Source organism: Anguilla rostrata, chromosome 12 (assembly GCF_018555375.3).
Source record: "Anguilla rostrata isolate EN2019 chromosome 12, ASM1855537v3, whole genome shotgun sequence".
Classification (NCBI taxonomy): domain Eukaryota; kingdom Metazoa; phylum Chordata; class Actinopteri; order Anguilliformes; family Anguillidae; genus Anguilla; species Anguilla rostrata.
This window is the reverse complement of record NC_057944.1, coordinates 26,639,068-27,550,318: the sequence shown is the minus strand read 5'-3', so window position 1 is coordinate 27,550,318 and position 911,251 is coordinate 26,639,068. Positions and strand designations below refer to the sequence as shown.

The following is a 911,251-nucleotide window of genomic DNA, read 5'->3' as shown; positions in this document are numbered from 1 at the left end:
ATAACAGCCTTCATGCCCCATTCACAACCCATCCATAAGCAAACTGCATCCTGAGAATACAACAAGGTCCAGTGACCAGCTGTGGATTGGTAATGAGACTGCCAGTCAACTTTAGACAACTGCGAAATCCAACAGTCAATTTAGAAATAATGACAAGTCAGAAAATCCTTTCCAATGCATGTTAAGACAAAATTCCCTTGCAGAAATTCTGCTACAAAAGCAGGCATCACACCCTGCCAGGGAAATACAGCTGTTTGAAAGTTATCCACTTAACTGCAGACCATTTATCCCTGGCTTTTTTCATGGAATTGTGGAAAAAACTAATAAACAGTCAAGATAGACTTCATTATTTGGAGCAGTACATGTCTGATCAACCTATAAATCTGGATCACAGCTTTTTGCATATTGACCCTAACCAAGGCTATTCTGAAACCAAACAGCACAGTTCTCAATGTGTACAGCTACAGATTGGGTTGGAAATTAAATTCACAAATTTATATGGAAAAGAGGATGTAATATGGCAATGCAAGATTTGAAGAACATGGAGGAGCTTAATAGTCCTTCAAATCTTTGGAAGCGATATATGGAGGTCAACCGCTTGTGATATTTTGGAACACAGCAATCAAAGAGCAGGATTTTGAAATCTTCTGGCATTCTTTTAAAATCTTGCCAAAATACTGGATTCATTGTTTGGTAATATACAACATTCTCTGTCCAGTAAAAGGTTCTTAAGACTTAAGACGACAGACAAACATCAAATGAAGCAAAATGAAGCTTTTTTTAAGGTCAGTGGCTGACAGCACAGCTAAAAGCTCTACCAGGGGAAATGTTTACAAAGACAAAGGGGCTAAACAAGAAAAACAATACTCCTGATGCTTTTAACAACTCATACATTTTTTGTGTAGGTGAGTATTCTTTCATTCAGTGTGCCTTGGGAGAAAAGCACTACCAAACAAAGTCAAATTTGAGTTCTTGAAAATGAATGGTCTTTCATATGTCTGACAAGAGGCCACCTGAGCAAAGAGTGCAAAAGAAGAATGACCTGTCAAATATGTCAACAAAATCGCCCTATTATGCTGCATATCAAAAAGGACCAAGGAGGAACATGATCCTGATAAAATTTGTTCTGCAGTAAGGGAGAAAGAAGCATATGTTGCCGGTGCTCCTGTTCCATTGGTTTCAACAGCAGGGGCTGGTGAAGGATCTGCTGCTTGTAGAGACGGCTCACCTGTGATTGGACCAGCACAAGTTATGGTCTCATAGGGAACCAAGACCAAATTAGCTTATGATTTCCTCGATCCTGGCAGCTCAGCAGCATTCTGTACTTAAAGATTCATGAAGTGGCTGAATGATAAGACAGAAAGACTGAGACTGAGAATACAGTTGGTAAGGAAAAACATGTGATTACATGTGAAGAAACTTTATTGGAGGAAGGCATCATTAAAGAATCTTACACACAAAGCAATAGCCCAGTTATGACAGAGAACATTCTATGCCAAGAAGACATCACAATGTGGCCATATCCTAAAGGGATTTGATTGCTGAAAATTGCTGAAGATGTTGGACTTCAAATTGCAGTTGCCTTGGCTCATTATAATCTGGTAGGTTATAAATAACCAAAGTCCAGTGTGCTGTGGACGGATGGTAAGTATTCCACTTAGCTGTTGAACTTCTATAGATGAATGTGTCTATAGAACAATGACTGCCACATAATTTCTATTGCCAACCTGGAGGGACTCCATGTTAAGAAAAACTTTAATTATTTCTCTGAAAATTATTATGAGAAGAAAAGACAAATGCCAGAAGAGGTTCGAAAATTCATGAAGATTGCAGTGAACTCCAAAACCCTCAAATATTGTCACTGCGACCCAGAGGTGTAGTGCACCCAAAACATTTGAGTGGGCACACACTCAAACAAACAAAATGGTGATGATTTATGTCCACAATACAAATACTTTTTTCTTCAATCATTTGTTTTCCATATTTTATTGTGAGTGACAGTATTACACTTCCAATAGTAATAACACACAGCCTAAAACACACTAAATATTTTAACAACATATTGTGCTAAATGGCGGTGCTGTAAATCTATTAGGACAACAATACATATTTAGTTCACCTTAATTTACAAAGCCATTGGAAACACTGGCTGCATGAAGGGACAGGGTGATAAGATCAGAGCTTGAGGTTGAACTTGAGGACACACATTTCTGGAAATACATCTACAACAATGTGCTAATATGTTTATTGTCATCCATAACTGGTCAACAGGGGGCCAGTGAAGATATGGTTTACATCTGGTTTATAGTAAATGTCAAGACATTCCTTAATTCAAAGTGGCTAAAGGGACCTGAAGAAAGCTGAGACACATTAGCTTAAGAGTTCTGGAGAGCTGGACAATATCTGTCCAGATCATCCATAGATGAGGATAGAGGTCAGTGTGAACAGTACAAATGTGGAGGAAAAGATTCCAACCAGCAAACTGCCTGAGAAGTACTCACCATAGAAGGGACTGAATAACACCGGAGATTGGATGCTGAGGTTAAAAGGACTTCTACAGTTGAGACAGAAAACAAAATATTTCTCAGTGGCTGACCTAGGATCAGACCAGAGAAAGAAGGACTTATTGAAGGAACAAATGGACCCGTCCAAGTGCAGAGATAGAGGAAGACATTCTGTTTGTGGAGGACCTGCCCCATTCATTCTACCAGTAATGCAAATACTTAAAGAGTTCTTCAAGATCATCATTTCACCTGAGCAAAGACAGCACTTTAAGCAGGAAATAGCCCTCTGTGTTTCATTGGAAGTCCCATCTGTAAGCCCCATCCAATCCTGTAATCTCGAGTTTCTGACTATAAATACCCTCTGGCTTCTGGCTTCTTTCTGGATTCTTTAATGAGAGACATTGGTGCCACTGCTACAACGCTTTCTTTTCCCTTTGAGAACAAGTTGGAGGTGAACTTTTTTTTGGTGAATAGACAAGGGTAGAAGGCTAAAGAGGGGATGTAGAAACAGTTAACCTTTGTATTGCAGATAAAAATGAGCTGACAAATGATGTTTTGGATGTAAGGAAATTATAGGTAGGTACAATTTAACAGCCCCTACACACTGAAGTCTAAATTTAATCCTTTGTTCACCAGTATTATATAATGGGATGCAACAGACTTATGGGAAGATTCTCTCTCCACCTGACAGGGACTGGGGGAAAGACTAAAAATATAAACTACTCGAGAGCATCCAAGCAATCCCCGTCAAACTCAGTAGTAAGGAGAGCATTCCAACATGCAGCTTTGCAGACTTTGCCCTGTAGGAGCTGTGTGTAAATTGATGTCTGTTACAGCCAATCAATTAAGATAATTGAAAACAACATAATTCCAGAATATTTTCCTTAACCTCATTAACAGTGCAGGTTTGTCTTATCACCATTTGCTTTATCTTTAAACTCAATACATTAAGTATTTAGGACCCCGTGGATTTCACCTGTCAGTCTATAATTCAATCAGATAAAGAACAACTTTTTTCATTTGCCATATAGCATATTGAAGAAAATAAAAGCATATCTAACTGATTTAAATGGAACATTTATGTTTGTGGCTATTTCTGACATTATGTGGCTTTAATAGTGTAAATCATCACTGACTAGATGTTAAAAGGGCCTCATTAAGAACAATTAAATGCTCATTAAAATCCAGAAGTTGCATATACAGTTGAAACAAAAACCCTTTATACACAGGTGGTCACTTAGTCTAGTGACCACTTGAGCCATCCTTCAAACACACATCAGTGTCTACAATGCTAGCATGACTGACATAATTGTTTACAATGCTAGCATGACTGATAATTCCTGTCCATATTCATTATTTCTTTATGAAGTGATATAGTTCTATTAAATACAATTTTAAACCTTGAGATACATTTTTCCTTATTTTTCTTAAAATACAACACTTTTTATAAATGTTTCTTATATTAATAAAAGGCCAGTGTAACCCTTTATATTTCAATTACCATTCTTTAACACCTATTCTTTATTTACTCAAGGGAAAATCTCCTTTTCAAGTGAGCTCAGGTCAAGAGATTATAGTGCACAGCATAAAACACAGTGTAGTATATAATTATTACAGAATTTTTATTAATTTAAAACTTGAATTACTTTTGGTACACTTATATCTCAACGCTGTTACACAACCACCGGGTAGTTACCAGTAGGGTACTGAGTTCAGTGGCTGTTTTTCTCATTATATACTCATCTGTCTGTGCTTATGTGTTATGTATGTTCTTTTATGTTCCTTATCAACCATCAACCTGCCCAGGGACTACAGATGAAAATTAGCCTGTATGGCTAAATCTGGCACATTTACAGGGTGCATCTAAGTTCTCATGTTTATTAATGTGCACCGTCCCTTTCTTAAATAAAATAAACCTTAAACCTTATTAACATGGCTGTTACTCACTAATAACCACAGTACTGAACACTTGGATAAGGGAAAGCTAAACTGAGAGTAGGACATTACGGTCGTACCCTGTGCATTTATTTGTGCTGTTCATAGTGTAGCACTTGACCTGGTTGATGATTGCATACGGGTAAAGCAGTCAGACTGCTCAGCCAGTCCTGGTTCATTCTGAAAGGCACCAAAATAATCCTGTATTTTAAGCACCTCTATCACAGGTGGCCGTAATTAATATTGACTGATCTGCACTGCAGGGACATGCCTGCCTTAAAGCCTGTGGCTTCTCTTTTCACACTCACATTTCAATGAGGGAGAAGATGGCAGCAGTGAATCACCTTCCCCCTCAAGCCCTTCAGCTCTAGACAGCACCTCCAGTAGACCATCAACCCTGGTGACGGCGCAAACTACACACTCGCTGAACCTTATTTGTATCACGAGGGTGTGTGTGTGTCTCTGCATGTGAGTGTGTGTGTATATATTCGCACATCTACATTTGTGTGTTGTGTATGTGTGTGTGGGGGAGGGATGGGGGGGTGGGCTATGTACCTGGCTTGTTTGATTTGAGATACCTGCGCTACTGACTCCAGACCTCCCTTGGATGACAGCTGTTCCTATTGATTGCCGACATGGGCAGACAGCCTCTCCTCATCTTTCCCTTCGCCACAGGGACCCGAACACGAGTTGTCAAGGTGACAGAGCAACACCCTCGACTGGAGCGCAATCTCGCAACAAAGCGGACGCTAAATATTTTTTTCATCAGATAATAGATTGCTACACTCGGTTCAGGGAATTATCACTTTTTCTCCCACACACAAACTTCTGCTTCAACAAAGATTTTGAGCTCATTCATATTTCCCACTGTATGCACAGAAAGGGGAAGCACCTGTACACATAACTGAGTCTGTTTTAACCTATTGGCTGTTTTTTGTTTTTGTGTTCTCTTCAATATTATGAAATCAAGTCCACAAGGTCAAAAATGATCTGCTCTCACTCTAATCTCCATGAAGACACAACCTTTCACTCATCAATAAATTGGTGAATAACTATTCCTACTTCACGGTCTAGAGAGACAGCATTTCTTCAGTCTACACCACTTGTTTTTTTTTTTTGACGAAACACACATCAGAATTGATTTTTTTTTCGCTGTAAATGACATGTGGCACTTAACTTGGATTATAACTTCTACTTTCAGAGATTGTTTACATAGCTTAAACAGTTTAACCTTTATGTTGTCCTCAGGGATGAAATTGACCCTTTTTAAGTTCAAATACTTAATCTGAGCCATTGATTGCCAGAAGAGTCTGCACATCTTGCTTCCTAAATTGGCTGCTGATTGAAAGAAAATCACAAAAAGTTTGAGAGTTTCATCTCTGCCTTATATTTAGGGACAACAGGAAATATTGAGCACTTGACCACCTGATCTGTCAACTTGCATTTCAGAAGTTATTCTTCAGTTGTCACTGTAGGCACTCCAAGTTGAACAATTGTCTGGTAATTAACACATACACACAATGAAATATACAATCAGAGACTCATTATGAACTAGTTATCAAATGTCAAGCAAAATAATTATACTATTTCCTAGTGGTATGTTTTAAATATACATTACGCAGAAGCAGACCACATTAAATCAAGGCCAAATTTTTTTTACATTGCCTATTATCAGATTTAGCCTCTGTGATTTTTCTGAAACATGCTCTGTCCTATAAGGGCTGGACTGTATTACTAAACCAGTGGTCATTGCCTATTTCTGACCAATCGTGATTGTTAAAGTGCGGGCGGGTTTCCAACTACAGATGGAGATTCAAAGCCAGGACGTTCTCTGGCGGCGTTGCTTCAGTAAATGATGCACATGCTAGTCACTCTTGGCAGACTCATAACTATCCAAAGACCAAACAATGTTGCACCCCAAAGGCAATGCTTTCCTTCATTTTTCATCACACTCAAACGTCAGTGTTTTCACTGGCGTGTGCAGCCAATATACCTTTCCCCTTTGAACATTCCTGTTGTTCCTCCATAATAGAAAATAAGAGCTTATAACCAATGCAGGAGCTTTCTCTGGGCACTGCTGGATATGTCTTCAATAAAATCTTCAATTTGTATACAATAGGCCAGGCTTGATTGCTCAAACTTTTCCCTTAAAACTTATCAGCAGCTTTGCGAACCGACTTGATACAGATAAAGATATTGCAGTGGCTCCCATTCAAGCACATCAAATATTGCTAACCTGAGTATTAGTGGGCTCAAAAACACCTGATATCTCCATATTGGCAAAGCACAAAGATACTATTATCCACTGATGTTAGCTGTGCCAATTTGAGGAGATCAGTATAGCATTACACTTCAAGGAGAGGGGTGGAGGGAGGGGTGAGCTTGTGCCCCAGCCAACCAAATACATTATGAGAAATCTGCTGGAACCAATCGTCTTAAAAGAAGCTCATGTCAGAAGAGTTACCTAATACCCCTTTCACTCACAAAACCTGGGCTTGACACAATATATTGAACATGGGTTCAACCCATGGGTTTGACCCATTCACACCACACTGGACACGGGTAAGGACCAGGCCCTCACTGTTCACATAGCCCAATGATGTGCTCCAAATCTTGCAAATGCTTTGTAAAACCTGTACTGTAGTATTGTATTGTAAATAGTTCTTGCTTCATTTAATCTCTGTGATGCGCACATCTGGAGTTATAAAGCCTTAAATTGAACAGCTCCCTAAATGGGGGAGGATTTCCGCAATTTGGCATCTGCGTGAAGGGGTTAAAGATACCCTGGCTGCGGGGCATTTTTGTCCATCCACCTTTCCGGCTGAGTTTTTATTGTTTTTTTTAAAGAAAGATCGGACCCTGCATCTATGTGTTGACTCTTGGGGCCTCAATGACATTGCTGTTAAGAATCCGTACTCTCTGCCACTAATGGCTTTGAGTCCTTACGGGGGGCACCATTTTTATTAAATTAGACTTATGCAACAGCAATAATCTTGTATGTATTAGAGAGGGGGATTAGTGGAAAACTGCATTCACCACTCCTATTGGACACTGTGAATACCAGGACCTTTCCAGTTTACTTCCTCCCCCACAGTTTCCCAGGCTTTTTTTTTATAAATGATGTGCTTAGAGAACTGCTTTTTTGTTTCATATTTCTGTGCCTTGTTATTGTGAATTTTGACATTTCGGTCATTTTGAATTGAATCAGTTTCCTTCTACTCAGTAACTTGGAGCTGTGAAATACCCAACTTTCCAACTTGTATTTCTGAGTTAACAGGATGTTCCAGTGGATTTTTCCTGGTTGGAAGGTTGTAATTACGAGTTTCTGAGGTCTCTGGAATGCAGCATTAGTGCATGTAATTGTGATGTCAGCTGATCAAGCCCTCTCCTGTGCTAGCACACATTGTGATGTCAGCTGATAAAGCCTTCTCCTGTGCTAGCACATATAGTGATGTCAGCTGATCAAGCCCTCTCTTGTGCTAGCACATATTGTGATGTCAGCTGATCAAGCCCTCTCTTGTGCTAGCACATATTGTGATGTCAGCTGATCAAGCCCTCTCTTGTGCTAGCACATATCATTGTGATGTCAGCTGGCCATGCCCTCTCTTGTGCTAGCACATATCATTGTGATGTCAGCTGGCCATGCCCTCTTCTGTGCTAGCACATATCATTGTGATGTCAGCTGATCAAGCCCTCTCTTGTGCTAGCACATGTGATTTTCACGTAGCCTGCAGGAATGAGTTTCCAAGCGTTGTCTCTACTGTTTTTGTTAATCTGAAACCCCTGGAATTTCTTTCCAGTAGTTGTTGTTCATGTCCTACTCCCTTGGTCAAAAGTTCTGACAGCTCACCTTGGTTAATCTTGTCTGGTAGATAGAGTTGTGACATTACCAGATACTTAAAGTACTGCAAATATACCTCATTATGCCTTCATATATTCAACTGCTGCTATGAATCCCCAATAAGAAAGCCATCTAAGCAATAATCTTATGAGACTATAATTATGAAACCGATGATTATTTTAGTGGGCCCCAGTTATGTACAATTACAGCAATGTCCAGCAATTATATTCTCTGATTTTGTTGATGGGTTAATCAAAAGCCCATTCGAGTCCAATTTTACAGGGCGTTTGCTTGCCAGGTAGTATTTCACAAATAATGGAAATTTATTGCAAAGTGAGTAAAAGAAAATTAGCTTCTGCCGCAAACCAAATCGCTCTAATATCACCCTTACTGGGGGTGAAAATGAAATATTGATCAATTAATAGACTAAAAAAAAGTGGAAATGCTCTGCAGTCTGTGGAACGGTTCCAGAAGTGTTCTTAATAGATCACTATAGGAACGCACTCCCTCACCCTTTGTGCTATTTGTGTTATTTGACATTTTAACACCCAGAGATGTGGCAGGACATGGGCCAGCAAAGACAGCGGCCAAAGAGGCTGACCTATTAGCTGAACAATACAAAGTCGCCCAGCAAAATGTCAGCTTGTTTGCGGGATCCCATTTCATCCAGCCTAACAAAGACACAAATCAGAGTTACTGCTATTCACTGACCAGACAACGACCAGACAACGATGCTTGGATCAATCAATGTTTAACTTTGACTTATGTGTAAATGTGAGTGTAACTGTATTTTCTCACATAGAGTTTTGGAAGATAATTTTGATTTAAGACAAATGTTGAAACCAGGCTATAATTCTCAAGTGCTTTAGACTTTCATCAGACCATTAAAAAATTTTTTATGAAAAAAGTTAAGTAAATAAATAAATTCAATTTTAACAAGGAAACCAGCTGCTTACCAACACAAAGATTCATCTCACTGCAACATAGAAGTCAACATGTTAATCTCAGGACTTCTGTGGTCCAGGTGTGCTCCGCACAACAGACTCATCGGAAGAGGCGATGGTGAGCACAGAATGACTGAAGAGACCCAGCCAAAGCACTGCTAACTTACATTCACTGTAAATTAACTCTGAGAGTAAATTTTCCTCTGACAGAAAAACACTGTGCCCTGTCTGTAGTTACATAAAGCCTTCCAGCTGAATTAACATTCAACCGCCTGGACATGTCCTTACTTCTGTAGAATAAAATGTTCAAACCGAAGCCCTCAACGCCATCACACCCACAGCAGAGGGTGTTTGATGATATTAGAGGAGTGGTCTCTAATATGATCCCGCTGGTCGCCATTTCATCCTGATTCCCCAGGGGTCACCTGATACCTACCGACTGTTGAATCAAATCACGTCTAATTTTATTTATATATACTACATTTAACAAGTATATTTCATAGAATATGCTGGCCTAGATCCCCACAAATCAAGCCAGAGGCGACAGTGGCAAGGGGAACAACTCCCTGGATGGCATGTAAGAAGACCCCCGACTCAATACGGGGAGTAACTTGTATCTGAACCCTAAAGTAACCCCTCTCAGTGATATTCAGCCGCTGTGGTAAAAAGGCTCTAGCCAGAAGATAACGTAATCATAGGAAATGGTTTTGGTCATAACTATAAATCAAAGAGCAAAGCGATTTTTTTTGTCACCAGGAGCATGACATTTTAAATGCATTTTCATTTTATTAAAAACTGAACTAAACAGAAAATTTGTAAATGTCACGATTTTGAAATCATTCACCAAAGGAACTTCCATAATCTTCAGGTACATGTTCAACGGAACAGGCAAATACGGAAAATATGTTCCCTGTTTCAGAGAGAAGATAAATAGACTAAATTTCCAAAAAATCAAAGCAGCCTGACTTACACCTGGCATACATGAACTCTTAAAAAAACTTGCAAAACAGGAAACAAAACATCCTCTCCACAATGTCTGTGTATGTGAGTGTGTGTATTTGTGTGTATGTGTGTGAGTTGTGTGCATGCGTTTTGTGCCTGAGTGTATGTGCCTGTTTGTGTGTGAGTTATTTGCATGTGTGTATTTTGTGTGTTTATGTATTTGTATGTGAGTTGTATGCATGTATGTGTCTGTGTGTTGTCTACATGTGTGTGTTTATGTGTATTTATGTTTGCGTGTATGCACGTGTGTTTGTATGTATGTATATGTGTGTTTGCATGTGTAGGTGTGTGTGCTTATGTGTGTGTGTGCGTGTGTGTGCTTATGTGTGTGTGTGTGTGTGTGTGTGTGTGTGTGCGTGTGTGTGCGTGTGTGTGCTTATGTGTGCATGTGTGCGTGTGTGTGTGTGTGTGCGTGTGTGTGCACATAAAAGGCGAGTGGTGTGTCTGTAATTTAGCAGGTGACAGTGCCATGAGCAGTTCTCAAAAAAGAACATCCTGTTATTGAGTGGAGAGATTGAGCCCCTGTGTGATGCCCAAGCTGTGCTGTACAACCATGATAAAGCGTTAACAGTTATTTGAGGTTACTTTCACTGTGACAGAAGCAGGACTACAGGGCAAGGTCCTGTGAGTCACTGGGGTCTCAAGGACTCTATAGCAAACTCTTACCTTTTAATCCGTCCTCCCAAACTGCTTCACCTGTGGCTGCCTCCACACGCCATTTGGCTGGCTGAGCTTCAGCCGAGGCAACGGCCTGAAAGATGCTCACATGCTTTGCTGACTTCTGAAAAGCCTTTGACACCATCTGGTGTCCGGGCCTCCCCCCAGTCTGGACACCAGTGCTATTAAACAGCAACTGCCAAAAAAACCCAAAACAGTCTGAGAGTAAACAAGGGAGAAGCAGACGTCCTTTTCCTGGGGGCTTCTGGGACAGACGCAGTGAGGACTTTCAGTCAAAATTACAGCATGACTTCATGATCCCTGCATCATGCAGCATGACTTAATGATCTCTGCATCATGCAGCATGACTTAATGATCCCTGCATCATGCAGCATGACTTAATGATCCCTGAATCATGAGGGTCACTTAATGATTCCTGAATCATGCAGCATGACTGAATGATCCCTGAATCATGAGGGTTACTTAATGATCCCTGAATCGTGCAGGGTCACTTCATGTTGCAGCTTGACTTTTTTCCCATCATCCATGCTTGATTGCGTAATTTATGGGAACTCTTTTATTCACGGGAGAAGCTCCATTCCTGATATTAATCTCTGAATTAGAGTTGTCTCACAATCTCTGAATTCCCTTTGGACCACAGAGCAGACATTACTAATCTACACCAATCAATATGGTAAATTGAATGCTAAAGAAATTTTATGGAAGGAATTGCCACATTACTTTACAGGTTGTGTTTTCTGTACAGAACTGAAATAAAACTGGCTATTGCCCAAATGAATGAAAATGGCTGTATGGAATGCCTTTTTATCACTCATAAGGTATTACATAAAAGAGTCAATTGAGAAAGCCACAAGCTGCAAGGTTATTGGAGAGTGAAGTTAAAGCACAGGTAAATGTACTTTATGCATTTCGAATGATTACAGAACTGAATTGTATTCGTTGCACAGTTTATAGTGTTATCGGCTATTAATAGGTAAAGGATAAGAAGCAGGAATTTGATTCAGACTAAAACAGAGCCACTGCTGTTCAACTATCTTTCCTCTACCTCTGATAACATTCAGTGGTAAACTGCTGTACTGCAACAACCTGATTCTGCAAAGCACATTTCACACTGGGGACTGAACACTCACCTCTTATACAGCAAAGGCTGGACATTGAGTGCAACATGTATCACCTAATACAACAAAATAAATATGGGCTCAAAAAGTGCAGTTTTCTAATGAACATGAAACTCGCCTACGCCTACTTTAACCCCACTGTTTGTGTATTAGGAAATGTTTTTCTTGAAATGAGGTAGCACGGTGCAGAGGTGGGTAACCCGGCTTCAAAGAGTAAAAAGACTGACCATGTATTTGCTCCACCACCATGCACTAAACCAGCTGATTACAATAATTAGTTCTCCTATCATGCTGAAGAGTTATGCTAATTAGAATCAGCTGGTTTAGTGCATGGTGGTGGAGAAAATACATGGTCAGTCTTTTTACTCTTTGAAGCCGGGTTACCCACCTCTGGCACGGTGTTGCAGTTGGTGGTCCTGGGCTTTCTGTGTGGAGTTTGCATGTTTTCCCTGTGTCTGCGGGGGGTTCCTCCGGGTACTCCGGTTTCCTCCCACAGTCCAAAGACATGGAGACTTTAAGTTGCCTTTAGGTGTGAATAGCGAGTGAATGGTGTTTGTGCCCTGTAATAGATTAGCGGCCTGTACTGGGTGTATTCCTGTCTCTCACCCAATGCACGCTGGGATTCCTGTCTCTCACCCAATGCACAGTGGGATCCAGCACCCACAGGTTAAGTGGGTATAGATAATGGAAGAATGGAAAGAAAAGAGAAAATAGAACATATTAAAGCTGAGAAATCATTATACGTATAGCATAATTAAATATGCACATGGTTAAAACTATGTTTGGACTTTTCTTTATGATAAAATGGAGTCACACAACACAAGGTATTTGCCTTAATACTGGGGCCTCTCAGATAAAAAATAAGGAACACAAACATATTAGACCGTGTCCTCTGATAAATGCCAATATCTTTGTCCTAGAACAATTTCCACAACACCATGCTGTTCACCTGCAGTGCATGTACAATCACAGCTTCCTCATAACCAGCCTGAATAAATGAAGTTGTCTTCCATTTTGTGTCCTTCAGGGCCTTTAAACTTGATAGCTAATGTCTTGCAACTACAGGGTTGATTGATGAGTTTAGAGGTAAACTCCTATGGATGATTGGCAATCAAATAACTCTGCAGCACTATAGATAATTGGCTGGTAAATCTTTTTACTGTTCTATTGATGAGCCAGGGGGCAACCTGTTGGCTGGCCAAATGCATCTCAGCAGTAAGTCGCAGTGAAGCCACAGTAAGACTTACCCAACCCAAATCAATTCCAGCCTGAGAACCTCTAAGTCAGGCTATTCTAAGAGCGATCACCTTTTTCTCACATTCAATAAAAATATGCAATATTCAAAGGCTTGCTTTTTAGTCATAACTGCTATAAAAGCTATTATTATTATTATTATTATTATTATTATTAGCAGCAGCAGCAGCAGCAGCAGTATTGCATTTAACATGTATTACTGATAATACAGGTCAACATGTTTCAGATGTCCAGTCAATCATCTCAGTATCATCAACAGGTTGCAGGAGCTGAATGCATGCTTGTTCGTATATATATTAGGCATAGACTCATCGTCGTTGGTAAATGATTTATGTTTGGAGCACAGTTATTTATACTCTGTTTACTTAGGCGGTATTCCAAACAAGCATGTTTTCCCTGCTTCCTGAAAGCCAGTGAGGGCAGGCCCTTTTCAGCAGATGGAAAGCGGCACTCAGAGTCATGCACAGCGCACAGTGCCCTTTCAAGTGTTTAGTCATAATGACATCGTTACCTCGGTGCACCATAGTGACATCATTACTTGAGTGCACTGCTTAATCCCCTTAATGTCCCTTGCTCTGAATTCGTTTACACTGGAGGCAGTAGTGGATTCCTTCTCAATCAGTGCTCTTTGTCTCCAACCAGTGCAATTTTATTTATTTATTTAAAAGGGACAAGTACAAAGAACATTTAATTTAGTTTAGTTTGTTTGTTTCTATGTACATTGTTTAAACAGAAGGCATAACATGAAGATTAATAATAATAATAATAATAATAATAATAATAATAATAATAATAATAATACACATGAACATAGATGCAGGATGGCGTTATAAAGCTAGAAGGGGTTATATGGCACTTCACCCTCATCAATGATGAACAGAAGAATATTAGTATACAACAATAATAATGAAGACACAACATTGGCAATAGAAGTGTCTGATGCACAAAGCTAAAGCTAGGGCATTGATGGGCATTGCTAGAGCACTTTAAAAGAAAAAAACAATAATATAATTACACAATATTACATTATTAAAAATCAAACCACATCTAAGTATGCAAATGCATTAAAACTGACAGTGATGTAAAATTAGGGCAGATCAGGTTGCATAATAAATACAATTTTGGTTCAGCTTTAGCCGGGTTTTAACAGACGTGGAGGAAGCACCAAGGTCATGGGTTTGTCTTATATTGTCAGCTAGAGAGATCCAAAGCCTTGTGGCTTTAATGGAAAATGCAGTTTGAGCAAAGGCTGTTATACAGTGCCTGCTTCGGTACATACCATCTGCGGTGCTGTGTTTGCCCACTGACTTCTCTTTTAGATTTCTATATAGAGTGACTTGACTGTTCAGAATCAATAAGCTGTTGATTTATGTACTGGACTGCATTATGACTTAATCTAAATGTGTTATGTGGTAGTCAGTCCACGGCAATTGGTGGTCTCTGTATCTCTGATGTCAGTTAAATAAAACAGAAACTACCCAGACTAATTGGAACCTCTGTGTGGCTGTAGCAAAGCTCGATTTGAAGGATTGCATGGAACTTTAAGTGCTTATCTAACACTGAAAGTGTTAATCCATTTATATGGACTTACAGCTACCAGCTTTTGATAAAATGAAGATGTAAAATCATTTTGGATTCCAGGTCGAGTAATGGGGATGTTAAAAATAAAATTAGCAGCCTCCTATAGCATGGATCCCACAGTACTATTTTTTTAATTTACTTTTTTTAACTTTTTTTTATTAAGGTATCCACTATATAAATTGGACACTTGCTAGTTGAATTAAATTCTAGTTGAATGACTGAGTTTAAAAGTGAGTACCACTCCATCACCAGGCTATTGCTGGTAGCTGTCTAACTAATTTGCCAATAATATTGATCAAACACCTTCTGGGATATTAGTAACACACTTCTCGAAATGTCTTTGTTTTTTATTTCAAATTATGCCATTGCTGGGATCCCTGTAAGTATAAAATGTTCTAATGGGATGATCTTTAAAAGAAGCTCTCTTTACAGAGAACACTTTTCAGGTTTAATGCCTTTTTAATGCTCACAGCATAAGGAAGAATGCCAATGAAGGCTCCTCTGTGACATTTACTTCAAGTGGCATGACATTTCCCTGTAGGGGCTAAACTCGCCTTTGACGCCAAATGAGTAGGCTTAAGTACACTGGAAGGTGCATCTGTGTCTCCTATAGAAACCAAGGCTGAGCTCTGTACAAACACAAGTACAACTCGGCAATAAATGGAATGTGTGAGGTCAGTGATGATGTAATCTGAAATATATTACCACATTTTTCTGGTCTTAATGAACATGTCAAAACCAGTTTGTAATTCAGCTTTAAGTCAATAATGGCCCAGTGATCAATTATTGTCCCAGATTAACATCCAGATGTGTATGTCCATTGCAAACTAAAATAAAGTGGTAAATGCATTTTGAAAAACAAAATAGCTTTCAGAAAGCAATGCAGTTATATATATGTAATGATAACATGCCTTTTTATTTTAAATGTCAGAAGTAAAACTCAGCAAGTTAAACACAAATGAAGTTCTAACCTTTTCTGTTTCCTCTCAGCTTGTTTTGAATATGACATTTCATATTGCTGACAGATATTATATGCCCTGGAATATACTGTTCCCATTAACTTACTGTTGATGTAGCTTTTCTTTGTTCTGCAGATATTGGTTTTCACTAAAGACACTCTAAAAGTTTCCTAGTCTATGTCTTTCCTCTTTTAGCTGTGACTCCCACACCTTTTCGATTACCTCTCCCAAAACCCAAATGCAATGTGTGCCCCAGGTTCACGTCATGTGCTGTGAAATAGATGAACGGTGATGAAGATGAAGCTGCTATACCATTTCAGGTCCCAGGATCATTCCCTGAGAGTTTATCCCTGGATGAACCTCCATGAATAGACATGGGAGGGAGAGGGGGGGGGGCAAGTTGCAGGACCAATCAGGGGTTAGCATAGCCACAGTTTATGTGAAGGTATGTCTCCATTTAAAATACTTTTCTCTGCATGCAGGCAATGAAGTGCACATACATGCCCTGGCCATGATCCCCAATCCTCCTAAATTCCAACAGTTCACTGTACAGATTAATAATGAGTGATTCAAACTGATTCATGTCTGCAGTGTTGTTTTGTAGGATGATGCATTTTTATGAAAAATAAAGCAAACCAGCAAACTAAAATGTACATCCATCAGCAAGTAGCTAGCGAGTTAACTTGTTAACCAGTTGATCCAGTTGAAAATAGATTAAGACTGCTAAAAATCTAATTCTCTACTCACCTAGATCTTGTTTATTTTGACCCAGCATCTATATCGTAGGGTGAAAATTCTGTTTAACTGGCTGTTTAATTATGTGGCTTGCAGGATTGTAACTGTGAGTGTAATCTGAGCAGGATAATCATTGATAGCAGGCTATGGTGTTATGCTCTTTCATTACCCATGCCACACGATTTCATTCATACTTTCTCTTTGCTAAATTAAATTTGAATAGAAAGAATCTTCCCCTGTTAACCAAAGGAAAGCTTAAAGCTTCTCTCTTACTACATGCTGGTCTAATCCCCGTTCTAATACGTGTCTTATGGTCCCAAAGGCACAAGGAACATTGTTACTGAAAGTTACAGACTGAACTAGGATTGAATTCTGTTTGAATTATGGATGGCCGTGCATGTACATTTATTGGGAAAGTTAGTAGTGATCAACAAACCAGCCTTTTTAATGCAATTGTTTAGCATTCATTAAATTCTTAAAATTTATTTTGGCACACATCTGCCATGATGTTTTTAAAAATCACTCGGAGTGATTTTACATTATTTTGTATTTTTTTGACTTTGTTTTATTGTTGCCTTCCGTGAAGCACTTTGAGATCATCACTGTATGATGAAAAGTGCTATATAAATAAAATGTATTATTATTATTATTATTATTATTATTATTATTATTATTATTATTTGTAAATAATAATAAAGGAGGTCATACATCGCATGTGTGCAATGTATAGTTATGTAAGAAACACATTCTGCTGTGAGGAGGACCTTTAAAATCATATGGTACTCTATTTTAGTGTGTGTGTGTGTGTAGTTTTGATACAGTTTAAACAATGATGCCCAAACTTTGACAGAGACCGAACACTCAGAAAAGCTTGAATTTGCATCAGTACCAGACAGACATTGCCCATTTGACTTTTGTTGTTTAGTTGATGAATGAAGACTGAATTTTTCCTGGCCCAAAAATGGTTTCTCCCTTTGCCCTTCTGTCTCCAGTCTCCTTCAAGCAGCTCAGTGACTGAGCTGGATATCTAAGACTATTCAATGACGGTGAATCACCTCATGCTTTCTCAGGCTTATATATATTGTCCATAGAATAAGACTTTTCAGTCTGGGGACCACGTGGTCTACACTCCTCTGAGTATGATACTGTATGTCAACATTTTACAGTTTTGGCTGGAATAATAATCGATCTGTGGAATGTCAGCTGGAATAAAATTGAATTTAAACAATGTTGTTTGTTCCAACTGGGAAAATCATTTGAACTCCAGAAGACCTGACTTGTTTTGCTTTTTCTTGCAGAGAAAGCCTATAAAGCGGTGGCAATGGAGAAAAGAATACCCCAAGGTCAACACCCACAGCATCAGATGCATTCAGTAATTAAAGGGAAAAAAGAAAAAAAGGCAAAAAAGGTTGAGTAAATCACTTTAGATAAGAGTGTCTTCTAATTGGCTATAATGTAATGTAATGCAATGTTAAAGGTCCTGTACACAGACTATGTACTATATGCGGTTCCCCAAGCTGCAAACACAGAAGGACAGAATGTTGATGAGGTTCTGTCGATAAAAGGGTAAGACCTAACAAGAATAGAGCTTCCGCACACACACACACACACACACACACACACACATACATGCATGCACGCATTTACACACTTGCACACATGCACACAGGCATACAAAAACACGTGCACACACACACACACACACACACACACACATATATATATATAGAGAGACACCAGGAAGGGTAGGGTAGATGAGAAGGCAGCTCCTGTTTTATGGTGACCCTATCCATGTTGCACCTCCTGCTGCAGCACCATGGACAGCAGCAGCCTCTCTCCTAAGAGAGATCCATCACCATGGACAGCGTCAGCCACACTCACAGACAAGCTGCCGCTGCCAATCATGGTTACGCGGCTCTATTAAAGGGCTTACATTTTACCTGTAGAGTATTTATATTTGGTGAGTATTCATTTGTGCATTCATTCATTTGTCTGGCCACTGTTCATTTTTACCTGGAGTGTACATATTTTTACCTTGACAGTACTTATTCTTACCTGTAAAGTACACATTTTTACCTGGACAGTACTCATCCTTACTGGAGAGTACACATTTTTACTGGGACAGTACTCATCCTTACCTGGAGAGTGCACATTTGTACCTGGACAGTACTCATTCTTACCTGGAGAGTAAACATTTTTATCTGGACAGTACATTACATTACATTGCATTACATTACAGGCATTTGGCAGACGCTCTTATCCAGAGCGACATACAATAAAGTGTATAACCATAACCAGGAACAAGTATGATGAAACCCCTAGAGAGAAGTACTGGTCCAAGTGCAGGGAACAACCGCATAGTTCAACTTGGACCCTGAAGGTTAAACTGATTAACACTAACAACTAGAACGGAAACAACGCAGTCTATGGAAAAAATACAAGTAGTAGTTAAGACAGTTAATGCACCTAAGTCACCTACGAAACAGCTGCCTAGTTACAACCCTAAGCTTACCGTCATTTACAGGGGGGTAGGGAGGGATGGGGAGAGGTGCAGCCTGAAGAGGTGAGTCTTCAGTCATCGTTTGAAATGGGTCAGTGCCTCAGCTGTTCTGACCTCCAGGGCTTCCACGTGTGGGGCCAGAACAGACAGGAGACGTGTTCTGGAAGTGCAGGTGCGAAGAGGGGGAGGTGCTAGGCGTCCTGAGGTAGCAGAACGGAGGGATCTGGCTGGCATGTAGGGTTTGTAGGGTTTGGCAGTACTCATTCTTACCTGGAAAGTACACATTTTTAGCTGAAGAAGATTCATGTCTACCTAGCGAGTATATTCTTTACCTGGAGAGTACTGGTTTTTAGTTCAGTTTTACCTGAAGAATATAGGATTAAACTTGACTGCTGTTTCATTTATTACAGCTTGATTTAATCTCTTTCAAGCTTCTGTTTCCAGGTTCCAGATGGTGCTCTGCTGTTATGTAACGCAAAATGAATTAAAGCCAATGGAGAGAATACGACCCATCATTGCAGTAATGCAGCAGTTAGTGACACTTTACTATTTATGGGTTATGTGCACTATTGGCCTTTGAGCACAATAAGCCATATCCATAATGATATAATCTATTAAAATGTTTCCATTTCATTAGAAATGTGCTAACTAGCTCATGTATGGAAACTCCTGGCACATCAGGATATCACACCACACCAATGCCAATCAAACTAATGCTGACCACTTTGTCGTACAATTCGGACTCCTTTAACTGTGTTTTCAATGTAGATCAGTGGATTAATGTGCAATTTAACATCAAAGACAGAATTGCTATATCTGAAAATCCTCTGAATTTGATCCTCTGAATTTGAATTGTTTGCTTGGCTCCTTTGTGACTGACTACTGATTTTAAAGCATAAAAATAAAAAATGTGTATTAAGGTTAAATATTGGTGATGTGTGGGTTACATGTTACAGGTTACAGGAATGGGTTTTAATTAGGAAGATAGTGGATGAATGCAGTTTTTGTAAAATTCTGAAGGTTTATTGAAAGCCAAGACCCAGATTAATCAATTGGCGTCTTTCTTTTAAAACTATCCATTTAGTTATACAAAACACACTGAGAAGGCATTTCAATTTACAGTCTTACTAATGACTTTTTCCTATTTGAATGAGCGTTTTTTAAAGATAAAGCATACAGAGGCTTGAGACCTTTGTGAAAAAGCCCCAATTATTTTAAGAGCAATATATTCTTTCAAAAGAATAAAAATACCTGTTTTTATTGAAGTTTCATTTCATGGGTAATCTGTGGTGTAGATTTGAAATGATCAGAAGTATTTTGTTTTGAAAGGTAAAAAAATGAGTGGAGTGTGCAGCGAATGTTCTTTTTAGAGGAAAAAAAATGAAACCCTTAAATTTATTATTATTCTTTTTTGGTTTTGTGTATTAGAGCCTGTTTTGTTTCATTTTCCTGATTTCACAGTTTGTGCTGAATAATTGTTGATTTGAGCCCTCCTCCCTCCTGCTGCTTTTCTCTTGAATTTCCCTTCTACCTTTCCATAACATTTGTGAGTGCATGATCTTATTTTATTACCCATCATCTCTGCTGAAAATATACACCAATTCTTCATTGGCTCCCCATTAGGGGCTCTGGCAGATTCTTGGTATTTAAGAATCAGTTGGTACTCCAGTAATAATTAAGGAGTGTAGAGGAGTATCTGATTAATCCTTTTCAACACCAATGGGGGTGACATTTAGCATGGCTGGCAGTTCAGAAGGAATAGTCATTTCGGGAGAGTTAAAAGTTTGCATAGGGCAATTTTAATGTAATAGAGCTGTTCAAAACAATTCTGTAAAAAGATGCCATTGATGCAACCTGCAATACTATAGGTACAGTGTAATAGACCCTGTCTTTTAAATCAATTGGTCTTTTCTTTCAGATTTGGAGCCTTGAATTATACTTGGAATCTCTGCTGTGCCACCAGCACCTGCACCAGGAGACCTGTGTGCATGTGTGCGTGTGTGTGCATGTGTGTGTATGTTTGTGTGTTTGTGTGGGTGTGTGTGTGTGTGTGTGCATGTGCGTGTACGTGTGTGTGTGTGTGTCTGTTTGCATGTGTGTGTGTTTGAGTGCGTGTATGTGTGTTTGTGCATGTGTGCGTGTGTGTGCATGTGTGTGTATGTTTGCACCTGTGTGTATGTGTTTGTGTGTGTGCATGTGTATGTGTGTGTGTGTGCTGTAGCATTATTTGAACTCCTACAACATTCTAATCCTGACCTCATCCGTAATGCCAATCCTAATTAAAGATCAACACATAGTTTTGTGTATGTGCTGCTGTAGCATTATTTCTGTACAAATAATGCATTTATTCATTAGGAGTTTGTGGGTGTTATTGTTATTTAAAAATTTTAGTGTTGAAGTTGCCTCTCAGTTCAAACTCTTAACAATTGCCCCCACCCCCAATTAAAACAGCCCCTCCAGGCCTAATTAATAATGTTCTTGAAGATGTGAATTTCCTCTATACTGTCCTCTCTGGCTCCCGCTGCTTGCTAATTCTCTCTGATCTGGTCTGGGTGTAACCCTGCCTGCTTTGAGTGATTAAACCCTTTTAAACTCCACCTGCCCAGTGTCGGGCCATTAGTTAGAAAGATTTCTCTCAGATTTATAGGAAGGTTTTTGCCTCCATAGAGAAAGTGCTGAAGATTCAGCAGAGAAAATGCATAAAGGCTTACTCGCAATTAAGATACAGTCTGCATTTGGAGAGCTCTGTGTGTGTGTGTGTGTGTGTGTGTCTGTGTGTGTGTGTGTGTGAACCCATCCTTAAGCAACTAAAACCCCTACGGAGCCCCTAACGGAATTATCTTCCATCATCTCACTGGTGTTTCTCATACTTATCTGCACTTTGATATTAGTCCAGTAGATTGTGGTGGATATCTTGTTCAGCTGAAGTCTGAAGAACATCTGAAAATTTGACTTACACGCTGTTCAACTGTTGCCTATCAGACACTGTTTGGAAGGACTAAAATGGCAGGAAGGATGTGACCTGTCTGTTGGAGGGGGTGAGGGGGGAGAGCATTACACGTGTTAACAGTTTCTTCTGTGCTATGATAATCCAACACAGGAAAGCATGGACTCACAGAGACCAGTGTTTGTGAGCATCCATTTCTACCATTCAGTGAAGCCCTCTCCACTGCCAGGCAAATTAAAGAAAGAGGATTGGTCATAAATCACTTCTCTGATTGGCTAAAGTTGTTTCCACCTGAGAGCCTGGAGGAAATGAATTCAAGCCAACTTCGGAATATGTTCAGTGATTGGGAAACACTTTCTGTTCTGGCTGGAGAGCTGACAGACAGCGATGTTGTTCACAAACACGCAGCCTGCCAGGGTTTCTAGCTCATATGTGTACAAACCACTTTGATATTTGTCACGTACACAGCCAGCTAGTAACATACCGCCTCTGAAGTTTTTGCCATTTTGATTCCTTATCCCTTTCCTTATCTCTGCCATCGTAATTTTCTGTGGACTGGCTGTTTGTCCCTCAGGCTTTGCTGCTCTGCGTATGCTAACACATGTGGTACTAGAGCTGTGTTCCCCAGCATGTCTCTGAGCCCGAGCCTGGCTCCCAAAGTGCAGCAGAAATGCGTGTCTTCAACATGCAAACTGTGCGTGCATGACCAACTGCTGTGTGTGTGTGTGTAACTCAGTCAATACTGTTTCTGCATTTCAGGCCAATGTCACTCTTTATACTTTGCCACTCTGCCTCCCTTTGGATAGTGTTATAGGGTTAGATAGGTTATCTGGCTAATTTATCCTTTTGTTAGAAGACAAATTGTTGATTGTTAGGTTTAAATTGCACTTAGTGATTATAAATGGTCCTCTGTGCCTTCTTGGTGAAACTGCATTTTTGTACTCCTGAGAGGAGAGTAACACTATTGTCCACTACTGTACTGTGTTAATAATAGATACAGAGTGCACTCTGGGATTGCTATATAGCTATATGACAACAATTACTTGTATGTTAGAAGCATTTAACATTCTCTGTGCCCTGTCAAACTTATTCATAACTTTAAATTGAGGTTGTTAAATATAACCTGTGAAAAATTAAAGTAATTTTAAAAAATAGCATTATTTGAGTAAATTAAAATACTGTAGATATGTACTAAATTTCTGTAAAGATGAATTTCAGTGTCAGATGTTTCTATTTGCTGATGCTTTCACTCCTTCTGTAAGGTTAAAGGTACTTGATTCTTACAGCACTTTAAATGAAACACACACTCTCTGACTGAAACAAAAACCAAATAATGATCTCCAAAATAAAAATAAAATAAGAACGAACAAATAGGACTGATACTGAACTCAACTGGAAATAAAAAAAATTCCTTGAGTGCAACGGTCTCAGGTTGCATGCACCATTAGAATTAGTTTCAACAGAAAATAAGATCTAATGTAATGTTCTGAAGAATAATTGGTAATATATACACATGCAGCTACTAGTAGCATAGCATCCCTGTACAACCTGCTTTGGAGTTACTTGAAGTGTATTTTCTTGCTTTCATCCACAATCCCTTTAATGTCCCTAAACCAGCACATATTGGACAGAAGGTCATCAGAATTATGTGTTCATATCTAAAATATCTGAGTCAGTGATCGTGGTTCCAATAAACTTTGCTGTGTGATCGTAATTGGACATTCCAAATTGGGAAAAAAAACAGAAACTTTATATATTTTTAAAGATATTCCCAGGACTATATTCTCTTGACCAGTGTAAGTGTGTCTGGCACCTTCCTTGGGCCCTACTCTCGCTGCCAACTGTGTCCTAGCAACAGTAACCCCAACACGGAGCTGTGAGTGAGTGTTCCCTCAGAAACAAGCCTGGGTTGCTGATAAACGGGGCGCAGCAGCCTCTGCACTGTGTGTACCCCCGAACGGTGACAAGTGGGCTGCTTCCCAGCCTTTAAAAGAGGCTGAGGACGACGTGAAGTAAAGAACACGTGCACTCGAGCAGCCTCGCTTTACTCCCAGCTCTGCTATTGGCCAAAATGGCCTGATCTATGAGAACGCTCTCTATGGTGGCCTACAACTATAAATTGAAGGTTAGCACCAGGGCTCGACATGAACGTTTTGCCTCACCAACCACTGCAGCTAGTGGTTTCCCAAAGTCACTAGCCACTCAGCATTTTTAACAGCCAAAATCTCCCCTTCCCAAAAGAAGTAATAGATTTAGCAGGTGGTGGGTGTTAAGTCAGGCCCTGGTGAGCACCCAAATGGAGAAACAGGCATTTCTGCTCAAAATGTCCCTTTCATTATGGCCTCTACCACCAAGTAATAGATTGGCAATCATGATGCAGCCCTTTATTTCAGTCTGTCTATGAATGAAATATCAGAAAACACCATTGACAGTTTGGAGGAAACTTGGTCCTGCATTCAATCAATGTTTGTCCTTGAAGTTGTGAAGGGATAAACACCATTTGGCAAGTTAATTTAGGTATAAAAAAAATCACTTGCTTTTAACCGTGAGTAAAAAAAAACACAACTAATTTTGAGCAAATTGAGCTGCTTGAATGCCTGTGAGACATTGAAGTGCTCACTCTTCCTGTTTGTCTGTTTTTCTGTCCGTCTCTCTGTGAACTTAATAACCGAAAATCTCCATACAGCTTTGAAGGAAACCTGGCGAAATGATTGCCTTTGGTACTCTAGAAGAGGAAAGAAAAGCCTGTGTTTGGGAGTGGCAGGGACAGATGCTAATGGCTACGGAGGCACGCTGCGGCCTGTCACATTAGTTTAAATATTGCTTAACAAAGATAAAACTCTGCAGATGCTGACGACGTAGCCATTTAGTGTGCCTGGGTATTTTATTTAGTACGTTACTTAACCAGTCTCTACAGGGGTTTGGAGACTTTCCATTCAAAGACAGCCATTTACAATAGAACAAGCCATTAAAAACAAGTGTTTGTGCAGACTGCTTGGAAAACTTTGAAATCCGTGGGTGTTCAACTGGCTGAGACAAGCACACTCAAAAAGAAGTGTATGCCTTCAGAATTTGGACTGTTTTTTTTTCCCACATAAAACACAGAAATCTGTTTTAACACTGTTACACCCGGCTGTTTTTCAGTTTATTGACTGAGTTGATGTCCTCTGCTTGATTGGGGACCGGCTTGCCCTGGGCCTGACTGAAAATCATTCTCACCTGCTCCTTTTGGGAGAGCATAAAGTCCATCTCTCCCTCTCTCTCTCTGTCCAGTGTACCCTTGTGAGTATTTACTTCATCACACCAAATTGCCTCTGTTTTGTTTTATATCAATATATAGTAACCACTGCTGCCCTTAGTTTATTATAATGCTGAGGGATTTGGGCCGGAACAACACCAAGTCCATTAGATTCATAAAATATTTTGTGAATTGGATAAATGATAACTAAGAATAGTCTGTACTGTACATTATATGAATGTGGACATTTCATAGATTTATTTTGAATATATCAGGTAAGCTATAAACTTAAATCACGGCACATCTGATGATGAGCATAGAAAAATGTCTTGAGTGCTCATGAAACAAAATTGTAACTGCTTCAAATAGACTGGTTTGTGCATTTGTCTTTGTATTCGGTTTTCTTGTGGCTGATGTCCCAATATTTCAATCAATGGCTGAACACATCTACATATTCCCCCATTATTCTCTGAAGGCATGCAAGCTCACTGGCTGTCAAACATTCAAGTATTATGAATATTAGTCAAAGAGAGCATGGTACAGATCCCAAAACAAGCAGTGAGCAAGCTAACAACAAACAAGCAGCAAATACGCTTGTGAAGAAAAGCCTATTTGATCCTGCTTTTGAGAATATCTGGGATTTCTATATATAGAGTATGCTATTTATTTGTACTTAAAGATGTAACATGGGTTGACAGTAACCCAGCTATATTGTCTTCATATCAATATCCAGCAAATGACAAAGTTACACAAATTTGCTAACATATTAATTTTGTACATCTAATGTAAACCAGAGGTGTTGTTAGACCCCATTCACTGGGGCATAAGCAACATTTTGGTAAGCCCCAGTAATATTTTTCTGGGCCCCACTAAAGTGGATAAAAAAATGTGTGTTTTCAGGGTGAGTACTACTGCCCCTGTAGTGCTTGCAACACTAGTCCAGCAACACTACTGTAAAACCCTGCACATTACCTCAAGATCATCCCTATAGATTACCTTACAAATTATCATTCTCAAAAGACAACTCTTTCAGCTTCAGTTCATCGATTTTCATAAGTAACGGTATGACCTCTCTGTCTTGAGAACAAATGCAGATTAGTGACCTCATCCTGTAGCAAGCACTAGTTAAACTCTTGAGGTTAGAACCCCCCTGAATATCAGCTGGCCGTAAAGATAAAGTGTTAGCAATCTCGGGTCTGTTAGTCTGTGGGTTTTTATAAGGACTCAGCAGACTGATACAAACATCATTTGCGCATGGTGTGCAGCCCCAGTGTCTTGAATATCATTTAGACTGTAACACGAGGCTGCAATAAGACACTCGCTGAATCATCGTTTGCTGTTGAGGTTAGAACCGCCTTCACATAAGCTGGCAGAATGTCTGAGCAGCTGGTCCCAGCTCAGTCTCTAAGGGAATGTGGTGGGCTCTTGAGTTGGGGCCAGGCAGGGAGAGGTGGCTGAGAAGACATATCCTCATTCCGGTGTTTTTTGATAACTTCTGTTTTGAGATGCTATTTCTCAGAGTTAGCATTGTCTTTGTGCCTGTTTTACACACAATCACGACACTGTGTTTTCTAACTCTTAAGCTGGTGGAAGCCTGGTGATATAGGCTATCTGAAGAAACGGTTTGGAAACATAATCCTCAAGGTACTGAAAAGTACCCTACATTCAGGTTCTAAAAGGCCAATGAGATGTTACACTGACTGATCTTTCTAGAGATTCAGTATTCATCACTGATGAGAGAGCATTCTAGAGATTCTGTGTTCAGGGCTGATGAGAGAGTATTCTAGAACTTCATTGGATGCTTAAAAATTAGCACACACTGCACAACACACAATTCAGAGAAAGCTAATTCAAAGAAAAATGAAAAATTGTGATTCCAATTAAATACATTCTGGGGAATTTAGTATATTTATATGAGCATGAGAAAGTTATATACTACTCTGAAATCTATGTTTTTCATACCCAAACTAAAGTTATATATGGTAATATGGCATATGACATTAATCTGTTCTGAGAGCTCATCTTTAAGTTCTCAAAGCATGGAATTGGTTTTATGTATTGGATCTAGGCTACACATACTGATTTCTGATACTCAGGAACTGCATTTTTGCTGCCTGAAGTTCAATGTAGAGTCCCTTTAGTGGTGCCTCAATTGTGTGCACCCATACATGTTCTGGCGCCAGGAAGGAACTTGGGGTGCTGTCCACAAGAGGGCAGCACCGGCCCTATACACAGGTATGGCCACAGCTGTGAGACATCGTAATCACGACAGCTGCAACCCATTACCTAATTATTGGGCCTAATAAAAAGGCCTGGTTGGCAGGCCTAAGGGGAGGACAGTTTTACAACCGGTTGTGTGAACAGTGGTGTGTGGTGGTACTGCTGCTGCCTGATTCTTTTGTGGGGCTATTTTGTGACATTTTCGGTTGCCCTTTTTTGTGAAGTTCAGGTTACCAGGTTGGTTTTTCCTTTGTTTGTCATTTTATTTGGGTTGGAGGTAATGAAAGGCAGAAAGCCAATGCTACTAACTGTCTTTCTGTGTCTGTTCACCACGTGATGCCAAAGCCATCCCCAGCCTCTGCATCACAATGTCCACATTTGTTCCGGGCACAGCCATATTAGCACCATCATTAATTTTAGCCTGTAATTTAGAAATCAGACAATGTACACAATGTATAATCGTACAGTACTGCATCAGTGTCTTCAGTAATATTTGAGCCCCTCGGGGAGCACGTGGCATGATCTGTGGGATGGGCAAATTCATTTTAAACCCTGCGCTGGTTTCCCCATGTGGCCAGGGGTTTGATTCTCCAGCTCTGTAGTCCCACATTTATCTGTGGCCCTCTGTTCTTTTTTTAAATAATGTTTAAACCCCAAGGCCATGGCAAGATGGTGCACCATGTTTGTTTTAGAAAATCCAATGTTACATATTGTAATTAATATTCCAGTTATACATTTTCACTAAAATAACTTGCTGTAGACAGGATTTAAACCAGCCACAGAGCAGCTAACTAATGCACCATAATTGCTTAATTAAAAGCCTGTCCTGTATGAGTCACATGGAGATTTAGGAAAATATAATTAACAAAAAAACAAAAGAAAAACTTTAGACCATTTAAGACCAAAAATAAGCCTATTTAATTTACTTGGATGATGAAAGCTATAGTCAATGAATCAGAACAAATCCTGTGATAGTAAAATGATACCAATCTATACCATACCAACAGGACAAAGCATATATGAAATGTTTTGCATGAAGTGCCAAAACTGGCAGCCAATTAAATGACCAAAAAATAACTGACTCCACCAATCCCAAGTGCAGGCCTGCAGCCACGACTCCTCCACCCTGGAGAGAACTTGGTTTAGACCAGGGATGCACAACAAGGTCTGATCCATTTCAGGATTTCATGCCAGCTTATGCTCTTAATTATTTAATTAGCTCAATCATATCTTAATCTGACATTTGTACAAGCACCAGCTATAACCACAGACTATTCTATAGATTTTACTGCGCTCAAGCACGGGCATGAACCAGTATAGTTTATAAAGCTGTCTGAAAGTCAAACTAAGGTAACTGGCTGGAACAAAAAGCACACAGATTGCCTCTCCACTGGACCGGAGTTGTGCACCCCTGGTTAAGATGCCCAAACTGTGTGATCAATGGAACCGTGTGCAGTCTCATCTCACTGTAAAATGGTCTGCTTTCCAGGTGTTGGCCTTAATGATGGTGGATTGCGGCACTTTAGGTTCAGAAATGTCTTCAGCAATGAACCACAGGACCAGTACACCAATAATGTTCTGAGGCCTGAAGCCGTGGGCTTGGCCAGAAATGCCTGCGCGGTGGCAACCGATCGCTCGTGTCAGGATGAGGCTGTGAGAACGTGTTCATTTCCCTGAGTACCTCCCTTCTGATGTGAAAACGGTATCGATCATTGCGTCAATTCAACCATCGAGGGTGGAAGGGAAATTGAATTGGTTAAAAGAAGTGATGTGGTGTCTGTGCAATCGACATGATGCACTATGCTCAGGATGGGCATTTCCTGCCCACGGTTTGATGAGGTGAAAATGGTGCCGCACTGTAAAAGCAACCAAAGGGTTTTTCTCTTTCAGATTCATACGGCTTTCAGCTTGGCCACGTGATCACATCTAGTGCTTTCAATCCTACTATTCATAAACCCAGATTTAATGGATTAGAAATATAACAGTTTATTAGAATTGCTTTGTAAAATATTTTGAGTGAGTTGAATATGTGGTATAGAAATTGAATTTTAAATATGTGCAGTTGGAACTCACAAGGTAAAGGTGTTAAAAATACATTGAAAAAGGGAAATGCATTGTATTAGCAAATTATGTTTTTAAAGTCAAATTTTATTAAATAGCTTCATTCCAGAAGGATAGTTGAATTTCAAACTACTACCATTATTTTAATTTAGGCCTATTATACACAGCGACTGTACTGTAGTCATGCTTAAAGCATTTTAAACAGTATCAATAAAACACTGCAGCTCTCTAAAGTCAGAAAACTCATCTCTCCGGTGTGATGATTGTGGCAAACACGCCTGCCACAGGCCACCGAAGTGGCTTTCTTTGGGGCCCTCCCGCACAGAGACACAGGGAGATGATGTTAAAACAGTCCACATTTATTCCACGAGGGTTTGGCAAGATGTTACAGCCAAGTGAGCAGATCTCAAACACTGTCATGACAGAAGCTCCTGATGTGGGTGGGGATGGCAGATTTAACCTGTGCGCAGTGATTACCTCACTACGCACAGGTGCAGCCACTCCTGTTCCTGGGTCCAATTAGCCTGGCCAATTATCTAATTATTAACCAATTATCCAATTGGCCAGGTCTAATTAGCTTGACCCAGGGCAGGTGTGGCTGCTTAAACCAGCCATCCCCACACCACATACCCCCAACGCCAAACTGAGGCCAGGGAGAATCCCTGGCCGAAGCCTACTCCCCCCACCCCCACCCCCACCCCCACCCCCACCCCCACACTCCCAACAAAGCCAAAGACAAACAAAACAAAACTCCAAACACGCTAAAAAATTAAATAAAAAAAGTCAGGGTGGGTGGCCCCGGAACAGTCCAGTACATGCGGTGACCCTCCTTCGGACGACCAGGCAGCCCTTCTTCCTCCTCCCTCCTGGAGCACGGGAAGTCCTGGGCTGCTCTGCTGGCTGGTGGGGGCGTCACCGGCTTGGGCTGTTCCAGGGGCTGTGGTGGGGTGGCTGGGCTGGTGGGCTGGTGGACTGGCCTTGTGGTGCTGGGGACCAGGAACCCTCGTGGCTGTGGTGGCCGCCAGTCGGCTCTGCTGGCGGGCGGCTGCAGGCTTATCCCCTCATGGGCTCCGGGCAAACCAACCAGGCCAAAACAAAGAGCTAAAAACAACCAAACGGACGAGAAAGGAAGCAAAACGGCGCGGCCACCGCTCGTGCGCCGCCCGTGGCTGACCCGCCTTCCCGGCCAAGTCCAGCTCACGGCGCGACCACCTCTCGTGCACCGCCCGTCGCTGACCTGCCTCCTCGGCCAGGTGCAGCTCCTCAGCGTCCCAGCTGAGGATTGCCTCCTTCCCCTCCCTGGTCATCTTCCGCTCCCCATTTTTGGCCCGGAGGATCCGCCCGAAGCCCTGTCGGGAACACCTCAGCCGCCCCTCCTCCAGTGTGCTTCCTGGCCAGCCCTCCTGTGCCTCTTTCCTGTGCCGGAGGAGCCCCACGTTGGGCGCCACTGTGACAAACACGCCTGCCACAGGCCACCGAAGTGGCTTTTCTTTGGGGCCCTCCAGCACAGAGACACAGGGAGAAGATGTTCCAACAGTCCAGATTTTATTTTACAAGGGTTTGGCAAGATGTTACAGCCAAGTGAGCAGATCTCAAACACTGTCATGACAGAGAAGCTCCTGATGTGGGTGGGGATGGCAGATTTAACCTGTGCGCAGTGATTACCTCACTACGCACAGGTGCAGCCACTCCTGTTCCTGGGTCCAATTAGCCTGGCCAATTATCTAATTATTAACCAATTATCCAATTGGCCAGGTCTAATTAGCTTGACCCAGGGCAGGTGTGGCTGCTTAAACCAGCCATCCCCACACCACAATGATAATACGGAATGTTTGGAAAAATTTACAGATGTCATATAATAGCCGCATTGTGTGTTATTATAAGGTTTGGAACTGTTTACTGATGATCACTAAAAACAACATTATGTGTCATAATAATGCTTGGAACTCTTCACTGAGACCTAGTAATAATTGTGTTGTGTCATTGCATTTTGATTACAATTTACTTAAGATTAGTGATTTCCTCTGATCAAAAATGTCTTTAGTTGTACATTCATTACATATACGTCTACTACTGGAGTGGACCCAGGAATGTTACCCTTATGCCTCTTGTGAATTGGCTGTATTTACCCATCCTGGCAATGCGATGTCAGTGTGTCCTTGTCATGCTGCCAGTGTGTAATAAATTCACTATGAAGCTAGTTAGGAGTGATTTGCTTGTGCATCAGTGCTGCATTTGAACAAGTGTTTTTGTGCTGCTTTAAATGGGGCTGTTTTACGCCATTAAAATGGAAAGTGTTTTGTTAATGCACATTTTTTAATTCTGTCTTTAAATTGAATTAGTAGCTGTTTTCCAAAAATAAACTGCTTATTATATATTTTAAATATAATTATAACATAAATGGCAGGTTAAAATGGATTAATGTGAATCTCATGGAAAGTGTGGTTGGTTTTTTTTTGTTGCATGGATTGTTTTCAGTAAAAAAAAGTATTCTTGCATGGCAGCATGTAATTGACTGTACTTTAAGATAAAATTATAGAAATACATCCCTTTCTATCTCTTTCAGTCTAATTGTTATGGGGATGGCCTTAGACTGTAGTATTCAGGGAAGCATTCAAATTAGCAAGTTTAGCAGATTCTCATCTAGTTTTTCTTTAATTTCCATGACTTAGCCCTCTCTTAAATGTGTAGCTTGGTATTAAGGATGAAGTGGCGTGGCATTTAGAGCAGATCCCCCCTGTAGAGGCAAAATCAAACCAGCCACGTCCGTGGATTCAGCTTCTGTTTGCATCTGTGATATTTGAGTACATAAATCAAATACCAGGCTGAAAGTGAATTCCTTTAGAGAAGACGAAGAAGAAGAAAAAACCCCACTTGATCAAAAAGCAAAGCAGAGGTGTTGCACTGGCGGATTTCACTGGATTTGTCTGGATTAGCCTTAGGTGCTGTCAGCTGTGGACACTGAAGAGCCTGGGAGAGAACGGGTATGTTTGGCAGGTACGAAGGAGAAGGGGAGAGTGCAGAAATATATAAGAGCAGAAAAAATCCTGGTGCTCCAGCTCAGTGTCCTCTCTTACCCTCTGAATGCAGTTAAGCTTTTTTTTCCCTTTTTTTTTTTACTTCACTTTGCCCACACATCTTTTACACTGTGTACCCCCCTCCTCTTCACCACAGAGCCAGCCCCCCAACACGCCCCCAACCCCCTCGGCCTTCAGCAGAGTAAAATAGTCCCTTTTAAGATGTCAGTATTAGTATTCCAAAGATTTCTTTGCAGCCCTTGCCCGAGTGCTGCCAAGTGGCGGTTGTATGTTTAGTCTTGCAGAGACATGGTGTGTACAGTACAGTAGCTTTTGTAATTCGTTGATTAAAAAGGAAAGGAATATGCTAAAGTTTGGTGCCCCAACATTTTACTATATAGTTACTGAAATAAATAGAATGCTTATTTTAGTTACCCGGGATTTGTCCCTAGTGCCACTTATCATGCAGAATGAAGTCTTGCTACATGGTTCCTGCTGCCAGTGCCGTTTACAAAATGCCTGTATTTGTCTCTTTTTTTTTTTTTTTTGGCGCACTTTGATTACCAAAAAAGCTCCTTTTTCCTAATGGAATGGGAACCCATTATTCCCTGATCATGAAACAGCTTCGCTGAGTTTTTTTTAAATTTATTTTTGAAATACACAACAAGCGTTACCTTGCATCTGCAGTGGATGTCATTACAATGCTTTAATTAGCCTTTTAATCTGCCACGTTTTAAAGCTCTCTTTGGACGCTTTTTTCGTTCTCAAGAGCACGTGCGGGCGTCGCATGGGAAAATCAGTTAGCTATATTTTTGTCACGTTTTGATAGTTTCACCCATTTGTTCAGACTGGATATCAGACAACTGTTGCACCATCTGAAAACGTTTAACCAGCTTGCCCATGCTCCGAATAAATGCATATTCTGTTAGAGTTCAGATGCATTTTTAGTATAGCTTCTGCATCACACCACGGAAACCCTGTAATAAATTATTTCCCAGTCACTACAGGCACGCATTCGGAATAGCGTTAGCCACGCATTTTAAACTCGGTAAAGTTTTCGTACTACATCTCACCCTGGCATTGGAAGCACATTGTCCTTATGTGGCACTGCCTTGAAAAACCTTCGTAATTAATGCGCTCGCATTATTTTATGACTTGTTTTACGGCGTGTATTTATTAACAGGATGACATGCTCTTAAAACCAATACAAGGCCTCCAGCCGAATATGATTATTCCCAGAAGATACAGCTGGGGGAGGGATTCTTTCAGAATTCACCAAACGTAGTACTGTCCACAAGAACACCATATGGACAGAGAAGTTGTGCATGTAAAGTATTCTGTTTAGCAATTATTGAGCCCAGCCGACCCACGTAATGAGTCGAGACGCCTGAAAGCAGGTGGCGTCACCCGTCACACAAATGTATTCCGTTTGTTCTGCAGTACATTTACGGAATAGTTCATTCGGAATTGATCAACATTCTCTCTGCACGCAGGAGCTGTCCAGTGTAAAATACTCTTTATCTTTTACCGCTAGGTGGCAGCGATGAACAGGCGGTGAAAGTGAAAACCTGCTTTTCGAGTGGCTGTGATTGCAGAAGCACTGTTCTTCCCCCTCATCCCAACCCCCGAGTTTGTAGTGCGCCGCAGCATTGGGACAGAGCTTTGGAGCCATACGCTTGCGACGGTTCTACCAGGAGAAAGAAGACGACCGCTCCAGTTGACGAAATAAAGCCCTGTAGGAGACCTAAAGAAAACTATATTGTGCGATATCGGGAGAGAACCTGACTGAAGACAAGAGGACGACATGAATTGCTACTGGATACACAGCATTTGGATCCTAGGATTCGTTTTCATCTTTGGATTTCAAGGTAGGGGCAACAACATGTTTATCACATCGTTTCTGTTAGGAACCATATACAACACGAAAGTGCGCAGGAAGCGCGTATCTGGACTGAAAACTTGTTTCTTCTTAACGCGCTCTGCATATTCTGAAGTGATGCAGGCGCAGTTTTATTTTCAGGTGGCAAGCTGCCGCTGCAGTATCCCTTAAATGCGTACTCATAGCAGTGCGATCTTATCACCCTCTTTTAAGAACTTTATCATTTCTCATAGGTTTTCTACGCAGATGATGCCGAGGAAAATAGTATCGCTCTCTGGAGTGGTTGAAGTTAAACACTTAAACGAATGCAGACTATTACAGACAACTATTGCACCGTCTCTTAGTTTGTATCGCGCAAGGAAATGGTCTAAGCCATTAGTCATTAAATGATTACTTTAGTGACAGAGGGTTGCAGCACCGAGGAGAGGCTTCCTTTAGCTGCTGCATAGTGTGAATTTCTCGGTTGTAGTTCATATAGTCTGCGCGCCCCGTATTTCACGTAACTTCCTTGTTAATTAGCTGTGATGGTTTGGCCACTGTTGCTCCGTCCGTCGAGGGTTTATGAGTGTCCATTTTTAACGAAGCTTTAATGTAAAGTTATTGAGGGTAGAGAGTGAAAACGCGTTAATCTGTGGTCATCTTTATTTCCAGAGTACACAGCAGGTTTCCTGGCCAGTTTGCTTTTAAATTATGCTTTCAGTGAACTTTGTAATAGGTTTCTACTATTACACACCGGAGCAAGAAGACATTTGGACTGTCGCCCGTAAACCCAGATTGAGTTCAATGTTTCCAGGTTCCGGTTGCGCCCAGCCTAATATAACCGAGGTAGTTACTTGACTGAATATTTCACGAATAAGGCTGAAGTCACTGTATTGTGGAGGTCACGCTTTGAAGAAGGTTAACGTCAGTCGTATTGTAGCTACTTCCATGCAGCCCGATATTATTCCATATAGACCCTTTCGCAGTGAGGTAGCGAGCGCGCTGGCAGTGCTGACGGGGCGGCTCCGATTTTCCCTTTATCCTATTGGTATTCCCCCATCACGACGTGAGCCATATAATTGACACCCATTTTTTAAACTTTTTTTTCCCCATTCTCTGTCATGTAGCACCACCGAGAAATCAGGCAGAAGTCAGTGTGTGTGAAGTCTGTGAAACAATACAGTGATATAACTAATGGAAATTAAATGGCTGACAACTCAATGAAAACACAGATTTAAAAAAAATAAAGTTGACTTCTAACCATAAGGTTGCAGGTTCAAGCCCTGCAGGGGACACTGCCTTAGTGGGACACTATTCTCATAAAAGGGCGGTTATGCTAACTTTCTTCAGACAGTATTCCATTGAGTGGGCACATTTTCACCTACACCTGAGTGTCTATTGCATTGATTTGGTAATATAAAGAAAATGATAATAGTTACTCATATCATATCTTTGAGTTAAACTCTAAAGTAATAAGTAATATTAGAATGAGTAAAATTCTGTCAATGATTATGTCGACCAGTTATCTGCTTTAACACGTCAGCAGGTCTTACCCTGCATGGCTTAAAATCCTCAGAACTGCCAGCAGAGCTTGTGCAAGCCTTATCTGTGCAGCTTTGCGGGAGCAGTTGAGGTGTGCTGAAGGCAAGGCTCTCAGACGACAGCAATGTGCCCTGTGAGATGCTGACCCTGTGCTTTAGACCCAGAGCCCAGTGCTCTTCCCACTAGCGCTCTTCCCACTACGGCAGCATTATCGGAAGCAGCTGTTCTATCACAGGAGGACACATTTTACTCTGACTCACTCGCTGTGCTCCTGCTTGCTCTGCCTGTGACGTCTTTCAGATTATCTGAGGGGCACATGCCTAAGGCCATTTAGGTTGCACTCTATAAGAGTGCATGACAAATTCAATAATACTATGACTGCAAAAAAAAAAAATAATAATAATAGTTATAATGATGATGATTATTATTATATTGCAGTATTTGCTGTTTCTGATATTTATTGGCTGAATATGCCTGTATTACCCAGGATCATTAACAGTGCTTATATTCCATGCTGATGTAGATTCATACAGAGCACAACCTCTTCACACCAGGATATGACCCTTGACCCCTCTGTCACAGGGCCCCTTGGCACGGGCTCCACCCCGCTTGTTTACTCTGTCTCTTTTCCTCGTCACATATTCGCATACATTTCATTTCTATTACAAAGGGGGTTAGGCAGGATGAGGAGATAGTAAAAAACAAAACAAAAAAAACCCCGTCCATCCTGTTAATTACTCCGCGGATACTGTGTCCTCCGACCCTCCGACGGCACTTTCCCACCGCGTGGTGATGCGCCGTATCGCATCCAGGCCAGCGGTGGGGAAAAATGCCCTTGGGCCAGTCTGCCCTTCCAGCGCACGCGTGCCGCTTCTGTGATGGCAACACGCACACAGCTGGGTCCAGATTCATTAAAATTAGACTAACTGGATTGATGAGTGGAGCGGGTCAGGCCCGAGCCATATGAATCACGTCATATCGGGTTGGGCCTGACACCGGCTCATGCTGTGCGGTTTTCAGACCTGGGACGCGTCCATACGGCCGCATGATGTCGAGCTCGTAACTGTGCCATGCATCACAGGAGAGTGGGGGGAAAAAAGACGTTTAGTCAATTACGCTATGGAGAGCAGGGCAGGGACAGCAGATAATGGCAGACGGTGAGGATTAAATAGATTTTCTGTGGTTCTGCAAAATAATCGCTTTCATGTGTTGGTCAATGCAAAATGGGCTGCTGGGACAATGAGAGCAACTGCCATGTAGGCATATTGTAAGTGAACGGTGGGCATATCCATCACTCAAGAGCTCAGTCAGCAGTATGCCAGTTCTAGCTGAGATCCTTTCCCTGGCTTGAGGACACAGACTTGTGTGCAGTTGGAGTGTTTTTGGACCAAATGAAACACTGGGTTGAATTCTGTCAACAATTATGTTTAATTTTGTCAATTCAATGTAGGTTGTTAATTCTTGCCCTCACAAACACGGTTTAGTGAGTTCATTCATCAGCAGAATTGGCTTGCCTGTGCTTTTGAAGAGATGCTTGCTTTGCTGCAGACAGGCAGTCTCACCTGCGTATAGGGTGTCTGTTTATTGTGATAGGCCCCTCCACACACTTACAGCAGAGTGGCTGTCCGTCTCCTGACTCTTCCATCCCGGATGATCCCCCCCCCCCCCCCCCCCTGTTGCAGTTGAGCACAGCAGCAGAGGTTTGAGCACGCTGGATGATGTCATCGGTGATGGGTTTTGGGGGGCAGGGGCGGTGGGGGGGTGCGCGCTCAGAGAGTGCGGCGTGTCTACCGTTCCTGCCGTGCCTGAGGAGAAAGAGAAAGGAGTGACAGACTGGAGCGGCACAGCGCAGCGCGCGTAGCGTAGCGTAGCCTTCCCGGCGACGCCCGGCTCTGGGGTTTCGCTACGGCTCAGAGAAGACCGTTTCCCTGCGCCACCCACGGAAATTTCCATTAGTGCCAAGGGGCTGAATGAGGCCAGCTGTGAGCCATTGTACTTTTAGGCCCAGGAACGGTGTGTGCATGAGTTCGAGTGCTCCAGCACTCTGGCGGCTCAGATCCTGTTTGCTCCCTGCACTCCACAGGATTACAGACATTTAGTGAGTTTATTGTGTTAAGCACTCAAAGCCTGCAATTCTATAGCATCCTACATTAACTCCCCGTAACTTAAAGAGTATAATAATAATAATAATAATAATTTCAATGCAAACAACAAGAGCTGTGCAGTGATCACATCTCACACAGTGACATACACACGTTATGATTAAACAATACTCTCTGTACTATTTTTTTTACTATTATGGAAGTGCTGTTCTGTTTTTTTCAGCTATCCTAGGGATTCATGCTTTCTAGAACTTCTAACAGTCATGAGGCGGTCATGTCTTTGATGCACTTTTAACACTTTCATGAACAAAGAAAAAATTATGAGCAAAAAACTTTCCATTGAAATGTAGTGCAGAACTCTATGGTACATGCCTGGGAAATCAGTGGTCTGACAAAAAACCCTTGTGATTTCCCCGTGGTCTCTCAAACATAAGTAAAACCGCATACCAGAAACGTCTTTAGAATATTCAAAAAGAAATGCATTGCAATCTAAAGTTAGGGAGCGATACCTTATTTATCATGAAAATAGAAAATTTGGAGACAGGATCTGAGAAGTATTGCTGGGAAGTGCATTGGATAACATTCACGGAAGGGTTCTGAAATAAACAGAATAACATTCATGGAAGGGTTCTGAAATAAACAGAATAACATTCATGGGCGGGTTTTATTTTCACTCCAAACTGGCTTCCTTTTTCAGACCCTCGAAAGCCATTAGTTATTTTTTATTCTTTTTTCTGTAATGATGTTTTTGGGGAATTGGGGTTGCACAGTTCCGCGCTTGGAGGCGTGGGATGAAATCAGGTGTTGAAAAACCAAAATGAAATTAAAATGTGCCACAGCATGGTGACCTCAGTCGGAAGACAAAAAACCTTTGATGCTTTAAAAATGAGTCGACACCTGAAGTTCAATGTTCACCACAAGGAAGAAAAGAAATACAGCTCTTTGAAGAGTCTTCCAGTAGCGTGGTGGGGTTTGGCAACATATTAACTGCAGTCTCTTTGACAGAGACTGCATGGTCCTGGTCATGCTGCTTACCTTAGTTCTAAAAAAAAAGTTACTTTTCTCACAATTAGCCAAAGAGCCAAATTCTTCCAGAGTGGGAAGACCAGAATGTTTTTTTTTCGTCCTTTGTGCAGCGGACGCAAACACACAGGTAAAGGACATATTGATCCGCCAGGTAGCATTGAGCACCGCCTTTGTGTGGATCAGATGAAGCACGGGCGCCTGAATGTGCGCTGGATTTGAATGTGCATGAATGGACTGTGCGTCGTGGGAAGCGTGTGGAAGAGGCTTACCGCTCAGCGAAGATGCTGAGTGAAGCTTTAGAGAACAGCCTTTCAGGGTCAGTCTTTCTCTTTCGGGCTGATTTTGAAGTTTTATCTAAATTAAAAGCCTCTGACATCTACTTGTCATATTTAGCATGTCTGAGTTTATAAAAGCTGTACTGAGACCACCAGGAGTAATAGAAGCTAATAATGTATGAACACGTTATTTATTTCTGCGTTTATTCTGCTTGTACTCACCTGGTATTGCGTTGCAGCTTGCCATCATAGGAGCAATGGCCAGGATTGACATAAATCAGGTGTGTTTCTTGTGTATTATTGTCCTCTGTAGTTTCAATGAAGGTATTTCTGCATCATCTCTGAAAGATGTAAATGTTCTGGAATTTATAACTATCAAATCATCATATGCCTGTGGTTTCTGGCACCCCTGGGCCACCATACGGTTGGACAACTGCGGTTCCACTCCCTGGAAGTGGAACTGTAGTTGTTAGCGGAGCTTTCAGCTTGACACATTCACATCCCTAATCTGTCAGTATCCGCCACAGCATCGGTACAGCACCATATGAGTGAGGGCCTTGTATTTGCTTTTCTGAGGGGCGGTTCCACAATGGCAGCACATCATTTCATCACTGTTGCACTTCCATACTGTGCTAACAAAATAAAAAAACATTAAAGCAGAAGACAGATATAAAGTAGAGACCGAAGAGTGCTGAGTGAGAAAATGGTTCCTTTGAGACCTTGCCTGTTACACTGGGACTGCTGTTGTCACACAACACAAACTGTGCTCCTTTGGGAAAACTCCAGAGAAGTGGCCAAATCTGGCAATAATTGGCTCGGCCACTATCCCTGGAGAGTTGGGTGGTTGTGGTGGTCATGGGGGGGGGGGGGGGGGGGTGAGTGTGAAAGTTATTTAAAAATTTTTAATCAAGGAAGAGCATAATGAAGGGGATTCTGGCCAACCACTTATTTTCTCTGTTGCAGAAACCAAGGTGTCATTCGAACACTGAAGGGAAAAATACTGGACTGGGCATTTGTGCGTGTGCGTGTGCGTTGTTGTGTGCATGTGTGTGTGCATGAGTGTGTTTGAGAGAGAGAGAGTGAGAGAGAGAGAGAGAGTGAGAGAGAGACTGTGTTTGTGCCACAGTGGAGTCTGCAGAGAGTGGGAGAACGATGCTCTGGATAGGTGCAAATTCCTCATCACAGAACTCATAATTCACCTGCTTCACAGCAAAAAATCTGAGAGACTTTCAGACCCTCAGGCTTGAACTCAAAGCTCAGCTGCCTTCTTCTAGGGCTCCCAGGTGGATACCTTGCAAAGCTCATGAATTAAGTGTCGCGAGGTTGCCAAAACCGTTTATATTCCTCACAACAGTTAGTGGGCCTTTGCAGGTAGAGCAAGACTACAGTGAGTCTTTATTGGCAGGGAAGAGCCCCCCCCCCCCCCCCACTAAAACAGGCTGGAGCTAAGAAACAAGCAAACCTGTGGGAGGTGCTGTGTGTCTGTGCTGTCCTAACTGGATAACTGCTATTCATTTTCTTTCAAATTACTGCTTTTGTGGAAAATAAAGTGATAAAATAAATTCTGGACAGGCACATTCAGGTGAATGCATCAGTGACTTGAGAATTTTAATGTAGGCATCTAAAGCAAGCCAGGACAAAGTGCAAGCCCTTCTATTCTGTAAAAAAGCAATCTATATTCTAATCAAGTGTAAGCAATCATATTTCCACACTATTATTTAAAATCTGAGAAAGGATAAAGTACTGAAATAGTTTCCGCTCTAATGCACTACCATGATGGTAATATTTCTGTGTAAAATGAGCAGTTTGGGTGTCCTGCTTTGGCTGGTATACCTTTTCCTATGATCTACCACTGTCCCTGCTGGTGCTAAAGAGTATCCCTTACTCTATGAAAAATGTAATTTGACCACAAATAGGCTTGGCTTAATCAGTGCTAAAAATTAATTTTTGTATCAAAAGGATACAAGATCTGTATATTCTTAGTGTATGGTCATACATGAACAGTAGAACCTCGGAGATATGAACCCTTTCGGTTTGAGGTCGTTTGGAACTTTGAAATGTGGGTAACTTTGAACTTTGAAAGTAAAAATAAGAGGAGGATGGGCTCCCCCTGTTGAATCTGGTTCCTCCCAAGGTTTCTTCCTATGTATCCCAATTAGGGAGTTTTTCCTTGCCACCATCACCCTAGACGTGCACTTGGAGCGGGGGTTAATCCAGGGTCGTCTGTATAGCATATCGTGACAAATGTTTGTAAAATTCATAATACATATATATTTGCTTTGATTATATTTTTTTATGTAAAAGGTGGATCCTTTATTAATACTCAATGGGCATGGTGCAGATAAGTCTGTTTGAAGTGGTTACAGAGGATATTTCCACTTTCAGACATATTTAGGAAGTTAGGTTCATTTAGGGACACACTACCCTACCTGTTATGCCTGGAGTTGATGTTTTAGAAGGCTTAAAGTCCCTTTAAAGTTTACTAAGGTGTGTCTTGCCAATCTAATGTCATGTGAATACAAAACAAACCTGTTCTTTCCCCCCACACATAGTGCACTTAAAAGGGCTATTTTTGAAAGTACTTGTTCACTTCAAAGGAAAATGGGAAAAATACCCAAAGACGGGTAATGTGTGTGTGTGCGTATACGGGTGTGTGTGTGTGTGTGTGTGAGTGTGCTTTTGTGTGTGTGTGTGTGAGTGTGCATCTGTGTGTGTATGTGTGTCTTTATGTGTGTATGTGAGCAGATGTATAAAAAAACAAACTTTCGCAACTCACACCTGCAGTGAGGAAATATACTTCTCTCCTTGGTACCTGCAGGTCCCATTCTGTCATATGCTACAACCACATAGTTTATCTCCATTAGAGGACATTTAAAAGTGATGTACTCTAAATTAATATGGCATTGCACTAATGCAACATAAAATATTAATTGCATCTTACTGCAGGGGTCAGGATGACCGATTAATATTGGTTGGAATATGGTCACAGTCTTAAGTACTCGCTGCTGTGTAGTAATATTGTTTCCCATCTGAAATGTTTTCAAGACCTATCTTTAGGCAGAACATGAAAACACAGTCTGAATGCTTATGAAATGACGGAGTTTTCTGGTCCAGAAATGTTTTGCAAGCTTTTAAATTGTTAAACAACAGCCGGGTGAACTTTCAGACTGTAGTTTAGAATTTGAAGCAGCCAAGCAACTAAGGCTATCATTATACTAAGATGTTATACTGGACACGAACAAGTGTTAAAAAGGTCAGTTAAGAATCTTTTTGAGGCAGTGTATTATTACAAAAGAGATGATCTGATGTGTAGTTATACGATGCACTACTAGCACTGCAAACATATACGGTATCTCTCCACTGTTTCCTTTGTGTTTCTATGGAATTGGAATGAACACGGATGGAATGGGAATAAGGACTGGTAACTTGTATATTATACTGAAAAATTGCATTACAGAAAAATCATATTATACTGTACAGCAAACTCATATTATACAGCAGAATCATATTAAATTATGCAGTAAACTCATGCAGCAAACACATTATACAGCAAAATCATATTCTACAACAAACTCCTATTATACAGCATAATCATGTTATACAGAAAAATAATATTTTACATCAAACTCATACATTTAACTCATATTTTACAGCAAACGCATATCATACAGCAAAATCTTATTGTATAATAATAATAATAGTAATAATAATGAAGTCTCCAATATAGCCAACCTTCAAAACATAGCCAGCCGACTTGTAACACAGCATGCTGTCATTCTCTTTACACCACTCTAACCCTAACAAAGCACGCCTCATTCAACAGCTAGAGATCTTGTTCTGCTGGTAATTAGTAGAATCAAGTGTGCCAAATTAGGGTTGAAATGAAAATCTCCTGGAACATGGTTGGTTTACACCATGCAGCAAATGCCCTATAAGACTCCACCCTGATCTAAGCCAGGGCTGCCCAGTGCTGTTCCTGGAGACATACCGTCCTTTAGGTTTTCTAATTTGGCACACCTGGTTTTACCTATTAGCAGCTCTACACAATCTCCAGCTGTTGGTAAGGTGTGTTTTCTTAGGGTTGGAGTGAAAACCTACAGGACGGGAAAACCTTCAGGAACAGGGTTGGGCAGCTCTGGTCTAAACCAATAGATAATTCAGCCAAAGGATCTAAACACCCCATCATTTAAATAGCTTTTCCAATCATGTATACAATACGTGTAACGTAGGTGCTAAAATAATATAGTCATCATATTGCACTACGCCTTGATGACTATCACCCGCTATCTGATCTGGAACGCGCTACAGGGAAATGCCGTACAAGTGTCAGGTTGCAGCGCTCCGTTAGTAGGGCTCACCTGTCTGTCCTCGGTACATTTGACCCTCCGTTCAGTTTGGCTAATCCACGCTGCTTGCATGCTTACAATGGTACAATACGCAGACTTTCACCAGGCGTAAAACTACAGATGATTAGCTTTGATTCTGTGCCATTGTGTCAAAGTACAACATTCGGGTTGTATATTGTTAGGATTCCCGCAATCCCGCTATTCTTTCAGACCCCGAGACACACGGGAGCAAGCTACTTTGCCGACTGGGAGTTGATTTACACTTTTACTGCCGTGAATAAACTCCTGTTTGAGGCACAAATATTAGGCTGTGTCCTGCAGCCCTCTTGTAATGCCCTCTTGTAATGCGCTAGTCTTGTGCCTTTCAGGAAAGTCACAACCTCGAAGCGCACTCAGGCTGACGAAGAAGGACGACTCGACCTAATCGCAGGTTATTTCAGCAATGTATCAGTATATCGGTGTGTTTAAGTAGCTGAGATAAAATACGATCATTTGTAGGTCTCTAGCGGACCTGTAAATATGTAATGGAACTGCTTTTGACAGAGAATATAAATAGTGCGTGCTTTGGCCGAGGGAAAGAAATTCAAATTAGTTGTCGCCTTGATTTCAAAATAATGTGAATATTTTTAGTCAATGATCAAGCAAGAATGTTTACCTAACACCCTCTATTTTATCAATTTTATTTTCTCAGTTTTTTTAAAGAAGAATTTATATCTTCACAATTCATGCAGTGTAAATTCTTATGTAGATAGAACATCTCATATCTGTCGGAACCATTCTGTTATGTTATTTTGTTTGAAATCATTTCACATTAGACTGGCGTCTGTTCAGAGCTTTTTGATATCTCATTACAGTATGTGAGGTTAACACAAATTATTGGGAAGTAAATACAGTACGTGTTCTTACTTGTTCGAGTCTTGTGTCCTCATCCAATAATGAAGCAAACTAGAACAGTGGTAAGGAGACTATTTTGCGCTGTGGCTTTAGTGCTTTGCTGATAAAAAGGCGTATGAATTAAGCATTATTTCTAAGGATCAGTTTCACAAAAGTACACTATGAGAGAGGATGATGAAAAGTGAATATTTCTCATAATGACTGTTAGGAAAGGTGGAGAGCCCCCTCTTAGCTACTCAAAATATATTTTTAAAAATATACTGAGCTTTATTTTTTTGTTGCACAGTCCATGCTAATAATTGTGGGCCAGTGTGCTTCACAGATAATTACATGGCAGTTATATGAAGAATGAAAGTCAATTACACAAAGAAATTATGAACACATTTCTTATATGATGAAATAAGAAATAAATATAATAAATCGTAATGAGAGTTAATGTGATAATGCTTTTTTAGAGATTTTTTGGTCTATTACTGACAGCCTTGAGGACAAAAACATAAAATAATTGTTCAAATTCCTTTTTTTTCGAGTAGGGGGGGGGGTGTTTTGGGGTGTATTTGTCATGTGCGTATAGTAGATGACTGTCGTACTTGTTTAAAATGTAAAATGCACTTGATGCAGTTTATAATGTTGTGTTCATGTTTTGGAATGTACAGAAATTCCATATCCCAGTTTACTTTGTCTTTAGAGGAACACGTTTGTTTTTTATAGCAACACCTCTCCAGTTTGTCCTCAATCTGACCTTTATTCAGTGTGGCACAAAGCTGACAACAAAAAGATCTCTACACTGAGATCAAACTGTTCTGTTTCAAGGAAAGACCTTCCAGTCAAATGCTGTCTGTTTTAAATTTCAGTGAAAATGAAAGAGAATGCTGAGCAGAAATGGCATAATGTATTAGTAATACCCAAATTCATTCACTCAGTGGACACGTTATTAAGTACACCTGCTCATTAACTCAAATGGCTCCTCCAAACAGCAAATCGTGTGGCTGCAACTCAATATATAAAGCATGCAGATATGGTAATGAGTTTTAATTTTGGTTCAATGACCAGTACAGATGGGCAAGACGCATGAGTGACTTTGACCATGGTATGATTGTTTGTGCTAGATGTGATGGTTCCAGCATCCCAAAATGGCTGCTCTCCTGGGATTTTTATGCACTAAAAATCCCAGGAGTTTACAGAGAATGGTGTGATAAACAATAAACATTCAGCGAGTTGCAGTTATTTGGGCAACAACACCTTGTTAATGAGAGAGGTCAGAAGAAAATCGGTTGTCTCATTTCTGCTTTCTACAGAAAGGCCAGCGATGCTTAAATAACCACTGCTTACAACAGTGGTGTGCAGAAGGGCATCTCTGAACGAACCTAGAAAAGACTGGGCTAGAGCAGCAGAAGACCATGTGTATCCCTTTATGGCTACCCGTTTTCAAATGGATACTTCCAGGAGGATAATGTACCATACCACAAAGCACGTATCATCTCAAGCTGGTTCCACGAACATAACAGTGATTTCAGTTTACTCCGATGGCCTGCACAGTCCCCAGGTCTCAATGTAATAGAGCACCTTTGGGTTGAGGTGGGACAGGAGGTGCTGCATGAATGTGTTGCTGAAACATCTGCAGGAACTGCGTGGCAGTATCAGGTCAGCTTGGACATATTCCCTAATGAATGTTCCAAGAACTTTATTGAATGCATGCTGCTATGAATTCAATTGGTTCTGGCTTCAAAAGGGTCATACTTGGTACTAGATAGGTGTACCTAAAAAGAATTGCCATTGAGTGTATATCCGGGAAATACCTTAACCAACACCACATGCATAAGCTCTTCAGACAGCTGAATCAAACTTGGAAGGTAGTGAAACTCTTCCCAAAGATTCTTATTTGCTGGGGGAAGGTAAAATGAAAGCACCAAGAGTTTATCTGAAATAAGCTGAATGAATATTCTCTAAAGGGAGGCACATTGTATCGTTGCTCTGGGAAATGTTTTATCTGTAATTTTGCTTGCGTTGTACATTGAGATTATGGTTATCAGGCTTTTAATATTAAATAATTTAGATTTCACTAAATAAAAAGGAAGCTTGGCTGTGAAATGGTATAATATAGGATAAAAAGTACAATGTATTGTATAATAAAGCATATAGATTAAAAGGACAAAAAAGGACAGAGATTGAAATAAACTGAAAAGTTCCAAGAAACTCATGGGTACATACACATCTGAAAACGACTTTGTCATCTTTCTAAACTCTTGAAGCGCTCTAAATTTTCGGCAAGAGAAGATAGTTTCTCGGGTTGTTCTCCTTAATGCATTTTCCCTCCAGCATACATGCAATTCTCTAAGACAGAAGTGACTTGTTTTCTTTATGAAACGGACCGTTTGCTACGTACAGTGCTTTTTAACCTTCGCTCGGAGCTGACTGTATGAGGATGGGTAATGGGGCCGGTGGCAGAAGCGGTGTTCAGAGGCTTATAAGGTGAAGCAGATGGCAGATATACATCTCAGCATACCGAGTAAGCAGCAGCAGAGCTGGCAGGCTTCTTTTTTCGTACGAGAACTTTGCAGTCAGATCTTTCTCAAAACTGTCACGGAGTTCATTTAGTACCCGCTACTGTGCTTGTCAAAGGAGTCTGTCTCGTAAAAATGCAGGCTTCCTGCTCAGGAGAGGAAAGACCCGGCAGGAGCGGAAGAAGGAATGTTGATTTGTTAGACGCGGTCATCGTGAGGTGCTGGTTCCATAACTCCCATAAGATGCACTTTAGGATTCCCTTGAAGCTCTTGGGACACGTGTCCCTAGCATACCTGTCTGTGGATTCTCTGTGCTGGACTGTCACAGTCTCAGCTTGGAGGCTTGTGAAGAAGGAAAAGCCAAAGACTGCCTCCTGCACTGCACGTAGCATTCTGCGTCGCCTTACGGCTGAGGGCTTTTCTGGGCCAAATACCGTACAGCTGTATGGAAAATAAAAACCCTCCCTGTGTTCAGCATCTTTGCTAAAAAGCCTCTAAAATAGATCCTCCCTGCTTCCTCCCTCATCCGTCCTCATCCTTTACTTATTTCCCTTCACTGCAGAATGTATGGTCGTCGGGGACTGGAAAGGCGAGTGAGACAAATGTGGTACCGGAGTTATTCTGGTAGCTTTAATGAGGCAAGTAATTTAGAATGAGAATTACCAGTACCTATCCAAGCAAACCTTCAATGGGGAAATCAGCCTTGGAGGTGAGAGGGAGGGAGGGAGGGAGGGAGAGGAGCCCGTGTCTCTCAGGGCCTCCGAGGCTGTGATCTCCTCCTCGCTGTGAGCCGTGAGACGGTCCCAGGCGCTGGCTTCAGCTGCGCCGCGCGTTCGTTAAATTCAGAGTGTGAGAATGTAACGCGTTTGCCTAATGCCCTCCTGTCCGGGGCTAAATTAATTGGGCCATGAGCTCCTGCTTTATCTGTGGATTATTTCTGCAGTTTTTTTTTTTGTTGATATTTTGCCGCTGAATTTGTTCAGCGCGTCTCCTTTGTTTTCTGTCATCGCGTCTGCAGTATCGGATTTTTGGCCACTGCAAAAGAGACGACCATTTCTTTTGTTGTGACGTTTTGGCCTCATTGATTTTCTCTTGACACGAGGATAAGAGGAATAGTCGAGGAAGTGAAACTAAATACGTTCTGTTTTTTTTTTGTGTTCAAGCAGTATGCAGAGAGTGGTCCCTTGAGTTCTTAAATAACTTGAGGGCAAAAATAAAAGCTCCTTTATTTGAACGGTGCCCCTGTGTAAGTTTTTAACCCTAACCTTTCCTTTTATATGCTGATTTGAAATGCTTTGTAGTATTTCTAAGTCTCATCTGTGTGACCTCCTCTGTCGGTCTGTGAGAGCGTAGTCGAGCTCGTGCTTCGAAAGCAATCCACGCCTCCTGAACATCCAGCTGAGCTCTGCTGGCTCTTCCTACAGAATCCCTCCCTCCCTGGGCTGCAGTACAACCAATCGCACGCCAGTTATCCGGATGTCGTCCACAGTCAGCGCTGGCATGGTCTGTACCAGACTGTGGGCCTCCGCCAAACACAGGAACAGTGCCTTAACAGATACCAGGCTGTGAGGCCCAACCACACACTGTATTGGAAGCTGTTAGTCAATTTGTTTTTCATGGCTGATGATAATTGCAGTGAGTGAGAGCGAGGGATTGCATTATGTAGGTACAGCATATGTATATTGTAGGTTGCATTATGCAGCTGTGGAATGCAGGCATATGTTCTTTGGCCTGAATTGATCGAAAGATGTAGTCAGTCCTTAACAACTTAAAAACATATTGAAGTCTCATTTTGTTCCTCAAAAACAAAATTTGACAAGTCATAGTCTAATACAAATTCTCATTGAATTTACTTTACTTTAGTTATTTGTATATTATTTGCAATCAACACATTCATTTCTGTAATTGCTTAATTTCAAGGACATTTTTTACTTACCCAATTTGTTTTGAAAGGCAAAAAATAAATAGATCTTGTACTTTTCAGCAAGATATCTATGACTGTGCTAAGACAAATACATGCTATCTTACTGTACCAACAATAAAGTGTAATTGGAAGCAGTGGTGCGCATGCAGTGTCTGTATAGTTTAATGTAGGGTCAGTTTACAACTACCAGAGAACCCAGAGTCCAGGGCTAACTCATTAAAATACATGATCATTAGACGCAGTTATGTTTGGTAGAGTTGTGGGAAGGAGTGTAATAGTCTCCGCTTAGGAAAGCTGCGCAAGGAAGCGAAATGGCATCCTTATCTATCCAATAAAGTTCCTGCTCTGGTGATATCTACCTTCAGAAGACTAGGTTCCAAGGAGGATTCAAGGAGGCTAGCAAAGCATCCAGACACGTTTCACTGTGATGTTGGAACTTGCTAAAAGGTGCTGGTGTCTGTGACAGGAACACGTGACAACGCACACGTTTTAGCTCATGCAGTCAGCATTACAGTGAGAACAGCCTGGCAAACCAAACACTGGTACAGGTGAACAGGTTTCCTAATTACTGACCCTCATGTCTCCCTTTTATACAGTAGAATACATATATTAGAGGACAATACTAGACTGAAAAAAAAATTAAAAGAATTGACAAAACGACCAATGCCGCACCATGCCCTACACACGTCCAATCCCGCAAGTCTCAGCACTGTGATGAAAGTGGTCTTCCTGACGTAATTTTATTTTTTAAGGATTTTTTGACATTCCAAAGTGATGAAAGTTAATTTCAGAGTGCAGTCTGCTCATTGTGGAACATTAACAGCAGCACTGGAAATTCTTACAAAATATACTGCACAGGTCGATTCCAATGACTGTGGATGGCAGTAAATGTGTTAAGAATAATGGATGCCAAATTATGAAAATTCTGCATTACACTATGGACTGTTGCTTTGCTGTACATATGCCCATCTCAACTGATAATTTATACAGTCGGCTTCTGTGCTGCTAATCTATGGCTACTCACTACTGATCAATGCATGTATTTTTAAATTATTGTATCTATTAATTTTCATCTTGATGTCAATAAAAACTTCAGTGGCTTGTGTCAGGTCACTCCCATGGATGCAGGAAGTACTTGATTGTTTGGGTTTGATATAGTTGCATTAGCCACTCTGCTAAGCTGGGTGAATTATAATCACTTTTGTATGTGAAGGCACAGTGTGACTGATCTGCCTGTCAAGTTTGGTCTGTCTGTCTCTTCATTCTGTTTTATTGAAGGGTGAGGCTTAATCAGAGCTAATGGAATGTATATTTCAGACTTCAAAATCATAAACTATCTTCAAACCCCCATTTTATGAAAGTGACAGTAAATTAATGAATTAACCAGAATATTATTTTAATCATTTGTTTGTGATTCATAATATGTTAATGGGACAGTTTCTGCACATGGTATATTGTCGGATTAAACTGCTGCCAGTGTGGCATTACATTCACCCACCCAGGCAGAAGTAGTCCAGATAGGATCGAGCTTGGTGAGAAAAAGCTGCGCGTTTGAAGTTAGTTGAAAAGAGTTCAAACAGGGGAGTCAAAGAAATATGGACCTCAAAATGTGGGTGTTAAGAACTGAAGTTGATGAAGTAGAATAGCTATATTTATGGCTATTACTGTGCGTTATTCTTGTGCCATTACCCCTACACAATTGTGCTCCAAGTGCTTCTCTCGACACTTTGGGCAGATTGGCAATATCTGTGTGCCAGTATCCCTCCGGTGTATGTATCCCGGTGTTAGAGTTTTCACAAACTGGTGTGTCCAGAAGTCTAAGTGTGCTATTGCTTCTAAATCACCCGTCTGGTTCCTGGCCTGCTTACTAGGAGGCGCACTCAAAGCACATACCGTCCACAGACCTTCAGATGAATACAACTGAATTCTGTGGGCTCCATTCTGTTTCCATTTTCCATGCATTCCAAAGCGTGTTTCCCTACATTCATCCTGGCTTGGATGAACTAAGTCTTGGGGTGGAGTCTCGCTGAGAGGGTGTGTCCAGTTGAATACAGTTTCACAAATCTTTGAGACTTACGTGCTTTTTATCTAGTTTTATCTATGCAGCTGAGACTCGCTCGAGAAGGTTGAATAGGTAAAACATCATGTAAATACAATGCTGAAAAATTTAACCAGTGTCATTTTATTGCACTTTGGAGTTTTATGTTCAAATGAATAAATATGAAAGTTTAAATTTCATACATGGTTAAATTACTGTTTAAATGTCACCACATTTGTTTGTCCATTACTATCAAATTGTAATTGTAAATGGTATATACCTGGGGGGAGAATGGGGGTGCTGACAATGATTGCAGTTCCTTCTGTTTCACTTCCCCCATACGAATGGCACCCTAGGTGACTGCCTACAACACCTATGCCAGGAACCGGCCTTGCCAATCAGCAAGTTCTCATTGGACAGACTCCTTGACATAAGCCAGCCCCAAAAGAATCCACTGTCTAGATACTGTTTGTACCAACACGACTCTTCAACAGATTCCCTTTTTGTCACCATTACTTTATTCGCACCAGGATTACCCATGCATGATTTTTTTCTATGGATATGTAGCTACCTAATAAGGATGGAATTAATACTTAATTCGGCCAACATGTCATTCCCATTCTGTTAAACCCAAAGCTTTTAATATCTATGGTGCCCGTGAATGTAATAGCAGAGACTGACAGTTCTGTTGAAGGTAATGTTTGTGTTTCATTTGCTCAATTAACGAGCAGGACAACTTCTAGAATTATGGGCTGCTGTTGGCAGAACTCATTCTTCCCTCACCCAGTGTTGTTCTTTTTTCTCAAATCATACAGTTTTAAACTAAATTGACTAAAATCAATGCAGTTATTTCAGGACAGCACTTTTAAATGGAAGGTTTAAAATCACATTATCCATCTGCACACACTTGGGCTGGAAAGGGTAGTGTGGCTTGTGGCCATGTATTTAAACATGCGTCTGGGTCAGTCTGTTTCTCACAAACCACATTTTCATTTGGGCATTTGAGTAACTGAGATATGGAGGAGGACCCTCCTTTAACTGTGCATACTGCTGAGTATTTTATAATTTCAATCACCTGTCCCTTGTACAGTACAACGGAATAATGGCGTTTTAAAAGGGAAAAGGTAAACGAGTGAAAACTCTGGGAAAAATCTCACATTTTCTATCTGTAAGCATGAATTGCGATGAGCTCATTTATTTACATTCAGTGGAACTCAGTTTAGACCACACTTTTCTGAGATAAGCTGTTGTGTGTCCCAAGCAAGAAAAAGTATCTCTGATGCAGTGAAGTCTCGACCTGAGAGTGTGAATAGCACTTATTCAGAATCGAACCATGTGCTGGCTATTTTTAACAAACTAATTATGATGGGAACTTACTGTTGACCCTGTGAAATGTATTCTTAATTGTATGCCATCTGCCACAACACAAATATGCAGACATATACAAATGGCAGCTCAAATGTTGTCAATGCATGACATAAATAAAAATGAAAGTACATTTCTCTGGTTGTCCATTAGCAGTAGCCAAATTTAGTGATTTTCCTGTTTTGGTCTATTGTTGGCATGGAAACTCATTAGCTAGTTCATCTGCTTCTGCCACGTGCATCACTTGTGTGTGAAATGAGGATCCATAAGCCCTTTACCCTAGAAGGTTCCATGAAGTGGACAGTCAGTAGGCCAGTCTGGCAAGCATTAAAGCCTCTCTTTAAAAACATCCATGAATTCATATGGCTTTAACTAATGATAGCTTATGCGTTGTTTGTTCCCATTGCCTTCATTCAGGCAAACACTGTGGATTACTACTTCTGTCCATAAGGGGGTTTGATACTTTTACAAGACTCATTAGTCTGTGAACAGCTGCTAGCTGCTACAGTACATTAACAAATATATTTGTGCTAGCAGCCATACACCCATATACCCTGCTTCTGAAAAACTGCTGAATGCAAAGCAGGGCTGAGCTTGGTTGGTATTAAAGCTAAACAGGGTAGGGTCTGGTTAGTGGTTAGTGCTGAAGCTAAGCAGGGCATGGCTTACTTCATACTGACACTAAGCAGGGCTAGGCTGAAGCTAAGCAGGGCAGAACTTAGTTAGTACTGAAACTAAGCAGTGCTGGACTTAGTTAGGACAGTACTTGACTTCCTGGGATACTGAAATTGCTGCTGGGCTGTCCTCCCTCAGGTTGAAGCACCCAGAGTGCAATGGCAGTGCAGCGACGGGGACAATGTGCTGTAAGTCCTTGAAGGTGAACTGGTGTTGAGCCTGTGTGGAGGGGGAGTCCCTGGATCAGAAAAGGTTGAAACCTCCTACTGTAGGAGATGCTGTGTTTCAGATGAGTTATAAAAAGGTTCTGACTCACTGTGGTCATTAAAGATTCCACAGTGCTTATCACACAGAGCCTGGGGTTCCCCAGTGTCCTGGAAAAATTCCCAACCCTGATCACTCAATCTGCCACCTAATCATGCTCCAATATAACTGACTCAGTACCACCTTCCCTCTCTGGCTTAGCCGATGTGTGCTGAGTGTTCTGGTGTAAAATGGCTGCCATACATCACCCAAGTGGGGGCTACACATTTCCCCCCTTCAAATCTGTGAGATCATGAAATGAATAGTGCAGTGGTGATGATGATCATGGAGATGATGATAATAATAATAATAATAATAATAATAATAATAATAATAAGGTACTTTTAAAATAATGAGTGAAAATACTATTGAAAGAACATGTATTTGGCTTTGTATTCATTTGTTTCCCAGCATTTATTTGTTTTTTGTGTATCCTGGAACGGTCCTCTCTACAAAGATATTATTTATTTCCAGTATATGAGCAATAATACATCTTGGATGTCTGCTGGGTTTTGTATATTAACCTTTTCTATGCACAAAATCCCCAAACACATTAGCTGCTTATTTCTCTATTTTATTGACTCTGATTCTGTTGAATTTATTAAACCTGTTTGTGCCTGTTGCCCTGCCCAAGCATACCATTTCTCATGCAGCCAAGCACCTGACGGATGGAATAAGAGAACCCAGTGGTTTTCATAACCATACTGATGTCTTTGTGTGCATGTAATAGTGTTGCATCCTAGCCACACAATACACTGCATGCAGTTGACAGAAAAAAAAACAAATAATCAGCCATTCAGCCATTGAACCCAATAATTAATTACAACTGTCAGATGGGAGAAACGGTGGCGTACGTGCTGGAAGTAGGCAGCAGAGGAGAGTAGCAGCGTGCTAATTGCTGACCTGCTGTTGGAACATTGATGGAAATAGGGAAATGAATCATGATTTGCTCTTTGCAGTTTGGCTGGAGAAGAGGACCTGTCGAAGGCTGCATTAAAATGACAGCTCACCCCAAATTGGGACAATCGCATTCACTCTCTTACCTGGAAAGTGTTCATTTGACTCTGCAATTTCAGCTCTTCAAGGAAGGGTTCCAGTTCCCAATTCCAGGATGTACTTGGCTGTAATCCAGAATGAATGGAACTCCGTGGGGAGAGTGCATGCCATTTTGGGTTCTTCTTGCGTTTCTCTGTAACATTCCACCAATAATAAAATGCGGTCATTTGCAGCAGTGAACCTTTTGGAGGCATTATGTGCATAAAGAACGAAAACTGGCTGAGCAGCTAATCTCCCGGCTAATCTCCCGGTTCACAGGCAATATCAGTCATTCATGGAAATCTGAGTAGTAGTTAGGACTACCCATGGTAGTTAGGACTTCCCACTGTCTCAAGTGATCCATGAATCACTACATTGAGTTTTGCTATCAGGCTGTAGACATGACATACAGTTGTTCAAGTATATGTGGAGAATAACCCATTTCCTGTTTGCTTTCATTTAAAATCTAATGTTTATAAGGGTGCAAAACATTTCAAATATACAGGTAGTACCCCAGAATTATCTACCTGGTCCTGGAGACCCCCTGTGTTTGCAGGTTTTCATTCAAACCAATGTCTTGATTAGTTCATTAAATCATGTTTGCGTTAACAGTTTCTCACTGAAACAAAATGCAGATTGGCTACAGTTGAGATTTCCATTTGATTTGTCTTTGGACTTATTTTCCACAAATGGTTTCACTGTAATGACATGTGTCTTCACTATACCAACGAGAGGGTAAACTATCCTTCAATTGAGTGAAAAGAATAGTGAGGTTTGGTCAGGTTTATTCAGAACAACAGAGTTCAACAACAAATCAGAATTCTGTATGTCTGTAGAGTCCTACTTTGTAATATAACATAGACATGGCAATGGCTTGGAAATAAAGGATATATAACAGTTCTAACATTACACGGAGGGTCAGTCCTGTGGTCTGGAAGCCAGATGCTCTGTATAGTTACATTTTTACGAAAGTATCCAATTAAAAACTAACAGTTTAGGTTGGAACTAAAATCAGCACACATGGGGGGTTCTTCAGGACCAGGGTTGGAAACCCCCAATTGTTCAGTCATGCTATGTGTTAGTAGCAACAGTTTTTCAGCTCAAGTTTGATTAATTGCTGCTGAAAGGAACAGCTGTCCCATCCATTTTACACGGACTGAAGAACAAATGCAGAAAATTTTGAGGAAGTAGTTCTGTGTCTTTTATATTCACAATTAATTAGCAACAAAAACATTATTTCCTGTTCAATTGGCAATTAAATGAGATGTTTATGTGTCATTTCTCCTTGAAGTGAGCTGTAACTGTAAGCTACTCCCTGTATTCTGTACCTCTGGATGGCCACACCTGTAACCTAATCGGTTTTCAGAAGATTCAGAGGGGCCAAAAAACTTGACGCACTCATTCCCTGACCAATGGCCCCATTAACAGAACCAAACCCTTCAAAATGTCACAGTCAACAACAGAAGCTGTATTTATTATTCAGTAAGCCAGTGCAAACCTCTCATTCATTCCTGCAATACTGCAACTCCAGCAAGCAGCTATTGAAACAGATGAGTGACCTCTGCTACCATGCTGCAGGGGGTATGCTCTTGTGCCTTATGCCTAGCGTACTCTACAGGGGTTTTAGTTAAGATTGCAGTTTTCAAGAACTTAAGAAAATCCTTAGAAAATCCCCAGTCTTTGCACAATCCCTACATGCACCTACTGTACATGTGACAGTCATTAATGTGGGAGAGTCAGAGACTCAGTTGCAGCTCTCCCAGTCCAGTCTTTAACTAGCCTGCAACGCTTGCGAGAATATTGAACTGTTTTTGATTTTAGGTTTGTCTTTAGGTATGACTTGTGTAGTGTGACCCCATGTGAACATAGCCTGTGACTATGCATGTAGTGTGTTGTGTCGTATGAGTGTGAGGTGATTTATATAAGAGACAGTCATTAAATGTGAGATGCTCTCCATTGCTAGGATTTTGAAAGTTGTGTAGTGTACATAAGGCATTACTCTGTCCTTTTTATGTGGATTAATGGCAGGTGAGGAGGTCATAGTAGATAATGGAGGTTATAAGGGGGGAATAGACAGCACACAATAGATAAAAGGAAAAACTCCTTTGGAAGAGGCTGCAAAAATATATATTTTCTATTATTGTCATTCTTTGAGTGATTTATAGCTTATCTCCGTTTATCTATTGTGTGGTCTGCAAGTTCACCCCCTCTAGCCTTCAGTTTCTGTTACCATTTTACTGAAATTGATTCAGTTATAGGATGATGTGGGATGCATTTATTGCTAGTAGCCAAACTCTGCTCATGCTACAAAATACAAATCATAAAATTCCTCCTTTTTTATGAAAGGCTGTTTTGCTATTGAATGTAATAATAAGAAGTAAAGTCAGTCTAACATGTTACCTGGATGACAAATTTGTTTTTTTCTTATTTCTTAACTGTAAACCCACTGATATTTCTATTTTGTAAATCCATGGTCTGTTTACTGAAAATACAGGCTGTCGGGTAGCTCTACATCAATCAATCAGTCAATCACTCACTCTGCCGGGTCCAGCAAGCGGCATTACCAAATAATATGGGTGTGGTTATTTTTCCAATACGTGTCACACACATCAGTTATAGTTTGATTTTCATTTTCATGTTGATTCAACTCACATCCCTCAGCACTAGGGTGAAAACTTGCATACTGCACCTTTAAGTTTTGAAAGTCATGAGTCTTCTGCTCATTTAGATTGAAATTCCCTGATAAGCATCAGAAAATAAACAGCTGTAACGTTACACAGAATAAAAGAGAAGGAGAAGTCGTCAACATGTGCAGCATGTTAAAGAAAGAGTGTGAATGAAGGAATGTGTCTGGATTGATCATAGAGCGGTCCAGACCCTTTCGTATTATAACCACTCCATAAAAACTGAACCGCAGAGTCTGGATTTCAGCTTTTGCAGCTTTCCACGTTAAAGAAATTATGCTGGCAAATGGTTTTTTAAAAATGTGTTTTTCTCATCATTTTCTGGGCACTTTTCCATTGTGAATTTCACATTCAGGAACATTCGCTAGAGGCCATCCAGTTTATCACCGCCTGTTGTCAAGATCCTAAAGGGCATTTCCTTACAAGAAAGCTGCTTCTAAGGTTTTTTTTTAAGGAAATTATGGTATGACTTAAAATGCAGTTTTGAGTCTCTACCGACCTCTGGGACCATCGAAAGCTGTTATCCAGTTTGCTTACAATCAGTCAGTAACCGTTCAAAGATGAATTGATTCTACGCCAGTCTTAATGATGCACTATTCATGTGTAACTCTGAGATGTCAGTTAATAATCATTATTAATCACTGAAAATTATTAATGATTAAACAATGTCTGAAGGCATTTTCGGATGTGGTCAATCTTGTAGAAAAGGAATTTGTTTAATGCTCCTCCTGATATGGAAAGCTATCCTTCTTGTTTGATTAATATCCTTGGCTGCATTTTAGAGATGCATTGTAATTTCAGTGGGTGGAAAATTCAGGTCCTTTGACAAACAGCGATTCGCTTCAATGAGAGAAAGAGACATCATGTGCACATTAAGTGATTTTGTCCTTATGCCGAATAAAAACCTTTATTTCTAATCCAATTTCCAAGGGCATTAAAATGTTTAGACATTCAATTACAGCCAAGACTAGATAACCTGGGGCCTGAAGTGTAATTTACAGCAGATTGAGCGCATTTCTTCATACTGTTTTAGGCAACAAAGCCACAATTTTTTGCTTGATTATCAGGCTACCGAAACATTTTCCTGCAGGTTTGAAAAGAAGTGACAAGGAATTACACTTTGCAATTTTAATCAGACTTTGCTGGCATTTACATTTTCAATATAATAATGTCTTTAAGCTCAATTTTCCTGGAAAGTGTAATCTTGTTAGCATTTCCTTAATGAATCCCCTCTTCTGAATGCGAGTGGGATGAGATTAATATTCTGTTGATATTTTTTCTATTGACATTTTTGTGCAGTGCCATATTATTCATGGACAGGCGGGTCCATGAATAAAATGATGAAAGAGCAGATTACATGAACATTTTCAAATGTGTAGCATGGCGGTGTGGCGTGCAGATGTTGTCAGGGGGTGAGGGTTGCGTGGATCTGAATTCCGGGTGAGGTGAATTATTCTGCAGTGTGTGAATAAAAGGGGCCTCTGCAGAAATGGATTACAGCTGCATGCAAAAATACAAGGTGGCGCATAAGCCTTCCTGGATGAGGCCACCTTCTCAGAAAATAACAAATACATTATCTGAAGCTTTAATCAGCTGCTATGAAAAGAAGAGGTTGATAAAACCACATTTCCCGAGAGATCATTTGTTATCGGTGTCATCTCGATCACCTCCCTTGAAAATACACCTGAATATTGCTCAGCCGTCTTAAGACTGCGAGCATGTGGAGAAATGACTTCCTTTGTCAAGCACACCGACACGTTCATTTGACAGCTTTAGGAGTCTCATCAGCTCCACTTTAATTTCCTTTATTTTCTGATAATAACAGCAGCCAGTGGTAGAAGGGCGTGCGTTGCTTTATTTTTCATTCTCTGCTGACCTAGGCCTGCTTCTTTCTCACTTGCTTGTTTAGTCTGTCAACTCATAACAAAGACGAGCGCGGCAAGCTGATTTGGGAATCAGGAGGAGTTTTTAACTGGTTTTCAAGAGAGTTCTGTAGAAAGAAAAAAAGCCTGGTGACATTGAGGAGAAGAGACCTCAATAAAGAACAAATCTGCACTCCCTCAGAAAGAGAGGAGAGCAAGAGACCTGAACGAACTATTTTATTTGAAATAAGAATTCTACCCAAATACAAACAAGCAAGGGACGGAGTTCACATTTTGCCTACTGTCTGGAGAGTAGCCAGAAAAAAGATAAAATAATGAGTACATACTGGCTCAATGGCCCTGCTCTCTTCATCAGACCTTTTTACTTTTCTTTGAGGGTATCTATTAGGGATGTTGCCGAATATAAATGCCATATTTGGCAACCCACGAATATGTTTTCTCCTCTCAAATTTGGCCAGTATTATTTTGATTCAGATCTTCTTTTCCTACATCTTTGATGCAATTTGCTCTGAAGTCAGCACCAAGTTTCTCAATTAGACACACACACACACACACACACACACACACACACACACACTTGCAGAGAGACAGCAAGAGTTTCTCTTAGACAAGCCAGAGTGATGCCATCGGGCTTTGGAGACTAAAAATACTCCAACGCTGTAAATGCTATATCTTTGTCCTTCCATGACTTTCCTAAATATTTGGGCTTAAAATAACTGCATCTTTAAAATTTGAATAAAATCTACTTTGTATAGAAATACAGGCCAGACAGTAGACAACAGGTGTGAACGTGTCGGTGTCTACTCCAGCACGCTATTTGGTGCTTTGATAAAAATTTCCAAGCATAATGAAGCGTTATCGAAACAATTTTTGCACATATAGTCACATTAAATTAATTAATTGGAATTGTATAATGAAGTTGATAAAGCCTTTATGGTGGGAACAAATAATTGTGGATTCTGTAATTATAGAAATGATAGACTTAGAGCTCAGTTTTCACTGAAATTGAGATTTTGAATCAACTGAATGGAGCAACTACATGACAGCTAGGTGAAATGTAACTGATTAGTGCATGTGCAGTCCCAGTAAGCACCAAAACGGTGCGTTCTCTGCGGAATTGATAAGAGGAGAGTGACAGTGCATAGGCTATATAAAAGCGCACTCCAAGGAAAAGGGAGGGAGAAATATGCTGAATTAATTTGACCGAAGAAATAAAAATAAAAAATATCGCACTTTGTATTTCTTTAACTACTTTTTCTATTTTGTGCTCATACATATTTTAGTGATACATTTTGCCTTAGCCTATATAGCAACACTGCTATAATTTAGAAATACAAACATTGATATTGATTCAGTTGTGTCCTTTATTTCAAGAAAATAGTTTAGCAACATCGGCGTAGCAGTAGTAGGTAGTAAAAAACAGCCTTTATAGAGTTAAAAACATTACAGACACAGGTTGTTGGCTAATGACCCACTCAGCACTGGCTTATGTGCCTCTAAAATATCTGACCTGCCCCCCAACGAGTGTTTCCTCCAAGCAACTTTTTAGCATAGCAGGGGATGTTGTGTCTCCCCATCGCTCTAGGCTGCTCCCAGCTCTTGTGCAGGAGCTTGTCTTTATAAAATACAACTCTTGAGTAAGAGCATACTAACTGAAGATGCATTCCACACAGGGAAGCCTTTCGATTTTTTCTTTAATTTATCCAGGTTATGCAAATCAAACATTTTTAAATAAGGTAAAGTGTGGCTTCACCAAAGGGGGGAGTATTAAACAAAAAACAATAAAACATGTTAGCCTTACATTCGGTAGTTTTTTATTTTTTATTATTTGTTTCAGTAGTACTTAGCATATAGTTGAATTATAAAACCTTTTTTTGTTAATAATTGACTTCAGTGTCAGTTTCTACTATGCAGTTAGAGTGAGGATGAATGACTATGTTTTGATTTATAAAAACATTTGCCTATGTTTGAAACTTGATTTGACTGTTTGTTTGCCTCAGAGTCATAATAGACTGTTATAGCTATACAACACATAGGGCATTGTTTGTTAAACATAGCTTTAAAAAGCAAATTACCTGTTGTTAAATTGGATTATTATTGATGAAATAGTAAAATAATGACTTTAATTCTTTAATAAATCAACAATAGCAATGCCAGTGATTATTATGGTAAAAATCAGGAATTTTTACAGATTCGGGCCAAACTCTACATACTTCTGGTTTTTTTATCCGAATACAAAACATTTTTTGGGTTGAACAAATACAGACGCAAATACAAATAGTGACATCTCCCATCAGCCCTTGTATCTATGGACTTCGGGGTGATGCAGCAGGAACGCTCATTCTGTGAAAATCTCCTTCACAGGTCCAGCAGCTCTCACAGGGCAGAGAAATGTCTTTTGATGTTTAGCTTTGTCTTTTTTTTTTTTACCCTGGTGTTGACTGACCAAACCAGCTGGGTTTAGGGTTGGAGTTGACACTTGCTCAGTTGGTTCTCAATTCCTTTGGGTGACACATAAATAACTAATAAACTTCCCCCTATTTTGTCACCGAACAGAGTCTTACTGACCTTTAATACACTTTGGATGTAATGCCACACTTTGAACAATGAATGCAACCAAGTTCATAACTACACTTGTCAATCATTCCTGAGAGCTGACAGGTGATGTGAGAACACGTGCATTTTCCTTTTACCAGATGCTTTGAAACTGATGCAAGGCCTTGGATCAAAGATGTGACTTAATGGTGAAGTGAAGGGCATGTTACAGTGTTTTAGCTACACAGCTGCTGTGTTTTATTAAGTGCATGTTCTGTCATTAGAAGTCTTTCAGGAGTAGGTGACATACAGACTGTTGGCTAAGCTGCGTCTGTTGTGCCGAGGAATAGAATGAACATTAATCAGATTCTTTCCCAACTGTCAGAGCTATTTTTTTTACATTGGCATTTCTGCCAAGATTTCAATCTGGTGTCAACATCAGAGGCGACACAATCTCACTATCTCGCAGGTTGCAGGTTCGACTGATGGATCTGCATCGACATTTCGGTTGATGCGAACGGGTTTAATGTTGCTCCAAAGTAAATGTGCGAGAGAGACTTTCAGGTGAGCCAAGTTGCAACAGCTGAAAAGGTATTTGGGGATAATATATTGGCTACTACTCAGAGTCGCTTCAATGCCATTGAGGGGATTTTATATCCGAACCCATCCCAAAACCCTTCCTGTTAACAATCTAACATTTATGTTTCGTATTGAAAGCTATCCCGACAGCCATTGCCAGATAACAACTATTTGAATTTTATGATCTAGACATAACTATTTCTGGTGGCCTCTTTTCCCAGGAAGCATTTTAATACAGTTTTTCAACATTCCTTTTGCCTTGGAAATAACATTCAAGGGGCATGCAGAAATGTGTGAAAATTCATGAAACAAACATTTTTGGCTGTAAACGATTTTACTCAGTGTGATTCTTTCTCTACACCCAGACAAGATCATTCTGTTAAGTCTGTCTTAGAAGCATATTTTACATCACATGACTTTACACATGGCTAATGCCAGTGCAGCAATGTACACTACATGGCCAAAAGTATGTGGACACCAACATCTCATCCAAAATTATTGGCATTAATACAGATTACCATTAATATTGGTCCAACATTTGCTGCAACCCTTTGAACAACCTCCCCTCTTTTGGGAAGGCTTTATTCTATATGTTGGAGCAATGCTGTAGGGAGTTTATTTCAATCAGCCAGAAGAGCATCAGTGAGGTCGGGGACTGATTGGGTGATTATGCCTGGCTTGCAGCTTTCCAATTTATCCCAATGGTGTTGGATGTGGTTGAGGTCAGGGCTTTGATCAGGCCAGTTCTTCCACACCGTTCTCAACAAAAACATTTCTGTATGAACCTCGCTGTGTGCCCAGGGGCATTGTCATGCTAAAACAGGCAAGGGCCTTCCTCAAATTGTTGGGAAAGCACAGAATCATCTATAATGTGATTGTATGCTGCAGCATTAAGATTTGCCTTCACTGGAACTAAGGGGCCTAGCTCGAACCATGAAAAGCAGCCCCAGACCAAGGGATGTCTAGGTACTTTTGGTCATGTAGTTGATCTCTCAAGTTGATAGTTGATGCATGGTGCATCAGTTCTTTGCACAAAGCAGTTGAATTGCTCTGGGACCTGATGCGAACAGGAGGGCATGTTCCCTTGAAAGACAATATCAAAGAGCATTGCTAACAAACAGGTTTTATGCACATGGTTTTGAAAATATTGAATTTAGGGCTAAGGTATAGTCATTTTTATGGTGGCATAGTTGCAAATGGTTGCACGCTGTGAATCTTATGACATCTCATTCTGCATTGTTTGTCTGCTCTTTAGCCCGTGCTCTTTAGCCTGTGCTCAGTGCTGGGCTCTGTGGCTGGACACTGGAGAGCTGGGCTGTATCCATTTCCGCCTGGTTTGCATTTGTCTGGTTCCCTCAATGTTTGCAGCAGCATTCTTAGAGTATAACAGAGCACTGCTGCCCATCAGATAATATGAAGGACAAAGATGTAGTTCTGTTGCAATCAGTAATATGATTATCAACGTATCATTTGCATGTGAAAGACTTTGATATATGAGATGGCCAATGAGGTGGCCCATGATGTCACAGAGGAAGTTCTGCTGCAGTCACAGCTCATATAATTATCACTTAGACCAGCAGCCACCTGTTTTGACATACTCTTGCCACCAGGGGTTGTGTGTGTACCAAAATATTAAGAATTACTGAATTGCTTATTTAGTTTCTGTTTCTTGAATTTCAATACAGCATATGCGACAGACCTGTGTGTGACTTTGATTGCTCAGTGTAATTGAATCTGTGTTGACCCACGATCGTGCTTGCGGGCTTGGTTGTGGAGGGAATTTCGACTTGCAGCAGAAATGGGCCCTCCCCAAGCCTGACTCACAAGAGCAGCCATGTGAGCCCTTGGAGCAGACGGTCTCTCAAGCTGTGTGCTGGAACTGCACAAATGTCCTTGGTTAGCGCAGTGGCGCGGCGGCGTCCGCGATCCCCTGTAGCGCTGGCATTCTATTATGTGAAAGCACAACGGCAGACAGCAGAATCTCTGTCATCAGGAGACTGTGCCCTGGAATTTTACAGAATTTTGCCCTTCAACTTCAGTAAAGTTAATGTCACTGGTTCACAAGTGTCATCCCTCTCTCCAGATAAACATGTACTGGAACCTAAGGTTCAAATAAGCTCTCTGAGCTGTCCTCTGAATACACCTTTCTCTGGGCTGTCCTCTCAGAATACACCTCTCACTGAGCTGTCCTCTCAGAATACACCTCTCACTGAGCTGTCCTCTCTGAATACACCTCTCACTGAGCTGTCCTCTGTATATACCTCTCACTGAGCTGTCCTCTCTGAATACACCTCTCACTGAGCTGTCCTCTGTATACACCTCTCACTGATTTGTCTTCTGTTTATACCTCTCACTGAGCTGTCCTCTCTGCATACACCTCTCACTGAGCTGTCCTCTGTATATACCTCTCACTGAGCTGTCCTCTCTGAATACACCTCTCACTGAGCTGTCTTCTGTTTATACCTCTCACTGAGCTGTCCTCTCTGCATACACCTCTCACTGAGCTGTCCTCTCTGTATACACCTCTCACTGAGCTGTCCTCTCTGCATACACCTCTCACTGAGCTGTCCTCTCTGTATACACCTCTCACTGAGCTGTCCTCTCTGTATACACCTCTCACTGAGCTGTCCTCTGTCTACACCTCTCACTGAGCTGTCCTCTCTGTATACACCTCTCACTGAGCTGTCCTCTCAGAATACACCTCTCTCTGAGCTGTCCTCTCTGAATACACTTCTCACTGAGCTGTCCTCTCTATATATACCTCTCACTGCGCTGTCCTCGCTGAATACACCTCTCACTGAGCTGTCTTCTGTATATACCTCTCACTGAGCTGTCCTCTCTGCATACACCTCTCTCACTGAGCTGTCCTCTCTGAATACACCTATCACTGAGCTATCCTCTCAGAATACACCTCTCTCTGAGCTGTCCTCTCTGAATACAGCTCTCACTGAGTCTCAGTAACTTATGTGTGTTCTGGGTGAGACCCTTTATGTGGGAAAGGGGTCTTTTTTTTTCTCCAAATTGCTTTTAGTGGATTTTTTTCTGTGGCAGACTTGTTTGGTCTGAATGGCAGCTTTGTCATGATTTCTCTGCTAGTTCCAAAGGGCAGAATGGTGCTGCATGTACTCGTGAATACCTTGGCGTGGCTCAGTTGTGACATTTTTATTATTATGCATGGTCACACCTGGAATTTCTAGGGACAGCCATTTTTCTCTGCTTTCTTGTGTCATTCCTTTGTTCAATGAATCCATCTGCGCTTTCTCCCAATCCTGTATAAATGATTTGGACAGTCTGCACTCTGTATTGCCCTGTATAGCAATTTCTTTTTTTCATTGAAGCTGAAATGGTGTGGCAGGGTGGTGGTGGGGGGGATGGGGGTGGGGGGCTTGGTATGGTTATAAATCAGTAATGGAGGTTTAATTAAATTGATCAGTCTGGCACAGATGGAGTGAGCAAGTGTTTTAAAATGGTGAACTGGTACATCTGCGGATCTCTATTAAAATTTAATACAGCAAACCCTCGCTTATTAATAAGAGAAGTGTCTCTCTCTCTCTCTCTCTCCCTCTCTCTCTCTCTGTTTCTGTGTCATATGAAACCGAAGAATACAGAAGAACAAATGAGGAATGTGCTCTCTGTCTTTCTGCCCCATTCTCCAAACAGAATGAACATAAAAGTTTTTGATCTCCATCATGTGTTGTATTCATGGTCGCGCAAGGATCGCGCTAACATTGGCAAAATAATCCACACCCTTCTGTAGAGTGAGCTTGTGTCTCCCGGTCACCTGCAGCCGTGCCCTCGTGGCGGCATGCTGTTCACCACACCCAAAGTTGGTCATACTTCCTGCTTCCTGCCTGCTGACTGCAGCCCAGTTCTGTCAGGAGTGACTGGGCGACGGCATTGGGCACGGAGATGTGCACATCCAGGCCACGGTGACAGGCTTCTGTTGACTGTTCCAGGTTAGTCAGGGGTTGATGGCTCTGCCTGCAAAGTGGTTTATGAAACTGCCCTGGTTCTTGAATGCTGAAAACTTCTTCTACTTAGAATTTGCAGCCCTGGTCGGGGTAGCGGTATAGTTCTGTCAGTAGTACATAGGTGGAAAGTAGCAAAAGGTCAAATCTCCACTGATATCAGGAAGTGATTCTTTTACCTCAAGTTTTCAATGCCAGCCAGTCTACCTGGCCACAGTGCACAGCCAGTCTAACCTGGCCACAGTGCATAGTCACGCGTAAACTCCTGCAAACCTCTCTTTTCCAAATTTTCCTTCCATGAGTTTAATCTAATTCTCAATCACCAGAATATTTCACAAACCTTTCAGAGTAAACAGAGCATATCCAAAAAAGCAGCTGAAAGTACCCTCAAGGTATTTTAGTCTCTATAAACACTGCTGTAATTACAGCCTGTTTTCTCTTATGAATCATCAGAATTCTACAATCCCTACATAGTTTTTTTCTTTATTAAGACTGAGTTACTGCATGTGCGAGTACTGAAGGCAGGTCAGATAGGAATGAAGCTCGGTTCATTAATTGGTTCTGCCTGCATCACTTTCCACTACCTTTGTGACCTCTGTTCAGATTATTTTCGGTTGCCCAACTTCTGTTCTTTTTCATTTAAATTTTTTTGTTTTACAGCCGGTCGTATTTTCCATCGTTGTTTTCTCTGTATGGAATAGCCCCGAGGCTTCGAGAAAATCCCTCGTAAGAACCTTCCCTCCCTTCCCGGGGGCGGCGGATTTCGGAAAAGAGCGGCGGAGCGCCGGGGTACGGCTCCCCGGAGTTAGCGGTGGCCGCGCCCTTCAGAGCTCAGCCGGGGACCGGACGGCGGTGGGACCCGGGGCTTTCATCTCCCCCCGCTCCAAACGGAGCGCCTCGGCTCCCGCCCCGGCACGCCGCCGCCCCCTCGGAGCCTCGCCTTCACATTAATTGGCCGCTTGATTGTGACGGACAGCCTCCTAGACGGCGACAGCCCCCGGGGCCCCGGCAGAGGGCCGTAAGGGTGTCTGAATGACAGCGCTATCAGGGTCTCTGACATTAACCCCGTCATCCCGCCGAGCGGGGCCCCCTCCGCACTGCGCCTGACCGCTCCGCGCCACCGCGAGAACGGCGCAAGCCGTCAGATCTGGAGCGCGGCGCTGTCAGGCCATTGTGCGCCTGTCGATAAAGCGGAACTGCGAGCCCGCGCACTCCTGCCAGTGAGGAGATGATAGTCCGGAGACTAATCTCCTGTAGATCAAACCTCCACGTGTCCTTGTCACCGCAGTGCAGATGTATATTAGTCATAGCTTTGTTATACCACGTACCCTCTAACCCCCCCCCACATTCGTCCTCCCCCGCACCTTCTTAAAGCGCCATGCCTGACAGGATGTACGCCGGTAGCAAGGGTCAGCCTCAAGCTTCTGGGCTGCAAATGCTATGGGCAATTCTATTTCAGATAAACGCGCCACGCCAAGTGATGGACATTTTGCGTAATGTACATTTCACTCGGGCTCGTGTTGCAACAGCTTTGGGGGGGAACAACTTATTAAATGTCCACTGTGATGTCTGCCTAATTCTAATCCCTCAAACTCTGTTCTGCTCAGGGCTGATAGTATTAATTCTTTCCATTTCACCCATTCTGTTATACTGAGCAGCTCAGCTTTGTAAGGTGTCTGAATTATGCTTAATCTAGTGTTTGGCTTCCCTAAGCAGACGTTGCATGACTGTTTAAACAGGTGCCAGCATTCTTCCTGAAATTGGCTAGTTCTGCAGATAAAATAAGGTATTATTGCTTCGTAAACTTCTTCTTCATTGCGATTCCATTAGAGTCCGCACATTTTTTATTTATTGTCACGGCTGTGTTTTCTCACGAACGAGATAAACGTGATTGAAGATCAAGGTTGGCTGGATTGAATCTCAGCGTTTTAATAAGTGTCAAGAATTTCAACACACCACGTTGAAGACCCAGCGTCAGATGGATTAAAATAAATTAAATGGCAGTTGCGATTTTAAAGGTGCAATTTAAATATGCCAAGGTATAAAATTGCCTAGAAAGGCTCTGACTTTGTGTGGGTGGCTCTGACATGTTATGATGTTTGCATGTGCTTAGGCTGTTAATTCACCTCTCTTTGCAGTTCTCTTACATTTTTGCCATACATAAGAACCAGCTGTTTTGATGTAATGTGGAAAAGTGGAATATTTTTGCACTTACTAAACCCAATGCCTGCTGCTAGACGTGAGGAGACACTGTACTGATGCCCTCGCGCCCTCATCACAACAACAATGGCAATGCACAGGAAATCCTGTGTTTAGTTCGTTCTTCAGTTGAAAATGGAAGGTGAATGTATATGACTCATAACTGCCTTTCGAGATGACAAGGTGAATATATCGGTGTAGGAAAAAATGCAGTGAATGCCCATACTCCTGACATCACAAATTAATCTCTGTGCGTTCATACCGTAAGGAAGAAAGACAGAATCTGGGCTGAAGGCAACCTTTAAGGTAAAGCTGGTTCACCTCTGTTGAAATGTACTTGAATAAATGTGTTGTTGGCAGGGTACAAAGTGAATATTGCATTTTTAGCTTTGTCTGCACCACGTTAGTTATAGCGGAAGAATGAATATGAATGCCATTAATGTGATACTGCACTTCAGTTATAGTTCATTGGAAAACTTGTTCATACCAGCCTGGTGTATACTATCTTGTTAAGGTTTGCCATTTGTGCAAGCCTATATTCCTTAATGCATTCTGTTCAGCAATAATTTGCTAACTTAACTAACTTACTTATTGAACTATGATGAATGTGCCAGGAGAGTCACAACTTATAAATCAACGGTAGTAATTGTATTCCATTTTGTCAGTGATAGAAGATGACCATGATTAACCAGACACCTGTCTTATTTAATTTATCTTCTCCGGTTGCTACAGTTAGTGATGGGAGAGTAGGTTTCCACAGCCCTGTCACTGGCCTGCTACAATAAGCTGTCAATCACTGACTTGTTTTATCCGAACAATAGACGCTGCTGTCAGCACAATGGCTGGTTCAAATAGCCAGTCATTTTTTCATCACTGGCTTTGACGAAGAAGCTTGCACACTTCTTGTTTTAGCATAACAGGATATATACAAAATGGCAGAGGTATAAATCTGTACACTAAGTGCTAATAGTTTTAAAAACAAGTCTAATTTTTTAGACCACAGGCCCTGTAATCATAATAAATTGGACTTTGTCTTTGGCACGAACAGTAAGTGTGAATGCTTCTTTAATTGCCGATTTCACCCAGTATCTCCCTGCCACTGGTAAGCTCCATGCTTTCATTTAAATATAATTCCAAGCTTTATGCTCTTGACTGTTACCCGCTTGCCAAAAGTTACTGGTGTATGTAGTGCATGTCCTGCTTATGAAGTATTCTGGACTATATGCTTTGTCGTCTAATAGTTAAAATGTCCAGTTGTACAGCTGTTTCACAGTTTATGGCCATAATCATTATTTAACGATATGGGTTTAATACGTATTTAATATGTATTGCTATTATAACTATACGTATACTAATAATACATATTGCTTATTAAACTGTATTGCTTGTGCATGAATCAGCAATATAAACAAACATATAAACAAACTTCTGGTGAAATAAAATGGCTGGAGGTGTGCACAGCTGTATTTGGTGCAGGTTAATGGAGTAGCTCACCTTTTCCCTGTAATTCAGTTATGCAATGCACATGGAAACAAAGCCAAACACACAGAACTGTGCCAGGGAAAGAAATCATGGCATAATGGCTTCAAACCCAGAGTGGGCGAATCGCAAGCTGAGGGTGTGAGGATGGAGAGGGCTGAGCTTGAGCTGATGTTTTGGAATGGGGTGGGGGCTGGGGGGCAGTGGATTGACAACAACCTAACATCCTGAAACACTGAAAGATAACTGTTGATAAAATAATGAAATTGTAATTAGGGAACCTGCACGAGGTTGGGACAGCACAGGGGCTGTTAACAAGTTTCTGCTTCATAACCTTCGTATGATATTATATTATTGAGCAATTCCAAGTACCCAATGGCAGCACAGACCTCCCGGAGGTTCTTCTGTGTCGTTTTTCTTTGTTTATATAGATGGATTATTGCTGGTGTTTGTTTATTTGTACGGGAACAAAATCCACCGACATTAATCAGGATTAGTCGATGCACACCGTCCTGGGGTTCTCCAAAAACAAATATTTACTAAGCTTTGAGTTCGGCCTCATTTCCATTCTGTAAAGTTCAGGGAGTCGCAAACAATTGGAATTTCACTACAAAGACATTTCCATTTTTAACCTCTTCAGTGCCAACCTGTCCCTTATTCAATGTTACCACAAAAAATGGCTGACTTGGGTCATAAGTTCAGACTCATTTGTATTTTTGTGTTATTAGCAGCATTTGTTTACCATGTGTTTATCTCATCCAGATCTAGATGTGATTGAGTCTTATTGCATTGGAAGAAAACAATGTAGATTAATCATCTGTGGAGGGATTTTATATAATATATTTGGCAAATGCCTTTTGAAACATTGGCCTGGGTTAGAAATGTGTCCTTCTTAGCCTTTTAGTCAATTAAATGCAAATGTTTTTTTTTTTTTTTTAACCAACGTAGCTTAGTAAGTTCACCAAAATTAAGTCATAAAATTGTTTAATGAGGTAGCAAAAATGTAGCAACTGATTTTCTTTGTTTTGCTGTGGTGGCAGTGGAAAGGGGGGCGACATCTTTAAAAAGTGCATCATCTGTGTCTCGCACCGGAGAGAGGGAAAGGTTCATTTTTCATTACTCACCCAGTGGAGGATCACCCAGAATCCACCGGAGGTAGAGAGTGAAGATGAAACATTCAAAATCACAGAGGACATCTCTGTACCACTGAGCTTTGTACAAAAAGAGCACTTCACACGTCTCTACTTCCTCTGGACTTCACAAACAACAGGACGTGATGGTGTGCATCTTTCTCACATGTTCCATTTTGTGCTCATTAGTGTTTATGCCTAGCACACGCCTGCATATAAACAACATCATTTGGGCACAGTGACTCCGTCAAGGTTTGTTCAATTAGTGCGATGTTGAGTTCTGTGGGATTTGGCACCGCTTGCAGCTTTCCATCTTTTTAAATTGGTTTGTCGCAGCGACAGTCTTTTTAAAAAATAAATAAAAAATAAAAAAACTCTGTGGTTTGAACTCAATTTACGGCATGCCTTTTGAATGTGTTGTTAGATAAAACCTGGTTCCCAAGGCAACCCATCACATTTTCACACAAGTGCAGTCGAAGGTATTCACAGACCTGGTGGGTGGTCAACTGTCCACTTGGACAGGCCACTACAAAAGGCAGAAATAAAATATACCCATGTCATTTTACATGCGATATATGCTCTTGTCTGCCTCCCACGTGCACACTTGGCAGCTGCTGTCCGTGGTGCTGATGTGACCGGGCTCCTTCTGTTCTCAATCTGTAACCCATGATTAAACTGCATGTGACTCATTACCCAGGGCAACCAATCAACAGAGGGCCAAATTATATCAGAATACATTGAATTGCTAGCAAATTCCACCTACCCTACTTTCTAATTATGTGTGAAACAAATGTTGATTTCCTTTATTGCTGAGAATACACAGTTGTTTGCGTTTAAACACAGTATGTGATGATTATAGAATATGATGATTATAGAATACTACACTACCCACCAATTAAAACATGACTGTGGAACGCTAAACAAGTAAGATATTTTAACAAGGATTTTCATTAAACCAAGACACTCTAGACTGCTGTGTATTTACAGTATTACTAATTGACCAGTGAATATAAAATGGCCTTTGGTGCTGTAGTACCACTGCGGTTTGCTCAAAACAGTAAAAAAAAAAAAAGAATGTAAAGTTTCCAAGGATTTCAGTAAACCTGAGGCTTATTGAAATACTGTCACATGGGTGTGCATTTATGCAAGCACATCCTGTTGCCTGTGAGGGCTGCATCTCAGTGCGAGAGGATTTAGAGAGTACCCGGAGCAGCAGCAGTCCGTCATAAGTAAAGTGCAGTGCTACTGTTTTGAATGCCATTATTAGATTCCCTGTTTTTATAGCAGCGGAGGTTAAGATGAATATTTATGAAGAACCTGAACTGAGCTGCATGGATCCTCGTAATAAAACAAAGGGCCCAAATAAAACAGCTGGTTTAATCAGATGGCATGTGCCAAGATGCATTTAAGTGCTAGACCCCCCCCCCCCCCCAGCATTACGATAAAATAAGTCTGAATTTGCGATGGTGCTCGAAGGTTTGTGGAAAACCCATCTTTTATTGTAGACTCTGTTTTGTTCTGAGTTGAACAGAAGCTGAGTGGCATTTTAATTAGTGTAAATTACCTTTAACTCTGCAAGAGATGGTTTCTACCTGCCAGTTAAGCGAAATTAAAGGATGTCACATTTTAATTACCATTCTGTTACCTTACTGCAGAAACAAGGGGAAAAGTGGTGTGATACAGTGCTCACACCCACACATGTGCACACACACACACACGCATACGTATACACACATACATACAGTACACATGCACACAAATGCATGCACAAATGCACACAATTTCCTTACAATCTCATAAAGATTATGAGGAACTACATATCACTGTTAGGTAGTATAGGAGGTGTGTATGTGCTAGCAAATATTCTCCTCAGAAATGGCTAGTAGATTCTCAGAGCAACGGATTCTACACTCAACAATACTGCCGCTCTCAAAGAAAGACAGTATGAAGCTTAGGATAACTGAACTGGACCAGCATCATGACTGTTTCTCTGCATCACATTTGCCAAAGGGAATCCATATTGCTTACCATTGCTTCCAATCAGTTGGGAAAAGTTTGTTTTGCCTGTGCATTTTTTTTTTCCATCAATAATTTATTTATTCTTTTAGATTCATAAACGTTTAAAGGACTGGGGTTAAACAGAGCCAAAGATCATGTGCCAGTGTCTTATTTCATTTGCAATGTCCATACAGACCGACCGTTTATCGTGGCCATTTTGAGTACCCGTGATGTACCGACGCTTTTCTCCGTAACGTGTTTAAGTGGCCGGAGACCGCAGAGTTTGACCTGCGGCAGATTGCGATGCATAATGCATCACAGACAATGCATGCGGTCTTCTGCGCTGCAGCCTGAGCAACGCCTGGAAACCTGCCGCAGCTTGCGCTCGTAAATATAATGAATATTTAAACTGATTATTTTATAAGCCCAAGAAACCGCTTTGCTTTCTGCTTGCTGACCTATGGAATTTCTGTCAAATATGATATATTGTGAGGTATGCAATGACACCTCACTGGACAACATTGACTGCTTACACTGCTCACACTCGCTGTAAATACCCACTGGAATAGATTAACTGAGAGATCACCCAAAACAAAACATGATTTTAGTACAGGTGTGTGGAATTATTCCTGATAAATATATTACAGTGCTTTGTCCTCTTCTCACTTTAGAGACCTCCTCTCTTACTCTAAACCCAAGGAAACTTAGTAGTAATCCGCTTGTACCATGAATACAACTGATTTTGATGACATGGTCTAGGAAAACACTTGGAAACTTGTCAATTTTTGGTCGTTTGCGGTGTATATTATATCATTGATTTCTCCCAAAAAAGTTATAGATGCTGTTTGAGAGGTGAATCTCTAATGTGCAGTAATTTCAGTTGTATTTCTCCAACTTGGGTCTCTGTGAGATGTGTGAAATATGCAATGCGTCTATGTACACAATGAGTAATACTGCCAGTGTTACTCTGGCAACGGCTTGTAATTTGAACTCCGTTCCCCATAATTCCACATAACAGATGTCTGTACACTAAGTGACAAATCAAAATAAAGGACAAAAGCATATGAAGAGCTTCGTTCGTCAGGCGTGTGAAATGCGCAGGGTGGTGCACTTACTGAGGGATGTGTAAGAACAGGGGAGCTTAACAGCAGATGTGATGAATGGAGAGAAGTGGAAAGAAAGAGGTCAGCAGACCCCAGTAGACCCCAGCAGGTAGATGATTATTCCTGCATGTAAAGCAGGTAACTTGTATGCGCTGGCAGGTGTAGACCACAAATGGAACCTGGTTTCCATAGTTGGTACGTTACAATCGTTTTGTGAGGCCTCTAATTATGCATTGCCTGACATTATGATAGACCACTTCCTGGGAAAGAATAAATAAATAATCATATTATCGCCAGAGAAAACATTTCAAGCTGATGAGAAGTTTAAGTTTAATTCAGGTCAGGAAATATCTTTAAAAAAAATTTTTTAGATTCAATCAAACATTGTAGAACAATATATATATATATATATATATATATATATATATATATATATATATATATATATATAATAAGCCTTTAATTGTATGGCCATGTGAATAGCTCAGAAAAGCACTACTTAATTTTGGTTCAGTTCTATACAGTTTTATTTGCGTAGTGCTTTTCACAAAGCACTGTGTCTCAAAGCTCTTTGCTGATATTCTAGGCCCAGGTCCACAGCTACCTATGACACATTTGAGCCAGGCCCAGGCCCATAGCAGCCTATGACACATTTGAGCCAGGCCCAGGCCCATAGCAGCCTATGGCACATTTGAGCCAGGCCCAGGCCCATAGCAGCCTATGGCACATTTGAGCCAGCCCAGGCCCATAGCAACTATGCACATTTGAGCCAGGCCAGCCATAGCCTATGGCACATTTGAGCCAGGCCCAGGCCCATAGCAACCTATGGCACATTTGAGCCAGGCCCAGGCCCATAGCAACCTATGGCACATTTGAGCCAGGCCCAGGCCCATAGCAGCCTATGGCACATTTGAGCCAGGCCCAGGCCCATAGCAGCCTATGGCACATTTGAGCCAGGCCCAGGCCCATAGCAGCCTATGGCACATTTGAGCCAGGCCCAGGCCCATAGCAACCTATGGCACATTTGAGCCAGGCCCAGGCCCATAGCACCTATGACACATTTGAGCCAGGCCCAGGCCCATAGCAACCTATGGCACGTTTGAGCCAGGCCCAGGCCCATAGCAGCCTATGGCACATTTGAGCCAGGCCCAGGCCCATAGCAGCCTATGGCACATTTGAGCCAGGCCCAGGCCCATAGCAACCTATGACACATTTGAGCCAGGCCCAGGCCCATAGCAACCTATGGCACGTTTGAGCCAGGCCCAGGCCCATAGCAACCTATGGCACGTTTGAGCCAGGCCCAGGCCCATAGCAACCTATGGCACGTTTGAGCCAGGCCCAGGCCCATAGCAACCTATGACACATTTCAGCCAGGCCCAGGTCCATAGCAGCCTATGGCACATTTGAGCCAGGCCCAGGCCCATAGCAGCCTATGGCACATTTGAGCCAGGCCCAGGCCCATAGCAGCCTATGGCACATTTCAGCCTGGGCTGTGTCATTAGCACACTCTGGTCTGGAGTCTATAGCAGCAACACACAATTAGCTTTATCCCAGCAGGGGTTGAACTGATTTATATCTGTCCCAGTTCCCCAGGTTAACAGCTTTATTACATGACTCTCCTACAGTTGCTGCTAGCAAGCAGTGCAGTTGACTGTACTCCTGTCTTACAGTGTATGGCCTGTAGAGTGTAAAAAGTCAATGACTCTGCTGTAGTACTGTGTGGCCTGTGGTGTGTGAAAGAGTTACTTGCACTCCTGTAGTACTGGGTGACCTGTAGGGTGTAAAATAGTCTCTCCTGTAGTACTGGTGAAATGTTCCCTTTCCATGTCATTTATTATCTTAAATATTATCTCATAAAAGTCTAAGCAAACACTGAATACTGCTCCTTTCATTTTAGTAAAAAAAAGGAAAATACATTATATAATATGTATTATAAATTATAATGCATCCTGTACTATATACATATATATCTCAATTTGAGTATTAGTGAATAAAGCAAGAACACTGAATCCAGGTATAATCTTTGCACAATTATTTTTGCGTAACCGACAGCGGTACGCCCTTGATAGGTGTACATTACATACATGGCAGCCAAACCCATGGTGACAGCAGCCTGATTGCATTTGTGACAGGTGTTAACATTGGATGAAGGGCCATTATATTTGCGGGTAATTATTATCGTCTGAGACGCTGTCCTGACGGAAGCAGGATAACTCGCTTAAGTGATGATTAGTCATGACAAAAGTCTGATTTGCATCCGCGTTCCGACGTGCCGCGGATGGCTGCTCCCACCCGTGCCCCACCGCTGCATAATGATGCTGTCACCGCCGATGAAGGCCGGGGCCGCGGCGCCGGTGACTCCGCGGCGTCCCGGGCTGCCTGGGAGGGCCGCGAGACAGGACCGGGCTTCATCCGGTGGCAGGAGGACGCGCGATGTAAATGACGCCAAGCTGAACTTAACACCGCTGAAGGGCCTCGTTTCAGCGCCGCGTCTGATGCCAATATTATTGGAACCATCATAACCGGCGCATTAATAATTCAGGAGTGGTTAACACGCTGTGTGGGTTCTCATAATTAACCAGCTCCTGTTGTTTAAGTGTGGGTGTGCAATGCACGGTTTTAGTTGTTGCCTTTGCTAACTTTGCCTTTCACACACTTGTTTGACTTGCTTTCAGAGATCTGACTTTGATGATCCCCCCTCATTCTGCAGTAAGCAATCAGCTGCATCTTAACTGAATGCATAAAGTTTTCATTTTTAAATAAGGGCTTTTAGTGATTCATATTGGGTTATCTAATGTATCAAGCACTAAGAAGCTCAATGCAACCTGTAAACTGTACTTGTTGGATTGGTGGAACGATACATAGATGAATAATAAATTAGCTTAACACATAGGTGTATCCGTTTCACTCACACTTTTTCACAAAAAAAACTCACGTTTTGGAAAAAGGTAAAATTTGTATACGCTCTACGATATTCCAGTGCTTCATTGTCCGGCTAAACTTCTTAACATAGTACATTTATTATCCTTGCTTGGCACTCAGTTTGCATTTGTAGTTATGTGGTGAATAAATGACCCCTCACAGAGGTTGTGGAATAACTGGAGACAGAAGTGTGTTGAAGCGCTGGATGTTTGACGAGATCTTTGGTCCTTGTGGTAGATAATGGCCTAATGCAAGATACTTTGCTCATTTCTGAAGAAAGCTGTATAAATGGATGTGCGAATATGTATAATTTATCACCACTCTTCATGTCCCCCACTGACCCTAAAAAAAAGAAATACAGAAACTTTCCTTTTTGCCTGTGAGTTTTGTGCTGAAAATCAGAACGACTCGCATGGCAAACATGATTACATGCACATTATTTTAGCTCATTATTTTCCTGCGGAGGATGGTTTGATTGTCTTTAGTCTCCTTTTTTTCCTGTTTATCTGCATTTGTGTTTCATAAAACTACCCTGGAGGGGGCAATAACTGTTAGATCTCATATCTGCGGCTTCACACGGTCTTGCTCGCTCTTTCGTGCTCTCATCCTACCGAACTTGATTTGGATGTGAGCTTTCAAATCATTGTAATGGCTGTTAATGATCGCGTGAATGTCTTTGCCTTTTCATTGTCTCTCCATTTAGGCATCATCTTAAATGTTGAGAATTAGGGAAACTTGTGCCGACGCGTTTTAAAACTGTTGTTATGGTCATGACTATTAGCAAATGCTGCTGGATGAAATTTCTCATGAATTTCACTGAGGTGCAACATGGTTTGTTAGCATTTTATAAATAACACTAAATTTATGAGTAACACCTTTGAACACATTGTTTTTATCTGTGATGAAAGCCTTTTTTTTTACTAGTTTACAAAGTGTTACTATCGCAGCATTGCCTGTTTTCCCAAGAGAAATGGAACAGCCAGGAAACTGAATGCGACACATATGTTCTTTCAAACCTGCCGTTTGTGGAATAAGATGGAATAAGACATTCCAGGACACCTCGGACCTTCAGGGTTATATGAGAAAAGTAACTCAGAGCATTGGCAATTTGCAATTATAACAATTCCTTCATTATCATATAAAATGGTTCTGAAGTATCAGTTCTTTTTTGTTGACTGATGTTGAGCATTTGCACAAGAAATCTGGTGCTGCACCCCATAGTAATTTTACTTGAAGAGCACAGTCATACTCAGCTGACCAGAAGAGTTTCCATTGCATGATTAGACAATAGCATCCTGCTGATAGACGATGGTGTCCTGCTGATAGACAATGACTTCCTGCAGATACACAATAATATCTTGCTCATAGATGATAGCATCCTGCTGATAGATGATAGCATCCTGCTGATAGACAATGGTGTCCTGCTGGTAGACGATAGCATTCTGCTGATAGATGATATCATCCTGCTGATAGACGATAGCATCCTGCTGATAGATGATAGCGTTCTGCTGACTGACAATAGCATCCTGCTGATAGATGACAGTATTCTCCTTATGGAAACCATCTTTCTGAGAGATAATGTCATTCTGCTGATGGACGATAGCATCCTGCTGACAAATGATAACATCCTGCTAATGGATGATAGACGTCCTACTGGTAGACAATGGTGTCCTGCTGGTAAATGATAGCATCCTTCTGGTAGATCATAGCATTCTGCTGATAGATGATAGCTTCCTGCTGACTGACAATAGCATCCTGCTGATAGATGATAGCATTCCGCTGACTGACAATAGCATCCTACTGATAGATGATAGCATCCTGCTGTTAGACAGTAACATTCTGTAAATAGATAACAGAGTCCTACATCCTGCTGAGAGATGATAACATTCTACTGACTGGAGATGTCTTAGCATTGAAATGCACTGGTGACAGCTTAGTTTTCTGTGCTCCACTACGCACCTCTCATTGGCTACTGCGGGTGTTTGGTGCCCCGCCCTCCCTGAGAAGCGCTTGGCCATGGCGGATGTTGGAGCTGATTGGAGGAAGAGGTGGCAAGGAAGAGTGAATCCCAGCTGCAGTGATGCACACAGATGCACTCACCATGCTATGCCCTGCCTTGCCTTGCCTTGCCTTGCCCTGTCCTCCCCTGCCCTGCCCTGTACTGCCTTGTCCTGCCATGCCCTGCCCTGCCCTGCCCTGCCCTGCCCTGCCCTGCCCTGCCCTGCCCTGCCCTGCCCTGCCCTGCCCTGCCCTGCCCTGCCCTGTCCTGACCTGCTCTGCCGCATGTGTTTACAATGTCCCGGGCTCTGAGCAGGATCTGTACTCTTGGTGTGGATATTCTCTCTTGTCATCCATTATGTGAGCATATGTTATTACTGCGTCTCGATTATTGCTGTTTGCTATGTGACTGTTTTTGAAAAAAAAGAGAACAACTTAACAATCACAGAAAACAGATCCTGTTTCCCTGTTGTGGAAATTTGTGGAAAATACAAAATGATATATTTTTCATGGGTTGAAGCGGCCAGCGCGTGCACCGCCCTCTCCCGCCATGTACCCGCACTACGCCGTTGCGTGTGGCTTCACAGATAAAGACCTGGAGCGCTGCACAAGTGTGGAAAATGAGGGTTAAACAACTGCAAATGACTGCTGGGCTGGAGACTGCGGCTCCCCACATCATTTCTTACTGAGTGTTTGCCGGCTCCAGCTGTGCCGGCTTGATAGCGCGGTTTTAAGTAGCAGCTAATAGATCTCCAGAGAAGAATGGCACAATTTTCTGGAACGCCTTGTGCCAGAATTGGCTCTCTTGACTGTCTGGCTGTGTGAGCCATGGGGCAGGCCGAGACACCCCTTCTGCTATAATATTTCAGTGCTTTACGAAGCTTTGGTAGCACTCCTGTCCTTTCATGCCGTTAGGGGGAGATTAAGTAGCAAACCTATACGCTGTCCTTGAAAGTCAAGTAGATCTAGCTTACCTTTTTTCTCTTTTTTTTTATTACCATCAAGGTCAGACTAACAAACAGACGTCAGTGTAAATGAAGATGTTACTGACAGCTGAAGACCGCAGTCAAACTGCTTCTTTGGAAATTTGGCTTGTCAAGTTGACAGTTGCTCAGACTGTAATGGAAACAGTAAATTGGAAGCAACATCTCCCTGCTTTCTTTCTGTTGTACCATAGTAGATTATACAGATTAGAATTTAACTCTTATAATTTATGTAAATAATGAAATAAAATAAATTTTGTAGCCTGTAGCATTTCCATTCTGTTGGCTGGTTAAAGTTCACATAGCTAGCTAATTTAATGACAGTCAGATGCTTTTCCTGTGCCCTTCTTTCTTAAATAGTTTTACATGGGAGGATGGTTGCATGGTATCATGTGCGTTGTGATAGGTTCCCTGTTTTAGGTACATGTATTACTATATATATATTAGACTGTATGTAGTGTATTGTGTTTCCCTCTCTGCCATCACTGTGTCTGTAGTTTGTATGCCTGTATGTCTAGCACCTCTGTAGTGTGTCTCCGTATAACACCTCTAGTGTCTGCGGCAAGGAGGTCACATTCCTATGCTAAATGGCTGCGAGGGTCCACAGGAAGGGACAAGACCATTTGTCTCCGGTCCGCCACTTAACTCAACCTTTTGATGTGTATGAAGGAAAACTGTATATCTAGACACCACACAGTGTGATGGGCAGAGATTCTCTCAGCGCAGCGCCCGAGTGTGCTGGGTCTGTCTCTCCCTTGCGCATTGAATTAAACCACAAATCCTCTGAGGAAACGTTGTCAGCGTGTTCTTCATCGTCCTGCATTTGACTCCACGAATAAGGGCAAAATATCCTAACAGTACGCTACTTCGCCCATGAGCCCGACGTGGCTCGAAACGTGTCCTTCTGTCAAATACCGACACACGTTACTACCGACGCGTTTCTCAGCGTCGAGGACCCGACGTGGTCCGGAACGCTGCCGTGCTCTACTTCAGCACGCAGACGTTACTGAACAGATTGACGCTCCCGCGTACTCTGTTAATACTGCTAGCACTACCACATTAAAATGACGTCAACATTAAAAGACAAACTCATTATCAGTTGTTACATCAAAGTCCCGTCCACGTAACTATTTCTTAAAATACAGAACAGGAGTCACTTCCAAATTGCACCAAGGAAAATCAACGCCTAATGAAGGTGGTAAGTTGTGTTTAATAAAAGATACTCACCTTCTTGTTGATTCTCGTTGTTTCAAGTGGAAGATATTTCCTGTCCCTTCGTGGTCGCCAAAACTGTTAGGATATTTTGCCCTTATTCGTGGAGTCAAATGCAGGACGATGAAGAACACGCTGACAAAGTTTCCTCAGAGGATTTGTGGTTTAATTCAATGCGCAAGGGAGAGACAGACCCAGCACACTCGGGCGCTGCGCTGAGAGAATCTCTGCCCATCACACTGTGTGGTGTCTAGATATACAGTTTTCCTTCATACACATCAAAAGGTTGAGTTAAGTGGCGGACCGGAGACAAATGGTCTTGTCCCTTCCTGTGGACCCTCGCAGCCATTTAGCATAGGAATGTGACCTCCTTGCCGCAGACACTAGAGGTGTTATACGGAGACACACTACAGAGGTGCTAGACATACAGGCATACAAACTACAGACACAGTGATGGCAGAGAGGGAAACACAATACACTACATACAGTCTAATATATATATAGTAATACATGTACCTAAAACAGGGAACCTATCAGTTGATAAACACAGAAGATGTGTACACCTGCTGCGTAGATACCATTCAGAATGAATCTCTCACATTAAACCATAATTAAATTCCTGTGTTCCCTTTGTTGTTACAAACCCAGCTTGGCAAGTTCAGCGATCACTAAAATGAAAACCGTTTCTTAGGGAGGAGGGGGGGGCATTGCTCTTATTTCGTTGTGAAATAGAAGGAGGTCTCGGAGGCCCAGCATGACAGGCGAGGAGCGCCGTGTGCGTGCTGTTCCCCGACTCTGTTCCATTTCCGCTTTTCCATCCCGATAACTTCAAAGTGGGTGTGCTGGACTAAATCGAGAGGTCACTTTTCATTACGGAGAAACCCATTGTGGTGACCACTGTAATGGAAATAGGATTACGGGGGAAAACTGCCAGATTATTGAGATTGGGGCCTGCAGATGGGGGGTTTATAAGGCTGTTAGCCGCAGATTGCGGATAGCTCTGGAGAATCTACTAGCTCTGGCAAATAGGCTCTGCATCTAAAAACCTGCTCCAGCCCTGTGCTCACACAGACCGACAGGCTCTACTTAACCATCAACTGCAGGGTTGGAAGATTGTTAATATTTAATATCTGAATTACCCATGATGCCTCTCGGGAAATTCAAGTAAAAATGGACCTAGGGCTGGAAAGTGTAAAGCAATGCTGTTTCTCAAAAATGTTATTTCTAGTGAATATCATAGCAATTTAAGCAAGTGACAGTCTTATGCTTTTGCTTTATTTTTAATCACACAATGCAATTTCATAAAAGATCAATTTTAAACATATGACATAAACCTGTTACTTGTTTTTGTATTACAGTGACTCATCTTTGAACTTGGGGCACACATTTACATCAGCTCTATCTTCATAAAACATCATGTGTGCATAGCCATCACAAAAGCATTACATTACAGTTACACATAGCATCATAAATGCTTTATAATGCATTTTCGATATCATGCCTTGAAGCAGTGATGTCATGGACTGCAGAGCACATTTATACATGCATATTGATTTATTTCAACCATACAGTGTGCATGAGTGTGCATTATGTCATTACTTGAGACAGACCTGATCCGAGGATCACTGGCCTAAGAATGGTACACATATAACCCATTCCTGAGCACTACATAAGAGCTACATTAAAGGCCAGATGTATAAAGAAAATGGTAGCATTGCAAGAACATTTGCAAAATTGTGGCTCAGTTGCACTCATACATACAGAAACACTAACAGCTGATTTACTAAGACAGCTCCGAATTACACAATCAAAAAATTAAATGCCCTCATTCATAATATTTCAGTTGGAGACACACCCATAAAAAGAGTCTGCAACAATATGGCATGCTGACATGTCCAGATTACAAGGTGCAAAGAAATTGATAAGTAGGCACAAGAAAAATAACTTACATTTACAGGACAGAGAATAGAGGTAATGGTCAACGACATACAGCATCTCAATGCCATATTACAGGCATACAACTCTAACAGAGGGGAGAGGACTTCTGAGTGATGTCACAAACAAAATGAATTCATTAGGAATAACAAAATGAACAGTAGGTGAGGTGAAGAAAAGATTCCATGATGATAGGCAGCGAACAAAGGCAGACATTTCCTCCTACATAATACGGACGAAAGACACAACCGGTGGTCTGAACGAGGAAAGAATATTAACACCGATAGAACAACATGTGGCACGATCCCTACAAAATAAGCAAGCGGTGGGAGTGGAAAGAACAGACACAGCTGGACTTTTGACTGGAGAAGGTTGCAGAACGTCTGATGGGAAGAACTGTATTCATGATTACTGACCGTGTACGCACAAGTCAGCTGTTTAAATCCACAAATTCAATTGTTTGACCTAATTTACAAACCCCACCCCCCCCCCTTTTTTTTTTTTTAGCAGATTCACCCTAGATTTAACTCTGTATCAAAATTAAAATCACAGTGATATAATCCCTACAGATCACACCCTAATAGTGGTTTTGTCCTATTTGTGACCCTTTATTGAATTCATTTGCATTTAAAAAGTCCCAGTCCTTAAGGAAATCTGGCCCTAAATGTTTACGATCTTCAATTTTTTAAGTTCCTAAATGACACATAATCAAGATATATATTTAACTACACAACAGTGAATGCTTCATAATCAGTTCAGAGGGCCCATATTAATTATATACCCAGACTTAACTTCTTCAGAGGATACTGCAGAATATCACATAAATGTTTGCTATAAATAGCACAGCCCCATCTGCTTTTGGTCACACTTTGTCTTGCGACGCAGTGAAATCACAGTGCGTTCCAGTGAAGCACATACCAAACTGATAATAGTGTTTCTCTACTAAAGCAATGATGTGGTCACTATGTAGCTGGTCACTACAAAGTGCTAATACAGAGCATTGATAATTAGCAGCCGTGAGAGCGATATTGCAGGCGTTTGATTTCTCTTTGGAACGTGGAGCATTTCAACATTTTGTGGCAAAATGGCAGCTGTTATACATTTAAGCCATACTGTACACAGTCACAAAAATGAATCGTCAGGGCTTGTGCATGAGGAATATTTTCAGATATGGAGTTCACTTTGGATAAGACCGTCAGAAAAGATTAATTGAATAACAGCTGTGATTTAAATGACAAAAGTAAATGTCACTGTATATTAAAGTATGATATGATTTCACCACTCCATTTCCATGTTAAGCATCTGTATAACAATACGAAAGGACTTCCATGAGGCTTTGTAACACTTCCACAAAGGATTTCTGAATAATTTCAATACTGTCCAAATATTACTACTGGGATGTCTGAGATAATGTCTGAAGCTGTTTGGTGCACTGCCATTTTAACCCAGGCTGCAGACACTGCACACATACGCATCCTCATTGGCTGGGTCTCCGTGAAGGGCCGAGTCCATACCTCACACCCATTCACAGCCTGCACCTGGAAGCCTAATACAAATTTAATTGAAAAGTTTCAGGAAAAGGCGGACGTGTATTACAGAATCAGCTTCCATGGCTATTATTTGGCTTGGCAAAGGGATCTAGAGTGTTTTCCAGGAGCGTGGCAATGGGCTTGTGGAGTGAAGTATTGGTTCTGTCCATCCTCTGCTGTCTAGGCCTGATAAAGACCTTTGCTTGCAGTAGGCCAGGCTTTTGTCCTGCATTAACGCAGCGGCAGGCTAATGTTATATCAGAGTAAAGCAGACTATGGGGCCGGTGCTATTACTCCAGATAACTGCCTGTTGTGCTTTTCCTTCTGCCGGCCATGAACAAAAGGTGAAGCGGACGGCTGCTCTGTATTCTCCTTGCGTCCGTTAAACAGACTCCCACCCTGTGTCGCCTAATTCTCTTTTTCTTCTAAATCTGCAGGGGTGAGCTTGGGTCTCACAGACTGGGGCTGCTCCCTGTGCCATCAATAAAGAATACAGGAGCCTCTCGCAATGGTGGAAGATTACATTTTACCCCCCACATGCGCACAAACGCCCACACACACACACACACACACACACACACACACTCACACACACGCGCACACACGCTCACACGCACACACACGCACACTCACACGCGCGCACACACACAGACATATATACACAAAGCAACCATACATGTATGCATGCAAACCAACAGCACGAACACACACACACATGCAAACCAACCGCACGCACACGCACACACGCATGAAAACCACACGTGTGCATGCAAACCAACCACAAACACACACACACACACACACACACACACACATATGCACATGCATAACACACCTATACACATACACAAACCAACCACACATGTACACATAAAAACGAACTACACACACCATGCCTGCAAACCAACCACACGTGTACACAAACACGCACACACACCCACAAACACACAACACACCTCAACCCCACATGCGCACCAACCACGCACACACAAACACAAACACACACAGACACACACAAATAGAACACTCAGCTCTGTTGTTGTTATTCAGAGTATTGCCAGTTGATGCCAGTCTATGCATGCAAAGTCAAGGGAGATTCCATGGCAAAGTGTCTGGTACTCAGTATTCATGAGCATTGTGTTGGGATGGTGTTGTTCTCCTCTAGTTAATCATGGCCATAATGGAGTCCGCAGGTTTATCATGCAAAGCTTCTTCTGCAATATGGATTATTCTGGAAGTGTCACGGGAGACCAGCTACACAAACACAAGCACTGAGTCATCTCAATCCCTTAGTTTCTGTCCTTTCAACTAGAGAGCCTGGAGGCTGGCAACCAAGACAAAGGCGTACACACACACACACACACACACAAACACACATACAGGGGTGCCGTAAATGGGGGGGGGGGGGGGGTTTGTGGGATGATTCCAAGGGCCATGACTAACAGGGGCCATCAAAAATATTAGAACATTTACATGGCCCATTGTGAGATGGTTCCTGGTGCTCCTGCGCACACACATACACGCGTGCACTCACACATATATGTACATATGTATGTATGTGTACACACTTAAAGGGAACTTTACTGTAGGTGGCAGGGTCTGTTAAAGTCTTTTTGATCCTTTTTTAACTCAACATCCTTTGCAGCAGAGGCAGTGAGTAAAGCTGCATTTTGTGTACTGTTTTTTACAAACAAAAACCTCTTACCACTCAGCATAGCAATTCCCCTCTCCACCTCAATAAAGCATTCACAGCTCTTTCCCAGTCCTTTTCTTCCCTTGCTGAGGCATCGTCCGTGACCTTGTTTTTTAAATATTTTATTTTATTCTGCAGCAGTTGTCATTCACAGAAAACCCTTCCATTGTGATTAGAGCAGACTAGATCGCACTCAGAGGGAGGCAGGGGGGTTGAGGTGCTGCGTCTCTCCTGGGGAATGGATCAATCAAAGACAGACGTATAACAGGATTCCTCCGGGCTCCACGTTTGTCTTGTTCATGGCCTCATAACTGCACAGCCACAGGGCCGGTGTCTCCAGCGATACCTCTCAAACCCCACGGCAGGACGGAAAGATAACTTTTTATGTTTTAATTTTTAATCCCCCGACCATTTTAAGACACAGGCTATTTGTAACCCTTGTCCGTGGGACAATGCCTAGTCCGTCATTAAATTCCAGATACCGACAGGCACCGTACGAAGATTTGGGTAACGACATGCATTCGCCGTCCCATTAACACGTTTTAATCTCTGTCGTTAATTGGTTCAGGGCCTTAATACTTCCACATTGCTTTGGAGACCCTGCATCCCTCTTATGTCTCTTTCCAATTAGCAGTTTTACCAAGACGAAAGATGTACAACATTCTCCCAATAAAATGATAGAAAAATAGCAATTAATTTAGTGCTATGTTTTATCTGGTGACGTCCTTGAGTCCTTCAGAGACCTACTCTGCTCAGCAGGTGGCCTTCTCTTGTACACGGCTGGACCGATTTCATTTAAATGCGGAGTGTCCAAGGAAATATTCTAATTTCTGGAGGAAAAAAAAAGAAAAAAGTTGATCATTTAACTTTTGTGGTCATTGTTTTGGATGTATAATGAGATTATTCTTAGACTTCCAGGGTACAGCTTTAGAAGCTCATGATGTGTTTATTCAGCAGGGAAATTTTACCTCTGTTCAGCGGTTATAGTATTGGTGCTTGTGATCTTTCATGCCTTGTATCTCCCTGCATTCATTTCTCCGCAGACTGGAACGGAAAGGCGAAATCCTTCAACAAATTTTTTTGTGGCATATTTAAACATTTAGATATGACAAATGGTCATGGCAATTTGCACAAGATATTTAGTATAATTTTATTGCTGCACAAATAGGGTAAACACTACTACTCATATATGTGTGCTGGATATTTGTACTGTTACGTAAAGTACTTTATTGCTGTAAAGTGAATATATTGCTGGATGTCCCTCAGAAGTTTATTTAAAGATGGGTGCTCAGGGGTATGGGTAACCTGGCAACTCAAGGAATGTCTGTTCACATCTGCAGTAGTAGAATATCTACTGTATTAATGTTAGTATGACATAGCATATTAACACTTGCATTTACATTCTGGTGCTCACTTTGTCGGAAAGGGAGAGGTTTATTGTAAATGTTTGCAGTGTGTTTGTATTAGCTTGATCTTGCAGTGCCTGTTATCCATGGATGGTGTGGTCCAAAGTAAATACTCTTGAGTGAATAACTCTTGTATGTGGTTTGTAAAACAGCAGAAGGTTTTGAAAAGCCAGGTTCTTAACGTCAGGCTCTCATGTAGATTTACTGTGGTCTACTTTTAGAAGTTACACAGTCCTTATTTTCTTTACTGTTTCACATTAAACTCAATTTATATTGTCATGTCCAAAGTAAAATTTAAGTTCTAAAATACTTTTAAAAAACCTTGATAAGAATTTCACTCTGAAAATCAGATTTCACTTCAGATATAAGCTTCCATGGCCTTTGTTGAACTCCAGTACACCGGTGTTGCCCTGACGTGGACCTGACTGAGTCTCTGAAGCTCTACTAATTATTCAGTACTTTTGTTAATAAGGGTCTCTACTATGGGACCCACCTCCATCATTTCAGTTGTTCAGCAGTTCTGAGTTTCGGTGCTATGCTGTGCGCTGTGCTGGGCTCTAGGTTAAACTCATTATCCGCATCTAAATCGCATTTAATGCGACGTGCTGTTCCCTCCATTTGCATCTCTGCATTCCCATGCCCTTCACATCACCCCAGAAAAGTTCATTGACAAAAAAAGAAAACAACAAAAAAACAAGCAGCGGCGATGATGCGGGTAAAGTTTGGCGTCTGGTAAGAGGAAGTTTGCATGTGAACCGAAAGTCTTCTTGGCAGTGTCAGCTGGCGCTGGCATTGTAAGCTGACCTTGGCGGCCTTTTGGCGGTAGGCCGGGGATCTATCTTTAGCCTTGAGCAGCAGCAGCTCTGGCAGATGTTCCATACGGTCTCGGTCCCTCCCTTACGCTGGCCTCCGCTGTACCAGAGCCTACCATATGGCCCTAAAACCCAGGCCACCTCTACCCCACAGCCGGGACCCGCTAGTTTCTCATGCTGGGGTGGACGTGACAGCTCTGCTGAGGGCAGCTGCTTTCATATAAGCTTTGGCCTCAGATTAACATTGACACAAATCACATGCCGTGCTCACGTTCGCTCCACGTTATAGTTCATTTCACCGGGCGGCGTGAATTGCTGTACTGCACCTTCTCCTTTCTCATGAACGCCTCAGAAGAAGCCAGGGGTTTCTTTTCAAAGGAAGCCCCATACACCTGTCATATAGCAGAGGCGCTTTCTCACTGTGCCACAGAGCAAAGGCAGTTTAATGTTTTGTCAGGTATTTTTATTCTTTCTCTCATGGTACTGTGTGTTTTTGTTGTGAGGCAGCTCGGTTTAGTGCTTCTCTGCCAGGTGACAGCTTACAGAGGAGCCTCTGAACTTTGCGGTACTGATACAGTTACATCATCCGGCAGGTCATCCAGAGGCTTTAAATGCATCATCTCTCTCAAGGAGACTGTAACGCCTCACCATGACTGGCACAGGGAGAAACCCCCATAAGACACTAGCACTGGGAAAACCCCCCACAAGACACTAGCACTGGGAGAAACCCCAGTAAGACACTATCACTGGGTGAAACCCCCATAAGATACTAGCACTGGGAGAAACCATCGCAAGACACTAGCCCTGGGAGAAACCCCTGTAAGACACTATGCCTGTGAGGACCCCTGCTTAGATACTAGCACTAGGAGAAACCCCTGTAAGATCCTAACTCTGGGAGAAACCCCTGTAAGACACTAGCACTGGGAGAAACCCCCGTAAGATACTATCACGGGGGGATGTACTGAAATAAAGAGGTAAAGAGATGGACGGAAGACTGTCTGTGAAAGGCAGGACAATGCCTTGAGGGGGCTGTGCTTATATAGTTTTCTGTTCATCCTTTCTTCTATTAATCTATAAAATTGTTCTATTAAAGAACAAAAAATATTTGAGATCATTTCACTTGTACCTCTGACACTCTTGGGATTCAGAATAAATACATTAAAAAATTCCATAATTTAGTCCACACATATTCAATGTTAAAAGGAAAGATAAAGAGGGAGAAAAACATCACTTTTGGCAGTCGTTTAGAGCAGCAGAATAATTGTGTCTGCCTTTCTAAAGGGTCAGAGCATCACATGACATGACCCACATTAAAGATCCGCTTCAGCATCGAGCGGAAACTCTTTGGCATCTTTTTGTTAGAGCTCACTGACTGTCATCGGCCCACGCTTTGTGTCAGAGATTCGATCCATCAGAATAGTTTATTCATTTGTGTACTGCTGCCGAGGTTCCGGCGAGCAATCATGAGTCACCAGGAGGAATGGCGGCCGGGCGCCTCTGAATCCAAATGAAATCTGACGCATCGGCCTGGCGCGCTTATCAAACTGCCCTGCTCGCTTTGGAACGGGGTGCTGAAATTTAGGATCAACGCAAAGAGGATCAACGTGAGCTTGCAGGCAATTAGCGCCGGTGGCTGTGTGCCGGTTTTGTGGATTATCTGCTAAGAATGGTCAGGAAAATGAACACAGGCGCAGTTCGTTATTCTGGCCAGCGCAGTACAAGTGCTTGTTTTTTTTTTCTGATATGCAGCGTAGTTATGCAGGCCTGAAGGAGGGAACCTTCTTTGGAGGTTTGAGTTGAGGAAACAAATCGCAGTGTGTTTCCTGCACATAAAAAGGGGGCATGGGGCACCATTCTGGCCTGAGTAAATGAGGTAGGAGGAACTAAACATAGGATGGATGACATAAATTGGTAGTAAGATAGCTTAGGCTGCGATCACACCGGATGCACTTTAACAGCTGGTTTTCTACGCTGCTTTTGTGCACTAGGCACCTGGCATTTATCCACTCTGGGCACCTCGCTGTTTATAGGTGTACATGGAGCTGAAAATGCACCTATTTTGATGCGCTCTGATTAAAAAACACCCTATGTCACTATCATTCTTTTCCCTGCTGTCCAATCACATGAAAATTGAGGCAGGCCTTGGTTTTGCCATTAGGTTCTGTTGTAAACAAGAGAGAAATTGGATGTTGCTGTTTCGACCCACCCACAATTTCACAAAAGCCATTTTGTTTTTCCTACTCGTTTTACCGCTCGCTCTTCAAAATAACAAAAGCAAGTGCTCTCTGCCTATTACTCGTTTCAAAAAATGAGTATCAAACCAAACCTTCCAGTGAAATTAGCTTGCTAGTGCCTTAATGACATCATGGGGGTGAGGGGAGTGTGGTTGCCTTGCAACATCAGAAAAGACAGCTCCTGCACTCTGTACAGGGTAGTGCGCATCCCATGTGATAGCAGCCTTAAGGAGACGCACAAAATAAAAACTTGCTTTTAACAAAGTGAGTGTGATGTGTACAAGTGGGGGTCATTGACACCTTTAAAGATCTGTCATTTAACATCTCTGTAGCGGCCCCCATTTAACACAAGCCTGAAAAGGACATGCTCAAATTAAAATTACTATTCTTGAACCCTTTACACCACAGGCATAATCCTGGTTTGTTCTGAAAGGTAACCCTTGGGAGTTTATTTTCCAAGAGACTGAATTACTCTAAATATTACTGAAAGAAAGTAATGCAAGCTGAAACACAGTTGAAATGATCTTTTCTCACAATGATGGACACATCCTGGTGACGATACCACCAAAAATGAGCATTCTGTATTGTTTCTAAGCTATGACTAGGCAGGTCTCCAAAAAGGTCATTTGGTGACTACAAAAAAGACTTGGTAACCAAATGATGTTATGCATATTTAGAGGTGTAAAATACTATATAGTGTGTACTATATGCCAGTGGATGGCATGCTGGAATTACCTTGCTTTCCCCCTGCCTGTCACCCCCTCCCTCTCCTCCCCTCTTCACCTTCCTCTCCTTGCTCTCCCCTGGCCACTTCTGGCAGCAGCAGGTCTGGAAGATTGTAGAAAATAACTACACTAGTTATCTAGTGTACTAATTCATTGATTAAGGTCCATTGAAAAAAAAGTTATGATTTGTTTATGCAGGAGGAACATGTCCTTTTATGCAAGCCTAACGAACTAAGCACTGTAAGGATCATAATTTCATTGGCTACAATGCTTCTCAGTTGTCACTGTAACAGCTTGTTACTGGCTGACTGTGTACTGGGCAAAACCTACACTGTCCAGGTCCAGTTGTTGCTTGCGCACAGCGGGTCCCATTGACTATACTGAGGGACTGCTTGGCCACTACTCCTCAGAGTACCTTGTAGGTGGGTTTATGTTGTTTCAGAGAGTCTATACAAACTGGGGATAATAATATTCCTATGTACAGTAAATGGACTGCATTTATATAGCGCTTTTATCCAAAGCGCTTTACAATTGATGCCTCTCATTCGCCAGAGCAGTTAGGGGTTAGGTGTCTTGCTCAAGGACACTTCGACACGCCCAGGGCGGGGTTTGAACCGGCAACCCTCCGACTGCCGGACAATCGGTCTTACCTCCTGAGCTATGTCGCCCCTTTACCCAGTACTTTTGCCGTGTATGCAATGCAGAAACGGACAACAATGATAATTCCTCTGGAGAATTGCTAACAATGGCCATTCAATCAATATTTCTCTGTGTTAGCACATTTTTTGGACTAAAAATTACTATGGATTTTGTTTGCTGGAAAAATCCCACTCAGGCCGGTTCGACTTCAGGAGTTAATGACATTACGGGGGTCAACAGCATCGATTCACTGGACTCTTTGATCAAGGAATGGTATAAATATATCTTCGCGTGGTAATTACAGACACAGTGTGTAGCCTAAATAACAATTTACACTGAAATAAAAGTCTGTAATTGGCATCAATATAACTTAAACTTTGTATCAGTTGGGCCATTGGACTCTGTCCAAGGTCCCCCCCCTGGAGCCCCTGATTATGCTGAGGCAGTGGAGACCAATGAAATAATTCAATTTTAACTTGCAGAATTGACCTGCCATATTAACCTATTCTGCGTGATCAAAAATTTAATTTAGCTTTGTGTATTCTTATTCAAATAAATATGGGCAGCCATCAAAGTAAATAGTAAAACAACACCCTCATAGTAATCATTGCAACAGGTCTAGGATTTGGATTTTCCACATTAGATTACAAAGGTGAGCCACACGTCCCTGTGGCGTATGGTCTTATGACCTGTTTCCCATTTGATAAACTAGAGCAGAAAAACAAGCATTATCTGCATTATTTACAGTGAGTCCATTAGTTTTCCAAGGTTCAGATGCAAATTACTGCGGGGATAGACAAAAGAGAACTGACAGCCATTTTTCTAAAGCATTCATATGCTTGGTATTGTGGGATAGCTACCTGGCATGAAGTAATTACCTGTTGATGAGGGCTGTGGAAATTTTAGAGTCATTCCTTGAAGTATTATTGTTCTATTTCAGTAGGGAGAGCAGTTGTCAATTTTTGAAGTTACTTTATCATGACGGGGGAGTCATGCAAACATAATCAAGGGATTGGAACAATGAAAATGGATATGGTTTTAGAGCTAATTCAGAGATTGTGTTTTAAAAAATATTTTTATGAATTTATGTTTTATCATAATCAATCCTATTCAAAATTATAGCAATCACTTGGTTAGGGACTGTTCAAATATAACTATGTAAATATGTTCATAAATTAGTTCCTTGTTTGAGGGTGTGTTTTATGATGAGAGGTGGAAACTGAAGAAGTACAATTTTGTAACATTATCCAAAATACAGTGCATGCCAAAAGTATTTGGACAGTGACACGATTTTTGTGTTTATGGCACTGTACTCCATCACATGTATAAATGGTAGTCTTTTGTCTGTAAAATTGTAGTTGTAGATTTTTTTTGTGCAAGCTCTCAAAAAGAATGCTTGTCACCCATACACCTCTAGAGGAGCCAGAGAGCAGACAGGTCACTGACAGGAATGGCATGGCTGCTGACATGAACAGTACCCGCTGTGGCTCTTGTTTGTTTTTAAGGGGGGGGGGGCACAGGATTGACAATCGCAGAAATAAACGAGCACGCTGGTAAAACACTGGCTTGCGGCTCGGGTACCTCCGGCATCCCGGGGAGGGCTCCTGTTGTCAGGGGCTTTAATGGAGACAGCGTGAGAGGCATGAAAAGCGCTCCTCCGGGTCGGCCCTGGTGTCAGTGGGAATTGGCAGGTTCCAGCGGGTCACAGATAAGCTGATATTGGAGGGGGCCCCGCACGGCGGCCTCGCGCCTGCCTCTCAGAGCGGCTGTCAGGTGGGTGTCAACGGAGGGCAAGCGCTCATCGCTTCTCGCTGCTTCGCCATCGACAGCGTCTCCGGGGGGCAGGGGGTGGGGGGGGGGGGCGTGAAACCGCCCGGCGAGGACGCGGTTCCCAGGCGTGTCACAACCAGTGTCCAATTAATTCTGTGTACGAGGCAGTGGCCGACCCAAAAGTAAAGCAGCGCCATCATTACTGTAGTATCTCCGTGGCTCTTTCTTTACACAGGTGAGAATGCAAAGTGACATGCAATATAAATGTTTGTGACAGCTAAGAGGTTATTTGGTGGACATATTCTACAGCATTACTTAAGCTCTGAATTTCATATTTTTGCCTTTTTTCCGAATCCCAGCAGCTGAGTATGAGATGGGGACAAAATCGTAGTCTGTGAAATATATTTATCTAACTCATATAATGGAACAATAATGCCCTTTGATGTGATCAAAACTCTTTTCTTTCCAGGCCAGGAAACTAGTACTTCTGGTGTTAGAGACAATAGGGTAGATTAAATGCCATGTAATAAATTATGTTTATTGGAAAGCTATTGGCAGTCAGCAGAAGTCACCCAGAGCAGGATGCAGCCATATTGATTGCTTTGTCCTCACTAAGTAATAAAGCGCTTGTGTCTGACTCTTCATCATGGCTGGCCTTGCGTTTACCTTATTAAAGAAACATTTCCACTTTCCTGTTTCTACTTTTAAAACCTGCAGGCATATATATCATGCTTCTCGGGACAGGAGGGCAAATCTGTGATCAGGTTTCTCTGCTCCATAACCTAACTTTGTGAGCTAATAAGTGAAACTGACTCTTGACCTGCGATGCTTGATAAATAAAGGCCCTGGACAGGATTTATTTTTTCTCCTCTGCATGCATTCAGAGTTCCAGCCCTGCCATCCACGATGCCGTTTTGAGCTCCGTATTTCTTCTGCAGTTTACCATATCCAAATTCACAGGATTTAAAGATAAACTTTTTTTTTCAGAAAAGAAATACAACATTTCATATTAAAAAAATAAAGCAAATGTCATGTGAAACACAACTTCTGAATCAGTCTATCAGCCTGAGTTAACATTTTTGAACATAGCAATGAATAAGGACTCTAAAGTCTGATTTAGGTTTTCTTGTCAAAAACATGACATGCCTTTTGGTGTACAGTATAATTAACTTATATAACTTTGGAATTTCTTTTCAAAAATATATAAATAAATAATAAAACATGATAAATTGCTGCATTTTTTATATAATGCATTTTCATCCGAATGAACAGGGTTATTTTACATTTTGAAAGTAAGCCTATTTATCGTACATAAGAATAATTTTTGTCTGTATAAATAATGATGTATAAATAGTGCTGCATCATTCTGCTCTGAAAGCCAATCCTACCCCAGCCAAGGAAATTTTCCCCAGGCTGGCAGTCATTAGTGTGAGGCCCTGATGCACTCAGCCATATTGAATTAGGGACAAGTAATTTGTAAACTTTCTGAGAGGGGAGCTTCACCAATCACAGAGCATGTTGGTAACAAGCAGCAGAGCTTTCATTGGTGGATACATGAGGTCATCTCACCCTGCAGGGACTTTGGGGCCAAGGATCCACCAGTCATCATCGGTGTTCTTTATTGATTGTTGGAGGTGAATGGTTGTTGGTGGTGGGCTTCTTTCAGTTTTCCTCCTGTTAGGTGATGTCTTGACTGTCCCTGTTTTGTCCCTGGTGGGTGGGGTCCAAGCCCAGTTTCTGGGTTCTCATTGGTTACGGCCAGCTGTGTAGTAATGATTAGGGAACTGGGCTTGAAATATAAAGGTTGCAGTTTTGATTCCCAGGTAGAGTACAGTCACTGTACCCTTAAGCAAGATGCATAACGTGAATTGCTTCAGTATGTATCCAGCACTATATAGGGACACCACGTTAAGATGCTAAATGTGTATCTATCTCTGAATAAAAGCATTTGATTACATACCAGTAATGTTATGCAATGTGACTTCCCTTCTTGCAGTCTCCATGTGACATCCAGTTTAACGATCTCTCTGCAGTAGTCATGCTCCCTGTGGCCAGCATTTCTAGTGACTTGTTCTGTGGCTACTTGAATTAACTTATTTTTCTATTAAATGCTCATTTTTTATGGCCAGTCTTTTAATTCAAAAGTTAAACAAATTTACACCAACCAGCTGGGTGGTGCGGCTGGGTCCAATCATCACTGCGCTGGGTAACTCAACTGGAAAGCACTCACTGATCCAGCTGATTGGTGCAACTCAGCTAGCCAGCGCGGTTTGATCCAATTCGGTAGCATTTTATTGGTTCGAGTTGGATGGTTCCGATATGTCCAGTTGGATCAGTCAGTGCTTTCCAGATGGTTGCCCAGCCTTACTGAACTGGGTTGCACAGACAAACTGGGCAGGGCAACGCGATCCCATTGGGTCATGCTGATGATTGGACCCAGTTGCGTCACCCTGCTGGTTTGTGTAAACTCGTTTAGCTTTTGAATTAAAAGATTTGCCATGATTTTTCCCGAGGTTAATTTGGAGATACAGTAGTTCGTGAACATGAAATGGAGAGAATGAGATGTTGACAGGCTGCAATTTGAGAAGATCTGTAAATAATGTAATATAGGTTTTGTGCATGTTCCACGGTCAGGAGAAGGAGAGAAGACACATTTTATGTGATAAAAGGATTGGAATTACATAATTGTCTTTTGGCGTCACACTTGAATGCATATTAACATTGTGAGATCAAAATCCATATGTTCCTTTTATGTTTATGTTTATGTTTATGTTCAGGGCAGGGAAGTGAAATTAGTCAGTATATTACTTTATCAGGCACATAATGATCTGAAAAATACATACAGTAAGCAGTGAAATAAGTAAATACATTTTGTCATGCACTGCAAAAGGCATTTTATCTTTTTTCTGGTCGTTTGAAGGAGAGATAAAACCGGATGATTGATGGGATTGTTCTAGACACAAAGAAAACTCAAATACTCAGACGTGTCTTTAGGGATTTTGCCACCACAACAAAGATGTGAAAAGCTTCTCACTTAAGGTAACATGAATTTGCAAAGCATGACCGTACAATCACACCCAGCAAGTCATGATGATTACAACTGTGAGATCTAAGAACACAGCAATTTACCTATGCAGACACATGATTATATTTGCCTATGTAATAACAAGGCTTATTTGTCTTTGAGGACTCAGTGAGTCAGTACTATGTAAAAGGCAAGACATGTAACATGAATGATAACATGAATAATCTGTGACCTTAGATCTGTCATGTGGGATCAGGAAGAGATGATACTGTAAGAATATAGTTGGCTCCTATTGACAGCACGCAATAATACAACTGTAATATCTGATAAGGACCCTTAGCCTGAGGCAAAACCAAACTGAAACAAAATTAATCTGCAAGGCAGGAATGTATGTGGTGGAGAAAATCTGGCTATGAAAGAACAGTTATGAATTATAACTTGTATACCATAAAAACAATAAAATGCAAGCAGGAAATGTTACATTAAAGGTTAGTAGTTCAGGAATTATTTGAAGTCATAATTAAGTGAAAAGTTAACATACTTCCAACAGCAGGACTGAACAGCCTTGGACGTGACGATGTGATGGTGATATCAGGCGAGGATAAGACTCCAACACACCACCGTGACGGTGATGCTCACACAATCCAGGTCTTTACAAGGCTTAAAGCGAGGTGGGCTTTATGATGACAGAGCTTACATAAGGTTGACTTTATGATGACAGAGCTTCCATAAGGTTGACTTTATGATGTATGGTTAAAGTAAAGTCTTACCTACTTTCTCAGTACAATCCAATGTCCACCCTGTTACTTAAGTTAGGCGGTACATACTACTAAACCTACTGTGAATTTGTAGTCATAAGGAATATGAAATGTGTATTGCATTAGCTTTGTTCTTTAGAATTTTGATTATGTGACTGAGAGATCATGCACGGAGAGTGAAAATGGGTTGAGACAGGGTGATGAAACAGTGGGGCCTTAATCATGCTGAAGGGGCGTATTTTGAAAGGATCTATTCACTCGCTGTGCATTATCCTGCTTATATTGTGGCTGCTTGCCAAAGAAATGAATCATCTGCCACAAAATTAATTTTAAATTATTTTTTATTTTATTATGCACGTTTGCATATCTAGCTTCTGCCAAGAAAAATAAAAAAGCAGGCTTTCAGTATCCTTGCAACCACAAACAAGCTAGATTGTGACGTTTTAAATTTGACATATCGTTTCATACCATTTACAAAAATTTAAAATGGGACATTTCCATTTATTGTGAATGTGCCATGTTTTAGGGGGGTTTCTGGGATGTTGATGGACAGCTTTGGAGTGGCAGTTGTTTTTTATGGTTTCCTCTCCATTTTTTTGTAATTAAACAATTAACATGCTGTTGAAGCTTTTATTTAAGGGTACTATATACTTTAGCTTTGCCATGTAGAAATTACTTTTTAACATAGCCCCCCTATTCCAGGGCACCATAATGTTTGAGACATATTAATGTTATGTACATTAAAGTAGTTATGTTTAGTACTTTGGTGTTTATCTTCTGCATGCAATGATTGCTTGAATTCTGTGTCCCATGAACATTACGATGCGCTGAGTATCTTTTCTGGGGATGCTTTGCCAGGTCAGGGCTGCCACCATCTTCAGCTCCAGTTTGATTTGGGGGCTAGTTGCCTTAAGTTCTCTTCAGCGTATAAAACGCATGTTCAATTGGATTCAGATTGGGTGACTGACTTGGCCAATGAGCAATTTTCCAGTTTTAAGATTCTAAAACCTCCTTTGTTGCTTTTGCAGTATGTTTTGGATCATTGTCTTGCTGTAGAATGAAGCACTGTCCAATGGGTTTTGCAGCATTTGATTGAAATTGAGCAGATAAGATGCTTTTGTACACTTCAGAATTAATCCTGCTGCTGCTATCAGCAATTACATCATTACATCATCAATGAAGGCAAGTGAGACTGTACCTGTGGCAGCTATGCATACCCAAACCATAGCACCCCCACCACCATGTTTCACAGATGAGGAGGGGGCGGGGTGAGTTGGATGTTGTACAGTTCCTTTTTGCGTTATGGCATGTCAAAAGACCACAATACATTACTGTGACTCTACAGCATTGCAGAAAGGCTGTGCTACATGACAATATGAAGCAAATGCCTATATTTGAATCCCGTCCAATTTTTCCAGCTACATTATAAATCACTATAAAATAAGTCCAGATCAGTTTTTATTGCTGGATTACATTTTAAAGATGTGCTTGCAACCCAATAAATAACACGCACATAACATTTCACCAGATAAAATATTTTATAAGATGTTAATTGGTGAATTGTGCATACTCTTTTGTTTAAAATATGATTTTTGCAATGCGTGCCAAAGCAAGGGGAAGTGTAGATCGTTTTTATTAAGTAGTTTCTGTTACAGGAGCTTGTCCCAGGTAATTTGTAATATTTCATCTTATTAAGGTCTTTGAAATGGCACAGCAGGGTATGTTCCTCACATGAATGGGGATATTTAACATGAACGCAGCTTTAATTCCATTGTAATTTTCTGATGGCGCTCATTTGAAGAGGCTGGTTTTGCTTTTTTTTTTGCCACCGGGAGACTGATTTGGAACTTTGCGCTCTCCTCATTAGTGAAAGAGAAATGCGAATGATTAATGCTTGCAGGCTAACACAGCAGAGAGAAACAGCAGAGACAGGATCAGAGTTAACTGAATGGTACTGAAGTGCAGAAAAGAACCGAGATGGCTTTGACTCTGCTTTGCACTTATATTTTCTACAGATTGCTGAAAGCTCATAACCTGCTTTTAGCATGCTGCAGACGCATTTCATTGAGTGGAAGTTCAATCAATGTTTGAGTCTTATCCGTGAGTCTGAGTCAAAGCCTTGTTGGTGTCTTTCAGGTAAACACTTAAAGATTTACCTGATGTTTGAAGATGTATACTGAGTGGTTGATTTTAGAATGTTAAATTATTTTTGCAACGTTGATGAACTAAAAGTTGTTTTCTGTGATGCGGCATCTGATTGCATTATGTTGAGTGTGTCTCTGTTGTGACTTCCCTGATTTTTATGGCCGCTTTACATTTCCTGAACCTCACCGCTTCGGGAGAGTCAAGAACTCACATCACAGGAGGAGCCATTTCTTCAAATAACTCGAGTGTTTATCAATGTCTCACACATAGGACAGGGCTTAAAATAAGACCTGGGACCCATTTCATCCCCGCAGTCTTGTAATCACATCCAAAGCGAGTGCCCTGTTTAGACTGCACTTTCTTCATTCTTGACTCTTGATTTGTATTCCTGTGAGATCACTGTATCTTACTGGCCGTCTGATTTGCGTGCACACACTTGCTTCCTGTTGCTAATCCCAATGAATTACTGCACTGTGGTACCTCAGAGTGAAATGAGGCCCCTTTAGTATCTGTAAGTTTCACTCATACAGTTATTCACAAATGGAATAAATAAATTAAAAAAACTCAACCAGAATTACATGTATGTTCATTTTCATTTCTAAGTAAAGCATCTGTATTTTGATTTACTTCAATGCCATTTTCAAAATGTCATTACTGTCTATTATTCTCCTTTGAAATTACTGACCAAATGAGCATGTGATGAATGTCATTATTTTAATGGAGGATTTCGGCATCTTTTTCTCACTTTGACACAAACAGTGCGCTGTCTGAGAACATTATTTGTGTAATATTCAATACGCCCAACATACAGCTAGTGTCTGTTAGACTATGACATGTGGCTGTTATATCACCTGTATTACTGATCTCCACCACCAGGGTGGCGAGAGAGCCTCCACTTCAAGCCTTGTGTCAATTATTCAGTAAACAGTGGCAATCATCTCAATTTATCACTCAATTACACACAATCAGCCGCATTAGAAAAAGGACGAGCGTAATGTTTATGTTCGTTGACAAATCACTTTACGGTCTTTGTGTACAGCATTAGACAATGTGGTAATACATTAACATCCACTAATAACACACAGCATTTTTTTCTTTGAGGAGGTGGAAAATGTTGATTTAAAATGAGAAACCTGTTTTAGAGTGTTTAGGGAAAAAAGTCATATATTCACAACAGTTGTGTGTACCTAAAAGGCCATCCCTAATTGCATCTACTTAAGTAAAAAAATAAATAAATGCAATATTCTAAATTTGATATTTGAAATGTAATAATTTTCAGTTGGTTTACTGTTTCTTCTTTCCTGCTTTAATGTTGATGTGTAAGAACAGACCCATGAGCAGCTACATATTGCTTATAACAGCAGTAATGATGAACACCTCATAATTGGTCTAATTATAATTTGTCACGTGGGACTTTGAGTTCTTTAGCGACACCTGGAGGATAACCGTTGAACTTAAGCCTGACAGCCCGGATGATGCAATAATTTCATTATTTATCTTATTTATCTGGGCTCTGTTTTGCATATTTTACAGGCATAAACCAGAGATCCTTTTCATTGTCTGTGGTCCTTAATTAAGCTGTCTTACATTACTGTGTGTCACCAAATTGCTTGTCTGTGAGAGAACCAAATAAGGTTTTTCCTGGTGAGATGTGGTTAGATCCCCCACCCCAGCACTTTTTCAGCTGTGATTCCTTTTCTATTTGTTACCCTGGCTGTTTGCTTCTACCAGTTTGTCTGAATAAAACACTAAATATAAAAGCAGGATGAACTGACCTTCTGTAATTAAAAAGGGGTTCTTCCTAGTATTTCAGATAATACATTTTCTTTTTATTATCCTCATTCTATGTATATTGTATTTGGCTTGTTCTGTGTGTATGTCTGTGTATCATTCTTTCGTAACCTACCAGGGCCTTTGCAATTACTGAGCTCACCAGTGCCGTCTTTCTTCTTAATGATGTTGATTTTGGTAAGCCTATGGTTTGGCCTATGTCTCTGACGTTTTTTCATGTTTCTCAGCCTCATAATGGCTTCCTTGACTTTCATTCTCACAGCTGTAGTCCTTATGCTGACAAATGGCAATAACAGACTCCAAAGGCAATCAAATCAGGACTAGATACTGAAAGCTCTCTTATACTTGCACTAAAGAAGCAATTGCACACACCTGACTGATCAGAAACAGACATGGATTTGCCCCAGAAATTGCAGTGCCCTGAAATGGGGGGGTATTACGTATACAAAGTGTTGTTATTTCTACAGGGTGAAACCAAAATGTACTAAAGTACCCTTTGATAAAAGATGAAAATCTGCACTTTAACCACATGTGCATTGTTGGATTGCGAATATAAAATTGTGGAATTCAGAGCCAAATTAAAAAATATATATATCTTTGTCCCAAACATTGTGGAGCTCACTGTATATTCCTCTTGTACTTCTCTCACCAGTAGCTTTTTCTGCTGTGCTTGATGGCAGCACACAGCAGAAGACAGCTGTACTTTTTGTGGAAATGATTTGAAGAACACCACTAAGGCAGCTGGCTTTAACTTGCAAAGACAATGGTGGCTTTGATTTGTTTGTTGTTAAAACATGCCATTTGGATACCTCTCATATGGGAGTTAAAATTTTTCCAGATTGCCTTTGGTTGTTTGGGCATAGTTTTGTCTTTGTGTGTAAAGCTTGTAAAAATGTGTTTGCTGTCTTTTAGGATGAACAAGTTCATGGGCTTTTGAAGGGTTAATTAACCTGACTTATACTCTGTATCCCAATTGAATATTAAATGCCTGCGTGTTTTGTGAATAGGACTGGCAGGTCACTGGATGGGAGACAAACTACCCTACAAAGTGAATGTCTCCAGAGATGAGGAGAGCTGACATTATCGATTTAATAGCTCTCACATTTCTCATCATGCAAAACTGTACCTGCTGCTCAGATACAATTAGCATGAATAGAGTTTGAAAGAAAGCTAATTGGGATGATTGGCTACAGAAAAATAGAGAAGCCAGTTAAAATGAAAGAGGTGAATGAATTTTAAGAAATTGGAGAGCCATTTTAATGAAGAAAAAATTCAGTTGTTTAAATATTTAAAACCATAGAGGCAATTAAAAAATTATTTTGAGAAAGTCGCTAACAGTATGTAAGGGGAAGAGCCCCCCTGCCTGATTCTTGTGCTGAGTGTGATTCTGGGTGACGAATATACATGCTCTGTCCACTGACCCAAGGAAAGTGAACGAAAAAGCTGCCCTGACAATGTCATTTTCAGACACTGACCAAGAAAACTGTACACTGGAAGCCTTCCTGAATCTACAGGAATCATTTTTGACCACCGGCGTAGAGCAAACTAAGTTTAACAGTATACTGAAAACTTAGCCAGCTTGTTCTTTCAAAGGATTTGGGAAATGAAGCGTAAAAACTCTTGGATGTGCATAAAATGTACTCTTCAGAGAGCAACTGCTGGGGCTGACGACAGTCGTATAACACGCAATGAAAGCTATAGCAAGGAGAAAAGCTCAGACCCCCGATTGCAGGGTAAAATGGAAACCAACAGCGTATGGGGCTGCTGCTTAGCCTTGGGTGAGTAAAATCCCAGGAACAGACCTTATTATCTCTGTGTTGTCAGAGGGGCTCCATGTGCCGTGGTTCTAAGAAAAGAGGATGCAGTTAATTAGAGTCCTGCTAACTGGTGTGCAGAGGTCCACATTTGAGTTCAAAATTAAAATGGCAACAGTTTTATTGTCCATCCAATTTGCATAGAATGTAGATGGCTCAGTCGGTACTATGCGTTGATGTGCCCAGAAACGCTGTTTAGCTTTAGTGGTTTACTGTACCTGATGAGTAGTCTGCTGTGGTCCCTGCAGAGTCAGCTTTGTTTCTGTTTAATCTTATGCCCTGTGGCAATCCTGCAGTACATGGCTTCTGCCCAGATGCTGCTTTTTATACGCTCACTTCTGAGGACCTGTAGAAGATGCAGTCAGGACATCCATTTCAGTCCCATTGTACAAGCCTGCTCTGTTCTCTAACACATGGTTTGTGTCACCTTGGGGGCACTATCCTCCTTACCCATAGTGGTAGATGCTTTGATCTTGTGAAATGACCTAGCATGAACCACGGATTCTGCCAGGGCACTTGTGTGAAATATTCCTGCTGCAATAGAGGAAGGAGGTTAAGGAGATGCTTTCTGCCTTGAAGCAGGAAACAACTCTAAAGCTCGTCACCCTGCTGCTTAATTAGCAGACTCTTTCTCTGCTAATCTGCATGTTTCACAGAAAGACAATAGATGGCACAAGCTGTTCAGCCACAATATTTTAGTGAGGGAAACACAAAAAGGCCATTTTAGTAACAAATGAGGCCCCCCTTGATAGCTTGGCCCTGATGACTCATAGATTTGGTCATTTGTGGAGTTGGCTCACAATGTCCTTTGATGCTGTAGTGCTGGAGTGAGAGTGACGTAGGCTAACGGATGTACACATGCACCATAGAGGATTACTTGTGTGTGTGTAGCTGACAAATAAATAGGGAAAATAGTTCTGTATGTGACCTGTAGGGTGTAGAATAGTCACTGGCGCTCCTGCAGTACTGTGTTGGCTGTAGGGTGTAAAATAGTTGCTGGTCCTCCTGTCATACTGTGTGGATGGTAGGGTGTAAAATAGTCGCTGGTTCTCCTATCATACTGTGTGGATGGTAGGTTGTAAAATAGTCACTGTCTCTCCTGTTGTACTGTTTATGGCATGTAGAGAGTAAAACCACTAACACACACACTTCAGCTGCAGTGATACTGGTGTGTGTGTGTGTGTGTGTGTGTGTGTCACAGCAGTAACTTACAGGTCAAAATTGGTGATTAGAAAATTGCTTTAATAATGAATTGGCAGAGTTCCTGTCACATATTTTGGAGCCTGTTAGCCACGGGACAGTGAAATGCTGACTTGTGAGATGCAGCCTATTGTCCTAATGGCAGAGAGGAAATGTTGCATGCTCTGGGATATGGGGGGTTTTAGAGAATGAATATACCTGACTGTTCTGCTCTTACTGAAGCTCCGAGTCATTTGTTGATAAAACTGCCAAGTGTTACTGGAAAGTGCATTTCATGGTGGTTTTTGAAATGCCATTTTCTCCTGTGAAACTTTGTTTGCTATGACTGATTTTCCTCAGTATTTCATGTTTATGCGTATGATGTGTGATTACTGGCTGTGGTCTATTCCTTCAAGAAGTCAAATAAACACCAGAAAGCCTATTCTGCAGATGAAAAGAAGGACTGCTTTTTATTTACGCCCTTGAGCAGTTAGAGATCTGTGTTTGGAGGATCAGGACACCTTAGTGGTTTTACATGCAGAACAACCCACTCGTTTTCCTTGAGAAGTTCAAAACAACAAACCTGAGGCTCTGTAGATGGTTTACTGATGCAGACATACAATGTATCCTTATAGAATACCAGAATGCCTCAGGCAAAGACATCACAGCTGACACATCACAGTCTGGAACTACAGACCGAACGTTACATTTAAACATAACTCTTATGCAGGCTTTGGGATTTCTAATGTACATTAATAACACGCTTATGCCTGTTCATGTTCACTGAGGTCCCTCTCACACATGCACTTCACAACATCTGCAATGCCTGTGCACTGTTAATAAGAATGGAGAGTTACCCCTGTGTACCACTGTTGACGAGGCCAGTCAAGGCCAGACACACTAACCTCTAAACCAACCACTAGTGTTCACATGGGGGGGGGGAGACTATTACCTCATTAGGACTCAACCTCTCAAGTTCACATGGGGACGTGGACATCATCACATTAGGAGAACACACAGCATATGGATTTTAGTTCTTGTCTCTGAAGCACCCGTATGGAAGCCAAAGTCCTGAAACTTCTGAACTCACCTCGTGGGGAACGTCTGGCACCCTGAGATTATTGCCACTTGGGGCATTCAGTGCATGCATGAAGAGATTAATTTAATTACACGGGAACGTCCCCAGAATGCGGATACTGTAGTCATTCCGAGCTCGCTTGTGGAATGAGAGTACAGGCACCCGTCCCCAGCAGCAGTGCTGTAAGCCTGAGTACCGTCGCAGAGATGAATCTGTGCTGATGCCAAGAGCGGCGGAGCGATAGCGACTCTTACAGGCTTAGCCTCCCGCCGTGAGGCGACATTCCCTCATCCAGTGGTGACGGTGGAGAACGAAGACATGGACTAAATCAATGGTTTAAAATTATTCAGGATAAACCTTGCAAAAGTACACTGTAGCAGTACTGATGAAGGTGACCTCTGTGCATCTTTTTTTTGCACATTGCATTTTCACATTTTTATGTCAGTCAAGTTTACTTGTAAATGTATTTTCATTGATGTATTTTCAGTTGCCTTGCATTTGTTTCTTTATGGTTTGAGTATGAGTGCTTTTGTGTGATTTATTTAGTTACTCCTGCAGACCCTCACCTTGTTGATCCATTACATTTGTTCAGCCACATATCATATGCCAGACAAACACCAAAGACTGAAGTACTGAGAGAATGGAAGATACTGACATATGCCCCACAACACAAAATTGCCTTGAGAGCACTGGGAGCAAATTAATTCCCAGAGCGTGGGGGCTACCGCAAACACACATGCATACACACACATACACACACACACACACACCTTTCCACCGCTTTTACATAACTTAAAAGACAATAAGAAGTATGAACATCCATTTTTATGCTTGAGTTTTCCTTTTGGATCAGTGAGAAAACTGCTTCACCATAAAATCTGCCACGCAGTCTGATGTTGTTTCTGTCAGCTAGTTTATACCAACTCTGACAAATATTATATTAGGGGATTTTCTCTGAATGCAGACTAAAATCAGTCCCATTTTCTTTCTAAAGCCCAAGTGTGTATAGTGTGTAAGAATAGAACAACAGATGTAAATTTTATAATGTGAAGGGAGCAAAGTCACTCGTTAACACAAGCACCTGTGAAATGACAAACCGGTGTTATGTGAGTGTAATTTGGGTTGGCATTTGTCAAATAAATTAGGTTATGTACTGTACCACATGAAACAGTCAGGAAGCACACAGTATACAGCACTCCCAGCCAAATCTGTTTGGTTCATTTAAATATTGTGCATGACTGATCAAGCTACAATGCACCTTTAAGGGATGATTTGATGGTTAATCGTATGTTAACTGAAAAACCAGAGTCTCGAGCACTATTGGGGAGAGATGATACCTCAAGGGGCAATCGAGGTGTATTAAAGATGTTAATTAAGGGAAAGCTCTCCTGGGCTACTGTCGGGAGTGAGGATGAGACTGAATATTTTATTAGTCCAATATTCCAATACGAGGTCACTAATATTTCTTGGAGCAGTATACAAATGCTTGTTAATTAAACCAAAGTGATTAAAAAAATCTTAACTGAACTCTTTCTCATCTGCATTCTTGTTGAGCCCGTTGATATCAACTTTACTTGTTTGGAAGTGATAACACATACAGGTCTTTTTTGCAGTAAAATATATATTTTTTAAAACCGAGAGAACTAATTTCAAATGGTGTTGTGGGGGTATGGGGTTAGGGTAGAGGGCAGGGTTTGCTTCTTTTCATTTTCAGTTTGGGAAGCCAAAAAATAAACATTTCAGATGAATAAAATAGAACAAATTTTCTCACGCCCATTGCAGGTTGACCTGTGGGTACAGTGCACATGACTCCAACCAAGCTGCAGTCATTTGACTGACAGCAGGTGGCCTTGCAAATTTCAGCCCTTCTGGAAGGGCCCAAGGATTGGCCACAACTACGGCTGTTTTAAATGCGGGCTCACTGCCCGCAGCAGAACAGACCTGTGAGAGCGGGGGGCTCTTTTAATTTCGCAAACCTTCTAGGAGCGGCGTGAACGCGTTCAGGGGGGTCACGCTTCCAGGGCAGAAGAGGATTAGCGGAGCGCTATTGTTATTTCTGAGGTCAAACCGGTTCAGCCCAGGGAGACGGCGCGTGTTAGCTCACGCTTGGCACTGTGTGTGGCCTGTCCTTGGATATCTCAGGTGATCATTTAGAGGCACGCATGCTAACAGTAGATAATGAGAAAAGGGTTCGGTGCTTGACCTTGCCTTGATGATCTATGTCAGAACTGGCTCAAAACTGACCCTGGCTGCATCATTAGCTTAGAGTAAGCTCCATTCCTGCCGTGCTGAATTGGAGCAAATTTTCTCAACGCTGTGCAGAAAGATTATTTTTGAATTTTCGTGACAGAAAGCCAGAAGTTAATGCCTGCACTGCGCTGGGCCGCTGGCTTGTTTCAGAATGGTTTTTTAAAATGTTCCCAGCAGAGCACACACTTGATTTAAAATGTGTATTGTTCAAGCACTATTCATTAATGATGGCTTAATTCAAAGTGACAATGTAAAGTGCGTCTCCCATAATGCATTTTCAGGGCATGGGCCACACCTGGAGGATGATTATTTTAAAATTTACTGCCCTGCAATGGTGCAAAAAGGAAAAAAAAAAACAACAACAAAAAAAAAATACAATGATGTTCCACATGCCTGTGCACATGAGCTGAACTCAGTCCTGGTCTTGGAGAGCTGGGGTCTGCTGGAGTCCCCAGCCCTGTTCCTGGAGAACCACAGGATTTGCTGGTTTTCATTTTTATCCAACACTTGTTATTTTAAAGTGCAGGAACAACCCAGCAGACCCTGTGGCTCTCCAGGACCAGGGTTGGGGACCCCAGCAGACACTGAAGTTCTACAGGACCAGGGCTGGGGACTCCAACAGAATCTGTGGCACTATAAGACCAGTTTGGGGACCCCATTAGAACCTGGGGATCTCCAGGACCACTGCACTTGACCAAGGGTTAGCAACCTTGGCATGCTGTGTTGACTGATAGCACCATACTTACCAGATAGAAAATCTGCCTTTATAACTGCCAGAGAGGGTGCAGAAAGGTTGGAAGAGACCTGTGGAGCAAATGACTGGATATTATCATTACTGTTAGAAATGAATAAAGCCCTTGGGAAGTGCCATACTTTTTGCTGAAGCCCCATCTTAGCTCAGTGTGAAGAATGTCCAGGATTCTCAAATGCTCAATTCTCAAAGTGGACATAGATCATAATTTCCCCATAATTACTTTGGCCATAGGGAAACTGCATAAGATGTATCACTACCCAGAAGCTAAGACAGATGAAGACTGACAACCTCATTTGCCTGGTTTGATTTCTTCAAGTAGTAAGAGAGAAGACACAAGTCCTTCTCAGGCATAAAGGCATTCATACCAAGCTTAGTGTGCATTTTGTACACAAAGGTTGGTATGAATATTAAGTTACATCCAAAATCTCATTTCAGCAAGGATTGGAGAGAGTGTTTGCTGAGCGATAAAAAAGAATTTGCTGCACTTGCAAGTTTGATTATTCTATTTGAGCTCTTATCGGCAGTTCCCTTTTGATTTTGCCGCTTGATAAATACGCTGAATGTTCATAGCGAAACTGAATTCAGACCGTAACTTTTCCCCAATGTGACAAAAAACTCCAGAACAACAAAAAGCAGGGTGAGCTTGAAGTGTGGCGACCAGAACAAAGACTTTTAATGGCCCATTGATTTCCAGCTATGGGCAAAGAGGGCTTCATCAAACTCCCTGAGCCGTTCATTTGATGGGGGTCTATTTAAATGGACTAATTTAAGAGTCGTATGAGGAATCATTCCCCATGATTATCAGGCTGTCACTCTAACAGGTTCCTTCATTTGAAATTCAATGGTAAAAGTTTGTGAAGTTATTTGAGGCAAAGAGGAATAAGATAAAATTTTAATGTTTTTTTAACTGCGGCTTGTTCTTTTTCATTCAGTCATTACCAGCATTTGTAAAAAATAACTGCATAACTGGCAAACAGATCTACAGTTGGATGATAACACCCTTAAACAATGCAAAGTTCAATTAAAATGGATTTTTAAAATAATTGCATAAATGTAATTTTTTTGCTATTCAAGTCCATACTGTCACACACAAAAAACACAGAAGGTTGTGTAATGGGCAGTTACGAACAAAACAATATAGGGACACCATGCAAATAAAAATAATCCAGTCATTTTTATAAGCTGTTTCTAGGATCATTAATTGTTGAGAGAAGACTCTGTGATTTAATATTTAGCAAATGCCCTTGTGTTAACCTTAAAGCCCGCCCCCCAAAAAACTCAGAAGCCATTTTGCAGTTGGATTTCATGTGTCATGCCTGTTGCAGCTCATACCTGCCCCCTTGCCCCCGCCCACCCCCTGGCGTCTCCCCAGAGGGTGAGTTGCAGAATGTCCCATGATGCCGCTGTGTTTGTGTTGCCGTGCCTTGTCACGAGGAAGCTCTTGGCAGAAGGGGGACTGACCTCCTGACAGGATGTCTTGTTGAAGCACAGTTTGATTCCTTATCCCGGAGGAGCCCCTGTCATTGCTTAAAATCCTCTGCTGCGGACGTGTTGGGAGGCATTTCTACTTCCTGTCACAGTCTGTTGAGTGGCCAAGGGTGATTTATTTAAAAGGAAGAAAAAATATGTTCTTCACTCAGACTAAGGGTGCCCATTGTCTTCTTAGCAGAAAACCAAAATTTATTGAAAACAAGTTGCAAAGCCAAATTAATGATCTCCTCAGAATTTTTTCTGAATTATTCTTGCTGCAATGTAAACATAACGAAGAGTAAAGTCTAAACTCTGTTAATGGTTTTCCTGTTGAGCTGAATAATTTAAATAATCTCCACAACAAATAGATTGTGAAATATCTTTCAACATTATCTGCTTTGCATTTTCTGAAATGGAAAGGATCATTTGCTCCCCTGAAGTACTTCACTTTAAAACCATAGACTGCTTGAATGTCCTGAAATGCTTCAGCAATTTGTTCAAAACCCCTGATATGTATATTCAGTTCAAAAGAGGAACTATATAACAGAAACTTCCAGTTCAGTTCTGTATTCTGTTGTACAGTTCTGTCAGTGATTAAGCTACATCTGCAGCAGATATTTTTCACTGCATAAATATCTTTTGTGGACCCTTGCTGTTTAAACACTACTTTACTTTAGTCTGTGTGCTTCTTAAGTATACTTTCACCGCACATGAATCAAAAGAAAATGCCCATTTATCCACAGAGACTCTGTCAGGCTGACAATGATAATAATATGTATGGGATGGGCTCTTGCATTGTAAATGTAAAATATCAATTCAAGCTCACCATTCCACTGTAATTTTGGCCCAATGCCTTGCAATACAGATACAGTTTTTTCTCTTCCCCAAACTGAGAGGGTTATTGTGCAGAATGGATCACTGTACTTTATCCTTTAAAGCCAGCTACTGTAGTGACACAAATTGTGAAAACTGCACGGAACTCTACAGCCGAAAATAATGATTTGAGTTTCTCTCTTTTTCTCTCTCTCTGTCTCTCGGTATCGGTGTAAATCTTAGGGAGGTGGCGTTTTCCGTTGTTTTGATTTTAATTCTCAGTGGGTTGGAGAGCTCTTCTTTCTAAAATGACGACATCTGGTTCGTTCTCTGACCCTCACCTAGAGCTGAAAGTCTGGGGATCACTGGTAGACTCATGCCTGACCTTCATCTTATAGATTTCCTTTCTGAAATCTCCGCTGAGGCTCAAGTCCTCTCTCATTTTCACAGCTGTGCACCGTTTCCAGGCTTTTCCACCTTACTCACAATGACTTTCTCCGCCAGTGCAGAATAGCACGGCTCTGCTTTGCTCTCTCCATATACAAGCTGTGCTCTGTTGACTCTGTTGACAACACTGCTGTGTGTAAACTGCTCTCTGCATTTTCAGCCTGTCTGTTTAGACCTTATTTTGCCCTCTGGGCTCATCATCAACTCTGTTCAATCATTCCAAACTTTCATAAATAAATGTATTTTTGTTGGGTCCCAGTTCCCTTGCGGTGGAATAAAGTGCCTTCCAGTGTTGTCTGACTAAGTGGTAACCCCGGGAGATACATCACTGAACTGTTTCCTCTGAAACATTCTTTCACTGGAGGTGCAGTTTTAGGCCACTATTCTTGCTCTGCTCACAGTGTAACAGGTAAATACCCACTCACTGTGAGCAGAGAGATGTTTACAGGGACACAAGCCAGGTGATTGATGCTCGACTTTGATATCCAATTTTGTAGCGGGAGACCCAAGAGAAAGATAAGATTTTTGCCTGTCCCGAAAGAGGAGCAACATGTGCATTTTTTCTCTCTGCCAGTCGGAGGCCCACATGGTTACTCTCCCCTCTCCATGGACTGGTAGAATGCTCTCCGAACGGTTTCTGTGTGTTCAGTCTCTCTCTTCAATCTTTGTGTTGTCAAAGCTGCAGAAGCATTGTGATGAACAGATAGAACGATAGAGGAACCTGCACGATGCAGGATAGAGGATATTACATGTGTTATTTGAACCATTCCTCTCGATAAAATATATATCATATATACACATTGTATTATATTGACTTGTATAACTACCATTATCATTGCAATAGGCATTTTGAGGAGTCTAAGAATTTACTTACTTTTTGCTTTGATTTGCAGAATCGTTCCTTTGCCGAATGACCAAGCTGTTCTGAAAGGGTTGCCTCTTTGTCTGGTCTTATTGGTAGCTAACATAACAGCATCAGTCTGAAATACAGAAATCTTTGCTTGTCCTTTGTAATGCAATTTTTTTCTCATAAAACGTTTTCTTCTTCATTTCCATGTTCAAGGGTAATAATTCAACCCTGAGGAGGTGTTCGTACCAAACAAAGGCATTGTGCTAAAACAAATACTACTTTAAAAATGTTCAAAATGTTTTTTTTAATGTTCTGAGGATAATTAACAAAGAAAACCATTAAAACCATTTAAACTTTGACACTTGTATGAGTGAATGGGCTTAACCTGACTAACTGGAGCTTGCCCAGCCTTGTAAATACACTAAAGAAGGAAAATTTTAATGATGTGTTTATTCCAAAGCCTGTCCATGGCTTCAACAGATATGTCATTCAAAACACAGGCATAAAATTTGCAGTAAAAGTAAATTAGAGGACTGGTTCTTTAACTGTCATTACTAAGATTTTCAAATGGAAAAGTGCATTAAATGTAAGGAACACCAAATACAAGAGATTTGTTAAATTCAGGAATATCAATGTTAAATTATTTGCATATAAGAATTGTAACTATCAAGTCAATCAGGAGCTATAACCAAGCCTGGATGATTTCAAAAGTGTTTTTCAACAATTCTCTTATCTCAGCTCAACACACGTTGCTGGCCATGCTAATCTTCTAATCTTTAATCTTTATTTTTTGAGGAGTGCAAAACTTCATTGTGTTTATAAAATTGTATTTTGGCCAGATATAAATTGATTTTTACATCCCTCGTTTATGCGCCCCTGTAAGATTTATTGTGGAAATTAGCTCTGGGAATTTATAAAGATGAATTTCATACCTGCAACTTGGGAAGCCAAAATTATTATTAAAATATAATTTTTATGCTGTCAGGTGCAAGGCCGTAGAGAATATTGCAAATTCTCTGATCTTTTTACAAAGAGTGGTATTCCAACTGACACCAGAGGTTGGATGATAATAATGAAACTGTCAAATGTTTCTTCACTCAATATACTGGATAGATGTGCTCTTTGATTTATTTATTTAACCAGGAAAACGTAATTCAACTCAAAACCTCTTTTATCAGTGGAACCAAAACAAAGTTACAAAAACACTGAACAGTAGTTGAAATAATCCTGAGGCACAGAATGAGACGGCTGTATATGTTTGTTGTAACACAGCTTTCTTACAAACATGGAATATTAAACAGGCAAATTAATGTTTTGCTTGTATGTCTTGTATTATGGAGTTCTGTGTTTGACCAGATTGGAAGAGAGTGGTTTATCAATATTTATATTGTGAATAATGGTGGTTGTCATCGGTACGGTCCAAATAAATGAAAGATGGAGACAATTAAATTTGCAGTGTTTGACTACATTTCTATATGTTCTATATATTTCCTCATTAGAACTATCTTCTATCCCTGATAATTAGTAGTGTGAGGGTGTTATTTTGCATCAGGGCTGGCTTCCCTTTCTTTGAAAACATTTGCAATGGTGACTGAATGCTTGGGGAATCTTTAATAAGCCATTTCAGAAACTGCAAATGCTCTTCTTTAAAGACATTGATGCACTGAGGAATAATTTATTTATTTATTTATTTATTTATTTATTTATTTATTTATTTATTTATTTATTTAATCTTTGGGGAAAGAGCAACATGGCCCATTTCTATAGCTTTATGAAAGTTTCTCTATATTTCTGGATTTAATAAGCAATGCTGAATATTTCATCATCACAGGCAAATGTGATTTATACCACATTGTAGGCTTTCATTTAAAATTAATTTGTGTTGTATTGCTTATAAAAATGATTTTACAGATTTTGAAATGTGAAATGGTTGCGTTGAGCCAACACTCGTCTGACTGCTGATATTTTCCATTTCACCTCATCTGTACATCCACAGCACATGCTGTGTGCGGATTCTTCTCCCTCTCACATTCTCACCATTTAATGTTCTGCATGTTTAATTACTGCAAAGTGTGAGATGCAGGAATGTCCACAGAGAGGGAAAGCCTCTAATGAGCTATTATAAAAGTTTCATTTGAAACTGGACTTTTAAATCATAACTCCGATATTTTAAATATTTTTTGTGGTAGAAATGTGCAACTGCTGGGCAATTGTAATGAAAGTCCATAAATGAACAGCCGCTAAAGTTTTAATGGAATACATTGAAGTGCATTGTTACTTTAGATACATGAGCTTGGTGCTGCATTTATGAGCTCTTTCACTATGGTTGTGTCTGTCAGCAGTAGTAGACTTCTGCAGCCATGGGATCTGAATCCAAACCCCTGAGCTGGCCTAGCTCTCCTAATTAAGAGCAGTCATCTCCCTTGAGCCTCCTAGCCTGTTATTTTTCTGAGAAAACTGGGCTTTCTTCATAGTTACTGACAGTAGTACTGCTATGATATTGACAAAGGCATTCTTCTCCCCGCCTTGTCCGAGAAACACTTTAATTTCCTGTACTTCCTGTGATTTTACAATTTTGTGGTTCCAAGAATGTGACATGTTTCAATCAGTGATTAGTGTGGTCTTTGGTGCAGGTGACTGTAGTCCAGGTGCTTAAAGAGGTCTTCATTGCAGGTCAGTGTACTCCAGGTGCTTAGTGTGGTCTCTGTTGCAGGTGAGTCTAGGCCAGGTGCTTAGTGGGGTCTGTGGTGGGGCTAAGAGAAAGTGCTTAGTGTGGTCTGTGTTGGGGCTAACAGAACGTGCTTAGGGGGGTCTGTGGCGCAGGGGGCTTACGGGAGGAAGATTCCTCTGGTACAGCCTGGAAGTGAAAGGCTGTGTGGATCTCTGTAGAGGATGCGACCCCAGGGGTCGCCAGAGCAGCACAAGTCTATTTTTGAATCCCACAAAACCCTTCATCGCTTAGCTTAGCGCCCATTGTTATATGTAACTGACACTCTGTTGTTCATAGTGAGTTTCTCTTGTGGTTAGTGTGCAACTTTAGAGCAGGCTAAGTCAGGCTAGAGCAAACCCTTATGGGGGTTGTGATTTTCCAGCAGAAGAATCCTACTTGCAAAAATACACTGCATTTAATGACGGAGAGGCCCTACAGGAGACTAAACAGGGGAATGGATGGCGCTTTGGACTTTCTCTTTTGATCCATGAAAAATGGAGGATAGAACAGAAAAGCGAGACTGTACAGGCACAGAGGAGTGATTCAAATTGATAGTGAATAGAGGAGAAATAGACATCTGTAGTTTGTACCACTACAGTTCAACTTGATCTGTGTACTGTTTGTGTTATAATACCTTAATAATTGTATTTGTAGAGCACTATTTTCTTACATGCCACACAAAGTGTATACAGAGTCAGGTCTTAATAATATCTGGCAAAACTGACGCCTGGGTCATGAATGACCTCCGTCTCCCTTCCCTCCCTCCCTGCTCCCTTCTTGTTTTAAAATGTGTGTCTGGGACTCTGAGGTGTTTGCTTTTCAGAGACCAACAATGTATGTGGCCTTGCCTTAAAATAATGATAAGCAAGGTTTTAAAATCAATTTGAATAGGAAGGGGTATAGGGTGAAAAGCAAAACTTGGTTGAATACAAGTATTTATAAATCTTCATTGAAATGGATTGAATATGAATACTGAAATAGCTATTTTCTCAAACTGTATCTACTGTCTTTGGGATTCAGTGAAATGTTTAATTCCCTTTCTCCAAAATGAAAAATGGATTCTGGGTTCCAGTTAGATATACATGTTATTTGTAGTTAATTGTTATATTCATATAAATTACCGATATATGCGGTTTCCAAATTAATAAACGGGGACATTGTGCATCAGTTGAAGTTTTTGTTCTACCACACTGAAAGGAACTAGGTTGGGGTCAACCTTCGTGTTTGAATATTTTCAGAGGCATTAGCAACGAGCGAACAAGCTGAGACTGCTGAGGAGGGCTCAGAACGGTTCATATTACTGGTGTAAATGTGGACTGGAACACCACTTACTCTCGTCTACTCTGTGAACAGCACACTTTACCCCATCTTTCAGATTGCCTCTGCAGCTGTGCTGCATGAGTGGATATATTGGGAGATTTGCGCTGGTTAAGGCCGTCTGCTTGGGGAAATAAATGCAATGCATATTACATGTAGGAGTGCAGTAGGAATTTAGCTCATGTAAGCAGAATATAGGGCACGGGTCCTTATGTTTATCCATGCATGGATGATGGAGGAGGCCGTGCTTAATGCATGCGGATCATGGGGTGATAATTCACCAGAGAGCACACAAACTTACCATTTCACCCCTCCTGCACCGTGCACTCCAGCAGACGCCTTGTTTGTTCATGATAGACAGTGTTCTTGTTATTAATATTGAGTAAAACTGAGGTTAAAATATGGAGACTGATCAACGGGGATTTAAAAGGGAAGAAATGGGGTGAAATGAACATGTTCTGCTGTACATGATTGTAAAGTCCTGAGTTATTGAGGCCATTTAAGCATTGGATTGTATAGCACTGCCCAAGCCTGAGAGAGAGAGAGACACAGATATAATTACCATAAAACTTTACTACGAGAGCTTGGAGATAGCAGATGCATCCATCGTTAACAGATAAATGTAATGACTCGCTCTCCCCTGACTGAAAGATGAACAGGTGAAAATGCTTTGAAAAAAATGGTGCTGTTTGTTTGAGAAACCGTTTTTTGTTTCTCGGGTCTGTTGTCCATCATCCCGCACATTGGGGGTTTCGCACCGTCTATCAGGAAGATTGTGTGGAGAGAGAGAGAGAGAGAGAGAGAGAGAGAGTATAACTACATCAAAGATGGAAGAGTGAAAGGTAGCAGAATTCTCACAGCCGCGGTGAAGAAGGATGCTTGTTTTTAAGGGGGCGCGGGGGGGCTGATTGGTGAAGGAGCCCGCGGGGCCTTGGGAAGCCGGCCCTCGGCGTAAACGGCGGGAGCCCCCGCTTGGCGCGTGGCGCGAGCGCGCGGCGACTCGTCCCGACCTCGGAGGAGCGCCCGGAACGGGCGGCCGCGCAGCCGCGTGTTTCCAGCGGGGGGGGAGCGGCGGGTCGCGCGGGAGCGGCGCTGAGTCAGAGCCGTGCGCTTACGCGGTGGCTCCGGGCCCCGCGCTCGCGCGCCTCGGCTCGCCGCTTCACCCCGCGCGATGGATGAGTCACTCCGCCCCGGTGAGCCTGGCTGCTGTGACTCTCCCTGCAGGAGCGGATCGATGGGATCGCTCTGTGCAGGAGCGGCGGCGTAAGAAACAAACACTAAAGGCCTTCCGCTGTTTACACCCAGCGGGGCTCAAAACGACTTTGGACCTTTTCAAAGATCTGTTAAAAAAAACAACGAAAATAAAATAATAAAAACATCTGGTGCAGGAACAAAGCAGCGTGCAATAGGATTATGGAATAAAAAGCATTTTGATGCAGTATTTTAATATTTCCAGTCTTATGTTGGTTCATGAAATAGTAAAACGTATATCTCCATTCACTCCAATGCTTTAATAAACCAAAATTGTAATAATAATAATAATAATAATAATAATAATCTATTTATAGTGTTATTTTTTTGCAGTCAATTCAGGAAACATCATCCATAAATAAATACAGAATAAAGAATCAGGGACCTTGATAATATTTGACAAATTAAACCAAATTGAATTCCCCGTGCTTTCTAATTTTAAAATGAGTGGCTGGTTCAGTGGGGAGGTCTTTTATAGAGGCTCTATGTTAGTGAGGTGGGGTTTATGCTATTAATGGTTCTGAAATGTATTCTGGGGCTAGACCAAGCCCAGCACTAAGAGTGGTAAGGACATTTTTGATATCTGAAATCAAATATATATCAAAATATAGCTACATGGGCAGCAATGAGCCAAATGCTGAAAAAATATGGGTGGACTTTGTTAGTCCTAGTGGAAAATTAGTTGGTCCTAGTGGAAAATTAGTCACTGTAATGGTATTGAAACAATTAAAGTGTTATCTCACTGTGGTTAAAAAAGAGTGACAGGGGTGATTGTTCAACTTTTGGACCATGCTGTTTGTCTTAATTTGTTAACTTGTTGGATAAAGCTGACGAATTGAGAAGGAATGCACCAGTGAATTGACCTAGTTCAGCTGTAGCCTATAGCGAAGTGCAATCATGCAACTTCAACTTAGAATAGTGAGATAAACCTTAAGCTTTGGGTTGTACATTATTGGTACTTATATAAAGATGACTTATGGAATTCAGTTAACATTTACAGTAGTTCTTAAACATTGGAGTGATTTTGACTGGCTATGAACACAAACTCACCTGTTGCCCACTCACTTTCTGATCCTCTGTACACTCGAGTGAGTGAGAATTCCTGAACAGCGTTATAGACATTTCTACTTTAGAAAGATGAAAGGGTCTTTTGATAGGACCCATAGCGCCAGAACATTTGTGAGAAAATATTAAAGGAAAAATTTGTTCCAAAGGTCACAAAACATTGTTAAATGAAGTTGCCAATTAACTACTAATTAAATATGTGTAATATTGTATGTTAAGTAATATTGTATGTAACTTTGCATTTATATTTTTAAAATTCCGGTTAGCTACATTAACCTTTAATACGTAGAAATTTTTAAATGATCATCTCCAGTTTACCAGTCACCTCATGTCAATGCTATGGTGGAATAGTAGTAAACATGCATGGTGTCCTCTCACCCTCCAACTTTCCACTCCTATTTATTCCAACTCCATTCTTCTGATGTCTATTTCTATTACAGTATATTGCTAAAAAGCAAAGAGAAGAACTTGCCCGAAATGATTTCAGGATTAAAACTGTTATGTTAGCCCAGGCATCAACCAAAAGCAAATATAAACGCTTGCAAATTCACAATTAAATTAAAATCAAATCAAATTTATTTGTGTAGCGCATTTCACAAAAAACTTTTTCACAATACACTTTACAGTATACCTCAGCCTAACCCCCCACAAATGCACACCTAGGGCAACAGTGGCAAGAAGAAATGGGACGAAAGAGAAACCAGACTTAACAGGGGGGGCCCATCCTCCTCTGGCAGGCTTGGTGTGCGAGTTCACAATGAACAACGGGTCAGATCAGACTGTCAAAAATTAATTCTGAATAATTTGGTTGCTGGAATGGTGAGTGATGAAGGGGTGTGGGCCCGGTTGAGGGCAGGTGCAGGAGGTGGCGATCCAGGAGCAATATGTGGGCTGGAACAGAGGGGGGGGGGGACCTACTGTTCAGGTGTCTCAGTGCTGCAGCATGCTTGGGACTCAGGAAAGGTGCCCCACCAGTGAGGGAGGGAGACGAGGGCAAAAACCGGCAATTATGGAAAAGCAGTGGGAAGCAAGCAGGGGCACAGATGGGACATTCAGCAACAGGTGTCCCCGTAATATGTCCCCATCACGCATTGCCGTATGCTGTCAGTAAACTACCGGGTCATTTGCATAGTTTATTGCTGACAAATCTTGTCACCAAATCCAACGTGATATAATCTATAGACTCATACAGTATCTTTAAGATTATACAGTCATTTCTGTGAAATCGCATTCCCAGCAATTGTTCCTGGTGTTCATTTAGGTACCATTTTACAAGCATTGTTTTAGCAGTGTTGTCATCAAAAATTAAATGACACCCATCCCTAATTAATGCTAGAGAACAGAAACTCCAATTAGACATTGAATAGTTTTTTAGCTACAGTACAAGCAATTTGAAGCTGATTAAGTCACTAGCTAGCATGTAAGCAGCACGTTAGTGATGTACAAGCTTATTCGTTTGTCTGTCTTTCATAGAAATCAAATCATAGCTCTCATAGTTAGTCCCTGCTCGACCAACTATTACCCATTAAAATGTTATCTTTATTGCAAGCGCCTAATCAAAGATGTTTATGTTTGATCACCTTTATCAGCATGAATACATTTTTCATTAGAATTCCCTGATTGACTCCCCTGCTTGTCGGCCATGCTTTCAGTTTCCTCCTCCCTGCCACTTTGCTGCTTTCATTGATTGGTGATGGGCTACTCTTAACCTGGTTGGCTGTGGATACTTTAATTCTGATTGGTGCATACACGTGTGGCTTTTTCCTTTTTGTACATGGAAAAATGGTGTCAAAATGTATTTTTGTGTGTTCAGTTTGTAATTGGCGCTAAATTAGTGTGGGGAGTGGTGGGAGTGGCTATAGAGCCTGTGCATTGGGTTCAGGTATCAGTGGAGTGTTTGTAGCAAGCTGTCTACTGCAATGGTGGAGGTGAAGAAGGAAAGTACAGCAAAGTGAAATGACAAGTTGAAATGGCTCATTCAAAAACCAGAGTCAACCCTGGAATTGCTTTTCACCAAGGGAATGAAAAGCGACTTGGAGTTGGCGTGTTTTCTGTCAGACCTGTAAGCAATGTTACCTACAACTGTCCAGTTAGCAATGCTTTTTGTGCTCAAGGGTGTTTCTTGCCCTCAAAGCAAGCAAGTGGGTGGGTTGAGCATGGAGGAGACATATTTTATTGTAAACACAGGACCACAGAAAGGCAAAAAATTCATCATAGCATACTTTTAAACACTTAATTTGTTCAAGTGTAATATGTTGTGGATGATTAACTCAGCCGTTGCAGGGGAAGAAATAGCACATATTCTACATGTACACTCCCTCTTGGCTATGCACTGAGAGAAACATTATTAATCCTTCCTTTACGTGCAATATTACAGGGGATTACACAAAAATACACAATGGTGACAAAAAAATAAATAAAATAAAAAATAATAATCTGGTGGTGCTTATGGGTACTCAAAATTAAAAGTATAATTCAATTCAGTTTTATTTGTACAGTGCTTTTTATAAATGGTATTGTCACAAAGCAGCTTTACACAGATCTGGGACTGAACCTCCCAAGAGCACAACTAGGCTGACCGTGCCAAGGAAAACTCCCTGGCTGGTAATAGGAAGAAACCTTGAACAGATACTGAATCAGTGGGGGAGCCCATCTGCCGCTTCCTGGCACCGGTTAATTGGAAAAAAGGCTGATTACAAAACACATGTATAATAAACAGAAGAATGACAGTACATAAATGTTAACGGCAACAACAGTATAACTGAAGCCGAGCAAGGGTGACTCTTATCCGTGATGAGAGAAGTGCTGGAAGGCCAACTAGTGGGACTGACAGGCAAGGGACAGGCATGGACCTGGAGCTGAACCAAGTGTATCTGGAGGAGGTGCTCAGTCAGTCTTAAGGCTCCCGCTCCAGGGAGGGAAGGGAAAAGAGGAGAGAAAACATTAGGCAGCTCAGATATGTTGGTGATCTGAGCAGGAGAGATCAAGGTGCCTGTGTGCAATAAGGAAAACCCTGGAAGAATAAATATTTGGGAGCATTGCTAGAGGACAAAGGCAATGGGCCAACACAGTCATTAGGGCAGCCCTAAGACAGTCACCTTCAGAGCATGACTGGCTTATTTTAACACAGTGATACCATGCATGATCTAGTGATGGTACTGACAGCTCAGTCTACCAGAGACTGTAAGGCTTATGTCAACCACCCAACTCTATCCCTCTATTCTCTATCGCACTTGCTAAAAAAAAGTAAGTCTTACAGTGAACCTATATTTAAATTTAGAGAAGGTGTCTGCTCCCCAAACGACAGGATAGGAAAATGATCAGACAAAGCTCTACCACCTATGGTACTTTTAGCTACTCCAGGAAGAACAAAGATTGTGATTTGTGATTGATAATAGGAAGAAAGAAGATCATTCAGATACATAGGGTCTAGCCCATGTAGAGCTATAAAAGTAAGGAGAAGTATCTGAGAATGTATCAGCAATTTAACTGGTAGCTAGTGGAGAGAAACGAACACTGAGCTGATGTGGACAAATCTGATAAGAATGATCTGGTAAGAATACAGTATTTTGAATCAATTGGGAGACCTTTCAGAGAGGAAATTGCCCTGGAACCATAATAAACTGTAAGCTAGTGTAGCAAGGCCATGTTGGGTGTTTTATGGGATATCGCATTTTTGAGAAGTTGAGCAGTTGAATTTGGAACTATCTGCAGCAGGATAAGGCATTTTAACTCAAGCATGAGTACAGAGAATAGCAATAATCAAGCGGAGGAGAAATAAAAGCATGTTTGACCTTCTCAGTATCAACCAGAGACAGGAAAGGTCTCATGTTAAATCTCAAATGGTAAAGCAAGTTTTAATGCCATATTCTCTCAGGGGTTTTACAAAGAAAAGATTAGATTTTCTATAGATGAATGGATTCTTACATGTACATTTTCAATTCATGCAAGGGCAAAGGCATGGATGTAACTCAATCCTCTTGCCCTTTACAATTTTTAAAAACTTCTTCGCTAGGTTCAACCGGGTACTGGGTTGTTTGTTTGGATGGCAAACTTGACCTTTTGGGAAAGCGATTCAATATGGATGAAAGATCATGAAATCCCTTAAGGAAATGAAAACAAATCTTACAATAAATGCTGTGGTATGGAAGAGTATGTGCATATATGTGTGTATATAGCAGGCGACATTAAGACAAATGGGTCAGTCATTCTTCCAGTGCTTCTGACAGACAAGGCAGTTAATTGAAATAAAAGACGTATCCGCATTTTGGTGCATTCGTATGCATAATTTAATGTGTACTTAATGTATGGTTACACGGCATATGAAAACTTTTCAGGAAAAAACAAAGGTTATTGGGTGATTAAAAAAATAAATAAAAAAAAGATACTGTTTTTTCAAAGAAAAAATGGATAAAACAAGTCTAAAACAAGAGACAATATACCATCATACTCAATGTGCCCTTAAATTCAATGTCTGTGCTAGCACTCTACTGATGTTGCCATGTTGAAAAAGCAACATCAAAGTACCAGTATTACATTACAGGCATTTAGTAGTTAAGTACCTTTCTCAAGGGTACAACAGCAGTGTCGTACCCAGGAATCGAACCTATGATCTTTGATCTTGAAGTTACAAGACCAGTTCCTTACCCATATATTGTTGGTATATACCCAGTGATTCAATCCATTTTTAGGGAATGTGAACCATTTTTTAATGTTGTGTACACAAGTTTTGGGCAATTGCACCTCATCAAATTCCAAAAACTGAAGGTATTCAAAAGGAATTGGGTGCTTGCAATCTCATGGGCAGTGTTTTTTTTTGTTTGTTTTTTTTGAGGACATAACACTGCATGGTTAATGTACTATATTTATGATTACAAATACTGATGAAACTCTACATATAAATTAGATGCTAATAGTTGACACTGTACTTTGTGTAATGTGATGAATATGCAAATAGCTGTTGTGCGTTTTACTGGCTGTGGATTAAAATATGTTATGGTCCATGGTTTTATCACCATGCCGAGATTTAAAATAAAAAAGTACAGAGAATAAAATCTGAATGTAATGGGGCATGATACTCTTCACAAATTGAGTAATATGATTTTTGAACCCTGAAAAAGTACAAGCCGCTGCACAGTATGATTTTATTGCTTTTTTAATTTTTAATGTTTTGGTCAAAGCCCAGCATTTCATGTTCAGACTTACTATAAGACATTACTGTGCTCTTGTGAGTTCAGGCAATTACTTCTTCGCATACTCATCAGCCATTGTGGCTCATAAAACAGCGCACTGTCAGCCATTGTGGCTCATGAAACAGTGTCCTGACAGCCATTGTCATTGCCACCTTAGCACAGCGTGGCAGCCATTTTGTTGTGGTGGAACATTTGGTACACTTTAGCAGCAGTGCTTTGTTAAGCAAATAAAAAGTCTGTTGGTGGCAAACAGTGTATTTTAGGACTGGCAAAGCTTTCAGTGGAACAGCTTTCGCAATTTGTGAAATGCATCCTACTTTGTTGTTCGATTGACCCATTGTACAGAGCACTGCGTGTGACATTCATCAGTCTCTTGTCTGAAGAGCCCGTTTGTAAGTACAAGCAAATCTACCCCTTATCTATCATTTTACCGCACACAGACTGCCTCGCCTTTCATCCTAATTGGCAATAATGGTCTGGGGAAAAGAAGAGAACCTGGCACAGTTCTTGTATTTTGCTTCAATCATGGGCAATTTCAACACTATCTGATTTTGTTGCATGATTGTCTTTGAATCATAAAGAGCTGACAAACTGATCCCAGTTTGAAATTTACTGTTTTCCGAAGGCAAGTTTGAGAAGAAACAAGAAACTTTCTGAGAAGAAAGTACCACCTTCATGTTTTTAAATCTGACATCACCATGGTTAGCTTTGTTGTTGGAATTTATTGCATATCCTCAGAACTGATCACAATCTGTTATTTTTCAAAGTTGCTGTATAATTGGAAATATCATTATATTCCTTTAGATTAGATTTCACTGTTAAAATGCATTTTCACTTCAGAGAAATGTGGCCTGTTTTCCCTTAATCAAGATACTGAGTGATTACTATAATCATATGTGGCACTTTCCAGCCAATGATCTTAGTGATAGAAGTAGTCCTTTCACTAAAACAAATACTAATAAAAAACTCTGAGTGCTCATTTAAATTGCGTAACTATAACACAATGCAAAATACCATTTTTCCTATTACAAATACATAACACTGCATGGCAATTTTCTCAGTGGGGAAACCAAGGTCATTTCTCTCTGTCTAATAAAACATAAAATTCTTCTCTAAAGTTACCCAGTGGCTTTAATAAATGTCACTTTTGTAAAACATTGTAGTCTTTCCCCTGGAGGCTTTCTACAAGAAAATACCTGCTTCAGTATGTTTGCTCACCTTGTTGCACATTTTAAATGGCTTCCAGTGTGTTTGTGTTTGGTCACCTTGTAGATGTTGCACCTTGTTAAGTGGAATGTAATGTCACCTTCTGAGTGCTCTTCACTACATACTCGCACCACATATGCCTGTCATCTCGCACATGCACACACATGTACGTGTACACATGTACACACACACACGCAAACACACACACATACACATTCTTGGCCAGTTTCATAAAGAGGTATACTCTGCGTCCATTTCAGAAAACAGGGCTATGCACAGAATGCGCTTCGAAGATTCCTGGTGTACTTTCCATTCAGTCCGTCCACATAGACACACCCCTTTGTTCTCTTGGCTGGGCCTCTCATCCCACCCCTAACAATGGCAGATTGGCTGGATGTGTGTGAGAGGAGTGAGGCTGGCTGTTGAAGGGAAAACCACGCCCTTAGCACATAGCAACCATTAACAACACAGTCCCTCCTCATACCACTGTACATATGTGTATGCAAACTTACATACGTGCAAACATATGTACATACATACATATATACGCACACATGCACATACATATATACATATGTACATGCATTCATACATGCACGCACACATACATATACATATTCATACACATACAAACATGCATTCATACTGTAACAATTCACAGCTTCAGACTTGTGTTAAATGTTGACAGTGAGGATTGTTTGCCATGCAGGGGCTCCAGATTTCCTGAACGCAAGGCTTAATAAAACACCACTGTCTTTCCAGCACAGCAAACAGGCCCTGTTGTAGACAAATGCGTGTTTAGTCAGGCATGTATACATAGCCATTACTGTACCTGGCAGGGCCCTTTCAATGAATACTCACGGAGTTGCTCTGTGGAGTTGTGTTAGGAGCAAGGAGCCAATGCACCCGCATTACAGAGCAACAATATTACATATATACATGCATGTATACATACAGTATATTCATACAGTACATACATGCATACACAAATATACATACATATGTGTGAACATGCAAGCATTGTTTTTCTTTCATACTTGTAGTAAGCACAGTTTCCAGCTCAACATTGCAATAAACCTTCACTGCTGACTGTGCTCAGTAAACTCAACATATAACCACGATCATGTGGGAAGATTGTTTGCAGTACTTTATCATCACTGATTTGGTGTTAATGTAACAGTTAAAAGCTGACATTGAATATTATATGTTGCCTTTTCTCTAGTAAATGTTGAAAATATTAGCAATATCAACGGCTTTTGTGCACATTTGGCACAGAGACTTTTGCATAACAGGCAAAAGGGAGATTGCCTTTTCAGGCCAGTGATAAGTGTTGACAGTGGCAATTGCTTTAATTTTCAAGGACTTCCAGCTGAACCTTTTTTATTTATTTATTTTACCATGTGTTACTTGCTGTAGCAGTCAACTGGAAAAGTAAGGAGCTAATGAGAGTATTTTATATAATATTTTCTATATTATATCTTCTAGGATTCAGCTGACTGCTGTAATATATTATATTATATATGAAAGCACAGCACTACTGAAGAACAGTGCTGTTCATCTAGCATCAGCTTTTTTGTTTCATAAACATTTCATTGAAATGCTGAAGCTGGAAGAAGCATACCAGCATTTATTGATGTCAGGTTCATTCTTAATTTGTGTGAGACCTTTGCCTGAAACTTGTTTTTTTTGCAGCTCTGCTACATTCTGTCTTACTGGGAGGTAACAAAGCAGCTATTTTTCAGACCTATCTGAAACAGTGCCCATGTGGACACTTTGTCCAGAAGCCATTTAGTACAAAAGTAAATGAGTCATTCTACAAATGCTAATTCTGCAATATAGTTGATTTTTGCAATTATCAAGGGGAACATTTGAGTTTGTATTACCACATTCCAGGGGTAGGCAGTATTGAAATTATTATAATAGAGGCATGCGCACATCCAAAGTTTAGCGCAGGTGCCTGGTAAAAAAGAAGAATAATGCAAAATAAGAAAATAATACCAGCACACTGCTATTATGCTCCCAAATGATTTATTCAATTAAAATCCATGAGCAGTGACAACGTTTCGACCAATTCGGTCTTCGTCAGGTGAAGGTGGTCACGTGAGTACAACTTGCGTGCAACTTTTTGAAAAGTTTGCTTCTTCCATCCATCATTTTCTAAACTGCTTATTCCTGTTCAGGGTCATGGGGCAGGGTGGGTCAGGTGCCTATCTCAACATGCAGTGGGCAAGAGGCAGGAATGCAACCTGGAAAGGTCACCAATCCATCATAAGGCCCACACCCCATTTACTCACACATGGGCAATTACAGTCTCCAACTGGCCTACTGCATTGCTTTGGACTGTGAGAGGAAACTAGAGTATCAGGTGGGAACCAATGCAGACCACAAGCAGAACATGCAAACTCCACACAGAAAAGGCCTTGGTCAGGATTCAATCTCAGTATCTATATACTCGCTGTGAGGCAACAGTGCTATTCACTGCACCACTGTGCCACCCTAAATCTGTTTGAAATACATTCGAATATTTTGTCGTTTTTATTTTATGAGCTTGGAAAAATCTTGACATCATTTTTATCATGGTGCTTCAGAAAGAAGCATTTCTGTATTTTCAAAATACTGGTCTCTCTTCTGTCAAATAATTTTAAAAATATATTTCATAATGCCGCTGTGTTCCCCTCCCTTTGTTCTGTCCCTCTTCACTTCATCCACTTGTGTTTTGTCATCCGGATATCTGATTTGCTTATCCTCATGTCACATGGCTTATTATTAACCATTCAGCAATGAGGCAATCTCTCAACGGTTGTATTTGTTGGATATGACAGCACTCCCCCATCCAAAACCCTTGAGCCCTCACACACTTCCATGCACATTCTCGCTCTAGTGACAAGGGCTCAGGGTTGTCCCATATGAGTAGTTTGCAAGTGTCAGAGGGCTTGACAGTGCTCTCAACGAGCCCTTCTGTATAGACGCAGCGCATGAAATGCATTAAAAATACAGTTAAACGATATATTTAAAAAATTGTTTAATTAGGCCTACCTCTTGCTCATCCGATCACTGTCCATTTCTATTTATTCATATTTGTAATCTGCAGACCAAACGTAGGGGTGACCAACTATCATGGATGCAAGGACTCCCCCCCCCCCCCCCCTTTTTAGATGGCATCCCCAAATAGATGGCACCCCTCAGGCTGATGGAGCCCTAGGCGACCGCCCTTGTTGTCTATGTCTAGGACTGGCTCTGGCCTTGTTTCATTACAGTTTGGTGCTTGTACACCAATATATGTACAAGCTATCACATGTGGCATGACTTAAGGGGAATTAGTGATGTACTGCAGAACTGTTATTTAACAAAGCCTATTCCATTTGCCTTGTTTGGAAAAGTAATGTAGTCCATTACCTTTTACAACTTAATGCTTTGAAGAGTGCATTTTTTTTCTCAAAATACTGTATTATATTTTGATTTCTATCCTGTAGCATTATGTAGTTTATTTTGATACATTTTCCACATTTTGGATGTAATCACAACCACATTTTACCTGTAATCACTGTTTGCAGAATATAGACTCTATAGTGTGTCCCAGACCTGTGAAACTGATAGTCTTCTGTTTTTTTCTTCTTTCATGTTTCATTTTGCTGCCCTGATCCTGTCTCTGGGTCTGAATAAGGTAAGAGAAGCAGCCCTATGATTCCCACGGACATGTCTTTATGTGTTCCCCTTATCTGAACAGTAATGTTTGGGACAAAGGCATATTGTTCTTGATTTGGCTCTGTATTCCACAATTTTAGATTTTCATGTGGTTACAGTACATATTCTCAGCTTTCATTCAAGGGTATTTTTATTCATTGTGGTCTCACTATGTTGAAGATCAGACTAAGATTCACTTGCATCAAAGTGATGGCAAGCGCAAAGTGTAGAGGCCAAAAGGAACTGCCCAGTATCCAAAGCACTCCCCTCATCTGTGAAAAATGATGGTGGGGGTATTATGTTTTGGGCATGTATGACTGCCACAGGTACTGGCTCACATGTCTTCATTGATGATGTAACTGCTGCAAGCAGCAGAATGAATTATGAAGTGCACAGCAGGGTTGTATCTGCTCAAGTTCAAGCAAATGCCTCTAACTCATTGGCCAGTGCTTCATCATACAGCAAAACAACGATCCCAAACATACTGCTAATGCAACAAAGGAATTTTCAAAGCCAAAAACTGGAAAATTTTTGACTGGCCAAGCCATTCACCTGAATAGAATCCAATTGAACATGCATTTCATATGCTGAAGAGAGAACTTAAGGCAACTAGCCCTCAAATCAAGCAGAAGCTGGAAGTTGGCTGCAGTACAGGCCTGGCAGAGCTTCAACACAGAAGCACTCAGCACCTGGTGATGTCTAAGGGTCACATACTTCAAGCAGTCATTGCATGTAAAGGACGTGAGTCAAAGTACTGAACATGTGTACTTTCATTTATATAACATTAAAATATCCCAAACATGTTTGGTCCCTGAAACAGGGGGCTATGTATAAAAAGTGCTGTGATGCTCATGGCATTACAGCATCTCAGGTTGGCCTTTGGCTATGCTAATAATTATAGATATGATATGTGCTATCTTGCTGGAGTTTGAACATCCTGAGAAATATTCTTATCTTCTCCTCGCTATACCCCTTAACATAATTAGATTGGTGAATAATCTTATGATTTGATTTCACCTACAAAATCAGATCATCACTCACTCACATCAGGACAGCCACTCTGCATAATTTTATTCATGTGAACAAGTACGTAATTGCAGAAATAAGTTTGGTCAACCCAGCTACTGAGAAAAACAATGCTGCATGAATTGTAAAAAATATCCTGTGTCATTTTCAAAAGCCCAGCAACAGTTTTGTAGTTTTAAACAGCAGAAGGGTTGGGTAAGTTGGCTCTGCTCTTCAGCTGCAGTCCTTTTGAATTCACTGTAGATTTGTTGACATCAGCAGAAAATACTAGAAGATAAGTAACATGACTTTGAAGTGAGATCTCAGGATTGGTCTGCCGCAATCTTTATTTCTGTGTATGACATGAATTCGTGTTTGACCTATTTGCTATTGACTATTGGTATTGATTATTGGTACAAATATGCACTCTGTCTCCATTTTCATAGTTAAAAAAAAACATAATAAGGAAATTGTCTGTAGTGTATACAATAAGGTTCTGACTTCATGTGTTTCGCGACAGCCAAACTGATGAATTTAACTGTTTTTGTTCAAGTGTTCATCTCATTAGCAAAAGCAACAGAAAATAAGAGCTCAAATTAACAGTCATCAAAGCTCAGATTTTAAAGAAAACGTGACTTTGCTCAAATGTGTTACTAAAACACAGCTGTTACAGTATATACATAGTTCTGTATGTGTGTGTGATTATATATATATATACACGCACACACACACACACATATATATATATATATACACACAGTGATATTACAGTGTAGTTCATAAGTATTTGGACATTGACACAATTGAAATAAAGCATTAAATATGAGGCAGAGATGCAGACTGTCAGCTTTAATTTGAGGGAATATATGTCCATGTCGGTTGATCTGTGTAGGAATGAGCTAAAACAGCACAGACTGTCACGGTCCCAATACGTTTGCATTGAACTGTGTAGATAAATGATTGGTTTGTCTGAGATTCTGTGACATGGAACCTACAGATTGAATCTAACACAACTGACAGAATATTTCAACGGTGCCTTCATCTGAACATCACAACAGAGTGTTTGTTTCATTATTAATTAAAATGCTCATCCTGCGCATTTGTCTGTTTAGCGTGTGTAGCAGCTTACAAATAAGTGATGAATTAATGATCAAAGCCCTTTATCTGGTCTGGAAGTTGACGGCGCGATCGCATCGTGCCACGGGATAGCGAGGGGAGCTAGGGGGATAATTCAATTGAGCAAATAGTGGCCCGGCGGTTAGAGATCGGCGGCAGTTAAAGCGTTGAGGGAAGGTCCTGAATCAGCACCGAGCTCCTGGATCAGAGAGTGGCTTATCCATCACTGCCAGACAGGTAAGTTTATCTCACCAGTGCCTGTAACTGACACCACTTGTAATCAATATCTCCTCCGAGTGATTGATACTCCATCAGACCACTCCGCTGGGTTGATAGATTGGCGTATTACCTGTCAGTGGACGGTCCGCCGGTCAAAGTCCTGTTTTACAGACTCCGGGCCTCACTCTTCGTTCGGTCATATCTGTCTGAAAAACACAAGGGAGGCTTGTAGGACAAAACGTTTCTCAGTCCCCAGAGCCACTGAAATAGAGCGAGTCGAGTTCCTGCAGGGTTTGGTCTTTGGTGTCTTTAATTTGAAGATCGGGTAGCATGTCATTTGCTTTCCTTTCCGATGCATATATCAATTTCAATATTATGTGTTTTTCGGGGAAATGGTAACTACTGAAGAAAGTGGAAACTTAAAATGGCACTCCTAACTTACAGTCTAGTAGGTATGCAGATTGAAAAACAAGCTACCGATTGCACTGTGGAAAAATCTCTATTTCCTGTGGCAATAATTTCATACTCAGAGACCAGCCAGTTAGATTTCCTCTTTCTAATGCATGACTAAAAATGCACACTTGATTTCTAACTTCCTGCTGCAAGTTCCTGTAAGTGCACTACAAGTGGCAATTTCTGGCACATCAGCCCCATTTCCTTTTCACTTACATGTAATGCTAATATTCCACGGTATTAGCAGGATACTATCCTCGCTTCGGGTAACACAAGCAGCGGCATCACTGAAGTTGTGACAGTGGTCATAACATCTCATCACATGATACATGCTCTTTTGGGGAAAAAAAACCCCACTAACAGACAAGTTGGTGTGTAGACAAAAAAGTGTCATTATGTTTAACTAATACATTTTGTGTGTATTTGGGCTGAAAAGGGTTATTTGAACAATGAATTCTGGGACTTTCGTAGCCAGAAGTTCTGTACATTGTAAAGCCCAAAACAATTTGCAAATATAATGATATGTTTAGTAGTTATTTGCTCAGATAGTTTTTCCATTGTGAATACCTATCTCACAAAGGTAAGGGACATTTAAATGGTTAAGTTTTTATTCTTTACTAAGTACACAGTACTCATCAGTCCTGGAGTAAAGAGACCAGTATCACAGTAAAGATGACTTTCAGAGCCTTTTCATTCATTGAAGGGTTAAATTAACTCCACAGAAGACACATCTTGGGTACTAAGAAAGGTGGAGTTGTGGGATTTATTAATATGGACCTTGGGGGCAGGAAATTGAATATCCTAGCAGTTATAACAGAGGAATAGTATTTTTTATGTTCCCGGCTTCCTGTTTATTTTATTTCCCACATAGTGGAAAACAATTGAACTATTATGGTTCATTTAACTTTATGACACAGAGATCTGTGCAAGAGTTTGCTGCAAGACATTCAATATGCAGGTAGTCTCACTGCTAAATAAAACATTAATTGGCTGTTCTTATATTGCTGAATGTTTATAAATTCATACAGGGTAAATTCATTTTTAATGCGCTTCCTGCTTAACCGTGACTGTCCATAATGACCTTGATTTGAACCTGGCATGCTAATCATTGGGACCCATCTGGGAATAACGTCCAGTACGCTCACCCTGGATTAGATTTGGATCGATGAATTAAACATGTCACTCATTACTTGCCAAAGCCAAGGATTAGAGCCAACACATAGTGGCATTGTCACCACCATCGCTGAACCGTAGGCGAAGCTAAATTATCCAGGATGCCCCCCATCCCCGGGCCTGACTGCCTCAGTAGTTTCGGTAATGACTGCGGGCTCTGCCCTAAACGGCATGGTAATCATTCTGGAATATTCTGCTTCTGTCCTGCATTTATCAATCAATAGCACTCAGGGCTTTCTGGCTGTGCCGCCGGCTGTCCTAATGAATGATTGATTGATGTTTACTCTGCCTGTCCATCAGCCCGTCTGATCAAACTGGGCAAATCGTGAGCGGCTGGGCGGTGTGGCGCGGGTCGGCCCGGTACGGGGCGACGTGCCGTGGTCAGATATCGATGCGGCTGCAGGCCGCGTCGGGTCTTCCCTGAGCGTGGCATCAATTCTGAACCCAGGGCTGCATTATCAGGGAACGGGAGGGGGGTGGTGGTGGTGGTGGGTGGGGGGATTCAGAGCCCCCACTGACCGCATAGTGTGAGGATCATTACCCGGGATGAATTCAGATCCCACATGTTGCTTAGTCAGTTATTTGAAAAGTTTTTGAAGCTGCACTGCTTTCCTAACCTGTAAAAAACAAAAACAAAACAAAACAAAAAAAAGAACCTTTTGCCTTGATGTTAACGCGGCAAAGGCTAACTAAGCTTTATAAAAGATGTGACCTTCCCCAATGACCTAGCATTAAAACTGGAAGCTAGCAATGCGATAGGTAATATTAGCTCCCTAAATAACATGGGGATTGTCACAGCAGCTGTCCACCTCTGAGAGAACAAGTTATTGAACGTTATTACATTTAATTACCAGGCTTGTTTGCTCTGTATTTTTCAGTGTTGGACCACTTTGGCAGTTGGCATTATTAACAGCAATTGAATAAGTCAGTCAGACACTCACTGATGCTGGTGAAGCCTATTTCACATTAAAATGTAACAATACGTAGTTAGTTTGTTAAGTTACTATGTTGCTATGCTATGTCTGTTGTGGAGCACGCACACATGTAACTAAGCTATAGCCAGTGCTTCTTCGCTCTGACCAGTTAATGGCTGCTACCTAGTTAGCTATGTTAGCAATTTGTGCTTTATTCAAAAAGGGATTTGACTATACATTGTTAATTGTTAGTTAACTGTTTTGTATTGGGATGTGTTTTTGGTTCACAAGATATGTATATATACTGTAATAGGTCCAGAATCTCGTGCAAACCTTCAGTGACATGATTAAAGCTTTATGTGCCGATGTCACCATTCACCAAGCACCATTTCAGAATCCGTAACTTAAATGTTGTATATCCAAGTTTACCTCAGAATGTGAATGGTTTACAGGGAGGTCTAAGGTTGCTGATATTGCAGCTTATACAAGTATAGACTACATTTTACTACATTTTAAATGAGAGCATGAATATTTTAAGCCAGTGCTCCTCAGTCTTGGTACTGGACAGCCATAGGGTATGCTGGATTATGTTGTTACTCAGCACTTGAGTAGCACAGCAATTGGTCAGGTAAAGCAGCCAGTTGCACAGCTAACTCAGGTCACCTGGTTTCTAGGGTCTGAATCAGTTTTCTGATCTTAAGGTTAAAACAAAAACCAGCAGACTCTCTGGCTCTCCAGGGCTGTGGATCAGTGTCTAAACAATTTACAAGATGCACTGCTTACAATATTTTACATAAAGTAGATATATATAGGTAGATATTTACTTCACATTAAGTACCATGCTGAAAGGTACAAGGGCAGTGCCCCAGCTGGGAATGGAAACTGCAACCTCAGAGTTACAAGCCCTGGTCACTTGGTTCCTGGTGCTGTGGTGGTTGAATGAAACATATGAGTCAGTAGAATTTCTCACACAACCTTTTCATTGCAGCTCTGGATAACATAATGCCATATAGTATAGACCATGTGGTGCTGTATTTCAAATGCCAAACTGGCTAATCTTAAATGTGCTTCAGCTGTTAAGGGTGTTCACAGCTATTTAGCCAAGGAAAGGATACAAAACGAAAAGATTTTCAGTAAACCCAGAAGAAACAATTCCAGTTGATTGTTATATAACCTAAATCAAGAGCTGTAGTAGCGGGTAATTGTAGCAGAAAGAATGGGAATAAGCAGTCCTGACAGGTTAGATTAGTCCTGGCATGTTTCACAAACAGATTAATAATGCACATTTTCATAAATACATAAATTTCAAAGCGTATTAATGCATCTATGCAAAATAAGGACACAAACAAAAACTAGCATTTTGCTCCATGTGGATGTTTGTTCCAGTTATCATGTTTGGATATATACTAATGAGCTTCAGTATTTTGCAAAAGTGTTTTCTTTTTGAGAGACTGATTTGTTTCTGGCAGGAGAGATGCCTACCTACCTCTTCTGTAACCCCAGACAGAGATTCAGATATCCAGATGGTGGCTGTGTCTCAGTAGAATTGTCCTTCGCTTTAATGAGTTTTCAGCCTAATCCGGTGGCTACAGCTAAATGTTTGAAGTACCCCATCCTCCATACACAACCCCCCCTGCCTCGGCCCAGTGCGTACAGGAGCATCGGTTGTTGTTTTGACCCCCAGATGTGTAGCTCTCTCACTTCTTTTTCAAGTCTGTTTAAGCTATCAGACAAAGACAGAGAGCAGTTTTTTCTCCAACCTCTTGCAGACACGACAGCCAATTAGTTGAACCGCTCAAGACAAAAAAACAGTTGTGATTTACACTGTGATACGCACGACTTCGCTGTCTGCTTGTGTTGCTCAGAGACCGAAGTTTTACATGAAGGATCAAATGATGCCACACATCTGAAGGCATTGGAAACTTTCCTTACCCACTACACACAGACGCACACTCATACACACGTACGCGCACGCACACACACACACACACACACGCACACACAGTAAACATTTATAGTTTTATTTATAGTTATGACGCGGTGTTCCATATCTAAATCTAAACTTTTTGTCCAACCAAAACTGTGGTGAACCCACAATTTCAACGGTTGAAATAATGAAAAGGATGAGCAACTTGAGGTGATTAAACCCTGTAGGTAGCCTAGCATTAGTTATGACTGGAACAGCTCTAATATTAGTTATGACTGCAACATACTATGTTTAGGGGTTATATTACTCAAAAGCCTGGTGTGCTTAAAATGGTAACAGTTTGGTTCGGTGTGCTACTGTGAGAGGAATGTGAAGTCAGCCCAACAGAGCACACCTACACTGGAGCCACACGGCAGGGAATAGTGGAATTAATTAGTATAATGAATCAATTTAAAAATGCAGCTTCGATAAAGTAGCGCACTCCTAGTTCCAGATTTCCCTGATGTGATGAAATGAACATGGGCTCTGCTTGGCACAGGTTCCTCATCATTTGTTCGGGTACATTTATTTTTCACCTGTTACTCGTTCCCGTTTTTGGTTCCCGTATCATTTTCAGAATGGCCTAGGTTGCCATTGTCCCCCGTACACTTGTTCCTGGTTATGGTTATACACTTTGTTGTACGTCACTCTGGATAAGAGCGTCTGCCAAATGCCTGTAATGTAATGTAATGTAAATTTTCTAGCAAAACTATTCTAGCTCATATACAAGACAAGGATCATTTTTGCACCCTCAACATTACAAGCTGACATAAAGCATTAAAAATTTAAATGATATCACGTGGGACCACTAGGGCCTTGGGGACTCGTTTTAATAAACACAGGCTTCCCATGAGCACAGTCATATTATTGTCTCCTTCACTGGTATAATAATCACATTAACATTAATTTTTCATCCAGGGGCAATTGGTTAAATATCTAATTTCTGTTTTTAGTGATTGTGTAATGAGGATATGTGGTATGTAGTAAGTAAAACTCTTACATTGTTTTATGTTTATTGTTTTATGTTATCACAACACAAGTGTCTCCCATTGTGGTAAATAGAGGATTAATGATGTAATTAGTTGAAATGAATTTGGCACCCTGCTATTTGTAGAAAATATGTTGTGAAATGCATGGGTCTGAAAGCAACTGAATTTTGTTCAGTTTATTTGAGGGGGAAAAAAGCTAATTCACATCAGTGCAGCAAAGAGCTGGAATTATGGTTCCAACAGTGCTGTAACCCTCTGCTATACCACAGTATTATATCTCTTCAGACCCGGATTATGTGCACTTGGAGTGCCAGTAGGTCCGTGTCTCTGCTGTACCTAACAGGTGCTAAACGTTAGCCACCTGGCACGGTGACTGGGGCCTCTGTACTCTCCAGTGTGTCACATCTGTTAATGATGCAACCAGTTTCACAAAACAGGAATTAGCGGGAATAAGAAGATGAGTTCTATCTCGCGGCCTCAGTGTGTTACATTTTTTTTAAAATAAACATACACTGGAGAATGCAATAAGTGAAGTGGAACAAAAATTCTAATAATGGATTTTTTTTTAGCATTCTCAAAATAATCCAATTAATATTTTGTCAGTGAGGGATTATAAACAAATATTTATGAGCGCACTTTGTGGAATTAAGCTGTCTGATCCTTAAGCCGTTATTGAGTAAATTAAATTTCTCATCAACACTAAGCCATCACAAAAGGAGCAGTGAAAGAAAGAGTTAGCCTTTAAGCAGCTCTTTGTTTTCCAGACGGGACCTCAGGAATCCGTCTCTGCGGCATTGTTCCGCCTCGTTTGGATGCGTCTGGTTCGACGTGCAGATCTGGCGCTAGCGTTGAAACCCTTCCTTCCCTATCCCCTGGCTTAAGGAGGGAGAGATGAGAGAGCTGTTGATCAAAGGCCTTTTCACCGATGCAGATTCAGAGACTGATCAGGAATGCAACCAGGCCAACGCCTTCTCGCCATTGCTAACTGAACACCAGACTTTCCTTCCACCTTTACACAAGCTCTACAGAAACAAAGAGGAGAAGACTTCTGACAAATGAGGGACAACTGGATCGCGAGCCTGAAGGTGGTAATAAACTTAGGAATTCATCTATCATTAGAGATTAACTGAGCACAGATGTAAAATAACAAATTGATCCCACACCACGGCAGAGGAGTCATCTCATTTCGTAGGTACATAAATTACTGGGCAAGAGCCTGTGAATTTGGAAAAGGGAGAATGCTGTTATGCTAATACATCCCTCAGTCTGCTCTGAGTCTGGCACAGCAGCGAATTGATCATCTCTCTCCATTTATCACAGTTAAGATGAGAGAGCGTTTTAATTAAAGCGGTAGCCAGGCAACACTCTTTGTATACTTTTTGTTTTTGGAAATACGGCTCATGCATCCTTGTTTTTAGCCTGGTGCTACCTGGAGGTCCACTGTTACTGTTCAGATTGGTCAGGGCAGCAGAGTCTTGTATCCAGGATTGTGCTTTGTGAATTCTAGGCGGGTACAGTGTTGATGTGTTGCTCTGCCCGCTGCTTAACCTGAATGTTGTTTTAGTTTAGCATGATACAGCAGCTACACTGTGCGCTACATCTCTGCAGACATAGAGGTGGCTGCTGTGTCATGTTTAGTAAACTGAACCAAATAATTTTCCTGTAGTTCTTTCCGTTGGCATGATTTATTCACCTCATGTTTTGATGGCTGTACGATGGCCATTTTAGACAGAAAAAAGGACTGTTAATTGATCTGAATGTGGGCATCAGAAGGGGGCGGATCTGATAGTCACCACATCTCCAGGGGAGATGGACTCTGAGGAGAAACGGGCATGTGCTTACCCACAATGCACTAACCCATACTGTAAATGTGTCTGAGAGTGCCTGGCAACATTAGCAACACAAACACTGCATTCATAACTAAGGTGCAGATATCGGTCCATTTTGGTTGCCCGAAGCAGATAATTTGAAATTAAATTTTTTATAATAATCTACAGGAATAATGTACTTGCTGCCATTTAGCTGGGAGGATAATCGTAATTATTTTAATAAGTGTTTCCCTATCTCATTATTCCGTATTTATCCATGTGCCAGGCAGATGCTTCTCAGGTCTCTCTCCCTGCTGTGACAGGTCGGTGTGGTGCAGGGGGCCTGATGCACTTGTCCATGTCACCAGCACTTCCACGGCCAGCCTGTCAGCACTTTCATGCAACTTTTTCCACCCCCTCATTAGTTCTCCCCTCATGCACTGTGGATTACAGCTGAGCTGGCAGGGAGCGCCGGAACAGAGTGCATTGCACTGGTGCTTAATACCCTCAAACGCTATGCTAAAAAGCCTTTATGGGCTTTCTGCCAAATCACAGCATGGCTACATGAGAACTTCAGGCATTGAAAAGGATACTTGCTCTTGCAGCCAGACAGGTGAGCAAGACTTCCAATGAGATAGGAGGATGATCAGTCCACAGGGGGGCCATTTTGTGTCGCTGGTCTCTTTGAATGACTAATGAAATGCGGCAGGTTTTAATTGGCCTGTTATATAGTGGAAGAGGGTATTAAGTCAGGTCGTTGGGTCATGTGCTTCTGAGATCTTGATTAACAAGAGCAGGCTCACTGACTCGCCAGAAAATCTTTTACAGCATTTCAACCCATCTACACATGCCACATGTCACCTGGCCACCATCTCTCCTGTGTATTCTCTATTCAAATTGTATGATCAGTAGTAACCAAATGTGATGATTCAGACACACCCCTGGTCATCCACAGAATATCTGTGACAATACACTTTACAGCAAATCCTGGCCTAAAACCCCCATTACCAGCAAAAACGGAAGTACTGTAAGCCATTGGGAAACAGCACCGAGGAAAATCCACCTTGGTGGAACAAATATAAAGAGACATTGGGAGGTCCAGACTCTGCATCACTGCACTATGACAGGCAATCATTACCTGCAGACTAACTGGAAAAACACAACTTTCCCTTTGTCACTGCTTCATGTTTCAGTAAAAGAACATTTTCTGAGCTGTAAATCCTGCAGTTCCTTACTAAATGTTGCGATAGTGGAATTTAAGCTTTTAATGTAATTTAATAAAATCACCAGATGAAACCGTGTAGAAAAAAGGCAGCATTGATTAATGTACACATTAATTAATCTAATATGGAAAAAAAATATTGACAGGCAGCAATACATTTTTGTGGATGAATGTTATTAAGGTAGACAACTATGAATCCATATCCCTTTTCCAGTCAAATATCTTATTAAAAAACACTGTTTATTTTACGGGGAACGAGCATTGTGTACATTAGGCCTAGGTTGTGTTTCCATGTTTGATCTTATGATTGTACAAAGACAAATGCCAGTGTATTTATAATTGAGTTTACATAATTACCATGAGTGCCATTGGATCTTCGATACGATTTACTGTTAATAGGTCATTATTAAAAGACTAAAAAATTAAAATTTAGAAAATATGTCTCAGCAGAAACATATTTTGTCAGCGTATTCATGTGTTAGCAAAAAGTATGTTGTGATATTCTGATAGATTGCATTTTGCTCGGATTGGACTGGTATTTAGCTGAGAGCAAGTTAAATATTTTGGATCTCAAGGACTGTCTTAAGTCTCTTCGAAGTAACTCAAATGCAGTTTAAAATTACCTGAGGGATTAGCCAACGTTTTTTTGTGTGTGTTATCGTGTTTCTAACCAGCATCACTTACTCTGTTCTGCATTCTTTCGTGTGGCTCAGGTTGAGAAGCAGTATGCTGTTTAATTAATCCCTCGACACACGCATGCCACTAAAAATAAAAGCAGTTATTGAAAGCAGAAAAAAAACTCATGCTTTATATAATTTAATGAACTATATTATCATTTTTTGTCATCCGATTAACAGCCATTTACACTGCTATGTGCTAAAGCTGGTGCACATTGTTATAGGCTGCACTTCTTCTCTAATGAGGATCTCTCCCCTGTTTCTTTCTTTGTAGGCTTTATAAAATGTTCTTCAGAAATGGCAAAGTGGTGTCTGAGATTTAGGGCAGCTGCTACAAATTCACTCATGCTTTCAACAGTGCAGAATATGAAATTAGTGTTAGTAATATGTATAGGTATCATTTTGCTACTCTGTGATTGATCAGGTGCATGGTGCTGGGAAGGCCGCCTTCTCTTGTGATGGAGAGATGAAAAAGTTATGCGAGACTGAGAGATCGTGAAAGTGAAATAGGCTGAGCCTTGATATGCAGTCAGTGTCTCACAGACAAGAAAGCAATCATTGCGTTTGTGCTGGGGAGTAAATTGTAATTGACAGTGGAATTGTAGCCCTGGGGGGGGGGGGGGCGTTGGTGGGGAAGGTCTTCCCCCTTCTTATCCTGTATTACAGCAGTTGTGTCTACATGATTCATCTTTAGTCTGTATGATACAGCTCAACATCATGAGTACTTATTTACATGTTTATTTTTCTGTGCTTTAATGAAATAAAGAATGTACATATTTGTTTGTGCACATGATGTGCAGATTGATGAGACTTTGTCAAGTGACATTTTGTCAAGTTTTATGGCAGTTTATTCTTTAATGTGTTTTATATATATCAATCCACATATTCAAAAATATTTGTATAAAAGGTATTATTTCCAGTATTTTCAATCATCAAAAGCTGTTCAATCTTTAAATACCACAGGTGACTATGACTGATCATGTTTTTATAATTCTACATTAATACAATTTCTTGTTAAAAAGAAGGGTTATTTCCCAGAATATTCTGGTCTTAAGTGCTCCCTTCATTGGTTATGATTTATGAATATGGTCAAACCTGGGTTTTTATAACTGTGTTACAAGGATTTGCATTGACCTAGAAAGCCGTACCTCATATGGTTTAAGTTGACTGGACTCCATTTTCCCAGTGTCTTTGAATGGAAACGATTGCATTTTTATGTTTTACCTTCGCCATGTTATCCTGCTTGTTTTCAGTGTGTTATGTTTCCTGCCGTTTATGTGACTCTCATGACTTATTTTGTGTCACTTTCATTTTTAACTTGTTTTCATGTTAATATTTGTGTCACTTTCATTTTTAACTCGTTTTCATGTTAATATTTGGCCACTAGCCAGCTTGCAGTGCCGTTCCTCTGCTTGCACCGTCCAAGCATTCTGCAGGAAACACCACTATCGAAGCCGCTGTATTAAATGAATATTCGTATTGATTGGGTGAAATTAAGAGAGGCAGTCTCATTGACCCTCCGCATCGATGATAGAAGCCCGGGTCAGCGTTTAACGGTGGCGTGTTTTTCGATCAGCGCGGTGGGGTGGGGTGGCGGAGAGGGGGGGAGGGGGGGGGGCACAGGAGCGTAGACACGTTTGATTTGAGTCCCTTTCAGTGGGGGAGATGGCTGCTGTGCTGCGGAGTCTGACAGCGGTGAAACTTCATCAGCTTTGTCACACTGCCAAGCCAGTTACACAGGGTCAGGCTTCTTCTGCCTCCCACGCTCAGCGGCTGCTCGCCGGGCGCTCCTGTCAAGCGCCTGCATGATGAATTAGTCGCCTACTCATGAATAAAGGCGGGAAAAAAAAGGAAAAGGCTTCCAGCGTGTGTGGTGTCAAAAGCAGATAAGCAAACAGTCCATCTACTGTACACTCTCAGTTTGCAGGAAGTGCATTTATAAGCTGGAATAATGAGGATGTGAGTTTGGTTCAATGTCAGTGCTCTAAATACTCTACAGCCCGTATTTCTGAATATATAAAGCAACCGTATCCTGCTTTGCTGCAGTAATTCGTGGAATACTGGTCTTTATAGGCTGGACCATTGTCTAGTGCTCAGAAACAGTTTTTTTCATTTATATCTACATTGACATTACCCTACAGTACATCCACAGTATCTACTATCAGTAACATGATCATTTCCCTCTTGTAGCTGGTACAGTCATCCATCCTTCCACCCAACCATTATCTATACCCGCTTATTCCTGGACAGTGTCACGAGGGGTGCTGGAGCCTATCCCAGCGTGCATTGGGCGAGAGGCAGGAATACACTCTGGACAGGTTGCCAATCTATCACAGAGCACACACACCATTCACTCACACATTTATAGGTATAGTCATATTTCTTTACATGGATGTCACTGTGCTGAGTAGAATTTGATGATCACCAGAAAAATGCTCTAGCAGTCACATGCTAGCTGTCCATGCCTCCCCCACTCGATGCCATTAAAATGGTGAACCTACTGCTCAGTGCTTTGTTGCAGATACTGGTTTATGTGGCACTTTTCCATTCCTCATTAAAGTTTCCACAGCCACATTAATCTTCACTGGTCTCAGGTTGACATGCCACACCTGTGCACCTCATAATGAACATTACGGCTCTTTTTCTTTGGATGCTAATGGTTGCTTAACCCTTTAGCACGCTACTTATATCTGGCAATATGTTCGCTACGTACTGGTGTTTTTCTAAAGCTGTTGTACTCACCATATTGAAAGTTGCTCTTTACAAGAAACATGCATCTCTTGTGAATACCTTATCTGTGCCATTACAGGAGTAGCAAAAAACCCAAGCACTGTCAATCAGAGATGTTGTCATGCCAGAATGAGGCAGAACATTTGGAACATCCCAGGTCCCATGTAGTCAAGCAGCTGCACTGGTGTTTAAGAATTCTTACCGGGATTCGCATATTGGCCCTTCCCAATGGGCCAACATAAACAACAATTAGTGGATACGTTAGCACATCTGTTCCACACTCTCTGACATCTGTCAGCGTTCCAAAATAAACCTTGGCTTATCGTCGAGGGACTTGGCCAGATTCGCGCCAAACGCACCCGCGATGTTAGTGACATCAGCGCAATCTGTTTCATCATCGAGGGTCAGTGGGCTTCAGCCCTGAGAGACGCTCTGGCTCTCAGACCACTTCCGTGGTGCCGCTCCGTCGCCACTGAGTTTGGGTGACCTGGCTTTTCTCTTTAAATGAAACGGTAAGAGCGAAAATGATCATGAAGTCAGAGCGTTCTGATGCCTTGGCAAGGTCTTGCCCTTGATGGATAGTTTTTGTTTGTTGCAGGTGCTGCAGCTGTAGGTTTGGAATTGCTGGCTGTGTACACACCTTAGGGACAGCATGTGTGTGTTCATATTTACTTGGCTTAGCCTGAATCTCACACAGTGCTGATGTCACTAAAATGCAATCCTCTTCATTAGGGGAGAGTCTGAGGGTCTCAGTCAGGAGAGACTGACACCCCCATCAGCGGCAGCACTTTCACTGCTCCATTGGGCATCGCTGTGTACCTGCGCAAGCTGTTCTGCACAGTTCTGCAACTGCGCAATGTGCAGGGTGACTGCAGAGTGACTGCGCAGCTCGACAGGATGACTGCAAAGTGACTGTGCAGCTCAGCAGGGGGGAATGCAGAGTGACTGTGTAGCTCAGCTGGGGGACTGCAGAGTGACTGCACAGCTCAGCTGGGAGACTGCAGAGTGACTGCACAGTAAGCCACTGCTGCCTGCGCATTTTTGTGTAGACGGTCACATGCTCTTCCGTACTGACCTGTTCCAAAATAGCCATTCCTGTAATGGCTATTTTGGAACAGGTCAGGTCACTGCGTTGCCTTGACTTGAAAACCTTTATTAGCGATCCATCACATAGTAGGCAACAGCAAGTCTCTTGAGTGTACCGCAGTAACGAATGATCAATGAATTAACACGGCAGCAAAACCATCGCGCCAATATACTCTCTAATTAAAAAATGCATCCATAAACCGCTATATTTTCATGACTAACAGCTATATTATGAGAGAATATACATTTTGTGCTGTTTAATAAAACATGAACCATTCTGAATTGCATTATTGCTGGAAACACTGCTTGCAGATGAGGTAGTTGAGCTGATGTAATATTTGTAGACGGAAAGCTCGGAGGTGGAAACGCTAAAGCACATTTCAGCTGTGCTCATGCTTACAGGAGCTGTAAACCACACAGGCCCAAACAGCCAATCGATAAGCAGATCAATTCACTTAGCAAACAGAGGCTGTTTAATGGCCTGCATCAGTTCTTTGATGTTGATGCAAAATTGTTCACTATATATTATTCCTTTCTGTTGCGCGGGTCTCGAGGTTTTGCTGTGCTTGGTTAGATCATTAGTGTAATGATGTCACGGCACGTTGCAGAATTAAAGAAATGGCTTGTTTTTTTAGCCCAGTGTAATGACCGTAATTCATCGCACTGTTGAATCTGAGTGACATTTTGAAAGCGTGTATCTGCCATTTTGTCCTTGAATTTTAGTTTTGTTTCAGTTTTTCCAATTCTAGTAACAAAACAGTTAACATCTAAAGTATTCTCTGAGCTGAAAACAGAGAACACAGCCAATGATTTTTATATATTTCTTATAACGCATGCATAAACAGCTAAATATTGCCCCACTTGGTTAATTTATATGTACTGTACAGTACTAGCCTGTACTGTATGGAGAATCACTTCATTAATTGTAAATGTAATATATTCAAAGCCGTTTTTGTTGAGCTGAACTGGTAAATCTGCTGCAGAAAAGATTCATCAATCATGCGAATGAGTGAATGGCGGAGGGGTGGAAGTCGCGATGCCTGTTACACACCTAACTATGACAGACACTCCCGTCACGACGACGGAATAACCACATAGATTTCAGGAGCTTTCTCAAATCAGTCCGCTTGTGTGCTGAGACATACAGGGAGAAGTATGAACGCTGTAGCCGTCCCCGGACGAGGCTTCTCTCTGACGCTGCTGCCGGTGTCATCGCAGTTGATTACGATCCTAATGCGCGTGTCACCGGCGAAGCTGACACACACAAAGGATAAATCTGCCAGCGAATATGAAGGTCACAGGCCAGCGCTGACCCGTATCGTTCTTCTGATGGGTCCTGGAAGTTTGTGATGCTGGTGGGAGAGGGGAGTGGGGCGGGGGGCGGGAGGCGTGGGGGGGACGGTGATTCAGTCTAGCCTCAGTGTAGTTCTTTCTTAGCTTTTCATTTATTGCTGTAATTACTGAATGCATGTCATTCACATTACAGAGGATAGTGCTGTTTGCTTGTCTATTCTACCTTAAATGCTGTCCTTAAAAGAAAATGGCAGGGCTCTTATGCAGAAACTGGAGGAGCCGCTCGGTTTGAAAATAAGGCTCACAGCTCTATGTAATAATTTATTTGTTTATTTATTTATTGAGTCAGTGTAGAACTGCTTCAGTGGTGTTTATAGGATTTTTTTTATTTTTTATTTGTATATAGTAATAGTAAAAAAAACAATTGGCAGGTTTAATACTGAATTGTGCAGATTTTCTGGAACTGAATGTAAAAATGGATTTAAAAGTGAATCCTTGGCACAGAAGCAAGATATTTTACTCTGAGTTGTATGAGGCTTAAACGTTCTCACTGTAAACCAGCATCTTTGCATCCATTGTTACATTTCTGCAAAGGGTTGTGCCATTTCTGCACAGTAATAAAGCTCTCACAGTAATGAAACACACTAGAAATATGGTGACTCAACTACAGGAATGCATTACTACAACTACGGCAGGAATGTATTTACTGTAGGCCTACCCAACTACAACAGAAATGCATTTACCCAACTACAGCGAGAACCCATTACCACAACTACAGCAGGCGTGCATTTACCGAACTACAGCAGGAATGCATTTACCCAACTGCAGCAGGAATGCATTTACCCAAATACAGCAGGAATGCATTTACCCAACTACAGCAGGGGTGCATTTACCCAACTACAGCAGGAGTGCATTTACCCAACTACAGCGAGAATCCATTACCACAACTACAGCAGGCGTGCATTTACCCAACTACAACAGAAATCATTTACCCAACTACAGCGAGAATCCATTACCACAACTACAGCAGGCGTGCATTTACCCAACTACAGCAGGAATGCATTTACCCAACTGCAGCAGGAGTGCATTTACCCAACTGCAGCAGGATATGCATTTACCCAACTGCAGCAGAAATGCATTTACCCAACTGCAGCAGGAATGCATTTACCCAACTACAGCAGGAATGCATTTACCCAACTGCAGCAGGAATGCATATACCCAACTACAGCAGGAGTGCATTTACCCAACTGCAGCAGGAATGCATTTACCCAACTACAGCAGAAATGCATTTACCCAACTGCAGCAGGAATGCACTCTCTCACAACTACAGCCCTGCTTATCTTTAATATATCATTTATTCAACTTCACAGACTGATACAGATTCATTTTTCCTTGTCTATCCGTAATTTTATTCCACCTTTCAAGGTGGATGTCTTGCCGAGAGTGGAAATCGCTGTGAAGTTAGAGTCAGGGAACACACGATGTGTGGGATTGATTTTATGGATGTAATCCCACCTGTAGTTTCTCATGCTCAGAACTCACGTAGGCAAAAAAAATGTAAAATAAGAAAAAAATCAAAAGTGATTTGCTTAATGATCAGGCTGGAGCTGATTTGGCCTTAAATTGCGTCGCCTTGAACAGCTGTGATTGGTGCAGAATTTGACTGATGGGCATTTTAAGGGCCTGGATCAGCTTCGATGGAAATCTGAATCACACACTTGGTTTAGCCCAAATAAGTGCTTTAGCTGCATATGCAAATCAGGATTAATGCCCAACAAGCTTAAAAGACTGGAGTTTATTTTCGGTCTGCTTTCTTCATTATGGGAGCCGATTGTGCCTGAAATTTGAATTTTGATCTTTCGACCTGGTGCTTGCAAAATGGACTGAAAGCACGTTAGAGACACATGGGAAGAAAATTGATGCAACCCCAATGACTTTCCCACCACTTATTTAAGGGCAACACCATCATAAATGCAGGAGAAACAGACCCATCTGCAAGTACATATATTTAACATGCTGCATGCTGGTTTCAGTGCATATGAAATTTACTGTGACTGGACTCGAGGAACAAACATGTGGATTTGTCAATCCCCCTCAGCAAAATATATTTTCCCATGTAAATTATACTTAAATTTTATGTACATGTATACATGGTCACCCCCTACCCCTATACTTTCATTGTCATTTTTATTTACAGTGAGCTCCATAATGTTGGGATAAAAGCATGATTATTTATTCATTTTGTTTCTAGATTTGACACAAACGTTTCAATCAAACAATTCACAAGTGGTTAAAGTGTATATTTCAGATTTTATTTAAGGGTATTTTTATACATTCACCATTTTTAAAATTTATTTTACTGCACTTTTATACATAACTCCAAATGCTGAAAATATGCCCTTTAACTACTATTGTTTGATTACAAATCTAAAATTGTGGAGTACAGAGGCAAATCAAGAAAATGTTTTTGTCCCAAACATGTGGCTCACTGTGTTTTCATTCATTTTCATTTTATATCATTCCTGTGGATATTCATATTAAGAACACGTATACACATGCACACACAGATGCATGTTAAATTATAATGGCACACTTGGCTCATTACCAGCTTAGGTTTATGTGATAAATGTTTCATGGGCATAACTGTGTATTTACATCAGTCATTCTAAGGCTGTTGTGTACAAATTAATTTGTTAGGTTGACTGGGATTCAGTCAACATTTGTCCTTAACTTTTCTCAGTGTTGTGACATTCCATGTGAAATGTTTTTGGTTGTTACCGTACCCGTGCTGCGGAAGGAATCTACAGGTCTCTGTGGATTATGTGCTCCTCTGAAATACAAGCTGTTTGTTCTGCGGAATCTGGCCTGGTTGTGTGGGTGCAGAATCGATAGGGCTATTACACCGGGAGAATTGTACCATGTTATTAAGTCCTCTGCTTCTGGTGGCCTTTCTTCCGGGTGAGTGCGTATTATGTATGGTCTTGTTTCCCCCTCCCCCCCCCACCCCCCACCCACCCCCAACCCCCCAACCCCCTGGCACTGAGGGGATCACCGTGGCAGCGGCAAGCCTCCCCTGATCCGCGCGGATTACGCTCCGCGGCCGCCAAACTGAGCAGGCGGGCGTGTGAACCTGGAGTCTGTCAGGTCACACTGAGCACAGCGGAGGGGAGGGGAGTCAAGACTTCCTGTCCTTTTCGCCTGTTTTCCAGGTGGAGGATGCGCGTTGGTCTTCTACCCCACGAGCGTAGTGCAGGATGCTCTGCTAGCCTAGCTCACAGTGCTCACTAGCTCACAGCCTGGCTCACAGCCTGGCTCACAGCAATACAGATGCCAGTGTCTTTCTGGTGGAGTTTAGCTGATATTTATCTTCTTCCACAGAAAATGGTCAAATTTGCAGGTGTAACATACTGGACAGGGAGTGAGACGAGAGTGAGGGGATGTTGTTGCCATGAGCAACCATTAAAAAAAACACAATCCTTAAAAAACACGGCCGTTAACTACTGAAGTTGGGGAGTGGTTTTAAGAGAGTGATGCAGGAGCAGATCACAGAGAGATCTGAATCTGCTTCAGATATGAGATGCCGGTCACGCTCATGCACTCTGCTTCAAATTGGAGAAATCGGAGCCATTTACGCTCATGTGCTTTACTTCAGATGCACCACTGCATTGAAGCTCACGTCTTCTCATCTTGCTGGCCATGCGATAGAAAAGATTTGTAAAGGAACGTTGTGTAAACTGCTCTGGATAAGAGCATCTGTTAGTGCCTGTAATGTAATGTAATGCTTCAGATCAGTGCCATCTACACTCATGCACTCTGCTTCAGATCATATTGATCAGTGCCATTTATGCTCATTCACTTTGCTTCAGATCAGATAGATCAGTGCCATTTATGCTTATGCACTCTGCTTAAGAGCTTAAGATCAGATAGATCATTTATGCTCATGCACTTTGCTTGAGATCCACAACCACAGTGAAGGCCAGGTCTGTCCCATCTTGCAGGCTGCGGTAGAAAATAAGATTTCCATTAGGTATTTAGCAGATGCTTTTATCCAAACTTACACAGCTTAGTTTTACATACAATCCATTTAGACAGCTGGGTATTTACTGGCGCAAATCAGGTTAAGTACCTTGCTCAAGGGCATGATGGCAGTGCCCCACTGGGAAATAGAGCCTGCAACCTCTGAGCTATGGTTTAATATTATATTACACCATCACCCTTGCAAAAATATTATTATATTTCATTTAATTCAATTCACATTTATTTGCGCAGCACTTTTAAAAGAGACAATGTAACAAAGATTCTATACTGGGAAATGTATACTTACATATTACGCATGTAAGTAAATATTAATTCACGTGTGCAAGTATGAACTGCATTATGAATTTAAATATATGTATGATTTATGAATAAGGGAGGAGGGTTTTCTGTTCATTCATTTTTCACACCAGATCCACACTGACATCATCAGGGAGAGGCACTGCAGAAGGGGATTTTGAGCCTCCTGGAAGACCCCCCCGCCTTGTTCATCTTACTGTTCATCTTCCAACTCAGTTTCTCTGTGACTAACCTGCAGTCCCCCGATATGGCAGTTCAGTGCCCGCCCCCTGGAGCTCAGCCCCACCCCTAGAGACACGCAGACGGTGAGATTCAGATCAGGTGGAGAAAGAGCAGCAGCGGGTATGGAATGTTTGGATCAGGACCTGATTTTCAGGAAATAGGCAAGAAGTGAACATGCAATATCTGGGTCTAACTGCCTCTATAATCCCTGTGTATTTCCTTTTTAAAAATGTTTTTTTCAATTTAGCTTTTCTTTAATCAATGTTTTGACAGACCCTGGTATTTTCAAACGGATGCTTTAAAATAAAAGAGAAACTATCCTGATTGAGTAACAATATTGCCCTTTCAGACTGAAAGAAACACAGAGAAACAGCATGTGGCAAGGAATGCTTGCTTCAACCAGACCCCCCTGTTTTTGAAAGAGATTTTTTCAAGTTGCTTAACTGAAGTTACACTTTTCTCTGCGTGAATATGCAGAACTGGATGCTTTCAAAGCCGTTTGCTGGACGAGCATTTTTATTTTATTGTATTTACAGTTTAACTAAATTATATATGCATAAAATAGCTGGATATATGTTTAAGCGTAGCCTCCTTGAAAATAGCCCCTAGGAAATTCAGAGCCTGCCAGGAGAAATAGTTTGAAATAGTGCACTTATTGAGCATGTCTATATCTCAGACCAGTGCTTCAGGGGTAAAGACAAACATGTCCAATCAGATATTAGGCTGGCTGCTCCTAAGAGTTGGCTCTTAAAGATTGGAGCTGTAAGGTACTTTAAGTATCTAGGCAATGAATCGGTTTTCCATCTGAACTGTAATAAAATATATTTCTCTTGAATTATTTATTTAGTCAACTTAATTTCAATATGCAAAAAAGGCCCATTTTGAACAGAAAGCATTTATGAAGGCTTGCGTTTATAAAAGTACTATATGGTAAAATTTAACTTTATCCAGAATGCATTTTAATATGGTATAATTTTCCTCAAACATTTTATTTTTCACCTTTGTTTTTCTTTTTACTTTAGCCTGTCATCTCTCATATTTGTCACAATATTTACATTCAATCAAATTTTATCCTTATACAACTCCTTCAAATCCTTGAATTCTTACATCATGATGTGTAAGACCTTATCTGTGGCATGGGTTTACAGGTAATCATTTTAAACAATCTTTCAGATGCTGTGTCAGCTACTAAGCCTTTGCTATGGACCATTTGATGAACGAGGCCATCTAGAAATGCTTCTAGTTTGTTTTATTTGGCTTGTCCTGACCATGGTTTATAAAAATGGAATTTTGCAGTCAATATAACTCCTTAGCCATCTTTTATTTATGGCGTGTCCCTATCAGTGTGTCTTTCCTTTGCACTGCAAACAATAAATTGCTTCAAAAGCCTTTTTGGTTCAAAGAAAATAAAGAATGTTTCATGCATTGACCTCCCCCGAGTCATTTGGCTGTTGATTCCCAAGCACATTGCCTTGTTCATTGCCAAAACTGACCACATTAAATTACAGGGTAGCCTCCAATTCATTGTGTGTCAGTATAAAGCATTCGGAAGAGAGATGTCCCCACTTGAGTCACCCTTTCAGGTATAGCTATACTATTACTCAGAAGTGGTGGTCGGGAGTGTGTGTACTTACTTGTGTTTATATTCTTTTGTGTGTGTGTGTGTGTATGGTGTGGTTGGTGTGGTGTGGTTTGCATGTGTGTATGTGCATCTCTCTCCTCTCACTATCTCTCTTAGCTTTCCACATTAATTAATCATACTTCTCCTTTTCAGTACAAAATGAATGGATTTATAGTGTCTTATATAGTGCCTTTACTTTGGTGATGAAGGAAATGAGTAAATGAATTACTGCTGGAAACCATCACAGTTGAATGTTCCATCCACAGGACCTACAATGCCATACCAATCAGATACCACCCCCCCGCCCCCAATTTATTTCACCAATTTGTTTTCATTTCCCTTGTGTGTTGCATGCTGTTATTTGTAATGTGATGACACCTCCCCATGTAACTAATGCTAAATTACCATGGTACCATTCACAGGACTCTGCATCCATCATTAGTTTCCCTTATTCTCATTTGTTTGACCCGAGTTCATCGCTACTGACTCATGCTTCACAATTACCGCCTTTGTATTGAATGCAATTTTCATGCTGTTAAAGGTTCTTGACAACTGTCCTGTTAAATAAAGATGAGGCTTATAAACCATATTTCCTGTGCAGCAAACAAGTAGAGGGGAAAAAAAGAGCAACATTTACATAATCCAGGAGCTTCTTAAAGGGCCGAGGACTGTTCCCACAGTTTCCACCACCAACAGATTCTTCCTGTTTACTCTTTACCACATCACAGAGAGACAGAGATGAAGAGGGGGACGGGGAGAGATGCGGATAGAGAGACATGAAGAAAGGGGGGGGAGAAGGAGAGGGAATAGCTTCGCCAATACTACGTGTGGTGAAATGAAACCCATTTGAATTAGTGCGAGGGAAGGAAAGATGGTACAAATACATGTGTATGTCAAGTTCAGAAGGGCTGTTTGAAAAGACATCCTATGCTCCATTCACATACAAGGGGGGCTTCTGTGCCCCCTACCCCCAGCATGGTGAGGGACTCTGTGGGTGTGTCTGACCCGTTATGGAACCTGACATTAGTGGCCTCCATGTACTTCCATTTTTCTACAGAAGGTGTGGACCTGCAGACCTCTCCCAGTTTATTAGCAGAAGGGGTCTTTGGGACTTTGTTCCTCCATTTTGAGGTAGTCAGTGGACACCGTGCTCAGGCATGCTACTGACTATGCTGTGAAAAGCTCTTGCTGCTGAAAACACACATGCAGGCCTGTCAGGGCAGGGGCGCATCTGCCTTCCAGCCCCCCATGACAACTGTGCCAAACGTGCCAGATCCACACCTTTGACTGTAGGAACTTAACAGACCCCCCCCCCCCCCCTCCCCTACACACACACACACACACACACACGTACATGCATGCACAGACCCCCAGACCCTGAGGTGACGCAACCCCCCGGTGAAACTGTACTCTCTCTCTCTTTCCACAGTCTATGCCCCCTGACTCACCTAAGGGCTCTGTTCAACAGGAACAAATGGAGGTCCTGGTTCCAGTCACTCGATTTATGACTACAGGCATCGTTTCACACGAGATCAACAGGATAATTAAACGGCCTACTTGCGCTGGCTGTCGGTGCTTACACTGTCCCTGCTGTTATCAGTCGGTCACTCAGCAGTGCCCTTTTCCTCTGGGATGACTTCAGTCCTATTGTATTAGCGCATTCATAAATAAACATACAGGCAAACGTCATAATAGCAAGTCAGTTCATAGACTCATTGCACGGTGTAATCGCTCCATGACATAATGTTCTTATCTTAATCCTGATAAGATTAGAACTAATGCCACCACTCCTGGAGGTCTCCCACAGTCAGAGGGAAAGAGCCCGAGTCACGTCGAACGAATGTGTTGTAGTTCTGGTTGGGGTTGCCAGATGCCCAGTTTTGGACGAGGATGTCTGGTTTTGACAGTATTTGTATAGGCCAGATTCACGGTCCAGATCGGACCACTCCCAGTCAGCGGCAGGTTATGACAAATTCTAATTCTGCCAACCGTAGTTCAGGTGTATATGAAGGTTACTGTGGGACTACAAAGCGTAAGCCAAATTGGAACACCTGGTCCTGTTTCTGTCTCACTCTGGTCCCTGGGGAGTCTAGACAGATTTTTATTTTCACATGGATGCTGTGGACTTTTTTTGTATTGAAATAACATTTTAAAACAAGACGCATACAACCAAAACTGAATTAAATGTTCCATTTAAGTAAATGAATCAACTACAAGCAATGAACTGCACTCTCTGCTGCACAGTTCAGTTATTATTGGCTTTCTGTATGTGGATTCATTGGTCTGAGGGAGCGTTTGTTTCATGCAAACCTGGAGAGTGCATGCGTATTTAGAGCAATGTGAGCACAGACAGTTTGAAAGCTTGATTGTAATCACGATCTGTAACAAGCTTCAAAAATAATTCAAGATTAGGTCTAAATGGATGAACTCTGTATCAGCATTGTTTCTGTGCAAAGGTTGTTAATATTAATGAAATGCAGTCAAAAACTGAAGCCAAACTTCTCTACCATTTCTGCAGAGGTCACACTGTTATTATTTCTTTATCTTTTTTTGTATTATCAGCTCTTTCGGTCAGATAATTGCTTAAATATGACTGCTGTCTTAAAACTATCACATTTTCCATTTTCCACTTAAAATCTTTGGCTTTGCCGAAATAAAATCACCCAAATAACATACAAAAAAAGTAAAACCAATTAACTGACAGAGTTACAGATTTGAATACAGGCACCTCTCTAAAAGCTTTGTATAAATGCTTCCAGTGAATCTTGAATGTTCAGAAGTAGCCTTGTCAGAGTCCAAGCAAACAGTCGAGAGACGCAACGTTTGCTTTTCTGAATTTGCTCCAGTAACTAATCGTAACTTTTCCATTTCAGAATGTTACTGTGACTCCGCTTGTGATTGAGGAGTACTAATGCCAGATGCGTATCTGGAAATTTTCATAAGAAATGCATGCGTTTCCACTCAGGCCAGTCTTCATGAGGAAAGGCAGGTTTGTAAGGGAGCAGGGGTGTCCAATCTTATGCGAAAAGTGCCGCTGTGGGCGCAGGTTTTTGTTTTGGCCCGGCTCAACGACATTTGATTCGACTAATGAACTAATCATGGTCTTCAATCAAGACCTTGATAAGTAGAATCAGGTGTCTTCGTGCTAGGATACAACAAAAACCTCCACCCACATCAGCCTTTTTTCAGATAGGATAGGGCCCTCCTGTTCTTACAGAGGGGATTCGGGGTTCAATTTTGGGCCTCAGTCGGCATTGCCATCCTCTCAGTACAACATTGTCTCATGCCAGCTCACTTCCACTCAATTTAGAGTGAATGCACTTCAAATTCCTCTTCAGAGGAATTTCACTCAGTATCGCAGAAACATCTCAGCATGCTATTGTGTGCTGCATATTGTGCCACGCAGTGAATCACTCGGTATTATGGTTAATTGTACTGCCACTAACCAGTAACAGGGTTTAAGGCATGTATGGAAATAGTCTTGAACCAATCATGGTTCAGTCTAAATTCATGAATATAGTTTCATAATATTTAATAAATGTAATAATTCTTGCTTTTCATTTGCTTTCACCACTCATGCAGTACAGAAAGCCTCTAATAAATTGAAGGACAATTCTACAAGTGCTCTCTCTCCAGCTAAGCTTATTTCAATATGAACAGTCATCTGATTAGCCATTTAAATATAAGGTGTGTCTGGATGCTATTAAAAAAAAAAAAAGAGAGAGATTGTAGTATACCTTTTTTGTATCATTTTTGCACAGATACTGTGTAAAGAGGGAAAGAACATCCTACTACAGTTGCAAATAAGCCACTAATTGCAGCAACTGGCAGATGACACCTCTCTCTGTTTTATAAAATAACATGATTTTTAAATGAGAGCCACCTTTTAGTCTCTCATTTTTTGCTGTAAGCAACGTGTGATCACAGTCAGATTTCATCAATCCTCTGACGTTTTGTTTTTCTCTTGTGCCTAATTAGCCCACAATTATTTTCCCCTGAGTTCTCTGTGTAGAGGCAACAGATTTTAATTTAATGTAGACTCTTGTGCATGTATTTTATTATTATTTTTTTTTAGGGGGGTCGTCCAGTGTGGGATGTTGAGCTTAAGCATTAGTTGTTTCCCACAATCTGGAATGAAATTCTGAGCATTCTGGTGCTTTCTGTGGCAGTGGAGACCAAGGACAGATGTTACACTGTGGGCCACCCCCCCCCCCCACCATCCCCCATCACACAAGATCTGTCCAATCGGGTGCCTGCATTCTGACTGTGGTAGCTGCCCAAGTCACATGCTCCTGGGACACAGCTGGCAGACAGCAGAGTTTCACTTTTTCTTCCTTCGATTAGCAACTGTCAAGTTTGAATTTGGTGAGTCAGTTCAGTGACTGCTGAAGTTGCCAGGCTCTGTTTGTGAAGAAAAGAGGGACATGCTTAGGACAAATTTTGGCTGTATCCAGGACTTAATCCAGGGAGGGGGGAGGGCCTCCCTGGTCTTGGAGAGCTGCAAGGTTTGCGTTTTTCCTTCTTTATTATTGAGCACTTCATTGATCAATTGAAGCAGTTTATCACATGCAACTCACCTCACTGAGTTCTTGGGCCTGAATTGGTTGCTGGCTTTAAGGTATAAACAAGCTAGCCCTGAGGCTCTCCAGGACCAAAATTGCAGACCACAGCAGACCCTGTGGCTCTCCATGACCAGGTTTGTGGACCCCAGCAGACCCTGTGGCTCTCCAGGGAAAGGGCTGGGCATCCCAGCAGACCCTGCAGCTCTCCAGAACCAGGGTTGGGGACCCCTGCAGACCCTGTGGCTCACCAGGACCAGGGCTTGGGATCCTAGCAGACCCTGTGGCTCTTCAGAATGAGAGCTTGGGATCCTAGCAGACCCTGTGGCTCTCCAGGACCAGGGCTGGGGTTCCCAGCAGACCTATGTTTCCATTTATTTTTCACATGCGTACCTGCTTATAGAGGAGCAGACACGTGAGGTTTAACCAGAACTCTGATTCTGGGTCTAAAGGGACTTCTATCAGAATATAACGCAGTCAGAGCTGTGCCAGGAGCACAGAGCTTGTATTAATGCAGCCGTTTGCCTCTCTCACTCCCTAAGTGTTGTCAGGGCCCATTGATTTCACCGGGCAGATAACTGCAAGTGATTCTATGATTTCTCTTCATCAGACCCTCCAGATTGATCGATGAAACGCGATAAACGGCGGGATCTGTGCTAAGGTCTCAGTGCCCTTCACTGGCTGGCGAGCATCTGAGGATGTAATGATAATCTTTGGATGTGCATGGTCAATTAATCCTGTGCGCCAGTGTGTTCAAAGGAAACCCTGCTGATAATTTGCATCTGTCCATTTTTTTCCCACACCAACAATTTGAGGTTTATATACAAGGTCCGTCCAGAGCCCCAGGGATTTGTCTGGAAAAAAATCATTATGTACATTAATCATGAGATTGGTAACTTTGTATGCTAAGATGCAGTGTTGAAATAACACATCATCTGTCTCCTTTATTTATTTTTTAAGCATACTTAATTAATGCATTTAATTACACGCAGAATGCTGTCCTAATACTGATTCCTTTTGATACTACTCTGTGGCCTCTGTGTGGTGGCTTTCATTCTGCAGTGTTACGTTAAAAATAAATAAATAAACATATTTATAAAAACATATGCATTCATGTTTTTCATGTCTGTTCTTGGAGGAGAAACAGAAGGTCCCTAAAATTATGCCTGAAGAAAACCTAAATCATGGAAAGAGGCTGTCATCCTGCATATGACATCATTTGTTTCTGTACAAGTGTTCCTTAACTATTTACGGTGTGAAATCACAAATATATGAAAATTCTTAACTGAACTAACTAATGCTGGTCTAACAATCACCTCTGATAATTGAGCAATGGAGTTCCAGAACAATGACTTAGAATTCTGAAAAAAAAAAATTTTTTTAATTTATTTTTTAAAAGGTTAAAAATTCCTGCAAAATTATTATTTTTTAAATACCAAGAAGGAGCCCACCATTTCCAGAAAATTCCAAGAGGTTAAAGTCAGTATGGTCAGCCACATTATATATAATCTCATCTCAGAAAAGAGCAGACTGCATCCTGGGAAAAATGAATTTACTGTAGATATACACTTCAGAAAAACCATGACACGGCCAACACCATAAAGCATTGTTACGACCCACCCTTTCAACCTCAAATATATAGACGCAAACACCTTCACTGCGGCTAGAAGAAGATAGCCTAAATGCTAAAGGTAACACAAAAGGGATCAATTCCAGCCTATTTTTATGTGCGTTGCACACAGAAAACAAAGCTAAAACAGAGATGAAGTATGAGGTCACTCCAGAGCAGCCAATGAAACATGAGAACAACCCAATGAAACGGGGAAGAGAAGCGCCCTCCTCCCATCTGTCCACGGATGCTCCGGTCTCTCGGCTCACTAGTCCTGATGCTCCACTGGGCCAGGCAGGCGCTGCACTGGTTATCCCAATTGGTCCGAGGGGTTCGCTATTCAGCTAATGCATTTGTAGACAAGATGAACAAGCAATAAAATGACAAAAGAAGGCGCAGGAGTGCAGGGCTCTGGAGGAGGTTTGGGAACGCTGCCCTGCCTTCCCATCTGGATGCCAAAAGCAGGGCAGGAGGCCAGACAGCACAGATCCTCACAGGAAGGGAAGGAGGGGCGAGGCCCTAGAGCCGCACCTCTCCAGCGTGGGCTTTCAGACTGCGAGGCCCCAGGGGCCCCTCACAAACTGGAGCTCTTCCAACGACAAAGCAGCCGGATGAAATAAAACTACAAGACCCTTATCCTACGGCACCATATTCCCACATATCACAGAAAAATACATTTTTCAAAAACAAGCCCCTTTTAGTGCATCAAAATCACAAAACCTCCACTGTCTGACCAAGACAGGGATTCAAATACCTTTTAACCTTTAAATGAGTCATTTTTATTTATTTTTTTGCCACTTATTAACACAATAACAAAATTATCTAAATTGTATCAATTTCTAGTCATTTGCAGTCTGTCTACTTCCATAGACAGGTAGCCTGCAAAACAGGAATGCACATTTCAGTGCACACTACAGTGTTAATGTGTTAATGGGTCAGCGGGCCTGTAGGGACTAGGTGGGCAGATATGATCTGTATGTACCGAAGCGCTAATTGGATGGCTTGGTACAGGACTAGAATGAAAGATACAGTCCCTGAACACAGACAAAATAATCAATAAAACACAATTAGCCTCAGATTCCATTGAACTGCAGTGGGATTGGTTTGCATAAAAAAAAAAAAATTAAGCAAGTGCCTCTGTTGCCATAACATTTCAGTCCTCGGTCAACATTTATCATGAAGCATTTTTAATTAACAAACAAAAACATGTAACGCAGAGTTTAGGGCAAAGTGCATTGTGGGTATATGGAATCAGAGGCATGGTGTTATTAACTCTTAACACAGATACACAGTCATTGTGCTTAGCACAAATCAATATTCATCTCTTCGTTTGCGCTGCTCATGTGCCCCTGACTATTTAATGCATTTAACATCCTAATTAATTTGTTAAACTAAAGTGATTAACAAGATTAATTAATGAAGTGAATAACAAATTAAATGAAAGTGCCCTAATGCACTTTATTTTGCATAAATGAACTTTGTTTTGCATAAATTAACCTTTCCGAGATTAAACTTCACACATGGCCTGCAATTCTCCTCAGTGCACTATTGTTTTAATGCAGTCCAACTTATTTTCATCCCGCGATCAAACTAAATATTCACAGGCAGACATTTCAGGCAGTTAAAAAATGGAAGGAGGCGGGGCATTACGCATTACATATTACATATTTTTCCTTGAATAATGTTTATATCAGAACAGTGGTTTGTGAGTAGTGGGCCTGCACACACGTAGACTGATTGAAAGTTCAGATTTGCACCTTTCTTGCAGTCAGTCAACAGGGTATTATTTACGCACTCCATTTACCTACTTCCACTAATTCACCGACTGCACAATTTAAACATGTCTTCAACAAAGTGTAAACCGCAGGACAACAGGGCTGGCTAGAAGCCCATCCCTCACCACCCCCCTCCACACACTGACATACATATGACCGAGGGCTGGGCCATATATGGCAAAAAAGTATCTTTTTAATGCTTTTTGGCGATATACGATGCATGTCGATGTTGATGCATTCTCTTAAATAGCTAAGCAGAGTGATTTTCAATCAGAATCACATGCCGCCTTTATTTAGTGCAAATACTGCATAGTATTCATTTAAACTACAGCAAATAATAAGATACACTCAGTTTTGTTCATTAAATTTCCTCTCATAACTGACGTTTCTAAGATTTACCAGTTGTCCAGTTCTTTTAAGATACTATTTTTAACACAGGCTGGTTACAATACGTTTATCAAACTATCGACCAGTCCTTGCAGACTAACAGCAATTCTTTGTTATTTTGTTTTGTGAAATGTTGTGTTTTCTCTGTTGTTGTTATTTGGAGAATTATATCGTGGTTTCAGACTTGTACTATGTTTAGCGAAATTATATTGTGGTTTCAGATTTGGTACTTTGGTGAAATGTTATTTTGTTTCTAATTTTGTTGTTCTTTCTGAGTTCCAAGTGTTTTCGTTTTTCTGTTTTTCGATTTGTTAATTTGTCGCACCCTTCACGGCCACAGCCAGTTAATATAGTAACATCAGGATTAAGCATTACCAAAATTGCTAACCGTTTTATTGCAAAGTGTTAACTGAACTGACAATACGGCCTACGTGTATATTAGCTACGGAATAATTATATGTATAAAAAAAAGGAAAAAATCCACACAACAAAATTATGCTTTCTGTTGATTTGCAGTCTTGTACACCTGATGTAGCATCGCCACAGGTGTACAAGCTAATTAGAATTTTTTGTTACGTTGGCCTCAATGTTAGAACGCCCACACACCCTTTACACAACGGGCAAACAAGATGGACAGTTGCAACGCCGTGGTTTGGTATAAGCGAAGGTCGTAGGCTATTTACAAACTGGAAAGGTGGACATGGTGAATTCAGAAACAGATCTGTTTTAAAAGCCGCTGGGTATTTCACTGCATGACGACTTCAAACCCAGGAGATTTTACAAAGCAGAGAAGCTTTTAGCATTCGCCAACTTAACCGATCAGTTAATTGCAAAGTAGGCTATCTGAAACCGTACTGTTCTTGAAGCGCTTCTAGCTTCCTCTGTCAGGCTGTGACCGCTTCCCTGACCTGAAGATCCACAAAAATTAAGGAACAGGACAGCGTCCACCCAAAAATACCTCATCATCCAGACTTTCTCACAAAGTTGTGCAACAGCAGACCTGGTTTAAAGTGTCGTGAAACAGACGCTAAATATCAGTCGCGACTTGACCTATGGGCTGGCAGAGACTGAATTGACCGAAGCATTGGATGTTGAGTGAACTGCTTTTTCGTCTCTTTATAGCTTCTGACTTCTGAACTGGTAAGCTTCAATCACCTCGCTGTTAAAACAACGGTTCGTAAATCAGCCTCGTTATTTCCACACCCCATCATAGGATTATTGATTTGTTTGCTGTGATTTTACCTGTAAGTGAAAACGAATACGAATATAGAATTACTATTAAGCAGAGGTTCTGGTATTTTATTTTTTGATTTAATTTTACTCTGGCAGGTATCATGTAGTGCAAGCTTAATAACTGCTTCTCCTTTTAACCTTAGCAGCCTGTCAGATTGAGACCTTGAGTTCAAACCCGTTGATAACGACGACATGCTGGGAAGTATTATATAATAGGGAATATAAATACAGTACCACTCTCTCTCCCAGGCTATTTGTTTAAAGTTTAAAACCTCGTACAATATGTAATGGTATTTTGGAACCTAGCAGTATCCTTCTGAATATTGTATGTACAAACTTATCCTCGTGTTTTGTGTTACAGTGAATTTGTTTATAGGAACATTGTTGAAAATGGAAACTGCTTAGATTTTAAATAATTCTGCCTTTGAGATAGTTTTACAACACTTGTCTAAAAACAAGGGCTGCATGACAGGCTTTTGTTGTTATAGGCAGGGTATACAATAATGTCTGTCAGGTTTCCTACGGGAAGGTATTTTGTGTAATAACCCGATTTCTCTGAGGAGGATGGAAGTGGGTACACGAAGAGCTGTAATTCAGTGTTATAAGCATCTTATTTTTGTTTGTTGTCGTGCACAGCCAATCAAGACAATGCATTTAAAACTAGTTAGTATAGTTATTCTTGGGTGTGTTTCACTTTGAATGTATTGTTTGTATATTGGTTGTTTGGAATGCGCAAATATAATGTGCAAATGTTGTGTTTGGGTTGAAAGTGATGCTGTTTTACGATGTTAATGCAGCAAGGTGAAATGTGTATTTGAATCATGAAGAGAAATTGGATGGTTTCAGGATGGCCTCTTACACAATTTAAAATTTGAAGTTCAGATGAACCAGGAGCTCCCAGTATAGTACTAAAAAACATTAAAAGTAAAGGCATTGCAAGTAAGGTGTTAAATCTGCACACTTGAAGTAGTTTAAAAAAAGACTAAGGCTACAGATTTACTGTAAATTTGGTACTTATAACACATACTTTCTAGGTTTTAACAAAATATGATATCAGGTTTATATTAGTACATGTTCTTCTTTGGCACAGACAGTGTGTGCATGCCTCTTCAAGGTGTATTTCTTCCTCTCGCCCAATGCATGCTGGGATAGGCTCCAGCACCCCCCACGACCCTGCCCAGGATAAGCGGGTATAGATGGATGAATGAATGGATGGATGAATGTTTGCATGTGCGATGATGGGTGTATTGGGTACAGTGGTATCTGAGGGCTGGCTCAGTTTGATTGCTGGTATTGGGAATTTTGCAGTTTGTGGTCTAAATCAACAAAGTACACTTAACCGCACTACTTACAGTAAGTTACAGTTATGGATTTCCAAAGCCGCTTGTGCAGCATGTTGTGTTTCCTCAGGTTGTACATAAATGAACAGATTAGCATTATCCTGACAATTTGACCTTGACATTGGAAATTGTGATTAAGTGGTGGCAATTGGTAATTCTGTGGTGAACCCCCCCATGTTGTTGGTTGTCCTGACATAGGGAGAGCACAGAATGTGAGGAGGCTTGATGCTGATGCTTTCTGTGTCTGAACAGGGAAATGGTGGTTTTGTCCAGGGATCTCAAACTTAAATCCTGGAGTGCCACTACATATGCTGGTTTTTGATGTTTTATTTAAGTCATTGATTGGCTAAAGAGTCTGCATACCTTGTTTCCAAGGTCTAAAGTGACTACTGATTAAAATAAAATTGGCCTACCAGAACTGGAGTTTGAGACCCCTGTTGTAGTCTGAGTTGGAGCATCACTTAGTCCAGGGGTGGCCAACCCTGGTCCTGCAGGTTTTTGTTTTCCCTGTAAATACAACAACTAGTTACACCAAATAAACCAGGTTAGTTGCATTAACTGTGCAATCGTCTGCTTTAATTGATCAATTTAAGTGCAGAGTAAAAATAAAAAGCCAGCAGACCCTGTGGCTCTCCAGGATCTGGGTTCACTTCCCCTGGCTTAGTCTCTCTTCAGTGGTCTTCACTGAATTTTCACTACACTTCCCAGCATGCATTTCCTCACATCTGCCCAGTGGCACCTCAGACTGGATTTTTTTAATAGACTGGAGGGGAGGCTGATGTTGTGATTTGGATCTCTGGGAAGCTCGGCTTGGCACTGCAGGAAAACGTGCACCAGCGTTAGGATAATGCGCCGCCATTGGTTACTGTGACACCTGTGCCCGGTTTGTTAATCGCAAGCAGGCACCATTCGCAGCGTCTGACTCGCTCCCCAGCTGCACGTCCTCCGCTTCCTGCGGCCGACGCCCTGTGAGTTATGACCTTCTCCAGGGGGAGCCGCCGAGACGTTAAGTGAAGTTTATTTATAAAGCGCGGGTTCGTGCCCTCGTCTAAATAAATGACGCTTTTCTCTGCCCCTCCCCAAGACGGGGAACCGGATACCTGCTGCACATTTGCAAATTGCTTTTCCATCTGCAGACCAGGCTCGTTCCTCCCATGAGTATCAATCAAAGCAGTCATCGTTCCTTATTCTCATCCGCAGCCGCCCAGAAATTTAAAACTGAGTTGGACTAATACTGCGCAGAGGCAGATATCGGAGATCCGCCTGAATCAAGTAACAGGCCTGCATTGTTCGTTTTACTGTAATTGAATGTCATTGTTTCAAGGGTGAAGCCCTCTGATTGCTGCTTGTCATTTTTCAGGATCAAAATACCTCCATACAATTGGCAGCAATTATATTTCATTGACCAGTATCGAGTTTGAGAAGGATATCAGACTTTATGCTTGCTCATGCTGTCTCAGACCTGGTTTACCAGAACCAATAAGTGAGTTCAGCTTATTTTAGGATCTTGCAATGGGTAGATTTTGGGCGTAATTTCTGCCTCATTTTTATTTTGTTGTCATTGCACATGCTCAAGTTTTGCAGGATGTATTAGTGATATCGGTCTGTGTAATGTCATGCCTTATATGGAAAACAAGTGCAATTTAAGGAAATTACAGCATGATATATCATTGTCTTAAGGTTCTGGAAATATTCTTATATGGCCGTCAACATTGCCAAAAAATGACGTTTGAATATTCCTAAAAATAAACCACGATTTGAATGTATATTGCAGTTGAAATGTTGAATTCAATGCCAAAAAACTTTCAGGCTTTATTAATTGAATTAATTAATTCAGTGTTATGTCCACAAGATGGAAAATTAATATGAGGCCGGGTGGGGGAGGAGTGAGTAAAGTCGGAAAAAAATATGAACACTAGAAATGGGTTCAGATCTAGGCCTACATACAGTGAATATACATAATCAGGGGTTGACATAAGTGGTACACAAGTACGCATGCACAGCAAAAAAAAAGATTAAATTGCAGAGCAATTTTATGTCACAACGAAAAGCGTGCTTAAAAATAGATAGGCCTACAGTATGTACCTAAAAATAGTTACAATAAAATTATTGGGTAATTTTAATCTTCTTGCATGCCTCTTATGCCAGCCCCTCTTTATAATGACTTTGCTTAAATAAAATTAAGGCACACAATTTGAGAAATGTGACAAAAGAATTATGATACTGAAGGATAATTTACAATAAAGTGCTGTTAAAGTACTTTCTTGGAACTTTTGGAGAGGAACCTTGGATTAGCATAGTTTTAACATTATCCTGCCAAAATTCTAGAACTCCCAAAGCACTATCGTGGGTAAAAGAATAAGGTCAAACTAACTTAACTGGTTAAGCATTTTATGCCAATGTCAGGCCTGCAGGTGATTTCCAGAAACACCAGTCCACTTGCAAAAAGGCAAGTGGCAGTCTTTCTATTTGCTATATTTCCAGCAGAGAAAAGGCTGTGTTCTTTTTGCACCAAGGAATCAAGGATGAAATGGAAGTGCCATGTCTGTCAAGTAACTGCATAACAAGGGTCTGTATGATCCGGCAACTTGTTTTCAACAGAGGAGGTGCTAAAATGTAAGATTTATTTTTGGTTTAACTCAACACAAGTTGAAAGGAAAACCACTTCAAAGATTACAGTTTTTCTTTCTCCTTCAAATGTTCATTTTCTTGTTCAAATGTCTTTTTTTAAAACCATTCAAACATTGAACAATTGTTTGACAGCCATATATTCTCATGAGTTTTAGTCTGTATTACTCGCCTTTGTGGGTTAATATCAGCTCAATCATTGCCGTTTTGACATTTTGCTACTGATTTAGCCTTCGTTTTATGTTATTTCCTTTAAAATGTGAAGACATTCCAGGTGAATGCTTATGGACCAGGGGCTGCTGAACTGAAATGGGGCTGGCCCATAATTCTGCTGTAGGCCTTGGTTACCTGGTGCCAGGGACAGAGGAAACCACTCCCTGTGGCCAGAAGGCCATTAGTAACAGTGCAGGCAGAGCCGCATGCCTCTTTTCCTATTGTACACTTAGCTGGAATGCATACATGTACGCATTTGCATGTACGCACTTCCATTGTAGACGGTGAGCTTCTCCATAATTCCCTGAAATCGGAGTAGGAAATATGCACTACTTGGAAAATGTGTTATGTTGCAAATATGGCAAACCTATCCTACCTGGTCCACTTTGCTAAAGTTTCAGTTTACCATATTGCTGTCCTGCAATTAGCATATTTTTGCTAAGAGAAAGCTGACTAGTCATTGATATTGTTGTGACAGTTGGGGTGCTGAACATGGCAGACTGTGCAGTTTTTGGATTTGGACCCGATGTACTGTAGGAACATTGTCCCACTCGTTACCAAATGAGCTCGTTCTAAAACAAAAATGTGTGGGTTTTTAAATTAAAAATCATGGGAGTGTACCTGACAGCATAGAGGAAATCCGTGTTTTATAGTGAATTTTACAGATGACTGCTTCCAGAACCTCATGCAGAAGTCTATGGAAGACGTTTTGTGAAGAAATTGATTTTGAATCCAGATGCCCCAGCCTACTATATATTCCAGGACTACTGCAGCAAGCATTGCCAATTTGCATATTCATAGACTCTGGCATTCTCAATGAGAGTAAACATGTAGAGGTGCTACTAAGCCCTTTTCAGTAGTATATTGAAAATGTTTTGCTGTGGGAAAAAAAACTATATTAAACACATTATTACTCAATTTAGAATATTTAGGGTTTTAAAATACATATATTTTAAGGAATTTGGATTTGAGATCGAAATATGAATATCAGACCAAAGTACAGTCAATCAGCTTTTATTTCATGGTATTTGCATGCTTATATGTATTACCGTTTTACAGAAACGGCTCTTGGGGTGGGAGTGTTTGGCATGGCCCAGCCAGTCATCAAACGTAAACCCCATTGGACATGCTTTTCAAGTGATGTCGGAAATCCCAGCAAAGACACAGCGATTATATTTGACAAACATATTTCAGTCATATTTGTCAAAATATACTTTGTCCCAGTACGCATGCTGATTTGAAATAGGGGGCCACATTGTTTTATTTGAAATACAAATATGATTAGCACAGAGGAAAACCAACCAATTTGCCTGGACTGTGCCACTACTTTTTCAGTTTTACTGTATATGAAGTGCTTTCAGAAAGTATTCATACCCTTGAAACTTTTTCACATTTTGTCTTGTTGCAAATGCGTTGTTCCCCTTCACCAACACAATGAATTCATTACATTTGATGAATGTGATGATTTTTCATTTGAACCAAGTACAGAGTTTTGCTTTCGGGCCAAAGAGCTCAACGTATGTTTCATCAGACTGCAAAATTTTCTTCCATAAAATCTCGAGGCCGGTCATGTGACTTCCGGCAAACTCCAGGTGTGACTCTGTTGGCCTTTTTCTCAGAAGTGGCTTCCGTCTGCCCTCTCTCTCCCAAAGGGGCGAAATCTGGAAGGGCTGAAGAGGTTGTTGATCTCTGGACAGTTTCTCCCAGTTCAGCTAATGAGGTCTGCAGCTTGGTCAGTGTTGTAGCTGGCCTCTTGGTTTCTCCTCTGAAAACTGCCCTTGTTTGTGCCACATTCTTTCTATTTCGGCACAAGCGGCTTCACAGTGCTGGTAGAAAGGTCCAAAGCCTTCCCACGGGCAGTTCCTTGGGCTCCGCAACTTCATGACTCATCTGATCTGCTGTTTCCACTGTGAGACTGCCATTATTTCAGAATGTGTCTCTATGTGTGTACTTTTTTATGTTATTTTTTTTGTTCATCTTTATCAATGGTATGAATAAAAAAGGTGTCTTCTGTACATGTGCACTCATGCATACGTACACACATGCAGTGTATATACACACACTCGCTGTACACACATGCATACACTCTTGCATACAACCACATTTGCCCTGCACAAACTGAGAGCAATTTAAGCATTTGACTTGGCGTTGATAATTTGTGTGAATTTAAATTTGAATTTTCCATTTGCATGCAGTAGCACTAGTTTTTACCACGGTAGCATTTTAATGATCGTCTGGGACACATTTTTAAAATTATGATTTGTGAGGTCCTCGTGTTTCGACAAGCTGATTACCAAGATCTGTGCTCTATTGATCCTGCCCCTTCACATCAGCTGTATTGCTTTTCAGTAATCTACCCTAATTGGCCAATTGTCATAGAATGTCATTGATGTGCGCCATTACAATCTGCGCTTAGTTATTACTGGGCAGTCTGTGTCTCAATCGATATCATGATTCACCATCACATTTCAGCAGCAAGAAGGTGCGACACAAACTGAAAATCAAGCGAAGCCATTCCACATTATGAAATCAAAAACACCACACTTATTTAGCGCAGTTGTGCATTGTCACAGTCATATTGAGAAGCACTGGGGAAAAAATTATTGCACTGGACTGCATGACAGTTGATTATTGGAGTGCACATGCAGTGTTTTTAAGGGGGGAAAAAAGCATTAAATGTTACGCTATCAAGCGCCTTATTACAGGATCATCATAAATGGTTTAGACGTGAAATGGCTGTAGACAGGCCCTTTGCAGTCCCATATTTTCTTTGCAAATGCTTGTGTCCCAGTGGACAGTTTTCTGGTGAAAAAGCATTCCGGTGAAAACCCAGCTACATTCGGTTAAAAAGTGAGTTGTAGGATGTAGCCAGGCTATATCCGGGTAAAACCTGAGCTATATTGGGGTTAACCTTGTCAAAATGTCTCAACCTAGATTTCCGCCCCTCTAGATATCTAGATTCTGGCTTTTGGGATGGCACTGATTGAAGTGGAAAACATTTTTAAATGTTTACTGACCAAAGTCAGTACATTCTGTGTTTGTAATTCCCCCTTTAGTTGTCATTGTCAGTATAGTTGAAGCAAGCATATTACTGGTTAATGGTGGTTGCCAGTCATTGACTTCATCACAGTCCATACACAAAAGAAAATCAGCATCTCAGGGTACTGCATATGAAAACTTAAAAAGGTTTTGCCAGCCAGTAATTAAACACAATTCTGAACTTTTATGTCAAGACAACTGACCCCTGAGAATAAAACTTCAATTGACTTGGAAAAAAAAAGAAATAAATATATATAAAATGAAGTCGTGTGCCGTATGCCACAGAATGTTTAAAATGGCTTTAAAGTGAGTTCCTGATGATGGCACATTAAGGTCAGAGAGGGCTGAGAGGCAGAAATAATGAGAACTCGTCTTTCTGCGCAGAATTCAAATCCATTACATTGGAAGCTAAATGGCCATTTAGAATGCAGCTCGTTAGGTAAAAAGCAAAGCTTTATTTTCCCTGGCAAGGTAAGGTAAGGTATTAGACCTGTTCTGTAAAGTAGCCACAGTTCATTACAGTAATGCTCGTGTTTGTATATTAATACAGCCCGGACTTAAACATCTTTAGTGTGTTTGTGATGTTCTGTTTGGCTCACTGCAAAGCACTGGCTACCAGTGCAAGCTCGCATCCGGTTTAAGACACTGGTGCTTGCTTTCCAAGCAGTCAAGGGGTCAGCTCCTGGTTATCTGCAGAAGACGATCAGACCCTACAAGCCGGCCAGATCGCTCCGATCGGCTACTACAGGGCGGCTGATTCCTCCCCCAACACGAGCAGCAACAAGGTCTCGACTCTTTGCAGTTCTGGCCCCACGATGGTGGAACGATCTTCCAGTGGAGGTCAGAACAGCAGAGTGTCTGAGCACCTTCAAACGGAAACTCAAGACGCACCTCTTCTCTGTGTACCTCTCTCCTCTTCCCTAAACCCCCTCCCATAACTATTAAAAAAAAAAAAAAAAAAATTTTTTGGTTCAGACTATCTTGTTTCTCCTTAATGTATGCTATCGTAGTAAAGGCTTTTTATCTGCATTTTGTTCAATGGACTTAAGTGGACTTGATCCTGAGTTTGGTTACACTGTTGTAAGTCGCTCTGGATAAGAGCGTCAGCTAAATGCCTATAATGTAATGTAAAAAAAGCAGACCTATGGCTGCTATGTTAGTCAGGCCGCAGAAGCAGTTTCCTGCAATGCAATGAAGCAACTGTGTGTGTGTTATTGTGTGCATGCTTCAAGTGCGTGTGCTTCTGTGAGAGTACTTTCATTTGTGTATGTGTTTGAGTAATTGCATTTGTGTATGCAAGCGTGCATGTGTGTGTTCCTTTGTGTGTGCTATTTGTGTGTTTGTGAGAGTACTTACGTGTGTGTGTGTTCATGAGAGTTTGCGTGTGTGCGTATATGTGCTTGTATTTGTGTGCATATGAGTGTGTGCTTTTTTTGAGAGTACTTGTTCGTGTGTGTTTGAGAACGTGTGTGCGTACATGCACGTGTCTGTGCGTGTGCTTGTATTTGTATGTATGCATGTGAGTGTGTGTCTGTATGTGTACTTGCACGTGTCCGTGTGTGCGCTTGTATTTTCTGTGTGGGTGTTTGTGAGAATACTTGCAGGTGTGTGTGTGTGTGTGTGTGTGTGCGCGCGCGTGTGCGTGCGTGCGTGCGTGCGCGCGCGTGCGTACATTGGGTGACTGGGTGATACAGGCAGCATTTCTGAAGGACATTCAGATTCCACCAATGCCTTCAGCAAATTTCTGCTATTAAGAGTTGTGTGTGTGTGACGATGGCCCTGCAGAAATCAGTCACCCTTTTTGGAACAGATGGAAAAAGTAATCGCCTTGCCATTCTTTGAAATACTTCTGCAGTCGTTGCCTCATTATTGTAATTAAGCCTGCGTGTGCCAATTGGCTTGAGGGACGAAGCGATGGAACACACTGTTATTGTTGGCTCTTCCTTTCTGACAGAGAGGACGTGTTCTGCTGGGTGCCATTTGCATGTAATTAAAGCATCACTGAAATTCAGGGCATTTTGAGTGAGATTTGAAATGCAGATAGGGAGTCAAGGTGCTGAATTTCTAGCTTCGCCCTCAGTTTGCTGAGCAGAGATATTTGTGCCTGTTCGCCTGTCTGTGAGCAGAATGACTCGACCATCTGAGGCCACTGCTGGTGTGGAGGGTGTTTGAGCTAGGCTCTCCAGAGTAACACTTTACGCGTGTAGATGTCTTTTAGTGCAATCTATCATAACAACCTCACGGCCTGAGTACTTCCTGCCAGCACCAAGAAAACCTATGTTTTAAAAGGTTTTTTTTTTTTTCTTTTCTGAGTCTGACATCCATGGCTGTGGATATGAGCGCCCTTCCCCACAGAGCTGTGAGCGCCCTTCCCCACCAGAGCTGTGAGCGCCCTTCCCCACCAGAGCTGTGAGCGCCCTTCCCCACCAGAGCCGTGAGCGCCCTTCCCCACCAGAGCCGTGAGCGCCCTTCCCCACAGAGCCGTGAGCGCCCTTCCCCACAGAGCCGCGAGCGCCCTTCCCCATAGAGCCGCGAGCGCCCTTCCCCACAGAGCCGCGAGCGCCCTTCCCCACCAGAGCTGCGAGCGCCCTACCCCACCAGAGCCGCGAGCGCCCTTCCCCACCAGAGCCGCGAGCGCCCTTCCCCACAGAGCTGTGAGCAGCAGAATGCTTGACAGTCTTCTCTCCAGGGGGAAGGATCATTGTTTTTTAAACAGCACTTAAGGATTTTTAGATGGAAGGTTAAAAAGGACCCTGGGGGGATTATTTTCTGGGGGTGTGAGAGTGCAGTGAGATGACTGTTGGAAGGATGTGGTGAGCACACAGAGCTGTAGGAGGAGGGTGAAAATGGGGGTCACTGCATTTCAGGGTTCCTGGCGATTGGATCAGAAGCACAGTGATCAGTGCTTTATGAGATTGGAAAGAATGGAGAAGAGGTCAGGGCCAAAGGTGACATGCTGGCATGAGTTCTGCTCTGGTGGGAAGTATCCTATGGGAAAAATGTTATGTCTATTGCTTTTAAAATGTATAATGCATTTAGGATATTATGCATTATGTTTACATTTTTAATCTAGGTATTTAGTTGATGCTCTTGGTCAGAACAGCCTTTTAGCTAGTTAATCTAATAAGGACTCTGCTAATCCCAGAACTTTTTAAAGTCACAGACAAATTCAAGTCATTTGAGGTTTTGGTTGTTATATCCCCAGAGGCAAGCTGGAGTCTTTAGCTGTCAACGTGTTTGTTTCTTGCTGCACTGTGATTGGCCAGCTCAGTTTGAATTCTATCTCATTGTTTACCAAATTCTAGCCAAGTCAGATCTAAATCTAACTGCTGTCTCGTGGACTAGCCCCCTACCCTCATGGACCAGCCCCACACCACAAGGAACCCGCTGAAATTATTTTAATTATGGGTGATTGTTATTGATGCACTGGGTGAAACTCTCTGCCATTTTGTACCGGTTTCAAAGAGATGGTCCCTCCCTTACTTTGGGAGTTGTGACTGCGTATGGAGAGACGTTAATAGTGATAATGATCTATAAGGAAGCTGGGTGTAGCAAAGAGGGTGTGGTGGATAGTTTGTTTTGGCAATTTCAATAACCAGCCTGTCATTGAGCCTTAGATTTATTAATCCAAGTAATGGAGGGTGTAGTTGAGGAAAAGGAGGAACCAGTCAGGAAAGAGGAGCAGCTATGGGCAGAGTCAGTTAACAGCGGATATCAGGATAGATGTGGAAGGAGCAGACACCAACAGGGAGATGCAGAGAAGATCTGGTGAGATGAGATTTTGGAGCTGAGGAAGGATAGTGGTCATATTCTGCAGAGGTGGCCAAGCCTTTTCCTAGAGAGCCGTAGGTTGTGCGGGTTTTTGTTGTCCAATCCTCGTTCTGGAGAGCCACAGGTAGTGCTGGATGTTTTAGCTCAATCCTTGTCCTGGTAGTACAGGGAGTTTGGTCAGGGGCTTAGCCTGCCATAATTTTGCATAATATTTTTGTGTGACATTTGGATTACCTAACGTAGTTGCATCATGTCATTCTTCATAAAACATACATTATTTGATTACTAATGCTTTAAAAACATACTGTAGCATGTTTCCTGAAGGCGTTGTGCATGCTTCATGAAGGCTTTAGAATAATATGCAGTGTGTGACCAGAAACTTGTTTGTATGCCAGGCAGGGACTTCAGTTACTTGGCTTTTCCATGTAAAAATAAATAAATTTTTACCCTTTCACCAGAGATCAAGGAGATAATTTAATTTCCAAATATCCCTTTTGTGCATCACACTGGACCCTCGAGGGAAATCTAAGAAGTTTTTTAAGCCTACTGTAGACTTTGGGAAATCTGATCAGGGACGTCTGACAGAAGCAGCTTAAGCTCGTAAGGCAGAACTGCTTAATTGATGGTTCCTTGTAATCCATCATGAGTTGACAGCTCAACTGTTCCTTATTGTGAAAAACTGAATAAAGAAACGTATGGACAATGATGGATACGGATCAAATGGGCATGGAAGCTTCATTTTGAGATCATACACACAGTTTAGTATGACATGCCATCACTTCCCTCTCTCATCAGCATACTGCCTTCGATAAAGGAGGGGTGCAACACTTGTGATGTATTAATGATGCCGTCCTTGTATAATAGTATTATACTGTATGTACAAAATGCACAGCAGAAAAGGTTTAAAAAATCTGGCAGTTAAAATGTATAACAAGATGGGTATTAACTTCTGTGCATGTGTTCCCTTGGACCCGGTTCTTCATTATTAATTTCAGTTCTGCCTCTGTAAGGCTCAGTTCGATGCACTTGCTCATTTGTGAGCAGTGTTTCATGGAAATATGTTAGTCTTTCTGACCGTCTGATTCACACGGGTTATTATTGCTCCTATCTCACCATGTGTACCCTCTCTGTACGAAGGCAGACAATTTTAATTGGAGAGGGTGAAGGCGGAACAGTGGGGGAAAAGTACTCAACAGTCCTGTGATTTGTCCTTTGGGGAGTTTCAGAATCGGATAACATTGGCTAAGTAATCAGGTTTGCAGTCGTATTTTGTACCTGTGCAGCTCAAACTTTCTTCAGATTCTACATAATGGCAACAGGTCAAACACTTCAAGGGCAAGAAAGTACTGGGACATCTTGCTCTTGCTCCTCCTTTTACCCACCCTAACACCTGATTAGGAGGAACTTCTTTTTCTGTGGTTCTTTGATCTTGCCTGTATGGTGTGGTGTAATGCTCATTAGGGTAATTCTGTTCTTGTTTGTATAACTTCATTTAATATCAGGAGGATGGGTGTCAAGTTGTTAATCAACTCTGTACTTCTTTCATTTGCTGTGTCTCTGGAGACTATACTCTCCTCCTCTAGGGAATTAACACACTTGAATCCCTTATGCCTGCACTTGTTTGCATTGTAAATCACCCTCGATACGAGCATCTGCTATATGGAAGAAAACTAAAAGAATGACAACATGCAAGAGAGCGAAACTGAAAATCTGCCAGACACAAAGTGTGAATCTCACCATGGACCGTGCGGCAACAAACAGCTCTGTTCCTCTTGGGAGACAGTAACGTACTGCTAAAGTAACACAGTGAATCCAGTGAAGCACTGAGTCCCATGTTACAGAGACGCATTGAGTCTCATGACGGTAAGCCATGCTTAAAAGCCACACCATGTGGAAGTCTGTCTGGATTCAGTTCAACAAGATGAGTCTTTGTTTGGTAATTAGATCTTGGTGTATCTGTTTTCTTTGTACATTAGATCTATTCAAACGGGGGCCATTAAGTGAAATTATATTCACTTTGGGTTGGGCCTTAAAAAGCACTTTTTTTGATGGAAGTGGGTGGAGTACATATTGGAGTTAGCTTACCTTTTTTAGAAATTGCTTTTTAACTTCAGATTATTAATTATACAAATTCTTTGGACTAGTTTCTCAAGGTACAGTAAGGCTTGCCATTTGAAAAGAGTGATGCCATCTTGTCATATGAATTGAACTCGCTTTATTTGAAGCTGGCAGGTATATTTGGTTGATTGGTTTCCAGAGTATGGTACCTCTGTTTTATTGTGGAATTCATGAAAGCTCCCTCTTCTAACACAAATTTAGATGAAGGTGCAGAGAGGCAAGTAGCCAGGACAAAGATCCACACACTTTTCACTTCAAGAAATGTCCCCTGAGATGACCTTTAGCACAGCCTTTCACCTTAGTAACAAGGTAGTGCAGCTGCATTAGGAAGGACTGTTGGAAGTAATCACTGCTATTGAGTATGAAATCCTTCTTTGCCCTCAGTCTCATTTCCCGCCCTATTAAGAATCTTCTCAGTTTCTCCAGGAAATGCCATGTATTAGGTAGAGATGATCTAGTTTAAATGGCTAAATGTAAAGTCAGTGATTAACTGGATTATCTAGATTGGACCTCTTTTGAGCTTTCCTGGTTTTCAACCTGGATCTCATGCAGCAAATGTTTATTGGCCTTTTGGTATGTTGAAGCTTGTCTTGGTGCCCACTGATACAGTACATCCCATCTGAAAAAATTTGGCAGGCTTCCCCGTTTCTCTTTGCAGTAACAGGCATGCGCTCTCCCAGGAAAAAGTTCCTTACGACAAGGTATCTCTTGTGGAATCTGCCCAAACAGTCCAACATTTATTGAAATCACCACAAACTATTACATATATGCCCCTGGATAAAAGCAGTCTTGTATACAGTTAGTTATGCTGTTGCCTTGGCTTCAAGTGATTTGTAAAGGCAAAAAGGGTAGGGGAAAACAAATTTGAATAATCCTGAAAAAATACATTAGCCTCATTCCACCAGGGGGTCGGTTCATGATTGAGAAGCTGTTTTGAGGCTTCTGCCAACTTTCTTCACACAATTTTAGAGAAGATGTTTTGGTCACTTATGGCAAACTGCAAGGCTTTCTGGGAAGCGGCCTGTACTCCCTGCCCTGTCGGCCAGCCCCTTATGAAGATGGATTGTGGTGGTTCCGTTCCTGTGCCAGGCGGTGCATTTTCTCTTGTTATTTTCTGTCTTTAAGCGTGCTGTGAAGCCTTTCACTTCATTTTGGATCTGCGACAAAGTGCAGCAATTGTGTGTTCAAGTGTCTTCAGAATTCCATTATGTGTGGAGTGGAGGAGCGCAACACGAAACGGACCCATTCGCCTTCTGACACTTTTTCCTTTGGGGGGGGGTATGTTTATGTAGTCTCTGACGTAATGCTATCTATAACAAGGGGCTGTTTTCTGATAGGTGCAGTTGCACTGTAGCAGTCTGAGACAGGGAGGTGTTTATAGAGTATGATGATATGGCCACACTTCAGCTAAAGGTGTCTGCTAAATGACTAACATTTGTTAATTGTTTATCCTCACGAGCAAAACGCAGACTAATCATCTCTACCCAGCGATGAGCATCTGTAGGCTGAAAAGCAATCGGAAGGTAACAGGCAGACGGAACTGCTGGAAGCGTCATGGCGTCCTTTGTAAGAACTTACAACAGACGTCAGAACTTAACCGTGTGGTTTACATTTCGCACAACAATATCTGCTAACCTGGGGAATATTAATTATGCAATGAGAATGATTATGCAAGGTGCATTACTTTAAGGGTGAGATTTTCTGTTATACTGGGGCTCGATGCAGTCCGTCACATTTACATAGACAATTGCTTGGCACATGCTCTCACCCAGAGTGATGTAAGGAAGTGGTGAACATCAGCGTTACTGTCAGGAGTACAAGAATGCGGCATCACCGATAAGTGTAATAACCTCCAAGTGAAATGTAAACATAGCAGGGAATTTACACTCACATTTTTGCCTCCAGAACAGCCTGGATTCCTTACGGCATTGATTCAGCGAGGTGCTGGAAACATTCCTTAGGAATTTTGGCCCATGGTGACTCGATAGCATCATACAGTTCCTGCAAATTTTTCAGTCAGGCAGTCATGCTGTGACCACCTCATCCCAAAGGTGTCCTATTGTATTGAGATCTGGGGACTACATAGGCCTTTAATGAAAACTGCAGTCACTGCCATGTTTGTGGAGCCAACTTGAGATGACGTGTGCTTCGTGACATGGAGCATTATCCTCCTGGATGCATCCACTTTAAAAAGGGTAGACTGGCCATAAGGGGATGCACATGGTCAGAAACAATGCTCAAGTATGGTGTGGCATTCAAATGATGCTCAATTCATATTCAATGTGCCAAGAAAGCATTCCTCACACCATTACACCTCAACTACCAGCCTGCACCGTTGGCACAAGGCAGGGTCGATCCTTGTATTCATGATGTTTGTGCCAAATTCTGACCCTACCATCTGCATGTCTCAGCCTGAATTAAGATTTGTCAGACTAGGTGAAGTTTTTCCTGTCTTTAATTGTCCAGTTTTGGTGAGGGTGTGCTGACAGTAGTGGAAACTGGCTTGGTCTTCTGCTGTTGCAGCCAATCTGGTTCAAGCTTCAATGTGTTGTGCATTCAGAGATGCCCTTCTGCACACCACTGTTTTTCAAATAACGGCTTTTTTTTTACATTTGTGGCCTTTCTATTGAATGGGTCTGCCTATTTTCCTCTCACCTGTCTCATCAAGGTGTTTTCGGCCACATAACTGCTGCTCACTGGATGGGTTTTTTTAATTTTTATCACACCATTCTTTGTGAACTCTGGAGACTGTAGAGAGTAAAAATTGCAGGAGGGCAGTTTCTGAGATGCTCTAGCCACCAGGTCTGGCACCAACAATTATACCACGGTCAAAGTCACTTGCTCTTGCCCATTCTAATGTTTGATCTAACAACTAAACTTCCTCACCATGTCTGCATACTTAATATTATGAGTTGCAGCCAAATGATTCACTGTTTGGAGGAGCTTGCTGTTTGTTAACTAGATGTACCTAAAGTAGCCACTGAGTGAATATATTGAATATGTTAAGGACTAAAAAAGGCACTTTAGATCACTCATCTTGCTTATTTTTGAATAAAAAAAAAAATAAAAAAATGAACAAAAACTGAAACTCTTCACTGTGTCTGCAGGTTTTATGTATTGAGTTGTAGGAAGAGAAATCAAAGTGCTCACCCGTTTTAATTTGTTTGGTGCGTTGAATATATTGAGTTGTAGCCATATGGTTTGCTATTTAGAGGAGCGGGCTATTTGTGTTAATATGCAGGTGTACCTAATAAAGTGGCCAGTGAGCGTAGCGTTGAAACAAAATACAGTACAAATAGACAGATAATCAATCCTTACACGATTTAAACCCTTAATCGCTCTCAATACAGTGCCCGTTCATATTTGCGAACATGGGCGTGCCTCCATTTAATGGTGTTAAATGTGATTAAAGTGCAGGCTGCTGGATTTTGTGCTTTGTGCCTTAATGCGTTAATGCATGTGCGTCTTTCTGGCGTTCCGGTTTGAGACGGTGTGTGAAAGTGGAAGGATGCCGCTAGCAAATGCATAAGAATGATCGCGTCAGGTTTATCATGGCTGCCCGGCCCGCTTGATGCCAGGCAGGAAATAGGGTGTTTTAGTTGTCTGTGGGACACAGGTCTAAATTCTTGGTCTGGCATGAGGGCACTGACATGGCTGCTGGAACTGAATGAGATGTCATCAGCGGCTACAAATTCAACAGAAAAAGGTCTCTGAACCTATGGGCTTCAGAGTTGGGTGATTCTAGAGATGCTGGATGAGATTCAAACTGCTGAACCATGCGAACACACACTGGACATTTTTACAGCTGGTAACCACCTCTACACGGTCTGCCCCTGGCTTTCTTAGGCCAGGTTTTCAGTGGAACCCTTTGTCCTTCATGTAATGAGATTTAAAGCATTTAAACCTTTACTGCAACTTTTTAATTTACATTTTTAAAATAAATTCTCTGCTAAATAAACAATTTGTACATTTCTTTCCTAAACACTTTCAATACTCTGGGTCAGTGCATTTCCCTTTTAAATTGTTTGTGAGAATGGAATCCACTCCATTATTTTATAATTTCATCTGTAATGCGGGGGCTGGATAAAATCATGAGCTGATAAAAGGGATACATTGCTACAGTAATATCATAGTATCAACTCCCCCTATGATGCTTATTTGTCAATTATTCTGAGTGATTGTACATTTAATCAGATGCCATATTTTAAACCTGGATAAAACAACTTAAGTTTATTACAACAGTTAGAAGAATGAATAATTTGAATTAAGTTTATTGTAATTATGTGTATTAATGTATGTGTATTCATAATGATGCATGTTTAGTTAATTATTATAGCCTAATTAAAATAGTAAAACTTAATTCAAATGAATTATAATCCTATAGTAATAAACTTAATCAAACAAATTGCTTTTTAAAAATGCAAAATATGGTATGTGATTAAATGTAAAATCAGTCCAAATAAATGACAAGGCACTATTTTAAAGGCAGTTTATGCTACGGAATTAATAATGTTTCACTGTGCATTTTAACAAGGCCTGCTGCTTAGCTGCCTGTCATTTCATCACCTTCAGAAACAAAAGTTTTTTTCAAATGTTTTCTTCATCAAAGATAGATTATCAATGTCCACCTTTTAAAAGTGCATAAACAGTGTTGGCCTTTTCAAAAGAGGCAGCCAAATCTGCCAATAACAGCTTTTTATTCAACTCATTTCTTCATATGACAGTTAACAAAAGATCCTCACTTTCTTTTCAAACGCTAATTTCTGTATGTTTAAACTTGAAATGAAATGAAATAGTTTTGTTACATTTAGTGTTTTATTGCACCTAACTTGCATGATGTAAAGCACAAAATACAAAATTACTATGATTGCATGATATACTAATTGCTTTAAAACTAATCCAGTTTTTTTGTAATTATGACCATTATGAACAATGAAATGTAGGCCTTCAGAAGCACAAGTGGATGGAACTTGGTTCTTGCCTTTTGTCATCAAGGAGAAAGACGTATTACCTCAAAAATGAGATGAAGGTCTACGTTTCATCTTGTCCATGTCGAGCACCATCAGAAAGTCAATAGATTGGACATTTGTCATATTTTAAAAAGTTAATGCCCTCATTATGTCAGAAATTGCCTACTAAAAATACCATATACCATTTAACTGCGACGGGCTCCACTTGGATTCAAACAGACACCCTGCATTTCAAGGACTGCTTGCCATGTAATTGAAAAATTTTCTGTAAAGCGGCTGAAAAATTGAATTTTTTTTCCCAGTCTTGGGAACCTCTGAGGAGTTTCCATATGCCGAAAGGATTCATCACAAAGGCAAATGCACGTCTGCAGTGGTACCTGGGAAAAGGCTGCTTTTACTGGGTGCCGTAGTTATTCAGTGTTTTCCCAACCATTCCTTGATGTGTTGTTTTCCTAACCATTCCTTAATGTGTTTTGTTTTCCTAACCATTCCTTAATGTGTTGTCCTAACCATTCCTAAATGTGTTCCTAACCATTCCTAAATGTGTTTTCCTGGCCCAGCAAGCCTGCAAATGTGTCCGCTGATCATTTCTAGATTGTGTCACATTCACATTCACAAAACTCACTTGGGTCATGTGTTCTGAGCTTCAATGTGATTGGGTAGAGTTTATTACGCACCTCAGGAGGTAAACGGCCATCCACTGATGATTATTCTGAATGTCCCTGATTTATTCAGTGCTGTAAATGAAAATCTTGTGTGAGACTATATTGACTTTCATGGGTTGCAGATCGAAGTCATTCCCTAAGGTTTGACATGTGCAGGTGATTGTACTCACATATACATGCATGGACATGTGAGAGAAGCAATTCACTGAAAGGATTGTAGAAGCTAGTAATATTGATGTGTGATAATGTCCTCTTTGATTATCCCTTACTTTTATCAAGGATCAACTTCAGCTGTGTTATCGAGAGTACGCCTGAGTCTGACTATCATATTATCTATGCGCTCAGTCTCTTTGTAGTCAGACATTATGTCTTCCTCAGAATACTCCTCTTCCTCTGCTGCTTTTACAGCTGGTCCTTAGCTTAACACTCAGTAGCTGTTGCTATGCCTTCTGAATATCAAAGACATCCGTGAAGACTTGACTAGAAAAGGCCTGGATGTGATTGTTTATCTTGCACCATTTAAAGAGCCGTCTCAATCTCTTAATCGGTTTCACTCGCTGTCAATAATTAGCCTTGCTTTATCAGGTGCCCTTTCCTCAAACCCAATAACTGCACTCTAAGGCCATAATTCTGCACATTAGACCTCTTTGAAATCAACAGCATTTTTTTGCTAGCGAGTTCTTGCTAATCCATTGAGACATAACAAGTACAGATGTTACCACAGCGAGATTAGTTTCCCCATTGATTGCCATATAACGCTGTGCATTATTGCCTGACACGAAACAGGTAGCAGTCCTTTTAGAGGAGTCCTGGGAATGCTCAGGTCATTCCTCGTTGGGTGATGTGATGTTTTGAGCACCCACACAGCCTGTATTTCTCAATCCTCTGAAGCAGCAGTTCTCAAACTCGGTCCTGGGGGACCCCTATGCATGCTGGGATTAGTCCAACCCACAACTGCTATTCCAGCATTTAAACAAGCTGTTCATTATTCTTAATTAGATGTTTTTCATGTTCTCAGGGATTATTTACCCTCTTAAGCTACACTGAAAGCTATGCCTGCCATAAAGAATAAAAACCAATATTCACCGCGTGCTTATCATGCTGTATTGCATTAGATGAAAAGAGGTAAAAAATGTAACCGATCAAATATGACTGGAGTGAAAGAATAGGCTCTTAATTGGTGGAAGTGTGCGACACGTTGGCTCTTAAACTAACCACTTGGTAGACAATGAAAAATTCAAAGACAAGGCAAATGATGACAAGAAAAACCTGCATTATGTTAAGTTTAAGAGAAAAAATATGAAAACATCTGTGTTCAAAAGTCTTCATTGAGCAAGTGATTGTAACAAACCAGCACAAACATGGGTCCCCCAGGACCTAGTTTGAAAACCACTGCGATGCACATGGGAGTACTCCCATATGAAATATGATGGTTCTTACTATAGTAGTAGAAAAGGCAGCATGGGTTGTAAAGTGCAGTGATGGTACAGCTTTTCATGCTCTCTAAAACCTCCAGCACCACTGCAGCCCATGAGCTAATGGGCATATGGAATAGCCATCCAAAATAATCTGCTCAATCATGTCATTGAGAGTTTGAACTGGGAGAAAGGCAATCCCTGCAACTACACTTTCCCTGCTCACCCCTGATTTTTTCCCAGAATTCATTGTGCTAAAGTGGTCTGTCAGCTCCTAAGAGGCATCACTGCTGTTCAGCGAACAGATGACGCCTCAGCTACTGTGCACATCATTTAATTAACCAGGGCACAACAAGAGAGGAATTGTGTATGTGTGTGTGTGTGTGTGTTGCAATTTTATTGAATACCAGTCAAATGCAGAGTAGAAGGCTTGAAAAATGTGAGAGGTGGTAATTGGTGCCTTTTGGGGTCTCTCTCCCACAGCAGAACCTCAAAATAAGTATTATTTTTTCAAGCACCAAAGGGTAAGGTAAGCTTAATGGCATGACTCGAGCTTTACATGCCTTCACAGGACAGATGAGTCTGTCCTGTGAAGGCAAATGGGCCTTTTATTTAGGAGTTTCTGTTCTTAGCCTGTTGAATCTGAGTTGACTCGAGCTTTATACAGAGTGATACAGATATATGTAGGAGGGAAATACCTCAATTACAAATTATACAAATTATAGAATAGTGAGGATAAATAATTAAATCGTGTCTGTCTTAACAATCCTGACTTGTGGGCATCAAGGAATGCAGCAATATTTGTATAAATATTTAACCTCATCCAGTGTTAAAATTGTGAAAAATAATAATCAGTTTCATAAAATTCATTGTGAAAATATGTTTACGAATTTCAACATGGGTGGCTACTGAGGTTAGTTATGTCTAGCTGACCCCTTTGTAACTTGCCATTTTGTGATATTAGTGCAGGAGAAATCACATGCTCAGATCTCGTTTAAAGGAAAACGGCAGATTTTTAGATACTGTAATGTTGGTAACCGAGTATATATGTTAGCTATGCGTAGCTTGGTGACTAGCTAACAAGCCATGTAATACAATCTAAACACACATTAAAAACTAATAAATAATAAAACTTTAACTTATTTTGAAAACAAAGAACAAAAGTTCACAACCTAATGACTGCATGTTTGTTGGTCTTACTGCTGGAGCACAGATGGGTCTGTGTGGTGGGTCACGTTGTTGGTCTACTCTGGCTTGTACTGTCGGTAGAAGCTGGTCTTTCCTAGTCGATTCTTGCGTCCTTTCGGCAAGTCATTGCTGGTGCTGGAACATACGTAGGCTATGCGCATTCACTAGCTGCTATGTTGCTGAACGATGGCAATGTGTAATGTTAATTAACATACTGACCCCATGTGGATGCAGTTTCTTCTGCTTTCTTGCAGTACAGCATGTGTACTTTTAGAGGCCATGCCTTGGTGTACATTCGCTAGGTTATGTAGCCATCAGCAAAGAGGAGAGCGGCGAAGAGGGTGGACAATGTAACAGGCGGTACACTTATAGTGCTGGAAGTGACTTGCTGTACACAGTCACCTTGTGATTAGTCTGTCCAGTCGTGATCATGTGATTGTGATGCGTGTCTGACCTGTTGATGTCCTTTCTTACCGGCAGCAGTATTTCAGCTGTATTTCATGAAGTCTATGGTGATAAATCATGTATTTATGTCATATGTTATATGCTGACATCTACAATGTACAACATTGTCAGATTGAGAGGGGAGGTCATATGTAGACAAATATGACATACAGTTTGGATCTTGTGGCCTAAAATATGTGACATTTTTTACATATTACAATGTGAAAATGAAGCCAAAAGCTGTGATTAAAGCTACTTAACTATGAAACGGGAATTCAGTTTAACCCTAATGCTGATGACTGTCCCATAACGCCTTAGGTTTCCCTCCATCTTAATGTTATTTTAAGGTAACTGCCTTAGGACTTTTTCTGAAGGGTCAGGTGGTATTATGAAATTGGCTAGGCTTCAGAAACCATCTTTTTCATTTGTTTTCAAGGAAACATGCACTCTTGGTCATTTGCATCAAAGTAATTTCAGATTCTGGAGATGCTTCTAACATGTAGACTGACACAGTGCAAGATGAATTCCCTTTTATCTGTCATTTTCTGATGTTGACTTTCCTCGCTATTATTGCATTGCCATCACTCTTTTCTGTCTTGACTGCATCTCATATTTACATTTCTCACTCACTGCCTGCGGTGCCTGTAATTACAGGTAGAGCCCTTGTGTTTCAGGAAGGACACACTCAGTACACTGTGACAGAACCTGACAGCTTTTTGGATAAGATCCTTGTGCACTTTGTAAATTCATATAAACAGATTTCCCACTGTGAACTGTAATGAGAAGGCGCCAAAACCGCCACAGGTTGCCCGGCACGCTCGCGATCGAATCTGTCGCATCCTTAACTGGCCAAGGGAAGGCGGAGTCGGTTTCCGCTCGTAAAGGAAGGCGGGGTTGAGTTCCGCAGCCGCCCAAGGGGCGGGGCCCACTGCCGAGGTTCGTTACTCATCCGCCAGCGTAGCTGCTTTCTAAACGAAACCCCATCAATCACGCCCTCCACGTTTTGCAATATTCAACAGATTGCACATTCAACAGATTCCCTCTCTTCCCCCCTCCTCAGTGTTTGAAAGCTCGACTCCTTTATGATTAAAAACTCAATCTCTTTAGTGCTAAACATGTTGCCGGCTTCTCCCGGCAAACTGCTGGTGTCAGATTTATAAGCGCTTCACAATGTGGTAGTTTTAACCCTTGAACATGAAGTGGAGAGAATATGTGTACAGATGAAATGGGCTGAAAGCTATGGGGATTTATGTGACAGGAGCTTTGAGGAATGATTGCTTTATTCGTGTTATCCTTGCCTGTGCATAAGGACAGAACAAGTGCTTAATACTACAAAGGCATGCTATGTTATATATTGGGAATTTTTTATGGTTGTGTAAATATCAGCTGGAGAGATGCAGATAAAATGGAAACAAAAATGTCTTCATTGTTATTTGTCGTTCTGCGTTTATTATTTAAAGAATCCATAACCACTGATTAATCTATTAAAGGAGGACGGCCCAGGCATACATCAGTGTCTTGAAAAGAATATGGGTGCTGTTTTATCCTAATAAAACATTTTAAATGTCATCAGATGTTGACAAAATCAATAGTCTTAAGAATTGCTGTTATATGTTGGCTATCCCTTAGGGTCAGATACGTATTTTTATTAGAATGAAACTGATTTATGGGCTTATTTATATACAGCTCCTTTTTATGATGGGAAGGTACAGAATCAATTTTACATGACTGAAACCTTTGTTCCTCACAATGAATGCTGTAGTTTTTTGGGGCTTTTTTGTATCTGAAAAAAATAAATGTTTTCTTCTCACTTGAATTGCTTTTCCCTCTGAAATAATGCAACCTGTAGTGATTTATTTTGGAATCTATCTTTCTGCAACTGGTTGGCCTGTTTTGTATTGGCTGTACTGCTGTTTTGAGAGGTTTGCATTGGTGCTGTATAATTTTCTGTTTTGGTGTTGTATATAGCATAAACTAGATGCGACATGCTTGCAAAATGGTGTTTTGTCTTTGACTGAATGTATGGGGGTTCTGCTGGAGACTTGAAGTACTGTGCTGCATTTGCAGTAGGGCTTTAGAGTGCTGAATTTCAAGCTTGGCTGGATATGAGGACACAAATGCCTCACAGAGAGTTTCCCTTTCGCTGGTTTTGCTATCTCTGAAACTAGGTAACATTAACAAAATGGCAAGGGCTAAACCGAGTACTTTGCCTACCGTGTGAACACAATTAATAAATTTAAGGATTCAGCCGTACCCCCTACTGTTGCTCAAAGACTCTGAAGCCAGAAAGTCAATGAGGAGCAGGCTATGGACATGTAGAGAGGACATGTAGGCTAGCTAATAAGAGAGCTGACATTAGTGAGGCCTCATGTTCTGCACTTAGCCATGTATCTGCTAGCTGTACAACTAGTCCTGTAGATATGAATGTTAGCAGCCCAGCTGGATTGCCAACCCAGACATCGTATATGACCAGTCACCACCTCTACAAACCGACAGTTCCGCCAATTTCCCTGTGGTAGCTGTAGAGGATCGATTTAATAAAAACTGGCTATGAAGACTAAAGATATTTCACGGTATTGTATGAAACTTGATATTAAGAAGCCACACACACACACACACATTATGAATCCAAAGGTTCATAATAGAATATTTGGAGTAGGATGGCAATTTCTTATCCCAATACCAAGTCGTCTGCCATTGTAAACAATGTGTGAACCAAGTATGAAGCTAGTCACTCCAGTGTGACTGTATCTCAGTGCCAAGTGAGCACGGATTTGATCGCACAAAAATAAGTGTACATGAAATGTTCATCATTGTTGTTTTTATGCAATCAAATTTTATCTGCAGTAATTTTAATCAGAAATTTATTTGCACCAAAGAGCAGGACCTCAGTCATGATCTCCAAGGGACTCGTATCTTTTAGACAGCTGGATCTTTTAGACACTCGCATCTCTATTTTAACATCAGTGAGTGAAGAGTCTTATCCAGTGAACCAGTACAGAGGGAATGATTTTGACTGGAGTGAGTTTGACTGAAGAATCTTAACCAGTTCAGAGGGAAGGATTTTAACAGATGTGAGTCTGAGGGAAGAGTCTTAACCAGTTCGGAGGGAAGGGTTTTAACAGATGTCAGTCTTTTGAAAGAGTCTTAACCAGTTCAGAGGGAAGGATTTTAACAGCAGTGAGTCTGAGGGAAAAGTCTTAACCAGTGCAGAAGTTGTCAGTTTGTTTGAGCAGTGGTGCTCTGGAGACCCCCCTCCTGTAAACTGAGCTGCTAAGGCCTTCTCCTGCCCAGTCCCCGGAAAGAAACAAAATAAATAAATAAGATAAAATGAGACGCATCAAGTCTGACAAGAAATCGTTAACATTTGAATTCTTGCTCCGTGTCGCTGTGACGGCTGTCGGCGGCGTGAGGAGTGTGTAAACGACGCCGCGGCCGCGGAGGAAATGGCGCTTTGACGCGCGCCATCCTGTTTTACATGTGCCCGCCGGCGTCGGGACTGGCATAAGCAGGGAAGCGCTTAAACAAATGTCACCCTCAGTCATGCTCCGCATCACAGGAGCGGCTCTGCCGCGCGGCTGACCTCCTCCGCCCTGCAGAACACGCCTCTGTAGACATCACGCGCGGTTTGTTTAGTCTCCAACTCGTCATACGCCAACAGTGCGGCTTTAAGGGAATAATTCCCAGAAGAGGTAGTTCGGAAAAGGAACTGGTTTTCATTGCTCCCTCCTACGGAAATAATTTTTTTTTTAAGCCAAGGCTAGTCCACTGTCGCCACAGCAGCTCCTATGCCAATGTCTGGTCCACTTGTTCAGATGGATAAGTCAGCAGGTCCTAAGGTGGTGTCAGTGGTATTTGCGTCAGATTGACTTCTGTGGTCTAGGCGGTCAGAAACAAGTTACTGTACGTTTAATCAGTGGATCCCTGTTATAGAGTAGTTGTAATGACATCATTAAAAATGAATCTTTCCAATGCTCAAACAACCACAAAAACTTCAATTATTGTTCATATCACAAATGTGAAAAGCTTTTGCCAGTGTCCTTTCAGTTTTCTTTGTTATAATTAGTAAATGTAATTGAAGTATGAATTTAAAAATGGTTGTCACACATTTAAGAAAGGTTAATGAAATATTAAGCGCAATATATATTCCAGCCAAAAAGGGTGGGCTCACTTATGTGCAAGTCATAAGCCAACTGTGTTTTTTGCTTTCCCTGCTTTAGCTGATCTTGTGCATACAGTTTATCTTCAACAATATTTTTTTGTGTTTGTTTCATTTTCTACCAGCTTTTGCTTCCATTCTCAAGAGAAATAAATTAACAAGTTAATATTTCACAGAAGCTCACGTGGATGGAATTTAAGATTGCTTTTGTGCAATTCTGAGACTGCTGTATGCCTGTTTATACTCGGTCACATAGGTCTGCATTTCAATGATTGGTTAAACATTTATTTTTTTTATTTTCTGTAATTGGTTGACAGGGTAGCTGAGGGGAATGAGACCAGCATTAAAAATAAGCATTAGTAGTGACAGAGAATAGGACCCATGCCAAATGACATTGATTTATCTGCATGGACTTTTAAATTTTACTTTTTAAGTCATTATTCTTGTTCAAATTCAGTGCATCCTGATTATTTTTAATAACCGTGGTGGCTGTAGTAATGGCTAGCAGGTTCAAATTGAGACTTTCTGACTGAATATGACAAGGAGTCACAGATGCACATGGTCAGGAACAACTGGACAAAAACGGTTCTGTCCTGCTAGGGTTGGGTGGGGATGGGTTATACCTGCTGCCATTAGTTGAGGATATGCCTCCTTGAACTATTACTTTGTCTCCTGTAGTACCGTGTGGTCTGTAGGGTGTAAAATAGTCACTTTCTGTCCTGCAATACTCTCTGTGGCCTCTTGGCCTGTAAATACACACTGGCTCTCCTGTAGTACTTTGCGTGGCCTGTAGGGTGTAAAATAGTCTCTGGCTCCTGTTGTGTGTGTGTCTGTCTGTCTGTCGTAACCACCAGTGATGTTCTATTTGAACAGCTCCATGAATGCTCAGTGTATAATGTAAATATTTTTATCCAGGTTGATTATTATGCCAGTGCATTTAAAAAGGCCCTCTGATCCTCCCTGGCCCCCACCTGCCAAACCGTCTTTCCTTCGGTTTGTGCTGTTTTATGAAAACGTTGGCAGTGAATTTATATGAAGTGTGTATGAAGAGTCGTCTGGTGAAAGGGCAGCAGAGCATCATGGGAATGATAAAGTGATGGATGCTGTAAAACTGCCAGGCTGGGCAGGGTCACGCCAGTTATTTTAAGATGGAAGAGCTAATCTGTATTCCTAACAGGGTCTGACTGCTGCTCTCTTCCCAGGATCCACTGGGAACCGAAGGCATGAAAAATATAATTCATCAGGAGAAAATAACCTGCGACCTGACGCAGAAGTATCAGAGCCTGGCGCCGTTTCTGCTAATTTCTCCCGCAATTCAACATTGGAAAAGCACGGTATCAGCTCAAACATTAGCCACGCTATGGAAATGAAGTGGCAAGGGGGAAGGAGACTGATTATGTAGCGTTGATTGATTGCTCTTGTCTTGCAGCCTCTGCTGTTGCCTGTCAGCCCTAGAACAATAAAGAATGTTTCAAATTCCTCATCATTCAAACAACAAAGCAAAAACATTTCTTCACCCCGCTGTCATAATACGGCACTCTCCAGCTTAATTGGTCTGTGGTGTCGAAGCATTCTTCAGCAATGCCGGGAGGATTTACCCAAACAAGTCTTATTTTTATCCTTTTTTTTTATATTTCACTATTTAGTGGCATTGGCGAGGATTCCCTTTGTGGAAAAGCAAGTGCTTGCGAAAAGATGCTGATATATGCTTTATTCCCACTGATGTGAAATGTCAGAAATGAAAGCCTTGAATGGCTTGCAACACAATGAAGTGATTTGATATAAAGGTCCAACACAATATAATCTGCTGTCTATAGCCAGTTTAAGTTCATCAAAACTGCCTCAGTTACAAATTTTGACATGCTTCTGTGACTGGTTTTACATTTGAGGTGTTGCTCAGCTTAAACTAAAAAATGCGCAGGATGTTTTGTGTGCTGGATGAGTTGCTTTGAAAATGCTTTCTCATCCATTTTTAAAAAAGTGCTTTCCACCATTTTTTTCTCAATTTGGAATGCCCGATCGTGCTTGCACTTCAAAAGCTCATCTTGTAGTGATTAAATTGCAATAGTTTGTCACACAGATTTCATGAAAACTAATGGCATAAGTTTGAGGCTGTCTGTATTTATGTGAATCATGTCTGGCTTTGGAAAGTGCCTGCGATACTGTGTGTTTTACAATCAAAATATGTAGTGGCGCAGAATAGGAAATGCAGGAGCAGCATTAAGAGTAATAAATGGAGAGTAAGGAGAAATGAAATTAGGAACAGATGGACCTGGAAATCAGCGTAACTCTAATACGGGGAAGGGGGGTGTGGGGGGTGGGGGGTTAAGACTGTGCTGGAAGACAGACATATGGAGCAAACCTGAAATAGCACTTTTTAAACGATGTCATCAACACGCACACATTCCTTTTATTGATGTATATATTTATCGCCACGGTGCCGACGTGGCACACGATGGAGAATCTCGAGGCAGGCGACAGTTGAAGACACATTTTTGAAAATCGGTCCGGCTCATTGGCTGCCATACTTCCACATGCGAAATATTAATGTACGTGATATTAATGGTATGATGACACACTGATATTTTAAGGGTGGAGTTCTGCTGCTCCTCTCACCCGAAGAAAGCCCACATTACTGAAACTAAAGCGAACAAGCTTCCAGAGTACTGAAGTAACTTATCCCTGAAAGTGAAAGACTGTGAGGCTTCTGTACTTTTATCATTTAATGAATTAAATAATTGTCCCAGCACTAACATATCTGCCCACAAAACATTTACCCACAGTCCTTATGCCTTTAATCTCCAGAGGCCCTCCCTGCAGCAAGTACAGATGGATGGCCTCATTACTGTTGTTTGTCTTGATCATTGCGGTGTATCTGTTGGCCTATTGTAATGCTTAATTATTTATGCTGATGGCGAAGGCTGCTTGTGCAGTGTGCGTCAGCTTTTAATAAGTTAATGTGGCTCGCACTCTGCACGTTCCCATTTTATCTACTGCGGGAATTAAACGTCCTAAATGTTTTTTGGACAATGTTCATACAAAGAAGTCATTTTGACCATTCATTCACTTTGAACGTATTGCCTCTCTATGACGTAGATAATGCTGCACGCTTAACCGTGGTTAACTTTAAAACACCCCAATAGGGAACCACAAGCAAATTCAGATAGCATCCGATTACTTGTTCTCCACATACGCTACTCCTGATATTAATGCTTTTGTCCCTGATATCAACCATTTTGTGACATGTATTCATTATTTGGTTGATGGCATATCACCTGTAAACACCAAATGAAAGAGGACTTTGACTTTGAAATCAAAGATTTAATAGATCAACCTGAAGCATGGATGGTGTTCTTCGAAAGATTGATTTGACTCCACTCTCATGTTCATGCTACATCAAAACAGATGAGTTTAATAAAATAATTTATTAAATGAACATGCAAAATAGAGAACATACATGAACTAAGCTGACCGGGAAAGCTTTGTAGGAGAAAGGTAGAGGAGTTTGTATGAGTGTGTGTGTGTGTGTGTGCGCATGCATGCACATGTGTTCTTTGGCTGATTAAAGGAGAAAGACAAATTGGCAAGGCTGAATCACTTTGTTTAGCTATAGGAGTGTTGCTTCTGGTTGTGCTGAGGAGAGAAGAGTAGCTTCAACTCATAAACAATATGTGCAACTAAGCTGGTTATTCACCCACTATTGACTATTATAGTGATATTGTTAGATTAGTAGTTAAACAATTAGTAGGAGTTTGATTTGGAGAGTTAGCTGGTAGGAGACCATGTGTGTGCTAACATTGTGTAGATGGAAAACTGGTTTACGTAATTACACAACATAACTTCAAATGATCAGAAAGAGAAGACAAATGGAAACGTGTAGGATCACATTAAACTCCATTCAGACTATGCTAACTCTAAAAACCCAGGCAGTAGCTATAGTCAGACTTGCTGTCCATCCATCCACACGGTTTGTGGCCTCTGGAGGTCGCTGTTGGGTCCTTGGAAGAATACAGCTCTGGCATGACATAATGTGTGCAGGTTTCAGAGGAGATCCCTTGACGTATGCAGGGCGATGTTTCAGTTTGGTCAGTTGTCTGAAGAAACCCCTTTTGCTGGTTGGAAAAGTTTGATTGCTCCTTGGAAAAGTTTGCTTTGCTGAAATTTCTTGTGTGTTCCGCTGTAGGTTCTATGTGGGTTGAAGTACTTTGTCACTGTAAGCGAACTAAGTCTACAGCGCCTAATTACTGTAAAGAACGACTTTATCTGTTTGTTCAGATAAATCACTGTAGTGGTGGTAACAGCAGTCTAAACCTTCTGTGAGCCTTGGCATTGAAGCGTTGCGCAGAGTTTAGGGAACTCTAGATCTAGGCATAAGGAAGCTCCACAGTATGTGGACGAGCCCAAGGACATTGTCCGAGCCGTCCTTAAAGGGCAGGAGGAAGGGCAAAAGAGAGAGTCCTAGAGAGGAGTGGTTTTATTACCTCTGTTTTAAGATTTATGGTCTGTTGTACGTAACCAGATGGTACAGTGGGCGGTGTTGTTGACGTCACTTGCATTTCCTGTGGAACGTATGGAAATGTAGTTCCATTGATCCTATGTGTGTGTAGTAGAACCTCTGAGTTATGGGATAATGGCGATATGAAACCAGCTCCAGGGTTCCCTTTAAGTGATAAAATGTAAATGATAAAATTTGAACTATTACTGTGTATGACCAGTTTTTCCATATTTGGTAATGAATTACATTAACTCTGATTTCATAAAACGTTCATAAACATTACAGAAGCATGATATTGAAAATGCCATTAAGCTGTTTATGCATACTTTGTAATACATTTTAAGTATCATTTTGTTTAGTTATTTCATGACATGGACTACAGACTATATACTGTACATGAATACATGTTGAACTCTTTGTAATGCATTTATCACAGCCCTATAATGCAATAAGTGCAGTAGTATGTCCCTACCTGGGATAGACCTGATCCAAGGACCACAGACTTAAGAATGCTACATACAACATGTTCATAGGCTCTTTGCTACAACCCATGTTTGCTAGTTCCTATAAATTTGGCATCTGCTGAAAATCCAGGAACAGCTTAGAGAAAACTATTCTCCCTCTAGTAACATCAGATCCTCCCTACCCAGCTGACTTAATTGCAGATGTTCAAAGATTGGTTCTATTGGCATGACGGAATAAATCACAATTTAAAGGCTTAATATCCTATATTACTCATCTTCCAAAGCACCCAATAACTGCATTCATTCAACCTCTCTTTTTTTCAAACTCTTAGTGTATGCCTACCCTCCCACCACTCTTGAAATAGATTAGGTTTCGCGGCCAATACAAATCAGAAAAGGACCATGACCAGAGGGGACTTCTGTGGGCGGTCCTCTCTGAATTTCCCTGCAGAAACGGCTCTCTGTAAGCCTGTGGTTCCGAGCTGAGGAGACATATCTGTTTTGATGAAAAAGGATAAAGGTCCTTGCAAATGGGGGTCATATCGTCCAATTAGCCTGCTCTGTGGTGAATAGAAAAGTCTCACAAATGTCCTTTCCTGCTCTCACAATCTGATACAGCTGGTACCATAAATCCTGATAAGACTGCTTTTATTGCCAGTTGGCTATCATTACCATAATTCATGACTACAATTCTGCATTATATGTTGCTTTTTAATATTCATAACAAATGCGAAGGCCGTCTGTTTCTGTGCTATACAGGGCTACGGAAGACCACTCTTTCCCGCTTTTGCATAGCGGCGACGGAGGTGAATCCACAAGTTGTCCTTGGGATGAAATATTAAACGGAGGTCCCATCTCACTGGGGCCATTAACGAGCGCAGATTATGGATACATAATAGAGCTGGTGGAGGAGTCACAGTAGGTTTCTCAGTCCTGATTCATTTCTGAAGCTGGGGGGACACATTGCACGGTTTTCAAGCCCGGTTTGGCAACGATTCGAGATCGGGCAGCGTTTGGGTAGTCCATGGTGGTTTGTGCTAGTTTGGCTGTATAGCCGCAGCTGTAATTGTTGTGTGTGTGGGAGTGAAAGACTGCAGTCTCTCGCGTACAATCCCATTCGGCACGGCCGCGATTAAATCAGATATGTTTATCGGGGCTAATCTTTGCATGATCCACTTGTCAAAGACTGCTATGGCAACGGGGATTTTCAACGGCCAATGAAAATTGAAATTTGGGACAGAGGAAGGAAAGGGGAAAAAACATGTGAGATGGCGGAGTTCTCAGGAGTGCTAAAAATGAGAAGCGGCTCATAGGTTTGTGACACACTCATGGATGTCTGTATACCATCAGCTATGCAAAAGTATTATTTTTCTCCCGTGCAAAACAGCACAAATCACAACTGTTGCCAGCTGTATGGGTTCCATGTTTGCTTGTTTTGGTTTCAAAATATTACAGAAAAATTCTTGTGTGTGCACGTATACCATGAAAAATCACCTTCTGTCTGGATAGGCTAATGGTGTTCGTCTGGTCCCGTCTTTATATTTGAGACAGGCATCATTACACAGTGTGCATGTAAAGCAAGACCGAAAATCTTCAAAAGTCTGTTGTTAAATGTGCACTGCTCAATTGCTTATTAGAAAAATCGTGTAATGTGTCCCCCAACTTTATACCCGATAGTTTAGTGACAGTTCAGTCTTTTCTGTCACAATGAATATTAATTACCGCACATTGTCATTTCACTTAAAATGCATCCTGCCAGGAGGCTGTGCTCATTAACCCCTTGTCACAGGTTTGTGGGCAGAGCGTTGCATTAGTATGGTTTCTTTCATCCATGTGTCCTTTTCAGTTGATCAGTTTTTCCATGTTTATTTTCTGACACCAAGGGAAGGATCCAGTCAAAGGTAAAAAAAAATGTATTTCTTTCATAAGCCTTTTGTCAAATTTCTTGTTGACCGTAGCCATGCACGGCAAATAGTTTGAATATTGTATGAGATGAATGGATGACTGTCCTCATCTATTTAACAAGCCAGTTAACCCAAATGGTGGTGCTCAGCTTTTTGGAAGCAGCATCTGCCCTGCACTCTTGCTTGTAATAGGTCAAAGAAATAGCAATGTGAGCCAAGCTGGGATTTTATGGCAATTGACAAAAAAAAAAAAAAACACACCTTTTGCTTTCATTTCCTTTTATTTGGTCTCTGATTTTAATCTTGCACCCGTGCACACACACAAACAAAATGGCTAATATTTTCATTTTTCAGAGATAGTGCTGATGTAGAATCAGTTTTCAGTACTAATCAGTTTTCCTCTAGCCCATAGCCCAGTCTTATCCATTCGGTACTGAAAGGAAAAAACTGATCCGGTATCAGCCCTTTATGAATAGGTGCCAGTGATTTTTTTAGAAATTTTTTTTTAAAGTGAGTATTGTATATCCTGCTATTGTTCCGATTACACCGTTAGCGCTAATAATTTGTGAATGGCAGGTGAAGGGTGCCCCCTTCCTAGGCGTGACATTAAATATAATCCAGGCTTCCCAGATAACGGCCCTGAATTCATTAGAATGTTTCACTCCCCCGAGCAGATAGCCACATGTGACGGCGCTGACATTAATTACATCTCCCCTGTAAACAGTGCAAATGAGCTCTTTCATTTTCTCATTGGGAATCAGACAGAAGCGGAGAGCAGATAGGGATTATATTTTCAGTATGAATTTCACAGTGGCGGGAGTGCGCCGGGATTCACGTGCAGTCTGTGAATCCTCACTGAAGTCACAGAGTGCTTTTCTTTCCTAACCGGTTCCGAAGGCTTGTGTTAGGCTGGTTCCAATTTGGTGATCTGTGATTAACAGACATGATCTTGACGAGGAGCAAAAGGGAAAAGTCTGTCAGGTTGGTTGCCGTGTTGTGAGGCTTTACGTTTGATGAAATTAAGCTCAAAAGGTTTGTGATGGAATTGTTGTATTGTACTCAATCTTATTTCTTGTTTCCAATTTCTCCTGAATTACAGTAATGTAGTGCAGGCCTTCTTATGAGAATGCGAGTTGCTCTTTGCAATTTTGCGGTTTTATTTTTTATTTCTGATGATGAGGCATGCAGAGAATGAGGCTACCTTTCCTTTTTGCTAGTTTTCAAGAGCTAATATTGCTGCACCATTATTTAATGCAACATTACAGCAAGTTTTTTTGTAACTTTTCCATTATAAGAGTATACATATTCACAACAAATCCAGCAGGATTTCAAAAAGGGAAAGTACGGTGATCAAGTACATGTCAGATTTTAAAGGCCCATAATGTTTCTTGGAAATTATCATTCTGCTCTTACAAATCTTAACATTTTGCAGTGACAAGAGAGGGAGTGAACACTCTGTAATGTAAAATCTGAATGAGGAAACAGTGATTAAATCATGGAAACCAGAATGTCCAAAAAATGTACAACAATTAAAGTTTATGCTTTTATAACCGTCAAGAAGAAAGGATCCATCTCTATAAAGTAGCTGTATTGGACTTTACCTCACATATATCCCGCAGTTATAACTTCAGTTTCTATGCAATTGCCCCAATGATGTTTGGATAAATTACATTTAAGTGAAATTTAATTGCCATTCACAAATGCTTGATTTAGCCACATGGGTATGTGATTTCACAGATGCTTCCTCAAGAATTACTGCTTGATGAGCAGGGACATACAGTGTGTGTTTGTGTGTGTATGTAGGTATATATGTATAATATAATATCTGTCTGAATGTCACTATAAATGAAAATATTCCTTTGACAGACTGGAGCAAATCTCTCTCTCACACATGCACACATACACACGCACGCTAACAGACACAATTGATATTGCAGTATTTCTCTGATTTAAAGACATAACCCTCAACGAATGGGAAACCGTCATCAATCTAAGAAATTGAATTTGTTTAAACGAAAGATTAAATGGTACGCTTATTGGATATTTCCTCGACAATTAATATGCCAATATTTACTATTACTGGATATTAAAAACGCCAATCTTCTCAGATGTAATCTTTCCCTTGTAATTTAACTGAAAAGAGATGTAAGGAAGAAACTTTTCATAATGTCTTTTTAATGCCATATTATTTCCATTGTCTCCTACCTAGGAAAAGACCCACCAATTCTCCATGTAGGAAAGGTTTTAGACTGGAATGTACTGGCCTTAAGTCTTGCCCACATGCCTGCATACATACACTAGAACATCTGTTTGTTTAATATCTCGGAAGCACCCTTTGCAATGGTTTGCCTAACATTCAGGTGGATATATTTGTATTTTTCCATTGCTGTTAGATCTGAATGTTATATCAGACTGATATAGTGACCATGTAATTATTACTGGGCTCACGTTCTCCCCTGACTGCGCTTTTATATATGCTTCACCATTGATCGAGGAGAACGCATTTTAATTCATCTGCCGCCCATGTTAACAGGCTAACAGGGACCCAAGGATCAGTGGGAAGCTACTGCTGAAAAACTGAGAGCTTCGTCAGGGCAACTGTGTAGAATAACTGCCATTTCATCTCTGTAATTAAACCCGCCCAGAACGCCCGCCTCCCGTGATGGGGGCTTCTGAGCGGCGTCCGCGCTTCCTCCAGCGCGTCCTCTCCTGTTTAGCAGTCAGGATGTCGAGCCCTCGATCTGACGGCGGGGAGATGAGGAATGAAAAAAGAGCCGCATTCGCGCAAGCCGCAGTCATTTAAAGCCCAAATGAAAGTCCAGAATAACTGCGCCTCGTGGACACAATTGATTTTGACAGAAGATTGAAATTGTGTTTTGCATGGGTTCGGAATGAAGGGGGTGATTGGAAAGGGTCTGTCTGTGCACACCAATCAGGCCTCTCGCATTCCAGGAAGTGTCCTCAAGCCTTCCATTCCTCTGTCGAAGGCTCTGCCCTCAGGAGAGGGAGACCCCCTGGGTGGGGAAAAAATAGGATTGACAGGCTGTTTGATGGACAGCTTCATCTGAAGCTGACCGCATTAAAGGACTGTCCTGTTGCCGTTTTGTTACTGTTTTTGTCAAGCTTTTGTATTTTATCAAAAAGAGTCAGAAATTAAGAATCAGCAGCTAACCGTTTGCAGAACCTGTCAGCAGCTTATGCATGACCTCAAGCCTCCTTCACTCGACCTGTATTTAATACGTAATATACAATAATTCATCACCGGAACCAATTAATGATATTCAAACGTGTGTTTTTGTGTATGTTGTGATATTTCAGTGTTGCTGGCAGGGAGAGTAAGCTCCTGCACATAGTACTGAATGCTCAGATAAAGAAAGGGTTTAGTGGCTGTAATGTCTCTGTCAATTTTGGAAGAGTTACAGTTTAGAGGGAAGCAAAGGTCATAAATCAAACCACCTCATTATTGGAGCATAATATGGAGAAGACCAGCGCAAGGCATGGGTGGATTATTTTTGTGCGTGCAGTTTGCTGCTCGATCGGTTGAAATGGATTTGAGCTGGTGTGTGGGTTCCATTTATTCAGAATGCCCTGTTCATTTGCATGCTGTCTTTATCTGCTCCTAGCAGAGACTTGCTGGGTCAAAGTGGGGGGGTGGGGGGCATTAGCTGTCTCTCTGCACACCTTGAGAAGAGGCCAAAGAATTCAATAAGTTTAAAGGCTTTAAATACGGTGGCCAATCGCAGTTTGGCCAAAACAGCCAGACATTTATGTCTGGAGTGATTTTCAGCTTAGCTGTCCCATCACTGAGAAGAGGGATGATGCACTATATTCTAAATCACCCCCCCTCCTTTCCCCCCATGCTAGGGGCAAGGATTTGCAATATTTACTATACTATTTGTTCTCCAAACCTACAGATACTGGACTGTGGCCCTAACAGTGTTCTTGGAGAGAAGACTCCTATAGACCTCTGAGGTGTCATCCTTAGCAGGATAATTTAATAGACTTGCACATTTTTTTAAAAGTCCGTTTTTTAAATATATATTCTGTGGAACTAACGCTGTACATGTGTAAATCATAATGAGGATCTCTTTCATACACAGACAGCTTTTCACAGGGATGTGTATCTCATCATTATGAGATCTCATTATGATGAGATATGAAGTTCTGACTGCTGTTTCCCGGGGGAGGTCCTAACCAATCAGCATGCACCTGCCTGCCAGCAGAAGGGTTCAATCTTGAATTAAAAACCACAGAAAATGTGGTCTTTATATAGATAAAATGTTAAAGATTATATATATTATAAATGTTTTTTTCTAATCAAATGTCTCATTTTAAGGTAGAATTCATTGCAGAACAAGCTGCCATCACTTTAGTTGAAGAAAAAAAAAACTCAGTGGTTGTACTGGCTCATGAAAATAAACCTGATAGGAAAAGGGGGTTGCCAGCAAAATGTTGCATTGGAGGCCATAAGGTGGCACTCTTCCCTCAAACTGATAATTGCCAATGCCCTGGAGAAGCATGGCGTGACCTTGTGGTGTGGAGACCGTTGCTCAGATGAAACCACTAACGAGTGACTAATCGCATTCGTTAAGCGTCCGGTGGCACTTATTGCAAAGAGTAGCAGTGGTCATCCTGGTCTGCCAGCAAATTCCGGATGAATTTGGCACTCGGGCCATCTAATCGGAGTGCGGCTAATGGATATCATGAATCCTGTGCAGAGGAGGTGTGTGCCGAGTGTTCTAATGTGGAGGAAAGGGGATAGGCTTTCCCGCTGTGGGTGCAAAGAGCGACTCCATCACTGTGAAGCACTTGAGATCATGAGAAGGATGGCAGTGTTAAAGGTAATGCTGTCATTACAGTGCCACACCGGTAATACCCACGCTGAAAGCATGGCTAGTATTCAACCAGAGAAAGTGTGCTGATGAATTTTACTTGGCATCGGTCAGTAAAACAATTTTTATTTGAGCTATCTCACTTGATGGTTTGGCTTTGGCTCCTTTACTGAGCTTGATGAGTCTAGCCTTTCTTTTTTTGGATGGCACTATCAGGGGAAAAAAACAACCAAAAAAAAAATATTGCAATCAATATCCCCCTGATAATTGTGTGACATGCAGTGCCCTTCATCGATTTGTTTTTGTACATTTTCAACAATCCATTTATTATTTAATTGTGACAGAATCTTTAGCAGCTTGGTGGTGTGTGTCCTTTTGACACACACAACCAATTCTTGCCTTTTGAGCTGGCCTTGACATCTTCCGGGTTGTTCTGAAAGGATTTAGATCTGTAAGGCTCTTCTCAAACCTTTCCAAGTGCTCACCCACCCCTCGACTCACATCACTGGCTACCATCAATTTTATGACCTCAGCAGCTTGCTGTTCGCTGACATGTAGTTGCTCTTCCTGCCCAGTCTGTACTGGCACCCCCAGCTGGTGCAATGGCCTCCCATTGAATTCCCAGATTGTTTAGTGGCCATAGTAGTTATCTAACTGTACGCATTTTTAAAAATGTGCCTTGGTTCTGGCTTGGTCATGTACATTAGTCCTGTATCTATGCGACAAGTACATTATCTCCGGCATGAGAGCATCATTAGGCCACTGTGTTGCTGTTACTCATGTAACCCAGGTGGGCGGAGTTTCGAGGCTCCACATCCATGTTCTGAGAGCTCTATTGAAGATGCTTTGTGTCACCCTCCTCTGCATGCCCTCAGCTATTAAAGCAAGAGTTAGATCTTTATTATCAGGTTAATTTCAGTTAACAATGTAAACATTGAAGAAAAGTAAAGCGAGATTTTTTTTTTACCTGTTAAGACTGTGGCTAGCTTGTCTGAATGGAGCAGGTAAGCTTCCAGGGATCCTCAATCTGCCTATTTTGGCCAGTGTTGAGCTATGAGATGTCACTAAGCAAGGTAAATGTGCTGGTTATTTAAACTGATAACATTTTAGTTCGAAGATGACAAGATGTTTTTGAACTAGGTAAACATTCTGGATGTTTAAGTTGTGGCACCAAATTCAGCTGCCCCATAGCATGCCAGCTATCTGTGAGGTCACTGTACTCTCCCTCGTCATGTCACCAAAGGAGATATTTTAACTTCTGCACAGTCCCCTCCTGGGAAATAACACTTTAACACTGTAACGCTTTGTCTCTCAAGAGGAGCATATGTTTTCTCACGCGAGTTGGCCAATGATAACATCTGCTCATTATATTTAGCCTGTAACCGCTGCTTGTGTAGGAATGTGCGTCAGTTTGGCTCCATTATAAAGCTCCTGAGCTGTGGGACTCCAGGCTCCCCAGGATTAGATTTAGCCCCGCCCCTGAACTGCATGGAGGCTGCCTCTCATTGAGAAATGTATTTACACCAGGTGAGGCGACTGACTTCCCATGGAAATAATCACTTCAATTTAAGAATTAATGGAGGTTGCGGAACAAAAAACCGGCGTGCCCTGTGGTTCCGGGGGATTGCCGGAGTGCACGGCTGCTTTAAATTCCTGTCGTATAAATCCCAGCTTTCATTTTACGGCGACTCTGTCTGCCAGGTGCCCGCGGATTTTTGGAGGACTGCAGATTTCAAGAAGTAGGACAACTGAGAGCGAAATCGAATTTGAGCATTTGCCTTCAGATGAAACATGGCCGCAGACAGATAAGAGTAATCACACACTGCCTGAATAGAGGTATCATTGTAAACAGCCCTTAGTCATTGAACTGCATGTGTGTGGCAGATTCTGGCCCTGGTGCTCGTGTGACCCCACCCTTCGGCTTTTGCATTGAAAGTGATGCCCACAGCAGTAATCGGGTCAGTTATTCCACCCTGATGCATTCCTAATATTTACCAAAGCTTACTCAAAGTCATGAACCCTGGAAATTGAGAATTCTGTATGTTTATCCCCGCTGGCTCTTAACTTGCAAGCATCTAACATTTGTGCACATTAGACATGAGATCAGGTACAGCATTCGTGTAGCTTGAGTATGAATCTTCCATTTGATAGAAATGAATGTCTCTTATAATGATTTGAGAGCAAAAGATGCCTGATATTTTTATTCTCCATTTGTGGGTCTTGAAAGGAGATTGTGCCGTTAATTTCTATTTAAATTGACTGAGGACTTTCTCACAAAACAGTCTATAAAAATCAGTTAAAATATGAACAGTTTATGAAACTCAAATTGTATTAAATATCAGAACTGTAAATCAGTAAACAATGATAGCTGACACCCTGCAGATACAGTAGACTTTTGAAATAATAAATCAGTAAGGCTCCCTTGCCCTTCATGATGATGCCCCACTGTTCCCACCTGTTACTGCTGCTTTTCAGCTTCTGTGATGGGGATATTCTTTGCCATTCCTCTGGATGCTTATGCATTCACTGCATATTAATCCTGTCACGTAACAAACTTTTTGAACTGGCACTCAGTTCCACCAATAAAATACTTTTGCAAAATGAGTTTTGATGGATGTTTTGGTTGTGCAGGGATGTTTGCGCCTTGCATTTGGAAATAAGAACAGAAGTGAGTTAAACCACTGTGAGAGCTCATGAAGGGTTTTAGTGTGGGTTCTTCTGTCAGCACGGTGCCCGGCAGGGGAATTCTCAGCCACTGTCTGGTCTCTGCAGTGCTGCACTGGGCCTGTTGGCCAAGAGGAGTGTCCTGCTATTCCAGGCAGCTTTAACCGTTACAGCATAACCCTGCCTGACAGATAGGATCACTACAGCTTTCACCATTAAAGGACAACCCTGCCTGACCGATAGGATCACTACAGCTTTCACCATTAAAGGACAACCCTGCCTGACAGATATGATCACTACAGCTTTCACCATTAAAGGACAACCCTGCCTGACAGATATGATCACTACAGCTTTAACCCTAAAAACATAACCCTGCCTGACAGATATGATCACTACAGCTTTAACTGTTGAATCATAACCCTGCCTGACAGATATGATCACTACAGCTTTCACCATTAAAGGACAACCCTGCCTGACAGATATGATCACTACAGCTTTCACCATTAAAGGACAACCCTGCCTGACAGATATGATCACTACAGCTTTAACCCTAAAAACATAACCCTGCCTGACAGATATGATCACTACAGCTTTAACTGTTGAATCATAACCCTGCCTGACAGATATGATCACTACAGCTTTAACTGTTAAAACATAACCCTGCCTGACAGATATGATCACTACAGATTTAACCCTTAAAACATAACCTTGCCTGACAGATATGATCACTACAGCTTTAACCCTTAAAATATAACCCTGCCTGACAGATATGATCACTGCAGTGTTAAACCTTAAAATATAACCCTGCCTGACAGATATTTTACGATGACCACTTGAAATTTGATAGCAATGTGGTGTAAGTTGATGGTAATCATATATAAAATTCAATATAAAGTGCAAAGGTTTTCGCTGAAGCCAAATGAACAAATTAAGTACTTTCCCTGCATGGAATGTAAGCTATGTGACAAGTCTTCTTTGACTCTTTCTCTTGCAGATACTACCTGTACATACATAAGAGCTCAATGTTTTGCAAGTACACAATAGTGACCTGCCAATGTGATGTTCATCAGTTCATTTCCTTATTTTCTTGACCATGCGATTCAGGGTCAGGGACAAACAATGGTGATTTGCTGAGAAACTTGCAGGTCTTGTTGAGCCAGTCTGCTGCCTGGAAGTTTGCGTTTTTCGTCGGAGTTTTCTTAATGTCATGTACTTGTCCCAAGGGTAGCAACGCGTAATTATTTTGGATGTTTTTAGGTATGGCTTTATCGTGATTATTTTCCCATATATTTTCTTTGTACATGATTTACTTTCCTCACTTCCAAGCGTCCTGTGTTTTGTGATTTGCCAGTGGGTATATTCAGTCTGTCCCACATTTGTTTGAGAAACCACCTTTAAAAAAGCTTAGTTGAAATGCAATGGTCCGCTTCCCCCATCTTTCCACAAAGCTGAATTCTCAGTAACGGTAATACAGCCTTTTTGTTCACAAATCTCAGTGGATTTACAAGGTCGCATGGTTTTTCGTTTTGTTTATCTTCTGTGAGTACAGCAGCGTTCTCAAATCTGCAGAATGGTCTCCTCAGTTTCAGTTGTTTGTGGACACAGTGTCTGACAAAGGAAAACCGTTTAAAAAAAAAAAAAAAAAAAAAAAAAAAAGTCCTCAACATTGTAAAGAGCAGCTGATCACAGGCTACTCAGCATTCACAGGGCTTTTAATAGATTAGGCCCGGCTTTTAGCATTATTCAACTGATAAAGCTGTTCAATACAAGTGCGTTTCATCTTAATTAGAATAACACCCGTTCACGCCGCTATCAGTTTGTCAAAAGGTTTATGGCTTCCTCTGGGTTTGAGGGCATTCTAGACCCTTAGGTACTAATTCAGAATTGGGCTTCAATATTAACATGCACGAGAGCGTTCTTATGGAAAAGCACTTCTACTGTCAATTACTCACTCTTATCAGGTCTGCTGCACTGAGATATGGCGGTTAAAAAAAAAAAAAATACACAGTACATGAAATATCTTTAGATATATTTTTTGTGGTGTTATTACCTCTGGTGTTTGTGGCCAAAACACAATTTTGTCTAATTAGTAGTTTTGTAGTTCTCCAACTGTTATTATTTGGATCATTTGTCCGTAGGGGCAAATACATTTGTGGGGTGCCAACAATTGTTCTTAAGAACAGTTCACCTCAAATAAGTTCTCATATTTTTAATGTAAGATCAAGCTAACAAAAAACAACATTCTTTCATAGCCTTTTTTGCTCAACTTCACTAAGGTTTCAACAATTCTGGGAGGCACTAACATACATTGATTACAACAGAGTATATTATATACAAATAGATAAATATAAATTATAAAATGGTATAAAATGGGGGTGGTGGAGGGAGCATTAATGTAGGAACAGAGAAATCGAACAGAGAAAGTGTTCTTTTCAAATCCTTTTCACAGGGGGTGTTATGCTAAATATGATGTGATGTTGGTTTCCCTCAACAAGGTTGTCTGGTAATCAAATTAATATTGCACGAACTCACTTTGAACCGCAACCGTAAATTGCAATCAGGAGCCAACAACTGTGATCAGATCTCTTGCACACCCCTCAGATCATGTTGAATGAATAACATTAAAACTGTGAATCGCATGGGGGCCCCTGATTTGTCTTTTTACATGTTATTCAATCCCAAATTATAATTATCTACCTAATATCCTTGCTGTTATATAAAATTATATTTAACAAGGATATTTTTGTTGGATTTTAGCTATGGGGAAAAATTCAGCATGGAGACTGAATAAATAATTGAACTTTCAGGAAAAAAAAGCTTGTCTCTTATTTTAGAGCCTAAACCGGATAAACTAATGAATGTTTCTGTGTGGATTTACTTCATTGTGGCTTGATTGTTTTATTTATTGTCGATTTCATTTCCAGTGCTGTTTTCTGTGTTTTTCTCCGCCATAATGAAATCTGTCCTCAGGGGAAGGAAGCTTTTTTGCCCGTGTTCTAGATTATGTGCGCCGCTTCTGATAATGCCTTTCCTTTCCTGTGTTTACCACGTCTGCTTACAAGCTTTAGGCAATCAAAAGGAAGAATGCCATGCTTCAATGTCCAACAGAGCATTTACATGTTGTCTTGTGATATGATATAGAACATTTATGTGTCTTCTGCTGATATGATTTATTTTCTTCTTGTTCTAGGTAAGTGGGAGAGCATTTCACATCCCCGGTACAGGCCAGGAGGTAGCTCCTGGCTCCGCCCCCTGGGCGAATAGATGGTCTGAAGATAGACAGTAAGATGAAGGGTCTCCTTCAAAGCCGCCAAGTGCTTGGGTTTTGTGCTACAGCTGCCTGTTTACTGCTGACTACTTCCTACTACTGCTTCTGTTAAACTTCAGAATTTTTGCGTTTTCAGTGCTGCTGTGTTTGAGAATCCCACATACTTAGGCTGAACTATTTAGCACCCTCTCTCCTGTTGCAACATTACAGGCTCTTGCAGCTTGGTGGCAGTGTAGTATAATGGTTAGGGAACTGGGCTTCAAGGTTACAGGTTCAGTTCCCAGGTAGGACACTGCCTTTGTACCCTTGAGCTGGGTGCTTAACCTGAATTGTTCTGTGTCCAGCTATAAAAAAAGGTTCTTGGTATTTTATATGAAGGGAACATTCTAGCAAGTGTCCCACGATTATTTCTTTAAAACTTGGACGTGTTATCATGTGATTTTCTATATTTGGGTAGCCCTGGATAGCACTTAACAGAATGCAGTCACTATTGATTATTACTATAGTTGTATAAATATTGGAACATGGAACGGTTTGTTTCAGACTATTTGATTCCTATTTGATTCATTCCCAGATTCTCAGCTGTCAACTGCCCAAGGTTTGTGGGATGTGCTTTGGTAATTACCCAATGAATAGTTATTTAGAACTTCTGGAAAATCATGACCTTGTGGGAGAGGGGCTCCAATTGGAGGTGGTGATTCACCAGTTACCTACAAGACCTATCATTGAGACTGTGATATTCTTAGCCAAAATTTCAAACTAGAGATGCATTTACTACATTTACATGTTTGTTAAAATATTCCTAACCAGTATATTTTGATGAGTTAATGGTTCAGGTTCCTATTTGAGTTTACAAAGCCATGAAAGGAACATTCAGGCAACAATATAGAAATGTATCTGTTTACAAATGTGTGCTTAATAATTCAAAAGATTATGGGTTCCTCTCAAGTATCCTGCGCTATCATGTAAAAGGAATGAAGGGTGAAGGGTGGCCTTCTTTAAACAAGCATCACTGCTTCGTGCACTCCCAGCTCCGTTTGGTAAAGAGGCACAGAACGGTAGCCTCTCTTCCTTTTCACATTATTGGTTCTCTCTGGTGGTCGGGTTTTATGATGTGGAACGGAAAGTAATCGTCATTAAACGGCAAACGCGTACAGCACGTCGGAAAAGTGAATGTCATTTTATCAACGAGTCCCAGCAAGCACATTCATAAGGAAACGCGCCTCGTTTGCCATCCTGTCCTAATGGCGCCGTGAACAAATAGCACCTGCTGAGTGCTCCCATGCGTCCCATAGATCGCAGCCATTTATGAACCTTCCTTTGATAAAAACCGCAATTACGCCGTATTTAAGTTACCACTGTAACCAGGGTCACGGGTTTCCACATACTGCTCGCTAAAGTAAGGCGGCAAATTACTTGGGGAGGTCTTTGACAGGGGGTGGGGAAAGATGTCCTAGTTTCAGGTGCTTTAGTCTCGGTTAATGCTGTGGAGCCTGGGGGTCTTTCACTCAGCGCTAAATAGACCTTCTCTTTTGGGATGCGGCATGCCGCAAACTGCAGAGGGTTTGCATTAAATAAAATGGCTTTAGGCCACTGCCTTTGACACGGGCGTCCTCTTTCATTATGTAATTGTCGTCAGGATGTAGGACACAAGTTCATGGCGGGGCGGGTCGTGCCTTTCCCTCTTTAGGGCTGTTAAGCACAAGCCACGCGCGGCCGCTCGATGTCCCGTTAGCCCGTTAGCGGCTCACTGCGGATGCCAGGTTGCGTTTGTTAGCGGAAATTCCGCTTCAGAATTGGACGCGGTTTGTGGAACTCGATCATAGCTGGGACCTTATTTTACTGTTCACACAGTCATGTCCACGTATCAAAAATATACATTTAACCAGGTTATGGTAAATGTACGGCATTTACAGTATATAGCACTTTTTTCCGGCAACTACGGCTACACAAAGCTTGTTACAAGGAATGCCTCATTCACCCTTTCACATTAACTCACACACCAATGGCGAAAGGCAGTCATGCAGGGTGCCTTAATTGGAGCAATTAAGGGTTGGGTGTTTTGCTCAAGGACACTGAAGTTTTTTTTTTTTTTTCCCCTCCCCCAGAGAGCTGGGGATCAAACTAGCAACTCTGTTTGCCAGGAGCCCTCTCTGCTAATGTTTGTCCAGCTTGTATGCCTGCATTACGCTAGGTTGATAAGTCCCCACTATTCATAACATAATTTTTTGCTTATATATATATATATTCCTTTAGATATATGCCTGAGGATTTATGTATATAAAATTGTATACAGTAGGACAGGCTTAACCATCCAGAGTCATGTGCATTTAATGTCAGAAGGCAGAAGGAGCAGCCACTGAGGATTACTGCACTGTGGCAGTGCCTGTACAAAACTATTACCGCACCCAGCTTTGTTGTTACATTTATCTTTCAGCTTGTCCTTTGAAGCTGTAAATCGGTAAGTGGTTCTGTCCGCTATTGCTAGGCTTATACAATCACACAAAACATAGTGCTCATAAATACAGGGGACTTGCATTGACAGAACTTTCACCACTGATTGTAAATATATATGAGTTGATATATTATTTTTAAAGAAAATATAAGCGTAAATATACAGTATGTGTGCGAGGGTATGTACATATGTGTGTCTGCTTGCGTGCATGAGTGTGTACGTGTATAAAAATTGAATTCTTAGGAAAAAAAGATGCTTCTATGTTCCATTTAACAATGAGAATTATGGTTTAACATTTGCGGTTTTATAACAAATGGATTAGTTGTTAACTTAGGAAACTGGCAATTCATACAGCAAGATGAATAATTTAAGTGTGTGAATGTACGTGTGTGCGTGCATGTGTGTACAATAATACATTGTAAACACATGCACACACTTTAATTGCCTCACTCAGCCCATTGGCTGTTGCAGATACACATTTGTCCACTTGCAGTTGGTGTGATATTAGTTTAATGTGCAGCTGTCTGTCAGTTTCCAATTCCATGTAATATCCCTGATTTTATGAAATTCTACCAGGTTGTCAGGTTCATAACTACCCTTATGTATGTGTGTCATATGTCATGGGTCCTGGTACAGCTCTAAAAGTATTTGCTGTTTTCTACGATTAGATTGAAAATATCAGTCTTTGAAAGAATTCTCTGAAGTGTGCGTGTACAGTGTTTGTCCAATAGGATTTTATATGATAATTGCATTGGTTAGGAATGTATTATTTTATAGAGATTATGGTGGTATAACTGAGGTGTGTGGGGTGATGGAATGTACCTCATTTACTGAAGCCAGCCCCTTAGTAGCTTGGTAAGATTATCCAAACATTGATTTTGTGAGTACCCATTTTATTTAGCCATAATTATTTCTGAGAGTGGTTTTGACTTGTTGAGATTGGAAAATAATGCTTGGTACAACTGAAATGATCATTGACTAGTGATGCTGAACATTACGTTTATAATGTATGCAGCTTAATAAGTGCTTTGCGTGTTAATGTAAGCTGTGTAGGGCCCATTGCAAGACTGCAGATTCTTATTTGTTGGTTCATGATATTTTAAAAAATAAAATATTTGTGCCATTTGGGGACCCTCTTGGTCTTTATTGAACATAGTTTGCCAACTTATTGATCAATTCATGTGTGTTGTTATGTATGGCAAAAATGGAACAATTTATGTCCAGTCATGACAGTGAATTACAGCTTACTGTATGATTGATACCGTATCTCTTTATATTGTGTGCTGCAGTGAATGACAGTGTTTTGAAATGTCATAATCAGTTATTCACTGTCATAGCGCATTATGACACGTGCCATTTCATGCTTATGGTAGTGTTATGTAGGCATGAGCATATCTGGGATGTCCTTTCTGTGAAGCTGCAGAGATAAAAACTAAGGATACTGAATCCATATATTTGCCCTGATTTGTTTTTCTTATGAAGATGAGTCCAGAGGTGATCTTTATGCAGGCGTCTAAACGCTTTCTCTAAATCTGGCAGTGAAATAATTTTTAAAGTAATCTTTAATACATTAGCCATTTGGTTATGTTGTCTCTTCCATACAGATACAGTGATAGATTCAGCCAGTATGTGCCATTTGCCTGTATCATATTTGTGTGACTGTTTCCCCAGGGAATTTTAAGGTTAGGTAACATATCTACAGTCTTATTTATTTATTTATTTATTTGTTTATTTATTTATTTAATGTCTTTGCTATCTATTTCATGAATAGTTTGTCATTTTTGGCATACATTTAGACTTCTTCCTGTTTCCTTTGTGCTGTAAATCATGTACTATAATACCTTGCATGTCTTTGTTATTATTCTTACATTCTCCTTATGTTTTGAGCTCAGGGTTTAATGGCTTAATTGAGGAGACGGAAAAGTGTGCATACGTAATAATTTTAAACAGTTAGATCCAAGTCAACATCATCAATATATTGAGCATAAAATACTGCTACCGAGTTTTTTAAATTTTTTTATTATTTATTTTTGTGAGTATGTTGCTAGTGGTTTTTACATGGTGTGTTGTGTTTTCGCTAATCTAAAAAAAACAAAAAAAACAAAACGTTTTCTCAATGTGTAGTAATTCATATAGCAAATTGAATATATGTAGTACTTAAATTTCTGTATTTTGAGCCTAGTCTAATTTTATGAGACATACTGGGCTTGTCTTACATTTTATTAGTTGCAGTATATGGGGCTACCATAATTTTTATGAATGTACTCTATTATACTTTGTGTTAAAATTTGGTTCTTTAGTGAATTTTATCTCATTAGCAGAACACTGACATCATTACTTGACATTACTTGTTGATATTTCTTCAAATCATAACAACAATGAACTGAAATAGGAATAATAATCAATTTCTTTGCATGAGATCTGAATTGTGTATTCCAGTCAAATTTGAGAAAAAAAATGATTCATGAAATGAATTGAAATGTTCATCTCAGAAATAAATTGACACAAAAAATAGGTATTTCATGGTCACGTGCAGACACCAAGCCACCTTAGTACATTTCCAATATATAAAATAGGGAGGATAAGTGCTTTAAAACCTTGAATCTGCATTGAAAAATCACTAAGCAAAAATTCAGCGGGGAAACCGACGATAATGGTAGTAAGTGGTTGGACATTAAAAAAAAAAAAAAAAAAAATCCTTTTGGCACCGTGAAAGTTTAAGAATTACTTTTAGCTTGAGAATTCAATGAGGAAAAGCCGCTTCCAAAATTAAAGTGATATTTTACCCTTTTTTTCCCCCTCCAGCCTGCCCTAGAACGCTCATATCTGAATGAACCCTCTCGATCGCCGACCCCAGATTTATTGTTCATTTGTCACTGGAAAGCTACCAGCCATTAGTGGCCGCACAAACACCTCCCTTTGACTGAGTGCTTCTTTCCAAATGCATCAGTGCGGTTCTGTCTCCAGGCTGAGGACTGTTCTGAACAAGGGTAGAGTAGCCTGAAACGGCAAGATGAGATTTCTTTCCTTTTTTTAATCATAAGGTGGTTATGAGACAGCCCGGGGTGTTTGCGTGCCGCCACCTGAATTTCATCAGCAAAATACTGCTGTGCTGGTAAAAAAATAAAAAAGGGGGGGGGGGGGGGTGGGTGGTGGTATTACAATTATATAATGTTTTGACTGATAATGGATGGTATTTAATGAATTGGTGACAGTTTGAGCAATTTGAATGGGGAAACCCCATTAGATTTTTTTAGATCTCTTTTCCCCTCATGAAATAAATGATCAAATGCAGAACAAAAACTTGAAATTAAAAGCAGAAATTCCAGTTCATGCAAAAGCAGTCTCACCTTAGAAATCTCATTCTATTAGCTGTCTTATCTTCTGAAATTGCCATTTTATTTTTTATCGTACACATTTCAGTGTACAGCACACTGATCCACATGATCTACAGCCAGAGCTGCTCGCTGCACCATGATCTACAGCCAGAGCTGCTCGCTGCACCATGATCTACAGCCAGAGCTGCTCGCTGCACCATGATCTACAGCCAGAGCTGCTCGCTGCACCGTGATCTACAGCCAGAGCTGCTCGCTGCACCGTGATCTACAGCCAGAGCTCACAGTGCTCCATGCTGGTGGAAAAGGCTAAATGCCACATGGATCCTGGTGGGTTTTTCTTATAGAAATCATGCAGGTAAATGCTAAGTGGGCTCTGATGCTTTTTACTCCGAAATCTTGCAGGCAAATGCTACACAGGCTCTCTGATGCTTTGTAGAGAATTTTATTCTGAGTCAGTACGTGTTTAGACTGCCCATGAGGATACTTGTTATTTGAGTTTTTTTTTTTTTCCTGGAAGCGGTTCTTGAGCAAAATCACCAGGAGATTTTCTGAGAGACTGAGCAGTACGCGGCTCGCTGTAGACCCTGCCTGGGAAAGCGAACGGTCCTTCTGGGAGTTAGAGAAGACCGATCCACATTTAGGAGCAGCGGGAGGAAGATATCCAGACTACAGCGCAATTCACCGCTCGGAATGAAATGTGCACATACTTTTATAAATCACCATTATCAGTACAGAAAATTGTGTTTGGAAAGAAAATGAATGCCACGCTGTGGGAAACATGCTGATTGTAACTAGGTTTTGAAAAATAATTGTTTAATAATAAACTAAGTTGTATTCAGTCATCCTTAGCCCTTAACTCTAACAAGTAAGTCCAAGTTTGCATGTATTATATTATTACACAATTAAACCAATTTGGTCATTACAAGCAGCAATAGTAGGGTTGTCCCTGCACAGTGAATCCTAAGGAGATGATGTATAGCTTTTTCTACCAAAATCAATATTTTAAAAAAAGTTCTTGTAGTGCTGTTTTACAGATTTGAATTCTGTCTGCTGAGTGGCTCACTCAGTTACAGAAAGGTATCATTCTGTGGTGCATGGATAAACCCCATGGTCTTGGCCTGAATGTAGACTATGCCAATGCTGTCTATGGCTGGTAGCTCCATTTGGTGACACACAATTGCCCATTGTGTCACTCCTGAGTATGGGAGGGTAGACTTAGTTAAGGGTCTGCATCCATTGCACTTCTGCTTCCCTGCTGGTTGATCAGGCACCTGTGAACTGCTTGTCAAGGCTGCATATGAAAGGTCTTCCTCTGACTCCACTCTGTGTGAGCGTAGCTGTTGTCTGCAGTGTGAAAAGCAGACTGGTGACACCACGTGTTTCGGAGGAGAACCGTGGTTGTGTACCCTTTCCTGTATCGGCAGTGAAGTTTGCACATGAATGCAGCTCCGATTGTAGATAGCTGGCCATTCCAAAATGAGGCTGGGGATGCAACATGCTAAATTAAATATATGACTGAATTAATAATTTAATTAATATATTAATGGATGGAGATTCTGGCAACAGCTGACTCCTTATTTTACATTTGTGAAATTTAGAATTCTGAGCGTATCTACTTCAAGTCTGAAGCAACTGTGTAAAACGGTACATTGTTGCCTGTTAAACAACTTAATGCTGGTCTCAAAACTCTTGGGGGGGGAAAAAAATTCAAGAATATTATAAATGCATACTTTGTGTAGCTTCTTTATAATTAGGCTAACTATTAAAAAATGCAATATTATGAATTCTTTACACATTGTTTCAATGTCAGGACCCAACCAGCCCTATCTGTGTTATTAATTCTTTTTGCAAATATATAAATGTTTCATGCGCTATAGTAGAATAAAACTGGAATAGTAAAATGTGAAATTACTTACTTTGAATGATAATTGCTATGCCTTTTGTCTAAATTCAAAATCTTATCTTCAGAAACACAGATGCTAAATAAATTGGGGTGTGGTGAATGTTATTGTTTTAAATGTTCCTCAATCAGGTAAGTTTCACATTACTGTATTAACATTAGTTGCCTGGGTATACTGTAATTATTACATTGATAGCCAACATTTGGGTCATTTGAATATATAGCAAAACAAATCTCTGCTCTTTTTCGGTCCTGAAAAAGCAAAGGATTCTAAAAATGGGTGGCATGGATTCCTAAGAATGACTACAGTATAAATAATATGTTTCAAAGACTGTATTCACCTTAGGAACTGTAGCTGGAGTTTAACTACTGCACATCCACCTTTATTTGTATATTGGGGATCACAAATCTTCCCCTCGTGCAAAGGCAAGGTATTCTCAATAAAGGTATAATAAAATGGGTTCCTCAGATTGTTTACTGTAAGAATAAGATGAGCACCAGAGAACACATTTGCTCTATGATTTGTGGCTGAGGTTAAACCCTTGTATGATTTTGGTTGAGATATATAACCTTTGTCTGATTTTGTGCCTGAGAAAAAACCCTGAATACTTAGTACATATGAATAATTTTATTGCATTGTGCATTACCGTTTTTACCGCTATCAGGTTTCAGCAAAGACCATTTGTAATGCAAATAAAATGTTTGTTTTATTGGTATATAAAATCGGCTGACCGTTAGATCACTGTCTGTTTCAAAACAATACAACAGATTTATTTAGTGGTTTATCTTGGAGACAAGTTGTGTAAGTTGTTTGGGGCTTGTGTTTGTGTGTGTGCGCGCGCATGTGCGTGTGTCTCTTAATGTGATGCAAATTAGGGTCTACAGGACCTCTCATTTTAATAATGTTAAATGATCAAATCTGGACTGTTTCTCAGCTTCACTTACAGACCAGTATTTTATGTGTCCTTGTACTAAGGGTTCTGGGGCACTTTGTCCTCAAAAGATGACAGAGACGTGAGTAACAGCCTTAGTCCTGTTACTCCGGAAAGTTCTGAGGAATGGCCGTGTAATTTATTTCTGGATTTATGTGGATGTGTAATTTACCAGTCTCATTCATCAGCCTTTGCCCTCAGTCCAAACGGGCGCGATTCTTGTTACTTGTGTATTTGAGGATTCTGATTTGATCAGAGGATCATTTCGGTACCGTAGAAATAAAACATTCTGTGGGATAGATATCCTTCAGAAGGAAATGGGATTTCACATTGTGGCTCGGCCTGTGATGTATGTCTCGCACCGGAATATGATTGCATAAATGTGTCAAGGCGCCTAATTCCTAAGTCAGCCCACAGCCCCGAGTGTCACCCGCTTTGTGGCTGCTGGCTTATATTAAAGAATTTGTTGATGAATATTGATTAGACCCTCAGCATCTCATCAGAAGGCTCCAAATCTCTATCAGCAGGGCAGATAACTGCAATGCATATCATGTGGGCCAGGATTATGTAAACAGGTTTTTCCAAGCAAAAGTCTGGAAAGTCATTGCTGTGCTGCTCTCCAGTACGGCACTGTTAATATCTTTCAACAGAGATTTTAACCTCAATGGATCAGAGAATATCCAGCCGTTTAAATAAATTACATCCCTTATAAACTCACCAGTATAGAGGTATTAACAATACAAATGAATATATACAACAAATGAGCAATAATTGTATTTTGCAATGCGATATCCAATCAGTCTAATTAAATATTTGTTTGAATTCTCTGTGGCTCCGCTTTATCTGCGTTTTCACTGGCATTTGATTTTCCTCACTTCATCACACACGTCTAATGAAGTAACACTCTTTTACTTAATTAGATATGTTTTAGAGACAAAACACCAAAATAAAAATTAAAGGTGCCATGAGATTACATTTTGGGAACAGCAATGAAATCATCTGTTGATTTTGTACACCTACTTTTGTAATATGAAAAAAAGAAACCGCAGTATAAACATTACCTGACTAACTTCAGAGCCTGTTGGACCTGGGTTACTCTACTGCAGAATCATGTGGTAATTCAATTAAAGTAACTACTCATTTTATGTTTCAGTAAGCTCAAAATAACTCAAGAATGAAGCAAAATATGTTTGAAGGAAAAGTAATCGTTCATCATTGTGAAATTAAGTGCATACATATAAAGAGATTTAAACAAACACATAGAGGCCCTGAAAGAATTCAATAAAACTGGAGCCCTCTCCACAAATGCCTTGTCCCCTCTTGTTTTAGAATATGTGTCTGGGACAGTGAGGTCTTTTTTTAATGGAGTTTGTTGCTTTTTGGGCTGTCTGGAACAGTGAGGTCTTTGCTGAGAAGTGCTCTCACTGGTCCACAGCTAAAGAGGCTAAAGTGAAAACTATTGGCCAGCAGGTTCCTTGGCTCTGGGTGTTTGAGACTGAGGCCATAGTGTTTCTTTTCTTATTTTTTTGTAACAAAATACGCTGGTAAAATAAGATTTTGAAACATTCTTGTAAACATGCTTTTATTGACACATCCCCTATTGCGCTTCCCAAACCACATTGATGCATGCAGGTTTATTGCAGGTCAGGAAATCGCCAAACTGGCTGGAGGTGAAAAATATTGTTTGTGGAACAGTACAGCGATTACAGTAATTAAAATTGATGCTTTCTGCTCTGCGGTCGCTGTGGAAAATGTGGATCTTAGATGCACATTAAGAATCCGAGGGGCACAGGAAACCCACTGGCAGAGTGGAAAAGCAGAAGTGCAAGAAGATGAATGAAATGCTTTCCAGGTTGTGAAATGCTTGGCAGGGAGAGGAGCACCATGGTCATTAGTTCCCCACTCTCTCACCCCACCAAGACCCTGAAATAAAGCAGATCTGTTCCCACTTCATCCAGGTCTCTCCTCCTCATCGGCTTTCCCTCCCCATCACTCAGGCAGGTCCCAGAGGCTTCAAATGCGCTAAATAAAACCCTCCCCTCCTCCAGTCCGGCCAAGTAGCCATATTTGTTTAAATTAATTTGTTAATTCTGAATGTTTTGCGACATTAATAGTTTCAGTTTCCTGGGTGTTTCCCATAATCTCTCATTTGGCTAAATCCATCCACGAGAACCATCTGTTAAAAACCATCTGCTAAAAACCAATCCATAAAACCAATCCGGAATACCCCTCTGCTAAAAGCCATCCATGAAACGTATCTGCTAAATCCATCCCCATATGCTAAACCCACCTGCTTAAGAACCCATTTATTTAACCCATTCTCTAAACCAATCCCATCCGCTTAATCCATCTCCTGAACCCACCTGCATAACCCATCCTCTAAACCCATCTAAACCGGGGGTTTTCAAACTTGAGAGTGGTTGCCGTTGGGGTGATGATAGCCTATTGATCTCAAACCCCTAACGTTTTATAATGTATAATTGTAATTAACCAGAAAATGAAAAAAAAAACAGCAAAATAAAAGCAAGAAAATGTCATGTGTTTATTATTTGAAATTATAATGTTAATTTCTTTTACTTTTTTATTTTTCCTGTCTCTGCCACTCAGGTAGCTATCGTAATCAGTCTGTTTGCAAGGCAATGACGGACGGTGGCACTTTGGTTGTCAACACGCTTGCTTGCTAGCTAGCTAAAATAGTGGTGATATTAGCGATCAGAGGTAGAGATCATATCACCAGTATGGAAAGGTTTTTAAGCTAAAATGTGTAAACCCCCTCAAGAAACGATGCTGGTATCAAAAATGGCAACATTTTTTGAAAGTTATTGCAATGACGTTGCCTGAACAAAAGAAAATAGCCAGTCCCTTCATATGTGTGTACCCCGTGAATCACCACTCCTAAATTGAGTGTTCCTCTGGATTTTTTCCGTAACTGAGAGTATAGTGTTTCCCTTAAACATGTGGTATACATAAGCTTAACATGAGTATCGAAAACATTAATTTAAAAGATTGCAGGCCAAACCACATGGTCATCACATGCCAATGAAAATGCCAAGTTGCTCTGCATTATTTAACTGGCCAACGCTCCAACATCAATGCTCTGAGAGATTAGCCTGTACAGAGGTATCTGCCCTTGACAGTGGCTAATCTGCCTTGTACTTAACTACTGAGAGCTGGAATCTATGACTAAAAGAGGAACAACATCAATAGAGAGAAAAACATTTGACAACATCTCTTGAGCAAAAGGATTTTTTTTCTTTGTTAGAAATTGGTGGGATTTCATTTCTTCTCGTTTTTATGCGTCTGTTGCTTGTGCCTGTTGTTGTCTTTCAGCAGTAATGAAAAGATCACATGACTCTCCGAGAATCATGGCCTTTCTCCGCACCGCGGTGCGGTCACGTCCGGTGGGACACCCGGGCACTGGCCAGTCGTGCTCATTAATAGTGCACGGAGAGGTGGCAGTTATTATGATTTATGAATCAAAAGACCACAGCAATGGGAGTGTTAAAAAAGTACCCTTTTCTCAGTTGTGAGATTCAGCCTTCTCAAATGAAGTACATGATGTTTTTCCTGCTGTTCCTCTTGTCAGTGGAATGAAAACTAAATTCACGTGTGAAACAACTGTGAATTTGGAAGATGCTGCTTGGTGTTCTTAGCATAACCATTCTTTGCATTTATTTTTTTATATCATTTGTCTTTAAAAATTACTCTGGATGGCTTGTATAGCTCAGATTCTCAGTTTATGTAGAATATATACAGTTATCTATTCAATAATGTCTCAACAAAAACATTTTCAACATGAACTATGCTCCAGACACTCTTTACAAAAAACTTTTTTTAAGATGCTATCATTGGACAAATTGCTAGCAACGAAATGTACCTGCTAACCAGCAATTAAAACATTTTATAATGCCTGTAATTATGAAACTTGTTTTCAGTAAATTATATTTTCAAAATATCATTTAAAAATATAAAATCCCCCACTTGCATACTGAAACAGGAAAAATGACTTGTGCTACCCCTGTTCCGTGGTCTTTGAACATGCAGTTGAACAAACAGAATCTTGACTAGTCTTATTTCTGTAAATGAGCTGAAAGCCAGAACCAGCAGTTGAGTAGTCAAGTAGTGTTGAATCGTTTAATCTTTCTGTGTACTTGTACCATTACTTTCATACTGAGAATCTTTGCAGTTTTACTTTGTTTTGTGTGTGTAATGGTACAGAGTGTGTGGCTGCTGCCTCTGGAAAGGATGTCTCTTAAAGATATTTTAATCTCAATGAGAGACCCTGTAAAAATAAAAGGACAAACTGTGTGGAGGTACATCTGAAGTGTTTACTTCAGATCAGAGGATGCAATAGCCAATCTTTGCAAGAGTTTGCTTTTGTGTTCATTATAGTTGTGTGGGGAAACCCTGAAAAGGTGTAACTTGGTAGGCAGCACTCCTGTCATCTCAATAACACACAACTATAACCTTGTATACCAAAATGATGTAAAGGCGTGTTTTATAAGTGGCTGTATCTTTTTCTTGAAGCAATTATGGTGATTTTTTTAATCACACCACACATCCAAGCATTAGCTAACGGGGGGGGGGGGGCTTAAGTAGAACAGCTGTAACTCCTGAGCTGTGTTTATGCCCTGATGGCTGTACAAAGTCGGCCATTTCACAGTGTTTTTCAGTGGCGAACCCAGCGTTGCCTGTAGTTACATCAAGCACACACCCGGTCAGCTAACACTTGTGGGCCCGAGGCCACATGCTAACAGTAAATGTCCACACCCGCTACAAAAACCTCCTCGTAAAACATGCCCTTACCGCTGCCATTCTGACGGCCTCATCCTGCCTCCCTGCTCTTCCTGTCCAATCTTAAGTTTCCAAGGGCTGCCTGTCAATCACTTCCGCCCAGACGCTGCAGACGCGCCCGGCCCTCTCTCTCCGTTTGCTGCATATCATCTCCGCTTCTCTTCCTAGGCTCGGCAGCTGTCTGCCCGTCAATCTTAATTAACTGTGCTATTCATATGCGTCTCACTGCATAATGTCAAATTGAAGTCACACAGTCTGACCAACAGAACACCTCAGCAAAACTCAAAAAACAGCAAAATGCTCTTAAAATATTGAAGTGTGTGAACATGGACATGGTACTGTGTAACTGATAATAGAAATGGCCATAGAGATGGAAATATCTCATTGATAATTTTATTGATTTTTTAAATTTGTCATTCTGAATTCAGTGCTGCCAAACCTGTTTCAGATTCGGGCTACATTATTCAGAGGTGTCCTCCATTGTCCTGCTGCACTCCTATGTGTTAATGTAAGTTAAATTACAGGGATGTGATTGGCTAGTCCTGAAGCTAAGGAAGGCTAGGCTTGGTTAGGACTGCAGCTCAGGAGAGCTGGGCTTGGTTACTATCAAGGCTAAGGATGGCTGGGCTTAGCTAGTACTAATAACAGCGATTTTGTATCTCACTGTCACCTTAAAGGGGATTATAAGACCTCAGACCAAGAGGCGGCTGCTGTGACTGAACAAGCGCTGAAATTATTCATGTATGATAGTGTCCAGTGATGAATTATTAACTTGCCCAGGGATGCTTGGCCAAGGTGGGATTGTTGGAATAAGGACGGTGTCTGTGTTTCATTTGGAAAAAAAGGCGTTCTTAAGTGACGCTGTTCGCCAAGGTGACATGGGTTGTAGCTCCCAGCATGCACTGCTCTGGCCATGCAAGCCATTCGTTTTGGAGTGCTCAGTGATGTTACCATTGTGATCACACGGTTTGAATTAGCAGCTGTCAGGAAATGTACAGGCCATTTATATGCACCTGCATGTTGACAGCTTTGGCTTGTCTTGCATTGAATGTAATGCTTAGTTTCTTTCAACAGGGGAAAGTGTCCAATAAAAAGACATTCAATTTTTGCTCAGATTGCACAGCTTTTGCGGGTTCTATTTCACTATGACATTAATTTAATCTACGTCTTAATTTACTCACACGGTTAAAACGTAACGGGCAATTTATAATGTGAATTACATAATGAATCTACAACATTGTGTCGTTAACCATAAAATATTACTATATTAGCACTGCAGTGCTATAATGGTAGATTAAGCTTCAACAGGTATCCACTTCAGGTGGTCATCATTTAAATTTTATTGCACATATCCATCTACTTTCATGACAGGTTTCTTGTGTATTTGTCTGCTCTACTATAAATTATGTATTCTTCTCAATTCTGTACATTCTTTGCTATTCTGTGAAAGTTAAGCCAGGTTATTGTTTCTATGAAATGTAGGCCGACATGTTGGTTATATGCAGTGAATTTAGTAATTTGAATGAATCGGACGATGAGTGAAGGACAGACTAACGATTTTTGCCAATATAAGTTTGGCTTTATTCCCATTTTAAAATTGACAGTAAATTTGTTTGCACAACCACAACTTGATCGAACTTGCCACTCACCAAACACACAGGACCAATAAATTTCATTATGCAACCATATATTGACAACTTGCTGACATTTTAATGCACATATGCAAATGAAGCACGACAGGCCGATCACGCCGCGATAGCAACAGCTGGGTTATTTTTTTTTTATTGGTCTATTATGACAACTTGGGGATAAAGTAGCCACTACCGTCCGTCCAGGGTTGAAAGTAGTCACTTGGGGAACAGACTGATTTATACATTGCTAAACATGTGTAATGCTTCTGTCAACTATATGGCAAATACATGGCTATAGATTTGCATTTAAGATACGTCCATAACAGAATTTTGAGAGGAAATCAATTGGAAAGGGGTGTACAGAGAAAAAGTAGTAAATGATTGGCAGTGCTGTGCCGGGTTTGTGAATGTACTACACCGTGGGAATTGGGTTATTTGGAAATAAAAGGTCTGAGTTTTTAAGGTAAAACTATTCTTAGGAATGATGGGTTTTTTGCAGGTGGGTGCAAGTGTAAGGATAGTATGATAGGCCCATTTTCTGTCCATATTTATTATTATTTTTTTTTTTTATCAGAGCAGAAACATGCTGTCTTTGAGTTTTTATTCTGCCATCTTGGCTCCTGCATTGCTGGTAGTACATGTATTATAAAAAATATTTCCCAAGTGGAATTTGAGTTGGATGTTGTCTTTGTCATTTACTATTACGCTACACAACTATGTTAGCAACCGCATGCCTTTCATATATGTAAAATAAATAAATAAATAAAATTAGGCTCACTGTTTGTGTTTGGGTAAGTTCTCTCTCATCCCTTCCTGAACAGTCTCTTGTTTTAGGGGCCCACGTTGGAATACCCCAAACCTCATCTGCTAGGCCACCTTGTAAATGCTGGTTTTTGTTGCCGCTAGCCTCTTGATCAGCTAAGTTTCAGAATTCTTCCAGTGCGTCCAGACTGCTGTTCTCTTTGACACAGCACAGCTTTGGCTCATTACTCTTTGCTTTGTCTTTGTCTTCATTTTCACAGACTGTTTTGTCTCGGTGGCCAGGTGTCCACTCTTTCAGCAATTACCTCATTACTGCTTTCAGCTGTGGGTCCACCAGTTCATAAAAAGAATCATTACTGAAAATGAAAGGCTTAGTTGTCTGAGAACAGATCTGATTAAGTGTTTAAACAAATGTGGAATATTTATTCTTTGTAACATGAATATATTTCTCACATAATGTGGCATTATGAAGGTAAATCATCCCTCATTAGAAAGTAAATGTCTCATTAAAAACCGTGAACAACTGGTCATAGTTCAAAAAGTGGAATTGTCTTTGGAACAATCCCTTCAAACGCAGAGGGACCCCAGGACCAGGAGTTGGGAATCCTTGACTTGTTAGCGAGGGAGGCTAACACTGCCAAATCCCTAGCTCCCAGCACCTGCGGTTCACACCGCTAAACACCCCGTTTAACACATCCGCTCGTCTGTTTTAACTGTGGACACAGGCTAATAATATCCGCCGAATCGCCCTCTGGGAGAAGTACATGCGAAGCGGCGCGGCGGTTTTGGAGGTGTGAAGGGCGGAGACCGAGTTTCTTCAGCCGTGGTGTTATGCCAGAGCCTCCGGAGGCCGTGCGGTAACCTTCATGAAATAGGGATGCTAATGGGTAAGCTAATAGGGACGCTAATACGAGTTGAAATAAAGGCACTGGAGGTGAGAGCCGGGACTTGGGCGGGGGCAGGCTTATGACCAGGGGGGTTGGGAGCAGAGATCAGTACCAGGGGCAGATGAGTTGATGATGGGTGGGGGGCGGGGGCAAATGGGAAACGCATGAGCAAGCTAAAGACCTGCAAAAACCTGAGGGAGGGAGAGAGGGAGTGAGGCAGAAATGGAGAGCAATAGAGTGAGGAGGATATGGAGAGTGTGGGAGGGAGAAATGTAGAGGGAGGGGGGAAGGGAGAGAGAGAGAAGAGCTTTTCCCAAAGGCCATTCCACACAGAGATATAAACAAAGATGGCAGAACAGCCTGGAAGATGGAAGATGCATTATCTGTCCACTTTTCCCTGCTCCAGATTATGGGAAATCTATGTGCACAACGGATCCTGTTGATCATGAATGCGTGTGCGGTCAGACATACGAGTACATAAATTCATGGTGTTGAAAGGAAAGATAAAAGCAAACCTCGGTCTGAGAGAGCAGGAAAAGAGTTTTTCTTCAGCTTTCCAGCAGTGCAGATCCTGGCTGGCTGCTTTGTTGCATTAATAACTGTCATTGTGGGAATCAGTGGGTAGAATCTTGTTAGAGGCTTCACCACCTCAGGCTGTGATTGGACAGCATATGGAAATCAGAGCGTGAAATGCGGTAAATCCTGACATTAACAAAGCTCACAGGGCTGGTTGCATAGTAAATGTACTACGTGAAGAGTTGCACGGATTCATTCCATTCGCTTCTGCCAGTTGATTAGCCTTGAGTAAGAAGTTGCTGCCCGTTGATTGGCTTACTGTTAGGGGCTGCTGCCAGTCACTGAATTTCAATAATTCTGCTTCGAGTAATGGTACCCCTTCAGTAGAAACTGTTGTACTTAGTAGTTTGTTTTACTCCTCTATAGTGCAATCCGCCCTTTGTTGAGCAAGCACCTTCATCACCTACCTACGGTGCAATGTGTCCTTTCATTTTGTGTATTGCTTCAATTAAAATCTTTTGTAAAATAAAAAAATTATATGAATGCATTTTAATAATATTATGACAATACGAGATCATATTTTTCATAAATTGTGTACAATCATAAATTTGTACACATTCCCAACTTTCAGATTGGGTTCTGCGCCAGTTTTCGATCACCAGGAGAAACATAGCACCTGTTTGGCGTGATTAAACATGCAGCCGTTTCGTGCAATCCCCTTGTGTACTGGAATACCTGGTTTGGGGAATATCTTGCATGTGATTAATAAGAGATGCCGGCGGGGACTGTTGTGGGGTCGCAGCCGGGCCCCCAGTCCCTGAGCGGTTTACCGCCATTACGCCCGGAAGAGCGTGCGGGTCGCCCGGTGGCACGCAGAGGTGCATTAGTGACATTTATAAGTGTGGAACTGCGCCAGACGAGGTGGCTTCTCTGATAATGGTCCATTCATGTTGTGATGGAGCATCATTAAAGTAGAAATGAGAGGGACAGGGTAGAGGAACATCGAGGGGTACAATTTTAATGTGTCTTTTAAAAATATTGTTCAAATATGTAAGAAGAACTTAGAATGGTGTATAGGCTTATTTATGTAAAAAAAAAAAAAAAAAAAACTTTTGCAGTTTAGTAATGAGTGTGGCGTATGCTCTGAACCTTTCATGCTGTGTGCACTGTCAGGAGGTGGTACAATGTGGTCACTGTGTATGGATTTGCTGGGGTTTTTCGGTGTCACTGAGATTCTGTCCTGGGGGTAGAGGAGGGGCAGTACTGACACACAGTCCAGAACATTCCTAGTGACCGGTTGGGTTTTTAATAATGTATTCCTGACTGTCCAAGATCTGGGACAAGCCCACATATCCGGAAAGCCCCGGACTGCAATATACAGTCACACTACGCCATCAGCGCTAACTACAGCCTGAAGCCGTGAATCTTGCAGATACTGCCCACGAAGCTCAGCATAGGCAGGGCTCTTCATGCTTATGAATATGGGCTTTCCTAGCAAACTCTAGTGTTTTACACGAGTAATTGAACATTTGTGTCTGAGGACGATTGTTTTGTTTATTCATTTTTGTGTGTGTGTGAATCGTGATTTCATGCTGAATGTTTTATGGAATAATATGCCTGTGGTTTATCAGATCCGGAGTCATACATTTTCTTTATTGTGATTTATGAGGAGGCAGAGAAAGGCATAATAAGTTGGCAATATGAGGCCCCCCCCTGCCCCCCTGGTGAAGCGGAGTGGGGCGGGAGCTCTGTTTTGGTGCAGATTAGAAAGAGGTGGACAGGAAACATGAAAAGAGCGTTATTAAAAGCAGGCAGGCTGGATTTGGAGTGGCGCTCCTGAGTGCCCATTAGAGTGAGCGCGGTCAGCATGTCACGCTATAATGGCATGTTCTGAAGGTGGCCTAGGTCTCTCAAAGCCTTTATGTCCAAAAACACGATGTGTGTCCATTTCCATAACCATACACTTTATGCCGCTTTAACCAAAATAATATACACACATGTGTAGCTATGTGATTGTTTGTAGCCTGGCGATGTTATCTTTGATCTATCGACTTATATTGTGCATTGACTAATTTGACTGAATTTTCCACGAGGTAAAGGGTTTGTTGGATATAGTACTATTTAAACTGGCCGTTCTGGTCAAGGGTGGTACACTGACTCATATAAAAAATCAGTCAGATACAGGTCTAAAGGGTGAAAGTAGGGGAAATATCTGTCAGATGCAGGTCTAAAATATACAAATAAATGGAACCGCTGTCAGCTCTTCGGTGTAAACTGTTAAGAGTAAAAAAAACTAAAAAAAAAAACTGAAGAATTTATAATTGCCTGCTTAAAAAGGTGCATTTTTAATTAAATGACCTACTCTTGTCTGCATGTGTGTGTGAGTGCGCGCAATATTTCAATATTGTTCAGTTTAAAAGTGTAGCTAAAGGAGACCATACAAGCTGTTATAGATAGGAAGATAAGTTACTTCTCAGACAGTGTGATAAACCTTAATGGAGGCTGTTGGTAATTTGAGGGAAAGCTGCTGAATAAAACACATTGGCACACATTGCAAAGGGAGAGCTATAAGTAACTTTAGTGAGGCCTTTCACTTGAACTCATGTCTTTAGCATATTTGTGCCTGTGGCTTAATCAAGCCTATTTATGTTCCTGCACCTTGGAAATAAAATAAATGACGTGTCAGTTAAGTAACATGTATCCTTTTATATACATTACGTTTTATTTGGCAGTCGCTTTTATCCAAACAGTAAGTACAGTAAGTGCATACGGAAGGTCGTTGGAACAACTGCTGAATAAAGGTCAAATAAGGTACAATTTTATTGAAGTATCAGTTATTCACAGCCCTATTTCTTTTCAAAAGCACTGCTTGTTGCGTTTAGAGCTCGAATATGCTGTGCACAGTTTGTCTCTTTTGTGTTTTTGTTTCGGGCCTGCTGTGATCTGGAGAGGTTGTGGGTTTGCTCTGTCTATAATGGTCCCCAGAGCATTTGACTGTAAGTGCAGGTTCCTGTCTTCTCTTAACCACATTTTTTTTCACTGGCTGGTTTGAAAGCTAACAAATCAAAGGCTTATTAGAGGTAAAGTTTTACTTTATATCAATATTCTTGTTGTTGGAAAAAAATAGTGATCTTGGAGAGCTGTTTGATTAGATTTAGTAAAACACAAGAAATAAGGAAATGCACACACATACTGTGTCCCGTATCACGGGTTATAGATGGGTTGATTAAGAAGCAATGTTTAAAAACAAGGAATGCTGAGGACAGGTGTGTGTTTAACCTGGACTCATTCTCTTTGTGGCCAAAGCCTGGTTGGATGGTGTCCAGCCCAGTGTCTTCTTCATGGGCTTATATTAGTACTCAGCTGAAAAAGCCTTTTTCCGGTCCAGGCTGCTTTACTTTAAACTACTTTTTCTCTCTCTGCCATCCAAGAAGGAGCTGGCAAGCGCCCAGCGCTCCCCTCTGAGCGCTGATAAAGCAGGCCACGCGTGGGATTATCTTCCAGCGTACAAAGCCATAGCACCGAAACTCCCTCAACTCATCCCATTTCTCCTTACCGGACAATGACAAAGCAGCATTACACGTTCGTTTTTGTTAGAATTCCTGCCCACCGCCGTACCCCCCCGCAGCCCTCTCAGCACGTCGCTCTGTTTGAGAAGCAGAAATGCGCTGGAGCGCCGGTGTGGGATCTTAACCATATAATGTGGCCTGTCTCACGCATGTGGCAGGATCCTGACAGTGTAACCCAGCCATCACACGCATGCAACAGGAACTTAACCGTATGACATGGCCCGTTACACACATACGGCCGCGTCCAGGCGGTATAACACGGCCTGTTACACACATGCGACAGTGTCCTAGCAGTGTAGCATAGCCTGTTGCACGTATTCGACAGTGTCCTAGCAGTGTAACATAGCCTGTTGCACGTATTCGACAGTGTCCTAGCAGTGTAACATAGCCTGTTGCATGTATGCGACAGTGTCCTAGCAGTGTAACATAGCCTGTTGCACGTATGCGACGGTATCCTAGCAGTGTAACATAGCCTGTTGCATGTATGCGACCGTGTCCTAGCAGTGTAACATAGCCTGTTGCATGTATGCGACAGTGTCCTAGCGGTGTAACATAGCCTGTTGCACGTATGCGACAGTGTCCTAGCGGTGTAACATAGCCCATTACACATATGTAACCGTGTGCTAGCGGTATAGCGTGGCCCATCACATTTGGAGGAGCCACTGGTTCATCAGATAAAACGCTGAGTGAGGACGGACGCAAACGTGACGCCATAGAGCCGAGGAGAGCAGGACCATTTTTCTGGGACGCTGTTACTTCCTGTAGATTTCAGACGGGAAACCAACGTGCATATGTATGAAAATCAGTCCGATACAGGTCTAAAGGGTGAAAGTAGGGGAAATATCTGTCAGATGCAGGTCTAAAATATACAAATAAATGGAACCGCTGTCAGCTCTTCGGTGTGAACTGTTGAGTAAAAAAAATAAAATAAAAAAACTGAAGAATTTATAATTGCCTGATTAAAAAGGTGCATTTTTAATTAAATGACCTACTCTTGTCTGCATGTGTGTGTGAGTGCGCGCGATATTTCAATATTGTTCAGTTTAAAAGTGTAGCTAAAGGAGACCATACAAGCTGTTATAGATAGGAAGATAAGTTACTTCTCAGACAGTGTGATAAACCTTAATGGAGGCTGTTGGTAATTTGAGGGAATGGTGCTGAATAAAACACATTGGCACACATTGCAAAGGGAGAGCTATAAGTAACTTTAGTGAGGCCTTTCACTTGAACTCTTGTCTTTAGCATATTTGTGCCTGTGGCTTAATCAAGCGTATTTATGTTCCTGCACCTTGTGGAAATAAAATAAATGACGTGTCAGTTAAGTAATATATTTATACGTTTATCTGACATTTAAAACAAAAAAAATGCTTTCATGCACAGAAGAGCAGGCTCAGCAGTCATTTGTTAGGTGTCTTATGGTGTTCTATAATTTCACTCCTCTATTCTGCGTGACACTTATTGTACAGCACAGTTGTAGCCAATACTTCACTGAGCTGTCATGAACATGTGTTTATTTGAATAAGCAAGAGCAAAATGTGCATCCATTATATCACTGAAGAGGACAGTGCAGTTGTGCACGCACGCACACACATTCAGAATTTGTTTCCTAAATGAAATGTGATTTTTTTTTTGTGTCTATTCACTTCAGTACTTTTTTTTTTTTTGCATTTTGTCAAGTTTTGGTTGACATTAAAATCAACCTTATTTGAAGTTGCATCTAAATAGTGGGTTCATGAATTTTCAGTTTGTTTGAATGCCGTGATTGTTGGCTACATGGCTGGTGCAATTGGTAATAAAAGCCAACTTAAAAAAAAAAAAAAAATCTAATATATATGTTCTTCTGCTGAAAGAACTTCCCAGCTACTCGTATAATTTGTAATTACAGGCTGCTTTGTGCTATGGAATGGTCTGTACAGAGCCATCTGTGGAGGGAATGCATGACTGTTTAATCTGTTAAGCACAGACTGGCACTTGCCTTAGTAGTATGGACGGGTTCTTGAATTGCCAAGAATGCTTGCAAACATCCACAGATTCACCCCTTGTGAGTTTTCCTGCCAGCTGCTGGGGCTAAAATAAGAAAGCTAACTATCTGCGTGCCGCTCGTTTTGAAGTAAATCCGTTCGTTCTTCCTCGCACGTCCATGCTTTCTGCACGCCTCACGAAGGTGCTTCTAGGCATTGCACAGCGATTTCATGCAACTTCGCTGCGGATTTGAATTCCTTAGTTTCAGAAGTCACCTTGACAGGTGTTGTGTGATCTAGAGTGTTGAACATTTTATCCTTTAAGTGACATAAAAAAGAAGGTTGTGGTAACTGCCATACAGTAAAGTTACAGTAAAAAAAAATAAAAATAAATAAAAGGTACAGTAACTTTTATATTTCTTTTACTGAACCCACAATGGAATTGTTTTGTTTGTTTTGTTGTGTAAAGTAGGCTATATTCTCCTCTTGGAACCTTCTCTCAGTGAATGGAGCATGAGTGTTTAAGGCTTCATGGAATCTCGCAGATATTGGCATGAATGACAAATTCCATTTCAGTGTACGAAACGCACTGTTCGATCTGTTCGTTTTATTTTTCAGTGGAAAATAAAACAGACGCACCATGGTAGTTAGTTGGAATCTATCGCTCAGCTCAGTTTGATCTTGTTTTCAAGTTACCCGTTTGCTCTTGTAGCTGTTACACAGTGCAGAAATGTCCGTCCTCCATTGTGTATTTTGGCAGCCTGCGAGACGGACACACACATCTCTAGACGTGTGAACGAAAGGACATGGGTTTGTGCAGCACCCGCGGCTGAAATGTTTGAGTGTTTGACAGCCTGCCAGGCCCGTTCCAGTTTTACATGTTCCCCTAAGAATCGCAGTAATTATAGCAGAGTGGAGGGGGTCTGAGGACACCGGAAACTCTCATTATCTTGTTCACTTTTCTCTTATTGATTTTTTTCCCTTTACCTCCCCTGTCCTCGTCTCAGGCCTACTCTCGGCTGCTGTTGTATTTTCTAACAAAACCTCTATAAAAACTTCCTGTATCTGGTCATTTTAAATTGAAACACACTGAACATCAGTATTGTAGTAGGCCTACCTCAGTGACAGAGCTGCACAGAATGGGATTCCAAGAAGTCTTTTCTGTCTTTAACATTTTTTACAAAGCGAACTTCAAACCAAACTATGACTTTTTAAATGATGTAATCATCTTGACTGGTGATTGGTCCTTCGTGTCTCTGGCAAGTCCCCCATTCCCCGTGAATTTGTTTAGGTGCTTTTAGCTTTATCATGAGGGGTGTTTGATACAGAGGTGTCAGGAAAGGTGAGAATGTGTTTGTAAACCCAGATCTGAAGAAAAATACGTTTTCAAGGTACAAAAGGCCAAGTTACTGACACATAGACAGTGCTTTGTAGGCCTAAGTCATTAATTAAAACGTGAAAAATCTAGGCCTGCCATTAAAAGTATTGTTATGAAAATTAGGCCAAGTTACAAGAAACAGTATTGGCTATCTTAGCTCACAGAAATTAAACAAGCTGTATTCCAAAGCAATTCTCCCCATTGTTTCCTAAATCATTTAAAGTGGAGTCTGGCAAACACCTTAAAAATAAATAGTCCTTATGTGTGCGTGTTAAAAGAATAATCGCAGTTGGTAATATTCTGTAACACGGTGGGGGGGTGGGGGGTGGGGGGGGTGGTGTGTGTGTGAGTAAGTGGACACGCTGTCGGTTGCAGCGAGCTTTGTTTCTGCCAGCAGTCGCTGCCAAACCCGGTCGGGCAGCGACAGCTGCTGATCTGGGCACTGGAGCACGCTCAAACGCTGAGGGATGAGCGTGCGTGTTGTGTGATATCTCGGGCCGCGAAGCCACTCTTAAAGCACATGCTCGAAGCAGGAAGCGGAAGCGCAGCGTCTACACGCCAAATCGCGCTCTGCGGATACGCAGCTTGTGTGGATTCCACTGGCCGGTAGTCTGTCACTTCCACAGCCAGTTCTCTTGTTCTGCAAGCGTGTTGATGGCAGAATGAGTTTGATGAATTTATGTAAGCCATGTGAGTTAAGTAACGTGCACCCTACTGCAGAACTGCCATTCTGACTTTTCTGATAGCCTTTTGAATTGATATGCTCTGCATATAGCTTCTCAGGTGAATCGCTTGACTTTTTAGCGACGCTAGACTTTCAGGATCTAATTACAGGGTCTTGATCTGAATGTATTTCAGTCCCTAATGCTTTTCTTAAGTGAAGGTGACTGTTCCTCCCACGGCAAAGATAAGTGCCTCCCCCACAGAGCAGCGCAGAACAGACTTCATGTTGAGGGGACGTGACTCGCGTCTGTATGAAATAATCTTTTTATTGTTCGTGTGTGTGTGTGTCTGTTTGAGTGAGTGAGTGTGTGAGCAAGCGAGTGTGTGTGTGTGTGTGTCTGTGTATTGAAACTGTTTTTAATTAAGTCTGAGAGAGAGCCACAGGATGTGAGAGGGAAGCAAGGGAAGGAGGAAGGACAAGAATAAATAAAAATAGAGAAGAAACAGAGTGGCAATGCTAATGCACAACAACATTTTACAATGTGAGGATGCATTTGTTCTTCAGCATTCCAGCGCCCTATCAGATAGTTCCTTTACTGCAGATGCCTTTCCTGTCACTCTCAGAGCGTGTTGAAAGGACAGCTCTGAAGCCACACACAGGAAGTGCAGTTCCTTAAATGAAGTCGAAGCTGGGCGGCCATTTTTATTTTTCTCAGTATGAGCTAGGAAGTCATATACAGAGCAAATTTTTAACAAGGTTTGGAAACTCTGAACTTCGGCGACTCAAAATGCCTTCAAGCTCAGCATTTCCAAGAAAGGCAGCTCAAAATTTGATAAATATATGCAATTTATCCTGTGCCTTGGTGATGCAAGCTAAATGTGGTCTCCGTGATGGCGTGGTATTGCGAGTGGTGTCTTCTCCAAAGATAAAAGGAAATCTGCACAGAGAGGAACAGTTCTCAGAAATGCAAGTGTGAGGGCGTGGCCAGCTGGGGGGAGATGTTAGGCAACTGTATTTTATTTGCTATTGTGCGAAATGTGTTAAGTCCCTGGATGCCTGACATCATTAATTTATTTATGCACTGCTAGTAATGAAAAACCACTGTTGCTGATTTGTTAAATAAATTATTAATAACTGTGAATAACATCCTTTTTGTCTTTTGAGAAATGACATGTTTAGATTTGTCTTTTTCATCTGGTGGGATTTGTTTTTGCAGAGAAGTTGCATGTTTACAACTATAACCCCTCTCACTGAAATCTGCTAATAGTTGCAAGTTGCCTGCATTTTGGATTTACAATTTAAATGAAGTACCTTAAAACTAAAAGAATTGCATTAATTTAAATATTGACTTTGTTGTGTTTAGTCAGCTCAAAATGAAAATGAATAATGTCCCACAGAATTGATTTCAATCCTCTTAATTGTTTGAATGGAAAACCATCTTACTCTGTGTTTTTACCTTTTTCTCCTTGAACAATTTTGAAAAAAAAAAGTGCTTCAGTCATTATTTCACAACGTTTCTCAGCCTTGTATTAAAATCTGTGGTCTCGGAGTGTTGAGTCTAAGCTTATAGCATCACCTCTGCCCTGATAGGAAATGATTATTTATGGTTTCATCTCTGGCCACAACAACTTAAACTCTTTGCATTGAGTTACTAATGTTTTATTAATGAATTATTATTCATTATTTCTTTCTTTTTTCCCCTGTGTATCCGCCAAAGCCAGGGGTGTGCACCAGATGAGTAAAGTGTTTCACAATATGAAATGTAGTCTCTGGCATAGGCCAGATAAACTGGTTAGGGAGAGGTAAGAATTCAGAACTTGGCTTGAAAGTTCTGCCATCATCTGAAATGAAATTGCTTTTCTTTCACTCACTGCACATAATGCATTTCACTCTGTGAGACCTTTATATTCTTATAGCGAAAACAGAAATTGAGCCAAACAATCCGTCCATTTAGTCAGTGAGAACGCAACTAGGAGTGAGACAGGGAATGCATAAACCTGTTGTTGGTAAACTGATATGGTGTCCAGGTGCGACTGGGGATTTGAGAGGGGCTGAAAATGGCCACCGAGTGGCAGTTTAAAAGCTTGGGGTGTCACAGGGCGCCGCGTCCGTATGAAATATAGATAAATATGAGCCATTAGCCGCCCTGTGAAGCCAGAAAGAGACAGAATCACATCCTTTAAAAAAGGGGAAAAACACTGCCGGTGCTGGGGTATACAGGCGGTGGGAGGGGTGGGTGAATATGGTGCTAGGCAGAGATGTAAACGGAGTTTGGTGTAGGTGGGGTTAGGTGTAGATGGTGGTGTGTGTAGAAGGTGTTCCATGTAGGTGGTGTGAGGGTGTAGATGGTGCTGGTTGTAGATGGTGTTAGGTGTAGGTGGTGGTAGCTATATATGGTGTCTGGTGTAGAGCTGTGCGTGCTGTTCATGCTGTTCATGTATGTTATGAATTTCTAAAGTGGGAAATATGAGGTATTTCCAGGAATCCATTGTTTGTGTGCATGCTTACATGTTTGTGTGTATGTGTGTGTGTAGGTAATGGTTGCTGGTCAGTGTTGGATTTATATTTGTCTAGGCAATTCAGTTTAAAGTGGAGGGCAGTGATGTATGGCTTGATAGCAATATTTTCTTCTTGCATTAGTTAGTGGCTGATGTTACTTCTGTAGCTAGCTAGCAATACAATCTAGGATGGGAATTGATACATTATAGAAAGTGATTTAACAATCAAGTTTAGTATTTCTAATGTGAGCTAATAATAATACATATATTATCAGTGAGTATTGTTTTCAGTGCCTCTGGATCTTTGCTGCCACTTGTGTAATGCAGTATAATGCTCATAAGGCTAGTTCTGTTCTTGTTTGTACAGCCTGGTTTATCATCCAGTTTAATTTAGAATTTAAGCTTTTGTCAGTGTCTACGGATAAAAGCGTCTGCTAAATGCCTTGACGAGCTGTCAGTCGAGTCTGCTCTTCTTGCAATTGCTGTCTCTCTGCGGAATACACATTCCCCCTCTGGGGAATTTCTGCTAGTTGATCCCTGATCTTTGCACTTGTGTTTGCACTCTGAAGGAAAGCATCTGCTAAATACCGGTAATTTAATGTAAAACATTCTTTTAAAAGGAACCAACAACTCTGTCTGCCAGATAGCACTGCATCAGCTTTCAGCATACTATCTCTTCCAAACTCTTCTCATCTGTTGTCAGTAATATGCCATCTACCATTGTCTTGATAAAGTGTCCGGCTAGTGTATGGCAGAGAACCTGATTGTTTGGCGTGCCAGTGGAGTCCCAGAATGAAACACAGTGCAATTTTATGTGAGGATCAGGCGTGTATTAAGCAGAGGGGCTCCTGATTGGTGGAGTGGCGATGGGTTAGATATGGTATGGGAGACACTGTAATTTAACTCCCGATTGGTGTCGCTATGATGGGCTAGGGTTAGGTAATGTATGGGACACACTGTAATTTGACTCCTGATTGGTGGAGCAGTGATGGGTTAGGGTCAGGTAATGTATGGGACACACTGTAATTTGACTCCTGATTGGTGGAGCAGTGATGGGTTAGGGTCAGGTAATGTATGGGAAACACTTGCCTTAGCACACAGGAGTGCTGCAGGACCACGGACAGCAGCATTTCCTTCTGTATACTGCATTATTAAGCTGTAGAGATGAAGGTCCTCTCTGCCGCACTTTTGTGCCCTGCCGGGTTCCTCAAAGTGAACTCACCAGCCACTAAAAGCAACTGCAACACCAACAAAACTGGTTCTCCTCTATGTTGCACTGCTCCCAGTCTTATACTGAGGAGAACAGGCCATTCAACCCATCTATAACAGTAGAACATAAGAATATTTAACAAAGAGAACAGGACACTCAGCCCGTTTAGAATCTGAGAACGCATAATTAGGAGAATATGCCATTCAGCCCATTTAGGCTCATGGTTTAGCTAGTCTGGACAGTATTCAGCATGGCCTCAAGTTTGGACTTGGCCTCCCCACAGGTCTCTGTCTTTGCTGCATGACCTGGCTAACTGTTCCACACATTAACATTACTCTCTGGCTCAGACAGGTAATAATTCCGCCATGGATTTTACTGGTCTGTAGCATCGTTTACTTATGTCTAGTGTCAGTACACAGATATGTATCTCTTATAGTTTGGGAATTGCTCATTGTTTCCTGCAGACCTGGGCGATATCATTCTTTTAAAAAAATGAGGGTTCTATTAGATCTTTCAGTTTCTCTAACGAGCACCATCTTTGCAGTCCCTTTCAATTTGCCAAAGTTTTCTCCCAAGCAGATTGTTTGAAACAGTGTAAATGGGGTGCATGGAGGAACTGTGGACGCATTTGATTCTGTGCCTCAGAGCAAAGCATTTGAAGCGTATTATTTGCCGGTGGCCAAGTTTGACCGCATTGTTCTCACATATCAAAAGTTGCGGGTTGCGTTAAACCGACTTCAAATGGAATAGTCCTGCACCAACCATGTTCTCTCTTTCTCTCTCTCTCTCTCCCTCCCTCTCTCCCTCCCTCCCTCCCCTCATTTTGTTAATGATGCTGTAATGAGTGGGATCGCTGGGAGCGCCGGACGCTCAAATCGGCCAAACGATCCGTCGGATTGGATGTGTAAGGCTTTTTTCCGTGGCGTATCGATGGGTGCCATTTTAAACAGAATTCTCAGAGCCCGCGGAGTCTGGAACGTTACCAAAAACACTGACTCGATTCTGACTGCGTTCTGCACAACCGGCCCCATTATGGCTCTGACAGATATGGTGCTGGGGGCCTGTAAAGTCATTAAGACCCTGTTTTATGGTGGTAGCTTTTATAGTGCTGTGCTGTATTGTATTTTATGCTGAGTAATTGTTTATTCCACTACCTTTTGTCCAGGGCCCCCTTGTAAAAGAGATTTTTATCTATATGGCACTCACCCGGGTAAATAAAGAATGAATTAAAATAATAAATATTTTGCTTTTGGCCAAGCATTTGTTTGTAGCCTAGTATTCTGCCATGTTAAGTGTGAAAGCCAGTGAGTAAGAATGTGCATATGACCTTGTGTATAAATAATGTCTGCTTACGAGCACACATGTATGATATTGTCATTAATATAAAATAACATTAACCTTGCTTCTAAAAAGAAAAATAGTTATACAGTATTTGCGTTCAGTCTGTTAGTCTGAAAGATTAAAGGAACTTGGAATCCTTTGATTTCAGTGCCGTCCATGGCTCTGGATCAAGTGCACTCCAGCTTTCCACTGGAAATGACCCAAAATCCAGGTTACATACATGGCTTGCACAGCCCCAGAATGACCTGGCTTTAACTAGCTGACCATTCCACCCTCTGTAATGTAAAGTTACTAACACTATTCCGACAAGTGTGCTGTGCCTGCACATGCTTATCTGTCTCCTGGCAACTTGACATCCATCTGTTTGAATGTACTAATTGCTAATACAATGACAACACTGCTGTCTCCAAAGACACCAATGAGTCGTCACAGCCATTGTTATTTTGGCTCGTGTGCTACCCCCTTCCAGTTTAACTTGCCTGTGTGCGTGTGCGTCAGGAAAATTGCCTGCCTTCATCTCGTCGAAATCAAAGCCAATGCAAAAAATAAAAATAAAAAAGGCGGGAAATGCAGTATCTACCAGATCACATTTGATTTAAGAAGCTGGCACTAGGCTCTAGATCTTTCAGCTCTTTAAAGTCACCGTATCAAAAGCATGCCAAGGTATCATGCATCATTTGACTTGCTCAGATCGGCAGGATATGCGCGTGTGAAGTCAGCAACGCTTCGCCTGCATCACGCCCTCCTCTGCATCCAAATGTGGGGCTGCGCGGATATGAGGCCCTCGCACGGTGGGGCACGGTGGGGGGAAAAAAAAACCCCAATCGCCCCTTTAAGGAGTCTGTGAGACGGGACAGAACTGCAGCGCTGTAGTCGGACTGCAGAGAGCCGAGCCGGGCGCGGGCGGGCGGGCCTGCTGGGCTGAGTGGCGGGGGTGTTTCTGACCCCTCGCTTCGGCCCCTGAACCCCGGGCCGTTTTCCGTCTCACCTCCGCCGGTCCCCGTGACCCGTTTCATCCTCGCCGAGCGCTTCGGTTTTGAGGGACGGCTGGTCTTGCCTTGGCGGTGTGCAGGTGTCGCAGTACTCCCGCCCGTTTCCTTATGATCGACTGCTTTCCTTCAGAGCGCGCGCCTTCACACTGCAATACTCAGCTGTGATACAGACGCTCAGCTGTGATACAGGCATGCAAGCTCATTTTCCGCCTATGAACAAATTAAGACGGAATTAAATGGTGATCTCGTCTTAACTGAGGATGTTCGTTTATGTGTTATTTTTTCAATTTTTACATCTTATCCATTGCATATTCCCCACATTTTTAAAAATCGGAGTAGTGCTTACATCTGTCTGCTTTTCTGATAATATCTGTATAACTTTCTGAGGTCCCTTTTTTCAGTGCACAGATTCTTAATCCGCTTTTTGTACATCTGTCATTGCCCTATATAGAGCGGAACTCGCAAACCCATTATAAAGTGATGCTGTGGTACTAGGGGAACTATTCCAGCTGATCTGTAATGTGCAAATGAGCCTTGCACATGGACTGTTGTGATGCTAATAGGACCGCTAATGCAAAAATACAAATGACACGTCTTTGTGTTCCACGTTCAGGTGCGAAACATTTGCAAGCTTGAGGTTTTCACGGGCAAGCTGTTATTCTATTTAAAGACCCAGTACAAGAAGTTTTCTTGTTCTGTAAGCCACAAGATAAAGTTGAGCACTTTCAAAAAAAAAAGTCCTTTTGATGTAAAGTGTGATGTGTCCAAACGCAGGTGCTGGAGGTCTGCCACATCCATTCTGTGTGGACATTGACTTCAACTTCACTTCCGTTTGGCCAAAGTGGTAAATGGCCGCACTATTTAAAGCCCACATTTTAACAAATAAAGAGCCATGTTACTCATACAAGCAACATTGACACCAAAAGATCCAGAAAAAAATCCTCCTGTAGTGGGAGCAGAAGAGCTTTATTGCTTTCAGGATTAAAATAAGTCATTTCAAATCTCACTTGGCTTAATACCATAGCCTTTGGTTTGCGTATAATATAGCTATTACTAAGTATGATTTGATGGGACAGGATCCTTGAGATAGGGTTTGGTGCTTTGGGTTGAGGATGGGCACAGGACAGAGGCCAGGTTACGGCAGAAGGTGTACCACTGGCACCCGGCTGCGTTCTCCACCGCTGTCTTTCACGGGACGGATATTCGCGTGTTCCCAGAGCGTGAAGTTAAAGGGGGATTTCACACAGCCGCTGGAGCACCGCGCGGAGCTGACGCCATGACGTTCCAGGAGCGGAGCGCTCGGCTGTCATAGCCAGACAGAGAGTGATGGCTTCTATTCTTTCAGCTGAGAGGGCTATTCTTCAGCTAAGAGGAGAGATAAAGGTGTGAGCTCTGAAGGAAAGACGTGTTTATTGGCTGACAGGACCCGTGTGACGCGGGGGGCCTGCAGGGTGCTGACTCGTCTGCCCGAGATTTAATTTATTTGTGAAAAGCTGAGCCGATGGAGTCACACACTATTTCAGCTTGCTTGGTGTATTATTGAACAGTGTGCGTGACTCTGGAGAGCCTCGACCAAGAATCGGTACAGCTCTGCTTGACTTTGGCGGGCAAAAATGAAAAATCTCAAATAAATAATGAATATGTTTTAGGTGACTATGGTCAGACCACATTTTGCGCATTACTTTTTCACTTCCTGTAATATAAAGCCTGCGGTGTATTACATCCATTACCTCTCTTGCACACATTTATTGTGCCATCATAATAATGATTTAAGCTTGGCTTATCAGCTGATACCCACATATTTTCATGTATTTAGTTTGTTTTTTTGAAGCTGTTATTGGCCAATACTGATGCAACACTGATATTATTTTGCATCCTCAGTAAAACTGTGTGCAGTCCATGTCTGTTTTCACTCCTTTGATGTATATTCTGCGCTTGTCATGATTGTCCCAGTAGTTTGTGTTTTCAGCTGTGTCCATTTTTCATGAGGGCTAGTATTGAAAATCAGTACATACACCAATAATTAATCAAGCAGAAATTATGATCTGATCTAAAAAAAAGAAAATTGAATATATAATTACAAATAAGGCAAAATACAACAGCCGATAAACAGCCAGGCCACTGTTGGCAGCCTCCAGGTATGAGGAACAGAGTGCTGGCTCAGTAGCTAGTGATGTAGCTTACTCTGTGTCATAGTACTTCATCTGATTAAGTAACAAGCAATGTAACATTATTTAATATGTGCACAAAAGTTGCATCACACAATGTATCTCTTCAGACATACACTCTAAAATTGCCGGTGTTAATTTAACTCTAACGGTGTACATATTTGTCCAGGAGGAACCATATGCACTCTGTATGAGTTGATTTAATACTGAACATTTTACTTTGTTGCATGCTTGGATGTCTACTTAGAGGCCCTGCTGTACAAGGTCGCCGATGCCAATATCTTGTACAATAAAACATCAGTATTTAGATGAAAAAAAGAATGAAATTAACACAAAAAAGGGATTTCATGTCCAAGTAAAGATAAAGAAAAAAACATAACCTTGCCTTCATTGATTAGCCTGTATTCTTTCTAGATCTGGCATACAGCACTTTCAGCAAAGACACAGGACTCTACATTCACCCCTCTTCCTAAGTATGCTATCAGACAGCTTAATATATGTTCTGTTTTTGTCTAGAGTAGTCATGCAATTATCAGCTTTTATTCAACTGCTTAAACCCTTGTTCTCGTGCCCTAGGTTTACCACACTTACTGTACCTTTAACCTATTCATCTCGTAAAGAAATGTAATCTGGTATAATTAGAGTCCCACCAGGGTCCCTGATCAAGGGCAAAACAGTATTGTCTCAACAGATATCTGACTGAGCCACACTCACACAATCAAACAACGTTCATCCTTCTAGAATATTGATTGATTAATAAAAGTTAGTATACTTTTTCACACCCCTGAATAACCCTGGAAACGTTGTTTGTAATAAGCTGTGTATTAGTATTTGCTTATTTCAGTTATCTGAGCTTCATTTGACAATGTACAGTAGGTGAACTGTTAACTGCAGTTTCTCAGAAATGAAAACTGTGTGTAATGTACAGATGTACAGAACTTGATTAGTAAACTACATTAGTAATTAGATCAGTTTATGTTCAATAAAGAACATTTGTTTTAAATATATGGCAATCAACTTGACTTCACATAATTTATGACCATTTATAACTATCATGTAGAGTGCTTATATTATAATTTAGGATTTACATGTTATTAATGAAGTGTTTCTAGGGTTACCTTCCTTTTTTCCATTTTACTTTATCTTGGCAAGGTCATTAAATTGTGTGGGTGTGCATGCGTGTGTGTTCTGAATTCATTTGGTTCGACAAATGCTTGTGCAATTTGGATCCTTCCTAAGAGCCTATCTTAAGATCCCACCACACCCACAGCACCCTATTGATTAATTTGATCTTTATTTTTAGTACACATCCAATGAATGTAGGACATAACGATGTAGGACAAATCACTGCTGCTTTTTATCACTCTTTGCAGGAGGTGGCACTGACATCCATGGTAACCTGTTATTGATTGGACAAACAGTCTGTCTGACAACATTCCAGATTCTGTGGTCATTTTTGCGGCCATTAGTCATTAGTATTCTCTCAAGAAATTGTCAACAAATGACAAACAGTTGCTGGCAAATAGAGGTCGTTCCACAATGTGGTCTGTGGTCTTCCATTTTAGGGCACAATCTGAGGTAGGGGAAGCTTTTTCTCTCCCTCTCCCTCTCCCTGTCTCTCTCTCTCTCCCTGTCTCTCTCTCTTTCTCGCTCTCTCTCTCTCTCATTTACTCTGTCTCTCTCTCTCTCACTTTCTTTGTCTCTCTCTGTGTCTCACTCTCTGTCTCGTTCTCTATGAAATATTACTGCAATGGTTGCATTGTATTTTTTGGAAGCAGTTGATAAAAGTCTATTGAGCATCTCTTGCCAGGTGCCTGTAGGAGTTGGCCCCTGTTCACTCTTGGACCAGCTGCAGAACATACTTGCTTTGAATTTACAAATGACTAGTTTCAAAAGGCTTGCACCGAAAGGTTTGGTAAAAATCTTGTGAAGCAGCTGTCATTGTAAAAGCGGCCTTGCCACAGACTGATGTAGTCAAGTGCCATTAGAAATGGAAAGTTAATTTGTGTGATGCAACAATATCTGGAGGATGGTAGAAAAGTTCCTGTTGAGTAATGTGATTTTTTAAATTTAATTTTTATTTATTTATTAATACATGTAGTTGGAATACATGTTAACCAATGGTTTTCTGGGCCCTGACTGAATATGTGGACTTTGACAACTGCTGTTGTTTTGGCCCCGTACTCATTTGAAATGAAGCAATGGATATATGGGTAAAGTGCAGCTTTATCTGAGGGTATTTTTTTTCATATTCATGTTCCATCACTTTTGTACAGGATAATATGCATCTCCTCTGTCCATAAGACTTTGTTCCAGAACTCTACAGTTTTTTGTACTTGTTTAGCAAACTCTAACCTGGGTGTTCTTGAGACTTGCTAGTGGTTTGCATGAACCCTCTGAGGTTATACTGGTGTAGTCTCCTCTTTATGGTAGTCTTTGCTTAGATCCTGGAGAGTGTGCTTTATCTGTTTGACAGCTGAGGAGGTGTTTTCTTCAAAAGTATTCTTCTGACGTCCACTGTGGCCTTCCATTGTCTGCCAGGGTGTTTGCTATTTCTGAGCTCACCAATACATTCTTGCTTCTTTAAAAATGTATCGGATATTTGATTTTGATACACCCAATGTTTTGGCTATGGCTCCGAAATATTTATTCAGATTTTTCTGCCTCCTGACAGCCTGCTTTACTGGCATTGATACTTATTTGGTCCTCGTGTTGAGACACAATAGCAACGGACTCAAATAGTAAATTCCACACCTTGAACCAACTCTCTCTTTTGTTATCTTTCTTGTGCAAGAACTAGTGATGAAATGACATGCAGCTGGCTAAGAAACAGCTGATCGTCTAATTGTCCAGTTACATTTGCTCCTATAAGAATGGGGAACTATGAATGAAATGGGCTGTATTTTCTTCACATATCTTTTGTTTTGGATGTAACTCAAATTACGTAAAGCCGACGGTCTGTATTTTAACCCTGTTTTCAATGTTTCATTTTTAAACCAATGTGCTGGAGTACAGAACCAAAAGCAACAAAAATCATCTCACTATTCAAATACTCAGACTTCACTGTGTATGGTTTTTGAGGTTCTAAGTATGTATGTGTTTAAAGCTCAACTGCAAGATTTCTGCAAAAATATCTAAAAGTAATTAAGTTCTGAAATACAGCTGTGTGACCAGCGGTATTTAATAACATTAATAACATTTGAGCTCATTTTCTTCCTCACATGTGTAATCTTGTCATTACTAGAGAATTAACTATTAATAATATATTTATTGGCTCTTGTTCCAGAGATTTAGAGAGGGTTAGCCTTTAGTCAAGATGCATTGAGTTATCTGAAATTAAAATCATTTTACATAACCTGTTATGGCAACCTTATGCATATTGCATTTAGTTAGGAATTGTTTATGAAGGTGTTATGGTGCAGTAATGAAGACACTATACATTGTTTTAAGGGTGTGATTTTAACCACAGTGACTCACTTGCAGTTTATACCATCAAAAGCTCAGATACAGTGAGGATCACCTAGAGTAAATCTGTCTCTCTTTTTGGTTGGATCATTTCATTGCTGGTTGTATTATCTGGCAGTAAAATTTCTACTGAATGTGGTGTTATCTGGTGTTGTCAACTTTGGTCAGCTGGCTGGAGTGAGATTTATTTGGATTGTGAACTGGCTAAGACAGGTAGCTGATTGACAGAGATGTGTTTTGGTAGCGTGAGAGTGTGAGACAGAGCCTGAAAGCATGTTTTCATGCCAAAAGTGTGAGAGTCGGCAACCCTGTTTATGTATTAAGAAAAACTATATATGAACTTGTCGCTGAAAGATGGCATGATGTGGAAACACTGCATATATAAGTCCATAATTACATAGAAGCAACTTGCAGTCTGCCATTTAAGTCTTGCTCTGAATTCTTGCTTTTACCATTATTGCACATCAAACAGCAAATGTATAGCATTTAATACTAATTCTCACTTGGTCACAATATGTGAAATACCCCATGTTTTCAATATATATTTCATTCTGTGTGTGGAGATGTCAGTGCTGTCTATCAACTTGATCTTGCACTCAAAAAATGAAAAATCTAACTTTTAATTGATGTAAAATTGTTCACAGAAGGAAAAAATTATTTACCAAGAAATTAATATTTTCTCTGAAATCTGTCACAATTATTGATAACCCTAGAATTTCTTATACGCTAAATGTAATAGAAATGCATTTAAATTTTCACTGCGATATAAATTTGGGGTGACACATATGCCAAACTCCCTTAGTCATCTATCAACATGGGGAAGGTCTGAGAACCTTCATAATTCAGGCAAGGGCCTTGGAAAAACTGCTGAAAACACCAGAAAATACTGCTTTCCACTGAGGGCAATAACACAATGAGTCATACTGAACGTACTTGGAAGAGGACACAAAGGTACACAGGTATTTTGACTTCACACACAGTGAAGTGGATGGTCTGAGAGGCAAAAAAAAAAATCTTCAGGGATTTCAGTTGGATAATTGCAGAATTTGGTTTTATCATGGGGTCACCAAGTCTCCAAAACTACAGCTCAATTCCACCTCCATGCCGGTGGGCTATGTGGAAGGCTTGCCAGAATTTTGCTAAACATCAGTGCAACTGTTGTTGGAAGCAGGTTCTATGGTCAAATGATAATAAAATAAATAATGCTTTTTGGCCACAAACACCAGAGATGGGTCTCACAAAAAAGGAAGGATGCTCATGCAGACAAGAACCTAATATCCACTGTGAGGTTTGGTGGTGTATATGTGATGCTGTGGGGCTGTTTTGCTTCCAAAGACCTTGGGAACGTTGTTTGGATACATAGCATCAAGGACTCCATCAAGTACAATAGCTTTATTTGTACCAGGTGATTTTATATCAAAATCTGGCTGCCTCTGCAGGGGTCGTAGTTGGAAACATGCGGCAGGACAATGACCCAATGCATTCCTCCAAATCGCTAAAAAATGGTTCACTGACCTGAGAATGAAGTTTTTTTGCAATGGCTATCCCAGTCCCCTGACCTAAACCCCATTGGAAACCTATGGGGTGAGCTTAAGATGGGTCCACTAGTGAAAACCAATGAATCTGACTCATCTGAAAATATTCTGCACTGAGGAATGGTCTCAGATCCCTTGCTATGTGTTCTCTCTTTCTTATAGGAGTAGATTCAGCACTGTTGTCTTTATAAAGGCAACACATATTGTGACACACATTTTTCAAAATAATCATTATAAAGTTTTTTTTTTTTCCTGTGAGTAAGATTATATCATTTTCTCAAATTGGGCAAAATAAGTTTTATCCATCATTTTTTGTTCATTTTAACTGAGGGTGCCTCCGGAGGGCGCTGTGGACGGCACTGTGACTGTATGCATACATTTCAGCCGTATCATATCTAATAAGAATACCCGCTTTCGTTTACATAAATGGATCTGATCAGTGCTGTCAGTTTGAGGCAGATGCTGTGCTTAATCCCAAAGTGGGGGAGGGACGGTAAATGAGAGCAGTGAGTCAGAGCCACCGAGCTGTTCAGGGGGGTGAACGGGCATCCGTCGTGCGGGGGCCACAGAAATACAGTGGCTGAAGCTGGAGACTCGGCTCACGCCAACTGTGGGCACGGCGTGAAAATCATATTTCAAAAGAGGAAAGCGAGACGCTCGTCTCAGGAAACGCCACTTTGCCATAAATCACTTTCATGGCGGCGGAGTAAGACGTGTAGAGATAGCGGCTCTGCCGTCGGTGGTGATTCATTCGCCGTGTCAGTGGACGCTAGACCGAATTCCCGATTAATGGCGGCGACACCCGTCTCAGGTCTGCCATAATCGCGCCCCGTTGAACGGTTTGCGGAACGGGACGAGGACGTGTTTAATTAAGGGCAGGGTGACGCTGGTTAACGTGGCGATTTAGGCCACAGATGGAAGCCTTGGAGCTGTGCTGCTGAGGTTTCGGACTGCATTAGAGAAACACCCAAACACCCAAACCGGGCATACACTACTTCTGAAGCAGGGTCATTTATACAGAATAATATGTCTTTATACTAAAAGCTTTTCTGCTTTATTATTATTATTTTTTGGTAATAATATTTTTGCCAAACTACACGTATTTTCACTGAAGTTGTAAATTGGGAGACGTGCTATTGTGTGACAAAAGAAACCATGCTGAGTGAGGAACTGCAGTGCAGCCAAATGCTTAAACTGTTTCAACTTATGTAAGCTAATGGTGGTATTGTTTCACAGTGGGTACATTCATTCAGTTTTTTTAAACAACACATTTTTCTTTTCTCTCTTTTCTTAGAATGTTCTCTTTAATGAACGTAATTAATAAATTACTAAAGACATACACACATGTGGTTCGAATACCCAGCGTGTCACAGCTGTTAAATATCCATCCAATAGTTTGGCAAAGTAGTTTGCTTTAATGTATGGCTTTTATCATCTAATTAGAATGTTACATTCATAATTACAGGGTGGCTTCCAAATGATGTCTTTTAAATTTTCCAGTTTTGTTCACATTCACAAAGCCTTGATTTATCTGTCTTAATCAGCTTGTGAAACATTAGGTGGTGAATAGTTTCTTTAAAATCCATATAAGGGTAATTTTTTACTACATTTTGAACAATTTTCCATTATTCCCTGGAACCTTATTTAATGCTTTCGTATTTTCCAGAGGTTCTCTGGTTCACTCACACAAGAGGTTTTGCCCTGCTCATGTTAATATTTAATGACCCATAGCTGTGATTGGCTCCCGGGTTCTGCTCACACCACCCACAAACAGAAGGCTTGTGGAAAGCAGCATGTTGTCAGGCCTTATACTTACGAGCCGAGTAGGTATATGCGGGCGATCCAGGTCATGTAGTGGGTGTACCGAGATCCCTTCAATACATTTCTGAATGGCCATTTTGGTCTATTGTCTACTTTGTCATTCTTTTTTTTTTCAAGGTAGGCAGTAGGTCAAAGTCCACCTAAGGTTTGCTAGAATTGCCAAGCTATCACATTTGAGTAGAGATGAGCACAGTGACTGCTGTGCCTGCTGACCTGCTGGTCCAGGTCTACTGCCTGAGGTGAAACAAAAGCAATCAACTGCAGGACTTTGCATTGCATTGTGTCTGCGTCCTTCTTTTCCCTATGTTGGATGTCCTTGATACCAGCATCGATTGAAAAGTATTTCAGGGATGATGTACATCACCATTATAATTTATGAATGTCCAGCTCAATCCACCCAACATTTCGGCACAAAAGGGATATCATCTAACTATCCATGTCTGCCTTGTATTGCATATGATACATAGTGTTTGCCTGGACTAGCTATGTGTGACGTGTGCGGCAGGCTCTCTGACGTGATCCAAAGAGCAGAAAAATAAAAAAGGCTTCTTCCAAATGAATAGAGAATTCTACGGAGGTCGACGCTTCAACTTTCTAAAATGAAAAAAAAAGACTGCCTTAAAATCGCTGTCTAGACATGTAGCTAGGATTCTCTGTAGTATTTGTGTTGCAATTAGTAGTGCAGGTAGTGGTATAATTACTATTGCAATTAGTAGTGGAGTTATTGATTTAATTAGTATTGTAATTAGCAGTTTAGGTAGTGGTCTTATTGGTATTGTAATTCATTGTGTGGTTAGTTGTCTAATTATTATTATAGTGTTGCTACTGGTCTAATTAGTATTGCAATTAGTAGTGTAGTTAGTTGTGGAATTAAAATTGCAATTAGTAGTGTAGTTGGTGGTGTAATTAGTATTGTAATTAGTACTGCAGTTAGTCGTCTAATTAGTATTGCAATTAGTAGTGGAATTAAAATTGTAAGTAGTAGTGGAGTTGGTGGTCTAATTAGTATTGTAATTAGTAGTGCAGTTGGTGGTCTAATTAATATTGTAATTGGCAGTGTGGTTAGTAGTTAGTATTCTAATCATTTTTGTTTCCTAGTCCTTAGTCACATTATTCCATTCATTTACTGAATGATATCTGAAGCGTTTGAATCCATTTAATCTCCTTAAAATGATTCAGCTGAGAACTGGGCTAAATTCTACCTTCTCCTCCCCTTTTTGACATGATGCTGAATGTAACATTTTCTTTTTTCTGGCATTAATTTGCCACTAACTCCAAAGAAGTGTCGTTGATGCTTTAATATGGAAATCTAGCCTATATTCCCTCCAAGTGACCAAATGAATATAAAACAAAAAAATGATTCAAAAGGAGAAAAATGTCAGGCACTCTTTCCTTTTTAGGCAAATGTTAAACAAAATGATAATATTGATTGACATGATGATATGCAGGACAGCTGGACCGGAGACCTTATCCTAGAATGAAAATGAGCTGAAATTTACAGTGAAATTGAGAGCTTTAATTGCTTATGGTCTCCCTCAGATTTCAGATAACCCACAAATTGCAGTTTGCAAGGCAGGGGCACACCTGTCTAAGTTGCATGTCAAAGGAAGGCCACAGGCAGCGATACTGTAGGTCAGTCTTATCTGCCCTTTCAGTGGAAAAGGGCTGATGTATGTCTGGCCCAGTTAACCCAAGTGAAATAACATTCCCTGCTTCTGTCGAGGAAAGTGTGTGTTTCATTCTGTTATTTTGCTTCAGATGCTGAAAAGACTGCCTTCTGCTCTGTCTCCTTTATGTCATTTAATGCGATTTCATTTGTTTGGTATTATGTCATTCTAAATGGTGTGCAGAGACAGCTCCATTTTAACAACTCATGCTCGGCATCTCCTTCATTTTCCCAAACGGATTTAGTATTTTTTGTGTCTTCTTCCTCGAGAAATGAAATAGGGACAGTTGAAATTGTCGCTTTGTGAAGGAGTAATTCTGATTAAAACATGAGTATTGCATTGCGGCAGGCTTACAAAAGGGTGGCACACTGCACAGACAGAAAGGGCATTTCTCATCTGCCAGCGGCTGCTGTGCTTTTATTTGTGTGTGTTGTATTGGCAAAAAAGAGCCTTCTAGTAAGAATAAATGTCCCCCTCTTTTAGGACATGAGAAATGGGTACCTGTACAGTTACCAGCCTGAGATAGTTTGGCAAACAACCCAAATAAAAGGCAAATTCATCACGTTTTTAAACACCTCCTCCGTGTTGTATCTAATAATATTTTACTGAATCATTCCCTGTCTCCTGAAATTACAGAGCATAAGGGAAACGCTTGTTGAGTTTTACAGTAACCTTCAATTCATTAAAGCTGCTGTCAGCAGGAAGCTCTGCAAAGCCATCATCTGCACTTAAATCTGTCTTTAAATGTCTCTGTTGTCACATTTGTTCCTGGCTGCTTTCACAGAGTTCTCGGTGGTTTACGGGCATGCTGGGACTTTAGGGTAGCGTGTGTGTGTGTGTGTGTGACCTCCTACCCTGGTGTGCTGCTGAATCTCTGAAACATAAACATCAAAATCTTAAATTGAGATAGTACAATAGCAAAAGGAAATTGTGATGTGAAATGATGTTTATAAAATAATCCTGAGGTCGCCTTGCTGGTCTGTCATGGCATGTCACTCCTTGCAGATGGACAGATGGGCACTTCTTATTGCACCCGAGTCACGGAAACTCCAAATTAACTTCCCCTCTCGACACCCTTCTTATTTCTACTTTTCCAAGAGTGTTGCCGTGATTCTTGGGGCAAATCAAATGTTTTATCCAAGTGACTATCAGCGACCAGCTTTCATTGCGAGCAAGCTATTTCACAAATATTTCTATCTGGTTACAGTTTCTAGATAAAGCAAAAGAACGCATTGGTGGGTGTCTCTGTTCATCATTGTTTTGCAACCTGTACATGTATTCTGAGTGTGTTCAGATCTGAAAGAGGCACTGTGACCATGTAGCATGTCTCACAGTTTTTTAATGATACTTCCCCGATCGGCCAAAGCACTGGCCATTAGCTTTGAATGTGGGTTGAACCCTCTGTTGACTAGTTGGCCACACGGATACAGGAGTCCCAACACACACAGTTGCCTGCTCGCTCTCCTCTTTTTTTTCCGCTTGCCTTGGACACAGAGCTTTGCCGGCGTCTTTGTTCCTGACTGGAACAGACTCAGAAGTGCTGGACCAAGCCTGCCTTTGTGATGAGGCATCATAAGAGTTATTGTCAAACAGGCTGGGACTCAAACCCTTCGCAAAAGAAGATTCAGAGTAAACCTGCAGCCGAGACATTTGTTTTGGTTAAAAAATCCAAACCAACCGGCCTTCACCGGAAAAGCCAGAAGAGAGAACCAGCCCAAGAGTTCACTTGCAACGTAATGACACCATCCAACCACGCAGCTTTCTACATCAGACAATGGACATCACAGGTTATTATACTCTGTCTGCACCAACAACCAGACAGAGTATAATAACCTCAAATCTTGAGCGAATTCTGATTAAAATAAATAAATAAATTAATACAAAAAAATCAAATTAAATGTATTTCTAGGTCACTCCTGAATTAAGTATTTTCTGTTAATGTGGAATTCATTTGCTAGTGCCCCATGAAAGGTGTAAAACCTTGATCCACCACTGAGGTTTGATCAAAAAGAAATACCCAGCACCACAACATAAATGGAATGGTTCCCTGTGTCAGGATAGTCAAACTACATTACAATTGATCTGACAAAGGAAAGATAATGGTATAGAAAAATGGTAATACAAAGAACATGGTGGATGGTGGATAAGATAACCGCCTTTCGCATGAGAACTCTCATGAAAATGTAAAAATTTCACATTTACGGGGTAAATAAGGAACTGGGTACAGTTTTAATTAGCTTGCATCTCATTAAAAAGAAGGTTCAACTCTATTGTCCTTGGTATGTGAAAATACCTGCCTATATCCAAGGTATGTGCATAAAAGAAAAAATGTTTTACTGAATTCATAACTGCATTCAACATGAGCCAGAGGTGTACAGTTCAAACGAGTGCAGCCCTCAAACACTTCCAGGGAACTGAACATTGGCAGCTGGTATGGCAGCGTGTCGGGGGTTCACGCTCAAAGACCATTCTTCACACTGCAGGGCAGGTTGCTAGACTCGTGCGTGTTCAGACGCCGGTGCACACATGCTTCTCAGAACTCGAACCAGTCGGCCAATCTGGCGACCCCACCGCAGGGCCCCAGAGCACATCTGAGTCGGTCTTGTGATCCAGTGGACTGGAGCTTCTCACCTAGCCCCAGCAGACCTCTCTGGCTTCCTCTCAGTTCTTTGTTTTTCAGCTTGATTGCATTTTCCTGTCATTGTTGGTTGTTTGGATTATGAAACGTGTCCATAATGCGAGCATGTACCGAGCCAATACACTTGTCTCACGTTGTACGTGCAAAGGGTCATAATGTATAGCAAACACCCTGTTTCCAAATGTCTATCGTAAATGACGTGAAGGTGGAATTAGTGATATTGAGCCTGTGAACTCTCGCTGTGAACACCTGATGGGATGCGTATTTAATTGTCTGTAATTAATTTGGAAACATCAATAATGAGTGCTTGATTGGACTGAAGCTAGACAGAACACAAACTTGGCTTACATTGGGTTCTCCCTGTCCTGCGGTATCATAGTGGCCACAGCTTTAGTTTAATCGATCAGACTCAGACGGTGCGTTCTGCTCATGGCACAGAAAGTGTTCACAGAAAATCCTATTCCACTCCATTTCCATATTCCAGCCAGTAACCTGTCATTTAAATAAAAATGCAGACTGTATTAGACAGCCTCTTTCTCCTTCTCTCTGTACAGTCCCCTATAGCCTGTGTGATGTAACCTTTATAGTAAAGCATCATAACTGATGTTTCGTTTTTATGCTGTTTTAATTATTTGGAATTGAATTATTTTTTGAAAAGGATATAAATACATGTGATTCTAGAGATTCATAAAGCTGCAAAATGCACGTTTGTCATTAAAAAAAGAAAATGCATAAATAGGAATGCCCAGGCAGTTCTCCTAGCATACATAATGTGCTTGCCATGCACAATTTACATCTCATAAGCCACTATGGAGATACTGTCAGGTTTATTACAGTGTCGGAACTTATGCTGTCTCTCGCCGAATGTGCCGAGGCAAGGACCCATTGCCTTCTGAGGAAAAAATAAAAACATCTATTTTGCATGTGTAGAATAAGCACATCTGCTTTTCCTGGGGAAATCTTAAAGAAAGAAAAAAAAGCCCAATTGTAATTAGCATAACAGCTGTTACCGTACGGCAACCACATAATACCACGCAAACCAATCAATCCTTTGTGAAGGAAGGTGATTAGAAAAGTCATTATGAGAATTCCAGTGCGCTATATATCACAGAACACTGTCAACATAGTCCGTGGAGTTAATGTCCAGAGCTCATACCCACAGGACAAGTGAACAAAAGAACGCCGTCTAAACCACTGCGCCCCGCTATTAATATCTTTCCTAAACAACGGCCTCATCTCATTCACTGCCGTTCCTTTATTTCTGATTAGAATGATATCTCCCGGCTTTAAAACAAGCCAAATGCAGCTTGAGCAAACACGTCGGTTCATGCAGACAAATTGATTGAAGAGATAAATTGGTTCTTGAAGCCCCCCCATAGAGTGACTTCATTTCCAAGATGGTGGCTACATGCAATAGTAACACCTTCCATGGGGAGCGAACAACAAATGCATTTAAATTTAAATTTCCCCAGCCACTTAAATGTATGCAATCTGTGGTGGCTGGCCTCTTTGCAGGACCTGTAGTTTTAGGGTTTTGCCTATAGTCTGTTTATAATTGAATTTGGGGCAGTTTCTGATGCAGGGCTATGTGTGGGTGACTGACTGAATGCAGCACATTCTGGTTGGACCATTGTGTGGTTCACTGAACTTTTGGCTATTTTGTTTCTTCTCCCTCGCTGTGTGCGAAAGAAGACCGAGACAGAGGATGCAATTTCCTGAAAGAGAAGTAAAGTTGTAATATAGTACCTCTTTGTTATATCAATTTATTTTGTATACTGTAAGAACCTGAAGTTGGCATCAAAATTTTCAGCAGAATTTGTTCCTGGTCCATTCAGTCAAGGTCTGGTCGGCAGCCTAGTACTGACCTGATAGGACACACCCTAGTGAGATCTTGGGTTGTTCCTGAATATGAGCGTCCCACAGTCCATTTATTTTAAGAAATTCCAAATATGGATTTGCCATTTTAATAAAGACTTTCATAATATCTCCCTCCTTCCGAAGAGCAACGTATTGCACCTATAATCACTATATAATCAATACAGGCCTTTGAGCACTCCTGGATATCTGCTCTATCTTTCAGTACTCTTACGTTTAATTATGATCACTAATGTCCTGCAAAATGGCCCAATTCACCTTTGCACATTAAATGGGTCTCTGTAATCTTGTTTACATTATGATAATCTTGAGTTACAGTCTGTACTCATAAATGGACTGTTGCATCATGAGAAGTGCCACGGTCTAATTGGGAAATAGGAGTGTAAAAAGGGAAAACAGTCCTATCACCTCTCACACAGATGCTGTTGCCAGGTAGTTTTATTGATGCATGCAATGTCTCAAAGGCACTTCGTGTTTATTTAATTTTCCTAATGGATCATTTCTCAATACATATTTGAGAAGACATCCTGGGGATGGCATTCAGTGGAATATATTGAACACACATGCTATGAGAGGTTTTTTTTTTCTTATTTTATGTCAAAGAGAACTAGCAGACATGAATGTTGCACTAAATGTTTTAAGAGAATCAATGAAATGCATGCAGCCATCACACACTCATTCATTGCATGTACTTCTGCAGTTCCTCCTTAAGCATGCAGAAAACATGCACTCTTCTATTGCATGTACTTCTGAAGTTCCTTCTTAAGCATGTGGCAATCACACACTTATTTATTCACATATTTTGCACTTCTTCCCTTCAAAGATGTTCTAGGCTTTGCCAAAAAGCTGCTTTCAATCAACCGGAATTACTTTGTGCTTTTTTGTCATTTATTTCAGTCTCTTCTCTCAAATTCTTAAGAGAAGCAGCATTTGAATAGAGGTGTCTGCAATTCCAGACATATTTGATCATGGCGTTCTTTGTTATAGGATGCCACCCTTTTAGTTCAGGGACATCTTTATTTTTCCCCAGATCACCAAACTGTGGGGATACTAAGAGCAAATTCTCATATTTGTGATACATTTTCATCATGGATGACTTGTGGAGAAAAGGCTAATTAGCTTTGCTTACTATTCATTTCTGTAGGTGACCTTTAACTGGTTCTCACTTGATCAGGTGGGAGTTCCTGATTGGCCCAACAGCCATTCAGTATTTTGAGGTGGAGGAGGAGCTTGGCTTTGAGAAGTGTTTAAGCACTCCGGCTGTCCAGCAATCAAGATGCAGAATGAAGGTTCTAAAATGTGTCATTTGCACATACCTAGAGAGGCTTTTTGGACTGTCTTAATTAAATGCATGGTTTGCAAGCTGGCAAGATTTGCAGTGGCTAAATAGTCTAATTATAACCAGCAGGAGAACATTAATAAAATAAAATGATAGACTTTGCAAAGTGTTTCACTTTGGCAAGTCATCTACATGCAGTTTTAGGATAGCAGCTGGTGCTATTGTGTAAATTTATTTGAATCCACCGGGTAATATATATTTTAATGTAAATTGATGGCAATTCTTGCTTAGACATTTGCAAGCCATCTAATATTTTCAAAAACGATGCCAAATTCTCTTTTAGTCTGTGTAATAATGCCCCATTTGTGTGGTGTGAACAGTACAGGGTATCCGGTGAAATGAAAGGGCCATTCTTATAGCTATCATCAAACCTCTTTATGGGAATTTTCTTTAATTAAAAATTGGTGTTTGTTTTTATCAGTGTTCAGAGAATAGAACTTACAGCAACTTTGAAACAGAATGGATGACCTAATGTTTATTTTTGACATAATATTCTCTACAAAGGGTACATGTGTGTGTACACACCACATATGCATATACATACATGTAGCTACCAGATTTGGCTGCATAGTGGCTGTCTGTCTTGGTGGCTGAGGACTGTCGCATGAGATTTGGCCACCCCTGTGACTGCATCTTTCTTACAGCGTTGACAGTGTTCTCCAGACAGGGAAGGGGACAGTGGTAATTGGGTCAGCGGATGTACAAATTCAAAGGGAATCTTGCTCCTCCAGAGGGCCCCTGGTCTTTAGTGACCCAACATGGCTGTTTGTAAAGATGAATCGCACTTCACAGCAGCCAGTCATGCTGTGAGAGTGATTGGACTTCAAAAGAGTTGCTTCAGGTGTACATGCGTCAACCCTGAAGTGGACTCCTTGCATTGTATTATTTTTATTGATCCAGTCAGGAGAATCGGCTTTCAGAAACGGCTTACACGTATCGCAAATTAAGGGATTATTTTGTTTGATGATTTTGTTTCTGGTCCCAAATCCATATTAAAAATTTATTTTGAGTTCAAAAGGGTATCCTCAGGGAAGACTTCAGGTAGGACTTCTCGGTTAGCATTTTCCTGAATGGGAAGAGTCACCTATAAATTCTACCGCGTATAAAGGCCTTTTTCTGTATACGGGTTCCTTATAGACCCATCCTAAAGAGAGAAAAAAGACCTGAGTAAAGAAATGATGGCGCTTTGTGAAGCAGCACAATAACTGCGCTGATCAGTCTTTCCCGAGCGATACGAGTCTGTGAGCCCCCCCCCCCCACACTTTCCTTAAATTGTACTTTTCCTTTCAGCAGACTGAAGACTCAGACACTCAAAGCGGACGGCCAGTTCTCAGTGATGTGGACAGAGTGGCCACGCTTTAGCCAAATGGCTTTTAGACCCGAGACACTGGGACGGGGAGACGGAAGGGCCGCTCCATCTCCTCACGTGACCTCGCGAGGTTCGGGCTTATTCGTTTGAATGCCCCGCGGAGGTGAACGCTGAGATTTCACTGAGCCTCCTGCTTGCAGCTCCGCTCCCCGCAGTGGGCGGAGGAGCGACGAGCGCGGCTTGGCCGCGACGAATTCTGGTCGACCAGAGCGTGGAAATGGAAAGGGAGGGGCATTCACGGTGAGGAAAGAAGGTCCCCTAACGTCGGCGGTGGGGTCCATCTGAGGCACCGTCGCCCCCAGAACAGCCGCTGCACAGTCAACGCGTGGGACTCGAGCTTTTCAGCAACGCTCCGGGGAAATAAGAACTGGCACGAGCGGCTGCGGTAGACCTTTCTCATTCAGGCGCTGCTGTAGTTAACCACTGAAATAAAGACACAGAGTGAGGGTGGAGGAGAGGTAGGACCCCCCCCAGATCTAGTGCAAATCACAGGGCTGTGGGAAATGGCAGGCTCGCTCTACAGCTTTTAGAGAGAGAAGTCCCTCCCGCCTCCCAAACTCTCCCCCACCCATTGAGGTGTTGTGTGGGAGGTTGCAGAGGTGAGGAGATCACTCGTAGTGCCAGACAGCAGGACAGCCACTGACAGACGGGAGGGTGAGGGAGGGAGAGAGAGGCTTTGACTGCGTGCCTGACCTTGTTCTGCCGCAGATCACGCACGGCCCCTATCTCAGCGCTGCCCCCTGCAGCTCCCCCCCCTGACCTGCAGCTGCACCTCAGTAGTATGGCATCAGCGGCTGCACAGGTGCTCCTAGCTGTCAATCAGATACCCGTCCTGAAGAGTAGCTGTCTCTCTCAGCCTGAGACGGGCCTGGCAGCTCTGTGAAGGAGATCTCATCTCCGTGCCAACCAGCTGCCAGAGCATGCTCAGTATGAGAAGTTTTAAATTTAGCAAAATACTCTAGCCTGATCTGTACTCATTGAATGTTGATATTCTTGCTGTTAAAATATTGCGTGTTTGTGTCTGTGTGTCTGTGTGCATCTGCAATATGAAAATTTGAGTACATTACTGAAGGCCCATCTGGCTTTTATTGCATTTTTTCTTCTGCCGTGAGAATAAAATTTCTCTCCAAATGACATATGCACCAATGTACTATTTTCATTTCTCAGTCTTCATTATAATCTTGTGCATCCAGACAGCAACTGTGGTTTTGTGTCCCAGGATTTTTAACAAATGCAGGCATCAGATAGTCTAAGTGGATTTCCTGTGTGCGCTGCAAAAGGAGGGAGTGGGGTTAATTAGCCATTATTTACTATATGTTCTCTCAGTTTGCATCTGTCATTTATCTGATATCCATCCATTTTGGCTCCAGATATCTACAGTTTCTGCTATTTTCTCCAGGCATTCTCTTCAGAATTTCATAATCAAATATCCACTATGCATGTCAAATTTATAGAAGTTAGTCTTGACAGTACAGCATTATTATCAGTACAGCATTTGTTTTGGTTGCCTATCAACTCTGTAAATGTAAAATCATTTTTGCAAGTTGGCTGTTTAGTGTGCATTCCTACAATAACAACAACAAAATCTGTATTGTAAATTAGCTAGGTATAGCCTAGCATGCAATTTAGGGATTTGAGGCTTACATAGAAAGCCCACGGCAGTATTTAGAATATTAAAAAGAACATGATTAGTTATATTAGATGTTTGTCATGAACGGTGCACTCTGGAGAGGCTGAAGCTGTGTTTGTCACCTGACAGATGAGATGAACGCTTGTTTCAGGAAAATGCAAACACATTTCACATGAACTAAAGCACTAGAGGCTTTCTTACGTACAAATCCCAGCGTGTCTGAAAATTAAATTAATGCTCTCAAATGGTTACAGCAAACAACAGATTATCGGTGGAACTGTTAATTGTTTTATCTTCAGACAAGAAATGTGATTTAAGTTCCAATTATATTAGATTCATAGACCATGGTGTGATAGTGATTGTTTAAAAAAAAAAAAATGGTCTTTATAATAGCTGTAGCCATGCGCTGTAAGCTTCACAATCTTAAAGGTCACGAAAATAAGCCTTCATCTGTACCTTTGTGTGTGAAATACTGGAGAGAGAGAAGAGCCTGCAGTAAGTCTCTCTCCGAGCTTCCACATAAATAACAGCGCTGTAAGGCCACCTCAGTGTGTTTCTCTCTTGGGTGGCATGTCACTGACTTGAGTAAACATGTCATGTGATACACATTTATTTTGTTTGTTTTAGTCATCTCTCATATCATCTGTAATAGATATTTTGTTCTTTTTAATTGGCACGCTATGATCCTAATAGCTGCTCAGTCTTGCCAGATTTTGAATAAAAAGCACCTGTTTAAATGTTCACTGTTTTGTGCTGAGACCATTCCAGCAGGTGTGCCTGCTGAAGTGTAACATTAATATAAAAATAGGAATTTTATTTCAGACCTAATGCCTACTCAATTTGTTACTGAATATTTTTGTTGGAGAGAGTGTATCAGGGAGAGTGTACTGGAGAGTGTGTCCTGGAGAGTGCTTACTGGGGACAACGTACTGGAGTGGAACCTTGGCTTCAGCCTGCTTGAAGCTCTGCATAAGGGTGTGTACTAAACAAGTAAATAATCTAATCTTGAACCTGTAGGCATCCACACATTTTTACACTTTTTTTCTGTATGCAGATTAAATCAGTTTTTTTCTTTGGATGCATACAGTAAAATCTGAGCTGTGATATTCATCAACCCAGACATATCACAAATGTAACTTTTTTTTTTTTCCCTATTTGATTGATTTGTTTATTCATCAGCTGCCGTGTTCAGCTTCACCAGCTGTTTCCTTGGAAATCCACGAGTAAACAAACGCTGGTTTAAAACGCAGGGAGCGGGACGCGGCCCGGCACCCGCGCATGCCATGCGGCGAGCAGCTCCGCTGCGGCGTCGGGGCGCACAGCGATTCGGCGCAGCTGTTGGCTCTGAGGGGGGGCAAGGGAAGCAAAGCCGTGGCATTGGGGTTCCCCATCCCAAACCCGCCCACGCTTCATCCATCAACGGGGCGGGCTTAGCATCTGCCATCCCAGGGCTAACCCCTCTGTTTCACTGTAGCTACACCATTTAGCACATGCATCAAATGTGCCATTATTTTACAGCATGCGTTTCCTCTGCAAATTAGCGTGGCCAATCGTGTCTCCCTTCTCAGTGCTACATGGACACTGCAGTGGGATCTGTGTGCACTGCTCCAGAGCTAATGATTCTTTCACAGTGTTCAACACAGACCACACAGTACCACAGAGGGCCTAGCGCTAATGTGAGGAGCTTGTTAGCCTTTACTGATAGCTGAGGTTGCCGAATGTAGAATTTGTCAAAACTGGCTCAACATGCTCAACTGGAACTGTAATAGCACGTGGGGTCCCCCTCAGAGCTGATATACTACCGGGGCCCATTCTGTCAGACCGTCATTGCCGCGCAAATTTGTTACAAAATAAGGTTTAATTAATTCTGTCGAGACATAAAACTGGACCTGTCCAAATTATTTGAAAAACGAACAACAAACGAACGAAAAGTGTACGTCTGGCAATCCTACTGTTATCACGTCTGTGAGGCAGTAGAAACCCACTGCTAGCACAAGTTAACAGCACAAAGGATCTTTAATGTAACTTCAATCAAGTTTTCAAAATCAAACTATTCCGTTGTGGCCAGACACATAAGAAATTTCACATCTGTGATAAATGGTGAAATTCCTGCCATAGAATAGCTCTTTGGCAGTCCTGTATTTTATGAATGTGGCTTGACTGCTGTTGATTCTACATGATCCAGTGCCCTGTTGCCATGTAAATAAGAAATATTTGCTATTGTTATTTCCTGCCAGAACTAGCCAGAATGATGGGTTCGCCATTTGCATGGTTGGAGCCTGAAATTGCATCTAGGGACAAACATCCAAAACCCTTCAACCCATTGACCAATAATTTGGGATATTTCAGTTAAAAGGCAGGATTTGTCAAGTGTTAACTGAACATATGACATATGACATGAGAGGAGCCCATGTTAAATTGCATGCAGACCAATGTTCCAAAAACATAAATAATGGAACACTCAGCAGTGGCTGTGTCTGCTTTCAGTGCCATCTGGGACATGCTCTTGATGAAATTCTGGGAAAATGTGACTCATCACAAAAAGCCTTTTTGATCATTCATAGAAGTCAATTCACTGCAGAATGACAGCTTAATATTCAGTTCATGATTTTTTAACTTTGTTGTTGTTTTGCTTCTGTTTGATTAAGGTTGAAGAAGCATTCTGACAGTTAACTTGTCATTACAGAGAAAACTAATTAGAAAGAAAGTGATACAGTCAATTGCTGAAATCCAATTTAAAGTGTACAAGCTTTCATTCTGGTTATAAATTTATCCCCTTTCACATGCAAATTAAAATGTCATTTTTAAATGATTGCAGTTGCAATCAGATTATGTTAAAACAGGACATCTATGCGATCCAATGAGAACTGATCAAAGCATCATATCCAACATCTGCAGTACTTTGAGCCTAATCTCAAATGAGTGGAACATAAGATGATGTAATGACCTTATCATTGTGCGGGATGGATTAAAATAACACTCAGCTATGGAATTTAAAATGAGAAACCATCTCTTGTATATACTGAGAAGTGAGATTTTTGTTCCTGAAATATAAATTATAAATATGCAGCTTTTTGAAAATATAATGACAGCCTTATCCAGGTGAACGACCTGCAGCCATGAGTGACATTTTGAATTTTTATTGTAAAATGGTGTTTCCGTTTCAAGGATGGAATGACAGTGATCATGTGCCAGGCCTGAAATGGGTTGTCCTGAATGGTAACAGAGGGGGGAGAAGATGGAGAGGTCACACAGTGCAGAGAGAGCGGCCATTTTGTGCAGACAGAGAGGTCACATAAAGAATACACTGTGGTCAGGCAGAGCTGAAAGAGTGGCTGAACAGAGCTGAAAGAGTGGTCAAATATAAAGTAGATGGAGTGCTCATTCAGAGTAGATAGAGAGTCACACACTAAAGGCTACAGATTTCTGCAGGCAGAGTTGGAGCTGCAGCTTTAGTGTGTGTATGTGCCTGTGTGTGTGTGTGTGTGTGTGTGTGTGTGCAAATAAGTGTGCTAATACACACAACTGGCTTGTACGCACAACTGGCAAGTCATTCTTTATAACAGTCATTTCTAAAGTGTGGCAGCCCTCCTCTCGTGGGCTGCGTCAGCTCCTGCGAGCGTGTCAGGGCCCAATGAGGCGGATGAAGGAGGCAGAGATGACCGCGCCCGCTCGTCCCAGGCGTGCGTCCTCACGGCGCGGTCGCCCCGCCCACCAGGCGTGCCCAGGACAAGCGTGCCCAGGCGAAGGGCGACCGCACGCCTCCCGGCGCCCTTCCTACGGGACGCCGCCCCGCACAGCTGCCAAAAAGGGCACAGCCATTTCGGGATGCGCCGCGATTAGACACGGATGGCTTGACTGATGAGAACCTCCCCCTGCAGCGACCTGCGTGGCCCCTGCGGTGCATCCTGGGAACTCCAGCTCCATGCTGTCCCCTTTGTTTTCCGTCGCTTCCCCGAATTGCGGTCCATGGGGTCAGGCTGTTTATGTGGAGGGCTCCAAGTTCGCTGCGGTTGCCTTCCAGAAGGATTCTGTTATCCTCACTTGAACTCAGTCCACATGAATTCTTAAAACGATGCGTTGAAAATGTTGAAATGTGTTGAAATTCTTAAAATCATATGTTAAGGATATGTTTTTATACTCAATTGATCTTTTGTCCTTTTATGTATTTAATTACTAGACCAGACTCCCTAAAATGTAGACACAAGCACAATTAATCAGGTTGGATACCCCGGCTGATCATGGAAGCATGGATGAGCTCAGTATGGATGTGAATGCTGACCACACCAAGTATTATTAGTGAGTTACTGACAGGGTTTTGCAAAGACTCACAGAATGGACTGATTGCGCTGTCAGCACTGTGAAGACTTGCAAATCACGAAGTAGAAATTCACATCAGCTCTTCCCTTCACTCCTCATTCATGCTTCTCATAACAAGGGGCAGCTGCCTTAATTAACAGAAGGGAAAACTTCACGATCGAGGACAATGATCTTCAGAAAAAGTTTCTTCAAAGAGTCCTTCGTAGCGAATTTGAATGATCCTGCCTCTGTGGATTAAAAGGCAAGCATAATGAGATTAAATCTACAGAGGTTTCTGCAAATATGGAGCAGATTGATAAAGCAGATGATAAGTAGGAGTAGCTGTTAATTTTGAGATGATTAATTAAATATGTAACACTTTCTCCTGTTTATTTCTCTCATTTGAGACTTAACAGCATGTACCCAAAGCAAGCCCAGAAGTACTAACTAGCTATTAGCGCTTCTGCTCATTAGAAGTGGGTACAGTTTTCATTATTAACAACAACAATAATAATAATAATGTATGTATTCATTTATATATAGCACCGCTGAGATGCTATAAACACCGTGTAATGGAGGGCCCTGAAGTCACAGGACATCAACCCCAAAAATGAATCATTTTTTTAAAATACATTTTTGTTTGAGTGAAAGATTAATAAAATGTAAAGAATTTGAATATATGCTGGCAGGGGTGGGGTGGGCGGGTGGGCGTGTGGGGTATAGTAATTGTTAGACCTTGATCAGGGACATGCAGAAGTGGTTCCACAGTTCTTCTCTTCAACATGGACACTTCTCTCTGCAGCTCTGCTGCCTGCGTGACCTCCGACCCCACTCCCCACTGCCCACTCGTGTGCGCCGCAATTACAGGGCCCCCTCGGCAGTGTGTTTCAGCCTGGCTAGTGCTGGATGGCAGAGAAGAGTGTGAGACTTTGAGAGAGGTCAGGCAGAAGCAAATGCGAACGCACACGATGGGAGCTGTGCTTCCCTCATAAGTCAGGTGACATTTTAATGCCCACAGCACCCCCCCTCCCCCCCCCCTTGCCCACGCACACGGTTCGACTGTCCAGCGGAACGAGATGGTTGTAATTTATGTGGCGAAGTTCGGCTGTTGTGACTGAGAAAAGGACATGGCGCTGTGTTTTTTTTTTTGTTCAATGCACTGCTTAAAAGATGGACTGTTTCACGACAGGACATAAGTCTTCCCAAATGTAGCTGTCTGCGGAAATGATTTCCGTTTCACCAAACTGTATTTCTTGAAGACGCCATAATTCCTCCGTACGATGGTGTCAGCGATTCTGACAAGCCGGAGGTGCTTTACTGCCTCCGCCACTCTGAGGAGATCTCTCCGCCGCTCTCTCCTTGCATCCACTCAACAATTACAGCCAATTTATCACCGTGACAACGCAAAGGACCTCCCTTTGGCAACAAATGAATGTCTGCTCATAATTCCTTTTGACACAGAGCCATTTATGTGTAACCTGTGCTCACTGGTGATACAATAATTAGTAAGAACCAAAAAGCTAATTCTTTACATGTGTCTGAAAGGAAGCAAATACATTGTGACCCATCTGTTTAATTGACAGAGTAATCCCTAAGTGCTTTTGCATTTAAAGAGAGACTTTCTCCCCCCCCGTTTGAGTAATGGTTCCCCACACAGCAGTTTATTTTCTCTTTAATTTTCAATTTTCATTGGCAGTTCTTTAGATGCAGCGGTTTTCTTCACAATCCACAATTCATCAACCAATTATTGACCATTGTTAGACTAGACTCCCGTTATTTTTATTTTATTTCACCTTTATTTCACCAGGCAAGTCATTAAGAACAAATTCTTATTAGAGATATAGAACTGTGCTCCATTTTATGATGAAGTGGGTATATGCAGTTTTATCAACAGGTGAAATAATATTTTACATTTTATATTCATTTTTGATACATTAACAAATCAGGGCTATCTCTTCTCATCCTTGACAGACTCTAGTTTGTTGTGTGTTGTCACTTTCACTGTTATTGACCTGAAATTATAAGAAGAAAGTGGCCATATTTTAAACATTAATTTAATTCCCGCTTTATATAATACATTTAAAGAGCTGGCTTCGAAATATATAAATAAGTCCTCATCAAATATTATATTACCATCTTCCAAAATGTAAAAAAATTTTTTTTCCAATTCTAATATTTACGCAACAAAAGCCTGCCTAAAACTTTGAACAAAATCTTCACGCCGCTATGCGTTCAATGGTGATTCAGCCCCATCCATATTTAAAGGAGAACGGCCCTCAGGAGTTTTAAAGTCTAGTGTAACCATGCAGGATCGCGGAGCCCGGCGCATTCGTTACATGCAAGAGGGCCCCGCATCCCTGCTGTGCGGGAGTGGCGATATTACAGTGCTCCACGGCGGTTACGTCATGTTCCGCCATCGAGTGGCCGCGTGCGGACACGGCGACCGTATCCTGCAGAGTCACCGATACAGTGCAGCAGTGCCTTCTGCCTGATGGAACTTCAATCAGGCGCAGACACTAATAAGGATAGGCTGAAAAAACAAACAGTTGGAATGTGCTTGTTTAATACACTGTTAGTGCTGTAGAAGAGGAATGGAAGCAAGGGACAGCAAGAGGGGTTGGGTTGTGAGAGGGGGTGGGGGTTGGGGGAGGGATGGCTGGGGGGAGAAGCTTCCATTGTTTAAGTCCCATATCCCCCAAACCCCCCAACAGGCAGCAGTGCTCTCTCCAAATGGGCCGCTCTGAATCCCAGTCAGGGCCTCCTAGCAGCGTGGAGAAACTGACTGCAAGATGAATGCAGCCGTAAACCTGTCAGCCAGAGGTCTTCTCTGGGTGAATTAGTTCATGTTCCTGTTGCTGCTCAAACTGTAGGAAAGATGGTGAGAGAGAGGAGCTGGAAAAGGCAGGATAACAGACTTTGCTGTCGAGTGCGGCCGGTGCCGTCCCTTACGGAACCCTGCCAATGCTGGTTTTCATTCCAACCAAAATAGCAATTTCAGATTTTTAACAAGCTGTTAATTTTTCCTAATTAGACACTTTTCATATTATGTCAGGAATAGCTGTCCTTGCCCTGTAGAATAGGAGACCCATATTCATTTCTATTGTCCTGTATTGTAAACGATTACATAAAGAGGTAAAAAAAAATAATGAATGATGAAATTAAAGATTTAAAATCGTATTGACAGGCTCATAATCGGTGAATGTGTGGACACCTGGCCACTGAAACTGGCCATTTGGTAGATAATGAAGAATTCAAAGACGGTAAAGAGTTTGAGCTAAACATGCATTGTGTTAATAAGTATAAGGATAAAATATGTGAAAGAACCTAGACACGTGTTAAACAAGTAAACAAGTTAAATTTAAATAAATAAGAGATTGGCTGTAGCAAAAACCAGCACACACAGGGATGCCCAGCACCTGAGACATGAGAACCACTGCCTTATGATAACAGTTGTTATGGGGGGTGTGAACATGTAAAATTCATGTTGAATTTGAATAATGGCTTTTCATTTGAGCCGTTTGTTCAGGGCCACCTGATACGGTATAAACACCATGCCAGCCTGGACATCGGCCCCATATCCACACCGCAAAAACTCACGGTTTCTCTGCAATTCCTTAATGGACCCCTTTCCTGCTTAAAATGCCACTCTTTTTTTAACCTTTTCACATCAACAAATTTGAATTTGGAAGGAGAGGAGAACAGCGTAAAAAAGTGCTCTTTGTTCTGGGGAAATAATGTCAGGAAAAAGCAGCACCCTAATTAGTATGCAATGATGCCGTGTGCTGCAGGTGTTCAGCGAGCGTAATGCTGATTAGAGCCACTTACTGGGTATTCCAGCTTGAAGTTGTGTACCAATTTTGGGCGCATTCGCCACCATGCTGTTACCAACATTAAGGAATAATTGATGCAGCGTTAGGGCTTTGTACAGGAGGAAATTGGACGCGATGGGCTCATGTTAAATCACTTTCCTAGTAATTGGCACGTATATTTTTACCTGGCTGTTTATTGGGCAGAAGGCCTTATTATTCCAAACGCTTTATAAAATTGAAAAATGAATGTGCTGCAATTAAAATGCATTATGCCTCCGTGTTACCTTTGATGATTCCTAATGAAAGGTATGCAGGCGAGCTTGATGTGTGCATTATAGACTACTATTGTGAGTATTTTATTAGAGAATGAATCCATAGCCTTCATGGATTCAAGTTGCTGTGTTTATGAAATTCTCCTGTGCTTAATTGGTATGAGCAGTACTCGTATGAAGGTTCAGGGTTGTCCTGTGACATGGCAATATCTCACCTGTACTTGAAAGCTTTTAGAGCAGCATTTGTTTTCATTAGATATATCTCTCAATCCCAGCAAGTGATCAATATTCCTCTTTCAGAAAGTGCTGGATTGATCGCTGTTCTCTGCCTCGCTCTGGTTGGCCGGTTGACACTAACTCTTTTTTGAAATCATCTTCAAATAACAACCATTAAAATAAAAATAAACAATCTGGCTAAGCCTGAAATTCCAATAAACTCTGCATGTAGCTTTTGAAAAAAGGACAACTGATTTTCACTACCAGCGCTTCCCAGCGTGCTTTTAAATCCATCACAGTTAGTGATGGATTGATCCGAGCCAAGTGAACCTTTCTCATCTGTAGGGGGTGCAGACGTTATTGCGTACGGGATGATCCCAGTGTGGTACTTCCTCCGTGTCTTTTACAGAAAAATACAGAGCTTGCAGTACATCACCGAAGCCCTGTCGGCGCGATGCTGTGCGCTCAGGGAAGGGGCTCTGGAACGAGTCGAAGGGATCGGGGGAGAAGGAGCTTCCGCGTGGAGCTCGCCCGGAATCACAGGGGGTTAGGACCCGAGCTGGCGGTATGGCGTCGGCACCGTCTGTGCCGAGACCGGGCTTCTCCGCCCTCTTTCCGCCCTGCTCTGCCACCGTCTCACCAGGGGCACCGGCGAGACCCGCATTCATTATTCAGGAGTCGGTGGGCGGTAGTGAAAAGATTCAATGCTGAACAGGAAGGGTGCTGTGGGTTCTGCCTCCAGCCAGAGTTGTACTGTGGCGTTTATGTGTTACGGTGTGTTTTTATAGTGCCCAGCGCACATAATCTCCCTATGAAGAGAGCTGGACTGCTCTAATGTGAATTCCTGGGCAGGGGGACGTAAAAGGCTCGTGAAGGAGCACCGAGGCTGACCTTGTAAAGAGGGGGTCCTGATAATGGGCCCACCTGAAGCCCCCCCTCCCACTCCCCTTTGGCGGTCCCAGAACTCTGTGTGCATCAGTGTTTAGTAAAGATGGCGAGGGGCTTTGAGGAAAGCAGTCGTGCTGAGCAGGCATTTGCGTCTTGTGTCAGGCCTGGGAGCAAGCACACGGGGTCCAGCCAGCTCTTTTTTATATGCAGCAGCTTTCTTCTGTAATTTTCTTGTGAAAAAATGTTTATTTCTGTGTTAGGAAGTCATGTGGGGAAAAATGGTTTCCTGTCGTTTATATAGTAGGTGGAAAAGACCATATACAGAAGAATGATTGATCTTTCCCGGTGATTTTTCCAACGTGTGTCAGAGAATTACTGAATTATTTAAGGGTGTGCAGTTGAAGGGTCTTATGATTTCTCTGGCAGCCATGTTATGTTTTTTTCTGTTTAGTATAGTTATATATCAGTGCTGTTCATCTTTCTTATCTAATCACCAAGATGTCCATCACCTTCTACAGAGCGTAGTTCAGCAAAGGTGCACCTGTGTACATGAGTACATGGCTGTTGGGATGCTTCTTTGTTCTTTTTTTGTGTCTAAGCTTATACATATATTTATGTAGGGAAGCCGAGAAGCTTTTTAAGGGAGTGCCATGCTATTCGTATTTATGTTTGCCTTTCCGTTTTACCTATGCAGTCAGAACTATTTGAGGGAAATGCATGGATAAGCAGCCTCCACACACAGGGATGTGTGTTTGCCAGAAAGCTATGATTAATGATAAAATACAGGGTGGTGACAAAAAATAATTCAGTTGAAATTACAGGTTAGGGTTGTTATAAAAAAAAATGCAGTGCTTCGCCAAAATTTAAATTAGCTTATTGTTTATTCAAACTCAAGTGCTTTATGAGTGTACTTCATTCAATGAATTTGCTTCAAAATCTAACTAATTTAAATGTATCATATTTTGATTATACTGCAAGTCCTGTTCATGTTTTTTTAAATTTAATGTTAATTTATGTACCTCATTGAATTAACAGTATATAAAATATATAAAGATATATAAAATATATTTATATATCTTATATATTGTTAATTCAGTGAGGTGCATTGCTGTTGGTATGTGGTACTTAAGATAGCAAAAGTTATTTTATATATGTTTCTAAAATATATAAATATATATACAATCTAATAAACATGCTTTATTTGCAAATGTTCATATATATCTACAAGAAATTCCACTGACATCAAAAACAATGTTAATTGTTTCCATAATTTTAATGGTAAATCCAAGCCCATAGTTCTTGGTCTTTGTTCAAATCAATTGTCTATTGGGAAATGTTACGTCCTCGTCTTCATGTTAAGAATTGTACTAGCTGCTAAATTCGCAAAGCTAATAACACTTTATTTCTTTCCCAAGTAATGTTCTTCTGGTCTTCTGCATACTGCAGGCCTTTCAATCATATGAAATTATCTAAATGTGATTCACTTATCTTATTAAAGCTGTTGTACTCTGTCTTTCCATCTTTTCTATTATGGTCGTTTGTCAGAATGGAAAGGAATTGAAGGTTCATATGCCAGTAACTTTTTATTTTCTGAGTCTTTTTATTGCTCAAGCTCTTCCATTTCAGATTGTAATGTAACCGTTGTCCTTCTTTACATAAGTAGGGGAGGACTTCGGAACATTCTGGATTCTGTTCATGTGTTCATGAGTGTGCACATTAGCATGTCCATATGTTCCAGTGGGCTCCACAAAGGACCAATAGAAAAAATACCAATTTTAAACCATTTCCAATAGATGGCACAGTATTAAATGCATTCTCAACTTCAGGGTAAAGACCAGGGGCTACTGCCAAAACTCGTATATAGTACATATTGTTTTGGAGCTTATTCAAAATAATATGAGTGTAGGCTGTATTTCATGTTGAGGGATTATCTTTGCTGTAGTTCCTGTTCCAAAGTGTGTGCGTGCGGCAAGAGAGTGAGAGAAAGAGGGAGAGAGAGAGAGATTGAGATCCGATCAATAAGAATCAGATCAATCAAATTTAATTTGGTACAACACAACTGTCGGCTTCAAAGGGCTCACACTGTGGAGCCTAGAATCTAAAAACCCTGATGACACAAACAACCTCAGTAGATTGAAAAAGAGCCTTTGACTACACCCTGTATATTTCAGCTGAGGGATGCAGCTGAGTGGAGTGTGCTAAAGGAATGTTGTTTTATATCAGAGTATCCTTTGAACTATTATTCAGAACAATCTGAAACATACCTGTATTCAAGAGCACCTGCTTCCAGAGTTTCAGCAGTTTGCTTTTTAGTTAAAAGGTGTATTCATCTAGTCCGAGCCTCATATTCTGTTATGCAGTCCAGTTCAAGTAGAGTCCAGTAGTCAAATTTGTTACATGCAGTGTACTTGTGGCTGATACTCAAACACGTTACATGTATTCTACTTATGTGTACAACAGTCAAACATGTTACATGCAGCATACTTCTTTGTCTGATAGTTAAACATGGTAAATTCAGTGTACAACTGTCTGACAATCAAATAAGTAACATGCAGTATACTTCCCTGTCTGTTAGTCAAAGATGGTAGATGCAGTGTAATTCTCTGTCAGATAGTCATACATATTACATGCAGTGTTATTCTGTCAAACATACTACAGTATATGAAGTATACTTTTCAGTTTGATTTGTAGTCAAACGTGTTCTCATTCACTGCTTATTTACTGAAACCCCAATCCCAGTCTGCAGACACTTACTGTATGAGTGACTGTTTTGTACAATACTGGTAATGGGTGGAACAGGAGAGATTAAGCAGATCAGTCCCAGGGGTGAGTTTTCCAAAGTGCTTCTAAGCCAGTCTTTTTCATAAGCTTAACCTTTATGTTTGGTTGGGGTCAAACTGACCTGTTTTTAAACTTCTAGTAAAAGGGGAATGACACTTGAGACATGTATTGCATAACCAGTCACTAAACCAGTACAAATCTGGTTCTTCTTTTTTATTTCTATTCATTGTTCATCATCTGCATTTGATTTGTCTTTTTGCCTAGTTGCTTTTTTTTTTTAATATAACATAAAGATGAAAAATAAGTGAGGATGTTCATTGAAAAACAATAAATGTGAATAATCTACTGCGAAAAAATGGTTTCATTTTAATTTTTAAAAGATAAACGTGATTTATGCCCTCCATTTCTTCATTATAGTGGATTTATATAAATTACATCTTTATAAGAAACAGTGAATCACACTTTCATTGTTAAATTGTTAAACGGTTAACCATATATCCTGTTTATATTATCAGGACTTGCAATAGATATATTATTTATTGATTATTTTTACAAAAATTAATCATTCGTTTTATTTCTGTATTTTTTTAAAATCCCAATAATGTCCTGTGTATATTTGCTACCAGGTTAACAGTTTCTCCAGTGTTAAGAAGTAAACGGAATGCAAAGGTTAAGGGATAGCTAGGCTTAACTTTAGCACAGAAGTGTTTACCCAGCACACCCCTGTTGGTGAATGAGCCCCATAATGCACATGCTTTATGTCTTATATAAGAACAGCAGCACCATGTAAAGATGTAGCAATATTGCTCTGTTTTCTGGCCAATTAACTCGCATATTTATTCATGGTGACACAAGCGTTCTTCAAGCGTAAACATACAATCTGCTCAGCACATATATACACATTACAGCGCTGTTTGTACAGCAAATTAGCATGTGTTTAAAGGGACATGCTGTTAAGACTGCAAGGATCCGGGTATGGCAAGTCAGTGAAAGGGTAGTTTAGATGATCATGTTATTTTTAATGGCTGTTTATAACCGGCGAGGCAACAGGCAGGCAACAACCGTTTGCATATATGTGTACTTTGTGTGAGAGGTCCAGGCAATGGCAGTCACATATGATTATTAAAAACTTATCCTGCTATTACTGAATACAATGAAAGCATTTTGCTAACATGAAATAGTGAAGTATGGCAAGAATAGAAATGATTGTACAGGTAGTGAACAGAAAATTGAATTGGCAGTCACTTAGGGTGTTGGGCCACCACGTGGGGCCAAAACAGCCCGAATTCACCCTGAGAGTCTGCCAGCATCTGGAATTCTGTTGGAAGAATACAACACCATTCATGGTTAGCTGTTGCAGGTAGAAAACGTTGCTCCAGAATCTCTGATGCTCATTTGAGTTCAGATCTGGTGACTGAGAAAGCCATGACATGAATTGCATCAGTGTCTCAAACCATTGGGTGACTACTTGTGCTCTGTAGACGGTGGTTTTGTTATGAAAGACACTATCCCAGCTGGAAAGAAGTGCTTTAAGATGGGATAAAGGTGGTCACTCAGCACCATTAACTAGCTAATGGTGTGGATCTCTCCTTCAGCGGTACCAGCGCATTAAACCCATGCCAGGAAAATGCCTGAAAATGGTCCATTAAAGAATCACCAGAACTACACTGCAGGGACACTTTTCTGTTCCTGTAAGCAAGCAGTGGGGTAGCTTCATTCCAGAGTTCCAATAATAAATGTTGACACGGCATTGTATCAGTCAGATCCATGCCGCGCATCTACAGCAGCCAGGTGGCGTTCGGCCAAACTAGCTCCAGCCACCGGTCCATGAGACGACGACAAGCTTCCCCGAGAAAACATCCACCTGCCCTGTGGGGAAGGACCTGGGGAGCTCTGATCCTGTTCCTTCCCTCTGTGTGGTCTGTTGCTCCCCTCCATATACATATGGAGGCCAGGTCGGCCGGGCGCGCTCCGAGAGACTTCAGCAAGTCCATGGAAGCATTCATTCACTTAGCCGTCGTTAATACACTCTGCTATCGATCAGGCGTGGGCCGCCGTGCTGAGAGCAGCAAAAACATTTACACCACGAGCCTCCTACCTCACATAATTACCAAGCAAGGTTAATTTGCGCAGCCTCTGTGTCCTGGCCCATATCGATTAAACGGGCCTGATTTCCTTAAAGGGCGCACGCGCGGTGGGCGAAGCTTCGGCCAAAAGGGGCCACGGGGTGCCTCTTCCCCGCCGGCAGGGCTGGGCTAATCAGGCGCCGTTTGCGCCAGCCCGCGGTCAGACCCCGCTCGGGTAAGGCTGGCAGGTGAGTTTTGGATTGCACAGGTGCCATGCATCACAGGCTTGATTACGGGCCTATTTTCACAGTCAAGGAGTGATTGTCAGCCTGGTGATAATACACGCCAATGGCAAATGAAGGCATGCTCGGCTTGATTTTGGAAATTCTGTGACTGAGGACTGTAACAGGGTTGCAACAGAAGCTGGTTTAAAAGGAATAAATGGCCTGTGGCTGTGGTGGAGGTTCGGGCTCATTGTGGCTAATCAGATCACCTGCATTCTTCCCCTTTAACGCCACTGGATCCAGGCCTTAACTGGTAGTTTCATCATGTCTGATATGCAGCACTTATCTGGCAGATGCAGAGTGATCACACACTTATTTATGGCACCTCAGAAAAGCATCTCAGAGCTGGTGATGTTGTCACGTTGGCCTGAGAGGAGGAAGATGTGGTGCAGATTAGCTGTTTGGATTGTGTATTTTCATTTTAGCTGGATCTAAGCCTGAAGTATTGATTTATTTTGTGTATTTTATTTCTTTTTATATTATAAGTTGTATCACTGAGATTACTGTAGAGCAAATAAAGCCTTTTATATAAGGAAGGTCTCAAAGGGTGAGTTGCAGAGAAATACAAGATGCGCTCAAAAAAGCCACATATGAAAAGAAAGAAAAGAATGTGATTGCTCGGCATTGTCTTTGAAAAATGCAGCAATATTACTGTGAAACTGTGCAGAGTTTCTTAGCAGCTCCCATCTAGCCCAGTTCCACGGAAGAAATATGCTCAATTTTTGCTTCAGTGTTTGAGGCTCGTTGTCACAAGTCTATTTTATGTGTTAATTATTTGTTCTTGTTTGTGTTTTTCTGTTGTTTGTGTGCATCACTGTGCAACCCAGTTGGATACTATAAAACCAGGCACCAATAATGAAGAAACAGCAGGAAAAAAAAAAAACAACCAAACCGCACAAAAAAATGTGATCTAAATATTTTTAGTGATATCCTCATTACAGCTAGTTTGATGATTGGTTAATTAATTTTTTTTTTTTTTTTTTTGGTGACCAAGAGAGAACTACCTTCATTCTTTCATCTTTGAGTGCAGATGCCCAGCACTGTAGGGCTGCAGTATCTGCTGGTTTTTCAGTATGTGTCAGTGTCAGTGAATAATTTAAATCACTGATTGGCTAAAGAATTCACACACCTTGTTCTCAAGGCCTTATTAGCTGCAGATCGAACGGAAAACACAAATACCTGCATCCCTCAAGGACTGGGAGTTTAAAACACTTGTTTCAGAGCTTCTACTGTACATACATAGATGATTTATTTATTTATTTATTTTAAAATCACTGGACAGCCTTGTGTAATTTCTAGCCAGCCCCATACTTCCCTATCTGTGCACTGGTAACTGGTAGGGCCAGAGGTAGTCTGGGTGGGTCAATATCCAAATGCAATATAAAACAATATTGGCACAGCTTTTAATTTATTATTTATTTATTTTACGGATACACTCCCCTATTGTGGTACCCATCCCATACAGGTTTTCCGCAGACCACAAAGCCACCAAACCGGGTGCACATGAAAAGGGTTCAGTTTGCGCGGGAATTAACACCAGTGCCCAGGCGTGTTTGCAGTGCTGTCGTCCCCGAAGTGGGCCCTCGAGTCTCGCTGGGGAGTCCCTCCCATGCAGTCACACAGATGGCGCCACACGCGGGGCCTGAGAAGGAGGCTTAATGCACCTCATTATTACTGACGTGCCTGGCAGATTACACCGCCCGTTCTATAACAGTTACTCCTGTTTACACCCCGATTCCGCGAAGCAGTTTTATCCAATACACTCTGATCAATATACTGTCAGTTTGCCTGGAGTGGAAAACTGTGCCGGTGCATACAAAAAAGAAAGAAAAAAAAGACATTTCCTCTGTTGCAGAATTTTCAGTCTCTGATGCTGCAGTAATCCTGTTTGCACTGAAATGAAGACTTATCTGATAGTGATCATTTTGACACTTGATTCAAGGGATTTTTTCCATTGTTGTATTTGTATCTATCAGTGATGCATTCAGAAATAAAATTGGACATCGCTTGTTTTTTTATTTAGGAATAAAAGCTTTATTTTTTTCTTATTCATTATGGAATATTTATGTGAACATACCAAACCTACATTTCAAGTCATTCCTCATATGAGGTACTCACACACTAGCTGGCCTATCTCCCTGATATTTCTGTCTAAATACTGGGGGGAAATTTTGCTCTCTGATGTCCTAGTGGGAAAAAAAGACCATTTAAAAATTAAAATTAGTGAGCACTGAAGTAATATTAGGACCGGTGACACTGGAAGCCCAGTCACAGCCCTTTATAAAGAACAGCCTCTTTATAAAGAGTCATCGATCATGTGTGCCTCCGACATGACACTTTTTGTACATACTTTTTACAAACCAGGTTGGTCTCAATGGTCTCAATTAAGGATTTAACATATTGTAAAGCCGTAGTTGTGACTTTTGGGCATTTGGTCTCAAGATTCCATATGCAATTGCTTGGAGGTTAGGTTTAGCCCTCTTTGCTAGACTAGATCATTCTTGATGTTGCATGGTAATTGGTGTTGAAAACATGTAATATATGCCACCTTTTTGAAATGTGTGTGTGTGTGTGTGTGTACGTGTGTGTGTGTATGTATGTGTGGGAGGTACACATCTCACCCACTTGCAGGGCCCTAAGGCTCCTGTATTTAAACAGACCTGTGTGAACAGTGCTGCTTGTTCCGATGAAGCATTAACAGCTCCGTGGTTAAATAAATATCAGTTCATCTTCTAGCATAAGTATGTAACCTAATGTGACATTTTCACTCTGCACCTTCCGCCAATACATTTTTAGACGGCTTCTTCTACTCTGGATGGTGGTTTCAAAATAAGAGTCCTACCTGGGCTGGTTCTCTCTGCTACTAATTACCAAATAGTCCTGTCATTGTTCCCTGAATCTGTAACATGCTCCTTTCTGTCTCAGTCATTATCAGTGCTTGTTTCTGACCTGTGTACTTTCTAAGCATACGGACTGGGGTCTGTATATTAAGCACAGTACAAGATGAAAATCTACAAGGCATTGAATTCACAGCACTATGGCTACAAATTAGTACTGTGCATGCAATGAATCCATAACCTGACTGAAAAGTATTTCAAACATACAGATCTCCTCTTTTTATGAAGTCTGATGATAAATTTGGGTTTCCTGTGGTGTATTTTAAGAATATTAATGCCATGTGTTGTTATCAAGGAAGATTTCTGTGACTTTAATTCCACTGTGTTCTTTTACTGTATTTGTATTGAAGCAAATGTTTTGATAATTAGGTTAAGCTTTAATCTATTTTTATGACTACTGTATCATTGTGGATATTTATATCCCATTCATATTTACATTTGTAAAAATATGTTATTCTCATTTATCGCACTATATTAGTTTTTTTTGTGAACTACCATAAAGAGAACTACATTCTTTGGTTCCCAGCATCAATACAGTTTTTTCCCCATACATATGCATTATATTAAATTGAAGGGAGTGGGCAGGATTCATATGACCGGTATTCATAAATCGTCTCTCGGTAGGAGGGCTAATCTGGGAGCAGTTTTGCTTTTTAGGTCATGTTGTATAAGGGGAGCCCATGGAGAGGAGAAACCTGGTCTTAGATGAGCCTGATGCTTTTTGAATACATGTCCAGCAGCCCTGGTTGCACGACTTGTGTTTCCAGGAGCAACGTGCTAAAGGGTAACAAAGGGCCTCTGCTTTTCTGTCTTTAGAGGTAGGATTGGTACAGTGAAATTGGTGGGTGGAAATTGGGGACATAGATCTTCGATGTTATCATCCACGCAGTGCACAGCAGTTCCACTCCTGGGGTTCACTCGGTCACCAATGAGCCAAACCATTGAAAGCAAGATTACACTCATTCAGATTGCAGTCATTCAGATTACACTCATCCAGATTAGTCGTTGCTTCTTTTGCATTGTCTCTAGAAAATATGTCCCTCTTAATTTCACTCATCACCCCACCCCGGCGCATAGTCAATATTGTATGCGCATAGTAAATTATTTTCTGACTGGTGCATAAAAGAGCCAGCCAGTGTCTGGGGGATGGAAGAAAGGTGCTAGTTTTGAAGCCCCCGTGACGCTAACATCAGGTGATTTAACAGCAAGCCATCAGACTAATGTAAAGCGCTTGGGGCAGGGTAAGGGTGAGAGCCCATTGTCGACTATTAATTTCAACAATGAATGCGAGGTAGGTAGAGAGGAACAGTTCCATCAGCGCTGTGACACTGCGGCCTCAGGGACACTCTATAACCCAGCCGCTTAAAGGCCCTCAGTGTCATATTTGTGTATGGCTGTGTAGGTATTTAGCCGCAGTGACTCAACTGTTGCTCCGGTTCAGAGCTTTAACTCTGCCCTCTGCACAGGGATCAAGAATTTAATTAAACTGATGTGAGTGTTTATCACTTGCATTGAGGGCAATGGTTGTTTATAGGTTTTGGTTTGTGTGTTCGGTAGAACTCCGCGAATTACCAACGCACTGAAGCGGAGACGGACAGAGTGAAGAGAATCATTACTAATGTGATACTGCAGGCAAACCTTCTGAACAACAGCAGAAATAAATAAAGAAAGAAAATTCATTAATTTAGACCCAGGAATAATTGTTTAAATGATATTCAATTAAAGTCTTGAAGCGGGGGACTGTACTCTAACAGTAAATAAGTCTTAAAAATGGGCCTTTTAAAGATCCTCGGTCCAGCAGCTGCCTTTGTCGATAAATGGATTTAGTTCTCATATGAGTGTGTAATTGTGCTATATCAGAGAACCAGAAAAAACATCTCCTCTTAATCATTTTCTCAGACAGGTAAATGAATGCCTTACTCTAATCTTTTTACCTACCGCATCTCACAAGTAACTTCTCTGGCGCTTTTCAAATACACGCATCACTTACAGTAAAAGGATCAAGTGTAACATTTAATTACGGTATAAATGTTATTTAATAGAATTCTCTTTGGCACAGTTCATTCTAAGATTAAAATGTTTTAAATCTTATATTTAAAAAAATAAATAAATAAATAAATTTGAATACCATGAAAGCTATTACTGTGAGTAAGTACCACAATAGAAAGAAGTGTATGAAGCCAACCCTTAAGTTATGACCCAGCATCTACTGCAGGCACTGACACACCGTTGAATATTACTATGACCGAATGTGTGACAATAAGTCAGGAGTTTGATGGTCATGTTGACTTGAGGGATTGGCACATTGGAATAGCCGAATAAGTTTTTGCCAAAGTGAAAATCAAGTTGAGGGCCAACGTGTCTGATAACTTTTGAATGACTTCTAGTGGGTAGTGTTGGAGTGCTCTCGATGATCCACTGAGATTACTCCAAGCCCACCAATCAAAATGTATTGTTGATGTACCCAGCAACACAAAAACCTCACATCAGCTTTAGAACTGGCATGTTTCTATGCTGTTGCAGTCCACAATAAGAGCGGAAAAATGACATCATCATTATCATGAGAAAATGAATAAGTGTGAAGATTATTTCACTTATTGTTATGATTATTCTAGGTTAGAACATTTTAATAGCACACCAGGGCACACATGTGGCATTAGACCAAAGTACAGATTTAGCTGTGCAGACTGTATAGTGCTGCTTATATGGCCTTTACGAGGTGTGCAAGGTAGCGTATATTCACTGAGTGAGCTTGAGATGGCTTTGATATCACAAAGTATTCTGAACTTAACTTCACGCTGCATGCCGTCGTGTTTTGTGTAGATAAAGGAAAACAACATCCAATAATTGAATTCCTGCTTTTCCTAATGGGAAATGCATGCATAATTTGCCAAAGTAATAATTAGGCTGAAGTAATATCTCTGAAAAGGATCTCCACTGGTGGGGAAAGGAACGAGCTGAGAGTAGAGCATGACATCACTCTCCAGGGTGTGAACAGAAGTCTTAGTTTTCATAAGGCAACATCAGCAAATCCAACCTTTGGATAAAAAAGCCATTTGGTTGCCGCTGAACTTTTATTTTCTCTTTCTGAGAGAGGCCATAGAGTGCCAGTTTGCATCAGTGCTGAAGTAGTGAAGGAAGAGTGTTTGCTTTGTGACTGTCGCAGATATGTGCAAGGCCTTGCTCTTCTCAGACTGCTGATCAGCTGTATCTTCAGTCTTCATTTTTCTGGTACACTTGATCTCCTGGTTTCTGTAGGTCTTATTTACGCCAGTTTGAGGCTGGGTTTTATTCACTCCTAATCTGGAATTTTCTAGGTCGTTCTGTATTTAAAAAAAAAAAAAAAACATTTCTCATGGCACACGAAAAACGGCTGTGCACTTGAAATTATTTTAAAAGAATCTGCTTATGGTCAAATCCTGCACTGAATTCAGTCAACACCTGCTCTTAACTTTGACTCTTAATTGTTATGCTTTCATTATTGCTGAGATTTTCACTCTATTGTCCGAATAAGTTCAGCAAACAGGCCGTGAAGAGAAGAATGAGCATTTGCACTTCTCCATGTGGCAGAGCTAAGGGGAAATGTTCCTTGGGCCTGTAATAAGTGGGACGGGACCTACGTCAGCCTAACAGCTGTACTTCTGAGCCTCGTCAGGGCAGACCTGCTTGCTCCTGGTTGCTTCTCACAAATTTATATTTGGAAAGTGGGGTGCCTGGGAGCATGGCAGATGGTGTTTTGTCTGTTAGCTCCAGGAGGTTCGTGTCGTTGACTGGCATCTTAATGTCAGGGGTACTGGCCCGTCAGGTAAAGGTTGAAAGCAGATTGTTCCCCGTTTCATAATCAGCGTCAGATGAGCTTCGCCTGAGGTAATCACACAAGTCCCACTCTAAAAACGGCCTGTTTCAGAGTCACAGTGTATAACAACAGCAGAAGCATCATTAGTGGCATTTTCATAACATTGTAAAAACCTCACAGTGGGGCAATAAAAGTCAGTTTTAGCTCTGCTCATAAGCCACATCATGACAGGCGTGTCCATGTGACTTTTTGCTGGCAAAGTGGTGTCACCTGATCTGATGAGACTTACATGCTACTGTCCATAATAACTCCAATGATCATCCACAGGTGAGAATATCTCGGTCAAGCAGTCACCAGGCAACCTGGTGTGACGCACTTGACTTGGTTAGAACTTCTGTTGTTATAGCCTATAGGCCTTGGAGAATTGGCAGCTGATTGAAAGGAGAACACAAAAACCCGCCGGCACTGCCCATTGGGATTCAGTTTTACACCCCTGAGACACTGCTCTTTTCTGGTTTGTGCATTGCGTGGTTATACTAGCAGTCAATAATGTCTGCTATTTAAACCAGCCCAGACCAAGTTTAAATGCAAACGCTGCCGCATTGTTCTATGTTGGTGGCATGAATGTTCCATATATAATATATATATATATATACTTGAACACATAACTCAGATTCGCAGAATATTTCATATAAATTAGACTATTTTAAATTGCATAATGACTGTTAGTGGACAGTGGCTACTCCTACATCCCACCAGACATTTTGACATCAGGTAGACGTCCAATCAACGTTGGTCATAGAGGTCAATATTACATCACTCATTTGGGCAGAAATGAAAGTTTTTTTGATGTTGTTAATCCTACTAATACAAAATACTGATCTATCATAGGCAGAATTTTGGCTGCGTCCTGTTTCAACACTGATCAGCCTTGTAGCCACAGCGCAGGTAGACAAGACAAGTTGTTTGGGGGGATTGAATTTGAGCCCTGAACACAACTGACATCGTTCTTTTATTTGTGCATTTGGCAAGGCAAAGTCAATGATTGATCAGCCAGCACAATGTAGCCCTCAGAAAGTCTGTGCATTCTTTGTGGCATGCTGTATTCTACACAACATAGCAGTGACAGTGCCTTGTGTTGTTTAAGTAACTGGGAATGTAACCTTGGTTCAATTCCTAGCAAGAATGATGCTGTTGTACCCTTGAGCAAGGTACTTAACCTAATTGCTGCAGTACATATCCAGCTGTATAAATGGATGTAAAAATGCAGAAGCTGTTTATAAATGGATGCAAAAATACTCAAGAGAGCAGGGAATGGTTGGCTTTGGAGTTGTTTCTCTATTGAGTATACATTCATCTTATCAAGTGCACATCTGAAATTCATGTAACTTAGTTGAAGTGGTGATATTTTTGTGTGTTTATTTTAATAATGGTATTAAAAATTGACAGGAAAGAAACAAGGAAGCACTTGCACATTCATTAAAAATGTATTTTGTTTGGGGGGAGATGAATATTAAAATTAAAACTCACCTTTGTTTTGATACCACAAGTAATGGTTCATCGAGAGGCTCTCGATAGAGCCTCTGATAACGCAATTGCTCTTCGGGTCATGATAAAATTAGCAGTTGACTGTGGCACTAACAGACAATTTTTAGAGGGAAAGAAATGGGGCAATCTGATTAGCAATAATGAGACCAAACCCCCCATCACACACACAGTTAATTTATTCCTATCGAACCAGCCTCATTTACAACTGCGCCTTAGTTGTGCTAAAGCCTGGTATCACAAAATGACTAAAATTGAGTTGAAAGTGCCCTAATTCGCCAGTGCCTTGAGCCACTGCTAGCATTTGAAAATTGCCTTGACTGTTAAAATAGGGCCCTGAGAGTGTTTATATAATATTACAGTAATATAGTAGGTGCTCTGCGGGTGATTGATCACACAAACATATTTGGCCTGTCCTGTACGCTTTCAAAATAACACTCAACTTGGGTGGGGAGAGAGGGGAGTGGTTTGTGACCCAAGAAATTGGTGCTGAAGGAGGAAAAAATTAATTTTAAACACCAGTCCTCATGATTTAGGAAAAAAAAATGGCTGGTTAATAAAAACTAATGGAATATCTGTTCCTGGCTGCTTTTGGGTGGACACATTCACATAACATGGCAGCACAGCATGAACAAAATGGTTTCAAAATAGTTTTATTTTAGGATTTCATTTTATACTGGCAGGGATAAAGGAAAATCCCAATGCACTTTATATTCTGACAAGCAGTAATAACACGGTAACAATGTTGTATTAAAAGCTGCAATTTTAAACTGCCTTTCCCTGAAGTTACCTCAGAATGTCTAGCTTGTTTCACTGAAGAAAGGTAGTCATTGCACTAAAATGACATGCTGTTAGAACTACACAGTGAAGTGGTACAAGTCGTGCACACAGTTTAGCTCAGACCAAATGAAAAGTATTAGCCATTCCGTCCAGTTGGGATGTTTCAAAAGCCAAAGGAAACTCTCCAGATGAATGGGCACGACATATATCTGGTGAGCTTAGTTCCTGACAACTTAAATATTTGGTTCCATAGTTCTATTGAGTCTGACAAGTAGATCAATCTCCCAAGATTGGAACAGTGGATCCATACTTATAGACCTGTAGTTTGTGAAAAGAGTAATTTACTGTCGCAGCTGTGTGAGAGTGTCAAGCCAGTGCTTAGTCAGTGGAAGAATGGAAGTTGTCCCGGCAGAGCCAGAGCTATTTGTAACCTGGTGGGGGAAAAAAATAAATAAATAAACTGAAGTCCAGAGTTTGATTAAAGAGCTAGCAAAGCAGAGAATAACCAACTGCAAAAGCTTAATTAGGCAAAGGGTTTCTAGAGGTAGTTTAATGTTGATTGTGATGTTCACACACAATACGTTATCTTACTTGTTTATCAAATGTATAGCAATGTTTTTTTTATTTATTTGAGGTCAGTGTTTGACCTACTAAAGGCGCTAGAGAACATGGTCACATTGCAAAGTTAAGGTAAGCCAATGCTAGTCTTTCCTTCCATTTACAAGCTGCAAGCATGTGTTACATCTAACATTTGGGACACCATGAATAGTATGAGCACTAATTCATGCTATGTAATACTGTATATAATGAATATTATGCACATCGTTACATATAAGTACACGGACACACTGTTGTACATTTAGCAGTACATTTAGTGCAGTTAAAACTGCAAACGTCTTTGTAATTCCTACTTTATTAGTAAATGTTCATATAAATGTGATTTTCTTTCTTTTTTGTTTTTTGAAGACCAGCTTTTTTAGAAATGGCAACTGATGCACATTGGTATTTAACGTAATGGAGAAAGTAAGTGTGTTACAGCTACTTCCTGCCTGGAAATTGTTTTGATAATCGCCCTCTTTTAAAGTCCTTTAAAGTGACAAACCGATGCCTTTTATGGAGTTAAGACAGTAGTGCAGTATCTTCATTGTAAGTGCATATGACTGAGGCTTTGAATGCCCTGGCTGTCTGAAAGCACCATGTTGCCTGCTACCTGCCATGTCCACAGTAATCCTGCAGCCTTATACCCTGTCATATCCACAGTAACCCTGCAGCCTTATACCCTGTTATATCCACAGTAACCCTGCAGCCTTATACCCTGTCATATCCACAGTAACCCTGCAGCCTTATACCCTGTTATATCCACAGTAACCCTGCTACCTGCTACCATGTCATATCCACAGTAACCCTGCAGCCTGCTACCCTGTCATGTCCACAGCAATCCTGCAGTCTGCTACCCTGCCATGTCCACAGTAACCCTGCAGCCTGCTACCCTGTCATATCCACAGTAATCCTGCTGCCTTATACCCTGTCATATCCACAGTAATCCTGCTGCCTTATACCCTGTCATATCTACAGTAATCCTGCTGCTTTATACCCTGTCATATCCACAGTAACCATGCAGCCTTATACCCTGTCATGTCCACAGTAACCCTGAAGCCTGCTACCCTGTCATATCCACAGTAATCCTGCAGTCTGCTACCTTGCCTGTCCACAGTAACCATGCAGCCTTATACCCTGTCATGTCCACAGTAACCCTGCAGCCTGCTACCCTGTCAACAGTAACCTGCTGCTTACCCTGTCATATCCACAGTACGCCTTATACCCTGTCATACTACAGTAATCCTGCCTTATACCCTGTCATATCCACAGTAACCTGCAGCACCTGTCTTATACCTAGTGCACCTGTCATATCCACAGTAATGCACTCTACCTTGCCACATACATAGCCTTTACCCTGTCATGTCCACAGTAACCCTGCAGCCTGCTACCCTGTCATATCCACAGTAATCCTGCAGACTGTTATCCTGTCATGGCCCCAGTAACCATGCCACATTCTACCCTGTCATGTCCACAGTAATCCTGCAGGTATTTTACTGTTCTGTTCTCTGTGTGAAACCCAGGCAGTCTTCTTCCCTCATTTTCCATGCCCTCATCTCAGCATGTATAATGATTTATTTAAAGATGCTTAAACAATGCTGAGAAACACAAACATTTTTTCAGGGCTGCCTTCTCCCATTTAAGAGGCTTAAATGCCTTTTCTTTGCCTGTCTTCTTAGCACTTCTTAAAATTGATTCCTGGAATATGATTTTGTTAAATTGAGAAAGGGACAACGAGAGACAGAGATAGATGGTAATTAAAAAAAAAAAAAAATCATTTATGCTGTGCATTTTCTAAATTTCAGTTGTAATTTTTATTTATTTATTTATTTATTTATTATTATTATTTTTTTTTTTTTAGTCAACCCCATATTAATGTGATAAAATTATGACCAGTTTCTTTATTATTTTTATCATGAATTCTGCCCTTGTTCGGAATGTAGTGGGGCTTGAATTGGCATAAGGCTATGCAAGGTTATGCGTCATTCTGAGAAACGTCTCTGGTTTGGTCATACAAAACAGAATACAAGTGAAATAGAAATAGTGAAAACTGTAGAACAGAAGTGAATGTGGCATAATCCATGCTTGTAGTGGTGTTAGGCACACACTGAAATGTGTAAGACAGTGGTGTTCATGCTGGGTGGTAAGAGTAACACTGGGGGCATGTCGCTGGGTTTTTTTTTTTTTTTGAGCTCATATAGTGTCAGGGTTTATAATGCAGTGCAGTTGGACCATCAATGTGGAGAATTCTGAATGAGCCATGAGAGACACATCCCCATGGTGAGCATCCAAACTGGCATAAACTGCCTAACTGCCTTGTTTGGCAACACTGGCTTTCCCTCCGTGTGTGTGTAGGGGTGTGCGTATGCGCGTGCATGTGTTAGTGGGGGTAGTCCTATGTCCTGTTCTCCAGGGAAAAATACTCACCCTCTCCACTGCTGAGTGACAGACGGATAGTGAATAACTCATGAATTTGTATTTGAGGAGAGAACAGGTTTCTACTGGAAGTGCCCCCCCCCCCCACACTCCCACCAGCACATATCCCAAACTGCCGTGCACCTCAACCTGCCCTTTTCCCAGTGTGTTACAACCGTGCGTCACACAAGCATTCTGCTTAGACTGAAACAGCACCCCTCCTTTCTCTTTCACAGGTATTACAGAGCTTGGAGCTTAGATTAGTGCAGGTGTGATGCTGTTAAAAGTGTTTTTGCCATTCCAGGGTGTGTAAAATTAAACAGTCCCAGTAAAATTCTGAGCGCTAATTTGACTAAATGGATAGAGTTCATTTGATCCCCATAAAGTCTGAGTTAAATTAACGCTGAACATTTACTGTGGTGTGAGGTCAAAATCAGTACGTGGAATTTGTTCATCAATGGCAAATGAAGGCACACGTGTGAATCACATAATTTTATCCTTAATTCATCTTAGTGCCTGTATTTAAGTCCTTAATGCTATCGGTTCTCTGAGAAATTGGTCCTATGATGACAGCTTTTTATCAAGATTCTTTAAACCTAAACATACTGTTATGGACAGGTATTTAATAGTTATTAGGAGCTCTCTTGGTTATGCTCCTATGGACAGGTATTTACGAGTCTTTAGGAAATCTCTTGTACTGGTTATGCGCTTATGGACAGGTTTTTAAGAGTTGTTTGGAGCGCTATTAAACTGAGTATGAGAGCACTGTTTGGCATGCTTTCAGTCTAGCAGTTCTCAGAAGGTGAGCCAGCCCCTCGGCCGTACTGAAGATCAAGTGAAGTATTGCAATGCAAAAGGAGTATCTGTAACATGCACTTGTCAATTTAAATACACCGAGGGGAAAATTGCAGTGCGGAACTCCAGAGAGCTTTGTGACAAACCAGGAGTTGAGTGAAGTCTTTTTCACCAGCGTTTGATAGGAGTGAGTAATGAAGCTGAAGCAATTCCACACAGTGGCGTAACTGTTTCACTTTCCCATAACCTCTTACTTCTATGATGAATGATAAGGCAACAGACCTGCATGTTTTTCTGAAACATGTTATGTAATCCAAGTCGCATTCAGTTAACATACAAGCTTGTTTGCTTGTTTCCCCCTCTCTGGGTTGTAAAAGGCTTTGCGTGTCGTTACATTAAAGAACAGGCTGACACCAGTAGAATGGCGTCTCCAAGTTACATTCTTAGCATCTGATCTGCACCTGTGCACAATAAAGATCCACATCATCATTTCTTACCATCGCTCAAGCCTATGAAAGCTTTGTCCTTTTAAAATTCTTTTTCTGAGAGCAAAATTAATCTTTCATATCATTTTTTAAATTTCATTATTCTTAGCCGATGTTTAATTTTGAGCCAATTTGTCCATGTTTATTTGTACACGGTATTTAAGTATTACTGGCCCTGTCAATATTAATATAATGGTTTCCACAGCGTATTTTGTGTGATGGTGTGTAAAAAAAGTGACATTAAGAGCCAGTATTCATACACTACCTGTACTGTATGAGTCTTCTACTCTGTTATTTTCAAAAGCATAAACAGTTTGTTCCCCAATACTACACACCAAATTCTTAATTTTGTGCCATTCTTTTACCATGCTGATTGATCTGGATATTTCTGTGTTAGGAAACATTAGCTTAATTTATACAGTAAATTAATTAGTCCATCAAAGTAATGATATACATAAATGTATGCGTGGATGTTTTTGACAGTCGCATGTCTTGTTCTCTCATGCCTGGAAGTTGTGAAACATGCTAAATGTGTCTTCGAGCATCTTTCTGTTATTGTGGAAGTGCCCTCTACTGTATGTCTGCAAAGATATAAGCATGCCTGGTTTAGCATGGCACAGCTTTCATATTCCCTGGCAAGATTATTCTACTTCACCATATTTTTACTCTTAAGTACATCTCAGTACTCAAGCAGTTGGCCTAATGCTTGTTCTTGGAGGGGTTCTTTTGCAGTGGAAAGCTGCTTAGTGACTTTATTTAGTTCCTTTACCAACACCAGCCTAACATACTCTACGTTAATTGCTTCTGCATCTACGTAGTCATGGTCACATATTCATGACTGCCTATTAAAAGCTATTTGCTTTTGGTCCTCACCGTCATTTTCATAACCGTAATAATGAATATGCCTGAATAAAAGGGATTTAGCCCTGGGAGGGGTGCTGCTGTTATACCTTTGAACAAAATAATTTATGTCTTTTGGTCCAGTGAACACTGTGCTGTACGAATGCTCTGCATAGTGTGTAAAGCATGAAATGTGAAGGCTTATAAGTTTCCTCGTCATGTCTGAATGAAGGTTAAGTACAGCCTGACATTTTGTAAAAGACCCGAAGCATGACTTTCAGGTCTGATTGTTTTATGGTCAAATGAAATCAAAGTCACCGTGAAAAGCTCTAGCTTTAGGCTCTGCAGTATTTGTGTTATAGATATTTGCATGGATATAACCTTTGAAATATAGCACTATTTGTATGCTTATGGAGATGTGATATAACCTTTAAAATATAACACTATTTGTATGGTTATGTGTATGGATATAACCTTTAAATATAATACTTAGTGTGGTTATGGAGAATCTGCATTGATAAGATCTTTAAAATACTATTTAGTGTATGTGTTGTGCTCCTATTTTAACAGGATTTGTATTGCTAAGAACTAAAGACAAAGTGTATGAGAGAGACAGACAGACACAGAGTCTTCGCTGCTTTGAGACAGAAATAAGAGAGCTTTATTTCTACTTTGATGGGAAGTTGCTATATCTGTTACTATAAAAAAAATGAAACCAAATTTGTAAAAGCAAAAAAAAAGTGAATTTTGCATTGCTTGTCACTGATGCTCAGTTTGATATTATAAATGAAAAACAGAAACTGTACTATAAACAAAAGATGGTTTTATGCTGATCCCTCTAAATCCGTATCACATTTGATAGTCATTGTGAGAAATCCGTGGGGACTGGGTGTGAGAAAGCATCTTATGCTTGTAGCTCTTGTTTTAAAAAAAATAAATTTACATAATTCAGCGGTTCCTTTGAAATAGCATCAGGTGAATCATCCCATGGATGTACCCAGAGGCTGCATGGTTTGGCACAGCATTATATGCAGTTCTTTTCTGACAGGACTTGCAGGTGTACACACCTATACAACGTTTCAATAAAACACATTTTTGCAGGCTTGAATTTTTGTAGATATTATACATTTTTTTATTTATCTCCCATTCCGCAGCATTTTTTTTTTGTATGAAAATTGAAAATTGAAATTGGTTACACCTTTGTGGAGGGTGACGGTTGAAACCTGATTCCCAAAAGTCCCAGGTTTGTGCCTGGGATTGGTCAATAGCCAGCTCTTCCCAGGAATAATTGTAAAATGGTCATTGGCTCTCCTGTAGTACTGTGCATGGCTGTAGAGTGTAAAATAGTTACTGGCTCTCCTGAAGTAGTGTAGGTGTCCTTAGTGTGCAACATAGACACTGGCTCTACTATAGTACTGTGGGTGGCCTGTAGTGTATAATATACTCTCTGGCTTTTTGGTTTGTGAATTCAAGGAATGCAAATGCTTCAGTGCAATGCAGTAGATCTGTGGTTGTAGGACTTGAGGCAAAACTGCATTCATTTGATAGAGGTTTTCTGTTATCTGTTAGAATTCCAGGGCATTAAACTCATTGAATAACCCTAGACTGCAATCACATTATAGGCTAATATTATGGTAAAGTCTCTGTGTTTGGCCAACGGTGATCATTTGAAAGGAACTTTTCACATTACAGCAATTACCATTCTACACAATGTTCTGCTAGTCAGGAACTCAGAGTGACTTCATCATTAGCACCTGCACATTCTGATTGCTGACGAGACCTGATCTACATTCTAATTCAGCTGAATGCGATGATGATGTCATCAGTGTTGTAAGGAAACACAGTGAGTGCCGTAAAGCTTTAGGTCATGACATTTCTCCTTGTTCATGCTGTGAAGGGCTGCCATCTCTCTCAAATAATTCTGACACACCCCAAATAATTAATTTCACTTTAAAATAAATGCTTTTTATGTTCAAAAGTTATTGGCCATCAAAGAAGTTGACTGTTTCTTGCCAAATCAATTTATAATCAGTGAGTGAGAAATTCTCCCACTTAAATGTTTAATTTAGATTGTTTGGGCTATGAATGCAAAATCAATCCTAGCTGTACCCAAGTGCCCTCAAAACCTATCCAAAAGTGATTACTGGACTTCTCCATCTGCTAACAGATCCATTTAGAAGATTATTATTTTTATTATTTATTTCTATATTTATTTTCAGCCTGACACGTGAGTCCTGCATTGTAGTTGTACATTTTTTTTGCTATAAGTAGTAAAATGAGATGAAAAGTGCCTGTGTGCCCATGTGTGCACATGCTGTTTCTATCTAAACTGGGCTGCCAACCCCAAAGCTGAATCTGCATGGAGAGAACAGACTGCCTGCATCTCTCTCCTGTAAATAAATGCATAGTTATGTATAACCAGTAACATGTGTGTGTGTAAGTAATTGGAATAATGAACATAATCTTAAACACGTCATATTTAGTAAATCCTTTGCACTTTGCGCTGCTTTGAAGTCTGAGAAACATAGACATCACCAGATACTGGGTATCTTCCCTTTAGATGCTTTTCCAGACCAGTGCAGCAACCATCTTAAGTTGGTTTTGTTTTTTGTTGTCTTTAGTCTTGTCATCAGCAAGTGAAGGGCATGTTCAGTTGAATTCTGGTCAGGTGATTGACTTGGCCAGTCAAGGAAATACTGCTTTATTGACCTGAAGGTGCTTTAACAGTTTGTTTCAACTCTCTCCTGCAAGATGAATCTAATGAGTTTTGAGGAACAGAAGAGATGTTTCTGTACACTTCAACAGCAGTCACCTTATCAATAAAGACAAGTGAGAGAGTTCCAGTGGCAGGCATACATGGCCAAGCCTCTAACGGGTTTCACAGATGAGGTGGTATCCCTTGGATCACCAGTTACTTTCTTTCTCCTCATCTTTCCATCACTTTGGTTAAGATTAATATTTGTCTCTGTCCATGCAACTTTGTTCCATAACTCTACTTTTTATCAAACTCTAAACTGGCAGTTCTGTTCTTAAGGTTTGTATCTTGTGATGAACCCTCTGAGGTTATGCTGGTGTAGTCTTCTGTTTATGGCAGTCTTTGAAATATCTATTTCTATATCCTGAAGAGTGTTCTTGACTGTTTTACAGTTACAAAAGGGTTTTTTTGCACAGTTGAAAGGAAGTCTTTGGTCATCCCCTACAGCGGTCTTCTGTGGGCGACCAGTGTGCTCTTTCTTCCTAATGATGTATCAAACAGTGGATTTTGACACACCACATTTTTTGGCTGTGTCACTAGATTTATTCAGATTTTAAAAATTTCAACCTCATAATTTTAGCCTACTTTATTGGCTTTTTTTGTTGGCCCTCATGTTAAGACAACAACAGACTCCAATTGCAAATGTCACATCTAGAATCCACTTAAGACCTTTTGTGAGCTTCGTTGTGCTTGAACTAACAATGCAAAAGCACACAGCAAGCCAAGAAATGGCTCAACAGCGAATTACTTTTGAGTCCAATAACTTTTGGTCCCTTAAAATGGGGGAGACTATAGATGTAAATGGATGTACATGCTCATTGATTAAAGCTGACAGTCTGCACTGTAATCTCACATTCATTGTTTCATTTCAAATCCAATACACTGGAGTTCTGAGCCAAAACAGCTTAAGTTGTGTTACTGCCCAAATTCTTATGGATTGTACTGTATTTTTTCCCCCCAAACTCTCCCCCACCACTTCCTAGCACTCTCCCAGCTCTTCCCCGCACCTCTGGTTCTTCCCAACGTTCCCCTGCTTTCCCCATCTCTTTCTGGCTCTCCCCAAAATGCAGTCTCCCCAGAGTGTCTTCCAGGACAATAACTCAGTGAGGACGTTTACTTTTTATTGGTATATATGATTTACTTGTTCCAAGAATTTTCAAATAGGCCAACTAACACAGTTAAATGTTTTCTTACTTAATGTAACATAAAACTATTACCGAAAAATCTAAATTTTTTATTTAATCTTTTATTAAATTAGTGCAATGCTGAGTTTGATGGGGTACTAGCCACAAATGAAACTTTTTCTTTCTAGAGTTTATGCTAAATCAATATATTACGCATAATATAAAATACATTATGCAAATAGCAGCCATTTAGTGTGGTGCGCAGACTGCATTATCTGAGATTTAAATGGTTGACTTAATACCTTTTGCACCCAATAGGCTTTTTTTGTACACTGTCTTTAGACACAACCCTTTGGGCTTGTCCTTTCTGTGGTGCTGCTGTGCACTGTCCTTAGACACTGCTGGTCTGGCTTGTCCTTGCTGTGGTGCTGCTGCACACTGTCCTTAGACACTGCTGGTTTGGCTTGTGCTTGATGGATGTTGAGGGAGCTGCAGTCAGGTCAGAAGCCTTATCCTCTCCATCAGGCAGAGAGATAATATCCCTGGGAGTGAGGTGCAGAACAAGCATGTAGACTGCCCAGCCATAGCTCTGCTCTAAACCACAACACTGTCAACTTTAAATCCTGCCATTCACTCAGCTACAGCAACTACTGCTGTCATACTGGATTCTATTGCCCTCATTCTGGACTCTACTGCCCTCATACTGGACTCCACTGCCCTCTTACTGTACTCCACTGCCCACGTACTGGACTCTACTGCCCTCCTACTGGACTCTACTGCCTTCATACTGGGATTCTGAAATTCCCCACCTACTTGCACCTGCACACTGTCTGTGTTGCATACAGTTTGTAACCCGCGGCAGAACAACATGGGAGAAGCGGCAGCATGTTTTTGTACCAAACACTACAAATGCAGCTGCAGTTGAGAACACAAGGCCAGGAGGCTTCACTGTCACTGTGCTTCAGCTCCTGGAAGAGTGTGCCTGACATCTGCTGTATTGAACTGGAAGCTAAGGCAGTGTGGTTGTGGTTCTGATTTGGGGTTTTCCTCTGTGTCAGACAAAAGCAGCCCCAGTAACTCTTGGGCACTTTACAGACCCAGATCTGGAGGAGTAAATTCTAATGTCTTCCCTTGGCTCCTAAGCGAAGGGAAGAGGCTATTTGCCTTTTTGCTGTTAGAAACATATGACATACAACAGCTCCTGAAGAATTCTTATGAAAAAAGAAATTATAAGAAATGCATAAAGGTTCTCCAGTAAGGTTTCTGTTAATCACCAATAATCAAGCAAGGCACCATCAGGATTTCATCTGAACATTCAATTTTTCTGTTTGCTTTCAGCTAGACACAGCAAATGAATCACCTGTCTGCACTTGAAAACTGCAAGCAAAAATGTCTTGTAATTTAAATTTTTAAACTTTAGAAATTGTATAGTATATGTTTACTTATTACAGAGAAGATTAAAGCTGTTGACAAGTTTTTTTTTTAAAGTAGAATATGGACTGGACGTTAAGTTAAAAACAAGCCAGAGATGCGTATGTAAAAATTCTGTATTTGTGATATATGTACTAGTAGGATCATTCTGAAACGTGCAGGTTGGCACATTTGCTTAAGCTGCTCAGTTCTCCATTTTGTCATGAGCATTCCACCATGCTTAATGACTATTGTGCTTTCCTGAAATGCTGTCTAAACTACATATGAGAAATAAGTTAAATCCTAGAAATTAAATTATCTTTCAATGAAAGCCTGGATATTTTCTGTCTGTACACCACCCTGCTCAAGTTTTTAGGAAGCTGTGGTGTGGACAAAGACCTGGTATGTTTGCAATAGGATCAGTTTGACTCAGTTTAGTGGTGTGTGATTTGGAAGGCTTAGGATTGGACCTGCACTCCTTTGCAAGAATCTGCCATATAAAAGCCTCTAACAAATACACAAATAGCAGCTGCAGCTGCGCTTTTGTAAGTCACTTGATCGTTAAGCAGAAAATCACTGTTCCACAGGAATTAAAGGGAAAGTACCCACTACACAATACAGATAATTTTAGAATTTTGCATATCGGCAGTCTCTTTATTTAATTATTGGAAAAAAATATGGGTCACTGTATTACAACTGGAACAATTAATCCTTATTTCACAGCTTTGGATGGCTGTTCCAATTGTATTGCAGTTCTGTTGTCTAGGGGTTTAAACCTGAGGTTTAAACTGCAGCTAAACTCACGGCAAGACTCAATGTGTACAGTATGTGTCTAATTCCTGAACCAGAAAAAAAGAACATTCCCTGATAATAAAAATAAACTAATTTCCTCATATTATTCCAAGCAACCCGGTCACCCAAATGAAGAAAAAAAACAACAAAAAAAAGACAAAAAATAAATAAATAAATTAATAAAAAAGCAGAATTAAGAAAAGTAAAAAAAGTAAGTCATATCTTAGCCTCAGATGAAACATTTGTTTCATGTGCGATTCTAAAAATCTAGTGCATTATAAGGTTGTGACATAGGCATGGCATTGACATTCTGATGTCAAGTACAAGAAATATTATAATGAAAAAACAGAGCATACGAGGGTAATGTGAACTATGGTGCGTTATACCGACACCACAAACTGCTAGTAAATGTCTTGTGTGTGATGAAGTATTTTGCATGTCATTCATTAGATGTGCTTGTATTAAGTGTTTTTAGGAATGTTATCTGTGCTATATTTTTATGAACTTCTTCCTGTTGATGGAGAAGAAACCCACTTGTGGTAGGTGGTAAATCCTGTAAAATCCAGTTTCTTTCTCACGGAGGGTCAGGGCTGTCAGCATCCACATTTCCATTCCTACAGACATTTGGAGTTATGCCTGTGTCTTTATCTTTTAGCACTGTGAGTACAGTGTGGAGTTGCTGAAGCTCATGGGTTTTGTTGAGTGAAAATGTGTTATGTTTAGAAAGAAAATATATATGTACATCACTGCTGGGTTCCAAGGGCATCCGGTAGTGAATTGAGATATAGGGTGCATTAGGGTGAATTTTAAGTAAGGACATGGCACTATGCAATTGTGGATCAGGTGTGTGTGTGTTTTAATAGATATAGCACAGTTTTTTTCTGTTCATATTGATCAAGAATCTTGCCAGACTGTTTTTAACGAAGAAGCAACAGAACTTCCATTGCATTCTGTGCTGAAGTTGAAGAAAAATGTACATTGAATAGAGGCCTTCTCTCAGTATTTCAGTGGCCTTGTCAGTGGGGAAAGTGCATAAGCTGTCACCATCCCCTGGATTTCCTATGACTCAAACACATTTTGAAAAGCCAGAAGTCAGCCTTGTCTATGTGTTTGTACGTTGAACTGCAGGGCATGTGAAACTGCCTTTTGCAATTGGAACCCTCTGTCAATCAACCGTTGGTTTAAAGTTAACAGGAGACACACCTGAGCTCCAAACGTCTTTAAATGTTAATCTCAGCTTAGGAATTCTACTCATGAGTGAACAGGTGTGCGTGGAGACAGTGCGGTTCTGTTCATGAAGTATATGGGAAGAGAAATCTCCCGCTGTGTAGCATAGCACATTCCATACATACTGAATGAAGCAGCACAAAATGCAAATACTGGAAAATCGCTGCTCATATCCTGCACTAAAGTACACTAATTTACCACAGTTTCTTTGGCCTTGCATTGTCACAAACCTGTTTCGTGTTGAGAATAAATTTAGCATATATTTTATATCTGTAAAGGTAGCTTAGATTCAGTCGTTTACCTTTTTTTTTTTTTCCCCCCAGTAAAACTTTTTCAAATATAGCATCAGATTTATACATTTTTTTCTGCACAGTGTTATTTATTGTTATTATGACAGTTTGTTATTGGGCCATTATCTGAGTATAATGTTCCCCTACTTTAAAGTCTGCCTGGATATACTGAACGATCTGTAATATGTTAATGCTGTAGGTATTACTTTAACACACATAACACAGAGGGCGTGTTTTGATGAGCATTTTTGTTTGTACAAGCAGACAAGGTTATACACCATTTTTTTCCCCATTTGATCTTGCTGTACTTTCCTGGATCGGAATCCGCTGTGATATTAAGACTTGTCAGCTCTTCAATAAAATGCAGGTCAACATCAAATAGAATTCTGTTCCCGCAGACTTCACTCACTGAAGAAGAAGAGGGAATGGAGACTAGATTTTTTGTCTTATGCATTCAAATCCACATGGGTTCTGCGAGATGAGAAGTGGCTAGGAAGGACATTTCCGGTACATAAAATGGTGACCTCTCATTACCTTCATTTTACTGAGTCCACTTCACTAAATGCTTAACATTGCAGAGATAATTAAGCAGCCAACTTTTAATAAATAAATAAATTGTGCTGGTCACAATCAGCAGAGGCAACCTTTTTGCATTATGAATCGCTTGAATAATATTGCAACACAAGTAAGTAGAACTCTGATAAATGTTTCTGAAGTGTGATTAATGCTTTAAAGCTAATGGCAGGTCTCTGAATAAATGATCACTAGTTTAGAGAACTCTAGCAGATGGAGCCTTTAATGTGCTTATTAGGATGTGTTTCTGTAGGAAAAATAAGAGCAAGGTTGATTTGGCTACAGTGGGAATGATACCTTTCACTCATTCCTGCATGCTGTCTTTCTCGCGTTTGTCTGTAGGCCGTCAATGAAACATATTTCGTGGATACTTGTGATTTTTGGTGATGTTCCATTCTCCAAACTCCATATCGCTTTACTCAAATCCCACAAATTGTGGTTGATGAGCACCATATTTAGTATCTTTTTTGTTTCACCCACAGAATGGCCACCAGAAAATCCACCATTACACTTGTTTGATGAAATGGCATCATACTTTTTGTGTGTGCGTGCATGTGTTTTTATTATTATTTTTTAATGATGACACAATAGTACATCTTTATGTCTACAGCCGTTGGGAATATAACCCAGCCTTTCATCAGAGCTAAAAATCTACTCCCTGCTGTGAAAATTCACTGTGGAATTTGAGTGCAAACACTGGGTCAGACCATGTTCATTACAGAATCTGTTTAAGCATGAACTCCACTTAGGTTTCAGAAGTGTCCAAGCTGTGTGTTGGGAGAAGACCCTTTGCAAGCATGATGGAGTAAGGTGCTTTGCACAGTGACCCGTGGAAGTGAAGCCGGGTAGGTGGGGAGGGCGACGTCTTTTTCCTTTAAAGTTAACTGCTCATATTCATGCAGGCCTCCCACTCAGACAGTTTTAATTATGAAAGGGAAAAAACTGTGTTAAAGCAAAGTTGAGCTTTGGTGTTAAAGCCTAATTTTGGTATGACTGTTTGAAATTGAAAAGAAGGTTCATATCTTTCATACACTTGAGCCATAGGTCTCTGTTCACTTTCAGGCCCAATTTTTTTTTTTTTGATAATAAGCAACAGACATTTGAACTGATGGGATTTTAAAATGAATTCTATGTACACCGTATATCAGTTACCACTGCAAAAATTACGATAACAGTAATATGGTTGGATTTTAATGTCAGCAGCAGGAATATAATTTACTTTCTGACAACTGACTGGCAGCATTATCTGAAGAAATGACAGAGCTGTGTGTTTCATACTGCAAGTTTGTTTATTCTGAACTTGCTTTTCTCCTGACTTTCATGGCTTGCAGGCATTAAAAAAGCAATACTGTGTGTGTGGCATGGGTGAGAGGGTCTGATGACTATCTGCAGGTTTTGTTTTTTACTTTGAATACCCTGGGGATACTTGAAAAAGCGTTGATTTTAAGCCAACGCACAGAAATGGGCTAAAATCTCAAATCTGTGCATGCATGTAAAATGCACGTGGATGACACTGGCTTGATATCACAAAGCTATACTGTATGTTGTTAGAACTCCATAACTACAAAAGATAAAAAATAAAAAAATCAATTTAGCATGACCAATGAATTTAATACTTGGAATTTATGTATTTATTTATTCATTTAATTACTTACTAACATATTTACTTATTTATGTGGCATCTGACCCAATATTAAATACTTAAATGCCCTCCTTCTGGTTGAATTTTCAAACAGAAGGTGAAATTAATGTCAAGCCGAAACTAATTATACATAGCAACTGTGCATATCATTCATGCTGAGATATTAAGGTCCTTTATTAGTGGATTATTGCCTAGGGACCTCAGGTTCCCTTAAACCTTAAAGTTCACCCTGAAGAATTCCCTCTGATCAGATCAAGGCAGCTAATCCCTGTCATCATCAGCAGCTTTTTCAGTCCTAAGTGCGCGTGTCAAATCGCGGCACAAGCAGCTAAATCCCGTACAATTGCAAGGCGGGCGTGATATTCTGGGGCCTCTTCCACGTCTGCCTTTCTCTGGAAGGAAGTCAACGAGCCGGACAGATTACACGAGCCAATGGCGCGTGATTACCCACACTTCCCCCTGGCTCGGGTCCTTCCCGGCGCACCTGGCCGCTCGAATCAAACAGGAGCCGAGCCGCTTGCCGCTCCCGAGAAGCGGAGACGCGTCCCTGGCGGTCGGGGTCCCCCGACCCCCCGCTGTGACAAGCGGCTCGAGGAATCTGACAAATGTCCCGCGCTCCCTTACCAACGAGAGGACACGCTCCACCTCTTTGCCTTCCGCTTGATCCTGCCATTAAAGCAAACAGAGCTGCGAGCCTCATCCCAAGGTGACACGTCCACTGACTCTAAAGAATCGCTGATTGCAGTGGCTCTCGCTAAGGAGCGGTCTCCTCTGACAGTTGTGACATATCTTGTTCCTCTGGTGTCAGGTAATGGTACCTTTCCTTACGATGCCAACCAGCAGTTTGACATCCGAAAGCAAATCAATGCCGCGGAGATTCAGTTGTCCTGAATTTGATATAGAGAAGGGATTAGACATGGTAGTAAATTACATATCTAGCTGGAGCAACTCTGAAGAAAGAGAAACTCCAGCTGTCCTACTGTTTCAGTTGAAAGGAATACCTGTTATTGGTGTAAAAAAAATAGAAGGAGAAAAAACGGTGATACGGCATGACCCTTTCTTTCATGGTGGTTGGGGAGTGGGGGTGCTCCTGCTGGTGGGTAGAATGTTTTACATTTTCTCAACTAAAATCATAGAAATGACTCTCTTCTGTACATCTTAGCAGTGGAAGTGTTACTCCTCTTGATTTCTGTCTTCACTGTCTCTGTGGGTGTTGAAGCAGTACAGACTGCACAGGGAAAAGCACGCTGTCTCTCTGTGCTCTTCCTGTTAGGATCAGAATGGAAAAGGCATGCTGTCTCGCTGTTAGGATCGTAATGGAAAAACATGCTGTCACTCTGCTCTTCCTGTTAGGATCAGAATGGAAAAGGCATGCTGTCGCTCTGTTAGGATCGGAAGGCTAAAAGCATGCTGTCTCTCTGTGCTCTTCCTGTTAGGATCAGAATGGAAAAAGCATGCTGTTGCGCTGTTCTCTTCCTCTTTGGATTGGAAGGGAAAAATGGCTTATTAATTAACTTGCGATTATCCTAACAGGAACATCTTGGTTAATAGGATCAGTGTGCTGAACACAATCTTATCCTCTTTGTGTTTTGAGATTTCATTTTATTTCAAAATGCACAGGCAATGCTCCAGTGCCTAATTCCACTACAAACCTTCCATCTGAAAATCAAATTCAAATGCTTTCATTCCTGAAGGGAAAATAAGCAGAATCTTTACATATTAATTCCTGCCATGTCCCATATGTCATCTTTATATATACATATTGACAATTTAGTTTCAATTAGAGCAAATCCAGACTTTGCTGACGATGATCAAAGTGGGGTCACAGTCTAGAGAGCCATCTCTGGTTGAAGCCTTTTATGGTGCGATATGAGATTGTGTAATCATGGATTTTAAAGAACAGAGCAGATGAATAATTAGAGAATGAAGGGCATGGGGGATGGAAATCAGATTACTAATTGTATAAAACATGAAGCCCTCTTTCTGTAAACCCTGAGGCCCGCTATAATGAGCTGTTATCCAAGGCTTGCACTCCTGAATCTTTCACTGTAAGTGAAGCCCTACGGGTCTTGTGGGAACGGTAACACACAGTATATTGTTAGCATAATGGGGACATTTAAATAACATAAAATTGGCCTGATTTGGAAAGAACAGAATAAAGATGTATGAAAAACGATATCACAATGACACTTTTGATGTTGGAAGAGTTTTTGCAGAGTAGAGAGACAGAGAGAGATCGGGAGAGAGAAAAAGAGAGATGGTAGCCATTCGCAGCAGATGGAAAAAAGATGTGTCTTATCCTACAGCTTCATGGCACTCAGTGAAGACTAACATTCTGTGACTTCTGTTCCATTGCATGTCTGACACGGTCCAGCACACATGCACCTGGTTTGAAACTCACGTTTACACAATGTGTTCTGTAAAGGTAGTCGGGTATCTGGCATTGCCTATTTTGGTGGTCTTATCCTATGTGACAGAGGGCTACACAGAATTGCACAGACATGCTAGATGGATAGAAGCATGCAGTTCCAGATTGAGCTGGGAACCACCAGCTGTCCACTAGTCCTGGTGGGAAAAAGGAAATCCCATGCTTTTCTTACCCACTTATCTGGAAAACTTACCTAATTATCTGGGAACTTACCTGCTTACCAAGAGATTTTCCAGCTTATATATAGACTCACCACCTGACCTATGAACACACATTGAATATTTCCAGCATAACCAGAAGCTGTGCTGTAAACTTACTTGCTTACCTGGGACCTTACTGTATTCACATGTACTGAAACTTCAAAGCTTACTGAGTAAAATGTTCACTGTTAAATGAACTATGAGGAGGGTGCAATTGAGCCCTCTTGGACTCATCAATTAAATTGAATTGGAGAACTTTACTGTGTATAAACTAAAGACCACAGCAGAGCAGCAGATTGTGGTGTCTGTTATGACCCTCTTTATATAGCATCCTCTGGTCACACCCAAAACTGATGAGTTTTCTGATCTTGAGACCTGCTCAATAGCAACAGAATATGAAACGGTGGCCGTACTAAAAAGCAGAACCGCAACTATGTCCTTCACAGTGGATGTTTGTAATTGACCTCTAGCTCGCTACTGTTGACTGTTGACTGCTATTCTGGCTATGCCTAGTTAATGATAGCTAGCTGGCTAGCTAACAACTACAGAGACCCACGTTTTGTGAGCAAAGTAGGGAGAAGAGCTATATTCAAAAAACCACAGAGCCAGTACAATATGGGGGAGGACTTGATTTGAGCAGACAGCCGTGAGCGCTCTCCCCTTCCGAGCAGATGGTATATATTACACACGGCCGTGGAGATTGCTGAAGCCGCAGAATAAGCGGCTAACCGTTCACAGACTGAGCTAAAGCGGTGAGCGAAGAGAGCCGAGCCGGTGGCCGACCTGCTAGCCTCCTGTCGCAGCGCGGAGATTTCAGCCAAGGGCGGTGACCGAGCCCCGCTGTGCTGCTGGGTAGGAGAGGGACCCAGAACAGCGACTGCCAACAGAGGGGGTCAGTGGCCGACCTCGCTATTGTCCGAATGCACGGGACGAGCTCAGCCTGAGGAGGGGAGGAGCCCGGAGGACTAGACGCTGTCGGTCAGAACAACCTTCGCCTCGAAAGCAAATACACAAATCCTGCAGGGTGCGAAATTAAGTACCTCATACTGTGAAACATCCCTCCTTTTGCAACACACTGTACTGAACTGGCACATCGCAAACACACTCACAAGACTGAAATGTGCCAGTTGAGCACTTCTGTATGTTAACGTGTACAAAAAAAAAGCGCTTGACCCATGCCGCAGAGGACACGGCATGCACTTTGTTACACGAACCAGCCTTTAGCCACACGTCTTTAGCCAAGCGCCTGAAAGACCAGTTGAACCAGCAATACGTCTTTAGCTGAGCGTCTGCTAAAGACGTCTGTATATCCTCATAAACTAGCGTGCCGCTGCTGCTCTCTGCTCACTGGCAAAAGTGATCTAATCATTAGTTTCACTGATGCCAGTCGGCCGTCTCCCTGGATACAATGTTCTTGTTCAGGTTCGAGGCCCATTTCGCCCCCTAAAGAGAGAACATCAACGCAAAAGTGCTTATGTGAGGGATGCACGAACTCCTTCAGCTGTGCTACATGCTCTTTATCCATTGTATTTCCGCAGAAACATTTGAACAAATACCATTTTAGAAAGACCAGTTGATGCAGTGTGAGTGTAAGGGCAGTCTGTTTTAAAACGTGTTCAGATAAGACAACTTCTTTCAGTTGCAGAAATCTTCACTACTTGTACTGATGTACTGCACGAGTGAAGGGATAGCGTGCTTGAAGGACAGTCTTTTAAACGATGTGTAAGTAAGACTGTGGTGTGTGATGGGTTACTGTAGGCCGGTTTGAGTAAAAGGACAGTGTGCTTGAAGGGCAGTCTGCTTTAAACAACGTGCAGATAAAGCTCTTAGGAACGGGGTGTGGGTAACGGCCATTAAGACTGAGAGGGTAGTTTATCAGCGAGATGAGAGCTACACCAAGGAGACAGATGCCCCGAAGGCAACCCCAGGTGTTGCGCGGAGAGGAGCCATTCGTCTCCAGAGCCGGCAGAATGGAAGGAACAGCTGTCACGGATGTGGATTGCCAAGTTCTACGAGGGAGGTGTAGGCTATGTTCATATACGCTGTCTCTCGCCAGCTGTTACACCACTAACTCCCTACCACTACAACCTACTTTCTCTTTGGTTTGTTCCACACTGATGAAGCCGTACGACCTATGCCTGTGCAGTAATTGTGCTTAATTTAAGGTACTGAGTAAAGAACTGAAATAGGAAACATCTCCATTTAGATATGTCCATTAAAATATAATAAAAATACTTTTTATTGGGATATGTTTTGTTGTCTGTTAGTTTATGCTGGCTGGGAGAGTCGGCCAAGCAGAATGACGTCAGCCATCAGGAATTCTGTCTGTCATTTTCAGTCATTTCTCAGACTCCGCTATAGTGCAGGGCATAGTTTGTATTACAGTTGCTTGCAGTTAGCTTGCAAGCTAGCAAGGCTGAAGATGAAATGAAATGGAATGTGACAGAATAAAATGAGTGCCCCTTTTGTGACAGAACTGGCTGTTACTTTGTACAACAAAGAAATGTAAATAGAGCTTTGGCATAATGCAGTTTCACGCTAAAGGCTTTTATGAAATCAAAGAGGCTTCCAGCAAATAAAACAGCACCCTTCAAAGTGGACCCCCATCCCCTCGTGGAATGAATTTAAATTTAAAGACAAAGTTTCACAAAGAACTCATTTTAATGTGACGATGTGGCCTGTGTGCAGCCTCTCCCTCAGTTAGCTGGTGCAGTGGTTAGCCACTCTGATGCTTTTTTAAAAATTATTATTTGTTGACTAACTGGCTAATTATACAGTATGGCTTGGCAACACTTCCTAATTGGCTAGCTATGTAGATGGCTAGCATATATTTGCTTTACAACACAAAAAGGCGACAATGGAGAGTGATTTCCATTTTCTGTCATATCCAATCAGTAGGGATGGTATAACCTTAGCTCACAGTATGCAGAAATGTGGTACCAGGGCGAAAACACAGGTATCTTGGGTTGTGCCCTAGTTACATACTATAGCAGGAGGGACAGGAAGAACTTGTGACAATGAACAATAGCATCCAGCACTATTGGAGGTGAGGTACACATTTCATTGTATGCGAGTCTAATTTAAATTCTAAAGCGCAATTAAAATAGCACAATTAAAACTTAGGGAAAAAAAGTTTTTCCATTAAATATCAATTATATGTTCACTGTCCTTTGATGAATGTGTTGATCTTTGTTAAATATGTATTTGGACTTGGCAGTCCATCTCCTGGTTTAATACCATAAGGCTTTCTTACTCTCTCAAAGAAAGTGGATTTAATCAGTTCCATGAAAACAACTGGAGTTAGGTTATTGAAGTTGGAGTCAGATGGGTCTTAGGATAATTATCAACCATCTTACGTTAAGTTGAAAAAATTCTTCCTAATGTCTGTATGTAATTTACCTTTTGCTAAAATGGAAATTAGCAAAAGGTAAATTCTGTACAGACATTAGGAAGAATTTTTTCACACACAGTTGTCAATGTGGGGACTCCAGGTTACATAGTAGAGGCAGAGATTCTGGGGATTTTCAAGACCTAGCTTGATATAGTGTTAGATACTATCTAGTCAGTAATTAGAACACTAGGTACAATTTATTCAGGGAAATGGCAAGCATTGTTAGGCTGTATGGCCTGTTATGCTATGTTTATTTCCATCACTGTATTTACCTAAAAATGTGCATACTATTGCTATTCTTTTTTATATTTTTACTCTTTTTCTCTCTAATTTGGAATGACAATCACACTCACGCTGAAACGCTGATATCTGCATCCACTGTCGGTTTGGGAGAGTGTGGATAAGCAATGTACTCTCATGCAAAGTATGTGATCTTGCCGTCACCTCTTTTGTCACCACAGTCTACAAGTCTGGTTCACACAGACATGAGACCGAGGAAGACGCTGCACCTTAATAGTCTAACTGTGAGTGCCTGATTGATCAGCAGGGGATGCTAGTGCGCACTGAGACAGTGTGTCATCACAGCTGGCTGGAACCCTCCTATGTTGGGGTGAACCAAGAGCTAATGAAGTGGCAGGCTCTGGGGCTATCAGCCACAGCAGCCCTAGTCTGGATTCCCTTCCATCCTCCCTGCTTTTCCTCTAGTATTATAGCAGCTTTATTTAAGTGGGATGTCTATCATTTCCCTTAATACTGCTGAAATACATTGTATTGTTGGTGAAAAAGTTTGAATAGTTTCATAAATGTAATTTTGGGAGTATGCTTCTTTAAAAAAAAAATTTTTTTCCCCATATTCCACAATATTTTTTGATACCCGTATCAAACAAATCTATCTCGACAGAATACTTGCGTTGTCAGTTTTTATTTTTTATTTGCAGTGTGCATGGACATGGTTTTGATTCTCCCAATCAGCCTGAAGTGTAGATGGCACTAGGCATACAATAAAGGCTGAAAGAGGAGAGAGGGAGCAAGAGAGAGAGAATGAGAATGATAGAAAGAGTGAGAATGAGAAAGAGGCTGTGGCTTCTTTTCGATGTGCTATTCTGCAGTACATTTTTCATTTATTGCACAACTTTTTTCATTAGTTGCAACCACTGAGCCCACTAGGTTGTATAAAAGTGCTGAAATGCATGACTCACAATGCAAATATATTGCATAGGTCACTTAATAAATCTCCCCTGCTATGCAAACAAAATTGTGTGTGCGCATTTGTTTGTGTATGCGCAACACACACACACACACACACACACCTATATACTGTACATATACATACACTACATTTCCAAAAGTATGTGGTCACCTGAACATCACACCCATTTGTATTGTTGAACATATTATTCTAAAACCATGGGCATTCATATGGAGTTGGACCCCTCTTTGCTGCTGTAACAGTCTCTGCCCTTCTGGGAAGGCTTTCCACTAGATTTTGGAACATGGCTGCTGAGATTTGCTTTCACTCAGCCACAAGAGCATTAGTGAGGTTGAGCACTGATGTTTGGTGCAAGGCCTGGCTCGCGAACCATTTCTTTATGGACCTTGCTTTGTGTGCAGGAGCATTGTCATGCTGAAACAGGAAAGGGCCTTCCCCCAAACTTTTGCCACAAAGTTTGAAGCGCGCAATTCTGAATGTCATTGTATGCTGTAACATTAAGATTTCCCTTCCCTGGAACTAAGGGGCCTTGCCCAAACCATGAAAAACAGCCCCAGACCATTATTCCTCCTCCGTCAAACTTTACAGTTGGCACTATTGGCTGTATGCTTGATTTTATGCACCTGTTAACAATGGGTGTGGCAGCAATAGCCAAAACCATTCATTATAAAAAGGGTGTCCACATACTTTTGGAACTGTAGTGTGTGTGTGTGTATATATATATATACACACACACACACACACACACATACATACATGCACACATTATAAAATACAAATGTAGAATGTGGACTGGGCGCTCTAATCCCTCTGTTGCTCCCTCCCACTCATTGGGGTGTGCTTGACCTCCAGACTCTCAGGTAATGGAAAAGCGCCATGGCTCCTTTCTCTGCTTCCCTTTCCTTCCCACACTCCTTTCTGTGAAGTCTCCTCGTGTGTGCTCCCACACCCCCGTCGTCACATTTCAGGAGCGCCGCTTTGGAATTACATCTGTCTTTTATAAGTGTATGTTCCACCCAAGTAGATTTAAATCAAATTGTGCCAAAGTGAATCCCAGTCCAATTTGTGTTGGTAAAGGAAGCGGCACTGGGACTCGAGCATTGTAAATTTATGTTTAAAAAAAAGAAGTGTAGGAACCGAAAAGAACGCTTTAGTTTATTGTCTTTCACAACCAGAGCAGTGATTCTCAGTAGTCAGAACACATGAAAGACTTATTAGTCATTCCTCTTCTGCATTAGTTGTCATTTTCTATTTGCCTTTCACCTTGTCAGCTTGACATCTTTCTTCAGTCCAATGAGAGCTTTTCTAAACTGGTCTGCGAGACTACTCTTGAATATAAACTCTGGCACTTCTGGCTCCTCAATCTGTAATCTCTCTGACAGAGGCAGCTTCAGTACATTCAATAAATTCTCTCCACTAAAACCTGATCAATTCAGGATGGCCTGAAAGGCTGTTCAAGGAATACAGGTGAAATAGAGTTGCTTTTCATCATGGAATTGACCTCGTTTGTGCACTCGTGTGTGTGTGTGTGTGTGTGTGTGTTTGTATTTCTGTTACCCATTATCATGTGATTTACCTCATTTACATTCTCAAATGTGTGTGTGTGTGTGTGTACGTTTGTTTATGTGTCTGTTACATTTTGTCATGTGATTGTCTTAATTTATATTCTCAAACATGTCTGTCTGTGTGTGTGTGTGTATGTATGTGTGGCAAGTTAAAATGCCTTCTAGAACATTGTAGTCAACTCAAATATAGCTGTTTTTATTTACTTAATGAATAATACATAGGCATAGGTTTTATGGGTTTGTGAGAGCGTAGCTTTCCTGTCTGCAATGTCGATTTTGGGATTATTTTTAAAAGTTAACTAATGAATAATAAGAAATTAATGATTCATCTGTCAAAATCATTGTTCTGGTGAAATCTGCTCATTTCAAAGCATTCCTACATCAATAATACATCATCTGTGTCTGTGCAATTGCACCAACATGTGACAAGCAAATCATTACACATTTCTGATGCTTGATTTGGTCTGCTGGGATTTGTCTGCAGCGTGCTTGGCTGTCTGTCTCCCTCTGCTCTATGACATATACATTTGACATTACCCAAACCCCAGTTAGAGTCACATGGTCAGCGAGTCTATAAGCAGACATCATTACACGTGGACCCTGTCTACCTGCTTCTGACATCATTACCTGTAAACCCCCTGTTTACCTGCTACTGACATCATCACATGTAACCCCCCCCCCCCCCATTTACCAGTGTGCTCCAGATGAGAGTGATTGTGTTGCGCTGTCTGAGAGTGGTATGGTCTGAGAAAGCAAAAGTGAGCTGGATCTCTGATCTCAGAGTGACTCAGAAACACGGTACAGTGAAGCAGTAGTCGCTCAGCACAGGGCTGTATGGCAAGGCTTTTCACACTCATTCTAATGGCTGTTTGTCATGCTGGCTTTCGTTCCTGTCAATCAAGCAGTTGATTAACGTTGTAGAAAACAGGTGTTTAACAGGTGTTTCACATGTTTTTTTTAAATTAATTATTTATGAATAAAACCTGTAATTAAAAATATCTTAACGTAATGGCTCCTTGATTTTGTTTCAGTGACCAGGTGTCCACACTTTCAACAATTAGGGCCCCACCTGCCTGTCTATGATCAGTTTACAAAAAATGTAACCCATTTTAAATGGAATCCTTTGCCATATAGAACGTTCCGGAAAATGAAAGCATTGCTTGTTTTGGTTAAAAGCCATAAGATCTTAATGTGGGACTTTAATTCATGGCATGCGCAGCTGTGTCTGACATCATGTGGCGTTAGTAGTCTAGATCATCCCTCAACAGACATTCAAAATGTGTAGTTAAGAAGTGATTAACAACTTATTGCAGTTTGGGGGTTGTGTTTTGGGGTGTAAGGAAGGCCAGCATACGTAAGGGGACCCCAGGGCTGAGTCTGAGCACCCCTGCTGTGTGGTATATCTGAGGTTGAGGTTGCGGCTGTTTTGAGTAGATGCTTGTGATTCATATGCGTGATCGCTACGATCCAGAATGAGTTGGGTGGAATGAGAGGGTTAAATAAGTGTTCTGATGTTACAATCGCATGGCACATTCGCACCTCTCCTACACCTGTAGAAAACGGTCTCAAATGGATTTTAAATAAGCCGCACACATTTCAAATCGCTGCAGGGAGCTTTCTCCCCCAGCGGTGAAGCATGTCTGCTTTTAAAGATGAGATGTAAAGTGCTTAGCCATTGCCCAAGGGGTGTCGGACAAAGTGACATCACATGCGCACGCAATCTGTTCACAGGTGCACACTCCTTCAGAGTAGAACTGTGAAGATCCCAGCACTAAATTTACTTCTCTGTCTGAATCAATGGGAGAGACAGGGGAGGTGAGAGAGGGAGAAATAAGTAACTGTCTCTGCCTCGATTTTTATGGGCTGGAGAGAGACTCAGACTGCAAGATTATTTTGCTTGCAGACAGCGCTCCTCCTCTGGATGTAGGCTCAGAACCTCCAGAAAGGGCTTTCTGCCAGTTCATTTTCAAATAAAAAATGATCCCTTAGCCTCCAATTACACGCATATCTACCACAGCTTGGGTGAAAACACTTCTGATTGGCCGGTGACCGTATGTGTAAATCCTTCTCACTTTGAAAATGAGTTCCAACTTACAGGCTGTAAAAACAAGGATCAAGGTTTCTTTGCTAGAACTACGTCTGATTGGTTGGAAAAAAAAAAAAAAAACATGCTAAATTGTATTAAAAATGGACAGGGCAGCTCACCAGCTCATCTGCTATGCTGTGGAAATTACATTTCAGAATCACTGATCAGAAAGGTGTGCAGGAGTGTACAACGCAGCAGAGCTCAGTGAGTACAAGTGAGTTAAATCTGAGTGAATCTGGCTGAATCGAGTTCTGTTCGGCGGCGCATATGAACTCATTCATTTGATTGGATTTATTCACAATTCTGGGCATAAATGCCCATTTCTAAATTGTGCCAGGTAGTGCTTTCCTCGAGCACAGCAGTCTCGGGTTGTATGCGCCACAAAGAAATTGTTCCAACTGCATGTTATGTTCTGAAGAATTATTAGGTATATCAGGATGGCAGATATGGCATCTTCCAAGTTATGGCTTGTCGGGGCATGCCCCATACCTCTACAGCACTGAGAATTTGGCACGTTTCAGGGTTTCCTACAGAAATAACCACAATAACCGAAGCGCTTAAAAACATCAACTTCTGTTAATGAAAAAAACATTTACCTTCTGGTGTAAACACACAGAATTCAGGTACAACTTCAGATGTCCCCACAACAAAGCGTTTCGTCCTTTTTTCTGCCATCACAAATACTCCAGTACCGCAATCAATAAATCATTTTACGTTCAGCGACATTTTCCAATAACAACATCTTATCAAAGTAGTCTGGTCAAAGTAATCAATAGCATGATACTCGGGGATACTTTGTGGGGAAACTCATATTTCTGAATGTGCATTATCTATTATTTCACATTCAAACCCAACATAATATTGTTTCATGACTAGGGACGGGTATGCCTTAGATTTTGATGATACGAATGCTAAAACAATACCTTTGAAACAGTAAGGTTTAAATTAATTGGCAGGTTTACTGAAATTACATGATTTATCTGCTGATAACCAAACTAGAACTAATGTGAACTTTACCATGGCTAGATATCACTGAGCAGTACTGGTGGAGTTACACCCCTGGAGGTGTGGCCTGTCGTAGTCTTCAGAAGGGGCCAGTCCTGCCTTTCTCCTTCTGAGCCATGTCTCTTTCAGCTTTTCCTTTCAAAGCCCACAAATTCAAACAGTTCTCAGGAGCGCCAGGTGCTCAAAGCAGAGTCCCGACTCCTGCTAGATTTTTTATTTATTTATTTATTTTTTTCCCTGCTAGGAGTTGAAAGGATGTGCATCGGCTGTCAGATCATTTAAATCTCTCTCACAACGGGAAGCTTCGCTGCTATGGCACCAAACGGCATGAAAATATGAAGAAAACTGATGCAGTGTCATTTCAACTAGCATATACAATAAAAAGTGCAACAGTGTCAGTTCAACTGGCCTGTAATTACGACATACTCCCTGAAATGAAAGAACTGCAAAAATAGTTGTCAGGCCTCTTGAAAAAATACTCCCATCTAGCAGCTAATCAAGGCGGTCCATTACCCAGGTATCTGACTTTCTGCATAGGTCATAACAGGTATACTTTTTCTTTGCTCTGTGCATTGCTTCTCTTAACATGTTTGACTGTAAGCTATAATAATGTATACAGTTATTTTCAATATACACTGAGCTCCATAATGTTTGGGACAAATACATATCTACTTTGTCTCTGTACGCCACAATTTTAGATTTGTAATCAACCATTTCACATGTGATTAAAGTTCAGATTCTCAGCTTGTGTGTGTGTGCCTTAACCACAAATTTTCTCATTACAAATCTGAAATGAATGGAGTGCAGAGCCAAATTTAGGAAAAAATTTGTCCCTGTCCAAAAACTTCGAGCTCACTATGTTCATTAAACGATGTGCATATAGGTGGCATGCATTTTTCATTCTGTCTCTGAAACCTCACCTGCACCTGTTGCGACTTTAATCACACACCAAAAATTGGTAGAGTACTGGGCGAGACACTGTAAGAAAGGAAACTAGGTGAAAGTGCTGTAAAAGCACGCAAAGTGGCCCAAATGACTCCCTTGCAAACACACGTGATAATAATGTGCGCAAATGACTCTATTTGCAATTTCAGATGAATTAATGCATTTAAGTTTCCCCCAGAGCAACAGCATTCTTAGCCTTGTAGCAATAATTGTGACTGTAGCCCTGACCATTGCAGCTGACAGCTTGGCGCAATTATAACCATTTCCCTACAGAAGGATATTTATATATGTGTTTAATTCCTCAATTAAAACCAAACCTTTCCTCTGTCCCTCTGTGCTGGTGTTTCCAGCATTTTTTTTCTGGTTAACATGTGGGTGTGTGTTTTCACTCCTAAACATTTGAGATTAATTTTAAAACCTCAAATGACTGAATGGAATGAGACCGATCCATTTGCTGCGTTTGACTGTTAATGATGTAATTAAACTGGCAATGCCCGTTCCCCTACTCCCCTGCCTTTCACTGGTATCAGTGACTCTTCTAATTATCCATTTTTATTGTGCTGCCTTCCGCTTTTTAAACTTTATTCAACAGCCTCTACAAGCACGTATTGGCCCCTGTGGCTAATTTTCTCCGTAAAAAGAAAGAATAGAAATATTTTTCTTTTTCTTTTGAATGTGTTTTGACAGAAGTATGTGTTATGCAATGTCCCTGATACTCCAAAACAGTGTATCATAAGTGCTGCCTTTGCTGCCTACTCTGTCCAAAGAACGAAAGCAAAAAGAACAGATTTTTTTGTAATTGTTGTGCACTTTAAATACACACTGTTAAATGCAAAAATATTGGGACAGTGACACAATTTTTGTAGTTTAGGCTCAGTAGTCCACCTGAAGACTGGTCTTTAGTTTGCACTGGAAAGGAGAAATTGTGATAATAAATCGGGTTCATCTCCTTGTGTGTTCAGAGAGAAAATTCTGGAATGCCACAGGAGGAGAATTAGATTCATTAGTGATTGATCATGGATCGTCTTCACCACTGATGAAGAGAGCAGATCAAGCCTCTGCTCTGATGCACATCAGTGCCTACAATGTGCAGTGATGCAAGATGTCAGCAAAGTATGAAGCTTCAATTATGAAGAAACAAACTGAACTTGGCAATTATGAAATTACAGCATGATCATCTGATATGACTGCAAATGTCTGCTTATAATTTGACATTTGCGTTGCATCTCCTCTCATGATGTGCAGATTTTAATTTTGAAAATGATTGTATTTATGTAAATAAACCATGCTAACCCATTAGTACGATGCTGTTTCATTAGCTTATTTTTCCTCTCAAAATCACCAAAGGCTGAGTTTAAACAGCAAAAATGGAACTCACATTTTAAATAGCATCTACAGTTAATTGGAGCGACATGGCTCAGGAGGTAAGAGCGATTGTCTGGCAGTCGGAGGGTTGCTGGTTCGAAGTGTCCTTGAGCAAGACACTTAACCCCTAACTGCTCTGGCGATTGAGAAGCATCAATTGTAAAGCGCTTTGGATAAAAGCGCTATATAAATGCAGTCCATTTACCATTTAATTGCATTCACTCAAAGCAGCTGGGTGGCTCCATAGCCTGGTATCTATTAAGGCACTGTTTATATGTGTGAATGGGTCCTATGGTCTGGTATCTGTTAAAGCATTGTTCTACTGTGTGGATGAGTCCTATGGTCTGGTATATGTTAAGGCACTGTTCCAGTGTGTGGATGGGTCCTATGGTCTGGTATATGTTGAGGCACTGTTCCAGTGTGTGGATCGGGCCCACGGTCTGGTTTCTGCATTGTGTGTGTGCGTGTGCGCACGCGCGTTTGTGTGTGTTTAGGCTCTTGGCGGGCTCTGCTACACCTTTGTCTGGACACCATTTAGCATAGATTACTCCTGTAAAGTAGTTAACTTAAGTGGATCATGTGTAATATAGGTTGTGAATTTCATCTAGGATGAAGCTACCAGCTCCACAGACTATAATTAAAAGCATGATGAGCTGATATATCCCACTAAAGACTACCACCCAAACTGTGCATTTTCCAGATGGTAGCCCAAAAGCTCCTCTTCAACTTATGAATGAGAGCTTAAGATCCTCCAGAGAAGCACTCCGGATCTGTTCGCTCAGGCTAATTAATTAACCTGCTTTGTTTGTTTATTTTCTACTTTTCTTCAGAAAGAACTCTAAACCTGATACAATTTTTCACTTGCACTTTCATGCAAGCCCAGAGACTTAACAAACTCCTGGATTTGCCATCAAGTATACCTACTTCAACAATAAGAGATTTGCCCCATTGATATTCTTATCATGGGAAAAGCTCATAGAATAATTTGAATAATTTTAATTAAAAATCACTCTGTTAGACGTGTGCATTCATGCATTTTATTCATGCTCCCAAAACAGCCTTTGGAGAAAATGTACAATCCCACTAACTGTATGCTGTCTATATTACCATAGAATAGAATAACTACCTTGCCTCTATCCTGGACAAAAAAGAGTGAACAAATTGATTGTTGACAGATCGCAGGAAGGTTGGTGTTGCTGTATATTCAGCTCAGTGGAGATCACAGGAAGGTTGGTGTTGCTCTAGTTGCTGTATATTCAGCTCAGTGGAGATCACAGGAAGGTTGGTGTTGCTCTAGTTGCTGTATATTCAGCTCACTGAAATTCACAGGAAGGTTGATGTTGCTCTAGTGGCTGTATATTCAGCTCTGGAGATCACAGGAAGGTTGGTGTTGCTCTATTGCTGTATATTCAGCTCAGTGAAAATCACAGGAAGGTTTGTGTTGCTCTAGGTGCTATATTCAGCTCAGTGAAGATCACAGGAAGGTTGGTGTTGCTCTAGTTGCTGTATATTCAGCTCAGTGAAGATCACAGGAAGGTTGGTGGTGCTCTAGTTGCTATGGACATCAGGGGCTCCAACTCTTCATCAATAAGCAGAAGCCATTTTCAGAATCCTGTTTTTTTCAGAAGGACGCTAGGACCTGCATGGCTGAGATGTGTGCTTAGACAGTTTGTACCTCTGTTAAGTGGCTAAGTGTGAGGAAAAAAATAAATATATAAATACATAAATAAATATAAACATGCTTCTTTCATTTGTGTTAATTTATGTTTGGATTTTCAGAAATGAACAGTGGCATGGACTTTGTGTGGAAGTAAAATCAGCCCTGTTTGAGAGATGGTGTTTTTGCATTTTACAGTTGTGTTGAACAAATACACGCACACGCACACACACACACACACACGTGTCCGCACACACACTCACAGAACTTTATAAGTTTTCTCTAAATACTTATGTTTAATATTAACTTGTAAGATTAAACTGGTAAACTACTTGCTTGAAATGTGAATTTTTTTTAGTGCCTGATGTAGATCGTCATGTAGTTGGCAGTGTCTAAAAACAGTCAGTCACACAAAACAAAGATTCCCAACTGTAATAGTTTCTCAGAGAGGGTCAGGACTATGACCTTGTTTCACCTGCATCAAATGAGGGAGGACAAGCCCCAAGAAATGCCAATACCAATTTCACTTTTACAGAACATTTAGTTTTCTATTTAAAACACAAATGAGAACATTTTTTCTTTGTGTCGTCAGTCACAGTTGAGCAGATTTTTGGCTGTCCTGTGTGAATTTTCTGTTTTAAAGATTGATGCGAATGGCTTATGATTGCATCTTTGTGGTGAGCTGCTGCCACTGGAAGCATCTTGGGCTGGGTTAATTAAAACGGAGAGCTACTTTGCTAAAGACGGTCTGAAATAGCGTCTCCCCAAGGGACTCTCGTTTTCTACAGCGCTAAAATGATCTCTCACAAACAGCTTCTGGATGTTTCCTCTTTCCACTAGAATGCTTTTAGATATTCTTGTTTGATTAAACAGATTTGGAAATCAGCCTCTTCCAGGAACTCCTAGTTAAAGTCATTTTGTATGATATTCTCTCATCTGAAAGTTTTTTTTCCTAAGCATTTTTGTTGTTCATGACATGCAATTAACTTTTTACCCTTTGTGTAAAAAAAAAAAAAAAAAAAAAAATGTAAAAGGCCACAGCGACAATTCTGAAGCAATTTGGTTGTCGTGCTTGAAAGCCATTAAGTTCTACAATTTTATTTCTGTGTTAGTCTGACAAACCTAAAACCCCTCCTCCCTACAGTGAACAATTACAGGTGCAAATGAGTTACCTCCTTTAAACCTTTCAAACCACCCAAAATGGTGACACTGCATTCTAAATGCAAATTGGTTGAACTTTGGAAAGGAAGGGGCAGAACTGTCAAGGAGACCTTTTGTGCTGTTTCACTGACCACTCAGTTTGAAGAAAGGAGCAATTTTTATTTTTTTAACTTTTGCTGAAACAGGCTTCTCTGATGAGTGCCTTTGTGCACATATGCAATCAAACTCCACTTCTCCGTGGATTGTAATTTGGTGCAGAGCAGAATGGCTCATGGAAAATATTAGAAAAACCACTTTCAGGAAGATTAATATGTGTACACAGTTCTAGGGAACACTTTCCATTAATGGATTAACTCAATGGAATAAAACTCGAGTGTAATGCTGCCTTTGGCTTACATGATTAACCATGGAGTTGCGCACATTAGTGTGTGCGTGCGTGAGGCATGTTTGTCATTTAGAGGTTAGTTTTGCCTCCTCTTACTAATACTGTTTTTAACAGTAACAAATGTGTGCATTTTCATTTCATGCAAATTACATGAATACGTGGATACTTTTCTCAGACTTGCTGAATTATATCTTTTGGGGGGGGGGGGGAATGATGCCACTAGAAAAAGGTGAGGTCCTGACCAGTTTTGATTAATATTGATAGTGCTCTTTCAGAGACATTATGATTCAGATTCCTTTTTAAATGTCAAGTCTTGTAAAATGCAGGGCCAGCTTTAAGCTGACATTACGCTTTCCCAGACCCTGATGGTATGTGCCTTGCCAGCATTTCTGCTTTAAAAAAAGAGTACCAAAGCCTCTGTATGTCTGTCTATCTGTTCATAGGGTGACATTTTATTCCTTTTAAAGCTTTTCAAAGTTATTTAATCTAATTTGATGAGCAGAAGATACCACTCCAGGGCCAGGCAGACTTACAGAAAGGTATGCCTCAGATGTATTTTAAACCAAAGACACTTTTGAGTTTCATTTCAGTTGCCAACAAATAATTAGGGTGCTTCACGTACTTCCTTTCCCTATTCAAAGAGATGTCACTTTGTGGTTTTGAAAGCTGCCCTGGTCCGCAAGCTCACTTTGTGGCTAATTGTGCACAGAATTCTAATGTGACTTGACAGAGCACTGATGTTCCTGGAGAGCATGTCATTCCAATCGGTTTAATAGACCTCAGCAACAGTGTCTGAAATGAATTATGTTGCAAAAGGAGAGAAGGTCCTGGCGAGTTCTGTGCTTGTGTTGGGTTCCCTTTGCAGTACACGAGAACGTCCCTGTCTGAGCACTCATTTCAAGATCAATCAGGCATTTGGAAGAGACATATTTCATTAAAGACAAATAGGACCTTCTTAAGAGCATGTGATTCCTTGTTCAGTGCATGAGAGCAGCGTCTATCAGAGAGCAGAAACGTTCTTTAAACACAGTGCTGTGGCCACCGCATCACTAACTTTTTTCTGTTACGCTTTCTCTCTTTTTTTGTTCCTCTAGGTAAGTGCCATTTGCCCGAGTGTCTGCACTGGGAAAAGAGAAAAAGGCAACACCAGCTGCCACTCTAAAGACTGAGGTGGGCCACACGTCTGTCGGTGTGATCTGACAGAGCCTCTCACTCAGCTGTTCCCACCATTTTCTTGTTCTTATCAAAAGATCTGATATATCTGTAGTCCTCTGCGCTTCTTAGTCCCTACAGCTGTTTCTGCAGGCCAGGGTCTGAAGCCTGCGCGTGGCAGGGTGAAACCTAAAGCATGACCTTAGCAGACTACGGGCTTGATTTATTAAGTCCTTAGCACGTGCAAAGCCCTTTATCACCCGCAAAACCAAAAACAGCTGCCCTTACAGTGGTTTCCCTGGGTTACTGCTGCTTTAGGACCTCCTAAATGTGTGCCAGGGAAATGAAGGGCACCGGCTGACATCAGCAATGCCTGAAATGTCTCTCTGGCTCTCTGGTGGTTCAAAGCAGTTTTCTGCAGGGTGGGGGACACTCAGAGAGCCAAATAATATTTATATTATTCCTTCTCCTTTATTTGGGACACATTGATCTGTCCCCCAATTAAACGAGAAGGAATAATATAAAATAAGAGACACCATTCACAGGGAATTTAAAGTCTGCCTATTGATCAGTGGTGGCAACATTAAAACCTGTATGTGCGTGTGTGTGTGTGTGTGTGTGCGTGTGTGTTTTATTCAGTCAGAAATAAGGGCTAAATGAATCTGGGTAAATGAAGTAAATGAATCAATTGCAGCATTAACAGAATGGAAGATTTCCAGCAGATTGTGGTATTTGGTGCTGAAGGGTGGTTGTAGGAAATGAGATTGTGTTGCCTGTGGTTGTGAATATGTCCTTGCATTACCGAAACACTTCAGTCTGCTCATTAGGTCCCTGTGTGTGTTCTGCCATTGAAGTGGCACACACACATTTTTTAGAGCCTGAACATTCATCCTTAAAGCTGACATTTTTTAAATGTGAAACCATTATTTTGCTCACTTAAGTGAGCTCTTTTCCTGTGGAACTTAGAATTCTGGCATTTTATGTGTCGTGTAAAACTAAATTCTTTAAAAGTACAGAGATGATTTACCTGTAAACTACTGTTTTACTGAATCTACTTTTCTGTCGAGAAAAAATGCATTCTGGGACTTCATAGACATTTTAATACGACTCAACAGTCAAACGCATTGAATCTCCTGCTGTGAATTAGTCTGCATTGCATTATGGGTAACACATTGCTAACTTTAATCTGAGATATATCTGCAATGGGAACCTTGCATCTTGCTAACTGGGTGGTTAGGTTACCCCGATCAGTAAAGCTACAGTAAAGCACAAATTCAGAAAAGTAAGCTTTTTCTTCATGATAATACACCAAAATATAATTTAAGGATTGCAGTAGGCTGCAGTAATATCCCCTTAACTTTTAGATTACTGAATTCATTTTCAGTGATCACTGGGCAGTACTGTGACCTGTATTCAATCAACATTTGTCGGTAATGAACTTTGAGTTAAAAGTAAATGCAAGTATTATGCTTTCTCTTCACAAACTCAGTCTGGTGATCGCTCAACTTGGCTAAATGTGTTCATGAAGAACAAAAGGCCTTTCTTTTGTTTAAGGACAAATGTTGATGGACTCCCAAGGAAAATCCCCATTTGTGAAGGAATAAAAATCAGCATTTAATCGTTTGTTAAAGTTGTTGACTGAATCCTGGCAAAGATCCTGGGGAGAAATGTGAAAGGTGAGGAGCTCTGCAGGAGAGAGGTGCGTTGCTCCTGGGCCGGCGGGCGGGGGAAACGGAGAGAGAGAGAGCCGTCATCGCGGCCGTCCGAGATGCAGCTGAACGGCGGGATTGCGAGGTTCCGGCTGAGTAGCTCAGATAAGCGCCGTCAGTTAGCCACCAGCTGCCTCCGGTCTTATCTTAGGCCCCAGAGAATCCTGGCCCTCATCTGCTTTTAAAGCTTCTCCACCCTTACCTGTCTTCCTACAACACAAAAGCAATGGGGGAAAAAACATCCTCCCGTGAAGTGCTTTATTTTCTGTGAAGTGTTTTATTTTCTGTGTTGGGCTAATATGGAATATGCAGTCTCGTTTCTCAGCAGGCTGGGTGTAGGGGTCACTGAGGAAGAGGGTAGACTCTCTTCTCCTATAAATCCACCCTTTCTGAGCATCTCTGTCAGTGATGATGTGCTGCTCGCTTTTGACGAACCAACACCGTGTTCCTTTCACACAAGGTCTTATCTGGACACCATGCCCTTATTATGTCTGTCAGAGGGTTTAATCTAGCTCTTCTCGGGACGTTTCTGTCCACACCATCAATTACCCGCCCAGATTAAATGAGTTATGAGTGAAGCTTCCCCAATCCATCATGCGACACTCTGACCTGCTGGATGATTTAACGAACACTCAGAACTGGTCCACGGCCTTTTCTCTAAACCATGTACCGTCAAATTAATTTTACATGTATACGCTGGAAAATATTGAACTTGATGGGAAGCATGTGGCGATGCTTTTTAACAGCGCTTAAGAGTTACAGCTGAACAGCTCAGCGCTACATGTTATTAAACGCTGATAAATGTCAACCACATCAATTCATTTCTACGCTCAATGGAACAAAGTGATTTTGCGTTTTCAAAGCAATGTGTTTTTCAGCTACAATCTTACGCTGTGTCGATATCAAAAGAATGTTTGCGGCTCATTAAAATGAGCGCTTAAGATGGCCTGATATCCCAGCCCAAAATTCTTTATGAGAGTAGTGATCATACCGGAAGGATGCTTGTCCAATCCTCAGTACAGAACCTTGCAGGCCACCTGCAGTGAGGTTCTATGCAAGCCGTCTGCAGTGAGGTTCTATGCAGGCCGTCTGCAGTGAGGTTCTATGCAGACCGTCTGCAGTGAGGTTCTAAGTAGGCCGTCTGCAGTGAGGTTCTATGCAGGCCGTCTGCAGTGTGTTCTATGCAAGCCGTCTGCAGTGAGGTTCTATGCAGGCCGTCTGCAGTGAGGTTCTATGCAGGCCGTCTGCAATGTGGTTCTAAGTTGACCGTCTGCAGTGAGGTTCTATGCAGGCCGTCTGCAGTGAGGTTCTATGCAAGACGTCTGCAGTGTGGTTCTATGCAGGCCGTCTGCAGTGAGGTTTTATGCTGGCTGTCTGCAGTGAGGTTCTATACAGGCCGTCTGCAGTGAGGTTTTATGCTGGCTCTCTGCAGTGAGGTTCTATGCAAGCCATCTGCAGTGAGGTTTTATGCAGGCCTTGCAGTATATTCTTGGGAAAGACACGCAGTGGAAACGCGCTGCCTGAGTAGAACCCCAGAAACTCGTCTGAACGCTGACTGAATACCGGTAGACCGTGTTTGGCCGCATGCCAGGGCGCGCGTCCGTGGTTAAAGCCAAATGGAATCTATATGATATTAAACTATCAATTTGTTGTATGAATGGAATTACTCATTGTGTTGTCTTTTTTCCGTGCCTAGGCAGTTATCCCCAAGGCCAGTAATTATTCTTGACAGCTGGTGTATTATCTAATATGAAATTATAAAATACTCGATTAGCCAATGCTGTTATTGTATAACTATACAGTCATATTTAATTACTCATAGTGAGCTTATTTGTAATGCAATTATATCAGAATTATGTATAAACTGAATAGCAAGCTCTGGGTAGCTTCACTGCATTAGAGCCCGTATGTTGGGATAAAGCCTTTGCAGAATTACAGCGTTTGCAGAATTACAATAAAATAAGCAGTTGCACTGTAATGAATGCTACACTGATCCATCATTTGCATAGCATTACTTCACAAAGCATTCATAACCCAACATAGCTATGGCTTTCATGGTGTGAAATGGCTCGTCGTGAAAAATGAATGAAGAAAAATCATAATTGCTGATTTAAAATGTGTAATGCCATGCTTGTGGAGGTATCGTGCATTTTGATTGATGAAGGCATCTCATATAAAACGTCTTATACGAAGGTGCCTCGTATAAAAGGGCGTTTCTATGCAGTCATACAAAATAGACCTATTCTCCCTATCTCCATATTCCAGTCAAATATTTAGAATATTCAAAAATTAATGAACCTTATACGTCCAAGGACCATTTAAGAGGGTCATTAAAAATGCTGTAAAATGGCTGGTCTGTATGGCTGTTAGCAGCAGAAGAGGTGCTTTGCTCTGTAATGTTTTTGATAAATGAGCCTTAGCTGTGACTTTGAGTGGGTCTGCGTTTCCCGGTGCATACTTTTCAGCATCAGCATTTGCATGTGCGCCGTTACTGCGCCTGAATTCACTTTCCTCACACAAAAATGTGCACTGAATAATGTCTACTCAATATATCAGATTGTAGGAATTAAATTATTTATTTATTAAAATTTTATTTATTTATTTGTTCATTTGTTCGTTTTTGGCAGGGGGGGGGTATTTAATTACTTAATTGATGTGAGCTCTCTGTTTTTGTTTCACTTATCTGATTTTCTGATTATATAAATGGACGTATACACAACATTTTCATAATCGGGGTAAAGTCTTAATCACATTAAGCAAAACCTCATTTACACACGTAGATTTCTGCCCAGTGTTTGGAATTATTGGTGTACTGTATGTAAACATCTTAGATTTGCCCATGCGAAAGGTCACTGGACGGAGTGACCCGGATGTTGTTTGTACATTTTAAAGTCAAACCAACATGACGAACAGTGACATTCAGAGCATTGTGAGGAACAGCGGTGCTGTTATTAATAAAAGTAATCTTTTTTGGACCGATAAAGAAACCCAAGACTGGGTTATTACATCCGTTCCATTGATCTTTTTAAAGGAATCCATATAAACCCAGGAATGAGAGAAATCACATTATTCTAAACTTTGTAAATGCTTTATGGTTACTCTCTATAATCGGGGTATTGGTGTGCATGTAAACGCAGCCCTTGAATAAGTCTATGCAGAGGTTCTTAGGCTTTAGAGGTTTTCTTCCTAATTCCTTGTGATGTAATATGCAGTGACAGTGCATTACTGTTTTTTTTTTTTTTTTTACTATGTAGAAGAATACGTCCCTGCTGTATGAGACGTACAGTATCCTGGCCGATCTATATGTTTTTCTAAGTAAGCAGAGATGATTCATTCTGTCTGCGGTGCGAGGGCTTCAACGGCACTAATGAAGGATGAGTGATCGCGATGAATAATGCCATGTTCTAGCGCTGAAGGAGAAGGCACGTATGAACACGCACACGCGAAAAAATAATCATTCTGACACCTGGGAAAAAGGTTTTCTGTTGATTATGGCGGGAAAAAAAAAATATTGAGGTTGACTCTGCTGACTCAAAACCAAATGAGACCTGTCAGCTTCGAGCAGGATTGCTTTTTCCCACTTGAGCATTTCAGCGGATGGTCATTTGTAATGCTGCCGGGGGAATTCAAAGGAGGGGGAAAAAAATGTTAATTTACCTGCTCACGAACAGGTGTGCCGTCTACTCAGTCCTGTTCCCTTTCACCTTTTCGGATCTTTTTTTTTTGCTTTTATAATACCCTTTTCGTCTTTGGATTTTGAGATTACTTCAGATGGCCAGCAGTATGTCCAGATATTTTCCAGATGATTGGTTTAATTTGGCTCAGAAAGGACAGCGCCGCTATAGATAGCCTCACCTTGCTCGAATCTCGCCTGTAGGAAGCGTGCCCGACACGTCCACCTCTGCGGAGTTGGCAAGCAGAGCTTTCTGCGAGGGGCCCAAACTCAAGGACGGATTCGCTCGCAGTCAAGGAGAAAGGACAGGCCTCACGATGGCCTACATCCCTCAATGACTTCAGCAGAGCCTCTTCTTCCCTGTGCAGCAGGGAGCGGTGACTTCGGTGGCTCAGCGGATGTGGAGTCAGACACGTACGGCCCTGCCTCAGGTTCTAAGGGTTTAATTAAAGTCCTTATTTGGATAGTGAGTCACCTTGCCTTGTTTAGCCGGGTCTAAATAGTCCTCTCCTCGGAAGTTGGCTATTAAACATAATTGGACTCCAGCTTTCACAGCTGAGGGCCTTCCCCTCCCTGAAGTGACACAAAATAGCTTATATATTGCGCCTTTTCATGGATTTTTGGGCCATTCCTGATCAGCTGAAAACAAAAATAACAGTGCTCAGAGAACCTCACACTATCATAGTAATGTAAGCTCTCATACCTTCTTTTTGTTCTTCTTTTTTATTGATTTGTAGTGTGAACACTTTGACTGTTGTAGATGAACAGATATGCTGCTACAGTGCTTAGGTGCTACAGTGTGAATGTAGCTCCTGTGTGTCATAATAACTTAATTCTGTCATACTAATAAATCCAACAGCTGACCAGCATCCTGGTATCCTGACATGTCCTTACAAGACTGGGCAGAAAACAGCAGAATAATTGGATGATATTGCCTTTGATTCTCATGTGGTCTTGGTCTAGTCCTCATTGCCCAGATGTACATTCTACCAGAGGTCGTATAGCTATCATATATGCGGCATGACCACGAAGCACTGGCCCAACTACACCTTGCAGCTAAACACAGACCCAACTCCTCCTCCCAATTAAACACAACCCCAACTCCAGATCACAATTAAACACAACCGCAACTCCACCTCACAATTTAACGAAACCCCAACTCCACCTCACAAATAAAACAACCCCAACTTAAACTCACGAACTCGACCCCAACTCCACCTCACAAATAACACAACCCAAACTCCACCTCAGTCATAAATACATGGTGGCTGTCGAGTGTGTAAGCTTCACCTCCCTTTTATCGCTGTTGGTTTGAGGCCGGTTTGCCTCAGAGCCAGTGCAGGCATCCTGCTTTGGAACGTGACTTGGAACTGAGTCGAATCCTGGCCGCGCCCCAAAACTCGTGGAGTTGCGGGTGAACCCCGAGGACACGGAGAACACAGCTCCCCCACATCCCATGGCTGGTGTGCTGACCTCACCAAAACCGCGATCCATGTGTCTACGGGTTTCTCTTGCCAAATCTGTATCAGGATCACGTAAACTGTGGAAGGAAGCCCTTTGATATGCTGGGAACAGATGAGGGCTTTGAAAGATTTAAACGGGGGGAAGATGTACTGCCAAATATATGTGGAACCAAATCAATGCTTGAAGGTGACACAGGTCCATCCAACAAGTCAACTACAAAACACAGCTGGCAGATACCTTTTACTGCTGAGGGAGCGCTCTACCGTTTGACCAGTCTGACTAAGCCTGGCTGGACCACACTCAGAGAAGCGTTTCATGCTTTCGCTGATTTGTGGGACTTGAAATGCTTACAAGAGTGAAGAGGAAATAGATGAGGAACCCCATGGACCGGCAAAGCGATGTAAACTGGAGGGTATAATCCTACCAGAGGTCTCACTCAGGCTGGAATGAATCAGAAAACGCCAGCGTCTGAGAGACTGACCTGTGGACAGGTGAAGTGACGTAAAGCCAAAGGTTTAAGCCTGCTGCAGGCCACGGTCTGAGAGATTGAATCGGACGTGTGAAGACATGACCAGTTTCTAAATGTCTGAATGTTTATGGAATTACAGAATGCTAAATACAAAGGAGAGACTTACTGGTGTGCATTAATTCTGATATTTGAATTGAAAACAAACAGCAACAAAAAAACCTTACAGCACAGAAAAATAAGGACATGATTTTAATAGCCAAATACTTTCTTTATTATTATTTTTAAACTTGTGTGTCCATTAACCTCTCTTGCCCTGCATGAACAGCTTTCCCCTGTAGTAGACGTCTGCTTGTAGACCTCCTTAACCCACCCCCGCCCCTCCACCCCCCGCCATCAGCTGTAATTTAATTAGAGACTGGAGCTCTCTTGGGCTAAAAGCACCTCTTAACGTACAAAACACTTTCTCATTTCCATGCAGAGAGAACACTTCAAATCCAAACTCTTAATGTAGTAAATATTAATGCTATTTTAAAAAGCCAATGATGATAAAAAGTAAAAGGACCGGCAGTCCAATGGCACTCTCCTTAAATTCCGTCAGGAGGGGATGGAGCTGGAGTTTCCATGTTTTTTCCCCATTCATTTCAATGATGGACATGATTGAAATATTCATGGTAGGAAAGCAAATCTGGAATACAAAGTTCCACTTTATTAACAAGTTTGGGACACCTGGTAAAATTATATTGACACTTGACATGACTGGAAATCAGAAAGTTTGTGCAGAAGATAATTTGAGAAAAAAAACACCAAAGCCATGGAATGAATTAGCAGGCATGTCTTATACTTGTGATTTTCAACCTAGGTAAATTATCTGACAATAAATGTTTATATTCCATTATTATTATAATATCATATTATGTTTAAGTCAACATGGCCCTCTGTTCTTTTCATACAACTACGATTTCTCAAATAAATCACTGCTCTGCCAGACTGTCTACCCACCAATGTGAATAATGGCAGTGCTTCATATGATAGAACAATTACATTTCGCCGTGCCCCTCTGTAGAATGCAATTTTAGGCATTCTGCTTGACATGCGGCACTGTCGCGATTATCACAGAGGCCCCAAAGTGTCTGTCTCAAGGAAGAGTGGAAATAAACATATGCAAGCAGGGCTTGTGAGAATGTGACCCAGTACTGCCGGCATCCCATCATCCTCTGCTCATGCGTGGTCAGGAAGCCTGCTGAACAAAGCCAGCAGAGCAGAATTTGTGTAATTCTCCTGAGGGGTGACGCTGCATTCCTTCCATCTTAAAAAATAAATTACAAACTGAGGCCTATTACAAACTGAGGAACACTGATTTAGGATCAGTCTTTTTGACATTAGTTTATAATGGATAGAGCTGGGATATGGAGGGGAAACCTGATCCTAGATCAGCACTCAGTTTCTGAGATTCTTCATGCTTATGGGTCTGAGTGCTTCCCAGTGTTTGTATGTTTGTACAATTTGTGGCTAATCTGGCTGTAATTGCTCAATTTCAATGATTTTTTGAGAGCCAAATCTGGAGCTTCCCCCCCTCCCCACAAGCTTCCTCTCTCCTTGGATTTCTACCTTCTCACAATGATGATGTATGAGCAGAGGATGATGGGATGCCAGAGGTACCAGGTCACACTAAGATTAACCCCACGCCCCATTGCTCAAAATCCTCAGCCTTTTCTTGTGAAACCCCCATTTGTGTCAGAATTAAACGTGGGATGCTTATATAAAGTGTGCTGAGGGAAAAGCACTGGTGCCATGTGCCAAACACCCAGGGAACTTGGCCCAGACGTAAAAGCGAGCATCTCCCAGATTGTGCCCGGTGGCACACCGCCTGTTGTTCAGGAGCGGAGAAGTGAGGGGGGGGGGCGTATGCCCGAAGGTGTGCGATCGTTTGCGTCACAAAGGAAGCAAGTGTGATTCCTGTCACGGCAGCCATGGTGATATCAACACAGCCCAGAGCAAATACCGCAATACCGCAAGCGCTAACAAATGGTAGGTTTATAAGTGAAGAAAATGGCGAGGGTTTTGAGCACGCTTATAGTGCAGCGATTGCTCCGCCATTTGTTCGATGCGTGTTCATACGGTAACATTGTGGAAAGTAGTGCTCAGGCGGGTGACTCCCAAAGAGCTGTTTATCTGAGAGCCGCAGGATTAATATGATGTGTTTGTGTTTATCTTGGCTCTCGTCGGCAGAGGGCTTGGAGGGAAATTTACTGGCCCTTCAGAAATACTTAACAGGGGTAGCAGAGACAAAAGGGTTTCAAGATTCAAAACTTTATTGTCCATTAATGCAGGTAATAATACAGATTTGTCTTTCGCAAAGTCCATAGCTCACATAAAAAAGACTTGGCAATTATAAATGAAGTTTATACGTATTCACTCACTCATGTTTTAGAAACCACGTCTAGCTTTTTTGGCTGGACCGCAACAGCGGGGCCAGCCCTACAAACGCGAATGTCTGTGACTGAGTGAGTGGCTGAGTGAGTGAGTGATGAAGTTACACCATTGGTCGGCCGGATCACGTGTGTTAGGTCCAGCCATATACTAGGTTTTAACCTGGTCTTCTTTGAACTAAGTAGTTTATGCTCTTTATCCTTCTAGTGCATTCCTTGCTTTCAGTTTCTCTTTAGCTGGTAGATTTTTCTCTACACTGGTGTCATTGCCCTTTTCTATTCCTGAAGGCAACACTGATGTCCATTTTTGTGACTAAATAAGTGAATGTGATATAAAAGTAAATTCAGTATTTTCAGACAGCATGTGTAAAATATCTACAGGTTACTACTGTTCTTTGTCTTTTACTGCTTTTTTAGAAAGCCAGTGCAGAGAATGTTTTAATGAGATTCCTGTTATACCTAGTTTGAGATTAGATGTTTTCTTGTAAATAAGGCTGTAGTATTGCATATAACTTGAAATAAATGACTCAAAGTTGGGATAGTTCGACTTCGCTTTCAAAGTTTGAGACATTTCAGTTCTGAACAGACCCATTCCCAATAGGTTTTGCATCCCTCTGATTCTACTGCAATATGTTATTGAATAATATGAGAAAACATTGGCAGGGTGAATAACCTGAGCAGATAAGCAAGCCCATTCACGAAGGGATCCTTGAAAGATTACTGAGACAGAGACTGGCAGGCGGGTTATTGCTGCATGAGTGACACACACATTCTGTCTCCCGGAAAAAATAAATAAATTCTGTTTCACCGCCATGGAATAGAGGGCCCAATCAGAGCCTTTAAGATGGACCGATATCACCTCTAACTGAAGGGATTGTCGCAGTCCAACCCTAAAATATCAGAGGCAGATAAAATTCAATTTTCTGCATGTAGCTTTGCTTGTCACACGCTGGCTCATAAGCAGCTGTACAGTAGACATTCAGGGGAGGTGTGTGTGTGTGCGAGAGGGAGACAGGGAAAGTGTGTGTGTGTGTGTGCATGTGTGTGTGTGTGTGTGTGTGTGGAGAGTGAGAACCTGCTGGGAGATGGAAACACCTTCGGTACTGCCGATCTGCCTGAAGTTAGCTCAGGAATTAGTGTACTGTTGAAGTAGATTATCAGTTTAAGTGTGAAAATACATCTTATCTCATTGCCCAAAGATATGCCGGCTTAATACTTGAAGCAGACACTTGAACGAACGTTTGCAGTTTGGTTCCACGGTATACCCCTCACAAAGTGAAACCATATATAGCAAAATATAATGTTCTCCACTGGGCAAGTCAATAACCTGTCCTGAATCCCACTAAACACTTTCTGAAGACAAGACTAAAGGCATAATGCCTCAGAAACAAACAGGAGCTGAAGACAGCTGCAGAACAGGCCTGGCAGAATATCGCCAGGGAAGATACCCAGCGTCTGGTGATGTCTGCACCTCACAGATTTCAGGCATTCATTTGAACGCTAAGGATCTGCCACCAAGTACTAAATATGACGACTTTATTTCATATTATTTTTAATTTGTTCAATTAATTTTGTTCCCCTAAAATTGGGGGGACTACGTATAAAAGGGCTGAAATTCCTGCACAGATCACCTGATGTGGATGTAAATACCCTCAAACAACAAACAACAAAACTTGTATTAGTACCCAAATACTTGAATTTAACTACTTCTGAGAGACTTGCGCAATGCCATACAAGAGCAATTATGGGTTAGGATTAGGGTTGGATTGCATAATTTGGCCCAATGATTCAGACTAGACATACAAAATTAATGCTGCACCAAATAAACTGTCTTCCAGGGATACAGCAGCGTATCCATACAGATGGGATCGTTATGGGATGGCCATTTGAAGAACCAGTGAATTTATTTTTATTTGTGTACTGCTGTTTAGAAAGACATTGGGCCTCATTCACGAAGCATGCGTACGATTATATTTGATTGTAAACTGTGTAAGAACATTTCCACAAACATTTTTGCATTCATTATTCACCTTTTTTTGTGATCTATATTTGTTCTTGGCTGTTTCCTTATGCTAATCACATGAACATGATTGTGCATAAAATTTAGTCAGCATGCATCTCATACATTTGGGATATGCACAAAACAAAGGGCTGCACGTGTCATCAATCTCATATTGGTTTTTCATAGGAACATTTTTAAGAGCAAAAGTTTTGTGAATGAGGCCCATTGTCACAAAACAAGTTTATTAGATTGGGAGTCCCACTAGCATGCTTTCAGCAAAACGTATGGTATGGAAAACGAAGTCACTTAAAGCTTGGTTGCTGAAAGACGGGAAAATGAATTCTTTGGTAGTCGAAAATACGAAAATATGAAAAGGGCATATTTTCTTCAACAGAAATCACTATGACAGAACAATTAAGTTTTCTGCTACAGAGGATACCTCAACACAGAGTTTTGAATTTGTCAAGCTGAAAAAACTGCGGTGAATTCTAAAAATGCTGATGTCTCTGTAGTAACATTCAATTCAGTTTCCAGCTGAGAGGTGTTTGTATTGAAACACAAAAGCTGCACATGACACTTTTTCAGCAGTGTTATGTTGTGGTGATGTTGATTGCATCGACTTATCAAAATACAAAACACACAGAATAGACTATGGTATCTCTAGCCATCCAGAGCAACAGCAGCAATGCAAAATGACGACCGGATTTGAGGATGCACTCTTTTTAGATAACAGACCAAGGACACAACAGACCCAGGTGAAGAGAAGTCTGGAAGTGCGACAACGTAGAATGCTAATTCTGTTTGAGAAAACCTTTGACTGGTGAAGCTAGTATGTAAAGCCAATGCTAGGAAACCAAACGACTGGTGGCAAAATTAATATGGATAACCACACTGCAAGTCCAATCGCAGGCCCAAAAAACAGCTGCAACAGGAGAGGAATTTTGTGGCGCAACCACCTAGAAATCAAGGATAAGCCGACAATGCATTAGCGCACAAGACACGTCATGTTTAGTTTAAAAATATTGAATACTAATGAAGCATCTTCATTTTAAAAATTTTATTTATTTTATTGTATTATTTTATTTTGAGAAAAGTGAAGCAGAGCATCAGTTGAACTATAAATCAAATTTGTATGGCGTTACTGATTTTTTTCCTTACAAATTATTCTAAGAAAAAAATGTAATCATCAAGCATTTAAAGTTGGGGAAGGGTCACCCATAGGCTGCTTCCTACTTCTTATATAATTCAGTTTCACCAATGTAATACCACAAAAGTTCATATTACATGCAATTTATTATAATAAAGAGATTGGATTGGTTACATTCAATGTGAACTGCACCAAAGTAACGCAAGTAACAACATAGTAAAATGTCCAGTGTCAGTTCAACTCTAACAGAGTCCACTCTGGCCACAGTGGATCCATATAAACTTAGTAAGAGCTGATTTAATGCTGAACATTTTACTGTGAATGTAACAGACACAATCTAGTAAAGAAATGGAAAAGTTGGCTGCTGACGAGTATTCCACATTTTAATTAGTATTTTACTTAATTGGGCAAACAACAGACAACAGCTCAGAGATGATAATCAAATGAAGGTAGGTTTCGTGATTCTGCAATTTGTAGCTCCCTGGTTGCCTGCGACTCCAACATAATTACTCTGAGTAAACTGAATCCTGGTTATGTGACTCGTGCGTATCGTTTACAGGACACTTTTTACTTTTTACAGTCTTCATCTGTCTCTCAGTATTGTGTGACAGAAGAGACTGGAAGAAGCAGAAATTGGGAATTTTATGTTTGGTTTTATCCAGCTCTCTGACCACTGTAATGGCAAAGCATATGGAAATTGTGATGCTGTGATGCCCTTAAATAGGATACACAGAAAAGAGCACCTTAAGAGGATCATATTGTCACTGGAGCCATTTTTACATATACTAAGCTTACTAGCTGGCTTATAATGGGTCCTGAAAGGTCTCTGAATCACCTTTACATCACTGGCTGATTTACACCCGGGACAGCATGAGCCGATGGCCTTTCCGAATTAGTACGCCAATATAACCACTAAGACAGGACCTAAACTGAAACCCAATGCTCTGTAGCACTTCAGAACTGCAGCTCTTTATCTTAGTATAAGTATAGTGTAGGTATTAGTAAGCTAGTGTATATAATTATGACTGAACCCAGTATAATGAAGGCTTATAAGTAGATGGCTCATACTTAGCAGTATCCACGATTGAAATTTCTAATGCCAGCCTCTAGTAAAATGGCAGATTTCTGTGATTGCTCCCCGCTGCCGTCTCCATGGCGGCCATGTTGCTGTAAATGCTGGCAGACAGAGTTGCCCCCCCCCCCCCCCTTTGCAACCACATATCAGTCAGAGACTTAGTGCTGTCCTCCTGTTACATCTCCTTGGAGACGAGGTGATAATTGGGCCCGGGACATGCAGCCATGCTCCTGCTGTCTTTTCTATTGGTGAGAGAGGAAGAAGGTGACAGAGACACCAGAAACTTATTTCTAAGTAACAGCAGAAGACCAGTTCTTTTTTTTTTTTTTTTTTTTTGCATTTTTTTCAGCAGCGATGATGGCCTCTTTTTGAATATCCTCTTTTCAGTCTCGAGAGCTTCCATTCAGCAGAATTTCTAGTGCTCTTCCTCTGCAAATGCTCTCAAAATTGGGGAGTTGGGTTTAATTGGTTTAATAAAGATAATTAGTTAATTAAGACGGTTGAGTGCTGGGTGGAACAGTCTCCGAGCAGATGCAGCTGCCTTCTAGTTTTACAGTAAATTTGCATTAAAAATCTAATTGTGAGGTACAGCAGGCTGGTTCCTTTAATCCTTTTTGGTTTTTTAAAATATTGAAAAATTCCATTCATATAGAATGTTTAAATTATTATTATTCACATTATAGTTGTTATTATTATTATTGGCTTACATTTTCCCCCACACAACTTCAATCAGTTGCATTTGTTTACAAGGGGAGGGGGGAGGGCTCGGCTAAACAAATAACAATCTATGCCTTTATTTTACTCTAATTGAGACACGTGTCAGAACAAGACACATGGAGTGGATGAAATGATATTTGGTGATGAGGAAGAGCGGTCTTTGGCTCTCATTATTCTTCTCCTTGAAGATAATATCCTGAGAGAGATTGGATTGTCATGGTGCAACTCCAGAGGAGGAATAAATGAGTTGGTGCATCTTTCCACGGGCTGTGAGACAGGGTGCTTTTCTCCCTCTGCTTCCTCTAATGGACAAAATCACATATCCACAACTAATACCCTTCCCCGTGACGCATTAATCCCAATTGACTTTGAAATTACATTCTTTGTGCCAGCTTCAGTGGCTCTGCCTGCACGCGTGCGTGTGTGTGCGCGTGCGTTTGTGTGTGTGTGCGTGCGCATTTGTGTGTGTTTGTGTAAGTGTGTGCATATGTACGTATGTGCGTTTACGTGTGTACGTGCGTGCGCACGTATACGCGCATGCACGTGTTTAGCTTATACATTCTGCAGGAAAAAAGCAGCTGGTGTATTGTGTAAAATGATGCTAATTCACCATGTGCAGGCTCTGCATTCCATTGTGAACATATGTGCTGAAAGGCAGTGCAGCTTTGGTGTGATTCTCATTATCATATGTTCCTCAGAAAATAGCACTGAATCCTTTTTTACATTGTGCCTTTGATTGTTAATGAAAAGACATCTGAAATGTTTAGAAGATATACAATTTAACAGTATGTTAGTGGATTAAAAGGGCTAGCCTTTCCAAATCTGGTTTTGCTATCATTCTACATGTGTTTGCTTGTAGACGGTGATATTCCTGCAAACTAAGGTCTTCAGCTTCCCCTAGACCAACCTGGATGTGAAACCATGCAGGACAATAAGCCTTACAATGAACTCTCTATTCAATGCAAACACAATTTAAAAATAGATGTTTGGAACCAATCTACATGTCAAATTGCATTTGTAAAAAAGAAATATTTGCCTTTAAACATCCCCCCATCCCTGTATTAGTAACACACACACACGCGCACACACACACGCACACGTACACCCCTATAAGTAGCTCTTTGTTCCATTGTGCATTCTGCCCAGGGGATCTCTGGAAGCTTCTGTTACCTTGTCCTTTCAAAAACTCTGGTTCCTGTGCGCGCACTTGGGTCATGGTTCCTAAGCCACTGTTGCTCATGTGCATTATTAGCGTCCTCCGCTGTCTGAACATCAAACCATTCAGCCAGGCCTTTGAAGCAATGCAACAGAAATTGGGGTAAAACATACGCTGTGCGCTAATTATTCAGAGAGCAAATGAAAGGGCATTTTAACCAGTTGTGTAACTTGCATCAGCTAATGCTAATGATTGAGCCTCTTTTAACCAACATATCTTTTCTGTGATTGCCCAGTTTGTGATGCATAAAAAAAATCTGAGAACTAAAATGTGTAAAAGTAAATGAAAAATGTTGGAAACACCTTGTCAAACAAATATGTAGATATTTTGACAAATATTTTGATATTCGCTGCATTAATGTGCTGGAGCATGTTGCGAATGTAACTTTTTTTTGAGTTTTTGCAAAAAGGTTTTCATCTTTCCATCCATCCAGTAATCGAACCTGCATCAGATTGTCATTGCTAGCTGGATGACATGTAGCCCAGCACAGCTGGTAACATTGTGTACTGTTTTCTGAAAGTCTAATCTTTAAAATATGTTGAAGTACCATTTCATTTTGTATGGAATGCCTTTAAAGCACTGCAAGTTATTTTGCTATTATTTTTAATATTTTGTGCTTGCACTGGCAATTTTCAGGTTCTCAAGGGCATATCTTAATTAAGTAGAATCTGTGACCTCTGTGGTAAGTTCCTAGCTTTACTAGACAGAGAATGTAAAACAGGTTCCCCCGCGAGGGTTTGGCCTTGTCACACGGCAGAGCTGGTGCTTGGGTTTCTGTTCTACTGGACATTTTTATGGATATTTTGGGAGGATATTGCTGAAAAGGCAACATGTCACTGTGTGGACAGCTATAAAACTTTTTTTTCTGCCACTGATTCTGATGCAGCTCAGTCTTGCCCACAAACAGACTGAATAATAAAGTTTAATAACACGGACATGATAGCACATATAAAGACAGAACCGAGCTGCAGTGAAAACGTGGAAAAAAGCCTCACAGCACACAAAAAAATAAAAAATAAAATACTGGCTCCCCTGAAAATAAGCAAGCGTCATTCTCCCATTTGACTGCTTTGATGGGAGATGGAGCCCTGGACTACTCTTTCACATGTGCCAAATCACCGCGTTTGGTATGTGTTTTAAAAAATATATTTTTTATTGGCTGCCTTTCTGGCTGTACGCCGGTACACAGCTCGACTGCTTCGTTGTGCGGTTCCGTTGTGCTCCCTGGAAGCGTGGCTGTTTGCGATGTGATGTCTCCATTCTGTAGCGCCTTGTACTACAGCCTGTTACGTCCTGCAGGGTCCTGTGTTCCTCAGGGGACCTTTGTGGGTGTCCAGGTCCTGTGTCCATATTTTTCCCCTTGGGAGCGATTTGATTGGTGCAGCCAAACCACCCCCCCCCCCCCCCCCGCGCCTGTTCATTTATTCATAGCCAGTCACTGTGCTGAAATATTTATGCCCTAAGAGGACCTGTGGGATGGGGCGGGGCGCGTCCAGTTTCGTGTCCTGCTCGCAGCCACATTGATCATTCCTATTGGCCGCAGTGTATCCCCCCAACAGAGCCCCACTGTGGGAAGGAAACCTTGGGGTGAGGGCATGAGGAGTTTGTGCTTTCTCTCCCCTTTCCCCCGTTACACACTGAAGCGACCCAAAGTGCACTCCGTCTCAACGTCCTTCTCTCATTGACCTAAACTCTTCACATTATAATGATGGAGAGGAACAGATGCTGTCTCCCGGAAGCAGTGGATTTAATTAGCTAGGTCCAGTTTATGTCCTCCTTTTATGGATAAAAGAAAATCAAAGGTCAGCGGGTGATGAAAAAGAGGGGTGATTACATGCTTTTGGAAACATGGTCCTCGACAGACGCCAGTAAAACACGGGTAGCCTTTCTTTGGTTTCTGGCTCATTTAGTTTCTGTAAAACACTCCGGTGAAAGCTTAGATGAGCACGATGTTTAGCTGCATTTGACAAAATTCATTATCAGGTTTTAAACCCCGCAACCGCTCCTGTCATTATTTTAATGTGGAATTTACTAATGTCTTTTTTTAAATATGCATTTTTAAAAGCCAAAATAACATGCTTAGACTTTTCAATAAACTATTAATCCAATGAAACAAAATTGGACTAAAAAGGTGGCCTAAAGCATCTCACAGAATATCATTACTACAAATTTGCTTATAGGCCAAATCATAATACATATTCATATTGAAATATCACCCACAAAATGTCACGTACATGTACTGTGTAATTATAATATAATTACTGGAAAATATATTATGGATTACATCGCCGAGAGAATAGCCTGGCTTTCATATCATTTTGATTATTATTATTTTTAATTAATACACTGTGGATTTTGTAGTGCTGAAGTCAGAAATTGTCAGCTTTTTCCCTTTGGAAAAACCTGAAATACCATAAACACACATTCATGTAAAAATCTTTGACCTGAGCAACTGTGCCTTATGGTTTCAGATCACTTACCTGGGCTACAGTTTTGATTTGACAGTTTTTCTTTGGAAGTGAAAAGAGCCAGATCCTAATGCACCATTCCAAAAAAAAAAAAACATCTCTGGAGAAACCTGGCACCCACAGGTGCTGTGAAAACTCACTGATGAGCCCAGGCTTCTGATAAGGACATGGGATTCTTCTTCAAAGAAGTTGACCTAAGGCAACCAGAGACAGTATCCCACAATATACTTATCTGCTAGGCGAAAGGAAAAATCAGACTGGAGATGTTTTCTGAATTGATTGACGTTCCACAGCGCGATTGTAACGTTTGCCCTCGGTGGATGTAAGTGCCATCACGATGATTAAAATTCTGAAGGTGGTCTGTGAAGATTTCCTGATTGACATAATCAATTTCTGTGTACTAATACCTTCAGGGCACGGTAAGAGTCGACCCACATGAGCTGTCAGTGTTATTTATATATTTGGCAGACGCTCCTATCCTGAGGCAGAAATGGAACGGTGCCTCCATTACATATCCAGGCAGCAACAGGAAAAACAGTGATGCACTCATTTAAAAAAAAAAAAAAAAAACACAGACTAATCCTAAGCATGCTCATTACAACCGGTATCCTTATGGATCAGACAAAGGTAAACATAGTTACTGAAAAAGACCTATAAATCAAACAATGAGAGCAATGCTGATTCATATTATCGGACGTCTTCCATTCGACAACTCAAATCTCTATCATGTTGCTGAGTCTCTAAAAGCATATAAGTGCCAATAAATGCTAGTCTGCAATAATAGTAAAGAAAAAAAATACATCACCATAGTAACAGGAAAGCAGTTAGTGTCCCACGACAGTGCAGCTAACGTGCTAGCTTGGCTAGCTTGCAGATGTTGCAAGTGAAAATGCTGCACTTTTTTAAATATAAAATTTAAACAAGATGAAGTAACATCTTATTTGGAAATTTGAGTGGAGTAGCAAGGAGACACTAGACCCCAAGGGGATGCACTAATGGCAAAAAGAAAAAAAAGTTTACATCTACTCATTCCACAACCCAAATAATTAAAGCGGACGAGATCTCCCTCCCTGATGATTGTGCTATGGGTAGGCTAGTAATGCACATAATGAACACTATCAGTTCTCCTTTGCTTTTATCAATGTATGTCATGGCTGTCCAAACCTAGACTATACACTCAACTAGCAGTCTCAATACTAGTAGCCTAGTTTTTTAATCAGGTGTAGTCTACCCATGTAAGTGTCAACAGGAAGTGGATTATGTCACAATTTCCTCATTCAGATCTCTATTAGAAATATACCTTTTCATACTTTCCTCTCACTATACCCTCTCCCCAGCACTGGCTTAATTCTGCTTCTCATATTGCTCTTATTGTATTTAACTTTGTGTATTTATATGCATATATTTATAAGTTTCCCCTCTTTGTACTGTGTACATATGCATGCATCTGCATTGCCGTGCTCTATTAATCAACATTGGATTGGAGAGAGATGCTATAGAAATAAGTTATTAGTGTTAATATTATTATTGTTATTAGTAGTAGTAGTAGCAGTAGTGGCAGCAGAAGCAGAAGCAGAAGTAGTAGCCATCAGTAGGTTTGGAGTTTAACCAAATGAGCCGCCCAGCAGGCCGCCACCGGTGACTTGAACTTTTCTCATCCTGTGTTGTAACTGTTCTCCAACTGTGGTGTTATTTGTGCTCTACCTGTGGCTGTAACTGTGCTCCTCCTATGGGTCTAACTGTGATCCACCTGTGTTTCCTCAGGCATCATATCTCTCAAACTGACAAACACATATCATCTGTACACAGCTGAAGCACAGCTGCCAAACTCCATCACAGTGTGAAACTTTGTGAACTGTGACAAATTAAGACTTTCCAGTTTACCCAAGGACTGCAGTGAATGTTGCAGATTAGGTTATGAGTTCATTCCAGACTTCTGCAGAGAATGGGGGATCTGTCAGATGTTCTTGCCTAATTAAATCACACACTCTAAACACAGCAGTGTCAGGCCTCTGTAGATGGGTTTTCTGAGGTAAAGCTTCCACTGAAAAGCCTGTGGACCCATGACTACACCTATGCGTGGAGGAGCACTGACTTTTACCGATAGGTTTGAGGCTATATGCTAAGAAATTAGCAAAGAAAATGCTTTCGATGACATAGCAAAATAATTATAGAAATAAATAAATGTTTTTGATTAATACAGGCATCAAGAAAATAAAATTAATTTCAGGCAAATCATTGAAGCTCCCAACACTTCTACAGCACAGTATGCATATGTTTGTAACATAGTTATAAGACTTTTATAACATGTAAAACCCAGATATAACACTTGAAAAACACTGGAATTACATATTTATAACACCTGTATAACAACATTATTAAAACGTGGGTATTTCTTTTTTTTTAATACACCATTTGCATATAATGATATCATCTCAATAGTGGCCATGCTCAATAAATAAGTTTAACTACAGAAATGCACATATCTAGTTACAACAAAATCTGAACCACTTTTTAGCAATAGTAATCTACTTGAATGGTACTCCATAAAGTTTTATATCATTTGATGGTGTGCTAATTGTAACGACCATTTCTTTGCTTTTGCTTATTCCTTTCTCACACAGACAGATTTGCAGTTCAAACCTTTAAATGATTAATGCCTATTTAATGCATGTTTAAATGAATTATCTGAAAGTTAAGTCGCAAGAAACTGTTTCATTCGAGATGTTACATGTTTGGCCCAGTATAAAATGTATTTTCTTTTGAAGTAGCCCTTTAAATGGAAAATTGTTTTCCTGAATCAGAATGGAAGTGAAATTTCATTTTCCCACATGTCCTCTACCATGTCTATACATAGCAAATGTATTATTTTTATGATGGTGGGAATTATATGGAATAATTACATGGCTTGACATGCAAAAGCTGAAAGACATCACTCGGATAATATTGGTTGCACAACATTACAAATGCTCTAGTCTTAAAAACACGGGGAACTAGTACTTGCAGTTAAGTTTTTAAACAATGTCTAACATGTCTCTTGATAAAAGTTGTGATTATCATGCATTATTTGGAAAGAGAAAAGATGCAACTGTGCACCAGTGATAATTTGGGATTTAATGCCAAAATGAATTGCACATAAAATTTTTGTACCATAAACAAAAATGGTAATCTATACAGTACTAACATTATTGGCCCCAAAGTCCTTACGTGTTTAAATTAGTTTCTATTTGTAAGCAAAAAAGCTTCTGTATTGATTTCATGACAGTGTACTGTACTTCTGTCCCTCATTGCTAGCAGAGTGAATGTTGCAATAAGAGGAGCATAACACCGATTTTCTTTTTCCCTCCATAATATGTAAGTGATTGTTTTCTAGTTTTATGGCTAAACCCAGGATAAGCCTGTGCTAAGGTACACACACACTGCTTGGATCAGATTCATATTTCTGGGTGCCAGCAGCTCTTCGGCTGCCTGTATTTGCTGGGGGATATGCATTGTCATCCATTCATTCTGGAATATTCCATCCCTTTACAATGGGAGTAGAGGAGTGGAGTGTTCAAATGAGTACATCCTCTCTCATAAAGCACAGAGGAGTGCTAAACTCCTCAATACTGCTCTATTTGTGCACCTCTCAAGCACCTCTACGCCAGTGAGTCATATACCACTCTACAGCACCTGGCACCCACAGTGAGTCATATACCACTCTACAGCACCTTCCGTCAGCAGTGTGTCATATACCACTCTACAGCAACTGGCACCCACAGTGAGTCACATAGCACTCTACAGAAACTGGCACCTACAGTGTGTCATATACCACTCTAAAGCACCTGGCACCCACAGTGTGTCATATACCACTCTAAAGCACCTGGCACCCACAGTGTGTCGTATACCACTCTACAGCACCTTGAACCCCCAATGAGTCATATACCACTCTATACCACCTTGCACCCACAGTGAGTCATATACCATTCTACAATGCATGCAAAAGCATTTCAGCTTTAGTCATGTTGATGTGATGTTGCATCATAAAACAAATAAACAGATGTTATTCTGCAAGATTTAAGACACTGTCTATCGCTCTTTCACTAATGATTTAGACTTTTTTCATTCATTTGCACATAATGTGAAGTTGTTTTTTCACTGCAGAGTTAAAGCGCAAATCTCTGCTTGTGTTGGAAATGTAAACACGGCTCAGAGGGAGTTCAGCGCAAGTGCAGTGAATCTCATAACTCCAGGCTAGGAAGCACCCGACGCTGCAAGAACAACAAAACCTCCACCGTGCCCGAAGCTCACGCTGATACACTCTCAACTTTTCAGCTTTTCTCCATTCGTCTCTCCACATGATTCACACAGCTGTCTGTGGCAAAAGCAGCCTTTTTGCCAAGTATTCATCCGTCCCTCTGTTTGCCGTACGCGAGGAATTTAATGGAAACGCTGACCACCCCTCCGAAGATGTGGTGTTGCGTGGGGTGGGCAACCCGATTGAGAAAGTGTCACAGAGTGCGCCGGTGCCCTCTTCAGCGGATTCGGAAACCTGACTGTGGCCTGAAGCCCCCCAGGGCAATGCAGTAGGAGCACTGCTTCTGGGCCTAGTGTTAAGCGCCCACAAAATAATTTAACCTGCGAATGCCAAAACATGCCTGGAGAAAACCAATTTAAGACCAGATAATAATTACAATGAAGACATTATATAAATAACACAAATAATGAGGCAGTAATTCAGGCATTCTCGTGCAAGGCCACAGGAAACAAAGCACTGTGTCACTTGCTGTAATAACTGTTAATCAGCTGCTTATAGAAAGGCTGAGCATCCCTCTCTGTGACCTTTACAGGATTCAGCAGAGCCAGAAGTGCCCTAGCACGCATTACGATTTCTGTAGCAGGCTTTGTATCCAAGGAAATGGCTCTGCCTTTAATTGCGGTTAATAAGCCTTTTAAATCTGCATACTAATTCATTCCATTAGCTGAAATTAGAGCAAAATGAAGGTCTTAGTGGTCAAAAATCTTTCAGCATTTTTGTAAAATATTGTGCCATATGGGTGATGGTGAAGCATGAACTAAAAGAAGAAAAATAAATAAATATATATGTACTTTTTAAATTGTATTTTATGCTTCACCATCACCCATGGCTACATCACATTCAAAAGGTAAGACAGACACATTATTTTTTAAATGGTGTAATTTTGCTGTTCAAAATACATCAATCATTAGCAGTATTTATTTATTTCATATCTGAAGTGATACTTGTATGTGTATGATAATGAAAATATCCTGGGTTATTTAATGTGCTGTGATAGCCCTGAGATCGAGTCAGTGGTCAGGTAGCTCAGAGAAATTATTTAATTTAAACAAAAATAACTCATATCCAGTGTAAACCAATCCAAACAAGAAACGTGAATATGTTTAGTGGACTGTTTTGCTTGTCATTTTTCACCACCTGATTTCTTAAATTCAGGAATGGCGTCCCTCTCTCTTGCTTGTCCTTTGATCCTTTCCTTCAAAGAAAACATAATGCTATTTTTATGCAAGGATTTATATATATATTTATATTTATTTCACATGGAAATAAGTTCTGTAGGTTTAAAGGGAAAAGGGAAGCACAATTATCTTTCTTCCCCTATGGATCTCTGTGCTATTTTGAATACATTATTGGTTGTTTCTGGTTTCAGTATTTGACTTGTGTACAAAGTAAAAGAAAGGCACATGTTGGGCACCTGGTTTTTAGGATAAACATCTTAGGTTAATTTTAAAACTACACTGAAACTCTTGGACTGAAATAGTCCAACTGCTTTAATACCGTAAACTAAAATAGAGTGATTTAATCAATATTTGTCCTTAACTTTACTAACTGACCTTAATTAAAGCAAGTTTTTTTTCTTCACAAACACATTAAAACTAACAACAAAACACAAAAATCTAACTAAAGAAAAAACGAATTAAAAAAATATGTTCAGTCAAAAGTAAGGGCAAATGTTGATTGAACACAGGTCATTGTCTCCACGTTACATGTAAAGCTACCTTTGAGTAGACAAAAGGTTGTTTTAAGCCATAATAAATGCTTAGTTATGGAATTGATCAAATTATTTGTGTCTTAATAGTGTATGAGTCTTATTTTCCTATTTAAAAACATCTGTATTTTCCACTTTTACTATGCTTGCATATTTCTGTGATATGTATTTTAGTTTGCATACATTTGTGTACCTGCCTGTGCCATACTGGTGACATTATTAAGATTCAAGTTTTATGGGGACCTGATAAAATATTTTGGGCTAAAAGCAAGGTCTTTCTAATAAATGCTGACATTAAGTTTGTGTGTTGCCGAAATGGGTGTTTTGAATGCACTATACAGTACAAAATAATTCAATATTGTTTTAGCATGTTGGCACGTTTGTGTTTTGAGCACATGATGTGATCATTACGCTACACTCCCCAGTCCATGAAAGATTAATGGCAATGGAGTTCAAATAAGGTCGTCTGTGCAGATGCCTGTAAGACCAGGGGCTTAGCGCTGTGCCACCCCTGGTGTGCTCAATGAGCATTACGCTAAGACATATGCCTTATGAGATGTAGATAAACATATCCACTATCCTTGCAGCTCTTGGGAAATGGCTCTGCAGCATTTGCCTGTCTTCTCATCCAGAAAAAAAAAAAACTGCTCTTGAGTTTGCTATTCTGTACCTGAAAGTGCAGTTGGAGGATACAAATGTGTTTCTTTACTGGTGGAAGGGTCACACTGGATCTCTGGGAGCCTAACTGACCTGTTGTCTTGGTCTTCAGTTTGTCTTTAGCTAACATTTGTGTGACTGTGAGTTGGGAGGCTTGACTGGAGTCTCAGTGACAGGAGGTTCCAGCAGCCTGGCTCTCCCCACACATGACAGGCTTGCGATATTAAACTCACTCGCTTGACACAGACCTTGCTGTGACACAGCCAATAACTGCTACAGCGGTTTAAAGCCAAATTTGATTATTCAAGGTTACGATGTTTTTTGATCTAATCTGCAAGCAGTGTGCATAGTCATTTTTGCTTTTGATTTCAAGATGCCTGTTTTCAAAAGTGAGCTACAAGTTTTTTGATCACTGTCCTTTTCTTTGACCCTTGAATTATGAGCTGAGTCCTTGGGCTTTAAAGCTTGTTTTTCATCTTTTTATTATTTCAAATCCTGCAAGGACTAGAAAAAATATAAACAAGCCATCATTTTAAATACAATAATCACAAACACATATCAACATAAACTTTCAAATTAATGATGTTGTGCCGGTATAATTTAAATTAAAACAGCCATAAGTATAATTGTTTTATTTATCTCTATAAAGAAAATGGAAAAATCTGGTCAAATGCATCACAAAATCAATGAGCACCTTGAGAATGTTTTTTTTCTTTCTTTTTTTTTTCCTGCACTGGGGGAAATTAGTAGTACTTTTCATTTTGGTATTTAGCAAATGCTCCTCATTATTTTACATGCAATCCATTTACACAAATATATATTTTCTGAAGTAATTCAGGTTAAGTACCTCATCAAGGGTACAACAACAACACTTCCACTGGGACCTGAACCCACAACAGCTGCGTTACAAGCCAAGTTCCCTAATCATTATCTTCTCTCAATATAGTGACATGCTATTGTGCATTGGAATTATTTGACCTAAACAGTTGCTTCATTCGTTTAATATGACTATGGGAATGAATACAGTTTCAATACAGAGAACAACTATTAAATTGTTAAGGTTTAGTTTGCAGCCTACAGTATAATAGACATACTCAAGCCCCTTGTGGCAATGTGTCACTTTGAAGCACTTCTGAAAGGTGATTAGATGCGCACTGAAACGTATAACAATTTGTCTAGTAGAAATATTCAATTTTGTTATTGCTTTACTTAGCTGGCCAATTTAACTCTTGAATTTATTAAATAAGCAGTTTCATTTGAACATTTCCCCATTTTTTAAATTTAATTCCTGTAAAATCAGTTTTACAACTGTAACTGGGGAGCAATATTGATCGGTAGCCTGGGAAAACATGATTTTATTTTATATTCAATAATATCACACAATGACACCAATAGCTCCAATGGCTTTTCACTTCTAGTCAGTCCTCTGGTTTGAAGTTTTCTCTGCACCAGCTGCAGAATATATATATATATATATTTTTTTTTAAATCACATTTTAGAAAAACTGCCATAAGAAGCATAAATATGTCTACACTTATTGCTTACTCTACATCTAACTGTATTTTAAAATGAGCACATTTTCCACTTATTTCTTGGAAAGATCATTCCGACGGCGTCAAATTGATTATTTACAGCTCGTGCTGTTACATCAACCCATTCCTCATCGCTGAATCTTCTGGTATGTTTCCATTTTGAAGTCAAGGGCAAGTATCTTGAGTATGCTTCTTGTGGTATTTGAAATATTCATATGAAATGGGTCGGTCTATTCTTTGAATTCTCCACCATCTCTTAGTATTCAACTAAAGCAGGTGTGTTTGTATTTCATTTAGCCAGAGTGGATCAGGAGGCTCATAGAGCTTGTGACACATCAAGGCTTGCACATCCTTCTCTGACTGTGACTGTTAGCGTACCTCTAGGTGTATCCATATGTCTATATTCATAAATATTCATAAATTCTTTATTCTCTATTTTGTCATATGCTGTGTATGTCAGTTTTCATCAAATACGAGTCACAAAAAATGCATTCTCTTCAACAAAAGGGATTGCTAAAACTGAGACTGAGAGTTTTGTTCTCAGATGAGAAAATCCAAGGATCTCATAAAGCTTATTGCCTGAAGAAAGGGTTAAAGATTCTCAAGCCATGTGAAACTGGCTATGGAACACCGTGTGGGGAAATTGAGGCATGGCCTTTGAAGATCTGAAAATGGGTTCCCTAGATAGGCTGCTGTTGACATACTTGAGGATTCTTTCTTATCACTTTTTTATATGCCAGTAAATTAGTTTTCAGTTCACAGCTCAATATTCTGTTCAGTTACTGTGTGCTAGTTTTGATAAATCTATCAGCTGAAAACAAACGTACAGTACTGTCTATACTTATCCATTTAGCTGGCTATTTACCACACTTACATATCACCAAATGAAAAGACAGAAAAATTTGTCACCTTCTATTCAAATCGGAGAGGCTTTAAGCTGTGGAATCACAGTTGTGACATTGGCTGGTCCAGCTGTGGCTGAGTAGCACTGGTTAGCTAGAATGCTTGTTCCAGCCTATAGGCCTTCCTCTCTTCCTTCATCTGAATTATGAGGGCCTACTGGATGCAGACATCCAGTGAAGACGTACAGTGGTTGATTCCAGTGATGGCCCTCCCATTTGCACTTCCAACTCCAGTTGATATCCCACACTGGACATGCAGTCCAATCGAGGCTGGTCTGCCCATACTATGAACCCTGCAAGGAAGATACTGCTCAGCTACCCCCGGGGATTCTCACTCCAGAGTTCCACCAGGAACATGCTGCTCAGCTACCCCCAGGGATTCCTGCTACAGAATCCCACCAGAGACTGATGCGCCTCCCTAGCCCAAGGGAATGTTCACCTGCATTCCTTGCCATATGCGACCTAGTAGCTAAATAACTGAAGCAAGCGAAGGCCAAAAATTTCTAATGTTTCATGTTCTGAAACAGTCTGTTTATTCAGTCTTTATAAGTTAATTTTAACCAGTGAATTGCTATTTTTGCATCTTTTTCTATGAGCATGGATGTTAGTACTTTGCTGTTAATATTTCTGAAATTAGCAGACAATATAACATTAAGTACTGAAAGACTTCAAGAATTGTGATTTAGCATTCAGGGGCCAGAAGTATATAAAGAGGAAGAGGAGGTCCAAAGAAAATATTGCAGAATGCAGGAAACTTTGTTGGAAAGTTGTGCAGCCTTCTGTGCTGGTTAAAGCAAACAAAAAATAGCCTCCTGTTAAAACAATAGATATTCCACCTCTTCTGGTTTAAAAACCATGAGTCTCAATGTCACGTCCTGATGTTTATGAAGCCAGCTAACGTACCTGTTCACTAATCGTCAATAATCTTTAATGCTATACAATCTACACAAATAATCTTTGGTCAGGTATTTTCTTTGTTTTCATGCATGTGCCAATACTTTAGAAATTATGTTGAGTACATAAGTGGTCATCAAACATTACTCTATCAACATTGAAGTGAGATGAACCCTTTGAGTGATTTTGGCTACATGTCTAAATATCCAAACAAACTAATAACATTAGCATGCGGTAATGCGAAGTCCATGCTAAACGCTATTTTAGAGGACAATGTAGCAAGCTAACTGGCTCGCTATTAGCAGTTACTGTAGGTAACTAGCTAAATTAGCTATCAAATGACTTGTAAATATATTGATAATTATATTTATTACATTCTCATGCAATGACATTGGTTTGTTTTTTGTAATAGCTTTTTCAAATATAGCATTGCCATTCCTTTAATTATGGATGTTGTATCTTACTTGCATGGCTAGTAGCTATAACCACTGCTCACACTACCTGCTAATATAGCAGGTGAAACTACCATTATGACATGTTAACTGGAAGATAGCACTGAAAAAGTCACATCTTTTCATCAGTCCAATTTGGGTACAATCAAGTGTGGCTCTCAGATTAAAATTTGATTTGTGTGTGTGCTTGTGCTTGGGCTTGCGTGCATCTGTGTGCATTGGTGTGTCAGCATGAGTGGTTGCCAAATTGGTAGCTAATTTAGAAATGAATTATATAGTTTATAGTTGTATTACTCTCTGATTTAAATTTTGTGTGTGCGTGTGTGTTTGCAGATATACTTTGTGATCAGCATTGTTTTCTAGAAGCATTTAAAGCAACCAGACTAGAGCAAGGGCATTGCAAGAACTGAGACTGTTTTAAAGTCGCTGTTATTTTAACAGCACACTTGGACTGAATACTTATTTTGGTATTTCCACCGTGTAAACGCAATTCAAGGTTATATTTATTTTCTGAAATTGCAGTAGGCATATTTATATTGTTTCTAAGGTCGCTCAGATCAGTAAGGTTTTCTGTAAGCAGTTCTTCAGGTTGTTCACGTCTTGTTTGCCATTTTAAGCTGACGCTGGTCTTTTTTATGGTCAGTCATAAACATTGACGGGTACGGCTCTGCATCCCACACAATCTCTGCAAGTATTAAAAAGGTCCAGGAATATTATTCATAAATATTGACAGTAACAGCTCTGCACAATGCAAAGTCTCCACTAATATTAAATAGCGCCAGTAATATTTACTGCTTACTGCTTACTAAAGGTGTTCAATAGATCAACATGGTTGTATGAGCCTGTCCTATCCATTTCTCTCAGTAAAATAGCTCTCTGGTAATGAAAACTAATGGAAACAATTCATGTAAATTGGGAGAGTGCACATATATGACATATTTTCTGTCAACCAGGCTGATACAAATGGATTTTCCCATTTTGATTGGATTTATATAACCCAAGGGATGGAGCACATTCATAATTTAAATTTACAGTTAAATGACATTACTGTTACCCCGGTATTTTGACAGTTTACCAAAATACACTGTCAGCTACTTGTCCTTGTTAAAAAGTGAAGGTTACATGCTACATTTCTTCAGAAAGTTGCTGTTTGTTCACCAAGGGCCTGTGTCCCCAGAGAACCGCAGGGTCACATGATCAATGAACACGGTTGATTACAGAGTGAACTCATCTCAACTGGGTCCAAATTGGTTGTTGATTTTAATGTGAAAACAATTAAGAGACCGTGTAGCTCTAAAGAAGCCATTTTAATGTAGATATAGAAAACAAGTTCAGAGACAAGTTACCCAGGACAGATTCCGCTATGGAATGTAACATCATCGCTGGAAAAATCAGTGTTTGTGATTAGTTCAATTAGCTATTGGCCTCTTCTCTTTGGAAAGGTGTTCATGTGTTTGGGGATTTTTTCCATGGGGAAGAGACACTTGAGGTCATACAGTCCTACAGGAGAGAGCTAGCAAAGTTCACCGGAGTGGTGTCTCTCTTACCGATGCCACTGTTATGCATCTGCCATCTTGCTGGGGGTCATTGGGGGTCATGGTGTGGGGAAAACTCCCTGGAGTTAAAGTCTCACCCCGACCCACCCCAAGCTGAAAAAGTGCAACCCATTACTGTGAATTGCAGGTCCCAGTCAACAAATGACAGCCTTGAACCTGTCACTGTAGGACCAACACACCACACCTTGCCTACATATCTGTGATCACCATCACCTTAGCCCACCTTATTTATGTAATGAAATTATTATTATATTTAATATGTACAATCTGTACCTAGCCATTAATATATACTGCAAAACACCTTGGTGCTAACAAATGGGGAGCTAATTTCTCACAGTCAATAATTTATGTAGTGGAAGAAATCTGGAGCAACATTATTAGTGTGCGTGTGCGTGTGCGTGTGTGTTTGTGTTTTCACTGTGGTAGGAAGTGGTGAAAAAGAGCCTCTGCTGCGTAGATAGAGAACACACAATGCATAGAACGTACAGTGCATAGAATGTATAATGCAACTAAAAATGTTTCTTGTTTGGCTCCCATTTCAAAATTGCTTTCTTTTTGCCATCAGTGTTTAAAAGTGCTGAGGGGTTTGTTTTGTTTAGTTTTTTTTGTTTTGTTTTTAGTTTTTTTGAACATTTTCAAGGGGTGTTGACTGTTCCCATTATCCACAGCTGTGCTTTTATAGCTCATTTGATTTGCATGCATGTATTTGTGTTGAACTGCATGCCCTTGTTTCAAACAAATCAGCATCCGTTATAACCACTCCCCTGGAGACAGAGAAGCCAGTGTTGTGAGGCCGAGTAGCCAGCGTTGTGAGGTCGTTTTGTTTGAAAATGATTTTTCTCCTCCATGCTGTTTTATTTTCATTCCAAATGAGGGTTATTCCGACTCTCACTCATATGGCATTGAAACAAGGATGGTTTGTAATGGAGAATTCCTCCCTGGAGTGAAGGGAGGGAGTGGAGCTGTACTAAACCATTTTTATCAATTTATTTAAATCAAAATATTGAAAATATATGGCATTTATTTATTTATTTTTCTCTTTTTAAACCACAAGAGAGCTGTCCTTGTGCGCTACAGAATCCACCTTTGTGACCCCTTTCACTGAGCGACTGGGTGAAACGGCAGCAGAGAGATGAATAAAAGCATAATGCGCACAGCACGTTTCAGCACTTCGCAACGCTGTGGTTTTTGACCTGAAGTAAAAATGAGCGCTTGTGCATTGCGCTTGCCTGGCTTTGCACTGCAATGCTGTTGGTGGAAAAAGCTGCATTCCTGGACACAGGAACCAATCGGCTGCAGGCGAAACGCACCTTCGCTTCATTTCCTGCGGAAAACCTCACTCCCGCTCTCACTCTCATGATGTAGGAAAGAAATGCCATGCAGTGGTACCTTCCAGTAGTGAAGGCAGGGAGGCATTACTGTAAGGGAGCATAACCAGGAAGACAAACAGTGGCTGTGATGCCATATTGGATGGATTCCCGCCCAATTGGGATACTTATTGTGTAATGAAAATGGCTTTGATCGGGTTACCTTTTTCAAATCTGGCAACACTGAGCAGCGGTGCCCTGGCCTACCAGCACACAAGGCTGCGGCTGATTGGTCAGCTGTTTCCCATTGTAACCTGTATTATATGCATTTGTTTGCAGTGTATACATTATTCTGTAATATATGCATTAGCCTGCATTATGTGCAATGCGTTAGTGTGAATTTAATGTATTATTCTGCATTATATACATTAACCTGCATTATATACATTAGTCTTGCATTATATGCATTAACATGCATACCGTGCATTAACCTGCATTACATGCATTTGTCTGCATAATATGCATCGATCTGTATTATATGCATTTGTCTACATTATATAAATTACTCTTCATTATATGCATTAGTCTGTATTATATGCATTATATCCATTATCATGATTATATGCATTAGTCTGCATTATATGCATTTGTATTTATTAAATTCATTAGTCTGTATTGCATGCTGAGTTCCTGTAATTGCTTCTTTTTTGTTTGGCAATGTTGCCTCATTTGGTCTCACACAAAAATAATTCTAAAATCTGCACGTCTATCATTTTTTTTTCACTGGGTCAGTAATGGATTTCAGTGCTTTTGCACCTCCTTCTCTGCTGATAAGTCTCAGCGGAAAGTAGAACTGAGAAAATATCATCACGGTGGAGATGTAACTCTGTGTGACATTCTCCCACCATGTGTTCCGGCACAGAGTGTGTCCATATTGACTGCAATCTGAAAGATTACGCTCTTTTAGCATCTTTTCAGGAGGCAGGTGACGATGGACCAAATGTGAAATCGTGTCATCTTCACTGAAATTCTACAATTACATCATATTCTTTCAGACTGAACTTACTTGTCTGATATATTGCAAATAGATGTCGATCAAATTGTATTGATTTATGTGACGCGGAGCTGATGCTGTGTTGACTGGAATGGATTTTACATTTCAAATGTAACAGTACTTTTCTTGTGCATTGGAAGGTCACGTTCATAAACTATGGTTTATATTTTCTAACATTTTGCATTTAACAAGCTTACGTCACCGCCATAGGCATGGGTGAGCCAGGGTGGGCCGTGGCCACCTAAGTAGTATCCCTCCCCACCCATTTATCTTGGCTGAGCCTCCAGACCCAACTGTGAATGCCCACCTTGGTAATTCTGGCCCACCTAGTTCTACCCTCGGAATACTTCTGGCTATGCTGCTGGGTCATGTGATCCATATGGTAATTCATAAGCATAAGGAAGAAATGAGCAGCCGCCCTAAAGATTACACTTATTCATTCATAAATATGAGACCAGGCACTCGCATGACTTCATTAACAGTGAAGAGCCCTGGAATTCCCTCCTGGTTAAACGCAAGACGAATCCTAAAGGAAATATCATTGTAACATTTATTTATGAATCGCTCCAATCCTCGTACCAACTGAGATGAAAATTGGCATGTCCCGTGGAAGTAGTCAATGGCTTTGCAGCTACTACTGTAAGTATGACTCTCTGAGTGAGATGTGATGCCGTGGCCTGAGTGTTTTCACACAGCATAATCTGTCTGTCTCTACCTGTTCTCAGAATCCTCCCCGGACCTGGAGTTTTAGTTCACTGGCTATTAGAGGCAATTGCAATCTCTGGAAATAAAACAGCATGAACTGTATACCCCAAGGATCTGGAAGACGATTTAAGATCATTTTTTGCGAGCTCCATGAAAATAATTGAGAATGACTGTCTGTTGACTAAAACTCTAATAGCCTAATTCCTAATACATATGTTTTATTTAAGTTTAAACCTTAATCAATAATGTGATCAACCGTCCCAATAAATATAAAGTGAAAGTAATGTATAAACCGTTCAGGTTTCCCGAGTAGTTGTGCCACAGTATAAAGGAGGAATATAAACTCTGCTGGTTACAGTGTCCTATAGAAGCAATCAAGAACCACCCAGCTAGAATATACCATAGAATACGTCTGTCTTAAAAGGTAATAGAACACTTCTGCCTGAATAAACATTATAAAATGTTGTTTCGTTCCTGGATGCTGATTGTCTGAGACCACATTCTACAGTAATAGTACATCTGACACGGTGACAGTTATTCAAACAGCATGTTTGTAAACAATATGACACCACACAAACTGTTACTTTCAAATTTTATATATTACAAAATAAATAATATTGTGTCATCAAATAGTTGTTTATACCGGTTGTAACCATTTTTTAAAAAAAAGCTATGCGGCACTCAAGGCCGCGCTGTATCGTAAATTCAGTCACTGCTACAGGGGGTTGCCGACACTCTGCTTTGCGTCATGCCTAAAAACACCCCTGTAGCCGTGACTGCATTCATGATATAGCACTTCCTCTCCTGCCTTATTGCTTAAATAGAATGCTTAGGCCTGAATATACCATAGAATACCTCTACCTGAAACAACAATACAGTACTTTTTCCTGAATATTCCATCTCTGGACACTTTGAACCAGCACAGTAGTGCAGTTTGATCTCTGGGCTCTGAAAGATGGCATTTCCCTTGCCAGTGCCCCTCAGGGAGCTAAAGATTCTTTTATTCTGGCCCTGTGAGGGAGCCATCTCCATGCCAACCTGGCTGACCAAGAACAAGCTGTCCCAGAAATCTCTAAGAAATTCTCCCAGGAGGGGTCAAGGGGCCCCGCGCCAAACGCGACGCTCACGGCTGTCCTGCTTATAGGCTTTTCAGTCCAGGCATCTGCATGCGCTCATGCACCCAAAAGCTTTGTGTTACCCTGTATCTGTAAGCAGGCTATGCTGAAGTCATGCATTACTGTATTAATAAACAGATTGTGCTAAATCCATGCAATACGCAGTATAAATAAGCTGATGCACCTTGTGATAATGCTCTAAATTACACTGTATCAGTAAGCAGACTGCTAAAGTCATGCGATACACTGTATCAGTAAGCAGACTGTGCTAAAGTCATGCAATACACTGTATCAGTAAGCAGACTGTGCTAAAGTCATGCATTATGCTGCATCAGTAAGCAGACTGTGCTAACGTAATGCATTATGCTGCATCAGTAAGCAGACTGTGCAACGTAATTATTATGCTGATCAGTAGAGACTGTGCTACGTAATGCATTATTCATCAGTAAGAACTCAACGTAATGCATTATGCTGTATCAGTAAGCAGACTGTGCTAACGTAATGCATTATGCTGCATCAGTAAGCAGACTGTGCTAACGTAATGCATTATGCTGTATCAGTAAGCAGACTGTGCTAACGTAATGCATTATGCTGCATCAGTAAGCAGACTGTGCTAACGTAATGCATTATGCTGTATCAGTAAGCAGATTGTGCTAAATCCATGCATTACACTGTATCAATAAGTTGACTGTGAAAATACTTAGATTATTGAATAGCCACTGAGAGAGAGAGCAGTGTGCACTGTTACACAGGTATTCATATGAAAACAAACACAGAGTTGAAAATAGTCTAACAATTCATATGGAGATGGGTTCCTGGTGTTCTAAGTATTACTTAAGCATGTCTCTTAAATGCAGTTAATTAATTTAATACCATTAAAAAACATAAGTATTACAATTCTTATAATGGCCTCAGTGTTTGTGCAATGAAGGTGATAATGGAAGGAATTGATTAAAGTGCACAGATGCAGTGGAACTGGTGGTCTTATATGGTATATTTACAGAGTGTAAGCTTGCGTGCATGGATTCCCATGAGGATGAGACACCACAATAGCACAGCAGTGCTGAAAGTAGGGGGAATTGACCTCACTCTGACATTTACTCGTACAGTTCTACTCGGCCTTGTGCCGATTCACCTGGTCTCAGAGTTCGGCTGAATCCGGCAGTCACAACCTGTCATGGCGTAATATCTCCACAAGCCGCACAGCTGCCAGGAGGGCGTGAAGAGCAAAGGGATTTCGGCAGCCTCAAACGGACCAGCTGCACGCGGCGCACGCTCCTCCAATGGAGCCATGCCCGATTTCCTCCCCTTAATCGGATCCAGTCTGAAGGGTCGCGTAAACCGCGCGCGCTCAAATTCGGTGACATGCCTCCCAATGCAAACAATTAATTTGAGATATCCGAGCTTTTCCCGTTGCGTGTGCGTGGGAATAAAACTGCCAGCGTCGACATGGCAACTCTCCAAATGCTGTTTTGCACAAAATGTGTTTGCAGCAAGTACTTTCAGAGCTGGTCCGCGGACTGATTCGAGTGTACTAATGAGGTAGAATCAGTGAAGCCACAGACAGTGAACCCATCTGGGTAGTCATGTAGCAAGGAGGTCACATTTGAAATAACGCAGTTGGTGTAGGCTTGGATTATGGGCTGGGATTGTAATGGAATGCATCTTTTTTTTTTTTTTCTTTTTTTTTTTGTTGAGCTGGTAAAAATTATTCATTGGGGTGGAAGACCTGCTTCTGTTCTTGAATGTATAATCCTTTGCAAATGCCAGTGAATTCATCCACATGCAAGCCTCTGAATTCATACACATGCAATGGGCTCTTTAAATCTTGTGATGTACATAGTAAATTTCTGCAGGCAGTGCAGACAAAGAATCTGTATTCTGCAGGTCCTGTGAGACAAACAATTTGTTATATGTTGACAGGAATTGCTGAAGTCCATTACCTAAAAAGCTGAAACAAGAAACATGAGACACATAGGGAACATTTGATTAACGTTACTTTCCTGGTTTCTCCAATGTAGTTTTTATAGCCTAGAGACTTATTGGCAAAATGGTGGGTCCTGCTAGTTTCACCTCATTTCTTTCTTCACTTTTTAATGCATAAAAATACTTTTGATGAACAGCTGGCTCACAGTTCTGGATGGCAAGTCAAATTTGAACAGTATCCTGGTATTGTTTCATAAATGGGAACTTTACTGGAAATTTCCCATTTACAAATTGCTTTATGAGAGAGAATTTTCCAGAAATGTGGTACATTGTTTTCTGCTGTAGTTCAAGTCTGTAGAATTTATAAACTGGCTTGACTGGCAGTCAGTGGAGAAACAGTGAGTTAAGTGTGAAGAAATAGCAGATGTTCAGGCATTAAGGTGAGACAAGAGTCAACCTAAGAGGCCTTAAATTACTATGCACACACTGAAGAATAGGAGTCCAATTTTCAAATTGTGTTATATTGCAACAGATTACATAAAGAGAGGTTACAACACAATTTAACAAAAGTGTAAAAGTGTGGACACATGGCCTTTATAACATTAGTAAGTGGTGATGAATTAAAAGACAAAGCAAATAAAAAACAAGCTATACCTACACTGTGTTCACAAGTTCACAAGTTTATGAGGAAAAAATATGAAAGAACATGTGTTCAGCAATCTTATTTGAGCAAGAGATTGGTTGGAATGAAAACCAGCATATACAGGGGTCCCTGAGGACCAAACTTGAGAACCACGGATCCAAGTGAATGGAGGTGTCTTTTGATCAGGGGGGTGCTGTGGAATAGAGACACATCTGTTGTTTTCTCTATCTTTATGAAGTCACAATCACATTATTTAAGACATAAGAGAAGATACGGAATCGTGCTTTTGTTCCATCTGAACTGTAACCTCCAGGACGTTCTCTACAGTGGGGGCAGCGGGGAGGCTTTATACCCAGGTGACTTCTTTGATTGAATTTTTATTTTTTATTTTTTGCAGAAGCCAGTCAGACTTTGTTGAGTGAAATAGAGTTTCGGGAACGTAATAGAGCGGAATTACATTACGAGGTGGCAGGAAGGCTCGGCTACCCTTCAGCGTCGCGCGGCTAAACTGTGCCTCCGCCTGGACTCTCTCCCGGCTGCAAAACAAGCACTTCCCCTGGGGACATTATGACAATGACTGGGAGAGCAGCCTCATTTAATTCAATAACAGGCCGGACCTGTGCTTTAGGGGGCTGAGTTCAGTCTCCCCTTACATGACAGGTGACACCACGCCATCCGTCTTCGTGACAGGCACCGATTTGAGACTCTAACAAGGACGGCAGGCTTCAACACTGTCTACATACAGACCGTCTCCCACTGAGCTTTATTTTTAGATCATATTCTTTCTTATCTGTGAGAATAAGTTTTCAAGTTATGTAGGATATTGATAGATTGCTGTGTTTCCTCTATGAAGGTAAAGCTTCAGAATGTTGTGGGCTTGGTGCTTAACCACGATATTTTGTCTGGCAGACTGTAAACTGCCTGTTACATTTAGGCTATCACAAGTAACTGTGGAAGTTTGTACTCAAATTAATTTACTTCTTGTTATTGCCACGCTGCAAATGCCATTGGAATTATGGGTGCATCTATTTTGATCTGCATCATCCTGCAAATGTCATTCGCAGTTTGTGATGTTCATACCACAAATTTGTTGGAAACTCCATAGTGATTGAAAGAACAGTCATTATTTCTGGTCTACTTATCTGTGTAGTCAGAATGCCCTTTCCCTGCTGGTACCTCATGTTACCTTGTTTAACTGGCCAATGTGGGCAAAAACCAGAAATAAGGAAGAGAAAATCTAAAAAGCTGATGCTACCGGAACATTTGTCACTCCAAACCTGCTCATCGACATCCAAAAAATAACCCCTTAACATGGCGCACTTCACAATAAATGCCAAAAGTCTTTTTCATTTTGTTAATAGTGGGAACTGCGTGAAACTAAAAACTCTGTGCGCTAGTTTGTTTGTCGTTGCTAGGATACTAAAAGCCATGTTTTGTGGCAGAAGCTTGAATTGTACAAAATACGCATAATAAAATATATTTAAAACAATGATGTAGATACTTGCAAATAATTTCTTTGGCAAGCAGCCGTGGTAGAAGCAGAACAACGTACAGCGAGCGAGTAAATTGCTGTCAAGGCTTATTTTGAAAAAACTGACTCACTCACTGTACATTATCCCTTACTTAACATATTTTGTATCAGTGCATTCAAAGGCCTTTGAATTGCACGGAACAGTGTTCTGTTCGGTTTGTATTCATTAGCCTGATGAAGTATAACATCACAGCCACCGCTTCAGACACACTGATGTGCACATGGTTTAGCGGAAGTCTGTAGGCCGCAGATGTATCTGTTCACTATGCAGGAAATTGTGATGAGTTGTGAAAATGTTTTAATGTGACAAACGTTGCCACTTTTTTATTCTCTCTCCCCTGGTGCTTTAGTGGTATCCCTGCATCAGGAGGTCACTCATGTGAGTTTATGCTTGTAAAAATAAGGCTTTCCCTGCACAGGCAGAGAAGATTAAGCCAACAGGACAGGAGAATGAATGTAAAAGGGGATCTGAGAGATTTGCATTGCTTGCTGTGTGCTGTAATCAGCATATTGGTTCAATTTAAGCCTTCCACCAAAATGAAAATATACTGCCACAATATATCACATTAATGCTTTAATGTAAACGGGCTACACCTTGTGCAAATTGTTTGATTGCTTAACATTGGGCTATCGGTACCTAAGGGTATATGACAGAGTGGGATTACTAAATTATAAGCAGATTCTGAGAAGAAGTCAGGCAATACACATGGGCTTCGGGGAGATAAGGAAACATGTCTCTTCCAATATTATTACATTAATATATTGCTAGACTAGCTAGTATGCTTGTGAAACTTGTCTGACTACATGAGAAAACATGGTCTAGCAGTGTGTCTCCCCCAAAGTTAAATGAAACCTATGCTTATGGATTAGGCTAGATCTTGGTTTAGATTTAAAATCTGTTTAATGTTTAGGAATTTAGTTATTTCATGATGTTTTTGGAAGTTACTGTATCTGGCTAAGTCTGTGGTCCTGTTTTGGAGCCTAGCCTATATGTAGGCACTAGTTTGTGTGGTGCAACCTTTTTTAATTTGCTAGTAATCCTTAATTTATGAACATTTATACATATACTATAAATAGTGTTGAACGATGCACTGAAACTCTATGGTATGGAACTTTTTCGGTACTGTAATGTGAAAAAATGGCCTGAACTGAAAATGTTCAGTAAATCATTGTTATTCAGTGACTTAAGCTACTGTGTTTTCCTTCTGGCTGTGGTATTGTTTTGGTATAGAGTATTGTGATACTAAACCTGGTATTGGTATCAAAATTCTGGTATTGTGACCACACTAATTGGATCTAGACAAAGATTGAGAACAGTTTATCCTCCCTGCAGCTATCTAATGACCCTGTTTGACAGCCAAAACATTTGTCTACAACATCTAACTCAAATCAGTTATTTTATTGATGGATTTGTTACATTGCTTACCTGTTGCATACATTGCATTGTATACAGACAACATTGCATATCCAGAGCCTCAACCTGAAGCTTTTCCTTTCTCCTTTTCTAGGCACCTGATTCGTATTTTCTTTCAGATGTTATTCTTAATGTGTTTTTCTGTTAATATTCATCAAGAGCACAGTGTTTGGCTGATGGCCTGACTGTAATTTTCTGCCTATTGCCATTAATTATTGAAAATGCATCAGCAAAAATCACTTACTTTGGTGCAGACTGCGATAGTGGAGGGGTGGGGGGTGGGGTTAGACTGTTGTTCTCAGCCAAGAAGTGCGGGGCCATTCTGAGGGAGGCGGGGCCCTACGCACAGCGACTTCATTGCATGGAGGACGAACCGGCACTGCTTGTTTTGCACTCTGCCTTTGTCAGTCCCTTGTTGTCTGTTCCCAGCTTGGCATAAAATTGGCTTGAGTCAATTTCAGCAGAGACGGCTTGTACCTTTCAGGTTGTTAAAGTGTCAATGCACACTTAGTGGAATGAGGTTTGCGCTTATGCATGCCTGGTCCCTTCTACGCAATCAGTTTTCTTTTCTTGAAGGCTTGTTCATTCATGAAAAAATGAGTAAAATACCATTCAATGTAGCATACATAAATGACACCACTATCTTGATTCTGCAACCTGTTAGTCAAGTAAATGCTGTTCCATAATAATGAAATGTTATGTGGCTGCTTTTCTTCAAAGATGGGTAATGTTGTGAGGTGTAGGTAAGGTTGTAATGACCACCATCAACACTTGATATTTGTAAAAGGTCACTTTGCAAGACTTCCCTGTCCTTGCTTTTGCTGATAAAATGAATCCTGAGTTTTTAATCCCCCACGCTCTTGTGCTGTATTTTTTTTTCCTTCCTCGCATGTTTAAAAAAAAAATGAAATAAAATACTTTACTAATTATTGCTTTACGAATGTTAACTGGTGCATTAGCATTCCATAGCTGAACCTTTATTCTAGCGAACAAATCAGACTTGCTGGCCTCCTCCTTGTGCGCTCATATGTGCGTTGCATACATTGGTGCTAAAGATAGATTTTTCCAACGAACTGCCACTGTGTCTGGCATGGTGCAGTATGTTACAAGAACACTGTGGGCAGCCTCTAATACACATCAGTTTCCCGGTGATACGGCGTATGCTGGGAGGGTATTCACGGTTTCAGGCCAAGCAAGGTTTTAATTAGTTTTTCTCTTTTTTTTTGCCTGAAAACAAGTACACCTTGCCAGAAACACATCCATGGGCAGACATTTTGTTTCTACGCATATGTCAGTTTCAAAGTGTAATAGAGAGGGAAAATGTAAATGGGGAAAACCCAAGGCGAGGGACATTTTAAACATATGGGCGAGTCCACTGGGGATTTCTGCTCTATGCTAGCATGTTTGATGAGGAAGCGAGCCAGCGCAGACCAGAATGAATAAACAGTGACATGATTGTGTTTCACCATTTGTTGTGAAATCCATCCCCAGTGATGTGCAATATAATATTTCTCTAATAATGAACAGCTTGTAATAACTGCTAGGATGTTATTGCTCATGCCTTGTGTATGTTTATACACGCAGCACCTTGTAGATGACTCAGGCATTTTCACCAAGCTTTACGTGAGGTACATTACATTACATTACAGGCATTTGGCAGACGCTCTTATCCAGAGCGACGTACAACAAAGTGTATAACCATAACCAGGAACAAGTATGATGAAACCCCTAGAGAAAAGTACCGGTCCAAGTGCAGGGAACAACCGCATAGTTCAACTTGGACCCTGAAGGTTAAACTGATTAACACTAAAAACGAGAACGGCAACAACGCAAGGGTAGAAAAAGTGAGGTAGAAACTTTCAGAAGAAACTTATAGGAGATGTAATTTATTTGCATGTTTTGCACCCCACAATTTCTGTGTCTGTAGTGGGAAGTAATGCTGAATTGCGATGATGATGATTATTATTATTTTTAGTCAGGACTCTATTTTTGCCATGTTAAGTGAGTACACTCTCAGGCTTTCATGTATTATATTGAGCAAAACATGCAACCCAATTACATCAGCATAGAGCTGGACCTACTTCATACTCTGCATGTAAAGTGCACTGTCATCTGCTTATGTGGAAGTTCAGTTCTGACTAAATGACTGTTCAGAATTAAATACAAGATCTCAAAGATGAGCTATTGAGGTGGAATACTATGAGAAAAAACCTTCAGAAGTGTGTGGGGGCAGGTGTGTGTGTGTGTGTGTGTGTCTGTGTCTGTTACAGTAAGTCCCTCCCCCTTTTAAAGTGTGCGAGGCAGCTGTGTGTGAGTGTGTGCGCGCATGTGTGCGTGTGTGCATGTATGCATGCATATTTGTTATAGTAAGTCCCACCGTCTTTTGAAAGTGTGTAGCAGGTCTGAGAGTATTGTGTTTTTATGAGCAACTATATTCATATGCAGGCTTTGACTTTTTAATGCTGACCTTTAAAAATCTTTTTCCCCATGACATGCATTGTGTAAATTGTAGCTAATACAATAATTAATCAATTAATTAATTTATTTTTTGCATGAAGAGGCTTGGAGCAGCTTTTCAATAAGCACTTCTCCTTCACTGACAGGAAATGCTGTAGCCATAGATTTCTTCATAAATGTTTCAGATTGAGCTCTCTTTCTGAGGTGAATAGGTGAATTGAGTGGTCTGCAGGCAGAGTCCAGCACTGCATTTGACCCTGAGCCTAAAGAAATGACCTCTGACAGATGCAGGGAATTTTCCATTCCAGCATTCCAGGCGAATATCGACTGGATGGACCTAACGGATGGCGGCTTGAGCTCAAAGCGCTAAATTGACAGACTAGCCGCGTAAGCTTCCTCGTGGCCTGAGTTGTGACTTATCTGGTGCGAGGGAGCCCTGTAAACAAATTACCTAAATTAATTCTGGATTGTTCTGTGTTTTAACAGCTGTCTCATCTATAATTTAAGGCAGGAAACTTCACCTCAACCGCATGCGGTTTACAGGAGCCCACAGGAAGAACTGGGAGCAATGATGTGGTGTCTTAGATTGACAGTTTGGCCGTACGTTCAGAAAGGGCTTTATTTATTTGTATTAATGTGCAGCAAGTGCCTGGGCGTTGAAATCTGATGGATCACTGGGTACAATGGAGGAAGTGATTGACCCTTTGGCGTATATCACTGTGTCCCATGAACAAGAATAGAGTGATAGAACACAGTTATTTGGAGGGACCTTTGACTGAAAGCACGCGCTCAGAGTCTATGCTCAGAGCCAATCCGAAGACAGGGCGGGGTGAAATGACGCGCCTGGCGTTTATTGAGTCAGCTGCTACCTGCCGCTTAATGTGGGCTGTGTAAAGGGGAATAAAATGGCCCATTTCTCCAGCTCCATCGTGTCCTGCAGAGAAGTGCGTCCATCACACTGTCCTTGACAGTATCGCAGCTGGGAGCGCGTGCGAGAGGACTGCTACACAGTCAGAACTGCCTTCCTCTCCTCTCCCCCCTGCGAGAAAATGCCTCCCAATCACACACATTAGTGCATATATCAGCGTGTAATTACTACACACGCGTCTCCTCAGTACAGATGTGGCACTTCAAAATTATAATTATTATTTTATTTTTTTTAATTTCAAGTGTATTCTGTTTCCTTCACTAGATTCTGCTCTGTATTTTCCTGATGCGGATTACAAGAGAGGAAGACCGAGGCAGAATGCCCTTTAAAAACAGGCATTCTCCAACAATCGCAGCCCTGGCCATTAAACTGATTTAGATTTTGAGTCAATATGCTTACCTGGAACTGCATTACTTTCCACATCACTTGTTGTTCCATCTGTTTGTTTTCATTAAATAACATTGAAACAAATTTGCACTATACCATTGGTCATTCGTATGGGAGATTCAACTAGGCATCCATCCTAAAGCTCTCTCCTAATGCTCCAAGCTAAAATAAAAAGCAAGTTTAAATGTTGATTAAATGACTGCATGGGATAAGGGATAAAAATGGAGATCACTTGGTGGCAATCTCATTTGCAGGTGTCAATAGGGACAGAAAATTAAGCTGTCACACCAACAATGTTTCTACCATCACAGCAATATAATATTCCTGTTATTGTTTCTCTAGCACTGAATAGAAAAGCTGAAACATTTTGCAGACAACCTTCACAACTTATGCGGCCGACTGCTGACACTTGCAGTTTGCGACTTAGTGGCTGGCTGGCTTGCAGAGAGCTGTCAATCGAACTGTGAATGCACTGTGAAATGGTTGATTAACACTCTCAGCTCTTCCCCTCTGAGAATAACAGAGTTTTTTTTTTTCCTGTGACACCATGGTCACTGTTAATCTCCTGCATTGTTTGCTTTTCACATTCTACAAATTAAACATTGTTTCCTGCATATGAGTCCCAGTAGAGGCACCAGGCAATTACTAGCTGGAAGCTTGATAGACTTGAATTGTGTGCCATTGTTTTCAAAGTTTCCAGATAATTTTATGTTTGAATAATTTCATGAAACAGTACTAGAAATAGCCGACAGCTCAGCCTGGAACTACCCCTGATTTCTCAAAACTTTTTCTTTTCCTTTTTCTTCATTAAGCTATTTGTGGTAGCTAGCAGGCTAACTGTACAATCATGACGGCAATCTTTTCAATGTAAGTATGAATACTTTTGCTGGCTTGCTACTGAATTGTACCAACTGTGGATGCGTGGAAACTTTCCAGTTGTGTATTTAAGGCTAAACGTATGGCAGCTGTTGTATAGACACGCTAAAGATCTGCACACACTTATTATGTGAAATGTATTATTTCTTGTCTCTCTCAGCAATAGCAGTAACCTCCCAAACACACACAGATCTAGAGGTGCTTGTCCACTTGCATGCACTTGCCACAGATGAGGCTGTGATTCTATGTGTGTGTATATGTGTGTGTGCGTGTGCGTGTGCATGCGCGTGCCTGTGTGTGTGCATGATTGATTGCTACAGTGGGTGTGATCACATGAACTCCTGGCTATATGATGAAGGCAGTGCTAAATTTAAACCAGAATAATGTTTCTTTTTTTTTTTTTTACACAAACATGACAAACACAATGGATGGTAATTTATTTTGGTCACGTATGAATATGTATTTGAAGAAAGGGGCCAGTGTCAGTACTGGATTTGTTTTTCATGGGCAAAGAAATAAAAATACTGCACACTTTAATCAGCATGCTTTAAATTCAAATATTTCTTCTTCACAGGCTCTGGTAGGGGATGGGGTATTTTATAAATGAGCTGCTGAATGCTTCGGGTTTAGAACTGTATAGACTGCAGCCTTTGAAAGACTACAGTCTTTGAACACTTTGAGTCCAGTGTAAAGAAAGAACGTTGAAACTCAGTGAATTTTGGGCATTTAACATCAAGGTCATCGTTTTCAAGGTTGCGCTTTGTAATCTACTCTCCAGTCTGTTTCAGTGTTCTGCCTCATTTCTCTCCCTGTATTCTGTGATTTGTTATATGTATGTGTAACAGCGAGTTGCAGGCTTGTGTGATCCATTTGAATCGTCATTCATCGTGCCTAGCCGTACACCTCCTCGTAGTTACCTTGTCATTGACAGGTAGTTGAAACTGTCGTAGAACTTGCCTTCAAGGCCACATTTGTAGAGTACTTGCTGTTCAGTCAAATTCTGTTCATGTGTATTTTGAGTTATTAATAGCATCAGGCCTGATAAAACATTGCTATTATCATTGTAATTTATTATGTGCTTAAAGTCTCTCCTAGGCCATTTTGTTAATAGTGTGAAACTTCTCTGGCACAATGACACCAAGGTGTCGAACGTCACCTTTTAAAGAATTGGCTCGCACCTGTGCGGTCACAAATGGCAAGTTGTGCCTCCACAGTACATTATTAGAGTGAAGATGGAGAGGATTTGTGACATTTAGATGAATGTGTATGCCATTTGTAAGGGCAAAAAAGATAACACCTTCGTAAATATCAGCTGATGCAAATCAGACTTTCCTGCTTGTTCGAGGACCACAACAGATACTGGCACCATCCAGAGCTACAGAGAAAACAGATGCTGTCGTTAGGTTATCTGTACCATAGATGCTCTTTAACAATGAACAGTTATACTAACCGTATTCATGAAAAAGGTTGGGAGGCTTTTCTTTTATTTTTAATGTCATTAAACTGTCCTTGATCAACATGATTCAGTTAGTATGAAACAAAGAATCAGAATTACTGAACAAATGGCATGGGTGCATTCATGATCTCAGAGCATGATACTATGCTCTGCTTCCCCAGGGCAGTGCCCTGGGGTTAGTTTGATTTGTCCCCAGGTAGATCATTGTGTTTTAGGGATGCCGCCAAATACTGCAGTCTCGCATGTCCAGTGTAGACAGGTTTTGTTGTGTTCTAGTATTCAAAAAAATACAGTTGTTATTTAGACAGAAGGAAAGCAGAGAGGGTTACAGATACATGGGGGTGGGATTAAACGTGCCACAGCTGGGACTAGGTGTGATGGTTCAGCCAACGGCACACCCTCCCAGTGAAGAACTGGTCAAACATATTTCAATGTTCTATTACTGGACATGTCTTCAGTCACAACCAAATACTCTTTCCAAAGCTTTCCTGATGGTGGTTGTTCGGTGCCATCATAGTTTAATCTACATCTGTCTTTGGTGTCTCATTTAAGTCTAAGTATAGATATTTAACCTCATGGTACCTAAAGGGAGTTCATTTTCATAGATTTCTCTTATTCATTTATTGGATTTTTTTATTGCTTTTTACATCTTTACAGAAATAAGTAGTTGGCCTTCAATGAGACCCAGGGGTAAATCAATACACATTAGACAACGTTTTCAAACATTCAAGCAACATTCAAAAGCTTTCCCCTGTTGAGCTGCTGTTTTTCTTCTTACTCCTGACATTAAAATGACCAGTCTTGATCAGGGCCGTCTGTCCAATACGACAAAAAAGGGGGGACGGTGAGCAAAAAAACCTTGATGAAGAACAGACTGTAAACAGTGAAACAGGGGCTTGGTGGAAATGAGAGATGGCAAGTATTTGGCTAAGCCACCGCACAGCTCATCTGCTAATAAAAGAAATGATAAATAACTTCCCAGCATGCACAGGGTCATGTGTAAAAACTGCTGGGCACACACAGCTGCCTGTAATTATGGCCAGCATGACTGCTGGAGGAGAAAGGGCCCATTTGTGGGGAGCCTTTGGAAGGGCCTCAGGAAGGTGTGTGTGTGTTTATGTGCACGTGTGTGAGTCTGTGTGTGTGTGTGTGTGTGTGCGCGCATATGTGTGTGTGTGTGTGTGTGTGCGTGCGCGTGCGTGCGTGCGTGCGTGCGTGCGTGCATATGTGTGTGTGTGTGTGTGTTGTGGTGGCACAGTGCTAGACATTGTCACTGTGTCACATGGTGAACAGTGAACAGACACACTAGATACAGGGGGATAGCTGACTGACAACCTTTTATTCACTACTTAAATAGAGTAATATACCACCAATTAGATCATAGAAACAACAAAAAGGTCCAGGAGGCCAACGCAGCAAGCTCCTGTGGTTGCTATGTTGGGAAAAAGGCTCCTCTAAGCCTGAGCCCCAGTCCTTTTATAGAGCACAGTAATTAGGTTTCAACTGCTCTGATTGCCAATGAGCCACAGCTGCTACCCTGCCTGTGAGTGGGGCTGATGCTGTCCATGGTCCTGCAGCTCTCCTGTGAGTGGGACTGATGCTGTCCATGGTCCTGCAGCTCTCCTGTGAGTGGGGCTGATGCTGTCCATGGTCCTGCAGCTCTCATGTGCGAGAGCTGAAACTCCCCATGGTGCTGTAGATCTTAAACAGTATTGTACAGTATTCAAAGGGTGTAAGTAGCGAATAGCTTTCTCGATGCAATTGTTCATCCGGTTCATTCCTGTTCAAGGCCACTAAAATCCCGTCAAATCATTGTTTTCTTCAGAATTAAGAGGAGCTCTTTCTTTCTGAAAAAAAGTTTAAAAATCTGTAATAAATGCGATTTACACTATGGCCATAGGTTTATATGGATAGTAGACAATGCATTAATTGGCTTTAGCCTGCAGTGCAGAATAATGCATTTAACAACAAGACAATAAAACTACTAATTGCTTCTCGTAACAAACTTATTTTTTAGGCCTATTCATCATTTTTTAAACAGAAAGGAAACAATGCCATCCACTCACTTATTGAAGTTATGTCTTTTAATTTGCAGTGATACTTCATGCCATAGAAGCAAGGAGCCTCTGTGCTGTTTTGATCCAATTAAAATAGTAGCTTTTTGCTGTTGGGTAAAATTATCTTTAATATGATAGCTTTTCTTTTTTTTAATGTTTGTGTTTGGATCCCTCCTCCTTTAATTAATGTATTTATTTATTTCCCTTTTTGTTTGGCTGCCCCATAAAAGCTGCAGTTATTCCTCTTTTTGCGGAAATTCAGTGAATGTAGTTGGATATCATTGATGGGTTAATGGTGTCAGGGATTAGTCTGTTTTTTCAGGCAGTCGGGATGCTAGAGGGATCTCTATCTTACCTAGAATCCCACATCGAAGGGTGTCTCACTCGGGGAAAACGTCATCTCCCGGGTTAGTCTGGATAATGTGCAGGTTCCTGAAGTGTAAATCAGTTCCCATGCGAGAGTGCGCCCGGATAATGCTGCTGAATGACACTTCAGTTCGTTCTGTAAACTTATGGAGAGGAGATCTCAACAAAGAGTCAAAAATCTAAAGAAAAATGGCTGGCTCTGACAATCTGTTAGTGTCTGGCAGGCTCAGTATGCAAATGCTCAAACTCAAACACTCAATACGCAAATATTGAGTTTCATTTTTTTGGAGCCTAACACTGCAAAAAAGCTTGCAACAAGAACAACCGAGTGGTTTTCCACCTGCAGTGCCACATCATGCTAATATAAAATAGTGGAGTTATGGTGAGCGCATGGTGATAAAGATAAGTTTGTATATAACATATTTTACATGTTGTGATAAGAACCCTCTTCTGACCCTGACGTGGGCCATCTGTCCATGGGTTGTTGAACAAGGTATATCTTATCGGTTGGAGGCATTTCGGGAGTTCTACAATTTAACACGTCCAGAAATGTGATATGAGAATCCTTGCAAAGTGGTTTCAGTGGCCACACAAATACATTTTGTGTTAAATATACAGAGCAAAGATTGGATGCATTTCATCAGAGTATATTATATTCTATCAGGGTTGATTAAAGGTCGAATGTCACACAGTGCAGATGCGGATGTAATTGGGTAATTACTGTTTGAGGAAGGAGCAGGTTTGTTTTTACTTCTCTCACTGCTTTGGTATTCACTGCTAAGGACAAAAATACTGGCTGTATGTCCCCTGGCCCTGATAGTTATTAGAGTGGTGTACAGAGACTGAACCATGACTGTAAGCTTAAAATGCAGCACCTGCCTGGGTCTCTATATGTATAGGCCTGGACTCAATCACCCGCTTTCCTTCATTTTGATTGAATAAGGTGGTTACACAAAGAATAAAAAAATTACATTTCTTTCATTTTGATTACTGCACTGGCAAAGCTGAGTTCATTACATAAAAAAGTCAAATTGAAATGATTATGTTGGTCCACTGATGCATGACTTCATTGGGTTGATTATAATGAAGTTAATTTGGTCATTTATATAGTCCAGGTGTCTGCAACCAGGGCCTGGAGGGCCACATGTTTTGTTGGTTTTTGTTATCACCTTAAATGAGCCCCCAGTTCAGATCCAAGTAACCAGGAGAAGTGAGTTTACTGTGTAATCAGGTGCTTTAATTGGTTAAGTGCAGTGTAAGAATACAAACCAGCAGAGCCTGTGGCCCTCCTGGACCGAGGCTGCAGACCCCTGATATAACCCATGTCATTGGATGAAATGTAGGGTAGTGTTTTGCCTGTCCTTCCCACTTAGACCTGAAAATGATTTTAATTGTCATTTATTTTTTATGTGATGACACTGGTGAAATTGCTGATAAGATCTGCTGCTGCGTTTCACGGTGCATTGCGATTTCAGGTTTGTAGACACGCTAAAAGTCTTGTCGTAATAGAATTAATGAGGTTTTTGTGATGTTTTCCTCAGCTACATGATGTCTGATATCAAAGATTATGCACACTTTTGTTTTAAATGTTTTGAATAAGGTCTGCAGATTTTAATTGTCATACTTGTAAAGCTTGTCAGCCTTGGTTGTTTTTTTTATTGATTTGGGTTCACAATCAGGTATTCATGTTTACATAGTTACAGTTTAAAGTTACCGTTGAAAGATTGCATCCATCTGGTTTTTATTGTAGTTTTGGCTCATTTCTGGATTATTACTGTTGTGTAAGCTTTACATTTTTTTTTTTTTACATTTACATTCACATTATTTTCCATAATTGTAGAGGGTGCTGTTGAGATGCCCATTAAATAGATACCTTGTCGATGTGTTGAGGAATTTAAGCTTATGGGAGAGTGGCCAGCGAGGAATGTGTAAGTGAGTTATTTATGATGTAGTTTATTGTGTGTGTGTGTGTCTGTCTGTCTGTCTGTGGGTGTCCGTGTGTGTGTGTGTGTGCGTTTGTGTGTCTGAATTATGTGTTCATTGTGTATTCTTCATTACTGGACTTATGGAGTCTTCAAGGTTACGTTCCCTTGTATATTGATGAATGACTGCAGTGTGAACTTTGATCTCTCTTCATTGGAGCACAGTCAATTAATGAATGGTGCATAATCAGGCAGCTTGATCTCTGGACTAAGTGGTGCAGAAAGCTGACTGTCCCCTGCAGTTATGGAACTCTACTCACAGAATCTATCTGTCAGATGCTATCTGGGGTGTGCAATTGAAATTGGTCACTGGGCAATATAGTGAATTCCTTTGACACATCACCTTCCACATTAACTGCAAATCACATTTATACATTTTTGTACCCATTTAGTCTTTAGAGTCACCAGAATCCCCTTAGTCTAGAGAACCATCAGAACTCCTTTAGTCTACAAAGTCACCAGACCCACTTTAGTCTATAGAACCATCAGAAGCCCTTTAGTCTACACAATCACCAGAGCCCTTTTAGTCTGCAGAACTACAAGAACCCCTTTAGTCTACAGAACCAGCGCAACCTCTTTAGTCTACAGAACCAACAGAACCCCTTTAGTCTACAGAACCACAGTCTCTTTAGTCGGCCGCAGTCCGGATTCACGGCTGGTGCCTTAGCTAAATGAGCCTCCCAGCAGCCCCATAATGGGGGCTTTGTCTTTAAATTTAAAGCAGATTTCCCCTCTGCATACAAACACATGAGGAAATTGAATCTCTCTCCCCTCTGTGAGTGCTCCCTCGTGAAAAGCCATTAACTGCAGAAGATAATGACTTGTGAACTCAAGTGGAACCTCATTTTATGAAACAGCGCAATGCAGAATGATCAGCACCATTTTGAATATAATGTCAAAGAAATGAGAGAAATCATAATTATCAGAGGCTTTGAAAATACAAGGCTTAAAATTTCCCAGGTAACAGAAATGATTGTCTGGCATGCAGACAGCTTTCAATGACATTAAAATGTCAAAGACAGCACATATCAGTCTTATGGGAAGCTGGCCAAATAGGCACAACTGTCATGTTATATTTACATGGAGCCTAGGAACATAGCTCTCTTATTTATTTATTTATTTTAAAATAAAGTACATTATTGATGTTATTACATATATATTAAATTAAACAGCAAAAAGATGAACAAGGAAGGATTTGGACAAATGCGTTAAAATTTGGACAAACAAGACTTTTGCCTTTCCTGTTACCACAGCAAGGCTATATATACTGTCTTCCATACATACCTTCTGTATGCAATAACTGTGTGTTGTTAAAGCAAGGAAAAATAACATACACAGCTTAACAGTAACCTTTTGTGGTCCATTTTCATATTACAGAGGTTAATCTGATTTGCCAATGATATAACAGTAATAGTATATAAAATGTTGCTGATGTTGTCTATAGTCCTTACAAATTTCTATCATTAATTTCTTTTATTACATGTGTAATTAAAGAGCATCAACAGACTGTGTCATCATAACAATCATCTGCTTTTACATTGGCTTACATTTCATACAAAATGCACATTTTAATGGTTATGCCTATTCAATTAATAAGTCAATTTAAATGTATTACGGTGTTGTGCAGGTTCCGGTCTGTTTGATTTAAATTCATGAACTGCTGGAAATGAATGGACTGACCCGGACACCTGTGCTTTGAGCTTCGGAATACATCACAATACAGAATACAGCAGCCCCAGAAGACCAGTGTGTTCTTTTCTCTTGCTCATTCCTTGAAAAATCATCCCTCTGAACTCTGTTCCCTATATCAGCAAATACATATTAAAAATAATATGAGCAACTTTCGCATACACTTTCTTTGCTTACAGTATACAATATGCACATTAGCAATGCTAGCGCAGTAGCGTTCCTGTGTACAGTATTACTTTACTTCATATGGTATTTTTAAATATATGACCTCATGCGTGCACTGGATCGCTGTGTAATCGCATGGTCATGGTCATGCATCATCATAACCTTTCGCTGCAGGTGTGCCTGTACGTTACAGAAGGCAAAAGACGGTGCAAACTAATTAACAGGAAGCGCAACGCATCTCTTAGCAACACATGCGTGTCCCAGGTTAATAGCCCTTCCTACTTCACTCTAATGTGAATGCATGCCACATTCAACATTCAGAGTAATTCATGCATGCAACATTCAAAGCAAAACTGCGGAAATGGAAGATTGAGTTACTATTCCGAGAGGGATGGAAATCCAAAGAAAATTGAAAACAAAAAATTAAGGAATTGCTGTGAATCACAGTTTAATAATTATTCTAATAGATTATAGATCGTAGGTAGTAGCTTATTGATAAAAAAATGGAATGGTGGAGTGTTCAACAAGGTGTGTCCATCATAAGTCATTGAACATTTGTGCTGACATACAGGTTTACCAAATCTAAATGTCTTTATTTAACCTTGGTCTTTACAGCACATGTATGACTAGCATGGCAGCAGTTATAAGGAACCTGTGAGGCTTAAACTCCCAGAATGAGGGAGTTTAATGTTTTGATGTGCTATGGAGGAGAGGGTTGATATTGTTTTGTGGCAAGAGATACATTCGAAATCGAATGGTTCAATGCCTCTAGGTCTTTCATGAATTCTAATTTTATTCAAATGGAATTTTTTTTGAAGATTGAAGATCTAGTCATCAATAATTAGAAAGAGACCATTAACCATAAATACTATACCCAGATATAGCAGAATTTAAAGTTGTTACAATGGAGAGCAGAACTCATTATGCACAGGATAGGTCAAATCTTGAATTTTAAATGCAGCAGACCAAGTCAATTATTGGCACTACAACTGAAGTGCGCTGAACATAAATCCTTAATTTCAGTGATTTGTTGATGTATGAAAAGCTTAGTATCACACCTACAGAGATCAGTGAGGTGTGCAAAATATTTTATTCAGACCTGTACTGCTCCCCTCTCTTCATATTGTGGCCAATGATCATTTCCTATCATTTCCTATTTCCTATCTACAAAAAAAATCACCGCACTCACCTTTACTTGGTTTGGTGTGTTAAAACCAGTAAAACATGCTCAAATGGAAAAAAATGAAAGTGTCTGTCACCAGGGGGCCTCGATCTCACCCCATTTCTATAGGCCTTTGAATATGGACTCCGCTTCTGCTTTTGAGGACTGTGGACAGCTCTACAGATGTGTGGCAGTCCGTCATTATGTCATTAGCTGTATGTCATCAGCGGTGACTGCTAGTGCACTTCTGCTCTTAAATATGTTCACTACATATGTGGTTGCATTATGTGAAACACAAATATTTCTGTGTTTATGAAGGAAAATGGGCAGCCTCTCAGATGTATGAACAGCCAAGCCTGATGTCCTCTGCTGTATGAACGGCCAAGCCTGATGTGCACTGCTGTGGAGACTCATTGACACGTTTACCCTTTTACTAGTCCTTACTCTGATTGTTCTCTCTGCAGTAACCCTGAAGCTTAACTGTCTCACACAGATTAGCCAGCAGGTTCAACTGATTGCAGCTGGACCTACCTTGTTTTAAAAGATGATGGAACGTCACAAGCTTTGAGCCTGCCCACTGGAGAAGGCATAGCCAAAACGTTTGTGCAGGGCGCGTACTCTTGTTTTCAGTGTACATTTCCTGGAATTTCTTCAGCTTCCCCAGCTCTCAAAAGAATATGCGCAGAAGCTAGATGGGACAATTCCCTTATCCAAATTTAATAAGGCTTTTATTGGCGGTAAGAAAGGCTAGGCCCCCAGCTTAGATAGGATACCAGCACTGCTGCACATCATGTTTTGGGACCAACGTGGATCGCTTGTGCATGAAACTTCAGAAGCCGCTATTGGAAAAGGTTATTTTCACAGGGACTTGAACACAGCTGAACTCTTAAATTAAAAAAAAAAGAAAAGATGGAGACATTACAGAATGCTGAAATTTTAGACCAATCTCGGAATCAATTCTGGGCCCGAGGGGGAGATAGTTATTGACGTGCTTGTTAATCCAGATCAGACGGTGTTTATAAAGGGCCGTCATGCTGTGGATCAAATACATTGATTATCCAGACCTGCCCACCCCACATGCTGCATTATGACTAGATACCGAAAAAGCTTTCGACGATCTGGAGTGGGAGTATCTATGGCACTTTGGTTTTGGTGCCAAAATTGTGCACGATACAGATTGTGTACTCAAGGAGGTAGGTTCAACTGGCACACATCACATTGTTCGATATCCGCAAAGGAACAAGGCCAGACTGCCCCCCTCCCCACTGTGTTCTACTCATTCACTTGAGCTGCTTACTCAAAATATACATCAGAATGGAATTACATCACTATCGAAATCAAGTATCTTCACAATATGTGCAGACAATATACTTTTCCATGTTTCCAATCTTAAATGTCCCTTTCCTTCAGTTTTTGGCTAGACCGCAACAGTGGGGCCAGTCCTACAAATGCGAATGTCTGTGACTGAGTGACTGAGTGAGTGATGAAGTTACACCATTGGTCGGCCGAGTTATGAAGTTACACCATTGGTCAGCCGGATCACGTGTGATAGGTCCAGCCACATACTAGGTTTTGACCTGGTCTTGTTTTCAGTGTTCAGCATTTCTGCATATGGTCTGGCTTCATAATTAACTGCAGAAAATCTGCCGTGTTATCTCAGAATCCAATTACAGAGTGCATTTTTCTAAAAAAATTTTAAAAACTACTATTCCTGTTAAGACTGAAATACCTAGAAATTATCAGCATTCTGGCCACCAGGGGGCTTGCATGAAGGGGTTAATGAAAGATATAGTTAATACTAATGGCCTTCCAAGAACTTAACCAGCCATTTAACCTTCCTCTGACATCCTTCTTTACCTCAGACTTTGTTCAGCTCTGAGAGCCTGTGGTGTTCCCTGGGGCTCTGATTTGCAAATGCATCCAATGGCTAAATGGTTGGCTCGAAGCTCCGAGAGTGTTTTGGTTTCAGAAATGTATTTGTAAGCCTTCCAAGCTGCTTATCAGCCCTTGGCTCTAGGATTCTCTTTGAGAGAGGGACTCGGCTTCGACCAGCAAACACATTATCCCAAATCACTAGTTCATACATTTTAAGATCTGTCACCGGTCATACCTGACCCCTTGTTGATGATTTTCAATGGGGATCATCTGAAGTCCAGTCTGGCAGCTTTGACCCCTAGATACCCCTGGAAGTCTATTATATAGCTCACGCGTGTGTCTGTTTCCTGGTGCTGTTTACTGAAGATTATTTCCAATCTGAGTGATAAGAGGATACTTTATAATCCTTTTATTGTGTTACTCAGTGATGGCTCTGAATTAAATCTGTCTGCATCCCAGCACAAAATCTGGCTCGCTGGAGTAACAGCAGAAAAAAAAGTTTATAATGCAGAGGCTCTGACCTCACCTGTTATCTATAGAACACTGCCTACTGAGCTTCAGAGAGATTGTCTTTCTAACCAAATCAGCCTTTGTGCATCATCCATATTTAAAAAAAGTCAAATTTGCACAGAACTTCCAGTAGAAAGAACAATATGAAACAAAATGATATTCATTTATTATTTCATTGAGGCAGCACATTAAACAGATCAGATCTGATTCCTCCTCCAAGTTGATATATCACCCTGTCTCAACATGAAGTGGAAATATAACTGATCTTAATTGGGCACACAATGATCTAGTCTTCTTCGGCAGGTTATATGAAACATAAATCGCTGTAACATATTCATGTTTATTCTCACTATATATAAACTATTTTGGTTTGCTACATATTTCATTAGCCTACACTGTTGATCTTTAACATCCACCGAGCATTTCCTCTTTTAACAGATGTCAGTCTTTTTATCAGTAGAAAACAACCCATCAAGGTCCATTGATATGCTTATCACTATAAAATATTCTTCTGGTTAACCTTCTCTCATCCATATTAAGTAGTCTGTTCCATAACTGAGCAATGCAGAATTTCCAATGCTCCTCACATGATTCCCACCCCATATCTACAGCTATTTTTAAAGTGGGTGCATGCTGATGCACACCAAGGAATTATATGCTTACAAAAACCATCATACTACATATCTAATTCTCTTTATTCACTATGACAAAACCAAAGCTTATGCAACCGCTTCATTAGGACATACTGTCTCAGCCTAGAAGATAAGAAGTTATTTAGTAAGGTCCTACAAGCTATCTTTTAAACAACAGGGGAGGAGTAATCCACTTGAGGAACTGCTTCATTTGTGGCAAGCCTCAAACTCTATTTGGAATGTTAATGACAGTAAAGAGTGGTCAGGAAGCCTTCAGTGCTCTCCAATTAGCTGCCTCAGCTAGTCGATTTGGTCATATTACCTCAAATGTAAAACACATTCATAAACAATCATATGGTACAATTACATAGTGAACCACAGCTTTCGCTTTTAAATACAGATGTATATTTACCACTAAGAGGGCATATCCTTCCATTGACAATAAGTAACTTAGAATCTTTCAACAAAAAAAAATCATAGATTCCCTGTGTTTATTTACATCAGAATCATCTAATGGAACTCTCTGTGGCACTGCATCCACTTCCTTGAAATAATCAAGGGTGCCCACCTGACTGTTGAAGTCCCCTCAAACATAAATTGCATACACTCCTGAACATAAATACATCTTACTCAAAAAATGGCTAAAGAAAACTGATGCCTACCTCTCCAACACTGACATTTCAGGTGGTAATTAACAAGTAAATGTGACAAAAGTATACTCTGATTTTAAATGTGAAAATTGCAAGCCTAAAATTGGATCGGCCTGTTTTTCTATAATATCAACTTTATACAATTTTAGAAAATCACACTCACAAAAAAGCCCACAACACCTTATCCTTTCAGAACACATTTTACTCTATTATTACCAAACCAGATAGAGGCTTCTAAATCAATTCCATTGTCTTCAACTAAATGGGTCTCGTATACAGCGAACTCCATAATGTTTGAGACAAAGACATATAATTCTTGATTTATTTGTACTCCACAATTTTAGATTTGTAATCAAGCAATTTGCATGTGGTTAAAGTGCACATTCTCAGCTTTTATTTGGGGGTATTTTTATACATGTTGGTTTCACTTGCAGCACATTTCAGCACTTTTTATACATATCTCCCCCCCTACCCACCCACGGGTGGGCATCATAATGTTTTGGACATATTAATGTTATTTAAATGAAAATTTTCATATTTCGAAAATCTCCTTTATATGCAATGATTGCTTGAAGTCTGTAACCCATAGAGATCACCAGGTGCTGAGTGATCTTTTTGTGTATTTTCTTGTGTGTTCTCTGCCAAGCCTGTTACTGTAGCCATCTTTAGTTCCTGCTTGTTTTTGGGGCTAGTTGCCTTAAGTTTTCTCTTCAGCATTTAAAACACATGTTCAAGTGGATACAGTTCAAGTGAATTACTTAGCCAGTCAAGTGCTGTAATTTCTGCATGGTGAAACCATAATTTATAAAAATTCCCTTTAATAAACGCTGAGAAATCTGTCCTTTAATCACATGTGAATTACTCAATTAGCAAATCTAAAATTGTGGAGTACCGAGCCAAATCAAGAAAGAAAATGTAGTTGTTCCAAGCATTATGGAGCTCACTGTAACGTCTGGTTTCAGGAAGTGTAGTATAACAGATCTGAGCTCACAATTTCTTAATGTCCTTCCATTTACATTCCCATGCACTCGGGAGATGGACTCCTGACCGCGATGGGCCAATTCAGCAATTAATCTCTGGCCTCGTCTATGTCCGGAGCCTCAGGGAGAATGATCCTCCTCGCCCTGTTTGACAGCGAGCCTGTTGCCTGCGATGAAAAAGTCTTTCCCCGAAGGGATCTCCTTCAAGATGGTATAGACGCTTCAGCCCAGCGGTCTCCCTGCATGTGCTTTTGCAGAGCAAATGTCGGCCCTGCTGTATCGATCATCTTTTCTGGTTTCCTTTCTCTGCCACTCTGCTACTTTTTTCTCGGACTGAACTCTGAGCTCCGTGGCCCTTAAGCTTCAGCCTTTCGCAGCAGTATGATTTCACCGCACCCCCACCAGCAATAGCCCCATCACTCCTTCCTTCACCTGCCCACTCTCTTTAAACTGCAAGCACACTGTGATAATAGAGGTCTCTCAGTCAAATTTGGATAGTGTCACCGTTCTTGAGTTTGTTTCATACCATTTGTTCAATCCGTGCTCCCATTAATCCGATTCCAATATCCATACCTTCCTGCGGTCCTATTGTTTCCTTGTCAATGTCCATAGGGGCCTTGTTCTCTTTGGAAGGTTTGGCCAGCGAAGACTATCCAAATTGTTATTCAAGAGCTTCTCTAAGGATTAGTGTAATCATCTTATCTTTTCATAAAGCATTCCATCAGTACGCTTGTTCTTCTTTCTTAATTCTTTGTTGGCAGACAGTAGGCTATCACCTAATTTGGTGTAGATTCAGAGATTCTTACACCTTTTTTCACTCATTATTGCACAACTTTTAATTATTGTACTATCAACCTGCAGAAAGTATTAAGGTTGATTCAAATCTCTCTCTTTTTTTAATCAGATGTTTTTTTTTAACATTTTGAGAATCTCACAGTTTGAAAACCAAGCCAGCCAGTTAATGGAAACCAGAAGTTACTTTATATACACACATTCACATTTTCTATTTTATATAATTTACTACTATTGTCATTAGAATTATTGATATCATTATTTTTATCATCATTCATTTTAGCCTTATTATTCTTTATTGTGTCGCTGATACAGTGCCCTTCATTCCAAATGAATGTATATGTATGCATTTTGGTTTGTACATACAATTCCACACAAACAGGATAATTATGGACCTGTACTTAATATTGGTGTAGTGTAGTGGTGTTAGTAGTAGCAGCAGTATTAGCAGCAATAGCCATGTTCGGAATAGTGGTGTCAGTAGTAGTGCCAGTATTAGCAGTAGCTGCGTAAGTCGTAACAGCAGTGTTAGTCGTGATAGCCTTTGTAAGTGAATTAGACCCAGAGTAATGGCAGTTTACTGCCGTCCACTGCGATATCTACCGGTCTCATGTCAGCCGTGCTGCTGTGCTCTCCCAGCTCAAGGACACCGCTCTTCTCCTGTGGCTTCCTTTGGCTCTGTGTGTGGCTCTGGCACACCTGTTGTCCCCTGGTGATAAAGAGCTCTCCCAAGCAATTACGATCAGGACTATCATGCTGATTCATTTAGAAGCCCGCAACTCGAACCCAGCTGTGGCGCTGCTTCCAGCAGACAGAGAGTGGGAGGTTTCTATCAGCCTGTTATTCCTAGTAATCAGTTCTACAGCACATATCGGCAGGTTGCCTACTGTAATTGTGCAGCCTCCATTACTCATTTGAGAAGGTGTCCTTTGAGATAGGCCCCTGCAAATGGATACTCTAAAAACCTTCTTCTTTCCTGAAGCTATAGCACGCTATGAAGCCTGTTATATTTCAACGGAGTTGCATGTTGTTTCAAGCACTTTCAATAGTTTTATCATTGCAATTAACATATGTCTGGTCCAGTGCTAGTGTTCTCAGGTTGTTATAAGTCAGTTGTTAAAATCAATGATTTTATCTGTTCAGGTTATTAGAAAAGGTTAAAAATTAAGCTTTAATACATTTCTGTAGCTGAGCTTTGATTGACTGGATTAATAGAAGCATCTCAGAATCAACAATGAGAGGTTTAAATGAAAAACTAATGAAGTACTGAAATATGCTAATGTTAGTTCTCTATATGTCACAATAGTGATTAAAAAAAGCCCAAAATAGCTAAGATGTTCCTTGGGAGAGATGAGATTATGTCTGATTACTTACCCACTCCTTGTTGTTTTATGCATGGTGTCACCATAGAATTGAGACCATTCATGATTTGATCACAGAAACTAATGAGGACCGTATCATTTGTGAGATTACAGGAGGCAAAGTGCATCTGTCAGTGCATTAGACTGAGCAGTCTTTCTGAACGTCTGTGAGTTGCATCAAATCCCAGCCTCCTGATACTTGTTTAAATCGATGAGTTGTTTGATTGAATAAATCTTTATGTTGCCCTTGAAGAACTACCGAAATAAGCTTCAAAGAGAGGATTTACAGAAAAAATAATGAAATGATAGGGTGAAATGATTTTTTTTTTCCTCCATAGGAAGTTAAAATGAGAATATATTTAAAGAAGAAACAGAGCACTTTTTATTGTTTCTGAAAGAATAAATGGATTTTTCCCCAGTGACTTTGTAATTGCGGGGAAGAGAGAAAGCAGCAGGAGATGGCATATGACTAGATTCACACAGAGGATATACATGATTGCAAATGCACTTCACCTTTAATTTCATGATGTATGCTTAATTTTGAAATTTTATGCAGTAAATTTTTTGGTGAGGTGATGTGCATCAGTAAAACTTTTCACTCTGACTTCTAAACTAAATGCTAATTATTTATGAATTAAAAGCCTGGGTAAGTGTTTTTCTCCTTGTTTACCTCCTTGTCTCTTGAGTTTGTTTGTGTGTGTGTGAGTGTGCTTGCTTCTGTGTGTATGTGTGTTTCTATTTGTGTGTGTGTGTGTGTTTCTGTTGTGTGTGTGTGTGTGTGCGTGTGCATGTGTGTGCATGTATGATTGTGTGAGCGTGTGTGAATTTATGTTTTGTGTTCCTGTGTTTCTCCTAAAAGTTTATACAGTTGCCAACTTTCTCAAAATTGTTATGTCTTTTACCGCCTCTAGTCTGTGAACCTGAAGGAATAGCAGAGTGAGTGTTCAAAGGGATGTTTAGCAGTTTATTAACGATGTTCTGAGCGCTTGTGAAGGATGTTTTTAATCCTTACTCTGCATGCTTCCCTCTTGTCCTGCCTACGGCTTTAACTCAGCACATTCACATTAATGGGCGCAGTTGTCCTTGCCCTTAGCCTATAGCAAATCATCTAATTATACTTGTCTAATAGATCTTGCACCCAGTGGGGGAGCTCAGCTTCCCTTTTTACCATCACAAAGCCTGATTTGGGAATTAACTTGTTTTTCTGATATCAAGTGTTCCCAAATCGAATGCTGTTGTTATTCGCTTTACACTGGGGTGCGTGCTGTAACGAGCTGAAGAAGTTGTTTGCAGCTCTGAGCTGAGCTTTCGTACACAGACATGATTTGAAATAATCTGTAATCATCCACGCGTACGATCGACCAACAGTCCTTCGCCGTAAAGTCAAGAGGCTATGAGAGGCCTGTACAGAAGAAAATGTAAAACGACTTACCAGAGGACAGCACAGGCGCGCGTTCGCCGAGCATGTGGTCTCTCCCCTACCGAAACAATAGTCTCTTTCAAATAAGCATCAACCCTGTTCTTAAATCTAATTTACATTCATTTTCAGTATTTACAGTATCTCTTGAGATTCCGTAGCTTTTGTTTTATTGTATTAAGCAAGCTGAGGCAGATAATTTGACAAGTGTAACAGAGTAACCGTATAAAAAAACCAAGCCTTTTGGTATGAATATTTTGTGTACCGGCTTATACATTTTGTATAGTTATACAAGCTTATAACATTTGTGGGAACTGGAGCGAACATTGAGCTTTAACCTGTATCATTATAGCTTTCCATAAAATCGCAGCTCAGCACAGACTGTCATTAGCAGCTCTGACAGCTATATGACTACTTCACTGCTGTTCATTGGTATAATGTTTGATCACAGTCCCGCTTCAATATTTTATATTAGGTTCCACATCCAAACATACCAGCATGCTGTGAGCTTTGTAGCAAGAATAACAGCCAAAAGCACTTTGTAAAACTAGCCTGAGGATGATGCTGCTGATTTCCCATAGTCTGGTCCAGCACTGTTGTATCTCAGCACAGTTTCTGTGCCTGGATGGTATTCTAAGTCACATGAAAGTAGTAGTAGTGTTTCACATGAAACAATGCAGAATGGGGATCTGTGTGGCTGTGGCTCCTGCTAAAACCATTGGCCTACGTGTGATGTTCAGAAGTTTAAAAGCCTCAGCAGAGACAGGTGTTGCAAAAGGAACCCTATCTCTATATTGTGCATTTGATGCTTGCTTTTAACCTGTAGCAGTGTTTACTGCATTGTCACTGATAAATGAACTGATGAACAAAAATGAACTGCACTCTTAAGCATGGAATCCTGCTATTGACTGGTAGGTCAAGTGAGAACTGGGTTCTATTTTGGAGGCGTCATTCCGCAGAATAAAAGTAGGTGGATAATTCAAGGAATTGTATAGCCAATCAGATGTAAGGAGGATTTGGTTGGTAGATACAGAGATCCAGTTTTGTGGGAATTTTGTTTGTGCTTTTTAGCCATAGTGTGTACTATATCTGTTGATGAAGTGTGCTGAGAGCCTAAACTGCCTGCACACAAACTACTCAGACCATTCACTGTATACACATAAAGTATACTCAGACTCTTCACTACCTACACATAAAGTGCACTTATACCCTACACGACCTGCACATGAAGTGTACTCATTCCATACACTACCTGCACATGAAGTGTACTCAGACTCTACACTACCTGCATATGAAGCGTACTGAGACCCTACACTACCTGCATATTAAGTGTACTCATACCCTACATTATCAACACATGGAGTGTTCTCCTCAGGCTCAATGACGTTACAGCTCACCCGGTGGGCTGCTGAGTGATTGACAGCTGGCAGAGAGCCGTTGAGAGAAATCCCGTTTCAAAAACAAAAATAGTCACAGTTTTTTTGTTTGTTGTAATACTTGACAATAAAGAAATAAAAATGTCGCAGAAATGTGGGTTCAGCATTGTTGACTCTTTCCTCAAGCTGCCTGCGTCCTGGCTCGTGTAGTCCGTGCACAAGCGGGAGTTGCATCCGAGTCAGGTGACTCACAGGGTCTGGGCTTTGGCCGGTATTTTTAGCGTGAGAACGACGGACGCACAAGCGCACCCCTGAAGCCAGCCGGCAGTCTTTCACAGGGCTGCTATCCGCAATCCATCTCTTTTAATGCCGAGAGCCAAAGTGAGATGCAGCAGGCTCCATTTTTTAGCGTCTTTTGTACGACTCCGGTGGGGATTGAGCCCCGCAGAGTTCCTGCGTCGGGGTGTCTGCTGTAAGCGCAAAGCCAGCAGCCCAGCGCTGAAACTCGGGGCGCTTACTCACTTCACAGTGACACTCTCAGGTAAACCCAAAGATCTTTTATGATATGAATCGCCCGGGAGGACGGCTGTGGCACCATCGGTCAGCCTCACGTCAAACAATGAGGAAAATAAAACAGACCGCAGTCCGGTTAAAAGCATGAGCAGATCCATCAAGCTGTTCAGACTAATGCAATGAAAATGATATGCAAGTAAGAAATTGTACCTGCAGACATCCTGCTGTGGAAGTTCATCACATACTGTAGTAGCTGAATTCAGAAGCAGTGGTTCTCCTTTGCACAACCTCAGTGGTATTTGTTTTACAGTGCATTTTCTATTACTATTATAATTCTTGCATATATTTTATTATAATTGCATATGTGTGAGGTTACTGTAATCACACGTCTCACGTTTTTTACGACAGTACTGTATGTCTATTTCAGATGATTGTCAGGCTATCATCTGGGCGGCGTGCTGCAATTTGCTGTTGCCTTGGTTGTCATTAATTGTGACTAATTAATTATAATTATGCATCTGTAATCCTATTAGAGTGTTTTGTTGAGAGCAGGGGGTTGGATTGACGCTGTCAGGGCATTGTTTTCCTCCGGGACAGCGCTTTTCGTTCGCCCACCTCCGCCAGGCTCGCGAGAACGACTAGGTCGGGTGGAGAACCACGAGGTCCTCCTCCTCAAACCCGAGGAGAGCGCGGTGAAAGGCCAAACCCGCCTCGGCCTCTGACTTGCTTTGAAGGGATTCCTTACAGCCGGTTCGAAGGCTTGCTGCCAGAAAATGGCGGCCTCTGTTCTACCACACCTCCACTCTTTGGCTGCGCGTCTGTTCCCATACAAAACACAGTGTGTCTGTTTCCCTTCTCCCCTGACCTTGGGCGGTACCAAAGCCTCCCTGTTATGAGGCTAAATAAAATGCGTTTTATTTCAGGTCCCTAGCTATTTGGGCCAGGAGCAAACCACTGCTTCCGTGCAGGGCAGCCGGGAGGCTGGGGGGATGTTTTAATGCTTCGCTGAGACAGCTCGATCCATCACTCCAAAAGACTCTTCAGAGACCCTCCCAACTCAAGCACTTCTGAAAAGCCATATTTAATCAAACCAAATGAGAACAGGAAACCGTGCAGAGCACGGTGTAAATATGTCTTGATCTGAGAACAGGAAAAAATGAAAAGCACAGTGTAAATATGTCTTAATTTGAGAACAGAAAACACTGAAGAGCACGGTGTAAATCAGTTTTATTTTAAACTGTCTTCCACCATTCCATGCGAATCAACTTTTTCACAGGTTGTGCGTGATGCTTTTTCCTTCTGAAACCTTTTGAAACCGACCGTGGCTGCGCAGAGAAGCACAGCTGAAAAGGCATGAAATGCTGTTTAACCGCAGGTGTCAAAAGATCACCAATTCAGTTAGATAAACATCACCGATGAATCAAAATGGCTACTGCTTTGACTTTTAGCATTAGCACACCCTCGTTTGGTAAAACATTCTGCATCTGTTAGATACATCGATATAGGCTGGGCTAATACTTAATAATAAAACAAAGTTAAGCAATACAGTAAACAGTTAAAACTAGGGTAATATAATGTATGTACATAATATGACAGCCTTGGCAAAAGGAAGTATCTCCTAAATCAGTCCTGCAGGTCTTTTTGGACTGACTAAATTCTGTGAACATTGGCCCTGTTATATGTAAAGCACACTGACAGTTTTCTGTGTATTAGTAAAGGAAACCAGTTTATCTGGCTATGAAGCTTCTCATTCTGGCAGGTCTTATGGTCTAAAGGGATCTTCAGACATTCTGGAGGTGTTTGCACTTTGCTTATTAAATTACTGACATTGAGTTGGTTGCATGCTGGCCTACAGGGTGATAAGTGTGTATTTTCTGGAATGAAGCCATATGCGGTGCAAGATGCTGTTCCGTTTCCTTCTGGGCATGGCTAACATAACAGGGTCTATGTTTTAGTGGCTCCTATCTGAACTTCCTCACGTTTATGACATTTTAGCAGCTAAGACGTGTGTCTTTGCCCATTTTACACCCTAAAGGCCACACACTGTACTACAGGAGAGCCAGTGAATGTATTACACCCTTCAGGCCACACACTATTTTCTAGATTTTTCCAACGCCTGTTCATAGTCAGATTGGCCCACATGGCTCAGACCTACTCTGCCACATGCAGCCAGCACATATTAGTAATTTGGCTGTACTGTCAGCACGGTGAGGATTAATTAAAATTCCTGACCCCTGCAGTTTGAACCATTAACACCCTTGTTTGACGTCCGACCAAACACAAGTGCTTCAACAGTTAAAACACCTCACTTATGTAACGTAAAATATATTTATTTGATTTAATTTGATAATTATTAGGAAAGATATAAATTATCAATTAAATTGCCAAATTTGTTGATAGACGGAGCAAACTGTTGGATCAACCTTTATCAAAATGTACCACTCACAGCCAGATGAAAATTAAGAAACAAATATTCACATCTAATCTAAAACTGAGATTCAACTACCTTAAAACAATTAACAGAGGTTACAGACATAGGCAGTCACGCAAGAAATGAATAAAAGCCAAACCACAGCTTTTGTCCCAAAGTAATTCAAATGACAAAAAATCTGTGTGAAGACAAAAATTTTAAAACCAAAAGACAGCAGTATATTCCCAAATACCAGAGATGAAATGTAGAACGCTAGACCTAGATGCAGGACGCAGATGCCCTCTTCCAACTAACTGTTACAAACTTCTTTATAAGTTGTCCAAACTGACTGCTAAACACTAACCCTAATGTATCTACTGAAAAAGAGGATGGGTGAGGGGCATGGACACACACACACACATTCACACCTCAGATGGCTAACCGCCCTCCTGTTTCTGCTATGCTGGCTGGGTGCTTTAAAGCTTCCTATGGCTGAGAAAGGCCAAATTGAGAATTACATGTCTGATTGTATCTACTCTTCTTTAATTTAAAATATTGTTTTATTTTTGTGTAAAATACATGTATATATAAAATAGAGTTTACTGTAGAATCCTAAACTTCTATACCTCTTATAATCTGAGTAGAATCAAAGCTTTGGCACGTTTGTCTGAACCGTAGATACTAATGATTATTTTGACACCTTTTTCTTTTTTTTTTCTTTTTTTTTTGTGCATGATCCTTAGTACCAAATAAGTGTTTCACATTGTGAATCTTTCCAAAAAGAACTAATAAAAGCATTGCTTTGAATTTGATTGCAGCACATAAGCCTAATAAAATGTTTTTGACCCTAAAGTAGAAAAGTTTTTAAAGAGAGAGGAGAGATGACATTCTGAAGTGATTTTAGTGCATTTTTACAGGATTGATGCCAATTAAAATTTCTTTTTTGATCAAAATCTGGTTTGTGGTTTGTTACTAGCTTAATTAATAAAAGGTGACTTAAAATACTGTTTTTGCACTCTGTGTGCGCACGTGCACATGCGTGTGTGTGTGTGTGTATGTATGTGTGCACTACTTCATTTCAAATGAAAACCTTCCTGCTTCTGTCTCCCAGGGTGATGTTTAATGAGAGGCATTCAGGAGATAATTTAACCTTGGATGTGTTCCCCACAGGTCCTAGATCCATTTCCTGAGTCTCCCAAGTGCCACAAATACAAATGCACTAGAACATCTGTGTTGGGCACTTTGGTTCTTTATTTTATTATTAGGCTCCATTTGCATTGTTTAGTAACTGTCACCGGCTCTAAGAAAATCAGCATTTATTCTGTCACTAAACTGCTCAAAACAAAACACACCTCTGATCTATCTGAGTTCCAAATTAGATTTATTTATTCTTTTTTTTTAATTAGTTGCTTTATTCTGTTGGTACTGTAGAATGCCCTACCTGATTTTTATTTATTCCTGCTGAACATATTTCCCTGTAAGCAGCCATGTGTTGAATGCTACTGGCGCATACAAGATTTATAACTCTTAATAATTCTATTCTGAGGAGCCTGTCCCCTGACCCTTATTATTTCAGTAAGGTAGCTGTATCATGGAATCTTGAAATGGAGATAAGGCACCTTAGTGCATATCTGCTGCACTAACAGCTGCTGCTTATATGAAATAATGTTGAGTTGCATTTAGCAAATGTTATAATGGAAACGCAGTGGCATATACTCCTTATGAATACATGTATGAATTTGTCATATTTATGAAGAATGTCTGCTGTCCCAGTGTTGTGTTCAGTTTTTAATAATGGGCCAAAGAGGTATAGTTAGCCTGGTTCTGTAAATTAATTCAAACCTTAAAACTGTTGTAGTTTGAGTGAGGTTTTATTTTATCGAGCGATTGTTTAATATTGGAGTATGTATTGCAATGTAGTAAAACGGTGAAATTGATCCAGAAATTATATGTGTCCAAGGCACTGTGTATCACTTTATAGTGTTTATGAGTTCACTTTGAAGCCAATAATTGTAATTTGACCTTTGAAATTTTGGTCACCTCACAATTTAACAATCGGTTCCATGCTCAAAAATCTGAGGGCCAAATTTATCATTCAGCAGCAGAGCTTCAGAGCTGCAGTCCACAAGACAAAGTAAGTTATTATTTTGGTCGGCCGATTGCATGAGGACACACTCCATCTGCTGATGGTCACTAGATTTGTTTCCATGACTTTGTTGACAGATGAGTTAACTTCAGTGACTTACGGCAGCACAATGAGCATGGTTTCATCACCGTATTTTAGTCCTAACCAATTAGGGATGCGTTTTCACTGAGTGATTGACGCTGAGAGTTGGCTTTGCTTGGAATGCAGTGTTAAACATGCATGCCTCAGGGTGCGTAAGGGTGCCTTTTTGGGTCACACATTTCTAGCATGCTAAATATGGCCCAGTCTCCAACGTTTGGAAACATCACACTGTGAGAAAATGGGTTGTGACTTCAAATGACGTAATGCTTGGCTTGTGATAAAAATAATAAGTTAATAAATAAATTAATTTGGTCTTCTTGATGAATGACGATACATCGGTGCCACCTTCTAAACACCAGAACAGATGTGTTAGCTGTCCTTATCGCTGCTAAGAAGGCCATCTTACAGCTCTGGATAGACTCCACAATTCCAATTAGAGCAGTTTGGCTTTCAGATTTTGAGAACATGGCCCTTATGGAATGCTCTATTACAAATGTTAAAGAAGCAAGGCCAAATGACAATACAATTCTGGGTGACAATTGCAGAAGACCTGCTTCTGTTCTTGAGGACTTAATCTATGGGGATGTATTCTTATCCCTCCCCCATGAGAGATTGATAACAGAGGAAGGTTATCTTGGATTTGTTCGGTATAATAAAAGGTATAATACCTCTGTACTTACAGTAGTCGTTTTGGTACAAACATACTAGTACTGGTACTACATTGTGGTTTGTTTGTAAGGTACTGTAGATACAAATTCAGTCAATTTAACTACACATCCACCTGTACTGTAAGTATATAATATGTACATATTCTCTTTTTATGTTGGGTACCTATTTGGAAAAAATGAAAATTGTTTTAATTTAGTTTATTTACTGTATACAAAACACTAAAATAAAGAAGTCATCACAAAATTGAACTCATAATTAACTCATGCAATCTTTTATGTCTCTTCTTCACAGACCAGAAAATTCCCTAAATTATCTCATTAAACTCATTTCGTGAAGAGAAATGCAACAACTGAATTAATTTGCAAATAAGAGTTAAGTGCAAATGTTGAATCCAAATGTCTGGCAGGATTTACCATACATTTACATTACTGGCATTTAGCATTCTTATCCAGAGCAACTTACACAACATTTTAAACATTATTATTATTATTTGCATGTTTACCTAGCATCCATTTTTACAGCTGCATATATACTGAAGCAATTTCAGTTAAGTACCTTGTTCGACGTTACAATGGCAGTGTCTTACCTGGGAAGCAAACACGCAACCTTTGGATTACAAGCCCAGTTCCCTATTGAAATGTATTCATAAGCAGATATGGCAGACTTCTCCCTATGTTACAGGGCTCTAGAGTATCCTGGGTGTGAATAAGAGGTGGGAGTTAACAGTTCCACAGCTAATGGGTGTTGCCTCATTCAAATGGCCACTTCATTAGGTACTTGCTAGTACCGGGTGTGGTCTTCTGTGGCTGTAGCCCATCTGCTTCAAGATTCGACAAGGTGTGCGTTCAGAGATGCTCTTCTGCATACCGCGGTTGTAACGAGTGGTTGTTTTAGTTACTGTTGCCTTTCTACCTGCTCAAACCAGTCTGGCCATTCTCCTCTGGCCTCTGCCATCTACAAGATATTTTCGCCCATAGAACTGCCGCTCACTGGATATTTTATCTTTTTCGGACCATTCTCTGTAAACCCTAGAGATGGTTGTGTGTGAAAATCCCAGTAGATCAGCAGTTTCTGAAATACTCAAAGCAGCCTGTCTGGCACCAACAACCATGCCACATTCAAAGTCACTTAAATAACCTTTCTTCCCCATTCTGATGCTTGGTTTGAACTTCAGCAGATCGTTTTGACCATGTCTACATGCCAGATGCATTGAGTTGCTGCCACGTGACTGGCTGATTAGATATTTGCGTTAACGAGCAGTTGAACAGGTGTACCTAATGAAGTGGCCGGTGAGTGTATATAGGCTAACAGTTTCACAGGAATGGATTTACAGATTAGACAATTAGGGTTACGCAAGTCTTCCAGTTTCTTCTACAGAAATATAGTATGTTTTTGCAACAGTCAAACTCTTAATGTACCTGTAACCTTGGCTTATAGCATTCTGTGTGGAAGACAGCCCTGAAACTAAATTAAAATTTCTGATATATCTGCATCTGTGAAGTTCTAAGTGCTGCAAAGGCGATTGAGAGTAAAAGTTTAACGGCGTGAGATGTGGTGCAGTGAAATGGGTTCTGCTCCTCCGGCCCATTCCTTTATGTCTTCCTTCTCTTGTTTGAGAGGCAGTGCCTTGGAAAAAAAATCATTAAACTTATTCAGGCAGTGAAATACTGAGACATAATTGCAGGTATTGAAAGCATTCTGTGTTGTAATGCACTAAAATTCTCTGCAGTTAATCTCCAAGGACTGCTTAATATGTTGCTGAATAACTGCACTTATGAAAAAGACACTTTTATATTACTTTTATTCACTCTGTCTATTCTATAATACAATGGAATATTTTGTTTTGTGACTGATAATAAAATATGATTTCCAAAGGGCACCCGCCCCCCCCCCCACAATGAGGTATTTAAAATTAGCCACTTTATTTCAACAGCAACCTAAAACTTTCATAAAGCACAAATAACATCTTCAAGAGCACCACATTGTCCATTTCTGGAACAATTATTAATTATTGGCAAAATAGGTATTTTAATGTTTATAGATGGCATTGAACTTATCTTATCTGTATTATCAAAGTCCAAGCAGTCATTGATTATTATCTGAAAGTAACCTTTATATAGGTAATAAACAGAGGTATACATTACACATTTTTTTCTGTAAACCAAAATGTGTTCACTTCGATAGAGTGATGCTAAGTAACTGTTTCCAGTCACAATCAGTTTAAAGAGAGACCATTTCAAGATGCAGGTGCTCAAATCAAGTAATTCTGCAGTCTATCTACAGACACTTGGTACTTATGTAGTTAGTTAGCAGGGAGTATTCTCATCAATCAGACAGCATGTTACTGAGCTTGGAATTAATGAGTACATTATGAAAAATGTATTGAATATTAGAACATTAATAATAAAGCTTTATGGTGCAAGAACCCATGCATATATCATCAGGGCCTGACTTTTTGTGGGCCCCAAGTGCAAATTTATTTGGAGGCCCCCTCACTCTTGTTTTTCGGATGGGGGTTGGTGGTCGAGACAATAAGCCAAGAAGTGCGGGGCCCTTTTGAGGGAGGTTTAGCTGATTAGTTGAATGCTGGCTAGCTGTAAGATTGGTATAACTAAAAGAAGAAAACTACAAAAAAGAAAACAAAAACACTACAAAAACTAAAACAAATTAGCTAGCTATATGAACGCTACAAAATACCACTTTTCCAAATTGTAGCTTCATTTGGACATTGCCTGCCAAGGTGCAGTTACTAAAATAAGTGTCAACACAGGTGGACGTGTTCTTTATCTGTTTCACTGTTAAAGTGTACTGCTTGTTCAAAGTTGACATTTTCCAGGAACTGTGTTCTTACTATTTGTGTATTAAACCATTGCCATTACAATATTTTAAATTTTTGAACTCCCAATGATATAATGATATCCAAACATTCTATTTACCCATGATTTATCAGATGATATTATCACGGCTGGAATGCAAGTTTACCAATAGGAACAATGAACATTGGACTGGGTTTATCCATTTTATAATATTAATTCAATTTATATAGCGTCCGTGTCAAAAAAAGAAGAAAAAACATAATCTCCATTTTTGAGTTTGATATATAAATTGAAAGCTTGCATCATCACTTGTGTTATTAATGTTTCATAGCTCTTATAAAGCTCTAATAAAGTTAATTCAAAGCCTTTATAGTATATTGGCATGTAATAACAAAAACATTTCATAATATCCTGAAAAGTTGTCTCTGGATATTAGACACTGACCATATTTAATGTTTTAAGAATTCCAACTATAAGGGTGACAGCATGTTTTTAATGTATTCAAAAAAAAAGTAAAATAAAAATAACTGAAACACATTCATACCACCATTATCAAAATGAGATGACTTTAGCCTTGATTTTAATGACACTGAGAAGATATGATCTGGATGTATAAGCCTAAGGCCTTCACATTCAGTTCACATTCAGAAGACCTTGTATGGTACCTCAATAGTAACATTCAGGATGAAATGAATCAGATAAGAGAAGTGTACTTGGTGTCCATTAAAACAGGCTATTTGCCAACCTTTAAACCACATCAAACAGTACCTGATTAGGCACAGGAGGAGGCCAATTAATGCAACTAATTGCCTGAGGCCTGGGGAGCATTCAAAACACATAACATTACCAGCTGTAGGCTACCACTTTTCTGGGTTTCAGCTTGTAACTACATTCATCTCTCTCTCTCTCTCTCTCTCATTCAATTAGAAGCATTTGGTATTTGGTCTGTTGTGAAGCTTCCTTTGACAGCAATGAAAAAATAGTGCTGGTTCATCAAAATAATCGCAGTTTTCTTTGAATGGCATCAGCAGTATTCTGAAAAATGTAGCCCCTGTGCTACAAACTCAGCAGTGGCGAACTCTTGCTGTTATGTTTAGTGTAATGTTCTATTTTATAGCCACAATGTATAGTTGCAGTTACAGTTCAGGACTGTTTCCATTAAGTGCTGTGATGTTGTGTGCCTTTTATCTCTATCATAACATCCTCGTTACAGATGGTTTGCATTTTACAAACTCCCATGTTAGCTACTTCCTCTTATTGCTGCATTCAGGTGCACTCAGCAAAGATATTGATTTGATAAAGGCTGTCAAATCCAACCCCCAAATCCACACAGAATAACTCCTGAACTTTTCATAGAGCTTAATCTCTCACTTTTCACAGAGCATAACCTCTGACCCCTTATCCCTGATTATTTTCACAGAATATAACCTTTACTCTTGACCCTTTTGGCCGGGCATAACCCTTGACTCTTTTCACGGACCAGGTCGCGGAGAACCCTAGGGTGCTCTGTTACATTCCTCACTACATTTCTGTTACCATTCATTCCATCTTAACTAGAACACTGAGCCAGCATGTGGAGGATGGGCTCCACCTCTACAGCCTGATTTCTTCCCATTGGGGAGATTTTCCTTGCCATCGTTTGACTGTTTTTCTTCCCACTGGAGAGTTTTTGTTTTCTTTTTTTGCCTCAATTGCTTGCTTTTTGGGTGTTCAGGCTTGTTTTTTTTTTTTTTTTTTATCCGCCCGATTTCACTGTAAAGTGTCTTTGTGACAGTGGCTCTGTAAAAAGCACAATACAAATAAAGTTGAATTGAGTTTAACTGAATTGTTTTCACCTTAAAATCAAGCAATTTACACAAGAACACAGTGAGGTGCGTTAACTGTTTAATCAATTACATTAACTGACAAATTAAGTGCTGAGTAACAGTGAAAACTCAACAAACCCTGCAGCTCTCCAGACCGCTGCGCTACCTGAATGAATGTAACGTAGCCTGACGGGATGCAAGGTGAGCGCTCAGATATGTCTGCACCAGTCTTTCAGGTATGGTCCTTGGGGTCGAGGATTGAAGCCTAATGTTTCTGTGAGCACTGAGCTTTTTTGTGCACTTTTAACTGTAGATCAGTTCACTCCAGCTCCCACTCCAGTCTCCTGGTCTTTGACGCACATTCGTAACTAGGGATATGGCACAGTTTGTACAAGCAGGCATCCATCTGGGTCAGATCAGATTTTTGGGGCAGAGACGACTGCCCCGTGTGGCTGGTGCTGGTATTATCTTCCCGCTGGCAAAATATGCACGCTGAACGTGTCCCCCATAGACAATGCTTCTGCCAGTTCTTCCTGTCAGGGAAAAGGTTCCGCATCCTCACATGGGCCAATCAGCCAATTAAGACTAGCAGGAAGGCGCCCACTCAATCAATTATTCAATAACCAAACAATTAAAACAAAGGAAGCCAGTGAAGCGCGAGCGGTCCCCTGTGAGAGAGGTTGCCCGTCGACGCGCATAACAAAGACGGTTGCTGTCACATTTATGCTAATGCAACAAAACACTTTAAAAATAATGGCAGGTGACATTCGGATATCTCCTTTCAGATTATTCAGGGGGCTGGCGAGCAGGCATAGCTGTGAAGGCTTGAGGCATCCCAGTGAGTCTGCGTTTCAAAGCAGTGGAAAAATGGAAATGTTCTCATAAAATCTGTTATAAAAATGTGCATCTTTTAATTAATTATCCCAACCTGGACAGAAAGCGTTTTGTGAATCTCTGTTAAGGCTGAGAAAGGATAGGCGAGTGTCTCATTTGTCACTACTTGAAAACTCAATGCGAGAAACGAGTGCTTAAAATTGCCCCAGAACAGCTGCTCTGTGAATAGATTAGAACTGCTCTGAATCCTTTTAGTGGGGGGGGAAATCACATCACTTCTCACTGATAGGTGTTTTTTTATTGAAATGTTCTTCTCCATTCGTCAAAAGATTTGTGGAATGTGAACAATCAGTTGTCTGGGTGAATGTCAACTATTTAAAGGAGACTGTGAGATATGACCTGCTTTGCTATAGTGAGACTATGACCTGCTTTGGTAGAGTGAGACTATGACCTGCGTCGGTGGAGTGAGACTATGACCTGCTTTGGTGGAGTAAGACTATGACCTGCTTTGGTGGAGTGAGATTATGACTTGCATTGTTATAGTTGGCAGTATGAATTATTTTATTGTAGAGAGATTGACCTGCTTTGTTATAGTGAGAACATGATTTACTTTGTTATAGTAGGAGTATGGCTGTGTTCAAAAACGCATACTATCCATACTTAGCATGCTAACTGTGACATAAAATGAGTATGTAGTGTGTTTCTAATGCATAGTATGTTTGTTTTGAGTATGCAAAAAGTGTCTAGATGTATGCTATGGCTTCTTTAGAAACTGCATACTATATGTACTTACAATACTAACTGGCAAGTAAAATGAGTGTGTTTGTAGTGCAGTATGTTCACTTTGAGTACATGAAAAGTGTCCAGATGTATACTGAATTAGCAAAATTTTCTAATAGCTAAGTAAAGACAATATTCCTAATGTGTTTGTGGCTAGCTTTGGGGCTAGCGTCAATAGCTTGCAACCACAATTCTGCCTGGATAGCTGAGGCTTTTAACCTGGTTTAAAACCATGCAGGAAGTAAATACTAATGTAGGATGGAGTATGTAATATGCTGGGAGGTGGTTTTGAACACAGCCTATGACTTGCTATGTTATAGTGAGAGTATGACTTGCTGTGTTATAGAGAGACTTTGACTTATTTTGTTATGGCTGGCAGAATGACTTACTTTGACAGCGTTATAGTGAGACTAGTCTATCACTTGCTTTATTATACCGAGACTATGACTTGCTTTGTTATAGTTGGCAGTGTGACTTGCTTTGTTGTAGTGGAGTGCTTGTCTCCTGATTTGTACCAGAAATGGGAGTGAGCTTGCTACTCCTGCACATCCTTCAAGCCTCAATTGGTTCTCACCATCGTGTCAAGCTAACCCATAATAGCCTGTCTGAAGAACATGGCATTATGAGGGAAGCCAGCACTCAGCTTGATAATTCAGCCAAGTGTCACTCTACAGTGGGACACACATTTTCTCCGCATTGCTTATTTTGACAGTTGACATTTTCCTATTCTGATGAGACCGTTAGCGAGTGTATGCAAATGTATACTTCCCAGTTTCATAAATAAATACCTAACCTTCGACACGCAGTATGTTGTCGGGTTTCTGTAGGAGTCTGTGTTGAGTAATCAGCGCGGGAAACAGATATTTCTGAGTAACTGGAATCTCTGCCAAAATGAGGTTTGAGCCAAAATCTTTCTGATGTGGTGTGTCACCTTTGTAAATGGAGCTTTCATCTAAACAGAATAAGCAGAAGCAGACTGAAAATAAGCCATCAGCAGGCCTGGGCATGATTAAATGCTCATTGTGTATGGTATTTGTATAGTATGTGTGGTATTTTTTTTACAGGATTGTCCACTACACTGTTTCCTACTGCCCCCTGTCCCTACGGCTTCCTGTCAGTAACAGGAATCAGGGTGCCATGTGATCCTGCTCATGTGATTTAGGGAAAGAGAGGGAAGGGCCTGGTTGGTTCACTGGCTCCGAGTCTCACTTTGGGACCCGACAGAATGCCATGGGCGTGGCGCAGGGCGGTTGGCTGTCAGCAGCAGACACACACGGGAGCGTTGGGGTGGTGCTGGGGGATTTTCACACTGTTGGCCAGTGGCCATTAGTAATTGCCTGAGGAGTGAACCAGCGACAGCCAGGGGGATTGAAGTTCAGATAGACAAAAATTACACTTCCCTCGCGATGCTTTTCCTGTTCCTGAAGGAAGGCACAAACTGCTTCAACTGAAGCATTTTCATCTGAAATAAAACAAAATAAAATCAATCTCTTTAAAGACTGCTGGATGGCCAAGAGCAGATATACATTTCTATTCTGTAAATGAAGACATCACAAATACAGTATCTGTGCTTCATAAAAAACAGATATAGCGCAGATAGAATTTATGAATGTAACTTTACTCCCAGGATGTTAGGCATAGCATTTGACTGTGATGACGCTGGAAAGATATAGGAGAGCTCACTATACTATGTGTGTGTGTGTGTGCGTGTGTGTGTGTGCATGTGCATGTTTGCGTGTGTGCTTGTGTGTGATTGTGCATGTGTGTATGTACATGTGCATGTTTGTGTGTGTACCAGTGTGTGCATGTGTGTGTGTGTGTGTGTGTGTGCATGTTTGTGTGTGTGTGTGTGTGTGTGTGTGCCTGTGCATGTTTGTGTATGTGTGCCAGTGTGTGATTGTGTGTGTGTGCATGTGTGTGAGGTGCATGTTGATTGAGTCCATGCTCCTGAGTGATGCCTCACTCTCCTAATGAGAGCAGCTGTGGAGGCACATGGACAGGACTCCAGTAAATTCTTGTGCATTTTTCAATGAGACAGCTGTAGATTTTAGGGCCTTCTGTGTGATGTGTGCACTGAGCACCCGCATCTTTAGTCAGCCTTAGCTTTGCACAGGAGACAGAGATGCACAGTCAGCCTTAGCTTTGCACAGGGGACAGAGATGCACAGTCAGGCTCAGCTTTGCACATGGGAGAGATGCACAGTCATCCTTATCTTTGCAAGGGGCAGAGAGATCCGCTGGCTGAGTTCATGGGTGGAAGAAACACATGGCAGGACTTTCACTTTCAGACCCCTGGACTTTCCACCTCTTTATCTGACCCTGTGTGCCCGCATCTCAACATTGCCTTCAGTGGCTGTTGGGGGAAACTGCTGTCTGCCAGTGTGAGATAATAGTGTCCAGGCCTCTCTGTGCACGAATGAAGCCAGGGACTCTCTATGCCAATGTGCCCACTCCTAAACTGTGAGTCTATGCGACTAAACTGGAACCACCTTTCATTCTCAGCTGGGAATTAGGAAGGGGGAAAGTATTTTACAAAATACATAATATCAACACAATCTAATGTGCAAGAACATGTAAAACTCTTTATTCCAAACTGATTAAGGAATCAAAAAATAATGTTACACAGTTACAATCTTCAGTTAACTGCTATGATAACAGAAAGTTATAATGATGTGTAAGAAGTCTAGCATGGGGATGTGTGGGTTTGCAAGTAAACATTCCCAGTGTGATTTATTTATTTAATTCCCAATTGTTTCCAGCTTATTTTATCTCCCTATGTGCTCTGCAGCAGATTGGTATTTTTTCCTCAAACCAAACAAAAAGAAAAAGAAAAATGTCTTCTGTTATTTGTTGTTGTTTTTATGTTTATTTTTTTGCCTCTGAGTTCAAAAGACAAATGCAAATGTACAGGCTCAGGAAAAATGATGCAAAGTAGATGTTTGTGAAGCACCTCTTTAGAGAGTGTGGCATTATCTCTCCCACGCAGCCAGATAAATGAGTTTGTTTAGATGTAAATGTGTAGGTGTAAATGCTTACCTGTGAGCGTGCACATGTAAATGCGTATGTGTAAATGCTTACCTGTGAGCGTGCACATGTAAATGCGTATGTGTAAAGGACTAGGACGGACTAGGACGGAGTGTGGCACAGTGGGTAAGGAACTGCGCTTGTAACCGAAAGGTCGCAGGTTCGAATCCCGGGTAAGGACACTGCCGTTGTACCCTTGAGCAAGGTACTTAACCTGCATTGCTTCAGTATATATCCAGCTGTATAAATGGATACAATGTAAAGTGCTATGTAAAAAGTTGTGTAAGTCGCTCTGGATAAGAGCGTCTGCTAAATGCCTATAATGTAATGTAATGTAATGTAAATGCTTACCTGTGAGCGTGCACATGTAAATGTGTGTGTAAACATGTACCTGTAGATGTATGCAGGTGTACATGAAATTGTGTTCATGTAAATGTGTAAATGTAAATATTTGAGTGTGAATGTGTTTGTGCAAATATGTGTGTGTGTGTGTGTGTAAATGTGTTTGTGAATATGTGTGTAAAGGTGCATGTGTAAATGTGTGCATATATATGTGTATGTGCACACTAATGAGTACATGTAAATGTGTGTGTGTGTGCATGTGTGTAACTGCATGTATGCAAATGAGGCATGATGGATCATGGGCATGCAGGAATAATAAATATTAGCGATAAATAGTGTGGGCTCATATCACATGTTGCTGATGAATTCCACACTGGCAGTGGGAAATAACTTCTGGTTTGTAACCATGGAGACAGAGATAGCTGGATTAATGAGGAAAGAGCCTCACCCTCATTGACATTATTGGGAGAGGATTTTCCCCTAACGGACACATGTGAGACGAAGCAGTGGATAAGATTGCCGAACGGGGTTTGTAAGGCAAAATGTGTGCTCGTAAAAATGTTGACTGGCATGACTTTAAAAGCTTTTTACCCTCCACATCCTCTGCTGAAAGATTACACAGCACTTGTGATGGCTCACCCTTCACTGTCTCCCAGTCTTTTATACCACTCTGAAGAACATAAATCTTTTACTTTGGCTTGGCCTTAACCTTTCCTCCTCGTGTTTGTAGTTCTGGACATGAGTAAATATCTTTGGCAGTATGTCATGTGATCGTTTCGCCAGAGGGACTAAAGGGGACTGGCCAGAACTAAATGTTCAGGAATGAAACCGTTGACCTGTACTCAACCTCCCAGTGCGTGTCAATCATAATGGCTTTGGGTTCACGTATGAAGTGCTTTAACTTTTACACATTAGGTCAGCTTTGTCTCATTAATTGCCTACCTGTGAGAGGTAGGTAAGAAAATCACCTCTATGCATTTTGTCTGTCTCTGTCTGTCTGTCTGTCTGTCTGACTGTGAATTGAAAAATTTAGAGACAGATTTGGATGAAACTTTGTAAAATGGCTGACTTTGGGACAAGGAAAAAGTGTTGGTATTTTAGAGCAATAACTATGGGGCATTTACATGGCATTTAGAGATTGGGAAAATGGCATTTGTAATTATGACATGTTTTAAAAGAATACACTTTGAAATGAATGGAAGACATACGGTACCAATGGGGCTGCTTCAGTGCTTTGATGAGAGTTCTACTGCTCCAGAGATTCTTCAGACCGTGCAGTGTGTTGTGGTATCGCAGAATGCGTGCTATGTCTTTTTTTACTTTCACACCATTCTTCAGTTTGTGTTGTTTGAGGGGTTATTCATTGAATAGGCTGTTTTGCCACTCCATCTGTTCAAAGCCATGGTGTGGCCTTGTTAGTTTTATTTATTTTTTAATTTATTTATACTTTTATCTCTCCTAGTTTTAAATTTAGAAGATTTGTTGCTTTCATTCATGCCATCGCCAATAGTTCATTTGAATCATTGTGTTATCCAAGGGGACAGCATGAGCCGATTACAAAACAACAGTCAGAAAGGAATATGGACAGATGCATGTGAATATTGAAAATGTAAATGATATTATTTTAAAGCACAAACACTGCATATGCTACAAAGTCATTTTTTGTTTCATACTGTAAGAAGCGCTGGGGGTATTTTGGATGGTGGTATTTAATTTTCTCACGCCGGGCTCTTGGGCTTTGTGGACCCAAGTGGGGTTTTGAAAGTCAAGTGTTTTTTTAAAATGATAATATGCTGCCGATGTTCAGAGCTTAGTGCTTTTCAGTCAGTTGTCCCAGTGTATGTGAGTGATGAGTGCTATGCTCCATTCTCTCAGTCTAGTTCAGGATGGGCTAATGCTAATACAGTTGGCAGTGATATATTTAACACATCACTGAGTGATGACCATTCTTGGTGTTGAAGAATTGTAAGACTGTTCATTTAAGACCAATTTTCTGGTTGGTCATCAAACGGTGTGTCAGAAATGTTTTCTGGAAGCTTTTGAAGCACTGGCGGTATAAAAATGAATGCTGAAATGTGACAGGGAAAGCATTTTTCATAATGACAGGCAAACGGTCAATCTGGTGAAGCTTGGGCACCAGGGCAGTTGTTCAGCATTCATTAAGTCTGGACTCATCAGAAGGGCCCAGACTGCTCAATCCCAGACTGCTCAATCCCAATCCCAGCCGCATGTGTTCTGAACAGTGCCGGGCAACAGGGGTCTAAGAGGGGGAAAAAAAACCTTACTTGGATGACCAGGTCTGTGTCTGCACAGTACCAGAGTACTCCCCACTGGAGACAGAGTATTAATCTGTGTCTGCACAGTGCCAGCATACTCCCCACTGGAGACAGAGTATTAATCTGCATCTGCACAGTGCCAGCATAGTTCCCAATAGAGCAAAAAAAACAAAAACAAAAAAAAAAGAAACTGGCTCTTGAGAAGAAGAAGTTGGGAGAACCTGGGTTTAGAAGCAGGCAGGAAGTGGCAAATAAATCATGCTACATATCAGATTGGCAAATTTACTGTAAACTAAGAAAGTATGTTACTAAATTGAATAAAAGGAGACAGAAGTTGTACTATGAAAATAAGATCAAACATGACATTAAAAGGCTGTGCCATACTCATGGGAAGAAAATTTAAATCAACCCCATCACTTCTGAAATCTAATTGAAAGTGTATTACTAATCCATTAGAGATTGCTAATTACTTTAGTTAAGATTTTATTTGTAAAGTAAATAAACTAAGAAATGAAATGCATCAAATGAATAATGAGCAATCATATTCTCTGATAATGGAACAAATCATAAGAGATAAACTGTAAATATGAATTGAATAATGTTACTGAGAATGATAGTAATAATAGTCATCCAATACTGTAGTTTATGGTTGATAATTTGAACACAGACTCCAATTGTTCATACAGAGAGGGGCACTCAATGTGTACTGTTCTGACACAAATGAGTGATGACTGACTGGTTCAGAGAGATTGACAATAAGAAGTTAGGTGCCGTGCTGTTTACATGTGCTACTGTACTACATTTTAGTACTGCTTTTGGTGTGATTGATCGTAGATTTTTAATTGGAAAAACTAAAATGTTATGGTTTCCCCCCAAATGCTACACTGGCTAGAGAATCATCTGACTAAGAAACAAACTGTTTTCTTTAATGGGAGTTTTTTTCTGATGGGGCCCATTATAATATGCTGTTTTTACAAATGAATTACCATTAACAGTTAATAAAGCCAAAGTATTCAAATACGCAGATGATTCAACAATATACATGGCAGAGTCCACAACTGAGGAACTTTCATTCACTAAGCTCGGGGCTTGAATTCAAGTTGTATGTAAATGATATTGCCACAGAACAAGTTAGAGAAACTAGACTTCTTGGGATAATATTAGATAAGAAATTATCCTGGTCTGAGCATATTAATAAAATTGTGAGGAAAATGGGCTGTAATAAGGACATGTTTTAAATTCCCGCCAGCAAATACAACTAAACAGGTCCTTAAAGTATTTGTTTTATTGCATCTGGATTACCGTTAGGTAGTTTGGTTCAGTACAGTCACAATAAGGAAGCACCTTGTGCCCTTCGATGTCCTTGTATAAATAATGTAGATACAAAGATACAACTGCCTGTCTTGGCTCAAAGTTAAAGATAGCTTTACAGCCTCACAAATTAATTTTATTAGAAATATCTCTGGCACTAAAATGTCTTTGATAGGATCTGAACATCTGTCTTTTAGCTCAGATGAGCATCATTATCAAAATGCATGCTACTATAGGTGCGTTTTTCTTCCAAAATCAAATACTAATATGCTGCTGAGTACAGTTACTTGTTAGTAACAGATGTAATACCGTGAAATATGGAAATTTGAATATTTTCTGTCTCTGTGAAATGCATTTTGGTGGTTTTAAAGGATGGAGCAATGGATTGTGTGGTGTGTTTTGTTTGACATTATTGTTGCCTTGATGTTTGGTCTGATAATGTCCTTTGTACATAATGTTGTGTTCTGTGTGGGCCCGACGAAGAATAGCTTCTGCTTCTGCTGGAGCTAATGGGGGTCCTAATAAATGGAATGAAATGAAATCATATCCTTGTGTGGATATGTTGCATAGTGGGTGCTATCTGTAGGATTAGCATAATACAATCAAGTACAGAAACATTGTACCATTTGGAAAATCAGTGTCTTTTTTATAATTGCAATTTTTCAGAGTACCAAAGAAGAAGAAAATATTGAAGTATTCCAAATATCTTTCTTGACCATCACTTGTCTTTTACATGTACAAGCATTCACAAAAGCATTGAAGTACTGTCTGTTGTTCTATTTCTTTGGTAAATACGGACCACTGAAAAGAAAAATATCAATATTAAAACACTGTTGTTGTCGTAACCTGTTTTTATGAAATTTTATTTGAGTTTTGAATATGCGTAGGATTGTGACATCCTTTGTGTTTTAGTCTTTTCTGTTTTTTTAGTTTTTGAGTTTCCTTATGTTTTCATTTTCATTCTTCACATAAATCAATGGCTTAGTTTTTAACATAGCTTCACAAGTCTAAGGGCCCAGTGTCTAAAGTGGGTAGTGATTTATTTATCATGTTCTGCCTCTCTGTGATTTTCAATGGAAATTGATTTCTTTTTCAGGATCCACAATGATCTGAAAGGAAAAGATGGTAGATAAAGGGTTCTGACATCCTGTATTGAAGGGTCTTGTTAAATAGTCAATATGCGATCAGGATTTATAGGGGTGTAAATTATAGTGTGCGTGCGTGCGTGCGTGCGTGTGTGGGGCCTTATCCTGTTCTTTGCATACTGATTTTGTCTACATTACTATGAGACACCTATGCATGTTGTAGAAGTGGGTTCCAGGACATTTCAATTATTTGAATTGAAAGAGGTATATGTACTGTGTGACTATACCCGACAACACATACATATTCAAAAATAACACTTCTAACAAACTGGTAGTTATTACTCAGAAGAATGTCATATCTGTCTTGAAATTGGTCTAATGATTTTGTCAGCGTTGCTAGTTGACTTGCTAATGTGTCTTGTGAGAAACACTGAAAACAGTAGGCTGATAATGTTCGGCGGTGATGGCTATCTGGTTGCCTGCCAAAGAGAAAATCTCTTTACTTCCAGAGCCAACAGTGTATGATAAGGGAGATAAATTGTGAAGTCAACAAACAAATAAATAAAATATACACAGCTGAAATTTATATATACTTTTAAAGACCAAAGTGATAATTTATGAAAGTGATTTGCTGTAATATTCAGTCGCAACATTAAAGCCTTTGAAAATAGATTGAAAGTTTTAAAGCTCTTTAAAAAAATTAGTGTTATTTTACTATTTGAGTTTTCAATTTGGTTTTGGCAAATAATAAAAAAAATAAGTTTTTGATTTTTCTTTTTTGTTTGTTTTTTTTTTTGAAATATGAATGTACCATGAAATAATAATGATTAATAATAATGAATAATGACAATTGAAATTATTTTAGAATATTAATTTAAATGTTACAATAAAAATAAAATAAATTAATTTCCCACCACTAGTTTTCAGGGTCTTTTTCTAAGTAAGATACATTTTATCAGTTGCTGACATATCTAATGGAACAAGTGAGGAAATGTAATAGTTTGGGCTGGCTTAGTTTTTGTAGCCTAATTGTTTTCCAAACCTGGGACTCAGGGACTCCACTGTGTAATTTGGCAAACACAGAGACCATTAGGTAATTAGGTAATTAAAGGTTTGATTGAACTGCTCTTTAGATACTGACATGAACTTTACAGCTTCCCACTGAAGGACTTTGTAGGTTCTACCTAAAAAGCTTGTTTTGGAAAAAATACAATAAAGATAAATTAATATTGGATTCATTTTAATCCTTAATTAAATCAGTAGTCTTTTTTACTTATTGTGAACAGACTGGAAACAATGCTGGAGACAATAGTGTATAATGACAGCTCACTCAAATATAAGGAATAGACCTACATTTCTAATAATATTAATTTTTGAGACGCATTTAAGGAACTTTTTTTACTTTGATGCTAACAAAAAATATATCTCTAAACACATGTATATAAGGGATATAGAGTACAACACATCCCTTTTAAAATATGTCATATTAAAAATGAACCTTGAATTAACTGTCTGATCGGACAAAATAATGCAGTGGTGTTAGTAAAAAAAAAAAAACCTAACCGTGGTTTCCTCAGAACAGAGCTGGAAAACAGAGGCGTAAAGCTTCCCGAGTGCGACAGTGATCACACTGTGCTGAGCAGACTTTATGATCTAAAGCAAGAGGACGGGGAATGTGAGAGTCACATCGCTCTAGTGGGACATGCAAACTGACAGAAGATATAAAAGGCAGGAAATACGTGGCAGGAAGGAGGAGGAGATTGATGGCTTGAGCCATTTTTATTCCTGTGGGCGCAATAGGATATGAGTTTATATTTACTTGTAAAGAAATGGGGTGAACAGTGTTTAATATGGAATGGAAAGCTCTGGGGAAGACATTCAGAATATCCAGAGTGCTGGTAACCGTGATCAGTGTGACATAAAGTGAGCATAATGACTGAATGAAGGATTGTTTTTGTTGCCTCCCTGAGCAGAATAAATATTTGAGAGTAAAGGCGGACATAAAAGTTTCTATAGCGTTTTATGTGATTCTGAGAACTCCGAAGAACTCTCTCTAAAATGCACATCCCACCACACAGTCGATTTTTGAGAATACCTTTTGAGAATGAATTGTTGATTCATGTCAGTTTTTCCTTTTAAAATTTCAGTCGGGTTTAGAATGAGCAACTCATGAAGACTGTCAGATTGTCCTACACTGACAAGAATTGTTTCCTGGTCATTAAAAGTTTGCTATCACGTCTCTGAACAAGCTGCTTCTCATGTTAAAAAAAGAAAAGAATCACAAACACCAGACACCAGGAAAAGTCATTCTGTTACCACTACTATTACTGTGTGTAAGTAATAGTAGTGGTAGTTGTGTGGGAGGGGAATCCTGTCAGATGGCTGTTAGATAGTTTAGATAGCTGTCCTGCAGTTGTTGGGGGGTGTGCGCATGTGTCTGTGTGTGGGTGCGTGTGCATTGGCATGTACGTGTGTGTGTTGGCGGGCATGATTTCTCAATATATTCTTTATACAATTCCTGATTATTAATATAGAAATTAACTCCATAATCAGTGGGTGGCCTATAATCCTCAAATGATGAATATGAATTTTGTTTTGTGACATTGCGCCATTATTGTCTGTTACATCACAAACATATGGAGGAGGAGGAGGAGGCTACAGAGTGAGATGGTTTGGTTAAGGATGGCAATTATCCACTTAATTGGTAATTATCCCAAAACTCATAATTATGTCTCATACCGTACCTTTTTCTTTCATGCCATTTTAGAATGCAAATTATGAGGCAGAAGGCAATTTTGTAAAATAAGTGTAATAATGGAAAATAAAGATTTAGCTCAGAAGCAAACCACTCATTATTTCACACCACACCAGCTTTGAGTGATTCACAAAAAAAAGCATTTCAGTTTGGTGAAAACTGTTGATTTTTTTTTAGTTCTGTGCTGCTGGAGTACTGCTCTCTCCATCTTTCTCACTCTCTCTTTCTAACTCACGTACCCGATGTACATTGTAGTAGGGGATATGTTGTCTAATAAACATAATTTATCCTAAGAATACAGAATTTCTCAACAACCATTAAAACCGAATGCCTTCAAAACCTTTTAATTTCAGGCAACATTTCTCTTTGTCCTCACATTCTTCATGATAACAATCTCAAATGATGTGTAATTTCAAAGCCCATGAAATGGGGCAGTGAAACTCCATTTGTGCACACAATGCCTCTCTATTTCATCTACTCTAGATGGCCAGCAAGCAAGCTTCAGTAGGCATGGTGGCTAGCCAGCTAATTATTTGTCTGAAACTTACAAAGAGCATTTTCGTCCGCTCCTAAACTAATGCTATGAAAATATTTTGAAAATCATAGTTATCTATACAGTAAAAAATATTCAGTGTTTATCCAGCTTGAACAGAGTCTGTTTGAATCCAGTAGGGATCAGATGAACCGTGTCAGAGTTGATTTATTGTACTGTGTAACTGATATTGATTCTTCAAATTAACCGTGTAATATTGTAAGCAAAATTTCTTCCCGCTCAGCAGTTTGTTTATTTATTTATGTATTTATTTATTTATTATTTGCTTTGTACTCCTGTGATGCTGTGTTTGAAAAAAAAACAGCTTGCAAATAAAACTGAATTAAGATACATATGCAGTATAGAGTAATGCTTGACAGAACTGTCACATGTTTTGGTGTCTAACCTGTCCTTCTCCCCATTCTTTTGTTTTCTAGGTAAGTGACCATTCTTTCCTGTTCCTCTACTGTTTGGCATGTGGGAGCAGTCATACAGCTCCGTTCATATGACGCTCCATCTCCTGGTTTTTGAAATGATTGGCTTGAGGATCATTCCCTGGCCTGGACCTAGTGTCAGTGTGGCACACTTCCTGTAAGTCCCTTCTTTAGCCTCACACTTGCATACGTGTCAGCCGAGTGTGTGTTGTATGGAAGTGATGTCAGACTCATTTACTGTTGAATGTATTTGTAAGGCTGACAGGTAATATAAAACTGTGGCCATACATCTTGATAATTTTTGCAAATATGGAAAAATCAATTAGAGCGATATTGCATTTCAAATGAATTGTCATTTTCTTATTTAAAAGTGTCCCCCCCACCCCCCACAAATGCCTTGATAAGAGCACCTTTATTTGAGTTGCTATTTCAGTTTTATCAAAATTAGGTTGTCATTTTGATTGATTTGCATTATTATGTGACCGTTGATATGCTGTATCTGAAAGCCCAGAATATGGCTTTGAAATTCTATTAAAGAACCTAGACTGATTTTTTTTTTTTTTTCCATATTTTATATACATATCCATTTGGGATTAAACACTCCAATATAATTTGCTTAACTGAATGCATATGAAAATACTGTTTGGTTTCTGGGTTTAATGGCATAAAAGGAGAGCCTCTTTTGATTTTTTATACAGAAAATGTATGTTTATTGTTGTGGAAGTAACCAAATTGAGAGGGTTCTGGGACCTTGCAAAAAAAACAAAAAAAAACTCTTCAGTCCTTTCCTAAATTGGATAATGAACTTACATTAAAAGCAGTTTAATGACAACAGTCATGATTCCTCATTCACTGGCTATGATTATACTTTTAGAAGAGTAAAGAATACATTATCAACTGCTTTGAATCTGCAGATAGGATTGTAAGAGGCTCAAACTGATCAAAGGGGAAACAGAATCTTTATATCTGATTCATAAAGTGGAATTTGATATAAAGAAGGCACTTCACAAGCTCCTTTTGAGGTTTCATTTGTATCAAGTTCCGTTTTGAAACACACACAAAATCCAAAAGGCATGCATCTATTATTCTCTGTTTCATTACTGCTACACAAATGTATCGGCCATTCATACAGGAATATTATCCTTTGATATGGCTAATTTATGTTCCTCATTTTATGTTGGGGCCTGACAGTGGAGCCTTGAGAATCTATGCAGTATGTAGGTCTGTCTTCTCTAAGGAATAAGGAAAACTTTGAAACAATAGGATAGTGTGCCAATTAATTTAAGTAAGGCAGTCTCTCCGCAGATTTAATACTCTCATGGCAAATTCATCTTGTTGCTATTGTCAAATGAAGCATGCCCATTATCCAGGTCCTGAGTGAAAAAAATGTGAATTAAATTAAAATGTAGAAACTGTCACTGTCAAAGGAATGCAGCAGACTCCTGTGGAGAAGCTGTATTATTTTTTTTATTATTCATGCTTTCGTGTATACGTCCATTTGTATATGCCTGTGTGTGCTTGCACATGCGTGCATGTCCGTGTGCACACTTGTGTGTCTGTATGTGCGAGGGAGTGTGTGTATGCTTTCTTATGATAAATTCCGAAAGCAACGTGACACAAAAAACAAAAAAAAATAATAATATTGGGACGGGAACTTTTTTTTTTATTTTGAACCATGAAACCCAATTTTGAATACCCTGTATGACATATAAAACTAAAATACGGGTTTTCAAACTTTCTTAGGCTGCTCCAGTAATCATCTAGTTGACAGGATTGCTTTTGATTTCATCTGGCGACTCTACAAATACAATGATCATATGGTCATATTGTGATAAATATTGCAATGGATAGCACTGTCTCCTCACAATAATAAGGTCCTGGGTTCAAATCCTGATTGAAACCTCAACCAACTAAATAGTTTTCATTTTTATTCATTCATGAATTCATACATAAGTTTTAAATTACGAAAGACATTTACAATAGACTTAATTTAGAATACATTAACAGTGATTTACATAAATGTACGGCGAAAGAAGTTTTTCACCTCATTCTCAAAAGATTTTTATCCTTGGAAAAACTTTAAGTCTTGTAAGAAATGAATGAGCATTGTCCCTTCTTGAAAGAAACCAAGCCTCAGTGCAGAGCGCTGAGTATAGGCACAGACACCGTCCTCCTGCAGGCTGGTAAGGACCTCGCTTTGTTAGGTATATGTGGTTCAGGTCCTCATTTGGATTTTTTTTAAACATAAAATTTGTAATCTTTGTTAATATTATGAGAATTTGGCTTTACAAATAGTATATGTCTGTTTTGTTTTGAAAGTAAATGTTAAGGAATTATGGTCCTCGCTTGGTGGGTATTGACTGATACTCCACTCTTGGTTACATAGATGTTTGTGTGTGTGCGTGTGTGTGTGCGTGCATGTGCGTGTGTGCATGCATGCTTGTGTGCATGCATGGGTGCCTGTGTGTTTGAATGTGTGCATGTGTGTGTCTGTGTTTGTGTCAGTCATGATTGTATCATCATTTTCATGCTACCTATACAGACTCATGACTCATAGTAACTTAAGCACGTTGAATGACCTTTATATTGTGACAAACACATATCACAATAACTTAACATGAACTTGAGAAAGTGCATCTGCTACAATTTTTATTATTATATTTATTATTATTTTAAAGATTGCAGTGTAATTTCAACAGTTTACGTGAATATCAATATGTATTCATAGCGTATAAAACATCTTGCATGTCCTAAATGAGATAAAATGTACTTTCTAAATCATCATAAGCAACTTCTCTGATAGGACTGTTTTGTCATTCATATTTATCTGATCTGTACTAATCTTTACCAACCTGTATGGTTATTCCACTTGACTAATTTATCCATATTCAATGTATCAGGAAGATGTTTCATGAAAATACGATTTCCCCATTTCTAACAACCTTCTTTTGTTGTTGCTATTCATTGTTTGGTCCAAATTCCAATATGTCATCTATTTTAGGAAATGAGAGATGAGAGGAAATATATATGTATATGTGTATGTAAGATAGTGAGCACTTCATGACAAGGTTAAATTAGAATTCACATTATGTTGTAGTCTGGTGAATGACAGCAGGATCCAATGAAGAGCTTTTATTGGTGTTCTCGTTACCAAGGGAAACAAGTGAATCCCAGTCTGTCTTCACAGTAAAAAGACTCAAATGACTAACATGCGGCATTTAGCCATTTTCTCTCAATGCTTGAATAGAGTCCTTTTTTTAAACTAAGGAACCATACACTGAAGAGCCATTGTAACTATAGTAAAATGTTTATACAAAAATAAATAAATAAAACCATAGAAACATTTAGTACGGTTACAATGGCTCTTCAGTATATGGTTGCTTAGTTCAAAAAGTACTCTATTCAACTAGGGATAGAAAATGTCTAAATGCAGCATCCATTAATAGGTAATAAAAGAAAAAACAAAACAAAACAAAAAACAACCATGACCAGCATAGCCACAATCATTTGTTACAGTGCAGTTGAATTATCTGTCACCCACTTGTCTTGAGGATTTTGACTACACGTCTTGTAAACATGTGGATACATGCCAGTTGATGCAGCATGCCATGTCTAGTTGTGTGTGGCTATATCATTCACACCATACCATACTGCTATGCTTAAGGCAGTCTATCATTATTAACCGCACAAGGTCTCAGGCAAAATGACAGCGTTAACTGTTGTGATTTGCAGAAGATTTTGAGACAATTACTGCTGTCAGATGTCTGTTTCTCTAACCAGTACTGATCTCTGCCGGACCTGGGCAAAACACATATGCACCTGAGTATTTACAAATAAAACATGAATTTTACACAATTTTGTGTATTAAAACCTAAATGGTGTACTACAGGAGAGCCTGCATCGCCTGGAGAAAGGGCAAATTCCTTACTCAGCAGAACTGTTCACCTGCAGGTAGCAGGGAAGTAGCTAGGGGGCACTGTTGCCATGGTTTATGATAAATTGGCTCCCATTCTGGCTGGAAAAAGCCAAATATGGCTCCTGTGTCAGGTTAGCTAATGACATCACCCAGGCTCACACTAGTGTCATTATAGCTACAGGTTTTACAATCCTTTCTAAATGTATTTTTGAATACCTTCCTTCAATTTAGAAACTCTTAAGAGAACTTATAAGTACATGTTTGACGGAGGTCTTGCTTTTACATCAGCAGGAAATTTTGGCTAGATTTAAAAAGGAAAAACACACTCACAGTCTATTATAGTCTACAGTGATTCCCGCACTGTCACATAAATGTCTTCCTGCTGTGTACCAGTCTAGACTGCTTTGGTCTCCCTGTTGCTGATTTATGTTCTGCAATCCTGGCGATTATGTGGTTTGGCTGTGGCCACACAACATGATTTTTGTTGCTATGATTAGGACATTTTTCACACAAAATGGTTTTTAAGCCATATGAGAGGATCTGACAAAGCAAAATTATCTCATTAGGATGAATGTATCAGTGGAGTTTGCTGAAGTATTATTTTTTCCATCTTGGCAATTCAGTGTATGATTTATATTTATATATGCAGTTATGTCCGTCCATCCATTATATAACCCGCCTGCTTATTCCTGGTCAGGGTTGTAGGGTGGGGGTGGCAGGGGGCTGGAGCCTATCCCAGCATGCATTGAACGAGAGGCAGGAATACACCCAGGACAATTTGCCAATCTATCCCAGGGCACCATTTACTCACACACTTATACATATGTCCAATTTATACTCTCCAATTAGCCTAACCTGCATGTCTTTGGGTTCTGGGTGGAAACCGGAGTACCCAGAGGGGAGAACATGCAAACTCAATACAGAAAGGCCAGGATTCAGGACCTTCAGGGACTTCTTGCTGTCTGGTGACAATGCTGTCCACTGTGCCACCCATGTTTTGTCCTTTGTAAATTAATATTTACAAAGGACAAAACATTTATAACCAAAGGACATTCATATGCACTCATAGAATTAAGGGAATCATTTTTCATTTGAATTACATGCACATATCAGAATTCCATCTGCCTGTTATTTTGCATCTGTCATAATTTGCCAGAGGTAATGTGGGAAAGTATTACTGAGATGTGGATTCCTGGGCTAGTTGCTAAGCTCCAGCTCATGGACAGATGCAGGCAAAGTGTGCCCTGCTCCTGAAATTACGAAATGATCGCTTAATTATGATTATCGTGTGATTGGGGTGAAATAACAACCTGCAGCAGCATTTCTATGCAGTCATATTTTTCACAAACTATGGTGCAATCTGCTAAAGAGCTTTTTATTCTAACACTTACGACCTGGATGATATGTGTAGGGTGTTGTGGAGAGATGGATGTGTTTGCAGAGGACCACTACAGATGGCGTATAGAAACAGAATGTGCCAAGTGTGATGCACACATTTCATCCTTCCTCTAAATTAATGTGATTGGGCCATTTCATTTGAAGGAGAAATCACACAAGCAAGAGCGACAGGGTGCGTTATTGATGTGCTTTTGAACACTAATGCTAATTCTAATTTGGTGCCTTTAGAGGGAAAATGATTCACTTCGGATGTCTGCAAGCTTCAAAACAGATGAGTGTACAGTCAGCACACAGTGTGCACCTCCAAAGAACAGACCTTGGCCGTGGCCCGAAGACGCTTGCATTATCCTCCACCATTTGTTATTCTGACTCATATCTCCCCCAATCAAAGCCATTAATAATGCAAAGCGTTGATTATGACGGCCAATTGTGCTTTCCTTTCAATAATTCATGCAAATTGCTTCCTCTCGCCTGTACTGATCCATGCCGTACATGCGCATTAGACACTATAGGATTAATGTTGAGTATTCCTTGAGACTGTAATGAGTGAATTTGTATATTTCAGTGCTGATTTATTATTAATACGCGGAAAATCGTATGACAGGCAATTACAGATAATGTCTTTATCAGTTTTTGCAGTAATCAAGACCTCAAGTGTTGATCTCAAAAGAGAATTGTTTCCTGTTTTTATGCGTTTATCATGACTGACGGGTGTCAGATTGGCTCTCGGGAGACTGGTCTCACTGGTGTACGTTTGCATGTCGTATTCTTCACCTTAAACTTCACCCTTAATCATTTCTGCTTTTGCAGGCCTATTTTTCAACCTGTTCTGCTGAAAAGCAGATGCTCAGGGTCTCTGTCATTTATTAAATTACTAAAAAGAGATTATTAGCAACTGCTGCCATGTCCTGACACTGAACCTGGACCGCTGTTTTCAGGCATGCTTATTGAATACGCTTGGTTCAATGAACATATCAACTTCATGGTTTCTGAGCATAAACTCAGAGTTAAACTTTTGCAGATAATGAACTTCAAACACTGTGAATTAAATCATCTCTTGGACAGTCCCATTTCCATTCCCCATTTTCTCCAGCATCAGTATAGAAACAATAAAATAAATCATGCTTATATAATGAAGTGAAGTCTTTTATTTACACTGTATGACCAAAAGTAGCTGGACACCCTTTGGTCTGGGGCTGTTTTTCATGGTCTGGGCTAGGCCCCTAAATTCTAGTTAAGGCTAATCTTAATACTACAGCATACAATCACATTCTAGATTATTCTGTTGTTCCCCAACAGTTTGCTGAAGACCCATTCCTCTTTCAACATGACAGTGCCCCCCCCGGGCACACAGCGAGCCCTGACCTCAACCCCATCCCACACCTTTGGGATCAATTGTCAAGCCAACTGTGAGCCAGGCCAAATCGCCCAAACCAGTGCCTGACCTCACTAATGTTTCTCTGGCTGAATGGAAGCAAATCCATGCTTCAACATCCAGTATAAAGCCTTCCCAGAAGAGTAGAGGTTAATATAGGAGCAATGCCATATTAATGCCCATAATTGTGAATGAGATGTTGGGTGTCAGGTGCACATACTTTTGATCATGTAGTGTATTTGGGGCTGATAGTAAGTACATCTGAGGAATGGGAGTTTAGCTCTGGCTAAAGATTGGACAGCTTACAGCCTTTGGGTGAAATGTAGGCAATGTTCACATTTGACCCTGATCAATCATGACAATCATCTTGAAAATGTGTTGTCTGAAAATGGCCACCTATGCCAAGTACATTAATTCTCAAAGATTTTATAAGCAACAGCTGCCAACTGAACCTCAATAAAAACCACGAGGCCCAGCCAGGAGCAAACGAAATGTGACTCAGGCAAAAGAGTGCGAAATAACATCCTAAAATAATAACATGCTACTTAACCAGCCAAAGTGGCAACGTGGTCCCTAAAAAGCCAAAATGATAACATTCAATTATTGTTATAATTATATTGTTATGAGTATAAACTCTTTTCATTTAGCCCTTATTTTTTTTCAGTGAAGAAAATGATTTTCCCTCTATGAAGTAAATTATCATAAATTAACTGATAAAATAGCTGATGAATTAAGGAGGTAGGCCATTCTGCCTCTTACATTAGTAAGGATGGAAACAGCTCAGATGAATATCCTTCATTAAATGCCGTTTACTTTCCAGACATTACCAGCAACCCTTAGCCCAAATTAATTCATTTAGATTGTCTTATGTCTGAAAGTAGAGTGCAACTGAAAACACTAACTATTACGGAAATCAGGAGGCCTAGAATTCTCCAGTCCTTGATGGTACTACTGGGCTACCCAACTGCAAATAACTTTACAATGGATAGAAGACCAACTTGAGTACTGATGGCTCAAAATTGAACACAAATGAACATCTCCCATTGTCAGTGACCCCTTTATTGTGAAAAATTAAAACTGGAAGAATTAGTAGACTAACCCACACACTTACTTAAGATCTGGAGAAATGTACAACATCTACCTCTGGGTATGTCTGCACACATCGGTGTTCCACGCATAGAAGGCCTTCCCCAGTCACTACTACACAAGGATTTGGGATGCGGTCCCATGCTGAACTATGGTTTATCCACCAAATGCTGAAAGATAACCGACTGAAAACATTCAGTAAACCAAAATCAGATTTATTCTACTCTTTACTACTGGTAAAATATGCACAGAAACATTCATAATGGGGCAAAATAAACAGCAATCTATTACTTACGGAAAATAGATCATTAACATTTAGTGAGGGGTAACAAATGGCATACCAATCACAAATATGTACAAAGCTATTCTTGCCATGTCCAGTAATAACACCTGGCACACAAAGTGCAAATAGGAATCTGAAGCGAAAGAGAATTTAGTTTGACATGGGGGCAACTCTGTTAGGACTCTCATAAAATTACACTTCAAATTTGTGGAATGAGTTGCAGTGGAAGATAATAATAAGGTATTTATTAACCCCAGGCATAATGGCAAAGATGATTTTAATGGCAGGCAGAAGAAGTAGATGTTGGCGAGTGAATGTCAGCGAATTGTTTGCACAGGTTTTGGTTGTACATGAAACAATTTATTTTATTTTATTATTTATTTTTTTTTTTTTAATAGTGCAATTGACTTGTTTAAATTTGATTTTTTTTATTTATTTAAATGCAGGTCCTAAAATTGCCATATTAGCAATAATGCTGAATAACTTTTAAAACCCTTAAGTATAAAATATTATTGAATCACTGAAAGGAAACCTCAAATGGATTGAATTTCAATGTAAAAAAAAAATTGCAATATGATCTGGCCATTTGAACGCATGTAACTACAAAATACTAATCTCTGGCAAATTTGCATTGTTTGTGATGTAAAAGCACTAAATCTGAAGGCTACAGCTGCCATTTCCAAGCTGGTGTACAGTACTGTAAGTACAGTAGGTTTTTGATATGAAGACCAATGCACTAGGTGGTAAGTGGAAAGTGAGAAGAGAGACGATGCCACGGGATGTGCAAAGGTGTTTGTGTAGTGCCAGCCCTCAGATCAGGTCCACAGATCATGCCTCTTTGGAGCTCTGTGCTGATTTGTCACGGTGTAGGTGATGGAGTGACCTGTTGGGTGGACTGGGTTAGTGCCTCTCATTTGCAGTACCTATGTGCTGTTGCCTTTGAGATTAATCACAGGCCTTTTGTAGACTGATCTCAGGGGAAACCCATGGGACCATACATCAGCGTGGTAATTGACTGGAGCACAACCTTGAACTGCGGTCCCCCTCTTAGTGGGGATTAGTTGCACCTCAAGGTGTATACAGTACAATATGTACCAGAGAAGGCTGGGATATTTGGCAACAAATGCTTATACAGTTCGTAGAAAAATCTGTAATATGTACAAGGCCAGGGTGGAAGTGCATGTGTGCGTGTATGTGTGTGTGTGCGCGCATGCATTTGTGTGTGGGTTTGTGTGTGTGCATGTTTGTGCCTGTTTGTTCATGCTCATACCTGCACAAATGTGTTTATCATGTGAGATTTCTTTCTAAACATATATTCCCATTTGTTGGGTGATTTTGAGTCAGATGCTGCGTTCAGCTATTTGGCTGGCAGCTGTTCAAGTAATTACAAAAACACAAAAAAACCTTTCAAGAAAATTGAAAGATATTAAGTAATTATAGTTTTCACCAGCCACCAACTCTCTTTTATTCTCTGGGTACGTTGGCAGTCGCTGGCACTAATTACTCAATAGCACAGCTCTGTCTGTGGAATTAAACAGCTGATCTTTCTGTCAGTGATTTTATGGGTTCTGTCAGGGAAACTTCTTTTCCAATATGGTCATGATACAGCCCCTCCACCATGCCCCACCGCCTCCACTACTATCAAGGAGAATCATAAATGTGCCAAACATGAGGCAGGTGATTCTAAGTATCCTAAACTTTTATTGATTGTCCCAGGGCAGCTAAACTGCATGTATCTTAGGGGAAGCCTGTCAAATGTTAGCCTGCATGAGGCAGCATTTTGTGTTGTCCATTGAAACTGTAAGCCGTGCCGTGAAACAAATGCAATTCATTAAGAGCCTGTTACAGTCTGTCACACAAAACGGGTGTATGGCTGTATGTTTTTTTTTAATTTTGTGGTCCATCAAACACATCACAATAGTGCACTTACAACATATACCTAAAATATTCAAAGGGAATGGACCCTTGTGGGTGAAAAATAATATCAGTTTTACCCCTAACCAGAGGGAGGCACTGGTGCACAAAAATACAATGATATTGTGCAAATGTGTGGCTACAGCAGGCATTACACTGTGTCGTTTGTTCTTCTATTGAATGCGAATACGTTGCTGAGATACCACAGCAGCTTGCAGATTGCCCAACCTGGTGAAACTGATTTCTAGGGTGGGGGATTTGGATTCATTCAGTTTAAATTGACAGCCATTTTGATTGCAGGCCCGCATTAATCCTCATATATTTACTGAGTTTAAATCAGGAAAATACTTTGTATAATGTTGGAATACAAAAAGATACAATTTTTTCCCAGCAGTAGTGCTGTGCAGCATCCTTAATGGTGTTTGCTGTGTGAATCTCATTTTTCATTTAAAAAAATGCATTCAAAATGATTGTACTGCCACTAAAGTGTTTGGAGTGAGAGGATGTCACATTCTCTCAAAGAGTCCCACTGTGTTTATGTAAAAATATCCATTTATGTTTACCAAGCACATTATTTATCCTCCAAGCTTACACATACTGTTTGCATTTCTGCAATAAATAAGGCCAACAGTGCTCAAACATGCTGGGGTACAGATGGTAATAATGTATTTTGACTAGTCAAGTAAAAATCTCTGTCCATTCCAAACAGAATTTCACATTCTGAAAGAACGCCCTTTGAAAAAACAAGCTGTAGGTGTCTGCATGCAGTTTCCCATCAATGCATAACTGAAACTGTACAGTATTTTGCCTGGCTAACTTACTGTAGGGATCTCCATGTGTTGTTTCTTCACATGGAAGCTATGGATCCGGTCAGTGAGCCGCTTATCTGTAATCTCGCTAAAGCGTTTCATCTGCGCGGCCCGTGTTTCCAGCATGGCCCTTTTAATTATTTTTGTATTGATCCGATTCCTCCAGGCCATTGTTTAGTAGCGCTTTTGCTTTCTTTCCCGTCATTGGCTGTGGCCCTCATCAGCCCGTGCAAATGTTGAGCTAATCTGTTCATGCAGTTTAATATAGCCCTACTTCCCGGGAGAATCCGCTTTAATGGCTGCACAGACAAAGCTGTCAGCACTGTGGATAACTAGATCTTTTTTTTAAAACTAGTGTAGTGTTGGTACATAAATATTTTCCTCTCATATTTCAGAAGATTTCGGTTTTTTTTCTTCTCTCCCATCTGTTATGCATGTTGAGTAACAGCAGTTCATTCCACTGCAGTCTGCCCATTATTGTCAGTGTATCCTTAATCTAGTAAATGCTGTTGACCTTATGGATACGAGTGGGCAAAAAAAAAAAAAAATGAAGTAAAATAAAATAATTTCATTGAATTTCCCCACGCGAGCCGTGAAAAGCCGCTTTGCATCTGTAGGGACAGCCTGCAACGGCCTGGCAAACATAAGTGATGTTTGAGTTTTCCCGCGCCGTAGATCTTTAGGCTGTTGTGGAGGTAGGACGTGAAACCAGCAGCTCGCTGGAGTGGCGACCGTCTGGCCACGTACGGCTGAACAGAGCACATGCACGTCACCGCAGGCACGAAGGAGCCAAAGGTGTACATTGCAGCAGTGCCGTATGAGAGACCCCAGTTCATCATGTGTTCATTTCATTGTTGATTATGTACCTGATATTATCCAGGCACTGCAATGAGAAACTATGAGATGGGTTAAAGTATAATAATAATAATAATAATAATAACTGCAAGCAGTCAAATGTATTCAAGTTGATTATGTAGTTGTTGCTATCCAGGGAGAGGAGTCAGAAACTGAATGGGCTTAATTTTAATCATTAGCAAAACTATAATTTACAAGCTGCAAATCCCCTGGAATTTACTTTTTATTTTATTTTAATTTGGTAGAGATTTGAGCAGATATTTTAAGTATACCTTTTGTTTTCAGCTGAAAGCGCTTCATTGATTGAGAGAGCAATGTGACTTTTGCTGTTTGTGAAAAACTGGATGTGTGTACTTGGTCCCAGTTTTCGCTCTCACTCTCTCTTCCAGACCCCAGCAAACACCAATCGGACACCTGATAAGGTCATTACTCTCATATAAAGTTCTAATCTTCAAAAGACACATTAGAAATAACCTGCATGTCACATTAGGTGCAGATCTTTTTTGGCTCCTACAAAATATATTGTTTTCACAAAAACTGATTCACATGTTATTTTTCTATCACAATATCTAAATTGCAAGGGTGAAGTCCCTGAGTTACAATAGCTCCAAATGGTAGGCAAAGCAATGCACACTGTATTTGCATAATTATGTATATTTGTGCTCTACCTTCGTTGTCTGAAATGTAATGAACACGTATTGCAAAAGACATTCGCCTGAAGCTTTACACAAAACTTTCTGTGGATCCTTTATGCTGGATAACCTTCAATTTTCTGCAATTCAGATTTGTACTTTTTATATCGGCATGGCTGCTTTAACCAATATGGCTGCACTGAAATATGGTTACTGCAGAATTGTTATGTACATTTGTGTATAATTGGATATAGGCCTATGTCCTTCAGCTTAAATGTGTGTGCATGCATGTATGTATGTATGTATGTGTGTGTGTATGTGTATGTGAATGTGTGTATATATATATATATATATATATATATATATATATATATATATATATATATATAATGTATTTTTTTTTGCTTGGCTATATGTTTGCAGTTCATGCAGCTTCTGAAAATCTATCCTTATCTACAGCATCAAGGTCCTGGGTTCATCAACAGCTACAGCACAAATTTACCCCTTAACCACTTTCATTTGTACCGTGACACCAGTACATTTCTGACAGCAAAATTTCGTATTTCAAACCCACCATTGCACGAACCCTGGATATGAAATTACCATAAAATGTTGATGGTATAGTATAATATTGTAAAGATGAAAAGTAAGAAGAAAATGTAATATTTCAGTATCATAGATTTAAACATTTAAATGCATGTCATTATTCAAATCTTGTTTGGAGTGCTGAAGTATTCCGGTTTCAATACAGCACGTAGAAATACCTTATTCTGAAAAAAAAATTCTGAAAAAAAACTTGGTTATGCCGTTATTCTGAATATGCAAAATCCGATTAACATGTGTTGCACATGGTGATAAAAATCCCAAAATGAAAACCGTGCAAACACCTTATTCCATTTAGAACTCAAACACGATCTGCGCACGCACGCATTCACAAAGTGTTGAAGTAAGCCCCAAGCCCTCACTTAGCACCTTAACTCATGCAATTCACTTTAATTGTAAGTATTAATTAAAGTGCAATCGGTAAAGATGGTTGGTGGATGATAAATCTGATCATAGATCTGTGCTTTCGGAGACTGGCGCAGCTAAAAAAAATAATTCTAAGTATAATGCTTTAATCATTAAACATTATTTGCATGACTTAGCGCGTTAACGTTGAAAGCCCTAACTCTAAGACAAAACAATACCAGCGGTGCACACCCAGTGAATATTAAACACTTGCACAAGGAGGAATTCCTAGGATGCCGTCCTTTAGTACTGACTGGATATTCAGCTGACCATGTATATGGGAATAAGACTGGATTGTTCTTTTCATGATGCTTGTCCTCTGGAACATGACCATATCCAGAATATGGATCATTATTTTGAATATGGTGGTAATGTAAATATGGTCATCGAAGTGTAATTTATATTCTTATCAATTACTTTTGCCAAAAAAAGGCATCATATTTTGATGTTTTTTACTGAAATAAGATCCTAGGGTACAGTAGAAGATGATAAACATCTTGAAAAATAGCATAGACACACCATCAGTTTTGCTGGTATTTCATTTAGAAGTGATCATAAATTATTATCCATCTAATGAATGTGTGAATATTTTTTAGCGCTTGAGTTTTTTTTTTGTTTTTTTTTACTTTAGTTTTAGTGCTCGGAATTAATGGTATAAGATGTGATCTGCTGTGAGGGGCATCAAATGCCTTTGGCTGTGACATCTGAGATGTGATTAGCAGCACACTTCAAAGCAAGCACACTGACCTTTCCTTCAAGTAAGATGGAGAGATAAGCTGAGTGAAGCTTTGAGCCCAGAGTCTGGATGGATGTAATTGGTCCCAGTGCTCTCTTACCTCCCCCCCCCCCCCCCCCCACGCACACACACACACATTTCGGCAATGGAGCCAGGGATGTGTTCTGTGTGCTTACTGTGTTAAATGCATGGGAGAGTCCCTAAATTGGAAACTTTAGTTATGGTAATGAAATATTTTTTGCAGGTTTTGCTGTTATCAAGACATTCTCACTTTTTTACAGACCCTATGTTTGGACATTAAGGAAATTGCATGCTTTCACAGCTTAAAAAAAACTATCATTTATTTATTGAAAGGGGACCCAAGACTCGCTCACTCACACACACACACAAAACTAAAAATAATGAAATTGTAATGTATGTGTGTAAAACACTTGTTAATTAATTTCATTGAATAAAGTCAGACTCTTAAGGGTACCACTAGATCCCTTCAGTGGACTGGTTTCCCAGCTAAGCTTCTGTTATGATAGTAGGTCTAATGTAAATGAGGAATTCCACATGGTCATGCCTTTAAACACTTGGAAATAGGGCTGGCTTACCTTTTAGCCCTCAGAATGACTGAAGTGTACTGAACTGATACGGCTCTGCCCTGAGGGTGAAGAGTAATGGAACATATGAATAAACATTAGCTTCCAAACTGGAGCTCCAAGGGAATTCTGACCACTGTGATTTTGAAATATATGGATGTGTTTTTAATGACTTAAATGTGACTACATACTGTAAACTGTGATTTATGGGTCAGGAAAAAATAATTTTTCTGACACAGAGCAGTTTATTGCTCATTTAATCCTTGTGTTTGTTTGGGCCAAATTGACCTGTTTGAAACTTTTAGTTGTCATGAGTTTTGGTCAGGTTTATTCATAACTGAGTTCAACAACCAATCAGGATTCTGTATGTCTGTATAACCCATCTTAATGAAATAGCATAAACGTGACAATGTTTTGGAAATAAAGGATATGTGTTTATTGGCTATGATAATGAATATCTGTATAGGCTAATCAAAAACAATAATTTGCATAATATGAGGAATAATTGCATACAATTCTTAATCAGAGGAAATTGTAATTCTGCGACAGCCAGACATAGAGGTTAACAGTGCTACAATTTAACGAAGGTTAATTTGTGTTATGGGTTAGTGAAACACTACTCTATATTATATGGTTAGTTTGTTAAATCAGTCTCATAAAATGAAGTTTTAACAATGTAAAACAAGAAGGTCAGGAAATGAGCTATTCTAGACCAACACACACATAACAGACAAAACACAACAGCAAACATCAGTAAAATGACCCACACTGGCATTACCTGTTTTACGCTATGCTATGGTTTGATGTCAGTGCATGCATAAAATGCATTTTCATACTTAACGGCAATAAAAGGGGAAGCCATTAATTAATGCCATTAGGTAATACGTCAGCTTGTCCGCTGTTCCAAAGCCACTGCAGGTGCATGTTGCATGAAGCTTCTCCATTGAAGTCGGGGTTGCAACGGGTTCCAGTCAAGATGAATTGGGATGTCCAAAAATCTTCCACTTGGGTCTGGCCGCAAGGGAGATATTGGAGGAAAAGTAGATACGACTTCCTCAAAACCGCTGTTGATGGAAATTAAACCATCTTTGTGTATTTTGTGGATGGTGGCAGGCCAACTCTTGATGATCAGACCAGATGTTTGTTAGGGAGCGCAGCAAAGTTAGTCAATTTCCTTAGTGCGCCAGGTTGGGTAGACTTTACCCTCAGAGCAACATTGTTAAGTCTTTGGTGAGTTTTTATGCTCACAAAGTCACTGACGCAACATGTTTGTTTCCTGTGACATGGTTGGTGGATTATTTTGGGCGCACACAAATTTGATTGGCTTGTGGTATTGGAGCGGTCAATGAAACATGGATAGATAAAGCATTGATTACTTTTTTAATGTTTATGCCTACTAAATCGGGATCTCCTAAAAGTGGGTGTTCCTTGCCCCAAGCTGATGCCTAATTGATTTATATTATGTGAAGAAAAGCTGAACGTAGAGTCCATGTCCAGAACCATAGAAGACTGTGATGCGCAGCTGCTGATGTGTGAGTGTAATAAAATGGAGAGGTGCATTGTGGGATGAGCTTTTTTTTCTTTTCAAAAATAAATAAATGAAAAAATAAATAGAAAATCCCTCAATTTATCTCTGCTGTGGCCTGATCCTTCATTCAGGCTGGACACAGCAACTTGTTTTCTTGATATTAAAGTATAAAAACCCCATAATTACTGCACTAGATTACAGTAAACCTTTGGTAAGGCATTAATAACTAATCAATAATGCACACCGCTTTCTCCCACATATAGACCACCACAGACCGTTTTATTTTCTACTAATTGAATGGGCTTTGTGGTTTGTAAATGTTTATAAAGATATTTTGGAGTAATTGCATTGGTTCTGCATTTTCACGCTGAATGTGAAGTGTATGGGCCCAAAACTGCTTATCAAAGCTTTTATCTCATTCATTATTCATGTATTATTCATGAAATCAGTTTTTCAGAAGAACTTCTTAAACCTCATTAGTGCGATATTAATGAACTGTCTCCAGTTATTTCACACAACGGGACAGCATTAGTACTCATGAAAAACATATTGAACTTGGAGAAAAAGCCTTCCCTCTCTCGCCTGAAATGATTCTTTTTTCTTTCCATTACTGGGTGAATTAAGTAAATTCATATTCACTGCGAGTGTTATTAGATGATTCCATGTGCCTTGGAAAAGTGATAATGTCACTGCAGTGCTGGTAACTCTGAAATGTTCTGTGTATATTCTGAGTTTATGAATAAAACAGGACAGGGAAGCATATGTTCTTTGTACCTCATACATTTATCACCACCGACATGCCAATTACAAAGGACTTCCTATAAAATGTTTATAAAGAATCACAACCATTATTAATATTAAACATTGAGGGAATACGCATGGGTCGTTTGGGAGATAATTTTGGATTGGTTTTTGGTCAATGCTTGAAATGCCTAAAATTGAAGGAAATTACCTTAGTTTTCTCAACAAAAGAAATGAAAATGTTATCTTTCTGTATTTTTAAACTGTTTTTAACAGTCTTCAAATGTATTTTACATGCAAATAACTCCTGGGCATTAGCGGTCCTAATCATCAGCGGTCCTAGATATCAGCACAGTGCGTACAGCTAGTGCTCGTCAATTGTTGTGTGTGCCCTCTGCCCTTTACATTCTCCTCTGTTGGGGGGGGGGGGCTCTAACATCTGTATATAACCCAATGGCTTATTTTTCTAAATAGCTTATTTAGCTCACGTTGTTATTATTATTATTATTATTATTATTATTATTACATCCACATTAAATTTCAAACATTGCTGAACTGTTCTTAGGTGCTGACACTTTCAGTTCATAGGTTGCCATGACCACCATAACCCATGCATCAGCTTGCATTTCAAAGCTTCCCGTTCAGCATTTGTCTCTAGCTAGTTATGTTACTGAGTAATGATTGGGCAATGCAGTGCCTATATTACAGTGTTGCTGCCCATCGGTCCAAAGGGAGTGCTGCTAGCCAATAGAAACCGGTCTTTATCCTGGGCATGGAAGTCATGTAGCCAATAGAAACCGGTCTTTATCCTGGGCATGGAAGTCATGTAGATTTACAGGCAGATGATATTTTAAATAGCTACAAGAAGAGAAATTAGGCAGCTTCTAATTTCCACACTGAATATTTTTTACCATAGGCTTGCCACCATTTCAGCTTACAAAAATGTGCTCACACCTGCACTTGCTCAGACTATGCAATTAAAATGAAGACATTTGTTTAAAAAATGGGATGTCACATTTCTTAAAATGTAATGGTTTCAGCACATCTAGTGTCACCATTAGAATGGATATTTGACTTTGAACCTGTGACTTAGTGGGAAGTTTCTCTCCCTTTTTGTGTTAAGGTTTTCCAGGTGCACAGAACAGTGTTAATATCCCTGCATAGAGAGTTGTTTTACGATCTCTGCAGGTGTGCAGAATTGCATTAATATCCCTGTATAAAGAGCAGCAGTGTATTAGAGGGGTAGACTTGTTCCTGGAAGGTCTTGTTTGTCTCCAGGGAGCCACATAATCTGAATTTCTCTAACAGAAAGAGGAATGAATAGAACAAAGTCTGGGGAGGTTTGCAAGGTTGAAATATGTGGCATAGCTGGGCAACATGCTCAAAATATGGGAATGCACTGATTTATTCTGAATATTATTTTCAAAACCCCACCATACTCCTGTCATAACCGGAGTAATGTATGTGCTCTGTTTGGCATATTGTTGTTTCCAAAACATTTCATATTGGAACAGTACTGATGATATGTACTGTATATTTAAAATAATCCTTATAAATTGTAGTTGAACGATAAACTGTACTATGTCCCAATATGAATCATACTGTAGGCATGGATTCATATAGAAATACGTATTTAAAAACCTCAGAGATACAAACAGATAAAATGAGTGACAGGCTGAGCATTCACCCAAACGAGGTATGACCCCTGAAGTAGCATTCGTATTTACGTGATTACATATTCATTCTTTAATGCTTGCTATATATGACCTTGCTTGTACAATTTGTTTCAAAGGAATTAGCATGCTGTGAAATATGAGCTGTAATCATTTATTTAGCCTGATGGTTTTGTGCCATAAGATGTAGCAGTGATGCTGTACACAGCACCGCCGATGTTATGCTAGATACAGCACCACTGCTATGCGCTTGCGTTCTGGGGAAACTCTTCACAGTGGCCTCGTCAAATTCTTCAAGGGTTATAATTACATTTGTGCATTTCGGAGCCCATGATAGGCTGTTGTTTGCCTGGTCCACAGGAGCAGCTGTCAGGCGTTGGATTGAAGCCTTGCACGCCTGCATGCATTTCCCCTGTGTGGCATTGCGGAGATTTTACACAAAGATGATCATCTATTATCAAATTTCCCTCATGTTACAAAAATTACACAGAAACAGCTGAGAGCTCGTACTACCTAAACACTTGTTCCCCATTGTGCTTTTGGAGTGTAGGGGCATCAAGTAAATAAACCCTTCAGTAAACAGATCTAAGTGTTATTATTATTAGGGGTACAATCACAGCATGTACTGAAGCTCCGGTGGTTTTGTTCAGTTTATTCTGCCTAAATAAAAATGCGTAACTCATGGATAGTGTGCAGAAAACTCATGGAACTTGGTGTTTATAGTTGAAATTGTTTGCAAAATGGCACCAATGGCTGTTAAATTTGTGTAATTAATGGAGCTCGAAAGCACAGCCCTCTGAATCCCATTTGGGCGAGAGAAGGGGTGTCAAGCTCCAATCGCGGAGAACCGCTTTGTCCAAGGGTTTTCAAGGTGTCTTTTTAATCAGTGGCTGATTTAGGCCTTGGAAGTCAGGTGCATGTTGTCCAAGCCAACCAGGGCATAATCAACAGCACCAGAACAGAAGCACATCTAAACTGAACATCTAGACTCTGAACATTGGTATGATGAATGACAGGGCAAATGCGTGTGGCATTTATACTGTTGCTGACTGTATACTTTAACTTAGGAATATTTTACCCCACCACCTGCTTAGTGGAGTCAGTGTTCCCACCCCCAAACCACAGCCAACTAACACCTCCCTGAACAAATGTCCTGAGTGTATGCTATGTATGGAGTAGGTTATTCACAGTTAACCTGTAAACAGGTACTTTTCATAGTCCCTTTGCAGTCAACTAGCTACAAAAGGACTATGAAATAAAGAATAATAAATATTAGGACCTGCAACTTTATACTCAAATTTCTATTGGCCATTCTGTACTGTATTATTATTATGAAAAATGATTTGTGTTCATGTGTTTATTAGACAGGGGCCATGTAAAACACTGGATGCTGGAGAATACACACATCCTCCACAGTCAAATTAGTTTTCCCTTGTTGGCTGCTTGGGGTGAATGCATCCTCTGATGCATAACACAGTGGAAAGGAAACAGAATTTAAAATATACTTCTATTTAAAAGTTTCTGCTTATCACTTCACATGTATTTTCACATATTATATTTGTTTTATGGAAAGGAGGCAAAACTTCTTTTGAAGTCATCAGCTAGCGGTTAGTAAAAAAAAAAAAAAAAAAAAACTCAGTTATGAATTTAAACGGTTGTTCAGTAGGGTATATAATGAATCGTGAACTGTGAATACAGTTTTACCTTCAGACGCTCTGTGGCCTCCCATCGCAAGTTCATCTGTGTCTATTACTTCCACCCCTATGACTTGCGCATTTTGCAGGGATTTTTCCACGTTTTGTTCCATCTGTGTTAAAAAAGACACCACCACCTGTGTCTTTTACCCTCGTTTTCTTTTTGTACACCGCCTCATCATTCCATCTTATATCCTCTGCTGTTTGTTTATATTGTATCTAATGTACAATTTTGTATGTGACGCCAAATTTTAGTCCTCAGTTCATGTTGTATTCTTATGCTGTAATGCTGTGCTGTGAAGCTGTACCTATACTACCTGTATTTCCAGATCTGTAAATTTTTTTATTTTTTTTTTGTGGTTGGTACCTGTGCCTGGGTGCTCCTTTTCTGTTTCTTAGCACATTGCTTGCCGTATTGTTTCTGAACCTTTATGGGTGTCTATATCTCAAAATCGTGCATGAGGGCATTTAATTTATTGGATGGTGTTTCCTTATGTTACCAAAATATGGCTGGCTACGAAGCATGTTATCATTTTGGCTGGCTACGTAGCATGTTATCATTTTGGCTGGCTTACATAGCATGTTATCATTTTGGTTGGTTAGGTTGGGGATTATCGGTTTTGGCTGGTTAACTAGCATGTTATCAGTTTGACTGGTTCATTAGCATGCTATCATTTGGCTGGTTAAGTAGGATGTCATCATTTTAGGATTTTACCTTACACACTTTTGTCTGAGTCACATTTTGTTTCCTCTTTGCTGGGCCTCATCGGTTCAGTTGACAGCTGTAGCATATACCATCTATGGGAATTAATGTACTTGGCAACGGTGGCCAGATGATTCTCATGATTGATCATGGTCAAATGTGAACATTGCCTTCACCCAAAGACTATAAGCTGTCCAAGCTTTAGCCAGAGCACGCTGGTACAATGTTCCAACCTCAGGCAGCTCTAAGACAGATGTACTGCCTGCCCCAAATACATAGTACATTTATCTGCTCAGTTATTTAAGCATGATCTGTTTTTTTGTTTCTGTACTGATGCTGGAGATGAAATGGAGAATGGGACTGGAAGCATTTTGAGAACAAACACTACAGAGGTTGAATGAGAACCTGTTAAAGTGTGTAACAGCAGCAGTGTGTAACGTAACCGTTTCTATCAGAAGTTTTCAAATATAACTTTCCAATGTCATACAATGTCATACTCCGCATTCAAGTTGTGTGTGTGTGCGCGCGCTTGCGTGCATGTGTGTGTGTGTGTTTGAATTAAAGTGGAATGCAGCCAATTTCACCCTCTCTTCCTTTGCTATTCATCCGTTAAAGACCCGAGCTGGAGAGAGAATCTTCCCTAACATTCCACTGTGGATTGTCAAAATGGAGCTATCTCTACATAGTGAGACAGAAATAAATCTGTCATTGAAATAATGATGGGCCATTTTTGCAGGCATGACTGAAATGTGCCACAATCAAAGAAAAATGAATTCAACAGCCTTTTCTTGAACCAGGCAAAGCTTACCAAAACATTACCAAAATTGTATTACATTTTACTTTATAAATATACATATCTACCAAGACCTAATGTATGTACTAAAATACCAGCATTACCATTATCATAAATTGGCTTTACGAGAACACTTAAGGGTTAAATAATAGATTTTATTCATGCATTCTGTTTTATTAAAATGCCATTGTGTGAACTGTAAGAAATCAACAAGTTCAAGTAAAATTGTTCACTGACGACCTGCTCAGTAGGTCGTATCAGTTTCTGGCAATCTCACCCTCACTTTATTTGTTTTCCTTTCAAAGCCTTTGAATGCAATGCAACCATCGATGTTTATTCATGCAATTACTGGATGTCCTTTTTAAAAAATAAAAAACAATTATCTTTTAAAACAGCTTAGGTGCATGCACATCAAAACTTAGGCTTTGTGTACAAATGATTAAAGGGCCAAATTCAACCTCTTCTATTGCACCAGATGGCAAAGGTGTCTCCCCTAGGACATACCGAGCGCTTCTTGATTATCCTTTCTTTTTAAAACTGGGGTCCCCAAGTTCATGTATACTTAAAACAGCAACTGGAAATACAAAGATAATTACACCACAGTCTCTCAAGATAGCCATCTGTCCCTGTGGTTATTTGGTAGGCTTTGTATATTGTCATGTCTGGACCAACGTAGCTGTTTTTTTCCAATGTGCTTTTATCGTCCAAATGGTCCATCTGGTGCGATGGAATGGATTTTTGTTTGCCATTGTGCAACATTATTGTTACAAGTTTTCTACACATTTGTCTGAGGACTCCAATGAATACATCATCTGTGTATGTTATATGCTTGTGTGTTTATATACACATATATATATATATATATATGTATATGGAATTTGTCCTTTTCACCCACAGATAAATTAGTGTGTGCGCACGCCGAAAGATAAATGCTTTTGTTATAATGATGGTGAGCAGGAAAAGCAGCTGTCACAATGATCTGTGCTATATGCAGCTGGGTATGAGGCTGTGCTGTGCAGCTTAACCTGGAGAGACTGCTAAGGCCCTAATGGCTTCATCTCTCATTCGTTTCTATCCAAAGGTTTGTACACTGTCGCTGAGCCCCGCAAGAGAAAACCAATCTTGGCGAGACTGGCTGGCTAGCTGTGAAGTCTTTAACACAAGCTGGTCCTATGTAATTCTCAAACCAAAAGTAGACTGCTCCCGGCATGCAAACACATTTACTGTGTGCCCTTTTCCGATGGCAGAGGGTAGGATATGTGTATCTCAGACTAAATATTGAATGATGACTCAAAATAGACATTAGAGTCGTGGATGCGGCTCCAAATCCATTGTGAGCATCACAGGAAGCACATTTTCGCACTGAGAGATGAGACGATCAGAAGAAATCTCAATGTGTGTGTGTATGTGTGTGCGTGCGTGCGTGCGTGTGTGTGTGTGTGCGCGTGTGTGTGTGTGTGTGCGTGTGTGTGTGTGTGTGTGTGTGTGTGTGTGTGTGTGTGTGTGTGTGTGTGTCTCTTAGAATGCTTGAAAAGCAGATTTTCCAGCATAAATGAACTATCATTGCAGAGGCGCAGTCTGTCCGTCGCCTCGGTACGCTTGTCTGGTCTTATTATGCCTCCTCAGACACTGACAAATGCTGGGCTTCTGCAGATGGAAGCAGATTACCATTCATAATGGATAAAATGAACACTAAATCACCTTATAATAAGGAATTAAACTGCCTTTATTACATTTAAACTAAGCATTCCTTAATGTTAATTACTCTATTAGGGCCGATTCAGAACACTTGGTATCGCAAATGCGAACTTTGATTAAAGACTAAAAATACCTACTAAGGCAACTTACAATAATTGTACTACAGATGAAGGTTAATGCCTTTTAATCCAAATATATATATATTTTTTACTAATGGTACGTGTTGTAGACACCAATGTGTAGTAGTTACCATGTGTTTTCAAATTTTGTTCATACATTTTAATCTCATTGTGACTGTTATTTATTTTAAAATAAAGTATACGTTTTTCTGTTATTTACTGGCATACAGTGAGATTATGGATATTATTAACCATCGCTTTGTTCTGTGTATAGGGACATATGTAGTGCAATTTACGTAATGGACATGTTTTTTTTTTTTTTTGCAGTGTGCATATACTAATATTGATTAAATTATCTGAAGTTCAAACTTTGGAGTTCACAGGATCATCCCTTAGTTTCGAGTCAGTTTTCATTGCAGCTCCTAAAGGATGGAAATGATTCGAAATGTGTTGAATCCAAAGGAAAACCAACACCCTCAGTCAAAACGGTGTTATGTGGGATACATTTGCCAGTGACATCAATTCCTTGTAGATCATAAATAAGAATGAATGCAATTTAGGATGTGAAATTTATAAAATACGAGGAGAGGTACTTCTTATGTCAAACAATCAGACAAGATATTTTTAATATAATGTTCTGTCCTCTAACTGACATTTGATCGTAAACATGCATCTGGTTCTTGTTCAGTCTGTTTGTAAAATCATGCACTGATGGTTGCTCAGAACCCAGAGATTGCACAAAGCACAGCACCCCGAGATTACACACAGCACAACACCCAGAGATTACATACAGGATCCAGAGATTACACAAAGCACAACACCTAGAGATTACACACAGGATACAGAGGTTACACACACGTACAGCAATCAGAGATTACACACAGGATGCAGAAGTTACACACACATACAGCACCCAGAGATTACACACAGGATGCAGATATTACGCACATACAGCAGCCAGAGATAACATGCAGGACCTAGAGATTACACACAGCTCTGCACACTTATTTTCCCCATTAGCAGTTTCAGCTGACATGGCTTCTTTGGGCACAAGACGGAAGCACCAGAACATGGACTCTGATTAAAAAGAGCATGCAGTTTTACAAATGATTTGCTTTCTTTAGCCTATCGGCCCTAAAATGTGGAAATTGAGACTTGTATTACCCTTGATCATTCTAATTAATTAATCTGCATTAAAGGTGAATGTGTATTGAAATTGTGAGCAAGAAATCTAAACATTGTCATATGCATTTTAATTGTACGTATCTGTATATTTAAAAAAAATAAAAATAAACATTTCCAAGATGTAGGCCTCCAAGAGCAGGTCATCTATCGTTTCTCTGCACGTAAATCCAACAAAAAGAATTCAACAAGAGCTTTCCACAGCCATTTACCGAGCATGACATTTTCAAAATTTCAAATTACTGCAGGGACTGAAAATATCAAAGAGCAATGGAAAATCAAAATGAATAAATCAGCAAAGTTCACCTTAGAATTCTGTGCAGTCTGCATCAAGAAATACCAGTTTACAATTTCTTACTCTTCCTTACAAAATGTATGTGCCATAGTCTTAAATTGTTGGTGGGGAAAGTTGAGGGGGTTACTTTTAGGCTGCCCCTGAGCTTTCTTGCCATTTAAATTTTAGATTACATATAATCTATTCTGTGATCTCCAGTATGAACCTGATCAACAGCATAAGGACTGTGAACGACCTTACAGCAGAGAGTTATGTGCGGGGGAAGGTTCAACAGCAATGCTCCGGCAAAATGAAACCAGCGAGATCAAACAAATGGCATCTGGAGCCTTTTTTAATCAGAGCATCATCCTTTATTTCCCTGTTATGTGCAGTGACAGGTGTTACTCGGAGCGCGGGGAATGCATTATCATTGGTGTTGCTGTGGAAATGACCCCCCGGGGGGTCCTTAACGGGAAGTCATGGACATGCTCTCAGTATATGAAGCTCATCATCTATTGCATCACTGGGCATTAAGTGCCCTGTACGCTTCAGAGGAGAAGTAACCGTAAAAAAAGCATGGCAGGCGTGGACACAGACACATCAAATGCACTGCCGCAAGGGGGAAATTATAAGTTTTCACAAATGTTTGTCTCCTTGTTCAGATGCCCGCAATATACCGGGCATTGTTCTGCTGTGATTCACTGTGTCTTTTTAAAATATACAGACTGAAGTCCCATAATACAAGGATTGCTATGTGACCAAAGCTGCAGATTAAATATTAAAGGTTTAATAACAACTTTACAACACTCAAACGTAGTCATGAACAAAGCCATCTTTCTAACACATTTATTTGAAAAATGCAGAGGGATTCAGTTTAGCATCATTTCAGTAATCGTTTGCCGTGGCCAGTTGTGATTTTCCAGGGTTTATGAATTGCTTATGGACTTCCACCACCCCCAGTACCGTGTATTATCCAGGATTTTATGAGCATTTGATTGGTCCGGTTGTGTATTAATGTTCCTGGTGCTTGTGTGCATCTATCTTCTGTAACCTTCACCCAGCGTGTGGATCTCTGCAAGCACACAGCCCCCATAAAAAGGGCAATCCCACTAAATGGACTGAGCTGTCTTAACTTAAAATGTGTAATACAACATTATAGTTCACTTAAAAAGAGTTAGTGTTTCATTTAAAAAGTTGAAGACCACCAAGGCTAACAGTTCAGTTTGAACAGACCTTTAAACTGTTCTGACGAACAGACCTTTGAACTGAACTTTTGGGTTTTACAGTGAGTAGAGAAGTGATGCAGGCTAGCACGTCAGGTGAAGTTCTGGTATTGCTATGGTATCAGTTAATGTGTGGAAGCCATACTGGTAAATTTAGATTAGGGTCGCAGCCATATTACCCTGTAGCCTTCTCATCACTAGCTGCTAAAGCTATGCGTCTGTGGGCTTTAGTAGTCTTTGGATTGTAGGCCACCTGGGAGAACTAAGAGCTGTTGGTAGGCCGGTAGTGAGCAGTCTTCCATCTGGATCGGAATAGATCCAATGCTGCAGTGCAATGATGAGGTCACTGTGCTATGGAAGGTGTTCTCCTCCAGATTTTCAAAGAGTGAGGGTGTTAATCCCTGTATTCTGGTCAAATTCCCACAAAAACAGGCTCTCTTCAAACGACCATCTAATCCTGAAATCCCCTAAATCTGATTGGCTACACAATCCCTTGAATTCTCCACCCAATTTGAATCCCAAGGTGGTCACTGCAAAAGAAAATGTATTTTTCAGTTGACCTACATGGTATCATCATAATAATAATATGTAGTCTTTTGCCAGCTGTAATAGGCCTTTTTAAATTACAGACATTAAAGCAAAGCCTGTATTCAGTAGACCTCATTCTGGATTCAGCAGCCTGTGAGTAGCAGACAAGGATCTGGAGCCCAAAGCCAATTTTTTTTTTTTTTTCAATTGTTGCAGCCCATTTATTTCTTTTTCACTTGTTTGCTTCAGATTTTTTCTATTCTCATTATTTCTTTTTTTTTTTGTACTTCTTAAAATTATGGTTATGAAAAGAATGAAATAGACTATCTCATTCATTTGAGTCATGTTGAGAAAGATGGTAAGTGGCCGCAAGACTGAAGACTAATGTATTTTTAAACAAACATGTCAAAAACAATGGCATTTTTCAGTTCATATGCATTTAAGCTTTCCTCCTGAGGCAAGCGCTGATGAGAATTTGCATTTTTCTGCCATCAACTTTGTGGAAAAGCATTAGGAGAAAAAAGTCACGCTTTATTGTTTCGGATATATTCATGAGCTCCTGTAAAGTAAAAAGACTTAGGCAGGGATCTTGACACAGAGGTACCGGTACTGTGAGACAGTACAGTATTAAAGTATTTATCTCTTTTTACTGACACTACTTACCTCCATTAACTCAGAAAGCCAGGGCACATCCTAACCCATATAGTAGACAAATGGACCAAATTAAGTAAAACATTTTCACACACACACACACAGGCGTACACAGGTGCACACGCACATACAGACACACACAGACATACACACATACGCACACAGGCATGCACACACACACACACACACACACACAGAGATACATTAATCACTTATTACTTTTGATCCCATATTTCCTCATAGAGTATTAAATTAATCAGGACACACCACTGTACTGTACAGGTTACTGGGTTGTACTTCTACTGCTGAAGTACATCAATACTGGAGTTTTGGTGGTTGGTCTTTCTGTGCTGTTATACTAGCATGCAAGCACAGGTCAGCAATGAGAAGGTGAAATAATGTCAACCAGTGCAAACAATTGTGTCTGGGTAGCCTTAACATTGGCATTCCTCTGCAGAACATCCCATCGATCACTTTTCAATCAATCAGCATTAATTATGGCATGCGTTACCAAGCTTTGTGAATGCATGGACTAAGGTGCTTTCAAGAGCCAGAGCTGCTTTGATTGTGTCGACATTTGCCATGGCTGCAGACCTTTGTACTGTCAAACATGGGTTGTAGTCCATACACACTTTACTGAAAGCGTTTTCCCACCTCACCTTTCAGATGTCATGAAATGTCATGTTTGATGTCTCTATAAACATATATTCATGGGGAAGAATGTGAGCGTGCTGAATAGGTAATGAGTGAGTTGAGGCATGCTGGGGTTTAACACTGGGAAACGGTTTCCCGGAAATTCCCGCTCAAACTATTTCCAGTTTCCCGAGAAATGTAATAAAGGGAAAACCGGAAAATATCCGCAACAGCTGTTTGACATGCTTGGCACTATCCAGGCTACATTAATGGAGGCCAAGACTGTTTTCTGTCTGAGGAAAATTCACAATCCAATCTTGAATCCGGAGTCTATCGAAGCACTCTGCTTCTTGAAACTGCACTTCCAATGTGACCTCCCAATGCTAACAGAACATGGCTTCCATCTCAACATTATGATGACTATGATGCCAGATTACTTTAACAAATTTAGTTTGTTTATGCAAAGAAGAATTCTTAAACGTCAGTTCCACAAAGCTGTTCTTGCAGCAGACAGATAACAGTCAAAGAACCTGGACTAGAAAAGTTCAAGCTTTGTGCAAATTCATATTTGTGTGCATTTATTTATTTATTTCATTTATGTTAATATAACTTAACACAAATGACATTCTTTTGCCTTAATAATGACACAGAATACATTTAAGCTGTCAATTTGGCAACCCGTAGGTTTATGCATATTTTTATTTTGTTTTATTTTGATCTGATTCTTATTTTGTTCTGCTTATTAACACACAACCAACCAATTTTTTCCTGGTAGCTTGAGCTTTACATATATTCAAGTCCAGTTTACCGGGATTCCTGGCACAACCTGCATCTATTCCCAGGAGGGACAATGTTTTATTTTCTGGAAAAATAGAAATTCCTAGTGCATATACTGTAAGACATATCTGTGCCCATGCATGTGGATTTACAGCTAGTGAAATGGAAGCTAAAATTCTGCAATTGCACAGAAAATATGAATACTAGTAGTGTCTGTTGAACTGATACACTGCAATTAATGCTAACTAAATTGGCACTGATGATACTCATGGTAACATTGACTGAAAAATAATAGCTTTTTTTCTATTTTGTTGATAGTTGCAGTACCATACTTCAAAAAGCTGTGGTTAGTTAAAACTCTGGGGTTGACTGAACCATTAGCTGGTAGGATGTAAAGAGCATAAACTTCTCTGCTGAAAATTGCCTCTTCCAATATGATCATTGTATAACTGTCAAGAAAAAAGGCAAACTGCTGAGTGTTATGAACAGCTTGCATAAATTCTGAGATGTGTAAATTAACTCACTGAATTGTAGGTGCATGGCTAGCTTCAAGGAAGAGAAATCATGCATTATCTAAGCCGATCACTGCTCTCTCTTTCCACTTGCTTTGCTTAATTAGCAAATGCACTACTTACTTAGTTAAGTAATGCCCTTTCTCTTAATGTGCTAGCATTCACGTCACAATGCATTACAGAATGTAGATAACAGGACATTTTGATTGAATGCCCTCAGAGGAAACATGTTTATCTCCAGTAGTTAACTGTAACAGTCAGCACGTGTTTGCTTTCACATGATCAATGTGCAGTGCATACAAAGAAGAATGCTGGAATCTGTCTGCATTCTGAACACTCAGGAATGTGTGACGTAAACAGTACCAACACTATCAAATTGTTATTTGATGACCTAGTTTAAAAAAGTCTTTAAAAAAAACCTATACTATACATATTTGTTTATATTACAATAATGGTATTATCATTTTTGTTATGTTTTTCACACCATAATTAATTAAACAATTTTACATTATTATTATTATTATTATTATTTATTTATTTATAATTTTTTTTACATATTATTATTGTTGTAGTTGAGAGGGAGAGTGTGTCCCTCTTTGAAACACATCAAAATGCAGATCTGTGTTCTTACTGGTACGCGCACACAAATGCAGACAGGCAGGTAGCTGGTGTACACACACACACATGTACACACACACAGGCAGGGTAGCTGTGTTCTTATTGGTGCATGCGCGCACACACACACACACATGCACACACACACAGGCAGGGTAGCTGTGTTCTTATTGGTGCGTGCGCACACACACACACACACACACACACACAGGCAGGGTAGCTGTGTTCTTATTGGTGCGTGCGCGCACACACACACACACACACACCAGGCAGTAGCTATGTTCTTTGGTGCGTGCACACAACACACAGGCAGGTAGCTATGTTCTTGTTGGTGCGTGCGCGCACACACACACACACACACACACACACACAGGCAGGGTAGCTGTGTTCTTATTGGTGCGTGCGCGCACACACACACACACACACACACAGGCAGGTAGCTATGTTCTTATTGGTGCGTGCACACACACACACACACAGGCAGGTAGCTATGTTCTTGTTGGTGCGTGCGCGCACACACACACACACACACACACACACACACAGGCAGGTAGCTATGTCTTGTTGTACACACACACACACGCACACACACACAGGCAGGGTAGCTGTGTTCTTATTGGTGCGTGCACGCACACACACACACACACACACACACAGGCAGGTAGCTGGTGTACACACACACACACACACACACACACACAGGCAGGGTAGCTGTGTTCTTATTGGTGCGTGCGCGCACACACACACACACACACACACACACACAGGCAGGTAGCTATGTTCTTGGTGCACACTTCATCGGCGAACACCTAGGGTTGAGTGTTTGGCCCTGTCTGGTGTTCATTCTCTCCTTTCAAAGCCACTTTTCCTTAGCAACATGGTAGAGATCCTTCTCATGGAGTGAGGCAAAGTTGTGAATGACAGTATATGTAATGCAGCAGACAGTATATAATGCTGTTATAGTCAGTAAGTCCAAAGAATTTCATACATGATCGGCAGAATCTGAACACATTTTACAGGTCATCACAATACACAGAAGGGAAAATTAGACATACATTTAATTACATATAGATTGCAAAATGAATGTAACTATATTTATGGATATAGGAATTGATGGTAGCTAGCATTACAAAATTTGACTACGTGAAAACTTGATTGCTTGTCTCTGCAATTTCCAGGCATGTGTTTCTTTCTCACTGTGAAAAAATATTAGATTTTTCTCCATTCTCACCTGTCTCACGATGTGTGTTAATTCTCTCTTAGGCGCTTCTGTGAAGCAGCTTTTCTCACAGTGAATATCATATGATATATATATTTGCACTGAAATGTTGATTTGCGTTGCCAACGTGTCAAACAAATGACAGTTAATTCACTTCACAGATCCATAGTAAATCTAATATTTGTTCTTTATGATCATTTGCCAATGCACACACATGCACCTGGCTGCACTGTCATCACAGACTATAAAACAATCACGCTTTAATGCCCACAAATCCATTGTAATTAGAAACAATGATGTGATACTTGAATTCTGCCAACACGAAGCCCGGCTCACGGGAAGAGGCATTGTGCTGGGTTGAAATTCACCCACCACGAGAGACTAGGGGTCACAGCTGTGCATTTCAAAGACATTTCCCTCTGTGAAGAGGAATATGAGAAAGCGCTGCGCATCCTACTTTTTAAATAATAATTAATAATAATAATACAAAATGCAAGCTGTACAAATAAAAATAGGCACTCTTCATTCAGGGAGGCAGCAATTTGGCATTCCCTCTTCCAGAGAATTTTTCGAAGTTGATCCCTAAACACAGCACATTAGATGAAGCACCATTTTTTGAAGCTAATACAGTAAACGTCCTTGAATATGACAGGAGGAAATATTGTTTTTATCTGTTTGCCTCCTTACACATCCTTGTAATGGTCTCTTGTCCATCTTATCTACAGCCAAGATGAAATCTCTTCCTGGCCCCTGACTGCTTACTTGCCTTGCTGTTATGAGCGCAAGAGCTTGTCTAGCATGTAGATCAGGACAGGATTTCTTCTGCTAAATATGAACAAAGGCCCTGGGCAGACACTGTGTGCCTGTCCACTTTTCCTGTGGCTGTTCACTCCTGGTGGTAGACCTGGGTTCACTGTTCACAACCACTAACAACCATTTGGCTTCCTTGTTTGAATGTGAATCTCTAAGATGCTTGTTTGGAATTATTTCATGACTCTTTGATTGCAATAATTACAGACCTTACATTGCAGCCAAAATAAGCAAAGGGTTTTGTCATCCTGAAGCTAAATGGACCTAGAAATGTCTCAAGGGTTTTTCTGAATGATGCACCTGCTTTCCATTGACCCACTATCTTTGTGCTCTTTTGTGATCAGTCTTATTTTGGTCTAGCCCTAATAAAATTCAGCTTGATTGTGTCAAGGCAAAATTTTGTGTGCTGCAAGGTTTGGTAGACCAGTCAATCCATACCTCACAGTTTCTTATCTCTGAGGTTCTATTGTATGTAAAAATGTGCACTAAAATAGTTCATTTAACTGAAGTCTTAATTACATAAAAAAGTTAATTCTGTATCCGTATAACCCCAGGGATCAGCATTCACTGTGTTTATTTATTTATTTATTTAAAAATAAATAAAACCTCTCCCACTTGCAGATCAGCTAGGCACACAGATTAATTAGCACATCTTAAAAGTGTGCAAGATGATAAAAACTCATGGGGAAAAATCTATTATCATTATTATTATTTTGACATAGTTTGGTAGTAATGCAAATGGCTAAAATTTAACTACCACACTGTGTTTATGAATGACAGCTATGGACCAATGTTGATTGAAACCCAGGTTTATATCCGCTGCCTAACCCAGTTCAGGAAATATTCACATTACATATTCACAACAGTCCTGATACTACAAACCAAAATTAGCATGTATTAAAATTGTCTAACATGATAAAAACTCATGGGAAAAGATCCTGGGATGAAGACTGCTTAATCTAATTAAAACTATTATCTCTTGATTTAAAAAAAAACTTACTGATTATTTTTGTGTAAGTACATAATTCTACATAAAACAGTGAAATAATAACACATTTAACTAATTTTTTTATCCAATGGAAAAAATTCAACTAAACATGCTTCTGGATCTTTTATATTTCAGACAGATTACCTGTTACCTTATTTGCCTCATGCAAGCCATGTCTCACTGTACAATAGCACTTTTTGCTTGGGGGTGTGTAGTGTGGTTTTGCTGCCTTACCCAGCAGTTATCTTGAGGGTATTGTTACAAGCCTTTGAGGTGTGTTCAGGTAGTTGTTATATCTATATATCTCTCAAATGGAGTTATGTCTCCAAGGCTGCCATTTACCGACTGTGAATACATCATTGAAAATCGTGACAGGTAGGTCATTTTCCAGAGAAGCACTGACTCATTGGTTTTATTTTCCTTTCCACATCTTCAGTTTACCACCATGTTTGGGGCACACTTCATAAAAATTGATACCTTGTGCGGCGTGCTTATTTGTTGTGGAAGTACAATTTGAACAGACATGCAACTTTGCGGTAGATTCTCATCTAACTTGTCTCATTTGTACTTGATTGTGTGTCTCACGGATGGTACCGCCCAACTGAGTGTGCCTCTGAACTATAAAGATTTATCTCCGGATAATACTGCTTCTCATTTTTCTTAATGCTTTCTTTTCCTCCTTTGCTGTGTTTCATCAGTTACATGCTGTTTCAGAAGAGTTTTCAGGCCATTTAATCAGGACTCCAATCACAGTCAGTATTTTCTTACAATTGGTATTCCTAATGTTGGAGGTTGCAGTCAAACGTTTGGCCTGTGAAATTAATAATGGCATGGAAAAAGTAGAATGAATTGATTGTATCATACAAAAAGGTATATGACTCTGTAACGGTTTAATTTGTGTTAACACTGTAAAGCATTTTCATTGGGGGAAAAACACATAGGTTCCTCTAGACTTAAAATTCTGTCCCTGTACATTAAAAAAAAAATCACAGTCTTCAGTTATTTTGATTCATGATTCATGTAGGTGGAGAATTTAATTGAATGATATAGCATTTAGAATAATGCACTCTGAAATAAACCCTAAGCTTTCAATGACTATCTATCTAAGCTTTCTATGTAAATATGTGGCTTTGGCATGTCTTTGATTTATTTTGTTTATTCTCAAGGGGTATGTGCTGCTCATATTCATGGCTTTGGCGACTGATCACTTTCCCACCCACTTGTGGGAAAAGTGGCATCCAGAGGTGGGAATCTCCTGTTGACAAATTGTTATGGTCTTCAGATGCCCGTGTGCATTCTGGGTAAAATAAAACATTTAAAAAAAGGCCACAGCTGTGCAATAAAGAACCCCCAAATCATCCTGTGCTAATGTGTATACAGCTATCCAGCCATCTATATATAGTGCACATGCAGATGTTATTTTGAACTTGTCTCCATTCCAGGGTTTCAAAGTGAACTTCTCTGATTCTCTCAGAAATGATGGAAAGGATTCTATGTTATTTAATCATGAGTGACACATTTCTGAAGGAGAATGCAGTCTAATTCCAGACAGTTAACTGTTAGCTATCTGCAACCATATTAGCTAGCTGTCTGTTCAGTGATCACAATTTTGTTTCAAAATTGAAACAATAGGGCATATACAATATGTCGCAAATGTGTGTTGTTATGTACGCACATGTTATTTTAGTCAATAGCCATTTATTTGGCAGGTGAGCTGGATGTAGCACACAAAGATGGCAGGCTTCATGTTTTCTTCCAGCCCTTTCTGTTAAAAATAGCATCAGGTGTGCTTCTGTGTTTGTTGAAATCTTAAAAGTAAGCTTTGCCTGCTTGTAGTACAGCTGGCTGCAGCAAACAGGTGTTTCTTTTAGCTCAAATAGGTCAAATTTAGACTATCCTTTAAAAACCAATGTGCCAAAGTAATTAGGGGACCAGAGGGCTGTGCAGTAAGAAACAGGGATGATAAAGAGAAATGGAAAGGAGCCAGATAAAAGGACAAAGTGAAATGCTCCGGTTTTGGGTTGTGCAGATTGTGGTCAGCCAGCACAAAATGAAATGCCTGTGAGGTCTGGGGCTCCAAGGTCATCCTGGACAGTTCTGTATAAATCCCAGAAAAGGCCAACACTCCCCGCTCAGCTCTGGAGCGGGTTAGGCTCCCCTGCAGCCCCAGAAGCTGACGAATGGCACACCTATCATCTCGAACAGCAGTTGGGCTTAGTGCTGAGAATTAAATTAAAGTCAAGAGCCCATGCTGGAGTCTGACTGCACCCGCTGGCCAGTGCGGCTGTCTTCACTAGCGGATAATCTGAGGTATCGCTGGGATACAGGAAATCTGCCTGCCCTGGCCTGGATTCAGTCAACGTGTGTCCTCCACTTGAAGGAATACAAGTTACGAGTTATGTTTTAAAAAAAATAAAATTTACATAGTTTGGTGAGTTCTGCAAATGGCTAAAATTAAATTGCCACGCTATGTTTATGACTGAGAGCTACAGACGAATGCTGAGTGAACCTAGGTTTCTATCCGCTGCCACACCTAGTTCAGAAAATATGCACATCACCATGTCGTGAATACTACACTCCTCCTTCATGCAGCAGTCACTCAGCTTCAACAAAAGTGCTAAGACTGTGCCCCCAGCCTGTGCTGATACTGTACCACCAGCCTGTGTTGAGATTGGCTTAGTAAAGTTAACTGTCAGGTGAGAGTTAAAATGGCATGTCCCATCAAAGCTTGACAGTGGCTGGGGTGTCTTTGCTTTGCTGTTATTCTGCTCCTAATATATTTTAAAGTCATTAACTTGTTACACATAAAGGGTTTATATATTTTTTTTTCAGGGGCTTGAAATATGTTAGTATGAAGATGATAATAGTTAAAATATTTGAATATAAGGATGACATTTATGCCCATTTGCTCATTTTGCTGGTAGCCCCTAAAAAAAGTATTTTCTTTTTTGATTTACAGTACTTGGATCAATAATAACAAATCAAATAACAAAACACATTTTTATTTTACTGACCACATGTGCTGAGCAATAGAGATGACAATTAATTGACCATTAACTAAAAATGTTTCCAGCACTTTCCTGAGCAGACCTTTAAAGGCTTCATTCATATGATGTTTGTTATTTCCTTTGTGGTCACTCAGTGGCATAGTATGTGAACCTCACCTTCTAGAGCTGATGGATTTGAAGGCATTAGCACCCAATAACACAGCAAGGAGTGAAACTGAAGCCGGACGTTAATTACATTATGCAGCCATTTTCTCCGCTATATAATAGTAACCATTTTTCATTGGTTATTGAATCTTCTATCCATCCAACCAAACTGATGACCTGCTTCTGCTTGTTTGGTATAACAACGTTAACATTAATGATAGTAGGGATGCAAAGTGAACAAAGGCCTGATCAAAGAAAACATGTCCGTTGCAGTAAATTTATTTTAATTAGTTTTTTTTTTAAGTTTTTTTTTTTTACTGTTTTAAAATAAATGCATGCATCTGGAAAAGAGTGCCGCACACAGGGAATAAGATCGAGGATGGCCATCAGGTTAGGTGGCAGCTGACTGGCATTTTGACATCTCTACACAGTGCTGGCTAACGTCAGCTAATCAGGGGTTTTCTTTCTGTCCTATCTGTCCGATCTCTTGTCCCATGAGGATGGTGTATGTGAGTATTACTGACATGAAATACTGGTTAATGGAGGGGGCAGTGGATTTGCAGTGGAGAGTGAAGCATTGTGAGTGTAGTAGTCCTTCAGTTCATTCTTTGGCTTGCTTTGTCCCGGATTACAATCATTTTTTTCAAGTTTGATTCACAACATATTGTATATTTCTTTGGTAGAACACAGCAAAACACTGCTCTCTTGCGCCTCCAGTGGGAATTTGTGGGGACTTTCCGCAGTTGTTAGAGATGTTGCATGAAAAATAGGTGTCGCTCATTACCCCAGTCTGGGATACTGATTCTGGGAACTGCAGAATATGAAACATATTTGCAAATCAGTGCAATTATTCATATTGAACTTGTCATTCAATTTTCAGTTGCCCCATTTGCATGCCGGTTCTAATTAATGTCCATTTGCCACTCCTGCCCTGTGCGTTCCTGCTCTGTCCTGCCCTGTGCGTTTCTTTCTCTTGCCCTGTGTCTGCTGTGTGCCCTGTGCGTTTCTTTCTCTTGCCCTGTGCCTGCTGTGTGCCCTGTGCGTTTCTTTCTCTTGCCCTGTGTCTGCTGTGTGCCCTGTGCTGTTTCTTTCTCTTGCCCTGTGTCTGTTGTGTGCCCTGTGCTGTTTCTTTCTCTTGCCCTGTGTCTGCTGTGTGCCCTGTGCTGTTTCTTTCTCTTGCCCTGTGCGTTTCTCTCTCTTGCCCTGTATCCGCTCTGTGCCCTGTGTTTCCTGACCTGTGCTCCCAAACACAGGTAAGCTTACACAGTTTGAATTAGAAGCATCTCTGTGTTTGGGTCTATTAGACTGGCAGTGCCACGCATGAGCAGAATGCCAACGAGGCTGACTCCAGATGCAGTCACGTAACGCATCCGTTTTTTTTTAAGGTTATTTTTTCCCCCACCAAGGGGAAGGTTGACTTTTCTTTGAGGGAAATGATTAGCTTTTTGCTTTGTTAAAGAAGAGAGATGCACAAATACAGTGGAGGCTGAACATCAGGAGACGCTAATGACAGCCTGGAAGATTACATTTCCCAGCCGCCGCGCACGGCCGCTAAAAACAGGTCCGATTAATGAAAAGAAAAAACGCTCAGAGGTGGACAGCTCATTAAAGCCGCAGAGAACAGCATTTCGCTGGGCCATTTTAACACTCTGATGATATCTTTGCAGAGAGTGTATTGAGCAGATTTTGCATTCTCAGTCTGAGGACTGTGGGATCTGCACCTCATTGTTTTGCATCCCTCTTTTGAAAAGGCTTTGGGGAATTGTGTGCCCGCCCCTTCCCGAGCCGTGTTTACTCCGCCCGCACGCCTCAGCCAAAGTCAGACGATAATGCTGCTCGCTAGAAAGCCACGGGAACACTTTGATCTTGAAATATTGCTTTGGCAGCGCAGGACTGCTAATCATTTGATATTATTGAAATATCGACGCGGGCTGCGTCCGTATCAGTAAATGAAGTCCTGGGAGAAGATAGGATGACCAAGGACGTGTCACAGGAGCCTGGAATCCCTCCGTGGCCCTACTCAAAGTCACGTCAAAGTTAATAACACCGACCTGCCATTTAGCCTCCTGCGCCCAGATTAAGGGTGAACGGGAAGGGAATTTAATTACATACCTTTAAAGCGCTGCATTTTATGTACCGTAAATAGATGCACATTTATCATCTCTCTTTCAACTTAATAGCCCGGGTGCTTGATTGTCTCACGGTGGAATCTCTCTCGTGCAATATGTGAATCGGAAGCTGAAAACATTCTTATTAGCAGTGCGCAGAGTAAAAGTCATTTGCATACAGCTCATCACCAAGTACGTTGATTGTTGGTTTAATATCAGGAGGATTTTCAGTCCTCTATTGTTTTTTTATTATTTTAAGCCAAGCACAATTGCAGTATTACAAATGAATGCACTGCACTTCTAACAAGTCCTCCGCCAAATAGCTTGTGTTTGGACTGGACCTTTCCTTGTCTTCATCTCTGCTTTGTTGTCAGCAAAGGCTTACAACTATTGTATGAAATACGTGGACCATGTCCTCAATCCTCTTTCAAAAATTCTCCACATGAAAGCAAATCTCTTATCTGAATACATAATGAAACCAAACTAACAAAATTATCCTTGATACAATAATTGTCCAACTTCTGTTTAAACTAGCATGGCACGTGAAGAAAATTACAAGGGCAGAGGTATAAAGAAACGACCATAAAGGTGGCTCAAAGTGGTCGAACAGTGCAAATTTTCCCAAGATTTGTTTTTGTTTTTTTCTCTCTCTCTCAAATTGAGTGTTGCAAAGAGGGCCGAAAAAGAATTCACATTGTTTCAGGCGACCTGAAAGAGAAACAGAGGGACAGAAATCCCACTTCGCTTTTCAGGATAACAATGGAATGAACAAAGGAGAGAAAGGAGATCTATACGCTATCCTTGAGATGCACTTTCTAATGTTTAGTCAACAGGCTTACGCATTATTGTAAGCACTTGCGGGTCAATCCTGCTCGTACAGTTTGGCTGTGTACTATTACAGATACCATTCCCGTCTGTTTCAGTGAGCACCAGGCCTGTTACAGCTGTGGCCTGTCAGCATAGCACAATAACGCCGTGTCCTACTGGCCTGCGATGTAAGATCCGGGTGCAATAGCTGCAAGCAGCACTTACTGGGGCCGAGAACTGAAAGCCACAATGAACCTGCTTAATATTCAGTTAGCCTGTAACCACTCAATGTGCTAACTCAGTTTGAGAGTCCTTGTGTTGTTAGATGTGAACTTTGTGCATCTTACATTTGGGGAAAAATGTGTCAATTGGTTTTGAGGTTATGTTGAGATTTCTATTTTAATATTACTTCCATGAGGTCAAAATTTTATGATCTTGTGCCGGTATATTCAGTGATTTTGGGGATACATGTAAAATTTAAGGATTGTAGGTCAGTGCTAGACAGAGATTTTTAATGCAGATGCCCAGCACATTCTGATTGTTTCGTTGCAGAAAAGATGGCAACTTTTAAACCAGGCCTACTGATGGTTATTTGGCTCACCGCTGCATAATGATTGAGATCCTGACATCCTGTTTCCCACTTGAGGTGTGAATGTCTCAAAAAATAACTGCATCAAAAATGGAATTAGCTATATCCCTCAAAATTGAGTCAGGCTAAAAAAGCTGATAAACCCTACCATATTTGAAACATGGTAACATTTCCTGTACAGTAATCAATATAAGATGGCTAAGTGAAAACAGCTCTTTACATTTTAAAACACAACACTGCTAATGGCAACAGTTGTTCATTCATAACTGTCAGAAAATGGTCGTAAGAGCTGATATATAAGAGTGAGACCATAAGTGCAATAACTGAAACAGAGTAATGATATTTTGTGGCAAAGTATTCAAGGAATATCATGACAAGCAATCAATCATTAGTGTAATTTACCATCAGTTTCAACCGGACAGCAGTTAATCCAGTCTGATTGATTGAACGTCAGTGAATATTGTACACTGCACATTTTAAACATAATAAAATGTGATTGCTTATTACCTCAGTGTTTCAGATGCTTGCGCTATGTGAAGTGTCAGAATTGAGAAAGTGTTTGGTGACATTCGGGCTCTGGCCACTCTTCGGGAGTCACATTTCTTTAAAAAAAAAGTGCAATGGAAATGACCTGTGCCACCTCTTTATTTAAATGATGTTTCATGCAGTTGTGTGAACGACACTGCCTTTAATATCTTCTCAATAATGAATAATTTAGTTTAAATAATTTAAACTGCAGATATTTATATATGACCGATTACATGTTGTGTATGTGTGCAGACGAATAGCAATGATTTCATAAACGAATTAATTCATTCCTGTACCAAAAATGATATTCACTGTAAAACAACGCTGAGAAAGGGCTTTTAATCCCAAAAGAGTGGGCGTCATCCATTTTGGACTCACTCTTTTCGAAGTGATTTTGCAGTAGGGAAAAGCATGTGCCCCCTGAGCCAGCTACAGGTAGAAAACTGGCTCACCAGCTTGTGTTCAGAAATGAGACTCTGAAACCTAAGACATTTCAGAGTCTGAAATGCTGGAAATAGCTGTCGCTTCCTTTGCTGTTTCACTAGTGAAATGAATCCAACTGTAGCCATTCATTTTCCGGGGTAAGAATCTATGGTCTACTGTAGTTAGCTTTTTGTAGCAGGTTTGTTTGTCTTGAAGATGTTGCCATGAGTAGCAGTGCTGAGCCTTAGGAATTTCCCCTGATCAAGATTAGCTTGCTTTATGTATTGTTTGTAACTCAAAGGGACATTTGTCATGCATCTCTGCAGAAACAAGAGTGTCAAACACAAGCCGACAGATACGGAAATGCATAACAGCAACAGACAGACAGTGTGGGATTAGCCTTGTTTAAAGGAATTTAATATCCATGTGAACAAATGTCTTTTGGGCTCTAGATACTTCAATAAGCTGGTGTTCTAAATCTGCTTTTTTGGAGCAGGCCATAGGAATCATGTAATCAGGGTATCTATACCAGTGTATGCACGTCACCGATTGAATCAGTGGGTAAATTTGTTTTCTGAAGATGACTAATACAGTCAAAATTAGATCAACAGTTGTGAGGCAATTTGATTTAAATTAAAGGAAACCTAGAATTACTGTATTAATTGTTTTGGCAAAGTTTTCCCAACCATCTTTATGTAGCATTTTCAATAAAACCAGCTCTGTGTGTGGTCAGCTATCCTTTCCTCAAGGTATAAATTTAATAACGGCGGGTAGCTTCCAGCCATAAAGATAACTAATAAACTATGCAATTCCCAGATTGAAAATGATCATCCAGATTTTCTGTTATTATGTATATGTGGAGCAGAATTAGCATGTGTAAATTGTAGGTCCTCTCCGTTGATTTGCTGGCTATCTAAGCACATTTCCCACAACGGCAACTTCAGGCTTCAGATGCAAATAATAATTTCAGTTCAACGGTCCGTTACATTTTCCCCCATACTGCAATTTCAGAGGTTCTCATTGATCGCTTTACTTTCATAAACAATTTGATCGTCAGTTTTGAGATGGCATGCTCTGGTGCTTCAATCGGGCTGTCATCATGCCTAAGAGATTAGGTGCATGAATTATAAATTTGTTACATTTAGGTCTTAGTTGCACATTCTTTGCAAGGGGAATCGTTAAATGGAGTTTTGAACCTTTTATGGAAAATCTTGTTTGTGAAAGAAAATTGATATGCGTAATCATTGCACCCGTTAATGCCAGAGATTAGCGGGTGAAACAGCATGAACCCCGTCTGCAGGTTCTGTAAAATGCAGAACCTGCAATTACAGATTTTCTTCACTGAAAATTAATTTATTGTGCAAAATGTATTTATTGACAGACGAATGATAAAGAATTTAAACTGAAACATCAGGGACATGTTCACATGGTTTACATGTATAAGACCATTCCCTGAGCTCTCCCAGACATTCTTGGCGTACTGCAGCGGAGAATGAAGTATGTGAGATGTGTGTGTACAGTATGAGGTTAAAGCATGCGATTTCTCAAATGAAATCGACACCCTTAGGATTCTGGGGAATGAGTGTCAATCTGCACTGCATGGCCTGAGCCTTGTCAGAAATAAAGGGTCCCTATAATCTATGGCATTTCAGCCAACCAAACACAATATCCTCCTCACTGCGCATTACTAACGAATGCAATTAGACTTATTTTAAACAAGCTATATGAAAACTGAATTACTTAGATCAGGGCTGCCCAACCCTGTTCCTGGAGGATCTATCAGCCTCTAGGTTTTCACTCCAACTGAACAAAGCAAACTTCATTCAACAGCTAGAGATCTTGTTGAGCTGCTAATTAGTAGAATCAGGTGTGCCAAATTAGGGTTGAAATGAAAATGTACAGGACGGTACTTCTCCAGGAACAGGGCTGGACAGCCCTGATCTCAATAAATGTGCCAATTGAATCCAAACGTAGATAACCCCTTCATTTTGAGTTCAGGTGAAGGTAACAAAAAGTGATTCAGTGTAAGCATTTCAAAGCCATTCCAGTGAAAAGCTATAATTTTCTTCTCCTGTGGTATAAAGCCTTTGAAAAAGCTTCATGTTATGAACTGTGCCAACCCTTAAGTACAGGTCTTTTGGGTTACACAGTGATTGGGCAGTTTCTCAATTTTAATGAGATCAAACAGGAAAACCGCTGACAGCCATTCATTTTTAGTCAATTGAAATGGAAAATGAAGGTGTCCTTGGTGGTGTGCGATAGATAAGTTATTAACCCATGAAGCTCATCCAAATGGAAGCTTTTGTGCTTTCCCTTTTATAGGGCATAACCTGAGGCTTGCATACACTGTCCATTCAATTCAGTCCATATTGAATCTCTGAACCTGTAGGGAAATGTATTAGACTGCTAATGACTCACAGTTCAAACATAAAGTATATATGCACCATATACTCACTCTTGGCAAGGACACACACACATATTTCCATTTAGAATGTATTTGCAGATAATCATTATGAATCAGTATGCCCATTGCACGAGGATCAAACAAGTTCTTTGTTCTCTTGCACTGAATCCTGGGTAATCTGCACTTCCCGCATGAAGTGTTCAAATTCTCCATGCACAGGGATGAGCGAGCTTGGTTTTGGCTTGCAAAAATGTCCATAGTCTGTTTTGCAGTACCTCAATTAACTTCCTTCAACTATCATCTTCACAAAGTTTTTGTACAAGCAAGCACTGCATGCCCTCCCCTTGTATACTCATATGGAAACCAGTGACTGTTATTCACACCTAAAGCCAAAGGAGAGTTAGGAACAAATAAGAGGAGAGGCCTTTCTCCCACTGACAGCAGCTTGCATCCTGTTGGGACCTGGTACACAGATTTCTGTGCATCTCTCTGGCCTGCTTTGAACAGGAGAGTTGTAGGTTTGTCTCCCCCTGCTGTTCTGGAGGCGTGACTACTGCAATTGAAACTAGTGCAACACAGAAGGAATCTTATGGACTTGGACTTAAGACCATGCTGCTCCCACTGGCTGGAAGTCAGTTTTACCCAAACTGTCACAATCTCACAGCTAAGTATACCCCACAGCTGGAGGCTACCTGTCATAGGGACACAGCTGAGTATCCCACCACTGTGGACTTCCTGGCACATGGACATAGTACAAACTTCAGCTAGCAATGTCACTGTCATAGCATTTGATGTGTGGTGGACACATTCTCTGACTGAGCCATGTTATGCACAAAAGGTGACCCAATACGCTGTTGTTTCTTCATTTCATTTTTAATTACATTTTAGCCATTTGGAAGATTCTCTAATCCAGAGTGATTTTCTTAACAGATCACTTTCTTTCACATGAAATAATTGTATAGCTGGATATTTATCGAAGCCATTCAGATTACGTACCATGTTCAAGAGTACAACGTCAGTGTTTTTCAACTAGGAATCGAACCTACAATCTTACAGCTTCACGTCCAGTTCCATAACTATTATCCTGTTCTGCTGCCCACATTCAGTGGTGTAATTGAATGACCTGCCATGTTAGTCATTTAATAATGATCAGATACTTGTGTTTCTTTCAGGTCTTACACTGACTGGGTGTGCAATTTGTGCTTGAAACTAAAATAAGACAGAAAGATAAATCAGAATTTGTGAGTTTGGTGCCTTGAATATTGAATAGTTCATTTTTTTTAACAGCTTATTTCAGGCCGTTCAGTGAGTCTCCTTCACACCAAGTCTTTCCGTCTATGCAATGCAAATACACGCCCTTTGACACTGTGTTTGTGAAGAGCGTCACAGCGCAGCGTTTGAAGTCTGCCAGTACAAAAATCATTCTCAGTTTCCCAAAGCTCCAATTCTCCCTCAGAAACCAAGACTTTTCCAGCAGATCATCCACGGTGTTGCCATGCAAATTTGGCCATGCCTGCAGTCCGGGCTTAGCGTGGCTCTCTTCATCTGCTCTTTAAAAGATCCCTCCACAGGGCTTAAAGCTCCACTGCTCCCACACGTCTCTAAGCGCAGTGATAAATTTCCAGCCACAAGTCTGAAGAAATCAATTCACTGTATCCAATTTCCCTGCTAAATATTTGTCATCATACAAATGGACTAATGCATAGCTGCGTCACTTCATTGGCCAGGGGGAGGGAAAAGAGAACCTTGTGTGTGCATGCGCATGTGTGTGTGTATGTGTGTGGTCCAAGTTGTCCTAGTATTTATTTACAGTGGTCAGGTAGTGATGCATTAGCATTCATATTGAACTAAAAGCACCTTCCTATGGTTTGACAGTGGCCTGCATGTTTTGAATGCTGCAAGATTTTTACCACATGAACCTTCTTGGTGTCTTTCTATAATCTGAGTGGTAATCATTGTGCGCTTACGAGTTTCCTACCTTTTGCTATTGAGTGTGCTTTAACAAAATAAGACTGATGTGCACCGGCAGATGAACCATGTGTGAGCACAGAGCCTGTTTAAATGCATTCCATAGAGTAAGCAGTGTGATGCCATTAATCCTACTGTGTTACTGCTCTTAAAAACAATGTCAAAGAGCAACTGGTACCTGCTAGCCTATTCCACCTCCATTAAAATCACAAGTACTCTCTGAAAAGAACAAGTAACTGCACCTTTAAGAGATGGCTGGGTGTGGTTTCTGGAGCCTAAATGCTCATTTAAAATATAAACTAAAGCCTGACTGAATAGGAAAATATACAGAATATACAAATATAAACTGAATTTCAGTGGTCTTATACTTTAATGTTTGCAGGCGCAAACCTTGAGCACAAACACATGTTCTGTGTCCCTGACGTAATTAACATTTTCCCTGAACAATCATAATGAAAACATGGTAAGTAATTGGTCCTCTTCCAAACTCCGGAAGGGTTAATGGAAATTTTAATGAGGAATTTGTCTCTGTCTTCCAGAAAACACATTTATGGGTCAGCTGCCCCCCTGAACTGTTTTGCATTTAATTAAGAATCAGGCTAACAAACTTATGCTTTAATTTATTCCACTTCTCTCCCTCATCTTGAATTCTAGTAATAAAATCTAATTTGGGGTTTTGGAAGCATGAAAGTATTTATCAGTGAAAGTTGACAGCAGACACAGTTAGAGGTGCATTAGCATTTGGTTCATCCAAGAATGGTGTAACTGCTGATCCAGTTAGAGGACTGGTTATTGATAAATATAGCACATTCTTGTCCTAGTTATAATGTATAAAGCTCTGATCATTATTAATAGACTTTGATATAAAATTATTCATACTAATGCACCATTAAGACACATGTAGACACATTTTTCATGCGCTGTTGCTAACCATTATGTTATAATAAAGCACTAGCTGAATGCATTTGACAGGGATCGCATTGGCATGCATGCACATGTTCATGTGCATGCATGCCAAATGAATGTAATAATAAAGACAGGCTTTAAAAGAGTTTATATATATTATTGCCTTGTTCAGATTTAAGATTTCGCTGAAACCTACTTCTATAAGTTTTTTTTTTTCATGGGATCTGGGATATACTGTGTCTGTCAGTGTACTACAAGAGCTCCAAAATCAAAAATAAAAGTCCAGAATCAGAAGGGAACCCCAGGTGAGGCTGTACTGTCATCGTTGCTGTCTGTCCCGCATGCTGTGGACCCGGCCCCCACACTCTGTCCCGTTCTGTAGCTTTGCTGGCCTCACTGTGGAGGCATGTTGTAGTCCAGACCCATAACTGGGGCTTTGCTCCAGCACTTTGCAGTCGAGTGCCCTGGGCTCTGGCCTCCTCTCATTTGTATTCTGACTCGCCGGGTCCCGGAGATGAATGCGCTCTCCAAGGCCAGGGGTGTCTGTGTCAAAGCAAGAGCTTCAGCACAGCCCACCTGTCCACTGGGGCCTTCAGCCAGGCTGGGGCCAGAGCCGGCTGACGTGTGGGGATGCATCCACGCCACGGCAGTCTCCACTGTCTCCTCCCCGTGCACCAGGAGAGTCTCTCGCTCGCTCTCCTCCCTGTGCACCAGGAGAGTCTGTCTCTCTCTCTCCTCCCTCTGCACCAGGAGAGTCTCTCCCCAGCTAGCCTGCACATCCTCTCTCACTCGCTTCATAATGGCGGGCGGGGCACACTGGTACAGAAGAGCATGTCCACTGAGACGACGTCTGTCTCCACGCAGAGCCTGTGTACGCAACAGCACAGCGGTGCCTCCCGCCACATCCTGTCACCTCCTGTCACATCCTGTCACATCCCCGTCATGCTTCCTGTCAGATGACATCCGCAGGGTGGGCCTCACACAGAGAGAATTTAAAACCACACACATTTGTGCTCCAGTTTTTCTTCCCAGTTTCGCCAAACACGAATGATTATTAACTTGTTCATGATTTAAAAGATCAAGTGTTAGAAAGGCAACAGTGTCCTTTGTGAACCAACAAAACATTTTTATTCAATGCTTCTCAGATTTTTTAATGCTTCTTGTCCTTAAAACATAAAACAAATGAAAAACATTTGTACGTTACAATACTGCCCATTTTTCTGGTTTACCTCCATTAAATCTCAATGCTGTGTCTACTCTGACTGCCAACTGTCTGTAGACAGGTACTAATATATCTCTGCATTTGAATTCAGTATAGATAGGTCGTGTGTGAGAACAGGGCATTTAACTGTTTTATCTAATTAGCTAACTTTATTATCTAATTCAGTGACAATAATCTTAAAACATTTCCTTTTGTGACCGGCTGTTTCAACAGAGGAAAAAAACGGTGTATTCTACACACAAGGTTGATAAATGCACTGAACTCACACTATGTAAATCCAGTGGTTTTATGAACAGTTGGCTCAATATATTTCAGAATTGAACACCTGGAATAGTAATTTGTCGCAGACTTGATTTAGGCGTAACCTTTCTGAGAAATTCACGTTCTATGTGGCATTGCTGAAACAAAAAAAAAAAACCTTAAATATAATAACGAGACCCGTGGCTGGCTTCTGTGGAGAGTTCCTGGAATATCGATACTGTGGTGGGTGAAAAATTAATCCGGTGATGAGTTCCAGGGAGGTGTTTTCATACCAAAAATGAGCAAAACTCCCATGTGCTATTAATGACTCACTAATTTCACTGTGTTTTACATTAGAGTACAAAATCTTTTTATTGGTTCCAACATGTGAGTGATTGACAGCCGATTTTAGCTCCACCTGTTACAGGCTTTGTGAAAGCTCATTCCCCTCAAAACTACAGGGATGTCGGAACAAACTTGTCTGAACCAGTTTAGGGTGGAAAAATCATATCTTATCTGTCATGCTGCGTTGAACAGTGAAGTGAATGCAATTTCATAGATTATTAATTTGATTAACATTGTCCTCAGATAAAACAGGTTGTGCTGTTGCAGCATTTTTTAAAAAGAAAAAGCATTTTTTTTAAACACATTTTCCTGGTAATTCTCATTTGGTTTATATTAAATATTGTACTGACACAATACTGTTGTGAATTGCTATTTCTATTGCTATTTCAAACTAACTGGATTTTATCTTTACCAGTACACAACTTTCCAGTTACCGGCTGGAAAATAACAGTTCAGTCTTCCTGAATAAAATGATAGCACATCAGATTAAATTAAATACTGTCATATCAGGTTGAATGAAATGCTAATTTATCAGAATAAATAAACTGCTAAGCTATCAGACTGAATAAAATGCTAAGCTATCAAACTGAAAAAAATGCTAATGTATCGGACTGAATAAAATGCTAACGTATCAGACTGAATGAAATACACACACAACAATCAGGAGATTTCAAATTACCTTTAATCTCAATGAGCAACACTGATTTATAATACTTTAGTATTAATTATTATATTACACAACACAGTTAAAAAAGTTATTATAGTATGTCATTTTCAATCAGGAGGGCATGGTCATTTTAGTATGTAGTATAATTTAAATAGTGTGTAGTGTGCTTTTTGTTGAATTGTAAATTTGTAATTTTCTTTTGTATGTGTGTTCCTCTTGTATCATGTTCCTTCATATTGATATGTTCCATTCAGTGTTTTGTATCACATGTATTATATTAGTGTATTCAATTCACTAGCATTTCAGGTTGATACTGTACCTCAGCACAGTAGTGTCAAACTCCAGTCCTGGAGGACCACAGTGCCTGCTGGTTTTCTGTATTTTTCTGCACAAGTGATTCATTTAAGTTGTTGATTGGCTGAAGAATCCACACACCTTGTTCTCAAGGCCTTAACTGGTTGATGATGGAAATTAAACCACAAATACCTGTAGATACCGCGGCCCTCCAGGGTCTGTAGTTTGAACCCACTGCTTTACAATTTAATTTGGTCTGATATGCATGAAATTCATTCACTCTGATGCTTTGCATTTCATTCAGTCAGATACGTTAGCATTTTATTCAGTTCGATACATTAGTATTTTTTCAGTCCAGTAGCTTAGCATTTTATTCTGTCTGATAGCTTAGCATTTTATTTATCATTTAGCATTTAATTTAATCCGGTACATCAGCATTTCATCATCTGACCTTCGGGGGAAGTGAACTGCATGTCAGCCACTGCAGTTGGCGTAACAAAAAAAGGCTCTTTGTCATGTCTGGCAATGGAAGGCTACCCCCACGCCTGTAATCGGATCTGAGGATTACAGGGGATTGCAGGAGTAGAGGCAGATTCCATCTCTCCTCATATGGAACAACAAGTCTCCAATAAAATGAGAACAAGAAGCCCGTGAAGGGTATTTATCTGATGTAGCATCCACAGCCATGTCTTTTGAACGGCTCACAGGGGATCGATTGTGAAGGAGCTACCCGTTTCAAATGAGGCAGGAACCTCATCTCCACACATCTCAGCCGTGCACGCATGCACAGGTACAGCTGTAGAGCGTCATGTGATATTGCAACCAGTGGATAAATGAGAGCCTCCATCAACTAAATAAATAAATCAATAAAGAATATTTCTATTCATTTTAGCTGTAATTGTTTCCATTATTAATTTGTTTTAATTAATTGAACTTTGATTTCAGCTTTGATATGAATGGTCTAACTTAAACTGCATTCTCAAAAGAACAGTATTTTAGAAGGGCCTCGTTTTTGTCTCCCCAAAGGCTTAGAACTCTCTTCTCCATCCACAGTGGCAGTAGTTTGATGGGACAGATCGGCAAACACAAGAGATGTGGCACGCCACTTCAGGCACGCAACCCCCGTAAACCGGGCCTTAATGTTTGTGCTGCAGCTGTGGTTCTCATAGAAAATTGAAAAGGCTGTGAGCGAAGTTACTGATAGGCTCTGACAAACAGTTGTGTAGTTATGCTGGGGTTATAGTCATACTCTGCACACATGATTCATTGTAATGGTTTTTAATGCCTTTACAAAAATCGTTCTCCACACAATTGCACAGGATGTCCATCTGGCTGGTCCAGATGTCCAGCAAGTTTGAAAGTGCGACTGTATAACAGATCAAGAGCAAACGAGTTTGTGCTGTCCTCTGGCAGAGGGGAGGAAACGTTCAACTCTGCCCTGGGCTCTCCTTCTTTGCTCAGAAACCTGCAGATATCTGGCCAGGTTTTTTATTTGTCTGGATCAAATGATGCCACAAACCCATGTTTACATGCAGTAATGGAGAGCCAATTTAAAGTCTGTGGAGATATGGAGATGCAGACCTGGGTCTATGTACCAGTTTCTCAAAATCTGTGAAGTTATACTGTAAGTAACCTTTAACAGAATATACGGGTCATTTCCCACACTGCAAATGACCACACGGAGAAGGTTATTGTGGTGATATTTTGGTCCCATAAAAAGCATATTCACTAAACATATCCCCTACGTCTTCACTCAGATCTAAAGCATATTCCCTTATTCAGACTACAGTTTTAAGTATCTAATCCGAAACTGAAATTGTATTTTATCATAAGTGCATTATGCCAGGCGCTCAATAAAGTTTTGCTGTGCTTGAATGCATGTAATGTCTTCTCTCACGATGCTTTTTATGTCTCTGGTTAGTATAACTCAGGAAATGGTATTTTACAAAGCAGAGAGTGCTTCCATAACATTAGAGGACTGCTGAACATTAGCACCACAGAGACTTTTTCATTTGATGTTTTAATATATTGTTATAAAATGGAACATCATTTGCTATGTAATCTCTCAGGGGAAAATGATATGCAAAGAAAATTGTCTTTTGTAAAGATTCCACAAAGATTGTAAGAGAGTAGAGTTGTGATGGACATGTGAAATCAATGCTTTGCTATCACAATTTAGGTGGATGGTTGGAGAACTGAAGGGCCTTCTTGTGAAGCACTTTATTTCCTTTTTTGTATCTCCTGTCCACTTTAGGTCTACAATTTATGTAAGGACTCCTAGTGCTCTTCTCTGAATGCAATTCAACAGTTTCTAACTTACAGAAGTATTTCTAACTTAAATGTTTTTTCCTGACACTACTACCGTTTTGTCTAACCAAATTGAATTTACTATACGGAAGTAAGGCATTTATTTTTCAAAGACAAGACAGTTAGTAACATTGATGTTCCTATAATATGTTAAGCATTTTCCTTTGGTCTGTCAATATTAGCAAAATAGAAGGATTTAACAAAGTTGGTTTGAATGAACTGTAAGTTGCCAGCTGAGTGAAGAATGCCATTAGGTCTGTTATCTCTTTATATTTATTGGCTGTAGTCCAATCATAACTTGAAAGTGAAACAGTGCAGCATTACCAGCGTTGCCCTGGTAGGCCGCTGATATGTAGCGTTGTCTTGCAAGTATTGTAACTCCTAATGGTGGTCACAAATGAATATGTGGACAGTGCTGAAGATTAAAGGTGCTTCCTGTAATGAGATGTCCCAGTGAGAAGGACATCTCATTATATGTTCATTCATGCATTGATCTGGAAATAACAGAGCAGGCCAATGCTTTTCAAACTTCTGCTTTTTGGTTGGGACAAATCATGGTAATTCAGGGCTTTTTTCTGGAAATCTGTGTGGTCACTTTCCTCAAAGTGACAGGACAGAGAATTTGGCATGTAGCTCACGGGATGTGAAATATGTGGTCATGTGTGGTTAGAAGCAGTTTTTCTCATAAAGGCTCTATATAGCATATACAATGAATTCATAAAAACGACATAATGGCTTCATAGATCATACGTAAGCAAATTTCATACCTCATACAGGGTGCTATAACATCTTATCTAACATGTTATGCCAAATGTGACACAACCAATGTCACCTGGCTAATGGGTAAATGTAAAAGGTGGCATAAAACATGCTTATGTAGGATGCCAGGGTTGTTGGAGCTAAAAGAGCAGATGTACTATAACGGAAACTACACGGGTTCCTAGAGTGTGCTTATGTTTGCTTTCGCCCGTACCTGAGAAACCGTAAAGAAAAACTACAACAACAACACAGCAAACATAGAGTAAGTTTAATGTGTTTTTTTTTTTTGTTTGTTCTGTTTTGTCTGGTTCTGTATGTTTTACATTCAGAAATACAGCAGCCTGAACAGTATTGAGCTTGCACACCCACACATACGATAAGTTCACTCTTCACAACAAAATCAATGTTAGCTTCTATGACTAAGTTCTGTGCCCTGTTAAAAAGAGCAATTGGCAATTAAGTATGAAGTACTAAGTGTTTGGTCCTAAGCATTAAGTGACCAGACTACAACTTGCTTTTTTAAGTGGTTTGAGGATGGTTATTAAACATACCTTAGAAAAGTCTACAATGGACGTATCTTTCAAAACAATGGAGTCATTTTAATGTTCAAAATAACAATATTTTTTATAAGTAGCTTCAGATAGTTTGGTTGTATAGCATACTGCTGCTCGGGTAGCACATAGCTTAGCTGTATAGCATACCCCTGTTTTGGTAGTGTAGCTGTGTAGCTTCATAGCATGACCCTGTTCAGGTAGCTTAGCTTTGTAGCTGACCCCTTTACACTAAAGTGTAAATAAAAACACACTAATGAAATCCACTTAACAGCCAAAGTAACTGCTGCTGTTTTGTGTTATTCCTGAACAGTAAAACATGGACATCATACAGTTCACACGGCGCACGTTTGTCTGCGCTTCCCAAAATCAACAGCAGAGGTTGTGATTAGCGTTGAAGCACGATTATGATGGGCATTGCAATTAATGGGATAAAGCATTCAAAATGAAAGTAAAAAAACTAGGTGAATTTCACTGTGCTTTCCTCCAAAGTATAAATATGTTTAGTCTGAATGTTCTGGTTGAGTATTCACTTGAATATTTATAATATATTCTTAAGATGAATATTGTAAAAAATATATATATATCTTGCTTATTATTATTGCACATTATACCCAAAAGGCTTGTGCTATAGTGTTGCATATATTTGATTGTGTAGTACTCATTACACTGTGTCACTGATACTCAGTGTGTAAAGACTTATGAGCACATTAGCTTTCAAAGCAATAATGCAGCTGCCAGTTCTAATTGAGTGATATGACTCTTCATCTGTCAATCTAGTCACTGCGGTGCTGCCAAGTTTATCTACCAATGCAATTTTTAAGCATTGGCTCTCACCAGAAATTTCCATTAGTATGCCGAATAGATTTAGGGTTTATTACAGGTTTTCTATACCTTGGAATACGTGCTTGCAAATTCCATTAAAATTTGTTATTGTGGTACAGATTCGATACAACGATGGCCATCTTTTAAGTCAAGCCATGTAGGATCACCCAGAGCCATAGGCCATGCAAGTAGGAGGTGTTATATATTTCATTTTAAACTATTGAAATTAAACCATTTTGTTGAATTCCTTTACGTTTTATAACAGGCCATGTAATCTGTGCTTCAGAGGTCCTTAAAGTATTTGATATCAGCTCAGCTTCAGCCTAGCTTGACTCCTGTGTAATCATCGTTGAGCCCTTAAATCCATTTTGATGTTGAATAATAATACTGCACAGTCAACCCTGTTCATATTTGCCTTCTTTTGTACTATTAAAAAGACTGTTTTACCTGGGACAAACTCAATAGGACAATGATAACTATACTGTGACCTCCATCATTTTTTGGGACAAAGACATTTTTTTTCTTAATTTGGTTCTTTGCACCTCAATTCTAGATTTGTAATTTGTTGCAAGTTCTTTGCATGCAATGACTGTTTGAAGTCTCATAGACATCGCCAGAGTATCTATTCTGAGCATCCGTGACAGTACAAGAAATAAATTGCATTTCAAAATCAGCTTGTATCAGTCTGAACATTTCCATCAGTTCCTATGTGCAAATTGAATAAGTGGAGTTCAATGTTTTACCAGGCTCTGCACTGTTGGGCCCACATCCTTCATGATGTCATGATGGACCTGACGTAATGACTAATGAATGATTTAGTCTCATTGTATATCACCTCCCATAGGTTAAGGCAAATAAAAGTATTCTCTCCAAGTACTTAATGGGTATTATCATTTCTTGTAAAACTGTACCGAAATAGCAGAAATAAAGCTTGCTACAGCTGTTGTGCAAACAGATCATTGAAAATTATAGTTGTGCAAATAATTGAAAAACCATTTCAGGCAGTGGAGGCAAGGATATGTAGGGGAGGTCTTTATTTCTTATTTTGTCTATGTGTTGTGCATTGCATATAGTTATTGCTTGAAAAAAGTGATTGTAAACACAATTAAAACAGAAATTGCAATGACACAACACTCTACTGATGTCATTCACAGCTGACATCTAGGTTAATAAGACTCCCTGACATCTTAGCGGGTAAAGACTGGGCCCTGTTATGGCATGTTCATTCCTTGGCTAAGTCACTAGCTGACTGTGGCTGAACATCCACAGCCTTGACTGCCAGGTATAGGGTGAGCCATTTCTAACAGACTCGCTTTGGTTGCTTCTGCATTAGCACTTTGCGATCAGCTCCAGACGCCCACTGGCTGCAGTCTACAGTCAGATAATTATACTTCTCCTCTGGTGCTAATAACACCGCATGCAGTTTCCATTGGCAGTTTGAGCCTGCTGTTCTGTACCAGAGTCTATGACTCTGTAAAAGATACCTTTACTTTTGAAAGACACAGTATGAAAACAAAGAAATTTGAGTTAAGAAATGGAGCGCAAACAGATGCCAAGGAAAAATAAACCTTATCGATTATGCCCGCTATTTAAGAGTGCTCCAGAGTATAGAACTAATATCAAAGGCAATGAGAGAGGCACTGTTCGGGAAAAAAAGTGTTGCTAATAGATGTCAGTTTTAAGTAGTAAGGTTTAAATAAGTATGTCATGAAAGTGGATGGCAGGGAAGACTTGAGAGAAGAAAGTTTAAAAAGTGCAGAGTGGGTAATGGAGGTTAACAGGTGGAAGTGTTTCAAAGAAAGATGGGCCATCTAGAAGAACGTGAATGAGATCAAACTGAGAAATGGACAATGTTTGATACCGTCCTTCAGGTGAATAGAAATCAGATCTATGGTTATCAGATTTGTCACAGTAATATACTCATTAATGAGTGTGTGTAGTATAATTCCCTTTTTGTTGGTACCAGTTTGTGCGCTGGTTTTGTGACGCGAACACGCTCTCAAGGGATTTTGTGGCAACGTGCGTGTTTCACGTGGACATTAAGAGATTATCCTACGGCATGTCTGCCATGAGGCACTCGGATGAAAGGCTCTTTATTTCTGGAATGCCTTAATGCTCGGTGCTCATGTTTGCACGAAAGCCAGCCGAAGCGTGCACACACGCGTGTGCTAATGAGCGGAATGGGTAGGCTGAGCCTGAACCAATAGGGAAAGCAAAGGAAGCCGCACCGACAGGGCCAAGGAGAACTTTTCCCCACTGATCGCTTGACCACACATATCAAACCGCTCCCCAGACCTGGCTTTGGCATCGGAGGCTGTCAGTTGTACAGTGTTTGATGCATATTTCACCAGCCGGCTTCAGTGCTGCAAAAGTTGCGTGATAAATAATACATTTGAGCCGAACAGGCCATGCCCTGCCCAGGGCTGGGCGGGGCTTCGGGTGGCCAGTCTTCCTTAGCTTACAGCTGTATTAAGCCAGCATTCCTTTGTCCAAGAAGGGGAGTTTTTGTGATGGTTGACAAGCAATGCCACATTGATATGAAAAAAGAGAAACAACTCTGAAGCTGAATATAAACAGAGCATTTAGAAATGAACATGTATAACTGAAGAATTTATGGTAGTTGTCATGTTTGTAATATTAATATATATTAATATACATATAACATATCTTATTGCACAACTTGGCAACCTGGGCTCAGTGACATAATCAACACATCAGCTGCAGATATAATTCCACATGCAGAAAGCAAGATCAGCCCAAAAATTGCTTTGTACCCTACTGACTGCATGCAGATCACCATTAAGTGTTTGCTTTAGGACTGTCTGCCTGCAACATAAAATGCTCCATGTTATATTCTCTGATATAATACTTCCGATACTGTACCTGTTTGTCAGTAGAGTTTGGTCGCATTTAACAAGCAACACATGGCCACTCTGTAAGCTTACAGTACCCTCTAGCAACTCACTTTCAGCTCAGCTGTTAGTCCACCACTGCTCTGAAGATCAGCACTACATCAGTAGTTCTTTGGTACTATGCCAGCACTGCCTCAGTACTACACCAGTATTACATCAGTATTACGTCAATAGTATATCAGTATTATACCAGTGATACTTTGGTACTACTCAAGTACTACTTCAGTGTTACACCAGTACTACTTAAGTAATATTTGCACTATATCACTATAATATCAGTACTGCATCAACACTTTAGTTCTACATAAGTACTATATAATTACTATATCAGTACTACCTAAGTACTCCTTCAGTACTGCAATGCTCCAGCAGTAAACATTTGAAGTACGTAAGGCAGTTTAGTTGAGGTTCAGTGGCTGAAATAATGTAAAATATTTGCTGAATGGTCCTTCTGCTAACAAACTGCTGTAGTGCCAATTTGAAATCCAGGCAGCCCGTCAGTGGTCCAGTGGAAGCTTGCGTGCTGAGTAATCATCGCTTTGTGGATTGTGCCATTTATCCACAGAATTCTCAGCAATGAAAAGTGGCTTAGGCCTCCGCATCAGCTCCTGCCGGTATTATGCTTACAAGCAGGGCGATGACAGCTGTCTGATGAGTGACGGTTGAAGTGTGGTTAGACAGTGGTCCCAAGCTTAGGGGTGCTTTCTGAACCGTTCTTTAAATCCCTCAGGTTGGCCACTGAGCTGCTAAATAGCTTCAATTAACTTAGCCGGCTGCCGCTTTACACACAGTGAGCATGATACTGCATAATGGACCACAAGGGTGGAGTTCAGCTCAACATCACAGCAAGTCTGAAAATGTTGGACTGATGACTCGTTACATTTAATCTGGATTTAATCTGTTTACTCAATAGTTTACCTTTTACTTACATTCTGATCAGGGGTGAAATATAGGCCAAACGCAGTCCAGTAAATTCAGGTTTGTACACTTTCTGAAGAGAAAAAAAATATTTAGCTTAAGCTAACGCTAAGGACAGATGCTTTAGTATCAGAGATCCTGCAGTAAAGCTATACTTGGTGTGGCCTAACTTTAATCTCCAATAACGGTTATCTTTTGTAACATTGGATATATACCCACCTGTTTCCATGGAGATTAACTCCTGTGTTTTGCTAATATATTTATGGTTTCATCATCATTGAACTGTCTCTAATTACCCCAATATTGAGACGGTTGCCTCAGTGATATGGAACATATTGTGTGAGTTATTAATATCTCACAGATGTCTGATCAGTGTAAACCAGTCAATTGCTTTGAAAGTAATACCTCTGTAAACCCTGTGACAGTTTTCAGGTTATAGTGCATGCTTTATGGCTCAAACGGCATTTGATTTGCACGTTTCCCATCCGCGGTGCGCGCTGCCCTTTTGAATGCAATACTTAGCTTATAAATCCCACCGTCTGCCTTGGCAAGAGTGTTGTGTAGGTGATGAGGTCAGCTCGTCTGCTTTATGGTGGAACCGGCTTGGCCATATAAAGGTTTAAGCATGTCAGATGTATGCTAGGCTAACAAGGCCGTCTCTCCTGTGACGTCCAAGCGCATTTCAGCGGTCGTTTGCAGAATGTGTCTGGAGTACACTGAGTGGCTCATTTCATTTGTTGCCGAGTTCACACATCTTTGTTGGTTAGCGCCAGCAGTTCAAATTGTAATTTTGGATGGCAACCCTGCTTCAGTTAAATGCCATTAGATAATGGAATCTGATCTGTGAGAACTGGAGAACTAAATGTATTTAAAAGCAATATATCTGCAAAACTAGTGCCAGCATATTTTCATGAAAGGTTACATTAGTGCGGTCTCATTTTGATTGATCATGACATTAAATTTTGTAACAATCTATCAAGTGGTGAAATAAAAAAATGTAAAAAACGTAATTATTATGCAGTGATAACCTATTATGATATCCAACAGTGTATGTGCTTTATGTAAACAGCAGTTCCCAATGGCCAACTATCTCTAAAATAATAATTAATATAATATGTCTATTGTGTTTTCCTTTAATAAATAAGTTTATTTTCTGAAATTGGCTATAATCTCAAGAGTGGAGAAATTATGGTCATTATGAGCTGAAGTAGTTGAGGTGGAAACAGATATTTATTTTCTCCATAAGTAACTATTATCTTTCATTTATGTTAATTACTCTGGCTGGGGCCTTTCTTTGTGAAGTTTGAATATTCTCTCTGTGTCCATGTGGGTATGAGTGTTGTGCCCTGCAGTGGATGTCCAGTATGTGTTCTTGCCTCTTGCCCGATTTATGCTGCGGGAGGCTCCAGACTAGGAATAAATTACCTCAACCTGGAATAAGCAGGTGAGATAATGGATGGGTTTTTGTTAATTGTTACTAGCATAGTACCACTGTATGCTTATGTTTTAGAGGGAGAGAATGGAGAAAGAAAGGAAAAGAGCAACAGATAGAGAGACGGGAGAAAGAAAGAGAGGAGAATGTGATATTGAGAGAGGGAGAGAGATGGCAGGGATAAGACTCAACCTCTATTAAAAAAAAGAAAAATTACAGAATTGAAAGAACCTGAATCCTGGACAGAATTGAGTTTTATTCCTTGTGAAGACCACCATCTAGTGGGGAATTTGAGAACCTGCTTGCAAACCTCTTTCTGTCTTAGATATTCCAGTGCATTATAATGGAATTGGATTGTTCAGCTGTGAACTTTATGAGGTTGTAAGTCATTAGACAGATTTGAAATAATGAACTGATATGCATCTCAAGTTATGTCAAGTTGAGATGCATTTTATTTTTAAATATTCAATGCTGTACAAAAAGTGCAAACAAAATATTTGAAAAAGAATGCATTTGAATTCATTATTTAGTGCCACATACAGTACTTTCTGCAGAGAACAAAATAGCGCTCTTCAAAATGTCGTGCTATAAAGGTCATGGTGAACATGCCCTTTTGTTTCATTACCTTTTAAATAATTGGTAAGGTGAAATTGGGCATCCTTTGAATACTGTTTTTCCATGAAATATTAAAGATCTTCCAGGTATCTGAATCAGACAAGGTTTAAACAAGGTTATACAGACTTTGCTTCATCTCCTTCTGAAGAGTAAACTGAATAATTCATGAGAGGGACAGACAAACAAAGTAATGACAGTGCACAAGGATGGATTTACTGAGACTGTAATAATCTTAAGTGTTTGTAACGCACTGTAAAATCCTGGTGGAGTAAAATCTCACAATGACAGAATGTTGTTGGGTTGGTTGCAGAGAAAACTTGTGGTACTTTGTTACACATTACCTTATTTTTATAATTATTCGCTTATTATTTAGAGCTTTATTTGTTTAGTACTTTTTTCTTTTTTAGTGGTAATTCTCTCTTTTCTCTATAGTCTTTCTGAGCAGCAGGCAGGTCTGTGGGATGAGGAGAGCTGTTCTGTCTCTTCCACACGGCCAGGTTGTGAGCAAGCAAACGCGCGGCTTGTTATCCGAGACCGCTCATCAATTCACTGTGAAATTGTGCAGAGCCGTCACCGTGGCAACCGTATCCGCGCTCCGCCGCCCAGGCCCGCTGCGGCCCGGCGCCTGGTAACGCTGGTGCCCCCGTGCGCCCGGGGAAAGGGTGGGATGGCAGGGGGCCCATGGACCTGACCCCTGCGTTAAAATCTCCAATCAGAGCAAGCAACACCGGAGACTGTGTCGTGCATCCAAAATCAGATGTGAGAAGCTCTTTGTGCGTGAGTGTGTGTGTGTGTGTTTGGGGGTGGGGGGGGTGTGTGGAGGTGGACGGCAGCTGTCAATGGCAGGTGTGTCAGGCGGCCCCCGGGCGATGGTTATTTCTGCTCCAATCTGTGCTGTTAATTTACCCACCCCACCGTAATTAATCTGAAATCAGGAGTGCCTCGCCAGCCAAGTGCTCTCTCAAACGTGACCTCACCCCCAGGCTCTGAGGCGTGTTGCGAGAATGGGCCGTAGATGCTGGACAGGTCCAGGTAATTAAATGAAAGGACCTGTAGGGAAAAGGTTGGAGAAAGAAAAGGTGTAATGTTCGGTTTCACGCGCGAACGGCGCTTTCCAGAACAACGAAACAAGGCGTGCCTCCCGCAAACTCAGCCCGTTTCCGTTAGCGAGTCGAGGCTCTCGCTCTACAGTGCACGCTGCCCCTTCTCGCTCAATTACGTTTGGGATCGAGCGTTCAATGATTATTCCTCTTGCGCCTTCTATAGGTTGCTGGTGGCTATCCAGAGATTGCACTCTGCAGTCTAAGTGCACCTGGGTGTGCATGTGTCAATATGCAAATGCCTGAAGGTCTACGGTCGCGTTTCAGAATGGGGACTGGTCCAATTGCTATTCAAGTCAGGAGGCAGAGGTATGATTGAATATGTATCAAAAGCGGTGGCACTTACAGTCTCTGATACCAAAGATGGGTCAATGGGAAAAGTGGCACCTGTGTTCCTTCTCTTCAAGCACACGTGAACAGGTTTCTCTGTGCTGAAATGTTCAAGAAGATACTTGGTCTTACTGCCTCATGCAGGCACGTATGCCCGCACACACACACACACACACACACACACACATACCTTGAGTGCATGGGGTTTCCTTCCTCTTGTGTGTTTTCCATGTGTGTGTGTTTGTGTACATATGTGCTTGTGTACATGTGTGTTTGTGTGTTGTGTATGTGTGTGCATGTGTATGTGTGTCGTGTATGTTGTGTATATGAATGTGTATGTTGTGTTGTGTGCATGCTTGTGTGTGTGTGTGTGTGTGTGTGTGTGTTTGTGTGCGTGTGTGTAAGTGTGGATTGTATGTGTGCATGCATTGGGTCTATAATAATGTAAAACTGTTGGTCTGGTTGCCTGTAATTGTGGCTGCTAGAGGAGAGCTCTGTGAGTTTGTGTGTGTATGTGTGTGTGTGTGTGGGAGGGGTGGTGGTGCTGGAGAGGAGACCTCAGTGTAAGTTTGTGTGACGTGCCTGGAATGTTTTTCTGTCGCAAAAACATTTTTAGTTTCCCTTTTTTTGAGAACTAAAAAGGCTCAAGTAATGAATGTTAATGGACATAACAGCACACAGTGTCGGCTTTTAGATTCTACAGCAAGACTAGCTTGCCTACTATATTAGGAAATATCACTAATAGGACCAAGCAACAGCAGACACAACCCATACTCATAGGGCATGCGGGTTGCATGAGAGACCCCTATAAGCATGACTGCTTGAATGTACACAGTCTGAATTATTTGACATCATCTGTCCAACTCGGGTCAAAGTTCAAAGCCATGAGAAGAGAAGAATGGAGAGCTTTTCTATTGCCTTAAAATACTTCTCAGGTATTGTCCTACTTTGGCTTTAAAGAGAAGAATTACTCAGGAGTCAAGGGCAACCTGTGGTTCCCAATGAATGGATCTATCCAGACAGATTCTACCATTTTTCTGAAATGCGCAAGGTGAGACTGACTTTTCCAGAACAGCCTTTGACACCACCTCCGCAGGGCTCCTGTTGCATGCTGGGAGTCAGTCTCGTCTCTTCGCAGGTTTCCTGCTCCATGGTTGAGGGAGGGCGTGAGTCCAACAGAATGGATCATTCGGGCAAACAAAATGTGCTCTTAGGTATGGGGGGGAGGGGGTTTGTGTTCAGTGTTCCAGTTGCTCAGACAGGAAGGGTTTCATTCTGCAGAGACTGTGCAGTTCACCTGGTGGGCTGCAAACTGCAAGTGGACTCAGGCTGTTGGCACAGGCCCTTATGGAGGGCACACGAGCGCTAGCCTGTGCCCTCGTGGATTTACTGAGCACGTGCAGCAGTGAGCCCGGCCCACAAACACAGCTGAGCCTCCCAGATTGGGAATGGGCTAAATGGTGGGGGTAAGGGCTAAAGGGTGTACACAGTCACAGCTCCTCCGTCTTACATGTACGGCCATGTGTCCAAGGCAGTCACCCGGCGTTATTTCAGTGTCTTTGTCAGAGTGATTCACGGACACAAGCTCAGTCCATTTGCTGCCATTATTAGTGTGCACGAAAACGATAAAGTGCTCCAAGTGAGCCCAAGGACAGAGCAGTTGCGAAAAATAAGGATGAAAGATGTACGAGGAGGGCACATAACTCACCACGCGGCCGTCTGGCCTTTTTCTGAGATAATAAGATGGAAAAAAAGCAGCATGCAGAAGGTTTGTAGAGCTGGTCCGTGTACATTTATAGCACGTTAGCAGTCATTACAGCACATGCTTCTGAACTATACTCTGGGGACGGCGTGACGATGAAGTGCTCAGCTAGCTAGTTTCCCATTTCCAGATTGTGCTGTTATGTGCCAGAGTTACACCATGGAAAACATTACTTGTTTTAAAAAAAATCATGAAACAGGATATTGTTATTAACCGTGTAATTATTTGTCTCAGTTAGCCCAGGGGACGAAGCGCTGAAAATGCGGACCCTGCATTTTCTCGCTGGCTGAGTTGCCATGTGGCAGCGACCTCGGCTCAGGCTGGCACCCTTTCCCGTCCTCTGAGATATCTCCATGGAGATGAGGCCCGCTGTCCTGCCTGTGGGGATGCAGGGTTAGTAGGGTGGGTCTCATCTCATCTAGGGACCCCCCCCCCCACCCCCTCCTGTTTCAGTATGTCTGGCAGGTCAGCACACAGAGGGAGCATTGGAGGGGGGGGGGGGGGGGGCACGGGGGGATGGGTGTAGCGTGTCTCCATCTGGCGTGGCGATGGCGTCACCACCGCTGACACCTTGCCCTGCCGTTTGCCTAACTCCGCACGGCAGAGGGCAATTGGGATTCCGAAATCGTGCCCCTTTCATTACGTGCATTAAGGAAATGCCTTTCTCCGTCGGCCGGCCGGCCGTGAATGCTTCTGCGGTCCTAAACGTTTTTAAAATGGACTTTCAGAAGTGATGTAGGGAAATGGAGTCATTAAGAACGCGCGGCGGGCGGAGCAAACGCTAGCGCCGTTACCGGAGATTGCAGAGTGCGTCCCCAGCGCAAATGAAACACATAAACAGGCACATTAGAAGCGTGTGAAACAAATAGGAATGGTGCGCAGTGTGTTCATTTTACTAATCATTTCCTACATTTCACTTAAAAAAAATAAAAAAATTTAAAAAAAGGATACGACTCGAATGAGCGCTTCCTAGGACAAAAAGATATTTAAATGACGGCGGCTTTAATTGTCATTTAAGTGCCGGCAAAACAGATAAACACCAGAACAGCTTACTTCCCAAACAATGCTTTATTTTTTTTTATTTTTTTGCCCGGGGTTGTTTTGCTGACTGCATAGATCAGAGGGTCAGCATTATGTGTGCTTTAAATGCCAAATGCCCTTGCATATACTGTTTCTTAAGGCACTTGCTGTTTTTCTGATTAGAGAGCATACATCTTTTGGAAAATGTTGTGTTCCATTTAATTGGAACTTCCCATAAGCCACAGGCAAATATGGAATTTGAGATGCCTAATTATAACCATGGGACCTGTTTGAAGTAAGAACTCAGGTTTGATATGCCATTTCTTAGCAGAAAGATATTTCATATTCTTCTGCTTTCTGTGCTCCCAGTAGACAAGTCTGTTCAGACCTTCCACAGATCCACTGATCCTCAATTTATCTGGATGGCCTGTGAGGTGGAACAGAGCCTTTGACGTGCTAGCCAGACCGGTGAGTCTGTGAATACAGCTATATCCTCCTAAGACCCGGCAATTCATTTCTGTCCCTTGTAGGGGACATGAGTCTCTGGTCTTAATCTCAAGAACCATATATTCTACTGTGCTGAAACCTACACTACAAGTGAAATTTAATATAATGAAAATATTTTCACTGCAACATGTTTTGCCATCCAAGCCACTTATGTATTACAATAATAAAAAGATTTTTTATTGGGCAGGTCTCTGGAGGATATCTTTGGTTCTAAAATAATGAGTTTATTATAATTCATGAATAAATATGAAATTCCCTTTTATAGTAAAGCTATGCTTAAAGGTATACCGTTGCAGGAGTATGGATTAGTATGAAACCCATACTACTATCTCATATCTATATCATGTTATATCTCATACTACTCTTAAACCATATATATATATATATATATATATATATATATATATATATAAAATACATAAATATTAAATATAGTATGATTTATATATTTAATATATGTCTAATTCTAATCTTCAAACAATCAAGAAAATATGAATATATGTGATATTATTATTATTATTATTATTATTATTATTAATAATAATAATAATAATAATAATAATAATAATAATAATAATAATAATAATAATAATAATAATAATAATATTAGTTTAAGCTGTCATGCAGTATCAAAAATGTTATTGTCCAGATGCCTGTAGCCACACTGTAATCTACAGGTTTGCCCATCCTAATGTGTGTATGCTGTGGACATGCATATCTCCCTTAGTGACCCACATGAAAACGGTTTAACTGTGTAACATGTACATGTATGACGCCCTGTGACTTTTCAAACACGTCCCTCAACAGCTGAAATACAAATGCCTTGTATACATTACCTGAACCCTAGACAAGAGCCGGTTAATAGAATACATGGCATATTACAATTGGTAATTATAAGTGTAATTACCACCATTGAACTTCAAAAAGTGGTCACTAATTCACTGAAAATCATGGAGGTCATGGCATAACTAATAAATGAAACAGACAGAATGAAGGATTAACTCAGCACTACCAGCCGAATCATATTGAAATGCTTGAGTAAAACCAAATTTAATTACTTGGGTTTTGCAGGGACTTATTGCAATAAACTTCAGCTAGGTTCAGTTTAATTTTTAATGAGCCATTTATTGCATCAAATCCCTCAGAAACATTAGAAAGTATCCAGTTCCATTCTGAACCATCAGCATTTCGCTACACGGTTATCCTTTTATTTGTATAATCAATTCAGACTGTTCAAACATATTATTATTTCAAGAAGGAAAAAAGCACAAACAGATTCAACAGCGCTCACAGATCTTGTAAAGGGCACTTCCAACCACACATTTAACATTTACTGAGGGATTTTCTAGTAGATCCTGAAAATGAGCATACAATGAAGTTTTTAGGATACTTCAGGTAAACGGCCTGAAGAAAAAGTAAACCATTTTTGATTGGAGGTCTTTGCTTTGTGTAGGCCCTGATCCTGAATGACCTATTTCAGAAGCAATGCTACTGAGCAGCCAGCGCCTATTACATTATTTTAACAACAAGAAAACATTTTGGGATTTCACAGCAGAGGCATGAAATTGGGCCAGCGACTTACTTTCTGGAAAGAGTAACATGCCAGTCCATGTCTAGTCTACAGCTCCTGCTGAAGCTAAAGGTCTTAAGTCGGTTAGAGCCAGGCCAGTGGCAGTAATCAGCATGGCTTGCCTATCAGAGGAGATATATCACGGAGTACATCAAGAAACAAACGGGAGCGACACGTGGGATCAAAAGTACCAGCACAATGCATGCAGATCTCAAAAACATGGAAAATACAAGCAGTACAAATTGAGATACAGGTTATATACTCTGGAAAAAATAACATATAAAGTATACAGAAAATAATTAAAATAAGCTACTTTAAAATAAAGTCTGAGATGTCAGAACACAGCTCTATCCATGCCTGCACAGTGGAGGGTCTCGCTTTATTAAGCTTCTCTGTAGTGTATTCCCGGTGAATATGTCGTAAACATTCTGTTTGACAATAATAGAACATTTCAGCATCTGCCTATGAGAAAGATGAAACACGTTTATGTTTTAAGAATAAACTTTTAAATGCTACACCTCCAAATTGTCCTTACCGGAATTTTCAGCTATCTGTGTATCCTTCCTCAGTGGTGAGCAGAACTGAGTGCATCGGGTGATATAGGGCCAGGTCACCTGACCTGATGATGTTGGTCCACATGCCTGGTAGTTGATACCTCCCTCTGTTGCGGTTGAGCTACGGTTGTAGTGCCCTGATGTAAATGGCCTCCTTTACTGCTCTCTCAGACCAGAGGATGGCTCACGTGCCTGGACTTTCACTCCACTGCGGTCCGCCTGATGCCCTGGAATGTGCATGTGCTGTGCCACTTCAGACTCTGTCACTCTCTGCTCTCCAAACTGCACTTTTACGGTCACATTCCCCTACATAGTCCATGTCACAATCCAGTCCCAACCTCTGCAGCAGATGTAATATACCAGACCTGTCACATTTCTATTTTAGCTCGCCCTTAGGGCCCACCAAAGGGTTTATGGGTTTAATATGTGTCCGGATTCCATACGAGTTAAAAACACGTTTTAACTCCTGTTGACGTACAGGAGAGAGACATTGTCCTTGCTGTTTTGGGCTGGATGTTGGGGCTGAGGAGGGGGTTCTTTGGGGTGTTAACATCATTTTTGGACTTACTCCAGGTCCCAACCAGGATAGTCACCCTGGGACAAGCCCTTATCCCAGTAGCATAGCTCCTGGTCCAACGCTGGCCCTGTGGTAACGTGTGCTTATTACTCCCAGTTTGTGTTGCAGGGGATGGTTTGAGTCCCAGTTGAGGTACTGGTTTGTGTGAGTGGTTTTCCTGTATGGTTTGATCTTAATAGAGGCATTGGGTTGAGCCACTGTGACTGTGTCCAGGATTATGTGTGAAAGATATGATAGTCACGTAAAATAATTTGTTACAAATTATAGTGAGCCTGGAAAGATTGCTTCCAGGTGAGACACATTTCAATACTGTGCATTTCAAAATGCAGGAGCTGTCTTCGCATCAAAAAATAAAAAAAACAAATATCTGTCAACAGTATGAGTTGACAATGGCCACCAGATGTCACTGTTGTATCAGCAAAAGTAAATCCACTTTTGGTAAATGGTAAATGGACTGCATTTATATAGCGCTTTTATCCAAAGCGCTTTACAATTGATGCCTCTCATTCACCAGAGCAGTTAGGGGTTAGGTGTCTTGCTCAGGGACATTTCGACACGCCCAGGGCTGGGATCGAATCGGCAACCCTCCGACTGCCAGACAACTGCTCTTACTTCCTGAGCCATGTCGCCCCTTTTCAACAGCCCAAACTCTTCTGGTCAAGACTAATTTAAATTTTCAGGATTTTTAGAAAATAAATTACTCAAATAATTAATATATTTACTTTGGATGCAAAATGTAACTTGTGCTTCTCAGCACTTACCTAATGTGAACATTGTAAATGCTACCTACGACTGTGATTGTGCAAATTTGCGACATTAAAATGGTTCTTGCTAATCCTAAGTTACAGTTGCTGAAAATATGCTGCTTTTAATGAACCTCATTTAATAGAAACTGACAGTTGAAAAGAAGCTTAGTTTACTTATAATTGTATAATGATCATGAGAAAATTACTTTCCATCTGTGCTGCAGAGGAAACTATTTAAAGAGAACACATCTCTTTTTTGCAAAGACGTTATTTTTATTTTATTTATTTATTTTGTGCTGTGCAATTTAAAATTACATGATACCAATTTTCATTTTGTCACAGTAGAATGACTGTGGGTGTATGTGTGCGCAAAGGATATTTTCAGCAGATGATAGTAATTTAGCACATTTTCTGCCCATTGTGCTAAATAAACACACCATTGCAGGAACAAAGAAGCTTGAAAAAAAAATGCACCAATAGGATGTGCCAATAGCAATTATTAATACATAATGATAATCAGAGGACCCTTTCAACTGTGCAGTAGGGATGCTACAGCTTTTGAACTGAAGCAACTCTGTTTTCCTTTTACAAAAATCTGTCTGAAAAAGAAACATGTTTATTATTTGAGTGATGTTATTGCCAGTGAATTAGGATATTCTGCACTTGTTCAGTGTGAGGTCCCATGTTTTAAAGATAAAAAAAGAAGTAGGAAATTTCAGTGACAATGTCTGGGACAGAATAAATCAGTCAATGTTTGGATTTCACAAATACCCTTCAGCAAAGTCATGACAAAGAGTTCAGTCCAGCCGAAGTCCAATAAGTCATACTTTTTTACACGTCCTTGTCAAATGTATAAATAACGATGGGGGGATCTGTCTAACTGATTTGAAATATATCAAGTAGGCTGTAGCTGAGAAGCATTAAAAGATGGTTGACAGTTCATGCTATCTAAGTGAAACGAACACCATGCCGATAATTTAAAAACATCCTGTCCCTACGGTGCACCTCACAAGGCCAGAGAACTGTGTGCATGATGGAGGTACACTATAAAATAATATACTATTAGTAAGGGTTAATTTACAATGCTTCCGTGATATTAAACTCCGCCTAAATCTCAAATAAACATGGCACATAACTTTACATAAAACCCAAACATGGTGCGTAACTCCACCTAAAACTCGAATAAACACGGTGCATAACTCCACCTAAAACTCAAATAAGCATGGTGCGTAACTCTGCCTAAAACTCAAATAAACACGGTGCATAACTCCACCTAAAACTCAAATAAACACGGTGCATAACTCCACCTAAATCTCGAATGAACACGGTGCATAACTCCACCTAAAACTCAAATAAGCATGGTGCGTAACTCTGCCTAAAACTAAAAAAAAAATACCGTGCATCACTCCCCCTGCATTGTGAACTCCACCTACAGCTCAAATAAACATGGTGAAAGCACCACCTATGAACACGAGAAAATTAGCTTGGACTGCAACCAATATTTGCCCTTAACTGTATGTAAAACTGTATGTCCCAGTTTAAGTCATGATTGGTATACAAGCAAAAACAGCTGGACAATAATAATGCTTCATATTTGAATTATTTTGTTGATAGCAGAACTAATAATGCTTTTTTCTGTGCCAAATATAGAAATTGATGCAGATACATTCTATATTGTACAAGATTATTCTAAAATCTTAAAATATATAGAACATATTAAACTTTAAACTGCCAATAATAAAGCTGAGTTCAACAGTTTAATCAAGTGTATTCTGATCTAACGAAAGCATTAGTTTAAAGTTAAGCTATATATATGTGTGTGTGTGTATTTTTTACACTTTAAAGTACTTTAAAGTCTGAAAATGTGATTGTCTTTAAATCAAGTCAGGTGAAAACAATTACAGAGCTTAATAAATACTCTGATGCTTCTAAACTCTCAGAGTGTTGTGCTTACTCTCAATGACCATGGCCTCCTCTAAGCAGCAGACTGATTACTTAAAGAATAATGATAATTGACTCTTACAAAGCAAGGGAAGGCTGCACAAATATATCTAAATGCTTCCAGCTGGGAAATTCCACTGTCATAGTGGAAGTTAAGGGGAACTGTTAAGTCAAGGCATGGTCTGGAAGACTGAGAAATAAGTTTTCATTTCACATATTACAACAAAGTACCTGCAGAAGGTTTAGATGACTCTGGAGTAGTGGTCCACTGTGCAGCGTTGCTTACACACACACACACACAAAATAAATCTGCATAGAAGAGATGTCTATCTAAACTCTCATCACAAAAGTCTGAAGTATGTAACCTAAATAGGCCAGAGACTTTTTGTAGAGAAGTGCTGTGGCCTAATGAAACAAAAATTGAATTGAAAAAGCATTGGCCACAACCACCAGATATATTTGGAGAAAAACTGGGGAGGCATTTGAAAAGAACACCCTGCTAACCATTGAACATGGGGGTGGATCTATTATGCTTCGGGGTTGTGTGGCAGCCAGTGGCACAGGATATATTGTGTGGGTGGAAGGAAGAATGGATTCAACTAATTTTTAACAAATCCTAGAAGCTAATGCCCTAGAGTCAGCTAAGAAATTGAAGCTGAAAAGAGGTTGGATATTTCAACAAGATTGATCCAAAAAATACAGTGCCCCAAAAAGTATGGTAATGGTAAATTGGAGTGAAAATTGCTATTTTTGCTACATATGTGAAGGGATATTTCACTTTAAGGCATTTGATTTTGAAATCAGAAGATGAATATGAGACAAAAATGCAGACAATCAGCTTTTGTTTCTTGGTATTTACATGTATATATGTTTTAGCATTTCACAGTAATGTTTGTTTTTGTGTTGTGTCCCTCCATTTTCAGTTGTGCAAAGGTAAGTTAATGGATGAACTAGTAAGCCAAGATAAATTTGCAAATAAGTCAAAGAAATAAAGTCGAATACTTGGTTGAATTGCCCTAGTATCAAGTAGCCTAGCTGCATCAAGTCTACCCTGAACAAACATTTGGTGTCTTCTTTGGAAATGTTTTTCCAGGCCTTCAGTGCAGCCACTTTTAATTCATCTTTGTCTCAGGGGTTCTGTCATCAGTCTCCTCTTCAACAAGTGAAATACCAGCTTGATTGGATGTAAATCATGTGACTGTCTTGGTCAGTCCAGAACCTTACACGTTTTCCTAGTGATGAATGCCTTGATTACGTAGGCAGTGTGATTGGGGTCATTGTCTTCCAGCAGGATGAAGCACCGGCCGATAAGGTTGGAGGAAGTTCTTTGTACAAGGCCAGACAAAATTTGTCTGTAAATTCTGAATTCGTCCTACTGCTGCTATTCTCCATTACATCATCCACAAAGACGAGTGAGCCTGTTCCAGAAGTGGCCCAAACCATGAAACTACCTCCTCCATATTTCACAGATGAGAAGGGGTGGTTTGGATCATTGGCTGTTCCTTCTTTTCTCCATCCTTTTGGCTTTCCCTTACTTTTGTCAAGGTTTATTTTGGTCTCTTCTGTGCATACAACTTTATTTCCCAGAGCTTTTCTGGCTCATCTCTGTATTTGTTGGGGAATTGTCTTTTGGGTTGCTGCCCTTATAATTATGCTCTTGAAGTCTTCTCTTTACAGTGATATTTTCACCCATTCCCTCTGGAGACTGCTGGTGATGTCAGTGACCATTGTTTTAGGGTTTGTCTTCCCAGCTCTTAGGACTAATCTTTAATCAGCTTCCTTGGCTGACCTGAATGGTGTTTATTTTTGAGTCCACCGGTGCTTTATTTTTCTTTTTCAAGACCTTACACACTGCTGTAGTTGATATACCCCGTTTATGTGTTATCCTTCTAGAAGAATTCTTCTGTTCTGTCAGCTTCCAGATTAATTGTTTCTCAGGCATCGTTATTGTAGTTCTCCGGTCTTCTTCATGGTGTATGTGAAATGCAATCTCCACCGTTTCAAACAAAGGTTAAAGCCAAGATTTGACACTCACTGCTCTTTTATCTGTAAACAAACCATGCGAAAGTAAACACATCCGCAACAGTTAACACCAGTCAGACATCCATTAACTTAATTTTGTACAGCTGAAAATGGGGGACTCAACACATAAACAGCTGTTTCTATAGATTGGTAAAACATACATGCATGTTAATACCATTAAATAAAAGCTGACTATCTGTACTTTTTTATTCATATTCTGATCTCAAATCCAAATGCTTTAAGTACGTACATATCAAAAATAACAAATTTCACTCAGACATTACCATAATTTTGGAGGGCATTGTACTTCAAAATCAACTATGAAATGCTTACAGTAAAAGGAACAAAAGATTAAGGTTTTGTAATAGTCTTCCCTGTGCCCAGACTTGAATATTATAGAAAACCTGTGGGGAGATCTCAGACATGCAGTGCATGCAAGAAGATCTAAGAATATTTTTGAACTAGAGGGGTTCTGCAAGGAAGAAAAAAAATTGAAAGCAAGAATAGAATGACTGTTTGCAGGCTACAAGACATGTTTGGAAGCTGTGATTACTGTCAGAGGAGGCATTACTAAGTACTGATTGACAAGGTACCCAAACATTTTCACATGCCACATTTACTGTTCTGTTCTTACCAATCTGTTAAATTCAGCAAATAAAAAGTAATTGTGCATCACACTTTGTTCTCTGCAGAGGTTGTGTTTACTTGTTTTCACTTTTAGAATCAACAAAGCATGCAATTTGATCAAGGGTGCCAAAACATTTACATATCACTGTACACACATGTATGCACACATGAACACACACCTCCTTAGATCATACATTTTCTTGTTTTCAGGATGTTAGTCCTTATGAGCGTGCATTTGGTTTGAGTGGTTTGGCACGTCTGGTCTGAATGAATTGCACTTACTCTTAAAATCGCTAATTGCCTGTGATTGAATCCAGGCCATAAGTAGCCGCACATCACTGTCAGTCTTTTGTTGCAGCAGAGTGAATGGGCAGACTCATCCACACTGTGAATGCCCCTTTGATTTTCCGCTTGTGATCAATTCACACTGCTGTCATTGACATTCTGCAGTGGAAAGCAGCCAAATCTGCCTGCACGATGCGATAGGAGCTGGGTTTTACCTCCAGAATAGTTTGTTTCAGCAGGGTACAGATTTTATTTTATTTTTCATTTTGCTCTGATCACATCCTTGCCTTCGTTGATGTGAAAGCCGCACTTTGTCATCCACTCTTTCATCTTGCTAACATTTTACTGGCAAACAGGCTTCCCATCTTAAGTACCTGGAATTAAATCTAAATAGATTTGAGATCGGGTTATAAATACATGGTTGAAAGGCAGGATTGCAGATATTAGCTTTCTTGATGACCCAGTAGGGGGCAGTCTGCCTGTTGGACTGCAGAGACACTGCGCTACAGGAGCCACTGTTCTTGTGAATTTAACTCTATTTCAGATCTCATTACAGTTTTATTAAGGATCATATGGCAATTAACGGAAAGAGAGCCATTATTCCCTAGTGTCTTTAGTGTCTCCCACTGTCCCCCTGCCAGCTAAAACTACCAATGATTACTTTGGGAAAATTAATGGCTGCTTTTCACCTTATTTCATCTGGTGAGCATTGTGGTGAAAGTATATTATTGTGACTTGCTGTATTTTTTAAAAATTGTCACACAATGTGGATTTGATATCTGTGATGTACTAATATGTTGATTTGATATATGTGATAGAGTGATGATTTTATATCTGTTACTATGCGTTATTGATACTACCTGTGTCATTTGATATCAGTCATATACAGTACTAGAATGTCCAATTGATATTTTTGGCATCATAGTATATTCATTTGATATCTGTGACATACTAGGGTGGTTGATGAGTGGTATTTACTTCATTCTATCAGCCACATGATTCTATCTATATTATTTAAAATTAATATGCTTAATATTGAATTCCAATAAATCTATTATTAAGGGTATTCCAATATGTACATTGTGAACACTTTTCTAACAAGTATATTGATTTAATTGAAGAGTGTATACCAGGTCAAAAATTTATTTGAAGTATTAATAAAAAATGAAAAGCCAGATTTGAAAGGCAATTACATTTTCTATGATCCTTCATTACAAATTTACTTTGAAGCTTTTAACTGGCATAATGTTATCAATATCTGTATCTAAATATGCTTAATCAGATATATAAGGCTGGATATTTTACTGCAGTTTTAGAATGTTTGTACACTATCCTATCAGCACGTACTGCTGAAAACATCAGTTTGAAATCACTTCTGATTAGCCTTCTTAAAAAATTGGCAGACACATTTCTCTGGAGTTGACCACATGGCTCCAGCATACTGACCTTTATTCAGCCTAGTGAAACCTATTCACGGTAAACCATAAGTCTTATTTAACAAGTCCAGCAGGAGCCAGCAGCATTTAGCAATATCTATCAGTTAGAAACAAGCGCTCGCCCTGCTTATTTTTCATAAGACAAGTCATTTCAGTTTCCTTTCTCAGTTTCTCACAGAGTTTTGATGCAAAAGTGTAGCCTTAATCTTAGCTGTTTGATGTGTGGTGGTGGTGGTGTTGTCCTGAAGTGTGGCTATGAGTATCCAAAGCATGAATGAATGGAGTGGGAAGCCAAGGCCTGTAATGACTCACTTGGTCATACACCTGTAAGTGAAGCCCACACTGAAGCAGCAGAGTCCACCAGAGCGGCTGTCACAGTCCTTTATTTTGGGCCGAGAGGACGGGCGTGAATCAGGCGATGCTGTACTTTCCGGTCGACGGGGTTTGAGATTGCCGGCATTCGGATGCGCGTGCCGAAGGTAGCGCGGGTCATTGTACTGAAAACATGGCTCTGTATGATTGGGAGGTCTGCCCTGGATGTTTGCAGGGGGGGGGAATAGCTAATGGAGCGGAATATTACAGCCGGCAGTAGACAGAAGGAACAGAGGCTTGGGAATATGTGAGGAATGCAGGTACCGGGTCACTGGAGGCACTGAGGGTGAAGGTGAATATGAGATACATAATCTTAATGTGTGAATTTTGACCTACGCCACTTCTCTTTGATTATATTTCTGACCTGCTCCAGAAGGCTGTTTAATACAGAATGAAAGCTGATGAGAATAAGAAAAACTTGCAAAAATCCATTCACATTTAAACGAACAATCAATTCAGCTGTGATGACTCTATTCCAAATCTTTTACACCCTCTGGGATTATTACAGACTCCTCATTCACCCCCTTGAAGAAAATGTCCTGGAGTTATTGATTAGAAAGAACTGTCCATGTAGATGCTGAAGGTGCAATTGCTGTCCAACATCAAACGGCTCTAACAAACCCTGGAAAATAACAAAGAATGCTGCCAGCTTAGCACTTAGATTAGTATCATTGGAGGAATACCATTGCAGTTAATCCTTAAATTGAGTTCTGTGGTTCTACTGAATGGTGCAGTTCTGTTTTTTAATGCAAGGAGGAGGAGTCACGAGCAATCAGATTGGTTGTGGTTTTTACCTTAAAATCAGGCTCCAATTGTGAGCACAGACATACACACACTCTCTCTCTCTCTCTCACACACACACAACACACACATATGCACACACAAATAAAAGTCTATTTTCTTTTATGAATTATTTGGCCCCTTGATTTGGGTGAACAGGTTCAATAGACGGTAATTCTGTGCTTCAGTAAAGCCTGCAAATGAAGTCACATTTTCAACATTTATACCACTGGTTTATGTGAATTATCTAAAGTGCTAATTCAATGCCTTCACATTACCCACAACTGAACACTGAATCACAGAGAAAAAGCATGCTGACACATAAGTATTAGTTTTATTTTTGGTGGTGCATCAACCATTTAACATCTAGCCTGGTCGATTCAGTTAATGTGATTGTTTATTGGACTGCACCTGTTGAACTTCGAACTCATTATGATCACCTCATAATTATAGCCAGTTACCTTGACTTTCAGGTGGCACTCATGAAAACCAATAATCAAAAGTGCAGGGTACCATTTATAAACCTGGAAAATCATTAGTAATTATATTCTGGTGTGTTTTCAGCGAAAATACGAAATGTGGGCATGCACGCAAACACATACACACACACACATGCACACATATAATGCAAGAATATTGGGACAGTGACACAATTTTTGTTTTGCCTCTGTACTGAAGCACATTGGATTTGAAATAAAACAATGAAAAATGTTTTATTCCTAATCCAATAATAAGGCCAATGTGCAGACTGTCAGCTTTAATTTGCAGGTATTTACATCCATATTGGGTGATCCGATCCGTGTAGGAATTGGAGCACTTGTTATACATAGTTTTAGGGGAGCAAATGTAATGGGACAGACCAATATAATCTTAAATAAAGGCATCATGTTTAGTACTTGGTTGCAAATTCTTTGCATCAATAACTGATTGATGTCTGCAATCCACAGACATCACCTACATGGATCACTCAATATGGATGAAAATACCCTCAGATTAAAGCTGACAGTCTTTAACCTTATATTCATTGCTTTATTTCAAATCCAATGTGCTGGAGCCAAACCAACAAAGAGCTATTTCATAGCAAAAGGGCCTAAATCCTGACAGTTTTTATTTGTAACTAATTATTTTGAACAGTATAATATATATATATATATATATATATATCTGCTATTTAAAATCAGTCTCAATGCCATTTCACAAGTGGACTGCAATCACCATGGGATCAAAATACCGATTTTGGTATAGCCATGTTACGCCAGTACTGTGTTGTGGGAAAACGTGCATAACAAATGAAGACTTTTTTTTGGCAAACATAACTCAATTTAAACACAACAGATTGTGACACAAGACCCCTTTCTATCAGTCATTTTGAGACATGCATGGTTTTTATATTTTCATGGAGATAGACTTGGACTCATTTGGATGCAGAATTACCCATACACTTAATATGGGGGGAGACAATGCTAACCCACAGGCTAGCTTCTCCAAGTGTGAATAATTCCATTGTTCTAAAGTTCTGAATGAATGCTAGATGAGAACAATGGGAGGCCATTGAGCAATGTCCAGGCAGGCAGTGATAGGCACACTGACAGTAGCAGCAGCCAGTCACACTGACTCTGTTCAAAGTGACAAGTACTCAATTTGTGATAATGTGTCAGATCCAGCAAAGCAAAGGCAGCCAAAAGAGACCAGCTAGGGTTGTGTAAATCACCAAAAGCTTAGCACTCCAGGTTGGTCTATCCTGAGCTATACTTCATCCTCAGGGGTTTGTACTTTAACTAGTCGAAGAACTACTGTAACTTGGTTAGCTACCATTAGCTTGGGGCTTTGGTTTTTCAGCCTAGGTTAAACCTAACACGGTTGTTAGCCTGTTGTCAGACTATTGATTAACCAGTTGATTGGATTTGTTCAACTCGGACCTGATATTCACAAATATAGTTAACTCAACTTTAACTTTCTCTATGTGGTCACGTGACATTGACTGATACAGCTGTTTGGATCAGAAAGACATTAGACGAGAACCAGAGAATAATGTACAGTCCTGTGATAGATTTTCACGATATAGGTAGGCCACGAAAAACATATAAATGTAATAAAATAGATTAATGACTGTTTGAATCATATAACGTGGAATTGTATTGACTTCCCTTACTTTGTGTTAACTTTTAAAGCTATTAAGACTGTTATGTGTACCCCGCAATGCATTTTTACCCCACCCACGGGGTTAAATATAACATTTCACTCTCAGTACTTTCGGTCAGATTGCTAGTGAATGGTATGTCCCTGAAACTTAATTATGGTGTGTAATCATAGCAAAGGGATGTAGGTTGTTTGCATTAAAAAATTGTTAATATATCTCTAGTAATATTTTCCGAATTACAGCCAAATACGAAGACCAAACCAAATACGAAATTACCCCACTTCCTACTACTGTGGAGTGAGTGTTTTGGCTGTGTTAAAGAAATCATTTCTTGTCTTTGTGTGGGACCGAATTGTGGAGGACTATCTGATTTGTGCATGACCCTTGTTTTTGGATGAAAACCATTTTTTGCTTTTGTTTGTTCTGGCAAGCAGTTTAGCTGCTCTGTCAGGTAGGAAGGTTCCAGTGTGGAATAGGTAAGGCTCCAAGGGGAGCTTGGTTTTCTTTTATTACTGGTTTTTGTGTCCAATATATTTGTTCCTGAATCCCCCTTAAAGGCACAGGACTTTAAATTTGAGTCAGGACAACCAATAAAAGCCCAGTGAAGTCACTGTGGGGACTGAACTTGCTGTTTCTCTCCATATTTGTCACAGATTCCATGCGTTTTCTGATGACCTGGCAGTGACTGGGTGACTCTTGCAATTTATTGCAATTAATGCCTGTTTTAGGCTAAAGGTATTAGGCTACCTGTCATTTAAAAAAAACAAACAATAAAAACAATGTAGGCTAACAGCACACCTGCTCTATGGAAGACGGGAGGTAGTCACTTTAAATCTCGCATCCTTGCAGAAAGTGTCAAGTGACTGTTTCAAATTGTATGTTAAATCTTAATTTCTACGGTTTGGTCAACATGAGTTCCCGTGATGTACCTGCAAAAATAAGCATGCTCTATTGACCTCAAAGCAAAGTCCTAATTTATGTTATTGCCTATAGAAAATACTCTGTATAAGTACAGATTCCTCCTAAATCTATTTTGTACTTGCAATGCATTGCTACTCACTTCTACAAATGTTTGTCTGTTTGTGCTCAAAAAGCCAGAAGTGATGGCCAAATGCAGTTTGCTGCCATTGCACAATGTTGAGCCATCTCCAAAGCATGCTCCCATGGGCCAGAATGGAGCCATTAACTAAAGTTTGAAGAGATCCAAGAGCAACTGGAAAACACAGATTGGCTGTATTTCACATTTTCTGCCTCAAATTGTGTGCCTTCCACAGAATCTCTGGTCAGTGTTGAAGTAAAATCATGTACAATATTTTCAACAAACATAATTAAATAGGCTACCCTCATGATTAGGTAAAAGTTACTTTAACCGGGAGCACTTTCTGGCACATGATATGATAGCAGTAGAACTTCAGGTCGTAGAGTGCACTCTCAGAAAATGAACTTGGAAATTAACTCAAGTGTGATTAGATTAAACAACTTTAAAACTTTCACTTTTAAATGAACTTTGATGCACATCATAATAAGTGAACCGCATGCGGAAGTCATCTCTTCACAACAATAGATGGCTTAAACCAGATGCAGTAGTATTAACCTCATTCCATTTGTGTTGACTGAATCCAGGCCAAAGCTTTCTCAGAGAATGTAAGCAGGTTTGCAGGCTTCAGATTAATTCTCAGCACACGCACAGTTTTCAGAAGATTCAAGAAATACTGTGAGGCCCCTGAGAAGAGATGTCACAATCACACTGTGTATTTGCCGTCCATGAACTAACTGTAAATCCTTTGGGTATGATTTATGAAATATGTCAGGTTATTCATGGTAGGCACCTGGCACATTGACAGATTCACAGTCAAAAGAAATGGAGACCAATAGTGAATGGAGTTTTCACACACACACAACATCATCAGTGACACATCTACAATTAGAACGTCATTAAACTAGGATGCCACTGTGTGACAGTCTCTGAATAATTAGGCGACACGTGTAGAATCAGCTGAACAACGTACACTCATACCTTTTGGATTCAATTTAAGTGGAGTAATCAGAAATCAGTGGCACACCACAGAGACGGAATCCAAACATCATTTCATCTGTAATTACTGCCGTCAGTTTCCTTTCATTCGCAGAGTGCTTTTTAGCCTCTGTTTCCGGATGTCATAACATTTGGTTAGAAATTCTTTGATTAAACAATGTGCGCTCAGCAGAGAAATCTCATTGCAGGCTTGTTTTCTGAATAAATCTTGCTCAGTGGTATTATCAGATCTCTGAAGTGGTGCTTTTTGTGTGTTTTTTGACCTAAGCAAGGCAAACCATTAGCTGGTCCTTTATGAGCAGCTGGAAGGGATTTTCTCATTAAAATAATTGCAAGACGTTTTCAGAGCCTTTTCCTGTGCGCCTATTCCTCCTGCGTAGCATTGCCGAGATGGAGAGTGCACTTCAGATAACCACCCACTGTCATATTTCTCCAATGCCAAACCTACACATGCTCTACATAGTTATTTAGCCTTTGCTCAAGCAGTTGTTTGACGACTGTGTGTGACTCATCACCTGCTGTCTTATTATTCCAGTAGGCTCTGGGGCAGGATCAGCAGGCTCAGGGGCATGATCAGCAGGCTCTAGTTATCATTAGGCACTTGGGGCAGTCTCTGGGGCAGGATCAGAAGGCTCTGGGATCAGTAGGCACTGGGGCATGATCAGCAGGCTCTGTGGCAGGATCAGCAGGCTCTGGGATCAATAGGCACTGGGGCATGATCAGCAGGCTCAAGGGCATGATCAGCAGGCTCTAGTGATCATTAGGCACTTGGGGCAGGCTCTGGGGCAGGATCACCAGGCTCTGGGATCAGCAGGCTCTGGGGCATGATCAGCAGGCTCTGGGATCAGCAGGCTCTGGGGCATGATCAGCAGGCTCTGCGGCATGTTCAGCATTCTCTCGGATCAGCAGGCTCTGGGGCATGATCAGCAGGCTCTAGGGCATGATCAGCAGGCTCTAGGGCATGATCAGTAGGCTCGGGGGCATGATCAGCAGGCTCTGGGGCATGATCAGTAGGCTCTAGGGCATGATCAGTAGGCTCTGGGGCATGATCAGTAGGCTCTAGGGCATGATCAGTAGGCTCTAGGGCATGATCAGTAGGCTCGGGGGCATGATCAGTAGGCTCGGGGGCATGATCAGCAGGCTCTGGGGCTTGATCAGTAGGGTTAGGCATGATCATAGGCTCGGGGGCATGATCAGCAGGCTCTGGGGCTTGATCAGTAGGCTCGGGGGCATGATCAGCAGGCTCTGGGGCTTGATCAGCTGCAGTGAATGAGTGGGCCATTGGTTGTGGACAAATGATCTCCAACTCTGAGATTCAGACGTACACTCAGTTCTCCTGGACAGTTATCCAGGAGAAGATCTCTGCCAGGCATCTGAGAATCTTCGGCAGACCCGTGCCTCTACTCTGAATATAACATCAAGCATCATCTGCTTAACAGGACCAGAAAGGGTGGCACCTACCAGCACTCATCTCTCCTTCACGCTGTACAGTTGTCATTGTCACCATGGCATCAAATCCTGCCTTTCTTGTCCCATCACTGATCATATCATCAAGCTTCCTCCAAATCCCTCCTGCCTGAATCATAGGCAATAGGCAGGAATCCTCTTTCTAAACAGCCATGTTTACTCCAGCAAACCAAAGCAGATCACAACGCCCACAGTACAGCCATCTCTTTTCAACACAGATATAAGAAAAAGCGGCACCTTGATCTATAAAACCTTGCAGGGCAATATGAGAACCTAAAGAAAGCCAGCAATGAACAGAATAACATTGTCCCTGCATATTTGAGCTATCGTATGTACAGGCAGAGAAGCAATGTAATATTGTTGTGGAAATTCAAACACTTCTATGTTGAGCTAAAAGAGAAATGTTCCTGAAATCTGCCAAATAACACATCCATTTTTGGAGTTAACAGCCGGCTACTAGACAAACAAATGTGTGAACAGAGAGGTAATTAGCAAAGCGCTTTTCTATGGACTTCTTTAATTCTCCATATCAACACCTGATTCGCCACATCAACACCTATTTACATCATTATTGCAAACCAACAAAGAGAACATCGTTTGCCTTGTTTACATGGGTGGCACATTGTGGTTTACCCTCCAAAGTGTTGAAAGGACTGCTGCAACTTGTCATTTAAATACAGCGTGAACCAATCACTGCTGGCCTGTCAGCACACTGTCTGTTCTTCTCAGTTGTCGTGTTCTGGAACCGAAGTGCTACACGATGCCTGGCCTCCTCCTCCTGTCTTTTAAAAGAGAATACTCAGAGAAATGCCTGCTGGCTATTTGTATTTGAATAGCCTGTTAACATTGGTGTGCTGGTGATGTTGTATATCTTCACTGCCCTCTGTCCGTAAACACATTTTAACTTTAGTGACCTTTTATTCCATTTTCATTTTTGGCAGTGTTGCCAAAGAAAACTGTCAAACTGAATAAAGCATTTCAGTTTGAATATTGGTGTACATTTGCAGGAACAAGATGGAAATGTAATTCCATGTTAATTTATGTTAATTTATTGCACAATACATAAATGAAATACCAAAGTGTATGACTGCATTTTCATTGACCAATTAACATTATTGACCGGTTTATGCTTCCATAAAATATCTAGATGTATACATGGATTTTTCGTAAAATATAAGCTATTTAAGTCACTCTGGATGAGAGCATTTGCTCAATGCCTGAATGTAATGCAATTAAAAATATTTCAGTTCTAATTAAATTGCAATTCAATTAAATTCCCTTTGCTTAAGAATTATTGTACTTACAATTATTTGTCAGTACCCCATTTCTTAATATTTGAATTGAAAATCATGCCATGAATACAGTTTAAATTGGAAATAACCCTGGCTTGCAAACATATTTTTTTAATTTCAAAGGTAACAGTTGTGATTTCTATGCTTTGTTTTTTAAAAAAATATATAATATCACACTTGAAATGTGAGGGCTTAGAAAATGTAAAGTTGAAAAAATGCAGGATGCCTACTTTAATCTGTTCCCTAAAATATTTTTAAATAATAACAATATTGTAAAAAGCAAGGATGACTAGTTTAATTTGCACCGACATGTATAACATGCATGCACTCACACACACAAAGCATGTTATATTAATGCAGTACTGCTATGATGCAGTATATCCCTGGTTGGCTCCCCCAAGGCAATTCCATCTTTGCATGCAATATACCGTTACTTTAGATATTATTTAAACCCACTGCCAGTTAGTGTGCTCTTCAGAACATTACACACGTATATGAGAACATTTCATACATTTTATGATTTATTTATTTTTTTCTGCTGGCATTTAAAAGCAAATGTACATTTTATATGAGTGTCATTAAATGGCAAAACGTAACCACGGTGATACTTCTAAATGATTGGCGCGGCTCTCAGTTTTGACAGAAACGTGTTGATCCCGGTTGTAATTCTTCAGAAATGAAGGGAATGGGTTTGTTCGGCTCCTTGGTGAAAAGGCATCCTTCGAGCAGAAGTGTCACTGCACAATGATACATGTCTCTGACATTGAAAGGTAGCATATAACAATGTGCTAATAGACAGCTATTCCTGGTGTACTTGGCTATGACAATTCAGATCTTGAAAAAAGCGCATTACCATGGAATGTTGTTAATACATGCACATTATGTCTACATGCAGTGTTTATTTTTGAGACGTATATTGACGTTCAGTTGAGATAAAAGATTGCTTTTCATAATGGAACTTGAACAAAGGAGAAAAACCTGTAAATCAGTGGAGATATGGTAAAACTGTAGCTAAGTACACATCCATGTGATCTGCAGCTGAAGCTCTGAAATGTCATAGAATGCTTGACCCTGTCAATACAGTTGTATAGGTCAGATTTTATAAGAAATTGATCCAAACAGGCCTATAAAACCATCCTCCACAACAGCTGGTAGGAGTTTTATTTGAATTTTTGATTTAAAAAAAAAAATGTATTTGGGTTTGTAACACAGTTATTACAGTTTTAGATTTTGGACACTGCCATTTAGCATCAAATGCTATCCCTGTTTTAATGTTAGAGGTGGGTATTTCCGCAAATATAATCATGCTGTCTAGTTTTTGCAAAACTCTGAAGAAATCATTTTAGATTTCCATACAGCAATACCAAATGAAGATGAAATTAAATACATGAGAAATTATTTTCTATTGTCCTAATTAAATAAACAAAATTGAATAGAGTCATTTGTTCTCTTTTCGGAGTTGTAGTTTCAGCTACTCCAAGGCTCCCCCATGTGATCAGTGCTACCGGAGAGTTTTACATTTTTTGAAATGGTATTTGTCTGCAGGTGTCACAGTATTTTGGCTGTAATGACCGATGATGGGAAAGCGAGAGATTTGCTAATGTGGGGGAGATGGGTTTCTTTGACAGAAGGGGTATAAAGTTTGCTGGTTGTCATGGGAACCAGTTTGAGGGCACGCTCACCTCCCCTCCCCTGCTCTTCAATATCAGTTTTATCGGGGATGATTTGGGTTGGGGGGGGGATGTGGTGACCCCACTGAACCTCACTTCTGAGCTACAAGTTTCCAATTTCTGTCAGGTGCCATTCCCCTCTCAGAAAAAAAAAAAAAAAACCATGCACATTTCTCTTAGGAAGAACAATCTCAATTTTCTATCAACCCACCCCGCCTCTCTCTCTCTCTCTCTCTCTCTCTCTCTTCAATACCCTTTTGTCATTTTGAATTTAGACTCTGAGCAACAGAATCGTGAGGTGATGCTGGATGGATATGAAGAGCCAGGCTTCGTATTCTGTGCTTGTATAGCACAGGGTCATTAAATGAAAAGAAGAGCATTATTTAGGCCGTATTGTCCCTCTGTGTGTGGCTTCAGTCACTCTTGCATCACATTGCAATCACTTGGCAAATGCTCTTGCCCTGAGAAACATCGTATAACGTTACAGCAGAACTTTACCCATTACAAAACATTTAGCATTGCATGCATGGCGTTTGTGATATATCTGACATGTAGGTTGACGTACTGTATGCTGTATAATGTGGATCAAAGCAACTGTTTTTGAATACAATATGAATGCATAATTGTGTTAGTTTTAAATATGTTCTGTTGTGTTCGTTTTGTTTCCTTACCAATAGACAAGAGATAGAACTGAAAGGTACTCATTGGTATATATTGCAGCTAGATAAGTAGGAAGCATCAATATAGATTCATACTGTAGGCATGGCAAAATTCACAATGCTTGCATTTATTGTTTTTTTTTTTGTTTTTTTTATTTTTTTAAACAGACATTAAAATATATTGCAACAATGCCATTCAAATCAGCATAAGTATTGGGACAAAGTAAGTTTTTACAATGACTTGCAAGGTCAATATTTCATTGCATACCCCTTACATGACTGCATAAAGTCTGTGACTCATGGACATCACTAAGTTTGTGATGTGATCCTTTCAGATGCTTTGCCAAGCTTTTACTGCTTCCTCTTTCAGCTGTTGTGTGCTTGTAATGGTTTCAGAATTTCCTTTCGAGCAAGAGAAAAGCATGCTTGATGCAATTTAAATCTGGTGACTGCCTGGGTCATGTCAAACACTTCCACCTTCTCTTCCTAATAAGTTAAGGAAGATGAACGTCAGTCCAGTCAGTTTGGTGGCATTTCTCAGGATACTGGTGAACAATATGTACACTTTAGCTGTCATTCTGTTGCTACCACCACTGGATTCATCATCAATATTTGACGGTTGAACCAGTTCCAGATGCGGCCACACGAGCCTAAGCCATCACACTGCCTCCACTATGCTTGGCAGATGTAGCAGTATGCCGAGGGACCAGAGCAGTCCCTCTCACTTTCACCTTTCCATCACTTCGGGTAAAGGCTCATCTTTGTCTCATTTGTCCATTAGATGTATTTACAACACTCAGCAGGCCCATCTTTGTACTTTTTTATTTTTCTCCAAATTCCAATTTCACCTTTCTGTTCTTGGTGCTGATGAGAGGTTTACATCTGAAAGCATAGCCTTTATAATTACCCTCTCTCAGTCTTCTGCACACAGTGTCCTGTGATACTTTCACCCGCAATGTATGGAGATCATCAGCAATTACTTGAGCTGACAATGTAGGACTTTTTTCACAGCTCTTATAATCATATTGTCATCACTTTCTGATGTCTTCCGCTGGTGATTCCTTGGTCCTCCAGTTGTTAGTTTCTTTTTTAGGATATTTCATACTATTGATTTTGGCATATGCATACAATTCTTCAATTGCTTTAATAATTTCTTGTCTTTCATCTTTACAATACCTTTCTTGGTGGTCATACTCAGTTCTCTGGCAGTTATCTTATCTTATAAAGTATACTGAGACTCTGCAAACTCTTCCAAAGATATAACCTATGATCTTACACTCACAGCTCTCTATTTATAAATAATTAGAGCTGATGGTCATTTGCCTGAGTACTTATGCTGACTTGGAATTGGGGGACTTGAGTTGACTCATATTTGCAATGTCACTACTTCATTTCAAAAGATTATGATTTTTTAATAGACAAATTAATCAGAGAAGTACTAACAGGAAAGTGAACCATTCAGCACAGACCATTCGGGTATGGCCTTAGAATTCCGTAGCATCACACGCTTTCTTTCTTTTAAGATTTTTGGTGACATTCCAGTTCCCGCTCTTATTTGGAATGTCTGATTATCTGCAACCACAGCCTTGTTCATGTGTGAACCCCACTAAATTCTGGAGAGTGTAGACTCTGCTGAATCTGCAGTTATCCTCCGGAACACGTTGTGTCACCAGATGCTTGTTTTTACATTGCAGACTACAACCAAGCTCACATTGAGTGGAGTCAGAGGAAGAACTTTGATATGCGACTTTAACATACAGTTTGTGGGCACCCGATCGAGCAGTGAGGATCACTAAATAGTGATGGAATGTGGAACCCTAAGAGACTGAACCGTCCCATGCCCTGGGCAACACAATCACAAATTGCACATCACTCTATGGAGCTACAGGCCACACTCAGCACTAGCACAGTGAAGATTTTATGCAAGACTGTGGAGCTGATCCATGCACTGTAGTATAGTGCCTTAACTGATTGAGCCACCCAGCAGCCCAAATCACTCTTTATAATTTCACTGTGAAACCAGAGAATCGTGTACTTTCTTATTTCACTGTGAAATTTTCTTTTTAATCATGTTCACCTCTTGTTCTATTCCCATTGTGCACCTTGTTAATCTCATTAAGATTTTAAATACAAAATCTCTTTCTGGTACCCTTTGTGCTGAAACTAAAGAGATGAACCCCTTTCTTCAACAAAAAACTGCATACCATGTAAAGGGGCAGCAGTGTAGTTTAATGCTAAGGGAACTGGGCTTGTAACTTTAAGGTTGTGAGTTCTCTTCTATATTGTTTCACTAAAATGGCTGCATAAGTTAATTATATGAAAAATAAAAACAATTAAATAATCCATGTAATCGTTCTGGATTAGAGCTTCAGATAAATGTAAAACGAATAGTTATATTTTAGGAAATAAGTTTAAGCTTCAGTCATCCCAACACAATGCTCACAAAGGTCAGCTTCATAAGGACTCAATATCCAGGAAGCAGGAGAACTCAGATTAAGAGGGCACAACATTGAAGTGGGACTAGATTTTTTAAAAAGTTACTGTACATTTACATGCAATGAATTAGATTGCCTTATTCCAGTTTTACAAAGTTAACTTTTACCTCATTAGAAAAGTCACATAATCACAAAAGTGTTTAAGTTGTATAATTCTGATGAGTATAACTAATTGGTAACAGTGCATGTACAACATTACAGAATCAGTTGCCTTGACAGCAGCTGTTTCTTGATTGCTTGGGCCTCGCAGTTCACAGCATATACAAATTATTTGTGAATCCTCAAGCAAAATGTAGTCCTTTCACAAAGAACTGCAGAATAGCATATAACGAAAAGGGAATCATGCATGGTTGTGATCCTCTTATGTGGGTCAGTTTTTCAGACTTCCTTAAGGAAAGTTTTATCACTGAGTCGGGAGTATCTGCAGGCTGGAGTACGGGGCATGTCAAAAGAAAGAGGAGTGTTGAAAGTAAAAGGGGCATGCGGAAAGCATGTTTCTATTGATCAATAATTCTGTTAGTTGCACACATTATCCAATCAAAAGCATCCTCCAAAAAGTAGGTGTGTTGAAAGTGTTCAGATCACAAAACATTTTTTTTTATGTTAAGCAAATGTTCATTTTAATTTAAATGCACAAGTGAAACTTTCTTGTGATTTTTCTTCCTCAACATTGACACTGGAACAATAGCAGCGATTGGCTTATGACTACGGTATATTTGATGTGTGCCTTTTAGGCTGTATCTGATTCTTCAGGTGCAAGACTTCCTGATGTTTGATAGAGAAAAGAAAATATTACAATATTATTTTTTGACACGGCTTACTTCCATTCCCTAACTCAGCATGATCCATCTGTTTAACATGGCAACCGGAACACTGGGTGATTTTGGAATACTACGAAAGGATAGAAGGGGTGGCAGTGAGTCAGAAGGACTCGATCATAATCTTTGTATCATGATGCCAAAACAGCAAGGTCTGTAAGGAGTGCCTCTATCCATGTGACTGCCTTGGGCCGTGGAACAAAGTACCCTATTGGTTTCTCAACAGTTTCATTATTGTGTCATTATGCAGTGGCCAGTGGGCTCACACATAGCACATGTAATACTTCCTCTGACTGCACTAGACTGCTGAGATATGGAAATATGAATGAATTTGATCAGGTTTGTGAAATAGTGCGTACTACATACTGAGAGTTATTAAGATTAAATAAACAAGTTATATCCATAGATCCAGAATGAAACATCAAGGTCATTTAATCTGTTTAAATGAATGAAGTACTAATTTAAAAGGATTAAATCATGAGGACCTGGGTTTTCATTATGATGATCAAATAGATGATTTATTTGTATGTATGATACAACAATAATGCCTTTTATTATAGAATGTGTCATACAACATTTGCGTCACAAGGTATTAGTCTTACAACCTGTGTATGAAGTGGACTGGAATGTACTAGTAGGCTACACTGTACTGGGGCTTCTATGTTTTGCTCATGTGAGTACCTGCACTTATTTTTGCCACTCCAAGCACTGCTAGCAATTAATTAAAGCTATTGGTACCTGAAGGTTTGTAGGTCTCCTCCTCATTTGTTTGGTATGAATGTAGTGGCTCTCTATAATTGCACTGGTTCTGAGATTTATATGGTTTTAAATAGGCACACAAAAAATACCTTTAATACACTTACTTCTCTGGAGAATGCTTTGGATTGGGTAGTATGTGTAACTGACTGAATTATCGACCAATAGAAACATTCTTTCAACACGCCCCCCTTTCCTTTCCACACGTCCTGTACTCCAGTCTGCAGATACTGATACTTAACGGAATTGGCACTTCTGTGATAACATGACGTTCTACAAATAATTGTGGACTTGTCTGTGATTTAGTGGGATTCAGCCATTCATTATTCACATGGTGCAGCAGCTGCAATGGTTTGTCAGTTTGCGTCTACCCGCACTGTGAATTTCTTCTATTTACTACTGAGAGCCTCACATCGAATCGGAATGCCTTTATCCGAAGAATGAATAGTTACCCTAATGCATGAGTTCATGGATGTGCATTATTAACTGCCGGTCATGAAAGATGTCTTTTAAACATGAAGACAACATTAACAGAATTATGAATGTCTGGGAATGGCACATTCACTCTGTGGTATCTGAATGATGCACATTACAATGAGGCTGTGTAATGTGTATTTATTCATTCTTTTTTGACAGTGGGACTGTCATCAGCTTGGGTGTGATGTAAATCAGTCTTTTTCATTCCATGTCTATGTTTCAAGCAGCTGGACTACAGTGATGTGAAGGGCCATTTTTGACCCTTACACAAGACTGTCATTGTGTTAAGCATTTCCTGGGTTCAATCTTTTGCTCTGGCATGGTACCTGTGGTTCTAACAGGGCTGTGTTCGGGAAAACCACTATGCTGAAAGCTAGCTTCACTCTGACACAAAACATCATAACGTTATGCCTTCTGAAATGCCCTCTTGGGTTATACAGCATAAACATACTTTACTACTAAGCCAGCTAATCAGTGAGTAATGTTACTTGGCTGATGCTCATAAGTTCAGTGATGGAGTTGGTATGGTAATTCCGGAATGTATAAAATAAAACCTTTCTCCAGTGTTGACCCACTGTTTCAGACTTGGTACAACATGGAGAACCACCCCTCATTTCTTTATACCCCGATGTATCACTTTGTTCCGTGCTCAATTGCATTCGATCCAGACTGTTCAAAATGGATTCAGTTTTCGATTATTTTTATACAATAATCAGGAATAACGTCTGCAGTACAACACAGATCCTTTACCAACCTGGCACTATAGAAATTGTGATAAATCCCTTAATAGCACATGCTATTCTGAATACCTAGCATAGTGTTAGTACAATATAAAGCACATTTCATTCTGCAAAAGTATATATTTTCAGGGTGATGACATTATGCAGTGTGTTTGAGAGCGCCCCTCTGTGCATCTCACCCTCACAGCAAGTAGCACATTGAATACAAATCTGTCACAATAAGATCAGTTAAATCACCCCCCACCCCCCTTTAGGACTTCAAGACCTTGAACCCATGGCAAATTGTCACATGTAGTTTTGTCACACCCACCATGCATCTGAAACACTTTATAGCATTATGTAAAAACAAGAGCCAGATGGGTTCAGTGATTAAGTTTGTAGCTTATGCAATTACACCTTATCAAGCTCTTTAGTATCACATGCATAAAAAGTACATTAAAAAAGAACATTAGTACATATGAAAAGAACATCAAACTGAAACAACTTCATAGTTCTTTTGAAAAAACTCTTAATGTTGCCAAAATTAGACAAAGATACCAATGTTATTGGTATTTCGAAAAAACACAATTTGGGAGAATTAACATACAGAGGACCAAAGCAATATAAAACTGTTTGCAAAAGAAGCCAAAGATAGATAATGCATGTCATTGAAAAGGAGACAGATTTCCACTGGTTAGATGAAATTTTTAACTAATTTCTATTAGTTAATAGTTACAGTTAATACTCCAAATCATCTGAATCCTTTATTATGTTATGACTTTTACAAGCTACTTGTTTCCCCAATGTGCTTGTGTCTGAAAGCCACTACCACATAACTTCACATTTCAAGTAACTACCACAATAATTGACTGGAAGTACAGTCATATTACTTTCCAGCAGTGATACTTATTAGTCCCTTAATGTCGCAGTTTGGGAGTTCTCTTCCTGAACCTGCCTCACCCCATTTAGCAGCCAAACGCTCGGTTTGGCACAAAGTCCCTTCTGGCCTTGAGAAAATATGCAAATGACATGGCTTAAGATTGTGATTTCAGTACCAGAACCGATTCCCTTACCCGTCTTCTTCGGGTCAATTAGTAAAAAAAAAAAGAAATAAATGTGAGCCTGAACCCATGTTCACTTTAATAAACGATGCTGGAGATAATTTCCTCTCCAAACTTGACAGAAGAGGGGCCTGTGAGTTAGGGTGACACATTAATCCTGGTGCCAGCAAGTCCCCCTCACGGTCCCTCTGGATGGGAACAGATGCGTTCTTATTAGTATTTGGAATGGGGGACATTAAATCACTGGCATCGGTCGCCATCATTCAAATAAATTTTCTTACTGTCTCCTCAAAGATAGGTCTTTTAACACCTTGATGGTCCAGCCCCCAGTGCAGTTTGAGCACAGAATGAGTCTGACTAGGTTTCCCAAGAGGCCTCTCTTATTGGATAAAATAGCATAACTCTGTTCCAGCTCAGAATCAATACCAAGCCGTTTATCACCCTTGCTGTCTTTCTTTATTTGTTTCTGCTGAATTTTGTCTGACTTTTCATCAGAGTCGGTGCAGGAGAGCGATATTCCTCGGATTTCAATCGCCGGTGGATTCGAGCGACCCTCTAAAATGTAGTCAAATGCTATCTTGGGCTGTCAGTTTTGATCAAGATGATACGAGTCTCTCTCCTTCTTTTCCAAATGGGGTTTTAGGGAAAAATCATCTAGTTTTATTTTATTTTTGTTGACTCTCAGAAGATGATGTAAAGCAAGACTTCACAGAGATTTGAGTAAGAAGCCCAATACAAATCAACAATAAATCTTCTTGTCTGCTCACAAATGGAAATTAATTTGGCACTATCATTTTTATTTGCTACATGTCCTGTTTACCTTGATGTTTCACTGTCAAGAATCCTCAAAACTAGTCTCTTTTTCAATTCAGTTCGAAGATAAACCATTATACTTATTATTATTGACCGTTCGCTAAGTCCTGCCCCCCTTGGTTACTGTTGCTACGCCTGGCAAGCTTTCTGACCCGCATATCAAAATAAGGTGTTGTCAGTTATACCAGCGAGAGATATTCAAAAGGAAATTTTTACAGATTTCTGGAGTAATACATTTCAAATATCAGAGAAATGTAGACAGAAAGGACTGCAATATGCTTTCGAAGGCTACATTCATGATATCATTAGTCGGAAGAGTAATGACATTAAAATAGAGGCTAAAGCACACAGATCGCAATGCAAGAGTCAGGCACCTCACGTTTTAGCAGTTCATGTGCACAACCACTACATAAAGGAGCAACAATGCACTGCAGGGTAAGCCAATATATGGTTTTGTTTATTTTTAGGATAACATTTAAACCTGGCTCCTATTATTGCTTTCATTATTAAATTTCTACCAGAAAATGTGCATCACGCGCATAGTATATTCCAGGATACTTCCGATCTGATCCTTGGAGTGGATCCTTGCCCAAACGGAGCATCCACGTTAAAAAATAAAAAAATAAGATTATTAGAAAGAAAGATTTGAAGGAATGCTGTCAGCCATTCATTTGCATTAGTTTATTTTTATGTATTATTAGCTGTTATTCAGCCAGCTTTGTCTACTAGCTAACGCATCTGTTGACGAAGGTGTTTTTGGCTTCGGAAATGCAAAAAAAACAACTCCCCCAAAAAAACAACGTTTGAGATACCTACTGTCGGAGTTGCAGGTTCCGTAGGCACATGATTTCTGCATTTTCCTCTCGTCTGAAAAAAGTTTGCCAGGCCACCAGCGTCTAGTTATGGTTGCTAACCTAGGATTGGACAATGGCCATTCTAGGGAGGGGCTTAGCGAAGGGTCAATTAAAATCCAGTATGATTTGTGTCTATGGGCCTTTGGAGAGCCAGAGGGTGAAGTCCTGTCAAATTATGACTATGTGCTTCTGCGCACATTTCGTGTCCTACATCGTGAAGACTGACACTGTACACCTTCACCTTTGAAAAGGCCAGTGTTCTCCTCAGAAAAGGAACATGGTGTTTCAAAAAAAGCTAAAAACATCAAAGTTTGTCTGTCATCTGATGACACAGTCAGCACAGGCCCCATGCAGATCCGCTGACAACTGGATGGGCTGGGATCGGGGCCAGAGCATGACACGAGCCCCTCCAATCGTTCAAGGATCAGTGGTTCTGCTCTGCTCTGCCTCATCTGGGGACCTGCTTTATCTCTTTAATACCGATTTCCATTCCACAGTTGACTCAAGGTTGGAATAACAAAAGAAACTTTTATAAAAAGGTATGGCACAAATATTGAATTTTGATTTTTGATATATGTTGTAGTTTTCCTTTAAGCCCCTCAGAGAACAGTTTAACCTGAGAGAATGCTATACTGAGCCTGAGGCAAGCTCCAGTCTCTATGCTAATTCTCCCCTCAGCTGGAGCTTGTGCTAGGTTGTTATTCCAGGTTTGTTCTTGTTAATGACAGAATCTCATTTTCACGTTGCTGATACTACAGTAAGTATGTGTGCTAATAGCACAGGGCTGGTAAACCAATCCCTGTTCACACATACTGATGAATATTCTGAAGTGAATGGCCATGTATGTGTATATATATATATATATATATATATATATATATATATATATATATATATATATATATATATGCGTGCATGCATGTAGTTACGAGGTGTTGATTTTCAGTTGAGACTTGTAAGCTGCCATAAGGCTTTTTTCACCCTGCTGGCAAAGATATTAATTTCACTGTTATTTTAATGACTTGGAGACACAGGGGAATCTTTTTAATGTATTTTTAATTTTTTTTTACCCAGTTTATGAACTAATTATATGTGATTGATTCCCGATATGACACATCACAATCAAAATGTGAGCATTGTTTAAAATTATTTTATAACATTCCCTCTACTGGTCATTTTATTCTGCAATTAATTTTACAAGTGTATTACTGATGAAATCACTGTGGATTAGGTCAGTTCAATACATAGCTGGCAATAAAATGGAAATCTGAACATGCACAATGAGTGTGATGCAGTGAAGTGAGGGCCTCTTTTATTCTCTGTACTAGACCAGGGGTCCTCAATCTTATCCAGAAAGGGCCAGTGTGGATGCAGGCTTTCATTCCAACCAAGCGGTTACACACCTGATTCCACTAATCAAAATCCTTAGCAGAGATTCTTGTGGTTGATTAGTGGAATCAGGTGTGTTACTGCTCGGTTGGAACAAAAGCCTGCACGCACACCGGCCCTTTCTGGAAAAGATTGAGGACCCCTGTACTAGACTATGCATCACCTTGACCACATTCACTCCATTCTCATTGCTGCACCTCTCCTCTCTCTCTCACTCTCTCTCTCTCTCACAACCTATTGTCTGATTTTACTCTCCATTTTCAGTTTTTTCTCTCTCTGTATTTTCTCATTTTTTCTTCATTCTTTATTCTCTACTGTATAAAACTAACCACACGTCAAAACCATCATGAAAGTAAACAAATTCAGAATGTATGGCTGAATAGAAACCACATTCCTATTTTCAAACAGAATAGCCAACAAATGCTATTCCCAAGCTTTCCCCGTTGTTTATATGAATTATATAAATTCACTTGACACAACCTTATCCGTTGTTCCATTCAGAATTTGCCCTCAATATTGCTTAGAAATAATTGACAATACTAACTTTTTCAATACACTGTGACCATGAATTCATGAAGTCTGGACACTTGACTAACTGTACCAATGAGTCACACAACGCATCATTTTAACGATGCTTGTATTTGTTAAAATTACGGACAGGTGTAGACTTAATTCCAGAAACAAAAAGGGTATAAAGTGATTGTATATCGTACTGTAGTCTAATATACTATGATATGCATAGAATATCATAGTATAGTTTAGCATAGTATAGTATGGCATGGCATAGCATAGTGTAGAATAATACAATATAGCTTCATAGTATGGCATATTAAAGTATATTGTTTATTCAGCTCTGGCATAGTTATATACAGAATCCAATAGGAATTGTGTGGGCTCTATCATAGTTAAATCTATTCATGCAGTTTCATTTAACATGAAACATCTCGCTGTGCAAAGTAGTTTTAAAATACAAAATGTGTAATATATTGACTAATGTTACTGCAAAACTTTTGGGTTCATTTAACTTTCTCTACTTACTAATTTTCTACGCTCATTTTAGCAAATAACAGCAATACTTTAATATTTAAATAATTAATTTAATAATTAAATTCAGGGTTTTTTGATGTTTAACAGGATAATTTTAAGGGTCTTTGTGTGCTGTTTGGAGAGATGAAATTCAGGGTTGTTGTGTGATGTTTAACGGGATGAAACTGTCACCCATGTCATGTGCTCACAAACACCTTCCTTTTTTCATGTGGCCGTGCGTTTATATTCAGAAACAGTTTAGACTGGAGTTATGTTCCAACAGAATACATTTTTAATACAGTTGTCAGGGAGGCTGTCTCTCTTGTTCACTGACCTTATTCTCCATGATGAATTTCAGGCTGGAGGAGCAGTCAGGTCTTTAATAATGATTCATTAGTCATTCCCAACACATGCAGTATCAGTTCAGCGGTTTTGGCCCATAGATCCCTTTGAGACTCTGGCCTGTACTGTCCAAGAAGAAACAATATGAATGTGAGCTACAAGATTAAATGGATTTTGTAGGATGGTTTAGTAACATGTAATCTGCAACTGGCGTAGCAAACTGATTTTACTGAGCAGTGTGTTTCTTAGATAGCTAGCTATGCTGCTCTCTGCTGGCTAGCCATACAGCAGTAGAAGTGTATTTTGCAGACCAAAAAGAGGTCTGTCTTCACACACCTGCTGTTGCTGAAGACATTGTGCACACATTGTGCATTTTTTTGCCAGTGTTTATTGCATTTATTGTACTCACCCGCTTGTGCGAGACCGCTAGATGCTAAAACACCGGTGTTTTCGATTCATGTACTAATGCTTAAAGGATTGAGCAAGCGATTCTCCAATAGATTATGTATACTTCGGTTGCGTATGTGTTTGAGTACTAGGAAATGTTGATTAAAAAGTAAATTTTTATTTTTCCTAATACTGTTCCATCTAACACAATGTGCACTAGGTCCCTAAGGATAATATGGCGTAAATTAATCTAAATCAATAAATATATAAGTAAAGGATTGGTTTGACCAATTACTGACTGAAATTGAGAAGGCATATCTGATCCCTTTCAGGATTTCCAGGTGTTGCTGTTTACAGTGTATTGTCTGTCCATTTAAACCAAGGCAGGCAGAAGCAGCCTGGTAAATGTAATAATTGCCGGTCTCGGCCAGGGGACTGAGTCATTTATCCCGGCTCGTGTAAGCATTGATTAAAAGCTGTGTGCGCAGTCTGGCCAGGAGAGGGTGAGGAAGCTCACGTAGAAAATATTCACAGGCACTGGTGAAGTGACAGGATCGTGATGAAATGGAACTGGGCTTGTGAGAATGTGATTGCCCGCGTGTCACCGTCGTCACACACGTTTAACCTTATGCAGTGAACAGGCCTGTTGCTCTTTTCTTATTGATGTGTCACTTTGTAATCTCGTCATACATTTTATTGGAACTTAATCTGAAATTGCATTGTCTTTATGCCATGGTGCATTTTCTTTTTAAGTGTTTTAAACTAATTTTGTTTTAGCTATTACATATTATCAGCGTTTTTTTCAATCTGTATCTCAACTCATTTATTTTTTAATTTTGCCGTAATATGACCCTCATATTGTTTCATGTTTATATTTTTCTCCAAAATCAGTCAATGCCAGTGATACTGTTAAGACCATTTAAACTGAATTTTGATTGACTGGGCCTTTACTGTACAAGTAAACCGTTAAAAGAATCTCTAAAAACAAGACTGTTCTGTATTCAGTCAACATACATATATTTATTACACAGTGTATATGTTGGCTTCAATGATGAATGAATTCACCAGAGCAGTAATGAACTGCTCTCTGTATATACCATATTTTAATTAATGCAAAACAATGTAAGGTTTACCTTAAGGTTGCCAATATAATAACACAAATATATTACTAACAGCACTAAAACATTACTCCTGTATATGGGATTATATACCAGGTCGATTACCATTGCCAGGTCGTCACTGTAAAAGAGAATGTGTTCTCAATGACCTATCTGGTTCAAGGTAATATACATACCTGTATGGTCTTGGACCATTTTCTTTTGTGGGGGTAGAAACTCCAAGGCTGAAAGTATGATAGAAATCTAGACTATTAGTTCAGAATTAACACAGGGAATTCCAACACAAACAAAATCAGTTGGAGTCCAGATCACAGATCTCTGCACCCCACAGCTTTGAGGATATCTGGGTCCCCTTCCCCATGTGATTGCTCCTCCCAGTCACAGTGTCTGTCTGTACTGCCCCCTAGTGGGACTTCCAATGGTGGTCAGGACAGAGTCTTCAGCTCCCAGCTCCCCTCCCATCCTCACCCCACAACACTAATACATTAATGCAGGTTTATGGGATTTCCTGTGGTTTTATGGGTTTTATGTTTTGTTTATGAATGTTATTCCTATGCATTTATGATTTGCATTACTGCTCTTGGTTAGCATAGTTAATTTGCATCTGTGCTTTAGTGATGTTGCATTTATACTCACTGGTGGAGTACATTTATGTTCTCTTATATTGTATGCTGCTCTGGATAAGAGTGCTAAATAAATGTAATGTCATGTTGATTTATTAGCTGTGTAGAAGGATACCTGAATTTGGCTCTCACAAGCTCAAATGAAACAGGATTCAATCAACATTGGTACTTAAGGTTGATAAATTGTGGTTCAGCAAAATTGAACTCACCAAACTATGCTTGTGAAGACAAAATAAAGTCAAAGCTAGCTACAGGTGTTAATTGAATCCTGGCTTCATAATGCATAAATGAGCTGGTTATGACAAACCTGCATTTGTCCAAAGGAATCAGAGAGCATTCATAGCAATGTGCGGTCTCTTCAGATAAACAAAAATGGTAATAGTGCTGACATGCAACCTACAGTGTCATTGTCCATTAACTATATCCTGTGTTCTACTATATTACACTCCTGGCAGCAACCTACATGTATTTTGTGTGAAAATATTGAGAAAATTCATTGTAGTAGTCAGTAGTTAAAATTCATGACAAAATTCAGAGGTACAGAATTAGGCGTTGCAGTAGACTTCCTCTGAATATGTATGCCTCCATTAAGGAGTTTATCCTCCATTTCCGTGAAAAGTAAAACACGTGTGTTCATCCGTCTGTTTATGCAAATAACTCCGAAATTGTAATTTAAATGGATGGGGCACATGAAAGCACAGCCAATATTGTCACACAAAAAAAGTTTATGAATGCAATTATTTTCATTCTGTTTGGCTGTGGGTTGGGGGTTTATATTCAGTAGGGGTGGAGAGTGCACATCAGTTCTGAGCACAGAAGTCATTACACTCTTTTTTTAATCTTTGGGAAGAAATATCTCCCCGGAGGGTGCTCTTTCTGCCTCACGTCTGTCTCCTTTGGCTCCATCGCATTTTTAGCCAGCTTATTAGACCATTTTGTTTATCTCTGTCAGGGTCTTTCCTCATCACGACAGAGGAGGAAATGCAATTGGCTGAGAATGGAAGGCACAGTGCAGGACTCCCCGATTCCCGCTTCAGAATGAATCAGTCATTCACGGTCTGAACACCTGAAGTGAATTTAATGATTTTATGACACGAGAGGGAGGATTGAAACAGCTCATTTTCGCTGAATACCTGGTGAATACCTGGAATCCCATCTTCAGTGAAAGACCAGACGTTTCGTCTTTCTCAAGAGTAATGCTAGACCTTGAAGCGGCATCATTATGCTTTTAACATGTGACTAGCCAATCATTTTCGGTCGTACAAAGTCTCTGGTCTTCATGGAGTCTGTCTCTGAGGTTATAAAGGCTGCATTATTAGTTTTGAAGATTCTTTGCCCTCTTTTATGTAGAGCAATTCAGAGCTTCTTGAGTTTGGGTATTTATTGCTTTATTATTCATCATTCCGTGATATATAAGCCTTACATGGCTGTGTGGTATTGAAGTCATCTTTCAGCCCAAATGTATACCTGTATATACAGCAGCTGCTTTAAGGCACAGGGGGGTATATGATGTGAGTGAGAGTGAGTAGCCTGGTGGAGTGCATGCAAGAAGCCATGCCCTCACCAACAGCCATTTACAACCCCATAAGTATCGCTCAAGGATATGTAACCTACTGCCCAATCTAAACTTTTCCTTTTCACTCCACTTCCTGTTGAAAAGTACAGTACTCTGACAGGACTATCAAATTACAAAAATTGTATCCAAAAATATTTCTGGAATAATCTACTCTTTCCTGATGTTAAGTACAAGAGCAATGTATCATTTATTTTTGCGCATCAAAGAAATCCTTTTTTGGTTGCATGAAAGCCTTTGAAGAAAATAACTGAATAAGACTCTCCAGCATAAGGGGACCAAGTGCACCTCAGATAAACTCTGTACTCTGTGACTCACAGACTTCATGTGTTAATGTGCAGTACAGCCATATACTTGCAAGAATTCTGAGCACAAATTTGCATGATATGCTTCACTTGCAGAGTATCTCACACTTGCTTATTTCCAGCATCTTCCTTCTGATATTTATTTGAAACGATCTGGCTGAAATCGTAGCCAGGAATAATCTGTGCACATTTCAGAGCGCATGTGCTCCATAGTAGTTCTGCTAAATATCGGCACATATTTTCATAAATGAGGCATGGAGCACTATTGGCTCTCATGCATGGCTTCCTGTGCTTCATATTTCTGCCCTTTCATATTTCCCTTGGTCATAAGCAAAACCACTACCATTAAATATTCAGTAAACTACTGGCTAGTGATCTGATCTGATTGCTCCTTCGTTCAAATGGCAGCTCACAAAGGACACATTTTAAATTAAAGGATAAACCCCAAACACCAGAAATGTTTCACAAATCTAATCCCGGACCCCAATGTTGACCCAACCAATGCGCAGTCGACAGGCAGCGTGATAGAGTACGGCGGAATATTAAACACCGCGCCTATTTCATATTAATCTGCGTGTCCTTTTCCATCAGCACTGACCGACGAAACCAAACTGTAATTATTTGAGTTCAAATATATGCAAGGAGGAGCTGAGGGGCCGTGGGGCACTCCTGTGCATTCACACAGAGCCTGTAGAAGGGAAGCTGATGAATAATATGAAATGCACGGAAAGCAGCTCATGTGACTGGGGAATTCTCTGTTCTCGGGCCACTGTTTATTTATGTATTTATTTATGCGCGCTTGTGTAAATGATACAATAACAATGGCTGTGATTTCACATCAGGGATCATAATGATTATCACTACTGATGTCCAGAGGGGAGAACGGGGGGAGGGCGAGAAAGAGAGAAAGAAAGAAATCGTGAGACGATTGGGGAGAGTGAAAGAGAAAAGGAAAAATATATATTAAGACATACTAAAGTCCTCCACTCCTTCAAAAGGTAAGGTGAAGGTGAACGTGTGCTCCTATTGCAGTTCCTATTCAGCAAAGCTAAGTGGGCACTGGAAGTATCCAACTTATTTTTTATTGAGAATTCTGACAGGAAGAATGCTGGCTATTCTGTGATTCTGTGAGAAACTTCTCCCTGTTCCTTTATAAACAGCTTCTTAGGCTATTTATATATGCTTTTCATATTACTCTCTTATTGTTAAATAATATATGTATATATTTTTCAATTTCTGGCTAAAACAAATAAACCCTCATCTCATCTTAGCTAATATTTAATTCTATAATACCTGTAGTGGAAAAAAATGTGCAATTCTTTCCTCCAACCGCTGCCTTCTATAGAATGATATTAGCTCTCACTCTTGGGATATTGCATGAAGACAATTTCCAATTTTGGTTTGATTCAAAAACATCAGTCATGTGATCACATCTTCATCTGCCATCCCCGCGTCTTGGTGACAGACAGAACAGTTTCCTTTTCTTTCAGGAATGTGCCTTGGTGTTGTGTGTAAATGTAAAAATGGGCTCTGTGAATCGTTTTCATTTCAGTGATGTTTCCACCTGCAGTCATTTCATATGCATTTTCTGAATGTCTATCATCAGAAAAGCATTTGAAATAATATGAAACCCAACACTGAAATATATTCTGGTATTCTGACAAAGTGGCATATAACCTATTATTATTATTATTATTATTATTAATAATAATAATTGCTTTTCATTTCATGACCTCAAAAGTAAATGCATGGTTTTTTTTTCTGACGTGGAATAATGAGGCAGTGGCATCGCACTCCCGAGTGCCACTATGGCTGCTATGATCATTGACAGAAGGAGATATCATCAGCATTAGAAAGTATGAGTTCGAAAGGAGTGCATTTCCCCGTCAAACATACAATTTCTGTAGAGTAAAGCTGCAGTAGATCTGTTTGATGAGATCAAAGATGACCTTCGGTTCCATCTTCAAAGGAGTCATGTAACTCACGGAGCGCCACGGCTCCTCTTGACGGCTTCGCCACTCTTTTCCACTTCTACCTGAGTCCTGTCTGCCGCTGGAATCTCTGAATCTGTGCGGAGTCTGTGTTATTCTTTCCTCTGAAGTCAATATTGCACATTATGATTTTTAGGTCACCATGCGCGCAACAAGCTACTATTAGTGGTAGCAATATTTAAATTGATAAGGTGCATTATTGCACGCATTTGTAACACTTGTCAGTATAGTGTGAATTGTGTCCCTGGAGACAACTGCACTTGCCAAATTACAGGTCTGTATTTTCAAGTGGTTTTTTTTCATTCTGATATTTTGCAAGGTAGAGCTTTTATTAATTGTCAATCAAGTATGCTATGTAAATGAGACATATTTTTGAAGGACAAAAAAAAACTTATTGACTGCTGCACTTGAATGCAGATGTGATATGAAACTGTGAAATAATTTTTTTTTTCTGTTGGTTGTGAGCTAGCCACATGGCTAAACACTATAGATTTAAGTTTACTCAAATGATTTGAGAAAACTGATTGCCTTGAACCATTTGAATAGGGAAACATTGTTCAAGAATTAACCAGGTCTTTAACTTTGAAATCAAAATCATTTTGTAAAACGGCATTTCAGGATAACAATGCATGAGTTATTGATTTGTATGATGGATTGATATACTTTATTGATCCCAGTGGGGGAAAGCTAGAAGGAAAAGCTAGACTTGGTTGAGTTTGTCACCCAGACACCCTGTCAGTTGGGGTGTCCATAGCAACTTGTGGGACTGTTTATAACGGCACGCAGTGGACCCAGTTTCAGCTTTCCGAAGAATGACTGCTGCTATGTTAGGAATTTACTAAGCAAGGCTCAGTAAATGATGTACCACAAAGTTGTTGTTTCACATGAAAACCACATCATACATATTGCATGGTGGCAGGGACTTGAAGAAATGATTTGCTCTTAAGTGCCAATGCTGTGCGCTAACTGCTGACAAGTGCTGCTACCCTACCACCCTAAAAGCTAAAGCTGAAAACTAAAAAAAAAAAAAAAAATTACCAGCACCATACAGTCCAGTGTCACCATGACATCCCGGAGTGGTCATGGAGAGTGCTTTAAAATGGGGATTATAGACTTTGATGACAGCCACTTTTCAGTAATCTTGGAAATGGTGGATAGTGGAGTTTGGTTTGTATATAGATCTTACAGTAGAGGATAAAGATGCTGCATACAAGGTGGAACTACTGTACTACCTGATTGGAGAGAAAAGGAGACAAACACTGAATACTTAGTTTTTTTAGGAACAGGATGTACAGTTAATGTAGATGAAGTGCTTGCTGCATTAATTTCATTCTGTGACCCCAAGATAAATAAAGCAATAGAGATTTAAGGTATTTGGCCACAATCAGGTCAAGGTGGAAGTTTGAATACATATCTCACAGAGCTAATTACGATGGCTGCAAACCTTTGCCAATAGCACTGGCTCTATTACTGGATGGGACTGAATATGCATATGAGTGTGTAGAAGCAGAGAGGGAGAGGAGACTGCTGAAGATGACATCATTCAGTGCGCATACTGTTGCTGGTGACCTTGCAGAAAAAAAGGCTAAATTCCAAGCATATGGCCAAAAATGCAGGTGGTGCAGGTAAAGCACCAACTGTGCTCTCGTTTGCTAAAGCACAGGGTCAGGGGAGAGAAACAGGGCTCGGGTGATGCAGATTGGGCACAGTGGGTTCAGAGCATGGAGCGGACGTCCTGTGCCTTACATTAGGCCTTAGGGTTCGAGAGCGTCGGCATAGAGCAGGAGAAAGCCACAGGCGCTGCGGCTTCGCACACGGCCATGATGGCAAACAGGAAGTGAGTGAGATTTCAGCCAGGCTGTAGCGCTAGTTGCAGCATGGTCCCTGTAAGCCTCATAATGAACCTGTGCTTAGAGACGTGCTGTCAGGTGTTAGCAGCGTATAATAAAAACGCTGTGACAGTGCTCAGAAAGAGCTCCATGAAAATCACTAACCCACGCAACAGGAAGTGATGCAGACGGGTTGATCTTAGTTAACAGAAATGCGCAGACACGTTCCGGGCAGAACAGCCGTCTGAGCGATGGATCTGATCGCAGCGCGGCGCCGTGATTCCCTGTCAGCGGAGGATGCAGGAGCTCGGCTGACGAGCAGATGAAACGGGAAAAATGCTGATGCATTCCGTGGAGACGGAGTCCGGCGTGGAAAACTGGAGCTGGAAGCAGATGAGTGTGGCCTCTCCAGCTACCAAAGAGAAGGCTTCCAGTGCCTCTATACAAGCCACTCAGAGAGGAACTGACAAGTCTACAGAAGAGAGAGAGAGATCTGGCTCCAGTGGAAATAAGCACTGACTAACTTCTGTCTAGTGTGGAACATGTGCTGTCAGATCAAATCAGGAGTGTCATCTCTGGATGAGGGCAAAGATGGACATCGATTTGAGGAGCGAGAAGCAGAACCCAGCTGCCTTATAACCTTCTCCAGACCTGTGGGGCACTGTGGTCGGTTGTGCGTGGCGCCTCGGATCTTTCATAGAGATCTAAACCAGGGGTGGAGGGGCTTCCCCGAGTTAAAATCATTGCAGAATATAGTGTTATTGTGGGAGAGGGAGATGAGGATGAAGAACCAACAGAGGACCATGACAGGAAATTGTAAATTCCAAAGATTTACAGATTTACAATGTAAAGCTGAAGCCAGAGAAACCTGAACTGAAGGAAGTGGCCTACATCAGTCATCTGTTCACAACATAATGACAGCCTTCAGGCAGATGGATACCCCGACGCTCTGACAGAAACGTTCTGCTACCGCACGTCCGACCTCTGCGGACCAAGCGAGAACCGTAGCGCTCTGGGAGGGGGCAGAGTGCAGGAACGGACACCCCGAAGTATACCACAACACTGCACTCAAAAGCCTGACAGAGTCTGCTTCAACGTCTGCCTCAGAAGGCTGGCTAGGAACTGCCCTGATGCAACAAGTATGACCTATTTCATATCCCAGCTGCCCCTTAAGGGAGGAGGAGTAAAGAGGAGCCGCTAGCTGTGCTCTGTGGACGGGAGAGGTTCCCCCGGCTCTTGTAGGGGTGCCCTTTAGCGGTACAGGCTGACCATAAGCCGCTTTAGAGCGTCATAACCGAGCCACGTCTCAGCCTTCTAAAAAAACAATAACACATGCAGACGAGATTACAAGGCTGCAAAGTCTGGCTTCGATGGTGCTCAGGGAAACATTAACTGGCCCTCGGAGCAAGCTCTGCCTCTCTGGGCTGGACGTCCAGAGGCAAAGTAGAGCTGGAAATACAATCAACATGATACAGTACCTGCCTGTAGCCAGCGAGGAGCTCCTGGCCGTACAGAGAGCTGCAGAACTGGACCCTTATCTGCCTGAGGTAAAAGAACATGTACCGTTAGAAGTAAGCATGTTCTTCCACAGCAGAGCTGAGCTGTGCGCTCAGAATTGAGTTACCTTCAGGGGCGAGAGAGCCACTGCGCCTGCGGCCCTTGAGTCTGAAATAACACAGAGGAGCCTCACACACACACACACACACACACACACATGCTCGCACACACACGCTCACGCTCACACACACACACACGCTGGGTCATGTTTTTTATTATTATTATTATTATTATTATTATTATTACTTATGGTTTATAGCCATGGTTTTTTATTACCATGGTTCACTACCATCGGTTTCATGATTATTTATTACCGTGGTTGACTACTATGTTTACCGTAATACCAGGGTAAAATGCTACTATGTTTTAGTTCTGGAATACCATGTATTATGCATTACTTTAGTAAGCATGGTGTTACCTGAATCCGGTGTTACCTGGCAGCTTTTGTGGGGTTGTTAGTAGGCCCCCTTTGTTTAGTTCATCAATATCTGGAGTGGGCTCTGTAAAGTGAAACTTGGGATCGAGGAAACTATGGGTTGGGTATCGAGAGCCAGTTCCGAATTGCAACCGGTTTCAAATTTCCAAGAACCACGAATTTGTCTAAAAATGTGCATTTTGAAATCCGCTTATCAAATCTTGAAAATGTATTTTCAGTGGCGTTCACAATGAGTGGAATGCAAAGAATTTTAATCAGCCAGGACCAGCTGCGCTTACATCTGCATCACTAGTTATGTAATACATATGCATCAGTGCGCCTGTAATAAGCCCCCACATTGCATACAACACATGTTGGTTTCTGTTGCAATCAAATGATATGACAAGAATCGGAACTAGGATTCGATAAGAACCAAATTTCATAAGCAGAATCAGAATGGTAACCGGAATCAATAACATCTAAATTATACCAAATCCTAAAGGGGACTACTAATGCTAACACACATGGTATATTCCTAATAATGGTTGTTGATTAACATGCCATGTTGAAAAGGTAAACCTATTCAGTCATTTTGCATCTCCACTTCACAAATAGCTTTAAAAATGCATTGTGTCTCACACTGGCATGGCTTTTCAGTACAGCTTGCTTTCATTGTTTAGCTTGTTCTACGTTGCCTCTTTTAACACCTTGAGTGGCCATCCATCAAATTTTGACAGGGCATAATCTGTAAAAGTTAAAATAAATTTGTTTCAAATAGGGATAAATGTGGTTTTCTTTCAGTAGCACATTACAAGGACATCTTAAACAATGACTAAACTCTTACAAAAACATGGAAAGACCATGGAGACCTAAGGATGAGTGGATGAAGGAATTTTGGAGTTGCTTGCTTTGTGTATGTAAGAGAGAATGAAGGAGAACCAGAGTCCTTGGTATTCACGTGAAGAGTTTATGATGACCTGTAGCAAAGCCAAACACAAAACGTCCTCCCCAGGCTATCTGCAGAACAGTGGGGAAGTAGAACCAGCTTCTGAAAACAGGCTGAATTAAAGAGAACAGGGTCACCTATGTTGTGACTTTAGACCACAGGAATTCCCCCTCACAAGACACAGACAGAAGCCCTGCGATGGTGCTCATGGGTAAACATGCAAAGACACGATCCAATGTCACAATCTACACCTATATTTGATGGACAGGCCATCAAATATAGGTGACAATGGCAAACAAGCAAGATAGTTTTGGTTTTAATCAACATGGAGGAAAAACACATTCAACAAATCATTAATTGTCGTATCAATCCAAAATATTGATACAAAAATAATAAAAATGGCACTCAGTGGAGACCACATGGTTAGCAAATGGAAAAAAAAAAATCTTAACTTTGCAAAGGACAACAACTATTGAAAATTTAGGGCAAATTCAATTTAACATAATGACAGAAATCTGCATTCTATAACCTGCACCCTATTGGGATTGTAAGTAAATCAGCAAGCTTTGGAAATGATTTGAGATATGGTTATGAACAGTCTTAAGGAAAAATATGGTGGGGTTTTTTTTTTTTCCATCTTTGTGCTTCTAAGAACTCCTATAAAAGTAAAAAGTTATTTTTAAAAATTATATAAAAACTGTACAACTGATAAAGCTAGGAATGGCCTTCATTGGGCAGAAGGACTCTCTTGCACTGCACAGAAAGCTGTCTCTTATCCACAATGCCATCTGATAAGAATGAAGAGTGAAGCTCAGCTCTGCCCCTTTTTCTTTGCAGATTGCAGAGAGTTGGGTCTTTGTTTCTGGGGTTCCCATGTGGGCTTTCCCATTGCTTATTGGCTCTTGATAATTAGTATTTTTCTTCTGTCTTTTCTGTCATAGATAGATAGATAGATAGATAGATAGATAGATAGATAGACAGACAGATAGATGGATAGATGGATAGATAGATAGATAGATTCCTTTATTGTCATTGCACAGTGTACAACGAAATTAAGTTGTTGTCATCATTATCTTCCTTATGCAACACCAGTAACAAGTCCAAAAAACATAAAGAGTTATTCTAAAAATAGAAAGATGTGGTTAAATTATGAGATGAATGTGCTCCACTACTGCAGGGCTTGTGCCAAGCTTTCAACTCTCAGCTTTCGACTCATCGTAACCAATGATCCCCAAAGGAACTCTCCATTTCAGCAGAAAAGGCAGGGAAAAATTCTCTCTGAACCTTAGCCACTAATGACTTTAAAAAGCAGCTTACAGACACATACACTTCACTCATTCATTAGAGCTTGAGATGTACTCTCTACAAAACCATGCCTACAATTTCACCAAACTGTCACCTTGAAAGGAACGCTCCACAACCAGTGCATTTAAACACACGTCAGGAAGCCTTTCAAAGCGGAACTATAACCGGAGTTTGCATTATTAAAATGGCGTGCCGAGAGGACAAAGCCGAGGAAACGTGCACATGCCGCTCAAATGGGAATTTGTTCATTCATACTAATAGAATGCTACGAAGCAGCACGGCAAACTTCCTCCGCTCCATTCAGGACACAGGTGTTTGCACTTCCTCATTAACAGCCAATTTAGCAAAATTGCACTCCGAGAGGCTTTCACTTTCCTTATTAAACTTGCATGCACCATACAATATTAATGTTCATCTCTACTAAAAAAAAAAAAAAAAAGGAAAAAGATTTAGTATGAAAATGTGTTCATAACAGATTAGTGTTCAGCACTTAAATGTTAAATTTTATCTGGGCTTTATTTAAAGTAAATATAATTACATAATACTTGTAGAATAATTATAGAGATATTTATACAGCGCTGCTTATAAAGTGTACTCAGCCAAGTGCTTTTCGGCAAAGAGAAAGTAAAGCATAAATGGAAAGTCATCAGGTTAACTAGTTGACAATGTTTTCATTAATATTTATGGTAATCCAAGATTAATTTTGAAAGACAATTTCATTGTCCTCATGTATCATAAATATCACGGTGTTGCGTGTCATATTTTGTCTGTTTAATTTTTCTGGGTGGAGGAGACCTCATGTTCAAGGGCATCACGGTTGCACGGCATCAGGCCAGCACAGAGAGCTGAAGTAAAAATGGTTGTGAAGCTGGGTGGTGGGTAAATGGGTAAGGAACTAGTCTTGTCACCTAAAGGTCACACGTTTGATTCCTGGGTAGGACAGTGCCATTGTACCCTTGAGCAAGGTACTTAACCTGCATTGCTTCAGTATATGTCCAGCTGTATAAATGGTTGCAGTGTAAATGCTATGTAAATGTTGTGTAAGTCACTCTGGATAAGAGCATCTGCTAAATGCCTGTAATGTAAGACAGCGGAAGTTTGCAATGAGATGTATATGGTGGAATTCGCCTTAACTCCCCCTCCCCCCCATACTACACATGGATTTGTCCAGCTAACCTCCATCCATTTTCCAATCACATTGGGAACCATGTGAGTGGCAGGGGTAAATGTGTTTCACTAGGATCTTATGCCTGCAGTAACCGTGTTCTGAGTGGGCAGGTCCTGGGTGACCCTCCAGTGACCCTACACTCAGAACAATGCCCTGGGGGTCCCAGGAGTGCCAGGTGAGGCCCTCCTGCTATAAGCCATTCCATGTCAGGGTAAATTGATACAAACCAATTGAATTAAGTCTGGCTATTTAAGAAACAGAACAATCCTGCTGGTCTTTGAACTGACTGAAACATTAATAATAATAATAATAATAATAATAATAATAATAATAATAATAATATATATTTTTATATTTCTTACATAGTGCACAAAGGGTTTTACACAATAAAATATAAAAGCATAGATGAGATAAATAAATGAAACAGAATAAAGACAGCTGGGCTGCTGGTTTGCTCATCCTCTTGAGTGCACGGATGGTCTGGTGTTGAATCCAGGCTGTGCCAGTGTTGACTGCGGCTGGCAGCCCAGCGGAGTGATGCCCAGTTGGCTGTAGCATCACCCAGGGATGGGAGGGTTTCTGCCAGCTGGGACTGCACACCTGCATACCCCCGCAGGTGCAGACGCGTCTGCCTGTCGAGCTCAACTCGTGAACTGCGGCACGATAAGAAGCGCTGGCTGATGTCATGTGCTTCGGAGGAGAGCACACGCTTACCTCTGTTCTCCTCTATGTATAGCGGAGATTTTAATAACAAGCGTTCATAAATATGGGGCATTCCAAACTGTGGATATGCTGATAAATAATACTGATTTCAAGATTTCACCGTTTAGCCAGTAATGGGCTTTTGGGAACTAGACCTAGGCAACAAAGACCTTGGCAAGATCAGGTCAGGGTTAAGGCTGGCAATTGTGTGTGTGTGTGTGTGTGTGTGTGTGCGTCACTATGGGAGCACAGGTGGCACCAACTGTCCCCTGGATAATCCTGCATGAGTAATATCCACTGATTTAATATTATCTTCTTTTCTTTTTCTTTTTTTAATTGGCACAATGTGGGCCTGAACATGTCCCTACCCCAATTTGGAATATCCAATTATCAATTTGTAGTCGTGTATAGAAGGACTTTTATGTGATCATATGAAATACACTGTTAAATGCGAACAATACAAGTGTATTTTAACTAGTTTTCTTTTTTAGCATTTATTTATAAAAACACAGAATAATATTAATGAATACTAACACCTTTTTCATTCAGGCCTAATTGCAGTGTTTCTGTAAGCTACGCTATACCACATCCAAATAGATATCCCCCGTGACCTAAGTTTGGCTGACTAACCCATAGTTTGTACGCCTCCGGCCTAAACAAGAACTTGAACTTGTTAGCCGAGCAAGCAGATCAAGGACAATTATAAGCAGTTTGGCAGAGTGCAGTAGTAATTACGTGGGTCACCTCTCTCTCCATTGTAAATGAATGACTTCTGGGAGAGCTATGTATGATGTAAATCCCGGGAAACTCAATGATTTCATGACTAAAATAAATATCTCAACCTCAACCCAAACTTGGGTCACAACTCATAGTTTGTGCGCTGCTGGTGTACATAATGGTTTTAAGTTTAGAACTGATTAAAAGTTTTTAAAATAAAAAATGTGTCATGCATTTTAGTTGTGGCCATAGTATAAGAGATATAAATCACTCCATGCCAGGGCATATACATAAAAATGTAAAATATGTCATATCTAAATACTTGATTTTGATTGGTCCAATGGTGTGCTTTAATTTTGAATAAACGGACAGTTATGAAGTAAAGCAGGCACAAGATTAATCACAGTTCTATATTATGGTGGTCAGACTCTATAAAAACGAATCTCTCTGACAGACTTTCTAATTATTTTAATTCTGATTTAGCTGATGGGTTTAGAAATAGTGATATAACAAACGGGGGCAAGCAGTCAGTGTTGGGATATGTCCAGCCACTGCCAACTCAAGCATAATAATTTAGGGTTGCCAACTGTAAAATACAGAATTGTCCTGTATTTGGAAAATATTTAACTCGTAGCCTGTTCATTGTGTTTGTGAACAATTGCATTTTTATTTTAACTGCTGTTTTGAATATAATTCAATCACATTAGCTGGCTAGGTAGCTATCTGGGATAAGAAGCATTCCATGAGACCACCTAAAATTCAACTGAATTTCAATATAAGCTAAGTAATGTGTAATGTGAGTGAAGGTGGACCGAGCATAAAGTTTGCATTCTAACCTGTAGAAAGACGCTGTGTCTGCCTTACCAAAACGTTTTAAAAAGACAGAGGGAGATAAATTTGATTGAGTTATGGTTTCATGCAATTTTCTTTAATAATGTAATGACAAAAATTGGTGCTTATTGCATGGCACAAAAATGAGAATAAACTAATTTCGTCCTGATAGAATCACTGGTTTCATAGAATTAACAACGAGAGGTTTTTGCTTAGCAGTGGTTCCTATAGAACTATCAAACAGCTGTTTGCTAGACAACGGTAAATCAATATGCCCATGGAGGAATATCTCAATTGACAGATTAATAAACATAAAAGTAATTAATATGTAACCATTGTTGGTAACTGTTGTATAAGCGGAATGAACCACTTTGCACTGTCCCGTTATTGGAAAATAATGTACTTTGTGGATGGTTAAGTGACCTTGGCTTCACCTCGGCCGCATCACCACCCCCGTACATTATTTTCCAATAATGGAACAGCCCGTTGTGGTTTATTCCTTATGCACATGAACACAAACACGAACACAAAACCACAGTGCAGTCCATAAGTAATGGGGGAATTATGTATAAAAAGGACTGTAATTCACACACTGTTCACCCAGTGTGGATGCAAATACCCTCAAATTAAAGCTGACAGTACTCTGACCTCATATTTATTGTTTAATTTCATATCCAATGTGCAGGAGCTGAAACAACAGGAAATGAGTCATTGTCCAAATACATTCAGACTGCATATATATATATATATATATATATATATAGTGTGTGTGTGTCTGTGTATGTATGTAGTCCTTCCCTTATTCAGAGAGAGGGAAAGGGACAGAGAGAGAGAGATATTGAGAGAGAGAGTGTCCCTCTTTGAAACACATCAAAGTGTGGCCTGTTGCACATGCTCCAGCCCTTTCTTTGCCCTGGATTTAAGCTCTTTGTTCTTTCCTTGGTGTCGTGCCTTTTTGGTGTTACGGGCTCTGCTGTCTTGGCACAGGCTGTTTTGCTTATCAGTGGACTTGGTGATTTAATTGGTAATAGGTGTCTGATAACAGTGAGCAAATAAAGTATACTTTACACGTTGGATAAGTGAGGAGTTTTAGCACTTGATGTCGGTTGTGTTTGGTATTAAGGGAGCTAACAGACATACAGTATTTCACTTAATTCTCACTTGCCTGACAAAATACTTCCAGAAGGATAAAATTAAGCATAAAGACCCCCTCTACTCAAAAATGTGTTTTTTTTAAATGGCTAACTTCTCTTGGAAGCATGACTTTGGTGGAAAAACCATATTAAACAAATGTTAATTCGATATATAATATTTTTTTTAAGGTTTTAAAATATATCTGGAGGGGCATTTAAAAAATGTGTATGTAATGATACTTTATCTATAATATTCACTATTCCAAGTCAGAACCCCTGATAAAATAGAAACTTTACAATAAATGATTCCATAACATTTGTACACATTCTAGTTATTCAAGGAAAAACATGATGGAATGTTCAACGTTTGGTAACCATGTTCTTTTCTCCTTTTTTCCTCTCTTCCCCTTCCTGGCCGATGGCGGGTTTTTCCTCACCAAACTTTTGGGTCACGAAAGGTATGTTAAACCCACACGTGCTCTGCTGTAAATATTGTCCTTCAAAAAGATGCTGGATTGTATCCATCGATGCTGTTTATAGGATCACAGATTATATCCATTGATGCTGTTTATAGGATCGCAGAAACTGGATTATATCCATTGATACTGTTTATAGGATCACAGATTCTGGATTATATCCATTTATGCTGTTTATAGGATCACAGAAACTGGATTATATCCATTGATGTTGTCTTTAGGCTCACCAATGCTGGATTGTATGCATAGTAGTTGTTTATAGGATTACAGATGCTGGATTGTATGCATAGATGCCTTTTATAGGATCACAGAGGCTGCACTATATCCAAAGATGCTGTTTCTAGAATCACAGATGCTGGACTGTATCCATATAGCTTGCCTGTAGGATCTAATTTTTAAGATTATTATTATTATAATATTATCCTGCAAATGCTAAACTACAGAAGGCCCATGGAAATAGATTTATACACTGTTGATCTTGTTAATAAGAAATGAAACATGGCACACGTGATTAATGCACAGAAATGTCATATAGATGTTTTTAATGTGTTTTTATTGAACATAATTACTAATTTTGACATAAAATGTAATCTGAACATGGCTCAGTTGAGCTAATAGAACTGGCTGTCATTGTCAGACGCACACAAAAAGTGATGAAACGAAGATGTTTAATTTGCCCTGGGGAAGTTTTTAAGTGTGGTTCCCCACCTCTCTTTTACTGCTTTGCAGTCTTTATGGGATTGGGCTCTCCGGTAATCCTCAGTGAAATTCACATCTCTCAGGTAGTTCTGCTGGTCGAATTCAGTTGATTAAACCATTCTCCTGCGGGACCTTGTTATAATGTTCGCTCTCATGTTTTTAATGGCAAGCAATAAAGCAAATAAGTCACCTTTTAAAAACTGTACACTGTTACACAATACTCATGGGAATAAAAGCAAATTAAATATAATCAATTGGAACACAAGTATCCACACGTGCACACGTGTGCTGGTGCAAAGCAAATTAAAATGTTACATGTCAGAGTTGGATAAAATGATGAGCCACTTTTTTTTGCAGGCTGTTTTCTTTTATATTTTTCTACAACATCTACTGCATCTTGTATTTATTGTTTTGCTTGTTATAGTTTCATAAGCCCATGAAATATGCAACACGAGACTCTCTTTCTTCTGCTGCATGAAGCAGTCGATTGGCACTGGCAAACTCCTGGCAGGGTGTCTTTTAAACGCAAGCGGCCTGTGCAGGCCCGCACTCGGGCCACACCGCCGGCCCGTTCTCCTGATGTGCTGGATCGAAAGTGTCAAGGCATCCACTTCCATGCACAACTCCCTCCACAGCATCGCGCACTAGGCTGCTGGTGGAGCAGTTAGAATTAGATTAACTCTCTGGGGAATATGCTGCAAAGAGCTGTAGCGTGTTCCCGCGTTTCTGCTGCATGTGATGGTCTGTGTTCTTATGTACATGTTGGTTACAGAGAATAATGCAAAGGCTTGCCTGGCACCCTGCTGGTAACCCCATGCAATCCCTCCTCTCTTCTGCATGCTCTGCTCTTGTTGTGCTTTTGATATTCAGTGTGTTTTCTTAACAGTATCCCTCAAGAAATACTTAATACAGTTTCTGCAGATGAGAAGCAGGTTCAAATAGTATTTTTATAGATACTGATATTGCACAGAACCCTCTGGAGCTCAATCTTAAGATGAGCATCTTTTTTTTCCCTGGCTAGAGCAATAATCACAATAATTCTGTGTGCGTGTGTGTGTGTGTGTGTGTGTGTGTTTGTATGCGTGTGTGTGTGAGAGAGTGAGAGAGAGAGAGAGAGAGAGAGAGATATGTGTTTGTGTGTGAGAGAGAGAGAGAGAGAGAGAGAGAGAGAGAGAGAGAGTGTGTGTGTGTACTGAAGAAATAGTATTTTTTTTTGGTTTAGCACTAAGGACAAACTACTGGAGAAAAACAGTTCTTTAGCCTGTGGCAAATTTTTTAATGGTTTTTTGCATTCTGACACGCACAGGAGCTGAAGTTTGCATGCAGGAGTGCAATTAAGAGTTTACATCACCTCAGTAGTACAACCATGCAGTCCGCACAGTTCTTCACAGTGCATGTTACATTATTTATTGAAAGGCACCCAAGGTGACCTACGTTTTCCATAAGAGCCAATTACACAGCTGCATGTTTACCGCTGCTGTTTGGGTTAAGTATGTTGCTCAGGGGTCCGCAGGGGAACCTGACTAGAACTGATGGGTTACACACATCAGGCACTATGGCTTAGCGCCAGTGCGTATGCCAATAAAATCATTTCACAGGGTGAATGTATTGGATCTTATTGCTGCCCCCTCATGTCCTCCTTTTATAGGGTGAGTCAAAAACACACGCACGCACACACACACAGCCACTGTGTTCATAGTTCATAAAAGTTAGCTATTAATAAATAGTCATATGAATTGTTGCAGTGTGTTTCTCATTTCAAAAGAATATGCTGCAAATCGCAACCCATATCAAAGCAGGAGCTGCTCTTGTTGATGGCAGCTCAAGAAGAGATGATGGTTGCCTTCCAAACACCCTAGAGCCCTCAAAGTTTATGCATGAAGCAACCTAAATAGAGAACTGACCAGATGATTTATTGAATCAGAATTTAGGATAAGTGGGCTAAGAGACGGCATTGCCACAAAAGAGTCATTTAGAAACTCTTATTTTGCCACTTATTGGGAAAAGAATTAACACTGTTCCACTAGTGGCTCGGCTCAATACATATCTTGCAGGAAGTTTCAATGTTTGCATTTGCTTTCTAAAAACACTAATTATGCTAAATAACCATTTGTTTCCTAGATTTACCCAGAAGTGCATATTCACAGAATCTGTAAAAAAAACAATTTAATTCTCATAATTTCCCAACAGCTCTCAAACTTGAAGAGCTGGTCTTCGTTGCATGCTAATTTGCCTCGGTTAGAGCTCTTGGAAGTGAAGATATTTATTTGTGGCAGGATTTTGCACTTCAAACCATGAACGTACATGCTGGGGAAAACATGCATTAATGATGCCATCACAAAGCTGCCCATGACTCCCACAGGACAGAACTGCAGGGAGGAAGATGGTCACCAGGGGGTCAGGGATATCAGAAAGGTCTCTATGGGAGATGGATGGCCAGCAGATAAGAGCTAGCACATCCACACACTCCCTCCACCTGCCAAATATCTGTCTTTCCTTCGTGTCACTTATTGTCTGACACAAAGGCCTGAAATCAGACTGATGAGACAGCTGTCTACAAGATGGTCTTGTGTCAAATTCAACCTCTTCAGTCAAACTCTCTACAGAATGCAGGCACAGTGTTCTTTCCAGAATATACCGCTGGTACAGTTTTATTTACAGAAACGGGTACATTGTTCTATGCACAGTACCAGTGTACTTTTCACAGTACAGGTACATCATTCTCTACAGAATACAGGTATGGTGTTCTTTTCAAAATGCCTGTAATTTCCTTTACAAATGCAGGTACTGAGTTCTTTACAAATGTTGGTACAGTAGAATACAGATAGTAGTGGTGGATGTTCTTTTTTGGTGAGGGTATACTAGTTATATTTTGATATGCTCGTTTAGATATTTGATATGTAAAAATCATGAAACCGGAAAAAAAAACCTGCTCTTGTGTCATTTGTGCTCATTGGTTGACATCCAACTGTAGTGATAAGTGTAGGACAAAATGAAATATTGGAATATCTAAGCCAAGAATCTTCCAGATTGGTATATTCCCACATAACGAGCTGTCACAGGTTGACCTGCGTAGCGTGCAGCAGGCGCGGTGCGTGTTGTCTCTAGGATAGTGAGGCCATCAGAGCCTGCTGTGTTCCTGTCAGCACGGAGCTGAACATCTGCTGGAGGGTGGCGTCAAGGTCCTTCCAAGAGACTCCAGCCCAACACAGTACCATGCAGTACTGTGTTCAGGGTCAGCACAAACTAACACGGTTGTGGTAGAGAGCATAACGTGGATACAGGGCACAGTGTTTGGTGGCGGAATTGTGATGGTATTGGTGGTATTATCAGACTGGGTCATGAGCAGTGCTTAATCAATGCCTCGTTGACAGAACTTAAGGTCTGGATTCATTCAACCTTTTGACTTGACTTCGACTTGAAATAAATCCATGTGTTATTTTTCCCCAGCAGAGTTTGGTGAATTAGCTTTAGGGGATGCTGAACTCAGCTAAAACACACCAGCACAGCCACTTAAATGACACAATTAAAATAAATAATGAATGTCTTTAGCTGTTGTGGTCTATGCTGTCCAATCTTTTCTCTGTAGGAAAGAAACCGATCACAATTTTCCGCAGGACTGAGCAGCCCTCACAAAATAGAGCGTCCTGAAGTGAGCTGGCACACCTGTGCACACTTGTCAAATTGTGTTTGTGCCAAAACTGGAAACTAACACTAATTTAATTTAAGGACAATTTCTGATTGAATCAAAGCCAATGTTCTTGAAACAGACATTCTAAAATAAAGCCAGCTTTTTACCATGCATAGCCATGAACCACATGTGTAGCACTACATAGTGTAAGTATGCTCGTGTGTGTTTGTAAGTGTATGTTTGTGTGTGTGTGTTTGTATATGTTTGCGTGTGTGTTTGTGTGTGTGCATGTATTCTCATGTATGATTTTCTTTTATGTGTTTGCATGTGTGTACAAGTGCAAGTGTGTTTGCATGTGTGTTTGTATGTGAGTGTGTGTGTGTGTGTTTGTGTGTGTGTGTGTGTGTGTGTCCACTCTATTCACCACGTCTGGGCTGGCACTCACGTTGTTAGATAACTAGAGCGAGTACTCTTCCCAAGCTGAGTGCTGCATTCATTGTTGAGTGGAGTATGAGTTCTCAGAAAGAGTGATAAGCAGCCTAGTCTTTCTGATGCCAGGTCCTTTGCAGTTGTTGGCAGTTACAATTGGAAGAAACACAAGGCCAATTCCATCCAAAAAATAGACCTCTTTCATTATTTAACATCCTTTTATTTAGTAATGTTTTTGTAGATACCTGAGAAGTACGCTGAACGGTACTCTGCAGATCATTGCCAAGCAACGGGCAGAAAATGTATTTATTTTTGGTCCTAATAACTGTGCAGGTACAGTGTACCTGCATACTGCTTACATACACATTATTGCATATGTTTCATAGGTATTACAGTTGCTGCTGCCTATGGCTTGTGTTATCCTAATAATGGTTAGGGAACTGGACTAGGAAGGTTGTAGGTAAAATTTCCAGCGTGTTACCCTTGAGCAAGTTACTTAAACTGAATGGCTGTATGAGATACAGATACAAGTGCAGAAATAAATAAAATGCTGGTTCAGCTTCAGATAACACAATGTAACATAGTATAATGTGATGAGGAGGACAGGCCATTCAGCCCAACAGCACTGGCCATTTTCCTGCCAATGAAGCATACCTAGTTCTCACCGTATACCTACAGTACACCTACAGGTACATACAGATACCAGTATGGGTCCAGATACAATACTGGTAAAGCTACAGATATAGATACTGGTCAAAACAGAATGCAATAATTTTCTCTCTAGAATGATATTTACACATACTGTGTATCAACAATATGGGATGCAGATTTTAAAAAAAATTGTCCTCACTGTTCCAGGTAAATACCTGCACTAGTGGTGAATTCTGCAAGGTGAACATCATCTGAGCTCTTGTGTTTTTGTGGATATGCTAGAGACAAATGAAGATGTTGACCATCTCGGAAATTAATAACTATCTTCTTTGTTGATGATTAATGTAATAATCAACATGCTACAAGAAACTGCACAGTCCATTGCAAGAACAGCGCTTTCAAATGGAACAACCCCTCTTCTCCCCCTCAGAAACAATTATACCCTTTTTTAGAGAAGGCTTTCATTAAGTGAGAATCTCATTAAAATGAAAAAAAAGTTTTAGACATTAAAAAATGAAAACAAAGTTACCAGTTTGTGCTGCGCAATCATATTTTATTAATGACATCAATTAATATCGGAAAAACAAAAGGAGTAAAGCTGAAAAGACTCGCAGCACACATAAATCTCGGCCTTCCTTCCGCTGACTGAGCTCCACGGATTGTTTGCAGACTGTTTCACCTCCTGTCCGTTTCTCCAGCCCACGGGAGTTTCTTCTTCATCTTCTTTTCTCTGTCCTGATCCTTTGTAGCTTCCCCTTGTTACATTAATTGTGCGTAAATATTAAGGATTTTTATTAGTATTTTTTATTCGATACTTATTTTCTGCCATTTTGGGGTGCTGAAGTTGTCTGTGTTGATCCACTGCTGTCGATTGAGGGAGCCAGGCCGACGCATTGCAAACGCACGGCTCACTTGCACATACTCAACGTGCGTTTTCATGTCCGTGTGGAGGTAATAAACCCCAGTCCTCAAGGGGGCGATCCAGGACAGTTGCAAAAGACTGAGCGGATAAAACACAAGAAGAAGAAGGATTCATACTATTGTTACCTGATATAATGCCCTTTGCTGCAACGCTAGAAACTGCAGCCTGCACTTGCATTGCGTTAAGAATTTCAGGTGACACATTTTGGAACGCAACTACGTGTGAAACCAACTTTGCCTAGCTTGAAGCGTCTGTGTTTGCATACTTGCGTAGGGTATGTTTCGGGCCTTAATGTGTGGCTTGTGCAGCCTGGCTGCAGATGCTCTTTTGGCCGGAGGATGTCGCTGATGAGCGATGAGAAGTGGACAGTCCACTGACTGTTGTCCCTCCCTCCCTGGCTGATGGTGCGGCAGCCACAGCCAGCACTGGCATGGTATGGACTGCAGCCCATCCACACACTGATACAGTGCTTTTACAGTTACCAGACTGTGGAGCCATCCACACACTGGAACAGTGTCTGACCAGATACTAGACCTTGTGGGTCCGTCCACACACTGGATCTGAACATGTTTCAGAATCATATAAATACTATAGGTCTAAGGAAAATGGAAACGTTTTGGCCTTGTTTTGGGGGCAAATAAATTCAAATCCATTTCAAGTGTACAAGACCTACACACTTCTGTATTCACATGAGCAGTCGACCAGTATTTACCACAGGTTCAAGAGTATTTTCATGAGAATCCTTTCAAACCATGTCATCCATGATAATGTGAACATGAACTTTGTGCATTCTAACTGTTCAAATAAGAACAGCTCTTTAAACTTCATCACAGCTGTTCTTTGGAATCGCATCACGGATCTTGTGTTTCTCTTGTCTCAAGATGCCAAAATGAAATCCCAGGTCACACAATGTTGGGGAAGATTCCAGTTAGATAACATTTTGATGAAAATGTTCCCCAAACATCGCAGGAAGGCATTCCATGTGAGCTGCATACAGACTTACAGAACATATTTCATGATGGTTACCAGGTGTGTGTGTTTTTGAATGTGTGTGCGCGCGTGCATGGGAGAGTGTGTATTTGTGTGTGAGAGCATGTGAGTGTGTGTTTGTGTGTGCATGAGCGTGTGTGTGTGCATTTTTGTGTGTGTCCGTGCGTGCGTGCGTGCGTTCATGCAAGTCTGTGTGTGTGGCCGTGTGTGTTTGTGTGTGTGCCAGTGTGTGTGAGTGTGTGTCTATGTGCATGTGTATGTGGGCTGTATCTGTCTCATTTACTCCAGCTGTGTGGAACTTCATGAACAGCAGTCTGTACCTGTTTAACTCCACATAAGTTAAGCGAATAACAGAGATTCCGCATGCTAAATGAATCCTCCCAGCATGCAGTTCCTCTGAAGCAAGCGTTACCACTCTGAGCTGGGCCGTTATTGTTTAGTACGAGTACACTTTATGCGCAGTTGGCACAATCACACAGCAGGCGCCCCACCAACCAGCACACTTGCTTTCGCATGATAAGATGTGGCCAACTCCACTAGTTCAACGTTGCCTGGGCAACAGTGCAGCCAATGATGTGGCACTCTGCATGGCGGCTGCCAGATTTGGCACTGGCGTGATTGGGATTTCAAACAAACTATAGTAGAACATTACAGTAGAACTGGTGTCTTAGCAGGGCACCAGGGTTACTTAGCAAGCTTATAGCTGTTATTTCCCTCAGTTACCCTGATATTTCCCACCTGCTCACCTCAAGAACTTGGCAAATATACTTTATCTGGAATGAAAAAGAAGGTAGTGCAAATGCTCCTTTTAGAGAACAACTTAGACACAGTTATGCATCATGTTGATATTTCTTGAACAAATGAATCAATAAAAACTGCATAATTACTTTGTTTCAGATCATCACAAATACAAAATTGTTCCTTCATCATCACAAATACAAAATTGTTCAAACATAAACGGGGCCTATCCATTGGATAAATGCGACATTTGACAAAATAGAAGGGCATAAAATATTATGTTAAGGTATGAGCTGGGTACACTTTTTGATCCTCACTGTAAATTAATTTGTCACATTAACTTGTCACTTTTATTGTTTCTTCTCACGAGTTAAGCTGAAACTTTAGCACTACATCACTTGCTATGCTAAACAAATATCTATTTTTTTGCATTTCATTTGCATGATTGACTATGAAAACATCTTAATAATGAACTGAATGTTAGGGTGTACAGCTAACGTTCAATGTTTATGAAGACTGCACAATGGCAAGCCGAGACAGTGAAATATGATTTTTTTTATTTTTATGATTCATCCTTAAGATGACTACATTGAGATAGAAGATTGCATTGTAACAAACATATTAAAGCTAGAAAAAGCACATCATGTGTATTCTCAAGAGTAACAGCAGATTATGTGCCTCTTCATCTTTGAAAGAAGAATAATGAGGGGTTTGTTTAGCTGCAGTCCATCGCAAATATTGACACAAGTATCTGCCATAATGATCGATCGTTGTTACATAAATTCAGATATGAATTTTATAATGCAGGGACTACATGATGAGGCTGATTCTGATCTGTAGTCCAAGTAGCCTGTTTTACAGTTTTGCAACAAATTCTCAAGCTGTCTTTGCAAATGTTATTTTATTTTTTCAGATTAGTATTGCAAATGGAAATAGTTTTCCTATTCTTAATTCTTTTTTTCTGGGGGTGGGTTGGGGGGTAGGGCATGTGATTCATCAGGGCATTCAATTCTGGTTTGATTTTAGTTCTATCTCTAGATCTTTGACTTGTACAAATGAAAGCTCACCCCATCTCCAGATATTGGACTCGCAATGAGTGAAAATCTGTGTAAAGTACTGTAGCATAGTGAAGAATGGGTTTAGGCCAAAGTGACAATACGACTGCTGACAAATGTAAGTGAATGTCTTGTCATGTACAATATCCAAGCTGGATACATTGGAATCTTTGGAGAGTTGGGGACAACAAACTATATCCAGTTCCTATATTATAAAATATTACTTGCAATTCATTTAGCAGACATTTTATGTTTAATTTTAACATACAACCCATTTATACTACTGCATACTTCCTGAAGCAATTCAGCTTAAGGGTGCCAAAGCAATGCTAAACTGGAACTCCAGTAACACTGTTATTACAGAGCATAATGCTAACACTGCTTTAGCATACCAATAAGCGAAGCAAAAACCTACGGCATTACAGTGAAGATACTGAATGGTCAGGAGAGCAAACAAGCAGGTTACAGGAGCTGAGTTGATGTCTTACCATCCGCATCTAAAAGGTGGTGAGTGAGTGTGCAACTCCACCCGGGAGACGATACAACCAGCTCAGAGGTTGCTGGGAGGTGAGTGTGTGCTGGAGTTTAAGGTCTTAAGATCAGCTGCAGGTATTAAGGAGCCATGCCTCTCAGTACTCAGTAGCCTAACACCAGGGCCTTGGATTTGATGTGGCTGCGATTGGAAGTCAGTGGAGGGAAACAAGGAGAGGCAAGGTTAATTAAGACGAAAGGGCAGCCTAGCAGCAGCATTCTGAATGAGGGCAAGTGGCCTGGTGTCGCAGGTGTAAGGGGTCTTGTGGTGTGGGAAACAGGCTGCCCGCGGTCTGCAGGTCGATGGACTCAAAACATATATTAGTCAGCATTTGCCACTGGCACTGTTTCAGTCAATTTGTCAGTCAACATTTATTTTTGTGAATTTATTTATTTTTGTCATTTAGAAACAAAGATATCACACAATTTTTAAGTGGACTTGTGGTGAAGCACAATCTAGCAGTTGAATCTAGCATCATTTAGTTGGACTCTATAGCTGATTAGCATGCCATCTCCACTAACGTTCACCACCAGGCAGCTGCTTATCAACATTAGCATGTCACTGTAATAGCTGATATTTTTCAATTAAAGCAAAGAATAGCACGGAAATGTTGTTGTCATGCCGCCATGTTTATTTTCTATCAGTGTTGCTAGCTAAATTCCATTGTCAGTGTTTCTGTTCCCAAACTTGGATTGACAGATAAAAACACAGGAACATCATTCTTAGGCAAGGTGATGATATTTAAATATTTAAATCATGCAGTGCAGATAGTACTTTCACATTTTGCTCACATTACTGAAAGATATATATATATATATATATATATAGTGTGGCTCTGGTCCTCAGCTTCATTGAAGAGTATCAGTAATTGTTTATTTGTGTAGAGTTTTCACACACGCAGGAAAAAAACAACATTCCGTGCTTCATTTCCATTTATTTAAAGCCTGGTTCCAGGGATATATTATGTATGCAGGATTTCCCCCCAGCTAACCTTTCAGTGAATAGATGAGCTGTTGATTGAATCATCAGTCTGGAATTGCCAACACATTTCACCAGTTAGTCCTTTGTTCCAGAGATAGGTTATTGTGTTTACAAGACAAAAATGAATACAAATACCTTACCGAAACCCCTTATACCTCAGAGAAACATATTCCTACTTAGACCATTAGAAATGCAAACATGGTGAAATGAATTGGTTAATGATATTTAGTTGTTCTGTGGGGTCTACAAAACAATTATGCAGCAGTGCTGAATTTTAAACGGACAGATATGAACAAGCATGTGTCCATTAAACAACTTGCATTCTCTTGACTATTTAAATATTTACAGAAACATTCCACCGACTGTAAATTTTTTTGCATAATGAGTTTAACTGTAGCAGATTGCATGTGAATATGATACTTAAATATCTGTATTCATTCAACAGATCAATCAAAATTACTTAACTGAGACATTCAAAAGGTAAAGCCAGGAGTACAAAGGAGGGTATATGTTAGCCAATTAGACCAACCATAGGCTGAGCGATGCAGGTTATTTTGAAGCAAGTCAATATAGCACTCGTTCTGGAAAAGTTTATGTCACAGAGGTATGCGTACATGCATTCTGCTTTGTTACGCATCAATATTTATTCAATGTGTAAATACTGGTATCCTGTCTCTGGCTCTTCATTTACCCAGCCGTAACATCAGTGGTGTGAATTTAAGGGTGGCACTTTAAGATCCATTATGATATCGACGCAGCACAGTGTAACTGGCTGTGCCATGCACCGCCCTGAATGTGTGGGAAGAGCAATAAATGATTAAATCTTAAGATGTTTGGGCAGCCAAGTACGCCAACTGAGCATGGCCAATTTATTCAGAGCGGCGGAAGGTTCTGGACGTGACAGCGCTATGACGTTTGTGTCCCTTTTTGCGCAGATAGGGCACAGTCATTATTTTATTTAAGGGGAGTCTTTTTCACGGCCCCCTTTCCGCTTCTTTGGCCTCGCGATTAGCCAGCGGGGATTGCGTCTGCAGCGGGATGATAGTGGCCACCGCTCTGTCAGTCAAACTCATAGAACAGAGGTGGGGGGGGGGCGAGAAAGAAAATGGCCAATCTCGAGCCGACGGGATGCATTCGTGCAAGTGACTTGGCGGGCGGAGCGGGGCTCAAACTGATGCCCGTTTCCTCTTTCTGTCGCTCTGTCCCCCATGAACAAGATTTACAAGAACAGCAGGTGGAGAAATAATGAGTAAAATCCTGCAAAGGAAGACTGTAGGCAAGAGGAAAAATTTAAATCAATGCCCACAAAGCAACTGGATTGTTCCATGGAAATATTTACATGGGGTTGAGATGCAGGTATATGATCACAGCAGGATAGGTATTACTAGAGGTGGGGGAGGGCAAGACGGGGGGTTCTAGGAGTAGAATTTGTAGTGTTGCTCTTTAAAATGATCCGTACTATCATGTATGGATAATAGCACATTGAATAGTCTGAGCTGTACTAGTTGGAAACATGGCATATCAGTGATTTACTACCTTGAACTAACTGTACTGTACAAGTGTTCCTCTGTGTTACTGCAGAGCAGAATGCTGTGACAATCTATAGTGTGTGTCTGCAAGCAGGTGTGTGTGTGTGTATGTGCATGCACAAGTGTGCATGCATGTTTATGTGCGTGTGTGTGTGCAAGTATGTCATTGTATGTGTGTGTGCGCACACGTGTGTACAGTATGTCTGTCATGCATGCTGTGTGCTCTTGCAAGTGTGTGTGCGTGTGTGTGTATATGTGCATGCACGAGTGCGCATGCGTGTTTATGTGGGTGTGCGTGTGTGTGTGTGTGTGTGTGTGTATATGTGCATGCACGGGTGCGCATGCGTATTTATGTGGGTGTGTGTATGTGTGTGTGTGTGTGTGTGTGTGTACGTGCGTGCACATGCGTGTACAGTATGTCTGTCATGCATGCTGTGTGCACTTGCATGTGTGTGTGAGTGTGTGCTGAGGTATTAATCATTCAGCTGTGTACTGAGGCATGGGCGGCCGAGCTCCCTGGTGCTCTATGCGGGTGTCAGTGGGGACTGCTGCTTTTTCTGCTGTGGGCCATAACTCTGCGCTGCTAGATTTAGGCCAGGGTACATAGAGAGAAACACTCTGTAATGCACAGTGAATGAGCTGCCCAGCCACCCAGCAGAATTTTGCTCAAGCTGGAGGGATTTATGCTCCGAGATGGGGTTGTTTGCCCTTCCTACCTACAGAAAGCATGGAGACACCGCTGGAAACTTTCTTCCAGCTATACTTTTGAATTAATTTAACTGTTACTACCTGTGTCATTGTCATTCTGGCTGTACCATAACTACCTGTGCCTCTGCCATCCTGACTGTAACTACCTCATTCTGACTACAACTACCTCTGACGCTGCCATCCTGACTGTTACTACCTCTGTCTCTGTCATTCTGTCTACAACTACTTGTGCCTCCATCATCCTGATTGACCCCCAGAGGTCTGTATGTATCAGAATTGGAGATTAAAGATCATTTAGAATTGGGTCAATCTGTGGTTAGATAATGATTTTTTTTTTTCTTCAGGGAAACTAAAGTGTTTATTAGGACAGAACTACCCCAAGAAGAGGCTGGTAGGCTTAATGAGGCCTCCTGAAAAAAAATGAAAAAAAGAAGAAAACTTCCCTTTTTCCACCACAGAGAATAACCTCATGAGCCCATAAAAAACCCAAATTGCAGCAACGCCCTGCATGAAAAAAATCAGCAGCCGAACAAAACGGGAAGGCATCGCGGCCTCCCACACCATCGCCGACAGTGATGCGTTCCGAGTCTTGAGCTAATTTCAGAGCTAATTTTGTTGACTGTGAGATGGGATGTGAGATGAGATGAAGGGAACCTTTCCGTGGCCTCTGAGTTTTCTGAACGTCGCCGACGCCGGCAGGCTCCTCTTAAAGGGACAGCGCAGCTGGCGGTGAAGAGGGCCGTGCGATACGCCCGCTCGTTAAGGAGCTAGCGCTGGCTTGTAGCGGGGATCGAGAGAGCTGCGGAGATGAACAGCAGCACCTCGGCTCCCATCTCCCCATTCAGTCTGTCACGGCAGATTACTGTGTTTTGACACTTTGGATGGCTTCAAGGAAATTTCAGAGAAACACAATATTCTTGTAAAAAAAAAAACAAACAAAAAAAACTGGAATTTTAACTCAGCAGACAATAAAAAAAGTGTTTCTGAAACATTATTTCATCAAGATTGCACATTTGGGTTGCAGCATTATCTATAACACTAAGGAAATCTAAATTAACAAAAACACCATGCGAAAACAGCTTTTAAAAAAAGAAAAAAACACCTTTTTATTGTGTTTATATCTTTCCCTCTAGTGTGACAGTGCTAGGTTGATAAGTACGTTTGCCAGTGTATTCGGCATATCAGAGCACTGTGAATGTATACAGAAAGCAATATAGCCAGTTTATTTTCTACAATAAAAAGAAAGCAATGCATTGTGCAAGACAGGTAGATGCAGACTCTGTAGCCAAACCTCGCCTGAAAAAACAGACACCAAATCAAATACATCATGGCAGTGAATCCCTTAAACAAACTTATGATACATTATTATGATATTCCATGGATGCTGTTTCAAATGAGTCCTGTTCACTGATTTTGACTCAAGGTGTGGAGGCTAAACATATTCGGTGCATTTGAAATGAATTATGAATCTTCTGCTCATCGATGAAGATTCTGACTTCAGGCGGTTAAGGGCCAATGTCATCAGAGATCCATGATCTGTGCAGGGCTTCATTTAGAAGAGCTCTTTCTCATTTTCTCCACAATTATCAGGCTTCTAGTCACTCTCTTCTAATTGCCCAACTTGTAGGTGCAAATGAACGTCTTGTCTTAAACCAAGAATGACCCAAGCCCTTCACAAAGCAGGTGTTTTGTTATGTATTTTTATTTTTTTTTAAATCTCCCTTCACTCTGAAATTATGGCACCTTGATAATACTATGTGTTATACTGGTTTTGGACATATGATTACAAGCTAGTTTGCAAATGTAGGATGAATTGATTAAAACTGAGATGAGAACTTAATGGCAATTAGATCAACATGTTACATGAGACACATTCTCCTCCCTTTCACAGATTTTCACTCATTGTGCTTTGGAGACCTTGAAACCTCTGATTTAAAACTCAACGTTTCATTTTATCATTGCTATTTTAATTTTAGTATCTGCAGGGCGGACAGACAGACAGTGAGATCTTTGTCTCTTTTTTACACAGAAAATTTCTGTGCATGGCAGCTTACATCTCCATAATAGTCACAGTAAAATACAAAACCACATTTTATGACAAACAGCATTATTAAAAAAAGAGGTACATGCTTGTGATCATAACAATCCCCCTGTATCTCATTCAACCCCACCCTAATCATGTATCATCCATATCATGACAATTTTGCAGCTTAAATTGCCTAGAAGTCAATAAATAAATAAATATCATGAGAGTCTTCATAGCGGGGGGGTCTACATAGAAGCCATTTTTGTATCTATTCATCTCAGAGCTGGAGGCACTGTAATGTCTGTTTGATGGCAGACGGTTGCATTCAGGGGTATTGATGAAAAGGAGAAGGCGGTACGAATGTGGCAGCTCTGTAAAATGAATGCAGCCCTGGCCATTTACATCTGGACATGGTGCTGTGCCTCTTTATTATCATTTCTGCCTGTCAAAAAAAAATCAACCCCATTCACAATGTCCACATGACATTTTGACGCTGTCGATTTAATGTCAACATGAGGTTTGATGCGAGACATTACAGAGTCTCCAAGCACCAGGGAGTTTTCTTTTTACATTCTGAGGCATTAAGCAAACGCTGTCACCCAGTACAATAACTTTTACTGAAGTAACACAGGTTTAGTACCTTGCTCATGGGTAAAACAGAACCTACTCACCTGAGAATAAAACCAATAGCCTCAGAGTTGCAAGTCCAGTTTTCTTTCCCATTATGCTAAACTGCAACCCTTTTCTTTGATATCACGGAAAAGACTAAAGACTAAAGTACATGTGCAACAGAACAGCAGTAGCTGCTGAATGAACGTCAGTCTGTGGTCTGGGTATATAAAGTAATAAAATTAAAATACTTCATTAGCATTTCATTCTGATCCCTCAAAATAGACAGTTTTTATGGTACTTTTGGAAAAAAAGGACACTAACAACATCAAGGGAAATGCAGTCACTTTCTTTGGAAAGGCAAACATGGCCTTGGTGAGATGACTGGAGTGTGTCAGGGAAGGGAAGTGAAGGGGGGGGGGAGAGGGGAGAATATCTGCTCCTAAGATAAATTATTACAAAATAGTCCATTGATGTGATGTTTTAATTAAAATGAAATTGAAATATAGCAGCATATTTACATTTTGTCACATCTAAAATGTTAAATTTTTGTCCTGATCTCATATTGATGGTTTTTCATGTCATGCGTGTTTCAATTTTTATTTAAATTAATACCAGCACAATTTTGTCAAGTTGGCACACCATGGAATGACTGATGCTCGGGTTGATTAAATTTCAAGTTTGCGTCGGTGGCCAGGGGCGATGCAGGCAAGCCCAGAGAAGAGGGGTGACATGGTGTGTGAGATTACTTAGCAGTTATTATGGCTGGGGTAATTGCCCCATTCACAGTATCACTCTGTCCATCTGTGTGCTCAGCGACTACATCCAGCCAGCCAATCATTACAGGCCTCACTGCCTAAGCCACACCCAAGGACAGCACCAACTACAAATCGCATTATTACTTTTATGCTTTGCCTTACGATATGCCCGTTAGTTCCTTTAGGAAAGGCTTCTTTCAGTATCGCTGAGCTTTTGAGACAGTGTTTGCTCAACATCTGATATATGTACTGATGACTCATTAATTCCAACACAATCTCATCAATCTTCTGTCCCATATAGCATGACTGTGATGCACGGCCCTAATTAATATGCTTGCTTACATTTTAGAAACATGAGAAACCCATAAGGAGAAGATCCAGAAAAAAGATGCCCTAAGTGTCGGCTTTAAAGCTTTTAGCCACTGATTTTACTCCTCCTGGTCCAATGCAAAAGGGAAAATTTTTTTTTTAAGATATTATGGCCCTTCTGAAACAAGTACAGTACACATTTTTACATTTGAATTGCAAAAAACTGCATTTTTTGCACAGCATATATTTGCATATTGTACTTCACAATTTATGAAAAAGAATCAGGTGGTAATATATAGAGCTGTTTTTGGTTTACTGCTATTATATAAGGCTGTTTTAGTTTTATTGTATTACATAGGATTGTTTTCTGCAAGCAGGTTTCACCAATATATCAGTGACTATGTAATGGGCAGGCAGATTGTTTCCTGAAATGATAAAATACATGTACATAAAATACATGTACATGTATAATATATCAGTACTTATATTGCACTTGTATACTTGTTATATTGCGCTTGTATCATTATCTTGATGTTGTAGCTTGTTGTCATGCCTCCTAGTTTGACTTACCATAACTTTCTGACCTGGCCTATGCTTACTGTGTGACCTGGACCTAATGTGTTCATGGCTATGAATAGGTGGTACATAACGAGTATTGTACCTTATCAGGCCTGTGTTTTGTAGTTGTCGCAATGACCTTCGGTATGCACTTATTGTGCGTTGCTTTGGATAAAAGTGTCTGTCAAATAAATGTAATGTACTCACTGCAGTTGCAACACCATGATTGTTTTTCCTGTACCAATGATACTTGACATTTGCTTTGAAAACTGCTTTATTCACTGAGACTGTTTTTGCACTCAGTCTGAAAACATGGTCTTTAAGACAAACTAGAATGTGTGACCTCGTAGGTGGCCCTAACCACATCGGCCCTCCAGGAACATAATTTTTACTTGTTCACCCCTTTTCTCTTTGATTTGGAATCCCAAATAATGCTCATACTGCAACAGTCATCACATTCCTTTGTTACTGACTCACACGCACATGATTGGGAGTAAGGCTATTCATGTGCAGTTCAATACATAGGGACTAGGGACGAGAACAGTGCCTTAACAGATACCAGACCGTGGTGCCCATCAATGCACTGGAACCATGCCTCAACACTTATTACCTTGGGGTCACTTCCACACAACGGAACAGTGCCTTTACAGACACCAGACTGTGGGGCCTATCCACGCACTGGAACAGTGCTATAACAGATACCAGACCATGGTTCCCATCCACACATTAGAACAGTGCCGTAACAGATATCAGACCATGGTTCCCATCCACACATTAGAACAGTGCCGTAACAGATATCAGACTGTGGGGCCCATCCATGCACTGGAACAGTGCCGTAACAGATACCAGACGGTGGGGCCCATGAGCATGCCTGAGCCACCCATCAGATGGAACAGAAATGCCCTCCCTGCTGTAGTCCAATCCATGTTGCATTGTTATTAATACAGTAAGTGAGAATTCTTTGAAAAAGGGGACAGTCTTTATTAATCATCATAGACTCTGAGAGTGAATGGTCTGAAACTCCGTTCTGTGCTGCTGAATGTGCAGAGTTGCTTCCTCTGCTCAGCAGGAGTAGACGTGCGAGGATTTTTCTTTTCTTGGCATGGAGAAAGTTAAGGAGAGACCGAGGACGGTCAGCACAGGGACGCACGCAGCGTGTAGCATTCTGGACCTTTCCATCAGTCCTCTGTGCCAAACTAACCTTCAGTGCCAACTGAGGGACAAAGGAGTACAGAATCAGCAGAGAGACCCGAGAATAACCGTGGGCATTATACTGGGTAAAAGCTCAAGCATTATGCTGGGTAAAAACGCAAACATCATACTGGGTAAAGGCTTGGGTGTTGTACTGTATACAAGCTTGTGCATTACCCTGTGTAAAAGCTTGGCCTTTTTCTCATGTAAGAGCTGGCCGTTATCCTATGTAAATTGTTGGGCATTGTCCTGTGTAAAATGTCAGGCTTTATTCTGTATTAAAGCTAGCATGTTATCCTGTATAAAAACTGGGCATTATTCTGTGTTAAGCTCAGCATTTTCCGGGTGCTATCCTGTGTAAAAACCTGTCTGTGTAAACACATGGGCATTATCCTATGTTATAGCTAGGGCAGTATCCTGCGTAAAAGTTTGGGTCTTCATGCTTTGCTAAAATCTCATTGGCAGATAAAGACCATGCAAAATATAGTTTTTGCATTTAAAAACCAGCAGAATATATATTTGGTTTCCTGCAGTGGAAACAGGCTGCAGACTTGCTGCTGCAGACCCTGGGAATATGAAACTATAGCTAATTGGTTGTTCTATTACTGCCCTCTTTTATTATTAATCTCTCTGAATAAAAATGGATCCTGAAGGAATATGTGTAATGAGATGTCTTCACACTTGGAAATAATTATGCTGACTAACTTTTTACAATGTGGCCCTGCAGGAAACGTTTGGATCCAGAGAACCAACTGGGTTTTTAACCCAGTCTGGCACAGAATGTAATATTGATTATGACTTTAATACAATAATGGGATCACATGTATAATGATTTATTCACAAAATAATTGTAAGCATATTATTATTATTATTATTATTATTAGACTGAATATAATAACATGAAAAAATGTCATTAATAATATCAATCAAGCAACATATGTAGATGAATATGAAACGCAACAGAAAATAATTAGTAATGTACCAGAATATATGCCAAACATATGAGTGTCGGTCAGTGCCCAGTGTCTTACAATTTAAAAGACAGGACACAACCAGCAGTTGAATGTGCTAGCAGTTGGGCAGAACGCATTCTGTGTAGGAGACACAATATATGATTCCTTGTCTTAAAGCAGGGACAACCCAGAGCTCAAGCAGTATGATAAAGAACACAGAGGGGGACCAAAATATGGCCTTGGGGTACTGCAGATAAGAGGTTGTAATGAAGAAAGAGGGAGCCTTCTCGGGAGACATGCTAAGCTGGATAAAACATCATCCAAATACCAGTAGCCCAGGTTAACAAAGGCTCCCACAGCACAGAGTTGACTGATCTAAATTATCAAAAGCAGCACTGAGATCAGGAAGAATTAAGGATGGATGAGGAGCTTGGCTCACACAGAGAGGGCCTAGCAAAGAGAGAAAACCATATCCACAGATTGAGAGGAGAAAACCAAATAGGGGAGGACAAAAGGAAACACTTTTGATCTTAGATTTATCTCTGAAAGGCTTTTGGAGAACAGGTAATGGAGAGTCCGTCCTTGGCAATTACTTTTTCTACACAATGACTATTTCAGCAGCAGTGACACTAATTACCGGACTGGGCACATTGCGCTTGCTTTGGAATGAAGCTTTCGGGAGGGGGGGGGGGGGGGTTGGTCAGCACTCTCGCTTTGCTGCAATATAACAGATTCACGGTCTGATGGAAGGCGGGGACAGCGCTTGTGCTTCATATTGTATGTGTCTCAACAATATTCATGCCTGTCTTCAGACAGACTTCGGGTGAAGCCCTTAAACCAGCTGGCTCACACAGAAATGACGGCTGGTCTGACAGCCCGCTTGAGGTGATTCACTGCAGGGAGGCGCCAAACAGCTCGGAGGTCACAATTAAACAGAATCATTACAATTATAAAATGTAATGCAGGAAAATAAATCCCTTGCATAACCCCTGAAAGCTAAGGTAAAGCATGTTCTCTTCATTAAAATTTACATTCAGAGCCTATGAATATACACCAAGGTCCACAGCGGTACAGCCATGGCCTGCAAAATCCTACTTGTTTGGAGAGCAGAGTCTTATCAGCTTCTCTATTCAAATGTATAGAAATCGGAGTTATTATTGCATGCTTGGTTCGGTCTCCTCAGAAATGTTTTCTACATGTCATCAGGTCAGGTGCACAGAAAAAATATTCACTGATCGAGTGTTCTTACTCCGTAATAGAGTACACATGGTCACTTGTGGACTCATATGAACTCGGTAAGAGTTGTTATAACACTGGGCATTCTTCTGTGGTTCGGAAACTATTTCAGAAAGTTCACTAAGTTCTCAAAGCAGCACACTGAAAAAATATTTAAGCTCCTGCAAGCCTGCACTTGAAATTGAATTTGATCAGATTAACCTGGATAACATGGAGCTCTGAACCATGAAATATAACTAGTTATGTCCTTAATCAGGACAAAATTTATTTAAAAGCTGGCAATACCTACTTCATTATTTATCAAAATGCCTACTTTGTTATTTATCAAGGACAATACAATGTTTTATGCCCTATAACATTTAACTATTAAATGTAAATAGAATGGTAATCTGTACTACTAATGTTTAAATTATACAAGGGTAAAACTATGAAATACATTTAATAGGATAAAGAAATTATTACTGTTATCTTTGGATAAGTCCAAACACATTCTTCATCTCATTTCTCAGCTTTTGTAGATAAGAGATCTCAAATTCAGATCAGGATTCAATTAACAGCTCAATCAAACTTAATTAAGATGCAGAAATAAATGTTGCAAATTTCCAGGACTAAAAAACATAGTTAGAACAATTAGAACTGAACCACCCATATAAATTAGAGGTGTATAGTTAATTCATAGATTGTACCTGACATAAGGACCTCAGGCCTTTGTGTCCGGGCAGCTGCCATTTTGTGAGACTTGGCAGTGTCATCTCTGTGTCTGCTGGTCCAAAGGAGGGGGCAAAAGGTTGAAAATTAATTTTTTATTTCATATTTGAATAAATATTACGATCAACTATTTCATAATAATTGGAATTTTGACTATTCCACTATGCATCTATTTAAAGTATAAATATTAAAATATCCAGTTGCTTAAATCATAAATTCTACTAATTCCCTTAAAATACCTTAAAATCCAATCCAAATAGTCCTTTTTGAATAGTTGTATTAGACACAGAGAACCAGTTTACATTATTTGGATGCTGATATTGAAGTTCTGTGTGAGTGGTCATGCAGGGATGTACAGTAAGTCGTTGATTCTGTATTTTGCGCTCAGTCATGTAGGAATCAACTAGGGAGTTTGGGAATGGCATTTCTTTGCCATAATGCAAATGCAGTTGGCTTCTGTGCAAGTGGTCTGGACGTTCAGTAAATGAATTATATTTGCATGCTGGGTAAATTATGTAAATTTAAGGAAATCCCAGTTGTATCCTGAACGCACACATATATACTGCAGTGCCTGGGTCTTCAACAGGGGTCAAATAGGGCTTTAAATAGGTTGTTTGCGAGTTTTTTTTGTTTTGTTTTGTTTTTTTTTTCCCCCCAAGTATTCATTTTTTGATCTACATCTGTATGTTTAGTACATTCTGATGTGTGGGGTTCACTAGTAGTTCTGTTACTGTAGTATAATGGGTTAGGAGCTGGTCTTGTAACCTAAAGGTCACAGGTTCGATTCACTGAACAAGGTATTTAACCTGCCTTGCTAGGTTAGGTTAGTCGTATGCATGTATATTGGTTTGCTATTTACATATCTGACCAATATACATGACAATCACACCAATAGATGTGTAAATAACAAAACAAAATACAAGCATTAATGACAAACCAATATATGTGCAAATGACTAACCAATACGTTTGTATAGAAAACCAATATATATGTGACGCAAACCATTTTTCAAGAGAATCAAACCAATAGAATCACCAATTACAAACCAATGCATGCAAAAATGACAAACCAATATATTTGTCAGTGACAAACCAATATAGATGTTAATGACAAACCAACAGATGTGTCAATGACAAACCAATGCATACGCATATTACAAGCCAAGCAGCCGATACATTTGTCCACTAAATTGACTCTTCTTTTTTTTTTCCCTCAAATAAAGTCAAATAAATTCATTGTTAAAACTGAAATGCCAACACACTGGATCAAGACACACAAAGCCATGCCCTCTTTATTATTAATGTGCGTGATATAAGCTGTAAAGCAGAAAGGAAACCCTCAGAACATTTGTATCTAGACAATAAAATATGAAGTGTCTGCAATATGACCCATAATATTGATGAACAATTTAACATTTTTCTTGTGTTTAAATTTTTAATCAGAAGATGACTCTTAATGCATGCATAATTTGTGTTCGGAGGAATATCTACAAAAACTATGCAGTTTTCAGTTTGCCCCTGTAAATATGTCTCATGTATTTATACCCAAAAACAACTGTTTGTCTGCAGAGGACGTATTCACACATTTTCAAAGTAAAATTTCAAGGATTATGTAAAATAATATGCAATTGAGTGCAGCAGCTATGTTTGAAGGTTTAGTCAGAAATGCAAAAGTTGATGTCTCACTTTCTGTTGACAGAGACAGATGAGCCTTTCACTACGGTATATCGCAGCCATGATGGCAAGCCATGCAAAGCAATGAATAGAGACAGCAAGCCAAACCTGGAAAACATCTGGGAGATTTGAAAAGCAGGAGCTAGGGGAAATTCTCTCCATAAACAGCCAGCTGAGGCATATGGTCAGTGCAAAGTCACTGCGGTCCACTGAGGTACTTTAAATGGACGGGGTTACGAGCAAAGTATTCCTTTTAAACGTTACCTCTCAGGCCCTGCCAGTGGTTTCTACATGGCATTGCACTGCATCTAAATATGATTTGTAGTTTCCTGAATTGCAGCACTCAAAAAAAATGTTGTCACACTGTTTTACCATGCATGACTTTGCTGATGCACGATTACTGATGGTTTCATCTGTGACAGGCAGATAGATTTTTTTTTTCTTTCTCAGGGTGACAAATGAATGAACTTGAGATGAGGGTCAATGGCAAATTTGCACTCTGTTTACGTCCACGGGTAATTTCCCCAGGATGTTTATTTCTGTTCCTATCAGGAAATTTGTCAATATGAAGTGCCTGCTCTGTGATAGCATTTATGGTAGATAATTACATGCAAACAATACAACAGTTACTGTAACAGGATAGTGGCCGCACTTTCCTACCACATATTGAACATTTACACCAGGCAAACTGAATCCATTATGAAAAGGGGGGATAATAATCGTGAAATATAAATCAGTGATTGGTGCTCAAAGGAAAGTATCAACTGTCACTCCCTCCAACCCTCCAATTTTCTGTCTCTCTACATTTGCTGTTATTAAGTGTGAGCTTGTGGAAAGTCTAGGATTAGCTCAATGTTTTCATGGAGCAGATACCATTTACTATGTTCAATACAATAAGCAAAGATGTGCTTTGAGCAAAAAACACTAATAAGACCAAATTTACTAAATGTTTTAGCTCTAGGTGTTAGAAACCAGTGTGTATTCCAATTTTATTAGACAGTGGCTTGTGTATACAAAGGACATTTAGTAATATGTTTGAGCAGATATTTCCTAAACTCGTAAATTCATGGTGTGTGAAGTTAACACTGCACAGAAAAACACTGTGCTATCATCATTGTGCTTTGAACATTGCACAGAAAAGCACTTTGCTATCTACACTGCACAGAAAAACACTGTGCTATCAACACTGCTATTAACACTGCATAGGAAAGCACTGCGCTAGCAACACCGTGATACATGAGCAGCTGTTTCCTACACACATAAAGTAACTTGTGAAATCAACAGTTCACAGGAAAACACTGCTATCTGCAACATACAGAAAAACACAGTGTTACAGTAACAACACTGCACAGGAAAAGGTGCTGTCTGTACTGCAGAAAAACAATGTGCTATCAACACTGCACTAACAAAACACTGTGCTATCAACTCTGCTCTGAAAAACACTGCCATCAACACTGCTGTATTAACACTGTACAGAGAAACACTGTGCTTTCAACATTGCATTGGAAAACACTGCGCTATTAAGATCACAGATGTTCTATTTAACTGACGTTTGGAGATTGTTTGGGTCATTCAGGAACTATGGTGCACTTGGATGTGTTCTATGCCTATTATCCTGACATGGCTGCATTTGACCCTGTGTGAGGTTCTTAGCCAAGAAACCTGGATTTTTTTAGCCAATAAAACTTGGCTCACATTTCACTCTTCCTTGCCCAGGGTAGAAAAGACGAGAACAAAAAAAAAAAAACAACTCCAAGTAAAACTGATCTGTGTCCAGTTTTGTGGGATCAAATTGAATTCAACAGAGCTTTACTTATTTGGCACTAAATGCACTACTACTGAACAAGTCCGCAAAGATACTTTTTATTTTTATCTGATCACAAAACCGTGGTGTCAAATATCATTTACATTTAGTCTGTCAGATCTCTGCCATTTCTTGCTTCTTGTTGTTGTGGAAAATGGGTTCTCTTGTAACTCTGCTCTCTGGCCAAAACTAAATGCTGGTTTTCAAGATACTGGCTTTAATCCGTTATTCTTAAAGTCTGACTTGGTGAAATAAACTATGACAAATATTCCACACCTAACACTAAAAACTAGCATTTTCTATTATTTATTAGCCAAAGTGAAGGGAAAATGTTATTTGAGATATGAAATATGTCTGGATTTTCTTCCAGAAGACCTTTGCCTTTCTCAGGGCACTAGGTATGGCTGTCTTTATCCTCCTGGCAATGCCATGTATTTCACCTTGATGATAATAACAGATTCTATAGTGAAAATCTGAAGGTTCAGTGAATGAACCTTCAGATTCCGTGTGTATACATTCATAGCTATCACCCTGCCTTATGCAAGGCAACAATGCTGTAAATGCCATTGTGACATTGTTACATGGCTCTCTGACTAACCGTGAACATGAATGCAATGAAAAAATTGCCTTGCCTTATTTTCTATCCATGCTTCCACAAGTGTTGAAAGTTTAAATAAAGTTTGAAAAGATTCTATCAATTTTCAGCTAATGATGAATTGTATGAAGGTATACGATGCATGATTTTGTACCTTTAAAGTATTATAAAATAGCCATACTCAATTCTATGATACACTGGCAATCTTTGTCTTTGTACACATTTTCCAAATCCATGCTCATATGTCTGTATTTTTTATTCTAAGGTGTGTTTGGGACTTTTCTGTGCGTGACACTTTTTTCTGTGTGGGGAGGGGTGGGTGTGGCTACAGATCCTGTGGGGTGGGATGCGGTTTCTGCAGAGTGTCTGTAATGAGCTAGCTACTGGAATGGTGGAGGTAAAGTGAAGCAAAATAACAAGCTGACAAGGCTTGTTCAAACACCAGAATCAAACTTGGAAATTGTTTTACTCTATGGCAGCTATGGAGTAATTATAATGATATTTATATCCAGTTTTATAACTATGGTATGAAACTTGATATAAAATGGAAAACCAGAGGTGAGTGGGCCGGGTTGAGGATGGAGGAAGGGACTTTGATCGTAAACAATGGACCACAGCGAGGTTAAAAATCTTGCATAGCATACCTTTAAGTGGAGCTGTAATTGTTTTAGATAAATGAAAACTGTGACAAAAGAAAATTTTAGAATTTTGCTATATTTGAATCCTTTTCAAATATCAGTAATATAACCCGGGACACCTATGAATTTGTTTATTCAATGCATAACTATATACACACACACACAAACACAGCACACACAAAGGTGTCTTGTGCCATCATATCACACAAGTAATGAGTCATCATTCATGTGTAAAAAGTACTGTATTAATTTCTTATGTTTTGTTGCATACAATTCTCAATGTGTTTTGAAGAGACGGGCACCTGACACATTTCTAGGGAAGTACGGTGTCAGGAAAGTGTCAGGCATCAGTAAATCATTTGTGCATTTTCTGGAAATGCTGCAGGATCGAAACTGTATTCCCTTCTGAGATGTCTCACATGCTAACTATTAAGAGCTTCTGTCTGTCTGGGAGGGTCGTTACAATTCCCAAAATAATTTTGCTTATTATCGCCCAATTGCTTTAACCTCATGATGGAATTGTTTTGCCCATGGAGAACATCTCAAAATGTGAATAATTATGTAAAAATAATTATGCCATATGGGGCTGACTTACCTGTCATTGCCTACTACAGATTACCAGGAGCATATCCTTCCCCTGCCAGTGGAATAGGGGATGGTGATTTGGTGGTTTGTAGGTGGGTGGATTAAGCATGAGAAAAGTGAGAACTGGGGAGCACTGGGACTCTGTAGCCAGTCAGAAAAGATCTTTTGAGACTGAGACTACACAGATGCTCTCTATAGCCATTTAGAATAGTGCTTGAGAGATTGAGACTGCACAAAACTCTCTCTGTAGCCAGTCAGAAAAGAGCTTTAGAGACTGCACAGAAGCTCTTTCTGTAACCAGTTAGAAAAGTAATTGAGAGACTAAGACTGCATAAAGTTCTCTCTGTTGCCGGTCAGAAAAGTGCTTGAGAGATTGAGACTGCATAATGCTCTCTCTGTAACCAGTCAGAAAAGTGCTTGAGAGACTGAAACTGTACAAATGCTTTATCTGTAGTGAGACAGGAAAGTGCTTGAGAGACAGACAGCACAAAAGCTGCATTCCTATTACTTTCATTCCATTTGTCTTAGTGTAATATTACAATTGAGCTGGAACCCAGCTGGCCATCAGTGTTAATTTTGACTACAAATTTGGATTTAGTTTCAATCATAGTCTTCTGACTAAATTGCATTTTAGTTCTAGTCAGTTTTAGTATAATTCTATTGAAACATTTTTCAGAATTATATTATCACTGGAATGTTCCAAGAAATTATTACTGACTTACCTTGCTACAGTCATCATAATTTATTCCAGGAATCTCATAACTCTTGTTATTATTAGACAGTATATAAACAGCTTGACACAGGCACTAGTTTCTGGCTAATTTCTGGAGAAATATGGGAGGAACATTACCAATTCTGGAACTGTTGGTATTTCTTTAAGTCATCGACCACATTTTGCTCTATTAGGTTATTTCTTAGATACAACAACTTCATTTTATGAGAAAAAAACTTTTTTTTTTTTTTTTTTTTGGAGTGAGTACAGACCGAGTAGGAGAATCAAAATTATAGAAGGGAATTTGATATGGTAAATATTTTCAATTTAAAAATGTGCTATTAATGAGTTTAGCTAGTTACATATGTGATGTTATAGTATTATATAACTAATAGATTAATACAAGTAAAATAATAATAATAATAATATGAAGAAGAAGAAGATAAAAGAATGGACATTTATGCAGTTCAACATATTCAATTCAATTCAAAATCAGCTTGTGCCAGAAATGCAAGTCACATGACACTTAATGTAACGTTGGCCTCATTACAGTACATGTTTCAACAAGCAGGTGTCGATCCCCACCCCCCCTTTTTTTTTTGGCAACAAAGGTTGATTTTTTTGTCATCTCGTTTTCATCATAGGAAAAAAAAATTCATTGACAAACATTTTACATCATAGTTTTCATCAATGAAATTAACAGTGCTGGCCAATCTGTTATCTATTTACATTCTTGTTATTAGTCAGATGAACCACTTGACATTCTTGTTATCGGTTCAGATAAGTCACTCGACATTGCTGTTACTTGTTCAAATGAGCCTGTCAAAGTTGTTGTAATTGGTTCAGATGAGCCACTCCACATTCCTGTTATTGATTAAGATTAGTCACTCAACATTCCTGTTATTGGTTTAGATGAGCCTCTCGACATTCCTGTTATTGGTTCAGGTAAGTCACTCGACTTTGCTGTTGCTGGTTCAAATGAGCCACTCAAAATTGCTGTAATTGGTTCAGATGAGCCACTCGACATTGCTGTTATTGGTTCAGATGAGCCACTCGATATTGCCATTATTGGTCAGAGGGGTTAAAACTGGCCGTCTGCATTCTTTCCTTTAGTACAACTTCTAAAAGTGAAAATATATATTTCTTCTCCATAAAATGTGCAATATCCACAGTGCTCTACACTGCCGAAGCCTGCTTACCATGGCAGCGGTTATGAGCAGTCAGGGTTTGTTCAGTAGTCCAAGGGCAGACAGGCACTGCACGCCCAAACCTTTCAGTCATGCCAAAGTGCAATTATGACCTGTATGATGAGAAATGACCCAAAGCACTCTGCATTCCTACCAGTGATAATGGTGCTGCTCTTTTCTCCCATATAAAACTCATGATTAATGACCAAGGCTAGCTGCCAGAAGTGGAGTGGTACTGCTGCCTGGTTAAAACATGCGAATCTTTTCTCTCTCTGAACAAAATCTATACGAGGATACACACACTGAATATCATTCAGCCAGAAAGGATTGCTTACAAATGCTTCTGCCTGAGTGGACAGCTGTGTCGATGATCACACTGGCTGCAGATGACAGCTTTGTCAGCTAAGGAAGCCAGACCTGTAGGATGTGATCAGTTATGTTATGTAAAAGAGGTACAGGCCCAGACATATAAGCCCGCATAAACCGTACAATATCTCAGAAGGGGTTAAATACGAGACCAGCAGCTTAAGTTGAATGGCTGGGGAGCATGGTGTACACAGTAAAATGTCCGGTGTTAATAATATGAAAGCAACTGGGGCCATATGTACTCTGTAAGAGTTGATTTAACCCTGACCATTTTTCTATGTAGAAGTATAGAAATGTTACAGCTGTCAATGTAATAGTTTCTCATTAACGTGAATGTTTAATGTGCCCTTAAAATTCTTTAAGTCTGTTGTACAAGCACGGTAGATTTCTAATAAGTGAACTGTATTGAGTTTTAGTCAATGATATACAATTTTCATTTTGTTTAATATTTGAAAAATATATTTCCCAGAATGTATTACTCAGATGAATAAAGAAAAGCAGTTGATTAACAGACTATTTTCACAACACTAAAGTAGTATTTTAAATTGCATTGTTTGTCATAAGTGGCGGATGATTTTAGAAGCTGGCGTTGGCATTTTTGTCAAAATGAATGATGCTTAAATGTTTTACGATTTAAGTAGAATATGTCTGAATGTCATTCAATTGAATTCTACTTCCTATAATTCAAATTCAGATTCTGCATGCTGGTGGGTTTTTAATTCAAATTTTAATTCCAGTTCATGAATCGAATTAGAATCCATTCTTAAATTCTAAACGGACCTCAACACTCACACTTATGAACCAGCCAGGGTGAAATGTGCTGTTACCATCCCTCTTTCATTTTTCATCAGCCCCGGGTACTGCGGACGGTGTGATGAGGCTCGGAGAGCTGCAGCACTGTTCCGCGTGTTCCGCCGAGCTCGCTGGCCGCTGCGAACGCTCCAGCGCTCTCGCGCTTTCGGGCAAATGAGCTTTTCGCCAGCCTTCCCGGATTCTCTTTGTATCATCTGTTTCAAGCTTGACTGTGACAGCATGGCTTAGTATGGTTCTGGGGAAGCTTGTACTCTGACTTACATCACCTAAGTCCTTCAGCCCCTCTTACTGCCGTCATGGGATAGAGAGCAGATAAGGGAGGGTTTCCTAACTTTCTCCCCAACTTCACATCAAAGACACCTTCTTCACCCAGAAGAAGGTAACGTCTTTTGGCTGAAGCACTGGCACAGAAACACTTCTCCTAATGAAGTGCTTTTGCTGTCGGTCCTGTGCGATGGACAAAGTCATTGTTGAAATTCCTGCCAGGTGTTTTTTTTAACATTAAGAAAGATAAATTGTGGGTCTGTAGAGGAAACCAGGACATGAATGAAATACGAGGAAATGTACACACATTTACAATCCTAAGGGTGTCATGAAATTGGCAGAAACTAAACAAATGTATCCCTTTGAACATTATCTCTGGTACGGAACCCTTAGGAGCAGTTTTCTGCAGCCAAGACTGAAAAGGAAATGTATTTAAACATAGTTTTTTTTTACTGTTAAAAAATGCTATAATTGTTGTCTTCTGGTTTGAGAAAAATATAACAGCTGCTGTTTTTTCAGCTTTGCTACTTTTAATTTAGCACAAATTTAATTACTTTACTTTACCCCTTACAACATGACCTTAAATTGAAAGGTAGAACTTCACAGTTCATGAAACTAAACAAATTGTTGTGTAAATAGTAGCAGTGACCCAGCAAACAGATTATTTTATTCTTTTTAAAGTTCCATTGAACTACAAAGACTGTTTTTTATATTATTGCAACTTAATGAAAATCTTAGCTATCTGCTTCATGTGACTTGAAGAATGGCAAGAAACTGGAAAAACCCTTAGAATTTGTCAAAGAGACAAAATTTGTTTGACTGAAGGGTCAGAGTAGTGTATGACCACAATAACAGGAAACCTGTCTTGAGTTCAAAGATTTCATGCACTCTGAGTCTCACAACGCTGAGTTTATAAAATCAGAGGTCTTTTTCAACATTGCACCTAAACACTGTAAAATGAATGGCTTATTCTGACAATTTTGATTAATGGACGACTGCCATATTTCTGAATAATTCATAAAGAGGGGCACATAGAGAGTAAAATACTGAAAAATGCACGCCAGCATAGTTTCCCAGTACCAAGCTAATTTTACTGTATTTAACTTGTCAGATTTGCTTTATTTTGCCTGGTTGTTCATCTGAGAACTCGGTTCTCTTTTGTATTGATGACCGGGGGATTCAACATAGATAGTGAATGCGGGGGATTGTGTAGCCAGTTAGATATTGGGAGTGATTAGGTGGCCTGATGTAAAGACCCGGTTTTGTCTGAATTATTCTGGGACACCCCTGATTAACACTCCTTTTATTTGGAAAAGTGGCATAGGATCTTTAATGACCACAGTGAGTCGGGACCTTGGTTTTAGCTCATCTGAATGATAGCACCTCCTATGTCACAGTGTTCCCATCACTGTGCTGGGACATTGTATTTATATTTTTACAGAAGGAAAAGTGCCCCCTACTGGCCCTCCATCACCTCTTTCAGCAGCAAGTTTCCCCTCATAGTCTCTAATTCTAGCAGTAACCTCCAACTTTGCCTCACCAGCTTGACCATAGAAGGGTACAGAGTGATATGGCTGCTAGCTAGCACAGTTGCTGATTCAAGTGGCTCATCATATACGATTCAAGGCTGGTTCACATTTGAACAAATTAAGCTAATGCACTGCACTTATCAATGAAGCCTGTAGTTTCGGCTTCCTTGGCTTCCTTGGCTTTTAAAGGTTATTTTGCCTCACTGGTGATGGTGGTCAGATTCTGATGGAATGGTGCTTTAAAAGATTAATTTAGCCTCAATGCATACATTCCCAGTATAGTCCACAGTCACCATTGTTACTGTTATCATACCATATCATGATGTATGCATATGTATCAAAAAAGATTTTTATATGTGAACATAAAATAGAAAAATGGGAAGTGCCATAAAAGTGTGAGACCATTCTGACAGGAGTTAATTATTGTACGTTTTTCAAGATTCTGGCTTTTGTTGGAGTAATCTGCTCCACCATCATTTAAAGGTTGGGTTAGGGATATACTACAGTCTGAAAATTCCACCAATAATTTTCTGTACTTAGTGGACCTTCCTGTTTCTTTGAGCTGTGCTTTTTTGTTTTATTTTCACTTTCTTTTTTTCTCTTTCTAATACAAATTAACCTCCTCTTGCTCTTACTGAAAATGTGTCTGTGTGTATGCATGTTTGTTCTTGTGTACGTGCCTCTATGTGTGTGTGTGCGTGTGTGTTCATGCATGTGTGTTTGTGCATGTGTGTGTGTGTGCTTGTGTATGTGTGTGCTTGTATGCGTGTGTGTGTGTGCAGGTGTGTGTGTGTGTGTGTGTGTGTTCATGTGTGTGTGTGTTTTCTATTTCTATTTTCTTGCCATGTTCATTTGGTGTGTCTTGTCTCTCCTTGGTCATTATGGTTATTGTTACAATTAGTAAAATTGAACTGCAGTGTTCTGCCTCATCTTGTGAGATAATTTGAAAACTTGATGAGTAGAAAGCCATGGACTATACAGGGACTGCACTGCAGGAGAGAAAACTGATAGATTAATGCAGAAACAGATGCAACATTAGAACGGCTTTTAACATACCGCTGGCTTCTCTATTTTTCTTTTTTGATGTGCACTTTGCTTTGCTAATGTCTCCTGTTTTATTTTTAAAAGAGGTCCAAGCTCCAGCACAACAGCAGTAGGAGTAGGACTGTCCTTCTTACCTGTCCCTGCTGTATCCGATCCTTCCAGATCCCTACTGGCAGCACACAGTACTACAAGAGAGACAGTGATTATCAACACATGCAGTTTCTGGAAGATATCCGACCTGTTAAATTTCAGTGAAATTTTTGGGTGTCGGTTGTAAGCGGTAGTTTCCCCATGTCAACACGTTTTTCCAGAAACTTCTGCACACTCCCGGGCCACATATGTGAACAGGAATATCTGGACTCTGCCCCCATTTAAAATTAATGTCGGTTGTAAACGGTAGTTTCCCCATGTCAACACGTTTTTCCAGAAACTTCTGCACACTCCTGGGCCACATATGTGATCAGGAATATCTGAACTCTGCCCCCATTTAAATTTCATGGCGTGTCTTGAGACATGGAAGGCCATGTCTGGTAATTTATGCCATGTTTCTGGACAAGAACATGTCCATGCACAATTTTACTGCTACAAAATTCTCCAGTACTACAGGAGAACCAGTGACTACTTTACTCCCTACTCCCATCACTGTAAGTAGATGGCATACCAGCAAATCTCTGCACCGTATTGATGACCAATTACATGGTCAACTGACCCATTGGTTATAGCCCATGCAGTTAACAAGCTGTATCTCATATACTGACATACACAGAGATAGTATGTCACATATGGAATCCACTAGGGAAAAGAAAAAGAACAAAAATGTCTTACAGCTTGAGTGTATTGGCTTTGACTCTGGGGATGGACTTTGGCGAATTCAACTGACCACACGGTTTGAGTTATGCAGCACTGTTGATTTTGAATGAGTATTTTTTTTTATTGTTGTCTGGAACAAATTCAGATTACATTTCTGTATATTATCTATGCAGTGGGATATGCAGGTGAAGCACCATCCCCAAGGCTACAGTAGCAGTGCCTTACTTACAGATATTCAGCTTGCCTATGCAGAAATATTTATTTTGTAAATCAACAGTACAAACTAAATTAACAGAATGCACCAGCCTTTAATTACTTGCTTAATTAGAAAAACTGTTGTGGCACTGCCTCCCAGGATAGACACCATTTTATTTTTTCTACCCGCTTAAAGTTGACTGATTTTAATGGATGACTTTCCATTTAAGTAAGCGTTGGCGTTAGGCTGGAACATGTTTTGAAGTGTCAGTGCTTTTCTTCGCCACATCTGCTTTGAATGCTGTGGGATGTAAGTTGAGAATGGAGGACTGAGCAGAGATGACGGAACATTCATCTGTTTTCTCTTGCTGAATAATGGCACCATAGAAATTATAGGACAATTTCCAGACAGCCTTTTATATATCTTTTGACACAGTGAAAAATGTCTGTGTAATGACTTAAATCCAAGCCTGACTGAAACAGAGGGGTTTGCTCATTCAAGCAGTCTTCAGATGTAATGATGGAGCAACCCTATCCATTTCGACCAAGGCCTTATTTAAAATTCTCCTTTCCCTGCCACTGAAATCACTCAAACCATATCATCATTAATGCACATGTATCCAAAGGATTTAATATGTCAAACGAAAAATAGAAAAACTTGGAAGTGCCATAAAAGCATAAGACCACTCTGACAAGAGTTAATTATTGTACATTCATTTTGCACCAAACCATAAGTCAGACATGACACAGAGTTACAATCATCTGCAGTGAGCCATGGATTTCCGTCACTTTGGGCTGTCCTTTTAAATGGCACGTTAACAAAATATGGATGGGTGTTGTTAAGCGCTTAATTAATCAAGATTTAGATCTACATCTTTTGGTTATACAAACCACAGACCACAGCTTGTGAATATTAATCATCTGAATGCTTCCTTCTCTTCTTCTGAGCTCATCTATAGTTTGATATTAATGTGAAGTGTTCATTTGCCATGGCGTTATCAATTTTTTAAATGCACATATATTTTTCTGATTTCATGGTGTGGTCTGCACAGTCTGAATTGTTTTGCCCTGGTAGTACTCTTAAATAATGAAATGTACCAGCCAGGCATTTTGAACACTGCAACAGACCATGCCAGTTGCATGTTGCAGCCATGACACATGCTATGTCTCTTTGACCACTTTCAACCAATGAGAAATTATTCACACCCAGGTTTATTTTCAACCAACACAGAACCCAAAGAGTCCAAATGTGGCTGAAGTACAATGTCTGTTATACAAGTCTTACAAGAGTGACTAAAGTCCACTGGCAGTTGTAAAAAAGGTGCGACTGAAATGCATTGTCAATTGTACAAGTGTGACTAAAATCCAGTGTCAGTTGTACTAGTGTTACAAGCGTGACCAAAGTCCAGTGTTAGTTATACAAGTTTTATGAGTGTGACTAAAATCCAGTGTGGGTTATGCAAGTGTTACAAGTGTGACTGAAGTACATTGTCAATTGTAGAAGTGTGAATAAAGTTAAGTGTCATTTGAACAAGTGAGGCTAAAGTTCAGTGTCAGCTGTCCCAGTGTGACTAAGTACAATTGAAATAAAACACACACACACACACACACACAAATATATATATATATATATATATATATATATATATATGTATATATATCTGACATATGCACATATTCAATGCATATTCATGGCTGCTTTTAACGATACCTGAGAGAGAAGCACGAAGAACTGAGAGTGCTAGTGGTGCCCACTAACTCTCCAGCTTCTGTCTGGCATTCTGCACGCAGGCTTTTCTTGAGTGGCAATTATGCAGCAGAAGACTGCTCTAGGATTTATCACCAGTGTCACATTGTCCGTCATCAAATGCAACAGTACATTACAGGCGCCAGATTTGAACTGGCAAGCCCAGGGTACAATTCTGCAAATGTGTCATTTTTCGGAGAGATTTTCCAGCCCTTCATTATTTCTTTCTCCCATCATTCTCAATAAAAGACGAAGGACAGAGATGGCAGTGTGTTGCGTAAGCATTTCATTTCTGTAGCTGATACATTTTCTTCCTCATAAAAGCCTAAGCCTGACAGTGTGTTCAAAGTGTTCAGGATCAAACACAGTTCCCTGTTCTTGAAAATAAATAAAATAAATAAATAAGAAGGAAAGAGATTTGACTGGAGAACATATGAAAGGTTGTCCTGTGTCAGACTGGTTCGCATTCTATTTAGTGCATTGCTGTGGACTGTTGGATCAGTGACTATAATATCATAAATGGAACATGTCACCAAGCTTTGTTTCTCAAAAGATGAGGTGATGTTCAAAATAAAAGACTGTGTCTTTTTTTTTACTGTGTGTAAAAAAAATACAGAAGTGTTTTTAAACCAGTTTAAAACTATTGAGGACCACTGGAGAAATCACAGACTTTTTTATAGAAATGTATATCATTTTTGTGCTACATTTTATATTTTATTGTAAGAAAATTATAATGGTTGAGTGTTATGTAAAAAGATCTGATGTGCAGTTTAGCAGGCATAGATCTCAGGTATGCAGTTAAGCAGGTGTAGATCTCAGGTGTGCAGTTAAGCAGGTATAGATCTCAGGTGTGCAGTTAAGAAGATGTAGATCTCAGGTGTGCAGTTAAGAAGGTGTAGATCTCAGGTGTGCAGTTCAGCAGGTGCAGATCTCAGGTGTGCAGTTCAGCAGATGTAGATCTCAGGTGTGCAGTTCAGCAGGTGCAGATCTCAGGTGTGCAGTTCAGCAGATGTAGATATTAGGTGTGCAGTTCAGCAGGTGCAGATCTCAGGTGTGCAGTGAAGCAGGTTTAAATCAAAGGTTTGTATTGCCTAAGCTGTGCAATGCATGTGTGTATTTCCTGCGTGCACTGTAAGTCCTGATTGAAAGGAATAATAAATGAATGTGCTGAGAACTAACAGCTTGAGAGAGTTCAGAAGTTTATATCTTAATGACTGTCTGACAGGTTTCTAACATATGGTAAATGAAGAACTTTATCTGCTGAAAGCTCAAGCAAGATGTTAAACATGAGACAAAGGGAAGAGGAGCCACTGGCTTCCGTGTAATGCTTTACTCCCAAGCAAAGAGTCTGATTTACTCCATTCCCAGAGGGATGTAATGGTTCTGACAAATCTCTTTGTACAGCAGTATGCCGAATTCTGCGGCAAATTTGAAGAAAAAAAACAAAAAAAAAAAACACTACATTTGTCAACTGTCCAAATCAGAATGGCGCTGTGCTGCTGAATTTGAATTAAAAGAGACGAGCCATGGAATTGGCAAAAGGAGGAACCTGTACTTATTTTAAACAAAGGTGACTTTGTTTATTGGAATATCATGGAGCAGATGAAAACAGAACAACAACAAGCTCAAGTGCACTCCAACCGGCTTTGCAGAACAGAAGTGAACAGGCCTTCTTTCAGGCTGCTTTACAGTAAGCCCGGAACACATTTAAGCCTGCCGTCTCTGTTAGATACATGGGTGTCCACCTTCTCGCGTTTCGGAAATCCCGCATTTAGTTAAAAAGTGGCTCATAGCTGTGTCACTGCTATCCATCTCCTGGGGTCTGTTTTATAAGTGTGTGCTTATTTTAAAGTCACCTCTCCGTGATGAAATAGATAAATATAGGGCTACAGCGTACAAACGTAGTAGGAGCTTAGGCGTTCAGTAGAGTAGGCCTAGTCAAAGGTGCTCTTTGGTGCTCTTATTAAAGCTTTTTAACTTTAGAAGAGTGCCTTAGTTCTACTTTTTTTTTCTACCTCTCCATGATGTTTGGAAAACACTTCAAGAAAAATGATTCTGCTTCAAGTTTAATGTCACACAAATATTAACTGTGCTGGAGGACAGGCTTTATCCTCATCAGCACAGTCCAGACCTGAGGATTAAAAACATAATATAAAACTGATGGATGTATTCCCCCACCTCCCTCCAAAAAAACTGTGCTTGAGTGTACATTTTAGGGAAATACCAAGCTGAAATTCATGCCTGCGTAACGTGGCCAATGAGCACTAAAATTGCCTTCACTTGAGTGCGAAATGTTTCACAGACGCTTAGCAATTATGGTGAGAATTCTGGGGGATTTGACCACGAAAGGATGACTGCCTCTTAGTCCTTGTTTTTAACCCCCCCCCCTTGCAGTAGTTGTCATATGACAAGGGCTGACATTTCTTTAGGCCAGATCCAGAGCTGATTGTTAAGGGCAAGCCCTGCTGCTGGGAGGCTGAATGAGAACATGTGGTGACTGGGCTCTGCATGAGCATGTAAGGCCAGTCAGACCATACAGAGAGCTCGTCATCTGCTCAAATGCCTGAATAGGATCTGAGGCAGGGGTGTGGAAAATGCCGATAAAACATATTCGGCAACATATACACTTCAAAAGTGTTATATGGCATATAAACACACGAGCACACACACACACACACACATGCACACAGTATATTCAGGAGGGTTTAGTGTAATTACTAAGGGTTACACACAATATTAGGAAACAATTCTTGAAGCATGTGGTCAATATAATCATCTGTATTGCAATCATTTTAATATTCATAATTTAATAATTGCCCATATTGTTCTGTGTGTTATTTGTGTTGAGGGAATGCAGTTTTGAAACACAAAACTTATTTCTGTGCAAATCATAATCTAATTTAATATATAAATATGATAGTGTTTATTTGTATCATAGTAAAATGTATGAGAATACATTGCATTAGTTAAGACTTAACATTTTTGTGTGTACCTAGGCAATTAAATGACTTTCTATATACTATGCTGGTTTCTCTCCCTCTCTAATATCTGGAGTAACTTGTTGGAATTTCTAATTAGCTTGAGTTTATGTAAATACATGCAATTATGGCAGTCTCACCATTCCTTTGGTTTATTAGTGTATGTTATAGCAACTGATTATTAAGTCATTACATACCCAGTGTTTTAGGCCTTGGTGACACTAGTTAAACACTTGCATATCATATAATGAATTGCTATCTGTGGTTTCCTGGAAACGCAGTTATTAATGAAAGTGCATAACCATATCAATGGTTATGAATTTGCAGCAGAGCTTTTATGTAGGAGTGAGGATCAAGGTCATTATGTATTTTCTCTTTAGCACATATTCTTCCTTCACAAGGACACATGTTCTTTCTTCACAGGGACACATGTTCTTTCTTCACAGTGAAGGATTTTTCACACTAGTGCCTTAGTTTCATTTAATTTATTTATTTGCACAATTTAAAAAGCAAATGAGACATTGGGAAAATTGTAAGCAGTATGGATACACACACACACACATATATGTAATTGAAAAATTACAATAATAATAATAATAATAATGATAATAATAATAGGGGTTGCACGGTGGCACAGCGGGTGGCATTGTTGTTTCACCGCAAGCAGGTCCTGAGTTGGCTAATTGGGGACTCTAAATTGCCCATATGTGTGTGAGTGAATGGTGTGTGTGCCTTGCGATAGATTGGTGACCTGCCCAGAGTGTATTCCTGCCTCTTGCCCAATGCACACTGGGATAGGCTCCAGCACCCCATGTGACCCTGACCAGGAATAAGCGGGTATAGATAACGGATGGATAATAATACTAATAATGGCTATAAACATGCCAAATCATCACCTTGTGACAGGTTTGTTAAATGGTATTTCCCATTAAATATCTGATCAAAGAAAAGCTGGACAACACTGCAGAGAAGCATCAGCTCAATACAGCTCGAGGAGAGCGTCTGATTCCATAAATGACTGACTCTTCTTCTTGTGAGAAGAAATATTCAGACAGACTTAGTAAATATTCAGGCGCCAGGACGCTGGGACGCTTTAGTTTCCCTTTTAATTATTGTTGATAGTGGCCAGATGTGTTTCTTTTTTCTTTTTTCTGCAACAGATGTGTTTGCTGTTTGCTGTATAAACTTCCTCTTTCTAATAAGATGCTCATGCAAATATGATGCAAAAGCTTCATTCAGACTCAGAAGGCACCAGTGTTATGTATTCAGAGGCAGAGCTCCTGTGTGTTTCAAAACCGGTGAAATTCAGGTCGACATAAATATTTTTAGTGCATCCTTAAAGGGGCTTTGACTGGGTAACTGTCCAGCAGAGTGACACTTTTGTGCCTGCATTATCATATTCTCCAAATGGGGTAGGAACCCTATGAGGAAAAAAATGAGAGGAGTGTCCTGTCATGTTTTTCAAGATGAACAGGAGGGTGATATATTTTTCAATATAAGTTTCAATAACATGCAGTTCTGCAATGCTGTGTCATCCACTTATGTCTGGTGCCATCAACACTGGATTCTGCTTTGTCAAAATTTAGATCCTGATCAGTGGATATTCATGAAGAAATAATTATGCCGCCATGTGGTATAATGTGTTTACTAAATTTTAATTTTATCCATTAATTTTGACTTATTAGAAAACAATAATTTATCTAATGTAGTTTTATTTTGAAAGCGGAAGGAAAGGGTTGTAATGTGATGCATTTGTGCATCAGTCAGTTGGTGCAGGTGGGAGGGTAAGGAAGAGGAACAGCTGGACAGTGGGTTTGGGCCACAAAAGTTTGTGATCAGCAACTGTGCTAGCAAGCAGCAACTGCCCTAGTGAGCAGCAACTGTGCTAGTGATCAGCAACTTTACTGGTGATCAGCAACTGTGTTAGCAAGCAGAAACTGCCCTAGCGAGCAGCAACTGTGCTAGCAAGCAGCAACTGTGCTGATGAGCAGCAACTGTGCTAGTGAGCAGAAATGCCCCTCACACTGGTAACATCAGGTGGCCATTTAATCATCTTGCAACTGGGCTGAACATTTCAGTACTAATATCCATTTGCGTATAGCCTCCAAGCGAGTATGTTATTTAATTTAAGAACTGTCCCTGGTGTTTAAAGGGTAAGCTTCTGCGAGTGAGCTAAAACTACTAGGGCAACAGAGTCATGAGTACAAGAAAACTTTGTCCCTTCATAATTTACATTTGCTTATTACCTTTTCCAATTTCATGGTTTCAAAATTTAATTTATTAACTTCTCCTGGGGAGGGTATTTTTGCATTTATTTATTTTATTCTCTCAACAGGTCACCAGCCTTTCTATACCAATGAATGCAAAGGGAAAAATTAAAATTCTGTACGTTATTATTATTGCTAAGAATATACAATAATAGCCATGGGGCATTCTGACTCACATCTGTTACTGAAGACAAAGGACAAAGGACATGTCTAGTTTTTTATAGTGAAAGACACTTTAATATGGTAACACAACATAGTCACCTGCTTTAGTTCATCTGTAATCTGTAACAGAATATAAATTAGTGGAGAAAACTATAAAGCATAAAACTGTGTAGTTTCAGACATCCATGTACTCCATTTGCACAAAGTTTGGACCTCACTATATCTATAGCTAGCATGAAGACTTTATTCTCTAAAGCCCTGTTACTCAAATCCTGGCCCTTGAGGTCTAAGAACTGCGTGTTTTCCACCTTCTCTTTGCCTGGGAGTAAGATGTCAATACAGTCTGGGCAATCAGTGGCACTAATTGTTCAGTTAATTACCTGGGGGAAAATAAAACCAGGGCCGGATTTGGATTTGAGTATCTAGCTCTGAAAGTTTAAAGAATGCCTCAACATCAAATTGCTCAGTTTAAGGCAATATATGCAAAGCCGGCATATAAAACACAAAAACATTGTAACAATAATTTCTAGTACCTCTTCACTCAGTTTCATATAAATATGAAATAAGTAAAGGAATAATATAATCTATTGTAATGTAATGTAATGTAATGCAATGATAACAAGCTACCCCTCCTCCTATAGGTGAATTGGCCATAGGTGGTTTTGTTTTTGTGAGGTCATAAAAGCTGTTTTCAGATCCTGTGATTCTTTGCGAGGTCATAAAAGCTGTTTTCAGATCCTGTGATTCTTCCTGAGGTCATAAAAGGTCTTTTCAGATCTCATGATTCTTTGTGAGGTCATAAAAGCCATGTGCTGAAAACAGGGAAGCATTAATACTGCAGCTGCTCTGATTCCACTGCTCTACACATTTCAATAAGAAAAACAGTTTTGGTAATCCAGGGGAGAGAGAGGAGAGTGTGTGAGAGAGAGGGCTGAATTTAAATCCGTGTGCTGCATGCCCTCGGGCTGTCTAACACACAGTTTGCCCACTTTGAAATGCAAAAAGCACGGCATTGACTTGGCTTTTTTAGATATTAACTTTTGTGGGGGGGAGGGGGGGGGTGCAGGAGTCGGATCCGGCTCGGTGCTGTCAGTCCGCGAGCAAACAGAGTGCTGACCCGGTGAGAGCTCTCTTTCTACGGGCCAGCGTAAACACGCAGCCCCAAAACGGCCCTTCGGCTCGAGTGAGCGGGGCCGATGCAGCACAATCATCTGGAAGCGCTCCGAGGTGGCGGCACGACACATCACGCATCGCGACAGCGTGCGGCTCGAGGGAGAGCACGCGGCTTGAGGGAGAGCACACGGCGGCATGTGTGAGGACCCAGCACGCGTGCGGCTTCTACAGAAAAGCGTGCCGCTACATTCAGAGAGGCAGCTGCGTGAATTTATTTTATTTTATTATTTTTTTGTATGTATAAACAAGCAGACAGTTAAAAAAAAATATATATATATATATTTTAATGAGATCTGAATTACTGCAAGTGTGATTACTGATTCATTTGGACAAAGGTTTATGGCTACAAAACGAGAGCCACCTATTTAAAAAATAATGTGATGATAATGTAAAGAATCATTTATTAATGTAAGTAATCATTTATTAATCCAATCAATAAATAACTCTTTAAATTCTTTAAATTGGCTTCCAGATGCTTCAGAAAACCTCCAGCATATCCATGTCTTCATTATTTTATTTATTTATTTATTTATTATGCTAGTTTAAGTGATGTGCTCTTTCAGCAGTTCTGGGCTCTTATTAAATACCTGAACTAAATATTTTGTGCAGCATTTATGACTGATCTATGGAAGGATTTTCACATCCCACATCATTTTTTTTTCTGTAAGAAAAAGACTCCATGTGCTACAGCTAAAGATAGATAATGTACTGGCACACAGAACGCTAGAGAGGTTAGAAAGGTAGTTTTACCTTTCTACACAACAAAATGTATTCACTTTCCAGATACTGTAAATGTCAAACTGATATATGAGGTTATAACAGTCATACGGATATAATAGATTATAACTATCATACTGATGTATGAGATTATTATAATACTGATAATTGAGATTTTGCTAAAATACTGATATAAGAGATTACAGTTATCATACGGATGTATTAAATTATAGCTAAAATACTGATATATGCTGTGAGAAAGTATTTCCCATCCTGATTTCCTCTTATTGCATTTTTTTTCCACATTGAATAGGTTCAGATGTTTTGACAAAATAAAATATTAGACAAAATCATTTTTTTAATGAACAAAGGTCATTAAATAATTTTGTGGTGACTTCTTCCCTGTAATGGTAAGGTTAAATATGAGTGAGGTTTAGATTCAACAGGGTTAGTTGAATGGCTGTGTTCAGTCAGCTGAATCTAATTTTCAATTATATTTTGTTAATTGGTTGATTGAGTAACTAAGCGGCAATTACTTTTCACATGGGTGATATGGGTGTTTTATAACTTTATTAAATCAATTAAATTATAATTTAAAAAATGTGTTTTGCCTTAACTCAGTTTCCCTTTGTCTAATATTACATTTTGTCTAAAAATCTGAACCCATTCAATGTTACAAATAGCCAATAATGGTGGAAATCCGGAAAGGGGCAAATACTTTTTTCACAGCATTGTACCATACTGATACATGAGATTACAGTTATCATGCTGCTATATAAAATTAGAGTACTGCTTTTTGAACTATGTAAAGAATTAAACATATTTAACACTGTGACAAAAACGTGAACAGTACAGCAACAGGAAGAATTGGCACTATTTTGACTTTCTAGGGGGTGGCATGGTGGTGCAGTGGGTAGCAATGTTGCCTCAGAGCCAGCAGGTTGTGGGTTTGAATCTCGGCTTGGGGCCTTTCTGTGTGGAGTATGCATGTTCTCCCCGTGTCCACGTGGGCTTCCTCTGGGTACTCCGGTTTCCTCGAATGGATGGACTTTCTGGGTTGGATTTTTTCGACTGAGTTAGAATGCAATATGGCTGTAAGAGGTCGCAGTAAAACAGGCAATATATGCACTGTAATTTTAGTCTGTTTCAGTGCAAAAGTCATTTTTAAACATTTGTATAGCACCAGGGACATGCGTCTGTTTGCATTGTCATGCATGCTGAGAATTTAGAAAATTAAAAACCTAAGTGGTTTCTGTACTAGGAATTAATAGAGCCTTTCATCCATTAGCCTGACGGCTCCTGGGCACTTATTGTGCTCGTCTGTCCCTTTAGTTTGATGTTTTTTTACTGGAATTGTTTTTTTTTTCCATTTCCTTCCCCTTTCATTCATGCATGTATAATGACACTATTCATCTGTTTGTAACCCAGTGCACTCAAAACCACAAATAATCAGTGATGTATTATGGAGGTTTGTTAGTGCTAACTTGGTGTATTTGTGCCATGGTACTGAGATGCTTGCTAGGTGTGTCTTAACGCTAATTCGGTGTGGTTGAGTTGTGGTTCTGTCCCTCCCAGGTTAGCGGTGCTTGACCATAATATGACTGTTTACTGGTTACATTTAGCAACTGACCAGCACTGTGCGCTGGCTTTTGTTCCAGACATAAATATGACCATAACTGCAAATGACGTACAACATAATTCATTGTAACTGTTCTTAATTGGACACTTTTAATGTCTTGAGGGATGATTTACCCTCTTAAGCCACATCATGTCAGAAATAGCTCTGCATACCAAGATGAATAAATGCCACATGCTCGCATTCTAAGACTTTAAATCTGTCAGCTCAGTTCTAAAGCACAAAGAGCAGTAATTTTCAGCAATGGGCCATCTAACCCCTGTCTAAATGATTCCTTTAGAGAGAGGGTACATTTTGTATTGATTAATTGATAGCCTGACAGGGAGAATCAGGTGAAATCACAAAAGGCTTGACACTTGGGATTAGATTCAATCAACATTCACTCTTAACATTGACACAATTTAAATCAACTGTTATTCTTTATCAGCACCGACATGGTTTGTAGAGTTCAGCGATTGCCTAAAATAAACTCTGTTAACAGAATAAAAATATGCAACTATTTTAAATGAAAAGTTAAAGACAATTACTGTTTGAAACCAGGCCCCAATCACTGAAGGTACAGCATTCACGGACAATTAGCAAATGAATCCAATGTGCATTATATTAACATAAGATTAAGGATAAAATTATTGTAAAACACATACCTTCAGTTAGCATCCTGACCTGTAGACTAGCACACACAGTGGAAGCCAGGACTAAATCTGGGTGCCCTGCACCATCTCTCCATTTAGAGCAGTGAGAAGTCGACTTCTCCCTAACCCCTTATGTATACTAAAACTGCGGTCCTCAACCCTAGTCCTGGAGAGCCACAGGGTCTGCTGGGGTCCCTAACCTTGATCCTGGAGAGCCGGAAGCTCTGTTGGGGTCCCCAACCTTGTCTTGTAGAGCCACAGGGTCTGCTGGGGTCCCCAACCCTGGTCCTGGGGATCCGCATTGTCTGCTGGGGTCCTTAACCCTGGTCCTGGAGGGTTGCAGGGTCTGCTGGAGTCCTCAACCCTGGTCCTGGAGAGCCACAGGGTCAGCTGGTTTTTTGGTCAGTTAAAGTATGCTATGGCACAGTTAGCTTCTTCTCACATAGCTTCTTCGGTCCTAACTAGTACGCTGCCCCAATGCTTATGACATTTGTTATAAGTTCCTTTATTTTGAATCTTCAAAAGATGGAGCTGTCAAAAGTGTAAATTAATAGAAAAAAAGAAGAGGGGTTTGAATAATTCATGAGTCTTTAAATTCCAAATAAACATTCTGAAAATGAAGAGCGATTAATCCACTGCTGTTGTTTGTGTACACTTAGTAAACTCACTGAGACCCCAGTGTGACGGTGAATGCTCACATTAACACATGAAGGGACCAGGGCCCTGCCAGGTATTATAAGTGTCCCTTGGTTACCATGGTTCCTTGGCCTCTTTTTCATGAACCTTTGTTAACGCACCCACAGAGAGTGCCTCTCATTAAGAGCTGGGCCAAGGGCTCTGGACAAGGGCCAAGCAACTCAGGCTAACAGTGCCATTCCTCCAGTACTCACCTGTTGACAGTGTGTCCTTGTTTTTCACATTATCCTGCAAAGCAGATTTGCTCCCACATGACAATCCATCACACACGTTTATGCTGATATTGCATTTCTAAGCCTCATCACCCAAGTTTACCATTATCTTATTTTTAATCCCTGTTTGAGTCTGTGCAGAGCATTTGGGATTTATGGTAATGCACAGGAATCTGTATGGAGGCTGTGGTTTATATCATTCTGTTTCTAAGACTGTTTAATCACTTCTGGCTGCGCAGTTTAACATCTAAAACCAGGTGGTCAGTTTTCTGTGCAAAACATTGTCTCAGTCATTTGTTCCAAGCTACAGATCGTTACTAGTCCCTTCTGCTCTATATCAGTTGCATTTACCATTTAAAATGTTATGCCAGAAAAGTCATATGATGTAAATTAGCACATGTTGTGTTTAATTAATGAACAAAGAAATAAGTTTAATATGAAACCTTTTTGATGTGTCCCTGTGTTAGCCGTGAGAACTGTAGTTTGTGCAGCAGAGCTGTTCAGTCTTCATTAATATTTGCATGATGAGGTACAATGAAATCACCAATTATGATTCTGTTATAGGCTTCAGTGGGAAATCATTTGGGGTTATATTCAATCTAGAGCCAAGATTCTAGAATATTATGTGAATATTATGGAGCAGTAAAGTTTAATTAATAATTCCAATCTAATCCTGCATGCAGAATTCCAAGTTCTATTTATGTAATGTATATAAGTTCTATACATTTTTTATTTTATTTTCCTTAGCTTAATGTGATTGTTGAAGCTATTTGCATAAATGAAAAATGTGTTAGAATTAAAGATTTAGGCAAACATTTCTCTATGTTGAAGTTACCACTTCTTAGACCCAAGCCATTGGTGTAATTAGTTCTTTAATGTGTATTCTTGTCTGCTCATACCACTGCTGAAATCTAAATTGATGCATGAGGTGTGCTCATTACATTTGAAATGGAAGCCATGATATTTCAAAATCCATGCATTCTACTGCCACCCCTGCCTTTTTTTTAAGTTTTATTTATTTTTTTTTCTCCCTCAAGTTTACTCTTTCCCATCTTCTGGGAATACTGCCTCAAGATAATATACAATGAGTATGTTATGAGAGAGGTAGAAATTTTGTGATATTCACATGCTGTAGATAGAAAAGTACATGTTATAGTAATTTGAATTAGTAAAATTTAGGGGTGGATTTAAATTCCTTAACCTTGGCTTAAAAATGCATGTGATAGTTTCACTCTGCTCCAGCTGACTTTTAGAAGGGCAACATTCATGATTCTTGAACTCACCCATCTTTGTCGAGGAAAAACACAAACACTCACATTTAACTGTGAGTCAATGTTCTGAAGAAATGCTTATTGACTTCAGGACTTAATGTCCCATCTTTTTCTGTTTAAATAGAGTATGTTTCCTTCACACTGATTTTCTTGTTTATTCTTCCTTTCCAAGGTATAACAGTGTAATTGTTGCTCCCTCAGGGAAGGGAAACAGTTGAGCAGTTTGGTAATTGGAGTGAATTTCAGGTTTTTTTTCTTTTTCTTTGATGAATATTCTGCGGAAGAAAACAAATCAAATCAAGCAAAAATATTCTCCCTGCAAAGTCGAAATGTGCTTCTCAAGGAAAATGATAAATGTGCCATGTACGATACTCATCGGAAGAGATATCACTTTCCTATAACACAGGAGAGTGACAGCAATATGAATGACTCGACTATGCACAAACAGCTGTGTTTCGTCTGCAATGAAATGACAAAGCATGGGGCTGAATTTAGAGCTGATGAATGCCAGCACTCATTTGAGCTGTTCTTATTCTCCACAGCTGCTACGTTCACGCTATTTGTCTCAAAAAGCATGCCTTATTGCCATTTCAATTTGCAATTGATATAACCGACAAAACGATACATCAAGAAAATTGACTTCTAAGTAAGAATTGAAACTGAAGTCTAAAAATCAATCACAGATGATTGAGATGGGACATTGTGGGAGAGAGAAAAAATTCACTTATAAACTGAGTAATTTTCTGAATAAAACCTTATTGGGAAGGAGACTAACAACACAAAAAAGGTGTTTTATTGAATTCATCCAAAACTTGCCTTACGTTTGTAGAGAGACAGGGCTGCTGGGCGGTTCATCATGTTAAGACACTGTTCCAGTGTGTGGATGAGCCCCATGGTCTGGTATCTCTTAAGGTACTGTTCCAGTGTGTGGATGAGCCCTGTGGTCTGGTATCTCCTAAGGCACTTTTCCAGTATGTGGATGAGCCCCATGATCTGGTATCTCTTAAGGCACTTTTCCAATGTGTGGATGAGCCCCATGATATGGTATCTCTTAAGGAACTTTTCCAGTGTGTGACTGAGCCCCATGGTCTGGTATCTCTTGAGGCACTGTTGGACGTATATGGATGGGCTACAGTGCCTCATTGCTCATTGGTGACTCCCGCTGGTTGATCAGGTGCCCATTGTCCACCTGTTGAGCTGCACATGACGTGCCTTCCTCTGACTCATGTCTGTGCAGTCCCTGCAGCTTGATAGGAAGCGGCGGCTGTCATCACATTTTGTAGGAGAGCACATGCTTGTGTGCTTTCTCCCAAAACAAGAGTGGAGGTTATGAGGAACAGTGCAACATGAGCAGGATTGGCATTCCCAGTTCAGTCAGCCAAACCTCAATTTTAATTAAGCAATATTTAGTGATATTTAATATGAATGCACCTTTGGCATCAATGCTCTGCTTCTTATCACTACAATTTAATCCTTCAATTACATTTGGAAAAATGTTATGTATGCTTTATACATACTTCTTAGCAAAATAATATTTGCAATTATATGTATGTATTCAATTATATATACTTCTTAGTAGAGACTTCTATCCAGAGGGGCATACAAGGCGCATACATTTTCCAGTATATGTAATCCCCTGTTCGGACACAGGATCACTGCGCATTGCTCTAACAGCCACAGGACTACTACTACTGATGATTATAATGTAATGATGTAGTAACTATGTGGGACCTGGAGTTATGAGTTATGAGTTTTATCCTTAAGAGATCATAGCAATATGCACACTACACTCTATAATAGACACTCTAATGGCGCATCCCACTAATCACACTAGTTCAAAAACTGCATGCTACATACTAACACAGTTTGTGTGTCAGCTCTGCTGAAAGAGTGATGCAAGGTATGTTTTCCCAAATAGGAAACATGGACGTGTTGGAAATGCAGTATGCTTTATAAAAGTGCAACATCTGTAAGTATATTGCCTTTGGCTGTAATATCCAAAATTGACAATATACTGTACAGAGCACTACTATAAGAGTATGAATTAGGCTCTTTGGGAGAAGATTTGAATCATAAGCAATGTGCCCAGTTGTGAGTATATGTTGTTTGAAGTGCAGTAGACATATACAGGGCTGTAGCAGTTGTCAAATATCTGTGCTGATATATCTTGATAGAGAGCAGGCTGATGTTAGCATTAGATCAATGTAATTTCCTGGCTTTTGAGGCTTTTGACAAATGCAAACATTTTGCTCAAACCTATTTTTTCGTATGTGTGTGTGTGATTAATGTAAGTATAAAGTGGAATTGCAGGGTATGGGACAGTATTATGAAAGGCATGTATTGAAATTTAAAATGGAAGGTATACTTATACCCCATTATGTAAATTTATTGAACTCTATAACACTGGGATTTTATGAAAACTTTGCCGTTACTAACCTAGGAACAATGGGGATAACTGTTAAACTGCATTAACAGTGTCTTAAGTCTAGCAATAAGCAACAACAACACAGGTTTTAAATAAAGTGCATGGATGGAGCAATCTGTACAATAAAACTAATTCCACAATGAAACAACATAAAAGCATTTTAACAACAATATATTACCAGTTGGAAAAGAAGATAGAGGGCAGACTTAATGGAAACTATACCCGCTTTTTCCTGGTCAGGGTCGCAGCGGGTGCTGGAACCTATCCCAGCGTGCATTGAGCGAGAGGCAGGAATACACCCAGGACAGGTCGTCAATCTATTGAACACACCACACCATTCACTCACACACTCATACCTATGGGCAATTTAGAGTCTCCGATTAGCGTAACATTCTTTGGATGACTGTGGGAGGAATCCGGAGTACCCGGGGGAAACCCACGGGGATGCGAGGAGAAGGCCGGGATTCGATTCAAAACCCAGGCCGGGATTTGAACCCAGGACCTTCTTGCTGTGTGGTGCCACCCGCTGCACCACCATGCCGCCACGTGCGTATGTGTTACATTATAAAATAGTTCTGTGAATGCTGTCCACTGAACATCATTGCTGGCTGAATTTATGCAATTGAAGTTTTATTTATGCAAAGGAAAACCTGTGTGAACTTTCACTTTAAGGTCTCACTATTAAGATTGTGTGTACTTTCACTTTAATTTTTAATCCATACACTCTTAAGAGTGTGCGTACTTTCACTTTAATCTTTCACACTCAGGCTCTTAAGAGGACACAACTGCACTTTTTATCTTAGGTACACTCTTATTCTTGACAATATCCTTTGCCTGATTCAATCTTTCCAAAATTGTATCTGCAGCTGAACATTTCTCTGTCATTCAATGGAATTTTTTTGTCAGTACTATGAATATCACCAGCGTCCCTGCAGCTTGTTTATTTGCTTGCTGTCCAATATTACAGCTGAAATGTTTTTATTCTGACCACAATGTAGCCTACTTTTTTGTCATTGGCCACAACAATAGAGTACATTCTTTGTAAATTAACAGGTGAAATTCTGGAAACAAAATATGCTTCTCCAACAATACTTCATTATAGTGTTTTATAAATCAGAAAATGTATTTATATCAATAGTCAAATGCAAATAATCATTTTATTCAAAACAAAACTACTGATAATTTATATTATATGTATATTTCACGGCACAGTAGTTGAAGATTAAGATAAAAATGGAAAATTATTAGATACAGGTAACTGAGAAGGACTTCTACTCATGGAGTGGTTCTTTTCATTGTTCAGGACAAAAGCATTGGCAGATACAAGGACAGACTTAATAAAGGAGCCATCATTTTGACTGAATTTTGCAGACTGGATGTACAGCGCATTTGTGAGTGGATTCATGCAGTCAAAACAATGACGATGCAATACAGCACAAGTACTTATTGACTAAATTGCCACAACTTCATTTAGAGTGAAGGTAATGAGATGCAAGCAAGGTCTGCTGCTTTGTGAGTTAGCCTGGTAAATGAATTAGTGCAACCTGATGCAATTTATGAAGGCTGGCCTAAATTATGGAAATATCATAACATGTTTTTTTAAATCAGAGAAAAGCAGGGGATAACAGGAGATTACTGTATTTCCCAGCCAACCTTTCCCACTGCCTGACCTTTCTTTCACCCTGGATGACAGCACATGTCACGCACTTCATCTGCTAGGAATCTCAGAGTGGTACCAAACAAAAATCTGTCCCTCTCTGAGAACATTGTGGCAGTTTGCCAGGCGTGCAGATTTTCCATCTTCCAGAGAATCTCCAACTTCCTCACATCTACTCAACCCAACTGTCCAGGTGCTGTTCATCTCCCATCTGGACTACTGCAACACCACCTAGCTGGCCTCCCTGTCACCACCATCAGACCTCTGACCCCATCCGGAAAGCTGCTGCTCACCTGATCTATAACCTCCCCAGTCTCAGCTTTGTCACCCCTACTTTCATGTCCCACAACTGGCTACCTATATCAGCTTGCATCAAATTCATAACCTTGGTGCCAGCCTATTGGGGAAGCTAAAAGAATGGCTGTGCTCTTCATCAGACTCTACACACTTACCAGACCTCTCTGTTCTGCTACCATTGGGCATGTGGCCCCTCCTCCCCCACGTGTCTGCACTCCAGGTCACATCCCCTGTCTGTTCTGTCCCCCAGGTGGTGGAATGAGCCTCCATTCTGCAGTCAGGACTGAGGAAACCCTGCCCATCTTCTGCAGAAAACTGAAATGCTGACCTACTCTGACCCCCTTTACATACCCTTTCTTTTTCTCTTTCTTTCTCTTGATTTCCTCTTGGATAATGTTACGGGTATAGCCCTGTACGCATAGGTTATCTGTATAGAGGTGTTTTCCTTTGTTAAAATTACAAATTGTTGTTTGTTAGGTTAGCATTACACTTCCTGATTATTAATGGGCTTCTGTGCCTTCTAGGTGAAATTGCATTTTTGTATTCCTGAGAGTGACACTGATGTTCTCCATTTCTGTATGTCGCTCTGGATGAGAGCATCTGCTAAGTGATTGTAATGTGAGATGACTTCCCTTCAGCTCTACAGCATTATCACAGGTGCTGTAATTTTCTTTATTTTTCAGTGTCTCCGATTAAAGTTTGAATGGAGTCAGTACTTTCTACAACCAGTTGTCTAAACAAATCAGTGTGAACACCAATTGGCTACTCACACTAGACCAGTGGTTCTTAACCTGGGTTCGGTCGAACCCTAGGGGTTCGGTGAGTCGGTCTCAGGGGTTCGGTGGAGCCTCCGCCGCAGAGGTCCACCCCTCAGTCTAGTCTGCATTATTACACTATTTTTTACTAAAGAAGGGTTCGGTGAATGAGCATATGAAACTGGTGGGGTTCGGTGCCTCCAACGAGGTCCACCCCTCAGTCTAGTCTGCATTATTACACTATTTTTTTACTAAAGAAGGGTTCGGTGAATGAGCATATGAAACTGGTGGGGTTCGGTGCCTCCAACAAGGTTAAGAACCACTGCACTAGACATATTGCACTAGGCAAAAGAACACCTGGAATCAAGCAATCGCACACACTCTCTGCTCTTGAGTTTCTATTCTTGTCTTCTGACATATTCTGCTTTACAGTGGCATCTCTGTCTGCACTGTCACATACTGGAATTTATTTTAAATTTGTAATAAAAATAGTGTTTTAATTATCAATGCATACATATTTACAAAACAAGATAATTAACCTGTAGTTTTATCTTTCGGAGTGTGAGTCTTTTAAAATTCTATTTTTGAAGTTGAATTAATGAGTCGCTGAATTAAAGTGTTTTAGCGTAGCTTATTTAAAACCTGTCCTTCATCTTTTCACTGACATATAGCATCATGCATACTAAACCCAGAATGCATTGCCCTAAATATCACAACATCTGAAATTTAGAATTACCTTGCGTGAATTGTGATATTGAGCTTTTAAATGTGTACATAAAGATTCCAAATGCTTAGCTAAGTTCTGTCTTATAATACTTATAATTGAATTTCAAATTTTATATTTTAAAGGTGCACAGTCCTTATTTTAAGAGGCGGAATTGAGTGTTGCTAACTTTGTGTATTGTAGTCAGAAACAAGCAGAGGTGGAGAAATGAATGAGAACTTAAAATGACAGCTGATGCGACAACTATATATACGGTAGAGTACAAGAAAATCTAACTTGCTGCAAATATTAATAAATAATTGAAAATACACATCACTGAATCTATGCAGTAATATCTCATTATGTTGAGAAAAAATAACAGACTTCTGTACAGTGAAACTGGTTTCTTTCTTTTCACTATAAATGTCTAATAAATTGTATGTTGTGGAATAATACCAATGCTTCCATTTTCTGAGAAGTTACACTTACAGTAAATTATAGTACATGAATCCCGACTGAATTGAATCAAATCAATTTATTTCCTATGTCAAAAGTTGGACAGTGCAGTTAAATCAAAATCAAAACACGTTTATAGCCAGGGATAAAGTACCAGGAGTTTTATTTGTCTGTCACGATTGATATAAGAAAAGTGGAAAATGCAAGTTATTCAGAATTATTCCTGTGTAAAATTATTCAGTTTTAATAAATGAGGCAGTTGAAAATGTGTACATTTTAACTTTTGCTTGGACATTTTTTTCATGAACACGAAGAACACTCACTCATAACCAAGAACACATTTGTCTTTTACCTGTATTTACAGTACGAGGTTTGACCATGAGTGGTCTCCCTACGGTAGCAATGAGTGACAGACAACATAATAAGCCTTCCAACCATGAATTGTTGATGTATGGGTCATAAATCATGCACAAGGAAACAAACATAGAATACGTAATGAGCCTTACAGATAAATAAAAATGATAGAAAGGTTATTAGTGTTGGTATAATGTTGTGAATGTATCAAGGGAAAGGCCAAGTGGCTACCTCGTGTTTGTTTTAATAGGGGAAATTTATGTACATTTCTCTCTTTCGTCGGACTGACATTTTCAGCTGTGTGTACGTTGCGGGAATGATCTGACGTTGGGCTATATGTTACATCATGGCCTGTGTACGTTTTTATGGTCTGCCATTTCAACAAGTCAAGGTCTTTTATTTCCCTGTTCGCTGCTGGCAAATAGAACCATCTGCAGAGCAGAACTAAAGTTCACATGTTATAAGACTCTAAGTCAGCACAATCCTCACCTGAGCACCGGGGTGCCTGTGCACCTGCGTGGGGTCAGCTGGCAGGAGCCATAGTTGCCCTTTGACAGTCAACAGCAGGTGTGTTGCCTGCTCGGGTGGAGTAAGGGTTTGGGCTCTCCGGCGCGCTGAGTCCCAGGTGGCATATTCGGGGCGTTACGCTGCTCTAGCTCCAAAAGCACCCTCCGCAGAACACTGCACCATCATGCTCTAAAAGCGCACTCCAACCCTGTCTACAAAATTCGCATCTGCAATAAACCACGTACAGTGCATGACTGCATCCATTTCACGTGTGGATGTGACCTTGATCTCAAGTGCACACAAAATACGCTTAAAATATGTTGTATTTTTCATTTCATTTTTTTTTTCCATTTAATTTGTAATGTTTTTTTGCATATAGAAACAATTGCTTGACATTGTTTCATTATAAGACCTGTTTCCCATGCATAGGTGTTTGCATAAAATCCCAGGACTCAAATTCAACAAGGTTATAAACAGCACCGAACCACACAGTAATTAAATGGCTGCAGTAATAGAGCTGACCTACACTGTTTTCACTACACTGTAATATGCACCTGAAAACATTTCTGCATGAGTGATTTTTACATCCGTGTGTGTGTGTTGTTTAAGCATAGCATTGGTATTAGCTGTACAGCACATCATACCTGATCACATTTTTTTTGTTAAAATGAAAAGGATAATTTGTACAGAATACAATAACTATTAGTCAGTACTGTACTAAAGCATATATATATTATTAGCTATTATCATACTGTAGCATATTTCTATTATTATCTATTAGCATACTGTAACATATTTCCAATATTATCCATTAGCATACTGTAGCATATTTCCATTATTTCCCATGTATACCTGCAGAGAAAGTAGCCCTGTGTGTGTGGAACAGCAGTTACATTTGTATTACAGTTACAGTTTTAATGCAATGTAAACTTACAGTTCAGTTTACATTGTATTAATTTAGCAAACATTCTTCTCCAGAGTGACTTACACTACATTAATTTAGCAAATTCTCTAATCCACAGTTACTTCCATTACATTACATTAATTTAGCAGATGATTGTATCCATAGTGATTTTATTAGATCAATTCATTTACAGGAATACATCGCAATCAGTGGCTAGGCCTTGGGGAAACGCTTGTATGTTTGTTTTTCTCCCTCACATATACAAGTTAGAGTCTTAGAGGTCAGCATGTTTTTTTTAAATTTTTTTTATAAAACATTTGTTAAAGTATCGGCTAAAAGAGGGTAAAGCCAATATGACATCAATTCATCCAGCATGTTAAATGGCTGAGAAAAATTTAAATGATCATGATGTTTCATTTTCCTGAAACCTGACGGAAGTTTCTGGATACATGTATCGCTTTATCTTCCATAATGATTCTGGTGATGGAGGTAACAATGTTCTCAGTCTTCATCTGTCTCACAAATGCCTCAAATTAAAGAATGACATTGAACAGCATGTGCTGCTCCACCACAAGGGAGTTTAAACGTGAGACAATCAGAATCAGTTTAGACTTTGGTTTTCTCTATACATTCAGCAAGACACAAACTCTTCTTGATATGTGTGGAAATCAGAGACCTGTGCCTGACACCAGGGGGATAATATAACGCTTAAGGAAGGAAGCCCCTAGACAGGAGGTTGTACGGAAAAGTTTTTTTTGTTTAAGTACTTTGGTGATTATAAAGCTTTGCAAGTCACAATGGATCTGGAGTTGGTCTTATGACATAATGCAACTTTGTACAGTTGCGGAGTTCAATAGTTTATTATAAATGAGCGTGGCTTACTGCAGACACTACGGCCGTTCTCCATTAATCTGTTCTCCGTTGGCTCTTGCACATGGGGTTAGACCAAATAGATCTGACCACATTGCCTTCCTTTGTTTTCTTTTCTGTCAGCAGTCCGGCTGTTGACTACCTGAAAGCAATGCTTCAGTATAACAGTGGCACTACAAAAAGGTGCAACGCTTATAAACGTTGGCAGAGGAATAGTTGGAGAAACTCCTGAATGGACTCAAAGCCATGCAGTTTCTGGAAGACAACCTGTGGTGTTTTAGCCTTAGGGGGTGTAGTATAAGCACAAATCAGTCTCTAATTAAGTCAAGAGCACCTAATAATAATAATAATAATAATAATTTTACATGATTCCATTGTGGATGGGGTCTACACATCTCAAATATGACCAAGCCATAGCAAATGAGCTAGCCATTGTATGAAGGCTGCACTTACCATAGCTATTGCAGCAATCTAATCAGCTCTTTCAACAAGTGCAAGGGGCCTGCATCAAACCAATTTTTGTCATTTGTCAGACAACATTTTCTCCAAATAGAAGCCTCATTTGTGAGTCTTTTTGAAGTGTTACGGGACTCATTATTTACATGTGTACACTAATTGAAAGCTCTTTTGGGATGTGTCACTTACAAGGATTTCAACACTTGAAACAGCAATGCTCTCAATTAGCAAATTGCGGACAGCTGTGCATGTTGAAAAAGACTTTTTTCCAACTCCTGACATCTAAGTGCACCCCCCTGCTAAACATCTAATTTCCATATTACCTTAATGTCTTCTGTTTGTCCATGTTTTGGTATTTTTCTGCTGACTGAAGTAGAATTCACTTGCTACGATTGCTACAGTATATGCTTATTTGTAAAGTGCAGAATTTTATTGAAAGGTAGCTACAGAATAGGCAGCTGCATTACTAACTATCATTACACAATACTGTGCAAAGTTACAGTAATGATACAATTTACTGCAGTGGATTGTAGTTCTGCTGTGTTAAAAACAAACAGGATTTTATTGCACTTGTGCCTTTCTCCAGAAGCTGCCATTTCAGTTTTGTTTGTTGGTGGACAGCTTGTTAATTAAATGGCTATTAATTTGTTGTTTGCTTACAAGGAATACAGCATGCCAATATAGATGGCATGGTCAGCACACACAAAGCAAATGAGAGTACAAAACCTTTTTTTTTTTTTTGTGCAGATATACTTTTATAATACCCGCTTTGGAAAGAATCAACATCAAGCCACACCTGGCAAACCAAGGATTATATGAGGAAATGTGTGGAATGCAGTTTAATGTGATTATGAGATAGTGGTTTTTATTCCTGCATTTAAGGTCTCGTCAACACCATGCATCTATGGTGCTTAGGCCTACAGTACTGTGCTCTTTTTTGTGTGGTGCTTTTGAATTAATTTCTATTGAGGACAGGCTGATGGAAAACCAAAATAGTCTCTTGACTCACACCCCCAATGTACAATTGTCTGAACACAAGTGCACATTTTCAAGTATTGGTACTTCATTTGATTGTCCTTTTTTCACTAGATTTCTAAAGAAAAGATGTACTGTTTACTCTGATATATTATCACAAAACAAATAAGACCCCTACTTATGTGTTAAATTGGAAAATTTGTGCAATTGTGAAATAGCAAAATGATATGTAAACCCTATAAATTCACCTTGGGTTCTTGCCACTTCAGTCATGGCATTCAAATGAATTTTACGCCAATTAAAGAATTGATGTCCAACAAAAGAACACTTTATAGTTAACAATAGGTTTTTTGCTTTAATTATGACTGTGTTGCAGTGGCAGCTGGTAGGTGTGAAAACAGGGAGGGACAGAAATATTTTTGTCGAATAAATGCACAGGTGTGTAGTGGAAAGGGGGTGGGGTGTAGGGGTACAGTATGTATTTTTTTTAATTTTGATGGCTGATTGGTCTAAAGGTGTTAGGGAGGTTGTCATCTGTAAGTGTTACTTTTGCAATGTATAAGAGGGGGAGCCATGGTGACAAGGTCATATTTGAATGGAGGCCTGGGGATGACGAGATTACGACGTCCTCCTTGCTCTTTTTTCCATAGCACTAGAGGCCACTGTTGAGATTTTAGCGTTGGAAAATAGGGGTCACGTGTATCCTAGATGCTTAGAAATTAATATTAAAGGGATTTTTTGGCATCGTTATTTTTGTGGAATTATTTTTATAGATTTTTTCCCCTTCAAATTTGTGAGGAGAATGGTCCTCCATGTCCTCTATGGACGGACCTGCTGTGCTGTGTTGTCTCTCTACCAGCATGATGTTCAGAGGCTGAACTTCATAAGCTAGTTGGCTTGCTCGGACGTTCACCTAGCAGAATAGGATGAACATCCTTTCCTATAATAACGTTACAGTAATCTACGGGTAGCCAACAAGGGATTGGTAGCTCGCCAACCTTGAATGTATAGAAGAAAGTTAAGAGTTTGAAGCTTGCAAACCACTTGGGGGAGATTGTTGTTAATCAGGTAGCTAGCTAATGTTAGCTAATAATATTATTTGATTGTTTGATCTGGCATTTAATAGTTAGTTTAAATATGTGTAACTTGCTTGGTTCGGCAAAGATGCAGGTGCTACGCGGTCACTGGGTCTCTCCAGTGCAAGTGTGTTTACTGGGGAAATATTGTGGTTCATTTATTTTGGTAAATCGATAAAGGCAGTCGTTTACCTTAAGCACTGACACAGGGCCAACCAACGCTGCCCAAATCCAGTTAGCTTCCTCAGACTATAGATATAAAAATATCTATAATATATTACATCTATGCTTCAGACGATCGCCATAGTAACACAACCCAACTCCCCATCCCCGACCACTAGAGGTCCCTCTATACCAATAAATGCAAGTAATTTCACTGTAACACAATGGCAAGAGCTACTTGGCTCTGAGTAAAATGATTTCCTTTAGCCAATATGCAATTTTTTTTTTTGCATTTTGGCAGGCTTGTTGCTAATTTGTTAATAGGTATAAATTGATGCCTCAGTTATGCAGTTGATGGCAATGACTGTTGCTGTGTGGCGCTTGGATGCTGGGGATTGCCTAAAGTGCATCCATACTTCATATGTCACAATAAATGTATCTCAAAAACAAACTCTTTACCATTGCTAAAACTCACCATTCTGCTTCAAAACCATATGGTTGCCAGCAACCTATAGTGCATTTATGTTTTTATGAAGAAAATAACCATCGTTATAATTCAATGTTTGTTCAATATATGTTGAGGTGACTTACCCTGATGAATGTAGAATCCAGTAAAAATTGTGGCACAGTCTGATGGAAGCAGACTCTCAGCCCATACACTAATCCCCTTGTGCTGCTGGGGGTTTGATTCTTTGTCATGCCACTTTCTGTACTGTGATCCCACCTCTATCTGTAACCTCCCTGAGGCATAGTCTATGTTCCCCACACACCTGACCTCAAATTGATATTTTTTAAATTCCATAATAATTCCATTTAAAACCTCCTACTTCATAAGTCTAACTGGCAAAGTGGGTGACATCTACTTTTCTCTGAGTACACTGTTGAAATGAATAATAATTAACTACAGTCAAAAAATATTACAGTGGAAATGCTATTTGATTTATGTCTTAAATGCTTTATGCTTTAGAGTGATATTTTGGCTTTAGTTCAAAATGTGCACTTAACTTCTACACAAAAAAAAATAGTAAGTTAATTTTGCTGAACTCATCAAGCTGTTCTTGTGAAGGAAATAATGAATGTTTGCATTTATTTGAAAGTCAGAGAGAAGGACAAATGGGTTGTATCCAGGGCCCGTTTGATCGAAGATCAGTTTTTTTTCTTTTAGTTTCTGATGTTAGTATACGGACAGGGGGAACCTGATCCTAGATTAGCACTCGTACTCAGAAACAGTTTATGAGTGCAGGCCCTGGCCTTTGTCTCGTTTAGCCTCAGTGTGACATTCTAATTCTACTTAACTGTTTTTTGTCCTAAGCCCTATGTTGTGGGTTACTAAAGGTTGACTGAGCATGGCTGATCAATAAGGTCAGTATTGAATTTTGTATGCAGTAAAGCAAAAAAAAAAAAAAAAAAAAATGTTGCCTGGGTGGAGTTATACCCCTGTTAGCGCACTGCTGAACTCCTCTTAATAACATGCTTGGCAACTAATTATGCACAGACCCTCCTGCAGTACAGCGTGCACTGTGTACTGATCACTGGGTAAGACTTCATAATCAATGATGCTTAGGCTCTCCTGTAGTGCAGTGTGGACAATGATTTGATTGCTTTGCAAAGTTGAGAAAATTTCACAAAAGTGTTTTTGACACAGTAAACACCATACACACACAGAACTTTGATTCAAATATAAAACAAACAAAATCAAAACACAATCAAAACTAGTAAACCAGCAGTTTAATGTCACTGATGCTTAAAATCAAAATCAGCCACTGTGAATTTAGCTTCTTTTCTCTGTTCTTGATTGACAAGAATGAATCAGGAGTTGTCTTGAAGGTCAAAAAAGACTGGGCCACACAGTAAATAATAGGGATTATGTATGAGAACGTTTGCATGCTTTCTTAGTCTTTGTTGTATAGAAGCACTTAAGTTAATGAGATTTCTGCAAAGATTAACGAGAAGTTTGGAATAAAATAGCCTGGGGCCTCTTCAGGAAAGTTTGGGCAATGTACTCATTATTTTAGAGACTACTCATCCATACTTCACTGCACTGACCCCACTGTGCCAATTAAAAAATTATAATACAGTCAGAATCTCTTTCTTACAACAAGCTGGTTTCAGTGTGTGTGTATGCTCACAGATACTGTTGTAAATCAAAGCCAGTATTTGCAAAACTGTGGACCAATGTACAATTCTTCAGGAGTTGGCTCTCTAGTGGCATAACTGTTGATGGCAGGAAAAAAAGCTATCATGTTTAAATAGTCAAGATTATTACTGCTTTTATTAGCTGTTTTTATTACTGGTATTGGCCAAAGAAAATAGCTGCATATTTACGTTTTCTTTTTCTTTTGTGATTAAGTATCACAATGTTCATAGTATCATAATAATGTTTAAATTTTTTAATCAATCACCTTAACAAAGTGCCTGTATACATAAGACATTGCCAAAAGTATGTGGACATCCGATCAACACATCAATATGTGCTTGTTGCATATCTCATCCCAAAGACATAGGCATTAATATGAAGTTGGACCCCCCATTTGCTGCTATAACAGCCTCCACTGTTCTGGGAATTTCCCAGATGTTTCCACTAGATGTTTTAGTATTGCTGCAGGGATTCGCTTCCATTCAGCCATAAGAGCATTAGTGAGGTTGGATACTGATGTTGGGTGATAAGGCTTGGCTCGCAGTCAGTGTTCCAATTCATCCCACAGGTGTTCAGTGGGGTTGAGGTCAGGGCTCTGTGCAGGCCAGAAAAGATCTTCCACACCAAACTCGGCAAACCATTTCTTTATGGACCTCGCTTTGTACACAAGGGCATTGTCATGCTGAAACAGGAAAGAACCTTCCCCAAACTGTTGCTACAAATTTGGAACCACACAATTCTCTAGAATGTCATTGCATGCTGTAGCATTAAGATTTCCCTTCATTGGAACTATGGGACCAAGCCCAAACCAGGAAAAACATCCCCAAACCATTATTCCTCCTCCACCAAACTTTACAGTTGGCACTATGCATTCGGGCAGGTAGCATTCTCCTGGCATTTGCCAAACCCAGATTTGTCCGTCAGACTGCCAGATAGTGAAACATTATTCAAACACCCCAGAGAACATGTTTCCACTGATCCAGAGTCCAATGGCAGTGTGCTTTACACCACTTTAGCCAACACTTGGCATTGTGCATGGTGATCTTAGGCTTGTGTGTGGCTGTTCAGCCATGGAAACCCATTTTATGAAGCTCCCAATAAACCGCTCTTTTGTTGACGTTGCTTCCTGAGGCAGTCTGGAACTCAGTAGTTGCAAGCAAGGACAGATGATTTTTTATGAGCTTGCGTGGCCTACTACTTCACGACTGCGCTGTTGTTGCTCCTAGATGTTTCGACTTTGCAATAACAGAACTTCGAGTTGACTGGGGTAGCAGGGCAGTGTCACGTTGAAAGTCACTGAGCTCTTCGATATGACCCATTCTACTACCAGTGATTGTCTGTGGAGATTGCATGGCTGTATGCTTGATTTTATGCACCTGTTAGCAATCGGTGTGGCTGAAATAGCTCAATCCACTATCCACCATACTTTTGGCCATGTAGTGTATGTGTGTGTGTATATATATATATATATACATAAGGATACTTTCATACACATACATGCTGCGTGAAACTAAAAGCACTTGCTTTCTGATGATGCACAAGCTTCATGAAAAAAATTCACACCTGCATTTGGAACTGCAATGTTGCAATAGTGTGACATTATTTGGTCTGGACAACATCACACTTCTCCTTGTTATGTCAGTGGTAAGAAAAGTAATGATATCTCATTTCAAATGTGGCCACTGCTGTCACCCAGAAGACATTACTGGCATTTCTTTCTCATAAGGACATTGTACACAGTGTTCTGTATGCAGCTTTACATTTCATAAGATTCAGAAATAATATATTTATGCCCACTGTGAATAGAGCCAATACATTTTTGTTCAGCTGAAAATATATAGAACATCTACCTTCCATTGACTGCATTCCACTGTATTCTAATGGATTATCTTATTTGTTCCCAGGTTGTTTTTTACTCTAAATTAGCCTGGTATTTTAAACCCTCTCATACTTATTAAATGAAGAGCACCTGCTACACTGGTTAACACACATACAGGTACAAGGATATATGCTTGGTTTCAACTAGCCCAGAAACAACTTTGCTGAACACAAAAATATTTTAATACATAACAAGATTCACTCAGAAATTAATGAATGCATACTGGGTATTCTAAAAGAGATTTTTGGATCTAGTCTTCATAAAACAAGTACAAACAATGTTTAATGTTGGTCTTAAAGTCTGCTTTAAAAATAAACAGGACACAATATCAGTAAGTATTTTTCTCCATTTAATTTCTTCAAGTTGCCCAATGCTGAAAAACATAGGCACTGTTTGCTGATGTGACCATGAGTGTCAGGGATGGCATTTAGTCATAGGTAGACGTCCTGTTAGATTGTAAGGCCAGATATTTAGAAAAAACACAAAACTGGTGTAGAATTTAATAATGCTTTTGGCCATTACATGTAAATTAGCCTTATAGACAGGCCTTGCTATTTTTTCTTGATGTGTTTATCTCAAATCATTCTGAAGTGTAACAGAAATTTCAAGTCTGTCTTATCCATGCTAATTCTTTGGAAAAAAAAGAGGGGAAACAACTATTTTACACTGCAGGCCACACACAATACTACAGGAGTGCCAGTGACTATTTTACACCCTAGAGGCCACACACAATACTACAGGAGTGCCAGTGACTATTTTACACCCTAGAGGCCACACACAAATCTACAGGAGGGCCGGTGACTATTTTACACACAGTAAGCACTGCATCTGTGAAACACTATCCAAACAACACAAATATTTCAGGGTGAGAACCTAAGATTTAACATTCAGTCATTTCAATTCTACCAGTCTTGCATTTAATGACACTACATTATGTGAAACACAATAATAATTTAAATGTTTTCTTTTTTGCACATTTAAAAATGATTATACACATTATGAAAAACCCCCTTGTCAACATGCTGAACATGAAGCAACATTAGCATTCCGTGGTTGTTGGACAATGAGAAACGCTATTGCAGACAGGGGTAGCTGTGTGTGTAGTTTGTGTGTGTGCGTAATGACACTGCTGTCAGTGAAGTGGTAAACAGTAAAGCCATGATCCATTGCTGACTGTGTGAGAGGAATCCTCGGGATGACTGGATTATGCCCTTCTCACTGGATACGGCGTCTGCTGCCTATCGATCTGAGCCGGGTCTCACAGCTGGTCTTCCCCTCTCTATATCACTCTGGCCACCACAGCGGGGCTGCTGTTAGCAGCCTGTAGCTTTTGGTAAAAGATATCATGACAGCATTCACAGCAATAGGTGAAAAGAGAGTCCAGGGCCCTGGCTTCTGTTGTGTTAGTCTGATGCTGCCTGCCCACAAGCTTCGCCAGTAGCAGACAGAATTTTCCGGAACGGCAAACTGCCTTGTGTATTGGCGCGACCATCATGCGTCAGACAGTGACAGCAGTTCAGTTGGCCTTTATTGGACTCAAGTGCCATTGGTGTTCCACCAATCCTGAGTAGAAATTTAGAGTACACCATCTGGACTGTGTGGGACAGCACTCATGAATCCCTGCTACTGAACTCTGTGGCCAGCGTTTGCACCCAGTGCTTCTCACGCTACAAAAATAGACTTTTACACATATTGAGCCCATACTTATTACTTCTACGTCATACACCAATGACATCGACATAAAACAGACTTAATTTTAAAATAGGACAGTCTTACTTGAAAGATAAAATATATTATACTTCTAACTCATGAAATATATTTAATAATATAGAAAAATTATACTTTTGTATCTGTGGGATGGACAGTAAGTGAACATCACTAGGGCCACCAGTTTGTCTCCTCCATTGACCTGCAGGGATTTTAACTTGTATTTCAGTGGTTATCCTCCAGGGGTCCCCACAGGCACTTCAACGGCACAGTCAAGTGGCTAATCATACAACTTAGTTTGTAGTTGAGACATTTATAAAAACAAATAGTTGATCTAATATGGGGAGTCAGGAGGGAAAGTGAACATGGATGGAAGTTTAAATGCAGTGGTCCTCATTCTTGGTCTGGGTCTGCTCGGTCTGCTGGTTTCTGTTGTCACTCAGTCCTGTGTAGCACAGCAATTGCTCAATTAAAGCAGTTTCTTACACAGTTACCTCAGGTCACCTGGTTTCTTGGGTCTGAATTTATTACTGATATTAAAGAAAAAACAAAAACCAGCAAACTCTGTGGCACTCCAGGACTATTGTACTAATAAGAAAACTGTGCCCATATATGGCAGGGATATCCAGTCTTGCCTGAAAAGGATCAGTGTGGATGTAGGTTTTTGTTTTAGCCCAGCACTAAGATACGTGATTCTATTCAAGGTTTTGATTGAAAACCATGATTTATTAGTTGCCATGAATTCATTCCTTTTTTATTTCACTTTTTTGTGCAAGTTAAATGTTATATAACTGCGCTCATTGTAAATTTTGGCATTTCCCACTGCTTCTAACAAAGCGTAACATGCCCCTGTACAACATTTGAAAACACTGCAGCATGTTCACAGTAATAATCAAACTGAATTTAACATGAAAGTGTCATTTGTAAAAATTGCTGTCAGTCATCGCTTGTGCTTAATTAGTGCCTATTACTTTATAAACTTTGAATACTGAGGTGGTGCAAATGGAATAGTTCTTTCAGAAGGGACTTGACAAAGAGGTTATTGTGACCTATAGCTGGTTGAGGACTGAAGTACCATGCAATAAATCAAGGGTAAACCAACTGGTGGCCCTAAACATAACCAATAAAATTATTAAGTGAAATGACAGTATTTTGACATGTGCAGGGAAAATTTAAAAAAATGTATATATTAATTTTAAATATTGACACCTCCAATCTGTGGGGCTGAAATGTCCAACTATTTGCGACGACAACCACATTCATGTTCAAACCACTGCTAATTCAAGAGAGTGTAGATATCTGTGATTCCCCAAAATCACTGCTTCTTTTCACACCGCAGACTGCAGCTAAGCTTGCACAACGTGCAGGCAGAGGAAGACCTTTCACATGCGGGTTTAGCATGCAGTCCACATGCGCCCAATCAACCAGCGGGGGTCATGAGAGAGTGATGAAATGCGGACCCCTAACTGACAGAACCCTTCGGTGCCCTGGGCAACACAGTCACCAATTGCACATTGCCCTATGGCACAACAGTCGGCACAGGCATAGTCCGGACCGTGGGGCCCATCCATGAAAATCAATGTTTTTCTACTTAATCATGCAAAGAATTGTAGCATGCTGACCATGTGCCTAAGTCATATGAATATGGGTTTGTTTTAACTGCCAAACCACAGTGTTTTCATTAAAGATGTACTGAACCACACACCGGGCTTTGCATCTGGCTTAATGCCAGTTTTCATGTTGTTTTTGTTGTTGTTTTAAACATGTGGACAGATCCCCGGTGCTTTTTAACGACTTGAACCCAAGTATCGCATTCCTGACTCATTCCTGATGTTGCCTCACATTTTGAAGCTATTGCAAGTCACCTTGGTGTCTGCATTTTGAGTTATCAGGCATAAGCCAACTGCGTTATGGAGCACAAAGAGAGGTAGGCTAATCAGCCTGGCTGCGTTTCAGGGTCAAAGGAGATGATTCAAGTAAAAGAGATGCATGCTGTAGGTGTCGTGCAGGGCTGTCTCACAGTGGAAAAGACGGAGAGGGTACAGAGCTCTGCTAGTTATAAAACATCTTCTTATGAAATACTGCTCAGTACTGATGGTTGATGAATGGACCCAATATAGTAAGCAAAGACTGTGTCCACTGCCAATGCTATGATGGAAATGGTATCAAACTTATGGCACCTGTGATCATGAAAAAAGATAGTTATGATGAAGCACTATGACAGGCGTCAGCATCCACCACTCCCTTTTGGAACCCAAGGGAGTGGCAGTCCAAAAATATTTTTTCTATTATTCTTCATGTTCCATGGATTTTGCAGCCCTTTTTCACAAACCCATGTGACTCACTGTTGCGGTTCTGCCACCATGTTGTTTAAAGGATGGAATATGTTGCCATATTGGAGGATATTAGATCTACACTACTGAGGTACCATACTGTCCATTTCATTCTCATTCAAAGCGTGTTGTGCAATGGACCATGGTGAGGTATTAGAGGGAAATACAATATGGACACGTGACAGTTATGTTGCTCTGTAGAACGATCAGCGTGCACCAAGCCTATTTTAGTCAGCCAGCTTTCTGTGCAAGAATGCTCAATCAACAAAGGCTGGTTATAAAAATTGACGTATTGTACGTAAGCACCAATTAAGCAGTGCACACCTGCATTTCATAAATACTTAAATACTTAATATACATAAAATAGCCCTATGTTCTACATGTCTCACAGGTACCTGTGTAGTTTCTATTGTAATGTGTCATTATTATAATATCAATAATACTTGGACTGATTTGAACAACTTTCTGAATGTAGCACACTGGCTGTTCACGGTATGTGAGCAACTTGGCTTTTTCATACCTCATGTAAAAGCATGTTTGCAACACATTGTTTTGCAGTCATAACTACACTAGGGGTTGAGACTAATAATATTCATATGAGTGTCTGAGGTGTATGTGTCATCATTTGTAGTCACTGAGGTTTATTTTATTTGAGACAATCCTGGTTAAAGACAAATAAAATTTTAAAACGAAATTTTCTGAAGCCTTCATCAATAAATAAATAGCATAAATAATTAGCACGTTTTTAAATGTCAGGAGATAAATGCAGTCTTTCCTGAATTAAAGCTGGAAAATGCGGAGGGTTTTATTAACTAACATGCTTGAATGACTAACAGAGGTGTCAGGAATCATGCAGTGTCCCAATCAAATAAATTCTGCATCCTCGTCCATCGTTGATTATGTTCCAACGCCAGGACTATTTTTAGTTCCCTTTTTCCCATGTTGAAAATTTAAATACATGGTCTAATACTGTGAACATGCACTCAGCATTTACTGTAACCGATAAGAGGGGGATGTATATGTTGATAGACATACTCAGATATATTGGACAGTCCAGGGGATATATGTTTCTGTACCACAGATATATGGCTATAGATACATGAGTTAGTCCCTTGGATATATGGTTATATATATATATATATATATGGATCGGTACCAAATGATTATAGATGGATGTATTGACAACCGAAAGGGCTTCAGTGCATGGTTGTTGGTTTTTTTCAGCCAAACGTTGTTCTTATTTTACAACTTATCTTACTGCTGTAGTACAGTTCTGCAACATCAGCAAACTTATAAATGCAGACTACAGTAATGATGGAATCAAGTTATCCTGTAGAACCGGAAAAATGAATATTAATAATTCCATTAGCAGTGGTCTCTGTGTTTTTGTGTGATGAGCCTACTCTTTCAGATAGCCTAGCTGTTAAGGTATCATGACTGCAGTTTGAAACCTCTCATAGTCATAGTCTCTTTGCATTATTCAAGGTTTCTGTCAACATTGTAAAAGATCAGATTGATTATACTGTCAGCCTGCAGTATTGTTCACAACAAAATGTCATCAGTATTGCTATCAGTATTGAGCTGGTAGACTATAACCTCTGTACATCTGTCAGTGCTATACAAACCAATTTGAAGCTAGTGTTATTACACACACAGAAGTGTAATGCTATTGAGACCTTTGCCTTGTACCTCTCTGCCTGATTGAATGTGCTTGACGTGGTTTCCAGGTGAACTTTGAGAACCTGCTGTAGTTAACGGCAAACATTACGCACGAAAACACACTCATTTGTGATGGAGGAGAGGGGGGATGTGTGGAAGGTGTGGGCAAAGAGTGACATAATAAAGGAGAAGCCAAAGAAGGGAAGAGAGGAGAGGGTGTCAAGGAGGGTTTACAGCCAGAGGAAGGTGTATGAGTAAACACGTAAAATGAGCATTTGCATACATATTGCGCCGTCTGCATATTGTGTATGTTAGTGATGTGCCTTCACCCACCCACAGGAGGGACTGGCAGCTGATTCAATGTCTCCAGTATTTTAATCATGTCTGGAGGCTAAAAAGCAAAGCAGAACCCCTCTGAAATTTTCCGGAAGTCTCTGGAGTGCCAGTTTCTGCCTGGCCCCCAATATGACCCAGTCATTCCAGGAATGCAGCACCCCATTCCCCTGATATCTTCTTTAATGGTCTTCCTCCCTGCAAGGGATCTGTGCAGTTTCTGATTTTCCGGTCACTAGATCTTGTGGAGTGACTAGTGTTTGCCCCATTTCTGATTTTTGTGTTTATGTGCGATTGTTATGGATTAGCAACAGTCTTGTTCCTCAGACCCCAGTGCCACATAGCAAACTCTGAGTTGCATTATTTTTGTTTTGTTTTCCTGTTCTTAGTCTGGCTTGTGTGTTACCTCAGTCACATTTTCAGGAACAGGATCCCTGTAGCCCCATGACTTAAATTAATGTCAGAACACGGAACACTCAGCCCCAGACCAAGAAACCTAGACACTCCCACCCTCTCCATCCCTCTGCTCAATTATTTTATTTCATACCAACCTAACCCCTCCTCTTTCACTCTGCTCCATACTTTTATTTTCTACCATCCCAAACCCCCTCCGTCTCTCTGTTCTATCCGTTCATCCTCTCTCGTCCTACAACATGCACTGCCTTCACTTATGATTATGTGAAGTTACTAATAGGTACTAATACACATATTTTAACCTACCAATTCAAATTTTACAAGACTATCTCAGTATCTTGTCCTGTTCCCTTTAACTGCACATATATGCTGATCATTTAATTTAATAATTGATTTACTGTTATTGTTTGAAGGCCTTTGTAAGAAATTAACTTTGCAGTAAATATTATTATTATTATTATTATTATTATTATTATTATCTTTCAAGCCTCACATTAATTATAAATCAATCATTCAGTATTGAGCAGTGATGCCGTCTCTTTAATTAAAGCTATGACGTGACAAAAGCTGTCTGATGTGTGACCAATCACTCAACGTCCCGTTTTAAATTCAAGCACTGGCATGGTGCTCAGGTATTGGCAGGAAACCTCAATATTAGCAGAGCTTTAATGATCATTTACTGTTACATAAATAAATACAGGCTGGAAGGGAACAGCAGGAAGGACATGACCCTGGACCACTGAGTGACTCACCCCAAAAAATTTGTGGATCAATGAGAAAATGGTCGTACTGCCAGTTCACATTTGCATCATTTTCAGACTCAGACTGTGACAACACAACAGAGAAGCCACGCAGGACTGTCTGCTCGGAATGATACAAAAACATATTAGTTTCACTTGTGCAAACGTGTTTAAAGTCTAGAGAGGAAAGGGTGCTGAAGGGTGATACGGCCAGCTCTGCGCTACGTGACAGTAGGTCGGTTCAATTGTTCAAGCTTGTGAGGAAATTGTTTGTCTGTTTATTTTAAATGTATGAGGAATTTATACTGCTGGGATTCTCCTTTTTAGTAGAATTAATGATGGTTTCACTCTGAACTTTATTGTTTAAAGCATCACTTGTAATTAGAAACAGGAAGAAAATTAAAATGCCGTGGTTTGCTTCATGTTCTGTAATGAACATTCTGAATGCTCCAGACCAGACGGGGTATAATTGGGAAGGAGAAATATCTAGCGCTTCCCTGCCTGACTAATGACGGCACTTTATTTTCCTTCTCTGGTGCGTATCACTGCATGTCAGTGGTGTTGCAGAGAAAATGGCCTCTGCACTTGTAAAAATGGGAACATTCGGGCCTACGTATCGAGCCTAGTTCTGGGACACCACAACAGAGTCTAGTGTAGTCAGGTGTAGGGGAAATACTTCTACTACTTATACTTATGGAATATTGAGGATAGATAGTTGATGTCCACCTCAACAATCCCAACATGTAGGAACCAAGGAATGTAGGACATAAGAATGTAGATTTCTATAGCCTTACAAGGGGGTCATCAACTATACTGGTAATACACTAATACTCCCACACTCCCACAGTGAAAAGAAGGCTCATAAATAAAACCTCATACTGTGACCAAAGGGTACAAAAATATAATCAGTCTCATAATTACTCAGTCACATAAAGTTAACTGTCAAATCATGATTATGAATTTCAATATTAAATATTAAAATAGATGGCTTGTTCACCGTCTGGAACCCCTGGGTTGGTCAGCGTTCCAGGTTTGGGCTGTCTTAGAAGCCCGTCTACATTGTGGTTTTCCTAGCTGATCGGACGAAAGGGTTTTTCCGTCCTTCCGGGGAGTCATTCCTGGAAACTGTGTGGGTTCTCTGTCACAGGAAGGTACATAGACTATTTCAGGTTTGCTTGTTGCTATGTTGCAGAATGATAGCAATGGATGCAGTTTCATTAGCAGACATGCCAGAATGTCACGTTTACTCTCCGTTAGAAACCACTGGTCGTGGGGTCTCTCCATGTGTTCCTTTGTGTTTGTGACCTTTGTTCTCTCTTTCTTCGGAAGGCAGCCTAGTGAATAGTGAAGGGAGAGAATAATGTTGAGGAAAGCAGATTTATAGTAGCCTGGGTACAGGAAGTGGTATACTGTACCCAGTCACCATTTGATCTTCAGTTTTTCTGACCATGTTCGCGTGGATGTTGAGTGAGTCTGTCCGGTTGGTTTGAAATGGACGCACAGACCCTACACAGGTGAACTGTCAATGAATTATGAAACATTTAACACAGAATCATTTATCATTTCAGTTAATTGTTTGAAGTTGGCTGAAATCCATTAAGATCATTTATATCCAAAATTGATTTTATTGGGTTTTGTTAAAACATGTTAGAGACATATAGAAGATGTACTGTAGATAAGCACTTTTCATCATATTTTCAGTATTTAAAAAAATGTACAAATAGTAGTTCCTTTGCTGCACTCAGAAATATTATTGAGAATCTTTTGTTTGGTTTTAGTCTAACATTTGGCTTTGAAAATTTTATAATTCATATCTTCACCCTGTCATCGGGATTTCTCAGTTTTGTCCAAGCTTAATGATGTTGGAAATTTCATGTCAATAAAGATCAACAGATGACTGGAAATAGTTTCTGAAAATCACAAGACCATTCTCAGAAATTGGCAGTAATAGGTCCTTAACATAAATAAGCACACAGTGCATATCAATTGTTCAGTGCTGATTCAACTTTAACAGTGTTTACTTGTGTGTTTACGCTAACTGTTAAATGGTTCATATAAAAACAAGCAATTTCAAACATGGATCATAATTGGATAAAAAGTGAGCATGCACATAAAGTATGTCACCCTCTCTTGATTTGGCTGAGAAGCACTTTAAAATGTTCCTTATACACAATCGCATCCTAAACCTTGATATCTCAATGACGGGAATTTGGCAGCTCCACAGAGCTTTCTTCCACAGCTCCGCGGGTTAACATCTGAGAGATGATAAACAGCTCCGGAGTCTTCCAGAAGAACTGTAGATATCATGAAAATAACATCTGCCAGCTCTGCATGTCCTTGCCGCATTGAGAGGGTTGATGCTGGCGTGTGTCATCTTGGTTTGGCATTTGAAAGGGATCAAGCCAACTGACTCAGCTCAACAGTAAGACTAAAGGAAGAGCAATGAACCTCACTCATGGCATACTCTCATCCTTATTTTTAGTAAGCAATGACACAGGAGAAAGAGGGCATGATCTTGAATTCAAAGCATGTTTGTCTCTATTATTCATATCCATGAAAACAAAATTTTCTGTTTAAATTGAAATGGACAAAAATTAAATGGTGTCTACTCAAGTCTCCCTTTTTTTTGAAAGCAATTGTGAAAATTCTTTCTCAGTGTTTGTCCTTTACTGTGATTCTTTTAGGTACGCATTCGGTTTTGATGGGTATATTGAAATAATGTGAAACCTCTGTTTGTTTATTTGTGCTTTCAGCGCTGTTAAATCAAGTCCATAGCCACTGAGTTACAAGCCATGTCCGTAATCATTTTCTTATAGAAGTCATTCTGTCTTTGAACACTGAAAGACTGAGATGATACATTAGGATACTTTAGCTTCAAAGGCTAAGAAAGTACGTTTTTGCCTATCTTTGGCTTTTACCAGACCAGGAACCGTGTCACTTCCAGGCTTTGTTAATGCCATACGAGGATATGAGCTGTCTGCTTCCCACTTGCTTGACTTTGATTAGAATAACCTTAAGCTGTGCCTGTGATTAAAAACAAATCTTGCTGGAAAAAAGGCATATTGTGAACACAGATAGCTTCCTCCGCACTGGCTCTCGGTTAACACTTCCATTAGCTTTATGTTTGCTTCCAGAAGTTTCCACTAAGGCTGATCCTGCAGGAAACGGGAAAACATCCAAACAGCCACTGACATTCAACCATCTGTTCGATTCATAGTTTCGCCATAAAATGTATCGGTTATTTCCACATAAATAATGCCTCGTGTTATCTCAGAGTCTTATAATGCCATTTAGAGGTGAGTGTTGCTCAGCAAACCAAATAATATAAAAAGGGAACTTCTTAAATGAAGCTATAAGGTTACTGCTGGGGATGGATAACCATGTCAAAGCTTTTGGGAGAAACCGGCCTGTTATTCATTAAGGTTATCCTGGGTGCAAAGGCCCTGCGGTGCCTGTGTGTCTCTTTGCCTTCACCCTTGTGCCCCCTCCCTGCTTCTGGGGGCGTTACTTTCTCTGTAGCACTGGCAGAGTTCCACGTGCCCTATCATTCTGAGCCGTGGATTTCTGGGTCATGTTCGGTTTGAGACTGCAGGATGTGTTGATGGATCTCCACGCATAGGTGCTGCTGGCTTTCAAATAAATGTCCTAAGTTCAAAGCCATAAGAACCAGTTGTTGGTGATGTTCACTAACTTAGCTTTGAAGATTACTACTATTTCTCCAATTGGGGTTTTTTTTATCATTAATGGATTATGAAGTCCCTACTGGTTAAAATTAAGCATTCACCGGTCTAAGATTGTATCAGGCATGCATTCTGAGGTGATGAGTGTATCCAGATCTACAGTGACATTTATGAACTATTTCAATTCAATGAAAATTTTTATTTTATTTTATATTTTTAAGTTAAAAAAATCAAAGACAACACTTTTTAGAGTAGTCACGCTGCAGAATTTAATAAAACAAAAGTACAAGCATATGCCATTATGGACATATTATTAACGCTTTTTAAAGCAGTTGTAAGCAGGCATTTGCATTGCGATAAATGGAAGTTATATGCCATGTGTTAATGTGCAAAGCTCCTCTGCATGCAATGCACTATGTAAATGTTTGGCTGTTGTCATCCTGTCATGCTTCAGAGAAGTTTATGAATGATTTATTATGTAGAAATGTGGTGCACATGGATGATGCATGCGTAATGAAGATTTCTTCTTCGTGGTTCCTGAAACAGGGATGTTGTCCAGGTGAGGATTAAACTGTGCTATGTGAGTATTTTATGTTTTATTCAACAAAGCAGACCGTAAGTATTTCAGAATGAAGGGTTTTTAACTACTCAGCTTGTGCCGAACTTTCCAGAAGAGGAAGAGATCTGATTACTGTCATCTCCGTCTTCTCTATTTAGCTTGTTGTTCTACAGTAACCTTTCATTTTCACACATTTGCACAAGAAAACCTTTTTTTCCCCAGGAACAAACACAGTTTTATATATAGTTGAAACTGCTTACTTGAGGGAAAATAAGGAAGAATAGAAAATATGATGGGAAAGATATGAGATACTGACTCGTTAAACCCAAGAAGAAGCCGGCTTTCGTCTAAATTTTAATTAATCTCTCGAAGCTCTTTTAGCGTGCACCAAATGCAAATGTGAGATATGTTTTTAATTTAAAAGGGAACGTTCATGGTTTTTATGCTTGAATGCACTTGCAAGAAGTTGTCAAAGACAATAGATCGTTCCAGGAGAAAGGTAATATGGCAGGGCCTTATCGGACATCTGAACGGCTTTTTCCTTCAATGCATACAGAACCTTTTACTCCCTAACACAAATGATGCTATTCTTCTCCATACATGCATCTCAGCCTCCCTCATAGGTGGGAGAAGATGTTTTGAACAAGTGGTTCTGCCGTCAGAATGGCAAAGTCTTGACCTCACTAATATTTTATATTTCTTGCAGTATTCGTTTGTTTTGCAGGAAGGAACATCAAACTGTTCAGTTTCATATTACATCAATACCTCACATGAACACACAAGCAAATCATGATTGCGTAACTACTGAAAACACAGATTTATACAGTATTACCTTTGCACAAGCATGGTTGGTGATGCTCCTTCACAACAATAAACACAAATATAAGCCCATGCACATACCTCTATACACAGAATGCAGAATGATTTTTGGGTTGAGTGTAGAGAGAATAATCGCTACACTGGGTGGACGAAACAGAAACGAGATATCTTTTTTTTATCGATATCTCTTTCTTGATATCAATTGACAACACTAAACCCGCCAGTTCCCCATAAAACCAAATATTAAAGTAACAATTAAAGTCACAATTAAAGTCAACTTTGATATTTTGTTCTAAATAGTACTGGACATTCAGTTTTCTCTATGGTAAGGTCTATCCCAAGCTTGAGGCAACGACTATGTTCTCTGTAAAATAAGCTGCCGAGGCACTTCACTGTGATGACTGTGGCCTCTGAGAGGTCATCTTTCACTACAAAGAAATTTGATGGATCTGAATATCAGTCCCAGCACTATGCTGGTGCTAGTGGTGTTCTGGTTTTTCACAGCTAGTTTTTATAGCAGAGCACTGGTAGGTGTTTTTTTTCTGAGGGTAGCTAATGCTCATTAGGGCACAGGATCAGTATTTCGTATTTATGAAACCTTGTAGCTGCTTTTTCGACAGATGGAACAGCCACCCCCCACTCCCCCTTAAAGAGACTGTCAGTATGGTCAGGAACTAGCCTCCCCTCACACTTTACTGCAGGTGAAGAAGAGAGCGTGATCAGTGTTCAGCCACTGTCATTTCCTCCACCAGCCTCGCTGGTATGATCACAGTTCTCAGTCCCAGATGTCCTCCTGGAGAGCTTATGATAGGGCTTAGAGGACTCCTCCAGTGATGAACATGGCTGTGGCTCCAGATGTGTGGCAGCCTGCAGTTTCTCCTGATTCAGAGTCAAACTGCTGATCTGACCTTCCAGTGGGACAGCTAAAGGCTGTATAGCCTCTGCACCGTTTGTGACTGTTGTTACTGTTGTCGCTTTGCATGGTGATACTCTTCTTTATACTTGTATTTGAAAAAAGAGTCTGATATTCTGAACCTTTTTCCAAACCAAATATAGGAAGATAACATCTTATATGAGGCCAATGCTGAGATTAAGGCAGATGTGATGAGGTGATATATTTCATGTGCTGCTGATTCTGTAAATTAAATTAAAATTTTTTGCTCAAAATGCAGCCCAATCATAGTCATCTGAACCTATTTTTTTTATTTAATTTTCATTCATCAATTTTATCAGGTAAATTGACAAGCAAAGCCGTACAGAGACCCACTAGTTGCATGATTCATGCTGTCTGCTTAACAATGAAGAAATAGTTACTCAAATAAAATTCGTTGTATTTATAATGAGCTCTGTGCACATCTACTTGTTCCATGAATGTGGAAACTTGGATGCAGTTTGAATTTGTGCTGCATTTTTTTTTTACTAGGGATGCATTGGTATTGGCCAAAATGGCCAGACTAATACCTATTATTGACATCGGCTCCAGAATGTCCATATCGTGTAGCCCTATAATTAAATTTCTCACACTTCTTTTTATTGGAGAGTAAAACAGATCACTACAGTACATCCATGCAGCTGTTTTTTTTTTTTTTTTTTTTTGCACATGTGTCACTAACTCGTGGTTTCCTCGGTTCCTTCTAGAGAATTACCGTATTGTTGCAAATTGTGAATATTACTGAGAATTTCTCTGTGTAAAATAATGCAATTGCCATTAGCTCCTGATGAAAAATATTAGACCAGAGAATCCTAGTGCAGTGAGTTAACCATGTAGTCATACTTTTCTCATGGGCATTTGAGTGCTGAATAACAAGGGAAAGACTCAGAGCCTGAGTAACAAGGAAAAGACAGCTTTTAGGGACCAGGCTGGCCGACCCCTCTTTTATACACAAAACTGTATCACAAGAGTCTCCTGATGGGCTGTCTTCCTAAGAAGGCACTGCCTGCTCTGTGCATGCCAGAATGAATAGAGGGAAAGGAGGGGAGGAAAGATTTATTGCACTAGGTGAACGCATGAATCAAATCTGGAAAGGATATCGGGCTCTTTAATACAGAAAAATTGTCAGGCTGCTGGACTGTATTTGTTGCGTAGGATGGTGGCTGCTGACTGTGCAACAAACCACAAGTGCTGCGGAGTGGTGGTAATGCGGTAATGCCGCCAGCAAGTTCCCCTGCACTACTGAAAACATGAGCCTGAGGTAGAGCTGCAGAGTGGCGATAATGCATGCATACTGCATATATAGAGCCCCTGCACTACTGCAAATGTATGCTTACTATAGAGCTGCAGAGTGGCAGTAATGCATTCATACTGCATACATTGAGCACCTGCACTACTGCAAACATGAGCCTAAGGTAGAGTTGCAGAGTGGCAGTAATGCATTCATACTGCACACATAGAGCCTCTGCACTACTGCAGACATACTGTATGCTTACTGTAGAGCTGCAGTGTGGCAGTAATGAATTCATACTGCATACATTGAGCCTCTGCACTACTGCAAACATATTCTTACTGGAGAGCTGCAGAGTTTCACTGCCATTCTTCATTTGAGGGTTGAGATTCTCGTGCCTCATAACCATGCCATATAATAGCCTTTCTTCAGGAACAATGTGATGAGTCAGATATAGCTCAAATTTGCCATGATGCATCTCAATTCAAGGCATTTCAATACAAAATTAGTCTGAAAAAAAAACATGTTTTAGATACACATTACTGGAGAAACTTGCCGAGTTGAATGTAGTTTATTTTGAATCCCATTGGGTCACTGGTTCATCCTGTATATTTGGGGAAATCTCCACAAAGGCACAAGCCAATAATTTTCATTCAGAGTTTGCCTGAATCTTTCATTTATGGTAATGATTACCATCTTTGATTTTTTTTTATTGACCAGAGGTTTTGTTATGAGTAATGAAAGGTGTACTACTGCACAATAATCTCTGTCCCTCTTTTCTTATCTCAGGGCATTATTTGTCCAATTTAACTAAAAAATGTACAGTTATAGTCCACACTGGTTCTGTTTTGTTACATTTTCCTTGTAAATTGTTATTTAATTTCATTTTTCTGCAACCTTAATAAGTTTTAAAAATACTTCATTCCTTTATCAAATGAGAATTATATTATGTTTTTCTAATGGCTGGAACATACCGGCACATGGGTATGCTGGACCCAGTGAGGTGAAAACCGTGGATATATTGTAAAGGTACAAGCAACTGTGAGTGACCAAATAAAAGGGGTGAAATGGGGTAAAATACTCTGTGCTTATAGTGAGTAACATGCTGTGCCTGTTTTCACCAGGTGCCACGTCACACTTGAAAGCAATATGAAAGTGCTTTAATGGGCTATTTTATGATGGCATTTTGTTGCTTTATGGGCTGTTTTATGATGTTTCTGTATGTACCTGTTTTTGTACTGGACATCATTCTGCAGTATGCAGAAGTCTCAGTGTCATAGGTTTCATTGGTTTTGGTCACTTGAACACCTCCAGTCTATGTTGTTCTAGGCTGTGGCTTTGGAGTAGGACCGCCTTTTATGTCACTGTGCAGAGCAGGGATACTTTATTCACAGAAGCATTGCCTGCTGGGATATCTCTTCACCACTGCTTTCAGAAATGTGCAGAGTGTTTTCAGTCTCATAGCTCAAATGTGAAAATCTGCATCACCAAAAAGGCCCAGCTGGGTGTGTAATATGAATCGATATTGGACTCTTAGGTGCACCCACCTGCCTAACTGTAAAGTGTGTTTATGCCATCATGCCATTGGAGAATTTAACAGGGTCTGACTTCCCTATATATACTCTACATGGCCAAGAGTATGTGGACACCTGTCATCCAAAGTTATCCAAAGTTGAAGCATTGCTGCAGGGATTTGCCTTAATTCAGCTAGAAGAGCATTAGTAAGGTCAGGCACTGATTAGGCAAAGACATATTTTTTCTTGATTTGGCTCTGTACTCAATGATTTTAGATATGTAATACAACAATTCACATGTGGTTAAAGTGTACATTCTCAGCTTTTATTAACAGTATTTTCACATTATATTTTTATTTTAGTGCTGTATATGTCCAAAAAGTACAGAGACAAATGAAGACTATATACAAATGGATAGATAGCCTGTTGTGTTGCTAGTTAGGCTGCCTCAGGAAGTAAATGTTGGTGCTGTGCAGTTTGCAAGCATTTTGTCTAGGCTGGTGCTGCTCTTTCCAAAGCCAGAACGTTTCCACTCGAGTGATTATGATCTGTGAGGGTTTATCTGTGTTTGGGAGACAGTAGGACAGTGTCTCTTGCTCCCAACTTCTTCCCTCACATTGCATCTAGGAGCAGGTGGGGACCAGGAACAGTTTCAGAGCAGGTATCATGCTTAATAATGGATTTGCACCCCACTGAGAGCACATCCTGGTCCTCTCTCCCCTGAATTAATAGCAGAAGTCGAGACAAAGACTGCAATATATACTGTATACAACTAGGCATTGCAAAATTGGAGAGAGAAAGGGGGGGGTATATAGGTAGAAGACAGTCCAAGCTTTTCTTTTTAATCAAATTGCACTCATATGAATTAAAACCAATGGTTCAAATTGATTCTAACTTTCAAATCAAACATTGGTGTGAATTTATTCACACCTAGATTATTGGAGTTTTGAGAGATGGTGCAATTTTCTGCCTGTCACATTTGGAAGCCTGCATCAGCATCATTGAGAGCTGCTGCATACTTCAGAGCAGGGGAGTCACTCTCAGGTCCAGGAGCACTGCAAAATCTGCAGGTTTAAGTGGTTTACTTTCAATCAGTCACCAATTTAGGCCTTTGTGACTAGGCTTTTACACTGTTCAGCCAATCACTGACTGAAATTAAACGTTCTCGTGCCAAAAACCAGCAGATTATGTGACCCTTTAGGACTGGAGTCTGTAACCCTTGCTTTAGAGGATTTTTATGAAGCTGAACACAGGGATCACAGGCTGTGCATTTTCAAGCTCTCTTTCATATTAGGGCTGTCGCGATACACCAGTTTTGACGATAACATAGTTTTTTAGTATTTAAAATCGTAATGTCATGTTAATAATCCGGCTGCAGTATATTGCAGGGGAAAATTTATTTCCTTGAAAACACAATATCTACTAGGGTTTTTTAGTTGCTTGTTTTGCTAAATGTTCTTGGATCTCTGGTTCTTTTTCCCTTAAATATTTTGTAATCCAAGATAGCTGTGTTTATATATATATTATATTCATATACTCTGACACCATTTTGAACTCAATCCTCCACTGTCCTTACAAGTCAATTGAGTAGCAGGACAAATTTGATGGGACTTTTTGCTTTAAACCCAAGGCCATTGAACTAATTGCACTTAAAGCCATTTTCTTTTGTACCCGCTTTTGGCCAAAGCTGAACAGTAATCGGGTACCCCTCCCCCAAGTATAACAAAATTAAATCTTTTTTTTTTTTTCTCACATTATTGTTCAAGAAGTAGGCAAAGGATGATTGTGGTGGTTTATGTTGGTCGTGGGGTATATGCTGTATTTATGGTTAAATATATTGCTTACTGTAGCTCAGCACAGATTTACAGTATATACCATTTCAAAGGCTTATTTCCAAATTCTCATACATTATTCTTCCCCCAAAAATTGTTTCATTTTGTTCTAAGGTGGGGTATGGTCAAGTAAAGTAAGTATGGATTCACAAATGGGGCATGTTTCGGATTAAATCAGGTGCAAGAAAAATTATACTTTTGAAAGTAGTATCTGCCATTTTCACAACGGCTCAGAGTTTGCTTATAAAATACCATATATGTATAACCTAATGGATATTGAAATTAAAACTTAAATAAAAGTAAATACCACTTTTCACATTGAAAATTCACTTTTGTCCAGTTCTTCAATAACTTGGCCAAAGAAAAAAAAAATTAAATTAAATTAAAATGGAATTTTCAATGAAAAATGTTGTGATCTTTTAGAAACCCTTTTTGAATTTCACATCTCCAAGCTATTAGACTTATAGCAAGTCAAGCTTTATCTTTTTATTATTTTGTTTTTTTAAGTATTTTATGTACATTGTGTGTACCCCAAATGCTTCATGACATATTTCACAGGTTTTGATACTTCAGTCTTGATAGTATACATCTTCAAATACTGCTATCATCAATGTAACTCTCCCACGCACAAACACAAAAGCTCAGATAAATGCATCTGATTAATTAAGAATTTTGAGTGATAGCATTCTTTTTTTAAAGATTGCAATATACCATGCCATAGATATTTTGATAATATTATCATGATATTTTGTGCCATGATAATCGTTTTAATAAAATGTGATATTGTGGCATACCTATTTCAAATTTCCCCTGAATAAATGTGTCCTTTTCTACTATTCACTATACAAGTTGTATACAACTTATTTACACAATAGCAGGCAAGTGTGCTAATTCAGACATGGTCCCTGTTTCTCTAACAGGGTATATATGTGGGCAAGTCTTGTTTTCCTAATGGGGTACGTGGACAAGCCTATTTCTCTAATGAGGTTTGTGAGCAGGGCATTTGTGAGTGGACCATGTTTCTTTAATGGGGTGTACTGTATATGTGGGAGGAGTTTTTTTTCCCTAATTGTGTGTATTACATTACATTACATTACAGGCATTTAGCAGACGCTCTTATCCAGAGCGACGTACAACAAGTGCATTGGTTCACGGTGTAGAGGTGCAAAAGAAACACACTAGAGTGAAGTAGGGATCGTAGTGCCAGAAGTGACCACGATCAGGACTCCAACCCTGTAGAGTAACCTGTTCAGCAAACAATCCTACCAAGTACAAACTAGTACTGGAATTACATTTGCCTAATCAGACAAAAACAACAACAACAACAATCCTGCCAAATAAACTAACATAATCGTATTATCCTAACTATCCTAACTAGGTACATGTATGGGTATGTTGTGTTTCTTTAATGGGGTTTGTAGGCAACCCTTGTTTCTCTATTGAGTAATGTGGGTGGGACTTGGTTCTCAAATTTGGTATTTGGGTGGGCTTTGTTTCTATAATGGAGTTTATGGGTGGGCCTTTTTTCCCTGATGGGGTAGGTTGTGGGTGGGCCTTGTTTCTGTAATGGAATGTGTGGGCAGGCTTTGTTTCTGTAATGGAGTATGTGGGCAGATCTTGTTTTTCTAACAGGCTATGTGCGCGGGGTATGTTTCTCTAATGGGTTTCTGGGGTACTCGCTTATGATCCATTTCTTTAGAAAAGAAGGCTATTGGATTTTTGGAAATGCACATAAATATGACTCATGCACACCTCTGCACTGTGCTTCTCAAAAACAAGACTACAAGAACCAGAGAAATACAGTCTGTGTACAACACAAGTGCAGTTCTACTCGAGTAGAGCGATTTTTCCTCTTAATGCCTACCTTCATTTGAGGCTTAGAAAAATATGTCACTCCTATAATGCTTGGCCTATTCGCTGAGAGTTTGTTCCTAAAGTGTCCAAACCAGGGGAAACCTCCATAATGTTCCAGGAATCATGGCAACATTCATGGAAATGACTCAAAAATATATATAAAATGTGCCAGGAGAGGAAATTTCGAGCTGGTCTGAGAAGGTTTCTTGGGTCTAGTGTGATGGGGAGATGTTTTCTGAACTAAGGGACATGTTATGACCATCCAGCAGTGGCTTTATGTGCTTGAATGGCCGGGTCAAATGGGCTTTATGTTCATGTATTCTTCCTCTTCTACCCTTTACCTGTAATCTTACTGTTTATCTTCACATTCTTCACATCTGTGTATCTTAATCACTGGTCACCATGAAACAAATCACATGTTCTTGAGCAAGCATGGTAAGTAGTTAAGTTTTTTGCAGAATACTCCACAACCCCAGGTTGTGGAGTATTCTGCAATCTTTCATCTGACGGAATTAAGGCAGTCTTCCGGTTTTGTCAATTTATTTGGGAAACTCATCCCCTCACCAATAGTTGAGTGTACTGTTGTAACTACTGGTGTGCAAATTCTGAATGTGAAATCTTCGGCATTCAGACCCAAGGTTCTCTCATTTGACCTGGTCTACAGAGCTTCCCTCGCCACTCACCCTAATATCCAGCCTAACCAGAGCATGTCTTCCTTAAATCTGAGTAATAGATTTAAGCCATGCTTATGCATTTTAATTATTGCATAACTCCCTTACCTTCCAAATTCCAGAAACCCGGCTGCTAATATGTGTGGCAGCATTACCACGATGATTATAAATCAACTGTTTGCTCAAGATTCTAAATTAATTATAAATGCAAATAGAATTTGTTGTTATTATCAGTGGAGAGTCATTATCATTTATTTTCCTTTTTTGAAATTATTACATAACATTGTGCAGTGTTGCAACCACCAAGCTCTGAGCACCTGGTCTGAATTCCTTACTGAAATCTGAAGAAACAGTCCCTTGATTCTAAACTCAGTTTGGTGTTCTGAAATGAAAGTGAACTTTCCTTCTGCCAGAACAATAAGAAACATTGATAAGCAGTCTACAGGTCTGCAAACTTTGATGTGATTTTGAGAAGCCAGGCTTTGTAAGTCTGTGTGCTCCCACTGGAATATTTTATATTAAGTTTAATGCTGCACTCCCATTAGATCTTTTTTTCTGAGAAATTGCATTTCAAGTTTTTTTCTTTTTCTTTATTTTTGTAATGTCAGTGTCCCAGAATGTTTCTCTCCTATGGATAAAGTCTCATTATATGTTCCATTTCCGAATCCTAAATCCTGGCCTTTTTAATGCACTTCAGATTCAGAAGTAAAAAAACACAGGAAGAGTTTAACTGAACAAAGTTCCTTTTAATGAATATGAGCACATTCATGGACGTGCTCGTGTCCAGTTCCATTTTGCCAGGATCTCAAGAGTTTCAGGTACATCACAGGAAATGGTATGAGCAGCGGAATCTTTGCCTCTCTCAAGCATTACTTCCCACTATACTCAAGGAGCTTTGAAGTCTTAAAAGGAAGGAAACCTTCAAAGTAACAAGCTCTGTAACCACACGCTGATGTGGCACTGCTGCGGTTCGGCCAGGGACACCATTTCATGTTGCGATGGCGTTTTATGATTCAGTGAGAGGGAGGATTCACCCCGAGAAACACTTAGCACAACACCGCTACACCATCTTCATCTTACATTTGATCAAAGCCTTCGGCTGCCAAAGCGCACCGCTATCTCTCATATGCAGCCAAAGTAATTGGTGGGCTTTTCATTTAGCCTGAAAGAGCACAAGGTTATGTTCAAACACAGCGTGATGCATATTACTTTTCTAAATGAGCCATATGACTGCATTATCAACATCTGTGAAAAGCCTATTATCCTGTTGGGATGAATGAGGAAAACTAGTAATAATGAGCTGTTAGTCAGGAAATTATGGTTTATTTCTTGACCGATGCTGTTATGATAACGATCTGGCCATCTACTTGTAGATGTTTAGCTGCGTAGAGACTCATGAACTTTCCATTGTCCGGGGCAAGGCTGAGACAGTGACATATCTTTTATGTGCAGCGTTCTGATCACACTCAACCTCACATATAAATAAATAATGCATCTTTCACACCGCGGGACAGGGAGACTAAGGTGAAACTGATGCACGACATTAGAATGCTAATATTTGGCTAAATTCAGCCAGCTGTGTCCTTGCTATGTGTTGCCAGGACTTGCTTTTGCATTGTTTCGTTTCTGCTTTCACAGGATGCCCTATTATCACCTCTCCCAACCGTTGTAGAAAATGGTAGTTCATTGTATTTCATATTAAAGCTGTAACACGTAGCAACACTGAGTTTTCAACAGTCCTTGCATTCTAAAATCTCATCAGTTTCAATTTATAAATTTATAAATGATTTGATTTACAAATGTGAATTCACTTATTCTTGTTTATACATAAACCACACAGGGCATCTTGGTAAAGAACAATTAGATATTGGACCAACATATATGCTAATCATTACCTTAAATTATTTTTGGATTAGAAATGCATGAATTCTTTGTCTGGATTTATCACCCACCCACACACACACATACACACGCTATTAGTTGTGCATAGTTGTGGTTTGCTTGTAGAATGTAACTCAGTTAGCACTAAAATGAATATTTTTACTCTGTATAGCAGTAGATCTGCATACATTTGTATTGTATCTTTTAACATTGTCATTTAGATCTGTTCTTCCTTCCATGACCAGTACTATGGTAACAGAATTGTACAGATTATTATTTATTATAAAAAATAAATATTTTACTGATACAGTTGTTTGTGCTTTGAAAAGTCAAGCTATTACTAACATACTTGAGAACCTAAGTAATTCAATCCAGTTCTCTTCAAGGAAGTCTAATATAAATGTGTACTTTACTGTGCATCTCTCAATTTTTACTTATTTAAAGTATTGTAAGGCAATCCATAGCAGCCCAAGTGGCTACATCTAGATAAGCTAAATGTCCTGTCTAGGGACTGTACATAAGCAGCAGAGGACTACCTGGTCCTTAGGTATGTGACCTTCAGGAGCAGTCATTTGATTGGGCAGTGCGGATGAGCCCCATGGTCTGGTATCGAATCCAGATGTTGCCAGGGCCCACTGTGTCTGGCAATGCTGCAGGGTGGTGGGTAGTTGGCAAGTTGCCAAGGCCTTCACATTTCACTGCACACCAGCACCCCCTTCTGGCTAGTCAAGCACGCACAGTCTGCCTGCACAAGCTGCACATTAGGTGGCCTCCTCCTCAGATCTGTGTGACTTGGGAGTGGTTTTGGCGGAGAGCGTGTGCGTCTCAGAGGTGATTCCAGAGATGAGCTTTGCTTAGGAGCACAACCGCTCAGTGGAAGGAGGAAGGGTTGAAATGAAAACCAAACTTGGTGGAAGGTATGTTCTTGGTGAAGCAGTAGGAGGGTCTTTAATAGTCTTTTCAAATAAGAATATGAAATCAGTACGGTATTTTAATAATACAGTCTGCTCACCAAACATGCCCCCTGATACGCATTAAATGTTGCCAGTGTGAATGAAATAGTTTTAAATGCTGTCCTATCACAGTTGGTTTTCTAATGAGTACTATCGATCAGAAAACTCATTCATACACATTCAGGAAAAAAAAAACATTAAGACTGCCTATAAATGTTTTCATTGCATATTTTCATTCCCTGAGTTAAAAGCTCTGCTACAATGTTTTTATAACTGCTTAACCCTGCTGAACTGTGAGCCACCATAAAGTTTTGAAATCTTCATCTTAAGCCCACTGCCTCGCCTGGTTGACTTTAAATTTCAAAAATGACTGATTGCAGAAGAAATGGCAAGGTAGACTTAATGAAACTTATAATGGCCCGAGCCTGTACTGTCAATCACCGACTGCTTTAAACTAATCAAAGGATGTTGCTCTCCATAACAAAACAAAGATCTGATTGGTGCACATCAGTAAGTCACTGATAAGAGCCGATAGCTCAGTCCACTTTGGGGTTCACAGAGCCGTGCTCTCATCAGTAGATTGCAAGACACTCAGCTTGATAGGCACACTTAGCTAGGAATCATCTTTGATTTAGAGGACTCTTTGATCTTAATCCGTGAACATTTTTTAAGAGTTTAAGAGTCAAGAGACGGAGCCAAACAGATTGGCAAATATTTTTTAAACTTTCACGTTGATTCAGAGTTCTAACTTAAATCTGAGGACGCCTGGGGAAATATGGGGACCAGAAAGCCAAGGGCCGCGTCACAGAAAAACCAAGCTTGGATTCGCCTGGATTCAATTTATGTTTGCCTTTCACTTTGGGCAGACATTAAATGCGTTTTTTTATTTTCTTATTTTCTCACCAAAATGAACTCATCAAATGGTGTTTGTGACAGATACAATGAACAATTTAATTTTACTTGTAAATCAAAATGAAGGACACATTGATTGAATACAGGCTAAGAACGGAGCTGGATATTGTGTGAAGCACTGTACCATGACATTAGCCAAATGGCTTTCCTGGGGTGTATAATTACAGGTTAAGCAATGCGCTAGCCAGCCATCAGTGTTTTGTTTACATTAGTAACAACATGTAGTAAGTTTAGCATGGTGCTTGACTAAAAGACACTAAATGAATCTTTTAAGTAACAGAATTCATCTGAATGAGTAGTCTTCTGATTATTGCAAATAATATAATAATTCTTACATAAATTACACACAGTATACTTTTTGTTTTACTTTTGTGGGAAAAGTAAAAAAAAAAAAGATGCTTACATTGTGCTGGTAATATTGCGTCATTATTTATTGAAATTGGTATTTAGCTTTAAAATCAATTTAAGCAATTAGATCAAAGCAAGCAAAAAAGGAATTTAAGGTCGAAGGTGTTCAAAAAGTTCAATAGATCTTCTACCAGCCTGTGGGTCAAATCCTACCTTAACTATTCATAACCTAATTCAGTCTAAAACATCAACCTAAATACACAGATGAAGTGCATCACATATTTAAGTAGACTCAAGCTCATTTTAATTAGTAATTTCTAAAACTTTACACCACAATGGTAATCAATTATGTTATTATTATTTTTTATTAAGATTATTAAGATGAAGGTCATACCCTGCTGCTGTAGTATATCACAGTAAAATTTAATTTAATTAATATTGAAAATCTTGACCTTTTCCAACAGTTATCGTTACAGCAGCACAGCACACTGCACTCTGCATGCAAATGAGCTTTATAGGAACCGATTTTAAGTTAGGCGTTTGATCTTTTAATGAAACAAATTCAAGATTGATTTGAAGCGTTACCACAGCAGTGAAAGCCTGCTGAAAATGGTAAAGTCAGACTAAGTCTGCAGGAATCACATGGAACCCAGAGGAACCCTCTTAGAGGAGAACCCTTCTGCTTTCAGTGGAACCCTTGAGGATACTGTGTGGATTCCAGTACCTAATTAGGATAGTCTGAAATCCTCAGTTTGTGCATTAGATAGTTCACTGTAATGACATGCTCAATGAGGTGGATAAAAATAAACGCTGAAATGTCACCGGTAACGCAGTATTCTTCACAAACTTGGCCATTGTGGCTTGTGTTGTGGCATGTCAAACATACACAGTTATTAAAACAGGTTTAGCAGATATCAAGGGCAGGTTGCCCTACATGCTTTATACATACTGTAAAGCTGTATAAAGCTGACTATTTGATCAGAGACATGCCTGATGAATAAAAAAACACAGAGAATGGACCCCCCCCCCACCACCACCACCACCACCACCACCACACACACACACACACACACACACACACCACACGTGCATTCATGTCTTCTCTGACTTACTTTAATATTCTAAGCAAATGCCAGCTATCATTGTAAAAAGGCAAATGATTGAACAAATGATTGAACTCACCAGTCACACTGTGCAACAAGAGATGCAATTTGCACAGCAAAATAACAAAGGTCCCGGTGAAGGGAACTAATCTCAGTCTTAATGAACCTCCTGGGGGGTGACACCACCCTCTGCGGGGTACACTACACTAATACCTCATCTGAGTCCCTTTCTTCTCCCCATGCCCTCTGAACTGCATGATACGAGGCTAGCAAGCCTGCTCTGCATTAAAATGATTCAATGAAAAATCACAACTCTACGAGTGCAATGAATATCGCAGCAGTGTGTAAAAGGGGTCACTGTTTCGATTGTTTGTTTTCCCCTGAATTTTTGAGTTTGGCCAAACCTTTTGTTGAAAAGTGCTACAACTTTAAAAGCAGTTTCCCCCAATACCGTACTAGAGTGAAAGCTTAATTATAATTCTAAATATGACATGGCATTAACCATCAAGGTTCATTTTACTTTTGTATTTAAGAGCATAATCCTCAGGCAGCTCTTGATGTCTCCTCATAAGTGAAATTGGGGGTAATCTACACCATTCCTACACCTCATCTGAAGCTGTTCAACCCTGAACACGTTTACCTCAAATAATTGTAAGGTTCAGCAATGCAGAACACTCCAGAAATTAGATTCAGGGTTTATCTGATGTGATATTGCAATTGAACCGCATCATGATTAGAAAGAAACAACATCTTACTGGAGCATTAATATGTACGTATTGAAAATGCATGTTGAATTTTGCCTGTTTTTTGTTCTTGTGCAAGTTATAATTCCAACAAAATAAAACTAGCAGTATTAATGTTTGTATAGAATGCAACAGGAAGATGCAAGCAGGGTCCTTTCATGAAGATACCTTTTTTCCTCATCTGCCTGTCTTGGTTCAACCAAGAACACGTGCAATTAAATGGACTGGTGGAAATAAGTATATGATAGCATAATCCTGCCTTGTGTGTAAGCTGCCATGGTAAAACAGCATTTGCCATTTTCACATCCGTCTCAAATACTCCAAGTGCTGGACTATGTGCCACTGCATGTGTCCTCATGGGCTGATGGTTATAATAAACCACATCGCTGGTTTTCTCCTGAGAGCCAGCAAGACCAGGCATCTTCTCTGCGAGACAGAGGGAACCTGCAGGACAAGAGGTATGACTGTAAAATCAGCAGAGAGAAATCCATTCCTTCCCATTGAGCAGGAAAATGATGAAAAACAGGAAGAAGACATGCACCTTTGCAGGATGCAAATTTATCCATCAGTGTAAACTTCCACAGCGCTCTGGTGAAACTCACAAAATTGCATCATAAACAAAAAAAACAAAAAAAAAAAACGGTCTGAGATGAGAACTTGCAGGTATTCAGCTTTAGGTAATGTTTGAAAAAGCCGTTCTATCAAGAAAAATACAACATATCAGTGATTTGTGTAGCTGAGTATCAGGGATTCATATTCCCAAATATACAACACAACACAACACATCATTGATTAGTATCACCGAGTATACAACACATCAGTCATTCATATCACTAAGTATACAACCCATCAGTAATTGTATCACTGTATACAATATGTCAGTGACTCATCACCATGTGTACAACAGATGTTGAAGTGCCACTCCTTTCCATGACCATGGTGTTTTAACATGAGCAATGTGGGAGATTACATTCTGAGCAACAAAAAATTGGCAGCTACTGTGTACAAAGTCTTTCAAATGAAGGATGACATGGCATCAAAGGAGAAATGCATTTTCCAGTGGATTTTTTCCATTAACTATTTTTAGAAAATGGTGAAATAGAAAGTTTACTGAATGAAATACAAGGATCAAGTTATAGACGTGTACTTATAGACTTGGAAAGAAAACTGACATAGTGAGATTTTTTTTGCGATTCTATCGCAAAATAAACTTTTGACATGTTGATTCTCAGAACAAAAATGCAATGATTTAAGTTTGGAGGCATAATTCCCCAAGAAGCACAGCAATATAATCTTAATGCCACAAAACAAGTTTCTGTTTCCAGTCTGCTAAAATGAATGCTAGTTAGAGCTGACAAGGTAATGAAACCGAAGAAGTCAGGCAGGTCAGGCTGTTTCTCTGGGAATCTAACAATGACCACAACAAGGGAGAGATCTCATATTACCCCACTACTTGCATCGGTGCCCTGGCTGCCTGTTTGCTTTAGAATTGATTTTAAAATTGTTTCACTTGTTTTAAAGCCCAAAATGAGATTGCACCACAATACATACCTGAACGTTTGGAAAAAATAACGGTCCAAATGTGCCCTCCGGTGATGTTTGACTTGTTGGCATACCTGAAGTTTAGTACAAAAGGGAAAGTGAGGCTTCATTTTGCTTTAATGCTCTGGTCTTTGGAACAGACTGCCTCTGCAGATCGAAGAGACACCAACAGCCGTGAGTTTTAAAGATCAATTAAAAACAGGCTTTTACATTAGCTTTTAGTTCATTTCAGTTCATGTGGGTTGCTTTGTGCTGTTATTAACTTTTCTTCATTGTGTTTTCTTGGAGCTGTTTTTATTTATTTATTTATTTATTTATGTTTTACAATATCATCTTTGTTCCTGTTTTGTTTTCTGTAAAACACTTCTGGCTCTGAAAAACTTGTATGAAAGCTGCATAAATTACCTTTATTATTATTCATCCCCTATTAATAATTTTGGTAGAAATAAAGTGTCACAAATGCAATTATCTTGGTGAAAATGCGAAAAATGAGGTTTTCCTCCTTTAGTTTGAAATGAAATACTGAGATTCCATATATAAAACTGGATCATAAATTCTTTGACTATAAATTTTCAAAATCTGAGGGTGGTATGCAAAACTGAAGCAAACTGAACTCAAACATCCATGAAGCAAAAAGTAAGCAGTGTACCCTGGCGTCCCTTAGTTTCTTCAAATCCATCCAAAATGTCTAAATTGTTCATTGCTGTGAATCATAATATAATCATATTTTTCATTACAAATCAGCTGTTTTGACTCCCAAAACATAATTTTCAAATAGGAACTACTCTTTTCATCAGTACAGGGTCTAAGACATCTAAGGGTCTAAAAACCTATCCAAAACCTCTCCAAAAATGAATAAAATGTTTTTTTGTTCATTTTAAAGCAAATATGTTTTCTCCTTGTGATGGTCTAAGATGGAACAGTGATATCACATTGAAAAATAATGTATATTTATATCCTCTGCATTCCTTGGTGCCTATGTGTGATGATTGTTAAGACGGACATGTTTTAATTATCTCTCCTCACCATTCTATAATTAGTAGAGATAATTCCCCCCTACATTAGCAAAAATACATTCATGGATGAGCTATGTTTCTTTTTGCAGGTGGGAACATTATGTTAACAAGTGCAAAGGGAAATAGTATCGCTAACTAATGAACAAATGACAAAGTAAAGGAGAAATCTACACAGAAAATTTCTCAGTGTCAAATCAACGCTGCTATAGAATCTTTAGCTCTAATAAGTAAATACTGTCCTTGCTGAACTCTGTTAGACTAACACTATTATATAAACACTATTAGAGTTGATTGTAAGATAGATGTAACACAATACATTTTGTAATGTCACACTACTATAAGCGGGTTTGCCACGTTTTTATTTAAACTTGGTCTGACGTGCTGTGTCCCTGATGTTCTCTGTAACAGCTACAGTAACTAAGTTGATGTATAACAAAACGAGAATAGCCCACATGTCTCCGTACAATTAGCGGTTGCCCATTAACAACTCCCAATTAAATGCAAGTGTTTTTCTTCACAGTTTCCCAAGCTAACTTTAGTCAAAACTGAATTGCTGCAAAAACCACACAAAGTGTAGAAAGTGAATTTGTCTCAAGGTCACGCATTGGGTTATTTCCTTTTTAAAGCAATCATTTTACAGGTTTTTTAGAAAGAATATACAAACAAAGCATGCTTAGTTGAATGCACTCTAGCTGTATAGTCAGATTGTCCATTTATGGGAACATTATTGTCATTCAAGGAGTGAGTACTCCTGGGTAATGCACTGTTCACAGGTACGGGTAGATTTTAGATTTGGCATGTTGTGTAATGGTGTTTCAGTTATAAGCCTTCCAGCCCTCTGATTTTATCAGTCTCTGTGTGCATTATTTAGAGAGTTTTGTTGTTGTTTGTTGTTTTTTATTTATTTATTTATTTATTTTATCACAGGCTCCTGACCAAAACAATCTGTCCCATCTCCTTCAATTTGCTATTCACCCCTCAGGTAACTTTCTGTGAAGTGTATCTCTAGCACCTTCGTAGTGTTCTTTTCACTCTGAATTTGTTTAACCTCATTGTGCAGTGGGCTGAGATCAATCATGAGGTTGCAGTTTAAGTGTAAATTTGTGAATTCTGAAAACTTGTTCTATGCACTGTATTGGTGCTCAGATAATGTGCATATATCATCGGGGTGGACAGGAAGGAGGATGAGGTCTACAGAATGGCCTAAGACCCTGGCCCTGGGGTGCCAGTAATGATTCTTGTTTTTGTTCAATCCAAGCTTGATTGTAAGAGCTTGATGGATTATTAAAAGGCTTTAACCTGAATGTTCAGCATCCTAAAGGTGAAGTGTTGTATACCTCCAACACAAGGTTGCCTGTGTTCATTAAGCCTAATAATAATACAATTATGTAATTATAGTGTTGAATTAAGAGGCAAAAGCCAGGAATATCTCTGAACATCTCTTGATCTCTCATCAAGATCGGGACTACCTATCCCTGGTTCATTCCGACATCGCAAAAAATGTGTGCACTACACACTCTTGCTTGCAGGATGTTATCGACTGTAAATCAGTTCTGTTTAGGATCAGCCTTCATCATTCTATTAGACTACAGATAACCTTGAATTTCCAACATTTAAAAGCATGCATTTTTCCTGCATTTTTAAGGGAGCAGCTGCATATGGGTGGGTCCAGTCAGTTGGATGTCACCCCGAATGGGCAAAGAGGATTTGTGAACTGCTGTCCAAAGCAGACTTGGCTCATGCTTGTGATAGCATATTAAAAACAGAAAAGGACTGGTGTGATTCACAAACGGGTTCTGAGAAACAATTAAATGACATTACATTCATTTAGCAGATGGCCTTGCTTAGAGGAAGTTAAAATATAGGCTGGACAGAAGTGTGTTTACTTGATTAAAATGAGCAATAGTGGCAGAGCTGGCTAACAACATTCCCAGACCAGAGAGTAAAGATGCATCACCACTAAGGCACTAAGGTGGGGATTGAAGGGAACAAAGGTCCAGTCTATAGAGGTGGGTCTTCAGCCTGTGTCAGAAGATAGCCAATGCCTCTGCAGTCCTGACCATTTTGGGCAGTTCATTCCACCACTGGGGGGCCAGTTCAAGAGTGGGGTGTCACTGATAGAGGCTATTTCTTGTCCTGGGAATCTCAGTCTTTCCCAACACCATCTTCTGGGGAAGCAGAGGAAAAGCCTAGAAGATAACCGCACATTTTGAGACAATCCATCATGCTGGCCTGTGGGATGCTCCCTAGCTGGTTAAATATGTGTATTTTTTCCAAGGTAATTCAATTGGGGTTCCCATTTAGTGTCATTTTATCTTATTATTTAGATAATTTTGGGGTAGAATCTCTCTCTGTCTTTCTCTCTATCTCTTTCTCTCCGTTTCAATTTCTTCTGCAATATTACAGAGGTGCTATTAGGGGATAAGGAGATGAACAGTGAAGAGATCTCCTACACTAATCGCTTTTAATATGGACCAGTTTTCCCAAGTGAAATTTCAACCATAAAACCTTCCACTGCTTAATCATTAATTTTTCTGTCTTTACTTGGTATTATTCATTAAAATATGGGAAAACCTACATCTTTCAAATTTGTATGATATGCAAGGAATTCAGAATGAGGATGGCTTCTGTAATTGGAGCTCTAATTAAAAAAGGAAAAACTGTACAATATTTCCAATGGAAAGAGATGGGTTAGCCTGTGGGCCCATGGGAATACGAGTTTTCATCTAGGGAATCAATCTTCCATAATTGTGAGCTCTTGTGGTTGCTGTCTTCATGCCTTCTGCTGAAACAATGGGAGCAACAGCAATGCAGTGCATTTGTGCGTGCGTGCGTGCGTGCGTGCGTGTGTGTGTGCGTGCATGCTTGCGTGCATGTGTGTCTGTCTTTTGAAGAATGATTACAGTACATAGTTTTCCCCATACTGCAATGTCCTCCATATTTTTGTCAAACTACTGAAAGGACCATTCATATACAGCGTTTCATTTCAGTCATATGTGGCTTGGCCAGTTTTTTCCATACAAATTAAATACTGTGCTTTGTTCAGAGACAGACTGGTGAGTGTACTGGATGAACTGTACTGCTTATGCTCATTTGACAAAGGGCATCTACAGTATTCATGACCATCAGAGCCTCACACTCTCACCCAAATAAATAGGAAAATCTTTGCCAGCACCGATAGAGCAGGAACTCGCTAGGTTGCTTGCCCACTGGCATGCCACTGCTGGCCATTGTAGTATAGTTAGTTTGTAAACAGTAAGCTGTGATGTAGCATACATTATCGTGCTGCAAACTGAATCATGCACTTTTTGACCTCAGATTCTTCACAGCTACATTTGTAAGCTTACCATGCTAAATTTAGCCATGGATAAACAAATTATTTTGAATCTCCTTGCTTATACGCACGCACACCCGCATGTACGAATGCACACACACACACACACACACACACACACACACACACACACACACACTGTCTCTCTCTCACATACACACACACACACAAACAGCACTTACGCAGAACCCCAGACAAGATTTGATTGAATGAAAAAGAAAAAAAAAAAAAAAGCTATCCAGAAATCCAAATTGATTAAGTGGAAGCACAGAAACCTGTGTCTCACGTCAGTCCTTGATGACACCCTGAGTGAGGAAAAGATGCTACTCCCTGCAGAGGAGTGCAGCTTTGACAAGTTAAGAACACAAATGAGCAGGAAGCACATTTGGAATGACACATTAGGAGGAAAATCTGTAGGCACATCTAAAAAGGTGGCACAGGAAAAAGAAAGAGGTGTGAAATTAAGGAGAAAGATTTAACTCAGGAGTGGCAGGAAAGCACCGCACCAAGCAACCGCTGAGCACGCTGGATTGACATCTCCAGAGCAACAGGTTGCAGTTCCCCTGTAGACAGGGAGGCTGAGAAACACTTCCACACAGCTCTGGAGATAATGGCATTATTTCTCTGTGAAATTATATCGTAACGCATTGCGCCCGCTTGGCTCCGCAGGTACCCTTACATTAACGTGCTCGATGTGGCTGTAAAGCTAATGAATCGCGTCGCTTGTCTCCCTCTCTTTGCGTTCCCGGTTTTTGTGCCTTTTAAATTGTCCCAGTCTTCCTGATCCAGAGCGTTCAGCAAAAAGCCAAACTTTACATGGCACTTGTTGAACTTGCTGGTGTAATATGTAGAATTTTTTGAGGTTGCAGTATGTTGGAGTTGGAGAAACTTGGGGAATATGTTGGGCTTGCTGAACGAGCAAGACTTTCACTCAGTTTTACCGTACAGAAAAATCATCGGCATTCAGAAACCACACTGATTCATTCAAAAGCACTCAGAAGTGGTATATTCTTTGGAGAGATTCCTCATCTTTAAGATCAAAGAGCCATCTTCGGAAAAAAAAATATATATATATTCATCGCAGGTTTTTTTTTTTTTTTTGTCGTCAAGCTGCTTTTACTCAAAATAAACGGCATGACGGACAGCAAGGCCAGCTTTCATTGTCAACAGTTTGTCCGAGTTGCTAAATTATTTACCTCACGCTGATTTATTTCTGCCAAGATTTGCAGAGAACCCACATTCTGAAAAGCCAGGCTGAACCTGAGCATCGTGTGTCGCACAGTCTGCACGCAAACTGCAGAGACAGCAGGCTGGGGGGATGATCAACTTAAAGGAGACTGAGATAGAAGCACTGGCATGGTAAAGGATATATTATCATGAGTCTGTATTAAATGGACATAAAAAAGCTCACATGGGAAAAAGCAATCGAGGGTGGAATTCAATCACACACAAAATGAATGCTTTGGGAGTAATAAGATTATCAGCAGGAGACGCAGAGAGAGAGGATGGAACAGCACCAAGGGGCAGGCACGAGGGAAAACAAATAGCTCAAAGCTGGCATCCCGTGTAGACTTTACAGGCAGGGGTAAGGCATGAGAAGTGGACGTTGCCACGGCAGCAGGACCAGTCATAGTCGTTCACTGCAGGCTGGGTAGAGAAGGTGTAGAAACAGAGGAGCTTCTCACAGTTTATGGCCTGAGTTTCACTCAGCTGGACAAGCAGAGCTGATGTGCAAATGATGCTCTGTCTGCGTGATTTTTGACAGTGTTTTTTTTTTTCTTTTTTTGGCCTGGATTTTAACCCTTTTGTCACAAACTTTGTCTCACTTTATCTCACCCCTCAGTCTCTATTGAGTTCAGTTGGATTTATATTTTGGATTTATATCATTGTTTTGGATAGTTTTTAAAAAATGGTATTTCACAGAAGTGTGTATGTGTATGCGTGCGTGTGCAATCAATTTATTCAATATATATAATTTGATTAATGTGCCTACATCCTAGAAAATCAAAAACATCAAAACACAAGTATAACTAGCCCAAGACTGCATTGCTATGAGCAGAGAGGGGTTGAGTGATGCTATTTCCTGCAAGCGCGTAGTGATTCCCTGATTAATTTCTCCGGGTATTTGTGACCTCTGTGTGGGTCCAAGAGAGCTGCAGTCTTCTGCCAGGCCTGCCACTGAGAGCTTCATAACTCTGATGGAAATGTGTCGCTTGTGTGGTGAATGCGGGTCATTAGCATTCTCTCATTTCCATACAGTTGAGAAAGTGAAATATTTAAAGCGCTTCGCCCTGCGCCTGGCTCTGTCTCTTCTGGCAGCTGTCTGCAGGCAGTAATGAGCTTTATTGCTCACTGACACAGGCTCTGCTTCGGTAGAGAAAGGAAAAATCGATCGACGGCTATCCGAAAACCTTCAGTGCACTACATTTTCTGATGTTTTATCTTTGGTTGCTAAGATAGAGTCATTAGCACAAACTAAATTACAGAAGTTCACAGTGCTGTCCCTAACCACAGAAACATTCATTATTGTGTACCAATAAATAATGTCTTTATTGCGGGAATTAATTATGAAGGACTAGCTCAGCACCATGCTAGGCATGACAGACTTGTCTGATCCAGCAGTTGTAGCATGTTTAATGAAATGTGCACACTTCCATGTACATTGAAAATGTCTGGATGTCTCACGGAATACACAGTTTTCAAGATAAACAAGTACAGGGCTTTAGAAGGCCAAAGAGATTCATTTAGGTTCTAACAGCTGTTATGAGCTTTATCTACTTTTACTCCAACTCATACCTTTGTGGTAAGGGGCAGTGGACTGCAACTTGAACACTGATCAGCTATTTAAGGAGGAGTTATGGCTGTTTTCTCGTTAACTATAAAGTGTAAAAGCAAACGTGTGGAAATCCAAGTGCCTTGTGACATGTACACACTTTTGTCATACTGACACTCTTGAGACACACAGGTGTGTCACACTTGGGCGTGACACTGCATCGGAAAGGCTTTGGTCCAGTTATCCACCCTGATGATTTTTTAACACTTTCTACAGAATTTAGAAAATGTTTGTAAGGTTATTTTTAAGTAATGTGGTCCTCTGTAAGAAGTAACTTAAGAACCCTTCCCTTAAGTGACTGACTCACATGTTAATGAACATGCAGGTTACAGCCATAGTTACTGAACATTACATTACATTACATTATAGGCATTTAGCTGACGCTCTTATCCAGAGCGACTTACAACAGTGTAACCAAACTCAGGATCAAGTCCACTTAAGTCCATTGAATAAAATGCAGATAAAAAGCCTTTACTATAGTAGCATACAGTAAGGAGAAACAAGATAGTCTGAACCAAAAATTTTTTTTTTTTTTTTTTTTTTTTTTTTTAATAGTTATGGGAGAGGGTTTAGGGAAGAGGAGAGAGGTATACAGAGAAGAGGTGCGTCTTGAGTTTCCGTTTGAAGGTGCTCAGACACTCTGCTGTTCTGACCTCCACTGGAAGATCGTTCCACCATCGTGGGGCCAGAACTGCAAAGAGTCGAGACCTTGTTGCTGCTCGTGTAGGGGAGGAATCAGCCGCCCTGTAGTAGCCGATCGGAGCGATCTGGCCGGCTTGTAGGGTCTGATCATCTTCTGCAGATAACCAGGAGCTGACCCCTTGACTGCTTGGAAAGCAAGCACCAGTGTCTTAAACCGGATGCGAGCTTGCACTGGTAGCCAGTGGAGGGAGATGAGGAGGGGAGTGACGTGGGAGTCACGAGGGAGGTTGTAAACCAGACGTGCTGCTGCATTCTGGATGAGCTGAAGGGGTCTGGTGGCTGATGCTGGGAGGCCAGCCAGGAGGGAGTTGCAGTAGTCCAGACGTGACAGTATCATGGCCTGGACCAGGAGCTGTGTGGAATAGTTGGTGAGGAGTGGTCTTATTCTGCGGATATTGTACAGGATGAACCTGCACGACCGGGTGGTTGCCGCGATATTCTCAGAGAGTGCCAGCCTGTTGTCCAGCACAACTCCAAGATTTCGGGCACTCTGCGAAGGGTGTAGGGGAGTGACTCCTAAAGAAATGGGCAGATGAGAAGTGGGAGAGGTAAGAGAAGGGGCAGGCAGCCATAGTTTCTGAACACACAGGTCAGAGCCATAGTTATTGAACATGCAGATCACAGCCAGAGTTTTTTATTGAGCTAACCTCATACACTGTAATGAACTCTGCACTGAAGACCTGTCAGTGACTCTCTATAAATTCCCTTGATAAGATGGAGATGAGGTGTGCTGCAGGGATGTCATTTCTAGTTGGACGTATGAGAGTTATACACGGGGGAAGGTCAGGCCTAACAGTGAGGTGAGCTTGCACTGACAGGCCCACTGCCAAAGCAAGCCAACGGGTGCGGTTGGCATTAATGAATGCTGGCTGGAGCTCCCTGGAAATCTAAATGACATGTATTAATTATAGCCCTGAAATCCTTCAGCAGCATCCGGAGCAGAGGTAGGACCCGTAAGCAAGTGTCACATCGCGGAACATGGTGGGAATAAACTGAAGAACCTAATCTAATGCTGCAAATTTAAAATCCCACAACAGTCAAAGTGCTACTGTGGAATTTGCACGTTTTTTTCTTTTCTTTCTGGAAATGGAAATGGGATACACGGGCATGGATAGGGAATTTTTGAAAATCTTCAGTGTGGGAGTACTGAAAAGTGGGTCTCTACAGTGGGACCCCATGTGAAATATCCAAGTGCGTTTGGATCTGGTCTGGCTTGAGACCACTGCTTTGGGTCTCAGGTGTGTCTAATATCTGAAAGACCCGCAGTTCCAGAACATTCTGTGCCAGTTGCTGTCTCTCTCCTCCAATTCATATATATATATATATATATATATATATATATATATGTAGAATGCAAAATATCTATGTCTGTGGCTGTAATTCATGGTTTGGGCTAGACTCCTTAGTTCCAGTGAAGGCAAATCGTAATGCTACTGCATACAATCTCATTTTAGCTGATTCGGTGCTTCCCCAATAGTAAGATAAATGTTTGTTACATGGCTGTTACATGTCACATGGTTTATACTGTATGAAAGACACCGAGCTACCTAGTTGGGAAACACTGTCTTGTTGTACAGGTTGGTACTGCTGTAGCTACCAAGGACATTTTAATAAAGATATCCTGATGAAGAGAAGGACAGCATTTATCACGTCGCTTCCAGTTGTGTCATTACTCTGTGTAATGGTACTGTAGAACCTCTGCTGTAAGCTGCAAGCACATAGTAGCACTTTCTTAAGCACTATACAAATGCTAAAATGCATTTAACCCTTTGAAGAGTTTTTTGGAACGTTTTTTTCTAAAATTCTAAGTCTGTGTTCTACAGCTATATTGCTTTCAATGACTAGTAGTGATTGTTACATCAGCATTAGAATGTTCAGTTATGAATCATACACCTTAAAGGGTCCATGTCAATAAATACAAACCGGCATATGTTCCTTTCTAGATCATTGATGACAAAACACAGCATATGCCTATTTAAATTAAAGACATAGGCATTTGTATGTAGTGTCAATGAAGGTGCTATGACCTGTTTAAGAAGGAATTATCAGTTTCTCTTGAAAGACTATTCGCAGAAAGAATTGACAAAATAAGTGAGTTTTTGTTCATATTCCATTAATGTCTCATCTCACCTAAATTGAATTTCTGCTGGAAACAGAAAGTGTAAGCAATGAAACACTGTGAAGTGTATTTTGCACTAGCGCCCTCGGTTGAAAATATGTATGGAAGAGTTCCCTAACACAAGATAAATAGTACTTTTCAGAACTTAATATATTGTGGAACAAATTGTGTTTACATTTTTTTCTGTACCCATTTGTCAGTGGCTGAGCAGTATATATATTTTCTTTCTTTTTTTTCACAAACACGTCAGACAACATCCCATACATTTTATCATTCTATGGCTTTAAAATATCAGTTCACTTTAAAAATAATGGGTATGCAATCCACATTCCCAAGTGAGCAAAATGTTTGTGCAGTTACTTATTAAAAATGGTTACCTTGATACAGTGCCTCCCACAACACCTGTCTAAGACACTTTTGCGTTTCTCCTGTATCTCTGTATATGCACAATATGGAAATTCTGGGGCCAATATCAGCAATATGCTGTTTGATTTCTCAATATTGATGCTGATATGGCCATCCTTTACAAACTGAATTCAAGTGCAAATGCAAACTGCAACCTTGTGTAAATGCGGGCGTAATCTAAATGCAAATACAGATTTCACCCAAGTGCAAATCCCAATTTGCTACAGATTTAACATTACATAACATTAGAGATTATCTCTGTATAAATAAATAAATAAATAGGGACATATAAACCTAACGGCAACATAAAATAAATAAATATGCTCTGTTGTGTCTAACAATGCCAGAACAGCCTAACAAGATTCTATGTGTACGAGAAGTGGCTTAACTTTGATGGTGCTGATCAAAAGACACAGCACCTCCCAAAACATTCTGGTCTGGAGAAAGCCTCTTTTATGTGATTCCATACCACCATTGAGGAAGTGCTCAAGTCACCTGTGAAGTTAAAATGAAGAGGCTTGTGCATTTTGCAGTTAGTTGTCGACTTGGCATTGCTTTAGCAGGCTGTTCAGTCTATTGGTAAGACCACATTGGTACAGTTGGCAGAAGTACAATGAATTTCTGGCAACACTGTTAGTTCATTAATGTTTTATTAAGTTTTACTGCAATTTAATGGAATTCACTTTTATTTTGTAAAGCTGGGCACCACCATTATTTACACATACATTTTCCCCAACCACATTTTATACCCCCTGCTTATTTAGCCCTTGGTTTGAACAGACAGTGTAAAGCAGGAGGTCCGTTAATGTCCTGTACTAATCTCAGACCTGTGCATGATGGCATGGACCGGAAATTAATATTCACCACCTTGTGTCATCCTCAACCAACTGAATCTGCTACAAATACCCACCACCTAAGAACATTAACTTTATGCATTCATGCTACATAAAGCAAAATTAAATAAAACATACATTTTTAAACACAACTTTGTATTATTTCATAATAAGTCTAAATGTGTACTTAGCGAGGAACCTGCAACAGTATTTTAATTATTTTTCAAATACCTGACTGACATGTTGGTCACCAGTCGGCACCCTGAACCGACCAGAGGAGGATGGGTTTCCCCCTTGAGCCTGGTTCCTTCTGAGGTTTCTTCCCATCTGCCACAGGGAGTTTTTCCTTGCCACTGTTGCCTTAGGCTTGCTCCTGTGGGGGTTTAGGCCAGGGTTGTCTGTAAAGCGTATTGTGACAACTGCTGTAAAATACGCTATACAAATAAAATTTTATTGATTGATTGATAGAATGGTCAGAGTAATTTGCTCTCAGTCTTGTTACAGAGTGCAGAAAGCAATTTATAGGTCATACTGACTGTAGAGGGAAGTCACGTTGTGTTGCACCATTAACACAATGCGACACCATATTGGGAAAATTACATTAATTCTGTGGTCCCGATATGAGCACTTAAGTGTCCAGTACAGGGAACAAAGGGTAATACCACTGGAGCACTAGCAGAAAGTGCTGCTAAAGATCTGAGAACTCTTAAATGGGAGTTTCACACCTCAATGCTCAATAGTCCGCTCATTGTGCGACATGCTTGAAAAATTGCAATGAAGATAATAGTAGCGTTTGGTGATACTTCCTGACCCCTCTTTTATCATTTCCAATGAGGCTGTAGCATGAAGCATTTAAAGTGCAAACAATTGAGAGATATTTTTATCTGTCTCATTGAAACAAATGTGAAAATGTTTTATTTTCTATGACATACTGCACAAAATATCTTCCAGAAAACGCTTATAGTGTTTTAAACTGTGTAACATTAAATGTTTTGCAGTAGCTATAAAAATAAAAAAATAGCATGCAGTTGCAAAAATGAATCAAATTGTAGCTTTATTCTGTATTCTTGTGTACATACATATGTATTATGTATACTATATGGCCAAACGTATCTGGACACCCCTTGGTCTGTGGCTGTTTTTCATGGCTTGGGCTAGGCACCTTAGTTCCACTGAATACAAATCTGCTACAGCATACAATCACATTCTAGATGATTCCCCAACATTTTGAGGAAGGCCCGTTTCTGTTTCAGCATGACAATGTCCCTGGGCACACAGTGTGGTCCATATAGAAATGGTTTTGCCAAGAACGGTGTGGAAGAACTTGAAAGACCTGCACAGAGCCCTGACTTCAACCCCACACAACGCCTTTGGGATCAGTTGGAAAGCCAACTGTGCCCAATCAGTGTCTGACCTTACTAATGCACTTCTGGCTGAATGGAAGCACATCCCTGCAGCAATGCTCCAACATAGTATTATGCTTAACCAGAAGAGTGGAGGTTGTTATAGTAGTAGTTTTCCCTTTGGTTTTCATGCTACGTACCCCACTGCCTAGAACAAGAATCCATTTGGATTTGTCAACCAGTGAATTTTACGAAGTACTCCCAGTCAGATTTAGACAGGACTTCTCCCATTTTGCAATACAGCGCTAGCCATAATGCTGGCGCTTCACTTCCTTGCCAGTGTTATAAGAACAATGGGGGTCAGAGTGGAAATGTAGTAGTATTGTAGTATTGCCTTCTCCTGACATAATCATGTCAACAGTGAAAGTATTACTTTATTCTTGTCAATATGCACTCTCATACACTCTCACAGCTGGATCTCACAGTGGTTAGTACTGTTGCCTCACAGCAAGAAGGTCCTTGGTTCAAATCCTGGCCAGGACTTTTCTGTGTTTGCGTAGGTTTCCTCCAGGTACTCCGGTTTCCTCCCATAGTCCAAAAAACATGCAGGTTAGGCTGACTGGAGAGTCTAAATTGGTCAAGGAATGAATGGACTGGTGTCCTGTCCACGGTCTATTCCTGCCTCTCGCCCAATGTATGCTGGGATAGGCTCCAGCACAACCCCTCACCCGATCCAAACCCCCCCCCACCCCCACACCCCCACAACCCTGAACAGATTAAATAATTATAGTATAGTTTCTATTTAGAGTACTTGTTTTTAGTTGGTTTTATTTCTGTTTTTTTTTTTTTTTTTTTTTGGGTGAATCAAAATGATAATTAAATCACATAATCTAATTTTTGCTTTTATTTTAGTTTAAGAAATACATGGGGTTTTTGTTTTTAGTTCCAGTTAATGACAGTAATTTTGCATCCCACTAACCCTTTCTGTTGATGACATACACGTGAACTGTTTGTAGAAAAATGCTTTCACAAAATCTTCTCATATTGGCCAAGTTATTGAAGTTCACTATGCATGTTTCACATGCAAGTTCACAAAAAATGATATCGTTTAGTTGTCCAGAACCATCACACCCTGTTTCTGTTCGCTCATATGTTACTGCCTTTTGAAGACACAGACATCAATATTTTTCTAAATCAATAAGAAGAGTGGAAATAGAGAGTAGGTGTGAAGGGCATCATACTTGACTTGCAAAAGCTTTCTAGGGCTCGCTAAATGCTGGACTCATTTCAAATGGAAATGGTTGCTTTTCTCAAGAACAGCAAGGTCTTAACCACCATTGGCCCTGTGCTTCCCTGTGCTGATGAATTTAGGTCAATGAGTTAATGATGACTTTGCACTTCTCCTTCACCTAACGAGCTTACTGCTGCTGATTTAAGGCCTAATTTAAAGAGAGCTCAAAGCATCCACGAGTGCAAGGACACCACAAGGTTATTGGTGCTGTTGCTTAAACCAGCTCTAATGTTGATCAAGGTGTCATAACACACATGAGGTTTACATTTTGGCATCTGCCCATTTCCACTTTCCAGAAACTAGACTATCTGACGCTTTCTTTCAGGTGAATTTGAGGGAGGGGTGTGAGGTGTGTTTAGGTGATTTTAGGGGAGGGGTGTGGGGAGTTTAGGTGAATTTGGGGGAAGGGGTGTGAGGTGTGTTTCAGTGGATTTTGGGGAGGGGCGTGAGGTGTGTTTCGGTAAATTTGGTGGAGAGGTTAAGAGATATGATTAGGTGATTTTAGGGGAGGGGTGTGGGGTGTTTAGGTGAATTTTGGGGAAGGGGTGTGCAGGTTCTTTAGGTAAATTTGGAGGAGGGATATGTGGTGTGTTTAGGTGAATTTGCGGGAGGGGTGTGTCTAGATGAATTAGGGGAAAAGTATGCAATGTGTTTCGGTGAATTTGACAGAGGAGGTATGATGTATGTTTAGGTGATTTTTGGGAAGGGGCCTGGCGTATGGGGTGTGTTTTGGTCAATTAATATTTTTATTTATTTATTTTTTTGTGGGAGGGGTATGGGGTGTGTTTAGATTAATTTTGGAAGGGGTATGAGCTGTGGTAGGTCAATTTGAGAGAGAGGGTATGAGGCGTGTTTAAATGAATTTGGGGGAAGTGTTTTTGAGGCAGAGTATTCTGTTCTCTATTTTCTTCAGCAGACACATCTCAAATAAAAAAGAAAATCAATACTGGTCTGTTGTCCATTGATCATTGTTTAAGTCCAAGACTGTTGTCAAAGAACAAGTCCTTTGGTGATTAATCATGCCCGTGAAAGATGAAACCAGTTTGATAAATATGAAGGATCCTGATGAAGAGTCAGTTCATATGGCATCTATTTCTATTTTCTGTATATCCGCCCCGGAGCTGTCACCAGCATCTAAGTGAAGAGTGGAAACAATACCTACAGTATGGGTGTAATTTTAGACTTTTTTTATTTGCATGGTACAGTGTTGTATTATTTAATTTATTTACTGAAAATGTTATCAAACACCCATATCGTTGATGTGAAAAGTAATTGCTCCCTTAAACTGAATAACTGGTTGCACCACCTTTAGCAGCAATAATTGCAACCAAATGCTTCCCATAATTTTATATCCGTCTGTCACATTGCTGTGGAGGAATTTTATCCCACGGTTCGTTGCAGAACTGCTTTAATTCAGACAAATTGGTAGGCATCTCCAAACCACTTATTTTTTTCAGCTATTCAGATATTGACTTGATTTTTTATTTTGGAGCATTGTCTTGCTGCAAAATCCAATTACACTTCACATTCAGCTCACAGACAGATGATCAGGCATTCCTCTTAAGAATTTTGTGGTACAGAACAGAATTCATGGTTTTTTCATTAAGGGCAAGTCATCCAGGTCCTGAGGCAGCAAAACATCCCCACACCATCACACTGCCCACCACCATTTAACTGTTGGTATGGTGTTCTTACTGTGAAATGCTGTATTTGCTTTATGCCAGAAATAATGGGACCCATGCCATCCAAAAAGTTCCACTGTTGACTTATCTGTCCATTATCCCAAATGGCTTTGGGATCATCCAGTTGCTTTTTTGCAAATGTGAGATGAACATTGACGTTTCTCTTGGTTAGTGGTGGTTTCTGTCTTGATATTTTCCCATGAAACACATTTTTGCACAGTCTCTTTCTTATTGTGGAGTCATGAACATTGACCTTAGGTGAGGCTAGAGAGGCCTGCATATCTTTTATGTCTTTGTAGATAAGTTGTAGCGGAACCCTTGGTGAGATTTTGGCAGGCTAGTTAGTCCTGGGAAGATTCACCATTGTTCCAGGTGTTCTCCATTTGGAGGTAATGGCTTTCACAGAGGTTCGGTGGAATCCTAGATTCTTAGGAATGGCTTTGTAACCCTTTCCAGACTGATATTTCAACAATTTTTTCTAATCTCTTCTGGAATTTCCTTTGATCATGGCATAGAATTCTTGTAGAAACATTGTAGTTGATTCAAAAAGACTGGCTGCAATAAAGTTTGGCTGTGTTCAATCAGCTGAGTCTAATTATCAATGCAATTTGGTTAGTTGGTTGATTGAATAACTAAGGGAGCAATTACTTTTTCACATTTGTCTAATGATCCGAAACCATTCAGGTTGACAAGTATGCCGTAATCGAGGAAATCAGGAAGGGGACATATATGTTTTCATGACACTGTAGGCATGCCATCCACAAAGTTACATCTTAGTAGGACATGCCCCATACCTGTACAGCACTGACAGTTTGCAGCTTTCAAGGTTTCCCACTGTGATTACTACACTGACCACTGACATTCACTCCTTATAAAAATTTACTTCTGTACCATCCAATCTCATGCAAACAGACACAGCTTCATACAGCTACAAAATAATGCTCCAAACCTGCGTTATTCATTATCGTCATCTGCATCATCTTCATCATCATTGTCATCATCTTCTACTACTTCATCTTTGTTGTTTTCTTATAATTGAACATCTTAATTATCCAGCCTCCAGTCCCACACATATTAATTATACTCATTTGTTTTTCTTCATCTGTCCATCTCAGCAGAATGTGGTCTTTGTGTGGTTGCAATCAATATGTGCAATCTTCGCTCATGTCAGCAGAAATCCTCTGTGATGAATGTCTGATGGGCTTACTGCTTGTGCAAAGGTAAAGAAATGTTACAATTTATAGCTTCAGCTCTCATAAACGTTCAGCTGTTTTCTCCCCAATAAGAACATGCACTACCTTTGCATTATATGAAAGGAGGAAGCAAAAACATTTTACATACACCAGTATTCTGCATGTCCATTATGGGTTAATGCTATTTAAGGCTATCACAGATTTACTTACTCTACGTTCATATTTTCACATTATTTTAGTATTTTACTGCTAATATACTGAATAACATTAATTTAGAAGAATAATACAATTTGAATGAGGGGAAAAGAGAGAGTTTTATATGAGAAGCATACTTTTTGAACACATTTGCTGTCATCTAACATTTAAAATATCTGCTGTACAATTTCAAGTCTTTATGGAATGCCAGTTCATGTCAGTTAGCAGTGTATATTTATGTTTTATATTTAATGTGTACAAAAAAAGCATACAAATGGAGACAAACAAAAATGTTTTAGTAATCCAACCTATTAACTAATTTTAGGTAGTATGCTGTTATGATTTGAGGTAGTTAAGGGCACTATGCTCCTTTTTTGTTATCACTGTACATAGTGAAACCTTATATATAGCAAGAGATATTCCTGCTATTTTCTCGATTTCAGGACCCACATTTACCAATTATCTTCTCAGCCGTAGAGCATTTCAGCTATCAGCCTGGACTTTGACTCGGCAGACCCTGGAGTGAACTGTGCTGCTGTCCTGATAGCCTGTCGTGGGTGTTGTGAAAGATTTATCTTCTGAAAAGACCAAGCAGCAGCCTCTCCGGCAGCCTCATAGTACACAAAGCAGAACTGTATGTGAGACACAGGTGTCACATTTGGAGGCTGTGACCTGTGAACCACTCACACTCAGAGGAAAAAGGAGTCTGGTGAAGCTTTTTTCTGACGTATTGGAATGAATTTTTTTTTTTTTTTTGGAAAACATAAGTTTAATTATGTCTAGAATTGCTTTGAGAATGGCAAAGTATGAGCCGTGTGAATACGTTGCATTAATATCTTAACCCAGGGGTGAGGGGTCTGAGAACGAGACTAGATTTTGTTCTGCCTACAGAAACAGGAAGCGATGACATCATCTGGTACACAGTTACATCACCTTATTGATCTGACATTGGCGCATTTAGTGATGAGAAAGATCATGTGACATGGAAATGGAAAATGGACTTTTTAGTATGCAAAAGAAAAATGTGCATCACCAGCTTTGGCGAGATGAATCATGTGGTAAAAAAAGAAAGATGTAGACTTTAGATTTAAACTTTGCTACTGTGCTACGTTGAATATTGGAAGGTATGTGGCTTAGACATGTTCAGGCATGGGTTTTCACAAAATTTTCTATCAGAAACAACATATTTAGAGTTAGACTCAATCCATTCTCAACAGTCAACCTTAATTTTAAATAGCAGATTCAACTTATTTTTCAGTGATTTTCAAGATATTTTTAATAATTAATTTTTGTGATTTCTGGATTCTCCAAATTGTGTTTTTGTAAAAGTAAAACACTTGATTTAATTATATTGAAGGTAAGGGCATATGGTAACTGAATCATTCTTAAAAAAAAAAAAAGAAAACAAGCCAACAAAATCAGAAAGAAATTATTTTCAACAAATAAAAAAGGAACCCTAGTATATAAATCAATTTATATAGGAACATAGCGCAGCACCCAATTCACATTGCACATTAAACATAGTCATACAAACATAGTCATAAAAAAGCTTCTTTTTTTTATATAAAAAAAAAATTCCCTGTATTTTGTGTATCTTTGTGTATCATTTTGATTGGTAAAGAAAGTGAATGATTACACATTACATTCAAACAAAGTGCTGAGGGCCAAAAAAGATTCATCAATAGTATTCCAGAGATGCATCCACAGTCTTCATGCTTCTAGTCTTTATTGGCAAAATTACAAGTGTTCTTTATTGGGGCATTAGGCATTTGTGGCCAATTTGGTTTGTCTGTCAGCTGTTATTGTGAAACTCGAGATGACCATCTTACCAGATTAGGTAGCCTACACTTTAACTTCAAACACATTTACCTCAATATTTGGACTTTATTCTACAGTACAGTTCAGCTTGTTAGGCAAATTCTGCATCAGGTGAATGGTTATGAGGCTGAGACTGAAGCGCTCTTTATATAAATTATGCATCATGTTAAAGGATTTGAGGCTCAGATTGAAGTGCTCCTTAAATACTGCATCAGGTGAAAGGGTTATGAGGCTGATACTGAAGTGCTCTTTAATTAAATACTGCATCAGGTGAAAGGGTTATGAGGCTGATACTGAAGTGCTCTTTAAGTAAACACTGCATCAGGTGAAAGGGTTATGAGGCTGAGACTGAAGTGCTCTTTAAGTAAATACTGTATCAGATGGAAGAGGTATGAAGCTGATACTGAAAGTGCTCTTTAAGTACTGTAAATATTGATTCAGGTGAATTGCTTGGTATTCAAAATTTGGGCTATGGCTACTGTATCACTACTGCATGGTATCCAAGATGAGGGCTATGAGTGTTCCATTAGCATTGTGTGGTATTCAAAATGAATGACATGGCTACATGCCATGGAACAAATTCATAAAAAGTGCACAGCATGCTACATTATGAAGTGACTTGCCCTTGTCTACAGGTGATGATGGTTGATTATGGTTATTTGAGCATGTTTGTAACAGCTGATTGAGTTATCTGCACAGTTTGTAGGGGGCCATTGGTTGGCTGCTGGAGAATGTGGTGGTGCAGGGCTTATTACATTTGTATTGAGCCGACCTGGAGTGTGAAATGCCAGGTTAACTGATTGACACACTAGGACCTGTGGACAGCTTTGGTTGGATTTATCATTTCAATTTAAGGATATCTAGGAGCTGCAGACCATTTTCCGGTCTAAGGACCATAAGGAATTAGCTGGTCATTCCCTGCAACTCATGGCTTTCATCTCCACTCAGAACTGCCTGTATGCCTGTATAATGCTTTGGAATTCCTGGCACAATTATCAGATCATTTTAATGTTGAATCCTTGAATGGCCCACTCAACCGTATTATTTTTGTATGGGGTTTTTCTTGTTGTCCCAAATGAAGTTTAAAAAAATCTCAAACTTGATTGGCTACTGCTGTTTAGTTCTGTGGAAAGTTTTACCAAGCATTGTGTCCCAAAATTCAGACCATAAATTCCACCAGTTCATCAGTTCATGCTTAAATTCAATGAGGATGTGCTCCATATAAGCTATGATAAACATGTGCTCTTGAGTTAATCGGCATACACCTTTCTCTCCATGAAATACCACCATACAAAGCCTGGCTGAACAGAACTCAGGCATCAGTGCTCACCATATCCAAGTCTTTTTGAACTTTATCTGGCCGCTTTAAAAGCCTTCTGTTATAGACAGAGACCTTTCTGCACCTGTAGAATCAGAATTAAATGACATACAGTATATGAAGGGTGCTCTATTCCCACTTTTACACTGCATTTCAGCACATTCTGAAGCTTTGGAGGGATGGATCTGACATTTGGAGAACAGTATCTGAGTACAAACCTTCAGCAAAGATAAACGGCACATTCCAAAAAATGTCAGATTTTTAAATGATGAATGCTGGGAGCCCTCAGGCTGTTGTATGCTGTGCATGTGAAGGCAGTTTGGTGTAAATATATTGACAGTAAGTTGCATGGATCTTTGTGTCCTTATAATGCACTGCAAAAAAAAAAAAAAAAAAAACTATATTTTTACAGTAAAATGATAAAATTTACAGGATTTCACCCTTTCAAAACACTGTCAAAGCCATTTATAATAATGGCAATAACTCATTATTTAATGGCCATCCAGTTAAATGAACAGCTTTTTTATAGATTTATAGAAGTTTTTCCTTTCCTGACATGGTTCTCTGACAACTTTGCTGCCGTTTTTTTATTTTGTTATGGGATACACTGTGTGTATATATATATATATATATATATACACACCGATTAGCCACAACATTAAAACCACCTGCATTTTTAAAACCACATGCAAACCAAATACAAAACATGACTCTTTTATTTGACATTATGTTAATTTGTCTAAAGCACTGAAATGGGGGACTACATATAAAAAGTGCTGTAATTAATACATGGTGAAACCAAAATGTATAAGAATACTCTTTAATAAAAGCTCTGAGTCTGCGCCTTGACCATGTGTGAATTGTTTGATTACAAACAGAGAAAATAAAATATTAAATCAGAAAAATGCAGGTTTTAAGGTTGTGGCTGATCGGTGTATATATATATATATATATATATATATATATATATATATATATGTATATATGTATATCGTCCTGGCTGGCCCGGCTGGTACTGGTACGGTTCTGACTTGTGCAGCTGGTACTGGTACACATACTGGTATGGTCCTGACTGGCCCAGCTGGTACTGGTACGGTCCTGACTGACCCATCTGGTACTGGTACTGGTACTGGTACATATACTAGTATGCTGCCATTGAAATTATGTTATTTTGAATTATATATTGCAACCATATATTATATATAATTTGCTATCTGTAATTTTAACATTTTAAATTCCCTATGAATATGTTATAAAACATTCCAGTGCACATTAGGACAAATTAGATTTTATTTTTCAAAGCTGTGACTGCCATCTTAATATCTTCAAATAAGTCTCTAAAAGTAATAGAAAATATATTAATTCAAAATGAACATGTAAATCTGACATTATTTATTAAAAATCTACATCATCATGAATTATTACTTCTTACATAATTACTTCTTTAATGACACTTATTTTATTTTATTACATGCCCAATGCACAATAAATAACCCACATATTTAAATCACAAGACAGTCTGGCAATCAAAATCCACTGTGGTAACAACAAAAATATTTCAGACAAACATCCTTCTCATGAGCAAATAAGGCGAATCCAATGCAGCTATTTGAAGTAAGCTCAAGGATTGCGCTTATTATTGGTACTTTAGCATGCAGGGTGGGTGGGTAGCTTCCTTACTTTGTGTCCGTGGGTCAGATCATTATGGCCTTGATTGAATAAACATTTTTCTTTCAATTTGGCTCACAGTACAAATGTTCTTCGGAAACACAGTGAAGCAAGCTCCACATTTACCAAATGAACTGATGAGCCATGTTTGCCATGTTTCAGCAAATGAACTGATATGACATGATAAATGAAATGAAACACTTTGACAATGAAACAAAAGAGTAAATTATTTCAAATTAGGTAATTCTTTGGAAGAAATTCTAATAACTTTTTTTTTTTTTTTGTAAACCGACCTAGAGTAGGACTAAATTGCATTATGAATGAATGAATTATCCAATGAATTAGTCGCATGGTATAAAATTTAATTAGGCCTGATATTGCCATTTGCTCAGTGGACATCAGAGTTAATACAACAAGCAAACTGCTGCCACATGTGCTTCTGACGGTTGCTGTCCAGCTCTCCAGTATTCTCAAAATGTACTGATAACCCCAGTTGAACCCAAAGGGCTCTAGTCTTTATGAGCAGTTCTTTAATATAATTATCAATGTTTTTGAATTAATTGTAAAATAGAATTTTTTCAAATACCCTCATGCGGTATATTTAAATGCACTTCTTACAAAGCTGCCGTTTCTGATACTGGTAATCGGAATTAAATGTGCAATGGTTTGATAAATTAAGACTGAGTATTCGAGGAAACAAATTCCAACAATGATCCAAACAAATCATCAAAAAAAGAGAAGACAGATGCAACAATATGTGATGCTATCCATAGAAGATGTTTTTTAGAGTTAAAATCCGGCCTTGTCTAGACACAGTTTTGGTATTCCCCTTACGTCCTGTTTTTTTTTTTTTTTTTTTTTTTATCTAAAAAAGTATCTAAGCATTTGTATGAGTCTTCAGTATAAACTTTAAACCTCTGCAGTTGAGATCAAAACAGTGCTCTCTTTCTGTTTCCCGAGATACAAACAATTCCTTAGTTTTGGTGACATTAAGATCCCAGAACATTTATCAATTTCATCTCTTCCTGGGATACAACCCTATTGTCTGTGCATTGTGCAATCCTTTCTTATGCAGACAGTTTTCTGTAAGAATGAAATACAGTCTGGTATTCCTCATTCAAGCACATTAGTCTTCCACTACTAATGCCATTGCAGTTCACATGGCGTAACGTGAATCGAGCGTTTGTAGGGTTTCAGGCAGTGGCAAGTTATTTAGAATCAAATGAGAGTTATTTAATGGTACTTTAACATGGAACAGTACCCTCATTGTATTAGTTCCCCTCAGCTGCTCAGGTTTGTTGTCTTAGGAAGAGCAGTCTAGCTGTTGTCTGAGATAATAAACCCGTTTGCACTCTAGAACACTGATATATGGAGACAATTACGGAATCTCACAGTCATTCCCTAACTACTGAAAAGGGATAATTGACCTTGTTACCACACCCACGCTGACCCTTTGTCTGTCCATTGCCAAGATACTACAAGATGGTGTTAAACTCAATGTAGGAAATACTCTTGGTGATTACTTGCAACTGTCATTGATAAACAGAGAATACTATGAAGCTTGCCTAGGCTGGGCTGCAATGGATTTGGGTCTGTTTTATTGCATCACTAAGTCTTGCTGAGTTGGACGTGGGTTCATCCTTAGAGTCTAATCCGTCATGTTGCTGTGATTTCATTGCCTTCTTTCTCCTTTACAGTCCTGATAAGTCCATCAGGGTCTCTGTGGGCCTGAAGACTTTTTTATATTCACCTCTGAATAAAAGCTCATGCCCCCCATGATCATTTAGATTTTTTCATTCCTGTCGGATTTGTGGATTCATGAACCATGTTTTTCTTTTTTGTTTGTTTGTTTTTTTTTTCTGGGGTGGCTGTGAGCAGCAGCATCTGGCTGTTATGCTGCTGCACCCTTTTATTGGGCTCAAGAATCCTGCCGCTCAGGCGTCACATGCGTGGAGCTGATCAAGAAACGCAAAGAAAGGAAATAAACGAAATCTAAGAAGTAATTATTTTAAAAAGGAAATCAAATGTAGTACCATTCAACAAGCTGAATAACCGAATAAACTGAATTCTGCTTGGAAAAAAAAAAAAAAAACAACCCACATGACCTTTTAAAATTTAAGCTGACCTGTTCCCTGGAGGTGCTCGACTATGCTTAGTTTGACATCCTGAAAGATTGCGGTTCATTTTGCACAATATTTCTCTTTGTCATTCTCCCCTAAGTCCACCCCCCCTCTGGCTTCGGAGCTGCACACTCAAGATGCACTACTGTTTTCACAGATAAACTGTTTCTTAACCAGCGCCATTGGACATTGAATTAATGGCTTTCCTAAAGGGCAATCGGAACTCATTGAGGAATATGCATAGAATTCTCACCCAGACAGATCCCTCTGCCCTAACACCTGTGCGGTAGCCCCTGTGGACCATATAGGCTGCTACGGAGCCTTTGACCTTCTATTCTTCATTTTTACTCACTCAACACATGATGGCCATGTGGACCATGCAAACCTTTTTTTGATAACATGTTCATTGTCACAATCCTAATACTGGAAAACTACATAGTAGTGGGTGCATTTGTCTTGTTTAAAGGCAATATTTTACTACATGGACTGTAGGAGATGTTTCAATGGACCATTGGATTGTTTAATGTGTTACCTTCATTCAGTTGCCAAAATATTCTAAACAATTGGACATATACTGTATTTAAGGCTTATTATCGATCATTTGAATTGCAAATCATTTCAAATATGTGCTTGAAGGTTTTATAAAGCAATTAAACATATGTACTATATTGTTTTTAGTATTGCATCTTTGTAGATCTTCATTTAACCAGTTTAGAGCACTCCGAAAGTAATCTTCAACAGCTGCTGTTCAGAACATCCCTGTAAACTGCAGACCTGCATTTCCACTACTTCAGGCTTTAGTCTGTACTTTGGTCTTCATAATACCTCAGCATATGGCTAATTGCAAAGTTTGGCTGAAAAAAAATAAAAATACAAATTATAAGAGCTGATATTGTTTCTTTGTGTTTTCAGAGCTGAATCATACAGGTCCGATAGACTGTCTGTATAGACAGTGCTATAAATGATATGGCAGAAAGGTTTCAGCAACAAAACTGCCAGAAATTACACTAAGTGGGAGCAATGCAGCTCTGAGCAACTTCAGTGGAAAGAACACAGCCTTTTAAAACTGGGTGAAAATAATGCAGTCTTTTAAAAACTGAAAAATGAATTAATATGACTTAAAGGAAATTGAGTGAGAATAATCCATCTTTTTTAAAAGTGACAAAAAACAACATTTTGTTAAACTATGACAATCAACCGTTTGAGTGATGGGCCTTAAAAAAAAGGCAGCTTTAGATCCCTGGAAAGTACTACTTCATTAAAGATCACTTGGTGGCTAATAAATCCCATGGTCATTTTTTTAGTCCTTGGAACCTTTTATAGCACTAGTGGTGCAGTGGTTTGAAGCAGATTTATTATTTATTTATTTATTTATTTATTTAATCACAGCTTCATGTGATGGAATAATTGTGAACCTAATGTTGTTTTTTAGTTGTGCATTTGTATGGTAACATATGCATGTTAAAAGAGTCATGAACCGTGAAATACTCACACACCTTATCAGCCCAGTTAGGGGAGCAGTCAGTCGTTATTGTCTGAGTCATTTATTTAAACCTCTGTGAGCAGTGTGCTAATTCTTTTCATCGTTTATAGATGTGTAATGGGTATGTAGTAATGATATTAAGGCATAATGCTTCGGTATTGCTTTTTTATTATTGTGTAATAAGTATATACTGCAACAGTGCCTTAACTGAATTCTGATTCTCTTTGGGTTAAAATGAGCAAATCTGAATAAATAAAGTTACTGAATAATTGGTCTCCATGGTTACAGCAAATACACTACTGAGCAGAGAGCAGATTTTAAAAGATGATCACAGCACCAGCAAGCAGGGTGATGAAGTGGAACAAATAATTTCATACACAAATTCAAAATTAGTTGATAAACAAATTATCTGTATGTTACAATTAGGAATATAAAGAAGCACACTCCCATGGTGCATTTCACTGTTGGGAATTCATTTTTTGTATTTCCTTCAGTCTGAGCTGAAGCAATTTTACTAAATGATAAACAGTTCATGTGTAGTGAACATCAGAATTGGTTTTTGATAAAGAAATATATGGTAAAAATCAAATCTGGTTGTTGATCTGACGGTTCAAATTACAGTGAGTTTATACTTTCAAATTACGGTTAAAGGAAATACTCATTAAAGTGTTACAAACTGAAAACACCTCTTAAATACAAAAGTGTTTTTGATTTAAAAATAAGGTCATTTGTTTAGCTCCTTTTGACTTAATTCAAGTCACTTGTCTACCCCCTTTTGACTTAAATCAGCAAACGATGATGATGATGATAATAATAATAATAATAATAATAATAATAATACTAATAATAAAAACTCATGAGGACATCTACCAAAATAAATAGATGCCTTGGTTGGTGAAGGCATACAACCGCGAGGCAGTATTTCTAGTTTTCGGTATGATTTTTTTGCATGCAGTAAATTTTGTGAATAGTGTTCTTTGCTGGCAGAAAAGAATAAAATGATAGCGTAGGATGGTGTTGCAGATAAAGATAAAAAATGATGTTTTAATAAAATGACCTGTTGGGAAGAGGTACAATTACAGTCTTCAAAAATATAAAATCCAGTACATGAGTTTATATAGTTTTCAGAGACAAAGAACTGTTGTTCCAGCCTATGAGATTAATTCAAGTACTATTGTATATACGAGAAATTCCATTCATAGTTCAGGAGTCCATTCCAAGACTGACCATGCAAGCCTCTTCCAACCTAACTGTATTAGGGGTCCCTTGATCCCTTAACGCACTTGATTTATACTTCATTTGGGGTCTGTCTCTTGCTTACAACAGATAAGAGTTCACAATGTCAGCCCGAGCCCAAGAATTTACGATAATTGACTTTGGCCAAACAGTAAAAACGCAACAAAAAAAATGTCAGCACTGTCCATTGTGCTGATTGGTACTTTTTGAGACAATCAAACTCTCAGACTTTCTCTGGTGGTTAAAATGCATTTGCTTATTCACCCAGAAACCCGTTTGCTGTAACTAATACAGAGCGAAATAGACAACAATAAGCAAGTTGAATCCTGTTTAAAAAATAAATAAATAAATAAATCTTAAAAATGTATTACCAACATCATGACAAACTTTAAAAACATAAGTAAAATCCAATCACTTGTTTTCTGTAAAATGGGCTGAGACTGCTCAAAACAAAAGCTGTCAGCTTTAAATGAACACAAAACAGACAAATAACGATATTAACGATATCCAAGTCATCCAATTCATTTGGATGTTTTAATATAAAGCTTCTTTTTTAACATAGTTTTTGATCATGGGTGTGTGTTTTAATCAATCTTGTGCCGACCTGCTCTCCCTCCTTGTTGCGTAGTGGATAGCAGGGAAATAACGGTTTTCGTATTTGGCTCAATTCTGAAAATATTATTAGAGATAGTTCGGCAACAGACTTTTGGCAATATCTCCCAAAATATTTATTGAACCCTCCCACCATTCGTTGGAGACAAAGAGGTAAAAATTGTATAACCTGAAATATGTTGTTCAAGCTTAATGCATCTACTTAAAAAGTCTGTGTTACATTTTACCCCACATTAGGTCTTGCAATGCTCTGCCCTATTTGCGCGCAGTCTGAGCCTATGCAAGTTGCACAGCGGTTTTCTGGCAATCACCAACTCTCGTTTTTTTCGGGATGGGTCAGGCTCGTGCTTCAACTCACTCAGACCAGGTTAGGCCAGGCCTGAATTTTCAGGCCTATTGAGAACTCTTCAACAGATACGGTAATCAACGTGAACCTTGACTGACTGACTGACCATTTTTAATTTGATTTTTTTATTTTTTATTATTTGATTTGATACATTGTATGGGGTGAAGCAGCATACAATAGGCTAGACATTTACTGTAACTAATTTATTTACTATGAGGTCCGTATGACATTTTATATAATTGTAAAAAACCATAACCTTTGAAAAGTATTTTTAAAATAATAATACAATTTTTCAAAATCAAGTTTTCTGCAATCTCTGCCTTCCTTGGACTTGTGGCTTGTCAATCTGAGACTTTTGAGTTTGTGGGTAGTGTAAAGAATCTTCTTAGTGTGTAGAAATAAGAAAGTGTACTGTGATACGATCAAAAAGCTTGATGATGTATCACAATTAGCCTTTTTCAAAAAGCTTGATAATATAGATACCACAGTCTGTCTATCCTTTCAAAAAGCCTGATAATTGGGACTCTCAGTCCTGAATAAATAAACAGTGCTTGTGTCCAGAGGGGACCATATGCGCTCTATTAGTTAGAAGTAATCAGAGTTACACTGAACATTTCACAGTGCAAGTAATCACAGTGCACAATGCCATTTACCAGAAACAATTTATTAATTAATAGCTTTCAGATTCTCCTTATTGTCTTGTGCTACATGTTGTGCTGTCACTGCTCACACTCAGAGTTTGAGGGAAAGCACACTGCCAACTCCACTCTGATTTGAGGTCCAAACTGCCCATCGGACTTCTGGAGCAGACGTTTATCCAGAACTTTTACCATCTCAATGGGAACAATTACCAGAAATGAGGCCTTCAATCAAGAGGCTGTATTAATAATCAAAGTTTGCTGGAGTACAGAGCCAAATTAAGAAAGAAAAAAAAGAGACTTTGCCTCAAACATTGTGGAGCTCCCGTTGTAAATACAGTATGTTACATTATATCTTACACTAATAGCTGCACTTATTTTTTTACAAGGAATGGGCATAACTAGTCAGGTACTCAAAAGATAAAGACTGCTCAAGCGCAATATATTAATCGGGAAAAAAGAGTGAATTAACTGTTTTATTTTCATTATTTATTCTTACATTACAGTTTTAGAAGTTTGTAGTTCATATGGGTAAGAATCCTAGCTTCTAGAAACATGGCTCCACTGTCTGCATTTCAGTAGCAGTTGTGCTGCTAACATATGGAGTTTTCAATATTGCCGGTGTCAACCAGAATACAGCCAGTGACATCCAAGTTAAGTTGCACTCAGTTCTAGGGTGGCCATTTTTCAGAATTTGAATCAACATGATGGCAGAATGAATAGGATTTATCATGAAATGTAATGGGTTTTCTTCATTTTGAACTCTGTTTGAACCAAGTATATATATATATATATATATATATATATAATTATTTTTTCTTTCTGGTGAATTGTCAGCAGTCTCAGATGTGGCTAGTACATGGGGTGTAGCTAAGGCTGTAGCCTGTGTTTTTTTTTCCCTGACAATGACTGCTTATCTGTAGGCCTACTGCATAATGGTTTGCACAGTTTGCCTGGTAGAGTTAATGATTCCAGTTTCCACTTGGCTGATAGGAATTAGAATGACAGGTAGCACTATATACATAATCTCTGACTGACAAAGCTTTTTTCTATCTACTATATATTTTGGCAGGCACAGACGCAAGTAGTTTAAATGCTCAGCAACTAAGTCACTGAAATGGCCTTAAAATGCTATTGCAAGAACAATTTAGCCTGAATGGTTTCAGTATGAATTGTTCTAAAACTTATAGTTATAAAAAAAAGTTATAGTTAAGATTTATGATGATACTTTTTCCAGTTTGTTTTTTCTTCTTCTCCAAACTGTGTATCATAATCACAAAAGAATATGTTTGGAAATTAAACTGTTTGATTATACAGGAGGGAAAAGTGTCACGGTGAATCCTCATAAAATTATCTAAAAACAGTTGCATCCTAAATTGGTACTTTCCTGTGTGACACCAGCACTGTTTTGCTCATTTGTTTATTTTTTCTTTTTTTTCTGAAGATGGCCAATAACATTCAGAAAATGAAATTTGCTGAAAACGTGAACATTAAACAGGAAATAAACATTCAATGGGCAATTTTCTGTACACAATAAAACATGTTTTAATGAATTCTCCATACAATAAAAGATCCATTAATTAGAGGCTGTAATTTAGTACCTGATTAAGTACTGTAGTTTGCTACCTAATTAAAGGCTGTACTTAACTATCCAATTAAAGAATATAGTTTGCTACCCAATTAAAGGCTGTACTTTGCTACCCAATTAAAGATTGTAGTTTGCTACCAAAGTAAAGCCTGTACTTAACTATCTAATTAAAGGCTATAGTTTGCTACCCAATTAAAGGTTGTAGTTTGTTACCCAATGAAAGGTTGTAGTTTGCTACCAAATTAAAGCCTGTATTTAACTATCTAATTAAAGGCTGTAGTTTGCTACCCAATTAAAGGCTGTAGTTTGCTACCCAATGAAAGGTTGTAGTTTGCAACCCAATTAAAGGCTTTACTTTGCTACTCAATTTAAGGCTGTAGTTTGCTACCTAATTGATTTTTTTCTCTGAAGTTTTTACATTTTCTCCTCTATTTCAAACAGCCAGTTAGGCCACTGAAGTCATTTCAGTGCTATAGCCACACCCACACAAAGAGCTCTACAGATAAAATGGACTCCAGCGCAGAAAGAGACTGTTCCTGAACATGACAGAATGACAGAGTTCATACTCAAGTCCAAGAGAGATCAAAGATAGTCTATCCCAGTAAAATATAAGATATGACATTGTTGATTTGACATTTACAATTTTTCAATGTAACTTTTTAAGTAAAAAAATAATACCTGGCTACACGTTTTGTACATCTGAAATAGGAAAGCTATTTCAGCAGTCACTTTAACAAATATGTCTGTGCTTTCACCATGGCTTTTGGTATGTAATGATATATTCTTAAATACTTTTCTTTGAAATATCATGTTTTCTCAAAAATGTCAGTGCTGGCTTAAAGGGGACTGACAGGATAGGTTGACAATTCACCTGTGGGCTAGTCTACCTGTCCTTAGGCTACTCGTTAAAATGCGTATACATACATTTTTATCAGAAGGATTCTGGTAGGCTTTCAAAGGCATGCACAGTAATTGAGTGGACATGTAATTTCCTCAGTGGGTTCATGTGTACACCAATTCTGTAGCAAACATAGTCTGAGCATGAGGTAGACCACTGCTTTTATTTAACCATTAGTTTCTCCAACATCAATGTTATGATGTGGATCACATCATTCTGAGAGTTGGATTTTAATGCTGGCAACTGTAGTTCAATACAGGAACCAGGCCTTGGATTTATGACTATCTTAATACAGTTTGTCCTGCAATGCAATTGATTTAATGTCTAGTAGGTGTTCACGCCTTTGAGCATTAATGAGTGCTATGCCTTTAAACTCCATTAGAACTGAAAGGTGTGGGTCACTGTTTGCTGCAAGCTATTAAAAGTTTTAAGGCCAAAAGTGAATTCCTATGCTACATATCATATTTATCACATATATAATCACATTTGTTTGTAAATATCTTTTTATTTCTATGTGGTACAAAGTAGTACAGAGCCAAGTTTTCAATAAATAAAAATAATAAATGACAATGTAAAACAACGCCTCAGTATATTCAGTCATTAAAATCTATAACATTAAATTAATATTTATATTTAATATAAAACCAGGAAGAGCACTGAGTAACACCCTATTCAAAAGCTGTAAGTCAATATCACTTTAGCTGGGCTGAAGTGCATTGACATTATTTGTTGCATCATTAGTTACAGTATATGCACATTGTGATTAAGAAGTCAGTGATTGAACCTGCTGCAGTATAGTAGTGCATGAGTGAATCATAACGTGATTGCTTGTGTTCCCCCAAACAATTTATTAAAAATACATGTTTAGTCATGCTATACACATAAACAAGGTTCAACACTACTCTCCTACTGGACCCTCAATACTTTCAATACTAGGCTATGTCAGATAATCTAATCTGCTATGCTATGTCATTATCCAGAAAGCAATTTTAAAAAGAGTGTAATACCCTTCTAGATCAATCCAGAAATGTATCAACAACTTAATTGATTACCACCACCTTTGGTGGTATGATTTTGTGCTAAATTGAAGCTGTGATGACGAATGTTCACTTTGCACTAGCTACCCAGCATAGCTAGCAAGCTAGTCACATGTTTATTTACTGCCTGCCAGACAAAGGACAGAGGTTATCATGTTATATAAATCTCTCAACAATGCTAGCTAAGTTAGCTTGGTATCTAGCTCTACTCTCCAAAAGTATGCCTGCTCAGTGATAGTAAGTAGCTATGCACTTGGACTGGTATCTTGTGTTAGCTAATGTTAAGTAACTTATACTAGCTGAATACTAGCTGCACTAGTGTTTACTGTGCTATGATTGTTATTGAATTAATACTAGCTAGCTAGAAATAGTGTTAGCACTAAATCCTTTAAATCTTGCTCTTGATAATAGCTTTTATTTAATATTTAGTCTCAAGTTATAAAGGTTTAAGAAAAATGTTCTGTGATAAGTATAATTTAGAATTTCTGTTTCCCACAATGTTTTCTATCTATTTATTTTGATCCATTAAATTTCTGTCTTTTGCTACCATCTACTGAACAAATAAAAACACAAATTGTCCACATTGCATCTCTTCCTGTATCGAGGTAAATGAGGAACAATTTTCTAGGCAGATGCATACGTACAAAAATATGTTAATTTTTACCTGATAATATGATTTTAGTGTTCACGTATGGTAAGTAGTTGTGTTTTAAGTCACTTGCAGGTCACATGACATATATACACTAAGCTCTTTTTCATAGGAGTGAGCACAAAATGGCCACCCCTTTTGTAACAGTCAGAGTCAGCCCAGCACAGATTACGTGGCCTCTAAAGCTATCATATTTGACTCTGCAGCCCTGCAGAGTGACCTAGAGATACACATTGGGCCTCGTCAATTGCAGCCTGCCCAAAGACCTGCCCAGGTTAATGAGCATTTGGAACCGTCTGGGTTTTTTACCTTTTCTTGCAGAGCTGCAGATGCTGAAAGTAAAATAAAATAAAATAGAAAATCATAAACAATACTGTACCTACTGTAAATGACTTCAGTGCTTGGCCCCCTGATATTATTTATAAACTTGTGTGGAGTTTCGGCTGCTTCTATGCAAACTGCACGCTGAGGTCACTTTAAAGGTAATTTTACACAAAAAAAACGAAATTTCTTTCCTGTCATCACACGATATATAAATGTGAAAAATCACCACATACATCATTAAATTTGCAGCTTTTCAAGATGTTATATCAGCAAGGTCCTGTTTTAAATAAGAAATGTGTCAGCACTGCCCTTCCTCCCACCAGCGAGACATGGATTTGAATAGGTGGTTGATTTGAATGCGTGGTTTCGCGGTCTATACGGCAAATTCAGAGAGCCACGGTTCAATATGAGGTCTCATGGTATGTGCTTGCAGTTTTTCTGGACATATTAAGCCTTTTTACATGAAAAGAACAGCATCAATAATTCCTCAGATTTTACATAAGACACACAGTGCTCCTCGATTTCCCTAATGGCAGCGTGTGTGTGGTTTTTTTAGTGGGTTGCAGAGAAGGAAGTGCACTTTGGACTCAATTTGAGTTTGATTCATTTTGTTTTCAAATGAAATGAGCTTGGATTGGGCTTTTCTTTTGGATTTTGGCCAGTTGAGAACAATCCCTGCTGCCAGACTTATGGGGCTTCATTTATCAATTGTTCATATGCACAAGAAATGATTTTTTTTTTTTTTAAACAGTCAACTCGTTTTTAAGGATGAGAATTAACAAGAAAGTTGTACAAAAATATGCCGTCTCTCATTTGTTGACCAGGCCATGCATGCACATATTTCCATGTGGTTGCTAACATGCACCGCAGGGCAATTAATCAATCAATTAATCAATAAACAAATAAATAAATAAACTGACCAGTCCTGGTGCAAACAAAGAGATCTTCAGATGCACTCAAAACATGTAACACTTGTAGTAAACTTAACAGTATTATTGGCCATTCCATTATCTAATTTAAAATGACTCCAGTGCAATGATATTTATCTCCCACAGGTTGGAAATGCACTTGTGAATCTACACAAAGTATAGTAATGCACCGTTATCACTACATTTTAAACATTTTAAACACCTGAAGCATTTCTCAATTCTCACAATTATTAATCGAAATGGTAGCATTTTTTCGCAGCATTTGCTGCACAGAGTAAATTCTGAAATGGACAACTACAAGGTGTTAATATGTTGTATATCAACACATACTGACACTGGTGCAACTGTTAGAAAATTTGCATCCATGGTGATACTAAATGCTTGCTTTTATTCAAATGCATGATTGTAACCTGAAGACATGTTGAAAAGCAAAGTTCCATGTGAACTCATGCATTTTGGTTAAAGCATGCAGGGACTGCAGAATCTTGACCCTGTTCTGAGCCAGCTGCACAGTAGCAGGTATAAAGACATTAAACTAAGCAGTGAATCATTCTGATTAATACCAGGTCAATGCAGATCCAGCGGCAGCTCAAAGCTAGAAATGGTAATGCTATTGGACTAAATCTGCCAGTCAGTCACGTACCTCTATAGTAGAAAATGGCTGTAATAATACCATTGTACTTTGTACATCACCGGGTGAAAAGGCTACAATTCAAATGCAAAATGTGAAAATCATCTGCCGTGAATGCTTGGATAATTTAAAATGGTAGACTTGAAGCAAAGTGCTTTGGTTCAATTTATCTTTGCAGTTCTCTTTCATGATCACTCCGCAGGTGGTAATGATGGAAAGATGTCAGTTGGATTCTGTGGTAAACGCTACCATTTTACATGCATACAGTAGCAATGGCACTTATGAGTGTATTTACACTGTGCTTTGCAGAGAGCTTCAAATCAAATAGAATTTGTAATAATGTCATTTAGGCATATAAAGGCATTTTTTTATGGATTCATAATTGAAGGTATTCAATTATATTGTCAAGTTATTTTGTGTTTTGCTGTGAGGAGCTGCATATTAGTTATTTACTACTGGGATATGTGGGTTTGTTACTTACAGATGAATGTGAACCAAAAGTTACTTTTACTCCTTGTCAATTCAATTATGTAATCCATGCTGTTTGAGTTCATACAACTTAATTTGTTGTATTTGGATTATTATGACAATGCAAATATAATAAATTTGGTAGCTCAATTACCTAATCCAGTGGCCCTTAAACCTTCTCCTGGGAGCCGCAGCTGTGCTTGTTTTTGTTCTCATTTTAAAAAATCAAGAAACCATTCACAGACCAAGTAAACAGATGTCACTACTTTAACCGAGCAATTAATTCCTAAGTAACAACAAATCCTGCCAACTCTGTGGTTCGCCAAGTCCAGGGCTGAGGACCCCTGTCCAAACAAGGTGATCAATCAAAAAAATGTGACTTGCTTTAAATCTATTGCCTCCACTGCCTTGGTCACTTTCTTTATAACTGCACTCAAACAAGCAGCTCTGCTGTCAAACTGAAAAATGTCTCAAACTACTTGTAGTGGTGGAAATCAGTTTCTTACAGTTTAAAAAGTAATTATTCAGCTGAAAGCAAAGCTGCAGTTGGCTAACTACCTATATTATTCTGAGTATCTTCCACTTATCCTGCTGTCTCATGCTTTTACTTTTCCTAATAATTATGTAATGCATACTAGTATACAATATCAACAGTTGTTGAGTGTGCTGTACAACTTCTGTTGCCAAGATAAGTGTCCTGTTTATTTAGTTTCAAATTGCAGCTGGCAGTATATACAAGAGAAAAGATACTCAAATAATGCAGTGTGACTTTCTTTTGACATTGCTGCTTTCCACAGCTGGGCTAATTTTAAAACAACATACTAGAGAACAGCATGCATCAATTATGCCATGTGCATAAAAACAACAATTATTTGAATATCTGTTGAGAGTTGTCTGTTTTTTCACACGCATGCTTAAAGGTGTATAGGCTTTTATTGTTGCCTTTTCTGATTTATTCGTCTCACACACAAAGGTAGCAGTGATTACATTTTCCTATTGACTTCAGTCCTTTAGGTTGTTCCATATACAATGTTTTCTTCTGGTACCCATGGAAAGCCACACAATGAGATGTAGCCTATAGCTGAGAAACCTGCTGTGTTAACTGTTAAGAGAGAATAATGTCAGATATGCTTCAAAATATGTGCATCACTAAAAACATACCAGTGCACCAAAACTTCCTGGACATGATTCCTTGCATGATGCTTCTTTAAATTGTGGCTGGAGTACGATATTTTATTTTTTCAGCTGAGATTGCAGGGTTGATGTTTCAGCTTTTGTTCATTTTTTATTTTTGGTGTGAGCTACATGGTGTCAGTTGGTTTGTGAGAACAGGGTTCAGTCAGAATTCAATAACAGCTGACTCCTGCACAGACCAGAGGCAGGTTGACCAACCTTGCTGATATACCCATAAACAGCAGAATATATATATATATATATATATATATATATATATATATATATATATATATATATATATATATATATATATGCACAAAAATGATAAATAAATAAATATTCAATATTATTAATTCTGTCTGTCAGCTGTTGCATTTAAATGGTAGAAATCTTTGCCATTAATGCAAATTGTCTTTTTTTGTAGTCACGTAGGACATGTAACTGTACTTACACATCAGTTACACAGTCAGAACACCATTATAATAGTAACTCTGTGCATGTGTGTGCATATGCGATGCACACTCAATATATTTATGCCATAAATCGTAAAGAGTTTTGTATCAGCAGCATTGTTAACCTGCCTGATCAGCACTGGCATCACATGTTATGTTTACAAATGGCCCTGCTTTTCAGTGTTCCAATAAGGATAATGAAAGAAGTCTATTAATGCAATCTTCCCTAGCTGCTCTATATGTAACATTAATGTTTTGTGTGCATTAATCAAAGCATTTTTAAAAATCTACCTGGCTAGCAATCCCAACAAAGCTTGCATGCTATACCAAGACTATACAATATGTTAGTCACTAAAAGACTGCTAACGATTACATACATTTGGATTCCTACACACACACACATAATACAGTAACAGAAAAACGCTTCCGATAAAAAAAAACTTTCATATAGCCAAAACAGATTTTTGGCAATATCTCCCGAAATATTTATTGAAATCTCCCACTGTTCTTTGGAAACAGAGCGCAATTCTGCATGTTTAACTTGAAACTGCTTTTTAAGCTTGATGCATCCACCTAAAACATCTGTTACATTTCCCCTGTGAACACACTTACAACCTCAGCAATGGCAAATAATCTGGAAGACCAACTGAACACTACTGTGGTGGTATTTTTTTCTTGTGAAGAAAAAACATTTTTCAACTGTTGACCAGATCAAGACACTCCCCAGGATGTATGTATGGATGTGTCAAAGACTATCATAAAGAGAAGACTACACCAGCATAACCTCAGAGAGCTCGCTGCAACATAATGACCACTGGTAAGCCTCTAGACCACAATGGCCAGGTTAAAGTTTGCTGAAAATTACATAAAGAACTGTTGAGTTCTGGAACAAAATCTTATTGACAGATCAGCTATTAACCTGTACCAAAGTGATGGAAAGAGGAAAGTGTGGACGAAAGGAATTTCTCATGATCCAAAACCCCCTGTCCTCGCATTTGTGAAACATGGTGGAGGTAGTGTTATGGCTTGGGCATGTATGGCTGCCACTGGAACTGGCTCACTTGTCTTCATTGATGATGTGACTGCTGACAGCAGCAGCAGAGGGAATTGTGAAGCGTGCAGAAACATCTTATCTGCTCAGATTCAACCAAATGCCGCCAAGTTCATTGGACCATGACCCGAAACATACTGCTAAAGCAAACAAGGAGTTTTTCAGGGCTAAAAAAATTGAATGATCTTGACTGGCTAAGTCAATCACCCGACCCGAAATCCAACTGAACATGCATTTCACTTGCTGAAGACAAGACAGAAGGGGAAAAACCCTCCAAAACAAACAGGAACTGTAGATGGCTGCAGTACAGGCCTGGCAGAGTATCACCACGGAAAATACCAAGCATCTGGTTAGGTCTGTGACTCGCAGACTTCAGGCAGTCATCAAATGCAAAGGATTTGTAAGTACTAAATAGTATGACTTTATTTCAGATTATGTTTATTTGTCCAATTATTTTGGTCCCCTAAAATGGTGGCACTAAGTATAAAAAGGGCTGAAATTCTGTTCACACAAATATGGATGTAACTACCGACAAATTGAAGCTGACTGCTTTAAACCCATATTAATTGTTTCATTTCAAATCCAAAGTGGGTCTACAGAGCCAAAACAGATAAATTTTCATTACTGTCCAAATACTTACATACTGCATTGTATATATCCTAATCTCATATAAATAAATAAATAAATAAATAAAGAAAGAAAGAAAAACTTTCAAATGGCTGTTGACTCTAGAACAGAATATTCTAACTATACCCAGTTTTAATAAACATGCTCCAGGGTGAAAATGTTCTGGCATGGACCAACACATTCTGTTGTAATTCAAATAATGACTTGATGGAAAATGAATAATCTCCCTGACTGGAAAAAAATAAAAAATAAAAAAATAAAACGAAAACATTAAAAAACTGAAATAATACATAAGCATTTCAGAGACTTTAGTGATTTCAGTGGCTTTCAGTAGCCTCGTCCGATATAGATTAGGCTGTTATTTTCCTCAAATGACACAATACAATTTCATGCCGTACGCCTCCCTTGAGTGAAATTCGCGGAATGTGACGCTAGATCAATGTGGTCTTCCAAGCTCCCATATTCGAGCCACAGCCGGAGGTGCTCCTTAAGTTATAACAAAACGCCCAGTCACAAAGAGCCATCTGAAAATTAATTTTACATCCACAAAACATCAAGTTAAACCCACTAAACAGGTATTCACACGGCGATTGAATTAAACAGGCAGACAATCGGCAAATTTCACCCACAAGTTGAATCGCTCCCACGAGTAGGCTAGAATGCAGCTCATTTGCGTTTATCTTTGGGTGTGCGTGTGTATGCAGTAGGTTATGGATAACTTGGGTGCATGTAGCTCTGACAACAGTATTTAATGACAACTTACTGTTTTTGTTCCGTTATTCGGTTACATGTTTTTGCTAAAGAGGCTAATAGTTTGGTCTAAGGTTACGAACGTAGAATCGGCTTCAACGTCAACCGCGCAAATGACCAGAATAAACGCTCCTTGTTCTTTGAATCTTCAGCCGCTGTTCTGTTTGGTAGAAAGGGGACCTCAGATGGTGCTGTTGTCGTGACAACCAATAAGGGAGTATCAGATTTTCGAGAAGGGGGGTAGCAGGACGATGTATAGTGGGGTGGGGGAAACTGGGAGGGAAAGCGCAAGAGAGAGAGTGTGTATGAGAGAGCAGGAGGGAGGGGGAAAGAGAGCTGAATTCTCTCACACTCACAAGAACAGCGCTCTACTAATCTCTGAGAAGTCCTCATATGCGAACAAGGCTTTAGTGAGATACGCTGTTTGCTAAGGGTTACGGAATCTACCTTTTCATTCAAGCCATTTTTCTTTTGGTGTTTATCGTCTTCTATGTAACCATTCCCGAACATCTTTATTGTTGTGGAGTAGCTGGCAGTATCGGTACCGGACTTCGATATCTCTTTGTAAAGTGCAGATACTTTCTTGGATCTACTGTCCATCGTTTTCCGTCGACGCGCACGATGATGGTTGGAAGGAGATCCTGTCGGAGGCAGATTCAGGCTGCCTTATTCAGACTGCTGTGTCTTATTCCAACAGGGCTCCCTGTCCGAAGTGTGGATATGCAGCGAACCACCGACAACATAACCATTCGCCAGGGTGATACAGCAGTTATCAGGTAGGACCCTGCAAGACTCACTTTTCCCGGCTACCAGTTACTGTGATGTTTTCGTGTTTTGTTTTTTAAGGGGTCACGATGCCACCCAACAAGACCTCAGTCTCAGTTTCCTCTCACAGAAAACCCCACGCATGCACGTTTGAGTTATAATTCTTCTGGTTTAAATATTTGCGGGGGTAGCACGCAATTTAGTTGAGCACACAATTATTACTAAACAGGGATATAATAACAAATTGTGCTTGGTTTATCAAGTTTGCAAAACATCGCAAGCGATATGTGGCGGATTTGCATGCTGTAGCTCGGCTGCTCAGTATTTTCGCATCATTTTGGAGATGCGTGGCATCCCAACCGCGAGCATTTATTTCTGTGGGAGGTACACGGACCGAAGTGCGTTGATGCTCGGATGCACTGCTTCTGCTTCTATTCAGTTTGATGTGTAAAAGTATATATTTTGAATGTTTTACTAATATTATTTGTGGTACAGAAGAAAGACATTCGTAACTTGCTGAAGTAAATGAGAGACTGTCTTGTGCTGCGACATTTTGTAATTATTCATGTATTGCATTCCACAAAATGCCTTGCTCTGTTAAAAGTATTTTGAAGTACTTAAACCAGAAATTATATTGCTTTACAAATTATTATTATTATTATTATTATTTTTTTTTTTTTACTGGTACCAGTATACACGTTTTAAGATGGTTAATTGGAAGTGATTCAAACATTATCCACAAAATCTTACCGTTATGAAATATCAATTAACTCCTCACTTCTGCCAGCATTTAATTCACTGTCAAAGAAATGGCATGTAATACACCGATATACATTCAGAAAATAATCCACCCTGAGGACATTTAAGGTATTGCAGGACTTTTTAAACGTCCGCACACGCTCAGACACGGGCATGGAGTGTTTTGTGTGGTTTCACAGCGAACTGAGCGGTTTGCCCACTGCATTCTTGTCACGGTGCTTTGATGACACCAATTGACAAGATTAAAGTAGCAACTGCAAGAGTACAAGGCAGTGTTAGGCTTGGCATAATGGCTGGTTTACATTGCACGTGCTAAGGTGTGCAAGGTGTGCTCGTAAATGTTGCCCTCGCAAAATACAAAGTTCACTATAGTTTGTGGTATGTTCCTGACTTAACTGTATTTCCATCCATCCATTATCTATACCCACTTATCCTGGTTAGGGTCATGGCGGGGGTGCTGGAGCCTATCCCAGTGTGCATTGGGCGAGAGGCAGGAATACACCCTGGACAGTTCACCAGTGTATCGCAAGGCACGCACCATTCACTCACCATTCTCTCACCTATGAGCAATTTAATCTTCAATTAGCCTACCTGCTTGTCTTTGGACTGTGCGAGGAAACCAAAGTCCTTGGAGGAAACCCATATCGCTAACATAAAAACCAAGGCTAACATAAATATACTGTACTACCTTTAACAGAAGTGATATGCTCTGACATTAACATATGTGCCCCCTCCCCTTTTTTTTGAACAAGTGGATTTGAATAGACACTTCATTTATATCTTCCTGTACATTAATTCACTGGAATCTTCACATTTAAATGTATGCATAGGTGGTTGTCCTGAAATATCGGAACTATTTATTTTCTATTGAAAATATGATATTTCTTAAAATCTGAATTGGCGGAATCCAAGTTTTTGTGTCAATCTGAGGATTACCCTGCTAGTAGTTAACACTAGTTTAGCATAATAGGAATGAAGCAGAATTTTAGAGAGTGAACACTTGTAACATCACCATCAGGAGCTACAATAAGCTTGTAATCAGTCCCCTTAGCTAAGAACATTGGTCTTGGTCTCAGTGAGTTATATCTGATCTCTTGTCATGCCTTGTGGACAGTGGCGCTGTATGGAGGGGGGTTCAGATGATCCCAAGGGCTCTGACTGACAGCCGCCCTCAAAGAATTGTGTTGTAGTTGTGCAGGGATGGGGTGTTGTGGGGTTTTGGGGCTCAATCCGAGATCTTTTCATGGGGCCCAAAATCCCTGGTGGTGCTCCTGCCTGTGAACATTGTGCGCTGCAACAATACTCACAGTAGGTCTACCAGCATAAGGGTAAAGCACCTTATTAAAACTTCAAATAATAAGATGCTGGCAGGCTTTTTAAACAAGGATTGGACAATATCTAAAGGACTGGATTCACAAAACATTTTTAACAAATTTATATTGATTGAGAATCAACATATGGTTGAAAGTTCAGAGTAAAGGAGTGGGGAAGCAATGTATTTTTGGATTTGTGTTGGGTTATGCAACTTGGAGGTTAGGAAAGTGCAAAATCCTTTTACATCAGCTTCTGTTCTTTGAAACTTAATAACAATTTAAGAACCTTTCACTGCATTGCAATAGAATGGAATATAATGAAATTTTACATTGGTTGTCAAGTAAGTTTTTAATCAAGATATGTGTGTTAATTTTGGACGGTCTGATGATAATATGAACACTTTTATAAGATAGCTGCTTGCTAGTTGAGCCCCTGCTCCCACCCCATTATTTTATGAGTTTTTTGAACAATCAGTATGATTTAATTTATTAACCAGGTGTGGCTTTATTATGATGCGTATACTGACCCTCCATGCCATTGGTGCTGCCATCTTTTCTTCCAAAACTCCTGATAGTAAGCGAAAGGAAAAAGCACCAAGAAAGCAATGATTGGGATGCATGCTTATCCCAATGTGTCAGTACCTTTCAAGAAACTGCTCTAAGGCCTGTAATCCAATCCATCACAGAAACCACAAACCTGCTTAGTGCTCTTAAACTGAAAAAAGCAGGAATTGTTTCCGCTGTACATAAGCTATCCAACAACCATGAACTTCACCAACAGAAAAATGACCTCATCTATTACAAAGACATGTTATAAAGGACAAAATCATGGATTATGAAGATTGAAGCCAGCAGTGCAAGTAGGCCTCTTGGAGGGTATAGAAGGTCACAACCTAGTTTAGTTCCTCCAACGCCATAACCTGAAATTGTTCCCAGTCATACAACCTACTAAAGACCATCCCTTTTTGAAAATGAACCAAGCCCATCACATCTACACAAGCAACCGCAGTGACATTGATAAACCCCATACTTTGTTATTTTCAGTTTCTAAGATACATCAGCCATGAGATCTTACTCCACCAGGCCAGGAAATCGGAACCCGTATCTGTTCACCGTGACCGAATGTCGTTTTGCTTCTACTGCTGCTAAAAGAAACGTTTACTGGGTAATTAGGGAAAAGCTTTGGGCAAGGGGGGTGGGCAACTTTCTGATGTATCCTGCTTCCCTGATAGTCTATGGTGGAAGAGGCCAGCTAGTTTCAGGAGTCTGGAGGTGGGTTTTTCCTGCTTCAGTTACCGTTTCCAAGACATGTTGTTGACTATAGCATGAAGTGCTCCACTGCTGGGAAGAAACACTGCGACCACGGTATAGCTAGCTAGCTAGCTAGCTGCTCAACGAACATAAATTTTCTTCTTTCTCATTATGTTTCTTTGATGTATTTCCACATTTTTACTTTGGACTGGTTTACTTTGGCTAGACTAGCTCCACTGGTATTTTATTTTGGTGCATTCTAACACTGTGGGATTAACCTGGTACGATTGGCCGAAAAGGGCTATTGTTGCTTGCGCAGTTTGATTTTAGAAGGCAGGCTATAATCTTAATAGCCAACTGTGAGATGTAAGGGTAATTTTATCATTAATGCGTATTAGCTTCATAGACAGATTGTAAGGCATTATCCACCTGGCATGGTTGGAGCACTATCGTTGGCTTACTTTAAGGGAGTATAAACAGTGTTTTTTGGCTCTGCTAACATCATTTTTCTTTTTAATTGTATACATTTTTGTCTGTCACACTGTTCGCTTCCTGTGCATTAACTCCAGCCAGCACTTCTGACATGTCCCCGAGGATAAGCATATTCTCTGTGGGTTGTTAATTTTCAGTTGGGTGCATTGTTTGCGCACTGTACACTGACAAGCCCCTCTTGTTTATGTGGTACATGTGGGGAGGAGTGGGTGGGCAGTGTGGGTGACCTGGTAGGTTCAAGTACGGGAGGGGGTTGTTTGAAGGGGAGGTGGGTGTGATGTTACAGTTATTTCTCATTTTTGTATTTTCAGTGGCTGTGCAGTTCTTCAGTTTGTGTTTTTTTTTTTTTTTTTTTTTTTTGGTCTCTCAGACTTTACAATGTCATTCCCTTGGACAATTTTTCTATTTTGTATATTTGAAACAACTAGTCAAACTGATAAATTATTCCACACGATTATATGGATATGGTGATTAACTCATGGAATTTACGAGGGGTCCGTGTACCTGTGAAGGGCACAATGCCTACAATGCTTATTATGGAGGATGGTCAATATTGCCTATGTACACGAAGCTCACTTGAATGCAAAATATATCAATCACTTTCAAAAAAACATAAGTTAAGTCTATATTTCTCCGCACAGAGTATACGTGGGTGTTGCCATAATTGTAAATATTATGGTGCAGATAGAGAGAAGAGGGTCTGTTATTTCATCATGTTTTTTTTTACTCTGTTCAGGTTTGTATTGCAGTTATTTATGCATTTATCTTTTTCGATAAGTAATTCTTTGACGAAGTTAAATGTATTTTATCATCCATTGGCAGCATCTCAGTCATGCTGGAGGTGATTTCAACCGTTTGTTTGACACCAGTTTGACACCAAACTCTGAAATTCCTATTACAAAAGCTTTAAAGGAGATTCGTTATGACCTATTGATACCTGAAGGGTTGAGAACCCTGCAGCAAGGGACAACATTTTTTTTTTCAAAAAGACGCAAATTGTTTACCAGTACTGATGCGCTCTTGGTATCCAGTAGTATTTTGCATTTAGTAAATTCCATAAAAATTCAAAGTATGTCCTCTCAGATAATAGCTCTGTTTCCTAGTCCTTTAATTCTTATTCCTTTAATTCACCTGATATTAAATGGGCAAAAATTTAATGTGTTCTTATTACACATTTTGTGACACATTACAGAAGGGCTAACGGAATCTCTTGTGCAAAATTCTTCCTCAGGAGTTTTTTGAGAAAGGCTCTTCTAGCAGGGCTCGCTGCTTAAATGAATAAAATGGATATTACTAATATGAAGGCTATTCTGTAGAGCTGGGTCTCAACACCACGTGAAAATAGTTATTTTAGAGAGAACTTCTCCCACTGTTCTTACTACCTGGGATGCAATTGTGGAGAGTATGTTGCATATGTTTGAGAGACTTGCCTATGAGTTGTCCAATTATATATATTATATATATTTACTGTTATTTTTCTTTTTTGCTTCTTGGGTTTATGTAACATTTATTTGCTATTATTTTAGCTTTGCATAACCACATATTGATTTAGGGTTTACGGTTTAATTGATTTATGTATTGTATTTGTATGTTGTGTCTATTATGTTTTGTCTCCGTTCAATCCCACTCCCCCCAGGTCACGCATGGGGGAAAATATATAAAATAAAATAGAAGATTGTACACAAAATTAGTATGATTTCTGCTTTCTTTTAAAGAAAATCACTTCAACAATTTGTTAATTGCTCCCAAAGATGCTGCTTTATTTTTACAGGTTATGTGGTTGACTATGAATAAAGAAAATGACTGTAAGCCAAACATAAGTCAACAAATATTTGTATTGAGCCTGACTACTGGGCTATGTCTCTATAGAAAAGTATGTGGGAACATATGGATTGGTTTTATAACGTGTGTTTATATTAGCAGCTTTTTTGGATTCATCTTTTTTGAATCCACATTAGCATGTCATACACATTTTCATTGGTTGTTACTATTATAGGCTTGACATTGGTAAACATCCAGACATGGATGTGAGTGTGATTTAATTTGTATTCATGTGATAAATTGGTTCATGGTTGCCATGAACCAGGCATCATCTGAGCTGCATTCAGTGGTCCTGAATTACAAAAAAGAATTACTATATTGATAATTTCTATAAATAATTACTATGGCAATCTGTGCTACAGTATCTGTGATTGGCCTTTAGCAGCCATGGGGTAGAATATAATAATAATGCAAATATATATTATACAGATATAATAATAATACAAAAAATAATTTTTTTTGCGATAGATTGGTGGTTTGTCCAGGGTGTCGCCCGGTGCACTGGGAGAGGCTCCAGCACCCCTCTTTAAAATAAAGAAATAAAACAATACAGAATAAAAACAATAAACAGGGAATAAAATAGCAATACAGGTGAAATAGTTATGTAAGGTTGGATAGTTTAAAAAAGGATTTTAAATTAGATTTAGAAGACACAGCAGTCAGAGGCCCTAATAAAATCTGACTGAGTACTCCATAAAAATGTAGCCCCGGTCGCAAGAGCCTTGTCCCCTCCTGTTGTAAAATTTGTGGCTGGGACAGTGAGCAGGTCTTTTGTAGAGGGTCAAAGGGAGTGTGGTGTGGTGGGGTGTTTGCTTTTAACAGATCTGCAATGTGTTCTGGGGCTAGACCAAGCCTTGCCTTGAAAGTGATAACCAAATCTTTTTTATTAATTAGGAAATACACTGGAAGTATGTGGATATTCATTAATGTGTGAATGCAACCAAATTATTTTTTTGCTATGAATGTACCCTACATATGTACCTGAAATGCTGAGGAAGGAGGGGTTAAATGAAAACTGTTAAGAATGGGACCTGGTGTATGAAGAGATTTTTTTTTTATGGAACCATCAATTACTGCCACTGTTCTCTGCTGGTTACCGAAGTAGAAGTCTACCGTAAACCAGCTCAAGCTGTGGGTTACGATGTTAGTCAGTGAGAGAAATACAACTTAAAAACTGTGTCTCTACCAAAAATCCATAACATTATAATTCCTTCAAACAAGGTTTACCAGATTGAGATAATTTCCCTTCCACAGCGTATTTGTCTACATAATCGAATATCGCTCAATTGCTATACTGTTTTGTCTTAATGAAAGAATGCAAGTGCAAAATAGCTTTGGACCAGATCTTGACATGAACTCAAGTGCTTTTTACACACTTCCAGCTATGCAGACTTGCATATATCTGAGATACGCACATCCTCACTTGAGATATGCAGTGGCACCTGAAGAGGATAGTCTATGCACTGAGTGTAATTAAAATAGTTAATCCTGACCCCTGCCCACAGATGGAAAATGTGAAAATGTGAGTTTCCACTCCATTGCCTTTTCCTTTTAAAAATCTAATATTCAGTTCTGCAAGGCACCGAGGACTGTAATTATAAAGTAGTCTGCATTATGTACATTGAAAGGGGTTTCTTTTGAGCATTTCCATTGCTGAATTCCCCAAAAGATAATGTGGATTAGAAAAAAGAGCAGGCCCAGGCACACACTTAAATGCACATCCACAGGTCACGTTTCATTTGTGCGTTTGGGATACAGAAATTAAACTAAAATTAACTTGAGTTTTTAGTCTGTGTTGCTAATTGTGCAATTTAGGGGTAAAGTCATAACATTGATACTATGATTTTAACAAAGAGAACAGTACTGTGTGAGAAGAGTAAGTTTTGCCAGTTAGTGCCAATAATTCTGAAAGTTGTCATGTTTGTTAATCGATCAAAATAAGCACAAAGATTTTCATAACTTTCAGTCTATGTATTATATTAACAGATATCATAGATATGTAACAGACATTAGATGTTGGACAAATTTAATTATAAATTCCACTCTTACTCAGCTATATATTAGTATTAAAAAGTAGAAGCTGATGCTGCTGAAGGCCAATAAGGGTCGGTGCTAACAGTAACTAGCCACTGCACTACGTTCAGACTGGCTATGTCCGTTAAAAAATTTGGAACATGCTGATTGGATTCTGTTGTAATGACAGAGGCATACAGTATTCACAATTAATTTGTAATGGGCTACCAAATGTGGTGACTTTTAAATATTAATTTATCTGTGTATGACATTTTAACTTGCCTTCATATCATTCATTTGAATATAAAACTCCAAATTGACACAAAATGACATTGGTTGAATGAATTTGGTCCATATTGCATGTAAAACCATTTTTGTCCTTTGGGACAAGTTCTATTGAGCTGTCGTTTCATGTGATGGCCAACAAGTCTGCTGTATTTATCCCTCATTTCAATGTGAGCAATAGCTGCATAGTTAAAACTAGATAAGCAGGCATACGTCTCAAACCTGGGCTGAAGTAACTTGGAGTTTGTTGGGACATGCCTGCTTTTGTGCTTTCCCCAAGTGTGCATCTGTCATATCCCGACTTTAGCCACCCAAGTCAGAATGCAGGGTGGGGTGAAAAGGCTTAACTTGAATGGAATGTCGTGTTTACCTCAACTCTGGGTTGGGCCTATAGAGAGGGCGAGCCTGAGATCTACCAACTAGGACCTAATATAAGACAAGACAGGAGAAGGCCAAAATCGTTGAACAAAAAACTGTGAAAATACATGTTTTTTTTGTTTTTTTCTCAGATTCTTTCTCATAATCCCCTACCATGCCAATCATTCATTACTTTGGAGCAGGAGTTCAGTGCTTAATAGGTGAGAGCAAAAGTTAAACAATAATAAAACTGTATACGTTACGGCACCTTAGTATATATGAGGATGTTTCTGCTTTTTTTTTTGATATTCGGTTCCAGGTTTAGTCAAAGGACTAGAGCACTTTAAAATGGTTTTCTGACTTTGGCTTTGAGTGAGGAGAAGAAATGAACAGAAAAGGCACTGGTAGCTGAGATTGTGCGTGTGTGTGTGTGTGTGTGTGTGTGTGTCAGGTGTTGGGGAGCCGCGGGCCTTCAGTGTGTTTTTTTTTATAAATGTGCTGTAGAATAGGGCCTGGATTCAATCATTTCAGTTCAAGAGTTGTTGTTTCCTTTCACTTTCCAAGGACAGTTTGGCGAGTTCAGTAATCAGCAAGATATGTATTTTAAAACTTGCGTGGAAAAAAGGGAGCAGTTTAATTTTACTGAGTTGACTCTGAGGACAAATGTTGATTGAATCCAGGCCTATAGTCCAATTACATTTTCTGGTGCCTCTGCCTGTTCCCAGTATTAGTAAACATTTTTTAATTGGGGTGTATAAAACTGGGAACAATACCAACACTGTAAGTGAATTTGATGTGGAAGTGCGCACTCCCCAGTTGCCTGTGACACGCTTTTATTCATCCCCGCAGTCCTCTGTGCTTTCATAATCTGGCGCTGTCTCCTGTTCTACAGTGTGCGGCTGCACATAATGCATCGCAGTCAGTGGAAGGACTGCATCATTTATTTAAACACAGAGGAACTGTATTTTCCAGAATAAAAGCTCACCACATGGCTGGTTCTCCCAGTGCTGGATGGGCCGTGAAGCTCTTCCGCCTCCACGCAGGTTATGCAGGACGGGTTCAATGAGGAGAACATTTTTGGATTGTCTGTCCCCTCATCTAAAAGCGATGAAATGTTTTATCTATTTGAACCCTCCTCTTGTCGAGTGGAGGTGAGCTGCTGACGCACTCCACCCCCTCGGGTAGCGCCGGCGTGTGAATAACAATCATTACCGCACATTCAAATTCAGCAGTATTGTTTAGAAAAACTGAGCGGGTCGCTGGCAATTTCTCTACTTTGTGCTCTCAGAAAAGGGGCAGGTAACCTAGCAGCCTCCACTTCCTTGATTTTTAGAGAAGAACACCTTTAACCTTTTTTTTATGAGAGAGCTCAAACATGTTTCTTGCATAACCCATTTATATTTGGAACTCCGTGATGACAGTCCACTGTCGTCAAATCCAAGGGGGTGGGGGGGAGACCCGGACTGTGAGCTGACCACCCCACTGCTCAAGGACCTCCCATAAAACTCAGTAATGGTTCTGTGACATCCTGATTATTCATTTCTGTTGTCTTTGCATGGACTTGTAAAACATCTGTAATACAAATGGTCATTTCAATCAAGCTAGACGGTTAAGAGAATGGAGCACTTGCTTATTTTTAAGCATGCCAACCAGGTACCCAATGTTGGTACAATGTTGGCCGGTAGTCTGTTGCCCAACGACCCAAAACTCTCAGTGGCATTGCACAAGGGAATGCGATACCACTTCATGAGAAAAGTTTGTTCTCAAGAATTATTAATTTGCTCCTAAATTATTCACTTTCAACCCTCGCTGGAATGGTGCATCACTCAGTTTTTTTATGTGTAGTAAAAGTAAGCAGCAGTAAGTGCCAGTATGTGGACGGGGGCTTTTTGAAGCCATTCCAATTAATTTAGTTATTAACTGTTATCAGCTACTATGAGCTGTTGGATTGTGATTAGGGCTGTCAGTTGGCACAAAAAGTGGAGTGTATTATTTCTCACTTATTAATTGAATAAATTGCTACATTAGTCTTAGGTTGTCGTCTATTTCAGTGTTAATTATTCCGCAGTTCATTCAAACACAGAAAGACTATATATGTAATCACACAGAACAAGGCAGCATTGTTGAAATTTGAAACTTTGACAAAAGAAAAGTTGTTCTTTCTCAGTGAGCCAGGGTGGAGGAATGCTTAGCTCATTCATGATCCCTCTGGTCTCTACTAAATCAGTTTCTGCCATTTCCTGTTACATTGACTTTGGTGTCTAGCATAAAACAAAAGTCAACATGCACATTTCCCCTTTTGAGTGCTGTTCTCATATTGCCTGGAAAGGACCATGTCACAACATCACATCTTTATAGTGAGATCATTTTATAATAAAAATAAGTTTGCATTGATACTATTTGTTTTGGCCAATCCTGGTACCAAGTACTGTCTAAAATGATATCAAGAACCAAGACCGTTCAACATTGAGTGAAAATCAGTATACTGTATAGGCTACATCCTACTCTAAATTCAGAGCTGTGCATAATGGCCTGTACCCTATACTTAACATCCACCACTTAGTGTCGTTCTCAACCATCTGAAACAGCTGCAAATACACTCTAGTTAAGTACCATTAACTTACTGATAATGAAGTAGCATTTCCTGTTGCATAAGAAAATAGACCTTTGCTGTCATCATTGTCTAACAGATGCTGAAATGCATTTGCAGGTTGTAGGAGCCACAGAGGGAAGTCACAGTGTGCTGCACTGTATACATGTCGCAGAAACGTGTGATGTGGAAACTGACATTAATTCTCTGATCTCAACATGAGTACTGAAGGCCTGGATCAGCACAGTGTGACACTTCAGAGTACGTTTTACTGGTAATAACCCCATAAATAAAATCTTTTAGATCCACGCTATTATAATAATAATAATAATAATAATTATTATTATTATTATTATTATTCATTCCATTACCGCAACATCCCCTTGAATTTGAGGAGTGCTGGCTGTGACATTTCATGAATAGCTCAGAGAACTAACGGGTAGATTTTTAGGTTACCAGATGATTTATTGATATTTTTAAGCATGAGCCGTCCATCCGCTTGTCTGTCTCTGTCTGTCCATCACCACTAGGAGCTCAATCTTGGATACTGTGGAGGCAGTCTTGTGCAAATCTCCGTGAGCCAGTATCTACCCACTTCTTCCTTGGAATCCTGTGGTATTTGGTTTCCCGATTTACAGGGATTTTGGAACATTTTGTAGAATGATGAGGAATGGGCCAAAAAGAACATCTGTAAAAGTTGTTTATTCTCCTGGAACATTTTTTTTTTTTGCAAGGAAAGGCTGGACATTTCTCACAGGCTTCAGTGGGTGGACACTCTTTGGACCATTAGAGCAGTACTGGCACACTTGTTTTCCTCCTGTGCTTCTTTCTGAAAAGCAACATCTAGTCTGTATTCTGTGTACTTTTGAAAGCCAAGGAGGCTATACCTTTATCATAATAAGACGTGTAAGTGCTGGTTTAGTTTCTAGATCAAACCAGCCAACATTTTATATTTAACCCTGCATGGTTCAGTGACACTTATCCAGGGCCCCTGAAGTTCTTATTTTGTGTAGGTTCTGCAGGATTGGGATGTGCTCACAGTTCAGTGTGAATGATTTGTCTTTACAGCCCTTTTTGCTGGTTCTGTGTTTGCTAGCAAACACAAAGGTTTCCATGTCTGCAGCATGCTTTTACACACAGGAAATGAAAAGAAATTAAATCACTGCATCAGTGAATACAAGTAATTTTACACTAGACAGAACAGCATTTCAAAGTTGGAAATGGGAAATGTGGATTTTTGTATGTTGTTACGTGTTTATTACGTTATAAAAAAGTAGTGCCTAAACACAGAATAGCTAGGCCTTAGACGTTACAAAGGTTGAATGTGATTGCAGGTGTGAATGTGGCGTTATTTTTTCTTCACAAACTTATTTTCTTCACTAAACTGTATTTGTGAGAGAAATATCTAACACCATCGCTGTGTAAGGACAGTTGTTGATTGAATTAAGGCCAGTGTTTTTCTATCTACTTAAAGTTAAAGTATTTAAATGAATGATGGTTACGTGTGATTTTCAGACATGGTTTTGGGAAACATCCATGGGGAGATGTTTCTGTCTACAGAAAAACCTAACTGGCAAAATTATCATGTATTTAATTCCATATTCAAAGTTATACCTCCAAAGCAAGCTTGCTATCTTTGTCCTTTGGTAGCAGCTTGGTGAAACTACTGGTTAATAATAAGTACAGAATGTTAGAAAATTAGATTCTTAAAACATGTTTATGGGTAGAGAGTAATGACTGCAATCATAAAGGGCAGAAATTGCTGATCCCTCTGCTTGTATGGGCATCACACTGTATCCCTCTATGTTAACGAAATTATAATGCAATATACTGTAAAATAAATGGACTGTGGAATGCAACAAAGCCAAAAATTCACAAACGGAACTACAGAGGCTATACTGCAAGATACAAGCCACTAACTAGCTGGAAAAACAGGACAGCAAGGTTAAAGTTAGCAAAGAAGTACCTAAAACAGCCTGCAGAGTTCTGGAAAAAGATTGTGTGGTCAGATGAGACCAAGATTCACGGTATCAGTGATGGCTACAGCAAAGTGTGGAGGAGAAGGAAAGGAGGAAACCCTATCGTTGTGTGAAATGGTGGGGGTGTTGTGGTTTGGACATGTGTGGCTGCTACAGGTACTGGCTTACTTCATTGATGATTTAACTGCTGATAGCAGCAGCAGAATGAATTCTGGAGTGTACAGAAGCATCTTATCTGCTTATGCTAAAAAAATGCCTCCAAACTTGGATGGCACTGCATCCTACAGTAAGACAATGATTCCAAACATACTGCCAAAGCAACAAAGGAGTTTTTCAAAGCCCAAAACTGGAAAATTCTTGACTGGCTAAGTCATTCACCCAATCCAAATTCAACTGAACATGGGCTAAAGAAAAAACATGAATGGTAAATGGACTGCATTTCTATAGGGCATTTTCCAACAGCATCTGCACAAAGCACTTTACAATGAATGGCTCTCGTTCACCCATTCAAACACACACACACACACACCAACAGCAATCAAGGCAACTATGCAAGGCGCCAACCAGCTTGTAGGGAGCTCAAGGACACTTTGACACAATCAGAAGGCCAGGTATCAAACCGACAACTCTCCAATTGAGAGATGACCACCCTACCTCTTGAGCTAATGTTGCCCCCAAAACACACTTGAGCTATAGGTGGCTGCAGTACAGGCCTGGCCGAGTATCACCAGAGTAGATGCTCAGCACCTGGTGATGTCTGTGGGTCACAGACTTCATGTAACCATTGCATGCAAAGGATATGTGACAAAGAACTAAACAAGACTGCTTTCATATACATAAAGTTAATATGTCCCAGACATTATGGTGCCCTGAAATTGGGGCGCTACGTATAAAAAGTGCTATAATTTTTGCATTGTGGAACCCAAAGGTGTGTATCTTCTAATAATAATGAAAATAATTTAGTTATCAGTTAACTGTCTTTTCTTTGATTTCTGTTTGAGCTTGTTGCAGGTCTCTGGTTTGTCTTCTACAAGTGATGAATTAATCATTATTCAAAGCAGAAGATTAAAGGTCCATTGATCCATCTTGCTTGATTGGTGGCTCATATAATGCATTTGGCCACAGACATACACACAGACACACACACAGACACACAAACACATACACGCATACTTGCACACATGCACACACATAAACACACACATGCACTTACATGCTCACACACACACACGCATACATTCACACCCACTCACACACACACACACACACAGACACGCACACACACATGCACACAGAGTACACAAGCACACGTGTACGGAAAATTCCAGAAGACTTTGCCGATAAACTTTGGGATGGTGCACCTGTGAAAAATGGCTTAGCTCGCTGCTGCGCAGAGTGGTGTGGTGCCCAGGTCTGTTTATGAGCATTGCCTCTTTCCACAAATCCTTTTCATCATCATATTCTTGTTTTCCCTGTGACAGCAGAAAGGAACTTTGGGGGTTTGTTCGTGGGCATCAAAGACAGCATTTTAAGTACCCAGATCAAGTCTACTCAGCCCGTTCTTCATCTGAAGCCTCCAGAGATAAACTCTTCATTCATGATGCATGGCTCTTGAGTCTTGAGGTTGTTTTGTAGCCCTGGTAGTTCTGTCTCCCACAATGCCGTACTTTTTAATTGCTTTCCTACGCTCTCAGTCAGCGCCGCAGCCTGAAGGAGGCTGTCTGATGTGACTGAACTGCTGACAATCCACAATTGCTTTTATTAAGTATTAACATCACAGCAACCGCCATCGTTCAACCCTGGATAATTTGTCAACTTTTGGACAATTTGTTTTCTTCTCTCTAGAGATCAATTGGGGGTTGTGTTTTTTTCTGTCAGTCGGGTGTCTTAAGCTTCCCCAGACCTTTTTTGTGTCCAAATTTCAGAATGTGTTGCCCTTAGTTGTATTGATTGCGAAGCTTTGTTCTTCTTTCATTCTAGCAGCCGTTCGAGCTTGTGACAAACCCCCGGATTTGAGGTTGTTTCATGGCTAGTTTGCATGTGCGAATCCCTGCAGCTGTAGTTTGAGTAGACTTAAGTCTGAAGTGATTCCTCCCTAAGAATGTGCCTGTTCTTCAGGCAGTGATGGCAGGACTAGTGAGGCTGCTCGCTGATCCCTTTGACAGCTTCATCCTGTATTGCTGATCAAAGGGCTGGAGTCTCACTGGAGCACTTCAGGTGTGATTTGCCGATCCCCCTACTCCCCGGTGCGTTGTACACTGATTGCGCAGGTTGCGCGGGTGGTGGTGGGGGGCATTTCATTTCATAACAACCCACGGACAGGAAGGGAAGAGGCGACGATTTCGCAGAGCCCGATTGGTTTGTGGAAAATCACAGCACTGGTACGGGAGAAGCTGTGCCCTTGGCCCGCGATGCAGCTCGCTCGGTCGCCGTGAACTGAAAAGTGACAGATGGTTCGTTAATGACTGGCTGTGTCGCAAGGAGCCTTAGAGCACAGATCGGGCTCTGCGGCGGGCACAGACACACGCCGACAGCCACGGGTCACGCAAACCTGGGGAAAACCGGGGCTCCCCGGTCCGTCGTCATCAAGGCCTGCAGACAGCGAGTGTGTCCTTACGCCTGACAGCTGATTCTGGTGAGAGGAGGACGGGGAACGGTTGGCGGGTGGGGGGCGACGGAGTGCGGTGGCTGTTCTCGCGCTCTGCCCAGACGTCAGCTGTTTCTTTCGCGGCTCGTTCTGGTGCTGAGCCCAACTGACGCAATGTGATTCATTTTCCCCTGTAACGCTTCCATTGTATCAGCGTGTTTAAGGTCTCCGTTTCCTTCATTTTCATGTGCATGACTCTGTGTGTGTGTGTGTGCGCATGAGTTTGCGTGTGTGTGTGTACACGCATGAGTGTGTGCATATGTGTGCATGTATGTGTATGTGTGTGCACACGTGAGTATGCGCACGCTAGGGATGCAGATTTAATCCAGTTCTTTTAATCAATTGTTGGTGCCCATTATTAACTGATTAGCTTAAAATCTATAGAAAGAATGACTCAAAATAGGCCTACCAATTAATGAGTTGTATATGTTCTATTAAGATATTCTCAAACAATAAGCTAAGTAACCAAGTACTACCACCCACAGTTAGTACTGCCATAGATTTATAATAATACATAAAAACTTTCATTAAGTTTTAGTTGCATTTCCTCCCCCTTCGTCATCTTCATGACAATTTATTTCTCTACATTTCCCATGATGTATTTGTGGCAGACACAGCCAAGGATGGTGCTGATGCCAGTTTAGAGTGGATCCTGCCTGGTGACAAAGTCTTGAAAATGCTTTGCTAGTAGCCTCAGATTTATGATCTAGAAAGAAAAGTGTATCAATTTATCAGTAGTGTTTGTGCAGCTTCTCATCTTCTCCACACAGCACGGATTTGTTCTTTCTATGATATTGTATATGAAATAAACTCATGCATAAGATTTATTTATGAAGGAACTGGCCTGATTGTATACCATCTAATACCTGTGCTTCTTTATTGAATACAGTAATGAACACCAACACATGCAGAGAATGCTAAATATGAATTTGACATGGACCTCATTTATAAACAAAATAGGTGTTCCTCAAGGATCTTCCCTGGGCCCTTTACTTTTCACTATGTTCACCATGTACAGTAACATATATCAGGGTTTCTTTAAAAATATAAACAGACCCATTTTTGCTCAGAGATCCCCTCTTAACATTGAGCATAAAACAGCAATCAGTTGTGTAAAAGCTCTTAAACGTTGAAGATTTAGTGATACAGTGTCTATTCTGTGTAGCTAAAAATTGCAGTTCAGCATTCATAATATCTCTTGGTCAGACATTTTGCTAATGGAGAATATCTTTGCACCTCACCTTCTGATCAACTGAAATGGGCTTAAGAACTGGAGTAATTTTAATTGTTTTGGCTGATTTAAAGAACTTTTCATCATCTAAAACAGTTACCTGTAGTCATGTGCCGAGGTGAAAATTGAAAGGACATTCTTTTATCTTGTTTCTGCCCCCCCCCCCCCCCTCGCACATTGTATAAACCCCAGGAATTGGACCTGGAAGTAAGCCTGAGCTGAAACTTTTAATTTGATACTGACGGTTGCATAGCACCATGTGCCATTGTCATACAGCATTTGTTTTTATCAATAAAATAAAAATATAAGCATAAAAACGCATATATTTTTTGACAGAATCAGGATAGCTAAGAATCAGCATATGAAGTTTGATGAAATACACATTTTATTGATTTTGCCAAGAAAGGAGCCCAAGGATTCTGTTGTGATAATCATTAATCATATAAGTTTTACTGCACTGTTGTAATCTATTTTCCTGAGCATTTTTCCTGTTTAATTTCCCCATTTTTCATGTCAGTATCTCCGTTTCTGATCTCCCAGCTTTAGTCCCGCTTAAGACTTGATGTGTCAGGGCTGTTTTGCGAGTGAAAAAAATCCCGGATCATCGGAGATCTGCGGATGACTGATTGAAGGGGATTTAATCAGGGATGTTTCTCACTCTAATTTGACTGTTTTGTTGTGTCATCGCGTCAGTGCGCACGGAAAGCTCAAACGGCTTGTCTGCAGCTGTCTGCTCCAGCTCGCTGAGCCCAGAAAACCGACAGGCTTGCAAGTTTGGGTGGCACGCTGGAATGGGAGAGTGATGAAGCAGAGCTTGCGTTTCTGCGGCATGGAGGTGGCTGATACCGGCGGTTTCTCCCAGGACGCGCGCGCAGGGCCGTACTCTGTGTAACTGAGCCATCCGGAGCCCCCACTAAAGGCCTCTCAGAACTGGAGCTCTCTATTCTGAATGCCTATTAATTTGCTTCCCAGACACCCTCCGTCCAGGGAACACTCTGTGCTAATTCATGCATGGTCATGCAGGTGCATCAGCTTGCGTCGGCTGCAAATTTGTAATTGTAAGTAAATTGCACAGAAAATGGCAGTTATGTGTGATTTACTTAAAAGACCGCATGAAAAATGTAAGTAGAGATAATACTGATGATGATGATTGTGATAAAACACATGAAAAGAATGAATTGCATTAATTCCTCTCTTCCATTTGGAGTGTTTGCCAACGCTTGAGTTCCACATCTGCGCAAGTGCAAGAAATCAAGTCTTTATGCATCTCATGTGTGCTCCCTGAGTTAATTTCTGCAGAATTAATCAGCATCTAAATGGCTTAGTGTAGGCTGGTAGCAACTGCCAAGACATTGCGGACCTACCGAACATTATTCAGATGCTAACCATTCCCAGCCAAACAGGCATGTTTTTGGACACAAGCACTTCTCCTGCTATAGCGTACTGAAGAATATGCTGAACCCAGCACGATGCCATCTTCCCACAACATGCTCTTCTGTGTTCACTCACAAATGGTACATTAGCAGAATTTCTTACGAGTGCTCTTTTTTAATTGTGAAGCATAATGTTATTTTTCAGGTCCTTGCTTCTTCACTTGTGTTATCAGCTATTTTTTGAGAACTGATGCGACTTTTAGTGCTGTTTTGCCATTTTGGACTATTTCTATCTTGAAAAATTTTTTTTTTTACTGATTTTATTGGCAAAGCTGAACGTAGGTTAAAAAAGTAGTAGGTGCTCTGATACTATGCGTATACTTGTGGTCAAGGATCATTGGAATGTAGCTTAGGGCTTACTGTCATTTGAGTGTGAAATTAATTTTCTTCTCTGTGTTCTGGGCTGGTCAGATCAGTGAATTTTGTGGCTAGAGAAGGTGTGTTTGCAGGCATTGGGGAGGTCGGGCAGTGATCACTTGTCTCATGCCCTCAGTTTAAATTAGACATGAAGAAGGGAATGCTTTTAAAAACTGAGAGTTAAAGTTCATAACCGTTTAGATGCTAATTTGTGGTAGGGTGGTCGGTAGTCAAACTTTGCCCAGTGTATATGCCCTGCCATTGCAGCTTTCGGTGTTGTTTGGGAACGCGGCCTCTGAAAAGAGGGGGTAATGGCGGTGCCATCCGGCGTGGAGCGGGGGAAACAGTGACCTGATTGAAAGTGCTGTGCTTTGAGCCTCAGCATGCACTGCATTAATACAATCCTCGCATAATCCCCTCAGAGTCTGCTTGAGCAGAAGCAGGATTTTCAAATCAATTTGTTTTTTTGTCAGGACTCCAGAGTTGGGGAGCTGGACAAATTTCAGACACAAACTTCAGCAGTAGCTCCCATGTTTCAGATTTCCTTCTAGAAACGGGCAAAATTGGGTCTTTTTTACAACACAAAGCATTTTAAACTCCTTTCCTGGTTTCTTTACACACATCTGTTCAATTCTGTGTCTTATAAAAGCCTGAGACTCAGTGGGACTGGAAGTGTGTACTCTTGTTCAAAAATACATTGAATTGGCTACATTGTTTAAAACATGCTATATAAAGGTGTGAGAAAACAGAAGAACGCATTACTTTCAAGTGACGATTTACAAAACATTGGCTATTATAACTTGATCCAAGATAATAAATGTGAGAAAGCATTTGTGAAGCTCTTTACAAACTGCCTGCTCTAATTGTGGATATTGACAGTGGGCCAATGCGATGGCTGTAAAAGGCCTGAGATATGCACTATTGTTGCAGCTCATTCACTGGACTGGTTGAGAATGTCATTAGCAACATCATTGAAAAAGGACATTCATGGAAGCTCTTTATGTCAATGGCAATGGGTGCAGCGCACAATATTATTAATACACAGCTAAGATACCACACAATCACCGAGTCATGACATCACCACAAGCACCCAAAGAATACTGACAAACAGGCAGATGAAAGACTAATCATTTCTATTAGTGCAATTATTCTTTATTTGTAGATTTTTCTTGAGTAATTATATAATTCTGTATGAATACTGATAGCAGTATGTAACAGTGCAATAATATAGTTATGTATGAATGTTGTTATCTGTATGTAATGAGTGTTTTTATCTGCAAGGATGCCACAGTGACTCCTCTCTGGCTCTGTGAAGTTCCTGTTTTGAGCATATCCTGTTCTATTGAAGAAGATAATGAAGAATGCTTTCCCCCTGCCGCACTGTCAGGGTAGTCAGAGTTCACTCTTCTAGCTCCTCCCCTGCCTCTTCCATAGTGAGCCTGAGCCAAATGGATTTCTCATGCCTCTTATGCTGGCGGAGTGGTTCGCCCTCAGCTCTGTTAAGATGATGATGGGCTCCTTTTCATTTTTGGAGACCCGTGTGCACGCCTTTGTCCCCGCTCCCGAGCTGTCCTCTGTCTTAGGGGTGCGTCGGTTATGTTTTTGTATTTTTTGTGGGTTACATTGACGGGGCTATGCAGACTTCATCTTGCTTTCTCTGTGGAGTCACGGAGGGTCCAAAAGTGTCAGAGTCTGGAGGGAAGTCAGCTTTCTTACTTCCTTTGATAAAGTTGTTTTTCCTGCACCTTTAGGCCCTTGGGCTCCCGTAGAAGCTCTTGCTAGCGATGACCTGTGTGTTTCTTCATACCTGTGTGTCGGTACACGCTGTTTCCTCCTCCACCGCGAGCCCTCAGCCCTTGTGGGCGGCTTGTCCTGAACACCTTTCGGAGTTCACGGTTCCCCTGCAGGTCCTGCTCCCGTGCGTAGTTCCAGCCCCTCTGCCTACTGGGCTTCTGCCTAATTGGGAACCTCGGTTTGCTGAGTGTGGAATGGATATGTAGGGTTCTGTATCTGGTACAAATATGGGCAGAGCAAGTTCTCCCTTGTGATTCCTCTGGTGACAGGGCGGGCCCTGTTCTATGAAGGCAAACGCAATCAACGTACAGCAACTCAGATGCAGAACAGAATCAAGCATCTTTATCCATGGAGTTATTTTAGCGATACCGATAGGCGTGGCATGGGCAATGAAGCTGGGTGGGGTTAAGTGTTGAAGGTGTGGTGAAGATGTGGATGGACACTTCACCATTTTGTCTAATAGCCACTTTCTGAAAGATACCTAATATGCTTCTAGATGTGAAATTCATTGATTTCACTTTGCAAAATAATGGCAGATTACCTTTTTTTTAAAAAACAAAATGGCCTATGTTCCATGAGTCAGTCAACACCAGCAGGCAAATTATTTAAATAATTTACCTCCTAGTCAGTAGATGTGGGAGCTGTTTTACGCACACGCAGGAGACTCACGCCTATTTTTGACCCATGGTCATCACTGAAACTACAGAATGAATTTGGGTCAGTCAGGGGGCGGGCCTAATTCAACCTTTTCTCGGACAGCTTTTGCCAAATGGATGGTTTAGCTTCCTATGAGCCGTTTTTTGTCAGAGATTTGGGGGTAATTGTGAATCATCAAACACTCCCACTTCCTCTCGGGCGTTTTAAAAGGAAAATGCACCCAAGATGTTTCTTACTGCGTGCCTATATATCTCTCAATTTGGAAGTCTGAACACGGGACAGCAGTTATAATCATTTGTCTCGGTTGATTGGACCTTCAGTGTGTAGTGGTTGCCGGCTAAATGTCAAGTTCTTACTTTATTACTGTGGAATAGTCCATAATAGGAGGTGCTTGTACTGTATGTTTAGAGCTCTGCAAGTGTTATGAGTGAGCAATATGTGGAGTGGAAATCTATGCAGGGGACCCTCCAATCTAGAGCAACTAAATCCATGTGGTTTGAGATGAGTGGGATTAAAAGCAGACTTAAATGAGGAGATGTTGGAAATATGTTGTGCTTAGCGTCTGAGTCATTTACTGCATTTTCTAGCTGTAATCATGAGCCAGCTCTTAGCGGGGGATAGTCAGCCTGGTATATATTAATTACATATGCGCAAGGTGGAAGGATGAGTGGTTTAACTTGTAACTGTCACGTTTCCAGCAACACACAATTATCCCACCAATTAGGAAGAAGAGGCTTGATTGTCCTTTAATGTTATTAATGATACAGGGTAGATTAATGAGGTGAGAGCTATCTGACACAATATCTATTGACTGAGAAGCTGAGAACGTAAAAAAAGTGGGCAGGTCTCATTTATTCTGTGGTAATTACATTATGGATCTGTAGCATGCCTTAAGGCATCTTTCTCTTTTAAAATAACGGTAATAAAATTCCCAACAAATTGATTATTAGTATGTATTACCTCAGCAAACGCACTCATCAGGAGCGGGCCCCTGAGAGCGGTAACGACATGCCTTATAAAATCGGGAAAGGGCCAACAGTGATTGCATCTGGCCAGAATCATTAACCCTATGTCATTAGAGGAAGTTCATCTCCTATGGCTGCGGTCCCAGATGAAAATGAATGAGGCCGAAACACAAGTGCGGCAACCATGGAGTCGGAAAAAAAAGCGCTAGCTACTGTCACGATGTCGCGCTTTGGAACAGGGAGCATTTCTGATCACCGTACAGTCTCCTGCAGATTTCAACTGTAAACAAAATGTGTCCTTTAAAAGTTTGTACATAAAACAGCCAACTATATTGGCTAATAATGTTTTTTAGCTTTGCTTTTATTTGTTGCAGGAGCAGCATTTCAAATGTGTACCATGCTGTTTAGCAAATGAGTCCTATAATTGGAACCAATCTAGTTTATGTGATGGTTCAGGTTTTGTCTAAACACTTTATTGTTGCTAGAAGATGATTACTGAATATAAATCATTCCAGAGAAACACACCAGAGTACATAAGTGGCAAAAGGGAAAATGGCTTCTTTTGATCAAAAGTGTCATTGTTGTGTATGAGGACAGTGTGGGCAGGATAATAGCGCTGGCACCCTGAAAAGCTCCCTTAAACCTCTCTGTGATGTTATTACATCAGTGTGCTCACACTGCATTAATCCTGTCTTCAAAACTCCTTTGCACCTTCTGGAAATTTCCTCCTGCGGTTTGCACGAACCGCTAATGGTTGGAGGTTGCACCTGCTTGTTTTCTGTTGTGACACTTAGCATACCTTCTGCACGCAATAACGCGAGGAGCCTAGACTAGTCTTTGATCAACTGAGCCGGTGCTCCTGAGATGCTGTTAGGAACCCTCAATTACTGTATGCTCTGCCTGACTGATCACTCCATACCTCACCCTTTCTGGGTCTTTCCATAGCCTCTTCCTGTACAGATCATTCCATACCTCACCCTTTCTGGGTCTTTCCATATCCTCTTCCTGTACGAATCATTCCATACCTCTCCCTGTCTGGATCATTCCGTACCACACATTGTCCATATCATTCCATACCTCACCCTTTCTGGGTCTTTCCATATCCTCTTCCTGTACGAATCATTCCATATCTCTCCCTGTCTGGATCATTCCGTACCACCCATTGTCCATATCATTCCATACCTCACCCTTTCTGGGTCTTTCCATATCCTCTTCCTGTACGAATCATTCCATATCTCTCCCTGTCTGGATCATTCCGTACCACACATTGTCCATATCATTCCATACCTCACCCTTTCTGGGTCTTTCCATAGCCTCTTCCTGTACAGATCATTCCATACCTCACTCTTTCTGGGTCTTTCCATAGCCTCTTCCTGTACGGATCAGTCCATACCTCTTCCTATCCGGATAATTCCATGTCACACATTGTCCGTATCATTCCATATCTTGCCCTGTGCAGGTCATTCCATTTTATGCCGTTTCCGGTTCATTCCATACCGCACACTGTTCAGATCATCACATAATATGTCCTGTCTGGGTTTTGCTTTGTAAACATTTTAGCCTTCTAGTCATTATTGAGCAAACAGAACAGGCCTCTTGCTGTTGTACAGAAATTGTTTACGTACCCAAGTATGCGCCAGTTGTGAAGGCATTTAGCCGTGCTTAGCAGGTCGGGATTTGGGAGCATGGCGCCTTCGTCTACTGTGTTCTGATGGATTTGGGATTAGACCACCCTGCTGACATGATTAAAGTCCTACATATTATCTAACGCCTTCGGATTTGAGTATTTTAATTTTGTGGAGCTCTGTGTGAAGAGATTGATCAAGGTCTAAAAAGGAGATTATTACTTAATGAGTGTATGTGTGTGTGCATGCCTGAGTGCGCATGTCTGTTTGTGTGTGTGTGTGTGTGTGTATGCACGTGTGTTTGTGTGTGCCTGTGTGTGGTTTTGTAGAATTCATATTCTTTCTGAAGGTCCATGGCAGTGGCCTGGCTTCAGTCATTTGAAGCAAAGTGCTAATGGTGCAGTCATGGCTTCTCAACTTGGACTCACAATAAAGCCTGTAAAGGTTACTTATTACCATGATTAGATGGGCAGAATCATCATTTGCATGTATTTGTGAGTCATAGTCAATGTTCTATTTAAATAGGACAAATGTGTTTTTTATTTTAGTTATTTTAGAGGACAGCTCGATCTCATTTAGTATTTTTCACTTCGCAGGGAGACAGAGAGAGTGACAGACAGCGAAGGGACCACTTATGAGAAAGTGTCATGGTGGTGCATCGAACCCCCTCCCACGTGGAGGGACTCACACTTGGCTGGAGAGTCGACCGCCCTCCAGACTGCACTGCACAAATGTTGCCTGGATGATGTTTAGAAATCCGGGCACACCTGTGTTCAAGTGTAGTGTGCATTGTCATATAATCAGTAATCGGTAGGTTATCTGTGTAGTGGGAATATTCATGTAATGAATATTTGATTAATGCCACAGTAAATATGGACACCGTTTGTCGTTTGTTATGAGAAATGGCTGACGCTAGCAGAGGGTGGCAGTATTGCAGGCGAGCAGTATTTAAGGATGTATCTAAGTCTTATGTAGCCAGTCTTTATAATGTGGCGCTGCAGTAGTATTTCAATGGATTTCTGTACTGTGGTGGCTTGGGTCTGGCTAACCAGCATAAATATTTAACTGCCACTAAAGAACCTGTAATTACAACAGGGAAAATGAATTTAAAAAAACAAAACAATTTAAGGCAATAGCTATTCAGTCAATATTCCCTGCTTCAAAACGATATAAAAACACTGGCAAAGAGCAAAATGAACTTCACTGAGTGAAGTCATAATCCATTATTTTGTGATTTTGGCAGTATAACTTTTTATCAGACACCATGAATAGCAACAACAAAAAAAGAAGTGCAAGAATTACTTGCATTACTTATGGGTACAATGAAAGCAAAGAGTGTAAAAATAATTCCTAAATAATAATAATTGAACATAATTCTGAAAAGTGCCATTTCACTGACAGATGAGAGACAGTCGGTTTACCAGCCACCGGAAATTCCCCAAGCGTGTATTACTGTCGAGTACTGTTTTACTGTGTGTGATGTAGGCCACAGCTTTCTGCGGGTAAATAGAAGAATTGTAGGATTAAATTAGTTTACCTTTGTTTGAAAAGAAACAGTTTGGCTCTGAAAATAATTTGCAGGAAATTTACAGTCCTTGATGATTATTCCTCAGATATATAGTTTCTTGTGTCTTGTAAAATAAAATAAAAATCTTTCCCCACAAAGATTTTCAGGTTCAAGCAGAATCAGAGCAAATCAGAAGTGTGTAAACATGAGAGGTTTTTTTGTTTTTTTTGTTCATGGTGTACTGACATACACACCCAAGCTGGGTTAAAGGGATTAAAACCCCTAGGGTTATCCAATTAGCCGTGACGAAAGCCTTCAAAGAGGATTGCATGGCACAGTGAATTGACTAGACTCGCATTATTATTGCAATCTGGTAATGGGCGACAAAATGCAATTGATTTTCTCTGACATGAGGTTCCAGGTTTGGGCTTGACCCTCTGTTGACCATGAGGTCAGTGTTTCTTTAAAGAAAATTTAGCCGTCATTACAATGTCATACCAGAATTTTTATTCATTTTTATTTTGTTTTTGCTATCGTGACCATAATGGGTCCTATTTGTGCTAGTCTTCTGTTGTGAGTTTAGCTGTGTCCTGGGTTATCCCTAGGGAGACCCTGTTACATCCCTGAGTGTTTGTCAATACGATGGACTCTGCTTGGCCATGTCATTAAAAAGAACATTATCTTCAACATGAGAGGTTAAAGGCCAAGGGCTTCCTCAGCTCTGAACACATTGGAGTGCCTGCTCCTGTTCATGGGAGCACCGCTCGGCCCACAGCTACGATGGGACTGATACAGCAGTTCTGCCTGCCATATGGCCTATTTAATATAATTAAGATTTCTGCATATTCCGAGGCTGGGGTTTTAGATGATAAAGTGATAGACGCTAGTAAAGTGTGACTGCAGCATTTCTAGAATTTTCTAAATGGAAAAATAATACTGATGAAAATTGCATGTGGCCATATGTTTGATGAGAGACCACATTGCCCCAGATGCTTTTTGTCACGATTTGTTTTTTCAACTGTCTGTCTTCCTGTTACTCGGCGGGAAGAAAAAAAAAATCTCCCGTCTCTTAAGTCTGACTCAATTTTTACATAATTTTGTTTTTATGAAATTCTGCTCACTCTTCTTCGGAGTTCAGACGCAGAGCTATCGGAAGACTTTGGAAGAAGAATACAATTGCCTTTGTTTTGAAAGTAGTCACAAAATAGACGCAGTCTTTTTTTGTTCTGCTTTTACAATGAGACTGTACTGATTCTGTCAAAAGACACACCTGCTTCCCTGTCTTTCCTTCTGTGCCTGAGAAAGCCTTTGTAATAGATGCAGGCCTGTATACTACAGGTTTTATTGTAATTTTGAAGAAGGAGGCAGACCTGTGGCACTCTCGCCAGCGAAAAATTTACATACCTGTCTTTCAAAACTGAAGATCATTTCTCAAGGTGTCTGGGGTATGTCAGTCAAATTTCAGGCTTATCGCATGCCCCTTTGTTCATTAATCTTCCAGTTTCTCCCCAAATGAACTTCAGACCCCCAGTCTTGAGTGGTCTGTTTTTTTTCCCCACGGCGCCAGTTCCTGCGCTATGCGTGGAAAATTGTGGTCACTCACTCACTCAGTCACAGATAACCTTTGAGGGAGGTTTGGTGGGATGCATGTCCAGGTGGTGCTTCGTTTAGTAGGATGCATGCGCGGGTGGTACGGCACAACATTTTTAAGCACGGCTTTATCGCCTAACGTTACTTTAGCTAACCCTAACATCTTTGCGTTTTGCCTACTTTAGCTAACGTAGTTTGCGGGTACGGATCATCTACTTTAGTTAACCTAGTTAGCACGTACGGATGCTATCCTGCATGCATGAGTAGGAGCTAAGGACACACAGCTACAACCACCGATACAGATGTATGGACACACGGAGGACAACAAATAACATTACAGAGGTGAGGACGTGCCATAGCTAACTAGCTATATAGTACGGAGGGCAAAACAGAGCTTTAGAATGTCGCCAGCAGTGTATGCGCGTGAGCTCGACAACACATTTCTCATAGAAATGGTAGAATCAACCAACAAATATAGTGTGCGAAGTTTTGCCGTGGGTCTGGACGGTTTCGTGCTTGTTTTTCCTGTGTACCCTTTCAGTAGTACTTGGTGCTAGGGCATAGGAAGGGTGTGCAATAATAGGCTAGAAACATGGCAACATTGCAGCGTTAAGTGGAGTACCTGAACATCAACCAAGGTCTGTGGATTTTTCCCCTGAAGTAAAGAACAAAGTGGAAATGACATTCCAGCCAAGTCGAGTGAGTAGTTCCCATCACTTCACTTCTCCACATATTGTCTGTCCTCCCATAAGATCAGCATCTTTCAGCATTCACATCCATCTCTCTCCCGTCCTTCAACTGCTAAACTGCCATTTTTCCTTTCGAGCTCCGGAGAGGTGGAGCGGACTGCCCGCTAACGTTTGAAGGACTTCTTATTACTTTTTTGTAATCTCCTAAAGGCACTGCTCTTTGATTAGTGCCCTCTTTCCTGCTTTCTCCTGCTGTCTTATTTCCTTCTGCCCGCTCAACCGTTGCCGCATTAAATCCACTTGACTTCACGTGGCCCCTGTGCTCACTTGGCCCCTCGTGCGCACTCATAATGTCTTTTTAATGTGTTTCGCTGGCCCGTTTTGATCTGAGAACTTTAAATTAATATCATATTTTATTACATTATTTTAGTTTTCATGTGTAAACGCTCTGGAGGTGTTCAAATGTATTGTATTCTGTAGTATTATATTATTCTAATACCTTTATACTGCAGTTATTTGTATAAGCCTGCACCACTAGAAAGGCTAGTTAATGGGAAACATTTGCGCATTAGAGGGGTATGTAAACATATGATTAGAGGACATTGTGTGTTATCTGAAACATGTATTAAAAATGTGTGATTATAAGTACAGTTTCATAAAGTGGATTTGTATTGCCATCAAGGAGCATTGACAGCAGCATGTTTTTGTTCTGTCCACTTACTGTGTAGCAGCAGTCTTTGACTCGTGCGACCACTAATCTATGGTTTTTTAATGCTACTTCAGGTAAGGGTCTCAGCCTTGAATGATTCTGTGAAAGAGATTCATCAGCACCTTTGGTAATAAAACAGCACTGAGACTTATTTATACTGTGGATAAAAAATAGGACTGAGGCAGGATGTAACTTATCAGTACTTTGAGTAATAAAACTGGACTGAAGCACACTGTGACTTTAACCACCTTGGGTAATAAAACAGGACTAAGACAGACTGTGACGTATAAACCCTTTGAGTAATAAAACTGTATTGTGGGAGACCGTGACCTGTCACCAATTTGGATAATTATTCAGGCCTGAGACAAACTGTGACTTACCAGGACGTTGGGTAAAAAAGCAGGACTGAAACAAACTGTGACTTTTCAACACCTTGGGGTATAAAACATGACTCAGGTAGACTGTACCTTTTCAACACTTTGGTACCGAATTGGAACTAATCAGCTCTGCTCGCTTAAATGGCTGAAGTTCTTATAGTTTGGCACCAAACATGGAGAGATCAGTCTGTCTTATCAATGTTTCATTAACTGTGTGGTAGAGCAGGATGGAAGGGCTTAAATAGAGGTCTGTTCTTACAGCACTAGAACCAAATGTTCTCCATACATGTATAAGTGCATTATAGACATCACTGTCAAAGTGGCCTCTTAGAGTTAAATGGATAGTTATTTATTTTTTATTTCTTAAGTATTATTTCAGTTTTAGTGTGTGTTTTCAATTTTCACAAACAGGTTTCATGTGTGATGAAAGATTTTTCAGGTATTTCGAGAAGTTTTTGATAACCTGTCATCTTTCCAGCAGTTAGTATATAGGGGCATTTGGGAGTTTGTGTGTAAATAGCAAGAAAATACACTACAAGCAATTCCAAAGCAGCTTGTACATCATGGCTCCAGAAGTAGTATGTGTGTGTATTATACAATTATTCTTCAGTGCATTAATGTTCAATCTTATTTTCTGTTGGAACTATTTCCTATGGAGCATGCAACCTGCTATCACTGTGCTCAAGGAAAGAGGTACTGGCATGGTCTAAAAACTGATATTAATGTTTATAATTATGAATATGTGTTATACAATTAATCTGCCTTTAAGTGTAGCTTCTGGAAACATAATGATTTTTTATGTGCCACTTTACAATTTCTTGAAGTGTATTTTCTTGGCTTTTGACATTATATGCCCAATACCTGCCACTCTAAAACCTGCAATCCATCAGAAATTTGTAAATAGGCCTGTTAATATCAAAAATCCACTTCGTGCCCACATACTATTTTAAATTATGACTAAAAACATACTCTAAAATGATATTTTAAACCCTGAAAGTGAGCAGTCCCTGCACACTGCAGCTGGTATTTTGCTAAGAAAAAGTACTGGTGTGTTTTTTTCTTAGCTTTGGGAATAGAACACATTTATTTGTGGTGTCAGTGGATGCTGATTTGCAAGAACTGGGATTGTACTTCATAACGCATGTTGATGAGAAGATTAAACTAGGATTGAAGCATTTCCTGTTGAATTTCAAATTTTTTGACTGAGGTGTATTCTCTGAGGTGGATGACTGTCAAAAGCTGTTGAAAAATTTGCCAATAGGTCCTGTCATGTGTGCTGTGTCTGCCTTGAATAGATTAAGCTGTGTTTGTTGGCTGCTCACTCTTAACTCTTAACATTTATGGCTTACACAGGAAAAACACCTGCTTCTTTGTATAGGGAAACACCTGCTTCTCTGTACAAGAAAAAACCTTCTCCTTTCTACAGGAGAACACCTGCTTCTTCTCACTGCCTTTGCAAGCCTCCTTAATCACACAGTGGTTTGCTGTCCCAGTCCTTTCATAACACAGTAAAGTATCAATAGTAAAACTGTATATGTGTCCGTCATTGTACGTGCCGTTTATTACTTAGTATTATATTCATGAGCATACTGTAAGAAAGCCAAAGCTCATTGAAAAAAAAAGTGAAAAAAAAAAGATGTTATGCATTTATTTCAGAAGATCTCTGAATCGACCAAAAGATGCTACTTCAAGATAACTAGATTGGGTGAGGCAATTATCGAGGTTATAGCTGTGACCAGCCTAGGGGTCGACATCCTCTGTCAGCTCGGCGGTGGAGTAACGGCACTCCTTTCCTGGAAGGAGGTACACGCTCCTGCCAAGAGGGGAAGAGGGGGAGAGAGGACGGGATCGCTGTGACAAGCCCTCAGCCGCGATGACAGCGTCAAGTTGACCGTGTCGCCTGCGTGCCGAACGTGGAAAGCAAGCTGATTCCGGCGGTCCGAGATGCTTGCGTCTCTGAATAACCTCTCTCTTTATATTCTGCTCTCCGCATTGGTTCTACTTTTTTCTTTCGGCTGGATCAATGTGCCAGAGGAGGAAGATTGAATCTGCAGGCCCCCGGTTACTGCAGGGAGACATGTTACTCCAGCTGTACATTAAGCACTGCACACTTTCTGGCAACATGTCCCTCTCTGATAGCAGGTCAGTGCTTGATTCTAGATAGACTAGATAAACAGCATATGGTGCCAGGGCAGTAATATCATGGCTCAGAATGTTTTGCATAATTGCTGCTTGTGTTGTCAGTGTGTCAGGCAGCCACTGAGGAAGTACGATTAAAATACATCGGAGCCGCCCACAAAGTATAAACAACAGGCTGTGATAGGAATTTGTGCATGTTGCATTTTATCCAGTTGAACTGAAGATTTGACTAATATATTTGAAATCGGTGTCACATCCTACTGCTGAAGATATTGGTATTACTGGATTTGAATTGTATTAAAAGTATTATTACTGACAAGCAGTCCTGTCCAACATTTCTGGAAGATCAGATTTTCTTTTTCAATGGAATTGCATTGCAGATCAGCATGTCCTTCAATCAGGTTATTGACACCCTTAAAGCCTCTGTGAAATAAGCACAGGTAATGAGCTCTATTATATGCTCAAAAATTGTGATGACACTAAAAACAGTGCTTTCTGTCTACATATATCAGCAATGGGTTTGACATTGAAATAGGAGTTGGAAGCAATCTTGCCTATGGTGAAATCAAGTCCAGGATAAGAACCAAGACATTTTGGCCATGAACCTAGTACCCTAGTATATGTGGTTTATTTGACATTTCATAGTTGAAGGTTTATTTGACATGATATCCAGTAGTTTTCTAATCGTAATATTCATTCTTTTACTACAATTCACAGCTTTGCTAGCTATTTATACTGGCATGAGTGTACAAGATGTTGGGTTTACATGTACATTTTAAATCACTTGTTCTAAATAGTTTTGTTTGCACCACTACTAGCTCATTTGATTCTGATAAATACCATATAACATAGAAGCTCATATGATACGCCACCACAGTAGCACAGTACTCTGATCAATAGCAGGTGGCACGTATCCATTGTTGTTATGATGTTAATTTAAAAAATTAAAACAAAAGGTCCAAGGGAATATGTATGGAATATACGGACTACTGAGTGTTCAATACTAGTATTTATATTAGTAAAAGACCTGCACATTTCTGTAATGGACCCTGAATTGTGATGTGTGTTTGAGTGGGTCTGTACAAACGCTCTTTATAGCACAGCGATTGTGCTGCACTCTGGGAAGACTCATTAATCCAGAGTGTTAGGAGCCTACAGAGTCTGAATGCTGAAAAGTTTGTAAGCTTTGAGGGGAAAACAGATCACAGCATTTGTATTGCAGAACATGAGACAAAACATAAAACAGGATCAAATGTATACAAAGCAGGTGTAAAACCTGCGGGTAGTGTTCCGACTCCTCTGACTCCCACAAAGGAAGCGCTTACAACCAAATTAAAAAGCACGCTCAAACCCAGCGGAGGGGATTTGTGGAGCCTTGGGGTAAAGAACTGATGTTGTTAATACTAAGCTTTTCATAGCACGGTGCAAAACAACAACCAAAGCAAAAAAAAAGGGTATGCTATACAAGTTCCAGAGTCCCATTACGATTCTATCAAAACATATATATTGTTAAATAATTGATTATCACTCTTGGCTCTGTATTAGTTCCTCTTCAGCTCAAGCTCAGTATTTCATCGTCAGAAAGGCATGCCAATCAAAAGCTTTTACGGCTCCTCTGCTCTTGCTGCAGGGCTCTTTTTACATCCCAAAACTGCTTTATCGCAAGCCAGATACATATAAAAATTGACTGCGGATGTAACCACAGCTACCGTGTGAAATGTCCCTGAAAGACTGCTTTTAGAAAGGCTGTCTTTGTGCCACAGCAGCGGCAGGCTGATATATGCAGGTGACTGTCTGATTCATGCCTGCTGCTGTATCGCATCTTTCGCATTTTTAAAAAAATATGTGCAGCATGTCATTTTTCCATGGAACACGGACTGATGGAGTGGGTGGAACTCTGGTAATGGTAACTCTGGTAATGACCTACAAAATTAATAAAAAGCTGATAATGATTACCCAGTCACAATTCCACAGTAGGGGGAAGCCCAAGGAAGCCTGCACTTTAGCATCATCAACATCTTTAAGAGATATGAGGAATTATGAATTATTGGATTACATTACACTAGATTGGGTTTATTCTAAATGTATTAGTGACAGATCCCTGAGGCATTCTTACACAAAGGATGCCAGCTGTTTTCATATCAAATGCAGAAATGGAGATTAAAGGTTTTTTAAGGCAAAGGTTTTGTAAGGCACTGATTATATAAAGACACAATGTAGAACCATTGAATAGCATTACATGCACAGAACAAACTGAATTATAGCCATTGAATGGATATAACTTCAGTTAATATGAACTCCAGTTCAGTTAATTTTTAATTTCTGCTCATTTTACAGTATAGTCTTAACACACACTTTTTTGTATTCACTGTGTATGTCACTATTTTAATTTACTGTATTCTGTGTAAATGTCGTTGTGGGATAGTGTGTGTTTTTTTTGTTGTTTTTTTTTCACAAACAGACAAAAATCAGTTTAGATACCACAGATGCCCACTCGAAATGGGGGAGGGGTGTGTGCTTGTTTTAGTGTATGCTGATCAAGAGAGCATGTACTCTTTTTCTGTGTACAGTTCATATTTAAGCGAGTAGTTAGTTGTGCATATTTGCACATGAAGTGCATGTAGCCCCATTCTGCTGGAGTGGAAGGAAAAGGAACCTTGTGAGGACAAGTCATTGTTTCTGGCAGGACATGAGAGGCCTGTGCAATTTCATTGTACATGGAACCTCTACATGTGTGAAAGAGGCTTTGTGTGGACCGGTTATTTTTAGGCTTCGACTGTCTGTGCGTGTGCCAGTCACCTGTCCCACAATGGTTTCTTCATAACTCCACACCACCCACAACACATATGGTGCAATAATTGTAGTTGTCTTTATTAGGTTATTATGTCCTTTTTAGGTATGGTGTATTTGTATAAGCTGGCCTTACTGTGTGTATACAAAATGCTAACATTGGGGATGTGGAACAGTGGGCTCCTGTTTCTGGAACCATACTTGTTTAATGTGGTTTTGGCAGCTAGCATCATGCACTTTAATGTAAGTCTGAGATTAATCAACCCTGGTAGGATAATGTTGTGGGCCACTATTACTTGGTGTTCTTCCTTAATATGAAAGGCGCTTATTTTGTATGTTGATTTTATATGTATATGACTATGGGAGAAGCTTAACTTTGAATGGCTACCCATCTTATATACTGTCCAGATATGAGAGTTATTTTTCAGCCATTTTGCAGCCAGCATTCTGTAGAGTATATTTAACATCAAACTGTAGCTACTTCAAATTGAAAGGTTATTATGAACATTGTTCTTATGAATATTTTAAACTTGATTAGAAACTTGACTTGATGCTTGATGGTGTGGCAAAATACAATATCCCACAAGAAAAGATTGTAAAATGGAAGCAGACAGTCCTTTTGGCATTCATGTTCATATAGATGTGGCCACTGGCTCTCGAGCCATGTGTGAGTCCCCTCACGTGCACGGAGGTTTGATCCCCGGCATGACACCTCCTGATCATCTCTTCTCTAACTGTTTCTCCCTCTCCTTTCTACCTGTCTGAGTAAAGCCAATGATATGACAGGAGGATTACCTGCTCCATCCATCCATCCATCCATCCATTCATCCATTATCTATATCCGCTTATTCCTGGTCAGGGTCGTGGGGGGTGCTGGAGCCTATCTCAGCGTGCTTTGGGCGAGAGGCAGAAATACACCATGGACAGGCCGCCAATCTGTCGCAGGGCAGGGTGTCTGCTCTCCTTTTTAAAAATAAATGTAGCTGTACTGTAGTACAGTCTAACCATAATTCACCATATAGATGCCTGGTGCTTTGGAAGAGGCAATCGCTGTATAATTAAACCATTTAATTAAAGTTCACTTTAATTTTACTTTACTCGGGTTAACAAATCAGAATGAATAGGGAATAGTGTCGTAGGTCCGGCTGCAGTGAAACTGAGGTCATGTTGGAGTGCTGCTTGCAAATCACTGCTGTGGTGGCAGTGTACCCTGTTTTTACGTTGCCCTGAGGATGGAGGGTAAGCGTCGGCCCTCTGCTGAGGACGCCATCGATCGTGCGGTGCGTGTGGTGTGCTTGGCTTCTCGGCATAGACGCGGCGCGGTTGTGTTCGCGCTCACAGCTTGAGTCCGATTTCCTTCTTGGCAGTGGCTTCTCTGTTCCCGGCGAGACCCCCCATCGTTCCTCAATTGATGGTTACTGTCAAACTTTCGAACCCGCAGTTCTCTCAGGGGGGCTCCGCATCGACGCCGCACGCGCACTTCAAACACTGCTGATTACAATATTCAAAGAAGGACCGCGCATGAGATAATCACGAGCGATTCACAAACAGGAACTCAATCATCTTCTTTTTTTTTCTCAAAGATCCTTTCAGCCTCTGGTACCCTGCTGTCTGACAGCAAGTTTGCTGTCTAATTGAGCCATTTCAGTTTGATAGCATGAAAATGGAATTAATTTAGGAATTCCAAGGACAGGAATAGCCTTTTTCACCAGGGTGGGCATGGAAATCAGTACACTAGTACATTTAATTTGTCGTCCCGATTATGTATTTATCATAATAAATAATTAAAAAGCTTACATTTTTACCTAATCTCCATTAATTAATATGTCAAGGGCATCTAGCTGCTGACATGGTAATGGATGCCGTTCAGTGCTCTCCGCTGTTTGGTTTCCAGATAAAGACATGCATTCAGAAAAAAGAAAAAGAACAATCAACTGAGAACTGTCAGTCAGTGTGACAGATAAACTGCCTCCGACCGGGAATCTGTTGAGTGCACTGAGTGGTACAAGTTGTGTGTTTAATGGAGACTTCGAAACCATAATAAAATGGACATTTATTATTAACAGGCGTATTATTCTCTCTTACTGAAGCTGACTTATAACAGGAAGAAGGGGGCTGTAAAACAGCTTTAATAAACTGCTTTAAAGGAAGGTTTATTTGCTTTTTTATTAATGCATTAGCAAGCACATTTGCCATATCAAAACAAAGAGCAGCGACTGAATTTAATGACGCTTTATTCGGCTTAACATTTTCATCTTAATGCTGTAGAATTCAGAGCCATATGGCATATTGTGATGCATATTGTGTGTATGATCTCAATTTGGTGAGGTTAAATGGGAATACACTGGAAAAGCTGGCCCCAAAGCGTCAATTCAGTACAGATGGAGGGTTCCTGGAGGCATAGTAGCACTATGTTCTTGTTGTGGACTACTAGCATCGGCTTTAAACCTTGCATCTGGTAGTTTACATTCTATGTTCCAAGTAAGGAAGGCAAAATGGTCACGCGTGTCAGTGCATAACTGACGATATACAGTAAGTATAAGTTATTTTAGTTAATCCTGAAACCTTTCTTGTGACCAGATTAAGGCGCTGTACACAGCTGTGGTACAGCCCAGTGAGCAAAAGCCAGACGTCTAGACGTCTAGAGGGGTGGAAATGTAGGTGTGTGTACATGTATGTACACGTTTGTGTGTGTGCATGTGGATCTGTGTGTGTGCGTGCGTGTTTGTGAGTGTGCATGTGTGTGTGCATGTGGATGCGTGTGTTTGCGTGTGTGTTTGAGTGTGTGCATGCGTGTGTTTGTGTTTGTGTGTGTGTGCGTGTGCACGCATCTGTGCTGGCTGTGAGAACGCATTCCGAAGCCCAGTTCTGTCAGGCCTGTCTTTCACATTCCACTGCTTACGTATTATAGGCTAATGAAGGCAGAGGCCTGTAAGTCAACCTGACAAATTTAATTAAGTGCTTTTGCTTGTTCAAACAAGTCGCTGCATGTGCAGCATGGCTTGCTTTAAATCGCTCGTTTTTATCTTCAGTGTGTGATGCCGCACGGCAATTTTGGGTAGTATTCCTCAGATGTCCAGGCAGGAGGAAGTCGTCTCTTAGATTTGAATGTTTGAATTTGAGTAAAACAGTCATTTCTTGCGTGGACTGCAGATTCAGACCAGATTTCTGCAGATTCAGGTCAGGTTTAGTCAAACGAGCTTTGTGAGTGGATGTCAGATGCTCGACATTTTCATAGGTCAGAGCTGAAGGTCTAGCAGTCGTTTCAGGAACAGCTGGTCTCTAATGTATCTGACCAGGAGACGTCCAGAACGGGGTGTTTATATTAAAAACACAAACCCTGGGTTCCTGTCATGTGCATTGATGAACTGTTGAAAGACTGTGGCATATTGATCAGCCTCAAATTTGGTTATTTGTAAAATCATCAGGACATCTCCCTAATGAGAGAATCCGATTTAACATGTCAGTGTGCTTCTCAGCCAGACATTGAACATTTCATTATTTTAGTTTAAAAACCTTTCTGCTGTTTTTCTAATTGTCACTTGTAATTGTCCCTTGTAATATTGTCCTTGGAAGTCATGCTGCAATGAAATATTCATATATTCCTGTTTAACTCAGGAAATCTGTCTACAGATTGTTGGTGTCTAATGAGGTTGGCTGGGTTTTCTGTGTCAGATGCAGCTGTCATTTGTTCTAATTTTTTTAATGGTTTGACAGGGCTGAGGTTGAACAATAGACCCCCATCGCAGTGAGTTCTGTGATTACTTTGAACAACACAGCGTGTATGGTGAGAAGTTAATGAATCTTAATAGATGAGACGTGGTGAAATATGGATGAAATTCAGTGCGTGCACTTCGCCATCGTTGCAGTAGAAACTATTTCAGCAGTGTGGGGAATGACCTCTAAATATAGCCCTGAAATTACAGCGTTGCTACAGTGATCCATCGATGCCGCAGTAGTGGTCCAGGATTGTGCTGACCTAGATGAGAACTGCATTGAATTGGGTTACTTAATAATCACAGCTTCGCAGAACCAGTGCTTTTAATGTTATGTTTGTCGGCATGCAGTGGGCACATGTGTGGGTTTCTAAGCTGCTGGAAAGACTGGCTTTTGTGAGGGCTGTGTCTTGTGTATGTATGCATGCTGAGGCAATTTGTGTTTCAGCGTGGGGAACATCAGGGTTCCCGTTTGCAGATGTGTGACTATGTGATGCATGGGATGACTGAAGAAAGTAGGTTACACAATAATGCCTAATGACCAGAAATGGACCAGTGGCATTATGGAAATAGATCATAGACCGGGTGGTGTTTGTGCACAAAGGGGGAAACTCATTGAAGTTGGCCTAGATATTCAGTTGCACACACTCACATGTACAAACGGATACACACTTGCACATACACACACAAACGCTTGCATGCACAAGTACATACACTCACATGTATACACATACAGTCACTTTCAAGCATGCTTCCAGACACATACTCAGTTCACGCACACACTGTTGCTCATACTCACACATGCGTACACATGTGCATTCACACGAAAGTGATAACTTCAAAGCAAACCACCTCTAATTACACCTTTTTTTTACTATACAATGTGATAATGTGCTATTATAATTGTGTGTATGCACATTTAAATTGTATCTTCAGCCCAAGAGAGGACATATAATCAAATCAATAAATAAAATACAATAATACATTTCAAGTTTTAAAATGCAAATGTGACTGTGGTTCCTAGCTCTGTTTCAGTGCCTTTGATTTTCTCACACTGTTGGGGTCACGACACCAACCCCCATGCCTTCTGCTCCTCCCTAGCCTATTGTTTCTTCCCCTTTTGTCCCGGAGTGCTGAAAGCTCACCCTCAGAATTGTGAATGCAGCCTCCTCCGTCTTCATTTCTCTGGAAGCAGACGCTACACAAACCGCTGTGTACACAGTCCTTTCAGAAGGAAAAGAAACCCTAGTGATATCTGGGTCACATCATGTGAAGGAGTACCACGATACTAAAGTAACGCTTTTGAATGCAACATCTGTACGATTCGTATGAAGGGTGTAGCACAGCATATGGATTTAATCCAGGTGCAAAAACAAGACACGCAAGTGTGGTGAGGCCCCCATTATAACATTCCGAGGCACTGCTCCATTTGAAAATGGCTGCACATATGGTCTCGTGCCTTCCATGATTTCCTGGGAAGCAGACCCTGGCGCTGTAACCAGTGGTTTTGTCCCTTCTCTGTCCCCTTAGCACTGAATCTCATCTACTCAAATGTACTCATGATGCCAGAGGTTGGCAACAGGCATAATAATCATCTGCTACAACATATGGCACAGATAGTAGTCACTGTAGTGTGCAGATTTGTTTAGGTTAGTTTGCAAGATATAACAACGACATCAATACAAAATTGCAACAAAAAAAACAAAAAAGCTTACTTAAAATCCAGGAATAGCTCCCTGTAGATTTGTATTGAAATGGCAGTCCTTTGTAGGACTCTTTTATTCGTTTGTTTCTGTGGAAGAGCTGTCCGGTTTGCCCAGCAGTTGGTCTTTAATCCATTCTAACAACCAATGGGAGCAAACTATTCTGCTCAACTGGATATACAACTGGAATAAGGGAGAAAGCACTTGTATAGCACTTCCTAAAGTACTGTAAAGCATAAGTAACAAGCAAAACCACTGTGCTGTAATGTACAATGTTCAACACACAGTAGTGGTTCTCACCTTACTGTGGCTTAGTAATATTCGGTATTGAGTGCACCACTGACTGGCGCTTCTGATGATGTGTTCACAGCTGGCTGGACCTCTTCCCACTGTCTCTCAAGGTTACTCCACAGTTGATGACTTGATCAATTACATACGTCCTTGTGTCATTTGAGATCCTTCTTGTGACACCTCCTCCTGCACCACCTCTCTCTCACTCTGTCCCATTTTCTCATCATGTGCCCCTTTCTCAACTTCATCCGGTACCCATTTTCGCATCAAGTGCCCCTTTATCTCACCCCGTGCCCCTTTCTATCATCCTGTACCCCTTTCTGTGTCTCCTCATATGCTCCTTCCTCCTCCCGCTGTTCTTGTGTCCTATGCTCTGTCCTACTCCATTGCTTACTGATTGAACAACTACAAACAATTTGTGCTTGCTCGTTGTGTTTATTTATCCCTATGCTGACCTCACATTAACAATAGGTTTAATCCTCGTATTATGTTGAAAAATATTTACATCCATTATGTTGCAGGTAACATTGACCTCCACAGTGCAGATCTATTCAGCGCAGTCAAGTAATCCTTAAAAAAGTGAAGGCAACTTTTTGAAGTTCAACAAGGAAATTGTTTAAAAGTTCAATTTCCCTCATAGAATTTAAAAATTGTAAAACTAAAAATTGATTATATGGAAAAGTGCTGTTTAAAATGTTCATGCCCTTTCTGAAAATAAATATAATGCTAGATCTCATATAATGCAAAAAAGAAAACTGTTTAGATGCACAAAAGGATGTGGAGCACAGGGATGCTTTTAAGTTCTGTGAATTTCATTATCTTTGAGGATATAAAAGACAGTGTTGATTGAAAATTAAATACGGAGATAAAATTCTGCATGCCTGGTGAATTGCCTGGATGCCTGGCGATCACTCCATGGATGCCTGGTGAACACTGTGGAGACTTGGGGAACACTCCCAGTACACTTAGTGAACAGTCTCTGAATGTCTGATGATAACTCCCTGGATGCCTGGTTAACACTCTCTGGACTCCTGGTGCCATTCATATGACCAGTCTTACCCATGGAAACTGCCATTGGTTGACAAGAGCAGAAATAATATGCTGTTACAGTATGCAGTCAGATATTCAGAGAATTTGAAGCGCAGTCTCACTCACTCACTGTAGTCTTGCAGAACCCGTTGGTTCCCCAGGGGTAAGCAGGAGCAAATGGGTGTTGATATGTGGGCTAAAACTGCCGGAGGGTGGGAGGACGTCTGATCCATTGATATTCCAGCTTCACTGTCTCCCTGAATCCTCCTAACACCGTGTTCCCTGGTGGCCAATCGTGTAACTGGAGGATCGCAACTAGTCAGAATAACCTAATGAGCATTTAGAAGCCATTAACAGTCACTGCTCCGCACGTATCCCACGCGGCTCCTCTGCGACGGAAGCTGAGCGGTGTAAAAAAGCGCGTCACGCACAAGCGCTCCGGAAATTCCAGCTGCTGCACAGCCTCACAGAACACGTGCTCCGCCCGCCTCGCCGTTATTTAACACGCTATTGGAGGACATCCGTGGGTTAAGAATAATACCTGCGCGTACCAGGGTTTCATGTTAATGAAATACGTGCAGGAACATTTTGAGGCTGACTGTTACATAAGCGCTCTCTCAGGAAGCAGGCACTCATGAGGGACAGCTTGCTCGGTATCTGGCATCGCGTGCGTGTCTGATGGCGGCTCTGAAGATAGCTGTAAATGTGCAGTGTGAACGTCTCTGAAGGGACTCCTGTAATGAAATATGTAGTGGCTCCCCAGATCTCTGTGCACTTACAGTGGTAAGGAATAGTTGGAAACAGGGGTAGAGAGGGGTACAACAAAGCCTGTTCTGTTCTGTTCTTTCATTTCCAGGAAACACAGTCCCTGGTTCATACAGAACATCTTCAAGGAATTGGAAAAATAGCAGAGAAATAAAAGTCAGTAATTGGTTGGAGGCTATACAAATTCAGATATTCTCTTTTGAGATGGTATGTACAATATTCTGACTCACTGACGTTCTCCCACTTGCTTTTTCTGTCTTCTTGAAGGGACATGTTACAGGGTAGACCTCCATAATGCCCATACTATTACTTTACATTGCCATCCATACTGGTTCCTTCAATGAGAAGTTGTATAATGTCACTGTTAATAATCAGCATTAATTACCAATAGCATGCATAATTCTCTTCAACCAAATGTAAGCCAACTAAAAACATTACCTCAGAAAGTCATACACTGGCTTTAATATGATGGGTAAAATCATTTTCTCATCCAGTCAAACAATGGGTTCTCTTCTATTGGTCATAATATATATATAAGACAAGACTTAGTTAGGCTGCCGCATACAGAAGTGTTGAAATGGGGCTGGTGAGAGAGTGGGCCAGACTGTAAAGATGCTCCTTGCAGGATGCCACAGCTAACACATTGGCAGGTCAGGCCATGGCTTTGTCTGTTGCCTGACTGTGTGGAAATGTGTAGTGGCAGGACACAATTGGCTTTGTTCTGCCAGGGACACGGTTGGTTTAAAAGCCGGCCAGAGAGCACATCTGCTGGGGAAAGGTGCCACTGTATTTTCTGACCTGAAAATGTGTGCCTAGTGGGCGAGACATGCACATGCTCCATGTACAGCCGTCCTTTAGCCATCGTGAGCTTTCCTATGCTACAGTGTTTGATCTCCTGCAGTAAAGCCTTAGCACTCTGGTAGCATTAATTCTACTGTAGTAAAGCATTAGCACTCATATAGAAGAGTACTAGCGCTCCTAAGCATTAGGACTCCTGTAGCAAAGCATTAGCATTCACGTAGTACAGCATTAGCCGTCCTGTAATAGAGTATTAGGTCCAATGTAGAAAAGTTTTAGCACTCCTGTAGTAGAGCATTAGCGCTCCAGTAGTACAGTGTCAGCACTCCAGTAGTATGTGTGCTTCCATTTTCAAACGAAGCAGTGCATCAGAATGTTATACTGGGGCCTCACCACACTGCGGTCCTGTTTCCGCATCTAGATTAAATCCATATGCTGTGCTACAACCTTCATACGAATAGTGTAGTTGTTGCATTCCAGTGTTAGCTCTCATGTAGCGAAGCATTAGCTCTTGTGTAATAGAGCGTTAGCACTCCTGTACTACACTCTGTGGCCTGTGTTGTGGGTTGCAGTCAATGGGCCCTCCAGAGCAGTGCTTGTCCTTCAGCTGCTGGGTTGGGTTCTATTCACAGGTGCCTTTGTCGCTGTCCTGTCTCCCCCTGGAACAAATAGCCAATCCAAGTTGGGGAGGAAAAAGTATGAAAAAATATGAAAAAAAAGATTTATTATTCTAGCTACTTTGGGAATTGAATCACCACAGATCATTACAAGCAGGTTACGGCTCTCTGCTGCTGCTTGCATAACCCCACTAGTCCTGAGGGAGCTTCTCATCCTGCAAATCCTCGCTTGCCCCATGTGGACCTGGTGAACAGTTATGTGAGAAAAGTTTCCAATTCTAACTTTTAATTTCCAATTCTAACTGCGCCTCACGCGGCGTTGGTCAGTAACATGCTGACGCACGCTCTCCTGGCCCTGGTGAGCTGTCAGACCAGAAGAATGGTGATGGAAGCACAAGTTTTTGGGATCATTTGTTCTCTGTTCAAATTTGTATGCATTTGGTTTTTGGCCAAATGTTGCTTAAGAGCCTTTAACTAAGCAGATAGGCGTATATGTATATATATTCCGCACTCCTGCCAGTATGACCGCAGGAACGGACGGTTTAGGAATCTGCATCAGCCTGATTAACTGCAAAGCAAAATGACAAATGGTTGCAAATGTAATTGTTCTGACAAAACTGCCAAAAGGCATGGGTGTGAAAAATGTTTTAATCTTTGTTCTCATCATTGACGCATCCCTCGCTGTGCATTCTGCCTGCTGTTACAAGCCGCATCTTCATTTCTTCTGTAGGACAGGTCTGATTAGCATTCGTCTTTATCTTCACCTGAAGTGGAGGCAGTCTGCATTTTCTGTCGCTAGTAAGCATCATGTCTGACGGAGAGTTGCCCCTTTTTTTCCAATAACGTAAAGCACATTATTTACTGTATACCCTTTAAGTCTTACTGGGTTTATTTATGCATACATTGCTACACGGTTGAATTTGCTGTGTTAAATCAACCGTGATAGATTAGACTTTACTGATCCCGCTTGGACTCTGAAATGAACGCTGAAGATGTTACTGTGTAAGAGTGAAATGCACTGAGCTTGTTCTCCTCGTTTTCCTGTCCTCTGCCCCAGCTTCCAGCTGTTTATTTGCCTTTACCTAACAAGACAGTGACAGCTACTCTGTCCTTTGCTTGTTGTTGAACAGCATGCTGGGTATTCACACATTTTCTCCTGTGTGGGGGTGGGGTGTGCACTTATTGTATGTCGCTTTGGATAAAAGCATCTGCCAAATGTAATGTAATGTAGTGTGGGGGAGGAAATGCTGGGAAAGGGGGAACCAAGGACCAAGGCCAAATATTTGCATTTCAATTTAAATTTAACAATTTTTTTTATTATCAAACCTTTATTTTACTAAGTATTTTACCAGGTCCCGTTGAGATTAAAATCTCATTTACAAGAGAGACCTGGCCAAGAAGGGCGCCATATTTAGTTACAAAATGCATACATAAAGAACAAGGACAAGCAAAATGTCTGAAAATACAATCAAGTGCAAAAAGCAATCAAATTACTGTACAGCTAAATACAAATAAATAAAGTTGTGTTTTCAAAATGTACAGATTTGAATCATAGGGATTTATTCATTCTGGGCATGTCTATAATTGTTCTTTGATTGATGCACTTATTGTAAATTGCTCTGGATAAGAGCGTCAGCTAAATGCCTAAAATGTAAATGCAAATGCAAATGATGGATTCACCACTTCCTACAATGAGAAGTAAAATGCTTTTCTTAAAAGTCCTTAAGTGTTGCTAAGGTCACAGGTGTGTAAGCTGTCATGACGACACCAAGCCCCACTCCAGGGGCCCTGACAGGGATTAAATCAGAACAGGAGCCTTTGAAATCTGCAGTCACTGTAACATTAGATTTCTGCATTATAAGATCCATCTATTATCTGTGGGACAGAGTACACCGCTAAAGTGCACTGTATTATAATGTACCGGTTTTGTAGGCAGGAAATATGAACGTTTGGTTATGCTAAGATGGATATTTATATTACTCACGCACATTATAATCTGTTTGGATGACAGGAAGTCGGTGCAGTGATCGCTGGAACTCAGATCTCTAAGGAATGAATACGCAGAGATCTTTCATGGTCAGGCACGCTATGATTAATTGTGTGTAATAAGATTCATAAGATCCTGCGCAATCCTCTGGGTCTCTGATGACTTTTATACGGGGTTATTTTGTATTATTGTTATTATTATCACTATGTTATGAAGTCTCCATGCAAGATTAAGAAAAGATAGTTTGGAGGAACATATGGAAACAGCTGACCTGCTTGATCAGATGAGATAGGATGTGTTTGAGCATAGAAGTGGAGGCAGTGACATGGGGGTTTGCATTAGGCACCTGCAAGGAGACCCTGCCAAGAGTCTAGGGCTGTGTCCGAATCAGCAAACTTGCCTACTACTGAGTATTTAAGTGATATACAACTCAATAGTGAGCAAGTGCGCTGATTTGGACATGGCCTAGGTGATTTGGCCCTTGAAATGTGACAGGTAAGAACACCAATAAAATATTACATGCTTGCTCTTATGAGTGTGTGCTTATGTTTCCAGCAATATTTATGCTTTAATTAATATTATGGAGGTGAAAATGCCAGCACAATATGCCTTGGTCCCTTTACAGAATTGTTTGAGACTTATTTTGACAGATCAGTAAGATTGAGAGCGTTTTGTTGGGCTTTTGGGACCGCCTCAAGGGCAGCATTAAAGGGAGATGGGAGCGGGGGTGGGGGGGGACTGTTCTTCAGAAGTAAGTAATATGATCTCCAGAAAGCACTAAGCGATTTGGTGGCAATCGATGCACAATCGAAATGGACTGGCCACATCCATCATGGACTGCCAGGTAGCAAAAGCGCTAGCTCTGCCTAACCAAGAGTCATCAATTTCAGCATGGCGTCCCGCTGTAGATAAAGCAGGCAGACAATTGGAGCTGCACAAAGAGCAGGAATGAGTGCAGCGGGGGTGCACAGAAATGGCCATCTGGAAGTTACCTCACCAAAGAGCACCAGGCTTAGTTTGGAAGGTAAATATCTCAGGCTGTGTTCAGCATGTAAGACCTCCCTCCCTCTGATCGCAGACATTACTGTTCTGTTCTGTTCATTTCTCGCTAATTCTGCTTCACTGTCATGGATTCGGATGGATGACTAAAATATGGGTTTCAATAAGCCGTGGAAGTATGGCACGGCAAAAAGATGCACAGCAGTGGTTATGATGAATGAGTCTTCCACTGCTCTTTCGATGCGTGTCTTTGGAGTTAAAATACTGAAAACTTTAAAAGCAGTAATGCTCTGCATGAGTAGACAGAAGTGCGATTTAGACTTCATAAGTTTAATCCCTCAAAGCACAGCGGCTTTTTAGCGAGGAAAGAAATCAATATTGATACGGCCTTTCTGATGAATTCATTAGCCTTCATATCCCTCTCTTTAAATGAAATGACTGTGATGAATGATATGAAATAGCTCTGATGAATACACTTTGCCTGCCAATTGTGAGCATCTGTTCAATGATTGGATGTAAATTCGAATGAAGTCATAAAGCCCCCACGAGAACTGTCTTTAATGCGAATAATGTGCTGGGGTAGAGAGGGAATTTATAGACCAAACAATCATGAATCATGAGTTGTGAAGTTTATCCTTTCTGTTTGCGCACAAAATATTTTCTGGCCTGTATGATCCTATCCCCCCCCACACATACACACACACTCAGTCAAAGTGGAGATGACAGAAAGAGCCTGCAGGAGACTCTGGAACACAAGTCTCAAATGAATCCGAATCACTGATAGTCTGTGTGACTCATAATAAACGGCACTGTTTGCTTACCACTTAGTTGCCACATTTTGCAGCTTACTGCTTGTCGAATAGTGGTTATAAATTTAGACTTATCGCTGCAAAGTGAGAGGCGCCTGCTTTTAAAAAAATATAGAACTGGATGAGTAATCGTTTCAATTAAGGCGTCTAAATAAAATGGGTGTATTTTTAAGGAACTCTCTCTGATTTCACATATATCCACAATGTTAGGTAGACAAGTACACACAAACACAAATGCACACACAGTACAGAGGAGAATTCAGGGACAATTCAGGGCCAAAGAACCAGCAGTCTGGTAGTGCATTTGTAAACAAAGCCCAGTGAATAACAAAAAAGCAAACAATTTTGAAGCAGGAATGAAATGAGATTCTCAATTTTCCAGCCTCTGAATTTTGAGCTCACGTTTCATTGTTCTGTTATTTATTTTGGTGTTATTTGATTAACCGGTGAGTCACCGCACAGGCAGGATATTTTTACATTTTTTGCGTGAAGCAGAGAGCGCAGTTCTTCCACATTTGGTTTCCGACAGCGGCTGGATTCCAGGACCTCTTTTTCTTCCTTGTTGAGAGTGAGAAATTGGGACCACGTGCTGGGTGTGGGAGAGCGGGCTCTTCCACTCCTTCATCACCTTCGCCTCTTGTATGGTATCTCCATCATCTCGGCGCCTCCTCTGCTTCCTTTGGTGTCACTTATAGTAATTGGGCCACTCCTTCACGTAGTCTCGTCCCGGAGAGAATTAAAGTATTTCTGGTTATCAGCAAATTGTGTCCAATTTGTTTGAACGGCGTGACTCTTTGCATTACGTGCAAAAATTGTAACGTGCAATTTGTAACAATTTGTTACCTGTCTAAATGTAAATCACTCTCCCAATTAAAGCCTTCGGCTGAGTGTGGCGGGGCACGTCCTCGTGTGCGCCAGTCATGGGGAAGAAATGCTCGCTCATCGAGGTTTCTCCGATCAGGCCCTGGCCTGCACCTGTGCAGCCACGTCCGCGGGGAGCAGGCGAGTGGGGAGCACTGGGGTCACCTCACTGCCTTTTCATAGTCGAAACCGCAGAAAAACACGAAGCCGTCATCATTAAGCCATTAGAATGTTCCGGAACAAGCCGAGCGCGCCACTTAGAGCAGGTTGCTAATTTGCCGGCCCCGGATATCCTCGTTATGCGATAAGACTTTTTTTATTTATTTATTTTTTATTCCGATAATGATAGCTGCGGTGAATTTTCAGAGATCAATCTTAACCATCCAGTTTAATTTGCCATGGTCATCGGGCACATCTCCGCTTGCCCTTGTCGCCTGAGTGCTCCAGTGAATTAGAAATTTAACCGTGTCAGGTTATTACAGCCGCAGCCTGTGTGCTATTGACAGAATTCTGAACCGGCTGGGCTTCGGGCCTCCAACACAATTAAATCAGGCTGTGTCCTTGTTTCATTTGTTAGGGAGGAGAGCCCACCTGTAATTTGCATTGATATGGATTATGCTGAGTTAATTAAATATGTTTTTTTTTTCTTCTTCTCCTGCATTGCAGCTGCTCGGTTGAAAACGTAGCAGCAGAACTTTTTCACGGCAGGGAAATCACTGTTAAGCACTAACATTTAACCAGTATAACAGCACAAGTAATATGTGGCCTTTTTATTCTACCATACAGTATATATGTAGAAGTGTGTGTGTGCGTGCGTGTGTGCTTGATTGCATGTGTATGTATACATTTTGTGTTTTTGTACATCTGTATTATTGTTACATAAAATAAATCATATTTGTGCAAAATCAAGAGTGGAATTTTATCCCAGATTAACTCCAGCACATTTTATGGATTAACTGTTATTTTCCACAGATATTGGGTCAGGTTTAACTGAGGTTTTATGCTCTTATGTATTTTCTCTCCAGGGAGAATACTGAGACCTTTATATTTGCAAACACATCGAGCCAATGTATATCCAATAAGTGGGAAATAATTAGCTCCTTTCAGAGTCTTCTCCTTTCCAGAAAGTGCAGGGATACCACCATGTCTGCCAAATGTAACCTTCATCCATTTTTTCTCTGGGAAAAGCAATATCATACAAGCATTCTCAGAGTGTATAATGACATAAATATGTACAAACAACAACGTGACTTAATTCCACAGTATGCGAATTTGAATGCCTCCGTCTTTTAAACTTGTGCGTTTTATTCTCAATCTCTCTTTCTTTAAAACTTTATTTCACCATGGAAATCAGACTCCCATTTCCGTTGTGTTCCCCTGTGGAATGTATTTGTTTTGTGACTTTGTGCCTGTGCAGAGGCGTGAGGATTTAAATGGCGCTGAATGGCTTTCTTATATTCAAGGGCATTTAAAACCCCTGGGGCCGAAGGGAAGAGGGATGGACCATCACCTCTTTCCTGATATCCTTTTTTTTTGTGATTTCAGCAGAAGGAGCTGATTTAGTTTCCCCTACCGAAGAGGTTTATCTTCTCCGTAGCCATTAGCAGGTAATCTGTAGCTGAAGAAGCCCCAGTGGAAGAACGGGGGCCTAACAGCCACAGGACAAAGTGAGCTGTGAATTAGAATGGTCTGAACGGGACAAATCACAAAGCCCATTTTCCAAAAGGTGAAAATATATCCTGAGAGATAGATGCAGTACTTTATCAGACAATGGCTTCAACCCTGAATGATGTATTTTGTGCTTTGTGGCCTTTTTTCTCCCCCCACCCAAACCATTCAGTTTCTCGGAAGCTTTATCTTCATGCTTACCAGACACCCCCACCAATTGTCCAGAAAAATAAATAAATAAAAAACTGATAATGGCCAAGTGGACAATAGACAGAAAGTAACTTGTAAAACCTTTTGAAGGACAAATGGAATAGAGCTTTGTTAAAAGACCAATACTCGTGTATACATTGAACTCCACGGTAAAATGTTCAGTGTTTAAGCTGTCGGAGTTCATAGGAGTCCTGTTCCGAAATATGCTCTGTCAGCACTGATATAACACATCTTAGTGTACTATTCTAGCAATTTGAATTTTCAACATGCAGTGTAGTCTTTAGTGTTTCACCCGTACAACACACTCACTGACACACACTCACCGACATCACATACACACACACAGACATACAGTACACATGTACATACACAAAACACATGGTCACACACACACACACACACACACGCACAGACACAAACGTCTGGGAATTCAGCAATTGTCAGCAAACTCCATGGGTCCTCATGCGTGTTCTATTTATTTTTTTGTCTTGGATCCTACAAAGCCTCTCCATTCACTCTCCGTTAATGACTCTGCTGCTATGAAGGATGACAGAGCACAGTCTCTGTGACAGAGGGAAGGAACAACCATGTCAAGTCCATTACTGACAGGGCTAAGTGGCTGTGCACACTGTCTCACTGGTCATGAACCAAGTCATTAAACTAAGTTGTCAGAACAGTGATATACAGGCCATATTGATGATGTAAAATCTGAAATAACCATTCAGCAGAAAGGAAAAGCGATTTTACATCCGTGGGCCAATTTCCCTTAACACAAAAGATTTTTTTTTAAAGACGCTGGAGGCTGCTCGACTGCTCCATCACTCAGCAGTGTGTCCTGCCTATACACTTTGGCATGCAGGTGCATAATGCTGGGTATTAAGCAAATTAAATTATTGCTGCAACTTTAATTTATAGCCGCAATGAATCCTTCATAAATGGAATTGTCAAGTAAACTACTGCCGGCAATGGGAATATCAGTCAACCAATTTAAAACACATTGCATCTAAACTGACACACAAACTAAAATATTTTGCTCAACTCTTAACGCAGTTTATGTGAAATAATGATGGATAAATCTGTACTCCGTTGGTGGAAAATTTACACTGCCACTGGCTTTGTGACGTCTTGTGACCGGGTGGAGTTAATGCAGTGATAATCCTGGCCTTGTCCAGGTAGGACAGTGCCAGTGTAAAACTCCTGGTAATCTGAGACCATATTCCAGAATGAAAACAGTGATACCCAGACTCAAAGCAGTGATATCAAGACTCAAACCAGACTTTGAGCTCAGAAAAAGTGCTAGCTTTATTGCTTGGTGCATGCAGTTGGAGACCATTGTTATGTAGATTTTAATGGTGGCTGTATCACTTACTCCCTTAAAGTCAGATTAATTAAACTTTTCTGTGAGAAAGCCTTTTATCACTTTAGTTTGATGAATAAAGCCACTGTATTACAATAGCTTATTTAAAGGCAGAGACGTATCAACATTCTAAGAGTATATTTTGGACATACTGTAGCTGCTGTTCATATCATGAATGTAATTTTTAGTATTGTATAGTTTAGATTCCCATTGATTGTGGTGTGTTCATTGTAAGCAAAGTAAAACGATGGCTTGTGCAAGGTGAGTTATTTAATCGTTGTAATTTTTGTAAACTGGCTGCTGCATTGCACAGGAAGTACAGAAGCAGTGTCGTAGGAGGAACAGGCTCGTGCCGGGGCTTCTGGGAAATGGAACCGGGGCCCCCTCCATGCACAAGGCAGTCCCAGCCTGACCCCTGGAGGGCTGTGATGGATGGGCGGATCGTCTCATTGGCCGACCCCTGAATCATTAGTGTGGCGTGCCTGTGCGCTAAGCACAGGGGTGCACTTGAATGCAGGGCGTCCTAGAAAAACAGGAGTAGAGTAGGACTGCTGATAATCAGCTGCGTATTTAACAAAATTTAATCTATCAATTCCAGACACGGATCTCAATCTCTCTGCCATTGCAGCTTAAAATGCCCCTTCTAACAATGCTTCACACTGAGCCCCATCACTCCATTTAAAAATACAATTCATATTATATAACAGCTCAGCATACCAGTTATGTAATTTAGAAAGGGAAGCAATCAGTAGGTTTAAGGTTTATAAGCAATAGATGAGATAATTATATAAGAACCATGTTAAGGTAGCATACATTTTCATTGGAGGGACAGTTGTTCACTCAGATTATCATAGTCCATCATAATGATACTGAATTGTGTCTGTCAAATTGGGCCTGTTCTTCCAACACTGGTGAGGAATTGGTAGGTTTATTTTAATTCAGTTCTTCTGAATTCTCTCCTCTACACATATTTTCTGCCGGTGTGTTTACATTGATAAAAATCATGATGAAAACCCTAGCAGCCTTCTGCTATGTTTTATCGTTTAGCCTACAGTGTGAGAGTGGTATCTCCCAGGGGTTTGGACAAGTCTATATCCCATCATTGAGAGCTATTGAAATAGAGTAAATCTGCTTTCTGTTGCGTTTTGTGGACTTCTATGGAAAGCAAAGTGTTTTAAATGGCCTCTTGGGTCATGTGCACCAGCTGCACTAAAGACAAACCTAAAATCATATTTAGGCTATTTGCTGAGCACTGATAGGGGATGAACAAAGCGGATTCAAACACACAACGGAGGTTCTTACTCTGGGGTTTCTGTATTTCTACTCACCCAGGGTCAATAAAGCAGGTTTACGGCCATCTGTGATGTACCTACTTACTAAAAAAAAGTAAAACAATTCTGTAAAAAATTGAGCTGGTCTCAGCTTCCTTAGAAACAGCATTTCCCAAGTTACTCATTGGAGGGCAGAACAGAATAATCACATGCATGCTGAAATAAATGTTAACAGTTAGCCTAATAGCTCTGTCATTTTGATGTTAAATATTCATATCAGTTTAATGTTATAATGAATTGAACAGGTGTTCTTCTCTGCCACTGCCTTATAAGTGGTTATAAGAGGAAGTATTTTAATTAACAGAGTAAAAGAATGACTTGGGGAGGGTAATGGGGTTGAACTGTATACATACTTCTGATTAACATTTTAATGATCACCAGCTTTGTCAGTTATTGTGGTCTGGATGTCATTGTTCAATTGATGCTGTAATTACCTGACCGCCTGTGTCAAAAGGTGATGAAAAGGCTTTCATTTATTCATGTGTTCCTGTTGATAATATATTTGGTCACTCATGTGATTTAAATGCAGATCTATTACTTGATCTTAGATTACAACTATTTTCTGAGATACAGCTGTTGTTGTGGCTTTCTATTTGGGGTGGAGGGAGATGCCACTATTTGTATTTGTATCTGTATTTGTTCAACAAACAAAATGATTGGGGTTTTTATTTGGATAAAAACTGGTAGTGGGCATGGTGTAAACAGAACGTGGGTGAAGTTTAACCAAGATGTTGTATAAAATGGGAAAAATCCCAGATTTTTTAATTATAAAAAATCATTTTAATAAGTGGCACTGATATTGTTGAGATATTAAAGCATTAAAGCCGTGGATTTACTACCTACTACCGTCACACTGATGTGCAGTGGCATCACATGTATCCAGCATTATAGCATCAATTTATGTACGAGCAACCTAATTTCATAAAGATTACAAAATTATTTTGCAAAACTATTTTCTTGACATAAAGGACACAACTGAATCAATTTCAACATTTGTATTTCTAAATTATAGCAGTTTTGTTATGTAGGCTAAGGGAAAATGTATCAAGGCATATTACAGCAACACATAGAAAAGTGCTAAAATGTGCATGACAAAACACAAAATGGAAAAAGTAGTTAAAGAAAAACTAAATACACTATTTTTTAAAAAGTAATTCAGCATATTTCTCTCTCCCTTCTCCTTGGAGTGTGCTTTAACATAGCCTATGCATTGTTGGTCTGCTCTTAACAAATCCCCAGAAAAGGCACAGTGTTGGAGGTTTGCTGACACACACACACACCAGTTACATTTCACTCAGTTTTTATGTAGCTGCTCTATTCAGTCTTTTCTCAGTTTCAGAGAGAACTTTCAGAGAAAAATATGTCGGTGACGTTATCTCCGTGGGGTTCTAAGCCTATCGTCTCTATAACTACAGCTTCCACAATTATTCATCCCCACCCTAAATGCTTTATCAACTTCATCACACAACTGCATTGAATGTATTTTGTGCAATTGTATGTGAAAAATGAGTATCGATATTGCTTGATTAGAGAATTCATATCAAAGCACTGGTCATTCAGTTGCTGAATAGCATGCCAGAGTGGACAGTGACACGTTCGCACCTGGGTAAAAGCACCTTTTGTCTATTGTCTAGCGGGGGGATTTGTGAAGAAAATGGTTCAAACTATTTCCTACTATATTTAGGAAAGTCATGGAAGGAGGCGGGTATAGCATTTACGGCGTTAGAGTTCCCAAAACTCTAAAGTTCCCAAAGCCCAATGGTATCGTTGTACCCTTGAGCAAGGTACTTAACCGAAATTACTTCAGTATATATCCAGCTGTATAAATGGATACAATGTAAAATGCTATGTAAAAGTTGTGTAAGTCGCTCTGGATAAGAGCATCTGATAAATGCCTGTAATGTAATGTAATGTATCGATCTGGTCTAGTGTTAAGAGAAACTCTTACACGCCATCTTTCTGCAGGTGTGTGTGTGTGTGTGTATATGTGTGGTGCTGACTTCTGAGCAAATCACATCATAAAGGTGGGGGGAAAAGATCCAAATCCGAATAATATTGGCCAAATTTGGGAAGAGAAAACATTCAGGGAGAACGCATTATTGGAGTGTTGCCAAATATGGTATTTTTATTTGGCAACAGCCCTACTTCCTATTATTGGTTATATTCCATTCCAAGTCACTCAAAATCAGGGATCAGTGCTGACACTCATTCCAATTATTAAATGGGCTGTGGGTGTATCTATATTTTATTCATTAAGAAACTTGAAACAAACAAAGCAGAAGTATATGATCCCAGTAATATATGATTGCAACAGTATACAGTTTGAATAGTGTGCGGTGCAGTCAGGCGGTATGGTGGTGCTGTGGATTGCGCCGTCACCTCACAGCAAGAAGGTCCCATGGTTGAACCCTGGCTGGGCTTTTCTGTGTGGAGGTTCCATGTTCTTGCCATGTCTTTGTGGATTTCTGCCGGGTACTCGCCTGGGTATGAATGTGTGAGTGAATGGCATGTGGGTACTGCATGGTTGCAATATCCACACTGGATTTTCTAAACAGTCTAAATCGCTGTTAGGGTGTTATTTGTAGGGTTACTTCACTCTGCGGCTTTCCTTTTGATACACAGTTAAATCTCTGCATGCATGTGTACACCCAGGTTGAAAGTGCTAAAACAGAGTGGAGATATTGTAAATTAGGTAATTTAAGTCTGACTCCTGTTGGTCAAATTGACTAAATCAGGCTTTAATTGTGACTCTTCTTTTTTGCATGTGTATTTTAAGAACTCTTGAAAGCATCTGGTTATTTGCCAAGCTGAGCTCAAATAAAGCCAAGCTAAAAGGTGTTTTAACAAGGAGTTCTCTCTCCCAAACACGGCAGCAGTCATCTGTCAGTTTTGCCTTCGTACCCTCTGTAGCCTGCATATCCAGTCACCAGTTCAGCGGTGTTTATTCCTTCCACTCCCATCACTTGCTGATTATGCAGGGATGTGCCACATGTTGTTCTATCTGTGTTATTATTCTTTCCTCATTTGAACCTCAGCCTGTACTGTAACTTTTCCCTGTATTATGTGGTGGGAAACATTTTCTTTTGTTTACTGCCTAACTTCACACCATCTTTTCTTCACATCATCTGCTGCTCATTTTGTGGTGCCTAATTAATTTTGTTTGCGATGTCACTCCAAATATCTCTCCCCTCTGCTAGTGTTGTATTTGTGCTGTGATATTCCTTTCTGAAGTTGACTTCATTGGCCGTTACCTCCATTGCATTGCTATGTGTCTGGTTGCCCCATATTCATTTCTAGGTGCCTGGTAATCTGGGCGCGTGAGTGTGCCACATTGTTTCATACCCTTTTTATGGCGTCTCCTACTGCTAAATTTTTTGCATGGCTTTGTAATGATAATGTGTGAGACTGCTGCCAGTCAGCACTGAGCAAGATAATGCAGGGGGATAAAAGATGAGAGTGCTCTGTAGGCTACACCCTCCCCTCCTCCAATTCCTACGCTCACCTTTCCACCCCCTCTCCACCCACTCCTCCACCCCGTCGACTCTCCCTCCGCCCACCCCTCTACATTTTCTCCACCCCCCCTCCACACTCCTCTCCACCCCATCGACTCTCCCTCTACCCCCTTCACCCACTCATCCACCCACCACCCCTCACCCCAGTCAGCAACCCCTCCACCCACCTCCACCTCCCGCACATGTCTGTCTTCATTTCCATACCTTAGGATGAGGAAAAAGGCGCAAAGTGACGTTATTGAACAATAGCCTGCCGTCACTTTATTTCTAGATCATTCCCAGTGACCCGTGAAGCTTTTATGATTTCTTATGATGGTACCATATATCAAACAGTAGAGCCCAGATGCATTAAAGACCACTAAGTGTAGTGAAATGGAGATGTGATTTTATTTTCACAGAAGGAGAATGAGCTATTTCACATTCCCCAAACTCAGCCAGCGCCAGACTAACGGAAAAGGGTGACCTTATGATTTATCTCCTCAGTGCTGCTAATGCTGGGTCCGTATTTGCCTGCAGTAAAACCCAAATATGGAGTTAGCTTAGCATTAGCAATATGCCCCTGACCATTCCATTTACCAGTTACCCTACAATTACCCTCACTCTGAGGAATGACAGACTTCTGGATTTAAAGAAAATGCCGCTGGCAGTACATGTTTCTAGAAACGAAGAACCGATTTGCTGGATGTTTCCTTTGTTTCTTATGGCATGAATTAAGTACATTTTCCGCTGTAGATATCTGTTCTCATCAAAAGATGATAATATGGGAAAATATTATTTACAAACGCACAAGACACTGTGCAGTACAACACCTCTGAAAAAGTCCTCAGATTCACCCATGTGCATTAGCATGTTAAATACATGATCTCATAACCTATCCTATTGCATAGTTAATGAGACATATCATTAAAACATATCTACACTGTAAGAGCAGTATTAACTGTAGGCAGTTCTGTTTATTCTTTTAAATATAAACCAGAACAACTTAGATCATAATTTTACTGTGACCATGATTTTGGTATATTCAGTATATTCATTTAAATTGTATGCTTTGTATTCTGTATTATTGTATAAGAACTGTATTATTGATTGTACTGTTTACTGATGTTAGGTGGTTTATGCATTCTATATTGACACATTTGTATCTAGCATCAGTTAGCAGAAATAATTAACACTTTTAAATAAACAGTCCCAAGGGCAGTATAGTTGTCAGAAATATCTAGGATTGCTCATAATTACATTATTAAATTAGGATAGTTCTGTTTGAACTGAGAAATGATAACACCTTTCCGGGTGCCAAAAAACAACCTATAGGTTGTCATGCTCACTGTTTGAGATGATTTTCTTTCAGAGGTAATATTACCCCCCCCCCCCCCCTCTCAGTTTCCCCTGCACTAACCATGAGCAGTGTGCACATGTGCAGTTTGGTTTTCTTTTTTCCTTTGTTTCCATAACGATATTTCAAGTGGAATTTATCTGTGTTTATCTCCCGAGAGCTAAATTGGAGGGCAATAAATGCCCGTGTGAGGCTGATGAGATTAGCGAAGGAGGTCGACGCTAATTGTTCTCGATCGTAAGGAGCCGCGGTGGCGCGACTCGCTGAAGCGCTCGATAGCCAGGTGTGAGACAAAAGGGCGTCGGTGGTCTCGCGGGGTGTCGCCTGTCTCCCGGGGCTTGCGCGACCTTTCGTCCGACAGGCCGCCAATCTGCGGCGCATTGTTGTCGGCTTGCTTTTGGCTCCTCCCCCGTTGTGTTAAATCCCGCCAACTGCGAAGGTTAGTCGCAAGGTGCGCCTCTTTTAAATAACCTTTAAACAATTCGGCCGTGCAACAACTTGTCAGAACACGCTGTGTTTCAAAATGAAAAAATCGGTTGTTTGTTGTCTCTCTCTAGTGTGGGCTGGATGCCAGAGTTATGAGAGACATTTAGAAAAGCAAGGATTTTTGAAAAAAATCTAAATTTAAATGACAGGAATTCAAATAAGCCCTTCAAAAGCTGTCTCAGGTAACATCTCCAGAGCCAGTTATTGTTACAAACATAATAATCGGTGAAGGATATTATAATCTAGGTCATAGACTTTATTATAGAATGGTAATTTTGAAATGGTCTTGATTACCAGCGCTTCAAGACAGTAATTCTGCATGAGTCACAGTAATAGTTTTGACTGACATTTCCAGATGCCAGTTCAAAGCTAATGAGTCACAGAAGTGCCTCTGTGACATTCCATTAAAGTGAAAAAGAAAACTGCACGGCTAAATTTCTCTTGAAGTCTGGCAACATGCTATTTTGGTCAATCAACCCTGTCTACTACGCACCAGGAACAGGAATCCTGCTTTCTTATTCACACTACTTTTGTGTTCTGCGTGATTCATATTTTATAGGGCTGAAGGAAATATTTTTCTGTCAGAACACGGCATTAGATTTTTGTTTTATGCATGCTTCCAGGGATAATAATAATGTAGTTTCAACCACTTTTGTACTGTGGCCTGGTTTCATGAAGGGTTTGTCTTTAACACGTATAAATGCATCACATTTTGGCTTAATTTTGACTACTGAACTTGACATGCGAACATTCAAATTTAAAGCCAGTATTTCTCTTTAACCTTCTCTTCAGCTTGTGATAAAACACAGGTTGGCAAGTTAATTTCAGTGATTTATGTATTCTCCAGTTTTTGGTAAGAAATGAAATGACATTTGCATTCATATGAAAGTCAAAAGTTAAGGAAAAAATGTTGATTCTTCCCTCAGGCAGGTGCTGTAGGGCCCCCTCAGTGTAAGCTGAACAGGCACAAGAACCCCTTCATCCCCCTGTCTATCAAACACCTTAACAACAGTAGCTATGGTTTGGGTAGGGCCGGTGCAATATACTGCACATAGGAAATGAATGTGACTTGAATAAGATGACCAATGCATGCATTTCAGTCCAGCTTTCCCCTCACTGTGGGCAAAAAGCAGTCTTCATTTAAGTCATTCCTAAAGAGGTGTACCTGTGATGCAGGCTTACTGCCACTCTCCCCACAGCTGCTCCCTGTGACTGTCAGCAGCCAGTTAGGTAATTAAGGGTGACCGAGGTCATACTAAAGGAAAACCTGAATCCTTCTCACATTAGTGAAGGAAAGAATTTTATTGACTCTGCCGTAATATTTCTGCTCAAACGGGCAGGCTCTGTTCCGCATGGGGCCGTGCGAGTTACTCCACATTACACGCTTGATTAAAACAGGGAACGCACACACTGTCCTGTAGAGAAGTGTGCAAAATATTATGTTCTGTCTATACAGCATTTAAAACAGTTCTGTATGTAGTGAGTGCAGCACTCCACCCACGCATAGACCCCACACTGATTAACTTTCTCACCTGCGGCAGTTAAAATAGCAGAAAATGACTGTTCACCCTCTGCAGGGGGATGAATCTGCTCTACAGGGGGACGATTGATCGTACTCTACGGCGGTTGACTGTGCTCTACAGTGGGGTGGCTGTGCTCTTCCGGGGATGTCTGTTCATCGTCTACCGGGGGGTGACTGTGCTCTACAGGAGATGCCTGTTCATCCTCTACAGGGGGGTGCTGTGCTCTAGATGTGGATGCCTGTGCTCAACAGATGGATGACTGTGCTTTACATGTGTATGACTGAGCTCTACAGGTGAATGACTGTACTGTCCAGGGGGGTGACTGTGCTCTACAGGGGGTGACTCCGCTGTATAGGGGGGTGACTGTGCTCTACAGGGGAGTGAGTGTGCTCTACAGGGGAGTGACTGTGCTCTACGGGGGGTGACTGTGCTCTACAGGGGGATGATTTTTCATCCTCTATGGGTTACAGGCCAGAGCAACATCAAAGGTAACACTTTCTCATGTGTTGATATTTCCTTATAAGCCAAACAATTGCTCATCTTAGTAAATTACCCAGCGCTCTTTGTCTGAAAGTCACAAATGATTGCATAAGCAGTTGTTTAGCTTGTGAAAAAAATGTAGGTCAGCTGACTTGAAGAGTCAAACTGTAGTCAAAATGGTGGAGAGGTTACACTGCAACAATGACCTGAGAGACCTGCATTGGTAAAATTAATTTGAAAGTGGTGTTAAGCATAGCAACGCTCAAAACTGCTGTCCTGATGCAAAAAACTAAAAATTAAATAACAACTGAAATAGCTTCCTACTGTCAGTGTGGTATGCAGAAACACAATCTCACAATATCTGGTTTTATCATGCTACAATCAGTGTCTGGTATCACCTCCTTATGTGTACATGCTGGAAACAGACAATTGGTATTCAATCCTTAGGGCTTGTTGTGGACCTAATCTGTGTTTATTCAGTGCTTGGCTAGTGTATTTAACTTGCACAAACCACTGCTTTTCTTTTGTGGCATCTCTACAGACTGGTGTGGGAGTATTGTTAGCCAGGGCTGGCACTGCTGTTCATATTAATCAGGTGAATGCACTTATGTTCTCCAATAATGTAAGTGGCTCTGGATTAAAGCATCTGCTAAATGCATGTAATGTAATGCACAATTCTCTGTGGCAGTATACAACTGGCAGTATGTATTTAATTAGTCGGGAATTATGCCTTTATCGGTGACTGTGGTAACAACCCTTACCTGTCTCTATTAATGAATAAAATCACATGAGGCTGTTAACATGTGATCCATTCAGGTACATATAATGGACGCATAAAGACATTGTAAAGGCCATACTGAATGGGCTGTCGGCGTGGCTGATCTGTGGCTAGATTAGTAAAGAACGATTTGCGGCACATCGGCCTGTGAATAATCAATGGGGAAGGTGCAAGGAGCAGTGAAGCTCAAATTAGCAGAGCCAGTTGAACGGAAAGCATTTAAAAATGCATGTTGCTTCCAAGAACGGGAAGGAAAATGAGGGGGCATGATTGATTGAGGTTGTTCAGGTTTAACCACTCATCGCTTCAAACTGCACTGAGTATTTTTTTTTTTTACGGAATAAGCACCAGGCAGGGTAGGGACAGAGTTTCCCTCTGTGTGATAACACTGGAAGAATAAGAGGTTGCAGATGAATAGCCATCCACCAGCTGTGTGAGACACAGGTGTGAAATCTGGCAGCTGAATGGATCTGGACGTATGAAAATAGCGTGTATTTAATCTAGCATGGCAGGTGTTTTTCTGAGTGTTTGCATAACACAGACCAATTACAACCTGGACCAAATAACGTGTGAGGATGTATTAAGCAATTATGAAATAGTGCAAATAATCGCATAACATTTCCTAACAAATCAAGTGGTTCTTCTGACACCGGTCGCGCATATTGGTTTTGCCAATACCGTGTTAAATTCAGAGATTTTATTTCCACATTTGTTATTCTTACAGCCCGTGGGATGTGTTCAAAGCGCTCACCTTTGTGTTTTCTGTACAGCTTCTTTATACTTTGATGTTTTGGTAACCGTCAAGATTATAACATTATAGCTGGTGCAGAAAACAAGATGCCCCTGCGGAGATGAAGAAAACATCTCACAATGAGAAAGCGAAGGGAAGAACAGAGAGATGCACACCACACAGCTATTTCCCAGTAATTTAAAGCATGCTCTGTTATTTCTGAAACTTTAATTGCAAACTTTGAAATGTAATCGTTTTCAGAGACTTTAAAACCTTATCTTTGTTTGCGCCCTTATTATCCGGGATGAAATTCTCAGCTTAAAATGTTGGGTGGCAATCATCACACTGTGTGGCATGAATGCATTTAGGTGAAAGGTGAAATGGGACCTTTCGGTGATTCGCATGCCTATTTTGCTAGGTTTATTTTATTTATTTTTTGCTTTTTCAGATGCTCTCCTGCTCCGAGTTTATCACACAAACGGCAATTCTCTGCTTGTCCAAATCGCCATAGACACAGTCAGTACAGCGGCACAGCAGTTTGCCCGCAGGGCTGTGGAATATTCTGGAATCGCTGGGCTGTAGCATCCCCAAGGGGAAGTGCTTTTCAGATGGCAGCTCTTTTCTGTAAAGAGAGGCAAAATGGGGGGGTTTTGGGGAGGGGCTGGGTCATCCATATTTGTTTTGTGTGGAGAGCCCAGGATACTTGCCCAATTTGCTCCATTCGTGGCGGAGGGTGCGGAATCAATACGCACAGCAGGGGGCTTGTGTCAAGCCAGCGGCCGCTTCACGCAGGTAATCGAGTGGGAACACATTAGTCAAAGTGTCCATGCGGTCATGAGGACAGCTCTGTCGGATGGAAGGTGCTATTCCACAGCCAGCAGTCTACTGATGGGAAAAACACCGCACTTCCCCCTAAAAGTCCTCGCTTCCTGCTCTGTCGTAGACTCATAAGGCAAATGAGTGGACTTCCTACCATTAAAAGTTTGTATTCCATGCACACAGTAAACTATACGCTGTTAATTCAACTCTAACGGAGTAAATTATGAGCCCAATAGGGGCTCATTTGACACTTAATATTTTACTGAGCAGGTTGTGATTTGTTGTGTCAACAAAGGAATTTTAGTGGAGCTTTTATTTTAAGTTCAGAAATAACTACTTTAGATATTCAACTTGAATTGATTCAGCTTTGTAAATGGATATAATTTATACATATACGATATATAAATATATTAATAAAATTATGGGCAAAATGTTGGGCAGTTTCTCGACCCTGGTCCTGGGGGCCCACTGTATGCTCGTTTTTGTTCCAACCATAATAACAAGCTCTGTGTTGTAATGAGCTGCTAAGTATTCTCAATTAGACACTTTCACAGTTGAAGGAGGGTTTACGTTATTAAAGCCACATTATGCCAGAAACACATATGTTATAAAAATAACTATCCCACATTCCCATCCCCGGATTTTCAGTACAGCACATTAAATCATACTTAATTTAATGTGCCGTATGTACTATATGGCAAATTATTCCAATTAAAAGAAGTTCTATTTTTTATTGATTTAATTATAAACTAACAGGTGCAATGTTTTAATGTCAGCAAATGGAAACAAGCTAAACCTGAATTGTCTTACAATAGGTTTAATGACACAATTATGGTAGAACTTACATGCATTTTAAACAACCTTAATTGATCAAGAGACAAGACTGGCTATGACAAAAAAACCAGTAAACACAGTGGGTCACCAGGACCAGGGTTGAGACACTTGTATAGTGTATATGTGTGTGCTTTCTGACTACATTACATTTGACAACAAAAGTCTCACACAAGAAAAAAAAGGCTTAGATTTCAATTACAATGCCTTATGGTAGTGCAGGTATTACCTAAACAGTCATGTTGTAAGAACTGGTTGCGGCTATCGAGGTGCAGGGAGACACCTTGTGGGATGTTTTATGGAGGTGGTACTGTGATTGGCCTACAGTATCCTCAACTCCTCCCTGCTGTCCCTAAACGGCTGTGTTTTTGTGTCGTTTTATGACATCATGAAAAGATAGCAGCTCATTGGATGACCCCAGGCTACACTTGAGTGGGGGGTTATAGAAGTGAAAATCAGGAGAGTGCATTAAGAGAAGAGACCCCCTGGAGAGAACTTGCAAAGCTTCCTTCTTCAATGGTTTAATTTGTATTCAAATGTTTTATTTCTATTTAATTAGCTTTAATAAAACGTAAAAGAGGTGACAAGGAGATACCAACCTCTTGAATAAATCTTTGGTCGAGAACATTGCCGTTATGAACCCTAGCATTGCCAGTGAGTTAAAGGTCATGAGCTAAAGCTAGTTTACTTCATTGGCCATGGAGTAAACAATAACATTTTTCAAAAAAAAATTCATAACAGTTAATCTGCGCAGCCCTTCATGGGGAGAGGAGCTGCTGCCTGTGTTAGATCAAGTGGAACCAATCTGTACACAGAATTCATTTCAGTGGGCCAAGATGAAAAGGTTACACTCACAAACACACAAAACGCCCTAAGGTTAATGAGCACAGTATAGAAAAATCATACGCAGATCTGACATTTAATTAAAGCGGCACTATGTCTGAAGTGCTGAGGCCTGTTACTCCGCATTTAATTTATGTGTGCACGCTCTCTATAGTTCACAACAGGAAGAGCTCCCAGATATGAGCTTTATTTATGAAGCACCGTGTGTTATTGTCTATCTGAAAGAAAATTACCTGACTGTTTTCTGTTATGAGACTCCATACAATATCTGAAAGGGTGTCATTTGTAATACGTAATTTATTTTTCACAAAGTATATGTTTAGTCATATGTTATGGCTGAGGGAGATAATGAAAATGGGTAAGGAACGATACATTTGTACGGCATGTATAGAACATCTGTGATGTTTACACAGTGAAACATCCTTTACTGCAGCCTGAAGAAACACCGCCACTACAGCTGCTGTCTCGTGTGCTTTAAATGCAAAATGATGCGTCCAGGATTGATACAAGGCAATATGACAAACTAATGTGCGCATTTTGGAATTCAAGCCCAGTAACATTTTGAGTCTTGAGTTTCAAGCCCTAATTCTTACTCCATACTGGTGTCATGATGCTATTGCAGGATTATAAATTATTAATAGATGGTGAATACATTAATAGTATGTTCTTACTGCTTCATAACAAATCAGGGGGACGATGCCAAACTTAAACTACGCAAGTCACTTAGTAAGAAAAATGTTTTTTTTTTTTGTTCATAAGCCTGTGTTGCCTTTTACTTTTTTATTCTGACAAGAAAGAGAGGCCTAATTAATTGATATACTTGTGCACACTCATGCCCACCCGAAATGCACTTAGCCTCGGTTTGAACCCCATATCAGTCAAGAGACTAATTACAAGAGAAATGAGTGTGCCTGTCTTTCCCACAACTGGGAAGAGCCATTCCTGTTCTGCTAAGAGACCTACATTTTGCTTGTATTCAAGGCACTAAAAATTATACTTTTCTCTCTATAATTTCCTCAGAGGGCTGAAACAATCTCATTTGGGTAAACACATCTTTGACAGTTTCTCCACTAACTGTTTCTCTAACCATTTGTTTTTTTAAATTATTATTTTTATTTTATTTTGTGTTTTACAACAAGTGAACACTCAGAGCCTAAGAGTTCTGTTGGCCGCAAACATGACTTAAAGGAGCTCAAAGCTAAGTCAGGTTGCCAACCCAGATTCTGATACCTGAGTTTAATTCATAACTAATCCTCATTTAGCCACGTCAGTTATTGACAATTTGATGAAAAAACCACAAACAAACATTTGATTAAAAAAGTGTTAGAAACTAAATGTCTTACATGCAGTATATTATTAGCTATGCATCGTGTGCGTTTTTTTATACCTGAGGAGCAACCTTCAGTGGTGCCAAACCTTCAGTTTGAAACGAAACCTCACTCCAGAGGCCTCTGAAAACGGTAGCTGGTTGTCTCTGGGAGACCTCATTGCTAACGGTAAATGCGGTCCGCGTAGCCCGAGATAAGGTTCCAGATTGAATTCTTATCAAAGATGAATGGCCTAATGCCCACACTAGAGAGGGGCTGGAACCCGTGAGCAGAGCGCTCCCGCTGCGTTCCCTAATAAATAACTCCACCATGGCTGTGTTTATACACTGCGCTTTTTGAAGCTGCTTTCCCAAAACAGGACACAGAGCAGCAGACGTAATTAAAAGGCAAAGGAATGCACACAAACACAGGCAAGACATAAAATCAAATGTGCAGTGTGGTAAATACATACACAGCATAATTTAACAAAAAAGACAAGAAAAATTAATCGAAAGCAAACAAAATAATGTGTCCTTAAAAAAGATCTAAGATGTCCAAGTGTTTCTGGATTTGTGGTGATCTTCGGTAAATCCATTGTGTAGGAGCCTGTGCAGTAAAGGCTCTTTGGCATTTAGCCCCACCGATAGAACATTCGCCGGATTCCCTCAGCTCACCTGAGCTGCATTCCTTGCTTGCGGCTACGAAAGTTTGATTCTGCGGTCTGGGGGCGATATGGAGCTCTGAGCATCGTGAGCTGGAAAACAGGTCGCCCAGCCTAGCGGCAGATCGGCCTTTCCATCCCCATCGCTCGGGTCACCACCTCGGCCTGTAAATGATCGCCGCTAATTCAAAAAGGCATGCGGGCCCCCTCACCAGCACCATTCGGGTCAGTGGTGTCTGGAAAACAAGTAAATACGACGCAACCGAAGAGATCAATTGATAGAACACAAGAGCCCTGGGGCATCGCAGCAGACATCCTGCTATACAGTCACCATCCCCAGCCCTGCAGAATCACAGGGTCTGCCTGTGTACACCGTTCCTCAGTGTTTTACACAGTGTTGGCCTTTTAAAACTGTTGCTTGCCCTGTTTCTTAACTCACCTCACTTGGTTCCCTCAGTCAGAACTGGTTGAAAACCAGGTGCGACTGTCTGAGATGAGAGCTGGCAGTTCCTGCTATAGATTTTTGTCAGAAGCAATCAGAGGAAACCACCTGACATCCTTGATTGTTTTTCGTTGCTTTAATATTTCACTTCTAAGGTATGGTATACTGGTGAATCCAGCACCCCTGTTTATTATTCCACTAGTGCTCGATTCAGTGGCTGTTTATAGGGATTGTTCTTGCTGTCAGCATATGGGACCTGCACTGTGAGTTAAATGCCCTGTAGCAAATTATCACTTAGCGCAAGTCCCTGTAATTCCTGTCAACTGGTGCTTGAATAGAAACTGAGATCAAGTCATTTCAAAGCCCTGTTCCTTATGTGAGCTGCACGGTGCGTGCACCAGGAACCTCTTCAGATAGGCTGCCGGCGTGAAGTATTACTGCCAATAAGAGGGAGATCGATGCGGAAATTGTGGCTCACATAAAAAAAAAACTGCAGCATCAGAAGCGGATATAGAAATTGCGTCGTTATGCAACCGACACACGGGACACGGGACCGCATTACAGCTTTGGCTTTATGCCAGAAACCGTGTCCTGACATCGTGCTCCCCTCGTGCGGCGTATACCGGGTGATGGACAAACTGACCCCAGGCTGATTTCTCCAGTTCAATCAGGAGGGTTAACACGGTTGCTCTTCTTCGGGAATTTCGATATGCTGAATAGGCTCCAGAGAATAGGGAAAACAGATTGTTCATCTCGTACATTCCATAGGTAAACAAACCCCCAGTATTTAAATTGGTGATGATAAGATCCCTTGCAGTGTAGCATACCCTGATAAACATGCCCATCTTGATTGATGACAGAGATGGATGACTGTCCCTAGGGAGCTATGCGCAATTAAGTTATTTATAATTGAGATTTCACAGAGGCACATTAACACCCTGCAGGGCGCCCAGAGTTACGTGCAATCCCTTTCACCTCCAATTTATTTCCCCGCACAACAGGAACTGCACTAGTTCCGTCTTAATCAGCGGCCGCGGGAGAATCGTCACAGAGATCGCTGGGGTCATGCCCCCGCGTTCTTCTCCGCCGTTAAACCGGGGGGCTGGTGGCAGCGCGCGGTCGCTTCGACCACGCTCGACCCTCTAAATCCCTCTTTGAGGAAGCGTGCCGCGTTCATTTGCACAGGAGGGGGTCATCCACAGGGAGATCAAATGTTTGATCCCGCCGGAAGGGCCTGGGAGGAAGACGTCGGCGAATCTGACATGTGTATCGACGTTGTAATTTAGCACCGTCTCAGAAGAATCCAAAGCAGGCCTCAGATGCTCTCTGTGCTGGGATTTCAGAGCCAAAGGGGGGCGCTGCCTGCTCCCTCACAGCTGAGGCCTGACAGGAATCACAATGATGGCGGCTTTGAACTCTACGTCCTACACTCCGCTGACATTTTAGCCCGTGCGTTTTTTCTCTTGTTGTGTTTGCTAATTAATCAGTTTCCGAGGAAGTTAAATACATTTTTTTTAAAGATAAATAAATACGCGCAGGGGACTCCTTGTTCTTCGGGGCCGGATGAACCGTGTGCAAGAATCTTGTCTTCTAGAGATTTCCGCCAGGCTTCTGAAAGGGTTTGTACGGTTATTTAGTTCTTTCCCTTTGAGTTTCAGCGAGCTCTCTGCGCATACCCGGAGCACTGATGAGGAACAGGCTTTACACTAACACAAACAAGCCATCTCCTTCTGAGCCTTTCAGTTTGACTAATGCAGCAGGAAGTGTGATTGCGAAGCTCTAAAAGAAGATATAATTCCACACGGCTATTAATAGTTACACTGTTCATTTCCCACCCACCATTATTAATTATCAATGGCCAGCAAGGGCATCAACTTGTAATGTAAATAGTTCACTATCAGTGGTAGAGAAAAAAAACAACAACATTGAGATCCTGTTCAGCAAAAATTTAAATGAGTTTGCCCATTGTTGGCACCTGGGGCGGGACGAACAGTCCACCATTGATTGCTTTTAAACATACCCAGAGAGGGAAAAAAAGAGTAATTCTATTAATTTGGTTGCTTGACAAATTGGCTAACTCAACAGCAGCATTTAGAAATTAATTATGCATTATATTACTTTCCTGCTGGTAAAATGGGCTTCATTCAGGGGAACATTTGGGAACCAGCAGTAGATAAAGAAGAATTAATTTATTATTCTCCTATAAGCCGCTTCCTAACAAACAAGGACAGTTTCAGGCGAAGGAAACTGAAAGTGTTTTGTTCACTTCAGATTTTTTTCTCCACTTAGAGTGCTTTTTCCATTTTCCTTCCTTTTCTCATTTAGCATGTTTTTATTAGTTTGCATGTTTATTTTTTTCATTTTGACTGCATTACTCCATCTGTGCTACTATGTACTGTATAAATGGCCACTCTCGTTTGTTACTGCTGAGTTCACCAGTACGTTCTTGCATTTAAAAAATGTACCAAACAGTTGATGTTGACACACCAAATGCTTTGGCTATTTTTCTCATTAATTTATTCTGATCTTTCCACCCCACGAAGCCCTGTTTTACTGGCATTAAGACTTTTTAGATGAGAAACAAGAGCAACAGCAAATTCTACACCTGGAGTCAAGTTAGCTTTCTTGTGCATAAACTAATGATGCAACAACACACACCTGGTCAAGAGCTGAACAGACAATTGTCAAATTGCTTTTGGTCCAAAATGCAGGGATTATATATTAATGGGCTGCCATTCCTACATGGTTCATACAAAGTGAATCGTTGTTTCATGTGCTGGAGTACTCCGCAAATTATGTCACTGTCAAAATACTTACTGCCTGCATTGTATATATATATATATATATATATATATATATATATATATATATATATATAAATTCAAGTTCTTTTTTAAAAGATTTCCCATAAATGTTCAGGGTTATGGATTTTGCCTTTCATGAGTGTGCAACATGAATTAGATCAGAACAATCATGAACAAGCATGTGAAAAAATGATTCTTTGCACAGCGTATTGATAGGATCTGTTTGTGTTGCAGCTTTTGACCTTGCACAGGGAGATTGTTCCGGAGGCTTTTAGGTGGCAAATCAATACCGCACCGTTTTACCTCCTCTGCTTCTATGTGCCAGAATCCCTGCACTAATAGCGGCTTTCACCTTACTGATCTGGGCAATCGAGAACACATAATCATTGCAATTTATAATCAGTGTAGCCCAGAGGGGAAATAAGATATGAAGAAGAGAAAGGTTAACGTCACTGAGCAACAGATCCTCAGAACGTGATTCCAAATACCAATGTAGCAGTGCAGTAAATGGCTTCAGCAGACATGTCTTGGTAGTGCAGCATTTTTAAAAGAGTGATTCATCACACTGTGGCATCGTGAACTGGCCACACTTTCTCTTATAGTGCTAATTTTCCCTTCACCAGAACGCTCACAGTTGATTTGCTGGAGCTTGCCAATGGTGACATCCCCTGCCACCTCCCTCTCACTGAATTTCCCATTTTAGCTTGTCGTATTTATTTCAACTTTCCTTTGGATTAAAAAATGCACTTGGCTTTTCAATTAAACCAGACATAAGCAGTGTTGTATCCAACAAACCTTAAAGTCCCTTGAGGTCTGAATCCATAGTTTAATAGCTGTACATATTTTATTAATTGTATTGGAACAGTAAAGATTATGAAGTTTGAGACAGGCAAACAGATTATTTGCATAGGGTAATTTCACTTGCTCATTAAAACATTCTTATCTTCTTCTGGCGAATGACAAATTTCAGTCAACACCTTGTCCCTGTTCCTTGGTTTTAAATAGGTTAGACCTTGTTTAATTGAATGTTACAACCCCAGGATGGTCTAGGACTAAAGTGGGGTAATAAAAAATAAAGAAATAGTAATAGATAGATAAAAAACTGGTGGAACTGGGTAAAAGAAATGGAAAGTGTGAGAATAGACGACAAGCAACTGGTATACAATAATCAAATTACGCTTTTAATACTTTACAAGTGGTGTGTAGTGTATTTACAAGTTTTGCACAGAACAAAAGGGGAAGAGAGGGTAAGTGATGCTAAAGAGAAAATAACAAAACCACAGTACTGTTCCACGTATGGTGTAGGCAGGTTGCAGTAACCTGGTTTGGCCAGCAGAGTGCCTGCTGTTGCATACTCCAGAGACGAAAACCCTCCCTCCCTGGGTCAGGTTATTGGGCTCATTTTTCTGATTTTAAATAAACAGTGGGCTCGGCACAGCTCTTCACAAGTGATCTATTACAAAAAGTCAATCCTGCCAATCAAAGACTCTTGTCTCTTGTGTAAATCGAAGCAAATTTGAGTGAATTCCGCAGTTGGAGAGAAAGTGAGAGAAAATAGGGAGGGTTGAGTATAAAAACAGAAACTTCTGTGGTTCAGTTCCAGGGTGGGTTGTTGCAGAACTGTTTTGCCAGAGGCAAGGACTGCCATTGCGGCCTTGCTGTGAACCATAACCCTGGGATATTCTGAAGTTATTCTGAAGTTACACAGACTTTAGGGAAGTGGTGTGTAAACAGTCTGATCATACAGCATTATTTAGTGGCATTTATTTTGGTATAAATTATTGATTCCCGACTGTGCAACCTGTTCTTCCTTATGTGTGAGCCACAGCATTTTGAAGGATTTGCCTTTCCAAAGCCACAGGTGCAGCTGTTTTGATGAAGGAAACTGACAGAATGTAATATTAAGTTTGCATTTTTCAGACCAGAAATGCACAAAATCTCAGCTTTTACTTTGAAGTCTTTTTGAAAGGTTAACGCTTGCAGAGAATTGACTGGATGTTTATAGTACTTCTGTGGATGTTTATTCAAAGACAACCTTTGAATAAACATCAGCATTCAATCGTGTGACTCAATTGCTATTCTGTCCCTCTGCATGCGGGATTACTTTAAACAGTAGTAGAAAAATGCACATTTGGAAGAATGTGGAGACTGGTACCTTTGTTGTGATGTTTCAGGTAAAAATAACATTGTTTAAATTGTCATTTACATTATTTAAAAAGTGCTACATGATATCTGCATGATATCTATCTAACATACAAGGTGATGATTAAAAGCAGCATGTTTTCATCAACTGTATGTTATCATGTTCAGTGTGACCCTGGAACGATGTCACCCTGAAGCCAATTATTATACAAATGAACATGAAATTCTAAATGTCCCCCTCAGCAGACCGTATCTTTTGTGCTGTCAAGATCCATGTTTGCAATGCTCTTATCTTCTGATATGGGCATAATTTATAAAATGTGGCCAATTTTCAGCAGTAATGTATGTGTAAGATTTCTTAAATGAAGGTAGATGTATGTGTTTGTCTCTTTTTGTAAAACGGTTCATTCACTGTTTCTAATTACTTTATTAGCTTGAGAACAGAGTCCTGTTTGTGCGTGTGTGAGTGTGTGTGCGTGTGTGTAAAAGTGCACATGCAATCATGCAATATGTGTAGCGTATGTGTGTATTTGAGAAAAGCCAAATGATAACATGTATTTTCAGATCCATTATATAAACTGTTATTTGAATTTTAAATACTGTGGTAAAAGAGTGGAGATATTTATGAAATTGTTGGGTTCAAACACTGACTAGCTGTAATTGAAATGCTTAATGCTATTTGAAGTTCTCCTTTGTGTAAGGTATTTCAGTACAACAGCGAAAATGAAACTAATTATGTTTCTCTTTTGTTTTCTTTCCTGTCATGGCTGATGGTGTGTGATAAACCCTCATGTGTGCCTGCTGCAGGTAAGAAATATTGCCTTGCCACTTATTAACAACGGTGTGCATTTTAACCCTCCTGTTATGTTGCGGGTCAAATTGACCCTTTTTAAAGTTTGAAAATCTAGGAAAAATACTTAAAATTATTTTTTCAGTATGAAACTTCTTCTACTGGCCTTAATTAGTGTAATCAACATTTTAAATGAAAATGGTTCATTTAATGTATTTGCAAACCCCCCCTGTATGGGGATTGACCCGGGAACATTTTTGCTGTACCTAAAAAATGAACAGAACAGGAGGGTTAAAAGGAATCCGAACAAGACAAGAGTAACCTATTTTTTGTTTTTATTGCCATGTTTCTTGTTGTGGTTGTTGTTGTTCTTCTTTTTCTATGTATACCTCTTCTACCATTAATAGCAAGTAAAAATGGAAGAAATAATGGAAAACAAAAGGAAACAAACAAACAAAAAGTTACTAAGGATGAATTCCTCTCTCTGACACTCTGAAGACTTTTGCTTGTTTCAGCTTTCTCCTCCACTCTTTTCAACCAATTCAGTATACTGATAAAACCCACCTTATTTGCTCTAAGGCCTGCCCTAGAATGGGGCAACTCCCATTTTCAAAGAAGGAAGTGGCTAACAAATCTTAAAACTTCACAGCCATGTATAATAACTTAATAACCAGCTCTAGCACATTAGACATAACAGGGAGAAGAGAGACAATTAAAGTAGCAGCAGTTTATATCAGACAGTCATCAAAATGCCACGAAGGACCTTAAATATGACTGTTAACATGAAGTGATCCGCATGTTGAAATTATAGTACCAGTTCGCTTCACCATACAGACTATGAGAGAATGTACTTTCATTTTGGTTTAAGTTTGTTCTCAGTCCTCATTAGTCCTAAGTCCTAATTGTGGTTATTGTCAGGCATCGAAACTAACTGGAAGGAAAGGCCAGTTAAAAGGTGTATTAAAAGGTCAGTAGCAAGATGGAAATGTTACACCTTTATAATTTCAGTGATGAACTTAACCTGTCAATGACGAGCTTCCTCAATTCCCAGATGAGGAAACTATTTGTGTGGGGAGATGTTTGTCTATGAATCATGAAGTGAGCTGTACAGTCAGAAAAGTGTAGGGGAGATTCATTCAGTCAAATTTGACTTTATGTAAATGGTTACCAAAATAATTTTTTGGGCACAGCGACTACTTTGGTTACAGAAATGAGGGAGATTATGAAGAGTAATGCTATTATGACAACAAGAATTACGTTTTCCACAGTAATAAGACTAGTAATCTCCTATTAAAAGTGATCTGTTTTGTAAGTGACGCCTTTAGTTATTTCCATGTGTCCATTGTATTTGATGTTTGCCCTTGTTGCCCTTGAGATCTATGCTGGTTTTCAGCAGGGAAATTGGAAGTGAGATACATATCCTACCATGCGAGGTTTCATACATATATGAGAAGGTACCACGTAAAAAGATTTTCCTCACACACAGGAAATCTACTGTAGTACAGGAGAGGAGAGCAGCATTATCCCCTGAATATTAGCATGCTATTCTCTTTGTGCAGCTGGCTCAATAGGAAGAGAAGGGGCTGAATTGAATGGTAGGTTCCAGTACTGTTGATAATTAGTTTGGTTGCTTGGCAACTAAATACTGAAATTCCATGACTGAAAGGCTGCCTAAACTTTTTAAAAGCTGCAGGTTATCTCCTCTCCATCTTTAAGGTAGAGGAACAATACACTTTGGGTTATGGAATAAGTTGTTTCCATTTTACTTGATAATACTATGCATTATTTTGACATGCAATGGCACCAGCTTTCAGAATTTCAGAATACTGAATGACCTTTAGCTTCATCTTAAGTTGTTGGTGCAGTGTGCTTATAAATTATATGAATGTGGCGGCAGTGTAGTACAGTGGTTAGAGAACTCAATTCCAAGGTTAAATTCCATGTTTGTACCCTTGAGCGTGGTACTCAAAAATTGCTTCAGTAAATATCCATCTGTATAAATGGATTGTATGTAGTCACTCTGGATAAGAGCATCTGCCGTAGGCATAAATACAATTGTAATACTTGTGATGAATATACAGCACATTTTACTTACAAGAATTTTACACTTGCTTAAAAATTCTTATAAGTAGTTCTTGCAATAAGTAAAATATTTCCAAACATTAGTTGAATTCTCACTTCATAGCCAGAATGTCTTAAGTATTAGTGACCACTTGCAGGAAACTTTTGTTTCCAAAGAGATCTGTACCTCTCTACTTTCTCCACAGCCTTGCAATTAAACTTTTATTGAACAAAATGCAGGCTCTGCGCTAATAGAATAAAAGTAGAGTTTAACAATTTCACCCCACAAAAAACATGAACACAACAAAAAAGTCAGAAAGGTTACATAAAACCTAAATTGACAACAACAACAAAAAAAAAACATCAAGACTACGGCAAGATGCATTATCTCAGGTAATATTGCAGCCTGCTTATTTTAAAAAGGCAATTAATATAAGTAATTGATATTAATATGGTTTGCTAGCCCAGATGCATTTATAGCAATAGTGTAGCATAATGTACCAGGTTAGGCTAACACTACTGTACGTGATCTGGGATGTTTCAGGTTGTACCAGTGTCTCCATAACGAAGTAGCAGGGGTTAATTGGAGGCTGTTGGTAGACAACACATTTTACATAAAAACATTTTAATCCAAAGTAATTGCATTGTAAATCCAATCAGGCAGGGTACTGTGATGTGTGTTGAACGTGTCCAAGTAATCTCCATTACTTCCCCACTATGGCTTTGTTTAAGTGATAAATAGAATGCTGTCTCCCCTGGTGTAATCCAAACCTTGAAAATAAGCATGACCAGCATGCCAATTGTTCCTGCATTTCACCGTGGGTTTTTAGGTTAACACAGTTCCATTATCGAGAGAGAGAGTGATAATTCAGGGTGCAGAGGCTCCATCAGAATCCCAATGCAGTTGACAGTGTAGATGTACTGTTAATTGGGGAAAACAAGGTGAAATCACACGGTTGCTAATTCTGCTCTTGTGATATTATTCACATTAAAACTGAAGCTGAAGTTAAGTTAAGCTAAAGTTAAATGACTGGCAGTGCAAGTGGGTTATAAAATAACCCGATATGCATTAGAGGAAGCTGACTGTAATGTGCAGATGTATCACTTCATTTCTGGGATTTGGATTTAAGGGCAATCGCCGACCATTGCTTATGCTGCTGGCATTAGCTGTCATGTTTTACTGTTGATATTCAATCATAAGCATGGGTTGATTCACTAATCCATCAGAAACAAATTACAATTCTCACATAAACGCACTCCAACTCATAGTATTAGTACTATTCACTTTCTTTCACTTAACAGACATGACCAGGACAATGTTAAGTGATTGTTCTGCATCTCACAAAGAAACATTTTAAAGTACAGAACACTATATTTTCCAGATAGTGCCAAATATTGGAATATTGGCCAGTCGGAAAGACAGGACACAGGTGGACACATGGCACAGTTTAATAGAATATCCTGTGGAAGCAGTTTTGAGTGTGAAGTGCATGGTCTGGTACAGTAATAGGTAATAGCATTGCGATCAGTGCTATAGGGACATGGTTGAACCTTCCAGAAGCCAGCAGTAGAGAACAGAAGAAAGGATAAGAAGGGGGTGGGGTGGGGGAGGGGGGTTGAGCAACTGAGCAACCAAAGTTGCCGGAAAAATGTTGTCCTTTGTTTAACTTTTTGTGGGCATTGCCTGTCAACCGCCAATCAGAGTTTCGGGCTTCCGATTTCCCCAACCAATATGATAGCATTTCGTGAATTATTGTTCTGCTCAGTGAGGAAAAATGGAGGAATGTATCATTATGGTGCAATCACACCCAATGTTATACAATGTTTAAAAAAGAGTACCGGGACAAGCGATTTCAATTTGCTTGCAAGCTAGTGAGTAAGATAGAGAGTGTAAGTAGTGAGGAGACAGCAGTGTAAGTAATGAGGTTTGGCAGTGTAAGCACTGAGGATGGGCAGTGTACGCACTGAGGAGAGGGCACTGTAAGCACTGAGGGTGGGCAATGTAAGCACTGAGGATGAGCAGTGTAAGCACTGAGGAGAGGGCAGTGTAAGCACTGAGGATGGGCAGTGTAAGCACTGTGGAGAGGGTGGGTGTGTGGGTGGAGGTCACTGACCCAATGTTCTGAGGGACGGTGAGGGGCGGTGTCGGTGCTGTGCCCAGCTCGGCGGATTGAGGGAGAGAGGGAGAGAGGAAGAGGTTGTGGATTTGTAAGGACTTTAATGAGAGGTCTAAGAGGTCAGATCTGGGGAGGGTAAGCCTGAGTCTGTGGGCGCCCATCCAGGCGGAAATCATAGTGACGAGAGTCCAGCTCTTTAAGAGGAATATTAAAGAAATAAATCACAGTCGACATCTTTGCACAGTAGTGACTTGATGAGACCCAGCATGACCCTCCCGGGGGACCTGTTATGGCATAAAAACTGACACTAATGACCGGGCCTTGGGTTTTATTGGTTAACAGGGTCAGGTCAAAAACCAAGTGCCTCCAGAAGGCTTGCAAGTTCAGCTTGTGCGTGTGAGAAATGGACCAGTGAAGAGACTCTTGTAATCAACGATCGGTTCTCAGGCCCACTGGTGCCCCAAACCTAGGCTGCCATTCATCTTCAGCTGTGTCACTTGTGAATCCTCTCTTTGCAGATGCAAACTAGCAGGCTAAGCGCTGCTGGCCTCCATCACCTCTAATGTCTCCTGCCTCATTACTCTACAGATTTATGTCATCAGTTTAGAAAATCGACTGCAGGAAAAACTGCATTATTTCACCAATATCTCCATGTGTAATAATTCACAGAAATAACTAAGAAAAAAAGGAAAAGAAGGACAGCCCTGTGGATGAAACACCCTGAATGAACACAAGGCTTCAGTAATCGTTTAACACGTGTGCTTTTCATTCATTGGCTGTAATGGCAGAGAGCCTCGTCTGTCAACATTTGTTACTTAATGAGTCTGAAGGCAAGAGGATGCTTTTAAATAAATGAACAGGTGATTCATTTAAACACCATGGATGGAAGATGAAATCCAATCAAGAAATCAAGAGGGCTGCTGGCTGGCTGGCTCATCCTGTTAAGGGGCTGTTCCAGGGTTTATTTGGGCCTCATGGTCTGGTAACTGCTAAGGCACTGTTCCAGTGTGTGTTTGGGCCCCATGGTCTGGTATTTGTTACTGTAAGGCACTGTTCCAGTGTGCGTATGGTCCCCACCATATGGTATCTTTTATGTTTCTGTTTCATTATTGAATCTGGACCATACTCTGAAATGTGTGTAGCTCTAAAGGTGATGTCAAAATGCAATCAAATCATAATACATTAATTCCATTTGTTTGCAATTGTTACGCATTTACAATTGTCATAAATCATCCTACTTGCATTCATAAACTCAGTAGTAACAGAGGCTGAATACACTGCCCCCCTGCAGTAACACAGGCTCAATACTATGTGCTCCTGCAGTAGCAGAGGCTGAATATCTGTGCTCCTGCAGTGCCACAGGCTGAATATACTGCCCTCCTGCGAGAGACTGCAGTGACAAACACATATATAACAGGGTGATCCAAAATGGGAGAAAACAGGTGTAAAATTAAAAACAAGGGAAATCCAGCTGAGAATGATGCTCATAGCGAATAATTGCACATGACATTTAGCACCCCAAATGTGTCAAGCCTAAGTGTGACTGAGCTTATTAAACAACCAGAAGTGGGGATGTTACCCACATAAGGAGAACACAGCAACAGTGAGTTAAACATCGTTGAAAAAAAAGAATGTTTTGCGTTTTCCGGTGCATTCAACTTTCCCATTAAAAAAAAAAAATGGCCGTGACACATCCCAGGGATTTTCAATGCACTTTGTCGAAATTTAATCACCGCTACACACGCTGGAAGATGTGACATCTTGCCCCGGCTTGCACATTCAGTCCTAATGCGCCATGTTTATCTTGCAGGGACCCAGTGGGCTTTGAAAAAGACTTACAGATGCACATTGCCTTTAATGGTGTATTTACAATGCATTTCATTTTCTGTTCTCCCAGAGTTAAGCAAGCTTTCATTCAGTGCCTTACCCCTGACCCCTCCTCCCTGCTCACTGTATTAGTGTACTGGTGAAAGTGGAAATGCAGTCTTGCGGATGAAGGACTGCTCATTAAGATAAGAAGCAGCTTGAGCCTGACATGAAAAGGTTACGCTGGGGCCAGCTCCTCCAGCTGTCTGTGGATTTTAATTCTTCTCTCGACGGTTATGGTGGGGGGGGGTTCGGGCCTTCGTGGAATCCTGCTGAGCCCCCTGAGGGCTGAGTGCTCAAACAGACGCACGCCTTGTGCGCAAGCAGAGCCGTCCCTAGAATTCTGGGGGCCCTGGGCACAAAATAATTTGCGGGTCACTTCCGAACATTGGCACCTTCTGATTCTTCTCCTGTCAAAGGAAAGCGAGAAGCCGGGGCCCTGGGCATGAAGGTGGGGCCCTGGGCAAGAAGGCCGGGCCCTTGGCTCTGCGAATGAGGCCATACGTAACAGGCCCAGGATGGGGAAATGGCACCTGTGGGGCGGCATGGTGGCACAGTGGTTAGCACTGCTGCCTCGAAACAAGGAGGTTTTTGGTTTGAGTCACACACATTAGGGGCTGTGCTCCTTATACACCCAAAGTGTTTTATACTTCCATTCGGAGACCTTGTCTTCCTATACTCTCTTATATAGTTCATGCACTCTTCCATAGTACAGATTTGGCCCTCTGATGAGAAGTGTTGATTGATTGGGGGGTTTTGATGGCAAGGCTCTCTGATGAGTGCAGCAGATTGTGAGGATCAGAGGTTATTAGTTGTGCTCAAAGGAGTAGGCATGTGCAAAACAGCAGTCCTGTGCAGCTGTGTTGATTGCAGAGTTTTTTGTATGTAACTGAAGTTGCGAGACTAACAATGAGGCTGAAATACTGAGAGGAACAGTTCCCAGTTTCCACCCTATTTGCTTTTATTACTCCTGGTTTAGAGGGACCTCAATGGAAAAATAGTGCTGATTATATGTGTCTATAGCACTCAGCTCAGAAAAGCGAAGCGTTTATTTCCAAGTGTGAAGTCTCACCGAAACATGAACAGGCCCTTGCTCATATCAAAAAGTAAACAAATCTGGCTGTGACATTTCACACAGGATTCATTTTGTCTTGCTGTAAACCTCCTGTTGGGTTAATCCTGCCAGTGTAACTGGGTTTTGGTTAAACCCACTGTTGGGTTGTTCATGCTATCATATCTTGGCCTGGGTTAATCCCGCAGTTGGGTTAAACCTGCTATTGTATCTGCCGTTAAGGGATGTCCAATGTCAGGCAAGTATGAGTTAGTCACAATTTAGGGTGCGGCAGCTCTGAATCTAGATCATTCTACTATTACTACCTTTAACAGGTTACCACTCTGAAAGATAGCCCAAGGGAACAAGCAACAGAAGACTCCTACATTTATTACGTGGATAAAAATAATACACAATTGAAATGATTAATTAATATTAAAAAGAATAATCCCAATTTAAATCTCAAAATTAATCAATCTATGTCAGTTGAACTGTAAACCGGTCAAATCAACAAGCCAAAACAAACTCTATATCAGGTTGAAGATTAAATAAATGTATATAGCAAACAATCAAGATATGGAAATGAACTAATATAAATCAGGCACTCACTAATGAGTGTAGGATCTCTACTACTAATGACCTAAAAAGACTTAAAGACTGACCAGACATTCATTTTGAATTGCCAGCAATAAGAGAAACAAGTCACCAGCCCTTAGCTTTCCAGAGCGTTACACAAGTGGAAGCATGACAGGAACAATGGAAAACAAGCTATGAGGTAGTTCAGCACACAAGTAAAGAACCACCACCAAAAACAAAAGTACAAGAATGTTTCTTCTCTTCTCTCAAACTCAACTTGCCTTTTCTCTCGACAAATACTTCACCCAGAATGGTGGCATCAAGGATTTAGGATATAGCCCTGTTTGGGTGATACTGGCTTCAGAGATATAGTGTATGGCCCGGATTGGCTGTTGCTTGTCCTAGGGATTGAGGATATGGCCCTTATTGGCCGATGTTGGCCCCAGGGATTGAGGATATGGCCCTGATTGGGTGAGGTTGAGTTGAGACAATGAAAGTGGTCAGTTTCATCTGACAAGTGCTGGCTTATCTAAGGTCTGACCAAATCCCTCTTATTTAAAGTCATTCTAAGTTGTCAGAACCAGAAATTCAGTTTTTGCTTATGAACATGCTGAAATCCTCAGTAGCTAAACTTAATTAAAAGTATTCCTGCCAGGAACAATGGTGATGTTGTTTATCAGTATATATCTATAGTTAGGTCAACCTGGTATTGAAATCTCCATTTACACACTGGCTATGCTCAGCTGTCACTTATGTGGGAATGAAATTACGATTACTCTTTTATTATAGGCTCAGAGCATTCAGGTGGCTATAGTAATCCCGTACTGTTGTGTAAGCCTTGCTGGGGCCTCCTTATCTGGGTAAATTGTGTCCTGGTGCTTCTTCAAAAAGGTGATTAACCTCCCAGTCATGGTAATAAACAAGGGCGCCCAACCTATTTGTTTATGTATGAGAGCCTCAGCATGTCTTAATTGCCAGAGAAATACCCCTTAATATTTTGGAGCTGAGAGGGGAGAGAGAGTAGCAGACATAAGATAGTCAAGTTAGACAGAATAGGCCAGTTTGTAGCAATGTAATGTGGTGTGGACCATGGGCAAGGCACACATATCAAAGCTTACAGCCCCTCTCTCGTATGCTGTGATCTGAAAACTAGATAGCCGGCAGCAGACAAGTGCTGCTCTATGAACCCACTCGTAAAAAGGGAAGTAGGCAGATGTCCATCACGTTCGCAACCTCTTAGGCCAGAGTGCAGAAATAATGAATTGTCTACACTAGCAGATTATTAACAGCAGTGTTCTCATGTGAAAAGTACATGGGATTACAGCCATTTCAACACAAAATGTCTTCCCACCCCACCCTGCCCAGCCTGTGCTGGGTTCTATTATATAAGATCCTGTTTGAGACCTTGCTGGCTTAGTCACTCAGAAGCCCATAGAAAGGTAATCCTCCTGAATGCCTACTAATGTGAAGGCTGCTTTCTTTACATTCCAGCATGGCTTTCAAGGAATTTTTCTCGGATTCCACCCTATCGTTTTTCTGTAATATAGACAGTCTCTGTTTTCTGTTCTCTTCTATTATAATGATATGCCTGAAATTGTTACAAAACAAATAACAGCAGAAGGAATTGTTCCATTCAGATCAATTTGCTCATAAAAACTACGCTTGTGTGGCTGGTACTCAAATTGTAAATAAACTCAGTCACAAACTCGATACGCATAATTGAAACTGGTGCGTCCTGGATGTAAATGTTTGTTATTATTACTATTTGTTGTCACCTTCATGCTAAATGGAGTGTGTGGGCAGTATTTTGGTCCATTAAGACACTCAAACGTCACACACTCTCTACTCATGCTCTGACTAAATGTCATGCTCTCTCTACTCACACTCTTACTAAATGTCATGCTCTCTCTACTCAAACTCAGAGTAAACGGCGGCAGGAAACACGAAGGACATTTTTTTTCTGTTGGAATGTTGAAATCCCTGACTTTTTTTGAGAAAGTATGAAATCCACTCTGGTGCATGCAGTCATCTATTTCTTACCCTTGAGGGTTATGACATATATTGCTTCTACAAAAAGACCCCATGCAGTTAAGCAATAACTGGTATTGTTTTGTAAGTTTATTTTGATCCATTTCATGGAACAAAATTTGCATTTTCATTGTAATTCTCAGTATTTGCCTTCTCCTGAGAAAGACTAATAATTAATAAGAGTATCATGGGTGCTTACAGTAATACTGATGATGGTTCAGATCCATGCAGTCATATTTTAACTTATTAATTTCACTTAATGAATGAAAGCTCTTTATACAGTGTTGTCTGTAAAATGACTGGAGATTAAAAAATGATTAAAGGAGGAAAGAAATTAACATAAGCCTCATCCAGTTCAACATTCTTCCTAATTAAAATCACTCATCTGGATCCACTTCATTTTTCCTCCAAAGCTCTCACGGGATTTATTATTTTTTTATTTATTTTTTTATTTAAACAGCCTTTGCTTGTGTTCTTAACTTTGTGAGATGGCCATTTCAGATGCAAGAAGCATGCCATTTTTTTAAATTTATTTTATTTATTTTATCCTGTTTGGAGCATCAGATGCAGGAATGTCCTCTTTGTCTGGCCAGATGAAGTGGAAGCTGTCGTGAAATCCATCTGGATTAAGGGGGGTTTTTAATCCGCGGGTTTTTTTAATCCAAGCAGGCATGACGTGTGTGCGTGTCCTGTCGTGCACGCATCAGCACGGGGGTAAATGGGTACAGTAATTATTTCACCGCAGCCCCTTATTCAGAAAGATGGATCGGTGATCTGATATCCGCCTTACAGCACTAACCCTTAATGCCTCAGCTGCCATGTCGAAGTAAGTATACGGTGCGAGGACAGCGTTAATACTTTCATACAAAGACCTGATAGCATGAGGGTGAGTTTATCATGAAGGACCCAGGAATCACTGCACTGTATTCAGGGCAAGTTTTACAGGATAATGGTAACAAGTTATAAGACACTTTTACAGCAAGGATATCGTTCACAACTACAGATACTGTCTGTGTACAGACTGCAGAATCCTATTTATCTTGGCAAATGTATCATGCTTAACAGGTTTCATTTTTAACACCTAAATATGGATTGCACTTTGATTTCCAAGTAAATTAAGCCAAAAATTGTTTCTTCTTAAAAACAGTTTGCCAAGTTCCTCTTGATAACTGCTGAGCTGGCCAAACTGTATTTGTGACAAAAAAAAGAAGAAACTAAGCTGACAATTTATTTATTAGTCCAAGTTATGGACACATAGATTTAATTGAGGCCACAGTGTTGGCTTGGTTCCTACTTTAATCTTGGTCCACTGAGAATTATTGAAGTAGTTGTTCTGAGCCACAGTGAAACCATACGCAAATCCCAAGTCTGTTGATGATTTATATTGCCTTTATTCAAATTGCCTGTAAATCTGTCAGTCCATTGGCTGGTTATGAAACAGCACTGGAAAATCTGGACATTTCCGACAAACATTCTTTCACATTTTACATTGTTGCACTAAGATGCTGTAACATTGGGGTGGATAATAACATTGTGTCAAAGTTGGTGGTTTTCTTTATTTCCACACAACCCAAAACCACAGCTTTCCAGCTAAATTGTACTTAGGGAAATGTCTAGTGTTAACTGAACTCTGACAGGGTACATATGATTTGGGACTATATGTGCTCTGTTAGAGTTGATTTAACACTGAATATTTTATTGTGTAAATATGTCACATGTGTACTGCAATCATGTTTTGATATTGCTGAGATTAGGAGCTGTGTTTTAGCTTGTGTGCCTGTCAATGACCGCATATGGCTGGGGAACCAGTAGACCACAATTTGTTTACACAGGGGAGAGTTTTTTCTGTTGGCTTCTTCAAACTCTCACTGCAGTAGATTCAAATGAATACTCTGATCTTGATTGCTTTAATGTGTGCTTATTCAAGTACCCAGCTCTTCAAACACACACTACCATGTAAGAAATGCTCCTACATGGCTTTATTTAAAATGCCGACTTTAAGAGGCAGGAAAGGACTGTCAACACATGCTCTGCAATTAATGTGGATACTTATAGCACAATGGAACCGTTCAATTTGGCTGTGAGTCTCTAGTACAGGCCTGGTATCTGATAGCATATGAACTGTAATATTTATACAATTTTAGATATCCATTCAGCCTTATATATATATGTATATTCAGCACATGTTCTTTTTCCTAAACTGACAAATGCAAATCCACTTTATGAGGCAACAACACTACTTCACCTTAAAGTAGTCTTCTGTACTTCTCTGCAGAAACTCTGAGAAAGGGCTTCAGTAGATTTCTCATTATTAGCGGAGCAGAAATTCTATGAAAATGACTTGGCCTTCAGGGGACTTGATAGCCTGACAGTTTTCCAGTTCAGTGTTCTGTAATTACAGCCAGCCTGTCCTCACGGGTCAGCTGGAAAAGCTAGATATTTCTGTTTGCATCTTGCTTTGATTCCACGGTAGGTATTGATTTGAAGTAAGAATTGATTCGGTACTAATTATTGAGTATGTTTTGATTTCATAGTGGGTGTTTATTCTGCACCAGGTACTGATGAAGTCAAAGGTATTTGTTCGGCAGTAGGCATTGATTCTGTAGTAGGTATTGATGCTGTAGTAGGTGTTGATTCTTTAGTTGGTGTTCATTCCATAGTTGGTATTGATTCTGTAGGTAATTATTCTTTGGCTGGTAACTACTCCGTAGTTCTGAATACATTTGACAAAAATAATTTCTCAAATGTATTCACCTAGGAATAAAATGTTTTTGATCCATTTTTAATTTCAAAATCATTTTTTTTTTTCCCAAGGAAAGTATTTGCATAAAAATATTTTAATATTCTGGGTGGGCTGCACTATAATACTGAACTTAAACAGTGGAACGTGCTTTTCGGAATAGCATCCCTCCCAGGAGAGTTTAATCTTTCAAGCGACATAGTGAATTGTATACATAAACTGCCATGAGTAATCAGCAAAGTATCAGTAACGGGAGCCAAGCTTGGTTTTTAAGAAATCCAATACTTTTTACTCTAGCCACGGTAGCCCATGGAATACTGCATCTTTGTAATGCAGGACATTCCAAAATCTGTGTTTTATACTAATTCACTTGCATTATGATAAAAAATGACTGCCATAATATGCCTAAAGATAAAAGCACCATAAATTTTTATACGTTCACAATCTTATTATGACAGTTGTAACAGAAGCAGGTTGAAATAAACTACAAATAACATTTTGGAAATCACAGGCTAATAATAGGAAACCCTAAAAGCAATTTATGCTTTATTTACTCATGTTGCGCAGGCTACAGTGGTGTAGGCAGAAATATGTTTTTATCAGAACCTGTGAGAAATTGGGTATGCTACCAAGGTAGGTTTTTTGGAGTACGTTTTCCACATGCGCTTCCCGCTCCAGCACTCCTTAGACCTATCCGATGGCAGTGCTGCACTCCTAACGACAATGCGGCCATTATCATCTACCGCCTTATGGTCGTACAACAAGCAAGATTATATAAATTTGTTTTTCTGTTTAAAATCAATATTGCAGCAAGACACAACAAGAAGAGCACAGGCTTCACATAAATCCAAACCAACAAGGCAACACCTCTCCCTATAAAGTGTGCGTCCGCCCTTAACAGGCACAATGTATTAGCCCTAATTAAGAGGAAATTACTCAATTAAATTTGGATTGCAGAGAAGTAGCTACAGAACAAAGTCGAGGCAAAAACAAGACCAGCAAACTTAAACCCATACCATCAACCATCCTACAATTAGCAAGCACTTATACAGACAACAACCTTACCACAGTACTACTAGCCTCTTTTTTTCTGAGCACAGTTTTTTTTGAAGTTCCATAGTTTTAATTGGCCACAGTACAATGATGACACACACACACAAAAAGCAATGCATTATCTGCATTATCTTTAAAAAGTTATCTAGAGAGTGTGACATCTCGTTTCATGAAAATTAAGCGCTTTTACTTTGAATCTTGAAATTCTTGAAAGGGCTGTGTAAATATTATTATCAATAAAGGACTGAAATGTTTGACCAATATCTGTGATTACATAATGCAGTGTATTTTTTTTCTCTGAATTTTGACTCTTCTTATCTATGTAAGAAATGCAGAATCATGCTTTAACGGGACCTCTGACAATGCCATGTTGCATCTGAACTTCCCTAAATGTAGGGGGTTCCATGGCACCACTTAACTGCAACATAAAATTAGCACATGATGTTTAATTGTTAATGAACAATTAAAAAACGTAAATTCTAAACGTATGGCCAAAAATGTGCCATTTCTTTTTGAAATGTGAATGAACAGTGGCAGCAGTTACATAGCACCTCTCAGTGTTAGGTCCCTATTTGACAAACCTGTCAAATGTTAATGAAAACTCCTCCATGTTTTTGGTGCTTTGCAGCTGTTACCTGTCTCCTTGACTCTGCAGGATTTCTGTGTGTGAGGAGTTTCAGAGTGCGCTGGGGGTGCTCCAAGACTCGTGCCTGTACGTTTCATCTTCATGCTGTTCAGGCAGGTGATGCCAGCAGAAAGCACCTTTCTCTCAGCTGCCTCGTTGAAGAACTGACACTTATTTCCTGTGATCTTGTTTACCTAAACATTTTACGCGAAGCTGTGAGATACAGGGTAGGCTGTGTGGGGTAGAAAAGACAGATTTCAAAGGAAAATGTCCTTTTTTGCCCCATGCATTATTCTGAAGAGGAAACAGGACATTTTGTGACATTAATATTGTGCTTTCTGTGAATATTTAATATTAATCAAAAAAGTCCGGGCCATTATTATTAGAAACAGTGTGCATTTTTATTTAAACGTCATCTGAACACAAATGATTCTGTCCCACAGATTGCATCATTCTATAGCAAATATTCTTACATGCCAGTTATTTTGTATTCCTACATCTCCAGTTTTCCCTACATCCCTTCTGAAGACTCTCACAGCACCAGTGCATTTCCCACTCTTCTCTTTCTCTGTAGTCTGTTCCTTTCTCCTTTAGTGTTTGACACAGACTTTGCTTTTCTATCCATTCCATTATCCATTTTACCGGGATAATCCCTGCTCACCTCCTCTAATACTCTACATTGAAGGAGGAAATTACATTTGGTTTGCAGAGCAGTTTTGCGAGGCTAGTTGTCGTTTGAATAGTAGCTTATGGGGATAGTGATTCTCAAACTCTGTTTACCTTTGTGTTTGGTTATTATTTGAACTGCCAGTATCACTATGATATTGTAGTGGAAATGGTCCAGGAATCAAGACGGAAGGAAGGATGTTAAAAGCAAGGCCAGCATAGGTTCAGAATTATTTATTCTTGTGCTATAATAGCATCATGGGGCCTTAGAGACTTTGCCTGCAGAAGTCTGCCTGCAGGTCTGTGGGTTCCTCTCTTATAGTCAGTGAGTGCTGAGGTCAATCCAGGGTCAGTACAAAGTCTGTGTAAGTGTGATGATCAGCTGTCGTATGTTTGGACTTCAGTCTTCTTGATTTAGCTATCAGTTGCAATCCTGTATCTGGTGGTTGTTGTTTGTTGTTGGATTTGGCCTTTGATAATCCTCGACAGATTATTGGCTCTTTTTGATAGGTGAGTCTACTCTTGCCTTCTGCGATATCAATATAACATCAATATAAAAAGATGGGATTATGGATCACCTTCAATGCAGTTGTTTGGGTGTTTTGCACTTGTTTTTTATAATAATAATAGTAACTAATAATAATAATAATAATAATAATAAGGGTCTGCAGAAGCCATTTTCCACGGTATTGTCCCCAAATGCCCCCTGAAGTGGAAGAAGAGGGTTTATGAAGCCAGTTAAATTGAGGGCGATTGAGTGAGCAGAGAGAATGTATCTAGGATGAGGGGGATCCCCCTTAATGTCACAAAATATTTGAATGACCGCAGTGGGTGGTTTCCCTGCTTTAATGTCTACTCTGGCCCCCTACTGCAGTCAGGACAACAGTCACTGCTTCTGCCGTCAGCTGAAATTACACCTGTTCAAATTACATCTCAGTTCACCTCAGTTCGTTCTAAATCTCTATCTTCAATTTTGCTGCTTGAAGCACTACATTCCCAGGCTCCCTCTTGCACCTAGTATGACACTAAACTGGTTAAGTTTATTAAGTAATTACTACTTAATTTGTGCAAATGTATTAATGTCTCCTATCTTCTGTGACTCAAATGCTTTGATTGAGAAAAAATTCCACTGTGTTTGAGCTGCTGTTAAAGTCTTTCAGAAGATACCATTATAGCTGTAGTTAAAAGGGTTCAAGAGTAGTAACCATTTTATTTTGGGTATGTCATTTTCAGGCTTGTACTCAAAAAGAGTCCAATACAGAAGCGGCTAAATGTGGCCTTTCAGCATTATTACGGTCCCTGTTTTCTTTTTTCTGTGTTGCATGCTGTTATGGTTTGGATAATTTAAAAAAAGGAATTTCATCTCCTTGCATATGACTCATTTTGAAAGTTTTCTTGGAGTTGGCATGCTTAGCTGTCACAATGCTACTGATCAATAGAGGAAGAACAGCCTTAATTATTTAGGCTTTTCTCCTACATATTAATCTTTTTTTTTTGAGTTTTGCTGATGAAAGATTCAATTGAAAGCCGTCCCTCTTTCTGAAGTACAAAATGGTTTAACTGCCAAACTTACCTCTTTGATGACGGATGCAATCAAGGGTGATAACAAATCTTTGAAATGCAGGCTTGTACTTCCTGAGACATTGCTGCAAATTTACTAAGATGCATTGGTTTATTTGATGAATTCTGACAAAGTACGGCTGTTACTTCACAATGTAGACATACTGATAAACTGGTCACATCGTTCACTTTGAGACCTAATCTTTATTAAATTGCTGGGAGAATAATTGTCAGAATTGATGCAGGATTCTTCAGTTCTTCAGATTACCTTGTGTGCACCAAAGCATATAATTATTTCAGGTTGAATGATTATGAATTCTTAAAATAACTTCAAATCAGAACACGCACTATTTACACCAAAGTCTCCATTAAATTTTCTGCTCATCTTTTCATCTTTACTGTGATGCACAAATCACAAACTGATTGCATATAGTTTGAAAGAGTTTGCGAGAGAGAGCAAATAAAATCAAGACAAAAACAGTAAAGATGAAAGAAGAGTAATTTTTAAGCATTTTTCATTCGTCATGATCAATTTTATAGCTTGAAGCAACTATATTTTTATTTTGAGAAAATAAAAATGTAGTTGCTCCAAGCTATAAAATTGATTATATTGTTTTTTATGGATTGGATGAATAATGATAATATTTTGTATAATCAATTTGTTCTGCTTAGTCATGTCCTGTAGACTGATAATTTGCTAGGTGTCCAGAAACCACGTAAAATTCTTCTCCATTTTCTGAAAATCATATGTTGTCTGTAGCCATGTTTTAGATACCCTTAGTCTGTCAATGGTGAGATCTGAATGTGTATAAACTCCTACACTCTAGTCTGAACATTAATAAACCCTGAGTATTGTTATCACGGAAGCCATCGATAGCTCCGCTCATCTCATTGAAACTGTAGGCTTCTGGAAATAATTGCTCCTGCTGCTTACAATGAATATGCAGTAAGATGATAATTTTCTGAAATATTTTTACACTAGTACTGGGTAGGTGTAGAGGGGGTTGGATAATTTTTTGGGGATGTGAGTAGGCATTGAAGCATGACACACAGGTACAGAAGTGCATAATCAATCCACCATGAAAAATGGTATGCCTGCAATATCGTAGCACATGATAGGGGCTGTTTGCGTGTTAAGGATATTGATTGTGTTGAGGTACAGTCCAGATATTATTATAGTAAATATATTATACTATAAAAAGAAATCAGTAACCATATGAATTTGACCTGAACTCTCATAACATAGAATCATTAATAATTAAACATTGGTTGTGTTGTCAGGTAACTGAACCCCAGTTTTCAGAATTAAATCACTCGGTCACATCAGTTTATTCGTGATATTAAACCTCACAGAGGTCAACCCAGTTCAAGAGAGTCCCTGAGCCCTTTTCTTCATATAGTATTATGCAAACAAATCTGTTAGCTTTCCAAAATGCTCACTCTTTGTTCCCTCTGTTCTTTGGATGTAATAATCTAACGAAGTCACAGATAACGCCACAGAGTACAGAGCTTATGTACAGTATAAATCCATAATCTGATTTTAGTCTTGCTGAGAAGAGGAAGAGGCTGAATCCACGACAAAGCTATACCCTTCAACAAGTGGTTTCTGAGAACTGCTTCACGATTCCCTGTTGTTGTCAGGGCAACAGCGGTTCTATCACTCAACAGTGCAATTTATGTAAAAAAAAAAAAAGAATATATATATATATATAAAAATTGGCGGGTGGGGAGTGTCTGTAATGTCATGTTCAGGTGGTTTGCAAAACAGAATAGCATGTAACACTCGTTATTGGCATTTATCATGGGTCTGATCTTTCAGGCTGACCAGCACTGACCTTTCTATAACCGGTTGCTACCAGCCTGGCTGATTGCAATCATTTACTACACATTAACTATGAGACGCATTTTCAATGTGAACACAGCGTCATGCATGTACCCATGACATCTAGACAGTGAACTATCAATCTTTGGCTAGGAGTGGTAAATTGTGTTACATTTTTATTGGGAATTTGCAACCGGAAATACTTGAAAGTTCATGTAATACCACACTGAATGGACTGTGATATCTGAGACTCTGACAAGAAACATGCACTAAACTTTTCACCAAATAAGGCATAAAGGCTGGCGATACAAGCACTCATTCTGAGGGTATGTGGAGAAGTGTCCTGATTGGCCAGTGCACAGCCATGCCTTCTTCACACCTTTATCTCTTTACAAAGGGGATGCCTACCCGCCCAGATTTACGTTGTGTGCCGGGCATCAACACAGGTGGAAAATCCAGGTTCAGAAAGTAAATGTCCTCCCCAGTATTTTGTTCCAATCACCTTAATTGGCTAATTAGCACAATTCGTAAGCCAGGAGGTACAACTAATTAGTGGAATCGGCTGGCTGAGTTAATGGGTGGAATAAACACATGGCAGGACTTCCTACTTTCTGACCCTAGGGGCACCATTTTTTGCCTGAATTTGCTATCTTTGTCTGTGCCCTTAAATCATTATCCACACTATGTAAGTTTTTACACAGCATATTTAATATCTGGAAATGAACCTAAATTGGGACAGTGGTGAGTGGTTAGGCTTTAAAGAAAATAATGGGCCATTTTATCCATTCTGTTTATGCAGCTCATTTCAAGCTACACTGAAAAATAATCAACAATCTGTTTTCAACATTTAACAATATAACTTATTTTACCATAAGTTTATTGTTACTGTTCTGTTATTACACAAGAAATATTTGCAGTTGACTGGTGCATGGCAATTAAAACATGCATCTGAAAAAGCAGCTGTTTGTTAGACGATGTATTAGTAGAATTAGTTTGTAGCATAAAGTCAGTGTGCACATCTGTGTTTAATTTTGTTACTGTTATTTTACAAACACTGCAGCTCTGTCAAACCATAAAAAAACTATTTAACTCATTGCGCCTTTTCAAATCTAGTTGTCCAGCTGTGCTCTTAATTTGTCTGTTCAGTGGGCTTTTTGACCATGCGGGTTAGGAATCAGTTATAGATCCAATTTCATGAAAATCTGCTGCTGGTAGTAAAAAAATATATTAATTAAAAAAAAACTGCATTCTTGTCTGTGAGCAAACCTTTGGAGGTCATGGCTATAAAACATTCCCTTCTTTTCCCTTCATTTTCCCTTCATTTGGAGTGCAGAATCGATCATAGAATCTGTCACTGTTATTTCATAACCTACATTAATGTGATTATATGATGATTCTAAAGTCGCAAATCTGCTATGCTATGCTCTGAGGAAGGATGTCAGTCAAACATGTGGTATCTGAAATGTTTAAATAAGAGGCAGTAAACAACTGAGTTTGGCATTAGCACCCGCTGTACCTACCCATCTGTGAAATGGCCTGTGTTTCACGCCATTTTCACCAAGGGACGTGAACAAAATACATTGTTGTTTTTCGTCAGTAAATTAGACGTAGAGAAATTTAATCAGTTTTGCTGCTTTCCAAAGTCCTGTTAAGACTTGACGCTGTGAAGAAAGTGAGACCAGTCACACTGTACCAGGGCTCAGCAGAAATCGGCACCTTTTTGTGCTTAAATTGGTGTTTCCTGCTGTTATGGTGATGCAACTTTGTTTTAATGGTAGAAATACAGCTCTGAGGGAAAGGACCCTTAAATGAGTTGTGATGTGCATAACTGAAAGCTTGTTAAGCAAGGCTTGACTGAAGCAGATAGATGGACCTACGGGGACACATCTTGGTACACGATGAGGTTATGTTTTGCAGGTTGGACAGCAGAGGTGGGTGTTGGGGTGTCTGTCCTCTGTGGCTCACTGAGCAGGTGTCACCCCCACCCCCATCTGCAGCTATGATGCTGTTTCACAACACTTTATTCCACTCTTAAATGATTAGACTTGTGTTGAGAAACACCAGGAATCCGCCAGGTTACCAACAGTGCCTCCGTTTGCGGTAGTGAAGCTGATTTAACTGAGCGGGGATCGAGTCTGCAGGAAGACGCGAGGAAATAACACTTGCAAATTCATTGTTGAGTGGGGAAAATGCTTCTTTGTCTGAGGGCAATATAAATTGACATAGTCTGTTGCGTTTCCATAGCAACAAAGCAATTTCACCATTCAATGAGAATAATAGGGTTGTGGGTTTGCTGTTGTTGTTGTGTAAGTTTCATATTTTGTTAGAATCATTTTCTGCTTGCGCACAGTATTCATAAGCAGCAGAATGGAATAATGACAGAAACCTCTCCCTTATAATTCCTACAAAAGCAGCTAAAAAATGTTCTGCTATTTATCAGAAGTCTTATATATGCGTTCAGCTTCACGTATATTTCATGTCACCTGCATTTAGTCCCATAGACATAAAAGCAACATTCAGTGGCTTGCAAAAGTACATGCAAAATATTTAACGTAATTACATGGTTAATAATACTAGATGATACCGCATGGGACAAAATCACTTGAAAGCTGCTAGTGTTGTCTACTGCCATATTTCATTGGTGGGAAAGTGAGGCATGAAATTATTACGCTCAGGGTTTAACCGCGCCACTCGAGCTTTCGGAAGCCCGAAGACACTCATTTACTCTTATCGTTTCCTCACCCCTCTACTTTGCTGTTGTCAGCACCGTTCTCTGTTTTCTCGAAGATTACACTTTTCAGTTTGTAGGAAGACTTTGGCCCCTTCCACAATTAGGTGGGAGTGTTTGGTCTGATAGGTTGTTAAAAATAAACTCTGTGTTGTAGGGTATGCATGTTGAGGTTGATCTGCTGGAGATCCCTGGAAAAAAGCAAACACCAGATAATCATTCTGTCCTTTCCTGTATTGTTTATTTTTCCATGAAAGGTGTTGCATAGCTGCTCGAAAGTCACTCGGCTGTAAATAAATTACATTAGCACTTAAACAAGATCATACGCACATAGACTGAAACTAGAATGATAAAACCTTAACATAAGCCAATCTTGTCCTGTTGTTTCTAGGCTGTGCACAGTATGGTTTCAAATTACCTATCAGAAAGAATACATACATGGGCTAGAGGTACTTACAAGCACTGCACTGCCAACCCTGTAGAATACAAAATGAAGGACTACAGACATTGCATGCAATGCTGTAGTTTCTAGATTGTTTCATTGATATTGGTTACAACAAAAACCAGCCAGATAATAATTGAATCTGTGATGCAAATCTGTTCTATACACAGTATGCCATAGGTCATATTACTGCTCCAAGTTTTTTTTTTTTTTTTTTTTACCCCCTTATATGAATAGTAAGGTGGGTGTAAGATAGAGGGTCTCCATGCACGCTTTACCCTGGTCATTTATTGTGCTCTGTCTTACTGTGGATTTTGAATCAATAACAGGACTTCCTGGTATAAGTACAGGACTTCCTGGAATAAAACCTCGATGATTGCCAGTGTGTCCTCAGGTGGGAAGATTCTGAAGGCACTGAAAAACAGCCATGCTGTCTAAACCTTTTCTTAATTTGCAGGAAGGAATAAAATCTAATTTCTTACCATGAAATATGAGATAATGCTTTTATTCTCCATGGTTATATTCCCAAATGAACCAAAATTGAATGAAGCAGGCTTAATGGTATTAATAATGCTGTAATATCCTATATGTGTCAAACTAAATTCAGGCAAGGGGATGCCTTTTCCCCTGAAAGATTAGATGGTATAGATCGTCTTCATGAAGCTGGTAGTCATTTCATTGTACATATTATGTTCTTACATTTCCTTTGTGAGGTAAAAGTCTGTACAATAGTTATGTCTCTGGGTATTGATAGAATCACTAATGGCACTCTGGAAGTGTATCTGCTTACTGCTGCTGGTGTACCAGTGAACTGTGCCCATAGCTCCAACCTGGGGTCTTTCGATAGTCAGGCTGGGGAAGTACTTTCCTTTTTTCTGATGGACGTTTCTGTGTGCCCGCCTAAAGTGGCCAACATGACACACCCACAGGGCTGGGGTGGAGCACTTGACACCTCCCAGACTACCCTGTGTGTGCGGACTTCTTCCCGGTGTGTACGGACTTCTTCCTCGTGTGTACGGACTTCTTCTCCGTTTGTACAGACTTCTTCCCCGTGTGTACGGACTTCTTCCCTGTTTATACAGTCTTCTTCCCCGTGTGTACGGACTTCTTCCCCGTTTGTACAGACTTCTTCCCCATTTGTATGGACTTCTTCCCCATTTGTACAGACCTCTTCCCCGTGTGTACGGACTTTTTCCCCCTTTGTACAGACTTCTTTCCCATATGGACTTCTCATAGACAGGTGGAGTAACGGACATGTAGCTGTGGACCGCAGGGAGTTTGGTAGGCCAACAGTGGCACTCGACAGCATGCCGTTTCGGAGTCCCAGGTCGAAGGGGTCCTATTTTGCCGGCAGCGATAGCGTTGCTGTGGAGTCAAAGGGGAGAGCGGAGCCTGCGGGCCTTCTCCCAGCGGCCGCGTTCGCGTGCGGCAGCCAGGGGTAATTAGTCGCAGTTTCTGTGCTGCGTGGCGTCTGCGGATCATCGCCGTGAAGTGTTGTGTGTATTATCCTCCCCGCTGTTTCCGCACCTCCATCCGCGGCCCCAGCGCCATCTGATGCACACAGACTGACATTCAACGCCCTTGGATGCCAAGAGCGAGTGCCCAGCGTGGAGCCACCTGCCAAACAGTCAGTCCCCGTGGCATGGATTAAAAAAGAACCAGCTACAGAGTTTGCTGTCTGCTTTGGACTCAGATTCTGCTTTCAGCAGCTGAATTATGTCAGCGCGTCGTTTAATTTGCGTTATTGGCTATGACATATTTGGCCCCTCCCCAAAGGGGACCTTTCATTTGATGGCTCGTTAAGTCTGTCAAAGTCTAACATACACAGTTCAGACTGCATGTTTTTCATTAGTGTTGAGTTTAATTTCTTCCCTCTTTTTCCATTGGTATATTTATTGTGCTTGTTTAGGTTAGAATGCCATGGTTCCTGAATGTCTCATTTTAATATTTTCCGTTAATGCATGTGAATAAAAAACAATATCTTTAAAAATCTATTACTGCTTAATCATATTACTGTTCCTTGTACCATTACTTTATGAAGAAAAGCTGTCTCCATGCATGCTATTCATGTATAGATATCTTCTGGAACATTAAGGAACATCAAAATCCATGCAGACAAGGACATAGATCTGAAACACATTTCAGACTGTTTTCTATTACATAACTACGTAAATTAAAATTACAGACTTTTTTAAACAATGCTTTCAAAGTTAAAAGTATCATATACAGTAGACAGGCATTACTTTGAAATGACATCACCCATCTGTGTATGATCACATAATAGCACCTGTTATTGTAAAAAAATATTACAGAACTTTAGTTCCCTCTCAATGGGTGGAACAACAATAGAAAATGAAAAATGAAAACAAAAAACTGAACTAACTACTAATGTACTCTGCAGCTAAACAAATGGGCAATCTTTGAATAGCTCTATTTTGCACAAAGCAGGGAGCGATAGATGAAAGTTGCCCTCAGTAATAACCCTTAAGAACAAAGATAACACTAAATCCTGAAGGAATTAAGACTGTTGCCTCGAGCGAGGCATACATTGTTAAATGCATACATTTTTGTTATTGTGTATCCATTCTGGGAAAGTATTAAATGTTGAAAAAGGAAAGATTGTCTCCACTCTCATGAGCTTATAAACAGCAACCCACGCATCATAGCAGCAAATGTTTGCAACGTGACCCTGGATCCACATGTGGGATTTACTTATGCGCAATAATTGTGTATAAATTAGTGTTACAGTTGGCACAAAGTAAAGTAATGTATGACAGACAATTGAAAGTGTTAAAAAGGTTTTGCACCAGTAATTGGAGTCTGAGATACCTTTCATTGTTTGTGATTGAAACTTAAATAAAAGGAATTGATAATGAAAAGTAACATTGATAATGTTTGAAGTAGATTTCTTAATTAAAATATATTATTATGTCCTTAATGAGGGAGTTCAGAGAAGCATGATGTACGCTGCAGGCCTGAATTTGTGGGGGTTATTTTGGCGAAAAATCTCAACTGCCAAAATAGTGGCCAGTCAGAATCCTTGCCATGTCCCACTTCCTCTTGCCCATGGTGCATTGCCAGACAAGAAGGAATGCTTCCAGCACACTGTGGACCATTTCCCATTTGGTCATGAATGTTATGATGAGGAAATTTCCCGGATAGAAAACATTATTGCTTGAAGAATATTCTGACAAGGTTAAAGAAAATATTCCATGACATGCTGTACACATACTGTACACATACTGACGGACCCTGAGAAAAATAATAATAATACAGAAGTGAAATGAACAACCAAGCAGCTGCATAGTGCTACCATTAATGCAGCTCATAAAATTGATATTGCCATATGTACTGTGTTCCTGTTGTGGTCGCATGCTGTTTTCTTACATATTCAAGGAAAGGTATCCCTGCAGAAGTGAACTCTTCTGCCAACGAGGGGTATCTGTACCCTGAAGCACAGCTTTTCAGAGCAGCCGTGAAGCAGCGATGCGTATCTCCCCATATGATACATTTGCATGAAACAGCCCTGTCGTTAAGCAGAGAAAGCTTCAGTCTACGAATGCTGAAGTTTTTATTGGCAGCCCGGGGGATTTTTTTTTTTTTTTTTAAGTCCGTTGGCGAAGGAGAGAACTGCAGTGCTGCAGATATATGTGAGTGTACTGTATTAGTGGTGGATGCCTGATGCCTTGTCCAAGGAGCAGGAGCGGGTTTGGTTTAACGGAAAAGCAGAGGACTTGGCAAAGCTCACTGTCAGTTTGGGGACTTTTCTAAGTCAACAGAAGTGTTTGGTATTCGGCTGTGTAGCTCCTGGGAGATGACTGACAGCTTCAGGGCTTTATAAGCATTGTAGATACTTCAATAAATAGACCTTGAGATCCACAACTGGACATTTCTATCCTTGCTTTAAAACAAAAAAAATAGATTTAGTTTCAAACAAAATTATGTTGATTGACATTACTGTATATTTGTTCATTTATTTATTTGATTTGTGATCCATTTATTTATGGGTGTGTACTGATAACATTAACCTGAAAATGTTGTTTTTCTCCAAGTCCTTTCACATTTTTGAAAGCTAATTTGGAAATGAGGTCTGGACGAGAGCTTCTAATGTTTAGGTGAGCCCAATAAAACCCATCCAGAACCTGAGGGTTTGGGTCAGTTTGGATCCTAACTCTGTCCTTTTATATCTGGCTCGGTTTGGGTCGGGCCCCTTGTAGCTGGCCCTTTAAATTTTGAGTGCAAAGCACTGTGCACGCTGGAGGGCAGCTGTAGGCAAGCTAGTCTAAGCTAAGCTATGCGAGTGACAGAATGGACACCTCCGAGCCAGTGAGAAAAAAGTTATTGTCAGGGGAGTATGATGTGGGGCAGCAGCCTTCAAAAGGAAAATCTGAGGTCTGGACAAACTTTTACATGGTTTTTGACTGAGCTGCAAATTAAGGCATGGGGTTCGTAAGATGCAAATAGTGTGAAATTCTGCTTAAGTAGGCTACTTTAGCTATAAAACAGGAACATAAATGCTACGACAATATACTGCACAAGCCTGGTGTTGTCCCAGACATTAATTGCATCTTTCCCAAACAGAGCATCAATGACTCCCCAAACCAGGGGGCGCCTACTGTACTGACGCTTATTAAAATCGGGTTCAAATCGGGTCGGCCTTTCAAAATGCTGCCACACGCGAGTTCTGGTTGGGCCTGTGCAGGAAAGAATATGAGCTCATGTAGGTTCGAGCTGAAAGAGGCCCTGTTTCAAGCTCTAGTCTGGGAGAGATATCTTTGAGCTTTCATTGAATGTGAAGTCCTTAATCCAATTTTTTTTTTTTCCTTACATCTTATTAAGCAGGGTCAAGGATGGTATCCTTCTTAATATAGTTACCCATCCATCATTATGTACTATACATACAATTTAATGTATGAATTGAGAGTGTAAAGTATGATCCTAAAGTGAACCACATGGTCTGCAGGCCCGTGAGGCCATCTCTAAGCCTAGCCCTTCCACCTCAGCTTTTGTAGTTTTATTTGTTTAGCAAAGTTTACTCAGGTGCACTTTTCACTATTGTCCAACTCCAAGATTACCCAAACTGCTTTTTGGTTCATGAGCAGGCCTTAATAAGGATACCCCTGGGAGGAGAATGTCCCCACCCACATTGTTTGACAAATGTGCCATTTCAAAATAAAAGCCTGTTGTGTTTTAGCCAGTTGAAGAACCGTTTAATATATTTTTCAACAGGAAAATGAAAGTGAACATAATTTTAGATTTTAATTATGTAAATTTGTGCATTTTCAGCAGGTGATTCGTTGTTGAGATGATCAGCGAGCCGTTATTGAAATGGCACAGCAGAGCATTCGTTATGAAAAAACAGCTACCTCAAATCAGAGCGATCTGCCCTTCCAGAAGAGATGTGTTTGAGTGGTGGTTCAGCCATCACAGGACTCAAAGGACTCAACCCCCCAAATAAGTTTGCCAAAAATATCTGAAAACCTTTTAATTGGCTCTTTTCCTCCCTGGCAAAGACCGTCACAATCCACTCTTATAATTCCCAGGTACCAAGATGAAAAAGACAGTACCTGGCAGAACTTTCCACAATGGTAATGCATATATTCTAAGCAAGGCATCCACATTGTATATAGGGGCTACCAATCTACTCTTCTCATGTTGCTTTTCAGAAGATGTGCTTCTAAAGACCTAAATTAAGATATGGAACAGAAATGTCCTTGCTTGTCTTGGTGAAAGAAGGGGTGGGGGGACTAAATCAGTAAAGCCAGTCCATATAAAATGCATGCATATCTGAGGTCCAATGGGAGCAAATATGTAGTTATTATTATGCTAATTGTGGGCTGTAAGAAATCCATGCGACATGCAAGGTCAAAAAAAGAAGTACTGTGCACTTAGTGGTCTTTCAGGCATAGTTTTATTTTCTATTAATGTTCCAGCACTGTGATGCATTCTGACAAGTGCTCATGTTAATTCTGAAGTACCAGCTCCAAATGGGTCTTCCATTAATGTGCAGTCAGTCCTGCCAAATGACATTGCAATTCTGATTTTTACAGAATCATTTTCTGCCCAAACAGAAGTCATGTTCAATTTTCCTTTTCTTGAAGCAGCAATTTTAACTTTGTCTGGATGCAAACACTAAGTACTGTAAGGATTTGCTGTTTGTGTTTCTCCGTTTCTCTGACAAAAGCCAGTGAGGTTCTTTCCCTGTCTGAGTTCCCTTTCCAAGGTTTCTATAAAATGTTTGCAGCTACAGGAACTGCATATGAAGCAAATTGCTTGCTTAAATGCAGAACTATGAACTGAAAGATTTAATTAAGCACACATGCTCATTTCATAACGGTTTAATTAAGCACAAATGCATGCCCTTGAATGTGACTAATAGTGTGGAACCCACTCAGTCTTGTTACCGTTTAGACATTAAATCAACTTAATATTGAGGTGATAGAAATGCCCTCTATCCTTTTCATTGCCAATGATACAGTTGCCTTGTGTTGTCAGACATTTATGTCAGATTATGTATTTGACATTCTAGCACAGCTGTTATGATATTAAATATCATGTTTTTTTTTTTTTGTTTTGTTTTTTTTTTTTTTTTTTTAATACAGGCATCTATGTAATTAAAAAAATTAAAAAAGACAACTGGATTCATTTGCAACCAATATTTTTATTTTTCATTAAATAAGAATTCTGTGGCAGGTACAGATCATTGCTCTTCACTGTCTTGACAGTTCAATCTTGCCCTTGTCCATCCATGTCATTATTGATTCTACTGCAGTGTAACACAGTTGTTTTGGGGTCGAACCCCCTCACTCGGCAACAATAGTTCACGTGTTATTAACCCTCCACCCTAAACCTGTTGTTTGGTAGGAAAATGTATGTCATTAAGCTGACAAAACTCAATGAAAAGTGTTATGGAAAATGGGTGTGCTTTTCCTATGTTTATGTTAGTCTATTAGCAGGGGCATCAAATTGAAATCGTGGAGGGCCACAGTACCTACACATTTATGGTTTTCTTTCAATCAGCAGCCAGTGATTGAACAAATTGTGTAGCCAATCAACAAATTAAATGAATCACCGGTGCTGAAATACACTGAAAAACCAGCAGCCCACCAAGACTCCAGTTTCTACATCTGACATAAGTTCATTTCATGTAAGCTATTAGCTATCTGAATTGACATTGAAAAAACATAGCATAATGCAGAAAAAAACTTTGCACACCTTACCAATTGCACGCCAGTCCTACACAGCTGTTACATATACTGCAACCAAGTTTATATGAGTCCAACAGGGACCTTCTGTACTCTATTAAAGTTAAAAGTACTCGGTCTGTGGATTTGAGTTTGCGCTGGGCTGTGTACCCATAGCATGCAATATCTGTGTCCTCTACTGAGGTTACGGGAGATGTCTTCCAATTATAGGCCCACTATATCTTATAAAGGCTGACATGGTGTTCTCTCTCAGATTAATGTGTTAGTTCAGTTATCCACATTTGGAGTCAGGTTATGTATGTAGTTATTTCTACATTAGGCAGTAGGATATGGCCATTTGTGTGGCTTTTGTTTTCTTGGATAAGGTTTCTGATATGCCAGAATTATTAATGGTGCTTCTGGTGAAACAGGATATTCATTTCCTCGTGCTGATCTCACTTCTCCAACCCTACTCCAGGAGTGTAGGCTAACCCATGTGCCCCCTACTCCAGCCTTACTCCAGCACTGACTACACTGAAGAGTAGGCTAATATACTGTATGTCCTCCGTAAATGCTGGATTGTTGTCATTAGTCAAATTGAGTGTGTGTGTGTGTGCGCGTGTGCGTGTATGCATGCACACTTACATCAACACTGTAAAAATAAATGTAAAAATTTCAAAGCACTTCAAAGCAGGTCTTATAATTCATGTGTAGTGGTTCATCAGACATGGACAGTATAACAGGTGCTTGGACCTTGGGAAGTATTACTTTCAGCTATACTTGGAATTACATTTCATAACTATATGCCATCTTTTCAAAAACATATATAATTGGTTCACTCTATGTCACAGATTACCTATTAGACATTCAGATTCATTTGGCTGCTGTGAAAATCTTTATTTTTATTCAGATATCCAACTTTTCGAGAGAGGTCCCAGCAGGGTCACATATGCAGGATTGTACTGTAATTGCATATGCTACTTACTGACAGGTAATATGCACCTGAAATTAATATTATTCCGAGAATTCAAGAGCATTGATAGTACTTTAATTGTAAAAGGGGATTTTTTTGCCATAAACTTGAATTGCTAAATGCGTAAACAGAATACATCTATAAAGGAAGAATCATGTCAATAGGGTCATGTTCTGTAGCACTGACATATGTTTACTTTTTGGAAAATAATTATTCATCCTCATATATTTACAAAGAAAGAGTTTGCTGTGTGTTTGTAGAGTTTTCAGATATTGTGTTGCGATAAATAGACTTTTTAATGAAAAATGAATTTTTCATTATTATATATTATAGTATTATAGGATTCATGTATTAAGCATGGACTCCAAAAAAGGCCATGTGTGATGGGGTCTTTTATCTTTTTGCTGATAAAACAGACAGACTGAGCATCATTTCCATCATTTTCAGATCTGCATGAATGAGTGGAAGTTAAGAGAGAATATTTTGCTGGGAAAAGTGTTACTGTACGAGTGTTAAATATAATTTTTCTCTAAAGTTTGGACTACAATCCAAAACAGAAATAATAAAATACAATAAAAAGTTTTACAGCCCTCCTGAGTTGTAAAACTAGACTTTAAAGTTTATTCAAAATGACATTAAAGAATAGTTTAATTTTCTGTGTGTACCAGGTAAATAATTTACTATGCTCGAGGTTACCTTTTCCTTACACAGAAGCTGCTGTCATCCTTGGAATGCATTCATTATTTATTTGAGCTTCAAAAATCACTGCAGTTTTGTTTGCTTAACCCTTGAATCGTGGAGTGGTTTTGGCTTGGAATTAAGTTATGAAAGGACTTGACAAATATGACATATTTTTGCTTTTTTCTGTTCAGTAATTGCTATTTTTCGCTATTTATATTGTACTCAAACTCGCATTTTATGATGTTTTTTCATTAAATTCTCAGCATGCATTTCATCAGCCTGCAGCTCTGTGTATTGTTCAGGTTCTACTGATTCAGTTTTATCTCACTTTATCTTCGGAGCCTCACAGAGAACACTGTGTCCCTTCAGAAAAGCTCTGAACATTTCCTAAAGCAAGACAGGCATTTCTGGGGTTTCACTGAAAAGCTCCACTTTCACATTTTATGGACAGAAAACAAATAGTACTTTGAATCAATAACTCAATGAGAGTTTATGAAGCATATATAACAGTTTAACAAGTGTTAATGTTAAGAAAGTGTGTTTCCCATTTTTTCAATAGCATAGTTGTTTTCCCCTACAAAATGTTTCCATATACAGAAACTTAATGGACTGCTATTATTCATTTGCATTATTCTTTACAATGTTAGTATATCTATCAAGACATAACAATGGCTTATTTGTGAAATAAGAAACTTTTGCTTTAAATGTACATCATGTAACTGGCAATATATTGGCATGCATTAGAAAATATATTTGTAGTGCCTACATATTTTCAAATGTGTTATTCATTTTATGACATATTTATATATGGTAATATTTGTATTGCTTAAGGGTAGAACATACTTAGACCTAGGGAGTTACAGTGCAGGGGTAGAGCTCATAGATGCCCCCCCCCCCCCCAATGCTGAAAGACTTATAGAGTAGGGGTGCAGTACATAGCTGAATAACTATGCTCGTCTTTACAGCCTGAACCTTACATGAACCCGTCCATCCTTAGTAGGCATTCAGTGGAGACCCCGGTACATGTTTATGTCTGCGTGGTGCTCCCTTATATTTTCTCTGACTGTGTGTGCTGCCTAAATCCAGACTTTCAGCATGAGTCACCCGTGTGCTCCCGCTAACTCGGTTCCCTGCCAAGCCGCCTCCCTGCCATGACTGTTGCCGTAGATACTCGCACTGCAGCCGGAGAGCAGGTGCATTGCCGCGGATAACCAAAAGCCTCTTACTCACTGATTTCTCCATTTGCTCTGAATAAAGTCCCTGTACGCTCGGAGTGCAGGCACAGAACTGCTGCTTGTTGCTGCTCGGTGTTTGAAGTCCTGAATGAGGTTATTAATTCAGTTCTCTTTAGTGCAATTTGTTAATGCACAATAAACCGTGTGCATCCCAGCTGCCTGAACGCAAGGACACGGAGGCTCAGTGGATGATAAAACAAAGCCTGCACAGGTAAAGAGAGCCAGCTCAGCTTGTAAACACAGTTGTTGAGCCAACGGCAATGTGTGTTTGCATAGCCCGGGAGCTGAGGCCATTTGAGCACCACTGCATCACAGAACAGTACACTCGCTGTTGTGTCAAAAACACAGTGAAAATGGGTTTGCATTCAGTTTGCATCCATTAGGTGGTAAACGCAGAGGCGTTTGAGAAACATTGCCCAGCGGTGGAGCATTTGGAGCAGTTTGGTCAAGGAGCAACTTTAATGGGCGTTGGACGCATGGTGACACCATACCAGTTTATTGGATCTAAAATGTGTAAACAATGAAATAACAACAGAAGATGAATTGATCTTATGGGAGTGCTATAACAGATGGGTTCTCACAATTTCAAAATCCATTGATAATATATATTTTTTTCTCCCCCCCCAATCTTGGTTGTATATCTGGCCTCATTTCAGGGCTACAGCTTGCAGCTGTGTTGCTATTTTCTAAACTTTTACAGTGCAGCTGTGTTGCTGCTAGCTGCAGTTTATTGTGCAGCTGTGATGTTGTTTGTTGCAGTTTTATTGTGAAGCTTTGATGTTGTTTATTGTAGTTTTATTGTGCAGCTGTGATGTTGTGTGTTGCGGTTTTATTGTGCAGCTGTGATGTTGTTTGTTGAAGTTTTATTGTTCGGCTGTGATGCTGTTTGTTGCAGTTTTATTGTTCAGCTGTGATGTTGTTTGTTGCAGTTTTATTGTTCAGCTGTGATGTTGTTTGTTGCAGTTCTATTGTTCAGCTGTGTTCCTGCTTTGACGTGGATGTTTCTGTAATCGTGTTGATGCACTGAGCAGGTAATCGGCCCGCCCAGCTTCACCAGAGCCTCGTTAGCCAGCGTGTTTCCAGGTGGATTTAAGCAGGCCTTCAAGGCAACCATAATAGCTTGGGTAGTTAGACTACCCGCCATACTGTTTGACAATTCCGTGCTTTGCCTGTTTACGCCTCTCACGATGAGGATGAGGGATTGGACAGTTGTATGTGGATGACCGATGCTTCACAGGAGGCAGCAGGGGTTAAGAAGAAGTGTTGCTGTTTGCTGCAGTTTTATTGTATTGCTGTTTGCTGTTTGAGTTTCGTTTGAACTTGAGAACAGTTGCACATTTTGCATTGTGGTGTGAAATCAGAGACCATCCTGAGACCATCCACCTCTGATGCAGTGCTTACAATGGGTGCCAAAAAAGTGAGAAATGTACTTTATTTCACAATGATTAATCTGTTTTTTTTTTCATTGAAGTACACACTGGAATATATGTGTTGGACTGCAGATCCAGGTATGAAAATGCACCACTGAGAATTACGTACAGTATTTCCTACAAGCATATTTAATTTATATGTGGGTCCATCAAAACTAAACAAAAGGAAGAAATACTTTGTAAACGTATCCCATGTGTGAGCCTGTACTGTAATGCTAGGTCTCATTATTACCCCTTATAGCAAGTGATAAATATAAGAAACTGCAATAATGCCAAGTTTGCTCTGCAGCTGTGTCTTTTAAAAGGATTTTATAGAATATCTCTCATGTAACTCGTGGTCTACCAGCAGGGATGTGCGCTTCAGTTCTCCCCACCCAAGAATCTGTACGCCAATCCACCCCACCTGGGACAGAATTTAGGTGCCCCCGGCTCGCCTTTCACGTTAGCATGAAAGGTCGTTCCGATGCTTGTGGCGTTTGCCAAATGCGCTTTTAGTCATACCTGAGTCCTCAGAGGAGCTCCTGTTGGCCTAGATATTCCATCTGCTGTGTCTTCTGTTTCCAAACCGCAGGCTTTCACTTCTTTTATTCCCTGATGGGAGAATGAAATAAATCAGCCAACATTAGACCCACACATATTCGCTTTAGTTCTAATTATAAATGTCATAATTTTTCTCTTTTTAAATAATGCATTTTTCCCTGACATACTTCATTGTACCTAGACACAGTATGTAACACAAGACAATAATGAGTCAGGCTTTTATATTACTCTTGGCTACTGTACAAACACTTTTGAATTCTTGATGCCTAATTGATGCCTTAAACTTTTTTTAGCTCCATAAAAAGTAGCAAAATATAATAGGCCTGTCAGAATTTATCAATAGCTGAATGTACAATAGATTTTTTGTGTGTTTGTTAGGAGAGAGGGTAAAGTTCACAAATCCAAATTGCGCCTTTAATGTGAATTGAACGCCTCCTTTCATTCTGAGCAAACAGTGTTCCACTAGAGTCAATTCTGAAAATGGCTGTCTGCTTTCGCAAAGATGTGCAGTGGAAAAGAACAACCAATTCCTGTCACAACATTACTGTTTAATGCAGATAAGTGGAAAGTGCCTAGCACTGTAGCCTAGCACTTAGCACCAGAAACATCCAGATTGACTAATTCTTTATTGAAAGCACAACTAATTTTCTATGCAGCAGGAGTCAGACCTGAGGTGCTAATAACACAAAATAGTTACAGCTCCCAGGGACTATTTGAATATTTAAATTTCATCTGGATGTACATTCAGTTCTAAAACATGAGCCATGCACTTCTAATTGGGTTGGATTAGATAAAATCAGATTGGATTATATTAGATTAGAATAATTATGCACCTCTGTTGAAATATTTCTTCGGCCTCACCAGTTGTAAATGCATTCAAGATGTAAATAAGACCACGTAATTCTGAACAACACATCTAAAATATATTACAACACTGTACAAGTACAACAATCTACATTATTTGAGTTATAACTTTAAGAGCAGCCATACTTAAGATTTTTAGAAGTGTGACACAGGCACACACACACATTACAAACACGCATGCACACACACAGGCACACACACGTACACACACACACAGGCATACACTGAAACACACATACACACGTATGTGTGTGCGCACACACACACACACGCACATTCCTAATAAAAATGATTCTGCTCACCTTAATTGGAAGCCTCAGCTTCAGCTTCATAGCCTCTTCTACCGATGACGGCACATCAGTGCCTTTAAGTTAATTAAATTGCCTGAAGTGCAATGAATTTTTAAAGAAAGACAATGCAGAAGATAAATGAACTGTTTCTGGAAGACTAATGCTTTCCAGAGCCATGCTCTCAGCAAATGATAGCTGAAGTTATAATCAGAAATGCGAGACTGGAGAATGTGAGGTGACTATGTGTGCAATTGTGCATCAATTAGAGAAGGTGCTACAGGTAGGAATGATCGTGAATGAAATCAGACTGACTGGGGACTAATGGCCTGGAAAATTACCTTCTCAATTGCGGGGAATGTTGTAGACTACCATGTGGTGCGCTTGGGTTGTTTTCTGCATACTGCTGTACTGTAAGGTTGCAAAAATGTTGGATTTATTTTATATTTGAATGTACATGTATCTGAAGCATACATGAAACATTAACAGATGCTTTGTAGTGGTCAGGCCGCTGAAATATCGGCCGATGATGATTTTGAATCCCTGATGAGCTGCTGCTATTTCCTGGATTATACTCTTCTCAGAATCGCCTGCCTGTCTGTGCTGGCCCCACAGTGGTGGAACAAACTCCCCAAAATCGTCAGAGCAGCAGAATCATTGGCTATGTGATGGCTTGATTCCCCTCCCATCCCCACTCCCTCACATTCTCAACCTTTTGCATCAGTTCAGGTTATTGTATTTCTTATATTTTTAGGTTACATTTTTATGATTCATGTTTCAATATTCAGGGCTTATCACAAATGTATTCAGTATGTATTTTGAATTTGGAATTTGATTCTTGGTTTAATGTTGGAAATGTTGTTCGCTTAGTCTGGCACTCTTAGCCATATTAATCAGGTTAATGCACTTACATTTCTCCTGCATTGGAAGTCATTCTGAAGAAGAGCATGTAATGAATGTGGGTAACTGGACATCAGTGTATATATAAGGGGTCTGCTCAGACTTTGGTGAGTACACTCACATAAACCTGGGTGACCTTTGCTAAAGCCCAGTCCTTGTACAGTAGACATACACCATATTTACACAAATAAGGTTTGTTTGACATCCTAGCTCAGGAGACCTTTAAAAACAAGCCTTCTGCTCACAGGGACTTCGCTAGGTCAGATCGGGGTCCAGTGCAGAATGGTAACCCAGCACAGGCTCTGCCTCCTGGTGGCTTGTTTAACAGCCACTCCCTAATGTGAATACTATGCTAACAATCCCTGTATTCAGTATTCTGGTTCTTAATGTTAACCATCACAATGGTGGCATGCTGAAAATAGAAATTATGCTAATGTCAGCTTATTGTCCTTCTTTATAACCAGTTTATTTCAATCAACTCATTTTATCATGCCCCTAGACCAGGGGTGTGCTATCCGAAAAGGTCCAATGTGGGTGCAGGTTTTTGTTTTGACCCGGCACTATGACTCAACTAATTAATTAATTATGGTCCTCAATCAAGTCCTTGATAAGTAAAAGCAGGTGTCTTAGTGCTGGTAGTAAACAAAAACCTGCACCCACATCAGCCCTTTTCAGATAAGATTGGACACCCCTGCCCTGGACTGATTATTCTTGTTTAATTGATTCTAGAGCTATTAGTGCGTGGTAACAGTTGCTGCTATGGATCGGCAGCAGTGCAGTACACTTGTGTATATTTCACATTGGCGATTAATGAGATAATTTACAGCCTCACTATAAATAATTTAGAGACCCTTAAACAAAAGGCAGTATATAAATGTATGCCATGATTGTCACATGAAGTAATGCCAGTTACATGATTGCCATGTTTCTGTGAAATACATTTGTTGTGAGGAATGATATGGAACAAAATGGCTGAGTTGTGGTACTGTGTTACATGAGCCGCGTTTCCACCGCAGGAACTTTACCCCGGAACTAGGAACCTTTTGAGGAACTCAGTGCGTTTCCACCGCAGGAACTAGGGTCTAAATTTAGTTCCGGGGGCTTTATTTTACCCCCAAAAAGGTTCCTGCTCAGGGGGTAGTACTTTCCAAAAGTACAGGAACCTTTGGGGTGGGGCGCAAGCACTGAAAATTTCTGATTGGTCGACTACTTGCAGTGTTATTTTTTTTACTTTCAGCCGCCATGTTTAAAAATCTCCAGCCGCAAACGGATTTATTTTCATAATAACTTAAAATCAAACTTGTATGTTATGCGGCGCAGTAGCCTAGTTTTGGTTATAGCCTGCCAACGTCTTGGAATTATAACGTGTGCTCTTCTGTTCTTTTCTTGCTTTAGTATTCGTTTTATAAAATGCTAAGCATTCGTGCTGGGACAGCATATTACGTACCAAAACATTCAAACAGATTAATTTGGTTGCTGAATATTTTCTTCCGGATTTTCTTTGTTAGCCCGTTGTAATTGACTCAAAACGTTTGATACAGTTATGTGAGGTATGCGGTAGTTCTACGTAATTCACATTGGTGATAGCCTACAGTAAAAGCAAATTGGAAATCACCTTCCGCACTTTTTGTCAGGGTAAAATAACAGGTTAATTCTAGTAATCGTCCCTTTAGCTTTTTCGGACTGCCGTAATTTTACTCTGCCATTCTTCAATTCCACAAAAAGACCAGGAAGACTATGGACTAATTCATGGTGCATGGTTCGCATCTGGAGGGCACACTTCGCTGCTCGGCTAGCAGTAACTTCGAAGGAAAGCAAACGGTGGCTGTACCACTGCTAATTTAAATTTTCACGCAAGTCCGAGTTTTCGTTCTATTCTTGTCATTTTGCGATTAGCCTATATGGAATTGACGATGAGAAAGTAATCAAACAGCAAATTGTTTACAACGTGTGCATGTTTCTGCTGTTGTTGCCAGTTATATTGGAAATGTGAATGCATTCTGTCGCCTCGGATGTCAAGACATGAAAGTGAATGTTCGCATAAAAACATAATGAATGTGTTTGAGAGGATATATAAAACAGTTACAATCTGACTATTGGCCTGTTATATCCTATTTGTTGCATAACAACGGTCCAAGTTCAACTACCAACGACAGTTTTGCTTGACAACGGTAAAATATGCCCAAACGGCTGCAGAAGAATATTTCAATTCCTGGTGATGAAATCGATAAAAATCAATAAATACAAAAGTAACCATATACAGTCATTGTTGGTAGCTCGTTGTATATAAGTGGAATAAACCCCTCCGGACTGTCACGGTTATTAGAAAATTATGTAGGCAACTTTGGTGGTAGTATGGGGTTACAGAAGAAATCATAGGACAGATGGACCGACGACAACGTCGCTTTTTCATACGTCAGTGGGATAATTTGCCTAATCTTCGCGGGACTTTAGACCGCGGTGGAAACGCAGACAACCATGGGCTGAAGGAACCTTTTAGTTCCTGGTAAAGTAGTTTGTGGGACTAAAAGTTCCGAGTAGTTTTGGTGGAAACGCGGCTATGTGGGCACAAATTGTGTTTTTTGAGGTACGCGTAAAAAGATATGAACAAAATTAGGTCAGGTGTGTGTGTATGCGTGTGTGTGTGTGTGTGTGTGTGTGTGTAAAATGTGAGACAAGTGTGTTGGATTGAATAATCTGTCAGGCTGTGTTGAAGATGATATCTGCTCTCTGTGAATTTGTAAATGTTGATAAAAGCATTTCATATAATTCCTTTAATTAGGGGTGGCTCACCAGCATTAGTGTTGTTGTGTGTTGTTTGTGAGTTTTAGAGAGACAAATGTTGACCCAATAAATCCTACTCGCTGTTCTTTTTCTTTTCTTTTCTTTATTACATTTGTTTTGGTTATAACCTGCTGCCAGCTTAGGACAGCATTGAAAAGAAACATATTATCCTTTTTATTGTAGTTGTAACATTTAATTGCATGCCATGGGAGACATCAAAGCACTGCTCTTGCACCTAATCAAAATTCTAATTGGCCATCAGCAACCCCTGCTGATGGGTCATTTCACCTATTACCCAACTCATTTGTGTGATTTGACGACCAGTCACTGTTGCTAAATAAGACAGATGCAATGCTTGTTTGATTTGGCAACTTAATGGTCTGACTGAGCAAACAAATATGTTCAACATCGCAGTTAGAACAGCAATTAACCATTAATAGTTCAGAGAATTCTTATAAAAAAAATTTTTTTTTTTGCAGTAGACCGTAAATCTAAAGTGCATCTGTGGAAAGGCGCGCAGTGATCTGATCTTTGAAAGCCTTCGCTTCTCTGTTTTATTGCTTGAGAGGCAGTTCAGCGACATTTGGGTCAGGGCCACAGGACCACCGGTGGGCTGGTCCGTCTGAATCAATCGGTTTTCATCTGACCCTGAACCTCCTAAACAAATACGCCCCTGCCAATGAACAGGGCGGGGGGCAGACGGGCTCTCTGAGTTTGCTCTGCTCTAACCTAATTCCGCTGCGCTGTGCGCAGAGTCAGCCCGGCTGTCCCGAAGGTTGCATTCATTTGCTCTCGGTTTTCTGAGGTGCACTTGAGAATTACCCCTGAACAATAAATCCAGCCCTGACAGATTACGGGAGATAGCACTTTGACCTCCAGGTCTGGACTCAGTCAATGTTTGTCCTTAACTTTGACTTAATGCAAGTGTTTTTTTTTTTTCTATTTTCTTTTTGTTTTTTGTTTTTTTCTTCACAAGCACAGTTTGGAAAGCTAAATTTGGACATCTTGCCAGCTGTGTTTGTGGGAAAAAAACCTGCATTTATTTTTAAGTGAGGATTAATGGCAAATGTCCAGGACTTAATCGAGTATCAAGGAGAAGAACTCCTTATTTCCTGTGTTTGCCAAGCCATTCTCTTCAGCAGTGTGACGGGTCTCAGTTCAATCAAGGTAGAGAAAAACTAACAATCCAGACTTCTGGAATATTTTCATCTTAATAGTGTACTTCATAGTCATCGCACACACTGCTCAAATAAATCTGATGTGTCAGAGAGATGGAATTGGAGGCCAGTTGGTACTCAATGAGTGGTACCCCAAAATAAGCTTCATTATCGTCTTCCACTACCAGGGCAAGACTCAGGGCGTAGCATATAGACCACAGTATAAATGTGCTCTTTTAATTACAGTCTGCTGTTTCTAGTCAACAATAAAATAATTTTTAAAATTCCTAACAGTTGGACATACTAGGAATGTCATTTTTTTATGCTTTTGTACATTTTTATTTTTAAAATATACATATTGCTTATCTGCTTCTAATATGATAAAATCACAGTAGTTGGGGGGGGGAGTTCAAATAAAAAGCAAAAAGAGGGGACAACCTTTGCATCTCAAGAAGTAAGCATTTATTGGTTTCACAATTGCTGATCTCAATAATTCTAAATAGAGAATGGAGTGGCTCAGCTTGTACGTGCAGTCACACACGCTGTTCACACAATCTGCTACTTTTAAGAAATGTAATATTTTATATTTAGAGAAGTGTCTGGCCCCCTGCCTGCTTTATAATGACTGGTATTGGAGCATTAGGGGGTCTGTGGTCTAAAGCAGGGAATGTACCTCAGGTAACTCCAAATCAGCTTGTTCAGAGATGTTATGTTTCCAGAGGCTGTGCACATGAACAGATACATTTTATTGTGTTAATTCACAATTATAAACGTAAAAATCAGTTTTCATATTGCGCCAGTACTTCTTTCCATGAGGAAAGGGAACAGAGATATGTAAAAGATATGATTACACTTAATCTATAAATGTTAATGTTTTCATTTGTAACCTGATGATGGTGGCTTTTGGAGAGAAAAAAAGAAAATCTAAAAAGGTTACCACAAGCTAGGTTGTATGACCTTTGTTTAGCATTCATTAAGTTCATTCATCTTTTTCTGTTGCAAGTATTCAATTTGAAAGGATATAATGTGGGGGTGTCAACGGCGTGGTTCTTTTGCATAGCAACATTTTGAACCAAGAACGTGTTGTTCTTTGAGTGTTTCTTATATTTTACTCCTTATTGATTGCACTCATTAGAAGGGGGTATGAGAGCATCCCCATCGTTCCACAGACCACAGATGTGACTACAGTTTATTGTATTTAGTGCAGTAAGTGGCTCGTGCATGTGGGATTTATAGATAAATATTTATTGTTGGGGCTGGGCTACTGTACATTGCTCATGAAGTATGACTGTATTTATTGGCTCTGACCTGGGCTTTTTTATCCCAGATCTCCAAAATTTGTCTGGGAGAAGAAAATCAGGACAATCTTTTACTTTTTTCAGTCTACTTGTTTATGATTACATATATTATTTAATATAATATTCAGCGAACTATATACACAGTCCTGGGATAGTACAGTGTGAGGGATGAAAAGGAAACAACAGAACAAAAAAATATATATATGGACAAGCAGAGCTAAGACAAGACATAAAAATAAAACATATACAAGCGCATATAAGTCAAAAATAAAATGACGCCCATGCATACGGGCATAGATTATATAGACTTCAAATGTAACTTTAGAAAATAGTGCTAGTTTGAGCTTTGTGGAGCTTTGCAGTGGATCGTTCCAGCACAATTATAGACTGCATAAGATTAAGGGGGGACTGGGCGTAAACTAAAGATGTAATAATGATTTATTTGCAGTCGTAAGCTGCCTGGAAAGGTCTGTGCTGGAAAATGAACAGATTTACACCAGAATCATAATTTAAAAGCAACATACCTGAGGTGGGATTAACCTCTGTCCTAAGCATCACGGAAATCATATTTGCTACATTGGTCCAAAACTCAGCATTGCATGACATTTGCAAAACGTATGAATTGTGGTACCCATTTTCTCCTTCATCACATAAAATGCAAAATCAGTTGGAAGAAATGCTCATGTTATTCTGTTTGAACAGAGTACTATAAGCTCTGTACGCTAATTTAAAATGGATAAACTGATGCACTGCATTTTCTGATGCAAAGAAATTGTTCTCTCATACCGTCGCCCAATTAGGCAATACATTAAATCTGCTCAGCTCTTTTCCCCAAGTCGTGGATATTGGCAGATTTGTATAATTCGCTCTGATAAAATGGTTATACAAATGGGACACCAGTCCTTTCAGATCTAAAACGCACTGAACCAAAGTATGTGTGGACAAACTGTCATCTAATGATGCATTACATTTTTTGCTCCAAATACAGAAAAAATGAGGATCTAATGAGAGAGAACGTGTTAGTGAGGTCTTGGAAGCTGTGTAAGCCATGATCACTGAAAATACCATTGAGAGTAAAAATCCCTGTAGATGCCCATGTGTGATGTTTCAAAGGTTGTCCTCCAGACATCAATTTTGTGTTATTCAAAATGGGGGGAAATGTGTTACTGTAAGTGAAGGTGGAACTTTCATCATTTTCTCCACTGTTCCAGGGTTCCATTTTACAAACTGTTAAGGGGATATCCTGTAGCTGAGCCGGGTGTTCTAAGGATGCCTCAATATTTCTCCAAGATGCACATGAATCTGGGTTCAACCAGGTGTTGGAAGCTCTTAACTGAAATGCCAAATAGTAAAGAAACATCTATAGTAGTGAAGACATATCTCTTCAGACTTTACCTCAACTAACTCTAACAGTACTCTGCTGGGCTACCCCAATCTAGTATCACTTTCATGTAACACTTGTATCTTGATATAGAACTTTCATGTTGAACTTCTGTCTCCATCTAGCATTCATGTTGCACTTGTATCTTCATTGTGATGCTGTAGCTCCTTATTATATGACTTAGCCAATGATCACTGTGTGAACTAGACTAGACTTGATGTTCATGGCTATGGATAACTAATACTTTATGAGAATTGTACCTTATCTGACATGTATTCTGTAGTAGTTCCAATGATGTTCAGTGTGCACTTATTGTACTGTACTTTGGATAAAAACATCTGATATAAAATAAAATGTGATGTAAATCTTAAAATTAGGCAGCGGCGAACCCCCACATTCCTTAGGCTGTTGTGATACAGATAATTTAATTCTTGACCTCTTCTTATTCCAAATAAACTTAGATATTTTCTGTTGGACTTTCATAACTCATGATTCTGATTGGTCAATGAGTGGTCTTTACACATTGTTTCTGTATAATTCCTTCTGTACAATGTTTGCTATATCCCTCCACCCTCTACTTAGCCAAGCGGTCGGACAGATTGCCCTCTCTCATGTTGGTAACAAAGGTTAACATTAACTAGGTGATATGGAAAAAACACAGTGAGAGAAGAAATGAGTAATGGCCAGCAACATCCCAGAAATACCCCCAAAGCACAACACATTCACAATAAATGGAAGTGTCCTAATTTGTTTTTTTGTAAATAGAATAAACGATCATTATAAACACCATGAACTAGTTTGTTTGTGGTTGCTAGGATACTCAGCGCTCTTATATGTCAGAAATATTTTTTGGAGGAAAGCTAAAATAAGAAATGTAAAAACATGCATAATAAATTTAATTCAAACATGATTGCATTTCATTACAGGCATTTACCAGACGCTCTTATCCAGGGAGATTTACACAACTTTTATTTTATTTATTTATTTATTTTACATAGCATTTACATTGTATCCATTTATACAGCTGGACATAATTTATTAGGCAAGTATAAGCCAAAGTATAAATATAGTATAAGCAGGGTAATGTACAGAAAGCGAGGTAATCCTTTCAAAATAAGCTCCTCCAGTGTGATTAAAATCCTTTTGCTTTGTGTCAGGTACATGCCCCTGTTGTGGGTTGATTTGACTCAACTGACTTCCTCACATTATCCCTGACATAGATTCAAATTAAGATTGAATAATTGCTATGAATTTTAACACAGGAAGTACCCTCCAAAACATGTTAATTTCATATAAATAGTTTAGAGCACAATAATAAATGTGATACTGAAGGCAGGCATCCCTAACTCACCTTGTCCTCAGCACAGCAGAATTTATTATCTCCTCAAGGGCCAAAACCAGGTGAAGGTCTGTTCCTTCACATGTGTCAAATGGAGGAGAAATGTTTGACTGCTTACGGTTTCCAGAAATGATTCACTCACAAAGAGCCAATCATTTATGACCCGTACACCATTAGAATTTAGAGGATAGAAAGCTGTTCTCAATTCTGAGGGTGCATCAAAATGAACCCTTAACTTATTGAGAGTGAAATGAACCCATAAGTGTATTATTCTTTTTTTTTCTCTCTCTTGCTATGAAGTAGGGCTAAGGGCTTTTTTTTAAGGTTATCTTTAAAGTTCTACAAGATCTTTATTTGAATGTGTCTCTATTTCTAGTGCATGGCAAGCTAACAACTTATAAATCACCTAGCACATTTTTGTTTTGTCATCTTTTTAGCCAGTCTGTCATGGGTTTGAGTAGACTGTCTGCATTTCATGTTGTGTTTCTCATATTTTGTCATTTTGTGTGTGTACAGATTGCAGTTCAGAAATTCAGCTGGTGCAGACAGCTGAAAGGCTGTCACTGAAAGCTTTTTGGCATTACATTCTGCCTCAGGTGTGACTGGAATCAGCACCAAAGTAGCAGTGGCTCTTTGAATGTGCTGCCTCTGCAGTCCCAGCCTTCCACCACTAGAGGCAAATTCACAGCCAATATGAATACTGCCTGTAGAAGTTCTTCTTGTTATTTTTCTTATGGCTACAGAACATGAAAAAAGTTGTTTTCGGTACTGTTTTCTCAAGGCTGTGAATGTGTGAACTGAAAAGAACAGACTTCAGGAGCAGATAAGAAATTGGAGAACTGTTGTTTACTGTTTCATAAACAAATGGTTTTGCATTAAGTGCTGAAAGTACATTTTTCAAAATTGACTGTGGTTTTCTTTAAGTTTTGCATTATGATGTCACTGGAGTTGAAACAGAAAAGGCAAATAGCAGGTTGATTGAATGGTTGATGACATCTGGTTCTAGAGCAGGGATCTCAGAGTCCAGTCCTGGAAGGATAGCAAGCAGCATTAACTGTTTATAGCAATACCTTGCTAATGAGGTGCATGAACTTCAATTAACTTCTGAAGAAATATCTGAAAGCAGCAATAATTTGTTTGTTTATTGCAGTTGAATATTGGCATATTCTGAAGTGTTATGATATTATATTTTATTTATGATATTCCATTTTCAAGTGGTTAGGCAGGCTGTTGAACCAGTTTGTGGCTTAAAAAATTTTTTAAGCCATTTTGAGTGAAATTTAGGAAATACATTTGTATTCAGGCCAAAATAATGCCTTATTGAACCAATAATGTTTTCTCTTAAACTCTGCCATAACTTTGGAAAGCCACTGCCAACTAATCGATAAACGGAAAAAAATATTGCTGTATTCGGATATACAATTTGGACGGAAGGCCTTCTCCCCGAAAAAGGAAACTCAAATCCGAAAGGGCGACTCAGTCTGCTTAGAGTGGTTTACGCAATAATGGAAATGAAAAAAAAAAAGATTTTTTTTTGTCCCTCTCAGGCCACCATCCTGAGCACGGTTTTAGTAGGGATTTGCCTCCCTAGCACCTGGCACACTGTTGCAGAGATTCCACTCGGATTGGTCCTAAGGTAACCTCCGAGTGCTGTCCCATTCAGTGCTCAGCTGACTGCTGCAGTTTAGCCCCAGAGTGGTGGCCTTATATGGCCCTCTCTTGGGCAGAGTCTGGAGGGAAAGCAGGGTGATCAACCAGATGCCAGACTATATTTCATATATTTCATTAACCCAGTGTACATATCTGCATCCCTCCTGATTTAACTTTTTTGGTTTACTTTTTTTAAAATGATTTTGTAAAATATTTTTTGCATGATTGAAATGGAATTTTTATTTTAAGTGGTAATGGGTACTCATTTTGTATTTTTGGAAGCCATTATCCGTGTAAAAGGTCCCTGTACTTTCTTTCAAATCTGAAAGTAGTGTTCACAAAATGCATTTATTCGCCAATATGGTTCTTTACCCTTCCCAAGATACTTCTTGTGTGGTTGCATGAAGTTTTTAAAAGCCCTTGTGAGATTTTGTGTGTGGCGCACTGAGAGCTTAAAGAACTGGTTGTTAAAAGCTGTGAGAGAGAGAGAGAGAGAGAGAGAGAGAGAAAACAAATCTGGGCTCGAAACACACTGATATAAGGGAAAATGACTGCAAGTGTCTTACCTGATTATATACATCCTTTGATTATACATAAAGCTGAGTTTAAATTAACTGTTAAACAAACCAGAGGTAACATGAATCTCAGTGGAGTATTCAATATTTCAAATCTCCAACAGTATGACTCCCTTCCAGTGCTCCGCTATCTTTGGCGTCTTTATTGAAGTGTTGGGTTTTGTTTACCCCTTTTTATAATAAACGCTGCTGATATCTCAAGTTGTATTGTCCAGCAATAGTGCTATAGCGTTCCCATTGTCTTATTTTAAGTGTATTTAATAATAACTATTTATGGAAAGAGTGATTAATTCTATTTAAATCAGTAATAAAAATGAGCTTGATATTGATATTGTTACAATTGTGTATATTTCCTCTCCTTTTCGTACCCTGTTCAGCTGACCGATCTATCCATATCTCTTGAGTTTAATCTCTCGGAGGCTCTAATGTATTATTATTATGATTAATATTAGTGTTGCAATAAGTATGACATTTTCATTATTTATTGTGGCATGCTTCTGTAGACGTAATGCACGTGTGTGTAGCACCATTAAAGGTTAATTAAAATGAACTTCCTCGCAGAGGCCGTCTTCTCCAGAGAACAGGACTTAGGATGGCCTGTGCTAAAGCAGTGTGGTCAAGAAATATGACACCTTCTCTGACAACTCTGATAAGCTAATAGCCGAGGTGGCACTGAGAAAGTGTTCTCCGTTACAAATGACGTAGCCCTCAGACATAAAACATGCCTTAAGAGATTACTTTGCGTATATCCCTAATGAATGTTCAGCAATAAAGTTAACGAGAAGGTTTTTCTTAGGCAGGGGTCCCTAACCCATGTAATAGATGGCAGATGGTGGCTGCTAGAGCTGTGTTTACTGGCAATTACTGAACCTGCCTTGGGTAATTGAAAGTATATCATTTTTTATGTTCATCTGTTTTTTTTTCCTTTTTGTTCATTGGAGTTCATGACTACGTGTAGGCATCTGAATGCAGTTATATTGTGAATAAATGCTGATAATTTATTGGGAAAAGGAGTATTGAAATGAGAATATTCTAAGCTAGCCAAAGAATATTCTATTGTTGCCACACAGTTGGTTTGTGTGCTTAGCAGATCTATGACAATGAGGACAGTCTGTTTAAGCCCTGTATAAATTATCTACCTGACCTTTTGTACATGTGCTGCTTCATGGTGAAGTGAAAGCTCTTTCCTTTCTGGTCAGGGGTACCATCTATGAGCATGAATGCTACCAATGTCAAAAGAAAATGAGTAAAGCAAATATTAATTTGCTTGTGGTGCTGTGAACAATCGTATGTCACACCAAGTGTGGGTCTCTGTGAATGAAATATGCGGGAAGATCAAGTTGAAGCATTAATAAGTCTAAGGAAGTCTAAACATATGAAAGTCTTAGCATTAAGAAGTCTAAGAATGAGGAACACTATGCATTTGGAAATCTAAACGTTAGGTAGTCTAAGGAAGTCAAAACATTTAGCATATTTACTAGGGAAAGCTGTGTTGTGGCTCTCTTGTGGTCACAAATACAAACACTTTAACAATTGATTTACTAGACCTATAAACTGCAATTATGCAGTCAAATAAGTTAAATGTAGGAGACACCCATAAAAATTGTGAAACAATATGGCACGCTTGAACATCCAAGGTACCAAGAGATGAATACAGAATAGCCAGGCACAAGTTTCAAAATAACATCAAGAAAAAAAAACACTTAAATTTACATAACAGAGAATAGAGATAATGGTCAATGACATGCAGCATCACGATGCAATATGACAGCACAGGAATACAGCACTAACAGAGAGGAGAGGAATCTGGAGTGATGTCACACACAAAATGAATCCATTAGGAATAACAAAATGAGCAGTAGATGATGTGAAGAAATGATGGCATGATGTTACGCAGTAAACAAAAGAAGAATCATCTACCGCATAATACAGAAAAAAGACTCTGGCAGAGGTCCAGACGAGGGAACAACATTGCCACCGATGGGATAACATGTGGCACAATCCCTGCAAAATCAGACCATCACGACCGTTTAGGCAATCTAGTGTGGATATTGCAACCTCATAGTGACCGCGTTTACATTCAAAAAACAGTCACAATGTTTCAGCAAATCTGGCCCTACAGTTTCCAAAGCCATCAGGACTAAGTATTTACCTTCTTATATTTTTCTCTGGTCCTTAGTATTCCATACAATAAACACACCTTTAAATTGCCTGGGCCAGTAGTTGTGACAGTGATATAGTATGTAATACTTTTTGGCTGTTTTTGTTTGTTTGTTTGTTTGTTTTATCAGGCTGTGCTCTGAAACATTTCCTGGTGCTATTTAATTTTTTTTGTTCTCACCGGATCACTGCAGACTTATCTGGTTTTGGTATTTACTCGTTCATGTGCTTCACAGTCCTCATATTTGACATTGAATTGAACACATCACCACATTTTCCTACTCTGCGAATGATTTTGAACTGTGTCAGACAGGTGCCTGTCAGCCTATTTGTGTTTTGTTTAAGGGTTGTGTAAAATATAGTAATACAGCAAAAAGTGCATCATGCATAAATCAAAGGCTCCTTCAATTCAAAGCCACATGCTGGACAGTTCCTGCCTGGCCATCAGTTGGTCATTTTTTCATTTAAATTTAAATAAAAAATAATGTAGTTGCTCTCCCTGGGTCCATTCTAGAAATATATATATATATCTTTGTCCCAAACATTGTGGACCTCATGGTATATAGCAATTTGATTTATTGGGGTTGCTGTAATGCTGGTCATTTTTCCTCTGGGAGTGTGAGTAAGAAACTCTTGGTGCTCGGCAATCAAAAACACACAGCTACAACTTAGATTTGTCATTGCCACCTTGAGCAATGGTGTTAAATGAACAAACAATTCAGAGCCTGCAGCAGAAGAAACCTGTCCAAGTCAATGGGATTGGTGGATTGTTTTATTGCCTACAGGTCCACACACTGTACAGGTCTTACACGCCCAGACTGTGTGGCCAGGAACGATAGAGTGCACTGAAGCTTTAATACGGTCTTCTGTTTGCTGGGGTTTCCAAGAGGGAACTGCTTGTACACAACACAAATGATAACCGAAAGACATCTGTTGTTTTCCATGCATCCAAGCAAATTGTATCGCTCTCCTGAACCGGAGATGCTAATTCTGACTCACTGGTGGAGCCCCACCATATTGGACCCGAGGACACGGCTGTGATTGGCCCTGAAATAGTGCAGCTCTGTCAGCCCCGGACAGACAGATAACACTTCAAACCAATTTTTCACAAGGCCTTTTTTTGTGGTGTAGGCAGAGTGGAGAACATAAAGTTGTTTCACCTGCAGCATCGTTTTAACGGGCATAAAGAAAAATGACACAGCCGACTGCGATGAAATGAAAGACATCTCTCAACTCCATGACCGACAGCAAGAAACCCATTTAAATGCATTAGGAATATGCAGGGGCTTGTGGTTCGAACCAATTTATTTCTATATGGGGTTACTAGCTCAGACACAGAAAGAAAATAGGTTTCTAACAAACAGGATTTCATGCTTTGGTTCTTTTTTTTGACATTTAAATGCTTATACTTTGAGTAGAAGAAAGAGAAAATAAATAAACTACACCCTGTACCAGTGAGTAGCTTAAATTGACCTCACAAAAAACAGGGCCTGAAAGCGTAGTTTGGGGGTCTGGGACGGTGTTTTTACAAGCTTCCAGGTGACTGGTGGGTTATTCATTTAAATAATAATTTATTATAATGCTGAAAAATGAGCTCTAATTTTGGCATCCCTTAAGTAAGATGAGAGCAGTGCTTTTCAGTAAATAGGGGAAAAGATGGATGTGGGATATTCTGTGCATTCTGTCAGATAATATGGACAATCTTTGGAGGTGTGAGAATACATTTTTAACATTTCACTTGGGGACAAGTTTTGCCTGATGTATGACAGCTGTTAGTCGACACAAAGCAAAAGGAAGTCCTTGCTCGGAGTTTAATGAGCTGGAGTTTGCTTTGTCTTTTTCTCTAAAAGATTATTCATCTTGGTTTCACATTTTGGTTATGGACTTCTGCAGACATGAACTAACTCAATCTCTCAAGATCTATATTAAACATTTCCCTTTAATTCAAAAATTGAATTGTTCAGTGATAATTCAACTTAACATATTAAATGTTTTTTTTTTCTCTAATGCACAATTGTTCAGTGAAAATGTAATTCCAAGCAAGTTTCATATGAATCCTAAAGGGATAGACGTCCTTTATCAGAGTACTACTCTATCAGAGTTGATTTGACACTGCACATTTTGTTTTACAGCCTTGATAAGTGACATTCTTCTTCAGTGGGAAGAGTTGATTACTTGCTGTTACGAAATTAAGGTTCATGTGGAGTAAATTTGTTCAGCATTCATTTCTCCTGGTGCTGCCTTCTCTGGTTGTTCTACAGTTTATAATCCTAGGCTAACTACTGCAAACAGCGTAATGTTCTGAGGCACACTACTACACACAGTGTAAAGTTCTGATGGACACTACTGCAACAGCAAGTTCTGAGCAATATAAGTGTAAGTTCTGAGGCCATACACACGTGAAGTCTAGACACTACAACAGTGTAAAGTTTTGAGCCTGTCTCAGTGTAGTCGAGACACACTACTACATACAGTGTAAAGTTCTGAGACACCCTACTACATACAGTGTAAAGTTCTTAGACACACTACTACATACAGTCTAAAGTTCAGAGGCACACTACTGCACACAGCGTAAAGTTCTGAGGCACACTACTACACACAGAGTAATATGCTGAGACTTGGTACCATACTACACTACAACACACAACATAATGTGCTGAGGCAAAGTATTCCACTACCACACACATAGTAACATGCTCAGTCACACTACTGCACTACTACACTGCCTGGCCAAAAAAAAGGTGCCATTTGGATTTTTTGGACAGTGCCCACTGTAAAAGCCTCTGGAGGCAGTGCTATGATCTGGGGTTGCTTCAATTGGTCAGATCTAGGCTCAGCAACATTATGCGGCAATACAATGAAGTCAGCTGAGTACCTGAATGTACTGAATGACCAGGTTATCCCATCAATGGATTTTTTCTTCCCTGACGGCACGGGCATATTCCAGGACCACAATGCCAAGATTCATCGGGCTCAAATTGTGAAAGAGTGGTTCTGAGAGCATGAGGAATTATTTTCATACATGGCCACCACAGAGTCCTGACCTTAACCCCATTGAAAGTCTTTGGGATGTGCTGGAGAAGACTTTACGGAGTGGTTCGACTTTCCCGTCGTCAATATAAGATAATGCAATTCTGGACGGAAATAAATGTTGTGACGTTGCATAAGGTTGTCGAAACAATGCCACAACGAATTTGCGCCGTAATCAAAGCTAAAGGTGGTCCAACGAAATATTAGAGTGTGCGACTTTTTTTTGGCCAGGCAGTGTATATGCAGCGTAACCTGCCAAGGCTTGGCACACTACTAAACTACTACACTGACCTCTCAACAGTAAATATACCAAACCTGTTTATGCTTCAGAAAAATACATGAGTTTGTATTGTATGCTATGGCGCTGTTTCAAGTCCTGTCCTTCAGGAAGAAGTCAGACATCCAGATAACTCTGGGTTGGATCCTTTGTAGCAAAGTTGTGGCAAAGTTGCATCTGAACAGAGGGTGCTAGTGCAGGGTTAAAATCTATCCAATTATAAAAATCAAGCTGAATAAACTATTTTAAGTAGATAGCATATTTGTCATAACTTGCTGCTTTTCCTTGTTAATTGTTTCTGACCTGTTTATGATTGTGTCTTGACTAAACAATTAAAATTGTAACCTACTTTACGGAAAGCTAATATGGCATGCTGTAATAATTATATGCATGCATGCTTCTAAAACATTTAAAACATCATTTTTTATGTCTTCTGTGCATGCTAAATAGATGATCCCTAACTTCCATGGTACTGTATGATGGTAAAGATAAATGTGAGGAGATTGACAGGGGGGCCATTTCTTAGGATTACTGATCCACTTACAATATGTATGGACATTTCAAAACCAATTAGTTTTTTTTCAGTGTGGCACTATTCCTTGTCACTAACCCTCCCAAAAGACCTTAAATACTTCCATAACATTCTGACAAAATGTAATGCCACAGATGAACGACAAATTAATTATTATTAAAATATTCCCCCTTGTTGAAATCAACAGAGTAGTTGCCCTTTCCATCTTTTGTTGCTAGGGGAATTCCATAAGTGATGAAAACATGTCAGCTTCTTCCATTGCTGTCCCGCATCACAATGTCTAATCAAATTTAAGCGTCAAACGAGTTTTCATGGTTTTTACCAGTCTAGCGAGAAGCATCGGGACTAGGACAAACAGCTTCTGGCGTTTGGTTAACTTTGGGTTCTGCAAAGTCTGAATCAAAGAGGACATTTGAGCAGATCAATGTGGGTGGCCGGCGGAAAATGGAGAAACGGTGAATTAGCGGCAGCTTGAAAACTGGGAGTCGATTAGCAGTCTTAGCATGGACTGTGCAGAGGAGCCATTGAAGGAGACCTTGTCTCGTTCCTGTTTGCCTCATTCAGCTGGTCTTAGTCATGGAGAGTGCATTGAGCCCTGTTTATACTGCTGGAAGGAAGAGAACATTAAACAGGACACACAGAGACTGTTCTGCCTGCTTTGGCGAAGGAAACTGGCGTTGGGGAAAACTCTGCTTAATGAGGCCATGTGACATGAAGACGTGAAGCCGGAATCATACTCATTCTGACTGCAAGCTGCCTGGCCCGAGGGCCCAGTGTACCCATTTGGTATTATGAAGAGCTGGTACATAACAGTTTCGCTGATCCCATTATACTTTTGTTGTTTTGTTTATTTTTTTTCCCCAACCTGCGACATCCATAATGAGCTAATACCACTCAGTAGGTTCCCTTGTTTTTCAGTTTTAGATAGTAATTCTAGATGAGACAGAATGTAAAGGGTTTTTGCAATTACAGTGGAACTACGTGGCAAAATGTGTTTTCCGTTCTGGTGTGAAAGAAGCTTTGCAGTGAATTACAATGCTAATGAGGAGATGTTCCCCACCTCACTTGAGATAGTGTGACCCTTAGCTTGGTTTGATGCTGTTTATTCTCAGGAGAGCATTGCAAGCTTTCTTCAGGTCTTTGAAATTCCCATTTGAAAGAAGATCTAATGAGCGTTGTTAAAAGGAATCCTGACTCCACTGAGGGAGGAACTGAGCATCACTGCTGTTGTTCCAAAGTAGGTCAATGTGAAATCTTTGGGAAGGGTGCCGAGCCGTCACCTCTCGTCCTTGGAAACGCATATCTCAGCCAAAACCCTGGCGTGAGCGCAGGAACAGCTTCGATTTGGGCTTGGTGCGCTGCAGCACTTAGCCAATACAGGTGTGGTGAACTGGAATGCAATTTCCAACTGTGGCCAGCAGGGCGGTGTGTGATTAGCCAGTGCTTTATCCAGGGAGGAAGGGTCTCTGTCTGTAGGATTTTACCTGTCTAATAACATAAGAACACACTCTCACATATTTAATTTAAAATGAAAATTGAAATTCCAACTAAAAATGAAAGCAATTGTGTAATTCTATCCTTCAGGGGACATTTAGAATAGGGTATTCAATAAAAGCCAGTTTCACAGTAAGATAAGCTTGATTTTTGCTGCATCTCCTTTGTTAATTTCACTGAGTTTTTTTGGCTTTACCTTTTGTGTTTTATTTCCAAATATATTTTTATATGTTATATATCATACAATTACAAACTACTACCAATATATTAATAAAACGTTGTACTATAATCTAACCCCTCTGTAACACCCTTGAAAACAGGCATCACATGCACGTGAAATAGGCTTTGCAATGGCAGGCATGCTATGCTTTGATACACTGAATGGGCAGTCATGCAGAGATGTGTCCCCTCTGAATTCCGTAATCACCAGCTCCTACATTTAAGCCCCCCCCCCCGGCTGCTCGCCGGTTTGTTTCTGAGCAATCGCCAGCCACTGCGAAACGGCAGCATGCAACCCAGCTGTGTCTGAATCATCCAACTGTCAGAATGCAGGATTAGGATTGTGTTGTGTGTTTTCAGCACACGCCGTATAGAAGTGTGGTCACATCATAATGAACTACTGTGCGTGATTTGAACACACACTGCAGAAGTATGGCGTATGTTTTGAACACGCACAGTGTAGGCGTATGGTGTGTGCATGAACATACACACTGTGCATGAAGTATGTGAGCTGTAACGTGTCATTTGTTTTTGAATAATGAAGGCAAGCCACTCGCCCTTATCTCTCCAATAAGATGCTAACACTAACTGCTTTTGATATCAAGCCCCTGATAAGATGAATGAGCCATGGCAGCTGTTGTAATGATATTATGTGGATTTTGCCAGCCTCTGTTGCTTTAGCCAGTTTTACAGAACCTTTTGTTTCATTTAAGCTGGGGACAAGGCTTGAGGTGGTCGAAGCTAGTGAAAATTTGGAGTTTTTAGCATGTTAAGGTGACACTGAATGTGTCATAATAATAGATTTTAGTGCCCTGGAGACAAATGTCAACCCACAGAATTTACAGGATACATTTTCAATTTGTTTTATTGTATTTATTTCATATGGACACAATACTAGCCTCAACTTGCTAGTTGTAGGCAATACTAGTCGTATGCCTTCTCCCATAGATATTTCTCACTCTCTGAAATGCCATTAATGATAGCTTCATCAAAGACCGGCGTCCATATGAATGATTAATCAGTTCTCAGTCAGGATGAAGAGGTGGTTGAGCTGTCAATGGGAGCTGATTATCAGTTTCTCACTGTGCTTGCAGATCGCAATCGCTGTTGCCTGGCGCTGCAGTCACCAATAAATAATGCAGGAAGAGCAGCCGAAACTGTCAGTGCCCCGGCGCTTTCAGACTAGTTCAAACGAGAACTGCAGCACCGAGAGTGAGTTCTGGTGTCAGTCACCTTTAAGAAGCGCACGCAGATAATTGCAAAGGCTTCACCTTCTTCGGGAAAACATGCAATTACTTCCCACAAGCTGGAGCAAAGTTAAACCTAATGAAGTGTACAGAGGAAAGGGGCCTCAATGCAAAGATTTTATGCCTATTGATTAATCTGACGTGCCTTCATCTTCAGCAGATGATAGTATAGACTGGTGTTTCATTACATGGCTACAGCCCCAGTTATTTCAAAGCCAGTATTTACATCTGTGCCGTACAGATTCTTTAGTTATTATAGTTAACCTTAGATTGATCCAGAAACTCTAGGTGTGATGTGAATTGCTTCCACTGATATTTTTTTTAAAGATTTGTTTGCCTAATGGACACCTGCCACATGCCTGCCCTCGGAATCATACTGCGCCATATGTTTTGAGTCACACTACATAAGAACGTGACGCTGAAAAGCGCTGAGACCAAAGTCCCACTGCAGCTCAACGTCAGTATAGAGCCATAAGCTAATAATGAGATGGACAGAGTCCAAGTTCTACCCGGTACTGGGCTGTGGTGGTGGGGGGGTTCTCTTCCCGCCGGTCCAAGCAGGGGGTCAGAGGACAGCTGTGTGGAAACAGTCCAACTGAGGCTCCTGGATCCTTTCAAACATCAGGTGCCAGGGCAGAGCTGCCAGCGCTGAACGCTTGGCGAATAAACGGTGATTTCCCTCTGAATGCGCCGCTACGTGCTTCACTAGCGCTGTGCTGTGTGCTACAGAAAGCCCCTGGGTCTGACTATCAGTGATCTTCCCTCAGTTACTTTTTTTTTTTTGCTATGGTGTGATCCTCAGAAATTATCCGTTGATAAAATAGTTGAGAAAGTATGTGACTCCTTTGGATCCCAATCCTATTTTCATGACTGTCTGGCTGGAGTCTTCCTGCTCAGTGCGAAGATATCCGGGGAAAATCCATTCCCAAGACAGATATGCTCATTTTAAAAGGTATTTTGTCCTACTTACTCCAACGCATTTCAATCAATCTGTAGCTTGTGGGAAAATGCAGAGGTTACTATTTCAATTATATTAAAAACTGATAAGTTTTTTTTTAATTTTTTTTTAAAGAAGAAATTCCTAAATAACCTGATTTTCAGATAAACTATTTTAAGTAGGTAGCAGAATGCATCAACCAGTGAAACCCTTTTAGGCTTTAAAATTGATAAAGTACTATATTGAACAAGTTTGTCAGTGATTCGTCAACATGGTGAATGAGATCGGCTCAGATCAGCTGACTGCATTAGTGCTGTGGATAGTTTCTTGACATGTAATGCTAATACAACTCCATTTGATTTTATAACCACCTGATCCAATATGCTTCAATGGAAAAGCACTTTTTTTGCAGACGCCTTAAGTAGTGATGATGGATGATACATTTAATATATTATTATGCAATTAATACTTTATGTAAGAGCACAGTTTTACAAGCCAATTAATGGGCCATTTGGGACACACACACTCTGTACAGTTTAGTTCATTTTCCAAGAGATTAATTTTGTAATAATTGCTTCATTTATGTGCAAGTTCAATACATGTCATGTTTAACTGTAACTAAACAGAACACAAATCAGCAAGCTAGCTAAATCTGGTTCCATTCTTATTACCCTGCAAGCTGACAACAAAAAATCTGAGAAAGCAGCTAGTTTGGTTCATTTTAAACAGCATTGAGAGAAATCCATTTAGATAGAAAGCATTTGAAATTATATTGATTTAGCTAGGCAGCTAGCCACCTTGAGAGCTTGCAAGTTATTTTGCTATAATCTCTATTGTTTATATTCTGACTCACTATCCTGAAAGCTGTAGCTAGCTACAGTAATTGTCCTGCCAGTTATTTTTCCCAAACAAGGACAGCACTGTGGATTAAGTTTGACTCATGACTTAGTATTTATGTATAGACTATACCATGATTGATACTGTAACTTGTAGTACAACACAATAGACTATGTAATCACTGCTATTCATCTATCATCTAGGGGAGACCAGGGCACAAACTAATGCAGGGCATAAAATGTGAATTTTACATAGTTGTACCTGAGCTAGAATTATGTGTTTGTTTTTACTTATGCATTATAGCGGTGGTAACCCTGTTCTTGGAGATCTACCATCCTGTAGGTTTTCATTCTAACCCCAACAAAGCACACCTCACTCAACAGTACATCTTGTTGAGCTTCTAATTAGTAGAGTCAGTTGTGCCAAATTTGGGTTGAAATTAAAACCTATAGGATGGTAGATCTCCAGGAACAGGGTTGGTTACCACTGTATTAAAGCAACACACTTCTCATGTGAGTCATAGGATGATTTGAAAACTTCATCAAGAGTTAATAACAAAAGTGTTTTTAGCACCAAGCAAGTAAATTGTTTTTAGCACAGTCTGCCCTCTGCAGTGAAAGCGTCCATGCTGCTAGGCCTTGACCACCCCTTCCCTTCTCCAAACTTAGTTCACTTAGTTCTGGAATGATCAGTTTAGCAATTTGATCGGTGGAAGCTGATCGGTAGAAGCATTATCTAAATATGTAGGTCAATTTTTTAAATGTTTAATAAAGATGAATAATTTTCACCTGCAGGCCACAGCTGTTTGTTTCCCGACATGAGCATAGTGTTTCTGACATGATTTTAATTCCTTGATTAAGTTATTCAGCACTAACTTGCTTCAAACATTTGTCATTCGATAAAGGAAATTAAACATCCAAGCAGATCCATTTAAGGGAAATGATGACACAGATTGTTTGGGAGCTCATTCATTTGGGCTTTAATAACAGCATTAAAAGCTGAGGTGAGATTAGAATATCAGGATAAAATGGCTGTAATCCTAAACCATGTGTGCACTTTTCTTAGACAGGCAGTATTATGTTTCCCTAATATTCCATTTCCCTGTTTTTAATCTTTTCATTTGTTTTCCTCTTACTTAATAGTCATGTGTGGGAAGGTTTGAATGACTATGACTTCTGACATTTTTATTATTGCCCTTGGATTCTGACATCACAGAATATGATTTCGGTGATTGAATCTGAAAGGGAATAAGCTGAGATATCAGCAGTCTGGCAGCAACAACTTATCAACAAGGCCAGCACCTTCTGCCTTGTAGTAAGACCAGCTATTCTCAAACGCTCCTGTAACTCTCACCATGATTCGACCTGTGGAATTTGTGTTGTGCTTCACCACGTCCTGATAAACCCGTCTTATTCTACTCTTCCTGTAAAAGGATTTGAAAGTGCTCAGGTGTGTCTGGGGACAGGTTGCTGTAATCAGTTAGGGTGAAGTCCTTAAATCTGTCTAATTGGATTTCAGTGGCACCGAGAGGCTGGTCATTTCATGTGAATCGTGTAAATGATTGCCTTGTCAGTCCTATTACTGTCTGCCTCTGAGACCTTTATGAGGTTTGACAGTGCTCACTGTGGCTATGCGATGATGCCCTAAAACAGATCTTAATGCATTATTTGGGATATAAATAAAATGTATTTGGTGTGGACTTTAGTATGACTTAAAGGCATACTACGAAGTTTTTTTTTTTTTTTTAAATCTTTTTTTTTTTGCCTTGCTGCGGTACTGTGTTTACAATCAAAATCTCAACAAAAGTCTCAAAGTCTACAATCCTCCGTCTTCAACCCCGCCCGTTCACCTTGAGTATCCAACTTAGGCGATCTAGTTACCTAACGTAACTAGCTGAATAGCTAGAGGTTACATGACTTACACGTCAAACAGAAAACTCGCCAACTCCATGTCCCTTTCCATGCCCTTGAATTTTAGCTGTCGCCGTCAAGGAAAAGTAAATCCAAGGTTGACTCTTCTTTTTAATGAGCCCTGTCGGCTTGTTGTTTCACTTTGCTGTACTTGTGCTTCTTCACCTCTGCCATTGCACAGACACAGCCTCCCCTTCCTACATATAAAAGAGGGTCATACAGGCAGAGGAGCATGGACTCAGCAAATGTGCGCAGTGACGGAGATCGCCAGTGCATCATAGATATGACTGAGCATGGTTATTTAATAATATTTTCAAGGTAAAAATCCTGCATCGTATGCCTTTAACACGCTGGGTTTAGCACACTATCCTCTGCTGAGAATAAATAAGTAAAATGTTATTGTCATTAGCCATGGTCGGCTAGTCACAGAATACAGACTGTGCTGCAAGCTACAGCTAAAACTAAAAATGATAAATAAAAAAACAGAGCCACCAGGATCACATCCAGGCAGTGCTAACTGTAGCATTAGAATCAGTACTGCATCAATTGCAAGTTGCATGTACAAGGAGAGGAAGAAACACATAACCTCCCACAATAAGGGAAAAGCCAGGGATTTTATTGTGTGTAAGTATTGACTGGCAGCTTAGCTGGATAAACAGAGTGTGAAATAACATTTCATGTGGTTTACCTGTATTACTCCTCTTTTTACTGAGACCCGAGTTTGAACTTGCCTTACAAAGTCTCTTTTCGATGTTTCAGAGGTGTGTTTTCAGGGGTACTGTGTGAACATCAGTACGACACTTTCTGTACAGTCAGAACTGAAATATGCGTGTGCATTGACTGGGGGCCTGACGTGCAGTGAAAATAAACAAATAAAAAGCGCATTATGTCAGCGATTGGAGTGTGCCTGGAATATTATCCAGCTACCTCTGATGGAAGGAAGGGAAAAGGCAGAGGAAGTCCTTGCGCTGTTCGTTTTTTATTTTGTTGTGTGTGTGCGTGCGTGTGTGCGTGCGTGAGTGCGTGCGCATCACCTCTGGGCACACGGAGCGTAGGCCCGACACCGTCAGGGAGATTAACGGCTCTCTCTGCTCAAAGGTGGTCCATATTAGTGCTTTAAATTACTTTCCTCCACTCCATCAGTACTCTGCTTGAGTATTCTTTGAAACCAAATTCACTTTCAAGAAAGGGTCCCCCGCGTTTCTCTCACTCGTTAGTCTGCTGCTTGTCTGGGAGAGCTCTTGATTATTTTACCATAACTACATTTAAAATGCCCTGTGAAGCTCTGTAATTAGAACCAGCTGCATTTGTGATGCGTTTTTGTCAATATTTGTAATATCGGTCTCATTTAGTCCTTTTTGTTCTCTCTGGTAATTTTCTTTTGTAGCCTGACTGCTTTGCTTGATTTCAGTATTATTACCTTTCAAATGCTTCATCACGATCCCTCAGATTGGCTCAATTCGCTGGTGATTCAACTTTATTCTTTATTGCATCGTGCCCCAGGAGTAGTTCCTAAGTTGAGAAGGAAAATGCCCATAAAGTATCAAAATGCAATAGAAGTAAATTAGGGCTTATTTTCTAGAAACCCCATGAACTTACATATCTTATAAGTAGCTCTCAGTAAAATAAGATATATATATATATATCTGGGGGCATTGGTGGCCCAGTGGTAGAGCCCCCGTCTACCACCCCCGCTGCCCCGGTTCATATCCCAGCCACTGTGGATACGCAAGTCAGTGCATTCGTAGTGTCGGTCCCAAGCCCGGATAAATGGGAGGGTTGCGTCAGGAAGGGCATCCGGCGTAAAACATATGCCGAATCAAAATATGCGGATCACGATGATCCTCTGTGGCGACCCCGAACAGGAACAACCGAAAGAATAAATATATATATCCCTGGGCGATACAATTGGCAATTGCTCATAGTCCTATGGAGCTACCGGGCACAGTCGGAACTGGTACGGTCCGGATTCAGCCTGAGACTGTGGGGCTCATCCATGCACCACAGCACGGTGCCTTGAATGAGCCACCCAGCAGCTTCCAGAGGTGCTAAATTAACACATCTTTTAACTCTGGTCTGGTTGTCTGTGCAAAGTAGAGCAGTGCATTTTAGGTTGATTAAAGTGAATAGTTTGATTAAAGATTTAGGAATGCATGCCTGGCTGTACTTGCTCAAACTGCATTGCTGCATAATTTAAAATCCAATGTCGTCAAACTGTGATACTGTTTGTCCATATAGTTATAAACATGCCTGACCAAGGTTATTATGAAGGAATACTGAACTAAGACAAAAGATATACTATTCATATACATAAATAAAAATGGGAAACATGCCTGTCCAAGGCACTAAAATTTGGTATCTTTTATGAATTATAAATGAAATTAGAATGTAATATAGAGAGACAGAAGTATAATAACTGAGCCCAGTTTGATAGCACACTTCTTTTATCTAACACTGGTTGCTCACCTTTTTTTGTGGAACCACCCACACCTCCACGTACATATAAAAATATAACTTTTACAAGCTGTTTATTGACATCCGTGTAACTAATATACATTTATTCTTTCAATTACAAGCCCTTAGCTCCACATGTTAAATACGCATACTGAATATATGTAATAAAGAGTGTGTTCATGTCGATAATAGTATAAAGGCTCCCTGAACACTGCAATAGAACAAGTGCCGATACATTGAAGAGGAAGTGGCTCAGATGCAAAGCAGAAGGAAGGAGACTTTCTAAATAAAGCGGTTTAATTAATCGTGAGCAAATTCCACACCGTGTTGGCCCCTGCCTCCTTAAATGAAACGTTTGTCTCGGCAGCTGTTGGAGCTGCAAGGTTGTTTTCCTCCAGCAGAAGGGAAAGTCACCAGGCTCACAGTGCACGAGGTTGTGCCTGTGATATTGTGTTCTTGCCGCCAATGTTACTGTGAACACATTGCCCTTATTTTTGTTTTGTTCTGTAAAAAATTGAATGGGAAATGATCCAGCAATTTTCATAAAAGGAATAAAAAACTGATTCTGCTTATACACAGGTGTAACTGTGTGTTTACAAATACAATTCATAGCAGAGTTCTATCGTAATTCCCTACCTACTGTAAAATGCCTAATTTCCTACGGTAAAACGCAGACTGTTCTGCTGGTGGCTGCACCTCGGGGGCTGGTGAAATAGCAGAAATGCTTTTGCATTCGATCTCTTCAGAAAATGGCGAAGGACTCCGCCAAACTCAGTGAGACCGCGGCCACGCGGACGGCCTGCTGCCAATTAGCTCCTGGCTCAGATTGCCTCCTGTTAATGCAGGTCAAGCCGCTCAAAATAGCAGCAAACGCAACCCAGCTCCGGGTGGACCCCGGAAACTGCGACCAACCGAATTTCGCCAGGGGACGTAATGGGCAGGAGGGCGCTCAAATACTCACCTCACCAACTTCATTTAGCGCTAAAGCAGTGTTCTTTCCTGGGCCCGGCGATTATGAGAGGCGACAGGAGCGTGTGGCTCGGACAAAGCCATTACCCCCGGTACTGTCGCTTTAAAGCCATATGCCGCGCATCCCGCTGTCAATTGGGTGCTACTTGTGACAGGGAGGAAATTGGTAAAGCAGAGCACTGCGAAATGAAAGTTTCTCGCTTGATGTAAACCAGAGCCGCATAGCGACACCATAAAATGCCCTAATAAACAGCATGGATTTCTGAGGGGGGGGGGGGGGGAGGGGGTTAGTGTTTTTTTTATGGCTGCGGGCATTTCCAATTAGAGTGCAAAATAAATGAAATGTCACTTTTGAACTGACATAACTTAACCTCTGTTTTATTCTAAATGACTTTGGCAAGGAGCGTAAGTAAACCATTGCTGACCTAAGTGAAATTTGACAAATATTTTTGTTATTTTCTGTAACCAAGTCCAAAGCACAAACAACAATCTGATGGCGGTTTCACACTAATCTTAATTCCCCACCAATCAGAATGTGCAGTAAGGCTACTGTTCACAAAAACATTTCTGTATTAAGAGGAATAGGAAAAGAAACACAAACGGTGTGACAGTGTGACTGTCTTTTTTATACTTTATTACAAGTGGCAGACAGTATGCTTGTTTTTATTTTGTTTATGGAAACCCCTGCAATGACACTTCATAAAAATGCATGAAATATTTTAGTGTTGCTGCTCTGGTTCCCCAAATACCACTAGATTTTATTTGAAGATCTTGCTTGGTTCATTTCCATATACCTGCTTTATTATTTCTATAAATCTCCCTCATGTCTTATTGTTGCTTTGCTTTGTTTATTTTGAGCTTTTCAGTAATAATAATAATAATAATAATAATACTATTTAGTAGTAGGAACACTGGTTAGTAGTATTTTACTAGTAGTAGTAATTTTGATCATTTTTTATTATTATTATTATTATTATTATTATTATTATTATTATTATTATTATTATGTGTGTATATAATGTAGGGTTGTTTGTCCTTATATTGTATAGGCATTGTAGTGCAGAGTAGTAGTCTGTGTTGTACTGTATGCTGTCTGTGTTAGTGATATTATTTATAAAATAAAAGAGTAATTCCTACCATGACTTATGTGAGGGAGGTATCATTAATGGTAGATAATGGCCATCATGGCTGAGATAGGTTACAGCTTGGTTCTGGAGCAATATTACCTGGGTCTAGACCACACACACATCGAATTGTGGAGATTTAATGTCTGAGACACAGTTGGTGCAGGCATAGCTCGTTCCAGAATCATTCTGGGCTTGTTCTGGAGAGAGCAGAAAGCTTGCAGCTAATAAACACATCCAGGCTGCCGAACATCGGGAAATAGTTTGCTGGGAGACATGGCAGCTTCTCAGGGAGTTGTCTGGGAGACAGCTTTTTGTTGACATACTGTCAGAGAGGGGGTTTGTCATAGTGGGGGTTTTGGGGATATTTGAGTGTGGAATCTTCCAGGACATTTCAATAAAGCAATCGTGACCCAATCCATTTCCTGGGATTGTGCATGATTTCTGTGAGCACCAAAGCCCTTAAATCCATGTGACTCCGAGAAGTTCCGCAAGACTCTGAACTGTCAGGCATTATATTTGGACTGTGGACAAGAGAAGCATGGGGCTGTTGCATGTCCCCACCCATTGAGAACCATTCAGGTCATAGCATATGTTCCCCAGATTCATTGAGCATAGCTCGGCATGACCAAGCTTCATCCAAAATGACTGCACATAGACTGCACGCAGTGAGACCCTTTATCACTGCTCATAGACTCTACACAGTCAGGCCCCTTATCACCACTTATAGACTGTATGCAGTCATATCCCTTGTGATTGCTGATTGACTGTACAGTCAGACCCTTTATCACTGCTCATAGACTGTACAAAGTCAGACCAACACATAGCTTCTGCCTTATGCCAACATCTGATTTCATATGAATTAATTGGATTTAAAACTGAGTGAGATTATTTTGTACTATGCAGAATATTGGTGCATTCTGCCAATCCCCTTTCTCTTTCTTGTGTTTGTTTATGTAAAGCGAGTGATATGCATTCGTTACGGTGTCGTCTCCATTCCAGAGATTCTGCTCTACGGCTCTGGGTTTCTCAAGTTCAATTCCTGATAATAAAGCAAAACATGTCAGTCTGTTCCAGCCTGGGCCTCCCTGAGGTTAGCTCAGTTTCAGTATTCAAACTGATACAGTAGATTTAAGGTCAGTTCTACCCTTTTCATTTCAATCAAGGTGAAATTCCCCACTGCTGACATTTCATCTGGAGCTCATTGGTTATATAATGCGCCGTGAATCCTTGCTGAAAAAACCACAAAGTCGTTATGAGTAGCAGATCATTCATAAGTAACCAAGTTCAGAATCGTTTGTAAGGTGTTTGAAAGCATTGAATCTAAATTCTGTCAAATCTGTAATCCTCTGTAATAATCCGTGCAACTAAGAATGAAATATGTTTTTGCGAACAGACCATTTTTAATGCTACATGCTCCATTGTTTGCTCCATTGGAATGTCTCACACAGTGCACATTTTCATACTTCTTGTTCTGGTTCAACGAAAGCCCAGAACTGCCAGATGCAGGGAATGCATCCGGTCAAGTCTGACGCAGGGAATGCATCTGGTCAAGTCTGACGCAGGGAAAGCATCCTGTCAATCTGACACAGGGAATGCATCCTGTCAAGTCTGATGCAGGAAATGCATCCGGTCCAGTCTGACGCAGGGAAAGCATCCAGTTGAGTCTGACACAGGGAATTAAAACAGTTGAGTCTGACACAGGAAATGCATCCATTCAAGTCTGACGCAGGGAATGCATCCGGTCGAGTCTGATGCAGGGAATTAAAACAGTCGAGTCTGACGCGGGAAATGCATCCATTCAAGTCTGAAGCAGGAAATGCATACAGTCGAGTCTGACGTAAAGAATGCATCTGGTCCAGTCTGACGCAGGGAATGCATCCGGTCAAGTCTGACGCAGGGAAAGCATCCTGTCAAGTCTGACACAGGGAATGCATCCTGTCAAGTCTGACGCAGGAAATGCTTCTGGTCCAGTCTAACGCAGGGAATGCATCCAGTCAAGTCTGACGTGGGAAATGCATCCAGTCAAGTCTGAAGCAGGGAATGCATCCGGTTGAGTCTGACACAGGGAATACATCTGGTCCAGTCAATGAGATCAGTCTGTTCAAAACCACCCACATCTGCAGCTCACAGTTAACATAGATGTGGTCCTCAATGAATTATTGAAGACTAATGATTTAGTCAGTGTTAAGGCTGGTTCTCCTGTGTCTTTCTTAAAATGCATTTACATCACTTTGCAGGATACTATTCTTGAGCCACTATTAATGTTTAATGATAGCATAGCTCAGTGTTTCAGTGTCAAGGTGAAGGTAGTGAAAGTAGAAAATCAAAGATATGGGCATTACAATATCCAAGCTCCTGGGAATAAAATGAAATGTGGAAGCGAAAGCAGAGAATAAATCATATGTTGTGATTTTTCTGCTGTTGTTGTTATTGTTGGGCACAAAATGCTTTTGTTTTTGTGCATCCTCTAGTGAAGGTGACAACGAACATTGTTTGTTTAATGTTGTTTGTTCCAAGGTCCTTGGAGATCTTCCATTTAGGAGTCTGGAACATACCCTGTAGGAATTTTAATTGGGCTTTTCCTGCCTCTGACACATTTAGATCGAGAGTTTGGAACCAGAATCAGAAATCAAAATCTTTTTCTTTTTTTTTCCCAAAAAGCATTGGTTTAATATTACATCTTTTTCATAAGGATTTCCCAATACAGATTATGCCCTACTGTGTACTGCTCACACAAACACACACACACATATGTACACAAACACAGTTTTTTATTTATTTAGCCAACTTATTTTTGCATTACTCCAGGAAATTCAGACCTCTAAACTCTGAATTTAATATGAGAGTGCAATACTTCAGGGCGTGTCCGAGTAGTGTAGGTATGTGCAATGTGCAGAGTCACCTAGATGCTGTTGTTTTGGTTTGTTGTTGACTTTGTTGTTCGGGTCAGTTCAGTAATACATCAGGTTTTTTTATTTATTTTGAAAAGTCACTGCAGTATTGTTGCTCAAACGATTTAGCTTCTCATAGTTGAAATTGAAAACTTGGTGGGTGTGATATGACAATGATAATGTGTTACACTGCTTAATGGCAGTCATCATTTATGAATTCTTTTATAAGGACTTGAATAGACTGTTATTATAATTTTTTTATTTTGTTGCTGTTCTTGATGCTTCTGCTATTTTTGGCTGTGCAGGAATATTTATGAAAGGTATTGAAGGTATTCAGTATGGATGCAAAGACAACAGATGCATTGACTATGGCAGGTGGACAGGGATGTTTGCATGCATTTACATTTGCAATCTGTTCGGAGGGTAAACCGCCAAAGGTGTGAAATGGTTCTCTGAAAAACACTCCCCGTTTCATCAAGGCTATATGGACTATTATGTAGCTTCAATAAACAATCATTTCAAAAGGCTTCCATTTCAAAAGTAGAGTGCATGCTTGAATCATCCAGAAATGAAAGTCATTGTACTTTTTGACAATTCTTTAGCAATTGTATTCCACTGTAATGAGAAAGCAGTAACGTGGGGACTAAAAATTAATTTTGATCAGTCTCAGAACCAGTCCTATCCCATACCTTATATAACTGGTTTCAAAACATGCTGCTGAGGACCTGTGTGTGTCAGCTTTCATTCTGGCAGTTATTGCATCCTCTGAATTTAAACAAGCCGCTAATGGTTCTTAATAGACACTTTCAATGCCAATTCACCATATTATGCCAAAAACAGCTTAGAAGATCATGAAGAATATGTTATATGCCATCCGAGGACATTTACTCAGTCAGATCAACTAATGCATTTGTTCTGTGTAATGTGCTATATGAGAAAATATTCATATAAAAACAGGCTACATTTTTAATTTAATTATAGGTTGGCAGATAAAAGCAGCTGGGCCCTAATTGCTGAAAGAATGGACACCTGGCCACTGAAACAAAACCATTTGTGGAAATTAAGAGTTCAAAGACAAAGCAAATGATAAATGACAACCCAAACCTACATTATGTTAAATTAATAAAATTTAAACTTAAAAACATGTTTTCAACAACCTTAATTGATTGACAGATTTGTTGTAACAAAAGACCACTATTCACAGTGAATTCACACCCTGCCTAAATCAGGATATTGCTAAGGCTAGCAGACCAGGGCTTTTTTATCTTGTGGTATGGTTTCTGGAGGAAAGAAAGTCCCCCCCCCCCTCCTTTTTCCTCCTATACGACTGGCGATTAATAGGATAGCTCGGAGATTGTGTGTATTTATCACACTGGAAATGATGGTATGGTGGGAAGACTCATTATTTTTCAGTAGCCTCATTATATATTGGGAAAAGAAACATCACAGGCTTCAGATATGCAGATGAGCTCTTTAATCTCAAAAAGCGAAGAAGTAATGCACTTTTATCTGAGAAAGGGACCACTGTTAGTTATCTATTTTCTCCCTCTACTTATCAGCATGATCTTTTTTATAATTTATATCCTTTTTTTAACCAAAATGAGCCTGTTTTATCAAGTTGGATTTTCAAGGAAGAGTTTTCTGACAGTTTCCTTAATCTTTGTGTCAAATAAAGTTGAACTTCTGCAGAAGTTAATTCAAAATCTAATTTTTACTATCTTTCGATTATTATTTGTTAGTATTGTGAGACCTGTGAATGAATTGTTTGCATGCTTTAATTTATAAAGTATGAGTCAATTTTTCATACACTTTAAACACCAAATAAGCAGTGATGCTTCTGTTTGATGATATTATGAACAGTACATAGTTTGTATTAGATTTCACAATAACAATCCAAGAAAATATCTCTGAAGGAGCTCATGGAATTTGATGTACTGAAAATACACAAATTAGTCTTTCTGGAGGTGGAGATTTGGAAGTGCCTACTTAAAGATAAAATATTAGCAGGGATTTCCTGGCTCAAAATAGGGCTTAGGTAGGGACTTTGTGTGACAACGACTGCGTTCGGTCAAGCTTTACTGCGAACATCAACTCGTGTCATCTCCTTATATTTAACTACATTTAGAATGTAAAGATCTGATCTTCAGTAGACCACCACAATGCATTGAGATGTAGGGTTACATATTGTCAGTGCCAGAAGTGGGGAGGGGGGGGGGGTGCAGGTTAATGCAGTAGAATCCACTTAAATCCATAACGGATTATCGCATAATTTGAGTATTTGCATAGAATTATGTCTAATTACTAGGGGTGAAGGGTTGCCACTATTTGTATTTTTTTTGTATATTTGTATCTGTTTTTGTTCAAGCAACAAAATTGTTTGTAGTTGTATTTGCATTCAGATAAAAACCAAAAGTCGGTCCAGACATCAATCTTCCATATTTTTGACCTGTTTGGCCTTCCATACTAAGAAGGAATTCAAGGAAAGGAAGCAAGGACGGACAAAATAAGTGACTGGAATGAACCCACAGTCCTCGTTTGTGGTTTTTGAGTATCTTTGGGCAGTGGGTAGTGGTTTGCACTCCAGGAATAATTGACGGCAAGTGTTGGTCAGCAACTCTTCTAGTGAGATTAAATTTGATTACTGCTCAGACAGAAATGTGATGCTCTTCAGACTTTTTATTTATTGTGCCCAGTTTTGTTATTTCAAAATACGTTTTGTAATTATTTAGGATTTAAAGAGAATTGCATGTAAAAATCTGCACACTGAACAAAGAATCAGTGTTGTTTTGTCAAGTTTCTTGCTCTGTACAAAAAAGATGCATACCTTCGGGAGTCCTGGATTTTAATGGCTAATTAACTACAGTGTATCAGCTATAAGCTGCTACCAGTGCCAATCTTTTGTTTAATATAGCAGTAAGATCATTTCAAATAAAACCTTTAGTAATGAAGAATGGATTGTTTGTTCTTTCTGTCTCTTGTGCATGTTCAATTCAGTGAAAATTAAGTACAGCACAACCTCTATGATCCTAAGTATTCCAAACTAAGTGTGGGGGGATCGTTCAAAACTCGAATTGAATGTTTGTAATATTTGTACATTTGAATTGTTGGAATTAATTCCACAGCATTATTATTTTTTCAGTGTTATCTGAACAATAGCCTACATTTCTTTTTCAATGATTCACTATGTTTGACTGCAAACAGTGAAATATAGAAGAATGGAAATGTTGCATTTTACCTGTGGCACACCATAAGAATAATGTCTGTAGCTGACAGAGTTCCCAAAAGTAAAGTGCTGCCCATCTTGTCTTCTCAAAGACCAAACATCCAAACTCTAAAGTTGAAATGGTAGCCCTTGTGGTGTAGTCCATAGGGTGGTTGGCGCTCAAAGTGTACTCAAATCCCGTGTGGCCCAGGGCTCAGTAACTCACTGCCCCTGCTGCATTATTTCTATCCCTAGCCCCATTTCTAAATAAAATGAAAAAATGCACCAGGAGGATGGAGTTTCCACTGCTTTTAAACAAATAAAAGTAAAAATGTGTGTGTGTATGTGTGTGTGTGTGTGTGTGTGTCTTACAGAGAAACTGAAATGTGATAGGTAGGGAGCACGAGCCAGAGTCTGAGTTCAAAGCAAACCAGGGATGATTCTTAGGGGTAAAAAGACAAAAGGGTCTTTCATTGAGGGGACATTAAAATGGAGTAGCATTCTTCCAAGGAGCAGGTGGCTTCTGCCTACCCAGCTCAACATTAACTGTTTCTCGCACTGTTAAAGAGTAAGTGCATTCATCAATGTGATGGATTTAACACAAATCAGCAATGGGAAGTGTAAATAGTCCATGAGACATATTAGGATAAGGAAATGGATATTCCAATTTAAAGTAGAAATTGAAAAATGTACTTAATTTATATTTTTTTATGAGGTTATGAAAAAGTAGCTGTTTGGGTTTCATTTAGTTATCTGTGATATTTGCTTCTAATTAGGTAGTACGCCAGCTGTGAGACGTTATGACATATCCATGGATATTTGTGGCAGATCTTACTGTTCTGGGCATATGTGTGTGGGTAGAGATATATTTTTTATTGGTGGGCAGCAGAATTTTCGTTACCATTGGTACTACAGCTGGAGACAGTAATTGACAGCGTCTTTGGTCCCGAGGCCAGTTGTAACAAGTATGGGTTGTACTGCCACGAACAGCTCTAAAGATTAGGATGCATTGGAAAGGAACACTTACACCAGCAGCTAACATCAGGTGTTCTCCTTCCAAGACTGATGACTGCCACTTCAGGTTCAGCCTTTATTGCCACTGTTGAATTCAGAAGACGAGTTGTGAAACTTCCGACCTGCAGAAAATGGCTGAGACGTTGCCGCCTGCTCTTGGCGGGAGTAAAAAGCTTTCAGGTTGTTATTTTGCTTGGTGTGGAAGGGTTTGATGGCAGTGAGTGTTACCTGCAAAGGGGGAGGAGTGGGCTCTGGAGAGCCTGGGGCATGCCCTGAACTCCATCTGAACTCCTCACCTAAAGAGCTCTGTGCTGTTTATCCGCTGTTAGTCTCCAGGCTCCCAAACCCCCAAAAGTGTTCTCTTAAATCTCAACTCCACACCCAAGTGTTCTGGCCTTGAGCTCCACCCCTGTTCATCCAGGCATGCTGTGTAGTTAGGTGTATAGAGTAGTAGTAGCTGTTCAGTAATAAACAACGTAATGGGGCTTACATAAAAGTGTCTGACATTATCCAAAATCACAGAACACATCCCAAGGTTAGTTTCTCCTGTATCATTTACTCCATTTAAAAATCGAACATGCATGTAGCCTTGACTTGTATGGACATCTTTCTGAGTCATACAGTTGTCTGGTCATCATAGCCAGTTTGCAGAAAATGGAATTACTGGAATTACTGGAAACGAAAATTATTAAGGGGTATAAAAAACAAGGGGTGCAACAAACCAAATGAAATCCATTTAACGATTGACTCCAGTACATTTTTCTTTGTTGGGTAATTTTGTAAAATAACCCTCTGGGATTTGATGTGTGTACATCTCATGACAAAGTTCTGATGATACAGGAAAAATTGTACAATATTGGCAGCTTGGGATTTGTAATTAAACTGCCAGTCATAGTGTGATGAAGCAGAGTAATGTGGATAAATATTCATAATGAGGAATGTTTACATAGACAGGGTGTGGGTGTATAGACGTGTCTGCATGTCAATCTTTTATGAACCCTACTTTATCAACATGCATAATGCATGTAACCAGTGTAAGAACACATCAAGCGCCAAGCTCCTTCATACAGTCATTTTGATTAGAATAGCTATTGGAAAGCGGCAGGCTATTCAAGTCTATAAAATTCTGTATCTAAACCTGCGCCACCTTGCTGAAAATGACTTTGCTCTTGTATTGTGTCATGATTGTGGGAGATAATGTGATATCCAGGAGAAGCGGATGCTTCAGCTTTTAGAATTGACTGTGTTTAAATGACAGTGCCAACCCAACGTAGGTGTTTATAAAATCATGGTATAAAATCATCAAATTACACTGTGGTATTTTCCTTGTAAATTAGATGTGACAGGCTTTCAGATAAGGAGTCTTAGCACCAGTATTTCCACGCTGTGCATCATGCATGTACCAGGATGATATAATGCGGTCTGTTTACCATCATTCAAGGAGAGCAGGCCTTCAAGGACATGTTTGCATGCCTCCACACTGCTATGAATTTGAGAAATAGTACAATTTTATAATGCTAGGAGCAGGGCTGTTTCTAGTTCAGAGGTGGAATACTGTTGGTGCCATGGTGATTCTTATTACCAGGGAGTGTTTCTCTCGTGCTTTGAGTTACACTTTCTCTCTGTTGTCTTTCTCAAATAGTAGACAAAAAGGCATTGGTTTAAAGCAAATTACTTGCAACCCTATAATTTAAAATAAAAGTCACAGTATTGTTTAAACAAATCATGTAAATGCAGCCAATCCTCCATGAAAGCTATAGACTTGAGCTTGAGTGCTGTAATCAGCCACATTACAGTAAGTGGTAAACGTGGGTAGCTAATATTTTGAATACAGTCCTGTTGGATTGCAATTAGGCTGTGATATACAGACTCCTAGATGAACTGTATATAGCAGGCAATTGGAAAAAGCGATTCTCTCATTTAATGGACAGCTTTGAGAAAAATAAGGGTTTTTATGATAATATATGACAAACTTCTTAAAACTGCAGTAGGCAGCTTTCTCAACAGTCACAATGTTGTGAAAACATTTAGAAAATCATAACACCCAATCACCCTGCCAACAGAAGGGCCACACGCCCCACACCCCTGCTTCTCCACACCCCTTGTCATCAACATTTTTAGTTTCAACTCCTCGGAAAGCAGCATTACAGGTATCTTCTATTCATGTAAATTGTTGAAGGCTACCTTGTATCTAAGAACAGTTACGCAAAATACCTTGCCCCAATTCGGTACTTCCTGATGTGATTTCAGTGCGCCTATGCCTGTGATTTGTAGATTTGTGCCTATACGTGTGTTTCTATGCTTTTTACTTTTTATTCTGTGATTTGGTCTTACTTTGTGATTTGACCTGCCTGTACAGCACTTTGGTCAACATGGGTTGTATTTAAATGTGCTTTATAAATACATTTGATTTTATTTGATTTGATGGACGTTTTACAATGGGACTTGCAAAACATCCAGCAGAATACCTAATTGAGGTTACAATACACCCAAGGCTTTCTGACACTCTGCACAGACCATGTATTTTGTAGGTTATGAGCTACACTGCCTAATTATTGTATTTCCAAAAAAAATAATGTCATGCTATTCTAATTGTATAATAGGCTGCTAAGTCAGTTACAGTATGCGGCAGGAAGACCTCTGATGTTTATTTTAGATCTAGAGCAAGCTCAATCCAATTTTCTCCTCTTCTTTTTGGCTTTAGTGCTGGCAGTGCAGGAGTGGCTCATTACCATCTAGATCTATTGGAGAAAATCTTTTTAACTCCTCACTGTTATGTGAACATACAAGGTCTATCTCATTGTTGATTGGTTCATGCATGGACCAGCCTATCCCTTTGACTGGTTCACGTTGTAAACCACTTTGTTTTGAAGACAGACAGACAGAAGATTTTAGAACACAAGACTTGAGGGTTGTAAGGTGCTGGATTTCTCTTACGGTTGTTCTTTCCATGATTGCTACCAATCAAGAATGACCGTTCCCCGATATCTCTCTAAAAAAGTAACCTGCAGCTTTGTCTTCTGATGAATCTGTTTTTGGAAATACTGAAAGTTTAATAAATTCTTTTTTTTTTTTTTTTTTTTAATGTGTAATGTTGAGGGAATTCTTTTGCCCAGAGCATATCACTGGCCAGCCAGATTCATGCAGCAACAATTACCCACAGAGCAGAGCCATGTTCTCTGTACTTCTGTTCCCATTTGTGGAATACACATTGTAGAGACGCGAGTACAAGAGATGTGAGCAACTTTTTCTATACCGTTTTACAGGCCGTTGTCGTAAAGTCACTGGCAAATAAAGAAATGAAAAGTGTCTGTACCCACATGGCTAGTGTAGAGTCCAAGAGACCAAGAGACGGCCTCTCCTCTGCCATCTTTCATCCGGCCTCATCCATGTGTTTCAGCCGCCAGTGAATGCTTACCACTTTATGACCATCGCACTATATTATTGTGATGTCCATCATGTTTGAGTGCAGAAGTTCATTTAAACAGTGTGTTGCTTCTTCCTCTGTTATCAGTTATTTGTTTCATTTATGGTGGGAAATAACATGACACACCTGTACACTTTCCATTTCTCTGGGTTAGACTTTAGTCTGACGCCTATCTACATTCAGTCAAATCTAATTTTCCTATCATTTCAACATTTCCACTGCACTTCCCTCTCAGTCTCGCTGTACTTACTTATATTCAAAATAAATGGTTAGCGTGAAAGTCTTATATCAGTTTAGCTTAGCAGTACCATTTGTGTGTGTGTGTGTGTGTGTGTGTGTGTGTACCAATGCAGAGGTTGCTGCAATGGTGTTTGTTCAAGACATTTCATTAGACATCATTGGCAAAGCTGCACTTTGTTCAAGAGTGCATAATTGCGTTATAACTGCAGATCTGATCTGCCGATATGTCCGAGAAGTGCGTATCTTTTCTATTTCTGGAGCCTACGGAATAAGCTTCTTCAGGTTGCAGACACTGTATCTCTGCTTAGATCTTTTTAAAGATGAAGAATGTTGTGTGCTGAGTGTGGTGTAAACTCAAGATTGCAGTGATAGGGAGAGGTATGTTTGGGCTTAAAGATTAGGAAGAGGCGCAAGAGAACATTAGTTCCGTAACCACCTGAGATCTTTTACAAACAAGGGAGATTGTGCGTTATGTGAAAGGAAAGGACTTTATTCTAAAGACTGAAGGTGATTTGATGAAATTTAGCCTGAGTGTTTTTGCAGTTATCCTTGTTTACGCTGAATGTTTCATGATAACATTGGCACAGTTAGTTTGACATACAAAACAGTCTTTCATCGATGCAAAAATTTCTGGTAGCACGAAAGTAGAGAAAATGTGTTTTAGTTTAAGCTCACATTTGCATGTTGCGAATGACTGCTTTTTATTGCCCGCTGAATGCACTATTAATAATGTCCGCATAGGGGGTGCTTGGTGTCAGCCAGCCTTCTTTTGTCTGTATTAATGCTTACAACATACATAAGAAATGAATGTGCATGCGTGCACGTGTGTGTGTGTGTGTGCGTATGTGTGTGTGTGTGTGTGTGTCTGTCTTTGTTTTTCTGTGTTTCTGCATGTGTGCTTGCTTGTGTGTTGGTATGCGTCTGTATCCACATCTCTGTGTTGTTAAATATGTGAGTTTGCGAGTATCTAGGTGTTTTTTGGTGTGTGTGTGTGTTAGTGTGTTTGTATGCGAGTTTTTATACATGTGGGTCTGTGTGTTTTTGCATGTGTGTGCACGGTTAAGTTTGTGTGTTTGTGTGGACCTGTATGTGGAGCGTATGTGTGTGTGTTTTTGTGTATCTGTATGTGGAGCGTATGTGTGTGTGTTTGGGTCTGTGGGTGCATGTGTGTTTATGTGTATCTGTATGTGGAGCGTATGTGTGTGTGTTTTTGTGTATCTGTATGTGGAGCATATGTGTGTGTGTGTTTGTGTGTATCTGTATGTGGAGCGTATGTGTGTGTGTTTGTGTCTGTGGGTGCTCGTGTGTTTGTGCGTATCTGTATGTGGAGCGTATGTGTGTGTGTTTGTGTCTGTGGGTGCGCGTGTGTTTGTGTGTATCTGTATGTGGAGTGTATGTGTGTGTGTTTGTGTCTGTGGGTGCACGTGTGTTGGTGTGTATCTGTATGTGGAGTGTATGTGTGTGTGTTTGTGTCTGTGGGTGCGCGTGTGTTGGTGTGTATCTGTATGTGGAGTGTATGTGTGTGTGTTTGTGTCTGTGGTGCAGTGGTTGGTGTGTATCTGTATGTGGAGTGTATGTGTATGTGTTTGTGTCTGTGGGTGCGCGTGTGTTGGTGTGTATCTGTATGTGGAGTGTATGTGCGTGTGTTTGTGTCTGTGGGTGTGCGTGTGTTGGTGTGTATCTGTATGTGGAGTGTATGTGCGTGTGTTTGTGTCTGTGGGTGTGCGTGTGTTTGAAATGCGGGTGAAACGCTGGCTCTGAGAACAGTGATTGTGGCCCACAAGGCCCGCACTCTGTAGCTCAATCCTGAAACTGCCAGGAGCCACGTGGGCCACCACGCAGTTTACAAACAGAGACTGACTGCTTGTGTTGTGCTGGACATGCATGCAAGTGTGTGCCCTTCCAAAATGAGAATGGAGTATGTTGCAGTGCTTGGACATTCTAAAGAGGAGACAAAGATAAACTGGGATAGGCATGGTTTTAAAAATCCTGTTCATATCTATATTTCATACATAGTTTCTGTATATGTTAACATGCATAAGCCCATACAAAACTGATGATTAGGTTAACGGATTATCCATACAGAAATTATCATTATGTGAAGGTGTGTTATACTGTGTGATTGTGCGTGACTGTGTGTTATAGTGTGTGACTGTGTGTGGCTGTGTGTTACAGTGTGTGATTGTGTGTTACAGTGTGTTACAGTGTGTGATTGTGTGTGACAGTGTGTTACAGTGTGTGATTGTGTGTTACAGTGTGTGATTGTGTGTTACAGTGTGTGGCTGTGTGTTACAGTGTGTGATTGTGTGTTACAGTGTGTGGCTGTGTGTTACAGTGTGTGATTGTGTGTTACAGTGTGTTACAGTGTGTGATTGTGTGTGACAGTGTGTTACAGTGTGTGATTGTGTGTGACAGTGTGTTACAGTGTGTGATTGTGTGTTACAGTGTGCTACAGTGTGTGATTGTGTGTGACAGTGTGTTACAGTGTGTGATTGTGTGTGATTGTGCGTGACTGTGTGTTACAGTGTGTGATTGTGTGTTACAGTGTGTGATTGTGTGTTACAGTGTGTGGCTGTGTGTTACAGTGTGTGATTGTGTGTTACAGTGTGTTACAGTGTGTGATTGTGTGTTACAGTGTGTTACAGTGTGTGATTGTGTGTGACAGTGTGTTACAGTGTGTGATTGTGTGTGACAGTGTTAGTCTGTGATTCTGCTGTGATCTCTGAGCATAACGGGCTCAACCCGTTGAGGATGTGAAGAGATTGTGAGGGCTGACCCAGAGAAGCAGTTTTATCTCAGAGTCATTTCCATGGTTTATGTCAGTCTTGGTTTCACTGTAATCACACCCACGCGTTGGTCTGATTAAAAAGCATGAGGCTCGATTTTGTGTGGTCCGCACATGCTGTGAGTGACTGTGGTTTTTTCAGGGAACCATATGATGCATATGATAAGTTATGTTTTTATGTTAACTGTCAGAACATGTGCCTTACACTGTATCTATCCTTACACATTCTTTAGTGACAGACCATCTAGCAGCCTCTGCAGGGTTTTTATTTTATATCATTAAATACTATTTTCATACCTATCATAGTCTGTAAAGGAAAAGTAGGGGGTTTGTATCCTGTATATCCTCACCTCATAGATAATGGTGGAAATAATTACGTAAAAAACACAGCATTCTTCAAGCATCTCACACATATGCAAGCCTGTTTGAAAGGGCGAAACCAATATTCTGCTGAATTCCACCTCACACTTTTTAATTAATCGGTTTCAGGATGACAACATGTATATATCACAAGAAGGTTGAATAATTAAATTCAAAATTCGTAAAAGGCACGCTGCAAAGGTAGTGTTTTCCGTTTCAGACTAACACCTGTATGTTAGTGATAGGATCTATCTTGCTTGTGGTTTTAACACAAATTTAAATTCCAGATTATGAAGCTGCCTCATTAAATGCTGTTTGACTGGCAGTGTGATCAGAGAAGGGCAGAAGCATGTTCTCTGTGGGTTCTTGGTGGAAACAGGCATTTTATTGATTTAGGGTAAACCATTAGAAGATGCCCATTGACTATTCAGCCATTTTCCCTGTAGCAGTTGTGATGATACTTACATACTAATCTAAACGCCAGGGGTTTTTCCTGGCTCGAAATGATCAACTGTATTGCATATTATGTGCAATAACATTGCATAATGATCTATAAACATATGTTAATAGTCGGCAGATGATTAATAAATAAAGTGACAATTGCCCCGTAAAGACACAACACTGCTGAAATTTAAGGTAGGCAGCTTCTGTTGAAAAGCGGAAGTCTTACCGGCACATGCGGTTGTTGACACTGTCTCATTCTTTGCCATTAAGTGGATTCTACTGAAGTCATTGAGGACCCCCGATTTAGCGTATCTAAGGTTGCACGCAATCATGAAAGCAGTCAGAACTTCAAATACAGCATCATTCACAACAAAATAGTACCAATAAATGCACAGACCATTTTGAATTGTTTTACAGGGTTTTTGTTTTTGGAGGCTTGAAAAACACACTTAGGCGTCCTGTCTAAGACATTTCAATGCAGGAAAAAACCATGAACACACAGACAATTGTGTGCATGCTTGGTTTCTGATAAATATGTATTTTTGTCCCCTTAACTTTTTTGTTTCCCTAGATTAACTTTAGCTGTGTTGTTGGCTAGATTCTCTTTGGCTCCAGATTTTGTCGACAGCATTACACTTATAACTCCACAGAATGTATTAGTTCAGGTTAGTTATATTTTCAAAATAATTAACCAATCATTAAGTATGAAGTTTCGTAATCTGTAAATACTCTAAAATCTGTTGTAGATAAATAGATATTTATTTGAAAGAATATAGTCTGGAGAAAATGAAATAGAAATCTACTGCTGAGTAATTGTTATTTTTTATGACTGTACCCAGAATATATAGAAAATGTCAGCATTTTGTCACAATACAATAAGTAATTTCATGACATGACACAGGATTTTTTTTCAGCATTGTTTTACGCTGTAGATGGTGAGAACAGAACCATTTATGTAATAGATGGAAGCATTTATGACTGAGCATTTGAGACAGTGGTATGGACAGGCTCCATATCTTCTCGTGGGAATTGCTTCATACATCTTCCAGGAGTAATACCCTCACTGCAGTTTCAGAATTCCTGATGTACTACAGGGAGAGAACCAGATCTCCACCCCAGTATCCACTTAGCACAGAATATTTCTGAGCCAAGAATATAAATCAGGCTAACACCGCTTGCTTAGGTATTGTATGCTTTTTTTTTTTTCTTTTGAATGAACCCTTTAAAGTGAGTCAGTTTGTGAGACAATGCATTTAAAAACAGAAGCTCTTACCATAGTGTGTGAGGCAGATGGCTCTTTCACCTGAAAGCCCATAACTTATGTGCATTTGTGTGGCTGTTCTCCTTCTGCCACACTGAGAGGTAATTGGTCTCCCGAACTGTAGCCGGGTGTGCAGAGGCCGTTATGCCCTCTGCTCTGAGAGGAGCAGTCAGCCATGGCATCTGTCTGGTACCTCATTAGAGTCCAGCCCAAGCCAGGCTCCTACACCAAGGCTCCCCAAAACCCAGACCTGTGCCACAGTGACAAGAGAGACAGCCGTCAGGCTGGGCCGCCATGAGGAGGCCCTGACAGAAATAAGAAAATTAATAATAAAATGAAGGGCCAGCTGCTTGGAGTCAGAGAATCTGGAGCCATTTTCAGAATGTGGCTTGTTAGTGTGAGGGAGAAGAAGAGTAACACCTGGCATCAGAACTGTGATTTGGCCTTTGGTCAGTTGGATATCTTAAGAATAGGCCGAGGAGAATTGCCCAGCAGGACTTTTTTTATTTATTTATTTTTTTATAGCTGCACCACAAATCATTGGTTCAAGATTTAACATCTGAGGGAGCTTCATGTGTCTGGCTCTATAGCCCTTTCTCCTGGACAGGAGAATAAAATGTCAGCCCTAGAGGCTACAGGAGGGAATATAACCTCACATTTTAGGACTAATACCGTATATACAGCCCTGAAGGTCTCTATACCGATTCATCCTTGAAGTCTGCTGCCGATTACAGGGGTTCAGCTTCTGATCTAACAGCAAGTGGAGCTGCTCTTTAGACTGAAACTTACCAGGACCCACTCCATTTAATGAACAGCATACCAGTTCAGCCCACATAACACAGTTCTTACACAACATACCATCTGAACCCATATTACACAGGACACTCCTCTCCCCGGTAAATGCTTCATGCACATTTAGGGTAACATTGTTTAATCAATATACCAAAATAACCACATTGCAATACATGTGAACAAAAATACAACAGTTTCACTTGTACATTATCATAAGTTTTACCGATAAAACAATGGCAGCTGTATTACTGTTGCTTATATATGTATTCGTCTTTATGTATCTATCTATTTTTCTGTCTGTATATGCACTAATTTAGTTAGGAAAACGACGAGCATTGTTGGACTGAATGGCCTGTTCTCGCCATTATGTTATGTTAGGTTATGTTATGTTATGTCTATCTATCAGTTGCTCCACCGTCACCTTTATCACCACTTTGTTTGCTGGTGTGTTGGCAGTGGAACAACAGGAGCTGAGCAGGCTCTATGCAGTGAGAGCTGTGGCTTCGCAGGCAGTGCTTTTCCCCCTCTGGTAAAACGCACATCATTACTGCAGTCTGCTGCTGAGAGACCCACTCACTCATCCTTCCTAAGGGCCCCCCTTCTGGGCTTTTTTCCACTGTAATGACCCTGATCTCCTGTGACACGTCTGGCTCTGAGGAATCCGAGCACTGTTTTTATCAATCTAAGAGAAATGCCAAACATCGCTACCTGATACCTAGCCTTAAATCCTAGAAAGTACAAAATAATAGGCTCACAGAGTCCGCTATAACAAAATAAATATCTAAAATTTCAATAAATATATTTCTCAAAAATATAAATTATATTATTCTGTGAATTTCTGAGTATTTCTTTTTAAATATTTAAACCATGATAATCTAAGTCACATTTCCACCATGATTTATGGATGTTGCTACTGTACTAGTTACAAACTAACAGCAGATCTTTTTATATTAGGCAGTCAAGGAAAAGTTCTCTTCTCTTACACAAAACATTGCCTTGCAGGTTTTTTTTTCTTCTTCACTAATTTGCTAGTGATACTTATACTTATGGTACATTATATTACAATTGTTCAATTTAAAAAAAAAATCCATCGGCCGTAGATGATTTTGGAATTAACTATAATGTTGTTCTGTAAATTTAAATCCATGACTGTTTATCTAAGGACTACACAAGTATTCTTTTGATCAAAGATTCATGAATTACACGAAAAACATTTAAATAGATTTGCTGTGGTTATGCTGAGAAGGGTTTTGCAATGAGTTTCTACAAGGCTCTGTTTGTGGCCAGTGTGGGTTCTGGATTAAAGCTCATCTGACAGTAATGTGAAGCTTATTTCACCCATTTGTGCATTCAGAATTTAAAGTAGAGGAGATGAACACCTAAGGTGGCTTATTGAAAAAATCAATTTGGCCCTCACTTCAATGGAATTAAAAAAATAAACTCTCTCTATCCTCTGTTTGTCTTGCCCTCTTAATTTTCCCTATGCATCTATGCTGCTTGCATGAAGGTTCTGCCTTCAGCTGCACAGGTAGCACATCCATATAAGGGCTGATATCAGTGCACTGACACACCCCACATCTGGAATCTAATCCTGACTCAGTCTCACAGGGCGACCTGTGATTGGCTGTGGCCTTGCCCAGGAATTGTAGGTGGTCTTCATCACCTCCTCTGTTCGATTTTGCTGGGGCCACACATTTTAGGGCTTTGCTGATTGTAGATAAAGGGATTGAATGAGGATTGGCATTATTTTTTAAAAAAGGCCTGTGAGTCCTGTCATGGTGGTCAGATGGTTTTGATTTGAGAATCGCTGAATTGGGCCCTCACCTCATTCTGCTTTTTGCCCTCTTTTTTGAGTGCCATTTCGAGCTCCACCTATCTGAGAGTCTAATTAGCTCCGGGGCACAGTTATCAACAAGTAAAGTTCACAGTCATTCAGAGAGAGAGAGAAGCCTGGTGAACTCTTGCTGTATTCTAGTCATGGATGTACCTTTGGCTGGAACTTTTTTTTTTCTTTTTTATCTATTTTTCCTTCTTGCTGTCACTCGGTTGACCAGAGACACCTCACGCACACTGTCGTCGCCTTGCTGTTGGGCACATTTCCATCAAAAGAGCTATTTTTCTTCACTTGAGAATGTCTGGATAACCAAACATTTATTTTATATAGAAATAAAGCGCAAAGCGAGATTTAAAACAATACAACTGTCATTAATTTTCTTCTTATGCAGTGGGTTCAAGTTAATTTCATACAGCTTTGAGCTTGAGCTTAACAAGGTGAAGCTAGCACCGAAATCATTCTTTGTGTTGAAAAAAAGTCCTGCATTGTCACATAAAAAATATCTCGATAGATGTACTACAATGCTTTGATCATTTCCCTTAATTGGAGAATATTACACCATAATCGGTCCGTTTTTAGGATATTACAATGGAACAAAAATGTGGTCTCCATCATGCATCTCTGCAAAATTCTCTTATTATCAGATATAAGGCTGAAAATAACTCTAGAGTTGTCACTCTAAAGCCATTTAATAAAGCAGTCCGACTAGAGAGGCCAGTATGTCATAATTATAGTCACGGCTAAAGGATGTTGGGTACAAAATGGCTGGCTGATAATAATCCACTACTATAATGTATAATATAAAAATGTAATATAAACACAAAATGTGAAACTCTCTTGACTGACATGCTTTGGGCATGTTGAAGGAGGGAGTTTGATCAGTCATTGAAGGAGGGAGTTTATGATACAGTATGTGCTGTATGTTGTAAAATGTATGCTGTACCAATGAGATAAATACTTCCAGGAACTGATTGTCTGTGATCTGTTTATGATTCAGAGAGCAGAGGCCGCACTCGGGCAAGAGTGCCCGTGTCCCTGTCATGGGAGTCGCTGAGCCCCTTCCATCTCTCTGAATATACAGTGTACCCCGTCAGAGACTTCTGTGACTGGGTATCGGCTTTTACAGAGAGAGATAGCCAATACCTCCTGCTGCTCGTCAGCCAGCAGGAAGCGAGAGCCCGTGCTCTCTCTGTTCTGCACAGGGATTAACCCAGATGGCTTGCTGCCAATCTAGGGCCTTTTCATATGTATATTAAATGCAAGAGCTTGTACGCATTTAACCTCCAATTTACAGTTGCAGGCAATTTTAGGAAAAGGTTCTTTATTAAAGGTTACATACAGAATGAGAAACGGTGCAGTCCCTCTGGAACAGGCATGGATAACCCCTGCCCCAGAATAAATAGCCCATTAGAGGGTTCCGCAGGGGTCAGGGGTGAGAGCTATGACTGAGATCAAGCCGGTCTTTCATGGTCTGAATGTGTAAGCTCTGTGTGGTGAACTTGCTTCCTTCCATTCTTATGAGATTTATGAAACTCAAAAGACAGTAAAAAAGAGTAAAATTACACTGAAAACAATTCCGTAACAATGTATTCTTTTCCATGCATGCTGGCTGTTCCTCCATGGATGAGTGTCATTTAAAAGGCTTTGGTTACAATAAGTATGTACATATATACAAATATACAAGATGCAACATTTACCAGAAATGTAGATAAAATGTCTTAAAAGATGCACTTTTTTATGTGGTCCAATCAAGGAATTAATATTAATACTGGAGAGTGGGGTAACGGGCATCCAAATTGTGTTTTTTTGGATCGCTTGTCAGAGTTACTGTCTTAGTTTCCAGATGCTTGTGTGTCGGACAGCAGCACAGAAAATCCAACGTTCTTATTTCTGTGTGCTGGGCTATTTCCAGAAAACTCTGCCAAAGAATACTTTTGTGTTCAGTTTAAATAAAAAAAGAAAAATATTATAGTGAAGGCACAATTCCTGAGGGGAATTTCAAACTGTTAAACTGTTTGCTGTCAGGATTGCTTATGGTGATGGTTCATTTTTCACGCAGAAATTAAACGCTATGCCCGTGATTGGCATAATAGGCCAGAATAGACCAGAGGATAGCGGGTGAGGGAACATACCTGTCGGTACTGAACATTAAGGAGCAGTTTGGTCATTGTGAATGTATGTTCAGGACCTCATCTCACCCTGTTCTTGGTTTTAATTAGCTGCTTTAATCAGCCTGCATGTCCATGGACTGGATTTGCCAGTCTAAGATGTAAGCTAATAATTCCCTAATTAACAAAAAAATAAACAAAAGTTGCTGGTGGTCTAAGAAGTCTTTGGAAATTTCAAGGTGTTTTTTGTCTTCATCAATTGCACTTGATGTGTGCAGAGCAAAGATATCTGTACAAACTCATGTGCTAAATGCAGAGTCTGTAGTGGTTCCTGTTTAACAGGCTAACCTTGAAAGCAGGGAGCTCTAGAATATTGAATATGACTATATTTTTAAAGCAGGGCAAGGTTTCAGACAGTATTCAAGGATGAACAAATACCCCAGTTCACTTAATTACAGGTGCATAATGGCTGTGCTGAATATTTCATGTTGATGGTTTTTGACTTGGTTGCTTCCAATTGTAGCTGCCTCACAGAAAATCAGGGAAGTTGTAATTCGGTGTAAAAAACCCTCTGTCAATCAGAACACATCATTCACTGTGGAACAGCATTGCTGAAGTCTCTCCAAAGACTTGATCAAAAGTGACATTGTCGTTCCTTCTGAAGCCAGTTTCAGGCCCCAGTGACAGTTTTGGCATTGAGGCCAAATGAAGTGAAATAAAGTCGACAGCTACTTAAGTGGTGAAGGGTTGGGGGACACGGCCGCCAAATGTAACTTAAAATCGCTCCAGACACCCAGAGACAAGAAACAGGAGTAATCAAGAGCTTAACTGGATCTCCCTTGTTCCTCTCTTTGCCTCTCTGCCGACCAGTCTCTATCTGAGAATCTGTCTTAATTCACTTTCTTCCTCTCCACCCCTGAAAGGTTATTATTAAGCTTGCCTTGCAGCCCTCTTTCCATCTTTTCTTCCATGTTCAGTGCACTCTTCATGGATCGTCCCTTCTCTCCTTTCTTGAATCATTCAAACCGTAGAGTAAAAATGAAAAAGGTAGAGACGCCAAGCTGCATGGCTGAACAGAACATTTGGGACTCATTTTGAGAAAACAATCTGTTGGACTGACTGCATCCTTCTCTAAGGTTTTAGTGACACAGATGGTAGTGTGGTGATACAGACAGCTTGTTCTGCCCTAAGTTCCGTTCGCAATATTGAACACCTGGAACTAGTACCAAAAGTGATCTGATCACACGCATAATTTCCCAGAATGTACATTATGGTGATTACCAGATGTGTTTTTTTGTTGAACAACAGAGATCTGGTTGGTTGTTCTGAAATTGGGATTTGTTTATAGGCTGCCTAAAGAAAATGAGAATTACATTGGCATCACAAATTAGAAGCACACATAGTAGTTTTCTCTTACAGTATATCATTAATATCAGTACATTTACATTTTAGTCATTTAGCCGATCTTCTTAGCCAAAGCAGCTTGCAATAATTGCACAAAGAAAAGGCCTTGAGTCGTAAATCACCAAGTAGCAATTAATGAGAGTGCAATGGTTGGACCCTAACACACTGTCGATAGGTACGTCTTTGTCAGTAGAATTAACACATGGAAGGGAAGGCATAGAGGGTTTTTTGAATATGTTTTGATAAATAGTATGTAATATGACATTTGTGTCAGGTACTTTGAGTGAGGTACGTGTTTCATAAAAATGCAGAAACAAAATATGACATCTTTTGCAGTACTTGCCGAATTTCAAGCAGAATCTGGAGAGACAGGTGATTCCTTGCTGCCTCATGATCGTCGGCTCAGTTTTCCCTGTTTGTGTTTCCGCACAGGTGCTACGTGGATGACAAAGTGTCAAAGGTAGCTTGGCTGAACCGCTCCAACATCATCTTTGCCGGGGAGGACAAGTGGTCTCTGGACCCTCGAGTGGACCTAGTCACTAAAGGCCAGCTGGAGTACAGCTTGCGCATACAGAAGGTGGACGTGTATGACGAGGGGCCATACACCTGTTCCATACAGACTAAACAGCAGCCCAAAACCTCCCAGGTCTATCTCATCGTCCAAGGTGGGTCAAAGCAACTCGGTTGACAGGAGAGCCCGCTGTGTCATGTTTTATTGACCAACAACTCCAAGTGACGCTTTCTTTTAACGTTTTACGTTGAGTGGCATCTGACAGGTCTTCGTCTTGGCCTGTCAAAGTTTGTAATATCTTGCTGAGGGGAAAAAAGAAGAAAGAAAGAAATATTACGCTGGCCCTTTGTATCAGGCATCTTGGACACATACCAGAATGCAATTCCTTGAGGATTTGGGCTTCTGTACGAGCTCTTGCTTTGCATTGCCATTTAGGATGTGTGCTGTCACTGCACTGCAGGACAATGCCACTCTGAAAGAAGGAACTAGAAAATATGACAAATGCTCGCCTTATTCCTATTCATGTCATCTTATTTCTCAAGACTTGCAAAGATTTATCTAGGGTGTGAAAATTGTCTGCTTCTAACCATAAGTAGATGGATAGCTCTATAAATGTTACAGTAGTCATCCTTGTAAAATATTCAGTGTCAACAGTAAATATAGCCCAGCGTTAAATATCCCTTCATGTACGCATCACAGTTATACTCCCCTGACATTTTCAAAGTAGGCAAAAGATAAAAAAGCTACGTTATGTGTGAAATTTTGATTGGGGTAGAGAGAGGAATAATCTTACCATAAAATGTTTCAGTAATCTTTTATATCCTCTGTATCCAGTTTGGGCGGTTTTCTTGTATCGGGAAATTTGTTGTGACCCAAAAGGCTTTGTGGAGATTTACACTAGAAGACTGAGATGATTTACTTACCATTACACGATCTTGTACACTAGGCTGCCGAATTTGGATGCAGCATCTTCAAATAATTAATTTCTGGTACAGCTCTGTAAATAAACATTCACAGCTGTTCCAGTAAGTTTATGTAACTCAAAATATGCAGTATATTTTAAAGGAATGTGCAAATATGTAATGTCAAGCATGCCTATTTTATTCTGAATGTTTGAACACCTGGCTTTTATCCTTTTCCAATCACATAGGTAACTGGATTAAAATTATATACAGTATTTTAGCTTTCAGAAATATAAACAGCTATTCATATTTTCAAGACAAATAATATAAGGTGGGTTTGGTGTGGTTCATTTTGGTGGGACACAGAAAAGTGTTGCATAGTCTTGAAGACTGGAAATGGGTAAGGCTGTTTTTTTTTCAAATGTAATTTTATCCATCCATCCATTATCTATCCTCATTTATTCCTGGTTAGGGTCATGGGGGGTGCTGGAGCCTATCCCAGAGTGCATTTGGGAAGAGGCAGGAATACATCCTGGACAGTTCGTCGGTCTATCACAGGGCAATTTTATTTATTTATTTATTTAGTTACTTACTTTCATTTTCCAACTCAATATTAAACTGCTACACCACAGTCATTTTCCTTTACTGGTCCATATTCAAATGTTAATACTACTGGCACTGAATAACAGTAAAGGATAATTTTACCCTTAATCAACACAGATTCAAATATCTTGCCTTTTTTATCAATTAGTAATAAATGTTCTTGCAAGAAATACATTTATTGTTTAAGGTCAAGACTATAATCAGGGCCATTGAGCTAAATTGTTCAAAGTGGATCTATGCAAGTAATTTGTACAGTGTTGCTGAAATCCATAGTAGCTCATTAAACATGAGATGATTGTAACCATTCCTCTACGTCTCCTTTGCCTTTCCATTTATCTTAGCGCCGCATAATGACCATGTGACATTTTAATTGCTTGAGCAGAGTACTGCCACAGATGAGCACATTTCTAATGGATTGTTTGGCAGCAGGTCCCTTCTTACCTAATCCAAACTTGCTCATTCAGGAGCTCTCTTTCAGAACTGTTTTAACTCTTGTGTTGAATTGAACAGCCTGTCAGAAAACATATTTCATATATCCATTCATTAATTTATTTTTTCTGCCAGCAAGCTAATGTGAATAGTTATCTGGGTGTGTTTTAAGAGTAGCCATAATAACTTAAATAGTATAAGGCAGTATAATTGTCCCCGCAGAGTTTGGTAATCATATTCATGTTTTCTGATGTTATTATTCAGGAGCAGTCCCTTTGTTAGAAATTGTAAAGTGATCATCTTTAGGCATGATATCAGGAGTCCGTCCTTTTGAACTCCGTCCATTTACTGTGAATAAGTGGAGGAGAGAATTTGTGATCTAAAATTGTTGATCTGAATGTTGGCTGTCAGAGTCGGTTGTCAGGTTCTCGTGTTATTATAGTTTGACGGTGATGGCTGTGTCGGAGTCAGTGAAACTTGTGTCAGAGTCACTAAGGATTGTGTCACAGCCACTCAGATGTCAGAATGACTTGTCAATCACTCAATATGTCACGGCCTTATGAATGGAGGTGGGTGTGACTTTTGATGTGGAGCGGGAGCATGTTAACAGTAAAGCAGCCAATTACCATAGCCCTTTACTTGTTTTATTTTTTGGCTGCACTGAAATTTAGACATGAGCTGAACATTGGCAGTCATAATATTGTTAACATGAGGAGGGCACTAACACAGTATGATATGCTCTTGCTCTCCAATAGAGTTAGTGTTGGGTGTTTCTATTTTATTGAATCTTTTCATTTTGATTTAATTTAATTCCTCATGTAATAGTATCAAACCACTTATCATAAGTGCAATTGCATTTTATAATTTATTTGACCATTACCCTGATATGGATATGCATATTTTCCAAGCTGCTGTTGACAGAAACTGGTCATAAAATTATAACGATTGCTTCTATTTGTTTGATACCACTGCAGCAGTCCATCCCATGTGTTTCACAATCCCTCCTTTGTCAGTATCAAACACAGTGGTAACCAACCCTGCTCCTGGAGTTCTACCGTCCTGTAGATTTTCACTCGAACCCTAACAAAGCCAACAAGTTAAATTAATGGAAGCAAAATGCTATATAGTGATTGGCTGGTTGAGTATCAAAATGCCGCTCTCACTGTGTTTCAGTTCTGCCCACCTGTAATCAGACATCTGTCTCTCATTCTTCAGTCACTCTGTGCTATCGTGGATATCACAAACATGACATCAAGTCAAGAGTGATTCTAACACAAGTCTTCCTGTCTTTGATGCAAGTCTGACAGTCTTCATCACAGCAATGGCTGACAAATGATAAAAAATGGTGTGTCTCTGACAGCTGACTCTGGGAGCTGATAATGTCCAAATATGGGCAATACCATGCCATAAACCCTCAGAACCCAGCCCCTGTTTCTGGTGAAGATGTGGCAATATCATAATCTGATAGTCATTAGTACTGTATATAGTATATTACATAAATATAAATAAGCCCCAAATGATAACATTAGCCCTATTATTTAAATTATTATTATAAAAAAATATTTTTTAACTTTATCATTTTTTATTTTTATGTATTACTTTTTTCCTTTTACAAATTATCCATGAAATGAATGAATAGCCTGCAGTTAACATACAAAGCAGATAAAAAAATAAAAGTATCAATCACACAATAACTTTGAAAAGTGAATAAATGAGACAAAGATAAATCTAATAATTAAGATAAGTGAGTCTGAACAAAGGTCTCTGTATCATAACAGATTATTGGAAATAAAGATAACTCACATAGCCTGCATAAGCATATTCTTAGCTTCCCTAGGCTACTGGCACTTTTCATTAGGAATGTAATAAATTTGTGATTATCCATCTTAAAAAATGTTGCATGTGTGAATGCGCTTCAGGCAGTATTGACCCCAACTTGTATTGAACCATTCAGCTGAGGTTCTGTTTGCAGCAGAAATTACAGCAGATAACAGTGGGGCAGCCAGCTATGTTTTTCAGTAATGAGCTGCTTTTAAATTCAGAATGGCATGCTAGTGGATTCAAATAGTCCAGTTGATAGGTTAAATTGAATTGCCAATCCAAATTCGGCTGCATTTCAAACAGCCGTGTGTATTAGAAGCAGGCCCCGGAGATAAGGATGAATCATGAATGTCAGTCGTCTCACCTCGACAAATTGCTGCAAACATTCCTGTATCACCAGAGCCTGTGCATACACCATCTCGAACTGAAATTTTCAGAAAGGAAAGCATATGTTTGTTAATGTAATCGACCCATTTAAGCATGGCTGCAGTGCATATCTGCGGATTGGCAGTGCTGCCAATCAGTCCTGACACAACTGAAGGGGAACAGTTTGCATCATTTTGCATCAATAGGCATGAATCAGTATAATGGGGAAAGCTCGTCTGGCTTTTCAATAACGCATTCAGGCCAGGCGTTAACTTTCGCATCACCCTCATTGCTCTTATTTATTCATTCCATTTGAAAATATCATTTTCATGACTGGGCTAAGACATGGCAAAGCCTCCCACTTCTTTAAATACTTTTAATTAGAATTTGTCTCTGTTCGCTCTGTTAACACTTGAGATGTGGCATACTTGAAATGACCTCTCTACTAAGGCTTGATGTTTTAATCTGTCTTCAGCATATTTACATGTATTGGTAATTGATATGAGCATCAACAGAACTTTTTCAGCGGAAACTGCTCCTTGGTAAGTTGCTTCTAGTCTGACCATTTTTGGCTCAAACTTTGCTGCACTAAAATAAACTTAATAGCTTGTTAAAACTAAACTTGTGAACAAAGTGGTTGAGACATGTGGCATATAATGACTATTTGTTTTGGTTTGGTTTCTAAATGACCTGTGTGGGAAATGGAAAGAAGAAAAAGTCTGTAACGTTTAAGACTTCATAATTTAATTGGCCAATGCGTGATGTCACACACTTACAGGAAGGCTGTTGCTGTTATCGATGTTAACATTAGAAGTGATTTATCTGAACTTAGTGAATGAACATGATTGATATAACAGGCAGCATACTGTCAATGTTAAAAAGGTATGGGAACACTTGAATAAGATTAAGAACCAGAGTCCAGTCATTAAAATGTCAAAAGTGGTGGAGTGCTGTGTTATGGACAGCACTGGCTTAGTCTATTGATTGCATTTAAAAGAAATGGAACTGCAGAGAATTCTCTCTACAGCTCAAACACGGTGGTCAGTTCAGCAAAATAGTCTGGTGTGGCCTGACATGTCACAGTTTTTCATATTAGTCACCTTCTATTGTGTCATAAATCTATGGGCCCCTAAACATTGCAGGTTCGTCCTTTTGTGGTACTGTTTAAAAGTATTCCCTTTTTCAGATCCGTATATAATTTCAGTTTTTGCATGTTTATCTGATTAGCAAATGTGCAGCTAATCTACTTGCTGCAAAATGTATCTGCAAAAACAACCTTAGCTAGCATAGTTGCTTTATTGCAACCATGGTTAGCTAGCATTGGCAAGCTAGCCAGCTAACTTTAACAATGGATGTGTTATAATAGCTAAGACATGTAAGGATATTTGCATTGGTATGGATAATGTTGCATTGTGTTGGCCTTGATTTACAGGCTACAATATGTTGGCCCATAATGAGCAAAAAAACAATTACAAATCTCCTAATGTAACTAAATTAGGATCTTGGCTGACATAGTTCACCAACTACTTAAAAATACCATCGTGAGAGCTGCAAAATTCCTGATAGTTCAACTGTTTGAAATAATGGAGCTTTATACATGATGTGGACTATGTCCCAACAGGGGTGGTATTAGGCCAACATTATTAACCTCAATATTTCATTACTTTTTATTACGTTTTTTTGAATGATGTATCATTTGCTGTGTGAGGTAGTTAGTCAAGCAAATGTGTCATGGATTCAGCAAGTATAGCTTATGAACTAACATTGGCAGCATGGTTGTTTACAAATGCTTGAATGTCAAGAATACATTGTTAGTGCTTTTATTGAGTAGATAGGTCACAAGTAATGGATTCCTATGTATGCTTAATATTTCCTCAAATGAAGTAGGAAACAATATATGTTAGAAGGTTAAGTGGTGTTTCATACATATTGAAGCTACTTTCTTTGTCCCACAACTTTGAGAGGACACTCCACAATCTCATGTTCTAGGAGGTTGTGAGAAACATGAGGGAGAACTATGCCCACACTAGAGGGCATTGAGGACTGTGCAAGAATATATATACATATAAGAATAAAAGTATCCATTCACACTCTGGACAGGAATTGACAGAGACGTTTCACTGCCTCTTACTTTCATTTTGTGTGATTAAAAATACATTGTGTGTGTCGGTGACACCTAGCACCCGTTTCAGAATCCATAACTCATTCACACACACAAGCTCATCTTCCCTCAGTCCTCCCTGTTAACCATTCCCTTTCTAAGATAGCTTATACCAGTATTGATTTTTCAGTATTAAAAAGTGAAAATTCCTGTATTGGGGAATGTCCACAATACAAGAATTCCTATTTGACTCTCCGTGCTTTTTGGCATAGCCAGGTCTCACTGTCACTTTAAAGGTAGTTGTTTTTGCCTAGAATCAACATTATGCTCCATCTTCATATTTAATTTTCATTTTTTCTTCATACCATTGATTTCTTCCCTTCAGGAAAGTTCAATCTTGTTTGAAAGACCACATTATTTGGCAAAAAAAGAAAAGCAATTCAAGTGAGGTATTAAATGAATGCATAACCCATCAGTCTGAGAGAGAACAATAGCATTTTCCCAAGAGGATTTTCATGGTATTTCCCAAGAGACACTCATACAATTTCCCTCTCCATTCGGTCACAGAGTTGTCAAGACGGGGCACAATTAACTCTGGACTGAGGGAAGAAAAATCATATTTGATAAAACAGGCTGTCTGTGATAAGACTGGGTTTTAGACTACACTAGTTTTATTTCACTAGAAACTACTGTCATGTAGGCTGCCAATCAACATTGACCTTTGTGACATCACCACCTGATACATTTGAAGTAGCCCAGTTTAGTTTTAACAAAACCATAGCTATGCTTTTCTATGCATGTAATAAAAATATGTCTTCAATTTTAATTACGGAAGTTCTGATTAAATATTTAACTGTACTGAAATTAAACATCCAGATTCTACCCGTAGGGACAGTGTGGTATTTAAGGAGGGAATCGGAAGACTGTACTTCAGCCTTTAGAGCTGGGTGTTCGGTCATTTTCAGGTACAATGTGAGTCTTTGGAGTAGAGTGGGGAATGTACATTGTCTGCTTTCAAGACTGGGCAAAGAAGAAGACTGACCTTTAGCAATTATCACGGGACAATCGAAACCTTTCAGCATCGCTTCCAAAGCCAAACCCCCCGTCGCTTCAAAAGCTCCTTATCGACACTCCATTGTAAGAGATATTCTGGTACTTCTTGTCTTGCGTTCTCATGGGGGACATTGTTAACACTAGAAATGCCAAGCAATTTAACGGGAAGGTCTTCACAGTGACGAAGCTGGCGGCTTCCTTCCTCATGATCCTTCCATTTGTTTTAATGTCTCTGTGTACAGAGGACAGAATCACTGAAAGCAGCTCCTGTGGCCTGTCCCCTTTGAACCCCGTAATGAAAGGGAATGCTTTATGTTTTAGTCAAAGAAACAATTTAGCATTCCGCTTTCTCCTTGTAGACCTGCCTACAGCCCCGGAAAAGGCATCTCCTTTAATCTTTATTTTATGCTTGGCAGAAGGGCACCTCATGCATTTAAATGGGACTATCAGCTGATGTGTGTAACTCAGGGAGTATCTACAGGGCTTCAGGTAGAGGGCTACTATATTTTATATGGTGAGGGGAAAGTTGAGAAGTCTCATCATTCCTGGGGCCCTCGTTCTTTATTTTATCAGTAACGGCTTCCACTGTTTCCAGCCCTGCTGATATATTGGCTAACATATCCCACCCTGACTCTTAACCCAGGTATCCAAATAACACTTATTTCTTCAGTTCCAGAAGGTTGTGGAGGTTGTTGGCAGTCAGACAAAATAATGAGAACACATCTCCTGCAGGGAAAAAGTATAAATGTGCTCTGGAACTATTTACAACGTAGCTGGGATGATGTGGTTGGGGGGTGGTAGAAGAAATGTCGCAAAAGCATTGCTAGAACTTTGTTGTCGACTGTGACTTTGCTGCAACAGTGTGGAAAGTTACAGTAACATATTGGGCTCTCTGGGAAGCAAAGAGAAGTATAATTTGACATCCTCATCTTGTTTTTCAATAACTGCCACTGAGGGCTGATGATAAATCTGTCCTAGCACAGATTTCTGCAAGGTTAATCTCCACTGCCGTTTTATTATCTAAAATCACGTAATTCAAGGTGCCTACTGATAAACACAGTTTTTATGACACTTTATTTATTTTACTGTTCTATTGATTTTACTGTTTACTGTTGAGAATGTGATTATTATTATTGTTGTTATTATTGTTATTATTATTATTATTATTATTATTATTATTATTATTATTATTATTTTTAGATATAATGGAGCTGTCCTTTTAGCTGCCTAATAGTCTAACACCAAGATCTTGAATTTGATGCTAGCTGATATAGGTAGCTGATGGAGGAAGATGAGAAGGGAAGTGACATGGCTGAGTCTGGGGAGGTTGTAGGTCAGATGAGTAGCGGCATTCTTGATTTGCTGCGGAGGTCTAAAGGCAGAGGAAGGGAGGCCAGCAGTCTTCCAGGTGGGAGATGGACTAAGAGCTGGATTGACTTGGTGGGGAGAAAGGGGCGCATTCCCCACATGTTGTACAGGAAGAATCTGCATGCCTGACAAACTTCCATCATGTTCTCAGAGAGGGACCGCTTGTGTTCAGTACCACTTCAGGATTCCTAGCCGATGAAGAGGGTCTTGGCACTTTGTTGGCACTTCGGGGGTTCTGTTTACAGAACAATAATGTGAAACGTTGACCGTTGTACTCCCCCTAAAAAGATCTAATTTTACTTTTCGGTTTTTCAAAAAGGCTGGGTGGGGTGGCGGATGGGGGTGGGGGAGGAGCTGAAACATGACAAAAGGAGGATAACATGCCAGAAATGTGCTGCAGACCAGTGGACTGATTATGGTGAATACTGTCACCATAATCATTTAAATACAGCGCCAATTATGGGAATATAGATTCCTGCCAATAAATCCTCTATGTAACTGCATATCGCACACAGGACAGTCTACACAAAGGAATCAGTGTGTGTTATCAATTTGATTAATTATCCTGTCATGAATGCTTTACATTCAACTTTATTGCGAGTTCGCATACACTAGATTTGAGAAAAGATGAGCTGTTTTTGGTAACATTGGGCCAGGGTTCTATTTTTATTTTTTTCTTGTTGTTTTTCGCATTTTTGTCATCACTGTGATGTACATATTTTCACTTTCAGTGCATCACTGCACTATAAATAAACACCAGCCTTCACTGGAAGTTCAAAGTGCTCCTGTCCTTGCAGTCATCACACACACACCCACGCACAAACACACACACCCACACACAAACACACACATACACACAATGAATTCAGAAGGATGTGAATGAATCATGTACTGTATGACTAAGTAGATTTGTGCAGTGGTGAATATGAACTCGTACGGATTACTGATTCATTTGTTATTTGTTTATAAGCTGTTGTGATTAACATAAAAAAGTAGGACCAATAAGGAAATTGAAAAAACTGGGATTTAAACCAAAGGCCACTGTTCACTGTTTAGGATTCAAGTGAATGGTGTAAAAACTTTCTGTTTTGACATGATAACTCCCCTTTTGTATGCTCCTGTTTTTTTCTTTTACATACGTACAAAGGAAACTGCATTTCAAGGGCATCTGCTCCATTCTCCCACCATTTATCATCTGGTGTTAAACTCCCCTGCCCTCTAATATCAGATGTGTCATCCTCAAATTTGTGTTTAACCTTGCAGTTCTGATATTCCTCCCAGCCCTTATCTACTTTTTGGCTTTGCATGCACTTCTTCCCCTAGATTATCGAAGTCCTCTGAATGTGTGAAACCAGTCTTTGTGAATTTCACAACGTAATTGAAATCTAATAGCTGCGATGGGTGCCATCATGGTGCTTTGTCACTGTCCTGAAAGAGGTTAGAGTACATTCCATTCATCCTACACAATGTATCATTTCCTACTCAGATTAGGCCGGGTATGGTCTCAAGGGCTGCATGTGCGGCTGTGGTGAAGCAAATCAAATGTTCCTAATGCGATACACAGCATCTTGCAAAACTTCCCTTTTCTGTCTACTGCATGGAAACGTATTCTACTGAAGTAGTAGTAGTTTTCGCAGTAATAGTTGTAGTTGTAATAACAGGAGTAGTGTAGTAGCATAATGTATAGTTCAGTTATTTCATACATTTCAGCTCTCACATTTAGAGTATTCAAGTCTAATAGTACAGAATACAAAAACATTGTCACTCATCACAATTGGATGTTAATATTTTAACCTCATGATGTGAAATGGCAAGACCTCAGCATTGACCTTCAACACAATATATACACACATAAATACAATTATACAGCCACGCATTTCTTTCTTTTTATATATACTTCCGTAAATTTACATATGGTTAAACAAAAAATAAAAATAAAAATACAGACATACACGCATGACAGTAAAAATGCAACAAAGTGACCCAATGGTAGAAGGGACAGAACTCCTGCAAAAGCAAGTCCTTTTCCAGATTAGGAACCTATATCTGTGACCAAATGGTGGTAGACCGAAAAATGCATTGAACGGGTTGCCAGGGGACATGTGCTATAGTGAGTGCTTTGCGTGTGATGGCTTTCTTGCTGAGGTCTGAGATGTTGGGGGTGGGAAAACCATTGATTTTGGAGGCAGTGCGTGTAATACAGGTGAATTTGTTCTTGTTGGAGGCGGTTCGCATGGTAAAGAAACTAGGGGAGCAGTACAGTAGTATGGGTTGTATTATGCTTTTGTAGAGCAACAACAGATGGTGGGGGGCTGCAGACAGTGCTTTGAATTTGTGGATAAAGGAGAGTCTTTGCAGGCAGCGTTTGTGAGTGTCAGCGGTGTGTTGCTCGAAACTGAGTTTATTGTCCAGGGTGAGCCTGAGATATTTGAAACTCTCCACCATCTCAACAGTTTTGCTGATACAAGTGGGTTTATGAGTTGTGCAGTGAGTGCCGGGTGTACCAGTGGACACTTCTTTTGTCTTTGTGACATTCAGCTGTGGGCAGTTGTCTGCGCACCATTGTGTGAAATGGGAAATGGAGTGAAAGTAGTGTAAGTATGGCAAAATCACCCTAATATTTGAAATATGTGGTGATGGGTGAGGGGCTGACACAGTCTTTAGTGTAGATGGTATGCAGGAAGGGGCTCAGGATGCAACCTTGTAGGGTTCTGGTGTTGATGATGATGGTTGAGGATGCTACCGTGCCCCCTTTTCTGACTGTGATCTGTCGCCGAAGGAGCTAGGAGCTGTGTACGTGAAATGCATGAGAAGTGGTGGGACACTGAGATGGTGGTGCAGTCCAGTCTGTGTCTTTAATAAACACAGTGTCTGGGCTATAGGGTCCAGTCTGTCTTTAATAAGCACACTGGCTAGGCTATAGGGTCCAGTCTGTGTCTTTAATAAGCACACTGTCTAGGCTATAGGGTCCATCTGTGTCTTTAATAACCACACTGTCTAGGCTATAGGGTCCAGTGTGTGTCTTTAACAACCACACTGCCTAGGCTATAGGGTCATGTCTGTGTCTTTAATAAGCACACTTTGTAGGCTATAGGGTCCCGTCTGTGTCTTTAGTAAGGACACTGTCTGCAATGACTGGGGCTCTCATACAACATTTCCATCTTTCTGATTAACACTTTTCAAACTGGTGAGCTAGTGCTATTTGTAGGGCTTTGCAAAAGTAACAACAAAAATAAACAGAAAACTGAATGCACATGAATGTGAAAATAAAGGCTAATTTGGTCGCAAAACCCCCAGATATTAATTAGCTGTATAGGAGCACCGTGTTTCTATTGTAATAAAGACAAATAATTTTTCCTTTGGTCTTAAGGTGGTCATGAATTTTTCAATACTCTGGCAGAGTGTGGCTGAAAGTGTTTGAACTTCTTTGTGTGCTCAAACTGTATTTTTGGTCCCCAGTCAAAAAAGGCCAGAGCTGAAGTCTCCACATGGTTTTGTAGCCTCTTCTCCTTTGCTCATTATCATAAAATTCATTGCATGCAAATTGAAACTTTTCTTGTCTCAGGAAATAGCAATGTTAGGTGAATTTTTTTTTTTTAAGTATATCGCCTGTGCAGTTTACAAATTCATTTCAGTTTGCAAAAGTTGTGGGTTATGTCTTCAACAATTTCAACAAAAACTGAAAGGAGACCTGTTTGTTGACTTGAAAAAACATTGCTTTCATTACCCTGCGACAGCATTAGGCTGCAATGACCGGCTAATCGCTGAGCACACACTGATTTGCATTGTCGCCCCGCTCCCTTCAGTGTAAACAGCAGGTTAACCTTTGGAATATGTCTTCTCCGTTGCTTTAGAAACAAGTACAGTTGTGGTGTCTCTAAAAATACATTTTAATTAACCAGGGATTTGCCCCTCAAAGACCAGAAAATAAGACCATAATCCGGACAGCAGGGAATGCTTGAGGATTTTTCGACCGAAGGCCCCCTCCAGAATGGCCTCCGATGAGCGCTGCCATATTTCATCTCTTCTGTTCCCTGCGAAAGTTCAGAGGGAGCTTCAGTGGAGATCGTCAAATGCTGGGGGCTATGATTATGTTGGTGAAACAGTTTCTCCAGTAGTGCTGCCAAAAGTGAAGAATGAAATCTGAAAAGCTCTCCCTGTTCCTCTTCAGAAGATGCCTGAAATCTAAAATCTGAAAAGCTCTCCCTGTTCCTCTTCAGAAGATACCCCAGCTGTGAGTTTAGCCGCTCGGGAAGGAGACTGAAGAAAGGTGACCCTGGTCTGCAAAAGTTGTCGCACTTTGTAGCCGACGTTTGATTTGCTCCTCGGTTAGTCTGAACATCTACAGTATCTGGCCTCAAAGCGAAACTGTTTTTTTTCCTGCTACTTTCTCAGTGCATTTTTCTTTCTTAACAGGATGTGCTAAGAAAGCATTGTTGAGTTTCTCTTTGTGATAGAAGCTGGATGCGATACGTACTCTGTGTGACCTGTTGGATGTCCCCCCATCTACTCTCCTCCCTGCCTGCTGGGATTGATGGGTTTCGCTTAGGCGAGGCCCTGGAATGGACGACATGCTTCTCTCTCTCTTCTCCCTATCAGATTACCTACTTGGGTCAAGGTAGACAAACCCGCACCCTAGTCGGTCCTGGACCAGTTTAAGCTAATGTTATTAGATTTAGGAGCTGTCACAGCGCCTCCCCCAGACCTCCTCCTGAAGCTGTGTGCTCAGCTAACACGCTGGTCCATGCTTTGAGGTGCTGATGAAGGATTTGTAGTAGTGGTGTAATGACCTTGTTCTGCAACGCAAACGTAATTGACAGTTATTTTTGAAGCCACATTGAGAGCCGGGGGCCTTGTTTGATGATTAAGTTGCTGCGATTGGAATATCAGAACCATAATTGCCTTGCTTTGTTCTGTGCTCTGTCTGAACGATATCTGGGAGGCAGAAGTCAAGGTGAAAATGGAAGGGGGTGGCAAAAGGGGCCCCTGGGCCCAGTTTTGAGATGTTAGAATGGCAGAAAGGAACAAAGTGCCAAATGATTTCCAATAATTCAATAATTCTTTCAATGAAAACCTGCAGCTTGACAAGATAAAGTTATTATTCAAATCTATTCCCATTGTATGTTGTAGGTTTTATTAATTATTTTGCCCTTGTGTGTGTTGGCGCATGTGCTGACGTACGTGTGTTCATGTGAGTGTGTGTGTGTGTGTGTTTGAGTGTGCATGTGTGTCTTAGTGTGTGTGCGTGTGGCAGTGTGTGTGAGTGTGGGTTAATTAGCCTGCTAGCTGTAAATACTGTTGGGTTTCACTGAGAATATGTAACAAAAATATGAGCCATACTGTAAGCAGTTTAAATGGCTAAGAATTGACAGGGAGATAATTAGACACATTTACCCAGACTGGTGTAGACAGTTTGCACTGGATTCAGCACGGCAGCAGGCTTTAGCCATCGGCACCAATCCCTCAGCTCTCAGACATCTGTTAGGATGTTAGCACTGCGCAAGTGTCGGATGCTTGCAAAAGGTCGATTGGTATTTAAATAATGTATAAGATTCTAAACCACGGTCTGGTCTGCAGAAAATCAAACAGCATTTCCCAACCCTTTCAGAAAACCACTGTTACCAACAAGAAATCAATAAGAAAAGTAATAATATGAAGTCCAGTTAAATGGTGATCTATTGATATTGTTTTGCATGGCAGTAGAGATGCGGTTTACACAGTAGTCGCCTAAGAATTTTGACTAACGTTTGCCAATATGTCCTTTTGATAGACCTCCATCATCTGTCAGTGTTTTCTTTAGTTTTTTCTTTTGTTTGTTTCAGCCATTTCTCTTGTGCTCCTGTCAACCATCTAACTGTATAAATCAATAGGTTAATCAATTAAACAGCTGTTTGGTGAAAATATATTTCTTTGCCAGGTCAAGTTTCATCAATCATATGAGTTTTAGTATATGGAAGAAAATGATCTTTATACAAAATCCACATTTCATATATTACTGTATGACATTTTACAGTTTATTCAACAACATATAAATAATCTTTCATGCATAGTACTTGTATTACTTTATATGGATTAAATATGACACATATTTCATAATATGAACATACCCCTTATGTATTTCATAGCATTTTTTTTACATTTGACTTTTTAACATTTGAGTGCAGTGTCTCATTCCTGTCTGCAGTTTATCAGAATTGTTTATTTCTTGATACATATCTATTTATTAAATCATGGCTGCCAACAAAACTGGCAGCTACAAGAAAACAAAAGCATTATGCATTATGTATGTAATTGAATTAGATCCCCTCTGGATTTAATCTTGACATATCTGAGAAGACCACTTTAGCAGACTTGTTCATTTTGAGGGAACTCTCTGGGTAGGAAAAAAGAAAAGTCTACCGTGAGAAAGGCTCAGATAAATCTAAATGGGGTTTTTAGGATAATAAATCTCCTCAGATAATCCTTGAACTGCACAGCGTTGGGTGTAATTGAAAAATCTTGGCTGGGTTCAGCTCTGTCCATACCTGAAAATTGGTTGTCCTGTTGGACGCAACCATGCTTTTTAAAATGAGTTTCATTCATTTCCGTCTGCTGTAATGGGGATTTTCTGTTTGTGTGCAAACCTGCTAAAGCCACTACTGTGTCCTAGGGGTCATGTATTTCTTTTAAATTGTGTTTATGCATGTACCTTTGGTCCAATTTTTACATTCCTATTTAGCGATTCCATTTGTGCTAACTGATGCTGCTGTGATTTGTAGCCACTGAATTCCCCTTGTCCCTTTGCCATCTATGCAGTGATAAACAGCCCATCTTTGATCAGTTTTATTAGTTGCATGCCTTGCGACACAGCCTCAATACTTTATCCTGCCACTTAATTCTCATATATGAGAAGCTTAAGCTTTCACGCTTGGCTTCAGTCCTGCTTTACACGCACCCCTCCAAGCACGGGTGTGTCGTGTAAAACTGTCTCATTTATGGGTGTGTGTGGATTCAGCTCAGGAGGGTACGCAGTGCACATCTCCCTTGAAGGAATACCATGACTTTAGTGATAATGAATATGAATCCGAAAGGATTAACATCAAGCTGTCTCTGCAACTTTAGCCCCTGCCATAATCCCAGATCACAGCTTCTCGGGGTGGGCGATGTGAAACTGGATTTGATGCGGCACTTGAGACTCTTTCCATTTGGCTGATTTTGAACCCTGACACCTGAGAATGATTATAATACATAGGACTGAAATTAATGAGTCAACTCATGGCAAAAAGTTTATTAAGTTTGGTGATGTCATGATAAGCTTTCCTGTCCATTCCACTACTGTCACGAAGTAGCTAACAATGCTATCAGTTCTTTCTGGGCTCATATTGAAGGAGAGCACTGTTCCACTTGAAAGAGGACACTGTGCTCTCCCTTGTTCCCTTCATTATTATCCTTTCACACTTTTCAAACTGAAGCCATGCGACATCATTCCACCAAGCGTCTTTGAGTCCATGAGAAGCGCTATATAAAATACATTTATTATTATTATTATTATTATTATTATTATTATTATTATTATTACCATTACATTTTGGGTACATTTTTGGTAAATGATTGCTGCATGTGAGGATTGGACAATTAAATGCAAAAGCATTGTAGGAGTGGTACAATTTTTGTTGTTTTAGCTCAGTACTCCAGCACATTGGATTTGAAATAAAACAATGAATATGGGGATAAAGTGAATACTGTCAATAAATACCATCAATCTGAGGGTTTTTCATCCATATTTAGTGATTCATGTATGGATTACAGCCTTTTTATGCATAGTCCCCCCATTTAAGGAGAGTAAAAGTATTTGGACAAATTAACATAATCTGATATAAAGTTGTCATATTTATTACTGCATAAATCGTTCGCATTCTATATCTCCCTGAAGCCTGCAACCCATAGACATCACCAGACACTTGTCAAGTGAAATGCATGTTCAGTTGGATTCAGGACAGGTCATTGACTTAGCCAGTCAAGAACATACACTTTTTGGCCCTGAAGAACTGATTGGCTGCTGTAAGTATTATATTTGGAGTCATTGTCCTGCTGCAAGGTGGACTGGCATCCGATGAGTTTTGCGGCATTTAGTTAGATTTGAGCAGATAAGCTGTCTCTGTACTTTTCAGAATTCATCTGCTGTAAGCAGTCACATCATCAGTGACAAGTGAGCCAGTCCCAGTGGCAGCCATACAGGCCCAAGCCATAACACTACCTGGGGCTGATTTGGTCCATGAGCAGTTCCTGTCTTTCTCCACGCTTTCGTTTTTCCATCATTCTGGTACAGGTTAATACTCGTCGTTTTCTGTTGCTGAGTTTACTATTGCGCTCTTGCTCCCTAACAATGTATCACTTGATTTTGACACGCTCATTGTTTTGGCTGTCTCTGATCAATTTGTTCTGGTTTTTCAGCCTCATGATGACCTGTTTTACGGGCGTTGACACTTATTTGGTCCTCATCTTGAGAGACAACAGCAACAGTCTCCAAATGCAAATTGCACACCTAGAATCAACTCTATACCTTTTCTTAGATGTCTTCTGCATGAATATTTAACCTCCTGTTCACTGCTTTATTTTAAATCCAATGTGCTGGAGTACAGTGCCCAAACAAAAAGAAAATGTGTCCCAGTACTTATGCATTTAACTGTATAACACCTGTTGGTGAATGATTTCTTATAAATATTTTTGATAGAATAGTACACAGAATTTGCTTGTAAGACTCCCTCCATTAGGGCATATGTAAACTGCTCCCTGCTGCAGTCACTGTTGTGGATCTGCAGGGCTGAGATATGAAAAATTGATTTGTAATTGTGTTTAGCTGGTAATAAGTCAAATTTATAATTTACTGAACATTCATATCCCTCAATAGTTGCTGCTTAATTCTTGTAAAATGTAACACTTTGCATCTTCACAGGAATTCAGCTTTCTAGGTTAACACCATCATTTTTTACTAACCCTAATATTTTGTCAGTTAAGTTGTTATTGAGATGGCTGCTGTGTCTTCACTGTGGCAAATGTACTAGTGAACTGCAACACAGAAGCTTAGTCTGTACTGATTATTCATTGGATTGACAGTCCATACATGCACTATAATGTAATCCAGTGGGAATAATGGACTGCAGGCATTATCGTATTGGGTATCTTTCACTGAGTTTGCTTGCAAGGAATTTTTCCTTGGCTTTGGATCTTGGGACCTCCACACACAAGGCCTGTTTTCAGCGCTCTGCAGGCTCTTTTAGGTACTATTTAGCAAAATGTAACATGGTCATCCTGTTTTTGCAGCTAACTAGTGGTTTCCATCTTGCGGTGTAGCCTCTGTAGTTCTGTTTGTGAAGTCTTCTGTGGAGTATTTTCTGCAAGGTGAAACCAAAAATGTATAAATATACCCTTTAATCTAAACTGAGAAATCTGCACTTTAACCGCATGTACATTGATTACAATTAAAAATTGTCTAAAATTGTGGAGTACAGAGCCAAATCAAGAAGAAAAAAAAGTCTTTATCCCAAACACTATGGAGCTCACTGTATTCTATTAAAACACGCAATACATGAAGTATTATGCCATGCAGAGAAAGTTTGTTCACAAATGTAAACATTTTATATAAATGAATTTGTGTCTGTAAATTTGTGTGTATTGTATTTGAAATGAGGTGAGAAAAAAGAAAAAATGGTTCATGTTTTTAAATATCAAGGTGGTGGAAATTACTGTTGAATTTAATTTGTTCAGCAGCTTGACTTCATTGTAGAAATAATTATCACAGCTTTAAGGTTATAAATGCGAGGGACCATTTGTACCACCTTGGTTACCATATCCAAGGTAACTAAGAATAAGGCTTTGTTCCCATTAGTGTCTGCCAGCATGTTTTTATAATTACATTAAGACACAGCTCCTGATTGCTGAGTGTTAAAACATTACGAGCCGTGCCACACCATGCCATACAACAATTTTATTTGCAGCTGTCCTCAGTTAGTGAGTTTTTATCACTCACCCTTTTCTGTATATTTACCATTAAATATAGTTATGATCTGAGCATCTGTCTATTTTTCAAATGGCTCCTCTTACAGTGGAGAGGATCCACATCATACTCAATTATTCACGCACACTTGTGTTACTGTGAGTTATACAAAAAAAAGAAAAAAAGCAATCTCAGCACCCACCTGCCATTGCATTAAATATAAAGTGTCTGTCTCATGAATGAGCGTTTGCACTGGGCGCTGTTCTGTCCCCGCCCTTTACTGGCATGTAAAGACTGCAAGACTTCAGCAGCCTCTTCCTTATTATGGTGAGAGTGCTGGCTTTTTCTCTACGGTTTTTAAAAAAATGTTATTTTATTTTTTCTCGTCACCTCCAGCTGAAGGATTCTAAAGCGGAGCGAAGAACTCAAGTGTAGATTTTCCTGTCCTTGCGCACTTCTCAGTCCTGGCGCGCAGACATCTTTTAGTTCCAGTTAGTGGAGCGGTATCCCCGTCCCCTCACTCTTTAGCTAGACACGCACGGCGGAGCGGGGGGGGGGGCGAGGGAGGGGCGGCGAACCGGAGCTGGAGAAAATAACTGAGCCAAAACGTTCTGCGGGGATCTGTCCTGTTACACAAATCTGATCCTCGGGTTTTCGCTCTTCTCCGGGCTTATTAAAATATTCCCACTATGCGGGGCAGCCACTGTTCCGCCTGATATTTACTTTCTGCAGCGACATGAGTAGCTCAGAGCTCATGGCCGTCATGGCAGCAACTCAATTGTTTGATGAGAAAGGAAAACGGGGCGAGCCAGCCCCCCCTACATTTTGAATCAATTTATTTCCTAACTAATCTCCAGACACCGGAGAGAAGCTGTCCTAAAGGGTTCAGAGTTCTGAGATGAAAGAAGAAAGCACAAACATAGAGCAAAATGCTCCCGAAGAAAGAATCTTTGCTTTTCTCCTTAGAGAAAATCAAGACGAGAGCCCGAAAGAGATAAGAGTTCCAGATGTAAAAAAAAAAAAAAAAAGTTCCTTTTCTCTGTCCTGTCCTTTCTCATCACCCTTATCATCTCACACGTTATTTTTTTTTTTTTACTTATGATTTATCTGCCTTGTAAAATATCTTTGTGTGCTATCATTTTTGGAGTTATTGGTCGATAAAACAACCATGGTGTCAGCTGGTTTGTGAAAAGGAAAATAGACACTTTTTTTGCAAACAACATTAATATGATTTTGAAGGTGTCCAACTTCATGACAGAACTGCATAACTTGCATATTACATGTCATCCATCCAGACGTGTTTTACAAATGGAATATATTAATCATTTCTCCCTGTTTATTTTCTGGTATTTATATTAATTACTCTTGCTCTGAAATGCTGAACAAAAAGGTTGTGCATCTTCTGGAATTTATTTGGTCTGTTAATTTTGGTCTGGCATCTTGTTTGTTTGTTTGTGATGTAAATCATAACCAAAATGGTGCGTGCTTATTAATTGGTAGCTATAAATTAAAATTAAAGGCTTCCTCTCAGCACTATTGAAGTTCTTATAAGTTTGCTAGGCATCCACCAATGGCAGTGTTACAAAAACTTTGCTTTACAACTAAAGCCAGGAGTCTTTTGCAGTGATGATCTGGGGACTGAACAAGCCCAGCCCTGCTTAGCTTCAGCACTAACCAAACCCAGCCTTCTTAGCTTCAGTACTAACCAAGCTCAGCCCTTCTTAGCTTTGATACTAACCAAGTTCACCCCTGCTTATCTTTGGTACTAACCAAACCCAGCCCTGCTTAGTTTCTGACTAACTAAGCCCAACCCTGCTTAGCTTCTGTACTAACCAAACCCAGCCCTGCTTAGCTTCCAACTAACCAAGCCCAGCCCTGCTTAGCTTCAGTACTGACCAAGACCAGCCCTGCTTAGCTTCAGTACTGACCAAGGCCAATCTTTTGTACTACTCACACCCTGTTGACTTCTGCTTTTCACAAGCATCCTGTAACACATGCATACACACACACATTTTTTGAGTTTTTATATATATATATATATATGTATATATACATATATATACTTTATTATTATTATTATTTTATTTTTTGGGAGGGGGAGTCCTCTTTAGTTCTTTGAACAGACTGTCAATTTTTTTTTTTTTTTTTTTTTCCATGATTTTAATTTGTGTGTACGATTTTTCATATTTAATTTAATTTGGGTGGAATAAAATCCTGGGCCAGCATGGCATGAAACATCAAGAAAACAGAGAAAAAATTATTCATTCAGTTTGGTCAACCTTCAACCTTGTGTTACACATTGTGCCGCATTTGTAATGTCAATATGACATTTTTCCAGGCTACTTTATTTGACCGATAATAACGGATTGAATTAATTTTCTGTTCCAGTTCCTGCAAATATTTACAAAGTTTCAGAAGACATCACTGTCAACGAGGGTAGCAACGTGACATTGAGTTGTCTAGCCAATGGGAGGCCGGATCCATCCATCACTTGGAGACTGCTCAATCCATCAGGTAAGAGTCGCTGGCCCTCGCATTCATCCATTTGCAGGACAGCGTGTTTTCCCAGGTACACGTAGATCACTTGTGACCGTGCCATGAATGCTTTTATATTTGACCCTATTTCTTACTCTCAGAAGGAATGAGGAGGTTAGAAATCTATTTTAAGATTTGTAGCATCATCAATGGCTACAAATCTAATGCTTACCTTCATGACCAGCTGTTCCAGTTTTTTTTTTAATTCTTTCCCAAGGTTGTCTTTTGGTTTCCAGGGCTCTTTCTGTGCTTTTCGTGGTACATATTCCATGATTCATTTCTCATGAAGGTTGACTTTAAGCTGTGGAAGATGAGGTTTTATTTTGGACCATGCAGGGGCAGCTAATTAAGTGTCTTCCTGTTGGTGATCTTGGTATGTTCAGTACAACCCAGCTGTCTCAATGTTTCTGTATTGTAGCACGGCCATTAGGTCAATTATCTGTCCACTGTTGCACATTACAGTATATGCACTTGTGTGTGCATAATTGAATTTATATCACATTGAATCACGTTGGAACGTGTATGGTAACATTTTCACATGTACCATAGGTGCATTTTACCGGGTGTGCTCCATGTTCATGTATGCGTGAGAATGAGTGAAATCTGATTTTATTTAAAAGGTCTGCTTGGCTTTGAGTTTGTATATTTGTATGCAAATCCCAGTCGGTATCAGGTTTCTGGTACATTCTTTTTGTTTTTTCATTGCCAGGCTATCTTTTGAGTGTCTGAAAGGACATTAGCATCCCAGTGTTTAGGTTTTATTTTTTCCCAACAGGAAGGCAAGGCTTTGCAACTGAAAGTAAATACAATGCATGTATGGAAGAGGGTTCCATTTATCTCTGGCCCTTTAGAGATTCCATGAGAAAATTGAAAATGAAATATCATTGTGCAGAATGCGTCGGTTGCGCTATGCGGTTAGCCGTCTCTCAGCCCACATATGAATCCAACCTTACGGCCAGGGGTTTGATTCCCCACTGCTGCCTTTTTATGTACCGTGATCCCATCTCCATCTGTAACCCTCTGCTCTCCCCTGGCAATAAGGTATTAAAGATGCATAAGGGTAGTGGACAGAATATTACAGTTCTGTATATACGTGGGGTGAATCCAGCATAAAGATATTTTCTTCTTCAAAAATCCTTTCATCATTCATTAATGCATTCAGTGTAATCAGAGTGAAAGGCTTTTATGGGACTCTCCACTTAATCCTGCCACTTCCAAGTCTTCTTTTACTATTTTTTTTTTTTGTTTTGTTTAGTTTTTTCCCGCTACTCAAGGCTGACAGAGTCAGTGGGAAATGGAGGAAACAGAACTGGAGGCTCTTAGAGAATACATTGGCCTGTAGAGTGACTGTGTGTCACAGACTGGCCTTAGAAGGGCAGTTTCACAGCCTGAGTAACCCTTAAAGTTGTCCACAAGGACCAGAGTGAGAGAATGATCCTGGTAGCTTGTCAGAATTCTCTTGCGTGTGCGGTCAAACTCTGGTTAAAGGGAATCAATACCAAGCAGGCGATGCATAACCTTTACTTAGCCTACACTCCCTCTATCTTCTGTGTGTTATTACACTTATCTGTGGAGCTCTGCATTGCCCCCATCAGTAACAAGTGCCCTGCTTTATACCCTACCGCACTCTGTGCTCCTACATGAGAGAATTATGAATTCATATTCACCCAGCACCCCCATTTCAGCTTGTGGAAAAATAATTCAACCAGGAAGCCATTTTCCAGATCAGCTATAGATTAAACCCTCACATTCCTGAGGATGTGAGCGTGATGCTGCCCCTCATGCCTTCTTTCACCTTGCCTTGTATGTCTTCTCCGCATCTTCAGTGCTGTGTACTCTAGCAGCTGACAGCTGAACTGACTCACCCAGCAAACAGCCAGCCCTGAAATCTGACTGGGTCTGAAATGCAGCTCCACCAAATCCTATTGCCTTTATCCAACAACGTTTCTGTTGCACATCTGCACACCAGGTTCTCTCTGTGAATAAATGAGCAGATGCAAAGAGTATTTAATATTAATGAATACGTCAGGTCATTTCATTTTGCATTTTCACCATTTCTACAGTTTTGTGTGATTAACACTTCTAACAGCTTATTAGGTCATTACCGTAACTGTTTATGTTGTAATATCACAAGATTGTTCTGAACTGAACTGAACATTCTAATGCTGATGTAATCACTACTTGTAATTGAAAGCAATGGAGTTCTAGAACACCAACTTGGAATTTTGGAAAAACATGACAAAAAACCTACTTGTCAAAGGGTTAAGGGCAAGCTGTTTGGACATGATACATTCATATTGTTCATTAAAAGTTACACAGGTTTGCATCTGTGACAGATCGAAAAGGATTTTTAGTAGCATGCAACTAAGTTAACTTCAGTGTCACTCAGCTGAATTGCACCATTGGAAACTGAGAGGTTATTTCTCTGTTGTTCTGGGGACGGGCATTTGTTAGCTTTCCCCCTCTTTTTGTTTGCATGTTTGCACATGACATACAAGTGTAAACATTCAGATGTGTATCCAGGATCTTCATTTGACCTCTGGCTGAACGCCAAACGTGCCACAGGATTATGGTCCTCTTGTGTAGAGCTGTGGTAACACGGAATGAAGCTGGTATTTTTGGACACACACACACACGCACACACACACATGCATGCACATGTGCACACACACACACACACACACACAACCTTTTCATGTTGTATAGGGGCTCTGAAACTATTTTCAACATTTACCGCAGATTGTAGGGGGTATGTGGTGGGTGACATGAGATCTGCGTAGATATTAAAGTTGTGGTAGTGCCCAAAGCCATTCATTATTGTCTGTACAGTATGTCTTATCGTTGACTTTGAATAGTGTGCAGTAGTCACTTCAATCTATTCATAGTTGGCAAAGACTGATAAAGAGTAAATTATGTTGAAATGCAGAAGACATACAAATGGGTTTGCAGATATTGGCTTAGATTTTGAATTTTGGATTGCCAGCTGGGTGTGTCTGATGAATGATACAAATACAGTTGCTTCCAGTGCTCTGTTATACATGCTAAGTTTGTAGGTTATTAAAGTGATTGCTGAACTATTTATTTTTCACATACGGCATTTCATAATGTTCTTACAATGGAGATTAATTATTTATTATTTCATAACTATATATGCAATACGACAGCATGTCAAACAATGCATATGACAGCAGTATTATCATGTAAGTGCTAAACTCCAAAAATGTGTGCAGCTTGACTTATTGAGAATATTTGCTTGAAATTTTAAATGTGTTCAAAAGACATTGATGAACTGCCGCTATTATTAAATATTTAACTAATACTGAACCTGAGCTAATTTAAAAAGATTGTTCTGTTTCAGATGTTTAGCCTTGTTGAACATCAGAGTTTTGGATTTGTATATCAAGATAAAAATGCTCATCTTGCTATATACATTTTTGATGAATTTAGCAGACAGCTGTTGTGTTTTCTTTTCAGTAATCACAGCTTTTTATTCTTAAATCCAGTTTTCACTTCGTCAAGAAAGTGGTAGCTTGTCAGCAGTGTAGATTAGCCTGCTGTTGTCATTTTAGCCTATGATGCTCCAGAAGGTCAGGTGGCACATCTATATATGTGCTTCTCACATGTTAAGAAGACTGTTCTCACCCATCTTGTACAAGAGAACAGTGATATTCTGGGCTTACTGGTGGTAGCTGATACAAATGAATTTTAATGGCCACATGCTTCCTGTCTACAAAGAAACACTTATTATTCAGTATCATGAAGAATCAAGAGCTGTAGTGTTTGTTTGGAGTCAGTCTTGAAACTGTCATAATGGGTGGCCTGAGTTTTTCTGTGGACTGAGTAGACTGATTTTAGCGCTGAGCTGCCATCTCTTGCCTCCACAATTAGAAATTCTATTTTTTAAAACTTCGGAAAAACTGGGCCACATCTGCCCCAGAGGAGAGGACAAATAGATACTTTTTCCTAAACTTCCTTTTGTTTATAGATCTGTCATTTGAGACTTATAAAAGTAATAAAAAATAAGATCTAAATTCAGCTGCCTGGATAGATTGGACACTGTTTGATTAAGAAAATGGATAATTTGTCATGCATGGCCTGTAACTGTATTTTATATATGAGAGTATGAGAATATGTGTGAGAATCTTTGGTAGAAATTAAACTAGACCTTTTATTAAACTGTGCCTTTTAATAAAAGCAATTGCATGAAACAATTGGGCCCCTATCGCTGAATTATGAATCTTTTTTCAGGGGTGGTGATTCATATTGTTTGTTAAATGCTTTGCTTTTTGACAAATGGGACTTGTCAGCTTTGTTTCTACCCTGGGTGTGATTCACTAGGCTGCACAAAGTAGTCTAATAACGGATAAGCTTCTCTCTGTTCAGTGTGCTATTGTTGGGAAAATTAGTATTCTTATAGAGAGAGAACAGCTTGCTCTATACTCAGCTACGGGAATATATTATCCATTATACTGACAGGCTGTGGGTCATGTTCTCCGTTACACACTAAAAGTTAAAAAGAAAGCTTTTCTCATCATTATTTTACCTTAGTAAATGTAGAATGGTTTAGACCGTGGTTTTATTTTTATTGCTAAACATGCCAATTGTGTCCTATAAAAATAAAATTCATCAGTTGCTGACTTTGCATATTCACCTTACTGTTTACTCTTATAACCTGTTAAATTCCGTGTACAGAAATAAATGTATCAAATTAGCTTATTAGCATGGTATTTACGCTTAGTGGAGTTTCGAGTGTATTCACTCAGTGTGATTTTCCAGAATAACACACATTAACACTTGTGCATAGCACTATTGGAGGACTGTAGTGAACAGACAGGGATTTCAATTTCTGGAAAGAGCGGAAGACGGAAGTTCCCTGGACTTCCCTGCCTGCTGCCTTCAAACGCCTGGAAATTCAGCGGATTTGAAATCATTTTATCCCTCAGAATTCTGCATTGATTCATTCTCCCCGCTGCTCGCATTAGCTGCATTGTCCCTGCTGGTCGCATTAGCTGCATTGTCCCACACCGATTGCTGCATTTTGCCGAGATGTAGCCTCACTCCTGGGGTTCAGCATGAACCCGGAGACCCTCCATATTGTCAAGCAGCTGATTTTGCTGCAACCACGATGCCACAGTTTGCCAAAAGATTGTCAGCTGAAGACTGAAGATAAAGGAAAAGTTGTGATTATCGATCTCACGATTACCAGCTGTGCACTGTCAACTGCTTTCAGGCCTTTGGAACTCTCAGCACAGTTAGCTGGACTCATTTAGGTATCTCTCTGTATAAAAATGTCCAACCAGAGTTATAAGTGCACCGTTCTAATGCACTGTGGTATGGCAGAATCCTGCGGTGTTATAGCGATGCTGTCTCATAGACATATTTCAAAAGACTGAGCTGTATTAGGGCCGTTTAGGAATAAATGAGCGAGATTGCACACTAAATTCTCGTGATTGATTGTTAGCTTATTACAGAGGATAAATTCTGATGCATGTGCTTTAGTTCTTATTAGACTCAGGGGGGAATCCACAAAAAGGATTGTGTTGCTTCAGGGCCTGCTAAACTGGTTCAGTAGCTGGAAAAAATGATATACGTATTAGCAAAGCACCCGCAGTGGGTGGAAAGGGCGTGAAACGTCTCTACCAGGGAAACAGTGACACACTGTAATATCTGAGTGATACGTATTTAAAATGTGTTTTCCATGTACATTTCAGTGCCAAAATGAATGGGACTCAAGACGGGGCATGGCTGATTCACAAAAATGATAGCAAATTACCACTGACAATAAGCACACAACCTGAAACCTCCCGTTAAGGCATTGTAGCCTGCTTACAAGCCATGCAATGTATACTTGTCAACATGTCAATGGCCATGAGAGCCATTATAGTTGCAAAAGGAAGACACCACTAACATATACTGCAATGCTGGGATTGCCTGGTGATAAAAATGACATTAAACCAGACCCCTGTGATTTGTTTTCTGTTATAATTGAAGCTGACCTTTTCATTGTACAGAGACAAATATTTTTACAATTCCAGTAAGCAGGTTATGTTAATAGAAGTAATTTATTCAAAATGCTCCAATTCTATGATTTGGTATGGTAAGTTGTTCCAAGAAATAATGAAGAGGTCCATTTGCTGGTCATTCAGCCGGATTCATCTTTGGCTCAATGATTCCTTTTGTTAGTTGTTATTATTCCATTATTATTCTACTATTATTTCCGTGCCAAATTAATCCCTTGGAAAATGGCAGGAGAGTTTCCAATTTATGTTAACAATTCCGACAAGGCACAGCCTCAGTATAAACTTTGCATGACCTTCGCTCAAAAAAATGTTTCGTAAAGGCTCAACTGATGGCAAAAACATATTGTAACAATGCTTGAGTGAATCAGTCATTAATACAACATTGATAGTGTTAGCAGCTGTTGTGCAATAAGGAGCATTGTCTTTGCTTGCTATTTTTTCTCAGCGGATCTACTCCTTAGTTTTTGTTTTTTTTGGGGGTTTTTTGACCGGCATTAATTATGTAAGCACACACACATACACACTCACACACACACGCCTGGATTCTTTCATCATAGAGTTCAAATAAATGACCTATGTTTAACATGTAAAATTATTAATATATTAAAATCTGAAATATACTTGTTTGATTCTTGAACATATAGGAAATTTAAAAAGGAAAGCTAGTTAGCTATAAATTTGATGGTATAGTATTCCATAAAGTTTTTTTCTCTATCTGTTTAACTTGCAGTTCATATGTGTGTTTTAATTCTCCTGTTCTCTGAAAGCATATATTTCACAGATGCTGTGTATTCATGAAACCAAGTAAGTGGTCTGGGAGCACCCATTGTTTCAGATTGGTCTATAAGTGTAAAACAAAAGCTTTTGTACTGAATTATTCAGCACATTTCACAGCAGTGACTCCGTTGAGAAATTGAATGTGTGTCAAAGCATTCAGTGTGGAGCAGAACAGCGCAGCATGAAAGTTAAAATGTATTTTTTTTTCATGTTGTATAAAGAGCTGTACCCTTCAGGTGTTTTCTGTCTATCTGTGAGTGAAGAATATTGATCAGGTCAGTTGTTCTACTGTGCTACCTTCTTAGAAGGGTGCTCTTTTAATGAAATGGATTACTGTTGGGCTGAAACAAAAACCTGCACCCACACCGGCCCTTTTCAGATAAGATTGTACACCCCTGACTTACAGAGGATGGGATCATTGAACAGTAGGTCAGGTGGTGGTCTCATACGGATGAGTGTAAAACATGGCTCAGGGAATTATTAACTGTGGGGTGATCAGAAAAGGGCACGAATGAGCAGCTGGGAGCAGGAGTGCATGTTCCCTGTCACTTATCTACAGATCCGAGCTCAGGGAAGGCAGCTGATCCTGCGGATTAAAATTGCACGGTTTCCTGAATTGACCCGAGGTGAAGCTTGTTGTCGAATTGAGCTTGTTGATTTAAGCTCAGAATGATTGGCGTGCGGTCAGGGCTCTAGACTCTACTCTCTGTGTGTCCCTGGCAGTTAACGTGACAGGTGGCTGACTCGACCGTGCGCTCCCATGCTCTCTCTGCATTCGCATCCAACTGGTAACAACTACAGGTGCCAGAGCTAAGCATCCTTTTTCATTTTCCTCCAGTGAGCACCTTCACCCATCATACACACACTTCATAGGCTCACTATGGGAATATTATTTATTTATTATGGGGACAGCATGGATTCAGTATGGGTACATTACAGGGACATTATGGATTCAGTATGGGTACATTACAGGGACATTATGGATTCAGTATGGGTACATTATGGGGACATTATGGATTCAGTATGGGTACATTATGGGGACATTATGGATTAAGTATGGGTACATTACAGGGACATTATGGATTCAGTATGGGTACATTATGGGGACATTATGGATTCAGTATGGGTACATTATGGGGACATTATGGATTAAGTATGGGTACATTATGGGCACATTATTGGGACATTATGGATTCAGTATGGGTACATTATGGGGACATTATGGATTTCGTATGGGTACATTATGGGCACATTATGGGGACATTATGGATTCAGTATGGGTACATTACGGGGACATTATGGATTCAGTATGGGTACATTATGGGGACATTATGGATTCAGTATGGGTACATTATGGGCACATTACGGGGACATTATGGATTCAGTATGGGTACATTATGGGGACATTATGGATTTCGTATGGGTACATTATGGGCACATTATGGGGAAATTATGGATTAAGTATGAGTACATTATGGCCACATTACAGGGACATTATGGATTCAGTATGGATACATTATGGGGGCATTATGAGCACATCATGGGCACGTCCCACTGCTGACACTAATGTGGCAAGTGAGGTATTGCCGTCAGGCACAGAGACCAAATTCATGGCTAGACTTGGAACATATGTCACATTCTAAAACAAGTTTTTTCTTCAGAGGGGTGTTTATATTTTAAAAGGATTTCCTTACAAATATGCCATGGCAATATGAGATTGGATACTAGAATGATGTATGAATGTAGGAATATTAGATACTCTACACATGGTTTTTCAATACGTGATGGTTGAAAACAAAATACTTTAGATATTAAAATGATACTGCTGCTGCATCAGGAGAGATTGGAATGATGATGATGTTTTTTATGGTTATTATCCCTGTTGTTATTTTGTGGTCATCCTCTCTTTTGTTATTTTGTGGTTAATCACTCTGTTCTTATTTTGTGGTTGTATTCTCATGTAGTTTACAAACTCACAGAGATTAAAAATGCAGTTTTAGATTAGAATGTAGTGGCTAAGTAAGAGATCAGATGTTGGCATGACAATGTTACTACATTGTGAGGATTGAAATGTTGGTATCAAGTTGCAAGATATTGATCCTCCTCTAACGCTAATGTAGGGTCATATTACAACTCAAATCATATTATTATGTACAAAGTGCCAATTCCAAATATATTTGTTGTTGTGTTAATGTCAATATGTCAATGTGAAAATGATAATTTAACAAAAAAGCAACACTCTGCTTGATATCAACTGAATATCAGTTGAATGTCACTTACATGTCAGGTTTTTCTCCACAAACACTTATCAAGAAACAGTCTATTGACACTCAACAAAGTATCGCTTGACTGTTTACTGCATCTCAACTCTCTCTCTCAACTAATAGAACAGACATCAATAGAAAATCAAATATTCATCTCAATGTCATCTTACTATCTACTGCATGAAAAAGGCCTGTCTGTGGGCATTTCAAGTAATGTAGAATGAATCTAAACAACTGTCAACTAAATATGACATGACTATCAACATGATATTTACCCACATTGCATCCTCATGTAATGTCATCAAAATATTTCTGACAAAGTTAAGAGCCATTTATTGCTGGTTAACAAAAAAGGAGGGATACTCAGTGAGACTCTCAAGAGAGAATCTCAAATAGGCTGTAACTTTAAATTGACACTGAACTGATATTTAGTTGATATCAATTTGAGTGTCAACACTGAAAATAAAGTGTTACTAAAAAAAGAAAAGAATGTGCACTGTTTCTTTCACAGAATGAGATGGCCAGTATGCCATCCTGCCAAGTCACGCCCATACCTATACAGTACCAAGACTTTGGCACTTTTTATTTGCATTTTCAAAAAACAAAGTGTACTGTGTGAGACTGCGATGACATGTCAATTTGCAATGGCATACATTTCATATTTTATCTGAGGCTATTTGTGAATGACTCTGATAGGATTCCAACCGTTATTTCGAAGTATTGCTTTAGCACTTTGTTACCACTGTGCCATAGGAGATTCTGACAGTGGCCAGAGATCTGCCTACTAATGCTATCTCTCCAGAGCAGTGGTATTACCACTGTTGACATCTGGCTGAGGTATGGCATGGCTCCATTTTTGTTAGCGTTACTCAGAACCTATAAATATAAATTCACCTTATCTTAATGCATTTTTCAGCAGCAATTCAAAAGTTTTTTTTTTTCTCTTTTTTCCCTTAAGTTGGAATTGAACGAGATCACCGACAAAAGCAGGTAGAAATCTAAGGATGTGACTGAGGCTAACAGAGAGAGGGTCTTGAAGATTCACAGCATCCTATGAGTTTTCATTCATTTGGATAATGTGAAGGTTAAATCAGTCCCAATTAATAATAAGTTATTATCTTTCTCTTTGAAAGGACGTGTGATGGGGCAGGAAGGGTGTGATGTGGGCAGGAGGGGTGTGATGGGGCAGGAAGGGTGTGATGGGGCAGGAGGGGTATGTCAGGGGAGAGAGGGCTGTTCCTGTGTTCTGGCCGGTGTTTCCTCTATCGGGGGGCTGCAGGTCCATCGACAGCATGAGAGGATTTAACTCTCAGTGACAGTGTTGCCCATCAAGGCTGCTCCTACCTGTTGCCTGGGCAATATAAAGGCCTACTCCTTAGGTCCAGGGAGAGAGACCTTTTGCAGTACAGATGTTATAACTCTCCAGACTTTAGACGGCTGAAAAAGACAGAACCTTTTTGCTGTTGATTTTTGTGACTTTTATTTCCTGTTCTCCTCACACCTCGAGAAGCAGCTGAAAAGGTCAGGTAACCCACCACCCTGTTTCTCTGCGTCCTGCCTGTTCACCGCCTGACACGGTGACTACCCCAGCACCACAGCGTGCATCTAATGGTCGATAATGATGTTTCCTCTACCATACTCTGCGTTAGAGCTCATTCATTGGGTCAGGTCTTTAAATGATATTGAGTGGGCCAAACCCAGAACTTTGAAAGGGCCAAAAACAGGATCTTGCGAGGACCAGCTTGCCCGATTCTGCTAGCTTTAATGATATTAAGAAACCATTTCTGAATTTTAAACAGATTATCTTTTGAGTTTCATGGCATAATAAATGTTCACTGCAGAAATAAGAACTGTTAGCAAACTGAATGGTGAATATGTTAGTTTTTCTTTTCAAATTCAGTTCAGTTATATGCTAACCTTGAATAGCTACAGCCATGTAGCCTACAGCGATGCCATGGAACAGCATGAGGTTGTACTTAATCTTTTTCACATTGTTTCCTTCAGATACGCTGTTGCTTTAAAAATATGCATTTATTTTATTGATGGATTAACAGAATAAATCATGCTGGAGCACTGTATGTTGATTGTAGGGGCAGTTTTTGAAAGGACTCAGGCATCATTTATTTTAAATGTGTGGCAGACTTAAAGGGATAGTTCACATTTTCTTGAGACCCAGGTCCTCTGATCTACTCACCAGGAACTATGTGATAAGTTGGGGACATGTCAGGCTGAAGCCCTCCTGTCTCAAGCATGTACAGCTTACTTAGTTAGCCATTAGATATCCAAATAATATTGATATGATTGGGGCTGAGAATCACTGCCTAACAGCTATTTAACAAAGACATGATTAATTAACTAAACTTAAATGAATGCTTTGTCATGTTTATTTCCATGCATAAATACATACCACAATGTCCCAATATAGTCAAAAAACAGTATTTTTATTTTTGGACCACTTGCCTTATCAACGCGCCAGTACTTCACATCTGTTGCAGAAGGAGAGGGCTTGGATGAGCCTCACGTTCCAGGATCCATTCCCACCTGTGCCAGTGTCAATTGTGGCCACCTGCCCCCCAGGGCAACACATCCAGTGTACAGTAATTGATGAATTTGCTGTCCCGAGGTTCATTTGAATGCAATCTGCATCCCATTGTTCTCTAGCGACCCCTGTAGGTTGAACAGGCACCTGCAAGTCTGACTGTTAAGCTCCTCATAAAGTCTCTTCCTCCTCCTCTTTGACCTGTGTGCTGTGGTGTGATAAGAAGCAACGCTTGACATTGCAGGTTTTGGACGAGGCGATCACATGCTTCTCCGCTTGCTCCTGAGTCGAGAGATCTGATGAGCTCTGATAAATGCAGTTTGGCATTCAAAAATTGGAAGAAGAAGAAAGGGGAATAAAGCACAGAAAGAGGAAATATATTAAATATAATGCACACCTACAGAGGGGACCCTGTACTCCTGTATTACCATCTACAAATAATCTTCCCAACAGTTATATGCAACGGCATCCATTGTGTGATTGGCCCAATGAATAACAAAGAATTTTAACAAGTGGAGTTATTGTATCTATTATTGAACCCCATTGCAAAAATAAACTATATAATAAGAAGAATAATAATAATAATTACAACACATTTCTTAGTAAACAGTGTGAAAAGCATTCAAGCATTTTATGTCTCACTGTCATTTAGAATGTTACCATGCATTCAGTTTGCCCATGCCATTACCCCATATTCAAATGGCACTACCATGAATTTAGCAAGGTTTTTATTATGATTACTTTCCAGTTAGCAGCCATTACAGGAGCTGTCATGCCTTTGCGCCAGGTACAATGAAACCGGCCCGGCCTTTGTTTTGAATGTTTCGGTAAATGGAGCCTTTCATTTCTGATAAAGGAGGAAGTGTGGTTAGAACAGAATGTGACACTGTGTACTGTAAGGGTCTCGCCATTTGCATATATTTCACCGCTGTGATTCTGTTCATGTAGATCTGGTTGAAGAGGTCTGGTTGAACTGTATTTATTCACAGTATTCTAACAGAGTTGTTTTTATATGGCGTGATCTGGTCTTGGGTTGTTAATGCACTAGTAAGCATGTCTAACAGCAAGAAAAGACTATAGTTTACAAATGCAATGGAGTAATGCACTATGGGATTGTAAGATCACTGGAAATCTCATAGTGCCTATAGATTATAAATGACATTATCTTATAAATAAATTTATAAGATAATATCCAAATACTTAAATTCATCATCTGATATATATTTATCATAATTCGGTTTTTATAAGATTGTCTTTTTCAGCAGAATGCAAATACATGCTAGATGCCTTGACTTATGTCTGTATCGCTGCCTGTATCATGTGCTGTTAAATGAATTAATCGTAATGTGAAGCTCATTAAAGTCTCATATACAATAAAACCCTGCAGTAGCACCAAGAGAACCCCCTTCAGGCCTTCTCCAGAAAAAGTCCCTCTGTCCAATGTCTGTTTGGGGCCTGTGGGAGTTCATTTAAGCTTTTTGTTGATACGTGCATAAACACTGAATAATGCACAGAGATGCGGGAGTTCCCAGTGAGTCCAGGAACTCGCTCTGTAACGTGTGAAAAACGTAGGCAATTACTCAGGAGCATGCAGACGGTCCTGCGCAAACCAGAGTTTGCGTTACATGCTGTGATTCACCACCAGAGTTTACCTAAGGATCTTCAGCATGCGTGCTCTGGTAAGGTACATGTTGGTGGAGGGGGAAAAAAGAAGAATCTGTGATGAACAGGGCCTTCTTTGTGTGAAACAAGCAATTCTTTGTGATAAACAAGGCATTATCTGTGATAAACAGTGAATTATCTGTGATAAACAGGGCATTGTGTGTAATAAATAGGGCATTCCCTGTGATTAACAGGGTGTTGTCTGTGATGAACAGGGGCACCTTATGGACTTCATGAGCACATCCCACTTCTGATACCAGTAGGTTAAGCAGGGCGACAGCATCTGAATGTACCTATAGATGAACAACAATATTAATGTGATGAACAATAGCTACTAACAATAATACTGTGTAACTTTCCTTTTTGATTATTTATTAATTTGAGAACTGCAATTATCAAGGGTGATTTACTTTATTTTTGAAGAGTTTACAACCTATTTGGAGGCACAGTTGATAATAGGCTCTGAATAGTAGTTGTTCAGGAACTGAGATGGATAAATTTATATATTTGTTGCATTGTTTTGTGCAGGTGCAATATTGTGGAAATGAGCTTACCCGGAAATAAAACCCTTGGTTCCATGTAGGGCTAATTTTCAGTTTTGGTCTCTGTACCCGAAATTGTCTGTGCATTAGGAACACAGAACAGGAGGAGCTGTAAAATGTTTTATTAACTTCAACCATCAATCATTTCCCCCTAACATTTTGTGAGCAGTAGTCTATTGTCAATTAAAAATCTGCGCTGTAGGCACAAACTGAATTAATAGGATCTTTCTGTAATAGGAAATTCTCCCGGCTAAGCAGAATTAAATATTAGGAACTACTCTGACAAAGTAAACATGTTTTCATCCTGCGCCATGTAATTTGTGAATCAGCCAGTCTGCTGAATGATGAATTACGATCACCCAAATTGTCCTTCTGAATTTTAAATTCACCAGACACCAGTGGGCTCATCTGAGATCATTTGAATGATGGCCTTTGTTTCTGTGGGAATGTCTCTCATAACATTTGTCCTCAGTAGGGCTGATATCTGTGGTGCCTGCATGATTTCTCCTGAGGTACGCAGATGTGATAGATTATGTAAAATTGTTTGTAATAGAAGAGGTTGCAATTAAATGAAGATGCCTAAGTCGGTTTGTTTCAAATTCAGTTGCATTATTGTGTGTTTCCAATCCGAAACTTGTATTTATTATTTAATAAAATGAAAAAGAGAGAAACAGGCTGTTGTGATATGCTCGGTGTATACTCTGCATACAGGTGCGAACCTGGGGACAGAATCCTGCAGGTGCCACTGACTGAAAACGTGCGAATCTGCGAGATGTCCATGAGATTTTTCATCGGAATACAGTAGCACAGCGAATGCTAACTATCACCATGATGGTGACAGTTAGGGACCTTGGCTAGCTTTCCCAGCTGTCTCATCTCCCTCTAATGTGGGGTTAAGAAAATTATAAAAATTATTTATATGGATACTAGCTGTATGATTTTGTGATTTATGCAACGGTTCGAGGTTGGCATAAGCTGAATGACATTTGGTGCTTTAATGATGTTGCAGATGCGCTCACTGGTCTGAGAATGCTGTTGGCCAAGTCTGGTACTGTTCCTCATAATGGATGCACTTAGGTATTCTTACATTATAAGGCAAATGAATGTGATGTAATGTAGGTTAATGATGCAATGAACATTATTTGATTGCATATTCTATATTCTATTAAAGAATATCAAAGTTTCAAAGAATTAAAACTTTTAAAACCTAAACACTGTTGTACATTTAAAATACTGGGATTTTTAGGTAAAGGAAGCTTGGCTAATTTGCTGTACCCTGCATAGGCCGATGTAAACTAGTCTGTTGAATGAAAGAGGGAACAGTGGTGGAGATAGTGTTTCCCATTTGTAGACAATTTGAATTGAGAGCACTTAAGTATTCTGTTGATCTTACTGAGTGATAAGAGGTGAAAACTTTTGTTGAGTTATCAAATATTAATGAACCGCCTTCAGCACTGGAATAACCCGCAGACATGCGAGTAATTATGCATTTAAGGAGATTGTTTATTTGCATATTTAAAAACAGAGGGTTTTTATGCAGATTTTTTTTGCCATGTCATTAGCTCAGAGCCACGTCGGAGAGATGTTCCTTTGGATTGTTTTTAGCTTTCCCAGCAGGGTAGCTCAGAGAAACGTCATGGCTGTTTGTATTTCACATTCAACCAGCTTTTGTTTTGGTGCCTCAGGAAAACATGCTCTGAGCGTTTCTTTGCTGGAATGGTGGTTCCGCTTTCGTGAAAATGAAATCTGCGGGGGTCCGACGGCACCCGCCTGTGCCGTTCACAGACTCTGTCCTGCGTTTACACCAGGCCTCATTTGAGGAAGACCACCCGAGCCCGGCACGGTCCTTTTCTGAAAGTATCGATCGGTGCTCTGCGGTGTACCCACAGTGAGAACCCAGTCGATATTGGTGACAGCACCCCAGGCATTTCCTTTAGTTAACTACTTTTTAAGGTAGTCTTGTATTTGTTAAATATTGAGGAAATCTCCCACATTTCTCCATACCACCTGGTTTGCCAAAAATGGGAACGGCCTTTAAAATGCTGACTGTAACTTGCAAAAACCATCCATTCTGGCCTTCAATCCTTCAAAGCTTACATGCTGCTCTGGTCAGTTCATCACTAAATTCAATATTGGAACAACTGGAGTATTACCATGGTTGCAGGGATTGTAGAATTCGCAAAGCCAACAGCAGGCTTGGAGCAAAGTGCCTCTAAAGTAAAGCTAGAGGGAAAAAACAAGCCTTTTTATAACAAAAAAAAATTAAAAATTCCTTTTGTGTCCTAATATTCAGGTTACAAAATCAAATGCATTAGCTGATTAAAACAGCAGCTGACCAGGCATTTACAGTGTATGCCATTTTGAAACAGTTATCAATGAGATTGCATGGCAGTAATACTTTGTAATGCATGGAGCATTGCAGTGCATTTACAATTTCCATGTAGTATTTTCCTCCACCTACCCTCCTCTTGCCAAATGGTGGAAGCTAAGCAGGTGAAGGCTTGGTTAGTACATGAATGGGAGACTAAATTGCTCCTGGAAGTGTTGGTGGGCCAGTAGGGGTGATCTTCCCTCTGGTCAAATATGCTCCAGTGCTGTTGTGGGGATACTGTGCTGTAGGAGGTGCTGTCTTTCAGATGACACATTAAATCGAGGTCCTAAGTCTCTGTGGTCATTAAAGATCCCATGACACTTATTCCAAAGAGTAGGGAGTTCCGCAGTGTCCTGGCTAAATTCCCAACCTAGCTCTCTCAGCTTGCCACCTAATCATCCCCCAATTTAATTGGCTAATACCTGTTCTCTCCTTCTGTACCTCAGCTGATGTGTGGTAAGCGTTCTGGTGCAAATTATTATTTGCCTAAATAAAGTAGAGTTGTAGTAGAGCTGTAAGAAAACATGAAAACATATGTATTTTGGAAAGCTAATCTGCTACAAATGTCCAAAAAGGTTCTCTAAGCTTTTAGAGATGGTTGTCAGAAATGGAGCCCTGTGTACTGTGGCGGTTTTAGTGCAGAACCATGGCTTTGTGCATGTGCCAGGTGACCTGTGTGTCCCTCTGTCTCTGCCTCAGTCATTGATCATCATGTTTGGTTCTCTGTAACCAAATGAAATATTAACGCTTGTTAAATATTGCTGCTCAAGCCAACTCATCCCTACAAGGCAACACTCAGCAGGACAAATGTAGCTTATTTATATTTGGTTCTCTTCTACTGTCAGACTACTCCGCCCCCCCCCCCCCACCCCCCCCAGACTGCCCCACACAGTTTTTGCAGCCTATGCCAGTGGCGTAAGACTCCAGTTCTACTGATTTTTGGAGAATTTCCACGCTTAAGTGATCAAGTTAAGTCATCGATTGGTCAAAGTGTCCACACACCTTATTTCATAGCAAAAGGCTGTATTGGTAGAAGATAACAGACACCTCAGACCATTCAGGAGTTGTGACTGAAACCCATATCCTATATCCAGCTTGCTGGCTAATATCATTTTGAGTAGTAGACCAAATTAGTACCGAAAGGGTCTTCCGCATACTATCAGTTTAAGCTCATACCGTGACGCAATCGGGGATCTGAATATTAATAGCACTGACAGGAGTTCGGCAGCAACCTTTAACTGGCAGTGTTGGCTGAAATCAGACAAGTTGTTATGTGCCAAAACTGAAACTTGGCTAGATGGACCCCAGTCAAATCGGATAGTGGCACCCCCCTCTGCCACACTGTGAATTATCAGTGACAATTATACTGCATTATTTCTACTGACAAACTTCTGCCTTAAACTTTCAGAGCAGCAGTTTTCATGTTTTAAAGAGCTTTGGGTTTCCAAGTAAATCGGCTTTCCACATTGAGTTCAGAAATGCCAATTACTCCACAGGTATCTACTGTATTACTTAATGATCTTTGCAACCACCTGGATTAAAATGGGTCTGCACATATCTGGTGTGCTTAAGTGTGATTATCAATGATATGAAATGTGTGAAAGTTATCCTTCACCCTGACTGTCACAAGGTTGCAAATCATCATTTTACTATCATTTCTCACACCAGGGAAGATATGCTCTAGTGTCACAGCTGGCAAACTACTGCTATTTATTTTTTTCCTCCTTATTTTAAACTCAGTTTATGGTGATTCAAATAGCTGTAAAAGTCAGTAGCCATACATTTTAAGCTGGGTAAGCTATGTTGACATGGTCAACATGATGATTTAAGAGCTAACTAATTGTGTAATGTCAGTGGGTTTATTTTGATTTGAAAACATCTAATGTGAGAGTTGCTTTGAAAATTACAGTAGATTTCATAAGATTGGCTATGATCTACGCTGCTTTGAGTTGCATTTTCGACAATAAAATATATTTATATGAAAAGGCAAATATGTATGTGATTGTTCAAATCAGTGCACATTCATTTAAGTGACAAGTTTTGGAGACACAAGTTGAAAGATATTTGTTTGTGGTAAAACACATTTGTGACATGTCTCTTATTTATGGATCATGATATACGCGTTTGTCAATAATATTGAGACTAATCTCTCTCCATACAGAAATGTCTCTTTTTGTAACTCTGAGTGGAAGAAACAAAACTTTTATCCTGTGCTCATGGAAATGCAGTGTTTGTCTGTACTGAGGAGACAGTGTCTGAGTGGCCTTCCAAAGCCAGCCTCCCCTGGTGCAGCGTGATCAACTCCAGGGACAAGCCAAGCCTGCTGTCTGAGACTAATTCTGAATGCAGGATGAAAACATTTTATTATTGTGAAGCTTTCTCCACTGTCCATTTCAATGCTTCTGAATAGGCACGTCCACTGGATTTCCTGTAGATTCTCTTCAAACAAAACTTGTTTAATGGCAAATCAAACTGAACACAATGGGTACTACCAACATGACATTTACCAGCAGGAAGGAAAATACCCTGCAATATTTTATTTGCACAGAGCTATTGTCAGATCAGCACTTCAACTTATGCTCTTCAAGTTTTTCATGGAATAATTCCATCCTGTGACTGCCATTTTAAATGTGCGGGTTTTTAAAGTATAAATAGTGTCATATTCTTATGCAAATTCTACCATTTTTTTATTTCATATCAAATTATATTTTGCTTCTTATTAATTAAAAATGAAAATAATCTAAAGAGAATATTGCATTCGTGGAATGTAGAGGCATGAAAAAACAGCAAGAACACAGGATGATGATGTTGATGATTAATCACATATATGTTTATATTACAATTAGCGATCCTTTGATGAAAAAATAAGCACACTTTAAACACACTGCACATGTGGAGCTGTGCACACAGTGAGAATTTGCCAAAAGCCCATTTGAGATATCAATAACTGTGCTTATAGTAAAACAATACATAAAAGCCCTGATTCATTCAAATGGATATCCTTATCTCTACTGCTTTGAGCACTGGCCTCTTTAACTGGCTGATTTATGGGCTTGCTGGACTTTATTCTGCCTTTTCTGAAACGATGTCGCCATGTGTAATGTCTCTCTTCTAGCGTAACTCTGCTTTTTTTCAAGTGAAGTCTTAGGACAGTGCATGTTTTCTAAGGATTATTCCGTTTTCAATTTTTGGGATGTTGTTGATGTGCTGATTCATATGGAAAGTTTTGACTGTGCTGCTGTAGACAGATGCGAATGTGAAAGCAGAATATTCATATTATTTGAATTGTTCAAAGGTTTTTGACTGTAACAGTAGTATGACTCTCCATGAAAGTGAATTTAAAATAAGATGTCTCATCAACAGCCTGAGCTCTTGGAAACCAGCAAATTATTGACCCTTCTTTCTGGTGCATTTTTTAAAGTCTAATTGCAAAATGAGCAAAAAGCAAAACAGTAAGTTTAGTGTTTACATTAAGAACCCTTCTGAAGATATGAAAGGCACTGTAGACAAAAGAAAATAAAAGGAGTGGAGCAATTTCTCTCTGATGTTATTCTCGTGAAGTTTACCGATACAACTGTTTTACATAAATTAGTATTCACAAAATAAATGTAACATACCAAACTGTTTGAATGAAGTGCATGAATAATGCATGAAAATGCAAATGAACATCCATTTGCCAACCGCAATAGCTCTGTACTTTGGTTTCTCCTCACCGAAGCTTTGTTCTTCTGTGTTTCCAATCAGCTCTCAAGCTCCTTCATAAAGGTCTCTTCTCCAACGCTCGCAGTAATTTCATGACTGAGGAAACATGCAACCAGGAGCACTGGCCGCACTGATCTTTTGGCGAGACAGCTTGCGAAAACCAGATTGCTGCAGTGGCATTTTCAAACGTGAGAAAATGCATTCCTTCTGTGGATGTGATCATGAGAAGTGATAGAAAGGGGATTCTCGTGGCTGAAGTGAACTGGAGACTCCTGCTGATTCTGTCATTGAGAATGCCTTGAGTGAGGGCGTGACTGAGATGCAGATGTCCTTTTGCTTTTTGTGTTGATTACACGTAAAGGCTGCACAGAGGGGCCTGTTCCACTGTGTTTCCATACAGCCATCATCAGCCCTGCCTCGGCACACAGCAGCACGGTCGCGTGGAAAACTGCTACTGAGATCTGGACAGTGCAGACACACAGAGACACTCACACACACACATAAAACACACACCTATGCACACACACGCACACACACATGCGCACACACTCCTATGCACTCTCTCTCACACACACACACACACCTTAGCACGCACACATCTAAGCACACACACCTATGCACACAGTCAAGCACATATGTTATTTGTACTGGGGGCCAGCATTAGAGCTGGAGAGTATGTCGTATGAGCTTTTATTTTGGCTCTGCTTATGCTGAGTGATTTGAAACAGGGCTTCCTGAGATTGTGACTTGCAGCCTTGAGCATGCTCATCTTTGTGTGGATCTCACCCCAGATACCGTTCGCACCCCAGGCCCATGTCAGGTGGAGAGCTGCTACTGCCTCGAAGCTTTCCTCTGACCTATATCTGGAGTGCTGAGACTGTCTTTGTAGTCACTGTATTGAGATTGGATCTGGTATCAGCTTATGTGAGGACAGAGTCACTCAGGGATTTGTGGTCATGGTGGGTTGGGTAACTGGCTTTGCTGCTCATGGAAGTGACTCAAGCATCATAGGCATGGTAGTCCACTCACTCACATGTCTGCAATTAAATTTTAAAACCTGATAAATATTTTGTGGCTTTGCATTTCTGGATCAGAATTTTCCCTTTCCATACAAATTGTATCAGGTCCAGGTTTTCAGTTTTGCCTATATTTCATATTGCAGCATGGTGGAGTTGTCCTTTCCAATTTACACTCAGAAAATGGGAGGGGAAAACAGTGTGTGTGTCATATTGCCACTATATTTCACAGAACCAAGGAGGTTGGATCTGACTTTCAGCTCCGTCTCCCAACATAGTGACTTGTCGTGGAAACAAATGGTGAGAAACGGATAATGAGAAAAAGATAAAGGTGCCAAGCACACTCTGCATATGGTCAGGCAATGTTGTTTGACGAAAATGTGCAATGAAAAGATTTGTCTTGATTTGTCCAGCATTTCCCACATGCATTTTTTATTTTTTCAATGTGATTTCTTTTTATTTTATAGATATGCATTTTTGCTAAACAACGTTGCCCAAACATATACACAGAGTGCGCTTGAAATTTTAAATTATCGGCTTTGGCTATACGCACCTGCGGCCACATTTATTGATCAAGCGTAACAATTTCATTTTCACGTTAAGAAGCAGATAATAAAATGTGCTGTGAAAAGATGTTGATTCTCTTTACATAGTGGATGAAGGCTAACTTGCCGCTCAGGGAGTTCACTTTACAGACGAAACATTGTGAAATTGCAACAGCGAGTCAAGGACCTCTATTATTTCACTGTGAAGAATGGCAGGACTGAGGATAAGGGGATCGTCTGCATATCCCAAGGTTTTAAGGAGCTCTTCTTCAGAAAGCTCCTCAGAAAACAGCAGCATGCCAAAGCCCAGGCTTTTCATGTTCATTTGTAGACTTTCAGAGCATTCATTTCTCTGTCTTCTCCTCTGTCCACTGTGTGGGCCTGATCTTCGTGACTGCAAACTGTGTAGTCTTGCTGGTCTCACCTGCCAGAATGCAAATGGGTGGTTTCTATTCTCCAAAAAAGCTGGATGGTCTCTCTTGTTCAGGGTGGTCTCAGTTCTACAGAAAAGAAGGGCAGTTTTCTGCAAGAGAAAAATTGGGTGGTCTTCTACAAGAGAGAAATTGGGTGGTCTCTCTTCCCTAAGAGAGAAATTTGGTTGTCTCTCTTTTCCCAGACAGCCACTGGGGGGGTCATCTAAGCTATTTCAGCAGCAGCTGCCAAATATGTTTAAGAAGCAAATTTGTACATCATGACCTTATTAATAATAAAACCTACACTCCCTTTACTAAGCCTGAAAAATAAAACACAGAAGATCTCTTAAATTATGCAAAGGTTTTAAAGCTTTCATCTATAGATCCATGAGTGAACAGTGTAAAAATGTCTCCTAGAGTGAATTTTGAGATGTATACATGCATAAAACATGTTTATTGAACAGTAGAGCAGACCATTGTTATTTCTGCTGCTCACTGAACTACAAATTGCCCTGGATGAACCAAAGTCACTTTTACAAAATGTGAAACAGTTGCTCAGGTCCACCCCTATAAGCACACAGTTAACATATTATCAACCACCAGTAAAGTTCTATAAATATATTCTCATCATACTATCAACCACCACTGTAGTACAGTGAAAAAATAACATATTACCAGCCACCAGTATAGTCGCATGCCACAGATATTATAGAATATTTTCTAGTAGTACACAAAATAAAGTTCAATGCACTTTGTCTAATATGGACCTTGGAAAAATAACAGACACTGAAAGTTGTTATCATCAGGGTTCACAGCAATTTTACATTTTGTCCTTTACCTTGTTTGCTGGGAAAATATGGAAGTTGGCCTTTTTTTTCTCCAGTAAAACCGTTTAGATTTCAATGTTGTTTGTCTTCTGAACACTTGATGCTGTATATATGTGTTTGGCAACAGCTGGCCCCCATACGATCTTTCACAGTGATTTCAGACCCTACAGTGCCTCCTGTATTTATAATTCATCATTATATTTAGGTAAGCAGAAACGTGCAGAAGTGGCTTGTGGAAAGAAAAAAAACAAACCCTTTTTATTTAAAGCATGACTTTTCTGCCAGCCTGGACTTAAGGCCATATGACCAGCACACCGCACAGTTCCAAATCCATCAAAGAATGCTGGGCAGTGCTACTTCTGGCCAATCAGATCCACAGAAATGTAAGACATGCCCCTCAATTCAATCAAATGCACTTAGCCATTTTAAGGGCATGTGCAATTCAATCAAACCAGAGGTAAGTTGTTTCAGATTCAATCAAACAATCCTTACAGCTCTTTAAGACTGAGAAATCCAAGAATCAGGGCTGCGGTCCTGTTAAATGTTCTGTTCTCGCAAAGTTCTCTTGTGAACTTCCCTTGGAGGCAGCATCAAAAGAATGCAAGTAGACACTCAAACTGATGGGGACAAGACTGCAAGCTCCAACCAATATCTCAGTGTCTATTATGGCAAAAAAAGAAATAAAATTAATGACAATCAATTTATTGATAGACAACAAATATGTTGAACCCTTAAAATACCTTATAAGCGGGAATGGGGAAGAATACATTAAAATGTATGTTACAAAATACCTCCCAGTCAAATATAAGAAAGAAACATCAAACAGTGGAAGTATAAATCAGGTCAGGCTAATTGGAGAGTATTAGTTGCCCATAGGTATGAGTGTGTGATTAAAATGTGTGCCCTGTGATGGATTGGCGGCCTGTCCAGGGTGTGTTCCTGCCTCTCACCCGATTGGAATAGGCTCAAAATTCAAAGTCAGTGTTCTAGAACTCCATTGCTTTCAGTTACCAGTAGCGATTGATACACCATAATTTGAATTTGAATGTTCAGTTGAGAACATTCTAATCACATATTTTTGTTCTTACACCTTAAAGAGTTAATAATGAAGACGAGGGAAACAAACACTGGTCACTCACAATAAGTTTTTCAGAGAAACTGCAATTTCAACTTCTAACAGTAGAATTAGCAATTCAAGTATTGTTGGGTTTACAATGTTCCACACAATAAAATGAGCAACTCGGGAGTTTTTTGTGGTGGTTTTGTACTGAATAATGATTAGGGAGTTCAGCTTTTTAGCAGACACCATACATATGGTACATGTACTGCAGCTTGCTTCCTGGCGATCACAGCAGTCAACCAGGCTACACTTAGTTGCTTTGTTCAGGCTGAAGCATTCCTTCTGCCTACAGCATTCTTTCATTCCTTGTAGTGTTACATAATATTTTTTTTTCCAGTGAATGCAAGTTGCTTGCCTCATTTTTATAAAAGTAGTAAGTGATGTCTTTTGTTCTAAAAATAATGGCAGAGTTTTTTCACTAAATTATGAAACGATATGATATTAAATGATATTTACTGTAGCCTGGCCAATATTACCTGTGCATTTTGCATTAGTCGCACTTTTTCCACATTTTTAAATGCCACACTTTTTGTTTTAATTCCAGGCCATTCTAGTAAAACATGCAGACATTTGTTTTTTCAATCGACACCATATTTCAAGTACAGTGTTACAAAAAGGTTATTTCACAATGAATTATTACTTGTTTGAATGGATACTCTTAAACAAATGTGGGAACTAACAGGCAGCTGAAAGGCTTTACATAAACAGTGATTGTCTCTTTAGAATGTGGAAGCACCTCTGATGACATCAAATGTGTGCATGACATTTAAAACTTGCATCGTACAATTGCCAGGTGTGAAGTTTCTCTAAGGAAGCTATTTCGAGCAACAATTCAAATATCAAGCAATATTGAACAGTGTGAATTAGCCCTGCAACTTCAAAACCACTGCAAACTACAGAACTGATTGCACTTGCAAGCAAACCTGCATGTCCAAACTGATATCTAGCCTTCACAATCACCACTGGGATTTAGTTTTAGTTTTGTTTTGCTTTGGTCTCCTGCTGATGCAATCTCAAATACTCACCAGAGTGTAAAGATAAAATTAGGGAAGGTATTTCTTAAGGTCGGGAATTGCACTCAGAGGTAACAGTGAATTTTGCCCTCTTGGGCCAGTTTGAAGGGCTGAACGGGGAAGCACCTGTCCATCTATCTGTGGAAAAAGCTTCCGCCTTCATTTGTAACATTGCCCTAGAGCCTCCCTTATTTTTATACCTCATTGTTTTCTCCTTTTTCTCCTTGTTTGATTTGATTACGTGAGACGTCCTGTGATTTTCATTGTAATAATGCTTTTAAAAGAAACACTCCGGTTTAGGGGCTCATCTTTGCAGTGTCAAACTCAGAAATTTTATGTGACTTGACGCCATTCCATGGGGAGAGGAGTTCAATGGAAGATGCTGCAGCAAAGCCCCGAAATGGTGTCAGCAGCATAATGTACAAAAGACAGCTCAGCTGAAATGGTAACATGCTCAGAACTTCTGCAATGACAGAAACTTGGGTATCACCTACTGTATTTGTCAATTGTCATTTGTCAGAATACCAAAATAATGTGATTTTATTTGAACGGTCCAAGGTGGAAGTACTCAATTATTGATTATGATTGTATATCATAATCTAGTTTAATTCATCTGCTTTAAAGGGAGAAGGACATAACAGGAGAGCTCTTAACTCTGAAGAGGCAAGTATTCTGTCAGAACTGGAAGTTGTTCCAAGTAAAAAATCAACAATAATTACAGGAGAAAACAATGAGCAAGTCCTAAGTAAATTTGAAAATGAATCAGGGCCATTTTAAAATCCTCACTAAATAAATGTCAATCCCTAATTGAGTCAATTTTACATGATGGTGTTGGATAAGATGCACAATAAAAAATAACTCACCAAACTGTACCTGTGCACATACTGTACACATTCTGAATTAAGATAATAATTATTATTACAGCATAACCTATAACTCGTAATGAAAATAATCTGTTTTCTTATGAAAGGTGTCCGTAGGCTACTAAAAAGACATACGTTGAAATATAAATGAACCCAAATGAACCATTTGTGCCGACACATAGTCACACTACATAAACACAAAAACACCTGATTGTACTTACCAAGGTCTTGATTAAATAGTTAATGTATTAAGTCAGGTGTCATAGTCCTGATCTAAAACAAAAACCTGTACCCACTTTGCCGCTTTTCAGAGTTCATTGGCCACCCCTGTTCTTAAGCATGGTACAACACCAGCCACAACTAGTCATGACATACTATATGTATTTCTATAATGTATGCTGTGATAATTTAGAGTTTTCTTTGTTCGCCATTTTGTAAAATTCACAACATACATTTTATGACCGTGTAATAGTGGAGCGCAAACGCAGTGTCCAGCCACATTGGGGCACCAGGGAGAGCGCAAACGCAGTCCCCAGCCACACTCATGCACCGCAAGGATGATGAAAGTGGGGAAGGAGTAATTGCTCTGAAAGAGGTGATGTGAGCGAGATGGGGGGGGGGGTAAAGGGGGAGTAAATGGAGAGAAAAATTTCTAACCAAAACAGAAATAATGGCCTGTGAGATGCTCAGATAGAGTCAGATCTTTTGTAATAGCAGCTGCCGGTGCCATTACAGCCCAGATCTGGGAGCTTATGAAGGCAGAATATTATTCAGCTGCAGTTATTTAACCGCGTTGTCTTTCAGTGCTCTACGCTACGGCTTTATGACTGGTCGAGCTGAAGTCCAACTAAAGCTTGCAGATACAATCAGGCATTCCACACCTGGCTATAAAATGGCCTGGCAATCTCATTCTGGAGATGAACTTCCTGTTAAAAACTGGCTTAAAGCATTCTTGTTTAGTTTTAAATTTATTTTTCATCTGGATAATTATTTATACTAAATTGCTGTTATCTTTTCTGCATTTTCCTAACACCTGCTCTGCTTTCAGGATGAAGCTTCAATGATTGATGTTGAAGGGGTGCCTACAATACATAACGTTTAAGTCATGTTATTAAATGTCTGGGTGCTAAATGAACTACACTGGCAGCCTCGTTGATTTTTGGTGTAACAAGTAAAATATTTAATTACTGTTTTCACAAAATAAAAATTCTTTTTAAACAAATTCACAACCCCCACACAGTAGATCCATCATTTACAGAAGGAGAAGTGCTGAAAGAAAGTAATTAAGACTAAAACAGATGTAACTCAATGAACTTAAAATAATGTTAAAATTCGAAATGCATTTCTAGCCATTCTTTCAAGTTTTATTTTGGCATTGCCAAGATATTTAGTCTCTTATGGAACGGCTTTCTTTATTGGAAAAAATTGTGAGAAATCTTTCGCTCACAAAAGTCCAAGTTTGTATAGCTGGGAGGTTTTGTGTCAGACATGAATAATTGCTGCAGAAGCAGAAGGACATGAAAGCCATTGAAATAAAGAATAATTGCATACAGAACATATTTGGTTTAGATTCAAAGGTAGCTTCCAGGATGGATTTACACATGGACTGCATTCTGCCGCTTGATCCTGTTCTGTGTGAGAAGGCGATGCAGAGTTTTGCTCTTATATAACATGATTAAAGTAAACTGTGACTCCCCCCTGAGAGGGACACAGGCACTGGCAGGATTATGGCTGGTAATACTGAGTGTAACCCTGTGATTAGCATCTGCACAGAGACCCCTGTGATTAGTATCTACACAGAGACCCCTGTGATTAGCATCTGCACAGAGACCCCTGTGATTAGCATCTGCACAGAGACCCCTGTGATTAGCATCTGCACAGAGACCGCTGTGATTAGCATCTGCACAGAGACCGCTGTGATTAGCAAATGCACAGAGTCCCCTGTGATTAGCATCTGCACAGAGACCGCTGTGATTAGCAAATGCACAGAGACCGCTGTGATTAGCAAATGCACGAGACCCTGTGATTAGCATCTGCACAGAGACCGCTGTGATTAGCATCTGCACAGAGACCCCTGTGATTAGCATCTGCACAGAGACCCCTGTGATTAGCATCTGCACTGAGACCCCTGTGATTAGCATCTGCACTGAGACTCCTGTGATTAGCATCTGCACAGAGACCCCTGTGATTAGCATCTGCACAGAGACCCCTGTGATTAGCATCTGCACTGAGACCCCTGTGATTAGCATCTGCACAGAGACTCCTGTGATTAGCATCTGCACAGAGACCCCTGTGATTAGCATCTGCACTGAGACCCCTGTGATTAGCATCTGCACAGAGACTCCTGTGATTAGCATCTGCACAGAGACCCCTGTGATTAGCATATACACAGAGACCCCTGTGATTAGCATCTGCACAAAGACCCTTGTGATTAGCATCTGCACAGAGACTCCTGTGATTAGCATCTGCACAGAGACCCCTGTGATTAGCATCTGCACTGAGACCCCTGTGATTAGCATCTGCACAAAGACCCCTGTGATTAGCATCTGCACTGAGACTCCTGTGATTAGCATATACACAGAGACCCCTGTGATTAGTATCTGCACAGATACCCTGTTATTAGCATCTGCACTGAGACCCCTGTGATTAGCATCTGCACTGAGACCCCTGTGATTAGCATATACACAGAGACCCCTGTGATTAGTATCTGCACAGAGACCCTGTTATTAGCATCTGCACTGAGACCCCTGTGATTAGTATCTGCACAGAGACCCTGTTATTAGCATCTGCACTGAGACCCCTGTGATTAGCATCTGCACAGAGACCGCTGTGATTAGCAAATGCACAGAGACCCCTGTGATTAGCATCTGCACTGAGACCCCTGTGATTAGCAAATGCACAGAGACCGCTGTGATTAGCATCTGCACTGAGACTGCTGTGATTAGCAAATGCACAGAGACCGCTGTGATTAGCATCTGCACTGAGACTGCTGTTATTAGCATCTGCACAGATGCTAGAGTTACATGGATTAGTTGAATATGACCAGGGCTTGTGGCTTTTATTATGGTAACATGGCAATGATTTATGTATGTGTTTTTGGTCATAAAAGTCTGACTGCTTTTAGAAAGGTTAAGTGGATGGAATGTTAAAATGTAGTAGGCCATGCCAAACCAGCTTCATCATTTGCACTCATTTCAACATAGTTTCATTCAGGTGTGCTGAAATGTGAGAGAAAATTAAAAATTTTACAACACAATTACAAATAGAACATCAGGCTAAATTCCTTTAAAAAGATTTATTATCATAGGAGTGAACATCCACGGCAAAGTGGTGAGAGATAAGTGCTGGAATTGATCTTATCTAGCCACACTAAATCGTGACCAAGACTGAAGGTTGCAAGCAGACATGCATCAAATTAATCTAATTGTGGTTAAATTTAGTCTCGCTCAAGGACCCTGGCATGCAGTGGGATTTGTCAGTTTAGTTTTAACACACAACCGTCTCACAGGCTATATAAATTCACCCATATGAGTCACCGCAAAAGAATCAGTGCCTTAAATTTGTCCTGAAATGACGCAGAGAAGAACCTCAGGAAGCATTTTGTTGCATTTTATGAAGCGTGTATCATCTATCAATTCAGTTCATTGTGCATCTTCTCCGCTGCATATAAAGGTTACACTCTAAACACAAAAGTGTTGTTTGGCCTGTTCAATTAGAGATCCAGTTTCGTTCCGCAAGAACAATAAGATCGGTTCAGGTAAAGGGAGCACATTTGTAAAAAAGCTGCCGTGAGCATTTCGTGCTCATTCATTCCCTTCACTTCAAACACACTGCAAACACAGTGTGCTTGTTTCAGTCCTAGCTTCTTCTGCTATGAATATTACTTTATCTCAGGATTTATAAAATCCTAATTTTCACAATAAATAAAATGGAAATTAAATTTTAATGAAATTATTCTTGTTACATGTATTGGTAGACATCCACACTAATTTTTTTTCACACTTGTGATAAATCAATAGGTCAGCTACTGTAATCGCACCTACACAGGTATACAATTAAATTTAGATTAAATGTTAAATGTATTTATTTTTTAATTAATAAAGTTGGTAACGTTCTCTCTTCTTAAAGCATAATGAAACTATTATGCCGGTATTTCATTTTGGCAGCCACCAGTAGTTTTGTTTTCAAAGGTGCTGACTCTAGCTAATAATGTAATTCTAGAGAAATATTTATTACCATATTGGCTGTATCATGTTTACATTTGAATGCAGTTTTCACGAGAAACAAATCATTTTGCCTCCTGTACACATGAACCAAGATATATAAGCCCTCTTCTCAGAGGTTAATTATGGTAGGATCTATTTTCAAAACAACTCATAGATTTAAGATGATTTTCATTTTAATTCTAATAATAACCACTGATGTGTCTAACTATTATTTTCAAACTGAATCTTAAGCAAATATAATCTGTGACTCCATCTTAGATTGAAAGATATCGTGTTTGACACTGCCTTTCCTGTGCTAGCTTTAATCAGAGAGGACACTATGCTGGAAACATCAGAGGGGACATCATGCTACAGAAGACCAAATACAGTATCGTGGATCAATCACACAAATACATGAGGTGCTTATTGCTAACATGTACAGATCTACTTAACAGATGCCTTAACATGTCATTATATTCTGTTGCTCAGCTCAGAGTCTGAACCGTCTGGATATAGAGCTTCAGGCTTAGTCCTATGACTAATTTCATCAGCTGTCAACCACTGGTTAATGCAAATTAAAAGGAAGTGTGAAAATGCCCTTAATTGCATCTACATACAGTATTCTTTATGTTGTTACACTTAATGCGTTGCAGGTTTAGCCAATAGGGCACAGTTCTTTTCCTTTTGAACCCTCCACTTCCACTGGCTCAGTAAACCCCTCTCTCACCATGCATCACCCAGGTGGGAGCTACACAGTGGTGGTTGAGATGAGTTTCCCTCCCTTCTTTATGAAGATCATGAAAATTATGATGAAAATAATGTTTAGATATAAATATATTCCATTAAATTGTGTCCATACTGGCTGCTGTGGTGCATGTGCATTGTACACATAAAAGTTTTCTGAAGACAAATATGCCTCAAAACTCTACTGAAGTGAGCACTTAACCCTAATCAAATCTCCCCTCCACATAGATAAAATTGTTATACGCTAACAATTCCTAATATTCAATTAGTGATTGTTCACTTTCATAGCTGCTTGCTGACACATTATGACTTATGCCCATGGAAACTACATGCTTTGTGAAATCTAATGGGTTTTTTTTAGGGCAGAATGTCATGAAGAGGAGCTATTCCTGCTTTTGTCGTTGGCAGCATGTCAGAGTGGGTGTACTTGGCCAGAGCAGAGCTGTGAGAATTGGAGACAGAGAAACGTGTGATGGTGAGAGTGGCAGCTCAGAGGATTTACTTTAACGACAACAGCACTCAGATGGAATTTGAGAGCAAATCTATCACACACGAAGCATTGAATATCTAATGACATGTAAAGCAGCTAGTTCTTTCTGTTGTTGTTTTCGTACTGCGAGTGCTTGAGACATTCATCATAACAGCAGGTAACAATGTATTAGGCTACCCTGCTCCAGTTTTAAATATGAAAAGTCCTAGTATCTCAGCAAATCCTGAATAAGAAAGATGGCTCTCTTCGCTGTTGAGTGTGGAACCCAGATTCAGTGCCGTCATGAAGTTGCTTGCCGGGTAAATACGACCCTGAGGAACAGCAGGAACAGCAGGGCCTGACAGCACTGAGCTCCCACTAGCAGCTCCGCCTCCTGCAGGCTGCGCCACCAATCCCAGCAGGGCGGTGATGTGCGAGTGACAGCTTCCTACTGCCTGCTTCTCACTTGTCTCACAGAGACATAATTTATGAGAATGCAAGTTCAGGCTAATATTATTATTATTATTATTATTATTATTTAAATAAATAAATAATAAAAGCCAAGTATTGTGCACCAGGAAGGAGAAAATAAGGCTATGCAAAGACACACATAGGTTCACAGCTGCGATTCTGTGCAAAGTTCAATGGTTTCATTCTTGAATTGAAAAGAAGTTGAAACTGGTCTCAAAACCTGAACATGAGAATCGATAGGCAGACCCTTCGTGTCACAGAGCACCACCTGTAAGGACAGCAAGTGGTGAAAGAGTACAAAATATATTATGAGGTCTATCTTAGCCGAAGATAGATGTCCGTAAATGCATTGATGATCTGTATTTCAGTATACACACATCTTTTGAAAGCAGTTATAACTCAAATAACAGTTGTAACAAAATAGCTTACATGAGCTGATGCTGGAATTGAACCTGCAACCTCTGCACGTGAAGTTCAGTCACATTACAGCCTTCACCATACATTGCATCGCTTAACAGCATTGGAAATATGGTATGATGAATTATAATGCCAGGCAATAATCTAAATTACAATGATAATTATTTTCTTAAAGCATCTTGTGAACCTTCGGTACTTGCTTGAATGTGAAGTGCTTTATATAGCACCAAGTTTTATACTTCTGCTTTTCTGGTATTTTTGGTATCGGAGTTATAGCACCCCATATGGTTAAATCAATGCCATGACAGGTTTGTGTAATTGTCTTGTATCCACCTGTGTATCTATCACATTGTGTGGGTTTTTTTTTTTTTAGTGTGCAGACTAAAGCACTTGAATTGGCCATGAACTAGAATTGTGGTCTCCCTACCTCTGGCAAGTCTCTGGTTTTGCATAAGGGCCAAAGGAAATTCAAAGAAAGTGGTCACCTTTCTTGCTCTTCTTCCTTTGCATTAATTATGTATGACACAATGAAAATATATTGCATAATGTACATGTCACCTTTTCAATGGTTGAGTAAGTTTGAAGCAGGTTACACACTGGTGGGCAGAGAGAAAAAAAAACATATCAACTTCAAAAATGAAGTCCTCAAATATAACCTAATTTTACTCGAGAGACTAAGGACCTTTTTTAAATATGTTTGACAATTTTATCTTCTGCCTAACAAATACCATATGGTGTTAAGCATTCTAATTTGACATTCTGAGCAATTATGCAGTGGTTGGACAAGTAATCCATATTGACCAATGCAGGCTGTGATGCACTTGGAATTTGCCCTTTTCCTAGAGCATTTAATGCGGCTGACCTCGGTAAATGCTTTTTTTCTGCGTTTGTTCAATCGCCCATTTCCTTTTTGTTAATATTCACCACGATTCCCGCTGTAATCTTCCTCCAGTGCTCCTTTATGCTAATGAGCCTGTAAAGGTTGTAGTGACAAAACATGGACACACAATTCTATCAGCGTAATGAGGCCCTATGAAGCCGCTTTTGGCAGTTAATGGCCGGTCATTATTGGGCTTCATCAGAGCGAAGGGAAGTTTGCACAGTTGCTTGGCAAACACTGTAATGGGTGGAGTACGCAATGCGCATCACTGTGAGAATGCTGGAGATCATTCTCACCGGTATATTCGCAGGAGTGGTGCTGAGATGTTATTATTATTAACCTGTTATTAAGCTGCGGGGCTTGTGCCGGGGGTAGGTCCTGTGTGTATGCTTTTCGGCTGGACCAAATGTAAAAACATACAGATCTATGAAAAAGTCAGAAAAAAATGGACATTTTGTGAGGAAGGGAACTCAAACAAACACTGAGGAGTAAAATCATTAAGAAAAACGGCAAGCACAGTTGAGGCTCCTTATCATGCAACAGCTGCAAATGATTTACATGCCATGCTAACGACAAATACCCTAAAGTGTTGACTAGAATCAACCAACTGCATAACCACGTCTAAATAGTTAGCAAGTTTACAAATACAATGGTATTTCAAGTTTTTTGTTGCAAAACATTAAGTGAGCTGTCATAAGAGATTTTTTGAGCCAGGGTCTTGCCAACTTTCATGTCATGCTATGCCTTGTCTGAGCACTATTTAGATTTATTTATTTTTTCATTTATTTTTTTCTCAGATGGACAAGTGCTGAATGAATAACATTAATTGAATACTTGCCTGTCATTGTGCTCGATTCATTTTAATTTGGCGCACAAATTAAAATGTATTGTGGGAAATGTGACTTATAAAAGAAACCGCTGAGCCACAGATGAGGCCGAATGACCAGAAAATCGACCTTTTCAGTATTTTTGGAACAACTTACTATCTCAATTCATTGGACCATTTTAAATACATGATTTTTTATTGAAGTAGCCATGGTTATTGGAGTTCTAAATATAAAAATAAAAAAAGAAATAAGAATGACATGGAGCTAGTTCAATATCACCTTTCTCATCCCAGGATTGCACACCTAAAATGTTAGTGGTGTCTTCCTCTTCCAGCTACAATGGCAATAATTGTTACTGAAAAGTTGACAAGCACACATTGCATGGCTTTTAAATAGACTATGCTGAATTACCACCAAGTTTCAGTTTTTAAAAAAAATCCATGCTTATTGTGAGTGTTAATTTTCTGCCATCTTTCTGAATTGGACATGCCCTGTATTGAGCTGCATTTGCATAAAAATGTATCATTTTGGCAATGAAATTTAAGTAGATAATGCAATTTAAATATGCTTGACCCAGACAGTACACTGTGTCACTATTTCCCTGGTAGTGTAGTTATGTGTGCTTTCCACCCACTGTGGGTGGTCTGAGAATTGTAGGTAATATTTCTGGTAGCTGTGATGGTTCATCGGTTGCAAAAGCATCGCAAACCTTTTATTCATTCTTTCCAAAAAAAGATTTCTAAAAAAAGGAAATAAAGAATTTAACTATGGATGAATCTTCTCTACAGTCTCAAACATCCAAAGCAAGTTACATGCAAAAGTATTGGGACAGCTCCACTGTTTTTGTTTTGGCTCAGCTCTCCTAAAATGGGGCGACTATGTATGAAAAAGGGCTGCGATTCCTACACGGATCACCCAATATGGATGCAAATACCATCAAATTAAAGCTGGCAGTCTGCACTTATACCTCATATTGTTCAAACACAATGTACTGGATTACTGAGCCAAGACAAAATAAAATTGTGTCACTGTCCCAATGCTTTCACATTTAACTGTATATATAGTCAGTGAGAGAGAACGAGCGAGAAAGTGGGAGAGTGAGAAGGAAAGTGAGAGAGAGAGATAGAGAGTAGGAGAGTGCGCGCTCAGGGTGTCAGGTCGTTAATGCTCATTTGCTGGGTGCCTGTACACCTGCTCTGTGAATGCTGGCACTAAAGCCGATCGGTCCGCATGCAGATAAGGGGGAGCTGAAGCCGGGTAAAGGACAGGAGAGAGGGCCTGACAGTGCCTGCATCTGGGCTGGGCTTCGTACACTCAGGCAGCCTTGCAGGATGGCCTGTGGAGGTGAACAGATTGCTTTTCTTTATCTGAATGAACCCAGGACTTGACAGGGAATGCTGCAGGCGATCGTACAGTCCTGTAGCAGGAGTGAGAGTGAGCTCTCAGAGACACACACACACGCATGCATGCACACACTTACACTCACGCACACGCGCACACGCGCACACACACATATGCATGCACACACACTCACACGTACACACACATACGCATGCATGCACACACGTACACTCACGCACGCGCTCTCACATGCACACACACTCACGCAAACAAGCGCACACACACACACACACACACAAACACACACACACATGCGTTACCCTGTCCACGACCTACAAATGTAAAATGCACACCACCGTTCCTGGTGCACAGGGCCCGGCTGTGTTTGGATTTTTCTGCTTGGATTGCGGAGACAGAGACTCTGGGTCTTTAACCTCCCTGCGAACCACTCAGCGGGCATGCAGGTATCAGGCCATTAGGAAGGGTGGCTGAATCTCAATTAACTCTCTCCTCTGCATCTTCTGCCAGCTCGGTCTCTTTCTTTCACACCGTCTCCTGGGGTATCAACAGGTTCACGTCACGCCCTGTGTCTCTCACAAACGCCACTGACCCTGACTGGCTGGGGCACCTGCACAGGTGTGACTGGATTCTTCCACCATTTGCCCTTAGCTGTCCACTTGAATGCAACGGTTTAATGAGCCATATAATAATGCACTGTTCCAGTGTGTGGACGGGTTAATAATAATAATAATAATAATAATACAACATTTTATTTTTAATCTGCACCAAAACGCTGCACTGATTGTGAATAAATAAAATCAACACATGCTTTTATTTTTAATTTGATGTTAAGGGCACGTTGATCGCATTCAGGCCTATGACAGTGATATTAGGGCATACTTGTAGCAATACACTTTTTACAGTTTTGTTTTAATTGTGAAGTGATGGATAAATTCATTTCGCTCTCCCTGCTTTCGTTTTTTAATTGCGTCTTGTTAAATATGTATAAGTCTCTGTATATATATATAAATATGTATAACAGTCTCTGTTCCTGTCTTGGAACTAATGGAAACAATCTTGTTTTTATCCTTCTTGTTTGGTTCCATTTGTTCAAAGTGCCAGTGTTTTTTTTTTTGTTGTTTTTTTTTCAGTGGCCTTGCGTTCTGCTTGTGTAATTTTCTGGCTTTCGTCAGCACGGCCAATGTTAAATCTGTGCAGACGCTTTTACCTTGCTTTTAGCTCGCTTTGCTGCAATGATTTGATTCTGTTTTATTGTATGAAGTAGATTGGCTGGGGCAGACAGCGCAGAGGGGCAGGCACCTGTCAAACACATCAGTCAGCCAATCAGGCTCCTATCGCGCAGACATTTCGGAGACAGTCCGTGGCGCGCGGGCGGGCGGCGTTGTGTGGGTCGGCTGATTATGCGGAGGTGACGCTCTGCTCCTCCCTTTAATGCGCCTCTTTATTTTTGAGTAAATTGCTTTGTTTTGTTTTTGTTTTTGTTTTTCTGAGCTGCGGGGTGACCTTTGAGCCTGAAATTTCATTTTCGCCTCGGGTAAATTGACAGGACCTGGTCGCTCAGTGAAGAACGCGCACATTTCAATGAGCTTTGCGCGCTGGCGCCTGGCGGGGTTCGTCTGTGGGATCTTTCCCCGTTCCCTACATGCACCAGCGGCGTGTGTGTGTGTGTGTGTGTGTGTGCACATCCCCCCTCCCTGCCATCTTCCTCACTCGCACGCATCACAGACTCTGACGCTGAAACAAGGGGACCGTTGTGCCCTGCCTCAGTCCTGCTTTCTCTGTGACTCAGTCCTGCTTTTGCTCTGTCTCAGTCCTGCTTTCTCTGTGTCTCAGTCCTGCTTTCTCTTTGTCTCAGTCCTGCTTTCTCTGTGTCTCAGTCCTGCTTTCTTGGTGTCTCAGTCCTGCTTTCTCTGTGATCAGTCCTGCTTTCTCTGTGTCTCAGTCCTGCTTTCTCTGTGTCTCAGTCCTGCTTTCTCTGTGTCTCAGTCCTGCTTTATTTGTGACTCAGTCCTGCTTTCTCTGTGTCTCAGTCCTGCTTTCTCTGTCTCAGTCCTGCTTTCTCTGTGTCTCAGTCCTGCTTTCTCTGTGATCAGTTCTCCTTTCTCTGTGTCTCAGTCCTGCTTTCTCTGTGATCAATCCTCCTTTCGCTGTGACCCTGTCCTGCTTTTGCTGTGACTCTGTGCTGCTTTTGCTGTGACTCAGTCCTGCTTTCCTCTGTCCAACGTCATGCTTTCCAGAGTTGTTTGGTGCATAGAAATGTACATTTGTTTCTTTGTGTCAGGAGTGCAATGTTTGCAGCAGTTTTTCAGTTAATATTAATGATTTTAGCACACCTATTATATATATGCCCATTGCACCCCATTTGTTCTTAGACCTGGGTTGAGCACCTTGAATTGACTCATAGTTCCGCTCAGCTGTTCTTCACCAAAATTAGCTCACTATGGGGGCTGCTGGATGGGTCATTTGGTTAAGACACCATGGTGTGGTGCATGGAGGAGCCCCAAGCCTCAGTCTTGAATCAAATGCCATTAAAAACTGTGGGTGGTAGCTCCATAGGGCAAAATGTAATTGGAGTAATTGCATCAGCCAATGTATGGGAGGGTTTCGTTGGATAGGAGTCTGCGCGTCTTCACTATCTAATGACCCCCGCTGGTCGATGAGGTGCCCGTGGACTGCATGTGAAACCGCACTGTTAACAGGGAAAGGGCTGATGCCAATGAGAAGCAAGCTTTTAAATGATTTTGTACAGTTGCCGGCAGCCTTTCCCATGATCGCGTGTTCACGGGGCCGAGGAATACATGTGTCCTAGCTCTCATTGCACAATGCTTTCTGCAGCTGAGTGCATAGTGTGACATGTTTGCAGTAGCCTCAAACTGGCCCTGAGCATGTACAGTAGATAAGTGTGTTACATTGCTTGCTTATTCTTAACGGCTTCTCGCATGTTCAAACAAACACTGGAGTCGGCATGATGTGTGGCACAGTCAGCAGTACATGTACTGTACAAATCCCCCTGCTCAGTTGGGGGCTCCATCCCCGCCCTGGCACTTTCGGAGTTGCGATTCCCTTTCTCTACCGCTCTCTGCTTTCCCCCTGTCTGAATAAAAAATGTATGAAAAGAGGGCAGACGCTTCCCCTCTTTTAAAAAATAAAATGAAATAAAGTAAAATATTTGAGCTGTCCCTTTGGTTCCACCTGCCAGTCCAGGTTTGAAAATGAAATAACGCATTGCAGTAATCAGCACTGATCTGGTCTACCACCAAGACACCTTTTTCCCTTTGTTAAACTGTATCATAAAAATGTGTTCAACCAGCACAAATCTACTTAATGCTCTACCTGAATTAACATGCGGTGTAATTTCACCACTTGCTAGGCAGGTATTACACCTAAAGGCTAAATGAATTGTGCCTTTGTGAGCATGTACTTCTGCATCATCCACACTTAGCTCTGCATGCAACCAATATTTGTTCTTAACACTGACATAAAATTGAGCATACATATATGCTGTATTTTATTTCCAAAAGTTTTGCAACGAGACAATCTTGCATCTTATTGTGAGTCAAACATTGTTGGACAAACATTGATTGAATAGAGACAAAATATCGCGCAACGATAGAAAATAGCAGTAGTGCTTAAACACTTGTGCTAAAAGTTGTGCTGTGTTGGCTCAAGACCAGCATTCAGACAGTCATGGTTTGAGTGAAAATCTTTTTGGCTGCTCGGCAAGCACTTCTCTGCTTCTTAGTTTAATGAGAGTGCCAGCATTCTGCACTGACATTGAGTCTTACCTGTGATGTCAGAGAACCAGTACATTAGACCCCGAGGGCTGAATCTGACTCAGAATGCAAACCCTACAACAGGGCTGCCCAGTCCTGTTCCTGGAGATCTATCATCCGGTAGATTTTCACTCCAACCATAAGAAAGCACACCTCCTTCAACAGCTAGAGATCTCATTCAGCTACTAATTAGTAGAATCAGGTATGCCAAATCAGGGTTGAAATGAAAACCTACAGGATGCTCGATCTCCAGGAACAGGGTTGGGAAGCCCTGCCCTACAACCCAATCAGTGAGAGAGGATCCATGTCTGAGACCTGAATCCTGTTGAGCAAACTCCATGCAGGAATTTTACCATATCTGGTTCAGTTTCTTTTGTTCTTATATTCAGCAACTGTTAGACAGCTACTGTCATGCAGAAATTAACACATTTTATTTTAAATGGAAGCAGTTGTATTTTATTAGCAAAACAAAGTAGTATGAGCACGTCAAAGCTGTGAAGTGAGCTCTTATTCCTTCTTTCAGTATATATAATTCTAGTGTCACTTAGTGTGAAAGATGACTGTTGTATAAACTTTGAATGGCCTTATTTCCATTATGATATTAGGCTACTTTACTGAGGAGCATGAATTCAAGCTGTTTTGTAAGATACATAGTATCAATGAACACTCTGAACCCTAGATCTCTTCGGCTGAACAGCCAAAGGTTGATTTACTTAAAAGCAAAAATATATTCAGATTCTTGCCAGATCGCTTGGCCATTTGAGCTAGATAAATACCCATTCCCCTACCAAACTCGGTTGCATTTTAATAATGGCAGTCCTGTATTATAAAAATACAGTCTTATCGACTATGGACCTCAGCAGCTGAACACCACACAGGAGCTCATTACCATTAAAGTGATCTCTGCCGACAGCAGAATGGCCAGACGTCTCATTTCTCGGAGTGTCAGTGTTTTCAAAGGGAGCAGGGCGTTGTGGGAGCAAAGGTTGAGCTCAGCTGCCCTGACACAAACCTGCCCCAAGTATGAACTCCCCCCACCCCACTCCCACCCCAAGCCAGCCCATTTATTCTGTGACTCTCTGTAATTTAATGAGTTGTCTGTTTCCCCAGCTATGCTGGCAGACAGCTCCTGCACACGGAGCTTCGGGCCCAGGGGAATACGAAGCCCCCAGCATCCCAGCCAGGGAAATGATGCTGACAGACAAGCAGGGAAATATGTCAGGAGTTTGAAAGGCAAATTAAAGAAGTGGAAGTACTTGTGTGTCTAATTAGCCGGGTTCCTGTCCCTCTGTTTCTCTTTGGCTCGTGGCAGATTGTTAGCATTTGCTCTGTCACTTGTCATCCACAGACCAGGTGAGTTGCAAATGATTATGGCCATGAGACTCGCTGCAATCTGTGTTCCGTGGCCTGCCTTTGCAATGTCCATCATCCTTATCAGCTCTCTTTGTCCTTTGTCTCCCCCCTCCCCCTCCCCTGCTCTCTCTCTCTCTCTCTCCCTCCCTTCCCTACAGCGGAACCCCTGGATGGGGAGGAGTACCTGGATATTTCAGGGATCATGAGGTCCCAGGCAGGCAAATATGAGTGCAAAGCCAGCAACGACGTGGCAACCCCAGACGTCAAATATGTCAACGTCATCGTCAACTGTGAGTGTTTGGGGCAGTCAGCCTTAAACCAGTCTTCCCTCTAAAGGTGTACTGACCATGCCAAAATCATCACTAGCATCATTCATTTTACCGATGGTTCCCTTTTGACCTGTATTTTGAGTGGCTCTGTCTCAATATGCTAATCAAATCACCTCAAAAGACACCAGAGTGATTGCAAATTGTTTCTTGATTATTTTTTCCCTCTTAACAAGTTATTACAGCTAATTAAACATTATTAATAGCAGTGTGAAAGTTAACTCAGGAATTGTGTTCACTTTTTTAATACTAGGAGGAGTTTTGCCTCAGCTCAAAGCGTTATTAGTTTGGTGAATAGATTAGAATCAGCAAATTATCCTTTAATAAAATGTAAATTAATCCAGAATGTAGATTATTAAGTAAGACAGAACAGGTCTGTTGGGAGGTTGATCCTGCTAAGATGCTGTTTCCATATATGAAATGATTCAGCTGGCAGTATTGTCCCTGCATGCCAGTGACCTCTGCTGGTCAGGTGGGTGCTTGCAGTCTGCACATTAAGTTTTTCCTCAGATACACTGTGAGCCAGATTTACCAAGGAAATAGTCACACTGCAAAACTATATTTGCCATATTGTGGCTCTGTTGTAATCGTAGATCTCAACACATTATGACCGATTTACCAAGACTGGTTCTATTTACACAACTAAATATACTGAGCACTCTCATTTGCAATTTTGCGGTAGGAAACATAAAAGAAATGGCCAGAAAGAAACAGTATGGGATGCTTACACATCCAGATTACAAGGCGCAAAGAAATAGATACAGATTAGTCAGGAACAGGTAGCGAGGGAACCACAAGAAACTCTACAAATGAGGAAATATAGATAATGGTCAACGAGTTACAACTCCACAATGCCATATTATAGCATAGGAAATAATACAACTCAAAACTCAGTGGATTTAATTTTGGAGTGACATCACATATAAAATTTATTCATTAGGCACAATAAAACAAACAGCAGAGGATGTAAAAAAGATGGAATGATGTTAGGCAGTGTACAAAAAGAAAAACTTTAGAAGGGTAAAATACACAGATGGTCCAATTGAGGAAAGAATATCAACACCAACAGAACAACAGGTGAAAAAACCTCAGAAAAATATAGGGGAAGACATCTTTGATTGTAAACTCAGGACCACAGCAAGGCTAAAAATCCTACACAGTATGTCTTTAAATATGCATCAAAAGGATAGTCACAGAGTGACATAATCCATGCAAAATACATCCTGATAGCGATTCTGACCCATTGCCACCATTTAACAAATAAAACAAAAATATTGAGGCCTTGCATCAGAAAAGCAGTTGCAACCCTTCAGTAAATTTGGACCTGACTGTGCAGTTCAGCTGGTACACTGACTGTGCAGCTTAGCTAGTACAGTGACTGTACAGCTTAGCTGGTACAGTCTGCACATGAAGTGATAAACAACTTCTGGCCTTAGACGCTTGTGGGTATCTACAATATTTTCTCCTGAATTTGATTGATCTGCAAATTGAGTTGGACCTTCCACATCTGAAGAAAAAAAAAACATGATTCAAAAAAATACATAATTTAGAATGTTTATTTCGTGTTAAGCTCATAATATTTATCTTATGCCTAGTGCCTACACGACGATTCTCGCACTGAATGATTATATTTTTTCTAATGTTAAGACACTTGTTATCTCTGATTAAAAATTAAATGTACAAACTTTTTTACTAACAATAATATGTTTACGAAGTATTCTGCATGGCAAATGTTCAATGTAGAATCATATCACTCCATTAATAATTTACATATTGTCTGGGTTGGACTCATAAACGGTATTATTGTTGAATTAACAATTTTTTCTAGGTATCCATGCTGTATTATTGTATATTATTAATCATGGTCCATGCTTTTTAAGCAAATGAAACATTACATTACAGGCATTTAGCAGATGTTCTTATCCAGAGTGACTTACACAACTTCTACATCGCATCCATTTATACAACTGGATATACTGAAGCAATGCAGGTTAAGTACCTTGCTCAAGGGTACAATGGCAGTGGCCTACCCGGAAAATTGAACCTGTGACCTTTCGGTTACAAGACCAGTTCCTTACCCATTATACTACACTGCTGCCCACGGCAGATATCAGAGATACATACTGGCATCCGAGAACTATTTCTTATAATAGAATATAATATTCAAATAGTCGATAGCTGACCTGTGCATGGCCTGCAGCTCATTTCCAATTATAGATACAGTGCCGTGCTGCAACTGCACCTAATCTGTTGTGAGTTTGTCAGGTGAGCAGCATCGCTAAATAGCCTGTTAGACTGCAAGCCAGTTAGTGTTACTTTCCTTGTTACATCACAAATCTTAGTTTTGTTTTTTTTGTTTTTTTTTTCTGCTGCACACTACATTTCAGGTACAGATTGTATGCATCAGTAGAATATGATTTGTGCTTTGGTTCTTTAAAAGAAAAAAAAAAGAAAAAAAAACTGAAAAGTACATCCAAAGCTATTTTCAGACCGCCCTGTTCCCTTTCACTGCTCTCATGATAAAAACGTCTAACAAATGTACTGTATCCACAGGGGTCATGTCCACACAGATCGGCCAATTCCCAGTGAAAACAGGGATTTGCACTTTTGAACGCGTTGAAATGTTCAGTGTTCAACTTTAATAAAGTTTTACAAGTGAAATTGGGATCAAATGTGCTGGTAACAGAATATTCTGAATTTCACCCCTCGCCTTGAAGTCAAGCAGGAAATCAGTATGGCAGCTTTCTTAGTTTATAACTTCAATGAAGCAGTGACCGTGGTGAAACAATACTTGCTGTGATGCAGTACTAGCAGTGAAGCAGTAACTGTGGTGAAACATTAACCTTAGTGAAACAGTAGCTGTGGTGATGCAGTACTAGCAGTGAAGCAGTAATTATGGTCAAGCAGTAACCATGGTGAAACAGTACCTGTGGTGATGCAGTGCCAACAGTGAATCAGTAACCACGGTGAAACAGTAACAGTGATGAAGCAGTAATTGTGGTGAAGCAGTAACCATAGTGATGCAGTAACTATGGGGGCGCTGTATTACTTTGGTGTTCTCTCTCCCTGAAATGCAATCAGAGTGGCAGAGCATCTGCTCAAATACAGATGCTTTATTAGCTACTGCAGGTCTAGACAGCAGTTTTTCTGCGGGGTCTCATAATGTTTTCAGAACAAAGTACTGTGTTCAAGGTTCATAATTAAAATGGTATAAATCCCACAAAGCAGATTCTAACTGCACAGATTTATTTTAGTTATTTTTCATCTTGGCACCAGTGTACCTTTGCTGTATATAGGCTCGGTACACTGTGTCTGATGATGAGATGCTCATATCAAGAGACAGCCCTGTTTCCAGGGAGTAGTAGCGAACACAGATCCAAATCTCACTTAGCGTGCCGCAGACTCCAGTGCGCTGGTCCCGGTCCCCAGAGACTGCGCCTCATTGGCTGCCTCAGATCCTCATGTTTCTTTCACAAAGCGTAATGGACAGTATCAGAGCAAATGGCTGATGGGGGAGGCACATCAGGAATATTAGGGGAGGCTGGGTTTTAATGTGCCATGCCCCAAAGGGGAGCACAACATGTGAAGATGCCTTTGAAGTGTGCCGTGCCGCAACCTGGAATTTAGCGCAACGGACTTTTCTTTCACGCGCTCTAGATAAAGATGCAGCAGATTAAAGTTCCATTCTTATCTGGATGCCATTTGCACGATAATTTTCTGTTACTCTCTGTAGAGATTTCAGTAGTAACTGCGGCAGCTCAGAATGTTTTCTTTTAGCTTATGAGTTAATTTGTACATGTAAATCGAGTGATAATGTTGTCGGCATACATATATTTTCAACAAAGCCAGCTCGTTGTTTGCAGACAGCTGAAAGTGTGCAATGCATGTCAATATCTCAGCGTTTTTAAAGCATGAGGAAGTTCTCAGGAGGGACGTGTAATTAAGCAAACACAAATGAAAGCCTTGACTGCTGGGTCTGTTGGAATGCATCAGTAATATTGAGAGATGAGGAAGACCTGCCGATGAAGGCCTGTTTCAGAGCCTGTTTCCTGCAGAGTGGGAATTCTGAGTCTGTTTGTCTGTCCACACTGGCACAGAAAATGGAAAAAGGAAAAGGTGCAGCATTAATAAAATGTGAAATATGCTGTCCGTGCTGTACTGCTATAGGCTCAATGTTGCAGACACTGCCTCTTTCATGGGAACGCGCACAGAGCTTCATTAACAAAGCTTGTGTTCACTCAGCAAGTTGATAACCACCTTTGTGATATTGGTTAAGCCCGATTGTGGTTGTTAAGGTTGTGTGAAGCCAGCTACCGCAAAGAAATGCAGGGTATGCTAAGCTTCCTTTGTAGTACACCCCCTGATCTCCTTCAGGCATTTTATCCAACCCTTAGAAAACCCAGAGTTCCTTTGTACCGTGCTGCAGAAAAGCACTCAAGTCAAATCAGAAAGTACCCTCAGTCCCTCAACACCACTAAGGGTCATTCTCAAATGAGCCACAGGCCAATCAGAAGAGGCTGTCACTAATTTTAAATCCTGCACTTCTCCACCAGTGCAATGTGCCCACAGCAGGTTAACCCTTTATAGAAATCCTGTCTCGACAAACCTTCTTTAGTAACCACACTGCACAAACTTCAAACGTGAAGGAAGCCACCGGAAAGCGCATGTTCACTCTGAACTTTAGACCAAACAGCCTCTTTGAAATAAACTATGACTATATATTTCAGGTGGCTAATCAGATTATTAATCAAATATGAATTTATTTGAGTTTATGAATTGGATGCAAATAGAAAAACCTCAGGTCTTCCAGTCCATTAGCCATGGTTCGATGTGCATTTAATTGGTCCAAATCTGTATGCTAATTTCCTTCTCATGAGGATGCTTTCATCCAGTGTCCACTCTCTGTTTCGTGGAAGCAGCTGTCAGAAAACAGTCCATTCCAGGCCTTGAGGGTGAAATTCTAGTTAAAAAGAGTTTACTGACAACCGAGCAAGACCATCGGTTGTACACTGAGAAAGTGAGGAGTACTGTATATTGATGAGAATTTAAAGTTTAAAGAAAAATTACATCTTTTCACTGCATTATTTGAGAATTTTGATAAACAAATACAATTTAAATCACATTAGGCATGTAATTTAAGGATACTGAGGCAGTGCATCCAAACAGGAAGAGAGAAGCTCAAAGAGTGAGAAAGTAGCACCCATCACAGCAATAAGAGACCATCTATTTATTCATCATTTATTGCTTGTGGTAATTGCCTGGATTCAATCGGCTTTTGTCCAGTCTTCAATAACCAAAATGAACTCGTATGTGAGCTTGTAAAATGAGAAATGTGCACTTGTTTTAATTTTATGTGTGAAATTACGGAAAAACAAGTAATGGAATTTGTAATGGAATAGATTTTGTGGTGTTTTATTGTTCTTGGCAGTAGAAAGCAAGCAAGCAAAACCAAACCAACAAAACATATTAATTTAGCAGAATCATACAACTGAACAGATCACATTCTCCTGTCACATAGACTGGGACACTTTTCATAAAGGGGCTATAGCGCAGTAGCAGTTATAAATCACTTGACTCATAGAAGAAAATTGCCCCTCTTTATTAATGGAGATTGTGACATAGGGGTTCAGATTCATGTTATGGAAATGGAAGTTTGTCTAACAAGGATCACTGTCTGACACGCAATTTCCTGTTGACTGTCGCCCTCGCTGAAAACAGATTTAACAGCCTTGGATTCATTCAGGAATGTAAACCCGGATCGGTTGTGATCCCCCACAAGCTGTTTTCTGACATTCAAGGCAGGAAAGATGGCCTTTTTCAGTCTTGGGGACAATTCTGCACTGGTCTTTCCTCGCTGAAACAGCCTTATTTTAAAGCGTGTCTTCTTCTTCTGAATGCAGTCCTCAAGAGTCTGACTGCATCTTTAAAAGCAAGAGTGACTGAGACGAAGAGCGCCGCTGGGAGAGAGATTAGCTTGAATCTCGGAGATGTCACTCAGGCTCCCTCTATGACTGCTGAAGCTGAACGTCTCTGGGGGGGGTTCTGTGCTTTTATCATTAAAGAGCAGAACCCCTCTCCTTATGGCAGATGGAAACTGTGCGGTTAAACGTCCACCGCAGCTTCGCGTTACTGTATATCCCATGTCTTAACGGTTTCTTATGAGGAAGAGGCCTGCTAAACATGTTGCCAACGTTATTGTGGAAGACCCCTTTTTTTAAAATGAATCAAACCCTTATTGGAGGGAGCTGTGCGGTGCCCCAAAATATTAACAACTTTCACCTGGTTTGTACAAGGAGGGGGCTTCCTGGTTACTAGCTGAATTTATCTTAGCGGCTGCGGCATGGTTGGGATTTGGTCGATTAGACACTGAGCTTAAGGACCTGTGATTTGAATATTACTTTCACTTTTTATCAAGGTACTTCATTTGAAATGTTCCTGTTAAACCAACCATCAAATATATGAGATTCTGTGCATGTATAGAATTACAGTTAAATTAAGACTGGTAGCAATGCTCCCCCCCAGACTTACAGCAGCCCTACAACTCTTCCGCTAAAGAACTTAAACCAAAAAGTATTGCAATAACAGTCATAGGGGCAGTCTTCAATTCTAATAACATCTTCTAGGAGAATTTCATCTCAAATTCACAGCCTGAGCAATTTCATGCATCGAATAAAATAATTAGAAAAAAATATGAAAAATTCAATTTCTGAATGAAAGTATGCGATAATCATTTTAACATATTGATCTTCTGAACTATTTAATGTATGGAAGCATCATATGAATCATGAGAACTGGTATAAACAGTATATCAGTATTTGTAATTGGTAGGCATGAACTGTACTCTTATCAGGCGCAGTTAATATTGTGATAGTGACTATTTGTTATGGATGGTTGGTAACTGTACATTGTATGCATGTAACTTGTGTTAATGATTATGATGCGTGGTAACTATACTACACATATGAAAGTTGTGTTAATGTATATAATGTGTTATGGTAACGGTACACTACACATGTAGCCTGTGTAATCTTCCTGATTGGAAAGGCTGTTTAGTTGCACTCTGTTGTAACATTTCAGCTTATTTGATTTGTCAGTCATTTAAAATAATATTGACTCTGAATGTAAATTTTTTAATGGAAATGTAACTATCATCTCAAAACGTACAGCGCAGTTGTTTGTACAGATTGTGGGTGTACGCCAATATTTTCAGGTTCTATTTTCATACATTATTGAGAGATCTGTTGTTTAGATGTTTATTCAGTATACATCATTCCATCAAAATATTAAAAATGTTATGAGTTTCCAATGAAAAAAGCCTGGAAATTAATTTTAGATATTGCACTAGGCAGTATCTACACCTACACCAAAGAGTCAATCTATCATGAATGCCTGTGCCAGGATATGATTCCATATATCACAACTAAAGATTAAAATTGATTCTTTCAACAACAAAAAAATGATATGCTCCTTTTAAGATATGTTTCATATACTTACAGGATGAAACCTTTAATCTTCATGTCTCAAATAAAATATTTAGAATAAACGTGGAGACTGCTTTTACTGCAAAAAGGAGCACAGAAATTAAAAGGAAACTTTTGTTTTCATAATGCATTCCCCGCCGCCATAAAAAAGGTAGCAGGTAGTCTGTTTAAAATATATTGGCTCCTTAAGGAGAGCTGCTGTTTGTAATAAAAATAAGACCGTCTAAAAAAAAGTTGTTATTACAGTAAATGTTCATTTGAATGCATTCTGTGGAGCTCAAAGGAGATTGTGAGTCATCGGCGAATATGAATTTATTGGCAACGTTGAACCATATTCCTGGCCTGCCTGTACTCCTTAGGGCTTTGTCCATCTTCCTCTCTCCGCATTCTGATGTGCCGCTTGACAAAAGGAGCTTTTTTCACGCAGAATCATATTAAAATGTAGTGTGGTAATTATTTAAACTGCTCCCCGGAGGGTGCACCACGGGTTCTCAAACCTCTTTGTTATTTTTGGCGCTTGAAAGGCTTCTTAAAGAAGAGGCAGGCGGCACATAATTAAGAAGGAACCATAAATATTTGGGCTTCCAGCCAACGCAAACTTACTTCCGTTTGATATTGAAATGGTAGATAATATGAGATGGATGTGTTTACCCTGGGGGAGACAGGGTGGAGGGGTAGCTGTACTTTTGCCCTCCAGTATCTTCACAAATCTCATTTTACTTTCCTTTTAGTCATCCCCAAGGACACGTGACTGCCCACATGACAACCCGTTCTGACCTGACTGAAGAGGGGACACAAGGGCAACCGTCCCCACTATTTAATGTGTTCGTCATTCCCGAATAAAGCCTTAAATCAGCTTTATGTGGATTTGCAGCAGGGGGTTTTTTATGGCCTGTCCCTCCTTAGCCGTGTCTCGCCATGCAAAACTGGGAACTGGCTGCCTGTTCCATCTGTTCGGCGGTATCTCCTGGGTCTGTGTTTGATTCTAAGTCAGAGCCAAATAAGAGCTGAGGCTCTCTGTGCTGTCTTCAGGGACAGTGCTTCCACCCACCCAGCTAGTTTCTGCAGCAGAATAACAACAGCTCTGCCATTGCTGGTTTAAACTGGAGAAGAGTGTATCATCCAGTAAACAGCCAGTTACTTTCTATCCACATAATTATGGAGTTTGGAATAATAATAACTAGACAATTCCTGCAGAAATTATGAAGTGTGGTTGCCGCCAATGTAAAGTCGACTTTGTGCTAAACAAAGCTTTATACATTATGTAAACATTATTCTTACATAAGTATTCAGTATTACTATTTTGGAAGAAGACAACGTATTTCAGGTTTCATATGCTAGGTTGTTGATAACGTGTTGTAGGCAGTTGCTAGGGTGTTGCTAGGTGGTTGCTATGGAGTTCTAGGCGGTTGCTAGGGTGCTGCTAGGTAGTGGATATGGTGTTCTAGGTGGTTGCTAGGGTGATGCTAGGTGGTTACTATGGAGTTCTGGGAGGTTTCTAGGGTGTTTGATTGCTAGGGTGTTAATAGGTGGTTGCTATGGTGTTATGTGAGGTTTCTATGGTGCTCTATGTGGTTGCCACAGCTAGGGTTATGGTTAGGGTTATAGCTGGGGTTACGGTCATGGTCTGGGTTAGGTTTCCGGTTAGGGTTAGGGTTCTGGCTAGGTTTAGGGTTATGGCTAGGGTTAGGGTTCCGGCTAAGGTTAGGTTTCTGGCTACGGTTAGGGTTACAACTAGAGTTAGGGTTAGGGCTAGTGTTATGGCTAGGGTTAGTGTTAGGGTTAAGGCTTGGGTTAGGGTTAGGGCTGTGGTTAGGGTTATGGCTAGGGTTACAGTTCCGGCTAGGGTTAGGGTTAGGGTTACAGCTTGGGTTAGGGTTAGTTTTAGGGTTACAGCTAGGATTAGGGTTAGGGTTTGGGTTACAGCTAGGGTTAGGGTTAGTGTTCTTCACCAATGAACACTCTACCATGTCCAATGAGGCCTCCCAAATCTCTCTATAGCAAGCAGTTGAAAATCTAGGAAATAATAAACATTGGCAATTTAAATGAATGGCGGAATGTTGACCCTCGTGATGTCGCAATGCTCTGTCTTCAGCTGCTAGAGGGCACTGTGATGTCACAAGGGTTAACATTACACCATTCATTCCGTATGGTGCAAAATTGCCCACAAAAAGTCAATTTTTTTCAGAAACTGTGCAACGAGACTTTCCACAAAGTAAATGCACACCATTCCTGATGATGCTGCTCGATTTGACATATTGTACGTGTACGTGGTGCGAAAACTCTGGGAGGAGTAGCGGTCCAAAAATGGGTGGAATAAAGAAGAATAATATGTGAGATAGTAGTACGATTGCGAAAGGCAACCACTCTAATAATAATAATAACAACAACAATATTAATAATAATAATAATAATAATAATATTATTATCATTATTATTATTATTGTTGTTGTTGTTGTTGTTGTTATTATTCTTATTCTTATTCTTTTCTTGCTTTATCATACTGTTTCACGAAAACATTGGTTCATTCCAGATATATGTACCGAGGCTCTCACGCTCCTGGAGGGCTGCAGTGTCTGCAGGATTTTGTGGTGTCATTTCAATCAACAGCCAGTCTAGGCCTCGGAAGCAGGGAGCGCATCAAATATCAAGCAATGGTTCTGAAAAAAACAGATGTTGGACTACAGGTCTTTATTTATAGTTATATCAGAGTTGTATTTCAGAATGATTCTCAAATTGGAGTCGGTTGGCATTTTTGTAATTTATCACCCAGGAATGCAGCCCATGTTTTGTGGTACATGAGGGCTGCACTGATATCTCTTCTGAAGTGGGTTTCTACAGTCGTCGTGTGAGAATCGTGCTCCCTGTGCAATGAATGGCTCTTTGAAATGTTATTATAGAAAGCACATTTCTGCTTGACAGATGATGGGCACCTGCTAATGACCGTGTACTTTTAGAGTATGCTGCTTTTTTGTACAAACACATTATATGGCTGTCTGCGATTGGCCTAGATCTGCCACATGGGGCCAAAGCTAGGAAAGTAGATAGGAAGAATTTTTTAGGCAAAATATTTTTTCCTCTTCTTTTATTTAATAAAAAGCAGCTTGTACTGCATTGCTTTGAAAGATATATTACTATTATTGTTGTTAATTTTTTTTTTTTTTTCTTTCAGTTGGCCCTGTCCCTTTATTGTGCAGGTATCGTGGCATTCACGTTCACAATAGTACTGATTTGATTGTTACCTCGCCCATCTCCAGCACCTGTGATGTTTGCTTACCATAAATGCACTTGCTGTCCATTTACAGTTGCTTTGGCTAAAAGATTCAGAGTAACAAAACTGAATAATTAATTAATTCAAGTTACACATCCCATTATGTCATTATTTTAAAGCGCTGACTGAAATGGTTTTTTTTCTTGCTGTTTTTCCATTTTATTTTATTTATTCATTTTTTTCAAACTTAATTGTGTTGCATAAGAGGAGTAAGTAGGTTGATAAATAGAGCATGCACATTGTGGGAGTTATTAAAGCTCATATCACAAAAAAATCCTTTAACCAGTAATCAAAGATCAGCAATTATTGTGAATTTAATCACACACACACATATATATGTATATATGTAACTGGTGGGCGGGTAGTGGTGGGTAGTAACACCGGCCAGGGGGTAACTATTATGCGGCAATCTATAATGAATAAATTCTAATTATCCCTTATTGTCAGAATCTTTGCTCTCATCATGCCCTTAAGCTAATTCCTGTCTCCCCAGCAGGGAAGATGCATCGATCAGAAATTTCAGAACTGCTCAGAATAGCTCCACCATGTTGCTTTGCAACTTGGAGATGGGCATTTTCATCTATTGTGTGCTCAGTTCATATTTTGCCAAGTGACGTTAATTGTGAATTTGCTCTGTTGACCTCTTTAGAATTCTGTACTCTCTGTCAAAATTACATCATCAAATCCAGTTCTTCACCACATCTGAGAGACACCCAAAGGTCTGGGGCTGTATGTATAAAGCGTCACTGAACAAAATTTTGAGCATAAATTCTAATTGTCCAAATTTTCTCCTTGGACTAAGATTGATGGCTATGTATTAATATGCTTTCCACTTACCCAGAATACAGGGATGAGGTTTCTAGATATCCGCACGCTGCAGCTCACCCTAACACAACTGACCTCAAGGGACCAATATTTTTGTGGCATTCAATGTGCAGAGAATTTACATTTGAAAAACTCGACAGCAATGTCTCTTTCAAAATATAATGCCACAGTTACTCATGGACATCTACAGAGCTTAATTTGTGCATGGTTTCATCGAGAACTGTCTATATCCAAGCAAAGTCTTCTGCAAGTGGGCTAGTATGAAACTAGCATGAGTGGTGATGACAAGGCAGTGGTTGAATGAGACCGTAGGTTATTTCAACACAGCAACTTGATTGCAACTTACATTATTCAAACATATAACAGCTTCAAAATTCATGCTTGAGATATTAACGGTTGTAATTTATGTTGTAGAATGAAACCCCTGTTAATATTGTTTGATTTGAAACGCGTGTTATTATAGTTATTAACGTTACTTACTGAATAGATATTTGGTAGATGTGTAGTGGATTTAACAGGGGTAGTGGATACATCCTTCTGTGATAATTTATGGTCATTTCAACTATTTTCTGCCACTTTACAATTACTTTAATAAAGTAAGTGATTACTGAACATGCCACTGTGTTCATGAAGACCAGAACTGAACACTTCTGAAGGCTTTTGGCAAGTTGTACCGCTGATTGAACACAGGCTTAATATTACTCATTGTGTTGTATTGTAGTGTATTTTCTTTAAAACAAAGTCTGCTAGTTGAAGCTGTCCCTTTGATTTTATGTCTTCTTCACCAAAGTCAGTTTTATTTACTTCTGACCTGCTTTTGAAAAAAAAAAAAAACAGGAAAAAAGAGGATTTTAAGAGCTGTCCCTGCAGCCATAACGTCATGCTGAAATACAGTGTCTACTCTACAGAAACCTTGTTGCTGTGGCAGCAGCAGTGATAAAAGTGGATTTTATATCTCGTTCTTTTCAGATCCTCCCTTCATCAAAGATGTGAAGAGCTCAGAAACCCAAGTGGGCCGCATGGGTGTTCTTCAGTGTGATGCTGCGGCAGTGCCCAAGCCAGAGTTTGAGTGGTACAGAGATAACAAACGGTAAGCCTGATCCTAAAATATGACAAATACTATGGAATATACTGAAAACATAAGACATATATGTTTCAAAAAGTGGGCAGTCGCCACTACAAATAGTCTGCCGGTAAAATGCAATTATAGTCTTGTGCATTTAATCGCTGTGGTCAATCAAGGTCAACGGAACGTCCTTAAAAAACAGCCTGCTCAAACTGCATTACTAAGATAATAAAACTGGGCTGCCATGTCAGTTTTTATTTCTTTAGAGTTTGTTTGGTAGAATGTGTGATAGAATCTGATTTTATTTATTTTATTTTATTTTAGTTTATTTTCTAGTTATTATTATTACATACTATGTTGGTTTTACTGTTGCTGTATTCTGTGATCTTTTATTATACTTATTGTGTCTTAAATGTTTTTGTAATCTCGGCTACATTGAAAATGAGGGCTTGGCCCTCAATTGTACCTCAGAGAATTAAATAAAGGTTATGATGATGATGATGGTGTTGTAGCCTACTGTACATTGCAAGGTTGAGTCTGATGGAGTGTCTGTTGTCACTGGCAATGTTACTGTAATGCAACGGTGCACAACAGGACCAATTTGTGCTAACTTCTGTTCTTAATTTTAATTAGCTCAATCTTGATCTGACTATTGTATAAGCACCAGCTACACCTGCAGACAGCAGGTATACTCTAAAGATTTTACTGTGCTAAAGTACAGGAGGGAACCAGTATAGTTTTGGCTATCAAGCTCAAAAAACTAAAACTAAGGTCATTGGTTGGAACACAAATCTTTGCGCAGATACCCAGCATCTGTTGATGTCTGGGTCACAGACTTCTGGTGGTCATCGAATGAAAAGGGTATGCAGCAAGTACTAAATATGAAGACTTCATTTCAGTTTATGTTAATTTTTCCAATTACATTTGTTCCCATAAAATGGGGGAACTATGTATAAAACAGTTGTAATTCCTACCGAAACAAATAATATGGATGTAAATACCTGCACATTGAAGCTGACTGTCTGAACTTTAACCTCATATTCATTGTTTTATTTCAAAGCTAAACAATAAAAATTGTGTTACAGTTATAACACTTTTGCAATGAACTATATGTACAGTTTGTGCAGTAGATTTATCATTGTTCATTTTTTAATCAGCCCACATGTACAATGTATTGCATTACATTTAATTTTCTTGAGGGTTGACATGTAGTAGCTTGTAAGTAGATTAAATGTTCCCAGTCTGAGTCTGAATATGCCTATTTATATCTCACACAGACACATGGATGGTACTGTAAGTCATGAACTGTCAAAAATACAATGTGAGCCCCCTATCAATAATGAAAAACTGCTTGGTTTGCTTCACCTAATCACAACATTCACTTGCCATTCATTTGCCAAAGTCGAAGTTGAGGACAAATACTTAATGAACCCTGCTCTGTGATTTTATTAAACCCATTTTAATATGTGGCCTATTTATAATAATCTATTTATTGACTACTCTTGCCTTTCTCACAAATGAAGTTGTTTCTAAAAAGTGGCCTGCGGTTTGTCATTTTTAAAATATAATGAATAGTTTAGTTTCTTTCCTTTAGACATTCAAATTCTTATGTTTACTGGTAATTGCTTTTTTTGTTCAGCATATTTCCCCATTTTAAATAATTCAAATACAGTTTGATCATGTTTCTAAACCAGTATTATTATTATACATGCATGCTTTAGTGCTGATAAAAAGTTCAGTACTGACTGAGCTTAAGCTGATGAAAGATTCTATTAAAAACTGGCAAATACCAAGGAACACAGAAAAGCATAGAACTCACAGGCGTGGGGGGGGGGAGGCTTTCTGATTTTCTGGGGGGGGGGGGTGGAGCTTTCTGATTTTCATTGTCTGTTTAAAGGAGTTACCCTTTGTTACATTTTAACAGCTAAAGGCCCTACAAACCCTCATTTGTGCTCCTTCCTAGGCTATCCAATGCCCAAGGCATCAGCATTCAGATCTTTGGAACCCGTACTCTCCTCCTGGTATCCAATGTAACGGAGGAAGACTATGGAAACTACACATGTGTGGCAACCAACAGACTGGGAGTTAACAGTGCTAGCCTGTTCCTATACAGTAAGTAGACCCATCATGATCTCCTTAGGGTACCACATGAAACACTTTCTTCAGATGATGCATTTGGCTGTATAAAAATCAAACTGGTAATCAAACTTCAGGGGGAAAATGTACGAGTTTGCACCTTATACAATGGCCTGGTATCTCCTGGAACCAGATATTCTCTCTCCATTTTAGTCCATTTGATTTATAGTCCTGTAACAAAATAACAAAACAATAATGCATCATGTAATAGGTTAGATCTTCAGGTAAGGACATGTGCTTTATATTCTGGGGGAGTGCGTTATCTATTATACATTATTAGACAGGAGAGGCCTGAGAAGGGAAGTATAGCATTGAAAATCTGGGCAAAGGGCAGTCTTGCAGAAGCACATGAAGACTGCAGAAGTATGGCCCTCTGGACATGAGGGAGAACTAGTGCAGAAAATTTTAAAGGAAAGGGGATCTGGCTTGGAATATTAATGCAGCACCTCCAAAACAGGGCGGTGTCGCCTTCTCACCCATTTATTTATTCAGATTCCAAAGTGACAAAAAGTATGAAATTTAGAGCTGCTGAAAAAAGCGTGAATAGGAAGATGCCTCACTTTGAGGAGGACTAGGATGTCTCAAATAACTATTATTTTTAACTGCTGTAGTGTTGTGTTAAAGCTGTTATTGTATACCAGTTCTCACTGGTTGGGCATGTGCTTGTTTATTGGTTAATTAATGCTTCCACTGATTAAATATTTCACACAGCTGCTGAGTTGATATGTGCAATGTGGAAACAGGACTGTAAATGGTAATAAGAACATATCACCAGCAACACTGCGCAGGTTGTATTTTACAGGCATCTATTCCAGTAAATGCTTCTCCTACTCCTTGGTCCTCATGTCATCTGGATGGGAGATTTATGGGTGCTGATGATTAAAGAGGATACATCTGTATGATATAAGAATTACTCTGTCTGTTCTAAAGAATAGCACAACCTAGCACTTTACTGACGGTAAAAAGAGGCTATTGGAAGACGGTGTAGAACAGGTCAAATGAAAGACCTTCGAAAATTGGCTTTGTGTGTGTGTGTGTGTGTGTGTCTCATGACTTTTTTTAACACTTTGATATAATTTGAATATCAATATTGCATGATGAAAATGAAGGTATAAACACTTGGCCATGAATGGTCAAATTGACCATCACTTATATTTCCAGTATGCCTGATCATTTTGATCACTGCATGTAACGTTGTTGTGAAAGGACTCAATAGTATCAAGCTGCAGCCCTGCAGAACAAGCCCCCTCTTGACTCTTTTTCATGCAGGCATTTTAAATACTGTATGTGGTCTCTGTTCGCTTGCCAAGGCACTACAGATGGAAATGAGCTGCTTATATAATCCTGGCCCTGCATTGAGGTGGCCTTTAAATAAATTAAATTTATAAATAAAACTTGTGCATTTCAGAGTTGAAAATTGAAAATCAGCATGTTTTTGAGCTTTGGAGGGAGCAGCACAATACAATGTGGAATCATATGTGGAGTAGAACACCTTTTTTTAACACATATAGTTTTATTCATTAGCACCTTTAAAACACTTTAATTTCAGCTGGAAACCAGCCACCAGGTTTCCAAGTTTTATTTTTTTAGGTTGCTGTTTAAAAAATTAATTAATTGAAAAGTTCACATCTTGGAACGTTCTCACCACGTTTCACCTTCTCATTTCCATTGAAATGTATGTAATATTATATAATTGTGTGCATGAACCACATTACTGAGGGGTTATGGAAGGAATGAAGTTATGTAAATAGAACTGAAATGTATCTGCACAGACTGTGCACACACCCAAAACAGTCTGCAAACAGAATGAAATGGATCATGACTAAGCTCCAGCTGAAGAGCTTGCGCAGGCATGAATTTTAAATGTCTAGGCACACATTGAAAGCTGATGGTCACACGCATCTTCAGGCGTCTCAGTCACATTCTCAGGTGAAGCCGGTTTCAGCCACGTGGCCAGTCTGGCAGAGCTTCAGCACAGTGCAATGAAAACTGAGTCTTGGGTCGCACGGGCAGATGCAACAAAGGTATGGATCAAACAAAAACCAACACAGCAGCCTGTGTTACACTGAAATATGTGTGCTGTCTGATCATTGTAGGATGATGCTATGCATGTCAGAAAACAGCACGATTAGCGTTCTGTACAGGTGGACATTGAACAGACAATACAGGCTATAAGTGTGCGGGCTCGGCCTGGTTTCCTCAGCGACGCGCTTTAGCCAATCTGGTCTTCTCAGTGCAGAAAAGCAGTTTCCACGCAAACTTCTATCCTCGCAAGCAAACCCAGGAGTTTTGGTATGTAAGTGCAATTCTGTTAGGAGGTGTACTACACCTGTCCAGATGGTAAGGGAAGACCAGCTCTCCTGCATGCCGTCTGGATGCCCCCCTTCACCCCCCATCTGGAAAGCTTTGCTGTGGGGGGCTCTTTCCCAGCTGCTCTCTTACCGAAACGCTGCTCCCGTGCCACGTGTGCTTGGCACAGGGCATCCCGCTGCACTGTGGACTGGCATGTGTGCCACTTCTCCCAGGGTCTCAGATGGAGCAGGAGCTCACGGCAACACCTAAAGCATAAAAATATGGATCAGGCTTAAAGTGAAAATTCACCAAAAACCAAAAGCTGGTATTTTACTGCCGGTAGACATTGATACACAGATAAAATATTGAGTGCAGTTAGTGCACTTTATTTCACAGCAGCTGCCAACACTGTTTGTCCATGCCATATTAATGACTCATAAGTATTGATCAAAATCAAGCAACCCCGTAAGCACGGACAATTAGTGAGCACAGTTTGCAAGTCATTCATTTGTATGTTTTCAGTCGCCAAACATAATGTTTCAGCCATCAGATTTCTGAGCACCAAGTTTTATATTAAGGCTGTGCCTCGTAAAATGTTTTTGAATTAAAAAATTACTCCTGGGGCCAGATTTGCTAAGTCTTTAGCGACTGCCAAAAAATAAAATACCATGGACTTTGTGACACCTCCGAATTCTGTGACAAAACTCAGCCATAGACATAATTACTGTTCTGGGAGAAATAAAATACCAAGAACCACCTACATAATTTTTTTTTTTTGTATCCTGGCAATAGTCAAGCTCCTTGCATTATACTATCGCTCCTCTGGATTAATTAAATTACCACTCGCTGCCACAGCTAGATTGTCGCAGGACACATTTTGTCCTGTGTTGTCCATAGTACTGGTTCTGCTCTAATGTGGCACCTGAAAATGCATCAATTTCCCCACATCCAATAATGAAGATATTCAATGCACTAAACAGGTGGTTTTTTAACTGCGCCTTTTAAGCTCTGCTTAATATGCGTAATGCTAATAGTGGGTAGTCCCATTTGCTGATTGTGTAATTAGCTCTAGCCTTAGTAAATAAGATGTTAATTTTAATGTTAATTGCACCAACATACCCATGTCAGGCCACAATTTGTTCTGCGAGTTTTATGTATGTGAATCTAGCCCTTAGTGTCTACTTATCTCTGAATGCATAAGTAAGCAAAGTAAAGCAAAATACTGACTCAAACCTATTTTTGAAGTTCATACTCTGATTCAATAACATTAAATGGATTCTTGCCAGTCATTTTATAAGAGATTTGTTTTGGTATGCAAATTATGGTGCGAGAATAATAATGATCAGATAAATTACCGGTACATTTACCTCTTTAATATTTCTTGAACCATGTTCAAGAAATGATATTTATTAAAGTAACATGGTTTTTGGAGTCTAAATATTTCTCTCAGTACAATTGAAATTATAGAACAAAATATCTGATTCAAAGTAACCTTCATTGTCAATGAATCCTAGTATTGCTGTATATTTTAAAGGTGTCTTCCACTTGCAACTATGATACACTCCCCATGGTCATTGACAAGTTCACAAGTATAAATTGCATTGCTTTTAACTAGACTGGACCTCATTACTGCCAGGTTTCAGGTTTAAAACCTACATGTTTCTTACGAGAGTTATGCGATCTTATGTGATATGCAATCGTTTTATGAATAGGACATGCTCTGTATTGTGATCCATTTGCATAAAAATGTACCATTTTGCCAATGAAGTTTAAATATGCATGACCCAGACGTAGCACTTGTTTTCCTGTTGGTGCTGTTATGCATGCTTTTCGCCCGCTGCAGGTGCTTTTAGAATCGTCCGTAATTAGTTTTAGGTACTTGCAAAAGTTTAACAGGTGCAAAGGCATTACGGTTCTCTTGTAGATTCCCCCTCAGAGGGAAATCTGTGTTATGCTCTCACACATTTCCATTTAAGACTCTTGTGTGTAATTACGATCTCTAGCTAGCTAAATACTACATTACTGCCTGAAGGCAACTTACCGGTGCTTGTCATCATGTCTTAGCTACATAACCTGTGTACTCTGCCCACGCAGGCGGCGTGGAAGTCTAAACTAATCTGATGCAGCTCAGTTTAAACTGAAAACTCTAAAAACTTCCGAGTCTTAAGTTACACTCGCCTTAGCAACAACAGGAGAAACGCAGCCACAGTCAGTACTCGGCTACGTAAGGAAAAGGATCCGTTATGCCTGAGACATATTCATTGCCTGCAGAAGGACAGCCACATTCAGGAGCTGGATTAAAGGGTGATCAATAGTGCTGGGAGATGTCCTTGCTACCAAGCACCCTGTGAATGGTAAGCGGCAAGCAGAAGGTTTCTGATTCCGCTTTTGATCTTGATGTATTGCATGACTGCACAGATTGCTGCATCACAGTTTTCTGCACGACAACATAGAATTCTGCTGAATTACTTTATGTCGTTGTGTTGCTTTCGGTGTTAAAAGGCCACTGGATGACGACTCGTTTTTCAGGCACCGCTAGTCTTTTTTTGTCAGCCTGCAGTTGCATGCTGAAGGAATGTGTTGTGTGTCTGTGCAGTAAGTAATTAGTTGTGTTGTTGTGTACACAAATAGAGTTGAGAGACATATTCCAGGTGCAGAAGTGGGATGTATTTCAATGGTGTGTGAAGAAGGTTGGAGCATTTATAAACAGCAAATTATGAAACGTTACAGTTGTATTGAAATGTGTGTGTGTGTGTGTGTGCGTGTGTCTGTGCCTGTGTGTCTATGTCTGTGTGTGTGTGTGTGTGTGTCTGTGTGTGTCTGCGTGTGTGCATGCGCGCGTGTGTGTGTCTGTGTGTGTCTGTGTGTGTGTGCGTACATGCTATGCCACAAACATGCCTTTCCAACATTGATGCATTTGTCCAGGGAAACTTGGTGGCATACCATCTGCAGTCCATTTTTGGAACGGATTATGGGGGTTTATGCACCCATATGTCTGCACAGAGGTCTCTATGGATTTGCGGACACTAGAGAGCTACTGGCAGCTGTGCTGGACACAGTAGACACGTTATCTTGACTCTGTCTCCCTGCTTCTCGGATCAATACATACCCGTGCACGTGAAAGGGTTTGCGCTTGTGGATTATCCCTGCAGGCGCGGGAATCCGCTGCGTCGCTGGCTAATCCAGACAAGAGACTTGGCCGAGTTAATCAATGCCAACCCTCAACTCCGCCACGAAAAAGGAAAAAGCACCATGACATGATATCTCAAATAATGCATCCCCTCCGCTCTGCGCACGAAGCACGACCACGACCACGACCACGTTCTCAGTCTGTCGTTTCGCAGAACGTGAATGGTCGATAGTACATGAATCTCTGTGCTGTCTGCTTCAGTCCTGTACCGCACCCAGCCATGCTCCTCTGTGATTGTGTTTGGGGCCGCATGTTTGACAAACTAATCTTCTCTCATTTTATCTGAATGAAATTGCAAGGCAGGCATTCTCGACAACAGTGCTGCAGTTTGGCAGGTGGACTGGGGCTGTTGAAGTGTCAGGCAATTTCCATAGGCCCCGTCCAGGTATTTCCCACGCAGCGATACGCATGGTGCTCACTTCAGTTTCCTATCGAGGGAAATAAGTCTGATCTCTGATCTCTCCCCCTGATTCTTGGAGGAATTTTGGAAGTTCTGAATCATTAAGAAATAATTCTACAAGAATGCCTATAATTTTTACAGGCGGTTTCAAAATGTGGAATTTCAGTATGAAATTCTGGAAAGGCCTGAAATAACTCTAATAACTAAAATTATTTGGGTCCTTGCTTTGCACCCATTGATAAAAAATATTTAATGTTTTGGTGTTATTTTTAGTGGATATTTGGCACAGAGATCAGAATAGTTTTAATTATATCATAGGAATTATTGTACTGTACATAAATACCTAAATTAATCTTCAACTATGACTTGGCACAAGTAGGAATTATTGAAATATTTACAATATATGTACAGTTTAATATACTTGCAGATAGATATCTCCGCTGGAGATGGAGGGAATTATTAGATGTGTTATTTTCTAAGTCCCACATCATTGCAGTTATTTCTCTTTATATACATTTATGAAATGAAAAACATTTTCCATTGTATTCCTTTTTTGACTGCGCTTCATATTTTAGTAGTTCTAAAATTTGGTGGACAGGTAATGCTGTTGTCGAGGAAGTGAATGTTGTTGCTTTACCTTTATGAGAAAGATAGCCATGTATGAATATAGCACCGTGTGTAATTGAGTAAAAGTCAAATAGCAGTATGTGTAATTAAGTGAAGGAAGCATCCACAAATCTTAAGGTACTTTTTTTGTCCTGGGGCAACAAAAATTCCTAGTGACAGAAAGGAAAGCATTTATTGACTGAAAGCTCACTTCTATTCTGTATCTAAGTATGCCGAAGTTTCTTTAACTTTGTGTGTATGTGTGTGGATAGGATAGTGTGTGTGTGTGTGTAGATAGGATAATGTATGTGTGTGTCGCGTACTGTATGTTACATTTCAACTTTTTTCAGTCGTCTGCTGAAAATGACATAAAATAACATACAGCTTGTAGTCACATGATATAAAAATACCATCAGGCCTGTAGTCACATGACATAAAAAATAATGTGAATTGCATAAATTCAGTTTTATATACAGTAAGGAAAATGCTATTACACATCAAGTGAAGCATGCAGAGATGATCTGCTAGACTCCCAGCATTCTCATGCAAGAAATGCAGATTACAACTGAGTGCTGAATATGTATTCTTTTCTAAAAAAAACATCAGGATGTTATGAAATCACAGGATTTGGAATGATCTTACATTGTTTAATCTATCGCATAAGCTTGAGCTTATGCATGAGGATAATTTTACCCTTGTTAGGTAGAAGAATGAGGACATTTTCACACAAGAAAGTGTGGATCAAGGCACACCTCCAAAGAGAAGGATAGACCTTTTTTTTCCAAATAAAATGGTCTTCTTATCCATTTAATTACAACTATCACAGTGGATTAAGCAAATGCAGCATGTGCTGATTGCCTTTCAAAGTCTCAAGCACGCGCTAAGAAGCACTTTCATTTTATAGCAAGTAATTAATTATTGCTCTGGTGTCTGGTGTTTAAGGATGTTAAAAAGCAATTTAGATGTGCTTTTTCTGTGGTTGCATTGCAGCACCAGTGAGAACACCAGTACCACCAGGCCTTCCGTTATATAATAATATATATATAATTGAATACCCGCTATGTATTGCAATGTCATTAAAACCACAGCACAAACTATTTTTTAATAGTCAGTCAAGTTTAGTATGAATATTGGTATATTATGTGCCAAATTTGCAATCTGTGCATGACTCAGTGGAATTTTTTTTTTTATTCCAAAAGAAACAACAACAAAAAAAAAACACCACTGTTGGGAACAATATTTAAATGTACATTCATTTTGTGAATGGTGCACACACAGAATCATGTTCTGCTGGAACTACTTCACATTTCAGTAGGTATAGATGTGCAGTTATATTCAGTCCAGAATGTTCCAGGGTGATTGATTCTTTTTTTTTTTTGCCTTGGTGAAATAAAGATACTTAAAGACAGAAAGTTTGGCACACTGGGATTTATTGCATTTATTGACTGAAAGCTGAATGATTTTGCAAGCCACTGTGTAAAACTGTGTAAACATGTGACTTTATGTGCATTCCTTCACTTAGATGCCATCAGTGTATTTTGTTAAACAAAAGTTGTGGCAAATTAACTTGAAAAGGTGTTTTCTCTGCTGGAGATGGAGGGAATTTTTTAGGTGTGAGCATTAATTCCCACATTATTGTAGTTTATTTATCATGCACCCATAATCTATATATGCTGTTCACATCCCAAGAAAAGTAATGGCTGAAAAGGATGCAATGCTGGTAATCTGCAACTATTGACATGATTGGGTGATGAGATTTATTCTCTTTGGAAGGATGTTACAGAGCTGACCTGAACCTTAGTTCATCATTGTTTTCTAACCATGTGAACAAAACCTTTTGTTTTTCCCCCTAGAGCTCGACTTACCCACAATCAGGTATCCTACCAGAGGTCAGTATGGATCAGTTTTTTGCTAACATGGTAATGTTCACATTAAATGTGCGAGCATGGAGTCAAAATGGCTTCTCAAAGTTACAGATGATGAAAACCGGTGTTTCCATCAAGTTGTCAGGATTCCATTAGAAACCCCGAGTCCATATAAATTAAGGGTCATGGTGGTGATTTATAAATCGCATGCCCTCTAAAACCTGCGCACATGATTAGAAAGCAGGGATAAATGTCACTACTTTACAAATAGCACCTAAAGCGTCAAGGCTTTGTTTATGTTTTTATTGATTTGACCATTGAAGGAAATCCCACCGAGAAACAAGCTCTCAGTTTCCTGTGAAAGCTTAATGCTAGTGTCATGACTACTGTTCATGTCACCAGCATCGCTGACCGCATATTTACTGTGAACATCCTACTCTATGTAGGTTACCATCTGTAGGTGTAGAAACAAAATGGATCCTCATAACGAAATCAGCCTTTCTTTTCTGTAACCTCTCAGCAAACAACTAATTCTTTGGGTCTTTACCTTTTCCCATTCCCTTTTCCTTTCTTTACATCTATACTTGCGGTGTGAAAAAAGCAAGCGTGCATGGATGCGCTGAATGCGTGTAGGTTCACTGACCGCCCTGAGGTTCATGCAGAGGTCGCATATTAAAAGACATGGCCGAGCGGCGTCACTGACGTATGATTGCTGCCGAATTCAATTACGTGCCGTGACTCCTGCACCTGGTCTGTAAAATCCTGAGCAAGTGCGCATTACTCTCATAAACAGCCTCCGATAAATGAACTGGATGTGGATTACTGCCAGATGTTTCTGCTTTTTCTGGGCGTTTGTCGGGAGAGAGGCTTTTTCTTTCATGGTGGAAATAGTGCGTCGCATTTCGACTGCGTTGCTTTGATGCGCCTCTGTTGATGCACTAAACCTGGGCATTATATAAATGCAGATCGTGCAGAGATAATGAGACCCTTGCACGGGATAACTCTCATTCTCAGTATATTCACGCTGAGCCATGCCTGTTGCAGTGTATACCTCAGGGAAGGGAGCATAATGCTCGGCTCTAATTGTACATTGAGTGGGTTTGTTCTGAACGCTGCCATAAAAACACGCCTGTGATTTTTATGAAGGATAAAACATTTTTTAAATTCACTGGCCTTCAAAGACTTTGTTTATTCAGTTGCAAAAAGTTTTTGATAAAAGTTAGTTGGCAAGCAATTTCTAGTTTTGTCCTAATTGTGCAATAACTAAACAGTAATGTAATAATGCTGCTCTGTAATAATACCACTCTAATGATTACCTGTCTGCATGCCAAAAAATGCATTATCATGTTGCTCATTATTGCATTATGACACTGTGGCCAAAACACTATAGGGCAGGCAGGTATCGCTTTATTTTCATTTTGGGTTGCCGGCTCACCATTCCCTGCAGTATTTTTGTAATGTCATTAAATTATCTGTTGGGCCGCCAGTTTGTCTCCACCATGTGACCTGCAGGGACTTGAACTTGAATTTCAATGGTTAACCTCCAGAGGTCCCCATAGGCTCTCCAATGACACAGTCAAGTGGCTAATTGCACAATTCAGTTTCTAATGGAGACATTTATGAAAAAAACTGTTTGTTTTTCTAATATGGGGAGAATCAGAATGGAAAGTGAACATGGATGAAAGTTTAAATGCTACAAAAAGCATGTCTTTGGGCCAGTGGTCCTCACTCCTGGTTCGAGCCTGCAGGGGCTGGTTTCCGTTGTTATGCAGAATTTGAGTAGCACAGCAATTGATCAGTTAAAGCAGTTGATTACACAGTTAACTCGGGTCACCTGGTTCCTTCAGTCTCAATTCAGTTGCTTAAGGAAAAAACAAAAAACCAGCAGACTCCGTGGCTCTCCAGGACCAGAATTAAGTATCACTGCAGTAATAAGAAAAATCATCCATATTAAGCAATGTTGTCTAATCGTATCCAAAAAGGGCCCATGTGGCAGCAGGATTTTATTTTAGCCCAGCACTAAGACACCTGATTCTACATGAAGTCTTGATTTATGACTAGAATTAGTTGAATCCTGAATTTATTATTTTATTTAACTTTTTTGAGCAAGTTAAATGGTATATAACTGCTCTCATTTGTATTGTGGGCATTTCCTACTGCTTCTAACAAAACATATCATGCCCCTGTACAACATTAAAAAATATCGCAGCATGTCCATGGTAGTAAGTAATCAAATTTAACATGTGTTGCTTGTAAACATCGCTGTCAATCATTATCTCTGCTTAATTAGTGGAAATTACTTTAGCAACTTAGATTGGTAAGGTGGTGCAAATGCAATAATTGTTTGAGAAGGGGCTTGACAAAGAGGCTATTGCAACCTCTAGCTGGCAGTGGGTGGAAGTACAATGTTAACACTAGCAAAAATATTCAACTGTTGCTGACACAAAATAATAATTTGGTGTTACCACTGGAAGTTGAGATAAAAGATGCATATGTTCTGAATGTTTTCATGGTTTGCATAATCCAGAGCAGAACAGATGGTTTTTACAAATCCAAATAAGGCTTGAATGGTCAAACCTGATAGTAGGTAAAGTACCACATGCAATAGAATCAGCCCAAGAATTATAGCTAACTAGCTCCATTAATATCCAACCGATCACTTTATCAATCGTTTTCAAGAAATTGTGTTTCAGATTTTTCCAACATTTTAAAACACCACTTAAATGTTGTATTGTGTATTCTGCTTTATTAAATGTAGGTCTAACTGCTAAATCAAATCTAAAACAATTGGGTAAAGGATTATACATCATTAGAAAACATCACTGAAAATGCTGCCATGGGAGGGATAGCAGTTAAGGGAATGACTAATGTTGAGGCTTTGGGCCTGAGATGAATGGATGAGGAAGTTTTCCTGATGCGCTGGAATTGGACAGAGGCCTGCTATGGATAGTGTATATTATTATTATTATTATTATTATTATTATTATAAAAAATCAGACAACCTTAATAAAGTAGGTTTCCCCTAGTATAAATTCCCCACTATCCCTGTTCTGTCTGCTTTTTCCTGCTTTTACCCTCCAGCCATATCTTCCAGTCAGCGTTCAGTTACCTGTAATGACTGTTTGTCTGTCTGTCAGGCCCATCATATCAGGAGAATCGGGTCTCATCCTTGGACCCAATGCCAAACCTTAAAGATTTATGTTTCAGACCTCTACATCATGCATTTATGCATCTACAGCATAAATGCAGGTGTTATATGACTGAAATAACAATTTATATATTTCTTAAATGAGATTTGATGACTATGTTCAGAAATAGATTTCTGAGTGGAAGAGGTTTTTCCACTGTTTACATAAAATGTTTTGACATTAAACATTCTGTTTTAAACATCATATTAATACCCTTTGACGTTTGTGTAAAATGCCTGCATAATATTACAAAAAGCAGCAACACGATGGACATGTTTAAAAGATGCTGTATACTCGAAAAAGGTGAAAGATATCAGGTATCTAAAACACTACCTGTGGAAATCAAAAGTCCTGTCTGCTGATCAGAGATACACTCTGCCTGTGATTTACATGCTTCTGAAACTCCAAAATACTGGTGATATGCTGAAGAAAGATTACATCACAAAACATAGTTTCATGCATAAATATAAAACCCATCTCACTTAAAGGCATTTGGTGTGCTTAATTTAAAAAAATTAAAAAAATTATTTCCAGACTGAAAGCACTTTCTTTACCATTCAACCATTTAAGCAACTTTCTTGAATGGGTTTCGTCTAGCAAGCAGTTGGGCCTGACAGTGAGCAATTAGCACCAGCTGCCATGCTTTGTGCACCTGCCAATGAAGTTGTATTTCAACACCGCCCACGATTGTGTTACCGTGGTCATTGTATGCGCTCCACGGCTGAATTATTCAGTATTCAGATCACGTCATTTTCTTACTCTGCGCTTCTGGTGATTTTCAAAGCTTCGCATACCAGGCTTTACCAACATGGCCTTCCTCCCATCTCATCTCAGCAAACCAGCAGGGAAAGAGATTTTATCATTCACATGCACATCGTACGGGGCCTCGGTGAAACTCACTTTGCCCTCCTTTTGAACTTTAAATGATTTGACCTTTAAAGATTCTTTTTTAGTCTTTTAAATATCCTCCTCTGATTCATGGTGTGTAAAAACCCATAACTCTTTTCTTGACAAGATAACAAGGGCATACAGATAAGAGTAAAGGTTGAGCAATCTGGTAGAGAAAAGCTGGACATGACCATACTACATCACAAATTCTCTCGTTATTATATTACTTGTAATATCGTCTGCCTGCATGCATTTGGGGTTTAACAGTGTCTCCTACAAAGAAACTGCTTTAGGTGGGAAAAGCATAAAGTTTAACGTGACTTACATTTTTCACTCTACCTTTCCAGATATTGATTATTCTTAAATTTTAAATCATCAGTGCATGTGTTTATGGACAGGTCCTTCAAATGAAGACATGACCATTGTTATAATTACTTCAACACTATTAGCTGTATTACTTTTAGAAGTATTAAGAAGTATTTTGACCACTGATGTCAGTGGTCCTTCAGCTGTAATTCGGGTAGTAACATGGTTAACTGCATTCTACTTATTTTTGTCTTTTTTCATGGAGAGGGAGTGGAGGAAGATCATCTAAAACATGTCACATGTGAAATATGAACGCCTTAATCCATGTATATTGCAGGGTAAATCTACAGTACATTATGTAGTGCATCATGTAGTGAAGTGCAGCCTCATAAAAAAATTGCACTTCCGTGTACTGTAATTTAAAGTTCAGAAGCACACACATCAGCTTCTCTAAAATCACTATAATGTAGAACTCATTGATGTCTGCACTCAAGAAAAAAAGATTATCTGCAGCTTTTACCCATTATTTTAATGTTACATTTTCTGGTGTACAGCTTAGAAAACGGTGAGAGTTTTTTTTTTTTTTTTTTTTGCCTTGCTCATATATGACCCAGCCTATCCAATTGAGGATAGCCTCTGAGTTCTCACAAATTTAGCCAAATATATGTATATATATTCTTAATCAGATGCTTTTATTTGAATATCTGCACATGTACCTTAAACCTGATATGTGTAAGAACCTTCGTTAAATTCGAAGTGTGAAGCACAATCTTATTCTCAGCTCCCCGCTGCCAGTTCCTCAGGAAAACAATTTCCCCCTAATAATAATGCTAAATGCACACCAAAATAACTGACTTTCTAAATTAGTGCAATCTCCGTTCTTATGGATTTCGTTATTCCTGCGGTAATTTTGTTTGTTTTTTAGATGTTTTGATAAAAGAGAACATTTTAAAGATTCCTGATAATGGTGTATAAATGGTGTCGCAACCCTTAGTTTCTTTATATAATAGCAAAGCCTGCTGACATTTTTGTACATTTTTCTCATTTTTTATCATCGCATATTTCAGTGCTTCTGCCGCATCCAAACCATCCATTCTAACGGGTGGAGTAATAACTATAGTATATCTGCAATATATTCCACTTTATGAAACAGGCCTCTTGCTCTATTAATGTGCAGGCATATTTTCTGTCTTGTTATACTGAAACAAGCCTTTAAAAGGTTTTTTTTTCTTTTTTACATCTTGAGTCAATTTCTTTTAAAATGTCATTTTGATACCATCTCTTTTTTACAATCTTTTGATCAGCACGTTGAATTTTAAATGAAACACTGAATATATGCTTAAAGTACAGGCTCTCAGCTTTAGATTGAGGGTATTTACACTGGTACAGGTGATCTACAGTGAGATCCTTAATGTTTGGGACAAAGACATATTTTATAATTCTATGCACATGACCAAAATGATCTGATAGTTAAAGATGGCGTAAACACATATGTATATCATGAATAAAGTTAACTGGAAACAATATATATCTTCATTTTATTTGCTTAATGTATGCATGAATGGTTTGGGCCAAAAATGTTTTGGTTCAATTACTGTAGATACAATTTAGCATGTTTATTTCACAATAATAACTTCATAAGTATGCAGTATTACTAGTCCAGTAATATCTGCAGTTGCAATATTACTGGACTAATTAGTAGTCATTTTCATTCAATATACAATAATACTCTCTTCAGATTTACATGTAAATGTCCTTTTTGCTGAAATTGCTACTTATACACTTTTACACATTTATCTTTTTGACACCTATCCACTGTGGAGACATTTTATTCAATGTACCTTTCCTTGGTTTTGAAATGTGTAGACAGAATGTTGAGAGCAATTCTTTTAAATGTCCACCGCTTCTCCAAGCTCCACTTTTAAAAAAGCTGATCCTGTTCTATACCACTTAGATTTTCTCTCATGGAACTGAAGTCTGCCTGTCAGAAATTGAAAACTCCACTGTTAGATGAGATGGCTCTGACTTGGCAGGAAGAAAGAAGGCACAATATGAGCACATATCCCCACCTGCCAGCTTCTGTGGGATAACTTGTGTGTTAATCTTACTTCTGTCAAATATGATCTTGCTGTTGGAAAGCAAGTGCTATAAAGAACAGGAAAATCACACACGACTCTGGAGCTTTTTATGCTGCATGTGCTGTTAAATCATCTATCATAATGTAACTTGGCCAAATATGATTTACATCATTGTATTTTGTTTTGAAATGTAAAAATATAATTCAGTGGGTGTATCTGTATTATTGTCTTCCAGGCAGTAGTTTAATTGCATGACAACAGTCATTAAACTGCCAATGGATACATTTATTAACCCTTTTGGACCCCCAAAGGGAGAACTCCAGGCTGTATTCACAATATCCTTGCAGTAAAATTAAAGGGTTAAAAACATTTTCTGTAGCAGAATTTCAACATGGCTGTCAGTACTAGCATACAAAATGTAATGGATATGTAGCTGCTAAAATCCTTCATTGTGATTACAGTGTTCATTTGTTATCAAAGGCATTATGTAGGGCATCTATTCTTTCTCAAGTTGGGTGTGAGGTCAAAGGCTGGGAATACACACTGTTTCATTGTTGTAATATAAACTCTGGCTATGATTTTTGTGTTATTACACATTTGGATTAATTTGGATATAAATCACATTCTTAGGAGCCAACCTTATGTTTGCCTAATGTTTTGACTTCAGTCTTTTTTACTGTAGTGTGGAAGGATTCACACTCAAATGTTTGCAAACCATTTGTCTCAGTGGGATAGGAATCAGTGGCCAACGTCTATATTTCAACGGGTATTGTTGAACAGAACAAGTACAACAGTATCCCTCGTAACATTATCCTCCACCTTCATATGTGCACCCTTTCTGAATGAATTCACCTGTGTCTAACATCATTATTTTAGTACTGTACGGGTATATATATATATATATGTATATACTTTTATTCAGTGATTACTGAATTTAAATGAGAATTTAAATGGCTAATTTGACTGTCCATTGAAGCAAAACGTGCATGGTCCAAAAAAAACTAAACAGGAACCTGACGGGCGGGACCCATTGCATATCCAGTTCTGGTAAATTCTGAGATCTAGAAAATATCTCAAAACTGGCCTTTGAGACAGAAGCGGATTATCCAATCTACAATGTGTTTGCTCTTCACAGATGTTAAAATGCAAACACATTGTAAAAAATAAAAAAGCAGTTTAAGTTGACATTCTGGTGAATAATTGCAAATGCTCCATGGCCAATTACACAGACCTCATCTTCTCTCATTATCTTCACCGAGAAAGCAGGAGACCTCATAGGCATCTCATGCTGCTGACATTAAGGGTTAGTTTAGACTCCAATTATAATAGCTAATTAATGTTGTGAATGTATGTCTTTCATGCAGACTTCTATCTAATTAAAGGGCTTAATTGTTTTGTAGATTTTAAAGGTGAAATGTCCCTATATATTTTTACATTTTTACTCATCAAATTCAATTCTAGGAAAGAAGGTCTCTGCCTGGAGACACACAAAGCACATTTTAATTTCTTTTCTTTTTTTTCTGTTTTTTATGAATCATGGTTAGCCTAGTGTTGTCAAGCTGAGCCCTGTCCTGGATTCTCCTCAAATCATCTTTCTCCTCAAAGTTTTTTTACATTGGCAAATAAAAGGTTCACAGGAATCAAGGACACACAAACTAAACAAGCAGTATTCCAGAGCAACACTATCCGTTTTTAAATTCATTCAATACAACTTGGCTCTGGGTTTCTTCATCTTGTCCTATATAACAATATAGTATCAGTAGAAAGTTGGCAACTACGGTACTGTATATGCATCATTTGTTAAAACTCCCTAGGACCACTTGGTATTTTCTACTCGTGTAAGATATAAAGTATGCTTTGGGTATATGAAAAGAGGAAGCAAGTGCATTGATTTATTACAGCAGTTCTTGTAGCAATGGAACAAGCATTCAGTAAATTCAGACAAAAATTCCCAGACAAATGAAATGCATTTACAGGGGACTGTTAAATGAACATTTGTGAATGTTACGTTTGGATTTATCAGAGCTCAGACTACTGGGACAGGGTCACACCTGTCCATAAAGACGAGGTTGCCCAAACCCCCTCAATTAGAAATACAGATTTTCAATGGCGATTAAATCCCTGAGGCTGTTATGGCCCCTGAAATCAGGATTTTCTGGTCAATGAAAATTTTCATTGTGGATTTTGTTGTTTGACTGGGGATCATTGACTTGCTGAAGATCCACTTGCAGCCGAGTTTCAGCCAGCTGGCCGATATAACCAGATTTCTGGCAAAGATGTCCTGGTACTAAGAGACAGTTCAGGATGCCATTGATCACATTTACATAATAATAATTCCGTTTGCATGCGTCAGGAAAGGAATAACCCGATCTTATTCCTGCACACATGGATAGATGAATATTCCATTTTAATCCTTTGGTAAGTGCTATGGGTACTATTATGGCCGTGTACATTGAGATGTTAAAGCAGGATTATTCTTTAAAGATTAACGTGTTTAACTTTTTTCAATAAATAAATAGCATTTTATTATTTTGGCTTAAACATATGAGTTACTGTAACACCTTAATGTTGACAACCTTGCTTAGAATACGTTGCTGTCAGGGTCTTCTATCTGTCAAATTTGTTCTGTGGTTCTACAGAACTCATCACATTTCCTTTGTTCTCCTGCTGTCTTAAATGACTATTTCCATGTTTTCTGCCATCCATGTATCTCACATTGTTTTATAACTTTATTATGGTTTTCATTTGTTTGAGCCACATTATCCAGGTTTTGCTTATTCGGAAGAAGAGCTGAACTGGGTTTTGCTTTTCAGAATAAGGTGTTGACATGGGCCAGACATAACCAGAATACCAGAGTTTTCAGAATAAGATCTGAATAATGGTGTGCGTGTGAACATGGTAACTGACCTTAAGCAGGGCCTCAGTACCAGTGGTAGCAAAACAGCCCCAGGCCATCATAGACCAGCTGCCATATTAAACAGACGTTATGAGATTCTTTTCTGCATATGTATCCTTCCATCAGCACCAAACCCCATCGCTGGTGTGTGTGGCCAAGGACTCTATTTTTGTCTGTTATGACTGTGGCACCTAGTTTCAATCCAAACTCTCCGTGGTGTTTAACAAACTCCAGGCACTTAGATTTGATGATCGCTCTCAATATATACTTTTCCCTGGAAAACATTCAACAGACTGTTGGCATGGAAGTGTTGTCTAATTGTACATTTGGAGACTTGGTGACCCGAAGATGATACCAAGTTCTGCTATTCTGCAGCTATGGCCTTGGCATTGGATTTTTGTCTGCATCCCGTCTGCCTGACTGCGTGTGGGTGCAAGATTAAAAAAGAATCAAAAAACATTTCCATTAAAAAACATGAAGATACATGACTATAGTCTTGACTCCAAAATATAAAAAAGTTCAAAGTCCCAAATACCCTATCAGATGAGTGAAAAATATTCTACATTTTAATAAAGTGGAGAAATAAATAATAAATTAAAATGAATGTGTTGGCTGACAACTGTGGTGAAATTTTACCGAAACTTGGCAATCCAAGACCATATTCTTACCTACAAAAAATTGACAAAAAAAGAATTAAATGTGAAATTTTCTCACAGGATTGGTGAGAAATACTCACAAGTACAAATAAAGAAACCAAAGAAAATGTGTTTGAAGACATTAATGATGAAAAGTGTATTTCACTCAAAAACTATGAAAATACAGCAGGCAATTGTCCTACTTTAACTTTGAAAAAAATAGTAATCACAAATGTTTACACAAGATGTGTAGAATATGTATGAACATGAAACTGACAGGACATTAAATAGTCATATTTTCAAAATTTGAAAAAAGAAATGAAGTAATCCTAAATATGATTTTTTTTTTAATTATTTTTTTGTGAGAGAAATCATCCACATTTTATGAATACCAAGAAATAGACAGAATGTGTTTCAAGGAATTAGTGATGAAAAGTGCATCACTGGAAAACATCATCATCTCCAAAATATGACAAAAATGGGTGACACATTTGTGATTTTTTTCTTATTGGACAGAATGTAATCAAGATAAAACAAAAATAAAAAGTAATGTGCACTTTGTTAAATAAGTAATCATTACACCTTATATGTATTAGTTCATACCGACATAATTGAACAGTCTAATATAACCTACTCTTGGAAATTTTATAACCAGCTTGAACATGTATTTCTTTGTCCAGTATTTTTCTCCATAAAATGATAATATTAATGCAAAGAAAACCTTATTTCAAATTACCGGTGGTCACATAATGTCGTTATCACTTGTGGTCAAGAAGATAACTGTTTCAAATTCAGTTTTTACTGAAAAAATGGCTCTAAGAAACAACAACAGAAGGAGGGGCACTGGTCAAAGTTTAAAAACTACTGAACTTGTGTTTCCATAATTTGTGCCAGTACTGCAAACACTTATAGACTGTTTTGCCTGTTTATTACTGTAGAATGTTGAGGAGATACTGTTCACTACAATGCAGTCAAGCTATCTTAAACTGATTAAAATTAATTCCAGTTAATGGAAATGCCACAATTACTGCAAAAGAAATGATTAATTACTTACAGAAAGCAAGGCACTTGGGCGCTTGCCACTAACAGCACACAGTCCTACCATGTTTAAGTTAATATTATCTTTGACAAATCACAAAAGAATTGTAATTGTTCAAATGTCTGTTTTCAGATTTAAACATTGAAACTTTAAAATTGCCTGAGGAATCTTCATCGAACTTGAAGAGAAAGTTCTCTGTGGCTCAAAGACGGGAGGTGAAATTGCAGCCCGTTTTACCTCCACACATGGCTGAGAAAAAACCCTCAAAATCGCATTCGTACAGAAAGCGCCTGCAGCCCTCAGCAGCTGCATGCTTATAATGTCGTTATTTTGCTCTCAGACAGGTATTGCTATATGGCAATTTCTGTGACACCATCTTTCTTCAGTTTGAGGACAGAGTAGGGATTTTCTAAATGAATTTGCCATTTTGAACAGATTGGGTGATGGGGGCAAAATGTTCATCTCTGTTAGATAGATTATGAATTAAAGACCAAGCAGCCTTTAAAAGATCCATTCATATTTCTGTCTATGTGTAACTTGATTTACTATTTAAAGCAACATTAGTATAACATGTGAATTTAGAGAGAGTGCTATCCCTAAATATGTTTCATTTCTTCAATAGTAATGATATTTTCAAAGCTCAGAAAGAAACAGTCTGTCCAATCATAGTTCTATGATACAGTACCTGCTTTAATACTCATACTGAGCAAGTGTATAGGAATTACAGACTTGTTGCATCATATTTACCTTCACCTTAGACTCTTGGATTTGTATCTGCCTATTAAATGTGCACAATAATGTCACAAACACCATCCAGGAGTTTTGCCGCTGACTGACATTGTATGACTCATTGGTATTGTTCCCCTACATTATAAAACACTTCAATCTCAATTTACCAAATGCAAACATGAATAAAACCTAGTTAAAGGACTGATAATAGGATAATGTGATAGTGAAACACGATATTGATATGTGCTGTATATTAGTTTAATTGTATTTGTGTATTATTTTTAATCAGTAAATGTTGACTTTTATCATATTATAGCAGATCTCTTATTATTATTATTATTATTATTATTATTATTATTATTATTATTATTATTATTATTATTATTATAGCCATTTTTCAGTAAGGGCATGTGCATTCCTTGTTCATGTTTTCAAACACTTGTATTTACTGTGTTAAATTCTACACTGTAAGCTTAGGTACTGTAACTAGGTAACTGTTTTGTAGTTGACTTAGTTAATGCACTCGTGTCTTAACTACTGCTTGTATTTTTGCATAGACTGCGTTGTTGCGGTTCTTGTTTGTGTTAGTGTTAATCAGTTTAACCTACAGGGTCCAAGTTGAACTATGCGGTTGTTCCCTGCACTTGGAACGGTACTTCTCTCTAGGGTTTTCGACACACTTGTTCCTGGTTATGGTTATACACTTTGTTGTACGTCGCTCTGGATAAGAGCATCTGCCAAATGCCTGTAATGTAATGTAATGTACACTGGCCCTTGTGATAAATGGCCCTTGGGCTGCAGCATCACATGCTAAGCCTGTGGAGACATGCCTCAAAGGCGATGTCTAACCAGCGGACCTATGTGCAGACGTCTGATGTGCTGTGCACATCGGCCACGGGCCGTCATGGCTGAATCCACTCGTTCAGCATGTCTTAGCCCCTTGTAGAAGCGCTGGAACCGATAGACATGTCTGTGGAAACTGAAGAAAGCACCGTGAGGATACGCTGTGAAGAGCTTCCAGTTTGCACAGTCTCACATGAATAAAGGGCAGATGTCAGTACTTCAGCCACAGAAATATGGTTCTTGCAGTGAATTGCATCAGTATATCTTCACTTGGCAGCACCAAGTCTAATATCTTAAACTGCAGATTTAAGGGGGGAAAAAACTCCAATTGAGATACAAGTAAACCGAAGCTCAAACCCACCCTTTTTCACAAAAAAGAGAATTAATTTAATCTTCTCTGTTGGCGTGAATGAAATGTTTAAAATCAGTGGCTTGTCAACGGTAAGAGACATTCGGCTGTAGTCAGAGTAAGTGAGTTCCGTGTGTTTGTCTTTCTGTGTGCATTTTGTTCCACGTGCACTATAACTGTTTTAGTGGGGTGGGCGTGATGACAATATTGACTGACAGCACACAATCACATTTCATATGTCCACAAGAATTCTGAAGCCAAGTCACAGTTTTATTGGTACAAGAGCTTATTTTCCAGTGTCTTGGAGAGTGGTTATTGTTATTATCATTATTATTATCGTAATGAAGACCTTTTGTGTCTCAATTCCAGAATTTATTTTATTTTCAGGGATAAAGTTCAGAAAAATATGTCAGAACTTTATCTGTAAAATTGATTTCTGTCTAACAAGACAAATCTTTCTGACATAGGATATCGAAATGTTATAACATTTTCTCAAAGCCTATATTCTTTTCTTTTGAATTAAAAAAATATAACCGCTAAACATAGTTCTCTTTATGAGCTCTCGATGTGTTTGGGGAGTGTCTCTCTTTAAAAAAAGCCGTGTTCGGGGAGGATCTTCCTTCATGAGTTTTAGCTTGATTCTTTGTTTGTTTTGTCGGGCTCTGTTCACGTATGTAGGAACTGCTTCTTCAAAGCTCATGCTGCTTAGGTCTACAGTATTCTCATCAAAGAATCACAGACTGATAACGAACATAAGATTAGTATAGAAATTGCAGCCTAAATTAGAGGGAGAGAAAAGGTCTGCAGAATAAAGGGGCATTAAATATCCCAAGGTTCACTTAGGTCCATGATTTTAAGACTTCCATAGTTAGTTTTGCCTTCTCATTGTTGAAACAAGAAACGGTGTCCGTACCGGAAAATACAAACATTTATTGTTCCAACAATGAAAGTCAGTCGTCCTTATAATAAGAAGCATATTGCTTATTTGTACTCTAGTTCTTATTTGCAAATGAGATATTTCTGATGAGTCTTTCACTACCATGAAATGAAGTAGTTATTTATGTGTAAATATAATTAACCTGTACAGAACCATCAGAAACATTCACCCTTTACATCTGTACATCTGATTTTGTACATACCTATACAAGTTCTGTAGCATAATACCATTACAGGACATTGTAAAATCCAAACAGATTTTGGGGCATATTCCAACACATTTCATGGAATAGTATTCATTTCTTGGTTGCAGTGAGCACTAATGTAAACAAAAAGCCAGTTCAATTTTATTTTTCCTCCTGCATCCTTATTATCAGTCTCTTTACCAGGAAATGGTAGAGGACAAAAGAAAGTTCCAAGCATATTTGTTTACTTACTATCACATCTGCTAAAGCTAAACTTCAAGCATGAGTACATGTGATTTTTGAGGCCAGAATCTCATCCGTTTAGATTGACAAAGCTGGGAGACAGATGGGTCGGTTCCTCATTGGAAACAAATGTTTTTGCCAGTGCTTTCACCCTCGTGCTTGGAATTTGGATAATTTTACACAGCTACACTGAGTGTGAGAAGTTGTTAGTCTCACTGAAAAACTAAGAAACAGAGTGCTCTGGCACTTTGTCCATGAATATTCACCTTGTTGGTTTTGTTGTTGCTAGCGCAGTTTGCATTGTTGCTGTTGCTGTGATGGTGGCTATGGCGCTGTTATTAATAAAGGCACCCAGGGCTCCATCATTGTTACACTGCTCACAGATCAGTTATTATTATAAATAGGTTTTCATTTATTATTAATGTCTATTATTTATGTGATTCTGTTCTGAACTGAAAACAGAGAGGTCTGCTGTGTGCAAAACGTGAAGCCAAGAAGAGAAAAGAAAGTAAAGTTTCATATTTTGGCCACCAGATGTCCCCACTGCTTCATCTATGAATCCTTGCACTGTGGCCGCCATTGCAGGCTCTGTTTTATTTATTTATTTACTTTTGTTTTTTTTTACAGTCTTGTCCTCATGTTACCCTTTATGTTGCACTTGGACTGTCACAGCAAACAATGTTAACCAGGCTTGGCTTCTTTCAAGCTGTCCTTATTTCCTCTTGTCACACAACAACTGAGTTTATTTTGTACATGAATTATATACGGTAGAGAAGAATCTTTAATATATTTATTCAGTGAAGAGCATACATAATGGAGACCAGAGCAGCAATGTTTCTGCATTTTGTGCTGTGGGTGTCGAGGTGTTATGACATATTTATATTTCCATAAGAATCCATAACAATCTTTTCTAAGAAGACTAATGGCCTAATTTTGCATCGGCCAAACTCTCTCCAGCTTCACTGCCAAAACTCAGCGGCTAAAACTTCTCAGCCGCTTTGTTTTCCTCTCTCAGCAGCTGAGCTTACTCAGTTTTACACAATATGTGACCCATTTGTGCTGTAGCATTAGCAATTAACTCAATCACAGGCAGACAGCTCTGCCTCACCTCAGACTATATCCTGTCAATCACATTATCAAAATATCTGTCCTTGCTTTGTGTTGGTCCTATAGGTTATGCACATTATAGAGCTTTTAGAAATTATGCAACCTTTAATTATGTACCTACTGGTCCTCCGGATGTGGTGATGCGGTTCTTATTGTAATGTTGTTCCTTGAGGTCCAGACCAAAACCTGTGCCAGTTTGGGATGGGTTACCAGACATCTATGTCCAGCTATAACATTACTAGAGGACAGAGGGGTAGAGCTAGCATGGATTTGTCACCTGTTCACATAATAATGCCTCCTATAGTCATGCTTTGCAACAATGACACAGACCCACTAATGCATTTGGACAGTCCAGAATTTAGGGACAAGAGAAAATGGGTATATAAAGTTGTTCAAAATAAAAATGATGCAAAGCTGTAACCAGTTTTTTGTTGTCACTCAGTTCTGCTTCTGTGCTTTAGCCTTCCCACCCACAGCATGGAACAATAATGAAATATAATAAATATATTTAAAAAATTTAAGTCCTTGTGAGTCGAGAAGAGGAAATGTTCATTTTAATAAGGTTCATTTGCAGAGACAATTGCTTCCTTTCAGCCAAACTCGGCGAGCGTGCTTTGAACTCTTTTTGCCATTCAGATTTGAAACCAGAAGTGGAGCCGCCATCACACTGAATGTCACAGTGTGCCGCTTGTTTGCAGGGGGACAAAAGGAAGCTGGTAGGGCGGGGAATTCAGCCGAATGAGTGAGGAGCCCGCGGCACAATCCCAGCTTTTCTGGGAGGAAGGCGGAGACCCAGCGGGGGTTAAAAATGTTCTCCTTCACTTCCAGCATCTGCTCCCGGGGTTTCCGGGGGAACCGGAGCCAGAGAATTCCCTGTGAAATGCGCGGCTTGTGACGCAGTGCACGAGCGAGGTCACGGGTTTACAGTGTCCTCAGCTCACCCTCTTACTTCAAACGCGTCTGCTGATTAACAGCAACGGACGCGTTTAACGGGGGCCTGCTGAGAGTGTCGTTGGGAAAATAATGAGAAATGTTTGCGTCATATCATCATAGCCTTCTGAATTATTAAGCACAAAGACCTCTTTTGGGATCTAGTTTTTCAAATGTTTTTCAAAAAAGAATTATAAAGAACTGATTTGTTTCTGGTCAAAGCTTCTTTGTATTAAACCAGAAATCAGTTTGAATCTGTGAATAATTCAATTATTTGGACATAAATAATAACAGATGTTTCATCATGCAAACGGAGCTTTACCTCTGTCTCAAAATGTTGCTATTGTTTTAAACTTAAATCTGTGGGTTATTTATCTTGGACCACATGATGAATCACTAGATATTAAAAACTCCTGTAAAGACAATAAGAAATGTTTCCATAAACAATCATTTTCATATTCTTTAACTGCAAGGTATTATTCATCATAAAAAACAGTTCTGTTACCTAGCCGCAATTCAAGTTTTCTTCTTACATTTGGCTTTTCTCATTTGAATTGTGTTCAGCGTGTTATAGATCATTATAAATAGGCTTCGATGAGGGACTGCTGACTGCTCCATGTGGAACTGAACACCAGTGCAATTCCCATGAGCACCCTTCTCAAAGCCTGCAGAGGTAATCACGCCAAGTCAAATTACGAACACTTCCTTGTGTCTGCTCAGTGGTGCAAAGCCTCAGTCCAGCTATTATGCAAATGAAGAACAGCACAGGGTGTACAAATGACCTGCTTGTTTTGGCCACAGTGCATACATCCCTTTGAAAGATGAGTGAATATTATCTCATATTGTCTCATACCTCTGTGCAATGCCCAAATGAATAGAACTAAATCTATATGCCTTTCTTTTCATTCGACATTTGGAAAACATTTCCATGGAATGCAAACACACCCATTGTCATCTGCATGTATAACAGCAGCTGTATTGGCCAACACTTGTAAGGAGTAATGTCATGACATTACTCCTAACAAAGACCGTTTTCTCCTTTTATGTGTTAAAACATTCTGTTGGAAAAAACTATAATTTACTGTTTTATAGGAGGACTACATTTTCATGCGTACTAAAATGGTGTCATGTTTAGAAACTAGTAAGTGCTGCTGGCTCTGAAAGCCTTGGATTTGCTATGCATTGACCATAGGCAAACAGCAGATGGCAGTATGTACTTTGCTCTGTGCAACACCAAATCAGATTCCTGGTAACTGTGACAACCTCTGCAGGGAGGGGCCGAGGCAGGAGGGACAAAGAGAGCAAGGCGTGGCTCAACTCTGTGCCATCCCCCGCTTTCAGAATGTCAATGTCCACATCGGGATCACCTCATGTAGCCTAATTTCCTTTGGAATTTCCCAGAATTACTAGCAGCAGCCATTTATTCATGTTCTTTGATATTTCTTACCTCTCACATATAATCACAGTCATCATCAATAAATTATAGGTTCATATACTGTGCATTGCCGTATTGCAATGATTAGAAAAAATGGAGAAGCACCTCATGTTCATTCAGCTAACAGTGTAGACATTTTAAAATATTGTTGGGTAATGTTTTACAGTGCACAATAAGCCCTTCCCCTTTCAGTTACAGATGAATCTGTTTTCACATGCAACATAGTCCAGATGTGTACCACTTTTGTGGGTTTAATGCCTTTATTGAAACCTGTCCCCTTCAACATTGTTGATTCTCTGTTGTTAATAAGAGGTGATACATGCAAAATGGCCTGGGAAAGCAGGTATGTGTGATGTCTCATCCCTTCCCAATTATCATCCCTTCTCGTCTTCCTCAGGACAAATCCTGACAGAGTGCTAAACCTGCACAGTTTGCCCAGGGATGTTAAATTCATCAAAAACGCTGCTGGAAAAGTTTTTTCTGACATATGAGGGCGTGGCCATGGACCAAGTGCTCACAAATGGTGCCACACCCATGTTCGGGCCACGCCCAATATATGATACGTACGTTTATTTATTTATACGTGTATATTTGAGCTCCGCTCAGGCAGTGCGCCAGAATTTCGTTGCACACACCAGTACAATGACAATAAAGAAATTCTTTCTATTTTAGAATCTAGAATCTATAATTATTCTATTCTATTCTATTAATTCTGGTCAGTGTAAACTTTTAAAAGTTTTTAATTATGTTTCGGCGTGTGTTTGTCTGTGTGAGTTTGGCATTGGTTCTCTCATTAAAGGATTACACATGTACAGCACACATCACTGCAGTCGAATGGCTGACCGTGCAAAACTGTCCTTCAGGTCGAGTCTCAGTATCCCTTTTAGATAAATACGTACAGTTCCTGCCACGTGTTACCTGAAGCCCTCAGAATTTAGCATCGTTGCTGATCTAGGAAACGGCAGAATGTGGCATTGAGCCAGCACTGGATCCAGGGCAGAAAGCCATGGGGACTGAAGCAGGACGGTGGTCTCCTTCCAGCCATCAGAATATCTCTGCATTAGACAGTCATAGCAGGCAAGGACACTTGCCACTGTTGAGCTGATTTGAGTGTGCAGCTGCGTTGCACACTCATTGTTTCATCCATAATTATCGATTATTTCACATAGCGAGACGTGCCGCTAGCAGGGAGTGTGACGTACAACATAAAGACGGCAGTATGGGGGAGGAACTCCCTGAGGCGAGCATGTGCAGTAAGGACTGCTGCAGGAAAGGAACTCTTTCTATATTCTGACCGGATACGCTTTTCCTTAGAGATGTTACACATGTAGTTCAACATTCAATCAAGCGTCCTGAACTTTGACTTTGAAAATAAACGTCTTAATAAAAGGTTTTGTCTTACTACCTTTATTTTACTTTTCAAAGTCAATACATCTGTACATTCATTCAACACTTACGTTTAATAACACCTCTAAACTGAAGATTTGTGTTTTTCTTATTGTCATTTCAAATTAAAATTTGGAGGGATAAATTTGGATGTGTTTCTAGTTTTGTTACTACTTTTTCTTGATGTGCACAAGCCTGTGGAAAGAAATATACCAACGATGTGTGTGTATATACACACACATATATATGAGGCATTGTTTCAAATAATGGTATATTCATGGACATGTCTTGAATTTAAAACAGTGGTTTAGTTTCCTGAAAGTTAAAGATTATTATACATCAACAACAACAATTTTAGTGATGTGCATGTACGCATATTTATATCAAGTGTCCAGAGGTGCAAGCAAAATTATGGTATGATTCACAACTAACAATCAAAAGAGCGGCCTCGATTCGTGTCAGGCAACAATTCACAACATGCAGGATAAGCAGGCTGAAAATCTTCTATAAATCAAGCATTTTTCAATCCTGTCTGGTGTCACAGTGAAATTGCTCCCCCTTTCGGGAATAAATGATGCTTCTCCCCCCTCCTTTTCCGAGTGTTAGTGGTGAGGCTGGCCATTTGGTTCCATGTATTATTGATTAGAGTGCTTTGATTAACTGTTCCCACGGGGGTTCCTGTCTGGCTCCACACAGGCTTGGGTGAGCGGACTGCTAATGAGTGAGGCTCTACGGGAACAGAGATGTCACAGTGGCTGTGTGGAGCACAGCCACGCTGTGGCAGGTGCTTCCACCTGTACCCCAGCCAAAGGGCCGTACCTTCCGCCCTTTCCCCTGCACTCTTCAGAGAGAACGCCCGAGTGTCCTTTCACAGCATTCAGACACAACTGTTGGAGACGCACAGTGCCAGCTGGCTTTGCCAAAGACGGGGCCGTATAAACTCTGGGAAGAGGTCCACCGTAAGAAACAGATCCCACTTGTGCTGAGGAATGGAAGCCAAGCGGCCCCCGCTTTAGCCTGCATCGGTCTCTCCGGCCTTCATGTCGATGTCCAAATCTGAATGAATGGACACTGCCGTCTCTCGCTGGGCCATAGGTGTGCTTTGTATGCTTGTTGTTCTCCTCCCGCTTGATGCTTTGTCCATTTTGACCCTGAGGAGCCACCAGCTCTAAAACCCCCTCTATGACCTTCACAGAAGATGAACGTAAGGTGTGCACGAAAGTACAGAGTAAGCATATCCTAGGTCCTTAAATTAAAGAGGGTATGCAGACTAAGCTAGTCAGCAGGCCATAGCTCTAGGTGAAAATGTATGGGTTGTGCTCTTTGTGAAATTAATTAGTCATTTCGCAACTTCACAATTTACAGCACAGTTTTTTTTTCCAGGTCTGAAGACATTCACAACGTGTGAAAAGCAGGCTAAAAATTCAGTTCTATAAATAAAATGTGTGATTGAAAGATTAAGGACTTCTGAACCTTAAAAAATTAAGGCCAAATGAATGCTTTCATTTTTCTTTAATATTTTAGAATTCTCTCCAAATATGGACAGCTAAAATGGGACTGAAATGCGATAGTAGATCCAGTGTGAGCAAATCCTTGTAAATTGTAAATTAACAAAGCCATTAGCATTCATTCTAGAGCGATGGACACTGCATAATGGGTTGGGGAGGAGGGGGGGTGGTGTATAGATATTCTGTGGTTTTCCAGTTGTGGTACTTGCCATTTGCACTGCATTACAAGAATCAGTGAGCCAAGCCCATTGACTGAAAGACTATGCTTTTCAGCCAAAGGAACAAATCACACACAATCAGGCTTCAATTTAGAATTTCAAAGCAAATTTCCTTTGCAGCACTAAATGCAATGGAATTTATTTGTGTGTAGTTCATATCACATGATAGTTTCGAGCAAGCCCCATGTCATGAAGCCAGCAATGGCTTTAGCAGATGGGATATCACTGCAGCCATAGTGTAGGGCAAGTTGAAAAAGTTACCAAAGAATTGTATTCTATCTAACTCCCAGAGCACAATTAATAATGCCCTACTTTATAAGACAGTGATCCAAAAAATTAGACACATTACTCCTGACATACATACATAATCAGACGGGTATGTGTGGATACTTGTCCTCAATAAATAAAGCAAGTTGGCATGTCAATACAATACAATGTTCCCATCTTGAAAACTTTATCTTAAAAGAGAGAGTGCGTAGTCATTTCCAGGAATCCCTTGAATCAGGCTCCCATAGCTCATTGCGAAGTATTTGTTTATGATGTCTATGAGAAGTTGGGAATTGTATTACAATGCCAAATAAGAAGTTTTACCGAGCACAAAAAAATAAAAACTTCAAATGGTAAGCTTATGAAAATTAATCAAGCCTTATCTGGTATACAGTACATTACTACAACAATTAACATCAGCAACAAAGTAAGGGGTGAATATTCATTTTTGGGCATTTAGAACAGCTGGTTTAGATTTGCCCCAAAACTGCAGACAAAAAAAGTAAAGCCTTGCATTTTTATCAAGTTGTCAAAATTTTTATTTAATTTCATTTCTAGGCAAAGTGTTCATTCCCATTAGAGAAGTAGCAGAAAATTGTGAATTGACTCACATAAAATTTAGTGTAACAGAAAAACATATTGACTGCAAATGGACGAAAAATAAGAAATGTTTCACAGTTTGTGAAGAGAAGGGTTTGGAAGGTGATCGTGGCAGATGGAGGAATATAACTGTTCTTTTCCCTCTTCCCTAGGACCTGGCACGGGGAGGGACATTAACGGCTCCGCTTCCCTGACCCAGTCACTCTGGCTTCTACTGGCCTCCATCATCTGCCTTTTCTTCAAGTGTTAATAACACGGCAAAGCCCCATCCGAACCACCACTAAATTACAGTGAGACTGTTTGTACAGTGTAACAACGACCCCCCAAGTGCTGCGGCGCTAGGAAAAAGCAGTATTTAAAAATTAAACACAAAAGAGTGATTAAAATGTCTAGTTAAATACATTCAAAAATGGAAGAAAGGTTACATAAGGAACAAACAGTGTCATTTATAAGTTTCAGTTTTTGCAATATTTTTACTTTGCCGAAGTCTTGCTAACTGCCGTCAGTATTTTTGTTTTGCTTTTCTTTTTTGGTTTAGGGTTGAATTTGGGGAAAAGTTGCAAGGCATGCCATCAAGAAAAGCTGATGTATAAACATCCAAGTAAACTCAAATATGGCAGGGATTTCAAGTCAACTACAGCGGTCATGGATAACGGAGAGAATAACTGAAGTCATTTTTGAAGTAGCTTTTTTTTATCATTTCGTCATATAGTTTTACAAGGCTTCCAAGCTTATTTTAAAATTCCAAGCTTATTCTTTAATATTTCAATGAAAAGGTTATTGTAACTAGTGCATTATGATACAAAACCATGGCTGCCAAATGTAAGTAGTAAAATGACATTTAAAAAATAGTAAACACAAACATACTATAAACATGCTGTAAGGTAAGAGAGGCCTGAAAATGAGTAAACTCTCCGTGGTGTGTGTAGTTTAAAAAAAATAGACAAGGGGAAAACTTGCTCGTTGAATTGATGTTAACATCTCAATGAAAAAATAAAAAGATGTAAATATTGTCAAATATATCTCACACTGCTTGTCCCTCAATTCTGAATGGCCTCGTTACAGGAAGCAAAATGTTTTTGAAAAAGGCTAATATTGTACAGTACAGCAGAACAGGAAGTGGAAGTGTTTCTGAGGCTGATTCAGGAACTGCCTTTAAGTGCATACAGTAGCTCGTTGCATCATTTAAGGAGGGATTACTTCTTACAAAGCAAAAATACTGTACATAATAAATTTTTGTATTTTTCTTTAAGGAAAATGTCTGTTGATTTACTTATAAAACCAACAGTAATCATAATTGCCTAACATCCATTATGTATCCTGTAAGATTAAACATAATAGTAAGCATATGCTGAGCAGTTTCTCTATGGCAAGCTGTACTTAGCTTCAGAAATTGCCTGCCATATTTACTTTAACACCATAAACTTGTTGCATTTAATTTTGTATATGAATTACCGTGAGGTTGTATAGCTGGAACCTGGGTAGACATGTATGAGGCCAATGAATGAAGAAGTTTTTCATTTCTTATTTTATTTTAATCTAAGCTTTTGAAATCACTGTCTCGAATGTTTTAAGGATCTTTTTTTCCCCATTCTTTCATTTTATAGTGTATATACTTGAATCCAATGTCCATATATACAAAAAGAAAAATTTAATATATGTCCATGTTTCTAACTAGGTTAGTAATTTGTTGACGATTAACTTGTAGTGGTCTATGGTAGCATTATTTTGCACCATGTGATAAGCATTAGAGCATAATGTTTTTAAAAGGGTTTACTACGTTTTGTGCGCTTATTGTACCTCTCCGATTACAAACAGCTTTTCCCTGGAGTTTGAGGGATTTTCCCCAATTAAAATATTAGATTTATGATAGAATGTATGCATTTCGGTGACTGATGTTTAAAAAAATGCAATGGAGGTGCCCGTACATAGAAGGCCAATACAAACTGTAAACATGTTCATTTCTAATGTGCAGTCAAACCATCTGTCCAAATCAGACATTTATGATTTACAAAACAAAAAAATATACAGCACTTAAAAAACAGGTGTGTCAAATGAGTGTTTCTGAAAAAGAATTAAAATAAAAGTGAATGTGTAATTAATGCACATGTTTTATTGAAATGCATGTACATGCTGTATTCAAATCCAAGCATAAAGTGGTGCGGAACCATGCTATGAGAGTTTTAGTTTCCATTGTCAGTAATATCAGTAACTCCTGTCTCACTTCCTTTTAGCATCACCAGGAAATTTCACATTTCTTTCTGAGAAGAAAAGGATGGGTTCTAACACACAAAACTTGAGCATTGAGTTCATATATTGATATTACTCAAAATAAACGATGTGATGGAACATTTTTAAAAAAGGCATAATCTTTCAGCCAATGTACACAGGAATGGTGTCGGATAGACGTATTCTTCTTTTCACGCTCATGTCCTCTTCAGTTTCCTTTGGTTAGATGTAAGGTTCTCTGTCAGCTTTTGAAATGGTATGTATGAAAAGGTACCTAAGAACAAATTCAAGAAACAAAATAAAGGTGTTTGATTTCAATGTTCTGTATTTGAAAGTGGACTGAAATGCTTTGATAAGTTAACCTTTTTGAAGTCAGCTTAAATCCTAATATCTTAATGGTAAAATTGTGTTTATCGCCCTGTAACATGCTAAAATAAAATGATATTATCCGTATTGTTAATTCTCACATGAAGAGTTGTGTTTTGCTACTTGTTCATGCAGAATTGTGTAACCCCTCTAAAATTTTCCTGATCTGTGAAGCAATTCACATACAGAGAGAGAGAGACAAGCACACATGCACGCATATACACACCCTTCCATGCTATCATTGTTGAAATCTTGGCTTTAATTTAGAAGTTGATAGCTGAAGGATGCAGCAGTTGCTATTTGATGAAATGACAGTTGGTGTTCTTGTGAAGGTGACCAAATGCCTAAGCACATAACACATGGCACCATGTTAAACGTTTTAGAGAAAAAGTCACCTAAGTATTTTTATACATTAATAATGTGTGTTTTATCATCATTATATGACATTTTTGACAAGGGTAACTTGGATTTTTTTTTTCTTTTGTGTGAAATCATGTATCATGCAAATATTTTCCTGTATTCAATCATATAACTTTGCTGATTTACATTTAGCCAGCTATGTAAAACAGCAAAATATAACTAACACAAAGCATATGGTTAAATTTGAGTCATTTTCACAACTGAACATGGTTAACCTCATGGGTCACTTATTTACTCATCAAAAGGTAAACCAGCAGCTCAGCAAGCTAGCAAAAACCTCACTAATGCTCTTCTGTCTGAATGGAAGCAAATCCCTCCGGAAATGCTCCAACATCTAGTATAAAGCCTTCCCAGAATCGTGGAGGTTGTTATAGTAGCAAAGGGTGAACTAACTCCATATTAATGCCCATAATTTGGATGACATGTTGGATGTGATGTGTCCACATGCTTTTGACCGTGTAGTATATAAATAAGAAATGTAATAAAGCATAATAAAGCATAAAAATGCTAAATCCTAAAGTTTTAAAAAGAACTACAGTCACAGGAACCGTTTGGCAGGATTCAATCAAACACACAAAAATAGGGATTCAATAAAACACATGTACTCCCTAAGGGCATATGCAATTAAGTAAATCCAACACAAACCTTCCCTGATTAATCCAGCGTTGTATCTCAACACAGTCTGCATTGCTCACATAATGTCAATATGGCACCAGAAGTCAGGGGTTTCAACCCTGGTTTCATTTACACCTGCTTGCACATATACTGTACACATACCACTTTCAATTCTGTGCTTTTACATATTAGGACATAACTAATCCTCATCTAGTCCTCGCCAAATCCTATCATCTAAACTCATATGACTCTTAATCCACAAATTTCACTTTGTCATCATTTATTCAACCAAATATATGCCAATATGCAGAAGCCATGTGTGAAACCCAATGATTCATTAGCTTGTAAAAAACCCCTTTTGCAGGGATAACCTGAAGTAATCATTTTCTAAATGCATAATCAGTTTGCTACATCACGCTGGAGGAAGTCTGGCCAACTCCTCACAAAACTGCTGCAACTAATTCAATTCATTAATATTATTACTGTTTATTATTATTCTTTCATTACTGAATGTAAGCATTGTTTGGCTTTGTTTCTTATTTTTTCACACTCCTGCATGATTGAAATGCAAATCCAAATTTGGGCTGAGCATCAAATTTTCTCTCCAGTACCTTCCCTCCCTCCGCTCTCAATAGCTTGTCTGATGAAATAAGCATAATTATCGCAATTAGCTTAAAACTCCCTGGCTATGATTGAAACAAGTGTGTGGTTCATCCAGAAGTAGCAGTCACGCACAAGCTCTACTGCCGTGCTTATTCAGCAGTCCTACATGCACCACTCACCAACCACTCAACCATTTTCCAACCATTCACCACTGTTTACACAGCTGTACTTTGTGCAGACCCTTCTAAAGGCCAGTTTGGGCACACCAGAGGATATGCTGGCTGTGTGGTCAGTTCTAATGCGGTCATGTAGCTTGACCCATTAGAGCAGGATGTGAACTGGGTCTCATTGTTTGAAGCAAAGCTGCCAAATATTCCAGTGTGCATAAAAAGGATGCAGCTAGTATATCATGTGCCTTCAAGAACATAGACCTCAGTCTTCAAAAATGAAGAGTGTGTTACACTGCAAAGCATAAGCCTTCAAACGCAGTTCACAAAAACACACTCTCAGGAGACACGCTCATTGGCATAATCAATAAATGGCTTCAGATCGCTACTCGCTTCTGCATCAGTTCTGAGTTCAAAGGAGAAGGACGACACTCATAGCTTGAGTCACAGGTATATTGTGAGGTATTCCTCACATCTACAGCTTCAACACGCTGCCGTGCAGTGCGGCTCGCATTAACATTTCAAAAAGCTTTCTGATCTGGTACTTCCAATTACTTCAGCTACTTCCAGTTTCATCAACTCAATCAGTTCAGCCAGATTTGAATGTAAATGCATAACACTGCTAATTGACAACATGCACGGTTTACTTAGCACACCTGCAAAATGCACCCTGTTGTGCATCTGTATATAGAACACTCAAGTGATCTGTCCCACTTGCTGGAACTAATTGATGCCCCTATTATTTTTGGTGTCCATTTCAGTTTGGTTTTAGATCACAGTATTGGTAAATACTAGTAAATGTCATAGAAACTTCTGCTAAATAAAACTTCCCACTCAGTTATGATTTAGGCAGGGCTAGGTATCATAGCTTTCCTAAAGCTAAATTAAAACAACTTGTTAGAGCAGACTTTTGTAATCTTAAAACTCATTGTCAATCATGGCAGTGGTACTTTCTTATACTTCTCAAAACAACAGTGTCCATAAATGTAATTCTTTACTATCAAAGTCAGTAAAATGGAATGTATCCCTTAAATGAATATTTATCCTTTATTTTTCCAGGAAACTCCATTGGGATTAACATCTCTTTTTCAAGGGGGACCTATGTGCCTTCTCTGACTGCTTTTCATCCAGAGCAGTTAAAGAATCAAATTATTCGGCAGTGTCCAGGGAGGAAAGTACTGTGTCAGAAAGGCTTGAGGAGTAGAAACATGATAAAGAACAGAGTGATAATTAGGATGGATGGAAGCACTCAACAGACCATGGATGGCTGTTAAATAAATGTTTACAGCCTGTGGGAAATGCACTGCATATCCTTAGCTTGTAATTCTATATATAGCTTGTAATTCTACATTTTGAGGAGTATGCTGCATGTATCACTTCTGCAGAGGGCAGCAATCGAGTGAAAGGGAAAATGGACGAAAGGTGAGGCAAAATGGAGACCTACTCTTCATGATGATTGAAAAGGAGTGAAAATAACCTTGCAGTTGCAGATTTTGTTGAAACCCACACCTGTCATTTCATGCACGGTATCTATCACAGATTCTTTTCTTAGCAAAAGATCAGCCAGCAATATGATATGTCTGAGTCTGTAGCAGATCACAGATCTGTTGGTAGATCACAGAATATCTGAGATATTACAGTCTGATCAATGTTCCCAAGCCTATTTGTAAAGCATCCCCAAATCTACCAAAAAAGATGTGAGCTATTCAGAAGTATTTCAGAGGGTTCAAATGGAGGATGGACACAAGAATCAGAACATGGAAATAACATGCTAAGGCTGAGTGATGTCACTTCAATTGTGTGCTTCAAAAAAATGTTTGTACTCCATTCTTAAGTCGTACAGAAACACCAGATCAATTCACAAATGTAAAAGATGTGAAGTAGGATTGACAATGACAGCACAGAGGAGAGGGTTGAGGAGGGATGGAGGGGCAATAGAACCTCTCAGTAATGTGTCATAGGCACGTGGCGGAGCCAGGGAGAGGGCACAAAAAGAAAACAAGCACGAAACCGTCCAGACCCACGGCGCAACTTGGCGAACTATATTGTTTTGGTTGATTTTACGCGCTCATATATGGCAGTTGGTTCTGTCAGAATTCTGACTGATAGCCAGGTCAATATTTTCACTGGAGGCTTGATACATCCCGCCTTCTAACTGCAAAGTCCCTGGTCATTTGTGAATGGTTTAAATGGATTGTGAAAATAGACACTTCATGCTACAATCATGATAATGGCAATGGCTGTGCTGTGAAGTTTAGGTAGCAAACAAAAAGGCTGAATCCTTTTGACGTAATTTACATAGAAACTATACGCTCAGATCGCCTAGTTTCACTGACTGTGGCCAAGCGGAATCGATAACTTTTCAGAAATTATATAACTTCAAAAGATGCAATTAAACCTTCTAGTAGGACCTCTGTCATTTATTGAGGGTGTGACAGGAAATTTCGGTGCCGCTGATTGTAATCGAATGTTTTTCACATTTACCGTTTGTTGAAGCAAGTACCATTTTTATCACAGTACATTTTTAGTGGTTAGTGCTGTCAGATTGTGCTAGATACTTTATATTAACCTTGAACGGCGATCAATCAAGGCTAACAGCACAGTACCACTTACTTCTTGTCACTTCTACCACCACTGTAATGAATGAGCTCACGCGCATACACTGCTGACAACATTGTAAATGCTCAAATTTGCCCTCCGTACTATATAGCTAGCTAGCTATGGCACGTCCTCACCTCTGTAACGTTATTTGTTGTCCTCCGTATGTCCATACTCTGTATTCGTGGTTGTAGCTGTGTGTCCTTAGCTCCTACTCATGTGTGCATGATAGCATCTGTACGCTCTAACTAGGTTAAAGCAGGCGATCTGTACGCAATAACTAGTTTAGCTAAAGTAGGCGAAACGCTAACATGTTAGGGTTAGCTAGTAAAGTAACGTTAGGCGATAGAGCTGTGATTTAAAATGTCGTGCTATTCGTAGCTAAAGTAGGCGAAACGCAAACATGTTAGGGTTAGCTAAAGTAACGTTAGGCGATAAAGCTGTGCTTAAAAATGGCGTGCCGTTCGAAGTGATTTTGGGAGATGCACCTGCGCATGCGTCCTACCAAAATGGTTCCTACTGAACGAAGCACCACCTGCGCATGCGTCCCAAAGGTTGTCCGTTACTGAGTGAGTGAGTGACTGACTGACTGACTGATTGAGTGAGTGAGTGACCACAATTTGCTATGCATAGCCCACGGCGCCAGTTCCTGCACTCCATGAGAAAAATAATCCAGTGTCTGTTACCCACCATAGATCAAGCAAGCTAGCTCGCTAATGGCTAATTTATTATAATGTCAAAAAATTACTAATTGTAATTAGTACAATTGTTCCTAAAAACCAGCAAACTATTTTGGCAAAATAAACAAAATAGGACTCAAGTGATGTCCTTATGTGGTTACAGAGTAGACAAATGATACAACTGTACCATTCCCTGACATCTTATTTACCTCCCCGGTCAGGAACCATGTCAATGATCCACGATCATGAAACGCAGATGAACATTATCTGGCTGGCAATCATCAAACAGCTTCACTTTGAACAACCAGAAGCCACCTTAATGATATAATTTTGTGAGTAAGCTCTGACAGCTACGGACACAACAAGTGAAACCCATGCTACCTATCACAGCTAAAATTAAAAAGCATCCAGACTAACCTAC

General features: G+C 40.0%; 1 protein-coding gene and 1 long non-coding RNA gene across 11 annotated transcripts; one reads left to right on the top strand and one right to left on the bottom strand.

The window, feature by feature from the left end:
- The first annotated feature begins 27,560 nt into the window (after positions 1-27,560).
- Positions 27,561-905,847, top strand: lsamp (limbic system associated membrane protein). 10 transcript variants are annotated; one of them, XM_064303053.1, is made up of 10 exons: positions 27,561-27,693; positions 34,069-34,402; positions 640,461-640,539; positions 796,521-796,753; positions 817,607-817,732; positions 858,087-858,218; positions 870,801-870,921; positions 872,861-873,009; positions 881,375-881,410; positions 903,305-905,847. In XM_064303053.1, exons 2-10 carry the CDS (start codon positions 34,339-34,341, stop codon positions 903,400-903,402), a joined length of 1,038 nt encoding a protein of 345 aa, XP_064159123.1. In that variant the 5' UTR covers positions 27,561-27,693; positions 34,069-34,338; the 3' UTR covers positions 903,403-905,847. The 10 variants fall into 10 exon arrangements, with proteins under 10 accessions (XP_064159123.1, XP_064159129.1, XP_064159128.1 ...); XM_064303059.1 differs by lacking the exons at positions 27,561-27,693; positions 34,069-34,402 and adding exons at positions 160,357-160,935; positions 312,011-312,086; XM_064303058.1 differs by lacking the exons at positions 27,561-27,693; positions 34,069-34,402 and adding an exon at positions 160,357-160,935.
- Positions 769,196-773,111, bottom strand: LOC135236860 (uncharacterized). The gene is made up of 3 exons (XR_010324683.1): positions 772,893-773,111; positions 771,197-771,288; positions 769,196-769,973 (listed from the first exon to the last, which is right to left on the bottom strand). It is a non-coding gene; the product is annotated as an uncharacterized LOC135236860 (long non-coding RNA).
- Positions 905,848-911,251: the final 5,404 nt, after the last annotated feature.

Bases quoted from the DNA above. Each gene is read 5' to 3' on its own strand.
- lsamp (XM_064303050.1), top strand. From the start codon at position 601,037: ATGTGCCCTCCGGTGATGTTTGACTTGTTGGCATACCTGAAGTTTAGT. The intron at 870,922-872,860 runs GTAAGCCTGATC...GCTCCTTCCTAG, and splicing joins TGGTACAGAGATAACAAACG to GCTATCCAATGCCCAAGGCA. The intron at 873,010-881,374 runs GTAAGTAGACCC...TTTTCCCCCTAG, and splicing joins TGCTAGCCTGTTCCTATACA to AGCTCGACTTACCCACAATC.